This window comes from Balaenoptera borealis, assembly GCF_965194805.1.
Source record: "Balaenoptera borealis genome assembly, chromosome: 8".
Lineage (NCBI taxonomy): Eukaryota > Metazoa > Chordata > Mammalia > Artiodactyla > Balaenopteridae > Balaenoptera > Balaenoptera borealis.
In genome coordinates, this window is record NC_138865.1 from 72,110,928 (window position 1) to 73,210,717 (window position 1,099,790).

Below are 1,099,790 nucleotides of genomic sequence, written 5' to 3' on the forward strand. Positions count from 1 at the left end.
GGACTCTGTGAATGGGAAGATAGAAAAAACAGGGGAGATAAAATCAGTGATAAAATAACTCAATGAAAATTTCCAGAACTGAGGAAGAGGAATTGCCAGATTCAAAGGATATACAGCTTAATGAATGAGAATAGACCCACACCAATGCACATCGTTATAAGTTTCCAAAAACACTGGAGACAAATATAAGATCTTAAAAGCATTGCTCCCCTGCAGAGGAGCAATTAGAAGAGGTGCAGACTTCTTAACAGCAAGACTGGAACCAAGAAGGCATGGAGCCACTCCTCCAAAATTGTGAAGAAAAATGATTCTGCCCTAGAATTCCGTATCCAGCTAAGCTCTTTGTGTAGGAGGGTAGAAGAAGGATTTTTTCTGAAATGTATGATATCAAGAAAGAAATCTCCCATGCACACCACCCAAAAAGAGGGAGTACACCTAGAAAAGGTGAGATACCAAAAAACAGGAGATGCAACACAGCAAATGGTGAAAGCATTCCCCAGGGAAGTGGCAAAGGGAGAGCTCAGAGTGACAGCTCTGCAGCAGATGGAAAGGGCTACCTGTCCAGATGCAACAATGTGGCATGATAAGAGAGCTGTCACCGTCATGATGCTTGCTGCCACTGTCCTCACTTAAAAGGCAAAGTGTCTCAGTGAAACTGGCCGAGTCTGACTCCCCTCCATACCCTCCTCCCTGGATCAACAGGGACACCTATCACACCCTCACAAACGTGTCTGCTTTGCCTTATTGTTTTTTTTCTAATTGTAGTAAGATATACAGAACATTAAATTTACCGTCTTAACGATCAAAAATTTAACTATTTTTAGGTGTACAGCTCAGTAGTACTTAGTCCGTTCTTATTGTTGTGCAACCAATCTCCAGAACCCTCTTCATCTTGCAAAACTGAAACTCTATACCCATTAAACAACTCCCCATCCCCTCTCCCCCCAGCCCCTGGAACCACCCTTCCCCTTTCTATAACTATGAATTTGATTACTCTAGGTACCTCATATTAGTAGAATTATACAATATTTTTCATAAAAATGCTGGCTTATTTCACTTAGTGTAATGTCCTTAGGGTTCATCCATGTTGTACCATGTATCCGAATTTCCTTCTTTTTTAAGGCTGAATAATATTCCACTCTATGTACATTCCACATTTTGTTTTTTCATTCATCCATTGATGGATATTTAGGTTGCTTCCATATTTTGGCTATTGTGAACAATGCTGCTGTGAGCATGGGTGTACAAATATTTCTCTGAGACCCTGCTTTCAATTCTTTGGAATATATGCCCAGAAGTGGAATTGCTAGATTATATGGTATTTCTATTTTTTCAGCTTTATTTAGATATAATTGACATATAGCATTGTATAAGTTTAAGGTGTACGTGGGTTGATTTGATACATTTATATTTTGCAAAATGATTACCAACATAGCCTTAGTTAATACCTCTATCACATCATATATTTACCATTTCTTTTTTGTGGTGAGAACATTTAAGAACCTCTACTCTCTTAGTCACTTTGAAGTATATAATATAGTATTATGAGCTACAATCACCATGCTGTACTTTAGATTCCCGAGAACTTGCTCATCTTTAAACTGGAAGTTTGTCCCCTTTGACCAACATCTCCCCTTTTCCCCCACCCCCCCCAGCCCCTGGTAACCATCATTCTAGTCTCCATTTCTATGAGTTCAGCTTTTTTAGATTCCACATGTAAGTGATATTATATGCTATTTGTCTTTCTCTGTCTGACATCTCATTTAGCATAATGCCCTCAAGGTCCATCTATGTTGTCACAAAAGGCAGGATGTCCTTCTTTCTCATGGCTGAATAGCATTTCACTGTGTGTGTATACACTATTGATAAATCTTCGTTATCCATTCATCAGTTGATGGACACTTAGTTCTTTCCATACCTTGGCTGTTGTGAATAATGCTGCAACGAACGTAGGAGTGCAGATATCTCTTCAAGATAGTGATTTCCTATCCTTTGGCTATATGCTGAGAACTGGAGTTGCTGGATCAAATAGTAGTCCTATTTTTAATTATCTGAGGATCCTCCATACTGTCTTCCACAGAGGCTGCACCAATTCACATTCCCACCAAGAGTGCACAAGTGTTCCAACTTCTCCACATCCTTATCAACACTTGCTATTTTCTGTTTTTGTATTTTATAGTAGCCATCCTAATGAGTGTGAAGTGGTATCTCATCGTAGTTTACCTTGTTTTTAAGAGCTGAGGGAATCCATGATGAATTCAGAAGACACAGGTTAGAGTACAAACCCCCTTGACCACATTTCTGGTAGACATTAGTATCTGGGTGATTCTACAATATCGCCAAATGCCCCCACTGTCGTGATCTGTATTGAGTTCATACAAAACGTCAATTTGTCAAATGGGGTGATGAGAATCCTAGGTTTTACTCAGCACCAAACTTCACTAATGATTAAAAAGATACAGGCAAGCAACAGGCACAAAACAGAACATTCTTTTCCTGGAGGATCCTAAAACCACCAGTGTCCAAAAGTGTCCCTTTCACCTACATTAGGACATATTTTGGTGTCAGATCTACATATGGGTTTTGAGCCATATATGCAGTTGCTCTCAAAGGAAGCTATATCTGTTTGGGGGCCCCCCTCAGTTTTATACTTCATTTATATTTTATTTATTTATACAGGTAGGAAGTAATTACACAGTTAGGAAATGCCCTGCCCCTCCCATTCTCCAGCCAGCCATGCTCTTAATCCATAAATTCCACATTTATTTACAGCAATCAATCTAAACAGAGCAGGTAATTCATGTTGAAAATACTTTATAAGTAGACCCTTTCCAAATCTTTCTCCTCCTTAATACCATGGATGGAATTACAGCAATGGTCTGACAGAGGCATCTCCTAGTGGGGAAGGAGTGAGTTGCAGACCTGTGTTAATCCTTTTTCTTCCCCTTCTTTCCCCAGGACTCAGATGTGACGTTGCCCACTGACTTCCCTAGAAAAGGCTCCCATAAACTCCCGGGGAACCTGAAGGCCTATTCTGGCTCTGGGGATCTTCAGCTTATTTTTCCTGGGAGTCTTCGTCTAATAGAGGTAAGATCATCATGTCCTTACACAGCTAGTTGGGTGCTTGCTACTCAGTATTTAAAACTAAAACATATTTTGTTTAGATACATACAGTAGTCACCACTTATCCATGGTTTCGCTTTCTGCATTTTCAGTTACCCCTGGTTAACCACAGTCTGAAAACATTAAATGAAAAATTCCAGAAATAAACAATCCATTAAGTTTTAAATTACACACCATCCTGAGTAGATGAGGAAATCTTGGGCCATCCCGCTAGGTGCAGCCCAGGTCGTGAATCATCCCTTTGTCCATCATATCCCACCAGTTGGTCATTCAGTTACCTTCTGGTTCTTCAGATGACTGTCGATGGTACCGCAAGGCTTGTGCTCAAGTCACCCTTATTTTACTTAATAATGGGTACAAAGCACAAGAGTAGTGATGCTGACAGTTCGAATCCACGAAAGAGAAACAGTAAAGTGCTTCCTTTATGTGAAAAAGTGAAAGTTCCCGATTTAATGAGGAAAGAAAATTGTACGCTGAGGTGGCTAAGAGCTATGGGAGGAACGAATCTTCTATTGGTGAAATTGTGAAGAAGGAAAAAGAAATTCATGCTAGTTTTGCTGTTGCACCTCAAACTGCAAAATTATGGCCACAGTATTTGATAAGTGCTTAGTTAAGATAGAAAAGGCATTAAAGTTGTACAGTAAGTATTTTGAGAGAGAGAAACCACATTCACATAACTTTTATTACAGTATATTGTTACAATTGTTCTATTTTATCGTTACTTATTGTTAATCTCCTATGGCACTTAATTTACTAAACTTTATCATGCGTATGTATGTATAGGAAAAAAATAGTATATATAGTGTTTTGTACTATCCGTGGTTTCGGGCATCCCCTGGGGGTTTTGGAATGTACCGCCTGCAGATAAGGGGGACTGTTATATGTATAAGTAGGAAATCTGTAAAGAACAGCAAGGGACTGGTTAACCCCAAAGTAAGCTAAATGTGTACTTCCAGGTGGGAAGGAGGGGACGTGGTTAGGGAAGGATGCATCGGAGGCTTCTCAAGTGCTGGAAATGATCTACTTCGTAACCAGGATATACGTACATGGATCTTTATTGTTTTTCAAACTGTAAAATTTTATACTTTTCTGGATGTATGACACATTTTACAATACAAATCATTGAATAAGTTATAATATTCTGGAGATTTCTCAGTGGTTAGAAGACATACCAGTGAATTCGTACAAAAGCAAGCCCATCATTTTGACCTCCATGTTCTTTGGCATATTCCCCAAAGTCAGCATAGGATAAGGAGGTAGTAAAGGGAAAAAAAACCCTAACCTAGGAAAAGGCAGGTCACTGGGATCCTGATGTTCTGCCCTAACACCATAGCTGTGCTTCACTGGACAAGTTACTTACTCTCTCTGATCATCAGTTAGCTCATCTGTAAAATGGGATACTCACACCTGCCCTGCCCATCTCTCAGGATTGTGATGAGAATCAAATGAAATAAAATATGAATGTGCTTTAGTCTCAGAGCTTTGTTCTCTTTCACTGAGCATTCACTGAGCAGTTAGAATGCACTGGGCACTGTGGCAGACATTGGGGAAATAATGGGGAATAAAACTCAGCTGCTGTTTTCATGGAACATGGAGGTTGGTGGGACAGAGAAACAAGTAAATATAGGCTTTCCAGGTGCTCGAATGGGGAAAAGCAGAGAGCACACTGGGAGCACAGAGAAGGGATCTCTACCTAGTCATCAGAATTTGAAAATAAGATAGTACCATATATTATATATACATAATATATATGTGTGTGTATTATTTTTAAGGGAAGTTTTCTACTTTGGGGCTTAAATAGAAGGCTATAGAAGTTCTATCTTACAAAATACAAATAAAGGATAATTCTTGCCTCTCTCTTGCCTCCTACCTCTACTCCTCCTACACACCTACCTCAATTACAGTAGTTTGCCCACTGTAGTGCATTTGTTCATGTGTTTGTCTCTCACTAGATCACGGCCTCCTGAGGGCTAGGCTGTGTCTCACTCACCTTTGTGTCAGAGATGCTTGGCCCAGGCATTGCTATTTTTTAAGGACTGAGAATCGAGTCTCCTTTATCATGGCCTCTCCCTACCTGCAGCCCCTCTTTGCCTCTTTAGGCTCTTTTGTATCACCATCCCCTGCTTAATGAAACTCCAGACACTCTGGCCCCCTTCCTGTGCCTCAGTCATACCAAGCTCATTCTCACCCCAGGACCTTTGCACTTGCTGTTTTCTCTTCCTGGAGGGCTCTTGCCTCAGTTTGTTCTTCTCACTCAGCTTGGCTTAAATGATGCCCCTCAGGAGAGGTATTCCGCAACCACTGTATCTAATACCACCTTTTTCTCTGTCTTCTCACCTGTCCCCTCTGTCCTATTACCTTGACTTATTTTCTCCAAAGCATTTCACTACCTGAAATTAGCTTATTTATTTACTTGTTTATTTATTGTCTCTCTCCTCCATTAGAGCAGGGCTCTTCATTTTGTGTGTGTGTTTTTGTGCTATATCTCCAGTAGCTAAACTATTACCTGGCCTATAGTAGGTACTCAATAAAATTTTTGAATAAGTGATTTAATGGATGTGTATGTACGGTATAAGTATTTATATAATTGAGATGAATAACTGCTTCTTGAAGTATTTAGCAATGAACAAAGTTGACTCAAGATTAGTGTGCTAATATAGTACCTGATACATAGCAGGCACTCAATAAGTATTTGGCCAATGAATAAATATACAGAATATATAAAGGACTCTTGCAAATCAATTTAAAAAACCCACAAACCAATGTATAAGTTGGCAAAGGAAAAATTTCTAGAAGTAATGGGCTTAGCAATGTTGCAGGATTCAAGGTCAATATACAAAAATCAATTATATTTCTGTACACTAGCAACAGGAAAGCAACCTTTTTTATTTTTTTATTTTAATTTTTTAATAGTTGATTTACAACATTGTGTTAATTTCTGATGTACAGCAAAGTGACTCAGTTATACACATATATACATTCTTTTTTATATTCTTTTCCATTATGGTTTATCTCAGGATATTGAATATAGTTCCCAGTGCTATACAGTAGGACCTTGTTGTTTATCCATTCTATATGTCATAGTTGGAAAGCAACCTTTTTCAAAGTACCACTGACAAACTGCACCCCAAAAAATAATACTTAGGTATAAATCTAACAAAATATGTGTAGGATCCGTATGGTGAAAACTGGAAAACACTGATAAAAGAAACAGTGAACTAAATATGTCAAAAGACACATAGCCCTGGGATAAACCATAATGGAAAAGAATATATATATACATTAGAAATCAACTATACTTCAATAAAAAAATAAATTAAAAAAAGGCACATAGCATGTTCATTGTAATAATCTCAGTTCTCCCCAAATTAATCTACAGATTTGACATAATCCTAATCAAAATCTCAGCAGAATTTTTTGTAGATACCAACAAGCCGAATCTAAAACGGATATGAGAAGGCAAAGGAATTAGATTAGTCAAAACAACTTTGAAAAAGAGGAACCAACTTGAAGAGTCATGCCACCTGATTTCAAGAATTGCTATAAATCTCCAGTAATCAAGACAGTGTGGTATTGGCAAAAGGATAGACAAATAGATCACTGAAACAGAACAGAGAGCCCAGAAATTGACCCACACATGTATGGTCAACTGATTTTTGACAAAGATACAAAATAGTCTTTTCAACAAATAGTGCTAGAACAACTGGACGTCCGTAAGCAAAAAAAATGAAATTCAACTCATATCCTGTATTATGTACAGCAATTAACTAAAAATGCATCATAGACCTAACTGTAAAACCTAAAACTATAAAACTTGTAGAAGATAAAATAGGGGGGAAAATCCTTGTAACCTCGGGTTAAGCAAGGATTTCTTAGACATGTCACCAGCAACATGATCCATAAAAGAGCAAACTGATGAACTTTGCTTCATCAAAATTAAAAACTTCTGCTCTGCAAAAGACGCTTCAGAGAGTGAGAAGACAAGGCACAGACAGGGAGAAAATATTTGCAAATCATATATCCAACAAAGGACTTGTATCTATGATATAAAGAGTTTACAAAACTCAATAATAAGAGAACAAACCCCAGTTTTTCAAATGGGCAAAAGTTTTGAACAAACACCTTACCAAAGAGGCTATATGGACAGAAAATAATCACATGATAAGATGCTTTTCACTATTATACATTAGAGAAATAGAAATTAAAACGGCAACGAAATAGTTTTACATCCACCAGATTATAAATATAAGTTTTACAACTCCAAGTGGTGTGGAAGATGTGGAAAAACTGGAACTCTCATGGCCTATTGATAGGAGTATAAATTTCAACTGACTGACTCTGGTCCATCCACATTATCTAGGATGATCTCCTTTACTTAAAGTCAACTGATTATGGAGTTTAATCACACCTACAAAATACCTTCACAGAACACCTAGATCAGTGTTTCATTGAATGACTGGGCACTGTAGTCAAGTTGACACAGAAAACTGACCATCTCATGTATCAATAAAGATAAATCTTGTAAATATAATGCTGAACAACAAGTTGCAAAATGATATGTGAGGTATGGTAACCTTTATATGAAAGCTTAAAATAATCATAACATTTTAACAAAATTGATGTATACATGGATATATAAAACTATGTGGAACAATGATAAACTCTATGATACTGTTTGACACTGGGGAGGAAGGAAAGGAATGGAATTGAGGGTGGGTATACTGTATCTGTAATTTTTTTTTTAAGGCAAGAGACTCCAAAGCAAGGGAGGCATGTAAGAATCTTAATAAGCTTCACCCTGGTATTGCAATTTTTAAACTGTATTATTAACACTATGTGTGTTTGCGATCTTTCACGATCATTATTTTTAAAAAAATCATAATGATTGCCCTCCTTTGGACAAGCTTGAAAAAGCACGTTTGCACTGTGCAGTCAACTTCGAATCAGCACCACACTGGATAGGATCAGAAGTAAAAGCTTTTTTTTTCCCCTAAATGTCAAACACCCTCTTTGGGGGCTACTTCAGGTTTTTTGCATGGATCAGTATTTCAGGGACTGAGCCTCACATCCTGGGAGCCGAGCATGGAAAATCACAGTGTTCATCGTGCTGCAGCCTGTGCCCAGCGGAGAGCGTGGAGCGGGGTGTGAGTCATTCTTACTGGAGCCCTGACCTTGGCTGACCTCCACAGTGTCAAGCTCTGTAGCCAGACAGAACTCCTGACTTAAGGAGCTAGAGATAAAGAGGCAGGTGGTTAGTCACATGGCACGTGGCTGCTGATGGAATGAGACTTGTCAGACCTCCCAGGGGGCTCTCACCAGGGCCCGCATGTGTGTTCACACACTAAGGGACACAGCACTGAGCATTCTTCCTGAAGAATGTCAGAAGATTTCTGATTTAAGAGGTGGTTAAGCACAGATCCAGAGATTGCAACCTCCAGTATGCCTGCAGAAATCGATCAATTGACGTTTCATACAGCAAGGCAACATAACTCCTTTTACAAAAATTAACTCTTTTTTATGATTCAGAAAAGTAAAAATCTTTGTAAAAAAATTGATCTTTGATCTTCGTAAAAAATTGGAATATCTGAAAAGCTAGAGAGAAGAAAACAAAAGTCCCCCTATGCAGAGTTATTGGTGGTTATCTTCTATTCTTTTTTTTCTTTGTCATATATATTTTTTTCTATAGTTAATTCATCTTTTCAGCAATGATTATTGAGTACCGACTATGTGCCAGGCTTTATTCTAGGTGCTAGAGATATATAAATAAACAAAACCAAAAAAATCAAGATCTCTACCTTTATGGAGCTAACAATGAGGAAGGTAAACCAACCATGGAAAAGTAAATACATAAATATGCAAGAGAAATTTAGACTATATGTGGTATAATGGAAAAAATAATACCTAAAAATACCGGACTTAACAATGTGCTGTTCTAAGCCCTTCACCCCATATGTATTAATACATTGAGTAAAACCAGTGTGCATGTGTGTGTTTTAGATGGAAGATCGTTACCATAAACCTTTCTGTACAATGGTCAGGAAAGTCCTCTTGCAGGAAATGACACGGGAGTCAAGGTTTACATGAAGGGAAGAAGACAACCAGGGAAGATCCAGGTTAAGGGCTTTCCTGGCAGAAGGAACAGCAAGTTTAAGTTCCGTGAGTGCAGAATAGTTTAGCATGTTCATGAAACAGAAAGAAAACGACAAGTGTGTCTGAAACTTTGGGGAGCAAGGGATAGAGTGGTCTGCAAAGACACCAAAGATGTATATTTTGTGATCACACCATGTAGGGCCTTGAGGGCCACAGTAAAGAATTTAACTTTTATTCTTAACTTTTATTCTAAGACATTAAAAAGACTTTAGAATATTTTAAACAGCAGAGGGACAAAATCTGATTTCCACTGGTTTAAAGATCGCACTGCGCAGTGTTTGGCAAATGAATTTTAAGGAGGCAAAAGTGGAAGCAAGAAGACTTAGTTGAAAGTTTCCTGAAGTCATCCAAGCAAGAGGTGATGGTGCCTTGGGCCAAGGTAATGGCAGAATAGATGTACAAAAGTGGAGAGAGTTAGGATTTTGTTGAAGTGATACTGTTTTTGTAGTTTTATGTATGCCCTAATTATTTTGCTTAATTTTATAAAATAAAAAGGATTTAGAAAAGTCTTCTAAAACAGAATTTAAAAATATATCAGCCATACTTCAGGAGACCCAAGTTGGAGAACAAGCTGGGAAGCCTAAGAATGATAGATCCTGAGAAGATGAAAGGGTAACCCCAGACTGTCATTTTGGGGGCTCCAAGGAACTCTTAAGAAGAGAAGAACCAGGCAATTTTTTCCAGCTGTTGCGTTCTCTCCCCATCCCAACCCTTATTTTCACACTTTCATTTCAGTATGAGTAAAGGCCTGAACTTTTGTTACAGTTGCCACTCAAGGAAAAATTGAGACCCCCTAACTGACACAGTGCTTGTGCCTGACTTACCAACATCTTACAGACAGAATTTGAAGCTTGGGGGCCCTCTTTGCTGAAACTGCGCACGCTTAGGTCCATGCAAAGTTGAAGGCAGTTGCGACTGGGGTTTTACCAAAGGCTGTAGAGCTCACATTATGGATCGCTACACAAAGTCACTCTCTAGTACTTCTTCCTCTCCTGAGAGCCTGCCCTTTACTATAAAGAGTGACAATACCAGATATTTCTCCTAGCCTCCCTTGCAGCAAGATTACCAATCTCAGAGTCTTGTCTTGGTTCTTAGATTTATTTCCTAATGACCACAGGATGGCTGCCTCTGTTTCCTAGCAAGAGTTTCCTACAGTCTGGATTTTGAATCTTTATGATGTCATTTAACATGGTCTTCTGATCTCTATATTTCCTATAAAATGATAGTTGTAAACCTCAACACATATATAATCCTTGCAATAACTCAAGGAGGCAGGGCTATTAATGTCCCCATCTTACAGAGGAATAATCAGCTAAGGCATAGAAAGTTTCCGTACTAGAGGTCATGTGGTCAGGGTTTGAGTCTAAGCAGATGTTTCTAACCTCTATGCCGCACACAAGGAAATATATCAGAAAGACATTTATGCAACTCCCTTCGCTTGAACATTCTCCAGGAGCAGATAATTGGTTGGCTTGTAAGCCTAGGAATCAATTAAGTCAATTAGCAGCAGTTAGTGAGCATCTACAGCGTGTGCTAATCTAAGCTGTGGGATGCAAAGAGTGACGAGATGATGTTGAAGATTATGATAGCTGCCCTACTGAGAGCTTCCTGTGTACCAGACCCCAGGCTAGGTGCTATGAATACAGCAGTGATCATCACAGTCAAAATGAATTTCGCTCTGTATCTCAGTCTTGTGAAAGATGAACCACAGTGCGTTAAGTGCTATAATGGGAATTGTTGAGAGCTGTGTGGTCCATCCAGTGGTCACTAGCCACATAGGGCTATTTCAATTTAAATTAATTACAGTTAAATAACACTTAAAATTCAATCTGTCAGTCTTTGTAGCCACTTTTAAAATGCTCAATAACCATATGTGGCTAGCGGCTACCTATTGGGTAGCACAGATTACAGAATGGAATCATTGCACTAAGTTCTATTGGACAGCACTGGTTCAGAGAGTTGGGAAAGCACAGAGGAGAGACACACTGCCCCATCGAGACTTGGAGGTGAGGAGGGGTATGAGGAAAAGGATCCCAAAGAAAATAATATTTAAGCTGAGACTTGAAGACTGAGTAGTTTTAATCCTTACTGTACTCCTGTAAGATGTCTTATATCCCTATTTAATGAAAGAGGAAATGGACTTTGAAAAGTTACAAAATTTGCCCAAAGTCTCAAGAAAAATGTGAGCGGGAACATTTGATTCCAGATCCATCTGTCTACTCAAAACACTAATGATTGAAATGCTAATATTCTAACTAAAGGAACCCTGGGCAAAAGAGACCTCTTTTAGAAGAAATGGGTGACAGCTTCACGAAATTTTTTTTTAATTAATTAATTTATTTATTTATTTTTGGCTGCGCTGGGTCTTTGCTGCTGCCTGTGGCCTTTCTCTAGTTGCAGCGAGCGGGGGCTACTCTTTGTTGCGGTGTGCAGGCTTCTCATTGCGGTGGCTTCTCTTGTTGCGGAGGATGGGCTTCAGTAGTTGTGGCACACGGGCTCAGTAGTTGTGGCGCGTGGGTTTAGTTGCTCCGCGGCGTGTGGGATCTTCCCGGACCAGGGATCGAACCTGTGTCCCCTGCATTGGCAGGCGGATTCTTAACCACTGCGCCACCAGGGAAGTCCCAGCTTCACAAATATTGATTGAACACTTTGTGCCATATTTCAAAGCACTTGGTAAGCACTGATGTAGTTTGGGCAGCTTACAAACCTGGGGCCTCTCACCACAGGGAGTTTGCCATATCGCTGTGAAACGGGTGCAGAAAAGTGAGTGTACTCTAAGTGCTATGGGAATCACAAGTGGTGGCGATGGCTTCCTGTGAAGACTCCTTCGAAAGAGGAAAAGTTAAGGGGGTCTTGAATGTTAAGGTGGTCATGGGATGTGATATGATATTGCTTATATGTGGAATCTTTAAAAAACGGTACAAATGAACTTATTTATAAAACAGAAGTAGAGTCATGGATGTAGGAAACAAACTTATGGTTACCAGGGGATAAGGGGAGCAAGGGATAAACTAGGAGATTGGGATTGACATATACACACTATTATATATAAAATAGATAACTAATAAGAACCTGCTGTATAGCACAGGGAACTCTACTCAATTCTCTGTAATGGCCTGTATGGGAAAAGAATCTAAAAAAAAAAAAGAAAAAAAAGACCCATGGGATGTGAATAGCAGGAGCATTCCAGGATGGAGGAAAGGCTTGTAGCAAGGCTTAGGGTGGGAGTATACAAGACCAATGTGAAGACCACAGGTAATACCTCCATCAGGTTGGAGATTTATTAAGACGAGATGACTCGGTCCTTTCTGCAGGCATGGAATTTCAATGCAAATTCTTCCCGAACAACATTTATGGGTATGTTTATAAACAGATCAATTCAGAGGCAGGTCAAAGACATTGCTGATTTCCCCCTGATCTTAGAGAGCATCACTGATATCACAGCAGAGTCTGTCTCTTTCCAACGGGAAAGTCTTCAGGAACATAAACACGAGAGGTTTTGGGGGTGATGCATTTTTGATTTCAGAAGCATCATGGTGCTGCCCCTGTCTCTCACACCCCTCTTCAAACCCTCAAATGGACCCCAGCTCCAGAGAGGGAAGGACATTTAATCATAGAGTGCAAAATTAGTTTTGGGAATTTTAAATCAATGTACTGTTATGCACTTCACTCTATGGGAAAAATAATGCAATTAACAAAAAAATCAGAATTGACTTGTGAACAGTGCAAATATGACACATCAATGTTGTACCAACGTTTTTTATAGTAGTGTTCACTCTTCACAAACTGTCTATTGTGTTCCATTTTTTTTGTCTTTAATTCATGTACATCTTTTTGCACATCAATATAGTCCAAATAATATTTCCTTCTAGTGATAGTCTGTAACATAATGTCTTTAGTTGTTGACTGTTGAGTTTATTTCTTGTCACTATTAATATCAATGCAATGAATAGTTTTGAACAATCATTATTTTTTAAGTTATGTAATTTTCTTAGAATATATTCCCCAAAGTAGGATGTCTGGGACATAGGTATTAATAAGTGTATGCTTCTTGTTAGTTGCTCTCTGGAAAGACTATGCCAGTGTTCATTTGGTGTATCTGTTCCCCCAAAACCCCATCAACACTGGGTTTTGTATTATTCCTTTGCTTTCAGTAATTTAAGGTATTTGGAGCCATGGAGAATCTCAGCCCTGTTAGCTTAGGGACTTAGCCTTTCTGCCTCAACTGCTTCATTTGAGAATGTAAATAAGACTAATTTCCTGGGTTGGGGATTGCATGAGATAGTTCAGGAGAAGCAGCTGGCACAGGGCCTGATACACAGTATGTAGGCAGCCAATGTCTACTCCATGTCCCTTAACAGGGATTCAGAGGTACCTTAGAGCTCTCACTTTGCGTTTTCCCTTTATTGCTGCTGAGGTTAAGCATTTGTTTCAGGTAATTATCATTGGAATACCTATAGAATATGTAAGAACTACTGTCCCTTCCCACTCTTCTCCATCTCCTCTGTCCCACAGGATGCCCCAATCTTGAACTAGACTCTGTCATCTTCTCTTTGCCACCTGGTCCAAGATAATCACCACAGCATCCAGACTGGAGGTCCAGTGCTAACAGGATATAGCTGAGCATCTTACAAACCCAAAGTTCCAGACTCACAGACTCTCTGAGTTCAAAGGAAGCCACAATGGTTATCATCCAACTTTCATTTGGATGCTTGACAGCTTCCCATCAGCATAAGTGGTCTCTTCTTAAAATTGATTAAATAATGCCTATTGGGTAAATACTATGATGAATTTAAGGTGAGGCTAGTATTTGGTCTCTCTATTCTTGGCCCCCAAGCAGCACAGCGTTCTTATACACTATGGTCAATTCTCACATAAATTTTTTATCACTTAGCCAAATTTTGAGAAACATTTTAAGTTCTGATGTCATAATTAAACAGGGTAGGAAGCAGTCTTCTGTTGATAAAACTCAGTATTTTATTTAATTGAATTTCTCCCATGTAGTTTATGTAGTTATGAAGCATCTAAGGTCTACCTCCTTCTAGTTAATAGATGGTGTCTAAGATTGATAAATCAAGAAATAGAGGCTTGAGTATATTATTAAAATTATAAAAGTGGAAACTATTACAAAAATAAGAAACACAAAAATTGGGAGGCAGAAAGGAGGAGAGGATATGAGAGTTAGTAAAACCGTGTTAATTTTCTTCTCTTTCAGAGCAGCAAGTCAGATACTTTTTAATTTGATAGCTCAATTAACAAAAGTATAACTATATTATTTAATGTTAAAATGAGAGCCACATGAAGAAAAACCAGAAACTTAAAAATGGTCTTCTCTAGAACTAGAGGTTGGATGGTGAGTAGGAAGGAAAATCTTACTTTTAATTTTAGATTCTTATATGGTTTGAATTTTTTGACATATGTATGTTATTTTTTTCCTTTTTAAAAAACTGCTTTATTGAGATTAATTTACATACCATTCCATTCACCCACTTAAAGTGTACAATTCAATGTTTTTCAGTATATTCACAGACTTTGTACATTCATCACTGCTATCAACTTCAGAGCGTTTTCATCATCCCCCGGCAAAATCCAGTACCTATTAGCAGTCACTCCCATTTCCCCAGGAAGTTCCCCTCTCCCCAGCCCTAGGCAACCACTAATCTATTTTCTGTCTTTATAGATTTGCCCATTTTCAACATTTCATATAAATAGAATCAAACAACCTTAGATTTTTATATCTGGCTTTCTTTGAATTAGCATAATGTTTCAAAGTTCATCCATGTAGTAACACGTATCAGTACTCCATTCCTTTTTATTGCTGAATAATATTCCTTTATATGGATATACCACATTTTGTTTTTTGTTTTTTGGGTTTTTTTGAATATTTGAATTTTATTTTATTTATTTTTTTATACAGCATGTTCTTATTAGTTATCCATTTTATACATATTAGTGTATACATGTCAATCCCAATCTCCCAATTCATCCCACCACCACCAACCCCTTCCACTTTCCCCCCTTGGTGTCCATACGTTTGTTCTCTACATCTGAGTCTCAATTTCTGCCCTGCAAACTGGTTCATCTGTACCATTTTTCTAGGTTCCACATATATGCGTTAATATACGATATTTGTTTTTCTCTTTCTGACTTACTTCACTCTGTATGACAGTCTCTAGATTCATCCACATCTCTACAAATGACCCAGTTTCGTTCCTTTTTATGGCTGAGTACTATTCCATTGTATACTATTCCTTTATATGGATATACCACATTTTGTTTACCCATTCATCAGTTAATGGAGATTTGGATTGTTTTTACTTTTTGGCTATTGTAAATAATGCTACTATGAACATTTGTATACACGTTTTCCTGTGGATGCAAGTTTTCATTTCTCTTGGGCATATTACTCTAGCAGTGAAATTGCTGAGTCATATGGTAACTCTATGTTTAACCTTTTGAGGAACTGTCAGACTGTTTTCCAAAGCAACTGCACCTTTTTTATATCCCCACCAGCAGTGTATGAGAGTTCGCTTCTCCACATCTTCACTAACACTTGTTATGATGTCTTTCCGATCTAGCCATCCTAGTGGGTGTGAAGTGGCATTTTGTTGTGGTTTTGATTTACATTTTCCTAATAGCTAATAATGTTGAGTATCTTTTCATGTACTTATTGGCAATTTGTATACTGTCTTTGGAGAAATGTCTGTTCAGCTCCTTTGCCCTGTGCACATGTTATTTTCACCTTTAAAAAATAGTATAAGATATATAAAAGCAAAGTAAGCAAATACCAAATGTTAGAGGTGATGGTTTCTGTGTGAAGAAAATTAAGTTATTTCTTTTTTGCTTTTCTAATTTTTTCTAAAATTGTAAAACATGCATAATTTTTATTCATCATCAAACATTAACATTTCCCTCATTTCTTTATCTTTCTCTGATTTGAAAAAGTAGCTCAAGGAGTTTTTTTTAAAAGGAGACACGATATTAACCTAAAGGCAATAATAGCTAATATTTTAGCAGATTTCCCTCCAAGATATTTTACTAGACTTTCTGTACTTTTTGAGGTTGTAGCATACATGCAATTTCAAATTATGCCTTTTATTCTTATCATAACATAGTAAATAAGCCCCTGCATATCAAACAAAGCTCTTTAGCCATTTCTTCTGAAAGTTTCTAGAGGAAATGCCACTAAATCTTTTGGTGTGCAGAATGGTCATGAGAGAGGGCTTCTGTCTTATATTTGTTGCTTTAGAATTAAGGGAAAAAATTAGGTCACACACCTAATACATACTGTCCCCAAGCTGTGGAAAACACAAACCCAGTAGAACTTGTTGAGGACATAGCCTGGTCTTTTGCTGCAGTGTGATGCTCTCTCCCCACTTCACATAGGAAAAGACAGAAAGGAGTCTCATGCAGTAGGAAGAAGCTGGGCAACTCTCCAACTTCTTCTAACTTATATCTTCATGGTGTGGTTTTGCCTTCTGGCTTGAAGTATTTGTAAATCCCCACGGTACCACCAACTCCTGTATTTTTCCTTACAGAGTATTGGTGCTAAAAAGAACAAGTATACTTCTCTTGCTTGTCCCATCCTTTTTCTCTTTCCCTCATTATAACTCTTTCTTCTGAAATCACTTATGCCATCAGGACAGGCTGACTGCAGATAGAGCTATGACTTATGTTTCTTTTCATCTTTTTTTTCCTCCCAAAGGCTCCAGAGTTTGCAGTTGCAGCCACTTCAAAAGCTGATTGTACAGATTCCATTTTCTCCCATGACGATGGAATCAATAGCCCTCTCCTTGTGGCAAGAGTTCCAGAAAGACACTTTTTAATACACTTGCTTCAAGTGTTCGATTTTCTCTAACAGTATAGGCTGCTGACTCTTTATGCTCCCATGTATGTCCACAGACACTTCCAAGATAGCAATGCCATCCCAAACTACACACATACAACAGGGTGCTTCTCGTCTAAAAATGCAGGGGAAACACCGGGATACAAGCATAGGAGAATAAATCTGACTACCAAAGACTCCCCCCAGGCCTCCGATCACAGCTGTGCAAGAATAAACTTAAGATGAATGATTCATCTTTAATTCAGCACATTGGGAAGAAAACAGCACTAACACCATGCTCTCCTCTTCTTCCTGAGCACAGCACTTAGACATATCTTTCCAGGCTTCATACTGGTAGGTGGGGCCCTGGACCAAGTTCTGCCCACTGGAATGTGGGTGGATGTGATATTCACCACTTCCATACCTGGCATCTTAAATCCTTTGCTCACTCTCCCAGTTCAGCAGGGATTTTGGAGGCCACTTGTTGAAGATAATAGTGCCACCAGATGGAAGGACCCAGGGTCCCTGAATGGCTGCAGGAAGTCAACCCCACCACCAAACCATGTTGAACAGAGCCATGAACAAGCAATGAACCTTTATTATATTAGTCCGCATTAATTGGGGATTGGGGGTTGTATCTTTCATCATTTGCATACCCTGATTGACACATTTGCTTTTTCTATCTCCTACCGTAGCAAAATATTCTAGGTTTCTGTGATAGCTTGTAGGCTATATCTTTTAAAAGTGGTCAAAATAAGGGCTCCATTTTGCTAGCAAAGCATTCAAATTCAAATATTACCAAGAGGAGAAGCTTGCTAGTAAGGTTCTGCCTAAATGGTTCCAAGTCCAAGAAAGTTCCTAAATTTTTTGAGAAATAAAAGCAAAAATCAGTAAGGACCTAAATGTAAGGCCAGGCACTATCAAACTCTTAGAGGAAAACATAGGCAGAACACTGTACGACATAAATCACAGCAAGATCCTTTTTGACCCAGCTCCTAGAGAAATGGAAATAAAAACACAAATAAACAAATGGGACCTAATGAAACTTAAAAGCTTTTGCACAGCAAAGGAAACCATAAACAAGACCAAAAGACAGCCCTCAGAATGGGAGAAAATAGTTGCAAATGAAGCAACTGACAAAGGATTAATCTCCAAGATTTACAAGCAGCTCATGCAGCTCAATATCAAAAAAACAAACAACCCAATCCAAAAATGGGCAGGAGACCTAAATAGACATTTCTCCAGAGAAGATATACAGATTGCCAACAAACACATGAAAGAATGCTCAACATCATTAATCATTAGAGAAATGCAAATCAAAACTACAATGAGATATCATCTCACACCAGTCAGAATGGCCATCATCAAAAAGTCTACAAATAATAAATGCTGGAGAGGGTGTGGAGAAAAGGGAACACTCTTGCACTGTTGGTGGGAATGTAAATTGATACAGCCACTATGGAGAACAGTATGGAGGTTCCTTAAAAAACTAAAAATAGAACTACCATACGACCCAGCAATCCCACTACTGGGCATATACCCTGAGAAAACCATAATTCAAAAAGAGTCATGTACCAAAATGTTCATTGCAGCTCTATTTACAATAGCCAGGACATGGAAGCAACCTAAATGTCCATCATTGGATGAATGGATAAAAAAGATGTGGCACATATATACAATGGAATATTACTCAGCCATAAAAAGAAACGAAATGGAGTTATTTGTAGTGAGGTGGATGGAGTTAGAGTCTGTCATACAGAGTGAAGTAAGTCAGAAAGAGAAAAACAAATACAGTATGCTAACACATATATATGTAATCTAAGGGAAAAAAAAAAGGTCATGAAGAACCTAGTGGCAAGATGGGAATAAAGACACAGACCTACCAGAGAATGGACTTGAGGATATGGGGAGGGGGAAGGGTAAGTTGTTACAAGGTGAGAGAGTGGCATGGACATGTATACACTACCAAACGTAAAATAGATAGCTACTGGGAAGTAGCCGCATAGCACAGGGAGCTCAGCTCGGTGCTTTGTGACCACCTAGAGGGGTGGGATAGGGAGGGTGGGAGGGAGCGAGATGTAAGAGGGAAGAGATATGGGAACATATGTATATGTATAACGGATTCACTTTGTTATAAAGCAGAAACTAACACACCATTGTAAAGCAATTATACTCCAATAAAGATGTTAAAAAAAAGAAAAAAGCAAAAATCAGGGCTTCCCAGGTGGCGCAGTGGTTGAGAATCCACCTGCCAATGCAGGGGACACGAGTTCGAGCCCTGGTCCAGGAAGATCCCACATGCCGCAGAGCAACTAAGCCTGTGCGCCACAACTACTGAGCCTGCGCTCTAGAGCCCATGAGCCACAACTACTGGAGCCCACGTGCCCCAACTACTGAAGCCTGCACGCCTAGAGCACATGCTCCACAACAAGAGAAGCCACTGCAGTGAGAAGACCGTGCACAGCAATGAAGAGTAGCCCCCACTCGCCGCAACTAGAGAAAGCCCGTGGGCAGGAACTAAGACCCAACACAGCCAAAAACAAATAAATAAATAAATATTAAAAAAAGCAAAAATCAACACTGTCTTCCTGGTTCATTCACATGGTGAGGTGTCACAGAAGACTTGAGAAATCTTAGTGGGGGCTTCACTGGTTGACTGAAGTTAACATTCGCTTCTCTTCACCAAGTATGTATTGTGTCATCAGCAACATTCACACCATCTCCCTTCAGACAGCAAGGCTGAGAAACTCCAAGTCTTGGCCCTGGAAGCTGCCCCTCCACAAAGGGTGGGAGCTAATCTTGCTCATTGTAGTAACCACCTGAACCCTTCCTGAAATGGCTGCAGGAAAGTGTCAGTTACACCAAGGACATCTTGGGTGGGCAGCCATTGCCTCTATTTAGGAAGCTCAAGTGTCTTTGTTGAATTCATTACCTTTTCTTCTTTTTCAGCCTTCCTTGTAGATTCCATTATTTCTTGGTATTGTTTCTAGACCTATCACTCTTTTATTGTGACCCATTTAATGTCAATGTGCTCACTATTGATGAGAAACTGTTTTAGTATTTCAGTGAGGTAGAACACAAACTGAGCATTTCACATTTTAGGGCAAATGAGGCTTTGGCATGAAAAATCTAGGCTTAGTCATGAAGAGTCCAGGGCCCATTCTGCTGACCACCTCAGCAGGGATCCCATGATATGGGATGAAATGGGATGAAATGATATGGGAATCCCATGAAATGATCCAGGGATAAGATGGCAGCCCTAGGTTTTGTTCCTGGTTCTATGGCTGGGTTTCGTGACCTTAGATAGATTATTTCGACACACTGTTCCTCAGGGTATAACAATTGCAGTAGATTTTGCAAAGTTTTGAGGATCCCTGCTGATTCATTCCTGCCTCCTTTCTCTACTTTAAGCTTTTAAATCAGCCCCTCCAACCAAAAAGGGGTTTCTTTCTCTCTTATGAAGACCTTGACTTTCAGCTTCTTTAAAACCCAAGTTCAGACTTGATATACAAAATGTGTATAAATTTTACATGCCTTTAGGATGCTTTCTTAAATGCCTCTTGGTTCTCTGTGCCATCCTACCAATTCTCTATTTTTTCTTCTTTCTTCCCTTCATTCTGATATTCTCTTGTTTCTTGTTCAGTCTTCAAATCAAACACTTAAGTTTACATTGTTTTTTTTGTTTGTTTTTTAAAAAATTTATTTATTTATTTATTTTTGGCTGTGTTGGGTCTTCGTTTCTGTGCGAGGGCTTTCTCCAGTTGCGGCAAGCGGGGGCCACTCTTCATCGCGGTGCGCAGGCCTCTCACTATCGCGGCCTCTCTTGTTGCGGAGCACAGGCTCCAGACGCGCAGGCTCAGTAGTTGTGGCTCATGGGCCTAGTTGCTCCGTGGCATGTGGGATCTTCCCAGACCAGGGCTCGAACCTGTGTCCCCTGCATTGGCAGGTAGATTCTCAACCACTGAGCCACCAGGGAAGCCCTACATTGTTTTTGTAACTTCTGGGCAAGGTGAACATTCACCTAGAAAATGTATGCATGTGAGTCTGTTTGTAACAAGAAAAAACCATTGAAGAGAAAAGGAGTAACTGAACTCAACAGAAAACAGGTTGCACAGGCCAACAGAAATTAGAAGTTGTAATGGCATATGCATTTTTTAAATGTAAAAACAACATAACATCGAAACTTTTTTATCTTAGAATTCCCCTACCTTAGCACAAGCACTTTAATTTTTAATTGTTTTCTTTCAGGAGTTGTTCATGTGCATGTTTTTCCACATAATTGTAATCTCAATGCATATAATTTTGTATTATGGTATAAATTTGTTACGGAAATCTTTCTTAGCTCTTTTTCATATTTCTTAGATTAGTTACCAGGTATTTGGGGAAACATTTTTAGGGTCAGACCTGAATGCCTGCTAACACTGGGCCTCCAGTTTTCATACTGTTTCTGGCTAACGGATGTAAAACATCAGCTGGTCTTGAGAGCTAGGATGATACCAACCTCTGGGTAAAGAGTAATGAGTTAAATAGATAGGGCTTGTAGCTGGTAGAGTTGCATGTTTTCTAATTAAAAACAAACAAACAAACAAAAAAACCTTAGGGAAAAGTACTGAGGTGCTGGGAATTGCTTGAGAAGGGTTGAGACACATGTGTACCCCTTCTAAAGGGTTCTGAGTCCTTAATATTCAGCCCCCTCCAAGCCTTGCCACTGTATGTATTGCAGAAGCATCTAAGGATCATAGACTGTCAGGCTTGTGACCTTTCAGAGCATCTCATGATACAGACATGAATCTGAATCCAAGAAATATGAAGCCAAGAGAGAATGCAGACTTCACTGTTGCAAGGGCAGTCCTAAGCAGGCCTAGGACTTCTAGTTCAGTGCTATAGGGTTAAGGAAGAAAGGATGCAGCCGGGAAAGAAAGCATAGCTAGAGGAAAGGAAGATGGTACAGGGAGAAAGAAGAGATGGAAGGGAATTGGGGGTGAGCTTCTCAAGTCTTTGCTAATTTTAAGAGCAAACCTGAAATTAGAGAGCAGAAGGTCCCCCGGGTAAACACACCCTCTGAAATGAGCATCTCAAGTTATATAGGGGAGTCAGCTAAGCATTTAACTTTTCTTATCTGCTTAGAAATCAAATTTCTAGAAAGTGAAGACAAGACAATGTTATGAAAGATGATCCTCGAGGAGTCATGATGGATGTATCCTCTGCTTTGCTGTTTGATGTCCATGGAGGCAATGCATGCCTTTCATGTGGCATCTTGAGAATTTTTTCTTGAAAAATAATTAACAGATGAACTGCTAAAAGTACCCATGGTTGACCAATGTGCCCCAAGTTCCCTCTGGCAACTCCTTTTTAGATATTTATTGGACTTCAGTTTGCCCTTGAGACATCACCAAAGAAAAGTTAAATAGGCATTAGCAATATAGAGAAACTCAACCTCCCTCATTTCATAGAAAGGTCCAGAAAGGACTTGTAACCAGTCCAAAGTTCCATAGCTTAAAAGAACAGCCACTCCAAAACTTAGGAGGTGAGGCAGTCTCCCCAAAATGGCTGTGATAAGGCCCTTTAATTCCTGTACATACATGCTGCCCCTCAAATCAAAAGTTAGAGTCTATTTCCTCTCCTCTGGAATTTGGTTGGTCTTGTGACTGCTTTGACCAATAGAATGAAGTGGAAGTAATGTTCTAGAACCTCCCAGCTCAGTTCTTAAGAGGACTGGCAGTTTCCAGTTCCTCCCTCTGAGAAGCTAGCTGCCATGTAAGAAGTCTGACAAGGCTGAAAGGACCACCTGGCATGAGGAAGTCCAAGCTAACCACGTGGAAAGAGAAAGGTCGGGGGGAGGCAGATGGAGGCAACTGATGTGTGAGTGAAGCCTTCTCAGACCTTCCCCTTTGGTCCAGTTGCCAGCGGCCACCTAAATGCAGCCAATTGAGTGACCCTAGCCAATGCCCAGCTGAGCCCAGTTGACTCACAGACTCATGAGAAATAGGAAATGGTGGTGGTTTTTGGCTACGAGTTTTGGGGTGGTGTGTTACGCAGCAATAGATAATTAATTGAAGCCGTGACTTACAGCAACCATGTAATATTTCTCATGAATCTATGAGCTGGATGCGTGGTTCTGCTAATCTGGACCAAGCCTGGCAGATCTCACTTGAACTTGTTTGTACCTCTGCAGTCAGCTGAGGGCTGGCTGGTCAAGGATGACCTCAGCTGCAATGACTCAGCTCTGTTCCACAGGGTCTTTCATCCTGCAGTGGGCTTGTTCTCCTGGTGATGGCAGAATTCTAAGAACAGAAGCAGAAATGCACACAATTTTTTAAAAATAGACTTTATTTTTTAGAGCACTTTTTGGTTCACAGCAAAATTGAGGGGAAGGTACAGAGATTTCTCATACACCTCCTGCCCCAGCACATGCATAGCCTCCCCATTATGAACATCCCCCACCTGAGGGCACATTTGCTACACCTGATGAACCTATGCTGACACCATCATTATCACCACAGACCACGGTTTACATTAGGGTTCCCTCTTGATGTACATTTTAAGGTTTCGGACAAACGTATAATGACATGTCTTCATCATTATAGTATCGTGCAGAGTAGTTTCACTGCCCTAAAAATACTCTGTGCTCTGCCTATTCATCCCTCTCTCCCCCCAACTCTTAACAGCCACTGATCATTGTACTGTCTCCAGAGTTTTGCCTTTTCCAGAATATCATATAGTTGGAATCATACCATATGCAGCCTTTTCAGACTGGCTTCTTTCACTTAGTAATATGCATTTAAGTTTCTTCCATGTGTTTTCATGGCTTGATAGCTCTTTTTTGTTTGTTTGCTTTTTGTTTTTAGCGCTGAATAGTATTCCGTTTTACCACAACTTAACCATTCACCTACTGAAGGACACCTTGGTTGCTTCCAAGTTTTGGCAATTATAAATAAAGATGCTATAAACATCCACATGCAGGTTTTTGTATGGACATAAATTTTCAGCTACTTAGGGTACATACTAAGGAGGATGATTGCCACATCACCTGGTAAGAGTATGTTTAGTTTCGTAAGAAACTGAAAAACTATTGTTCAAAGTGGCCATTCCATTTTGCATTCCCCCCCAGCAATGAATGAGAGTCCCTGTTACTCCACATCCTCGACAGCATTTGGTGTTGTCAGTGTTCTGGATTTTGGAAAATTTAATAGATGTGTAGTGGTATTTCTTTGTTGCACAAACATTTTTCAAACCTTCGTTTACATCAAGTCTGCTATTGTTCCACTGACCAAAGTAAATCACGTGGGTGAGCACAGAGTGGGAGGAGACTACAAACTTAGAAGGAAAGGACCTGGATAAAGGGAGGTCATTAATTGGAGCCATTAATGCTATCAAATCTACTATAAGAAATCTATGCATGTTTCTCATAGGGGAGTATTACGTAGCATTATTAAGATTTTGGACTAAGATCTGAAATCAATTGGAGAAATTATACTCGAAATCAAGTAAAACAATTAGATAAGCATTATCTGATTTTTAAATATTTCCAGATTTTATGGCCAAGCCACTATTGCTAATGGTAGTGATACTGTTTTATTTCCAATAGAAGGTGACTTTCCCAAATTCCTGTTGATAGATTTCGAGATAGAATCCAGGAGAAATATGAGGTCTCATGGTATGTGTTCTCTTGTTCCATTAATTAATTTACAGTAATGATGATCTTAAGGCTTTTGGTAGATTTCCTTAGAATCCTGTTTAATACAGTTAGCTCTCTAAATAGCCAGTGGGGAGTCTGCTTTGTGACTTCTTTCTGGACACTGAAGCCTGTTGGCATCTGTGCTTTACAGAAGGGAATCAAACTGGCTCTTAATGGAAAAGCGGGAGTGTGTATACACCTGTATGCATCCATTTGTATGTAGCATGTCTGACCACCTCTGATCCACTGTGTTTTAAGTTTTTTACCTGTTTTCACGTTCTCTGCATTCCAAGGGAATATGGAGAACTGACTTTGCATTTTCACTTATCACCACCTCCCTGGGAAGCAGATTTGTTTTCCACTCCTTGGATTTCAGAGCAAACGTCTGAGAAGCAGAGGAGAGAGTGGGATTACCATCCCCAGATCCCAGGCAGCCTGCTACTTACAGCAGCGTGCTGCTGCCCTCTGCACAGTGGTTCACACCAGGCAGATGAAGGGTTCTTTGATCTGTTTCTCTTTCCTCCACCTGTCTCTCTTTAGACCCCAAATTGAACTTTGTTAGTCCAGTGTTTCTGGGAGTCATGGAACCTATGTTCTCGCCCTTTGGTCACTTACTGTCTTTGGGTCTCAGTTTTTACTCCTGTAAAGTGAGCATGCTGGACTAGACTTGTGTTCTTGCTCTGAGCTTTGAAGAGCCTAGGATGCTAAGATGAAACCAGACACGAGTCACAGGGTCCTAAACAAGCGATGCCAAAACAACCCCAAAAACAAACAAAAAAAGTGATGCCCTAAAACTCCCAGTGATGGCTAGACACATGTGGAAGAAGTATGCTGGAAAAACAGTCTAACAGATATGTGTTACCAAGGAATTATTGCACTCCATTCTGAGCTGATGTGGTGGGAGGTAGGAGGTAAAAAAGGATTTCAAAACTGAAAAAGAGGTTTTTCATTTGCTGAGAACGAACGGAGTATCCTTTCAAACAAATTCATTTTGGCTTGCCAAGCCGGTGGTATCTGAGGATAAGGACCATGAAATGTTGGCTTTGCTCGGACAGAATGTATCCCACATTTCCCATGAGTGTGTTCGTTTGTTTTTTAAATAAGGGTAAGGTGGAAGGAAGGGGTGAGGGTGAGAAATACCACTTGCTTTGATTCAGCTGGGAGAGATCCGCTCCCTTTTCGGTTCCAATTAAGGACATTTAGCTATAGCTTCCATGATAGCACTCCCCCCCCCCCACCCCACCCCATCCCCCCGCAAGAGAGTCCTTTAGACCTGGCCCGTGCCCTTTCCGCAGCTAGGCTGACGTCAGGTGAGGTTACCAGGGCCCCACGCCCACTCAGTGCTGTCAGTAAGATTTAGTCCGAACCCCCATCACCGCCTATCCGTGCTTAACGTCCCTCCAGCCTTCTCTCTCCCAAGACCCCTCGCCTACCCACTTCTACCTGTTTGGTAGGTCTTACTTCCTGGGAACACCTGCTGTCCTCAGACTAGCTTGTCCCTTCCTGGTGAAGGTGCTTAAGTGCGGGTTCGGCACAAGCAGAGTTCCAGAGGGCAGGCGACCAGGTGCTGCTGAGGAAGCGGGGAGCCCTATCCTAACAACCCTGTTTTCTGGGGCTACAAGACTTTGAGCACCGCCGGGAAGCCCTTGGCTAGCCCTGGAGCCCTAGAGGAACCGGCCAGATCGAGGGGCCCGCCCCAGCCCCGCTCTCCGTCTTAGGCACGCGGCGGCGGGACGGAGCGCCTTGTCCCCGAGCATCGACTCGGACGCCCAGTGCAACTGCAGCGGAGGCTCCCGCCGCCTCTGCTGCAAACCCGTCTGCCTTCCCTGCAGGGCGTGCGGGGATGGAGCGAGGGGGTGGAGAGAAAAGGGGAAGAGCCTGGGCGGCCGGCGGGCGGGGCCTGCAGCCTCCCGGAGCCGCGGCCGCCGCCGCGCAGCCCGCTCTGTCTCCGCGCCTCGCTCTCTGCACCGGGACCCGCGCCCGAGCCCGGGGGCGCCCTGCTCCTCGGCCCCCGGCCCCCGGCCCCCAGCCCCCGACCCCGAACGCGCCGCGGCCAGAGTGCGCCCGGCTGTGGAGCCGCGCGGAGCGGCTGGGGCTTTGGCGGCCGCTCGCGGCTCAGTCTGGCCGGAGGACCGGCGGGGAAGGAAGGGGAAAGCGGGGACACACACCCGCCGCGGCGCGCGCGCATTGCACACTCGCAGCCGCGCGCCCCCGCCGAGGCGCGTCGGGGGCGAGTTTGGCCCCGCGGTTCGGGCCCCGGCACCTGCCCGCTCCTCGAGCTGCGCCCCGGCCCGGGCCCCGCCCCGCCGACCCTCCGCCCCTCCCGCCGCTCGCCTGCACGGCTCTCCTTTTGCCCGGGGGAAGCGACAACGTCCCGATAACTTGCAGACTGTGGCGCAACTGGTCTCGACACCGGAGGCGCCCGAATGCTGTCCGGGTGAGGTAAGTTTCCTGCGCGTCCCCGGCCCCTCCTCCCGCGACCCTCATTCTGGGCTCGAGCTTGGGGGCTCTGAGTCTCGGATGAATCCTGGAGGTCTCTCGACGCTCTCACTTTGTCCGCCTTGTGCTGGAGGTAGGGTGTAGGGGGTGCGCGTGGCCACCGAAGCGGGACCTTCATTCCCCCGGGCCACGGCTGCGCGCTCCCCGCGGGCACCCACCCGCTCACCACCCGGATCCCCGGAGCCGCAGTGACACTCGGGGATCACTCTGGGTTCACTTAAGCTGGAGCCCCCTCCCCTTTAATGGGTAGCCAGCGGAGTTTGGCTGCAGAAAGAGAGATATCCCACCACCCTTCCCTGGTATTAAACAGCGGAGAACTTGTTAGGCGCCCCTGGGATCTCAAGAGGGGCTTGCGAGTCAGTGTTTGGTCATTTTTGGCGCCGGAGCCGGGTTGAACAGGTGCGGTATGGTTCCAGCCTAAATGCAGCAACTGACTTCTGCATTTCCCCTGCTTCTCTCCCCTAGCCCCGTCAGCGTGACGCTTCAGCAGCTGGGGAGGGGGGTGGGAGTGTGGGGCACCGGAGAGGGAGAATGCCGGGGTTTGATTTGCCACACCGGTGCCAGGAGTCACCAAAACAGCAGACAACAAATGTCTGCTTATCGCTCATCTATGCAAATGAGCCTGTTGTCAGTCTTACCAACCCCCCACCCCCGGCTCACTTGTCTCTGGTGCCCAGCGTGGTTGGATAGAAACCTGTTCCAAAGAAGTTGTTTGGATAGGCTGATGAATTCTTTCTTCTGATCAACTGAAATCAGGGTTCTCAGCAAGGAAATGCTAGTTACTCTGATACCTTGTTAAAGGCAGCGTATTGCAGACCCAAAATACCGGCCCCCGCCCTTACTATTTTTCTATGACATTCTCAGCCTGCCAGAGGCCCTAGCTCTAAGGTGAATGACTCTTGAGGGACCGGTTGGGCCTAAGAATGTGTTAGTCTCCTGCAAAGAAGCAGTAGCCTCCCCATCAATACTACTGAGCATGGGTTTGGGTAACCCTTGTTGCCCCTCCCATGAAAAGCATCCACTCAGACAGACTTCTGTCTCATTCTGTGTAAAGGCTGAAGTGTTCTGCAGTTGTTAGGAGTAGAGAAAAGCCAAAGGGTTGGATTCCTTACCCCTCTAACATGATGAAGTAGAATAGTGTTCATGGAAGCTTTTGTCAGAGCGTTTCCAGTCAAAAGGAGGCCCTAGAAAAAAACCTTTCGTAGTCAAGTCCATGCCGGTGGGAAGTTGAGTAAGCAGCAAACATGATCTCTGAGCTGAGGGAAATGGTGCGTTCTTTGGAGACTTAGGAAGACTGATGAGAAAGCTGGTAAGTCTGAGACTGAATGCATAATGATGTCTTAGTTGAGGAGGAAAACTGTTAAAAAATGAATAATAAAACCATGTTACATTTTTGTCCAAATTAAGACTAGAGGGATTTGGTAATAATACCTTACGTTTGCATCAATGCCTTGCTATTTGTAATTGCTTTTTAGTACTCTCTGAAAAGCATTTAATTCTGTCCGTTTCTGAGGGAGGCAGGGCAAAGATTATTAACCCCATATTCACAGGAGGAATGTGAGGCTCACAAGTTCAATGACTTATCAAGATAACAAGTGGCTGGAATTAGAGTTGAAGCCGGGTTTCACCACCATTTCAGGTGGTGAAATCACCACCACCACCACTATCATCACCCAGTGTTAGTTCTGTACTTGTATAAGGTTTTTACAATGGCCAGACTTCTGCATTTATTGTGGTCTGTACTGTCTTACTGTGAATTACTTTTCACATTTCAACAGATGAGGAAACTGAGGTTTAGACAAGTGATTAGAGTTTTCTATAGTATCATGTCTAATCTAGTAGCTTACAGGACTAGAACTCAGAGCTCCTGTTGTCTAGTCCTTTGCTTTATGGATTATGCCATTGTTCCACTTGTGATAGCAATGAGGACACATCATGGGATACAATACATGCAATACACCAGAGACTGTTAAGCATGCCTGCTGGTGACCTGGGTTCTAGTTCTGGCACTATATTTGGCTGTATAACCTGGACCAAATGCTACCACCTTTGAGCCTCAAGTCTCCCACATATAAAACAAGAGATTTGTATTACTTTTCTCTTTCTAGTTTTAGCATTCTATAATGCTTATCAATATATTTGTAATCCAGTGTTATCATTTTTCTCTAGGGGAAAGAGAAATTTTCACCCTGTATTAACTAAGGGATTTAGCTAATAACCTGTTCCACCTGTATTCTAATTTACTCCCCGTTCCTCTTCATCGCATACCACTTAATGAAGGGAAAGAAAATTCCAAGTGCACTTTAGCTTAGCATCTGTATTGTTTAGTATTAGTTTTTGATTTGGAAATATTCTCAGGGGCTGAACTACTCTAAAGTAAATGTCAAGATTCACCTGAATATTCCAGACAGTCAACTCATACCTTTGTTTATTTATTTATTTTTTTTGGCTTTGGGGTTTGCATATAGTAAGTATTTAACGAAGAGTTGCTGAGTGAAGGAGGGAATGAAATCACTCATAAGGAAAACACATGCTGTAAAACATAGAAAGCATCTTATCATGTAAATTCCCAGCATCTGCTGACCCATAAGGTAATTTACCTGCAAGAGGTATGCCTCCTGAAGCTGGCAGGTGCAGGTGCCCATTGTGTCTCTCCTTCCTGAATACATCATATAAAGAAGAGTTTTTATTTCTCCGTGTAGACAGTAGACTCACATCATCTATGTCATGCTCTTTTGCTTGCCTCCGCCTGCCCCTTTAGTTGTTAGTAATGTGTAACTGGCTGAAATATACATTCCTAGAAATTGACTTGTGCCATTTTCTGAAAGAGTATATCTTGAGATGAAGAAACCAACCACTCTTATATTTGGGTAAATTTCAGCAGGTGCTAATACTGGCTCGTGGTTTCAGAGGGGGAACCTAATTAACAAAACCAACCTAGTTTCTGTTCCCTTTAAGAATCCTCTTCTCTTTCCACCCCTTCGTCCTATACGCACAAAAGTAGTGTTTTTACCTTTAGAAGTATGATGACAAATAATTAGAATGGGTCTTAAATATTATTAACAGATTCAGCCATTGGGGATTGAGGTAGATTTCTTTCTGATAAAGAATTCAAATATTAACTAGTTCAGAAACTCGCACCTTTTATGGGTAAGACAGCTGAGGCTTGGAGAGGTGAATTGACCTGCTCATGGTCAAACCGATGTTTAGCAGGAGGACCAGGGCTAATGTGGAATTCTTAAGAAGGTTCTTACTCAAGGTTTTGCTAGGGGTTCTATGGTGAAAGTGCATTTTTGACTTCTAGAAATCATAGAGGTTACCAGAAAATTTCTGTTTACTAGTAATTCATGAGTTGTCACATTTTAACATTGTTTAGTATTTATATCTTTATATCTTCTTGTCCAAGCAGATAATTAAGGAGACAGTGTCCATTTTCATCCATTCACTGTGGTTCTTTTGGCTTATATATGTCACTGGACTCAGAATTAATACTTTGCTCCAACCAGCACTTGGGCAGAGAGAACTATTTGAATAGAAATACAAATGTATGGTGGTTTTCCAGGCTTCTCTTCCTGGTTAATAAAGCCAGAAGCCAAAGGTGGCCTTGTCATACATTGGTAAAGTCATAAATATGTATACATTTAATTTGCATTTTCCTTTGACTTGTACTTTTGTTAAATGGTGAGTCAAAACATTTAATATCCTGGAAAAATAATTTTTTTTCCTGTGGCTGGAGCCTTCATTAGTTACTCTGTAAAACATCAAGCCTGAAATGTATTTGTTGCAGAAACATGTTCTCTTTATATCAAGTACGTTAACTGGGGTTGGAAGGAGTCCTTTTATTTTATTTTTTTTAGAAGCTGCCCAGTTAGAACTGTACATTATGTAGCTCAGCTGTTCATTTGTGGACTTATCTATGGCGGTTCTTCTAAATGCCAGGGAAATCGGGGAGGGAGGAAACCTAGCCTTTTGTTTTATTTAGTATTTTTCTTTTTTTAAATAAATGTTAAACTTAATCTCTTGATGACATTTTTGAAGTACTGTGTAGTCAAAATTGGCTGCCATTGATGAAGCATTTTGTTCAGTCGGGTTCCTTTCAGTATAAAAGATTAGGGCAGGGAAACCAGGCTTGATTTTGTGTATTCCATTCTCAATTGCATCTACTAACTTCATCAGAGGTGTATAAGGAGATGATATAGGAAAACACAGGAATCCTACCCAAATTAGGTTACTCTTGGGAAGATTTGAAACATAATAATTGGGATGTTGTTACATGTCTAGTCAACTGGCAGTTCCTTGGTATTATCATTATAAGTTAAAACAAACCCCTGTTTAAAAGGACAACTTCATGAAGTGTGTAGTCTTCTTGTAGAAAGTCTTCTGTGTTGTCTATGGGATGAATTAAAAATAGGTGTGCAGTATGTCTGTGGGAGTTGACATAATGAGTGAGCAAGTTCTTGAGACCTGTTTCTCTAAGAGTTTTAGAAAGTCAGTTATAAAACTGAGTATTGTATTGAACTATACAGCATTGTGTGTGCAGTATTACTTCCACTAAAAATGGGCTTGTGTGTCTCTCAGTAGAGGTTCTTCAGGCAAGGGTTGGGCTTGCAAGGACTGGAGGCCTAGAAAGTATAATTACCAGGAGTTGGAACTAAAATCCCAGGGCTAAAGACCCAGGACTGTAGACTATTCCTGTATTTTGTAGGAGAAAGGTGATATCTAAGACTTTGCCACCCAGTAATGCTGAGCAAGGGGTTTAGGAGGAAGTTATAGCTAGCTATAAAAACGTGTTTCTTTGCTTCATAGACTGGCACAAGAAATGCAATAGCTTCTACTTATTGGGTAGTGGATTTTCTTTTTCTTGCTTAAGTATAGTTGATTTACAATGTTGTGTTAATTTCTGCTATACAGCGAAGTTATACATATATAGTCTTTTAAAAATTCTTTTCCATTATGGTTTATTAGAGGATAGTCAGTATAGTTCCCTGTGCTGTACAGTAGGACCTTATTGTTTATCCAGGGTTTATCCAGGATTTTGCCCACCATAATCATCTCTTGATCATTTGGTCATGACATTTGTTGATAAAGTAAGGAAACAAAACAGTAGCAAGAAAAAGAAGCAAAACTATGACCAGCTTGAGGAAGCGGGAAGTGCATGATAGGTGTTTAGCTAATATTTGTCAGTGGGAAAGGTTAGGCATCATGTTTTATCTTTGTATTCTTGGAACTTAGCGCTTTGCATGGGAAATGGTGGGGATTTAATAAGTGTGTACTGAACAATTTATGAATTTACATGATATCACTCTTCAAAACCTTGGAACGTTTTATAATTATTCTGATTTTATTATTTTCCAGACCATTTTAGAAATGTCAGGCAGGCTGATAAACACTAGTTTCAGTAGTTTATAGTGGTCCTTCTTTTTACATCATAAATGGTATTTATTCACCAGACCTCCAACTTTTTTTTAACCAATATGCCTAGGAATGATTTTTTTTTCTCTTCCTTAACAGAAATAATAATCTAAGTATGAAATGTATTATTCTTTTTACTGTTTATAAGTATCAGATAAACATATTTTTAAAGCTCCCAGGTGGCTTACGAGTGAATTTGGCTCAGGGTACACAGACAAGAATGGACTTTAAGCTTAAGTTAATCAGTTTAAACGTCACCTGCCCTCGGGGCTTTCTCTGATCATCTAACCTAAAGGGGACCTTCTTCATATGTTTTCTTCACCTACCACAGTGGATACTTATACATTTATGTATTTCACTTGTTTATTTTTTATCACCTCTACTCAAATTCACACTCAATTTATAAGCTCCTTGAGGGCAGAGGTCATGGTTCGTTAACACTGTTTTTCAAGAAAGTGCTTGACATATAGTAGGTGCCCAGTAAACATGTAAATGAATGAACGACTAGGTCCCATCCATCCTGTCAAGATGAATTGAGCCACCATTGAGGTCACTCAAGCCAAGCAGGTTGAGCTGTGAAGACAGTTCTTAAAGCCTGGCTATGGCAGGTCCATGAGAAGGACAACTAGGTCCTCCAGAAGAAGGAAACAGTGCTTGTTTAGGTGAGTAGATTCTGGCATGAGTATGAAGTAGTATCTCTATTTAAAGAGTTCTTACATTTTATTTACTCAAAAATGAATAGCAGAGAACAGATAAGTAGAAATTATGAAGCATAAGACAAAATGCTCCAAAACTATTAAAATAAGGTCTGAAAGTACCTAAATCCCAAACATATGTAATTCCTAATTAAGACACCTTAGTGATAGTATACAAGGCAACATCCTATGACACTCCAGGTAAAAACTTCCCAAGCTCAGCTGGTTTTTCTTTAAATGTTAGAAACATCAATAGCCCGGTCTCAGGGAAGAAGTCAGGGCAGTGGTTCTCAGGTGTGGCCCCTCGACCATCAGCATCACCTGAGAACTTGTTAGAAATGCAAATTCTCATACTGTTCCCCAGGCCAGCTGAATCAGAAACTCTGGGGATGGGGTTTAGCAATCTGGCAACAGGTGATTCTGATGCACACTCAATATTGGCAGGAAATGTGAAATCCATTGCTCAAAATCTACGCCTCCTGAAGTGCTTGGTATTCCCAAGTGAATTCCAGGATGTACGGAGAGGGTGCCATCTGCCTGCTCCACTAGAAACACCAGAGGAGAAATAAAGCCCGTCTTGGCTTTTCTCACATCCTTGTGGATCACAAGAAAACAATTTCATATGACTGGATTGGGTATCTAGGACTTTAGATGGTACACAAAAGCTCTGGGTAGTCACTGGCCCCGCCAAGTGATGGTTACCCCCAAGGCTGGGAGATGTGGCTGAAGAGGGGTAAGACACGCTCCATGCATAGCTTGTGCTTGGGTGTTGCTTCAGTAGGACCCCAGGTGGAGGAATGATTCCGGGAGCTAGTGGTTGTCTAGGAAACAGTGGTTTACTGACAATTCTGAATATTTCAAGTCAGTTCAACATACTAGATACTGATGGACCCCTTGGCCAGGACAGTACCAGGTGCCATGGGGTATACAAAAAAGTACAGTCATGGCTCTGGCTCCACTGTGCTGAGAACTCGCTCTGTTCCAGGCACTTCCCAAGTGCTGTTTCTTTCATCTCCACCATGCTCCTGACAGTGGGCTGAAGCATCCTTGCTGATAGAGGAGGAAATGGAAACCTAATCAGGCAGGTACACGCTCATGAGCACAGAGCCAGTAAGGCAAGGTTCCATCTCTGGCTTTTCTGATTTTAAAGCCCACATTCTTTTCTCTGCTTCATGCAGTTGTGCCTCGAAATGTAGTTTTGGTACAAGAGTTTAAAAAAGGAGGACACAAGTGAATCTTAAATTTGTATCTCCAACCTAGGCCTCTCTGTGAGCTCTAGATTACATAATTGACATTGCACCTGGATATCTCAAAGGCACCTCAAGTTTTTCATGTCCAAGACCAGAATCCTGATTTTTTCTCTTCATACCTCATCCTCTTGCAAGGTTGCTTAGCTCTGTGATGGGCACAACTAGCCACTACCTTGCACAAGGCAGAAACTTGGGAGCCATCCTTGTCCCCGTCCTTTTCATCCACCACATCTAACCCATCACCCATTTCTATAGATCTTGCTTGCTTAATAGCTCCCCCATCCGTCTGCTTCTCATTGTTTCTGCTGATTCTGTCCTAGTCCAGCTTCTCACCTCTCTGCTGGATTCTAGCCATCGCCTCCTTGGGCTCCTGAGTCCACCCTGGCCCTCCTCTAATCCATCATCCATACTGCAGCCAGAGCAATTGAAATGGCTGGAGAGGACCCTAGACTTGGCTGGCTGGATCCTTAGCTCTCACACCCAGCCAGGCCCTCCAGGAAGCAGACATGTTTTGGTCCCTGAACTCTCGCACAGGTCTGAGGACTTGCTCTTCCAAACAGCATCCTACTCTGATGCTTTTGCTCCCTGGAATGTGGTCAGGCCACGGTCATAACTATAGTCGGCTGCTCTTAAAGCCACAGGATGAAGACTCCAGTGTGATCCTAGGGACCTGCCCAACCCACACTGAACACCAAGATTTTAGAGTGGTCTGGAATCCCGAGGTGCACTCTTATTCTAACAGGAACCAGAGACTGCTATTTAGGTAAGAGAAAAGCAGTTGTTGAGTAAAGAGTTAGTTGGAGGCCAAAAGCATTATCTTTGATGTTCTAGGTATTTTTAGGATGAATACGAGGCAGGATTGTAGGATCCTACAGAAACTAGTTAAAAGAAATTAGCCTAAGCTAAGCTTGCATTTATTCTTTGCACGTGGCTTTTTCAGTTACTCGGTGTCCCTTGACTGTAAATAATTGAGCAGTACCAAACTGTCTTAGTCAGTTCGGGCTGCTGAAACAAAGTAACATAGACTGGGTGGCTTGCAAACAACAGAAATTTATTTCTCACAGTTCTGGAGGCTGGAAATCTGAGATCAGGGTGCCAGCATGGTCAGGTTCTGGTGAGAACCCTCTTCCAGGTTGCAGACTGCTGACTTCTCTTTGTGTCGTCATACAGTGGAAAGAGGGCAAGAGAGCTCTCTGGGGTCCCTTTTATAAGGACACTAATCCCATTCATAAGGACCCCACCTTCATAGCTCTGTTACTTCCCAAAGACCCCATCTTCTAATACCATCACACTGGGGGTTAGGATTTCAAAATATGAATTTGAAACACATTCAGTCCATTACACAACCCTTTATGGCCAACTCAGTACCCTTTAGGAGGCACATTCTATGTTGAAACCCAGTACAGACATAAAAATATAAATAATAAATATATTCAAAATAAAGCTTTCATGGAGCAATACGTAGCTATACTGCGTGAGATGTGCTCTAATATTTTCTGATAAGTTCCAGCCCACCTCCAAACTCTACCAAACATGGATCATGGTCCACCAAATTGATTTTACTCCCCACTGATGGGCTGAGACCTGCACTTTGGAGAACAGATCTGTCCTCTTGTCCCTTCCAGTGCTGCCTGCGCAGAAGGTCAGACCAGAGGTGTGCATGCATTGAGGAGCTGAGTGTAGCTCCTCATCCAGTGCTCTTTCCATCCCTGTGGGTTCAGGGAGGGTTGTGAGTTAACAACTCCATAAGGCTCCCTCTGCAAGTTTTTTTTGTTTTTTTTAAACATCTTTATGGGAGTATAATTGCTTTACAATGGTGTGTTAGTTTTTGCTTTATAACAAAGTGAATCAGCGATACCTATACCTATACATATATCCCCATATCTCCTCCCTCTTGCGTCTCTAATTTCTGTCAAAAAGCATTGTGAAATTGGGAGAGTAGGCATCTGATAGAACTTGGCGTTGGGGGAAAGTAACTCATAAAGCCACCTTGTCAGTTACATAGGATAAATAATCTACAGTGGTGAACTATGACCTTTAAACTGGGGCAGGGCTACATTTTTTCATATACTGTTCACTCTGAAGTTCCTAATAATTTATTTTAGCAAGAATCTAAAGAGTACTTTAAGAAAAAAAGACCTCACTTAAAAAATATGTCAAGAGCAATTTGACAGTGTGGTTTTTTTCTGCCTGAAGTTCATTGAGACATCAAGCCTGCCAATTTTAACTGGCTGTTCAAGCACAAAATGAAAGGAGCTTAAAACAGGGAACTCTTAGGTACTCAGAACTTTGGGGCAGGCTGTTTTACTTCTAGAATAAATTTCCTGATTGCTGAGGGTTTGCTTATTTAAGAATCAAAATTTATTATAGCCAATTTTTGTATAGAAAATTTCCCCAAAGTTGCTACAACCTTCCCTGATTCTTTAAAAGATTATACGCCATAGAGTGTGTCTCTAATGTTGTAATGAAGTGATAGCTTTCAGATTCATTCATGGATACAAGGCTCTTTGCACCTGTACCAAATGGCCCCACTTTGTTGTTTTTGAAAATCTTACCTGCCTTGATTTTTTTTGTTTTGTTTTGTTTTTTGATGCTATTTCTATGGCTTTCAGCAGTGATAACTCTTCACTCATTGTTTGCTACTGAGAATCTGTTGTGATCTTGGGAGCCAGATAACACTCATATTGTCTGAATTGTGTTTCCCAAATAGTCTCATCTTATGCATTGACTTGAAATTTATTTTAAGAAAGAAAAAAGCGGTTTTCGAGTGAGGGTCTCAAGGAAGCAAGCTTTAGTTCTTTCTCATTCACTTAGTTCATTGGCCAATAAAGAGCGTGTTTCTCTTATGTCTTGTTTTTGGGCTGTTCAGGTAAATAAAGTGCTACCTTTTTAGGCTGAGATATTCATGGTTTCTTTTTTATTTGTATAAAATATTTGTGTTTCCTACATTATGGTCTAAAGCACACTTTCATAGACTTTTCATTTAATTTAAACAGAGTGGTAATTTATGGGTGTTTTGGTGAGAGTTTCATTTTTAATATTTTATGCCCTTGGAGGTTATAAATTACCAAAGGTTATTTCATGTCCCACTGGAGAAATTGCATAGAAACTTCTATTGTATAGGACTTCTGATGTCCATCTTCTACTGGAAAACTAACTTTAATACCTACAATAAAGCAAATAAGGTGAATATGAAAATTTTAACTTGTTTTTAAGAAGTGACGTGAGCCAGAGTGTTCTTAGACTTATGAATTCATCATATGGAAACAAACAGTAGCGTCATTGCTTTGGCAAGCTCTATTTAAATGATGCCCTTTACTTTTTTTCCCAAGACATGTAGTTTAGGCAGAGTGGTGAAGATTTATGGAAAATGAGAAATCAGTCTCTCATGCTAAGGATTAAGAGAGAAACATGCCTTTGCTTATATTTGTTTATAAAAGATCGAATGGAAATGCAGCTTTTAAGATTTGTATGGAGTTGGGCTTCACTATTTAGTTTTGCAGGTTCTCAGAAAATTCCTCTCCTACGTGGCAATTTATAATGTAAACATGATGCATCATTTCATTTTGTGCAAACTATATGTAAGGAACAGTCACTTTCCACATATGTCAGAAGACTCCTGGCAGCATTTTAGAGCCTAAAGTATCCTCCACGCGTCCTAGCAGCTTTAGAGACAGTCGCCAGCACTCCCTGACAATCCGTTTTTATTGTTTTCTTCATCGTCTGCCTCTTGTACTGGAAAGTGAACTTCCACAAGGGGAAGGACTGTCCTCTGTTGGCTCTTGTGTGCCCAGCACCTAGAAAAGTGTCCAGCGCAGATGGCTCTCAATTAACGTTTATTGAATGAATGAATGATTTTCTTAAGCCACAACTGTCTTTTCTTCAACTTCCTAGGTCCCTCTTCCTTTGTAAAATGTTAACAGTCTAGCTTCTAGCCTTCCCGCTGCTTAAAGTTCCTTTCCCAATGAGCGGCCCTGTTCGTGGCCAAATTTTAGTCTTTCATCCATCTCTTGCTTTTTGGTCTGTTACATTTAGAACCATTTAATAATTCATGCCTCACTCTCTCTTAGCTGCTTATCTGCTCTTGTGAGCCCAACTCTTGCCTCTATCAAAAGTCCCTGTATTATGAAATCTGAGCTTGTGCCTTTCAAAAACCTGAATCTGTCTCCTTCCCCAAATTCTAGATTTTCATCAAAGATACCCTCTTTTTTTTTTTTTAAACCTACTTTTGAAATTTCAGCAATCTTTTTATCTTGCTCGTCTTTGTTTCTGTGCAGCTACCAAGTCCTGAGAATTTTTTGAAAAGTTCTCTTCCATTTTCACGTGTATTTCCTATATTAAATGCTTCTTACCTGGACTATTGTAGCAGCTTCCCAAACGGCCCCTGTACCTCCCTCTTTCTCCCCCTTTAGTCAGTTATAATACTTGCTACCAGAGATTATAATTTCATCACCTCCATGCCCCCAAATCCTTAGATGCTTTGTTATGCCCCAAATCTAAGTGCCTTGGTTTGGTCCATAAGACTGTCCACAGTTTGGCCCTAGTTCTCTAACGTCATTGTTGTCATTGTCATCCTTGTAGTAGTGACAGCAACTACCATTTCTTAAACTCTTACTCTGTACCAAGCCCAACACACAGGAAGAAATGAAGTCATAAAGGTTCGTGGTATGTTTGGAGCTATATCTGATAATGAGTAGGGTAGGTGTGGGTGGGAAGAAATAGGGCTGGAGGGGTATGTTGGCGCCAGACCGTGGACAGCTTGTCAGATGGGCTAAGGAGTTTGAACTTTTCTTCTATAGGCAGGGAGGCAACAGCTAGAAGATTTTCACAGACGAGTGATGAGCTCATGCCTTAGGTTAGATCAGCAGCATGGCCTCCAGTTTGGGAGGTGAATGAGGTGGGAATGAGACTGGAGACACGGAGACTAGTTAGAGGAGATGATGTCGTTTCAAGAGAGATGATGGGGACCTGAATTCAGGTACGGAGGATGGGGAAGAGTGAGCAAATTTGAGATTTAGGAGGAAGAATCGATAAGACTTGTTACCACTTGCATGTGGACTTTGAGGGAATGGGAGAGGTAGATGATGATAGTTCTCTGGCTTTGGCTTGACTAGCTGGAGAGATTGGAGAATGATGATCAACAGAGAGAGTATGGAGAAGAGGCAGCATGTATGTGGTGGCAGAGGTGGGAGGGCTGTAATGATGAGTTCAGTTTTGAACATGCATTTCAGATCCCTGTGGGGTATCTGGGTGGAGTGTGGCTGTAAGGAGAGAGGCCCACGATGGAGACACTGGCTGTGTTATGGTCATAGGTCTTTGGGCAGTGATTCAAGCCATCGGCGTGGATGAGACCGAGATGCCTGCAGGACTTCAAGGTATGTGAATGTGGAGGTGAGGAGAGAGGCCTGGAATGGAGACAGCGTTATGATCTCTTGCCAGTGATTAAAGCCATGGGATTAGACGAGGCTTCTGGAAGGGTTTGTAGACCAAGAAGAGAACATATCTGAGAACCAACATCATTCCCTGATCTTCCTTTGCAATTTCATTTCTTTGCACCTTGGCTCATTACACTTTTCTCTTACTGAATCTTCTTCCGTTTTCTTCTCCGTTGAGGGAAATGGCATCAGGCTTTCATGACACCACATATATCCCACTTCTCTGATCCCCACACGTGCCCAAGAGTGATTTCTCGGGCACGCACTCCCTTTGGCATTCTTGCTCTTACCACTGTCTTGGAACTTTCCCTCAAGGCTGACTTTTCATTTGTTCTCCATGTATCTCTCCACGCAGGCTCGAGTCCTGACAGCAGGGACCACATCTTCTCCCGCTTCATGTTTCCCACCCAGCCTGACAGCTCCAGTGTCTCCTTCACACTAGCTGCTCCTACACCTTTTTGTTTATTTTCATTCTTCTATAGAGAAATAAGGAAAAAGGTGAACAACTCCAAGTTCTCTAAGGATTTAGAGCAGTTGAGGTCCCTTGAACTAAATTGAAAGTGCCTGCTTACAATAAGTTTGTGGCTAGAAGTTTCTGTTTCTCACTAAACAAACAAAAAAGAAACTTAATTAGCAAAAAAGTCCATAAAACCAATGCAGAAGTCTTGTCATTTATCATTCTCACTATTTGAAACTTTCAGAGGAAGAGAATATATCTTTTGGCAGCTCCCCTACAACTACCATTGCTTATTGCAAGCAGAGTTTATCTCCAGGTTTCACTGGGTTGTACTTCCTGTGTTTTTAAATAACATTTCACATACATTTGCACAGGCTGAATCTGGGTGCAGTGAGAGATCTGTCCCTAGAAGCAGGGATTCTGGCTTATCCTGCCCCTCTCCTGATACTTTGGTGACCTATGGTCAAGTGGCTTGACCTCTCTTGTACCTTTTTGTTCTCATCTGTGGAATGAGAATCTGTACACTGGCTCCTGGTCTAGTTCAAAGGTATGTTGTGAGGCCAAATGGAATGATGGCCTTTGAGATTCTTAGAAAAAAAGCATCATGCACATTACATTAGAGAATTTATTTCATAAGAATTACAAAAGGAGGTCAGGCTCCAGACAACCACCTTTATAGCCCATGGATAAGGAAATCTGAAGCAAAGGTGGTAGCATCTACTGTGATGGGGGTTCCCATAAAAGAAGTCTCCTCCCCAATCCCCAGAGGCCAAGGGTGAAAGTGGGACTTGTTGCTAAAGTCTGTCTGATCAGAGTTCCAGAATTTAAACACACCCTCAGCATGGATGAGAAGAGCAACATATTCTGATCTTTAAAAAGGGATGGATCTTGGATGTGGAGGTTTGTTGAAGAAAGCAAAACTCATGTTTACTTGTTAAAGAAAAAGAATGCCGGTCGATTAATCTATGACAAAGGATGTAAGAATACACAATGGTGAAAAGACTTCAGTAAGTGGTACTGGAAAAACTGGACAGCTACATGTGAAAGAATGAGATTAGAACGTTTCCTCACACCGTATACAAAAATAAACGGATTACCTAAATGTAAGACCTGAAACCATAAAAATCCTAGAAAAGAAAGTAGGCAGAACACTCTTTGGAGATAAATTGTAGCAATATTTTTTTTGGATCGGTCTCATAAGGCAAAAGACATAAAAGCCAAAATAAACAAATGGGACCTAATTAAACTTAAAAGTTTTTGCACAGCAAAGGACACCAACAACAACACGAAAAGACAATCTACTGAATGGGAGAAAATGTTTGCAGATGAAATGTATGAGAAGGGGTTAATATCCAAGATATATCAAAAAAACAAACAACCTGATTAAAAATGGGCAGAAGACCTGAATAGACATTTTTCCAAAGAAGACATACAGATGGCCAACAGGCACATGAAAAGATGCTCAGCATCTCTAATCATCAGTGAAATGCAAATCAAAACTGTATGAGATATCACTTCACATCTGTCAGAATAGCTATTATCAAAAAGTAAATAGCAAATGTTGGTGAGGATGTGGAGAAAAGAGAACCCTTATACGCTGTTGTTGGGAATGTAAATTGGGGCAGCCAGTATGGAGGATCCTCAAAAAACTTAAAATTGAACTACCATATGATCCAGCAATTCCACTCCTTGGTATACTTCTGGAAAAAAACAAAATATTATTTTGAAAAGATACATGCACCTCAGTGTTCATTGAGCAGCATTATTTACAATAGCCACGACATGGAAGCAACCTAAGTGTCCATCAACAGATGAATGGATAAAGAAGTGTGTGTGTGTGTGTGTGTGTGTGTGTGTGTGTGTGTATGTATGGTAGAATATCGTTTAACCATAAAAAGAATGAACTTCTGCCATTAGCAACAAAGTGGATAAACCTAGAGAGTATTCTGCTTAATGAAGTAAGTCAGACAGAGAAAAACAAATACTATGTTATCTCTTATATGTAGAATCTAAAAAATAAAACAATTGTATATAATGAAATAGACTTACAGATATAGAAAACAAGCTAGTAATTACAAGCGGGGAGAGGGAGAGAGGGGCAAGATAGAGAAATGGGATTAAGATATACATACTACTCTGTATTATATAGATGAGCAACAAGGATATACTGTACAGCTCAGGGTAATATAGCCATTATTTTGTAATAACTTTAAATGGAGTATAATGTATAAAAATATTGAATCACTGTGCTGCACACCTGAAACCAATATAATGTAAGTTAACCATATTTCAATATTTTAAAAAAAGGAATGCTGGTGGGCAGCAAATAATTCATATGATAGAGTCCAAACTAGGACATGATGCTCAATGTATTAAACAAGTTCATTGCTTGTTCAGTTTAGATTGAATGGTATGTGGTGGTCATTATCACCCCTAATGCTGTGCCTCACATACAAAGATGGTCAGTGTTTCAATTAGTGCCTATTTAAATGGAGTAGGAGAAGCTCCTAGAGGTCATTCAGGAAGCATTTTTAATACCTGTGGAATCCTTAAGGCTCCTTGAGGTTAATTGGACATTCCTCAAATGCTAATAAAAACTTCAATTAATAATATAAATATTTATAGTTCAATGACCTGTATCACATGGCAGAGAGATTTGACTGGAGTCACTGATGTAGGTAACGCCTGATCAAAAGTGAGGGGACCTCAAAGAGTTTAAGAGCATTGGCGTAGGGGTAACAACATTGGATCTGTAGTCATGACATGGGATCTACAGTAAGAGACCAAAATCTTAATTCCTTCCTTAGCCTGGCTGTGAGCATACTGGCATAATCATAATTATACAGGTGCTTTTTCTCAGTTTTCTGCCCTTAGAGTCGACTGTGGACTAAGTATGGTGGACTTGGTTATGTTGGTAGGCTAGATTGCAAATTGTAGCAACCTCAACAGAGTAAAAGTATAGCTGATAGAAGGTGGAATGTGGAAACAGAGGAAAGGGTTAAATGTGCTAATATTCTCACCTCCTAAAATGGGGAGTAACATATAGTTGTTAAAAGTTGGTGGGGGGACTTCTCTGGTGGTCCAGTGGTTAAGACTCTGGGCTCCCAATTAAGGGGGCCTGGGTTCGATCCCTGGTCGGGGAACTAGATCCCACATGCATGCCACAGCTAAGAAGTCCTTATGCCACAACAGCACAAATCAATCAATCAATCAATCAATCAATCCCATGCACCACAATGAAGAGTAGCCCCTGCTCGCCACAACTAGAGAAAGCCTGCATGCAGCAACGAAGACCCAATGCAGCCAAAAATAAATAAAATTAAAAAAAAAAAAGTTGGTGGAATTCTGGAGTTGTGCCATCTTGCATTCCCATTGGTGGCATATGAGAGCTCCAGTTGCTCCACATCTTCATCAACACTTGGTATGGTTAGTCTTTTTTATTTTAGATATTCAGATAGGTGTATAGGGGTAGCTCATTGTGGCTTTAAATTGTACTTCTCTAATGGCTAATGGTGTTGAGCATTTTCTCATGTGTTTATTTGCCATCCTTATATTTGGTGAGGTGTTAAACTCATGTATTCATTCTGGTAACTTCTTTTTTGTAGTATGCATAGAATATTTTACATAGACAATCATGTTGTCTGTGAATAAAGACAGTTTTACTTAAAAAAAAAAGTTGGTGGAAACACACATGAAGACCTGAATACTTAAAATTGCAAAGGTAATGAACAGAGGAATTAAAACAATGATATATATTAAACTTTGGATGGAAACCAGGGCAGTATGAGGAAAGTCCCTGATATGAGTCAAGAACAAGAGATTTAAGCATGTTATCAAGAGTTATGGAGATAACCGAGACCAAAATAGAAAATTTTAAGAATGGTTGTCTTGGGAGGATGGAACTAATGGCAGGAATAGGAAAATCAAGGAATGGTGACTCTCATGAGGTCCTTTATGTCATTTGATATATTACCTCGTACATGCATTTCTTTGATAAAAATAAATCATTGGTATATTGGTCATTAGATCATAAAGTTAAAAAGCAACATGAAATAAAACAGGTAGTGGGTGAGAGCTGAATATTATAAGAAATACTGGGGAAATAGTCTATGTTTAGAAAGCTGTATAAAGGAAGGAGGGGCCCTAAAATGGCAGTCATTGCTGATATGTACCTAACACTTATTTGGGCACTTACTACATTCTAGGTATTTTTTAAACAGTAGACATTCATTAACTTGTTTAATATTCACAGCAACCTGTGAGGTCGGTACTATTGTCATCATTTTATAAGTGAGGAAACCGTGGAGCAGAGATATAAGTATGTTATTTGAGGCCACACAGCCAGGTTTCAAAGCCAGGTGGTCCAGCTCCAGAACCATCTCTTTTAGCTATGATACTATGTGATGTCTCATGGTAGGACGAGGGATGTAACACCCCACAGTACATACAGTGTATGCTCACTGATTCTAAGATGACTTGTTCTTTGAAGCTGTCTCCTAAAGAGGTACTTGACTTAAGTTCACTAATAATTTAACAGATATTTGAGTGTCTATTGACATGGTTTTAGGTACTAGGATTATTCCATTCTAGTGGGGGAGGCCAATGATGAAGATGTAGAATTTACATTTACAAAAAATACGTGTAGAATTTAACATAAGATGCTGTAGAGAAAAAATAAAGCAGGATAAGGAGTAGACTGATGGTAGTGGTGGTGGAGGAATGTTATTTTAGAAAGCAAGGTCAAGGAAGACCTCTCTGAGGGGGCTATACTTGAACATTGTCTTAGCTCAGGCTGCTTTAGCAAATACACCACAGGCTGGGTAGCTTAAATAGCAAACATTTGTGAAGGTCCCAACAGTTGTGTCTGGTGAGTGCCTGCTTCCAGGTTTGCAAGTGGCCTTCTTCTCATGGTATCCTCATATGGGGGAGAGCAGAGAGAGAGAGAGAGGGGAAGCAAGCTCTCTCATGTCTCTTCTGATAAGGGCACTAATCACATTTATGAGGACTCCACCCTCTTGACCCAATTACCTTGCAAAGGCCCTACATCCTAATAGAATATTGGGGGTTAGAATTTCAGCATGGGAATTTTGGGGGGGATACAAACATTCAGTCCAACACAAACATAAATCTAAATGAAGTAGAGAAGTGAACTATTCAATATCTGTTAATTATACTGGGAAAAGCATTCCAGGTAGAAGGAATAGTAAGTGCAAAGCTCTGAAGCAGAGCTCCTTTGGCCTGTTTGAGGAACTGTACAAATGGCCAGAGCTGAGGGAGTGGAGGGGAGTACTTGGTGCCCAGGCAAGTAGAGCCTCTTAAACCTGATAGTGACTTTTATTTTTAGTGCCCAACTGAGGCACTTTCCTTGCAGTTGTAGTTGAAACCTGGTCCTCCTTTACTCACCCTTTAATCATTAACAAGTAAATAGATATGACCGTCATAGTCATCACTCTTAAGGCTGTCACTCTTAAGCCTATGGATCCTTTTCTTTTTAAAATTATTTTATTTATTTTATTTTTGGCTGTGTTGGGTCTTTGTTGCTGTGTGCGGGCTTTGTCTAGTTGCGGTGAGCGGGGGCTGCTCTTCGTTGCAGTGTGCGGGCTTCTCATTGTCAGGGCTTCTCTTGTTGCAGAGCACGGGCTCTAGGCACGCAGGCTTCAGTAGTTGTGGCACGTGGGCTCACTAGTTGTGGCTTGCAGGCTCTAGAGCTCAGGCTCAGTAGTTGTGGCTCACGGGCTTAGTTGCTCCACGGCATGTGGGATCTTCCCAGGCCAGGGCTCAAACCCATGTCCCTTGCATTGGCAGGCAGACTCTTAACCACTGTGCCACCAGGGAAGCCCCCTATGGATCCTTTTTAATATGTGTCATAGTTTAGTTCAAGGATCATGGGTCATGTTCGAGTGCCGCTTTAGAATCTTAGAGGCTTGTTCTAGAACTCTTGATGTCTGAAAGTTGTAGTATTTCAGTGTGACAACAGTGTATGAATATCTGTTGACCAATATGATTTCTGATGCTCCCGATGTCTGGATAAGATGTGTGTGTTTTGCAGGGGGAAAGTGAGGAGAGGGGAACCTGACATCGCATTGTGTACAGTGGACAGGGTCTGAGATAATTCAATCTCTTTGTCTTCCTAGCAAAAGAAACAGCCTCTAAAATGAGCCTACTGGTGCCCACTTCAGTGTGTTCTTGAGAGAATTAACTAATAATTAAAGGAATGCGGGTAGTAGGAACGAAGTAAATGTGAGTTCCTTTCACTTTTTATGTGCAAAGCTTTTTGTAAGGTGCTGAGGACAAAACGGGTAGCATTTAGAGCGAGGGGGTTAGGTAAGGAGGCAATAGCAAAAACAGATGAGTGGTCCTTGCCCTCAAGGAATTTACAATAGATAGGAGAGCCAGGCAGATACCCTTAATTAGGGGAAGATAATGCAATTAAAAGAAGAGTGGCAAAAGTGCTGAATGTGGTTTGAGCTAGGGTAAAAACCAGCCTCCAGTTTCCAAATTAAGCCTCGGAGTTTGTAGTGTGTGATGCTGGTTCTCTTCAGGTTTGAAGATAGGCTGGTGCTGAGGGCGAACACAGCTATGAAATTACTCTGAGAGAGTCACACAAAATGCTAGAATTATGTATGCTCTTTGCTTTTCAGAATTGCCTGTTTTTCACTGTATTTCAGGAAGTATTTCATATTAAGCAAATTGCACTCCTTTTTGTTATGTGGATGAGAGGAGGCTGGGAAGGGAGCTCATTCTGTTCCTCTTCCTCTTCCAGGGGCTCCTGTCAGCTGGTCCCAAGGTAGAATTCTTCCTGAAGCTCCTGAAACCTTTAGGCACTGGAGTAAATAGGGAGGTGGAGGAGATAAGCATTTTATTTGTACTTCTCTGATGGGACTTACCACCTTTCAGTGTGTATTTTCAGTTGTTTGCAGGCGTGTCTTGTCTTCCCTGCTGAATTGAAAGTTCCCTGAAGACAGAATGATCTCTTGTTTATTTTTTAAATAAAACTTGTCCAAAGCAATTCCCTTTATCCCAAAGTCTTGCTGACAGAATGAATTACATGGATCACTTTTGCTTAATAGGGCTGTTCAAGGAGTATCTGAAACTCTGTATTCATTTGGTTTTTGGCATATTTGGGATTCAAAGGAAATTCATTCCCTCACCATTCCTAACTTAATCCTCTGCTAGCATTTTCCCTTCCGTCTGCTTAGGAATCAACTATGGTATGTTTTAGTCTTCATTCAGATTTTTTTTGGAAACTCAGAACTATAGCTACGTACTGTTTGCAAAGGGACATCATTAGAGGAGGCACTGGTCCCAAATCTGATAGCTAAACCAGACATGTGGGTCTGGTAAACAGAAGCTGGTGGGGCCCAAAAGATGAGTAATTAACACGTCTAAGAGGTGGAGGAAGGTCAGTGTTTTTCCCTGGGCAAGGCTTTCTGCGAGTCCTCAGAGCTCAGTAGCAGCTGGCATGAGAGTGATGGCAGGAACTGGGCAGAGCAGAGAGGTGTGCCTGTCCCTTAGGCAAAGCCTGGTAATTCTTGATTGGGTGGACAATTGATTGCTGGCGCAGTGTACAGGCATCCTTTAAAAGCTCATCGTCTGGTGGCGCTGCTAGTGATGATGATGAAGAAATTGGAGGCTTATACCAATTTTGATGCTTTGCACGTGCTGAGGAGTTCAGCACTGTCTTCCTGTCATAGAAAGGACAGTGGTTTAATTTAGCCATGGGCTACAAGGTGACTGTAAATACTCGTGTACTTGTGTAATTGAATTGGTGGTAACTTATTTTTAGAACTCTTCTAAGAAGCTGATCATCCAACCACAAAATTGCCAGGGGGGAATGAGAAGCAGATGGCTGAAGAGGACCTCGCTGTGTTGTCCCTGCCCATATGGGATGGTGCTGGGTGCTGGGTGCTCCTCTAGCAGGGTGCCTTGCCTCTGCCCAGTTTCCTCAAAGCGTATGAGCCAGCCTGGCCCTGCAGTCCAAACTGTCCAGACTTGCATATTTTGTTTTCCTCTGTTGGTTCATGCTGTGCCCATCAGCTCTCCAACTGGTTCATGTGTGAAGAATGATGGCTAACCACAGTGCTTCCTAAAGAATTGGTTTTTGATACAGCTTTACTGAGGTAGACTTTATATGCCAAAGTTTCACCTATTTTAAGTATGTATTCGGAAGACTTTTAGTAAATTTATACAGTGGTGCAACCATCATTACCATCCAGTTTTAGAACATTTCTGTCACCCCCAAAGTTATCTGGTACCCCTTTTGCAGCCAATTCGCCCTTTCCCATTCAGCCCCAGGCAGCCCCTGAAAATGATTTATTTTTCAGTAAAAATGCAAATAAGGATTTTGGTGATGAACAAAGTCAGGATATATACAATGGAATTACTAAAATAAATCCATGGAGAGACATTTGTGCAAATAATTGCACCTATAACACACTATTTCCTAGAGACTAAAGTACTGTCTCCCATGAGTCCTATTGTCTGTGCTATAAACAAACGCTGTGATTTTTAGTTTTTTAGGGGGGAGGGACTATTGAATAAAAATTTTCTCAGTCTATTTGAGGTCCACAGACCAAGGGTTTTTTTGTTTTTTTTTAAAATTCTTATTGGACTTTAGTTGATTTAACAGTGTTGTATAGTTTCAGGTGTACAGCAGAGTGAACCAGTTATACATATAGCCACTCTTTTTTTATTTAAGATTCTTTTCCCGTGTAGGCCATTACAGAGTATTGAGTAGAGTTCCCTGTCCTATACAGCAGGTTCTTATCAATTATTTATTTATTTTTAATTATTTTATTTTATTTATTTATTTTTGGCTGCATTGAGTCTTCCTTGCTGTGCACGGGCTTTCTCTAGTTGCGGCGAGTGGAGGCTACTCTTCGTTGCGGTGCGCGGGCTTCTCACTGCAGTGGCTTCTCTTGTTGTGGAGCACGGGCTCTAGGCACGCAGGCTTCAGTAGTTGTGGCACGCAGGATCAGTAGTTGTGACTCGCGGGCTCTAGAGCACAGGCTCAGTAGTTGTGGCGCAGGGGCTTAGTTGCTCCGCGGCATGTGGGATCTTCCCGGACCAGGGCTTGAACCCGTGTCCCCTGCATTGGCAGGCAGATTCTTAAACACTGCGCCACCAGGGAAGCCCTAGTTATCTATTTTATATACAGTAATGGGTATATGTCAGTCCCAATCTCCTGATTTACCCTCCCCCTCCTTATCCCCCGGTAACCATAAGTTTGTTTTCTAAATCCGTGACTCTACTTCTGTTTTGTAAATAAGTTCATTTGTACCCTTTTAAAAAAAATTCCACATATAAATGATATCATATGATATTTGTCTTTCTGTGTCCAACTTACTTCACTAAGTATGACAATTTCTAGGTCCCTCCATGTTGCTGCAGATGGTATTTTATTCTTTTTTACGGCTGAGTAATATTCCAGTGTATATATGTACCACATCTTCTTTATCCATTTCTCTATTGATGGACATTTAGGTTGTTTCCATCTCCTGGCTATTGTAAATAGTGCTGCACTGAACATTGTGGTGCATGTGTCTTTTTGAATTATGGTTTTCTCTGGGTATATGCCCAGGAGTGGGATTGCTGGGTCATATGTTATATTTTTAGTTATATTTTTAGTTTTTTAAGGAACCTCCATACTGTTCTCATAGTGGCTGTACCAATTTACATTCCCACCAATGGTGTAGGAGGGTTCCCTTTTCTCCACACCCTCTCCAGCATTTATTGTTTGTAGATTTTCTGATTTTCTGATGATGGCCATTCTGACCGGTGTGAGGTGGTACCTCATTGTAGTTTTGATTTGCATTTCTCTAATAATTAGTGACGTTGAGCATCTTTTCATGTGATTTTTGGCCATCAGACCAAGATTTTAAATTTTCCTTCTGAGATCACCACTTACTAAAATACCTAGACTCTGTAAAAGATCAGTTAACTAGTAAGTGTGTATTAGGAGGCAGTGGAATGTACTGAGGTGATTAAGAGCTTGAATTTGGGTTCAAATTCAGGCTCTGCAACATGTAACCCTAGTAAAGTCACTCAGCTCCTTTATTCCTCAGCATTTGCAGCGCTAAAATGGAGGTAATTATGTGCCTACCTCATTGCTGGCAGATTAAACACTCAGTGGCAAGCTTTCAAATATTTGCTGATGTTTACTGGGCAATTTGAATGATCAGTGCACAAAGTGTATACAGAAAAGTAGATAGAGTTCTCCCCAGTGAGAAGCTTGCATTGTAGTTGAGGAGAGAATGCTCATGAAACCAGTGGTGCTAAGAATGCAAAGTGAGTAAGGTGGGGTTTAGGAGAGTTCAGAGAAGGCGAAGATCACTCCTGTGTGGGAGGCACACAAGATTAATGAAGCTGGAAGAAGCAAGAGAATAGGGAAATGACCTAGATGGGAGGGAAGGACAACAAGAACAAAGGCTTGAAGCTGCACCCAGCATGTCTCTACTGCTTGGTTAAGAACTTTTAGCCAGTGAGGACTGGTGTTAGCAGGCAGGTGGTCCAGAATGTGCCAAGTGGACCCGATATGGCAGGTCCTACTCCTTTCCCCCATACTTCTTTTCTTTAACATGGGGGTTGATGTTTGCCCCCAGGGCTTCCTGCCCAAGTGGTCCTGAGACTCACAGGAATGGGATTGTCTCTCCCATCCATGGAAGAGAAGAGGAGAAACAGGATTGATAAAGAGGGAGGAACACGCTTATCTATAAACCTACAGTCTGATGGAGGAACCATTCTGCAGAGCATTTGGTGAAGTTAAAAGGAAAAAAACCAAAACATCAGTTTGATTGTTGTGGGGACATTCTGCTAACCAGACAGATGGAGACTAAAGCTGAGGATACGTTGTTGACACAAACTGCAAAACTGGAAGAGGCAGTAGGAGATGGCTATCTCAGCTTCTGCCGGCTGGATAATTGGGCTAAAAAAAAAATCTAATACCTTGTGACCTTTTTTGGGTCATGTCTCAGAATAAAACAAAGGAAGTTGTTATATTAGACTTAACATTAACCACTAAGGCAGAATCCCTTTATGAGGTGGACAATGGAGGAGCCTTTGAAGACAGTGATTATGATCTCTTGAAATTATTTTTAGCACATTTTTAGATTTAGAGAACTCTCAAGAAGATAGTATAGAGGATTCTTGTATACTTCACACAGAGTTTTCCCTGTCATTGTCTTTCATGAGTATGGTACATTTGTCCCAATTCATGAACCAATACTGATACATAATTATTAACTAAAGTCCATACTTTATTCAGATTTACTGTTTTTCCCTGCTGTTTTTTTGTTCATCTCGTCTGGGACACCACATTACATCTAGTTGTCATGTCTCTCTAGGCTCCTATTGGTTGTGACAGTTTCTCAGATTTTTCTTGTTTTTGATGATCTTGACAATTTTGAGAATTACTGTTTGGAAGGAAGTCACTATTTGCAGCCCACACTTAAAGAGTGGGGAGTTATGTTTCTCTTCTTTTAAGGAGGTGTCCCTATAAAAATTATGTGGACTTTTTCTGCATGAGAGATTTGTCTGTTCTCCATTTGTTTATTTATTCAATCATTTATTTATATCACTATGGACTCATATTTGTTATACTTTGAGTTACAATCCCATACTACTTTCTTTTCTTTTTTTATTTTTTATTTATAGAACAGGTTCTTATTAGTTATCTATTTTATACGTATTAGTGTATATATGTCAATAATTGTTCCAGCTTTGACTCCTTTTTCATTTCCTCTTGCAAGTCAACTCCTGTATCCCTTGATGGTACCCCCTTACTTTCTGAACACTGCAAGGTGCTCCTGGCTCACTTGGTATATTTCCTCTCTTAGATCTCTGGGAATTTGTAACCATAGAGAAAAAACCCTTGTTGTAAGACGTATTACCAGGGCTTTAGGAGAGCAGATTTTAAAACATTCAGTGGAAATACATTGGATCTCATGGCTTTTAAAGGATATGTGACCCAAAGGAGATGAGGGTTTCTCAAAAATGAAATTCTGATCACACAAATATGATAAAACTTCATGAGAGAGATGGGGAGACAGCAGCTAAAGACACTAATGTGGCTTCAGAGGACACTTTATGATTAATTTGATTTTAAAAAGGCATGCATAGAAGACTTGTGATTGAACCGAGAGTTTCTAAAAATAGCATCATCAGAATTGACTTAGCAGCTGGTTTGTTAAAACAATGTTGTGACTACACTACATGAAGTTATTTAGTGTGGGTTCCCCTTTAAACCAGCTCTATTAAAATGGGAGCTCTTTTCATTTCTCAAAGTCATCTCTAATCTTTATTCATTCCCTCAACAAATATGTAACGAACACCTACCATGTGAGCTTGTTTAGGCTCTGATGATGCATCGATGAACAAAGCTGAGGAAGTCTGTGCTCTTGTGGAGTTTACCTTCTAAGTCAGGGAGATGGGTAACTAGTAGGTATTTTTTAGTATGACAGGTGGTAATAGATGCTGTAGAGAAAGGTAAAGCAGGAATAAGGGACTGAGGAGTTCTGGGGTGGGGCGATGGGATTGTTATTTAGTGTAAGGTGGCCAAGAAAAGCCTCTTCATAAGGTGGTGGCATTTAAGTAGAGGGTGGAAGGAAGCAAGGTAATGAATCATTGAAATTCAAATGACATACTACAGATGCTACATACTCAGACACACATGCACGCACACTTACACGGAAGAGGTTCAACCTAGCCAGTGAAGAAATGGACACAACAACAAAATGTCATAACAGACCATGGAGACACAACTTTTAAGAGATAAAAAGCAATGCTACCGAGGTTGTAGGGAAACAGACACACTTAGGTATTTACCGATGATGTAACTGTGTGTTTGGAGAGCAAATATATAAGATGTTCATGCCCTTTGTTCCAGGAAACCTATACCTAGACATTGAGTCCTTGGGGCAGCAGGAACAGTGAGTGCAAAGAGTATGAAGGAGTGAGCTTCATATGTTTCAGGAATAGCAAGTCGGCCCGGAAGGCTGGAGTGGTGTCAACAAGACAGAGTCGTAAGCTTGAAAGCAAGGGAGATGGGGTGAGTGTGGGCAATCCCACTCCTGGGCAGGGGGTGTCTTGCACACTTCTGGGGATGTCAGTCACATAAAGTACATGTGAGTAGCTCTCCCCAGAGCTCCGCACTGCTGTGTACGTGGGCTTTGTAGGTCCTTCTCGGGGTTTGGGCTTTTTCTTTGAGGAGACAGGAGCCACTGGAGGGTTATGAGTGGAGGAATGAGGGAATCTGATTTCATATTTAAAAAGGACCGCTCTGACTGCTCTGGGTGCCAGGGGCTCAAGGGCAGAAGCAGGGAGGCCAGTTTAGAGGTCTTTTAATCTATTAGCAGATTTTAATCTTAATCTATGAATCTTGATCTATTTGTATATTTTATTTTACTTTCCTTTTTAAAATTAATTAATTAATTAATTTTTGGCTGCGTTGGGTCTTCGTTGCTGTGCGTGGGCTTTCTCTGGTTGCATCGAGCGGGGGCTGCTCTTCGTTGCGGTGCGTGGGCTTCTCATTGCGGTGCCCTCTCTTGTTGTGCAGCACAGGCTCTAGGCATGCAGGCTTCAGTAGTTGTGGCTCGCGGGCTCTAGAGCGCAGGCTCAACAGTTGTGGCACCCGGGCTTAATTACTCCACAACATGTGGGATCTTCCCGGACCAGGGCTCGAACCTGTGTCCCCTGCATTGGCAGGCGGATTCTTAACCACTGTGCCACCAGGGAAGCCCTGTATATTTTACATAGTAGATTATTTTACAGAATTATTTTACATAATTGTGTACATACAATTTTTCCATCTTCATATGTTATTATTTTTCATCCATTGCTATACAGTCCTCAGATTTATAATTTCTAGTGGCTGCTTAAGAGTTGGTGTGTTAGTTCTCTATCATTGCCGTAAAAAAATCACCTCAAATTTTGTGGCTTGAAAGGACACAAATGTATTTTCTTAAAGTTCTGGAGGTCAGAATTCCTGAAATTGAGGTGTCGGCAGGTCTGTGTTCCTTCTGGAGGCTCTAGGGGAGAGTATCTTGCCTTTTCCAGCTTCTAGAGGCACCTGTACACTTTGACTCATGGCCCATTCCTCTATCTTTTATTTTTTTATTTTTAATTTTTTAAAAATTTTTGGCTGCGCCCTGTGGCATGTGGGATCTTAGTTCCCCGACCAGGGATCAAACCCATGCCCCCTGCAGAGGAAGCACAGAGTCTTAACCACTGGACCGCCAGGGAATTCCCCCTTCCTCTATCTTTAGAGCCAGTAGCATAGCATCTCCACATCTCTCTCCTCCCTCCTCCGCACTTCAGTCTCTCTGTCTCTCACCTCTGCTTCTGTCATCACATCTCCTTTTCCAACTTTGACCCTCCTGCCTCCCTCTAAAGTGGACACGTGATTACATTGGACTCACCTGTATAATTCAGGATAATCTCCCCCTCTAGAAATTCTTAATTTATTCACATCTGGAGAGTTCCTTTTACTATGTAAGGTGGCATATTCAGAGGTTCTGGGATTGGGGGTAGCTGTCTTTGTTGTGGGGCAGGGGCATTATTTGGCCTACCATAGTTGGTATTTTGTGGTTCATAGCCATTGCCGTTGTTGGACACTTAGACTGTATCCAGTTTGGGCTATTATGAGATTCCTAAAGACATAATTTTTGTATACTTGGATCTTCTTTTCTTTTTGCAATGTGTCCCTTAAGATAAATGTACAAGTGTAGGGTTCCTGGAGCAAAGGGCATGAGCATCTTGTATTTGCCCTCCAAATACAATTACATTACTGGTAAATATAAGTATGTCCATTCCCCTACAACCTCATCAGCATTACTTTGATCACTTAAAAGGTATGTTCCTATGGTTTGTTATAAAATGACATTTCATTGTTGTGTTCACTTAATTTCTTGACTGACTAGGTTGAACATTTTTGGTGCACGCGTGTGTGTGTCCAAGTGTGTAAGGTGTGTGGTGTGTCATTTGTATTTTGAGAATAGTATCTTAGTTTGCTTTGCTTTTTAGTTGTATATGGAGCTAGAAGAATAGAGACAGAGGCAGACTCTTGCTTAAGTAAGGGTGTAAGACTGGTATCAATAGATGACATATTCAGAACTATTTTGCTTTCACTTCTCCATCGAAGAGAATGATCTTCAAAATGGAAAAGAATTAAGAGGGATTTAGAAGACAGTGAAAGATCATCTAGGTAATTTGAATGAGTTCACATCTCTAGGGCCCACTAGATTGTGTCTCAGGGTGTTGAAAGAGTTAACAGATATCATCTCTGCGTCACTGCCAGTGATTGTTGAGTAAATCTTGGAGAGTGGGAGAGGTTCCAGAAGACCAGAGACATGCAAATGTTCTGTATAGCTTTTGAAAAAGTCGAATTCCTAAAGCTATTAATGTGAAAAAGCTCCCTTGCAAAAATTCTGAATTATTATCGTACAAATGATTTATGAGCCTGTAGAAGACACTGCATTGATCCCTAGGAACCAGTATAATTTTACTAATGTGTAGTGACTGATTTATCACATTTTTTTAAGATAAGCGTTTTAGATTGGTAGAGTAAGAAAATGTCATAGACATTGAAGCATCTGATAAAAATCTCCCACAGGTCTCCTTATGCACTTAATAGAGAAAAGTTGGAGGATGATGGAATAATTACATTCACAGCTGATTCTGTTCATATGCCATAGCATAATTAATGACTGAGTGTCAGCCTGGAAAGAAGTTTCTAGTGTCAGAACTTCAAGTTTTTCTTTGGCCCCAACTTAAGAAAGCTCCTTAGGATTTGGATAAAAATCTAAACAGTCATATATTTTATGTGATTGATGATGCAGAGTTCAATGGGTTAGCTAAACCTATAGAATAAGGATTCACACTATGCAATACATACCCACCAACGATGAAAATACACCAAAACCAACTAGATAAATTTAATAGAAATGATGAGAATTTTTAAAAACTGAGTTTTTTAGAATTGAAATTGCAGTTCATTTTCCTCCTTCTTTGGCTTTCTTGAATTTCCTCCAATTAAAAATGAAAGCAATAGTACTTGTATGGTGAAAATTATTATTTTAATTCATGTATGATGGGAGAATGGTGGGTCCACCTATATATGGTTGATATGAGAGCAAGGTATAATATAGAAATTGCTGGAATGAGAGGAAAAGATCTGGGTGCTAACCCTGGCACTGCCATGAACTAGTTGGCATCTTGGGTGAGCAGTTGACATCACCTTTCTGGGTCTGAGTTTTCTTATCTGAAAGTTGGGGATGGCAAAGGGTGGGGTGAAGCTAATTGCTTTGCCCCATTCCTGCTCTCAGGTTCCATCAGGCTGTTACAAGTTCATCCTCATGTTCCTTGGTAAGTTTGGCCAAATTTCTAGACTAAATGGAACCTTCCAGACTTTTCTGGATTAAACAGGCCCTTTCAGGCCCTCTCTGAAAGGGGCTCCATTTTCTTTTAATCTGCAAGTTCCTTCAGGTCTCCCTCCTTCAAGGTTCTGTTAGCCCATCCTTTTTTTCAACCCTTTAATCCAAGGGTAATGAAGCACTGTACTTGGGCCCCCTTTGATCTTAGGAAGACCAACATCTTTTTTTGTTTAGGGCTCAGGCCCACCCTTTGGGATTTCTGGATGAGCCTGGAGCCTCTCCTTCACCACCCCAAAAAGTTCTCCATGGCTTTACCCAAAGGCACTTGCCTTCAGCATCTCCATCCTCCATCAATCTACCCTGGACCATCCTGGCGACCACTGGCTCCTGGTCCTTGACTCTTCTCCTAGCTATCTTCCCAGCACCATTATTTTGATTTAGTTGTAGCCGTAATGAATGTTTAATTTTGAATTTTTAAACTTCATATTGGTTCTCATTTGTATCTTCATGTTATCCTTTCTAAAGTGGTTGAGAATATTTCATGTGCCTTAATTTATTCTTGTCTAATTTTTCCCTACCGTTAGTCACCAAGTAAGATCTAGTGTTTTTACTTTTGCTCTTATAGAGTACAATGTATTATGCACCTTCATACAATCTAGCCTTTTGCTCCTTTTGTCTTATTGACTTAGATTAAATTCTCAGAGTTGATTCTTTTTATTTTATTTTTTTAATTGAAGTATAGTTGATTTACGATGTGTTACTTTTGCTGTACAGCAAAGTGATTCAGATATATATATATACATTTTTTAATATTCTTTTCCATGATGGTTTATCACAGGATACTGAATATAGTTCCCTGTGCTATACAGTAGGACCTTGTTGTTTATCCATTCTGTATGTAATACTTACATCTGCTAACCCCAACCTACCACTGCACCCCTCCCCCAGCCCCCTCCCTCTTGGCAACCACAAGTCTGTTCTCTATATCCATGAGTCTGTTTCCTAGATAGGTTCATTTAAATTCTGAATTCTCAGAGATGAGAGTCTGATTGAGAGGTACATTGGTAGGATCCTTGTTCCATTTTAAGTGTTTTTGACTGACGAAATAAAGAAGAGAGATCACTTTAGCACATTACCTTCTCTCCTTAAAACTTACAGATATTTAAGAATTTGGCATTTATAGTTAAACATATAAAATTCAGTCTCCTTCTAGGGCTTCCCTCAATACTGAAATAATTTTGGTAGGAGGAATATTTTGCAACCTGAAATATCTCAGGTTGCAGTACTTTTCAGCCTGCTCTTACCTAAATTTCTCCTTGGAGTCTTATACCATAAATTCTTCTAGTGTCAGCAATTTCACATTTTCGCAGCCCGTTTTGGGTACTTCCTGCTCTGCTGTGCCTATGCATGCTCTAAGCTTTGCCTTATTTCGCATGACGTGCACAGCTAACTTCAGATTCTAAGTCAATTACTGCTTAACCCAGGCAACTGATGTATTGTCCAGACTCCTGCACGCTCTCTGCCCACCATAAGTATATCTTGGGTTGCCTATTATGTTTCTGGTTAGCACACTGGGCAGGAAACAAGCTAGCTGCTGTGCCTGTGACCAGGGTTAGAGTCTTTGCTTATCTGAAAAACAGTTCTTTGACTTGCCACCTGTGGCCCGTCCTCTGCTACTGTGTCCTTGGAGGCCACCTCCCCACCCCTTGCCGAAAAAGCTTTCCCAGCCCAACCAGCTCAAGATAAGCAGAGCAAAATAGGAAGACACTTCTGTGTGGCCCATGGCTGCTCTGTACTTGTGTTTGCATCAGACGTCTGAATTTTCTCCCTTAAGAAATGAAAGAGCTTGAAACTGATCTTTTTGTCAGATTTAGATGATGCTTTGTTCCTAACAAGGCTTCATGTTTATAAATAGGAAGTACTTAAAGCCTTTAGGATGTGAGAGCTTCTAAAGAAGGTTTTCAGTCTGTCTGCTTTTTCTACATGTTTTGGGGCTGGATAAATGTTAAGTAGTTCTAATACAGCATGATATGGTGGAATGGAAGTTAAGTGACTGTTGTATGTGATGTTAGCAACAGTGGAAGACGGAAAATAAGCCATTTCTTCCCCCATCGTCACAGAGATGCCTAGCCTACGGACAGAAGTGCCTTCTGATGTATGTTCATCTTGAAAGTCTCTGAAGGTGGGTTTCTATGCAATGCAGGAGTAAAAATGTAACCAGGACTCTGGTTCAGTAGCTCTGATGAAGTCACCAGAGCTCCTTTAGCAACTGAGTTGTTTGCATGTCATAAAACTATGATATGACTCTAGGCAAATATTTATTTAGTGAGAAGTATAGGTGTGCACAGTAAGACTTGCTCCTTCCTGAATGAGTATTTCCTTCTGAAGTTCATTAGTCCCTGACTCCAGGACACCGTGATGTCATGGGAGTGGCATAGACCATACATATCACAAGATCTGAGTTCAAGCCACAGTTTGGCTAGTTCTCCATTAGTTGGAAGACTTCAGGCTCATAAGTCACCTGAGGGGCCAGAGGTGTTTTCCCTATAAAATTAAGAGGGGTTGGAGGAAGTGTTGGATTAGGTCATTTCTAAGAATCCTTTTTGCTTTAAAATCTCTTATTCGAGTCTCCAAATTCCATTTTACCCCTTTTAATATAGTTACTTATTCATTTAACCAAACTTGGGAAATACAGAAAATTATAAATAAACCAACACACACACACATACACACAAACACACCCTGTATTTCCATAACACAGACAAAATAATTGTTCATGTTTTGGAGTCTTTTTCCTTCTAGTCTTTTTTCTAAACAGATATGTAAGGATGTATAAAACATAGCATGTACATGTATTTCAAAATTGAAATCATACCGTATATACTTTTTCATGAAATGACTTCTGTTTCATTTAACATTGTATCATAAGTATTGTCCCATGTCATCCGAATAGTGCTCAGAGTTTTATGCAAAACCAGATTCCCTTGGTCATTTCTGCAGTTTCTTTTGACTTTTCCATATTAGAGACAACATTATAGGAACTGGCCAAGCTACATACACTTAGCTCGTGAACATACTGTAAGTCCAAACAGCCAGCCTCTGCCATTCCAAAGACAAGCAGGGCGGAATACCCCAGAGCACTCTGTGCCTTTTTGCTGCCCAGTGCGTGAAGTCAGAGTGGGCACGGCCAGGGGTCAGACTGAGGCTGACAGATAACCCCTAAAAAATTGCATACGCATGGTGACCCATCAGGGTGTCAAATGACCTCCACAAATAGTTTTAATTTGTGCACAACTAGGTGAAACAGGGCTGACACTGGGAAAAGTGAGAAAGGAGGTGAAGTTGGTAACCAAGGCCTTTCTTCCTGTGCCCTGCTCCACACCCACACCTCGTCCCCTTTGACACCCCTCCTCCCCTCCCCCAATTCTCTCTGTCTCCTCTGTGGGCCTGCTGCATTTTGTTCACGCTGCAGATAAAGTTCCTATCTCATGTTAACTGGAAGTTTTTTCGTGGCAGTTGTTGGATGTGGGGAGGGGCAGGGTAGGTTATAAGAAATAAGAAATTGTCTCCCCACTTTCTACATCAGTGAATTGCCAAGTGGAAAGATAATCTTAGCTAAGGTTAGAAGATCATGTGAAGATGAACTGGTCAACGTTTAAAAATCATTTTCTACTATTTTTTGCTTGCGTGTAGTATTTCAACTACATTATAGGTCATGTTGGTTTTGAGTGGCTTACCTGAAACTTAAACCCCAGGGAGCCTACATTAGGAAATACTTCATTTAGTGGGAAGTTTTATTACATCACTAGATGAACTTTGAGGCACCTTCTAGTTCTGAAATTCTATGATTTATAGCATTGTTCCTATGGGAAAATGCATTCCAAGTTCCAAACAGCTGAGTCTTGGATCTCAGCTCCTTTAAGAGTTGTGGACCACTTATGTATAAAATCATCTTTAGATGCAGGTAAGTGTATGTAATTCTCTTTATGTGTAGATAATGGTAATAAAACTGCTGTTTGAGCCCATATTATGTGTCAGATACTATAATCAGAGCCTCCATACATTCCCTCGTTCTCTGCACAGTGGTTCTTTGAGGTAGGCATTATGATCTCCATTTTACAGATGAGGAAGCTGAGGCCCAGCAGAGCCAAGACATGACTGGCTGCAGACCTGTCCAACTCCAAATCTTGTGACCTTTCTTCTTTGGTGCCTGATGCCTCCCAACTATCTGCTAGTGAACCTTTCCTCTTTCTGCTTTGCCCCCAAAGGTCCTTCCACAAGAGAGGTGAAAGTCAGTTCTTTCCAGTGTATCTATTTTAAAGCAGTATTATTCCCTTTGAGAGACCTGAAACATGGATTCCCTTAGATGGAGTCACATACCATGACGGATCTTTGCTGTTGCTTAGTGGGGGTGAATGGCCAGTTAACCTGGTCTCAGGGGCCTGTTGAAAGAGTAGCCTTAGAAAAATCTTTTATACAAAGTAACACTAAAGTATCCAGTTATAAGATTCAAATACACACACTAAAATTATTGGTAGAGAGTAGAATGGCGTAGTCAAAAATGATGGACAGCAGGTTTCTCCCTTTTTTAAAACATATTCATTTACAGTATTCACATAAATCTAGCTTGAAATGTAAGCCAAGATATTCATTTGTTTGTTCATTCACTTATCAGCCATAGGACTTTATTGAACCCTCTTAGGTACCAGATTCCATGCTAGGCCCCAAAGGGCGCAAAACAGATGAGACACAGTCTCTGCCTTCATGGAGCTCAAAACTTAGCGAACGTGCAGGCCCAGAAATACCTTTTAAAATTATCTTGATTTTAAATGAACTCTCATCAAAGTAGAGCATATATATCTTGTGTAGCATGTATTTGGTACCAATATTTCCAATAACATAAAGACTAGGCCAGTATGTGTCGATTCGCTAAAACCAACTCACATATAATGATGCAGAAACTGCTGATTTTGCACATTTGCTTGACCAAAGTGTCAGTTTATTGAAGATGAGTTCTGTTTCATGTTTTACTGCTCTGCATTCTAAGATATGCTTCTCATGACCCATAAGACAAAGGGAAACTGAATGGAGGGAGTTAGAGAGGCCGCCATTTTGGGATTGATACCCTTGGCTTTACCGCTGGGTGTGAGTTGAGGTTCTGGGCTTCTCAGCTGGGTCTCAGTGGAAGGAATCCTATTAGAGTGATGTCTAAGGAGAAGACTGGTGAGGCTCCAAGTTGGGAACTCAGAGACTATTTCACACAGATCAGAGCTGAGCATGGTGGTGGCTCCTGGTGGCAGGGGTCCCTTCCTGGACCGTGTGTGTATTTCTGGAAGAGCAGGAGGGTGTTGGGGACACGGCTCTGCTGTGGGAAGCAGGTTAGTAGCTTCAGCTGCTGCAGACTCTGCGTGGCCCTCCCAAGGCTGGAGGGTGTTACAAGGGGAACCCAAAACCCGCAGGGATCTTCATGTTCAAGTTGGGACACAGTGGACCTCATTTCTGGAAAGTACACTTTCCATGAAATGTGCTGCCACAAATCGTTTCGTGTATAATGTGCCTGCAAGTAGATTTTGTGGGAGAGAATGGGGAAGGGGGGAGGGAGAGAACCAACTTTATCTAGTTGTCAAAAACCAACTTTATCTAGTTTCCCACTCTCTCATTAAAATTTATTCAGTGGAAAGCATTTCTCCTGTTTCTGGATGAAAACATATCCCATGACTATTCTGATTCGTCTTACATAATAAACAGTCCCAGTTTAATGTGCCAAATACTGAAAATGTCTTGTGTCATCTCACATAGTCAGAGCTCCCAACTTCCAACTTCATTCCTACTTACGCCTGCTCCCCTTCCTCCAGGGAGGGCCTTTTGCAGGGAGAAGGGGCTGGGGTTGGATGCTTTCCCTCTTGCTTACTCAGTAGCTATTGCTTCTGGCTTGGGCAGGGGTGGGGAGGGCAGGAAGGGGCGCAGGAAAAGTTTGATTGGCAGGCAGAATCACAGGTGAGACGCCTCTGTGTTGTAAGTGTCTAGAATCGGTTCTTTCTCTGGTGGGACCCTTTTGTGGTTCTTCAGAGATATCCCCTTACCTTGTCTCTGGGGACCTCTTACCTCCAGTTTCTTTGGTGTGACTGCCACACTCTGTCCTTTCATAGACTCTGGAAAGCCCCCTGGTCCACGTGGACTCCTGTCTACTGGGTTCCATTGTTGTGCAAGAGGTGGCCCTTGTTGGGCAGAGCCTGAGATAGCCCCATACGTGTGCTCAGGGTGTGGTCCATTGTCTGGTCTTTGGGAAGGACTCACACATCTTTGCTCCCACAAACTTGGGGGGTGCAAGCCGATCCCAGTGCAACTGTTATTTCCTCTGGCTTGTCCATCAGCATCCAGCCAGCCTACTTGTAGTCCTTTAAATTTCTTAAGTAGAAGTCACCAACAACGTTACCGTGTCTCCCACTTTGCAGGAGTCTCCTGCTCTCCTGCTAATGGCTAGTCCTGCTGAGGCCCCTCACTACGCTAGCAGAGGAGGGGCTGGTACTTCTGCCTCTTCCGAAATCTTTTACCCTATGACCAGAGCTGCAGCCAGCTTGCTTCAATCATTCCCTCCTTTTAGCTACCAACAGGCTGGCCCATGTGCACCCTCACTGTGGGTGAGGGGCTGAAGATCAGTGAAAATAGTTTGGGACCATTGTCCTTTGAAGAACTGCATCCAGGCCTGGCACTTCACTTTGGAATCTGATATCTAGTCTTAGTGGTTGCCATGTCCATTTTGACATCCTGTAATACTCTTCTGGGAGGCGGTGCTTACCATACCCCCATTTTGCCCTCGTTTCTTCCTCTCTCTCTTTTTTTTCTCAATACTTTTATTGAAGAGAAGTAACAGTACACGGACAAGTAGGTTATAGCATACAACAAATTCTTCAGACACATAGTTCAGTGTTCTTCCCAGCTTGTGCCTTTACATTCTAGTTTATCAAAGTGTTTGTAATAGATTCTCAGTGCAGAGGAGATCAGCTTTGCCTGGTTCTCTCTCTGTTTCTCTCTTTTTCTCCCTCCCCGCCTCCCCATTCTCTCTTTCTTCTTCTCCCTTCCCCCCCCCCCACCGCCTTTTTTTGGTAGTTGTTTGGCACAATGAAAGGATTTTCTAAGACATTTATTTTTATTTAAAGTTTTCTTTAGTTTATTTTATTTTTGGCTGCATTGGGTCTTCGTTGCTGCACGCGGGCTTTCTCTAGTTGCAGCGAGCGGGGGCTACTCTTCATTGCAGGGCGCGGGCTTCTCTTTGCGGTGGCTTCTCTTGTTGCAGGGCATGGGCTCTAGGCGCGTGGGCTTCAGTAGTTGCAGCAGGTGGGCTCAGTAGTTGTGGCTCACGGGCTCTAGAGCACAGGCTCAGTAGTTGTGGCGCACGGGCTTAGTTGCTCCGCAGCATGTGGGATCTTCCCGGACCAGGGCTTGAACCTGTGTCCCTTGCATTGGCAGGAGGATTCTTAACCACTGCGCCACCAGGGAAGCCTAAGACATTTATTTCTGTGGATTGTTATTTAATTCAAAATAGGGCTCTCTTGGTGAGTTGGGGGAAAATAGGATATTTCAGTGAATGTATGCTAAATAAGTCAATAAACCTGAGAAAAGTTCTCTTCTTCTCCTGACTTTCCTCCTCCAGGGCCTGGGCTCACACTGTATCTCCCCTCTGGGCGTCCCTTCCCTGCTCCCCGTCCCTTCTTTGCCTTGCTGGCTCCTTCTGAGCCTTCAGGATTCTGAAATATTGCTGCCCCAGAAAGGACTTCCTCCCCCACCTCCCACCCAAGTAGATCTCCCCCTGATTTTCTGCCACTGCATTCTCTTTATTTCCTTCACAACACATATTTAGTATCTTTCTCTCCCATCAAATTGGAAGCCCCACAAAGGAAAAGTTCATACCTGTTTTATTCAGTAATATATACCTAACTGGTGCTCACTAAATATTTGTTGAATAAATGAGTGAAGGCATGAATAACCAAGTCAACTAAAGCCATCATTTCCCAAATGCATCTCTTCTTTCGTGTGAACTACTAACATCTGGGGGCTTGGTTACATGGGATGCACCTGTGGGCTTTAGGAAGTGCTGATGGCTTAACTTTTGGTGTACTTTTCATTATTGTCCCCTTCCCCCCTTCACTCCCACTTTTTTTCTCACTCTTCTGTTTTTTAATTTAATTTAATTTTTATTTATTTATTTTTGGCCGCGTTGGGTCTTCATTGCTGCGTGCAGTCTTTCTCCAGTTGCCACGAGCGGGGGCTACTCTTTGTTGTGGCGCGTGGGCTTCTCATCTCACTGGCTTCTCTTGTTGTGGAGCACGGGCTCTAGGCGTGAGGACTTCAGTAGTTGTGTCACGTGGGCTCAGTAGTTGTGGCTCACGGGCTCTAGAGAGCAGGCTCAGTAGTTGTGGCTCACGGGCTTAGTTGCTCCTGCGGGATCTTCCCGGACCAGGGATCGAACCCATGTCCCCTGCATTGGCAGGCAGACTCTCAACCACTGCGCCACCAGGGAAGTCCCTTTTCTCACTGTTTTCTAATAGGAACTTTGAGGCTGGCAGGGCCACCGCCCCATTTTACAGATAACCACACCAAGGAGGAGGAGTTAGGGGTGAGATCATGGAAGGGGTTACTGGCCAGTGTGGCCCAGAGATCAGCACTGCCAGCTCTCTCCTGGGCTTTTCCCTGTCGTCACAGCTGTCCTCTGGCCTTGCAGCAAGGCTGTGGCCTGGCTCGCCACTTCCAAATCACACAAAGGTGACAGCAGCCCAGCTGTTTGGAATGGAAAGACTAGTTCCCCGCCCAGAGTCTATCGTGCGTGGTGCAAAGCAAGAGAATCTCTAAGAGTCACCCCTAGGAAAGTGGTGCATTTGCAGGTGGCATGTCCCCTCCCTGTCCTCAGCCCACATAGTTGGAGGCTCCTGGGCCTGCTTCCTGAGGGAACTGTAGCAGCTGGATTCTGAAGGAAGGTGTTGGGCTTGAACTAGGGTAGGCTTGGCATTTGCCTTAGCTTTCATTCTTTCCCAGCTGCTCAACAGACTGCCCTGACCCCGGCCACAGTCAGAGAACTTTACATTCTTGAATGGTTTACTCGGCACAGGGCCCCTGGGCGAGTCCAGACTCCCGGAGGCCTTGAGGTGCTCACTCAGGAGGAGGGAAGCTTATCTCCTAAGTGCACATTCTTCTGGTCTGTCCTATCTGGTTATTATCACATCGAAACTGCAGCTGTTGACGTTTGCTTAATTACTGCCTGTTGATTGTACGGTAATAGATCATCAATTTCTTTGGTTAGTTATTACTGCCTTGTCATTTTAAAGTGCCCACTGCAACATGGCAGTATTTTACTTGCTGCTGTCCTTTTGATGATTATCATTATGTATACTAACAATAAATGCCTTACATTTGAGAGGTGCTTCAGAGTTAGTAGAGCATTTTCATTTTGTTATCTCATTTGGCTTTTTTATAGGAAAATCCAAGTAGGCAACTTATTTTAGGAGAGTGGGAGGTAAGGTTTTTATCCTAGGTATTACTTTACTATAAATTTGGCATAATTAGTTTTTACACCAAGTATTTCTTACATTAGTAGTAAAAATTAAAAAGTGAATTAAAAATTTTTATGACCTCCAGTTCTTTAACACTTCTTGTCAAACTTCAAAAAGTAGAATAGTAGAGGACAGATTCTGTCCAGGGTCGTATAAAATAAATCATAGTTTCTTGGCTAGGTGCCACTACTCTAGGAATTGAACCAGAATATGGTTTAACACTATATCTGTCATAAAGAAATGGGTTGTCTACCCCAGAGTTTGCTTAGCATAGAGGTCTCCGTTTATTTGTCTTTGTTCATATTGAGGTGAAATTCACATGACATAAAATTAACCATGTTAAAGTGAAAAACGGAGGCAACCACCACCTCTATCTAATTCTGAAACATTTTCATCACTTTAAAATAAAACCTCATACCACTAAGCAGTTACTCCCCATTCTCCATTCCCTGTAGCCCTAGGCAACCAGTAATCTGCTGTTTCTATGGATTTAACTATTCTGGATGTTTCATATAAATGGAATCATACAATATGTGTCCTTTTGTGTCTGGCTTCTTTCACTTAGCATGTTTTCAAGGTTCATCCATGTTGTAGCATCTATACGTACTTCATTCCTTTGAATGGCTGCATATCCAGTATTTTTAATATCAAAAAATTTGTGGGGTTACGAAAACTCCAATATCCACCCACACGTAGACCCACCATATCCTTCCCTCCATTGGCAATAACTTCCTCTCACCATAAGCTTGGGATTTTAGTCCATTATAATGTACATATCCTGAAGGAACATGTGCAGTTAAAGCTGTAATTTGTAGCCTATTACATAAGACTCAGGAAGAAGGCTGTAGGCTGTTCTGTGCAGGGCTTACAGGTAACTCTTTGTACAGTAAGATACCTCCAAGGGGGATAAGAAATGATCACTAAATTATGTAAAGAAAATAATGAATTAATGCAAATATTCTCAAGACCCTCACATCATGGAAGTTTGTGCTTTCATGATTTTTACTGGTTATTCTTGGAGCACATGTGGATTTTTAGTCTTGTTGTATTAGTGCCCACTCGGTGGTTGGGACCTGCTAGTTTAAAATCTTTTCTTCAGCTTTCCTAAGTGTTGTGGCATAAAGATAAGAGACTGAGCTTCAGAGATGGACAGAGCGAGGTTCAAATCCCACCTCCACTGCTTGTTAGCCATTTGTCCTTGGGCACATGACTTATAACTCCACCGTGGGTAAAATGGGAGTGTGCTATCTACTTGTAGTGGGCTGAAAAATGGCCCTCCAAAGATATCCATGCCCTAATCTCTGCAACCTATAAATATTACTTTATCGGAAAAAGAAGAGGCTTTGCAGATGTGATTAAATTAAGGATCTTGAGATGAGGAGATTATCCTGGATTATCTAGGTGGGCCCTAAATGTCATCACAGTAGCCTAATAGGAGAGAGGCAAGGGGGATTACACATAGAGGCACAGAGAGAAGACGGTGATGTGAGGATGGAAGCAGAGACTGAAATGATGTGACCATCAACCAAGGAGTGCCAGTGCTGGCAGCAGCCAGCAGCTGGGAAAGGCAAGGGACAGAGTCTCCCCTAGCACCTCCAGAGGGAGTCTGGCCCGGCCAACACCTTGATTTCAGCACAGGAATACTGGCTTTGGACGGCTGGGCTCCAGAACTGTGAAGGAATAAATTTCTGTCGTTTTAAGCCACCAAGTTTGTTGTCATCTGCTACAACCTTCTCAGGAAACAAATACCCTTCTTTTATATAGTAACTTATAACTGCCTATTACTGGCATGTTATACTTAATTTTCCTCCTTTAGTCCTTGTATCAATGGTGGTGTTTCTCAGACTTTGAGAGCAGTAGCTAAGAGTTTTAGCTCTAGAGTAAGGTTTCTCAGCCTTAGCACTGTTGACATTTTGGGCCAGATAATTCTTTGTTGTGGAGCTGTCCTCTGCGTTATAGGAAGTTTTGCAGCATTTCTACCCACTAGACGCCAGCAGCACCTTCGCTCCAGTTGTGACAACAAAAGACATCTCCAGACATTGCCAAATAGCACCTGGGGAACAGAACCACTCCCTGTTGAGGACCACTAACCTGGAGTGTGACTGCTGGGTTTGATCCCAGCTCCATCACTAAGTAGCTGTGTGGTCCCAAGCAGGTTAGGCAACCCCACTGAGCCTCAGTTTCATTATCTATAAAATAGTAATAGTACCTACATCACAGAGTGGTTGTGAAGTTATTCAGATGATGTGATATATGTGAAGGCCTCAAAACAGTGCCTGGTACCTAGTAAAATGTTTAATAAGTGAAAACAATTATTAACTCATGCTCTGCCATACTGGTCTATCATACGATTTTCTCTAGTTTCCTTTGCAGAAATAATGAGCATTTTGAAACATTTCCAAATATGTAGTGACTTCTGTTATAAAGATCAGTGTTTGAAATTAAACATCCTTCTTTCGTTGCCCTGGCCTCCCACCCCACTACTCCCCAGCCCTGTGCCTGAGAGTTGAGGAATCAACTGCAATGGCTTGATTTGCATGCTCCGATCGCCTGTCAGTCATACTAACTTACTGAACTCTTCATATAATTCCCTGGGTAAGCTGTAGCAACAAGAAAACCCCCTTCCATCTGTCAGTGATATTTCTATTATTCCATAATTACAGCTTTCTCCTCAGTAACGTAGCTGTTGAATTCATGTATGGATGTGTCAGTGTCTCCACTCAAGTGTGCGAAATATTTAGCAGCATTTAGCAGTGTTTGGTGAAATGTTAGAAAGTGTTTTGAATAGATACCATCATCTACTTTTGTGAGGAAGAGGAAAGCGCTCCAACTGTGGTTTAGGCCATTGTGTTTCTTAGCACGGGGGACACAGCAGTGAATAAAACAAAGATTCCGCCATTCTCAATGAGCTTGCGTTCTAACACAGAGGAAAAATAGGCACAGTCCATAAGTCAGCGGTGTAGTGTATTAGATGGTGATGAGAACTGTGGGAAAACAAATAGTCTAGCGTCAGGGGGATTGGGAGTGCTGGAGGTGGCACCAGGGAAAAGATGCGGTCTTGAGCAGGGCAGGAACATTTTTGAATATTTTCATAGGGATAAATGAAAATGTCTTTGACGTGGATTGAAACCAATGTTTGCTAATGTATTTCTGCTGATAACAAACAGTTGGAATATCCGAGGAGCTGAACCTCTGTTCCTTCTCCACAGTACTGCCTGGGAGTGTCTTTCAAAGTTAAGCCATGTGGCTTTGGTTTATCCCAGCTGCCGTGGGAATTCTTGATAGAAATGGTTCCGGGATAATTACTGGCAGTGCAGTCTCAGGGAAGGGCTACGCCTAGCAGATTAGAGCACTTTTTTTTTTTTTTTTTTCCTCTTACGTCAAATAGATCATCTTTTTCATTCTGGCTCTCCACATATAAAGTGGATGATTTGGGGACAAGTCACTTAATCTCTCCAAGCCCCAGTCTCCTTATAACCTTTGTCAGGACTAAATGAAATAACGTATTGAAAGCGCTTTGACCTATGTCAGGAGCATGATAAACCCTCAGAAGATGCTGGTACAGGCATACCTCGTTTCATTGCACTTCGCTTTATTGTACTTCCAAGATACTGCATTTTTTACAAATTGAAGGTTTGTGGCAACCCTGCATCAAGCAAGTCTATGGGTCATTTCCAACAGCACTTGCTCATTTTGTTTCTCATGTCACATTTTGGTAATTCTTGCAATATTTCAAACCTCCACTAGCAAAAAGATTATAACTCACTAAGGCTCAGATGATGGTTAGCATTTTTTAGGAATAAAATATTTTAAAATTGAAATGTACATTTTTTTAAAGACATAATGCTACTGCACACCTAATGGACTACAGTATAGTGTAAACATAACTCTTATATGCACTGGGAAACCAAAACATTCGTGCGACTTTATTGCAATATTCATTTTATTGTGATGTTCTGGAACTGAACCTGCACTATCTCTGAGGTCTGCCTATAGTTGTAATTTTACAATTAGCACAATAAATATTTCTAAGGGAATATGTAAATATTCATGGTAATTGTAAAGTGTACCTGTAATTGTTGGTTTCAGATGCATGCAAACATTTCTGTAATAAACTCTGCCTGCAAAAGGGGGGTCCTAGGTAGAGAGCCCGTGAACTGGCCTCTTGTGAGCTTGGGCCCCAGACACACCGTGAGGACTCTGTGCAGACTCTCACAAAGGGAGATTGAAATGAGAGCGTAGACACAGTGAATAATTCAGATAATAAATGTCTGGCTGTTGAAAAACGTGATTAATTAGTTCTCATGGATGGTTCTATTGATTGGCTTTTCTAAGTAATTGCATGGCTCTTCACTTCACTGATAGAGACCTAGATGGACATTTGTTAAATGGTTCTGGAGTAGAATGAGTTGCCCAGTTATGCTGAATGACTTCAAAAATTCCTCCAGGAATCAAAGGCTTCGCTGGGAAAAGGTCAGGATCCGGAGTGGGGTGCATCTGGGAGGTATTGCCGCACTGCAGGAGAAGTTTTGGAACTGGTGGAGGAACTGCACAACATTGTGACTGTACCAAGTGCCACTGAGTTGTTCACTTTAACATGGTTACTTCTGTGTTATGTGGATTTCACTTCTGGAAGTTTTTTAAAAATAAATTTCTGACACTGCCAAATTCCCCGCCTCCTTGTCCAGTCTTTAAGAGTTCTTAAAGAATATGATAATCTGACATTTTTATATATATAAATATATATGTAAATTTACATATGTATAATATATGGAATAACTTTTCTTTAACTTTACAAATGTATTAGAAGTTTAATATTTCAGTATATGCCAACACTTTGTGCTTGTTTGCTAATTTATAAAATTCAGTGCTTCCCAGCTCTAAAATTTTATGGTGCTATATTGGTTACATAGATAGAGGCCAAAGTGATATCCCCACAGTATCTGTCAGGGTATCTTGCCCATAGTAGGTGCCCAATAACTGTTCATTGAATTGAACGTATGTTGTTTTCTGTGTTGCACATAGGTTATAATTTCATACTTTAATGGAAGTGGACTTAAACCGTACAGTATTAGAGATCTTCAAGTTCAGTTTGCTCTAAAATGAGTAACCTAGGCCCAGAGAGGTTAGGTCACTCCTAGAGTTAGGGGAAGGACAGGAAGTTGTGGTTCCCTGCCTTACCCAGTTTTATTGAGGTATCATTGACATACAGCAGTGAATAAATTGAAGATGTACAGCATAATGTTTTGACTTACATATATTGTGAAATGATTACCGCAGTAAGTTTAGTTAACATTCATTATCCCATATAGGTACAAAAAAAAAGAAGAAAGAAAATGGTTTTTTCCTTATGATAAGAGCTCTTAAGATCTACTCTCTTAACAGCTTTCAAATATAACACACAACAGTGTTAACTGTACTCATTATGCTATAGATTACATATCTCCAGTACTTATTTATCTTATAACTGGAAGTGTGTACCTTTTGACTACCTTCACACAATTCCCCCTTACCCCACGCCCTACCTCTGGTAAACACAAATCTCAACTTTTTTTCTTTGAGTTTGTTTTTTTTCTTTTTCTTTTAGATTCCACATGTATGAAAGATCTATAGTACTTGTCTTTCTCTGACTTTTCACTTGGCATAAAGCCTTCAAGTTTCATTCATGTTGTCACAAATGGCATGATTGCCTCCATTTTTATGGTTGAATAATATTCTGTTGTATGTATGTGTGATATATATCACAAGTTCTTTATCCATTCATCTGTCGATGGACACTTAGGTTGATTTCATGTTTTGGCTACTGTGAATAATACTGCTGTGAACATGGGGGTGCAGCTATCTCTTCAACATAGTGTTTTTTCTAATTTAATTTTAATTTTATATTGGAGTAGTGTTGATTTACAATACTGTGTTAGTTTTAGGTGTACAGCAACGTGATTCAGTTATACATATATCCATTCTTTTTCAGATTCTTTTCCCATATAGGTTATTACGGAATATTGAGTAGAGTTCTTTGTGCTATACAGTAGGTCCTTGTTGGTTATCTGCTTTATACATAGTAGTGTGTATATGTTAATCCCAAACTCCTAATTTATCCCTCCCCACCTTTCCCCTTTGGTAACCATAAGTTTTTTTTGAAGTCTGTGAGTCTGTTTCTGTTTTGTAAATAAGTTCATTTGTATCATTTGTTTAGGTTCCACATATAAGTGATATCATATGATATCTGACTGTTCACTGAGTATGATTATCTCTAGGTCCATCCATGTTGCTGCAAATGGCATTCGTTCTTCTTTTTATGGCTGAGTAATATTCCATTGTATATATGTACCACATCTTTATCAATTCCTCTGTCGATGGACATTTAGGTTCCTTCCATGTCTTGGCTGTTGTAAATAGTGCTGCAGTGAACACTGGGGTGCATGTATCTTTTCGAATTATAGTTTTCTTCAGATATATGCACAGGAGTGGGATTGCTAGTCAACATAGTGTTTTAATTTCCTTCAGGTATATTCCCAGATGTGGAATTGCTGGATCATATGGTAATTCTATTTTTAATTTTTTGAGGACCCTCCATAATGTTTTCCATAGTGCTTGCAGCAATTTACAATCCCATCAACAGTGCACGAGGACTTTCTTTTCTCCCAGGATGTTGTTTCTTAGCTTAGCGTTTGTGAAAACATGTATAGGTAATTCATTCATCCGTAGCCATTGGAATATGATTTGGTGTCCTTTTTTTTTCTTTGCCTTTTCTCTTTTTCCTCCCTCCCTCCCTCCTCTCCTCCCTCCCTTCCTCCCTTCCTCCCCTCCCTCTTCCCGCCCCTCCTTTTTTAAAAGATTCATGTGACCTGATGCTCTAGAAAACTTATGTTTCTAGGAACATAAGACCTGAGTTTCATTCCTCCTTTTGCCACTAGTTAACCGTGTGTTAAAGTTTTAGCCAGTTCTTCCTCTCCGGGTTTCTCTTACCTCACCCATCAAAAGGCGAGAGTAGTGCTTTCGCTGCCTTAAGGGTCAGGGACCAGACTAGATACTAGGTGTGCTTTTGAGGCTTCTTTTGATTTTACATCCCAATTCAGTGATTAGTTGGTGGGTTTGCTTTGAGCTGACTTAAAGATGAGGGGCTATTGCAGGTTCTGTTTATAACTATCTTTCATACTGTTCTTAACTATTTTTCATACTGTTCTCATGATAGTACTTGAGAAAGGATATAGGAGGAATGGATATTGCTGTGGAAGAGGTGGAAAGGGGTCATATCTGGAGTGCAGACAAGGACTCTATTGTATGTTAAGTTCAGTGTAACAGAGTGTGGTTGGGTGAGATTAGAAAGTTTGAAGGGGTGTTGTAAGCAGCAGGATCATTAGCCCCTGGGACATGAAAATGAGGCTGGCAAACTGTGTCCAAAACAAACAAGGTAGTTCTTTTGTTTTGTTTTTTTAGTGAAAATAAAGGAGGAAATGGACATTTTTTTAAAAAGGGAAATAACCCAGGAAGAGCAGGCAGGAGGAGAAAATATGGAGAAAGAAATGGGCAGTTAAGATTCAGTAAAAATAAAGTCCAGTACCTGAACTTACTGGCTAATATAATGCCACATGAATCTTGAAATCTGCAAGTTCTATTTCATCTCTTCACAAGTCTTCCCCTAGCAAAATCTGCTGTAAATCTACTTTGCATAAAAGTTAAATATTTATTTGTATAAAAGGAATACATTGCTCATGTAGAAAATTTAGAAAATGCAGGTGATAAAAGAAGATAAAACCTCTAGTAACCTCACAATTTAGAATAACCAATTTAAATAATTTTGGTATGTATCCTTCAATCTTTTCTACGTCCATTCATTGCACATCTTCTAAAAACATAATCATAGGGGATATGCTGCTTTAGAATCTGCTTTTTAAAAAGTTAAGATGGCTTGAATATATTTTCTGTCTCTAAATAGTCTTCAATAATATTTTTAATCATTGCATTTTTAGTGGACATAGAATAATGTATACAAATTACTAGTGTCAGAAATGTATTTTAATCATTAAATATTATAAATATGCTTTAAACATCCGCAGTCATTTCCATGGGATAAATTCCTGGAAATGCAATTACTGGATCGGTGTAGTTGCAGAATGTTAGGTTTTTTAAATGTGCGTTGCCGAATTTCTCTCTTGGAAAATGATACCTATATAGATTCAGACCAGTAGTGGGAGTGGCCAATTCCTGCTTGCTTGAAAGCACTGGATGTGATCACTTTTTTAAAGCCTTTGACACGTTAATGTTGAAAACAGTGTGTCATGTTTTAATTTGCACATATTTGCTTTTAGATATGTTTGAATTTTTTTGTATGATTTCTTTTGTAAATTGTCTTATGTCACTTGCCTGTTTTTGAAAGCAAGATTTTAAATCAATTCACAAAAACTCTCTGGTTAAGGTTATTAACTCCCTTTCTGCCACATGTTGCAAATATTTTGTTTAACTCACCTGCCTATCAGTTTTGTGTTGGGTGGTTTTATTTTTCTCAAAGATTAACATTTTTATGCTATCAAATCTAATATTTTTCCCTGTGATATTGGCCTGTATTAGGCTTAGACATTTCTTTTCCACCCCATTATTATATAAATATTACCTTAATTTTCTTCCAGTACTTTTGTGGTCTCATTTTTCACATTTAATTTTATTGCATCCAAAATTTATTTTTATGTGAGGCAGGAGATGGGGATCCAACTTAATCTTTTCCAAAATGAATAACTGGTTGATGAACCTGATTTAATAATCCATCCTTTTTGCATTAATTTGAAATGTCATTTTAATTATATGCTGAATTTCAGCCTGTATTTGGACCTTCTTTTCTGGTAAGAACAAAACAGGTTTCAACTCCTATAGCTTATAACACATTTTGATATCTGACAGTGCGAGCTCTCTCTAGTTAACGCATCCCTTTTCCTCCAAATTTTCGTGAATATTCTTGGCTATTTATTCTTCTAAAGGAACTCTGGAGTAATTTTGTCAAGTTCTAAAGACAATGTCTAATGAAATATTATTGATAATTGTAACTGCATTACATTTCTGAATTTATTTGGAGAGAAATTCTAATCTTTACAATTAAGCTTTCACATTCAGCAGGATAGTACCTCATTTCATTAATTCAAATCTTCTTTTGTGCCGCACAATATAGTTACATGGCTTTCTTTATGTTGGCTCTGTATACCTCTCTTTAAATATATTTCTATTTGTTTACTGTCTTTTTCTTCCTTTATATATGTGACTTTTACCCTATTATATTTTCCTGCTGGTTATTTCGGGAAATTAGGGAAGCTGTGGATTTTGTGTGTTGACTCTGAATTGTTTTCAAGCATTTCTGCTGGGTCTTATCAGTGAATTATCATGTCATTTCCAAATAATGTTAATTACATTTTCCAGTTTCCATTATCTATAATTGTTTACCACTTTGGCTAACACTTGTAAAAAAAAAAATAAATATTAAAATAACAGAGCTGATAGGAGGCATCCTCGTCTGCTTTCTGACTTTAAAGGGAGTGTCACTAGTCTTTCACCGTCATACATGATTTGTGGGTCTGTTCTAACAGTACTTTGGCAATGCCAGTCTCTTTCCTCTCCAAATAAGATATTTTTAATAATACCTTATTTGTGTATGGCCTTCTTGATGTATAGCAGTTAAACTCTGTGAAAATGGTAGCTACATTTGCCTGGAGCTCTATGACTAAAAGGTGACATATCAATCAAATAAATACCTTTCGTCTTAGATTCAAAGTGATTTGTACCTCTCTGCCCTGCTGAACTTTTAAAAATCTATAAGAAATAATTTAAAATATATCATACTCAAGTTAGAAAAGTGGATCAAAATTCATGTAAAGTCTTAATTTTTCATGCAGTATTATCAAGACCTTAGACGTACAATGTAATTGAGTGGTCGAAATTTCCACTCATACTTCAGAGAAGAAATGTTTTAGGTTTATTGTATCTTACTTTGGAGACTACTTTCCTAAAGGATCCGCTTTTTAGTAGTGATCCTGTTTTTTTGGATTAGCAGGGTGGCACTTTGAAAGTACACTTATAAATATACCTCTGCTTAATGATGTTACAAGCAGTTTATAAAATGTATTAGGTGCTAATATCAAAGAAGCACGCTAACTCAAGATATATTCAAGTACCTTAGGAATATGGACCCTTTTTATTTGTTAACACTCTCCTGTACCAAAAATAAAAATAAAATAAAAAGGAAAATTGGCTTGTATGAGTAATACAAGTTTCCCCCCACAAAATGTGGAAAATATTGAAAAGTATAAGCAATATAATCCTTCCAGTAGAGATAACCACTGTTGGCATTTGCAGTTGTTTTCTCCTGTGTTCATGTAATCACAATCACACTGCATATATGGATTGTATATTGTCCTTTTATCTAAAATATTTTAATCATGTGTTTTTTGCCTAGCGGTGGAGCTTTTAAGTCTGAAAGCTGGACTGTTTGGGCTGGGGGAATGGAGAATGAGGTGATCTGAGCAGGCTTACGGATGGCCAGAGTCCTGAGGATGAATCCCAGGATGAGCTCAGCAAGGTCCACCACGGTCCTCAAACAATCACTGACCCAGGTGTCCTCAGAGTGCCTGGAAAACAAAGCTGAGATTATCCTGCGTGACCTCTGGGAGGCTTAGGGTCAAAACAAAATACTCCTTTTCTCTGAGCAACCCGGTGTCCTCTGGAAGCTGGCCTCCTCTGAGCGGCAGTGTAGACTGCCGTGACTTCTTTGGTCAGTCGTCTGGCACACGGGGATATTTCCAGGGTAGACTCACTCCTGTTGTGCATAAAGAATCCCGTGAAGAAGGAAGTCGGATAAATTGGTTTACTCCTAAGGCCAAATTCCAGGGATTTCTGTAGGGCCTTTGGCCATGTGATATTTTTACATAAACATTTTTTAAGACCCCTGTCTGATAGATCAGCATTTCTCTCTCTGTGGTGTAATACTAGTTCTAAAAAACTTAATAGCTAATCCATTACCAAGACTGAAAATAGGGAGAGCTTGGATTGGCAATTTAATGCAAAGTATTTGTGAATTGCTTGTATTCTCATTTTGTCAGCTTGACACATTTGTAGAAAAAATAGATTTCTAAAAATGTATAATGACTGCTATGTAGTCTGTATGCTCATTCTTAGTATACAATTTTGTTTTACAAGGTTATCTGTAAATTAAGAGCCAACTAACAAACAAGGGATGTTTTAAGAAGGGTAATTTTTGTTCAAATCGTCCTTGTGTTCCATTTGATTAAAAATAAAATTAGAAAAAACTTTGTGACCTTGTTACAAAGTTTGAGGATTCTGGTCATATAGATGTGTATTCTTCTGTCATGTGTTCCCTCTATAACTTCTTCCTTGCATCAGACAAGTACCTGGTATTTTTGCTGTTTCCATTTTGTAGAGTATCAGATTAAAATACATGTGTATCTCAATCTATTCCTTTAGAACATCACTGTCTGTTAGAAATATGAGAGCCACATGTGTAATTTAAAATTTTATAGTAGCCACATTTAACCTAATATATCAAAAATACTATCATTTCAACATTTAATCATATGAAAAATTAAGGATACATTTTATATTTTTTCTTAAGACTGGATCTTCTAAATCCAGTGTGTATTTTACACTTACAGCGCATTCAGACACTGGATTTTCATCAGAAATACTTGATCTATATTTAGATTTCGGAAGCTTTACAGTTGAAAAAGTAGACTCACATTCCCAGGTTGTTCCAAACATACCTAAAAGTTTCCCAGTAACAGAAACATCATGTTTTTCAAAAAATTAAAATGAAGTAAAATTTAAAATTTTCCTCTTATGTAACTAAGCAAGTAAAAGCTCAAGTGCCATTTTAGTTGTATGCCCAGCATTTAATTTTAGTTACTAGTAGCGTAGGGCAGTGAAAGAGAATTGGAGAGAGAGAGAGAGAGAGAGAGAGGGAGAACGAGAGAGAACGTGTATGGCTTTGTGATTAACTAGCTGTGTAACCTGGAGAATAGTACTACCTGCGGCCTTCTGGCCTGGATGTCATCATTTATAAATTAATTATAGGGAATGGACCAGATGTTCTTCTCTGAGGTCCCTCTGGCACTCATAAAGTGTTATGAATCTTGTACGCACAGAGCCTCAAAACGCCACACCAACTTGAATGTATTTCAGACCATTTCTGTAAAATAGATGGGTGTGAAGTGTTCTGTTTCATGATGAGGCTTAAGTTGAGGGCAGAGTTGGGAAGGGCCACATCAGATCCGGTCATCTGCAGGAGCTCTTGGCTCTCCTTTGGGGGAATAAATGGTCACCTGCTATAGAAATTATAGAAATCATGTATCTCTTCTCTCAGGTGAAATTCCCTGTATTCCTTTCCTGTTGCTACTGTTACAAATTCCTACAGATTTAGTGGCTTAAAACAACACAGATTTATTATTTTAGTTCTGAAGGTCAGAAGCCCAAAATTGGTCTCACTGGACTAAAGTTAAGGTGTCAGCAGTGCTGCGTTCTTTCTGGAGGCTCCAGGGAAGAATCTGTTATCTTGGCGTCTTTCAGATTGTTGAGGCCAGCAGCAGTCCTTGGCTCATGACCTCTTTCTACCATCAAAGCCAACAATCGCCAGTTCAGTCTCTCTCTTCCCTTTAAAGGCCCCTTATTTTAAGATCAGCTGATTAGCAACCTTAATTCCACCTACAACTTTAATCCCCCATGCCACAGTCACAACATAGTTATAGGTTTGGAGGATCAGGACTTGGACATCTTTAGGGGAGCATTTTTCTGCCTACCACATTGTCAAGTCTCTGAGGTTTCATAGTTTTTATGAATAATTTCAGAGCAAGTTGTTTTTGTCTCTCTGTTCCCTCTTCCCACTTCGAGTTAGGCACAGTCAGCCAATAGAAGGCAGGAGTCAACGGTGGGAATTAGGGGTAAATAGTGACCTTGAATGACTAAAGAATTTCTCTTAAGCGAAGGCTGCCTCAATCTCCAGCTGTGTCTTAAAGCTAATTGTGTGTAGAAGGTTCTTTGACCAAGGACTATGTTCCCACCCAAGGAAAGACAGAAACTGTGTCCTTCTAAAGAAAATAAGAATGTATTGCCTAAGCTTTTTTTTTAACCTCTAATCAAAGATACCATAAATGTTTGCCAAAGTTCAGTGTGTAATTTTTTCTCTCTGCTGAGCAGGTGGTTGGAAGTTGTGGAATGTTGGTTTTCTGAATTTAGAATCATGCTGTCCTTGTGAACGTGCTCATTAAATAGAAAAGTTTGACTGTCTTAATTTGCATTTCAGTCCACTCTTTTGGGTAGATTTTTATATCTGGCTCTCACTACGATTATTTGCATCTCTGGTGAAAATGCCACATTTATTTGCAGATTAATTATGCCATTATCAAAGGCTTAGAGGGAAATCTAAATTCACTGTTAGCATTTAGAGAAAATGTACAAGAAACTGATGTAGAAGAGACAAGGCAGGGGTTTTCTGAGTGTGCAAACTAGCACTTATCTTTTGGTTGACAGTGTTGTTTAGGCTTTACCCTATGAAGTGTTGGTTTGGAGGGTAATGAACTGGTTGGGAGACCTCAGTGGTTAAGCACTGTTTCACATTTATTGTGAGATCTGTCTCGGCCATTCAGTCACTTAGCAATGTGCCAAATTCTTTGGAAGGCAATGGGGATACTGTCCTTTAGAGCTGCCATATCGTACAACCCCAGGAGTCACTATTTACATCACTCTGTAGTCTATGAATGGCACCCCCTGGATTTGTGCCGTGAAAAACTATGAGGCCTTATTCAGTGACCCTGATATTGCCTGTGAGAGAGGCTGTAGCCCAGTGGGGGACAGATTTGCATACAGACTCTTACAATCCCCATGTTAGGTGTGAGTGGATATATATTGGTAATAGGAGTGCAGAAGAGGGAGTGTCTAACTTCTCTTAGGAAAGTCGGGGTATCTAGAAAGGTTTCTCAGAGGAGGCCCTGCCTAAACTGAGTCTTGAAGAATCAATAGGAAATGGTCAGATAAGAAAAAGTGGAATGGTTTTTTGGGCAAAGCCAATCGTGTGCAAAAGCATATGGCATTTGCAAGGCCTGCAAATATTTCAGTATGACTGAAGTGTGAGATTCATGTGGGAACGTGATGAAGCAAAGCAGTTAACCTTTCTGTGCCTTAGTTCCCCATTTAGTCAAACAAAGAAAACAACACTAGCTACCTTGTGGGGTTTTATTAGTAAGATCTCATAAGTAAAATGCTTAGAACAGGGCCTTAGATATAAAAAAAAAACACTTAACAAATGTCAGCTGTTGATGTTGATCACAATCATATTACATGAGGTTGAAAAAGTAGGCAAGGTCTGCATAGCCCATGCTGAGGAGTTTCAACATCAGCAATTGTTGGGGAAATTGTTGATCTTTATAAAAAATATGATTTGAGCTTCGTGGATTTATTAACTCTCTCCTTATTTTGCAAGGCTGATTAGACCCTGGTGATTCGATTCTTACTACTCAAAATCATCAGAGAGACTGATGAAGAAATATGACACTTTTATCAATTTATACTCAAAATGGAAACCTCGCAGCGTGCTTTGACAATTACGGCAATGAGGCGGTGTATTTTCTTCCCATGAACTGGTAAACTTTCTTGAGCTCCTGTGTTAACATCAAATGGTCTCATAAGTGAGGATGAGGAGTTGGAGCAAATGCAGATGAATGCTTTGAAGGGCTGGGTTCAACAGATGATGCCAACCCAGTGGATCAGCCTTGCTCACGTAACTCCATGTCTGCCAGACAAATGAGAATTCTCAGAGCATCTGGTTCAGGGCACCATCTCTCTGGAAATACCAGAGACACTGATTTTCTCTTCGCTCTCCTTTTATAGATATCCCTTTTTTTGGACACATTCCTCCCCTGATTTTTTTTTTTTTTTTTAAATCATCACCTTTGTTTCAGCATGCTTTCGGGAGATGTCACGATCTTTCGGTTTATCTTGACTCTCTTTAAACTTGGTTGCTTTTTGATGATACGAATCTCAACAATAAACAGTCTCCATAGTGGTCATTTTTTCATTGCATTCAGGAGCTAAGTGGTGGGTTATTTCTGGGAATATTTACTCGGTTAAGTCCATCCATTGTGGGTGAATTCACAGTACTATTAATTCCATAAAATGGCCTTTCCATTTCTTAGTGTCATCTTATTTTCCTAACCTGTTGCTTTAATCATCTCTTATACTAGATTTTAGAATCTGTTATATTTGGGGGCCTATAGCTCAATGAATGAGTTGGGAGGATAAGATTTGTTTCCCAAAGTTGCTATATTTGTCTAGTAATTCTTTTATCAAAGTACTATTGAAGGACCTTAGAATTTTAGTATCTTTCTACTGAATGCTTTAGGAATATAAACTTTTTTTTTTTTTTTTTTTTTTACTGGATTTTCATTTAATGCCAGAGTGTTGCTTTATACATTATAGCAAGCGTTGCAAGGTCAGACAGGCAATACTTTATCAAAACAAAAAATAATAATGGTAAAAAGATAGAATATTTATTCTAGTTACACTTGATAAAGTAAACCTTTTCTTGCCCTCACCTTTATTATGTGATCTCTTGATATAAACATAAACATCAGTGTTTCCCCAAAAAATTGATTTTATGTTTCAAATTATAATTACCTTGATTTCTTTAATGATAGTTACTTAAAAACACTGAAGCATTTCACACATTTGACGTGTGCATTTTAAAATAAAACTAGAGTTTAAGAAAAAGTGGAGAAGGCCCATCTAAATTTGCTGCCTTTTGGAATATGTATTCTGAATCTTGTTTTTAAGCATTTAAACAAAAATGCTTTGATGGAATGCTACAATCACTGCTCATTATCTTGAATTCACTTGCAGGTCATTTGTTCTTAACTGTTTAAAAAAAAAAAAAGTGAACGTTCACTGTGTTATTGCTCCAAAGGAAATCAGTCACAATTGTTCATAATGGGTGCTTATTTAAAAATGAAAGCCCTGAAAAAAATGAAAGCTCAGAGAAAGATTGCACTCCTTATTTTTAATGCTTCAAACATTACAGATGTTGACAATGTGATGAAACTAGCCTGCCTCTAGTATTTTAGCGGTCTGTTCCATGGAGCAGTTAGAGATGAGACTATTATAATGAAATATCTATTAAAATGTTTATGCTATACTGGAAAGTTGGGTGTGTACCCATGCTACACTGAATTCTGTGCTCCAACAAAACATTTTATAATGTTCTGGTACCTATTCATGTTAATGCAACATGGAGAAAATGGTTGCTCTCCCTTAGTTGGAATAAACTTAGAGCAAAATTCCAACAAGAGCACCCAGAGCTATTTCTAAAAATGCAAGGCATGTTTTTCTTTTTTTTTTCTTTAATTCTCCAAAATAGGACTGAAGATTTTAAGAAATAAATATGATTTATTATGGCTATTCTGTTTATAGATAGATACTAGATCATATAAAGTGATTTGGTAACTTGTTGTGAAGAGCCAAAAAGTACATGAAAAAAATATCCAATGTATTAATAATTTTTAAAATGCAAAAAACAGGGACTTCCCTGGCGGTCCAGTGGTTAAGACTGCGCTTCCAATGCAGGGGGCGCGGCTTCAATCCCTGGTTGGGTAACTAACATCCCACATGCTGCAGGGCACGGCCAAAAAGTTAAAAAAAAAAAAAAAAAAAAAAAAAAAGCGAAAAACAGCAAACCCAAGTGTCACTTTTTGTTATCTAAGCCTAAGTTTAAGAACAAAAATACCGACGTTGAGGTGGACGTGGAGAGCAAGAACTCAGACTCTGTTGGGAATGCTGATTGATGCAGACTTTCTCAAGGGTCTTGTGTTCATCAGAAGCCTTGAAGTACAAATCCTTTGATCTAGCAGTTCCACCTCTGGGAATTTAGCCTAAGGAAATAATTGAACAATGGAGCCAAAACTAAAGACAGTGATAGTCACTGTAGCATTGTTTATAGTAGCAAAAATTTGGAAACATCTCACATTTACATCAGTAGATAATCAAATTATGGTTCTTTTCTCCATTGAATATCTTATAGCTGTACGGAATGATGCTGTGCAGGAAAAGATGGCATAATATGGAAAGTAAGTTACAAATTAGTACGTATAATATGGTCTCATTTATGGTTTAGAAAAAAGTATACACTAAGGCTTGGTGGCTATATCCCTAGCAAAATGTGAACAGAAGTATCACTTGGAGAATGGATTGCAGGAAATATTTACTTTGCTGATTTTTTTAATATAAGAAATATAGACTTTTTATAAGCAAAAACTTGTTTTTAAATATATCTATCTTTGACTAGCACTTCTACTTTTAATAATCTGTCCTACCAGTATAACTGGATGAGCATGCAGAGATGTTAGTTGACGTTCAATGAAGCATTGTTAAAAATAGTTTTAAAAAAATAACCCATCTACCTGTCCCCTATTGTCAGGAATTTAAATAGGAAAGTCATGGTATAATCATGCTTCACAGCCATTGAAAGTGAGGATGTAAATATGTATTTATTGATATGGAAAAGATGGTCACACCATATAACAAGGAAGAGACAGGTTAATAAACGCTGTGTGTAGGTAGGAAGGTAGGTTTGTAGGCAGCTAAGAGTCTGAAATGTTCCACATGACAGTGTCAACAGTAATTATTTCTGAGTAATGGGGTTATGGGTAATTTTTAACTTTTTCTTTGTATGTGTTTTTATTTTTTAAATTTTGTATGTGTTTTTATTTTTAAAACTTTGTACAGTGAATAAATGTCTTTTGTTCTCTTATTACCAGAGAAAGTAGAAGCCAACAAAATTAAAGACCAAAAAGAAGAAATAACCAAAAAATATTGTAAGGTACTATGTGAAATTCCATGGAGATAGATGAAGTAGGTGGTATTTCTAGGAAATTTTACTGTTTCAAAGTGGCTCCCAGGAGAGACAGCTTAAATCAGTAACCATGGAAGAAATGAAAAAGTTATCAGAAGATGCTTTCTGAATTCAAAGTGCAAGGTCCAGTTGGCCTCAGTAAATTCTTCCAACATTCAAGGATATTGATGATATTAAGTAGGGTGACCATATAATTTATTAAAGGGAGTTTTACTTGGGACAAGTGATGTAAACTGGAGCTTTCCCATGTAAACCTGGATGAATGTTCACGTTACTATTACAGCTTTTTCTAAGCAAAGAGCAAAAGGCAAGCTTCCAAGTTTTTTTTTTATTCCAAAATGATCTTTATATCAGAACTTCACAAAGATAGTGTGTGTGAACATGTACATGTGTATGCTCACACACACCGAAGATCAATCTGGCTTATGAATATCGATGCAAAACCCTTCAATAAAATACCATCAAATAGAGGTTAGCAGTACATTAAATAAATACATGGTCAAGTGGGGTACATCACAGGAATGTGAGCTTGGTTCAGTATTGGAGAAGCTGGACTCCATATTAGATCAAAAACAGAAAAATCTATATTGTCATCTTAACAGGTGCCAAAAATGCTTTGCTGAAATTCAACATCCAATGATATATTGATTGTGGCAATGGTTATGTGACTATATACATTCGTCACAACTCACTGAACCGTATTCTTTATAAAGGTGAATTTTATTGCATGTAAATTATATGTCAATAAACTTAACTTCATAAGAATAAATAAAATCAGTCTTTGGTAACAGAAAAAATATCCAACACACATTCTGGATTATAAAGAAAAAATTTAAACTTAGTAAAATTAGAATAAGTAGGATTTGTTACTTTCGTTGCTTTATTTTAAATGCCGCATAGTTTCATGACAAAACAGCATCATATTTTGTGAAACACAAGAAGCATTCCCATTTAAGTCAAACGCATGATAAGAATGCTCATTTTCATTGAAATTATAAACCTGACTCAGAAAATACCAGCCAGGAGACAAGAGAAAGTAGCAATAGATATAAACATTGAAGTGGAACTTATTATTTTTAGATATTTGAAGTACGTACCTAGAAAGAAGAGAATCAACTGGAAAATTATTAAAAACAGTAAGAGAAGTCAGTAAGACACATGGCTAGTTATAACTGGTGCTGGTAGGGATAGACGTGGGAAGAAAAGGAAAAACTGGATGCATCCATCATCCACTAGGAGAGGTTTCAAAGGTATCACCCACCGTCATTCACATGTTCCTGACATGCACCAGGCCCCAGGTCAAGCACTGCAGGGTATCCCTTTAACCTCTAAGACATGGCTGCTGTCCTCTTAACCTGTGGCCAGAGACTAGGTTGAGTATAAAGAAAAATGACAAAGGATATTGTGGAAGGAGGGGTCATCACGCAGCAGAACAGGAATGACAGTCCTGGGGAAAGAGGGCTGAGACTATAAAATAAGGAGAGAAAAGAATGGGTTTTCAGAGGTCATGAGCTGGTGCCTCAGAGCCTAAACCAGCCTTTATACCCTTTTGATCAGGCCCACCTAGTGTGTTAGCTTTTTTATTTTTTTTTAATTTAACATCTACAAATTGTGAGAATCCATGGTTTTGAAAATCTGAATGTTCAGCCTCTCTTGAAAAATTAGAAGCTTCAGCATTGAATGACACCCTTTTCTGCAAAGGGCAACAGTTGGCTGGAATTGCACAGTGGCTGTCTGTCTCCTTTAGATGCCCCCCAGCTCTCCAGTCTGCTGAGTGCAAATGCTCTTTCTTGTAGTGCTATCACTCCTCTGTCTGCCTGCCCTTGGAAGCATTTCAGTTGTTGATAATAAGCTGAAGGGAGATACTGGGCACACGTGTAGACAGTTGACTTAGTCACGCTATTGGGAAAAGTGGTGGAAGCATTTGAAGAAATTAAATATTTGCTTCATTAAATGCACAACTTCTTCAAACCCAATAATACATCCCTAGTTCCCTCATCTTATTTTTAAAATTGAAACATTATATACTTTTGTTTTGTTTTGTTTTGTTAAAATATTTATTTATTTATTTATGGCCGTGGTGGGTCTTCGTTTCTGTGTGAGGGCTTTCTCTAGTTGCGGCAAGTGGGGGCCACTCTTCATCGCAGTGCGCGGCCTCTCATTATCGTGGCCTCTCTTGTTGCAGAGCACAGGCTCCAGACGCTCAGGCTCAGTAGTTGTGGTTCACGGGCCTGGTTGCTCCGCGGCATGTGGGATCTTCCCAGACCGGGGCGCGAACCCGTGTCCCCTGCATTGGCAGGCAGATTCTCAACCACTGCGCCACCAGGGAAACCCTATATACATTTTAAAAAATTCTTTATTTTATCTTTGGCTGCATTGGGTCTTCGTTGCTATGTATGGGCTTTCTCTAATTGCGGCGAGTGGGGGCCACTCTTCCTTGTGGTGCGCAGGCTTCTCATTGCAGTGTCTCATTGCAGTGGCTTCTCTTGTTGCGGAGCACGAGCTCTAGGCACATGAGCTTCAGTAGTTGTGGCACGTGGGCTCAGTAGTTGTAGCTCACGGGCTCTAGAGTGCAGGCTCAGCAGCTGTGGCGCACGGGCCCAGTTGCTCCGCCTCATGTGGGATCTTCCCGGACCAGGGCTCGAACCCGTGTCCCCTGCACTAGCAGATGGACTCCCAACCACTGCGCCACCAGGGAAGCCTAGGCTGTGGTTTTTTTCTAGCTTATAGTCTATATCTGGCTTCCAGAACTGCCAGGTATAATAAAAGCACTAGCATTAATTGCACTTTCCCTTCATTTTTGCTGAAGAAAAGTGGAAGCTTTCATGTTGTCAGTGATGGAGTAGATCAAATGTAAGCAGCCCTCTGAAACTGTAACTAGCTATTATTGATGAAGAAAAGAGCAATGTAATTCCCCCAGATTTGACTTCTCTAAAGCTAAAGGTTATTTTTATAGACTTTAAATAAATATTTATAACCTGTTGCTTGTGCCCCCAATTCCATTTCCTCCATGCACTCCAGGACTTTCTGTCCCAATTATCTTTCCTTTCGTATCATTAGTATTTCTCTTACCACTAGTCACTTCTCAGGAAAGAAAAAAAGTTTAAGAAAATCCTATCCTTAAGAACGCTTCCATGACCCGTCATGGTGATGTTTTATTGCTTGCTTTCCTCTGAGTCTATGCGGAAGCACCTGGCACCCCGTCAGAACTTGAAAAATGTTTTCTCAGTTTGCATCAACCACATTTTTCAGAGCATAGCCTACTGGCTTCCTCCAGTTTCTTACCACCCACCTAAGGTGCAGCTCCTCCCAGTCTGATTTCTTCCTGCACACTCCCTCCCTCTGTTTCTATCTCCCTCCCTCTGCCGCTCCCTAAGATCCCCAGGTATCTCCCAGATATCATCCTCCCTCCCTGCAAACAAAACCAAATCCACAGTCCTCATATTCTTCAGCATTTCTGCCACATTTGACAAGTGTCATTTTATTTTTTATTTTTTAATTTAATTTTATTTTTTTTTAAGTTTTTCCCTTTTTATTCTTTTCAATCTTTCTGGTTAAAAGGAGGAATTCTCATTTTGTTGAAAGTATATTTTCAACACCTCTCAATCCCTTAATAGTTACCTTTACTTCCTCCCTTCCCTTCTTTCTTCCTTCCCTCCTTCCTTCCTTCCTCTTTTTCTTAAACAAAAAAAAAGAGCAAGCCCTGGGCTCAAAACGTTAGCCAAGCAACAGAATCTGGCTCTAATTTAGTCACGGTCTTTTTTTTTTTTTCATTGTACTTATTTTTACAGTTTCCTTCTAATTACTGCAGGTAATAATATACTTTCCTTCTTAAAAATAAATATGAAAATGTCTTTTATGTGAAAAAATCAAGCTCAAGAAAAAGAAGTAATTGATGGTACAGGTGGTGATTAAATATGGAGGAGTAATCACTGAGAACCGACAAGTGTCATTTTAAATCACTGTTTGCTGCTGGTATCTCCAGTGTGATTGGCAGAGCCTCCAACTTCATTTCAGCTCTTCTCCCCTCCTTCGGTAAGGCCTGCTGCAGGCAAAAAGCCTCTTTCTCGGCCTTTGGCCATCTTGCTGAGGTCCTGTCCTCTCCAGGTCAAAACAGGGATAGGAAGGAGTCCAGATCACAGAAAAACAAAAATTCTCGCTTGAAGGTTTCACTCAGCTAGTGTTATTGGAAGATGGCTTCTCATGCTCCAAATTGGGCAGGTTAGAATAGACTCCCTTGGGATCCTTTTTGCAGGAATTCTTCATAGACTTTCTGTTATTCCCCTCAATCAGCTGAAAGCAATCTCCTCATCTTCTAAAATGTTAATATTTTAAGTACTTGTGAGCAGTAGAGATGCTTTTCACTCCAGGAGTTTCCAACCTTCAGAGCACATCAGATTCACTTGGAGAATATTTTTTTTTAATAAAAATGGCAATACCAGGTCCCGGGCCTATTGAGTGAGAATCTCTGTATTGGGGCTCTGTTGTGTTTGTTTTAAAAATTCCACAGATGATTCTGATGCTCACTTAAGGCCGAGGATATGAGAACTAGCTTATTGTATGGTTAATAATGTGCTGCTTACGTCCTTCCTGGATTCTCAACTTCCCTGGGGTCTTTTTCATCTTTATAATACCCTCTACAGAGCCTTCATTGTAACAGATTTTGAGTGTTTTGTGGTTTGAAAGACTTTGAAATGTCAGAGTTCTAGCAGAGAAGCTTTGTCACCAGTATTTGTTCAGTCTCCAAACTGAACTGCATGTAGATTCGGCACTCAATAAATATTGCAGGAAGAGCTGGCTAGGTGGTTGGTGCCTGGGAAAGAGAAGTGAGGCAACAGTCTGGTTAAATAAGATGTACTGGTTATGGTTCCAGGATCTGTTTTGAGAAATCTCATGTCTGGCTGTGTTCTAAGAGTTTCATGCGTATTACCTCAATTAATGTTCACAGCAATCATTTGATAGAGGGACTATTATCCTCATTTTTCGATGAGGAAACTGAGTGTCAAGGAGGGGAAGTAACTTGACCCCCAAGCCACGCATGTGTAAGTTACACAGTCAAGATTTAAACCCAGGTTTATGACTTCAGAGCGCGATGTCTTAAATACTGTGTTGTAGTGCTTTCCATTCAAAGGGAGTAGAGCTTTAGAGCAATTTGGGCAGATACTAGGGTTAGCCACTTCCTTCCTCCCTCCCACCCTCCTTCCTTCTTTTTAGTCTGTCTTCCTCTCTGTAGCCTGTCTGTCTGCTCTTGTGATGAGATTATTTCCGAAAATTCATCCTGGCAGCACTTATGCAAATTGGGTAGGATTGGAGCCATCCTCACATGCCCAAGACTCATTGAAGCTATTGTAGTTGGGGGCAGACAGAATGCTTTAGTAATAGAGGCAGAAAGAAAGGGGAGGCTATCAGAGGTTAAGCAAGTAAAATTGAAGAGATTTAGTGATGGTTTAGATGGAAGACATGAAGGCGTGGAGAGATCTAGAATCTGTGTAATTTGCTGTGGCCGTCTGGAGAGATTATTGTGTAATTCATTCTCAAGAGAAGTAGTGGATTTGGGGTAAGGAGAAGTGAGCTTGTTCACAGACAAGTTTGAAGGACCTGTGAAAAGTAGAGTGGAATTGTCTAGTAGGTAGTTATATATTACAGTCTAGAGATAGGTCAGCCCTGCTTAGGGACATGAATCTGAGAGACATCAGCACATTGGTCATGGTTGAAACCATGGAAGTGGATGCTGTTGTTTAGAGAAAGAGTAGAAAGAGAAAGGGGAACCCAGAGAGCAAACATGAGGAAGCAATTTCTATGACTTTAATAAAGCATCTTGCCTCTGTCCTGGATGCCTTTTTGACCTTGAAGAAATCACTGGCTCTCTCTGAACCTAATTCCTTGCTGATAAAGGTTAGTGTAGGTGATTTCTAAAGCTCCTTTCAGAGCTGACATTCTGTGGTTCTAACACTTTGCATTAGTGTTCGGGACTGCTTTGGGGCAAGTAGGGCATTTATTAATTGCTGAATTTTGTAACCTCGCTAGTATCTGTAAGCCCATGCAATTACATGGAACCCTCATCTGTCTTTCTGATAAGCAGAATGATTATCCTGTACATGTCAAGTCCACCATCATTCTTTCAAAATAGCCTGGAGCACCATGAACATGGCAGGTTTGAGGAATCCCCCTGTGTTTCATGAGCTGTGAGCCTCTGAAGCCAGACCCCTGGGCTTAAATTCCTCTACCCCTTAACTGGTTATGTCATCTCAGGCACCTATGTTAACCTCTCTGTTCCTCCTTTCCCTCATCTATAAAATAAGGATCATAATCCTAGAAATGGTGTAGGGATTAAATTAGTTCATATACACACAGTACTTAGAAGGGTACCTGGCACATATGCCCTCAGTAAATGTAAGCTACTATTGTATGATGATGATGATAATGATGACGACATTGTCTGGTAAAAGTGTCATAACCGTAAGGGCTGAAGAAGTCTCCTCTCTTAGACTTCCAGTTTTCAAATGGAGAGTGAAGAAGAAAAATCTGTACCACTTCCTAATAAGTGGAACTTTCAGATGATAGAACTCCATGGGTGGTAAAAATTCATTTCCTACCAACAAATTGAGCTGCAGGTGAAAAACGCATACAGATGCTGAATTACGGTTGCATTCAGTTTATAAATTAGTAAGTATGAAATAGGAGGAAATAGAGCACCCCTCCATAATACATATTAGCTTAAAGTATAACTGGGTGAAAGGAAAAGAACAAATTAGAAACTGCCCTCTTTCTCAGTCCTAGGATTCACGTTCTTCAAGCGTCTTAGAGGTTAGGTGACTCTTGGCTATGCAGCTGTCATCCTCTAAAGCCAAAAACATTTCCCTAAAGCATGTAGTTTATGAATCTTTAGGTCTGGGGCAGCAGCTTCAAACTTCTTCAGATCTTTTGACCTGATCTTCAAAACATACCTGCAAGGAGTCAGCTACCTGGAGGGAAGGGTGTGCACCTCTAGGAATGGTAACTCTTGAAACTTCTTGAATCTTTTAACGGTCTCTTCCCCTTTCCTCTTCCGATTTTGTCTGAGAGGGGCTGGGTTCATCTTGTTTATCAGGCTCAGCCAAATGTGTGTCTGTGCAGTTCATTATATGCCAGGAAAGACAGTAGCACGACAGCAGGAATTCAAAACAGGGTTTAAAATGAATAAACGAGAATAAGCCTCTGGGATTAGTCCCAGTTGAAAAGTTCAGCGCGATCAGGGAGGGTAGCTGCTGCTGTTGGGGACAGACAAATGACTTGCTGCGGGGAATAGGATTCACTGATCTAGCCACATTTTTAGTTTCTGATGGCCTCTCCACCCTGTGGGGTCCATCTCTTCTCAGGCAGACTCAGAGAGTGAAATTCTTAGAAATGTGGTTTTTCTTATTTCTCCTTCTTAGAAATTGTCCACCTAATTGCAGATGAACTTTTCAGTTCATACTTCTTAGACCACAGAAACTGTGTGTCTCTAAAAATTACTTAATGGTCTTAGGGAAGAAGGCGGGGAGAGAACTTTATTTCACAGAATCAAACTAAAAGCAAGAAAACAAAGGAAGCTTTTTGATGAGAGTAGGGGAAGAGTAGGCAGGGTCATTCTGCGATCACAGCACTAAGTATTTTCATTGAGAGAAGCCTGTTTGTATAGGGCCTTTACCATTTGCAAGGCCTATTATGGACATAGATTGTTTGATCTTTACAACAAAGAGGTTGTGTCCCCACTTCATAAATGAGAAAAGCAAGCCCAGAGAAGTTGACAGACTTGTCCAAGGTCACTGTGCTGGAAGTATGATTGTCTGACTCCAGGTTTGGTACCTTTTTTTTTTTTTTGCTATAGTCCTACTGGCACTAATATGTTGAGCCCTTTTAGAAGTTTCCCAGACACCCAACTGGAAGGCCCAAGTATATAATCCAACTAGATTTGCAGCTTTTGCATGTTTTAAAGTTAACTTTATACATTATCCGTAAAGACATCAATTCTTTTTTCTTGCTTGCCAGATGGGTTAATCTTTTAAGGGAAAGATAGCAGACAGGTAGAGGGAAACATGAAAACAGTAAAGGACAACAATCATAACCTTGGTTTATGGCCTAGGAGAAGTTTAATGCCAAAGAGAAGGCACTAAAAAATGGGTACTGCCTAAAATGTATAAAATTGGCGAGGATCAAAAAATGATACCAACTCATTGTTCTACTTTATTCAAAGGACTTAAAGTAGAGAGTGGGGGCTGGATGGCTATTTTTAATATCGTCCCTGATATTCTCCCTTGAAAAAAATTGAACAAAATAACTACAATTCACATATATTTGCTTGAACTTTGGTGAGGACCTAGGCTGTTTAAGTTTCCTCTATCAGGCCTCTGAGACCCCCTTTCTGCCTTTTTACTTCTTCCCTATAAAGATTGTAGCTCCATGCAAATGGCGTGATGGCTTTTAGCAGTTATCGAAAATGAAAGGTGAGGGGGTCAAAAGCCCCTTACTAAGCTTGTGCTTTGATCTTCTAATCCTTGCTGCTGCTTTAAAGTTTTAAGGATTAGATTAAGCAACCTCGAGGGTAGATGCTAGGAAGAGTCTCTGTACTTACTGGCTCTCAGTAAGTGTACAGTAAATGGTTGATAACAGTTTCTGAGATCATCTACTATTTTTCTTTCATTATGATAACAAAATAAGTTCCTTGCGGCCAAAGTCGCGTCCTCAAACACAATTCTCATTCCTTCCATGTGTAATAACAGTCCCCGCTGAGTTCCTCTGACGTTACTTTAACTCTGTTTCATTTCATGAATTATGCTTAGGAGGATATTGCAGAACTGACTGAACAGAATACACAATTGCAGTTGAGAAAGTCAAAGCCTATGAAATGGGCTTCATTTCCTCTTTCATGCCTTCTTAGAAATAAGTAACTTTGAGGGCTCTTTGGGAACAGGGCCAAGGAGAACCAATGGTTCTGTTGGTGATCTGTAACTGGCCTCAGACAAGTGTCCAGTGTTTGTGTGGGGCTCCTGGAGGCTATTGGTGTTTAGGGCCCCAGTGAAAGACAGCTTGAAGGGCGTATGTGTGTGTTTCTGTCTCCTTTCTTTGTCCTGTCAAGGCCAACTAGCTGTTCTTCCACTGATAATGTTGTGTGTCAGAGAGATTTGGAAGCTTAGCGTTCCAGTTTAGAGTTAGACTCGTGGTTAGCGTTTGAACAAAATATCTTCATCCCGACTAAAGTATATTCTTATTCTGTTTTGTCCTCCATTTACATTCCAAGTTCCCATTCTGTTTTTCTCTATATCGGTAACATTTTGAGGACTAACTTGATATACAATAAAGTGTATACATTTTAAGTACTTATTTAATAATTTTTTACATATGTTGATGCCTGTGTCAACAGCACCCAGAACAGGATATGGAACATTTCCTTGTGTCCCTCCCAGTTAGTAGTCCCGAGGGTAACCACTATTTTGGCTGCTACTTCCATCGATTGCTTTTGGCTGTTCTTGAACCTCATAAAAAGGGAGTCAAAGAGTATGCACTCTTATGTGTTTGATTTCTTTCATTCAACATTGTACTGTAACTCGTCCGTCTTGTTGAGTAAAGAATTCCATTGTATAATGTGTTCACCCTTTTAACTGTTCTGTTCATGGACATTTGGCTTGTTTCCAGTTTGGGGCTATTATGAATAATAATGCAAGGAACATTCTTGTACATGGCTTTCAGTAGACATAAGTACTCATTTCTCTTGGATATATACCCCAAAGTGGAATTTCTCAATCATAGAACATGCATATATTTTCTTTTAGTAGGTAGTATGATGTACTGCCAAACATTTTCCCTAAGTTGTTGTACCAGTTAACACTCCTGAGCTCCTATGCTTTGAAAGTACACTTTTCCTCTGCAATATTTTTATTCTAGATAGGTGATATTAGTTAATGTGGGATATGGAGACATTTTCCAGCTCATCTCAGATTATACATGTACACATATTTTTGTATTTCACATTCATTCAATATGGATTCAGAGGTGGATATTTGCCTTTTTATATGCTTAGGGGTTTAATAGTCAAAAATTGCTCCTAGATGTTTATAGAACTCCTATTTGCTGTAGCCCCAAACTGGAAACTGTGCAAACTTCCACTAGTGTTTGAATGGATAAATAAATTGTGGTATATTTAAAGGGTAGAATACTATACAGCAACATTATGTTGAATCTCAAAAATAAAATGTTGAGTTAAAAAAAATTGCTCCTAGGAATTAAAAGGAAACTACCTGTTAGTTTGAAAAAATAAAATATTAATCACAATAAAGTTTAATGAGTAGATGTTTGATTTTATGACTTACTCCTAAGTGTGGTATTTAACTCATACCCAGAGTGAAACCAGAAGGGTGAATTGACTTAGGGAAGATCTAGATCCTGCTGCTATTATTTTTGCAACAGGCTGAATTGCATTTTATGGCTGTTCTTTTCTTTCATTATCTTTTATTCCTTTGAGATGAAGCAGTAACTCAATATAGTAAACACTGCTTAGAATCCTCAGCACTGAGCATTTTAACTCTGTCAAGTGTGTATAAGCAGATGGTTTAAAAAGAATGGAAACTTAGGACTTAAACGTCTTGGTTCACATAATGGTTTGTTCAGGTAGCCTACCTGCATGGGCTGGAGGGCACTGTAATAATGATATTCTCGATATGAGAAAAGGAATTGTCAATCTAAGGAGCACTAAGAATCAGTCTAGAAAAGCCTATTAGGCTTTTCTGGACTTTCAAATACCAGAGTTCTCTTCCCTTTTGGACAGAGCTACGTTAGTCCATTCATTCATCATTCACTTGCACAATGACTCAACAACTGCTTACTGAGTGCTATGTGCCAGGCCCTGTTCTAGATACTAGGCTTGTAGCAAGGAACAAAGCAGAGGCCTTGCCCTCATGGAGCTTGCCTTCTTGAGGATGAGGCAAGACAACAATGTATACATATTGTCATGTGGTGCTCTGGAGGAAAATGAAAACAGAGTGAGGGGGATGGGAGTGTAGACTTGGTGTTGGGAACTGTTGTTGCTTTTTACAAGGAAAGGTCATTCGCGCAGAGAGCTGAAGGGATGGAACAATTTGATGTCCACTGGAAGAAGAGTAAGCTAAGTGGAGGGGAAGGATGCCGAAGCATAGCAAGGAGGCCTCTGCAGTTGGAGGAAGGTAGTGACTGGGGAGAGCTGTTGGAGGTGGGTAGGCAGAGGGATGGCAGGGACCCAGATAGAGCTCTATAGGTCATTGTAATGACCTCAGCTTGTTCCGCCCCCCCCCCCCCGAGTGGGAATCCACCAAAGGGTTTTGAATAGGGAAGTGACTCTTCAAGTCTTATTTTTAAGGATGACCTTGAACATAGGGTGGAGAATTGACTGTAGAGACAAGGGTAGAAACAGGGAAACGAGTGAAGATCTCTAATAGGTGTATGTTTGATTTTGCAGTTATCACCATCTCTGTGCTTTATTAGTAAAGATAATTATTGTGTTTATCCAGACATGGATGAACAGTGTTGGCACATTTGAGGCATACTATTGATAGAAATAATTTAGTAATATGCAAATGAGCAATATGCTATGGGTATTATAAAATAAGCTCTATAGTTAATACTTTTTTCCTATTTATCCAATATTGATTTTCTTCCGGAAGCTCTTCCTCTCTCTTCTGTTTTTATTCAGTACTGTTGTGCCATTCTTGCAGCTGCTCATGCTTGAACTTCAGTTGTTTGTGACTCCCCTCTGTTCATCCTCCATACACCCAGGCAGTCAGGTTCTGGGTTGTTACCTTCCGGTCTCCACATCCATCTCCTTTTTCCCAACTTTAGTTTAGACCCTCTTTTCATCTCAGAGTTAGCCATCAAATTCTCCATCTTTATTTTTTTAATAGATCTTTATTGGAGTATAATTGCTTCCAATACTGTGTTAGTCTCTGTCATACAACAAAGCGAATCAGTCCCATGCACACATACATCCCCACATCCCCTCCCCCTGAGCCTCCCTCCCACCCTCCCCATCCCACCTCTCTAGGTCATTGTAAAGCACCGAGCTGATCTCCCTGTGCTATGCTGCTGCTTCCCACTAGCTAGCTATTTTATATTTGGTAGTGTATATATGTCGATGCTACTCTCACTTCGCCCCAGCTTCCTCCTCCCCACCCCCAACTCCCGTGTCCTCAAGTCCATCCTCTATGTCTACGTCTTTATTCCTGCCCTGCCACTAGGTTCATCAGTACCATTTTTTCTTTTTTTTTTAGATTCCATATATATGTGTTAGCATACGGTATTTGTTTTTCTCTTTCTGACTTACTTCACTCTGTATGACAGACTCTAGGTCCATCCACCTCACTACAGATAGCTCAATTTCATTTCTTTTTATGGCTGAGTAATATTCCATTGTATATATGTGCCACATCTTCTTTATCCATTCAACTGTCAATGGACATTTAAGTTGGTTCCATGTCCTGGCTATTGTAAATAGTGCTGCAGTGAACATTGTGGTACAAGTCTCTTTTTGAATTATGGTTTTCTCAGGGTATATGCCCAATAGTGGGATTGCTGGGTCATATGGTAGTTCTATTTTTAGGTTTTTAAGGAACCTCCATACTGTTCTCCATAGTGGTCGTATCAATTTATATTCTCACCAACAGTGCAGGAGGGTTCCTTTTTCACCACACTCTTTCCAGCATTTATTGTTTCTATTTTTTGATAATGGGCATTCTGACCGGTGTGAGGTGATACCTCATTGTAGTTTTGATTTGCATTTCTCTAATAATTAGTGATGTTGAGCATCTTTTCATGTGCCTCTTGGCCATCTGTATGTCTTCTTTGGTGAAATGTCCATTTAGGTCTTCCACCCATTTTTTAATTGAATTGTTTGTTTTTTTGATATTGAGCTCCATGAGCTGTTTGTATATTTTGGAGATTAATCCTTTGTCCCTTGTTTCATGGGGAAAGCAGCAAAAAGAATATAGGTTTTCAAGTGAGATCTTGATTCATATTGGTTCCAATCTTTGTTCTTCCATGTAGCTATAGGGCCTTTTGCAATTTTTGAACCTCACTTGTCCCTTTATAAGATGAGCATAACAGTATCTGCTTTATAGGATTACAATGAGAATTAAGTGGAACTATAGAGTGTTTAAAGGGCCTGGCAGCATTGGGCACTTAGAAAATGTTGGTTCTTTCCACCTTCCATTCTTCCACTTCCCTCTATCTAAAATCCATCCACCTGGCAGGCCCTAAAGCATAGCTCTCATTGTGTCATTCCTCTTGTCAACGGCTTCCTATTGCCCCACACGTTAAATACAGGCACTTTTGTTTGGCATTCAGAGCTCCAATTCTCTGACTCCAACTTTAATTTCCAACTTTTCCCCATTACCTATTCTTCTCCATGTACTTTATGTATTAGCCAAATTTGCTATTTTATACTCATGCTTCCAATTCTATATAAAATATCTATTAAAATCCTACCTGTCCTTCAAATTCTGTGTCAAATACCACTGCACTCACAAAGGTGCAAACAGTCTGGAAGTGGTTTCTCCTAGTCTGAAATGTTATTGCACGTGGAGGAGGCACCATCGTGCCCATGCCCTGGAGCCAGAAGGGCGAGGTCCCACCACTTGCTGTCATCCTGGGCACATTACTGAATCCCTGCATCTCAGTTTCCCCTGAAAAATGGAACAGTGCTACTTACTTCCTAGGATTAGTGTGAGGATTAAATGAGATTCTACATATGATGCACCTTGAATAGTGTCTGGCACTTGGAAAATTTAAATCAGTTTCTATAATGATAGGTATGAATAATCAACATTATTTCATTATCAGGATCTGTATTCTATGGGGACTTCAAATTAAAAGCTGTTTGAGAGACAGTGGAAAGGGTATGGACTAGGATTCTCATACTGGATTCTAGTACTGGTTCCCACTACTAAACAAGCTATGTGATGCTGACTGTGCCGGCCTCTCTGGATCTTACTTTCTTCAACTGCCAAACAGGAGGCCAAACAAAAATCACTAAGCTCTCTTTCAGTTCACCTAGGCACATGGATATCTAATAGACACTTCCAACTCAAATCAACCAAAACAGAACTCTTAATTTCTACTCCTCTAAATGCACTCTTTCCCTATCTCAGTAAATGATACTGCCATCTACCCAGTTTAAGTAAAACACCTCTGAGTTGCCTTTGAATTATCTATTTCTTTCACCATCTAAATCTAATCCGTCTGCACATCCTATAGGTTCTACTTCCAAAACATATCCTGAATGCATCTACTTCTCCCCCATCGCCATTGATACAACCCTAGTCCAATAATCTCTTGTCTGTACTGTTGCCATGGTTCCTAATCCATCTTTGTGTCCACTCTTGCCCTCTTTCAGCCTGTTTTCCACAGAGCCAAAGTGAAATCCAAAACATAAACCAGATAATATCACTCTCCTGCTTAAAACTCTCCAGTGGCTTTTCATCATACTTAGAATAAGAGCCAAACTCTTTTACCCCCTCATAACAATCTCCCCCTTATGCTTCAGCTGCACGGCCCTTTTTTCTTTTCTTGCCAGCTCACCACACTTACGTTTGCCTTGGGCCTTTGCACCTGCTAGTCTCTATGGTTGGAATATTCATCCCCCAGATGTCCGCAGGACTTGCTTCTTGTCATTTAGATCCCAGCTCTATCTAATTGCCCCCTCCCTTCTACCAGTAGTGCTGTATCACACCACCCTATTTTATTTTTTCCTAAGGCCTACCACTATCTGAAAAATAGCCCATGTATTTATCTCTTCCCCCCCAAATAGAAATTAAATGTCTACATATTAGGACCTAATTCCTACCACATTGCCTGGCACATAGTTGGTTATGTGGGGAAAAATCTGACTGAATACACTAAAGAATAAATATAAACCGATTTTTAATGATATGAAAGTTTGTTACTTACATGAGCCAAGTATTGTGTTTGTATTTTTAAAGTTCAAGGACCTATTTGTTTTCCCCTCATTAAATTCCTCATCCTAAATGAACATGATTGAGCACATATGCTTGTGCTGGAAATATGATTCTAAATAAAACAATAGTAATACAGGTTGGTTTTTTCCCTGTTTGACCGAGTTCCCAGATTTTCCCATTGTCTCCAACTCCTCTCCTACAGTACCACCTTACTGCAAATTACCATCATCTTTGGCCCCGAGGACTGCCTCCTCTCTGGTCTTTTTCTGTAGGTTCTAATCCCCCAATAACGTTATTCCCCGGACTGCAGCCATGGACCTTTTCAGTCGCCATTATACCCATGGCTGGGAAACCTTCCGAGTTTTCATTGTTCTCAGGATCAAGGTCCACCACCTCACGTCCCGCCAGCTTACTCTCCACTCCAGGCCACACTCACTCCCTCCCTTCCTGGTTCCCGCCAGCCACCCAGCTGGCAGCCCTCGCTTCCCGCTTCCCAGGCAGTTCTGCACCGCATCCTTTTGGCCTGCTTCTAGGGGTCTCAGGAGATGGTCCCTTCCTCAGGGAAGGCCTCTCTGGTTAGGACGAACTCCACTCCTAATCATACAGCCCCACATCGCCAAGGGCCTCTCTTTCAGAGCTCTAATTTTATAAATATATACTCCTGAGTATGGTGGTAACCTTATTAATGTGCGTTAAAGAAGGTTTGCGCTCACTGCTCTCTGCGGAAGGAACGTACTGACCGGTGGCCCAACCACTCCTCCCCCCTCCCCCCTCCCCCCTCCCCCTAGGGCTGCGGCGCAGCTATTATGCGTTAAGCGGGCGCCCGCGAAGAGAGACATTGCAGGGCGCCTGCGCCAAGGGGCACGCATGCGCAGAGGGACGAGCCCGCTGACAGATTCTCGGTGGCGGTGGCGGCGGCAGCGGCCCTGGATTGCGGGGAATGGGAATCCTAGGTCTTTGAGCACCGCCCCCGCCTCCCTGCCCGCGACATGGCTCAGGAGAAGATGGAGCTGGACCTGGAGCTGCCTCCGGGCACGGTTGGGAGCCCGGCGGAGGGCGGCGGCAGCGGCGGCGGCGGCGGCGGGGGCCTCAGGAGGTCTAACAGCGCCCCCCTGATCCACGGCCTCAGTGACACTTCGCCGGTGTTCCAGGCCGAGGCGCCGAGCGCCAGGCGAAACAGCACAACGTTCCCGAACCGCCACGGCCTGCTACTACCGGCCTCCCCCGTCCGCATGCACAGCAGCCGCTTGCACCAGATCAAACAGGAGGAGGGCATGGACTTGATCAATCGAGAGACCGTCCACGAGCGCGAGGTGCAGAACGCAATGCAGATAAGCCACTCCTGGGAGGAAAGTTTCAGCCTGAGTGACAACGACGTGGAGAAATCCGCCTCCCCGAAACGCATCGATTTCATTCCGGTGTCGCCAGCACCGTCACCCACCCGGGGAATTGGGAAGCAGTGTTTTTCACCATCCTTGCAAAGTTTTGTGAGTAGCAATGGATTGCCTCCAAGTCCTATTCCCAGCCCAACGACCCGATTTACTACCCGGAGAAGCCAGAGTCCAATTAATTGCATTAGACCAAGTGTTCTTGGACCATTGAAAAGAAAATGTGAAATGGAAACTGAATATCAGCCAAAGAGATTTTTCCAGGGCATCACCAACATGCTTTCTTCTGACGTTGCACAGCTGTCAGATCCTGGTGTGTGTGTATCTTCCGATACCCTTGATGGAAACAGCAGCAGTGCCGGATCTTCTTGTAATTCACCAGCGAAAGTCAGCACTACCACCGACTCTCCTGTGTCACCTGCCCAAGCGGCCTCTCCATTTATTCCAGTAGATGAACTTTCATCTAAGTGATTCACCCACCCATCCTGAGACTCGGTTTTGTTTTTGTCTTTGGAATGAAGAGAAAAATGAAGTTGGAACAAGCACTGAACTTTGTCGATTAATTTGAGGCTATTTCCTATTTTACCCTTTTTCCTTTTTTGGAATTTCCTGAAATGTTGGTATTCTAGAGAACTTTTATGTCAGATTCCTGCGGGTGCCCTTGAATTCAGTGTAGTAATATTTTCAGACGTTTTCCCAATAAGTGTGTTGAAGCATACATCTTTACGCTGCTAATATGTCTAAATACATATGTTATCCCTTGATTTTTTAAAATAACTGAGAGCTCTATTTATTTATGCGATTATTAAGTTCTGATGCAAATATAAATGTTGAATTAATCAGCATAGTAAACTGATGTTTTAAAATTCCCTACTTCATGCCCACACTAATTTTTAATGTTATTTTCAGTGATTGCTAATTTCTATTTGATGAAGAACAATAACTTACCTATGTACAGGTATTTTTAAAATGTTAGTTTTATCCATCCAGTGGTTGTCTGTTTTACCCAGGAATCCTTGAATATTTAATTTTCTGGGTACAGAAGTGGATGGGGGACGGTGATAAAAGAACAGAATATAAAAGTTTGCAACAAATCTTTTAAAATTAAATATATAAAAGTAAACATATTTAAAAAACATTTTCTAATGAAATTTTAATAGTAATTCTAATAAGTTGTACAAATATAACTACTATACAGAATTTCTTTTTTTTTTTTTTTTTTAAACCAGAAAGTGCATTCTTTTGGGCATAATCCTAAAGTGAAATGGGACAGTGCCTTGCAGTTTTAGCCCACTGTGCATAGGCTGAGGCCAGGTTCTTTGTACCACTGCAAATTTAAAAGTTTTTCCATTGTAGAAAATGTGTGGGAAGCCCTGTTGAACTTCAGCAGAGCACCCAGGCAGATGAAACTCTGTCAATCATTAATATGCTTTAAAATACCCAATCGTGCCTCAGTGAAAACCCTTGCCAACAAGGAACCAGTGCCACTTTTGGCTGCTTTTATGCTCTGCCCGTCTGTCACCTTCTTGGTTTTCCCTGGCTCAGGAAGGAAGCAGCTGTTTCCTTGCCAACAGGTCCTTCCTCTCCACTTCCCAAGAAACTAGGGCATCATCGGTTAGACAAAGGTACAGTGTGACTCAAACTTCTGACAGTAGGCAACAACAGGACCGTGGAATTGTTTCAGGAACCTCTGTGGTTAAAGCTACAGCTGGAGTTGACTGCCTGGGGGATGTCGTGTAATTCAGGGGCAGTGACTTGCCAGAGAAAATCAGGGGAGAGTCACCTAGGTAAATCATTATTTAACTTAGGTTTTGTTAAAGGTAGAATTGTGAAATGTTCTTTTCTTTGCCTTTTACAATTAAGACAAAGTATGAAAATATTTAATAACAAATTTTTTTATATTATACTTCCTTATATTTCCTGTATCTTCCTTAACTAGATAAGTAGGTAGATAGAAAGAATGGCAAACAAAAGGGGAAGGGGAAAACAATAAAAGAGAGACCAAGAAACCAAGACAAAATATTCCGGCTCACTTTAAGTTATTGCCTACAGAGACTTTAACAATTACGTGGAATTTTTACAACTATGAGAATAAATGGAACTGGTCAACTTTTGGCAGTTGCCTCAAGAATTCAGTGCATTACATCGAGGGTAAGATCGTGTCCACAGGCTTAAAATTCTCTATTCTGGGTAATAGGGTTAATGTGCTCCAGTTCTGACCTTGTTCCTCAAATTCAAACATATGTCCAACTTCCTGTTGGGCACTTTGACCTGCTTCCAGAGGTACTTTAACCTCAGCATCTTCAAAACAAAATTTATTATCTCTTCATTTAACTTGTTCTTGGATTACCTAAATTGATGTCATCCTATCTAATTTCTTCAAACCATGGGAAGCATCTTTGACGTTCCCTTTTCTGTGTGTGTCACATCCAGCTCAATCACCAAGTCCTGTCTACTTGTGAAGTGAATCTTGTGTCTCCCCTTCTCTATCTCTGTTGCCCTGATTTAGCTTAAGTTCCGGCGTAAGTGATCTCCCAGCCTATTTTCTTACCTCCCTTTTGGCCCAGTCTTCACACTGCCTCTAAAGTGATCTTTCTAAAATATAAACTTGAGTTTGTCGTCCTCCTGCTTAAAAACTTTATATGCTTCTCCATTTTCTACAGTTTAGGGAATGCTTTCTTTAACTTGACATACGATAAGGTCCTTCATGAGCTGGCTGTACTCTAACACAGGTTTAATCTGCTCATCCTGTCCCAATTACACATCCTCCCTTCTTACTCTGTAAACACTAGACCACTTGATACTCTAAATATGCCGTGTACTTTCATGTGTTTGTACCTTTGATTAAATTGTTCCTTTCCCTAAAATGCCATTCCTATCCTTTTTACCCAGGAAAATGCTGTTTCTTTTTATTGCATTTGAATTTAACTATGAAATAATGTATACCTTCTGCTTATAAAAATATTTAAACAATGCAGATATCTATATAGTAAAAAAAAAAAAAAAAAAAAAAGAAAGTCTGCCTTTTACTATGTAAAATTCATCTTCCCTACCCATAGGTGATTTCTGTTAATAATTCGTTATATGTTATACAAGATGTTACTCTGCATTCCATGTATATGGGTATATAAATTCAGGAAACCAACATCTCACTGACATCTCTCTTTTCTTTCCCTCATATCTAATCATTCCCCAAATCTTATTGATTTTATCTTCCAGAATCTATCTTCTTTCATCTGTACTGCCACCTGGATCCAGCCTACCATCATTTCTCTCTTAGGCCTCCCCTAATTCCCACTTGTCCCTTCACACTCATTCTGGTTGGCTACCCGTTCATCCTCCATACAGCAACTACAGTAATCCTTTTAAAATTGCAGATCTGATCCTTCCATCTCCCAGCTTAAAGCTTTTCATTTGCTTCCTGTTGTTCTTATGGTATACCAAAATGTATTAATTCTGTGCTAGGAGGCCCGGTGCAGTCTGGCCCTTGCTTCTCCCTCCCCTTGCTTTCTGTGCTGCACCCTCACTGGCTTGCTTTCTTCTTGTTCAGTACGTCTTGTTCTCCTGTTTTATGGGCTTTTACCAGATCCTTTTCCCTGAAGGTATAGAGAAACTTTTATTTCTATAAGTTTATTTTTCTATATAGGTGGTAAGTTTTAAATCAGATAAGGCTCTAAGAGTTTATATAGACAATTTAGATTATTATATTATTGCTCATGGCTTCAGTCATTACTCTATAGAATGTAAAGGCTTAGCTCATGTAAGAATTATCCTCAAAAAAACCTTTTTAAGGTATTAGTATTGCTAATCTATAAACTTTGTGCTGGAAGCCCCAAAGCACATATCAACATTGAGTTAAAGTACAGTTTGTCATATATAACAAACCTCTGTTGTGTATTTTTCTTTATTATGTTTCTTAAAAACACAGTGTAAATGGAACATATAATTAATGGTCACCAAATCTGCAACTGCTGGATGTCAGAACCCTTAAGCATACTTGAAAGATTGATTGCAATCAAGAATAACCTGTATGGGATTGCCTTCCAGTGGTTCACATTTATCAGTTCAGCCGGCTACATACCTACAGCAAGAGACCACTCTTAGTTATTTGGCATATAAGGGGGAAAGGGTCAAGGCTTATGAGGGAAACAGGACTGAGAATTGTTTTCTTATTGGCATGTTTTTAGATGAGTAGAAAAAGTCTGAAGATCCAAGAGAGAAGTGGGAGATTGGGGGGAATAGTTGCCAAAACAACAAACAGAAGAAGATGATGTAACTGATATTTCCTGAGTAGCATCAGAGAATAGAAGAAAGAGTTGGTCTTGGAAAGGTTGTCTAGAATATTTTTTTTTTTTCTTTTGCAACAGGAAGGAGAGTGAAAAGACTAGGCAAAGATAGCAGTAAATGTTGAACTGATTTGTGTTGCAGGAGTTTAGGGGTTTGGAGGAAGGTGTATATGAAAAGTGAAAAGAATTTGTGTCTAATTGCTTCTATTTTCCAACTTTTCAGGAGTGTAGGATGTTTGAGGGTGGGGCAGGAGTAGATTTGGAAGCTTGAATGAAGTAAAGGTTTAATGCTGCCTCTGTGAGAATCTGTAAAGGAGTGCCAAGGGTGAGTAGGCGCTTTATTAGGCCACATTGGATGACAGGTTGCAATTGGATGTCAGGTGCAAAAGAAGTAGATTGGATTGACCTAAGTTTGGGAATTGGTTAAGCGGGAACTAGGTAAAGTCAAGTGTGTGAAGCAAATAAGGATTCTGCTGAAAGTGGAGTTGAGTGATTGGCCAAGATCTTGGAGATGCTAAGAGAAGTCAGCAGTGGGTCATGGAATAGGCCGTTTTTTTCCAAGGTCTTATGTTACAATCATCCATGACAAAGTATACAGAGAATCTGATCTCACTGCAGAACTCTCACTTTAGCAGTTTTGCCCATATTTTTCATGTCTCATTTTGTTCAGAGACTCAATCCTGAATCAGCAAGCCTTGAGTTCCATTTAGTTGATTTAAAAAAAAATTTTTTTTTGAGTCAGATTGCTCACTGTCGCCAAGACAGTTCTTTATGCCTTCCCTACCTTGCCATCCAAGTAAAAAGGTTTTCTTCAAAGTTGATATGACCTTTATATTAAAAAGTATATATAAAGTACTTGCTACATGTCAGGCACTGTTCTAGCTGCTAAACAAATGTATTGTTTCATTTAATCTTCGTCAGTATCCTCTGAGATTAGTGCCATATTATCCTCATTTTATAAGTGTCCTCACTTATAATGGAGGCACAGAGAGATTAGGTAAACTTGCTCAGGATTCCGAACTGGGAGGTAGTGGTTAAAAACACAGACTGTGGAGCTGGGTGGCTGAGGTAAGGGTCCCTATAGGTAAAGTCCTTACAGCAGTGCTGGGCAGTTAGTATCAACTATCATTACTATCCTTGTGGTGCTGGTGGTTGTCATTATTGTCATCTAGTGTGGACTTGCTAAGGAGTCTTCTTTATTCTCCATGACTGATGAAACGCCTACTTTCACACTCAGTAACAGTATACGCTACCCTCCTAGGCAGCACATCCTTTTATAAGAAGAGAGTTTTTGACGTTGGAGTCTTTCTTACACTGAGCAGACATTTCCCTCTGGAACTTACACCATTTAATTCAAGTCCTACTCTCTGGAAAATGCAGAACAAGCCTTATCTCTTTTTTAGATGATAGCCTTCCCTTCACAAATCAGAAACCCTGATCCCTCAGTAATGACCTCTTCTTACTTCTGGATTTGGGGAATCTTGAGCAATTTTTTTTAGTGTACTTCCTCTGCGAAATCAGGCTATCATTGCTCAGCAGCCAGGATTTTCACAAGATTGTGATCCCTTTAAGACCGTTTGCTTTCCCTAGTAGAAAAGCAAGAGATGGTCTAATAACATGAGCCATTGCCAATAGTAATAATAATAATTAGCACTAATATTTATTGAGTATTCAATAAGGGCCTAGACACTATTTTCCATGCTTTGAATGTAATGAGTTTATTTAATCCTCATGACAACCCTGTGAGGTAAATGCAATGATTATTCCCATTTAACAGATGAGAAAACCAAATACATTTTCTCAAGTCTCTGTTACTTTCTATTATTTTTTTTTCCATTTGAATTTAAGTCCTTTTTGTCTTTTCCTTATGAACAGACTTTTTTGGTTTTGTTTTTTGAGATAACGCCTATTTTCCAGCTTGCTAGGGTTGCCACTTGTTTTGAATCAAACGATATGTTTACTTAAAATGATGGCTTTAGACATTATTATCATATTAGAGGAAGCAATCAGGAGGATTGTTTTCTTTACTAGTAGGTTAAAAAAAATTAAAGTTGTATAGAAGGATATCATGGTTTACATATTTTTAAACTGATTTGCTATTTGAAATAAGAAATCCCCAAACTACAAATTTTAAATTATTGTTTTTTTAAAAAAATATATATATATGTTATATATGCTTTGTTATACTTGAGTTATACAGTATCATTGGTTGTCCTTAGATTTTCACTCCTGGGGAAACAAAAGCAAGAACCATTTGACTGCCCCCCCCCCAAAACAAACTCTTTAAGGTAAAAATGTATCATTTTTAGAGGAAAAGTAACAGCAGGATTTAAAGAGTGATCCAAAATCTTTTATTACCTAATTAACAAATTCACTTTCTTTCTCTATAAGAAGCTCTCCCCAGAGGTTAGAGATTTAAATTCAGAACACTTGAGCAATCCCTGAGAAACTATTATTCTTACCTTTACTTCATAGAAAATCACTGTTCAGCAAAAGGACCCAAAAAGGAAAACTTGCCTTTGAACGCATTTTAGAATTGGTGCTTAAACTTCAAGTTTCACAGTGTCACATCCCTGCATTAGATATTTTGAAACAAACCATTGAAGGCCATAATTTGTTCCAAAAGGTTAGTATCATTTTTGGAAGTTCAATAAATATTTTAAAATCACCTCAAAAGTGACTTTTGATTCTACCTATAAGGGAAATGAATCTGAAAAAGAATAGATAGGTAGATAGTTAGATATATATATGGGTAGATAGATAGATAGAGATAACTGAATCACTGCTGTACACCTGAAACTAACACAACATTGTAAATCAACTGTACTTCAATTAAAAAATAAGGAAGTTAACCTTAGGGAAGTTAAGGGATTTACCCAAGCTCACAGAAATAGTAAGTGGATGCAAATAAAATTTGTACATAGATCTGTACCCCCCGCCAAAAAAAGTTGACTTTTGGTTCAATATGTAGCTTGTTTGTGAAAACAGTTTTATAACAGAGAGGTTAGGCAGATAACATCAAATACTCCAGTCCTGTGCATGCACAACTAAATGTACATGCACATTTGCACATACACACACCTGACCTGCTTTGTGAGTTTTGTTCTGTGTGCTTGGAGCCTTATTTAGCTTTACTCCCATTTTAGATCTCCCCTCATTTTCCTCTCCTCGGTTTTCTTAGGTAGGTTAGGCTTTGTAAATTACACACACACACACACACACACACACACACATAGGTACTGTTGGAGAAAGTGTTTTGTGCCTTGATTTTGCATCAACTTTCCAAATTCCAAGTGCTGCCCTAAAAGAGAAATAGGTATTTGGTTCTCATACCTAGAATTTCTTTGTGCCTGATTTCTATTTCTCCTTTTTGAACTTTTGGAATAAACACTTGGGAGATGTGAAAATCACTCATTAACAAATTCTCAGGCAGTGTGACTGAAACTAGAAAGCAGAGAATGTATAGCTTTTATTTATCTGTGAAAGTTCAGTTCTGTATCAGTGCCAGGGATAGTTCTGGTTCTTTTCCAATTGCCTACAATGGTCTTCCAAAACAAAGTGACCTCTAAGGCTTGGCTAGCAAGGCAGGTTGTGAAAGAAGACAATTGAAAAAGATCTTTTGTGCCCTCGCAAAATAAAATTGATTGAAGTAACCATTCCTGTGATTCAGATGATCCCTCCCTCTTACTTTAAGGACAAAGAACGATTTCACTGTTGCAATGCCCGGAGGGTTACTGGAACTCCAGAGTGACAAGTAGCTATATAGTGTTGGTGTCTTTTGGAAAGAAAAATGCGAGGTGTTCAGGAAGGGATGGGAGTGAGGACATGATGCATGGATTGGGTATTCCTTTTGGCACGTGAGCCCTCGGACTACCATTGTGAGCTCCCTGTTGACTAGAGAGTGACATTGATGGTGGTTTTCTTCATGAATGTTTTTTCTTTGTTCCACTTCATTTGGGATTTGGGGTTGAATCAGTATGTGTTTAAGAATGTCTTCGACCATCTTTCCCTTAATGGCCTAGTCTTTTAAGTTTTCTAAAAAATGGTAGATAATAATAATAATAATGATAATTATCTTTCATTATTATCAAAGGTTACTTTGAGTCAAGAATTAAAGTTCTTGGAGCTCTTTACCTTACCAATTTATACTAGGTTTCTAACTCAATTAAAATTCTACCCCTATCTATATGGTCTTTCTCAAGGCCCCATTTTACCACACTACTTGCTACCAGTATTTCTAAAATGCAAACCTGAAATTCAACTTTAATAGCTACCCCTTAACTTCAAGATTAAGTCCAATTACACAGTATGATAAGCTGCATATCTCCACATACCCCCTGAACCCCAGCACTCTAGCCATACTGAGCTGCCTGGGCTCCCCCAGCTTCAGGCTCCCATGTACTGTCTGTGCTTTGGCAAGCTGTGTCCTCTGCTGAGAACAGCACTTCCTCCCTTCTTCCTCTGCACTCCTACCAACCTTTTTTCCTCAACTAACTCCTTAAAAACTTAGCCCAAGGGGGCACAGCTTCTGGAAAGCCTTTCCTAATGGCCTCTGCCTCTCCAGCCCTGGTGAGTTAGATAGCTTTCTTGTGGGATCTTGTTATACCTAGGACTTCCTTCTATAAAGGCAGTTAACAGGCTGATGTGTGTTTGGGTGGTTTCTTGTTTCTTTAACCTATGTAAAAGCAAAGGCTCTGTCTTTTACTTCTGTTCCTAATGCCTGTGCATAGAACATCATAGTTACTCGAATTTATATTGAGTGGATGATTAATGGATGGGTAAGTGGGTGAGCAAATGGCACAGACTGTTTTTAAGAGAAAGGAATGTAGTAAGATTTTTAGTGGACCAAGTCTAGTCACATGGCTGGGCTCTTTATAGTTTGCTAAGAGACTAGAAATTCATTTGTTAAATAATTTTGATTGGAGCCCCTGCCTCACACTGGCTAGTCTTTTAGGCTACGTCAGTGTACAAGGCAGACTCCCACCCTTGTAGAGCACACATTCTGCTTACATCCTAACAGGGTGGAGGTGGAGGGAGGGGTTGGCAATAAACATAATAAACAAGTAAATTACATCATATATACAGTGAGAAATGGCAAGGAAATCAAGGTGGCTGGAGCAGAGTTATTGAAGGGAAGGATCCTTGGAGGGGCTTAGAGAGGTGGGCAGGGGTGGGAACTGCTGCCAATACAGGTGGCATAAGGTCTCGTGTGCCATTAAAGGACACTGACTTTGACTATGAGAGATGGAGAGCCAGTGCAGGGGTTTGAACGTAGAAGTGGCATGACCTATCTTAGGTTTTAAAGGAGGTAAGAGATAATTGTGGCTTGAATGAGGGTGGTAACAGTGGAGGCGTGGAGAAGTGCTTAAATTCTAGATGTATTTTGAAGGTAGAGCCAATAGATTTTGCTGACAGATTTAAGGTGGGCATAAGGTGGGGCTGGGGCAGAGGGGGGCAGGAGAGAGAGAAACTGAAAGGATGGAGTTTCCGTCAACTGAGATGTGGAAATCTGTGAATAAGGTAGGATTTTTTGTTTTGGGTTTTTTTGTGTGTGTTTGTTTTGCTGCTGTTGTTTGGCTGGGGGGTGGGGTGGGTTGAGGATGGGAGGCATTAGGAGCTCAGTTTGGATATGTTAAGTAAACGAACCTTATTAGATATTCAGATAGAGATGTCAAGTAAGCAGTTAGATTTCTGAATCTAGAGTTCAGGAAAGAAGGCTGGGCTGGAAATACATAATTGGGAGCCATCTGCCTGTGATGATATTTAAAGTCAAGAGAATACATGAGATCACCAAGGGTCATGTGAATGTGGGTAAAGAACACAAGAATAAGAACTGAACCTTGGGGCACCCTATAACATTAAGAGGTCAGGAAAAGGACACTGAGAAGGAACAACAAGGGAGGTTAAGAAAACCAAGAGAGTGTGGTGTCCTAGAAACTATGTGAAGGAAACGTATGAGAGGATGGAGTGATCAAATGTTATCAATTGCAGCTGATCTGACAAGAGAGGATTGATCACTGAGCCTTGGATTTAGTAACATGTTAAGTTACAGGTCACCTTGGTGAGAGTCATTTCATTGGAGTGGTGGGGTGGAAGCCTGATTAGAGGAGGTTTAAGAGAAAATAGGCTGAGCAGAATTGGAGACAGCCAGATGGCTGAAGAAAGAGATTGAGTTCTTCTAGATCCTTAAGGATAAAGAGGAACTAAAGTGAAAAGGGTCACCCCCCTCCCCTTCTTATGGGTAAATTGTTATTAAGCATTTCACAAGAAATATCTCTTTATTATATATGTGATTATAATTTGGGAAAAACCAAGGTCAAAAGAAATTGTTTTCTTTCCTTTTTTTTTGTTTTTCTTTTTGGCTTTTTTGTGAGGAGAAAAACCTATAGGTAAATGCTTTTACGCCAAACATGAGACTGTTCAAGCAAAAGACTTACTGATTCACTTCCTTCCTGAATTCATCTGGTTCATTTTATTCCCTTGTCATCTATTTCTCTTAATGGCTTTTTTTCCCACTTATAAATTGAAATTTAGTTCCACACCCGTGACACAATTATTTCTGCAAGTTTGGCCCAGTTTCTTAACCCAGAGACATTTTCCTCTTCAGTGAATACTGTGAATTTTTTTTAAAGTAGTTCATTGTCCTCTTAGGTTTTATTTCGGGACAGATTTTTTTTTTCCTTATTCCTTTTCAAAATTGTTGCTGAACGGTGGGAGAGGAGAGTGCCAGTAATGATAAGAAAGAAAGAATGCTTTCCTTACTTTAAATTGCTGCGATTTCATTCTAATCATAAAATATTGTCAGGTTTCTTCTTGTGGGTTGGGCAGTCCATCCCAGTCTTTCATACAAGAGGACTCAGGGACATCCAAACCATATTTGTACTCAGGAGGGAAGAGTGCTTTCTCCTGGAATTCCTTCTCTCTCCTGATACTGCATTTCTGCCTTTCAAGACTCCAGTCAAGTCCTGCTCACTTCGTGGAGACCTCTCTGCTTCTCCTGGCTCTAGGTAGTATTGGTTTCCTCTTAATCGCTATACCTACTGCCTGCAGCCCTTACTCTGTCGGGTTTTTTTCGGGGGGAGGGGAGTAGAGGGGGTGTAATGTCATGTAATGGTTATAAAAGCACTGCATCTGCAGACTTGTAGAACTGCATTCCTGACCTAGCCCTCCCACTTCCCTGCTTCGTGCAAATTAATCTTTGTGTGCCTCAGTCTTTTTACCTGTTGAATGGGAGTGGTTCCTACCGCAAAAGTCGTAAGAATTGGAGGGGAGAAGGCGTGTAAAATTATTTGGCAGGAAACTAATCATTTGAAAAAATGGAAACCTGAAGAATATATATAGTATATGAAATAATCCCCCATCTTTATGGCAGATTTCCTGAAAGAAAGAGACAATGGCTTATGTATCTTTCCTAATAGCAGTGTATCTCTATAGAAAGAACTTGGGGTTTATCAGTGATGATAGGTGGAGCTTGGGAAACATGGAGTGTTTGCTCATGGAAACCTGTGATACACATGTCATGATGTATTTCATTGTTGCACATTAGAGAGTATTTCAGGCTTTAGGACCTCTTCCAGACTAAGACCCTTACAAGGCACAGGCTACGGAGGGTGATGTTGCAACTTTGATGGTATGTGAAGTCAATACTCTTTCCTTTTAGTTTTCCTAACACTCGTGAAAGTTGCTGGGTTTTTTGCCTCTCATTCACATTTTCACAGCCCAGAATTCAGAAATCTGCTTTAATTTTAACACAATCGATCAAATTCTGTATAATTAGGAGAGGAGTTTAGATGACATTTACTTTTAAGCAACCTTTCATAAACTGTGTATTTTAATAATGTGAAAAAAGATTAAAAAGAAAGAACCAAATAGGCTAAAACAAGCAAATTACACTTTCTAATGATAAAAGCAATACAGATTCGTTTGAAATTAAAAGAACTCCAATAAGCAAAAAGAAGTACACTTCACTGAGTTGCTGCTGTTTATCTTCCCACGTATATTCTAGGCTTTTTCTTTTTTTAAAAAATTATTTTTAAAATAAATTATTTATTTTTGGCTGCGTCGGGTCTTCATTGCTGCGCATGGGCTTTTCTCTAGTTGCGGCGAGCGGGGGCTACTCTTCGTTGTGGTGTGCGGGCTTCTCATTGCGGTGGCTTCTCTTGTTGTGGAGCATGGGCTCTAGGCGTGTGGGCTTCAGTAGTTGTGGCACGTGGGCTCAGTAGTTGTAGCTCGCGGGCTCTAGAGCGCAGGCTCAGTAGTTGTGGCACACGGGCTTAGCTACTCTGTGGCATGTGGGATCCTCCCGGACCAGGGCTTGAACCCATGTCCCCAGGCGGATTCTTAACCACTGCGCCACCAGGGAAGTCCTATTCCAGGCTTTTTCTATGCTTAAATATGCACATGTAATTTTTACACAAAAATGGCATCTATAGCCAGCTTCACAAACTACTTTTTTCCATATAATATACAGTGAATGTTTTAAATATACTTTTGCATCATTTTGCCTTCTGTGGCTGTACCATGTTATAGGTAACCAGCTGCTTTTGGCTCTCTAGGATGTTTCTAATTTCTTCTCAATTACAGTGTTCTGATGTACATCTGAACAACTTTTAAAATGTAAAGACCACAGAACTTTCTTGGACTTGCCAACGTGAAATAGCTGGCATGTTAATTTCAATTCCATTTTGTCCATCTCTAAAGCATTCTTTTCCAAGTCAGTTTTGAGTGATTTATTTGATGGTCATGTTTGGAGCTCCCGTGTGTGACTGAAAAAAAAAAAGAGCATAGTTCTCTGAAAATAATCTGTATTTCAATTTTTTTTCATGAATCTAAGACAGCCTTTTCTTCATTTAATCCAAACTAGAGAGTTTTGATGTCTCTAGGAACATGTTGCTCTGAGGTCTTTATCTCCTATACTAGACCTATCTGTAATTCAGGATTAGCGAGGTCTCCAGGAGGTCAGTTATTACTGTTCTGTCATTTCAGTGGAAAAAAGGCTGGAGCATGTGGAGGTGAGAAGGGGTGCGGAGATTGCATGGGTGGGTGGGTGGTGATGGAGAAGGAGGCCAGGATTAGACAGATATCTGCCCTCGCAGACTTAAGGTCCCCACCCGTTTTCATCTTTCACGGCTATGGCAACTTGAGATCTCACATTTTCTAGGGTAGTCAAGATATCAAATATTGCCTCCAGCTGCCCATTGAAATGTCTCAGAAATCTTGACATTAAAATTGGCATATTTCTGTTTCATCCATCTAGAAATGACATGAAAATCCTTCATGATGTCATGTTTGTCAGTATTAGGGTTATAAAATATGGTCGCCAAAGGTGTAGGTCTTAGGAGAAGGAATAATAGAGATGACTTACTCATTTTTGCAGTAAATGTTCAGTGAATACCTAGTATGCACCAGGCACTGTGCTAGGGGCCGGGGATACAAAGAGGGGTGGGCAAGTCTTTAAGCTGCTCTTGGTGGGGTACACACATAGAAATTAAAACTGGACAGTGCTTTGCTGCAATATAGACATATTTCCAAGATTCTATAAGAATACAGAGGAAGGAAATACAAAGGTGTTTACAAAAGAAACAAGTCTTTAGCAAGTTGGTAAGTGAGGAGATATCCTCCGAGGGGAACATGAAGAGGGTCATGTAACATGTGCAAAGAACAGAGCGTATTCCAGCAATTTCCAGCCAACAAGAATTTCAGTGCTCACTTAAATAATTAATTCTTAAGTTTTTAAAAAAATTTTTTCACTAATTTAATGTTTTCTTATTTCTCTATATTTTTGATTTTTAAAAACCGAATTATTTATTTGTTTATTTCTTTTTAGGAAGTTATAAAATCATTTGATCCTAAAAGAGTAAATGAAATGAACTTGGCTTAATGAGGTGTTCTTGTAACTGCTTCCATCTCAATCACATTCTTTTTCTCCTGCCTTGGATTTAATAGCTTAGAAATTATGGCTGTAGATTAAAAAGGAGATCGAAAGATAGAATAGGCAAAGACTATGTAGATCAAATTATCTGAGAATTTTTTCATGCTCTTAGTAATATTCCAAAATATCAAGATCACTGTGTGCATCTGTTGGTCTTAGCGTTGGAAAAGCCTTGGGCTATACATTCTGAGATTTCAAATAAAGTGGATTTATAGTGGAAAGGAACCAGAGTGTTAGACTAAATAGATACGTTGTAACAGAGCCATAATGATCTTATTTAGATATTTTCCACATTAAATAAGGCATGTAGTACTGCCCTGTTATTGTCATGATTTTTTAAAATAAATGAATTTGCATCCATGGTAGTTTTTTTTTTTTTTCTTTTTTTAAATTCTCCATGGAGTACCACACGCAAATAAAATAATCTGTTGGAGCCCAGATTTGAGTTAAGCTTCCTCAAAGTATAATGATTCCTTCATTAATTTTAATCTTGTTTTATAAGCAAGAATTTTTTTAAGTTTAGGAAGCCTAATTAACAACATTCTGGAGAGTGATAATTGGGGTGAATTTCTAATATGGTTGTAACATTGTTCACTTGGTAAATATTTCTTAAGCACCTACTCTAGGCCAGACACCGACCTTTCATTGACAATTTTATCTCAGTTTTCTAAAAGACACATTAATTCTACCTTGCTTCATGGAGTTTATATTATAGTGAGAGGTAAAAAAAAAAAAAAAAAAAGAGGAGAGGGAGGGAGGGAAAGAGAGAGAGAGAAACAATGGAATCCTTGCCAATTACAATAAAGATTAGGAAGGAAGTAAATGAGGGACTGAGAACTTGAATGATAGAGAAGCACCTGTTCTGTACAGGCTGGTCAGGGAGAAGCATTACAGACCTGGAGTAGCGTGTGCAGAGCCCTTGAGCTAGAAAGAGCTTGGTGTGTTTGAGGAATTGCAGTAAGGCTAGTGGGGCCGAAGCCTAGTGAGTAAGCGGAAAAACAGCATGAGATGAGGCTGAAGAGCAGGGTAATCAGCAGATCCTACAGGGTCTTACAGGCCAAGGCCAGGAGTCTGGATTTTATTCTAAATGCAATGGGAAAGCATTAAAGGGTTTTACACAAGGGACTCACCTGAACAGATTTCCTCTTCATGATCGTTCTCGCTTGTGGAGAATGGAAGCGGAGAAACCCGTTGGGAAGCTGTTGTATTCATCTAGGCAAGAGATGCCGGTAACAGCGACCCCAAGGGGTAGCAGCAGGATGGAGAGGGGAGGATGAAGAGGGGAAGGTGGTCGTGAGACATCAGCAGGACTTGGGGGAGGCCATGGTGAGGGGGAAGGGGGGACAGCAAGCATGATTCCTAGTTTACTCACTTGGAGTAAAAAGGGGGATGGAGTGACGTTGAATGAGATGGGAGATTGGAAGGGGCAGGAGTAGGGGTGTTTGAGTTCTGTTTAGGATGTATTACGTCTAATGTACTTGTGAGAAGCACCAAGGGAGATGTCACTTGGACATGTAAGCCCAAAGCTAAGGAAAGTGACGCTCTAGCTGAAATTATATTTGAGATGACCACACTACCCATTAGAATGTTAGCTTGAATCGATTTTTTAAAAGTGTTGGGAGTGTGATTGATAATACTGAAACCCTCTCTCTGTAGTGCATATCCTTTGTTCATCAGTGACTCAGTTTAGGGCACACGCCAGTTGTGAAAATGAACCAAGTGGTGACTCTTCTCTTATTCCAAACGCATGGCACGCAAGACCTTCCCTGCAGAACTTTCCAGATTCATGCCAGACCCCTCCCCAACATGTACCTCTGTATTTCCACCGTGACAAATAACTGGTAATTTCCAGAAGGCACCATGTTATCCCACCTCTGTGTCTTTGCAAATGCTGCTCCTGTGTCCTGGAAATAGGCATTCCAGCTTTTTCTACGTTGCTCTCTGCGAGTCATTTAAGATACAACTCAGGTAGGAATCACTTCCTCAGAGGAGCCTTCCTGGAATCCAGGTAATGTGCCCCTTCCGTGTGCTCCCCTGGGCAACCTGTATCCGCCCCATCTCAGTGCTGATTACACTGTTTTCTGACCGCCAGCTGGTTCTCCTGTTTCTTAGGCAAAACTCTTAAACCCAGGCAAGAGGGGCCCTGTTCTTGAGGTGTTTAGTTGTAAGCATTCCAAGTGTCAGAATATTTTGAGCTGTTGTCTCCATACCTATATCTCCTTCTTCAACCTCCCCCCGAATCCCAGACGGGAAACTTGACCCAAATCACTGGTGTCCGTGCCCATTCCCAGTGCTCTCAAGGCTCTCTCAGTTAGCACTTGCTGCTGCCACACAGGTAGGTGGTCCAGAGGTATTCTAGGCCGTCACTGTTCCTCTGCCTGCCTGCCTGCCTGCTGATAAGGTGAATTGAAATCGTGTGTATGGGGGAGGGGGGCTTGCTGCCTTCCTTGAGGCAAGACACAGTCTTCCTGAGCTTCTGATGGAAACTCCCCACGTAGGGCTATTCAAGGGGAAACGACAAGCCTGGGCAGCAGAGAACTTGGAATTCCAGGGAGACTTAGTGGTATTAACACTAGGAAAAGGGCACATATTTTTCCATGGATTGCTAATAATCAAAACAATGCTCCATCCTTCCTGGGTTGCATTCCTGCAATTAAACATCAGAGATTTATCCTTTTCCTTGATGTTGAGAGGGTATGTTTAGTACTGAGATACCAGCGTGGTGGTGAGCTTTGAGGCAGCCTGCCAGGTGTGTGGGATTTGAAATAAATCCTAAAGCTGAAGATTGGAGATTTTTTTCCCCCTATTTTCAAAGCCATAGGAATTGAAATAGTTTAATAATAAGATTGAAAGTTACTCCTGTGAACTTAATACACCACTTGGAAAGAAATCTTTGCCTGAGTGGACTGAGTCTCATCCAACAGGTAAGTGAAAATCCAGACAGTTTTCACTTAAAGGTAAGGTTGCTTTGCAGCATAGATATACCCCAGTAGGGTTTGAAGATGAAGAACAGCGCACTCCAAGAGAAGCCCAATCTCAGATTGAAGTTCACTCTTTAGAACGGCTGCTCCACAGGGTCTTCTTATTTTGTTCTGTGACTCATGCTGTGTTGAATTCTGCTGGAATGAATGACGTAGGCTTGCCCCAGGGTGTCACAGCCCAGTTCAGCCCCTGTGCCACAGAAGCAGTGAGGGGATGGAGAACAAGGCAGTGTGTGAGCATACCAGAAAGCAGATTAGAAGAGACTCCAAAGGAACACAGTGGGCATCTCTGGGCAGTGAGATTGCTGGCCAGTTTTATTTTCTTTGTGATTTTCTATATTTGCCCAATATTTCTATAATAGATATGAGTTGCATTTATAGCCATATTTTTTTAAATGTTCAAAAAGAGATCCATTTGAAGAAAATGAGATGGGGGGAGGGATAAATTAAGAGTTAAGGATTAACAGATACACACTACTATATGTAAAATAGATAAACAACAAGGACCTACTGTATAACACAGGGAACTATATTCAACTTATTGCAATAAACTATAATGGAAAAGAATCTGAAAAGTAATTCAGTATATATATACACTGAATCACTTTGCTGTACACCCAAAACTAACACAGCATTGTAAATCAACTGTACTTCAGTTGTGTGAAATAAACCTAAAACAGGGATGGAAAGAAGGAAAGAAGGAAGGAAGGGAGAGAGGGAGGGAGGGAGGAAGAGAACTCTTGTAGAAGTATTTGGGATGCAAAATCACCGTCCTAGTTTTTCATCTTGTTTCTCACTCTGAAAACCAAACATTCATTTATTATCCAATGCTAAAAAGAAGGAAGAAGAAAACATTTATGAAGCATTGACTTAACTGAAAATAAGTAAGGACTGAAAATAAGACCTCCTTTCTGTACTCAAGATAGCTTATCTAAGAAGTGTGGCAGACATTCTTATATGTACATTCATCACACTTTCAACTTTTAAGTCCGTGTGCCAAGCACTGTGCTAGGTTCTGTGATTTACAGAGAAATACACAGAGGTTATTGCCCTGAAAGGGCTGACAGTGTAGTGGAAAGAAAAGAAATTGAAAGTGATAATCACAGTATAATCAGTTAAGTGTCACAATAGGGGCAGGACCAGGGCACCATGGGAGCACAGAGAGGCACTGAGCCCTGACTTGGGAGGAGGAAGGGTGGATTCGTAGAAGGAAGCAATGCCTTAGGTGCATCTTGAAGAATAAGAAACACCCAGCCGGGGAGGGGGTGGAGGAACAGTGGCATGTCAGGCTCTGGAGAGTGTGCAATGGAAGGAGGCGAGAGAGCGCTATGGCTTCTGAGAACTGCAAATCATCCCATATGGCAGCAACCATCCCGGGGTGGGCAGCGAGGAGAGATGAGTTAAAGAGGCCAGGTCATGAGAGGTCATGTGCTGTGCTAAAGACTTTGAGTTCCACCCTGAAGCAGTGGGAAGCTACCACAGGATTTTGAAGAAGGAGAGCGGCATAGACAGATTTGCATTATAGAAAGATTCTTCTCGCAATAGTGTGCCCCAGAGAGGCAGACTAATTAGGAGGCTGAGGCAGCGATCTGTGCAAGAAATAAAGAAGTCTCAATTAAGATAGTAACAGGGGAAATGCCGAGAGAGAATCAAAGAACATTAAGGAGATTGATTTAAAAGAATTTGATTGATGGGCTGTGGGATGAGGTTAAAAGAGGAGTCGGGATGACCCCTTGGTTTCTGGCTTGGACAACTAGATGGATGATGGCATCATTCTCTGAGCGGAGAGGATTGTGATAAACTGTAGAACTTATAGTGGCCCTAAGATGCTATATAAGAACCCTGAAAGCAACTGAAAATATAGATCTGGAGCTCAAGAAAGAGATGTAGGCTCAAGAGTTATTGGGGACTCTTCCAGGTAGATGGCAGTTGAACCCTTGGGTAATGGAAGAGATTATGCAGAGGGAGTGAGAAGAAGAGAATACAGAAGACCATGAGGAACATGAATTTTAAGAGGCAGCCCAAGAGGAGGGAGCCTGCCGAAGAGACCAAGGTGTGTTCAGAGAGGCAGGGGGAAAGCCGGCTATATCAGGAAGGGAAAACCAGGTATATGTGGAATCCTGGTTCAGGCTCCCTCTCAAGCCTGCCATCCATGGAAGAAAGGGCAAAGAGCAAGTGACAAGTGGCAGAAATGCCCACACCAACTGAGTTTGCCTCTAACAAGTCTCCCTGGACATAAACGTCTGCCAACATTTCATTTGTAAAACGTCTGGGAATATAAGTTTTCTGTTTGTTTAACTGGGCGTATTGCCTCCCCCAAACAAAATCAGGCTTCTGTTAGTAAAGACCATGAGGAAGGGGATTTGGGGTAGGCAAACGACAGTGTTGGCCATGCGGGGTAGCCAAGGGAGAGAGCGCTGTCGATGGAGGAAGACTGGTCATTCATCAGTTCAACACAGGTTTCAGAGCCCACCGTGTGCAGGCTACTCCAAGGTCAACGCTGCGAAGAAGTCCAGAAAGGTGACGAGTGAAACTTCGTGGGTGAAGCAACCAGTAGTCTACTTGTGAAGTTGGGGTGGTTATGGGGGTGGCTGGATTGCTGGTGCATCCAGAAGTGAAGGGAGAGGGGGGAGGAAATCAAGGCAGGGAGCGTACACTGGTCTTTGGAGGGTTTGATCTTGAGCGTAAGGGGAGTGAGACAAGGTTGCAACCAGAAGAGGGCGTCAGGGTGAAGAAGAGGTGTCAGGGAGGAGGGGTCTCAGGAAAGGTATTAACATGCTCATATTCCCAAGGTAAAGAGCCAGATGAGAGAAAGCGGTTGAAGACCCAGGTCAAAGGATAACTGATGGAGAGAGGGCTCCAGACTGGTGTGTGCGGGAGGGAACACAGAACATTCCTTAGCTGTGCATTAGAGAGGAGGCGAGAGCCCCAGACTAGAGAGAAGGTTGGGAATCAGTGTGTGAGAGTTCACAGGTGGGGAAGGCAGCAAATGAAGGGACCATTCATCCCTCTGTGAAGCAGGAGGCAAGGTGCAGAGACTGTCAGGCAGGGGACTTAAGGAAATAAGTGAAGTCTTAAAATAGGCAGTATTCGTAGAGTGGTTAGGAGCCCTTCTTTGGAACTGAACAGTCTGTATGCTCACATCTTGGTTCTGCCACTTAACTGTGTGAATTTGGATAAGCTATTTAACCTCTCTGCGCCTTAGTTTTCTCATCTGTAAAATGAGGGTAATAACAGAAGCCTGTTACCTGGAGTTGTTGAGAGAATTAAATGGGTTGATTAATGTACGTTTAACTGTGCCTGGCACAGAAAAAGTGCTCCATATGTATTAACTCTACTAATTACTATGAGCAAGACTGAGAGCAGATGCAGCCTGGGGTCACACAAACCCCAAAATGTAAGTGGGTGATGGAGATTCTGCGAGCACAGCCAAGGAAGCACTGTGTTCTTCTAGAACAGAAGGATAGAAGGCATCAAGGAAGTCCTCAGAGACGAAAGACACGTGACTGACGCACAGATCATGGAGAGCAATCACCGGGCTTAGGCAAGAGGCTGCGGAAGAGCAGATGCTCTCCTGAGACTTGAGAGGGAGCAGGTGAGGCGCGGGGAGCGGTGTGTGTGCGTAAAGGCTCCTTCCACCTCCGGTGAGGCAGGCATGGGCAGGCGAAGCGGAGCCGTGAGCCTTAGGCTTCGCGGGGCCTCGAGTGCTGGGAGCCTGCCCTGCGGCCTCGTGAGGTTTGGAAGCACAGCAGTGACACGATCCGCTCCGGCTCACGGTGCACCTGCCGGTGAGAGTAGCTGAGGAGGAGGAGGATGGTAATAATAATAATGCTACATTTATGGAGTGTGTACTCTATGCCCGGGACACCGTGACTGCTTTACATTTTGGTCCCTCCTCACAGCTGCCCTGTGAGAGGGATACTGTCATTTCCCCCATGTCTCAGAGGAGGCTCTACAGCCGGTGAAGCCGGGCAGCCTGACTCCTTCCCGCTTCCGTGACCACTTGGTTGTCAGCACCTTGCCCATTAGGGCGTGACTCGGAGGAAAGGGTGGCAGGTGGAGGATGGGGTGAAGACCTCAGTTAAGCCTGTGGTAGCTTTTTTTTTTTTAAATTTATTTATTTATTTTACTTTTGGCTGCATTGGGTCTTCGTTGGGTTGCGCGGGCTTCTCATTGCGGTGGCTTCTCTTGTTGCGGAGCACGGGCTTTAGGTGCGCGGGCTTCAGTAGTTGTGGCTCGCGGGCTCCAGAGCACAGGCTCAGTTGTAGCACATGGGCTTAGTTGCTCCCCGGCATGTGGGATCTTCCCGGACCAGGGCTCGAACCCGTGTCCCCCGCATTGGCAGGCGGATTCTTAACCACTGCGCCACCCGGGGCAGCCCTGTGGTAGCTTATTGATAGTGGATTTTCTGTCTTAGTCAAGGAGAGTTTGGCCATAAGGATTAGAACCTCCTGCAAAGAGCTCAGGGGAATGGTGGATGTGTTATGAAGATACAGGGCTCTCCCAGAAGCCAGCTGCTAGCTAGGGAGCGTGACTAGATTCCAGCGCTGGGTGTTGGCAGGTGGTAGTAATATCTCTGTCTGTCTGAAAACACAGAGCCTTGTCTGTGCATCATTCTATAGTCTGATTAAATTGCCAGGTTCTCAGTTTCACTATCCTGTGACTTTGGCCGGCTCTGGCTCTCCTGACCTGAGAAGTCCAAGACCAACCCCACGTGACCACTTAGTCCCTGCGTTGTGGGAAAGTTCTTGATATGGATAACCCAGTGGTTCAGCCTGGGCCTAGTGTGGCCCCTCGGTTCATCCTGAGGCTGGAATGGATGTGGGGAGGGTACCACAGGCGGGGAGACAGCTGCTCTTAGAACTCCCATGATGGTCCACAATTAGGAAGGCTTGAAATATTAGTCACCCTGACTGGCCCCCAAATTCCCACAGGCCCTGGCAGTGCCTGGGTTCTGACTGTGTTTTCATTGTCAGCAGCACTCAGGGCTCTGTCTTTTCAGTCTCGAGCTCAACCTGGCCTTCTAGGTTCTCACCACCGTGACCACTGCAGCAACTGCTGCGTTCACTCTTTCAATCCAGCCTTCTGTTCCCATTTCATCCTGTCTCCTTTTAAGCAATATTATTATTTTTAATATTATTGGCCTCCTACTCAAAAGCCTTCAGCAGGTGTTCTCTAGTTTTTCATATCTGTGGTTGGCTCCCAAGGCCATCTAGCCCGGGACTAATCACTGTCTCCAACTTCATCCCCGACTATTAGGTCAGGACGCTCTTCCTCTCTCACCAAGAGTAGTTTTCCCAGATGCACCCACCGCTGTCACCTGACAGCTGCTGCATCCATTAGGGCTGCCTCCTCCAGACCCTGTCACCTCCTCTTCTCTGAACAACTCCTTTAGTCTTGATTCTCCAGTTAAATTGTTGGTTTGTTGAAAACAGCTCTCTGTCAGGATGTCTCAAACCTGAATACAGAACTTGGGAAATTTAATATGCAGGGACTAATAACTGATTTATGATCTCATGGCCTTGGGTTTTTGGGGTCAAGGTGTTTTTTTTTTTTTTTTGGTTTTTAATTTTTAATTGCATTTTTTAGAACATTCCATGTAAGCCCTCTGATTGTGATAATTGAATACCTGTTAGAAGCAAAGCCAAGTAAAAGGTATTAGCTCCTAATCCTGTTAAAGCCTTGCCCATTATTTCTGTGCTTTTGTTTTGGCTTCAGTTTTAAGCACCTTGACAACAGGGACCATCTTACTCATTGTCATTTCCCCCCAAAGTACCTACCATAGAAGTGCTGGAATCAATGTTTGGGTAAATGAATACTCTTCTGGGTGAGAGTGTGTCATAAGTGGTCATCTCACCACTGTTTTCCCTCTATCTAGACTTTTATATTTGTGCCTCGTTTGAAACTTCTTTTATTACTTGTTGACTATTAAGGTTATTAGCCTAGAACTCTAGAAAATTTTTCTCCTGCTCAGTCTCTTCTACTCTTCGGAGCATTTGCCATTCCCTTGAGCAGTGCATTTCTTTGAGGGTCCTCTCTACCCCCATCTCTGTCCTTTCAGATTTCCCCTCAGACACACAGCCCCCAAACACTGGCAAAAAGTAAGTGCTTTGGGGTGAACTACTACCTGTCCCTTGTTTGGGGGGCATATAGGAGATCTCTGTTGCTCTGGCTTTCTTTAAAGAAGATGAAATAAGCCCAGAAATGCCCTGAACACTGCTGCAGGAGCAAAACCAAATCGGTTTTGGTTATTTTGTTTGGACTACTTTTTTTTTTTTTAATTAATTAATTAATTTATTTATTTATTTTTGGCTGTGTTGGGTCTTGGTTTCTGTGCGAGGGCTTTCTCCAGCTGCGGCAAGCGGGGGCCGCTCTTCATCGCGGTGCGCGGGCCTCTCACTGTCGCGGCCTCTCTTGTTGCGGAGCACAGGCTCCAGACGTGCAGGCTCAGTAGTTGTGGCTCATGGGCCCAGTTGCTCCGCGGCATGTGGGATCTTCCCAGACAAGGGCTCGAACCCGTGTCCCCTGCATTGGCAGGCAGACTCCCAACCACTGCGCCACCAGGGAAGCCCATGGACTACTTCTTTTTACCAGTCATGACTGCTTTCATTCCCATATGGTTTACACAGTTATTATTATTGGAATAATTGAATAATTTCTGAGGCATATACTCTTGGGGGGAAAAAAGAGGAAAATAGCTTAGAAATAAAATGTGGACAGAAAGCATAATCTGGTAAATAAAAACTGAGAGGGGGCTTCCCTGGTGGCACAGTGGTTGAGAATCTGCCTGCCAATGCAGGGGACACAGGTTCGAGCCCTGATCTGGGAGGATCCCACATGCCGCATAGCGGCTGGGCCCGTGAGCCACAACTACTGAGCCTGCGCGTCTGGAGCCTGTGCTCCGCAACAGGACAGGCCACGATGGTGAGAGGCCCGCGCACCGCGATGAAGAGTGGCCCCCACTTGCCGCAACTAGAGAAAAAAGCCCTCGCACAGAAACGAAGACCCAACACAGCCATAAATAAAAATAAATTAAAAAAAAAAAAAAACTGAGAAAGTTTACAGTGTAGTAAGAATATAATGTTGTGAAGTCTCCCCAATATCAAATGTCTAGTAAAACCTGGGAAAGAAAAAATGTAAGCATTATATAGAGGTAGAAAGTCCAACTTTGTGCAATTCTTAGTGACTGTCCCAGATGTCTCTGGGAAGAGACAAAAAAGTGACAATGTTTGTGAAGTCTTCATAGAGGCTTTTCCTTGTGCCAAATGGGAGCCCAAGTGTCATGACCATGTATGAATTTGCTCCTGACTTTCAGCTCTTTCCCCTACCCTCTTACCCTACCCCAAAACACACACAAACACACAGTAGGTCTTTGTGTATTTAACATGAAAACCAGGGCAGGAGAAGATTGTACAATAATGGTGTTTTCCTGAAAGGCTGTGAGTTGCACTGGTCTGGAACCAACACACCCGTCACAGTTGTTTCCATGGGCTACTTTCTTCTGTCTAATGTTTGCAGTGAAGGCTTAGTTTGAAAAGACGTATGAATTCTTTCAGCACAACCTTTGTTGGGAAAATGAATTACGAGTGGTTCATTTTATGCTGAGCCTTTTGTCATCGCCATTTATAGCTATTCTGTTTATTCACTTGGTGAGAGCCATTCTGAGAGTTGATGTGTGTGTTTCGTGAGAGACTCTAAGAGCCCTGCAATTTGTTTTGATTGGTCTCCATTTGGATTCATAGCGAGCAGGTGCCATCGTTTGGAATTGGTTTTGGCAGCAGCTTGGTTATATAAATATTAGATACATGAAACGAAACCTCATTTAAATTATTTTCATCAGTAGGAATAGGGGAGCCTTACACTGAATATAAGAGCACCACTGTTCTATTTTTACAGCTTCTGAGCTTACAAATGTGTAACATACCATATGTCTGAACATATGTGTGTATAGGTGGCCTCCTTTGTGCAGATACTCAACATGCAGATCTTCTGCATTTCTTTGAGAGTTTATGCAAATATTCTAAAGAAATAAATATGAGCCCATGATTTCTTAATATAACAGAAATTTTTTCCCATTTGAAAAATATAGGCATTTCTACTTTGGAAAATCTGTCAAAGATTGTTTTCAGTTTGGTGTATTTTTGTTGCTTATATTTAAGCCTTGGAAAATAACCTATCACATTTTTAAGCCTTTGGTTTTTCCTGTCCTGTTATTGTTGTTGTTTGTTGCCAAAACCACATTAAAAGAGTATTAAACCCCTTCCAGGTGCACGGGAAGGACTACAATACTTCTTACCTCCCCAGCAAAACTATTTACAAGGCTGACATTTTCCTGAGAATGACTTTCTAGGTTTTCATGAAAACCATATACATTTTTTACAAATTTATTTTTATTTAGGCAACGGACTGAACAGGGGTTTGTGATCATAGGTGCAATGAGCAATCTGGATGTCTGTTTGTAACCCTTTAAGTAACATCCTAAGCCTGCTTCTGGGTATATTCTTAAAATGCAAGATTCAAGATCTCAGAGAACACGCCGGAAAATGTGTTAAATATGCTTCATCCTGCTGGGGCTTTCTTTAAGCTGCCTTGGCACCTGGCATCTTCCTCACCCTCTACCTCTCAACCTTGTGCCCCCCAGAAACTGCTCAGTTTCAGTGTTCCTCATAAATGAAGCTTTCCATGGTCCCTACAGGCTGACTTGGGCAGTTCTTTCTCCAAGAACCCTAGTAAAGCACGTGGCATGTTGTATTGTACCTGTCCCTGTGTCTGTCTCTCCTGCTGATGTGACTTCTTTGAGGACGAGAATCTGTTTCTGTCTTTATGGCTCCAGGGCCAAGCTCATGGCCTGACATGTACTGTTCAATGTTGATGAATGCATGAAAAAGTGAATTAGTTAGCTAGCAGATAAAATGAACTCAGAAGAGCATAATTTAAACAGAAATGATTAACATTAACAGGCAGACATGACCAAGGCCCAAATTGTGTTTTAATTGCTTTCTCTATTGGGAAATGATCTAGGAAATGTTACCATAGATAGCCTGAATGGCATGAAAACATTTGAATATGGCTAACTTGTGGAAGATCAATTCCCATAGGGCAGGTTGTACTCATGATGATCAAATGATTAGTGAGTCTCCTCCTCATTCCAAAGAGGATCTGAGGGGAGGCTCTACCCAAGAAACTTGGCGATGGCACCAAACCAGAAGCGCCACGTAACAGAGTCAGCAGGATTCATGGTAGAAAAGAAGTGGATAGGACCCAAGGTCATAGAGAATCAGTAGCACAGATGGACCAAAACCCAAAGCCTTCAGAGGCCTCTTGCACTGTTCTTCCCATTAGTCCTTGTTGCGTTGCTTCATCGGTGTTTAATGAAGAGGTTGTTTTCATGGGAAGATCAGTAAGGACTCATGGCTACTGCCACTCGCCTCTTGTATCTATAGATTGGCCTACTTAGTTGGGTAATTTGATAATTAGTCATTTCCCCCCTCATTTGGCCTTGCATGAGGAGCAAACTCATCTGTGGCAAATTAAAAATACTGACTTCATGGCCCTAGCTGAGGAATTAGAGGTTGAAAGGGTTGCATCTGACTAATTCGAATATGGCCCCCAAGTATAATATATCTAAAACCTTCGGTAACTGTAGAGTTTTTGTTCTTGTTTTTTTTTAACACCTTTATTGGAGTATAATTGCTTTACAATGGTGTGTTAGTTTCTGCTTTATAACAAAGTGAATCAGCTATACATATACATACATCCCCATATCTCCTCCCTCTTGCGTCTCCCTCCCACCCCCATTCCACCCCTCTAGGTGGGCACAAAGCACCGAGCTGATCTCCCTGTGCTATGCGGCTGCTTCCCACTAGCTATCTATTTTACGTTTGGTAGTGTATATATGTCCATGCCACTCTCTCACTTTGTCACAGCTTACCCTTCCCCCTCCCCGTGTCCTCAAGTCCATTCTTTAACTGTAGAGTTTTAAAAAGCTCCCCTACCACCTTGTAAACTCAGAAATGCCCTCCAGGTTGAGACTCACTGATGTCGAACAAGTTCTACAGGAAATAATTATGTAAATTAATACTGTCAGCTAACCTCCTGATTGCATTTACAAATTGAAAAATGCAATGCAATATTTAGTAGACAGTCTTCCAACATTTTGTCAAATAACCAGGAGGGAGAGTGTGGTATGGTAGAATGGGCAGTAGATTTGAAGTCAGACAGCTCTGGATCAAGTCTCAGCCCCACCACCTCTTGACTTGACCCCAGGTAAATTGTCCCAAGTCACACCCTCACTCCTACACTTAATGAAGAGGCTGCAGTAGACCCTGGCTACTTTGTAGTGATCTATTTAAGCTCTTTGCAAATCCCCAGAGTCATAAAAATAGAAATGTTTGTACCAGCTCCTAGCCTGCCTCCCAATCCACATTTTCCTTGGGAACCATGTATCTTGTGCATATCATTAGCTCATATCTGCTTTCCCACATTCATACTTTTATCTCATTTTTGTATCTCATTCTGTAGCCCATCACTGGCCTGTTTGTCCTCAAAGCCATTCCTCACTCTTCTCCTGTTCTATGTCACAGGGCAGGCATTCCTAGAGGATACATTTCTCGGGCTCCCTGTGTCAAATGGTTTTCAGTAGGCTGGCCCATGGGAGCCATAGACAGGGATTTCTGGGTAGATGGGCTGAGCGAGAATCTAGAGTGTATCCCCCTCTATCTGTCCTGGATAGTATCCCCAACCGTGACTGTCTTCACCGTGCCTCCAAATGTACCCCCTCCTTCTGTAGTTCCAACCTCTTCCAGTTCACCCTCGCCATGATGTTCTGCAGATCCCTCCAACTTTTGAGGTCTGGTAACACCCCTTCCCTTGGTGTGCCTCTAGCCCTTGGGGTGCCGATGTTAGTCTCTGCATTTCATCACCATCTTTTGCTTAGCTTTTTAACTCACCCATCACTTTTATAACTAATTCCATGTCTTAAATTCTCTTTCTTTAACATACCCAGAATAGGTTCTGTGTTCCCTCCTGGACCCTAACATCTCTCTTGAAGTGATAAAACATATTTATTGCCCCTACTGCTTAGAGTAGCTTAGAAGAACCCAAGCCCTTGAAGCATACTGAAAAAACTGATTCCCCAGACCCACCATGCAGAGGCAGTGATTTAGTCGTTTTGGTGCATGGCCTGAGAACCTGAATTTTCATAAAGCTCCCCAGTGGTTCTGATGCTCAACATTGGTAAAGAGCACAGCAAACCAGGCTGAGATGGAGGGGTTTGGGAGTTGCTATATTTATTCACCAGTAAGGGCTTCACTTCTGCAAACCAGCCTCACAGCGAGAGCCTCAGCAAAATTAAAAATGACTGCATCCCATGGATGTTATAGGACAGTCAGTTACAAGTGTCAGAATCACACAAGCTAAATTGAAGAATGCCAAAGGATTCGTTGCAGGATTAAATGAAATCTTTTTTGTGACAGCATCTCACACATAGTTGTTGCTCAATAAATGATAGTCTTTCCTTCCCTCAAATTGAATGAAAGCATAGAAATGTAGCAGGCTCTTAAATAGTATAAATTATTTATTCCTTATGCTAACAGAATCCAGATACCAAATACCAGAAAGGATAGATAAGCCATCAACAAGTCAAAAAAAATTTCATTGCTTGGCATGTATTATTGTTAGCTGAGCTGGTGTTTCAACAGTCTAATCATATGACACTATAAATTGGCTCTGTTTAATGTCAGAAATAATTTAAGAAAATAAGTTCTAACTGGGAGTCTCGTGTCAGATTACATATTAACACATCTCCTAAGGAGACCTGAGTCTTATGATTCTGCCCTTACTTGGCCATTAGAATTTCTGCATTCCAGACTCTTGCCAGAGACTATAATTTTGAGTGCTCTCCTGTCCAGTTCTTATCAAAAGGTTGGTCACGAGAAATAATTTTCAGAGAGCACTGCCTGAAGGATATGAAGTCCGTTCATTCCTCAGCTAGATAGCCTACATATTATTCATGGTTTAAGTCATCAGATCTCCGTGTAACAGCTTCTTGTCAGTTTCCCTTTGCTGGGCAGGATTGATGAAAAAAGACACATCTGTCCTTATGGAATTTTTGAACTATGTGTTAAAAGAGAAAACTCTCATAGGTTTCTAGACAGAGAAAACCAATAAGTTACCAAGACAGAAGCATCAGACTAGCATGAAACTACTCATCTGCAAGCCAGGAAGCAAGGAGACAGCAGTGTCATATCAATAGGGAGATGAAAGAAAGGGCTGGGAGCCAAGAATCCAAGAGATCTAGTTATACATGGGGACAAAGGAAAGACATTTCTGGACGTGGAATGACACAGAGCAGACCATCCATGTGCCACTTCTGAGGAACTACTTGAGAAGTTGTTCCAACTGAATGAAAATTGAATCAGAACAAAGGTGTTCGGATAGGAGGAGATGAAGAGCCAAAGAAACAATGATGAGCAATGAACTTTGTAAAACTTATAGTCAAGTGTAAATAAATGTTAATAATATGACTGTGAACTATAAATTGTTCATTAAGAAGAGCTGTGTCAACTAAGAGAAGCTTTTTAGTGGTTCAAAATGGAGCAGTCGGTGAGAGAGTAAAAATATTCCATATATCTCCTCTTGGGGAGGAGGAAGAGAAGAGATGTCATGGGTTGGTCTCTCTAGAAGCAGGCACTGGGACAGTTTTGGGTGCAAGATGTTTTTAGGGTCAAAAAAACATATATTGAAGTCCTAACCCCCAGTACCTGTGAAACATGACTTCATTTGGAAATAGAGTCTTTGCAGATGTAATGAAGTTAAGATGAGGTCATTGGGTGGGTCCTAATCCAATAGGACTGGTGTCAGTATAAGAAGAGGAAAATGCCATGTGAAGGCAGACAACAGAGGCAGAGACTGGAGTGATGCAGCGGCATGCAAAGGAAAGCTCAGGATCAACAGCCACCACCATGCAGCTAGGAAGAGGAAAGGAAGGATGCAGTCCAGAGCCTGGGGGGAGCAGGGCCCTGCTGACACCTTGATTTTGGACCCTCAGCCTCCATAACTGTGAGAGGATGAATTTCCATCGTTTTAAGCCACACAGTTTGGAGACTAATACAACCTGTGAAAGGAGGAGGGGGGAAGCACAGTCAGGCAAGCAGAGGAAGAAGTCAGACTTCCATGTAGGACCCACAAAGCCGGGGCCAACTCAGTAGGGAGCTGCCCCATCGTTCAGTCACAGGCTGTGTGCAGCCCCAGAGAGGCCAGGGCCTGGGTGAGGTGGCTCCCTGAAGAGGCAGACCCTGAAAGGCTGGCAGCCCGAGGTGTCTGCTGACCACACGCTTAGTGGTGAACAACCTTCCCTCCTTGAGGGGAGATCTGGGTGGCACAGGTCTGTGTCTAGCACAGTAGACCAAAGGAAAAATGCCTGGGTAGTGGGATGGCATAAAGTCATTTTATTATTATTATTTTTACTAGAACTATATAGACTCTTAATGGTTTAAAAATAGAAAGATAATTATGAGCAAAATATATGTGGAATAAAAAATTTCAATTAATGGGAAAAATAGAATTGTAAATTTTATTAACCCAGCAAGAAAGGAATGGATAAAAATAAATGCAGGAACCATAAATATAATTAATAGTAAACAAGTATGATGGAAGTAAACCAAATATAATCTAATCACAATAGATGTGAATTTGTTAAGTCCCCTTTCAAATGACAAAGACTCTTAGATTGGTTAAAAAAAAAAAAAATCCAGTTTTAAGCTATTTGTCAGGAACACAGCTGAAACCAAATGACAATAACTAAAAAAGCTGAAGATAAAAAAATGAACAAGAAGATGCCAAGCATGTGCAAATAAAAGGAAGGATATTAGCATCAACTAAGATGGAATCCAAGACCAAAATTATTAAATAAGAAAAAAAGATACTTTTGCAGATAAAGAGTACAATTCACAAGGACACTATTATACATATAGCCTTTGTACATGGCCAGCATAGTTATGGAAATTTTAAGGCAAAAAATAAAAAGTAGAAATACAGGAGAATATGATTAACCTATAACCATATCAGAGAATTTTACTGTATTTTTTCATAATTTGACAAAGTAGACAATGTTATAAGGTGGTAATAATATAGTGTTTTTCTACCCTATAAACAGGGCACAGGCACGTTTTTCTCTTGTGTCTACGGAACATTTACAGAAAATTATTTCTATGGCCATAGGAAAAAACTTGAATTTGGGTGGGAGGGGAAATTTTACTTATCCCATGTTTTGATCCCAGTGCAATAAGCAAGAATATGGCAATGAATGAAAAGATTAATAATTAAAATATAAATGCTTAACATTAAGAAACTCTCTTATAGATGATTCCTGGATCAAATTGAAAATCAAGTCCAAAATTACAAATTATTTGGAAATTAACTAAACAGAATACTTCACATCAAAATTTATGAGGAAATCATTAATATATTCAGGAATACTTTGTAACCTAAGTGATTTTAATACTATTTTTTTAAAAGAGTGAAAATAAACTAGTACATCTAAGAAATTCTTTAAAGCCCAAAGAAAGAAAATATTAAAAGCTAAAATTGGGGCTTCCCTGGTGGTGCAGTGGTTGAGAATCTGCCTGCCAACGCAGGGGACACGGGTTTGAGCCCTGGTCTGGGAAGATCCCACATGCCGTGGGGCAACTGGGCCCGTGAGCCACAACTACTGAGCCTGCGCGTCTGGAGCCTGTGCTCCGCAACAAGAGAGGCCGCGATGGTGAGAGGCCCGCGCACCGCGATGAGGAGTGGCCCCCGCTCGCCGCAACTAGAGAAAGTCCTCGCACAGAAACGAAGACCCAACACAGCCATAAATAAATAAATAAATAAATATTAAAAAAAAAAAAAAGCTAAAATTAATGGAAATGGCCACAAAAACAAATAATAGAAAAGGGAAGTCTGACTAACAAAAATACACATTTATAACATATATATGCAACATATAATACATATACATTTTATGTCTATACACACACACACACACATATATGCATACATGCACACACACACACCCCATCAGGAATAAGGAAAAAGACATTACCTGGATCCCAAAAGAATCGAAAGAATTCAGTAACAAAATATTGTGTTAACTTTATGACAATAAATTAAAAAATCTAAAGGAAATCGATGGCTTTCTAACAGAATATAAATTATGAAAATTTGATTCAAAGAAAGGTTATAAATTCCAAGAAATGAATAATCCCAAAAAACTAAGTGCATATAAAAAGCCATCCAATTTTATGAAAAGCATTAATTTTTTAATACCAAAACCTGATAAAGATGGGAGAAAAATCATTCAATTTCAATTATGGAAATATCCTTTTAAAAATGGTAGCAAATCAAACCCAAGTTAGGGTTTTTCTAGAAATATATAATTTTTCATTGTGAAGTTTCTCAATGTTATATTTGGCACAGTAGAATAAAGGAGAACAATTATATGATTATATTAACTGATGCTGAAAATGCATTTGATATAATTCAGTAGACATTCCTAATAAAAAGTAAAGTAGAATATAGCAGAAAGAAGCTACTATGCTACCAAACAAACAAAAACATTATAGAGGCTGGTGACTACTGTAGGATTATATTATAAATACCAAGCACTACTACTGTTACTCAACTGCTATTATTCAACTTTTTTTTAGAAGTTCAGTGAATGTAATAGGAAAAGAAATAGAAGTAAGATGTATAAATATTGCAGGTAATGTGATTGAGACTCTACCTAAAATCTTTTAAAATTCTGTAAGAGGATTTGATTAAATGACTGGGTGAAAGATAATAGATGAAACCCAATCATTTTCTTTCTGTGAGTTAATAACCAGTTAGAAATGCAAATAGAAAAATCCCTATTTAAAAGCATGACAAACTAAAGTATCTGGGAATGAATTTAGTAAGACATAAGACAAAAACCAAAAATATGGTTGTAGTAAAAGATATAAAATAACATTTGAAGAAATAGAGAACTATACCATGATTTGAATAAGAAAACTTAAAATTCCGAAGATACTAATGCTTCCCAAAGTAGTATGTAAATTTAATATAATTCTAGTCAGAATTCCAACTTGGCAGGGGGTTGGTGGGGTGGACGTGTTTTCAGGTTAAGCAATGTGATTTTCAAGTCCATATAAAAATATAAAGTTGGAAGAAAAATAGTGTGGGGAACTTGTAGCAGCAGCATGTTACTGCATTTAAGACAACATATTAGCTTAGAAATCAACAAGTAAGTCTTTGGAACAGAGAGCCTAGAATATATTGAGGTATATAGGAAAACTTAATATTTGCTAAAGGAGGCATGAAGGCATGTCCTTCCAGTAAGAAGAAGGTAGATTATAAAGTAAATGATGTTGGGGCAATTAGCTACCCATCTGGGAGAAGATGAGGTTAGATTCCATTTGAAGCAAAGATCTAATGTTAAAAATGAACTATAAAGGTACTTGAAGAAAATATAGGAGAATACATGTAGTGTAACATCAGGCTTGGGAGAACTCTCCCAAGTAAGACAGTAAATCCACAGTCCATCTAGGAAAAATTAGTAGATTTGACTATGTAAATATTTAAAATGTCAACCTGACAAGACACCATAAACAGAGCCAAAAGATGAACAATAGCTTGCAGCTCATATGACAGAGTTAATGTTTAATATACCAGGAGATCTTACAGATTGATTATAAAAGAAAAAAAGATAAACAGCACAGTATAAAAATAAGCAAAGGACATGAACTGAAAATGTAAATCATCAGTAAACCTATGAAGAGGATAGGCCCCGTTAGTGGTAAGAGACCGTGAAGTAAAATGACTGAGGTGTCATTCTCTGCCCATTAGATTGGCAAACATTTTAAAGATGGCGAACATCCAGTGCTGATTAGTATGTCACTAAGCAGGTACTCATTATGCACTGTGGGACTCATTGCTTCACCCTTTTTACAGAAAAGAATGTAACAAAGGTCCTTCAAATACTTAATGCACTTATCAAGTTTGGATCAATTTCCAGGATTCTTTCCGACAGAAATAAAAGTACTAGAACATTAAAGATGTTTATGTAAGTCTGTTTATTCCTTCTCTGGTTACAGTAGCCAAATCTGGAAACAGTCTGCATGTTCGTCCAGGAGGGAGTGATTGTTTAAATGATGGTGTATCCATTTTGTGGAATATGGTACAATTATTTTTTTTAAGGGTTACACCATAGGATTCCATTTGTAACATTTTTTTTTTTTCGTTGCGCCGGGTCTTAGTTGCGGCAGGCGGGCGCCTCTTAGTTGTGGCTTGTGGGCTTCTTAGTTGCAGCTCGCTGACTCCTTAGTTGTGGCATGCGAACTCTTAGCTGCGGGATGCAAGTGGGATCTAGTTCCCTGATCAGGGATTGAACCCAGGCCCTCTGCATTGGGAGCGCGGAGTCTTAACCACTGCGCCACCAGAGAAGTCCTGATACAGTTATTTTTAAGTGAGAGAGATATATAATATAGATTTGAAAAATATCTTTTAAATGCTGATAGAAGTGGCTGAAATAAGTGTGTGCGTGTGTGTGTGTAAGCATAGGGAAGATTTTGGAAGGTTAATCAACAAACTGTTACCATTGTTTATCTCATTGGGGAGAAACTGATGGGACCTTATTCATTTTTACTTTAAATTATATTTTTAAAATTGGTTACCATAAGCAAGTATCTCTTTTGTATAAAAACATAATTATAGGGCAAAAAGGTTTGTTGAACTGTCTTTGAAGTTGTGTTATTGAAACAACCTTCACGAAAATCACAGTTGATTTATCACAGGGATAATATTGCAAAATTATCCACACATCACGTGGGGTCTCTTTTATGAAGACCCACAGGAGAAATTTCCACTGCAGCCTCAATCCCCAGTGTGGTTCATTTGAGCAACTGATTTGTTTTTATCTTATGAACATCGGGCATTTATGTAACTGATTATTTCTTCCTCTGCTGTGACCACTAGGAATCTCAGAGTCAAAGTGGAGACTGACCAGGGTATTCAACAACTATACAGGATTACATGGCTCACATTCTGTGCACAGCCCATACTGCTGGCACCATCTTGTTCCTCACCTTTATCTTCCCTTTATTTATACACACATTTCTTTATTTTAGTTTTAACTGATTGCATTGTGTGTATCCCTATAGCCACCTCTGATCTTTTCTGGGAGATGAAGTAGAGGTATGAATAAATAATGAATAGTGATTTCTATTTTAACAGGAACCTGGGAAGGAAAACAGTCTCAACAATGAATAGGCCACTCATCATGACCAATTACAGATGACTTGCCATTTCATTTACAAAGGTAAGGAAGTACAGTCTATATTTTTAATTAATTCCAACGGACTCATTATAAGCCCTTACTCTTTTATTTTATATTTACAAATACTCTAAATATGTATCTAGTTCATGGCCTTTAACTTTGACATTATCAAATTGAAAACAAACAGCAAGCAAATAGAAACAGGAAATTTTGTGGATGTTGGCATGCCAAAAGGGGCAGAACCCAGGAGATGTGGTCTCTGCTATTAACTACTGTGTGTGGTTAAATATTTGACTAGCATTAGTGTTTTCCTTATTTTTAAATGTAGCAGTGCTCACTGCAGAATACTTGGAGAATATAGCAAAATATTAACATGATAACTCAAAGCATTCACAATCCCATCATCTGTAGATAATTACCAGTACTTCTGTGAATTTCTTTCCTCCTTCCTTTATGCATATGTAGAAATATATATGATTATAATGTTTTTAAAAGCAATGTTTTTAATCCATACTTACCTTGGCTTCCATAGTTATAAATGATGTACCTTAATGAGTGCAGAACATAGCAAGTCTAGGAAGAGACAGTAATTGTCACTGTGACCATTTTAATAGCCATTTGCAGTTGACCAGAGCATCCCCAAGCATCTCATTTGCCTCTCCTACATGGATGTCCTGGTGAATAAGTCCGTGTGACCTTTGTTAAACATCATCCTACAGAAACAAACAAACAAAAACCTTTGAATCCAGGTGCTATCTCATGGTCTGCTTTTAACATTATTATCTGTTTTGTGCTGCTTAAAGGGAATTGTTTTTTTTTAAATATATTAAGTTTACCTACTTCTCTTCTTTTCTACTGTCTAGTGAGGAATGATTTACAAAGTAATAAAAAAAGACTCATCATCTGTCCTTCATTCATGCCAATTTGTCAACTCCTCATTAAGACTGTATTTTCAAGCCCTTTCAGCATTGCTCTTGAAGTTTTTTGGTTTTAAAAGCTGCAAAGGCTTAGAAGTGAAATTACTGAAATGGCATTCTTTAGGGAAGTCTTCATTCTGTGGGCTCTATCAAACAGTTGAAGATTAAGGAAAATCCTACTCTTACTTATTAGTAGTAGTACATACTAAATTGCACAAACATACCCTAATACAGAAATAGGGATCAAATATCAGATAACTCCTTATATATTCTTATAGTGATTATGTAATTTGAGCTTTCAAGGGGAATGATACAGGGTTGGGTTTGGTTTTTACCCTGAACCTGATATTGTAAAACCTTTCAGATATTCCAATTCCACTAATATATTATTCAAAACTCATATTATGAAGTAACTAGAAAAATCAATTATTCTTTAAATAAATTAAGCAGATACAGTGCGGGAAGCAGTAGTGTATGAAACATCTGTCCTTGAAAACTTCATATTCAAATACGGACAGATTGAATGGAGACAAATGAAACTGAAAGTTTATCTAAGACAATGCTTGGATTGGTGGGCAGTCATAGGTCTGGTGAGGTTGGCTTACCATGGTCCATTCTTTCATTTTCTTGGGTGGTTTTTAGTCACATCCAGCTCATGGCAGTGATTTATTTCCCCGTACAGAGACATGGCTGGCAGATCCTTAGGTTTAGTGCACACTGTCTATTAAAAGCCCAAGATTTAAAATGTGCTTCAAAGGCTTATGAGAAAGTCAGAAGTTTTCTCCTCCATGGCGTATAGAATGCTCTTCATTGCAATTTAAGATAAGACCCTTAAATATCATGGCACCCTAAGTTATGTAGTTATCCTTGTTTACCACATAGGTAACTGGTTTTATGAAATCAGATGAATTAGAAAATGTAAAAACCTTAGTTTTTAAAAGATGAGAGGAGCACATGTTTAAACATCTGATACCTCCCAATGAAAAATAAAATTTTACCTAAAAGCATTGGAAGAAATCACAAAAATAGTCAATAGTTTTAAGTATGAAAAATATAAAACTTCTCCATGTCATAATTATAAAACAAATTAAAAGACAGCAGCATGGATGGTACTAATAATGTGCTTGTGAACAGATTAATAACCTTAATACATAAAAATCAATAAAGAAACCACTAATATTACTAGCCTTAATAGGTAAAAAATCAATACCTAAGACCCCAATAGATCAGTGGACAAAATAATAGAAAAGTTGAAAGAAGAAATACAAAGAGCCAGAAAAAGATATGCAAACAATGTTAACCTTCGCTAATAATTTTCAAGGATGCAAATTAAAATCAGGAGGTGCTTCCTTTCACCTGTCAAATTAGCAAAGATAGTTAAAATGATAATAGTCATTGCTAAGCGTGTAATGAAACCAGCTCCCACTCATTGCTGATAGTGTGAATGGGTGTATTCTTCTTGGAAAGAAATTTAGCAATATGTGGTAAGAGCTTTCGATTTTTTAGTGACCTAGTAATTCTAGGAAACTAGTCCAAGAAAACATTGAAGGTGGACAAAGGTAGACGCACACAATCATTACTGTTGCATTATTTGTAGAAACAAAACCCCTGATCCACCTCAACTGTCCTTCAATGTTGGCATTGTTAACTAAAGTATTAACGCACAATTGTGTTCACCCAGTGGTGTCTCTTGCAACTAGAAAAAATTATTCTTACAATGAGATTTTTATAATCAAATGGGAAAATGCTTATTACATAAGTGTTCAGCGAAAAATGCTGTGTTAAGATAGTATCATAATATTTTTAGTATGAAAGTGCATGGAACAAAAGGTGGAAACAAACATACCAAAATGTGAATAGTGGAGTTGCCAAAGGGCAGTAGAACTGGGTAATGTTTTTGTTCTGATTCATGTTTTTGGTACTTTCCAGATATTTTTACAGGAAGCATATATACCCAGAAGAATAGGGGAAAGAAATTAATTTTTTAAGGCTTTGTAGAAAGAAACTTATACACATATGATCTGGGCTTGGACTTCCATGGCCTCTTTCTTAGAGTATACGGAGTAAAATATGCTGCCAAAATGATTTATATGTAAAGCTTTATTTTGGAAAGACTGGGGAACACAGAATTTTTTTTTAGTATTCTGAGAAATCTCTTCCTTTCTTGGAGACAACAGCATAACAACAAAAATGTAATTAACCAAAACAGGTAACAACGTTATTAGCATATTGTATTTCAGAGTAGAATATCTAAATTCAAATAGGTACATTTTTCTCTTGTAGATGTCGTCTGCTGCTGAGAATGGAGATGCAGCACCTGGGAAACAAAATGAAGAAAAAACCTATAAAAAGGTGAGTGAGTGTGTTATCTTCTTTTTCCAGCTCAAAAAGAGGAACACTTTTATTGCTTAGAATGCTAATATTGCCATAAGCCTTTTCTTCCTCCAAAGCATTTGTATGTAAGTTACCGCCTTAGTTTCCTATTTCTGTAACAAATTACCACAAAGTTAGTGGCTTAAACAACATAAATGTATTCTCTTACAGTTCTGTAGGTCACAAGTCTGGCATGGGTCTCACTAGTTCAAGATCCAGGTGTCTACGGGGCTGCATTCTTTTCTGGAGGCTCCAGAGAAGAGTTCATTTCCTTGTCTGTTCCAGCTTCTTGAGGCTGCCTGCATTGTCTATATCATGATTTCTTTCCAACTTCAAAGCCAGCAAAGGCCAGTTGAGTCTTTATCGGGCCCTATCACTCTGACACTTTAAAGGATGTTTGTGATTACATTGAGCCCTCCTGGATAATCCAGAATAATCCCTTTATTTTAAAGTCATCTGATTAGCAACCTTAATTTCTTCTCCACCCTTACTCCTCATTGTCACATAATGTAGCATATTCACAGATTCCAAGGATTTGAACATAGACATCTTCGGGGGGCCATTTTTCTGCCCACCACAGTTACCATGATATAGAACATTGACAGAAGGTAGTTACTTGAAAACCCTTTTTATTCCTAAGAAGAAGGCCCTTATGTGTGTGCAGTGTTCTTTGTTCACTATGTGAATCTTTTAATTGACTTCCTACTTGCCACCATAATTTTAAACATTTTCTACCTTTAAAGAAGATTTTTAGCATGGAATTTCATCTCAGTAGTTAACTATTGTCCCTTTTACAAATACTTTAAAATTAACTTTCTTTCCCAGCCCTGAAGCCCTGACCATGGGGTATGCTCCTTTTTAATGAGGAGTTTGATGACCAATTGGATTTTACCTGTGACTGAAGCCAATCCAGGTTAAGAACACTCTGATCTTGGGTGCTAGACGTGAGAAGGATATCAAAGGAGTTTATAAGGAACTTACGGTTGAGTGGGAGAGCCAAGACATGAAAACAGTTTCAGAACACAGTTGTCTATAACAAAGGTTCAAAAGAGGAGAAATCAGTATGGGTTAGAGTTAATGAGCGGGTTTAAGCTTTCTGTGTCAAGATTCATTGGGCAGCTGCCGGCAACACTCAGCGTCATGAGTGCTGTGGTGTCCACGTGTTTTTAGGGAACACTCAGAGTTCATGGAACACTGTTATGCTCTCTGAGTTTCAATTATTTGCATGTGATTATTTAGGCTGCCTGCTTTTTGTTCTTCCAGTTGACCATTTCTCTAATCCATTATCAGTTCCTGACAAGCCCAGGAAGAGTAGCTAAAATCAGTTGGGAAGGTTAATGTCTTCAGCTAATGGCTGAGATAAGAATTCTGCTTTTAGCTGCTTAGAGCAAACATGATGCCCATGAAGACAGGCGCTAAGGGCCGCCTGGCTTCGTTACAGAGCGTAGTATTTCTGTTCTCAGTTCATTTATTGGGTGTCTTCCACAAGAATTGTAAATGCAGGGGCCTTAAGAGGCCAGGCAGATAACAAGGGAGTAAAACAAGCAGGGGGAAGGTGGTAAACAGGAGAATACACTCCTTTTATAAAGGGGACAGGTGACCTTAAACGCTAGCTAATAGAGCTTTGCATGAGTCCTCGCCCAGGGTTGCCAGATAACTGATTTTTCAAGAAACCAAAAATGTAGATTCTGGTGTAAAATCTCCTAATTGTTAAAGATTGGCAACCGATTCAAAAGTGTTCAGAAATACACTCCGGAAGAAAGACTGTACATAGTGGAAGATAACAAAGACTCTGGCCCCTTCCCCAAATGATTCTCCTTTTAAAAACTTTCATGGTCTAGCAGAATGTTGCGGTTGGTTTTTGGACAGAAGTCCACCATGTCCCCAGGTGCTGGCCTCCTGAATAAAGCAACCTTTCTGCTCTTACCAAAAAAAAAAAAAAATACACTCTGGAAAAAGCAACAAACTGTATCAATCATATCTGGTCCTCACATGGTGGCCAGTTTGCAATCTCTGCACTGTTTGGGTAGAGAAGTGAGATAGGAGAGGAAGATGCAAAAGATATGCGTGTAAGGCCTGGTCTCTGCTTCCTACATCCATATAATTTATTTAAGAGAAAAAAATAGATAGGAGGCCCATGTGAAAAAAATTAAATAACAACTCAAAGTGGTATGAAGTGCCAAGACAAGTGGCATTTCCCTTAATCCTCTAGCAAGTCCTGACAAGCCCCAAGTTCCTTACAGTCTTCTGGGGGAAAAGTCCTTTTCTTGGACTTGTTTGTTACCAGAACATTTTGCTGGGATAAAAAGTTCTTACATGCCTCATTGCTTTTTGTCATGGCAGAAAATGCCACTCATTCGATGACTGTGCATTGACTAACCCAGTCATTTGTCTCAATGACGGGGAATCTGATGGGCACAGGCACAGAATCAGGGATGAACGTGATTTGTTGGAGGGACACTAGAGTCTGACCTAGACAAAGCTACATGTCGTTGTTTGGGGAAAGCAGAGGCAATTTCAGAAGTATGGGCTGGCTCTAAGTGACAGCTAGCTTTGAGTGCTGGTTGGAGGAGTTTGGATTTCATGTTCTGAGCCAGCACTGTCCATTAGAACTCTTGGCAATGATGGAAATGTTCTATAATCTGTACTAATACAGTAGCTACAAGCTGTGTGTGGCTATTGGGCACTTGAAATGTGACCCATGTGTCTGATGAAGGAATTTTTAATTTTAATTTTCGTTAAATAAGCACTTGTGGCTAACACCTACCATGTTGGACAGTGCAGCTCTAGGCAGTGAGGTACCATGACACTGGTTCGGAGATCAGTGACATGATGAAATGACAGTGTCAACCACAATGAAGGGTGACCTGAAAGTTTCCAATCAGAGTAACTACTAGAAATTTTCTGCCATTGATGGAACTAGAGAAGTTTGAAGAAGAGATGTTTTTTTAACAAGGTGATAAGGAAGGAAGGAAGCAGGACATCAGTTCACTTTAAGAATGGTTTAAACTCGAGTTAAAATACCAGTGCCAGAGGTCTGAGTTTTTTCTCTTTTGTATGTGAGGAAATTGCCCACCCTTCCAAAGCAAACATGTCAGTGTAGTTCAATGGCTTATCCCAGGTCCCCTAGCAATTCTTTGTCAGGAAGATGATGAAAAGCTCCAGCCATATGATGTCGTAATTGGTGACTTGTCCGTCGGAATCGATCAGTGTTTCCCAGTCGGCTGGCCGTGGACAGGCGTGGGAAGTTTTTAGTGCTGCCATTTGCTTTCCACCCTCTGTCACCTCTCCATCCCAAAGGTGTCATTCCAGGCTTGTCATCCCCCCTCCTCTACTCCTCCTTCCATCCTGGGCCTACCCACAACAGGCCCCCACTAGGAGATTCTGGTTTTGATGACTACCACAGGCTACTTTAGGTCTGGAGGGCCCACCTTTGGCACCAACACCCTGACTTCAGGTGTGGCCTGAATCTTGTTAAGCAATTTCCGCCAGGATGGGCACACGTGATGAGAGCACTCAGAGTGACCTAGTAGGAAACTGACCACTCTGGATACAAACAGGGTGCTTGACCCAAATTCCCCAGGTGTTTTTCATTCTGTTTTGTTTTTTAAGACCTAGGTTGTCATGTAAATCCACTGTCTCAGCCAGTGTCCCTCTCAGTGGAGGCAGGCAGGGAAGGGACCAGGTAGGAGGACAATGCCTGCCTCTTACCACATGGCAAGGGAAGATGTCCCTTATGACTTTTTAAACATGAGTGAAGTCATGACTCAGCGATACTTTGAACTAAGAGGAAGCATTTGTTTAAATACAAGCTCTTTTATAAAACATCTCTGACAGATACGCAGGCAGCTATCAACATTGACTGCCTCTGGGGAAAAATGGGTGGTGGGAATCTTGAGTCAAGGGAAGCTTTTCTGTATATACATTTGATGGCTATTTAATTTTGAACCACATGAATGTTTTGCCTATTCAAAAATTGAATAAATAACATTTTGAGATGGGAAGAAGGGGTGGGGTGGAGGGGTTAGCATGTGTCCCAAGCCCTGACTGCTCTTGCTTCCCTTCAGACTCTAGAAAGCCACGACTTCCAGAAATAAGACCCTTGCTTTCCGCCTTGTGGAGCTACACTCTGTAGCTTAACAGAGACAGCTTTGTCTTTGCATTACGCAGCCCTTGTCATCAATAGCAACTACATTGGTCTATAGGAAGAGTGATCCTTTGGCATTCCAAGTGTTATTCCTAATTCACCTTAATCCAAAACACCCTAACCCAGTGGTTCTCAACCAGTGCCCAGGGAACATTTGTCAATGTCTGGATACATTTTGGTTGTCAAAACTGGGGACGTGGTGCCGTTGGCATCTAGGAAGTAGAGGCCAGCAATGCTGCATCCTACAATGCCTAGGGCAGAGCCCACAACAAAGAATTATCAGAATGGTAGCAGCGACAAGGTTTTTCAGCCAAACTCAACTACGCTTTTAAGTGGAGGGTAGATGTGAGTCCAGCTCTTTTATTTTATTTTATTTTATTTATTTATTTATTTTATTCTTGGCTGCGTTGGGTCTTCGTTGCTGAACGCGGGCTTTTCTCTGGTTGCGGCGAGCAGGGGCTACTCTTCGTTGTGGTGCGCGGGCTTCTCATTGTGGTGGCTTCTCTTGCTGCAGAGCACAGGCTCTAGGCACGCGGGCTTCAGTAGTTGTGGCACACAGGCTTAGTTGCTCCGCGGCATGTGGGATCTTCCCGGACCAGGGCTCGAACCTGTGTCTCCTGCATTGGCAGGCAGATTCTCAACCACTGCGCCACCAGGGAAGCCCCAGCTCTTTTAGATACTAGTTGTATCATCGTAGGCATTTTCCTTAATTGATCTGAATCTTAATTTTTCTCATTGATGAAATGTGATTAATACCTGCTCACAGCTCTGTGAAGATCAAACAATTTAACAGATGTGAACACATCCTGGGAAAAGTGGAATGCCAAGGAGTGAAGTGACTGTTGTATTAGCAAAAGCAGAATCCCTCAGCCTCTGATTTCCAATCAGATTTTAGTTCTGTTAGAACTGAGCACGGCAGCCAGTGTGACTTCCTCCACCAGCACTGGGCTTACGGGGAGAAGTGTTGTCACTTAGCATCCTGAAGCTGGCTCTGGTCTGGCCTGGGCATCAGAGAGTAGACGGAGCTGGAAGAAGACAGTCTTTCCTTTCCAGCAGCAGTGGCTTCGGAAGTAAGAGAGAAAGATGTGCTTCTAATGGTGGGCTGCCTTTGTGCTTTGAAAATTAGGCAGCAAGGAGATGAGCTGCACCATTTAGAGAGGAGGAGTTTTTAAATAAGCTCATCCAGTTTAGAAGCATGTATAATCATTTACCGTTGCCATCCACCCCTTTGTACAGATCTTCCCTCCAAATCCCTCAGCTTCCATAGAAGATCACCTGTGCTTGTCTTCTTCCTTGAAAAGTCCTAAAGCAAATGACTTCAAATCTGCCTTGATGACTTTTTTTTTTTTTAATATATTTATTTTTATTTTTGGCTGTGTTGGGTTTTCATTGTTGCACGAGGGCTTTCTCTAGTTGCAGCCAGTGGGGGCTACTCTTTGTTGCAGTGCGCGGGCTTCTCATTGCGGTGGCTTCTCTTGTTGCGGCACGTGGGCTTAGCTGCTGTGGCTCATGGGCTCTAGAGCACAGGCTCAGTAGTTGTGGTGCACGGGCTTAGTTGCTCCGTGGCATGTGGGATCTTCCTGGACCAGGGCTCGAACGCGTGTCCCCTGCATTGGCAGGCGGATTCTTAACCACTGCACCACCAGGGAAGCCCCTGCCTTGATGACTTTTAAGAAAGAAGTGGCAGGTAATTAAGCAAAAACTATCAGCAGCTTCTAAATAGGAAGAGAAGCCACCCCCCGCCCAGCCCACCTCCGCCCCCAGGGTGGTTCCCTGAGCTGTTCATTTCTCAGTGACCTCTTTTAGCATTCACTTCGGAGGGAGCATCTGTATGTTAAGCCACCCAGGTTTGCCACGCTTCTGCATCCTGGTTAACCATGGAAAGTCCCCCAAACACTGACTCCAGGGAATAATATGCTACACCCTAAGCCTGCTGCACAGTTTCCTTTGGGGGCAATAAGAACCACTGCATTGTTGCATTTGGTGTTCATGACGGGCTGGGAAGCTGGGGTTTCCAGTGTTTCTGTAGCGTCTGAGCTGTAGCACCTGCTCTCAGGGCACAAGGGTGCTTTTGTTTTCAAGTTAAAAGGGTTAATATCCGCGGGTGATCTGCACGCCTCCCTGCACAGCTTGGCCAGCGGGTTCTGATCTGGTCAGCAGGCTCCTGTCCCAATGCTCAGGGCTTGACCATTTTTATCACTACCACCCCTCTTCCCTCGCCTGGATACTTAACAAGGATTTTTAAAGGTGGCTCTTAAAATGTTGCGTAAGATCACAGATATTTAAAATTCTGGAATTCTTCATTCTGGATTCCAAAAAAGATGACAGGCAATGTATGTTAGATTCTAGGCTTATATCTATTTAATAGACACTAATAGGACATATGCCATGTGTTTATTCAGAACTTTTGATGTTTTATGAAGTTAGAATCATTGGTTGCTGGAAGCATCTTATTTTTCAGACTCCAGTGGGTTTATTCTAGCCAGAAATCTATTAATTCAGCAAATTAAAGTATAATTATTACCAGTTGGAAGCATTTTCAAAACTATGCTAGTAATAAGAACTAACATTTATTAAGTGCTTAGCATGTTCTAGGCACCATTCTAAGCACTTAGAATTATTAACTCATTTACTCTTATAAGTACCCTATGAAGTAGTACTATTAGTCCCATTTTTCAGATGAGAAAACTGAGGTACAGAGAGGTTAAGTTAACCTGCTCCGGGGCACACAACCAGTAAGTGGCAGAATAAAGCTGGGATTTTTCACCCTGATTGTCTCTCGCTAGGGTCTGTCAGACCCTAACCAGTACACTCTCCTCTGAACACTGTGGTGCCTATGACGTTAAAATGGAAAATTCTCAATTATCCAGTAGAATAATGGGGGCCAGTGGCACAGATAAACCCAGCCATCTTTGGAAAGGGAAAAATGAATGGAAATCAACAATTTTAGAGCATGATTTCCCTAATTTAGCGGTTCAGAAGCCAACTTGTCTCCTCCAAATTGTCTCACCTCTGAATATAGAATCTGAACTATAGCCTCAAGAATACTTTTTTCTAGAAAGTGCATAGTAATTTTGAAATGAAAAACAAATCGATCCCTTGGGCACTGAGCAGAACACTGGAAATAAAATGACGAATAAAGTCATAACTTGAAAAATTATTCTTGACCACAGAACTCAAAATTGTCAGGAAGGGATGAGATCTACTTGGAGGGGGTGACATATTCTGAAGTGTCAAATTAGGAGAACGTGTTTTAAAAGCTAACTATTCGGTAGACTGTCACAGGGGGGGTAATAACTCACTAATAATCTACTCAGTAGCTAAAAAGACCTGATAAAGGAAGCATTGGGTCAAAGGGCAACCCAAGTTAGAAGTTATTTTCCCCTATGGGAATCAAGTTCCCCCAGATGGCACACCTGTCTTTTCCGGTGAGTTCAGTTCACTGCGTCTGAGACTTTTGTTATGAAAGGAAGATGAGATGGCTCACCCTCTGCGTGGAAGCCATCACCCCTGAGACACATAGCACTAGGGAGAGAAAAGGGGTTGGTGTGGCCTCTGGGGACTGTAATATTAAGGTCCTTTGTCCTCCTGAATTTATTTTGCTCAGTTGCTGAGACATACATACATGTAGACACCCAGAGATATAAATTGGGTCCAATTATAAGGAATATAAGGAATTATAAGGAATTGGGTTCAATCATAGGGTCTAACTGTACTTGTTTCCCAGTGGAGAGAAGATGGAACTACTGTTACTTTTATGCAAGTGCTTTCTCTTCCTCCAAGATGTGCTGCCATCTGCTTTGCATTATGGGTCAGGGTGCATTTGGTTACTGAGCACAGAGCTGAAATATAGGCTTTCTAGGTGACATTCTCGTTCTCCTGAGCTAATTTTTCATATTGTGGCTTTGTCAATTTTAAGGGTGTGGTCAGTGGTCAGTGCCCGGGCTATAAGACATACGTCTGATTGTACGTCCATGCGTTCACTCATTTATTTAGTTGGTGAATCTTTGTTTAGCTTGGCACTGAGCTAGACCTTGGAGGTAGGACAGAGGCCAAGACAGACATAATCCTGGCCCTGCTTTCATTGTTGTGGTAGAGACAGACCTGAAAAAGTAAGCATAATAAAATTATTACTACCTTTAAAAGTGTTATGGAGAAAATAAACACAGGCAGGACTGCTTCCTTTTAGATGAGGTATTCAAGGCAGCCTAAGGAGGTGACACAGGTCTGGAATCACAAGCTTGAGAAGGAGCCAGCTGACAGAAGAGTGGAATTGAGAGCGTTCTTGATAGAACAGCATCCGCTGAGCCTTGGAGGCAGGAAGGAGCGGGTGGATTCAAGGACCTGAAGGAGAGCCCAGGGTGATGGAGCGTCCCAAGCATGGAAGAGAGAGGCAGCCTGAGCTGAGAGCAGTGGCTTTCATCTGGGGCTGGTTTTGTCCCCCAGGGTCATTAGACAATGGTGTCACAACTGTGGGCAGGGGTTGCTCCTGGTGTCCAGCAGCTAGAGCCCAGGGATGCCGCTACACGTCCTACAATGCACAGGACAACCCCACAAAACAATTGTCTGGCCCAAACGTCAGTAGTGCTAATTGGACAAACCCTGTGTTAGAGAAATAGGCGGTGGCCTAAGCTGAGGTTGTAGGCTAGGAAGAGGAAGAAGGAAAGGAAACAAGTTCAAGGTATATTTCAGAGTTAGGATGGACTGGGCTGGCTCATGGTTGCATGTGGGGGTGTGGTGACAGGAATGACTGATGAGCCCAGCATTCTAACTTGAGCACTTGGGTGGATTTTTGTGGCCATTTATCAAGATGGAAAGGAATCGTGTGGGGAAAGGTTTGTGAGGGAAAATCAAGGTCTCCAATTTGGACACGTCAGTTTGGGGGTGTCAGTGAGCCATCGAAGGGGAGAATCAAGTAGGCAGTTGGAAGTGTGGATTTGGGACACCGGGGAGAAGTCCAGGGTTCTGCTTCAGTTTGTCAAGCTGTTAATTCACAGGAATTGGTGAGACAGATGGAAAAGAGAGGCCCCCAGACTAAGGAACACCCACATTTTGATATTACCTCCTAATACCCTCTCCTCCAGAGTGCCAGATTCTTGAAATAAAGAAAGCTGGCCAAGTCATTCCCTGATGATCTTCCATAAAGTTTGTAACATAAAGTTACAAAAGTTTGGAAAGAAACAGGATCCATGATTTTTTTCAGGTTTGCTATTTCAGAGGGAGGGAGAGGGAATAATAACTTAGCAGTTTTAAAAGCAGCTACATCCCTCACAAAATCGTGGAGGAGTGCAGACTTTAAAGCTGCACTCAGGACCCAAAAACAGGCAGTGATGGGAGTGCTGGCCCTTGGGTCTTCCTGCCTCTTTCCTCACCAGCCACGGATGAGAGGGGGTGTGACCGGGCAGTCAGCCTGGCTCTGCCGTTTATGAACTCAGCCTCGTGCAAGACAATGAATGTCTGGGCCCAGGAGTACCACAGTGTGGTTTGAGCATTAGATCTGAGGATGTATGAGAAGGCACTTGGAAGATGGTAGTTGGCTGTACAAATGTTAAATCTCTACTCTTGTTGCTGGATCCCCACTCAAGCACAATGGAACTTAAGCCACTTGAGAGCAAGGACCTGGCAGACCCGGTAGAACTCAGCTCTTCGTGAAGCAACAGATATTAGTGCCCCCTCCTCCGTACTGGGACCCTGCTCAAATTTGGAATTCCAGGTAGCTTGGGACTCTGTCCTCTCTTGATGGTAGTTCCTACTATTGACAGGTTGTTTTCGAAAAGCAGTGGGATTCAGTGGCAAAAGGAAATCTAACTTTTGTCCATTAAAGAAACCTGGAAAAAAAAAAAAAAACTGTATCCAGAAAGGGGAAATGATTTCTTTGCTTTCCAGCATATTAAATAAAAATTTGAGGTCTTCTGTTGTAGCTTTGCCATCACCCAGGGTCTGAAATAGTCTGAGGTAACTGTATAGTGTTTCAAGAGCCCTTTCTCCTCATCTGTCTCTGCCTTTAAGTGTTCTAGCTGCTCGTCCTGGGCCAGTGGAATTCTCCTGAGGAAATGAGAAGTCATTCTTTCCAAGGACACAGAGTGCAGTAGAATGGGGTGAAGGTGTGTCATGGGAGGCAGCAGGAGGGGAGAAGTGGGGATGGGCAGGGAAGTCCAGCTTTGCGTTACATGCATTTTCAAGAAAATCATGGAAAAACTAAGCAGCACCATCAGCACAGTCCTCCCCCAAGATCAGTTCCTTATTTTTAAGTTAATTATTTGAAACCTGAAAACAAATCTATTCCACCATTCCCTCCCCTCCTCTGTTCTATGGAACGTTTGATTTGGATATAACTGTAATATAAATTAGGGGTGTCTTAAAATTGTAAATACAAAAGAGGTTTTGAAGCAGTGAAGTTGCATTTGTGAACAAAATCAAAGGATGAAGTCTTCTGAAATTTTGCTTGGTAAGATGAGATCCTGTTTTTCAAGGGAGTTTTACATATAAAAACGTCCTAAGTTTCCATTTCCTTTCGAAATCTGGAATATGCCTACCTAAGCCACCTTGATGTTTATCACCACACTTCTTATTCATTCATTTAATTTTAAGCAGGCTTTTAAAAGCATATTGAATACTTCCATTGGCATAGGTATTGCTATTTATTTATTTATTTATTTGGATTACGGAGGTTCTGGAATGTTTCTGGCAAGTTTACAAATGGGTGGGAAGAAACTACACAGTATGATAAAGCTCTTGGTTGCTCTAGCCAAGGGAAAGGTATCCTGCCAGAAGACACGTGGCTGCACAGAACATCAGCAGATGGACCCTATGCCAGTGGAGCATCCCTTGGACCTCAGAATCCTTTCAGGGATACACACAGTGGTTGGTGCCCAAGGCAGAGTCTGGCCAAATGTGAGGTACCAGGCCGTAACCTTTTACCCTCAGGCTTCCAGCCCCATGAAGGAGGAATTTAGCAATCTACTCCTGAATAGCAAACATTACAACCATCCACACTCTTCCTACTTATTGACCCAGACTCATCCTCAGCAAAATCACCTTGAGTGATTTTGATTTTGATTTCTCATACCCTGTGGATTTGAAACTCAAATGACCAGAGAGCATTCAGCACCCAATGGCCCAGGCAGGATAGCATCTTTGTTCTCAGCTTTCCAAGGCCTTAGGATACCTATTTCCTCATGTGTTCTTACTCAGTAGATAAATCTGGGCACCTACTGGTGTTAGGCAGCAAGAATACAGCAGCGAATACAAGGGACTTGGCCCCTGACCTCATGAACCAAGTTAAACTGTCTGGACATCTTAGCACTATTACTGAATTACCTTTCAAAAAGTTATCCCACCTTAGACTCCCTCTAGCTGATCAGGGGAGCGCATATTTTCCCAGGTCCTCACCAACACTGAGCACAATTCTTTTCAAAAATCTTTGTCAACAGGATAGGTGAAAAATGCCCTAATTTTCATTTTAATTTGCATTTATTTTTATCACTAGTAAGTTTGACCATTTTTTTCAGATGATTTTTATTCGCTTGTATGTCTTCTTTTGAGGATTATCTGTTTTAAGAGCTACTTATATATGAAAGGCTTGCATTTTTGTTGCCAGTGTTTTTCTGGTTTTAGATTAGGCTTTTAATTTTCTTTAACTCAAGATTTATAAAGTCAGATTTCTTGATATTTCCCTTAAAGCTTTTGTCTTCGCTCTTATTTCTTAGTTTTGTGCTAGTAATGCCTTGTTTTAATTATAATATTCATAATGTAAGACCTCCCATGGTATTTTTAATATTCAAAAATTTCCTGATTGATGTTTTTATATTTATCCCTTTAATTGAACTTTTGACTTCTAAGGTCATTTCCTCTAAAAAGATTTCTATTGTGATATTTGTTAAAATTAAACTTACTAATGAATTTAGGGAGAAGTAGCATCTTTATTCTTCCAAGAATGAAATGTCTATATATTTATTGTCTTTTCTGCTCCTCAGTAAATTTTTATTCAAAGATTTTGTACCTCTTTTTGGTTAAATATACTTCTGAGCAATTTATGTGGGATTTTTTTTGTTACCGTTTTGGGATTTTTTTATTCCTATTGTGAATAGGATTCTTTTTTTTTTTTTTCCCATTGCATTTTCTAACTAGAAATGTATAAGATCTTGATTCGTGTGCGTATATTTTATAAACTGCCAACTCGATCTTTTAAAACTATTCCACTAGGTCCATGATTGATTCTTGAATATTACAGGTAATAATCATATCTGTGGATTATAATTTTTCTCCTTGTAACCAGCATTTTGTATTTGGTTTTCTTGTCTTATTTTACTAGCTTGATCTTCCAAAATAGTATCAAAGAATCTTCATGATAAAAGGACAGCCTTATCTTGTTCATGATTTTAAAGGGCAAACGGCTCTTGCACTGTTTCTCAGAGTGCATTCTTTGGCACACACACATTATTAATAGATACGTAAATGCAAATCCCTTGGTCAAATGCATTTGGGAAGTGTCACTCTAGTGCTTCCAATAGTATTATGTTGTCACGTAGCTCATTAATTGTTTTTCATATTAAGAAAGTTTCTTCCTGACTCTAGTTTTATTAAAAGTTTTTTTGTAAACCTTAATTGGATATTGACTTTTTTATAAAATTGATTTAAGCAGACAATGAAAAGGCAGTCACGGGAAACACCGTTCTCTTTTTGAGATACTCTAAGTACTTGAAAATAATAAAACCATGTTTTTCATAAAATATTGTTTAATTTAGATTTGGTATCAGTTCAGATGGACAGGATAATTGTATTATTTCCTCATAGTTTGGGACAATTTTTAGAATTTCTTCCTATAGGCCTCCTGATCTTTCCCCCATACTAGAGTAATCTGTGTGGAAATTATCCTAAGGTTTAATGCCTTCCGCGAGCTATTCTGGGGTAGGCAAGTTGTTGAAATCATTCTCCTCAGAAATTGTGTTTTGGGGGAAAAAAGGAGGGGCAACATATTTTTTCCACCTGAAATTCTTTGTTTATTGATCTCAGTTTTACTTTTGAATGTAATTTTGTATTATATTTGGTCTTCTCTTTCTTCATTTGTAAAATTGAGGATGTGGATGTCAACCAAATGCCCTTGAAGTTGCTCAGGTTTTTAATGTTGTTTTGTTTGTTGTTTGGTTTTGATTCTGTGATCATCCCATGCAGCAACTGCTTTATTAAGTGCATGCAGGATGCTATGGAAAAGTGAAAGTGAAGAAGGTGAAAGGTGGGCGGGAGGTTACGTTTTACTTCTCAACTGTTTTAAGAAAGTTTGTGCTAGTTTTCCTTTGGTGCAAAGGCGATAATATCTTGCATACTTTCCCACCCTTTCTTAAATACCCTGTGGATTAGAAACTCAAATGACTCTATGGGTTTAAAAAGATTAATCCTCTATGGGAAAAAGTGGAGATTTCCCCCTTTTTCTATGGTCCAGGGAAAATGAGTACACCAGAAGATGATCAAAAGCCTGTCATGAGACTTACAAGACAATCTTGTAAGAAAATAAAATAAACTGAAGTGTGTATAAGCTTAAAATAAATGTGTATAAAGCATGGCACTGTGACCCTACCCCACTTGCTCTTCAAGCCTAGGGGAATCGTGACATAACCAGAGACTAAGATACAGAAGTGGCCTCATGGAAAGAAAAGGAGAAAGACCAGAGTGCTGTGTTCCTATTGGGTCCATCCTTGGTCATCTCTAGTCCACAGAGGTCCTGTAGAGACCGTCTCCCATCCAGAAGGCCAGATGTATACTCTTCCATGTCAAACCCGTCACCCATCTATTCATTCATTCAACAAATGGTCATTTAGAGCCTGTTTTCTGCCATTCACTGGTACCATAGAGATATAAACCCATCTCCTTAATTTTAGCCCAGTGCAAATTAGTTGTGAAGAATGCCTTGGAAATAACTTTGTAAGTATTGAGTTTAAAGAAAGAGATAGTCAGCCAACAGTCAGTCCCCTTGGTCTGACTTCAGTGTGTTTAAACTTACTGTGGGCTGCCAGCGTGTGACTTTTGCCTTAAAAAAAAAAAGATAAACCATTCCAGACAGGTCTCAGTAGAACATTTTGTTTATAAATAGATCCATCCTTTTGGGGCTGGTGGAATGAAAAGGTGGGGTGCCTCAGGTAGACAGGACCTAAAAGTATTGAGAGTGTTTTAAAATTAATACATGCATTAGTTTCCCTGCTGCAATAAACTTCCACAATCTTAGTGGCTTAAAACAGCACAAATTTATTATCTTACAGTTCTGTATGGTAGATATCCAGTACCATCTCACTGAGCTCAAATCAAGGTGTCCCAAAGGGCTGCATTCCTTTCTGGAAGCTTTAGAGGAGAATCCATTTCCTTGCCTTTTCCAGCTCCTAGAGGCCACTTATATTTTTTGATTTGTGGCCCCTTCCTCCATCTTCAAAGCCAGCAATGGCAGCTGAGTCCTTTTTACATCTCACTCACCCTCTCTTTTGCCTCTTCTTTTTTCACTTTTGAGGACCCATGTTTCCTACATTGAGCTCATCTGCATAATCCAGGACAATCTCCCCATCTCAAGTTCAACTGATTAGCATCCTTAATTGCATCTGCAACCTTGTAGGGTAAAATTTTGCCTTCTAAGGTAACATTCTCTTAGGTTTCATAGGTTCTAGGGGTTAGGACATGGACATATTTAGGGGTCGATCTTAATATAATTTAACAGCGTCTTTCTCTGTGTACCTAGAGCACTTTGCCACCCCTTTATCATGTCTGTCTGAGACTCTCAGTAGGCCTTGGTGTAGGGGTCCTGAGGTATAGACTATCTCCTGTCTGTATTTCTTTTTCCTCCGCTCTTTCCCCTCTCGCTTCTATTTAACTCTCTCCCTCCAATCAATAAGAGTAATAAACATATCTCCAGGACCTAACTCTTTCTGTAATAAATTTACATAGATAAGAGATCATTTTACAAGGTGTGAGCATGAAACTGGGCTTCTGATATTATTCCATGTGATTAAAAAGCAAATATGGCTCATGTGTTCAAAGATTTACTGTTTCATGTTACAGTAGTAACATGAGCCATATTGCTTTTCAATCTTTGAACACAGTTTTGAAAATCAAATGTTGACCTCGCTGCTGGAGATAGTACAGATGGTGTCCTTCATTTCCTGTATTATTATGCATCTCCCACAGTACCATTTGCCGTGTGATTTCTTCGGTGTTTACAGAAGCAGGTCATGTTTATGAAGCATGTCTGGAAGAAGAAAATGATATATGGAAAATCTCTCCATGGGGTATAGAGTCAAGTGATCCCTAGGTTGGAATCAAGGGCTATAAATACTCTGGTGACTTCATATGTACCATGGGACTGGTGTTTTCCATCTTTCAGCACACAGTTTGGGTTAACTAGAATGGACCTTTTTAGTAGTTCTTTGAAAATGGAACACTAGCTCTCCACAGAGATTTAATCTTGGGCAAAAAAATAGGAACAAGGTCATCACCTCCGATGACAGGATTAGTCCTTTTTCTTGAAAGTAATTGGATATCTTGTGCATTTTTGCAGTTTCTGTTGAATTGAGAATACTCATCATCACTCGAGGTGGAAATAACAGGAATGATTAATTTAGAAACGAGAAGGATTGTGGGGTGGGTGGGAGTGACATTTGTCTGCATTATATTCTTAGAAACTTAAACTGTTAAGAGTTGGAAATGCCTCTGATAAAACTGTTCATTAACATGCAAGGAAGTAAAAGCCCAAATACTTATCTCTAGCCAAGAATGTGCTGAGTCAAGAAGCAGAGCTGGAGCTTAAGTTGCAAGTTTCTGGGTCCTCAGCCTTTCTCAGCACACTGCACTTGTTGCCAGCCCGTTTGATGGCCGCACTCGGGTGAGCAGACCAAGCCATCTGCCCCAGAGACACGCTTCATGTCGATTTCCACGTGGGCATTTCTCCTGAGCAGATGACCAAAATACTTCCTGTGCCATTTACCCTGGAGAACTGGAGAGTCATCTGCTCTGGGCCCCAGTAGCCACTGTTTGTGTGTACGTGTGCAAGTAGACATGGAAGGCAGGGGGGGTGGGCAGGCTCGTCTGCACACACACACTACGCCAGCAGCATTTTTAAGGACCAGGATCATGACAAAGGTGGACGGAGTGCGCTTTCCTGTCCTGCTCTATCATTGGTTTTTTGTTTATAAGTCACTTCAGTAATTAGGTTTTGCACTTGGCTTGGTGCAACACAACATGAATTACAACAACTGTGAAATTTCAAGACATTGTTCTTGATAAACCTAACATGCAAGGCATTCTTTTGACATGGACACCATATACGCAGACAACAAATTAAGCATCAACATGGTACTTTCACCAGCAGATAGGAGGTGATTTATCTTGGTGTATATTATGAGAGTTTTGCACTTAGATGAAGTTGTGGTTTTCAACCAGAGCTAAGTTTGTCCCCCTCCCCTCAGGGAACTTTTGCCAATGTTTGGAGACATTTTTGATTGTCCCATTTGGAGGAAGTAGTGCTACTGGCATCTAGTGGGAAGAGGCCAGGGATGCCGCTAAACATCGTACGATGCACAGGACAGCCCCCACATACACAACAAAGAATTATCCAGTCTAATATGTCAGCGGTGCCAAGGCTGAGAAACCCTGGCCTAAGGGAATCTATGACTTAACTGATACTTGGCTTTAGAAGGCCATGTGAAGAGTTGATTAATTTAGAAACAGCTTAGATTGTGGAATAAACATGCCAGTATAATACATGGCTTGAGGAAGTTTCCCTAGTCCGGTTAGGTAAAGGAATAAGTGTGCCCCACAGTCCCAGAACTGCCCCTGTGCACTCTCTTTCAGGCCTCTATTCTCAGCGACTAGAATGGAAAATCAGCTTCCCTCTGCCCTTCACATCTGTGGATTCTGTGGTTGAGGATTTAGCTGTATTGTTTTTGTTTGTGGGTCATGATATAACTTAGATAACCAAACATAGTATTAAAGAAGATAATAAAGATTATAAAGACTAAGGAACGCCTTACCCTTATCCATTCTTTACAAAATCAGGAATCAGGCCTCAGTATGGTCAAGTCTTGGCGAAGTCTACTATGACAGCAGTAGTTGAAAAGGGAGAAGGGTCCAGGGAGGGAAGAAGTGGCGAGGAGGCTGCTGGAGCCCTGGCCATATGCTGTGTTCTACTCAGGCACTGAGTGTAATCAGAATGATTTGTATTTCCTTGCTCCTTTTTGAATCTTTGAAAAAAAAATTTCCATATTGTTTGGGTTTTTCCCCATTACCAGGTGGTTAAATTCCAACCAAATTAAATCATGGGATAGAGACACAGGTATTTCCAATCAGGCTCATTTTGCTGGGCTGATGGCAGGTGGTTCCACTCCCATGAAATTAACACTCCTTGACGATGCAAACCCGTCAGTACGAGTGGCTGTGGTGCTTCGCATCAGGACCATCTGCACTTTTGTCTAGCAGCCCTGGTTGGTGGTGGTCGATTGAAGAAGACTGGGGCTGCTTTCCTTCCCTTCAGTTCACAGTGAGACACTGCTCCTCTTGGGAAAAGCTATTTTCTTACCCAGCCAGACTGCAGAAATTTCCCCCAAGCCACATACTATACCAGGTATGTCTATTTCACAAGCCAAGCCGTTTCTAAGCAACCATCCACGGAGCCGCCTAAAGCCGAGTGTCGGATACTGGTGCTGGAAGAAGGGTGCAAGGATTGTGCACAGGTCCAGGTCATATCAAAGTAGACCTGTAAAAGCAGAAGTTGGAGGTGTGGGTCAGAACACAGGTGGAGGCCATCGGAGGTCAAGACAAGGTCGGGAATCAGCCAGGCCTTTTCTACAGCAGATTGAAGGAACACGTAAGAGAGCATAACACAGAAATTTCTAGACAGAAAACCGCTTCCTTATATGCATGCTGAGAGTTAGCTACTGCAGGGCCTAAAGAGGTGCTGTGGTAGATGGCAGACAGGTTAGCACAGTTGGAGAGAGAGTGAGTGTAGGGTCGGAGGTCTGGGCTGCAGAAACCCAGCACAGTTTCCTCTAACTGTTACCAAGAAAGATGGAAGGAAGCAGCCCTCTATTGAGCAATGGACTGTGGGTCAGGCACTTTCACTTTAATAGCAGGTCATCCACCAGCTGGGGCCATCAGTGATCCATCCTGAGCTGGGCCACTGGAAGGCTGGTTTGTTGGGATCAAGTCGAGAGGTTTTAAGAAGCCTGCTAAGAACAGTCACCTGAAGGTCCAGAAAGTTACCTGAATCTGGTGGCGAGCTCCCGTAGGAAGAATCCCAAACTAGGTGTTTATCTGTTGGTAACTCTGACACCAACTTTTATGACCTTAGGCAATGTCAAAATCAATTTAATAATGCTCTGAGTTCAAGAGAAAAAGACCAAACACATAAGTAGCACCTTCAGCTTTACCCAGCTGGCACTTCTGGAAATTGCTCATGGGTGAAGCAAGGTTGCTTCCTCCTGCTTCTCTTGTGAGGAAGCACTACCCTGTTCTCCTTTCTCAGTATCAGTCTTACTTACTTTAAGGGTTGTAATCTAAAGAAGGCAAAATGCATTTACTTATGTTGTATTTTTTAAGGAGCAACTGTAATGGGAAAAAAAAAAAGCAGAGAGAAAATGTTGGAATGCAATACGTTAAACCTTGCAAAACAAGTGGCTTCTGGTTGGTAACTGCATAGACTGAAAAATAAGTGAAATTAGAACGTAGACTTATAGAATTTTAGATGGGGAAGAAATTTTGGCAATCATCTAGTCAAATGCCTTCATTTTATAGAGCAGGAAATTGAGGCCCAGTGATGTCATTAACTTTCTCAGTCTCACAACCCCCCCTGTAGCAGAAGGGGTCCCAAACTCAGATTTTTCTGCCTATTGCTGATCCCAAATGTCTGTTCGTGCTTGTTCATTAATATGGTGGGCCTTATGAAACATGGGCAGTAGTCATTGTCTGTGAATGTTTTTTCTTTTTCTACCTTTGGTGAAAAAGCTGATTTGGCAGAGCTAGGAACCTCCAATCAAGTGTCTTTTCACTTGTGTCTGGGCCTCGTCCTGCACCCCCAGCATCCAGCTGTAGGTGAGAAGAGGGAGAGGGCCTGGGACAATAGATGGTGGCGTGGTGCCATGGAAAGGATCTGGGAGAAGCTTCTCCAGTGACCCGGAGCTGTGGTGAATGCAGAAGCATCTTAGGCAGGCAGGACCCCACAGTAGAGCTTCTCAGGGATGCAGGGGGAGGTACTGGCCCCTGTCAGTCCATCATACTCACCTCAGTGACCGGCAGCCCACTGGCCAGGGACTCTTCCCTTCCATCCTTATTGCAGCCCAGGTGTCCAGCTGGGTTTTGATAGTGCTTCTAGTGACCTAGTGAGCTTTTCTGGCAGAAGGGGCTGATCCTAACTTTTGGGACCAGGAAAACCACAGTAATTTGAAAGGGCCGTGATGGGAGGGATCCAGAGGCAAGGGAGAAAAAGCCATCAGACATGGATCGAAGGAGCTGCAAGCAGATGGGAAAGTCCAGAGCTCCTACAATGGCTGGGGTTTTGTTGTTGTTCAAAGGTACAGGGTTCTAAGACAGAAGATTTTGGAAATGGTTCCATGATTCTAAAACAGAAAATGTGTAGGGAGAAAATCACATCTTGAATGCAATGTTATCCTAGATCTTGAAACATACAGGTTACATGGGCAAAGAATGCTTAATCCCTACTTGAAACTGTGCACAATGTTTCAGATTATCCCCTAACTTTAACCTGATTATTGAGATTCTTGAAAGATTCATAAATAACCTCTATTTCTGTCTATACATTTTAATTGCATAGTCTTTTGTGCAAAATGACCTAGAATTTATCTTTCAGACGTTCAGTGTTTCCGAATTTCAGTATTCATCCATAAGAGGAAGATCATAGGGTTATGGTGAGAAATCAATAATGCAAGTAACTTGACCTGGCCCATACATAATAAGCACTTAAAACAATTACAGCAGAATCTAAGGCAGTATTACAGAAGTATATGTGCATATGTATCTCACAAAAGAAATGATTATATTAGGGCCTTTAAATCCTTAGAACCAATATTTTGTATTAAGGAAACACCTAAATTCCAAAATTTAAAGCCCCATCCGATAAATACTAGCATTAACATTTCAGATCTTTTTGTTAAAAACTCTCTTGGCATTGTTTTTCTGTGGTTTATCAGAAATATGGGCAGAACTACCAAGCAAGCAGTAATAACACTGTTAACAATTACTGTTACGATCATTTAAACTAACTTAATTGTGAGAGGAGGGATAGCTTCACTCCCCATTCTTTCAGAAAAGACAGCTTGATCCTAGGAATTTAAAGAGAAGCCATTTTTTTCATCCTTTGTCAGCATCCATCATTCCTTGGTCTGACAGCTGCTGGTTCTGTTCTATAAGGAGTGTTAGGGCCTACCTATAGAAGAGGGGTCGAAGATTGACAGACAGCACATCTCTAGCAAATGATGCTTTTCATTGTCAATCTATAGAAATTACTGTATTTTCAGTTTGTAAAATTATTTTTGTTTTACGTATGATTCTGTCTCATTTAGCAATTATAAGCCTTCCCCTTTCTTCCCTCTAAATCTTGGATGCTTTTTTTTAAAAAAATAAATTTATTTATTTTTGGCTGCATTGGGTCTTTGTTGCTGTGCACAGGCTTTCTCTAGTTGCGGCGAATGGGGGCTACTCTTTGTTGCAGTTCATGGGCTCCTCATTGCGGTGGCTTCTCTTGTTGTGGAGCACGGGGCTAGCAACAAGCCTGTGGAGCAGGCTTCAGTAGTTGAGGCATGCTGACTCAGTAGTTGTGGCTTGCGGGCTCTAGAGCGCAGGCTCAGTAGTTGTGGCGCACGGGCTTTGTTGCTCCGCAGCATGTGGGATCTTCCCAGACCAGGACTCGAACCCGTGTCCCCTGCATTAGCAGGTGGATTCTTAACCAATGCGCCACAGGGAAGTCCCAGAAATCTTGGATCCTTGAGCTTTGCCTATCTATTCCATAAATATTATTTATTCCTGTAAAAATATATATATACATATGTGTATATATTTTTCCATAAATGTTATTTATTCCTATAACATATGTATGGATATGTATATATTATGGTATCATAGAGAAAAACAAATACCGTATGCTAAAGCATATATATGGAATCTAAAAAATTTAAAATGGTACTGATGAACCTAGTGGCAGGGCAGGAATAAAGACATAGACATCGAGAATGGACCTGAGGACACAGGGTGGGAGGGGGAAGCTGGGGCAAAGTGAGAGTGACATGGACATATACACACTACCGAATGTAAAATACATAGCTAGTGGGAAGCAGCCTCATAGCACAGGGAGAACAGCTTGGTGCTTTGTGACCACCTAGAGGGGTGGGATACGGAGGGTGGGAGGGAGGCTCAAGAGGGAGGGGATATGGGGATATATGTATGCATATGGCTGATTCACTTTGTTGGACAACAGAAACTAACAGCATAGTGAAGCAATTATACTCCAATAAATTATACATACTTTATATATTTTATACTTTATTAATATATATATTCATAAAATATATTTCAATATATTAAAATATCTTAATATATATTAAAATATTTTTAATATATATTATACATAAAATATTTAATATATATAATATATATTAAAATATATATATTCATAAAAGTCCCCTCTGGCCTACTTAAAGAGTTTGTCATGAAAATTAAACTAAGGGGAAAAAAATTAAACTGGGAGAGATTTGAAAGAAGAAGCAAAGCTATTTTATACTATGGTATCCGTCTGCTTCTATACCATTTATTATTTTTCTCATTTTATCTATTTTTTATAGATCAAGAAACTTAGTTATTAAAAACATTGTGACTAATACAAATCGAAGCATAAATGGAAAAAAAAAATCCAGTGATCCCTGCCCCAGGAAGAAGTTTCATTTCTGTTTTTGTTCTCTTTATTTGAGTAAATGTATAGCAATTAAGCCCACCTGTTTTATGAAGTCAGAGACCTTACCTCCTGAATAGTGACCAATGGCCCTGCCAGCAGTACTGGAGCACTGAGAGGTGCTGGGTTATTTCTCCTCCTTAACTAAAGACATTCTTCTTTTAAAAACTGAGGAAGTCAGTGGAATGAAAAGGAAAGGTTTGCAGTCTCTTCAAGTAGGTGATAAAAGATAGAACAACGAGATCTTATATACCACTGGTAGTTCCAGAAGTATATTAAATGTCCCTGTAGGTCTTAGCCTCCTTTGAGGAGTTGTAATTATCCCCTCCCATTCCCTAAAACAGCAACAACAGCAGTGCATGTGTGTGTGTGTGTGTGTGTGTGTGTGTGTGTGTGTGTGTGTGTGTATGTCTGTCTGTCTGTCTTCATATGCAGCAAGAGCATAAGAGGGTAGGGGTGTAGGTGGGCAGGGGTTAGTATCCTCTCAGAGTAGGCGGGGCTAATACAAGGCTGGGAAGGATGGATAAGTGAGTGGAGGTTCCTCGAGGGTTTCTTTTGGCGGAGAGGGGTTGGTTGTTTGTCCTATACCTGCCCTATGGATAGCTGGTAGACAAGCCTAGATTCTAATTCCTTTTCTAAAGATTCCAAAACGCCAATATTGTAGTGAAACCTTTCTACTTTGGCCCCATCTAGGAAGCCTTTCAATCGAGTGCCCACGTCTCCGTATACCTAACTGGCAGAGTTCTGTGAAACTGTCTCGTGGGAACTCTAGAGGAGTGAGGCTCGGCTTGGCCCTGACCCACCTGCACACCTCTGGGCAAAGAGAGTTAACCATGAACTTGCTGGTCAATGGAGAGCACAGATAAAAAGAATAGAAGCTGGCTTGATATTGCTTGGAAATAGGCCCACACAGACAAGAAACAAGTAGTTAGACTAACCATAGAATTCAGCTGGGTGTGTGCTAAGTTGAAAGGCACAGTTGGCAAAGCTGATATCTCCGTATTCCTGTGTCCAGTTATGATGTCAGATGTGATGATTATGAGCATGGACTCAGGGTTAACAGATCTGGGGTTAAGGGCCAGCTTTGTCACTTCCTCATTGTGTGGCTCTGAATAAGCTTCTTTGTCTTTCTGAACCAGTTTCATCTTAGGTAAATCAGGAGTAAGAGTTTTACATTCCTTGACAAGTTGTGTTGACGATAAATGCACCTAAAGGAGAAAATACCTCTAACACACTTAGGATAATGCCTAGATGACAGTAAACCCTCAGAAAATGCCAGCTATATATATGTCCATGCCACTCTCTCACTTTGTCCCAGCTTACCCTTCCCCCTACCCGTATCCTCAAGTCCATTCTCTAGTAGGTCTGTAAATGTAAAATAGATAGCTAGTGGGAAGCAGCCGCATAGCACAGAGATCAGCTCGGTGCTTTGTGACCACCTAGAGGGGTGGAATATGGAGGGTGGGAGGGAGGGAGATGCAAGAGGGAAGAGATATGGGGACATATGTATAGGTATAACTGATTACCTTTGTTATAAAGCAGAAACTAACACACCATTGTAAAGCAATTATACTCCAATAAAGATGTTAAAAAAATTAAAAAATAAAGATGGCTTCACTCACGTGGGGAAAAAAAAAAAAAAAGAAAATGCCAGCTAGATAGGAGAATGGTGAAATGCTCTCAATGTGCTTCATTCATTCCCTCCTAAAAGGAATGAAGCAGAAGTATGGCAAGAAAGATACTACCATAATGTAAAACAATTCCAGCTAGAGAGACCTGATTGCTTCTCACCACAGGGAAGCTAATCCTAAAGGTCTTTTTCAACCCTATAGTGTAAGATTCTAAAGGGACAGGTAAACACACACTTTTACAGTTTCTCGGTATGTGTCTCTGCCCAGGTGGGTTTCTCAACCCACCAAACACCCGGCAGGCTGTTGGTATATATCCCTCCAAAAGAATCCCCTGTCCCTATCAGCCGATTATGGAGTGCATCTCTTATTTGTTACTGCAAAAAAAAAAAAAAAAAAAAAATTGTGAATATGGGTATAAATTCTTCTAAACTACTATTTCAAATTTCAAAAGCTATCTAGAGAAGTGCAAATTTTTATTATAGGAAAAAGGAATAAAGAAGAACTATTTGGTAGATGATGAAGAATACCTACAGTTTCTGCCCTGTGAGAGCTTATAAGTTTAACAATAAAAACTCCTAAGAGCAGGCATGGAATCTTATTCATTTAGAGTTTCCAGGGTGATTATTTTGTAAATGCAGTTTAATTGGTATAAAATATTTGAGCATGTTATTAGTGTGTAAACATAAAACAGGAAAAAATTATGAAGTTAAAGGCAAATAATACAATGAACACACAAAGAGGGTCTGCTTCACTAGTGGTCAGGAAAATGGGAACTAAAACAGCAAGATTTGCAAAAATTAACAATATTAATGGTACCAGTGTTGGTGAAGGGTTGATGACAAGTGCATTCTGCTGTTCTGTTGGTGAGTGTACAAACTGATGAAATCTCTTTTGGAGAGCATTTTGGCAGTACCAGCAAAAGTATAAATGTGCATATCCTTTAACTCAGCAGTTCTTTTTCTAGGAATCTATGCTGCAGAAATTTGCAAGAAAGAAGTGTACAAAGTTATGTGAGCAAGAACATTCATTACAGCATTTTTTGCTATTAAAAAGAGAGAATAAGAGGACTTCCCTGGTGGCGCAGTGGTTAAGAATCCACCTGCCAATGAAGGGGATACGGGTTTGATCCCTGGTCTGGGAAGATCCCACATGCCGTGGAGCAACTGAGCCTGTGTGCCACAACTACTGAGCCTGTGCTCTAGGGCCTGTGCGCCACAACTACTGAGCCTGTGCTCTAGAGGCTGCGAACCACAGCTACTGAAGCCCGCGTGCCACAACTACTGAAGCCCGCGCACCTACAGCCCATGCTCCGCAACAGGAGAAGCCACCGCAATGAGAAGCCCGCACACCACAACAAAGAATAGCCCCCGCTCGATGCAACTAGAGCAATGAAGACCCAACACAGCCAAAAACAATTAATTAATTAATTAATAATTAATTGATAATTAATTTTTTTTAATTTAAATTAAAAAAGAATAAGAACCTCAATGTCTATCAACAGGAGAGTAGTTAAAACAGTTGTTTTTACATACAAACTGTGAAAATCTGTATAACTATTAAAAATATTGAGAATCTGTACAGATAGACATGCAAGGATATTGTGTGAAAAAAACAAAGTGCAGTAGAGCATGAATAGCAGGATCCCATTTTTATATTTTTTAATGTATATACATGTGCATGTATTTTCAGTGTGTAAAGAAAAGATACATGGAAGAATACACACTAAAGAAGTGACAGTAGTTAACTCTGAAGAGGAAGACTGAGAAAGGCACATTTGTGTTTTACTTTCTATAGCTGAGTTGTTTGACTTTTCCTCAGCGTGTGTGGGCTACAATTTAATTTTTTTAATTAAGCAGTGCTATCTGTGTAGACATTTCTCTTCCAGTTTGAGATATTTTTGAGTCTGCATCACTTTTCAAGTAAAGAGCACTTGGTCATAAGATCATAGGTTTATAAGCAGTTGGAATATAGGTTCAGTTACATGTAAAAGCAAGAACCTGAATAACCGACTTAAGCAAAGTTGAAATTTGTTTCTCTCTCTCATAAGAGTCAGAGGTAATTTACTCCCTCTTCGAGTCATCAGGGGCCCAGGTTTCTATCTTGTTTTTCTGTCGTCCTCAATGTACAGCTTCCAAATGAGGAGAACTGCTTCAGCTCCGGCCATCACAGCTGCAGAAGATGTTCCCCTCCCTGTGAACAGTGTGACCTGGGAGTTGGACACATTTTCTCTCACATCTTGATGGTCAGAAATTAGACACGTGACTACACCTAGCTGCAAGAGAACCAAGCAAACTACCCAATTCGAGTTCCTGTTAGTGTCTAAGAGGGGTTCTCAGCCTCGGCACTGTTGACATTTGGGGCTGGATAACTCTCTGCTTTGGGGACCATCCTGTGCATTGTAGGAGCAGCGTCCCTGGCCTCTGTCCAGGGATAGATAGATAGATGTCAGTAGCACTCCTCAGTTGTGACCACCAAAATTGTCTCCAGACACTGTTCCATGTCTCCTGGTGGACAAAATCAACCCTTATTGAGAACAACTACTAAACAAGAAGGGTGAACGGATACTGGGGACAAATAGCAACATCTGCCATAAGCATTGTGTTGTTCCCCCCAAAACAGTGCTTAGCACCAGTGTAATAGTTTACCTTTAAAATGGACACCCCCTTACCAGGAAATATAATAAGACTGTAGGAAGTTAGGTTTTTTTGATGCTAGAAGGATGAAAATTCAATCCTTTCTTATTTTTATTTATTGAACCTACATTTGTATTTGTATCAAATAAATACTATTTTTATTTGAATATACAAACAAATGAAACTTTCTTCCCTAGTGTGTAGGGTAGCATTAAGGATATTACACTGTGCCACATTTATGATGAATGTCTCAGTCTACACTGTAATATTTAAAAAAGACTAATATAGCAGCATTCATAACACCATTCTATCCTAAATCAAAAATTTCAGTTGCGGTTGATGGCATATCTCTTTTAAGGGCAATTAAGTAGGCATAATTTACCACTGCTGAATACCTTAAGAGCATAGTATTTTTATGTTAATGAGAAATGTTTGCTGAATATGCTTTTCCATTCCAATGAGAGTACGTGCTTCACTGCCAATCATATACATAAGGGGAAGATCATTTAAAAGAGAGCACGAAACACCTTTTCTTTGTTCTGCCTTTTCCAACACATTTAGAGAATCAAATCTTCCTTCCAACAAGTGGATACACTGGGATCTTGTTATAAAGGCTGCTTAGTAGTAAGGGAAAATTAAACAGAAAGTGAATCCGTCTTGGGCTTCTTCCAAGGTGGTTGAGTGCCTAGTGTGTCAGAATGACCTTGTTATGAGGCAGTTTCACCACATAGAAGGTCTGTGCAGGTGCAGGGAAGGACATCATTATAATGGTGCTCCAGTATTCTTGTTTTCAAAAATGTCAGCTGCAGAAATTGTATCAGAAGAGTAGTTTCCAGCCGTGAAAATAACAATACTGCAAAAGTATGAAACCACTCATACTGGGAGAGGGGAGTAGTCATGTCTAGCTGCTGGGTGAGCAAACACTGCGTGCAGAGACTAATGGTAGAACTGGACCTGGGAGAGTCAGTGGGGAGCAAAGGAGAATGGAGACGACATTGAAGGCAGGGGGATCAGTGTGGGCGGAGACCAGGAATCACATGACAAGTTTAAGCAGGAGAGTTTGGCGGAAGGTGTGGATTTGTGCGAAGGCAGTAGGGTCTGTTGTGTGGCCTAGACAGCAAACTGTCCACCAGAATTTGTGTTCCCTCTTCCACAGCAAAGCTGGAATTGGAAAACAGCTGCAAAGCAAACCTTCCTTGTGTCTTGGTGAGGCCATGTGGTTCGTCCTTGCTAATGGACCGTGAGTGGTCCACTATCTTTAGCTAGAGGATCTGAATGGCAAATGGATGGCAGGCTCAAAATAGGTCACTTGAAGAGAGTTTAAGAAAGGCACTGTTCGCAAAGATGCAGGAGTGGATAAGGAAACTACAATGGATAGTATAGTATCATGAGGCCCAACCCTACCCCGTTAGCTCTCTTAGACCTGAGAGAGAAGAGAATGGTACAGTTTCTAGGAGTTAGAATAGGAGTTATCTGGAGAGGTACACAAGAAAGGAAAGGAGCTGTAACCCTCAGAAGGACACAGCAGTCTGAGTCAAACCCGAGGTAAGGGAAGGAGGGGAGTGGACACCCTGATGTCACTCTCCAGCCACTCTTCAATCTTCTGTGGAGGCGTCCTATTGGCCAAATCCAACTGGAAGCCAGAAGGATAGGAAGTACTTTAATGTAGTTGTACAGGGAATGTTCCAGGACACAGAGTAGGATGGAGAATGGCTGAGTAGCAGACGTGGGGTAAATATCCTGCATGGTGACTTCGGGCAAAGGTAGTCAGAAGTGGAAAGTGGGTGTTCCTTCACCATTCCTGCTTCTTCTATCAGCCAGCTGGATTTGGAGGACTTTGAGACCCTAGGGGATGTCAGAGCCACAAGGATACAGGATGCTACCCAAGAGAGGGAAGCAGAGCACCAATCAGGGGCAACCGTAGAAGACTATTCCTGATTGAGAAATCAACGTATATAGAATTAAGACACCAGATTTCAGGGTTGTGCTTTTTACAGAAGTTAGAATTTGGGAATTTATGTATTATTGCAGTTAGCATTAGCAGGAAGTAGATTGTAGAGAATTTTTGAAGACCAAGCAAGGAATTGAGGTTCACTTCTACAGATAGTGAAAAAACAGTGAAGGTTTTTATGCTGGGAGGTGGTGTTAAAAAAAAAAACAACAAAACAGAACCTGAGAATGATGAGTCTAGCAGTCATGTGACAGGTGGAAAGGAACACAGAAAACAGTTGATACCGCTGAGCACAGCCCCACGTTTTTTATCAGCAGGACCTGTGAATTAGTGAAGGACAGTGCAAGCTGAAAGGGTGCCAGTCCTCCACGTGGAACTTGGGAAAGGAGGTGGTCTCAGACCAGTGCAGTGATCATTCTGGTCTGTGAAAGAGCTTGGCTGGCCCATGTGAAATGTGGAGACTGGAAAAGGAATTTTGGAGAGAGTTGTTGATGTCATGAGTTACCCCCATGAGGGGGGACGGGGGTTAGGAGAGGGTTTGCCCGTCATCTTAAGCCTAAGGAAACGGGGCTTCAGTGAGACCACTGTGAATGTGATGTGACCCTGCAGCCTGGGGGATGCAGTGAATTGTAGTATTTTCTGGGAAACTGAAAGAACGAGAGAATTGTTGGTCAGCTGCTCTGACAGTAGCAAATCTAAGAGAGGGTTCTTAGGGAGGGTGGGGGATAAATGAAATGTGACCAGTTGAGGACATGGAGCTAGAGATAAGGCTGCTCTGTGGTCATCATTGAGCCTGTCCAGGTAAGGACCTGGAGGAACAACATGGACCTACCAGCCAGAAGGAGATGTGTTCTTCCTCTAAAGGGGAGATGCAACCACCATGTGGAGGGGTAACTGCCGATCCTGTGAAAGCAGCACGCAAGAGAAAGAGGTGTACATATACACCTGGTGAGCCTTGAGTGCCTGGGGCATCTTACAACTGTACCCCTCTCCTCAAGTCAGACCTTTCCTGCTCCCTCCGGCAATCAGAAAAGAGAAAGAAGCCCCCCCCCAACCCTTCCCCTTCCCATAATAAAGTTCATTATGATTACACTTCATAAGAGTGTAATAGTTAGATGGGTTTCTAGCATAGAGGACTTGACTTAAAAAAAATGAGATTTTAAAAAATGAGCAAATCCTAAACATACCTTTGTCATCCTTCAAAATGTATTTATAAACATAGTAAAAGTGCTTTCATTGAAGGACGTTTGCATTCCTGCCTGTAACACAAAATTTAGAAAATCTGAGAAGTACAAGACTTGAAAGTAAAAAAATCACCCAATATCCCACAACCCAGAGATAATCATACAGTTTGATGTATTTCCTTCCTGTCTTGTTTTCCTCCGTGGATGTGTATAAAACATTTGGAGTTTTTCTTTTTCAATTTTTATTATATGTATTTTGTATCCTGCTTTTTTAATGTGATATTTTTAAAGTTATAGAATATTTTAAAAATATGATTTAAATGAAGGCATAAGTTGACTGGAGTTTATCAAATAATTTTGTCAAGTATTTTAGATCTGTACTTGGACTATGAATCAGTGATATGAATGAGAAAAGAATAGAGAATTTAATGCATAGCTTTAGATATTCCAAGTTGTGACATTCACATTATCAAATGAAAGAGCCACTTGTTGAGACTGCTGTCACTTCAAATTCTTCATTTGGTTTTCTCAGTTTTTCTGAAGCCATGTTTTCCTGATTTTCTTCCCACTCCTGTAATCACTCCTAAATCTCCCCCAAAGGTTCTCCTTTCTCTGTCTCCACCCTAACTGTTGACTCTGCTCAAGGCCCTTCTAGAACACTCCCCTTTCTCCCTAGGTTACTCATCCAGCCCTTTGGTTTTCAATACCATTTATATGCTCAAAACACTCAAATTCAAATTTTCAGCCCAAACCTCTGTTCTAAGCTCCAGATTTCTATCTTGACACCTCCGTTTGGATGTCTCATTGGCATCTCAAATGGAACTCTTAATCTTCTCCCCAGAATATGTTCCTCCTTCAGTCTCCCCAACTCAGTAAAGCAACCTCAGTCCTCTCAACTGCTCAAGGAAAACACCAGGAGGTGTTTCAGTACTTTTCTCTCCCTCATTTCTAATTCATAGCAAGTTCTGTTTATTTCCCTCCAAAATGTATTTCAAATTCAACTCTTCTGTCCATCGTCTTGTTCATCACCCTACTCTAAGCCATCCACATCTCAATATGAACCATGACCATTGTCTCCTAATCACTTTTCCTCATATGTTCTCTCCAGTCTGTTCTCCACACGGCAGCCAGAGTGAACTTTTTCAAACGAGACAATAACCGTTCCCTTATTGAAACACATCAAACCCTTAACAGGATCTATAAGGCTCAGACCTAGATTCATCCCATCTTTGCAGCCTCCAATTCCAGTATTCTCCCTGATGCCCACCTTAATTTACCCACAGTGATTTGCTTTCAGGTCCCTAAACTGCTGCTTCTCTATGCCTGCAAATCGATTCTCCTGACCTCCTAATATGACTCTCAATTCCTTGAAGGCAAGGACTCTAGCCAGGTCACTTCTGTATCCCCAATTTGTAGAAGAGTGCCTGGCACGTGGTGGGCATACAGCCAAACTCCGTTGACATGACCTGCCAACTCACCTTTCACATCTCAGCCTGCAATTCATTCCTGCTAGACCTCTGCTAACTCCCCCATTCTAAAGTGGATCCCCCACCCCCACTTTCAGCCTCAGTCACATCACCCTGTTGTTTGTATCACTGCCTATTATGAATGGGTATCTTTATTTTTTATTTTATTATTATTTTTTTAACATCTTTATTGGCGTATAATTGCTTTACAATGGTGTGTTAGTTTCTGCTTTATAACAAAGTGAATCAGTTATACATATACATATATCCCCATATCTCTTCCCTCTTGTATCTCCCTCCCTGCCACCCTCCCTATCCCACCCCTCTAGGTGGTCACAAAGCACCGAGCTGATCTCCCTGTGCTATGCAGCTGCTTCCCACTAGCTACCTATTTTACGTTTGGTAGTGTATATATGTCCATGCCACTCTCTCACTTCGTCCCAGCTTACCCTTCCCCCTCCGCATATCCTCAAGTCCATTCTCTAGTAGGTCTGCGTCTTTATTCCCGTCTTGCCCATAGGTTCTTCATGACCATTTTTTTTGTTGTTTTTTAGATTCCATATATATGTGTTAGCACATGGTATTTGTTTTTCTTTTTCTGACTTACTTCACTCTGTAGGACAGACTCTAGATCCATCCACCTCACTACAGATAACTCAATTTCGTTTCTTTTTATGGCTGAGTAATATTCCATTGTATATATGTGCCACATCTTCTTTATCCATTCATCTGTCGATGGACACCTAGGTTGCTTCCATGTCCTGGCTATTGTAAATAGAGCTGCAATGAACATTTTGGTACATGGCTCTTTTTAAATTATCGTTTTCTCAGGGTATATGCCCAGTAGTGGGATTGCTGGGTCGTATGGTAGTTCTATTTTTAGTTTTTTAAGGCACCTCCATACTGTTCTCCATAGTGGCTGTATCAATTTACATTCCCACCAACAGTGCAAGAGGGTTCCCTTTTCTCCACACCCTCTCCAGCATTTATTGTTTCTAGATTTTTTAATGATGGCCATTCTGACTGGTGTGAGATGATATCTCATTGTAGTTTTAATTTGCATGTCTCTAATGATTAATGATTTTGAGCATTCTTTCATGTGTTTGTTGGCACTCTGTATATCTTCTTTGGAGAAATGTCTATTTAGGTCTTCTGCCAATTTTTGGATTGGGTTGTTTGTTTTTTTGATATGGAGCTGCATGAGCTGCTTGTAAATTTTGGAGATTAATCCTTTGTCAGTTGCTTCATTGGCAAACATTTTCTCCCATTCTGAGGGTTGTCTTTTCGTCTTGTTTATGGATTCCTTTGCTGTGCAAAAGCTTTTCAGTTTCATTAGGTCCCATTTGTTTATTTTTGTTTTTATTTTCATTTCTCTAGGAGGTGGGTCAAAAAGGATCTTGCTGTGATTTATGTCATAGAGTGTTCTGCCTATGATTTCCTCTTAAGAGTTTTATAATGTCTGCCTTACATTTAGGTCTTTAATCCATTTTGAGTTTATTTTTGTGTATGGTGTTAGGGAGTGTTCTAATTTCATTCTTTTACATGTAGCTATCCAGTTTTCCCAGCACCACTTATTGAAGAGGCTGTCTTTTCTCCACTGTATATTCTTGCATCCTTTATCAAAGATAAGGTGACCATATGTGCATGAGTTTATCTCTGGGCTTTCTATCCTGTTCCATTGATCTGTATTTCTGTTTTTGTGCCAGTACCATACTGTCTTTATTACTGTAGCTTTGTAGTAGAGTCTGAAGTCAGGGAGCCTGATTCCTCCAGCTCCGTTTTTCTTTCTCAAGATTGCTTTGGCTATTCGGGGTCTTTTGTGTTTCCATACAAATTGTGAAATTTTTTGTTCTAGTTCTATGAAAAATGCCATTGGTAGTTTGATAGGGATCGCACTGAATCTGTAGATTGCTTTGGGTAGTAGAGTCATTTTCACTATGTTGATTCTTCCAATCCAAGAACATGGTATAGCTCTCCATCTGTTGGTATAATCTTTAATTTCTTTCATCAGTGTCTTATAATTTTCTGCATAAAGGTCTTTTGTCTCCTTAGGTAGGTTTATTCCTAGATATTTTATTCTTTTTGTTGCAATGGTAAACGGGAGTGTTTTCTTAATTTCACTTTCAGATTTTTCATCATTAGTGTATAGGAATGCAAGAGATTTCTGTGCATTAATTTTGTATCCTGCTACTTTACCAAATCCATTGATTCACTCTAGTAGTTTTCTGGTAGCATCTTTAGGATTCTCTATGTATAGTATCATGTCATCTGCAAACAGTGATAGCTTTACTTCTTCTTTTCCGATTTGGATTCCTTTTATTTCTTTTTCTTCTCTGATTGCTGTGGCTAAAACTTCCAAAACTATGTTGAATAATAGTGGTGAGAGTGGGCAACCTTGTCTTGTTCCTGATCTTAGTGGAAATGGTTTCAGTTTTTCACCATTGAGGACGATGTTGGTTGTGGATTTGTCATATATGGCCTTTATTATGTTGAGGTAAGTTCCCTCTATGCCTACTTTCTGGAGGGTTTTTATCATAAATGGGTGTTGAATTTTGTCGAAAGCTTTCTCTGCATCTATTGAGGTGATCATATGGTTTTTCTCCTTCAGTTTGTTATTATGGTGTATCACGTTGATTGATTTGCGTATATTGAAGAATCCTTGCATTCCTGGGATAAACCCCACTTGATCATGGTGTATGATCCTTTTAATGTGCAGTTGGATTCTGTCTGCCAGTATTTTGTTGAGGATTTTTGCATCTATGTTCATCAGTGATATTGGCCTGTAGTTTTCTTTCTTTGTGACATCTTTGTCTGGTTTTGGGATCAGGGTGATGGTGGCCTCGTAGAATGAGTTTGGGAGTGTTCCTCCCTCTGCTATATTTTGGAAGAGTTTGAGAAGGATAGGTGTTAGCTCTTCTCTAAATGTTTGATAGAATTCGCCTGTGAAGCCATCTGGTCCTGGACTTTTGTTTGTTGGAAGATTTTTTTTTTTTTTTTAAAGAATTCTTTTCATCATTACTTAACAAAGAACATTTTTTTTTAAATTTATTTATTTTTGGCTGTGTTGGGTCTTCGTTTCTGTGCGAGGGCTTTCTCTAGTTGCGGCAAGCGGGGGCCACTCTTCATCACGGTGCGCGGGCCTCTCACTATCGCGGCCTCTCTTGTTGCGGAGCACAGGCTCCAGACGCGCAGGCTCAGTAGTTGTGGCTCACGGGCCTAGTTGCTCCGCGGCATGTGGGATCTTCCTGGACCAGGGCTCGAACCCGTGTCCCCTGCATTGGCAGGCAGATTCTCAACCGCTGCGCCACCAGGGAAGCCCTGTTGGAAGATTTTTAATCACAGTTTCAATTTCAGTGCTTGTGATTGGTCTGTTCATATTTTCTGTTTCTTCCTGGTTCCGTCTCGGAAGGTTGTGCATTTCTAAGAATTTGTCTATTTCTTCCAGGTTGTCCATTTTATTGGCATATAGTTGCTTGTAGTAATCTCTCATGATGCTTGGTATTTCTGCAGTGTCAGTTGTTACTTCTGCTTTTTCATTTGTAATTCTGTTGATTTGAGTCTCCTCCCTTTTTTTCTTGATGAGTCTGGCTAATGGCTTATCAATTTTGTTTATGTTCTCGAAGAACCAGCTTTTAGTATTATGGATCTTTGCTCTCGTTTCCTTCATTTCTTTTTCATTTATTTCTGATCTGATCTTTATGATTTCTTTCCTTCTGCTAACTTTGGGGTTTTTTTGTTCTTTTTTCTCTAATTGCTTTAGGTGTAAGGTTAGGTTGTTTATTTGAGATGTTTCTTGTTTCTTAAGGTAGGATTGTATTGCTATAAACTTCCCTCTTAGAACTGCTTTTGCTTCATCCCATAGGTTTTGGGTCGTCGTGTTTTCATTGTCATTTGTTTCTAGGTATTTTTTTATTTCCTCTCTGATTTCTTCAGTGATCTCTTGGTTATTAAGTAGTGTGTTGTTTAGCCTACATGTGTCTCTATTTTTTACAGGTTTTCTCCTGTAAATGATATCTAGTCTCATAGCATTGTGGTCAGAAAAGATACTTGATACGATTTCAATTTTCTTAAATTTACCAAGGCTTGATTTGTGACCCCAGATACGATCTATTCTGGAGAATGTTCCATGAGTACTTGAGAAGAAAGTGTATTCTGTTGTTTTTGGATGGAATGTCCTGTAAATATCAATTAAATCCATCCTGTTTAATGTATCATTTAAAGCTTGTGTTTCCTTATTTATTTTCATTTTGGATGATCTGTCCATTGGTGATGGTGGGGTGTTAAAGTCCTCTGCTATGATTGTGTTACTGTCGATTTCCCCTTTTATGGCTGTTAGCATTTGCCTTATGTATTGAGGTGCTCCTATGTGGGGTGCATAAATAATTACAATTGTTATATCTTCTTCTTGGATTGATACCTTAATCATTATGTAGTGTCCTTCTTTGTCTCTTGTAATAGTCTTTGTTTTAAAGTCTATTTTGTCTGATATGAGAATTGCTACTCTAGCTTTCTTTTGATTTCCATTTGTATGGAATATCTTTTTCCGTCCCCTCACTTTCAGTCTGTATGTGTCCCTAGGTCTGAAGTGGGTCTCTTGTAGACAGCATATATACGGGTCTTGTTTTTGTATCCATTCAGCCAGTCTATGTCTTTTGGTTGGAGCATTTAATCCATTTACATTTAAGGTTATTATTGATATGTATATTCCTATTACCATTTACTTAATTGTTTTGTGTTTATTATTGTAAGTCTTTTCATTCTCTTGTGTTTCCTGCCTAGAGAAGTTCCTTTAGTGTTTGTTGTAAAGCTGGTTTGGTGGTGCTGAATTCTCTTAGCTTTTGCTTGTCTGTAAAGGTTTTAATTTGTCCATCAAATCTGAATGAGATCCTTGCTGGGTAGAGTAATCTTGGTTGTAGGTTTTTCCCCATCATCACTTTAAATATGACCTGCCACTCCCTCTGGCTTGCAGAGTTTCTGCTGAAAGATCAGCTGTTAACCTCATGGGGATTCCCTTGTGTGTTATTCGTTGTTTTTCCCTTGCTGCTTTTAATATTTTTTCTTTTTTTAAATTTTTGATAGTTTGATTAATATGTGTCTTAGTGTGTTTCTCCTTGGATTTATCCTGTATGGGACTCTCTGTGCTTCCTGGACTCGATGAACTATTTCCTTTCCCATATTAGGGAAGTTTTCAACTATAATCTCTTCAAATATTTTCTCAGTCCCTTTCTTTTTCTCTTCTTCTTCTGGGACCCCTATAATTCGAATGTTGGTGCATTTAATGTTGTCCTAGAGGTCTGTGCGACTGTCCTCAATTCTTTTCATTCTTTTTTCTTTATTCTGCTCTGCAGTAGTTATTTCCACTCTTTTATCTTCCAGGTCACTTATCCGTTCTTCTGCCTCAGTTATTCTGCTATTGATCCTTTCTAGAGAATTTTTAATTTCATTTATTGTGTTGTTCATCACTGTTTGTTTGCTCTTTAGTTCTTCTGGGTCCTTGTTAAACGTTTCTTGTATTTTCTCCATTCTATTTCCAAGATTTTGGATCATCTTTACTATCATTATTCAGAATTCTTTTTCAGGTAGACTGCCTATTTCCTAGTCATTTTTTAGGTCTGGTGGGTTTTTTCCTTTCTCTTCATCTGCTGTGTGTTTCTCTGTCTTCTTATTTTGCTTAACTTACTGTGTTTCGGGTCTCCTTTTCGCAGGCTGCATGTTCGTAGTTCCCGTTGTTTTTGGTGTCTGCCCCCAGTGGCTAAGGTTGGTTCAGTGGGTTGTGTAGGCTTCCTTGTGGAGGGGACTAGTGCCTGTGTTCTGGTGGATGAGGCTGGATCTTGTCTTTCTAGTGCGCAGGTCCACGTCTGGTGGTGTGTTTTGGGCTGTCTGTGGCCTTATGATTTTAGGCAGCCTGTCTGCTAATGGATGGGGTTGTGTTCCTGTCTTGCTAGTTGTTTGGCATAGGATGTCCAGCACTGTAGCTTGCTGGTCGTTGAGTGGAGCTGGGTCTTGGCATTGAGATGGAGATATCTGGGAGATTTTCACCGTTTGATATTATGTGGAGCTGGGAGGTCTCTGGTGGCCCAGTCTCCTGAACTTGGCTCTCCCACCTCAGAGGCACAGCCCTGACGCCTGGCTGGAGTACCAAGAGTCTGTCATCCACATGGGTCAGAATAAAAGGGAGAAAAAAAAAGAAAGAAAGAAGATAAAATGATATACAATCAAATAAAATAATGTTATTAAAATAAAAAATAATTATTAAAAAAAATTTTTTTAAGTAATAAAAAAAAAAGGAAGAAAGAAAGAAGAGAGCAATGAAACCAAACAAATCCACCAATTATAACAGGTGATAAAAACTGTACTAAAAAAAAAAAAAAAAAGACAGAACCCTAGGACAAATGGTAAAAGCAAAGCTATACAGACAAAATCACAGACAGAAGCATACACATACACACTCACAAAAAGAGAAAAAGGGAAAAAATATATATATATATCGTTGCTCCCAAAGTCCACCTCCTCAATTTGGGATGATTCGTTGTCTATTCAGGTATTCCACAGACGCAGGGTACATCAGGTTGATTGTGGAGATTTAATCCTTTGCTCCTGAGGCTGCTGGGAGAGATTTCCCTTTCTCTTCTTTGTTCCCACAGCTCCCGGGATTCAGCTTTGGATTTGGACCTGCCTCTGCGTGTAGGTCGCCTGAGGGCGTCTGTTTTTCGCTCAGACAGGACGGGGTTAAAGGAGCAGCTGCTTCGGGGGCTCTGGCTCACCCAGGCCGCGGGGAGGGAGGGGTACAGAGGAGGCGGGGCGAGCCTGCGACGGCAGAGGCCACTGTGACATTGCAGCAGCCTGAGGCGCGCCGTGTGTTCTCCGGGGGAAGTTGTCCCTGGATCACGGGGCCCTGGCAGTGGCGAGCTGCACAGGCTCCCCGGAGGGGCGGTGTGGAGAGTGACCTGTGCTCGCACACAGGCTTCTTGGTGGCGGCAGCAGCAGCCTTAGCATCTCCTGCCTGTCTCTGGGGTCCGCGCTGATAGCCGCGGCTCGCGCCTGTCTCTGGAGCTCGTTTAGGCGGCGCTCTGAATCCCCTCTCCTCACGCACCAGGAAACAAAGAGGCAAGAAAAGGTCTCCTGCCTCTTCGGCAGCTGCAGACTTTTTCCCGGACTACCTCCCGGCTAGCTGTGGCGCACTAACCCCTTCAGGCTGTGTTCACGCAGCCAACCCCAGTCCTCTCCCTGCGATCCGACCAAAGCCCGAGCCTCAGCTCCCAGCCCCGCCCGCCCCGGCACGTGAGCAGACAAGCCTCTCGGGCTGGTGAGTGCTGCTCGGCGCCGAGCCTCTGTGCGGGAATCTCTCCGCTTTGCCCTCTGCACCCCTGTGGCTGCGCTCTCCTCTGTGACTCCGAAGCTTCCCCCCTCTGCCACCCGCAGTCTCTGCCCGCGAAGGGGCTCCTAGTGCGTGGAAATCTTTCCTCCTTCACAGCTCCCTCCCACTGGTGCAGGTCCCGTCCCTATTCTTTTGTCTCTGTTTTTTCTTTCTTCTTTTGTCCTCCCCAGCTACATGGGGAGTTTCTTGCCTTTTGAGAGGTCTGAGGTCTTCTGCCAGCGTTCAGTAGGTGTTCTGTAGGAGCAGTTCCACGTGTAGATGTATTTCTGGTGTATTTGTGGGGAGGAAGGTGATCTCCGCGTCTTACTCTTTCGCCATCTTGAAGCTCCTTCATGAATGTGTATCTTTAATATCTCTTTCACCCACTAGACTACAAACTCTCGTGAGAGCAAGAACAGTGTCTTTTTTTGGTTTATGCTTCCTCCAACATCTAGCACAGTGCCTAGCTCACAGAAGATTCTCAGATCTTTGTTAAACGAATGAACAGCACGTGACTGAATGGAGTTCTGAGGGGAGCTCTTCTCTTTGCCTGGGCAACCCTGGAAAAAATGCTGGAGTCAAACCTGAAATAGAGTGTGGTGTGCAGAATCGTGGGGACCCCAAAGATGGCCACACCCTAATCTCTAGAGCCTGTGGATATGTTACTTTACTTGGCAAAAGGGACTTTGCGGAGGTGATTAAGTTGAAGATCTTGCAATGGGGAAGTGATCTTGGATTATCCAGATGGGCCCAATGTAATTACAGAGGTACTTGTAAGAGGGAGGCTAGAGAGTCAGAATCAGAGGAGGTGTGATGACAAAAGCAGAGGGGAGACAAAGAGAGATTAAGAAAGATTTGAAGATGCTGCTGGCTTTGAAAATGGAGGAGGGGGCCACGAGGCAAGGAATATGATTGGCCTCTAGAAGCTTGAAGGGGCAAGGAACTGGATTCTCATCTACAGCCTAGAGCACGCAACCCTTCCAACACCTTGATTTTAGGACCTCTGACCTCCAGAACTGTAAGGTAATACATTTGTGTTGTTTGAAGACACAAAGTTTGTGGTCATTTGTTACAGCAGCAGTAGAAAACCAACACAACAAGGAGGGACTGGAGAAATGGGTTGGGGAACCTGCAGGTGAGAGGCAGTCCCACCTCCTTTCAGAAGGCTTTAGGCTTGCCTGCTTACCAACTATCCCATGTCCATAGTCCTACAGCCGGTTTTGTGCAAGCTATCCCTTTCTTTTTCCTTAATTTTGTCATTGGAATGAGCAAGAAATCTCTGCCCTCTTTGTTGAGTTCAGGTTCAGAGACAGGAGGGAGAACCTAGAACTGGACTTGAGCTGTCAGATGGGAAAGAGGGGCCGGGGTCTCCCGGGCTGAACAAGGATTGTCTCCTCTTGCTCTTAAGAGGTGTTACTGAACCATTTTTTTTTAATGGCCTAGTTTAAGGTACTTCTCAGTAAACATCTCTGACTTAGAATTAGCCTCTCTACATCTGTGGTTTTGAGAAAATGGATGTTCTGAGAAAAAGAGAAAGCATTAGACCCCCTCCTTGGAAAAAAATGCACATAGCAGAAAATTTCACACATAGTTGTTAGGGGTTCATGGACCTGTAAGGTCCCCTTGCTCAAAGGATAGTGTGTGTGTGTGTTTAGGATCTTTTTTTATGTTGGCATGCAGGAGTCAGTGGGAGGTACGGAGGGACTAATATCATAGATGGTTTCCGTGTCAAGCTAAGGTATTTGGAGTTAATCCTGCGGTGAGGATACTACAGACCCATTAGAAGGCTTTGAGCAAGATGGTGACAAGATTAGATCTGTGCTTTTTTTAAAAATCACTCTGGTAACATATATATTGGCTATAATCCTGTAATTAGGTTATCAGATCACCTTAGGGAGGAAAATGCTGTTGACTTGAAATGTTTTAATACTTCCTTTTTAAAGCCGGTGATATCAGATTGCATATTAAGTGATCTAATTTCATAGACAATGCACTATAGAAAGCAGTTTCCTGTAACCAATGTAAGAGCATTAAAATCTTACTGTTGTCGGGATCATTGCTCCCCTAATAGCGGGTTTACATAGATGCTTAGTCTCATTGATAGTATCATTATTATCTCACGGTTCAAGTATGTCTCGGCTTCAATCAGATCTATCTCCTGCAGAGAAAATTCAGGCAGGTAAAGCAGTGCACACTGGTAGAGCACTGAACTGGTACCTTCTAGACCAGAATATCACTCCTAGCTCTACCACATACTAGCCAGGGGACTTAGGTCAAGGTAATCATCCAGAGCCACAGTTTCTTTATAAAATGGGCATTAAAACCCTACCTACCCACATAACAATTGTGACAATCAAATGCAATCATTAAAAGGTAATATTGTGGGCTTCCCTGGTGGCGCAGTGGTTGAGAGTCTGCCTGCCAATGCAGGGGACACGGGTTCGAGCCCTGGTCTGGGAGGATCCCACATGCCGCGGAGCAACTAGGCCCGTGAGCCACAATTACTGAGCCTGCGCGTCTGGAGCCTGTGCTCCGCAACAAGAGAGGCCGCGATAGTGAGAGGCCCGCGCACCGCGATGAAGAGTGGCCCCCGCTCGCCGCAACTAGAGAAAGCCCTCGCACAGAAACTAAGACCCAACACAGCCATAAATAAGTAAATAAAAAAATTTTTTTTAAAAAGTAATATTGTGAAAACCATAACATATTATCCAAATGCAAGCTGACATTAATTTTCTTCTTAGTATTGCCATCATTGCTGAACAAATTTGGGTTAGTAAAGAGGAACTATGAAAGTAAGTGTGTGTGGTTTGCCTTTGTGGTGTTGCCTGCTTCTTTCTCCAAGTATCAAAGGCTTTAGAGGTGTTCCTAGTATCCACACAATATGTTGCCTCCACTTAGCCCTTGAAAAAAGCCCCGAGTTAAAAATAGACTCTGTTTGGCTGTGTTCTGAAATCTAAACCTATACGTTTTCACAGAGGTCAAAGGGGAAATGGTCACGTCTCAGCGTATTTAGAGCATATGCAAAGCCACACAGAGAAAATTGGAGGGACTGAGTGTGTGTGTGCGAAGCTGCCCACTCATTACAGACTCACCAACTCTGTTGGTGGCATCCCCGAGGAAGGAGGAGAGGAGTTTTCCCTCAGAGTGTTCAGGGAAAGAACTGCTGGTTCTAGAAGAGCAGACACCGGCACTACACACAACAGGTTCTTTGTCATCATGATTTACTAGTCTGTTCATCAGAGACTCTCCAGCTAGCATTTCAAAGTGTTTTTGTAATTTTAAAGCACATCTTGCTCAAGAGTGATTGTGTCAGAAAATACTATGGTTTCTTCCATCCTGGCCACTGCACCTGATGTCCAATGGGAAAATGTCAGGTAATGGGGCCTTTACTGCTGGTGGCCCTAAAAACCACATGCCACAGTGAATACAATGAGACGTTTCCATGAAATAGACAAGATGCTTTTTAATTATACCCCAATACATCAATGCTAAAGGATTTAATTTTACACAAAGATGGGGAGGAGGAAACCTTGCGGTAACGATCCTCCCGTGGCAGCAAAATATCTCCTTTTGTTTATACCTCCCCATGTTATTAGTAGTGACCTTAACAATGGAGTTCATCCTGGTTTACCAAGTGGTTTACAAGTTTTTCTTAGGCTTACCCATGGTTGGGTATGATTAGAAGCAAATAAAATATTTTATCCCTATTTTCATCAAAAGGAATGGCTCCCACAGAGCTGCTTCCTTTGCTGAGGTCAAACAGCCAGACTTAATAGAGAGCTTCCAACTCTGATTCCAGGCTCATTTTGAAAAAAAAAAAAAAAAAAAAAGAAACACGGAAGCAGCGTGGGTTTTGCAGCTAGACACTACCACACTCTAACAATGTGAGTGGGGCAAGTCAGTTAACTTTGCTGAGCCTTAAATCCCCACCGGTAAAATGGGTGTGATTGTCGCTACTCTTCAGTGTCCTTGGAAGGCTTAAATGAGGTCAGAGATTCTAACATGTACTTTATAACTTGGACTCAGGAGCCAAACTCCCCAGGTATGAGTCCCAGCTCCACCTCTTCACTAGCTGTGTGACCTAGTGTAAGTTACTAAACCTTCCTGAGTCAGTAAGATGGAGATAATAATAGTACCTACCTCACAGGGTCGTTGTGAAGATACAAGAGTTAATGTAACCAAAAGCACTTAGAATAGTGCCTGCCTTTTTGTAATCACTCTATAAGTGTGTGCTATGATTATGGTAGATTGTGATTATAATTGTTGTCATCTATACATTAAGTGCCTGGCACAAATAGTTGATCAAAAAAGATTAACTTTATTATGATTTCTTTTATATCTCTCTTCAAAGCACTTGAATTTTAAGGAGCCTGAAAGGAAAGTAATAGTATTACAAGTCTGGTTTTTGGTTTAACTAAACAGATGTCAGCGGGGTCCTTTCCAAAATCTTATTCCTTCGGGGATTCAAAATTTAATCTTATACCACAGGACAGAGATTTTTTTAATGCTCCTTAGAGCAAGAGCAAATGCTTGAGCCTCACCGCAGACTTTCAGAATCAGAAGTTCTGGAGATGCAACCCGTAAGTTGCTTTTCTTTTTCTCAGTGCCTAATGACTTTTTTTTAAAGACTTGCTTCTTAGAGTAGTTGTAGGTTAACAGCAAAATTGAGAGGAAGGTACAGAGGCTTCCCATACACCCCCTGTACCCACACATGCACACCTCCCCCATTATCAGCATCCCCCGCCAGAGGGGTGCACTGTTACAACCGATGAACCCACATGGACACATCATAATCACCCAAGGTCCATAGTTTACATTACGGTTCACTCTTGGTGTTGTACATTCTGTGGGTTTAGACAAATGCATAATTATGTGCATCCATCACAAAGGTATCGTACAGAGTATTTTCCCTGCCCTGAAAATCCTCTGTGCTCCACCTCCCCTCCCCCAGCCCCTGGCAACCACTGATCTTTTCAGTGTCTCTGTAGTTTTGCTTTCAGTCTGTTTTAACAAGTGTCCCAGTGATTCCCAGACTTTCTAAGGTTTGAAAATACCAGACATATCCTCCTGCACCTTTGACCACCCTCTGTTCCTGGGGGCGTGGGAGGGGGGACGTGGTGGGTGGTTGACGAAGAATTGGGTACTCCATGTTTGACAGATGTTCCAGTCCAAGAAGCCCTAAGTGACTGAATTAAGCAGAAATCCAGGTAGTTCTGGAAGCAGATCCGGGGTGGGGTGCGGGGAAGGAAAAGCAGTTTGAGAGCATGTGAGTCTGTTGATAGGTCTGGAACAGAACGTTTCAGGATGTTGGGTCCTCTGGAAAATGCTGATGTCATGTCTTGTGCCGTACTGCCCTGAGTGATGGATAGGAGAAGAGAAATCTCTTGAATTTTTATGTGAGGTTAAAATGAGAAAAATTCATTTCAGCCTTCAGAAGTCAGAGCTGTTGGTACAAAAGGTCACTGATGCCAATTGGCATTGCTGAGCTCAGAGCGGGAGTATTAAAATAGCAACTTTTTGTTTTTTAAGCACTGGTTACACTATTTGGGCTTGACTCTCAGTCTTTTGCCATCTTGCTGCTCTGGGATCATAAGTAAAACGGCATGTGTAAAAAAGAAAAACACCAAGACATTTCTCTTACCTCCTGCAGGGACAGGGGTAGGTAGTTGTCCTCACACTAAGGATGATGTAATATTTGCAGTGAAGTAAGCAGAGCGATTAAACGATGACTCCATGGGAAAGTGATTGTTACTGCTTGTATAGTGGAGGTGACTGAGCGGTATGAATGATCGTGGCCATTTCAAGGGAAGTTAGCGAGTATTTATTGGGGACCTAGCCCTGTGCAAGATGTGGTTTGTTTTGGGTTCAACCTTGGTTGACAAGATTACTGAACCTTGGGAGAGGAAACCAGTCTCGGGGTGGGGGGGGGGAGGGTGGATTGGTTGTAAGATAAAATTTAGTTTGGTGCCGTATATACTGTGTTTGTGATGATAGAGTAGCATCCAAGTAGGTTTAAAACGTCTGAGAGTCATATGCATAGAGCCAGTATTTGAAGCCATTAGGAATGGATTGATTGCATAATTAAGGAAATCTAAGGATCAAGGATCAAACTTTTAGGGACACTGCAATTATAACAAATAAAATATGAGAAGTTAGTGAAGACATGAGAGACTATCAGAAAAGGTGGAAGTAGGCCCAGGACCATGTTCTATCAAAGAAATCAAGAGGATACATTTTTTCAAGGAGATATGTTTTTTGACATTAAAAGCAAGAAGAAGTAAAAAAAAAAAAAAAAAGGCATGTGGGAAAGTGGAGATGGGTCTTGGATTTGCTAAGTGAAAATGGTAACTCAAAAGGAATATTTTTTTTTATAAAACAGATGATCTTTATTACATTCATTTGAGGCATGGTTTCTCAACCTCAGCACTAATGATATTTGGGGCTCGATAATTCTTTGTTATGAGCTGTCCTGTGTGCTGAAGGATGTTTAGCAGCATACCTGGCCTCTACCCACTAGATGCCAGTAGTAACACCACCACCATCACCAGTTATGACAACCGAAAAATGTCTCCAGACAATGTCAGATGTCCCTGGTTGAGAACCACTGATTTAAGTATTTATTTATCTCCTGCTGTGTACATGGTACTACATTAAACAGTGCAAGGCATAAAAATATGCCACACTTTCACCCTTAAGATGAATGCATTCTGATTTTCCTAAATTAAGTTATTCTGCTGTTTCTCCTATTATGTTGGTTAAAACTATTTATGTGCACATGCACATACACACACACACACACACACACACACACACATGTTATTCCCCCAAGATAACATTGTCAATTTAATTATGGATTAATATTAGAAAAGTAGTAAATTGGAAATATTGGTGTTCCAATGCTATGTGTTTTATCATAGATCAGTGAAGGAAATTTTGATTATGGACCCATGGCAAAATGAGTAAGCAATTCTCAAATTAAACTTTATATATTCCATTTGCATTTCTCTAATGATGAATGATGTTGAGCATTCTTTCATGTGTTTGTTGGCAATCTGTATATCTTCTTTGGAGAAATGTCTATTTAGGTCTTCTATATCACCTCACACCAGTCAGAATGGCCATCATCAAAAAAATCTACAAACAATGCTGGAGAGGGTGTGGAGAAGAGGGAACCCTCTTGCCCTGTTGGTGGGAATGTAAATTGATACAGCCACTATGGAGAACAGTATGGAGGTTCCTTAAAAAACTAAAAATAGAACTACCATACGACCCAACAATCCCACCCCTGGGCATATACCCTGAGAAAACCATAATTCAAAAAGAGTCATGTACCACAATGTTCATTGCAGCTCTATTTACAATAGCCAGGGCATGGACGCAACCTAAGTTGTCCTTCGACAGATGAATGGATAAAGATGTGGCACATATATACAATGGAATATTACTCAGCCATAAAAAGAAACGAAATTGAGTTATTTGTAGTGAGGTGGATGGACCTAGAGTGTGTCATACAGAGTGAAATAAGTCAGAAAGAGAAAAACGAATACCGTATGCTAACACATATATATGGAATCTAAAAAAAAAAAAAAAAAAAAAAGGTCATGAAGAACCTAGGGGCAGGACGGGAATAAAGACACAGACCTACTAGAGAATGGACTTGAGGACACGGGGAGAGGGAAGGGTAAGCTGTGACAAAGTGAGAGAGTGGCATGTACATATATACACTACCAAATGTAAAACCGATAGCTAGTGGGAAGCAGCTGCATAGCCCAGGGAGATCAGCTCGGTACTTTGTGACCACCTAGAGGGGTGGGATAGGGAGGGTGGGAGGGAGGGAGACGCAAGAGGGAAGAGATATGGGGATATATGTATATGTATAACTGATTCACTTTGTTATAAAGCAGAAACTAACACACCATTGTAAAGCAATTATACTCCAATAAAGATGTTTTAAAAAAAATTTTAAATATTCCAAAGGCTCAAATTATTTTTTGCTCTCTCATTTCTTATGAAGACAAATACTCTTCCTGATCCATAGGTATGTTACAGAACTTCTGATTTTTTTAAAAAATGCAATGGTATCAATTATCCTTTGGTAGAAATTATAATTCTGTATATTGCAAGTGTTCTACCAAGTTTCTAAGTTCTTAATAAAAGAAAGATGGAGATTTTGGACTGTAATTTGACCTTAGGAACATTTATAGGAAAGATTACCACCAAAATAATTTCATGGCAAGAAGTGTCCTTGATGTTTGGAAAGTACTCTCCAGTAAAAGAAGCAGCCTGTCATCTTTCCAAACCTAGCTTCCTCTTTGCTTAGGAGCAAGAAAGGAAATCTAACCTCACTCTCCTGTTTTTGCTGCTTGTGACATTGAACAAGACCCCAACTACTGAGGCTAACGCTGAAATCCTTGTTGTCCCTGCAGACTGCATCATCTGCCATCAAAGGTGCTATTCAGCTGGGAATAGGATACACAGTGGGTAATCTCACCTCCAAGCCAGATAGAGATGTTCTCATGCAAGACTTTTATGTGGTGGAAAGTGTGTTCCTACCCAGGTAAGAACGTTGTTACTTGTGATGATTTCCATGCTAAGGAACCTTCGTTGTGACATCCCCATATTGAAGACTTTTCTACCAGTACACGACTTTGTTATCCATGCATGTGTACATCATGTACTGATGTTCATGTTAGACCTTTGGCTTGCCCAAAAGCAATCCAAATGATTATTACTTTCGGTTGCATCAGGTGTCTTGCATTTGTGTATGGTGATGGTAAATAAGGTTCATCCTTTGGGCCAGTTGTAATTAATTAGTTGTGATAATGCCTAGAAGACCCTATGGAGAAGGACTCTGAGATTCAGTGGGAAAGAGTACAGTAATCACAGAGTAATGTCTGCATAGGTTTAGAAAAAGAGGGCACCCAAGACGCAGCAGCTGGTGCCAAGTTTTTGCTAGCCCTAATTTAAAAGATGAGTTGGGGGATGCACATTTGGGCCGCCTATCTGAGTACACTCATGTATCTCCTCTTTTAACTTAACTTTCCTCCGGAAAACTTATGAGGACCCCCCTATTTTGATGCCATATTTGCAAAAACACCCAAGTTACCCATACATATCACCTCTAACTTTATTATACTGGGCGGGGGGAAATCAATTAAACTAATAAGTCTGAGATGGATGGTAGGGATGGTTGCACAACAATACAAATGGACATAATGCCACATAACTATGCATTTTAAAACGGTTAAGATGGTAAGCTTTATATTATACATGCTTTACCAAAATAAATAAATATATAAATAATTTAAAAGTCTAATACTAGCTTAACATAGGAAGAGAACTACTCGTTATTAAATCGGAAATGTCGCTACTACAGACAGGACTTTTCAAAAGATATTTAATTTGGGGGCTTGGGGGCAATTATATTTTCTTTGGGGCTATGAGGATTGACTTGTCATTTATTTTAAAATAACTGTTTCTCTCCAAAATAAGACAATTTTATTATCAATTATTATTTGGCTTGAGTGAGAATGGTTGGACTGACACTTTTCTTCTCAGTGTTCTCATTGCCTTATTTTTTTAAAAAAAACCTTCAGGGAAATGGTACTTACATTTATTTTTATGTCCAGGTGTCAACTGCCTAGAAATAAAACCTTTAGGTGAGGGTGTCCATGTAGTCACAACAGAGCCCATAGATAAAGGAAAGTCGGCTATGAACCCAGACAGCTTCATTTTGCTTTAAATGCTCTGGGCTGAACAACAAAGGTGGTCTATGCAAGTTTTAAAGTGTGCTTCTCTAGGTTTCCCTAGCAGCCACAAGAACTAGTTTCCATGCAGAAAACGGACAACTCCAAGGCCTAAGATAGAATCCTGTCTGCCCATGAAACTGCTCTTCTTTCTATAGCTGGAAAGTGTCCGTTGTGTTTGTTTTTAACAATCTATCATTCCAAAAAAGTAGGTATTAACCATTTTTTCTCTTTAAAGTCAGGAGGTTATGAGTTTATCTTAATCTTTCGGTATGTTCTGTTAGGCTCAAATTCCTGTAAATCAGGCTCAAATTCCTGTAAATGTGTTTCCAGAATATTCTAATTCTCATGGTCTTCTAGGGCCTCTACCCAAATATTCCAACCTTATTTTTTTCTTCCACTGCAAAGAACAAGAGGAGCGGAGGCCTTTTGTAAGAGGCTGGCTGGCGGTGAGTTCAGGACGCTGGAGCAGTTACAGCTCAGGATGGGTGTACAAAGAAGGGCAGGGTGCTCCATCCTGGCTGATCTTTTCTGCTCATAGTGTCCAATCAACAGAGCCAACCATGGATAGGAACCGCAGGAAGCCATGGCCCAAGCATACGGTCCCCAGGCCGGCAGCATCAGCACCATCTGGAACTTGTTAGAAATGCAGATTCTTAGGCTCCCCCCCAGATCAACAAAATCAGAAACTCTGGGTCTGGGACCCAGGAACCTGTTTTAACATTTGCTCCAGGTGATTCTAAGCACATAAATGTTTGAGAACCACCGAGCTAGCACATTGCTTCCCATTTTAGAGTGACAGTTGTTCTAGTTGATACCAAGTTTTGTTCTTGGAGCTCATAAAACCCTAAATGATTTTTAAATTAATATCTTAAATATCAAAATTACATCTGTTTAGCAACTGAATTATACATGATACTGTATGAGATATGTACAACAAGGAGCACATAACTGAGGTCTTCATAGGCACTTTTAGGCCCTTTGAGTGCCTTGATTCCTTTTGTTCACTGACAATTTATCATAAGCATACTGCATCGTTATGATTAAGACAAGAATGAGATTTTTTTTCACCTTTTTATTCAGGAGTAAGAAACCAGAGTTGGACCTGGCTGGATTCTGTATCTTTGACCTTAACTCTATATTCCAGGATAGCAACAGCAGCCGCTGAATGGCACACATGTCACTGGTGAGGGGAGCACCCAGCTAACTGACCCTATTTAGAGGAGTCCATTGTCACATATATAGCTTTTATATGTCAATATGACATTAAACGTTTGATTCAGGCAAAAATTTCTTTCAGCAGATACTGTATTGTTTGTTTAAAGAACATCTGTGCTCCAGATGCATTTATATGAAACAGAAGAAACTTACATGGGGTCTTGTCTCAGTTTCCTCATCTGGGCTCAGTTTCTTCATTGGTTTAGCAAAGGGATTGGACCCAGTATTTCTCAATGGAGGTGCTATTGGCTTTTTTTGGATGAGGTAATTCTTTGTGCAAGACTGCACATTTGTCAACCCCAGGCCATGCCAGTAACTGTAGCAATCAAAATGCCCCCCAAAGTGATGGATAAATTCAGTATCTTGATCATGGTGGTGGTTTCACTGGTATATGCATATGTGAAGATTAATAAACTTTATACTCTATTGTATGTCATTTATAACTCAGTAAAGGGGCCAAATAATGCTCCTTCCCTACCTGCCCATATGCCTGTGGATGAGTAGAGAAAGGTGGGCAGGACTGGCCCTTGTTGAAGCAGCTGAAACATTCTGAAGTCTCTGGTGGCTCTAAAATTCAATGCATTTATCTGGGTCATAGAACTAATTGATTAGGGTGACTTGAGATGTTTTAATTTAGCACTGCTAGGAAGCTGCTGGTTCTGTTTCCCTTAGCAACAAAGTGCATTGTGTTATTTTTTATTTCTTTATTTTAAAGTGGCTCAAAGTTATTTTCAGATATTATGTATTTGCACTACAGATTATTTCATTTTGTAGATGGAGAAAGCTCTGGACCTGTTTAAGATTTGAAGGATGATATAATACCCTTTTCAACTATCTGGTTCCATGATCTTCCAAGATCACAAAGTAGATGAGTAAGAGAACCATGATCATATCTTAATCTTTTGACCCCACATTCTGTGCCATGATCAGAAACTCAGGGTTGCAGATAAATGTTCCCGTGTAAATGGAATTAGGAAGAAAGAGGATGTTTTATAATGTTTCTACCATGTAAACCTGAACCTGAACTGGCAACAGGAGGCAAAGTTTATGTGCCAACTATGGACCAAGCATAGTTTTATTAATAATATTTATATAATATACATTATTCAATTATTGTTATTACTTTCATCTTTACCATCAAAAAAGCCATTTTATATATGAAGTAACTAAGACCCTGAGATGTTAAGTGGCTTAACCCCAAGTGATAAACCAATAAATGGTAAAGCCAGGATTTGAACTCCGGGATGGCTGGCTCCAAAGTTTTGTTTCTCCCGACACTATGGTGATAAGGCACAGGAACAGTATTTCTGCATTTTTGGATCAAAAAAAAAAATCTAGAATTATGAAACTAAATCTACCTGTCTGGCCCCTTGACAACCAGCTTGAATCCATCCCTCTACTCCCCTGCAGGAGGCACCATCACTGCCTTCTCTGGAAAGCTGGCAATAAAAGTTTATATATCTTTCCATGTTCAAGAATAATTATCTAACCAAAGAATTTGTAAAGCTCTCCTGAATTTTCATCTCCTCACTTACGAAATGGAGTTTAGCTTGATGTGAGGACCATTGCAAAGCACAGACTGCCCTTAGGTTGATGGATGCTCTCTGGGATTTATTTGAATCTCCAGGGAATACCCTCAAAGAGAGGAGAGAATTCCACAGAACTACTGTAAGGGCGAAACATTATTCTAAATGACAAGCAAACATATATGTCAAAGGTGCATATAAGTGTTGCCAGATATCAGTGCTAGACGTTATGGTTTTGACAGACTAGCCAACCACCTGCATTTCAAGTTTCACTGTCATAAACTCATCCAAGAATCTATCTGTACCGGGGGTCAGCACACTACAGCTCAAGAGAAAAAGCTGGCCCCCTGCCTCTTTTTTTAAATAAAGTTTACTTGTAACACAGCCTCATCCAGTGGTAACACAGCCTCGCCCATTCATTACATATTGTCTATGGCTCCTATTGCACTACGACAGCACAGTTGAGTAGTTGCAACAAGACTCTAAAAAGATTGCCAACCCCTGATCTATACAGACATTCCATACCAGGTTTTATATAGATGTGGATAGAACACAAAGCTGCCAGAATATTTTTCTCAGGATTAAATGAGAGGTGTGACTGTCACTGGACAAGCCAATAACACAAGGTCCCTTCAAGTCAAAACTTTTTAAATATTTGTTCAACATTTATGTAGTGGGGATGGGGAAAAATTATTTTCTGTCAATAAAAATTATATACCTCTTCCTTTAACTCAAAAATGAAAGATTTATTACATGCACTGAATATCACATAACATTTTAACTTATTTGAAATTGCCTTCAAAACGTAATTTCCCAGTGTGGTAATAACTACTTGAGAAGTTTAACATTTAGATGATGAACAACGATATCACATGTTCCCAGTAAGTGACACCCCAGAATGCATCATTCTTTGGTTTTGGAATTTAAGCTGTCTTCAGCTACTGACTTTTAAAGACTGGCTGTCAGCTGGTTCGCCTCAAAAGATGGTGCAGGCTCGTGTTTCACAAGGCGGCTCCGGGGTACCCATCACAGACATGCTCAGCAGAAGGAGGTTGGCACCAGCAGGGGGGTATGTCTATTATTTTCTCATGTTTGTTTTGTTTTTCCATTCAAGAGCACTGTCTAATCTGGCAAGAGAGAGGACCAATTTCTGTTTCACAGGTTAAATAGTCATATGTGAAAACTGAGCGATCTCTACCTTTCCTGAGTTGGCAGAGGCAATTAATAATGCTTAAAGTTGCTTCTTCATACCCTGACTTACAAAGGTCTACTCTGAAGACTGGCTGCCACCACTAGTTTGTTAGTGAACTGTAGTGTCACTTGTCCAATTGTATTGCACTTACGTTTTCTTTGTCTCAGTATCACCATCTGTACATTAGGACAAAGGACCGTTCACTTATCCTGCCTCATGGGAGGTGTGGTCATGTTTGCTGTGATGGTTAAATTTATGTGTCAACTTGACTGGCTAAGAGATACCCAGTTAGCTGATAAGACATTATTTCTGGGTGTGTCTGTGAGGATGTTTCTAGAAGAAATTAGCATTTGAATCAGTAGACTGAGTAAAGAAAATCACCTCACCAGTTTGGGTGGGCATCATCCAATTTGTTGAGGGCCTGAATAGAACAAAGAGGTGGGAAAAGGGCTAATTCACTCCCTGCTTGAGCTGGAACATCCATCTTCTCTTGCCCTGGGATGTCAGCATTCCTGGTTCTTGGGTCTTCAGACTTGGACCAGGCCTTATACCACTGGCTTTCCTGGTTCTCAGACATTCGGCTTTGGACTGAAATTACACCACCAGCTCTCCTGGGCCCCCAGCTTGCATATGGCAGATCGTGGGACTTTTCAGCCTCCATAATCACATGAGCCAATCCCTCATAATAAATCTGTCACCTAGGAGTTGCTGACCCACTTGTTTTGCCAGGAGGCCGCAAACCCACTAACTGTCGGTTTCAGTTTGAAACCAAGGAAGCTCACCATATATAAAATGCTGCCTCTAAAACCTCAAAACTCTGGGCCTCAGCTCCAAAACTGGACCCCTTAAGGGTCCTGGAGATGCTTAATCAGTTTCACCCCGTTGCTTAGCACCACATCTCTCCACCCAGTGCCGCCAAAAATAGCGCTTGGTTATCAGGCTCTAAAATCACATACACAAAGCTGGGTGTTCACGGTACATACAGATGAGAACCCCAGCGTGGCTAATCGGACTCAGCCTACCTGAGGCCCTCCTGGGGAAGTAGTTGGGGTATTTGGGCAGGTTGTACCTGAAGCCTGTAACTGCATCCTGAAAAGGAAGACTAACCGAGGAACATTAAATTGAAGTTAAAGCAAAGCTGACTGCTTGTGACTTTTCCACTGCCCTGATGTGGATCTAATCTCCCCTCTTGTTTGTTCCTGACTAGCTTCAGTCAGTACTTTCCCTCCCTGGACTTTGATTTCCTTATCTGCTAAATGGGAAATTCCAGATGGTGGCTAATGCTTCCTCAAGCTTCAGCGTTGTATAATCCGAAACATTTATTGCCATTAAGAAATAACGTACTTTTGGACTTAAGACGAACACTAACTTTATTTATTTTATTTTTATTTTTTTCGAACACTAACTTTAAATTAAATTTAGTTAAATTAAAAATTGAACACTCCTCTGAAGAGTGAATATCAAAATGCCAGAGCTGATCCATAATCAAACTTTGCTTCCTGGTGAAATAAGGGAGAAAAGGACAAGATAGAGAAAAGTACAGTTTTTTAGTCGAAGTTTCTTCCTCCTTCGGTGGAGTTAACAAAACCTTCTCTTTAATAATTTGATAGGACAGTACTGTGTGTTGGCTTACTTGTTTAGGTTCTTACTCGGCAAAAGCAAGTTGGAAATCCCATGTCGGCCTCCAGATTTTTATTGTTGAAATTCTACCAGCTCTTGGGATCCAAACATGTCAGACCCCTGGTGAAAATCTCACAGCTGAAATTTCCAAAGGCTCAATTTTATGCCAAGACAGGAAAGTGGAGTTTTTTTTTCCCCAATCACTACATAAATGGATTGAAGAAACATAAGTCTTAAATTGTGAAGAAGTCTGCTCTCCAGCAGAGTCCGTTTTTGCTGAGCAAGTCTAGGTGCCGGACAGTCTCCTGATGGCTACCGCCCAGGCTCTGGCAAGGAAAGCCTGCAGGAGTCTTTGGTGGACCTCTTCCACTGGCCAGCAGACTAATGCTGATTGCGGTTGTGTTACTGCCTTGGCTTAGCCTTTCGTGCACGTGCAGAGGAACCTCTGTGCTGGGCGTCAGTGGACCAGCACCCACACTGGTACCTGGTATAGGTCTGCCAGTGCCCAACCTCAGAAAAGCAGGTTAGTGTCTGCAGGCTGATCCTCACTGCACCCACTGTTTGGTGTTGCTCTTGTGCCCTGTACCTCCTGACAAACTCCAGCTGGAGCCAACAGCCCATTAATTTGCATTTCCTTCAGTAGAACTTCATTCATGCCGAGTTGGTATTTGTTACTCACTGGCGCATCTTAATAAGCAGAAGCAAACCCTTCTGCTATGTGGTACCCAGTGTGCAGAACTTTGTTTTGGGGTTATGGCTTTTACCCCTAACTTAAAAAAAAATTTTAATGTTGTAAATAGTAATATGTAGAAGCGTTAACCCTCATGATGCTTTTAGAAGAAATACTGTGAAAAGTGTCCCTTTCATCCCTGTGCCTTTATTACCTGTCTAACTCTAGTGATCACTGTTACTTGGGGTCTGTATATCCTTCAAGGATTTTTTGTGCAGATACATGCCAAAGATATATTTTTTGTTTTTGTATACAAATGGTGGCATGCCATACACAGTGTTCTGCATCAAGCTTCTTTCACTTAATCTGTCTCAGATCTCACCACGTCAGTACGTAAGCCTCCTCGTTCTTTTTTAATAGCTGCATTGTATTCCAGTGTGTGGCTGAACCATAATTAAGTTGACTGGTTCCCTTCTGAGAGACATCTAAGTTGCTTCCAATCCTTTGTCCTTACAAACAGTGCTATAATGAATAACCAGGTACAAACATGTCATTTTGTACAAACAGTAGTTTATCTGTACTGTAAATTATAGCCATGCATTTGCTGAATCAAGAGTTATGTACATTTGTCATTTTGACAGGGGTTGTGAAAATGTCCTCCAAAGGAAAAGTATCAATTTACTTTCCCACTAATAGTGTCTCAGGGTGCCAGTCTCCCTTGAGCTATATCCAAGTTTTAAATTTTTACCCATCTGAGAGAGAAAATGATATCTCGGTGACAGTTAATTTGCATTTATTCTATTATAAATGAGGTTGAACATCTTTTCATATGTGTAAGTCATTTATACTTCCATTTCTGTGAAGTGCCTAATTATACCCTTGGCTATTGTTTTTTACATATATAACTTTTGGGTCTTTTTCTTTGCTGTATTTTGGAGCTCTTTGTATTGGGGGATTAGCTCTTTGTGATATGAGTTGCAAATATTTTCTCATTTTGTCACTTTCTTTTTCCCTTTTTTTTTTTTTCTTTTTAAGCCAGTTAGTCACTTCATTCTCCACGTGACGTGTCCAACCCTGGGCTGTCTCCCGTCACCACACAGCCTTAATCATCCAGACGCACTGAGGGCTCCCCACTTGCCAGGTGCATGGCCTTTCACGTTGCCATCCACTTTGCCATGTTATTTCTAGAGGCTTAGTACCAGGCCTCAGAGAGCACAGCTTGTAAATGGCAGAGATGGAACCGGAACCCAGGTCTCCCTGGACTACAGGAAGTTAGGAGCATCTTAACTCCCATACAGGGTGTCCAGTATGATTTGACAGAACGCAAAGTCTTAATGTGTGTCAAAGGAAAGCAGAATTCATAAGCTAAAACATACTATGAGAAAAAAAGTGGCGAAGTCTTATGATCCACTATTAGGGAATGTTCCTCTCCATTCAGGCAAATGGAGAGGTTCAAGATTGTATAACCTCAGCAGTTAATTATTAATATATGTTAATTATGCTGTGAAGAAATTGCCACTTTCTGTAATGCCTGTGTTAAGTATTATCCCTGCCCCCTTTTCATCATCTCCATTTATACAAATACAATTTATTGATGACCCCATACAGGCAAGCCTGTCTCACAGTTGACCCATACCATTCTCTGTATCTTAATGTGGCCCAAAGCTAGCTAGATTCAGTTTTTTTTTCCTCATTTTTAGTGATGCAGTGGCTTTTAATACGAGCTGTGTCAGGGTGGATACCCAAAGAAACGAATGTTCCCTTTCTCTAACCAGAGATGTTCTCTGTGTGTGTGTGTGTGTGTGTGTGTGTGTGTGCGCGCGCGCGTGCATGCGCACATGTGTCTGCCTGTCTCATCGCCAAGGAAACCTAACACTATCCTTTTTACACCATTGCTGAATAAACCACAGTAGTCAGGGAGATATGAATCAAAGGAAAACTATTGTAATTAATACTTGCTTCAGGGAAAGGTGAACAACTCAAGAAGCTCAGAGTAACCAAAAATGAAAATGATAATAAAAAATACTGTATCCTCTCTAATAAAATCTTGGGCCCCCCAACTGCATGGAAATAAATCATTTAAAGAATAATTCCATGTAAGTGGAACGGGTGTTTTATTTTACTCTTGAATGTTGAAGGTGATCTGCTGTAATGGAATGAATTGCTTTGCATGAGATTGAAAGGAGAAAACAGAGTGGAACAAATTAAAAAATTGGCAACACTCTTAACCCACTGAAAATAGCCTGCTTCAGAACCCAAGGCATTGTGATTATTTTTACTTGCTTGCAACAGTGAAGAAGGGTGTCAGAGGTCATTTTGAACCTCTGCTTTTACCTCTTATGTCTACATAGCGCATGTTTTCAAGTTATATTCATATAAGTTCCAAAATCATTCCTTTTGGCAATCCCATAAGAGCTGTAACTGAGTGTATGTCTCCTCATAAATCCCAAAATATGGAATGAGGCAATGTTTGAATACCATACCTGGGTGTCTTACAAGCATTATGAATATTCAGCTGTACTTACTTAGGGCAACAATAGCCATTTAAATGAGCAGGTGATATGGGGGCTCTTCCATACATGAGCTCTTCTCTCCTCCGTTCCTGTGTCACTCCCCTCCTGTGCGTGCCTTGTTGCTGCCTGAGTGCAGTCCTGGCCTTTCCAGATAAGATTTATTATAAGAGGATGGCCCCTAACAACACAAGCCAACTACTTCCTCTGGAACTCACCAAAAGGAACAGTCATCTGTAACCATGCAGGGGAAAACCTGGCCGCACTGGGTACATTGAACAGATCAAGGATGATCTTTAACTACGGTGATTTTGACTTAATATGTTGACTTTTGAACCTAAGCTTCAGCTAAGAATCAACTTTACTGAATTAGCATTATCTTGAAAACTCATTTTTTCACTCAAAAAATACTTATCGTCTACCGTGTGTTAGGCGCTGATACAAAATTCTGACTGACCTCAGCAAACTTAAATTGTAGTAGATTCCAAGTGCTTGTTGTGTGCTAAAAGCCTTTTTATTTGCACAGTTGATTTGTGTAACATCCATGAAAATCAGCCTTCAGTGTCCCATGTAGAATGTGGTAAAAAGAGATCCTGAACCTCTACATAAAAGTATAGTATTCTACTGCATTGTTCTAATTTCTTACAATGAAGGATTAGGTGACTTTTCTGATGTCATGTGAAATATATGTAGTCAAAGAATAAAATGAATGGTAAACATCATAAACATCAAAATTCAGGGTAGTGGCTGCCTCTGGGGAGAAGGACGGGTATATGATCAGTAAAAAGAACAGAAGGCAATTCAACTATATGAATAATATTCTTAAGCAGCATTTTAGGTTCATGAGTATTCACTGATTTCTTTATACCTTTTATATATCATAAATTTTGCACAAAAATTTTCAAAGGTGAACCCAGAAGAGGGAAAAAAAGATAATGATATATATGGGAATGGAAATCAGGTTTTAAAATCCGTAAAATATCTAAGGTCTTTTTCCTGTAACTACGGATGTAAGAAAGAGTTCAGATTCAGGACCCATCTATTTCCACTGTGATGGTTCTCTGTGTTGGTGAGATATTTTCTAAATTATTTTACTTATTCCTAGTTTAAAATGTTTATCCAACATTCAAAATTCATGGCCAAAAAAATGCATTTTTGACATTGCTCCAAACACTAAGCCCTCGATCTTATACCTAAAGCATTACAACAGTGGTTTCATTGGGGAAAATGGAGAGATTTTCCCAGGAAGGAGGCAGAGGGGGATGATGAATTTTCAGGCTAAAGACACACTGTGATTGGCAAGGGATGCCTGCTTGGAGTGGCCCTTGCTGCGTTAGCATCTGTTTTTACCTGATGCCCACTGGCCTTTGTGACATGAGCTTAGAGAGACCCAGTATCAAGGGATGTTTTCCTAGAGGGGAAATTGGCACAGGACTAATAGAGCTAGAATTTGAAGTCAAAATTGTCTTTGCTGATGTTCCTTCTCTCTCTCTCTTTCTTTTTTTTTCTTTTTAACATTTTAACTGCAGTGAAGGGAGCAATCTGACCCCAGCACATCACTACCCAGACTTCAGATTTAAGACATATGCTCCACTAGCATTCCGATATTTCAGAGAACTTTTTGGTATCAAGCCTGATGATTACTTGGTAAGAACCTATCATTTTCCTTCCTTCTCCAGAAATGTGTGACGTCAACATTTTTCTCATAGCAACAGTGACAAGTGGCTTGTGTCTCTTATTTTACAAAGCTCTGGAGCATAGTAAAAGTTTCAAGTTTCATAAGGATTATAAATTTAGCTTCAGGAAATGTAGTTTGACTCTGCAGCTTTTACCTGACAGCTACAAAATCTGCTATGGTAATTGAGATTTAAATAAGTGGGGTATCGGTTGCTACTTCAGATAATTATTCTAACAGATATATTATAATTAGTTATAAAGACTCCTGTGAATTTTGCTGATTGGATTCTGTATGAAAGCCTTCCTATTTTAATTGACTTATTCATACCATTCGTCTCAAACCTGCCTTGGCCCACAGCCATTTTCACCTTGACCTACAATTTGAATATGATTTTAAAGCAGCTGGATAGTTTTATTCTCAACAGCTCTTCATGCCGGCTCTTTCTAAAGGTGTTTTTGTTTGGTGCCAGAACATGTATTATCCTTAGGGCTGTCTCTTCTCCCTGTCTGCCTCCTTGCACACAGTGGGTACAAACACAGCCGCCTTATTGTGAGAATGTCTGATGTGACCTCAGAGTTTTACCTTTTTCCTGTTCAAGAAGCCAGGAGCTTTCTTTCTGTTTCAAGAGAAAAAATGGTTTATCTCATAATTTGATCACTGTTAACACCCTGGGGCTCTTGAAAATTGGTTTTCAAGAAGCTTTAGGAAGGATACCATCAAATAGCTATTGTTCATCCCATTCTGAACGATCTTAATAAGACTTGAGCCAGATCCTAGAATAATCCTTTGCAGAGGAAGTACAGCAACATGTGTTAACTTGTTAACACAGAGTTTTTAAACTGTATCTTATAATTTGGGTAAGGTATAAATGGTTAAATTCAGAGCTGATTCTGTTCTGGGCTGATGAAAACCCACGAATTTAGCTGGGCCCTAAGAAAATAACATGACTTCTGCCTGATGAATGAGAGAATACTGGTTCCTCAAGGCACATTAATAAGTCTTCACAGAGCGTGAGAACTGAGTAGAAAGTCCTTGGGCACTCTGCTGCCCTTAAATGTGCACTCATACAACTCAACATCAAAAATAAATAAATAAACAACCCAATTAAGAAATGGGCAGAGGATCTGAATAGACATTTTTCCAAAAAAGACATACAGATGGCCAACAGGCACATGAAAAGATGCTCAGTATCACTAATCATCAGAGAGATGCAAATCAAAACCACAGTGAGCTATCACCTCACACCTGTCAGAATGGCTATGTTGCTCTCTGCCTCACCACACCCCTTTAATGGAGAGACTAGGTGCCTCTACCCAGCATTACCAACCCTGCCCTCCCAACCACTCAAGTACAACACAAACACACACATTTGCAGGATTGAGGGGTGGGGTGTACCTTAGAGAAGATCCTTTAGTTTCTGGCCATTCTGTAATTGCTGAGGGTCACTGACATTCACGAAACATGTTTGGAGAACCCAGTGGGGTCTTGATATTGTGTTATTGAAAACAAGATTGATACCTCATCTTCTGCCATATGTTACCAGTTAATGGATTCTCTTCTGACTTACCTTGAGCTTCTGCCAGCCAAGGAGATGCCACTAGACTTGCATTTCATAACACAGATTCAATCAGTGTGATGAGATGGCTGTCTACCCTGAGTAGGTCTTCCTTTAGTGTTCCTGTGACCACTGACCTGCAGGCTGGGAAGCCCATTCTTTTACTCAGTCTTTCTCACAAGATTTCTCTCCTTGGGGAAGGCCTTTTTCTGAGCAACAACGCACACAGCTTATACAGTTTCCTAATGAGCCTTTAAGCTGGAAAAGTTACCTTCATAATGAGGTCAGAGTATTTACAAAGGAGCAGGGGAGACCAAGCTGATGGCTTCTCAAAGCAAAAGTCCTCCTTCGTGTACCTGGCAAGAGGTAGTTAATTGATCACTGGATACTTTGAATACCGACTGTAACTAATATACTTTGCTAATAATTATGGAGAGATTCAAAAAATTATAAGTCATGACACACAGAGAACTTATTGGAATTGGAATGATGATTTATGTGGGAAAACAACTAATTCTACCAGGCAGTAAATAAAAAGATGGAAGCAAAACAATAAATACTCCAGGATTTCAAAGGAGGGAGAGGTGTCTCTCTGTTGGATTGACGATTAGGAGGGCTTCTTATGGGCATGGCGTAGTTTAACTGTGACTTAAAAATTGCAAGGGATTTGAGTAGGTGGGAAAAAGGGAAAGATGTTGGGACAGGGTATAAGGGTGGGAGCAGTATTAGCACTGTCAGACCAGAGATGCAAGTGCATTAAATATTTCAAAGGATTTTGAGTGGTCCAGTGTAGCAGGAGGGGAAGGTTGTGATCAGGAAGATTAGAAAGACAGGGCTAGATAATTTAAATAACCAGTTGTGTGTTTTGTGGTTTGTTTTTGTTTTTGTTTTTTTAATTATAGGAAATTGGTGAAATGTCAAGACTGACTAGATATTTGATTATGTTGAAGTTTTGGGGTTTTTTTGGTGGGATGATGGTATTGTGGTTCTGTTTTAAAAGAGGAATCCTTGTCTTTTAGAGACACATACTAAAATATCTGTGGGAGAAATGATTTGATGTCTGCTTCAAAAGAATCTGAGGGAAGCAGCCAGGGCAATGGTTGAGGGTGTAAAGGAAACAAGGTTGGCCATGAGTTGATAGCTGTTGAAGCCAGAAGATAGACACATGTGTCAATTCACACATAATGTTAATTAGTTCTCTTTACTTTCGTGTATGTTTGAAATTTTCCATAATGAAAAGTTAGGGGGGAAAAAAAGATGGGATCGGACAGATAAGTGTGCTTTTGTTCGATTGCGTTTTCCACCTCCCTTATTAATTGTACACACAGTTCAATAACCGGACCCATCTCTGGGACCTGCAAGAAACAGAACAAGGGCAGTGGGCCTCTAGCTAAACATGGCCGCCTGGTCCCCAATGTTTGGGGCCACCCACAGCCCAGGACCAAGGCAGCTCACCTTACTGGTCTTGGAGCTTCTGGAAGCTCACTCTAAACTACTACATCTGAGGAGCCCACCCAGTCATCTGGAGTGTGGTAGATGAGGAAGGGGTCTTTTGCCGGACACAACATGCTACAGAGAGTCAGGTGGAAACTCAGAGACTTTTTAACCCAACTCTTCATTGTAGATGAGGAATCTGAAGCTGGTGAAGGGAGGTGCCCAAGGTTACCCACGCTGGGGAGTGGAGGCAGAGCCCAGGCCCGAACAGTGGTCTCACCTCCTTCCCTGGTGCTCTTTCCCTCCACCAGTTGGCCTCATGCCTCCCAACCACTAAGTCTCAGACCTCTTACTAGATGTGGTCTCAAGGTGACCACTCCCTAGCCATCAAACTATGAACTGTGGTTATCCATTCTGAAGAATACAGCCAAAGAGGTAAAAGACCCCTAACAAAGCACATTTTCAAAGAGTTAAGCCCAAAAAAGCACAGAAAAATGAAATAAAACGTCCCCCGAAAAACTGTGTGAAGAAAAAAAAAAAGGATACAGTGCAGATCACAAATGCATGCTGGCATCTATCAAACTGGGGTTATCTAAACCCAAATGTTTGAAGATACACTGATCTAAATGGGAGAGGAAAGGAGAGGGTAACTTTATGTAGGGATTGGTAACAATTGGTAGATTTGATATTGGATCTCTGTGATATGTTTGTATTTCTACTTAGTCTTATGCTGTTGCATCTGGATTTCAGCCTGAATTACTCTGATTACATTCTCAGTACCATTAAAACTTACCGTGTGCATGCTAATTACAAGTTCATGTTGAAACGTGCATAATTTGGATGTAAGACAGTGCGGTGAAGGTATGTCCACGTGCACCGCACAGCAATGCAAATGCTCCTTATTCCTTATTTGTTCCTAAATAAATGCCTCCCAGGGAAAGGCCAAGGGGTCCCAGAGCATTTTTTTCCCATTTCTGCTTGGGCAACAGGCCTTTGGTTCATTTCCTTCTTTACCAGGTGCCTGGGTATTCCCATATCCAGGGTGATTTATATGATATTTTTCAGGCTCACCAACACCCATAAGAAAGAGAGCGGGGTGAATATTTGACACTGTCGAGGGTAAGAAATGGCAGGAAAAATGATCTCCACCTCACTGTGCAAGTTTACAACGTTAATTTGCCTTGGCAGGGCCCAGCTGGGTTGTACTTTGCATTCTTTCCAGTGGGTACATAGGGAGGCCCTGCAGGAAATAGAAGGCAGGGAAGGAACACATTGGAACAGCTTGCGCAGATGAGAGAGCTGGGAAGGTGCATCAACCCAGGCGTGCACACAGGGGCTTGTTGATCATGGCTAATTAAAATGTTCCCATAGCTCCTCTGTATTTGCTCCGAAAAGGCAACATTTCAGAGAAGATTGCTTAGCAGAGAACATGGTAACTGAGTTGCAGGGTGGAAAACCATAGAATTAGAGGTGATAATGGTAATAGTCCCAGGTGTTCAGCATCATAATGCTAGTTTATTGCAGACTGATGCTGTGCTAGGAGTGACCCCAAAATGGTTATTAAAATAGGTCAAAACAACTGATTTCTCCATTCTTATTCATTTATAAATTACATAATAAAGGAGTATTTGGCAATTAAGTAACCAATGAAATAGCCTCCAGATTGTGTTACTGCTTGTAGAAGAATTTGAGACTTTAATTGGAAGCAGATGTTCACGTCTGAATCCAGTTTTCCCTAGACAGCTCTTCCTGGATCACCCCCTAATTTCTCTATTTGCAGCCCCTAATTTCTGCATTCTTTGCTGTTTTTGTACTTTCACAACATTTACTCCTATCCATAAGAAGGTTCTGTGCCAGAAATTCAAACCCCATGGAACAAAAAATCAGAATCCTAAAGAGAGTCTGGGGTCTGCCTTCACTTTTTATGAGACCGGGATCCACACCTTTATTTTCCAGGGTCTCAAATTCATGATTATACAGAAGACCCAGCTTTTTTCTTTCTTTTTTTAAAATTAATTTATTTTCTAGTTGAATTATAGTTAATTCACGTCATGTTAGTTTCAAGTGTACAGCAAAGTGATTCAGTTATATGTGTGCGTGTGTGTGTGTTATACACAAACACATTCTTTTTCAGATTCTTTTCCATTGTAGGTATTACAAGATATTGAGTAGAGTTCCCTGTGCTATACAGTAGGTTCTTGTCGTTTATCAATTTTACATATAGTAGTGTGTATATGTTAATCCCAAACCCCTAACTTATCTTGCCACCCCCGACCCATCTCTTTTCTTGCTTCACCAAGAATATCTTAGTGTACCTTTGGGTAGCCGTCTTGTCATGGGACTTAGGCTGAAACCCTCAGTACATCCTAGGGCACTGCTGGCTCTCCAGCTGTGTGTATGATCATGTAATGAAAAATGGCAACAGCAATGACTAAGTGGTCACTCTACCAGGGGTTTCAAGAGCATTCGTCTTTAAAACTTTGAGCTGCTGTTAGGTAGATATTACCATCTTTATTTTAGAGGTGAGGTTCCTAAGACTCCAAGATGCTAAGTTCCTCACTCAAGGTCACAGAACTGGCTACTGACAGTCATGATTTTAGAAACATCAGTCGATTCCAAGTCCCGGGCCTTTCCTTCCACGTGGACTCTGCCCACAGCAGAGAAGGTTTCCTCTGCTTCTTCTTGGCTTTTATGGCATCCTGTGTGCAGTATGATGACTATTTTTGTTTTCCTCTCTTATCCTCAACTCATTCATAAGGGCTTAGGCTGCATTGCTGCTTAGCAAGAGAGCTTCAGGAAGCAAGGCTAGAGGAAAAAGAAGGAGGTAGCAGATGGAAGTTGCCAGTGACGCTTAGGAAGGCAGCAAACACTTGCTTCTTTCTTTTCCTGGTGAATTTTGTTTCCCTTACCCACAGTGCTGCCAAAGCAGGATAATTTAAAAGGTAACATCTAGAAACTTCCTTTTAATCATTCTTCTCCCAGTTTCTCTGTTTCTTCTCCTCCTTCCTTCCTTTTGTTCCTCACTTCCTCTCAGATTTTTCTGTGATGAGGACTTAAATATTCACAAGCCCAGATAAAATGCTTTGGAGGATGTTCAGCCCTGGTGTTTTCAGATGCCTCCATCCTCAAAGTACAGTTCCTTACATCCCTGCTTTTGCCTCTCACCGGGGCTCGTCTGATCTCACACCGTAGCTTCCTTACCTTTTTCTCTGTCCCTAATGTTTCTCTAGTCAATAATGGGGATTTATTAGCTAATAAACACTAAGCTCATTAACCCAAAATTGACTGTTCTGCTGATTTTGGGCACTTCTTGGTGAGACTTACAGCCCTTCAGCTGTTGGTAAATTTCAGTCATTTATTTGACAAAAATTTATTGAGTTCCTTCTGTGTACAAGACACAGGTCCTGAACTGTATCAGAGTATAAGATAGTCATAGTTTCTGCCCTCATAGAGTTTTACAATCTCATGGGAACTTGGAATAACTAAATAGGCAATTAAGGTATTTTGTGGTAACTTGTATGATGAGAACATTCAGTGCCAGGAAGCAGTTGATCTGGATTCACAGAACCAGGGAGAGTTTTCCAGGGCAAGCGCTGTCCAGCAGACACTGAAGGCCAAAGTCACTGTAACAACCTCCTCACTGTGTCTTCCTTTTGTCCACCTACTGTGGGCACTCAGCACAGCAGATGGAATGGTCCTCTGCTCCAGATGCTGCAATGGCTTTCAGCTCCCCTAGAGAAAGGGCCAAAGTCCATACCATGGCCTATGGCTCCCTGTGTGTCGGGTCCACCCAACCCTTCTAGGTTCTCCCCTTTCAGCTCTCCTCCCTGCTCCCTCTGCTTCAGCCGTGGCCTCCTTGCTGTGCCTTGAACTCTCCAGGTCTCAAGACCTTAGCATTTGCCCTTCCCTCTGCCTAGAATACCCTTTCCCCAAATATCCCCAGGCCTCTCCTCAAATGCCACCTTCCCAATAATGCTTTTAGTGACCACCCCGTCCTCATCATTGCTGGTACTCCCTGCCCCCCTTTCCATGCTTCCTTTTTCTCAACAGCACTTGGCACATTCTGATGTGTAAGTTATTTACTTGTTTGTTGACTGTTTCCTCCTACTAGAATATAAGCTTCCTGAGTGCCTGGGACAGTACAGACAGATGCTTAGTAGATACTTTTTAAATGTTGAATGAACACATGAATGATGCATTTCTGGCATACAACTAGAATCATATGTGAAATTAACCAAATCATCCTGAGGGTTTTCATGAAGAATCAGCAAGCCGAGTATATGTTAAAACTGGTATGTCAAGCATATAAGTGCATACTCATTCTACCAAAAATACTCTGTTATAATATAATGCTAGTCTAGTTTCTATTCTCAAGAAAATAAGGGTATTTTTTAGAATAAGTTTTATTCAGTGGTAGTCAACCAGGTAAAGGTAGCATGGAGGTTGTTTCCGATAGAGGAAAATGCAAAAGCCAAGAGTGTGTGGCACACGTAAGAAAATGAGAAATAGTTCTCTGTGTTTGCAGGTAGAGTTTGAGGAGGGAAGTGATGAGAGAGAAGGCTGGAGAGCAAGACTCCATCATTCATGGACTCAAATGCTCTCTTAAGAAGCTTGGGTATTCTCTTCTTTGTAAACAGTGGAACCCATTGAAAGGTGTGAAGGCATGGAAGGCTATGCAATTTAGAAAATCTCTGGTCTCCTGCTGGAGAATGCACAGGGGGGTCAAGAATGGATAGTTCAGAACAGGTGGAGCTTGCCATAGTAATCAAGGCTTGAAACGATGAAACCACTGAACTTCGGGTATTGGAAAAAGAGATGCCATGAAGGGGGCAGATATTATCAATAGTCTGGGTATGGAGTGTGAAGAAGTGTGAGGCATCAAAGAGGATGCCCAAGTTTCTGGTTTGGGGAGCAAAATGAATGATGCTTCCATGATCTAAGATAGAGGAAAAGGGGAGAAGATGGAGGATGGGAGAGGAGGCAGATGATCTAGAGTCACCATGTATAGTTGTACAGGGTGTGCACTGCCCAAGAACACCTGGTTAAGGTGAAGGAATGAAGACTGGAATCCATTCCTTCATCTATTCACCAACCTGTATCTGGTCCAGAGCTGCATCTGCCAGGAAAAAGAGTTCCCTCTTTCTAATTACTACAAAGTCACCACAAGGGCTAACCACAGGCCTGAGATGAACTTGCTTTTGAACTTGTTACATGTGCAGTGTTTCTGGTATAACCAAATAGAAATGTCTGTTGAAAAGTTAGGCATACAGGTCTGGATCCCTAGAGAGAGATCTGAGCTGGAGATTCAGAGGTTAGAGTCATTTCCTTGTTGAAACCGTGAGTGGATGACCTCCCTTGGGAGAGTAAATAGTGAGAAGAGAATAGGTGTTGGTGTCAAGTGACAAATACACAGTGTGGATCACACCTTCTGTTGTTATTCTATGGGCACTTGTTGGAAACAAAGCACCTTGGTCAATACCACTGTTGGAGTTGTCTCATTGGACAAATATGGTGATTGTGATTCTGTCATAGTGGGGGTGGAGGAGGGCATGTTGTTTCCCATCGTAAAATTATTAAGGTAAATGGATCAAGTAAATGTTTAGAAATCTCAAAAGAGCCTTCTTAGCATACCTGGAGTCTCCTTTTAAAGCTCTTGGAGAGGGCTTCCTATTTTAACATGGCCAAGATATGTAACGCTGTGATTTTTCTTCCTTGTATGCATCGTACACATTAAATGTATTTTTACTATTTATTTATTTGCTCTTGTAGTATTCCATATGCAGTGAACCTCTAATAGAGCTGTCTAACCCTGGAGCCAGTGGATCCTTGTTTTTTGTGACCAGTGATGATGAATTTATCATCAAAACAGTTCAGCATAAAGAAGCAGAGTTCCTTCAGAAGCTCCTGCCAGGCTATTACATGGTAAGTAACTACACATAATTAAAGCTTCTACTTAAGGTTTAATTACTTTCCTCCACAGTTTTCTTTTATACTTTTTTTTCAGTGGCTCTTTGGCATGTTTCCTTCTCTTTGGTGAGCTTTATTTTGCATTTAGAGTATACTATGACATTCGTTGAATAGATTTTTAAAAGTAAGTAGAACTGAGTAGTAGAGCATAGCTGTTGACTGACTCAGTCCTGGGCTTACATCCCACTCAGTCATCAGCTAACTATGTGAATAAGGTAAGCTCTGAGCCTCAGTCTCCTCAATCTTTGAAGGCTGGGAAACACCTATCTTCCATGGTTGTTGTAATAAATAAAGGATCTAGGTTGTAAGATAAAGGAAGCAATGCATTGCAGAGCTCTTTGCCGCAGTACATAGTACTTATATGAGTAGTTAACATTCATTGAGGGCTAAGCTCTGTGTTAAAACACAGCTGTAAGTGCTTTGCATGCAGTAACTCATTTAATCCTCACAGCATCTTGGATACTTCAGTCATTGCCATTTTATAGATGAAGCAGTTGAGACAAAGATAAATGGAATCACTTGCCAAGGGTTATTTAGCTAGTGGGCTGTAGAAATGGGGCTTGAATACAAGCAGTAGGGTTCCAGAGGCTGCATCTTTAAACCCTGCACCATGTACTGGCATACATTCTGTATTAGCTATTCTTAGCCATTACACTTCAGAATTTAGGATTTCATCGGTTAAATATAACGTGAAAATCGCCTTCCATGTAATGTTTTAGAGACAAAGAAACAATAACCTAGCCCAGGTGGATTTGCTAGACATTTAGACCAGATTTTTAAGAAATAAACACTTTTCCTCAGTAGTTTTGTCATTTTCATACCTCTGGTTTCTTTGTACTTTCATAGCAGTCATTAATTTTTTGTGATTGGAATGGCTACAGGAAGAAGTTTGGATTTCAGAAGCCCCAGTTCTGCCATTCATTTGCTATGAGAGGTGATAACTGTCATCTTTGTTTCAAAACAAAATTGATGAGATATGCCACTTAGTATGTAAAAATATTTTTTAGTCCCAACATCAGATAAGACAACATTAAATGCTATAAATTTGTCCTGCATATAAATATAAGAATCAAAAATCTAAACAAAAATCTTAGTGGGCAGCATATACAGATTTTAAAAGGTTTTGATCCTGAACAAAACTGGGAAATATTTTTAGCACAAATTGTCTACTTTATGTCAGAGAAAATAGAAAATACAGAAAAGAAAAAAAATGCAACCAACTATATTTATTTTCTCAGAAATACATATTACTAATATTTGGTATATATCTTTTCAAATGTATTCTAGTCATATACACATTTTTAAATAATTTTAAATTGTAATCAAACCGACAGCACTCTACTAATCTGCTGAGTAAATCTTAAACTTCTATACTTCTAAGCTTAGATAGACTAGTCTCTTATTATAAAACTACATTGTCCAATATCGTAGCCATTAGCCATATACAGCTATTAAATTTAAATTAATTAAAATTAAATAAAATTTTAAAATTTAGCTGAACAAGTAATTTTATCCCGATCATGTAAGCTAGTATAACAAACAATAGAATTCATCCCATTAACAAGAAGAAATGTGAACATTACCTGGTTGTCCATATAGATATTGAGGAGAAATTAAGGCACTCAAAGTTCAGTATCTTCTCTTAATTCTTAAAATTGGCATGGAAGTTTTTAACATAATAAGTAAATAAATGAACATATACATATTATACATTTATCAGTCTCCAAGAGTTCACATAATGTCTCATGGAGAAGAACAAAAGCTCTTTCACTGGAAGTAATAGAAAAAATAAGGATGCCCTCCATCAATGGTCCTTTCTGACATATTTGCTAAAATTTCTATCAATAACTTTGAGTACAAAAAACAAAAAAGAAGAAGAGTATAAATACTGTTCTCTGCAAATGATACAATTGAAAATGAGCAGAATTTCAAGCAAATAAACCGTTAGTTTCTAGAGGTAATGAGAATCCAGTAGATTTTGGGGATATATGATAAATCTACAAAATCTATCATATTCCATTATGTAGCTCATATAAAACTGGAGGGTATAAGGGGGAAAAAAGAATCCCATTCATGATGACAGTAACTTATAATGATTATTATTAGAGAAAGATAAATACATAAATAAATGAAGACATACTATAATTCTGATTGGGAAAGCAGATATAGTAAGTATAACATATGAACAACAATCCAAAAAGAATTTTTGTAATAAGAACTCAAATACTTAAGTCTATAAAAACAAATGAACAAGACCAATATGAAGGAAACTGCAAAATGTTATTGAAGGACATAAACAAAGTTCTGAAATAATGAAGAAATGTGCATCATTCCTGAACTCAGAATTGTAAACATTTTAATTCCCCCCATACCAACTTATAAATCCAGTCTAATTCCAATCAAAAATTCCAATAGGATTTTTTGCCCTGAACTTGACAAAGCTGGTTCATTTGAAAGTGAAAACAAATATTATTTTAAAAGCATTTTAAAAAACAAACAGTGGAAGGCAAAAGTTGACAAACTTTTGGACAAGGAATGACAAAACATTTTCAGGAAAAAAGAAAAATGGTGGGCCTGCCATAACATACACCAAAAATATGTAAATCTATAGTAATATTAAAGGTGTGGCATTAGTACAGTTCTAGACAGAAAGATTAATGGATTCAAATAAAGTGTCCAGAAATAGTTGACATTTTATTGTATGATATAGGAGGGACTTAAACACAATTGAGAGAGGACAGACTGTTCAACAAATGGTTACCCATTTCAGAAAAAAATTAAATCCCCTATTTCAGATCTTTCCCACACACAATATTGCTTCCAAGCAAGGGAAACAAAAGCAGAAATAAACAAACAGGACTACATCAAACAAAAACACTTTTGCACAATGAAAGAAGCTATCAATAAAATGAAAAATGAATGAGAAAAGATATTTAGAACTGGTATATATGATAAGGTGTTAATATCAAAAATATACAAAGCAGGGATGGTCCAGGATCGTGACGAGTTGCGGCGGGGATAAGGGAGGAGGGGGGTGTCGGCTGCTTCTTCTAGACGCTAGGGAATGCAGCTGGACCTGGATCCAAAGGAGGCTCTCCATATCGACCAGGCCCGGAGGACACTGCCCAGCTGGAGGACCGAGCAGAGCGCAGAAGGCCGGCCACCCTGTGCCTTTGGATTGGAGAATTTAACCCATTTACATGTAAGGATCTTGGTGCTCAGGCGAGGTGTCAGGCCTGAGGCTCTGAGGTGGGAGAGCCGAGTTCAGGACATTGGACCACCAGAGTCCCCCGGCCCCACGTAAACTCAATCGGCAAGAGCTCTCCCAGAGATCTCTGTCTCAAAGCTAAGACCCAGCTCCACTCAACGACCAGCAGTCTCCACTGCTGGACACCCCATGCCAAACAACTAGCAAGACAGGAACACAACCCCACCCATTAGCAGAGAGGCTGCCTAAAATCATAATAAGGTCACAGACACCCCACAACACACCACTGGATGCAATCCTGCCCACCAGAAAGACAAGATCAAGCCTCATCTGCCAGAAAACAGCCATCAGTCCCCTACACCAGGAAGCTTACACAACCCACTGAACCAACCTTACCCACTGGGGGCACACACCAAAAACAACAGGAACTACGAACCTGCAGCCTGCAAAAAGGAGACCCCAAACACAGTAAGTTAAGCAAAATGAGAAGACAGAGAAATACGCAGCATATGAAGGAGCAAAGTAAAAACCCAGCATACCAAACCAATGAAGAGGAAATAGGCAGTCTACTTGAAAAAGATTTCAGAGTAATGATAGTAAAGATGATCCAAAATCTTGGAAATAGAATGGAGAAAATACAAGAAATGTTTAACAAGGGCCTAGAAGAACTAGAGAGCAAACAAACAATGATAAGCAACACAATAAATGAAATTAAAAATTCTCTAGAAGGGATCAATAGCAGAGTAACTGAGGCAGAAGAACGGATAAGTGACCTGGAAGATAAAATTGTGGAAATAACTACTGCAGAGCAGAATAAAGAAAAAAGAATGAAGAGAATTGAGGAGAGTCTCAGAGACCTCTGGGACAACATTAAATGCACCAACATTCAAATTATACGGGTCCCAGAAAAAGAAGACAAAAAGAAAGGGTCGGAGAAAATATTTGAGGAGATTATAGTTGAAAACTTCCCTAATATGGGAAAGGAAATAGTCAATCAAGTCCCAGAAGTGCAGAGAGTCCCATACAGGATAAATCCAAGGAGAAACATGCCAAGACACATATTAATCAAACTATTAAAAATTAAATACAAAGAAACTATATTAAAAGCAACAAGGGAAAAACAACAAATAACATCCAAGGGAATCCCCATAAGTTTAACAGCTGAAATTTCAGCAGAAACTCTGCAAGCCAGAAGGGAGTGGCAGGACATATTTAAAGTGATGAAAGGGAAAAACCTACAACCAAGATTACTCTACCCAGCGAGGACCTCATTCAGATTCGACGGAGAAATTAAAACCTTTACAGACAAGCAAAAGCTAAGAGAATTCAGCACCACCAAACCAACTTTACAACAAATGCTAAAGGAACTTTTCTAGGCAGGAAACACAAGAGAAGGAAAAGACTTACAATAACAAACCCAAAACAATTAAGAAAATGGTAATAGGAACATACATATCAATAATTACCTTAAATGTAAATGGATTCAATGCTCCAACCAAAAGACATAGACTGGCTGAATGGATACAAAAACAAGACCCATATATATGCTGTCTACAAGAGACCCACTTCAGACCTACGGACACATACAGACTGAAAGTGAGGGGATGGAAAAAGATATTCCATGCAAATGGAAGTCAAAAGAAAACTGGAGTAACAATTCTCATATCAGACAAAATAGACTTTAAAGACTATTACAAGAGACAAAGAAGGACACTACATAATGATCAAAGAATCAATCCAAGAAGACATAACAATTGTAAATATGTACATACCCAGTGTAAGAGCACCTCAATACATAAGGCAAATGCTAACAGCCATAAAAGGGGAAATCGACAGTAACACAGTCATAGTAGGGGACTTTAACACCTCACTTTCACCAATGGACAGATCAACCAAAATGAAAATAAATAAGGAAACACAAGCTTTAAATCACACATTAAACAAGATGGACTTAATTGATATCTATAGGACATTCCATCCAAAAACAACAGAATACACTTTCTTCTCAAGTGCTCATGGAACATTCTCCAGTATAGATCATACCTTGGTTCCAAATCAAGCCTTGGTAAGTTTAAGAAAATTGAAATCATATCAGGTATCTTTACTGACTGCAATGCTATGAGACTAGATATCAATTACAGGAAAAAAACTGTAAAAAATACAAACACATGGAGCCTAAACAATACACTACTAAATAACCAAGAGATCACTGAAGAAATCAAAGAGGAAATCAAAAAATACCTACAAACAAATGACAATGAAAACGCGACGACCCAAAACCTATGGGATGCAGCAAAAGCAGTTCTAAGAGGGAAGTTTATAGCAATACAATCCTACCTCAGGAAATAAGAATAATCTCAAACAACCTAACCTTACACCTAAAGCAATTAGAGAAAGAAGAACGAAAAAAAACCAAATTTAGCAGAAGGAAAGAAATCATAAAGATCAGATCAGAAATAAAAGAAATGAAGGAAATGAGAACAAAGATCAATAAAACTAAAAGCTGGTTGTTTGAGAAGATAAACAAAATTGATAAACCATTAGCCAGACTCAACAAGAAAAAAAGGGAAAAGACTCAAATCAACAGAATTAGAAATGAAGAAGGAGAAGTAACAACTGACACTGCAGAAATACAAAGGATCATGAGAGATTACTACAAGCAACTATATGCCAATAAAATGGACAAATTCTTAGAAAAGCACAACCTACTGAGACTGAACCCAGAAGAAATAGAAAATATAAACAGACCAATCACAAGCACTGAAATTGAAACTGTGATTAAAAATCTTCCAACAAACAAAAGCCCAGGACCAGATGGCCTCACAGGTGAATTCTATCAAACATTTAGAGAAGAGCTAACACCTATCCTTCTCAAACTCTTCCAAAATATAGCAGAGGGAGGAACACTCCCAAACTCATTCTATGAGGCCACCATCAAAACCAGACAAAGATGGCCACCTGATATCAAAACCAGACAAAGGTGTCACAAAAAAGAAAACTACAGGCCAATATCACTGATGCACATAGATGCAAAAATCCTCAACAAAATACTAGCAAACAGAATCCAACAGCACATTAAAAGGATCATACACCAGGATGAAGTGGGATTTATCCCAGGGGTGCAAGGATTCTTCCATATATGCAAATCAATCAATGTGATACACCATATTAACAAACTGAAGGAGTAAAACCATGATACTCTCAATAGATGCCGAAAAAGCTTTTGACAAAATTCAACACTCATTTATGATAAAAACCCTCCAGAAAGTAGGCATAGAGGGAACTTACCTCAACATAATGAAGGCCATATATGACTGACCCACAGCCAACATCGTTCTCAATGGTGAAAACCTGAAACCGTTTCCACTAAGATCAGGAACAAGACAAGGTTGCCCACTCTCACCACTATTATTCAACATAGTTTTGGAAGTTTTAGCTACAACAATCAGAGAAGAAAAAGAAATAAAAGGAATCCAAATCAGAGAAGAAGAAGTAAAACTGTCACTGTTTGCAGACGACATGATACTATACATAGAGAATCCTAAAGATGCCACCCAAAAACTACTAGAGCTAATCAATGAATTTGGTAAAGAAGCGGGATACAAAATTAAAGCACAGAAATCTCTTGCATTCTTATACACTAATGATGAAAATTCTGAAAGAGAAATTAAGGAAACACTCCCATTTACCATTGCAACAAAAAGAATAAAATACTGAGGAATAAACCTACCTAAGGAGACAAAAGACCTGTATGCAGAAAACTATAAGACACTGAGGAAAGAAATTAAAGATGATACAAACAGATGGAGAGATATACCATGTTCTTGGATTGGAAGAATCAACATAGTGAAAATGACTGTACTACTCAAAGCAATCCACAGATTCAGTGCAATGCCTATCAAACTACCTATGGCATTTTTCACAGAACTAGAATGAAAAATTTCACCATTTGTATGGAAACACAAAAGACCCCGAATAGCCAAAGCAATCTTGAGAAAGAAAAACAGAGCTGGAGGAATCAGGCTCCCGGACTTCAGACTATACTACAAAGATACAGTAATCAAGACAGTATGGTACTAGCACAAAAACAGAAATATCGATCAAAAGAACAGGATAGAAAGCCCAGAGCTAAACCCACACACATATAGTCACCTTATCTTTGATAAAGGGGGCAAGAATATACAGTGGAGAAAAGGCAGCCTGTTAAATAAGTGGTGCTGGGAAAACTGGACAGCTACATGTAAAAGAATGAAATTAGAACACTCCCTAACACCATACACAAAAATAAACTCAAAATGGTTTAAAGACCTAAGTGTAAAGCCAGACACTATAAAACTCTTAGAGGAAAACGTAAGCAGAACACTCTATGACATAAATCACAGCAAGATCCTTTTTGACCCACTTCCTAGAGAAATGGAAATAAAAACAAAAATAAACAAATGGGACCTACTGAAACTTAAAAGCTTTTGCACAGCAAAGGAAACCATAAACAAGACGAAAAGACAACCCTCAGAATGGGAGGAAATATTTGCAAACAAAGCAACCGACAAAGGATTAATCTCTAAAATATACAAGCAGCTCATGCAGCTCAATATCAAAAAAACAAACAACCCAATCCAAAGATGGGCAGAAGACCTAAATAGACATTTCTCCAAAGAAGATATACAGATTGCCAACAAACACATGAAAGGATGCTCAACATCATTAATCATTAGAGAAATGCAAATCAAAAGTACAATGAGGTATCACCTCACACCGGTCAGAATGGCCATCATCAAAAATTCTGCAAACAATAAATGCTGGAGAGGGTGTGGAGAAAAGGGAACCCTCTTGCACTGTTGATGGGAATGTAAATTGATACAGCCACTATGTAGAACAGTATGGACGCTCCTTAAAAACTAAAAATAGAACTACCATATGACCCAGCAATCCCACTCGTGGGCATATACCCTGAGAAAACCATAATTCAAAAAGAGTCATGTACCACAGTGTTCACTGCAGCACCATTTACAGTAACCAGGACATGGAAGCAACCTAAGTGTCCATTGACAGATGAATGGATAAAGAAGATGTGGCACATATACACAGTGGAATACTACTCAGCCATAAAAAGAAACTAAATTGAGTTATTTGTAGTGAGGTGGGTGGACCTAGAGACTGTCATACAGAATGAAGGAAGTCAGAAAGAGAAAACAAATACCATATGCTAACACGTATATATGGAATCTAAAAAAAAAAGTTGGTTCTGATGAACCTAGGGGCAGGACAGGAATAAAGACACAGATGTAGTGAATGGACTTGAGGATGCGGGGAGGGGGAAGGGTAAGCTGGGACGAAGTGAGAGAGTGTCATGGACATATATACACTACCAAATGTAAAATAGTTAGCTAGTGGGAAGCAGCCGGCTCTGTGCTTTGTGACCACCTTGGGGGGGATAGGGAGGGTGGGAGGGAGACGCACGAGGGTGGGGATATGGGGATATATGTATACGTATAGCTGATTCACTTTGTTATAAAGCAGAAACTAACACAACATTGTAAAGCAGTTATACTCCAATAAAGATGTTTAAAAAATATATACAAAGAACTCATTCAACTCAACATGAAAAATAAATAATAAATAACCCAATTAAAAAATGTTAGAAAATGGTCAGAAACAGGCACATGAAAAGGTGCTCTATATTGTTAATTATTAGAGAAATGCAAATCAAAACTATTACAATGAGGTATCACCTCACACCAGTCAGATGGCCATCATTAAAAAGCCTATAAATGATAAATGCTGGAGAGGGTGTGCAGAAAAAGGGACCCTCCTACACCGTTGATGGGAATGTGAATTGGTACAGCCACTACAGAGAACAGTATGGCAATTCCTTAAAAAATTAAAAATAGAACTACCATATGATTCTGCAATCCCACTCTTGGGCATATATTTGGAGAAAACTCTAATTTGAAAAGATGCACCCCAGTGTTCATAGCAGCACTTTTTACAATAGCCAAAACATGGAGGCAACCTGTGTCCCTCGACAGATGAATGGATAAAGAAGATGTGGCACATACATACATAATGGAATATTATTTAGCCATAAAAAAGTGAAAAATAATGCCATTTGCAGCAACATGGATGGACCTAGAGATTATCATACTAAGTGAAGTAAGTCAGAGAAAAAAATATCATACGGTATCACTTATATGTGGAATCTTAAAAAAGGATACACATGAACATTTTTACAAAATAGAAACAGACTCACATACATAGAAAACAAACTTATGGTTACCAAAGGGGAAAGGGGGTGGAGGGATAAATTAGGAGCTTGGGATTAACAGACATACACTACTTTATATAGAATAGATAAAGAACAAGGTCCTACTGTATAGCCCACAGAACTATACTCAATATCTTCTAAGAACCTACAATGAAAAAGAATCTGAAAAAATACACACACACACACACATATATATATATATATATATATACACATATATATATATATACACATACACACACATATACATGCATATAAAACTGAACCACTTTGCTGTATACCAGAAACTAACACAACATTGTAAATCAATTATACTTCAATAAAAAATAAAAATAAAAATCTGTAGAGGATCTGAATAGGCATTTTTCCAAAGAAGATATACAGATGGCACAGAAAAAGACGGTTAATATCACTAATCACCAGAGAGATGCAAGTCAAAACCACAGTAAGCTATCATGTCACATCCATCAGAGTGGGTATTATCAAAAAGACAATAAATAATAAGCGTTGGCAAGGATGTAGAGAAAAGGGAACCCTCATGCCCATTGGTGGGAATGTAAATTAGTGCAGCCACTATGGAAAACTGTATGAGATTCCTCAAAAAATTAAAACTAGAACTGCTGTATGATCCAGCAGTTCCACTCCTGGGATTTATCCAAAGGAAACAAAAACTTCGAAAAGATAAATACACCCCTGTGTTCATTGCACCGTTGTTTTACAATAGCCAAGATATGGAAGCAGCTCAAGTACCCATCAATAAATGAATGGAAAAACAAGATGTGGTGTGCATATGCAATGAAATATTACTTAACGTTAAAAAAGGATGAAATCTTGCCATTTGTGACAACATGGATGGACCTAGAGGGTATTATGTTAAGTGAAGTGTCATACAGAGAAAGACAAATACTGTTTGATTTCATTTATATGTGGAATCTGAAAAACAAAACAAATGGCGAAACATAACAAAACAGAAACAGAGACATAGACACAGAGATCAAAGAGGTGGTTACCAGAGGGGGGAGGGGTGTGGGGGGAAAAGAAATAGGTGAGGGAGGTTAAGAGGTACAAACTTCAGTTGCAAAATAAATGTCATGAGTATGAAATGTACAGTGTGGGGAATATAGTCAAAAATTATGTAGCATCTTTGTATGGTGACAGATCTTAACTAGACTTATTGTGGCGATCAGTTTGAAATGTACAGAGGTAGCAAATCACTATGTTGTGTAACAGGAACTAGCATAGTGATGTAGGTCAATTATACTTCAAAAACAAACAAACTCATAGAAAAGGAGATCAGATTTGTGGTTACCAGAGGCGGGAGGTGGGGGAAGGGGGCATTAGAGGAAGGTAGTCAAAAGGTACAAACTTCCAGTTACAAGATAAATAAGCATTAAGGATGTGATGTACACCATGGTGAATATAATGACCACTGCTGCATGTTATATAGGAAAGTTGTTAATAGAGTAAATCCTAAGAGTTCTCATCACAAGGAAAAAAATTTTTTTCTATTTCTTTAATTTTGTATCTATATGAGATGACGGCTGTTCACTAAACTTACTGTGATACTCATTTCATGATGCATGTAAGTCAGATCAATGCTCTACGCAAACTTTCTGGAAGAAAATAATTAATTCCATGTGGAGTAAAAAACCAAATGTAATCACCAAAACTATTAAAAATTTGTAAGACCGTAGAAGAAATTTATAAATTTCTTGGGGTATAAAAAGCTTTGCTAAATAAGAAGCCAACAAAGCACAAGAAACAAGTACATAAATGTGACTACATGAAAAAGCAAAACATCTGTATAACCAAAAAAAAAACAGGTATAAAATTAACATAAGCACATGGGATATTTCTAAAATGATAGAAAGAAAGTGGGAACAATAGTTTCCACAAAAGTTGGGAATTGGGGGAAGGATTAGGGATAGTAGACTTTTCATTATATAAATGCCTTTTAGTAAACTATTTTTTACTTCTTGCCTACTTTTAAAGTGAAACAAAAATAGGTGTGTATTCCCTATTTTTATAACAAAAAAGACAACATAGTGGAAGAAAATATTTACCCCGAATAGAGTAGGAAAATAATAAATATCCAGAATATATCAAGAACTCCAACAATGACAAAAACGTAAAGAAAAATGAGCAAAGCATAGTAACACAAAATTATCTTTGAGGTGGCTAAAAATATGTAAAAATATTAGATTTCTCTAGTTATTAGTGGTATTCACATTTAAATTAAATTGAAAACAAGTTGTCATTTTTCACCAACCATGCTTACAAAGATTATAAAGTTGGATAATATTCAGCACTGGTAAGAGTGGTGGGAAATATGTAATCTTACAAAATGTGGTTGTAAAGTGGTCTGGCCATTTTTGGAAGACAGTTTCTCAGGAGCTATTAAAATTTTAAATGTTCATCCCTCGTACCCCAGCAATTAATTTTCTCTGGAGCTACCTTAGAGAATAATCACACATGGCACTAATCACGTCTTTGCCTGATTTTAGTTGGAGCTAATTTGGGACATTCTGTCCATTTTCAATTCAGCCACTTTTAATGCCCTGAGATCAGAATGATAAAGTTGCTGTTCCCGTAAGCTGACTTAAAAACTAGGTTAGGAACAGCAAAATTTTAACAATGGCCGTTAACAAAAATAATCACCTTCCATTTTTAATTATCATTTTAGATGAAAACACGTCATAGTGGAGCATTATTTTGTAAAAGTAGAGTTTAAACATTCTTTTCCTTTTTCTTTTTTTAGAATTTAAACCAGAATCCAAGGACTCTTTTGCCCAAATTTTATGGACTGTATTGCATGCAATCAGGGGGCATTAACATCAGGATTGTGGTGATGAACAATGTCTTACCACGCTCCATGAGAATGCACTTTACTTATGACTTGAAAGGCTCAACCTATAAGCGAAGAGCATCCCGAAAAGAGAGAGAGAAATCCAACCCCACGTTTAAGGACTTAGATTTCCTGCAAGACATGCACGAAGGATTGTATTTTGATACAGAAACATACAATGCGCTCATGAAGACGCTTCAGAGAGACTGCCGGGTAAGGAAATGTCATTGCTGTGAATGCCTTTGAAAAGTCATCTGTGGTAAGGTACCTCTGTAAGAATATCCAAAAACTGTCACATGGAATCCCATCATTACCAGTCCTGGTGCTGATGCATGTTTCCCTGTTGTTGAAGGAACTGGTGGATGATAAGGAAATTGTCTGGAGTCTGTTGGTTTTATTAATAAGCTAAGTCAGCTTTCTTTGATCAAATGAAACAAGAATTTTTTTTTTTCTTTTCATCCTTCCCTGTGGGAAGGGTGGTTAAAGTGGAGGGAAAAGAAGTTTAGGTTTAACACAGTGATTAGCGAGAAAAGCCATATACAAGACTTGGATGAAGTAAGATTCCAACAGGGGAGAGAAGCTTAGAGAAAATGCACTTGGTGGGATTGATAAGTGGATCCCTGGAAATCCACTGTATGTGCAGAACCATGAGGTGGGCCCATTTGCTGAAATTGCTCTATGTGATCTGAATAAGGGGCGATCAGGAATGAGGCTTGACAGAGCAAAGACCATTCCATGCAAAGTAGCCAGAGCGATTGTCAAAAGGAGGAGGAGTTCCCCCAACCAGCAATGCATGAGAAAAAAAGAAAAAAAAAAGTAAAACCAAAGTCCAGGATAAATTTTTCTGACATGGTAAATTTACAGAAAGTAGGTAAAAGCCCTTTTGGAGAAATAGATGAAAATGCAACTCTGCTAGGTTCTGAAGGATGATGATCATTTGATTAACAGATTCTCAGGAATGTTATTTCCTGGCCCAGATGAACTTAGGAGAACCATTCAGGTTCTCAGCTGAGTTGGGCATGTTGGAGATGGGCTGAAGGCGCGCTGGTGCGGGGTTGGGTCCAGGCCTGACCAGGGCTTTCTGGAGAAGAGAATAGGACTCATGGGGCCTGATCACTGGGAAATATGGGGTATGCCTTGGCTTCCTGGGCCTTCTGTGGACTTGGTCAGATGACACACCTTGTTACAGGGGAGGGAGGGTCCCTTCTCTGCCAGACTCGAGCTCACCTGAAGGTGAAGAAGGCAGTCCAACCACCCCATGTAATGTATAAAATGGGGAATCCTCAACGAGAAACACAGTCCCACTGTTGCTGGGTTTTTTCTTTCTGTGTGTTAAAACATCTATGATAGCGCATAAAGATGTGTCCTTGGAATTGTTTGTTTCATCGGTAGAGGATTTACTCCACAGCTCCTGTCCTTTAGATGCCATTCATTGATGCTTCGAGTTTACCAAGCTAGCCTAAGATATTTTTCTTTTTTTTTAAATTGAAGTATAGTTAACTTACAATGTTGTGTTAGTTTCAAACGTATGGCAAAGTGATTCAGTTATACATATATGTATATATATATTCCTTTTCAGATTCTTTTCCATTATAGGTTATTATAAGTTATTGAGTATAGTTCCCTGTCCTATATAGTAGGTCCTTGTTGTTTACCTGTTTTATATATAATAGTGTGTATATGTTAATCCCAAACTCCTAATTTATCCCTCCCCCCCTTTCCCCTTTGGTGACCATAAGTTCGTTTTCTGTCTGTCAGTCTATTTCTGTTTTGTAAATAAGTTCATTTGTATCATTTTTTTAGATTCCACATATAAGTGATACCATATGATATTTGTCTTTCTCTGTTTGACTTACTTCACTTAATAGCCTAAGATTTTTTAATGCATTATTTCTTTTAATTATCTCAGCCACCATTTGACATCAGTACCATTCATACTCCCATTTTAATTGGTGAATAATTAGGTTCTTAAGAAGGTTAACAAACCTGTCCAGCATCACCTAGCAAGTCAGTGGCAGAGCCCAAACCTGTGTGGGGACAAAGCATGTGCTCTTAACAATTGAAATTTAAAGATTCAATGTAAGGATTTTTTTAAAACTATCTTTTCAGAAGTCATAGGAAGAACACTGGGAACCAAGCAAACAAAAAAATATCCAGCTGATCTATTCAGATATCTGGGTGCATATGAGTGATTCTTGTTTTTCTTTAAAAAAGAAAAAATAAAACATACACACATTTTAGGAGAAACCTTTTCCTGTGCTTTTCAACCCTGACAGGATGTGGGTGAAAAGTGACTCTCAGTTCCCCAGAGTTTCAAACAGTTTTAGATTTGCTTTCTCTTTGTGTGTGTGTGCATTTCTTGCCTCTTGAATATGGAAAGCCTTTTTTCTGCTGTTTTCTAAAGCCACAGGCTCCTTTGCCAGAAAAAAAAAGGAAAGGTCAAACGTAAAAAGCCATTGCACAGGATTTGTCTGTTTATTAGCCTTTCCTAAGCCCAATCCTGATAGAACAAGGTCAAACATGACTCTTCGTCAGGAATGAGACCCTGGGGATTTGCCTTTTTATTTTTTATTTTTTGAGGATTTGTTGTGCTAAGGCACATAAAGGTCAATGTGGAGGTATCCTAAGCCTAACTGCCTCTCTTTCATTGCATTTGAACTTGTCAAAGACACAGATCATGAAACTTCCTTAAATTGCGCACATCGGCCTTCAGAAAGGCTTTTCTTGGGGTGGAGTTGGAGCATGGGAATGGCATGCTGCGGGGGATCCTGAGTCCCTTCTGTGATCTGCCTTGACTATGACCAAGGCCTCTGTGATCTGGAGTCAGCAGCTGATTCTCAGATCAGAGCTACCTGGAGGAAGGCACTTTTCTGGAATGGTAGGTCTTAATATTTAATAGTCACGGGCCTCTTTGTAAAACTGATGAAAGCTGTGAACTGCCTCCCCAGAAAAATGCCCACTCACACTCCAGTTCATGAATCCCTTGCAGCCCCTCGTCTCTCTACCCGCTCCCTACCCCGGGCTAACGACCCCCATCCTAGAGCCGAGCAGACTCACCTCTCTTTCTTCAGGTCATCCTCTGAAGGGCTGGAATAGGATGTGTGGTTGACATTGCCCACGGCATCTCTTACCCTGACAGTTCCCTCACTTTGCAGATTCCCCTCACTTTAGCACCAGATGAGGTGCTGTGGAGATCCAGGGAGGATGTAAGGTCACCCTGGGGCTGGCACCGGCCCCAAACGATCGGGAATCTCTGCTGTTAACAATCCTCTGAGTGAGGCAGTGCTACTCAGGCTCTAGAAACAAGTCAGGCAGGGGACTGGATTACTGTGTCAGCAGCCCAGCCAAAGAAAGGTGAGCTACACCCATATTAGGATGCATCCTTTTACTCACTTATCAGACATGTATCGCAGGCCTCCTGTGTGCCAACATGAGGGGAATGACCTCTATTTTTATTTTTAGTTTTTTGAAATTTTTTTTGAAGCATCAACAAATGTGATTTATTAATATGTGATAAACATATTCTCAGCAAGAAATTTCAATCAATTCTGATGTCAATTCATCATCTCAGCGGTAGCAAGATCTTTAAGACAGAAATAAGGTTAGGATGGATGGAGGGAGGGAGAAATGAAGGAAGGTCAGGTGTCTGGATGCCTGGATATTAGATCTTCCATTGATAAGCTGTATGATATTTGACAAGTCATAACCTCTCTAAACCACAATTTTTCCTTAATATATAAGCTCAACTTATGTCCCAGGAGCATTGTGATGATTCAATTAGATGGTGTAGGTGACATTATTTTATAAATGATAAAGCCAATATAATATAAATTTTTATATTTATAAATATTTATTATTATAAATTATAATTCTATATTATCTTATAATATTAATTTATATTTATAAATAATATGAATTTTTGAATTTTATTTTATTTATTTTTTATACAGCAGGTTCTATTTTTAATCAATTGCCATTCAGAATATTAAGTGAAATGATAATATTCTAAAGCATTTTAGGGATCAGTGTAGGTAACATCATAGCTTGGTTCTGAAGAAGGAGAAGAGTTCTCCAGGTAGGCAAAGAAGTAGAAGCATATTTCTAGGAAGAGAAAATAATATAAGCTAAGCATGAAATGACGTAACATGTTCCAAGAACTAGAGTTGTTTGGTGTTGCAACAGTTAATAGTAAAGGAACATGTGAGGTAGGAGAGAAATGCAGTCAGGAGCCAAATAATGTCAAAAGACCCTTTCTGCTGGTGCCAGGTCCTCTTAAGGGCTTAGAGGTGGTAAAGCCAGGAATCCCAGACCTTTGGACCTCAGCTTTTCTGTTGTTCCCAGACAGAAACGATAAGCCTCCTCACCTCTTGCTGCCGACTTCTTGCTTCCTGCCCCTACCTCTTTCATATTTCGGCGTGACGTCTCAGACCCCAGGACTCCATTTCCCTTGCGTGACTGCTGGCCGGAAGATACCTGCCTGACTCATTGACCCAGCCTGACCTGCATGCATTGTGCCCTGCTCCCCACAGCCTACTTCCCTGGCTCCCCATCAGAGCTGCTGCTTCTGGACTCTGCATCCAAAACAGCCTGAACCGCCTCAACCCACAATGAGCCCTCTTGACAAATGCCATCTTCCCCTGCGCCCTTTGAGCAGCCCCCGAATCATTTTCCCCAGCTTCCCCAGCCCAGCCTCGGGCCCTTGCCTGTAAGCCTGTCCCCCTGTGCTGGTCCATCCCTACCAACTCCTCCACGTGGCACACTGGCCACTTGGAACTCTTCTAGGGAACGGAATGCACTTTATCCTTCAACCCTGCCAAGGCCACTTGCCCACAGGATTCAGACAAAGGGCTCTTTCCAAAAGCAGGGATCCAGATCTTGGGTTCTCCCTGGCTCCCACATTGCTGTTCCCTGTAGGCTATGTCTGGGGAAAATGGACATGTGAATAACTGGGTTCCCTTTCTGGAAGCATTTCCTCTTCTTTGGCCTCACCCTCTGCCTGCTGTGACAGCCATCTACACCCATAAGAGCACTTGGCCCAGGGTAAGAGTTATGTCAGCAGAAAGTACCGCCATGACATCACAGGTCACTTGCCATCAAAAACAGGAAGTAGGATTTATTCAAACCATCCCCTATGGTCCCCATGTGACAAGCTGAGAGACACATCCTATGTGAAAACTGGTCTTCCCAGGTGCTCCATTGTCTTCCCACAGCCTGTTCCTCTGCCTGTCTTCCCTGGCCTGGGGAATATGACCAGCATGAAGCCAGTTGCCCACATCAGTACCCTGAAGCTACCCTTTCCATCCTTCTTTCTTGTTCTTTTTCCCCACACTCAGTACATCACCATGTCCTATCCAGTCTGTCTCCTAAATAACTCTTGGATCTGCCCCCTCCTCTCCAGATGCACAGCCACGGCCCTTATTGAGACCCTTCCTCACCTGGAGTTTTACAGTAGCCTCTTTACTAGTTTTCACTATCACTGCCTTTCAGCATATCCCTAATGCTGCTGCCAAAGTGATCCTCAGATCAGAAGACCACCAGGTCCTGAAGATCCTCTAGCGGAGGTCCTCTACTGCTTTTGGGCCAGAGCCATACTTACTTCCTAGCTTGGAACATTCAGATCCTTCCTGATCTGTTCCTTGCCTCTTCTCCAGATGCTCCTTCAGCTTCCTTCTTCAGCCTTCTATCTCCCCTCTCCCCAGAGCATCTTTACTCTCCAGCCATTCTGATCTACTGGACATGTTCTCTAAAGGTTTTGGTCTTTTAATACATGTCTCACTCCGCTGGACCATTCTTCCCCTCTCTCCTTTACCTGTCCCCCTCCTACTCATCTCTTCCGTGAAGACCGCCATGCTGTGGCTCCCCAAGCCTCCAGAGCTAACCTCTTTTGTGGGATTTAACACACTATTTTATTTATTCACATGTAGATCCTTGAGCATGAGGATCAAACCTTAAAGTCTTTGTTATCTTCATTGCCTGGTGCTTAGTCAGTACTTAGTAACTGTTCATTGAAACACAGATTCGAGGGACTTCCCTGGTGGTGCAGTGGTTAAAATCCACCTGTCAGTGCAGGAGACACAGGTTCCATCCCTGCTCCGGGACAACCCCACATGCCGCAGAGCAGCTAAGCCCGTGTGCCACAACTACTGAGCCCGCGCCCGCGAGCCACAACTACTGAGCCCGTGTGCCACAACTACTGAAGCCCGCATGCCTAGAGCCCGTGCTCCACAACAAGAGAAACCACCGTGATGAGAAGCCCGTGCACCGCAATGAAGAGTAGCCCCCGCTCGCCACAACTAGAGAAAGCCCGCGTGCAGCAATGAAGACCAAATGCAGCCAAAAATAAATAAATAAGATAAATAAATTTTAAAAAGAAAAGAAAAAAAAAGAAATACATATTCGAGCAAGGGAAAAACTATCTGATGATAGAGGGAGACAGGTTTAGTCAGACCTCCAAAAAAAATCTATCTTTGGTGACTTTTGTATATCTAGCTGTTTTTTAAGTTCTGCCTATTTTGGAAGAAGTATCCAGTTTCACTGCAATGCCTGCCACATATAGCATTGAGAATTTAATAAAGCAGATGATCTCCCTTTTGAATCACTTGGGATTTTTTTTAAAAACTGTACTGATTGTCCCCATGTTAAAAGTCATTTGTGTAACAAAAGTATTTTTATCTTTCAATTATTTTCCCATAGAAACAGTATTGTAAATAGTCATTAGACTTTATTTTATTTAATACTGATCCTTGTCTCCTTTAGGTGTATATCCAGTCTCCCTAGCTAGACTGTAAATGTCTCAAAGGCCAAAGGTCATTCCTTATACCTCTCTGCAGCTGCGTACCTGGCTTATTGTGTACACTCAGTACATATTACAAGATTATGAAATTAAAGTTGACTTGAAATTGATGTATTAATTTTGGAAGAACAATTGGGAACTATTTTGTGTGCATTTTAAATTTACTATAATTATTTCTTCTCTGACATAACTTATTTATGAAAAATCTAAAATGTCTTGTATCATTTAATTAATTTGATAAATTATTACATCCTACAATATTTATTGATAATTCTGGGAACATGACATTGATAAAGTATATTAGTGAGAACTTGTGTTTGCAGTTCAAATAGTTCTTATCCCTTCATGTGGGAGTCATATCAGACAGTCTTGATAATTAATGACCTAAATGACTTATTTTCATTTATTATTTTTTTTGTTGAGCAGCAAATTTATTAATTTTTATATGGTGTGGAACCAATTTTCCTTTTTCACACAAATGTCTGACATCATAAATATTAATATTAATGAAATATTAATGAAACTGGTCTTAAGAATACTGAGACTTTTTGATGTGCAAACTGGGATTTCATCCTAACTATGTATGGCAAGCTCTAAATTTGTAGATCAGACTCTTCTCAGCTATAGGCATGTTTGTATGGGTTACTATGTAGGCTATTTTCTATAATACTTAATTTAGCATAATGTTAGTGCTTACCCCATAGCTATAAATTTCTTTAGCATTACTTTTTTTGCATTTAGTTTAGACAGGTTCTTTTCTTTTTTCATATGTATTGGTTGCCTTCCAGTTACCTTTAAGGAGGAAAAAATGTTTCAGACCTAATAGAAAAAAGATGTACATCTCTTACTGATGACAACACTTACATTTAAGCTATTTCCTTTATCAGTAAGGAATTGGAGTTTGTTTTTAGACTTCAGCTAAAACATGGGAAGGGGACAAGGATATCATTGACTCCACATCTCTGTTCCAGACCTTGAAAGATTACGTCCCAAAAAAGATATAGATAAATGCACTGTTCTGCTAATTATATCTTTAAAACACTATAATCCCATGATATATTTTATTTGCTCCATTGTTTTTTGTTGTTGTTGTTGTTGTTTTTAAATGAAAGCTTCTTTATTTATGTATTTATTATTTTTGGCTGTGTTGGGTCTTCGTTTCTGTGCGAGGGCTTTCTCTAGTTGCGGCGAGCGGGGCCACTCTTCATCGCAGTGCGCGGGCCTCTCACTGTCGCGGCCTCTCTTGTTGCGGAGCAGAAGCTCCAGACACGCAGGCTCAGTAGTTGTGGCTCACGGGCCTAGTTGCTCCGTGGCACGTGGGATGTTCCCAGACCAGGGCTCGAACTCGTGTCGCCTGCATTGGCAGGCAGATTCTCAACCACTCTGCCACCAGGGAAGCCCCTGCTCCATTGTTTTAAGTTATGAGTTTTGCTATCTCTTATTAGTTATTTTGATAACATTGTAATACCAACATAAAGCAAAGATAAAGTTGGTGAAAAAAAATAAGTAAATAAAACCAAGTTACGGAGTCCAAGATTGTTTGAGCTAGGAAGAATCATAGGACTTCCCTGGTGGCGCAATTGTTAAGAATCTGCCTGCCAATGCAGGGGACACAGGTTCGAGCCCTGGTCGGGGAAGATCCCACATGCTGTGGAGCAACTAAGCCCGTGCGCCACAACTACTGAGCCTGCAGTCTAGAGCCTGTGAGCCACAACTACTGAGCCTGCACTCTAGAGCCTGTGAGCCACAACTACTGAAGCCCGCGCACCTAGAGCCAGTGCTCCGCAACAAGGGCAGCCACCGCAATGAGAAGACTGCACACCACAACGAAGAGAAGCCCCTGCTCGCCTCAACTAGAGAGAGCCCACGCGCAGCAGCGAAGACACAATGCAGCCAAAAATAAAATATAAATTAATTAATTAATTTTAAAAATTGTTTTAAAGGGCAATGAGTTTAAAAAAAAAAAAAAATCATGAGGTTTCTGAGAAACAGTGGAACAATGCCTTCTGTGCTCGTGTCTGAGAGGAAATGATCTTGGACACAAATGTCTGTGTCTAGCCAAGGCAGATTTCCCTGTGAGACTGGAAATGAAGGCGTCACATATGCAAGGACTTTAAAAAACTTCCTACCTCTAAATCTTCTTTTATAAAAAAAAAAATTTATTTTGAAATAATTGTAGATTCACATGCAGTTGGAAGAAAAAAAAATACAGAGAGATCTCATATACTCTTCACCTAGTTTTCCCCGCAGTAATATCTTATAGGACCTTAGTACAATATTACAACTAGGAAATTGACATGGGTACAATGCAGGGATCTTTTTCAGATTTCACCAGTTTTACAGGCACTCATTTGTATGTGTGCGTGGGTATGTATATATATCATTTATGCACATGTGTGTTTATGTAACCACCACGGTCAAATATAGAACAGTTCTTCCACAAAGATCCCTCCTGCTCCCCTTTTATATGTGGCTACAGACACCTCCCTCCCATCCCACCCCTCCGCAGTCCCTTGCAAACACCAATCTGTTTTCCGTCTCTATAATTTTGTCATTTCAGGAATCATACGGTGTGTAACCTCTGAGATTGGCTTTTTTCACTCAGCATAATACCCTTGTGATCCATCCAAGTTATTTTGTGTGTTGGTAGTTTACCCTTTTTATTGCTGAGTTATGTTTCATGGTATGGATATACCACAGTTTAAGCATTCACCCATTGAATAACATGTGGGTTTTCTGTAGTTTTTGACTGTTATAAATGAAGCTGCTATGAATATTTTCATAAGGGTTTCTGCATAAGCACAAGTTTTCATTTCTCTGGTATAAATGCCCAAGTGCAGCTCTGTGTTGTATGGTAAGCACATCTTTAGTTTTGGAAGAAACTGCTAAACTCTTTTCCAGAGTGGCTGTACCATTTTGCATTCCCATCAGCAATGTATGAGTGATCTAGTTGCTTTTCATCCACACCAGTATTTGCTGTCATCACTATATCTATCTATCTATCTATCTATCTATCTATCTATCTATCTATACACACACACACACACATATGTGTATATATATATATATGTTTGTGGATTTTTTGGGCTGCATCGGGTCTTTGTTGCTGCATGCAGGCTTTCTCTAGTTGTGGCAAGCAGGGGCTACTCTTCATTGTGGTGTGCGGGCTCAGTAGTTGTGGCTTGCGGGCTCAAGAGTGCAGGCTTCGTAGTTGTGGCACATGGGCTTAGTTGCTCTGCGGCATGTGGGATATTCCCAAACCAGGGTTCGAACCCGCGTCCCCTGCATTGGCAGGCAGATTCTTAACCACTGCACCACCAGGGAAGTCCCATGTCATCACTATACTTTTTATGTTAGCCATTCTGATAGGTATATATTTAAGTCTGTTGTTAAGAAAATTGCTTAAGTATATACTTCACCAAAGTGAAAGATAAATCCAAAAAAGAAGTAGTTTGGGGATAAAGAGTGGTGAAAATGAAATAAAAGAGCTTACAGTTAAGTCTAATGGCTGATCATATGTCTGTGGGTCTTAATGCAATTGGTAGGGATTCCTGAGAAAGAGACACCTGAGGTACAAGACTTTAGCACTAATAATAAGCATTTCTATGAGACTTTAAAAGCTCATAGCACTTGATCTAACTCTATTCTATAGACATTGGTATTTCTATATTGTATTGTAATTATGTGGGTACACGTTTTATGTTTGCCTACTAAAATCTGCTCTCTAGGAGAACAGGAATTGTGTGATTTCATTTTCCTACCCTTCAAATCACTTAACAGAATAGCAGTTGTCTCAGTGTTAGTCTTTTGATGAAGCCTAAGAGATAACAACAACATTTTTTTTTAATGTTTATTTGGCTACGTCGGGTCTTAGTTGCAGCACGAGGGATCTTTTGTTGCGGCACGAGGGATCTTTTGTTGCGGCGTGCGGCCCTGTCTCTAGTTGTGGCGTACGGGCTTAGTTGCCCCGTGGTATGTGGGATCTTAGTTCCCCGACCAGGGATCGAACCCACATCTCCTGCATTGGAAGGTGGATTCATAACCACTGGACCACCAGGGAAGTCCCAACAACAACATTTTTGAAATTATAAATCTTACCTAATCAATAAACGTAATAAGAGCAAGCTTTGTTAATAGCGTACCCATGGTTTGATATGAAATAGAACCAGAGTTAATCATCATACCAGTGTTGTGCATTGGAGGATAATTGTTTGAAGTACATTTGTATTGCTCATCTGGCCGGCGTCTGTTAATGACCAGTGAATTAGTCAATCGCAACTGTGTTGACCGCTCAGTCCACTCAGTTATTTATTTAGGTGGTGACTGGTGTCCCCACTTAAGACTATCTGAACGACACAGCTGTTCATCAGTCCTGGAAAGGGGCTGATGTTTGTCCAGCTTTGGCACTTGCTGCTCTTCATCTCTCATGCAGGTGGGTGATGGGAAGGAGCTCCAACCACAGTAACAGAAGGGACAACATGGTCAATACCAGAGAATTTCAGAGTAGCTGCCAAAATCCAAATACTCTTCTGTGTTGTTGTTCATGCCTGACTTTCTACTCAGCAAGAGATACCTCAATTTGAGCCAGACAAGTAATTCTCAATATTTCAAAACAGCTATTCCAGTTTGGGGTAGAGGGAGCATTCTACCTTAGATATAACCTGTAGATACCAAAGTAACTTAACATTTAAAACACATCATACACGATATATAGTCATGAAATACATATGCACAATATAGTACCCAACACATGATTTTGTGGATGGTAAGGACTCATTTCCAAGACTCAGTTCATCCATAGGTTGTTTCCGTTAACATTTGCTCTGAGCCAGGCGGTGCTTGACATTTCAGATAGATTGTCTCATTAATCCTCACAACAGCCCTGCAAAGTGAGTGCCATGATTCCATTTTGACAGATGAAGTGGGGACCCAGGAGAGGTTCAGCTTCCCCAGGTCTGCAGAGCTTATAGTGCTAGAACCAGGATTTCCACCCAGGTCTCTTTGGTTCCAAAACCCAGGTTCTTTCATCTGTGCACTCTCCTTAAGGGGTTTGTAGGTGTAATGGAGGAAAGTCTGTGGAAATGAAAGTGTTAAGTAATAACTTGGATGGACGCAGACAGGGTGGGATGGAAGTGCCCGATGACTGGTTTTCTAGCTCTGGCACAGAGCTGGTGAGAAGGTGCTGTAGGGGTTAAGAAAGGGCTCCATCAAAGTAGAGAACTTGGTTTGGACAAGGCAAAGAGTTAATGAAGTCTCACAACCTACTTCAAGGAAGGAGGGAGAGAGGAAAATCGTGCCAAGTGACTGAGGAACACAAAGTAAAATTAGTAATCCAAACATTTAGTTTTGAAAGTTTAATGAAAAGCATAATCAAGCCCATTGACACTTGCCAACTGTTACCAACATGTGTGCACATGAAATCCTATTAACATAAAAGCAAAACTTCTTTCTGAGAAATGTGATGGTTACAGTGGAGTTGATTGTTTTTCCAATCTGGTGGAGAGGGAGACTGGGGACGCAATGTGGGCTGTTGAAGCCTGTGTGAGCAGCTTTTGAGAATTCTCATTAACTCCAGAAATTGAAGGATTATCGAGCCAGTAGTTGTTTTTTTAATGCTCACTTCAAGTCAAATGGAACAGTATAAAAATTTCTACCAAAAAGAATGGAAATGGGAGACTGGAAAATATCTTCCTCAACTCCTTTAAAACTCCTTTATCTTTTCTTCTTATAAGAAATATTACCTAAAGATTAGAGAACTCACATATTTCCTAAGGTGTGGTGGTGGTGATGTGTCTAGCTAACTTTCATTTTAAGTAATTTGTCACATATAAATATAAATATACAATAATTCCAGTCAAAGGAAGCTAAAGTCTTTGGGCTTTATGAAATAAAAATAGTATGTGAGGGTTTCCTGCTTTTGTGTGAATAGAACCTACCTGTCTTTGATTTTGTAGATGACCCTAGGTCTAGAGGTGAGGTCACTGTAGGCCCCAAATAGGAGGACTCACAGAGTATCTGAGGGCAGGGAGCAAAGGGAAGGAAATGTCCCCATGGCCATATCCTCCTCCCCTGCGGGAATCCTGGGAAACCAGAGCAAAGAGGTAGAGCAGGAAGGGGAAGTGGCCGCAGGGGACATGACAGTAGCAACCCTGGCTTTGAAGATGTGTCTGGAAAGGCTGTGAGGTTGGCCGGGGTGGATCCAGTTGTGGGTGCCAGTGTAAGTCTGTCACATGGATGACCATGTGAATTAGAGCAGGGTTGTAAATACCCAAGCCCATGGGAGACAGAGGGGTGGTGGACCCCAGCAACTTACAAAACGGAGTTGAACCTCCATAGCTTAGGAGAAACTTCTGGAATCTGGTAAAAGACTGAGTTCCAGAGACTTGAGACGTATTTGAGAGTTTCCAGGGTCTGGGAAAATGTTACAGAGTTTAGAAAATGGTTCAGAAATATGCCCTGTGGAAACACTTTTAAAGGGGGAAATCTATTTGATTTTTATAGGGCTTTCTTTTATTCATTCCGCAGTGCCCATTTACTGAGTACCCATGTTACGGAGGAATAGGGCCTACATGACTGCCTTGTGAAAGGCAAGGTACTTCTTGGGCCACGCACTGGTTCTAGTTCTTTCCAGAAAGCTCAGCACATTCTGGCTTCTGAGAGGCTTTGGCTCACGTACACAGCTCTTCATCCCTGGCCCTATCAGTCAGCACTTTTATATGCCTCCTCTCTCCTGCAAGTGACTGTCCCTTTGATGTCACCATTGTTCTTCCTTCAAAGATGTTCCTTAATTTAGTTATTTCAATCCAGCAAGGATAACTACTCTCTCCTCACTTCTGTTCCTCGAAATTCTGCACTTCTGTACTGTGAGGTAGAAAATCTCCACAGGAGAATTTCTATCTTCCCTCAAAGGAGTGAAATGGCCAAGGACAATCTGTTATTAGTGAATTTATATATTAAATTTCAACTTTTTAAAATTTATTTATTTTTACTTTTATTTTTGGCTGCATTGGGTCTTCGTTGCTGTGCGCGGGCTTTCTCTAGTTGCAGCGAGCGGAGGCTTCTCTTCGTTGTGGTGTGTGGGCTTCTCACTGCAGTGGCTTCTCTTGTTGCGGAGCACGGGCTCTAGGCACGTGGGCTTCAGTAGGTGTGGCTCGCGAGCTCTAGAGCGCAGGCTCAGTAGTTGTGGTGCACGGGCTTAGTTGCTCCGCGGCATGTGGGATCTTCCCGGACCAGGGCTTGAACCCACGTCCCCTGCATTGGCAGGCGGATTCTTAACCACTGCACCACCAGGGAAGCCCTAAATTTCAACTTTTTATAAACAAAAGGATACATCTGTGCACTTCTCTACATGTATACTTGAAAAAAGTATTTTAAAAGGGATACATAGTCCACTGGATATATTAGTTGTCTGTAGCTATTAGGGATGCAGGGAAGTTAAAACCTAATGTTTATTTAAAATATCCTCATCCAGCCTGAGAGTGAGCCTGGCTAGAGTCCGATATTGTTGACTTCCTCTCTTCATTTCTCCACATGAAGACCTCATTTGTAAACTTTGCCCGTGTTCAGTCAACTCCAGCTGTTCCAAAAACAAACCATTCTAGATGCCAACTCATTGTTTACTGTGTTTTCACAAGAACCTGGTAATCTGGCTTCAGATGATAATGGACATTCTCTGGAGACAGAGATCCCAGACTCTGATATTCCTCTTTATGAAAGAGCTGTACAACTTTTTCTAGATTATTAGCAATTTCAGAAAATATGTCAACAACCTTATTCTCAAGGAGCAGAGAAAGCAGTGATTCCGGGTTGCAAATTTATTCTCTCCACTCAGATGTGTAGGGAAAATTGAGTCTCTTAATTTTCCATGACTACTCTTGCTCGCTAAAATCCACAGTCTTGAACTTACCAATTAATAATATTTCAGTCTTTTCGGGTTTAAATAGTCACGTCTCAATTTTAATAGTCTTCTTATTCAAAGTTGAACTCCCTCTGAGGACTGGTGTAGATTGACCCTCTTTTATCACTCCATCTTTTTAGATACACACCATTGAAAATGTAGGGTATTGATCACATCTTGACATACAGAGACTAGAACACTGCTACAGGGCCCTCCACTTACTATATTCTATTTCCACCTCAAACCATCACCCTCATGCTATGTGGGATGTGGCATTGAGCTAGTATCCTATGCTTTCTTTAATTTTGGCCATGTACATATATAATTGTTTCTTAAATAAATCAAAATACCTCAAGACCCCAAAGAATTCATTTCTAGTGACGGCTCCCACAACCTGGGTTTTCTGTCACTTCTTAAAACTTACCCCATGGGTAGGTACTTGTTCTTCGTCAGTTGTAAGTTTTTCCGTACAAATGATGACTTTCCCAGACTTAAGATTGTTCCTGCCCTGTGGAACCTTTTATGATCTCAGAGCATGGTTTGGCTTGATTTTTCTGGCTTCAAACCACCACAGGAATCTTGGTTGACAAATTATACCTTCCCTTCCTACCAAATTAATTACATGTCATTCAACAAATAGTTTAAATTCTTGCTCTGCAAAAGGCTCTGTGCTAAGTCTGTGGGAGGGATAAAAATGAATAGGATATGGCCCTCGCCTCAAAGAAGCCTAGTGTTTAAACCATAAGGCCAAACCACTGAGGTCTTATTTATTGTGGACAGATTACCCCATTCTTCTTTGCTCTCTTTGTTTATTAGAGTAAAGTGAAGAGGGAAGGAAAGAGGACTGTTTTCCTCTTTACCCAGAGAGGCAGTTCACCACAGCAGGTAGACTACAGTAGACAATGAGGAAGATTCAGGAATTGCACCTCATACATTGAAGTGGATGTGGAAACTTGTGCCACGTGTGGCCTCTGAGTCTTACTGGACAGCTGGACAGCCCCAGGCTCTCAACTGTCCCACCAGTTAAGCCACAGTGAAGCAAATTACTTATGGCAAAGCAAACCAAAAGATAAAATGGGAAGTACTTGACAATTTTAATGTGTTACTTTTAAATGTGTTTACAAAGTAATTTATTAAGACATATTTATGTGTAGAAACAAAGTGTCTATAAAGAAAAAGATCCATAACCCGTCTAATATAGAAGATGATGAATATATATATTATTCATTCATATATCTTTTCATAGATAGATAGAGGTTTTAAAATAATAAATGACTATTTCTAGTGCCTCTAAGGTATACTTCTATTACTTTAAGCTTTTTAAGTGAGCAAAAAAAGCCTCTGTACAAGGTAATCAAGCACAGCTCAGAATTCTAAATCACCACGTTAGACACAGTGAAAAACACATTATTGCCATCACTAGGCTAAGGACTGAATATTTATTTCAGTCTGCTTTACCAGCCAAAATTGTATGGCTCGTCACAGCCTGTTTTTTCTCTTTATTATATTAGCAAAGAACACTCTGAGCTGTGTTGAGGAAATTAAATTAAATTTAAAAAACAACATTTAGCTTTAACTGGGCTTGCACATGCGAGTAATTCTGGAGCTGTACTCCAAGGAGCCTACTTTGGGGGGAAATGGCAGGCCCTTGGATTCATTTTACCCTAAACCGGTGGGTCCAGGAATGTCTATTTGTATAAAATCATCAAGATACTGTTTTGAATTGTGTTGTATCATTGAATTAACACAAATGTTTTTGCCAGTCATTTACTCTTTCTTTTTTAAATTTTTTTATTCTTGGCTGCACTGGGTCTTCGTTGCTGCGCGCGGGCTTTCTCTAGTTGCGGCGAGCGGGGGCTGCTCTTCCTTGCGGAGTGCGGGCTTCTCATTGCGGTGGCTTCTGTTGTTGCGGAGCACGGGCTCTAGGAGCGTGGGCTTCAGTAGTCGGGGTTCTCGGGCTCTAGAGCGCAGGCTCAGTAGTTGTGGCGCATGGGCTTAGTTGCTCTGCGGTATGTGGGATCTTCCTGGACAAGGGATCGAACCCGTGTCCCCTGCATTGACAGGCGGATTCTTAACCGCTGCACCACCAGGGAAGCCCAATCATTTACTCTTTATTCAAGGACTAGACAAGGCCAGTTGGAAAATTACTCAGGGCCCTTGATACATCTTCCTGTCAGCTCCACATCTTGTTAATTTGGTTGTTCTTTAGATCTTTCATCAAAGAATGATCAGGTGAGATGAGTGTAGAACATAGCAACTTTTCTGCTTTAATTATTTTAGTTAAGATCCCAAATAATTTTTTATTTTTAACTGTGCCATCTCTTGCCTGTCATTAGCAGAGGTAGCGGTAAGTTAACTCTAAACAGGTATATGAATGCATTTCATCTAAGCATTTCAAAGCAGTGTATTAAACTTTACGTTTTGAAAAATTCGAACATCTGCAAAAGTGGACGGACTATTATAATGGACTCCCACGTACTCTGTGCCCAGCTTCAACAGTTTTCAACTTGTAGCCGATCTTGTTTCAGCCCACTTCCAACCCCCCATAGAATTTGAAGCACATTCCAAGCATCGCATCCTTTTGCTCAAATATATTTTAGTAAGAGTCCCTAAAAATTAAGGACTCCTTTTTATAACAGTAACTAGAACCTCTTTTTCATACCTTTACAAAATTAACAATTCTTACTAGTCAGTGTCCAAATTTCTAGTTGTGTCAGAAATAAAACCTTTTTTTTATAGTTTGGATCAGGATTTAAATAGGATCCACCCCCCACCCCTCACCCTGGTCACTTATTTTTTCATTGTGGATATTCGTTGAAGAAATTGGTTTGTTTATTCCATTGTCCAGATTTTGTTGATTACATCCCTATAATTTCTTTTAATATGTGCGTCTCTCCCCCCTTTTTTTTTTTCCTGTAGATTGGTTGTTGGATCTAGAGGTTTGGTCAGATTTAGGTTTGACTTTATTGTTAGTGTTCTCTCCTCCCATCTGGAGGCACATAGTGTCAGAATGCCTTTCTTTCTGTGATGTTAGTGGCACTGCTGACCACTGACTAGATCCATTAATTCATTAGGGGTTGTAAAATGGCGATGTTCTTGTTTTATCACACATTAGCTAGAATGCTCAAAGGATTTCTAAACAAGAGAGTGCTGAGCACATAACAGGTGCTCAGTAAAATATTTAATGAATGGATTAATTTTCATAAAAGCCTCCGTGACATGGGAAGTCATTAGAAACCTTGCCTAAGATCTGATTAAAAAGCATCTTTTTCCTCCTAGAATCACCATCCTTCTTTCTCCACTTTGCATAAAGCATCGCTTACAGATGACTTGAATTATTTTTGCCACTCTTAATATCTTCTGGTGCTGTTCTTCAACAGTCTTTTGGACTTATCTGATGATTTTCCTTTCTCAGTCTTATGCCAACTTAACTTCACATTCCTTACAGGTTGGAAAAGCAGAGAAACGGAGGACAGGAATGCTAAGGAAACCCTAAGATGTGTTTCAGGACAGAGCCTCCATCTTAAACTCAGCACCAAGCACTCTTGGATAGTTAAAGGGTCTTTGAAGTTGACCCAGCCTGTGACATGCTCTTTTTGCAAAGCCTTCCTAAAAAGAAATGTGATGATCTTACCAGCTTCCAAGCTCAGCCTAGTTTATAGCCAACAAGCTTGCCTTTTATCTGCCATTTAGTTGCGTGCCTACTGAACAGTGAATTCAGTCTCTAAATAACAGCTTGATTTTTGTCCCTGACAGTGTGTATAAATACCTCTGGTGTGGGAACGTTTGAAAATACTGTAGGCTATTAGCTCTATTTTTTTCTGACAACAGACCACAGAATCACAGTAAATGCTTTCAGTGCTGAAGATTTTTCACAAGCATTGTAATTGTGAAGCGGAGAATCTAAGTTCTTATATTTGAGATATAAGAGGTATTGCTATACATTTTTTGCTGCTGAATATTTTGTTTTTCACTTGCTTGCTCACAGGGAAAGCAGTATAACAAATGCACATTTCTGCTGTGATCAGAGTGTACAGCAGGGAGCACAAAGTAAAACAAGTCTTTGGTGAGCAGAGCAGCCTTATGTGCATGATAGGAAAAGTATAGATAAACCGAGGGTCAAATTTTATTCCGTAGAGGGGCACTGATAATGTGCTTGGGTTTTCAGAGAGGAGGTGTTTTCCTAATATTTTGTGCAGATCATGAGTATAGTCTTCATGGAGCTAAGAATTGAGATAGACTGAAAAACCAGTGTGATTTGAATAAGGATCTTCTAGAAGAAACAGCATGAGCTGTTCATCTTACCCCTTCAGGGCACATTTTGGGGTAATTAAGGGATTTCCGTTTGACTAGCCTGGGAGGTATCTCTAGACAGGTATGAAATAACAGAGAGATGTTGGCTGGGGCCATGGTAGCAAGGACCTTCAGTGTCACTTGGGCAATGGTGAGAGACTACAGGCTTTGAGGAGAGGTGTGATGTCACCTGGTCAAGTAAAGGTGTCAGGAATGAACCAGAAAGGGAAAAAAGAAAAGTTGAAATCAAAGCTTTAGCAAGGAGGATCATTTTGATTATAGAAGCTGCTGGATTGGGCAACTTAATGAAAGGAAAAGGAGTCATGGAGTCTGAAATCCACATTAGAATGATTTCAGGTAAGAGAGAAAAAGTGAGAAAGAACTGCTTTGGGGGGAAAGTGTACAGAAGTTTAGAAATGTCCAGAAGGCTATGGGAAATGTACAGGACTGGAGATTAGGAGTGAGTTTGGACTAAAGGTAACATTTTAGGAATTGTCTGTAGAGCAATAATAGTTGGAATCTACCCCTAAAAGATTCTTAAATCTATCCACGTCTCCCTTGAGCTCCCCTGCTGCCACCTCATTCAAGTACCATCAACCCTCACCTACACTATTGATACCCTTCAGTCAAAAGTAGGTCCCCCTTTTGTGGGGTATCTCCACAGCACCCTGATTTTTCCTTCCAGGCCTTATTCCAATCTGTGGTTCAAGCTTGTGTAATTTTGAGGATGGTGTCATTGTCTGTTTTACTTACTCCTGAAGATCTGGCAGCTTCCAGGGTGCCTGGCACAGACTAGACACTCAACTTGTTTTTTTCCAGACAAAAAGAGTAAATGAACATCACTACCAAAAAGCAGAAAAAGAGAAGAGTTGAAGAGAGAACTCTGGTGAATATTTTTAGGGCATAGAAGAAAAAAGTGGGAAAAACAAATAGGAAGGCAAAGAACCAAGAGAAGGTGGGCCCCAGTGGCTGAGGATGAGTGGAGGTTCCAGTGGGGGGTGGTCAGCAGTGATGGATTCTACAGGTGGAAGAGAACAAGGACGAGAAGAAGAACTGGCATTTATTGGGTGCTTTCTGTATGCCATGACTGTCCTAAGACTTGATGTGGATGAACTAATCTTCACACTAACTCTGCGAGGTAGGTGTCCCTGTTATTTCTGTTTTACAGATGAGGATGCCAGGCCCAGAAAGGTTACATACTCTGCTCAAGGACAAACCAATGGGGGAGCCATGAGTCCAACGAGGCCACCTGGCCCCAGAGCACAGAGTCTTTACTACCATGCAGCTATTCTGGCTCCTCCTAGCAGAGGGCTAAGGGCTACGGCACAGAGATGGAAAAGGAAAAAGACTGGCCACTCTTTATGACCTTTGGCTGTGAAAAGAGGATAGCAGTGCCAGTCATTCTGAGTTAGGACATCTCCCACGTTAGGTCACCAAGTCTACAGAAATCATATGTGAATGAGAGCATACCTGATGCGTTGCCAGCCATGAGAGCCTAGAGGATATGCTTTATTTCAGAAAAAGATAGTTTTTTTAAACTTTTTATTTTGTATTGGAGTATAGTTGATTAACAATGTTGTGTTAGTTTCAGGTATACAGCAAAGTGATTCAGTTATACATATACATGTATCTATTCTTTTTCAAATCCTTTTCCTATTTAGGTTGTTACATAATATTGAGCAGAGTTCCCTCTGCTACACAGTAGGTCCTTGTTGGTTATCCTTTTTAAATATAGCAGTGTGTACATGTCAATCCCAAACTCTCTAACTATCCCTCCCCCCTACCCTTCCGCCCTGGTAACCAGAAGCTTGTTCTCTAAGTCTGTGAGTCTGTTTCTGTCAGAAAAAGATAGTTTTGATCACATCTTCAGGATTTTGTAGCAGCTGCTTTAACGTTGAATTTTATACCACATTCCAATATTATTACTGACTTAAAAATAGTCCTTGAGAAAGAAGAGAAAAAATAATCTGGCTCTGATGATAAAAAGCATTGTGGTATTTCAGCTTGCTTTCAGTTTTACATACATCTGTGAATCTTTCCTGGAGTAAGGTCTTGCCCAAGCTAGATGGGAAAGTACCTGTATTTGCCTTGCAACTGTGTTTTGCATAGCAGATGCATAGGTACAGGATCCACCAGCAACAGTGAGGTCAGGCCAACATTCTGGGAGAAAACGTGCGCCTGAGTGACTGACTAGGCTGGTGTCTGTTATGTTGCAGGATGTTGCACCCTCTCAATGCTCACACGTTAAGATTTTGGCAGATGTATCGATTCCTTTCATTAAAGATCTGAGAGGATATGAATAACAGAACTATTTTGTTCCTAATTGATGCAAATCTGCAGTGCACGTGACTAAAATCTGTTCCCGGAATTTTTCATTACACAAGTTTGGGAATTTGATTTAAAATATATGTCTATATATTTATCTTTTTCTTCCTTAACATTTTTTATGGATGGTGACTTTCCCTAACCCCAAATCCAAATATCATGCTCAACTTTCCACACAATAGGAATAGAATTTATCCTTTTTTTTTTTTTTTAAGGCTTTCACTCAGAAAGTAGAAGCCTGGCCCCCTGAGGACAGTGCAGCCCCTTCAGGGTTGCTGGCAATCCAGTTTAAAAGTACAGAGGAAACTAATCTCTGTTTAAAATTTATTTGTAACTTTTTCTTAGTTCTCTCTCTAAGTTTTGGTTTGTATGTTTTTTAAATAAACCCAGACTAATATTTGACCACTTAAAGCAATGAAATCATTTCTTGCCTTGTCTACTAGTTGAAGTTGGACCACAGCCTGACTTCATATTCCTTATAAAATGCACATATTCTCTTTGGATTGTCCTTGGGCAAGAAAGGAGACTATAAGTACAAATGAAACAGTTCACATTGAATCATGCATTAAAAAAGTATTATAAGAAATTATAAGAAAAAGTATTGTATAAAGAAAGCTTATTAACAAGTAGGACTATTATGTGGATGCTTTGCAGAGAAAAATGAAACAAATATGGTGTCCACGAGTGCCTTTCAGTTTAGATGCCACTCTAGATGCATGGGAACATTTACAATATTGTCACAGGGACCGATTAGAATTTGCTTTTGAAACCAGTTCACTGCTTTGGGGGGGGACATTTACCAATGGGCACTTTGGGCTGCGCAGGGCACAAGGCTGTGACTTTCACCCATTGAACACGGGACTGTTCCCTCCGGCAGATCGTGAGGCCATTATTTTATAGCCCATTGACCAGAATTTCTGTGTCAGCCAACCTTTTCCTGCTGAACATCCAAGCTGTGCTCCTGGGTACCACCAACCCAGAACTTTTAAAGGAATCGGGACACACCAAAAGGGCACTAGTAAGCAGGCTAGAAGTACAGTGATATTTTTGTTGGCTTTTTATGATTTCTGTTTTCAGAAGTATAACCCGATCAAAAGCACTTGGACTGAGGGAGAATGAGAAGTGTAAGATATTCTGGGTACGTATTCAATCCCTGGTTAAACAATCATCTATAGACTGTGATCTTCAAAGGCATTTCCTAGCTAGGGTACAGTGATAGATTATCTCGTTGGTTCAGAGATAGCTATTCTGCTATGCAAACTGGTCTTTCTGGGCTGTTTTGATTTCCTGAGCAACTTTGTGTGAAAAATGCCAAGGTGTTAAAAAAAAAAGAAAAAAAAAAACAAAAACCTGTTGTAGGAAGAGAATCATAGACAAATTCTTAGGAAAAGAACTTTATCATAGAGGAAGACACCCCATTTTCCTGAACTCCTCCTGAACACTCTTCCTCACTTGAAGGGTCCTGAGTGTCCAAGACTTACCCACACTCGGAAGCCATGTTGACTGCCTGTCTTGCATCTTGATCGTGTCTCCGTTGTTTTCCTGTCAGAGCATTGCTATCTCCTTTTTCTGGCTGCATCCAGCTACTTTTAATTCCTTCTCTTTCCCACTGTTTGCTGAGTGGATAATTAAACAGTGAGTCCTGTTCTTTGTTGAGACCATACATTTAAAAAAGACTCGCTGCAGGGAACCGAATGATAACCTTGAAAGACAAGCTTTGAAAAGGAGACCACGAAACTCTAGGAAGGTGAAAGTTTTTGAGAACAGATTTCAGACAAAAGCCCATTCCAGCTGAGTCTTCGTGCTGAGGAGGGTATACAGGCTTGTAGAGACCATTGGTTGTTGGTGTCTCTCCTCTAGTACCTAAGATGCTGGAGTTGACTGCCTGGGTTCAAATCCCGGCAGTGTGAGTTATGAGCTGTGTGATATTGAGCAAATTATCTCTCTCTCTGTGTCTCATTTTTTTCATCTGTAATACAGAGATAATAATAGCACCTAGCTCAAAGAGTTGTGAGGATTGAATCCAAATGAACCACTTAGCACCTGGCACATGGAAAGTGTTCAATAAATGCTATTGGTGAAACTTTCATGGTGTGCTGAGGAAAGATGTGCTTATTCTATATTTGCATAAAAATATCATCTCGGAGCCATGGTGATAATTCTTACTGCACATGACCTAATCATAACCTCAAATGTTTTTATTTTGATTTTTCCTCTATCAGCCACCCGCTGGGAGGGAAGCAAGAGCTGCACGTCTGCATATCTCTCTGTTTCTGTGCAGATGAGATTTACAAGCCATTTGAGTGATGGTCCTCCTTGTTCTTTTTCTTACTCAGGTGCTGGAAAGCTTCAAGATCATGGACTATAGCCTTTTGCTGGGAATCCACATCTTGGACCATTCCCTCAAAGAGAAAGAAGAGGAAATTTCACAAAATGTGCCCGATGCTAAGCGGTCTGGGATGCAAAAGGTCCTCTACTCGACAGCAATGGAATCCATCCAGGGTCCAGGGAAATCAGGAGACGGGATCATCACAGAGAACCCGGACACGTAAGTGCAGTGCTTGCCCACACGTTTCCTTGATCGTGGCAGCCGACGTCATTGGGTAATTAAATGCAAGCATGTTCCCTTCATGGTGGCTCTCTAGGAATAGATTCCTACCTGGTGCTAAAGTGGATTAAGCCAGCCTTATTTCCTTTCATCCACGGATAACTAGATGAGTGGCAGTTCTTCGAGTTATTATCATTCTTTCACCCACATGGTTTCTTTTTTCAAATGGCTCCACTTTTTAACAATGGCAAAAATGTTTTTATCCCTATTTACTACATATTCAAAACATCCACCACAAACAGGGTGAATATTCTTTGAATTTGAATAAACATGTATTTAAGCAAATACATGCTAGAAATTATGTCCGCAATTCAGAGCTTTTTATGTGCGTAAGAGGATTCTGTTGTCCTAGTCCTGTACCCTGGCAGATGTGACCTCTTGCTTCAACAAGATGTGATAGTAACTGCAGGATTAGTTTGCATGTATAAAAAGTGCATATTGACTAACAGAAACAATTACTGTCAACCATTTCAGTAATTTTCTTTGGTTGTGTCACGTGTGTGTACTTAGCTGAGTAAGGAGACTGAAAGAAAGAAATCATTTTCCTTGACTGTAAGTGCCTGCCTTGTAAGATTCTCCAACAATGACTAAATCACAGGCACATTTCACTTTTATGAAGGAAATTCATACATATTAAAGATTTTTTTAATCCTTCCTATAAATCCATGTAAATGTCCAATAACTGATTAAACAAATTATTCTGTATCAGTATAGTGAAGTACTATACAGCCATTAAAAGCACATTAGCACTGAATATGAAGAAATGTTCATCATTTAGCAAGTGAAAAATTCAGGTTATAAAACATGATAAATTAAATAATAGCTTTTGTGTATTAATAAATATACACACACACAGGAAAGATGTACCAAATGTTGATAGTGTTTATCTTTGCATCCTAGGAATGGATTCTTTATATATTTTTTCTTTGTGCTGTTCTATATTTTATTTTAAAATCTCACAGTAAGTATATAAAAGTGTTGCATTTTTGATGAGCAATATTTTGAAATACTTTCAAATTCTTGCTCTTGGTTTTAAAGTAGGAATGATTTTTTAATTGAATTCTTCCCATCCAGCTCTTCAGAATTGACAGCTATGGTGTTATTCTCCTTCAGGGGAGGTACATCATTCTGGATTCCCAGGAAGACTTTAGCTGAAGCAAAAAAAAGAAAAAAAAGATGAAGGGAGAGAGAGTCCAGGATGCTTAGAGACTGCCCATTTTCATTTACAGTCTATTTATTAGAAATGATTTTTAACTTCCTATTCATATAAAATGTTTCTCTTTTGCTCTATTCACAGAATGGGAGGCATTCCAGCTAAAAGCCATAAGGGAGAAAAGCTACTTTTATTTATGGGCATTATTGATATTCTGCAATCATATAGGTAAGAAATTTGGGGAAGTAGTCTTTTATTATTTCAAAATAAATCAACGAAAGGTTCTGAAAATTCACCAAATGGGAGTGATTTTACATTCTTATTTTTATTTTTCTGTCCGTTTATGTTTAGGTTAATGAAAAAGTTGGAACATTCCTGGAAAGCTCTTGTTTATGATGGGGTGAGTGATTTATCATGCTCCTTATTAAACTGTATATTTTTCTGATTTCTCAGAGACTTCAAAGTATGTCTAGGAAGCCGTGTCACTTGAAGAGGAAAGGAAAAAAAGATCTTTATAAACTCAGAGTCTCAGGCTAGCAGACTGGTTCAAATCTAAGAACAAAGACAACATAAATGTGAATAGCTCTTCAAATAGAGGCCATCCAGCCGGTGACTAGGTAGAGGCCAGGAAAACAAAATGAGGTCTCGTTTTTATGTGCAATCTGTAGGGCCCAATTATGAGATGATGAGAAAAAGGAGGAGACTTTTCATAGACACTGGGAAGACCAGTAGGGCACTTGAACTCAAGTTGTCCCAAGACCAAGCTTCAGAGGGATTTGAACCCTACTTTGACGGTAAACAGCCCTGGGCTTGAACTCTGCATTCAAACCACTTTACTAGCCATGTGTCCCAGACACATTGCTTGCTTGTCATCTCTTAGCCTGGTTTCCCATTTGTAGCAGAAGCCTAGTAGTAGTACCTCATACCTGCCTCGTAGGCTGATGTGAGGGTTAAATTAAATAATGCCCCTTAGTGTTCAACATGATGCCTAACATAATAAGGACGTAGGAAGGGAAAACTTTTTCGGTTGTGTTGGATTTATACATGACAAAGGCTGACTGACATGAGGATGTCTTTTGGACCCAGAATTGGCATGACTGAAGAAAACCATCGGTTATCAAAGAGCAGCCTCTCTCTCTCTCTCTCTCTATACACGCACATGCGCGCACGCACGCACACACACGAGACTTCCTATCTAGATGTTAAATTTGAACTTCCTGCTGTTGACAGAACATTTATGGCCTCAGCCTCCCTCAGTTAATAACTCAAAGTGACACTTCCAGAGAATATATTGGTCAAAGATTTGCTCACACATTTTTTTAAGATGTTAGCAGATGCTTTCCTTTGAAACAAAGATAAATTATAGATGCTATTCTTCTCCTTTTTTGGAAAAGAGCACCCACTTTCTCAGTTCTGTGGAAAACTGGTAATAACCTTTCAGCATGAAAGATCTGCATTTTGTTCCCAGGCTAAGGAATGACCTTCGTCAGAATGCACTTTTAAACAACAGGTTCACAAGTTTGTTTCTGAGAATCAAACTTAGGCTTATTATTCAAATCAAAGATTCTTTTTATGAAAAGGCCAAGATGGTAGGTTAATTTTTTTTCCTTCTGTCTTTTTACAAAAGTGCCTCTTCTTTAAACACTGCTTCTTCATACCAAGGAGAACCACAATCTAACTTCTCTTGGAAAGCAAGAATCTTAATCATCTTGCGTTCTACATATTTTTAAATGACGGTACTTGTGAATTTGTGTCCACTTCCAACAGGAGCTGACCGAATACTGGGGAGAGTGCATGTCAAACCAGTGGGAAATTTTCCACCACATCTGCAGTATCACTGATAGTCTAGGGGACCATTTTAACTTGGCAAAGAGGGTTTCTCCATACTGTGTCCTTCGTAACTCAATCATTACAGAATTGCCTTATGCCTCATGTAACACCGAATTTCACAGATGAAAAGACTGAGGCACTGAGATAGTGTCTTTACCCAGAACCACACAGATTTTTAAAATTAGAGCTAACACCAGAACCGGGTCTCTGGATTCTGGTCCAGTGTGTGTTTTTTCTTCCAAATCCATCGCAGATACTTTATAGTATCTAAACGTAAATTTTTAGAAGTTTCCCGGTTGGACGCCATGAACCTGAAATCAAAATGGAGTACTCAGTAAGCGAATTTACTATTTTTAGGAATGTGTATCTTGGATAGTAAATAAATGACTACTGAATAAACATACAGAATTAGCTCCTTCATCCATCTTCTTTCCTGGACTTGTAATAAAATGCCCCCTCAGTCCTAAAGACTCCTACCAAGCATGAGAGAATTAACAATTTAATTCAATTCAACTCTATCTAATTAGTAGATAATTGAACATAACAGGGGTCATCAGTCAGCCTCGTCTCCTAGGAGTCTTCCCGGTGTCTACATACGTTATTATTGGGAAGTGAAACCAGCAAACTTTTTTTTTTGCCCTCTATCTCACTCTTACATTAGGGTTGTTTTGCTTCTTTATGTCCTCAGTTTTTGTTCCTGACTGAAAGTGATATGTCTTTATTCCAGATGACACTTGAGACACTGGCTGCCTGTATGTTAAAAAATGGAATTTAAAAGCCCCTCATGGCACACAGTGGAACAAGGATCAGCTGTTTGGGTTTATGAAGCAGAGTCTTTGCTATCTCACCCCTGCCCCTCTTAATGCTCTGTTTCACCATGAGTATCTGGAACCTTTGCTCAGATTGAGCCTTGTGCTTCCTGCCCCAGCCCAGCTCCTGGGCACACAGCACGTGGGCATCACTCTTTTGTGGCTCCCGACATCCACACCTTCTGGTTAAGGACATTGGCTAACAGAGAGACAACTGCCTAGATCTGTCCTCTAGCTTGAAACACACTGTCTGAGAGGTAAACCTCTCGTACCTGATTTGTCTTTTCAGGACACTGTTTCGGTTCATAGACCAAGCTTTTATGCAGACAGATTTCTAAAGTTTATGAATTCCAGAGTTTTCAAGAAAATTCAAGGTAAGATTTTTATGAATTTCTTTTTTTTACCTTTAGCACTTACTGGCTGAGTTCACTTTGTAAGATTTTTTTTTTTTTAATTTATTTATTTATTTATTTATTTTTGGCTGTGTTGGGTCTTCGTTTCTGTGCGAGGGCTTTCTCCAGTTGGAGCGAGCGGGGACCACTCTTCATCGCGGTGCGCGGGCCTCTCACTATCGCGGCCTCTCTTGTTGCGGAGCACAGGCTCCAGACGCGCAGGCTCAGTAGTTGTGGCTCACGGGCCTAGTTGCTCCGCGGCATGTGGGATCTTCCCGGACCGGGGCACGAACCCGTCTCCCCTACATTGGCAGGCAGACTCTCAACCACTGCGCCACCAGGGAAGCCCCACTTTGTAAGATTTTTATTTGAAGAGTTGGAACTATTTATCTCCCAAAAGCGGTAATCACTTAGTAATTACGGTTAAGTATCCTAGCCAGGTATTTATTGATGCTGTAATCATTAAAGTCTAATTTTGTGCTGGAAAAAATTATAAACTGCCTAAATATCCAACCCTATAATACATTGGTTAAATATGTTATGATACAATTAAATAATGGAATAATATGCAACAAATAAAAAATGATGTATTAAAGGTACATTTAGTCCTTATAGCTAGCTTCATTCACATATATAGAGTTATTGGTCGGCATACCTAAATGCACAACAAAATTCTAATGGGATATATAAAAATGTTAACAGTAGTTATTCTCATGGAGTGTTCTCCAGAATAGACCATATGTTAGTCCTCAAAACATATTTCAATAGATTTTAAAAGATTGAAATCATGCAAAGTGTCTTTTCTGATCACAATGGAATGAATCAGTAAAGAGTGAAAACTGGAAAATTCACAAATATGTGAAAATTAAACAACACACCCTCAAACTACCAATGGATCAGAGAAGAAAACACAGTGAAATTAGGAAAAACTTAGAGATGAATGGAAATGAAAATACACATTCCAGAAACTTAGAAGATGCTGCAAAGTCAGTGCTCAGAGGGAAATGTGTAGCTGTAAATGCCTACATTAAAAAAGAAGAAAGATCTCAAATCAGTACCCTAACTTTAAACCATAAGGACATGAAAAAAGAAGAGCAAACTAAACCCAAAGTTAACAATGGTTATTCCGAACCATGAGATTGTGTGGTATTTTCTTTTTCTTTACATCAATATTTATTAAATTTTCCACAATGGATGTGTATTATTTATGTAGAAAATTTTTTAACTATGTGAAAAGGAAAAAATAACCCTGTTGTTACTTATGTTATTTTATCATTTAGGTATTTTGTGGTCCAATTTCATAACAATTTAGCCACACAAAAAAACTGAAAGAGTAGAATGTTCATATTTTGTATTTATATAAGACAGATTTTTTTTCTTATAATATTTGTTGGAGTTTTTTGTTAATGAAAGTAAAACACTTTCTTAAGGCTTTTTTTCCCAGCTTTATTGAGATATAATTGACATATAACGTTATGCAAGTTTAAGGTGTACAATGTGATGATTTGGTGCACATATATATTGCAAAACGATTATCACAATTAGGTTACTTAACACATTCATCATCTCACATAATTACAAATTGTGTGTCTGTGTATGTGTTTGTGTGGTGAGAACATTTAAGATCTACCCTCTTAGCAACTTTCCAGTGTGTAAGACAGAATTATTAACTATAGTCTCCATGCTGTATATTAGATTTCAAGAACTTATTCATCCTATAACTGGAAGTTGGTACCCTTCGACCAATGTCTCCCCACTTCACCCACCCGTCAGCCCCAAGTAACAATTCTTCTACTCTCTATGTCTATGAGTTCAGTTTTTTAGCACATGTAAGTAAGATCATACAGTATTTGTCTTTCTCTTTCTGGTTTATTTCACTTCGCATAATGCTGTCACGGTCCAACTATATTGTCACAAGTGGCGGGATTTCCTTATTTTTTTCTATCCATTCATCTGTCAGTGGACACTTAGGTTGTTTCCATGTCTTGGCTGTTGTGAATAATGCCTCAGTGAACATGGAAATGCAGATATCTCTTCAAGATAGTGACTTCATTTCCTTCAGGTACATACCCAGATGTGGGGTTGCTAGATCATATGGTAGTTCTATTTTTAATTTTTTGAGGAAACTCCATACTGTTTTCCATAGTGGCTGCACTAATTTACATTTCCACCAAGAGTGTACTAGGACTACCTTTTCTTCACATCCTCACCAACACTTGTTATTTTTTGTCTTTTTGATAATAGCCATTCTGACAGGTACGAGGTGATATCTCATTGTGGTTTTGATTTGCATTTCCCTAATGATTAGTTATGTTAAGCATCTTTTCATGTATCTGTTGGCCATCTGTATGTCTTCTTTGAAAAATGTCTATTCAGGTCCTTTGCCCAATTTTTAATCAGATTATTTGGTTTTGTTACTATTGAGTTGTATGAGTTCTTCATATATTGTGAATATTAACCCCTTATTTGATATATGGTTTGCAAATATTTTCTCCCATTCTGTAGGCTGCCTCTTTATTTTATTGATTGTTTCTTTTGCTATGCAGATGTTTTTTAGTTTGATGTAGTCCCACTTGTTTATTTTGCTTTTGTTGCTTGTGCTTTTGGTGTAATATCCAAAAAGTCATTGCTAAGATCATTGTTGAGGAACTTTTCCCTATGTTTTATTTTAGGAGTTTTACAGTTTCAGGTCTTATGTTTAAGTCTTTAATCCATGTTGAGTTAATTTTTGTGAGAGTAAAACCATTTCTATGTAAAAATATTGGAAAATAAAAAGAAAACCATAAAAATTATTTGATATCTCACAACCCAGAAATATCCACTATAAATATTTTTTCTTCCAGTTTTATTGAGATATAATTGCCATACAGCACTGTATAAGTTTAAGGTGTGCAGCATAATGGTTTGACTTACATACATCATGAAATGATGACCACAATAAGTTTAACAACAGCCATCATCTCACATAGATACAAAATTAAAGAAATAGAAAAAAGTTTTTCCTTGTGATGAGAACTCTTAGTATTTACTCTCCCAACAACTTTCCTTTATAACATGCAGAAGTGTTCGTTATATTCACCATGTTGTACATCACATCCCTAGTGCTTATTTATCTTGTAACTGGAAGTTTGTACCTTTTGACCACCTTCGTCCAATTCCCCCTCCACCTCCCACCCCCAGCCTCTGGTAGCCACAAATCTGATCTCTTTTTCTATGAGTGTGTTTAGTTTTGAAGTATAATTGATCTACAACACTGTGTTAGTTCCTGTTATGCAACAGAGTGATTTGATATTTTTATACATTTCAAACTGATCACCACGATAAGTCTACTTATGATGTGTCACCATACAAAGATATCACATAATTATTGGCTACTCCCCACACTGTACATTTCATACTCATGACTCATTTATTTTGCAACTGGAAGTTTGTACCTCTTAATCTGCCTCACCTATTTCTCCCACCACCACCTGCCCAGCAACTACCTATTTGTTCTCTGTATCTATAATTCTGTTTCTGTTTTCTTAAGTTTGTTCATTTGTTTTGTTTTTTAGATTTCATGTATAAGTGAAATCATACAGTATTTATCTTTCTTTGTCTGACTTATTTCATTTAGCATTATACCCTCTAGGTCCATCCATGAGGTCACAAATGGCAAGATTTCATTCTTTTTTATGACTGAGTAATAGTCCAGTGTGTGTGTGTGTGTGTGTGTGTGTGTGTGTGTGTGTGTGTGTGATCTTCTTTATCTATTCATCTATTGATGGGTGAGCACATAGGTTGCTCACATATCTTAGCTGTTGTAAATAATGCTACAGTGAACATAGGGGTGCATGTATCTTTTCTAATTAATGTTTTGTTTCCTTTGGATAAGTACCCAGCAGTGGAATTGCTGGATCATATGGTAGTTCTATTTTTAGCTTTTTGAGGACCCTCCATACCGTTTTCCATAGTGGCTGATCAATTTACCTTCCCACCAACAGCGCCTAAGGGCTCCCTTCTCTCAACATCTTCACCAACAGTTGTTATTTGTCATCTTTCTGATAACAGCCATTTCTGTTGGCACCTCTATATCATCACTGGAAAAATGTCTATTCAGATCCTCCACTACTAATATTTTCACATACTTCCTACCATCTTTATTTCTGTGCTTTGTGTATTTATATAAAAATGGTAGCATAGTGGTGTACAATTTTATGTATATGTCCTCTATTTTTCACATATTATAATATGAATAGTTTCCCATATCACTGTATATTGTACAAAGAAACCATTTAAAATTACAATACAACATTGAAATTATATGGGTATGCCATAATCTATTTAAGATTCTATCATTTGGACATTTACATTATTTCTCCTTTTTCTAACGAATATTTTTATGAACATGATTTTAGATAAATATGGTGTCCAAGCTTATGATTATTTCTTTAGGATAGATTCCAACAAGAAGTACTAAGGGTTTAAAATGCAGATAACTGCACAGAATGATTGTGCCGCTCTAGACTTCCACAAGAGTCTGTATTCTTCTAGCCTTTAGCCAGAATTATTCTTTTTAAATTATGCTACTTGGATAAGTAAAAGATGTTATCTGGTTGTTTTATTTTGTGTTTCTTAAGTACTGGTGAAGTTCAACCATTATTCATGTTTATTGGCCATTTGTAGTTCCTTTGAGAATTGAGCTTTGTAATATTTGCTCTTTTACATTAGTATTTATTATTTTTCCAAATGATTTATATGAACTCTACATGTTAAAGATATCAATCTCTTTTTTTAACCTTATTTCATTCTAAGGAAAACTTTTGTTTCACATTTGACTATCTCAGTGGTATCTTAAAATTGGTCTCAAATTGAGACCACTACCAATTAAATTTTCTGTTTAAGGTCTTTTTTGCCTAAGACAGACCATAGCATAGTACTTATTCAGCCTGCAATCCTGTGTGAATACCAACTTGGTTCAAATTTTGAAGGAAGATTTTCTGCCTCTCTTTACCCTGTGCCGTGGTTGAAAATCATGAGTTTCCTTGTGGCCCCTGGTAGGTTTATGGAGGATGTAACCCTTGGGATCCCAGGTTTAGTGAGACTCCTCCATGAGATTCCCCATGTTGGGAGTTTTTGCTTTCTTAGTAGTGTATAAATTAATGGTGCATCAGTGGCATCCTCAACTCCATGAAATATGGTGTGAGTTGTGAACCTTTCCAGTTTGTATAGTTTATCATGTTTTTAATGTAACAAGTCTTTTACTTCTCAAGTAGGCAAATCTATTTTTTTCCCATTTTGGTTTCTTAGTCTACTTTTTATAGCATCTTTTTTCAGGTATAATTCACATACCAGGAAATTCACCCTTCTAAAATGTGCAATTTGGTGATTCTTAATATATTCACAAAGTTGTGCAAACATTACCACTATCTAATTTTAGAACATATTTATTACCCTGAAAAGAAACCCCATATCCATTAGCAGTTACTCTTCATTCCTTCCTCTTCCCAGCCCCTGGCAACTACTCATTTATTTTCCGTCTCTATGGATTTGTCTATTCTGAATATGTCATATAAATGGAATTATACAGTATGTGGCCTTCTGTGTTTGGCTTTTTTCGCCTAACATGATGTTTTCAAGGTTTAGCCATCTTGTAGTACTTTATTCTTTTTATTGCTGAATAATATTCCATTGTATGGATTTAACACATTTTGTTTATCCTCTCACTAGTTGATGGATATTTGGGTTGTTTACATTTCTGGCTATTACGAATAATGCTGCTATGGAAATTCATGCACAGGTTTCTGTGGACATAAGTTTTCATTTCTCTTGGGTACATACCCAGGTGTGGAAACACTAGGTCAGATGGTAACTCTATTTAACATTTTGAGAAACTGCCAGACTGTTTTCCAAAGCAGCTACCCAATTTTGCAATCCCACCAGCAATGTATGAGGGATCCAATTTCTCCACATCCTCACCAACATATGTTACTGTGTGTCTTTTTCATTTTAGACATCTAGTGAGTATAAAGTAGTATCTCAATGTGGTTTTGATTTGTGTTTTTCTAATGACTAATGATGTTGAACATCTTTTTATGTGCTTATTGACCATTTATATCTTCCTTGGAGAACTGTCTATTCAAATACTTTGCCCATTTTTAATTAGGTTGTCTTTTTATTGTTGAGTTGTAAGAGTTCTTTATATATTCTCAACACATGTTTCTGTTATCAGGTGTATGATTTACAAATATTGATTTAATTTTTAGTATATGGTATGAGGTAGGGTCCAAATTCATTCTTTTGCATGTGGATATCCAGTTGTCCCAGCACCATTTCTTGAATGGTCTCTTCTTTCCCCCATTGAATTATCTTGGTTCATTGTTGAAAATCAGTTGTCCACAAATATTAGGACTAATTTCTGGATTCCCCCAGGTTGGTCAAGAACCTGCCTCACATCCTGAGCCCATGCCTCCCTGAAGGTCACCACAATTTACTCAGTTACCCAAACCAGACATGCAGGCATCAAGCTTTGTCAAAGCTTAACCACCCACATGCAGTCACTCACCAATACCTAGTCTCACCTGGAAATATCAAGAGTTCGTCCCCGTCTTTCACAGTGCCTCTCCTTATTCAGCCATTGTGATTTTTATGGTTTTGGTTTGGGCTTTTTTTTTTTTTTTTACATAAGGTTGTGGCCCTCATGTTCCTGTCTTACCTCCAGTCATATCCCCTTCCAATCCAACCTCCCCAAACCCCAGACAGAGGCATCAGTTTAAATCTCCTCTTGCTAATTTCCTATTTAAAACCCTTCCATGCTTAAAAAAACCTTTTTTCTTAATAAAAACTTCAGTGTATTTCCTAGTACGCAAAATCCTAACTTCACTTCTGAGTCCTTGTGTGATGTGGTCTCTCTTTCCCTCGCCGTGACTTCTTTCACACCCATTCCATGCTCTACCCTACCCTCAAGCCTCCAGCAGCTCTGAGCGCCCTGCAGTTACCCCTAACATTCCAGGCTGCCTCCACATCCTTACATGTTCTTGTCCCTTTGCCTGTAACGATCTCCATCCTTCCCCTGGTCTTCCTTCACATCTCAGCTCAGATGATGCTTCCTTCATAGCAGTTACCATACTCTGCCATAGTAAACTGTTGTTCTATCTCCCCCACTTGACTTTGAGTTCCTGAAAAGTAGGGGCTGTGTTTGGTTCTAATATATATTCCCAGAAGCTAGCACATTTCCTGGCACATTGTAGGCCCTCGATCATTATTTGATGAATAATTGAATGAATGAATGGACTTTTCATCTACTACCAGCTTTCCAAAGGGTAGCCACTTAATTAGTAAAGTTGACACTTTAAAATACAACTTCCAGATCCTTTTTCAACTGTGATTAAGTTAAAGCCCTTAATTCCTACAGTCATACTTTCCTTTTATTTTTTTTTTCTGATTGTGAAAGTAATACATGTTTATTGTAGAAAGTTCAGGGGAAAAAATGCAGATTGAATTACAATAATGAAAATGCATTACCCAGAGAAAGTCACAATTTAAACTTGGGAATATAAATTTCCAAATGTTTCACTAAGCACATACACACACATTCACACACCCCTTCTGTTGTGATTTTATTTTAAAAAATAGTTTATTACTCATGTTAGCTAAGTTTTACTGCAGCAATAAATTAACTCAATTCTCAGGGGCTTAATGAAACAAAGATCATTCCTTGTTCAGACTTTCCCAGCACAGGTTGGCAAGGGGCTCTGTTCTACTCAGCCATTCAGCGACAGGCATACTTTCTTTGTAGGTGAAAACTTCCCCTCCCCACTCCTACCCCAAAGAAAACAGTACTTGGTCTTCAAGTTTATTTTTTTATATCAATTTTTTAGCCTTCTTAAATCTGTTATCCCACCCCAGAATTGAGTCATGCTGTCAATGTAATAATGTTTGCAAAATCCTATAATTCTTTTTGCAAATATTAGTCACTGTAATGTTGGAACCTCACTGAAATTCTCTACCCAGATAATGTGTCTAGAGTACTAAAACTTGGTTTCCTGAAAGGAATAGAATAGTACTGATACATCAATTAGTTAAAAATCAACTGTCCTAAAATTTCAGAACAATAGTTAATTCATTCAACCAATATTTGAGCACCTATTATGTACCTAACAGTATGCTAAGCATTAATAATATAGAAAGAAATAATATAGAAATTTTTTTTAAAAAAAATTAAATTCCCTTGGTAATTTCATGGTCCATTTTGGGTCAGGGATTGGAACATGTAAAAGATTTATAATGTAATAAAGCAACTGTTAATAGAGTTTTTGCATAGGCTACTGTAGGTACACAAAGAGAAATAAAACCAATCTTCCCAAAGAGAGCTTCACAGAGAAAAGAATATCTAAATTAAGTCCTGAAACTATAAGCCAGCATTTATTAGGAAGAGAGGCAAGAAGGGTATCTCAAGTAGAAGGAGCAGCATGTACAAAGGCCCAGGGGTCGGAATGAACATGGAGGTTCAGGGGATGGCAGATAGGTGAGCTGAAAAGCAGTCAAGGGTAGGAGTAGTTGAGTAGCAGGACATAGAGCTGGAAATGGACACACGATACCTGTCACCATTATTTAGCCAAAGACAAATCCAAGAGTTTCTGTGGACAAAAGAAAGTAACCAGCAACCCAAACCATCCTTTGAGATTTTCCAGTCAAAACAATTCCCTGATTAGGTGCTCACCTCCTGGTGGCAGTAACTTTCCAAAGTCTCCACAGCCCAGCCAAGTCCAAACACAACAGCTCTGGGCTCTGGAGAAGAATGAGCTTGGCTCTTTGCTTGATGTTTTATATATTCTCCGAAGACCACGCCCATTTCCTCCAAGTGATAGAGTTATCAAACCTTAGGAAAGGTATAGGTGCACATAATTAGATTTTTACAGAGTTGAAAACACACCCTGATGCCAGTGATTGACATCAAACCTTTTGAAACCTGTTTAATCCAATTGCCACAACCCAATCTCTGGTATAAAAAAAAAAAGTCACAACTTGAGTTCACCTTTGTAATCCATGAAATTGTTGTTTGGAAAATAAATGATCTCCCCAAATATGAAAAAAACAAAAAAACAAAACAAGTCCCTGAGGTATTCAATTTCTGCAAGATTCAAGTCCTTATCCACTGAATGAGGCTCAGATAATTCGTTTAAGGAAGATTCACCATTTAAGACAAAAGTAAAGGCTTTCTTTAGGTGCCATCTGGTCCTGGCAGGGGTTTGTTTTGGGGTCTTCTCTGCTCCTCATTGTATGTGATGCTGATAATGAGCAAAGAGCTGTTTCTTTGGGGGGCTCTTGGCCTTTGGTCCATGATGAGCCACAACAAGTACAGACAGTTCTCTGAGCATCTTCCCCTCATTCACTCTTCCATGATGCTGCCAACATTCTTCTGATCCTAGTTGTTTCTCAGTTTAGAGAATTAGCACTGACCTAAGAACTATGCAATTCTCAAACCTTTTGGTCTCAGCGCCACTTTACACTCTTAAAAATGACTGAGGGGCTTCCCTGGTGGCGCAGTGGTTGAGAATCTGCCTGCTAATGCAGGGGACACGGGTTCGAGCCCTGGTCTGGGAAGATCCCACATGCCGCGGAGCAACTGGGCCCGTGAGCCACAATTACTGAGCCTGCGCGTCTGGAGGGGCCGCGATAGTGAAAGGCCCACGCACCGCGATGGAGAGTGGCCCCCACACCGCGATGGAGAGTGGCCCCCACACCGCGATGAAGAGTGGCCCCCGCTTGCCGCAACTAGAGAAAGCCCTCGCACAGAAACGAAGACCCAACACAGCCAAAAATAAATTAAATAAATAAATAAATAAAGTAGCTATTAAGTTAAAAAAAAAAAAAATGACTGAGGACCCCAAAGAGATTTTATTTATGTGGATTATAGCTGTCTATATTTAACCTATTAGAATTTTAAATTGAGGAAAATTTTAAATACTCATTCATTCTTACAAGGTAACAATAAAAAAATTGCATGTTAACATACATCAATATTAACAAAAAAGTAAAAGATTTCTAACAAAGTAATTATGAAACATACTTATGTTTTCCAAAACAAATAATTGCATGGGAAAAGTGGCATTATTTTATATTTTTTCAAATCCCTAATTCTGGCTTAATAGAAGACATCCAGACTCTCATGTCTGCTTCTGAATTCAGTCTGTGGTGATACCACAGGTCATGTAGCATCTAGAAAACTCAGGAAAGAATGGGAGTGAGGAAGGTAAATAACTTCTTAATATTGTTAAGAAAATAGTTTTAACATCACAGACCTTCGAGGAGAGTTTCAGGGATTCCTAGCAGTCCCTGAACCGCATTTGAGATCCTCTGACTTAGAAATTTTAAAACACAGTTGACCCTTGAACATCACAGGGACATTAGGAGTGCCAAAGCCCGACACAGTGGAAAATTCACATGTAACTTAGAGTCGGCCCTCCACATGCGTGCTTCCTCAGCATCCGAGGATTCAACCAACCCCAGATCATGTGGGACTATAGCATTTGGTATTGAAAAAAATCCATATATGAGTGGACCCACACAGTTCAAACCTGTGTTGTTCAAGTCAACTGTACTAGATTGAAAGGTGTGAGTTGAGAGTTTATGAAAGCTAGCAGATAGAATATTAAAGCCAAAGCCAGCGTATGGATAATTACTTCACACCTGTAAAGCAAGTGTGACCACTGTTTTGATGAGATGAGGAGTTTAAAAAGTGACACATTTGGTCCACTTATTTGCCACTAAAATCCATTTGATCAGTTTTTAAGCATTCGAAGTCTCCTCCCCTCAAAGAAAAACAAACTCTAGTTTTATCTTATTCCCCCCTCACTTTAACCAGAAAATAGAATGCCGAAGAGCTAGGAAATGAACCACCAGTTAGACAACTTCAAACGAAGACACCTGGGATTTCATGGTTTCTAGCTCTGTGACCTTGAGCAGGTCACAATTTTTCTGCTCTCAGTTTCTGGACCTATAAAAGGGCCTACCTCCTTCAGATGACCGTCTGGATAGTTTGAGATAAGGAATGTGAATGCTGGCTTCCAAATTCTCAAGCCTTCTAAAATGTTATTGATTACGATTATGTTATTATGGTTATAAGACTGCTCACGGGACATATAAACCTTCCCTTCTCTTTAAGTGGAGAGATTGCCCTCTATTCTTTCCTCATTTGTGTGTCCCAAAGTCCTTCTCCAATTAAGTTCTTACAAGCTGCTGATGGGATGCCCTGATGAGCAGTGTAATCTAAGGTCTGAGATTCCCAAGGCTGAACACAATCACTGTAATGCATCTCCTGTCAGGTTATCCCTATATGCAAACCTCCAAAGGAAGAGAGACACTGCTAACACCGAGTTCAGGGGAAAGCATAAAGAGGTCTCAACCTCCCTCTCCCTCTGCCCTCCAAGAAAATTCTCTAACAGTGTTAAGCAAGAAGAATGATTGCAGCATGGAGAAAATATACATGGGGATGGTCTGGCTGCAGCTGAAGCAGCTCCCACTGACATATCAGAAGTAAAGTCCCAGCCTTCAGTGAGCGTGATTGATGGTGAAGTACACTTGCCTTGGTTCAGGTTCCCAACACACTTCAGAAGTTATAGAATGCTGTCTGGACAAAAATCAGGAGTGAATTACACATCTGAAGTAACCATGACCTAGAAAAGACCCAAAGGCAGGAAATTTCAGTGGAAAGTCACTGAAAGAAAAAAGCAACCAGAAGTAACTTGGCTAAATTGGGTAACATGAGTATAAGATTAAACATTGGCATGTTTAGAAATTCCCAGTCCCAAGTTAATAAAACTGGGGTCATGAGAATTCTCCTTACTTTACCATCTGCGCTTATCAACCCACTCAACCTCTTCCCAGCCCTAAAAAAACATTGCTTGGAGGAGGAAATATAATTCTGCAGCAGCATTTGAATTTCACCTCAAATAAGACTATATTTCTACATCTGGAGAGATATCTCAATCCAAATTTATTCTAAGCTATTCTGATTTAAGTCAAATCAGTTTGGACAAATAAAATTGCCAAAACATAATATCATCTCCCTTTCCTCATGTATAAAACAAAGCATCTTGCATCCTACTGAAATAATGACTAAAATCTTAATAAATCATGAGTAAAATTTTAATTTAATAAATAATATATTCATGTGGTTTTACAATAACTATAATTGTCTCTCCTTTTCCTTTTTCTAGCTTTGAAGGCCTCACCTTCTAAAAAACGGTGCAACTCCATTGCCGCCCTGAAGGCAACCTCACAGGAGATTGTGTCCTCAATTAGCCAGGAATGGAAGGATGAGAAGCGTGATTTGCTGACTGAAGGGCAAAGTTTTAGCAGCCTTGATGAAGAAGGTAAAGACATGGAACTTAAAAAAAGAAGAAAAGAAAAAAGTTCATGTGATTTTACTTGTATAAATAATGTAAACTCACAGTAGAAAAATGAGAAAATACTTTCTCTAGGAAACAAAGTCTCTTAACTAATTTTTAAAATGATGTTTACAGTATGACACAGTTAATGTAAAATTTTTATAACACGTAAACAATACCGTATATGGTTTATGGTAAAAAAAAAAATTAAAACAGACTAAAATATTCAGAAACAAAGATCTATAATCCCACTACCTGAAGGTAACACATCTGAAGGTTTTAGTGTTTTTACTAGTAGACCTTGGTCTGGGCTTGTATATATATTTTTTTCAAACATACACACACATTATATACATATACATACATACATACACAATGTAACAGTGAATTACCAATTTATTTAGGTCCTCTTTAATGAGTTTAATAAAAGTTTTATCATTTTCTCCTGACATGTCATATATTCCTACCTTTTGTTAGATTTATTTCTCAAATGGTTATAGAGATAAAGACATAGATATGTATTTTCTGTCTTTTCAGGTAATGTGTATATATATATATATATATATATTTTTTTTTTTTTTTTCTAAATGACAAAAATGATTTAATGGAGTGGCTGGGGTTTCTGACAAATACCAACCTAAAAGGCCAAACAAAGAGTCATTCCCAAGAGCATCAACTTTGCAGGCTACCCTCTATTAATTTCATCAACCACCCATCAGAAGTCTGTTGCAAAGGGTCTGATGGCAGATCACCATTTGGGCAGACCTTTGGAAAGAAAGCCTCCCGTTTCCTCTGGCTCAATTTCTGCCTGCATCAGGGAACTACAGAAGTTAAATCTGCACTCAGAAAGGGCGTGTCTGAATCTCAGTGATACTTGAGTGTCTGAGAGAAACTCTGTTCTCTATTTCTGTTTCACAAAGGACCCATAATGCATGAAGCTGACAAAGCAATGATTAAGGCTGAGCTTCCTACAGCCTCAAACAGTGTTGCTTAAATTGGGGATTTGGGGAGCACACCAAAATCCCGCCCAAGTGTTGACCTTTGGCAGAGTTTCTCTTCAGCACCACCCTCTTCTCTTTTTCTCTGGTGCTGGGGAAGGAGTCTTGGGCTTAGAATGATCTGACATACGTTTATTGAGTGCCTACTGTGTGCCAGGCACTGTTTTAGGATCTTGAAATTTGGCTTCAAATCCAAGATCCACCAGTCTTAGCTATGGACCTAGCTGTGGACCCTTAATATCTGAGCCTCACTTTCCACATCAGTAACTGGGGCTAATTGTACTACCTTCTTCACAGGGATATTTTGATAATTCACGTGGATAATATATAGCATAGAACCTGGCACAAAGTAGGTGCTCAATAAGCATTGCATTTAATAGGATCTGTTTCCAATACCCCTGGAAAACTCCTCCCACGTTGGCACCTTTCGAGACTATTCAAAGTTGCCCCATCCAGGTGCTCCATATTCTGAGACAATCAACCACTATCACACTTTTGCATTAAAGAACATTCTGGAAAATGAATACAATACAGCGTTAGTATTATTTAAAGAATGGCTTAATAAGGTACCTTCCCAGAAATGTTTAGGTTTAAACTTCCACTCATCCTTTTTTTTTTTTAACATCTTTATTGGAGTATAATTTCTTTACAATGGTGTGTTAGTTTCTGCTTTATAACAAAGTGAATCAGCTATACATATACATATATCACCATATCTCCTCCCTCTTGCTTCTCCCTCCCATCCTCCCTATTCCACCCCTCTAGGTGGTCACAAAGCACCAAGCTGATCTCCCTGTGCTATGCGGCTGCTTCCACTAGCTATCTATTTTACATTTGGTAATGTATATATGTCCATGCCACTCTCTCACTTCGTCCCGGGTTACCCTTCCCCATCCCCGTGTCCTCAAGTCCATTCTCTATGTCTGCATCTTTATTCCTGTCTTGCCCCTTGGTTCTTCAGAACCATGTTTTTTTTTTTTTTAGATTCCATATATATGTGTTAGCATACGGTATTTGTTTTTCTCTTTCTTATTTTTATTTTTCACATCTTTATTGGAGTATAATTGCTTTACAATGCTGTGTTAGTTTCTGCTTTTTAACACACTGAATCAGCTATACATGTACATATATCCGCATATCTCCTCCCTCTTGGGTCTCCCTCCCACCCTCTCTATCCCACCCCTCTAGGTGGTCACAAAGCACGGAGCTGATCTCCCTGTGCTATGCAGCTGCTTCCCACTAGCTATCTATATTACATTTGGTAGTATATCTAAGACCATGTCACTCTCTCACTTTGTCCCAGCTTACCCTTCCCCCTCCCCATGTCCTCAAGTCCATTCTCTGTCTTCATCTTTATTCCTGTCCTGCCCCTAGGTTCTTCAGAACCTCTTTTTTTTTTTTTTTAGATTCCATATATATGTGCTAGCATACGGTGTCTCTTTTTCTCTTTCTGACTTACTTCACTCTGTGAAGTGTGAAGACTCTAGGTCCAGACTCTAGGTCCATCCACCTCACTACAAATAACTCAATTTCGTTTCTTTTTATGGCTGAGTAATATTCCATTGTATATATGTGCCGCATCTTCTTTATCCATTCATCTGTCGATGGACACTTAGGTTGCTTCCATGTCCTGGCTATTGTAAATAGTGCTGCAATAAACACTGTGGTACATGACTCTTTTTGAATTATGGTTTTCTCAGGGTATATGCCCAATAGTGGGATTGCTGGGTTGTATGGTAGTTCTATTTCTAGTTTTTTACAGAACCTCCATACTGTTCTCCATAGTGGCTGTATCAATTTACATTCCCACCAACAGTGAAAGAGGGTTCCCTTTTCTCCACATCCTCTCCAGCATTTAATGTTTGCAGACTTTTTGATGATGGCCATTCTGACTGGTGTGAGGTGATACCTCATTGTAGTTTTGGTTTGCATTTCTCTAATGATTAGTGATGTTGAGCATTCTTTCATGTGTTTGTTGGCAATCAGTATATCTTCTTTGGAGAAATGTCTATTTAGGTCTTCTGCCCATTTTTGGATTGGGTTGTTTGTTTTTTTGATATTGAGCTGCATGAGCTGCTTGCAAATTTTGGAGATTAATCCTTTGTCAGTTGCTTCATTGGCAAATATTTTCTCCCATTCTGAGGGTTGTCTTTTCGTCTTGTTTATCGTTTCCTTTGCTGTGCAAAAGCTTTTAAGTTTCATTAGGTCCCATTTGTTTATTTTTGTTTTTATTTCCATCTCTCTAGGAGGTGGGTCACAAAGGATCTTGCTGTGATTTATGTCATAGAGTGTTCTGCCTATGTTTTCCTCTAAGAGTTTTATAGTGTCTGGCCTTACACTTAGGTCTTTAATCCATTTTGAGTTTATTTTCATGTATGGTGTTAGGGAATGTTCTAATTTCATTCTTTTACATGTAGGTGTCCAGTTTTCCCAGCATCACTTATTGAAGAAGCTGTCTTTTCTCCATTGTATATTCTTGCCTCCTTTATCAAAAATAAGGTGACCATATGTGCGTGGGTTTATCTCTGGGCTTTCTATCCTGTTCCATTGATCTATATTTCTGTTTTTGTGCCAGTACCATACTATCTTGATTACTGTAGCTTTGTAGTATAGTTGGAAGTCAGGGATCCTGATTCCTCCAGCTCCATTTTTCTTTCTCAGGATTGCTTTGACTGTTCGGGGTCTTTTGTGTTTCCATACAAATTGTGAAATCTTTCGTTTTAGTTCTATGAAAAATGCCATTGATAGTTTGGTAGGGATCACAATGAATCTGTAGATTGCTTTGGGTAGTATAGTCATTTTCACAATGTTGATTCTTGCAATCCAAGAACATGGTACAGCTCTCCATCTGTTTGTATCATCTTTAATTTCTTTCATCAGTGTCCTATAGTTTTCTGCATACAGGTCTTTTGTCTCCTTAGGTAGGTTTATTCCTAGGTATTTTATTCTTTTTGTTGCAGTGGTAAAGGGGAGTGTTTCCTTAATTTCTCCTTCAGATTTCTCATCATTAGTGTATAGGAATGCAAGAGATTTATGTGCATTAATTTTGTATCCTGCTACTTTACCAAATCCATTGATTAGCTCTAGTAGTTTTCCAGTGGCATCTTTAGGATTCTCTATGTATAGTATCATGTCGTCTGCAAACAATGACAGATTTACTTCTTCTTTTCTGATTTGGATTCCTTTTATTTCTTTTTCTTCTCTGATTGCTGTGGCTAAAACTTCCAAAACTATGTTGAATAGTAGTGGTGAGAGTGGACAACCTTCTCTTGTTCCTGATCTTAGTGGAAATGCTTTCAGTTTTTCACCATTGAGAACGATGTTAGCTGTGCGTTTCTCATATATGGCCTTTATTATGTTGAGGTAAGTTCCCTCTATGCCTAGTTTCTAGAGGGTTTTTATCATAAATGGGTGTTGAATTTTGTCTAGAGCTTTCTCTGCATCTATTGAGTTGATCACATGGCTTTTCTCCTTCAATTTGTTAATATGGTTTATCACATTGATTGATTTGCATATATTGAAGAATCCTTGGATTCCTGGGATAAACCCCACTTGATCATGGTGTATGATCCTTTTAATCTGCTGTTGGATTCTGTTTGCTAGTATTTTGTTGAGGATTTTTGCATCTATGTTCATCAGTGATATTGACCTGTAGTTTTCTTTCTTTGTGAACATCTTTGCCTGATTTTGGTATCAGGGTGATGGTGACCTCGTAGAATGAGTTTGGGAGTGTTCCTGCCTCTGCTATATTTTGGAAGAGTTTGAGAAGGATAGGTGTTAGCTCTTCTCTAAATGTTTGATAGAATTCACCTATGAAGCCATCTGGTCGTGGGCTTTTGTTTGTTGGAAGATTTTTAATCACAGTCTCAATTTCAGTACTTGTGCTTGGTCTGTTTATATTTTCTGTTTCTTCCTGGTTCAGTCTCAGAAGTTTGTGCCTTTCTAAGAATTTGTCCACTTCTTCCAGGTTGTCCATTTTATTGGCATATAGTTGCTTGTAGTAATCTCTCATGATCCTTTGTATTTCTGCAGTGCCAGTTGTTACTTCTCCTTTTTCATTTCTAATTCTGTTGATTTGAGTCTTCTCCCTTTTTTTCTTGATGAGTCTGGCTAATGGTTTATCAATTTTGTTTATCTTCTCAAAGAACCAGCTTTTAGTTTTATTGATCTTAGCTATTGTTTCCTTCATTTCTTTTTCATTTATTTCTGATCTGATCTTTATGATTTCTTTCCTTCTGCTAACTTTGGGGGGTTTTTTTGTTCTTCTTTCTCTAATTACTTTAGGTGTAAGGTTAGGTTGTTTATTTGAGATGTTTCTTGTTTCTTGAGGTAGGATTATATTGCTATAAACTTCCCTCTTAGAATTGCTTTTGCTGCATCCCATAGGTTTTGGGTCATCGTGTTTTCATTGTCATTTGTTTCTAGGTATTTTTTTATTTCCTCTTTGATTTCTTCAGTGATCTCTTGGTTATTTAGTAGTATACTGTTTAGCCTCCATGTGTTTGTATTTTTTACAGATTTTTTTCCTGTAATTGCTATCTAGTCTCATAGCATTGTTGTTGGAAAAGATACTTGATACGATTTCAGTTTTCTAAATTTACCAAGGCTTGATTTGTGACCCAAGATATGATCTATCCTGGAGAATGTTCCATGAGCACTTGAGAAGAAAGTGTATTCTGTGTAGAGAATGGACTTGAGGACACAGGGAGGAGGAAGGGTAAGCTGGGACGAAGTGAGAGAGTAGCAAGGACTTATATATACTAACAAATGTAACATAGATAGCTAGTGGGAAGCAGCTGCATAGCACAGGGAGATCAGCTCAGTGCTTTGTGACCACAGGGGTGGGATAGGGAGGGTGGGAGGGAGACTCAAGGGGGAGGAGATATGAGGATATATGTATATGTATAGCTGATTCACTTTGTTATAAAGCAGAAACTAACACACCATTGTAAAGCAATTATACTCCAATAAAGATGTTAAAAAAAAAAAGTAAAAGATAGTGCATTCTGTTGTTTTTGGATGGAATGTCCTATTATTATCAATTAAGTCCATCTTGTTTAATGTGTCATTTAAAGCTTGTGTTTCTTTATTTATTTCATTTGGGGTGATCTGTCCATTGGTGAAAGTGGGGTGTTAAAGTCCTCTACTATGATTGTGTTATTGTCGATTTCTGCTTTTATGGCTGTTAGCATTTGCCCTATGTATTGAGGTGCTCCTATGTTGGCTGCATAAATATTTGCAATTGTTCTATCTTCTTCTTGGATTGATCCCTTGATCCTTATGTAGTGTCCTTCTTTGTCTCTTGTAATAGTCTTTATTTTAAAGTCTCTTTTGTCTGATATGAGAATTGCTACTCCAGCTTTCTTTTGATTTCCATTTGCATAGAATATCTTTTTCCATCCCCTCACTTTCAGTCTGTATGTGTCCCTAGGTCTGAAGTGGGTCTCTTGCATATATTTGGGTCTTGTTTTTGAATCCATTCAGCCAGTCTGTGTCTTTTGGTTGGAGCATTTAATCCATTTACATTTAAGGTAATTATTGATATGTATGTTCCTATTACCATTTTCTTAATTGTTTTGGGTTTGTTATTTTAGGTCTTTTCCTTCTCTTGGTTTCCTGACTAGAGAAGTTCCTTTAGCATTTGTGGTAATGCTGGTTTGGTAGTGCTGAATTCTCTTAGCTTTTGCTTGTCTGTAAAGGTTTTAATTTCTCCATAGAATCTGAATGAGATGCTTTCTGGGTAGAGTAATGTTGGTTGTTGGTTTTTCCCTTTCATCACTGTAAATATGTCCTGCCACTCCCTTCTGGCTTGCAGAGTTTCTGCTGAAAGATCAGCTGTTAACTTTATGGGGATTCCCTTGTATGTTATTTGTTGTTTTTCCCTTGCTGCTTTTAATATTTTTTCTTTGTATTTAATTTTTAAAAGTTTGATTGACATGTGTCTTGGCATGTTTCTCCTTGGATTTATCCTGTATGGGACTCTCTGTGCTTCCTGGACTTGTTTATTTCCTTTCCCATATTAGGGAAGTTTTCATCTATAATCTCTTCAAGTATTTTCTCAGTCCCTTTCTTTTTCTCTTCTTCTTCTGGGACCCCTATAATTTGAACGTTGGTGCATTTAATGTGGTCCCAGAGGTCTCTGAGACTGTCCTCAGTTCTTTTCATTCTTTTTTCTTTATTCTGCTCTGCAGTAGTTATTTCCACTATTTTATCTTCCAGGTCACTTATCCGTTCTTCTGCCTCAGTTATTCTGCTATTGATCCCTTCTAGAGAATTTTTAATTTCATTTATTGTGTTGTTTATCATTGTTTGTTTGCTCTTTAGTTCTTCTAGGTCCTTGTTAAACGTTTCTTGTATGTTCTCTATTCTATTTCCAAGATTTTGCATCGTCTTTACTATCATTATTCTGGATTCTTTTTCAGGTAGACTGCCTGTTTCCTCTTCATTTGTTTGGTCTGGTGGGTTTTTACCTTGCTCTTTCATCTGCTGTGTGTTTCTCTGTCTTCTCATTTTGCTTCACTTACTTTGTTTGGGGTCTCCTTTTCGCAGGCTGCAGGTTCGTAGTTCCCGTTGTTTTTGGTGTCTGCTCCCAGTGACTAAGGTTGGTTCAGTGGGTTGTGTAGGCTTCCTGGTGGAAGGGACTAGTCCCTGTGTTCTGGTGGATGAGGCTGGATCTTGTCTTTCTGGTGGGCAGGACCACGTCCAGTGGTGTGTTTTAGGGTGTCTGTGACCTTATTATGATTTTAGGCAGCCTCTCTGCTAATGGGTGGGGTTGTGTCCCTGTCTTGCTAGGTTGGCATAGGGTGTCCAGCACTGTAGCTTGCGGGTCGATGAGTGGAGCTGGGTCTTAGCGTTGAGATGAAGATCTCTGGGAGAGATTTCGCTGCTTGATATTATGTAGAGCCGGGAGGTCTCTGGTGGACCAGTGTCCTGAACTCGGCTCTCCCACCTCAGAGGCACAGGCCTGATACCTGGCCGGAGCACCAAGACCCTGTTAGCCACACAGCTCAGAAGAAAAGGGAGAAGAAAAGAAAGAAATAAAAAAATTATAAAATGAAATAAAGTTATTAAAATTAAAAATTAAAAAATTATTAAAAATTAAAAAATTAAACAGTAATTTTAAAAAGAATATAAAGAAAGAAAGGAGCAACCAAAGCGAAAAACAAATCCACCAATGATAACAAGCACTAAAAAGTATACTAAAAAAAAAAAAAAGACAGAACCATAGGACAAATGGTAAAAGCAAAGCTATACAGACAAAATCACACAAAGAAGCTTACACATACACACTCACAAAAAGAGAAAAAGGAAAAATGTATATATATCTATATTTAAAAAAAAAGGAAGAGAGCAACCAAATCAATAAAAAAAATCTACCAATGATAATAAACTCTAAATACTAAACTAAGATAAACATAAAACCAGAAACAAATTAGATGCAGAAAGCAAACCCCAAGTCTACAGTTGCTCCCAAAGTCCACTGCCTTGATTTTGGGATGATTCGTTGTATATTCAGGTATTCCAGTGATGCAGGGTACATCAAGCTGATTTTGGAGATTTAATCCACTGCTCCTGAAGCTGCTGGGGAAATTTCTCTTTCTATTCCTTCTTCGCACAGCTCCTGGGGTTCAGCTTTGGATTTGGGCCCACCTCTGTGTGTGGGTCGCCTGAGGGCGTCTGTTCTTCACTCAGACAGGACGGGGTTAAAGGAGCAGCTGATTCGGGGGCTCTGGCTCACTCAGGCCGGGGGGAGGGAGGGGTACGGATGTGGGGCGAGCCTGCGGCGGCAGAGGCCACCGTGACATTGCACCAGCCTGAGGTGCGCCGTGCGTTCTCCCAGGGAAATTGTCCCTGGATCACAGGACTCTGGCAGTGGCGGGCTGCACGGGCTCCTGGGAGGGGAGGTGTGGATAGTGACCTGTGCTTGCACACAGGCTTCTTGGTGGCTCCAGCAGCAGTCTTAGTGTCTCATGCCCGTCTCTGGGGTCCACGCTGATAGCTGCGGCTCATGCCCGTCTCTGGAGCTTGTTTAGGCGGTGCTCTGAATCCCCTCTCCTTGTGCACCCCAAAACAATGGTCTCTTGCCTCTTAGGCAGGTCCAGACTTTTTCCCGGACTCCCTCCCGGGTAGCTGTGGCACACTAGCCCCCTTCAGGCTGTGTTCACGCAGCCAACTCCCGTCCTCTCCCTGAGATCTGACCTCTGAAGCCCGAGCCTCAGCTCCCAGCCCCCGCCTGCCCCGGCGGGTGAGCAGACAAGCCTCTCGGGCTGGTGAGTGCTGGTCAGCACCGATCCTCTGTGCGGGAATCTCTCCACTTTGCCCTCTGCACCCCTGTTGCTGCGCTCTCCTCCGTGGCTCTGAAGCTTCCCCCCCACCCACCCCTCGTCTCCACCAGTGAAGGGGCTTCCTAGTGTGTGGAAACCTTTCCTCCTTCACAGCTCCCTCCCACTGGTGCAGGTCCCATCCCTATTCTTTTGTCTCTGTTTTTCCTTTTTTCTTTTGCCCTACCCAGGTACGTGGGGAGTTTGTTGCCTTTGGGGAAGTCTGAGGTCTTCTGCCAGCGTTCAGTAGGTGTTGTGTAGGAGTTGTTCCACATGTAGATGTATTTCTGATGTATTTGTGGGGAGGAAGGTGATCTCCATGTTTTACTCCTCCACCATCTTGAAGGTCTCTCCCCAGGTAGTATATTTTTAAGGTTTGGTTTTTCTGGCTGTTTGTTGCTACTGCATAGCCCTCACATCTTTTTTTTCTTTCTTTCTTACTTGCTAACTAGGACTTCTGGTACAATGATGAATAGAAGTAGTGATTGTGGGCAGCCTTGCATCATCCTGATTTTAAAGGGAATGCTTCTAATGTTTCACTGCTGAGAAAGAATTTTGCTGTATTTGATGCCCATAATCAAGTCAAGGAAGTTTCTTTTTATTCCTAGTTTCTAAAGTTTTTATCAGGAATGAGTGTTGCATTTTATCAAATATTTTTCTCTATCGAGTTGATCATTTGGATTTTCTCTTCTAATCCTGTAAGAGGAAGTGACATTTTAGATTTTATTATCAGTATATTCTTTTGGGAATGCCAACATTTCCCGAAAATTTCTTTTACTTCCTGTAGAAGATTAGATCTCTTCTGGGATTTTCTTTTCCTCAGTCTTTAGAATAGTGTGTTCATCCTTTTCCCTTCTGCAGCACTTATCCATATCTGCCATGTTGGGTTTCTTTCTCATTTTATAAACCAACTTTTATGCAGATTTAGTGATTTCAGCAAGAGTTACTGAATTGCCCTTGCTCCTCTCTCTGAGTTGATGGCTCCAGTTTCTGACAGGCGTCCACCTCTTTCCCTAAACTTCCCTGCATTGGCATCTCCCTACCACACTGCCTAATTTTCTAGGATAAACTTATTTTTAAACTGTGAGAGTTAAACTGTCAAATAGTGTGCTCAATATGGCTTCTATCAGCTATACCTCAATAAAAATGTATATATTGCTTCTAAAGTTTAAGCCATGAGTCCAGTTGTTAATCTTAAGGGATAAGTATAATAAATACACTACACAGCATCTAGAAAGTCTGGAAACATAGGAAGCAGTGCCCAAATTATGCTTTTTTCAACTGAACTATTGGACCCATTGCTTTAGATCTAAAGGTACTTCACCAGAAAAGGTCTCTTAAGGTTGAGGAAAAACCTATTGAGCATATTCTTTGAAACTGTTAACGTACTATTTTTAAATGAGTTTATCTTGACAATTCTCTGCATCTACAAAGTTTGCTGCAAGGTTCGGCCTTTCTATAATGCTCTATACTTGGGGACTTCCCCTTTCGTAGTGCACCAAGTCATTACCAAATTTCCCTCCAGTTTTTAATCATTTGTTTTCTGTCATTCTCAGTATGTCTGGGTTGTATTAGTTTTCTTTTGCCATGTGACAAATTACCAGAAAGTTAGTTAGCAGCTTATTATAACCTCCATTTATTAGCTCACAGTTGTATAAGTCAGAAGACTAGCAAGGCTTACCTGGGTTCTCCGACACAGCTTTTTGGGGTCTCAAAAACTGGGATCAAGGTGTCAGCTAGGCTGAGTTCTCATCTGGAGTTTCCGGAGAAGAATCCTCCTCCAAGCTCATCCTGTTGTTGGCAGAATTCCCTTCCTTGCAGTTGTAGAGCTGAAGTCCCATGTCATTGGTGTCTAACAGCTGTGGGCCAGGCTCAGCCCCTAAAGATCATCCTCATTCCTTGCCATGCAGCCCCCCTCCATGTTCAGATGGAGAATTTCTTGCAGGTCAATCCCCCTTACACTTGGAATCTCTGCCATCACCATCTCTGACCTCTAGACACAAATTTAAAGAGCTCACGTGACTAGGCCAGGCTCACCTGAATAATCTTTCCTTTGACTAACTCAGAGTTAACTGATTAGTAGCCTTAATTACATCTGCAAGATTCCTTTTGCCACATAAGATAAAATAATCACAGGAGTGATATCTCATCATTCTCACAGCTTCCACCCACACTCAAAGGGAGATTATACAAGGGTGCAGGTCACTGAGAGTCATCCTAGGATTCTGCCCACCACACTAGTTATTTTAAAAAGCTGAAGGGGATGGGCACATAAGGAAACAGTTCTCTACTTCAAAGAACTGCTCCTAAGGGTCAGCTACCCAGTGTTCCGGTGCTGTCTGACCTGGGCCTGAGTCACTGGACAGGTAGTGTTTTTCTGTATTCCGTCACTTAGCGAGCCTCTGGTTTATGAAATCAGGCTGAGTATGCCCAAGACCTGAGTCTGCATTAGTTGTTCTCAGTCTAGCTCTATCCGCCTTATAGTTAGTAGTGATTCATTGGAATCTGATGTGAGGTTATTTTTCAGATTCCGTTTTCTATGTCACTGAGAGTTTTCATATTTTTCTGTATTTAATGAGAAGGTGGGATCAAGTATACTGAAGATTGCTAGCCAACTGTCGTATTGAAGCCTTTCTGATTTTTGCATGTTGAGCATGTTGTTACTTGTGTTTTTATATGATTATCATCTGTTATTCATCATGGCGGTTCTTTATTTTGATCTGAATCGGATGCACAGCTGCACCATCTCATACATTTTAATGTGTGTCTGGATTCCTAGTCCAGAGTCCAGGCCTTCTGTGCTTGCCCCCTTCTCCCTCCATGCCTCGCCCCACCTCTCCATCTATATCCCTCCAAGTCCAAAATCCAAACCTCACACTCACGTGATAGTGCCTATTAGGATCAATTTCCATTCGTTCACTTCCTGGCAGTACGTAATTTTGAGCCTATTGTGCCTATAAAGGAATACCAGAAACACCGTAAGGTTATATTGTATTTATTATCATCTGTTTTAGTTTAGTTTGGGGAAGTGATTAAAAAGAATCCACAGTACAGCATCGTGACACGAGCTAATAATACTGTATTGCATATTTGAAAGTTGCTAAGAGAGGAGATCTTAAAAATGCTCATCACCGGAAAAAAATGCTGTAACTGTGGTGATAGGACGTTAACTCAACTTACTGTGATGATCATTTCACAATATATACATATATCTAATCACTACGTTGTATACCTTAAAACTAATACATTGTTATATGTCAGCTATAGTTTCAAAATAAATAAAATATCTCCACTGCTGAAAAATAAATCAGCTTGAGCCCAACTATAGAACTTTAAAGACAGGATTCATCCACAGGGTTCTATCTCTGGGAACGTGCATGTCTCTTTTTAAAAGAGCTCTGTTCTGTGTGGCTGGACCTTTAAACAAAATACTATCTCTGACAAGCTGGCCAATAATGAATGTGAATTTGTCCAAAGTTTAGGATAGGATGATTAAAAATGATCCAGATTCAACTCTCAAAAAAAAAAAAAAATCCACATAGAGAGAGTAGGCTGGGTCACTGCTCAGCCTTGACTGTTCTACTTTCCTGATGACGGAGGGCTCTTGCATAAGTATTTTCATAGGTACCTACATTTTAAAGAAAAATAAGAGTTTTCTCCTTTTTAAAAAGGCAGCCTTGCTGTTACAATATAATGTCAAGAAGAGCTGTGGATCATATTCAGAGATGTATGTGGGCTCAAACAGGGTTAAGGTATAGCTGGCTGTTAGTCTGTGAAGCATTTGTTTCTTGGCTCTTAACAAGTCTGAGTTCTTAGATCTGCACTGAGAATCACAGATATGGGCATAGCCTCAGGAGAGGAAAGCAAGTTCACTGTCTGTTTATACATTTGCCAATCATCCTTTTAATCTCTGTCGAATTATCTCCTTAAGCTCCTAGGAGCTTTTTATGTCATCTTTCGAAACAGTAAATCACTTTATTAGGTTTTTAAAAGAACATTCATAATGGCATTTCCATAAGCCATTTTGTAAATTAATGCAATTTCCTTTCTGTTTAACCTGTTTGCAAGAAGCTATTTTACATTTCTGCTGCAGTTCAGAAGAGCACAGTTATTTCGTAATTTAATTTGCAGCCTGGTATGTAGAATGAATGCCTTTGACTCATTTAAATTATTATATACACTAAAGCAGCATTTCTTACCGATATTCACGAGTGTTTGTTTTGCTTTTTGTCACCCAGCATTGGGATCCCGACACAGGCCAGACCTGGTGCCTAGCACTCCATCGCTGTTTGAAGCTGCTTCCTTGGCGACCACAATTTCATCTTCTTCCTTGTACGTCAGTGAACATTATCCACACGACAGGACTACGCTTTATTCAAGCAGGTAATACTTAGTGCAATCAAACTACCAGTAGGCTATTACCACACTAACATCACAGCTAGCCAGTATCTCTGAATGAGAACAAGTCGTCCCTAACAACCAGGATGGGACCATCGCCTGCCCTGTAAGTAAGAGAAAGAGAGAAAATGCTGGATATTTACTGTGACAGGAGGGAAAACCCTCCTGATTTTTCTGTACGGTTAATCATTATGTCCTGTAGAAACTATGTACTTCACTCTGTGGAAGAAGATGAATCTTTCATCATTTTTATTTTAATAATCGTATGAGTGGATTTCTTAAGCAAGCACTCTTGGTTAATATTTACACAAATAGCTACAAAGTATCTGAATATTTTCTTTCTGTATGAGTGACCTTGATAACTACTGATAGAATAACAGCCCCCGCAAATTGTCCATATCCTAATCCCTGGTATCTGTGATGCTGTTACCTTATATAGCAAAAGGGGCTTTCTTTTTTTTTAATTTTTTTAACATCTTTATTGGAGTATAATTGCTTTGCAATGTTGTGTTAGTTTCTGCTGCATATCAAAGTGAATCAGGTGTACGTATACATGTTTCCCCGTATCCCCTCCCTCTTGCGCATCCCTCCCTCCAACCCTCCCTATCCCACCCCTCTAGGTGGTCACAAAGCACTGAGCTGATCTCCCTGTGCTATGCAGCTGCTTCCCACTAGCTATCTATTTTACGTTTGGTAGTGTATATATGTCCATGCCACTCTCTCACTTTGTCCCAGCTTACCCTTCCCCCTCCCCATGTCCTCAAGTCCATTCTCTATGTCTGCATCTTTATTCCTGTCCTGCCCCTAGGTTCTTCAGAACCATATTTTTTTTTTTTTTAGATTCCATATATATGTGTTAGCATACGGTATTTGTTTTTCTCTTTCTGACTTACTTCACTCTGTGTGACAGACTCTAGGTCCATCCACCTCACTACAAGTAACTCAGTTGCATTTCTTTTTATGGCTGAGTAATATTCCACTGTGTATATGTGCCACATCTTCCTTATCCATTCATCTGTTGATGGACACTTAGGTTGCTTCCATGTCCTGACTACTGTAAATAGAGCTGCAGTGAACATTTTAGTACATGACTCTTTTTGAATTATGGTTTTTTCAGGGTATATGCCCAGTAGTGGGATTGCTGGGTCATATGGTAGTTCTATTTTTAGTTTTTTAAGGAACCTCCATACTGTTCTCCATAGTGGCTGTATCAATTTACATTCCCACCAACAGGGCAAGAGGGTTCCCTTTTCTCCACACCCTCTCCAGCATTTATTGTTTCTAGATTTTTTGATGATGGCCATTCTGACCGGTGTGAGATGATATCATTGTAGTTTTGATTTGCATTTCTCTAATGATTGATGATGTTGAGCATTCTTTCATGTGTCTGTTGGCAATCTGTATATCTTCTTTGGAGAAATGTCTGTATAGGTCTTCTGCCCATTTTTGGATTGGGTTGTTTGTTTTTTTGATATGGAGCTGCATGAGCTGCTTGTAAATTTTGGAGATTAATCCTTTGTCAGTTGCTTCATTGGCAAATTTTTTCTCCCATTCTGAGGGTTGTCTTTTTTGTCTTGTTTATGGTTTCCTTTGCTGTGCAAAAGCTTTTAAGTTTCAGTAGGTCCCATTTGTTTATTTTTGTTTTTATTTCCATTTCTCTAGGAGGTGGGTCACAAAGGATCTTGCTGTGATTTATGTCATAGAGTGTTCTGCCTATGTTTTCCTCTAAGAGTTTGATAGTGTCTGGCCTTACACTTAAGTCTTTAATCCATTTTGAGTTTATTTTTGTGTATGGTGTTAGGGAGTGTTCTAATTTCATTCTTTTACATGTAGCTGTCCAGTTTTCCCAGCACCACTTATTGAAGAGGCTGTCGCAAAAGGGGCTTTGCCAATATGACTGAGTTAAAGGTCTGGAGATGGGAGGAGTATCCTGAATTATGCAGATAGGCCCAATGTAATCACAGGGTCCTTGTCAGAGGAAGTCAGGAAGATTAGAGTCAGAGAAGGAGATGTGATGGCAGAAGCAGAGGTCAGAGAGAGAGAAAGATTTGAAGATGCTACACTGTTGGCTTTGAAGGTGGAGGACGGGGCATGAGTCAAGGAATGCAGGCAGAGTCTAAATGCCAAAACAGGCAAGGAAACAGATTCTCCCTTAGAGCATCCACAAAGGAACACAGTTCTTCCAACCCCTTGAATTTTAGGACTTCTAACTGCCAGAGCTATAAAGTAATAAATTTGTCTTATTTTAAGACATTAAGTTTATGATAATTTGTCACAGCAGCAATAGGAAACTAATACAGGGACTCTCAAACATTTAAAGTGAATTTGAATATTGGGGAGGGGTACTGAAGTTTCTTAGATAGGAAGTTAATTTCCTCGTCTTATTTTTTTTTTAAACAAAATATTCTCAAACATTGGTTCTAGTAATAGAAAGTACCTCTACAAAGAGGTCACAACATTGTGGGATTAGCTATTTTTTCTATGTTTATATATGCACTTTTGTAACTAGCTTCAATTACAGGTCAGGGATAACTGTATACGTTCTCAAAAATTATCTGTTAAATGTTGAACTGGTTCTTGTCATAATTCAGCTCTCAAGAATCAAGATCAAATTTGTGCAGGTGAAATGTTTTTTATACTGTAATTCATTTCCCCCTCCACCCTAGCAACTTGGTTCACTTCCAGAAAGAGGACTCAATATGGTAGATCCATTTTTAATGTGTGCATGTTTATAAATTCTAGCTTGGTCTTTTGGCAAGTTAAGTTTTGGTAATTGGAGGTTCTAGAAATTCTCTTTTTGTTGCTGTTCCCTTCTCTCTTGGCTAGATACAGGTTAGGTGGTAGCAGGTGAGACAGCCCATCTAGGTCTAGAGAAGAGGAGCAAATGACAAGGTGAATCACAAATCTTGGCTGGGCTTCCGTTTGGATAGCTCTGCTGTAGGAGCAACAGATAAGGCTCCATTGTAAATTATTCAACTCACCTGAACTGTAAAAGGAATTTGGTTAGCTTCCTCAAATTAGAAGAATTTAAAGTGACTTATACCTAAAACGAATGTGTACCTTGAATGTTCAGATTTGTTATGTAAATTTGTCAAGCAACAGTTTTTCCTATCTGTATGGTACAGCTGAAGGCTGTTGTTTTGCTCTCAAATATAAATAGCAGCTAGAAAGATGGCTGGAAAGTTGCAGGAAATTCTTTGCAAGGTCAAAAACAATTCTCATGTGAAGCAGTGGTGGTTTCTTACCATTTGCTACTGTTCTCATTATCAGGGCAGATAGTTGGATATGTATTATTTACTAGAATTTTCAGCACAAAAATAAAAGGGTTTTGTTTGTTTGTTTTTGGTGGCAGTGGTTTTGATTAACTATTCAATCTCTTGGCCAGAGGTATTCAAATCTTGGGTATTCATAAGGTTCCTTCAGGATCTGAATCAGAGTTCCTTCTGACTCCCAATCCTTTCTGGCCAGCTTGGACGCAAGCTACCTCTGCATGCTCCAGGGCTATGGTATAACTCTTGGTAATTTTATTTATGCTGACAGTGGTTAACATGTATATTTAGATGGGAAAAGCATCAGTGTTATCTATGATATTCCGCCCCCCCTTTTTTTTGAAGAGAATTGTTTGAAATAAATCTTCTGTGGCATTGTATCTCCAAATTGCGATTTGATATCTTATATTTAGCTATCCATCCGGGTTCAGTTGCAAAAACAAGAAACCACTCTAAAGCAGAAAGGGATTTGATACAGGGAATTCACAAAGTCTTTAAAAAGGCTTGGGGAGTGGGCTCTGGGCTGAACATCAGAAAACCACACCAGCTACACACCACTGAGCTGGCCTACCAGCAGCCTTTGTCACAATCAAGTGGGTGGCCTGCCAAAGGAATGCAAGCCAGAGAAAAGCATGCTGTGAACCTAGAATTTTTTTTTGTTGTAGAGTGCTATACAATTTATTTATTTATTTATTTATTTACTTACTTACTTACTTATTTATTATTAGTTATCTAGTTTATACATATTAGTGTATATATGTGAATCCCAATCTCCCAGTTCATCCCACCATCACCGCCCGCCCACTTGCCCCCCTTGGTGTCCAAACATTTGTTCTCTACATCTGTGTCTCTATTTCTGCCCTGCAAACCGGTTCATCTGTACCATTTTTCTAGATTCCACATATATGCGTTAATATACGATATTTGTTTTTCTCTTTCTGACTTACTTCGCTCTGTATGACAGTCTCTAGGTCCATCTACGTCTCTACAAATGACCCAATTTCATTCCTTATTATGGCTGAGTAATATTCCATTGTGTATATGTACCACTTCTTCTTTATCCATTCGTCTGTCAATGGGCATTTAGGTTGCTTCCATGACCTGGCTATTGTAAATAGTGCTGCAGTGAACATTGGGGTGCATGTGTCTTTTTGAATTATGGTTTTCTCTGGGTATATGCCCAGTAGTGGGATTGCTGGGTCATACGGTAATTCTATTTTTAGTTTTTTAAGGAACCTCCATACTGTTCTCCATAGTGGCTGTATCAATTTACATTCCCACCAACAGTGCAAGAGGGTTGCCTTTTCTCCACAACCTCTCCAGCATCTGTTGATTGTAGATTTCCTTATGATGCCCATTCTGACCAGTGTGAGGTGATACCTCATTGTAGTTTTGATTTGCATTTCTCTAATAATTACTGATGTTGAGCATCTTTTCATGTGCCTCTTGGGCATCTGTATGTCTTCTTTGGAGAAATGTCTATTTAGGTCTTCTGCCCGATTTTTAATTGGGTTGTTTGTTTTTTTAATATTGAGCTGCATGAGCTGTTTATATATTTTGGAGAGTAATCCTTTGTCCATTGATTCATTTGCAAATGTTTTCGCCCATTCTGAAGGTTGTCTTTTCGTCTTCTTTATAGTTTCCTTTGCTGTGCAAAAGCTTTGAAGTTTCATTAGATCCCATTTGTTTATTTTTATTTTTATTTCCATTAATCTAGGAGGTGGGTAAAAAAGATCTTGCTGTGATTTATGTCAAAGAGTGTTCTTCCTATGTTTTCCTCTAAGAGTTTTATAGTGCCCAGTCTTACATTTAGATCTTTAATCCGTTTTGAGTTTATTTTTGTGTATGGTGTTAGGGAATGTTCTGATTTCATTCTTTTACATGTAGCTATCCAGTTTTCCCAGCACCACTTATTGAAGAGACTATTGTTTCTCCATTTTATATCCTTGCCTCCTTTGTCATAGATTAGTTGACCATAGGTGTGTGGGTTTATCTCTGGGCTTTCTATCCTGTTCCATTGATCTATATTTCTGTTTTTGTGCCAGTACCATATTGTCTTGATTACTGTAGCTTTGTATTATAGTCTGAAGTCAGGGAGTCTGATTCCTCCAGCTCCATTCTTTTCCCTCAAGATTGCTTTGGTTATTCGAGGTCTTTTGTGTCTCCATACAAATTTAAAAATTTTTTGTTCTAGTTCTGTAAAAAATGTCACTGGTAATTTGATAAGGATTGCATTGAATCTGTAGATTGCTTTGGGTGGTATAGTCATTTTCACAATATTAATTCTTCCAATCCAAGAACATGGTGTATCTCTCCATCTATTTGTGTCATGTTTGAATTCTTTCATCAACGTCCTATAGTTTTCTGCATACAGGTCTTTTGTCTCCTTAGGTAGGTTTATTCCTAGGTATTTTATTCTTTTTGTTGCCATGGTGAATGGGATTGTTTCCTTAATTTCTCGTTCTGATCTTTCATTGTTAGTGTACAGGAATGCAAGAGATTTCTGTGCATTAATTTTGTATCTTGCAACTTTACCTAATTCATTGATTAGCTCTAGTACTTTTCTTGTGGCATCTTTAGGATTATCTATGCATAGTATCATGTCATCTGCGAACAGTGACAGTTTTACTTCTTCTTTTCCAATTTGTATTTCTTTTTCTTCTCTGATTGCCATGGCTAGGACTTCCAAAACTATGTTGAATAATAGTGGCAAGAGTGGACATCCTTGTCTTGTTCCTGATCTAAGAGGAAATGCTTTCAGTTTTTCACCATTGAGAATGATGTTAGCTGTGGGTTTATCATATATGGCCTTTAGTATGTTGAGGTAGTTCCCTCTATGCCCACTTTCTGGAGAGTGTTTATCATAAATCAGTGTTGAATTTTGTCAAAAGCTTTTTCTGCATCTATTGAGATGATCATATGGTTTTTATTCTTCAATTTGTTAATATGGTGTATCACATTGATTGATTTGCATATATTGAAGAATCCTTGCATCCCTGGGATAAATCCCACTTGATCGTGGTGTATGATCCTTTTAATGTGTTGTTGGATTCTGTTCGCTAGTATTTTGTTGAGGATTTTTGCATCTATATTCATCAGTGTTATTGGTCTATAATTTTCTTTTTTTGCAGTATCTTTGTCTGGTTTGGGTATCAGGGTGATGGTGGCCTCGTAGAATGAGGTTGGGGGTGTTCCTTCCTTAGCTCTTCTCTAAATGTTTGATAGACTTCACCTGTGAAGCCATCTGGTTCTGGACTTTTGTGTGTTGGAAGATTTTTTTTATCACAGTTTCAGTTTCATTACTTGTGATTGATCTGCTCATATTTTCTATTTCTTCCTGGTTCAGTCTTGGAAGGTTATACCTTTCTAAGAATTTGTCCATTTCTTCCAGGTTGTCCATTTTATTGGCATAAAGTTGCTTGTAGTAGTCTCTTAGGATGCTTTGTATTTCTGTGTTGTCCATTGTAACTTGTCATTTTTCATTTCTAATTTTATTGATTTGAGTCCTCTCCCTCTTTTTCTTGATGAGTCTGGCTAAAGGTTTATCAATTTTGTTTATCTTCTCAAAGAACCAGCTTTTAGTTTTATTGATCTTTGCTATTGTTTTGTTTCTATTTCATTTATTTCTGCTCTGATCTTTATGATTTCTTTCTACTAACTTTGGGTTTTGTTTGTTCTTCTTTCTCTAGTTCCTTTAGGTGTAAGGTTAGATTGTTTATTTGAGATTTTTCTTGTTTCTTGAGGTAGGCTTGTATAGCTATAAACTTCCCTCTTAGAACTGCTTTTGCTGCATGCCATAGGTTTTGGATAGTCGTGTTTTCATTGTCATTTGTCTCTAGGTATTTTTTGATTTCCTCTTTGATTTCTTCAGTGATCTCTTGGTTATTTAGTAACGTATTGTTTAGTCTCCATGTGTTTGTGTTTTTTACATTTTTTTCCCTGTAATTGATTTCTAATCTCATAGCATTGTGTTCAGAAAAGATGCTTGATATGATTTCAATTTTCTTAAATTTACTGAGGCTTGATTTGTGACCCAAGATCTGATCTATCCTGGAGAATGTTCTGTGCGCACTTGAGAAGAAAGTGTAATCTGCTGTCTTTGGATGGGATGTCCTATAAATATCAATTAAATCTATCTGATCTATTGTGTCATTTAAAGCTTGTGTTTCCTTATTTATTTTCTGTTTGGATGATCTGTCCACTGGTGTAAGTGAGGTGTTAAAGTCCCCCACTATTATTGTGTTACTGTTGATTTCCCCTTTTATAGCTGTTAGCAGTTGCCTTATGTATTGAGGTGCTCCTATGTTGGGTGCATATATATTTATAATTGTTATATCTTCTTCTTGGATTGATCCCTTGATCATTACGTGGTGTCCTTCCTTGTCTCTTGTAACATTCTTTATTTTAAAGTCTATTTTATCTGATATGAGTATTGCTACTCCAGCTTTCTTTTGATTTCCATTTGCATGGAATATCTTTTTCCATCCCTCACTTTCAGTCTGTATGTGTCCCTAGGTCTGAAGTGGGTCTCTTGTAGACAGCATATATATGGGCCTTGTTTTTGTATCCAGTCAGCAAGCCTGTGTCTTTTGGTTGGAGCATTTAATCCATTTACATTTAAGGTAATTTTTGATATGTATGTTCGTATTACCATATTCTTAATTGTTTTGGGTTTGTTTTTGTAGGTCCTTTTCTTCTTTTGTGTTTCACACTTAGAGAAGTTCCTTTAACATTTGTTGTAGAGCTGGTTTGGTGGTGCTGAATTCTCTTAGCTTTTGCTTGTCTGTAAGGCTTTTGATTTCTCTGTTGAATCTGAATGAGATCCTTGCCAGGTAGAGTAATCTTGGTTCTACGTTCTTCCCTTTTATCACTTTAAATATATCATTCCACTCCCTTCTGGCTTGTAGAGTTTCTGCTGAGAAATCAGCTGTTAACCTTATGGGAGTTCCCTTGTATGTTATTTGTCGTTTTTCCCTTGTTGCTTTTAATAATTTTCTTTTGCCTTTAATTTTTGTCAGTTTGATTACTATGTGTCTCAGTGTGTTTCTCCTTGGGTTTATCCTGCCTGGGACTGTCTTCACTTCCTGGACTCGGATGGCTATTTCCTTTCCCTTGTTAGAGAAGTTTTCAACTATAATCTCTTCCTATATTTTCTCGGTTCCTTTCTCTCTCTCTCCTCCTTCTCGGACCCCTATAATTCGACTGTTGGTGCATTTAATGTTGTTCCAGAGGGTGCTTAGGCTGTCTTCATTTCTTTTCATTCTTTTTTCTTTATTCTGTTCTGTGGCAGTGATTTCCACCATTCTGTCTTCCAGGTCACTTATCCGTTCTTCTGCCTCAGTTATTCTGCTATTGATTCCTTCTAGTGTATTTTTCGTTTCAGTTATTGTATTGTTCATCTCTGTTTGTTTGTTCTTTAATTCTTCTAGGTCTTTGTTAAACATTTCTTGCATCTTCTCAATCTTTGCCTCCATTCTTTTTCCAAGGTCCTAGATCATCTTCACTATCATTATTCTGAATTCTTTTTCTGGAAGGTTGCCTATCTCCACTTCATTTAGTTGTTTTTCTGGTGTTTTATCTTGTTCCTTCATCTGGTGCATAGTCTTCTGCCTTTTCATTTTGTCTCTCTTTTGGTGAATGTGGTTTTCATTCCACAAGCTGCAGGATTGTAGTTCTTTTTGCTTCTGCTGTCTGCCCTCTGGAGTGAACCTAGAATGTTTTAAAAGAAACTAACATTTTATAATCATATTGTTTCACTAAAATGCCCAGATCCTTTTGAAAAATCACTAGCTTTAGCACCAGTTGGCTCCATTGCTTCCTGGCATTTATCTGCTGGAGGGGAAGAGCATGGATCCTCCAGGTCAGCAACCTCTGCTTTGTTCATCTCTGCTCTTGCCTGCCTGCTCCTGTGGGCCTTTCTGCTTTTAGCCTTGATGTATAAGAGAAGCCAAAGATATGCCTTGGATCTTAATGACTGCCTTATGGAAATCATAAGGAAAAGGTGTGAAAAAGGCACAGACGTGCTAAAGAACCCTGAAGAGAAATTATGGCATGCAAACCCCCGGGAATCCATATCCCTACTTCCCTGCCCACCATACCCATCCCTAATTATTCAACAGGGAAACCTTACCAGCAAACTGAAAATAAGTTGTCATATTTTGTTCCTATCATTTTTTTCCTTTAGAGCCCTCCTAGTCCTACGTGGTATCTCTTGAGGTAATACATAGACAATATTCTAAGTCTCATGTGGCCTACTAAGGTTTAAGACCTAATCCAGATAGCCTGGAAAGAAAACTGATGTTATAATTCACGTGTTAGGCTTTTCTCTTTCTTTATCTATGAATCATTTTTCTGTTAAGGCAGAGTGGTCTGTTTTCCCACCTCGCATTATACTAAACGTATCTGTACTTAAATACGCTGTAAATACTTCAGCTAGTGGTTGTCATTCTGTCAGTCTTTTCAGAATCCTTAAGTTTGAAAAGTGTCAGTTAGTGCCTGGATGTCTCCACACCTAAATTATATAATGCAATGGGAAGCTGCTGTCTCTTAGAATTATTCCTTTTTTTAAAGGATTATTCTTTGTGACTTCCAAAACCCCAATCACAATTTATTCTTTTCTTTTTTTTAAGCGTACTCAAAAAATTGACTAGGAAGCAAAGAAAAAATAGTATCATTTTTTAAAGTATATGTTTGACCTGATTACTGGGGGTACATATTTTCAAGTTCTGCTCAACAGTCCTATGTTAGAGCATGCAATTCACAGGAATAAAAAGAAACTATTGTGGATTCTTGCTTCCCAGTCAAATAGTGGGATTTAGATTCTGACGTTTTTATTCTTAAATTTTTCTTTCCTAATAATAATTCTGTCCTTTGAAAGGAGGTATAAATTGAGCACTAAGAAATGCAGAGGCAAATGTGTTTTATCTCAAAGTAAAGAACAATTTAGTTTAATGTTGTGGAAATTGGTTACACACATGAATATTAATTCTTTTTTGTGATTTCCTGCACAGTTGGTAGCAAAGCTGAAGCTCTGATTATGCATAAGGATAGAAAACCCTACTGCATTCCAATATATTTATCCTTTCCCCATCAAAGATGCCTTTTCCAACATCACCACTCTGTCTAGTCTCATGTTTTGCTAGTGGCTATTTCTAATAGTTGACTCATCCTGAAGACATTTGGTGTATTGTGAGAAGAGCAGATAGGTCAGAGGAAAACCACTGGTCATTTGCCCATAGAGGGACAGCTGACAAAGGCTCCCTAAATGATGGATCCAACATTCTAGACCTCAGAGGCTGACTCAGTGGTTCCAAGCACAGTTCTGTGCCCCTTTCTTCCTGCCGGTAGAGTATGGCAAACCTAGGAGAGGGTGGAACCATTGCCTCCAGCTAAAAGTACCTCCCCACAAATTGCTTACCACTCAAATTTAAAGACATACAAGTAGAGCCATCCCAAAGAATACTAGAGACCCATTATCTTACAGATGTGTCTAAAAGATAAGGAAAGAGAAATGCAGAGACATGCATTATGTGACATATCCAAGGTCACATAGCCTGCTAATAGGATTTAAACTGTCACACAGGTCTCTGGGGTCCAAGCCTCATGTTCTTTCCACTGTACCTTTTATCATGGTCTCCAAAGACTTCTGGTCTTATCCTTGATGTGTGTGTTATGCACAGATGGTCAATTGGTTGATTTTTTTTCCTAATGTGAATTCTGGCCCTTTGTTTGAGCCGGTTTTTGCTGCTTAATCACTAAAGTATTTCCAGTAGGCAAAGTGCTGTGCTTATGTTAACATCTACCTATGATGTTTTTTCTAGAAGTCATTGGGCTAAGTTTGCTTACTAAAACCGTGATAGCTATGGGAACTTCTCTATCATAGTACTAGTCATACTTCAAATCGCCAATAATAATCCAATAATAACTACAAAAACAGCTAATTATTGGACCTTATTAAGGGTCTGTGTTAACTTCTTAACATGGGATCAACTCACTTAATTCTCACAGCAACCCTATAAGGTCATTATCTTCGTTATCTCCAGTTTACAGATGGGAGTTGCTTAGCAACATTAGTTAACTTTCCTGAGGTCAAATGGCTAAAAAGTCGAGCCATGATTTCCATGCACAGCATTGGCAGAGAACATAAGGCACGAGCCTCAGCCATTCAACAGCTGCCCTCGTCCATATCGTCACATCTCAGACAAGATGGCTTTTAGATGATGCTTTTAATGGAAATTCAGTAACATCCACACAAGTTCTCTTCTTTCTTACCCGTTTTGCCTTTTCTTTTTCCATGTGATTTTGAGTAAAAGTTTTCATTTCAAAGATGTTAGATTCTTAGTGTTCAAACACTAAAAATATGACATATTAAGTTAAATTCACAAGAAACCTAAAATAACTATTTCCTTACGTTTTTATTTTCCATCTCTACAGGTTGACTCCAAATTGTTACATGATCATTGAGAAGAGACTTTTTTTTTAAATTGAAATATAGTTGATTTGTAATATTATATTAGTTTCAGGTGTACTACATAGTGATTCAATATTTTTATAGATTATACTCCATTCAAAGTTATTATAAAATATTAGCTAGATTGCCTGTGCTGTACAATATAACCTTGTTGCTTATTTATTTTCTACATGGTAGTTTGTATCTCTTAATCTCCTACCCCTATCTTGCCCCTCCCCTCTTCCCTCTCCCCACTGGTAATCACTAGTTTGTTCTCTGTATCTGTGAATCTGTTTCTGTTTTTGTTATATTCACTTGTTTTATTTTTTAGATTTCACATGTAAGTGATAACATATCATATTTGTCTTTCTCTGACTTATTTCACTAGGCATAATACCCTCTACCTAATACCCATTACATTGTTGCAAATGGCAGAACTTCATCCAGAAGAGACTTTTGTTAGGTATGTTTCTGCTTGATTTAGAAAATCCCATATCCTCTGTTGACATAGTAAGGTTAAAAGGAAGCTTCATTACTTACAGAATGAAGGGAGAAGAAAGTTGGGTGCAAGAACTTGCTAGTAATTCCAGCTCTCTAACCATAACCTCCAGGGAAGGCCAGCACGTGCCTGCAGTATCTGCCGTGGCTACGGCAGCTCCCTGCCATATCCAGATGCCAGCTGGGGCTCCCAGCCCCTCGGAAGTTCTCTGCAACCCTCCTGTTGATGCTGAATTTTGAATCTGACCTCTGCAGACTCTGTGCTTTTATGCTTCTTCTTCTGAGTACTCCTACCTGCAGACAGACCTCCTTGCCCCCTCCAGCCCCGGCCAGGTTTTTCTCTTTCACTTTCATTATTATAAATCATCAGTTAGGGCATTAGTCCTCAAACTGTCACTTCTAGCTATCGAACATGGGGCAAGTCACTTTACCTTTGTGTGCCTCGGTTCTTCATTTATAAAATATGGATTATGATTCTACTGCCCCAGAGTGTTGTTGCAAAGATTAAATGAAATAATAATTGGAAAGCACTTATCATGCCTCTTGGCACATAATAAGCAGCCTCAAAATACTTGTAAAAATAATCAAGTGATTCCAGACCCTAACACCTTGCAGCTTCCCCGTAAGTCCCACTGTAAGGGGCAAGATATAGTTGTTTGTGGCAAAAAGCCCTCATGGAGTACTTTATTAGTCAGAGTTCTGTCAAGGAAACAGAAAACACATTTGGAACTTCAAAGAGAATTTAGGAAAGGGAATTGGTTACAGAGCGTGGGAGGCTGGAAGAGTGAAAGGAGGGAGTTGCAGAAACCCAGGTAAATAACTAACTGCAGGAAGCAGCTCCTAGCAGGAGCCCTGCCATGTCACCAGAACCTAGACTCATGAAGGAGGGCCCCACGTGGGGACCAGATGCCCCCTTAGGAGCGGGGACAATGGAGGAGGACGTCACCTAAAGAGCTGGGATAGTGGCAGGGACACAACCGGCTCCAAAGACATCACCCAAAGAAGGAAGGAAAAAAAATAAGAGAAGAGCCCCTTCTCTCTTCCGCCCACCCCACTTCCTGCCAGTGTCCTCAACTGGCAGAACCTGTCCGAGGAGCCTGAGGAATGTGGATTGCCTAGCATTGCAAAGGAGACGTGAGACAGGATATAAATAACAGCCAGAGCACACAGCAGAAACTTAGATAGAAGTAAGGTCTTTCACAAAAAAGAATTACAAAGATCAAAGCTTCACAAAGATGGTGTGTGCGGGCAAGAACAAGAATCGATCTAGACTCTTATAAAAGGAATTATAGAGCCAATTTAGTACTGTGCCAAGGTAATAATGGAATGTAAGGTAGCCGTAATTTTTTTCAATACTGTGTGCAATTAGAGACTCCGATATTTACCAACAAGTCTGTCTGACAGCCAATAACACTTTCCCTGGTACTGCGCTAGAGTAGATGCTGGTTATAAATACTCATAGAAATGTCTTAGCTAATTCCAGGCACATGGGATAGATAAAAAGGTTCTTCAGCTCAAGAATTCCACAAAGAGGTTTGTAAGCCTGGGGAATCCAGGTGATAGAGCAGCTGATATAATTTGGAGGCAAGATAGCCATCACCCATGCCCTAACAAAGCACTTTATTGCCAAGACCCCAGCCTACCCCATCTCATCAACTGAATAAAACTCAGTTTAGAGCAAACACACTTTTGGCTGGTGGAGAGGTGTGGTGTCACTTCCATTCTCCTTAGAGTGAAGAGAAGGATTTAGTCAACTTTTCTCTTGTGTCAGGAAACTAGGTCACCAAGAAAATGATGATACGTGTTTGGGGGAGAATAACACTCCTCAGAATCCTGAAGCAGAAGCCTGCTTTGTTACCCAGCCTCCCAAGAGAAGAATATCTCATTTTAGAAATTGGGACCTTTTTAGGCATGCTGGGATTACAGGCGAACCTAAGAGCCGTGTCATATCTTTCTCCATTTGTGACTGGGGCACCTGCAGAGAAAATTGGAGCCTGATAGCAGCTTCATTATATGCCTGTTAGTTTAGCTTCCCCTCCTCAAACCCAGGCCAAAAAAACCACAAATTTACATCATATAGTCTACACCTGGATTTTACTAGATGCCTCTTTTTATTTTTATTTTTTTTTGACAAATTATAGAATTACTTCTGAAGTGATTAGCTTTTCAAATGATCCCTCATATGTTTCAGCCTGTGCAGGAAATTGAAGTGAATTTTTCAGATATCTGACATTTATGAACAATAATTTAGGATTCAACATTAATTCAAAGAACATTCACATTTTTGGATGAATTGGTGCATGGTAATATTTCTAGGTGCTTTTCGTGCATTATTAAGATTTTTTAATGAATCCAATTAATGGGTAAGCCATATGGGGAAATAAAAGTGGAAAAATGTTGGCCAGCCTTTGGATATCCTAACTGATCAAAAATAGCCTGTTTTATCCATTTTTCCGCCTCATAGTTCTGGGACCAAAAAACCGTATCTCTGTTTCCTTGACTTCGGCCGCTAATGCAACATCTCTAGAAAAATGTCTTGCTGGTGATGGATGTCCCTCTGTAGGCCCTCCTCAACCCTCTGCCCTTCTTCATTGAACCTCTAGAGAAATGCTTCTCAGAGTGTGATTGGTTCCTCCATCTAGGTTTTCCAACACTCCTCAAGGAATTCTTATGCATGCTAGAGTTGAAGAAAAAAGTTCTTTGCAGATACTCCTCTCCTTCTCTATTCTTTCTGAGGTATGAAACAATTTCTTTGCCTTGTGGTTCAGCTGATACACAGATGGTCTTGTTCAAGGAATTAAGAGGACATAACATGTAATGCCCGAAATGCAAAATCTTAGCAAAGTGGATGGGTTCTCAGATTATAGTGGGGAGACAGGACCTCAGTGCCTTTCTTGTACTTCAGACCTACCTGGACATAGCCTAAGCAAAGGTTCCCTTGCCTTAAAGGAATTTTAGGTTAGCAACGCCTCTGGAAGACTCCAGCCTGCCCCAGACTGGCTTCCCAGCTCAGCCCCTGTGACCTTAGGCCAAACTACATTTCTGCTCAGCAGCTATTCTTGACTTCTCTGAGTCTACAGAGACCTGTGACTCAGCGGCCAAGCAAAGTCATCTCTTTAAGATCCATGGTCTTTGTGACACACTCGCTCTGCTTAGAGGTCACTTTGGTCCTTCTGGGCCCCTAGACGTCACCCTCTCAATCCTGACCGTCTCCCCCTGTTCATTTGATTTGTCCACATCACACTCTAGTTCCACCCTTTGGTTAAGCGGGTCTTACGCAAGTCAGTGTCTCACCCTAAACAGCTCCTGGCCAAGAGGCCCCACGCAGGACAGCACCACGGGCTTATCCTCATCACTACAGCTGCCACAGCCTCTCTTCGGGGTGCCCCCTTTTGGCGCATCCCCTGCATTCCCATTTGCCTTCTCATCTAGCTCTGACACCACATACAGAGTAGTGGTGACTGCCAGGGCCTGAGATCGTGGTGGGTGAACTCCTTCCAGGCTCTCTCTACCAGCTCCCGCCATTCCTCCTCCACCCAGGGACCCCGTGGTGCCAGGCTCTGCCAGGATCCTGAGTTTGATTTTGATTCTCCGATACACCTAATATACACAAAGTAACAAACCTCATTTTTTCCAAGGCTAGCAGGAAGTGGATCCCCAGCGTCCTGTGTTAAATCCTTCTGTTATCTGTGGAATTATCTCCACAGTAGCCAGCTTTATCTCCCTGAAACTTAGATGACTTGTGCTTTGGGGTAAAGATTTCACCCTGGAAGTCCACAAATGTAAACCTGCTGCTGAGGACTCGTTAATTTTGGAGAAACTTACAGACCCCCTGCTCCCCCCACTGGCTGACTAAACACATCTACACAACCACCTTTTGCTTGAAGCTCATGATAGTCTGGGTGACAGGAGAATTAGGTAAGTGTAATGAGGGAATTAGGAGACAATGATAAAATCTCAAATCAGAATAATATTAATCCAAAATGTAATTATTTAATGACCTGCTTTCAAGGATAAAGTAATAAAGATGAAATATATAATGATGTAAAGGAGCTCATTACTTTTCTGGCCAGCCATATTAAAAATTAGTGTTTGGAAGGTCACAGAAGACCTTAAAAACAACCAGACTTGTTTTCTCAACAAAGGATTTGGCTAAAATGAAAATTCATCCTGATGGCTACTGGAGAAAATATGTGTTAGTTTCTCTGTCTTTTCTTTTGTTTGTTTCTCATCACATTGGAAGAATACTTTTGAGTATTTAAGCACTAATGTCTGGGAAAAGGTGTTTTATCCTTTTTTTATATGTAAGTACATCTGGGTTCATGTCCTAATAATTCTATCTGCCATCACTGGCCATTTTCTTAGTCGTCACTGAGTTGTGATAGAAGAGAAGGCAGGCAAGCCAAGGCCAAGTTAATTAGTGAATTTCCCTGCCCATCCTCCTGATACTTTTCCAATCCCAGTAGCAAAACGTGCCCTAAAAGAATCATGGAGCTTTGACAATGGAAGGGTCCTTTTGACATCATGTCATCCAGCCCTTTTATTTTTTTATATCAAAATTCTGTGTACTGAATTTAACAGTCAAATAGTTGTATAAAGTTTATTAGGAAAAAGAGAAGGTCCTTGTTCACCTCCCCCTACACTTTACTGTCTCCAGATGTGACCACCTTCAATTCTTTTAGCTGATTTGTTTGGCAGTTAATTCTGTATCTCTAAATAGCATGCTTATATTGCTGTTTCTCAATCTTTCCGGTTTAGACATTAGCTAATAACTTCCCACTATAGAAGATGAAGATTTAGCTGTCTTTTCCCCATTCCACACCCACCACATACATGCGTCTTTCCCACCCACTCTTCTAGTCTCCCAGTATAGTTACATCATGATTGTGCTTAGATCTATATCGAGTGTTTTATTATAATTATGTGAATATTATGTTTGGGTTTCCTCTTCTGTATGACTTTTTATTTTCTCTGTAATAATCATCTTGTTCTTTTGTTTGCTTAGCTTTCTATGTATTTGTATTTAATGGAAGCCTAAACTCTCCACCAGTTGTCTTAATTGCTTCCCAAACTATTTAGATGCATCGGGTTCTGTTAATTTCACTGTCTTACAGAAGTTTCTCCTGTATCTGCCTCTTTTTTGGTTTACTCCCTCATTTTGGTGGAGCACATCCTCCAGTATCTTCCTAAAGATTCATGGGAGGAAAAATATTCAAGGCCTTGCATGTCCAAACAAGCCTTTATTCTCACCCTAACACTTGATTGATAGATTAGCTGATATAAAACTCTACACTGTAAATCTTTTTTGTTGTTGTTTTTAACTGTGAAGGCTTTGCTCTGTTATCTTCTAGTTTCCAGTTACCATTGACAAATGCAGTGCTGTTCTGATTCCTGATCTTCTGTATATGGCCTGTGTTTTTTTCTAGAAGCTTATTATCTCTTCAGTTTCCCCCTAGTTTCTCAGTGGTTCATGATAGTAGGCTTTGCTGCAGGTCTATTTTCCACCATTCTCAGAAGGCCTTTTTGATCTGCAAACGCATGCTTTGGAGTTTGGGAAAATTTTTGTAACTGTTTTTTTATTTCCTCCCTCTACTTTCTTTCTTCTTCCTACAACTCCTTTTACACATATAGAATCTCCTGGATTTGTCCTCCAGTTTACTTTTCTCTCTTTATTTCCATCTATTTGTCTTCCTATTTTACTCTCTCGGAGAGTTCCTCCACTTTATCTCCTAATCCTTCCACTGCGGTTTTCATTTTTGTTGTCATATTTTATGAGAATTCTTTTTTGTTTACTGAGGTCTCCTTTCTAGCAATCTTTCCTTATTTCACAGTTGAAATTTCTTCTCTTTTCTCTCTGAAGAGATCAGGATTTTGTTTTTTGTTTTGCTCTGATTTTTGTCTCTTATTATCTTTTGGTCTCAGTTTTCATGTGGGTTGACTTTTTCTGTTCGTTTTGGTCTGCCTCTTTCATTTTCAAAGTTTTCCTCAAATTTCTGGAAATCCTTGCTTGTTGCTCAACCACATGTTTGAATGGGAAATTAAAAGTCTGACTGGAAGCTTAAGCATTTGAGTTGACCAAGCTTCACTAAACGACATCCGGTTGGACTCTTTGATGTGGAACCAGTGTTGGTGTCCACCAGTCTTTGCTGTGACCTGATCTGATTCCCTATAGAAGATGCTTCCAGTTTCTTGCTTGGAGGGGAAAGGCCTGGCTGTCAGCCTTCTGGGACCTTTGGCAGGGAGGAGGGCTGGGTGTCTCAGCATCTAATAGGCACATGTTCAACCTCATCACTCTCTTTTCTTTTCCCTCAACTGCCTCTGGTGTCCCTGGGTCCAGATGGCCTCTGTTCTGTGTCTTCATCAGAGGGGGAAAAAAAGCCTTCCGGTGGGCTGCTGGAATGGGCCCGAGTATTTGCCTGGCTGTGTGTCTCTCTGCTTTCCCCACTGGTGGCTTAGGATTCAGCTCTCTTGGGTTTGCAGTCAGTTACTACCTGTCTACGTGGTTTCTAGGCTCCAAAATGTTGTGTCTGTTACCCTCTCCCCATCTTCTGCCCTTTTTTTAAGTTTATGTCTTTTTTTTAACCCTTTATTGTCATTTTAGAGGGGTTGGAGGTGACAGAACAATTAGATGTGTTGTATTCCATCTGCTTCTATTTCTTTGTCTATAAATTAAGAGAGGCCCAGAGAGTTGCCGACTGAGTATTCTGAAGTTGCAGCATAACTTAATAGCAGAAATGGTACTAGGACCTATACTTCCTGTTCTTGTTCAGGGCACCCTCTTTCAAAATAGACGTCATCAATAATGGATTCCTCCATAACGAGTATGTGCCTGGTTCGGTGTGAATGAGTTTAAAAGTCTATTTTGCCACGAGTCCTTTGTATTTTTGCTTTGACTGGTAGCTCATCATGAGGCTGTAAATCAGGAAGCATCCCCCACTCTGTGACTTTCTCTGTGTCTCTAGCCCTAGGAATAAAGCATGAGTCCTTGGGGTTAGCCTACCACTGAACTAAACATATCGTCTGATAATTAAGACGTGATTCATTTCATCTGCTTTCTTAGATCTCCCTCAACCCTCAGCAAATAGACTTGCACTGGGCCTGCCCCACCAGCCTATCAGACAGATCTAAATCCTAAAAATGGACATTGCCTCATCTCAGTGTCCCAGGCTGGGATCCTTACCACATCTGTTAACATAGATAATACACATTCTCACGTACTTTAATTCAATATCCCCAAACATTCGGGGAGGACCTTCTAGTCACAGGACATTATATAAGATGCTAGAGAGGACGGAAAAGATGGAAAATCTTTGCTCTTAATAAACTATCATATTTGAATAAATAGAATGGAAGGTGAGTGGTATTCAGTTCAATGAAAGATCTGTGCAAAGTGAGTTAGGAGAACCGAGTTAGGAAAGATGACTTGCCCGGAGCTGTCTGTGATGCCCGCAGCAACGGAAGGTGCTAAAGAGCAAAAACTCCATGTCCCTAATGGTAGTGGCCCTTTCTCTGGCTCAGAAAATGTTTCTTCATTATCCAAATGCAACATCTGAGGTGTATATTCTTAGTTGAATTAAGAAGGGATCCCCAAAAGGGAAATGCTGTTTTTTTAAAAACTTAATTCCAGGAAGATGTATACTGATCATTTGCTTCTAGCCATATTCGTAACAATAATTAATACATCTACCTTTTCAAGTGCAGACAGATGCCTTGAGCTTGTCACTCCAGACACTGTGAGAGAGCAGAGTTCCCCAGTTTGCCCTTGATCGTCATTCAGTCCCATGTGTCATTCTGTGGCTGAGGCAGATTTAAAATTCATTTCTGTGCCTTAGTGACGTAAAAACAGTTCTTAACAAACAAGGGGCTCCCACATAAAGCCCTCTCAGTATGTTCTCTGGAGAACTAGGGAAGTGGATATTTTTGTTGAAGAACACACAGTTCTCAGACATAACAGGAGCATGGCACCTCTTTGCTAAGACAGGAAGGCAGGTCACCTGGGAGCTGGCCTGAGATTGAAATAATTACATGAATTCTGGGGGATGGTGAGCACTTCATATTTTTATAGCACTTATCTAATAATATTTATAAAGTCTTTTGCTAAATATGGAAGATTTTTGAAAATTGATGAGTTATATGGCTACCATTAATTAATGCATAATTTTTACATTTCTTGTTATGATAATAATATTAAGAACATGTATTGGATGCGTACTCTATACCATGTAGTCTGCCAGGGACTCTACAGGGGTTATTTTATTTAATGCACCTGTCAACCCTGTAGGGTGAGCACTAGTGGAGTTGGTTAAAGGGACTTACTTAGAAACATACATGACAAGAATGTAGAAAAGTCAGTTATTATCGAGGCCACTGTGTACCCAAACCTAAGAATGTATTTAAAAAATGTAATAACTTGACCCATAAAATGAATTTCTAGATACTAATGAATTTTTTTCCTCAAAAATCTATAGTTCTTCAATCATAAAGACTATATTCTCAACTGCATCGTTTGAAAGCTTTCCTATTTTAAGATCTCATGAAATGTGACCTTAGTCAATTAGGAAGTGGCCCCATAACTGACAAAAAAGAACACAAGTTAAATAACAAATAGTCCAGTCAGTGGGATCATGTGATGTGATTTAGGCTTAGATCAGTGTTTCTTATATATTTATATGTTGTTAGAGAATGTATAAGATATCTTATGAAATCTTGTCACTTTGCATTAAGAAGTAGAAGTGAGCCCAGTAATAGTTAGAAATGCTTTCAGCCCAAGTAACAGGATACTGATTGGTAAGCACAGCTTAAACTAGAACTTTCCAACCTGTGTGGTGAGACCCACTGGTGAGCCACAGAAAGATGAGCAGAGATATTTATTCCCCCCTCAGTCTCCAGGGTGGTGAGGGAGACCTAGGACAGCCACAGTCCCAAGGGCTATTCATCTCAGGAGCCAGCAGTCTCCTCCATGTTCCCTGTAGGACAGTACGAATATTATCCTGTCCTATGAATGTCATGACGCTAAAAAAACATTGGGCAGTACTGGCTTAAAATATAATAAAGAAGATTTGTCATTTATTTGACATAAAGTCTGGAAGTGTGCAGTCCAGGATGGGTGCAGCTGCCCAGTGACATTCTCATGGATCCAGGCTCTTTCCATATTGTTGCCCCATGGTCACAAAGTAGCTGCCACAGCCTTAGACATCATGTCCTCACTCCAGGAAATGCATTCAAGAAGGAAACAGAGCAAAGCAAAAAAAAAGGGAAGGTGTTTCATATGGTGATGGTCTGTTCTTTTATCCAATGGGTAGGGGAGGTGGGGGGAGCTTTCCCAGTCATGGCCCCAAAAGACCTCCTTAATAACTCATGGTCAGAAGTAGATTGCATGACCACTTCTTGTTGCATAGGAGTCTGGAAAGAGGCCTGCCTACTCTGAGACTACTGATCTCCACCCACTACCTAAACTCAAAATTTGGGGGTTCTGTTAGCAAAGACAGGGAGCTATGGCAGTTGTATAGGCACCAGCGGTAGTACCAAACATAGCCTGTAAGGAAAAAGTCAGGATTTTTTTTTTTAATGAGACAGATTTTCTGCTTCTTAAGTTAATTGTTCAGACTGTTTAAACGAAAATACCACCCACAGGATCATTTACCCTTGAAACTAAAAGCCTCCTCTGTGGAAGTGGGTTTCAAACAGAGCATCCTACAGATAAGAGAAAAGTTTGTGCAAATATTAGTCAAAGAAATTTAAGTTTTCTCAGTATTCATTTTCATTCAGAGACATCCAAGCAGCGTTTATGATTTTGTAGCTTTGAGTTGTAGAACTAGGTATGGTTTTTTACCTTTTTTTCTCCTGTTTGATAGTTTACTAAATTTCGTTGTGTATCACATTCACAATGAAAAGGCATTAATATTTTTAATTTTTAAATCTGATGGAATCTTTGGAATGTTGTGTGAGATGTCTCCAGAGTTGGACCACAGAGCTAGTTTTATTTCATTTCTTGAACATTAAAATTAAAAGTCATTGTAATGCATATGTCTCACACCACAAATTTTTAAAGATTAACTTTTCTTTATTTGAGCAGTATTAACTTTGGATATTTGGAGATGTTTTTTCTCATTTCCTCAAAATTGACAGAGCAATTATTTTTATCGCATCGCAAAGACTGTATCTGAGACTCATGGTACTAAACTAAACATAAACACTACCTTTGATTAATTGATCATTTTTAGAAGGTTGGTTCATAATATTCCCAATACTGACTTGGAAGTAAAAAAGAATAAGAAAAAGAGAAAACACCAGCCACCCAGAATCCTTCCTTGATAACTTGATCTTGGACTTGGAAAATAGAACTAATTCTTGACCAATTTTCGGCCCATGATAAGGAATACACTTTTTCAGCTTTGTGAATTCATTTTCTGATTATAACAGTTACATAAGAACTTTATAGTATAGGGAATTTGGAAAAGAAAGCAGTTATTCTTAATCCTACCACCATAATACAATTTTTAATGCCTTTCTAAACCCCAATCAAGCTCTTTTCAGATTTGTTATATGATTATAATCATAGCATAAGTGCTACTTCATATCATGCATATTTTTATGGCACTGTTCTCATGCTTTTTTTCATATTTTTTTAGGTTTTATTTTTATCAACGATATATTTTAGAGTCAAATAGTTCTTCAATTACTATTAATGAAAACCACCAACCCATCCACTGCTCACCCCCATTTCCTCCTTCCCAAAGGCAATCACTTTCACCTTTTTATCTGATTTTTTGGCTGTTTCTCTCCATCTCTCTAAAGAAAATGCTTGTGTTTCTACTTCTTGTTCTCATTTTGGAAGAGGATAACATAGCTCCCTTTTATTACCCCTATCTCCACACTAACCCTTCTCTACCCCTCTATCCCCCTAGTAGAGTTGCATCATAATTTTGGTTAGATTGTTATTTACCTTATTATGTCATAATCACTATTTACAACTGTGCCTTATTATAAAATCTCATTACTTTTCCTTGTATTTTTCCCAAAAATAAATGATGTTCTGTTCTTTTTTGTTTACTTAGTTGTCTAATACTTGTTACTAATTGAATCTCAAGCTATTCACCATGCATAATTGGTTCAGATGCATCAGACATTGCATCACTGTCATCACCTGAAGCATCTCTCCCTGGAACCTTCTGACCTGATTCAGTCTGCCCTCTGTGCCTGATGCACAACTGTCATCCTGAGAACTTCCTTTACCTTTGTCTCCGGTATTGGCTCCCCTGCTTCATAGTTCTCAAATCTTCCTCTTTTGGGGATTGTTCCCTTGTTTTTGTGGAGCACATCCTCCAGTATCTTTTTGAGAAAAGGACTCGTGGGGAGCAAATTTTTTGAGTTCATGCATGTCTGAAAATGTCTTTATGCTTAGCTCACTCACGTAACAGTTTGGCAGGATGTAGGATTTTATTTTGGAAATAGTTTTCCTTTAGGTCTTTAAAGGCATTATTCCATTGCTTCAGGCTCCCCAGGTTTTTACTGAGAAGTTCAAAGTCATTCTGCTTCCTGATCCTTTATATGTGACCTATTGTTTTCCCTCTATGAAAGTTTAAAGATCTTCACTTTGTCCTAATAAAGTATGTTGGAGTGGGTCTTATTTTTATTCATTGTAAAGTATATCCAATGGATCTTTTCACTCTGCACACTCATGTCTTTCAGGTCTAGGAAATTTTCTTTTTTTTCTTTTACTTTTTTGGTTTTGTTTTGGTTTTTTGCTTTTTTGTTTTGTTTTGTTTTTAAATCTAGGACATTTTCTTTTTTTTAATTGAAGTATAGTTGATTTACAACATTGAGTTAGTTTCAGGTGTACAGCAAGCACAGTGATTCAGCCATATACACACACACACACACACACACATATATACATGCACACTTTCAGATTCTTTTTCAGATTCTTTTCTCAGATTCTTATATTCAATATCTTATAATAATAGGTTATAAGATATTGAATATAGTTCCCTGTGCTATACAGTAAATCCTTGAGGTATTTTATATATAGTGGTGTGAATCTATTAATCCCATATTCCTAATTTATCCCTCCTGACCCCTTTCCCCTTTGGTAACCATAAGTTTGTTTTCTATGTCTGTGAGTCTGTTTCTATTTTGCAAATAAGTTCGTTTGTATTATTTTTTTAGATTTCATGTATAACTGATATCATATGGTATTTGTCTTTCTCTGTCTGACTTACTTCACTTAGTATGATAATCTCTAGGTCCAAACATGTTGCCACAAATGGCATTATTTCCTTTTTATGGCTAAGTAATATTCCATTGTATATATGTTCTACATCTTCTTTATCCATTCATCTGTCGATGGACACTTAGGTTGCTTCCATGTCTTGGCTATTGTAAATAGTGCTGCTGTGAACACTGAGGTGCACATATCTTTTGAATTAAAGTTTTCATCTTTTCCAGATAATATGCCCAGGAGTGGGATTGCTGGATCATGTGGTAACTCTAGTTTTAGTTTTTTAAGGAACCTCCGTACTCTTTGCCATTGTGGCTGCACCAGTTTACATTCCCACCAACAGTGTAGGAGGATTTCGTTTCTAGGACATTTTCTTGATGATTTCCTTGCCTCTGTTTTCTCTCTTCTCTCTGTATTTCCTCATTTGAAAATCAGAACTGCTGGACTGGCCTTCTATGTTTCTCTTGTTTTTCTCTGTCTCGCATCTCTTTGTTTCTTTGCTCTGTTTTTGTGTGTGTGAGATTTCCTCAAATTTTCATCCAGCCCTATTACTGAGTCATTTCTACTATTGTATTTTTATTCCCCAAGACCTCTGTCTTGTCTTTATTATTTTTTAAGTATCATATTCTTTTGTTTCATAGTTACAGTTACTTATCTGAGGATATGAAAGATAGTTGGGATGTGGGTATTTTGGCATTTTCTTCTCCATGCATAATCTCAGTTTCCCTCCAATTAGGTTTTTTTTCTGTATTTTCCATCTCTATCTTTTAAAATAGTGACTTTTCTCAGATTTATGGTAATCTTCAGTTGTCTGTTCATACTTAAAAGGGCACCACTACGAATCGATAGAAACAGAAAGTGGATTAGTTGTCACCTAGTGCTGAGGGAATTGGGGAAAATAGAGAGTTCTGCTCATAAGTACAATTTTCTTTTGGGGGTGATGAAAATCTTCTAATATTGGTTGTGGTGATAGTTGCACAACTCTGAATATACTAAAAACATTGGATTATATACTTTAAATGGATCAATTGTATGGTGTGTGTATAATATCACAATAAAACCATTTCAAACAAAAAGTGGGACACTAACAAGATAATTAAAAGTTCCACGTGTGTGGCTGGGGCTTGTCATCTGTGGGTTTCACTGTACAGTGATCTGGCTGAGTTGTTTAGTTGGGGAAACCTCTGATAATCGGTATCTTTGTCTTCTTGGGTTGATGAGATTCCCCAGGAACGACTCTACCAATCTCTCCAGTCTGGAGGATAAAGGCTGGCTGCCAGCATTCTGGGACCTGAGTGAGGGAAGAAGGCTGCCTCTGAATTGAGCAAGCTAACACCCACTTAATCTCCTCATTTCCAGAATGATCTCTAGCCCTCCATGGTGCCTGATGGCCCCTGGTCCAGAGACCCTCTATTCTACCCACTGTAGAGAATCAATCTCCATTTGTGTGTGTTTGCATGTGTGCCGGGATTGAGAAAGGGCAGTTGCCCCATGGTAGGGAGTGGGAGAGATGATCTGCCTGCTTCTTTTTTTTTTTTTTTTTTTTTTTTGGCTGCATTGGGCCTTCGTTGCTGCGCGCCCTTGCTTGCGGTGTGCAGGCTTCTCATTGCGGCATGCTGGCTTCAGTAATTGTGGTGAGTGGGCTTAGTTGCCCCGCGGCATGTGGGATCTTCCCGGACCAGGGAACGAACCAGTGTCCCCTGCATCGGCAGGCGGATTCTTAATCACTGCGCCACCAGGGAAGTCCCGATCTGCCTGCTTCTTAAACGTACTTATCTTAGTTGCCCCCCACCACATACACACACATATACACACTTTCAGAGACCCCTGGTGCCTCTAATTCCTAAGCTTTGGGGGATTTGGTGAATCAGGCTGGTTCTAGGCTTTTTTTCTCAATTTTATGAGTTCTTATGGAGGAAGCAAAGGTGGAAACGTGTTTACGCCATTTTTACCTGAACACAGATACACATTTTGCCTTCTCCAATTTTTCAGGAATGTAACAATATGTAGTATTGAGATTACTTTTTTATTTAAAATTCTGATTTGGAAAAAATAAACATAGAATAAACTTTTGATTCTGGACAAAATACTCTTGTTTTATGCAGAATCCAAAGATTTGATGATATTTCTCTGCTATCAAAGGAGGATATATTATTTTTCATACGCAAATAGAAAAACCAATCCTCTCTGAATTCAGAGAACCAGTTAAGTGCATTCAAAATTATTAGGCTTGTATTAAACTGATTTAAGATAAATAGATGAAGTAAGCTTCTCCTCAAATCATGAAGCATTTCTTTACCTTAGCAAGTGAGCAAGGTTCTCAAATTCTGACTGCCTCATAAAGATTAGATGGATTTTATTGTTAATTTTCCATAGATAAAATTAGATGTTTAATACTTGCCTTAAATACTCTCACGTTGCTCTTTGATTTGAAGAGGATCATTCAGCCCATCTAGACTGAATCTGGAGCTCAGAGTATTAAAATGATGGAAAAGACACTGGCCAAACTTACCGTCCTCTATGATACTTGACCTTGAGGCCAGGGGCTGACTTAATTCCTCTTTACACTTCTGGTACCTAGAATTGTACTTGGTATCTAGTTAACATTTCTTAAAGCTTATCACGTGCATAAGAGAGGGAAACGTTCATAGTCAAAAGCACAACTGTGTCATATATATTGACAACTTCAAGACAATTCTAAATTGTACCTCCAACTAAACATTTCAGTATAATACAACCTTGGGCCAAGCTCTGCTTGATAATAACCATGATCTCTACTATTACCACAGTCTCTAAAACCTTACGATTCTGTTTCTCAACCTAAAATACCATCCTTTTACTTTTAAAAAGAACCTTTATCTTGCTGTACTGAAACTTATATTTGACTTAGATTATTATGCAAAACCACTTGACCTTTCCAAAGCATCACAGCCATTCAGGACTGACTACATAATTTGTGGGATCTCCTGCAAAATAAAAATGTGGGCCCCTTGTTCAAAAATTATTAATAGTTTCAGGATAGCAACTGCAGGGCATTAAACCAAACAAGCGGTCCCTCTAAGGATGACATGCTGACCATTTCTGGAAGGAGGATACTTCTGATGTTTCTTCCAATAAAAGTTTACTTTGGTTCAGTTGTTACAGGGCAGACACTCCCCTGCTCAGTGACCTTTCCTATGAGAGCAGTTGGGGCATTCATTATACAGTCTTTGCCTGAAACTCTGCATTTCAGATATATGCTGGCGTTCAATCACATAGCTATTACACTTCAGACTTCAGTTCCTTAGACTGCACACTTCCCACCGTGGGCGTTCAGTAATTGGTGGTGATAATTTTCAGGTGCTTTCTTTGTGCTCTGACAGTAGCTTTCAATGGGTGAAATTCTTCCAGCCAAATTAAAGTAAAACGCAAGATCTGATCCCCAAGGGGAAAAGAACTTGAATAAAAATATATTTTCTATTTCTCAGCTCCTGGCAGTTGGTAGAGCTACTTATTTTCCCCCATCACACTTGTTTGTCAGCTCAGTGTGTCTGAGCACCTGCTATTCATATCAGAAGGAAATGAAATCAATAACATTTTTCTTTCCCAGTGGCAGTCTTGAAACTTCCTTCTCTTTTGCCAGTAAGCCATCATTCTTCTTAGAGAGGAATGCTTTTATACTCAAGCATGTCCGAGATTTCCTTGACTTGTTTGTTTTGAACCTTGAATCTGACAGACACTTAGAAATGTAGGCGGTTCCACCTTCACCCATAGGGGCACTTTACATGAACCCAGTGGACTAAATGTCTCTTAAGGGTTTACCGAAGGATGATTGTGATCCCATTAAGAGAAGTAAAGGTCCTAAGGGAAGTAAAGAGCTAATATTTATTGATCACAAGTAAATGTTCGATCTTTGCTATCTCACAAGAGGGGCATGTATTAATACGCTGACTTTGGATAAATTGGCATCGCAGTTCTGTGGTTGCCTTGCTGTGAAGGACGCTCCCTTGGATCCGCCACAAAATAAGCAGTACCTGACGCAGGGCTAACCGGACTCCCCGCGCAGTCCAGGAGGCTGATGGGGCTGGCATGTGGAAGCAGGCTGAGAGCTCCTCTTCCCAAGGCGGAGAGTCAAAACCCATGCCTAGAAGTTACAAAGAGACGATTGTTCTATAGAAGGAAGAGTTTATAGTGTGGTTAGAGAAGAAATAGGCTACCTCTGAAAATGCTAAGCCTCTCACTGGAGCTGAACGACCATCTGGGAGAGCTGCTGGGGAGGGGAGAGAAACATCACCTGGCTTTCTTAGCTAGAATGCCTTTTGGTTTCCTTGTAACCTTGCAGTTCTGGGTTTCTCTTAAGGTAACTCCCAAGAGAAGAATGCTTGATTGTAACCAATACAGAGCCTCATGGGAGGCAAGTCTAACCCATCTTTGCCCTTTCTTATGAATAGAGTGAAACCAAGCCAGCAAGCATGTGACCTTAAATAGGCCTAAGGCTTACACTGCACACACTTGGCACGGCATGCTTCCTTTGAGGAAACTGTAATATTATATAGCCATAATTTCCAGTCTGGAGGGGTAAGCTAGCATAGAGACCTTTGAATTAGAATGCCAATCTGCCGTTCAGCAGCTATGTGACTTAACCTCCCAGGCCTCAATCTCCTCACCTGTAATAAGAGAATAATGATATCTTTCTATAAGATTATTGTGAGGATAAGATGAGAAAATATATATGACTATCTAGTGCCTAGAATGTAACATGTACTCAAATATCCAGTTTTTTAGTAAGATAGCCCTTCAGACATTCTTGTAGACATACTGCATGCTCAGTACTATGCCCAACTAGCACAATTAGAGGACACCTAAACTCTCCTGGGTCCCCAAGGATGAATGATTCCATATTCTGTCTACATTACCCCAGGACCTCCAACCAGGAAGCTGGTTCCAACCAGTGATAACCAGTGGATTGCTTCTAACTGGTGATAACCAGTGGACTGGTTCCAACCAGTGACTGTGAAGATATGACTTGAAAGTAGAAGGTGAAGTACAAAGGAGCAGAGAGTATCCCTGGAAAGGCTAATGTTCTAGCAGAGTTTACTTCACCGTTGCCACCTCTGATGGTCATCCTAGTTCTGAAAGACCTAGCCTTTCAATGTGAATTAATACCATTCATGGGCTAGGAATGGTTTAAGGAAAGTAGCCCAGTTCTGAACCCCTGTACAAAGTGTGTCCAATAAATGAATGACGAAGTGAATGAGGTCAGTCTTAAACCTTTGAATTAACTGTAGAATGATGCCAGAGCTCAATATTTACTGAGGATTAGAAGATTCAACCTAGTCCCTCAGTGGTTCCATAGATAAGCCATCCAAAGATACAGATATCTATCCTTCTGTATTAAAAAAGAAAAAGTAATTGGTGTTCAAACAGCAAAACAACGGGGCTATGTCAGAGGGCATGGGAGCCAACTGAAAGAATTCTCAACGGGTGAAACTGGAACAATTCGAGCAATAAAATAACATAGTATTGAATTATAAACCAAAGAATAAATAAATATACAAGTCCATACTAATATTGCTATGTGATTGAATAAATAAATAAATGGGGGAGAAGAAACAAATCTCCCATCAGAAGAATTCCAAATAATTATGTAGCTACTCTGCCCTCAAAGAGGTGGGGCATAACTCCCCATCCCTTAAGTGTGAGCTCTACCTAGCAGCTTGCTTCCAAAGAGCACAGTACGGAAAGGGAGGTAGGGGTAACTTTACAGTGAAGCAACCTGATAAACACCACCTCGGCCAGGTAATCAAGGTTAACATCATCAGGGATCAGTCATGTTAATACTTTATACCCTTGATATGATGTGATGAGAATGGTACTTTACCTCTGTGATCTTCCTCCCAAAAACCTATCACTACTGTCCAACCATGAGAAAGACATCAGCCAAACCCAAATTGTGGGACATTCTACAAAATACCTAATAAGTACTCCTCAAAACTGTCAAGGTCTTCAAAAACAGGGAAAGTTTAAGAAACCGTCACAGTCTATAAGATTATAGCCCAAGGAGATATGATGACTAAATGTAATGTGATATCCTGATGGGGTCCTGGAACAGAAAAAGAGCATTAAGGAAAACTTACAAAATCTAAATATATTATGGACTTTAGTTTTTAGTTTTTTGTTTTTTTAAGTGGTTGGTGTTTCTTCCCTCAAAGTGACATCACCAAAACCTACACAACAATCATGCATTATAATAGCATTTCTTATAATGTGAGTGTTGAGGATCATGTTTTAAAACTACCTGTGAGGCTTTACTTGAAATGCGGTGTACTCGGTATATGTGTTGTACACACAAGGACACAGGTAATCTGTTGAATGGTATAGGTCTTTTTGCAGCCACACTTAACTGTGATTAACGTATTATGCAGATTATATTTTAACCTGCCTTGGAACCTCGACCCATATAAGGCTGGTATGGATACCTTTGGCTTTTATAGCTCAAATTTCCCAGTTTTCAGAATTTGGGGTTGGGTCAAAGAAATTTTCTGTGCGTATGTGTCCGGGGTAAGGAAAAGTTTCTTGCTTATATTGAACTGCCCATAGTTGACATACAGACAGCCGTAATTTCTTTATGTCCCCAATATAGGAAACCAGGCTGTGTCTCTCCTGAGGGAAAGGTACATGTAGTCAGACCAAGTTCCATTCACTGCAGGCTTAGGAAACTTTACTCAGAGATTGTTGCCTTGGCAACACATGTCATCGTCATCACTCTAAGGCACTCTTTTTACATCAACTCCAGCCTTTTCCACTGTCAAGGAGATGAAAATCAAAGCAAGAAAGCCATATGATTTCTTTGATACTGGTTCTGTGCATACTATTATTGGTTTTTATATCTTGATACCGTTCCTCAAAAACAATCAGCCCATCTCTTCCTGAGAAAATGTTAATATTTCCTGTGAACTCATATGCTGTTTGCATTGATTTTGTTTTCATGACTGTCCCTGGATAAACATGTGGAAGTTGGTCCAAGTTTAGGATGAATCAAATGCAGTGTAGAAATAAACTACTTCCTCACATATTGTAGCTGGTCTTTTTCACAGGGACCTGTATGCCACTTAATAAATTACCTCTCTCCTATGAGATTATATAGTTCCTTGATGCCCCAATTGAAGAATTCTCTGTCAGCATCCTTATTTAGGGTGACAATAGTGGGTAAAATACATTGCTATAGGAGAATAGAACGCCACAGGGCTGTGTTCTCAAATATTATGGCACATGTAACAATTCCGGAAATAATAAACAGATAGGGTTCTTTGCTTGCAAGCAAGAGAAGCTGGCATTGCAAAAGGAATAAAAGCTGGCATTACACTGGGAAAATAGCAGTTAGTTCACATAATGTAAAGAAAAGGCTGGGCTTCCCTGGTGGCGGAGTGGTTGAGAGTCTGCCTGCCAATGCAGGGGGCATGGGTTCGAGCCCTGGTCTGGGAGGATCCCACGTGCCGCGGAGCAGCTGGGCCCGTGAGCCACAGTTACTGAGCCTGTGCGTCTGGAGCCTGTGCTCCGCAACAGGAGAGGCCGCGATGGTGAGAGGCCCGCGCACCACGAAGAGGAGTGGCCCCACTTGCCGCAACTAGAGAAAGCCCTCGCACAGAAACGAAGACCCAACACAGCCATAAATAAGTAAATAAATAAAAACCCAAAGTTTAAAAAAAAAAAGAATTATTCACCTAGTTCTAAAAAAAAAAAAGAAAAGGCTAAACTGTCAAGTCAAGGGAAGAATATGAAGTGCAACAGCTCAGGGCATTCATTCATTCATTGAGCAATATTTACTGAGCATCTACAATGTCCCAGGCACTGTGTCCACGGTGAGGATATAGCAGGGAATCTGTCATGCTCTTGCCTCCACTGAGCTTGCTTTCTGAGGACGTCAAACCCACAGACAGCTTCACATTTGCCTGCTGCTGGTGTTATTACTGAGCTCCTATAGTTTTCATCCATCATTCATCCAAGATTCACATCCCTTAGAGTGTCTAATGAGCATAGGTTAGTCAAAGACTCACCCTCACGGGGTGAGGTGCTGTCATGTACATTCCCCACAGGACCACATGGAATGAGGGAAGGCTAGTTCTCCAAAGGCTGAGTGGGCTGCCCTTACCAGCAGAGGAAAGGAGTGCTGGGTGGGCAAAAAGAGAAATCCACTATAATTTAATACTCCTACTGTGAAGAAAGGAATGAGAAGGCTCAGATGTGGCTTAGAATTCTGGCTAAGGCCACTTATAACTAAATAAGTATAACCTTGTGTATGTTTTCATAACCTCTCTAAAGGTCCCTTTTTTTTAATCTGTATAAAAATAATCCCTACCTCATAGAATTGTGTTTGTTGTTGCTATTTTTCTCGGATGCCCTCTCAAGGCCCTTTGCAATCACTACCCACTTCCTCCTTCCCAAACCTCACCACCCTCCTGACTTCTAATACTGTCTGTTAGTTTTGCCTGATTTTGGACATTATATAAATAGAATCATACCATGTACTCTTTTGTATCCAGCTTCTTTGCTCCATATTATGTTTGTGGGTTTCACCCATGTTGTTTGGTGTGGCTATATTTATTAATTTTCATCGCTGTATAGTATCCATTGTATACCAGTATTTGTTTATTCTATTGATAATGGACATTTGTGTTGATTCTGGTTTAGGGCTACTATATAAAGCTACTAAGGATATTCTCATACATGACTTTTGGTATCATATGCATGCATTTTTAGGGGGTGTATACCTAGGATTGGAATTGCTGGGTCGATAAGTATGCTTTTCTTCAAATAGTTTTCACCGTACACTGCCCCCAGCAATGTATAGCAGTTTTAGTTGCATCACAACCTTGCCAGTGCTTGGCATTATCATAGAATCATTTTGATGTTTAAATTTGGATCACATTTAATAGCCAGTTGAGAGCTTGTTGTGATAGTTGCTTAATAAAGTTGTATTTTCACGCAGTTGTGAAATATACATAGCGCCTATAGATATTTTCCATGCTTTTCTAACAAATAATATTTCAGTACATTCTGCAGGTATGGTTTTCATCTTAGCATGGAAGTCCTTACTGGGTTGGATAATGTGTTGGACAGTCCTTACTGGGTTGGACCCTTTTTTGCATGTGTTGATGGTAAAGCTTTGCTTGGTAAAGTGTCACATTCACTTCAAAATGGGTATTCTATCCCAGCTCCCAACTGCGTCTCATGAACGATGTTAATGGTGAAACTGCCAAGCACTGAGTCTCTCTAAGCTGTTCTACTGCTCTCTTCCCCATTCAAAACCAAGACAGGCATCAGTCTTGCCTGGGTCGTGCTGGGGTTTTAATTTGCAGTGGCAGGTAGGGTAAGGGAGATCATACACATACTAGCCTGCCAAACCTGGGTCTTCGGGCACAGTACTTAGCTTCTCAGGACCTCATTTGCTTCAGGTGTAAAACTGTGTTGATAATACCCACTTTGATAGGTTGGTAACATTGTAAATGAGAAAATATATGTAAAGTGCCAGGTTCAGTGCCTCAATAAGGGGCAACTATTACTATTCTTAAGGGTGGTGGTTTTTGTTGTTGTTTAATCTCAGGCACGATATGCTTAAAACTGCAGAATTTTTTAATTGGACAGTGTTGAAAAAGACCACAGACTCAGAATTTTAAAGTAAGACTTAGCCATTTGAAGAACTACACTGCCAGAGGTAGAAGAAGAATACTCACCAGCCAAGGGGCTGGGACCACCACACCCTGTCTTCCTAACATATCAACATTATAAGATATCTTTTGTACCTGGGCATATCCTACATCTCCCACACCAGCCCCTTCTGGGAATTGCTTTATGATCTACTAGAAAAGAGAGCCTTGTTCTCACAAGTAAACAAGCTTCAATAGGGAAAACTGAGAATACACATTTGAAAGAAGGTCAAGTGTACATTTGGAAACTAGAGGAATCACAGTGTGTGTTCACAAGAACAAAGAGAAGTGTGACATTGAAAATCTGTAAGAGGGTCTTAATGGTTGTTCATGGGAGTTACATGGAGGATATATTAATTTGTTTTTTTATTATTATTATTATTTATTTATTTATTTATGGCTGTGTTGGGTCTTCATTTCTGTGCGAGGGCTTTCTCTAGTTGAGGCAAGTGGGGGCCACTCTTCATCGCGGTGCGTGGGCCTCTCACTATCGCGGCCTCTCTTGTTGCAAAGCACAGGCTCCAGACGCACAGGCTCTGTAGTTGTGGCTCACGGGCCTAGTTGCTCCACGGCATGTGGGATCTTCCCAGACCAGGGCTCGAACCCGTGTCCCCTGCATTGGCAGGCAGACTCTCAACCACAGCGCCACCAGGGAAGCCCTGTTGCGTTTTAATTTTTAATTCTATCATGGGACATGAAATGCTTTTGATTATGGAGGTTGATTTCCTCATTTTAAAACACTGGCCATTATTTAGCCCAACACTTTTACTTTAAAAATTAGGAAACTAGGGACTTCCCTGGTGGCACAGTGGTTGAGAATCCGCCTGCCAATGCAGGGGACACGGGTTCGAGCCCTGGTGCAGGAAGATCCCACATGCCACAGACCAACTAAGCCCGTGCGCCACAACTACTGAGCCTGCACTCTAGAGCCCATGAGCCACAACTACTGAAGCCCGTGCACCTAGAGCCCGTGCTCCGCAACAAGAGAAGCCACCACAATGAGAAGCCCACACACCACAGAGAAGAATAGCCCCCGCTCGCTGCAACTAGAGAAAGCCCGTGCACAGCAACGAAGACCCAATGCAGCCAAAAATAAATAAATAAATTTTTTTTTAAAAAATAAATAAAAATAAAAATTAGGCAACTAAGGTAAATGGAGGTAACATTACTTATTCAGCATCACTCAGAGCACAGGATAGGTAGTAGCAGAATCAAGAGTAGAATCTAGGTCCTTCAACTCTGAATCCAGTGACCTTTCCATTGATCCTTTCTTAAATATTATGAGGGATGAGGCTGACTTTCTAAAATCATTGCTTGGTGAAGTCTAAATTTATTTAAAGGAGCATTTGTTTTCCCTGAAATTGTTTTTCACTGAAACTCTGTGCCATCTAGAATTATAGCCGGGGTTAATTATAGGTTGTCAAGACCAGATAGTATGTCAAGTCTTTTAGATGCTTATTCATTATGTACTTGGAACAGGACTGGCCTACGCTTTGACGATTACCGCTGGTGTTTGGTTGTTCCTGGCAATTAGTAGGAAATTGTCCTACACAGGCAATATTGCATCAAGGGGATCATCTGAGATCATCTTTCCTGCAATGTGAAGAAAAGTGTTGGTTAAACAAAGTAGGTCATTAATACCAAGGTAGATGAACTTTTGTTCATCCAAATGTTGTAGATTTTATTCCCTAAATATATATTATCTTCCCTACAAGAAGGTATAGACTCTTTTCTAGCTCTCAGTTTGTAGAACTAAAAGAAGTAGGCTCTCACTCTTCAAAGTTGAAATGTTCATATGATTGTATTTTTAATGTCTGTTGATTAAGAAATTACATATGGATGTATAGATTTGATTATTCTGGAATCCCACCAGGCTCTATTGTTCACTGACTGGTAACATTTTTTTTTAACATCTTTATTGGAATATAATTGCTTTACAATGGTGTGTTAGTTTCTGCTGTGTAACAAAGTGGATCAGCTATATGTATACATATATCCCCATATCTCCTCCCTCTTGCGTCTTCCTCCCACCCTCCCTATCCCACCCCTCTAGGTGGTCACAAAGCTTGACTGGTAACATTTTGCCAGCAGCCATAGTGATTCCGATGGAAGCAGCAACTCCGATAGATTGTGTCCAAAATGTCTCCTAAGGTTTTCCTTTAGCGTTTGTCCAGCAGTGTGCTGGAGTCCGCTCCTTCTGGCTCTTGAGAGTCAACTGTGAAATTTTGCAAGCCAGTTGTTAAGCACAGCCATTATTAGAAATTAAATTACATAAACTAACAACTAAATGAGTTATATTTTTTAAAAGGTAATACTCAAAAGTCATCCCTTCCTGATTACTTCACTATATACGTACTGTTATTTGCCCTTGAGGTTGTTTATGTACATGGGTCTGTATCATGGGAATGCTAGATAGTCTTCTATGGTGCCTTCCATTCCAGCTCCTCATTCAGCGACATCACATTGGTAAACTGAATCAGAAGTATTTATTCCACAGCAATTGTCAAGCGCTCTAAGTCAGGGCTAGATTTATTGTTTTGTTAATCATCTCTTTTTAAACCTTCAAAGAGTGTCATATCTATAGCCATTGCATTGTCAATAGCATAAAAAATTGAGGAAGTAATTTTCCATTATTTGAAAACTATTTTTCCACTCATCAGAAAAGTAGCTCATATCATTGACAAATGAGTGAAGTTCTGACACGTGTCTTTATTTTATTTTTGTCTTATTAATGTAAAGGAAAATACCAACCAACATCATGTTAGAACTACACAGTCATCTATTGCAATCATAAGTTGGCTGTGGATGCAGCAGTTCTACCAAAATCAACAAAAGCATTCAATGACAATCAATTGGTTATATGGAATTGACAGTAAAGACTATTGCATGTTTTATTATTTTTTGTATATTGTGTGCTACACATTCTTTGCCAGTAAAATTTATAATAAACATATATACACACAGACATTTTTTCCCAAAATTCTAGTTGTTAAACACTTCCCAGTACACCACTCCTTATATGCCACTGAAGTCCATAAAATGTCTATTATAATTATCTTCAATGATAATATTAATAGCAGCTAGAATGTATTCAACACAAGCGCCAGACTTTATAAGAGTTACCTCACTGAATCCTCACAAATGCTGTTATATTGCTAGAGACAAGGGGACAATGAGGAGGTAAATTCAGGCACCTCCAGCTTTAGTGGAGAAAAGGACGTTCCAAGGGCAAGAAGCATGGGAGACACTTGCATATAAATTACTCACGTCAGCCTTGTGATAAACAAGGAAAGTTATCATATGGATAAAGAACAATCTCAGAGAGATGGAGTAACTGCCTAAGTGGCAGCTAAGTAACACTGGTTAGAAGGGGAAACCACGAGGGGAGAAGGAAAGCTTTCAGGGGCCTCTTCCTAAATCAACTCACATGTCATATAACTACGTCATCTAAGGAAATGCTGTGGAGGCCTCTAAACGGTAAATACTTTGAGAACATTTTTATTAATAGCCATTGAGAAATTTCGCATTAATAGGATATAGACATGCATATGAAAGATAGGCATTATCCAAAATTAATAGCTTAAATCAAACTCCAAAAATGGATAATTTAGACTTCTCCAGAGTAGGTAGAATACATGGGAAAGGGTATAATTTCAGTGACAACTTTTAAACATTAATATTTGTATTTACAGATTGCTAAGCACATTTACACATATCAAAGACTCAGGTATGTGAACAGTGTAAAATAATGGGTAGCCTTTTATATGGTGTTTTACAAAGTGCCTAATCATTTATTAGATGACTTATGTGTTTTTTCTGGAAGGTAGGATTTCTTGAGCATGACACCTGGTAAATGGCTACACATCTGACCCCAGTAAAGTCCATGGTATTCAGAGCTCCTGAACACCAGCCAGGTCCAGCCTACAGAGCTGGACGCCAACCCTTCCAGGCTCTCTCAACACCAGCTGCAGAGCAGAGCCAGCGTTGAACCTCGAAGGCATGGGCGAGGCCTGTCAGCAGTGACAAACACCTTCCTCATGCTTTGCCAGGCTCCCCAGGATGGGCCATTCTGGTCCTTAGTCATTCATAGACGCATACCACACCATGTCTGGACTGCATGTCCCACTGCCTTACCATTCTGTTAAGCCAGTATTTCTTTTTTCTTTTTCTTTTTTTAGATTTTAGTGTTTATTTATGACAACCTGATACATTCATTTGCATGCCTATGACCATTTCTCTAAAATACTAGTTTCCCAAAAATTACATAGGAAATAATACATATGCAATTCATCAAAGTTTTATCATGCTGAATATATTTGGAACTTATTATAGTTCCTGTTCTTATTTTGCATAGGTTATTACAAACTGTTGTCCCCCAGAACTCTTATTTTTACAGGATATATTTTTAATAAAAATGGCATATGTTTAAGGTGTACAACATGATGAGTTGCTATGCATAGTGAAATGGTTACTGTAGTCAAGCTGATTAATATATCCATCTCCTCACATAGTTACTTTTTTTTTTTTTTTTTGAGACTAGGAATTGGTTTTATTTACTCGAAGTTAGCTTGTTTCTTCACTAGATTATGGACTCTTAAAGGTAGAGACTGTTTTGTGTCTGTTTTAGTTGGTTTGGTTTGATTTTGTTTGTTTTTAAGATCTACTCTCTCTGCAACTTTCAGACATACAATACAGTATTGTTTACTACAGTCACCGTGCTGTCCATTCCATCCCCAGGACTTATTTTATCTTATAACTGGAAGTTTGTGTGTGTGTGTGTGTGTGTGTGCGTGTGTGTGTGTGTGTGTGTGGTGAGAGCACCTGAAATCTCCTCATGTAAATGAGATCATGCAGTATTTTTCTTCCTGTGTCTATAAGGCAGTATTTCTTAAACTACAGGTTCTAGAACCACCTGCTTCAGAAACAGCAAGTTGGTAAAAATTCAGCTTCCTGAGCCTGTGAATTCTAGTGCATGGTTGTATGAGAACCACTACTGAAGCTAAAGGGGTGTCCTGACTTTTGATTCTAAAGCACCTAGTTTTATTCCTTAACTTAAAAGAAGGGTTTTGGTGTATAAAAGGACCACTGCGAGAGATAATTAAAGCTGAGCCATGATTTGGAAGCCAGAACAAGTCCCAGTTCTTCTCAGAGATGCCAATACTCTATACCTCCCCACCCATCTCAGCCAGCCACCTCCCATCCTTTGCAAACTAGGGCTCTGTTCGATTTCTCTCTCCTTAAACTGCTTATGTTCCTAATGACTCCAGACAGGGTGTTGGCCTGTCCAGCAGAGACCAGTAGTTTCTGTGACATTTTCCGATTATTCAAGTCAGAGCTTATAATTAGTTTGGCATTGGCCCGGCCACATGTGAGAAACCTTCATGTCATTATGCACCTCTTTGAAGCTAGCAGGCCCACTAAAAATCAATTCTGCTAATGGTTTTCTGATAGCCCTGAACAGTGATAATTGCAGTGTACATCTGTGAGAGCAAAGCTGCCTTGTAATCTGTTCTCGTATTATTTTTTTCCAGCAGCTTCTGCAGACTTGATAGTAATTTGGATTTTGAGTAAATGATGCCACTTACGTGCTGAGGTGGTCATTTCCACCCTGAGCATGTTTAGCACATTGACATGAGAAGGACCTGAGTGGAGTCCGAAAGCTAAGGCACAAACACTATCTAAACAAATGTCTGGGAGATTTTACTGGAGTGCCTTACTTTTTAAAAACAGGAAATGTAGTGTTTAGCAAAGAAAAGGAATAGTACTTTTTTCAGGTACCCAAATTATAAATTTCCTGAAGGTTAAGTTTACTGGTGTTATGGGCTAAGGAAAGGAAGGGAAAGTTAGTGAGCCAGCCCACTGGCCAAGGCAGGGTTTTCCTTTAAGCATTTATACCACCTGTACTAGTTTGCTAGCGTGGCCATAACAAAGTACCACACACCGGATGGCTTGTCTCGCTGTTCAGGAGGCCGGGAGTCTGAGACGTTGATAGTGCTGCTTCCTTCTGAGGACGTTGGGGATGAATCTGCTTCATGCTTGTCACCTGGCTTCTGGTGATTTCCTGGCAATCTTTGGCATTCCTTGGCTGACAGAGGCATCACCTGGTCTCTGCCTTTATCGTTACATGGCATTCTCCCTGTGTGCATGTCTGTGTTCACATGTCCCCTTTTCATAACAACACCAGTCATACTGCAGTAGGGCCCACCCTACTCCAGTATGACCTCATCTTAACTAATTACATCTGCAATGACCCTATTCCCAAATAAAGTCACATTCTGAGGTACTGAGGGCTAAGTTGTCAACATACAACTTTTAGGGGGATACAGTTTAACCTATAGCACCGTCTCTCTGAATAAGGATTTCTTTTTTCTGGAATCTTTTTCCCCAATCGTGCTAGGAAGCAAGTGTAAAGAGATTGCAGAGTATCTGACTACAAACCACCATCCGTGGGAGTCATGTCATTGAGGTACAGTGTAGGGGGTAAGGGTGCTGTGGTTCGGAATTATTTGTTCAGTTTATCTTAAACCCTTATTGGTTCCATTGGCTTACACAGCACGGGCATTTCCATTTCAGCATACTGTATTCCTGATAGGCTGCTCTGACCTCAGACTTGGTTTTCTGGGGAAGTTGAAAGAGGGCCAACTAGGCTAAGGATCAAAGCTTTTGAAAGCTGGAAGGACCTCTCCAAGTTCAAAGCCCTGATTTTTACAAAGGAGGAAACCGGGGCTCAAGGCAGTTAAACGGCTTACCCAAATACAGCACACACCACACTTAGTGCCAAGTTAGTACCAGAAGTCAGCTACCCTGCCTCTTGTTCTAGCTTATTCTTCCACATACCGTGGAGGCCATGGGTCCCCTGTGATTTAAAAGGTCCCAATTCCTGTTGCCTTTGTGGTGCTTTTCTCTAGCTAGAGTACTGTTTTCAGTGCATGCCACTTATCTGAGGGTGTTTGCATTTTTATATTTGATAATAATGATATATATATATAGTCATTTTCCTCTTTTCAACATTTATCATCTCACCAACTTTTTTGAAAGCTCCTTAAGCCAGTGACTCAGCCATGTGAGAACCGTTTACCAACTTATTTTTCACTTTTAGCACAGTACCTGGATGAAGTAGGCACTCAGTATACATTTGAATGGATGACATAGTTTTGTGAGTAGAAAAGCAGATACAGTTTTTTGATGCAGACAGTTCACTGTTGAAATATAATTTGTGTATAGTAAAATGCACACATTTTTAAGTGTATAGTTTCATAAATTTTGACAAAAATGTGTACACTCCAGTAACCATCACCCAGATCAAGATAAAGAATATTCCCATCATACCAGAAGTTCCCTTCTGTCCCTTCCTAGTCATGACCCCCCAAGGTCAAGGAGACATCCCCCTTTGTTTTCTTCTGGAAGCTTGATAGTTTTAGCTTTCACATTTTGTCTATGATCCATCTCAAATTAATTTTTGTGTATGGGGGTATCAAAGTTCCTCTTGCTGTTCTTTAATATCTATTCCTGCCTGTCTTAAGTCAGATAATCAAGACTTATTTATGGTAATAGATTTGTCATTTGGAAACAGATTTATATATGTCCTTTTTTCTTTTATATAATTGAACCATTGTTGCTGGGGATATCTTAGGAACACAGCAAAGGGTGAATTTTTTGCAGTGGTTGGAGACTTGAGGGAATATGTGTGGCATTGCTCCAGAGTCAGGCCTGGGTTCAAATCCAGTGCCACCATTTATTAACTGTGGTTAGACACATTAGCCTTAAAATTCACATGTACAAAATAAATAGGAAGAGACCCTACCTAAGAGGGCGATCTTTTTTTTTTTAATTTTTATTGGAGTATAGTTGATTTACAGTGTCGTGTTAGTTTCAGGTGTAAAGCAAAGTGAATCAGTTATACATACACATATAGCCACTCTTTTTTTTTTTTAGATTCTTTTCCCATATAGACCATTACAGAGTACTGAGTAGAGTTCCCTGTGCTGTACAGTAGGTTCTTATTAGTTATCTATTTTATATATAGTACTGTGTATATGTCAATCCCAGTCTCCCAATGTATCCCTACCCCAACCTTATCCCCCTGGTAACCATAAGTTTGTTTTCTACATCCAAGACTCTACTTCTGTTTTGTAAATAAGTTTATTTGTACCTTTTTTTTTTTTTTTAGATTCCACATATAAGTGATATCATATGACATTTGTCTTTCTCTGTCTGCCTTACCTCACTCAGTATGACAATCCATCCATGTTGCTGCAAATGGCATTATTTTGTTCTTTTTTATGGCTAATATTCCATTGTATATATGTACCACATCTTCTTTATCCATTCCTCTGTTGATGGGCATTTAGGTTGCTTCCATGTCCTGGCTATTGTAAATAGTGATGCAATGAAAAACTGGGGTGCATGTATCTTTTCAAAGTACGGTTTTCTCCAGGTATACGCTCAGGACTGGGATTGCTGGGTCATTTGGTAGTAGTTCTAGTTTTAGTTTTTTAAGGAACCTCCATACTGTTCTCCATAGTGGCTGTACCAATTTACATTCCCACCAACAGTGCAGAAGGGTTCCCTTTTCTCTACACCCTCTCCAGCATTTATTGTTTGTAGATTTTTTGATGATGGCCATAATGACCGGTGTAAGGTGATACCTCTTTGTAGTTTTGATTTGCATTTCTCTAATGATTAGTGATGTTGAGCATCTTTTCATGTTCTTTTTTGGCCATCCTATCAGGGGGATCTTTGATGATTAAATGAAATAATGTCTGTAATGCAATCATCACAGTATAAACATCACCGTCAATGAGGACTGCTAGCTTTATTTTTTTTTAACATCTTTATTGGAGTGTAATTGCTTTACAACGGTGTGTTAGTTTCTGCTTTATAACAAAGTGAATCAGCTATATGTATACATATATCCCCATATCCCCTCCCTCTTGCGTCTCCCTCCCTCCCTCCCTATCCCACCCCTCTGGGTGGTCACAAAGCACCGAGCTGATCTCCCTGTGCTATGCGGCTGCTTCCCACTAGCTATCTATTTTACATTTGGTAGTGTATATATGTCCATGCCACTCTCTCACTTCGTCCCAAATGTGTGTGGGAGGATGTTGAAAAGAAAAATAAATCTCCTAGAGATATATGGTGGAAAAGTTCCCTGATCTTGGATGGGGGTTCCTTTTTGAAAGCATTCTCCCTCCAGCCACCACCCACACACGTACACACGTTTTCCTCAAAGGGAGGCCCTGACCTCCTTCCTCTGCTTGCTTCTGAAGCTGCTGGTGGCAGGAGCTCAGTTGCTGCCGGCTCTCTCAGCAGCTGTGGCTTCCGGTCCCCAGAACTAATAGACCTGGCAGCACACTGTTTGCTTCTCTCTTCGCCTGCCAGTTCAAAGTGCTACTCTTTGTGCTTTGTCTACAACAGTCTTCGTGCCTCAGGTGTCACTTACGCAGGGACAGACGAGGGTTAAACCCAAGTGTTAGACCCGTAAGGCAGCCATTGCTCAATTCCAGAGAGAGAGCCTGCCGCTCTGCTTGCCTTCGTTAGAAACAGGCAGCCTCCTTGTCTAAAAACAGCCAAAGTGGGAAAGCGTGGAAGTGGCTGAAAAGGAGAGAAGACAGAAAGAAAGCATCAGATCCTTCTGAAAGCCTCCTGTCTGGCAGGGTAGGTTAGGAAGGTGGGTGGTAAAGCATTCTGGGTGCAGTGACCATGGCCAAGGGCTTCCCAGTTCTCTGGGTCCATACTTGATGGGAGGGGCGGGGGTCGGGGGGGTCTTGCAGATGTGCCCATACACTCAACCAGGGAGCTTGGCATGAAGGAGATGCTCATCCTGGCACAGGCATGAGACTTGCTGCAGGCCGACACTATCCCAGCTGCAAATAGGCACCCCAGTGCCAGGGCTTCAGAACTGCAGACTCTAGAGCAGCCTGCAACCCCAAGCCACCCCAGCCAGAGGTGAGCTTTTCCAAGAGGGGCACGTGGCCTTGGCTTGATCATCACATCAGAAGTGCCTGAGTCATGCTGGGGTGGGCCTGCCCATATGCAGAGTGTGTCTCTAGGACTGAACAAGTATTTGCAGCCTTTAAGTGAGACTAGGCTATACTTGTCGGTTTTCTCTGCAAGTAGAGCTTTCCCGTCCGCAGTTGTTATCACCAGTCAATGTTCCGGTAGCTAAACTTAGACTAGCAGAAAAAGAATTCTTTCCAAAGTGTTATGATAAATCTGTCTATGCCAGCAGACCTCCTCAAACAAACACCCCCTCCCCCCACCCCCAGGAAACAAGCAGAGTCCCGGACGTAGAAGTCATAGTGATACTCCCAGGAGTTTGTACAGAAGAGCATTACCCTCTGTCTGCCTTTCTTTCGCTTGCATGTTCTGACTTGGTCCTCTTGATGGCCCTGGGAGGTGGGCTGGACGGGGACTGCCATTCTCACTTTCAGAGGAGGAACCAGGACCTCAGGGTCATGACTTGCCCAGCGTTGTAACTAATAATCGGAGAAGCAGGGCTTGTACTCAGGCCTCCACACTTAGTCCAGAGGTTCCCTAGGTTTTACCCCCATGGCATTCAGTCCATTTCTAAAGGGCAAAAACCTCCAACCATGAAGCAGACTAAAACGTGGTAGGAATTTGAGCAAAAGTTTAAAAAGAAAAACAAAACAGAGATTCCAGTTAACCTTGATGATGGGAACATTTTTCTTTGCATGGCCCAGCAATCATGATTTTGAATCCAGAGAGGGAAATGTAACCCTAACACACTGTTGGCCAGGCATTAACAACATTTACATAGTCATAATAATATAAACTCTATGTATTGATTTTCTAATTTTAGAATCAATCCATGGACAAAGCAGGAAAAATTGGCTATAGCTACAAGATAAGAATAAAGGAATATAAGTATGAATAGCCAAGACAAAGTAAAGATTTTTAAAGATCTTTTTAAGGTGTATCTAATACAAAATGAGAGAGGAAAGCAGGGACAAAGATTAAATAATATGGGAAATTAAAGATATATGGTTTGTGGTTGATGGACTAGAAAAGGTTATTAGGTATATGATTTACAGTTACACAATAAATAAACTATAAATAGCAAATGTTGGGAGGAAGTACGAAGTAGGGGTAGGCAAACATCCTTTATATTGAATCAATAGATGCTGCCTTGGGTTGAGAATATATTTTATTCCCTGATTCATCAAAAGATATGAAGGGAACCACCAGAAGGGCTAAAAAGAGAAATGGTGAAAGGTGCCGCCTTTGGGGAGATGACTGGGGTGCAGGTGGGAGCAGGAGGTTGTTTATTTCATCAAAAGTCATCTGTATTGTATGATATATTATGATATTACTTTGACAAAAAAGAAATAAAGGCAGTGAGAGGATGACTTTCAAAAGACAGAAACTGTGCTTTTAAAAGACAAAAACCATATGTTCTCTGAGCAAATGCCCTCACGAGAATTAGCTATAAAACACTCATTAGGTCTGCAAACAGAAATCAGAGTGTTCCAGGCTATAAAATTACTGATGTCTGTTTTCAGCAGTCCAGCCAGGCTAATGCTCTCCAATGAAGCCAAACTAATGTTGCTGATAACGGAAAGGAGCATTTTTGTAAATGACAGAGAAGCCTGCGTGGCATCAGAGAACCATTAATGTCAGCTCCCGGAGGGAGCTAGGAGGACATAAAATTCCCCCTCCTTGTACTACTCTTACCTGTGACAGGTTTGTGATGTGTGCAGAGACCAGAGCACAGAGCAGCTGAAGAATATTGGCAGTTGCTCTGCTTTTACAAGGGAGGAACACAACTAGATAGATTAACGGTTTCCTGAGCGTCTTGTTGCAAATTAGGTGCAATTAGCCCTCAGACAGTCTGAATTGAGGGAACTGTGGCAAAACTTGATGGTGCAGAACCCAGGCAGCCAGCCAGACTTTTAAACCCATTCACGTAAAATTGCTTCTAGACATGGATCTTCCCAAGCTGCAAGGCTGAGGAATGGCAGGCCCTCTGACAGGATCGCTGGGTTTTGAAGGCATTCTACCCAAGAGAGATGCTCTCACTTATAAGTGACCCCTAAAACGGAATCTGGAAAACTCTCAGCCAGAGAAATTAGAAATTGATTCCAAATAGGCTTGTGCCCAGGAAATCAACAGTGAGTAAGAAAACAGGGCAATAGCAAGAATATTTCCCAATGTCAGAACTGAAGAGAAATGAACATGAAATTGATCAGTGACATAAGCATTTAAGTGAAAATCCCTTTTTTAAAAAAATTTATTTATTTTTGGCTGCGTTGGGTCTTTGTTGCTGTGCGTGGGCTTTATCTAGTTGCGGCGAGCGGGGGCTACTCTTCGTTGAGGTGTGCGGGCTTCTCATTGTGGTGGCTTCTCTTGTTGCGGAGCACGGGCTGTAGGCACGTGGGCTTCAGTAGTTGTGGCACATGGGCTCAGTAGTTGTGGCTCACGGGCTGTAGAGAACAGGCTCAGTAGTTGTGGCACACAGGCTTAGTTGCTCCATGGCATGTGGGATCTTCCCGGACCAGAGATCGAACCCATGTCCCCTGCATTGGCAGGCGGATTCTTAACCACTGCGCCACCAGGGAAGTCCCGAAAATCCCTTTTAGAACATATCTTACCTTTCTACTTGGGGCATCTTCAAAGAAGGAGGAATTTGCTGTCGGCGAGGGATGCATTTATTTAGGTTGGATGGTTTATTCTTACATTACCTCCCTACTCTTTTAATAATTGCTCTTCATTAATTTTTTAAGTAGCAATGACATACACATACACATTCAAAATACAGTATAAAGGTTCTTAAAGCCCAGATAATACTTTATGTCCTTATGTGAAGCATTTTCATGTATAACCTTTACTAACCTCTTTGCTAAAAATAACATAACGGAATGTTAAAATGAAATATTTTTACTATCAGTTTCACCAGAGACCCAGAACAAAAGCAAGGTGTGAGACTGAAGGACATGCAAAGGAAGTGGTCAAAAACCGTTAGCTGACCACCACCTCCAGTCCCTAAAAGACGTTAGAGAAGCCAAGAAGAGTTGGCAGTTCGAGTGTGATCTTTGGAGAGAGCTGTCAGGGAGTGTGGGTGCCTGTCCCAGCCCAGGGAAAGGGGCTTCAGTGGGGCTTCGGAGGGCTTGCTAGTGTGTCCCATGGAGTATAGGAGACCTGGGTGTGTCCCCTAGTGTCTGACTCATGCCTGAGACCCCAAAAACTCCAATGGCAGAGCCCGGAAAGTGTGCTGCTTGGAAGTGGTCTATGCCACTCACTCACTTCTCTCCCTTCTGTGCTTTATTTTTCTCCTTCGTGCTTTTGACCAACATAATATGTATTTTAAGTATTTTTCTCATTATCTGTTCTCCTCAATGCTATGTAAGTTCCATGAGGCAGAGATCTCTGTTTATTTTAATCTCTGCTGCATCCTGGCACCTAGAATACAATGTGCAACAATGGCTGTTTGTGTTGTACGTTCGTTATCACTCATCACTCCAACAACCCTGCATGTTTGGTATTATTATTCTCATTTTACATGCGGGAAACTGGAGTTCAGAGGGGTTAAGAAACTCATCCAGTATCACACACACAGCTAAGAGGAAGAGCCAGAATTCAAAGCCAGTCATCTGATTCCAAAGTTCATGCTCTGCCTGTAATGCCTTATCCGCTCAGGTATCCGTTTCCCTAAAGTGTATTCTCATTCTTTCTTGGGCAGTAGGTAGGACCTAATCTAAGATTTTTAAGGAAGTAAAATGCCAGTTCTGTACTCTGATCTCACTCAGTACATACTGAATAATGAAGATAACAAATATTTTTAAAAGGTTAATCAACTGGTTATATAGCTTTTGCTATTTAATGTCAGATTATTCTGAGTGCATTTAATGGGACTTTATAAATGCCTGATTATTTATATAGAGCTATATATTTATATGTCATTTTGTTTTAAGTATTAAAACATTGGAAGCTTAAATAGCTTTGTTGTTCTTGTGAACTATTAGATATTCATTATTTTTAATAATGAATATTAATTGCTTTTTTTAACTGTGGTAAAATACACGTAACTTAACATTTACCATCTTAACCATTTTTAAGTGTACAGTTCAACAGTGTTAAGTACATTCACATTGTTGTGCAACCAATCTCCAGAACCTTTTCATCTTGCAAAACTGAAACTCTATACCCATTAAACAACTCCCCATTTCCCCCCTCCCCTCAGCCCCTGGCAACCACCCTTCTACTTTCTTATCTCTATGAATTTGACTACTTACATGAGGAAGTAAGTGGAATGATACCACCTATAGGCTACTGTGAAAAATGCTGCTGTGAACATGGGTATATTAGTTTTAGGGTTACCATAACAAAGTACCACAGACTGAGTGGCTTGAACAACAGGAATGTATTTTCTCACAGTTCTGGAGGCTAGAGGTCTGAGATCACTCTGTCAGCAAGGTTGGTTTACTCTGGGGCCTCTTGCCTTGACTTGTAGACGGCCGTCTTCTCCTGCTATCTTCACATGGTCTTTTCTCTGTGTGTCTGTGTCCTAATCTCCTCCCCTTCTTATAAGGACACCAGTCATATTGGATTAGAGCCACCCCAGTGATCTCACTTAACCTTAATCACCTCTTTAAAGAGCCTATGTCCAAATACAGACACATTCTGAAATACTGGGGGTTAAGAGTTCAAGATATAAATGGAGGGCTGGGGGAGGCACACAATCCAGCCCATAAAACTGGGGAAACAAATATCTGAGACCCTGTTTTCCGTTCTTTGGGATATATACCCAGAAATGAGATTGCTGGCTCATATGGTAACTTTTTGAGAAAGATAGATATGTGGCTTATAAAGCATATTTTACCTACTTACTTATCCTCAAAGCTTTCTGGCCATCATAACTCTTCTCAAACAAAAGATCTTCACAGCTCACATCAGGCATCAAATCCTGCATTTGTTTTTGCTGGTTTATATGATGATTTTCAAGCTCCTAGGTACATTGGCCTCAGCTCCCTCAATTTCTGCAGTGGCAAATTTCTAAAATTTCATCACAGATGACCATAGAAAAAGTGTTTAATTGGGAAACAAAGTTTATATCCTAGCTCTATTCAACTGCAGTGTGACCTTGGGCAAGTTACTGTGCCTCCCCGGGCCTTAGTCCCCTCATCAGTGAAGTAGGGATGTTGGGCTGACATATACACAGAGGGGCCAGGCAGAGGTGATGCAAATGGGTAGAAGAGGCCAGGTGTGACACCGAAGAGAGCAGTGGGGAGGGACCCTGGGGAACCAGAAAGGACATGCCGCAACCTCACCGCTACTCAGAAATGTGGGCTCAGAGTTGCCTGCTCTTCTCGTTTCTCATAAGAAGCTGTGGAAAACTGGGTTTGGTAGGAATTTCCTGTTTCTTAATTTAGCAATCATTCAAATTAAAAAAAAATCTCCTTGGGCCCCAAACACACTTCTCCCAGCCAGACTGGGTCTGTGGGCCAGCAATTTGCATCTTCTAGGCAAAGCATCCTCCAGGATAAAGATCCCCTTACCTCTGCTCATACTTCAGCAGCACTGGCCCTGTGACACTGCAGATGGTCCCCGGGCTTCCCCAGCCTGCACGCAGCATCTCTCCACCTCAGGCCTTGAAATCGCAGAGCCCAACTCTCTCATGTCAGGTCAACTAGAATTTTTTTCTCTATTAGGAAAAAGAAGATGTTTTCTGAATGACTGGCAAATAAATCAGGGGTTTATTCAAAACAGATAATTCTAAAATGTATGTAACCTAAAAATATCTATTCCATCAAATTTCTGATATTTCTAATACTATGTACTGAGAGATCAAGTTTAGAATCATGACCCTTGGTGGGAATATAAGTTGCTGCAGCCACTATGGAGAGCAGTATGGAGGTTCTTTAAAAAGCTAAAAATAGAGTTATGTGGTACATATGATTCAACAGTCCCTCTCCTGGGCATATATCCAGAAAAGACAAAAACTCAATTCGAAAAGATGCATGCAACACAATGTTCACAGCAGCACTATTTACAATAGCCAGGACATGGAAGCAACCTAAATGTCCACTGACAGATGAATGGATAAAAAAGATGTGTGTATATATGTGTATTATGTATGTATGTATACACACACACAATGCAATATTACTGAGCCATAAAAAGAATGAAATAATGCTATTTGCAGCAATATGGATGGACCTAGAGATTATCATACTAAATGAAGTAAGTCAGACAAAGACAAATATCATATGAAATCGCTTATATGTGGAATCTAAAATATGACAGAAATGAACTTATCTACCGAACAGAAACAGACTCATAGACATAGAGAACAGACTTGTGGTTGCCAAAGGGGAGGGGGGAGGGAGAGGGATGGACTGGGAGTTTGCGGTTGGTAGATGCAAACTATTACATTTAGAATGGATAAACAACAAGGTCCTAATATATAGCACAGGGAACTATATTCAATATCCTGTGATAAACCATAATGGAAAAGAATATAAAAAAGAATGTGTATATGTGTATAACTGAGTCACTTTGCTGTACAGCAGAGATTGGTACAACATTGTAAAACAATATTCTTCAATATAAAAAAAGAATCATGACCCTTAGGTACCTTATGAAACTTTTTTAAAACTTTATTAAGATATATTTCACATAATTCATATGAATTATGAATTATGAATTCATATTCACAAAATTCACCCATTTAAAGTATACGGTTTTGTGGGTTTAGTATACTCACAAAGTTGTGTAACTGTTACCAGAATCTAAATTTAGAATGTTTTCAATGCTTTAAAAAGAAACCCCACACCCAATAGTAGTCACTCCCTATTGCCCCCTCACCCCTGCCCCTGGCAACCACTAACCTCCTTCTGTCTCATAGATTTGCCTCTTCTGTACCTTTCACCTAAATGGAATCATACAACATGTGGTCCTTTATGACCAGCTTCTTTCACTTACCATGTTTTCACGATCCACACATGTTGTTGTGTATATCAGTACTTTGTTATTTTTTATTGCAAAATAATATTCCATTGTATGAATTGTTTATCCATTCATCAGTTGGTGGACATTTGGATTATTTCCACATGTTGGCTATTATGAGTAATGCTGCTGTGAACATTCATGTTCAAGTTTTTGTGTAGGCATATATTTTCATTTTCCTTACATATATACCAAGGAGTGGAGTTGTTGGGTCATATGGTTTTGAAGGTACACCAAACTGTTTTCCAAAGTAGCTGCATCATTTTATGTGCCCATCAGCAACGTAAGAGGGCTCTCACTCCTCCACGTCCACCCCAACACTTTATCATCTATCTTTTTTATTATAGCCGGCCTAGTGGGTGTGAAGTGGTATCTCATTGTGGTTTTGATTTGCATCCCCCTAATGACTAATGATGTTGAGCATCTTTCCGTGGGTTTATTGGCCATTTGTATATCTTTTTTGGAGAAATGTCTATTCAGATCCTTTGCCCATTTTTAATTGGGTTATTTGCCTTTTTGTTTTTTTTACTGCAAGTGTTCTTTATATATAATCTGGATATAAGTTCCTATGAGCCTCATTTTTGTCCCCTCAATTTAAGGATGCTCAGGATATTCTGCTTACTAAGATAGGAATTATTCGAATACATGTGAGAAACAGTGTAAATAACAGGAGGTTTGTTTTTTTTTAAATATGCTTGTTTGATTTTATCAAATTTGGCCATATGCTACTGAGGAAACCTGGTATTTTTTTCTGTAATCATATTACATCTTAGCTAAAAGAATCGATAAATGTACCTATTAAACCCCAAAGAATACTCTAATTTTTTTTTTCTATTTTAATTTAGTCTTAACCATGCTAGTGGCTCACTCATCGTTTCCAAAAATAAAACAAATATTAGATTGAAAAATACTTGCAAAATGGATTTACTCCTAGGGAGGTGAACTCTGGATCACAAAAGGACAAGAAAAAGAGAAGGATTACTTTTTGCTGTATTTTATACTACATGTGGTGCTATTAAAACATTAAATTTAAAAAGAAAAAGCTCTTCTAGAATATTCTTGGTTATACCCTTAATCTTAGGATGGAAATAATTAAAAATCATAAGGAAAAACTCAGACAAAAAGAGGTGAACTTAGATTTGAACCTCATCAAATAAATTATATGTTTACAAAATAACCCAGAAGACATTAGAGATTTTTTTAATTGTATAAAATGTGAACCATACATATTTTCCGACCACTTTGTTTCTTGCTTTGATGTTTAAGTAGATAAAGCATTCATCTGTCTCATAAGGCTTAACCAGGCAGGACTGTTCTCTACACACGGGATTAGTGAGTGGCATCTTAGCAGTTAAAAGGCAAAAGCCAATTAAAGCCCATCACTGCATCCTTGCTCTTGATCCAGAAAATAACCTGAGCAATGTTCATTACCACACAGTGCCTCTCCAAACAGCATCCCTTGAAACCTGATGGTTTATTTAACCCAAGAAATCTGTAAAGGTTTACAATATAAAGTCATCAGCTCGATGGAAAAAGGCCACATTCACTCTGCTCTTTAAAATCAATCAAAACAGACTCTGTTTCCCACATTGTATAACCCATCTTGGGTTTTTGAAAAGCAAGAGGACTTTTTATCTGTGTCCAGAGCTTAAAGAGAAAATATATCAAGCCAAGGTGAAGTGGCTTTCATCTCTGAATTTCCACATTCTCAAATATCACCAAATGGAAGACCTATGGGAGATCTCCCCTTCTCTTTCCTCTTACTACTAGTCTGGATTCTTACAATTTTGCATTATATGTTATATAAATGAACCTGATTTAATAAGATCCATACAATTCTTTTGACAATTTTTTTTAATATTGAAAACCTCAGAATTTCTGTTTCATGTATCTTCAGTTACTAGGTAAATATGTACAGAAGTAGAGTTATGTGTAGTCCCCAGACTAGGGGAGGACAGTAGCCCTCAATAGTCGCCTGTCCAGCTGGGAAGCTCAGACAGAAGCCCAGAGGATGACTTAGATGGAGAGTTTTCAATGGGGTGAGCTCAGAGCTCAGCCCCAAGGGGCGGCAGCCCTGGTTATGGGGAGGTGAGCGAGGAGGCCAGTCTTCTACACTCGGGCTCTCAGCCCTAGTGCCCGCTGCCAGGTTTGTCCCACGTGGCCGACCGCCAGCCCCCTAGCCCACCTCTTCTAATATCAACATCACACTCTTCCACCATTGCTTGTAGATATGTTGTTCCTGCAAAACCATCACGTGGAAATTTCCACAGGTTAAAAACATAACTAATTTTTATTTCAGTGAAGGAAAGATTGTACATTCCTTCAATCCTTCCTTCAATCCTACAAGCCCAGGAGGTTGGGCTTTCACCAGCCCCCCATGCTCCTTTGAGAACCATGGATGTAATTGAACCTTTCATGCCAAAAAGAAAAAGAAAAAACAATAGAAAGAAATCATCACTGCTAATGAGGCACAAGGTTATCTTCTATAAACTAGCAAAACATCAGTACTGTTGAGAGAAGAATTTAAACAGTGAGAAGTAACTATTCAGAGTCAGAGATGACTGGTGGGCCTCTAAATTCCCAGCAGTCCACCCTCACAAGGTGTGGAGCCCACAGATCACCTCGCAGAAGTGTGAAGTGTCTCACGCGCTGAAGTAGACAGAGAAAAGGCACTGTCAGTAAAGCCAAATCCTTTAAACTCAAGTGAGCATCTCTCTAGGTATAACCATATTTCCTTCAAATGCCCTGAATTTGTTTTCTTGCCCCAAAGATTTCCCACCTCAGTCACCACTTTGGAGAAGTCCTTGGATTTTGTTCTGAAGGCCACATGCTCATCATTCTTCTTTGTTTTTCCAGTAAAGGGTTACCTTCCAGTTCAACCTTTACCTTGGAAGAGGGGACCATCTACTTGGCTTCTGAGCCAAATGCTCTGGAAATGCAGGATGATGATGCCTCCGTGCTCGACGTCTATTTAGTAAGTAATTTCTGGTTTCTTCCCCTTCCCCTCCTGGTTTCCAGATGGGCCTGGGCCATGGCTCACACAAGAACAAGTTCTGTAAGATCAGACATGCCTGGGTTTTAAAAGAAATAATAGCACCCTGTCACTTCTACAAATGGTGTGTCTTTTGACAAGCCGTGTCGTCCCACAGTTCCTGTAGAACAGCGCACAGAAGAGTATCTAGCATAAAATCCTAAATCACTGTGTGTGATGAGAACAAATCCCCTACTGTTGAAGCCAAGTGGGGCGCCTCAGTGTCATTGCCCACGGAGTGATGTCTTCTTTGACTCCACTTGTGTGTGAATCTTCTTCGCCTTGGGCTTACTCCCTTGATAAATTGGTAGCCTAAGAGGCACAGAACCAGGTTATGAGAAGAACCTGAATTCAGTGCCAAATGATCTTGACTCACTCCCTCCCTCAGTTGTCACCAGTTGTGTGATCTGGGCAGAAATTTCTCGTTACCGAATTAAGTCATATGGACGGTGCCCAGGCCCTAGCTTGGCTAAGGCCCTCTGCCTCAGCTGGGAAACGTTCTTTTTCCATTCGGGTTCGTGTAGCCAAATAATGAAGCTGAGATCAATGCAGCACAAGCTTTAGTCAATGGCCAAAAACTGGAGAAGCGAGAACTTACTTCACAGATCAACTTCTCACCCACGTGGTGAAAAGGATTTTATTTTAAAGAGTAAAGACAAAGGGAGGAGGAGAGAGGCTAAGGATGGGGAGGCATGTGCATTAGTCCACCTGGGAAGGCGCAGGGCTTTTCGAGGGAGTGGGGTGCCACTCTCTTTTTATCCTTTTTTGGTCCTTCATTTCCGGTTGTGGCCACCAGTAGGTGTATCGTTTAGTTCGCTAATGTAGTAAAATCAGTGTATAGTGAGACTCAGGGTCTGTCGGAGGTCAGATTTGTCGCCATCTTGGTCCCTGCTGGTTCCATCTGATTTTTTTGTCTGTCTCTCCCTGTAACTTCCTTTCTTATCTCCAGACCCTGTGACTTAAAGATTTATGTTAACTCCTGCTAAAGGTGGGGGTCGGCGGGTTTTGAGCGAGGACCTGGCGCAGCTCTGGCCACACTCTATGTGTCCTTATTGGCCAAAGGAGGGAACTAACACCTGCCCTCCCTACCTCACAAGGCTGCTTGGAGGATCACGAGTGATCACGTACGGGAACACCCTTTAGTGCGCCTCAAGTTGTCTGTGGAGGCTTAACTGAATTGTTAGGTGAGGCCTAGAAAGATACCCCGATGGTCTGCACTGCAAAAGAGGAGACTGAGTATCTTCCTTACAAAGTACATCTCATGCTCATTCTCCACGCCCTTTCCACCTGCACAAAGTCTCGTGAAACGGGGAGGTGCTGACTCAGAGTTTTCTACTTTTGAAAGCTTTGTTGAGCCTGAGCCAACACTCTCCATCACTCTCCATGTGCAGGCTCGACCTTGGGCATCCGCACCACTCGATGTGTATCTACAGCAGCACATCTCCACGCCCCCATCCTCTGCTTCCCCGTATCCCCTAGCCTCGCACTGTATCTCCTCAAGGGTACTCTGCAGGACAGCAGTCCCAAATTGCTACTCCTCAGCCCAAAGCCTTCCAGCGTCTTCCCACCTCTCTCCCAGAGCAACATCCAAAGTCCTTAAGGCCCTCTGCCTGTCTGGTCTCCCCCGCCTCTCTAACCTCCGGCCTTACTCTGTCCTCCTTGCAAACGCTGTTCCGGTCACACTGGCCTCCTGGGCATTCCTCCCACAGACCAAGCACATGTCTGCCTCAGGACCTGACTGATTCCATCTGGACACTTTTTCCCGGCTGTCCCATGCTTGCTTCCCCCCTCCCTCCAGGTCTCAGCCCAAACGTCTCTTTCTCGGATGAGCTTTCCTTGACCCCCTGTACTAAAGAGCAACCTCCTCCCCGCCAACCATTGTGAGAGGATTTTTTTTTTCTTTTTACACCCTAAATATCCGAGTTGTGGCACACAATCTGCTTGCACTGAACAATACTCCTCCCCACGCTGCCTTCACTTTTTTAAAAAAGTAAGTTATACTGCAAAATCCTTGCAGAAGAGTTGGCTCCCCCTCCACAAGCAAGAAGATAGGGAATTAACTAGGAAAAAATATACAGTATTTTAAAATTTTTCATCCGGAAGTAGAAATCAGGCAAGCTGAAAGACCAGGTGAAATCTCATCTTCCTCAGCTGAGGGTTCATGCCACTTGCGTGCATCTTTACAAAAACCAGATTTGCACCAGCCGGGGGCCTGTGATACTCCTGAGTGGAATGTAAAATCACAAGGTAGTTAAATGGCATTGCCGGCACCAGTTCCTTATCTGTTATCCCTTATTCCTTTGGTAGAAAAGTTATCTTATTCATTGTTTTGATTGTTCCTCCTTGGTACTACCAGTTTTATTTCTAAGAATGTTGCTATTTATTTGGTTTTATTAGTGTCTAACTTTATTGGGTTTTTTAAATGTCTTTATTTGAAATTGAAAAGCAAAGCACTTCAGAAAAGCAAAATGCTTCCTCAGAAGCCATAGGGAAAAGCCAGAGCATTTAATTGTTGCTTGTATTGAGAGCATTTGAGGACCAATTAGAACTATCATGGGCCTTTAGAACTGAAAGAGATAGTGGTGGTGGTTAGCTGGCTGGTGTGGTCAGCTGACCAGTCTTCCTAGCACAGCGTTTGTTGTGATTCAGAAGCATTGGAGGACAGGAAAGGAGAGGGAAGTCGGGCTGTAGGAGGGTAACAAGACAGTAGAAACTCTTCTCACCAAGCTTGGAGAAAAACTGATCTAGTTTCATCTTATCTTATAGCTAACAACAATAAGCTGTGAAATATTTTGGAGCATTTTCTTTATTTTACTGACGTATAGTTGATTTACAATATTGTGTTAATTTCTGCTGTACAGAAAAGTGATTCAGTTATACATATATAGATTCTTTTTTATATTCTTTACCATTATGGTTTATCATAGGATACTGAATATAGTTCTCTGTGCTATACAGTAGGACCTTGTTGGTTATACATTCTCTATATAATAGTTTGCATCTGCTAATCCCAAGCTCCCAACCCATGCCTACCCCACCCCCCTTCCCCCTTGGCAACCACAAGTCTGTTTTCTATGTCTGAGTCTGTTTCTGTTTGGTAGATAAGTTCATTTGTGTCATATTTTAGGTTCCACATATGAGTGATATCACATGGTATTTGTCTTTGTCTGACTTACTTCACTCAGTATGATAATCTCTAGGTCCATCCATGTTGCTGCAAATGGCATTATTTCATTCTTTTTTATGGCTGAGTGATATTCCATTGTATATATATACCACATCTTCTTTATCCATTCCTCTGTCAATGGACGCTTAGGTTGTTTCTGTGTCTTGGCTATTGTGAATAGTGTTGCTATGGACATAGAGGTGCGTGTATCTTTTTGAATTAGAGTTTTGTCCAGATATATGCCCAGGAGTGGGATTGCTGGATCTTATGGCAACTCTATTTTTAGTTTTTTAAGGAACCTCCATACTGTCCTCCATAGTGGCTGTATCAATTTACATTCCCACCAATGGTGTAGGAGGGTTCCCTTTTCTTAGAGCATTTTCTATATGCCTAGCACTGTCCTAAATACTTTACGTATAGTAACTCATTTAATCTTCACAACAGCCCTATGGGGGGGCAGACGTGGTTACTATCTCCATTTTACAGATAAGCAAATCAAGGCACATGGAGATTATGCTATTTGCCCACAATTTTGCAGCCAGTAAGCAATAAAAGCTGGGATTCAAACCAGTGGAGATGCTCAGAGCCACGCTCTTAATTGCTGAGCTATGCTACCTGGATTAGGAATTATGCTGCCTTAGATCTTTTTTGACCCACCTCCTAGAGTAATGGAAATAAAAACAAAAATAAACAAATGGGGCCTAATGAAACTTAAAAGCTTTTGCACAGCAAAGGAAACTATAAACAAGATGAAAAGACAACCCTCAGAATGGGAGAAAATATTTGCAAACGAATCAATGGACAAAGGATTACTCTCCAAAATATATAAACAGCTCATGCAGCTCAATATTAAAAAAACAAACAACCCAATTAAAAATCGGGCAGAAGACCTAAATAGACATTTCTCCAAAGAAGATTTACACATGGCCAAGAGGCACATGCAAAGCTGCTCAACATCACTAATTATTAGAGACATGCAAATCAAAACTACAATGAGGTATCACCTCACACTGGTCAGAATGGGCATCATAAGGAAATCTACAATCAACAGATGCTGGAGAGGTTGTGGAGAAAAGGCAACCCTCTTGCACTGTTGGTGGGAATGTAAATTGATACAGCCACTATGGAGAACAGTATGGAGGTTCCTTAAAAAACTAAAAATAGAATTACCGTATGACCCAGCAATCCCACTACTGGGCATATACCCAGAGAAAACCATAATTCAAAAAGACACATGCACCCCAATGTTCACTGCAGCACTATTTACAATAGCCAGGTCATGGAAGCAACCTAAATGCCCATTGACAGACAAATGGATAAAGAAGTTGTGGTACATATATACAATGGAATATTACTCAGCCATAAAAAGGAATGAAATTGGTCATTTGTAGAGACATAGATGGACCTAGAGACTGTCATACAGAGTGAAGTAAGTCAGAAAGAGAAAAACAAATATCATTTATTAACACATATATGTGGCATCTAGAAAAATGGTACAGATGAACTGGCTTGCAAGGCACAAATAGAGACACAGATGTAGAGAACAAACGTATGGACACCAAGGGGGGAAAGTGGCGGGGGGGTGGGATGAATTGGGAGATTGGGATTGACATATATACACTAATATGTATAAAATAGGTATGTATAAATAAGAACCTGCTCTATAAAAAAAAAATTTTAAAAAAAGAGATGTAAAAAATAGTTCATGCATCAAAGAAAAAAGGAATTATGCTGCCTTTGCATATGCATATTAGACCCAGAGGAGATAAACAAGCTGCCCAAGATCAGACATCAAGGTGATATGGCAAGAAAAACATAGAGGAAAAAGGACACAGAGACAAATTTGGGTTAATAAACATTGATTTTTTTAAAATTTCAATACAGAATATGAAAGTTTAAGAAGAATGGTATAAGGGAACAGTTGGGTGTTGTTGGAAGAGCACAGGATTTTGTTTTTTTATTGAAGTATAGTTGACTTACAATATATTATTTTAGCTTCAAGTAATTTGATACTTTTATAGATTATACTCCATATATATTGATAGTTATAAATATTGGCTATATTCTCTGTGTTGTACATTACATACATCCTTGTAACTTGTGTATTTTATATCTAGTAGTGTGTACCTCTAAATTCCCTTCACCTATCTTGCCCCTCCCCGCCACCCCTCTCCCCTCTGGAACCAACAATTTGTTCTCTGTATTTATGAGTCTGTTTTTGTTTTATTCATTCCTTTATTTTTTTAGATTCCACATACAAGTGAAAACATATAGTATTTGTCTTTCTCTGTCTGATTTATGTCACTAAGCATAATACTCTCCAGGTCAGTCCATGTTGTTGAAAATTGCAAAATTCTCATTCTTTTTTATGACTGAGTAATATTCCATTGTGTGTGTGTGTGTGTGTGTCACATCTTCTTTATCCATTCATCTATTGATGGGCATTTAGGTTGCTTCCATAACTTGGCTATTGAAAATGATGCTGTAATGAACATAGGGGTGTGTATATCTTTTTGAATTAGTGTCTTCATTTTTTTCCGGATATATACCCAGGAGTGGAATTGCTGAATCATATGGTAATTCTATTTTTAATTTTTTGAGGAATCTCCATACTGTTTGTTTTCCATAGTGGCTGTACCAATTTACATTTCCACCAACAGTGTACTAGGGTTCCCTTTTCTCCACATCCTCGTAACACTCATTATTTGTTGTCTTTTGGATAATAGCCATTCTGACAGGTGTGAGGTGATATCTCATTGTGGTTTAGATTTGCATTTTAGTGATGTTGAACATCTTTTCATGTGCCTGTTGGCCATCTGTATGTCTTCTTTGGAAAAATGTTTATTCAGGTCCTCTGCCTGTTTTTTAATCAGGTTGTTTATATATATATATAATGTTGAGTTATATGAGTTCTTTATATATTTTTGGATATTAACCCATTATCAGTCATATCATTTGCAAATATCTTCTCCCATTCAGTAGGTTGCCTTTTTGTAGCATAGGATTTTGAACAATAATTATAATGGCCAATATGAGTACTTACCATATGCAGGCACTATCCCAGTGCTCTTCTTACACTAGCTCTTTCATGAAGGTATGTGTTATATTTGTCTCCATTCATGCAGATAAGGAACCTGAGGCTTAACTGATCAGCTCTCAGAGCTAGTAAATGGCAGAGCCAAAATTCAAATCCAGCTCCTACCTACGCCCCCTATCACTGTAGTGTTAACCATGAAGCACCGTATCACTGTAGCTGTTACTGATTGATGTGTCCATCTCCTTGGAATCATGCTCCACATGAAGGTGAGAGATGGCTCCAAAAAAGGAGTGAGAGTAGTTTTTATAAAATTCCACTTTCATCTTGGTTTCCTTTCTATTTTTTCCAGTTTTAGTGCCACAGTTCTTAAACATTTTAGTCTCTGAATCCCTTTAACATTCTAAAAATTGAGGATCCCAAATAGCTTTTGTGTATGTGGGTTATATCTATCAATATTTTATATTTTTAAAATGAGAAAATTTTTAAATATTCATTCATTTAAAATAATAACTATTATAAAATGTTAAATAAATTTTTATGAAAATAACTTCTCCAGGACAAAAATAAGCTTAGTGAGAAGAGTGGCATTATTTTACTTTTTTGCAGTCCCTATTGTCTGAAGAAGCTGGATTCTCATATCTGCTTCTACCTACATTGGTCTGGCATGATCTGGCACACGACTGTATTCAACTGGGCACCCATGAGAGGGAATGAGAATGAAAGGGCCAATAACATCTTAGTATTAATAGGAAAATAGTCTGACCTCATGGATCCCCAGAAATGGTCCTCCACACATTGTTCTAGTACTTTAACTTAGTCCCTTCAACTCTTGCAGAATCAAATAAGACAAGAATTAGAAATAGGCACCAGGATACTATGCTTATCTCTGCCTCTCATTAATCACTGACCTTGAATTAATCAACCTTTTTGGTCCTCAGTTTTCTCATCTATGATATGGATCATTAAGTCACCTCTTAAGACCCCTTCTAGGTCTGACTGGCCATGACTTATTCTAAATTACAAGGAGTTGTAGAAATAAGGTTTTTCCCAGAAGAGCTATAGCTGTTTCTTCAAATTTCACTGTTTCATCACATATTCTACCATCAACCGTCACAGTGTTTAAACTTAATTTTTGTGGCAATGCATCTAGGAAGTTCTGCACCATTAACTTGTAATTCCAGGGTGTGTTTTCATGCTGGAGATTTTTATTTAGCATGCTCTTCCAATCTTAAAGGATACAGCTCATTGCCTTCCCTTCAATATTTTCATTTGCCTCCACACTGTGAAAGAGTGGATGGCAAAGAAAAGCATCAGAAGGGAAAACCAATCTTGCCTACACCTTTGTCTCTCCTTCCTCTTGACCTGATTAGAATCCTCTTAATCGTAGCCATCCTTACTGAAAGGGCAGTTAAAGGCTTCTGTGGTGACATTATATTGGGTGTTATAACCAAACATAGATTTCTCTTGTAATGTTTCTTCTTCTTTAAGAATTGGTAGTTGGAACTAATCCCCTAGTGCTACTGTTTGCATACTAATGGACAATACTGTTTATATCACTTTAAAATATGATTTAAACTCAAATGATTTATGCACACCAGATAACATATGAAATTTCCTTTTTAAAGATCCACCCACATTATGTGCATTATGTGCATGTAAATTAGGCCAGCTATCCTGCTTTTTCTGATAATTTGACATGAAATTAAAAGGATAGGTTACCTTAAAAGGCTGCTAATTGTTCCAGCACCCTTATTGAAGCGTTTGGTTCAGGTTCCACGTTCCTAGTTATTGCTTGGAAAAGCCCATTCACCTTCACGCTGTAGTTCCAGCCTATCTGATTCATTTTCAAATATTCAAATCATTGTGTTTTTGAAGATGGTTTTATCCAATGACCAAAGAGGTGTTTCCATTGAGTTTTGAGTTGATGACACAGATTAGGCTATTTAAAAGAATACAACAGAGATAAGCAGGCTCTTGATCTTAAATGGGCAATCATGCCATCTTCATAATAGGGCCAGATTCCACTTTTTGAATAGTCCGCTATTCTAAGGCACTGATCACGACAGCTTATTATTTCAGTTCCTCAGGCGGCTCCTTTACCTGATGTAGAATGCAATTTGGTGTTAATGGAAAGAGGAACAACCAACAAAGGCAATGCAGCTGAAAAATGTCATGGGTGAGGGTGTCCTTTTTTTATGACTAGCTGAGAATGGATGGGTAAGTGGGAGATAATGGAATTGCTTTTCTAAATAATACAGAAGTTTGAAAGAGGGCTGCCACAAAACAACAATTTTCTCGCTTCTGTTATTTAGTCTTGAGGTTATGCCCTTTTCTTTTTACACTTTCCATATTAACAGCCTCTCAATAATATGTCCTTTCATCCAGATATGTGTTTCTGCAAGGTGGCTGAAGTACAAAAATAGCTGTGGGCAAAGAAACAGTTAAGCCATTTTTTTAGCCGTGCCAGTATTGGAGATTAGTGCTCTGATGTGCAGCTGTTGGACAGCTTGGTTATTTAATGTGTCTTTAGGGTGGTTAACAATACTCTTTCATCATGGGACGAAGGGTGGCAGAGAAGTGAAAATGACTGTGAATTAACAGCTTATATCAGACTATTATGTATGAAAAAAGCCTGAGAAAAGGAAGAAAAACACTTTAAATTAGGTCACGGGGGTCCTAGGAAATTCAGTGGAACTTTTTGGCAAGAGAAACTGCCTTTCTGGACTTGACTCTGCTGGCATTGACGTTAATGACTTATATGTGAAGTATAGGGTCTCTTGAATCACTCCTTGCATGAGCCAGCGTTGGCTGCTGCAAAAGATGTTTATTTGAAACAGTGACAATTCTATCGCTTCTCAGCAGAGAGCTACCGTCCCCACCGACCAAAGATGCTGCTCGAGTTTTTGGCAGATTTTAGTGAGACCAAAACAGGAAGAGAAGAAGCAAAGGCTGCCTTGGGCTTGTAAGGCATTTCACCAGAATGCCATTTTCTTTCACCATATGACCACATCGTTGAGAAATGAAGAGATTTCAGAAAGAACAAAATAGGGCCCTCTTTTATCTCCAGGAAGGCTTGACCCTCTTAGGTCACTGACCAAATAATATTTCTAAGACACGTGTAAAAGCTGAAAGAGTGGATCCAACTGCCTGCACCCCATGGCACCTAGAGGGATTCCTGTCCTGAAACAAGAGTGACGCCAAGCTTCAAATTAATGAGGCAACCCGCTGGGCCGGATTAGGAGGTCACTGTAGGATTTTTTTTTTTTTTTTAACAAACAGTATTAAACTGCTGTTTAAGGATTAGCTTAGGGAATTGGAGTTATAAACGCATACTGGCTTTTCAGTTATATTAGGCCCACAGTTAGTTAACAATTAAATGACAGCATACAGGGCTCTGGTAGATTTTTTTCTGTTTAGCTTTACAGTGAATCCTGGCCTCACAGGCCAGGTGATTTCCACCTTTCTCAAGGCCGGTTCTGCTCTTGCGCTTGCCTGAGTCTATTCATCCAGGCCCTCCTCGGGTGGCACCATTATTCTTCTTTCTTTACCTCCTAACACCAGCCTCTCTCTCCTTCCCCACTCCCTCCACGCTTTCCCTGCTGCCTTTGTTTCTGATTTTGATTTGCATCTTCTCCATCGTCATAGGAAGCCAGTGTTGGCTAGGCTCCTGAGCCTTCAGAAAACAAAAAACAAATTCAAAAGGAACCAGATTAGGAACAAATGAGAATTTTAGGGAAAGCAAGTTTAAGTCACACCTGTGGACCTTGTGAGCCGGGCTGTCCTCCATCATGCCATTCGCTCTCCTGGGACCTGAGGAGGAATGAGAAAATTGGGTAGAAGGGAGGATGCATTAAGTACTGTCCACTTAGTAAAACATAAGGCCTCCTCAAGTGTGATGGATGGTATGAGGATGACTAGGGAGTGGAGATGAGGGCCTGGCTTCCCTTTGGTTTGTCTTTGCCTGTGCTCCTAGGGCTGCCGTGACAAAGTACCCCAGGCTGGGAGGCTTAAACAAAATTTGTCTCCCAGTCTGGAGGCCAGAAATCTGAGGTCAAGGTGTTGGCAGGGCCCTGGTACCTGTGAAGGCTCTAGGAGAGGCTCCTTCCTTGCTTCTTCCAACCTCTGGTCCACGTGGCCCTCAGCATTGTTTGACTTGCAACGCTCTAATCCCTGCCCCAGTTCACACTACCTCCCTGTGACTCTGTGTGTCCTCTCTTCTTGTGAGAACACCAGTCACTGGATTTAGCGCCCACTGTAATCCAGGATGAACTCACCTTAACTAATTACATCTGCAAAGACCATATTTCTGAATAAGATCACATTTCAGAGGTTCCAGGTGTACGTGAATTTTCAGGGGACACTATTCAACTACACCACCTTACCGAGGACATGTGAAAGGGCACACATGCTCTTTACCACGCTTGGCCCCGTTTTTTCATTCACTTCCCGTCTCCCTGGCTTAGTCACTGTGAGGTTGGGTAGATGTTTCCAAATTATTGTGGATTCCTCGCAAAAAGGTGTCAGGTAAACGAATGTATTAACAGATACAGTCACCTGTTGGGGACATATTGTGTATTAGAAATAAAATCCCTGAGGGTGGACCAGGGCAATGGTATTTTTAAAAGCTCCCCACACATACAGGGCTGAGACCCAGTCAGCTTGTTGAGAGGGTCCTGCAGCTCTGAGCATCCTATAATTCTTCTGTGCTAGATGTAAGGGAAACCTGTATCACTTCCCTAAGAGCCCTCCGAAGATGGCTGGCCAGCTAGCTTTGCTTTACATCAGAGGAAAAATGAACTTGATTCTAAGGTGAACCTTTAATCACGTTCAAGTTTATGAACTGGGCTTGGGACTGCGTTCCTGCAGCGGACCCTACTGCCACCTAGTGGTAGGAAGGCGCCTCTGACCAACCAGGATAAGGAGCTATTGAGGTCCTTGAATTGAACGCTATTAAGTGCGAGTGTGAGGCTCAGAGGGCTGTCTCCACTCCGTGTACTTTACGGTAGCCTCCCACTGCTGTGCACGCACGTTTGGCAGGGGCACATCCTTCAAACGGCAAAGGCAGCTCCCTCAACCTTCCAAGTTGAACTAGAGGCTGCAATTATAATCAGGCACAGAAATGAAGGTGCTAATCTTCCCTAGGATCCCATCGTGCCCTTCTCATCCATTAAGGCCAGTTCCACTTGAGCCTCTTTGAAAAGGCCCTATGGCAGTTTGGGGATTCAACACAGAAAATGCTTCTTTCTACTGCTTAGGCAGCAACTTTAACGAAGTATCAAAAAATATGGAGTGAAAAAAACCTTTTCTTCACTTTCGATCTTTGACAGGTTTCTCCCCTTACAGCCACTCCACCCCCAGGTAACTGTAGCTTTGGCGGTAGCCCCCAGTGGAGGATAAGATTAAGTACAAAAAAATTCAAATATGGATCCTTATTGTTTTTAAAAAACTTTCTAAATCCCAGTAATGGCTACTGTATTTGTTTCCTAGGGCTGCCATTACAAAATATCACAAACTGGGTGGCATAAACAACAGAAGTGTATTGTCTCACAGTTCTGGAAGCTAGAAGTCCAATATCAAGGTGTTGGCAGGGTTGATTCCTTCTGAGGGCTATAAGGGAAGGATCTGTTTCTGGCTTCCCTCCTTGGCTTGTTGATGGCCATCTTCTCCCTGTGTCTTCCTTCTGTGTGTCTGTCTCTGTGTCCAAATTTCCCCTTTTTATAAGCATACCAGTCATATGGAATCAGAGCCAACCCTAAGGACCTTATTTTAACTTCCTTACTTCTGTAAAGACTGTATCTCCAAATAAGATCACATTCTGAAGTACTAGGGGTTAGAGCTTCAACATAATGAATGCGGGGGTCAGGGGCGGGGCGGGGGGAGGCACAATTCAATCCATGCCGGCTACTGTGTGTTTTTGTAAAGAAAAATGGTACCAAGAAAAGTGCTGAGAGGGGCGTCTTGATAGGGGTGCAGCTTCTGGTTCCTACACTCTAGGCTGTGGCTGGGGGCCTCTGGCATCTCACCCTTTCCTTCTACACAGGGAGAGAGAAGCCAGTGGCCTCATCCCAAGGCAGTGCTCCTTTTCGAATGAAACCAGTACCATAGTCCTCTCCCTACACTATCCAGAGTGAATTCGGTTGCAGCCCCAGGGCTACATGATATATTAGATAATAAGGTAACCATTTGGATTTACAATTAGCAGAAGTCACTCCCATGCGGGAAAGTCCACTGTAGAATTGTCAGCCCACATAAATCACTGATTTCCTCCGGCTTCTCTTAGGTCTTTGGAAAACAAATTAATCAGGCAGGGAACTGTATTAAAATACTGCTGCTGTACTAACAAACAAACAGTTTTGAAATGAGAGGCCATAATCCTAAATACATCCCACAAGGCATCTGAAATCAGTGCCAGTTTTTTCTTGGGTCTGTTCTCCTCTTATCAGTAATCTATCTGCTGGTTGGTGTGGAACGCTTTGATAGGGCATTTGAAGGTTGGCAGGAGGCCTGGTACTCCATGTGCTGTCAACACCTCAGAATTCAACAAACATTCTACCAGATAGGCACAACTTGGTAGTTTTCATCCAAATTGTACATACCCTTCAAGGTTGTTCCAAGTCCCACCTTCTGCCTCAAGGCTTCTTAATTAAGGCCCTGTAGTCTCTGGTTCTTGGGAAAGAATAATTTCACCACTGATCAGAATCTAAATATTTTTTTAAGTGCAAAGGTAGGAAATTTAGACCTAAGCTTCCTTCCAGCTATAGAACCCCATAGCGGTGTGATTGGACTCCATATATAGACTGTGTCCTGATTTCTGTAGCACTAGTGTATGTATTTGTTCACCTCCTTAAAAAAAAAATGGTGAGCTTTTGGACACCAGCAGCTGTTGTTCAAAGAGAAATCCCCTATTCCAATCTATTTCCAAGTGATTGTGCCTTGTGAAGTACCCCCAATATGAGGTAGATATGAATGTGATAAAAAGTAAATATAGAGCCTTATGTTAAAAAAAAAAAAAAAAATTCCAGAGAACATGGTGGTTGCTTGGTGTTTGAATCATCTCTGGTGAGCCCAGAGATGGAGGGGACTCCAGACCCAAGGGGATGATTAGGGTGGGGCGTTGTGAAGCCTTTACATGTGTTTGTGGTGATGCTGTGAGTTTAGACGAAAATGAGGGGAGTGAGGCAGGATGAGCTGGTGTGCTCTCATGGCAACAGATAGAACGTTGGCCAAAAGAACAATATGAACTGGAAAGGAAAACAGTGGGGCTGGGGAAAACGGGCTCAGTATAGGAAAAGGAAATAAGGGACTTGCCACCTACGATAGCCTGGAGAGAAATCAGTATTTTCCTCAAGGGTATTTTGGCAAAGAATTTCAACTTGAAATCAAAATGAGGCTGCCCTTGGACACCAGACAGGAAAAGATCCTGCTTCTGTGGGACCCTGGAGCTGAACTCTGAGGCAGCTGTAGTTTAAAAAGAACATTGCCCCTGAGGGTCAGGAGCTCATGGAACAAGGATACCCCAGGGACTCTTTAGTGTGGTCATCTTAGCCAGTCTGACTGTCCTGAAGTTCTGCTTTGTTTCAGCTCTGCCCTTAAATCCCCTCACAGCACATTCCAGATCTTATGAAATTCTATTGGCTAAATATGTCTTTTAAACAGTAGGTTGAGGGTATATATGTGTGTGTGTATCTTTCAGGGAAAAGGTTGAAAAAAAGGGAGGGTTGGAAATGAGCCTAGAAATGAGACCTTGGAAGAAAACCTTCTCGTCTTTGATGCCCTCTGCACATGGCTCTAAAAAGTCAACTTAGACCCTCCAACTTAGCCCATCTTGAAGTGATCTATACTTTGGAGGTCCCCCGAGGCAATCTGGCTCCCAAAAAGTGCAGTCCACCCTCCCAAAGGGCTTTGTGGTTAGCAAACTGCTTTTGCTTTGCTATGTTCCCTTATTTCTCTGTGTCTGTGTTTTAAATAATTTTATTGAAAAGGCTTAGCAGTCTTTGACCACATGTGTGCATTACTGTGTAGTTTCAATCACAGAATTAAGTACTTGAGTTTAAGTGGAAATAAAAATATGAGCCTCTCACACACCCACACACTTACACACATGTGTGGATAAACAATGCTAAGGATTAAGGCCACAGAAATACCTAAAACCTCTACTCCTTTCATGCCAACTGTTATCACACCTTTACCTTCAGGTCTCAGAATTTAAAATATATCATGCATTCTCAAAGCATCACATGCTTAGGAAGAAACACTGGCATCTGTGTGGATGTATGATTGCGTGCAGTCAGACTGGCTAAGATGACCACACTAAATAGTCCCTGGGGTATCCTTGTTCCATGAGCTCCTGACCCTCAGAGGCAATGTTCTTTTTAAACACAGCAGTTATTAGGCATAGAGGGAACTTACCTCAACATAATAAAGGCCATATATGAAAAACCCACAGCCAACATCGTTCTCAATGGTGAAAAACGGAAACCATTTCCTCTAAGATCATGAACAAGACAAGGTTGCCCACTCTCACCACTATTATTCAACATAGGTTTGGAAGTTTTAGCCACAGCAATCAGAGAAGAAAAAGAAATAAAAGGAATCCAAATCAGAAAAGAAGAAGTAAAGCTGTCACTGTTTGCAGATGACATGATACTATACATAGAGAATCCTAAAGATGCTACCAGAAAACTACTAGAGCTAATCAATGGATTTGGTAAAGTAGTTATACTCCAATAAAGATGTTAAAATAAATAAATAAATAAAAATAAACACAGCAGTTCAGTTGGTGATAGAGCTGAAATGTTCTGTCATCCCTTACCTGAGATATGGCTAGGTTCTCTCGCCAAAGCACCAGTTCCCATTTCTGTTTCTAAATCCATCAGGTCAGGAGAGGGTTGAGTCTCAGCACCTCAGAAGAAGTTGCTGGTGTTCAGGGCACTAATACCTGAAGAACCCATCTTCATGGTGGGGAGCTGGAGGGGATTCTACATGCACCATATTTTGAAGAATAAACTCAAGCTATGAGCTTCTTCCCAGGGTAGACAGACAGCTGACACTTTGTCTCTTCACTGATGGCTAATATAGGACTTGTGGATTATAATTTGAAGAAAGGAAAATTATTGCACACTTAATACTAAATAATGGATAATAAAATTGCCTTCTGGAGCCAGCTCACTGTGGCCAAGTTTACAAGCAGGGAGACGCTGTGCTTTCAAGTCTCACAGAAGACTTAAAGACCTGTCAGGCCACCTCATTTTATTAGGGTTATAAATGGACACTTTCGGGTAACCAAACATGTCATCCCAGGATTACATTACAACATGGATATAGAATTGGCAGTTCTCACCCAACTTTGACATTCTTGTAACCCTGGGGGTGAGAGTGAGTGTTTAACGAAGTTTACAGAAACTTCTACAAGGCCCTCAGTTTAAAAAAAAAAAAAAAAAAACTTGATTCCAATGGGACAAGAGATAAGATGGTGGAGTAGAAGGACTTGAGCTCACCTCCTCTCACAAAACACCAAAATCACAACTAACTGCTGAACAACCATCAACAAAAAAAGACTTGAAGCTACCAAAAAAGATATTCTACACCCAGAGACAAAGAAGAAGCTACAACGAGATGGTGGGAGGGACACATTCACGATAAAATCAAATCCCATACCGGTGGGTGACCCACAAACTGGAAAATAATTATATCACAGAAGTTCTCCCACAGGAGTGAGAGTTCAGAGCCTCATGGCAGCTTCCCAGACTGGGGTTCTGGCATTGGGAGGAGGAGCCCCCAGAGCATTTGGCTTTGAAGGCCAGCCGGGCTTGAGTGCAGGAGCTCCACAGGACTGGGAGAAACAGACTCCACTCTTGGAAGGCACGCAGAGGTTTCACATGAACTGGGACCCAGGGCAAAGCAGTGACTCCATAAGAGCCTGGGCCAGACCTACCTGTGGGTCTTGGAGGGTCTCCTGGGGATGTGGGGGTCGGCTGTGCTCACTGCAGGGGCAAGGACAATGGTGGTGCATGCCCCAGGGAATACTCATTGGCTTGAGCTCTCCTGGAGGTCGCCATTTTGGCACTGAGACCTGGCCCCACCCAACAGCCAGCAGGCTCCAATGCTGGAATGCCTCAGACCAAACAACAAACAGCATGGGAACACAGCCCCACCCATCAGCAGACAGGCTGCCTAAAGTCATCCCAAGCCAACAGCCACCTGTAAACACACCCCTTGATGTGAACCTGCCCATCAGAGGGACAAGACCCAGCTCCACCCACCAGTGGGCAGGCACCAGTCCCCCCCACCAAGAAGCCTGCACAAGCTCCTGGACCAAATTCACACACCAGGGTGTAGACACCAGAACCGAGAAGAATTACAGTCCTGCAGCCTGTGGAACAGAGACCACAAACACAGAAAGTAAGACAAAATGAGACAGCAGAGAAATATGTGCCAGACGAAGGAACAAGATAAAACCCCAGAAGAAAAACTAAGTGAAGTGGAGATAGGCAATCTACCTGAAAAAGAATTCAGAGTAATGATAGTAAAAAATTATTCAAGATCTCAGAAAAAGATTGGAGGCACAGACCGAGAGGATACAAGAAATGTTTAATAAAGAGCTAGAAGTTTAAAGAACAAAACAGATGAAAAATACAATAACTGAAATGAAAAAATACACTAGAAGGAATCAATAGCAGAATAAATGAGGCAGAAGAATGAATAAGTGAGCTGGAAGATAGAATGGTGAAAATCACTGCTTCAGAACGGAACAAAGAAAAAAGAATGCAAAGAAATGAGGACAGTCTCAGAGGCATCTGGGACAACATTAAATGCACCAACATTTCTCCTTCTGGGACGCCTATAATGCAAGAGAGAGAAAGAGGGCCTGAAAAAATATTTGAAGAGATAATAGCCAACAACTTCCCTAACATGAGAAAGGAAACAGCCACCCAAGTCCAGGAAGCACAAAGTCCCATATAGGATAAACCCAAGGAGGAACATGCCAAGACACATATTAATCAAACTGACAAAAAGACAATGAGAAAGTATTAAAACCAACAAGGTAAAAGCAACAAATAATATATGAGGGAATCCCCATAAGGTTATCAGCTGGTTTTTCAGCAGAAACTCTGCAGGCCAGAAGGGAATGGCATGATATATTTAGAGTGATGAAAGGGAAAAACCTTCAACCAGGAATACTCTACCCACCAAGGCTCTTGTTCAGATTTGACAGAGAAATCAAAAGCTTTACAAGCAAAAGCTAAGAGAATTCAGCACCACCAAACCAGCTTTACAACAAATGCTAAAGGAACTTCTCTAGATGGAAAAGAAAAGGCCATGACTAGAAACAAGAAAATTATAAATGAGAAAGCTCACCAGTAAAGGCAATCATATGGTAAAGGTAGGAAATCATCCACACACAAATATTATATAAAAATCAGCAATCATGAGAAGAGAAGGGTACAAGTGTAGGATATTGGAAATGCATTTGAAAATAAGAGACCAGCAACTGAAAACAGTCTTTGTGTGTGTGTGTGTGTGTGTGTGTGTGTGTGTATAGACTGCTATATCAAAACCTCATGGTAACCACAAACCGAAAATCAACAATAGATACACAAAAAAGAAAAAGGAATCCAAACACAGCACTAAAGTTAGACATCAAATTACAAGAGAGGAGAACAAAAGAGGAAGGGAAGAAAAAGACCTACAAAAACAAATCCAAAACAATTAACAAGATGGCAGTAAGAACATACATACTGATAATTACCTTAAAAGTAAATGGATTAAATGGTCCAACCAAAAGACATAGACTGGCTGAATGGATACAAAAACAAGATCCATATATATGCTGTCTACAAGAGACCCACCTCAGATCTAGGGACACATATAGACTGAAAGTGGGGGGATGGAAAAAGGTATTCCATGCACATGGAAATCAAAAGAAACCTAGAGTAGCAATACTCATATCAGACAAAAGAGACTTTAAAATAAAGACTATTACAAGAGACAAAGAAGGACACTACATAATGATCAAGGATCAATCCAAGAAGATATAACTATTGTAAATATATACGCACCCAACATAGAAGCACCTCAATATATAAGGCAAATACTAACAGCCATAAAAGGAGAAATCAACAGTAACACAATAATAGTGGGGGACTTTAACACCCCACTTTCATCAATGGACAGATCACCCAGACAGAAAATCAATAAGGAAACACAGGCCTTAAATGACACATTAGATCAGAGGGACTTAACCAATATTTATAGAACATTCCATCCAAAAGCAGCAGAATACACATTCTTCTCAAGTGCACATGGAACGTTTTCCAGGATAAATCATATGGTGGGCCACAAAGCAAGTCTCAGTAAATTTAAGAAAATTGAAGCTGTATCAAGTATCTTTTCTGACCACAACACTATGAGATTAGAAATCAACTACAAGAAAAAAACTAAAAAACACAAACACATGGAGCCTAAACAATATGCTACTAAACAACCAATGGATCACTGAGGTAAATCAAAAAATACCTAGAGACAAATGAAAATGAAAGCCTGACAATCCAAAACCTAAGGGACGCAGCAAAAGCAGTTCTAAGAGGGAAGTCTATAGCAATACAATCTTACCTCAGGAAACAAGAAAAATCACAAACAACCTATTCTTACACATAAAACAACTAGAGAAAGAGGAACAAACAAAACCAAAAGGCAGTAGAAGGAAAGACATCATAAAGATCAGAGCAGAAATAAATGAAATAGAAATGAAGAAAACAATAGCAAAGATCAATGAAACTAAAAGCTGGTTCTTTGAAAAGATAAACAAAGTTGATAAACCTTTAGCCAGACTCATCAAGAAAAAAAAGGGAGCAGACTCAAATCAATAAAATTAGAAATGAAAAAGAAGTTACAACTGACACCACAGAAACACAAACGATAACAGACTACTACAAGCAACCATATGCTAATAAAATAGACAACCTAGAAGAAATGGACAAATTCTTAGAAAGGTACAATCTTCCAAGACTGAACCAGGAAGAAATAGAAACTATGAACAGACCAATCACAAGTAATGAGATTGAAACCATGATTTTAAAACTTCCAACGAACAAAAGTCCAGAACCAGCTGGCTTCATAGGTAAATTCTATCAAACATTTAGAGAAGACTTAACACCTATCCTTCTGAAACTATTCCAAAAAATTGCAGAGGAAGGAACACTCCCAAGCTCAGGCCAACATCACCCTGATACCAAAACCAGTCAAAGATACAACAACAACAACAAAAAAAGAAAATTACAGGCCAATATCACTGATGAACATAGACGCAAAAATCCTCAACAAAATACTAGCAAACCGAATCCAACAATACATTAAAAGGATCATACACCATGATCAAGTGGGATTTATCCCAGGGATGCAAGGATTCTTCAATATATGCAAATCAATCAGTGTGATACACCACATTAACAAATTGAACAATAAAAATCATATGGTCATCTAAATAGATGCAGGAAAAGCTTTTGACAAAATTCAGTACCCATTTCTGATTAAAAACTCTCCAGAAAGTGTGCATAAAGGGAACCTACCTCAACATAAGACAAGCCATAGACGGTAAACCCACAGCTAACATCATACTCAGTGGTGAAAAGCTGAAAGCATTTCCTCTAAGATCAGGAACAAGACAAGGATGTCCACTCTTGCCCCTTTTATTCAACATAGTTTTGGAAGTGCTAGCCACAGCAATCAGAGAAGAAAAAGAAATAAAAGGAATACAAATTGGAAAAGTAAAACTGTCACTGTTTGCAGATGACAGAATAGTGTACATAGATAATCCTAAAGATGCTACCAGAAAACTACTAGAGCTCATCAATGAATTCGGTAAAGTGGCAGGATACAAAATTAATACACAGAAATCTGTTGCATTTCTATACACTAGTAATGAAAGATCAGAAAGAGAAATTAAGGAAACAATCCCATTTATCTTAGCATCAAAAAGAATAAAATACCTAGGAATAAACCTACCTAAGGAGGCAAAAGACCTGTACTCTGAAAACTGTAAGATGCTGATGAAAGAAATTGAAGATGACACAAACAGCTGGAAAGATATACCATGTTTTTGGATTGGAAAAATCAATATTGTCAAAATGACTGTAATACCAAGGCAATCTACAGATTCAATGCAATCCCTCTCAAATTACCAATGGCATTTTTCACAGAACTAGAACAAAAAAATCTTAAAATTTGTATGGAGACACAAGAGACCTCGAATAGCCAAAGCAGTCTTGAGAAAGAAAAATGGAGCTGGAGGAATCAGGCTCCCTGACTTCAGACTATACTACAAAGCTGTAATCATCACAACAATATGGTACTGGCACAAAAACAGAAATATAGATCAATAGAACAGGATAGAAAGTAACAGTGTGAACATGTTTTAGATTAATGAGAGGAAGCAGTCTCAACTATAAAAGTTACAACTCACAATAGGCTCAAATTATGAGATGTAACACTTTTAAACAGAATCCTCTGTGATATAGTTTCTTTCCTAATAATTTTCAGTCATTTCAAACTTTTTACTCAAGTTTTTTCAGCCTCCAAATGAACGTGTTGGGCCAATCTCTGTGATCCCAACTGCAACCTTCTTAACTACGATTTTGGAGACACTAATATTGCCAGGCACTAAATGATATGTATAGAATTTGTGTATATCATGTATGTGTGTCTATTTGTACAGATACTATTTCCTCATAGAAAAGTTTATTACTTATAAAGTAGGGTTTATTACTCCCATTTAACAGATAAATAAGGTGCAAAGATGGTTAAGTAACTTGCATAATGTCCTGTAGCTGTAATAATTAGAAACAATAGATTTAAGCCATTGTGTCTGACTGACCATGGTACCGCTTCCCCGTATATATCTTGGTACAGCTGTCAGGGATTGAATTAGCTGCCTCTGACCTTAAGTGGCTACCATTTTAGGTCCAATATATGCTGGACATATTTTTTGCTCCCCAGCCACAGGGATAGTGTGTAAAAATGCACACAGCATTCCTGAGTTCCAGACCATGTTCAAGTTGCTCTGATTGGCTTCAGGCCTGATATACCACAGCACATCCCCAAAACCCTGTGCACTTGGAGGGCAGGAGTGTGTCTTAGCCAGCGCTGTTTCCTTCAAAGTCCCTAGCACTAAGCTGTGATGTGGTAAGCGCTTGATAAATCTTGGTGTAATTTACATGTTGCAGGTCCAGGGAAGCAGATGCTCATCATTGCAAAAGAATCAATTCCAGGCCTAATGCCCTCCCATTTCTACCTGCATGTTTTCCGGGCACGAGTCATTGGAAGAAAGAATGAACCTGTGTTCGCAATCATGAGGCGCCATTATAAATTGATGCCAAAACTTAGTCTTACATCTGCTTTCTTTTTTTCTCCCCCAGTAAGTGAAAATGGTGACCACCTAAACAGATGGATGAGGCAGGAACACGGTTGTGGGAGAGAAGTTTCTCCACTCCACAATTTCCCAAAGGAAACTTGGCTGAGCCCCACTACACACAAGAGTCATAATCAACTGGACTTGGAGTTTGCGAGATGTCAGGGGAGCCTTGGCCGACAGGCTGATCAGCAGATGTGATGTGAAAAATACCACACTCTTCTGTCATTTGCTGTTGCTTGCTGAACTGTGAAGAACTGCATGAACTCTATTTAAGCTGCTTTCTATACCATTGCCAATCACCTTTTTGGACTTGGAAGTGCTATTTTACTATTGACACTTGCATTATTTCATTTTGCATGCATCCAGTGATTATCCATAAGCAACATATGTAATCTGCTTATATATTTTTAAAAAATCTATCCATGCAAAATGGTAAATAAAGTCTGAATTATGCTCTTTTTCAAAGTTATAATCATAGCCCATGTCATTAAAAGTTTAAAGTGGTTTCATATAAAGATCAGTGTAATAGGTCTGCATATACTTTATAGAAAATTAGCTTCTATAAAGATTTTTTCACTGTTTACTAGTGAAATGGGAAAAGCAAAGCTATTTATAAAAGGCCTTATGTCGTGTACATACATTGTCTTTGAAATATTTGTGATTTAGTTTATTGCTTGTAAAAGAGATTATATAATTTATTTAGTAAATACTATTGTAAACTATAGTTTTATTGAGAGAAATAAAATATTTTGTTCTCAATTGTGGTATTATATTAATTCCAGTGGTTTATGGTCTTTACATTTCTTTCTTTTGTTAATAAAAAAGAAGTAACTTGGATACCCCTCGCTTTTACATATTCTGGAATCCTAAATAAACTGACTCTCGTGATTAATAGATGAAAATGGAGAGAAAACTCCCCGGGCCCTGAGAAAAGACTCAATAGCAGATTCTGCTCAACTTGTTCAAGAGACTTTCCCAAATGTCCTGGTGTGTTAGTCAGCTTTCACTATGTTATGTTGTGGTAACAAACAATCCCCAAATCTCTGGATTGGGATCCAGAGCAACCCCTATCTAGGACATGCCACTTTTATGGCAGAAGAAAAAATGTGGTAGTGGAACCATGGGAGCTCATAAAGCTTCTGCTTAAACATGGTTTACAGAACTTCTCACATTCCACTGGCCAAAGCAAATGTCATTGACAAGTCTGTCGTCAAAGTATTGGGAAGTGTACTTTTCACATAGGAATAGACTCAGCAGAGAGGGGCAATGAATATTTAAGCGGTTAATACATCTACAGTATCATATGAGTGTCCCAAGCAGCAGAAGGTTAAGAGGCTGCATAATCATACACTGCAGAAAAAATCATTAGAAAGCAAAAAGACATTCCTGATGAGTAAGATGCTCAGTGTAAAATACTTCAAGTTAAAGCAAGCTGATTCTCATAAGCAAACATAATATTAGCTTTTGTAAATACAGCTTGGAGCCATGGTTACTCAATATAAGTATTAATTTCATCTGCAGAGTTGGTGCTGGGAATTTATCCTGGGTTGGGCTGTCAATGGGAAATTTTACTGAAGTGGATTGTGGAGGATTCTTTGCCTCTCTCTGCCTGGTATCCATATGTGCTGGCAGATGCCCGATCTTACTATAGGGGTTTACTTAGCTGTAATCCTACTCTTCCCCCTCCCATTTGTATCCATTTATCTAAGCAGGGGTCCTTAAGCCCAGGACCCATTGATTCTTAGGAGGGTCACAGATGGATATTAATAGGACCATGAAATAATACACACAAGTTGGGTCTGCCTTTGTGTATACAGGGGCTTTTTTCATGACGAGAAAGACAATAATTTCCATCAAATTCACAGTGACTTTGACCCAAGAACTGTTGAGAACCACTATTTTAAGGCTTAACTCAAATGCTATTTCAATGCCATGAAGCTGTCCATAATGCCCAATCCTCTCTCCCCCACACCACCATCACCCTTGGCCAGTCTGTGGTCAACTCACCTGTCTCACAAAACCTCAACACTCTGTACCTTTGTTTAAAAATTGAGGTATAACTTAAATATAATAGAGTGCACAACTATTAATTGTATGATTCAATGATTTTTTACATATATACACACACCCTTGTAAGCAGCACCTAGAACAAGAGATAGAATATTTCCAGCTAACCTACAGGCTCTTTCATGCCCGCTCCCCATCAATACCATTGGTAGGATTGATGCCTCCCCATCAATGCCCCAAAGGTAACCATTATTATTACTTCTATCATCATGGATTAGTTTTGCCAGTTCTTGAACTTCATATAGAGTAATAGAGTATGTCCTCTTTATCTGGCTTTTTGGTGTTATTGTTGTTCAACACTGTATGAGAACCATTCATTTCATTGCATACAGCGAAAGCACATTCTTTTTCATTGCTGAGTAGTATTCCACTGTATGATTATCCCACAATTTTCTACTCTATTGCTGATTGACATTTGGGTAGTTTATAATTTGGGGCCATAAGCGTGTGCACTGAAAGATAAATAATGAGTCCCTAGACCTCTTCCTCCACACAGTTCCTAGATGCAGACAGCTTGACTTCTAGCACCCATACTGGGTGTGGAAGAATTTTCTCTGAAAAAAATATCACTACCAGGAAGTAGATGACCATACGCTAATTTGCCTAAGATAGTCTGAGTTTATGCTGGACACTCAGGTGTAATAACAGTATATACTTTCACTCTCAAAGATGTTCCATTTTTTACCACAAATTATATAGTTACCTTACCAAGGGGGAAAGTTTAAAGGTAATAACACTGGAGATTTCCCCAACAACTGACTCAGCCAAGGCACCCTACAGTGAAGTTCCACTACACCCCCCACACCCAGTGCTCACTCACATTTTAGTGCCCACTCAATGCACAGCCAACCAAATATCACAAGACATCTAAGGAAATTCTCTAAAATGAGACTGAAATATACAAACAGAAAATTGCCGCTGGGGTAAACAAGGACTGCAAGAAGTAAACTTCAAAACAAAAATTACTATACATCTTCAAAGATAATAAATTATACAGCATCCATGAAGCATGATCAGGATGCTGTGACAAAAATGAACATTTTACAGATGGCCAAAAAGCACATCAAAAGATGCTCAACATCAGTAATCATTAGAGAAATGCAAATCAAAACTGCAATGAGGTATCACCTCACACCAGTCAGAATGGCCATCATCAAAAAAATCTACAGGGCTTCCCTGGTGGTACAGTGGTTAAGAATCCACCTGCCAATGCAGGGGACACGAGATCAAGCCCTGGTCCAGGAAGATCCCACATGCCATGGAGCAACTAAGCCCGTGCGCCGCAACTACTGAGCCTGCACTCTAGAGCCCGCAAACCACAACTACTGAAGCCTGTGTGCCTAGAGACCGTGCTCTGCAACAAGAAAAGCCACAGCAATGAGAAGCCTGTGCACCGCAACAAAGAGTAGCCCCCACTCTATGGAGACCGCAACTAGAGAAAGCCCACACGCAGCAACGAAGACCCAACGCAGCCAAAAATAAATAAATTTTTTTTTAAATACTTAAAAAAATTTTTTTTTAAATCTACAAACAAGAAATGCTGGAGAGAGTGTGGAGAAAAGGGAACCCTCCTACACTGTTGGTGGGAATGTAAATTGGTATAGCCACTATGGAGAACCGTATGGAGGTTCCTTTAAAAACTAAAAATAGAACTACCATATGTCCCTGCAGTCCCACTCCTCAGCATATACCTGAAGAAAATCATAATTCGAAAAGATATATGCACCCCAATGTTCACTGCAGCACTATTTACAATAGCCAGGACATGGAAGCAACCTAAATGTCCATCAACAGAGGAATGGATAAAGATGTGGTATATATATACAATAGAATATTACTCATCCATAAAAAAGAACAAAATAATGCCATTTGCAGCAACATGAATGGACCTAGAGATTGTCAGACTGAGTGAAGTCAGTCAGATAGAGAAAGACAAATATCATCTGATATCACTTATATGTGGAATCTAAAAAAAGGGTACAAATGAACTTATTTACAAAACAGAAATAGAGTCACAGATGTAGCAAACAAACTTACGGTTACCAGTGGGTAAGTGGGGGGAGGGATAAATTGGGAAATTGGGATTGACATACATACTACTATACATAAAATAGATAACTAATAAGGACCTACTTTATAGCACAGGAAACTACTCAATACTCTGTAATGGCTTATATGGGAAAAGAATCTAAAAAAGAGTAGATATCCTTTACATCATGTTGGAGTTAGTATTTTTGAAAACTTTGGGGACAAGAATGTGGAGGTGATACACATCAAGTTAGAAAATGAAAAAAAGGAATGCAGATGACCAATTCTTCCTCTCCCCCTTTCTAACCTTATAAGAACCCATACTAATTTTTTATGTTCTAGCTTCTTTACATACAGTATATCATTTAATAGGCACAGTGGTCTTGAGCAAACATAATTTAATAACCTATATTATATATAAATAATAGAATGTATAAAGCACCCCAAAAAATTATTAATTAAAAAAATTAAAAATTGGATATGTGTATATGTATGGCTGATTCACTTTGCTGTATACCTGAAACTAACAAACACAACATTGTAAATCAATTATACTCCAATAAAAATTTTAATTAATAAATAAATGCAGGGAGTCTAGCCAACTTTAAGAGCCCACACTTCTAACTACTATACTATATAACCTTGTATATGTACCAACCTACATATGTATATAACCTATATATGTTATATAACCTCATATATGAAGGTTCTATGCAGACAAAAAAAAAAGAGCACTGTGACAAAGGGAGAGATTTATGCAGGGAAAAAGTAGGAAACAAAAAAAGATAGTTGCAGTTTATATAAGAACTTAGAGCTGCATGTGTTAAATGAGAATAAGAAAGTATGAAAACAGTAGTTGTTAAAATTACAAGATTACATATTGAACTGATACATCTCGGCATGTTAATAAACCCATGGAAAAAGATCTAGGATTAACTAGGATTAGTGTAGCAGTTAAGAAAAATGAGATAGCATACCCAAACGTTTGCATAAGTAGATGGAATTAAATGCAAAAATAATCAGTAAGAATAGCATCTATGCATTGAAAACACATTCAAGGACATGTGTTATGCTTCACCAAACAAAACAAGGCATTTCCATAATGTAAGCATCACAGAAGCATTTATTTAGTCTGTTAGTAAATACTTACTAACTAGGGATATCAATACTTAACAGAATTTTCTTTTAATTTGTTTTATTTAACTTAATTTTCTTATGCATGAAACAAAAATTAAACTGTAGCATTCAAAATTTTTGTGCAGTGCATTTGCATTGCTAAATTTTATGGACCAAAATATTCCAGAAATCATACGAATTTAACTTTCTGTTTTCAGTTTTATAACAAAGAAAATGATAATTTATAATATTCATTGTTTGGGGCAGACAGATAAGGATTTCAATATATATTTTAGTTTTTAGGTGATTAAATAAATATATGGAAAAAGAATGAACATTCTGAAAACATAAAAGAGCTCTTGGAAATTAAAAGCATGATGGCAGAAATTAGGATCTACTTGAGAGAGTGATTAGGAAATAAGGTTCAAGATACATCCCAAAAAGATTAAAAATAGGTGAAATGGAATAAGAAAACTTGAAGACCATTCCACTAGATCCAATATACAAATAATAGGACTTCCAGAAAGAGAAAATTAGACAATGGATGTAAGAAAAGCCTCAAACAAATGTCAGGAAAATTTCCCAGAGCTAAAGGATGTGAGTTTCCAGATTGAAAGGGACTCTGAGCACCCAGAACAATGGATGAAAATGAACCTTACCATGCAATTTCAGACCACCAAGGATGATGACAAGATTCTACAAGCTTTCAGAGTAAAATTAATTTTTATAAAGGCTCAAGGGTCAAAATTGTATCAAATTTCTCAACAGCATACTGGTAGCTAGAAACCAATGGAACTGTGCCTTCAAGATTCTGAGAGAAATGTATTGCTAACCTATAATTCTATACCCTGTGTATTAGTCAGTGTTCTCTAGAGAAATAGAATAGTAGAGACATAGACATGGATAACAGATTTATTTTAAGAAACGGGCTCACACAACTGTGGGAAAAGACAATTCTGAAATTCACAGGGCAGGCTGGAAACTCAGGCATGGGTTAATAGAGCAATCCTGAGGCAGAATTTCTTCTTTTTGAGGAAACTTCAGTTTTTGCTATAAGGCCTTCACTTGATTGGATCAGGCCCGCCCATATTATTGAGGGTAATCTCCTTTACTTAAAGTCAACTGATTAAAGACCTCAATTACATCTATAAAATATTTTCACAGCAATACCTATATTAGTTTTTGATAAAATAACTGGGTGCTCTACCCTAGCCAATTTGATACATAAAATTAATCATCACACCCTGGAAAACCAATTAAAAGTGAGGGTAGAATAAAATTATCTATGCAAAAATCATTTCCATCTTCCCTTTATCTAGAAACTCCCAAAAGATGTGTTTAAACAAAATGAGATAGTAAACCAAGAAATAGAAAGCCATGAAATAGAAAGCCATTGGATCCAGAAATCAAGAGATCCAACCCAAGAGGAAGGTGAAAGGAATCCCCAGGATGAACATAAAGGGAAATCCCAACATGGCAACAATGGAGGAGATCTATAAATAAATCACTCCAGATTGGAGTAGGTCAGATGGCTCTAGACACAACTTCTCCAAGAAGGTAAAGATACCCAAAAGACTTATAAAATAAGGACAGAAAATTAACTCTAGGTATACTGGATCTGAGCCTGGAGCAGGGGGCAAAGGGGTAGAGGTGGGGAAGGTTATTAACAGGAAAAAAACAACAACTGGTGAAATCTGAATAAAGTCTGAAATTTAGTTAATAGTATTGTACAAAAGACAACACTGAGTTTGGAAAAAATAATATTAGCATCTTATGTAAGTATGACTCAAGAGAAACTGGGTAAGTGGTATATAGAAACTCTGTTCTAGGGAATGCCCTGGCAGTCCAGTGGTTAGGACTCGGCATTTTCACTGCCACGGCCCGGGTTTGATCCCTGGTTGGAGACGTAAGATCCCACAAGCCATATGTGGTGCTGGGAAAACTGGACAGCTACATGTAAAAGAATGAAATTAGAATACTCCCTAACACTATACACAAAAGTAAACTCAAAATGGATTAAAGACCTAAATGTTAGACCAGACACTATAAACTCTTAGAGGAAAACATAGGAAGAACACTCTTTGACATAAACCACAGCAAGATCCTTTTTGATCCACCTCCTAGAGAAATGGAAATAAAAGCAAAAATAAACAAATGGGATCTAATGAAACTTCAAAGCTTTTGCACAGCAAAGGAAACCATAAACAACACGAAAAGACAACCCTCAGCATGGAAGAAACTATTGGGAAACGAATCAACGGACAAAGGATTAATCTCCAAAATATACAAAGAGCTCATGCAGCTCAATATCAAAAAAACAAAGAACCCAATCCAAAAATGGGCAGAAGACCTAAATAGACATTTCTCCAAAGAAGACATACAGATGGCCAAGAGGCACATGAAAAGATGCTAAACATCACTAACTACTAGAGAAATGCAAATCAAAACTACAATGAGGTATCACCTCACACTGGTTAGAATGGGTATCATCAGAAAATATACAAACAATAAATGCTGGAGAGGGTGTGGAGAAAAGGGAACCCTCTTGCACTGTTGGTGGGAATGTAGATTGATATAGCCACTATGGAGAACAGTATGGAGGTGCCTTAAAACACTAAAAATAGAATTACCATATGACTCAGAAATCCCACTACTGGGCATATACCCAGAGAAACCATAATTCAAAAAGACACATTCACCCCAATGTTCATTGCAGCACTATTTACAATAGCCAGGTCATGGAAGCAACCTAAATGTCCACTGACAGATGAATGGATAAAGATGTGGAATATACACACAATGGAATATTACTCAGCCATAAAAAGGAACAAAATTAGGTCATTTGTAGAGACGTGGATGGACCTAGAGACTGTCATACAGAGTGAAGCAAGTCAAAAAGAGAAAAACAAATACCGTTTATTAACGCATATATGTGGAATCTAGAAAAATGGTACAGATGAACCAGTTTGCAAGGAAGAAATAGACACACATATGTAGAGAACAAACGTATGGACACCAAGGTAGGGGAAGGGGGAGTGGGATGAATTGGGAGATTGGGATTGACATATATACACTAATATGTATAAAATAATAACTAATGAGAACATGCTGTATAGCACAGGGAACTCTACTTCATTTTGCTGTACAGTAGAAACTAACACTGTACAACTATACCCCAATTAAAAAAAAGAAGAAGAAAAAGAAAGAAACTCTGTTCTGTCTTTGCAAATTTTCTGTAAATCTGATATTATTTTCAAAGAAGTTTATTAAAACTGAAAAAGAAATGAGCAAAAGATTTAAACAGACACTTCAAAGAAAATATATGGTTGGCAAATAAGAACAAGAAAAGATGCTCAACATCATCAGTCATTAGGGAAATGCAAATTAAAACTATACTAACGGGCTTCCCTGGTGGCGCAGTAGTTGAGAATCTGCCTGCCAACGCAGGGGACACGGGTTTGATCCCTGGTCTGGGAAGATCCCACATGCTGCGGAGCAACTAGGCCCGTGAGCCACAACTACTGAGCCTGCGCGTCTGGAGCCTGTGCTCCACAACAAGAGAGGCCGCGATAGTGAGAGGCCCACACACCGTGATGAAGAGTGGCCCCCACTTGCCGCAACTAGAGAAAGCCCTCGCAAGAAACAAAGACCCAACACAGCCAAAAATAAATTAATTAATTATTATTTTTTAAAACCTATAATGACATGCTACTACACATATATTAAAATGGCTACATTTTTGTAATTGACAATACCAAGTGTTGATGAGAATGCAAAGCAATTCTAACTGCCATACTTTGCTGTTGGGAATGCAAAATGGTACAGCCACTAGGGAAAAATGTGTCAGTTTCTAATAAAGTTAAACATACCCTTATCATATGACACAGCAATTCAACTCCTGGTATTTACCTTAGAAAATTGAAAACTTACATTTGCATAAACACTTGTACATGAATGCTTATAACAGCTTTATTAACATTCACCAAAAACTGAAAACAACCCAAATGTCCCACAATGGGTGAATGGATAAACAAACTGTGGTTCATTCATACAATGAAATGATACGTAGCAATAAAAAGAAAAGAACTATTGGGGCTTCCCTGGTGGCACAGTGGTTGAGAATCTGCCTGCCAATGCAGGGGACACGGGTTCGAGCCCTGGTCTGGGAAGATCCCACATGCCGCGGAGCAACTGAGCCCGTGAGCCACAACTACTGAGCCTGCGCGTCTGGAGCCTGTGCTCCCAACAAGAGAGGCCACGACAGTGAGAGGCCCACGCACCGCGATGAAGAGTGGCCCCCACTTGCCGCAACTAGAGAAAGCCCTCGCACAGAAACGAAGACCCAAAACAGCCAAAAATAAATTAATTTAAAAAAAAAAGAAACTTACAAAAAAAAAAAAAGAACTATTGACACACTCAAAAATATGGATGAATCTAAAAGGCATTATGCTGAGTGAAAGAAGCTAGACTCTACAGGTCACTTACTGAATGAATTCATATATATGACATTCTAGAAAAGGCAAAATGATGGGGTTAGAGAACAGGTCAGTGATTGCCAACTAAAATAGGGGCAGCATGAGGCAATTTGGGGGCAAAGGAACTGTTCTCTATCTTGATTATGGTTGTGGTTACACAAAATTACATATGTGTTAAAACTCATAGAATTGGTCACCAAAAGAAAAAATTGAATTTTACTGTATGTAATTTTTTTAAAATTTTAACCAGTTAATTTTAAAACATACGTAGACTATTAAAACTCTTAGATGTTTTATGTAAGTCTCATGGTAACCACAAAGCAAAACCTTACAGTAGATACACAAATGATAAAGAGAAACGAATCTAAGTATACCACTATAGAAAATCACTAAATCACAAAAGAAGAGAGCAAAAGAAAGAAACAAAGGAAATATAAAACAGCCAGAAAACAATTTTTAAATGGCAATAAGTCTGTATCTATCAACAGTTACTTTAAATGTAAATGACCTGATTTCTCCAGTCAAAAGAGGTAGTATGGTTGAATGGATTAAAAAACGATAATGAGGCCCAACTATATGCTCCCTTTAAGAGACTCACTTCAACTCTAAGGATACAGTGAAAGATGAAAAGAAAAATATTCCATGCAAATGGAAACTGAAAGAAAGCTGGGGTAGCTATACTTATATCAGAAAAAAACATGGACTTTAAGATAAAGATTGTAATAAGAGACAAAGAAGGTTATCATGTGATGATAAAGGGGTCAATCCAACAAGAGGATACAACATTTGTAACTATTTATGCACTCAACATAGGACTACCTAAATATATAAAGCAAATATTAACACATTATTGACTGGGGGATTTTTGCAGAAACAAACACCTGTGGCCGTAATACGTCTCCAGCAAAAATGTGTTAACAGACCTAAAGGGAGAAATAGACAGCAATACAATAATAGAAGAGCACTTCAACACCTCACTTTTATCGATGGGTAGATCATAAAGACAGAAAATCTATAAAGAAAGATTGGACTTAAACTACATATAAGACTAGACAGACTGCCACAAAACAAGTCAATAATTTTAAGAAGATTGAAAAAAGTCATGCATCTCTTCTGACCACAATGGTATGAAAATAGAAATCAATGACAAGAAGAAGACTGGAAAATTCTCAAATACATGGATATTGCACAACATGCTCCTGAACAACCAATGGGTCAAAGAAGAAATGAAGAGAAATCAAAAAAATATCTAGAGAAAAATGAAAATGGAAATACAACATATCAAATCTTATGGCATGCAGCAAAAGTGGTTCTAAGAGAGAAATTCATAGTGATAAATGCCTACATTAAGAAACAAGAAAGAGGGACTTCGCTGGTTTCACAGTGGTTAAGAATCTGCCTGCCAATGCAGGGGACACGGGTTCAAGCCCTGGTCCAATAAGATCCCACAGGCTGCAGAGCAACTAAGCCCGTGCACCACAACTACTGAGCCTGCACTCTAGAGCCTGCGAGCCACAACTACTGAGCCTACATGCCACAACTACTGAAGCCTGTGCACCTAGAGCCTGTGCTCTGCAACAAGAGAAGCCACCACAATGAGAAGCCTGCACACTGCAACGAAGAGTAGCCCCAACTTACTGCAACTAGAGAAAGCCCGTGCGCAGCAATGAAGACCCAGCACAGCCAAAAATAAATAGAAAAATAAATAAATTTAGTTAAAAAAAAGAAACAAGAAAGACCTTAAACAACCTAACTTTACATCTTAAGGAACTAGAAAATTAAAAACTAACCCAAAGTTAGTAGTAAGAAGGCAATAACAAAGATCAGGAAAAAAAAATGAATAAAATAGAGACAAGGAAGACAATAGAAAAGATCAATGAAACCAAAAGCTGATTTTTCTGAAACAATAAACAAAGTAGACAAACCTTTAGTTCAACTTTCCAAGAAAAAAGAGGAGTCAAGAAATAGATAAACTAGGAAATGAAAGGTATTACAACTGATACCACAGAAACACAAAGGATCATAAGAGACTAGTATGAACAATTGTATGCCAACAAATTTGACAACCTAGAAGAAATGGATAAATTTCTAGAAACCTACAACCTACCAAGACTGAATCATTAAGAAACAGAAAATATGAACAGACCAATTACTAAGGAGATTCAATCAGTATCCGAAAACTGCCCAATAAAAGTCCAGGCTTTCATTCGCTGGCTTCACTGGTGAATTTGACCAAACACTTAAAGAATTGACACCAATCCTTCTCAAACTTCCCAAATGTTGGCAAGGATGTGAAGAAAAGAGAACCCTTGAACACTGTTGATGGGAATGTAAATTGGTGCAGCCACTATGGAAAACAGTATGGAGGTTCCTCAGAAAACTAAAAATAGGATTACCATATGATCCAGCAATTCCAATCCTGGTTATATATCCAGAAAAATCAAAAACACTAATTCAAAAATATACATGCATCCCAATGTTCATAGAAGCATTATTTACAATAGGCAAGACATGGAAGCAACCCAAGTGCACATCAACATATGATTAGATTAAGAAGATGTGAGAGATTAGATAGATAGATAGATAGATAGAGATAGACAGATAGATATAGATATATATCATGAAAAAGAATGAAATACTGCCATTTGTAGTAACATGGACGGACCAAAAGATTATGCTTAGTCAAGTAAGTCATACAGAAAACGACAAAGACCATATGATATCATTTATATGTGGAATCTAAAAAATAATACAAATGAATGTATATACAAAACAGAAACAGAGTCACAGACATAGAAAACAAACTTGTGGTTACCAAAGGGGAGAAGGAAGTGGGGAGGGACAAATTATGCATACGGGATAAACAGATACAAACTACTATATATAAAATAGATAAGCAACAGGGATTTACTGTATAGCACAGGAAACTATACCCATTATCTGTAATTACCTATAATGGAATATAATCTGATAAATATTGAATCACTATGCTGTACACATGAAACACTGTATTTTAAAGCAACTATACTTCAATTTTAAAAAATCAAAGACAATGAAAGAATTCTGAAGAGGAGTTACATACAAGGGAAGTCCCATAAGATTATTGGCAAATTTCTCCACAAAAGCTTTTCAGACCAGGAGATAATGGGACGATATATTCAAAATACTGAAGAAAAAAAACTGTGAACAAAAAAATCTATACCTAGTAAAACTGTCCTTCAGAAATAAAGGAGAGATAAAGACTTCCCCAAACAAACAAAAGCTGAGGGAGTTTATACTCATTATACCTGTCTTATAAGAAATGCTAAAAGGGAGTCCTTTAAGTTGAAATAAAAGGACTTTAATTAAAATCATAAAAATTTAAGAAGGCAACCTAAAACTCACTGGTACGGCAAATATATAGTCAAAGTTAGATTCTATAATATTGTATGGTGGTGTGTAATTCACTTACCACTTTAATTTAAAAGTTAAAAACAAATGTAAAAACCAACAAGGACCTACTGTATAGCACAGGGGACTCTGCTCAATATTATGTAGCACCCTAAATGAAAAAAGAATTTGAAAAATAGATACATGTATATGTATAACTGAACCACTTTGCTGTACACCTGAAACTATCACAAGATTGTTAATCAACTATACTCCAATATAAAATAAAACGTTTAAAAAAAGAACAAATGTAAAAATAACCATAGCTACAACAGTCTGTTGTTAGCTATATAATACAAAAAATATCTAATATTAATGATCTAAAATGTGATGGGGAGGAGAAGTAAAATTGGAAAGTTAAGGAACTCTATTGAAGTTAAGTTTTTATCAGTTTAAAATAGGATGTTAGGGCTTCCCTGGTGGTGCAGTGGTTAAGAATCTGCCTGCCAATGCAGGGGACACAGGTCCGATCCCTGGTCTGGTGCGTGGGCTTCTCATTGCGGTAGCTTCTCTTGTTGCGGAGCACGGGTTCTAGGTGCATGGGCTTCAGTAGTTATGGCATGTAGGCTCAGTAGTTGTGGCTCACGGGCTCTAGAGCACAGGCTCAGTAGTTGTGGCACATGGGCTTAGTTGCTCCACGGCATTTGGGATCTTCCCAGACCAAGTCCAGATGGCTTCACTGGTGTATTTTACCAACATTTAAGGAACTGATGCCAATACTTTTCAAACTCTCCCCCCAAAATCAAAGACGTGGAAATATTCCCAAACTCATTTTATGAGGTCAGCATCACCCTGATACCAAAGCCAGAAAAGGACACTACCAGAAAAGAAAACTACAGGCCAATATCCCTGGTGAATATAGATGCAAATATTCTCAGCAAACTACTAGCAAACTGAATTCAGCAGCATATTAAAAGGATAATACACAATGATCAAGAGGGATTTACTCCTGGTATTGAAAGACGGTTCAACATACACAAAATCAGTGAGACACATCACCATAACAGAATGAAAGAAACAAATCATATGATCATCTGAATAGACAGAGAAAATGCATTTCACAAAATTCTAAACCCTTTCATGATAAAAATTCTTGACAAATTAGGTATAGAAGAAATGGACCCCAACATAATAAAGACCATATATGACAAGGCCACAGCTAACATCATACTTGATAAGGAAAGGTTTAAAGCTTTTCCTCTACATCAGGAATAGGACAAGGGTGCCCACTCTCACCACTCCTATTCAACATGGTACTGAAAGTCCTCTCCAGAGCAATCAGGCAAGAAATAGAAATAAAAGGCATGAGAATTCAAAAGGAAGAAGTAAAGCTGTCTCTATTTGCAGATGACATGATTTTATATATAGAAAATCCTAATTATTCCACCAAAAAACAAAAAAACTGTTAGATCTAACCTACAAATTCAGTGAAGTTACAGGATACAAGACTAACCTACAAAAATTAGTAGCATTTCTATGCACTAATCACAAATTATCTTAAAAGGAAATTTTTAAATGATCCCATTTACAATAGCATCAAAAAGAATAAAATAGAGACCCATCCAGCTGGTGACAGAATTCAGGTCACAGTGATTAGTTACCATAACAGGAGGAAAACCAAAGGTCGGGCAGTTCATTTCTGAAGAGACCAGAGCCCACAGCTAACCCCAGATGTTGAGCATGAGGTGGGGGCGGAGACAGCCCTTCTGACCAGCTGCAAAATAATCTCTGAAAAAGTCGGGTTCAAGATGGCGGAGTAGAAGGACATGCTCTAATTCCCTCTTTCGAGAACACTGGAATCACAACTAACTGCTGAACAATCATCAACAGGAAGACACTGGAACTCACCAAAAAAGATACCCCACATGCAAAGACAAAGGAGAAGCTGCAATGAGATGGTAGGAGGGGGCACTATCAAAATAAAATCAAATCCCATGGCTGCTGGGTGGGTGACTCACAAACTGGAGAACACTTATACCACAGAAGTCCACCCACTGGAGTGAAGGTTCTGAGCCACACATCAGGCTTCCCAACCTGGGGGTCTGGCAACGGGAGGAGGAATTCCTAGAGAATCAGACTTTGAAGGCTAGAGGGATTTGATTGCAGGACTTCAGCAGGACTGGGGGAAACAGAGATTCCACTCTTGGAGGGCACACACAAAGTAGTGTGCGCATTGGGACCCAGGGGAAGGAGCACTGACCCCATAGGAGACTGAACCAGGCCTACCTGCTAGTGTTGGAGGGTCTCCTGCAGAGGCGGGGGGCAGCTGTGGCTCACCAAGGGACAAGGACACTGGCAGCAGAAGTTCTTGGAAGTACTCCTTGGCGTGAGCCCTCCCAGAGTCCGCCATTAGCCCCACCAAAGAGCCCAGGTAGGCTCCAGTGTTGGGTCGCCTCAGGCCAAAAAACCAACAGGGAGGGAACACAGCCTCACACATCAGCAGACAAGAGGATTAAAGTTTTACTGAGCTCTGCCTACCAGAGCAACAGCGAGTTCTACCCACCACCAGTCCCTCCCATTGGGAAACTTTCACGAGCCTCTTAGATAGCCTCGTCCACCAGAGGGCAGACAGCAGAAGCAAGAAAAACTACAATCCTGCAGCCTGTGGAACAAAAACCACATTCAAAGAAAGATAGACAAGATGAAAAGGCAGAGGGTTATGTACCAGAGGAAGGAACAAGATAAAACCCCAGAAAAACAACTAAATGAAATGGAGATAGGCAATCTTCCAGAAAAAGAATTCAGAATAATGATAGTGAAGATGATCCAGGACCTCGGAAAAAAAAAAGAGGCAAAGATCGAGAAAATGCAAGAAATGTTTAACAAAGACCTAGAAGAATTAAAGAAAAAACAAACAGAGATGAACAATACAATAACTGAAATGAAAACTACACTAGAAAGAATCAATAGCAGAATAACTAAGGCAGAAGAACGGATAAGTGACCTGGAAGACAGAATGGTGGAATTCACTGCTGCGGAACAGAATAAAGAAAAAAGAATGAAAAGAAATGAAGACAGCCTAAGAGACCTCTGGGACAAGATTAAACGCAACAACATTCACATTATAGGGGTCCCAGAAGGAGAAGAGAGAGAGAAAGGACCAGAGAAAATATTTGAAGAGATTATAGTCGAAAACTTCCCTAACATGGGAAAGGAAATAGCCACCCAAGTCCAGGAAGCACAGAGAGTCCCATACAGGATAAACCCAAAGGGAAACATGTTGAGACACATAGTAATCAAATTGGCAAAAATTAAAGACAAAGAAAAATTATTGAAAGCAGCAAGGGAAAAATGACAAATAAAATACAAGGGAACTCTCATAATGTTAACAGCTGATTTCTCAGCAAAAACTCTACAAGCCAGAAGGGAGTGGCATGATATACTTAAAGTGATGAAAGGAAAGAACCTACAACCAAGATTACTCTACCCAGTAAGGATCTCATTCAGATTCGATGGAGAAACCAAAAGCTTTACAGACAAGCAAAAGCTAAGAGAATTCAGCACCACCAAACCAGCTCTACAACAAATGTTAAAGGAACCTCTCTAAGTGGGAAACACAAGAGAAGAAAAGGACCTACAAAAACAAACCCAAAACAATTAAGAAAATGGTAATAGGAACATACATATTGATAATTAACTTAAATGTAAATGGATTAAATGCTCCAACCAAAAGACACAGGCTTGCTGAATGGATACAAAAACAAGGCCCATATATATACTGTCTACAAGAGACCCACCTCAGACCAAGGGACACATACAGACTGAAAGTGAGGGAAAGGAAAAAGATAGTCCATGCAAATGGAAATCAAAAGAAAGCTGGAGTAGCAATACTCATATCAGATAAAATAGACTTTAAAATAAAGAATGTTACAAGAGACAAGGACAGTACATAATGATCAAGGGATCAATCCAAGAAGAAGATATAACAATTATAAATATATATACACCCAACATAGGAGCACCTCAATACATAAGGCAACTGCTAACAGCTCTAAAAGAGGAAATCGACAGTAACACAATAATAGTGGGGGACTTTAACACCTAACTTTCACGAATGGACAGATCATCCACGCAGAAAATTAATAAGGAAACACAAGCTTTAAATGACATGGTAGACCACATAGATTTAATTGATACTTATAAGACATTCCATCCAAAAACAGCAGATTACACTTTCTTCTCAAGTGCACATGGAACATTCTCCAGGATAGATCACATCTTGGGTCACAAATCAAGCCTCAGTAAATTTAAGAAAATTGAAATCATATCAAGCATCTTTTCTGACCACAATGCTATGAGATTAGAAACCAATTACAGGGAAAAAACCGTAAAAAACACAAACACATGGAGGCTAAACAATACGTTACTAAATAACCAAGAGATCACTGAAGAAATCAAAGAGGAAATCAAAAAATACCTAGAAACAAATGACAATGAAAACACGATGACCCAAAACCTATGGGATGCAGCAAAAGCAGTTCTAAGAGGGAAGTTTATAGCTATACAAGCCTACCTCAAGAAACAAGAAAATCTCAAATAAACAATCTAATCTTACACATAAAGGAACTAGAGAAAGAAGAACAAACAAAACCCAAAGTTAGCAAAAGGTAAGAAATCATAAAGATCAGAGCAGAAATAAATGAAATAGAAACAGAGAAAACAATAGCAAAGATCAATAAAACTAAAAGCTGGTTCTTTGAGAAGATAAACAAAATTGATAAACCATTAGTCAGACTCATCAAGAAAAAGAGGGAGAGGACTCAAATCAATAAAGTTAGAAATGAAAAAGGAGAAGTTACAACAGACACTGCAGAACTACAAAGCATCCTAAGAGACTACTACAAGCAACTCTATGCCAATAAAATGGACAACCTGGAAGAAATGGACAAATTCTTAGAAAAACACAACCTCCAGAGACTGAACCAGGAAGAAATACAAAATATGAACAGGCCAATCACAAGTAATGAAATTGAAACTGTGATTAAAAATCTTCCAACAAACAAAAGTCAAGGTCCAGATGGCTTCACAGGCGAATTCTATCCAACATTTAGAGAAGAGCTAACACCCATCCTTCTCAATCTCTTCCAAAACACTGCAGAGGAAGGAACACTCCCAAACTCATTCTATGAGGCCACCATCACTCTGATACCAAAACCAGACAAAGATACTACAAAAAAGGAAAATTACAGACCAATATCACTGATGAATATAGATGCAAAAATCCTCAACAAAATACTAGCAAACAGAATCCAACAACACATTAAAAGGATCACACACCATGATCAAGTGGGATTTACCCCAGAGATGCAAGGATTCTTCAATATACACAAATCAATCAATGTGATACACCATATTAACAAATTGAAGAATAAAAATCATATGATCATCTCAACAGATGCAGAAAAAGCTTTTGACAAAATTCAACACCCATTTACGATAAAAACCCTCAAGAAAGTGGGCATAGAGGGAACCTACTTCAACTAATAAAGGCCCTATACAACAAACCCACAGCAAACATCATTCTCAATGGTGAAAAACTGAAAGCATTTCCTCTAAGATCAGGAACAAGACAAGGATGTCCACTCTCACCACTATTATTCAACATAGTTTTGGAAGTCCTAGCCACGGCAATCAGAGAAGAAAAAGAAATAAAAGGAATCCAAATTGGAAAAGAAGAAGTAAAACTGTCACTGTTTGCAGATGACATGATACTATACATAGAGAATCCTAAAGATGCCACCAGAAAACTACTTGAGCTAATCAATGAATTTGTTAAAGTTGCAGGATACAAAATTAATGCACAGAAATCTCTTGCATTCCTATACACTAATGATGAAAATTCTGAAAGAGAAATTAAGGAACCACTCCCATTTACCACTGCAACAAAAAGAATAAAATATCTAGGAATAAACCTACCTAAGGAGACAAAAGACCTGTATGCAGAAAACTATAAGACACTGATGAAAGAAATTAAAGAAGATACCAACAGATGGAGAGATATACCATGTTCTTGGATGGAAGAATCAACATTGTGAAAATGACTATACTACCCAAAGCAATCTACAGATTCAGTGCAATCCCTATCAAATTACCAGTGGCATTTTTTAGAAAACTAGAACAAAATATCTTAACATTTGTATGGAGACACAAAAGACCCCGAATAGCCAAAGCAGTCTTGAGGGAAATAAACGGAGCTGGAGGAATCAGACTCCCTGACTTCAGGCAATACTACAAAGCTACAGTAATCAAGACAATATGGTACTGGCACAAAAACAGAAATATAGATTAATGGAACAAGATAGAAGCCCAGAGATAAACCCACGCACCTATGGTCAACTAATCTATGACAAAGGAGGCAAGGATATACAATGGAGAAAAGACAGTCTCTTCAATACATGGTGCTGGGAAAACTGGACAGCTACATGTAAAAGAATGAAATTAGAACACTCCCTAACACCATACACAAAAATAAACTCAAAATGGATTCGAGACCTAAATGTATGACTAGGCACTATAAAACTCTTAGAGGAAAACATAGGAAGAACACTCTTTGACATAAATCACATCAAGATATTTTTTGATCCACCTCCTAGAGTAATGGAAATAAAAACAAAAATAAACAAATGGGATCTAATGAAACTGAAAAGCTTTTGCACAGCAAAGGAAACCATAAACAAGACAAAAAGACAACCCTCAGAATGGGAGAAAATATTTGCAAACGAATCATCAGACAAAGAATTAATCTCCAAATTATACAAACAGCTCAGGCAGCTCAATATTAAAAAAAACTAACAACCCAATCCAAAAATGGGCAGAAGACCTAAATAGACATTTCTCCAAAAAAGACATACAGATGGCCATGAAACACATGAAAACCTGCTCAACATCACTAATGATTAGAGAAATGCAAATCAAAACTACAATGAGGTATCACCTCACACCAGTCAGAATGGCCATCATCAGAAAATCTACAAGCAACAAATGCTGGAGAGGGAGTGGAGAAAAGGGAACCCTCTTGCACTGTTGGTGGGAATGTAAATTGATACAGCCACTATGGAGAACAGTATGGAGGTTCCTTAAAGAACTAATAATAGAATTACCATACGACCCAGCAATCCCACTACTGGGCATATACCCAGAGAAAACCATAATTCAAAAAGACACATACACCCCAATGTTCATTACAGCACTATTTACAATAGCCAGGTCATGGAAGCAACCTAAATGCCCATCGACAGATGAATGGATAAAGAAGAAGTGGTACATATATACAATGGAATATTACTCAGCCATAAAAAGGAACGAACTTGGGTCATTTTAGAGACGTGGATGCATCTGGAGACTGTCATACAGAATGAAGTAAGTCAGGAAGAGAAAAACAAATATCGTATATTAACACATATATGTGGAACCTAGAAAATGATAGAGATGAACCAGTTTGCCAAGCAGAAATTGAGACACAGAAGTAGAGAAAAAACGTATGGACACCAAGCGGGGAAAGAGGCAGGGGGTGGGGGTTGTGGTGTGATGAATTGGGAGATTGGGATTGACATGTATATACTGATGTGTATAAAATGGATGACTAATAAGAAAATATAAACAAATAAAAAATAAACATTAAAAAAAAAAGAACCTAGGGGCAGGACAGGAATAAAGATGCAGATGTAGAGAATGGACTTGAGGACACAGAGAGGGGGAAGGCTAAGCTGGGACGAAGTGAGAGAGTGGCATGGACTTATATATACTACCAAATGTAAAATAGATAGGTAGTGGGAAGCAGCCGCTTAGCACAGGGAGATCAGCTCAGTGCTTTGTGACCACCTAGAGGGGTGGGATGGGGGGGGAGGGAGATGCAAGAGGGAGGAGATATGGGGATATATAAAATAAATAAAAATTTTAAAAGAATAAAATACCTAGGATTAAATTTAACCAAGGAGGTAAAAGATCTCTACTCTGAAAACTACAAGACATTGATGAAAGTAATCAAAGATGACACAAATAAATGGAAAGGTATTCCATGTTCATGGATGGGAAGATTAATATAGTTAAAGTGTCCACATTACCCAAATCCAAATGCAATCCCTATCAAGATTCCAATGGCATTTTTTAAAAGTGGAAAACCCAATCCTAAAATTTATATGGAACCACAAAACCCTGAATAGCCAAAGCAATCCTGAGAAAGAAGAATAAAGCTGGAGGCATCATGCTTCCTGATTTCAAGCTATATTATAAAGCTATAGTAATTAAAACAGTATGGTACTGGCATAAAAACAGACACTAGACCAATGGAACAGAATCGAGAGCCCAGAAATAAACCCATGCATATATGTTCAACTTGGACAAAGGAGCCAAGAGTACTCATTGGAGAAAGACAGTCTCTTCAGTAATTGGTACTGAGAAAACTGGATATTCATGTGTAAAAGAATGAAACTAGACCCCTGTCTTACACCACTCAAGAAAAGCTAACTCAAAATGGATCAAAGACTTAAGTATAATATCATAAAACTCCAAGAAAAAAAAAAACAGGGAAGAGGCTCATCGACATTGGTCTTGGCAATCATTTTCTGGATATGACACCAAAAGGACAAATAATAAAAGCAAAAAATCAACAAATGGGACTATATCAAACTTAAAAGCTTCTGCACAGCAAAAGAGATACACAAAACGAAAAGACAACCTACAGAATGGGGAAAAATATTTGCTAATCATATATCAAATAAGGGGTTATTATCCAAAATCTATCAACAATTTGTAAAACTCAATAACAAAAAACAATCTACTTTTAAAATGGGCAGAGAGGGCTTCCCTGGTGGTGCAGTGGTTGAGAGTCCACCTGCCGATGCAGGGGACATGGGTTCGAGCCCTGGTCTGGGAGGATCCTACATGCCGCGGAGCAACTGGGCCCGTGAGACACAACTGCTGAGCCTGCGCATCTGGAACCTATGCTCTGCAACAAGAGAGGCCGCGATAGTGAGAGGCCTGTGCACCGCGATGAGGAGTGGCCCCCGCTTGCCACAACTGGAGAGGGCCCTCGCACAGAAGCGAAGACCCAACACAGCCAAAAATAAATTAGTTAATTAATTAATTATTTTTTTAAAAAAGATATTTAAAATGGGCAGAGGAACTATATTTCTTCCAAAGAAGACATCAAAATGCCCAACAGGTACATGAAAAGATTCTCAACATAACTAATTTTCAGGGAAATACAAATCCAAACCACTATGAGATATCACATCAACTGTTAGAATGGCTATCATCAAGAAGACAAGAGATAAGGAGTGTTGGTAAGGATGTGGAGAAAAGGGAACCCTTGTACACTGTTGTAGGAAGGTAAATTGGTGCAGCCACTATGGGAAAATAGTATGGAGGTTACTTTAAAAACTTTTTAAAAAATACCATATGATTCAACGATCCCACTTCTGGGCATGTACCAGAGGAAATGAATACAGGATATCAAGGAGATATATGAACTCCCATGTTTATTGCAGCATTATTCACAATAGCCAAGGTAAGGAAACACCCTAAGTGTCCATCGATGGATGAACGGATTAAGAAGATGTGGTACATATATACAATGGAATATTGTTCAGCCATGAGAAAGAAAGAAATCCTGCTATTAGTGACAATATGAATTTGCCTTGAGGACATTATGCTAACTCAAATAAGTCAGAGAAAGATAAACACTGTATGATATCACTAGCATGCGGAATCTAAAAAAGTCAAACTTGTAAAAACAGAGCATAGAATGACGGCTACCAGAAGCTGGGGGTGGGGCGGATTGGGGAACAGTAGAGATGTTGTTTAGGTGTACAAACTTGCAACTAGTAGATAAATAAATCCTGGAGATCTAATGTGCAATATAATGATTAAACATAAAGATATTGTATTGTAGATAAACTTGATAAGAGACTAGATCTTCAGTATAGCCACCACAAAAAAAAAATGATAATTATGTGACATGATAAAGGTGTTAGCTAATGTTACACTTACATATTGAGATACGATTACCATTGTATCAAGTCAACATGGTGTATACCTGAAATTTACATAATCTCAATTATATCTCAATTAAAACAGTAAAAATTAAAAGCTTCTGTACAGCAAAGGAAACCATTAATAAAATGAAAAGGCAACCCACAGAATGGGAGAACATATTTGTAAATCATGTATCTGTTAAGAGATTAATATCCAAAATACATAAGGAACTCATACAACTGAATAACCAAAAAAATCTGATTTTAAAAATGGGCAGAGGAACTGAATAGATATCTTCCAAAGATATACAAAAGGCCATCAGGTACATGAAAAGTTGCTCAACATCATTAATCATCAGGAAAATGAAAATCAAAAATACAATGAGATACCACCTCATACATGTTAGAATAGCTATTCTAAAAATACAAGTGATAACAAATGCTGGCGAGGATGTATGGAAAAGAGAACCCATGTTCACGGATCAGCAGAATTAATATTGTTTAAATAGCCATACTACCCAAAGCCATCTACAGATCCAACACAATCCCCATCAAAATAACAAAGGCATTCTTCACAAACATAGAAGAAACAATCCTAAATTTTGTGTGGAACAACAAAAGACCTTGAATAGCCAAAGCAATGCTGAGAAAAAAGAACAAAACCAGATGTATCACACTCTCTGATTTTAAACTACATTGCAAAGCCATAGTAATAAAACAGTATAATATACACTGGCACAAAAATTGACATATAGACCCGTGGAAAAGAATAGAGAGCTCAGAATTCAGTCCTGGCATATATGGTCAACTAATATTCAACAAGGGAGCCAAGAATACTCTATGGAGGAAAGGATAGTCTCTTCAACAAATGGTGCTACAAAAACTGGATAAATACATGCAGAACAATGAAATTGAGCCCCTATCTCACATCAGTCACAAAAATTAACTCAAAATGGATCAAAGATTTAAACATAAGACTAGATACCATAAAACTCCTGAAGAAAACATAGGGAAGAAGCTCATCGATGTTGGTCTTGACAAGGATTTTTTGAACATAACACCAAAAGCACAAACATCAAAAGCAAAAATTAACAAATGGGACCACATCAAATGCAAACCTTCTGCATAGCCAAGACACTACTAACAAAATGAAAAGGCAGCCTTCAGAATAGAAGAAAAAATTTGCAAGTCATATATTGGGTAAGGGTTGATATCCAAAATATATAAAGAACTAACACAACTTAATAACAACAACAACAAAAAGGTTTTATTTAAAAATGGGCAGAAGAACTAAATAGTCATTTCTCCAAAGAGGATGTCAAAATGGCCAACAGGCACATGAGAAGGTGCTCAACATCACTAATCGTCAAAAAATGCAATTCAAAACACCTATAAGAGGGACTTCCCTAGCAGTGCAGTGGTTAAGACTCTGCACTTCCAATGCAGGAGGTGTGGGTTTGATCCCTGGTGGGGGAACTAAGATCCCACATGCTGCACAGTGTGGCCAAAAAAAAAAAAAAAAAAAAAGAAAGAAATGATCAGTTAACAAAACAACTCACCTCACACCTGTTAGAATGGCTATCATGAAGAAGACAAGCGACCACAGGTGCTGGAGAGGATGTGGTGAAAAGGAAACTCTTATACACTGTTGATGGGAATGTAAATTGGTCCAACCACTGTGGAAAACAATATGGAAGTTCCTCAAAAAATTAAAAATAGACCTACCACACAATCCAGCAATTCCACTTCTGGGAATATACCCAAAGGAAATGAAAACCCAAAGATGTGATATATACACAATGTAGTATTATTTAGCCATGAGAAACGAGGATATTCTGCTTTCTTGTGACAACATGGATGGACCTTAAGCACATTTTGCTAAGTGAGATAAGCCAGAGAGAGAACGACAAGTACATGTTACATAATATCACTTATATGTGGAATGTAAAAAAAAAAAAAAAAAAAATCAAACACGGTAAAAACAAAAAAAACAAAAAAAAAAACCCAAAAAAGTAAAACAGTGGTTAACAGGGGATGGGGGGATAGGGGGATAAGATTTAGGATGCTTAAGAGCACAAACTTGTAACAAGTACTAACATAGCCATAGAGATTTAATGTAAAGTTTATTAAACATAGTAATATTGTACTATAAGTATGTACTGTGAAATGGGCAGAGGGGATCAAAAGGTATAAACTTCCAGTTGTAAGATAAATACAATCTGGGGATGTAATGTACAGCATGGTGACAAATATACAATATACTACAGTCAAATATACAATACTATATTGTATATTTGAAAATTGCAAGGAAATAGGATTTAAAAGTTCTGTCAAAAGGGGAAAAAATGGTAACTGTGAGGTGATCAATATTAACTTATAGTGGTAATTATTTCAAAATATATATCAAACTATGCTGCATACCTAAAACTAAAACGTTACATGTCAGTTACATCTCAATAAAAAATAAAAATTTTTAAATGTATATTATTTCCTTTTTTCTGCTTGCTTTGGGTTTAATGTGCTCTTCTTTTGGCTTCTTTAGAAACCAAGGTCACTGATCCGAAATCTTTTCTAATGCAGACTTTTAGTGCTGTAAATTTTTTTCTAGATATTGTTTTAGTAGCATCTCATGAATTTTGATATGGGGTGATTTCTTTTTAACTCAGTTCGAAATATTTCCTGTTCCCTTCTGATTTCTTCTCTGATCCATAGGCTACTTTTTTTTTTTAATTTTATTTATTTATTTATGGCTGTGTTGGGTCTTCGTTTCTGTGCGAGGGCTTTCTCTAATTGTGGCAAGTGGGGGCAACTCTTCATCGCGGTGCGCGGGCCTCTCACCATCGCGGCCTCTCTTGCTGCGGAGCACAGGCTCCAGACGCGCAGGCTCAGTAATTGTGGCTCACGGGCCCAGCCGCTCTGCAGCATGTGGGATCTTCCCAGACCAGGGCTCAAACCCGTGTCTCCTGCACTGGCAGGCAGACTCCCAACCACTGCGCCACCAGGGAAGCCCCCATAGGCTACTTTTAAATGTATTACTTAGTTTGCAAATATTTGGGGTCTTTAAGAATTTTCCTGTTGTTGAGTTCTAATTTAATTCCATTGTGATCAGAGAATATACTTTGTATGACATAATTCTTTCAAATTTATTGGGACTTATTTCATGGCCCAGAATATGGTCCATCTTGGTAGATGTTCCTTGAACACTTGAGAAGAATGTTTATTCTGCTGTTGTTGGGTAGAATGTTCTGTAAATGTCAATTAGGTCCCGCTGTTTGATAGTATTGTTTAGGTCTTCTATATTCTTATTGATTTTCTGTCTATTCTATGAATTATTAAAAACATACCATAGGAATTTATGAGAAGAGAGAGCGTATAAGTGATGGGCCCTTCATCACTCCCTCAGGCCACCATGTTAGAACACCCACCAGAAGAGACCCTTGACTGCCCTCCCCTGTCGATTCTATACAATAGATTGTATCCCCCATTGCAAACGCCTAGCTAACAGACACATCCATTTATCATCTCATTTTCTCTTCATCCTGCCCTTTAAGTTTGACAGTCAGTTCTGCGTACCTGCAGTTCTGATTACACACCTGGGCTACATCACTTTTAGCTACCCTTTCACCCGGCCCTGCAGGCTGGAATGAAGCGAAATAAAGAGGAACTCCCAATTGCTTGACTCCAATTAGAAGGTTTCTACTGTAACTGTGAATTCTTTCCAGTTAACTCAGCAAGTGTTGGTTAAGCAAGTGTATATACTGCGTGCAATACCCGGTTCTGAGCTTAGGTTTTAATCTTGGACCAGTAAATGGGGATTGACTACATATTCAGAGAGGGTCTGATTGGAGGGGAGGTGAAGGAGGAAAGAACTAGTGTTGATAGCAAGAGGAGCCCAACTTCCACAAAAGGGAAACCCACATTCCCTCAAGAAGAACATAGCAGCAGGGGTACATTGCCCCTCTGCATTTTGGATCAAGGCAGTGCCTTGGCAGATGGGACTTCTAAGTCTTCCCCACAGAATAATCTTAGAGACCCCCTCTTTGCTTTCAACACAGGCAATTGAATAAAATTCTGCCCATTTCTGATAATAATTACCTCCAGATTATTCAATAGAATTGATACACAAAGAACAATTACTACTAAGTTGCCTTCTTAGCAGTAGTCCCATGCTTTGGAGGTGGGACAGTTGGTTGAGAAGCAGCCATGTGCCATTCAATGACAAGTTTATATGGCATTAGTCTCTGAAGTTCAATTAGAAAAATTGAACAGAGTCTAGAATGAGCACAGGCTGCATGCAAGAAACAGCTCCATACTTTGTTTACAGGTCAGAACATCAAGTATTTAGCTGTCCCAGAGCCAGCACAGAATAATTACACTCTACATCTTTCCACTTTCCCTTCTGCTTTTCCTCATGGTCTTGGGGAGCAGGGGAGTCCTTAGCATGCGCAGGAGAATGGGGATCCCTCTGCATTCATATAAATTCTTTCATTTGATGGGAAAAGATCAGAGAAGCAGGCCACAGTGCGTCCAGAATGTCCTGCTTGGAGCCCAGTGAAGAGGGGAGAGCCAGCCCTGCTTTGTGTGCCCATCTGAAGACAATCAAGATAACCTTTCGCCCCCAAAATTGCTTAGTGGGAACACACCAGCTGACGCTCCTCTTTACTGCTTACGTAGCTGTTTCCAAATGGCCAGTAGTATAAGAAGGCTTGTATCAGTCAATTCTAACTTCCTCTCTATCTGTAAAATATTTTATGAGAAGAAAAGTATTCCCCCAGACTTCAAACAAGAAAAAAACGTGCAAATATCTATCTCCCCAAGAATTACTTATGTAATACTGTATTTTCTGGTCCAGAGAGAGATACTTAACTGGATTTTGACAAACCAGCTTCTAGTTTGTTTCCTTCCTATTAGCAGAATAATGTAGAAGATCTTTGAACACCAGTTTCTATATCAGATTTATAAGCAGCAAGGATATCTATAAAATGTTGATTTTAAAATTGGCATGGCCTCTATTATACGAAAAAAATATATTTGGGGAGTCAGGAAGTTTAGAAGATGGAGAAAGTTTACTGACAGTAACTTAACAAGTACTACTATTTCTTAACAAAAATCTTGGCAATCATCCATCCATCCATTGATACTATTGATTTTGCTCTATTTATGGAAATGGGCTGAAAAACATGATAATCAGCATTGTAATATTGTTGGGATAAAGAAAGGGAGCGGTCCTAGAAATAGGCCCTACTTACTTGTTTACCTTAAAGTATTTCTTCTGATACAAAAGAAACTTAACAGTGGTTACCTCTGGGAAACAGCACTAGGAATTTAGGAAAATGTGGATTAGAAGGAGGGAAATTTTTACTTTTCATTTTATAAACTTCTGAACTGCTTAAATTAATGTTGACCATGAATTACTTGTAAAAATAGAAATGAGGTAGAACTGTAAGTTTTGAAATGGTAAAGATCTGTAAATTAAGTGAAGGCAGTATATCATATTCATTTAAAAATAGTTATATTAATGTGTATATACATGTAAGTTTACATATATATTTACAATATCTAAATGTACAAAAAAAATCTATAAAAAACACCATAACTTGGTAGTACTTACCTCTGGGGATGAGAGTAAGATAAAGAGTAAGGTATTAGTCTACATTCCTCATATTTGGCTTTTCACAAATGCATTTCCTAATGTGCTGCTTGCATAATGTTATCTTTTTATTTTTTATTTATTTATTTATTTTTGGCTGCGTTGGGTCTTCGTTGCTGCGCGCAGGCTTTCTCTATTTGTGGTGAGTGGGGGCTACTCTTTGTTGCGGTGCACAGGCTTTTCATTGCGGTGGCTTCTCTTGTTGTGGAGCACGGGTTCTAGGCACGCAGGCTTCAGTAGTTGTGGCTCGTGGGCTCTAGAATGCAGGCTCAGTAGTTGTGGCACACGGGCTTAGTTGCTCTCCGGCATGTGGGATCTTCCCGGACCAGGGCTTGAACCCGTGTCCCCTACATCAGCAGGTGGATTCTTAACCACTGCTCTACGAGGGAAGTCCCCATAATGTTTAAATTAATAAGATGAGGACAGTTTTTATAAAATCTTTTTTCCCCTCCTTGGAAGTTCTTCCCCTTCTCCTAGTAACTGCACCCTGCTGGACCTGCACCTATCCCACTTCATCTGTTTCTGGTGGGTTTCCAACCACAGGCTCCACCCACCTGAGTTAAAGTCAGGGGTGAGCACATGACCCAAGATAGGCCAACCAGATCATCTCGCTCAGGAATGTGAATCTTGAGCAGAAACACATGGGGACTGGAGGTATTTGTAAATGAGTCATCCAAAGACAGCGTCTTAAAAGGCTACCCAGGGCTTCCCTGGTGGCGCAGTGGTTAAGAATCTGCCTGCCAATGCAGGGGACATGGGTTCGAGCCCTGGTCTGGGAAGATCCCACATGACGCGGAGCGACTAAGCCTGTGAGCCACAACTACTGAGCCTGCGCATCTGGAGTCTGTGCTCCGCTAACGGGAGAGGCCGCGACGGTGAGAGGCCCTTGCACCGCGATGGAGTGGCCCCCGGCTCGCCGCAACTGGAGAAAGGCCTCGCACAGAAATGAAGACCCAACACAGCCAAAAATAAATATAAATAAATAAATAAATAAAAGGCTACCCATGTGTATCTGAGGCTGTGAATCAACAAGTTTCCTGGGATCCTATCCTCCTTACTTCTGGTTTATCAATTCTTCATTTGTGTGTCCTTTCAGTAAATTCCTTAAAAAAAAAAAAAAAAGCAAAAAACAAAGCAAATGGAGAGAGAGAGAGTAACAAAGTTATTGAAAATAATAATAAATTCAGGATTTATTATTTAACCATTGAGTTCATGGTTCCTATAAGACATTCAGGTGGAAATGTCTAATAGACTGTTGGAAATATGGGCTTGGAACTCAGCAGAGAATAAGAATTCTTGGCAGAGATTTAAGAGGTATGAGTGTGCAAGCCAAAGTAGGTGATCCAAGAGAAACAAGACAGCAGAGTCAAGGATGGGATTGTGGGAAATACCATCACCTGAGGAGGGGGGAAGGAATATCAGAACTGCCATTTGCCCACCATGGTTAATACCACCATAATACCATGGTATCTGGTGAGGCCCACCATACTCAGTCCTGAGACCTTGAAGATGATTTTTTGTGCATACCTACCCACTGGGCATTGTCACATGGTCACAATGTGACTGCATGTGCATGACATCTAGTCATTATCATATAACATATAGACAGTATACCCAGGTGACTGAATAAGAAATTGTACCCAGGACAAGATGTTAAACCAGATAGTGTGGACCATGAAAAGAGGCTTTGCACCCATTTAAGGTAAAACAACATATGAGTTTCTCAGGGACCTCTTCTGCCATCACCGTAAAAACCCACATTTCATGACAAAGAGTTGGGGCCCTCAAGAGAAATAGAACAGGAGAGCATTTAATGTTTTCCTTTGGAGGTCCCATCCAGGGCACCTGACATCTGGTGATCTAGCACCCCTGCCAATGAACACTAGAAAAGGCCCAGGTGGAGCAAAGCACTCATAACAGCCTCCTGCCAAAACATGCCCTTCGAAATGAGAGGTCACAAACCGATGGTCATCAAGCCCAGTAGCTCTGAACCTTACCTGCACTTTGGAATCACCCGGGACATTTTGAAAAATACTGATGACTCATCCTGCCTCCCAAGATTCTGACTTAATTGGCTGGGGGTGTGATTTGATATCAGCACTTTTAAAAGCTCCCCAGGTGACCCTAACCTGCAGCCAAGGTTTAGAACCCCAAATGAGCCCATAAATGTTTTGTTTGACTTGTATTATACTGACCTATACAGTATTTTTAAATTATTTTTCAAAAATTAAAAATTAGTCAATTTTCATAGAAAACAAACTTATGGTTACCAAAGGGGAAAGAGTCGGGGGATAAATTAGGAGTATGGGATTAACAGATACACACTACTATACATAAACAACAAGGATTTACTGTATAACACAGGGAACTAAATTCAATATCTTATAATAACCTATAATGGAAAATAATCTGAAAAAAAAAAAAAAAAAAAAATATATATATATATATATATATATATATAATTGAATCACTTTGCTGTACACCTGAAACTAACACAATACTCTAATCAACTATACTTCAATTAAAAAAAGGAAAAAAAAATTAGTCAATTTTATATACCCAAATCACCCAAGATGGCAGTCTTCTGTTGGAATATCTGTACACAGGAGGCCTGCATTCCCGTGGGATGCTATTCAGCCGTCCTGAGTTGCAGCCACACCTTATATAAACGTTTTCTCTGCGTTCCACTGTCCTCCCCGCCCACCCCACTATCACCACAGCACAGAGCCCGTGACGGTTGCCGCTTATCATTCTGCTTGTGCTGTGGGTTTTTCACATCAGTGTTAAGAGAAGTGAAATAGTGCTTATCCCTGTGTCTCCAGCAAAACAGGAAATAGAAAGGCACTCCCAGAGGGCCGTGTGTTCCACAGGCTTGCTGCTCATTCCCAGTAACTGCCTGGCCCCTACAGCATTTGGGGGTGTGCCCTAGACTGAAATCTCTCTGTTGTCCCAGCAGGAGCACCAACGTGCCTCATAGCCTATGGAGCAAAGACCTGAGAAGTGAGAGATCCCACCTCTCATTACCTTAATAATTTGATACCTCTCTAATACAAAAGGAAGCTACATAAAAACAGTAAGAAAGGAGGAGCACGCAATGGCAACACAGAGAAAGTTCCAGAATTAAGGAAAGGCAGGAAGTTTATATCCTTTATAGGGGACAAAGGGGGCTGGAGCCAAACCTGACCTGTGAGGGGAGAATGGGGAGCTGCTATTTCACAGGTATAAGTGTCCCCTACGCAAGATAAGCTCTAGAGACCTGCTGTGCCTATAGTTAACAATACTGTATCGTGGGACTTCCCTGGCGGTCCAGTGGTTAAGACTCTGCACTCCCAATGCAGGGGGCATGGGATTGATCCCTGGTCAGGGAACTAAGGTCCCGCATGCCACACAGCGCGGCCAAAAATAAAAAATACATATATAAAAATATATATATATACTGTATCGTGCACTTAAACTTTGTCAAGAAGGTAGATCTCCTGTTAAATGTTCTTACAAGATTCCAGGAACTATGAACCTGGAGTGGGATAGACCATCATCCTCGTGAATACTGGAGCCACCCTTTGACACTCCAGAGGTGAAATAGAGGGACGACTGTGGCCCAGGGGCCAGAGGGCTCAATAAATGTCAATATTTAGGAATGATTTGGAGGACAAGAGATAAAACAAGGAAGAGAAAAGGGCATTAGTGTTACATCACAAGCCTGGTCTGAAAAGAGCAAAGGAGAGGTGGAATATCATGAGAGCTTAAAGACCCAAGTGTGAGTCCCAGCTCAGACACTTCCTAGCTGGACGATTTGGGCATATGAATTAGCCTCTGAGCCTTGGTCTGTAAAATGGAGATAATAATAGTACACTCAGTATGGCTGTTAGGAGAATTAGGTGAGATAGTAGACATAAACTACTTAGCACAGGGCCGAGTGATGGTGGCCATGCAGAAAGTACATTCAGTCTACATTCTCAACTCTAGAGCACTGAGGAAAAGGCTTCCTCCGAGCTCTGGCCCAGGGTCTCACGTGAAGTTGTAGTCTGTTGGCAAGCCCCTTTCCTCACTGGCTTTTGACTGGATACCTCAGCTCCTGGCCACGTAGGCCTCTTCGTATGCTGCCTGACTGTCCTCACAGTATGGCCACCAGTTTCCCCTAGAGTGAGTGATCAGAGAGGGAGCCCAAGAAGCAAGCCAAAGTCTTCTAAGACCTAATCTCAGACATGACATTCCATCACTTCTGCCACATTCTATTGCTCACACAGACTAGCCCTGGTACAATGTGGTACAATGTGGTACAATGTGGAAGGAACCACACAAGAGTGTGAATACCAGGGGGGATCCTTGGAGGGCCATTTGGGGCTGGCCACTACACTTCCTCTCCCTCTTCCTTGCTTTATTTTTCTCCATACCACCTATCACCAACTGACACACTGTTTAACTTATTTGGTTTATCGTCAGTCTCTCCACAATAGAATACAAGACGGAGGAGATTTTTGCCTGTTTTGTTCACCGTTGTATCATCAGCCCCTAGAACAGTGCTGGCACACAGTGGGGCTTCATTAAACATTTGTTAAATGGTGAATAGTGGGCCACCCAGCTGCACCATTTCTATAAGAAATGAGCCTGAGTTCCCACCCAGAATATCACTGCTCATAGGTCCTACCTCCACTTCTTAAAAAAATTCTGGTACGTGATTCTCATAATTTTATTCATGAGGCAATTGAAATCCAGGGAGATTAAGGGTCTTCTTGCCCAGGGTCAGCAAATGGTGCCGTGGATCTAGGACCAGTTGCCTTGCCCTTGACCTGAGCACTCCCCGTCTCCCAGGGCCTACCTACAGCCCAGTGCAGCACATGACGTTACTGACAAGTCATGATTCACACAGGTTGGTTCACTAATATGATAATTCAGAGTGCTTCCTATAATTAATAGCTTGTTTATATTAGTTCGTATGGCTTCCACTCAGGTAGCGAGGTACTGTGGGAATGAGAAGTGGAGCTGAAGACCCTGGAGAGAATGTGCTCACCAAATGCTCTGACTCAGTTCTCCTTTTCCCTGGAGGTAGTGTCATTTCACTCCAGAAAGAGACTTAAGCCCAGGCTGCACCCGTCGGTGTTCTATACTCAGGGAATGGGGAGCAGTTGTCCCCACAGATGGGAGAGGGTTCTATCACCTCAGGATTAACCAGTTCTGAACCACTACCCCCTGCCAAAAAAAAATTACCACACATTTAGCAGCTTAAAAAAAAGAAAAGAAAAAGAAGACAGAAACCCCAACATAACCCCTTCCCCACTCCCAGGGCCCCATGCGTGCAGGCCCCTTTGCTGGACAATGGAGTCCCAGGGTGTCCCGTGGAGGGAGCTGGGCTGGTCTTAGAGTGGCTTCCTAGGTAATCCCTTGTCTCCTCCTTCAGGGAGGGGGCCTGGGACCACAAAAGCCCCCTTCCCCTCAAATCCTACCAAAGTATTAAAATATGTTAACAATACACACATATGGTGGGGAGGGATAAATTGGAAGATTGGGATTGACATATACACACTACTATATATAAAATAGATAACCAATAAGGACCTACTCTATAGTACAGGGAACTCTTTTCAATACTCTGTAATGGTCTAAATGGGAAAAGAATCAAAAAAAGAGTGGATATATGTACATGTATAACTGATTCACTTTGCTGTACACCTGAAACTAACACAACATTGTAAATCAACTACACTCCAATAGAAATTTAAAACACACACACACACCACACACACATAAATTCAATTCAGTTGATCAACAAGCTCACCTCTGAAAACCAGAAGTGGAAGGAGAGCAACAAAGATGCCAGTTACACTTCCATATGGAATTCCTGCCCCCTACTCTGGTACCCTTGATTGCCTCAGCCAGAGGAGAGAGAGGAACAGGCAGGGCCAGGGTCCTCGCAGAAAGCAGTGGAGGGGTCGACAACAGCATCAGGTTAGGGGGAGGAGAGAGGGCAACACCATGATGGCCAAGGGTAAAGAAGGGTGGGTAGCCAGCCCTCCCCTCTCCTCACCTAAGTCTTGTCAAGACGACCCACTCCGCTGCCCTGCCTGCAGCGGTGAGGAGAGGCGCCCAGGTCAGCCGCCGGGCCCTGGCTTCTCAGTGATCCGTACGCGCCTGCCATGTCCTGAAGTGGAGACTGGATGTCTGTTCTCCACCAGCCAAAGTGGTCCCAGGGGAGCTCTCGGGCCTCTGGGGCCACAGGTGTGTGGACATGGCCAATCATGGGCCTAGTGCATGACAAGGGTTAGATGATGTCTTTGTTTTGCACATACAGTTTCACTTAATCACACAAAACTCTGAGGTAAAGGTGTGCTTGCTTGGTTTTACAGCTAAAGAAACAGAAACTCAGAGAGGTTAAAAAACAGACCAAAGTCATACCAATAGGGAAGGGCAGAAATGTGAATACTGTTAATGACATTTATCTAAAACTTGGAAGCCAGGCAAAAAGATGGCTTTGGGCCTTTGATTCAAAGTTATACTAGGACAGTGGTTCTCAACTGGGGACAGTTTTGCCCACCTACCACCAAGGAACATTTGGCAAGAAGCATTTTGTCTAGAAGCATTTTGATTGTCACAAGTGGATGGGGGAGCAGACGCTACTACCATCTACCGGGTAGAGGTCAGGGATGCTGTTAAACATCTCATAAGGCACAGGACGGCCCACACAACATGGAACCGTCCAGTCCAAAATGGCGATAGTTCCACTGATGACAAACTCTGCTCCAGGACAATGTGACAAGTCTGACTTGTTACTTGGTATTTATTAGGTCTCAAGAATGTCAACTTGTAGAAGACTGATAAGATGCAAACGGTTCTTGGGACTTCCCTGGTGGTCCAGTGGCTAAGACTCCGTGCTCCCAATGCAGGGGGCCTGGGTTTGATCCCTGGTCAGGGAACTAGATCCCACATGCCGCAACTAAGAGTTCGCTTGCCACAAGTAAAAACAAAAAAGATCCCGGATGCCACAACAAAGGTCCTTCATGCCGCAAGTAAACTAAGACCCAGCACAGCCAAATAAATAAATATTAAAAAAAAAAAAGATGCAAACGATTCTTGTCTAGGAAGGTACCCTGAAGGTTCTAGTTTTACAGACCTGAAGGACACTCACCAGTCGTGGATCTAACTTAGCAATCTCACTCCAGCACTCTCATTTTCACTGTCCATATAGCTCAGTCTCTTCCATCCTCTTTGAAACCACCTTTGCCTTCCTGCTGGTTCTCTCTTGTACTTCTTTAGGGCTGCCATAACAGAATACCACAGACTGGGTGGCTTGAATGACAGAAATTTATTTTCTCACAGTTCTGGAGCCTAGAAGTCCAAGATCAAGGTGCCAGAGGGGTGGTTTCCTCTGAGGCCCCTCTTCCTGGCTGGTAGACGGCTGCCCTCTTGCTGCCTCACATGGTCTTTTCTCTGTGCATGTGCAACCCAGGTGTTCCTTCCTCTTCTTATAAAGACAACAGTTATATTGGATTAGGGCCCCACCTTTGTGACCCCATTTAACCTTAATTATCTCTTTAAAAGTTCTATCTCCAAATACAGTTACACTCTAAAGGACTGGAGGTTAGGATTTCATCATATGAATTTGGGGGGAATGCAATTTAGTCCATAACACCTCTCTACTTAATCTTTGACACATGCTCAGTATATATTTGTATGAGAATTATGTTTTTAACTTTTTAAAAAATTATTCTTTGCAAATATATCTAAGTCCACAAAGTCTACATGTTTCTATTATACCAGTTTGAGGACTATTGTTACATTAACACAAAATTCAACAAGACTGACTCTCCCAAAGTGATATTTCAGATACATCATATGCTTCTCTCTTCTTGTCCTCTCAACAAGACTCCATTAAGAGTTTTTTGTACAGTGAGAGTCCTCTGCCTGAAGCTTTCCTAATCTGTCAGATCAAGGATCAAACACTATGACACATGTCCCCAAGGGATCCTGCAGGGACTCTTTCTCAGCAAATAAATCCAAACCTCCTTTTTTCTGTCCACTGAAAGTTTCCATATTTAGCATATTATTTAAATAATTCACGTTTCTGTTTATTGTCAAAAACATTTTAGAATTATTGATCGATTAATTTGTTGAATAGCTTATGAACTCAATCTACATTAAATTCAAGGTCATGTATCAAATTGCATTCCAGAGCTGGGATTCAGATTCTGGCCCCATCATCAGTGTCCTGGGACATACTGTTAGTTCTCATTCCTCCTTATAGAAAAATTTGCCCCTGGCAAATGTCAGAAAAGAACATCCTTGGTAATTTCTCTTATCGATCGATCCAAGCAAACACAATGGGCTTGCTTCTCCCCAGAGCTGAAGTCACCTCCTGGCAGGAAGTTAAGTGTTAGGCTCTGAGTCAGGGCACTGAGCTGAAGCTGAAAGCCAAGCAAGAATGAGTGAGAATTTGGAGGCAAAAGTTTTTATCATCTGTGGTGAACTGGGAGAGCACTCATTTTTGGCACCCTGGAAAGCTTTCCCATCCGCCTTCATCTGGCAATATGCCCACACCCCCTGGCCTGACCAATCATGTCACCCCATCCCCTTAGCAACAGTGATTGCTCCAAGGGGTAGGTACATGACCCCAGCAGAACCAATCAGAGCCCTTCCCTGGGACTGATACAGGCAAACCTTGGGATATTACAGGCTCGGTTCCAGACCACCTCAATAAAGTGAATATCCTAATAAAGAGAGTCACACAAAGTTTTTGGTTTCCCAGTGCATATAAAAGTTGTGTTTGCACTATATATGGTCTATTAAGTGTGTAATTGCATTACGTGTTAAAAAAAATGTACATACCTTAATTAAAAATACTTTATTGCTAAAAAATGCTATCATCTGAGCCCTCATCAAGTTGTAATCTTCTTGTGGTAGTAATGCAAAAGATCTCTGATCACAGTCAACAAAACAAATATAATAATAATAATAAAAGTTTGAAATATTTCAAGAACTACCAAAATGTGACACAGGGACACGAAGTGAGCAAATGCTGTTGGGAAAATGGCTCCGGGAAACTTGCTCGACACAGGGCTGCCACAAACCTTCTCTTTGTAAGAAATGCAATATTTATGAAGTATTGTACAATAAAGCAAAGTGCAATAAAATGAGGTCTGCCTGTATATGGGAACTAGTGAAACTATTGTTGTCTAAGATTGTAGGGTCAGAGCACTGAGCCAGAAATCCAGAGGCCTGGGTTCTAGTCCCATTTCAATCATGGGCACATCACTTAAATTCTCTGGGCCTCCATTTCTTCATCTGAAAATTAGGGGCCAGTCGGAGAGGACCATATTAGCACCTACCACACACACACCTACGAAGACAGCACTTTCCTTTGTCCCAAGAAGAGTGCATTTCTATAAGAAATCTGGTTTTCTTTTCCAGCAAGAAGGATACAGAAAGGTTTGCTGTGGGAAATCAGAAGAAATGTTATCCCAAGGCAGGTGGGGTCCCTTGGCTGTTTTCACCACCTGGGCTGCTCTCTTCCCCCCAACCCATCTCAAGACCCTCTGGGCAAAAGGCTCTGCTGGCAGTCAGCCAACTCCTCGAGTTCTGATGTGCTCTCAGATCATCAGACCCTGTGCCATATCAAGCAAACTCACTTCCAAACACGCACAGTCGGAGGAGACCTGCCAAATCGTCAGACAAGGCCAGCCCTCATCCCCTCCTCCAATCAAAACTCAGTCAGATGATTCCAATTCCTAAGTGACACAGAATATCAGAGAAAGTATCTAGGCCATCAGACATCTTGGAATGTAAGTTCCATGAATTTTTGTTTATTTTGTTTATCACTGTATCTCCAGCACTAGAACAGTGTGTAGGCAACTCAATAAATACCTGACTGAATAAATTCTGACAGCCCAAGAGGTTCTGTGATTAGCTCAGGTTTGCCCAAGCAGGGTCAGAGTTGAGCCTAGAATTCAGGGACAGAGAAATAAAAGAGAATAATAACTGTCAAGGTCTAACTATATACAGATAATCATTTTTTAAAAACGTACTCCTTATTTCATTTAAATTCTTACTACACTGTGTGGTGGATACCACTATCATCCTCATTCTACAGATGAAGCTTAGCCAGCAGGTCACAGAGAAGCACTGCTCATCCATTCATTCATTTGGCAAAGAGTTACGGAGCACCTGCTGTTTACCTGGCACCACATCCAGCAGGAGGATACAACGGTGAACAGGACAGACACGGAGCTGCTACTCTAGTGCGGGAGACATCCAGTGAGCAAGCAAGACACAGACAACATACTTGCCAGTTAGGATACGTGCTACAAAGGAAATCAATGGAGGGAGGTGACGGAGACAGACAGGAGTAGAGGGAAAGGTCTCCGTTAGGTACACTGTTCAGAGCAGGGCTCCTTAAGGAGGGAACATGCAGACTGAGGCCTGAAAGATGAGACAGGTCCCCCTGGGATGAGCTGGAGAAAGAGCGTCCAGCAAGAAGAGCAAGTGCAAAGGCCTGAGGGACAGAAGGGCATGGCAAGTGGAAGCACTAGAAAGCGGAGCAGATGGGATGGTGAGGAGGGGGTCCAGGATGAGTTCCAGGGGTAAGCAGAGGTCGGATCTCTTTCCCCAGGAAAACGCAGAGATGCTGTCCTTCTCCATACACTCTCTTAGAATGTTTCTGGAGCTTGTTCTCCATCCAAACAAGGAAGTAACCCCAGAAAAGGGAAGGCATGGAATTCAGATGGGCAGTTCCAGGACGGAATTGTGCCCTGAGCCTAAAGAATATCATTCCAGGTTGGAGCAGGAGGGAGGAGCCTCCCAAGAGAGGGGTTTGTGCGGGACAGGACATTCCAGGGATTTCACACAACCCTGGGGAAGCTGAGGAATGTAAGAATACAGTCAAGGCAGACAACACAAGTCGGGGGAAGGCAATTAAAACTCCATGAAAAACACTTAACTGTCCATGAAAGGAAATGTATCAAATATAAATACTGGTTGTGCCATGGATAATATTTGCATAGTAATAATTTATTTATTCAACAAATATTGAATATTTATTGAGGACCTTCTATATGCCAGGCCCTTATCTGGCTCTGGGGACACATCAGGGAACAAAAACAGACAAGCTGCTTCCTCTCATGTAACTTGTATTCTCGTTGGGTAGACTCATGTATTTAAAAAAGAATGAGGGACTTCCCTGGTGGCGCAGTGGTTAAGAATCCGCCTGCCAATGCAGGGGCTATGGGTTCGGTCCCTGGTCCAGGAAGATCCCACATGCCATGCAGCAACTAAGCCCGTGCGCCACAACGACTGAGCCTGTGCTGTAGAGCCCACATGCCGCAACTACTGAGCCCATGCGCTGCAACTACTGAGCCCATGCACTGCAACTACTGAAGCCCACGCGCTCTAGGGCCCGCATGCTGCAACTACTGAGCCTGCATGCTGCAACTACTGAAGCCTGTGCGCCCAGAGCCTGTACTCCACAACAAGAGAAGCCACCGCAATGAGAAGCCTGCACACCACAACGAAGAGTAACACCCCCGCTCACCGCAACTAGAGAAAGCCTGTGCACAGCAACGAAGACCCAACGCAGCCAATAAATAAGTAAAAAATATTTAAAAATTAAAAAGAATGAGATTGGTTTTGCCTTGCATCCTTGTTCAACAGACCAAATATATACACCTACTGCATTGTGTGGAAGAATGTTCACTACACATTTACCGTAGTAAACGTATTCCAAGGGGTGATTTCTTGCTCTCTTTGAGGATGTTTTTTTCAAATCTCCTAACTTTTTATAAAACATAGATCATTTGTGCAAAACACTAAATCATTGCTTTGGGAAAAAAAGAATGCCTTAAGAAAGGCATTCTTACACTGCCTTCCGTGTGAAGAAACAGCTGGCTGGGGTGGGAGGTGAAAGACCAGGTATGAGGCCATTGCAGTTATCCAAGCAAGAGAATGGTTTTAAACAGGGACCAAAAAAAAAAAAACTGGGCAGATTTGGTATATATTTTGGAGGTAGAATTGACAGAACTCATTGAGGGGTTGAGTGTGGGGAGTGAGGGAAAGGAAGGTGGAGGCGGGAGGGTGACAACCCAGGTTACTGCCAAGAACCATTCAGTGTCTGAAGATAATATTTATTGAGACGGTATAGACTGGAGAACTTTCAGATTCGGGGTAGGACTACTTATTTATTTATTTATTTATTTATTTTCAGGGGTAAGATTTTAAAAATCCATTCACTGGGTCTTAAAAGTTTTGAGACTCCAAGTAAAATACAAATAAACATCTCAAGGATGACATTACTCTGTAAATCTCTACTGGCCAGTATCAGTTAATTCCATATTATTCCTTGGCAGTGAGACCCAAGACAAGAAAGGCATTCCTAGAGGAATAAGAGGCCAACAAAGAACATCATTCACTTTTTCTTTCATTCATTCACTCACCAATAGAGTGTCTTATTTAGCTAAATAAGGAAACACTAGCTAAATAAGGAAAGTCACAATGACATCACAGCCTGTGGAAACACAGAGGAGGGTGCCTAAGACACACTTGTGAGAACAGAGAGGTTGGTTTCAGAAAAGACTGTGGAAAGGGTCACATCTGACATCTAAGTTGAATCCTAGAGGAAGAGAAGGAGATAGCCACATGTTGTAGTTATCATGACTGTTGAACAAATTACCCCCAAACATACTGGCTTAAACCCATGCCCATATCTTTTATGCTCACAGATGCTGTGGGTCTGGAATTCAGACAAGGCACAATGGGGATACCTTGTTTCTGTTCCATGGTGTCTGGGGCCTCGGCTGGAAGGCCCTAAGGCTGGGGCTGGCATCATCTGAAGGCTGGTTTGCTCGTCTAGTGGTTGATGCTGGCTGTTGACTGGGGGCCTCAGTTCCTCTCTATGTGGTCTCTACTTGGGCTAGTTTGGATTTCCTCAAAATATGATGGCTGGTCCCCTGAGCAAGAATTCCAAAACGAGGGATTTAGGAGAAACCTATATCCTTTTTATGACCTAATCTTGGAAGTCACACAGCATCACTTCTGAGGAGTGTCAAAGACTTTGGAGTCCATGTGAGATGAAATAAATATTTGTGTGGCCCTCTTTGAGAAATCCAATCTTCCACACTAGGCAAAGAGATGGAAAACTAAGGAACAACATGAGGGATGACCCAGAAGGGAAAGAAAGCATCGCTGGTTCTGGGAATTGTGAGTAGTGTGCAAAGGCAAAGATGTCTAGCTGCCTCCTAATATCCATTCATCCCATCCCACCCCCCCCACGAATTTTTTCTGGTAGTTCCCTGACCAGGAATCAAACCCACGCTCCCTGCATTGGGAGCGCAGAGTCTTAACCACTGAACCATCAGGGAAGTCCCATCCCCTATTTTTTTATTTATTTTTTAATTGAAGTATAGATGATTTACAATGCTGTGTTAATTTCTGCTGTACAGCAAAGTGACTCAGTTATACACATATACACATTCTTTTTTATATTCTTTTCCATTACGTTTTATCCCAGGATATTGAATATAGTTCCCTGTGCTATACAGTAGGACCTTGTTGTCCATCCGTTCTATATGTAATAGTTTGCATCTGATAACTCCAAACTCCCAGTCCATCCCTCCCCCATTCTCCCCTTTTTTTAATAACAGGATTTCCAAATTTTAGTTGGACACATTGGCTGCTCAGCTAAATGACTCCATTTCCTGGCCTCCCTTGCAGCTAGGTAAGGTCACATGATTAACTTCTAGCCTATGAGATGCAAGTGAAAGTATTAGGTGAAAATTCCAGAATGTGTCCTTTGAAGGGAGAGGATGCCTTTCCCTCCACCCTGCTGCCTAGAATACACGTGTGATGGCTGATACACTGGCAACTATTCTGGACTGTGAGGACAAGGGCCACACCCCAGATAACAGACTGGAGAGCTGGAAGGATTCCTAATAACTTTGTTGAGCTGCCCAAGAAACCTGGATGCCAGTTTCTCAGCATCTTTGGATGTGAAAGAGAAATAAACTTCTAAATTGTTTAAAACATTATTTTCTTGTTCTCTGATATACTCAGCAAAATCTAATCCTAATTGGTACACTCAGATTACCCGGAGAGTAGGGTATGCAAAAGGGAGTGGAAAGAGCACTTATCTTGATGGTGGTGAAAGGGAACTAACAGGAGTGCTATATTAAATCACAGATTGCTGGGCCCTACTCCTAGAGTTTCTGATCGGTAGGTCTGAATACGACTTGAGAATTTGCCTTTCTAACAAGTTCTCAGGTGCTGCCAAAGCTGCTGGTCCGCACATTTTGCAAATCACTGTCCTAGAATACATCTCATCAAAGTACCCTAAGGGCCGACAATGTGAGTTCCAGGGAAATTCTCCCCCGCCCTCAACCAGACAGGCATTGGGGTTGCCACACGCCACCTCCTAGCACCTGCCTTTAGGGGGAGGCAACCTAGAGAGCAGGGGAAAGGCACTGGTACCTACAGGGTCCCTCCACATCTTTGCACATCCACGGGGCCCCAGCCTCTTACCAGGTGTGCCCAATTGCCTTTGATAGCCTCCCAGAATCTGGAGAAGGACAGATTCTTGGGAGACCTTAATATTCTCTGCTCTGCTACTCCAAGCCTGTTTCCTTGGCTGAAAAGACAGGGCAGTGATACCAACTTTGCAGGCAGTTGGAGCAGGTACTGGGGCCCTTTCTATGCCAGAACATGCTAAGCATGCTGGTTAATAATAATTCAACTCTCTAAGTATATAATGATGTTCTGAGTGTGTGAGGAAGGGCCTCACTGTTAGTGCCGTGGGTCTGGGGCCGAGGCCAACAACCAACGCACTTCTCTTTGCCTCCAGTGGATTCTACCAGTGTGGCTTTACTGAGTGCTTCTCAGACTTGGCACCATTGACGTTTTGGACTAGATAATTCTGTGTTGTGGGTGTCCTTCCTGTTCATAGCAGGATGTCTAACAGCATCCCTGGGCTCTACCTACTAGTTGCCACGAGTGCACACACACCCTACCCCGGCCTAGTTGTGACAATCCAAAGTATCTCCAGGGCTTCCCTGGTGGCTCAGTGGTTAAGAATCCGCCTGCCAATGCGGGGGACATGAGTTCGAGCCCTGGTCCGGGAAGATCCCACATGCTGTGGAGCAACTAAGCCCGTGTGCCACAACTACTGAGCCTGCCCTCTGGAGCCCACAAGCCACAACTGCTGAGGCCCGCGTGCCTAGAGCCCGTGCTCCGCAACAAGAGAAGCCACTGCGATGAGAAGCCCGCGCACCACAACAAAGAGTAGCCCCCTGCTCACCACAACTAGAGAAAGCCCACGTGCAGCAACGAAGACCCAACACAGTCAAAAATAAATAAATAAATAAATAAAATTTATATAAAAAAAAAAGTATCTCCAGACACTTTACAAGGGGGAAATGGTTTCTCCATGCCTAACATCTACATAACAGGTGCTCAATAAACAGCTGCTTAGAATTACCTGAATGCAAGAAAATGTCTCCCAACCAATAGAATGCCCTGTCAGAGAGCCAGTCAGATCCCACCTCCTTTACCCTATTTTTCAAGGCCCTGTACAAATGCCACTTCCTCCACGAAGACTTCCCTGACTGCCCCCACCCCTAGTTGTATATACTCTCCCATGCAACACTGACAACCACTTAACACTTGTCTTTGTCCTAAGTATTTATACGAGTGTCTTATCTCCTCTATTCACAAAGTACCAAGGTGGCTTTGGTAGAACTTTAACACTTTCTATCTCCTCTTCTCACTATCTTACCCATAAAGATGATATTCTCTAGTACACATATCTGACATTTTCTAAAGCATATATAAAATACGAAAGAACTTTCACAGTTTGTATTCCTTTGCACTACACTACCTAAGCAAAATTTTATTTTAAAATGTATTAACAACTTAGTATTTATTGTGGACTTAACAGGATCCAGGGCCTGTCCAAGAAAACTTCACATAGATTAACTCATTTTATCCTTATAACAACCCTGTGAAGTAGAAACTTGTATACCCCATTTTACAGATGAGGCACAGAGAGGTTAATTAACTTGCCCACTGGCCACACAGGTAGGAAGTGGGCAGGGGACATATTTAAATCAGGCAGTCAGTCTTCTGTCCGCAATCTCCTAACTGCTGTAACCTATACTGGCGGCCAAGCAGCTTCAGGACCCCACCCTGTTCACAGCAAAACTGCAGCTCCCAAAGCCTTTTGTATGGAATTCGTCAGCAGCGGGTCACTAAGCTGAAGTCTCCGAGATCAGGGACCTTGGTTACGCATTCACTGTGTTGCCCAAGAGGTAAGCCCCCTGCTTTGCACGAAACAGGTTCTCTATTTTTGTTAAATGAAGAAATAGAGCAACGCAGGGAAGCTCTTCCTAAAGTCTAACTTCTGGTCGTTTCCCAAGCCTGCAGAAAAGGGAAGCTTGCGACTGCAGCTACAACCCGTGACCACCAGGTGGCACCCGGCGTCCCCGGAGCAGGAGGCGGAGCGGCCGCAGATCGCGAGGAGCATGTGGACGCTTGGGCGCCGAGCGGCTGCCAGCCTCTTGCCCCGCTCGGCGCCCCCGGGCTCTGCCCAGGCCCGCGCCGGGGCCCCGCGGCCAACGAAGGACCCCCGGCTCTACGGCTGCCGGGGCCTGCGCACCGGGACCACCGCGGCCGGCACACCCAGCCAGCCCGTGAGTATCCGCGCGGGCAGCCGCCCGGGCCGCACGCCGGCGTGGCGAGGCCGCGCACGCCGGGGACGCGCCGGGCACGCGCACCGGCTCCAGCTCAGGCTGGGGAAGGGCGGGGGCGGCCGCAGTGCATTCCCCAGTCTTAGTTTCTCCCGGTTACAGCTGCACTGGCTTCCGCTTTCTGGTGAGAGGAGATTGTATCCTGCAGTGCAACTGCGGGAACCGCGCTGGCAAAGGCAGGGAAGGTTGGGCGGGCATCGGCTCTTAGGGACCTGTGGTGGCTCTAAGCTTGTCACGTCTCTTTCCGAGAACTTTAATAATATATGCCAGGTACTATAATATACATATATGTATATTATCTATAATATTAGCATGCTGTAAATATAGAACTACTTCAGTAAAATAGTATATATATATATATATATCAATGTAATATTGACAGTATATGAGTAGCAATACTGTCAGAGCGATGTTTTCAAGCATGGGCTTTTATGAACGAAACGCTTTCAGCGAGCGAGCTAAAGATGTCAGAGTTGTGGAGCACAGTAGCTAGAGCAGCAGGGCTTTTGGATCGGACCTGGGTTCCAGAGTCTGGCCCCTGGACTCAGCAGAGCTCGGGGACGTCGGGGGATCCCAGAACCTCTCTGAGGCTTGCCTTCTTTTTCTGTGAAGGGGAGAGTACCCATTTTGCCGAGCTGGCATGCAGTTTAATTAACATGTATAAAGTCTTCAGCACTTAATTGCACTTATCTTCCCTCGCGGGGATACAAAGAAATACCTGACCCGGTTACTCCACGACTTGAAAGGAGGAAGCCCAAAGAAAGGCTGTGGGGTTGAGAAGGTTACACGGGAGGATGGAGGTGATGTTTAATCAGGGTCTGAAGACGGCAGGGGACGGTGAGGGGCTCTCAGAGGAGAGAACAGCGTGGATAAAGGCCAGGAAAGTGGGCGACGATCAGCTCTGAGTGGCTGGTCCGCTGGATGGATTGTGGATGGTGAAGGAGGCAGGTGAAATCCAACCCAAATTGTTCACGGAGCTCTGGAATTTGGACTTTAGGCCTACACCTCCCGCGGACGTGTGTTATTTGACCCTGTTTGAAGAAACACTGGGACTGGTTGTCAACACTCAAAGCAGGAATCACGGATTTCCCCCTCTTCTCAGGAAAACTAGGTAGTTATGGCCATGCTGGCCCCATGATCCCCTGCAGAACGCCCACGTTTATTACTCTGCTCCTTCTCTCTCACCTGGAGCTGCCCTGACGTGCCCTTCCACGCCTGCCTGTGTCCTCAGCAGTTTTTAATTTAGCAGAGTGACAAGACATGGCGTGGTCTTCTGGACGGTACCTAGTGGCTGTTAAGGGCTGTTGATTCAGAGGCGCACCCGGCAGGTGGGCACTTGGCACATACTGGGATTTGGGCCACTGGGAGGTTGCTAGGTGGTTAACAACCTAGGCTACCCATTGGGCCCCTTTTTCTACAGTTAATCAGGTTGGTTTAACCTGTCTATTCCACAGTTCTCTTGCACATCTTCAGTACTTGTGGAGTTGGGTGGATGACAGTGGCAACCGGAATCACGATCCTGTTTAATTTTTTTAAGGCCTTTACTGTCCTCAGGTTGATCCCTAAAGTCCCTTGTACCAGAAGTCATCAGGACTCCATGTGGGTCCTGATGACTTCTGACCCAAGATCATTTGGGGAGTTCATTTGGGGACCCTTTTCTCCGGCTTTATTTTCTCTACCCGCTGCTTCTACTTCCACAGCAGGGGTAGAATGGGAGCCACCTGTGCAATAAGTTTTCTAGTAGTTACATTGGCAAAGTAAAAAGAAACAGGTGAAATTAATTTCAACAATACATTTACGTAACCTAGTATAGCCAAAATGTTACCATGTCAACAGGTAATCGATACTGAAAGATCATTACTGAGATATTTCACATTCCCTCTTTGTACTCATTCTTTCAAATCCAGTATGGATTTCACACTTCCATCCCTTGTCCATCAGATGTTAAACTGAGTTTACTGTGGAAATACTTGATGTATATTTAGATTTTATAAAATTCACAACTGAAAAAGTAAAGTCACACCCTTGAGTTGTCCCAAACATATTTTAAATTTTCCAGTAACCTTATTGAGTATCATTTTTAAACTAAAATTAAGTGAAGTTGAAAATCCAGTTCCTCGGTCACACCAGCCATGTTTCAAGTGCTCAGTGGCCACGTGTGTCTGGCGGCTACTGTGTGCACAGCTTTGGAGGTGAGCAGGTTTAGCTTCTGGTTGTCAGTTCTCAGTTCCAGCTGCTCATCGGAACCCAGGATCCACAGAAATGCCTTGTAAGCCTGCAGCTCACAGCCCTCCACTGCCTGCCTTACTCACCCCGAGGCTTGGAGAAGACCCTGCTTCCAGCAGGCAGCCTCCGACCGTAATAATAAGAGAGTGTGACAGTGACGGGGTCTCTAACCTTTCCCCTTTAATGCTGGAGGCAGCTCCAAGGAGGAGATACCTAGGTGCCACTGCTCTTAAACAACTTCAGAAGCTCCTGCTGCAGCCACTTCTGCATACCTCAGAAGGCATTTAGGCATCTATTAATTTTTCTAGAGGGACATGATCGTCACTTATGACCCCATGGCCTTTGCCTGGGTGGGTTATGCCCTACTTCACTCTAAATTAATTGTTATTGTCTTCTGCAGACAGTATACATGACTCTATATGTAGAGTGTATACACAAAAGTGTATTTAAAATATCCGTGGGCTTCCCTGGTGGCGCAGTGGTTAAGAATCTGCCTGCTGATGCAGGGGGCACGGGTTTGAGCCCTGGTCCGGGAAGATCCCACATGCCGTGGAGCAACTAAGCCCGTGCACCACAATTACTGAGCCTGCACTCTAGAGCCCGTGAGCCACAACTACTGAGCCCTCGTGCCACAACTACTGAAGCCCGCACGCCTAGAGCCCGTGCTCCACAGCAAGAGAAGCCACTGCAATGAGAAGCCTGCGCACCGCAACAAAGAGTAGCCCCCGCTCGCCACAACTAGAGAAAGCCTGCACGCAGCAACGAAGACCCAATGCAGCCAAAAATAAATAATATTTTTTTAAAATCCGTATTGTTTAAAGATTAATAACAAACTCCCGTGTTCCCACCACTAGGTTAAGAAATTGAATACGGAGTGTTCCAGGGAATTCCCTGGTGGTCCAGTGGTTAAGAATCCACCTTCCAATGCAGGGGATGTGGGTTCAATCCCTGGTCGGGGAACTAAGATCCCACATGCCTCGGGGCAACTAAGCCGGCGTGCCGCAACTACTGAGCTGGCATGCCGCAACTACTGAGCCGGCGTGCCGCAACTACTGAGCTGGCGTGCCGCAACTACTGAGCCTGCACGCTCTGGAGCCCACACACAACTAGAGAGAAGCCTCTGCGCTGCAACGAAGAGCCCGAGTGCTGCAATGAAAGATCCCGCATGCCCCAACGAAGATCCTGTGAGCCACAACTAAGACCCGACGCAGCCAAATAAATAAATAAATATTTTTTAAAAAAATACAATATTGAGTGTTCCATGAAGGCCTGGTGCTCTTTCCGTTACAGCCCGGTCCTCCCTGAGAGGAATCTGCTCTCCTGAATTCTGTCAGGCATCCCCTTCTCAGAGTTTCACCTCCTGTGTATGTCTCCCTAAAGCATGTACCATTCATTTGAAAACACCATTTTGCTGTATTTATTGTGCTGTGCCTTACTCCTTGTGATCAATGTTGTTGTGATCAGTGTTTGAGACTCAGCGACACTGATGCACACCGTTGTCATTTATTCGCTTTGTCTGCTGGATGGTAGCCGTTGGGTATGTCACACCTTGTCCAGGCTCCTCCCGTGACATCCGGCTGAGCCCAGTGAGCTGCTCTTGCAATGGTGCTGCACTGGGCGCGCCCGTGCATGGACAGAACCTCCTCTTGGGTGAAGCCCTCAGACTGGCATTGCTGAGCCAGGGGCCAGCAGATATCCCACTCACTAGATGACAAGAGTGGTCGTGCCAGTTTGTCCTCCCCAGCAGCGGATGAGAGCTGATTCTCTCTTCAGGCTTGTGGTTTGACAGGGTCCAGGAGACCGAGGGGACCCTGGGGTGAAGGCTGGCCTCCCTGCCGACCACCAGGCCAGGCCTTAGTTGAGTCGTGTGGTTCCAGGGCCTGAACTTGAGCCTGTGGGCCCAAGAACTATCTAGTATTTCCTCCGATGTCTCCCATGAGCCAGCCCGGTGCTGCGCTCACGGAGTCACTGAACCCTGGAGACTAGAGTAAGCAGACCCGCACAAGACACATAGTCCGATGGCTGCAGGTGATGTGGCCGCAGGAGGGGTGGCCCTGGGTGGCTCCCCACCGTGAAATCCATCTGCCTCCCTTGGGCAAAGGCTGGATTTTGCCTCTCTGACCTCCTACCTCTTCACACTTCCGTTGACATGCTTCAAAATGGAAATTGATGGAACCCTCAGGCCCCGTGTTTGGGATATTGATGTCCTCTTGTTGGATCCTCATAACCAGTCTGCAAGGCCGGTACCATGATCCCTACCTTCAGAGAAGGAAGCAGAGCTTGGGAGGGTTAAGCAGTTACCCAGGGAATGTTAGATGGGGAAAGCAGGTGAGAGACCAGATGGAGTCTTTGGCAGCTGTTCCTCTTGTGATTCAACACAGCTGAATGAAGTCTTCTGCTCTGGCTGTGAATGAGTACCTTGCTTTTAGACCAGCCCTCCCACCAGACCATCGAAGATGTAAAATTAAAGGACAAAAACAAGAGAGAAGGGAAATTGACTGAGGTGAGCCCTGCATTCTCAAACACCTCCCCTCCGTGTCTGGAGTCCTGTATCATTCTCTGGATGTGATTCTTTGCTTTGGGGCCCAGACCTTGGGTCCAGACAGCATGGGTTCAAATCCCAGCTCCCCCACTTTGTGTGACTCTGGGCAAGTTACACTTCCGTGCCTCAGTTTCCTCATCTGTAAAATACAAATACAGTCGATCCTCCTTATTCCTGCATCCTCTACTTGTGAATTCACCTACTCACTAAAATGTATTTCTATCCCCAAAATCGATACTCAGGGCACTTTTGTGGTCATTCTCGGATGTGCACAGAGCAGCAAAAAATGTGAGTCACCTCCACTCACATGTCCCTGGCTGAGGTCAGACAAAGTGCCACTCTGTCCACTCCTCAGCTCCCACCGTGGAAACAAGGGTCCTGTTCACAGTCTGTTTGGTGGCGCGTTTTTCACATTTTCCTGACTTTCGTTTATAATTTCACTGTTTAAAGTGGCCTGCAAGCATCGTGCTGAAGTGCTGTCTAGTGTTCCTCTGTGCAAGAAGGCTGTGATGGGCCTTAGGGAGAAAATACGTGGGTTGGATAAGCTCTGTCCAAAGCGTGAGTTCTAGCGCTGTTGGCTGTGAGTTCAGTGTCAGGGAATCAACAATATATATTAAACAAGGCACCTTTGAACAGAAACACATGTAAAACAAGGTTATGCATTGATCATTTGGTGAACATGTGACCAGAGGCTCACAGGAGCCTCTCCATATTTCCCTTAGTAACTTGCTAATCCAGTGTTTGTGGCAACTTTATAGGACATCACTGTCGTGAATAATGACTGTAAATATTACTTCCCTCATTGGAATGTAATGAGGACTAACTAAGTCCCTTTGTCTAAAGTCTGAGGACGCTACCCCGCTGATGGTGAACACTCTAGAATGTGCTGTGGCGCTACTGTGCTTATCACGGCCGCTCTCTCACTTCTCCCTTCTGAGCCAACGTTTTTAAACGGCCATCTGCGTTCTGCACCCCCATTTCCTCCGCTCACTTCTCAGCCTTCTCCTTTCTCAGCTTGCCCAGGGCCCTGATGGCTCAAGAGAGTAACCACAGCCTCTGCCCCCTTCTCCTAGTGGCAACCACAGTGCTCTTTGGAGAAGGTGAACCTTGCCACCAACCTCAGGAAGCCCCTCGGTGCCTTCCTGGGAGGAAGTCCAGCAGCCCACCTCTCCATCACTCCCCTGCCGTCTCCACTCGGCTGTACCACTTCTCTCTCCGTCCAGACCTCCGTCCCCTCCACCATCTCTCTGGCTGGTCCGCCTGCCTGGCAGTCATCAGCTCAGACCCCAGTCCTCAGAGCCGGGCTCCAGGACGCTCAGCAGTTACGTATTGAAAGAAAGCAGTGGGTCACGGTGTCCCCTGCAGATCGTGTTAGTGAGATCTGTCACATAGCCCTGCAGGCACAGCCTCTCTTCTGGACACCTGCTATCTGTTGTTACTCGCTTTAGTCACATTGTAAGAACTTCGCTGACACTTCCCACCGCACCCCCCAACCCCCCCGCCCCCCTCCCGCCCTGCCACCCCATCCCGCCCTGCTACCCCATCCCAGTCCGGAGCAGTGCTGCCAGCAGCGCCTCCCGTGGTGGTGGGTGTGTCCTGTCTGTGCCACGAGCCACAGGATGCCACAGGGCACCCGAAACGTGGCCGATGGGACCGAGGAACTGACTTGTAAATTTTTATATTATTCAATAAATTTACATTTAAATAGCTGCCTGTGGCTTGTGGCTACTGAGTTGGACAGCACAGGCTTAGAGAGAGCCCGGGAGAGCGCGGTTTGACGCACTAAAAGAAGGCGAAAAAATTTCCTGAGAAAGATATACTCTGAAAAACTTTAACCTCGTTACTCCCGAATGTAGAAGTAGTGATATTCAAACTGTGCATTAATGGACTGTATGTTGAAACATGGTAACGTTCTTCTTCACTTTGGCTTTTAGAGTCTGAGCCTCTGCTGCCTCAACCAGATCCTGAATGTCAAAAAGCGGTGGGTCTGTTGGATGAATTTGAGGACAACGGGAACTTTGGGTGACGCTGGGTGAGATAAAACGCCTTCCACATCAGAGATCTCTCTGATGAGATCTCTCTCAATATACAACATATGCACACATACACATACTTCTTTTTTTTTTTCCTCTTCTCTTACCTTTTCTAACAACGACAACAACAAAAAAAAAATCAAAGAAAACCGAAACCCATCCCACAGAAAGCCATCCCATCTGTTTTCTCCCTGAGCAGCAGCATTCATAAGCGTCTTTCCACATCACTACTTACCCACCGCATTATTTTTAATGAAATAGTATTAAGTTTTATGGATGTACCATAATTCATTTAACCCATCCCCTACTGCTGGACATTTAGGTTGTTTCCAGAGTTTTGTTATTATTCTCTTTGACATCTTAGTAGTTAGGGCAGGCCAAGCTTCTGTAACAAGTAGACCCAAAATTGCAATGGCTCCAGCCAGGAGTGGTTCGTGTCCCCCTCTCTGTCGGTGGGGGGTGGCCAGGCCTCTGTGAAACGATTCAGGGAGCCGGGCTCCTTCCACCTTCCTATCGCCTATCAGCAACTTACTGTCCTCTGCAGGTCGAGGCCAGGTCACTCTGTCCAGCTTCCACTCCACAGAAAGGGACAAGAGCATGGAAGGTCTGGAGGTGACATCTGTCCCTCACTCACATTGTAGCAGGAAGGACTTAGTCCGGGGGCCCCAGCTAACAGCTGGGGAGGCCAGGAAATGTAGCCCAGCGGGTGCCTGGAGGGAGGACGCAATGGGTTCTGGGGAAAAGCTGCCAGGCACCGCTGCAGCCCACCGCCCTGCGCCTGTATCTGCAGGGACTCTCCTTCCACACACACCCCCCGGCTGCAACCACAGGACCGTGCAGTCACTCATCCACCCCGAAGGCCGAGGTGTCCAGCAGCAGTGGGACAACCCCTGCCCTGGCTCTGGGGGACTTCCGTCCATGAAACCCTGGTTGGAGGCTCTTCCTTGTCCGTCACTCCCCGTGGCCGCAGGGGAGGCGGGCGGTGGGACCTGTGACCTCCTTGGGCAGACTCTCTGCTACTGTCTCCCAGTCCCTCCAGGCAGTCCTCTGAGGTTGGGTGGGACCTTTGCAGGAAGCCCCAGGTCCAGCTTCCTTCTTCAGGGTCTACTTCTGGCCTCTGGGAAGCACACCTTCGTCCTGCCGTGCTAAGGACAGCCCACTTCTGCCATGGCCGCCCTGCCATTGACAGGTAGCACCTGTCAAGCTCTTGACTTTGGACTTTATGCCTGAGTCAGGGGTGCCTTTATGTTCCCCAGGCTCCTCCAGGCACATGTCAACCTCTCCTGGTTCTCTCCAGGTCCCCCTCCATCGGCTGTAGCCGAGGAGAGGGAGAGGGAAACGTCCAGCACCGCCCCACCGCAGACCCCTCACTTGCCATGTCCTGATCAGCCCTGTAGCCTTCCCCACCTTGTGCCCTTGAGGTGGGTGACGGGCTGGGTGGGGGAGGGGCCATACTGCAAACCTCTGTCTTGCACTGACTGTCTGGCAGCCACTGGTGTCTTACTGGGGCCACTTAGAAACTCTCAGATGATGGAGCTGTCCAAGACGCCTCTTGTAACCTACAGACATGTCCTCACCCAGGCGCAGAAGCTCATACAGGGAGGTTTATAGCAATTTCCTTTGTCATAATTTACATACCATAAATTTCACCATTTTAAAATGTACCATTCTGTAGTTTTTAGTGTCCTCAGGAGGTTGTGAAACTTTCACCACTGTCTAATTCCAGAACATTTTCATCACGCCAAAAAGAGACCCCATAACCATCAGTAATCACTCCCCGTTCCTCCCTCCCCCAGCCCCTGGCAACCACTAATCTACTTTCTGTCTCTATGGATTTATAGCAATTTCAAAAAATTAAAAAATAGTATCTATACAGGAATGTCTCCAAGTTATAAGTATACAGCTTGATAAATTTTCAAAAACTGAAGATACCATGTAACTCAAGAAATGCTTTGAGAAATAAAATGTTACCAGCCCCTTGAAAGCAAGCCTCTGCTCACTTCTAGTTATTAACCCCTCCCTGCCCCAGAGTAGCACCATTCTGATTTCCAATAGCATGGATTAGTTTTGCCTGTTTTTTAACTTTATATAAATATATCATCAAATATAAATATGTCTGTATGTGGCTTCTTTCAGTCACCATCAAAAGAAGTGTTTTGTCCATATTGTTATATTTATAGACAATTCTGTTTTGCACTGTAGTATTCCATTTTATGAATATATCACAATTTATTTATCTATGGTATTTCCTATGGATACTTGGGCAGTCTCCAGTTTGGGCTGTTGGATAGTTCTGCTATGAACATTCTAGTATGGTGCATGTCTCTTGGTGAATTTGGGTATGCATTTCTTTTTTTTTTTTTCTTTTTTTTCGAGCAATTACAATATTTATTAAGTATCAAATTGTATTATACAATTCTGTATTTCTGTCATCTGAATTATTTTTTTCTAATCGAAATTGGTTTTGGTCTTTTCACTGCTGAGGAAATTTATATTTGGGTATGCATTTCTGTTGCATAAATGCCCAAGAGTGGAACTGATGGGTCATAGGATATGAATATATTCAATTTTAGTAGAAGTATCAACAGTTTTCCAAAGTGATTGTCCAATTTACTTGCCCATCAGCAGTATCTGAAAGCTCTGGTTACTGCACTTCCTGGCCAACTCTTCATATTATCTGTCTCTTTCATTTTAACCATTCTGGTGGTATCTCAAATGTGATTTTTTAATTTGCATTTTCCTGAAGATTAACAAAGTTGAGCCCCTTTTCATATGTTCATTGCCATTTGGATATCTTTTTTTTTTAATGAAATCTGTTCAAGTATTTTGCCCATTTTTCTATTGGATTTTCTTTTCTTATTGATTTCTAAGAGTTCTTTACATGTTCTAGATATGTCCTTTTTCAGATATATAGAATAAAAATATTTTCTCCCACTTTGTGGTTTGCCCAACAAATTTTAACAACAAAAGCAATGGAAGCAACCTCAGTGTCCTGCTGAAGGGAACAAACTGAATGAATAACATAAGATAAAATACTATGAAAACTGTATGTGCTAATATGGAACAATTTCCAAGACATATGAAAGGAAAACTGCAAGGTGCTTCACTTATATATTTAAAAGAGATTGCTCATCATAGCTGACTCTGGGATGGGGGCTGCCTATTTGGGAAGAAAGGCTTACTTCTCTGTAAACCCTTTGATGCTGTTTCAGTTTTTACTCGGTATATGTTAGATATTTTCCATCAATTTAAAAAATTTAAGTAAAAAATAAATGTGTCCATTGATGTTAATAAAACGGAGCAGTTTGGTGATTGCATGATCGGGGTTGTTTCTGTTCCCCTCACAGCCCTCTGGACGATACCACCTATGAAAGACTGGCCGAGGAGACGCTGGACTCCTTAGCAGAGTTTTTTGAAGACCTTGCAGACAAACCTTACACGTTTGAAGACTATGATGTCTCCTTTGGGGTACCTATTTGCTTCTTTTCATTCTTCTGTATCCTCCCTAAGAATTTTAGCTCACTAAGATAAAGAATTCCTCTCCAGCAGTATGCGGTTATAGATGGGACCAAAAGACTGGGGTTCTGGTGTCAGCCCTGCATCACCAGGCTTGTGACCTTGGGCAAGTCACTCAGCCTCTCTGAGCCTCACGTTTGCCTAAAAATACAGATTCTCAAGCTTCACTCAATACCTGTGAAGATAAATCAGGGAGGGACCCAGGCATGTGTTTGTGTAGCAAGACGCCTCTCATCATGCAGGCAGGCTAGTTCCTAAGTGGGGTGAGAGATTGGCCAAGATGTATTCAGACTAGACATGGGCCCCACTCCTGGATATTCTCATACAGTGGTCAGGGTACAGTCCTAGGAAGCATGTTTTTGAAAAGCTCACCTGAGATTCTAATGAGCATCCCTGGGTCCCATCCCTAGGGATTTTTATTAATCAAATAAAAATCGGTCTAGGGTGTGGTCCAGGCCAGGATTTGGGGTTTTTAAAGTTTTTAGAGTAACTCCTCAGAGGATTCTAATGCAGCTGGGCGAGAACCCCAGGGCTGGATGAAACTTAAGCCCCAAATCCTAGAAGCCAGGGCAGTGCTGGTGTGTATCGACTGGCCACCAGGTGGCAGACTTGAGCAAGGGTCTGCCTATGGGTTTAGAATTATTGCTTAAGCCTTAGGGAGCAGCTCTTTTTTGCCAGTGGGAGCACATCCCCTGCAGAGGTTAACCCTCTTGACAGCAATTAATTAATACCAGAAAATGTCATGAAGAGTGCATTTGGTATTAAATCATGGAATTATTTAGGACAACCAGCTGTCAGGCTAAAGTGATAGAAATGGTATTGGATATTGCTGTTGGGGGCACTGGTTAGAAAAGGACTCCATCAGATGGGCAGGTGTCAAGCCTAGTTGTAAGGACAGTAAGGGACTTGGTGGTAACGAGGCAAGAAACGATTGAATGCCTTCCAGGTGGATTCATTGGTCGCTGTCAGCAGCAGAAATGTCCCGGCGGGGCTGTAGATGTGCTTATGCAGGCAGCCTCAGAAGGCAGAGCTACTTGGGAACCATTACAAACTGGCTTCCGGAACTTGACCATCTGTGGGATGATTAGAGCTGGGGAAGTTACAGGTCTCCTCTACCCCAGCCTCCTTACCAGGCTCTGTAACTATGGGGAAACCAAGGCTCAGGCTAAATTCTGCCACACATGCAAACCTTTAGGAACATGCCACAGAAATAGTCACACCACCTGTTCTTACAGGATTAATGAAGCCCCTGCTTGACTCAAACGCTTTGCGTGAATGTTTCATTAGAAGCAAAGGTGCCAGTATTCTAGCAGCTGAATTCTGCTCACCTCACTAAGGCAGGCAACAAAAGCTTCTGCTCAGTGGCGGGTCAGGATCTTACCTACCTTCAGAGTGTCTCTCTGAAGAGTGATTCAGCTGCTGCACTTTCCAGAGTCTAAAACCCATTCTTACAAGGGAAGAGGCACCTGAGTTTTTCTAGCCAAAACATATAATGTACATTGAGTACCATTCTACTCACTAGGGAAGAAGTATTTCTAGCAAATCATTTGCCAAGTAGGAAAATCTCTAGTGTAGGTGTAGAAGGCTAATGGCATATAACAGCTCCCTCTGTAGTCTGGACTTCTAAGTACTTTGAAATGCTGTCTACCCTCGGGTGTGAATTCCTGATTAGAGTCCTTCAGGTGCTAGCAAACTTATGTATTTCACATATAAGATAATTCAGTTGAAATTACATTATAGACAGTAGAACACCTGTAACACCATTACTTGAGCTTGGTTGGAGTGCAGTCTTTCCATGCCCTCAGGGTCCAGTTGGATGTCACCTCCTCTCTGCAGCCCTCCTAGATGCTCCAGGCAGACACCACCCTACCCTCCTTGCCCAGCGCTCTGAGGATGCCTGCACGGAGCACTGATCACCCTGTGTTGTAACTGTCTCTTTACATATCAGTTCCCACGGCTACACTGAGCTTGACAGCTGGAACACTGCCCATTCCTGGTCTCCCAGTGCCTGGAACATTGCTCAGTACTTAGCGGGGACTTAATAAATGTCGATTCACTGTGTAAATGAAATGAGGCCCACCTACTTTTCCAGAACATGCTTTCATTGATGCCACTCAGCACTTAGTGCTGTTTTATCCACTTGCTACTGGCCAAATAGGCAAATGAAAGCAATACTCTAGATACACCCAGGACACGTTCCTTCAGTTTCCTCCTGGGGACTGGGAGACGTGAGCAGCTTCTTGGCTACTGTGTTGTCCATCAAGTGGGGCGGGTCACGGTGGATGTCAGTGTCTGGGTCCAGGCCTCACTCCTCACTGGTAATGGTTATCAGAGGGAACTGCCTACCAGAGCCAAAGCCCCTCCCGTCACTGGGCAACCACGGAGTCGGCTACACTTGACGCTGGAGACCGTGAGAAGCACCACACTATTTAGAGAGTTACCTCCACACTGCCTTCGTTTTTTTTCCAGGCAGAGCCCTGGCCTCTTAGACACTTTAATGAGAATTTGCTTGCTGCCATTCCTTCGTTCACTGAGTTGTCTGCATATTATTGCCATAGAGCAGAGGTTTCTTAACCATTTGGCGATCAGGACACCCTGTGAGAATCTGACTGCACTCCCAAGAAAAACATCCCTGCATACCTATGAGTACATATCAGCTTCCAGAGCTATATGCAGACCCCTGAAGACCACCTCTGGGTCCTAGGTCACACACCCCTGCTCAGAGTTAGCACTTTATTGGATATGGTGACAGAGGGCCTGGTCTAGCATCCTGCATTTGTATTTTCTTTCCGAGAGCGCTTCAGTGAATTATCTGTGAGGGCAGGTCCTTCAGCTGTAAAGGAGAGGTGACAGTAACCTCTACTTCCCCGGGTGTATCTTAGGATTCAATGAAACAATGTAGGTAAAAGTGCTTTATATTCATTATTCTTATTCCTTGAGGGGAAGTCAGCATCTGTTTTAGGAGTGTGGGAAGCCACATGCATATATGTGAAATTCCCTGACTCAACATGCCATTCCCATATGTGTCTGTTTCTGCAAATGAGCTGGGGACAACAGAGCCTGAGCCTTGCTATTTTTGCTTCCACTGATATTGCCTGTCGGGAATCAAGCCTCACCAGCTGTGGCCAGGGTCTATTCCAACTGGTCAGTGCCTGGGTCTCAGCAGCTGCTAAGTATTGCCTCTCTCTCCCGCACTGCCCTGCATTAAAGTCTACCCACTCTCTCAAAGTAGACACTCAGATTGCCCCTTAAGGAATAACACTAATGGACAAAAAACTCTCTTTATTTGGTCTACTTGAAGACAGTTGCAAAAGCTTTAAGAACTCCTGGGGAACCAGCAAGACAGCTAGTTACCCTTCTCTTGCCACTTTCCTTTGGAAACGGCTTCTGGCTCTGTGGGGGAAAACATCTAGTTACACACCACGAACAAGAGGGGGCGTGGTTGAGCGTTGCCTTGCATAACCTTGCCCTTCATGTGGTATGTATGTGTTATCACAGTGCCACTCTGTTCACTCATCCACAATTTTTTTTTAATTCAGTGATACTTTGTACAAATACTGAAAATGCTAGGATGAAAAGACAGATCTGCTCTCAAGGTGCTTATAGTAGTGGAGCGAAGGGGCAGGTGACCAGTAAACAAGCTAGCAGCTCAGACGCAGTGAGGAAAACACAGAAGCTGTGGGGACCTGCACGGGTCATGGTCCCAGCTGAGGGGCGTCAGGGTAACCTTCCCAGAAGCACCTCAGCTCACCCATCAGCCCCTCACCCTCGCACTGTCTCTGAAGGAGACAGAGCAGATATTGTCCCAAGGAGACGACACAGCTGATGGGGCTTAACGCACGTCCCTAGACCTGGCCCCCTGCCTTTTCTGCTGCATCACGCACCTCCCAGGTGTAGGGTCAATGCACATTGGAGCAGTTAAGGGCCACAGATAGGTCAGATAGAAGAAATTATGTCTTGATTCTCTGGGCCTCATATCGTATGGAAAAATAAGCCATAAACTATATATGGAGGGGGGAAGGAGTGACTGCTGATAGGTACAGGGTTTCTTTTGGGGGTGACGGAAATAGTCTGGAATTAGACAGTGGGGATGTTTGCACACTTTATATGAAAATACTTTGTGGAATGCTAAAAACTACTAAATTATACAGTTGTAAGAAATTTTTAAATAAAGGAAAGGTAGTCCTAACAAAAGAGTACACGTGGGTTTCAAGAAAAAATGTTTTAAAAAGCAAACTTATGTATACTGTGATCCTAGCCCTGCATTTAAAAACTGGCAGCCGATACCTGGGCGTGAACAGCTCAGATCGCTGATTCACGGGATTGAGAGAGCGCCTCGTGTTATGGAAAGAACAGCATCTTATGGACCCGAGCAGACCTGAATATAAGATCAGCCCTGCCCGTTACTAAGTTTTCTTTATTACCCTGTCCCTCTGTTGTCCTCATCTATAAATTGGGATAAAGATTCCTACCTCCGATGGTTATGGTCGCAGAGGAAGCAGTTTTACACAAAGTGCAAAGCACAGTGCCTGGCACAGAGTAGGTACTGAAAAATAGTAGATGCTGTTTTTATTGATGTTTGCATTTTGTTTATACCACCTGTATTCCCAATGCCTCTATAATTTTGCTACGTTTCTTTTTTAATCAGAAAAAAAATTCTTTAAAAAATAACCCAATAGTGTCCTCCCCATCCCATGCCTATCAGTTATATTATTATTGACACTTCCTCCACCGTGTTTTGTTTGTTTGTTGTTTATTTTTTTTCCATACCGCTTGTGGGATCCTAGTTCCCCGACCCGGCGAGCGATGGAACCCGGGCGACCTGCAGTGGAAGCACGGAGTCCTAACCACTGGACCACCAGGGAATTCCCTCCACCTTTTCAACAGCTCTTTGTGTTTGCAAACCTAACACAAAACTTTTTCTAAGAACTACTGGGGGGCCCCTTGGTGGGCAGGGGCTCTGAAAGGCACAGAGAAAGGCTGCCTGTCCGCGGGCCGTGCAGGGGATGGGGAGCAGCGAGGCTCCCCGTTCACCAGCTCAGCCGTGTAGCAGTTTCTTTAATATCCTGCGCATTCTAGAGAGACCTCAGGCCTTGGGAGTAAAGGGTTCCTTTGTTGAAAGAGGGTTTTCAAATTTAAATGAGCATTTATTGGGCAAAGGTGGACCAGCCGGTCTTGACGAATTCAAGGCTCCTGTAGAGGAGAATAAAGCTGGAGAGGGGTATCTGAGAAGCTTGTGAGCTGGGTGGGAAGGGTCTGGAAATAAGACCCCTAGTCTGGAGTGTCAGCCTTCTGCTGGCAGAGCTCAGGCTACTGCTCTTCTGAGACCAGCAAAGCAGGTGGTTTGATTATTTCCTTCTCTCTTGCCTTTTTTCCTTTCTTCGGTCGTGAACTTGGCCTGCCCGATGTTTGTGCTGACTGGGACGTCGGAAGAGTTGGTGTCTCCATTTTTTAATGTCTCTAGTATGTTCTGGCCGGTATTTGAGGAACCAAGGCAGCAATAAGGATGCGGATCCTTTCGTTTGCCAGCTGCAGTACCTCTGACTAGTCACTTAACACTCCGAGCTCCTGTTTCCTCTCCTCAAGAGGGGACTAAGGATATTCTCACCTTGCCCACCTCATAGGAAACGAGGAAAAGCACTGTGAGATTTAAGTATCATTGTGATTAATCATAGTCTGATTCTGAGAGCAGCGCTCTTTCTGCGTTACCTCCTAATTCCAAACACTAAATTAAAGACAGTTCTTTATGGTGTATGTTGTGTACCTGTATAAATGCAAAGTGTTGAGATATAACAAAATAGGAGGCAATTATGACACAGTGATAACTTTGTCTTGTTTTATTTTCTTCATGCTTTTTCCATCTGATGCACCAGAGTGGTGTTTTAACAATTAAACTGGGTGGAGATCTAGGAACATATGTGATCAACAAGCAGACCCCAAACAAGCAAATCTGGTTATCTTCACCATCCAGGTACGTTCAGAAGTCAAAATCTCTCATTGTTTAGCTTGTTCGAAATGAGACTTTGTGGACCATTTAAGAAGTGTCACCCTCATGTGTTAGCAGCTGTGTAAGTGAACCTTTCCTGATGTTTTGCAGCACGTCTCATGCTCAGTAGGAAAGTTTACTGTGGTTCTATCACTTCTGTCTGGTGATTATGTGGTTCTAAAAGCAGATAGTGGGACGTTAACAAGATGCAAAGTGAAAAATTTTCGGAGCCCACCTTGACAGTTTTTCTCTACTAAATCATTGCCGTGCCTTTGAAAAAGCCACTTTTGCTTTTACAGCATCTGAACAAGTTGCACTTTGTCTTCAAAGTTTGGCCTCTGGTTCATTTTGAGCATCTCAGTTAAAAGTCAGTTTAATTACATTTGCAGAATTGGGCTGTGTACCCTGTGGAGGTGGGAGGGTGTTTTAAACAGTCCTTCTAGGGCTTTTCATCCCTCCTGCCTTTTCCATTGATGTGCTTTCAATCTAGCGGAATAAAACATTGTATTGTAGACAGTCTGTACTGCGTCTCAAGGCCTGAGAACATGCAGGGAGAGAGGGTTCGTCATCCCTCTGGCTGCTGTTGAAGTGGTTATAAGACAGTAAAAGAGACGCCCACAAAAAGCTCTCAGACCGGCCTTCCTGGTCACTCATTAGCACTTCCAAAGAGAATGCGCTGACTGTGAATTGGGAAAGGCCCAGATATAACCAGCATGGAAGTCTTTGAAAGCCTCACGGTTTTTGCATTTAAAAAAAAAAGTATTTAACTCTTCTCCTGCCCCAGTGTTGACATCACTTTTAGGCAGTTAATATTATACTGTTTATGGTGCTGTAATGTGTGATTCTTCGTTCAAAATAAATAAAGCATTAGGCCTCCTTCATCCCAGCCTCGTCTAGGAAGTATGTTATAATTCAAGAAAAACAACTCCAAGGAATCACTGTCATTTCTAGCGAGGCCCTTATTCACAGATGGTCTTGCTTTTAGATCCAGGTAGTTTACTTGAAGTTTGGCAGGGGTTGGGGGGTTACCCTGGGAGGGCCAATTAGCCTGTTCTCTTTGGCCTCAAACAGTTGCCCTGACCATAACTGTGGCCATGCACAACGGCTGCAGTCTTGTCCTTCATCTTCAGAGGAACCAGTATGAGAGAAACTGGCTGGATCAGCTCAAATCCAGCCATCCGCTTTGGGAATCAGTGGCTTTGTAAATAGCAGGCAGGGCACCAGAACCAGCTGTGATGGCTGCACTAACAGAATTTCCTCGTGTTGTATCTTGAGACAGAAAAAGTCCTTATAGCATTTGGACACACCTACCAGCAGTAGGATCCTACCACAGGCATGTTTAGAAAAATCTACTTCTGGATAATAAGAAATTCCGAGAAATTCCAAGTTTTGTTGTTTTTTTAAAATCTGTAATTCATGATGGGAATCTGGAAAGAAAATCTGCCGAGCAGCCTTTTACTATCACGGATACTCTGTTCCTCAAAAAAAAAAAAAAGTTTATTTTCCACTCAATTTTTCACGTTGGTCCAAAATAATCCTTCCAAGGGCTGCATTTCTGATATTTGGGGGGCTCTTTAATTGACAGCGTTTCAGGTCAGAGGAAGCAGTGGCCTTACCCCATGACCTTGCTTGAGGAGATTGTAGGGTGGAATCAAGGAGAGGTCTGGGTGGGCAGCTGGACGGCCGAGGCAGCGTGGAGGGGCCTGGAGGCTCTCACGCTCGCCTGGCATCCCGGCAGCAAATCGGAGTCCAGCCAAGGGAGCATTCTCTGGATTTGGCCCAGGTTATTATGCCTTTATGTGTTCAGCTATTTGTGCGTATTAGACAAAAGTCCAGTGCTTTTGCTTTGTCCCTATTATCATTATCCCCACTGTTAAGTAAGTGTTCAAACCCCAGCCTTTGGTTGATAATACAGAAATCCTTGATGTTTTCCTAACCCCCCAAAGATGCTTCCCTTCTAAGCTTTCCTCGTCCCTGGCAAACCCGTCCCGGTCTTGGACTTCGGAAAAGCTCCCCTGAGTGTGTGCAGGTGGACTCAGGGGCCCCTTCCTTCCCGTGGGCTCTCAGCATCCTCTGCTCCTTTGTCCATGAAGGCGTCATCATGTAGCACCATTAGCTGCTGGCACTGATCTCGGGTGGCCTCGGCCTGCAGCGGTTTGAAGCAGGATTTCGGTTCCCGGCCAGAGATTGAGGTCAGGCAGTGGCAGTGAGAGCGCTGAATCCTAGCCACCAGACCACCAGGGACCAGTGGCCAGTGACAAGGCCCTGGCCCGTCAGCTGTGTAGAAATGAATTTCCACATAGAGATGGAAAGTAGTGAAGCAAGTAAAGTGTTTACTAGGAGGAAAAAGAGTACAGTACGTGTGGATACACACACTTGTGGGCTGAGAGAGAGAGTCGCACCCTTGTGGTAGTTTGAATCACTTTTATGGGGCATTTCTTCCAGGTTTCCTTTAACCGATCATCTTGCTTTGCCTGGTTCTGAGTCCATATTTGGTATATCTCAGGGTCCTCCCCTGTGTACGTGTGCATCTCTTAGCCAAGATGGATTCTAGCGAAGAGGCCTATGGGTAGTTGACATCACTTACTATGGGGTGGCGCCCCCTCCCTTTTGACTTGCAAGGAGCCTTTCTGTGCCTGTGTAGTTGGAAAGGTCTCCTTGACTTTGAGAATGAGGGATATGCGCGGCCTTTTGTCTCTTATCTGGGCAGGGCTCAGCTCTTCTCTCGATTGTCCTGCTATTGATATTTTGGAGTTTCTGTCCACAGGGAAGAACTCCAGGTGCTTACCCTGAGGCCTATCTATCTCCTGCCTCAGCACGTCCCCCCCAGCCCCCCACCCCCGCACCCGCTCCACTAGGCCGAGAGGAGGTGGAATTAATGGGCACATGCTGTGTCTGTCTGGAATAATAAGACACGGCAAAACCTAGCCACACCCGGGTCCACACAAACACAGCGTTCCCAGCATGAAGTGCACATACGGCTTGTGTTCACTAGATGAGCTTGAGATGGATGAACTAGCCCATCAAACTCTCACCTTCATGGACTTAAAATTGAATTAAGAAAACTATTTTTTAAAATAATAATACAGATGGTTACCAGGGGCTGGGGAGAGGAGTGAATAGGGAGTAACTGCTTAATGGATATGGAATTTCCTTTGGGCGATGAAAATGTTTTGAAACTAGATAGAGGTAGTGGTTGCCCAGTGTTATGAATGTACTAAAATGATAATAATAATGTAGGTAAGGGACAAATCATGTCAGTGGTACATGAATGGCCATCATCTAAAAGACACTGCTGTGATATTTCAGCTATCATATGTGAGTTAGGAAAAGCAAAAGATCAGAATGTGATACACGGAGACTCATCAATAGGGTTGAAATGTTTTCAGGTCTTGAGAGGTGTTCTGTGAATTGTACCAGAGGATAATTGTGTAGCTGCTTTTTTTTTAATTGGCGTATAGTTGATTTACAGTGTTGTGTTAGTTTCAGGGGTACAGCAAAGTGATTCAGTTGTATTAAACAGACCCTAAGACGAGAAGTCAAATACGTGGCTCGTTAAGTGCTACTTTCTAGATCTGCACTGCAGTCAGTGAATTTCTTGGTGACAGTTTCTTCTGAAGGGCTGTTCCCGTGGACTTACTCTGACTGTGTTTTGTCCTGCAGCGGCCCCAAGCGTTACGACTGGACTGGGAGAAACTGGGTGTACTCCCACGACGGTGTGTCCCTCCACGAGCTGCTGGCCACAGAGCTGACTCAAGCCTTAAAAACCAAACTGGACTTATCTTCTCTGGCCTACTCGGGAAAAGGCACTTGCTGCCCAGCCTAACGCTAAAGACACTGAAAGCTCTAAAGTCAAGACCCCAGCTTCGTTCTGCAGCTGAATGGCTAGTCTTTTCCATTCCTGCTTTTGAGGACAGTTGCATTATGTGTAACGGCTCTGTGAAAAGACCGTGTCGCCTCCTGCCCTGCCCCTGAGTTCAGATTTTTAATTTCTGTAGGTTTCTTTGGGTTTATTGTCTGATTTCTTCCCTCACGTGATAGCCCTTATCTTTCGTAATGTCTGTATGCCCATACCTTTAATATATAACCTCACAACAAAGAAAAAGAAGAAAGACAAATTCCAGGAGGAGAAATGAATTGGCTTCACCATTCATTCTCTGAAAGACTTAACTACAAAAACTGCATGAAGAGTGGCTGGCCAACCTTGCCATCCTATCTCAAAATGAGACTCATTAAAGGGAAACCTAAAACATTCCTACTCCCCTTGAAAGTGTAAACACTTCTAAGCCCTTTAGTATTGAAGCATCAGTGGCAACTCGGGAATTCTGAAACCGAAGACCATTTTCTGTTTGTGCTTTGTGACTGCCAGGGTGTGGCCCGCATGGGGTTAACACAGGGAGATGTGGTGCCGTGTCTTCCATATGTGCATATATATGTACACACACATTTACATGTGTGTGTACATATATATTTTTTAAATTTAAGGGTCAGTATAGAATAAGCTATTGCAACACTGGTCTGAGGATGCAAAAAATCTCCCAAAAGCCATCTCTGTAAGCTCATGGATATAGTATAATAAATGAGGTCATGGAGCTGAGGAAGTACTTGGTAAATTGTGAAAAGCCACATAAATGAAAAGATGTTGGTGTTAATGAAAGGAACCCCAGTCTTACATTTGGCCCAGCCCGAAAGTAGTTGTCTGTCTCTGGGCAAGTTTCTCAAACTCCCTAGACCTCTGTTTCCCGGTGTTAACAGAAAGGGTTAAACTGGATAGAATATAGTCGATTCCCAATTTAGACATTTAGTGGTCCTGTCAGGCAACTTAACAGGCCAGCTTTAATGCCCTCTAGTAGAGGAGATGACAGTGAACAGTTTTTTTTAAGCTATAGAGTAAGTATATGGTTTTGGGTTTTGTTCTACTTGAATTTCAGTTGAATTCACGTTCAAGTAATCATCTTTTATTGTGCCATTACTGTGCTAAGCCTGGGCTGTAGGCTGAATGTTAAGGTGTTGATCCTAACCCCCAATCACCGCCCTCATAAATGAGATTAGTGTCCTTATAAGAGAGACCCCAGAGAGCTCCCTCATCCCTTTCACCATGTGAGGACAGAGCGAGAAGACAGCTGTCTATGAACCAGGAAGCAGGCCTTCACCAGACGCCCAGTCTGCTGGGGCCTTGATCTTGGACTTCCCAGCCTCCAGAGCTATGAGAAATAAATTTCTGTTTATAAGCCATCCAGCCTCTGGTATTCTGTTACAGCAGCCCTGATGGACTGAGACAGCCTGCTACACCATATGACCTTGTTTGAGTTGTTACTGACCTGCATTTTACACATGAAGAAACCAGGGCTCAGGAACATTAAAACTCACCCAAAGTTAGGCTCCTGTTCTGCTAAGTCTTTACTAAAGCAAGATTTATTAGTGACTAGTCTATGCAAATCTGTAACAAAGGCTTTTGCAGTAGGAAAACCAAAAACACATTGCACTGTGGAAAAAACTCTTAACAATAGAACAATATAAACAAATGCTAAATGAGTATTTAAAATATAGTCCTTTTTCAAAAATAAATTATTTTTTAGTCCAGTGGAAATTTTTAAGTGGGGTAGGTCAGTACCAGTGAAAAAATAAATCGTGTGTGTGTATATGTATCTCTTGCTTCTAATGAAAGTTTCGTTGTCCCTCATTTACCTAGAACTCAGTTAAGTGGTGCGCTCTCCTATCTGGGACACAACGTAAAATTTAAAGAAGTATTTAATTGGGCTGTGGTAACATGCAAATGGAAATTAGGGACTGTGCTCTTAATCTTTTCCTTGTGCAGCCTTTCAGGCCTGTTTACTTTTATTTACGTACAATTCTAACTGGTTTAATTATTTAGATTCTGAGACCCTGGGAGATTCCCATTTAAGGCAGCAAAAAGACTGCAAGCACAAGAACAGCAGCTGGGGGAGGAATAAAAATCATGCTCTGGGCTTCCCTGGTGGCGCAGTGGTTGAGAATCCGCCTGCCAATGCAGGGGACACGGGTTCGAGCCCTGGTCTCGGAAGATCCCACATGCCGCGGAGCAACTGGGCCCGTGAGCCACAACTACTGAGCCTGCGCGTCTGGAGCCTGTGCTCCGCAACAAGAGAGGCCGCGATAGTGAGAGACCTGTGCACCGCGATGAAGAGTGGCCCCCGCTCGCCACAACTAGAGAAAGCCCTTGCACAGAAACAAAGACCCAACACAGCCAAAAATAAATAAATAAATAAATAAATAAATAATAAAATTAAAAAAAAAAAATCATGCTCTGACAAGCAAACTGGAAAAGTACCACGGTGTGCGGTCAGTGCCCCCCATACCTCGGACCCTGGGAGCATCATCTCACCTATGGTATCACCTGTATTAAGGATGAATTCTCAGGAATACATTGTAAATGTCCAGTATTATTTAGCATAATAATGTTAAGGGGGCAAGAAAATATATTACATAATTTTAGAAAGCGTTCTATTATGTTTCGCTTCCTGAGTGGATAGACCCTTTGCCACTAGAAAATAAAACTATCCAGAATGATTTATTTACCTCTTTGTGAAGATACAGAAAAGCACTGGGGTATGTAAAAGAGAGCCTGAGTTTTTTGGGGTTTTTTTAAATCAGAGTTTAAAAAATTTGATCCAAACTCTGCCACTTAACTTGTTTATTGACACTAGCCTCAGTTTTCTTGTCTGTAAAATGGAGAACCTAACCTGTGGCACCTGGGCCATGTGCAAAGCAAACACATGACAAATACTATCACATGCGCAGCATAATTTCGTATTCAGATTTGGGATTTTCCCCCGAAGTATGATTTATGACATGCTCTACTCAACCTCAAACTTAGTCAAAACACTTATTTTGGTTATCTTGGTGATGGATTCTGATTCCCTGGAACAATTTTTCTTGCCCCTTACAGTACTTGTATTTTACTCCATCTTCTGCATAGCTTCTAAAACTAATAAGCCAACCTTATGTTTGACAATTTGTATTAAATAATAGGTTTATCATAGGTTTCTCAAGCTATACCTGACTCGATATTCTAATAAACCTCATTGCTACTTCTGAAGAAAGACCCCTGTTCATATATGTGAAGTCTGTGTGGATTGGCTAGACATGGTTGCCAAGGAAAGCGGACTTCATACCTCCAAGGTACATGCTAAGATTAAAGTAATTTTAGGTCATGTCCAGTTGAATTCTTGGCATGGATTTATCTTTTGCAAATGAAAACAGCTACATACCAGAAAAAGAAGGAGGGGCACAGGTATGAAATTTCATAGAAATTTACCCTGCTGTTCAAAACTATGACTTCATGACTGTCTTTCTGTGTACACTACTATTAGAGTAAGAAATGGCTTCAGATCCTTGGCTTGACTTAATTAACCATGACATTTTAAAGATCCCAATTAGTGGCCCCTGGGAATTTATAAAACTGAGCTCAGGCTTCCCTGGTGGCGCAGTGGTTGAGAGTCTGCCTGCCAATGCAGGGGACACGGGTTCGAGCCCTGGTCTGGGAAGATCCCACATGCCGCGGAGCAACTAGGCCCGTGAGCCGCAATTACTGAGCCTGCGCATCTGGAGCTGTGCTCCGCAACAAGAGAGGCCGCGACAGTGAGAGGCCTGCGCACCGCGATGAAGAGTGGTCCCCACTTGCCGCAACTAGAGAGAAAGCCCTCGCACAGAAATGAAGACCCAACACAGCCAAAAATAAATAAATAAATAAATAAATAAATAAAATTTTAAAAAAAAAACAAAAAAAAAAACTGAGCTCACTTATATCCTGATGTTTGCTACAGAAACAATCTGAGCTCACCTGGTCCAGTTTCTCTGGATGTATTATTTAAGATAAAATGTTTCAGCTCTCGGGCTTCCCTGGTGGCGCAGTGGTTGAGAGTCTGCCTGCCAATGCAGGGGACACGGGTTCGAGCCCTGGTCTGGGAAGATCCCACATGCCGCGGAGCAACTAAGCCCGTGAGCTACAATTACTGAGCCTGCGTGTCTGGAGCCTGTGCTCCGCAACAAGAGAGGCCGCGACAGTGAGAGGCCCGCGCACCGCGATGAAGAGTGGCCCCCACTTGCCGCAACTGGAGAAGGCCCTCGCACAGAAACGAAGACCCAACACAGCCATAAATAAATAAATAAATAAATAAATAAAATTAAAAAAAAAATGTTTCAGCTCTCAACAAACAGGGTATAGAGGGAATATACCTCAACATAACAAAGGCCATATATGACAAGCCCATAGCTAACATATTCAAGAGTGAAACGCTAAGAGCTTTTCCTCTAAGATCAGGAACAAGACAAGGATGCCCACTGTCTCCACTTTTATTTAACATAATATTAGAAGTCCTAGCCAGAGCAATTAGGCAAGAAATAAAGAAAAGGCATCTGAACCAGAAAGGAAGAAGTAAAGCTGTCACTATTTGCAGATGGCATGATATTATAGATACAAAACCCTAAAGACTCCACCAAAAAACTGTTAGAACTAATAAACCATTTCAGTAAAGCTGCAGGATACAAAATCAATATGAAAAAATCAGTTGTGTTTCTAAACACCAACAATGAACTATCAGAAAGAGAAATTAAGAAAGCAATCACATTTACAATTGCATCAAAAAGAAATAAAATGCTTAGGAATAAACTGAATCAAGGTGAATGATCTGTATACTGAAAACTTTTAGACATTGATGAAAGAAATTGAAGAAAATACACATACATGAAAAGGTATTTTATGTTCATGGACTGGATGAATTAATACTGTTAAAATGTCTACAGTACTCAAAGTGACCTACAGGTTCAATGCAATTCCTATAAAAATTCCAATGGCGTTTTTCACAGAAATAGAATAAACAATCCTAAAATTTGTGTGGAACTACAAAAGACCCTGAATAGCCAAAGCAATCTTGAGAAAGAAGAACAAAGCAAGAGGCATAACACTTCCTAATTTCAAACTGTACTACAAAGCAATCAAAACAGTATGGTATTGACGTAACAGAGACACATAGATCAATGTAACAGAATTGAGAGCCCAGAAATAAACCACCACATATTTGGCCAACTACTTTACAATAAAGGAGCCAAGAATATACAATAGGAAAAGGATAGTCTCTTAAATAAATGGTATTGCAAAAACTGGACAGCCACATGCAGAAGAATGAAAGTGTACACCATACACCAAAAAAAGAATGAAAGTCTTACACCACACAAAAACAACTCAAAATGGATTAAATAACTGAGCCTAAGACCTCAAACTATAAGACTCCTAGAAGAAAACATAGGCAGTAAGCTCCTTGACATTAGTCTTGGTGATGATTTTTTTGGATTTGACACTAAAAGGTAACAAAAGTAAAAAACAAATGGGACCACATCAAACTAAAAAGCTACTACACAGCAAAGGAGAAGAAAATATTTGCAAACCACTTATCTGATAAGGGGTTCATATCCAAAATATACAAGGAACTCATACACCTCAATAGCAAAAAGTAAATAATGCAATTAAAAATTGGCAAAGGACTTAAGTAGACTTTTTTCCAAAGAAGGCATGAAAATGACCACAAGGTCCATGAAAAGGTCCTCAACATACTAATCATCATAAAAATGAATATTAAAACCACAATGAGATATCACATCACACCTGTTAGAAGGGCTCTCATCAGAAAGACAAGAGATAACAAATGCTGGTGAGTATGTCAAGAAAAGGAATTCCTTGTACACTACTGGTGAGATTGTAAATTGGGACAGTCACCATGGAAAACAGTATGGAGGTGCCTCAAGAAATTAAAAATAGAATTACCACATGATCCAGCAATCCTACTTTTGGGGATATATCCAAAGGAAACAAAACTGTTATCTCAAAGAAATATATGCCCTTTATACTCATTGCAGCATTATTTACAATAGCCAAGATATAGAAACAACCTCAGGGTCTGTTGATGGATGAATGGATAAAGAAAATGTGAGATATATCTATAGCTATATCTTTACTTAGATATAGATATAATGAAATATTTATCAGCCTTAAGAAAAGAAGAAAATCTTGTCATTTTCAACAATATGGATAAACCTGGCGGGCATTACACTAAGTAAAAGAAGCCATACAGAGAAAGACAAATACTGCATGGTATCACTTATACGTGAAATCTAAAAATAAATAAATGAATACATAAGTTTTTTTAAAAATGTCAAACTCATAGAAACAGTAGAAAAGTGGTCGCCAGGGACTGCGGGGTAGGAGAAATGGCGTGATATTGGTAAAAGGGTACAAACTTTCAGCAATTAAAAACAAAATAGAATGTTTCTATTCTTATATAAGAGAGATAATAATCCAGAACCAGAGAGTTTAAGCCAATAAACCAGAACAGATTTTTTGAGCTGTCTACTGAAGACTTATTTAAACTGTTGAGGAAAACACCTGTACCCAATGGGAAAATTGGCTCGCAAAGACTTTCTTCTGCTCTAAGAAGAAAAGTCAGGCCCATTGAGGCTCTATCCAGTTAGAAATATTAATGCAAGACAAGCCTCTATTTCCACTTGTGTTTCTATGATATGTGTGAGCATTGGTAATGCCACATCTTGACCCCAAAGTTTTTAGCTCCAATTTCTGCCATGTTAAGTGGAAAAGTAGTTAAATTATATAGAAAGATAAAAGAGTGCCACTGCCCAGTTACATTAACTTCCTACCCCTTCCTTCAATGCTGAGATTTTTCCAAAAGAAAGTGAATGAAATAAAACCAGAAGAGAAAGAAAAGTTTAAAATCTCCAAGGTTCAAAAGTAATAGAAGTAAATGAATTTAGAGTCAGGGTTGCTGTGTAAGGCTGCCCAGGCTGTGCACTGCACAACTCTCAGCATTACTATTTATGAAGATTACAACAACCACAATGTGATGTGAATGGTGCCACCTAGAGCTGTGCAAACTGTTCACAGCATATCCACCTGATCCTGCTGGAATTCATTTTGCCAGTTTATCAGCAGTTCTCCTCAAATGCTTCACCAAACATTCCTAAAATCTGCCCTCCTACCCACCCCTAATTCAGGTCTACATCATTTCTTACCTGTACTATTGCAGAAGCTTTCTTGCTTCCACCTCCCTCCCTTTCTTTTAGCTCATCACCCATGCTGCCTCCAGAGTGAGCTTCCAAAAGTATAAATATGATCTTTACCTCTATAAAACCTTAGCAGGACCAGGTCAGACAAGACCAAGTCCAAGTATCATAGCATAAAAAGTGAACTTTCCTGACCTAACCCTGCACTGACACCACAGTATAATTAAGCTTTTCTCACCCTTCGCTCTCAACATTTGGCTACAAGTCCAAATCCCCAGCTCCCTAAAGACGCTACGCTGTTTCACATGGTTCTGAGACTTGGCCAGCACTGAATCCATTTTTGTCCTTATTATCCACTTTTCTGCTTGGGGCATTCATTTTACCTGAAAAATGTTCTCGGCACAACCTTGCTGACCCCTTCTGCACTCAGCCTCTTGACCTGGACACCACTGATTGTTCCATAATCTCACAGCACCTCGTTTCTCCTTCCCAGCACCGATGGCAATGGGAATTCACTAGTCTAGAATTTTTCACTTCTCCTGGACTATACAATCCATGAGGACAGAACTTCATCTCCTCCATTTACTGCTGTGGCTCCAGCATCTAGCACAGTTCCTTGCATACAATAAGAGCTCCATAAATGTCAAATAAATGTGTTGTTATTATGTGTTTACCAGTACAGCCCAAGTAAAGTTCAAATAAACACAGCTCCTGAAGTGTTAACAAGAAATATAAATTTTACAGAAAAATGGTTGGGGGGGGGTGTCAACTGAGGGTGTAGAGGAGGGGAAAAATCCCTTTCCTCTACCCATTTTAGATTGTTCAGCTGGGGGCTATAAATTAGACTGGTAAGAGACAAATTAAGCGGAGAAAACAAACAGAAGTTTATTAACATGTGCATTGCACATGGATTCACAGGTATTGAGTACTCAGTATTGAGTAACTCAAATGGGTGGTTGGGATTTGGGCTTAATATACCAATTTAGGTTAAACAAAGGCAAAAGGGTTTTGGGTGGCTTTTGAGCATGTTAGGGAAGTAATGGGAAAGTGACCAGGAGAAGTATGATAAACAAGGGCTGTTTAGTAATGTTTGTTATGCAAATTTAAGTTGCTGCCCTCTCCATTGGTAAGAACTGTTAAGAGTCCTCCTCTTCCTGGCAAAGGGGAGGGAGATAGCTCTACAAATGGAAATTTCCTTTATAAATGTAAATTTCCGTGGAGGGGAGTAAGAGGACACGGAGCTCACCTCCTACACATCAAAAATATATCTACATACAGAGCATTCTCACTGAAAACAAACTGAAGATGGTCAGAAAGACTCTTGCACAACCAGGGCTATAAGAAAGATTCACACAGAATTGGGTAGGAAGGGAAGAGAAGTGATAAGGTCAGGACATGCACCCCTGGGAGGGGACACAGAGGAGGAGGGTGATTATACAGTCTCGGAGATCCTCCCTAGGAAACAAGTAGCTCGAGCCACATATTGAATGTCCCAGGCCTGGGTTCCAACACAGGGAAGACAAATCCCCGTAGCTGGTTTGAAAACCAATGGGACTAACAGGAGGGCTGTAAGAAACCTGGACTCTGCTCGTGAAGAGCACACACACATTTGCTCACTCCCAACACAAGGCAGAGGAAGCAGATTGAAAGTACCGGGGACTCTGACCGTTCTCCCATGACGACCCCAGCATGTGCACCAGCCTGAGCTGAGCACCCACTCCGGCCCCTATTGCTCCATAGCATAGCTCAACACTAGCCTGAGGGCAGCAGCCAAGGGGAGCCATTGCTGGCATTACAGAGGCAGCAAATCAGGAGAGGTCCAGGGCACTGACTGGGGCTAGGACCACCACAGCCCCCTCCCCTACCCATGCCAAGTGCCCGCTCAAGCCCCACTTGCTCCAGCACTGCTCCCTTCTGGAGTGAGGGTGCCAGTACTGGGTAGTGCACATTAAGAGGGAATGGAGGGCTTCCCTGGTGGCGCAGTGGTTGAGAATCTGCCTGCCAATGCAGGGGACACGGGTTCAAGCCCTGGTCTGGGAAGATCCCACATGCCACGGAGCAACTAGGCCCATGAGCCACAACTACTGAGCCTGCGCGTCTGGAGCCTGTGCCCCGCAACAAGAGAGACTGCGACAGTGAAAGGCCCGCGCACCGCGATGAAGAGTGGCCCCCGCTTGCCGCAACTAGAGAAAGCCCTCACACAGAAACGAAGACCAACACAGCCAAAATTAATTAATTAATTAATTAATAAAAACAAAAAAAAAACTGCTTTAAAAAAAATCCTGATTTATTAAAAAAAAAAAAAAAAAAAAGAGGGAATGGAACCAGCTCAGACCCAGCCCTCAGAGCTTTTGCTCCAGTAACTTGTGACCCACCCCTGCCCCCAGTAGGGTGGTGCTGGCCCCTGAGCAGAGTAGAAGCCCCACACACCTGGCTCTGGCTCTAGCCCCTCCATCTCCAGCCTCACTTCCTACCGAGAGTTGCCGGCACACTCTGCGGGGAAGACATAACTCATTCTCACATCAGATCAAGCTCTACCGCCAAAGCCACTAGGCACTCACAGACTGTACAGGGACACTCCCACACAAGAACATCCCTTCAAGACCTAAATAGGTAACTATTTCACCTGATTTCATAGAGAAATTAGGCAAAATGAGAAGACAGAGGAATTTTTTTCAAATGAAAGAACAAGAGAAAATCTCTGAAAGAACAATTAATGAAACAGAAATAAGTAATTTACCAGATAAGAGTTCAAAGCATTAGTATGAATGCTAACTGTATTAGGGAAAAGAATAGATGAACACAGTGAGAATGCTAACAAGGAACTAGAAAATGAAAAAAAAAAAAAAAAGAAGAACCAGTCAAAACTGAAGAATACAATAACTGAAATGAAAAACACACTAGAAGAAATTAATAGGAGGCTAGGTGATACAGAAGAATGTATAAGTGGTCTGGAAGATAGACTAATGGAAATAATCCAATCAAAACAAAAAAAAAACCCACAAATTTTTAAAAATGAGAATAGTTTAAGGGACCTCTGGGACAACATGAAGCATACCAACATTCACACTATAGGAATCACAGAAGGAGAAGACCCAGAGAAAAGGATCAAAAATGTATTTGATGAAATTATGGCTGAAAACTTCCTGAACCTGAAGAAGATATCCATGTACAGGAAGCACAGAGGGTCCCAAACAAGATGAACTCAAACAGACCCACACAAAAACATATCATAATTAAAATGGCAAAAGTTGAGGATAAAGAGAAAAATTCTGAAGGCAACAAGAGAAAAACAAAGACTCAGATACAAGGAAACTCCCACAAGGCTATTAACTGATTTGTCTGCAGAAACTTTGCAGGCCAGAAGGGAGTGGCATGATTTATTTAAAGTGCTGTATGGGGAAATTCTGCAACCTAGGACACTCTACACAGCAAGATAATTATTTAGAATTAAAGGAGAAATAAAGAACTTCTCAGACAAGCAAAAACGAAAAGATTTCATCAATACTAAACCTACCCTAAAAGAAATGTTAAAGGGTCTTCTGTAAGTGGAAAAGAAAAGGCTATAACAAGAGTGAGAGTCTATAGGAAAGGAAAAATCTCACTAGTAAAGGCACATATACAGTGAAGTCTGTAGATCAACCACTTAAATAAGCTATTACAAAGACAAAAAAAATTGTAAAATCAACTATAACTACAATAAACAGTGAAAGGATAATATGAAGATATCAAATATGACAGCAAAAACACAAAATGTGGCAGAGGGGAGTAAACAAAAGGTAGATCTTTTAGAATGTGTTTGAACTTAAATGACTAACAGTTTAAAACAAGTAGACAAAGTTATAGGTCAACATATACAAACCATGTGGTAACCAATAATCAAAAACCTACAATAGATATACAAAAACTAGAGAGCATACCACTGCAGCAAATAATCAAGCCACAAGTGAAGAAACTAAAAGAAGAAAAGGACAGAGAAGAACTATAAAAAGAACCAGAAAACAAGTAACAAAATGGCAATAAGTAAATACCTATAAATAATCTCTTTAAATGTTAATGGACTAAATGCTCCAATCAAAAGACATAGAGTGGCTGATTGGATAAAAAAAACATGACATCTATTTGCGCTTACAAGAGATTCACTTCAGAGCTAAAGACACCAAGAGACTGAAAGTAAGAGGATGGAAAAAGATATTTCATGCAAATGAAAATGACAAGAAAGCAGGGGTAGCAATACTCATATCAGACAAAATAGACTTTAAAATAAAGTCTATAACAAGTAACAAAGAAAGGCATTATATAATGATAAAGGGATCCATACAAGAAGAGGATATAATGCTTGTTAACATATGTGTACCTAATATAGGAGCACCTAAATATATAAAGCAAGTATTAACAAACATAATAGAAGAGATTGACAATAATACAATAATAGTAGGGGATTTTAATACCCCATTTACATCAATGGACAAATAACCCAGAGAGAAAATCAATAAAGAAACAGTAATCTTAAATGCCTCATTAGACCAGCTGAACTTAATAGATATCTTCCAAAAAACAACAGAATATGTTCTTTTCAAATGCACAAGGACCATTCTCCAGGATAGATCATATGCTACGTCACAAAACAAGTCTGAACAAATTTAAGAGGATAGAAATTATATCAAGAAATTTTTCTGACCACAACAGTATGAAACTAGAAACCAATTACAGGAAGAAAAGTGGGAAAAACACAAACACATGGAGACTAAACAACATGATACTAAAAAAATCAATGAGTCAATGAAGAAATTAAAGAGAAAATCTGAAAATACCTTGAGACAAATGAAAATAAAAACACAACTTTCCAAAATCTATGGGACGCAGCAAAAGCAGTTCTAAGAGGGACATTTATAGCTATATAGGCTTACATCAAGAAACAAGAAAAATATCAAAAAGCAGCCTAACCTACTATCTAAAGGAATTACAAGAGAAGAACAAACAAATCTGAAAGTCAGCAGAAAGAAGGAAATAATAAAGATCAGAGAGAAAATAAATAAAATAGAGATCAAAAAACATTAGAAAAGATCAATGGGGCCTCCCTGGTGGTGCAGTGGTTAAGAATCCACCTGCCAATGCAGGGAACACGGGTTCAAGCCCTGGTCCAGGAAGATCCCACATGCTGCGGAGCAACTAAGCCCGTGCGCCACAACTACTGAGCCTGCACTCTAGAGCCCATGAGCCACAACTACTGAGCCCGCGTGCCACACCTACTAAAGCCCATGCAACTAGAGCCCATGCTCTGCAACAAGAGAAGCCACCACAATAAGAAGCCTGCGCACCACAACAAAGAGCAGCCCCTGCTCACCACAACTAGAGAAAGCCCGTGTACAGCAACAAAGACCCAACGCAGCCAAAAATAAATGAATAAATAAATAAAGTTATTTTTAAAAAAACACAATGAAACCAAGAGCTGGGTTTTTGAAAAGATAAACAAAATTGATAAGCCTTTAGCTATGCTTATCAAGAAAAAAAGACAGAAGACCCAAATAAACAAAATAAAAAATTAAAGAGGAGAAATTTTTAAAAAGACAAGATATCACAGAGATATAAAAAATCGTAAGAGAATACTACAAATAGTTGTATGCCAATAAATTGTACAATCTAGAAGAAATGGACAAATATTTAGAAAAATACAGCCTTTGGGACTTCCCTGGTGGTCCAGTGGTAAAGAATCTGCCTTACAATGCAGGGGATGCAGGTTTCATCCCTGGTCAGGGAACTAAGATCCCACATGTCGCGGGGCAACTAAGCCCACATGCCACAACTACTGAGCTCACGTGCCTCAACTAGAGCCCTCATGCTGCAAACTACAGAGCTCACATGCCCTGGAGCCTGCGTGCCACAACTAGAGAGAGAAAATCTGCACGCCACAGCTAGAGAGAAGCCCGTGCACCACAGTGAAGAGCCCGCACACTGCAACAAAAGATCCCGCATGCCGCAACTGACACCCGACACAGCCAAAGATAAGAAAAAATAAATAGAATTTTTAAAATACAGCCTTTAAGACTGAATCATGAAGTAATAGACAATCTGAACAAAATGATCACTAGTAGTGAAATTGAATTTGTAAAAAAAAAAAAAAATTCCCAGCATACAAAAGTTCAGGACTTGATGGCTTCACAAGGAATTTACCAAACATATAAAGAAGAGCTAATGCCTATCCTTCTCAAACCATTCCAAAAATTGAAGAGGAGGGGACACTCCCAAATTCATCCTACAAGGTCACCATTAGCCTGATACCAAAGCTAGAAAAAGACACTAAAAAAAAAAAAAAAAAAAGAACAGGCCAATATCTCTGATGAATATAGACACAAAAATACTCAACACAATATTAGCAAACAATACATAAAAAGGATCATACACCATGATCAAGTGAGATTTCCACGGATGCAGGCTGGTTCAGTATCCACAAATCAATCAATGTGATATACCACTTTAACAAAAGGAAGGATAAAAATCACATGATCATCTCAATAAATGCAGAAAAAGCATTTGACAAAATTCGACATCCATTCATGATAAAAACTCTCATCAAAGTTGTTACTGGGAACATATCTCTACATGATAAAGGCCATTAATGACAAACCCACAGCTAACATCATACTCAGTGAAAAGCTGAAAGCATTTCCTCTAAAATCAGGAATAAGACAAGGATGCCCACTCTCACCACTTCTATTTAACATAGTATTGGAAGTCCTAGCCACAGTAATCAGATAAGAAAAAATAAAAGGTATCCAAATTGCAAGGGAAGAAGTAAAACTGTCACTATGCAAATGATATGATACTATATATAAAACCCTAAAGTTGCCACCAAAAAACTATTAGAACTAATAAACAACTTCAGTAAAGTCATAGGATACAAGATTAACGTACCGAAATCTGTAGCTTTTCTATACACTAATAATGAACTGTCAGAAGGAGAATTCAAGAAAACAATCCCATTTACAATTGTATTGAAAGGAATAAAATACCTAGGAATAAATTTAATCAAGGAGGTGAAAGATCTATACTCTGAAAACTGTAAAACATTGATGAGGGAAATTGAAGATGATACAAAGAAATGGAAAGATGTTCCATGTTCATGAATTGGAAGAATATTTTTTTAATGTACATACTACCCAAAGCAATCTACAGATTTAATGCACTCCCTATCAAACTACCAATGGCATTCTCCACAGAACTAAAACAAATAATCTTATAATTTATATGTAACCACAAAAGACCCCAAATAGCCAAAGCAATCTTGAGAAAAAAGAACAAAGCTGGAGGTATCACACTCCCTGACTTCAGACTATACTATAAAACTATAGTAATCAAAATAGTATGGTACTGGCACAAAAACAGACCCACAGATCAACGAAACAGAATAGAGAGCCCAGAAATAAGCCCATGTTCCTACGGTCAATTAATCTATGACAATGGAGGCAAGAATATACAATGGATAAAAAACAGTTAATCCCTGGTGGGGGAACTAAGATCCTGCAAGCTGCAGGCTGCCAAAAAAAAAAAAAAAAGGGGGCGGGAGTGTTTGCATAAAACCTAAGCACATTCTCCTATATACTATAAATCATCTCTAGATTACTTATAATACCTAATACAATGTAAATGCTATGTAAATAGTTGCCAGCTCCCAGTAAATTCAAGTTTTGTTTCTTAGAAATTTCTGGAATTTGGGGGGGGAGGATTTTTTTTTCTTCTTACCAAGCCATACGGTATGAGGCATCTTAGTTCTCCAACCAGGGATTGAACCCGTGCCCCCTGCAGTGGAAGCACAGAATCCTAACCACTAGACCGCCAGGGAATTCCCCAGGGAAGAATATTTTCTATTCACAGTTGGCTGAACGCCCAGATGCTGGACCCATGGATGCACGGATGCTGGACCCGTGGATGCAAACAGCTGAATACATAGTTATTTATCATAAACTGTGTCATTAACATTAATAGGTCATGAGCTTATTATTGTTATTTCTAAATTAATGAATAAATATTTTGAATATTAAATTAATACGTACATAAAAATTTCTCAGTTTTAATTTTAAATATGGGGCTTCCCTGGTGGCACAGTGATTAAGAATCTGCCTGCCAATGCAGGGAACACAGGTTCGAGCCCTGGTCCGGGAAGATCCCACATGCCGCAGAGCAACTGAGCCTGTGTGCCACAACTGCTGAGCCCGCACTCTAGAGCCCGAGAGCCACAACTACTGAAGCCTGTGTGCCTGGAGCCCATGCTTCACAACAGGAGAGGCCACTGCAACGAGAAGCCTGCGCACCGCAACAAAGAGTAGCCCCCACTCACTGCAACTAAAGAAAGCCCGTGGCACAGCAATGAAGACCCAACGCAGCCAAAAATAAATAAATATATATATAAATTAAAAAAAAAAAATTTTAATATGGTAAAAATGAATAGATATAGTACACACAAACAAAAGCTCTTTGGAATCCTCGATAACTTTTTTTGTTAATAGACTTACCCGGGCCCCCTGCATTGGGATCACAGAGTCTTATCCACTGTGCCACCAGGGAAGTCCCTAGAGCAGTTTTAGTTTTACAGCCAAATTGAGCAGAAAGTAGAGATTTCCCATAGGCCCCCTGACCTCACACATGCACAGCCTCCCCTATTATCAATATCCCCCAGAGACTGGTACATTTGCTATAATTGATGAACCTACATTGACACATCATAATCACCCAAAGTGCATAGTTTACATTAGTTCACTGTCTTGGTGGTGTACATTCTAGTTTTTTGGACAAAATGTATAATGACATGTATCAATTATTATACTGAAGAAATTGAAGACATAACCTAAAATATGCTGCTTTGGCATACTGACTATTTTGAGCTGAAGGCACTTGGAAAAACAGCAAATGCAGGGAGAGGCTTTCTCTGAACTCCCCTTATCTGTCACCTCCTTTGGAGGCAAAAGGAATTCACTTGTCATAAATCCCCTCCCAGGTAGTTTCACAGCCAGGAAAGATTGGATTTTATCACACTCAGACAAATTCTGTCACAAACTATTGCTGGGAAGGAAACTTTTTCCTTCTAGTTTCTTCTGGCTGCTCTAAGAATTAAATTGACAGGAGACAGGTTAACAGGAAAAATCAAACAAAAGTTTAATAACATCTGCACATGGGAGACACCCAGGAAAACTGTGTAACTTGCCAAAATGGCCAAAACCCTCCCCTTAAAGTACCATCTTCAGCTAAAGACACAAAGGATGTTGGTGGTAGTGTTTTGGGACTTCAGAGGGGAGGAAGACAATTCACATGGAGATGGAAAAGCCAGTGTTTGGTAAACAACTGTTTGCTGGGGGCCAAGCACAGACAGTGAGACAGAGGGGATTTTCAGCACCAACTACTAAGTTCCTCTTTGTCTACCAAGCCTGATTCATATAATACTATAGTTATCTGCGGTGATAGTTCCTTTCCTGGAACAGGCTCTCTGTATCAATTATTTTAGGCAGGGGGAAATGTCAAAGTTTCTTCCTGAGGTTTTGGGGCCATGTTTGTTTTCAGCTTGAAATAACTCCCATGCCAAAGAGACATATTTGGGGTGGCAAATTTTGCTCCCCTACATTTTCATATCTCCCATCTATTCTTCTAAGGGCCCATTCATCTTTTCTAAAAATTATTTACTTTTCTCTAAACAGCCTACATCCTCCCAATAAAGATGTTATAACAACTCTCAAATATCACTGCTTTTTGAGGTATTCTCTTTTCTTCCTGTGATGTCCCTGTGCATATGATATTAAAAATTAATACATGTGTATACCTTTTCTCCTGTTAATCTGCCTGTTGTCAGTTTATTTCATAGACCCAGCCCTTGAACATAGGATGATAGAAGGAAAGTCTTCCCCCTACCCACCCATAACTGTATCATACAGAGTAGTGTCCTAGAAGTTCTCTGTGCTCTGTCTCTATAACTTTTAAGAGTATAAGAGATCCTGAGATTTTTTTAAGTTTGGGAATCACTTCACCATCCTATCCCACTAGAGATCCGCAGTCCCACCCAGGTTTTCTGAATTTCTGGAATTGCTGTGAGACTCCAATTTTAGACCCTCAAAGGCCTCTCACAGCGTCTCCTAGCCCTCGTCCAAGATGGCTCTCCCCATTTGGGCTGCCTATTTTTTCTTCCGCTTTTAAAGGCCTTTTGTCCTTTCATTCAATTTTGTGGTATGTCACCTGCAGGGTCCTGCTTCTTCGAGATCTGACAGCCAGTCCTTTGAAACCCCAAAGGACACATTTATAGGGCACAGGGGGATGGAGGAGGGGAGAAAGTGAATAGCCTTTTCATTCATCTGCCCTCAGGGTGTGCTATCCACAAGATAATGGGACCTGACTCCTTTCTCCTAACTGAGATGTGCCCAACCCTGGGGGGGAGGAAGCCGGAATCAGAACCGTGAACCTTGCCTCCTGCTCTGGGTTGGAGCTCTCTGGATGGGTAGGGGGCTCTACCCTGCTGTATGCCCTGACATTGCTTCCAGTGTGGATTTCCTGCCTCTGTAGGCTCATGGTGGGAAAAGCCAGAGCAACTCTGGTAGGTGGGGTCTTGCAGAGCTTTTAGAAAGAATTAGTAAGGGGAAAGTTGAAAGACTGCAGGATGCCATAAAAACATCACAGTAGACACCTTTCCAGACACTCACTGGAATGTAAATGGGGCTCAGCCTCCATCCCATCACAACTGACCTGGTCTCATCTTTGTGGTTCACGACACTATGTGACTCTGTAGAAGAACTCCAGCTCTGGTCTGGCTGTTCTTTCCTCCCCCAGGATTTTTCACCAGTGTTTACAAAACTTTTGCCCAAACTACCCCAAGCTCAAGGTAAAAAGTGCAAGCCATTCAAAAAGGTAAAATCATCTGACTCTCAGGGAGAGTTTTGTTCACTAAGCAAACTCCTGGACAAACTCCAGGGGCAGAGCAGAGATCTGCATCTCTGACCAACTCCCCAGGGGGATTCTTATGTAAACTGCAATCTGAGAGCAGAAGGAGAGAAATTAAGGGCTTTAGAGATGCTAAACAGTTATTAGGAAAACCATAGAATAGGGTGGATTCTGAAAGGAGGAGAATCCAGACCTTTCTTTCTGCTCCAAGAGAAGCCTGAAAAGGGCAATTATTTCCTGGAGAAGTAGCCAACTCAGGTGGAAGGAAGTAGCCTGGGCTGGGAAGGGAGGGAGGAAGTTGGAAGCAGGGATTATTAACAACCCCTGCCTCACCCCTCATCTCTTCCTCACTGTCCCCAAGACTGGCGCCGGGACCCAGAGAGTCGGAGAGGTGGGAGGCTGGGCAGGGGGACACGTTCACTGCCTGGCTCTAGGGGTGCCATTGACAAGGAGACCCAAAAGAAGAAGAATCCCCAGGGCAACTTGAAAAGGAGAGGAGTTTCCTAGGGGCTTTGGGAAGCAAGGTCAATATTGGGAAGGCGGAGACTACCAGCAGAAAGCATTCAGGGGGGCTTCTCTGGTGGCGCAGTGGTTAAGAATCCGCCTGCCAATGTAGGGGACACGGGTTTGAGCCCTGGTCCGGGAAGATCCCACATGCCGCGGAGCAGCTAAGACCCTGTGCCACAACTACTGAGCCTGCGCTCTAGAGCCCGCGAGCCACAACTACTGAAGCCCGCGTGCCTAGAGCCCATGCTCTGCAACAAGAGTAGCCCCCGCTCTCTGCAACTAGAGAAAGCCCGCACACAGCAACGAAGACCCAACGCAGACAAAAATAAATAAATAAATAAATAAAATTTATTAAAAAAAGAAAAAGAAAGTATTCAGGGCTGCATTTGGCTGCAATCCTATAAATACATTCTTATCTCAGATCAGACACACGAGTATAGAAGACTGGCCATTAAAAAGATAAACGGTATTAATAATATTAATAATCATGAGTGCCAGTAGTGTTGAAATTTTCTGGAACCCTTTCCTGAGTTGCCTAATGCCCAGAGAAGGAAAATAACAATGTTTAGTAGACATAAATTATAGGATCAGTGCACATAGCTATCAGTGCACATAGACGATGAGCCAAGGCTTGTAAGTTGGTTTTGTTTTGGTCTAATTAGATGTTTGTGGTGTGTGTGTGTTTAATTTCACGACTTTTTTTTTTTGCCTCTGACTCTTCCTGATTAAAAAAAAACTTTAAAATGGTAGGAAGTGACATACACCCTTGATGGATCTGTGTTTATGTTAAAATATTGGCTTAGTAAATTTAACTGAGAAAAGGAAACTGTTAAAGGCAGTGTTTCTGCCTTTATTTAATGATTCCTTTATTCAACTGACTTTTATTGATTGCTTATTTGATCCAAGCCACGTGCTAGGATACAAAGGTCAATGAAGGCATTCCCTCCTCTCAAGGAAGTCATGGTCTCCTGGAAGAAGTAGAAAAGTAAACGAATAAAATGCATTGTGAAAAGAGTACGTACTATAGGCATACAGAGACCACCTTATGTTTATCAAAGAATATGTAAGACTGCTTTTTAAAATTATAAAAGGAAAAAAAATTAAAAATAAAATTATAAAAGATACTACATTGTACCAGCAGTCCAGCACCTTGTTTTTTTTTTTTTCTTTGAATGACTGATTGATTCTTTTAATTCAAGTAGTTGATTTTGGGTTTGTGTGTGTGTGTGTGCACGCTTTGTTATTCACTGTACAATGTTCCCTGGAGATGGTTCTATTGTAAAGAAAAAAATGTTGCCTGCCATTCCAGTTTTATAGGGATCAAGCCATTATCCACTGCAGTGTACCTTGGGGGAATTCAGAATAGAGAAAAACAGGAAGCATTCTGTGCTTTGGATATACCAGCCCCTAGATAGTTAAGATACATATCTAAGGAAATTTTTCAATGACCCCAGATTCTTGCATGTTTTCACACATAGAAAAGCACTAAAAAAGAATGAAATAATGCTATTTGCAGTAACATGGATGCAACTAGAGATTATCATACTAAGTGAAGTAAGTCAGAAACAGAAAGACAAATACCATATGATATCACTTATACGTGGTATCCAAAATATGACACAAATTAACCTATCTACAAAACAGAAACAGACTCATGAACATAGAGAACAGACTTGTGGTTGCCAAGGAGGAGGGGATTGGGGGAGGGATGGAGTGAGAGGTTGGGGTTAGCAGATATACGCTATTATACATAGAATGGATAAACAATAGGTCCTACTGTATAGCACAGAGAACTATATTCAATACCCTGTGATAAGCCATAATGGAAAAGGATATTTAAAAAAACAGAATGTGGGCTTCCCTGGTGGCGCAGTGGTTGAGAATCTGCCTGCCAATGCAGGGGACATGGGTTTGAGCCCTGGTCTGGGAGGATCCCACATGCTGCGGAGCGACTAGGCCCGTGAGCCACAATTGCTGAGCCTGCGCGTCTGGAGCCTGTGCTCCGCTACAAGAGAGGCCGCGATAGTGAGAGGCCCGCGCACCGCGATGAAGAGTGGCCCCCACTTGCCGCAACTGGAGAGAGCCCGCGCACAGAAACGAAGACCCAACACAGCCATAAATAAATAAATAAATAAATAAATAAATAAATAAAACAAAACAAAAAAACCAGAATGCATATATGTGTATAACTGAATCAATTTGCTGGGCGGCAGAAATTAACACAACATTGTAAATCAACTATACTTCAATAGAAAGAAAGAAAGAAAAAGAAAAAAAGAAAGAACTTGAGATGTCTGTTCAACAATATTTTTCTGCTTGACTACATGTTTTTCTCAGCAAAAAACTTCGTATATATCCTGGCTCCTCCCTTCCAGCTTCAGAACAGTTTCCCCAGGCTATAGTTCTCAGTAAGACACTGAAAAATTCTACTTACAGCTCTTATGTAGTGCGTTTTTTTCAAGAGGACGCTACCGAGTAGCTGTGCATTTTGAATAGATCCTCTGGCCCTAGGTGAGTGGTGGGTAGGAGGAAATGGGACAGTGGAGACTGAACCAGGGAGGAGAGTTAGCCACGGCGGGGCTGTTGCATTTTCATGGTTTGATGCCTGGTTGGGAGTGGAAGGCATCCGGGCTGGTGCTCCATCTAACAGGCACTTCACTCACCCTCTTGCATTACTTTACGGTTTCTCTAGTGGAAGAGGAAAGTGGTGTAACTGCTAGGGCAAAACTGAAAAGCTATTCTATTTATGCTGCAGATATGGTGGGCTAAGTGCTGTGCTGGTGTTCAATAATTATTGTGGTAAATACAATTTACTGTAAGGCTTAAGATCGAGGTAAGTCCATAGGAGGATATTAAGCATATGTAATTTTTTTTTTTTTTGGGCGGGGGGGGCAGCACGCCATGTGGCATATGGGATCTTAGTTCCCCACCAGGGATCAAACCCGTGTCCCCTGCAGTGGAAGTGTGGAGTCTTAACCACTGGACTGCCAGGGAAGTCCTGATCTCATCTTAATGTAACTACCTCTGCAATGACCCTACTTTCAAATAAGTTTACATTCTGAGGTACTAGGGGTTAGGGCTTCAATATATTTGGGGTGGGGGGGAGACACACTTCAACCTATCACAACCCCTCCCCCAATATCTAAACAACCCTAATTAATAAATCTTCACTCAATGTTTCAGACATATAGGAGTTCTAAAACTTCAATCTGTTTTAAAGATTTTGCCATATACATTTGTAATTGAAGCATTAAATAAATAAAAATTTGCCAATTGTAGAATCCTCTGGCTCAGTTTAAAAATGCTTTGTTAGAATTATTTCTGGGTGGTGAGAATTGGGGGTAAATTTTAATTTTCTTTACTTGTACTTTCCTGTATTGCATTGTTTTCAAATAGTCATATCATTTTTACATTTTGACAATTAACGATGCATCTAGATTTTCAGAGAAATGAAGAAACCCATGTTACTCTGTTTGCACTGAAAGGATAATGGCTGGGAGATGAGCCGATGGGACAAAATGGGACTCGTGCAAAATAAGGTAGAACACGACCAGAGAAGTCACAGTGAGGCCAGGCGTGGGAAGGGCAAGTAAGCTTGGAAAGGAAACTTAGAGATTCTCCATTCCAGCATCTACCCAAGTGAGTCCCAGGGGTTTATGGGAATAAAAGAGTTCTGTGGCCAAGGAAATCTGGGACACTCAGCACTTCTCTCCCTCTTGAAAAGTTACAATGCATACATCTGAGAAGTCCCGCAGTGCAGAAACCTTTCCAGCCCAGAATTTCCCAGACATCTGGATTCAAAACCCTTTTTGGGAAAACCTATTAAATCTATTAGAACTGGCGTTTTATTCTGCTCTAGTCCACCTCTCCCATTTTATACATTAGAAAATTGAGGCCCAGAGAGGTGAATCGAGGTCACACAACTAGTCAGAGGCAGAGCTGGGACAAAAATCCAGGATTTGTCCCCATACCCGCTGTTTCCTGAATTTCTTCCTGCTCAGGGTTGGTGAAGTTCTGTCGGGAATGCTGGAGAAGAGAAAGATGAGTAGGACACCTCTGTCGGATTTAGGAAAGGAGGAGTCAAGGCTGTAGCTAGAGCAACAGAAGTGTATTTGTTTGGAACGGTTGTTGAGTTTGTTTTTGTTTGTTCTGATATCTATCATAATTCTCAAGTAACTTAAACAAAATTTTTAAAAATGTTTATTCTCTTAGTTCATACTCCAGAAATCAGTCAAGTTTTGTGCATGAGTTTTGCAGCTTGCACATTGGTTCTCTAACTTAACTCCATCTAATCTTCCACTGGCCCCTGGTTGGACTCTCCCATGAGAGAGATGTCTGTGGTGACATGACCAAACCATGGGGTTTCCTGCAGGTCAACACGGATTTCTCCCTCCACGCTGCCTCAAAGGTAGAGGCTGACAAAGCTCTGCTTTCCACGGTTTCAGGATCCGCTTATCAGAAGCCCTTTTGTTCCTCTGATGAGATACAGTAAACATCTGCCCCGGTGACTCCCTCGGAAACTCCACCAGGCCTAAGGGCTCAGTCAGGTGGACGCAGACAGGGCTCTCTCTTCTGCCAGTGAAGTCTCTGTGTTCTGGCATCACCGTGCCCTGGCAGGACACAGCCACCAGCATCCATGCCTAAAGCTGATAGACAACAGCCTCATACAGGGTCTAGCTGTGGAGAAGTGTAATGTCCTGGAGGCACACGTGACTAGAAGCCAATTATGACAGGTGCACTTTGAGCACCTATTGTGTACCCTGCCACCCTCCTCTCAAAGTTTACAGTCTGGTCATGAAGACAGGCAGAGGCATACAGGACCTTGATCGAAACCCAAAATAGTGCTTGATGAGAGGCTTAAAATACCAGATGGACTCAAGGAAGTCGGCAACTGCTTCCTGTCATGGTCCGAACGCGGGTTGGAAAAGAATTTCCAGACACAAGCCAGAATGTAAAGAAGATAGAACTTATTAGAGGAAAGGGTCACTGCCAGAACAGCGGGCCGACTTCCAAGTAGTCTGGCAGAGTCAAGCCCAAATAATGTGCTATTGATCAGCTTTTATAGCCAGAAAACAAAAGAATGGTCCGAGGTGAAAATTTTGTTTACTGATTGGTCGAGGCAGATATACCTTCCTTCTATATGGTGGGAGTGGGACAGGCCAGATGCCTTTCCTTGTTTGGGACAGGTCCCATCGCCCATGTGGGCTCAGGAATTTCATAACCATTGCAACTTGGTAGGGAGAGCGGTTAAGAGTCCGGTACGGGGTGTAACGCTGAAACTTTTCAGGCAGGGTCGTCCTTTGTCCTTGAAGCACCATTGTCCTTGAAGCGCCACACTTTTGATTGGGATGAGAGGGTCTTGAAGGATGAGCACAACGGCGGCAGGTGGAGAGGGGAAAGGGGTACAAAGGGGTCAGCTGGAGGGGGAAGTGGGGACGTCCTGGATACAGGGGAGGTCTGAGAAGAAGGAAGGGGGGAAGAACACGGGTGTGATAAAGTGAGTAGAAAAGTATACTCTTGCTGGGGTGTGGGGAGCACGGTGTGGGAGAGGAACAAATTCCTAAGTTTTTCTGGCTGGTCTGAGAATTAAATTAACATGAGGCAGATTAACAAAAGAAAAATCAAACAGAAGTCTAATAACATCTATACATGGGAGAAAGCCAGGAAAACTAACTCGCTGAAATAGCCAAAACCCTCACCTTAAGTATCATCTTCAGCTAAAGACAAAAGAGGATATTGGGGGTAGTGGTTTGGGACATAGTGCACATGAAGATGGAAAAGCAAATGTTCGGTAAATAAATGTTTGCCGGCCGTGCAGAGACAATGGGACACAGAGTGGACGCTGATCGCCAGGCCCTGCCTCTCCACCACACTAGCCCATCATCTTTGCAGATGTCTCTGGTGATAGCTCTATTCTAGGAACAGGCTTTTTTTTTTGAATTTTTGATTTTATTTTTTTATACAGCAGGTTCTTATTAGCTATCCATTTTATACACATTAGTGTATATATGTCAATCCCAATCTCCCAATTCATCCCACCACCACCTCCCCTCCCCCCCACCACTTTCCTCCCTTGGTGTACATACGTTTGTTCTCTACATCTGTGTCTCTATTTCTGCCCTGCAAACCGATTCATCTGTACCATTTTTCTAGCAGGAACAGGCTTTTTATGAGGATTCATTTAGGCAGTTAAGGGGAAGGTAAGAAGAAAAACTTCCTGGGTTTTCCAGCCTAAATTAATCCTCATGCCAAAGAGGTATTCGGGGTAGCAAATTTTGCTCCCATACAATGGGGTGGAGAGAAGATGGAAAAAGACAGGTAGGGTCTAGATTGTAGAGGCCATGAATCTATAGATAAGGAGTTGGATTACGCTCCTGTATCCCTACTCCATGAAGTGATTTGGGGGAAGGAGAGACATGCTTATAAATTATACGGCTGTATTAATTATTGTACTGGGACTGTTACCTTCAAAGAAATTAAAATGTCATGCCATTTATTAAATTTGGAACTTCTACTACAGTTAGTAAAAAGCCACAGCTGGTTTGGGGAATTTTTTGTTGCTGTTATTCATGGTGTTGGTTTGCTTATGACCTAGTATCTTTGTTAACTCTTATATGAGACTTTGACAGGCAGAGAAACTAGATGATCTAGGTAACATTCTGTGGTTATCACTTGTTATTTCTTCTTCTCCTTTTAGAAATAGTATTTGTTTTTCTTCTAAACATGCCGAATTTGAGAGCACGGGAATAGTAAGATCAGATCTATGTTTTAAAAAGAATACCCAGGTAATTCTAGGGTCAATGTCTAAGCTGGATTGGATTAGAAGGAGAGAAGCTAGAGATGGGAATACTAGTTTCAGATCTAGTTTGCTAGCTTGCTTTTATTCACTCACTCAGAAAATCTTCAGGAGTATCTACAACGTGCCAGGCACTGTTCTGGGCATCACAAATAAAGGAGTGAATGGACTTCCCTGGCGGGCCAGTGGTTAAGACCCCGTGCTCCCAAAGCAGAAGGCATGGGTTCGATCCGTGGTCGGAGAACTAAGATCCCGCATACTTCATGGTGCGGCCAAAAAAAAAAAAAAGGAGTGAAGAAAACAAATGAAGCATCAGCTCTCCTGGATCATCCTTTCATCTGGGGGAGTATAGATAATAGACATATGAATCTACAGTGCTGGGTATTGATGTGCTAAGAAGGAAAAAGAAACAGGTGAGAAGGATTAAGTGTGCTGGGTGGAGCTATTTTTCTTCCTTTTTGTCTTTTTTTTTTTTTTCTCATTGTGGTAAAATGTCCATAACATAATATTTACCATGTTAACCATTTTAAAGTTACAGTTCAGTGGCATTAAGTACACTCACTTTGTTGTATAATTGAAACAGGAGGGAAGGGGGCAGGCCACAACCTTTGAAAGAATGACAGCTACTGGGGATACAATATAAACTGGTTAGAACCAACTAGGTCCAAGATGGCAGAAGATTTCGACTTCCAGTAGACCTTGAGCCTCATTATACGCTCATTGTAATATATCAACATGCTAAATGACACACCCACCAGCGCCATGACAGTTCCAAGGCTAACCATAAAGGGCCAAAAGTGGGCGGTGGCCCAATTCCTGGGATATCTCCGCCCCTCCCACAAAATAGTTGGAATAATCCTCCCACTCGTTGGCTTATGAAATTACCCAGCCCATAAAAACTAACCACCCCATATTTCGGAGCCGCTCTTGCCTTTTGAGACAGACCGCATTCTGTCTATGGAATGTGTATCTGTGAATAAATCCACTTCTTACCTATCACTTTGTCTCTCACTGAATTCCTTCTGCATTGAGACATAAAGAACCTGAGCTTCATTAAGTCCTGAGAATAGGTGTGCAAGATTTTAATTAAAAGACCGTGGGGGGGCTTCCCTGGTGGCGCAGTGGTTAACAATCCGCCTGCCAATGCAGGGGACACAGGTTCGAGCCCTGGTCGGGGAAGATCCCACATGCCGCAGAGCAACTAAGCCCGTGCACCACAACTACTGAGCCTGCGCTCTAGAGCCTTTGAGCCACAGCTACTGAAGCCGGCGCACCTACAGCCCATGCTCCGCAACAAGAGAAGCCACCGCAGTGAGAAGCCCGCGCACCGCAATGAAGAGTAGCCCCTGCTCGCTGCAACTAGAGAAAGCCCGCGCACAGCAACGAAGACCCAATGCAGCCAAAAATAAATAAATAAATAAATAAATTTAAAAATAAATAAATAAATAAAAGACAATGGGTTCAAGTCCCAGCCCGTGGGTTCAAGTCTCAATATGAGTTGTGAGGTTTCACAACTATAACCACCATCCATCTCCAGAACTGTCTTGGATGGAGCTCTTTTTGCTAGAGTAGTTGGAGACTTCACTAATACACTAGCATCTGAGTAGCAGCCTCAGCGAAGTGAGAACAAGCTTTGTGCACAGCTTAGGTTAGTGTGTTCCACACCCTGGAAACAGTTAAGACGACATCAATAGCCCAGGTGAGAGTTGATATAATAAGGTTTGGTGTAGCTAAAACCCCACCTCCAGAGCACAAAGAAGAAGGGACTTGGGAGTCACTTTTCTCCTGGAAGTAATGCATTTAGCAGAGATGTCAACCACGATCCATGAAGAGACAGACAATTCAGTGCCAAGCACAAGCGCTTTAATCATGAAGAGGATCTTCATATTTTTCCTGGGATCCTGCATCAAAGAACATATGGTGGTTGTGAACACAATTCATGAGGCTGTGAAGTTTACTGAGTTTCCTTTTTGAGTTATAGAACTTTCTTCCATCAGATATGATTGAGGAGTCATGAGTTTCCTTTGGAATGTCCTTTAGCTTGTTGGTACAAGTTTCCCCTGGGCAGGAGCAATTAATCATACATTATTGAGTACATTCCATTTTTCTAGGTACAGAGGAAAACAGGGACATGCCTATATCTCCTCTACTTGGTCACCAGAAATACCTTTAGACCTTAATCTGTTCAGCTAACCTAATAATTTGTCATCCATGAAACCTTCATATGTTCTGCATTCTGCATCCGATTCTTCCTGTTCAATGAAAGATCCAAATCATGATCTCTGACTTAGCTGGATATTTGAAAGATTAACTTGCTGTGCTAATATCATACAGGAGTCGCAACACCAAGCCTTGTGCCACAGTCACATAAAGAAAATTAAGGGATACACAAAAGAAATTGAACATGTTGTCCTCCTCTGAGTTGCCCTTCAAATTTGCTTTCTTTGGAAACTTGCATAGAAACTTAAATATGTTTGCCCAAGGTGGGTGCTTGTTTTCTTATTGATATGAAAAGCAGTAAGAGGAAATGGAGTTGTTTTGCTTGTAAGGAGGAGCAATCCTTGTTAACAGAGGCCGAGTTAGTGAAAATTCACAGTGTAAGAATTTGGGGGTATGTAGGGACTTCCTTGGAGGTCCAGTGGTTAAGACTTCACCTTCCAATGAAGGGGGTGCAGATTCGATCCCTGGTCAGGGAGCTAAGATTCCCACCTGTCTTGGGGCCAAGAAACCAAAACATAAAACAGAAGCAACATTGTAACAAATTCAATAAAGACTCTAAAAATGGTCCACATCAAAAAAAAAAAAAGAATTTGGGGGTGTGTATAATGAGTTTGCAAAATTTTCTACAGGGCTGATAGAGCGTGCAATAGTTAGGGTTACATATATTGTGTGTTTGGGCAGGGAAAGCAGAGAGTCTACAGTTTATAAAGAAGCTGCAAGTACAATGTGATGTATTGAATAACCCATCACTAACTACACATCTCCCTGGGGTTTAATTTTACAAGTTCATAATCCTTTATCTGAAACTCTTGGGCCATATGTTTTGGAATTCAGAATTTTTTTCAGAAATGTGGTGCATATACTACATAGCATTACGTGATACTTCCAGCAGAGTCTGGAATTATTTAAACCCATCGATATATTTCCCAGTGAAATGTATGATTATTTGTACTAGGTAGAATAAATAAGGATCATAAACAGACTTACATCAACAGTTCAGGTCAGATTTTGCTGCCAGATTAGTTTGAGCACCGAACCTTTGGTTTCAGAGACAAAACTCTGAAATTTCAGAATTGTAGCTAAGGGATTGTAGATTTATATACCCTTTCTCTGTGATTCTGAAAAGCAAGCAATTGCTTGAACCAATCTTATGAGTAGCTAGGATGCTATGAATCAACAATCTGGGTCTGGGCAGGAAGGAATTACTCAACACCACATCCTTCTACACACTGCGGATGTGTCTGTAACAGGAGGTCTTTTGTTGGGGGGGGTATTTGGTATATATCAGTGGGACCTGAAAACACACAAGTAAGAACTGATAGACTTTTGCAGGGCGCTTTTTTCTGGCTCACCAGAAGGCAGAAACCCAATGAATCATATCCCACTAGGCAGGTGCAGGCAACAGACAACTGATATCTCCCAAGTGTGTTTGAAAGGATCTTATTACCTAAGATCCTAAGGAGGTTGTCGCCTTGTTGCCTTGGGAACCATAGGTAAGGATAATGAAGTCAGCTCATTTTAGTCACTCTTCAGTTCTCAATACACTTTCTCGCAGACATGGCTGCGTAACAGTTGCCAGACCTGCACTCAGGACATATTTCTTCTCCTGGAAGGTTCACGTGGCACCTGTGGCTGCTCCATCCCTGGGCGTGCTCGTGGACCATGCTCTCCAAACAGGCCACACGCTGGACAGCCTCTGGTTTCTGTCTCCTGGGTTTCAGATTAGCTAGCCCAACGCAAAGCAACCTGGACAATGTGGGTCGTAGGATGGCTTGGGAGCCAGGTGAGTAGCTTTTCATTTTTTCCTCACGGTGGGTATTTCCTAGTGAAGGAACATATAGAACTTTCTTGACAGGAGCCTTTACTCATATCAAGTCAAGAAATTAATATTTTACTTTTGACTTATTATTCAATAAGGAATCATACCTTGATGAGGAGACTTTAATTTTTCAACTCAACACATTATTTTTTATTTTTGGCTGCGTTGGGTCTTTGTTGCTGTGCGCGGGCTTTCTCTAGTTGCGGCGAGCGGGGGCTCCTCTTCATTGCGGTGCGTGGGCTTCTCATGGCAGTGGCTTCTCTTGTTGCAGAGCACGGGCTCTAGGTGCGCGGGCTTCAGTAGTTGTGACTCGCGGGCTCTAGAGTGCAGGCTCAGTAGTTGTGGCACACGGGCTTAGTTGCTCCACGGCATGTGGGATCTTCCAGGACCAGGGATTGAACCCGTGTCACCTGCATTGGCAGGCGGATTCTTAACTACTGTGCCACGAGGGAAGTCCCTCAACACATTATTGAGCACATATTATGTGTCACTGTGCCAGGTGTAAGCGGTATCTGCAGAGTTGAGAGGCTAGAGTGTGTATGAGTATGTGTGAGTGTGGAACTAGGAATAGCCTTAGGAGCTACGTTTGGCTTATGTAAGCACAAAAGCTTACAGGAAAGCTCATAGGCAGACTCAGCTGGTGCAGGCTTTTGCCTACACTATACACTAGATGCCTGAAGGTGGAGGAACCGTCTTGGACCCATGAAGATCAAAACCACAGGCAAAGGGCTTCCCTGCTGGCAAAGTGGTTGAGAATCTGCCTGCCAATGTAGTGGACATGGGTTCGACCCCTGGTCCAGGAAGATCCCACATGCCGCGGAGCAACTAAGCCCGTGCGCCACAACTACTGAGCTTGTGCTCTAGAGCCCACGAGCCACAACTACTGAAGCCCGCGCATCTAGAGCCCATGCTCTGCAACAAGAGAAGCCACCGCTATGAGAAGCCCGCTGCACCGCAACAAAGAGTAGCCCCCGCTCGCCGCAGCTAGAGAAAGCCCGCGCACAGCAACGAAGACCCAATGCAGCCAAAAATATATAAGTAAATAAATAAATTTATTTTAAAAAACCCAAAAAACACAGGCAAAGATGGCAGAGCAGAAAGAATGGAAAAACCTTGTCCCCTGTGTTGTTGGGTTTTTCTTGTCCCCTGCTTTAATCTTAGAATTGCTGTACAAAAACAAACAAACAAACAAAAACGGAATTGTTTGCCTCCAGATATTTCGTGATGTGAAACAAAATAAAGGCCTATCTTGTTTGGCCACTGTGGTTGAGATTCTGCTATCTATAGCCAATTATAATCCTGATACAATGTTCTTCTAGAGTTTTTCCTCTGTGTATGTAGACACATAAATTCTAACACTAACAATCTATGAAGCAGGTAATATTAGCCTTATTTTTAAAAGGGAAGACAGGTTCAGGTAAATCCAGTGAGCTTACCTCAGTCACTCAACTGGAAAGTCACCACACTGGGATGTATGCCCGGGTCTGGGGGACTCCATTACCCAATGCTCTTTCTCCTGTACCGTGTGCCTCTCTCTAGAGTTCCTGGACTGGCAAAGGAAGATATCCCTCCAAGTCTCTTTTTAAAGTACACATTGTTACAAGACTTGAAGCAACAGATTAACATGCACTTGTTAAAAAGAAAAATGAGTTAGCTGAGATCCCATTGCTCTTCCTGATACTTTTCCTTTTTGCACAATTGTTTTCAATCCCTGTTCATCTGCATGCAGAGCTGCAGCTATTCTATCCATACTACTTATTATTCTGGGGGTTTTTTCAGCTAACAAAAGTAGCTCTTGATGTTTCTATGTATCTCACAATATTTGAAATAAAAAAAATACTCAATACAGTCTGTAAAATGATGAAGAAGGGGGAATATCATCTGTGCCATTACTATCTCCCAAAACACCACAAAGTTTGTATTTTGGTTTATTTTGTTTCTGTCCTTTTGCCTATGCATTTCATTTTTGCGTTGGGGTACTCCTAGTATGTGAATTTTGTAGTCAGTCATTTATACTGAATATTATATTGTAAGTGTTATCCACAAGCTCCATGAGGACAACACTTTCTCCATTTTTTTGTTCATCACTGTATCACTTGTGCTTAGCACAGTATAGTAAAGCTGGCTCAATAAACATTTGTTGGCTGAATAAATATTGCTACATACTCTTCATACTTAATATACATACACCCACATAGTGTTCCTTTTAGTGGATATCCCTTAATTTACCCTACTTTCCCATAATTATTGGATATTTCTGTTGTTTTCATTTTTTGCTCTTATGAATAATATGTTGATGAAAAGTTTTGTGCATATAGTTTTCTCTGCATTTGTACTATTGGCTTAAGATAGGGGTCCCAGTGTAAAATCACAGGGTCAATGATTTTTTTACAAATCTTTATGCGTGGGCTTCCCTGGTGGCGCAGTCGTTGAGAATCTGCCTGCCAATGCAGGGGACACGGGTTCGAACCCTGGTCTGGGAAGATCCCACATGCCGCGGAGCGGCTGGGCCCGTGAGCCACAATTACTGAGCCTGTGCGTCTGGAGCCTGTGCTCCACAACAAGAGAGGCCGCGATAGTGAGAGGCCCGCGCACCGCGATGAAGAGTGGCCCCCGCTTGCCGCAACTAGAGAAAGCCCTCGCACAGAAACGAAGACCCAACACAGCCATAAATAAAAATAAATAAATAATAAAAAAAGATTGACACCTAGTGGCCAAATTTAAAAAAAAAAAAAAAAAGAAACCTCTTTAAAAAAAAAAATCTTTATGCGTTTTCTGAAAATACTTTTTAAAACAGCTGGAGCGGTTCACAAAGGTAATAGCAATGCAGCAGGGTCAACACACCCTCACCTGCCCCGGGTTTTTGTTGTGCTTTTAAATTGTGGCTATTGACTTAAGCAGAAGAATCCCTCAATCAATTAACATGCTTATATAACATCAGTTTAGTGTCACAGGCATTCTATGCCAAATAAATACTCATTAAAATGTGAGCCCATAATTTTGGTCATGTCCCTAATACCCCTACTATTACCCGATGCATAATAAGCACAGGTGCAATTCAACTGTATCTCAGCCTCTAACTTCTATGATTGAGCTATACATGTAAATACCAGTTGTAATTATTACAAAACTATTAGTTTATTGTTTTGAGCTTTTTGAGCATCATAGTGAGAAAAATGATTTTTACACGAGATACTATAAATAATCACATCCTTGTTTTTCTACTAAGTTGTTCAATGAATTTATCCATAGCTATATATATTTCTATCTCCCTGGAAATTCCAGCACCAGGGAAAGTATGCTTTTCATGCATATTTAAAATTAATATTCACCAGAAGCTTAACTAAAACTACAGTGATCTTTGGACTAACAAGTAATCAAGACAAAGTACTATATTTTTATGAGCTGTTTGTCGAAGTCCAAATAATTAACATTGTTGAATGTCATAAAGCAGGCAGTGTGCCACTTACTTGAACTGATATTTTCTTAGAAAAACTTCCAAAGCTTTGGCCATAGGAACTATGAATCTAGAGGTACCTCCTGGCTCTAAACAGAGAATCATAAATTGGATGACTTAAGATGTCATGTCAAAGTAGAGTGACTACAAAGGGTGTTCACGGAGATCAAAGTAATCTTCAACCCAGTGATTGCTGAGCATGGCTGACTTGCTTCTCAACACTGTGACGGGCAGCCACACATGGGGTGTTTACCTGCCCCATTCCTGCCTTTGCCCAGGGAGAAGGTGGGGCTGCTGCCTGCTGTGGCCCCATGGAGGAGGGCCTTGGCCCAGGAGCAACCCTGCTCTCAGGTGTGTCTGGGGATGAGGCCAGGGTAAGGACTGTTGAAAGAGCACTTAGCAGTCCTTTGACCCATGCAATCATGGCCTGTTTCTCGGAGCTGCAGCTGGCCTTATTCAATCTTCAGAGAGCACTAGAGCCCCATGACCACGACCTCCCACCAAGTCCCCCTCAAGACAGCTGTGCTCCATCCCCCTAGGATCACTGCAAGTGTCAGTCGGAAGATGGCTGGCAGGTCTTCTAGGCCACCCCATGCATTCATTTTACTTTTGCTTTTAATTAAATTCAAAACAGTACCCCCAAAATTCAGGTCTGTCTTCACCACCATTCACCTCTCCCCCTAAATCACAGCTTCTCGCACTCACTTTTCCAGTTAACCACCGTTGCCAAGATGCAGAGCATTCTTCAGCCCTTTTTCTACTCATTTGCATATAGATATGCATGTATTTATTGCAAAAATAGGTTCATACCATATGTATTGTTCTGTGACTTGCCCTTTTTTTTTTTTTTTTTAGCAACGTGTCTTGAAGAACTTCGCATATTGGTTCACATAGATTAGCTCACTGCTTTTAACTGATGGAGAGCGCTCCTCAGAGTCGGTCAGCAGAAACAGCTTAAAAAGTTGTGACCCCCAAATCAGACAAAGCCAAGAAAGACATCAGAATTCAATTCAATCCCCCTCCCTCAATTTTTATACAGGAAAAAAATCAAACATACAAAATAGTGGAAAGACTAGTATAGGAAACACACACATACGCTCCACTAGATTCAACAACTTTTACCACTTTCTCTGGCTGTCATTTTAATATCTGCTAGAGTTGTGTGGTTCTAAGTTGAGAGGTATATGGAAAGAAGCAGGATTCATTAAGTCCCAAGGTCTTAAGAATTAGGAAGAAAAGACATTTACAAATTGTAAGAGCCAAAGAAATATAAAACCTTCTCAAGTGGGTGGAAGGTGCACATTTCTATGAGTAGAAGGAAGAATTAGTAGCCTAGGGATGTGGGCTAGAAGGCTTCCCCTTCTTGAAATTCTGGAGTGACTGGCATAAGTATAAATGATGTTTAGTGAGTTCCACCCAGATGCATTTTCTGGTAGCTATGCATCTCTGACATACTTAGGCAAAGTACGGGATGATATATGTATTTATCCCCAAAGACAGGGGATGATACATGTATTTCCTTGATGAGTGAAAAGAAGAGTCACTCTTCTTGCCTGCAAATTCTGATGGTCTGAAATGGTCTGAAATCTTTTCCTTAAAGTTCACTAAGAAAGTAATCATCTGCCTAGAGGGTGGGCATCCTTTTATGCAAAGGAAAACTTAAAATCAAATATAGAAATGGAATATTATACAGGAATAAAATTGGATGAAATATAGCTATACTCAAGAAGATGAATAAATCTTAGAAATATAATTTGCAGTAAAAAACAGCTGGTTGCAGAAGACTACAGTGTGACTCTATTCTTATAAAGCTCAAAAACTAGCAAATCCAAACAATATATTGTTTAGGAAGATGTACATGTCTTGGTAAAAAAAAATTTTTTCATGAATGCATAAATTAGGATAGTGATTACCTTGAAATGGATGGGGGGGCGAGTAGGATTTGCAAGCATGTGGCATAATCAAAAGCACTGGTAATGTTCTATCTCTTTTTTTAAAATTTTTAAATTTTTTGGCTGCATTGGGTCTTTGTTGCTGCGCATGGGCTTTCTCTAGTTGCGTAGAGCGGAAGCTACTCTTTGTTGCAGTGTGTGGGCTTCTCATTGTGGTGGCTTCTCTTGTTGTGGAGCACGGGCTCTAGGTGCACGGGTTTCAGTAGTTGTGGCACATGGGTTCAGTAGTTGTGGCTCGTGGGCTCTAGAGCACAGGCTCAGTAGTTGCGGCTCACGGGCTCTAGAGTGCAGGTTCAGTAGTTGTGGCTCACAGGCTTAGTTGCTCCGTGGCATGTGGGATCTTCCCAGACCAGGGCTTGAACCCATGTCCCCTGCATTGGCAGGCAGATTCTTAACCACTGCACCACCAGGGAAGTCCAGGTAATGCTCTATTGATTAATAGTGTGGTGGATCCCTGTATTCATTTTATTATATGCTCCCAAGCTTACATAGATGGTACTTATATTATTTTGTATGTATCAAATATAACATAATAAAATTTTGTAGGTGAAAATAAAAGCTAGACTTACAAAATAGAATAATAAAAATGTGTAAAATTAAAGCCTAAAGAAGAACTAGGGTTTGGGATCTGTAACTTTAATTAATTGAATACTCATTTTGGAACCAAAGCAAACCTCTGAATAGTTCATATAAAAAACTACCCTGAAAGGCACCAAAATACATTTAGCACATCATACAGATGTACCATTGTTTATCTAGCCATTCTCTTAGTGGCATTTAATTTTAATTTTTTGCTATTCTAACACAGAGGAATAAGCATTCTTAAATATATTTCTTTCAATATGTGTGTAAATATTTGTGTTGGGGGGTAGATACCTAGATACCTAGAAATGGAATTGCCAGGTCAAAGAGTGAAAGACTGAAGTTGAGACTCAAGGAAATTAAATATAAATTTGCGGCCTGGGGGGTGGGGCATTGCAGAGGGAATTGGAGGAAGATGGCCAAAAGGTAACTTCCAGTTATATTATTATAAGATATTATAAGATAAATATTATAGCATAAATAAATACTAGGGATGTAATATACAACATGCTAACTATAGCTAACACTGCTGTATGATATACAGAAAAGTTGTTAAAAGGGTATATCCTAAGAGTTCTCATCACAAGGAGAACACTTTTTTTCCCTTTTCCTTTTATTGTATCAATATTCATGATGGATATCAATATCCATGATGATGGATTTTAGCTGAACCTATTGTGGTAATCATTTCCCAATATGTGTAAATGAAACCATCATGCTGTACACCTTAAACTTATACAGTCATGTATGATGATTATTTCTCAATAAAACTGGAAAAAAGTGCAAAACTCAGGATCACACAGGCAGCAAGTAGCAAAGTCAAAACTAGAAACAAGGCTCTTTCTGGGGCTCGATAATGCACCTATTGCCCATAAAGAAAACACCTATCTCACCAAGGCAAGTGCCCCACTTTAGACTGTGATTTGACCCTTTCCCCATCCTGTCTGTCCAGTCCGCAGGTGAAGCACAGTATTGATTTCAGAACCTTAGGACACAGAACACAAGAGCTCCCTGTCACGAGAGGCAGCAGAATAGGGCTTTGTCTCCCGGGAAGGCAAGACGGTTTCTGTGGGACTGACTTGGTGTCAGCGGTGGGAAGGGAACCTCTGCTGAGCTCTGAGTCAGAACCCAGAGTTCTTGTCCCATTTTTCAGAGTACTGTCCCTGTGGTCCATGGAAGTGTCTCTTTTTTATTTCTAAGAGCAGATTTTGCAATGTTTAGTCTTCAGAGTGGAAATATTTATTACTGAATATGCTGAAAATGCTGTTTTGCTGATTACAGGAAAGCACAGACAAAGGCATACATACAGCCCATAACCAGAACAAAAAGAGTGGGTGGGAAAGACAAAGAGAATGTCAGTTACCAGCTGTGCCAGCCAGAGTCCCTTTCTTTCTACCTGAACACATTCAAAGAAAATCCAGAATCCAAGTCTTCTCTGAAATGTTCATTTCATTTCAGATACAGAAAGAAATTAAACAGGTGTTTTATTTTGTGTGTCTGTATATGTGTGTGTGTGTGTGTGTGTGTGTGTGTATATATGGCACCCAAACACATGTAGTACCAACACCAACTCCATACAGTAGATTAAATCAGTGGCATGTGATTAAAATATTTAAAAATTTCCCTAAAATTTTACTAACTTAGGGACTATCAAGTTTCCCCAAATATCTCACCATTTTGAATCAGGACCCAAACAAGAAATACATGTTGTATTTTATTGGTATCACTTAAGTCTTTTAATCTATACATTTCTTCCCCCATCATTTTTAATGCCTTGCTACTTTTTGAGGAAACTGGGTCATTTGTCTTGAGTTTCTCACATTCTGGATTTTGTTGATCATGCCCCCTAGTAGTGTTAACACATTCCTCTATTCCAGTAGTTCCTCTAAACTGGTAGTTGGATCTAGAAGCTTGATCAGATTCAGGTTTGTTCTTTTTTGGCAAGAATGTGTCATTTGCAGTGTTGCATATTTCTATCATATTGCACATAATGTCTGGTGATCTTTTCTATGAGATTAGTGGCCATTGATGACCATTGCCTTGATCCATTATTTTATAGGGTTTTGGAAAATGCTGATATTCTTATTTATTTGCTAGAATAATTTCCTCATCAACTATTTAGTTACCCTGAGATACAGTTTGTACGGGTCTTAGCTTGGGTTTCCCAGGAAGCAGAGTTCTTGAGACATGGGCTTTACTGGAAGCATGGTCCTAGGGAAAGAAGTGAGGAGTGGGGGAAGCAGAGAGAGCCAATTCAAGCCCGGTAGGCTGCGGCTTCAAGCACCTGATTGGTTGACTCTTTGTGCCTTGATTTCTGAGAAGTGATATAGACTGAGTTTCAGGACAGTTCGTCCTGGGAGAAAAGGAAGGAATATTTATTTATCAGCTTCTATCCCCCACTGGTCTTAGGTTAGACCACGAAACATTAACTCACCCACCCTTCAGGGTGGTGTATGCATAGGCACTTAGATAGTTTCCATGGATCCCCACACTGGCATTAACAGGGAAGTGCTGGGGTGGAAGGTAGGAGATGAGGTTATTTGGGTTGTTCCTGCAAGAAGGTGGAAAGAGTCCACGTAGAACTTACTGCTGCAGCAGTGGCTGCAATAAGAGACAGGTGAGGCAAAGAAGATCTGAAGTGGTACATATGAAGTGTTAGATACAGTCCAGAAGAGGCAGGTAAAATGTGTAATTCTCTCTTGCAATTTACCAGCTTTCAAAATAATGAATTAGTTCTACTGCATCTGCAAAGGTAACCAATCAGGTTTTTTTACCCCATTTTTAAGTATCCTTGTGAATCATGGAGATATACATATTTGATATGTCTCAATTCATTGCAGTTATTTTCCTTACTGATGCTCAAATTTATCCCACTTTAGCCAGTGGGTGCTTCTACGGGTTGGCTTCCGCTTCCATTTCATGTGAACCTATTAGTTTTTGATAGCTTCCTTGCTTTCTGAATTGACAAGATGCTCCAGTCTTATTTTGGGTACTTCTTACCTTTAACCTAAAATAAATCACTTCTCCAAGTAGGTCTAGTTCCTTTAGGGAAAAATGTTATTTAGAGACTACAATCTGGGATCTAAGAGTGCTTATTCCTACTAGGTTGGTCACTGTTTGGTGGACATTTTGAGTAAAAGACCTTGGAAAAACATTTTTTAAGTAAAGTATATCATGAGTTCTAAATGATAATTCCAATTCAAATTTAATATTGCTTAACTTTGATTTTGTATTTATCTCTTTTATTCTGAAAAATTGATTCTAAGAACACTAACATAAATTACTAATAACATTATGATTACTGAAAAGCAGTTTATGTTTTGTTTTTTAACATTCTCTTCATCCTTAGGGTATATTCCTAAGGGATGTAGAGTCAAATAATTGTGTTTTAAAGTCACCTCACATAACTTCCCTTTACATGGTTAAGTCACCAACTTGATACCTACATTCATTAGTTGCATTTTGCTTTTTAAATTTTTGATTTAATTTTTCATAATTATGTAAAATTTACATCATTCCGAAGTCAAATCTACAAAATAAGATATAGGCAGAGAAGTCTAGCCTCTATCCTTGTACCTTCCACCTTGTTCCATCTCTCCCAAATAAGTAGCCATTTTATTTAATAATTTATCTTTCCATTTAAAAAATACATAAGCAAATGTATGTATGTGTTCCTGCTTTCTTAGGTAAGTAGTAAGACACTATTTACACCTTTATTCATCTTGCTGTTCATCTTTTTAAAAATTGTACTGTCCTCTAGGCTCAATCTACTCACTTCTTGGAATAACTTGTTGATAGGTACCCCCCAAAGTCTAAACTAAATGAACTTTAGTTTTACTTATTCCATTACTTCCGGCAAACGTTTGTGTAAGGGAAGAGGGAAGGGGGGCTTGGCAATCATAAGCAAAGCTGTCTTGAATGAATGAGGGTATGATCTTCCCAGGATTTTTTTTTGGTGGTAAAATACACAACATAAAATTGACCATTCAAACCATTTTTAAGCACACTATTCAGAGGCATTAAGTACATTCACATAGTTGTGCAACCAACACCACCATCCATCTCTACAACTTTTTCATCATCCCAAATGGAAACTCTGCACCCATTAAACAATAAGTCCCCATAACCTTCCCAGGATTTTAAACAAGACTAAATGGAAGCGGCACCTGCTTGCCAGTTGCACGCTTGGGCACTAGGAGGATTCTGCCCTCCCAGCGGAGCAGAGATTCCCGTGGTGACTAAGCCAGCCCTCGGGTTAACGCTCCCGCCCTCACCTATTGTCCCAGCGGGAGGAACCGGTATTTCCGGATTGGGGCCTCAGACCCTGTGATCCGGCTAAGGGTGAGGTTGGTGGAGGAGGGGAACGGAAGCTGATCATATAAGTTAACTTTCCACCAAAATAATTAACCTGCCTTCCCATCCCCCCGCCCCTCCCCCGTCAATACCACCAATCAAACACCCACAAGGGTCCACGACGATCCTCCCGTAGTTTTTGAAAGGGGAGCGACGCTCACCCCTTCCTAGCTCACACCCCTGGAAGGGATCGAAAAGCCGACCAGGTAACGAAGAAAGAAGGCAGCACAGCGAATTCCGCTCGCCCTTGGTGGGGTTGGGGGGGGGGGGGTGGGGGGCGGGGAGAAGAAAGCTCAGCGGCAGTTTTGCAGAGAAGGAAAGAGGCAGGGGAGTGGGCGCGCGGGCTGGAGTGACCAAGCGGTCCCTGCGGCCGCAGCCCCTACCCCAACGCTGGGTGGCGTGTGTGAGCCACCCTCCGTCCTTCCCAGTACCCCAAAGTAGCGCTGCAATAAACTGCATTTCTCCGCCGGCTCGCGCGCTAGGCACCCTTGGGGGCTCGAAGGAAGCAGGTGACGGCCGCTGCCCACCCTCGTCCCCTCCAGGCCGCCGCTCTCTGGCTCACCGCAGCCCCGATAACCCTGCCCCCACCCTGGATTTTTTTTTTTTTCTTTCTCCCAAACCTCCAAACAGGAAATAGCTTGAGTCACAATAATACACAGGAGCAGCGGCCGAGGCCACTCGCGCCCGCCCACTCCCTCGGCCGCCTCCAGCACTCCGGCTCCGCGAGGCGCCACCGGCGACGCGCGCGGGGAGCGCAGTGGACACCGGCCCAAAAGCCGGCGCCGCGTCGGAGGCTCCCAGGCGCCCGTCAGAGCCGCCTTCGCCCTGCCCCCGACTCCGCCGACTGCGGCCGCCACCCGCCTCCAGGCGAGTACCCTCCTCCCTGTCCCTCGCCGGCCACTGAGCGCCCGCGGGCGTCCCGGCGCTGCCCTCCGCGAGGCCCGAGAAGAGCCGCCCCAGGCGCAGCCTCCGCGCTCCGGCAGCGCCCGGGATATCTCCCTCCGGTCCCGACTCTGGCGGGGGAGGGCTTTGCGGGCTGCGGCGGGGCGCTTGCGCCCTGGATCCGTCATGGGGGGCGGGGGTGGGGGGCAGCGTGAGTAAATGCTCTGTCACCCCATGCCCCTGTGGACTCGGGCTGAACTTTATTGGGCATTGATTATTTTCCCTTTCTGGGGATGCTTAACTGACTTTTGCCTCCCCATATCCCCCTCCGGGATGACCGTCACGGGGTTTCTCTTGGGGACTCATCTGGAAGTGGGTTTGGGCGCGCAGCTGGGGCAGCTACAGGTGACTGGGAGCCACCGTCTTTTTCCTACCTGGCCTGGAGCCTTCTCCGCCAAGGGATGGGAGCTGTTTCACTTTCTGTTGGGCTTCTCTTGAACCAGATGAAAAGGGCCTCTGAGTTTCTGTTGGCGCAGTCAGCGTTTGCAGTATCTGGAGCGGGCAGGATCTGGGGCCTTGGATTTACGGGGGCCGAGGGAGACGCTGGCTAGTTGAGAGCAGGTGGGCGCTGCCTGGGCTGCCGGCGGAGTTTCAGCCGCGGAGCCTGAAAAGTGCGCACACCTGAGAGCCCCGGAGATGCTTGTCAGCCCACGCAGCCCGGGAGCCGAGATCTGTGCTCCCAGCTCGGCAGAGTTTGGGAGAACTTTTTTTTTTTTTTTTTTTGCACTTTCTGACCCATTTGTAAGGGAGGGGCCGAGCTTGTCAACATGCTGGGTGTTGTCAGTCTTCAGGGGCTACATTGTGAGGTTCTTCTATAGGGAACTCAGTCAAAACTGAGTTGGACATCTTTATGTTGGATAAAGGCCACTGAATTCCAGGCATTCTTCGAGCTTGAGAAGGGTGTTATCAAGACTGTTTTGAAGTCGGCTTGAGGGCTTTCTGCGAAACTGCCGCTGTCAATTATCCTTATCAGCTGCAGCTGCTTGCTAGTCCCGGAGGTGAGTGGTTCTCTTAGAAGGCTCCGTTCAGTCAGGCCTTCTATCCAAGTTTCTCTGCGCACTTTTACAAACTGTGGTTGGTAGGTAAGTTAAGTCCTTAGCCAATTCTTCAGAAACACATGATCAACCCTCCGCGTTTCCCGGTGAGGGGACCGTGGTTCTAAAGGGTTAGATTGATAGGGTGACTGTCTTTACGTCAAGCGCGCTGGGGCCTTGCGGCTTTGAGTGAGGTTCACGGTCCAGCAACAGCGGTATCACCTGGGGGCCTGTTAAAAATACAGGACTTCAGACCTACCCAGGACTGCTCAATCAAGGTCCCCAGGGGACCCTTTGCATATTATGGCTTGAGAAGCACTGGCAGAGGGTTATGTTGGGGTGAAGTTTTTTGTCCAGTTTAAAGAAGTGATTTACATTTCCCTACATGTCCATCCAGTACTACATTTGAACCTTCGTTTTGCCAGACCAGGACAAACACACTACAGGTTTATGGGTCACAGCACCTCCACCCCAGGTGGCAGGCTCCTTAAGCCTGTGGGTTTTTTGTTTCTAGGTACTTTTATTCTTTCATCGTTATTATTGTGATAAAATACACATAACATAAAATTAGTCATTTTAACCATTTTTTTTCTTTTTTTCTTTTTTTTTCTTTTTTTTCCTGCCCCTCTAGGCGTCTTGCGAGATCTTATTTCCCCCACCAGGGATTGAACCCAGGCCCTCAGTAATAAAAGCGCAGAGTCCTAACCACCATTTTTAAGAGTACAATTCAGTGGCGTTAAGTACGGTCACAATGTTGTGCAACCATCATCACTATCCTTTTCCAGAACTTTTTCATCGTCCCAAACAGAAACTCTGTACCCATTAAAGAATACCCTATTCCCCGCTCTTCCCAGCCCCCGAGCTTCCAGATACTGTTAGTGACATTTTCTGTAGGGTACAGAAAAGGTTGAACAGGAATGTAAAGTAAAAGTAAAATCATCTCCTCAGAATATGAATAAACGTTTGGAAATTCCTGGGTCACTGGCCTGGTGGACTTGGCATTTTAACTCCACATTCTTAAAGTGCATATGCTTTCTTTTAAGGGAGACAACCTGAGACTATGAGGGCTTCCTCTTTGGTTTGGTTGGAAAGGAATGGAACTACCCAGGGCTCAAACTGCGCTAATTAACTAGGTGCAGATGACTGGTAAAATCTCTGTGCTTCTTTTTTTTTTTTAATTTTTATTTATTTATATATTTATTTTTGGCTGTGTTGGGTCTTCGTTTCTGTGCGAGGGCTTTCTCTAGTTGCGGCGAGCGGGGGCCACTCTTCATCGCGGTGCGCGGGCCTCTCACTATCGCGGCCTCTCTTGTTGCGGAGCACAGGCTCCAGACGCGCAGGCTCAGTAGTTGTGGCTCATGGGCCTAGTTGCTCCGTGACATGTGGGATCTTCCCAGACCAGGGCTCGAACCCGTGTCCCCTGCATTGGCAGGCAGATTCTCAACGACTGCGCCACCAGGGAAGCCCTCTGTGCTTCTTTTAACTGGCTTTATTTTAGGGGTCGTGTTTACATTGAGTTTAGCATTTTGTTTTTGTTTTTTAATACTGATCCAAACTCATTGTTGAAAGTAGTTGAAAGAAAGCTTAAGAAAAAGTGTTGTTGCTTGGTGTATATATAGGAGGAAGTCAGAAAGATTTGAAATAATTTTCTAAAAGACCCCAAACTATTTTGTTACTGCTTTAATGTTAAGTGAGTCTAATGGTCCAAGAACATTATTTCTGGTTGTAAAAATGTTTGTATAATTTAGAAAAGCTATGTTGTTGTTGTTTCAATTGAAGTATAGTTGATTTACAATGCATTAATTTCAGGTGTACAGCAAAGTGATGATTCACTTACACACATATGTATATTCTTAAGATTCTTTCCCATTATAGGTTATTACAAGACATTGAATACAGTTCACTGTGCCATACAGTAGGTCTTTGTTGTTTATTTATTTTGTAGATAGTAGTGTGTATCTGTTAATCCCCAACTCCTAATTTATAGAAAGCTTCGTAATACTGAAAGTAATCTGCTTGCATCTGCTCAAAATTATCCAGGTTGTGGTTTGAGAACATGCTTTTCAGTGAGAACAGAAATGTGAATTGGCAAGCTAATAAAAATGGTTTCATTCATGATCTAACAAAGGCATTGTTATAGATCAAGAATGTGGTTCAGAATACATAAGTGATCAGAGATATTGGGAAGATTTAATAAGTAGCTGAATAGTGGCAGATCCTTAAAATTCTTCCCAAATTCTTTTTTCTCTAAGACCCTTGACTTTTCTTGTCTTATGACTTTCATTAGAATGAGGCTATCACCTTGTAGGAAGGAACTTAGAGCTCCCTTTGATTGAAAAGTCCCTTTGAAATGATGAATGAAGATAATTCAGATAGGCAAGATTTGGCAGAAAATTCTTCTTTTTCAGGAGATTCTTGTATTCACAGAATTTCAGAATGTTATTATTATTATTTTTTAATTATGGTAAGGCAAAGAGAAAATGTTTCCCCTCCTCCACTATGTTCTCTTCTGAAATAGCAATATAGTTCAGTGTTTTACTTGGTGAACAAATGCTATTTTGTAGTCCACACAGGAGAAAAAATTCCTAGAAAGTGTTCAGTGAATGGATTTATCAGTAATTCAGTGATGCCTGGAGAATCACTTGGGGAGTTTAATAAAAATGGAACCTCTCCAACCACTCCAGACCTTCTCTGAGTGAGACTCCCTGCATTGGAATCTGTAGGTTTAATAACACCTTGGGTGATTCCGATATATAGTTAGGTTTGGGAGTCACACACACACATGCAAACTAAGATGTTGAGAAATTAATCTGGAAGTACAAGAGAACACAATTTTATATTAAACATGAAATAAAATTAATGATGAATTCTTCCTTAAAATTAGGTAGTCATTGTTTCAGTTTGGCAAATCGAATAAACACTTTTTGATGTTGGTCTTCATTCTTGAGATCTGAGGTTCAGAATCCTGAATGTCCAGAAAAACCCATTGGTCTCCCTAAGGTATCAAGGTATTAGACTATTTGATCCAGCATCAATGAACTTTTGTCGAGTGCCCATTTTGAATTGGACATTTTCATATATATTCTCAATAAATCTTTACAATGACTTTGAGAGAGGTGTTTCTTTTTTTATAATATTACAGATGAGAAGACTGAAGCCAACCTGGGTCTTCCTACTCTAGAATATGGTCCTTTCCATGGTCCTTCCATGTAGAATAATAAATCCCTGCCTACTAACTCCCTTTCAACTCCAAGAAACTATGTATTCATTAATTCTTTTTTAAAAAAATAAACTTATTTATTTATTTATGGCTGTGTTGGGTCCTCAGTATTTTGTGTGGGCTTTCTCTAGTTACGGTGAGTGGGGTCTACTCTTCATTGCGTTTCGCGGGCTTCTCATTGTCGTGGCTTCTCTTGTTGCGGAGCCCCGGGCTCTAGGCGCGCAGGCTTCAGTAGTTGTGGCACGTGGGCTCAGTAGTTGTGGCTTGCGGGCTCTAGAGCACAGGCTCAGTAGTTGTGGTACATGGGCTTAATTGCCCTGCGGCATGTGGGAATCTTCCCGGACCAGGGATTGAACCCGTGTCACCTGCATTGGCATGCGGATTCTTAACCACTGCGCCACCAGGGAAGCCCTCATTAATTCTTCATTCAAATCTTTTGGAACATCAGGTACTAGCTGCTCTAGGCTTTGAAGCAAATAAAAAATGAGCCCAAACTGAAATAAATTCCAAAAGAGCAAAGGAATCAACAGCAAAGGGTTCTTTCCATGGTACCACAAGACCTCTGATGAGTGATCAATTGGACTATACGTGGCTTGAATGTAGCATTAGCATAGCTAGTCCAGCTCCCAGAAAAAGCAAGTCATGGGCATTCTCCTTACTGAGACCGGTCAGCAGTACCATCTCTGCATATCAACCTGATGGTATTTACGAGGCACCCCAAGATGCTACACAGTGTGGAAGAAAGGGCACAGAATTCAGGTGCAAAAGAATTGATATTTACCCTGACCAGCTGACTGAGCGGGAGTAAACCTCATAAACTCGGAGCCACCGTGTCCCTAAATGTAAAATTAGGGAAATAATTATCTCCCTCTAAGATTATAGTAAGGACTCAAAAAGACCTTTTTTATAAAAATGCTTGTAGACTGTAAAATGATAATAAAAATGTCTTACCTTCATTTGGGAGAAATTTACAATGCAAAGGAGACAGAAGAAGCCACACATCTGAGGTACCTCACACATTTTACTTATCTGAGTTTGTTTTTAATTCTCTTCTAGCTTCTAGGTCATTCTTTAAAAAACAGTTTTATTGAGATGTAAGTCACGTGCCATACAATTCACCTGTAAAGTGTGCAATTCATTGATTTTGAGTATATTCACAGAGTTGTGCAACCATCACCAGAATCAATTTCAGGACCTTTTTGTTGCCCTAAAAAGAGCACCACCCCTTCATGAAGCCCTTCCACCCCTTAGCTGGCACCTTCTAATCCCCTACTTCCCCCACCTTAAGCAACCACTAATCTACTTTCTGTCTATAGATTTGCCTATTCTGGATATTTGATATAAATGGAATTATACAATATGTGGTCCTGTATTTCTGGCTTCTTTCATCTAGCATAATGTTTTCAAGGTTTATCTACATTGCAGCATGTATCAGAGCTTTCTTCTTTTTATTGCCAAATAATGTTCCATTGTATTTATCACATTTTGTTTATCTGTTCATCTGTTGATGGACATTTGGGTTGTTTCTACTTTTTGCCTGTTATGAATAATACTGCTGTGGACATTCATGTTTTTATGTGGACATATGTTTTCATTTCTTTGGGGTACATACCTACAAGTGAAAAACATATCTAACTCTATATTTAACATTTTCAGAAACTGCCAGACTTTTCCAGAGTAGGTGCACCAGTTTACTATCTCATCAGCAATGTGTGAGAGTTTCAATTTCTCCACATCCTCATCAGTCTTTTTTATTTTAGCCATCCTAGTTGGTGTGAAGTAGTTTTAATTCACACTCCTCTGATGCCTTATGATGTTAAACATTTTTTCATGAGCTTATTTATTAAGCCATTCTTTCCTGACCTTTTTTTAAATCCCCTTCTAGGGGAACACTAGATAGAGGAAGAGGAAAATCAATTTTGAATAAATTCCCTAGTTTCAATGGTTTAGAAAAATACTAAAAATGTAAATTGAGCCCTTTGCTCTTTTAAAATTTATTTTGGTTTTGGCTCATCTTTTTATTTGCCTTGGGGCCTAGTACATGTAGTATCTGATGTTCCAAAGGATTTGAGTGAAGAATTAATACATAGATTCTTGGAGGTGAAGGGGAGTAAGTAGGCAGGGACTTACTATTCTATATGCTGATTTAATGCCTACTAAAAAATCATGCACCTCTTAAATGTTAATACACCAAAAAATATGCTTATGCTGATGGTGGACAGTTTATTATTTATTTGTTTGTTTGTTTGTTTGACTGCACAGGGTCTTAGTTGTGGCACGCGGAATCTTCATTGCTCCGTGCAGGATCTTTTAGTTGTGGCATGAGAACACTTAGTTGTGGCATGTGGGTCCTAGTTCCCTGACCAGGGATCGAACCCGGGTCCCCTGCATTGGGAGCGTAGAGTCTTAGCCACCTGACCACCAGGGAAGTCCCGATGGTGGATATTTTAAACACTTGAACGAAAATATTGTTTGATATTTTGTTGGTTAACATCTGTCCATTCTACTTATTAAAATATGTAAGAATATACTTTACAAATCATATTAATAAATTGTTGATATCTTTTATTAGGGTACTCTTGATTTTATTTTCAAGTACTCCCCACAGGAGGGTAGGCTGATGGACATTTTGGTGTGAGTTTGTACATTTTTGTTCTTTCCCAAGCTGCATGGCAGTGTTTTTTCTCTAGAGCCATAGGGAGAATGATCTTCATGTTCTACAGTTACAAATCAATCCTGAATTTTTAAAATACCTGTTGGCATTTTAGAGGCCCACTCTATTGAACTTGGGTTGTGCTGTTTGGATCTTTTATTACTGGCAAATGTCTCTAGAGCAGTAAGAGAAACAGGGAAATCATCTGGATTTAGAAAACGAAAATTACTTCCATTTGAAAATTAAGACAGCCTTAGAATAAGCAAATGGAAGTGTGTGGTTCAGTGGTCCTAACACATTGGGCTGTATCTGAATCACCTAGAAGCTTGTTAAGACACACATTACTGACCCCCTGAGTTTGGTTTCTGAGTCAGTCAGTCTGGGGTGGGGGCCCGAGAATCTGCATCTCTAACAAGTACCCAGGTGGTGCTGCTGCTGCTGGTCTGGGGGCCTCACTTAGAGAACCAAGGGATTGGAGGCATTTGCAAGTGTAGGAGCGGAGCAAGAGTGAGGGAGGGGACGAGGCTAGAGGTGAGCTCACGCATCCTGTGTATACAGGAGCTTAGTAGAGCTGAGGAAGTAGAGATGACCCAGGCTGGGCTGGGAACTGGGACATAGGGATTCTGTGGGGAGGGGTGGCTGGAAGAGAAGCCTCTGAGATGGGGGAGAGGTGGGGAGAGAGTTCTGAGGAGACAAAGGCCAGTGAGGCCCCCCAGCTCCATGTAAACAGGGGACCGAGGACACGCCTTTTCGCCACTTCTAGGAAGGCCAGCATTACCAGGTAGTGGGATGGGCTGCTTGGGGACAGGGCCAAGTGTGGACTTGCCTTCATAAGATAAGGGGTCCCTTTAGTCCTTCGGGCCACAGTCCTGGAGTCGTGACTGGCCCTCTCCCTCTTGCCTGTTACCATGAATCATAGTCAACCTGGAAACCGAGGAGCTTTGTAAGCCGGAGCAGGAGTCCTTTGTGCAAGTAGTGGCCATCGAGTTTTAGTTTTCTTCCTTTCACACCTTTGCCTGCTCAGCTTAATGGCTTAAAAAATCTGTGCTACCAGGTGTCTAGTCTCCTTAGCATAACTTGGTATAAGCCTATTCTGAGGGTGGATGCTGACAGCCCATGCTGTGAAGGTCAGAAGGTTTGCTACAGAAAAGAAATCCAGGAAGGGCAGCGGCCCACTGCTATTGGGTCCTGTGAAGGTGAGCTGTGTCCCACCCTCCCTGCAGTTTCACAGACGTGAGACAAACGTCTCCTCATTTTATTTCTTATTTTTCTGAAAGGAATCCTTATTGTACCTGAGGATATAAAGCACTTCTCTTGGGCTTTGGAACAAGGCCAAAACCTGCCCCGCAGTGTTCTCTGTTACCATCTGGGGGCACCTGCCGTCAGCAGAGGGAGAGGGTTTAGTATCAGTGGGTGTTAACCCTGCCCAGCTCTGCCTGTGACTTGCTGCTGAGCTCAGGAGCTGAATAGCCACTGCCTACTTTAGACTCACCTTTGTGTCCTCCATCCCACTCAGCCAGTTGCACAATTTTACATTCCTGTGGGCCCAGGGTGTGCAATTCCTCTGGTAATGGTCAGAACTGGACAGGAAGTATTTCTCAGTCCTGCTTCTGGGAGAGATTGTGTCTCGGGATACTTAAGGTCACCTCCAGTTTCAATGATTCACTAGGAAGACTCACAGGCTTAGCATGTAGTCATAGTCACCTCTATGATTATTACAGTGAAAGAGCACAAAGCAAAATCAGCAAATGGAAAGAGTACACGATCGAAATCTGAGAAAACCAGGCACAAGCTTCCAAGTATCTTCTCTAGATAGAAGATCTATCTATCCTCTCAGTAGAGTTACGCAGGACATGCTTAATTCCAATAGACCACATGTGTGAAATGTTGCCAGCCAGGGAAGTTCATTAAAGACTCAGTACCCAGGGTATTTTTTTCTGGGGACTTATTATGCTGGCATCCTCTGCGGAGCATGTACCAAAAGTTCAGACTCCCAGAAGGAAAGCAGATGTTTAGCCTAAACTGCATTATTTGTGTAAAGAGTTTAGGGACAGAGAGCAACTCTAATCAGTCCTGAGAATGGTGGAAGATTCCTCAAATCCAAGTTCCCTGACACCATTCAAGGGCCAGTCTTGTAAGCAGGCCTCTCAAAGGATGTTAATGCTTTTGTGCACAGATGGGACGAGGATGGAAAGCAAGGACGGTGGCAGAAGCCCTTGCACTTGGAGGAGGGGTCCGTCCATGCAGCTTCAGAGGCTGGTTCTGTAGGCGTTTTTCTCCCTTTGACCAAAGCGGCAGAGGGTGGAAGTGAACTTGGGTTTTGCACTCAGATCTTGGCTTTAGGATGATAATAGGGACTCCTTCACTTCAGGGACAGAGAAGGGTGAGAGGGCACATTGGCAAAGAGTTCAAAGCCCTGTTCATTCATGTGTTCATTCATTCTCAGCATGCCCTATTGATGCCATACTCTGCCAGGCCCTGTGGCAGCTGCTAGGGGTACAGTGATCAACAGAGCAAAGTCTCTGCTGTCATGGGATCCTAGAGGGAGACAAATCAGTAAAGAGGCAATTCCATTTCATGATGATGGGGACATACCAAGGGCCCCAGGGCACCTACCCAGGCTTAGTGGGTGTCAGAAAGTATGAATTTTGTAATCAGACCAACCTGGGTAGGAATCCCACCTCCACTGCTTCTTACCAGTGTGGCCCCGGGAAAGTTAACCTAGGCATTTGGTGCCTGAGTTTCTTCATCTGAAAACAGAATTTCCATCCACCTCTTAAGGTCCTTGTGAGAATTAAACAAGGTAATGCCTGTGGGGAGCACTTATCTCGGTGGCTGGCACAGAGGACATGTTCACTATGTAATGGTTCAGCCACATCTAGGCAAGGGGAAGGGTGTGTTAGCAGGAGGGGGTGGCATCTGCCACACCTGCTGTGTGCAGAGCCTAAGGTCAGAAGGCATCTCTAGCCCTGAGCTCATAGGTGCACCGCAGGCTTTCTTCCTGCCAGCTCACCCTACTAACCGATCTGAGAACATTCTTCGCTGTTTTGCTTTTCTGGCTCTTGGGGATATTTTTCCCTCTGCCTGGGATGCCTCAGCTCCTTTTGCCGCCTCAGGAATGCCTACTCATATTATTAAGACCTAACTCAAGTACATTTTCTGTGAAGACTTTCCCAAGCCAAGCCCCTTGGACAGGATTGTCTCCTCTCTCCTTTGTCCCATCCCTGTTCCATGGTCACTCGCCTCCCTACTGCAGCATGCTGGGTTGCAGTTACTTGTTGCTCCATTCAACTGGATGGCTCTGGAGGGCGGGGACAGTTTCGTATTATTTGTATGTACAACATCCTTCAGAGTGTTGGATAGGGAGCAGCTCAGTGGTTGTCCCAGGAGTGAATGAATGAATGGAGTATCGGGTTGGACTTAGAAAACCCAACAGGAAATGGATACAATGTCAGCAAAATAGGTATCGGCCTTCAGAGCAGAGCTTACAGTCTAGTGGGGGAGATAGATAGTACACAGGTATAATTAGAGAAGCGACACAAGGGAAACAGAGTCTGGCCCAGCAGCAGGTGCAAGGGGAGCGGGAACAGAGAGAAAGTGGCGGTCCAAATGTTGATGCCCTGGGCAGTGTGAGGTTATCTTCTGCATATCTTCTGGAGCGTGGGTGGCGTTGGAGGCTGGAAGGACTGGTCAGGCAGGGAGCCACCCCAGGAGAGCCAAGAGTCCATCATGGATCAAAGGATACCAGCACCTCAGCTGCCAAAGGGCAGGAGATCTAAGTGGACACTTGGAAGGTTGAAGTGGTCCACTTGGGAGCATGGAAAACTGGGGTTGAGGAACGCAGGTTTGATTGAGGAAGTGGCACCGGGTGAGCTGGGCTGGATCTCCAACCTTATTCTGCTCAGGCTTCCATAACAAATTACTGCAGCCTGGGGGGCTTAAACAACAGACATTTATTTCTCACATTTCTGGCGGCTGGAAGTCCGAGATCGGGGTGCCAGCATGGTCCGGTTCTGGGTGAGGGTTGTCTTCCTAGCTTGAAAAAGGCAACCTTCTCACTGTGTGCTCACATGGCCTTTCTTAAGTGCATGCGTGTGGAGAGAGAGCCATCTCTCTCCATCTTCTTATGAGGGCGCTTATCCCATCATGCGGATCCTACCTTCATGACGTAACCTAAACCTAATTTACCTCCCAACACCCCACCTCCGATTACCATCATGCTAGGGATTAGGGATTCGATTGATGCATTTTGGGAGGACACAAACATTTAGTCCATAATAACCTGGGCCAATAAATATTTGCTGAGTAAATAATAATCATGGCTAGCACTTAGATAGCACCTCAGATGGTTAAGACCCTAAGTGTTTTGCATATACTTATTCAATTTAATTTTCACACAACTTTAATAAGTAGGTGCCATTTTTATCCCCTATATACAGATGAGGAAACTGAGGCCCTGGAGAGGTATAGAGACTTGACCAGGTCACACAGCTAATTAAATGTGAAGCTGGGATTCAAACCCAGGCAGTCTGGTTCTAGAGAGCAGGGTTTTAACCATTATACCCTATTGCCTCTTAGGAAGTAAACCCTAATATTATTGGGTATCTATCATACGCTGATTCCTGAGAGAGGAGAGATGCTGCAGATACAGGGTTGGGTATGACATCATATCTACCTTCTAGGCCATCATAGAATGCTGAGAGAGACAGAGCTGTGATTTTTGAAGTCAACTGAAATATATTGAGGCCAGCAAGGAACTTTGTTTCACCTTTCTTTTGTAACTGTGGTACATAGAACCATTGGCAGAGGCAAGTGTTTTGCTATTTCAGATGTATCTGGTGGCTGAAGTGCTCACAAAATTATATACATTGTTTAGGAAATAGTGGGCTGACTCATCAAATTAAAACTGACTGTTTTTACTAGAGTTTCTAAAGTACTGATAATAATTAAATGATGGTAACACATATCCTAAAATTTATAATACTATCAAGATACAATTTGCTAAAAAGTAGAACCACTTATATGAAAAAGTTTTTTTAACTAAAAATAAATATAGATAATTTAGAAATATTTTACAGGAAAATTTAAGACAAAATGACTTTAAAAACCTTGTGGTGTTTCAGGATCTTGACTATTCGGGAAGCTCATGTATATGTGGAAGCTCAGTAAACCCAGGAGGTAACTCACTTTTATTGTCTGGATGGGGGTGTCCAGGGGAAAACCCAGCCCATGAGGAGGAGAAGGAGGACAGTGACCCCTAGGTGGGAAGCCAGCTTGGTGATGGTTGTGGAGAGGCAGAGCTTCCTGGAGAAGGAGAAGGAAGAGGATGTCTTCTTGCCACAAACTTCACATTTGGATCCCCTGGAAATAGCAGATTTGGGAAAGAGGAGGTGAGGGAAGAGGAAAGCCTATAGCCAAGAGGGGGCTAGAGGGTAGGGGTGAGATATCCTTCTGTCTCAGAGGACGCAGCACTTCTGCTAGGGATCAGGAAGCAGATGTTTTGTCTGAATCCTCAGTTGCACTAGAACAGAGTAGGGAAGAGTCAGACCTGGACTTGAATATCGGCTCTGCCACGTAGGAGCCGTGTGATCTAGGGCAGGTTTCTCAACTCTAAGCCTTAGTTTTCTCTTTGTAAAAGGGAGTCAATAATATTGCCTTCTCCCCGAATTGCTGTGGTTCAGGTTTCATTGCTCTTACGGTTATTTTTTGTCTCACGTCTGCAGCTTTCTGTCTTGAGAGAAGGAGGTTTTGTCTAGCCTCCCACACTCAGCCAATGATCATAAGCTCCTTCTGAAGGAATAGAATTTGGCTTGAGAAGAACACGGGGTCATTGAAGCTTAGCTTCAAGGTCTCCAGCTCCTCACAGCCACAGCTCAGCTTGTTGTTTGCTTCAGACCTTTCCACCTCTTGCTCTGCCTCAACAGCTAATATCCCAACAGGCTGCATTTCTTTCTTGTGAAGGAGTCACATCATCTCATTTCCTCTCTCCTGAAGGTTTGGGGCTGCACTTTCACTCGAGGCTTGTTCAATCTGACATCACTAAGATGACCTGTTGAGTCTGCTTTTCTGTTCTCTTCTTCTGCAGCATTGGTATAAATTGATTTTTCTCTCCATCTTGGGTGGTGAGATGCATGCTTGGTTTTGGAACATTAGTTTCCTCCTGGGTCTTCATGCCCGGTCATCAACATTATTGCCATCCCCTGATTCCAGTTTATTACCCTGTTCTCTTCTCCAAGAGAAGCTGATTTTTTTTAAAATTTTTATTGAGATATAGTTGATTTACAATGTTGTGTTATTTATATATACATGTATGTATGTATATATACTTTTAAAGATTCTTTTCCATTATAGGTTATTATAAGATACTGAGTATAGTTCCCTGTGCTATACAGTGGGTCCTTGTTTTTTATCTATTTTATATACTTTATAGTAGTATAAATATGTTAATCCCAAACTCCTAATTTATCCCTCTCCTCCCCCCACTCCCGCTTCCCCTTTGGTAACCATAAATTTGTTTTCTGTGTCTGTGAGGGGAAGCTGATCTTGAGTCATCAGTCCCACCAGACACTTGATCTAACTCCCCACACAAGCCCTAGAGTGCCGTTTGGAGATCCCAAGTCTTTCTCAGTTGCTCGTAATAGGTTTATATGGGATTTAACTTCTTCCTCTTTTATTTTATTGGATTCAGCTTCCAGAGAACAGATCTTTCTCACGGTATCAGACATTGGCTCATCTTGAACATGACGCATTTTCTTTTCCCAGCTGATTTGCTATAAAGCATGTATGCTGGATCAAATCACAGGCTGGACATGTCCAGGCAACTCGCCTCTTCTGGGCTTTTATCTTTTTCATCTCACTTGATGAGGGCTTTCCTTTTTTTTTTTTTTTTTTCCAAGTTTAGGTAGCATTATGGATTGAATTGTATCCCCCCCCCCACCCAAATTCATATGTTGAAGTCCTAACCCCAGTACTTCAGAATGTGACCTTATTTGGAGATAAGGTCTTAACAGAATTAATCAAGTAAAATTGAATTCATTAGGGTGGGCCCTAATCTAGTATCACTTGTGTCCTTATAAGAAGAGGAAATTTGGACACAGACACGTACAGAGTGAAGATGATGTAAAGACATAGGGAGAAGGTGGCCATCTATAAGCCAAGTAGAGAGCCCTGCCTCATGGGCCTCAGAACTTTTTTTTTTTTTTTTTTTAATATATATTTATTTATTTTATTTTTGGCTGCATTGGGTCTTTGTTGCTGTGCACGGGCTTTCTCTAGTTGAGGCGAGCAGGGGCTACTCTTCGTTGTGGTGCGCAGGCTTTTCATTGCAGTGGTTTCTCTTGTTGTGGAGCACGGGCTCTAGGCGCGCAGGCTTCAGTAGTTGTGGCACACGGGCTTAGTTGCTCCGTGGCATGTGAGATCTTCCCGGACCAGGGCCTGAACCCATGTCCCCTGCATTGGCAGGTGGATTCTTAACCACTGCGCCACCAGAGAAGTCCCTAGAACTTTGATCTTGGACTTCCATCCTCCAGAACTATGAGATAATAGATTTCTGTTATTTATGGCACCAGTCTGTGGTAATTTGTTACGTCAGCCCTTGCAAACTAATACAGTCAGAATAAGAAATTCTGCCTGGAACCAAGAGAGATGTTAACACAGCAGCTGTCATGCGCACTCCACCATCTCCCACTGATGTCCCAGGAGAGCGAGACAGGGGCTCACATCACCAGGTTCTTCTGCCTTGAACTCTGAGGTGTCCCCTGGGTTTGCCAAAAGTACAGCATTGGGGCAGGATGAGGCTTCTCCAGGGGGGCCCCTGCACTGAGGCTCTGTGGCCAGCTCGGCCACAACACTGTGATCACTAAACAGGCTCTGCCTGGAACCAAACCTATGTCTGACACCCAGGCAGACCACCACTGGGGTGGATTGGGGTGGAAGCCAAACCTGGATCAGTGTGGAAGCCAAACCCACCAACACTGTCCCAGACTCCTTCTTAACCTTTCATTAATCTTCTCCTTCCATGGCCCAGAGGACCCACCCTATCCTCTGCACATGCCTAAACACATAATTTAAATTCATTGTGGTTCTACTTTTTCTTTTTTTAAAATTAATTAATTAATTTATTTTTGGCTGCGTTGGGTCTTTGTTGCTGTGCACGGGCTTTCTCTAGTTGCAGCGAGTGGGGGTTACTCTTCATTGCGGTGCGCAGGCTTCTCACTGCGGTGGCTGCAGAGCGCGGGCTCTAGGCGTGCGGGCTTCAGTAGTTGTGGCTCGCAGGCTCTAGAGCGCAGCCTCAGTAGTTGTGGCGCACGGGCTTAGTTGCTCTGCGGCGGCATGTGGGATCTTCCCGGATCAGGGCTCGAACCCGTGTCTCCTGCATTGGCAGGCAGATTCGTAACCACTGCACCACCAGGGAAGCCCTGTGGTTCCACTGTTGAGAGATTAAACAGAAAGTATTTGAGAGAGAGCAGAAGTAACCTAGCCGAGTCTAGGTGGTTCAACCAAGAAGAGCTTTCTGGAAAAAATGAAGACGTAACTATTAGCAAGGAAAAGAAAATAACACACACACGTAACATATATTTTATGCTGGACATTACATGTGCTAGGTGCTTTACAAGTAAAAACTGATTTGGTTTTTTTTTTAATTTTCCCTGTTTATTTCTTTTTTTTCCTCTCCAGTTTTATTGAGATATAATTGACATACAGCACTGTATAAGTTTAATGTATACAGCATAATGATTTGACTTACATACATCATGAAATGATTATCACAAGTTTAATGAACATCCGTCATTTCATATAGATACAAAATTAAAGAAATAGAAAAAAAAATCTTTTATGATGAGCGCTTTTAGAATATACTCTCTTAACAACTTTCATATGTAACATACAGCAGTGTTAATTATATTTATCATGTTGTACATTACACCCCTAGTACTCATTTATCTTATAACTGGAAGTTTGACCTTTTGACCACCTTCATCCATTTCCCCCTCCCTCTACCCCCACCTCTGGTAACCACATATCTGATGTCTTTTCCTATGAGTTTGTTTGTTTGTTTTTGAAGTGTAACTGGCCTACAGTGCTATGCTAGCTCCTGGTATACAACATAGTGATTTGGTATTTCTGTACATTTCAAAATGATCACCACAATATGTCTAATTATGATATGTCACCATACAAAGATATTACACAGTTATTAACTATATTCCCCATACTGTACATTTCATACCCATGACTCATTTATTTTGCAACCTAAAGTGTGTGCCTCTGATTTAGTTTTTAAAACAGCACTATGAGGTCAGTGTTATTATTAGCCCCACTTTACAGATGATGAAATTGAGGCAAAGAAACATTAAGTGACTTGTCCAAGGTCACACAGCTAGTTAGTGGTGGAGCTGGACTTCAGTCCTGGGCAGTGTCATGCCACAGTTCATGCTAAGGAGGTTGGGGGCTGGTGTCGGCAGGTGGGATGTGGGATTATGTGAACTTCTTCTCTCTAGCCACTGGCCACAGACTGCTGGATCTCAACACTTCACACCTTGTGTAGTCCCTACCAAGTTCCAGAGACTCTGTCCCTTTCCGAAAGTTGCAGAGCAGAGGTGACTGATATCCCCTAACCCAATGAATGGCCAAGCCCTTCGTGACTTAAACCAGCTCCTGTCAGTGTTCTAAATTCTGTGCAATGCCACTGCTTATCTGCTCCCAGGCAAGAGACCTGCCAGAATCCTACAACTCTAGGTTCAGAGTAGAAATGGAACATGAACACAGTTTCTACCAACAGTAATAAGGAGTGAATTTCCCTCATATAAGGAGTTGAAAGTTTTTTATTTCTTAGGAATGAGGGTACTTATAGAATTACTATGTATTCAATTTATTTGGGAGGTACAGTCAAGTGATTTAAATTTTGGCTTTTAATTATGCAGTAGCAGAGATTAAAAATTTGTGAAATATGGTAAGGGAGAACTTCCCCAGTTGGTGAGTACCACCTGAGCTGGGCCCCTTTCCTCTGCTCCCTATAGCAGGCCCGGAGACCCTACTTTCTCTTTTTGATAGTTTCCATCATTCACTTCAGCCCCTAGGTTCCTGTACCCTTCAGTCAGTCTCCCTATTTTCCCCACAAAATCACTCATCCTTGGGCTTTTCTGTAGCTGCAGGGGAGGGTCAGAAGTTTGTAAGTACTCCTTGTGCTTGCCTGCAAAGAAATGAGGATTAAGGAAGGTTTCTTACAGAGGTATTAGGAATGGAAAAAGAAGGACAGATGGGAGAGATGGAAGGAAGGGAAGGAGATGATATCCACCACTGACTAAAAGTACATCATCTCATTTATTATTTAAAGCCACCTCTGCACTGTGGTCTTCTTGCAGCTTTACAGATAAAGAAATAGGCTCAGAAGGGTCAAGTAACTTGTTCAAGGTCATATGGTGTTAAACAGCAGAGGTGGGATTCAAATCAAGTCTTCCCATTTAAACTCAGCTCTCTTTCCCTGTGTCACGGGTTTGGTATGACTGGGCACCCCAGGAATGTGTGAGGATGGCTTCAAGGTCTCATGCCAGGAGAGCCAGGAGGAGGATACAAGAAACAGGAAAAGGCAAGAAGCAACTGCTGCTGGGGGCTGGGCAGTGGGTTCCTTCAGGTAGATATTGGGTTGGGTGGGAGGACAGGGTTGAAAGGACAGACTTGGTGACATCCAGTTGAACGTAATAGTATAAACCCAGTAGTGAGTGCATTTTGAGACTGGCTATGAAGAGAGAAGACTAGTATGAGGTGACCGGGCGTTGGCGGGGGTGGGGGGAGAAATGGGGGTGTGTGTTAAATCTAGGAGATCCGCAACTAATCTTGAACTCTTTGTAATTCTCTTACACCATGTAGTCTGTTTTTCTTACAGTGTTCTAGTGGCTCATCTGAGTAGCAAACATGTAAAGATGTATTCTATATGAAGCTACTGGGGGTGGGGGGTGGGGATGAAATTATGCCTAAAGTCATATAATTTATCTTATGTGCAGTGGAGTTAAAAAAAAAAAAAAAGGACTGTTTCCCCGACTCTTCTACTTTTAGTTAAGGCTTTTTTCAGCTCCCTGAAAAGCAGACCACACCCTGTATAACAGCCTGTTTGGGGCATTAGTTCATTTCCATTTTTATACTTCTAAAGCACAGGAACAGTTAGAATACCCCGTGAAGAAGGATGTCCACTGTTTTCCTCCCGCAGAAATAAGTAGAAATAATCAGTTCAAAGGGAAGGTCAGTCTTATCTGTGAATTTTTATATTCAATTTTGATTATTCAGAAAGAGAACTTGAGCATCCTGACTTAAAAGTTTTTTGGATCATGTATATTTAACAATTTTTAAAAAATAAGTGATTTTTAAATCAGATAGTTGTAGTTATAAAGAATTTCTAGAACTCTAGAAATTGGAATTAACCAAGTTAATGATATTTCCGAAGATGTTATAGAATTACAAAGAAAATAGCCTTATAATTACATATCTGGATGGAGTGTTTTGGCTAGATTTATTTTCTTCTGTGTTATTGTCCTCATGTACTATTATGAGGGAGTTCATACAAAGATGACAGTTTTTAAAAATAAATAAATAAATTAGAAAACTGAACAATCTTATTTGTGGAAGAAAAGCAAATTCTTTCTAATTACTTGCTAAAGCAGAAATTTTTTCCTAATGAAAGACCCAATTTTAATCTTGTATGACATCATCATAGATAAGAATCACTTTGTAAGAGTTATTACGTTAAATGCATCAGAAATTCCTACAGAAAATGAAACTCTAATACATGCCGTTTGTAAAGTATTGTCACTTTCACTGTAGTAAAACAGCTTCCAACGGATAACAAGTTTAGCTTGATTTTTGTTGTTGGTAACTCAGACTTCATTTCTTGTTTGAGAGGGTTGTGTAGTAATTTTTATCACGTGTCATTAGAAATACAATTTGTTAGAACAAAGACTGTTGTGTAAGTATAATTCCATCGTCCTGTATGATTAAATGAGGGCTGTATTGGAGCTTTTTTTGGCAGTGGCAGCTGTAGCCAACCAAGTTCAGCCTATAAAAGAATTCCTATGACTAACTGGTACTAATTGTTTGTAAAACAACCAGTGGGAGTAATATCATGAATGCTATGGAGATGGAATATTCCAAGATCAAATGGTTTGTCCCTTGTTTTCACCACTTACTTTTGGTCAGATTATATTACAGTATCCATGGGAGATTCATTCCAGGACCCCCAAGGATACCAAAACCCAGAGATGCTCATGTCCCTTATATAAAATGGCATAGTATTTGCTTACAACCTACACACATTCTCCTGTATACTTTAAATCATCTCTAAATTACTTATAATATCTAATATAGTATAAATGCTACATAAATAGCTGTAAATACAATGTAGATGCTATGTAACTAGTTGTGAGTACTATGTAAATGTTATATAAATAGTTGCCAGAGCTAGGCAAACTCAAGTTTTGCTTTTTGAAACTTTCTGGAATCCTCCCCCCAAAGGTTGGTTTTATCTGTGGATAGTAATCCTCAAATGTGGAGGGCCGACTGTAATTATATAATCGGGCCAAGTGAAGCGGGGGCTTTTAGCCTGTTGCTGGTTTTGGAAGATAACTTGGTGTTCATCTGTTCAGGCATCTAATAAAGAGGGAAATTGAGGCTTAGAGAGCAGTTGAAGTGTTAAGTTACCGACCTTGAAACTTTTTTTGCTCACACACCCCATCAGATTTTTAAGCAGACTCTATAATATATATGAGTATATTACTTTATAAATTATATACTTTGGGAACTAAGATCCTGCATACTTCAAGGCGCAGCCAAAAAAAAAAAAAGATATACTTTTATGTAATTTAAAATATACAGTAAGTTCCCTACATATGAACCTTCACATTGTGAACTTTCAAAGATGCGAATGTGCATTCTCATGCCCGATCATGTAAGTTCGTTCCCATGTCTAGCATACATTGTCACATGCAGCTTGCCCTCCGTCTCCTATTGCTGACGATCCTTCAGCTTTACCATCTCCCACCTCCTCTCCCTCCTCCAGTCAGTAACTTTTCTTGCCTGTTCACTTGATGCCAGCCCCTGGATGCCAGCTGTTGTACTGTACTACTGTACTTTTCAAGGTACTGTACTGTAAGATTAAAAATGTTTTCTTTATTTTTTGTGGGGTTTTTTTATGTATTAGTTGTGTGAAAAGTATTATAAACCTATTACAGTACAGTACTATATAGCCGATTGTGTTAGTTGGGTACCTAGGCTAACTTTGTTGGACTTTGAAGAAATTAGACTTACAAATGCGCTCTTGGAACGGAACTCGTTCATATGTAGGGGACTTACTGTATTAGTTCCTAAAGTAAACATTACAAATATTTAATAACATAAATGCTTAAACTAAAATTTTAATAGACAAGAGACAAAAAAGAAATAGATGGTTTAATATTTTCTTCCCACACCCCAAAGATTGTTGGCATATGCACCTTACTTTGGAGACCACTGATTTAGGTCCCTTAAGTTAAAAAAGAAAAAAGAAACTTGCTGTTAAGGAAAGAGAGAGACTGTGGAAGAAGAGTTCAAGATTTGGGGGAATGTGGAAGGGTTTGGGACACTTATTCACTGTGAATATCTAGGTTAGTCAGAAGTATTACAGGACGACTCTCTTTGATTTTACTTCCCTTCTGTATATGAGTTTGTTTAGACAAGGAGCAGTACAACTCGTATTGCAGTAAATAGAAAAGAGAAAATAGCTTGAAGAAGTGGTCAGGGAGGCGTATAAATCAGAACTCTTTCAGAGTGACAAAAACTCAACTAAAACTAAATTTCACAAAAATCAATTTATTATCTTAATAAAAGTGTACCTAGGATCTCCTAGGATGACAGTTATCTTAGGCACAGCTGGATCGAGAAACTCAAATGATGTCATCGCATTTCCCCTGGTGCTGTTTCTCAGCAACTAGTGGAGAGCCCTCTCTACCTGGCGGGGAACAAGATTGCTAGCAGCTCTAACCTCCTATCAGCCCTGGTTACCAACTGCAGTGGAGAGAGGGCATTTCTCTCTGAATGTCTTATTTTCAGCCCCGGGGAGGACTGGTCTACCCAGGCTGGGTCATGTGGACTGTGGCCCCTTAGGTGGGCCGTGTGATGGACCATCCACCTTTACCCCATGAAAAGAGGGTAAGAAAAATCCTTACAGCTGAGAGGAGACATTTATAAAAAAGGGAGAGGGGTTCGATTCTGAATATCTCCAAATAGTTATTATTTCCGTGCTAGCAGAGCTCACCTCTGTTGGGTTTTAGAGGTATTTAAAAAGATACTAAAAAAAAAAAAAAAGCAGAATTGTTTCTCTGTTAATTAATCTTTGCTTTGGAATTGACTCAAGCAAAAAGTTTATAGCATTTAGAAATGCATTGCCATAAATGACAACTGGAACTCCTTTTTCAGTGTCAAGCGCAGCCTTTTAGAGAGAGGTATTTATAGAAGGAGCAGATCTGCTTCTGATTTTAGTTCACCCAGAGGCACGCAGGCTTTTTGGACCAATTATTATTTTATTACTGGACCTTGAGATAAATCTCGTCCTGTGCCGTTAGTACTTGAAGGATTAGTGGCCTCAAGGATTTATGTGTGGATTAATTGGGGATTGTACGTTAGATTGCCGTATTTAAAACCACCGTCATCCTGCAAATCATTTTCATTAGTGCTTTATTCAAAATTCTCTAGCCTTATATAATACTGACGTCGCAGGGAAGTTTCTTTATTTATTCGTGGTTTGGCCTTGGCCTCGCCCCCATGCCTTACCCCCTACAGTGGAGTGTAATAGCTCTGCCTAGGGGTACGCTGAGCATCTAAAAGCAGAGCAGCTTCCTGTATTGCAAAGATTACTTCATCTGCTTCAACGGAACAGTGCCCAAAATTTACTTGACCTTGTACTGAGAGAGACAAGATGAGGTACAAGAAATATACAGCTATTCTGGAAGCAGCAGTTGGTATCACCCCACTTAACAAAAGAGAACTTCTACCTGAGAGCAGAAGACACGTGAACCTTTGGCAGCACCCCGGGTAAGCAGCGGAGACCAGAAGATGCTTTGTGTGTTTCCGGGGCCTAGATGGAAGAAAGTGCCATCCCTGACATAAGGGTAATAGATGTTGAGTTCTTCGTTGAGAACTTGTTTCTTTCTTTGCTTTTCTTTTTGTGTAGTTAGCCTCCCATTTATTTGTTCAGTTCTTATCAGCATTTTAAATAACATTGCTCCCCAAAGCAATTTATACATTTTATCTCGTTTATCATATTCATTTTCTAAGCACACTACCTTTTTATGGCTAAAGTTAAATTCCATTTCAAGTTCCATCTGAGCTCAGATTCCAAATTTGTGTCATCTCAGCAAATGAGAACTTGTTTCTTCCTGGCAGATATGGCCTTCCCAGACTGAATTAAAATAGTCAATAATGAAATTCATGGAAATAATACTCTAAGAAAATTCCTGGTCTAGCAGTCAAGAAGATGAAGTAATGGGTGTGTCTAGAGCCCATTTTTACATTCAGATATTTTAATTTCATGATTGTGAAATTTTTTTTACATGGTCTATAAACGTAGCAGTTCTTAAAGATGAAGTAAATTGTGCCTTATTTTTTTTTCCTACAATGCAAGTATTTTTCTGACTGAAGTGTACATGCAGACTATGTTTCAGGTAAACACTTCTCTTGAAACAGCAGTCTTTGCTTCACATCTCTTTCTACAGCCCCAGTGATTTACCATGTTGAAGAAGGGTTTCTGAATGGTTAAGAGGCCTCAGTCCTGACTTTATGCTCTGAAGTCCTTCATCTGTGTCTTTTATATGTTGAGAAGTTTAACTGAAGGTGTGTGTATGGTGCACAGTATTTTTAAAGACCAAATTCAATTTTTAAACTGAACAAGCCACACATTGGCACTCAAGGACCAACGTGAGGTATCTGTATAGCTAATGATATTTCTTTTTAAAAAATAGAAAGTCACTAGTTCATTTTATCATATAAACAACAGATATTCAGAAAAATAAGGAGGAAAAAAATCATCCATAGTCCCATCTTCCTGAAAGGATTACTATAATCATTTAGGTCAGTAGTTCTCAAGGGAGGGGGTGCAGTGGCAGGAATTGTCCCCTAAAGGATATTTGGCAATGTCTGGTCACAGTTCTGGTTGTTCCAGCCCTTGGGGGTTGTGCATGGTACTGGTATCTAGTGGGTAGAGGCCAGGTATGCTGCCTAACATCCTACAATGGACAGGACAGTCCCCGCCCCCCACAATAAAGAATTATCCAGTAAAAAATGTCCATGCTACTGCTGTTGAGACACTTGATTTAGGTAGATTCTCTTCGAATCTAAAAGGTAGTTTTTATTGGAAATAAATTAGGTATTTCTTTGGGAAGTTTCAGAGGTGCTTTAGAATGGAATCCTGAGGCAGCATGATGACGACAAGGATGATTTTGCTGTTGTCTTGAAAGTCAAAGGAAGTGAGTATATGTGTAGAGGGTGCAAGAGGTATAGAGTGACCCTAGGAGAGGCATTGTGGGTCAGCGTTTAGTGATGACTATGGAAAACATGTTGTAATGACCAAAATGTGATTCCTCAAGTAGCCCCTAGAGATTGCGCATACCTTAGCCCGGCCCTTTGTCCCAGAATGACAGAAATTTAGAGCTGGGAGGACCTTTTGTAAGGGATGGCAAACAAGTTTCATAAGTCAGGCCAAGGCCTGCTGATGGGTGGACGACTTAGAGGGTCAAGTCAGGGAGGAGCCCCAGGCCAAGTATGGAATATTGTGAATAATGAGGGATGTTTGTTCTGGACATATAATTTGGAGAATTGGGAAGCTGCAATACACATGGGTGATATCTTTACCATTCCTTAATTCTAATTTGGTCTTCGAATTTTACAAGTGTGAAACAGCCTCATTTGAGTCATCATGATCAAGGGCTTGGCCCTCAGACAGCAGCTGGATGTTCTTAGTTTCTGGCTCAGGACCATTCATTAAGGGATTAACCCTAAACAAACACACGTGATTCAGATGTGTAAATTGATTGCCACATTCTTTATTTCTTTTTGGAGATAACCTTTTCCAGCCATCAGAATGAGTAAGTACCCTAGGTAGAACCGCCTCTGGTTCTCCTCAATTCCCAAGTCTAGCCAGACAGAAGTCAAATTATTCATTCCAAAGTGATCTTTAATAAGGGAAGTTGAGTGTTCCGTTTTTTTTTCTTAAGAGAACATTCCTTTAAGCCTGATGAAATAGCACTGCATCACAGGTCAAGATCTTCCTTATATCTGTAAAACTTTGAGTTCCTTGAATATACATGGACAAAACAGTATTTTGCTGATCCTCATTTTTTGTTTGCTGACTCTCTTATCACCTCACACAGCCTTCCTGTGGACATATAAATATCCCTTGCTGACCTTGTAGTAAACTCTCCTGGTATCCTAGGACGGATTATCTCCTACTGATCAATTTACTTAATGAGTTCTAAATCCTTCAGAGGCACCTTGATATCTTATTTCTCACCCTTTAATGTGCATATGAATCACTCTGTTAAATGCAGATTCTAATTCTGCAGAATGTGTTGGGGCCTGAGAGTCTGCATTTTAATATGCTTCCAGGTGATACTGTCAGTTCAGGTGATGCCCACCCAGTGGATGGTCCAGATGATGCTGATGCTTCAGTCATGAACCACACTTGGAGGAACAAGCATCTAGAGAGGCACTTTCCATGATATCCTACTTGTTCTCTCTTGACCTCAGAGTTCTCTGATCTTCCTGAAAACTTTTTGTCCCAATACCTTCCCTCCCTGCAGCTGTTAGACATCTCAGTGGTAAGAAGGTAGGTGGTTGGCTGTGCTTCTACAGAGGGAAATCTGCCCACCAGCTTTCAGACTGGAGATTTCTATTGAGCTGGTTGACTGAATAGTGGGGCCAGTATTTCTTCCAAGAATTCTATCCCTTTCATACTTTTCAAGAAATATTCCAATTGCTGCAACTTACATATAATACTGCATAGTATTTAAGAGCAGCTCCTTTTGTGTTTTAAAACATAATTGGAAGTCAGGTCATGATTGAGTTTTCAAAACCTCAAGGAATTCTTTCACCACCAACCCCCTCCTCCTTTTAGTACTTCGTCTTGCTGTCTGCAAACAGGCCTGTGCTGGGGCTTCTACTCTGCAAAATGTAATCACATGGTAGGCCAGAACTGGCTGAACCAACCAATTGACTGAATATTGCAAGTTTATTGAAGCACAGATTGGATGTCTTACACATGTGTATATTGACCCTAATGCCCGGCAAATGACAGGTGCACAGCAAATATTTTGCCAGTGCTTACTTGGTTTTAGCATAGCCACAAATGAAAAAAAAAATTTTTTTTAAAGAATTGACATCCATTTACAAAAATACTGAGCCACTTATGGATTTCCCTTTTAAAATTTTGTAAAGTTTTCCAGCACTAACTCCTGTTACCTGACAAAAATTTGCATATTGAACACCAAGAGTATTATTTAGTTTTTTCTTCCAAGCTTATTATTGACAAGGTAGCCCTAGTCAATAATAGTGTATTTCAGAAATGGCTGATTGTTATTGGTGGTTCCTGTACATGTCAAAAACCTCAGGCAATATCATAAAAGAAAGTTAAAATCAGGATGTTGTCAAAATTCAGAAAACTGATTTAATTCAAAAGCAAGCCATTTCAATAAAAGAAGCAAACTCTCTTTGGAACTGACACCTGTAGGAAAATTTCATATTAAGGCCAAAAGCATAACCAAGCCCACCTTGATCTGCTGGGCATTTATTTATCGTGGGAAGTAATAATAGAAACCATATATGGGCTGGGCTGTAATCCTGTTGCTTGCTTTGTAGGATATCCAGATGGCTCTGCTTTAGCCTGTGCCCACATTTCCTGCTGATCCTTGGAGAAGGGAAATGTGTCCCCTGCCTGTACAAATAGAATGGACACTATCTCTTATTTCTGTTTCATTGTGTAGGGAGTGTTTTGCACAGATGCCACAATATCACTTTGTCTAGCAAACAGAAGAGTGTGTCCAGAACTGGTGAGAAGCCACATTCCTCCTCCCACTGTTAGCGCTCTCTGCGATGCCCCACGTGAGGCTGCCGGGGCCCAGGCCCAGCCCAGAAATGAACTTGCCTCCTTGTGCTGTGTGAAAGGCACATGCAGGATTCATAAACATGTCCAGAAAGGGTTTTCTTGGGTTTCCTTGGGATGAGGGGTAAAAAGAAAAACAGTATTTGCCATCTTTTCTGATTCGGGGCAACCCACACATAAATATATAGAGACGAGCCAGTATTGTAATTACCTTTTAGTTGAAAATGTTTTTTCTACTGTATATTTTTAAATGGTAAATTTTATGTTAAGTGTATTTTACCACAATTTAAAAAAAGTTTTCTCTAGATGTTTTCTCACCTGCTGAGTATTTTTTTTTTTTTAACCTGAAAAGTGAATTCTTATAAGAGCTTGATCCTCAGGATGGTTCTCAGGTGGATTCATGGTGCCAAACTTCACATGATTACTCATTTTTTTTTTTCTTTTTTTTGAAGACTGGAAACATTAGAGGCAGCAATTTCACTCAGAGATATATTTCCAGGAGAAATGAAAACTAGGTCCATGTACACATTTGTGCATGATAGCTAAAAAGTGGAAACAACGAACCAAATGTCCATCAGCTGTAAAGTGGATAAGTATGATATATCCATACAGTGGAGTGAAGCTCTGACACAGGCTACAATGCAGATGCAACTTGAAAACATTCTGCTAGGTGAAAGAAGCCAGTCACAAAAGGTCATGTATTGTATGAGTTCATTTGTATGAAATCTCCAGAAGGGGTAACTGTATAGAAACCCAAATTAGATTGGTGGTTGTCTAGGGCTAGGGTGGGAGAGGGGAGGGAATTGGAGGATTAGGGAGTGATGTCTAAGGGGTCCTGGGTTTCTTTCTTGAAGTAATGAAAATATTCTAACATGGATTGTGGTTATTGTTTGTACAAGTCTGGGAATATATTAAAAGCCATACTGTAAATGGGTAAATTGTACAGAATGTGAACTTCAGTGCATTTCGAAGATCTTGCCAAGCTGGGAACGACTGTGCTGGATTTTTAACAACACTGTCTTTTTCAGGGTGCGAAGTACCACATTATTATCGTCTCCCTGTGAGTGGGATTGGCACCCCAGCAGCACCTCCTGGCACAAGTGCTCCAGGAAACACAGACTAGTGCCAGCTGACAGCCTGCTTTACCAGGTACTTGCTTTTTCGTCTCTCATCGGCCTAGTTACTGGCTTTCCTCCACCAAAAGTGTGATGTAAACTATGTCACATCCTAGAAGTCAAGGCCACCATTTTCGATGTTGCTGATAGTGAAACTGTTTAATATCCAAGAAAATTTAATTGTAATGGCCTATTTCCCAAAGAACAGAAAGATCTTACCTGCATTTATGATCTGAATTGATAGGTAATTTTGGGCGAATGCCAACTGAGGTGCTTCCTGCTAAAGCATGTAAGTCCAACCCCCGTAGTTCAGAATAAATGCCTAGCAAGGTATTTTGATGTCTAGGGTTATAGGTCATTTTGGTAGGTCACGTTTGTTCTATTAGCTTTGAGGTAGCAGAATTATATAACAGTGGTCAGCACTTTGCTGAAAATAAAAAAGACATCAGTCACACTGGCTTCTAAAGATTAATTATGTACAGGCTTTTAGCCAAATAGGTGAGTATTATCTATTTACTGATTCAATTTTAAGTACGAATTAAATGGGATTTACAAGGTATTAAATTTTATTTTGACAGATGCTGGGATGTATTTGTTCTCAGTTACACTTTAACCACTGATTATAGGCCTGACCATGGATGGCAGGAATGGGGTTAGAATTTTTTCCGTGTGCTTGTTTCATAATTCCTGTCTGTTTAAGCTCAAGGACCCTGCTGGGGTGGATTCCAGCTGCATGTCAGCAGTGGAGTTTAGTGGTGTGTGAATAGCAGATAGCTCTTGAAATCCTAGTGTTCCTGCCTTCCGACTCTGTGACCTTGGGCACATCTTAATGTCTGAGAGCCCCAGATCTGTAAAAAGGGAGTGTTAGGGAATTCCCTGGTGGTCCAGTGGGTAGGCCGCTGTGCTTTCACTGCTGAGGGCATGGGTTCAATTCCTGGTCAGGGAACTAAGATCCCCCAAGCCGTGCAGCGCAGCCAAAAAAAAAAGGGAGTGTTAACATGGAGCTGAATGAGTTAACATATAGCAAGCACTGGGCACAAACCGAGGCCTTAACCGAGGCCTTTCTTGGAGTCTAGTTGTCCAAATGGGGACACTTGCGTGGGGAAGTCCTTAGTGTCCACTGAACTGACAGGGCTGGGAGTGGATTTTGTTTACTGAGATGTTCTCTACGGAGCTCGTAAAGGTTCCAAACATAAGACAGATGCTTGCCCAGACCCGGGAAGTGGTTTTCCTGAAAGTAGATTTCTAGGTAGGATCTTTTGCTTTAGTCAAATGACTTAGAGGGGCGGCATGGAGTATGGCAAAGGAGGGGTTGGAGCCGGCATTGTCTTTGGAGGGAAGGATCTTTCTGACTCAAGCAAGCCCTTTCTGATAAATATCTCCCTGGTCTGATTCCCTACACTAGTGACCACATTCCCTTCAACATCAGTTTGGTTTCCCAAGTCAGCGTCTTACTCCAAAGCTCTTTCATGTATAAACACTGAAGCTTGGGTTTCTGGGTAAATTAGCCTCAGGTGAGCTTGAGTGGTGAGGGTTTTCCCCACATGACTGTAGTTTCAAATCTAGCAAACATTTATTAGGAGCCTTTGATTTGCCAGGCACTGGGCAAGGTGTTTTCACCCATCTTGTTTATCCTCAGAACATTCCTGAGGAGCTATTGCCAGCTCCCTTTTGCAAATAAGGAAACTGAGATGCAAAGATTTTAAGTGGTTTCCCCAAGATTGCATAGCCTCTGATTCCTAAGTTCAGTGAGATTCCTGTAGTAGCAGCTGTTTTCTATGCTAACTTTACAGAGCTTGAAGACTTAACTCCTAAACTAGGATAGTAACAGGTTTTTCTCAAGGGCCAGTTCTGATCAACTGATAGTGGCTGCCTGGAGTTAAGGATTCCTAGGTGCTGTCCACATTTGTTGAGTAAGAATGTTGTGTTCCATAAGCAATGTCTGGTATGGGTGGAGGAGGGTCCCTGTAGAGCACACTCTTGACCTGAGGTTTCTGATCGTCAGTTTCTACCTGCAGCTGTCCTCCTTTACAATCTTGGAGTCTCTGGAGAGCACTATTTGCCTGGCACTCGTTTGTTGCTACTTTAAGGGGCTTTGGTGTTCACTTTTCTGATGTGGCAAAATCGCCTTTGCCTCTTTGCTCTCAGGAAGGATGCTAAGAGTCTGGGCGGAGACTCACTTCCTAGACATGGCTTCTCACTGTTAGGTAATTTAGATGCTTTAGGGTTATTACCAGCTCATCCCATAATATGGGCATAGAAAAGTGAGTTGAAGGTGAAAATTAAAAACTTCTACTTCTGTGCCCCTGGGAGCCCCTCTGCAGTGCCCTCTCCCCTGGGGGCTCCTCATCAGTAGGGATACCTGGGGAGCTCACACCAGCAGCCCAAGCTCTTCATATGGAATTGGAGACACTCATCACAGTAGCTCTCAAACTTTAACTGCATCAAAATCACCTGGAGGGCTTGTTAAACCACAGATTCCTGGGTCCCACCCCACGGAGTTGCAGCTTCAGTCATGCTGGGGTGAGGCCCAGGAATTTGCATTTCTAACAAGTTCCCATTCAGGCTGATACTTCTGGTTTCCCAACCGTGCTTTGAGAACCACTAACTTGGACAGTACTTTTTTTTTTTTTTTTTTTTTAATTTTATGGCTGCATTGGATCTTCATTGCTGCACACGGGCTTTCTCTAGTTGCGGCGAGCGGGGGCTACTCTTCGTTGCGGTGCGCAGGCTTCTTATTGTGGTGGCTTCTCTTGCTACGGAGCACGGGCTCTAGGCGTGCGGGCTTCAGTACTTGTGGCACGTGTGCTCTAGAGCACAGGCTCAGTAGTTGTGGCGCATGGGCTTAGTTGCTCCACGGCATGTGGGATCTTCCCAGACCATGGCTCGAACCTGTGTCCCCTGCATTGGCAGGCGGATTCTTAACCACTGCACCACCAGAGAAGGCCCTGGACAGTACTTTCAACAGCCGCTGTAGAGCATGGGTTTGTTTACAGGTGGCATGTGGCCAGTTTCCCTGCCTGTGGTGAAGGGATTCTTTCCGCAAACATTTAATGAGCACCTCACACAGCACTGCCTGAGGGAAATTTAGAGGAATGTAAAGGCTTGTCGTGGGTCATTTGGGAGTCTAATTATTTTTTTTAATAGGTAATTCTGTCTTTAGCATAGTTAAAATTTTTTTTAATAACATTGCCATATTCTTTTTTTTTTTTAACTTATTTTTTAAATTTTATTTATTTATTTATTTATGGCTGTGTTGGGTCTTCGTTTCTGTGCGAGGGCTTTCTCTAGTTGCGGCAAGCGGGGGCCACTCTTCATCGCGGTGCACGGGCCTCTCACTACCGCGGCCTCTCTTGTTGCGGAGCACAGGCTCCAGACGCGCAGGCTCAGTAGTTGTGGCTCACGGGCCCAGCCGCTCCGCGGCATGTGGGCTCCTCCCAGACCAGGGCCCGAACCCGCGTGCCCCACATTGGCAGGCAGACTCCCAACCACCGCGCCACCAGGGAAGCCCTGGGAGTCTAATTTGAGATCAGTAATTACATTGCTGTGTGAAAAGGGCTGCACTCACCCTATACTGTAAGCAGAAGGCCTGAGGCAGTGATTATCTGACAGGAGGCCTCCTGGGGGAGGTGATATTCGAGAGGAACCTGAGGAGGGAAAGTTGTTGGCCAGGTATGCAAAGAGGGGAAAAGAAATGCGGGGAGCAAGGCTGTGCATCAGAGGCCTGGACATGCTGCACTGAGTGAGAAGAAAAGTTGTTTGTGGTGAGAATTCCATTGTAATTCTGATAGGAAGTGAAGTAACCTACAGTAATAAAGATGAAAGCTTTTTGTTTATTTGGGTGCTTATTACAGTGTACTTGGTACTGTGCTAAGTGTTTTACCTGCATTGTCTTCATTTAATTCTCATACCCACCCTATGAGGTGTAGGTCCAACTGTAATCTTGCTTTGTATTAGTTTCCTAGGACTGCAGTAAAAAAAAATATCGCAGACTGGGTGGTGTAAACAACAGAAATGTATTGTCTCGCAGTTTTGGAGGCTAGAGGTCTGAAATCAAGTTGTTGGCAGGGTTCGTTCCTTCTGAGGGTTATGAGGGAAGGATCTGTCCTAGGCCTCTCTCCTTAGCTTGTCGGAGGTCGTCTTCCCTCCTTATGTGTCTGTCTCTGTCAAATTTAACCTTTTTATAAGGATACCAGTCATACTCGATTAGGGCCCACCCTAAAGACCTCACTTCAACTTGATTACCTCTGTAAAGACCTTGTCTCCAAATAAGATCATATTCTGAGGTAATGAGGGCTAGAACTTCAACATGTGAGTTTTGAGGAAACACAATACAACTCATTATACCATTTTACAGATGCAGAAATGGAAGCTTAGAGAGTTTAGATAAGCTGACCAAATCACACAACATTGGGTCCAACCATGTAAACTTGCCATTTTTATAGCTCAGAAACAGTCGAATAGTGGCAATGTCATACTTTAAACCTAAGAAGTAGCAGAACTGGGACTTGTTGAAACCCAGGTCCGATTCACCTTGTGCTCTTTCACCCAGTGCTTCAATTTGTTTACTAGCTTTTCCTTTTTTTCTGCTGTTTCTTCATGGTTCACTGGGAAAAGCAGTGGTGTGGAGATCAGGATACCAAGCCGCTAGCCTGTTTGTTTCTGGTTCTTGAGTTTCTGGATGAGATACTCTTATATTTCAGTCTTCTATACTGCCTGTTTAAGGAGAGAGGTCAGAAATTATTAGAGTATGTGAAATTTAAAATTCATTGCTACTAAAATGTTAAATACCTATAAATACACAGGTTATCTGAGTATAGATGTTCTATTCTTTTTTTTTAAAGAAGGGAATTACACCCCACCTTTTTTTTTTAACATCTTTCTTGGAGTAAAATTGCTTTACAATGGTGTGTTAGTTTCTGCTACATAACAAAGTGAATCAGCTATACATAAACATATATCCCCATATCTCCTCCCTCTTGCGTCTCCCTCCCACCTTCCCTATCCCACCCCTCTAGGTGGTCAAAAAGCACCGAGCTGATCTCCCTGTGCTATGTGGCTGCTTCCCACTAGCTATCTATTTTTTTTTTTAAACTTTGTGTTTTCTCTCTTTTTTATTTTTTAATTTTATTTTCTTTCTTTATTTTTGGCTGTGTTGGGTCTTCGTTTCTGTGCGAGGGCTTTCTCTAGTTGCGGCAAGTGGGGGCCACTCTTCATCGCGGTGCATGGGCCTCTTACTATCGCGGCCTCTCTTGTTGCGGAGCATGGGCTCCAGACGCGCAGGCTCGGTAATTGTGGCTCATGGGCCCAGCTGCTCCGCAGCATGTGGGATCTTCCCGGACCAGGGCTCGAACCCACGTCCCCTGTATTGGCAGGCAGACTCTCAACCACTGCGCCACCAGGGAAGCCCTAGCTATCTATTTTACATTTAGTAGTGTATATATGCCCATGCCACGCTCTCACTTCGTCCCAGTTTACCCTTCCCCCTTCCCGTGTCCTCAAGTCCATTCTCTACATCTGCATCTTTATTCCTGTGACGCCCCTAGGTTCATCAGAACCACTTTTTTTTTTAGATTCCATATATGTGTGTTAGCATATGGTATTTGTTTTTCTCTTTCTGACTTACTTCACTCTGTATGACAGTCCCTAGGTCCATCCACCTCACTACAAATAACTCAATTTCCTTTCTTTTTATGGCTGAGTAATATTCCATTATATATATGTGCCACATCTTCTTTATCCATTCATCTGTCGATGGACACTTAGGTTGCTTCCATGGCCTGGCTATTGTAAATAGAGCTGCAATGAACATTGTGGTACCTGACTCTTTTTGAATTATGGTTTTCTCAGGGTATATGCCCAGTAGTGGGATTGCTGGGTCGTATGGTAGTTCTATTTTTAGCTTCTTAGGAACCTCCATACTGTTCTCCACAGTGGCTGTATCAATTTACATTCCCACCAACAGTGCAAGAGGGTTCCCTTTTCTCCACACCCTCGCCAGCATTTGTTGTTTGTAGACTTTTTAATGATGGCCATTCTGACTGGTGTGAGGTGATACCTCATTGTAGTTTTGATTTGCATTTCTCTAATGATTAGTGATGTTGAGCATCCTTTCATTTGTTTGTTGGCAATCTGTGTATCTTCTTTGGAGAAATGTCTATTAGGTCTTCTGCCCATTTTTGGATTGGGTTGTTTGTTTTTTTGATATTGAGCTTCATGAGCTGCCTGTATATTTTGGAGATTAAAACTTTGTCAGTTGCTTCGTTTGCAAATATTTTCTCCCATTCTGAGGGTTGTCTTTTTGTCTTGTTTATGGTTTCCTTTGCTGTGCAAAAGCTTTTAAGCTTCATTAGGTCCCATTTTTTTATTTTGGTTTTTATATCCACTACTCTAGGAGGTGGGTCAAAGAGGATCTTGCTGTGATTTATGTCATAGAGTGTTCTGCCTATGTTTTCCTCTAAGAGTTTTATAGTGTCTGGCCTTACATTTTGAGTTTATTTTTGTGTATGGTGTTAAGGAGTGTTGTAATTTCATTCTTTTACATGTAGCTGTCCAGTTTTCCCAGCACCACTTATTGAAGAGGCTGTCTTTTCTCCATTGTATATTCTTGCCTCCTTTATCAAAGATAAGGTGACCATATGTGTGTGGGTTTATCTCTCGGCTTTCTATCCTGTTGCATTGATCTATATTTCCGTTTTTGTGCCGGTACCATACTGTCTTGATTACTGTAGCTTTATAGTATAGTCTGAAGTCAGGGAACCCGATCCCTCCAGCTCTGTTTTTCTTTCTCAAGATTGTTTTGGCTATTCAGGGTCTTTTGTGTTTCCATAAAAATTGTGAACTTTTTTTGTTCTAGTTGTGTGAAAAATGCCATTTGTAATTTGATAGGGATTGCATTGAATCTGTAGATTGCTTTGGGTAGTATAGTCATTTCCACAGTGTTGATTCTTCCAATCCAAGTACATGATATATCTCTCCATCTGTTGGTATCATCTTTAATTTCCTTCAACAGTGTCTTATAGTTTTCAGCATACAGGTCTTTTGTCTCCTTAGGTAGGTTTATTCCTAGGTATTTTATTCTTTTTGTTGCGATGGTAAATGGGAGTGTTTCCTTAATTTCTCTTTCAGATTTTTTGTCATTAGTGTATAGGAATGCAAGATTTCTTTGCATTAATTTTGTATCCTGCTACTTTACCAAATCCATTGATTAGCTCTAGTAGTTTTCTGGTGGCATCTTTAGAATTCTCTATGTATACTATCATGTCATCTGCAAACAGTGACAGCTTTACTTCTTCTTTTCCAATTTGGATTCCTTTTATTTCTTTTTCTTCTCTGATTGCTGTGGCTAAAACTTCCAAAACTATGTTGAGTAATAGTGGTGAGAGTGGGCAACCTTGTCTTGTTCCTGATCTTAGTGGAAATGGTTTCATTTTTTCACCATTGAGAACGATGTTGGCTGTGGGTTTGTCATATATGGCCTTTATTATGTTGAGGTAAGTTCCCTTTATGCCTACTTTCTGGAGAGTTTTTATCATAAATTTGTCGAAAGCTTTTTCTGCATGTATTGAGTTGATCATACGGTTTTTCTTCTTCAATTTGTTAATATGGTTTATCACATTGATTGATTTGCATATATTGAAGAATCCTTGCATTCCTGGGATAAACCCCACTTGATCATGGTGTATGATCCTTTTAATGTGCTGTTGGATTTTTTGTTAATGTTTTGTTGAGGATTTTTGCATCTATGTTCATCAGTGATATTGGCCTGTAGTTTTCTTTCTTTGTGACATCTTTGTCTGGTTTTGGTATCAGGGTGATGGTGGCCTCATAGAATGAATTTGGGAGTGTTCCTCCCTCTGCTATATTTTGGGAGAGTTTGAGAAGAATAAGTGTTAGCTCTTCTCTAAATGTTTGATAGAATTCGCCTGTGAAGGCATCTGGTCCTGAACTTTTGTTTGTTGGAAGATTTTTAATCACAGTTTCAAATTCAGTGCTTGTGATTGGTCTGTTTATATTTTCTATTTCTTCCTGGTTCAGTCTCTGGAGGTTGTGCTTTTCTAAGAATTTGTCCATTTCTTCCAGGTTGTCCATTTTATTGGCATACAGTTGCTTGTAGTAATCTCTCATGATCCTTTGTATTTCTGCAGTGTCAGTTGTTACTTCTCCTTTTTCATTTCTAATTCTATTGATTTGAGTCTTCTCCCTTTTTTTCTTGATGATTCTGGCTAGTGGTTTGTCAATTTTGTTTATCTTCTCAAAGAACCAACTTTTAGTTTTATTGATCTTAGCTCTTGTTTCCTTCATTTCTTTTTCATTTATTTCTGATCTGATCTTTATGATTTCTTTCCTTCTGCTAACTTTGGGGGTTTTTTTGTTCTTCCTTCTCTAATTGCTTTAGGTGTAAGTTTAGGTTGTTTATTTGAGATGTTTCTTGTTTCTTGAGGTAGGATTATATTGCTATAAACTTCCCTCTTAGAACTGCTTTTGCTGCATCCCATAGGTTTTGGGTTGTCGTGTTTTCATTGTCATTTGTTTCTAGGTATTTTTTATTTCCTCTTTGATTTCTTCAGTGATCTCTTGGTTATTTAGTAGTATACTGTTTAGCCTCCATGTGTTTGTATTTTTTACATATTTTTTTCCTGTAATTGCTATCTAGTCTCATAACGTTGTGGTCAGAAAAGATACTTGATACGATTTCAATTTTCTTAAATTTACCAAGGCTTGATTTGTGACCCAAGATATGATCTATCCTGGCAAATGTTCCATGAGCACTTGAGAAGAAACTGTATTCTGTTGTTTTTGGATGGAATGTCCTATAAATATCAGTTAAATCCATCTTGTTTAATGTATCATTTAAAGCTTGTGTTTCCTTATTTATTTTCATTTTGGATGATCTGTCCATTGGTGAAAATGGGGTGTTAAAGTCCCCTAGTATGATTGTGTTACTGTTGATTTCCCCTTTTATGGCTGTTAGTATTTGCCTTATGTATTGAGGTGCTCCTATGTTGGATGCATAAATATTTACAATTGTTATATCTTCTTCTTGGATTGATCCCTTGATCATTATATAGTGTCCTTCTTTGTCTCTTGTAATAGTCTTTATTTTAAAGTCTCTTTTGTCTGATATGAGAATTGCTACTCCAGCTTTCTTTTGATTTCCATTTGCATGGAATATCTTTTTCCATCCCCTCACTTTCAGTCTGTACGTGTCCCTAGGTCTGAAGTGGGTTTCTTGTAAACAGCATATATACTGGTCTTGTTTTTGTATCCATTCAGCCAGTCTGTGTTTTGGTTGGAGCATTTATTTCATTTACATTTGAGGTAGTTATCGATATGTGTGTTCCTATTACCATTTTCTTAATGGTTTTGGGTTTGTTATTGTAGGTCTTTTCCTTCTCTTGTGCTTCCTGACTAGAGAAGTTCCTTAAGCATTTGTTGTAGAGCTGGTTTGCTGGTGCCGAATTCTCTTAGCTTTTGCTTAGCTGTAAAGCTTTTAATTTCTCCATCAAATCTGAAAGAGATCCTTGCTGGGTAGAGTAATCTTGGTTGTAGGTTTTTCTCTTTCATTACTTTAAATATGTCCTTTCACTCCCTTCTGGCTTGCCGAGTTTCTGCTGAAAGATCAGCTGTTAACCTTATGGGGATTCCCTTGTATGTTATTTGTTGTTTTTTCCTTGCTGCTTTTAATATTTGTTCTTTGTATTTAATTTTTGATAGTTTGATTAATATGTGTCTTGGTGTGTTTCTCCTTGGATTTATCCTGTATGGGACTCTCTGTGCTTCCTTTACTTGATTGACTATTTCCTTTCCCATATTAGGGAAGTTTTCAACTATAATCTCTTCAACTATTTTCTCAGTCCCTTTCTTTTTCTCTTCTTCTTCTGGGACCACTATAATTCGAATGTTGGTGCATTTAATGTTTTCCTGGAGGTCTGTGAGACTGTCCTAAATTCTTTTCATTGTTTTTTCTTTATTCTGCTCTGTGGTAGTTATTTCCACTATTTTATCTTCCAGGTTACTTATCCATTCTTCTGCCTCAGTTATTCTGCTATTGATTCCTTCTAGAGAATTTTTAATTTCATTTATTGTGTTGTTCATCACTGTTTGTTTCCTCTTTAGTTCTTCTAGGTCCTTGTTAAACGTTTCTTATATTTTCTCCATTCTGTTTGCAAGATTTTGGATATCTTTACTCTCATTGCTCTGAATTCTTTTTCAGGTAGACTGCCTATTTCCTCTTCATTTGTTTGGTCTGGTGGGCTTTTACCTTGCTCTTTCATCTGCTCTGTATTTCTCTGTCTTCTCATTTTCCTTTACTTACTGTGTTTGGGGTCTCCTTTTCAGAGGCTGCAGGTTCTTAGTTCCTGTTGGTGTCTGCCCTCAGTGAGTAAGGTTGGTTCAGTGGGTTGTGTAGGCTTCCTGGTGGAGGGGACTGGTGCCTGTGTTCTGGTGGATGAGGCTGGATCTTGTCTTTCTGGTGGGCAGGACCACGTCCGGTGGTGTGTTTTGGGGTGTCTATGAACTTATTATGATTTTAGGCAGACTCTCTGCTAATGGGTGGGGTCGTGTTCCTGTCTTGCTAGTTGTTTGGCATAGGGTGTCCAGCACTGTAGCTTGCTGGTCATTGATTGGAGCTGGGTCTTAGCATTGAGATGGAGATCTCTGGGATAGCTTTCACCATTTGATATTACATGGGGCCGGGAGGTCTCTGGTGGTCCAATGTCGTGAACTGGGCTCTCCCACCTCAGAGGCTCAGGCCTGACACCTGGCTCAGGCACAAAAACTGTCAGCCACCCGCCTGGTTGGCGGGAGGAGTCTTGGTACAAAAGCAGATTCTGGGGAATTCCCTGGCAGTCCAGTGGTTAAGACTCTGCGCTTTCACTGCAGGGGGCATGAGTTCGATCCCTGGTTGGGGAACTGTGGCAGGCACCTGACACTTGAGAGAGCAGAAGGGTTTAAAGTCAGAAGAACTGGATGAAGTGATGCCTTAGTCACTTCCTGGTTGTGGAACCCAGGCACAGCCCAAATCTCCCTCAGCCTGTTTCTCACATTAATGGAAGTTTGGAAGAAGTTGATTCCAATCCTCATGGATGAGTTTGAGGGGTTCAAGACTTCAGTGGAGGAAGTACCTCCACTCAGCCCCAGGGCTGTTCCAACGTTGTTGGGCTCTGCCTGTCACTCATGGCTGCTGCACCTCCTTCCCGGCCCTCAGCTGACCTGGAAGCAGACACGAGATGTTCTATTCTTAATTTCCTCTCAAACCAACCTAAATGTTTTAAGCAACGTGTTAGTCCTGCACTTGTATTATAAATACATTTTCTTGGAATTATTTCAGCATTCAGGGATTTGGGCAACTTAATTGTCTAGCTATAGAGATTTCAGACAAATAGTTTTGTCAGTACCCAAAGAATAATTCCGTATTTTCTTCTCTAAGTATTTAGAATGAAAGAGCATTGCTCCAAATACGTAGATACAAACACTTTGTCATTTTAGGAATTTAAGCAAACTTTCATCGTGAGAAATTGGTGTACCCTTGAAGTGGAAGAAAAATAAAAATAATAAGTGTTTATTTTTACTTTTGAATATGTTAGTTATAGTCTACCATGTTTTCCAAACAAAAATTAGAGTGCATGGTTCACTTATGAATCAGCAAGACAGACTGGTGGCCATTGGCCTATGTCTGGAAATCTGAGATGTCTGGACATTTTAAGTATAGCACATAGATGAGTAATATTCCATCTAGGTTCTGAAACATAAATTTAATTATACTCCTGCATGTTTTAGAGAGCCCAGAACCCAAGAATTCAAAGATGACTAGGGGCTTGTGAACCCAGAGCCCCACCTCTCTCTTACTTTTCACAGCCACATTTCTTAAAAGGAATCTCTGTACTTATCACCCTTTTTCCTCCCCACCACCTGCCTCTCTCTTCAGCACTTCTTCCTCCATCTATTCCAGACACTCAGGGATCCAGTAACTGGCTTCAGGTACCCTCTAGGCTAAGCACAGCATTGCCTAAGGAAATTTTCATGGACAAGGGCTCTTCCGTGGCTGAGATATGCAGTTGAATTTTCAATCAGCGGTTACATTGTGTGTGTGTGTGCTGCCTTTATTGGGCCCCTGGTGCTGTGGCTGTGTGGGAAAGGCTGGAGTAAGCTTATTTTATGATTCCCATTATAATAAAATAATGCAATTAGCCTCTGGCTGGGAGGAGTGTCATCACTGGAGCCCTGATTTTGGTACTTCACATTTTCATTAGTTCAGTGGTTGATGACAGTGATTTTCAGTTCAGCCAAAATTTTGATTCATTTAGAGGTAATCTGATTGTAGGACGAGATTAGACAAAATACACTGGACAGGAATTCCCCCACCTAATCCTAATTTTATTGATATTTGAAAAAATTTATTGAGTTTTGAAAAAATATACACGATTATTTGATTATAATTATTATTCATATTTGACATTGATATTTGCAATATAATTATTGATAGTCAAAAAATCAAAATAATTATATATGTATGATTATTTTTAGTTCAGATCTTAAGTCTGGTAACTAAAATAACTGTGGCAACACATTTTGAAAGAGGCTTCATAATACATTAAAGTTAAATTTGTCTCTTCTGATGGCTTTAGCTCAGTAGAATACATATGTCAAGATTAGAAAAAGAAACAAAACACTTTAGCAAGTGGAAGATGGCTCCAGCAAAGGCAGAACTAGATCAGGGAGAGAGAAGATAGGTAAAATATGAAATGTCATTGGAAAGAATAGCTATTGGGCTGGCTAAAAAGTTCGTTTGGGTCCAGCTTACGAAAAATCCGAACGAACTTTTTGGCCAGCCCAATGAAACTTTATGTGATTTAGTGTACAGAATATAAATCTAAGAGAGCTTTGAATCTTTTGGAAATAAATCTTGATTGATTTGTTTAAAAACTTAGATAATAACTATGGAGGCAGGAAAAGCTGAAAGCCCCACACATTCCTGAAATTGAATGAAAGATTTCACTCTTATGTTAACCTTGCCCTCATGGCCCAGATGAGCAAAAAATTTGATGTACCTTCTATGTACATAATTTTATTCATTAGGGTCCCCCACCCTGCTTGCTTCTCTCCATTACTCTAGGAATGTGGGAAATACCTTGATATGCAGTCTTAGCCTCCAAGGACACTGCCAGGCAATCTCTCCCAGAGATTATGAGACAGAAAGGCTCAGACACCAAAGTCGGGTGTTGCAGTCACACGATTTATTCAATTTGAAAACATGCAGTGAGAAGCAAGGGGAAAAGATTCGAACATTTTAACATAGTTAGGTTAGGATATTAATAGGGTGAAAGGTCCATATTCTGGAACCTGTGCTTGCAATCTTTATATGTCCTGTCTCTGTGCGGTGTCAGCTTTCCCCAGTGATGGTGTGGTCACAAAGACCAGACCTGTGGTTGAACAGGGGTCTTAGCAGATAAAAGGTGTCTGAAGCCAGCATAGGCTTGCTCCATCGGAGGGGTGCAGGGCAAGTATACCTGGCCAATAGCTATAGCTCACTAGTAATTTCTCTGCGTTTTGGGGCAGAGTGTACATGGGGCCAGAATTGGACATAATGGGTGTTACCAATGGGTGATCAATTTAGGATGATTTAGCTGTCAATCTGGAGGCAACATGAGCTGGGCTTTATTATGTATCATTAATATTTTATTAGATATGGAATATTTATTAACAATAATATAAAGTTATAAAAATATATTATTATATTATATCTAAATAAATACAATTGTAAATTAGATATTATTACATTTATTAATATTTTATTCAGTATGAATATTTACGATTTACTTTGTCCTTCCATCAGAGCCCTTCTATTTATAAGTAACATTCTTATTTGTTTCATTCTTTTCATCTATATTTAACATAAAAAAACACTCCATTTATTTTGTTTTTTAACATATCTTACATGTTACTAACATACTACGTACACTATACACATCTTTTTTTTTTTTTTAATTAATTAATTTATTTATTTAGGCTGCACCAGGTCTTAGTTTCATGCGGACTTCTTAGTTGTAGCGTGCGAACTCTTAGTTGTGGCATGCATGTGGGATCTACTTCCCTGACCAGGGGTCGAACCTGGGCCCCCTGCATTGGGAGCGTGGAGTCTTACCCACTGGACCACCAGGGAAGTTCCGTACACTATACACATCTTATGAATTGTGCCTGAGTCTTACAAACTACTTGCTTTCTCATTGTCTATGGAAAATCTTAGGAGTTTCATCCATCTGATTTTTACCTTGTCCTCTATACCGTTTTTAAAAGAACTTTTAAGTATTTATTCAGCAAATTATGGTATATTCATACAAATGGAATATTATGCAGCTAGAAAAATGATAATATAGATCTATATTGCCATGAAAAAATTAGTCAAACAATATTCCTATGTAGAAATAACAGGTAGCAAAAGAGCGTATCTAGTATAGTCCCAGGTGTATAATGTTATGTATGATATCTACATGCTTACCTGTGCATGGAGGTACCTGGAAGGATGCTCATACAATTATTAATAGTAGTTTGCTCTGGATGATGACACTTCAGTTGCATTTTACTGTTTTTTGTGTGATCTACTGTATGGTTTGTGTAAATAAACAAGTATCATTTATTTAAAAATAACTGAAATCCAAACATGTGTGTGTATACGAATACGTATGCAAATCCACATACCAAGAGGATTATAAGATCAGACCCTTTCTTTTGTAAACCAAAGACGTTTTGCAAGTAGAGAATTATTTTCTGACCTTCGAAATGTTTTACCTCCCTTCAAAATGGTAACCTTCCTGTCTTGGGTCAGAGGATTGTAACAATGTCCCTTTAGCAGAATGTCCTAAACCTCCCTGATGATAAGACTCAGCCTGGTGGGTACCTGCTAAAAATGTAAATTTCCCCAGGGCCCTTCTCAGATCCACTGAATCAGTATCTCAGGGAGGGACCTGGGATGCCTCAGGTGATTCTGATCATCAGGAAAATTTAGGAAGCTGTTCTTATAGAAAGAAATGCTACGAGCCATGTTTCAAGCTTTATCGGATGCCTCTAGGAAGTGCCTTTCCCAGGCCCAGCTTCCTTTGTTTTAAGAGGCCTGCACTTTTTTGCGTGGCTGCCATGGAAAACTGTCTGTTTGCAGCTTTTTTCTAAGGCCCCTTTCAGGTCTGAGGATTCTTTGACAGTCAAGGAGACACTTCAACAATTTCAATCTGTGTCTATCAGGGTACTGAGTTCTTAGGGCTAGAGGATTCTGGTGATAATTTTTTTAAAAGAAATTCAGGTGTTGCCAGGGACCCCTCTGGTCTCCCTGGAGGACTTGTGTATCACGTGGACAGTCCCCTGGGCCTCTCTCACCTTAGATTCCCTCCCTTGCATGGGAGATGAGGGCATTTTTTCCTTAAAAAGGAAAATTATTACCTTATTAAAGTGTTTTTCTTAAGGAACTTATTCTGGGAGAGGGACCGCTGGAATTCTTAGCACCAGAATCATATTTGAATTGAGAATTCTAATTCCTGGCTCACTAGCTGGAGTCAGACGACATTTGTGGCATTTACCTTTCTAATATTGTACGGGAAGATTTTCACAAATATTCCTCAGCATTGTTTGTTCAGTTGTTGTGTCAGCAAAACCCCTCTTAAGTTCTGTTAAAAGGAGCCAAAAGGAAAACAACAATAATAACAACCAAAGACCTACCTCTACCCCAACCCTGTGCAATTGTTTTATTGCTGTAGAGGCAATGAACTGAGGGGCCGGAGAGCAGTGATGAGAATGGGCTTTGAGTCCAGTAGGTCTGGCGTGTTACCCACCATCTACTCGGTGATGACCTTGGGCAGGCTGTTTTCCTCCAGGAAGTTTGGTTTCCTCATCTTAAAGTAGGGCAATAATACCAAATGTACAGGCGCGATGGGAGGATTTACATTAAATGAGTTAAAATAGTGTTGGAAAGATTTGCGGCACACAATGTGCATTTAATCAATTACTTTCTATCCAGGTTTTTTTTTGTTTTTTAATGGAGGGTTAACAAGCGGCACCTGTCCCTGAAGGGTGTGGATTTTATATACTCTGCAATGTAAATAGTAATAAAATAATTTTTAAAAATGTCGAAACGCAGAGCACAGTGCCTCTAGGACCCAGGGCACCTTGCCAGGAGGGGACGGTTCCCCCACAGGCAGAGCGCTCTCTCTAGCAGGGTCTGTCCAGATGAGACCATAGCCCAGAAAGTGCTTCTAGGATCTCCAGGTTGGGAGTTGGATTATGCTCTATCTCAACTCCCTGTTAATCAGGCTGAGTACACCTTGCCTTGCCTGCCAGCCTGAGCACACCAAGACCAGCCCCGTAAGTCTTCTAGAAGCCTGCCCATTGACAGCCTTGCACCCCAAGGTCAGACCAGAGCCCAGCCACCTCCTTCCAGCCAGAAGTCCCCCCGTAACACCAGTCTGGGGCCTCCTCAGACTTATAAGCCATGCAGCTGACTCTGAGTTGCACAGCTAATTCTTTTGACAACTTTGTGGCCAGGTGAACCCATTGCCGAGTTCTTACACAGGGCGGGGCGGGTATGGGGGATGCTGGGGTTTGGAGTTTGTGCCACTGGCAGGGAGAGGAGAGGCGAATAGAAGGCAGCATCCATTTAGAACTGAGAACTTTCTCTCCCCGTTAAGTCTGATTCCTGATGTTTTCATCCTTTTTGCTCTTACTCTTAACACATTTTCATTGTAGTGATGATGGCAGCAATGCCAACATGTTACCAATGGTGGTAATAATGATGATGATGTTTAAAAAGAGGGAGCCCTTTCTTGGGCTGTTCTCCCTTCTCGCTGTTGTTCCTCTCTGGTCTTCACTTCCCCTAAACAAACCCGCTACTGCCCACCTGCCCCCCACCCTGCCGCTTTCACACCCCTGCACTGGGCTCTCTGAAACCCTTGATTCACAGTAAATGAAACACTCAGCTGGACTCCACCTCCTTGCTTTAATTTAGACTTGGCTTTCTCCTGAGGGCATTGCTTCCTGATAACCACCTCAAGGGATGCTTCCTATTTAGATGGAAAGAGAAATCTAAGCAGGAGCTGGCTCTGTGGTCCAGGCAGAGAAGCTCCAACAAAGGCTCTGGGGCAGGAATGAGCTTGGCAGGGTCTCAAGAGCAACAACTACAAAGAAAGACCAGTGTAGCTCCAGGAAGTGAGGTTGGGAGTCTGCAGCCTGAGCTGTGCTCGAAGAAGGCAGCAGGGTCCACTCATGTAGGACGTGGAGGCTGCCTTAGCTCAGGCTGCTATAACAGAACACCACAGAAAGGGTGGCTTAAACAGACATTTACTTCTCACAGTTCTGGTGGCTGAGAAGTCCAAGATCAAGGTGCTGGCAGACTTGGTTCTTAGTGAGGGCCCTCTTCCTGGCTTGTAGACGGCCACCTTCTCGCTGTGTGCTTACAGGGCCATTCCTAGGTGCACGCACGTGGAGTTAACAGACTTTGAAAGTGAGCAAGAATAACATTAAATAACAAAATGTGAAGGCATGAGGGGCAGAGCAAAACCTTGAATGCCTCTCTCCTGGATGTTCTTTTAGGGGCTGTGGGTGGCTGCTTGTGGAAGGAGGAGTCCTTTAAGTGAATATGCACAGGTATTGGTATGGTCCTTTGATTTGGAAAGTTAAGGGGATGCCGGGCCTTGTATCCTGAAAAGTGCCCTTCCCTCAGGCAGAGTTTTAACTGCCAGCACTTCAGTCATACATGTACTTGAGCAATTCTTGTGCCTTGTCATCGTTTGTTTACATGTCTTTCTCTTCATGCTGTGAGCAAGCCCCCTGTTTTATATTGCCTTTATCTTCTGTATACCTACGCCAGGGTACATGCTAGGCATTCAAGAAACGCATATTGAAGGAGAGTGTCTTTATAATTCTAATCTGCCATCCAGTGTACAGGCCAACTAAATTGCTCAGTTAGCCTGGAACTTTTCATGTCAGGTTCCTTTGCTCCCATTTAATGATACTTTTTAATCATGTTGCAAATATGTATGTAAGTGCATGTGTGTGTGTGTGTGTGTGTGTGTATCCCCAAATCTTAACATTCTTGAGGAAATCTGATTAAAAGTGTTTAGTTTATTACATTTATTTGAGGTCTTCTGACTATAATTTAAGGATCTCACACTGTAATACATAATGACAAGTGTTGAAAAATTATCTATTGCCCAAACAATAACTACAATTTAAAAAGAAAAATACACACAATCCTATCCATTCATCAAACCATGTTCTCATATACTTTCCAATTCTTTTCTTTTGTAATTTCTTTGTTATTGCCATCAGGATAGATACTTTTTTTTTTTTTTTTGGCTGTACTGCATGGCTTGCAGGATCTTAGTTCCCCAACCAAGGATCAAACCCGTGCCCCTTGTAATGGAAGCGTGGAGTCTTAACCACTGGACTGCCAGGGAAGTCCCAGACTTCTTTATATAATTTTAAATGATGGCTTGCTACGCCAATTAAGTTGATTTGCTGTAATTTAATAGCCCTCCATCCTTGGACATTGATGGTTTCCATCTTGTGTTATTATAAATAGGCATACAATGAAGTGCTGTCCCACCTCCCAGTCACCCTCTGCCATCTAACCTCCAGTCCCATCTTGCCGTTGAAACAGCACCGGCCAGGATGAGCAGTGGTCCTCTTCCTGGTGAACGTCTTCTGTTCTTATCTTAGTTGAACTCCTCGAAGTTCCATGTTGGCTATTCTTCCCTTCTTGAAATTCATTCTTCTCTTGACTTCTTGGACACCCTGCTCCAGAGGATATTTTCCTTCCCCTTCTGGCAGTTCCTCTTTTATCTCTACTCTGAGGACTTAAGCTTGCCCCTTAAATATTGGCATTCTCAGGGATGGGTTCTATCCATATTCTTCTCCTGCCTCAGTCTTCATCACTTCTCTGAATAGTCTCATTATCTCCCATGACTTCAGCTTTCTTGATACATTGGCGATTTCCAAATCTCTTCCTCCACCTCAAATCTCTCTACCCAAACACTCATCAATACCTGGCATATAGTAGATACTTGAACATCTCCACCTGGAGAACTCACAGTCCTCAAAACTCAGTCAGTCCTTAGTCGAATTCACCATCCTTCCTCAAGCCCCTCTCAAAATCTGCTCCCACTCCTGTGTTTCCTATTTTGGCAAAAGGCACCGTCATCTACTTAGTTAAGCCAGAAACCTAAGAGTCACCGTAGACTCCCTTCCCTCTTCCTTACCTTGCATCTGATCAGGCAGGCACCCAATCTCTGCTGATTACACTTCCTTAATTTCTCTTGAAGTGGCTCCTTTTGTCTAACTTCATAGCCACATCATCTCTCACCTCCATTCCCACAAAAATCCTTTTTTTTTTTTTTTTTTGCTCGTCTTGTCATTCTTACTGATGCCCCTCCCCACAACTGCCACCGAACTCATCCATCTTCCAAGAAGCTGACAGAGTGATCTTTATAAAATGCCAGTCTAATCCCACTTCTATTGTGTCACAGTAGAACACTGTCCCTGCTTGCCTGGACAGCCTTACTTCCTGGCACCTCAAGAGCAAGCCCATGGTCTTCCTTCCTTGTTTCTCCACTTGTTATTTATTGCCTTCACCTGGAAAGCTCTTACCCCTCTTTTTGTCTCACAAACTCATTCCTACCTGTCCTTTAGAATGTGTAAGCTACCGCATTTCTGGAAAGCCTTCCCTAAACTCCATACCCCTAGTCTGGTGAGGAACACCTCTCCTGAAAGCCCCCAGACTACCCTGAGTCTGCCAGGAATGTCAACACTTACGTGGTTTCTTATAATTTACTGATTGTCTACTACAATAAACTGAACTCTCTGAGGATAGAGCCTAAGTCTTTTATGAGGGGGTTCTGACTTGACAGAAGGTGTTTGGTAATTACTTGTTGGATAGAAGTTCTTCAGAGAAAAAAATTCTAGGAGTGGGGTTCACATGTGCAAGCCCTCATGTGAAAAATACGTACTACTGTAACTTGTTTTTCCAAAGAGTTGTATTGATTTATACCGCCGCCAGCAATGCTACTGTATCAATTGAATCACTTTTTTTCAACATCTATCTGAGTCAGAACTATGTATTGTGCCAGAATATTCGTATTTCTACTGTAAAAGTATGTCATCATTTGGAGTAGTGTGATGCAATAGAACTTTCTGCAGTGGTGGAAATATTCTACATCTACACTGTCCAATGTAACCACTAGCCACATGTGGCTACTGATTGAGCACTGGAAATGTGACTAAGAAACTGAATTTTTTGTTTCCTTTAATTTTAGTTAATTTTTAAAAATAAATTTATCTATTTTATTTATTTATTTTTGGCTGCATTGGGTCTTCGTTGCTGTGTGCAGGCTTTCTCTACTTGCGGCGAGTGGGGGCTACTCTTTCTTGCGGTGCGTGGGCTTCTCATTGCAGTGGCTTCTCTTGCTGTGGAGTTCAGGCTCTAGGCACGTGGGCCTCAGCAGTTGTGGCACACGGGCTCAGTAGTTGTGGCTCGCGGGCTCTAGAGCGCAGGCTCAGTAGCTGTGGCGCATGGGGGGCTTTGTTGCTCTGTGGCATGTGGGATCTTCCCAGACCAGGGCTCGAACCCATGTCCCCTGCATTGGCAGGCGGATTCTTAACCACTGCGCCACCAGGGAAGCCCTAATTTTAGTTAATTTAAATTTAAATGTATTCAATACTCACATGTGGCAAGTGGTTATCATATTGGACAGTGGGACTCGAGAGAGAAAAAGGAAATCTTTCAGCAGATATAATTGCTCCATTCTGGGTTCCTTTGTTCCTTTTTAAATGCTTAGTGGTGTAAGCTCATGTCACTAAGGTGTGACCAGTTCACAAATGCTGCCATTGTTATTGTTTGCCCGCACTGCCTAATTTGGGAAACATTTTTTTTAAATGGCGCTTTCATCCGGAGAGTAACACCTTACATCAGGAATACAGCCAAAACGTCTAATTCTGGAGACTTGAAGGAAAATGGGAAATGTTACAGTGCTTTTTATTCAGAGGCAGGCACTTAGCCATTACAAAGGAGGCCAGAAGCCTAGCACTTTCAGAGAGGCATATGCTGTACTTGTTTTTCCACATAAACTGCCAAACTTGTTTTGATTAGGCAGGAAGTGAAGCAACTTTTCAGGGAGAGAGCCCAGCATCTGTATCTTGTCAGCTGGTCAGATAAGACCTTTTACCTTTTACCTTCTTGTGAGTCTAGGCTGAGTTTCGCTTTTCAACTTAAGAGCAGAATGGGCCATACTTTTTTCTCATACAACATGGTTTCCTTAAGATTTCAAATCCAAGATTATATTTTTAATCAGTGTACCTGTTTTGATTCTCCAAATAATTTACATGCCCTTAAAATTAGGAAACGTTTATTTATCGTGCACAATTCTTTATACATAGAGGACTCTAAAACGAATAAATGCACTGAGTTGAATTCGATGAATCCTGCCTGATAAGCATTTGTGACCTACTTTTTTAAAAAAAGCCTTTGAAAAGCTGGTGATGGGAGAGGAGTTTTAATCTCTTCACTGGAGTTATTGGAAATGTGCCAAAGAGATAACCTGGAGTATATTTTTCTCAAAAGTGGTGTTTTAAACGTAGGGGTACAGTGTGTGTGTGTGTGTGTGTGTGTGTGTGTGTGTGTGTGTGTGTGGCAGAAAAGACTTTTCGGTTCCTTTTGGAAGAGAACTCGGAAGGAGGTTCTGCAAACCTCTCCAAAAAGGGTTCGTACAGGATGCGCACGCGAGCGTGAGGGAAGAACCCGTGGACAAACAGGCCGCCCAGGGTTCACTGCTACACGCAAACTTGCAGCGCTCCCCCGGCGGGCGCCCGGAGCCGGACCGGCTGCTCCCAGTGCTCGCCGCGGAGCGAACCATCAGGTCCGCCGGTGGGGGGGGTTGGGTGTCGGGGCCGCGGGACGCTCTGTCCTCGGGGTCCCCCTGCTGCCGCCGCCCTCTTTCGTCCCCGGCCGGGAGTCGCGCGTGACACGGCCCTCTGCGGGGACCTCGAGGGCGCGGCGCCGGCGAACCCTCCCCTGGGTCGCGCGGGGGTGGTAGCGGCCCATTTGAGAGTTTCGCGGGCCAGGCGGCGGGCGCAGAGGCGCAGCCTCGGGCCGGGGGCGGGCCGACGCCGTGCTGAGGGGGGAGGGACAAAGGGGTGGGTTCCCGCGGGCCGGCACCTGGCTAAAACCCGGCTGCGGGTCGGAGGACTGACGTGCCGCCGGGAGGAGGAGGAGGAGAAGGAACCGGGCCCAGGACCTGCGCGCCCACGCGGGACCCGCGCCCGAAGATGCCGGTGCGAGGAGGTCGCGGGTTTCCACCTCGGCGGGAGATGTCAGGTTGGCTCCAAGTAAGTGCCCTCTTGCGTCCCGCTTGGTTGGGAGAAGGGTCGCGAGGACGGGGCATGGGAGCGCGTGGTGGGCTTCTCAGATGCGCATTAGGTGGCTGGGATTCTCCCATCCGGTGGTGGGGTTGAGGGCAGGGAGTAGGTTTCACCGGACAGGGGTGGTGGCTCGTGGCCTCCAGGGCTCCTGGATCCTTTTCTCTGTTCTCTAAAGTCACTTGGATTTCAGGTTAAGTCGCGAGTAGGGAAGACTGTCTTGAACTCTGTCTTGGATTGCTGCTACTTCGGAGGCATCTCGTTGTTCCTGTTGTGTCGCCTGCCCTATGCCTTTGTGTTTTCCTTCTCTGTTTCAAACCGCACTCTCTACTTGATGCAAAATTACAGGCGTGTGTGTGTGTGAGACAAACTGACAGCTCTCTGGTGACCAGAATCCTCTCTTTCCCTTTTAATCAGTTGCCTCTGCAATGTAAGTAAAAGTTATTTGCAGTAGGGAATGGATATGTACTCTGGTATTATCTTACCTGTCACCAGTTCCTTTTCTTTTATGTCTTCATTTGTAAAGTTTCTGCCTTACATAGTAGTTTATTTTAAGTTATAAATAATCAGGGTTTTGACTACAGGGTTTTAACATTCTTGAAATGTGGATGAACTTGGGAGTGAATACTCCTGGGCTTAGTAATGGAAAGGAATACAGCCTCCCACCTCTATTTTAGCTTCAGTTCTTAGGCAGCGCTGCTTCCTTGGCAGCTGTCTGGCCTGAGTAATGGTTGTGGGTTTCCCTGCAGTTCCCAGCGTAGACTCATCCCATCCTAGAAATTGCCCTCCCTCCCTCAGCTAGGGGAATACCAGCAGAGAAGAGGCCCTTTTCCTCAGATCTCTAGGTGGTCTGTGCTGGGTGTCCTGACAGTCACCTTGGGAGAACAGGTCCACCCGTGTCAGGATTATTCCTGGGAGAGACAGTCTACACGCAAACCTTGGAAGTGGACCATTTTCATTTTAAGTGAGGAGTTACTAGCAGTGATTGTATTTGTGGCAAAGTGCCATTTAATATCGTGCCTGAGAGAATGAAATATGGTTATTCAATAAATTTGTCATGAACAACTAACTTCACTGTGGGGAATATAAATGTTAAGAGTGTGCCTCTACCACACTGTCTTGTTGGGGAGGAATGCAAATAATTAAGACTCTGATGCATTCCAATTAGAAGCATGAACAGGATACTGTAGTTTCCCCTCTCCGGGGAGACGAGAGAAGGAGGGTGCTTTACTAAGGCAACGGTGGCTTTTGAGGTGTTTCTCGAGCTTTTCCAGAGCTGCTGTCAGAGATTGATGAAGGGAGATTGTTTTCCCCCTGAGCTGCTGCTGCAGCTTTTTCAGGACCACGCAGCTAATAACTTAATGAGCACCCACGTGTGCCGGTCCACTGTGAGCAGGTGGGGTAGAAGATAAGCAAGACTCAACTTCTGCCGTCAAGAGTCTGTTCGATCTGAAAATTTTAGATGTTTTTTAAGACTCTGTAAACTCTCTCTGCTGGGATACCTGCGGCTTAAGGAGGGAGTATGCGATACAGATGCACACTCTGCAATACAGAAATGCAACGAAGTGTGGGTTTGTTTGATGCTCACACTCTCTTGAAAGGCTTTAAATGCCAGGAAGAGAACTTTGAGAAAAAGGGAAAGAAAGTCACAGAAATCCCTAATGTATTAATGACTTGACTTTTCCTATAAAGAAGTGAACCAGTTTCCCAGTAAACAGGGCTACCCCCACACACCCTACACAGGGAATATTATTCTTTTGGGGGCTCTCATATGCTTAAGACCCCAAATTTTTTAGCATCACCCCCTGGGGAGTTCCATTTGCAAGGGTTTCTGCCTACATTTGTTTAACTTTTAATCTGATTCTTTGTACATTGACGAAAGGTCACAGCCAGGCATTGCTCTTATGCTGGAGAAGTGCCTGGGAATTCGAGGGAGATGATTAAATCCCTACTGTGACTTTTGAGCTTAGCAAGGTTTTCTCTTCTGAAGAAGGCTTTCTTTTTAGGAGACAGGTAAGTTTTTGAAACTAGGCGGGGCCACTGTAGTTCTGTGTACTGTCATACGTTCTGTAGTTAAAGGTTATGCAGATTTGGCAGGGGTGTGGCATGAGGTGTGGGAGGGGCTGGTGGGGTGAAGACTCAGGAAGGGTTAGTAATCACGCTGAAACTTTCAACATACCTCTACCAAGAGTATGAGCCATCCGGGAATTCCTTGCCTAATCCCTGAAACAAATCCCATTGAGGAGTTGTGGCTGCAGATTAGCTTATCGAGGTTGAGAGCTGACACCCTATAAAATGCCTCATTGATCAGACTCTAAGCAGTAATCGGGGCCAACATGTGCTGGCTGGAATGGCCTTCGACCAGCCAGCCTTGGTATTGAGAGGCATTTTCCATTGAAAATTGGGTGGGTGCGGCAGAATGATTATCTAATGTGTTTTACTGAGTTGTTTCTTCATCCTAAATCCAAGGGGCAGGGTCAGAAACATACAGTCAGACAGAGGTCAGATTCAACACCTATTTAGTGGGTTAAAAACTTCAATGTTTTACATGGGCTTTTTTTTTTTTAATTTATTCATTTATTTATTTTTGGCTGTGTTGGATCTTCGTTGCTACGCACGGGCTTTCTCTAGTTGCAGCGAGCAGGGGCTGTTCTTCACTGGGCTGCATGGGCTTCTCATTGCGGTGGCTTCTCTTCTCACAGAGCACAGGCTCTAGGCGCGTGGGCTTCAGTAGTTGTGGTGCGCAGGCTCAGTAGTTGCGGCTCGTGGGCTTACTTGCTTCGTGGCATGTGGGATCCTCCCGGACGAGGGCTCGAACCTGTGTCCCCTGCATTGGCAGGCGGATTCTTAACCACTGTGCCACCAGGGAAGTCCCTACATGGGCTTTTTTAAGGTTAAAAAAGAAATGTTCCCTAAAATGATTTAGAACCTACTTCGTCCCCACAGGAATTTTTATGACGGCCCTTGTGAGAGAAAGCTCGTATAGCTAGCAAATTTATGAGGGTCTGAGGTGGTATTCCCATTAAAAATTTTGCAAAAACTGTATAACAGCAATGGAGAAAAGTTATCAGGCACTCAGTCCTAACATCCAGTATTGGCAATAGCTAGTTCCAGGTTTGAAGGTTACCTAGGAAAGCAGTCGATTAACTTTGTACACTGCCTATGGCACAGTGTGAGGAAGAGAGTTCTGAGTTGGAAAGTACCTGCTTCCACTTTTGCAGCTTGATTAGGAAATGCCCTTCTTGGAGCTTAGCGTCTGACTGCTAGAGCCTGGGCAGGTCTGCCTGGGCCTTCCCATGACGGTGACTGTTTCATTTGGGTTTTTTAAGGGGGCTCGCGCCTCCATCATCCAAAGCTGTGTCAGTCTCGATAACCTGTGAACTCAAAAGGGAGACTCAGGACTGTCATATTGAAAAAATGCCTATTAAATTAAACATTTTCTCTGCCTTTTTTGCTGTCTTCAAAACAGTTTTGTTTCCAAAGTGTGCTGTGCAGACAGATTTACAGGTGGCACAGGGAGGGACATAGCCCATTCTTTAATTACTGTGCATGACCCTTGCAGTTCAGGACTAAAAAAACATAAAGCCGGTCACCAAACTCATTTATTTCATGGATAGATTGCTTAGAATGAGGCAAAAATAAGTATTAAATAAAGCGGTGAGTTCGATTTAAGAAAAATAGTAAATTATCAGGATGAGTGGTATGAGAATAAGGCGAAAATTGTGAAGACAGCCCTTGAAATCTGGGATTTGGAAAATACTCTTAAAATATGAGTGTGATGTTTAGGTATGGAGAGCTAGGTGTACCTCAACCACACCTTCAGGAAAGTCGGACACAGAATGGCCCAGAAAAGCCAGGAAAGTTGAATTTGATGGACTTTGTGTCTGAATGTGTGCATCTTGCTCTTGTCCACCCAGTTTTCTTTTCTGTTGGCTGCAGACAATGTATTCGTGAAGCTATTTAATGTCTTCCCTAAGTCTCATTCCTTTCTTTGCTTCCCGCAAGCCATTCTGCAATTTTAAAGCCTGTTGGTGTGACATTTGTGGTAGGATAGAGTGAAAAGGGGGGAGATGCTTTGGCACTCCTGGGGGACATCACTCTGTTACCAAGTGCATCTCAGTCACCATCTGTCAGCGCCTAAGAATACAGAGACCCAGGCAGCCTCACATGTAATGCATCTAACTCTTTAAAAATGGAGCTTTTATTGGGTCTGCAAAATAGGCTTTAACAAGGATTGTTGTAGGAATTGGAAGTCTTGAGGTAGGAAAAAAGAAACCCTGCCGTGACCTGGAGAAATGAGCAATTGAAGTTCATGTTCATGATAGGTGAATAAAACCACAATAGAAAACACTTTGCTTCAGTCAGCAAAATCCCTAATTGTGTGTGTGTGCACACTCTTTATGAGAAGTCCTAGGCCTTCAATTAGTAACTTGAGTCATTTAAAATCAGTACAGATATTTCTTTAGTGCCTCTGCCAGATGGTTAAAGTTAAATCAGGTCTTTAACCTTAAAAACATAATGCGGCTTTTCTTAGTCACTTATACACCATTGTGTGTTGCAAACCATAGCAGTATAAATTTCTGTAATAATGACTGTTTATTTTAACTTTCAAACTAAATATTTAGCCTGATTAGAATATTCATAGATTATAGGTTCTATTTGTGTTTCTCTTCCCCCATCATTGTGTGTGAGTGTTGAGGGGTTGGAGAGTTTGGAGGGTGGCAGGAATGGTAGTAGTGGTGAAAGACTCTTGATAGATCCTTTGAGAGTAAAATATTTGTTGGGTGTTACACAGGAAGCTCTACTGACCCCAGAATTTCAAATTATACCATTAATCATGGCAAAGACTTCATGTCACATCCTTGAATACAAATGTTTACTGAATTTTACCCATATGCATATGTACACATGGATTTCAGAGTTAATGTGATAAGTATTATTTGTATTGTAGACTTTACTCAGCCGTATGAAATACATACATTATGTTCACAAGAGAAAATGACATCATCTTTGAAAACTTTAATTATAGTATGCTTCATCTGACAGACACCCTATATAAGCATGGGACTAAATATATAGCTATATATTTATAGTTAGTGACAGTATAGTTAGTGACAAGTCAGAGGCATTTAGAGAGAATATATGTAATACATTGTGGGAGAGAATTATTGGGATAGTTTGCTGGTCGGTAAGAGTTATTAGGCTGTAATTAATAGATAATGATTAGAATCCAGTTGTATCTTTTTTCTTTTTTTTGGTGGGGGGGAGCGGTGCCGTGCCACACAGCTTGTGGGATCTTTGGACCCTGGACCCCCTGCAATGGAAGCCTGGAGTCCTAACCACTGGACAGCCAGGGAATCCCAGAATCCAGTTGTATCTTTGCCATTGTATGTGTTAGAAAAACCTTTGATAGAGATGAGAGAACACTGCAGATACTCTAGACTTTGTCACTTAGTTGAAGGTGAACCCGGGAAATAATGCATTCTAGTCATCAGTAGGATTTACTGAACTCCTCTTCTAAGACTTGTAGCTTCTTGGACCTTTGTTCTTCGGAGGAGGAAATAATGTTCCAAGTGTAGCTGTTTGTTTCCATTCTCTGCGAGCCATTTCTTATAAGGGAAGTGTTCCAAGTCCTAGGCTGTGGGGTTCCTTCTCTGCCTCCTCTTGCCCGTAGCACCTGAGAGCCTGTGTGGCGGGGAGGAGGGGTAATGTACCTGTGAGAGGCAAGTAGCCTGTTCTCAATCCTAGGAAGGCTGTTCCCAAATATACCTAGCAAAGCAGAATGAAATTCTTTAAAGGAGTTGGTATTAGCAAAACTCGTCGGGACTTCCCTGGTGGCGCAGTGGTTAAGAATCTGCCTGCCAATGCAGGGGACAGAGGTTTGAGCCCTGATCCGGGAAGATCCCACATGCCGCGGAGCAACTAAGCCCGTGCGCCGTAACTACTGACCCTGTGCTCTAGAGCCCGTGAGCCACAACTACTGAAGCCCACGCGCCTAGAGCCGGTGTTCCGCAACAAAAGAAGCACTGCAACGAGAGGCCCGTGCACCGCAACGAAGAGTAGCCCCCGCTCCCCGCAGCTAGAGAAAGACCACGCACAGCAACGAAGACCCAACGCAGCCAGAAATAAATAAGTAAAAGTAACAATTTAAAAAAACCCATCTTTAAAAAAAAAAAAAACTCGTCATTTCTGCTTTTGAAAAGAATGAATAGTTTAGAAGAAACTTCCTGGTGAGCTCATTTTTAGAAGTCCAGTTCCTCCCTTACCCTTCTTCACTCAGGCTGAATCAGTTGCCGCCTGGCCTGTGACTGGTTGGTGTGCACATGCCAGTGTTTATTCGAGCCCTTATCACATCTGCCACATGCCAGTCATTTCCCGTCAGCCGTGAGCCCCTCCCTGGTCTGAGTCATCTTGGTCACCCCAGAAGCTGACAGGGCACCAAGCACATGCACTACATGTTGACCACATTGTACTGACTTGATCAGAAGGCTTGTTGCATAAACTAGTAAGAATGGAAGACATCGAGAACTTAGAAAAGTGGATTCCTGACATTGATATAGTGAGTGGATGATAGTTTGTCCATAAGAAAAAAAAAGGTGTAGAATTTTATACAGACCCTTTCTTTTTTTTTTTTTTTTTCACACACACACACTGTATTTTATTTTTACAAGAGATAAATCGACTGACACCAAGCATTGTACATGGATGACCACAACAAAAGCAACAATGATTGCAATTACCAAACATGAAACACACTCATACTATGTCATAGTATTGACATTCAGTCCAGTAATCCTCCACTGTAACAGCTCCTTTACTTTGCAGTGAAAATTGATTTGTATATTCTTTGCCTCTGAGTCCTTGTGGAATTTTTTTTTTTTTTTAAATTCAGACAGAAAGTCACAAAAATTATACTCATCCTCATCAGTTCACTCAGTCCCATGTAATTAATTTTTTTTTTCATCTTGATCTTTTGTTAGCACTTTTATGAGTTCATCAGTTTTTCATTAGAGTTCTGAAAATGCTTATTCATTCAGTTCAGCAGTACAGTCCGTTACCAGAAACCTGTACTTGTCAGAGTCTTTTCCATGTATTTCTTGAAGATGAAACCCTTTTATAGGAACATATTTGCAAAATCATCAGAGTACACCCAGAACTGTCTGTAAATGACAAAAGACTTAAAAATGACCACGGTTAAAGATTTGATGACAGTTCATAATAATGCAGTTGACAAGAAAATTAGTTATTTCTGAGATATACATTTTAAAGTAATAACTAGGATTATTACTTATAACATTATACCAGAACATATAAGATTTTTAGAAATTTCATGTAATGTCTGAAACATTTATATTAACATATTTCCATACATATTTCCATACAAGTACAAATATAAGATTTTTAGAAATTTCATGTAATGTCTGAAACATTTATATTAACATATTTCCATACATATTTCCATACAAATACAAATATAAGATTTTTAGAAATTTCATGTAATGTCTGAAACATTTATATTAACATGTTTCCATACAAATAACCCAATGAAAGTTTAGTATTAGTTGTTTTGTTTGTTTTTTTATACTGCAGGTTCTTATTAGGCATCAGTTTTATACACATCAGTGTATACATCAGACCCTTTCTTTAATGGTGTATAAGCTATTCTACGAATTACCTTGGTGACTTTAGCTAAGGCGTGTAATTCTAGTTCTCAGTTTCTTTATAGGGAAATGAATAGTTCCACACTCCTTAAGCAACTTGTGTGTGTGTTTTCTTTCTCTCTGTTTTCTCTTTTAAGAAGAGAGCCAATGCATTCTCTCTGCAAAGCAATTTCCAAAGAGTGGCTGTCTTGTTTAGCTCATGAAGTGCTGGAAAGATCTATTATTCAGTTGCAACTTAAATAATGTACCAGCTCAGTGGGTGCTGAGTTCTCGTCCTCACTCTGCAGCCCCAAGCCAGCAACTGCAACCGTCTCCCAGGGCTTCCTGAGAATCTTTCTTTCTCCTTCCTCTTTCCCTCCACCCTTCCTAGTAAAAGCTGCATCCTGGGAGCCTCCAGCACCCCTCCTTTCCCCATGGACTCCTCTCCCAGGGACCGCATCGCCTGTAGCACGAGCACGGCAGGTAAGGCAGGCCTGCCACTGGGAACCCTTTCTGATTTGTTCTTCACAAATGCGCTGAAGACGAGCCTCCTGGTGACTGTCTCAAGACCTCATTCACTGTTACGGACTGATGTGAAGTCACTCGCCAGCAGCCATGTTTCAGGGTTACCTCAGGCACATCAAAGTTTTTCTGCCTAACTTCAGGGAGAGCACTTCGCCTGCCTTGGCCCGGTCTGTTTAGTGTCTGGGTGAGTTTTAAGAGGGGAGAGAGATTTGTGGCATCTCAGACACGCATTGAAATTTTCCAGAAATGGAACTGGAAACATTCATGCTTTTCCTTCTGGAGTTATTGTTAAGTGTCTAAAAACAGTCAAGTGGCGACACGTTGAAATGAAGAGGCAACGAGTTCATTTTGAACATTGGTGGCCTTCTTTCTAGCAGAATCTAATTCGGATTTTAATCAAAGGTCTGGGAGAAGTATTTGGTCTGCTTATACTGCTTAAGCACACAGTCTGCAGATGTCTTTACTCAAGAGGCAGGAAGAGGCAGGAAAGGTAGACTCAATGTACCAAAGAACTGAGGTGAAAAACATTTGCCTGAAACTGAGAAAAATTTTCCTGTGGGAACAGTGGTATCCTGGGTCTGTCCTCCAAAGCCTGCTTACTGACAATGGAGCTTTTTCTATATTATTATTTTTATTTTTTAAATTGAAGTATAATTTACAGACAGTAAAATGTACAACTCTCAAGTGGAGAGCTTGATTTTTTTTTACTGTAGTAAAACACAATAAGATCCACTATTTTAACCATTCTTTTTTTTTTTAACATCTTTATTGGAGTATAATTGCTTTACAATGGTGTGTTGGATTCTGCTGTATAACAAAGTGAATCAGCTATATGCGTACATATATCCCCTTATCCCCTCCCTCCTGCGTCTCCCTCCTCCCTCCCTTATTTTAACCATTCTAAGCGTGCACTTCAGTGGCATTTAATTGTGCAGCCACCACCACTATCCAGTTGCAGAGCCAGATGAACTTTTACATGAATGTATTCACCTGTGTGATTACCACCTAGATCAAAAAATAGAACTTTCCATCACTCCAGAAGGTTCTCTCTTGTCACTTTTCCGACTGTTCACCACGCCACCCACAAGGGAACCTCTCTTCTGACATCTCTCACCATCCTATAGTTTTGCTTCACCTTGAGAGGATCTGTATAAATGAAACCAGCATTTGGTGTCTGGTTTCTTTCCTCAGAGTAACCTTTGTGTTGTTATGCAATTCAGTAGTTCTTTTTTTTTTTTATTGCTGAGTAGTAAATACTCCATTTGTATGAATTTACCAGTTTGTTTATCCATTCTTTTGTTGACGGATATTTGGGTTGTTGTCAGGTTTTTGTTTTGTTTGTATTATGGATGAAGCTGCTATGAAAATCACCTGTAGTTTGTTCTGTGGGCTTACGCACCCATTTCTCTTGTGTAAATTCCTAGGAGTAGAATTGCTGGGTCATGGGTTGGAGGTACGCTTAACTTTCACTCTGTGTGTTTAACTTTCATTTTGTGATGCTGGCCTTAGGCAATTTACTTTTCTCAGGTTCGGTTTTCTTAGCTGTGACATGGACAATACATACCCTCTGGGTCAGGGTTCAGTGAAGAAAACAGACATCATTCTAGCTAGTTCAAGGAGAATGAAATTTAATGGAGAGAATTAGGTGCCTACAGAGCAAAAGGGCCCATCGCTAGTCTCTGATTTGCCCCCTAGAAAGTTAGAAAGCTGCTGCTGCCCTGAGCCAGGACCTCCAAAAAACCCTTTTACCATCTCAGCCTCTGTAGCCCAGAGGAGGCTGAAATGGTAGGGAGCTTGGAGGTAGCTGCAAAGCTCAGGTGTGGGAAATCAGTTTTTGCCTATGACTGCTGCTACGGGAAAATGAAAACGAATGGCATCTGCTTCCCTTCATCCTTTTAGATCTTAAGTAAATACTTGCACCTCATTGGTACCCTATTGGCAAGGGGATTGGGGGCTTCTGGTCTCTGGGACTAGGGGAAGCTGAGTGCCAGCAAACAAAACATAGCATAGATGCCTCCTGGGGTTGCAATGGCAATTTAATGGCAGTGGTTATAATTTACTCGTATTATCATTATTACTGAGGACTGCTTTCTATAATTCGTGTTCAGAATTATAGAAATCAGTCCTTTGACTTTATAATCACCTGCTGGAGTGTGGATGCCACCATAAGTCCTACCTGTCACATAAGGTATTGTTTCTCTGAAGGGCCTCAGTTTCTCAACTGCTCTGTGCTTCTTGGTACTTTTCTATATGAGTAAGCTTGAGAAATTATAGTTTGGTAGCCTACAAGTTAATACAGACTGAGAAGTGACTTGATTCTAAGAGCTGCTGCTTTTACGTATAACTTTATGAAACTTAATGAGTATGTTCTTTTTGAAGTCATTTTGATTTATTTGTTTTTTTATTTTAATTTTTTAAAAATTTTATTGAAATATAGTTGATTTGCAATGTTATGTGAGTTTCAGGTGTACAGCAAGGTGATTCTGTTATACATATATATAAATATATATACTCTTTTTTTATATTCTCTTCCTTATACGTTATTACAAGATATTGAGTATTCCCTGTGCTATACAGTAGGTCCTTGTTGGTTATCTATTTTATATATAGTAGTGTGTATGTTTTAATCCCAAACTCCTAATTTATCCCTCCCCTGATGTTAGTTTTTAATAAAGTAAAAGGTGATATATAAATCTGGTTTATAGATGGGCTGAAGAGAATGTCCCCTTTTCCTCCCTCTGTCTTCTTTATCTTTTGACAAGTTAAATGGTAAGAGATTCGATCTTTATCCTATTTTGTGCCTCAGATCTCATGCTGACAGCACGTTCTAGTCTACCAAAACATTGGCAATAGTGTCTGTCCCACTTCTACTTATTTGTGAAGTAGGAGCTGTAATGTATTGTTCTTGAAACATTTAAAAATATCGGCTCAATTTTGGCAAAATCCTCCCTATAATGATGTCTCATGTGGAAAGAACTGAGTTTTTCTTATTTTAGAATGTCTGTGAATCTTCTCTCTCATTCAAATAATTCTCCCTATGACCCTGACTGATTAGGGACCTTACTATTATTGCTTTCAGGTAAGTAGCTAGAAGCAGACTGGCCAAGCAATTTATTGATTAATATTTTATTTTAGGCTTCTATCTACAGTGCTACTTCTGAAGACTCCTTTCAGAGAAATTTGAAGCGATAAGGAAAGCATATATTCTAAGTGCCAAGAAAAGCATGAGCAGTAACTTCATTTCAGCCACTTGTTTAGCAGTTAGAGTGAGCTGGCTCTGTGCAAAGCTTGCTTAAATTTGAATGTGCTAGAAATATATTGACAGAATCTCCTGTTCTATCTCTTTTTTGCCAGACTTATCCAGTCGGCCAGGACTCACGATGGATGTCCAAACAGTTTACAGTGGCTAATACAATGCACAAAGGTTTTCTTTGTTTGGAGAGTGGAAAATAGAGCTGAAGGGGAGCTTCTTAAGGGCACTGACCTAATTCACTCCTTCAACAAAAATGATTGGTTATAAACATATAGGTATTTCTGATCCAAGTGTCTATAAATATTTCAGCTAGTAGTGTTACAGCCTGACGAAGGGCCGTGTGGTGCTGATTTGTGTATTTTTGTAAAATAGCTTTATTTTTATTTGACAATATCCTTTAAAATTAAGAAAAAAAAAAAAAAAAGGTCAAGTTCTGGCATGAGCTGATATTCCACAGAAGCTAGGGAATTAAGAAGGGCTGCTGGCATCGCATCATCACCCTCCTCAGTCCTTGAAACCTCATATTTGGGGACTGGTTAGTCATCCGCTTTTTTTTTTTTTTTTTTTTTTAATTTATTTTTATTTTACGGCTGTGTTGGGTCTTCGTTTCTGTGTGAGGGCTTTCTCCAGTTGCGGCGAGCGGGGGCCACTCTTCATCGCGGTGCACGGGCCTCTCACTATCGTGGCCTCTCTTGTTACGGAGCACAGGCTCCAGACGCGCAGACTCAGTAGTTGTGGCTCACAGGCCTAGTTGCTCCGCGGCATGTGGGATCTTCCCAGACCAGGGCTCGAACCCGTGTCCCCTGCATTGGCAGGCAGATTCTCAACCACTGCACCACCAGGGAAGCCCCTAGTCATCCACTTTTTAAAGATAAAGGTCTCTGTGGGCCATTCCTCTATAAAATGTGGGGAAACAGAGCTGGGTTAAAAATAAAATTAGTTCAGGCATTGCTAAATTTTCTGAATTTCTTAAATTTCGTGTTTGTGATTTACTTTGTCCAGAAATCATACATCGGTGATGTTTTTATTTGCAGGCAGTATGCACTGCCTTAAAGACTCTCTCTCACTTATTAATAGAACAGGAGCCAAGGAGAGTACACATGCCACTGGGCGGGGGTGCGGGGAGGAAGCTCACTTGGCTTGAGCGTAGTAATAAGCTCCAAGGAACAATGGCATTGTTGTTCTCAGTTGTCTTTGAGCGTGATTGGATGATCACGTATAAATGTTGGCCTGATTGGATTATATCCCAGTAATGAACTGTCCTGAGAAAACAGCAGTCACATATCATTCCATTCACCAGACTTGTCCTTTTGGCTTTATATTCGGGGTAGTGATTTATGCAGCCAAGTGCCCTGGCAACTGGGGTGCTGTCATGTCCGTCTGTCTGTCCATGTCCGTCTGTCTGTCTCTTTCATCTCTTCCAACTTGGGTATCTTGGCTGTATTTGTGTAGTCTGCTACATGGATAGGTCATTATCTTCCTGAGAAGCCACATAAGCTTTTTGATTGGGATGAGCTTAGTCAAAATGAATGCTTGGAAAACAGTGAACTGCCAAAAAAAAAAAAAAAAGTCCTCAATTAGATGTAAACTTCAGTGCATGTGTTTATCCTTTCGGAAGAGCAGTGTGTTTTCCACGAGGCCTGGATTCCGCCTAGTGTTGGGAGGAGGGTCACTTTTAATGTGGGGGGTTGATTGTGAGTTCTCAAGGGCAGGTCTGATTCTTGGCATTAGCAGTCCAGGCATAGAATAGTTGCTCATTAAATGAAGGAAGGTGAAAGGAAGAGAATGGAGACGGTAAGTCCTAAAAAACTGAAACGAGATTGGCCTGGGTGTGTTTTCTCTTGCCTTGCTCACTGTGTTCCCCACCCCCTGCCGCTCCCCCAAAAAAAGCACTTCGTGGGTAGCTTGGAGACTGAAGCTGCAACATTCCATTCCATTATTGGACCAACAAATGTAAAATATGCATTAATGGAGTTTGTAGAAGGGCTCTGAAGCTGTGTCCTTGATTTTTGCAAATAGGGGTGTGTTGGGGGTTGGCTCACTCAGCTCAGTTCCCAAGCGTCCATCAGAACTCCTGATGTCTCTGTAAAATGCCTAATCGTGAGGGGGCCCAGGACACAAAGTAAGATGGAGTCAGACTTTTCTGTAGTGAAGTGGTTGATGCAGTGTTAGACCCTTGATACAGATCTCACTGAATCCTCCCAACCAATTGGGGGTAGGTGTTAAAACCCGATTTTATAGGTAAGGAAGCTGAGGCTCAGAAATGTTAAGTAACTCGTCCAGCAACACATAGCTTGTATGACAGGGAGGGAATCTGAGCCAAGGTCCCTTTAATTTGAAACCTATAGGTGCTTTCAACTCCCAGCCTCTGCTTTTCAGAATCAGATGAGCAGAGAAATAAGAGGGAGAAGCTAATGGCCCTCGGTTGATTTGAAGGATTTTACACATTATCACTGAAAGTGTACAGAAATTTTTCCTCCAGGGCATCATGAGTCACAATGAAATATCAATGTTTTTAAGAGATGTTTTCATTCTTCAGTGACCCATGTGTGTCCATTACCGTAGGACGCCCCAAAGACGCTAAGGTGTGTAAGACACAGCTTTATGGGGAAGTAGGTTTCATAGACAACTAGTTAAAATCATAATTTTATTATAGAAATATTAAGACTGTCTTGTCAAGTGAGAGAGAGTACACTGTCTTCAAGTCCACAGCCTCCAGTTAGAAATGACTGTGTAATCCCATCCCACAGAAAACAACAATTGTAATTAATGTCAAGAAAAACTCGTTGTGGCTACAAAGCATCTGGGTTGTGGAATTCGAAAGAATGTTCATCTTTGATGTGCTGTGTTTGTGAACTTGCCTGTTCAGGATCAGAATTCCATCACGAGTTTCATCAGGGTCAAAGTACATCTTTTAAAAAAACACCAAGAGGTGTAGGTTACCAGGCACTCACACTTTGGTGGGAAGTAGGTCATCTTTTTCTGATATCTAGCTGAGACTGAAAGCATTGATACAGTGAGAGTTTGGGTTGGGGATAAAGATAGAGAGGGAATTTGAGAGCCAGAACATTTTGGTGATGGAGCAGACATTATGTGTTGGGAGTTCACCTTTGGGGTAGGAGGGTAGGAGGACATTGGGGTAGGAGGACATTGAAAACCAGAGCAACCAGCACAAGGGGTAGAAAGAGCTAGAAAGGTTCCAGATATAAACTTTGTTTCCTGTTCCCCCTGGAGTCTTATTAAGGGTGCTTTTGTCTTTTCCTCATTGCCTCACTGCATGGCTTTCTTCTCCCAGGATCCAGAATTGATGAGTTTGATGAGCTTCCATGGACAGTCTAGTAACGTTGACATGATTTGAAATGCTGATTCTTGGTTCTAAGTTCAGCCGTGACACAAGCTGGATATAGAATTCTGACCAGATTCTAAGTCAGACTTCATGGTGGGCAATGGAAACTTCTAGTGTTTTCACGTTCTCTTTAAAAAATTTCTTCTGCAGTGGCATTTGTCTTGGGTTGTGGGTGCCGCATCCTTATTGTCTTTTTGTGAGGGTACACAGACAGCAGCCCAGCTTGAGATCAGGAGCAAAGGTTTTTACTTCTCTGTGTCCAACACATTTCCTCACTCTTGCCCAATGAGCGTGTTGATAACGCTCCCACCTGTAGTTAATCATCCACTTGGAGGATTATCTGAAGCAAGATTTTCTTCTCAGGCCAGTTTTGCCTGTGGGTATGTGATTGGAAATTGTGAACAAGTTCAGATTTTTGTTTAGGTAAAATATAACCAGAGAAGTTAAGTTGCTACCAAAACCAAATGTAGTTCACTTTGTTTTGTTTTGCTTTTCAAAAAATTTTTGGCTGCATTGGGTCTCAATTGCGGCACTCGGGATCTTTGTTGAGGCATGCGAGATCTTTTCTTGTAGCGCTCTCTAGTTGTGGAGTGCGGGTTTTCTCTCTCAAGTTGTGGCTCACAGGCTTCAGGGCGCGTGGGCTCTATAGTTTGCGGCATGCGGGCTCTCTCTTTGAGGCGCTCGAGCTCAGTAGTTGTGGTGCGTGGGCTTAGCTGCCCCCGCGGCACGTGGGATCTTAGTCCCCGACCAGGATGGAACCCGCGTCTGCACTGGAAGGTGGATTCTTTACCACTGGACCACCAGGGAAGTCCCTAGTTCACTTTGAATTGACCTAACTTTTGGATTATGTACCACTAAAAACTTATGCCGTATTAATTAAAAAAAGAAAAGAAAGAAACAAGCAAACAAAACAGGATTATCCCCAAATAGTGACTGGGTGCTGAGTATAATCTTAAGGCTTATTGAGGATAGAAGTGAAAACCAAGGTGAAGGAAAGCAGGAATCAAGAAGTGTGTGCACCTCCCTGTGTGCTGGTTGTGAGCACCTCGCTGGCTAAACATTGTGCCTTGCTTGGTGAACAGACACCTGCACATCTATTACTAGTCAGTTATTAAATTTTGCATAAGCGTGGACTAGGGGTTGGCACACTACAGCCGGCTGCCTGGTTGGTTGGTTGGTTGGTTTTTTTGTTTTTTTTCCTGCCTGGTAGCTAAGAATTGTTCTTACCTTTTTTAATGGTTACATTTTAAGTTGTTATATAAGTATCTATTTAATATCCTCTACTTGCACAGCCTAAAATATATACTATGTGGCCCTTTAAAAAAATGTTTGTTGGGCACTAGTTTAGAACTTCCAGAAGCAGGATGTTTGGTTTCTAGGCGTTTTTTCTGCCATCTGGGTATAGGTATGTCAGATGCTGACTTATGAAAGGTTCTGGCTTTATGAGGACACTCTTGTCCAAGGTCCCTCTTGGCTATGGGAAAGCCAGATGCAGAAGAGTGTGGGTCTTAGCACTGAAGAGCTGGTTTGCTTCTGGTTTCAGTCTCGGAAGGTGACTGGTAACAGGCCAGTTGAGAACTTATGAGTGTAGACTTCCTCTGGTTAAGCAGTAACTTAAGTACAAGAAAGTGTGGAGAAAGTATATGTCAAAGCTCATCTTGGTTTTAAGATGTTGAAAGGCCATAAAACTGAGATGTCCCTCTACGATAAAACATTTGTCTGTGTTTTGGATGTTCTTATTTATGCTCTGGATTTCCAGCTTTGGAACAGATAATGTTTGTCGTATTTCTAAGTTGTTGGCTATTTCATTTCCAAACTATTCATTCTTTCCTGTCGGGGGAAAACTTCAAAGATATGATAAACCACCATCATGGTCAAAGTCGTGAAGAAATGTAACGCAGAAGAGGAATTAATGTTGTTTTTCCAACTCAGGGGATTTGGAAAGTCTTGGGGCTGATATATCAGTGACTGATACCCCAGTTCAGTACACATTCACTGCCATTGTTCTCTAGACTATTCCAGGCCTTTCTATATCCTAAAAAAGGCAACCTTTGAGGGTGGGGACTGTGTACTACGTGGATAGGCCTTTGTTTTCAAAGCCTGAGTCATAGTAGATACTTAAATGCTGAATGACTAAATGCTATCTATTCCCAAAATCTTTTATTAAATGTATACCATACTGCCTTTTTTAGAGTGAGATTTATTTAATATAGGAAGTACCCCTCATTTGTGTGAAACTTTCTGGTTTGTAAAAACTTCCACATAAAATTCCACTTGATCTTCTCAAGAACCCTGTGAGGCGGGTATTAACACCTGAGATGTTCAGCGAACTTAGAGGATTTAGAGCTGCTTAGTGACAAACCAGGGACTCATCCACTGACAAACTAGAACAGCTGGAGAGAGCTCAGCGTGTTGTATTGTTGTCTGGACCCTGGCCCCAGCCCTCCGGGGAAGCAGAAGCCTGAGTCTTCCTGGCAAATGCAGTAGAAGTCCTAACCTGAGTTTTCTTTCAATAGACAGGTTTTGGTTGTTGCCTTTCTTCAGACGGGCACTCTTTTTTTTTTTTTTTTTTTTTTTGGCCGTCTCGGGTCTTGTGGGATCTTAGTTCCCTGACCAGGGATTGAAACCTGGGCCCGCAACAGTGAAAGCACTGAGTCTTAACCACTGGACCTCCAGGGAATTCCCCTGATGAGCGCTCTTGATGGTGCAGTTTGTTCCCTTGGTTCTTTGGCTTATTCTGGTGTCTGCATCCATTTCTCAGAATGCCTGATAAACATTCCTGTTTCCTGCCCTGATAGCAGTTTCTCGCCCACTCCTAAATTATGTAGTTGCAAAGGTGGCTTTGGAACTTGGCTTAGAAATTATGGTTTGCTTTATTCTTTCCTCACAGTATAAGGGGAACTTGGCTGGGGCTTAAACCCTTGGGTGGGCCTGGGGGTTCAGCTGCCCTGAGAAAGCCATTACTGCCCCGGGAATTCAGTGCACCTCTCCCTTACTTCCTTCTTCCCACCTCTTGTACCCAGTAATCTGCTGGGGCTATCGACCTAGGCTTAGATTTCTTCCCTGCTTCTCAGTAAAATGAGGAATTTGGACTCAAATATATAAAACTGCAAATCCACTTGTGCCATTGATCTGCCTCAGACTTTTACTTACTTTACTCATAGATGAGACCAAGATCCTTCCTAAGACCCAGGCTCCCCCATCTGCCTCCCTCTTTGTGCCCCAGCCGTGGTGGTGGTCTCTCGTCTTGTCCTCCCTCAGTGGGTTGCATCCCCTATTTCCACGGGGTCACTAAGAAGGAAAGCCTTCCCTGATGTCCCTGGAGAGGCCAGTTCTTCCTATTCTAGACCTTTCTGTACTTGCCCTTTAAAGCACGTGTCACAGTTTTAGTTCTACAGTTGCTGACAGGCTCCTTGATTTACAGCTGGGCCCCCATTAGCCTGTAAGCTCCATGAAGGCAGGACCTTGTTTATTTTCCTCAGTTTAATCTCTAGTGCTCAGTACAAAGCCTGGCATGAAAAAGGTGTTTAATAAATATTTATTGAATGAACCAGTGAATGGACTCCACCTTCTACGTGAAACTCTAAATCCTGTAACTTTTTCTCCTGGAATATGTTCCACCATACCAATTAGGTCCAGCGATTAACAATTAGAAAGTGCTGCTTTCTACCTTCCAGATGGTTTAAATTGCTTTGACTATCCCACAACCAGAGCAGGGTCAAAAACCTCATAGGGTGTTAATTGATTGTAATATGTATGCTCTAGTGGTTTTTTAAAAATATTAGTGAACGACAACTAAAAGTGCAATTTTCCGCTTTTAGTTTTCTCCCTCGAGTTGCAAATGTACCTTGCCTCTTATAAAAGCTATAATGGTGGGGTTTTATTGTAATTTTTAAAGTTTGTTTCTAATCTCCCCGAATTACGTTTTGAAATTTTAAATTTGAAAGGAAACAGCAATCTCTTTTTTATTTCTGCATCATTGCGCCACCTAGTGGGTTATATGTCTGTTACTATGCAGTGGCCTTTGCTGATTTCCTAATAACCACAAATTCCACAAAAGGGAAATGTTGGGTGCCTTTTTATGCTTTAAAATCACATACAATTTCTGCCAGAAATTTATGTTACTGGGCAAAGACAGGTTTTTTGAGAGGAGCTCAGCATTGTTTAATTCAGAATTTAAAAAATAATATTGACCTATATCTGAAATTTCCCATGTCACCAATAAAGGAAAACAGTGGCAAAGAGTGGGGACAGGAGGGTGTCCTGCACATTTTTTTATGGACTGTCCATTTAACTCAGTTTATGTAATAATGCCATACAAGATACTAGATCAAAGAATGTGGTCTCTTTCTAAGTTTAGCAATAGGGCTGTTTCAAACATCAGAACTTTTTCTTTCAGTTTTGTCATGAGAAAAAAAAATTAGAAGCCTAACTATTTTGGTATAACTTGCTTCAATTTCATCTACTCTGTTTTCTTATTAAGTCAAAATCATTAGTAAAGCTTGCTGATGTGCATTATTTTTAATAGCTTGGCTTGGGCTCCCACCTTTCACTGGTATGGGAGCTGGATGTAGGAAACCTCACCTTTCCCCTTCCTGTCTCTAGTTTTTGCTGTCCCCTCCCCTGAATGGAGTGTGTTCTTGAATAACCAAGTGGGTCTTCGTTTTCCTCCGTTGATTCCCTGAGATACAGTGCACACTCATTATGCTGAATGTACCGTGCAAGTACACATTCCACTGTCAAGTTTATGATATTTAAAATGTACAACAAATATACAGCTCAACCACAACAAAAAACCCAGTCAAAAAATGTCAGAAGACCTAAATAGACATTTCTCCAAAGAAGAAATACAGAAGGCCAATAGGCACATGAAAAGATTCTCAACATCGCTAATTATTAGAGAAATGCAAATCAAAACTACAATGAGGTACCACCTCACAACAGTCAGAATGGCCATCATTAAAATGTCTACAAATAGCAGGGTGTGGAGAAAGGGAACCCTCCTACACTGTTGGTGGGAATGTAGGTTGGTGCAGCCATTGTGGAAAACAGTATGGAGGTTCCTCAGAAAACTAAAAATATATAGAATTACCGTATGATCCAGCAATCCCACTCCTGGGCATATATCCAGACAAAACTATAATTCAAAAAGATACATGCACCCCTACGTTCATAGCAGCACTATTCACAATAGCCAAGACACAGAAACAACCGAAATGTCCATGGACAGATGAATGGATAAAGAAGATGTGGTACATATGTACAGTAGAATACTACTCAGCCATAAAAAGAACAAATGCCATTTGCAGCAACATGGATGCAACTAGAGATTATCATACTAAGTGAAGTCAGTCAGAAAGAGAAAGACAAATACCATATGATATCACTTACATGTAGAATCTAAAATATGACACAAATGAACCTATCTATGAAACAAACAGACATAAAGAACAGACAGGTGGTTGCACAGGGAGAGGGGGTTGAGGGAGGGATGGAGTGAGAGGGTGGGGTTAGGAGATGTAAGCTATTAAATATAGAATGGATAAACAGCAAGGTCTGACTGTATAGCACAGAGAACTTATTTATTTTTGGCTGCACTGGGTCTTCGTTGCTGCACACAGGCTTTCCCTAGTTGCCACGAGTGGGCGCTACTCTTTGTTGTGGTGCCTGGGCTTCTCTTGTTGTGGAGCACAGGCTCTAGGCGCGCAGGCTTCAGTAGTTGTAGCATGCAGGCTCAGTAGTTGTGGCTCGTGGGTTCTATAGTGCAGGCTCAGCAGTTGTGGCACACGGGCTTAGTTGCTCCGCGGCATGTGGTATCTTCCCAGACCAGGGCTTGAAACCGTGTCCCCTGCATTGGCAGGCGGATGCTTAAACCACTGCACCACCAGGGAAGCCCTATGTTGCTCCTTTCTGTGTGAGCTATCCTCTGATGGTGCCTTGGGTCTGGGAGGGACAGTTGACCTTGGGTATTTAATACAGGGCCAATCCTGCTGGCAGGATTTAGCTGAGCACACTAATTGGTTTTCTAACCTGCCTTTTGACAAAGCAGTTTATATACCTTGGTACCAGCATGGGTGGTGGTTTGTACATATGTTTGTTTTTTTAAGTAAAGGTATATTTTAAAGTTTATGGGCTTAGATTTAAAATCATAGAGTAGACAGGGCTGTGTCTGTGTTGCCAAATGAGCTCCTTCTTTTTCGGCTTATTAATGGCTTCTTTGTGATTACAAATAAGAATGGCCTGTTAAATTATAATTATACTTTGTAACTTAATGTAGCAGAACTGTGAACATAGAGGTCTTAAATGTAATTATCTGTTGATGGTGTGTTTTTGTTTTTGCCTCATATCTTACTAAAATTGAACTTATGCAGATCTGGATTCAGATCGTGACCATCCACTTACTAGCTGTGGGGTTGTGTGCGAGTCCCTTAATATCTCAGGATATGTACATATATGTATATATATAAAAACATATATATATATATGTATATAAAAATGGGTTCCAGGACCCAAGGTGGATACCAAATTTCAGGGATGCTCAAGTAAGTCCCTTATATAAAATGGCATAGTATTTGCGCATAACCCAGGCAGTTCCTCCTGTATACTTTCAGTTATCACTAGATTACTTATAATATCTAATAATATAATGTAAATGCTATGTAAATAGTTGCTTGCATGTGGCAAATTGAAGTTTTTTTTGTTTTGTTTTTGTTTTTTTATTACAGTATTCATATTTTATTTTTCTTTAGTGAAAAGATACTGGAAGTACAGAAATATAGCATCACTGTGAAGAAATTCTTTTTTTTAATTTTAATTTTATATTGGGGTATAGTTAATTTACAATGTTGTGTTAGTTTCAGGTGTACAGCAAAGTGGTTCAGTTATACACATACATATATCCATTCTTTTTCAGACTCTTTTTCCATATAGGTTATTACAGAATATTGAGTAGAGTTCCCTGTGCTATAGAGTAGGTCCTTGTTGGTTATCTATTTTATATATAGTCATGTTTATATGTTAATCCCAAACTCCTAATTTATCCCTCCCCCCCAAAGTTTTGCTTTTTGGAACTTTCGGAAATTTTTTTTTTTTTAAATATATTCAATCCATGGTTGGTTGAATCTGCAGAACCTGCAGATACAGAGGCCACCTGTAATATGCATTAAGGTTCCTCCATGTCTTTTCATGGCTCGATAGCTCATTTCTTTTTAGCACTGAATAATATTTCCTCTGTCTGGATGTGCCACAGTTTATTTATCCATTCACCTACTGAGGGACATCTTGGTTGCTTCCAAGTTTGGGCAGTTATGAATAAAGCTGCTAAAAACCACATGCAGATTTTCATGTGAACATAAGCTTTCATCTCCTTTGGTTAAATACCGAGGAGCATGATTGCTAGACCGTATGATAAGAGTATGTTTAGTTTTTTTAAGAGCCTACCAAACTGTCTTTCAAAGTGGCTGCACCATTTTGCATTCTCACCAACAGTGAACGAGAGGTCCCGTTGGTCCACATCCTCACCAGCATTTGGTGTTGTCATTGTTCAGATTTGGATCATTCTAGTATGTATGTAGTGGTATCTCATTGTTACTTAAATTTGCATTTCCCCGATGACTTATGATGTGGAGCATCTTTTCATATGATTATTTGCCATGTGTATATCTTCTTGGTGAGGTATCTGTTGAAGTCTTTGGCCCATTTTTTAATCCAATAGTTTGTTTTCTTACTGTTGAGTTTTAGGAGTTCTTTTGTATATTTTGGATAACAGTCCTTTATCAGATGTGTGTTTTGCAAATATTTTCTCCCAGTCAGTGGTTTGTCTTCTCATTCTCTTGACATTGTCTTTCACAGAGAAGTTTTTAATTTTAATTGAAGCTTCTTAATTCCTTGTTTTGTGGATCATCAGGCCTTTATGTTTTCATATGTAAAAAGGGAGGAATTTTATAGTTTTTGGAAGGATCAGTGGTCAAGAGCCATAAAGCATTTATTAGCACAGTGTCTTGGCACATTGTAACGTTCAGTTAATAATGATGTATGTCATGCCCCCTCATTTAAACGTGTGTTCACAAGGGCACAGCCGTTAGGGAACTTATACCTAACTGGTTATTGAAAGAGCCAGAAATAAAATAAAATAAAGTCCGACCCTGTTCCCTTCCTGCACTCTCTTCTTACCAAGTCACTGAGGAAGAGTTCATAGCTGGGTTGACTGAACCCAGGCCAGCTGCTTGAAAGTGACCATCATGCTTTTTAAGATGTTCTGAGTTGTCAGAGTGATTGGATCCGTTGCAGGTTTGGTGCCCAAGCACCAACAACCATGGCTTTTTTTTTTTTTTTTTTTTTTTTTTTTGGTTGGTTGGTTGGTTTCAAGGCCAGGGACCAGTCATCACTCATGGGTAGGTTCTGAAAGGCACAATCGCTGTATAGTGAAAGAGGCAACATACTTCAGTCGAAAGGATACAGGCTTTGTAGCCACACTGACAAGGGTTAGAATCTATCCTCTGCCACCTTTAACTTGTATAATCTCAAACAAGTTACTTTATTTCTCTGACTTCATTCTCCTTTTCTGTAAAATGAGTCTAATAATTATGACAATGATGATAGCTGAAAATGGCAGAGCATTGGTTGTGTGTGGAGCACCGCCCTGAGTTCTGTACATGAATTACCTGATTAAATTCTCACAATAACTCTAGGGGAGTGGGTCTTGTGACTACCCCTGCTTTACAGACGGGGGAAACTGAGGCAAGGAGAAGTTAAGTAATGGAAGTGGTGGAGCAAGGATTAGAATCCCCACTTTCTGGGAATTCCCTGGCAGTCCAGTGGTTAGGCCTCTGCCCTCTCACTGCTGAGGGCCCAGGTTCAATCCCTGGTAGATCTCGTAAGCCACTAAGATCCCATAAGCCATGTGGCGCAGCCAAAAAAGAAAAAAAAAGAATCCCCACTTTCTGATTGCAGAATCCATGATGCATTCTTTAAATTAAAAAAAAAAAAGCTGTATTGATAGAGTTCACATATAGTTCACAAAATAAAAGTGTACAATTCAGTGGTTTTTAGTATATTCACAGAGCTGTGCAACCAACACCGTATCAATTTTAGAACATCTTTATCACCCCAAAAAGGAAACCCTGTACCCATTTAGCAAGTCACCCCCCATTTCTCTCCATATTCCCCTATTCCTAGGCAACCACTAGTCTACGTTTGGTCTCTATGGATTTGCCTCTTCTGGACATTTTACATAAATGGAATCATAATATTTTGTGATTTCCCAAAATATTATGCTTCTGGCTTCTTTAATAATGTTTTCAAGGTTTATCCTTGTTGGAGCATGTATTGGTATTTCTTTCCTTATTAGGCTGAATCATAGTCGATTATATGCATATACCACATTTTGTTTACCCATTTATTATTTGATGGACATTTGAGCGGTTTCCACTTCTTTGCTATGATAAGTAGCGCTGCTCTGAACATCTGTGTACAGGTGTTTGTGTGGACATATATTTTCATTTCCCTTGGCTTCCATATGTGTTCTTATTGTAGTTAATCATACTCTGGGAGAGTATGATTTCTTCTGGGAGAAAGAAAACAGTTTCTTCCTTGGGAGTGGTCACCTTACATTGCTGCTGCAGAAATAATGGTGGGCACCTTTACGGAGAGTGGTAATTGTGTGATGAGCACTGGGCAAGGCTCTTTACAAGCATTACTCCATTCAGTCCTCACAACAATTATAATAGGGTAGGGATTTTGAGCCCATTTTATAGATGAGGCAACTGAGCCTCAACAAGCAAACTGCTCAAGGTCACAGAGCTTGTAGAGTGTGTGGGAGATGAACTTGGACCCAGGCATGTGCAATGGCCTACAGGGCTATTCCCACCATGTTGTGTGGCTGCCATTGTCCAGGGGTATTTATGACAACCCCACCTCCCCATTGAAGGTTTACTGGCCTGGATTTTACAGTGTTTTTGTGGGAGTTTGCTTCATTTCACCCTGTGAAACAGATGATGATATACTTGTTTTCACCAAGTGGCAATGGAATTGAGTGGGTGCCCAAGGTCATGGGTCAGTTGGGAGGGGCAGAGTCTTGGCTGGAAGTGTCTTCCTGGGAGTCTGGGTTCATTGCTTTGTGCCTTTCAGCACAACTGCTTTCAAAACTGCAGATTGCACCCCTAGGAATACTGTCATCCTCTCCCAGTTCTCTATTATTTCCTTAAATGTGCACTGAAATTTTACCTTAGGTAGATACTCTGGTACCCATCAGCAATAACTCTAGAATCTAATCCTGTGAATCCTGTGTTGAGCTATCAAGAATCCCTCTTTAAACTTCTGTGTGTAGCTTTTTTCTTTAACCCTGGTCACACTCAGGCTTTGTCCACTGTGAGTTGTGTGCTATGAGCACACCGTGCACACTAGTTGTTCCCTGTCAGCGCTCGCCTTCATGAGTTGTGAAGGGAGGGTAAGAAGCTAGTGGTGACATTGTAATCGCATTTGAACGTGAAATACTTACGGAATAAACTATGAAAGATTTTTTTTTTTGTAAACCAAGAATTACATCAGGGGTTGTTTAACTCACTGCTTACTAGTTTACTGCTACCAGGAAGGGTTTGGCTTTGAAGAGACACAGGCAGGTGCCTTGAAGCCAAAGACTTGGTTTATAATTTTAAAAACTACTCGTTTTAGGAAGAGCAAGAGTGGAGCTCATTTTTTGCCTTTTCTAGGGAAAAGGGGTTCCTGTTTACTTATTTGACAGGTGTTTCAAAACTGGGTCTGGTGAAGAGAATTTTGACTAAATAATTCACAGCCATTAAAATAAGACCAATTTCCTGGGGGAAGGGTGGGGGGAGGGTGAAACACAAAAGCCCCGTTATCAGCTAGAGGTAGGTGGGCTATGGTTTGCCCACCCATCCTGAGGCTGGCTGGCTGTTTGTTTATACTCTCTCTTGAGATGCCTTCTAAAATGACATACTGGACACAGCATAAAAGCACCATAGGAATCCTGGTGCAGAAAACCATTAGCCCAGTTTATCCTGGGGGTGGTCTCCCAAGATTTCATATCTGCTGCATGGAGCCTCCTGGGAACCTTGATGATTTCACTTTGTGCTCCTTCTGTCTTATTTGCTTTCTTCCTCTCTCCTTTTATTTCCTTCCTTCGAGGTGTCCACATACCATTTATTAAGGGCTTAGTGTGTGCAAAGTACACATCACATTCTACACATAGAAAAGGAATCAAATCTGGGGTGGGGCTCCAGCCTCACACCCGTATCTGACAGCGTTAACTGTGTGAATTACGGCTTCAGCTTTCCTGTTCGTAGGATGGAGACAGTCGTAGCTAACTCACAGGGTTGTGGACGTCAGTGAAAAACTGTACAGAGAGCCATGGGCGAGGTGCCTGCTGAGTGTTAATGGCTTCCTTCCGTTCCGGTTCCCATAGCCGTCTGGTCTCCTGTTTCCAGGGTGGCTGTGTGTTTTAAGACTCCCAAGCTGTAATTAAGTTATTTAACACATCTGTCCGTGCTGAGAACGTAGCATCCCATGTGTGTTATTAAACAGCTTACTTCCCAGGCACACCGAGTGCTTGCAGTGTCTTGCACACACCTTACAGGTTATCCCTCCTGCTCTGCCTGCGGTTCCCTCCCCAGGTCATCCACCCACCCGACAAGTTAGTCATCTTTCAGCACTGAGCTCGCGTAGAACGCAGGAGGGCCTCCCCTGCCACTGGGGCACACTTCCATCCACCCCAGACCTCCCATCCCGGTTAATAACACGCATTCATGCCATCAACTTCACATTGTATATACCTGCCATTACTTCAGGGGTCGCCTTGCTCCAGCCCCATGTAGCCTTTTTTCTTTCATGATTATAAGCTTGTTTCTCACCTCATTGGCTTTGCATCTGCTGTTCCCTCTCCTTGGAGAGAGATCCAGGTTTTCTTATGAGTCATTCTTTCCAGTGTCACATCCCATGGCACTTACTGCTACTGGAGATTATAATATATGTTCACTTGTCTGTTATCTCCGTTAAAATCCTCCCTGTGAGGGGAGGACTCTGGCTTGTATTCCCCCCAGCATCTACAGCAGTGTCTGACACGTCCTGGGTTCTTGGGGAATATTCGTTGAATGAATGAGCCTTGTATATTCGTCTGCTGTTGTAGTTGCATTGACTTGTGATTACTGTTTACGTGTCCCAATTCCCCACTGGACTATGGCTGCCTGACGGTAATGATGTAGGGTAATTTTTCTTTTATCCACAGGGCAGGTGTCTAGTTGCTCGGTAGATGTTTCTCGAATATGTGACTATGGAAGTTAGGGATCTTGGAAAAGGTAAATCCCTAAACTATTGAGATCTTCTCATGGAGGCAGCTGTCCACCACAAAGTGTCCTTTTGATGCCACTGGTAGACTAGCTGCTCATCAGAACAGGCTGCAGTGGTTCCGATGGCCTTTTCGCTAGCGGCTCCTCCTGCCTTTCTTTTCTTTTTTTTTTTTTTTAATTATTATTTATTTATTAATTTATTTTTGGCTGTGTTGGGTCTTCGTTTCTGTGCGAGGGCTTTCTCCAGTTGTGGCAAGCGGGGGCCACTCTTCATCGCAGTGCGCGGGCCTCTCACTATCGTGGCCTCTCTTGTTGCGGAGCACAGGCTCCAGACGTGCAGGCTCAGTAGTTGTGGCTCATGGGCCTAGTTGCTCCGCGGCACGTGGGATCTTCCTAGACCAGGGCTCGAACCCGTGTCCCCTGCATCGGCAGGCGGATTCTCAACCACTGCGCCACCAGGGAAGCCCCCTGCCTTTCTTTTTCAGGGTCTTTGCCCTGTGCTATTCTCTGGGTCCTGCATAACCCCACCCCACCCCCAATTGTATTCATTCTACAGACATCATCTCAATGTCCCTTGCTCATGGGAAACACCTCCCACTCCCCACTCAGCCAAGTAGGTCAGGTGCTAGCTCCTGTCAGACTTCCTGAAGGCAGTGCCGTGTATGATTTGATCTTCATTTGATCCTCAAGGTCTGGCATATTGTACTTGGTAAACATTTGTTGAATGAATGAGTGAAGAATTAGTATATGTGCACACCTCCGTGCATAGCAGCATTATTCACAATAGCCAAGAGGTGAGAGTAACCCAAGTGTCCATTGGTGGATGAATAAGTCAAATATGGCATATGTATACAGTGGCATATTATTCAGCCTTAAAAAGGAAGGTCTGACACATGTTACAAGGATGAACCTTGAGGACATTATGCTAAATGAAATAAACCAGACCAGAAAAGTCAAATACTGTATGATTCCACTTACATAAGATATTCAGAGTAAATTCATGGGAACAGAAAGTAGGATAGTGGTTGCCAGGGGCTGAGAGGAGAAGGAATGAGTTGTTCAATGGGTATAGAGTTTCAGTTTTGCCAGATTAAAAAGTTCTGGAGATTGACAACAAAAAAGTTCTGGAGATCCACAACAACATGAACGGACCTAACACTACTGAACTGAACACTTAGAAATGGTTAAGTTGATACATTTTATGTTATGCAGTTTTTTTAGCACAATTTTTTTAAGAAGAGTGAGTGATGGCAGAAACTGTGACTTTTGGAAATCATTGAAGAAGAATCTGGAATTCTTAACTTGTAGGATGCCTATGACTTCTGGGCAATATGCATAAATTTAAGGGAAAGAAGTGTGTATTTCCTCATCAGGGAAGCAGGAGTGTTTACCTAAGGACAGTCACAGTAAAGGAGTGAGCTGCTTTGTGCCCTCCGTCCTTGCCCCTCTGCGCCTGGGGCCCTGGGCTGGTCCTGGCTGGTCCAGGGCTCCTGCTCACGTCCGCACAGCCGAGGTCAAGTCCTGGGCATCCCCTCAGCTTCTAAGGGTCCTGCTTCAGTAGGGCTCCTTTGTCCTCCCTGCCCTCCTCAGTGTAAGATTTGAAACAAACTTTCATTCATTTCCTATCCCATTTTGCTGTCCCAACACTTCTGAAGGACTTACTCTTGTAGAGTCCAAGGGAAGGACGTGAACATTTTCAAGTGCCCGTTCAGCAGTGCACTTTGTAGGGAAAGGTTGCCTCATTCCAGGCTGATATTGGTCCTCCAAGGTGTAGGTGTGTTATCCCCATTTTGTAAAGGAGACAGATTATCCCAGGCCCACAGCTAAGTGACGGAACAGAGATTGCCCCCAGATCGTCTGCCTTTAAAACTCACATCCTTGCCTCCGCTTCAAGTTGCTTCCTATATGGTCTGCATCTCATGGTCCACATTCATTTCACATCTCAACCTTAAATAAGTCAAAGGGCTCACTCTCACTCGCTCTGGCCCATTGGTGTCACATACACTGTGGTAGTGAGAAGGACCACCAGCTCCCTGAGACCATGCTTCCAAAATCCCAAGCCCAACTTTAAAACCCCTGGTATCCCATACAGTCTTTCTTAGCTGTTCAGAAACCCAAAATGTGCTTTTCCACCCCACCACCCCCCGCCAAGTGGTAAAGACAAAGAGAGAAATGGATAGCAGGGCTCTTTGTTATTCTTTTATCTTCAGAATTTACAGAAAGGGGAGAGAGAGGAGGAGTGAGCTGCTGAGTGAGCATTCTGTCCCTGCGGTGGCTCTGAGCTGCACCAACAGCCCGAGTACAGGTTTACTATCTCCAAGGATGAGCAGCTTCTTATCTTCATGCCTTTTAATTTTCTAGGTAACAGTAACAATTCCATTCTTCTGAAACATTACCAGTAGCTGTTCAGCCAGCTTATGCTTTTCTTGTGTGTGTGTGTGTGTGAGCATCTATGTAAATAAAACTTCTCTACGTGTCTCTAGAATGCCCTACTTACTTAATAATTTCTACTTGCATATTGAATCATTTTACACGTCTAAAAGGAATATTTACTCCAGTTCTCTGGTTCCCTGGCACAGGAGAGAGGGAGGAAAAGAAAGCCCAAAGAGCGTTGCAAATCCAGACTGCTTTCTTTTCTCCTCACAAGTGGTGCTTTTCAAAGCGTTTGGCATCCCTGCTGTATGGATGTGTCACTGAGAGATGACAACAGGATTTGCTGGGAATGTGGGCCACTATTGTATCTGCCCTTACGTAACCACGTGGAGTGATGGCAATGGGTGAGCAGCCTGGGATGTAGGCAGTGGTCTGGTTGCTTAACCTCCAGAAGCCATGAAGACCACTAAGGTCCTCCAGAGGATGTGGATCCAGGCTGTTAAAAAGTTGGGGAGATTGAAAGTCCATGTGAGTCCCTCTATAAGCTCTCCCCCTTTTCTTTCCTGACCTTTCTTTTGTGGGAAGTTGGTGGGGGGGAGCCTTCTCACAGTGGTTCCTTTTTCCTCTGATTTATTTGTGCTTCTGGCAGCTTTCAGTAACAAATTGTGAGATTCAGATTGTAGTCATTGGTGGGTTTTAAAATACTTGTATTATTTTTAGCAGATGTATGCAAAACTGATAGCTTCTTACGGGGTTTCTGAATCAAAGGCTGCTGTTTTCCATGTGTTGGGAATCTGCAAGCACGATGCTGCTTCCTGGGGATAACTTAATAGTTTGCCTATTAGATGTTTGTTTGTATTTGGGTAATTGTAATTTCTTGTTTGGGGAAAAAACTTTTTGCTTCCTTATCCTGCAGAAATGTATACTCTTATTCTTTTTTAAAATATTCTTATATCTCAGATTCTAAATGATAGAAAAAAAGTTTTTCCCTTGTTCTTTTTTTTCCTTTTATAGTTTGAACATCTGTAGCACTATAACATGTATAAGTGTTTATTTTTATGGTGGGTGGGATTTTTATCAAACATGTCCCTTATGGGCAGATATTGATTAATCTTTAGCTTTGGCTCTGACCCTCCATCACTGGGAAGCAACAGTTTGCAGACAAAAAGCTTAAAGATTTCCTGTTGGGGCAGTGAAGACTTTCGGTGTTTGCCTTCTGGTTGGTTTTTAACACGTTTCCATATTCTTTATGTAAAATATGGGATTTACCTGTTTGGCCAAGATTTTTCAAAGGAAAGAAACTTTATAACAACTAGAGAATATTTTTTTAAAAGATCGAATAACTGTTTGTCTTTGTCCCTTTCTCATTCTTCATGTAAATACCTTACTGCTAACACAGTGTTTTATTTATGGTAAAAAAAAAAAAAAATTGGCCCCCTTTTATCTTCCTGTGTTGTCTAGGAATGAGTCATTACAATTTTGTGGGGGTGATTATTCTCACTACTTACAGGAAAAGTGAAAGTGATGCGGGGAAGCGGAGGTCCTCCTGCTGCTGGAATGTTGACTCTTGGGGTGAAAAGGAGACTTGGCATCTTCTGCAACCTGCTTCTCCCTCAGAGCTAGCTGCTCCTCCACCTCGCCTGCCTTCATGCACCTCTCAAATTACTGCCACGATCCCCACCCTGCCCTTCTCCAGTCCAAACGGTCACACTTTCTTCTCTTTGACTTTGCAAAGTCTGTACTGCATTAACAAATATTTGGTATGAGGTCCTTGGGCCAGGAATCATCGGGTACCCTTTGTTCACGCATGAACCCGCCCCCCTTTCCCCTCTGTTTTTTAACTTACAAAATGTTTGGTACATATAAGAGAAATATGTGTCTAAATCATAAAGCATGATTATAAAATATACCCATGAGCCCATCACACATACCCATGGACCCTCACCAAAATGGACCCAAGGTCCCTTCTCACTCCTCTGCCTCATCCCAGGTCACGTACACATACATACACACAAACATCTCTAAACAGAAGATTGGTTTTGTTTGATTTTTTTTCCATTGTAGTAGAAAACACATAACATAAAACGTATCGTTTTAGTCATTCTTAAGTGTACAAGAATATTTTAAGAATGTTCACATTTTTATGAAACAGTGTTTGCTCTTTGAATTATATAAAACCGATAGCACGCTCTATAAATTCTTCTGGGATGTTTTTCACTCCATATTATGTTTGAGATGCATCTGTGTTGTGGATGTGTGGCTCTAGTTTATTTTCATTGCAGTATAACATTGCATTTTAATAGTATATCACAATTTATTTGTCAGTTTTGCTCTTGAGAGATCGTTTGGGTTGTCTCCAGGTTTGGGCTGTTGAAACATTGCTGCTGTGAATACTCTCTATGTGGAGCTGTGTGCACATACTGGCACATTGTTCTCGAGCCTCTGCGCAGGAGAGGAATCACTGCGTTGTGAATACGCGTACCTTTACTCTGATATATGTGTGCTTGTAAAGCTCTCCAAAGGCTAAGCAGCTCCCTGCCGGCATTCATGCAGTCTAAATATTGACAGCAATTCTCTGATCTCTGCACAGCCCAGCACAGGTTGGGTGGGGCCCAAGCCTGTTGGCCCAGTTCGAAAGGCCTGATCTCAGCTCTCAGCTGAGTTGCTGCACGTCAGTAGGCTGTCCCCAGCCATGTACCCGGAGCTGATTTTCTGGGGAATATGTGTGATTGTGTGGGGTGTCTGTGTTTCTGGAAAGATCGTATATAGTTGAGGCAGACTCTCAGTGATTGGCTTTTTGGGGCACACCTGTGGTTGGTAAGCTCTACATGGGCTTTGGCTGTTTTTTTCACCAGTGTAGTCCAGGTGCCACAAACCACATGCTTGGCACATAATGGATGCTCAGTAAATATTTTTGAGTGAGTGAGTGAGTGAATAAGTGAATGAATGAATGAATAAAGGGTTTTCTCTGAGACTTTGTAAAAAGTCACAGCTTTGTGGGCTAAATACAGCATGGTGTACTTTTAATTCTCAAAGGCACTATTAAAATTTATTTTACTCTAATTTCCTCACCTTTAAAATTAAGATTTAAAATTTATCACTTAATATATTCTTTTAATATTACATTTAAGTAGTCAGTGGTTTGTGTCACAACCCATTAACCCTAGGTAAGAAGAAGTCACTTATAATCTGACCAGTTTCATGACAAGTTGGTGAAGTCTTTGGCACCTGGCAAGGTCTGATTGATTAAAAATTTGATTCAGTCCTGTTGGCATGGTAGTGGTAAGGGATTCATCCCTTCTCTGCCAAATCGAATTTAAATTACTACTGCAGGCAGCACAGGAATGCTTAAAGACAGTATAATCTTATTAAGGAAGAACAGTGAATTTCAAAAGCCAGGTGCTTGGACAACGTTTTGAAAATAAAATTTTGTAGTAATGCACTTATTTTGTTAAATGATAAAGAATTTTAAATCCAAAACTTTTAATGGAGAGTTTGCTGTTTTTATTTTTGACATATATTCTAAAAGCAACGTACTCATAAAAATATTCTCTGCCATACCACAACTCCTGGGGAAATTTAATATTTTTTGGTATTTACTCTTCCAGTCTTTTCCCTGTATGCTTATAAAAATAAATATATCAGGGAAATAAAAAACAGAAACAAACAATGATGTTTTGTGTCTTGATTTTTCCCCTCAATAGACATTTAAGTATAGATATGTATATATGTAACCAATCTGTTGTTGGACATTTCATTGATTATTAAAAATTATAAGCAGCTGTAAACAAATTTATATGTATATCTTTGTGCACTTGTGCAAATATTTCTGTAGAATAAATTCCTAGAAGTGGAATTGATTGATCAAACGGTATGTAGATTTTACATTTTGAGACATATTAATAATTTGCCCCCTGGAAGGTTTATACCAATTTATATTCCCACTGCTTCTACCAACAGCAGGCAGACCTGAAAATATAAAACAAATTCTCTCTTTCTAATTGAAAACACAGGTATCATAAGGACAAAACTTTAAAAATGGACAGAAGTTAAATGATTATTTCAGTGCCTATGTATTTCATCGTGTTGATTCATTTAACCTAAACATCGCTCTCTTTTTGGACATTGTGCTCCCCTCCACCCTATAGCACTGCCCAGTCCTAGGGGTCATTGTCATGGTACTGGTTCTTTTCTGATGACTTTTAAATACATTTTTGGGCTGGGGTACTGTGTGCTGTTTTTCTTAATATATGGGAGTATATAGCTATATTCAAAGAGGAGTTGGCAACTGTATTTATTTTACCACAACTTACAGAGTAATTTACTTTGTTGAAATTTGTCAGCTTTAAGGTATGGTAAAGAGCAGAGAAGAAACTTGGAAAACATACATGCTAGTAAGGTCACTTCCGGGTGATAGTGGATTGGTTGTACAAAAGCCACTTTGAAAACCGAAGGTGCCAAGAAGTTAGGAGGTGTTCTCTGGAAATGGAAAGAGATGATCAGTTCTGATCAGCTGGGTTTCTGCTTACTATTTCCCTTTAAGAAAATATTCTTTTTTTGTTGTTTTAAATTTATTTATTTATGTATTTTTTTAAGTCACAATTTTTTTAAAAAATAAATTTATTTATTTATTTTTGGCTGTGTTGGGTCCTCGCGGCTGCGTGTGGTCCTTCTCTAGTTGTGGAGAGCGGGGGCCACTCCCCGTTGCAGTGCGTGGGCTTCTCATTGCGGCGGCCTCTCTTGCGGCGGAGCACGGGCTCCAGGCGTGTGGGCCTCAGCAGCCGTGGCACCCGGGCCCAGCTGCTCCGCGGCACGCGGGATCCTCCCCGACCAGGGCCTGAACCCGCGACCTCTGCATTGGCAGGTGGACTCCCAACCACTGCGCCACCAGGGAAGCCCTATCTATGTTTTTATTTTTGGCTGCGTTGGGTCTTCATTGCTGTGTGCGGGCTTTCTCTAGTTGTGGTGAGCGGGGGCCACTCTTTGTTGCAGTGCGCGGGCGTCTCATTGTGGTGGCTTCTCTTGTTGCGGAGCACGGGTTCTAGGCGCGCGGGCTCAGTAGTTGTGGCTCTTGGGCTCTAGAGAGCAGGCTCAGTAGTTATGGCGCACGGGCTTAGTTGCTCCATAGCACGTGGGATCTTCACCGACCAGGGATTGAATCCATGTCACCTGCATTGGCAGGCGGATTCTAAACCACTGCGCTACCAGGGAAGTCCCTCTTTTTTTTTAAAAAAAAAAGAAAACTTTATTAAAATCATCGAAAAGTTGTGTTATACTGGCACAAATTGGAAAATGCTGTTATAGACATAGACCACAAAATTCCAGAGAGGAATGGCTATAAACTATTCGTCTCTGGACACCAGACCACAGGCACCTGAGTTTCCAGCTAACCATCTCAGGTGTGCTATGAAAGAAGCGGAGGGCCACTGAATGTAATAGAAATCTCCTTTAAGAAAACTTGTAAGTAGTAGCAATCAGTGCCTTCATCATACTGATTGGGTGATGAATGAATAGTGTATCCATCTGTTAGTTTATTGAAAAGAAAACCTTTTTGAGTGCCTACTCTGTGTGCCAAACACTGTTCTAGGAGATATGGGACAAATGTGAGGGAGTGAGATATAAAAAGCTCACCTGAAAATCCACTTTCTTTTTTTTTTTTTTTTAATTGAAAAACAGTGGTCATGGTGAACAAACTTAAATAATTGGGGAGATTTACATAATTTAGACAATGACCCTTTTTGAATGTTTACATATTTCATTGTGTTGATGTGCCTTCATTTAACCTAAACATCACCTCTTTTTGGATGCTGATGCTCCCGCCATCCCCCCACCATAGCACCCAGTCCCACGCGTGCTAGTAGCACAGATCCTAGTTCTCGCCTTTTCCAGGTACCATTTTTAAAATTCTTTTTAACCCTAGCGGTGATTTGAATTCTATTTTTAAATCTCTCAGAGTTCTTGGAGCCAGATGGTATTAACCAGGGAAATGTCCCTAAAGTGAGTACATAGAGGGAGGAGGGAACTAAAAGACTGTAAATTCCTCTCAATTTGAGAAATCAGTTATAGCTACTCAAGAGTGGCTGGCTCATCTTTCTTCTCTACATACAAACAAAATTGCCTTTTCCTAATCCTGTTCTATCAAAGGATAAATTATCTGCTCCAATATATCAGTTGTTAGAATTGCCTTTTGTGCTAAACGTCTTTCCCCCCCAAGCCTAAGGGTTTGTTAACTGGGTAAAACAGGAGCACATTATCTGGACATGTTTTGATTCTTTTCTTTGTCATTAGTAGCAGTGCAGGAATGGCAAAGTTGATTTTTAAAAAATTTTAATGTAAAGGAATTTAGATAGTTTTTCTTAAATTATTTGTATGTAATAAGTACAGCAAGGCTTTTTATTCATATAATTAGATTCCTTTCCTTTGTGTCCTTATGTTTTAGATATTCTCTATTAAAAAAAACATGTAACTGGATCTACTTGTTTTTAATCCATCTTGACCATCTGTCTTTATATTTATTGTGATTACTCTTCTATATTCTTCTATATTCATTTCTGCAGTCACAGTTTGTTTTGTATTTGCCCTGCTTTTTCTAAATTTCCCATTTTGTCTCTTCTGCCTTCTTTTGGATTGACTTTTGTTTTGCTTTGTTTTCATTTTATTTTCCTCTCTGCTATCTTGGAAATTATATACGCCAGAAAATTTAACATGTGGATTTTACTCAGTGAAATTCAAAATTAATCTACAGTTTAACTCTACTCTTGAATAAAATATTTAGAATAATTAAATCATGTTGAAGTCTTCTGGATTTACATGCTATGTTGCCCAGTGTTCTACTTCTGTCTTATTTAACTCTCACAAATCATACGTTATTATATTGATTAGTTGCATACAGCCAATATATGTCCAGGCTTACATTCCTTCTTGCGTCTTAGGTCTTCCTTCTGGGATTATTCCTTTCTTAAATTTATCCTTTGGAAGTTCTTTTATTGCTTGTAATAACCTTTCCCAATTTTTGTTTTTAAAAAAAATGTCTTTCTGCCCCCTAAATGAACAGATACTGTTTTAAAGATACTGTTCTACTGAGTTCAGCCTTTCATTATTGCTGTTTCAAAGTCGGCTGTTATTCTATTTGCTCTTTTGTAACCTCTTCTACCTATATGCTCTCATCTCTGTATCTTTTTCTACAGTAAGATTACCATGAATTTCAAAGTGTTTTTCTTTCTTTTTGAATTTACTCTGCTTGTGATGTGTAAGGCTTCTTGAACCTGAAGAATCATCAAGTCCTGAAGAGCTGTTGTGACCTTGAGTACTGCATCTCTCCCACACTCTCTTATCATCTCCTTCAGGAAATCTTAGACACATTGTAAGACTTTCTCACTCTTAATTTCTTTCATGTGTCCCACTTTTTTTAATGCTTTGTGCTGTATTCTGGGTAATTTCTTCACATCTTTCTTCTAATTCATTATTGTCTTCAACCATGTGTTGTATGTGGTTTAATCCATTTTTTTAATTTAATACATTATTGACTGGGGGATTTTTGCAGAAACTAACGCCTGTGGCCATAATATGTCTCCCGTCAAAAATGTGTTAATTTTATTATCATATTTTTTTATTTTTAAAATTTTTTCTTTGGTCATTTTTTTAAAAAATAATTTTATTTATTTATTTATTTATTTATTTATTTATTTATTTATTTATGGCTGTGTTGGGTCTTCATTGCTGCACGCAGACTTTCTCTAGTTGCAGCGAGTAGGGGCTACCCTTCGTTGCGGTGCGCGGGCTTCTCATTGTGGTGGCTTCTCTTGTTGTGGAGCATGGGCTCTAGGCGCGTGGGCTTCAGTAGTTGTGGCACACGGGCTTAGTTGCTCTGTGGCATGTGGGATCTTCCCATACCAGGGCTGCAACCCGTGTTCCCTGCATTGGCAGGTGGATTCTTAACCACTGCACCACCAGGGAAGTCCGGCTTGGTTGTTTTTGATGTTCTCTTGTACTTTGATTATACTTTTAATTTCCCCTTTTAACTTCTTATAATAAGCAAACATATGAAACATTACACATCCTTTTTTTGGTCTATGGTTATATTTCCATGAAACATTATACATCCTTGTTTTGGTCTGTGGTTATATTTCCAATATTTATAGTCTTTGATTCTGCAGTTTTTTGTTTCTTTTAACTCTCACTTGCTTTGTGTGTGTGTTTAAATTGTGAACTCATGTTCCTCAAATGCTTATCTGAGGGATTCTCTGAAGCCTGTGTTTTAGTGTGTTTCTGGGGGAGAATTTCATTCTCCTCCATGTACCTGGGTGGTGCTACCAATGCAGAACCACTTTGAGTGTGAGGGTTTTGGGGGGGGGGGGAGGGTGTGGTCACATCTGTAATATGAATTTCAGTCTCAAACCTGAATGAGTACAGGTCTATTGATACAGGAATTCTCCATGGAGATATTTTTAGTTATTTCCACTCTACCCAGAGCCAAGAATGAGGTAGGCGACTGTCCCTGCTGTCTCCATTGCCTGGTAGTGTTTTTGCCCCTAATACATTCACTCTGATCTGATCTCCACCCTGTTTGGCTCCTACAGTTTCTCTCTTTTCCTGGCCTCCTGTTGAAATGCCTGCCTCAGTGCTGCCTTATTTCTCTGGCTTTGAGCTTTCTTGGCATTTCTTGCCTTTAAGGATTTCCCCTCAAAGGCAGCCTGCATTTAATGGATTATTATTATTATTATTGAATGATATCCACTGTTTTCAGGTTTGTCTAGACATCTATTTTAGAATATTGTCAGAAACTGAAGCCCAGTGGTCTTTTATGCTGGCATCATCATCTTTCACACCCGCAATACTGGTGGAGAAAAGGCCAGGGGGTCCCACAGATTACACAAATTGGCAGTTTCTGTGATAAGGCCAAGGACTCCTTTAGACATAAAAATCCATAAAACTTGAGTTCCCTGGTGGTGCAGTGGTTAGGACTCAGCACTTTCACTGGCATGGCCCCGGGTTCAATCCCTGGTCAGGGAACTAAGATCCCGCAAGCTGCACAGCGTGAGCCTCCCCCCGCCCCTCCCCCCACACACAAAAATGCATAAAACTTGCCTAGGAGGTCACCTTTGACCTGAGGAAGAGGGATTTTTTTTTTTTTTTTAAAGAATGAAAATATATCTGTTTGCAACTCTAGATAAGGGCTTTTATCATGACAGTGTTTTGGAGTGGTGATAATAAAAAAGCTTAACACTTAATCCATTCGTTCTTTTTTTTTTTTCTTTTTGGCCGTGCCGCAAGGCATGTGGGATCTTAGTTCCCTGAGGAGGGATCGAACCCACGGCCCCTGCATTGGATGCACAGAGTCTTAACCACTGGACTGCCAGAGAAGTCCCTAATATTTCATTCTTTTTAGGGTACATCTCTCCCTATGTATTTCACTAATTTTCTAGTATTGTTAAGTTTGCCATTTCATTCAAGGAGAGTATATTTGAAAATATAATAGGTAGTATAATGTTCCTAAAAAATATCCACTCTTTGGTGTATAGAATGTGTGAGCTGGCCTTTCTATGGAGACATTTTGAATTATAGCTTTATTTCTAACATTGAAATGTTTGTGTTTTTAATCAAATTGGTTTTGATTGTTCTAAAACAGGCCCGAGGCATGGAGGAGTTGATATGGGAACAGTACACTGTGACCCTACAGAAGGTGAGTACTACACATGTCATATCTGCTACAGTCTGTTCTTCAGTTTACAGATCATGGATCTTTTTTTTTTTTAATTGAAGTATAGTTGATTTACAATGTTTCAGGTATACAGCAAAGCGATTCATTAAAGACATACACACACACACACACACACACACACACACACGCAAACACTTTTTCAGATTCCTTTCCATTATAGGTTACTACAAGATATTGAATACAGTTCCCTGTGCTGTTCAGTAGGACCTTTATCTGTTTTATATACAGTTGTGTGTATCTGTTAATCCCAAATTCCTAATTTATCCCTCCCTCCCCTTTCCCCTTTGGTAACCATAAGTTTATTTTCTATGTCTGTGTGTCTGTTTCAAGTTTGTAAATAAGTGCATTTGTATCATTTTTAGATTCCACATATAAGTGGTATCGTATGATATTTGTCTTTCTCTGTCTGACTTACTTCATTTAGTGTGATAATCTCCAGGTCCATCCATGTAGCTGCAAATGGCATTATTTCATTCTTTTTTATGGCTGAGTAATATTCCATTGTGTATGTATACCACAACAGATCATGGATCTTATTTATTTTTATGCAAACACAGTTATTACATTAACAAGGATTTGCATGTTGTTATTTTTTTGGCTAAGGTCTGTATAATATAGAAAATTATGGAGGTTAATTAATGTATTCACCTGTCTCCAGATAGAATAGTTTATGAAAACAGAGAGGAAAGGAAGGGAGGAATGGAAATAATCTGTTCTGTTTAAGGACGTTGAGGTAGCTTCTACAACTTTTGTAATTTTAATTATAGCATTTATAACTTATTCCCTCAGTAAGTTTTAAGTCCAAACTAAAAAAAAGATTTTTTAATTAAAAAAAAAAAAGTTTTTTGGCTGCGCCACATGCATGAGGGGTCTTAGTTCCCTGACCAGGGAATGAACCCGTGCCCCTGCAGTGGAAGCTTGGAGTCCTCACCACTGGACCGCCGGGGAGTTCCCCAAACTAAATTTTAAAACGTTAGTTTAGCACTCAGGAGACATGGGTTGTAGTCTTTGTCCCACTCCTGATTATATTAATAGGTGCTGAATTAATCAGATTTTAAACAACAGCCCCCTCCCCACAGTGGGGTTGAAAGTAGAAGATCACATGTAAGTGTATTTTACTTAATTTTTAAAGGTATTTCACAGGTATTGCCCCTCTTGATTAAATTAGGTAATACAAAGAGCTTCTAGTACTTGGAGTCCAGCACATAATCACTGCTTAATAAATGTTAGCTCTGTTCCTTTTTATTCTGACAGCAGAGTTTGAGGTGGGCATGATAGGTGCTAGCCCCGCTCAAAACAAGCGCAGCCACCAAGCGTTTGTAAGTGACTTGCGTGCGGCTCGAGCTAGACATGCACTCATGATCCCAAAGGCTTATTCCATCAAACTGCCTTGGTCAGCATCTAGCTTTTCCTGGGCCCTGCATGGCTCTTTCTCCACTCTGAGTCTCTCCAGTCTCTGTCACCTCTTAGATGGATTGTAAGTTCCTCAAAGGGAGAGTTTTCCTTTGACCGTCACAACCATGAACTTCAACCCTTGACTTCAGTGCAAATTTGGTTCTTGAATAAATGTGTATTAAATCTATCCAGGTAGAAAAACACAGATTGGTGCTCAAGTGCTGAAACTTCTGGAGCAGTAATCATGGTTTCTTCAGTTGAGAGGCTTCCCCCTTTAGGTCTTATTTTTCACCTCTTGTCATCTTCTGACTCTTCTCTCTGCCCTTCCACCACATACCATTTGAGTTTGGACCCTGAACTGGCAAAGGTGAGAAACATTTTTGGCCTGGTATAGAGGATGGAGCTCTCTCTGTGTAAAACCAGGTACCAGGGGATAGCGCTGCCAAATTCAAAGCCGTGCGATTGAAGAACAACAAGCCAGCCTGTCTGTGTTGCTAACTGTTTGTTATCGATTGCCACGGTGGGCCCCACATGGGAACTTATCTTGAGGTGAGGGTTCTTGCATTCTCTGAGAAGATTTTTGCGTAATGAAACCCGTATTTAGTGTGATAGTCACGTACATGCCCCTGTGATCTGGATGAAATCCGGGAGCTTAGCTTTTTAAACACCAAAATGAACTGGGATTCTGTATTATTTGGGTTCACTGTTATACATTTCTCTATTAATCTTGAATCTAATTAATCTGTATTTCCGTCTTATATGCATGTAGAAAAGAATTTAATGCTTTGCTCTCTCATGAGATCTCAAAACTAAGTTCGTCTTCGGATTTTATCTTTAAAATCCATTTCCTTCTTTTTGACCTATATGAAGGTGAAACCACTTGCTCCCCTAACTTGGAAGTTAAAGGTATTCTTTAAAAATATGGTTTTAGCATAGATTCAGTTGTGACCAGCCCATCTGGCTCAGGCCTGGATATGAGAACAGGTGTGATTGGTGAATCCAATAACACATCCTTATTTGGACAGAAGATGTAATTTCCCATCCCCTGCCAGCTTCTACTGATAACTCCAGTCTGTGCTATCAATCTTGTCCAGCTTTCACAAGGCTGTTTCTTTTAGATAAGGAATTTCCCTTTATAAACCTGTCAGCTAACCATGATGACGCTGTATTCTGTTTCTCACTTGTTTCTCTAAGCCTTCTGTTCCTGAGCTGTCTCTGGTTATTGGTTTGACCTTTATTTTATCGACTGCTTGTAATAAATCCTGAAAACCACTTATAGAAGGATTTTATTTTAATTTTTCTCTTAACCCCAATGAACAGGATTCCAAGAGAGGATTTGGAATTGCAGTGTCCGGAGGCAGAGACAACCCACACTTTGAAAATGGGGAGACATCAATCGTCATTTCTGACGTGCTCCCGGGTGGGCCCGCCGATGGGCTGCTTCAGTGAGTGTCCTAACTCCCTGCCCCCAACCCCTGCCAGCCCACTGGTTGGCCCTAGACAGGGGCCTTTGAGTGGTGTGCACTTTTAAAATTCAAAAAGAAAAGGAACGTTTATATATGTATATTGAAAAGTCTTCAGGCAGTAATGGAGACCATAACACACCATGTTTTAACAATCCCCAAACCTTTGGGAACATCCAGACTTTGAATAGAGGAAAGCAATAATTTCCACAGGAAGATGGTTATAACTATGTATCGTAACTATCATTCCTGGGTTTAGGAATCATTTATGAACATGGAGTGTAAAATTGGCATGCTCTTTTTTTCCCCTAATGCCTACCCACACTGTCTATATTTATTTTCATTTTTATTCATTAAGAATGAGGCTAATCTGCTTAATGATTATCTAATTTGTAAGAGGGATGTAGAAATTGGGAAAATTTACCAAATGGAAACCCAAGTTTTCCAACTGCCAGGCTTCTGGTCCGAAGAGAAAATGCCACTGGAAAAGATGCATGTCTGAGTCCCCTTAAGATAATTTCTCAGGGCAGAATCTAAAGTTAATTACACGGCTGCCTTGGCCACATGGCTCCAAAATTTAGCTTCTCTTGGCATTTCATCTCAATGGTCCTCTCCAAGTTAGTATTCTTTCATACAGAGAGCATGGTAGAATTTTTACATGATTTTTTTGGATGAGACAAAGTAAGAGTTAGGGTTCTGTGACCTCAAAATTTCTTTAAGAATCTGAGGCGAGCTCTTGATTTCATCCCCTCTAAAACATAAGTGAATATCAGCCTCCTTTGGGGAGAGCTGTAGACTTGCTGAAGCGCACCGTGTACCATGGGTAAGGAGGCCCTGACACACAAGTTCCATTTGTGCTCCAACCTCGCTGCCATCCAGTGCCTCCTGGAGGGACCCTGTGGGTTTGGGTCCTTCTCCCCAGGTGGTTTCCAGGAGACACTGTCCAAAGTGGGCTGAGTGGCTCCTGGGTTCCTTCCTCAGAAGAGCTCAGACCAAGTTGATGGATTAAGCCTCAGGAGTCATTAGACACTGAGCCCTTTGAGAAGCATTTTGGGTCAATCTGCCACTTTTATTTGTTCCTAAATAAATGATTCAGAGGGACAAGATGGGAGTTTTTCACATTCCGTTTTTCTGTTTTATTTGCAGAGAAAATGACAGGGTGGTCATGGTTAACGGCACCCCCATGGAAGACGTGCTCCATTCATTTGCTGTTCAGCAGCTGAGGAAAAGTGGGAAGATCGCTGCCATTGTACGTTCTGGGTTTGTTTTCAGCTCACCTCGGTAGGACTTTGTCTTTATGCCCAGAAGAAAATTACTACTTGCTCTTCAGCCCTATCTAGGGACCACTATTTCCATATCCTCAGTGCTTTGGGAGGGTGATGTTAAGGGTGATGTAAAGATGTATGTGAGTGATCCCTCCCTGCCTTCTCTTCATCCTACTTGTAACTTAAGACCAGTTCTTCTCTTGTCTGAGTGAATTTGCCTTGAGCCAGGTTAAACAATTATTCCCTAAGAGAATTAACTAGATTGAGAACAATGGTAAAACAACATTAATTTAGAGACTAAATTATGAGCTCAGAAACTCATTTGTAAAGGCCCTCACAGGATCTGTTCTATCTTCATAAACTTCTGTTTCTTAGGAGATACTGGCAATCTGTACCATTCACTCATTTATTAGCTCACTCAGTCATTCAGCAAACATGGTTGAAAATCAAGTTGGCCCTGAAGCAGGTCTGAGATGCAAGGAGTGTTCACTCCAGTGGGGCAAGTGGACACACTAAGCGAGAATTGGAACACAGTGTGTTAGGGGCAGTGCTGGGGGAGATGCATCAGGTGTGTGGTATTTGACTTTTTTTTCAACTTTATATTATGAAAATTTTCAAACAAAAAAGAAAAGTTCAAAGATTAGTATAATCAACACATATATCTTCTACAATGTTAATATTCTGCCATATTCACTTGATTTTTCTCTATGTATGTATATAAAGACATACATATTTTTAGTGAACCGTTTGAGGGGAAGTTGCAGACATGACAGTTTAATCCTTCTTACTTCTCAAGTCTCCTAAATAAGGACATTCGTCTACATAATTATACTACTATTATCCTATTTAAGAGAAGTAGCTACAGGCTGTATGGCAGGGCTAATGGCGGTCTCTGGGAGGGCTCACGCCAGTGAGTACGTCCCAGAACTGCAGCTGCCAGCGTCCTTGTCCCCATGGTGGGCCTCAGCTGCCCGCCGCCTCTGCAGGAGACCCTCCAACACTAGCAGGCAAATGAAGATAAGACATTGTCAGCCAACCTAAAACACCTTTCCTTGGGAATTTTGGTCTTTCAGACTACCAGTTTGGTTCGAACAATGTGTTATTCTGGGACTTTAAAAGAGGAGGGGCCTCATTATCTATCATCTACAGCTGTGGCTGTTGCTGAACTTTTGAAGACAATGGCCTGCATTTTATTAGTCTACAAAGACAGCAAATGTAGTCTAAGAGCACTGAATTGAATACTACATGGTGAAATTCTTAACAAACCTATGGAAGCGCTTAAACTTGCTATTCCATCAGGGATATATACTCTTCAGAATAATTTACTCTATGTGGCACTGTCAAATCTAGATGCAGCTACTTATCAGGTCACATATCAGTTGAAAATTCTTACGACTGCATTATTTTCTGTGTCGATGCTTAGTAAAAAAATTAGGTGTGTACCAGTGGCTCTCCCTAGTAATTTTGATGACAGGAGTTGCTTTTGTACAGTGGCCCTCAGATTCTCAAGCACTTAATTCTTTTTTTTTTAAATTTTTTATAAATTTATTTATTTATTTATTTTTGGCTGCGTCGGGTCTTCATTGCTGCACGCGGGCTTTCTCTGGTTGCGGCGAGCGGGGGCTTCTCTTTGTTGCGGCATGCGGACTTCTTATCTCGGTGGCTTCTCTTGTTGTGGAGCACGGGCTCTAGGCACACGGGCTTCGGTAGTTGTGGCTCGCGGGCTCAGTAGTTGTGGCTCGCGGGCTCTAGAGCGCAGGCTCAGTAGTTGTGGCTCAGAGGCTTAGTTGCTCCGTGGCCTGTGGGATCTTCCTGGACCAGGGCTCGAACCCGCATCCCCTGCATTGGCAGGTGGATTCTTAACCACTGAGCTGCCATCGAAGCCCCACAAGTGCTTAATTCTAAGGAACTTTCACCTGGCTCACAATTCGTAGGCCTCATGGCAGTTCGCACAGCATGTTTTTCAAGTGGCTTTGCTCGGTTTTACTTTGAGAAAATCTTAAAAGAAACCAAACAATCAGTGTGGATAAGAAACATTCAACTTGGTTTCTTTGGGAGTGTATCTGGATTAATGGGTGTATATGTTTATGATGGAGAACTGGAATCAAAGAATGGATTTTTTCAGGGGTATAACCGGCTGACCTGGATAGTTGTTGTTCTTCAGGCACTGGGAGGCCTTGTAATAGCTGCTGTTATTAAGTGCACGGATAACATTTTAAAAGGATTTACACCCTCTTTGTGCATAATATTATCAACACTGATATCTTATTTTTGACTACAAGATTTCGTACCAACCAGCGTCTTTTCCCTTGGAGCCATCCTTGTAATAAGAGCTACTTTCCTATATGGTTATCCCAAACATGCAGGAAATCCCACTAAAGCATAGTGGTAATACTATCTTTATCTGGTTTTTCACATTGGTGCACTGGGGATCTCGACATTAATCCTGAACAGAGGACTTCTACAGAGTCTAAGAAAAAATCATCATGCTGAATCTGATTATAATGTTCAAATGGTTTGAAGATATAAAAGTTTCAGGATAAAATATATGTATCTGTAACAAAATGCCCATTGCATCTAGAAATCAAAATTTGAAAGTATTTCCAGGGATTAGAATAATTATCAGAGGAAACTTGAAATCTGAGTTTAAAAAGATTTTATGTTTTTGATTGCTGCAGAAATAACCTATGCAGTCTTTGCATGAGCACACAACAAATGTCAGACATCAATTTTGCAAATTAGATATATTTAATCTTATTAAATGTTTTTTATCTTACTCTTTCTGTACAGATATATCGAATAACATGGATATTCAAAGTTTGAAAATTATAATTACCTATAATTTTGCACATATAAAGCTGTGAAGAAATAGAAGTATGATTTGAAAAACATTTTCATGTATCTCAGATTTTTATAGTTATACTGAAGATTACTAAACAGAGGATTGCTATATGTTGCAAATGTTCAAATGCATAAAAATTGATAAAGTAACACTCTGGGTCTGATTTGTCAGAAAAAAATTCATATTTAAATTTAATGTAAAGAAATAAACACATCTATTTCTCCATCTACATTTTAAGATCTTTTAGTGCTTCAAAACTGCTGGAAGCAATCCAGTTCTTCCTGTGCTAGATAGTAGCCAGTGACTTTTACACTAATGGAGTTTTGTCCTTAATCTCTTAATTGTATTTCTTTTCTGTAAATCAGATAAATCCTTGTTATTACTTTAAAATAAAAAAAAGTAATAATAACTCTACAATATCATTTAATATACAGTCCATACCCTAAGATGACTTTGGTAGATTATTTTTCTTCCCCATCCAGGATCCAATCAAAGTTCACTCATCATATTTGGTTCTAATCACTTCAGTCCATTTTAATCTTTTTTTTTTTTTTAAAGAGACAGACTTTATTTTAAGGATTTTTACATTGAAGACTTCAAAAAGTGGTAGGTTTGTAGAACTTATTGACCTATATTTAAAAGGAACTGTTGGCAAAAATTCACCAGAAATAATCTGAACAAGCGGGAAAATACAGTTAATGCTACTGAAATCTACTAAAGTAATTCCAGGACATATGGTTTATCCAACATAACAATACCTCTAAATGCTGTCGCTGATATGAAACTGACTGCTTCTTTTCTAAACACACAGTGGTATAATTAACAATATTCAATCACTTCTGTTCTTTTCTGAATATATAAAAATTAAAATATCAATTAAAAAACTAATATATTCTTGTCTTTAAATGTTTCTTACAGATACAATTTCAATATTTTCATTCAATAGTGGTGTGGTTTAAGAGATTTTTCATTCACAAGTCAAACAACAATCCACCCAAAGGGAACTGATAGTCTGTAGGCTCATAGTGCAAATAAAGAGTTCAGGAATGCAGCAACTGACCTTTCTAAAATACAAAACAGATAAAATTCTTAGAAGATACATGCAATAAGCTCTACTAAGCAGCTGGCCACAGAACTAGAACATTTGATAATTTTCCTGGTGATTTCAATGGGACTCCAGATGTTTCCAAACTCAACTTGAACTCTCATCTTAGGCTTTGTACTTTGCTTTTCCAGTTTCGCTAATGACACAAACATGATTCAAATCCCTGAAGTATTCATTGTAGTCAAGGGCATATCCTACAACAAACTTGTCTGGAATTTCAAATCCAACAAAGTCTGGTCTATATCCAACACTTCAAGGGGTCCTTTTCACCAGCAAGCTTGAAGCCTTGACCATCTTTGGATTATGCTGCTTGACTAAGGAAAGCAAGGTTTGCCTTGTTTTGCAGTGTCAATTATATCTTCAACAATCAAGACATTCTTTCCAGTTAAAGTTGAGAGATCATCTCCACCAATTACTTTCTTTTTAACATTTTTATTAGAGTAAAATTGCTTTACAATGGTGTGTTAGTTTCTGCTGTATAACAAAGTGAATCAGCTATACGTATACATATATCCCCGTATCTCCTCCCTCTTGCGCCTCCCTCCCTTCCACCCTCCCTACCCCACCCCTCTAGGTGGGGTGGTCCTCTAGGTGGTCACAAAGCAGCGAGCTGATCTCCCTGTACTTTGCGGCTGCTTCCCACTAGCTACCGGTTTTACATTTTCCACCAATTACTTTTACGTCACCTGTTGACTGGTCATTACAGTAGCTCTTCAGTCTGATAAAATCTACAGTCATAGGTGTAGATCTATCACTATTTCTGTTCAGTGCTTTGATGTAATCCAGCAGGTCAGCAAAGAATTTATAGCCCCCCTTGAGCACACAGAGGGCCACGATGTGATGGCCTCCCATCTCCTTCATCACATCTCGAGCCAGCCGTTCGGTCCTGTCCATAATTAGTCCATGAAGAATAAACACCTTTTCCAAATCCTCAGCATAATGATTAGGTCTACAGAATAAATCTAGGTCATAACTTGGTGCATCATCACTCATCACGACTCTGGGGCTGCGGGTCGCCATAGCGGAGCTGACTGGTGCGCGGGCCGAGGGCAGTCTGGGGAGGAAAAGCCGGGGGCGGGGCCGAACAGAAAGCGGAGGCGCAGGCGCGGGAGGCTGCGCGGCGCGGGAAGGCAGAGTGGTCCGCCCGAGCGCTCTTCGCTGCCGCGGCTCAGAGCCCAGGCGCAGGTCCATTTTAATCTTAAAGGATCCCTCTTTTACCTCCTCTCTCCCCTTACCTGCCCCCCCCCCTTTTGAATGACATTGACTTTTGGATGAACCTACGCAGTTGTATACAGAATGGCTCACTTTCTGGATTTTCATTTTTGTAACTTAATGATTTAAAGCCCTTTGGTGCTTTTCACACTTTGAGTAGAAGCAGACTTTGGAGGCACTGTGCTGAGAGTGTTATACTCATTGTCTTATTTTATCCTTGACCCCCTGAGGGGTCCTCGTTTTCCAGATGAGGACCCTGAGGCTTAGCGACTGGGTGGGGACACAAGAGTTTTACTGGAAGGAGAACCCGGGCTCTTAACCACTGCAGTCTCTATGTTTGGTTGTGATTGTCTTGCGTCCCCACTGTTTGTTTTGTGACAGGTGGTCAAGAGGCCCCGGAAGGTCCAGCTGGCCCCACCGCAGGGCAGCCCTCCCGTCCACGGGCATGACCGGGCTTTCGAGCTGCTGGACGAGTTTGATGGCAGAAGCGCGCGCAGCGGGTACAGCGAGAGGAGCCGGCCGAGCAGCCGCGGAGGGCGCAGCCGCAGCTGGGAGGACAGCCCGGAGAGGGGTCGTCCCCACGACCGGGCGCACAGCCGGGAGCGGGACCGGAGCCGCGGCCGGAGCCTGGAGCGGGGCCTGGACCACGACGACAGCTACTACGTGCGAGCCCGAGAGCTCAGCCGTGGCCGCAGCCTCGAGCGGGGCCTGGACCACGACGACGATGACTACCGGCGAGCCCGGCAGAGCAGCCGCGGCCGGAGCATTGACCCGACCTACGATCGCGCCTACAGCCCGGAGGGGGAGTATGGTCGCAGGGCCCAGCCCCATGCCCGGTACGGGGCGTCCCGGAGCCACAGCCGCGAGCACCTCCACTCCCGCAGCCCCAGCCCGGAGCCACAGGGGCAGCTGGACTCGGACAGGCCCATCGGGGTCCTTCTGATGAAAAGCAAAGCCAATGAAGGTAGTCATGCTTGATGAAGAAAAAGCACTCTAATAGCTAACTCTTACGTGGTACCTGCTATGTGCCAAGCACTGACCTAATAAATGCTTTGCACAGATTATCTCATTTTGTCCTCACCACCACCCCCTGTGGGAGTTAGTCATATCTTCATTTTATAGACAAGGAAACTAGAGGCACAGAAAAGTTCATTGACTTGCACAAAGTTGTATCATCAGTGGCTGAGCCAGGTGGTGGAAATCTGGCTTTAAACTGATAGGCCAGTGGTTCTCAGAGCAGCATAAATATCACCTGTGCACTTATTAGAAATGTAGATTCTCAGGCCCCTGACCAGCCCCCACTGAATCAGAAGCACTGGGGTGGCCCCTGGAGTCTCTGTGTTAACAAGCTCTCTTGGTGAACCCAGTGCAGCTTAAACTGACGAAACCACAGTAGGGGACAATACTCCAGCTAATCTTGATTGAGTTTTTGCTCTATGCCAGGGCCCTCTGTGGAATAAATACTTTCTTATTTAATCCTCACCAGAAGCCTTTGTGGTAGGTAGGAGACTTCATTCCTCTTTTACAGGTGGGTATAGCAAGGTGCAGAGAGGTTTTTGGTGTGTCCACAGATCAGGCAGGCTCTGGCCCAGGCTGCCCGTCCCATGTTGCATGCCTGGAGCACTTGGCATACGCTTAAGCACATCCAGATTCACTAAACCCCTGTGTGGCAGCTGGACAGGCGAGTTGCACTTGCAGTTCAGGTGAGGCTTCTGAAACTCAGAGATGGGAGGTGACTCGCCCACATCTTGAAGCTGGTAAGTAAGTGGTGGAGTTGGAGCTCAAACTTCATCTCTTGGAAATAGATGGTAGGAAACAAGTAGGTGAATGAACAGGGACTTAGAGCCCCATGTTGAGCTATTCCTTGCATTGATTCTTGGCTTCCAACTTTTTGAATTCCTGGTAACATATCTTTTATCTCAGCTTGTTCTCTAATTGTCCTCCTTCCAAGAGGAAAAAAGATGAAGAGTACCCAAGAGTGCAAAGTGAAAGACCTCTTGCTTTTTAGGTTGGGAATTTGCATTTTAAAGAGCCTATCAGATGAGAGGGTTTGTTTTCTTTAGTTCTTCTAGAGGAGCATAAGGAGTTGAGTTATACAATTGGGTACCTATTGAAAGGCTATTGAGGTAACTGCAAGGATGCGAATAATGGGATACCTGGAGCCCAGGTCCAGAAAATAAAGGTGAAAGTTGAGATTGTACTATCTCTGAGGAATGTGCATCTTGGGAGATTTAAGAATTCTAGAAAATCTTTATAACCATGGATAATGACATATTAATTCATCAACCCCCAAGAATTGCAGAGTAAAAACCATTCTGCTTCCAGATTGTGGACTGTAGAGAAGTTTTGAGAAAGATAACTTGACACAAGGCCTCCTTCACAGAGGTCTGATGCATGTCCTGTAGGACTTGCACCCAGATTCTTGAGTTCCCCGCTGCAGTGCTTTTCAGTATTTTCCTCCTCTTTCTCCTCTTCCCCTTCTTCCTCTTTCTCCTTCTCTTCCCCCTCCTCCTCCTGCCACAGAAAGAACCACATCTTGCAAATAATCGTGGAGGAACCAATATGTGAAAAACTTGGCCAAGTGTTTCATGGAACGGTACTCACTCTGTGTGATGATCTTTGAGAGGTTCTGTTACATTAAATTAAAAAATACTGGTCACAACTCACTAAATTGATTTCAAGACTCACTCATGAGTTGTGACCCACAATTAAAAGGATGTTTGTCCTAAGAAACTGCCCACGTCATGCCTGGTCTTAGTAATACTATTAAGGAACAAAGAAGGCTCATGCCCCTTTGCTGATACGACATTTTACGGCTTCTGGGCCATTTTGCTTTTTAAACTTAGAATTCAGTGTTTGCTTGTTTGTTTTTTCCAAAGTTCTACTTTTTATAAGATTTTTTAAGCCACCTTTTGCTAAGATGACACAGTAGTTTAGCTATCACTGGCTAGAGTTGCATAAGAATTAATCTTTAAAAATATCTGGCTGTAGGCAAAACCTACATTTGATTAAGAAAAATAGGATCCATTCACATGGCCAGCTTTTACATGTTTCATGGGCATCAGATAGCCTTGCTGGTAAAAGTCTTAGAAGCTGGCCAACTGACTTTTTTTCCTCATTTGAGAGGTGCCCACAAACATACCAATAGCAACCTATTTGCAATTTTACAGTAAGAGTGCAGTTTTTAAGAGGATGGAGGAATTGTTGACACGTGAGAAAGAAGTCATTGCTCAAGTTTGTCTCAGCCTTCTGTCCTGGGCTGTGAGGCTGTTTAACCTGTAAGGAATTGCCATCCCTGAAGAAAATGCTGTCTGTCTTACCTTTATTCTTTCTTGAGTATCAGCTCCCTAAAGGGTGGGGGTGGACCTTAACAGCTTTAATCCTTGTGGTAAGATCTGAATCTAACTTACTATAAGTCACTTAAAACTTATCTTTAAATCTACTTCTAAGTGGCAGAAAGTTACTTTATTTTGAACTGATAAGTTTTTTTTTTATTGGAGTATACTTGCTTTACAATGTTGTGTTAGTTTCTGCCGCACAGCGCCATGAATCAGCCGTATGCATACACACATCCCCTCCCTCTTGGACCTCCCTCCCCCCACCCCACCATTCCACCCAACTAGGCCATCACAGAGCACCAAGCTGAGCTCCCTGTGCTGTACAGCAGGTTCCTACTAGCTATCTGTTTTACACATTGTAGTGTATTTAAGTCAAACGTGATCTCCCAATTCATCCCACCCTCCCCTTCCCCCACTGTGTACACACATCCGTTCTCTACGTCTGCCTTTCTATTCCTGCCCTGCAAATAGGTTCATCCGTACCATTTTTCTAGATTCCACAAATGTGCGTTAATATACGATACTTATTTTTCTGTTTCTGACTTCTCTGAGTCCATAACAATAATAATAAAATTTGAATGTGCCTCTTTTAAAACCTGCTAGGTTTAGGTAGCTTCCTAAAATAACCAAAATTCATCCGTAAAGTGTGTATTTTTACAAGTTTAATAAGTAAAATCAGAATAGTCTGAATAGTATTTAAAATATTTTAAAATATACATACTTAGTAAATACAGTGGTTTTTCTTGAGAGCAATGCAAAGTCCATAAATCCCCAGAGCTATGCCAGTTTTAGTTGAATACTTTATTTGTTGCTTTGCTGGCTTATTTACCCCTTTTCTTCACACAGTGACATTTTTTCAGTGCCAAATCCCACACAATCTAAATTGTTACAGATAGAGGGTTTGCTATTTGTGGTACCTTCCTGTAGGCAACTGTATTGTCAGTAGAACATACCTGTTAAGATGTACTGAATTGTTTTTTTTTCTCCCCAACATTTTGTTTTGAAAAGTGTTAATTTTGTGGCAGATAACTCAAATAGCCTTCACCTAGTTTTACCAATTGTTAACATTTTGCCACATTTGTTTTCTTTCTCCTTTTTTTCCCTTTCTCCCTCCCCCATCTTCCTCCCCTACTGCATCTCTCTGTCTCTAAATGGTGTTTTGGAACCACTTGAAGGTAAATTGCAGGCAACATGACCCTTTACCCCTAAATATTTCAACAGGTATCTCCCAAGGATAAAAACATTGCCCTTCATAACCATAATGCCATTATCACTCTTAAGAAAGTTAGCATTAATATACCTTTTAATATATTATAGTGCAGTTCATTTTGAAGTTGCTCCAAAATAATGTAATCCACCCCTACCCCCCACCTCTACCCCATGTTGGATTGAGGATCTAGTGAAGTTTCATGCAGTGCATTTGGTTTTTGTGTCTCTTTGAATCTAGAACAGTCCCTCTGCCTCCTTTTCTTTTTTTTTTTAATGACATCGACTGTTTTGACAAGTGAAGGCCAGTGGGCTTATAGACTGTCTCACATGCAAAATTAATTTTTCATACATATTTTTAAATTATCCTAAAAGCCAGCCTTAGTTTTCTGAACACGTTGATGAAATATGTGTTTGTTTGTGTGTTTGTCTTCTAGAGTATGGTCTCCGGCTCGGGAGTCAGATCTTCATAAAGGAAATGACCGGAACAGGTCTAGCATCTAAAGATGGCAACCTGCATGAAGGAGACATAATTCTCAAGGTGGGTGGAAAAGGGCAGAGAACAGCTGGGTTCATGCTCAGCTTCCTAGTCTGTATTTCCGCGTTCAAGTGCCAACTCAGTGAAACTTTGTTGAGATAGGAGTCAATAATAAGACAAAGCCAGGAAGAGCAGCAGAGAGATCATTTTTATTAGGAAAACCAGACTTGGAGATTTGTAATAGTGTAGTGTCAGTTTAAAAAAAAAAATCTTGGGGGTTCCCTGGTGCAGTGGTTAAGAATCCGCCTGCCAATGCAGGGGACATGGGTTCGAACCCTGGTCTGGGAAGATCCCACATGCCGCAGAGCAACTAAGCCCATGCGCCACAACTACTGAGTCTGCGCTCTAGAGCCCGCAAGCCACAACTACTGAAGCCTGCATGCCTAGAGCCCATGCTCTGCAACAAGAGAAGCCACCACAATGAGAAGCCTGCGCACCACAACGAAGACCCAACACAGCCAAAAATAAAATAAATTAAATAAAAATAAATTTAAAATAAATTTTAAAAAAAATCTCAACAAAGTCTTTCTTCTTCCCTATTTATTAAAAGTTTAAGCTCCTGTTCTCTAAACGAAGGAAAGATGAGAGGGCAAGTTGGTGGTATATGAATGCTGAATATTTAATAGTTTTTGTAAACCTCTCTAGTCAGGAAACATGTTCCAGTAGTAAACCAAACCATCGTCTTGAGCTTGGAAGTTAAATAAATTAGCAGAGTAACTTAAGTACACTACAGCTTTCTCAGGCCTGTGTTTGGGTTCCAGGCATGCGGGGTTATATTTAATTTAAAAGATAATTCATTTTTATTCAGTCAGTCATCCTAAAGCCCACGTCTGTTTGAGTAACTGAGCAAAGCCTTTAACTTTTTAGAAGAGGAAAATAAGAATTTTCTGTTTTGCTGTGGATAGTTGTATTGCATGGAACATTACTGTTCTTCATAAACACAGATAAATGGAACCGTAACTGAGAACATGTCTTTAACGGATGCTCGAAAACTGATAGAAAAGTCAAGAGGAAAACTCCAGCTCGTGGTGTTGAGGGACAGCAAGCAGACGCTCATCAACATCCCCTCATTAAATGACAGCGACTCAGAAATAGAAGGTAAAGAAAGGGGAGGCTGTGAGCTGAGCTGGAGGAGAGAGTAAGACTGTTGCTTCTGCATTGTCATCTCTATTTAGTGTAGCCATTCACCGGGAAGTTAAATTTCTAATGGAAGTCTCTCTTTTAAACTTTTAATTCTAGGTTTGGTTGTTATTTTTCTTATTACAGCGTCTGTTGAAATTAGGATTCCAGTATGAAATTCTGGTGTACTTGTGAATCCCAGTGGACTCTGATTTAGGCCACTGAAAACAAAACTTGTTAGTAAAAAAATGTATGTAGGAGTGGCTCACAGAACTAACCACATACATTTGTAAATTGCTCATTCTTGTGCTTTATCATGTGATTTTTTTTGAAGTGACTATTAATATTTCCAACAAAGAGAAAACAATGTAGAGGATAGTTAAACCTGGTAGACACTATAATAGACTCAATCAGAATGGCTGAATATTGTGGTATTCATTGGTTAGCAATCTGTGTCACCTCTTCTCTTATGAGGCTATAGTCGTTTCTTTATTTTTAATTTGAATATGAATTTTACATAAGATAACATTTATTTATTTGGTCTCTCTTCATTTATTTCCACAGCCAAATCCAACTTCTTGTTCTTCAAAATGGTCTTGTGTCTTCTTAGCCCTTTACTTTTTGGCGGGGTAATTGAAGTATAGTTGACATACAGTACATACGATAACATTTTAACCATGTAAAAATTACCAATAAAAATAAGTAGGCATGCTATTTCCTACTTAACCATCTAGTATTGGCTTTGCGCAGAAAAGTTTAGAAAATATTAAGTTCTAAAGTTTAGAAATGGGCTTGTTGATTTTTAAAAGAATTACTTGATAAAACCTTAAAACTTGGCTTAATTTCTGTTATATAAAATGTCTAATCAGGTGGTTACTGCTCTGAATACGGGAAAACAAGTAGAGCACAGGAAATAATCCCAGCGTGCTAGGAGCTTACGGGTTATTTCCTTGTTACTCCAAGTGTGCTCCTCAGCCCACTAGCAGCATTGTGTCATCCAGGAGCTTGATGGAATTGCAGAATCTCGGGCCCGGCCCAGAAGAGTTGCATTCTAACAAGATCCCAGGTGATATGTATGCACATTAAAGTTTGAGAAGCACTGGTCTATGTGCACACTCAAAATGAGTGTGTGTGTGTGTGTGTATGTGTGTATACACACTAATATAGATTCACACATACACACACACATATATATTTTCCCATCATTGGATTTTATCTCTTCAGTGTCAGCTTTGATGGAAAGTATGATGAAAGAGGAACATAAAATTCTGGATTTAGAGCCCTCTTTGTTAATTAATGCCTTTCCTTTCAAACGATCAGATTCTTTTTTTTTTTCAACGAAAGACTATCAGACTAATAGCACATTTACTGCCTGCCCTCCCTTCCGTTTCCTCTGTTTCCTTGCCCAGAGAATAGAATAATTTCTGGCACAGGTCTTAAATGTTTTATTAAGAAGTCTTTTCTTATTTTTGAAATCAGATATCTCAGAAATAGAGTCAAACCGATCATTTTCTCCAGAGGAGAGACAACAGCAGTATTCCGATTATGATTATCATTCCTCGAATGAAAAGCTGAAGGAAAGACCAAAGTAAGATGATGAGTATTTTCCCTTGCACACATCCCTGTGAGTGTATGCACATACGTATTTGCAAATCTGTCACATGATGAGACCATTAACATGACGTGTGCTTAAGTTCAAGAGAGGACACGCATAGCAGATGGTCCAGGATGGGCGCCACACCCGCTCCCTTTAAGTCCACTGGGGATATTGCAGCTGCAGTGAGCACAGAGCCCAGCAAGGAACCCACATACCAAGAGGAAGCCCCAGGTGAGGCTCATTTTAAACAGTCATGTTCAGGTGTCAGTGCTTGGTAATTCCAGAGGGTGGCTGGAGAGAGAGAAATTATTTTAAAATCATTTTTATATATGGAAGAGGCACTCCTATCTCGTTTAATATTGAAAAAAATATAAAGAATAACAGCTCTTTCTGTGTGCCAACAGGTTGGTCACCTTTTGTTATATTTCATTAGTCATGGTCCTTTTGTCTCCCATCCCTGATCCCAACGTGAACTGTTTTCTGCTCACAACACTTCTGACACCAACTGTGTGGGTTTTGTCCTCCGCCCAACTACCAGTTCTTGAATTCTCCAGACACCGACCGGGTGTCCTACAGTTCAATTCAGTTCTGACACTGACTACCCAAGTTCATGCAGACCCCGCAGGTTAAGGGCTCAGTCTCACAAGATGCCCCCACTGCAGACGCCAGTCACGAGTCCTGGGTTGCCGCCTTCACTTCTGACCAACCAGCTCTAAACTGGCGGTTCCCATGACCCTGTCCTCAAGTTTGATAATTTGCTAGAATGACTCACAGAACTCAGGAAAGCACTTTATTTACTATTACTTTTTTTTTTTTTTTTTTTTTACAAATACAAGATACAATTTAGGAACAGCCAAATGGAAGAGATGCATAGGGCAATGTATGGGGAGAGGGTGGAGAGCTTTCCTGCCCTCTCCAGGCACGTCACCCTCCCAGCACCTCAATATTTTCACCCACGCTGAAGCATTCTGAATCCCCTTGTTTATGGTGGCTCTGTCGTGTGCATGGCTTCCTCTTCCTGGTGACCAGCCCCACCCTGAGGCTATCCAGGAGTCATCTCTTTAGAACAAAGGATGCTCCCATCACCCAGGAAATTCCAAGGGATGTAGGACCTCTGTGTCAGGAACTGGGCTCAAAGACGGAGCGTTAGAGCAAAAGATACTCCTGGCACCCCTTTCACTCCAGAGATTATAGGGACTTTAGGATCTCTGAGGGTGGGGCAGAGACCAAATACATACTTCTAATTATGTCACAGTCACATTTTGTCAAATTTGATTAGTTGAAGTCCTTTTATGTCCCATTTCTGATCTCAACTCCATTCCCTACCCCTGCCCCCAACCCCATAAAATTATCATGATTTAAATGCATAAGTATTTATCCATGGAAAAAAACAGCATTATTACATGGCTTTTAAGTTATTTAAAAAATGCTACCTGCTTGTAAATGTGATTATGCACCTTGCATTTTAAAGGTTCATTTTCTTCTCACTTCTTTTGAGAAATCATTGACACCTACTAATGCCTCAAAATTAAACTTAAGACATTTTTGTTTGACATGATAACATATTTGTAGCATAGGGTACAGACTTGAATTTTTTGTGAATTTTGTGATCTTTATATTTAGAGACAAGACAAAGCCTGTTAGTCCAGGTTGGTAATGATGTTTTTTAATCCACAGCTCCTCCACCAAAACCAGCCCCAAGAACTGTTCTTCGTCCGAGTCCTGAAGATTTAGCAATATATGGGTATGTATTTCAGTCTTTCTTGCTTTCCCCCTTTCTTCCTCCACACAGCTCTGTCTCCTTAATGGAAATTTGGAAGAATGGTTCTCTTAAACTATAGATAGTGATTTTGCATATAATCAGCTGCCCTTTAACCAACCCCTATTGCTACTGTTTGTGAGAAAGAGAAATCATTTGTAGGACGAGTAAAATGTGGAAGTGAGTGAATGTTAACTTCGTCTGCTTGTCTGCTTACCTGGCTAGTTTTCCAGATGTTATTCTGAATACTTGAGTTTGCCAGATTAAGAACGCCCAGATGGATGAAGTATTGCTTAAGTATGGTGCCTCTGTAGGGGCTATAGTGACAGGTGATCCTGGCGTGTGGAGGGAGGGGAGAAGTGATACAGTACTCTGCACTTGACAGTGAGAACCCCTGCTTCCGTGGTGTTCAGGGGCAGTGGCCTCTGGTTTAGGATCCTGCTTCCCTGGACCCAGGCTGTGTCTCCATTTGACAGGATCCCTATAGGGTCAGCAGGCTTTCCTTTGAAAGAATCCTGAAGTAGGAATCAGATGGCCTTGATTTTTGCTCTAATCCTGCCCATTATTTGCTTTTAATCTTGAATGAGTTTACTTAAACATTCTCTATTTCTGTTCTTCACTGGTAAAGTGACCTACTGATATTCATCTCACAGCCCCAAGGAAAATAAAATTATAGATTATATGAGAAAAATGAGAGAGAGCTTTTAAAAGGGTAAATCACTCTATAGATAGAATAAATTAAATTGCTCACTGCTAATGTTGGTTTCCCTTTACCCTGCCCCCCCCAAAAAAAAAATCTCCCATCTTTCTTTCCTGAAACGGAACCCATTGCAGCCCCAGTACCAAAATGGTGAGGTTCAAGAAGGGAGACAACGTGGGCCTCCGGTTGGCCGGTGGCAATGATGTCGGGATATTTGTGGCCGGCATTCAAGAGGGTACCTCAGCGGAGCAAGAAGGTCTTCAAGAAGGGGACCAGATTCTGAAGGTAGGAAATCCCAGCCCTGTTTCTAAATGTTAGTGGGAAAGAGTGGGGTTTTCTGGAGGGTCTTACATAAGGGACAGGAAAGTGGTCCAGCTTGTGAAAATAGACCGACTGCAGGTTTGTTGCTGCCAAGCATCAGGTCTCTGTTTCCTTCGAATGGGTCCTGTCTCCTCAGTCCTGGAACCCAAAACTCATCCCTATGTCTGTGGGACTTTATAGTGTTCAAGACCCTCACAAAGATTTTTACTAGTTTGATTAACAAAAAAATTGAGACTTCAACTAAAGGCCTAGGTGGAAGAGCTTTCAAAAGATCTTGCTAATGGTTGGTTTTTAGTTGTTTCCCCTGCTTGGTTGTCACTGTTCAGGCCGTGTGCTGTAACTGAACAAAGGTGGGTATTGGCATCAGATCATCTGATTTGAATCCTGTCCCAGCTTCATATTAGTCTGTGGCCTTGGCTTCGCCTCTGAGACTCGGATTTCTGTATCCGTTCAATGGGGATAAGCATACCTGCCTCGCAGGCACCCTGGAAACATTAGAACAGATGATACTCGCAAGGCGCCCAGAGTTCTTGGCACAGAGTAGGAAGGTCAGTGTCTGTTCTTTATCCTGTTGGAAACTAACGAGTTGCTGCCACTCAGTGTGTTACTTACATCTAAAATTGTCCAGGAAGGAGAATCCCTGGTTAATCAAATATTGGTACTTTTCAATTTACTATATATATGTTTGTATAATCTATTGGTTTAAAAAAATGATAACCAACTCATCTTTGACATTTTATCATGTATTTTCCACTGACTTCAGAATTAGCTTCAAGAACACTGAGTACCTTGTGACTATAAAAATACAGAATGCTGGGGAATTGTCTACACCAGAATTTCTGCTTCTGTAAACTTGCATTTCTTATGCATACTAGGGGGTCTGGTAAGAGCATCTAGCCTCAAAGGAGAGTGGAGAAAAGCAGAATTCCCAAAGGAAGCAGGCAGAGCACAAAAAGAGGTGGTCCTTTTCCTTCTTGGCCCTTGGCCTCATGGTGGTAGTTCAGATTTCATTTCTGGAGCCGATAAAGAGCAAACCTTGACCATGAGCTTTGCTGAAGCTTTCCAGTGACATTCTAGACCCTCTTTGGCTCTGGACAGGATCCTAGAAGACTAAGTGAACCTCAGGGTACCACATGATCCTAGGAAATACTACTTACCAAGTGCTACCGATAAGAACCCCATCTGAGTGCCAGCTCATACCAATTTACTCGTGGGCTGATGCCAAAGAAGAAAAAGCGTGTTTCCTAACTGATGTGGGACCGTAGGAAGTCAGGTAGGAATTTGGAAGCTTTTGCTCACGAAGGTTCAAGGATGACATATTTTTGTACCCTGGGGGGAAAAGGATTTTCAGAATTTTCATGAAAAAAAATAGTAAATTCACTTAAGGGCTTGACAGACCTCTCTAAGTCGTTAAAGATGAGGAGAGTCACTTCCATGTGTAAAAGTCGTGATACACAATGTTTTCTACTTGAGAAAGTGACTTGTTTCCTGTTATCACCTTGGTGACAAGGAAGAAACTGTGGGAACCAGCTTCTTTTGCAGTAGTCTCATCTGGAGGTCAGGCAGTAGATGGTCCTTATTCTTGGGTGTGTGGAAATTTTCTGTTGACTACAAAATGAGCCCTCAATTCTTCAAAGGGGTGAAAAAGATTGAGCTCACCTACTGGGGCAGAGAAGTTGCAACACAGCCTTAGCGTAGCTGATACAGAATGCTCTTCAGGCTCACAGCAGACACAGCTAGACCGTGTAGACTACTAAATAGATAATGAAAGAAGATATTTATTGGGGAGGGCTGTACAACCTAACCAAAGTGCTGTCCTGGCCTTTTTTCCTTTAATTTGTTTCAGCACTCCTTTTCATGGTCAAATTGAATATATCAGGGTACAATGTACATACACTAAGCACTTCGCTCTGCTGTGGGTTTTTTAAGTGCAGCTCTTCCTTTTGTAAAGGTGACAGCTTGACATGTGGAACGAAAAAGTGAGTGTGCTGTGGCGAAATATGTGCCTTGTAAATAACAGAAGTACACATGCTTTAGTGCTTGGCTTACCTATCTCTTTGCTTATTTTTTTACCTGGTATGATTGTCATTTCTCTTTCAGAAACTATTAGAGGAAGGGAAAGAGAAAAAAAAGCTAAGTTTGGTTATTAACCATGTGGATTTTAGCTACCATGTGTTGCTTTAATTTTGACCATTATAGTTTTTGGCTTGACAGAAGGTCAGTCTCTGAATAGAGATGGACAGAGGGACCTCCAAGGTCTTCCCCCATGCCCTGTGGCCCTGTCTTACTTAAATAAACAAATACAGGCATGTACAGTGCATATAAAAACATACACGTGGCCACATATAGACACAGATGTAGATCTGCAGATGGTGCGCAAGAAAGGATTAATTACCAAAGCGTGAATATCCCTAATTCAGGGACAGAGAGATGGGAATGAGCTGTCTTAAATGCAATAAATATTGTTTCAATGGAAAAGTTAACGTGATTGGTTTAGTAAATCACTCTATTTTAAAAGCACCAAGTAAATTTTAATCTCATGCCTATTTTCACTTAATGGTAAATTCCAACCTTAATTAAATTAGACTCAATTAATGATTTTTTTTCAGTAGTAAGGCATTACTCTTTGATTAAAGGATTCTACAAGTCCTCAGTGACTGAAGAAAATATTTCAGAGGAATTCTGTATCTTCACTTCTGTAATACATTATTAAAATATTAGGTACTTTAAAATCATTTTTACATTTTACTCATGTGTAATTATTCTGTTTTAAAGTGGTTTTCAAGGTACAGGACAAAGATGTCAAAATGTCTTTTTCTTTGTACCACTTTTCAATTTTACTTGCTTTCTAACTTGTCTTCTGAGAGCTATTTACAGTGTACCCTACTCAGTGGGGAATAAATGTGAGCTTCTTGCCCATTATGTATCAGAAGCTTAAACCTAAAAGCCTATAGATTAGGCTAATGGTCTGCCACATAAGACTAATGTTCTTCAATTTCAGGTGCTAGAAGCTGTAAGAGAAAGGTGGATTTGGTCAGAATCCTTATTTGCAGACTTTTATTTGAATCAATTTGAAAAGTATTAATGCCTTAAGCTGGGCCAGCATGCTCATTTACCGTAGACCCCACCACTCCTTATTGCATTACAGTTATTGGATTTGTAATTGTAATAATTGTACAGTTACCTTCCTGGCCACCTCTACAGGAGATTCAAAGAAGAGAGGGAAGCGGACACAACTACAAGAAATTCTAACCTGATCCAGTGTTGAGTCCTTGGTGGAATGGCGTAGTCCTAAGGGGTGGGCAGTGTGGGGAGGCAGGAGGGTATGCTGGTGCCCCCAGCCCAGGCCGGGTGCTAGGAGTCCCTGAGTAGGGCACTAAGGACTTCTTTACATCTGAGGTTTGCTCTGGGCAGGCCCTGATGAAAACAAACAGATCAAAAGCAGGTGGCACCTTTTTGAAAACAACTTCTTATTTCTTCTTGGTTTGTTTTTTCTGTTTGCCCCTCCTATCAGGTGAACACACAGGATTTCAGAGGGCTCGTTCGGGAGGATGCCGTTCTCTACCTGTTAGAAATCCCCAAAGGCGAAATGGTGACCATTTTAGCGCAGAGCCGAGCTGATGGTGAGCAAGTTTGGTTATGAGTTTAGTGGGCGGTAGGAGAGGGAGGTAGCTTGGGAGCACAATAGGAAAATCTGGGTATTAAAAATTCGAAGTGGATCCTGACACCTGATCTCTAGGTCATAGGTATGTGGAAAGAATTCGGGTACCATTTAACTTTCTATACACATGTTTTCTGTGCACCTACTGAAAGAATTTCACTAGTTGTGTGATTTTGGAGTAAAACTGCTTTTCTGGACAGAGATCCATCCTTAATTACTGCCTGAAGTTATTATTGAGTTTTTCCATGACAGATGGAAAGGGCCACACCTGCTGGTCAGCTCTCATATTAACCCGTATCAGTCTGACAAGTTGCTTCACCTTTCCAAGCTTTATTGTTCTCATCTGTAAAATGGGGGTTAATAGAATCTTCTTGTCTGCTTCAACTAATACAGTTGATTGACAACTGTATTAGGGTTCTCCAGAGAAATGGAACCAATAGGATGTGTATGTGTGTGTGTGTGTGTACATACATATATCTTTCTATACATAGAAAGAGAGAGGCAGAGACAGAGAGAGAGACAGGCAGACAGAGAAAGGGAGAAAATGAGCTATTTATTGATATTGTGAGGAATTGGCTCACATGATTATGGAGCCTGGCAAGTTCCAAGATCTTCAGGGTGAGTTGGTGAGCTGGAGACCCGAAGAGAGCCAATGGTTTAGTTCCAGTCTAAGTCCAAAGGCCTGAGAACCAGGAGAACCAATGGTGTAGTTGCTGTCCAAAGGCGGACTGGCTCAAGATCCAGGAGGAGCCAGTGTATCTGTTTGAGTCTGAAGGCAGGAGAAAAACTGATGTCCCACCTTGAAAGCAGGAAGAGTTCATTTTTCTCTTACTCGGGGGACGGTTTACCTTTTTGTTCTGTTCAAGCCTTCAATGGACTGGCTGAAGCCCACCCAAATCAGGGAGGGCAATTGGCTTTACTCAGTCTGCCCGAGTTAAATGTTAATCTCATCCAGAAACACCCTCATAGATACACCTAGAATAATATTTGACCAAATATCTGGGCACCCCATGGCCCAGTCAAGTCGATGCATAAAATTAACCATCACAGCAACTCGTGAACTTACTTACTTGTCCTTCTTCCTATTTGAACTATGGTTCCCGTGGGGCCTGTGTGCTGAGTTCACTAAATGCAAAGAAAGTAAAGAGAGTGATCAGAGTTCAGAGAGCTGATAACCCTTCCAGAAAAGACCTCTGGCCAAGCTGAGTACCACATGCAATGATGCTTTTGTCTTTCAGTGTATAGAGACATACTGGCTTGTGGCAGAGGGGATTCGTTTTTTATAAGAAGCCACTTTGAATGTGAGAAAGAAACTCCACAGAGCCTGGCCTTCACCAGAGGGGAGGTCTTCCGTGTGGTAGATACGCTGTACGATGGGAAACTGGGCCACTGGCTGGCCGTGAGGATCGGAAATGAATTGGAGAAAGGCTTAATCCCCAACAAAAGCAGGTATCTGAGACTGCACACTCCCACACAACCCCTTTAAGCCTTCCCCCCACAAGTAAACAACACCTCCCCCCACGAAGAAAGCCCCATATGACTTCATCATTTGTCATCACGACCTCTCCCATCATCCATTTCTTGTGTATGAGGAGACCTTGGAGATATTGCAGGTTTGGTTCCAGACCGCCGCAATGAAACGAATATCGCAGTGAAGCAAGTCACACAAATTTTTTGGTTTACCAGTGCATACAGAAGTTATGTTTATATTTTACTGCAGTCTATTAAGTGTACAATAGCATTATGTCTAAAAAAAAAATGTACATACCCTAATTAAAAATTCTTTATTGCCAAAAAATGCTAACCATCATCTGAACCTTCAGTTAGTCATAGTGTTTTTGCTGGTGGAGGCTTTGAAATTTTGAGAGAATTCCCAAACTATGACACAGAGGCACAAAGCGAGCAAATGCTGTTGGGTAAATGGTACCGATAGACTTGCTCGATGCAGAGTTGCCACAAATCTTTAATTTGTAAAAAAACCCGCAATATCTGCAAAGCACAATAAAGCAAAGTACAGTAAGACAGGGTGTGTCTGTATATCAGCCTAAACAGAACAAGCCACGTCATCATGTTTATTACTGAGCTATTTCTGCTGGATTTTATGTGCACCTAGCCTTTCTCTGCCTCCATCCAGAAGAGAAAGGCCCTGTGTTTCTCACCCCGTGAAACTTGCTCATTGTCAAGCTGCACCTCTAATCTAAGTCCATGAGTGACATTGACTGGATTTGATTAGTGACCCACGCATTTGCGCATTTCCTGGCTTTAGAGCTTTACTTCCCCTGGTTTCTTCTCGCAGAGCAGAACAAATGGCCAGCGTTCAGACTGCGCAGAGAGACAGCACTGGGGACAGGGCAGACTTCTGGAGGATGCGCGGCCAGAGATCGGGCATAAAGAAGAACCTACGGAAGAGTCGGGAAGACCTGACGGCCGCTGTGTCAGTCAGCACCAAGTTCCCGGCTTACGAGAGGGTTTTGCTTCGAGAAGGTGTGGAAGCCAAGTGGGCCAGAAAATAATCCGACTGGGCTCAGAGCCTGTTTTTCTTTGTTTTTTAACTTTAATGGTCACATTCCAACTTACCTGTATCACTTAGGCCAAGCCAGCTTACAGAGTTGGAATCGTGTTTAAACATGAAATAAGACTTACCAAAAAGTGAGCTGTGCAAACTCGTAGTTCTACAATCTCAGTTATTTTTTTTTAATACTACCATTCAGAAGTTTTTATATATTCCGTAGAGCAAAGCTTGTCTTTAGTAATAGTGGGAGGAGTGAACTATAATTAAAGAGGGAGCTCTTTTATTTTTCGGAAAAGAGCTAGTCTGAATTGGAGGTGGAAGAACACACAGTTTCTTTCATTTAGTTGTGTTATCAATATATAAAATACTTTTGCTTCTTAACAGCTAAGGACATGTAGATGTCTTCATGGCTTTTTTTTTTTAATTGAAGTATAGTTGCTGTACAATATTATATGTTACAAGTGTACAATATAGTGATTCACAATTTTTAAAGGTTATACTTCATTTGTAGTTATTGTAAGATATTGGCTATATGCCCCATGTTGTACAATATATCCTTTAGCTTATTTTATACCTAATTTCATGGCTTTTCTTATCTCATTTCAGCTGGTTTCAAGAGACCTGTGGTCTTATTTGGCCCCATAGCAGATATAGCCCTGGAGACGTTGGCAAATGAGTTGCCTGACCTGTTCCAAACTGCTAGTAAGTCTGTCAGTGATATTTTCTTTCTCCGCCAATTTTTATTTTGAAAGATATCTAACATAGAGAAAAAATAATTAACACCCACATACCCTTCACCTGGGGTCACTGTCAACAGATAACGTTTTGCCATCTACACTCTTTCCCCCATAGACACACACATGCACACACACAGGCGCACACACAAATTTTTATAATTTCTGCTGCACTGTTTGAAAGTTTAAGTTGCAGGCATTATAACACTTCCTACCTCTGTGAATCTCCTAATTCTCCTCTTATACAACCACAATACTATTATCACAGCCAAGAAATTTAACATTGATACAATAATTTTATTTAGTATATAGTCCTTTATTCAAATTCTCTTCAGTTATCCCAATTATGTCTTTCATAGCTTGTTGCTACTGTTTTTTTTTGAATTCAGAATGCAACCAAGGAGCATGCAGTACATTTGATTTTTATGTCTTTCTGGTCTCCTGCTTTTTCTAAATTAGTTTGTAACGTGATATTTTGAACAGTCCAAGCCATTTGTCTCATAGGATGTTCCCTGTTGGCCTGGCCTGTTTCCCCTGGTTAGATTTTGGTTAAACAGGTAGTGTGGGTCCTTCCCATTGCCTCTCATTAGGAGACAGCGAATGTCAGCTGTCCCGTCCTTGCTGATGCCAGGTTGGTGTACTTGGTTGTCAGTGGTTTCTGAAATTTTATTCAGTCCCTCCCCCCCACGTTTTTTTTTTTTTTTTTTTGCTTTTGCAGAAACAGAACCAAGAGACGCGGGATCTGAGAAATCCAGCGGGGTGGTGCGGTTAAACACCGTGAGGCAAATTATTGAACAGGTGAGGAAATTCACCAGAAGGCCATGCTGTCAGAAAGAATTGGGTCATGGATTGCTGCAGTCTTTTCAAGAATAGAATCTATATATACATATTTTTTTTTTTTTTTTTGGCTGCATTGGGTCTTTGTTGCTGCACGCGGGCTTTTCTCTGGTTGCGGCGAGCGGGGGCTACTCTTCGTTGCGGTGCGTGGGCTTCTCATTGCGGTGGCTTCTCTTGTTGGGGAGCACGGGCTCTAGGCATGCGGGCTCAGTAGGTGTGGCCCACGGGCTCTAGAGCGCAGGCTCAGCAGCTGTGGCTCGCAGGCTTAGTTGCTCTGCGGCATGTGGGATCTTCCCGGACCAGGGATCGAACCCGTGTCCCCTGCACTGGCAGGCGGATTCTTAACCACTGCGCCACCAGGGAAGCCCAGAATCTATATTTTTAATAATTATTAACTGTTAATGATAAAAGCTGAATATAAACATAAGCTGTTTCAGTGTGTGGAAACCAGCTGACGTTCTGTGGCACTGATATGTTGGTTCTCTCTGAGTTCTAAGCATTATACCAAATAACCTGTTAATTCATTTTCTCAGAAGTTCTCATAGATTGGTAATATTAAAGTGGAGGGAAGCATTTTCTGCTTTTTGATTTAAATTGGTACATTTTATCTGATGCAGCCTTTACTTATCAATACAAACTCTTTGATGCTACGTGGCTTTACATATCCATTCACATACCCATGTATGTAACTTTTTCCCATTTCTAACAGGAAAAGCATGCACTCCTGGATGTGACTCCTAAAGCCGTGGACCTGTTGAATTATACTCAGTGGTTCCCGATTGTGATTTTTTTCAACCCAGACTCTAGACAAGGTGTCAAAACCATGAGACAGAGGTTGAATCCATCATCCAACAAAAGTTCTCGGAAGCTATTCGACCAAGCCAACAAGCTTAAAAAAACTTGTGCACATCTTTTCACAGGTAAGTGAAATGCAGAATGTAGTCTCTTTGCTCAAAAGTGAGAAATAGAGAATTGTAGAATGGAAGGAATAGGAAAATAATCAGAATGGAGAATAGTAATCTGAAATTCTATTCATGACTCCTTGAAAAGTCGCTAATCCTGTAAAGTGAGTATACTAGACTCATGGCGTTTGTACATTTAGCTTTGTAATTTTGACTGTTTGAAAATGATCGTAAAGATCCATAATACACAATACCTGGTCATTTTGATGAGGCTCAAATTTTGGGGTGGGACTACAAAGCTAGAGATTAAGCCTGGTGTAGCACCAAGTACCCATATCTGTTATGGATTGTGTCATTGTTCTCTGCTTACCATCCATGCATGCGCTGACTTACAAGGTGATCAGAACGTGGTTTCATTATTTTTAAATGTCCTTGAAATAGAAACTTGAACATTCTGGATATTAGATGATATTAAGGATTTATTACTCCTATTTTTAAGGTGAAAATGATATTGTGATTATGGGTTTTTTTAAGAGTTCTTATTTTTTAGGCATATATGCTAAATAAAATATTTATGGATGACCTAATATCATGTCTGGGATTTGCTTAAATAATCTTAAGCGGGACTATAGGCCAGACTGGCCAAGAGTTGATAGTTGTTGGGTGATGTGTACATGGGAGTTTGTTAAACTGTTCTCTCCACTTTTGTGTATGTCTACAATTTTCCAGAATTTTTAAAAATATTTATTTATTTATTTGGTTGCACTGGGTCTTAGTTGCGGCTCATGGGCTCCTTAGTTGCAGCTCCAAGCCTCCTTAGTTGCGGCACATGGGCTCTTTGGTTACAGCAGGTGGGCTCCTTAGTTGTGGCATGCATGTGGGATCTAGTTCCCTGACCAGGGATCAAAACTGGGCCCCCTGCATTGGCAGTGTGGAGTCTTATCCACTGTGCCACGAGGGAAGTCCCATAGAATATTTTTTAAAGTTCCTGAAATGAAGACCTACTGCCTACTGCTACTGTTATTCATGAAAGTAAAATGATTTAAGAATGTGACCTATTTTAGTAACTGAATATATGCACTATCTATGAAAATGACTAGTTCTGTGAATGTGGTATAATTAAGGGTCTAACAGGGTGGCATGAAGTTTTTGGTCATGCAGTTTTGTGGGAGCAACGTGAGGAGACTGTGTGGATGTAATTAATATCCTTAGGGTAATGATAGCTCTTTTGAGTTCAGTGCCAGTCCTCACCAACCTGTGTCATTTTTAGCTTATCTGACACTGGGAAGGGAAGGGGAGGGGGTGAATGAATGATGAATGTCCACATTAGACCCTATTTTACTCTTCCTGGCTTTTCTTGTTAAAGAGTGAGATGCACTACTTACCACTATGGTGAAGTGCTCTAACTGAGAGGTAGGTAATCTAGCCAAATGCAAAGAAGGGAATGGTGTGTCATAAACTGGGTTTTTGTGAATGTAGCGTCTTAAGAGCTTGTGCTTTTGGTATGTTCATATATAATCTTTCCTCTGTTGTTTTTACTACTACTACTATAATTATTATTATCATCATCACTATTTTTATTATAGCAATGGCTAACAGTGATACAGACTTTCATGTGCACTGTCTTATTAGGCCATAGGAAAGGCCAGGTGATTTCCACAAGGTCACACATCAGTGTATGGCTAAGCCCAGACTAATACTGTGGTGTCTCTGACTGTGGGTCCAATATTCTATATACTTTACAGCACAGACGTATTATCCTAATGCTGAAAGGGGACATATAGTGCTGTTCCTCCATTTAACAGATAATTTGCCCATTGAACTGAGGTCCGTATGATTGCGATTAAGCTAATCAGGAAGTTGAAGTTTTCGGGATAACTAAAGTTGGAGGCTGTGACACTGTGAGTGTCCAATTTCATCTAGAACTTTGAGGTGATCCACTCTCAGCATAGGTTGGCAGGCTTCAGTATGGAATTATTTGGTCATCAAGATGGATGGAGCAGGGTGCCAGGTAACTTATCAAAAGGCCCCAGTTGTCTATGAGATGGCCTTTCGCAGCAATCTTCCAGACTTCTAAGTTTAACTCTTGAGAGCTGTGTGAATGGCTCCACTGAGCGCTTTCTATGCCTCGTGTCTTACTCAGCCTGGCCAGGCTGTGATTTGATTGTGTGCACCATGGCCAAAATCCAAGGTTTTTTTATTATTTTAAATTTATGTCATTTTAATGAATTAATAATTGGGAGAAATAGAGCTACTATGATGAACAGTAATTGAAAATCAAGGCTTGTGTTACAGGTGGTCTCACCAGGCTCAATATCCTTCTTTTTTCCTTGTTGCACAGTAACAAGAAAATCTTGTTTCCCGCAGGTGATTATTTAATTATGACGGTATGAAAATGGCTCTCCTTGAAGTTACTGTATAGTAAACGTGATTGAGTAGAAGAACTGAAGATTTGTAAACTGTTAGTGTGTTGGTAAATTGTTAGTATTTCAGATATAGGACAAATCAGGGCTTAGTATGATAATAATAGTGGTTACAGGAAAAGCTAACATTGCTAGTGCTTGTTGATTTACCTTTTTTGTACTGATATACTTATTGTTATGTCTTGGTCATTTTTGAAAGGTATAATTTGTTTTATAAATTATTTGGTGTTTTGTTTTTTTACATATGTCCATTACTATTTTTACAATATAATAAATGCCTTTTACCTAAAAAATAAAAACTAAAAAAATTAAAATAAAATGGCTCTTCTTGCAAACTCAAGCTACTTCTTAGTTAAGTGGAGATGACCAGGGAAACTTCATTCTAAGATTTGCCCAAAAGCAAATTAACTTGTCAATGTAAATTAAAATATTAGGCTGCCCAACCCTCCCCCCTCATTTAAAAAATTTTCTTGTAGAATACATTTGCATGCACATGTTGCAAAAATTATTTTTTAAAACCTGAAGTTTAAGTTACATGCTTTCTTGGTATTTCTGAAGCACTCAGTTCATGGTTTAAATACCACGGAAATGGAATTGTGGATTTAGAGACCCACACAGGGCCACCCTTTGTATGAAACTGTGGGATTTTTAAAGTACCAAAGGATAGCACTTTTATCAGTTTTCTCAGATTTCATTAATGTGAAATTTGTATAATTCAGTCCTGAGACTTTGGAAATGCTAAACAAGTGCTATTTATTAGTGATACTATTTTACGCTTTTTAAAAATCTTTAAACGTTACATATTGTAAAAGAAATTTTCTATGCCATAATATAGTGTTTGAGAAAGCCTAGGGAGAGGAGTGAATCATGTACTAGTCAAAAGTACCCAAACCGCAGGAGGCAGTTCTTAGTTTCCCAAGGACATGTAGGGACTCTGAGGGCCACAGGAAGCAGACGGAAGTTGCCACACTCCCTGGCCGGGCACTTCAGCTGATGCTTGTCCATTTAGAGAGGGTCCCTGCCACATGAACAGCTTTACTGAAATTTAATTTATATACCCTATAATTCACCCACTTAAACTGTACAATTTAGTAGTTTTTGGTATATTCAGAGATGTATAGCCCTCAGCTCCATCAATTTTAGAACTTTTCCATCACCCAGAAGAGAAACTTCATACCCATTGCAGTCACTCCCGATTTCTCCCCACCCCTCCAGCCTCACGTGTCACCTTTTGCTGTTGCTCTCCGTGCTCCCCAACCTCCTTGGGTGGAGAAGGAGAAGGAGCACCGAGTGCACTCATGCGGGGGCTGGGAAGGGACGCCCGTAGAATCCCAGGACTCCCAGCCGAGATGGAGGCTGAGTGAAGCTCCTTTCAGTATTTCACTTTCTGGCGTTCTATCCAAGGGAACATGGGTCTAGTCCAGCGGTTGGGAACAACAGGGATTAACCAGTATTGCTTGTAGTCAAAGAATCTGAAAAAGTTAAGGAGCACAAGCCAATAGTGAACCAAAGGAACTTGATTCCAAGTGAAGGTAAGCATCATAGCTGTGCACCCACCTGTTAAAGAGAGGTCACGTGCATGAGTTGGATGTTACCAACTTAGTTGGAAATTACCTTTTTATGGGGCTTAGGAAAGTAGTTACTGTGAAGGTCTTTTTTTTTTTTTCATATACTTGACTCAGTGTGGGTTCAATAAGAGGTTTCTGACTTTTTTCATTTTATCAGGGGGCATGAACATATTTTCTGCGTTTCACAAATGCCCCTTTTAACTTTAGGTTTTCCTCATGATAAATGCAAACTGTACTCATCTCAGACAGCTCCAACATAAAGCTTTAAAAGGCAGCTGAATGTTCTGTATACACTTAGTGCAAATCACTCATTTTGTCTATAGGGTGCCCGATCTCACTTCTGTTACCAAGAGGACAATAATCTTTTTAAAATACCATGATAAGGATACAAAAGTCCAAGGAATCAAGGTTAATTTTCCTTGAGTTGTCCAAGGTATCAGTTTATTCTAATGCTGTAAATAATTAATAACCAAGGAAACTGTAAGCTCATTCAGGATTTTCCAAGGTCAGTGTTAGGACGCTTTAAATGAAAGAACGCTATACGTTACTAGGAAGAAAACCTGAAGCATAATTGCTTATGAAATTTGCTTACTGGTTCTTTTTGGCTCTTTACAAAGAATTATGCAGACTTCAGGATAGGTGGGACAGGCTGCCAAACAACTTTTATCAACAAGTTCCAATTTTCTTTTGGGTGCCACATAATGCAATACCCCTTAGTAACAGGCCATGGTGGTATAGTTTTTAAAAATCCTAATTTACCTTCAGTTTGTTCATTTTAGGCCCAATTTTGATCATCTGGTTTATCCCCATTAGGTCCATAAATATATATTGCTGAAGAACGAATCACATGTGTTTTACTTGGTTGGTATTTTATACCGGTGCTCTAAATTCATGTTTGTCATGCCGTGGCTAAGACCATAGACTCTAAAAGCAAACTTCTGAGTTTGCATCCAGGCTTTTCCACTGGCTTGGTGCGAGGCCTTGGGCTAGTTACTTTCACTACTGTGCTTCAGTTTCTCACCTGTAAAACAGGGATGATAGCAATACCCACCTTGTGAGGTTTGTTTAAGCATGAAATGAGCTAATCCGTGTAAGGTATTTGGAAAGCTGCTTGGCCAGTCATAGTAAGTGCCATTACATAAGATATACTTTGTTCTGAATAGAAAATGTATGTTCCGTAAATACACACCTGTACAGTTTGGCTAATCTATGTCTGTATTCTAAAATGTTTAATCCTATCAAAATGATATTCATTTAAATGTTATCTTTAGTTTTTTATTGGAGATAACATGTACCTTGGTATATGTTTTTCTCACTTATAATGTTCCTGTCTATGTATTGATCTTTAAAATACAGCACATTTATATTTGGTTCAGATGTGTTATCTTTGCCCCTGAAAACACACTGTTTAAAAACATATTTGGGAGTTTCCTGGTAGTCTAGTGGTTAGTATTTGGCGCTTTCACTGCCGTGGCCTGGCTTCAGTCCCTGGTTGGGGAACTGAGATCCCGCAAGCTGTATGGCGTGGCCAAAATAAAAACAACAAATTTTTTAAAGGTAGCTTTTCTGAAAAATAGACATTCTTTAAAGAAATTAATCCGTTTTTAGCTTTATAACATCCACCTGTAATGTAAACTCCAACAGCCAGATGGTAATAGGTTTTTTTAAAATATAAATTTGTTTATTTTATTTATTTTTATTTTTGGCTGTGTTGTATCTTCGTTGCTGTGCACGGGCTTTCTCTAGTTGCGGCGTGCGAGGCCTACTCTTCATTGCGGTACGCGGGCTTCTCATTGCGGTGGCTTCTCTTGTTGTGGAGCACGGGCTCTAGGCGCGTGGGCTTCAGTAGTTGTGGCACACAGGCTTAGTTGCTCCGTGGCATGTGGGATCTTCCTGGACCAGAGCTCGAACCCGTGTCCCCCTGCATTGGCAGGAGGATTCTTAACCACTGTGCCACCAGGGAAGCCCCAAGATGGCAATAGTTTTAATTGCATTCGACTAAAGGGATTTAGTGTTCAAATATTTGTAAACACTTTCTCTTTCATCTGCCAAAGTTTTAACTTAAATATGAAAGTTAGGATAAATTATGTCCAATGGGATTTCTAATAAAAATTTCTCTGGGGGCTTCCCTGGTGGTGCAGTGGTCGAGAATCTGCCTGCTAATGCAGGGGACACGGGTTCGAGCCCTGGTCTGGGAAGATCCCACATGCCGCGGAGCAGCTGGGCCCGTGAGCCACGACTACTGAGCCTGCGCGTCTGGAGCCTGTGCTCCGCAACAAGAGAGGCCGCGATAGTGAGAGGCCCGCGCACCGTGATGAAGAGTGGCCCCCGCTTGCCGCAACTAGAGAGAGCCCTCGCACAGAAACAAAGACCCAACACAGCCAAAAATAAATTAATTAATTAATTAATTTTTTAAAAAACCCCACAAAAACAAAAAAACTGTTTAAAAAAAAAAAATTTCTCTGGAAATTGAGGCACACCTTTTGGTTTGCATTTCTATAGCTACAATCAACCTAAATTCAGCCAACAATAGCTGGTTTGGCAGCCTGAAGGACACGATTCAGCATCAGCAAGGAGAAGCAGTTTGGGTCTCCGAAGGAAAGGTATGTGGCACAGATACTCCGCTATGAGGTGAGAGTCTGCGTTCTGAGTTTTTTCTCCAGAGGGTAGTGAATGTAGTAAAACCATGCCCATTTCAAGTGATCCCAACACGTGCATCAGTAGTTCGAAAATTTATAAATTATCTGAAAAAGTAATAAAATGAAGGGACTTTTACAAGAAAAGCAGAATGGGATATATGCAGCCCTACATTCACTTCCCTTTTGCTTTTAACGTAGTAACTAGTGTTTTGTTCCAAGCACACTAATCAGAGCTTACAAGACCTTGTGTTGAGCTCCACAGCTTATTACAAAGGACTTGGGAAACCCAGAGTAGAGAGGTGAGGCTGAGCTATGTGGAGAACATGGTTAAAAATTAATAGAAAGAAGAAAAGCAAATGGAGTTTGAATCATTGGCTTAGAAAGAAGTTTGGCAGAGAATGTGTCCTAGGGATTTGAGTAGGTGATGAGAGAGCATTGGGTACTTGTATAGGCGCCTAACCTTGGCTCGCATCTCATCTGTGGAGGCAGTTTACACACAGCCCTACTTCAGGGAGGAAGCAAAGAAACTATAGAATTCCCTGTGGTTCTAGGAGCCTTTGGTGCTGGTATTCTGTGGTCCAGATGAATTGAGGTAGTTTGTGAGACGGTAGAGGTACGATTTTTGTTGCGGAAGTGCCTCCATTACCGATTAGATGGTTGAGCCTACTCTTGCCCTTTAGGAACTGCGTGTTTAGTCAGAGTGTCTAGTAGCGTCTACTGAGTGCTTATACCCACTATGGCTTTGTGCTAGCCTCTGTGGTGAGAACAAGTTGAACAGGACATAGCTTCTGCCCTCAAGGATTTGAGAATCTCATGGATGAGCGGAGAGGTGCGCAGCTCAAGGCAGCGTGCACTATTGCTAGGAGACAAATACAACAGAGACAGCTGGAGGAGGGCCAAATTCTGGAGGAAAAGTGCAACAATCTGAGGAAGGCCTGGCTCAGTAGTGGTATATAGGATGGATGGTGGCAAGGAGAGATAGGGCGGAGGGTTTCTAATCTGAGTCTCTGCACAAAAATTAACATAGTAATTTAAAGCCAAGTGATTTCAGGAATATGAAGGTGGCTTCCCTTTCTAGAACAAGTCAAGGTTTCAGTCACTTGGCTGTGCCCTTGGGAATTTTCTTGAGTCCTCACTCCCAGGAGCCATGTCAGATCCCACTGACCCTCCAAAACAAATTCCTCTAGATGGAAGGGATGGATGATGACCCCGAAGACCGCATGTCCTACTTAACCGCCATGGGCGCGGACTATCTGAGTTGCGACAGCCGCCTCATCAGTGACTTTGAAGACACCGACGGCGAAGGAGGTGCCTACACTGACAATGAGCTGGACGAGCCGGCTGAGGAGCCGCTGGTGTCTGCCATCACCCGCTCCTCGGAGCCGGTGCAGCACGAGGAGGTGAGGCGAGGAGGCCATGGGCTGCCCGGCCCTGGGCAGGAAAAGGAGGTTCTGGCGTTTCACTTGAATTCCTCTGGCCAGCTGTTTATTCAGGGTGCTGTGGCAGGTATTCCTAAGGGTTGGAGCGGATGATGTCTAGGGAGCCTCTCGTTCCAAGCCAATGCCTGTATGGTTGCGGACGTGGTCCATGGGGGAGTGGGACAGGAGCTAAGTGCTGGGAGAGCTTGAGTGATCAGCACTCATCACACAGATGCTGTCGGGCATGACGTCATGATATCGGGCCAGCTGTCCAAATTACAAGTGGGACATTATTCTTAAATACAGTATTGGTGTATTTACTTGTAACCTTTGATTAGGTCTCTCTCTGTACTCTTAGGTATCCGTGCTTTTTCTTCTCCACCCTACCTTTAACCTTTCTAATCTTGCAAAAACTCCTGTTTCCCCATCAGTTTCCTTCTCTCTTGTATTTCAATTTTTTGATTGAGTTCACTGATTAATTATATGTCTGATCTCATGTACTATGCATCCACTGACCAGCGAATAGACAGCTTCTGTGATCCTAGGAATCACATTGCCAGCACTAAGGACCAGAGCGATTATTAGTTACACCTCAGAGAACATTGGGATAATTACCTTTGTAGACAAGACTCTCCATATATTTGGATAATTAATACTGTGGACTTCTCTTTAGCAGTTTAGCTCATTTCAATGAATGATTTTATTCTTTACGAAGTATAAGTACCAAAACTACAAGTTGAAAGGAGGAACAACTCACCATGACAAATTAGTATATACTGCTGGACAAGTTGTAAAGAATAAATTAACTCATGAATGTCTGCAGATACAGCTGAGCTAATGCTTTAAAATGTTAACAGCTGTTAGTGACAAAAGAGATTTTAGACTTTAGGAAGACCTTTTGTTTTCATACTTTAAAGGGAGAGATGCAGCTAAGTTTTGGAAAAATATATCTTAAGCACTTGCTAATGGGAGAATATGCCTAGTATCTGCCTTTTCAGTAAAGAAGCACTGGGTCAGTAGCTCAACTTACGCAAGTTATGCACCTTAACGTCTGAATTCCCACAAGTTCGAAGAACTCCAGCAAAGCAGACCAGTGCTCTCTTCTTTCTGCTGGGATGTTCTTGTTATGAATGAACGTTTATGTCTTGTAGAGCATAAGGAAACCTAGCCCAGAGCCACGAGCTCAGATGAGGAGGGCTGCTAGCAGAGATCAACTTAGGGACAATAGCCCGCCCCCGGCATTCAAGCCAGAGCCGCCCAAGGTACGTGGCTGGGAAGCCCAGGATGGGAAGGAGAAGGAAGCACATGCCCCTGGAGCTCCTCGCATAGCCAGGGAGGAGCACGCACAATAATATGGCATTGGATTCTGGTTTTGACTCACCAGGTTCTCTATTAGAGCCTATCTTTTGGCCTTTTGGGTGAAACCAAAAATTAGGAAAAGGTGAAAAAGTAGAATGGAAAGGCAGTTTTAGAAGAGTGTATAATTTTAGGACTATTAGTGTTTGTTTCCTTTTGTTTTATTTGTTTGTTTATTTATGTAGAAAGAATAAAAGTTTGATAAATACTGCATGCCCAGAATCACCTGTCTTAGAATCTGTTTTTCTTCTTCTGTCCAATTAAATTTTTCTGTGCACAATCTGATTTAGATGCACCTGAAAAATCCTTCCTGGTGAGTTGCTAAAGAAAACAATCACCACCATTGTTGACAATGCGTCTCATTATGAGGACCATTTAATTTCTTTTTTAAATAAACCATTGTCCAGAACAGAATCAATGTGAGGACACATGGGCGTATGTCATACGATGCTTTACCCCTCTCTGAATCAAAGCTATGACTATAGGCTTTTCCTTATAACCCAATAAAATTTCTCTCTCTAACTCAATACTTTAGATAAGAAGAAAGTAATAATTGATTGAGCTTTCAGAAGTAATTGGTGACCTCCTAAAATAGATCAGTGAAAATTGACAAGCAGGCCTAGGATGGAAGTATGAAGAAAAAGTGGCCATCAGCGTGATATGCTCCCTCCCTGCTCCCCACCCCAGTCTCCTGCACCTCTGGCTGGACCTCCGGGCCAGGGCACGCACCCTCGGTGTGGTGTGAACTCAGGAGCCACTATTCCATCCTGAAGCCTGACTTGTTCTGAGGTCTTCTCCAAAATTCTGATCTCCTCTAGTACAAAGTGAGGTCTGATCCACCTCTAGCACTTGCGGGCCTCCTAGCACGTCCCCAGCACCCTCTTGCTTTCCTGAGCACTTAATTCTCTTCTGTAGGGAGTGAGGTAGGGCTCCGGATGCCAGATCAGTGGCCGTGTGCCTTGCCGTATTTGATTCCTTGTCGGAATGGAATTTGTTGACCACCTTTGGAAACTGATCAGGAAATGGAGTGTATTAAATCACTAATAGAGATTTGAAAATAAACCGAAAGCTCACCGTTAAAACTATGTCATTGCTCTCTGCAGGTCAAAACCCAAAACAAAGAAGAATCCATTGACTTCTCTAGATCCTATGAATACAAGTCAAACCCCTCAGCTGTTGCCAGTGATGAAATTCCCGGGACATCTACCAAAGGATGTCCACCTCCTATTGCAGCAAAACCCACCTTTGGACGGCCTATACTGAAGCCCTTCACTCCCGTCCCTCCCCCAGAGAGTGAGGAGGTGGGAGAGGGCAGTGAGGAGCACGACAGCGCCCCCAAGTCTGTCCTGGGCAAAGTAAAAATATTTGAGAAGATGGATCACAAGGCGAGATTACAGAGAATGCAAGAGCTCCAAGAAGCGCAGAATGCAAGGGTAATTCTTTTTCAACCACTAGGTCATCTTAGCATGTCATCAGTAAGAACTTTAAAGAAGTTTCATTGCAGTATAATGATTTGCAGTCCTTTTGCCCCTGCCACAAACATGAAAGGATGTTCACACGCGTGATACAAAGGCACATCCTGTATGTGTGTCATTTCCAGATGGCCAGCTATCAGTGCATCCCTTGTTCTTCCAGTCAAGAAAACCTAACATTGTAGGCGAACAGGATTCTGCCCTTCATACTTCAGAACTTTATATCAGGTTCTAGAATGGGGAAGTGTGACAAGAGAATCAGTGGCCTCTTTGAAATGGTTTTTTGTTAAAACAGTTGATAACTAAGTTTAATTTGCTCCCAGATTTGCCATAGAAACTGTGCACACCTTGGGTGCTAAAACTGAAAGGCCCGTAGATTGTCCTTTTTGATACTCTTTGAATTTTTGTGCCATGTGCACAAAAGCCTTTCAGAAGCCAGAGAAAAATTTAAGCATATTCTGCCCAGTGGTTATGGGAGTTTTTTTCATTTATGTTTGTCACAACAGTGGCAGTGCTTCTGAGCCTTTTTCTGGTTTTCTTTTTTGTTTTTTTGGTGGCGGGGGCGGGAGAAGGAAGGATTTATTACTCACTGTAAGTAAGGAGAACACTGGGGATCTTTTCTCACAGTAGCGTCTCCCAAGCTGCAAAACTGGGGAGGTTTTAAACTAAGGGTACGTGCATATTCATCAGGGGGCTTGAGCAGAGAATTCAGCATAGAATTGGGGCAGAGCTTGACAGAGTCCAAGCTTTAGCTGATTGAAGTCAGGAGGGTCAACATCATCATTCCATCCTCCACCTGGCTGGGGGCCTTAGTTCCTGGTGTCAAGACTTACTGAAGCTCATTTTTTTTTTTTTTTTAACATCTTTATTGGAGTATAATTGCTTTACAATGGTGTGTTAGTTTCTGCTGTACAGCAAAGTGAATCAGCTATACATACACATATATCCCCGTATCTCCTCCCTCTTGAGTCTCCCTCTCACCCTCCCTATCCCACCCCTCGAGGTGGTCACAAAGCACCAAGCGGGAAGCTCAGGTTGTTTATGTCTCATCTCAGAAAGAATTCAGTGAGAGATAAAGTGATAGATAAGAAGTGGATTTATTTAGAGATACACATTCCATAGACAGGACACTGTTCATCTCAACAGGCAAGAGTGGCCCTGGGAGAAAACACTCCACAGAGAGAGTGTGGGCCATCTCAGAAGGCAAGAGGCCTCTTTTTTCTTTTCTTTCTTCCTTTTTTTTTTTGGTGGTAAAATATACATAAAACTTACCATTTTAACTATTTGTAAGTGTTCAGGGCATTCAGTATATTCACATTGCTGTGAACCACCTCCACCATCCATCTCCAGAACTTTGTCATCCTCCCCAGCTGAAGCTCTGTGTATGTCAATATTAATGACCCCCATCACCTCCTGCCCCAGTCCCTTAACCACCATTCTACTGTCTGTCTACATGAATTTGACAGCTTAGGAGCCTCATATAAGTGGAATCATACAGTATTTGTCTTTATGTGACTGGCTTATTTCACTTAGCATAGCGTCCTGAAGGTTCAACCATATTGTAGCATGCAGCAGAATTTCATTAGTTTTAAACATTTTTCCTATTTGACATATACCACTAGGCATCACATACAACCCTGGAAACTAGAGATTTGCTTCTATTTTTCCTCTTCTCCTTGAAATGGGATTGGAAAATGGAACCAGCAGGAAATGAGCAAGCTGACTGTCTAGTCATTCATCCCTTCCCTCTTTTTTTTCTTAATCACCACAGATTGAAATTGCTCAGAAGCATCCTGATATCTATGCAGTTCCAATCAAAACACACAAGCCGGAGCCCGGCCCGCCCCAGTACACAAGGTAAGAGCTGCTCGGAAGGTATAGGTCTAAAAAAGGGGCTTGTCTAGGACTTGGATGCCTAAGAAAGAATTTTTTTCACCTACATTTCGAAGTAACAAGAAGGTTTTTCTTTTTTTTCCTGGTCAACTGCTTATTCAGTCAAATTTAATTGTAAAGATCATAGAGTCAAAATTTTATGGTAGTGTTGATTGTGTGCTAAAACTGACACAGTGTAATCATTGACATTCCAAGTCAGTCCCATTAGACCCATTGGAGCACAGATGTGTTAAATTATGTTAGGATAGCACATGAGCAAAATTCCTGCGGCTTAGATGCCAATTGTTTCATTGCTAATATTTTCTAGCTCTTAGCCAAGCTCCTTAATTCCTTTGCGTCGCCTAGCAAAGTCAGGCCACTTGTGCTGAGCTGTGGTCTGAACGGAAGATGACATCAATCGACCGGTGTTGGTAAGATGCTTTATGTTTAAAGTGCTACATAAGCACTAGTAATTATCACAGTGTCTTCCTGTTGAGATTTTACGCTGGATCATTTCCTGCTTCTGAGAATAGGAAACAAAAGAAAAAAATCACGTTTTCTTGCAGCCATTCTGACTGGAAACTAGAGTCTAGTTTTAACGCAACAGAAAACTAGAGGCAAATTTCTTCTTTACCAGTTGAACTGTGGCACAGCCTACCAGGTGGCCCCTGGCAACAGAGGGGATTTGGTATAATTGACTGAAACTGGCAAAGAACTTGCTCTGCTTGTGAGCTTTTAGCCAGTGAGCTTAGGAAGGCACCCACATCCGGCTGGAGAGTTCTTAGGTCAGGGAGCGTGTGGCTGGCTTCCCCACTCGCTGCTCAAGTGGGCATTGGCCTTGACCTGTTATTCCCGTCCTCACTCCTACCACTCTGGGAACCTGGAGCCGGGCCAGGAGTGCCCTGGTTTGACAGCAGAGTGCGACTCAGGTGAGCCAGCCATCCTGGGCAGTTGACCACTGCATGCATCACGGGCGGGGAGGCCCGAGCTTTCGGCTTCATGTAACCCTCTCACTTTGTTAGTTCCAGGGCCCCCGAGCCGCAGAAAGGTCCTGCCAGACTTTATCAGGATCCCAGAGGAAGTTATGGCAGTGACGCCGAGGAGGAAGAATACCGGCAGCAGCTGTCGGAACACTCAAAACGCAGTTATTACGGCCAGCATTCCCAATACCGGGACACGGAATTATAGATGCCCGAGGATTGACTCTGGTGCGCCCCGCTGCCGCCCCCTCAGAGCAGCATTCCCACCAACCGTGGGAGGATGGTTCTTTGCAGTTTTGATGCACTGTGGAGATGTAGGGGCACTTCCTGGGGAGCCCAGGGGACTGAGTCTGGGGAGCTTATGGCTTTTGGCTCAGAATTCAGAGAAACACTACCGTCTGATACTGTTACCTGCTTCAGTGGACCAAAATCTGTATTAATTCTGTTTGCGTATTTTTAACATATATATTAAGAAATGATAACTATTTTTCCTCATTAATAGCTGCCTTCCAGGACCGTTTCAATGAGAGACAGAATGTGAAAAAAATAAATAAAAATACTGTCTGACTCAAACTGAATTCAAAGAAGTATTTTATTACAACTATGTAAGTGCCTTTAATGAGAAGTGTCTTAAATTTTCTTCTTTTGAAGCTTTATGCAAAGCCATAATGGACTAAAACATTTTGACTAAATTTTTATACCAGTTTAAGAGCTATGGTTTTCTCCGCACTGTGTCATCTTTTCAAGACATTTGTCTTTGTAATATTTTCCATAAATTCTGACTGTATATATAATAGCTATACTTGGTAGTTTGGCTACCAGTGCTAAATAGCTTGAAGACCAAGAAGTATTTTGTCTGTCTGTTTAAAACCACGTGTTCCACGAAAGCAGATACTTGAGAAAAACACATTCCCAAAAGTGTGTGTATTGACTGCAGTCAGTTTTATAATTTAATAAAAAGGAGGACATTGTAATCAAGGTGCTTTGTGGTGGATTTCTACACTACTTCCTACTTTGAAGTGCAGCTTTTATTTCAATTACTGATCATAAAAGTGAGGACATTGCTCATCGCTGAACATTGGAAAATAGAGACATATGAAAAAGAAAATAAAAATTACTTATAACCCCATCCCTCAGATAATTTTGGTGCATTTCCTCCGATTATATATTTGTGGATGTCCATGTGTGTAATAGCTGAGTGTACACTGTGCAGTTCTCTTTCCTACTTTTTCTGTTTGAGCGTTTCAGGTAGGTAAAACTCACGCAACATCATTGCTAATAACTGCAGAATAATAATATATGCCGTGACCGCTGCTGCTTAAGTAGATAGTTCTGCTAGTGTTGGCCGTTTGGATTATTTCCTATTTTTTGCTTCTTTTTACATGAGATGCACCTTTTTATATATAATCCATTTTTGTATATCAGTGATCAGCATTCCAGTCCTCTTCTGTAGGTAGGTACTCAGAAATGGAATTACTGAGTAAAAGCAGAGGAACATTTTTAAGACTCTTGATGTTTACTGCCAAATTGCTTCCTAGAAAAGTTGCATCAGTTTATACTCCTGCATTCACTCTTAAAGGCTAAAATATGTTTAGAATTTTAAAAAAACAGCCTAGGAATTTAGGTTTGTGTGAATCAAAAGTACCCTGAATTTAGGAAAGGAGAAAAATCTTGGTTCCATTAAGGGCTTTTTGTAATATGAATTCACACAAAGATGATAAGCGTGTGTTTAGCAGAGTTGGTAATTCAGCTTACTCATAACTGAGTTACATTATACATTTATCCTTGTTTGTATCTGTCAATTTGGTGCTGTAATTTATAAACCATTCAGTGCAGTACCTTGAATTGAACAGGCTTCAAGGCACAGACTCAGATCTGCGTATTTCATAAATAAAAGCCACCTTTTGTGGATGGAAAAAAAAAAAACAGGTTAAATATATGATGGTTTAGTTTCCTTGTGTTCTTTAAATGCAGGAATGAGCCCTTTTGCAAACTCAAGGAAGGGAGGAGAGGAAGCTTTTGATCAGGAGCTGGGCTGTCATCTGGCTCCAGCACTGTTTTGTGATGTATGAGGTGGTGCAGGCAGGAAGGAAGGACCTCTGTTCCCTAGAATGTCCCAGTGGTGCCCCGTGGACCACCAGTGTCTGCCCCACACCTTTTTAGTTCATTTTCAGCTTTGTCCTAGGGAGGATTTAAGGCTGCCTACAATATGTGTGGAGTATAAGGAAGAAAAAATGGTGCTGGGCAAATGAGGAAAGAGGGAAGAATATCAGAATAGGAAGGACAAACATGAGTGAGCATGGTGTTCACTCTACATGGAGGAAGGGGGGGAGTTGTCCCAGAATCCTCTCATCTCCCGCATTCTTCTTATTCTGTGGTGTCTCATTTTGCCTCATGCAATCATGACCACTTACTTGCAAGGAGGATTTTGGAGGTGCATTTCTTACTGTGTTTTTCTTTGTAGGGCAGTAGCATAATTCTTAGGGCCATTCAGTAAATGTTCTGGAGAAAGCACCTAGAACTGCAGTGTAGAAACATCGCTCTGACTTCTGATCTAATCCAGAGAGCAATTCTAGAGCCTTCAGGGCCATTCCCTCTCAAATAGCAGCACGACATGCATGAAGCCCCAAGGAAAATGCGGTATCCATCTTTCTGCAAAATCCATTGTACTCAGAGTGGGTGGTGGGTGTTTAAAACACAGGGTAGATCATGCAGTAGCGTGCAAACCTCACATGAATTTGTGGGATAAAACGGGGGACTTAAGTTTCGTACCCTCAGCAGGCCTCTTTGGGGCACCTTCTACCCTCCAACCTGAGACTCCCCGAGTCTGCATGGTAGTCCTGCTTCATGAGCGGCGTGTTCAGCCTCTGCTGGTTAGAGAAGTGCAGCATAACCTTCTATCCATCCCTGACTTTACTGCTTCTGTCAACCACGCTTTTGTCTGGTGAAGGAAACAGCAGTAGTTGCGGGGTGGAGGCTGGGGGAGATGGCAATTTGGGTAGCAGACCCCAAGATCAGGTTTTGAGTTCAAGTAGTTGGTTTGGGAAATACAAGGAAACTCTACAATGGGAGACCAGAACTTAATCCCCCCCGGAAATGCTGGTGAATGGTATGAAACACGTGCCTCAGAGTTTTCCCACCCAAATTGGGGGCAGGGGCTGGGCTGTTTGTTCACCAGCTGGCTTCAGACTTTGACTGAGGGCTGCTCAGTGCAAGTATGCTTGCTTTTTTTTTTTTAACATCTTTATTGGAGTATAATTGCTTTACAATGGTGTGTTAGTTTCTGCTTTATAACAAAGTGAATCAGTTATACATATACATATATTCCCATATCTCTTCCCTGTTGCGTCTCCCTCCCGCCCACCCTCCCTATCCCACCCCTCTAGGTGGTCACATAGCACCGAGCTGATCTCCCTGTGCTATGCGGCTGCTTCCCACTAGCTATCTACTTTACGTTTGGTAGTGTATATATGTCCATGCCACTCTCTCACTTTGTCCCAGCTTACCTTTCCTCCTCCCCATGTCCTCAAGTCCATTCTCTAGTAGGTCTATGTCTTTATTCCTGTCTTGCCCCTAGGTTCTTCATGACCTTTTTTTTTTTTTTTTTTTAGATTCCATATATATGTGTTAGCATACGGTATTTGTTTTTCTCTTTCTGACTTACTTCACTCTGTATGACAGACTCTAGGTCCATCCACCTCACTACAAATAACTCAATTTCGTTTCTTTTTATGGCTGAGTAATATTCCATTGTGTATAAGTGCCACATCTTCTTTATCCATTCATCTGTTGATGGACACTTAGGTTGCTTCCATGTCCTGGCTATTGTAAATATCAGGGTGTCCTGACCCTCCTCCCTCTCCTTACCCCTCCCCCCGCTTCAGGCAAAGGAATGCGGAGAAATGCAGAGGCAGGCGGTTGACAGGCTGGAGTATGCAGCGGTACAAATCCTGAGGAGCCCTGACTGCTTGTAACGTGATGATTGTTGGGCTATGAATCTACTGAGCCCTCCAAGGCGAGGGAGTTTTTCTGTCTAGTGTCTTAGAATGGGCTTGGAGAACATGAGACCAAGGGAACTATTCGCTAGGGAGAGTGGAGGGGGAAAGCCTACGTACCTGTATTAGTCAGGGTTCTCCAGAGAAACACAACCAGCAGGATGTGTGTGTACAAATAGAGATTTATTTTAAGGAATTGGCTTATACCACTAGGGAGGCTTGGTAAATCCTAGATCGGCAGACTAGAGGCCCAGGGAAGACTTGTAGTCTGAGTGCAAAGGCGATGGCCTACTGGCAGAATTCCTTCTTGCTCAGGGAAGATCAGTTGTTCTATATTCAGGCCTTTAACTGACTGGATGAGGCCTGCCCACATTATGAAGGACAGGCTGCTTTACTCAAAATCCACTGATTTGAATGTTAATCTCATCCCCCAAACACACTCACAGAAACATCCGGAATAACCTTTGACCAAATAATCTGGCCACCATAGCTCAGCCAAGTAGACACAAAATTAATCATCTCGGTATCCTTACAGGCTACCCCTGCAGCTGTACTTCTTGCCCAGTGTTAAAGCATGAGTGAATGAATGAACAAATGAACGAATGACTGAATGGACCAAAAGAAGGAAAATTACATATATTTACACAACTTTATAGATTTTATATAATATTTATATAATCACATATGCATATATTATATATGTACGTGTATTTTGTTTTAAATAAAGAAGAGTTAATATTTTAATGAGTAGAAAAGCCCTAAAAATTAAGAGATAACAGAGAATTCCCTGGTGGTCCAGTAGTTAGGACTCAGCACTTTCACTGCCATGGCCTGGGAGCAATCCCTGGCTGGGGAACTAAGATCCTGCAAGTTGTGCGGCACGGCCAAAAAAAAAAAAAAAAAAAAATTATGAGAAACAAAATGAATAAAAAGGATTCAAATAATAGAGTTGAGAAGTCCCAATAAAAAAATAGTTGACATTTAAAAATAATATGTACTGGGCTTCCCTGGTGGCGCAGTGGTTAAGAATCTGCTTGCCAATGTAGGGGACATGGGTTCTAGCCCTGGTCCGGGAAGATCCCACATGCCGCAGAGCAACTAAGCCCGTGTGCCACAACTACTGAGCCTGTGCTCCAGAGCCCACGAGCCACAACTACTGAGCCCACATGCCACAACTACTGAGCCCGTGCACCTAGAGCCCGTGCTCAACAAGAGAAGCCACTGCAATGAGAAGCCCACGCACCACAACGAAGAGTAGCCCCTGCTCAACGCAACTAGAGAAAGCCTGTGTGCAGCAACGAAGACCCAACTCAGCCAAAAATAAGTAAATAAATAAATTTATTTTTAAAATTAAATAAATAATAAGTAGTGAAATGAGATTTAAAATAAAAGGCTCAATGGCAATTCAAATATATGTGTGTAAATAGGGAGATAAATACAACCCATTGCCATCCTACCTTGTATTTTACTTTTTTAATTTTTAAATTTTTTTATTATTATTTTTTTGGTCATGTCACGTGGCATGTGGGATCTTAGTTCCCCAACCAGGGGTGGAACCCGCGCCCCCTGCAGTGGAAGTGCGGAGTCTTAACCACTGGACCGCCAGGGAAGGCCCCCTGCCTTTTATTTAAATCATGCCTATAAGTACATAGGTATAAAATTGGCACAATCTACATTCCCCAAACTAGTGGTTGCAATGGCAGTATAGTATTTTGGTATTTATTTTGTGCAATAAAAAGTGAGATGTGGTTTCATTGCTTCTACATTGTCCTCAGATGCTATTCCTCCTCAGAGAGGGCCAGAGTCCAGTTTCCTCTGTCCTTCTGAGCTTAAGTCTCTCCAGGAAGGATGGTTGGGGAAAAGATATTGACTGATATAAATCATCCTGGGAGAGATGCGTTGACTTAATGAGAGTAGATCTGTCTCTGAGGACGAGAGAAGAGAGGATAAGAAAAAATGAGGGGGGGCTGGAGCTGGACTAGAAACTTCCCCAACCCCCTTTCTCCTCCTTCCCAAATCCCCCACTGAATGCTCTCTTTGCTTTCCACAACCCGATCCCCTCCCTCCGCCCCCGCCATTCTAAAATAACTCCATTATGGACTACTGTAAGTATAGGTGGACCAAAGAATCTGTGAGAAACAAATGGTGAATACACATAAACCTCATTAGAAGCCCAGGAAGAGGGAATTATAGCAAGATACTTTGGAAGGGTTTGAAAGAGCGGAGGGATGGATTCTGAATCTTTCTAAATGAATGCACCTTTGAGCCAAAATATAAATGACTCAAACTTAAGGCATTTTAAAATATCAAAATGATGTTTTATACCAATAAATAAACTGGCATTTTATTACTCAAAAATAGTATGATGGCCAGGATATAAAGTCAATTAATCCAGTCCCTTCCCCAAATCAAATGTTAGTTCCCCCCAGAGCTGGTTCCCTCATTATCCCTATCCTGCTGAGGCAGCCCATAGAGGTTATGAACTCAGATTCTGGAATCAAAATGGTTTTATGTTTAAACCCCGATTTTGTCAGGTATTAGCTTAGAACCTTGGGCAAGTTACTCAACTATCTTAAGCCTCCGTTTTTGCATTTATAAAATAGGGATAGAAAATTATAACACTGTGTCATGGGTTTTATGTGGCACTTTAATCAAATGATCTGCATAAAATGTTTGCAATAGTAGCTGGCACAAAATAAATGCTCAATAAAAGTAGCTAGTAATATAATTCTCAGTGGTTTTCCCATATCAGTTTAGAAATCTGAGTGGTGTCTGACTTTCTTACTCTTCATCCAAATGATGACCTACTTTATTCTACGTAAGAACTATTTTTAATTTGTCTCTCTGTCCCTTTTCCCACAGCCACTACCCTAGTTCAGCTGGTTGTAAATTCTCTAATCCTCCACTAGCTAACAGGCATAATCATCTTTCTAACATAGATCTGAGAATGTCTCCCTGCTGCTTAAAAAAACAGTGATGACGTCTCCTTGCCTAGAACGATGTTTACTTCTTTCATTTTTTTATTGAGATATAGTTGGCATACAACATTGCACAAGTTTATGGTGTATAACTTGTTGATTCGATACGCTTACATATTGCAATATAATTACCACCTGGGTGTTAGCTAACACCTCTATCATATTATATAATTATCATTTCTTTTTTGAGGTGAGAACAATTAAGATCTAGTCTCTTAGCAACAAAGTTTAATCGTTAATCATGGCATTCAGGTTTTCCTACTATTTGTCTCTGTCGAGTCTGTTCTTCACCCTTCTCTGTATCTATGTTCTTTGCCTTGTGACTTTACAATTCCTTCCTCTAAAGACTCAGAATGTATTTCCCCACCCCTTGGCTTTGGATTGACCATATGACTTGCTGTCCTGCACCTCTGCCATCCTATGCCAGGGAACTCTTCAGGCTACCTGCTGTGTCCCAGGCAGGGTGAGAGGGGTGTGGAGCAGAAACATTCTAACTGAGCGCAGCTTAGATCAGCAGATATATGAGAAATATTACACAAGTTTTGTGTTTAGCCACTGAGTTTGGGGTAGTTTGCTTTGTAACAATAGACCCCCAAATCCTTTTTCAGGTAACTTTCTCCTGCAAAGTCATGTATGTTCCAACTTCATAGGGGGACTTCTCCTCACTGCATTTCTTGAATTCTCTGCTGTTTCTTCTGCTGGGAATACCTTTCCCTTTTCTTCACTGTTTTTCAAAATCCTAGGTATTTTTCCAGGATTTTTCCAATCAGCTAATATATCATTCTCTGGCAGGCCTTCTCTGATGCCCCCAATCCAATTTAACACTGACTCCTTCAATAAGTTTCCATAGCCCTTCATCTATATTCTCTGATATTCTAGTTATCAATGTACAGAACTGCTCACCACTCACTTCTAAACTCCCTTAAAAGGAGTGTGTGTGTGTGTGTGTGTGTGTGTGTGTGTGTGTTATTCGTCTATGTATACTCTTCAGTGTCTTGCATATATTCCAGAAATGTTTGTTGGAAAATGGAATGAATGAATGAAGGGAGAAATAAATTAAATGCAGTGTCTGTGTTTTGTCACAAAAGCATGTCAGTGACATAAGATTTTCTAACATTGTGCCCAGTTTAAACTTCAACACTGATAGCTCTGATATAAACTGGAGAACTTTAGTAAAACAAGTTGAGAAAAACTATTAAGAACTTAGTTTGGCTAGCAAAAGACAGGCTAATATCGAAGTATAGTTTTCAAAAGGATAAAATTATGATTCTCATGCAAATATAAAATGAATCCTTGTCAAAGATTTTTTTCAGCCCATTACTTAATGAGGGAACCAATAAGATATTAAGACTGGTTTAAAGAACATCTGAGGAACTAGTTATAGATAAGCAATTAATTAAGCAATATTAGAATAAGAATTCAGAGTTAAATAAAAACTGGTTAATCCTACAGTATAGGAAATGATAACCTTTGTCTTTGTCTTTTCCACCAGGCAGAAATTATTTGCATCTCTACCAGACAAAAATCTACACATTAGCGTGTAATTTGACTCTGTCTGAGAACTTTGATCAATAGCTTTAGCCCTCATCAGTCACTATGTGAATTATTATGCTTCATAGTCACACAAAAAATATTTTGTAGATCCTTAGAAAGATTAGTTCTCTAAATTTGGATTATAGCAGGAATTTCGGTAAGCTAAGTCAATGAAAAATATTTATTGAGTGTCTCTGTGTGCAGATAAACACAGGCACTATGTACTGAATATGAACTATCCTCTGCCTTTCAGAGGTTTACATTGCAAATTACTTTATTTGCCTGAGAAATGCCTAAATTGATAATCTGATCTGTTCTTTGCAACAACGCTGCATAGTAAGAATGGCAGGTGTGGCTATGCCAGTTCTATAAGTAATCTATAACTTAGTTGTATAACTTGTTCAGAATCCTTCAGCTGATAAAACACATGTATAGTTTAGGTTCAAAACAAAGTTTTCTGCTTGTGAATCCAGTCTTCCAGTCTTTCTAGAGTCCCCTTCTATAAGATCTCTCAAAATAGTTTGTTGATCATGTTGTATTGTTTTCTATTTACAATTAAAATTTAAAAAGCACTTTGAAGCCGATTCTGCAAATTGCCAGAACCTATGGAACTAATCTAGTTCATAAACATGTTTTGTTTGGCCTGCACAGGGGGATGAAATTTTTTTTTTTTTTAATTTAAAAATCAGCAGATTTTACGTACAAGTCCAGATTGGGGGCTTTCCTTTTGAAAATGGTAGATGTGGCAGTTCTGGGCGCACATCTTTGCGTGGCAACCATAGGCTGGGGCTGGGTGTTTGCTGCCCCATATAGAACCCACCCAGGCTCATTTACTAATATGACCTTCATGACAGGTGAGGGCATTGAGTCTGCAACCCTCCCTTACCTCTTCCCTGCTTCCCTTCCCCACCCTGGATGCTGAGTGTGCAGCGTCCACGCACCTGCAAGGGATGCCGGTGTTCTTTTTTTTTTTTTTTTTTTTAATAGCTACTTTATTTATTTATTTATTTATTTATTTATGGCTGTGTTGGGTCTTCGTCTCTGTGCGAGGGCTTTCTCTAGTTGCGGCAAGCGGGGGCCACCCTTCATCGCGGTGCGCAGGCCTTTCACTATCGCGGCCCCTCCCGTTGCGGGGCACAGGCTCCAGACGCGCAGGCTCAGTAGTTGTGGCTCACGGGCCCAGCTGCTCCGCGGCATGTGGGATCTTCCCAGACCAGGGCTCGAACCCGTGTCCCCTGCATTAGCAGGCAGATTCTCAACCACTGCGCCACCAGGGAAGCCCGATGCCAGTGTTCTGAACGTGCAGAAGGAGCTCTGCTGCTCCCTGCCATGGTTTGCAACTTACTCTACAAGACGGGCCAGAAATTTCACCTGGCTCTAGAAAGAACTCATGAGTATAGCTCTTCAGGTCCTGTTCTCTGTGTCTACCACAGTTGAAATGTGTTGGAATAAGAAATAGAGATTTGGGAGAAGGTGACAAATATATTTTTGTTGCTTAGAAAATTAGCTCCCAAAGCTCTGCTGAATCAGGACCAAATGGGATTTCAGAGGGATGGCTGTCCACCTTTGTTAGCAGGATGATTGCAGAGGTCACATTTGTGGAGCCGATCTGGGGAAATGCATTCTGAAAACTTCTCTATAGAAATAGAATGTAGTCCAGGGCATTACAGGAGATTAGATAATGGTTTTAGGCCCAGCTGCTGGACTTGTCCCTGGGCCTGTATTCCTCTTCAGGCCTAGATGAATTAACATTTCCTAAATTAGTCAATACTTATCTATTATAGATATGGATGTGACAGAGGGGAATGGGAACCAGCTCTCCAGTCTTGTGCATTTGTACTAACTGGACGGAAGGATGGTAACGTTCTTTCTGTGGTTTGGGGAGCCGAGGCAGTGCCTTCTCCCTGTTTGTCATTTTCTTATCTGCTGTACAGATGATTGAGCTGAAAGAGTAAAAGGGTCCTGTGAGAGAGAACCTGAGAGACTGGGGTGGAGCTAGTCCCATCCATCCTCAGTTCAGAGCAAGGGCTTGTGTCTCAGCTGATCTGGCTGCGGTGCCTCACTGGTCCTGGGACCTGGGGTAAGTTGCCTGAGCCTCAGGCTCCTCATGTACAAAGTAAGGGTTGAAGTAGTTCCTTCTACAAAGCGTGGTGGTGAGAATTAAATGAGGAGTCTACCTAAGTGACTGGCCCAGGGTAGGCACTACAAGAATATCAGCCCAAACCTACCACCAATGTATGTCAACTTTCTTTCTTTTTTGACAAAGCCTATAGGGAGTAGAATTCCTCTGAAGGCAATGAATTCACAAAGCACTGTGATTGAGGATGTTGGCCCCTGAGCAGACTACCTGTGTTTGAATCCCTCTCTGAAAACTATTGATTAGCTTTATTAGCTCTTTGTTACAGCCTCAGTTTCCTCATCTGTAAACTAAGCATAAAAATTGCACCTATCTCAAGAGGTTGATTGTGAGGGTTACATGCTATAATACAGGTAATTTCTTAGCACAGGGCCTGGCACATGGTAGGTGCTCAACAGACGTAAGCCTTAAAAAACAAAAACAAAGAAACCTAGATGCAAAAGTTCTTCTTTTTAAACTGAGGTAAAATTCACATGATATGAAATTAGCCATTTACTATTTTAAAGTGTACAATTCAGTGGCAATTAGTACATTCACAGTGTTGGGCAAGCATCACTCCTATCTACTTCCAAGGCATTTTCATCACGCCAGAAGGAAACCCTGTACCATTAAGCAGTTACTTCCCATACATCCTGCCTCCAAGCCCCTGGCAAACATGAGTCTGCTTTCTGTCTCTATAGAGTTGGCTATTCTGGATGTTTCATATAAATGGAATCATACAATATGTCACCTTTTGTTTCTGGCTTCTTTCACTTAGCATAATATTTTGGAGGCTCGTATGTGAAAGGAAATTGACTGAGGGGCCATGCCTCTTCATCGTGATTCATGCAAGTCTCTTCCCAAACCTAAAGTTTTTCAGCTTATACAAATCAAATAAGATTTTTGAAGCCTAGCCATCTACATCACCATGATCCACTAGCCCACGTCAAGATCTCTGCAGATCAGATCGCTGACTACTGATCCACTCTGCTCCCTGTTACCATAGGCATGCCCACCATGTCTTTGAGACTTACCCCGGGATCCCATCATTTCCCTCTCTGAGAAGCTCATCAACAAGGAAAGGACCAGAAATTGCACTTTCTAACCTCAAAAGAATGTCTGAAGGCTCAGATATAGTTGTCTGGATATTGATAGAATATAAATGTGTGGGTTAGTGCTCTCAATCTATTTTATTTATTTATTTATTTTTGGCTGCGTTGGGTCTTTGTTGCTGTGCACGGGCTTTCTCTAGTTGTGACGAGCGGGGGCTACTCTTTTTTGCGGTGCACGGGCTTCTCATTGTGGTGGCCTCTCTTATTGTGGAGCACGGGCTCTAAGCACGGTGGCCTCAGTAGTTGCAGCACATGGGCTCAGTAGTTGCGACATGCGGGGCCCTAGAGCACACGGGCTTCAGTAGTTGTGGTGTGTGGGCTCAGTAGTTGTGGTTTCAGTAGTTGTGGCACATGGGCTTGGTTGCTCCGTGACATGTGGGATCTTCCCGGACCAGGGATCAACCCCGTGTCTCCTGCATTGGCAGGCGGATTCTTAACCACTGCGCCACCTGGGAAGTCCCTATTTTTTTTTAAAACCTTCCTTCAAGTCAGTAAGGAAAGTTGAAAGCCCAATAGAAAAATGGGCAAAAGGTAAAGTTTCCTTAAAAAGCGATACATATAGCTAATAAAGACATGAAAAAATATTCAACTCCACTAATAACGGCATGAAAAATAAGACAACAAAGAGTTACTATTTTTCATCTGTGGGGAAGGAAGTGGAGCCTTAGAGTCTCATGTTTTAAAATTGGAGTATAAATTGGTACACATTTTTTTGCAGGTCGACATAGCAATATACATCAAGACCCTTCAACGTGTTTGCCTTTGCTCAGCAGTTCCACTTCAAGAATTTATACTAAGAAAATAATAAATGTACAAAGATAGCTGTTTTTATGAGCAGAAACTTGGAAACAACCTAAATATTCAACATAGGAACTTGCTTTAAATAAATTATGGTATATACATGAAATATTATTCAGGCATTCAGTCATTCATTCAATAAGCACTCACTGAGCACATACGTTGTGAGAATATCATTGTAAAATCTAGGGATACAGATATCTCTTTTTTTATGGACCTTACATTTTAAGGGTTGGCGACCTGGAATAAATAGATAAAAACTTTTTTAAGCTGGGTTGTGTTAAGTGCTATGATGAAAATGAAAAGGGTGTTGTGATAAAAAGTGATTAGGGATGGGGCTACTTTAAGTAGGTCAGAGGAAGCCTGACTGAGATGACGTTTAAGTAGAGCTTTACATGGCAAGAAGGACATTAGAAATCACTATTATGTAGGCCTGTATTTCTCGGCCTGAAAAGATATTACAATCCCTGTTTTTTTCATAAAGCCATATGTGTGGGAGTAGGGTTGGTGTGTATGCCAGAAAGAAGTCCAAAGAAACTGACATTGATTAGGATACTTTCCCAGCTGCTAGTAACTGAAAACTCAACTCAAAGCTGATTTAATAATGAAGTCAGTTGATTCCTGTAACTGAAAAGGCAGGGTTGCCAGGGGCTCAGTGACATCCCGGAGAGCCTGGTTTCTTTCTGTCTCTCTCTTCTGCATTCTGTGGAGTTGCTTCTTCTCGTATGATCCCAAGATAGCTGCCAATGGTCCCTGGGGCTACGTTTCCTCATTCACTTCCAGTAGAACATAGAGAGAATCTTTGTTTGAGTGTCCCAAGAGAGTGGGACCGAGAGTGAGGCAATCCCTAACCACCAGGCTGAGAACTAGAGAGAACAGGTGCCAAAGGAATTTGGGCGGATTTTGCCCAGAGAAAGAGAGAAAGTTCTGGGTAACAAATACCAGTTGTTTATGTACAACAAAAACAACAGCAAAACTCACCATAAAGTGAATAGTGTTTGTATCTCTGAGCTTTAGATAATGGAATTACTGCTGATTTTTACTTTCCTTTTTATTTTTTATTTATTTATTTTTATTTATTTGCCCAGGTCTTAGTTGCGGCACTTGGGATCTTGGTTGCTGTGTGCAGGATCCCTTAGCTGCGCATGAGGGATCTAGTTCCCTGACCAGGGATTGAACCCGGGCCCTGTGCATTGGGAGCACAAAGTCTTAACCACTGGACCACCAGGGAAGTCCCTTCTTTCATTTTTACACTTTACTGTATGTCTGTGGTTTTTTTTTTTTTTTTACAATGAGAATATATTGATTTTATAACTACAAGACAACAAAGTTAATTCCAGGTTTTAAATCTGGCAAAATGAAGAAAAGGCATTAAATGAATGAAGACTTTTTTTTGGCCTTTGTGTACTAGCTCTCTACTTTGAATTTACTTCTTCTCCACTAAAGCATTGTTTTTGCAACAAAACCGGCTATTCCGGCCTTTTCCCTGAGTGAAAAGAAAGGCCCTTTGACCCGGCCCTCAGTGTCCACAGAATCTCCCTCCTCCCCACCCAGTTTCACTTAACAATGTAGCAGCCTGCCTGCTGGCTCGCTCTTCCCGGCTTCAGATGTGCTATTCTGAGCCACTGGAATTATTCAGCCAGTTGAGAGTTCTCTTCGGTGACCACTGAGATACCTCAGACTAAGAATAGAACTGTGACTGATGAAGAAGGGTGACAGCGATGGGGCCACGAGGAGCTTTGCTTGTTTCCTGCCAGGGATTCTGTAAGACCTAAAACTCAGCTTTGTTCTTTGCTCCTAGGTTTTCCATCGGTCTGTGGTTTTGCTGTCCACATGTTTCTGTGAAATCTTGTCAGCTGCATCATCACAAAAATAACATGGGCTGGAGAGGCTTATCAAAGGTCTCAGAGAATGTTCCTTCTCAGGTCGCCTTGCAGCTGGGAGCCCTGGGTGTAAATGTGCCAGACAATTCCTGTTGTACACTTGGGGACTTTTTCCTCAGAGGCCTTTTGATTTGAGGCCAAAAAAGATAATTTTGCATTTTCTAAGAGCTTCTGAGAGAGACCAATGAAACTCTCTGCCCTCTTTGCACAGTAGAAGCGGTTCTAAAGAGGCAAAAGATTTTAAAGTTAGAGGGTGGGGCTCCACCTTTGCCTAGCTCTGTGGCCTTGGGCAGTTTAAGATTTTTAAGCCTCAGCTTTGTCATCCATAAAATGGGGATTATTAAAACCCACCTCACGGTGTTGTTGTGGTGATTAAACTGTGTTTGGAAATACGTAGCACAATCAATGCCCAGCAAATACTAGCCGATATTATCCTACAGTGGAGAAATTCCATATGCTTCTCAGGAAGTCCCATGTAATCACGCTCCACGATCTAGAGTAGCAACTTCAAAAATGTACCCTTTTATTGGTTTTTCCTCCTTGCAGGTCTATTCTCCCCTCTCCTTCACTCTGGCTCCCTGGGATCTCCTACCACATAGACCACCTGCACATAGGTCCTTGTCTTGGGTTCTGCTTGGGGGACCCAGGGTGAGATACCTACAGATGAATAAAAAACAGCAGAATATACTCAAGTGGTTTGGAGTTATACTTTTCATAAGATTAAGCATTATTTGGTCATAACAAAGATAATGCTGACAACAATGTTGACAATGATTATGATGACTGGGGATTATTGGGGGGAGGATTGCTGATGGTGCCACCACTATTGGGTATTCAGCTCATTAAATTCCACAAATTCTGTTTTTAGCAAACTAAGCAATAATGAGTAGATGCGTATGAACGGGAGAGAGGGTTTGGAGGAAGCCAAAAAGCTGGAGGTAATAAGACCCAGGGGAATAAAATGATTCAAAGCCCCACTGCCCATATATCTTTTCTTCTTTCTTAAAAAAAGTGGGGTAGGGGTGACTATAAAATGCCACTGCCAAAAATAGGGTTCTAGCAGACACAGCATCAGGGTTAGAAATGGTCAGGCTTGGGTAAATTACATTCTATACACTGTACAGTCAATTCCCAATTAGTCTTTTTTTTTAAAATAAATTTATTTATTTATTTATTTATTTTTGGCTGCATTGGGTCTTCGTTGCTGCATGCTGGCTTTCTCTAGTTGCAGCGAGCGTGGGCTACTCTTCGTTGTGGTGCGCAGGCTTCTCATTGCAGTGGTTTCTTTTGTTGTTGAGCATGGGGTCTAGGCACGCAGGCTTGCTTCAGTAGTTGTGGCACGCAGGCTCAGTAGTTGTGGCTCGCGGGCTCTAGCATGCAGGCTCAGTAGTTGTGACGCATGGGCTTAGTTGCTCCGCAGCATGTGGGATCTTCCCAGACCAGAGCTCGAACCCGTGTTCCCTGCATTGGCAGGCGGATTCTCAATCACTGAACCACCAGGGAAGCCCCCCCAATTATTCTTATGCTTCTGCAGGTCTCTTCCCATTTTTCATGTCTTTGCCTCCCTCGTGGCCGAGCCGTCTGTGGCAGCAGAACCCTCCCTGTGGTTATCCCTCCAGTCTCGGTGCATTGCTACTGTGACACAGGATGAGTAGGAGCCTGCAGATGCCAAGGTAAGGACCTTAGAAGGTTTCACATTTTATGCTTGGTTTGCTGTCCTAGTTACTCTGGCTGTCTAATAAATTACCTTAAAAGTACGTGGTGGAAATAGCCACTTATCATGCTCATGGATTCCGTGGGTTAGGAGTTTGGACAGGTGCAGCAGGGACAACCTGTCTCTGCTCCACAATGTCTGGGACCTCAGCTGGAGCCCTTGAAGGCTGGAGGCTGGAATCATCTGAGGGCTCATCCACACACACATCTGGCAGTTGATGCCGGCTGTTGGCTGGAGCCTCAGTTCTTTTCCATTTCAAATTTCCCATGTGCTTCCTCTGTGAGAGTTGGCTTGGACTTCCTCACAGCATGGCGGCAGAGTTCTGAAGGCAAGTGCTCCAAGAGAGGGAGCCAGGAGGAAGTTATATCTCCTTTTCTGACCTAGCCTCACAAATCATGAATAATTTCTACCACATCCTCTTCACTGAAGCAGTCACAAATCCCATTCAGGTTCAAGGGGAGACTAAATAGAATCTGCCTCTTTTTGGAGAGAGGCAACGTTCTAGAAGAATGTGGGACTGGAAATTTTGCTGTGACCTTTTTGGGAAAATAGAGTCTGCCACACTTACATACAGGTCACTAAGGGAGCTTATACCAAGGTGCTGCCAAGACTGGATAATTACATTTTGAAATATGGAAAGGTGATGATGTTGGGAAGGAGTAATGGCTGGCTCTTCTGTGACAAACAAGGATAGAATTTTTTTTTAATTTTTTAAAATTAATTTTTATTGGAGTATAGTTGATTTACAATGTTGTGTTAGTTTCTGCTGCACAGCAAAGTGAATCAGTTATACATATACCTATAAGGATAGATGTTTGATCTACTTTTCCTGCGAGACCCCTGAGAGCAAGTCCAAGAAAAAGGAGGGCCAAAGCAAAGAGTCTAGGTAAATAGTGGTTACCAGATTGGTTGAAACACACTGCCCCATGACAGGGACCTTAAGTTTAAACAGTTGAACCTTCTGACAAACCTGAAGGACAAAGCTCTGTGAAGGCAGAGACTAAGTCAGCCTCGTTCTAAGATGTGTTCAAAGAGCCTCACACATACAGCTCTGGCAACGTGTGTGGACAAGGGGGCCCTGGGGAGGGCTGGGTGTTAGCGAAGATCTGGGAATAAAGATTGTGTCCCTAGCTTGACGAGTAGGGTTACATTCTGAATGTCCTAAGGGAGGACTCGTGCTGTCAATGTATTGATATTCCAAAGGTGGCAAAAGGATTGCAAACCTCTGAGGTGCTCTATGAAGAGGACCCTCAAGCCTTGTATGTACTTTGGGGCCCGATTCTTCATTCATGGCCATTTCCTCAGGAAGGTACCTGAAAGTTGCAGAGGATTTCGTGAGATATTCAGTCCTTGCTGAGAGGGAATAGGATCAATTGCCTCTATTTGCATACTCTGAGGGGATTCATTGGGTGACTGTTAGGCACCAGATGTTGGATACAGGTAAGATTGTGTTTTACTGACTCTGTAGCCCGAACAATGCTCTAGAGTCTGATGGGGAAATGCTAAACAAAAGAAGAAAGAACGAGAGACAAGCAGGATGGGGGAGAGGTGGCCCAAAGGAGAGGAGACTGAGGCTGGAGCTTCTGCTCCCTTCCTTTTACTAGCACTTCTGGGTTACCCCTTAGTGAGGAGTCCACATGGAAGTACCCTTCTGTGTTCCCAGCACTACGCCTCTCAGGTCACTATCTGCTGATACCAGCCAGGACCTCAAAGTAGATGAGAGTGGATGGCTGGGGAAAGGGTGCTTCTCTCCTGGAGACCCAGGCTTTGCAGACTTTTCCTTCCCTTCCTTTAACAAGCATATCCTCCTCTAGAAAGTCAGCTGGCACCTGCCCTTTGCTCCCTCTTCATTCCTTCCTTCATTCCTAGAATATGAACATGATGTCTGGATCTGAAGCTGCTATATTATGCCATGAGGCAAGAGTCATGTACAGAAAATAGCAGAACAGCAAGATCAAACAAACCTACATCCCTGATGACTTTGTGATGCTATCTACCCATCCTGTACAGGCTGCCCCTGGAATTCTTTTATATCTCAGAGAAAAAAACTTACAGTTTGTTGAGCCAATGGTATTTTGGACTTTCTGTCAATCATCAAGAGCACTGAAGATGTAGTACTTCTTAAAGGAGTGCTAAACTATTGTTTACAGGAATTTTTGGCCAAGTTTCTGACACCCATTTTGAGAAGTTTCTTAGTATGTGATGGGCAATTCTTCTGCATGCGTTTTAGTCACAAAATATAACACAGTGTCCTCTAGTCCTTTCTTAGGCCTCATAAAGCACAGACCTGCAAGGGCATATCTATCTAATCAAGGTCATTTCTCCAACAATGAAAATTTGTTTAATATCAATTTTCTATGCAACTGATCTGTTTCAGCACCTTTCTCTGTACACAATAACTTTTCATTTCCATGCTGAATTTTAGTGCAATCTTTTTGAAGATCACTTAACTCAACACATGCATACAATAATGCATTCTACTCAAATGAGGTGATGATACTGTGAACAGCCATGACCAGGTTCAGTCTTTGTGAAGGTAGCAACAAATATGTCCTGATTGCTGCCTGGTGAAGAGTAATTCCACAATGTCATAAATTGTTAGATCCATGCAGCCTAATTTCAAAGATAATAAAGTGTGTCTTAGAATCAATGACATACAGTAAGTTTTGATGTCTAAGAAAGAAAAATCCCTCCATCTTGATGTTTGTTGTTTTAAGTTACAAGATTTTGGGGGTGATTGTTAGGCAATAAAAGCTTAGTGATACAATCATTTATAAGAATAACCAGGAAATGCATCTGTCTCTAAAATTATACAAACTCCTCATTAAATAAAAGTTAGACATGTGTGCAGCTTCAATTCTTGACACACATTTTCTGTGCTTATGATAAAAGGAGAAATAACTTCTTAGCCATTGCCTTTATTTAAATGTCAACTTGTTCTTTCTGTGAATAACCATCTACGTTGGAAAAGTCTGAAAGTCACCCAGATTTAGGCCAAGGAGGAAAGACAAGTGAGCTCAGATAAACCACGAATCACATTGTGGCTGAGAACTCAGGCTGATATTTATGAGCATTTATAGCAAAGATTCAGTCATTTAAAAATATGTGCTTAAGGAATGAGTAATAAACCTTTCGAGAATTAAAAGGGTTCTTCTTGCTGTCAACTCCATTCCGATTCCTGTTCTCTCCTCCAGAGGAATAGTCAGATTATCATTGAGCAATCTCATGCCTACATTTTTAAAAGGAGTACCATTTTGCTATTGACAGCCAGTGAAGCTGGGTGATGGGCACATAAGGGTGCCTTGTTCAGTTTTCTCCAGTTTGTAGTATGTTTCAAATTTTTTATCGTAAAACATTTCTTTTAAAAGGCTGCCTCTTGAAACAATGGTTAATATTCAATAAGTATTTACCCATATTGGTATTTGTAGTTAGGTGCTCACAATGTACATTACTCCCTTAAAAATATCTAGATCATTTCTGCTAGAAGGAGACTCTGAAGTATTTATAAATGTCATGACTGGTGTCTGGGGTTTGCTTTAAAATAATTCAGTGGTAAAGGGCATAGAGAGCATGGATGCAACAAGATCGGCCATGGGCCAGTAGTGGTTGGAACTGGGTGATGGCTACAGGGGGCTGCTTATAATGTCCTCTCCACTTTTGTGAATGTTAGAAATTTTCCATAATAAAAATACTTTAAAAAGATATGTCTAGGGACTTCCCTGGTGGTCCATTGGGTAAGACTCCGTGCTCCCAATGCAGGGGGCCCGGGTTCAATCCCTGGTCGGGGAATTAGATCCCGCATGCATGCCGCAACTAAGAAGTCCACATGCTGCAACTAAGAATTTGCATGCCGCAACCAAGACCCGGTGCAGCCTAAGTAAATAAATAATATATGTTTATGATCCGGCAATCCTGCTTCTACGCATATACTCCCAAAGAATTGAAAGCAGAGACTTGAACAGATATTTGTACACCTATGTTTGTAGCAGCATTATTCACAGTAGTCAAAAGGAGGAAGCAACCCAAAAGTCCATTGATGAATGAATGGATAAGCAAAATGAATTATATACATATAATGGAACATTATTCAGCTTTAAAAAGGAAGGAAATTCTGTCATATTGTACAACATGGATGAACCTTGAAGACATTATGCTCAGTGAAATAAGCCAGACACAAAAGGACAAATTGTCTGATTCTACTTATATGAAATATCTAGAGTATTCAAATTCACAGAGACAGAAAGTAGAATTGTGGTTGCCAGGGGCTGGGGGAGGGAAGAATGGGGGTTATTATTTAAAGGGTATAGAGTTCAGTTTGGGAAGATGGGAAAAACTGGGGAGGTGGGTGGCAGTAATGGTTGTACAACAATGTGAATGTGCTTAGTGCCACTGAACTGTACACTTAAAAATGGTTAAAGTGGTAAATTTTAACCATTTTTCATATATATGAAACATATATATTTCACCACATAAAAAGACATGCCTAGTTTTAAAAAGTGTTACTAGGGAGAGAGAAGTAGAGAGGGAGAAACAGAAAGTATATGTGAACGTCATAAGCATTGCCTGATCTCTAAAAGCAATGGTAGGGACTTTCCTGGTGGTCCAGTGGTTGAGACTCCTCGCTTCCTCCACAGGGGCGCAGGTTCCATTCCTGGTCGAGGAACTAAGATCCCACATGCCACTCAGCCAAAATAATAATAGTAATAATAATAATAAAGTCAAAGCAATAGTAACCCTTTCCATCCTCATACATACCCATCCATCCATTCCTTGCACAGATGCTCTGGGTTACTCTCCTGCTCTGCCCTTTCCCCCCAAAGTCCTGGTGCTTCAGAATCAGGAGGTGAGGTGTCACACAGCATCAGTCACAGACGAAACTCTGCAAGGGCGCTCTCCTCCACCTGCCTCTCATCCGTGCTTTCCCTGTCCTCCCAGAGGGTGTTCCGGCCTCTCCCTGCCTTTCTCTCCTCCTCACCAGAGAGAACCACTAGGCAACTCTCCTCATTTCTCTGAGGAGAAACCTGAGGCCGGGAGGAGGAAGGTGGCTCATTCACTGTGGCCAGAGGAAGGAGGCTGTGGGGAGGGACAGACCAGTGTGACCTTGTCCTACTTTTTGCACATCACACACGTGACGTCAGACCTCTGGGTTCTTCCCCTTGGCTGTGCTGACTTTCACCACTGCCCAGGTTTGCTGGTGCTCCCTGGATAGCTAGAAGTCTGTTTTGTCGTGGAAAACACTCCCAGAATGCTCTAGCAGAACTCAGTAGAAGCTCCTTGTGGCACATCGTTTGGAGAAGACCCATCATGGGAATAAATTCTTCAAAAGTTAAAAATATCAAGGTCATTTAAAATCACATGCTACACCTTGGTATGGAAAATGTTGGTTTGTAAACAGAGCTGTTGAAAGACAGGCAAGGCAAGATTACCCAAAAAAAGGGAGGTGAACGTATTTTAAAACAAGTTGTTTCTGCCAATTACCAGTCTGATTTGTCTTTTCACTTGTTCATACCTTATCTCTCCCCTACAGGGTGTTTAAAGTGGCTTGCAGAGATGTCACAGTAAAATACGATTAAAAAAAAAGTTGACACCATCACGCTGAAGAAAGCCTGGTATAGGAAAAAAAAAGATGTTCCCACGGATGACTCGGGTATACACATTTCATGCCATGGGATCCTACACTCTCTGCTGGTGGTACAGTACCAACTGGATTCTGAACTACTTGGCAGCCAAAACAAAGTGGGCAGTGCCATCGATAACAAGAATCACACAATTGCTAAAACAAAAATAAATCAGCTATTCGGGAGAGGCAGGACTTCTCCTGGAACTTCCCTTCCTACAACTGCCAGGAAGTCCTGCGTGATATAAGGGACAGTATCCTCATGATCAGCCCCGCAGCAGAAACAGTAGGCAGTGTCAGTGTGTCATTGAAACACGTCCTGTGTTTCTGTATGTGTATTCCATGTGAGAAAGGAGTGACACAGAAGTAAAAGTTAAGGAACCTCCAGAAGTGGCCAGAAGGGTGCAGTCCAGGTGTTTAGCTCTCAGATGACCAGATGCAGTTGAAAGTCAAGGTTAACTTGTGGCTATCAAGTGGACTGCAAATAGTGTAACATTCCTATTATCCCCCATAATAATACCCTTGGCAAAATCTGGACAACAGGGAGACCCATCTGACTGACGCAGGGACTTGTCTATGGAACTCGCACTTGCTCCTCGTCTGGACCCTCCCTCTGGGTGTGGAAAACCTTACATACAGCTTCTGTGACCTGGTTCTCTTTCTTGCACGCTGTACTGTCCCAGGCCCCCCCACACCCTGTGGGGCGAACCCTCATGAACCCGAAGTCCTGTCCCTGTAGCCGTCCTAGTGCTGGCAGTTCTTGCATTGCCCTGATCCTCTGTTGACTAGATATTCAAAGACACTTCCCAAAGAATGCTCAGCCTCTATAGCTCTTGATTTGACAAAAAGGTTTGTGCCAAGGTCGAATCTACTTCCTCCACTAGGCTCTAAATTGCTTTTGTTATCTTCCTGGCGGTGGAAGTGATAAAAGAAAAGCCTTCTGATTGGGAACTAGAGCAGATATGTTTATGGCAGTGATAAACTATAGAGGTTTTTTTCTCCTACCACCTTCATCAATTTAAACAAAAATGTTTACATGCAAAATCCAGAATAGAAATAATAGTTTGTTTTCAATTTTGGTTTCATTGGTGTTTTATAGATCAGTAGTCATTAGCAAAAGCTCAACACAGGGCCACACTTGGGCATTTTGTTCAGCCCTGCATACTTGCTATTTTTATGGGCCTGATCCTGTGTGTCCCATGTGGGCTCTGAGTGGTGGGGAGAGAATGACCAGATACCACCCATCACCAGGAGGCGCTTGAAGCAATAGGCTCTCTGGGTGCCAGGCACAACGTAGGAGGAACATCTTCCCTAAAGAATCCTGATCCTGGATCCTAAATAGCCCAGACCAGAGAAGGCTCATCAACAGGCATTGCCTTGTCTTTGGGACTTCCAAGAGTTGAAGGGAAGGTCTCAAAGGGGAGCTTTGCCTCCCCTACAGCAGATATTGGGTCTAATCAAAGAACACACAACTGGTTTCTGGCAAATGCAATGGGCTTACGGAGTCCCTCACAAGGACTGTGGGAACCACACTATTGGTCCCCTCTCAGCCCCTTCCCGAAGCTCTTGGATATGGGGACCTGCCCCTCGTTCTTTGGAAGGGAGGGTTGGGGGTGGCCAGGAGGGAGTTGTGCAGATGAGTCTGTACACAATGTTGACTTAAAAAAAACATGCACAACGTGAGAGTTGCAAGTTAAGTTTTATTTGGGGCAAAATGAGGACTGCAGCCCGGGAGACAGGGTTTCAGATAACTCTGAGAAACTGCTCCCAGGAGGCGAGATGAGGAGCCAGGATATATAGGAGTTTTGCAACAAAGAGCAGGTAATTGGGAACATCAAAAGATTATTGTTAAATAAAGAAAACCAGATATCTCAAGTTAAGGAATTGAGCGCTTTTCTATGTATGGGAAGATGCAAGAGTTTGGGCTTACTGAAATCATTCCTCTGATGTGCACCTCAGCTATCTGGGGCCAGTATTTTCACAGCCTGAGTTTCCTCAGGGCTCACCACAGGGAGTGGCTGCAGTCTGATGGCTGCTAATTGGCAGGTATTCTTTTCAGCCCTGAGTTTCCTCAGGGCTCACCAGCTCACGCTGGAGGGCTGCAATCACTGGTGACTGTGACATCCTTTGTTTATTGATATGGCAGGAAATATTCCATTTATAAATATTCCATTCCATTTATAAATATTCCATTTATCAACAACTTACCTCAACTCTGTGCATGGATGCATCACTTCAACGTTTCATTGTGGTAACTTCACAAAACCACCAGTTTTCAAGAAAAACCATTTATTTGAACACATGAAAATTTTGGTACATTTGCTTTAAAAATCTGTAGTCACAACCTTCAATATATTTAAACAGGTACAACTCTGATTAACTTGCTTCATAAAAAAAGTTGACTTTTGATATACAACCTTATTATTTTTCCATCTTTATTGAGGTACAATTGACAAATTTTAAATGTACATATTTAGGTGTACAACTTGATGTTTTGATATATGTGTACACTATGAAATAATCACAATCATCCATCACCTCACATACTTACCATTTTCTTTTTTTTTAACTTTCTTTTTCCCCTTTTGTGTGTGTGTGTGTGTGTGTGTGTGTGTGTGTGGTGAGAACACTTACAATCTATCCTCTTAGCAAATTCCAAGTATACAATGCAGTGTTATTAACTATAGTCACATTGCTATACATTACATCTCCAGAAGTTAATCATTTTGCACAACTGACTCTTTGTACCTTTTGACCAATTTCCCCATTTCCCCTCTTACCAGCCCCTGGAAACCACTATTCTACTCTCTGCCTCTATGAGTCTGACTATTTTAGATTCCACATATAAGTGAGATCATGCAGTATTTGTCTTTCTGTATCTGGCTTATTTCACTTAGCCTCCAGGTTCATCCATGTTTAATGTCCTCCAGGTTTGTACATGTTGTCTCAAATAGCATAATTTCCTTCTTTTTTAAGGCTGAATAATAGTCCATTGTGTATATATTGATATATATGTGTGTGTGTGTGTATATATATATATATATATATATATATATAATCTGCATACTGTGTATCAAAATGCCCATTGTGAGTATATATACACACATATTCATATACAAAAATATATATGTATATACAATGTATATATAATGTTTGTCCATTCATCGGTCAGTGGACACTTAGATTGTCTCCATATCTTGGCTATTGTGAGTAATGTTGCAATGAACATGGGAGTGCAGATGCCTCTTCAAGATACTTACTTCATTTTCTTTGGATATATACCTAGAAGTGGGATTGCTGAATCTTAAGATTGTTCTACTTTAATATTTTGAGGAAATTCCATACTGTTTTCCATTATGGCTGTAACTATTTGCATTCCCTTCAACATTATACGAGGGTTCCTTTTTCTCCACATCCTCATCAATATGTGTTATCTTCATACTGTTATCAGTTTCTCCCTTCAGATCTGTCAATATTTGCTTTATATATTTAGGTGCTCTAATGTTCAGTGAGTATATATTTATAATTCTTATATCTTCCTGTTGAATTGACCCTTTTATCATTATATAATAGCCTTTTTTGTCTCTAGAGAGCTTTTGATTTAAAGTCTGTTTTGTCGAAGTGTAGCCACTTCTCCCTTTTTTTGTTTTTTGTTTGGTTACCATTTGCAGAGAATATTTTTTTCATCTCTTCACTTTCAGCCAGTGTGTGTCCTTAAATGTAAAGTGGGTCTCTTGTACACAATGCATCACTGGATCTTTTTTTTTTAGTCCATTCATCCATTCTTTTGATTGGGGTGTGTAATCTATTTATGTTTAAAGTAATTATTAATAGGAGGACTTACTATTATCATCTTGTTAGCTGTTTTCTATCTCTTTTGCAGTTGTTTTGCCCCTCTCTTCTTCTTTTGTTGTCTTCCTTTGTTATTTGTTTTGTTCTGTTCTTCCTAGTGATTTGCTTTGATTCTTTTCTCTTTGTCTTTTGTGTATCTGTTTATAGGTTTTTTCTTTGTAGTTATCCTGAGGCTTGCATTAAAATATCTTGTAGTTATACCCATCTATTTTAAGTTAATAACAACTGAACTTCAATCACATACAAAAACTGTTAAATCTTGGTTTTTCTGGGGAAATGAGGTCTGGGACTTCCTAGTCTACCATCTTGCTGATGTTACCTCTTTGATATGTGACTTTAATTTCCTAAAGTATTTTGACACTTTCTGTCCAATCCTTCCTCTCCCCTGCTGCAAAACACCTCATGGTAATTTATATTGTGGTCATTTTGTCTGTCCTTCTCATGTGTTTATTGGTCATGTATTATCCTCTTCTGTGAAACCTCACCTCATGTCTTCTGCTCATTTTCTAATTGGATTGTTTGTCTTTTCATTGTTGAGTTTTGAGAGTTCTTTATGTATTCTAGATACCGGTCCTCAGTCAGATACACAATTGCTCCTCTGTCAGATACACAATTGCAAATTTTCTTCTCAATTCGTAGCTTATCTTCACATCCTCTTAACAGCTTTTTGCAAAAGCTTTTAATTTTGATGAGGTCCAATTTTCAAATTTTCTTTTCATATATTGTATGATTGGTGTCAGAACTAGTAACTCTTTACCTAGATCTAGATTCCAAAGGTTTCATCCTATTTTTTCTGAAAGATTTATAACTCTAATATTACGTATAAACCTATGATCTATTTTGGATTAATTTTTGTATAAGGTGTGAGGTTTAGGTCAATGTTCTTTCTTTCTTTCTTTCTTTCTTTCTTTCTTTCTTTCTTTCTTTCTTTCTTTCTTTCTTTCTTCCTTCCTTCCTTCCTCCCTCCCTCCCTTTCTTTCTCTTTCTTTCTTTCTTTCTTTCTTTCTTTTTTCTTTCCTCCCTCCCTCCCTCCCTCCCTCCCTCCCTTCCTTCCCCAGGGATTTCCAATTGATCCAGCACCATTTGTTTAAAGGATCCTTACTTTTATTTATTTCTCATTCACAAACAGGAGAGGAGACCAACAGACAGAGAAACAGATTTTAATGACATAATTGGATCTAGTGACAAATTTGATCTATTTGTTTTGCATTTTTAAGGGGGTAGAAAGATTGGTGGGAAAGAGAATGGAAAAAATTGATCTGCGTCCTTGTCCCCAGGTGAAATAGCAAAGTTGAGCTGTGTGAGATTCTATGGAGTGAGGAGGAGGGTGAGGAGTAAAACAGGATAGCATCGAGGTGGGTGTTTGAGGAGATTGTATGCAGCTGATTAGAACCTGGAGAAGACGCTGTTTCCCTCCAGGTAGCCTCCAGGACTATGGCGGTGGCAACGCCTCTTGCAGAGCACCCTAACGTCTCTAGGGCATGACCAAACTTGGTATCTCCCTGGAGAGGACTGCCAGGGCTGCCTCTGACCCTCTCCTCACTGCATTTGTCCTCTTCAGCTTCCTTGTGATGTTGGAATGTAAGTACTTAAGGACTCAAGAGCCTTCCACAAGAGACAGGAAGGTTTTGCATTCCAATGCCTGGTTGCCTGCTATGTAACCGGCTCCAAAATTTTCTGTTATTTTTGGAATGAAGAAACCAAACGCGGTACGGCTTCTTTGGAAAAGCAAGGTGATTGCTCTTCAGCTTGTTTTCAGAAAATAGACCCTCTGGAGGGTTCTTTTCAATAGAGATTTAAGATTCAAGAAGCGTGAGGCTGTAAGGAAAAAAACTATTTTGAAACAGTTAGTTCTGTGTGTGCACTTTGTTAGTGGTTGTAGTGAAATTTGGAGCAGAACATAACCAAACATTTTGGCATTTATATGGAGGGAGCAAACAATAGGAAGGGTGATATAACTCACTTAAAATTTTTTGTTAAAAAAAAAAAAAGAAAGAGCCACCTGGCTAACTGATTAGCTCTGGGATTCTTCCAGCAGGAGCTATTAACATAAAAGAGGGGAGGATAGGACTATCTAAGTGGTAATGGTTTATTTTCTGTCTTCATTATACACCAAACTGGGTTGCACCTGTAACATACATTCATGCCATATGATTCTTTCACAACTTTTCTTAATGTAATTTCTTCACATTCTCTCTAACACTTGTTATTGCCTGTCTTTTCTGTTCTAGCCATTCTGGTAGGTGTGAAGTGGTATCTCATTATGATTTTTCCCCCGATGTTGAGCATCTTTTCATGTGCTTATTGGACATTTGTATATCCTCTTTGGAGTAATGTTTATTCTGATCATTGCCCATTTTAAAATTGAGTTCCTTGTCTTTTTATTATTGAGTTGTAAGAGTTATTATTGAGTTCTTTGGCATACCAGTCAGATGTATAATTTGTGAAAATTTTCTCCCAATCTGCAGATTGTTTTTTCATTTTCTTCATGGTGTCCTTTGAAGCACAAATTTTAAAAATTTTGATGAAGTCCAATTCATCTATTTTTTCTTTTGTTGCTTGTCCTTTGTCTAAGAAACCATTGCCTGACTCCAGGTCAGGAAAATTTACTCCTGTTTTCTTTTAGGGATTTTATGGTTTTAGCTCTTACACTTAGGTTTATGAGGTAATTTTTGTGTATTGTGGAAGTTTAATATTCTGTACACGACAAGCAGCTTAAATACAAGTTTCCTTATTGCAGAATTTCCCAAGGCTCTTCATTAATAACAACTTGGTGATATTGACTATGACACAACTCTCCCTCTGTGAGCTGGGGTTCTCCTGCTATACAGCTCTTACCTGAATTTGTCAAGGTCCCTGGGAATATTGAAATGTTTGTGTTGCCAGAGGGAGAAATCTAAATCAAAGTAGCCAGAAAAGGCGATTTTGTTGGAAAGATATCAAGGTATCTCATGTAACGGAAGGAAGAGTTGAAGACCCTGAATGCAGGACGTCTGAGGTGCAGCTGGTCCTGAGGAATGGTTGGAACTAGGACTTGAATGCCACTAGGACAATTCTCTCTCTTGCTCTCTCCCTTCCTCTCTACCCTTCCCCCCTCTTCTTGCTCTCACTCTTGCTCTTTCTCTGGGTCTTACTTACATTTCTCTCTGCCCATTATCTCCACTCTCCATGCAGGCTGGGTTCCTCCATGAAGCCCACGACAAGACTATGGGCAGCTCACAAGACCCTGGACTCCAAGCTCACACCAGAGACTCTTTTTTTTCCCCAGTTCCAGTTTGAAAAAATTCTAGGTAAGATCTCTGATTGGCCACTTGGGGTCATGTGCCCCTCTGGACAGTCAGTGCAAGCTTTCTGGTAACACTGAGGGTGGGTTTTATCTGTGGAAAAGACTCTTCAGAAGTTTACTTTGGGTTTAAACAAGTTGTTCTCATGTATTATAGCTCTAGTTCTTACAGAACTTTTAATTCTACTTATCATCTTGCAGTTGTTAACAACCACTTTTTAAGTGCTTTAAATATCGTTTGGTCTGTTTGACAACTCAATTAATGAAACTGTTTCAACATTTCAAACATCCTTTATCAATTTAATATATTTGATTTTCTTTTAAAGTATTTTAAACATTTGTGGGTTTTTTTGTTTGTTTCTGTTTTTGTTTTGTTTTTGTTTTGGTTTTTATTTATTTATTTATTTATTTATTTATTTTTGGCTGTGTTAGGTCTTCGTTTCTGTGCGAGGGCTTTCTCTAGTTGTGGCAAGCGGGGGCCACTCTTCATCACGGTGCGCGGGCCTCTCACTATCACGGCCTCTCTTGTTGCGGAGCACAGGCTCCAGGCGCGCAGGCTCAGTAGTTGTGGCTCACGGGCCCAGTTGCTCCGCGGCACGTGGGATCTTCCCAGACCAGGGCTCGAACCCGTGTCCCCTGCATTGGCAGGCAGATTCTCAACCACTGCGCCACCAGGGAAGCCCTAAAGTATTTTAATTGCTTGACCAAACAAGCCAATCTTCCTGAAGAGTTAAATAACTCTTATAAATGCAGTAAATTAGCCTTATAAATAAGGGAAATGTAAAATTCTCATATGTGTTCCAGTTCTGTGCCTGAACTTGGTAGGATTTCAACATAATATCTTAAGTCTAACTTATTCAATTGAACGTTTTAAACTGGAGTTAACAAGGCTGTCACTCTAACAGAACAAATTCCCTTCAATATTACAAACATATAGGATATCAAATCTATTTAGAGTCTTTCTAAACACCAAAGTATTAATACCATGGTTTTGATCCCCTTAAAAAAAATTTTTTTTTAAATAAATTTATTTATTTATTTTTGGCCGCATTGGGTCTTTGTTGCTGCGCACGGGCTTTCTGTAGTTGCTGCGAGCGGGAGCTACTCTTCGATGTGGTGCAAGGGCTTCTCATTGCGGTGGCTTCTCTTGTTGCGGAGCACAGGCTCTAGGCGCGGGCTTCAGTAGTTGTGTCATGTGGGCTTCAGTAGTTGTGGTGCGCGGGCTCTAGAGCGCAGGCTCTAGTAGTTGTGGTGCATGGGCTTAGTTGCTCTACGGCATGTGGGATTTTCCTAGACCAGGGCTCGAACCTGTGTCCCCTGCATTGGCAGGTGGATTCTTAACCACTGCGCCACAGGGAAATCCACCCCTTAAAAATTTTAATGCTTAATTTAAATCTTCCCAGAATTAAAACCTGGTACTCACTAAGGAATACTAATAGAATTCCAGAGAGCTCAGAATATTTAATTCTTAATCTTCCAGTGTTAAAAGATGCTCATTCACTAAGGAAATTTCATCTTATTCTAAGATGCACTTTTTTTTTTCTTCCACATTTTAATGTCTCTGAAATTGGGATGTGTCTTACAATCAATGGCACCTTAATTGGCAGTAGTTAGTCTTTCTCAATGATACTTAAAATAATGGTGTCTTACATTAGGTGAGATATGGTACCATCTCAGTTAATTGGGATTACTTAAGACTAGAAATGAAGGCTGTGTTGAGGCCTGGAGCTGCAGACATCCAGGGCATTTCTTCTCACCCACACCACTGTCACGTTGAGGTCGCCTTTTTTGGTTTTTGTGATATGACTTCCAAACTTAAAAAAGAAATGTGGCTCATGTAGACCACTAGCTGGATTCAGTTTATCCAAATACTTGAGTCTCTGCCTGTTCATAAAATCCAGGAGTCCCACCCCAGATGATTACTTGATTGGATTTGCATTTATCTGATTTTAGCGTACGAAAATGTCTTTTTTCCATCCAGCCTCAAAACTGATGGGAGCCTATGCTATTTAAATAGTTTTTAAAATTTAACTTGAAGGATATTTGAATGTGACAGATTCTTTTATTCTTTCATGTTCCAGATATTTAAGGTTATCCTACTTTGTCCAGGTAAAAATCATGTATTTGAAATCATAATAATTATTATTTTTTCAAATATTTGTCATTGCTTAGCTAGAAAGCTAGAAAGTGGAGAACACGGACATTCTTAATTTTTTCCTAAAGTTAATGAAACTGTTTTGAATGTTCTTGATGATGATTTGAGATAGATATGTTAAGAAATTATGCCATTTATTTTATTAAGAGATTAAAAAATCATGAATGGATTTTTAAACAACTTTATTGAGATATTGTTCACATACGCATAATTCACCCATTTAAAATGTGCCATTCAGTGGTTTTTAGTATATTCACAGATATGTGCAACCATCACCACTGTCAGTTTTCGAACATTTTCATCACCTGAAAGAGAAACCTCATACCTTTTAACTTTATCCCCTTTCCCTCCCAACTCTGGGCAACCACTAGTCTACTTTCTTTCTTTATAAATTTGCCTTTTCTGGACATTTTATGTAAATGGAATCATATAATATATGTTTTTTTAAATTTTTTATTTATTTAATTTATTTATTTTTGGCTGTGTTGGGTCTTCGTTGCTGTGCACGGGCTTTCTCTAACTGCGGCGAGCGGGGGCTATGCTTCATTGCGGTGCATGGGCTTGTCATTGCAGTGGCTTCTCTTGTTGTGGAGCACAGGCTCTAGGCACACAGGCTCAGTAGTTGTGGATCGCGGGCTCTAGAGCGCAGGCTCAGTAGTTGTGGCTCAGAGGCTTAGTTGCTCCGCGGCATGTGGGATCTTCCTGGACCAGGGCTCGAACCCGTGTCCCCTGCATTGGCAGGCGGATTCTCAACCACTACACCACCAGGGAAGCCCTAATATATGGTTTTCTGTGACTGGCTTCTTTCACTTAGAGAAATAGATGCTGAACTTGATCAAACATCTTTTTAGGAAATATTAGAGGGATAGCTTACTTTTTTATTTGGACGTTTCATATGGATTTGTCTGACTTGCAGTCACAATGATGAGGTCGTTCTATTGAAATGGACCAACCAATTGTGGTCCTGAGGGGCGGTGCTGAGAGGGTCCCCTCAGATCAGGTGCCTGCCCCAGACCCAATCTGCAGATGTGGGTGGAGTCAGGCAAGAACATGGCAGCCCTGACTGGGAACGCATGGTTGTGGTTAAGCAAAGAACAGTCAAAGGAGGACAGAGAGAATTGAAGATGGCTTCCTTAATTCAGCTCTTTGTGGGCCCTCTCCCATGTTTTCTGAATCATCAGTAATGTTGTGCACAGAATATTGCTGTGGCATACTGGGAAAGAGACTGAATTAAAAGTCAGAGGCCTAGGTTTTTCCTTTGACTTTGCAGTTTGACTTGAAGGAAATCACTCTATATCTCTGAACCTCAAGTTCTTCATCTATTTAAAGAGTGAAAATTTACTACCCAGCATGACTGTTGGTGTATTATGAGATGATGTGACTGAAAGATCTGCACAAACATGAGACGTATGAGTGTCCAGTGTCTGTCTTCTCACTCTCTCTGATTCCTGGTATCCTGCAAGGTTGCTCCATAGCCCACTGCTTCCTGGAGCTGTTTCAGGTTTAACTCTGCTTAAGTGCAGCATCTACCCGTCCACTGCATGTTGCCATCGGGGGTCTCTGTTTATAAGGCCCATTATCAGTGGCCTCTGGGGTCCTCAGAGGTTTTCCCCAGGCTGCATCCATCCACACTTCCAAGAACACTGAAAACCAGGCACCGCTGCCTCCCACCCCACTCCCACTTTAGGTCTCCACTCACCCACTCCATCCCAGCAAAGATGGTTTGGTTGTTAGTTACGTTAGTCCCCTCAGAGGTCTGTCATAGCCAAGTTCATCCTTAGTCATATTCTAAGCTGCAAAGCCTATGAGTTGAAGAGGGGCACAGCTCCTGCTCTCTGAGCTAAGTTCTGAGGCTGACACATAGCATAGCCACCACAAGTGGGACACCTGATATGTGGGTGGCAGGTAGCCTGACACCAGGGCTGTGGGGCCCTGGCCTGTCTTTCAGCTTCATTTACACACACACACACCTTTCTTTGTAGTTTCCCATTGAGATGATTCATAATCAGGATATTCCTCTTCAAAGGAGACCAAGGCACCTGGAGAAGAGAGAAATTCTACATGCTTGAATTTAGAATTATATGTCAGAGCTGGAAAGAACCGTGTACATGATCCAGTACACTAAATCCCACCCCATCTCTATCCCATCCCCCATTAATGGAAAAGACTGAAGCTCATTGAGGTGATGTGACTTGTCTAAGATCACACAGCAAGTGAGAGAAAAAGCAAAGATCATTCATTCTTTCAAAAAAGTTTATTGATTCCTATTTACCAGGCACTGCTCTAGGAGATGAGAATATAGGCTTATTCCATACCAGGTCCCTCGTGGAGCTTACATTTGTCATATCTCCATGGAGATAATAAACAATGTAATGTCAGATGGTGTTAAGTACCAGGAAGAAATCCAGAATGTGAAGATAGGGAGTGAAAGAGGAGGGGAAGTGCCACATTTGATAAGAAGGTCAGGGATGGTTTCCCTAAATAGTGAATAAAATAAGAGAACAAGACATATCTGGGAGAAGAGCATTCCAGATAGAACAGCAAGTGCAAAGGCCCTGGTGCAGTAAGGAGGCCAGTAAGACCAAGATGTCTAGATTCGCCATCCTGAGCTCCTTCATCAAACCACACTGCCATTGAGTCAGCAGGGGTGTCCCAAGGGACTTCATGCCACATAATGTGTCCAGGTTTGAGAATGACTATATAAACCCAGAGTCACCATGCTGCCCAGGTTGGAACAGAACTTGTGTCCCCCATGTGTACAACATTGACCCAGTACCTCAGTGTAACATAATAGAAACAGCTCTGAGCTGGGGAGCAGACCTGTTCTATTGAGTGAGTCATCTAGGGCAAGCCCTCTTGGAAGATCAGATTGTTGTTTTTAAAATTTTAATTAAAATTTAATGTTTAGTTTTAAAATGAGTGCGTACCCAATTGTCATGTATCCTGACCTTTTTTTTGTTGTGATTGTTATAACTAAGTACAGAGATGTACACAAACCTTAAATGCACAGCTTTATGAATTTTTATGTATGTATATATCTGAGACTATCACCCATATCAAGATGAGCATTCCAGTGTCTCTGAAGCTTCCTTTATTATGTCTTCCCCCATTCCCCTCCACCCCCAATACACCACCCTCCCCTCTGGCAAAGATCACCATCTGACCTCTATCAGCATATATTAAGCTTGTCTGCTCTTAAACTTCCTGTGGGAGGGCTCATACAGGATGCACCTTTTTTTTTTTTTTTTTTTTTTTTTAATGGGCCGTGGTGTGTGGCTTGCGGGATCCTGTTCCCCAACCAGGGATCGAACCTGAGCTCCCTGGAGTGAAAGTGTGGAGTACCAGACACTGGACCGCCAGGGAATTCCCAGGATGTACTTTTTTTCTGCCTGTCTTCTTTCACTCAGCATTGTGTTTTTGAGATTCATTCATGTTATTGAGAGTAGCAGTAGCTATTTTTTTCATTGCAGTGTAGTGTTCCATTAGATGAATATAACATTTTATTTCTGCAGTGTCCTGTTAATGGCCATTTGGATTGTTTCCAGTTTGGGGCTCTTATGAAAAACTGCCATGAACATGCCTGTGCACATCTTTTGTTTGGAAAATAAGCACTCATTTCTCTTTTACTTAGTGTTTATACTTAGAGTTGAATTGTCTGAGCTTTTTTTTAAAGTTCAAGTATTTCTCAGAAAATCATATGACAGTAGCTATTTTTAGTATCTGTTAACCCTAGATCCTGGAGTCATTATGCTTTTAATGACTTTATTTTATTAATTATGAACATACCTGTGTACCTTTGGAAAAATATCTATATGAAACATTATTTATTCAGTCTTCAGATAAGGCATGGTGTCCAAGTGGTTCTTGAGCTACAGGTGGGGAATCATGGCCTTAGAGAATGACTAAAGTGTCCTTGAGACATAATCCTCTATGATTCTAAAAGGCAGTGTTCCTAAAAGTACACATATATTTTGATTCTCAATAGAGCTTTCTCCTCTTGAGCTGTATGCTGGTGCTTAGAAGTGGGGCTCCAGGACTTTCTTGGTGGCGCAGTGGTTAAGAATCCACCTGCCAATGCAGGGGACATGGGTTCGAGCCCTGGTCTGGGAAGATCCCACCTACCGCGGAGCAAATAAGCCCTTGCGCCACAACTACTGAGCCTGTGCTATAGAGCCCGTGAGCCACAACTACTGAAGCCCGCGCACCTAGAGCCCGTGCTCTGCAACAAGAGAAGCCACCTCAATGAGAAGCCTGCGCACTGCAACGAAGAGTAGCGCCTGCTTGCCTCAGCTAGAGAAATCCTGTGTGCAGCAACGAGGACCCAACATGGCCAAAAATAAAAAGAAAAAAGAAAAGAAAAGAAATGGGGCTCCATGCTGAAATTGTGTGGCTGTTTGACTCACAACATTATTCTAGCATTGAGTGAAATATATGTAGTATCAAGTATCTTCTTTTCCTTTCATCAGGGACCCACCGTCCCCCAAATTAGAGTCGAGAGTGCCATGGAAAGGTCCAGCGAATACAGTATGCTAGTTTATTCTTGGGGATCAGCAGGGAGTAGGGGCCCCTAAGACATCCTGTGACCAAGGTGACAGTTTGTCAAGGGGTAATGTGAAGGTTTTGCTGCAGGAAGGATGGACGGCAAACCAAAATGACAGCCAGATGGGTTGTGGCGAGGTTTGGTATGAAGTATGGGAGCTACTTGTTCTGTCTGTCTAGCGCAGTCCCTCCTCTCTCCATTCCTAGTACAGACCCTACTTCCTAAACTAAAGTAGGAATGTGACCCAAGATGGCCGATTATGGTGCTCTATTTTCCTGGCCTCAGGGATTGCTCAAAGAATGGGCAGAGAAGCTGGGCTGCACCAATCATGATCCTTCTAAGGACTCTTCTCGCTAGAGAGATGGGAGGATTCTTCTTTTCTTGGATGTAAGCTGGAAAGATGAGATGCCAGAGTTCCTGTAGCCATGTCTGCTGTCATGGACACAAGCCTAGTAGAATGACAAGAGGTAGAGAGATGGTCCTGGAAGGTTGCATCCCTGTTTCTTGTCTCTGATGGCCAAAATACACCCGCTTGCTTTTTTTTTTTTAAATAAATTTAATTAATTAATTAGTTTATTTATTGGCTGTGTTAGGTCTTTGTTGCTGCACGCAGGCTTTGTCTAGTTGGGGCAAGCAGGGGCTACTCTTCGTTGTGGTGCGTGGGCTTCTCATTGCGGTGGCTTCTCTTGTTGTGGAGCACAGGCTCTAGGCGCACGGACTCAGTAGTTGTGGCTCGTGGGCTCTAGAGTGCAGGTTCAGTAGTTGTGGCACACAGGCTTAGTTGCTCCGCGGCATGTGGGATCTTCCCGCACCAGGGCTCAAACCCGTGTCCCCTGCATTGGCAGGTGGATTCTTAACCACTGCGCCACTAGGGAAGTCCCTACATCCCCTTTCTAGTCAAACTAGTATGGATTAGCCTGTTGAGCTTTGGTGGAAAGAATCTGAACAAATACACAGCCAACTCCTTCATAACCAAACCTACTACTTAGTAGATGGTCTGGGTGGATTTAGTCTTGAGAGCTGGCAAGAAGGGCACACATGGCTGGCTCTTCATTTGGTAATCACTTCCAGGGCTGAGCAGAAACAGAAGTCCTCCCGTGTTTCAAAAATTATCCTGTCTTGACCGTGCCACAAAAATATGAGCTACCTTTCTGAAGCGTCTCCCACATGCAGAGTCTAGACAGGAATCTAGACAAGATGTCAGGCAATCACAATATGGTGTGGCGAAGACCATGCTGGGAAGTAGAGAGTGAAACAAAGCACAAAGCAGGCTCACCTTACCTGGCCTCTGGGGAGCCTCATGGGGGTGTCAAGGACAACTTTCCGGAGCAAAGGAGCTCCATTCTGTAACTAGAGATGAGTAGGAGAGTCCTGGGAAAATGTTATGTAGTTTGGGCACCAAGGAGGTAGGCATGCAACAGTATTTTTGGCAGAGGGAACAGCACATTTAAAAGCCCCAAAGTAAAAATGAGCCTGGGATAAAAGACTGATGTATGTCAAGATACCAATTTATAAAATCAGAGCAAGGTGTGCAAACAAGCATGTGAAAGGCTTTCAAATGCACAGAACTCACATCTGCTATCAAAGGCAGCCTGTTTCTCAAATTAGAAGAGGTGGGAGAGTGATTTAGTATCATACCATTTCATGGAGAGCGACTTTATTCTCGTGCTATGTACTGTTGAGAGACAAACAGTGACTATGAGCGCAAGCGGCCCAAAGATGAATAGTTTTCCTTTCGTTTCTTCCTCTTCTTTTTTGGCTCAATTCAGCCAAGGAGCTACCTCATAGAGATGTGAGTATTACAAATAACGCACGCAAAGCCTGGTCATAGCAGACTGCCAAGACCAGTAGCTAGCATTACGAGAAGGTTCAGAGAAAGCACAAGGTTGCTCCGCTTCCTGCATCTTAAGCTCCACGTTCCTCGTTCTCAGTTCCTGTCCCAGGTACATCCTCTCACAGGATGACTGACGGCAGTGGTGCCCTCTCCATGCGGGGGAGACCCCACCTCTTTCTCCCTGGGTGACCAAGTGGTCTTCAGTAGGTCAATGGCTAACGCATTTTAAATCCAGTGAATCTGTACATTTCCCATAGGTAGTCAGTCCTGAAAAACCCAATATGTGGGGACATCCACAGCTCCGTCTACATGGGCCGATGCCAAGCCCAGGCCAAATCCCTCTCGTCCTCTCTCCTCTGGTTTGATGGGCAGGAACGCCCATCCTCTGACTCTCTTTGGGGGCCCGAGGTTTTGTCTTCTGTGAATAGTTGCTAGAAAGAAGAAAACATGCACATACACACGCACACAGATGGAAAGGTATACTGGTCTCTGAGACATAGCTTTTGAGGGCATCTCCAACCTCTGGGGAACTTTTACTAAATAGATATGCATGGGCCTCACCCCATACACACCTCATAAATCAGTATCTCTGCAACTGGGGGCTTAGAAATTATATATATATAATTAATTATTTCTTTTTTGTTTTTATTGAAGTACGATTGACTCATAATATTATATTAGTTTCAAGTGTACAACATAGTGATTCAATATATTTTTTAAATTATTTATTTATTTTTATTTATGTATTTATTTATTTATGGCTGTGTTGGGTCTTCATTTCGGTGCGAGGGCTTTCTCCAGTTGTGGCAAGTGGGGGCCACTCTTCATTGCGGTGCGTGGGCCTCTCATTATCGCGGCTTCTCTTGTTGCGGAGCACAGGCTCCAGACACGCAGGCTCAGTAGTTGTGGCTCACGGGCCTAGTTGCTCCACGGCATGTGGGATCTTCCCAGACCAGGGCTCGAACCCGTGTCCCCTGCATTAGCAGGCAGATTCTTAGCCACTGCGCCACCAGGGAAGCCCCCTGATTCAATATTTTTATTTTTTATTTTTTTATTATTATTATTATTTTTTTAATTAATTTATTTATTTTTGGCTGTGTTGGGTCTTCGTTTCTGTGCGAGGGCTTTCTCTAGTTGCGGCGAGCGGGGTCCACTCTTCATCGCGGTGTGCGGGCCTCTCACTGTCGCGGCCTCTCTTGTTGCGGAGCACAGGCTCCAGGCGCGCAGGCTCAGTAGTTGTGGCTCACGGGCCCAGTTGCTCCGCGGCATGTGGGATCTTCCCAGCCCAGGGCTCGAACCCGTGTCCCCTGCATTGGCAGGCAGATTCTCAACCACTGCGCCACCAGGGAAGCCCTGGATATATTTTTTAAGCTCCCCTGGTGAGTCTGACAATCACCCCAGACCAAGAGCCCCTTAGTGGAAGATATGAACTCTGCTCACATCTGGCAAACACAGCCTACCTTGTTATCCTACAGCATTTTCCTAAACATTTGTTCCTAAAAGGTCTAGGCTTCACATTTGCATAACTAAAAGTCTTGTTCAAGAGATTTCTTTAAAACAAAGGAATGGTCTCGCTCAAAGATGAATTAATTACAGCTTTGACTTCTACAGAAACTTGAACCTGCAGGAAGCTCTGGTATTACAAGGTTTCACACACACACACACACACACAAATACACAAGTTCTCTCTCACACACACACTTATAAAACACACTTTATTACATATATTTTTGTAGCTTATCTCCCCTAGAAAGTTATAAGCCATAAATAATTTTTACAGAAGTTGACTTGAATTGTACTTTGTGAGATTTGCATTATAAGAAGCTCTTCAGTATTTAATTTCAACAATGTGAAAAGTGTGGCTGCTGCAGCCCTTCCGTTTAACAGATAAGTCTGTCTTGGGGCCGGTGGCGTTAGAAATCCTTAACAACCAGTCTGCACCATTATTTCAGAAAAATGGGGTGCCTGGTTTGCCCAGCTCTGCTCAGGGTTACTTTCTTTTCTTCCATTCTCTCTCTCTCAATTAAAAAAAAAAAATTCCACAGCTCTTTCTTTGCGAAGTGAATTGTTATTATGGAAGTTGCCACTCCATTTCCTGGACACAATCCTTGTACAAAATTGTACCTCATGGAAAAACAGGAGACCATGGAACTGGAGGCCTTAAAGTTTAGAATGAAGGACTCTTCATTTTGCCTGGGTATTTTGGGTCTGAAAGTTTACCATTCTGCACCCCAATTCACCTGCTTTTCTTGGTCCCTGCTCTCTTACTGCTGACCTGACAAATCATGGTGATGAGAATGGCTTAATTTCAAAATGCAGGCCTTGGGGATTCATGTGATTACATGGTCCAGCCTCAGGCAGATGAAGTATCACAAATTTACACTTGACAGATGAAGCAGTTGAGGCTAGAGAAGCTTGGTGCTGCTAAAGATCACAGAGTGGAGGAGGGGCTAGGGCCCTGGATGTCTGGCTCCTAATATGGTCCCCTTTCCATTAGAACCCAGTGGTCTAAGTCCTTCCTGTGCATTAGAATCACCTGAGCAGCAGTGCCTGCCTGGGGACCAGCCAAACTCCTCCCTCCAACATATTTACATCTCAGTTTGTCTTCAAGCCAAATCCTCTGCCTTTCCCTTCCAACTAGTTTGCTACTTCAGGTCCCCTCCCATATAAAAATCCCCATGTAAAGATTCTCGAGTCTGGCTACTACCATCCATTAACATTTTTTAAAAATTTGTTAAAATGTAGGCTCCCAGTCCTCTCCAGAGTGTCAGATTCCGAGCAGGAGGAGGAAGCCCGTGAACCTGCATTTTGACCTGCTTCCGGAGTGGTTATTTAGTCCTTGGACCAAACTTTGCGAAGCTGCTCCAGAGTAAGCATATTAAATGAGGACTTCTAGATTCCATTCTGCCTTACTCAGAGAAGCTCTTCTCCTTGTAAAATGCAAGCACTGGAGGCAGGTTGCCAGGGAACATGTTTTGAGGAGTTTCTGCAACAGTTCTCACTCTAACGGGGAATAACCTCCTGTAATTAGCTGACAGGTTGGGGCTTCTGAGAAATGGTGGGAAGAACTGAAGAGTTTGTGTAAAAGTGTCCAGCGTAACCTGAGTGAGAGAGCCTGAATTCCTGGGAGGTAAAGTCTTTGAGTTCAGGGAGTGGAAAATGAGGTACAGGGAAGGGAAGAGTTGATGGAAATTTCTCCTCCTCGGATTTGGCTTTGATATTGAGGAAAGCTGGCAGCTGGGTTCCACCCAACAATACACTACTACCGTTGTTTCCTTGAACTTTTACCTACATAATGAAATGCCTGGTCAAATTTTCCACGTGTTCTTCTTTTATTATTTTTAATATTTTTTGTTAAGGGCTTTATTGAGACATAAAGATAGATTCACATGTAATCTTTATTGAGATACAATTCACCCATTTAAAGTGTTCGATTCAATGGTTTTTAGTATATGCACAAAGTTATGCAATCATCACCATAATAGATTTTAGAAGATTTTTTTCACCTGAAAAAGTAAACTGACCCTTTAGCTATAACCCTCCCCCAATTCAATCGTCTAATACACCCTCTCTGCCCCCGTCCCTAATCAACCATTAATCTACTTTCTTTCTCTATGCATTTGTCTGCTCTGGAGATTTCATATAAACGGAATCATATAATATATGGTCTTTTGTGACTAGCTTCTTTCACTTAGCGTGATGTTTTCAAGGTTCATTCATGTCGTAGCATGTTCCAGTACTTCACCCTTTTTTATTGCTGAAAATACTCCATTGCATGGCTATCCTGCATTTTGTTTATGCAGGATAAACAAATTCATCCATAATACCACATTTTGTTTATTCATTCATCCACATTTGGGTTGCTTCTACCTTTTGGGCTACTGTGAATAATGCTAATTGTGTACAAGCTTTTATGTGGATATGTTTTCACTTCTCTTGGGTATACACCTAGGAGTGGAATTACTGGGTCAAATGATAATTCTATGTTTAACTTTTTGAGGAACTGCCAGACTGTTTTCTAAAATCCTCACTTAATTTTTTAAAGCCAACCTGAAATCAATGGCTCTGAATCATCATATAAGAATTTAGTTACATACAACTCAGCTTGATCATGTATAAGTAAGGACTTATTGTAAGCAACTGCTTGGCGGATGCAAAGAGTCAAGCTTGGGTTATAAAAGCCAAAGCTCAAATACTCAAGAGTGCTATTTGGTATAATCTTAAAGGTTGGGGCAATTTTTTATGGATTTGTGTTTATGAAAAAGAATCTTCACAGCTATAAATGTGGCCAATAACAACAACATAAAATAAAATTACTGCATAACAACTCTTAATTAGCAGCTTTGAAAAACGTTTAGTGGCCTGAAAAAATAAGTAAAGCTATTGGATAAAACTATCTATGGATTTTAATTACCCTTGGCTATCATCGTTTCTGTATAGGGAAATAGACAAAAAATTTAAGAATAAAGGACTTAGAAATACTTTAAAGTGTTTAAATATAAAATGCAGGGAACTGCACAAAATGTAGCTCCATAAATTTTCTCAAAATGAGTCTCACTCATGTAACTGGCACCTGCAGCAAGAACCAGATGGTTATCTGCTCCCCTGGAGCTCTCCCTTTCCAGCCATTAACCATCCAAAGGAAAAGAGGATATCTGACTTCTAGCACCAACCTACCCAGACCCAGAGAATACATTTTTGACAGTACATTTCAGGTGTCAGGGACTGACCAGAGGAATAGATTTGTTAAGCTGACAGAATTTCTCAAGACTCAATCAGACTTTTTATATATTTCACAATATAGTAGAATCTTAAAAATTAAATACCTTTAAGCTTGTGCATAAAATAAAATGTACAAACTAGCACACAAGAAGCTTTCAGTTTAACATCACCTGCAATTTAAGAATATGTACTGTAAAATGTTTTAAAGTGCATGAAACAACATACTTTAAATGTTTATTTTAAGAGACAGGTCCTTTTTTTTCTCCAGGATTTTAAGTTTACTTTCAAGAGGAGTTTGTAAAAGAAGTCCTTGGGACTATTAATCACAGGTGCTTTATTTATTTTATTTTATTTTTTAACATTTTTATTGGAGTATAATTGCTTTACAATGCTGTGTTGGTTTCTGCTGTATAACAAAGTGAATCAGCTATATGTATACATATATCCCCATATCCCCTCCCTCTTGCATCTCCCTCCCACCCTCCCTATCTCACCCCTCTAGGTGGTCACAAAGCACCGAACTGATCTCCCTATCACAGGTGCTTTAATTATTCAAAAAGTGTACATGTAAACACACATGCACATTGGCAATGCATCACACTGTGGGTTGAAGTAAGTAATGACCAAAATAAATGTAGCCTTTGCAAGCAGAGCATAAAAACGGATACACATTTCCTTTGGTTTATTGGACAGGAGGATATAAAATACCCTCACCTTACTGATAAAACGAGAAGCCTAATACAGAGGCTGTCTTACTGCAAAGCGACACTGCTCTGGTTCTTAACCTGGAAAAAAAATCTATTATGATCATTTTATGTATACGAACACTTTCAACACATAAGAATTCTTCCGAGGGAAGGGTAGACTATTAGGAAAAGTCATTTTACAAAGGCGAGTCGGTTTTTTAAGCTCTAAATGTATCTTATAAATTACCAAAAACAGATTAGGATTTTATTAGGCTGTTTCTTTGGAGGTTTGGGATTCTACGTTCTACCAGGTGATGCCTAATACAGCTCATGAGTCAAGATGAGTCGGCCACAGAGTGTAACCCTTGCCACTGCGCTCCGGGCCGCCCCCGCTTTTCTTTCTGGAGGCGGGATACTTCCAAGGTAACCTTGGGCTCCTGCTCGCTCCTACTCTGGTGCCGGGAAAGCACTCCCACGCCCCGCCACGCCCCAACTTCCAGGCGGAGGGGCCGCAGCACAATGTCAGCGCCCGGAAGCCCCACGCGAACGGTCACTTAGCTCTGCGTTGTCCTTCCCCGAAGCCCTGAGCCTTAGACTTTTCCCACCAAGTCACCCACAGCTCCTCTTCCTGCCATCCTCCCTCCCCGGGTGAAAAAGTTTAAAGCCAGGCTCCCTTCGTGTTAAAGGTTGCCAGAGTCGCTCTCTGGGCTGGACCTGAAGGGGCCGAGGGTCCACAGCGCTTCGGCGGCGCTCCTGTCCCGCCCCAGCTTGGCGGGTGGGAACAGTCTCAGCCCGTCGGCTGCCTGTACCTCCGCGCCCAGACCGCCGTTCCCTCCTAGCCCGAGGGACCAATTTTAAATATTGGGGCAGGGCACCTTTCCTGGAGACCCGGGAGCGAGCGCGGGTTCGGCCGGACCCCAAAGGGTGGCGGCGCTGCGCGGCGTGAGCGAAGGGCGCGCGTGGGTGTGCCCGGGTGGGAGTGGGGCGCGCCCGGTCGGCCGGAGGCGGACCCGCCGGCTGGCAGGTGGGTGCGGCCGGCGGGAGTCGGGGCGGCGGCGGCGGCGGCGGCAGCAGCAGCAAGTGGTTGGGCCGTGCGCATTTCCTTCCCTCCCCCTGGGCCTCGGAGCCCGCCCGCTCGCCCAGTGCGCGGCGCCCGCGGCTCCGCTCCGCGTCCTCTTCCCGCCGCCACCGGCCGCTCCTTCCCCGCCCGTCCATGTCCCTGCCCGTGGTGCTCCCGGGCTCCTGCTGCCCTGTGGCTGGGCTCTCGGGCGGGCCGCAGGCCGGGGGCCCGGGCGCCGCGGCCGCCGCCGCCGCCGCCGCCGCCCAGGAGCCGCCGCTGCCCCCGCTACGGCCGCGCTGGTCCCGGGCCGCGCTGCAGCCCCCGGCGCGGCCTCGCTGCGCGGCCACCGCCGCCGCCGCCGGGGTGCTGGCCCCGCCGCCCGCGCTCTCCTACCGCCGGGCCGCCGCCGCCGCCGCCGCGGCCCCGGGCTCGGCGCTGCTGCCCGCTCGCCCGCTGTTGTCGCTCGGTCTGCTGCAGCTGATCCTGGGCTGCTGCATGGTGGCACTCAGCTTCGGGGCGCTGTCGCTGAGCAGCTCCCCGCAGGTGAAGAACTCGTGCCCGTTCTGGGCCGGCTCCTCGGTGAGTGCCGCGCGTGCCCCGCTCGCCTCGGCAGGGCCCACCCGGGGAGCAGGGGCTCAGGCCGGTCGCCTCCACTGCCCCGTGATTGATCGCTCCAGGGCTGCCGTTCGGGAGCACAGCCCCTCAGGCCAGCTGAAGTTTTTGGAGGCGTTGAGGCGGGGGGAAAAAAGGGGTAAAGAGAGAGAGGAATTCGGGGGTGAATGGGTTGCACCTGGACAGTGTCTATTCCTTGTAGGCTAAAGGGTTTTGTTGTTCCTGTCAAACTAATAGAATAAACCCGATTTCCGGCTCTTTGGGAGATGGAAGTATGGGGGTGGGTGACAAAAAAGCGGGAAGAAAATGAGTCAACTTCTTTCAGCTATTGAGTATTTACTTCGCTGGCAACGTCCGCACGGGGAGGGCAAGGATTTTGATCTGTTTTGTTCACTGATGTATCAACAGTGCCTGGCACATAGTAGGAGTATTTGTGGGATGGATGAAGTGACAGGTTGGCGCACGTCCCTTGTTTTTATTCCGCACTAAGGCACAAGTAAATGTTAAGTGTCTGGTGTAGGGTAGCTCCACTGTATCTGGGGGCGAGTTCAGGAGGTAATAACAGGGTGTGTGGACGCACCCACGTACTTGGTCATTAAAGGAGGGCCCTAAGCCCGCACTAGGTTCCTGGAGCCACGCAGACTGATAGGCAGAATTTAATTCTTCAGAACCCGAACCCATCGTGGATGAGCTTGCCGAAGTCCCAGCTAGCCGGAGATGTCTGCCCCGCTCCGGTACAGGCCCTGCCGGCCCTGCCGCCTCCGACAGGGAAGGCTGTTTTGGGGCAAAAGGCTGCTGCCCTCGAGCGTTTATGGAAACTGGTGGCTACTCATCCCTGCCTCCTAACGATTTCACAGCTTCCAAGGCATCCTGCGTCTTGAGGTTTGCTGAGGATTGAGAGACCTGGAAATAGGTTTTCGTGGAATGATTGTGGAAGATGAATATTTAAAGTAAACAGCCTTTCTCTAAACGAAATCTAAAAGCCTGGCAATGCCTATAGTTTTTACTAAGATCTGTAATGAATGTATATTTTGAATGGCTGAAAATTGTCCTTGCAGGTCCACACAAACCCAGATTCAAGACCAAATTTTAAGAATATAGGGAGAACTAATTGAACCCAAAGTAATTGTTTGAATAAGAACTGTAAGACCATTAGGTACCTAGAGCCTGGCCTGACATTTTATACTTAAACTGATGCCAGTTTGTTCTTCTTTTTGAAGTACTTTGATGCTGGATGATCTTACTGTGGTGGGTGGAATTCACAATCTGTGCATCGTGTAAAAGGAATCCCACCCTCCTGGCCCTACCCTTGGGCTCTCCCACTGGCCTCTGGGAGTCCTTTAAAACTTCAGAAAGAGGAGTGTTCCCAACAGGGTAGGGATTAGATCCGTTATGCTCCTTAGTCCACTTGTCAGACCTAATTCAGCCAAATGGTGGCTGCATTTTATTTCTCTAAATACCATGGGCCAGAAGTGACTCTTGCATACATTTTTAGGGATTTGCTCTTTGTAAAATCATAATCTCTTGTCTTCTCAAAGATAGCTAGTTTAGGATTATTGAAAACTATTTTTTTCCCTCCTAAAATTAAACCCCTAAATCAGTGTACTATTGTGAATTATTTCAGAGGTAAATACACTTTAGATGTCAGTCAAGCCGTAGTTAGATTTGATGAACTATTAAAAAAAAAAAAAAAAAAAGAGGAATCAGCCAGAAGATAAAGGCTGCTAGCTTGGGCCTGCTGGCTGAGCACATCCTTGTCTCCGGGACCCAGCAAACCAGAACACGGAAAGAATGAGTGACTTGGAACTAAGTCTCTTCCACAGGGTCCTTTTCCCACACTGTGCCCCCAACTCTATATGCAAACTTGCAACTGTTTGTTATTCTTATTTGTTGTGGCCTGTTTCTGAGGTTGTCCTCAGAATTTGCAAAGTGACCACAGAACCAACAGACAGTACATGTCCAGAACAACTGAATAGGATTTGAGAATGGCATTAAGCCCCCTGACTCTCCTGGTGTTGCAGGAAAAAAGTCTCAGCAGTAGCATACCTTTTGAATTTATGTGTGTGAGAGAGATGGTTTTTTTTAAACTCTGCTTTATGGAAAATTTTAAATTTATTCAAACACTGTACAATGAATCTTCATATACCCCTCACCCAGCTCTAACCATTGTTTTATCTCCTGTACCTCTTTCTGGCTCTGCTGCCAGCTCTATGTGTTCTTTTTTTTTGGCTGCACCAGGCAGCTTGTGGGATCTTAGTTCCCCGGGCTCTCGGCAGTGAAAGCGCCGAGTCCTAACCACTGCACCACCAGGGAATTCCCTTTGTGTTCTGATAACTCCAGAAGGATGGGTGTTCTAAGCAGGGTAGAAATTAGCTTCAGCATGCACTCTAGTCCATTTGTCAGATTCACTTCCCATGTTATTTTGAAACAAATCTCAGACATCACATCATTACACCTGTAAATATTTCAATACATGTATGTTTTTAAAAAGAAAATATAAGTGGACTAGAGAGACAGCAGAGAAGTGACCAGGAAGTCTTAAGAACTCCACTCTACCTTTAAAATTTTATTGTGAAAATTTTAAATCTCAACAAATATAGAAAGAACCCCCACTGACCCGTCATCCAGCTTCAATAGTTATCAACATTTACATGGTCACTGTATACTCACACCCACTCCCCCTTGGTAACACCCACTGGATTATTTTAAGGCAAATCTCCAGTATTGTAGTTTCAGCATTAAATATTTCAGAATGTATTTCTAAAAGAAAGGGGCTTAGTAGTTAAAAGGAAGGGGCTTGATAGCATGTTGTAACTAATTTAAAGACAGCTAAACTAAAGTTTTTATGAGAAAAGCTTAAAAATGATGACTTGAGGACTGCAGAATTTTTTTTTTATGACAGCTTTTTTGAGAAATAATTCACATTCTATTTAAATCTACTTATATCACCCATTTAAAGTGTGCAGTTCAATGATTTTTATTAAATTCACAGTTTTGCGACCATATCCACAATCAATTTTAGAAAATTTTCATCACCCTCCAGAAGAAACCCTGTACCCATTAACAGTCATACCCCATTTCTTCCATACTCCATTATCCCTAAGCAACCGTTGATCCATTTACTTTCTGTCGCTATGGATTTGTTATTCTGGCCATTTCATGTAAATGGGACCATACAACAAATGGTCCTTTGTGACTGGCTTCTTTCACTTGGCATAACATTTTCAAGGTACATCCATGTTGTAACATGTATCACTACTTCATTCCTGTTTATGACCAAATGAGATCCCATTGTGTTGCTGTACCATGTTTTATTTATCGCTCAGAAGTTTGACTGGCATATGAAAGTAGGTAGTTGAGTGGCAGTGCCAGGTTAAGTCTAAGGTTACTTCAAACCCACGTAGGAACACAGTAGAAGGATATCCTCATATTTCAAGCTTTGAATGACCATTATATGCCTGAGTCTGCTGTATCAACTAAGTCAGCAAATCTTTTGGCTGCAGTAAAAATTTTGCTCATTAAGGGACAAATATATTCATTTGAAAGGACTATTTTGTTAAACACACTATAGTTCAAGAATATTTTTCCATATATACCACTGTAAGTGTTATTCTCACCTTGAGCCCGAGATATGGAGTCTTCCTTCACTTGTCTGAACCTTGAAGGTGTACTTTATCTATTGTAATATATGTTTGAGAATTAACAAGTCCTATAAAGACTCTTTTCCCATACTTTACATACTTACTTTCAACAACTTGAAGGGAGTGTTTTTAATGTGCTCATTGTTTTTGAGCACTCCGTGATCATTTATTTTCTTGCTGGTGTCCTTGGTTAATGACTCAATCTATTATTATTCCCAAAGTTCATGAAACTAAGGGAGGAGACACTTTAAAAACATGCTGAAGTTTGACTCAGGTGAGGGCAGAGGGAGGATCTCCATGTCCGTGTTCAAGCCGCGCTATCCTGGCTCCTGATTTGGAGGCTTAGTTAGATTCTACTGGGACTACGGGAGACCAGCCTACCACACTGTTTTAGATTAATTAAAGAGTAGAGAGAGTTGCATTGGTTCGTGTCTCCCTCAAAAAAGAAAATTCCTGACTCTGATGACGTATATGATCCTTGGGAGATATTTCAGGCAAGTGGTAGAGAATTAGTTATTGTTTTTTGCTCTTCTCTGGGGGCCCTAATAGCCTTTATCATCTACATACATTCATGTCTCTCTGTTGAAGTCACTGACCTGAACTCATGGTTCCCCCTCCCTTGAGTCTGTGATTCTTTGGCAAGATTCCAGTTCCTTATAAAGAGACAGACATTGGTGAACCTTAAGGTAAACCTATTAAAAAAAATTTACAATGACAGAATGTAAAAAAAAGAATGAATGGTCCAGAGCGGAAACTAACACAAAAATTCTAAAGTCTCTACCAGTTAAACAACAGTAAATACATTTTTTTCTATCATAATCATCAAATACTACTTTAATATTGAAGGAGTATTTTTAAGTATAACTTTTGAGAGGAATTTAATTTTCTTTGGTCCTTTATTTTACACAACAGCAGAGTCACATGATAAGTTCTTTTTTTTATTGGAGTATAATTGCTTTACAATATTGTGTTAGTTTATACTGTACAGCAAAGTGAATCAGCTATACGTATACATATATCCCCTCCTTTTTGGATTTCTTTCTCATTTAGGTCCCCACAGAGCACTGAGTAGAGTTCCCTGTGCTATACAGTAGGTTCTCATTAGTTATCTATTTTATACATAGTATCAATAGTGTATATATGTCAATCCCAATCTCCCAATTCCTCCCACCCCACCCCCTTTCCCCCTTGGTATCCATATGTTTGTTCTTCTCTACGTCTGTGTCTCTATTTCTGCTTTGTAAATAAGATCATCTATACCAATTTCTTCAGATTCCACATATATGTGTTAATATATGATATTTGTTTTTCTCTTTCTGACTTACTTCACTCTGTATGACAGTCTCTAGGTCCATCCATGATGATAAGTTCTTGAGCAAGTCATTGAGCCTCTCAACCTCAGTTACTCATCTGTAAAATGGGTGGGATGACTCTTGCTTCAGAATTGATTTTGTGAGAGAGTAATTAGAGAACATTTAGGAAAATGCTTCGTTGCTGAGCCCTAGCCCCAGGCCTGACACATACTAGAACTTCTATCAATGTTTTTTAAACATCCAGGCAATATTTAATTAAGGTAAGGTGAACAGGCTAGTTTTGTTTGTTTGTTTGTTTGTTTTTGTTTTTTGGTGGGACATTGTGGTAACCAACAAGCATACATGAGAAATACCCAGTTGTCCACTTTGTCAGATCTTTTACTGAGTTACCCTGGGCAGATACAGAATGATACATGCACACATACATTTAAAAAATATATCCAGTGTAAAAGCTATAGGGCAAGATAGGTTATTAAGAAGTGTGAATATTGTAAATATGGGACACCTATAACATGGCTCTTTTTAACTCTATGTTTAGATACGGCAACTTTTGACAAACAGTTCAGAACATTTTTGCCCTAAGGTATGTTAATGGATTAACACAGAAAAATAAGGTAGTTAGAATTATATGCTTTTGACTTTAATGATTTGATTTTTAAGCTGGAAAGTTAAGGCACATTCACCACATATGGTGGGTAACAGTGATTCTTGCCTGGAGTATCTTAGAATCCTTCTTTGCAATATCAGAAAAAAAGAAAGGCCTCTGCTTTTCCCCATGAGCTACAAAGAATGGGTCACAAGTGAGTGAAACCAAAATTGTAATAAACCTCATTATAGTGATATAGAGATAATTTGGTGTTAGAAAATAGGTTCTCACCTGTTTATTCCGAGCAAGTTGCATCTTGCACTGGGTGGAAAGAATGCTGATGGAGTTGCTTTTTGCTGTTGATGTACTCTTTTAAGAAGCACAGGAGTGAAAAATATGTTTAGGCTTACATAGTCATCTTTGAGCAAGTTCATCTCCTGTTTTTGACCTTCATTCATTCATTTATTCATCATCCATTCAGTTGTTCGTTGACTCTTGCCATAACTAATTGAGTGCCTCTAGGAGCCTTTAGTGGTACTTGAGTGAATATTCAGAGATCCGAGCCCTCATGAGATTGCAAGTGAGTGTAGAACACAATTGAGCAAGTAATAGCATTATGGGGTAATGGAAGGCCAGTGTTAAGGGATCTTGAGTCCCTTCTGATGGAGCTCCAGCTGCTGCTGCCACTGATGGAAGCGGAGGCATTGAATACTCTGCCTCTTCCTCTTTCACTTCCCCATCCTCTCTCCCCAATCATGAATTGCACACCCCTCCCCGAAATGTGAACCTCCGTTCCCTTCAGTCTTGAGCTCTTAAAGGATTCATCCCCAGCTGCAGCACTTTTACTGCACATTCCAGAGGCTTCCCTTTGCTTCCCCTTCTCTATCTCACCACTCACGGGGTTCCCCAAGTGTGTTGGGCTTACTTAATCTTGAAGAATGGGAGAAATTGAGTAGAAGTTGGTGTGTGCCTTTGTTGCAGGGTTCAGGACTGAGGCGGATGTAACTACAACTCCCACCTACGACTAGAATGTAGTTTCTTGAAGCATCCCTATAAAGAAGGGTGGTTTACAAAAATCCTGTTGAAATTTAACGTTTGTGTGTGCTGAGTCTACAAAACAATTCAAATGGAAATGATATCTTTAAGTATTTTGTCTTCCAACCCATGAATGTGGTATATGCCTTGATTTATTTGGGTCTTTATTTAATATTGCTCAATAAGCTTTATATTTCTTCCTACTGAGGTCTTAAGTTTCTTTGTCATGTATATTTTGAGATTGTTGATATTTCTTTTTTTTTATCTTATTATTTATTTATTTATTTTTGGCTGTGTTGGGTCTTCGTTGCTGTGCGCAGGCTTTCTCTAGTTGCAGCGAGCAGAGGCTACTCTTCTTTGCGGTGCGTGGGCTACGCATTGCGGTGGCTTCTCTTGTTGCGGAGCATGGGCTCTAGGCACGTGGGCTTCAGTAGCTGTGGCACGCGGGCTCAGTAGTTGTGGCTCACGGGCTCTAGAGCGCAGGCTTAGTAGTTGTGGTGCACAGGCTTAGTTGCTCTGCGGCATGTGGGATCTTCCTGGACCAGGGATCAAACCCGTGTCCCCTGCATTGGCAGGCGGATTCTTAACCAGTGCGCCACCAGGGAAGCCCCTGTTGATATTTCTTATATGTCAAATACATTTTGTACATTTTTAACAATTTTTTTAAAATTAATTTATTTGGCTACGTTGGGCCTTCATTGCTGTGCGCGGGCTTTCTCTAGTTGCGGCGAGCAGGGGCTACTCTTCGTTGTGGTGTGTGGACTTCTCATTGCGGTGTTCTCTTGTTGTGGAGCATGGGCTCTAGGCACGCGGGCTTCAGTAGTTGTGGCTCACGGGCTCTAGAGTGCAGGCTCAGTAGTAGTGGCGCATGGGCTTAGTTGCTCCGCAGCATGTGGGATCTACCCGGACCAGGGCTCGAACCCTTTTCTCCTGCTTTGGCAGGCGGATTCTTAACCACTGCGCCACCAGGGAAGTCCCAACAATTATGTTTTAAATTTAGTTTGCTCATATATGCAAAGTCCTCTCTAAAAAGAAAGGGAGGGAGGGAGGGAGGGAAGGAGGGAGGCAGGAAGGAAGGGAGGAAGAGAGGGAGGGAGGGAGGGAGGAAGAAAACTATCTAGCTTAGGGGACTTCTCTGGTGGTCCAGTGGGTAAGACTTCTCCTTCCAATGCAGGGGGTGCAGGTTCGATCCCTGGTCAGGGAGCTAAGATCCCACATGCCTCGGGGCCAAAAAACCAAAACATAAAGCAGAAGCCATATGGTAACAAATTCAATAAAGACTTTAAAAATGTTCCACATCAAAAAAATCTTTAAAGAAAAAAAAGACTCTGTGCTCCCAATGCAGAGGGCCCTGCTTTGATCCCTGCTCAGGGAACTAGATCCCGCATGCCACAACTAAAGATTCCGCATGCCACAACTAAAGATAATGCATTCCAGAACTAAAGATTCCGCATGCTGCAACTAAAGATCCTGCATGTGGCAACGAAGATCCTGCATGCCGCAACTAAGACCCGGCGCAGCCAAAGATAAATAAATAAATAAAAAATAATAAATAAAAAAAATAAAATTCTTGAGTTTAAAAAGAAAGAAAGAAAGCTTAGTTCCTTTGTCCCAGAGACCCTTCATTTGAAATGATAATTGTATCTGTCATGATCTATTAAAAACATTTTATTTATTTATGTACTTATTATACACATGCCCCTTTCAACTTAGCAATGCTACTCCTGGGACTTCATTCAGCAGAAATAAAAAGCACTTGTTTGGGGCTTCCCTGGTGGCGCAGTGGTTGAGAGTCTGCCTGCCAATGCAGGGGACGCGGGTTCGGGCCCTGGTCTGGGAGGATCCCACGTGCCGCGGAGCAAGTAGGCCCGTGAGCCACGACTACTGAGCCTGCGCGTCTGGAGCTTGTGCTCTGCAACAAGAGAGGCCACGATAGTGAGAGGCCCGCGCACCGCGATGAAGAGTGGCCCCCGCTTGCCGCAGCTACAGAAAGCCCTCGCACAGAAACGAAGACCCAACACAGCCAAAAATAAATAAATAAAAAATAAAAATAAAGGAATTCCTTTAAAAAAAAAAAAAAAAAAAAAGCACTTGTTTGTAAGGATATATGGCCATGATGTTTACTGCAACATTGTTTGGGGCCAAAAAACTGGAAGAAGAGTGAATACCCATGAATATGGAAATGATTGAATACATTAGGTAGTGGTTGTACAAAGGAATATTATGTAACCATTAAATGGAAATGAATGAGAGCTAGTCCAGTAAACATGAAGTGATTTCCAGTGAAGTATTTGTTGAGAGAAAAAAAGAAGAGGAGGAAGAGTATCTTTTATGATTTGTTTTTTGTTTTTTTGTAAAAATCATACCCCTGTGCATGTGTGTGTATAATCCAAAGCCAAGTAAGGAACCTGGACCCCAAGATCTCATGGATTCCAAGTTCCAATTTGTAAGTAGACGTCACCCATACCCTCTAGACAAGCCCCACCAAGTGTGTTTCCAGGAAGAAATCGTTTAGAGGAAGGAAATATCCTATTGAATTTAAAATGATGAAAGGATATAGTGCCCAGTGAGCAGGCAGCTGATAGTATGTTTAAACATAGACGTGATACAAAGAAATTGTCTCCTGTCTGCCCATATATGTTTTTTGGTCCTTGATATAAATGGGTAGACTTGTCCTCTACTGGTTTGTTGTGAAATGATTACCCTCAGTCAATAAATGGAGAATGGAGAGTATCGCAGGTAGGCCTGTGAGCTTTGGGTTTCAAGTAACACTGTAATCCTTACTGATTTGTAGTTAAATAAATAGTTATTGTGAAATGGTGCATTTGAGTGATTTTGGTGAAAAGTGCACTTGAAAGAAAATCCTCATAACTGCTTTCAGCAGATGCACTTTATTACATACACAAAGGTCATCAGAGTGACCCTGGGCTGAATAATTACTTTGCTTATCCTTTCCTAACTGCTTAGTGAACTGTGTTATTCAAAAGGCTGATGTTGTCTTCCAGATTACGTTTTGGCAAAATGCTGGTTCTTCTTTACTGAGGATTTTAGGTTATTGTTTATTGACGTGTCATTTTGCAACATGAGATATTTCTCACTGTAGTCCCTCCCCCTTTGAGGAATAAAAGTTCAGGAACATTTACTAGTTGCCAATCATGTGACAAGCACTTTGCTAGGAGCTGGGGATTCAGAGAGACAGGACAGGCATTCACAGTCAGTGGGCAAGACAAAAATGCAATGAGTTTTTTTGGGGGAAAAAGTTATATGTAGAGGGCTTACAGGAGTGTGGGGTGTTAAGATTAATAAGGCTTATCAGAGGTGACGACTGTGTGTTGGGGCCTTGCAGAATGCATGAGTTCTCAGGCAGCTAGGAGGGGAGTTGGGAAGAGAGGACTCTGTGACAAAGAGAAGCACAAAGTCCTGGAATATCTAGAGCCTGGCCAGTCTGAGGAAGGACAAGTATGCCTGGAAGGAGGGTGGGTCAGGAGTACATGGAAACCAGGCTTGAGAAGTAGGCAGGGGAAGATCCTGGAAGGCCTTGTTCACCATTTTGAGGAATTGACTTTTCCTGTGAAGGATGGGTAACCCACAAATTAAGGGAGGGTTGCAGCCAGGCATTCTTTTTATGAGGCTGACTCTGGTGACAGATTAGGTGCTACTGGGGGCAGGAAACCTGGATAGGAAATACTGATTCCTTAACTCAGAGGATAGGCTAGTTTCTGTTTGTATGTTCTTAACTGACCTTAAGAAAAAACATACGCAGTCAGTGAAAAAGTTTCAGGAGCTTGGACAAGAAAGATAGTCTAAAACCGTATACCAGGGCTCATATAATCAACAGGAATGTTAAATGTTTGAGTTAGAAGCCTTTGAAATTTCAGTATTTAAAAAATATATATACTTCAGAGACTGGGGATTAGTTTATTGGAATTGGTCCCTTTTCTAGATTTATGATCCTGTTTATCCTTGTAGGTGATACTCTCTGGAATCATAGGATTAACAACTTGGAAACGGCCTATGATACTCCTGGTATGTACTGATCTTATAAATTTTTACCCTTTGTAAAATGTGCTGTTTATGAAGTCTGTTGAAATAAATTGAGGAAATTCTAAAGCGTCCTTGTTCATTAAAAAAAGAAGTTAACAATGGACAATATTAGAAGCCAGATGTTCTCATGACAGTAAAGTAAGATGATAATTTTGCTGCTTTTCTGTTGCACTTTAAGCTTCTTATATACCCAATTCTATACATGTGTTTCAAGTTCCAGGATTAGATCTATTGTAAAGATATAACAAAAGCAAAGCAAAACAGAACTAAATGGCTGGGACTTCCCTGGTGGTCCAGTGGTTAAGAATCTACCTTCCAGGGCTTCCCTGGTGGCGCAGTGGTTAAGAATCCGCCTGCCAGTGCAGGGGACACGGGTTTGAACCCTGGTCCGGGAAGGTCCCACATGCCGTGGAGCAACTAGACCACGCGCCACTACTGAGTCTACTCTCTAGAGCCCGCAAGCCACAACTACTGAGCCCACGTGCCACAACTACTGAGCCCATGCGCTGCAACTACTGAAGCCCGCCCACCTAGAGCCCGTGCTCTGCAACAAGAGAAGCCACCACAATGAGAAGCCTGCGCACTGCAATGAAGAGCAGCCCCTGCTCACTGCAACTAGAGAAAGCCCGTGCGCAGCAATGAAGACCCAACGCAGCCAAAAATAAATAAATTAAAAAAAAAAAAAAAAGAATCCGCCTGCCAATGCAGGGGACGTGGGTTCGATCCCTGGTCAGGGAACTAAGATCCCACATGCCGTGGAGAAACTAAGCCCGTGCGCTGCAACTACTGAGCCTGTACACTCTGGAGCCTGCATGCCACAACTAGAGAGAAGCCTGTGCAGCGCAACGAAGAGCCTGCGTGCGTGCTGCAAGTAATAACCCAAAGCAGCCAAATTAATTAATTAATTTTAAAAAATAGTCTTAAAAAAAAAAACGCTAAACGGCTTACTCTGGGCATTTTGAACATACACAAAAGTGAAGGGAATGATATAATGAACTCCCTGTACCAATCATCCAACTTCAACAATTATCAATCCTTAGCCAATCTTGTTCAGTTAGACCCTTACCCATTCCCCACCCCTTCCACATTCTTTTTCCCTCCACATTCTTTTAAAGCAAATCTCAGCTTAAATCATGAATACATTATTTTTTATTGTTACAATACTTTGGTTGGGCAATCTCAGAATTTCCTTGCTTAGATTTCCTATATTCTCTCTTTATCCCACCTATATTATATTTTCATCGTAATAGAGACATATATTGTTGACTTTATCCTTATTTTAGTTATTCAGGTAAAATTCACATTGTATAAAATTAACCATTTTAAAGTGTACAATTCGATGGCATTTAGTAAATTCCCATCCTTTATTTTTATTTGTTATGTCCTTTTGATTCAGGGAATACTATAAAAAAATAGACAAATGCCAATGGAGAGGCCAAGAGGTAGAGGATCTAGAAAATTCAATTTGAAATATGCTTTAAAAATTTATTTTTCTGTATAGCATCTCTTATTTTTCTCCCATCCATTTTGAAATAGGGTTAAATAATTTTCTGAATTCATTCCATTTATATACATAACGCAGCCAGGCTGTCCTTCAGACCACTGTTTGCTAGGTAATGGGTAACAAATATAAAACTAGTTAAGTTCTTAAATACAAGGAGATGAAGCACATTTCAGGATACAATCAGAATAATGGAGCCCAATACTGTGTTGACGATCTCGAAAAACTGAACTGAAGAGTTTTCAGACCCACAAGACAATGCAGGCAACATTTTACAGGTCCATCAATTATTGCATTTGGTGAAACTTTGTTAATATTTCCAGAAGGAGTAAATGATTGATACAGCATTTTAATATATTAGACAGCAGGATAGAAGAAAATGAGGCTTTGGATGAGTCTTACAGCATGTGTTATGCGTGCTTGGGGTTTGTTTTACAACAACTCTCTAGGTTTACAGTCACTGCAGAAAAATTTTTAATGGTGTTCAATGTTTATACTAATATTTGGTTATAGACGTCATCTTTGCACTGTCCTTTTTCCATTGGGTCAATATTGAAGTGCTCAGTAATATGAACCTTAGGTATTTAAAATCAGAAAACTAATCTAATGCTATTTGTACTTTTAAAATTTCAAATGGTGAAGAGAATATGAGTGCTTGTTCTAGATAGATATTAAGAAAGTCGACCTTTTAAAACATTTCTTTCTTTAACATTGTTTTCTTTTGGAAAGGTGCCCTTGTAAATTTATTATGTGAGCTCAAGCAACTTTAAATGAAAATGACCTTAATAAAAATGTATTTCTCATCCTTGTTAAGTATAGGTACTTTGTCACAAAGTTGTAACCAGTTTGTACATACCATGTTGTGCTCTGCTTTTTCTGTTTAATATGAAATTAAGTTCACATCAGTAGCTATTATGTTTCCCTGTACAAGGAGTCCACATGCCTATCACTTAGAATTGCTATGCAGCATTTTGTCTTATTTCTGTATTACCATCAGTCATAAGCCTGTTGGACATCTGAGCTTCGAAGTTTTGACTATTATGAATTATGTATTTAGAAGGTCACTTAGTGATCATTTTGAAATGTTAATTAACATCAGTTTATAAAGAAGATAAATTAATTGGCAGGAATTGTGCAAGGGAAAACTTCTGAGTATATCAGTAGGTCATTTGAGCCTTAGTCAATATCACAGAGGGAAAAAACAGTCCACGGGAATCTTAGTAGTTATCATTATAACCTCTGCCAAATGCTTTTGTTATGTTAAAAAGCCAGATGAAAGAAACTGACGCACCAGTCAGACCCTCCTAGTTTGAGTCCTCGTTCATTTACGGAAGAGCTATGTCACTCTGTGCAAGCCACCTAGCTTCTCTGAGTCTAGTTTTCTTTTCTGAACAGAGGATAATCTAGTGACCCTCAATGGATACTTTACCTTTTTTTTTTTTTTTGTTCCCCACGCATCCCCCTTTCTGAGTTTAGGGAATCTGCCATCAGATGATTTGAGTGGGAGGCTGTGTTCATTAGAGAAGCCAGAAGTGCCCTTGTGTTTTTGCAGACCTGGGCTGGGCTGGTCAGAGTCACAGCCCTACCGCCATTCACGTCCCACACTCTACCTACAGGGGCGCCTTGTGACTCTGACACAGCCAGGCCGTCCTTCACAAACCTAGGACCTTCTTTCCCTAGCTGTTTGCTTGGCTGCCTTCTTCTCTTCTGGGTCTCAGCTCAGCAGTCATCTCAAGAGAGAGACCTTCCTTGAGCACCCTGATTGCAGTGACCCCTCCTCTGTGCCCCTCACCGGGCCCCAGCACTGAATACTGGCTTCATCTTGGTCTGTAAGTAGCCTGAGTGCGCCTCACCTATCTCCCCCAGTAGATGGTCCGTCAGTTCTGTGAGGACAGGGGTCTCTCCCCAGGACCACTGTGCTCAGGACACACTTACTTTTGAATGGTGGCATTAATTTGGCAACCAATAAGAAACTCAGATCCTGGGTTAGTTCTCAAAGTTTCTGTTTTACATTTGTCTTAAATTTTTCTCACTTGTTTTTGTTCTCTTGAACTTTGTATTTACCACCCCTTTTAACTTCAGGGTGGTTGGAGAGTATTTTGGTCGTGGAGTTGGGGAGGGGGCTGGTTGGTCTCTTTAGGGGCTTTCAAGAGGCAAGCTGTTCTCATTTTGAGTTGTTGGGTGCACACCGGTCTAGAATATTTGAACACTTCCTTTTGAGAGCGTTTACATTTGTGCTCCCTCTTTGTGTTTGCTTCAGTGATTACATCAGGTTTATACTGGTTTGAACAAAGAAGGTCAGTTTGACCTAGTTCCTTCAAACTCAAGTTTTCATGGAAACTCAGAGTTGGAAGATTTCATTCACTGCGTCCTCTTCTTTCTACTGATAGAATACTCAGGTGTCCAGAACAAAATAATAATTTTGGGAGACACTTTGTGAATGTTTGTAGCTATTTTGGGCTGTGTCTGGGATTAAGGTTGGGGGTGTGTGCGTGTGCCTGCATCTGTGTGTATATGTGCGTGTGTATGGTATCCTATCAAGAATACTTGTGTATTTTCCATCAAGAGCAAACATTTTCCATTTTAAAAGAATGTCCTTTTATTTTCTAGATATCATTCAGTTTTCATTCTAATAAAATGTTTTAGACTTGTTTATAAATCACAGACTCAGTGTTGGGAATGACCTCAAAGATTGCCTTACTTAAGCACCTCAGTTGGAAAACAGAATTGTCTTGATAAGATAGTTACTGAATTGGTGGACTGGACTCGGGCTGGTGTCCTAGCTGGGGTGGAGACCCCCTGTCTCTGCCAGGAAGGTTCTTTCTCCTATTGGATTTGCACAGCCAGTAACAAAACTGATGCTGAGACTGGAACAGCACAAACTTTTTTTTTTTAACTATAAAGATGTTTTTATTTTTATTTTATTTTTTTTTCACATCTTTATTAGAGTATAATTGCTTTACAATGTTGTGTTAGTTTCTGCTGTATCACAAAGTGAATCAGCTATATGTATACATATATCCCCGTATTCCCTCCCTCTTGAGTCTCCCTCCCACCCTGGAACAGCACAAGCTTTATTCGATGGCCAAAGGATGGAGAAGAGGGAACCTAGTTCTCAAATCAACTTCTCAACCCAATTTGGGGGAGAGATGCCAAATATATAGGAGGGTCAAGGTAAAAGGAGGGAGGGAATTAGAAAGAGTGGGAAGAACACTCATGAGTTATTCGAGAATCAGAGTGTGGTTTGGACCTGGAACTGATGCAGCCCTCCTTTTCAGTCGTTGTGTGGGCTTTTCCAGTTGTTGTCATGGCAGTCATCAACTGTCATGGTGCTGGTGGGTGTGTCATAACCTGCTGATGTATTACAATGAACGTGTAATGAGGCTCAAGATCTACTAGAAGTCAAATCTTCCGCCATCTTGGACCTATTTGGTTCTAACCAGTTCTTTTTTTTTTTTCTTTGCAGCTTCCTCCTGAAGCTTAGATTAAGACTAATTGGTTTCTATTTGAGGGAGGGGCAAGGGTCTGATTGTGGGGCAACAGCCTCGGTAACAAGATGTTTTCCTTTGGTGGTACATTTGGTAAGAATTGCCACTGTGAAAGCCCAGCCAGGCATTCTGCCTACAGTTTTGGTTGCTTATGAAGTGGTAATTTGAGCTATAGTTATTTTTATTTTTCTTGTCAGTTTGCAACAGAGGGGATGAATATGACCTTCAAGCTGATAAAAGACAGCTTTATCCTTTAGCACCAAGAATGAAGGTTCTTCCCTGGTGATGTTCTTGGGTCACATACGTGGTTTATTGTCAACTGTGGGTCCTGTTGATTTGAACCCTAGACTAAGAACAGAAGAGGTAGATGAATTGGCTGTTTTTAGAAAATGATCCATCAGTTTCTCTTCTAACTTCAAGATTATAGTATTTAGGGTAAAGCCTCCCTTATTCCCCAAAGAGACTAAAAAATGGCGTCAGTATGATATACAGATATCTTATTGCCCCTCAGCTAACAGTTCAAGTAAGCTAGGCTGGTAAGATGGTCCTGCTCCATGAAGCCATTTGGGGATCCAGGTTCTTTCCATCTTATTGTGCCTCAAAGGGAGGGTCATGAAATGTCCAGACACTTTGTCAAAAGAGATTGAGGAACTAGTCTCACCAGATAGTCAGAAAATACTTATAGGTGGGTTATGCCGTGGGACAGATGGTGGCCCTTTCATTCCTGATGATAAAAGAACAGGAGGGGGCAGAATACCTAAGCACAGTTTAGGAATCTGTACATTTATAGAAGGAACTCTGAAGCTCTGGCTTGTGCAGTCTGGTTCTTTCAGGAATATTTCATGGTTGTCAGTCATTTGGAATGAGCTCCCTGGTTTGAGAGTTCAAGAAACCTGCATTTTAATGCTGACACATTACCACTAATTATTGGATGATCTCAGGGAAATCTCTTGATTTCTGCGGGTATAAAATGAGGGGTTTTTTTTACCTGTAGTATTTGTTGCATCCCCTTGTCTTGAATACCACTGTTGATTCCCTGAAATCCTGTTGATCAAACAAAGCTAAGTTTATTGGACCTGCTGAAGTAAGGGAGAACACCTTACCGGTAGTTCTCAGAAGGAGTGAGTCTAAGAGAGGATACTGATAGAGTTTTAGGACCCCAGCTGGGTGATTTTAAGGTGAGTCTTGCAAGATAGGGAATTGACTGGACTTGGGCAGAACCTATGAGATAATAGCTTTGGATTGGCGGGGAAATGGAGGGGAGGGCCTGGAAGCAAGATTTGATGAGTAAGTTGTTAGTTTTGATAACTATTTTAGTTGGTTCACAATCTTACCTTTGAGGAGCAAGTATTTCTTGGAGCAAGTAGCTAAGTTATCTTTGCTTGTTCTCAGTATTGTTTATTATAGGGTCAGAAGAGTATGGCCAGTCCCAGAATTAGCACAGGGACTGGAAATTATGTTGGTTTTAGTTCTCATCGTAAATTTCATGGAGGACCCATTCTTTTTTTTTTTTAACATCGTTATTGGAGTATAATTGCTTTACAATGTTGTGTTAGTTTCTGCTGTATAACAAAGTGAATCAGCTATACATATACATATATCCCCATATCTCCTCCCTCTTGCATCTCCCTCCCACCCTCCCTATCCCACCCCTCTAGGTGTTCACAAAGCACCGAGCTGATAACCCTGTGCGAATCAGCTGCTTCCCACTAGCTATCTATTTTACATTTGGTAGTGTATATATGTCAGTGCTACTCTCTTACTTCGTCCCAGCTTACGCTTCCCCCTCCCTGTGTCCTCAAGTCTGTTCTCTACGTCTGCATCTTTATTCTTGTCCTGCCCCTAGGTTCGTCAGAACCATTTTTTTTTTTTTTTTTTGGATTGGAGGACCCATTCTTAACATCCATTATGCTAATTAAGCAAACAAATAATTTCATCAATCGGACAACTTATTTCCATTGTCATTCTGCTAATTTAGCAAAGCTGCTGGGATGTTGTTGGGAGATAAAGATAAAAGCAGCAGCTTCTGGAGTATGGCTTTTTTCATAAATGCTGAGTATCCTGGAATTTGAATTCTTAATCGTCCTGAGGGTGTAGCTTGGAGCAGTCAATATGTACATGATATCACACTGTGCTGAAGTGTTTGGAAGTGTATTTCAGACATACTGTAGTATGTGTGCATCTGGGTTGCTGAAGGGCCTTCTGACCATCCTGCATCCAGGCTTTCTGAGCCCAACAGGCCATAGTGATCAATTTCTGAATATGACTCTGAGACAACTACGTGAACTGTGAATGATTTGGGGCAAGGGGGGAGACCATTTTGAATCAGGGAGCATCTTAAAATAGATGTCATGTGAAAAGTTGCGGAATAATGTGTATGGTACCCCTTGTGTTTTTTAAAAACATCTGGGGGATCATACGTGTGTTTGTAGTTACATGAAAAATTCTTGAAAAGATATACAAGAAACTGTTTACAGTCGGCACCTCTGTTGAGTGCAGTGGGAATGGGAAGGAAGGAGCCTGACTTTCCACTTTATGTCTGGAGAGGACATGTGTTGTGTGAAGTGGAGGATGTTTTAGTTTCCCTATTTTGTTTGGGTTCTGGCTGCCAGTACCTACATATCTGAACTCTCTTTCTGGGGGGTTTGTTTATCTGCCCTTGTGTGTCCTGATGAGAGACAGGATCCTGTCTCTGGCTGGAAACTTCTCAGGCTAGATGCTTACACTCCTGAATGCCGGCAGCCAGGGTGTGAGCCGTGACCTCCCCCCACTGAAGCTCCGGCCCAGGACTTGGAAGCTGGAGCCCTTGATGCAGAATAGCCGGGGCAGCTTAGAATTCATTAGGCAAAAGAGGCAACCTGTGTCCTAGGCTGGCATCCAGTGAGCTGGCTTTCCTGTGGCATGACCTTGGTAGAGGTCCCAGCACCCAGCTTCCCTTGGCTCCTTCCCAGATTTCTGAGCCTGGTTCCTGTGGATTCCATGAACTACCTGATAGCCTGCTTGTTTAGCCTGAGTTGGTTTCTGTTGTTCATAACATAATCGGGAACTCCGACTGCTGCGGGACCATGATTTTTTTTCTTCTGTGAATGTTACTTTTACAAGAATTTTTAAAAAACTAGTTCAAAAATAAAGAGGTTCATTTTAAACATTTGCTCATTTATGGTAACTCAGTTGAAGAACAAGAAATCCAGTGGGCGCTCAAGTTAGATTGATTTATGTTTTGTGCTTGACTTGGGTGGAAAGTGTTAGGTAGATACAAAGGGTTGCCTTGTAGAGCTCTTCAGTGAACAGAAAAGAATAATTTATAAACGGACGTTGTGTATTAGCAGGTATTCTGCACGTTGATGGAGTGTAGATTTGAGTCGGACCTGGATCTGATCAGGGTCCCATAATTAGATGTATAGTTTAGGACATAATAAATAAATCACCTCTCTGAGACTTTTCCCCATTTATTTCTATATCTATAAGATATATTTATTTATATATGATATACATACATGACACAGTGTATGTATATATATCAAACATATGTGTATATAGGATATATACACACACATACATAGACACCATATATATATATTTCAAACATACCACTGTGACATTGTGACATTTTATAATTTACTGAGTGCCTTTTAAGAGGAAAAAAATTTTTTTATTTAAAAAAGGGGGAGCTCATTAGCCTTCTTACTCTTATTGAAAGTAATAATTAGACCTCTGTGCATTTTTCCCAGCATCCAAACCTGACCACACTCCCCCAAATTAACCATTTTAATTTCTCTCTGCTTTTAGTGCCCCTGGCAGTTGTCTCCATCTCACTAAAAGGGAGGCATGGGTGACACAGTCTCTCCTATTGAAGTTATTTTTATTTGAAAATAATTTTTATTTCTCTTATTGATGGCTTTATAATTTTAAATAATATTATAAAGTTCTGTTTCTTAATTCATTAACTTTGGACAGTATCTTTTGATTCTCTCTTTTATAAGATGAAGAAATTAGCAGTTAGCTCTGCTTCTTTCTCCCTTTTACCTCCTGTTGATGGTAACACCATTCATTTCCTTTATATGGTCAGTGATTTAACGTTAACATTTTACTCTTAAACTATATCATACTATTCAGATTTTGTCTGTAAATTGTTCCTAAAAGAGTGAAAACCGATAATAGCATTTACAGTATTTTCATTATATGAATGTGATTGAAATAGGAGGTTAGAATTGGATTCTTGCTTTCCAGATTCACCTGAGGCCAAAATACAACCGATGCCAACAGCTCCCAAGTTCCAGTGTGTGTTAGACTATCTAAGCAGGACTTGCAAAGCTTCTGGGTGAAACCAGCTTTGCAGCCCTTAGCTGGTCTCCATCCCCCAGCCTATAAAAGGATTAGGGGTTAAAGAGACAAAAGTTTGGAGAAAGTTACTGAATTGCTGTGGCATTTTAAGTTCCACCTCTGCATGGGGGAGGGGAGCGGTGCTTAAAGATAAGCACTGGAGAGCCTGAGACAGGTCTCACAGTGGTTGATTGGGCTGGTGTCAGACTCCTGCCTGGGGAATTTAAAGGGCTGGCTGGAGTCCTTGTGACCTGAGAGTTAAAGACTGCAGTTGGGAAATAATTGTACTTTCACAGACCAAGCCCAAGAAGTGTACTTCCAGCTGACCAGATGGGTGGGCCCTGTAAGAGAGAGTAGGCCTGGGGTGAGCTTATATCCTGCCCCAGGGAGCCCCTTAGAGGAGTGAGGGGACCAGAGCAGAGAGAGGCCAGGCTTGCACTGACAGATGCCCACATTAAGGGAACTGCAGGTTCAGAAATGGGTATCTCAGAGGAGCCAATGGAAGCCTCATTCAGGAGAGTCTCCTGTAAACACTTGCCAAGGCCAGCTGTGAACAATCGAGGGAACTCTTCCTGCCCCCCACCTTGTTTACGCACTTGGCCTGGCCTCCCCCTTGCTCCCTCCTCTCCAGAATGGCAGAGCTGTGGCTGGCAGGCTCAGGAGAAGTGAACACAAAAAGCAAGGAAATAGAGGAGATTGTATCTTTTCACTGCCTTTCCCACTGCAGACGTGTTTGCTCCCTACAAGAAGAAGCCTGGGACTTCCCTGGTGGCGCAGTGGCTGAGAATCTGCCTGCCAATGCAGGGGATACGGGTTCGAGCCCTGGTCTGGGAAGATCCCACATGCCGTGGAGCAACTGGGCCCGTGAGCCACAACTACTGAGCCTGCGCGTCTGGAGCCTGTGCTCCGCAACAAGAGAGGCGGCGATAGTGAGAGGCCCGCGCACCGCGATGAAGAATGGCCCCTGCTTGCCACAACTAGAGAAAGCCCTTGCACAGAAACGAAGACCCAACACAGCAAAACAAATAAAAAATTAAAAAAAAAAAAAAAGAAGAAGCCTGATGAGAAGGAAAGAAGCTGAGATTTAAATGCAGTTTCAAGTTTTGACTGGGACACATGTCTGGACATTTTAATTACCAAAATGGGCCGTTTTGTGACTTGAAGTTACTGGAGGACTTTTTGTATCTGATGTTGACCAGAGGAGTCATGGGCCCAGCCTCAGATTTCATCTAAGGGATCAGGAAGACCTAGCCCTACAAAGTGGGCGTGAACAACATAGCCGGGGTGAGGGTGGAAACAAAGTGGTTTTCTGTTGATGCCCATGAGTCTTGCTTGTTCAAAGGATCAGCTGCATTATTTTCTGTAGCACCAGGAAGAGTGATTGGATCTAGAGAGAGAACAGTTTCAAGCAGCCAGGTCAAATCTATTATTCTTTTTTAGTCTCTATCATTTGCTCAGCATCATGTCATATTTTAGTTTGCTTCAGCTTTGGACCATGACTGATGTATAGAGTGACGTTTTTCTTAGAGTTTCTAAATGACTCTTCTTTTCCTTCTTGGCAGAAAAGGTACCTAATCTCAGAGATCATGTAGCTTCTTCTTGTATTTTTAAACAGCTTTATGGAGATGTAATTGGCATACCAAAACATTCACACATTTAAACTGTACAGTTCAATGGCATGTTCACAGATATGCACAAACATCACCACCATCAATTGTAGAACATTTTCACATGACCCTAAAAAGAAACCCTGTACCCGTTAGAAGTCACTCCTCATTTCCTCTCAATATTCCCACCCTAGGAAACCACTAATGCACTGTCTGTCTCTATAAATGTGTGTATTCTGGGTATTTCAAATAAACAGAATCATATAATATGTGATCCTTTGTAACTGGCTTCTTTCACTTAACATTTTTTTTAGCACAATATTTTTAAGGTTCATCATATTGTAGCATGTATCAGTACTTTTCCCCCTTTTTATAGTTGAATACTATTCCATTGATGGATATACCGCAGCTTATCTATTTATCAGTTGATAGACGTTCCCACTTTCTGTCTACTATGAATAATGGTGCTGTGAACGTTAGTTTTTTTGTGGACATGTTTTCATTTCTCTTGGCTATATGACTTGGGGTGGAATTGCTGAGTCATATAGTAACTCCATGTTTAACATTTTGAAGAACAGTTTCCCAAAGCAACTGTGTCATTTTACATTCCCATCAGCAGTGTATGCGGGTTCCAATTTCTCTGAATCTTTGCCAATACTTATTATTGTATTTTTGATTATAGCCATCTTTATGGGTGTGAAGTGGTATCTCATTGTGTTTTTGATTTGATGTTGAGAATTTTCATGTGTTTACTGGTCATTTGCATGTCTTCTTTGGAGAAATGTCTATTCAGATCCTTTGCCTCACCATACCTCACCATAGTAACGTTATCACAACTAACAAAATTATCCAATTTCCCTTTTCAAGTCCCTTATCAGATATGTGATGTGCAAATATTTTCTCTCATTCTATGGGTTGTCTTTCAACTTTTTCGATGGCATCATTTGAAGCACAAAAGTTCTTAATTTTCATGAATTTAATTTTAATGAAGTTCTTTTGTTGCTGTACTGTCATATCTAAGAAGGCTGGTCTGATCTAAGGTCATGGAGATTTACTCCTATATTTTCTTCTAGGAGTTTGATTGTTTTAGCTTATACTTAGGTCTATAATCTATTTTGAGTTAATTTTTGCATACGGTGTGTCAGTGGTCCGAGTTCATTCTTTTGCAGGTGGATATCCAGTTGTCCCAGCACCACTTGTTGAAGAGCCTGTTTTTTCCTCATTGAATTATCTTGGAACCCTTGTTGAAAATCAACTGACTCTAAGTGTGAGTTTTACTTATCTAGCTTTTTTTTTTTTTTTTAATTTATTTATTTATTTTATTTATGGCTGCGTTGGGTCTTCGTTTCTGTGCGACGGCTTTCTCTAGTTGCAGCAAGCGGGGGCCACTCCTCATCATGGGGCATGGGCCTCTCACTATCGCGGCCTCTCCTGTTGCGGAGCACAGGCTCCAGACGCGCAGGCTCAGCAATTGTGGCTCACGGGCCTAGTTGCTCCGCGGCATGTGGGATCCTCCCAGACCAGGGCTCGAACCCCTGTCCCCTGCATTGGCAGGCAGATTCTCAACCACTGCGCCACCAGGGAAGCCCTTATCTAGCTTCTTATTCATACTTTTTGCTAGTTGTTTCACTTTCTCCTTTGGACATTTCTAAGACTATTAACTTCCTATTCCAGTTTGGACTTAATTGTTTTCTAGGTCTCCTATACAGATGTCATCTAAATATTTCTTTTCTTGGTATTCTTGGATTAGAGCCATTGTTTCTTAGATCTCAAGCCTCATGCATTCTTTTTTCTTGAATTCCTTTTTGCCAGAGAATATTCTCAAATAAAAGTTTTCATGAAGAATGTGAGGGAAACGAGCTCTTTAAGGGTTTGAATGTCTTGATGTGTCTTTGTTTTGCCCTCCCACTTGAATGATAGTTTGGCTACATATAGAATTTTGGGTTCAAAATGATTTTCCTTCCAAAATTTGAAGGCATTGCTTGATGACTTCTGTCACTGATGCTGACCTGATTCTTGTTCCTTAGTGGGCAGCCCCTTTCTTTCTATCTGGAAGCTTTTAGGATCTTTTCTTTATCTTCGTATTGATAAAGTTTAATTTTCAAAAAGATAAAATCATGACTCTTAGGCAAATATAAAATGAACACGTGTCAGTAATGAGGGAAAACTTGTTCAAAGCACATTTGAGGAGCTAAGTATTTATAGGTGATGTTAGGAGGAGATTGCTGGGGTAGATACAAAACTGGTTGATGTCCAGCAGAGCCATAAACAGTAACTTTTGAGGTTTTCTGTTCCATTGGACAGAATTTTTACTGAAAAAAAAATCTGCAACTTAAACTCTGCCTCCACAGAGTTATAAAATAGCCAATCAAATAACTAAATAAGTAAATGGAATACCCAATAATCTCTTTTGCCCATTTCCAAGTTTCAGATAATTTTTCTGACAGTCTTCTGAAATTACATGAAGGTATATTTAGGTGTGGGTCTTTTTTCCTTCATACTTTTTGACTATTTTTACTATTGAGTATTTGAGTTTTTAAAAATTTGAAGACATGTGTCTCTCTTCAATACCAAGCAATTTTCTTTGCTGTTTCTTTGATTATTTCCTTCCCTCCATTTGCTCTGCTCTGTTTTTCTAGAACATCTAATAGTCAGATGTTGGACCTCTTGAATTGATCATCTTTGTTTCTTAACTTTTCAAAGTCTTATACTTTTTATTTCTTTGTCTTTTTCTTTTCTATTCTCTGAGTAATCAATGTTTTCTCCATGGGGGTCAGTAGTTCTGGTTGACATCTTGGTCCTTCTTGTTTGGTGCTGTTAAATTTTTGAATGTCTGTTGTTCCTTGATAATTCATAAATTCTAGTTGTGACTGAAGAACTAGGTTGGTAATATTTTTAATGTTTGTAATAATTTGTAATAATAAGAATAGTAATAATAGTAAACACATAAGTAAGATGCATGTATTAACCCACTAATCCTATAAGATGTTATTAGTATCCTCATTCTGAGGAAACCAAGGCACAGAGAGGTTAAGTAATTTGCCCAAGGTCACACAGCCAGAAGTGACAGAGTTGGGTTGCAATTTCAGGTGGTTTCTATCTAGAGTCCATGTTCTTAATCACTACCCTTGCTTTTGTGGGTCTGTTTCCACAGCAGACTTGTCTGTTAAGGGATGGGAGGGTTGCTGGGAGCTCTGTGCAGCTGAGCGGGCCTTCTTGATGGATAGGCTTTATTTTAAGGTGTGCTTGAGAGAAGTAGATGACTCTGTTATACCAAAAAGAAGACTTGACTTGGAGGGACTATTCCACCAGGACCCCTGTATCCCCAGGCACATTACTCTGCTCTTTTATAAAGAAGTTCATTAGTAATAGCTGGTGGGCACATGCTTCTGCTTCTTGTTACTTTTGCACCTACAAAAGCCTCTTCAATATTTTTTTAATGTTTTATTATGCAAATTCTCAAACTTACAGAAAAGTTGAGTAAATAATGAATTCTCATATACCTTCCACTTGGATTCAATAGCTTTTAATGTTTTGCCTTACTTGTTATGTTTATATATAAATATTTTACATTGAAGTATTTCAAAGTTTCAGACTTCATGGTACTTCACCCCTGTATGCTTTAGGAGGCATCTCCTAAAAATAAGACATTCTTCTACCTCACCATAACATTATCATAAGTAAGAAAATTATTTGTAATTTCCTAATGTCATCTAATATTCAGCCCATATTTAAACTTTCCCAGTTATTCCAAAATGTTATATAATTTTTTATTCATCAAAAAGCTTTTCAACTGAAGTATGATTTGTGCATATTTGTGTATGTATATGTGTACAGCTTGACGGATCATTCAAAAGTGAATACTTCTATGTGACCCTGTTCTGTTCTTCAAAATCCAGGACCCAGTCAAGGTTCAGTCATTTTATTTGACTATTCTGTCTCTTTAGTCTTCTGTATTCTAGAATACTCTTCCTGCCACTTTTTTTTTCTTTTTCCAGGAATTGACTTTGTGAAGAGATGAGTCCAATTGGTTTCTTTATCTTCTCTCCCTCCCCATCTCCTTCCCTCCTCCTCCTTTTCCTCCTTCTTCCTCTCCTTCTCCTCTTCCAGTTTCTCCTACTCCTCCTCTTCCTTCTTCCTTTGATATGGGAAATTTCAAATATACTCCTAATGTGAGAGAAACACAGCAACCCCCCACCTTGTACTCATTGCCTAGCTACACATGTTCAAGCTTGTCTCCCCTACACCCCTAACCATCCATTTCTCTTCTCCCTTACCCCTGTGTTGTTTTCACATAAATCCGAACCTTCACATTTCCTCCTTCAATATTTCAGTACATATATATAAAAGACACGGCTGGGAGCCCAGCAAGGGCTGTTGACTAGAGCATGAACATGTGACCTCCTCCTGTAACAGCCACCCGGCATGGAGACTGGGTTCTGAGAGGGACTGTCTGTAATGAGTGTTCCAAGAGGCCCAGGTGGCCCAGGCGTCATCTTACTGTCTAGCCTGGATGTCCCAGAATGTCACTCCTGCTGCATTCTCTTGGTCAAACAAGTTCCCAAGGCCACCTTAGAATCAAGGGGAGGGGAATTGGAAATTGGGCTCTACCTCTTTTCCTCTTTTTTTTTTTCTTTTGTGAGTAAAATCTACATATTTTAAATTTTACAATTTTAACATTTAAAAGTATACAGTTCAATGACATTAAGTACATTCACAACGCTGTGCCACCATCACTACTATCCATTTCCAGAACTTCTTCATCATCCCCAACAGAAACTCTGCACCCATTCAACCATAACTCCCCATTCTCCCCTGGTAATTACCATTCTGTTTTCTGTCTCTATGAATTTGATGACCCTAGGGACCTCATATAATTGCAGTCATACAATATGTGTCCTTTTGTATCGGGCTTATTTCACTTAGCATACTGTTTTCAAGGTTCATTCGTGCTGTAGCGTGTGTCAGTACTTCCTTTTTAAGGCTGGATAATATTCCATCGTATGTATTAGTCTTCACCTCTTGACGTGAGGAACAGCCTGTAAAGTACAGAGGGAAGGACTTGATGGCAGCTGTCTTTGAGGACTCTTGGCTCTGGATAGTTTCTCAAGAGCCTTGATCTTCATTGTTTGGAAGTCATAAGATCTGACTCTCTAATTTGCTGAACCTTGAGAAGCTAAGAGCAGTGGAGAAGGGGCTAGAAGCAGGGAAAGAACGAAGAGTAGAGATGCACAGATGAAAGAGAAGAATAACTTCGAAGGAAAGTGAAGTCTTAAGAATCATAGATCTGCCATTTTGCTTCAAACTTTCTGCTGCTTTTCTTATCTTCAAATCCAAATTTACTTCTGCCACCTTATTCCCCAGGGGCAGAGCAGACCACGTTCCTGACCCTTTCACCTTGTTCGAAGAGTACATCCCTTGTGTCATGTCATCCTCTGATTATTTCTCTTGAGACTCTCATTAGGATATTTTCCTCCTGGTCCTGTGCCACATTCCTGATGAGAATATGTTAATTTAGAGTGGCAGAGCTGCCTAAGTTGTACCAGGGAATTATGGAGGCAGACACATGATGAGGACACCCCTTTCTCTGCTACGCCTGATTGCTTGGGTCATGAGAAGAGTCACTTTCCTGAGAAATGAGGGGTGCAATGTGCTGAAAGGCAGCCCTGGGGGATGGGGGATCTGCAAGAGAACAGGGCAGGGGAGGACCCCAGGTAAGGCAGAATTTCCTCTCACAAGCTGGAGCCTTGAAAATACCCTGAGATTTGTATATTTTCCTCAGGAATTTGCACCTCTCAGTTATAAGTGCTTTTAGCTCACCTCGAAGCTGTGTCCCAAACTAGTGAAAATTTGTGTCTCACTCTGGTGGGGAGAGGAAGAAGCCCTTCGCTACTGTTGAAAAAGGAATTCAAAATAAATGTTATTACACTTTAAATATTTTATAGAAAGAACATCTGAGATAGCCGTAACATGAGTAAATCTGACACTTAAACATCTCTGAGAGGAAAGAGAGACAGCTGGTTCTGTTCACAGCCACGGGCCTGTGTTTGGCTTGTTGGCAGGGAGAACCAGTCTGGACATTGGTAATATATCTGCCAAGCTTCTGGAAGAAGTTTAAAAGATGTCAGGGGAGTGAAGCCCAGGAACAGGTTCTCTTGGGATCTGAGGATGAAAGGCGCCCTGGCAAACCAAGTCAGCGCATGTGTGAGCTCCCGAAATGGCTTTAGAGCAGCAGGAGGCTGGGCTTTGTGAGTCGCTGTGATTTACTATGTTTTGTTTGTTGCCATGGTGCTGAGCTGTCTATCAGAAGATTCATTTTGCTAAACTAGTTCAGAAAGGTTTTAGTCTGGTGTCTTGTCTTCGATTTTTTTTCCTGGTGTCATTGGTGTTGTATTCAGATAAATTTGCTCATGATTCTACACCTTTGTATTAAAATGCTTCTCCAAACTGAATTAAAATTGTAAATGTTAAGAGTCAAATAAGTGGTTATGTTCATTGTCATGGGTCCTATGACATTCGTCTTATTAACCAGTGACTGATCAGTGGTTTGGAGCTTGGACTTCTTGTCTCTGAGAACATAAATGTTAGAATGTTGGTCACATTCCCAGCCAGATCACAGAATGTTCTTGTTTCAGTGGGAAAATGTAACCTGAATTCTAAGGACTGGGTGCTTTGTTCTTCCACCCACTCACCCACCACCCCCACTCCTTCCTACAAAGTGATGGGACAGGAGTCCCAACGCTTCCCATCTTCATCCCCCAGGAAGTGGTGAGTTCCCACCAGGAGCAGTAGTGGTAGCCATTTTCATGCAAGCAGTGATAGTTAGTATGGTGTTTGCCTTTCAGGGCCTGTCTGTATATGTTGCAGAATATTAGTAAGGATGCATGATACCTCCATATAGTGTTTATAATAAGAATCAATTTTCTTTCATTTGTTCATTGATTGATTCATTCATTCATTCATTCAGTAATATTTAAGACCACCTATGTTTTTGTGCCCCACTGGAGAAAAGTGTATTCTGTTTTACGTTTATTTTTGAGCAGTATCAAAAGAGTGCCTGTGGGGGAAAAAAGGCATAGTGACTAAATGGGTAGCAGTGATATTTTCTTGGGAAATTAAAAGAAGAAAGAAAGTGTGAAAGAAAAGGATTCTGAGGCAGTAGTAGTATTTTTTGAATTAAAAGTTTTTGAGAAGTTTCTAAAGGAAAGAATTTGGCGAGCTTTTGATATTTAAATAGAAAAAAACACACACACATACACAAGTTCACTAATCCCATTCATGAGGAATAAATTCTGTTGTTTTGGCTTTCCTCATTGCTATTGTAGGATTCAGTTTTCTCAGGACCACTGAGTCAATTTATGCTTGCCCATTGACTCTGCCCTCATGACCTAATTACCTCCCAAAGGACCCACCTCCTAATGCCATCGCTTTGGGATTAGGATTTCAATTTACGAATTTTGGGGGACACAAACATTCAAACCATAGCAGTGGGTTTTATTTCATTTATGAGTGTACTACAATTTGTTCATCTGTTCTCCTATTCTTAGACGTTTGGATTGTTTCTAGTTTTTGGCTATTATGAACCCGTCGCTATGAATATTCTTGTACATGTCTTTTTCTAGGCATATGCACTAATGTATATACCTAAAAATGAATTGCTGAGTCATAGGGTGGTAGATATTTAACTTTATTAGAAACTGCCAATAGTTTCCCATAGTGGTTGTGCCATTTTCTAATTGTTTCTTAGACTCACAATCAGTCCTTTTCTAGCCTCACTTTCATATCCAGAGTGCTGCCACCCATTTCTGAACGTTTGGAGACTCTGAGGAATAAATTCTGCTGTTTTGGCTTTCCTCATTGCTGTTGTAGGAGATTGAGTTTTCTCAGGACCACTGAGTCAATTTATGCTTGCCCACTGGTTTTCTAACTTCTAAAATTTTACTGCCGTTTTTCTGTTCTCTCTGTCCTTATGGATTTCTACATTTAAAATATTTCCTTTATTGTCATTTTAATGGGTTTTCAGGAATTAGTAGAACTAAATGCTTCAGTTCAATTCACTAAACTCATTCATTTTTAAGCTACTCTACCTTCACACAATTACTGGAACTGTTTATTTATTTAAACATACATAATTGACTTTTCAGATGCATCTTGAGCTTGGAGCAGTAGGGAAGTAAAAAGCAAAGTGAAAGTCCTTAAGCAGCAGGGAAATGTCAGTCTATTTAGAGAATGAAATCTTGTATCAAAAAAGACACTCCACAATACCAAGCTGTGATAGGCATAATTATTTAATGATGTTATGTGATGGAGATTATGAGGAACTTTCTTAGCAGGTAGGAATGGGCAAACTGAAGGTGATGCTTCTTCTTGGATAGCTTCAGGTTCCCCAGACATTCTTTTATTGGGTCACTTAATTGAGACCTGGAGTGAACTGGGGGCAGTTGCAAGAGATCAGTGTCAAGGTGAATTCCAAATACTCAATTGAAAAACATACCTTTTGTGTCAAGCTACCTGGTATATAAGTATCAGAAGATACTCATGATTCAAGTTAGTAACAATAAAACCAAAAACATATAAGGCTTTAACTCATGTTGCCTGTCCTTGTGAGAGGGCCAGCTCTTTGGATCCTGGATTTTGCATTTTACCCTTAAAAGCCACAGGATGCAGTGAGGCAAGCTCTCTACTTTCTAAGCCCCACTGTCTTTCATGTCTAAAGTACAGGTTCTAGGAAGACATTTCTCCATCAACTCTGGACTTTTCTTTTTCTTGATGGTAAAACCCAGTGATGAATTGGCTTCAGTAGAATTCAGGTACTGTAACCCATGGGGTTCACTTCATTGAACAAGTAATGTTGAATTTGAAGTGAGAACAATAGGAGCTAGGCTTAAAGAGCAGAAAAAAATTAGGTTAAATGTAAGGAAAAATTTTAGAGAGAAGTTGTTAGTAGTCAAGGTCTTGGTAAAACACAGATGACAAAAAAATTATAACTTGGGCTTCCCTGGTGGCGCAGTGGTTAAGAACCCGCCTGCCAATGCATGGGACACAGGTTCGAGCCCTGGCCCGGGAAGATCCCACATGCCGCGGAGCAATTAAGCCCGTGAGCCACAACTACTGAGCCTGCGCTCTAGAGCCCACGAGCCACAACTACTGAGCCTGCGCTCTAGAGCCCACGAGCCACAACTACTGAAGCCCACGCACCTAGAGCCCGTGCTCCGCAGCAAGAGAAGCCACCACAATGAGAAGCCCGCGCACCGCAATGAAGAGTAGCCCCCGCTCACTGCAACTAGAGAAAGCCCGTGCACAGGAACAAAGACCCAATGCAACCAAAAATAAATAAATAAATTAATTAATTAATTAAAAAAAAAAACTATAACTTGACAAGCAGTTAATTAAGGGCCTGTTTACAAAGGTCTGTGCAGGGTATAGGGGACAGTGAAGCTGTTACCATCCCTAGTCCTGACGGGAGAACGGTGGTCAGAATCCGGAAGTCGGGATCATGTACAGAGGACCCCTTGAGACCTTGAGAGGACCTGTGGCTTTTCATGAGGGACACAGCCATCCTGAGGCTGCAGAGAAGGAACCAGGAGAATAACACCCCAGCCTCACTCTCCTCCCTCCCTTGGATCTTCTGCCAGACCTCCCCATTGCCTGAACCAAACCAGACACCAGAGGGCAAAGGAGCCCCAATGATACGGTCTGCGGGTCAGTCTCCCTGGGAGGAGGGGATGGAGTGAAGAGTAGAGAGAGGATCTGGCGGGACCAACAGGAGACACCCCGCACACGTGACAATGGTCAGCGTGGTGGAGTGAGTTCCTAAAGCAGGTCGCAGAAAGAATTATGGAAAAGTTTTGGAAACAATATACCTACAGATCATTCTTACAGTTTGTATATATCCTTTCCAGCTGCCACAAGTTCAGGTGCATCACAAGTGTAAGATACAAGGTGCTGGTATCAGACCGAGTGAAATTCATTTTATAATAAAAAGCTGCTCCCCTAAAGAGGAAATGCCTATTATTAGTAATAGTAAAACTGGTTGCCTAGCATTTTGCAGGATACAGAAGATTTTCATATACATCATTTTGTGTGAGTCTCTCATTAATCTTGGGAGGTACCTAGGATGATAGACCTTTTTTTTTTTTTAACCTATTTTGTTGAAGTATAGTTGATTTACAATGTTGTGTTAATTTCTGCTGTACAGCAAAATGATTCAGTTATACATATATATATATACATTCTTTTTCATATTCTTTTCCATTATGGTTTATCATAGGATATTGAATATAGTTCCCTGTGCTATACAGTAGGGCCTTGTTGTTTATCCATTCTATGTATAATATTGAGTTTACATCTGCTAATCCCAAATTCCCAATCCATCTCTCCCTCCCCCTCGCTCCCCCTTGGCAAGCACAGTTCTGTTCTCTATGTCTGTGAGTCTGTTTCTCTTTCGTAGGTAAGTTCATTTGTGTCATATTTTATTTCACTTTATTTTATTTTATTTTATAAATTTATTTATTTGTCTTTGACTGCGTTGGATCTTCGTTGCTGCTGCAGGCTTTCTCTAGTTGCGGGGAGTGGGGTCTACTCTTCATTGCGGTGCGCGGGCTTCTCATTGCGGTGGCTTCTCTTGTTGCGGAGCACATGCTCTAGGCATGCAGGCTGCAGTAATTGTGGCACGTGGGCTCAGTAGTTGTGGCTCATGGGCTCTAGAGCGCAGGCTCAGTAGTTGTGGTGCATGGGCTTAGTTGCTCCGCAGCATGTGGGATCTTCCTGGACCAGGGCTCAAACCTGTGTCCCCTGCATTGGCAGGCGGATTCTTAACCACTGAGCCACCAGGGAAGCCCTGTGTCATATTTTAGATTCTACAGATAAGGGATATCATATGGTATTTGTCTTTCTCCTTCTGACTTATGGTAATCTCTAGGTTATCCATGTTGCTGCAAATGGCTCTATATCATTCTTCTTTATGGCTGAGTAATATTCCATTGTATATATGTACCACATCTTCTTTATCCACTCATCTGTCCATGGACATTTAGATTGCTTCCACGTCTTGGCTATTGTAAATAGTGATGCTATGAACATAGGGATGCGTGTATCTCTTCGATTTATAGTTTTGTCCAGAATATGCCCAGGAGTGGCATTGCTGGATCATATGGCAGCTCTGTTTTTAGTTTTTTAAAGAACCTCCATACTGTTTTCCATAGTGGCTGCACTAATTTACATTCCCACTGACAATGTAGGAGGATTCCCTTTTCTCCACACCCTCTCTAGCATTTATTGTTTGTAGACTTTTTGATGATGGCCATTCTGACCGGTGTGAGGTGGTACCTCATTGTAGTTTTGATTTGCATTTCTCTAATAATTAGCAATGTTGAGCATCTTTTCATGCATATGTTGGCCATCTGTATGTCTTCTTTGGAGAAATGTCAATTTAGGTCTTCTGCCCATTTTTCAACTGGGTTGTTTTGCTGTTGTTGTTAAGTTGTATAAGCTATTTGTTTATTTTGGATATTAAGCCCTTGTCAGTTGCATCATTTGCAAATATTTTCTCCCAGTAGGACAATAGACCTTTTTATCAGATGAGAAAAGTGAGTCTCATAGAGGTTGTCTAAGATATCACAGCAAGCAAGGGGAAAGCCTGATCCCAAATTCAGGTGTCTTCCACAAAGAGAAACTCAAATCACCTGCAATGATTTTTTTAAAGGCAAGAATGATGACAATAGAAGAAAATATAAGAAATTCTTCCCTTTTCCAGGTATAGCTGTGTGGGCTTTGTGACTATGATGTTCTTCACTAGTAGCTGATTTTTCACTGTCTTCTGTTTAAGGGGATGCCATCTGGTGATGATTCGGATGGATATTTGAGTCCTGGATGTTATACCATTATAACTAGGTGAAAGCCAGAGGGGTCCATTCTGAAGGTCCCTGTATATCCTGAATCCCTTATAACTCCAATATTTTGTATGGTTGAGCCTGATCCAACCTCTGAAAGAGATATGCTTGGTATCCTAATAGCTGCCATGTCTGCTATATACCGCAGTGGTCTACGCTAGAGTACGGTAAGTCCCCTAGAGTACGGTAAGTCCCCTACATACGAACCTTCAAGTTGAGAACTTTCAAAGATGCGAACATGCGTTCAGGCATGAGTGAAATTGTAGCTTGCCCTCCATCTCCTATTGCTGACGATCCTTCAGCTCTACCATCTCCCACCTCCTCTCCCTCCTCCAGTCAGTAACTCTTCTTGCCTGTTCACTTGATGCCAGCCCCTGTATGCCAGCTGTTATACTGTACTTTTCAAGGTACTGTACTGTAAGATTAAAAATGTTTTCTTTATTTTTTGTGTTGGTTGGTTTTTTATGTATTATTTGTGTGAAAAGTATTATAAACCTATTACAGTACAGTACCATACAGCTGATTGTGTTAGTTGGGTACCTAGGCTAACTCTGTTGGACTTATGAACAAATTGGACTTAACAACACACTCTCCGAACGGAACTCATTTGTATGTAGGGGACTTACTGTAATTAGATGACCATTTGGCCAATGTTTGGCCAGAGTTTTAATAATAGTAATAAAAAAGCCAAATTTAGGGATAAATTTGGGGAACAGTGCATGGCTATTTTGAACACAGCCTCTGTGCCTTAGCCCAGGTCCTCATTCTGGGGTTTGCAGGGTGGCATTCTGGTGATGTGGCTTTAACTTCTCATTAGCGGCCCCTCCAGTGTAGGAGAGAAGCCAAGCCCACCAGACAGTGAATCCCTGGGGCCTTCTCTCATCTTGTTTTTGTTGTTCTGACATTTGAGAAGTAGATCATATTCACTATATGATCTCACACTCCTGTCTTGGCAGCTGGACTCAGGATTTTCTTCCTTATTTAAAAAATATATATTAAATATAATTTATATAAATCCCAGATCATAAGTGTTCAGTTAGCTAAGTTTTAACAGTTGGATACACCCATGTAGCCAATATCCAAAACAAGATATAGAACTTTTTTATCACTCAAGAAAATTCCCTTATCTCTTCCCAGTCAATCCCCTCACTCCACGCCTCCTCCCCAAAACAGGCAACTACCCTTTTTTTTAAAAAAAAAAAAAGCTTTTATATTTATTTATTTATTTATTTTTGGCTGCGTTGGGTCTTCGCTGCTGCGCGCAGGCTTTCTCTAGTTGCCATGAGCGGGGGCTGCTCTTGGTTGCGGTGCACGGGCTTCTCATTACGGTGGCTTCTCTTGTTGCGGAGCACAGGCTCTAAGCGCGTGGGCTTCAGTAGTTGTGGCACGTGGGCTCTAGAGCACAGGCTCAGTAGCTGTGGCGCACGGGCTTAGTTGCTCTGCGGCATGTGGGATCTTCCCGGACCAGGGCTCGAACTTGTGTCCCCTGCATTGGCAGGCAGATTCTTAACCACTGCACCACCAGGGAAATCCTGTATTGATTTCTTAATGGTGTCCTTTGATGAGCTGGATTTAAGATTTTAATGGAGAGATTTGGGGTCCAGTGTTGGGTAATGGACTCTCACCCATTCTATGTCTGATGCTGCTAATTTTCAGTTATGAAGATTAGTGGTGGGCCGGTAGGCATAAGGATTATAACCATGTTTTCATTTTAAGGTATCTGATATTGCATTAAAAAAAATTTCTAAAGGCAAGTTCAAGACTTCCCGATAGTAACAATAATTGTGTTGCTGGGTGTGAATATTCCAGATGTATTAGGTCTCTTTGAGTAGCAACTGCCAGGGCATAAAAGAAGCCCATGTTAGAAGACCATGTCCTGTCTTTTGCCAATTATGCATTCTCATTTTCCCAAAAGCTTTGGCAGTGCAAGAGGGGGCTCTTGTAAGGGGGCACAGTGCAAGTCAAGTACTACAGACATGGAAATATCTAGCCTGGGAAACAGTAACACAGTAGCCGCTTCCAGCTTTTTCCTCAAGATTTGATGACAGGGCACATAGTCCTTTTACCAATTAACAAAAAAGGAGAGAAGCAGAAGCCAGATTCCTCAGTGAAAAACGAGTCGCCTTGTTCATTGGTCAGGAAAGAGTCTTCAGTCAAGTCCAGCAAGGGTCTGGATTCCTGGAGTCACTTGGTGTTTATAATTCATAAGCTCCTCATGGAGAGGAAGGAGGAATTCCTCTTAAGAAAAGTGGCATCATGTGATACTAAATATTGACTCATAACCTGGGTCTGGGGAGATACTTTCACGCTTCTTGGAATACCAGCAATAAAGGATGAGCTTTCTGTAGTAGAGTTCACGTGTGAACTCATTTGCCAGCCAATTCTGACATATCAGCTACCTGAAATGATGCTTGGTTCTAACACTGATAATCATTAGCTCCAATCTTTTATATTTACATTAAGGTTTGATTTTGACAATAATCAGAGTTCTCAGGTTGAAAAGCCTTTGTAGTGTCTAATTTGCACTAAGTAAATACTAGCTTCTTGGTTGATTTCTGTCAATTCTTAATCATTTAGGGTAATATTTGTAATATTTAACTTTGGATACAAGTACATGGAAGATCACTGCACACCGTTTCTTTAGTACCAACACTGTTTGGAACTGAAAAAAGACTCATCTTTATTTTCACACGTACTGTGATTTCTGGCTGGTAATGGCTCTGGGCTCCTTGATTCTCCTGGGTTCCACTTATATTCTAGAATTCTCCATTTGTCTAGTTACCATGATCCTGTAAAAGTCGGAAAAAAATAACAGTGGCTCAAGGAGGAAATAGCCATGGCTTAAGGTAGTGTACAGCTAACAGAACTCCCTCATTTGCAAAGAGCAAGAAAAATAGGCACTTGAAATTGAGAAGACTTGAGGGTCAGGGGCATTCCTCAGCACAATTTAAAACATTCTAAAAAATGAAAAAAAAAGTTTGTACATTAAAAACATTGTTCTGACTTTTTTTAATGTTTCCTCTAGGGAAAGAATATGAGTTTTTTTACTCAGACAAAACTATCTCTGAATTTAGCCACGGTCTTTTTTCTAACTGCCTCTTTTCTTGCTGTTTCAGGTGAACCTCTTTGTGCTGCTGTCTGTGGTGTGTGTCCTCCTGAATTTAGCCGGATTTATCCTAGGCTGCCAAGGGGCCCAGTTCGTGTCCAGTGTGCCCAGGTGTGATCTGGTAAGCGGTTCTGAATCATCACTGTGCACCTGGGCCGACCCTGGCCTGCCCTGCTTTCCCGGGTGCCAGCGTGTGGCTGGCAACACCCAGGGCCAGGCAGCATCTTAAAATGAAACCTGAAGTCGGTAAAAGGAAGCAGGAAAACAAAACAAAGAACTTCCTGCTAAGTATTTTACTCAGGTTGTCAATTTTTTTTTTTTCCAAAGCAGGGACCAGCCAGAAGAACCCCAGGACCACAGTAATAAAATGCATCATTAGTTAGTGAATAGATGGATCAGTTGTCCACAGTCAATATCTATCTGCTCTCATCTAAAGAGGAAAAATGGATATTATCAGAATTTAGGTCAACAGTCCTTTATCTGAAACCTTTGGAGGCCAGGTGTGTTTCAGCATTCAGAGTTTTTCCAATTTTTAGAAGATAAATGTGACGCATATACTGTTTATTCTGTAGCATCCCAGTGGAGTCTGGACAACAGAATGTAATCAGAATTTTTGGTTTCCAGAGCTTTTTGGATTTCAGAATTGTGGATAAGAGGTTATGGACCTGTACTATGTCAATTTCTATTTTCCTGATTTTTAATTGTTGTAGTAAAATACCCGTAGCAAAAAATTTACCATCTTAACCATTCAGTAGTGTTAAGTACATTAACATTGTTATGCAACCGATCTCTAGAACTCTTCCCATCCCCTCCTCCCCCTGGCCTCTGGCAACCACTCTTTCTGACGCTGTGGATTTGACTGCTCTTGTTACCAGATATAAGTGGAATCATACAGTATTTGTCTTTTAGTAATTGCTTATTTCACTTAGCATAACATGCTTAATACGTATGCATGTTGTAATAGGTGTCAGAATTTCCTTCCTTTTTAAAGCTGGATAATATTCCACTGTATATAGAGGACACATTTTGTTTACCCTTCATCCATCGGAGGACACTTGGGTTCTTTCTACCTTTTGGCTATTGTGAACAATGCTGCCATGCCAATGGGTCAGTTCTCTGGAATATATGCCTGGAAGGTGGAATTGTTGGCCATCTCTGAACTTTTTAAGAGGACTTTTCTGTAGCAAATATCTCCCTGTGGCACAAAGCAAAAGAAGTGGACTCTTTACAGGTCGTAGTAAACCTCATCTGTTTGGAACTTGGTTCCATGGCAATCTCGCCCTTTCAAAACCAGCAGGATGCAAGTGAAGAAGGCTGCCACGTTTCTCAAAACACTGTGACCAGGTCCTTGCAGTGAAACTCACGGCCTTCCCAGATAGGAAGGCTCCTCCTGGACTCACTAAAAACCTATTGCTCTTCCTGAACAACCCTTCACAGTTTCTTTGATTTTTGTCATTCCCTCGCTTACTAAGCGTAAGTTTTGGAAGCACAGGCTCACAATGTTTTCAGGTTTTTAAGGCCCCGTATCATTTGCCCTCATCCTGCTCTCCTGCTGAAGCAGCTCACACTCTCTGTAATGGAGCCCAAGCCCGCATGCCATTACCCAGGCTCCTGCCCTACTTTCCTGTTTCTGACAATGCTGTCTCTCCCCCAACCATTCCCTGTCCCTTACTTCCCTGTTCATCCAAATGGTGTCAGCCTTTTAAAGCCTCATTCAACGATGATCTTCTTAAGGAAATAGTCCCTGATCCCCAGGGAAGGTAATCTTCCAGAATTCCTCTCTGTACATCTCTGAAGCATTTCTCTTTCCTTTTTTGGGCTAAAGGTATTCATATACCTGTCTTCTCTCTCCTACTGGTCTGGAATCTTCCTGAGGACAGTGTCTGGCTCTGTATTTTCTTGGGAGTTTTCAACAGCACCTCCCACAGACTTCTTTACATACATAGAGTTCCCAGAAAATAAATTTTAAACAAGACTTGTTCTTCCTGTTCCTAATCACACAGAAAATTGGAAGGGGCAAAGAGAACAGACACAGGCTAGAAGTGAAAAGTCATAATATTTAAAAAGACAGTTCGATAAAAGAGTAGCATCTATTATATGCAAGACCCCATGCTAGAAACTGCAGATAGTAGAAAGAAAAGTCAGACATCGTTTCTGACCTAGACGTTTATCACGTAGCAAGATGAGTGGGATAACCACGGCAGGTGCTTGATCAGTGTTTGTGGAGGGAAAGAATAAATGCCCAACTGCAAAGCAAGGGAGGCTGTGATCAGCCCTCGGAGTGAGACACAGCGCTCTGGGGGTGCAAAAGGAGAAGGACTTCTACTCTTGGGAAGACGGGAAAAGGATACCTGGAACGTAGGTATTTGAGATGGGCCTTGAACAATAAATAAATAAAGGGAGTGGGTCGAAGCCAGGAGAGGAGAGGATTCCAAGGGCAGTGGTTAGTTAGTAGTTAGTTAGCCTGAGTGGTTAGATCACTATTGGCTCTGGAACAAACAGAAGCCAGATTACAAGGCATAAGGGTCTATACGGTTGACTTTTCTGAGAAATTCTGTGCTTCTCTACCCTGACTCCCTGTTAGAATCACCTGGGGGAACTTTTTAAAGAATACCCAAACTTGGGCCCCATACTCAGAGATTCTCAACTGCCCTGGAGTGGGGGTCTCGGCATCAGTATTTTTTTAAGTTTTAAAGTGTATTTTTAATTAAAAAGTTTTCCCACCACAAAACCAACTCTGGGATTGTTTCTGATTATATAATTGGACAAGCCATAAAAGTGTAGGATGGAACTTAAAAATCTCACTATTTGGGGACATCATAGTTAACCATTTGACAGGTTTTTTGCATGTCTTTATGGATAAAAACACACCTAATTTTTCATCAACAGGACCATATTGTAATTGTTTTTCATTAGGGAACGTATTTGGCAAGTGGAGTCTTTCTGAGGAAGGGATGCTCTCCTTCCCTCTTTGCCTCGCCATCCACACCAGTCACCCTGAATCCACAGTAACAAGCTGGGGGATTTCCTTTCATGTTTCATGCTCATGTAACCTTACGTAGATGTGTATGGGGTGGGGTTATTCACGACTTATTCTTCAGAAATGGGATCTTTTGTATCCACTTCCCTGCATATTGTTTTTCTCACTTAAAGATGTATTAGGTACAGCTCTAACACCCTTTTTTCCTTTGAACAAGTCAGTTCTCTATTTTCTTGTTGTCCGTTGTGGTTTGGGTTTTGACAGACAGAAGCGGTGCTGCTATGAATACTATTCTGCAGATCTCCATCGGGGCTGTGACCTAAGCGGAGTAGGCTCCCAGGACAAGGATTGTTCTTCTGTTTGTCTCATTTTTTTTTTAGAGCACATTCAACCATTTGATGATTCTATCCATTTTTTAAAAAACAGATAAAATCTATAGCTAAATGACCAGATCTCAAGTGTGCAGTTCATTAAGTTTTGACCAAAGTATACATTCATCATGACAAATACACTCATGTGTACACCCCAGACAAAATCTAGAGCATTTTTATCACTTTAGAAAGTTATTTGCTGTCTTCTTTCAGGCAGTCTCAACTCTCTCATAGGCAACCACTGTTCCAGTTTCTTTCACCATAGATGAGTTTTGCCTGTTCTTGAACTTCATGCAGGTGGAGTCATGTGGTACCTTTTTGTGTCTGACTGATTTAGCTCAGCATGATGTCTTTGCGATTCATCCATGTTTTTGGGTCATATCAGTTGTCTGCTCTTCTTCTCTCTCTCTTTTTTTTAAATCAGGGCAATATTTCATTGTATAAAAATAGCACAATTTGTTTTATCAGTTCTCCTGTTGATGGACGTTTGGGTTGTTTCCAGTTTGGGGGTGTTATGAACAAAGCTGTTGTGAACATTTTTGTATAATGTTTTTTGGGGGGCCTGTTTTCATTTCTCTTGAGTAAATACATAAGTATGGAATTGCTGGGTCATGTGGTAAATGTATGTCTAACTTTAAAAGAAACTGCTCAACAGTTTTCTGAAGTGGTTGGGAATAAGTATATTTAATTTAAAATGTATGGACAGTTCCTTTATTAAAGAGCTTTAACTTCCATTTCTACCAGTAACCCTCTACCTACAGCAAGTGTTACTCTCTAATTTTTTGCCAGTCTGATGGGGCTAAGTCGAGATCTCATCGTTACTTTAATTTGCAGTTCCCTAGTTGCTAAAGATGGCATCGTCAATTTTGGGAAAACTTCCCAGAAGATTCTAGTGTGCAGCTAAGATAGAGAGCCGTAATAGTGATTGATGACGGGAGGAAGGAGAGAGGATCTGACAGCTTCAGGTAATAGTATCAAGTATGAAAGAGGGATGTTTTTCGTTTAAGAATGGGGAGATTCGAACAGGGTTGTTTGCAGATGATTAAAGACATTGAAGAGAAGTTAGAATAAGTTTTCAGAAATATTGGGCAGAGATGGGATTAAGAAGGCAGGTGAAGGATCAGGAACACAAAAGGCACGGTTGCCTAGAATCATCTTGTACGAAGCCTCAGGGCTTTCCTATATCAGCTGGGCACAGTGATAGATATTCATTATTGTTTGCATAATGATTAACTTTCAGACAAGATCCTTTGTTTAAAGGGATTAATTATCACTTACCTGGAAAATTTTGCCATCCAAAGTTTCCAGAGAGAGAGCTGAGGTTTCTGTGTATTTGGATGTCCGGTGTTGTGTGACTAATGCAGCCGTGTATGTGCAGCCCACACAGGATTGGTTTCTGTCTTAAAATAATGCCTTGGATTAAGAATGGACTCATGTGGGAAGGGAGTACTTTGTAAGATGACACCTAGTCTTACTTAAGGGAGGTGAAGTCCTCAGGTAAGATCTTGAGGCTTATACAATATAAGAAATGGAAATTGCCCCGTGTCGCGTTGAAAACCTTAAGCTTGGTTCCTGCTTGGTGAGAGAGGGCCTTGTGTACATGAACAGAATGGAGACATGAGAAGAATGAATCATCTCTATTAGCTGCTTCTTTGTTATACTAAATAATGCTGTTAGTATTAAAACAGGAAGTTCTCAGCAGGAGACTTTCAAGGAGGAAGCCCATTGGGAGTAATATTTACCTTCTGAATTTAGCCTGGTGTAAGGATATTATTAACTATGGAAGAGCAGCCAAGAGAAAGTCAGCGATCCCTGAGGGGAAAGAATAGTTCCCACCTGCCTAGGGAAGTCCTATCTGAATGGCCACAGTAGTTTTCCTTTAGAAGCCAAGAATCTAGATATTAGCAGCAGGATGTACCTTCAAAAATGTGAGACAATGAAAGAAAAATTCAGATAGAAACAGCCTTGTGCCTTTGTGTGTGGAGTCGTGGATCTAGGTGTGGGGCCGTTGCTGAGATAACAATCTCTGTGGACAAACCAGGAAAAGACAGAAACCAAAGTGGTTGTGAATTGATAGATTATGGAGGCCATCGAGGTAACTCTAGTTGTAATTCTTTGTATCAGAGGCAAAATTTATATAAAATCTGGGCATCAGTGTTTATTTTAGTAATGCATCCCTTTCAACATGATTTAAGGACAAGGAATAAAAAATGTTCTAGGATTCATGGAATTCTGGAAGAGGCAAAACTAATCTATATGGAAAAAATATCCAAACAGTGGTTGTCTCTTTGGAGGGTATGGGCAGGGATCAATAGGAAGGGACATGAAGGAATTTTCTCTGGTGATGGTATGTTCTGTATGTTGTTAAGGGTTTGGGTTACAGAGATGTATGCATGGCTGTAAATTCCTTGAGTGGTATGCTTATGATTTGTGTATGTAAATTGCAGTTCAAAAGAAAAAGAACATGGAAGCAACCTAAGTGTCCATCATCGGATGAATGGATAAAGAAGATGTGGCACATATATACAATGGAATATTACTCAGCCATAAAAAGAAATGAAATGGAGGTATTTGTAGTGAGGTGGATGGAGTTAGAGTCTGTCATACAGAGTGAAGTAAGTCAGAAAGAGAAAAACAAATACAGTATGCTAACACATATATATGGAATCTAAGGGAAAAAAAAAAAAAGGTCATGAAGAACCTAGTGGCAGGACGGGAATAAAGACACAGACCTACTAGAGAATGGAATTGAGGATATGGGGAGGGGGAGGGGTAAGATGTGACAGGGTGAGAGAGTGGCATGGACATATATACACTACCAAATGTAAAATAGATAGCTAGTGGGAAGCAGCCACATAACACAGGGAGATCAGCTTGGTGCTTTGTGACCACCTAGAGGGGTGGGATGGGGAGGGTGGGAAGGAGGGAGATGCAAGAGGGAAGAGATATGGGAACATATTGTATATGTATAACTGATTAACTTTGTTATAAAGCAGAAGCTAACACACCATTGTAAAGCAATTATACTCCAATAAAGATGTTTAAAAAAAAAAAAAAGAAAGAAAAAGAAAACCAAACCAAAAATTGTGTAATCCAGTGGTACAAATTTTTCCCTTTGGCTTCCTAGTCAACTTATATTAGAAGGAACTAAGTTTCCTCCTAATATGGAAAATACCATGAAATTTTCCATCTGACTAGAGGGTAAGAATCTTAATTCAATGAGAAAAAAGGCTTTTTTTTTTCTGTTAAGCAACAAAAGCATTGTAAATGTTCAGTCATTCTTAAAGATTCCTGAAGAATTTTGCAGCTAGTGAAGTCAAAGCTGCCTATTTAATTTAACAAGTATGAAAGAGGTGTGGCCTTTCTTTTTAGCCAAAATAGAATAGCCAACTTTAACAGCTCAAGCTGCAGAGCAAGTCAGAATGAACCTCTGCTCCCAAATTATGGGTCTTATTAGCCCAAATCAGCTAGTACATATGTTCCCAACCTGACTCAACGGAAACTTGGAAAAGTGACCCAAAGTTTGCAAAGCATCTCACTAAAAATATATGAGATTACTCATCAGTAATGGTATCACTTCAAATAGAGAAAAGAAAACTTCTACTAGAATCTATGAACACACTGAAGATGTGAACTAAGAGATCTGTTTAAGCCTACATGGTTTAGGGCTACTGTTCACCAAATAGACCTTGTGCTTCTTCCAGGCACATGGTAGATTGAACTTCCTTGCCCTCTTGGATTAAGTGGAGCCATGTGATTTACTTTGGAAATGAAATTGAGCTCATGTGATGAGTGTCATTTCCAAGAGGAAGATTTAAGCTAGGGTGACCAGATTTAGCAAGTGAAAACACAGGACACCAAATTAATTTGAATTTCAAATAGAGTAATAGTTTTTTACTATAAACATATCTCATGCAATATTTGGGACATACTGACCGTAAGGAATGACCTGTTTATCTGAATTCAAATTTAACTGAGTGTCCTACCTTTTACCTTGTAAACCTGCTTTAAGTGCTAATGTGCAATTCATCATGTGCTCTCCATGTCTCTAGCGTAGTGACTCTCAATCCTCAGATAGTGGATGCTCTATCAACTTCGGTCCCTAAGGAATATGATGAGCAAAGCCCTCTGCTGACCTGCAGTGGACATGTAGCATAGTCAAGAAATAACCTTGGTTGATTAAGCCACTGAAATTTTGGGGCTGGTTGTTACCACAGCATACCCTAGGCTGTCCTGACTCACGTAGACGTTGCCTGACACTGAACCCTGCCATATCTCATTCTGTAGGATTGGTGTTCCATGGTGTGGCCTGTGTATTTTTACTTCATAATTAAATTGTTGTTCTGCCTTTTCCCCTTAAGGTGGACTTAGGTGAAGGCAAGATTTGCTTCTGTTGTGAAGAATTTCAACCAGCCAAATGCACAGACAAAGAAAATGCCTTGAAACTCTTCCCAGTTCAGCCTTGTAGTGCTGTTCACCTTCTACTCAAGGTATCTGGAATAGATTCCACCCCCCACCAGTAACTACACCACAGAGACCCCAAGGAAGGCAAAGCTCCCTGAAATATTCCTCCTCTTTTACCTCCTTCAAATAATCCTGCTGAAAGCAGATATGAGAGACTCCTTATCAGTGACCTAGAGACAGAATTGAGAACCCACAGATTATTGTGTTTCTCTTAAGTTATGAATGGATAGCTTCTTTGTGCTCAAGAATTACAAGCTAGTAAAAAATGTAAAGGAGCCTAAATGCATACACATGTATATGTGTATGTATGTATGTGAATTTACATATACATATACATGCACACATATGCACACATACACACCCATGATGTAGCTACACATATAAGATGTAGTTTTAGCAGAACCTCTAAAGTCCATGCCCATTTGTTACTGTTCTAATGCTCCTTTGTTGGCTTAAATGAATCCTGTAGGCTGTTGAGTGCTGCCGTTCTAAAACACATAGACTAAGGAGATGTATTGGCCAGAAAATACAAGAGAAGTTCAAGACACTACCTCTTGTTTAATAGGCCGCAACTACACTAAGCAAAAGAGATGAAAAACAAATGATACCAGCTGAAGAGAAATACAAAATTAACCTTTATTAGGGAATTGGATAAAAATCATGTCCTGACTTAAGGTCTGTTAGCCCAGTGAGTGACAAGCTCAGTTGGTGAACCCTGAGATATTAGCTTTTGGATGGTCCATCACTGATGGCTTTCTTTAGATCTTTGTTTTGGGTTTATTTCCTTGTGGGGAAGAGGAGTCTCTAAGCAAAGAGAGAGAAGCTGTCAGCTCTCTGAGTTTTGGAGGATGTGAAAATGGCCTTCTTTCTTTGGCTTCTGGATTTTTGGTAGCTGAGTCACTCCCAAACTTTCTGAGCCAGGACTTTGCTTGGGGAAAGCCCCGCTAAGCAGCCAGGACTGTGGCAACAGCAACTTTTGGAATTGGCTTTGCTGCTATTTTGAGACGTGTTTAGAGGAGACAAGCCCTGTTGACACTCGGGCCAGCCTGCCCCCTGTGTTGTCCTCATTGGGTGCCCGGGCCAGCTCTGCCAGTGGCTCCTGAAATAGAATCAGTGGCCACGGAATTAAGCAGTGTGCTGTCCTGGTGGAAGTCTGTTGGGGGGGTGGGGGGAGGTTGGGATTTGCTATCACTGGGGACACCGACTTCAGAAGAGAAATTCAGTACTTTCCTGGAAGGGATATTTCCAGACAGGATTCTGATGCAAAAAGAAATATGGTAATACAAGGTCTGCCCGGGACAGGAAGCTTCTAAGATAAGTTTTTAAAATTAAGAAGTACACACTATTGCATGACAGTGTTAATAATAACCAGCGTTTGTTTGGCACCTAGCATGAGCCAAACACCATCTAAGTCTTTTACATGCATTTTCTCATGGGAATTGTCTTCCTTGGGGCAGTATTATTATTATTTTTTAAAGTTTTTATGTTGCATTCTGGTCCTCAGTTTTGAGGTACTCAGGTGCGTCATTGTTTCCTGGTTCCAGAAAGTCCTTTTCGCCCTATGTGCCTTGAATGCCCTGACCACCACCGTCTGCTTGGTGGCAGCTGCCCTTCGCTACCTTCAGATCTTTGCAGCCAGAAGATCCTGCATCGTAAGTCCATGCAAGGTGGCAGGGTGTCTGTGACTCCACCGATCCCACCCTCGGACCTTTTTGTGTCATCCGTTGCTTTTCTCCCCGAGCCTTTGTAGTGAAGGCTGTTGACTAACCGAGGTGCTGTTTAATTAGGATGAATCCCAGATTTCTGTGGAAGAAGTGGAGGAACACAGACGCATCCCAGACCCTGAAGACTTTGTGCCGCCAGTGCCTCCCCCTTCCTATTTCGCCACGTTTTACTCATGCACACCCCGGACGAACCGCAGGTATCCTCCCTACATACCCCCACCCAGGTCTCTGGGCTGCTCTCAGTTTTGAGGCCCAAGGGTCTCCAGAACTCACAGCATGGGCTCTGACTTCTCTCCAAAATCTAGACATTGTATTATTTTCCAGGATCGTCCGGTTTTTCTCTCTCTTTTTTGGCCTGACAAATTGCATGAAACCAAAGAAAAGTCAAACCTTGACCTAAGGATATAGTTTTTCAATTTCAATTAGCTTCTTAGGAAAACTGACACCCAGTGAGTTAACTGCTGTAATTTGACATGATTGAAAACTGCTGTTGCCCTGGAAACGCTCTCAGTCGGGCCAAATCGATATTCATTGTAAACCATCAGTAGGTCCTCAAATCATGAAATTCTTCCCAGCCATTAAAAAAAGATTAATTATTTATTACATCTCCTTGGTCTAGAAAAAAAATAGATACCGTGTTTATTCTCCTTTTTCAAATTCTAGCTCGAAATTTGATCGTCTGTTTCTTAAATCTCAGAAATCATCATTTGTAGAATGAAGCGCTGCATGCATTCATTCGGTTGTTAGCCACTTCTGGAATTGTACCGTTCTGAAGAATGACTTCATTTATTCATTCAACAAACATTTAATCCATCCTCTGCTGCTTACTAGTCACTGTGCTGTGTTATTGGAATTCAAAATGAGTCATACCAACTTCCTCCCCCTATCAAGGAACTCACAGTCTAGGTCATTAAAAATGAGTGTTGAAAGGATCACAGCAGTACTCAAAAGGGAGATTCTGAGTGCAAGAGGAGGACTCCCTAACCTAGACTGGTGAGTGGGCTGCCGAGAGCTTGAAGGAAGAGTCAGCTGGTCAGGGTTGGCTTCCAGGATGAAGTGATGATCTTAGTCCGAATTTAAAGGCTAAAGCAACCCTACATTTAAACTTCTAAAAAGCAAATCTCTGAATTCTACAAGAAAGACTAGTGTCTTTCCCTTGCTGTTGAGAGGGCCTGGAATTTCTACTTTTTAACCCTGAGGTGCACGTGGAGAGTTGTCAAACAAATTTGGTGTCAGGCTTGGGGTTTTTGGAAATCCATTTGCTAGTGCTCACGGCAGCCGTATGTGATTTTGAAAGAGGTCACCAGTGGGAGCTCCCACCCAGACACTGTGAATGTTCTTTTCAATGGGTTATCTTCCTGACTTGTCCCTCAGAATCGTATCTAAACCCCACTCTAGCCCCTCCCCTGCCCACCCACCTCGGCGGAAATAAGAGATGACCACAAAGCTGGAAGGGACGTCAGCTGGCTGGACAGAGGGCCTGGGGGACAGCTCAGCCTCCCTGTTGTACAGAGACTGGTGGGCTGGAATTTCGAAGCTTCAGGGGCTTTACTAGTCTTTTAGGAAATGAGCCAAGAATTACAGAGGCCAGGGGGACATAGCAACAAAACACATATTCTTTGTGTACCATAGGACACGTTTGCTAAAAACGTAGCCCAGTCTCAGGCTGTCTGCAGAGTGCACATTGAAGGACAGTAAAAGTGCCTGTTACTTCATGGCTGGGGAGAGAAATGCCCTCTTCAAGAAGAGTTCCTTGGCTCTGTGAGGGTGTGGGTGAGCACTTGGTTGACCTAAGAGGAGGCAACAGACATTTAATTTCATGCTGTGGCAGAAAGGGAAAGTAACTCATGTGGGTTGAGAAGTAGTGCTGACCTGTGGGATCCCCCGCCCTTCTTCCCTCTTTCCTTTCTCTTCTCTGCACCTCCATAGTCATGCTTATCACTGTGGGTCTTTGAGGATCTGGGTGCATCCCTGGAGTTGCCCCTCTGAGCTCTGAGCCAGCCCCTGGCCAAATCTGAGTTGGAAGAAGACAGACAAGCTTGTCGTCAAGGGCTCTACCAACCAGAACTTCCCAGAGGAACATGGGGGAGGGGGTTATGCAGAACACCCTTGAGAGAAAAAGAATGCTTGGCCTAAAGTATATACCTGGAGCACTAGCTCATATCTCCAATGGGCAAATAGCCTCATTTTCTAAAATTCTACCAATATCTGAGTGCAGCCCACTTTCTTTTTTAACATTTTATGTATATTTTTAAAACTGTAGTTGATTTACAATATTATGTTAGTTTCAGGTGTACAACATAGTGATTCAATATTTTTATAGTTATATTCCATTTAAAGTTATTATAAAACAATGGCTATATTTCCCTGTGCTGTACAATATTTTGTGTTGCTTATCTATTTTATACATAGTGGTTTGTGTCTCTTAATCCCATGCCCCTGTCTCCCCCCCTGCCCCTTGCCCACTCTCCTTTTTTAAATGGCTAAATTTATTCACCTTTAGATACATATTCTATCAGAGATATTTTTAAATTTGACTGATTTTGCTAGATTCTCAGTATAAATCAACATCAGAGACACTAGCTGTTTAACCCCAATTGGTAATTTTCTTTCTTATAAGCAGGCAGGCAAGAATATTAACGGATGTTTTCATTAATATTTCCACAATCAGTTATGTTAAGAGTTTTCACGCAATACAGGCTCCCCTTTTCCTGTAAGGTATTAGGACCTCTCAGAAGAGGTTTATTTATTTAACTTCTATAAATACAACCATTTCATGCATTGGTATCTCCTTGAAAAAGGGCTTCTCAAGTTACTCTCATAAATAGAAGCCTGATTGCAGTCAAGGCTTCTATCCAAAGATGGTTGTCTACTTTGTGAATCAATTTGTAAGTACAGGAGGGGGCTGTGTACCCCATCTCCTCTACTCCAGGGAGTCCCCCAGTCTCAGAAATTGGCTTGAGCCGGGAGTCAAAAAGGAAAGTCTCCAACGTATTTCGTGAATGTGGACCTGGTTGTACTGTGGGGATGTTACCTGCTAGAGAAAACTGAAGATGAGCGCATGGGAGCCAGGATGACCTGGGCATTTCTTAAAGGTGAAAGCAACAAGGCCCACCCAATTCCTTTCCAAATGAACTTCAAAACCCAAGCTCAAGTGGAGCTGGGCTGTGCCTAGGCTTGACTCTGTGCTCAGCTGTTGGGCTGGGTGACCCTGCCTCACTCCCCACTCCCACACCCCTACCAACATGTGCCCCGTGGAAGGGCCAAGCTTTCTCAGCACACAGAGGAGGATCGTTCTTTGGTCAAGGTCATATTAGTTGCTCCATCAGCATCGGATAAGTTCTCAGGGCCTATTTGTAGCATCAAAGCAGAACGTATTTTGCATGATCTGTTTGGGTTTCCTGTTCATCTTCAGATCTCATGAGCATGAACCAGCGAAGGTTTCCTAGAGACTTTGGGATGAATTTGAATAAGCCCAGGCTCTGGAGTCTCTTAAAAGGGTCACCTTGGGTGGATCTCTTACCATTTCTGAGCCTCAGTTTCCTCCTTCACCTGCCTTGTCACGTGACTCCTGAGAGGATTGCTATGAGATAATGGGCTAAAAAGATCTTTCTAAAAACAAAAGCTTAGACCGTGCTCTACCATTGTTAGTTGCATGGTTTCAGATGTTCTTGGCATGTTTCTTACTCTTAAGAAACATTTAGCCCTTAATCTTACCCCTACCTTATCAGGCAACAGTTTTCTAAAGACACTCATTTTCAGTAAAAGTTTGATCACCTTTCCCAGATATAACAGGGTTTTGATTTCAGCCACCATAATCCATTTCCCTTAGCAGTGGTCTCAGTCCTGGCTGTGCCTTGGAACCGCCTGGGAGCACTGACAGCATACAGATACCTGGGCCCCACCACAGGCAACTAGGGCAGAGTTTCTAGAGGTAAGGCCTGGGCCATGCCCAGTTTAGGAACCCTCCTGGGTGATTCTCCTCTATAGCTGGGTTGAGTACCATAAGGGATCACGAACAAAACCTGTAGCAAACAGACCTATTTCCCTCCATGGATCCTTATTTACCCAAAAGCGGTACAAATAAGGAAAAGTTGCTTAATAGGAAAGGAACTTTCCTTCTACATCAACTGTAGCAGCATCTTCCATCTAAATGAGGCTTTGCTGGTCATTGTAATAACCACCATAGAAGCCAGTCATTTTGCAGCCAATTTAGATAAAGTGTACCCCCTTTCTCCCCCCAGTTTTCCTTCTTGAAGAGATTCTGTAGTAGTTTGGGATCTAAAGTGGAGCCCGTTCCTCCCACTTCTTGGCCCTAAGCAAGCCCTCTCTCTTCTACAGGAACACACAGGTAGCCAGTGGGTTGGGAACATGAAATATACAGCACCAGAGCTAACGAGCAAAGCTGGGGGATGAACTTCCCAGGCAAGGGCACTGCAGTGAAGAAACGCATGGGGAGTTGGCTGAGGGGGGACAGGCAAGGGTTTGTAAGTGCCGGAAAGATGCTCACAGGATTATGCTAATTAGGGATTAAAGATTGGCCCTCTGCAGCCGAAGGAAGGAGTGCATAGGTCTCAGTGAGTAAAACAAGTTGCCTTGTTCATTGGTCAGGAAAGTCTTCAAAGTCAGGTCCATGAAGGCTCTGTATTCCTGGAGTCACTTGGTGTTTATAGTTCTTAAACAGCTTCAGCTGGAATGGAGAGCTGGCATGAACCCGTGGGCAAGTCCTCCTCTAAGGGACAAGAATATCCCTTTCTTGATGACTTTACCAGAACCCCTCCCAGCCAGGCTAGGGAGGGACCATTCCTGCAGGTGCCTCTCCTCGGATGTGCTGAGCCTGCACGCATCCCTGCCTGGGGTGTCAGCACATGACCTTCTCCTTCCCTCTCAGGTCAAGCACGAGCTGAGAGTCTTGTTTATGAATAAAGATGCAGGAAAAAAGGGGAGCACTTTCTCACTTTTTCATTCAGGCTGTAGGAGTCTCATCCTTCTAAATCCCAAAATTCCAGAAGTTTTATTGTTAGGAAGACAGAATATCACATCTTTTTCAATTTTTTTCTTCCACCAATTGCATTTTTGTAAATGGGCACAAATGAAACAAGCATAAATGCAGAGAGCACCTTTCTAAAACAAAACAAAACAAAACAAAACAAAACAAAAGCAGTCCCTTGTAGGCAGCTGGCCCCAGAATTTGTCTTTTCATCAATCTCCTCTAGTTTATGTCCATTTTTGCATTTCAAGAACAAATGTTAAACTTTTGCTATTATCTTTTTTTTCATTCTCCAACACTTCATGGCCTGAGTACAGTTTTTTATGGTCTTCTGTGTATTTTTTAAATTGTGATATAATTGACATATAACATTGTATTAGTTACAGGTAAACAAGTAATGATTTAACACTTGTATATATTGTAAAATGATCACCACAATAAATCTGGTTAACCCATCACTACATATAGTTACAAGTTTTTTCTTTTCTTGTGATGAGAACTTGTACGACCTACTCTCTTAACAACTTTCAAATACACCATGCAGTATTATTAACCATAGTCACCATGCCGTGCATTACATCCCCAGGACTTATCTGCATGTATTTTATAACTGGAAGTTTTGTCATAAGGTACAAACTTTCATGTATTTTTAACTGGCGTTTTCAAATTTAGGTTCTTTGTTATCTAGATAATTTGTGTGTGTGTGTGTAACCTTCTGTGAATGCGGGCGGAATATCTTGTGGGTTTTTTGTTTTTGTCTTTTGCTATCAAAGGTCTCTCACCCACAGGCCAACAGCCACAGCTACAGCAAGCGCTCCATCAGTGTTTGTTGAATGACCACCTTTAGGAAGAGGCACTCTGTGATTCCTCCTGCAGCATTGCAGCATTGTCTCTGAGCTGTGATGTTGTTCACTTTTTTTTTGAAAAATGTATTCATTATTTCAAACATTTATTTAACAAATAGTGAGTTTCTACCATGAATCAGACATGAGGGAAACCCAGGCAAGAAACTTTTGTCATGTACTAATGTAACAAATAATTGAGTTTCCCTGAATCCTTAGTTGGTTTTTTTTTATTGAGGTAAAATTCACATAACATGAAATTAACCTTTTGAAAGTGTACAATTCAGTGGCATTTAGTACATTCACAATATGGTGCAACCATCACTTCCGTCTAGTTCTAAAGCATTTTCCTCACCTCCAAGGAGACCCCGTACCCATTAAGCGGTCACTCCCCGTTCCCCCCTTTCCCCAAGCCCCTGTGCAACCACTAATTCGCTTTCTGTCTCTTATGGATTATTGTTTGCTTTCTGACTAGCAAATTTAAAAGGAATGATGGTATTGCGTTTTCTATGTTGTCACTTGCCTAAGAATTCTGGGCACTCCATCAGAGAGCAGCTTAGGTTATTCCCCTGCTCCTGGACCAGGAGGTTGTAGCATGGAGTGGCGAGTGATTTTCCCCATTGTCAGTGGATAACCCTCTAGAGGTAAAGGCCAGTATGCTGGAGCCACTACCATCAGATGGCCAGACATGCTTCCTGATGCCAGGATGCTCTTCCTAGGATGGTTGGTCCTGATGTTATACCACTGCCGCATATCTACGGAGCGCGAATCAAAGGCGTGGAAGTGTTCTGTCCCCTGGAACCCCCGCCTCCCTATGAAGCTGTGGTGAGCCAGACGGACCAGCAGCAGGTACTGTCCATAGAGTTTCTCTTTGGTACATTGACGGCAAGTAGGAAAAGCAGCCACACAGAGAGCGGGGTGGGGAAGGGACCATGCCCTGTAGATCTTTTCAGGTTCACTCCAGTCCAGATGATGGTTGAGTTGAATATCAACAGACAACCCTCTTTTTTCCCTGTTGCAGGGATCTTCATTCCAAATGCCAGAAGGATCAGAAGCTGCCACCAGCCCTTTGGAACCGATCTGCATGCCAGTGACTCAAGGTAATAAATACATTATTGCTGCCCAAACTCATGATTCAATAGACTAAAAATGGTAAAATAATCACCTGTACGATATTTTGTTGGAGGTCAAATAATCTTGGAGCAAATGGTTCAAGCTATATCCTTTCTTCTGAGTATAAAAATATTATCAACTCTTAGGGCTTACAAGTAGGAAATAATATGTGAACAGAAATAAAGATATCTTTAGAATCTTTTATTAATAACCAGACTTTTCAGAAATGGATTACAGAGTTTAATTTGGTTTTCCTGTGTTTTCTGATCTAAGATTTTTTTTTTTTCCTGTTAAAATAAGATAAGCTCTTGTAAAGGCACAAAAAGAGTTTTACCTATTGCAGAGTGATCTGCTCATTTATAACCAAGGACCCAGGTCATACTGCCTTCACATGTACTGAATGCTGATTTGCAATCCTGCATTAAATACTAGAGTCAGTTTACAGTTATCCTTGTAACGTAAGGGAACATTGTTACCGCTTTCTCTCTTTGGAGAGGTTTTAAATGGCCCAGAGAACTGTCCACCGGAAAAAATTGCAAATGGTGATAAATAATGGATCAACTTTCAGCTATTTTAGGTGGAGATAATTTTTCAGCAGCACCATTTAGAATGGGTTTCTGCTCTGTTCACCTTCCACCTTAAGTAGAATTATGCAGCAGGGTTCTGTTTCCTAAGTATGTTTTTAATTCTTCCATTTCTTAAAAAAGTTTCCCAAACCACGAGTCAGGCTCACAAATGATGGGACTTTATTTTCCTGAACAGCAGTCATCCAATTCCAGAGTGGTTTGACTGATTCATTTAGTGGCCACTGGCTCTTTAGCTTGGCTTTCCGGGAGTTTCCCAGCCTAGCCCGCAGACACACCCTCTGCCTGCATTTGGCCTCCAGCCCCAGGCCAGCCACCCCACCTGTACCGGTATTACCGTCCACCTAATCAAGGTCAGCCTGAGTTGTCAGAAAGGGTAAAACGGCTAGGACCTTTCCGGTGCTGCACCAGGCTGCTCCCCTGGAGAACACGCTAAGCACCTTTAGGCATTTTAGCATGGCTTCTTCTTCTGCTCCTGGATTTAAAGCTTTTTGTTTGTTTGTTTTAGGTGTGGAGGGGTAGTTTGAGGAGGCAGCATTTCCCACGGTGCTGCAAGATAAAAGCTTACTGGGCCCACAGCCTAAGCAAATATTATGAACTGTATTACCCTTGTCCCAGAAGGTTTGGGCTCACAGGTGTTTCCTGCCCAACATTTTGAAGGCGCCAGCTGAATAGAAATGATTTCTGTTTCTCCTCTTTAAAAAAAAAAAAATCAGGTGGGGACATTCCTAACACACCTGGAGAAGAAAGCGCATCCATGTCAACTCCCAGCTCCAGCCAGCTACGTCCGGCGAGGAGCTGGAGAGCCCTCCAGCCCCTGAGGACAAGATCCAGGAGTGACCCTGTGCTTCATCATTCTGCAGAGAGAGGTGATGTCATTTCCCAAGTTCTTCGCAGGGCGCTGTGCTTGTTTGCCTATAGGTGCCGAGTGGGTCTGGCCACCCAAGGCCCTGTGGTTCAAGAGAGAGCTTGCAGGGAGCTAACAGGTCTTGGGAAAATCAGGTATTCTGTGTGCACGTTAAGGATAGACATCTACCATGTCTTTTAAGGCTGGTAAGAATTTTTCTTGTCAAGTCACTGTCATCAGAAGCGTTTGGTTGCACGTGATACTGTGCTGGGTACCACACGAAGAAGGTAGTGCAAACCTAGTTCTGATTCCTAGATGCTCACAGTCGTGTGAGAATGAACATTCTCTCTCCAGGAAAAAGTCAAAGGGGTGTATTTTTTACCCCCTCTTCTGTAATTTAACACTAGTTATCTTTTTACTGTGTATGAGTAGATTGAATTAGTTAAATCGACCTTGCTTTAAGAACTTTGGATAGAGTGACGCTCTCACACTCCATCTCTCTCCCTTTCTGTTTTGAGTTTGTTTGTGTATAGATGTTATTTGAATAATTTTAAATTTTAATAGTTACAATTTTTTATAAGGTACTATGTACAGTGTCTTTGTTATAGTATTTATAATTCTCACTGCAATTTCTTATTATTTTTTAAAGTTAATTAATTTATTTATTTAATTTTGGCTGTGTTGGGTCTTCGTTTCTGTGCAAGGGCTTTCTCTAGTTGTGGCAAGCAGGAGCCACTCTTCATCGCGGTGCGCGGGCCTCTCACTATCGTGGCCTCTCCTGTTGCAGAGCACAGGCTCCAGACGCGCAGGCTCAGTAGTTGTGGCTCACGGGCCCAGTTGCTCCGCATGTGAGATCTTCCCAGACCAGGGCTCGAACCCGTGTCCCCTGCATTGGCAGGCAGATTCCCAACCACTGCGCCACCAGGGAAGCCCCACAATTTTTTTGATTAAAAAAAATTTTAAACTGAAAATGACATTGAATCTTCTTTTCTGAATATATGACTGCCTGAACATCTTCAAATACCTCTTCCTTGTAGAGAATTGTAAAAAATAGAGGAAATAAAGGAAGAAAATGAAAGGCTGTAATCCCACCAGCACAGGCTTCTTTCGGTGACCTGTTCTAACAAGTTGCCTATGCTGTCTTCAAGCTCTATGCAAACACAGCTTTGCAAACCCTCTGGTCCTGCTCCGTCCCGGGCCCCATGTCACCTCCTAGTTGTATTCTGTCCCCCTGACAGCCTGTGTTGTTTGCTACAGCTCTGGACTGACCGTGTGGGAGCCAGAGGGAACACTCCTCTTGTCTCTCCAGCGGCTTCTGAGCGGGGAGGAGTCCTGCCCGGGACTGACCGCCCTCTGGCCCCTCAGCTCCCCGGACCTGTCTTCACCGTGGGGTCCTCTGCCCCATCTGGCAAGCTGAGGACTCGGGATGGCCACCTGCAGCTTCCACAGGAACTTGGCTGTCTACACAGCTTAACGAGATCTTTCCAGAACCCGCTCCCCTTCTGCAGCGCTGTAGGGGCAAGGATGACACGTGTTTACCCGTTGGACCCCTCTGCTGTGGAAGGGACCAGGTCGCCTTCAAGTGACAGTGGAGTCCCTGACTCTGTCCTCACACATGAGTGTCTGTAGTGAGTGTTCCCCGAAGAGTCAGGTTCTCTGTGATGTGCACGTGGCAGCCGAGGAAGACGGCTGCCAACCCCTGTTTAGAACTCCTCATGCCTGCCTTTCTCCAGAGGAAAAGGAATGCTCCCCTTCCTCCACCTGTTTTCCTACCCCCTGCCTCCCTTCTTCCTTGAATATCTAAATTCCTGCTTGTCAGACCTTCACAGACTGAAATCTCCAGTGTCGTGTACACTGAAGGCTGCTGGCTGGCTTATGAACATGTGGAGACCAGGCCTGATTTCACTTCACCCATCTGCGAGTGCAGTAATGTTCTGCCAGTCCTTATACCCTTGCTGAAGTAGTAGTTGTGGAAATTAGCCTGTGGTGGATTTCCCAGGCCCTCTGTTGACTTCCAGAATGACGTGTACTTTTTCTGCACTAGATTTCTCTTTCTGTAATAGTCAGCCCTAGCGCCACCTCCCAGCCATGGTGTGACATCGATACTATAAGTCAGTACAGTGCCCCTGAGGATGTTTAGGACAAAGGTACAGTCAATGTGAGCAGAGCATTCCATTCATCCCACAAGTCTCGTCTCTCCTCAGTTCCTCTCTTCCAGTGGCTTCTTCATCCTCTCCCCGGAACATTCTTCCATCAGTCAACCGTGTTTTTTCTGCCTGCCCAAACCATCCCTATATATTGGTGATCACCCCATGAAACCATTGCTCCATCATGATTTGCATTCTGGATGCTCTTCTCTGTCATCTGTCTCTACCTTGATGGTTGTGTTTTATGTGGCACAATAAAATATCTGGGGGACGTGTGCTATTGAAATTACACTTCATGGAATAAGCTCGTGTCATAGTTGTTGGGGTTTTTTTTTTTTTTTTCCTCCTGCAAGAGGAAAAGCAAGATGTGCATGGCTGTCAGCATTTGTCACATGTTTTCCACATGGAGTTTCGTGGTTTGTGCTGTTTCAGGTACAGATGTGTGTTCACGGGGCTTGGCCAAAAGGTACGTGTTGTTTGTCTCTGCCCGCAGCCGTCCCCGTGCTCAGCTGTGAAGCCGCGACTCAGACTGAGGGAAGACCAGACCTGGCTGCGGTGACCTTGAGAAGAGGGTTGAGATCTCGAGCTTTGAGATGCAGACCGAGGTCTTTAATAGATTACAGATCTTACATGGACACCAAGCTGCTGGTGGCGAGGTTCCTGGAGCAGTCCTCCTGCAGCATGACCCCGGACATCCATGAACTTGTAGAAAACATTAAATCTGTTTTGAAGTCCGATGAGGAGCACATGGAGGAAGCCATCACAAGTGCCAGTTTTCTAGAACAGGTAGTTTTATTATTAATATCAGGCATGAATCAGATAACTTGTTTCCATAGCAGCTGAAGCGGCTTCTCTGGTTTCCTGTCAAAGGCACAGAAAGGTCATGGTCACTGTATCAAGGGGAATGGGGTTAAGAGGTCTGGGGAAGGAGAGGAGGAAGTTGCGTGCTTTCTTTTCACATGTGGTGACTTTGCCACAGCCTTCTTGGCCCAAGAAAAGAGACACCGATTTTTCCGAGATATGGAAGCATGCTTGGAAAAAGAAAAGGGAGCAGCCCAGGGATGAAAGCAAGGGCTATGGGCAGTGTGGAGTACATTTAACATTCCATTTCCTAAGTTGAACGTTTCCCTTGATCTGGCATGTTTTTTCAGCCCTTCGACAATGATGGACATATGTGAATTTTAATACTGGCGAGATTCTGGGAGCCGTTCACGTTCCCATGAAATGTTTGGCAAGATTAGCTAAGCTGATAGACTTAAAGGAACAAACATCTTTTCCTTTCCATTTATTAAAAAACACACGGCAATCCCCAAACAAGTAGCCTGTGAAAGGATAAAACCGGGCACGTAAATATTCCATTTGCGTGTCAGGTTTCTCATCTTTAAAGTGAAGTGTTGGACTAAGTGGTCTCTACACCCATATCTCTGAGTGAATGGAATTTCCCTCTGATGAGATGGGTCGCAGCTTTCCTCACCCACCTCTTTCAAAAGCAGCGTTTACCTTTTGGGTGTTTGCTCTGTAGCTCCACATCTGTGGGGTGGCCTTTGGAGACCTCAGTATACAGTGGCTCATAGGTGTTACTTGGCTGTGCCTGTGGGTATTACGTGCCCATCAAATACTTATTGTGTTGAGTTGGCCTGATTCTCAGGGTCATTGCCAGATACTGGATCCTAGGTACGTTTTTCAGGCAGATTGAACAAATCCCCATCTCACTTTCCTTTCTGTTCCCCTTCCCACCTGCTGGCCTCTTCTTACAGAAGCCAGAAGCCAGATTCTGTCCCATCCCTCAGGGGACCGTGGGGAGCAGAACAGTCTGATTACTCGTGTGAAGAGGTACATGAACCATGGGCCCTTTTGTTGTTTGCGTTCTAAAAAAGTGGTCAACCAGTAGTCCTAGGTCAGGCTCCAGTTGGTAGCCTGTGTAGGAGAGAGATTTACACGCACATGTCCCTGGTCTCCTCCAGATGTCATTCCCTGCCTCCTTCCCTCTGTTCACCCCAATTGCCTGATAAACAGAAGCAAGTATTTGGAGCTGCCAAGTTCTGGTGAGGTAAGAGCTGGAGCATCTGCAGAGCTGTTGGTCTGGACCTTCTGCGAAGTCTTGCTTGATGGAAAATAGCTTTGGGGAAAAAGAACAAGCACTTATAGTTCAACAGATGCTATCACTATAAATGTTTGCTAGGTCTTTGTGCACAGACTGGATCAAAGTTCAGGTACAGGGATTGTTGCAGTAGACTCTGGGCCATCTGCCGGGGCTTCCAGAACTGGATCCCAGTGGTGAGGTATAATGCCACACCATCCCCCAGACAGAAGGAGGCAGGGACAAGGGCAAGGGAGCTTTTATTTCTGACTCTACCCAGCTTTGCACATTTTCACCTTCTCTAGTATTATTGGGATGTGTTCTTATATCCATTTTAATTTTTTACCAATATCAAAACCGCTTGTCCTAACTTACCATGTAATAACAGTAGACATTTATGAATGTTGGAATTTTCTTCTTACTCAGGAAACAAAGACAGCCTTAAAGACAAATATAATAACAAAGTGTTAGAAAAATTTGATGTCCCATCTTTTGGGGGGATTAACCTTTTAATGACCTTAAATTCTCAGAATGGTGGAAACTAAACAAAAAGACATCCCAGTGATTGTTCTGTGATGTTAGGTGGTAATGAAGCACTTGAGTTTTTCCCAACGTGCTAACAGCAATATAGGTCATACAGACATGACTGTGTAATTTTAAAAACTGTATGTACACAGCAGTTCTCCTCTTATCAATCTCAGTTGGATTGGGGATTGCCCATTTTTGCTGTTATGTGATATATTTAAAGTTATGTATGTGCTGCGTTGCAAAATAGATCTAGCAGTAGAAACATTCTTAACAGCTTTTACAAATAAATTAGCCTAGTCTTTATGTTGTTTATCATGTTTTTTTTTTAATTGAAGAGTTATCAGATCAATTAGAAGCATCATTAGTTTTAGCTGACATTTTATAACTTAAGCAGACCGGTGGTTATACAATTTTCAAGTATATCTGGATCACCTGAGTTCTGGTTAAAAATACGGAGGCCCAAGCCCCGTTCCAGATTCCCATGTCAGAATTGCTAGGGGGGAGCAGGGCATCTACTTTTCTGACAGGCTCCCCTCCCCTCTCGTGATGTGCAGACCCAGTGAGAATCACTGGCTTAGACCACAGGGAAATTGGGAAAAAAGTGATGAGAAGAATGTAAAATATAAAGCAGGAAATTGCAATAGACAAATAGTTAAGCATGGTAGGTCTACAGCTGAAACAATAGAAAATTTGGGGTATTTCTTAGGAACTTCAGAAAAGAGCCAACATGTTAAGAGACTCTCTGGAATTCCAAGTGGGTTCCATCTTGGGAAAACACCCTTTTTTCTTTCCCAAGGCAACTAAGCTAAATATTACATGGATAAATGTAGGAGGCAGGTCTGAGGACCACATCTGGTGAAGCTTAACCTCTTTGTCACCCTGTTTATTCTCCCAAAGATCATGGCCCCGATGCAGCCCAGCACTTCCAGGGCCCTCGTGCTGCCCTCGAGGAGACAGCCTGGCCTGCTGCACCTGCGGAGCTGCGGAGATCTGAGCACCTTTGTCCCCGCGGGGAGGCCGAGAGCCGAGAGGAGGCCCCGGCGAGCAGAGGCTGAGAGGCCACACAGCCTCATTGGCGTCATCCGAGAGACTGTCCTGTGAAGCTGCGGGGCCCGGGCTCCTGAGGAGCAGGAAGAAAGATGGGCCCTGGAAGGCACTCATGGCCTCTGAGGGGATGGATCCCCTTCCTAACCCTGTAGTTTCCTGGCTGGGAGTAGGGGTCCCCCTCTGGGTACTCCTCAGAAAGGGGGGCACTCTGGAGAACATTTATTCCCGCTCTTTGGCTCCCCTCTCTGCCGGCCAAGGGCACTCGAGGGGGAATGACAAGTTATTCCGGACCCATTTGGCTTTTGGATGCCCGAGTTGGAGGCCGTGAATGAAGCCGCATCTCCTTCTCTGCCCGGGTCTGCCCTGCTGTGGGCGGAAACGGCTCAGGAGTCTGTGCCCGCCGCACCCCTCGCGGCTCCCTTCCTCACTGAGTTCTTTCCCTGGCTGGAAGGGCAGATCTGCTGGGCGGCTATTTATTTGCTGCCAAGTGAGAGTGGAACTGGCATGGAAGCAGGATGATTAACCCTGATATACTGCGATGGTCAAGCCTCGTGTTAGGTCACTTTCAAATCACACTCTCTTTAGGAAAAACAGGAAACTTGTTTGGTGACAAATTTTATTGAAAGACATTTAGGGAGAGAATTCTTGTTGATGCCATTTATTCATGCTTGCAAAACTAGAGACAGCGAAGGCAGAACTGAGAATAAAAGTGTTTACCTTGGACTTCCGGGCTCACTGTGCAACATTTGTTTATGCGTAGGTGGCCAGCCCTTACAATGGGTTTGGAACTTGCAACAGTGGTGGCCAGGGGGTCAGGTCCGGGCAGGCCGCCAAAGCAGCTTAATCTCAAAAGCATCCAAGCCCCACGGATAACAATGCATCCTTCACCCATTCAGTCAGTGCTTGGCTTCACTGAGCTGCCTTCTCGTGGGGTCATGAGCAGTAAATCAGTAAAGTGATTACAGATTGAGGATTAGTGCTAAGGAGGATGGGGCCATTAGAGAGGGCTTCTTTGAGGAAATGACATTTGAACTGGACTTGAGTTTGAGGGTCAGGGAAGAGTGTTCCAGGCAGAGGGAACAGCCAGTGCAAGGACCGCGGTAACTGCAGCCCCGAGCGAGGGGAGAGGTGAGAGGAGCCTCAGGCTGGATTTTTTTGCTAACAATGAGATATGATGGAAGAGTTTGCAACAGAAGAGTGCAGATTTAATTATGTTTCAGATGATCACGATGCCACGTGGGGACTAGTTTAGGTCAGGATATGGGATAAAGTGGCAGTGAGGCACTAAACAAAGAGGCTGGCTGTCCTTGTCAGGTACCGCCTGGGCTCTGGGTACTGTGCTGGGGGCTTGACAGTCTCATGTCACCCTCACAACAGCCTAAGAGGTGGAAGCTGTGATTGTCCCCATTTTAAAGATGAGGAAAATGAGGTTCAGTGACTTGCCCAAGATCACTCGCAAGTTAAGCGCTAGAGATGCCATTCTCACCCAAGCCGCCCATCTCCAGAAAGCACTCCATTCCTCGACCTCCCAAATAGTAACAGTTGGCCATTTCATGTTTCTGTGAGAAAGTGGTTGCTGAGACTTCTAGCTTGGTTCGTGGAAGCACAGACTTCCCCAGCGCCAAGACAACAATCAAGGCCAGAGTGGGAATTGGGGTGAGGTCAGGGCACTGAGCAAAGAAGAGGGGAAAGACCGGAGGCACGGAGCTGGGGTGCAAAGTGGGCTGTGGAAGTAGAGCTGGAAATGAGGGAGAGATGGGGGGGTGCTGTGAACAGGCTGGGGTCTGGCCCAGTTTCCTGGGGCGGGCTGTGTTTATGAAGGAGGTTTATAGAGGCTTCCCAGAATGACAGTTTCTCCGTTCCCATCGGCTTGTGCCCAGGCCCTGAACTCCCCATGCAAGTGAGCAGTCTTTCCTAGAAGCCCTCGCTGTCAGCACCATAGCTGCCCACTGGGGCCTGGCCCACTTCCCTGGGGCAACCCCTGCCGTCTTTGAGGGTCTCCACTGTGTTGCAAGCCCCACGCCTCCCCAGGCTCGCTGTCGCTGTAGACTGCCCAGGTAGCTCTGTCTGGTTGCTCTCCTCCTTTACTGCTGTTTACTTTCCCCAGCCTAGTGTCTCCAGGTGTGGCCCAGGAGTGCTCACCCACCGATTTGCTGCTCCCCCACGGCCAACGAGAGAAGGACTGCCTTACCCCTCTCAGCGTGGCTGGCCTCTCTCACCTTTCTAGGCTTATGTGTTTTTCCCACTTCGGGAGAACACCCCTTTCTATCTTCCTTCTGAAGTCCTTACCACTCACCTCTGTCTGCCACCATCGACCTCCCCAGATACCTGGAAGGCACAGGGAAAGTAGGTGAGGGCTGCCCGTATGGACAGTGTCTGCTTATAGCCTTAGGGGAACAATCACAGGGGTGGTCCCTGCCATCCTGAAGAAAGGGGAATGGCCAGCAACAACCGGAAGAGGAAAGGGGAACACAGAGACTGAGGGCATCACCTGCTGCCTATCAGCAGGAAGTGAAGACCTATCTCAGCTTTGAAGAATTGCCCCTCAGCCTGGGGAGAGTCCCATGTATTTCCATGGTCTGAAGGTATTGGTGAACTCAGATAACTGACTTTTGTCTTCAAGGAATATTAAAGTAAAAAATATATATTATATATTACAATATATATTTGCCCTGGGAGGGAACTTAGAGGCCACGCAATTCATCTCCCTATTAGTTTGCTGGGTGTAATATACCTTTAAAAAATATTTATTTTATTTTTATTCTTATTTATTTTTAATTTTTAAAAATTTTTTAATTTTACTTTTTTATTGAAGTATAGTTGATTTACAATGTTGTGTTAATTTCAGGTGTATAGAAAAACGATTGTTACAGATTTTTTTTTTTTAAGATTTTTTTCTGTTGTGGACCATTTTTAAAGTCTTTGTTGAATCTGTTACAATATTGCTTCTGTTTTACGTTTCGGTTTTTTGGCCACGAGGCATGTGGGATCTTAGCTCCCCAACCAGGGATTGAACCCGCACCCCCTGCATTGGAATGTGAAGTGTTAACCACTGGACCGCCAGGGAAGTCTCCTTTATTTATTTATTTATTCTTTTTTAGATTCTTTTCCCTTTTAGGTTATTATAAAATAGTATAGTTCCCTGTAATATACTATAAAATACATAGGCATTAATAATGTGCTGTTTATGTGTGTGTATAACTGAATGTACCAGGGAGGGCAGCTCTTTTGCACTTAGAGCACCTTAAGAATCCAGTCCAGATGTGGTAACAAAACATCTCAAAGGTACTTATCAAAATTACACCAGAAGGTTCATTAATTGGCATGAGAGGTGTTTGGAATACGTTTTCACTGGGGAAGTAAGTGATGTTCGAGATCTTGCTAGCTAGAAGCACTGGACAGTCAGTGTTACCTCTGCACTGGTGCAGAGTGAGAGGCTGGTCCCCACTTCAGGAGACTGTCATGGCATGGAGCAGGACACAGCCTGCTCCTCCCGAATGCTGTTGCCTCTGCCTCAACCTTTCACGCAAGTTGTGTGTCCCACTGTCCTCAGACAGAGCAAGACTTGCCCAAGCTTACAAGCTGTTCCGTGCAGACTTGCCAGTGAGCGTTTGTGTCTGGCTGGCAGAATTTCCCCAAGACTTGCTTTCTTTGGAATGTCCCAACAAACAGTGAGGGTTAGGGAAGGGGTCCATGACCCCTAACTGCCTGAGGTTGCCCATATTTACCGAAAGAACCAGCATTTGCTGAACAGCCACATTTGCTAGATCTGGTCACTCTACCCCTTCAGTTTGCAGATGAGGAAACTGAGGCAGAGAGCTAAATACAGAGCAGCAGCAGGAGACCAGTGCTTCCGGCTCCTGGACTAGGGCTGTTGGTGCAGGTCAGAGCTTCTCAAACTATTTGGGATGAAGAATCAGTTTTTTCCCCTCCAATCTGTCACAGACCAAAAACTTTTGTAAACTATAACAAACTGACTAAAAGCTATCTTAGCTCAAGCTGCTAAACAGCATACTGTAGACTGGGTGGCTTAAACAACAGAATTATTTATTTCTCACAGTACTGGAAGCTGGGAAGTCCAAGATCAAAGTGCTGGAAGATTCAGCATCTGGTGAGAACAGTCACCTTCCTGGCTTGCAGACAGCCACCTTCTTGCTGTGTCCTCACGTGGTGGAGAGAGAGGGCTCTGGTCTCTTCATCTTCTTAAAGGGCACTAATCCCATCATGGGAGCTTCACCCTCATGACCTCATCTAAACCCAGTCATTTGCCAAAGGTCCCACATTCAAAAACCATCACACTGGGGATTAGGGCTTCAACATATGGATTTTCAGGGGACATAAACATTCAGTCCATAGCACTGATTTGCCAGGAAAAAGAAATAACCGTAATATAAAAAAAGACAGGGGCTTCCCTGGTGGCGCAGTGGTTGAGAGTCTGCCTGCCAGTGCAGGGGACACGGGTTCGAGCCCTGGTCTGGGAAGATCCCACATGCCGCAGAGCAGCTAAGCCCGTGAGCCACAACTACCGAGCCTGCGCATCTGGAGCCCGTGCTCCGCAATAGGAGAGGCCGCGACAGTGAAAGGCCCACGCACCGCGATGAAGAGTGGCCCCCGCTTGCCGCAACTGGAGAAAGCCCTCGCGCAGAAACGAAGACCCAACACAGCCAAAAATAAATAAATAAATAAATTTATTTTAAAAAGACATACAAAATACAACCCACCCCAACCTTGTATTAAATAAACTTTATTTTTAAGAGCAGTTTTAGGTTCACGGCCAAATTGAGTGTTCTCATAGACCTCCTGCCCCCACACAAGCACAGTCTCCTCCACAGTCAACATCCCTCACTAGAGTGGTACATGCATCATAATCCAGCCTACACTGATGCATCATTATCACCCCAAATCCATAGTTTACACAAGGGTTCACTCTCGGTGTTGTATATTCTGTGGGTTTTTTTTTTTTTTTTTTAATATTTTATTTATTTATTTATTTATTTATGGCTGTATTGGGTCTTCGTTTCTGTGCGAGGGCTTTCTCTAGTTGCGGCGAGCGGGGGCCACTCTTCATCGCGGTGCGCGGGCCTCTCACTATCGCGGCCTCTCTTGTTGCGGAGCACAGGCTCCAGACGCGCAGGCTCAGTAGTTGTGGCTCATGGACTTAGGTGCTCCGCGGCATGTGGGATCTTCCCAGACCAGGGCTCGAACCCGTGTCCCCTGCATTGGCAGGCAGATTCTCAACCACTGCGCCACGAGGGAAGCCCCTATTCTGTGGGTTTTAACAAATGAATAATGACATGTATCTACCATTATAATATTATACAGAATAGTTTCTCTGCCCTAAACATCCTCAGTGCTCCCCCAATTCATCCCTCCCTCCCTGCAACCCCTGGCAACCACTCGTCCTTTTACTGCCTCCATAGTTTTGCCTTTTCCAAAATGTCATATAGTTGGAGCACACAGCAGAGAGCTTCTTCCGATTGGCTTCTTGCACTTAGTCTATATGCATTTGTTTCCTCCATATCTTTCGGTGGCTCAGTGGCTCATTCAACCCCATTATTAAATTATTAGATTCAACAGTCATAATAGAACTCTACCCAATTAACATTTCAAAACACCCTCAGTCTGAACTTGCTCTTGTTAGGGACCAGGAACAAAGAGTTCTTGGCTCATGTGCAGCCCACACTTGAGTGGTTCTGGTTGGGGTTCTCACTCTAGCCTGAGTTTCCCAGTTCTGTGTGATTCTGTGTGGACATTGATGGAGGGGGAGGGATTAATGGACTGGGAAGGGGAGGGCAGGAAGACACCCTTCCCTCTGCACCCAAGTTTCTCCAAGGGTGCCTGACAGCTAAGGCTCCCCTCACAGAGGAGCGCACACCGAGAAGGTCTCAGGCTTTGGTGAATCCCTCAGGATTAGGAAGAACTGGCAGAGGAAAAGGGCAGCTGTTGCCTCCACCCAGCAGGAGAGGAATCGGGGAAGCAGAATAAAGGAATGCATCTCCACCTCCCCCCAGGCACGGCTGGATGCAGAAGAGACCAACGAAGGGGGGGCGAGGCTAGGGGCCTGGACAAGGGCATCTTTGTTTACATGGTTTTCATCTCTGGGGTTCTGCAAGGGAAGCCAAGTCTGGGGCCAGAAGGTACCACATTTCTTCCATTTCTCTTCTCTCTGCAGGAGCTTTCATCCTGTCATTCATTCAGCTGGTATTTATTGAGCTATGGAGTAGCAGGCAGTGAGTCAGGTGCTGAGGAGAGAATGCTGAGTGGTGAGAGGGGGACAGACCAATAATAATAATAATAAATGCAAAGTTACATTTCTCCTGACTGCTTCTGATAGCTCTGAGGGACTGTTCCAAAGAGGTAAGGGAGGGGCCAGGGTATATACGAGTTTTTGTTGAAAAAAACATGTAGTACAACATCAAAAGATTACTACTGACTGATGACAAAAAAACAGACATCTCAAGGTAATGATTTTAGTGTTTTTCTATGTGTGAGAAGATGCAAAGTTCTGGGCTCGTTGACAGTATTCCTTAGATATGCATCTTAACTATCTAGAGCTAGTATCCTGTTTTCCTCCACCCTGAATTCTCCTCAGTGCTCACAATTAGGGGCGGCTGCAGTGACTGATGGCTTGACCGCGGGCAACATTCTTTGTTTACTGAAATGGCAGGCAACATTTTTTTTTTGTCTGCAGAACTATGGGAAGGTAAAGGAAACACCACTGCAACCCACGGGAATTGAAACATTAACACCAGTGTATCACTGCAAAATAGTAATCATGACTAACATTTATTATGAGCCCTTCCAGAGCTATCTTACTAGCAGGTAATCTTCACAACAACCTTCATAATTCACCAGTGTATGGTCAGGCCACCCAAGATGGCTGTTCTCTTGCTCTCTGTATAACCCCTGCTTGCCCAGTGCCTGCTTCACCTATACTCCACTCACCTGACTGACCTTTTTACATACTCGCCCCAGGCCCCAGCTGGGGATTGTTCTTATCAAGGGGGCAGTGAGGGGCGTGCCCTCTGCCCGTTTCCCTGGTAACCAGTGAGCGCACCTGCTGGCAGTTCCCCTATAACTAGCGATCTCCCTCCCCATCCGGGAGTGCAGCCTGCTTCCGTCCTGCTCGCTGTTGGCCGCACACGGTGGGGTGTCGCTCCAGGACCTTGCTCCAGACAAGTAAGCTCCCCCCGTCGGTTAAAACATTGATGTCTCTGTCGCCGACCCCGGGCTCTTTCTTCGGTCTTGAAGCTGGGCGAGTACAGGCCTTGTAGGCCTGCGGGGTGCAGCCCGTTAATTGGAGGAGCAGCCGGGAGACCGAGGAAGCTCCTGTGAGCGCCGAGATGTCGGGAAATACAGGACGGGGAATGGAATGTTGCAAGGGCCGTCCACTAACTCCTGTGGCCCAGAAGTTCCAGGGGTGATCCTGAAAGTTGCGGGGGACGCCCCAGGGTGGCCGTCCACCAGTGTGTGGGGCTTGTGGTGGCTCTCCTTGCGGAATGGGGGCTGCCAAGAGCTCTGGAGAACAATGGCCCCTAATGGCTCTGCTATTGCATCCAAGTGAGCCTTTTGTAATTGGCTTAAGTAATTGGCTCCTCTCTAGAAGAAACTGGTATTTCTCTTCTTGTGCCTTTGAGATGTAAATGACTTACTGGGCTCTCAGGAACTTTAATCACGTGTGATCTCTAAGAGTGAAGGGGAAAAAAAGAGCTTTTAGGTAAACTCTACAGGAATAATTATGTTTTGGGAATGTCTATCTAAAATAATCTCTCCAGATTTTGGAAACTTGAAACTAAGTTTTTGTTTTTGTTTTTTAATTGACTTATAATTTACAATGTTGTGTTAGTTTCAGGTGTACAGCAAAGTGATTCAGTTATATATATATACATTTTTTTAAGATTCTTATATAGGTTATCGCAGAATTTTGAGTAGAGTTCCCTGAGCTATACAGTAGGTCCTTGTTGGTTATCCATCTTGTACATAGTAGTGCCTGTGTGTTCATCCCAAGCTCCTGAATTATCCCTCCCCTCCACATTTCAGCTTTGGTAACCATAAGTTTGTTCCCAATATCTGTAAGTCTGTTTCTGTTTTATAAATAAGTTCATTTGTATCTTTTTTTTTTTTTAAGATTTAATTTTATTTATTTTTGGCTATGTTGGGTTTTCGTTGCTGTGCGCAGGCTTTCTCTAGTTGTGGCGAGTGGGGGTTACTCTTCTTTGTGGTGCTCTGGCTTCTCCTTGCGGTGGCTTCTCTTGTTGCAGAGCACGGGCTCTAGGTGCGCGGGCTTCAGTAGCTGTGTTGCCCCGCAGGGTCTTAGTTCCCTGATCGGGGCTCGAACCCATGTCCCCTGCATTGGCAAGCAGATTCTTAACCACTGCGCCGCAGGGAAGCCCTGTATCATTTTTTTTTAGATTTCACATATGAGTGTTATCATGTGATATTTGTCTTTCTCTGCCTGACTTACTTCACTTACTGTGATGATCTCTAGGTCCATCCATGTTGCTGCAGATGGCATTATTTCATTTTTTTTATGGCTGAGTAATATTCCATTGTATATATGTACCACTTCTTCTTTATCCATTTCTCTGTTAATGGACATTTAGGTTGCTTCCATATATTGGCTATTGTAAATAGTGCTACAATGAACATTGGGGTGCATGTATCCTTTCGGATTATGGTTTTCTCTGGATATATGCCCAGGAATGGGATTGCTGGGTCATATGGTAGTTCTATTTTTAGTTTTTTAAGGACCCTCCATACTGTTCTCCATAGTGGCTGCACCAGTTTACATTCCCACCAACAATGTAGGAGGGTTCCCTTTTCTCCACACCCTCTCCAGCATTTATTATTTGTAGATTTTTTGATGATGGCCATTCTGACTGGTGTGAGGTGATACCTCATTGTAGTTTTGATTTGCATTTCTCTGATAATTAGTGATGTTGAGCATCTTTTTATGTGCTTTTTAACCATCTGTATGTCTTCTTTGGAGAAATGTCTATTTAGATCTGCCCATTTTTGATTGGGTTGCTGTTTTTTCTTTTTTGACATAGAGCTACATGAGCTGTTTGTAAATTTTGGAGATTAATCCCTTGTTGGTCGCATCATTTGCAAATATTTTCTCCCATTCTGTGGGTTGTCTTTTCATTTTGTTGATGGTTTCCTTTGCTGTGCAGAGGCTTTTAAGTTTAATTAGGTCCCATTTGTTTATTTTTGTTTTTATTTTCATTACTCTAGGAGGTGGATCCAAAAAGATATTGCTGCAATTTATATCAAAGAGTGTTCTGCCTATGTTTTCCTCTAAGAGTTTTATCGTGTCTGACCTTATATTTAGGTCTTTGATCCATTTTGAGTTTATTTTTTGTGTGATGTTAGAGAATGTTATAATTTCATTCTTTTACATGTAGCTGTCCAGTTTTCCCAGCACCACTTATTGAAGAGGCTGTCTTTTCGCCATTGTATATTCTTGCCTCCTTTATCAAAGATAAGGTGACCATATGTGTGTGGGTTTATCTCTGGGCTTTCTATCCTGTTCCATTGACCTATATTTCTGTTTTTGTGCCAGTACCATACTGTCTTGATTACTGTAGCTTTGTAGTATAGTCTCAAGTTCAGGGAGCCTGATTCCTCCAGCTCCGTTTATCTTTCGCAGGGTTGCTTTGGCTATTCGGGGTCTTTTGTACATACAAATTAAAAAAATTTTTGTTCTAGTTCTGTGAAAAATGCCATTGGTAATTTGATAGGAATTGTATTGAATCTGTAGATTGCCTTGGGTAGTATAGTCATTTTCAGAATATTGCTTCTTCCAATCCAAGAACATGGTATATCTCTCCATCTGTTTGTGTCATCTTCAGTTTCTTTCATCTGTGTATTATAGTTTTCAGAGTACAGGTCTTTTGCCTCCTTGGATAGGTTTATTCCTTGGTATTTTATTCTTTTTGATGAGATGGTAAATGGGAATGTTTCCTTAATTTCTCTTTCAGATCTTTTGTTGTTAGTGTATAGAAATGCAACAGATTTCTGTGTATTAATTTTGTATCCTACAACTTTACCAAATTCATTGATGAGCTCTAGTAGTTTTCTGGTAGCATCTTTAGGATTTTCTATGTATAGTATCATGTCATCTGCAAACAGTGACAGTTTTACTTCTTCTTTTCCAATTTAGATTCCTTTTATTTCTTCTTCTTCTCTGATTGCCATGACTAGGCCTTCCAAAACTATGTTGAATAAAAGTGGTGAGAGTGGACATCCTTGCCTTGTTCCTGATCTTAGAGGGAATGCTTTCAGTTTTTCATTGTTGAGAATGATGTTAGCTGTGGGTTTGTCATCTGTGGCCTTTATTATGTTGAGGTAAGTTCCCTCTATTCCCACTTTCTAGAGACCGATCATAAATGGGTCTTGAATTTTGTCAAAAGCTTTTTCTGCATCTATTGAGATGATCATACAGTTTTTATTCTTCACGTTGTTAATGTGGTGTACCACATTGATTGATTTGCAGATATTGAAGAATCCTTGCATCACTGGGATAAATCTCACTTGATAACGGTGTATGATCCTTTTAATATATTGTTGGATTTGGTTTGCTAGTATTTTGTTGAGGATTTGAGGATTTTTGCATCTATGTTCATCAGTGATATTGGCCTGTAATTTTCTTTTTTGTGGTATCTTTGTCTGGTTTTGTTTCAGGGTGATGTTGGCCTCATAGAATGAACTTGGGAATGTTCCTTCCTCAGCAATTTTTTGGGACAGTTTCAGAAGGATAGGTGTTAAGTCTTCTCTAAATGTTTGATAGAATTCACCTGTGAGGCCATGTGGTCCTGGACTTTTGTTTGTTGGAAGATTTTTAATCACTGTTTCAATTTCAGTACTTGTGATTCACCTGTTCATATTTTCTGTTTTTTCCTGGTTCAGTCTTAGATGCTTGTACCTTCCTAAGAATTTGTCTGTTTCTTCTAGGTTGTCCAGTTTATTGTCATATAGTTGTTTGTAGTAATCTCTTATGATCCTTTGTATTTCTGTGATGTCAGTTGTAACTACTTTTTAATTTCTAATTTTATTGATTTGAGTCCTCTCTTTTTTTTTCTTGGTGAGTCTGGCTAATGGTTTATCAATTTTGTTTATCTTCTCAAAGAACCAGCTTTTAGTTTCATTGATCTTTGCTATTGTTTTCTTCCTCTCTATTTCATTTATTCCTGCTCTGATCTTGATATCTTTCCTTCTACTAACTTTGGGTTTTGTTTGTCCTTCTTTCTCTGGTTGCTTTAGGTGTAATGTTATGTTGTTTATTTGAGATTTTTCTTGTTTCGTGAGGTAAGATTGTATTGCTATAAACTTCCCTCTTAGGACTGCTTTTGCTGCAACCCAAAGGTTTTGGACTGTTGTGTTTTCATTGTCATTTATCTCTAGGTATTTTTTGATTTCCTCAGTGATCCATTGGTTGTTTGGTAACATATTGTTTAGCCTCCATGTGTTTGTGTTTTTTACAGTTTTTTTTTTCCCTGTAATTGATTTCTAATCTCATAGCATTGTGGTCAGAAAAGATGCTTGATATGACTTCAGTTTTCTTAAATTTACTGAGGCTTGATTTGTGGCCCAAGATGTGATCTATCCTGTAGAATCTTCCATGTGCACTTGATAAGAAAGTGTATTCTGCTGCTTTTGGATGGAATGTACTACAAATATCAATTAAGGTCATCTGGTCTAATGTGTCATTTAAGGCCTGTGTTTCCTTATTGATTTTCTGTTTGGATGATCTGTCCATTGATGAGACTATGGTATTACTATTATTGTGTTACTGTCAATTTATCCTTTTATGGCTGTTAGCATTTTTCTTATATATTGAGGTGCTTCTATGTTGGGTACATATATATTTACAATTGTTATATCTTCTTCTTGGATTGATCTTTGATCATTATGTGGTGTTCATTTTTGTCTCTTGTAACAGTCTTTATTTTAAAGTCTATTTTGTCTGATATGAGTATTGTTACTCCAGCTTTCTTTTGATTTCCATTTGCATGGAATACCTTTTTCCATCCCCTCACCTGCAGTCTGTATATGTCCCTAGATCTGAAGTGGGTCTCTTGTAGACAGCACATATAGAGGTTTTGTTTTAGTATTCTTTCAGCCAGTCTGTGTCTTTTGGTTGGAACATTTAATCCATTTAGGTTTAAGTTAATTATAGATATGAATGTTCTTATTGCCATTCTGTTAATTGTTTTGGATTTGTTTTTGAAGGTCTTTTTTCTTCCCTTCTTTTGTTCTCTTCTCTTGTGATTTGATATCTATTTTTAGTGATGTGTTTGGATTGCTTGTGTGTGTGTGTGTGTGTGTGTGTGTGTGTGTGTGTATCTATTGTAGATTTTTGGTTTGTGGTTCCCTTGAGGGTTTTTTTTTTTAAAGATTTTACTTCTTTTTTTTTTAAAATTTATTTATTTATATATTTTTGGCTGTGTTGGGTCTTCGTTTCTGTGCGAGGGCTTTCTCTAGTTGCGGCACGCGGGGGCCACTCTTCATCGTGGTGTGCGGGCCTCTCACTATCGTGGCCTCTCTTGTTGCGGAGCACAGGCTCCAGACACGCAGGCTCAGTAGCTGTGGCTCACGGGCCTAGTTGCTCCGCGGCATGTGGGATCTTCCCAGACCAGGGCTCGAACCCGTGTCCCCTGCATTAGCAGGCAGATTCTCAACCACTGCGCCACCAGGGAAGCCCTCCCATGAGGTTTTGATATAGCAGTCTATATGTGTACAAGATTGTTTTAAGTTGGTGATCTCTTAATTTCAAATGAATTTCCAATATCCTGCTTTTGTACTCTCCTCTCCTCTTGATTGCTGGTTTTGATATCATATTTGTGAGTGGATGACTTCCTACCTTTACTTTATGCTTGTCTTTACTGGTGAGCCTCCTCATTCGAAATTTTCTTGATTCTAGTTGTGGCCTTTTCTATTCCACCTAGAGAAATTCCTTTAGGATTTGTTGGAATGCTGGTTTGGTGGTGCTGAATTCTCTTAGCTTGTCTGGAAAACTTTTGATTTCTCCGTTGAATCTGAACGAGAGCCTTGCTGGGTAGTGTATACTTGGTTGTAGGTTTTTCCCTTTCATCACTTTAAATATATCATGCCACTCCCTTCTGGCCTGCAGAGTTTCTGCTGAAAAATCAGCTGATAACCTTATGGGGATTCCCTTGTATATTATTTGTTGCTTTTAATATTTTTTCTTTGTCTTTAATTTTGGTCAGTTTGATTAATATGTGTCTCAGCGTGTTCCTCCTTGGTTTTATCTTGTATGGGACTCTCTGCATTTCCTGGGGTTGAGTGAGTATTTCCTTTCTCATGTTAGGGAAGTTTTCAACTGTAATCTCTTCAAATTTTTCTCAGGCCCTTTCTCTCTCTCTTCTTCTGGGACCCCTATATTGTGAATATTGCTGCATTTAATGTTTCCCAGAGATCTCTGAGACTGTCCTCATTTCTTTTTTTTTTTTTCTTTATTCTATTCCGAGGCAGTGATTTTCACCATTCTGTCTTCCAGCTCACTTATTCGTTCTTCTGCCTCAGTTATTCTGCTATTGATTCTTTCTAGTATATTTTTCATTTCAGTTATTGTATTGTTCATCTCCGTTTGTTCTTTAAATATTCTAGCTCTTGGATAAACATCTCTTGTAACTTCTCGGTCTGTGCCTCTCTTTCCGAGATCTTTTTCCGAGATCTTGGATCATCTTTACTATCATTACTCTAAATTCTTTTTCAGGTAGGTTGCCTATCTCCTTTTCATTTAGCTGTTCTTATGGGTTTTTATCTTGTTCCTTCATCTAAAACATATTTCTCTGCCACCTCATTTTGTCTAACTTTCTGTGTTTGTGGTCTCCTTTCCACTGGCTGGAAGACTGTAGCTCTTCTTTCTTCTGGTGTCTGCCCTCTGGTGGGTGTAATTGGTCCTGAGGCTTGTGCAGGCTTCTTGGTGGGAGGGACTGGTGCCTGCCTACTGGTGGGTGGAGCTGGGTCTTGTCCCTCTGGTGGGCAGAGCTGTGTCAAGAGGTGTGTTTATAGGTGGCTGTGAGCTCAGTATGGCTTTAGGCACCCTGTCTGCTGATGGGTGGGTCTGTGTTTCTATCCTGCTGGTTGTTTGGCCTGAGGCATTACAGCGCTGGAGCCTGTAGGCTGTTGGGTAGGGCCAGGTCTTGATGCCAAAATGGCAACCTCTGGGAGAGCTCACACCAATCAATATTTTCTGTGACCTCTGCCACCAGTGTCCTTGCCCCCCACAGTAAGGCATAGCCGACACCCCCTCCCCAGGAGACCCTCCAAGACTCATAGGTAGTTCCAGCCTGGACTCCTATGGAGCTACTGCTTTATGCTGGGTCCCAGTGTGTGTGAAACCTTGTGTGTACCCCCCAAGAGTGGAGTCTCTGTTTCCCCTAGTTTTGTGGTGCTCCTGCACTCAAGAACGTGGCTGTTCTTTTACTCTCTGTACATCCCCTACTCAACCAGTGCTTGCTTCACCTATACCCTACTCACATGTCTGACCTTCCTACTACTAACCTCAGGCCCCAGCTAGTGACTGTTCTTATCAAGGAGGCAGTGAAGGATGTGACTCTCTGCTAGTTTCCCTGGTAACCAACAAGTCAACCTGAGGTCAGCTTCCTCTACAAATGGCAATCTACCCTTCTCCCCAGTAGTGAAGCCTGCCCCCATGCCCTGCTTGCCATCCACCACCCATGGTGAAGTGTCACTCCAGGACCTTGCTTCAGGCCTGTAAGCTCCCCCTATCCATTAAACCTTTGATGTCTGTTGCTGACTCTTTCTTTGGTCTTGAAGCTGGCTGAGTACAGGCCTTGTAGGCCTACAACCAGTTCTTATAGCTTGGTGCAGCCCAACAACCAGTTCTTATAACTTGACTTGATTTCTCTTGTCTAATTGCATTGGCTGATATCTCTAGTACAGTGTTGGAGAGTAGTAGAGATCATTGACATCCTTGCTTTGTTCCTGATCTTAGAGGAAATGCCTCCGATGCTTCCTCATGAAATAAGAGATTTAGGATGAAAGTATATACATTCTATCATGTTGAGGTACACTTATGCCTCAGTTCCTAAGTTCTTGTGTATTTTTCTTGTTCGTTTTTTTGTTTTTGTTTTTTTCATGAAGGGGTGTTAAATTTTTCTTGGCCTTGATAGGGATAATCGTGATTTTTCCCTTTAGATTTTTTTTTTAATGTGGACTATGATGTTAATGGATTTCTAATAGTGAGTCACTTTGCATTATTGAATAAATCCCTCTTATTCATGGTGTACTATTTTCTGAATGTGGTTTTAGATTCATTGTGTTTGCTAATATTTTATTTAGAAAGTTAACAACGATATTTATGAACAATACTTGTCTGTATATTTCTGTATATTGGTTTAGGTATCAGTGTTATGTTTGCTTCCTAAAACAAATTATAATTGAGTGAAAGGAGCCAGATTAAAAAAAATTAAAATAACAGCAATGATAGTAAGGACTATTAAGAAAAATAAAGCATGATAAAGGATAGGAGCTGATGAGCATTGCTGCTTCAGACAGAGTTACCAGGTTAGGCCCTGCTGCACTAGAGGAAGTGCTCAGGGAAATCCTCTTTGTTGAGGTGACGTTTCAGCAGGAATCTGGATGAAATGAGAATGAGCTACTTGGGAGCAGGGAGAGGAAGGGCAAAGGCCCTGAGGTAGGAGTGCTCTTGGTGTGTGTTCAAGGAGTATTGTGAATGGAATGGAGTCAGCAAAAAAAAAAAAAAAAAAAAAAAAGATAGGAAATGAGATCAGAGAGGTAGCCAGGGACCAGGTCACATCGGCTGTTGTAAGGCTCTTGGGTTTATTTTATTTATTTTCTATTGAAGTATAGTTGATGTACAGTATTATATAAATTACTAGTGTACAATATAGTGATTCACAATTTCTAAAGGCTATACTCCATTTATAATTATTATAAAATATTGGCTATATTCCCTGTGTTGTACAATGTATGTTTGTAGTTTATACATAATAGTTTGTACCTCTTAATCCTCTACCCCTATTTTGCCCCTCCCCCCTTCCCTCTCCCCTCTGGTAACCACTAGTTTGTTCTCTATATCTATGAGTGAGCTTCTTTTTTGTTATATTCACTAGTTTGTTTTATTTTTTAGATTCCACATGTAAGTGATACCACATATTATTTGTCTTTCTCTTTCTTATTTCACTTAGCATAATGCCTTCCAAGTCCATCCATATTACTGCAAATGCAAAATTTCGTTCTTTTTTTATGGCTGAGTAGCATTCCATTTTGTGTGTGTGTGTGTGTGTGTGTGTATACAGATAGATACGTATTCATTAACAGATGAATGAATAAAGAATATATGGTATGTATATATGGTGTATATATATAAAGAAGGTATATATATAAAGAAGATATGGTATATACACACACACACACACACACACACACACACACACACACACACACACACCATATCTTCTTCATTCATCTGTTAATGGATACTTAGGTTGCCTTCTTATCTTGGCTATTGTAAATAATGCTACTATGAACATTAGGGGTACATGTATCTTTTTGAATTAGTGTTTTTGTTTTTTTCAGCTATATACTCAGAAGTGGACTTGCTGGGTCATATGGTAGTTCTATTTTTAGTTTTTTGAGAAGCCTCCATACTGTTTTCCACAGTGGCTGCACCAGTTTACATTCGCACCAACAGTGTAGGAGGGATCTATGGCCCTTGGTTTTAGCCTACATGTGATGAGACCCAGTTGGAAGGATTTGAGCAGGGGGTTAACATGCTTTCGCCATGTTAACGGGTTCATTCTGCCTACTGTTGGAAGGGGAGGTGGAGAGAAGAGAGTAAATGGGAGATCAGTTAGGAGGCTGCTGCATTAATCCAGGTAATGATGGCAGTGGCTTGTTCTAAGGAGGGCACAGTGGAGGTCATGAGTAACATGGTCGAATTCAGATGTGGCTCCTGCCACAACCATTTACGTCCAGGAGGTGGTGCTACTAACATAAGACAATGAAGTTTCGGCCACCTTGGTAAACTCCTAGCCAATTGGTGACCATTCTTTGAACAAATACCTGTGTTCTATACCATGTGCCAGGCACTCTGCTAGGTGTAATGGGTAAAGGAGTGAGCAAGACAGACACAGTCCCCACCCACAAGGCACTCATAGAGGAGCAGGGAGGAGCGGTGGATTGAAGATACATTACAGCACAGTGTAATAAATGCTGTAAAAAGTACTCAAGGCATCACACAACAGCAAGCAAGTTGTCCTGGAAGGGGCCACAGAAGATTGAAGAGGGTTTCCACAGGCAGCAAGGGCGTTACAGGCAGAGAATGAAGTGGCAATGGGAAAAGCTGTATGTGGAGAAAAGATAGTATCCAGAAACAGTGAGGAGTTGCAGAAGAGGCAGGATGAAGTGTTAGAACCAGGCTTCTAAAGGCCCTGGAATGCCTTGCTAAGGCGATTAGACTTTATCCTGGAGGCATATGGGAGCCCCTAACAGAGCCCAGAGGCAGCAGGGAGCACAGGTTAGAGTGGAAAAAACTGGAAATATGAACCCCTGTTGAAATGTTATTGCTAATACCGTTAGGAAAGGTTTAGGATTTCAGAACAAAGAGAATGATTGCAGCACAGTTTGAAATACCAAGAAAAAAAATTGAAATAGGAAATTGAAATAGGCCTACTGTCCAGCAAGAAAACTAGTTAAAATATTCTGCATTACAATTTTAAAAAATTATATATGTGATAGAACGGTATATTGCCATTAAATATGGTTTCAAAGAACTCTTACTGGCCTGGGGAAGAGTTTATGATAGAATGTTAAACGAAAGAAATAGGATCTAGGAACACAGCACCATACACAGTCTGAAAGGAAACATACCAAAAAGTTCCTAATGATTCTCTCTGGGTACTGAGACTACACGTGATTGCCATTTTCTTCTCAGTTTTCTAAATTTTTGAAAAATTTTAGATGAATATGCATGTTTTGTAATCAGAAAAATTGGTCATAAATAAAAATTAAAAAATAAAATAAGGACTTAATATAATTGAAAAGCCTGGCCATAGGAACCTGATTTAGAGGACTACATACTTTGGAAGCAGAATTGGAAGAACTTGCTAGCAGATAGGGTGTGAGAGGAAGAGTATAAAAGGACTAAAGCATCACCTCTTTCGATCCCTTCTCCACGAAGGAGCCAGAGCAGTCCTGTTAAAACATTCCTCTGGTCAGAACCCTCCAATGGCTCCCACCTGGCTCAGAATAAAAGCCAGAACCCTGGAGTCACTTACAAGGCCCCACGTAAAGCTCCCACCCTACCCTGGGATTATCTCTGGCTTGGTCTTCTCTTACCCTCTCCCTCTGCTCAGGCTGCTCCGACTTCCTCCCTATTTCTAAACATGTCCACGTGTTCCTACTTCAGGGCCTTTGTACTTGCCCTCTCCCTGCCTGGAATGCTTTCTGATCACTTGCCCTGTCACCTCCATCAGCCTTAACTCAAACGTCCCCTTATCTGTGAAGCATTTTCTGCCTCCTCCCACCCCCCAGCCTCCAAAACTGGAGCCCTCTGGCACTCCTATGGTTTCCCTGCTTAATTTTACTCCCTAGCTCATATCACGACTTCAAATAACTATATATTTTACTCACTTTTTATTTTTTGTCTCTTCCACTAGAACACAAATTGCAGGAGAGCAGGGATTTTGTCTGTATTGTTCGGTGTGGTGTCCCCAGTTTCTGGCACAGAATTAACCCTAAATAAATGCTAATTAGCTGAATGAATGACCATAATCTGAATAAAGAACCCAAACGTTTCATTCACCACCAAAAGACCATCAGATTTACCATTGTTTAGTAAATGCCATTAGATGGCTAGACTTCTTGGTGCATTTAGAATCCACTTTTTGTTTGTTTTAATTAATTAATTAATTTATTTATTCTTGGCTGTGTTGGGTCTTCGTTTCTGTGCGAGGGCTTTCTCTAGTTGTGGCGAGCGGGGGCCACTCTTCATCACGGTGCGCAGGCCTCTCACTGTCGCAGCCTCTCTTGTTGCGGAGCACAAGCTCCAGACGTGCAAGCTCAGTAGTTGTGGCTCACGGGCCCAGTTGCTCCGCGGCATGTGGGATCTTCCCAGACCGGGGCTCGAACCCGTGTCCCCTGCATTGGCAGGCAGATTCTCAACCACTGCGCCACCAGGGGAGCCCTATAATCCACTTTAAAGTATTCTATTCCCACGTGATTTGTTGGTTTCTGTGTTTGCAGGAATAACATGACTCTATTTGTGGCTTAGAGGTTGGGGGTGGAGGTGGGTAACTGAGGCGGGGACCCTGGCAGAAGGGAGGCTGGGGTTTGCCGGGGCTGATCCCTCCGAGAGTGTGTGAAAGTGCCATCCTTGATGTGCTGAATCCAGCGCGGTGCCCTGGACGCTCTGGTAGCAGTTGCAGGACTGGTCTGGTTGGGGAAGCACAAGTCCAAGGGTGGTATTGGTGGTTTCCGCTTGGGGGGTTTCTGGGCATCCCATATGCAACATCCACTGAGAAGGCAGCTCCAGGCGGTTGTCAAAACATCCACGGATGAGCTGTGCTTCTGGCTCCCTAGGCGTCCCTTGCTCTGGTGTCCAAAGCTGCAGAGTGCCCCCACCCCCGCTGGATTGGCTGGGACCCCTGCAGCCCTGGCCAGCGAGAGCCACTGCGCTGGATGGAAGGCTCTGGAACTCAGGGTGGGGTTAGGAGAGACCCCTCCCCTGCCTCCTGGTTCCAGCCAGATGTTTCCTCTCCACCTAATCTATTTTTGCATGGAAGTAACTTGAGCAAAGCAGTAGAACAGGAAGGATTTATTCCGTGCCCTGTCTTCACCCGCTATGGATAAGCCAAGGGAATAGCAGCTGACTACTTTCTCTTTTACTAAAGAGAAATGAGGAGAACATAGGCCCTGAGCAAGGCATAGGGAGTGAAATCTAGACCATGCCAGCCCTCAGACTTAGTTCCCTCTAGAATCAGAATCATGGAGTTTATTGAATTAGTTGCTATACTCCCATAAGGTCCACCAGGGGGCTGTAGAAAATCACAGATCAGCCCAGCAATCGCAGGAGGCCAGGAGAGCCAGGCACACCACAGAGATGCCTGGCTCACCTCCAGATGGGGTGATTCTGAGTATCTTAACGGGGACCCCAGATGAGGATGCCAGCCACTGAGACTCTCCTGGGACAATCATTGGTGACATCCACGGAGTGCTTACTACAGCCAGGCACCATTCCAAGTCCTTCATCTGTTTATCTCATTTACACTTCAGAGACACCCTCAGTGGTAAGCACCGCTAGCATGTCCCGTTTCTCAGATGAGGATACTGAAGCACAATGAGATGAAGTAACTTACCAAATGCCTCCGTGCTGGTGAGGGCCCAGGTAGTAAAGGAACCAGAACTCACCACGCACTTACCCACCCTCCAGCCACACAGCTGATGCTGGGCCCTGGCTGTGAGCCCCCGGGCACAGATGGTGCCTCTGGTCCAGCCCTGCATCCTCAGTTCCCAGCACAGTGATTGGCACCAAGCTCAGAAGTTGAAGAAATGGACTAAGGAAGTCTCGGGTGTGAGAATGGAAGCTGGCAAATAACAGCACAGGTAGAATTTGCGTGTGCCCTCCCCCAGAGCTCTTCTTTAGTGAAGAGTGAAATAAATGAAATACCATGAAGTTGCAAATGGACTTGCTCCTGTCTGGACTGCATGGGCCTCAAAACCTAAGTGTAGCTAACCTTTCCTGACACACTGTGACTTGACTGTGCTCCCTGTGGCCCCAAACATCCTGTTCTTACCCCCTATTCTTTTTTTTTTTAACATCTTTATTGGAGTATAATTGCTTTACAATGGTGTGTTAGTTTCTGCTTTATAACAAAGTGAATCAGTTATACATATACATATGTTCCCATATCTTTTCCCTCTTGCATCTCCCTCCCTCCCACCCTCCCTATCCCACCCCTCTAGGTGGTCACAAAGCACCGAGCCGATCTCCCTGTGCTATGCAGCTGCTTCCCACTAGCTATCTATTTTACTTTTGGTAGTGTATATATGTCCGTGCCACTCTCTCACTTTGTCCCAGCTTACCCTTCCCCCTCCCCGTATCCGCAAGTCCATTCTCTAGTAGGTCTGCGTCTTTATTCCCGTCCTGCCCCTAGGTTCTTCATGACTTTTTTTTTTTTCCCTTAGATTCCATATATATGTGTTAGCATACGGTATTTGTTTTTCTCTTTCTGACTTACTTCACTCTGTATGACAGACTCTAACTCCATCCACCTCACTACAAATAACTCAATTTCATTTCTTTTTATGGCTGAGTAATATTCCATTGTATATATGTGCCACATCTTCTTTATCCATTCATCCGATGATGGACACTTAGGTTGCTTCCATGTCCTGGCTATTGTAAATAGAGCTGCAATGAACATTGTGGTACATGACTCTTTTTGAATTATGGTTTTCTCAGGGTAATATGCCCAGTAGTGGGATTGCTGGGTCGTATGGTAGTTCTATTTTTAGTTTTTAAGGAACCTCCATACTGTTCTCCATAGTGGCTGTATCAATTTACCCCCCTATTCTAAGGTGGCTGCATATCTATCTCCCTGGCCCTCTGCCCTTACCCCCCATCCAACCCCCCTGCCACCAAGCCCCCTGTAGGTGACATCTTGTGATGAGCATCCTGCTTGGCAGTCCAGGTACCTGCGTACCTGCAGGCCACGCCCCTGACCACACGCTCCTGCAGGAAGAGTGGGCGGCACTGCATAGCGAGGATTGAGTTGCAATCATCACTCTGGTACTTTGGGCAACTTACCTACCACATTTGAGTTCAGATTCTTCATCAGTATCTGCTTTGTGATATTGCTGTGCGATGAAATGATGTAACATACATGCAACTCATCTGCCTGGCATCTTAGAGGTGGTCAAAGAATGCAAGTTCTCATTATGACTGTTAGTGGGGCTGGTTAGAATTTATTAAACCCTGGTGAGGGGCAAGCGTTTTGTTTTGCTCTGAGGCCAATGCACCCAAGGGACCCTCAGATGTCACCCAGAATGCATCTCTCTTCTCACCTTGCCAAGGCAGGCTCTGGGGACCCCACAGAGCCTGCCCACCTAGTGCTGTGACCAAGACTCACCAAGATTTGTTGATACTTTGCTCTCAAATGGGCCATAAAAAGATTATTGTTTATTTTATGAATAAAGATTTGCGGGCTAACTCCCCACAAGTAAGCTTGGAGATGGTCCAAGCCAACTGGAGAAGCTGGATTGGAGCAGGTGTGCTGGTAAGGGTTTAACAACCGGCTCTCTGGAGGGACTATGTGTGTGTGTGTGCACACATATATACACACGTATGTACATATGTATTGTAAATACACACCTAGCCCAGGACTCAGAGAGGCTAGAAGAGGATCTGGAGGAGCCGCTGGACAGTCTTCGCCCTGAGCCAACTGCAGGAACCAGCAGCCCAGGGACACTGTGTGTGTGCTGCAGCAGCACCCAGCTCTCTGCTACATTTGCAGTGCATTTTGGCTGATGCTTCGTATCTGCCGTCCAAATCTCACTCATTCTCTTGTGGACAACCCTAATTTGGAATCACACAGGGAAGGGAAGTCTGGAAAACCAAGTTCCAGCTTAGTTAAGTTGACGCGGTGGAAAGTCACCACGCCATGCTTTCATAGTACCAAGTGCTTTTGGATCCTCTTACCACATTCTTCCAGGCCTCTATGCCTCTGCATGGACTGTTCTCCCCAGCCATGGTACCTGGCAAACTCCTATAGCACCTTCAAAACCCTGCAGAGATATCACCTCCTCAGAAAAGAGTTCCCTGACGCTTTCCCTCTAGGACCAGTTCTGTACTTTGTACATAATGCCTGCCTCTATTGCACATGTTAATGCTTCAAGGACAGAATCTCTAATCTTAAGAACTGAGCCAAGCTGTGCCTATTTTACAGGTGAAGACATAGTTGTTCAGAGTAGTTAATTAACTTGCCCAGGGTCACACAGTGAGAATATAATTAATATAAAAGCTGAGCTATAATTCAAATCCCTGTCTATGACTCTTCTTCTAATTATAACCCACCATGCCTACAAAGTTGAGAAAAATTTGGTCCCTACCCATAAGAAACTCTATTTAGTGGAGGGGAAAGAGAGCTGTCATATAGTTAGGCAGCTGGTAAGGTGGCCAATAGGAGCAGAGTGTGGAGTGGGCTCTGGGGAAGGGAGTGCAGAGTAGCAATGAGGCTGTGGTTTCCACCTTCTGCCTCTCACACTGTCACCCTCAGCCCTCCTGGAGTGGCTTCTCCCAGCCTAGCAGAAGGGATGGGGTACCAGCAGTTTTCTGTGTTTTTCTGCCCAGCTCTCACAAAGACCCTGGAGGTGGCCCAAGGCTGAGGTCACGGCAGTGTGCTCAGCCTGCCCTAGGCAGCTCCCAGCCTGGCCAATAGGAAGATGAGCCTCCCCCGACCCCATTGGTCAGCAGCTGGGATTACACAAAGGAGCAGTAGCCTGGGAGCCAGGGAGTGGGGTTCTAGCTGACTACTCACTGCGAGGCTTCGGGTGATTCCTGTTCCTATTTAGGACTTCTGTTTCCGTGTTGTGGCTTGCGGGATCTTAGCTCCCCGACCAGGGACCGAACTCGCGCTCTCGGCAGTGAAGGTGCGGAGTCCTAACTGCTGGACCACCAGGGAATTCCCAGGGACTTTTGTTTCCTTATTTGGAAGCAAGGGGCCTGCAATGGGTGCCTAAGATTCCTCATTCACTCAATCACCATCTGGGATCCAGGTAGTCATCTGGATTTGGCATTTCCAATGTTACGTCACCGGAGGGTGCCAATTCCTAGCTCCTGCTAGTGATGGCAGCACAGAGGAGGTGATGAGGAGTGTGAGCTGAGTGTGATGGAGTGAGGGGTTTTGTGTGGAAACGATTAGGGGAGTGTGTGTGTGTATGTTTGTGCACGTGTGCTCGCGTGGCACCAAAGATCTTACCCTCACCTACATTCACCACTATGGTACTTTACCCCACTGGAGTGAGTTCATCTCCAACCACTTGCTGCCTCCCTCTCTCTGCTCCAGCTGCGCTGGCCTACAGCCCTCCCGGCAAGAGGGGGCCTCAGGGCCTTTGTGTGTGCTGTCCCTTCTTTGGAACCCTCATCCCCTAGACATCCACAGGGCCCCACCTTACTTCCTCTCAGTGAGGCCTTCTCTAGCCATTCCATATAAAATACTACCTCCAAACTCTTTCCATCTTCGTGTATTTTTATCTTAAAAATTTTGGTAAAATATACGTAATATAAAATTTACCATTTTAACCACTTTTATTTAGATTATTTTTTAATTTCTAATTTTTTAATTTTTTAACATCTTTATTGGAGTATAATTGCTTTACAATGGTGTGTTAGTTTCTGCTTTATAACAAAGTGAATCAGTTATACATATACATATATCCCCATATCTCTTTCCTTTTGCGTTTCCCTCCCTCCCACCCTCTAGGTGGTCACAGAGCATCGAGCTGATCTCCCTGTGCTATGCGGCTGCTTCCCACTAGCTATCGGTTTTACATTTGGTAGTGTATATATGTGCATGCAACTCTCTCACTTTGTCCCAGCTTACCCTTCCCCCTCCCCGTGTCCTCAAGTCCCTTCTCTAGTAGGTCTGTGTCTTTATTCCCGTGTTGCCCCTAGGTTCTTCATGACCATTTTTTTTCTAGATTCCACATATATGCATTAATATATGATATTTGTTTTTCTCTTTCTGACTTACTTCACTCTGTATGATAGACTCTAGGTCCATCCACCTCACTACAAATAACTCAATTTCGTTTCTTTTTATGGCTGAGTAATATTCCATTGTATATATGTGCCACATCTTTTTTTTTTAACATCTTTATTAGAGTATAATTGCTTTACAATGGTGTGACAGTTTCTGCTTTATAACAAAGTGAATCAGTTATACATATACATATGTTCCCATATCTCTTCCCTCTTGCATCTCCCTCCCTCCCACCCTCCCTATCCCACCCCTCTAGGTGGTCACAAAGCACCCAGCTGACCTCCCTCTGCTATGCAGCTGCTTCCCACTAGCTATCTATTTTACGTTTGGTAGTGTATATATGTCCATGCCACTCTCTCACTTTGTCCCAGCTTACCCTTCCCCCTCCCTGTATCCTCAAGTCCATTCTCTAGTAGGTCTGCATCTTTATTCCCGTCTTGCCCCTAGATTCTTCTGATCATTTTCTTTTTCCTTTTTCTTTTTTTTTTTTTTAAACATCTTTATTGGAGTATAATTGCTTTACAATGGTGTGTTAGTTTCTGCTTTATAACAAAGTGAATCAGTTATACATATACATATGTTCCCATATCTCTTCCCTCTTGCATCTCCCTCCCTCCCACCCTCCCTATCCCACCCCTCTAGGTGGTCACAAAGCACCGAGCAGATCTCCCTGTGCTATGCGGCTGCTTCCCACTAGCTACCTATTTTACATTTGGTAGTGTATATATGTCCATGCCACTCTCTCACCCTGTCACATCTTACCCCTCCCCCTCCCCATATCCTCAAGTCCATTCTCTAGTAGGTCTGTGTCTTTATTCCCATCTTGCCACTAGGTTCTTCATGACATTTTGTTTTGTTTTGTTTTTTCCCTTAGATTCCATATATATGTGTTAGCATACTGTATTTGTTTTTCTCTATCCGACTTACTTCACTCTGTATGACAGACTCTAACTCCATCCACCTCACTACAAATACCTCCATTTCATTTCTTTTTATGGCTGAGTAATATTCCATTGTATATATGTGCCACATCTTCTTTATCCATTCATCCGATGATGGACACTTAGGTTGCTTCCATGTCCTGGTTACTGTAAATAGAGCTGCAATGAACATTGTGGTACATGACTCTTTTTGAATTATGGTTTTTCTCAGGGTATATGCCCAGTAGTGGGATTGCTGGGTCGTATGGTAGTTCTATTTTTAGTTTTTTAAGGAACCTCCATACTGTTCTCCATAGTGGCTGTATCACTTTACATTCCCACCAACAGTGCAAGAGGGTTCCCTTTTCTCCACACCCTCTCCAGCATTTATTGTTTGTAGATTTTTTGGTGATGGCCATTCTGACCGATGTGAGATGATATCTCATTGTAGTTTTGATTTGCGTTTCTCTAATGAATAATGATGTTGAGCATTCTTTCATGTGTTTGTCGGCAATCTGTATATCTTCTCTGGAGAAATGTCTATTTAGGTCTTCTGCCCATTTTTGGATTGGGTTGTTTGTTTTTTTGATATTGAGCTGCATGAGTTGCTTGTATGTTTTGGAGATTAATCCTTTGTCAGTTGTTTCATTTGCAAATATATTCTTCCGTTCTGAGTGTTGTCTTTTGGTCTTGTTTATGGTTTCCTTTGCTGTGCAAAAGCTTTTAAGTTTCATTAGGTCCCATTTGTTTATTTGTGTTTTTATTTCCATTTCTCTAGGAGCTGGGTCAAAAAGGATCTTGCTGTGATTTATGTCATAGAGTGTTCTGCCTATGTTTTCCTCTAAGAGTTTGATAGTGTCTGGCCTTGCATTTAGGTCTTTAATCCATTTTCAGTTTATTTATTTATTTATTTTTGGCTGTGTTGGGTCTTCGTTTCTGTGCGAGGGCTTTCTCTAGTTGCGGCAAGCGGGGGCCACTCTTCATCGCGATGCGCGGGCCTCTCACTATCATGGCCTCTCTTGTTGCGGAGCACAGGCTCCAGACGTGCAGACTCAGTAGTTGTGGCTCACAGGCCCAGTTGCTCCGTGGCATGCGGGATCCTCCCAGACCAGGGCTCGAACCCGTGTGCCCTGCATTGGCAGGCAGATTCTCAACCACTGTGCCACCAGGGAAGCCCCATTTTCAGTTTATTTTTGTGTATGGTGTTAGGGAGTGTTCTAATTTCATTCTTTTACATGTAGCTTTCCAGTTTTCCCAGCACCTCTTATTGAAGAGGCTGTCTTTTCTCCACTGTATATTCTTGCCTCCTTTATCAAAGATAAGGTGACCATATGTGCGTGGGTTTATCTCTGGGCTTTCTATCCTGTTGCATTGATCTATATTTCTGTTTTTGTGCCAGTACCATACTGTCTTGATTACTGTAGCTTTGTAGTAGAGTCTGAAGTCTGGGAGCCTGATTCCTCCAGTTCCGTTTTTCTTTCTCAAGATTGTTTTGGCTATTCGGGGTCTTTTGTGTTTCCATACAAATTGTGAAATTTTTTGTTCTATTTCTGTGAAAAATGCCAGTGGTAGTTTGATAGGGATTGCACTGAATCTGTAGATTGCTTTGGGTAGTAGAATCATTTTCACAATGTTGATTCTTCCAATCCAAGAACATGGTATATCTCTCCATCTATTTGTATCATCTTTAATTTCTTTCATCAGTGTCTTATAGTTTTCTGCATACAGGTCTTTTGTCTCCTTAGGTAGGTTTATTCCTAAGTATTTTATTCTTTTTGTTGCAGTGGTAAATGGGAGTGTTTTCTTAATTTCACTTTCAGATTTTTCGTCATTAGTGTATAGGAAAGTAAGAGATTTCTGTGCATTAATTTTGTATCCTGCTACTTTACCAAATTCATTGATTAGCTCTAGTAGTTTTCTGGTAGCATCTTTAGGATGCTCTATGTATAGTATCATGTCATCTGCAAACAGTGACAGCTTTACTTCTTCTTTTCCAATTAGGATTCCTTTTATTTCTTTTTCTTCTCTGATTGCTGTGGATAAAAATTCCAAAACTGTGTTGAATAATAGTGGTGAGAGTGGGCAACCTTGTCTTGTTCCTGATCTTAGTGGAAATGGTTTCAATTTTTCACCATTGAGGACGATGTTGGCTGTGGGTTTGTCATATATGGCCTTTATTATGTTAAGGAAAGTTCCCTCTATGCCTACTTTCTGGAGGGTTTTTATGATAAATGGGTCTTGAATTTTCTCGAAAGTTTTCTCTGCATCTATTGAGATGATCATATGGTTTTTCTCCTTCAGTTTTTTAATATGGTGTATCATGTTGATTGATTTGCGTATATTGAAGAATCCTTGCATTCCTGGAATAAACCCCACTTGATCATAATGTATGATCCTTTTAATGTGCTGTTGGATTCTGTTTGCTAGTATTTTGTTGAGGATTTTTGCATCTATGCTCATCAGTGATATTGGCCTGTAGTTTTCTTTCTTTGTGACATCCTTGTCTGGTTTTGGTATCAGAGTGATGGTGGCCTCATAGAATGAGTTTGGGAGTGTTCCTTCCTCTGCTATATTTTGGAAGAGTTTGAGAAGGATAGGTGTTAGCTCTTCTCTAAATGTTTGATAGAATTCCCCTGTGAAGCCATCTGGTCCTGGGCTTTTGTTTGTTGGAAGATTTTTAATCACAGTTTCTATTGCAGTGCTTGTGATTGGTCTGTTTATATTTTCTATTTCTTCCTGGTTCAGTCTCGGAAGGTTGTGCATTTCTAAGAACTTGTCCATTTATTCCAGGTTGTCCATTTTATTGGCATAGAGTTGCTTGTAGTAATCTCTCATGATCCTTTGTATTTCTGCAGTGTCAGTTATTACTTCTCCTTTTTCATTTCTAATTCTATTGATTTGAGTCTTCTCCGTTTTTTTCTTGATAAGTCTGGCTAATGGTTTTCAATTTTGTTTATCTTCTCAAAGAACCAGCTTTTAGTTTTATTGATCTTTGCTATCGTTTCCTTCATTTCTTTTTCATTTATTTCTGATCTGATCTTTATGATTTCTTTCCTTATGCCAGCTTCAGGGGTTTTTTTGTTCTTCTTTCTTTAATTGCTTTAGGTGTAAGGTTAGGTTGTTTATTTGAGATGTTTCTTGTTTCTTAAGGTAGGCTTGTATAGCTATAAACTTCCCTCTTAGAACTGCTTTTGCTGCATCCCATAGGTTTTGGGTCGTCGTGTTTTCATTGTCATTTGTTTCTAGGTATTTTTTGATTTCCTCTTTGGTTTCTTCAGTGATCTCTTGGTTATTAAGTAGTGTGTGGTTTAGCCTCCATGTGTTTGTATTTCATACAGATTTTTTCCTGTAATTGATATCTAATCTCATAGCGTTGTGTTCGGAAAAGATACTTGATATGATTTCAGTTTTCTTAAATTTACCATGGCTTGATTTGTGACCCAAGATATGATCTATCCTGGAGAATGTTCCATGAGCACTTGAGAAGAATGTGTATTCTGTTCTTTTTGGATGGAAGGTCCTAGAAATATCAATTAAGTCCATCTTGTTTAATGTGTCATTTAAAGCTTGTGTTTCCTTATTTATTTTCATTTTGGATGATCTGTCCATTGGTGAAAGTGGGGTGTTAAAGTCCTCTACTGTGATTATGTTACTGTCCATTTCCCCTTTTATGGCTGTTAGTATTTGCCTAATGTATTGAGGTGCTCCTATGTTGGGTGCATAATTATTTACAATTGTTATATCTTCTTCTTGGATTGATCCCTTGATCTTTATGTAGTGGCCTTCTTTGTCTCTTGTAATAGTCTTTGTTTTAAAATCTATTTTGTCTGATATTAGAATTGCTAGTCCAGCTTTCTTTTGATTTCCATTTGCATGGAATATCTTTTTCCATCTCCTCACTTTCAGTCTGTATGTGTCCCTAGTTCTGAAGTGGGTCTCTTGTAGACAGCATATATACGGGTCTTGTTTTTGTATCCATTCAGCCAGTCTATGTCTTTTGGTTGGAGCATTTAATCCATTTAAATTTAAGGTAATTATCAATATGTATGTTCCTATTCCCATTTTCTTAATTGTTTTGGGTTTGTTGTTGTAGGTCTCTTCCTTCTCTTGTGTTTCCTTGCCTAGATAAGTTCCTTTAGCATTTGTTGTAAAGCTGGTTTGGTGGTGCTGAATTCTCTTAGCTTTTGCTTGGCTGTAAAGCTTTTAATTTCTCCGTCAAATCTGAATGAGATCCTGGCTGGGTAGAGTAATCTTGGTTGTGGGTTTTTCTCTTTCAACACTTTAATATGTCCTGCAACTCCCTTCTGGCTTGCCGAGTTTCTGCTGAAAGATCAGGTGTTAACCTTATGGGGATTCCCTTGTGTGTTATTTGTTGTTTTTCCCTTGCTGCTTTTAATATTTTTTATTTGTATTTAATTTTTGATAGTTTGATTAATATGTGTCTTGGCGTGTTTCTCCTTGGATTTATCCTGTATGGGACTCTCTGTGCTTCCTGGACTTGATTAACTATTTCCTTTCCCATATTAAGGAAGTTTTCAACTATAATCTCTTCAAATATTTTCTCAGTCCCTTTTTCTCTTCTTCTGGGACCCCTATAATTCGAATGTTGGTGCATTTAGTATTGTCCCAGAGGTCTCTGAGACTGTCCTCAATTCTTTTCATTCTTTTTTCTTTATTCTGCTCTGCAGTAGTTATTTCCACTCTTTTATCTTCCAGGTTACTTATCTGTGCTTCTGCCTCAGTTATTCTGCTATTGATCCCTTCTAGAGAATTTTAAATTTCATTTTTTGTGTTGTTCATCACTGTTTCTTTGCTCTTTAGTTCTTCTGGGTCCTTGTTAAACGTTTCTTGTATTTTCTCCATTGTATTTCCAAGATATTGGATCATATTTACTATCTTTATTCTGAATTCTTTTTCAGGTAGTGTGCGTATTTCCTCTTCATTTGTCCGGTCTGGTGGGTTTTTACCTTCCTGCTTCATCTGCTGTGTGTTTCTCTGTCTTCTCATTTTGCTTAACTTACTGTGTTTGAGGTCTCCTTTTCGCCGGCTGCAGGTTTGTAGTTCCCGTTGTTTTTGATGTTTGCCCCCAGTGGCTAAGGTTGGTTCAGTGGGTTGTGTAGGCTTCCTGGTGGAGGGGACTAGTGCCTGTGTTCTGGTGGATGAGGCTGGATCTTGTCTTTCTGGTGGGCAGGTCCACGTCTGGTGGTGTGTTTTGGGGTGTCTGTGACCTTATTATGATTTTAGGCAGCCTCTCTGCTAATGGATGGGGCTGTGTTCCTGTCTTGCTAGTTGTTTGGCATGGGGTGTCCAGCACTGTAGCTTGCTGGTCGTTGAGTGGAGCTGGGTCCTCGCGTTGATGGAGATCTCTGGGAGATTTTCGCCATTTGATATTACGTGGAGCTGGGAGGTCTCTGGTGGACCAGTATCCTGAAGTTGGCTCTCCCACCTCAGAGGCACAGCCCTGATGCCTGGCTGGAGCACCAAGAGCTTGTCATCCACATGGCTCAGAATAAAAGGGAGAAAAAAAGAAAGAAAGAAAGACGATAAAATAAAATAAAAGTAATTAAAATAAAAATTAAAAAAATTATTAACAAAATTTAAAAAGTAATAAAAAAGAAAGAAAGAAGAGAGCAACCAAACCAAAAAACAAATCCACTAATGATAACAAGCGCTAAAAACTGTACTAAAAACAACAACAACAACAACAACAAAACGGACAGATGGAACCCTAGGACAAATGGTAAAAGCAAAGCTATACAGAGAAAATCACACACAGAAGCATACACATACACACTCAGAAAAAGAGAAAGAGGGAAAATATATATATATATCGTTGCTCCCAAAGTTCACCTCCTCAATTTGGGATGATTCTTTGTCTATTCAGGCATTCCACAGATGCAGGGTACATCAAGTTGATTATGGAGATTTAATCCGCTGCTCCTTAGGCTGCTGAGGGAAATTTCCCTTTCTCTTCTTTTTTCGCACAGCTCCTGGGATTCAGCTTTGGATTTGGCCCCGTCTCTGCGTGTAGGTCGCCTGAGGGCGTCTGTTCTTCCCTCAGACAGGACGTGGTTAAAGGAGCAGCTGATTCGGGGGCTCTGGCTCACTCAGGCTGGGGGGAGGGAGGGGTACGGATGTGGGGCGAGCCTGCGGCGGCAGAGGCCGGCATGACGTTGCAGCAGCCTGAGGTGCGCTGTGTGTTCTCCCGGGGAAGTTGTCCCTGGGTCACGGGACCCTGGCAGTGGCGGGCTGCACGTGCTCCCGGGAGAGGAGGTGTGGATAGTGACCTGTGCTCGCACACAGGCTTCTTGGTGGCGGCAGCAGCAGCCTTAGCGTCCCATGCCCGTCTCTGGGGTCCGCGCTGATAGCCGCGGCTTGCGCTTGTCTGTGGAGCTTGTTTAGGCAGCGCTCTTAATCCCCTTTCCTCGCGCACCCTGAAACAATGGTCTCTTGCCTCTTAGGCAGTTCCAGACGTTTTCCCGGACTCCCTCCCGGCTAGCCGTGGCGCACTAGCCCCTTCAGGCTGTGTTCACGCCGCCAACCCCAGTCTTCTCCCTTCGATCCGACTGAAGCCCGAGCCTCAGCTCCCAGCCCCGCCCGCCCCGGCGGGTGAGCAGACAAGCCTCTCGGGCTGGTGAGTGCTGGTCGGCACCGCTCCTCTGTGCGGGAATCTCTCCGCTTTGCCCTCCGCACCCCTGTGGCTGCGCTCTCCTCCATGGCTCCGAAGCTTCCCCTCTCCACCACCCGCAGTCTCTGCCCGCGAAGGGGCTTCCTAGTGTGTGGAAACCTTTCCTCCTTCACAGCTCCCTCCCACTGGTGCAGGTCCCATCCCTATTCTTTTGTCTCTATTTTTTCTTTTTTCTTTTGTCCTACCCAGGTACGTGGGGAGTTTCTTGCCTTTTGGGAGGTCTGAGGTCTTCTGCCAGCGTTCAGTAGGTGTTCTGTAGGAACTGTTCCACATGTAGATGTATTTCTGATGTATTTGTGGGGAGAAAGGTGATCTCCACATCTTACTCTTCCGCCATCTTGAAGCTCCTATATCTAACCATTTTTAAGTGTAAAGTTCTGTGGCATTAAGTACATTCCCACTGTTGTGCAGCCATAACCACCACCCGTCTTCAGGACTTTTCCCATCTTCTCAAATGGGAATTCCATACCCATTAAACAATAACTCCCCATTCTGCCCTCCCCCAGCCCCTAGCAACTACCATTCTTCTTTCTGTCTCTATGAATTTGTCTTCTCTAGATATCTCGTTAAAGTGAGGTCATGAAGTGTTTGTCCCTTTGTGACTGGCTTATTTCACTTGGCATAGTTGTATTCAGGCTTCATCCATGTTGTAGCATGTGTCAGACTTTGCTTCCTTTTTAAGGCTGTATCATATTCCATTTTGTATGTATACCACATTGTTTATTCATTAACCCTTTGATAGGTACTTGGGTTGCTTCCACTCTGACTATTGTATATAATGCTGCTGTGAACATGGGTGCCCAAATATCTGTTCGAGTCCCTGCTTTCAGTTCTTTTTCTGTGCTTTATTTTTCTGTATAGCATTTATTATCATCCAACAGTTCTCCCTCTACCCCCAACTAGAGATGCAAATGATTTTTGCTTAGAAAAGATAATCCCAAATTTATAGTTGTAGGTCCTTAAATGACATTAACCAATTATATCTAACCTAGTAATTTCATTCTAATTCCTTTTTAAAAAATCTGTAAATACTTAGTTCTTCAAAGTACTGTTTTGACCAGCTTTACCATCTTACTTGTTTCATCATTAATGAGTTAATAAATCTTTGATGTGTTCATTCTATATTTGTATGAGAGTTAGATTTTTGTTTTTTAATTAATTATTTATTGAAGTATAGTTGGTTTACAATGTTGTGTTAATTTCTGCTGTACAGCAAAGTGATTCAGTTATACATATATATAGATATAGATATAGATATATAGATATAGATACATTCTTTTTTTTTCTATTTTATTTTATTTATTTATTTTGAAACATCTTTATTGAAGTATAATTGCTTCACAGTGGTGTGTTAGTTTCTGCTTTATATCAAAGTGAATCAGCTACACATATACACACGTTCCCATATCTCCTCCCTCCCACATCTCCCTCCCTCCCACCCTCCCCATCCCACCCCCCCAGGCGGTCACAAAGCACTGAGCTGATCTCCCTGTGCTATGCGGCTGCTTCCCACTACCTATCTATTTCACATTTGGTAGTGTATATATGTCCATGACACTCTCTCACCCTGTCATATCTCACCCCTCCCCCTCCCCATATCCTCAAGTCCATTCTTTAGTATGTCTGTGTCTTTATTTCCATCTTGCCACTAGGTTCTTCATGACATTTTTTTTTCCTTAGATTCCATATATATGTGTTAGCATACGGTATTTGTTTTTCTCTTTCTGACTTACTTCACTCTGTATGACAGACTCTAACTCCATCCACCTCATTACAAATACCTTCATTTCATTTCTTTTTATGGCTGAGTAATATTTCATTGTATATATGTGCCACATCTTCTTTATCCATTCATCCAATGATGAACACTTAGGTTGCTTCCATGTCCTGGCTATTGTAAATAGAGCTGCAATGAACATTTTGGTACATGACTCTTTTTGAATTATGGTTTTCTCAGGGTATATGCCCAGTAGTGGGATTGCTGGGTCGTATGGTAGTTCTATTTTTAGTTTTTTAAGGAACCTCCATACTGTTCTCCATAGTGGCTGTATCACTTTACATTCCCACCAACAGTGCAAGAGGGTTCCCTTTTCTCCACACCCTCTCCAGCATTTATTGTTTGTAGATTTTTTGATGATGGCCATTCTGACCGGTGTGAGATGATATCTCATTGTAGTTCTGATTTGCATTTCTCTAATGATTAATGATGTTGAGCATTCCTTCATGTGTCTGTTGGCCATCTGTATATCTTCTTTGGAGAAATGTCTATTTAGGTCTTCTGCCCATTTTTGGATTGGGTTGTTTGTTTTTTTGATATTGAGCTGCATGAGTTGCTTGTATGTTTTGGAGATTAATCCTTTGTCAGTTGCTTCATTTGCAAATATTTTCTCCCATTCTGAGTGTTGTCTTTTGGTCTTGTTTATGGTTTCCTTTGCTGTGCAAAAGCTTTTAAGTTTCATTAGGTCCCATTTGTTTATTTGTGTTTTTATTTCCATTTCTCTAGGAGCTGGGTCAAAAAGGATCTTGCTGTGATTTATGTCATAGAGTGTTCTGCCTATGTTTTCCTCTAAGAGTTTGATAGTGTCTGGCTTTACACTTAGGTCTTTAATCCATTTTGAGTTTATTTTTGTGTATGGTGTCAGGGAGTGTTCTAATTTCATACTTTTACATGTACCTGTCCAATTTTCCCAGCACCACTTATTGAAGAGGCTGTCTTTTCTCCACTGTATATGCTTGCCTCCTTTATCAAAGATATGGTGACCATATGTGCGTGGGTTTACCTCTGGGCTTTCTTCCTGTTCCGTTGATCTATATTTCTGCTTTTGTGCCAGTACCAAACTGTCTTGATTACTGTAGCTTTGTAATATAGTCTGAAGTCAGGGAGCCTGATTCCTCCAGCTCCATTTTTCGTTCTCAAGATTGCTTTGGCTATTCGGGGTCTTTTGTGTTTCCATACAAATTGTGAAATTTTTTGTTCTAGTTCTGTGAAAAATGCCAGTGGTAGTTTGATAGGGATTGCATTGAATCTGTAGATTGCTTTGGGCAGTAGAGTCATTTTCACAATGTTGATTCTTCCAATCCAAGAACATGGTATATCTCTCCATCTATTTGTATCATCTTTAATTTCTTTCATCAGTGTCCTATAATTTTCTGCATACAGGTCTTTTGTCTCCTTAGGTAGGTTTATTCCTAAATATTTTATTCTTTTCGTTGCAATGGTAAACGGGAGTGTTTTCTTAATTTCACTTTCAGATTTTTCATCATTAGTATATAGGAATGCAAGAGATTTCTGTGCATTAATTTTGTATCCTGCTACTTTACCAAATTCATTGATTAGCTCTAGTAGTTTTCTGGTGGCAGTTTTAGGATTCTCTATGTATAGTATCATGTCATCTGCAAACAGTGACAGCTTTACTTCTTCTTTTCCAATTTGGATTCCTTTTATTTCTTTTTCTTCTCTGATTGCTGTGGCTAACACTTCCAAAACTATGTTTAATAATAGTGGTGAGAGTGGGCAACCTTGTCTTGTTCCTGATCTTAGTGGAAATGGTTTCAGTTTTTCACCATTGAGGACAATGTTGGCTGTGGGTTTGTCATATATGGCCTTTATTATGTTGAGGAAAGTTCCCTCTATGCCTACTTTCTGCAGGGCTTTTATCATAAATGGGTGTTGAATTTTGTCGAAAGCTTTCTCTGCATCTATTGAGATGATCATATGGTTTTTCTCCTTCAATTTGTTAATATGATGTATCACGTTGATTGATTTGCGTATATTGAAGAATCCTTGCATTCCTGGAATAAACCCCACTTGATCATGGTGTATAATCCTTTTAATGTTGGATTCTGTTTGCTAGTATTTTGTTGAGGATTTTTGCATCTATGCTCATCAGTGATATTGGCCTGTAGTTTTCTTTCTTTGTGACATCTTTGTCTGGTTTTGGTATCAGAGTGATGGTGGCCTCATAGAATGAGTTTGGGAGTGTTCCTTCCTCTGCTATATTTTGGAAGAGTTTGAGAAGGATAGGTGTTAGCTCTTCTCTAAATGTTTGATAGAATTCGCCTGTGAAGCCATCTGGTCCTGGGCTTTTGTTTGTTGGAAGATTTTTAATCACAGTTTCAATTGCAGTGCTTGTGATTGGTCTGTTCATATTTTCTATTTCTTCCTGGTTCAGTCTTGGTAGGTTGTGCATTTCTAAGAATCTGTCCATTTCTTCCAGGTTGTCCATTTTATTGGCATAGAGTTGCTTGTAGTAATCTCTCATGATCCTTTGTATTTCTGCAGTGTCAGTGGTTACTTCTCCTTTTTCATTTCTAATTCTATTGATTTGAGTCTTCTCCCTTTTTCTCTTGATGAGTCTGGCTAATGGTTTATCAATTTTGTTTATCTTCTCGAAGAACCAGCTTTTAGTTTCATTGATTTTTGCTATTGTTTCCTTAATTTCTTTTTCATTTATTTCTGATCTGATCTTTGTGATTTCTTTCCTTCTGCTAGCTTTGGGGTTTTTTTGCTCTTCTTTCTCTAATTGCTTTAGGTGCAAGGTTAGGTTGTTTATTCGAGATGTTTCCTGTTTCTTGATGTAGGCTTGTATTGCTATAAACTTCCCTCTTAGCACTGCTTTTGCTGCATCCCATAGGTTTTGGGTCGTCGTGTCTCCATTGTCATTTGTTTCTAGGTATTTTTTGATTTCCCCTTTGATTTCTTCAGTGATCACTTCGTTATTAAGTAGTGTATTGTGTAGCCTCCATGTGTTTGTATTTTTTACAGATCTTTTCCTGTAATTGGTATCTAGTCTTATAGCGTTGTGGTCGGAAAAGATACTTGATATGACTTCAATTTTCTTAAATTTACCAAGGCTTGATTTGTGACCCAAGATATGATCTATCCTGGAGAATGTTCCATGAGCACTTGAGAAAAATGTGTATTCTGTTGTTTTTGGGTGGAATGTCCTATAAATATCAATTAAGTCCATCTTGTTTAATGTATCATTTAAAGCTTGTGTCTCCTTATTTATTTTCATTTTGGATGATCTGTCCATTGGTGAAAGTGGGGTGTTAAAGTCCCCTACTATGATTGTGTTACTGTCGATTTCCCCTTTTATGGCTGTTAGTATTTGCCTTATGTATTGAGGTGCTCCTATGTTGGGTGCATAAATATTTACAATTGTTATACCTTCCTCTTGGATCGATCCCTTGATCATTATATAGTGTCCTTCTTTGTCTCTTGTAATAGTCTTTATTTTAAAGTCTATTTTTTCTGATATGAGAATTGCTAGTCCAGCTTTCTTTTGATTTCCATTTGCATGGAATATCTTTTTCCATCCCCTCACTTTCAGTCTGTATGTGTCTCTAGGTCTGAAGTGGGTCTCTTGTAGACAGCATATATATGGGTCTTGCTTTTGTATCCATTCAGCCAGTCTGTGTCTTTTGGTGGGAGCATTTAATCCATTTACATTTAAGGTAATTATTGATATGTATGTTCCTATTCCCATTTTCTTAAATGTTTTGGGTTTGTTATTGTAGGTGTTTTCCTTCTCTTGTGTTTCTTGCCTAGAGAAGTTCCTTTAGCATTTGTTGTAAAGCTGGTTTGGTGGTGCTGAACTCTCTCAGCTTTTGCTTGTCTGTAAAGGTTTTAATTTCTCCATCAAATCTGAATGAGATCCTTGCTGGGTAGAGTAAACTTGGTTGTAGGTTTTTCTCCTTCATGACTTTAAGTATATCCTGCCACTCCCTTCTGGCTTGCAGAGTTTCTGCTGAAAGATCAGCTGTTAACCTTATTGGGGATTCCCTTGTGTGTTATTTCTTGTTTTTCCCTTGCTGCTTTTAATATGTTTTCTTTATATTTAATTTTTGATAGTTTGATTAATATGTGTCTTGGCGTGTTTCTCCTTGGATTTATCCTGTATGGGACTCTCTGTGCTTCCAGGACTTGATTAACTATTTCCTTTCCCATATTAGGGAAGTTTTCAACTATAATCTCTTCAAATATTTTCTCAGTCCCTTTCTTTTTCTCTTCTTCTTCTGGGACCCCTATAATTCGAATGTTGGTGCGTTTAATGTTGTCCCAGAGGTCTCGGAGACTGTCCTCAGTTCTTTTCATTCTTTTTTCTTTATCCTGCTCTGCAGTAGTTATTTCCACTATTTTATCTTCCAGGTCACTTATCCGTTCTTCTGCCTCAGTTATTCTGCTATTGATCCCATCTAGAGTATTTTTAATTTCATTTATTGTGTTTTTCAGCGTTGCTTGGTTCCTCTTTAGTTCTTCTACATCCTTGTTAAATGTTTCTTGCATTTTGTCTATTCTATTTCCAAGATTTTGGATCATCTTTACTATCATTATTCTGAATTCTTTTTCAGGTAGACTGCCTATTTCCTCTTCATTTGTTAGGTCTGGTGTGTTTTGACCGTGCTCCTTCACCTGCTGTGTGTTTTTTTGTCTTCTCATTTTGCTTATCTTACTGTGTTTGGGGTCTCCTTTTCACAGGCTGCAGGTTCGTAGTTCCCGTTGTTTTTGGTATCTGTCCCCAGTGGCTAGGGTTGGTTCAGTGGGTTGTGTAGGCTTCCTGGTGGAGGGGACTAGTGCCTGTGTTCTGGTGGATGAGGTTGGATCTTGTCTTTCTGGTGGGCACGTCCACGTCTGGTGGTGCGTTTTGGGGTGTCTGTGGCCTTATTATGATTTTAGGCCGCCTCTCTGCTAATGGATGGGGCTGTGTTCCTGTCTTGCTAGTTGTTTGGCATAGGGTGTCCAGCACTGTAGCTTGCTGGTCGTTGAGTGAAGCTGGGTCTTCATGTTGAGATGGAGATCTCTGAGAGATTTTTGCCGTTTGGTATTACGTGGAGCTGGGAGGTCTCTTGTGGACCAGTGTCCTGAAGTTGGCTCTCCCACCTCAGAGGCACAACCCTGATGCCTGGCTGGAGCACCAAGAGCCTTTCATCCACACGGCTCAGAATAAAGGGGATAAAAGAATACAAAGAAAGAAAGAAAGAGCATAAAATAAAGTAAAATAAAGCTGTTATAATAAAAAATAAGAAAAAAATTATTAAGAATAAATGTATTCAGAAAAATTTTTTTTAATTTTTAAAAATAGATTTATTAATTTTTTATAGTAAAAAATAAGAAAAAAATTTATTAAGAAAAAAATTTTTTTTTAATTTTTTAAAATAAAAAATATGTAAAACTTATTAAAAAATTTTTTTTAATTTCTAAAAATAGAAAATAAGGAAAAAATTATTAATAAAACATTTAGTAGGAAAAAAAAATTTTTTAAGTTAAAAAAAAAAAAAAAAAAAAAACATGGACAGACCTAACCCTAGGACTAATGGTGAAAGCAAAGCTATACAGACAAAATCTCACTCAGAAGCATACACATATACACTCACAAAAAAAGGAAAAGGGGAAAAATTAATATATCCTGCTCCCAAAGTCCACCTCTTGAATTTGGGATGATTCGTTGTCTATTCAGGTATTCAACAGATGCAGGCACATCAAGTTGTTTGTGGAGCTTTAATCCGCTGCTTCTGAGGCTGCCGGGAGAGATTTCCCTTTCTCTTCTTTGTTCGTACAGCTCCCGGGGTTCAGCTTTGGATTTGGACCCCCCTCTGCGTGTAGGTCGCCTGAGGGCGTCTGTTCCCCGCCCAGACAGAACCGGGTTAAAGGAGCAGCTGCTTCGGGGGCTCTGGCTCACTCAGGCCGGGGGGAGGGTGCGGTACGGAGGAGGCGGGGCGAGCCTGCGGCGGCAGAGGCCAGCGTGACGTTGCAGCAGCCTGAGGCGCGCAGTGCGTTCTCCCAGGGAAGTTGTCCCCGGATCACGGGACCCTGGCCGTGGTGGGCTGCACAGGCTCCCGGGAGGGGCAGTGTGGAGAGTGACCTGTGCTCGCACACAGGCTTCTTGGTGGCGGCAGCAGCAGCCTTAGCGTCTCCTGCCCGTCTCTGGGGTCCGCGCTGATAACCGTGGCTCGCGCCCACCTCTGGGGTCCACGCTGATCGCCGTGGCTCACGCCCGTCTCTGGAGTTCCTTTAGGCGGCGCTCTGAATCCCCTCTCCTTGAGCACCGCGAAACAAAGAGGCAAGAAAAAGTCTCTTGCCTCTTCGGCAGCTGCAGACTTTTTCCCAGGCCCCCTCCCGGCTAGCACCGAAGCCCGAGCCTCAGCTCCCAGCCCCCGCCCGCCCCGGCGGGTGAGCAGAGAAACCTCTCGGGCTGGTGAGTGCTGCTCGGCGCCGAGCCTCTGTGCAGGAATCTCTCCGCTTTGCCCTCCGCACCCCTGTGGCTTCGCTCTCCTCCATGGCTCTGAAGCTTCCCCCCTCTGCCACCCACAGTCTCTGCCCACGAAGGGACTTCCTAGTGCGTGGAAACCTTTCCTCCTTCACAGCTCCCTCCCACTCGTGCAGGTCCCGTCCCTATTCTTTTGTCTCTGTTATTTCTTTTTTCTTTTGCCCTAACCAAGTACATGGGGATTTTCTTGCCTTTTGGGAGGTCTGACGTCTTCTGCCAGCGTTCAGTGGGTGTTCTGTAGGAGCAGTTCCACGTGTAGATGTATTTCTACTGTATCTGTGGGAAGGAAGGTGATCTCCGCGTCTTACTCTTCCGTCATCTTGTACATTCTTTTTTAATATTCTTTTCCATTATGGTTTATCATAGGACACTGAATAGAGTTCTCTGTGCTATACAGTAGGACCTTGTTGTTTATCCATTCTATATATAATAGCTTACATCTGCTAACCCCAACCTCGCACTCCATCCCTCCCCCAACCCCCTCCCCCTTGGCAACCACCAGTCTGTTCTCTATGTCCATGATTCTGTTTCTCTTTCATAGTTAGGTTCATTTGTGTCATATTTTAGATTTCGCATATAAGTGATACCATATGGTATTTGTTTCTCTCTGACTTAGTATGACAATCTCTAGTTGCATGCATGTTGCTGCAAATAGCATTATTTCTTTCTTTTTTACGGCTGAGTAGTATTCCATTGTATATATACCACATTGTCTTTATCCATTCATCTGTTGATGGACATTTAGGTTGTTTCCATGTCTTGGCTGTTGTGAATAGTGATGCTATGAACATAGGGGTGCATGTATCTTTTTGGATTAGAGTTTTGTCTGCATATATGCCCAGGAGTGGGATTGCTAGATCATGTGGTAGTTCTATCAATATTTTTAGTCTTCTGAGGAACCTCCATACTGTTTTCCACAGTGGCTGCACCAACAGTGCAGGAGGGTTCCCTTTTCTCTCTCCAGCATTTGTTATTTATAGAGCTTTTAATGATGGCCATTCTGACCAGTGTGAGGTAGTACCTCAATGTAGTTTTGATTTGCACTTCAGAGTCAGATTTTTGACTTTTAAAAATGTATGCATTGACATTCCAGAAGGTTTTACTCGGAACTAAAATCTGCATTTGTGGAAAATTAAATGAATTAGTAGTTCATAGTGCTCTGCAAGCAAGCCAGGCTGGGGCTGCAGGTGTGCTGGTGTCCCCTGAACTAAGTGGAGACACCAACAGCATATGCACTCACAGGGTTGGGGGCCCTCCTGAGTCGTAGCCACTGCTTGTACAGTCTGGGGACATGCAAATCCTGGGGGAGCTTGTGAAGACCTGGATCTCTGGGGCCACTGATCCTCACACAGTCCCCACGAGGTAGATGCCATTTTGCAGATGAGGAAACAAGCTCCGAGGGGTTAAGTAACTGAGATCATGGTACAAGGGGAAATTAGAGACGAAAGACTAAAGTGAAAGTTCTGTGATGGTTCTCAATGAATGGTTCTGTGTGCATTGCAATGGTTGGGTGGATTTTTTCTCTCTTCAGCAGTTGCAGCAGAGATGAAAGCTGAGAGGGGAAAGCATGAGGTCTTATCTGTGGTAGAGGCAGCTGCACCCATGGGGGCAGACACCACCCGCAGGGGACAGCACACCTCCAGGGGGCTTGCTGAGAGGTGCCAAAGAAGAGGGTCCATCACCAGCTGCCGCTCCCACGTCATCCTGGCGACATGAGGATCGCGGCAGGGTGCTGCCATGTGGGGGAGAGCAGAATGTAGGAAAGGAGCTCTTTACACCCCTTCTTCCCATGGGGTGAGGAAAGAAGTATTTCTCCTGCCCCAAGCCAAGGGAGGGGAACCCCATGAGAATCACTTGTGAAGTTTGGGTGCCCCAGCCTTCCCCCCACACTGGTGACCATCTTATCTGAGGGACCGGCTGGTGGAAAGCATTGTTGGTGGAGACATGGTTCATGGGATGGCCAAGTGAGAGACGTCAAGGGTCCCCGGCCTCGTCTCCTCTGGGGGATGAGGGAAATAGATGTCACACGAGCTTGCTGGCTGGTGGGACTGGGGGCCACAGACTTGCTGGGGACACAGCTTGGGTTGAGGATGTGTACACTTTAGAGAACTGTGGCCTGAGGGGCCAGTGGGAGGATGGGGCCGAGGGCTGGAGGGACCCCCAGTGCCTGGGGGCTGCTCACCGTTTGTCTACGTGGAGCCCCTAGTCAATGAACTGGATCAGCAGAAGGACCCAGACAGGGAGAGGCCTGTGACCTTTCCAAGCCCAGCATCTAAAGTTGGGAGATCTCTGCCCAGCTCCCACCCATGACCTTTCCTTAAAGGGGTCATGCAGAGAGGGAGGGAGACAGGGGGAAAGCTAAGCCCCGCCCCTAGCACCTGGAGACAAAGTCTAGCCTGGAGGCGGGGCAGCTCTTTTCTTTTTTTAACTGAGGTATAGTTGATTTACAGTATTGTGATAATTACTACTGTACAGCAAAGTGATTCTGTTATACATATATATACATTTTTAAAATATTCTTTTCCATTATGGTTTATCATAGGATACTGAATATAGTTCTCTGTGCTCTACAGTAGGACCTTGTTGTTTATCCATCCTATATATAATAGCTTACATCTGCTAACCCCAACCTCCCACTCCATCCTTCCCCAAACCCCTCCCGCTTGGCAACCACCAGTCTGTTCTCTATGTCCATGATTCTATTTCTGTTTCATAGATAGGTTCATTTGTGTCATATTTTAGATTCCATGTAGAAGTGATAGCATATGGTATTTGTCTTTCTCCTTCTGACTTACTTCACTTAGTATGATAATCTCTAGTTGCATCCATGTTGCTGCAAATGGCATTATTTTGTTCTTTTTTTAAATAAATTTATTATTTTATTTTATTTTATTTTTTGGCTGCTTTGGGTCTTCATTGCTGCATGCAGGCTTTTCTCTGGTTGCGGTGAGCGGGGGCTACTCTTCGTTGCGGTGCGTGGGCTTCTCATTGCAGTGGCTTCTCTTGTTGCAGAGCACGGGCTCTAGGCGGGCGAGCTTTATTAGTAGTTGTGGCTCGTGGGCTCTAGAGTGCAGACTCAGTAGTTGTGGCGCATGGGCTTAGTTGCTCTGCGGCATGTGGGATCTTCCTGGACCAGGGCTTGAACCCATGACCCCTGCATTGGCAGGTGGATTCTTAACCACTGAGCCACCAGGGAAGCCCCATTTTGTTCTTTTTTATGGCTGAGTAGTATTCCATTGTATACATATACCACGTCTTTATCCATTCATTTGTTGATGAACATTTAAGTTGTTTCCATGTCTACGCTATTGTGAATAGTGCTGCTATGAACATAGGGGTGCATGTATCTTTTTGAATTATAGTTGTGTCTGGATATATGCCCAGGAGTGGGATTGCTGGATCATATGGTAATTCTATTTTTAGTTTTCTGAGGAACCTCCATACTGTTTTCCACAGTGGCTGCACCAACTTACATTCCCACTAGCAGTTAGGAGGGTTTCCTTTTCTCCACACCCTCTCCAGCATTTGTTGTTTGTAGACTTTTTAATGATGGCCATTCTGACTGGTGTGAGGTGGTACCTCACTGTAGTTTTGATTTGCATTTCTCTAATAATTAGCGATGTTGAGCATCTTTTCATGAGCCTATTGGCCATCTGTATTGCTTCTTTGGAAAAATGTCTGTTTAGGTCTTCAGCCCATTTTTGGACAGGGTTGTTTGGTTTTTTGTTGTTGAGTTGTATGAGCTGTTTGTATATTTTGAAAATTAAGCCCTTGTTGGTCTCATTGTTTGCAAATATTTTCTCCCATTCTGTAGGTTTTTTGTTTTGTTTATGGTTTCCTTTGCCGTGCAAAAACTTGTAAGTTTGATTAGGTCCCATTTGTTTATTCTTATTTCTATTGCCTTGGGTGACCAACTTAAGAGCACATTGGTACGATTTACATCAGAGAATGTTTTGCCTATGCTCTCTTCTAGGAGTTTTATGGTGTCATGTCTTACGTTTAAGTCTTTAAGAGGTGGGGCAGCTTTGAATAGGAATTGAGGTTTGCAAAAGATAGGAACCTGGAAAGAAAAGAGTGTAAGAACCAAGAGACCAAAAAGTATAATGCCTAGTTCATCAGCTGTGATAGAAAGGGAAGTCCTAGCACAGTTGGGATCCGTTGGAAAAATAAACATAAGTCCTTGAATTCTCTGTGCCTCAGTTTCCTCATCTACAAAATGGGCATATTAGTGGCATCTACCTCTTTGAGGTGCTGTGAGGATTAACTGAGTTAATCTGTGTAAAGTGCTGGAACAGTGCCTGGCACATAGAAGGTACTGAAAAAGAGGCTGTTGGTCATTTTCCAAGTTGTAACTTCTCCGCACATCAGTAAGATGTGTTTTCTTTCTGATTTCCTTGACAGCAGACATCTCTATGTGGTGAGATCTGCCTTCTGTGAGAGGGGAGAAAGGTGGGGAGGGAGCCCCTGGGGCCAGGCTGCAGGACAGCCAGAATGGCCACATTGTGGCCTCAAAGGCCTTCAGCAGCCCAAACTCATGGACCCTCAAGAGCTGGGACTAGGCTTTGTAGGGGGAAGACTGGGCAGTGGTGTCCACAGAGGAGAAGCATTAAGGGCATTTTGCTTTAGAAACATGGCTAGATACTTTGTGTTGGGGAACTGGGTGCCCCCAGCCCATCACTGGCAGCAGGGAAGTCATGTCCAGCAAGCTTAAAAAGCAGAATTGTAAAGAGCACCAGAAGAGCCTTCAGCCAAGCCAAGTGGGGGAGACGGGACAGGGCAGAGCTTCCCTTCCACTATCTACTTAACCAAGGCTACCTCCCCTCATTGGACATTTCTTGAGGGAGGTAATTAATCTCTATTTCTCTTCCTTCCCTTAGAAGTCCAGAGGGTTCCTCTCTCCCATTCAGTGTACTCCAAGGAGGCCAACAAGACTGGATTATCGCCTTTAACAGGTGACACAGCCTATTGTGGTTTTTTTTTTCTCTTATCGGTTAAGTTTTCTGAGTTGTGGTATACAGATGAATATATTTTTTATTGGGGTATAGTTCTTTTACAATGTTGTGTTAGTTTCTATACAGCAGGTTCTCATTAGTTATCTGTTTTACACATATTAGTGTATATATGTTAATCCCAATCTCCCAGTTCATCCCATGCCCCCCTTCCACCCATTGGTGTCATACGTTTGTCCTCTACATCTGTGTCTCTATTTCTGCCTTGCAAACCAGTTCATCTGTACCATTTTTCTAGATTCCACATATATGCATTAATATACATATTTGTTTTTCTCTTTCTGACTTGCTTCACTCTGTATGACAGTCTCTAGGTCCATCCACGTCTCTACAAATGACCCAATTTCGTTCCTTTTTATGGCTGAGTAATATTCCATTGTATATATGTACCACATCTTCTTTATCCATTCATCTGTCGATGGACATTTAGGTTGCTTCCATAACCTGCCTATTGTAAATAGTGTTGCAATAAACATTGGGGTGCATGTGTCTTTTTGAATTATGGTTTTCTCTGGGTATATGCCACTATTACTCAACATAGTTTTGGAAGTCCTAGCCACGGCCATCAGAGAAGAAAAAGAAAAAAAAGGAATACAAATTGCAAAAGAAGAAGTAAAACTGTCAATGTTTGCAGATGACATGATACTATACACAGCCACCAGAAAACTACTAGAGCTAATCAATGAATTGGCAAAGTTGCAGGATACAAAATTAATGCACAGAAATCTCTTGCATTCCTATACACTAACAATGAAAGATCAGAAAGAGAAATTAAGGAAACAATCCCATTCACCATTGCAACAAAAAGAACAAAAATGCCTAGGAATGAACCTACCTAAGGAGGTAAAAGACCTATACTCAGAAAACTATAAGACACTGATGAAAGAAATTAAAGATGATACCAACAGATGGAGAGATATACCATGTTCTTGGATTGGAAGAATCAATATTGTGAAAATGACTATACTACCCAAAGCAATGTACAGATTCAATGCACTCCCTATCAAATTACCAATGGCATTTTTCACAGAACTAGAAGAAAAAACTTAAAATTCGTATGGAGACACAAAAGACCCTGAATGGCCAAAGCAATCTTGAGGAAAAAAAAAATGGAGCTGGAGGAGTCAGACTCCCTGACTTCAGACTATACTACAATGCTACAGCAATCAAGACAGTATGGTACTGGCGCAAAAACAGAAATATAGATCAATGGAACAGGATAGAAAGCCCAGAGATAAACTCACACACCTATTGTCAACTAACCTGTGACAAAGGAGGCAAGGATATACAATGGAGAAAAGACAGCCTCTTCAATAAGTGGTACTGGGAAAACTGGACAGCTACATGTAAAAGAATGAAATTAGGGCTTCCCTGGGGGCGCAGTGGTTGAGAGTCTGCCTGCCAATGCAGGGGACCGGGTTCGAGCCCTGGTCTGGGAAGATCCCACATGCTGTGGAGCAACTGGGCCCGTGAGCCACAATTACTGAGCCTGCGCGTCTGGAGCCTGTGCTCCGCAACATGAGAGGCCGCAATAGTGAGAGGCCCATGCACCGCGATGAAGAGTGGCCCCCACTTGCCACAACTAGAGAAAGCCCTCGCACAGAAACAAAGACCCAACACAGCCATAAATAAATAAATAAATAAATTAAAAAAAAAAAAAAAGAATGAAATTAGAACACTCCCTAACACCACACACAAAAATAAACCCCAAATGGATTAAGGACCTAAATATAAGGCCAGACACCATAAAACTCTTAGAGGAAAATATACGCAGAATACTCTTTGACATAAATCGCAGCAAGATCTTTTTTGACCCACCTCCTAGAGAAATAGAAATAAAAACAAAAATAAACAAATGGGACCTAATGAAACGTCAAAGCTTTTGCACAGCAAAGGAAACTATAAACGAGATGAAAAGACAACCCTCAGAATGGGAGAAAATATTTGCAAATGAATCAACGGACAAAGGATTAATCTCCAAAATATACAAACAGCTCATGCAGCTCAATATCAAAAAAACAAACAACCCAATCAAAAAATGGGCAGAAGACCTAAATAGACATTTCTCCAAAGAAGACATACAGATGGCCAAGAGGTACGTGAAAAGATGCTCAACATCACTTATCATTAGAGAAAAGCAAACCAAAACTACAATGAGCTATCACCTCACACCAGTCAGAATGGTCATCATCAGAAAATCTACAAACAACAAATGCTGGAGAGGGTGTGGAGAAAAGGGAACCCTCTTGCACTGTTGGTGGGAATGTAAATTGATACAGCCACTATGGAGAACAGTATGGAGGTTCCTTAAAAAACTAAAAATGGAACTACCATACAACCCAGCAATCCCACTGCTGGGCATATACCCTGAGAAAACCATAATTCAAAAAGATACAGCCTATTGTGTTTTACAGCTGAGTTGGTTTCACAGAACCTGCCTGTTTAGGAAATGGTTTGTGGGCAGTGAGCAGGTCCCACGGGATGGGTAGGAGGTGGCCTTTTGGGATGATGACATCTTTCCCCCACTTTCAGTCTTGTCCCTCCCCCAAAACAGTAAGACACTCAGCCCGGGCCAAGAGGTGAAGTTCTTGTTTATTGTCGCGGCAACTCTTACATTAGCGTTCAGTTAAATAAAGGAAGAGAACACATTAAATACATCACAACCCCCAAAACGGTATGGAGGAGGGGAGGGCGGGCCAGCCCGGTGACCAGACTGTCAGAGGAAGTACATTCAGTGGGTGTGCGGCATCAACATTCCAGGCTCACGTGTATATAGATCTTATTTATATATTTATTTATTTATATTTATATATAGAGATCATTGAGTTTTGTGTATACAAAGAACCATATTGTTACAAATACAATACTATACTTCTCCCAGCGCTTTACAATAAGCTCTATTTCACCCTCTTTACAGAACAATAGTACAAGTTCATACTCTAGGGACTGCTGAATATGTACACGAAATTTCCTTCCCACACGGTCCTCACGACTGCCTTGATGGAGGGTCGGGACGTATGATCAGGGTTGTGTGCTCAAGTCGGGGTCAACCAGGGAAGGAGCAGACAGACATGAAACTCAAACCAGCAAGTGGCCTTGTCAGTGGGAGAGTAAACACACCTAAGAGGAGGTGCCCTTGGTTGTAAACATTGTTAACAGTCTCACCGCTGGGCTGTGGGACCCAAGGAGGGCTTGTGGGTGGGTCTCATCTGCGTGCGGACGGGGTGGCGGGTGTGAAAAGGGGTGGTGGGAGTGATGGGGAGGTAGTAGGTTACTCTGGGACTCTCTGAGGCCGGTGCTGACGGGCAATGTTCAGAAAGCAGAGCCGGCTGCAGGGACTCGGAGTCCGGCGCCCCGTGATGGGCTCCAGGCCTGGAGGAGCCGCTCCGGTGCGGGGAGCAGGCTCCAGGCATTGGTCTCTGGGGGCTTCATCCTCTCGTGAACCCAAGGCTGATGGTGGCTCCCTGAAGTGCTCACGTTTGAGAAGGCAGAGGCAGGGTGGGTTCTGGTGCATCCTGGCTGGACCAGGAAGGGTAGACGGATCTAGGAATCTGTCCCCAAAGCTGAGTCACCAAGATGTCCTAGCCAAGCGGCAAGAGTGGCTTTCTGCCCGGGGCCACGTTTGGGAAGGCTGTTCTGTACATAGTCTTCCCCATTACACGGGGTTTCAGATATTTACATATGTAACTATATATACTGGGATGTCAGAAGGGAAACAGACCACCACTTCCCGTGGGACTTTCAAAAACAGAGTTACTATTAAGATTCTGCCTCCTTGGTTAACTTCCGAAGGTGGGCTGATTCCCTCCATCCAGTGGGAGCAGAGAAACGAATACACTGCAGTCCACTGAACCTGGACCAAGCTACAGAAACATTCGCTATCTGGGCGTGAGGAGCCACTTACACGAACACAAAGGTATGTGGCGGATAATCTTATGCTAAAATGTTAGCCTCCTAGGAGAGTTTACCAAACTGGCCTTTTCAGCACCTGTCAAACTTCCCAAGATTTTTGTGCAGTAGCAATAGAAAGTATATTCTGTCTCTTCTCTCCTTTGGGTGAAGAGCCTTATGTAACTATGTGGGCGGCTGCCCAGGGACGTGCTGGTGGGGTTCCCGTCCCCTGGCCGACTGCGGGGGCTCTGAACGGGCCCTCGGGCAGGCGGCTCAAGCGGTCACCCTGGGAGCAGATGGCATGAGCCTCTCTCCAGTGACTTCCCAAGGCTCCTCATGCCTGAAAAATACCACCCAGAATGCTTTATTCCTGTTTTACTCGCTCCTTCTGGCAAAGGAAAGATGAACTGAGGACTCTTTAGTATTTAATTATATGTCATCAGACACTACGGTTTGGTAAAAGGAGCTGAGGTTCCCGGCTCCTCACATTTGCGGTGGGTCAGCCTTGGGGCTGGTCTCCCAGCAGCCTTCAGCTAAGTGTCCTCAAAAGTCATCCAGGGGTCCCAGCCTGGACCCTTGGAGAAGGGGCAGCCCCTTCCTAAAGGGGACATGCGGGCAGCACAGCCACTCTTCAGCAGGGCCTGTCCCACGGTCACACTGGGAGTCCAGCCACTGACGCCGCTGAAACAACCGGCTTTCCTGACTCTAAGGAGAAAACTCAAGACGGCACAGAGATCCCAGGGGCACTGACCACACAGCTCTCTGGCGCAAGTATCTTGTTCCCAATCTTTTCCTATTCACTTTCTCCCTCCCTGAAATCCCTCCATTCGACGTATAAATCCATACTATCCAACACGTGCTCACCGGGTTCCTATTTCCACGGACACAACATAAATAACGCAGATGTTGAGAACAGGGACTATATTAATATCACAAAATATATTAGTTTCTCTTCCCCGTCTTTGCAGAGGTCACGAGCAAAACAAAACAAAAACCAAACCAAGCCACACCCCACCCACATGGAAACAAAATGCTCTTTGGACCAAGAGGAAGTGAAAACTGGCTCAGAATCATATTACTAAAACATCTGCACCAAACTGAGACAAAACCCATGGACATGAGGCACCTGATAAAACACGTAACGTTCCACACCAAATAAAAGCTTTTTCAGGCCCACGAGGCAGCAAGATGTTTCTGGAACATATTTGGGGATTCTTAGGCATCGCTTGAGGTCATGATTGTCCCCTTAGTTTTGTGGTTTATATACTGTTCTGGCCTCTCAAATGTCACATCCTACCTTGGGCCAGGAAGCATAACAGGATTCCACCCGGCCTCATCTTCAGGAGGAACAGTCCATCGTTCCCAGACTCCCAGTGTGGGATGTGTGTGTCCGGGTGGAGGCGCGAGGGGGGTCCACCAGAACACTTCTAGCCAAGGCGGTGCTGGCAGGGCCGGGCCTCAGCCTCAGAGGGGCGGCTCTCTCCAGACAGGGCTCACCAGTCCCTGCAGGCCTCACCTGCTGGGGGAAGGGGCCTCACAGGGAGGTGACATGGGTTTTCCAGGGGCTCTGGGTGCTTCACTGGCAGCAGGGAGGAGGGAAGGCTGAAATATATTCAAGTGAGACTCTGTACGTACGTGTGATCTAGAAGGAGGCAGGAAGCACCTGCCTGTGTTTAGCTAATGGTTGGTAACCTTGGGAAGCCACGGATGCCCTGGGAATCGCCCAGTTCTCTGCAACACGAAGGTATTCTTGTCCACGGCAGTCCCCCTTCTATCCTGGGTGAAAAGGTTCGCATTAGAAAACACAATTATGTTGAAACTAAAACTAGCTATAGAAGAGGCATAAGGTTGGCTCAGAAATTCTGGGCAGGAATAATGTATGGTGCCCCACGTACACGGTGGGCAGGCATATCTGTAAAGACATGGGCTGGTCCTCCCTGTTACTACCATATTCCCGTAAATTGACTGGAGGAGAGCAGAGATCAGCGGTTGGATCGTAGGCACTGCTGAATCGGCTTCTTCACCACCCCTAGGAGTTCCTTCTAAGAGGTCTGCACCTCTTGGGAAGGGAAGATTCTTCCTGAGCGGTGACAACCCTCCTCAGGACCCCCAAGGGCCCTTCAGGATGGTCCTGGGCAGATTCTGGGTGGATACTGGGTGCTTTCCAGCCTCAAGGGAGTGCATACAAACCTTCCCCGGTGTTAAAAACAAAAAAAAGCAAACTAGAGAGAGACAGAGAACAGAGAAGGAGGTCTCTGTGGATTCTTTTCCTCCTGTGTCAAACCGAGTGCTGGGTATGAGAGGGGAACGTCTCAGTGGGCACACAGATGCAGCACGAGAAACACAACCACAAGTGAGGAGAGTCCTCCATGCACGCTGCCCGGGGGGGCGTGGCCTCAGATGTAGACGGGCTGTTCCTGGGCCGTCAGCAGTCTGTACATGGCAGCCGGCATCGTCTTCATGTGAATCTGAGGGCAGAAACACACTTTAGCGGGGGTACTGAGGCTGCGGGAGCTGTGTGGGCACTGCCCCAGGGCTGGCGGGAGAGGCGGCACCTCTTGCCATGGGATGCCTTTGAAGGTACACCTCTCGTCCCCCCACCATTCCTAACGGGCCTGACCCAGGTGGCCTCCAGGAAGTGTGGAATCCATGGGCTTCTAAAAAGTTAGGGGTGACAGAGAGTGAACAATGAAAACCAGGTAAGGTGGTTTATTTCCCAAAAGCTCTTGCTCTCACCAGGCCTTTTTTTTTTTTTTTTAAAAGGAGAAAACCCTTAAAACAGAAGGAGGACCACTGTGGGGTTTTGGCTGCTCCTGCCTCCCTCCCTCCGCCGGCAGGAAGTCAGCCCCAGAACAGCTGTTCTGACCCCTGCCCAGCCACACCAGGGAACTGGCTCTGGGGAGCTGTTGATTAGACTTGAATCTAAGACTTAAAATCTTCCAGGCACAGTTGGCGGGATTAGCTGGGAAAAATGGAGAGAACTTGGGCAGCTATGGCGAGAAGATGCCCAGATCTGAGAACTAAAAAGAGGAGGTGGGCAAGTGATGCCAGGGGAGAAGGCTGAGGGTGACGTGACGGGATTTTCTAAGATAACCACTCGTTACCAGGTTTAAATTCTGGTCCGAGGCAGACTGTTCAGTGGTGGAGGTGTGCTGAGGACAGGGAAGGACGCTCAGGAGGGCTTCGTGGAGGGGGCGAGGGCACCAGGGGACCCCCAGCCCCCGACTCTCGCTTACCTCCCCAACAGCATTGGAGAGGACGTGCACGATCTTCTCGTGTGGGGTGGCGACCACGCTCTGCCCGTTGATTTCAATGATGCGATGTCCCACGCGGACGCCTCCTCTCTCCGCTATTCCCCCTCGCATGAGGCTGCAGATCTGAGTCAAAGGCCAAGTTACCCACCCTGGCCGGCACTGCCTGCTAGGGAACTGGGTGGGGGTGGGAGACTGTCTTTCCTAGAATCCCCCATCCCCAGCACTCTCAGCTCTGAGGAGCTGCCATGGTCAGGCTGTGGACATTTACATCTCTTTGTTTCTTTTTATAAGAGATAGGACTCTGGATGCCCAGATGGCCCCCTTGTTCTCGCACTCTGCACCGGGGATGCAGCACGTCACTGGATTTCGCGGCACAGTGAATTCTGAGTACTTTTCATCCCAGCTCCGTCTTGGTAAAAAGAGCTATTTGGGCCTGTCACAGAGCTGCCAATGTTTTCAAACTGTCAGCCTGTGTAACCCAGTTTAGTATTATCTGGGACTCAAACACTGAACTGTGTAATGCTAGCAGCCCACTTTTTAGGGTCACAGTTACCTGAGTTAAAATGGGGCTAGAACCTGCTAGAACCCCACTTTGTGTTCCAAAGTGTGGCCGGCTGGAAGGCAGAAGCTCCCTTTGGCCGTCCCAACTCAGTGGTTCTTGTTCAAACATCCCTTCTGGCAGAAATGATAACGTGGCTGGTTTTCGTCTCAGTGCAGCCAGGCACTGCGGTGGGCAGAGGCTGCAGGCTGGGGGAGGGCTCTGGGCTCAGGGCTGCAGGATATAGCCACCCCTACCTCACACACAAAGCGATCGGAATTTCCCAAAAGAACATGGTTTGAATTTACAGAGCTGACTTTTCACTCCTGACTGTGCAACTTTCTTTAAAAGCCTATGCAGGGGACTTCCCTGGTGGCTCAGTGGTTAAGAACCCGCCTGCCAATGCAGGGACACAGGTTCGATCCCTGGTCCGGGAAGATCCCACATGCCGTGGAGCAACTAAGCCCATGCGCCACAACTGCTGAGCCTGCGCTCTAGAGCCCGCGAGCCACAACTACTGAAGCCCACGCACCTAGAGCCCATGCTCCACAATAAGAGAAGCCACCGCAATGAGAAGCCCGCGTACCACAGCGAAGAGTAGCCCCCGCTAGCTGCAGCTAGAGAAAGCCCATGCACAGCAACGAAGACCCAATACAGCCAAAAATAAATAAATAAAATAAATAAATTTATAAAAAAAAAAATTAAGGGAGGAAAAAGAATAGGTTTTTCTTTTTTTTTAATTTATTTATTTTATGGCTGTGTTGGGTCTTCGTTTCTGTGCGAGGGCTTTCTCTAGTTGCGGCAAGCGGAAGCCACTCTTCATCGCGGTGCGCGGGCCTCTCACTATCGCGGCCTCTCTTGTTGCGAGCACAGGCTCCAGACGCGCAGGCTCAGTAGTTGTGGCTCACGGGCCCAGCTGCTCCGCGGCATGTGGGATCTTCCCAGACCAGGGCTCGAACCCGTGTCCCCTGCATTGGCAGGCAGATTCTCAACCACTGCGCCACCAGGGAAGCCCAAGAATAGGTTTTTCTATCTGCAAAGATGAATGCAGAGAGAGGGAGGGCACATCCAAAATCTATAATATCAAGAAGGTTACGGATATGTCACCAAAGCCCAGAACTACTATGAGTCCAGAACAAGGCAAACCAGGACAAAAAGGGAGTAGTACTGAGTTTGGAGTTTCTGTTTGGGATGAAGAAAAAGTTCTGGAAATAGCACTGATGGACACAACCACTTTTTGAATGTACTTAAAGGCACTGAACTGTATGCTTAAAAATGATTTAAATGGCAAACTTAATGCTGTGTATGTTTTATCACAATAAAGGGGGAAAAAAAAAAAGTATTTGAAGGCAGACATCCAGGTGATGGAAGTACTCTTTATCTCCCAAGTGCCAAATTCAGGTTAAAAAGGCAAGGCAGGGGCTTCCCTGGTGGCGCAGTGGTTGAGAATCTGCCTGCCAATGCAGGGGACACGGGTTCGAGCCCTGGTCTGGGAGGATCCCACATGCCGCGGAGCAGCTGGGCCCGTGAGCCACAACTACTGAGCCTGCGCGTCTGGAGCCTGTGCTCCGCAACAAGAGAGGCCGCGATAGTGAGAGGCCCGCGCACCGCGACGAAGAGTGGCCCCCGCTTGCCGTAACTAGAGAAAGCCCTTGCACAGAAACGAAGAAGACCCAACACAGCTAAATAAATAAATAAATAAATAAATAATAAAAATAAAGGAATTCCCTTAAAAAAAAAAAAGGCAAGGCAGAGATCATTCAGGCATAACCCCTACAGGGCTGGGGTCTCAGCCTGGGCTGCACTGGTATCACCAAGGGTTTGGAAGCCCAGCCCCCAGGGCTCTTCGCCCCCTGCCCTGGGAAGCTGCTGGCTGGGGGGGTTGGGAAGGTGGGTACCTCAGACTATCTCAAGCTGGCAGCTGGGAGGGTCACCCTGCGCATCACAGAGTTGCTGGGCTCTGGGGCACATGGATCTGGGAGGGTCCCTCTCTTCCCCCACAGGAGGCACAGAAATCTCTGCCCATGGAGGAAGTGAGTCTGCCTTCACCCATTCGTCCCTTCCTTGCTGGATTCTTTCCGGTAAATGACCAGCTTTCAAGAATAGTCCCAAAACCCAAACCCTGGGCTGCAGTTTCTTGTGTCAGACTTTTGGAAGAGGTGTGGGGTTGTACTTACGATTCCGTTCTGGACACTGAACCCCAGCTGGTAGCGAAGGTCTGGTCTCCTGATCAACACGGTGGTCACTGGGGGACACCTCACGATATTCAGCTTGACCCGGGCCTGATTCTTCAAGCCCTGAAATGTGAATAAAGCACAGGGGATTCGATGACCATTGATGCCAACAAGAGATAAATGCAGACGGCACCAAAGGCAAAAGATGCTGCACCGAGCCTCGGTTTCTTCGTTGACTCCAGTGCCCCGCATCCAGCCGGACAGCGCTTGAGTCGGACAGTCCAGCCTAGATTCTGTCAACCTAGGGGAGAAAACCATTAGGTTTACATGGAGCCCTTTCAGCCCACGCAGAGACCAGTTTCTGAGGGCAATGTCTTCATTTTGGGAAACGGACTGCATTCAAGGCATCTGAAAAAAGCGATCGTCTGTGCAGCTAAGAGGAAAACTGCCACATGTGCATTTTGTCTTGAAAGATGAAGGATGCACAATCTCTCTCCTGGTCAGGTGGGAGACAAGCACGAAAGGAACTTTTTCTCTGAAAGGCATACTCGTAGCAATTCTTCCTTTTCTAACAAAGGACAACTAATTCACACAACAGCCCAATTCATCAGGGCTTGCTGTCTCTCGCCCCTGATGCTCCCGCTTCCCCATTCTCTCTGCCTGTTAGAGATTTTACAGTTTATCAACATTCCCACGAGCATGTGGGGAGAAGCAGGGCACAGAGGCAGGACTGCAGTCAGTGAAGGCCTCCTTGGGAGAATGAATAGGGTGGTAGGACCAGCTCTGGTGGAGAGGGAAGTAGGAGGAAATAGGGCTTAATGGTCATCACCGATTTCATGCTCCCTGGTAACTCATCCCTCCCTCTAAACTGGAATGGAGTATAGAGGCAAAATTGCTTTTTAAAGATAAAGAGGGACTCCATCTGGTTTCTGAGCCTATTTAGAGAGCTTCCTCCACCCCACTGTGATCCAAGCTGAGCTCAGGCCTGTCTTCCTGCCCCTTGAACACACGCTCAGCAGGGACCAGAGCCCGGGCATGCACAGGAGAACCCCTAGAAAATCATCACGAAGCTACGCTTTCCCTCATTCAGGCGGTGGGAAGGTTCTGCTCCAGCTGGTCCCACCAGCGACTTGTGAGCCTCGCCCAAGAGGAAGGTGCCAGACAAAAGTAATTCAGTCCTGAAATGAACTCCGGCCCCCGCCCCCCGCCCCCCCCCCCCGACATCTCCCCAGCCTGCGTGCTGTGCCTCAGGCAACTCCCACTTGCCAGATGGTCCAGACCAAATGGCCAACAGCAGGTGCTTTCCAACCCGCTTCCATCATGGCACACAGGGGAAGGGCCAGGGTAGAGAGACCACACCGCTTGTGGCTGGAGGCCCTGCTTTGAGAGTTGAGACGGGGAGGACTCAGCACTCCCGTCTGATGCCTGCCTCACTGCACCTCCCAGCTTGCGAGGCTAGCTGATTGGGAAGCGGCGCCAGGCCTGCCAAGGTCCACTCCTCCAAAGGGCCAGAGCTGAGGGGAGAAGTTCTTCCTAAAAGATGGTACTGTGGGGTGAGTGGACAGCCTCTCCGCCAGCAGAGGAGGGACAGGCAAAGGTAGGCTCTATTCCACCAAGTCCGCCGTATCCCCTGGAGACGCCCCCCTCACCCCCATGCCCCATCAATTCAGCGATGGGTCCAGTGTGTGCCCTCTATCGGCGAAGTGGAAAGAGAGCCCTGGGAGGACAATGACAAATCCATTTCAGCCTGAAGGGTGATCGCCTCTGATTCTATAAACAGAAATCTGTAAATTCCACAGTCGCTGCTGCCAACGGTCACCCTCCGACCAGTCTGCAAACTTTCTCTGCGGGAGGTCAGGACTTCTGCTTCACATTTTACGGGTGAGGACGCAGACACGGACATTAAACCTGCCTCGTCTGAGGCTCGGTGGGGTCGGGACGGGGATAATGGAGCCTCTGCCTTCCTCACAAGCACCTTGCCAAGCAGAGAGGTGAAAGTGGTGTTAGATGACTTCGGTGCCAACAGAATTTGTGGCAAGAGTATAACTTGCCCCTCTGAGAGGCAGGAGGGACCCACACACCTTCTGCTTCTAAGTAATGAAGATACACTCTAGACTGAGGGATGGATAGGGGCTTTTTTGTCCCCTATGCTCGGCCAACAGGTCCTCAAAGTGGGGACACCCCACACCAGCAGCACGCGGATGCTTTTGTTAGAAATGCAGGGTGGGGGGAGGGATAAATTAGGAGGCTGGAATTAACATATACATGCTACTATATACATAACATAGATAACCAACAAGGACCTACTGTATAGCACAGGGAACTATACCCAATATTTTGTAATAACCTATAAGGGAAAAGAATCCGAAAAGGAATGTGTGTGTGTGTGTGTATATATATACATATATATATATATATATATATACACACACACACACACACACATACATATATATGGATAAATGAATCACTGTGCTGTACACCTAAAACTAACACAATATTGCAAATCAACTATACTTCAATAAAAAAAAAAATGCAAGAGTCTGGGGTCCACCCAGACCTACAGAATCAGAAACTCCAGGGAGGGGTCTCAACAATCTGTGTGTTAATGAGTCTTCCCGGTGACTTGATACACACTTCCTGGCGATACACTCAATTTTTGAGAACTGGTACAGACCACTGCTGCAGAACAATGAACTCACGTGCACTCAGGGATGATCAGAGTCAAAGATGTCAGTTTACTACTCACACCTGTGGCCAGCATGCTCCGTGAGAGCATGGACCAGCCACACCAGGGCGAGGGTGACGGAGAGCCAGTTGGCCTGGTGCCCACTCAGCCGCCCCCATGTGTGTGAACACCCCTAAGGTCACTGTCCATCAAAACCCATCCTGATGACGAAACCAGCCCAACCACCTGTCACTGCACGCTGACTCCTGCCAGGCACCGACCTGGAGTCCCAGGAGCTGTCTCCTTCAATCTCCTTGACAAACTGGCAGCTCTAATTATGCCCATTTTATAGAGGAGGAAACTGCGGCTTCACCACTCACCCAAGTTCACCCACAGCAAGGTTCTGTCTCAGGTCTATTTGTATTCAAACCCAGAGCATTTTCTCCTACACCGTGATTCCCCATATAGACAATGGGAGGGTGTGTGTTATTCATGAGTAAGGCCTGCTCCACAGAGAAGCCAGGGAGAGTGACAGAAGGATGAACCTGTGCCCCCAACCTTTTAGCCCAGCCTTGCACGGGGCCGTGTTTTTAGTTTACTCGCCTGCCTGGCGAGACTTCAGGGCTCCTGCTCCCCGGCTGCCCCACTTCCTTTGGGTGATTCCAGCTTGTCCTCTCAACGTGTGAGTTTTGAGGAGGTCAGTTTAATTCCCCACCCCCAGCTGTTTCCTCAGTCTCCTGAGTTGCTGTTTTCTGCAGGACTGGAGCCTCCCGGCGGCTGTGATTTGGCTGGTGGTGATGTTTGTGCACTCGTAGGCAGCTGTTACCAGCATCTCTCCGTGGTTTCTGGAACAGCTCTAGGAAACTTCTCCGGTTCAAGAAATGTTTTCAAACGAGAGCAACAGAATGTGCTGAGGGCGATTCTCCCAGGGTAAAGGAAGTCTGCGGAGATCCAGGCCTCCCGCCCAGCAGCAGGTCCTGTCACCCATGCCCACGGGGATGTGCTGGAATTCTTCCCCTAACAGCAGGACCAGCGGGGCTGGGTGAAGAGGCCTCTGCTGTGTCAGGAGACCTGGGCTGCAGCTGTGTTTCCTCCACCACAGCCCGGGGTGGGGGGGGCGGTCTCAGACCCTCTATTCCACCTTCTACCTCAGTCTCCACATCTTTAAAACAAATGCTGAAACCTACTAAGGGCTCTTTCACTTCTAACTGCTACGATTTCAGCCCTTGTTATGCATTTTTATTCTTTCCTAAGCATGTCTGCTGACAACACCACATCTCAACCATCATGCTCAGAAACAGCTATTTCTAACATTACAAATCGGCTTCTCTTTTGGGGGTGTTGCTCAGATACCATTCGCGCATATATTTCTTTTTCCCTTGAGTGCCTCCTCGTGATGACTCCATCAGTAGATATGTGTGGATCCCCTGCCATGTGCCAAGACACGTGTTAGGCGCTGGGAGCTGGTGGAGCCAGGGCTCCGGGAGCTCAGGGGAGGGCTGCGGGCGCAGGCAGGGCAGCCAGAGTCCACTCCCCTCTCTCTCTCCACATCACAAACCACGAGACCAGGAGCGTGTGGGAAACAAGAGCGAAAGATGATGCAAATGAGGAGCACGCTGTCAGAGACACAACCCTCCAGACGGAGCTACCTGCTTTAAACGTTTACACCTATGAAACACTGCGGTTGTTCAGGTATGTCTGTGAGGCGCAGGAAAACCTTGGAGAGCTCCTGAAAAGCAAGAGAAGGACTCTATTTTCTCGATGTTACCTAAAAAGTCCACATCGCTCCGGTGGGTTCTTTTGTGTACACTGATTTAAGATGCTGATTGGTCCCTGAGTGAAAGAATTTCTAGACTGGGGATATTTGCTGCAAGACGAAGCCCAGAGAGATGGCAATCTGAAACAACCAGACCACGCACTTGCTCTGCTGTTCCTCGTCAATGCTTCAAGTTGGGTCCCATTAACTCGGATTTCTCAGCTGCCACTTTATTGGAGGTGCCAATTAAATAAATGGTCATTTCGTCCCCATGACAACAGTGGAATGGCGTAGCAAATTAAGAAATATGGTGGGAGGGAAGAGTAGGGAAGAGGGAACGGGAGAGGAGAGAAGCCAGAATGGTCTCTATAGCAACGGGAAAGCAGACCCGTGATGATCCTGTGGAAGGTAAGGAAGCGGTGCTCTAGTTTCAAAAAGAAAACAAATCTGGAGGGCAGGACCGTGGAGGCGATGGCATCAACAGGCGGTCTGCTAACATGCTTTGCCTACCACTAATTATGCTTTAGGAACTATGACAGGAAAAATAAGAGCTAGGGAAGAAAGTACAGAAAATAATTCAATACCTGTAATCTATTCTAGACACGTACTCTATTCCCTATAACCAGGGGAGAGAAAAGGTCAACATGCATTAAAGTGGCAAGATGCAGAACACTCGAAGCCCATTACTGGCGATGTCATCACCGGGGAGTTTGTTGAAAATGCAGAATCCCACCCCAGACCTGCCGAATCAGAACCTGCAGTTTAACAAGATCCCTGGGTGATTCAATCAAAGTTTGCTAAGCACTGATTTTCCAGGGTGAGAGCTGCTCGTTAAATTCATCGCAAGGAGCAGTGACGTAACACTGAAACAAGCGATACTAATGGGAAGCCTTGAAGAAGCCCAGAATGCTCCCCTGCGGGGGCCCAGGGGTGAGGGTGGGGCAGTGTGAGTACCTGCTCAGGGGGAGGCAAAAAAGACGTGTTTTTACAGAGCTTAAAAACAAGGAGACAACCCATTAAACGTCTTCTTTGGTACTGGCAATTCTAGCTGAAATCAGTAGGAAGATTCTCGGGGTGGGGGGAGAGGGGGACAGGGCCAATCACCCTTTTCTATTTGACAAGGCAGCGCATCCTGCAGCGCCGAGAAAGGGCAGCTGTGTCCTAGCTGGGGCCTGCCTGCTAAGTACTTCTCTGCCGAGGGTGGCCACAGAGGTGCTGGCTTTCTTTCTCTCCATCTTCATCAGTTACATCTCTTTCATCACCACATGGCCTTTTAATTTTCCGATTCCAGAGAGACTCCATTTATAGACATCAAAGGTCAGCTACTCCTGCAAACAAACCTTTTCCCCTTAGGAAACTGCTCAGTGCGCCAATTGCGCCCTGCGCTAGTCTGTTTCCACCTTGATGTGTGATGCGCTGGACAGAAGACCAGTCCCCGTGTGGTACCAGGGGAAGGCAGGCCATGGGTCTCGCAGCCTCCCTCACCTCGTCTGCCTCCTTCGTGCAGAGGCGGGGAGGGGTGGACGGGGATCTGGACTCCGTCAGCTGGGGTGTCCTGGGCGTGCTGTCTGCACCTTCTGAGTAGCTGACGACTCATCTGTGAACCGGGCATTTGCCATCACCCTCCCTCACGGGCTGTTTTTTATGAAGAGGAAGGGAGGTGACCAGTGCCAAGGGCTGGGCACTGCTGGGCAGGTGTGTAAATGGGCTCGGGCATGCAGCCTTGCCAGTCCTCAGGAAGGTCTGCTTATTCCCACCCAGGCCCCAGCCCCACCTGCGCTCAAGTTATCCTCTCTTCTGGCTCCTCCTCCCCAGACCTTTCCAGACGTAGATCAGCTCCCCTCCCTCCCTCCCTCCCTCACCGACCTCCCTTTCTCCAGACTTCTCTCCCACACCTGAACTATCTCCCGCAGGCAAGCTTTCTCAACCCATTGACATTTGGGCTGGATAATCCTTAGCTGTGGGGACTGTCCTGTGCACTGTAGGATATCCGGCAGCATCCCTGACCTCCACGCACTGGATGCCAGTAGCATCTCCTTCTCCCTAGTCGTGACAACCCAAACTGTCTTCAGACATTGCTGAATGACCCCCGGGGGGTCAAGATCCCCCAGGTTGAGAACCACTGCCCCAGGGTCTGACCACAGACACCGCTGGAACGATATTAGGGTGGCCGAGTGATCTGGCTGCCCTACTGACACACTCTGTCTGTGACCTCAAATGAGTGTATCATCTTTCTGCGCCTGTTTCCTAACTTACACAATAGTACCTACCCTACAGAAGGCTGCCGTAGGGTTCTGCGAGTGAACATACACATTCTCAGAATGGTCCAGGCGCACAGCACTCAGTCACTTATTATCAGTCCTTTCATTCACTTCTCCCCATCGAGGCCAAGCTCCTTAGGGTGCGGATTGTGTCTGAGGCATCTCTGGTTCCCATGGCCCCTCGGCAGTTCTCACACATGCATGGGTGTTTAATAAGTAACTTGCTCCCTGGTGTGAGAGGGCATCTGTGAACCTTGGCATGTGTGAGTGAGAAGCCATACGTGGGTGGGTCCTTTCTCCCTACTCCTGGCCCTCCCTGGCTTCTCCACATTATCACACCATCAGATCAGCCTTCTCAGGCTGGCTCAGACCTGTCTCTCCCAACACAAAGCCAGTCCACCATCCATCAATTCCAGAAGAAACTCCCAAAGGCCACTTTCCTTTCTGCTATCCACCTGAGTCTAACTCCTCCTTCAAGGCCCACCTTAAAAATCAGGTAAGATTCTCCGCTCCCCCACTCCAAATGCTCTTAGCATTTCACCTCTATGTTGCCATTAGGGCCCACTGAACCCTTTCAATTATAAATTATCCTCCATGTGCATACTGTCATTCTGGCGTCTTTTTTTAAAATTTTTATTTTATATTTATTTTTATTTTTCATTCTGGCTTCTTCACAGTTCAGCTCAGGCTAACAGAAGCCCAATTAAACATGTTTGAATGAATATACATGTTCAAACTAGGACCTTTAATCTTATCTTTAATGTATGTTAAGCAAGAGGTAGAATTTATTTATAACAAAAAGAAATGAGCCCAAAAAGGACTATTTCTTTCTGGGCGTGATTATCTTATGAGGATTTAGATTTGTTTCATTAAAAATAAACAGGCAAAACAAAATGAAAAGACAACCTACAGAATGGGAGAAAATATTTGCAAACAATATGACTGACAAGGGCTTAATTTCCAAAATATACAAATAGCTCACACAGCTCAACAACAAAAAAACCCAATCGAAAAATGGGCAGAAGACCTAAACAGACATTTCTCTAAAGAAGAAATACAGATGGCCAATAGGCACATGAAGAGATATTCAACATTGCTAATTATTAGAGAAATGCAAGCAAAACTACAATGAGGGGGCCTCCCTGGTGGCGCAGTCATTAAGAATCTGCCTGCTAATGCAGGGGACACGGGTTCGAGCCCTGGTCCGGGAAGATCCCACATGCCACGGAGCAACTAAGCCCCGTGCGCCACGACTACTGAGCCTGCGCTCTAGAGCCCATGAGCCACAACTACTGAAGCCCGCGCACCTAGAGCCCGTGCTCCACAACAGGAGAAGCCACCGCAATGAGAAGCCTGTGCACCACAACGAAGAGTAGCCCCAGCTCACCGCACCTGGAGAAAGCCTGTGCGCAGCAACAAAACCCAACGCAGGGCTTCCCTGGTGGCGCAGTGGTTGAGAATCTGCCTGCTAATGCAGGGGACACGGGTTCGAGCCCTAGTCTGGGAAGATCCCACATGCCGCGGAGCAACTGGGCCCGTGAGCCACAATTACTGAGCCTGCGCGTCTGGAGCCTGTGCTCCGCAACAAGAGAGGCCGCGATAATGAGAGGCCCATGCACCGCGATGAAGAGTGGCACCCACTTGCCACAACTAGAGAAAGCCCTTGCACAGAAACGAAGACCCAACACAGCCATAAATAAATAAATAAATAAAAATTAAAAAAAAAAAAAAAAAAACCCAACGCAGCCAAAAATAAAATTAAATAAATAAATAAGTTTATAAAAAAAAAAACTACAATGAGGTACCACCTCATACCAGTCAGGTTGGCCATCATTAAAAAGTCTACAAACAACAAATTCTGGAGAGGGTGTGGAGAAAAGGGAACCCTCCTACACTGCTGGTTGGATAGCCACTGTGGCAAACAGTATGGAGGTTCCTCAGAAAACTAAAAATATATAGAATTACCGTATGATCCAGCAATCCTATGCCTGGGCATATATCCCAACAAAACTATAATTCAAAAAGATACATGCACCCCTATGTTCACAGAAGCACTATTCACTATAGCCAAGACATAGAAACAACCTAAGTGTCCATCGACAGATGAATGGATAAAGAAGATGTGGTACATATACACAATGGAATACTACTCAGCCATAAAATAGAACAAAATAATGCCATTTGCAGCAACATGGATGCAAGTAGAGATTATCATACTAAGTGAAGTAAGTCAGAAAGAGAAAGACAAATACAATATGATATCACTTATATGTGGAATCTAAAATGTGACACAAATGAACCTATCTATGAAACAGAAACAGAATCATGGACATAGAGAACAGACTGGTGGTTGCCAAGGGGGAGGGGGTTGGGGGAGGGATGGAGTGGGAGGTTGGGGTTAGCAGATGTAAGCTATTATACAGAGAATGGATAAACAACAAGGTCCTACAGTATAGCACAGGGAACTATATTCAATATCCTATGATAAACCATAATGGAAAAGAACATATTAAAAAAAGAATGTATATATATATGTATAACTGAATCACTTTGCTGCATAGCAGAAATTAACACATTATAAATCAACCATACTTCAATAAAAAATATTGATAAAAAAAGCAGGAAAAAGAAAAAAAGATGAATTCCTATATAACATAAAAAACAAACAAAAAACGCAAAGAGGTAGACATGTCTGGCCTATACACTCACCTTGACCTCTGCTCCATCCCAGGGCCCTTGGCCAAGGATGTTGTCTTTTGTAATTTTCTTCTCCTTAGAATAACTATTCTATAAATTCACATTTATTCTCTCTCTCTCTTTCTCACACACACACATACAGAGCTATATTCTAGTTAACAGTCTTTCAGGAAACCCCAAGGGACCAAAGAAAGTCATAGGATCCTAGTCTGCCTGTTCCATACTGCTTGGTACAGAGCTGGCAGGGTCTACAGATACTGTAGTGAAGGAAAAATATACTTGTTCCTACTTCCCATGCAATCAGCAAGTTCCAATGCGCTCAAGAGACTACACATAGATACTTCATTTCTAAGAAAATCTAATTTCTTGCCCTCAAATACTCATATTCAATTTTCCTTTAAGCAGCTCTTCTCAGCCTCATGCAACAGTATCAATTCAGGCTGAACAAGAAGTAATTATGTTCAGGTTTTAGAAGGAGTATACAGACTACCAGTTTCCTTCCTTCTACCTGGCATGTGTGGATCATGTTACGCAGGCTCTGGGGAGGATACACTCACCTGGATCACAGTGAAGGAAAGTGCCTTGGGATCTGAAGCATTTCCATGATTTGTAACAGGGATGGCAAGTCATCTCAAGTACACCCAGCTGACTATAAGTGACTGTCTTGATTATTGAGCTGAGGAAAATTCTGTTGAGGCTGAGTGTGGGCTTAATGGGACAGAATGCTGTGATTGATTAGTGATGTCTGCGAGGGCATGGTGTTAGTGAGTGGTGCTATGTGAGCCAGATATACCATCCCTGAAAAAACAATTTCAGGGAGGAATCGGTAAATAGCAACTTGAAGGTAAACAACCCAAGTGCAAGTCCACGCCTTTTGTATTTGTGTCCTTCTCAGTGCCTGACACTTAGAATATGCTCAAATGTTGATGACTTCATGTCACTTCAGATCTACAAGAGAGGTTGATTTTTCCCATCTCCAGTTACCTTAATAATGCTCTGGCAGGTCGACAGAGGCAGGCCCACCAGGCTGGTGCCATTTATGGACATGATCTGGTCCCCAATATTCAGCTTCCCCGATTTCTCCGCTGGGCCTCCGTGCATCATGTTGGCTATGATCACGGTTGGCAAGATGGACCCCCAGCCAGACTCCACAATCACCACACCTAGGATTTCCCCTTTCTGCTTCTCTATGAAGACCTGAAAGGAGGAAAACATGTAGAAAGCCTGAGTCAGCAACCATCCAGGGTAGCGACAGAAATCAAAGCATTTTCCCTATTCCTGTCTTGACTAAACATGACAGACATTTCCCTGATGACTCCAACCCAAACGCGTCCTGTCCTCTCTATATTCCATGGCATATATTACCTTGTTTGGAGATAGGATCTTTTCACAGGCAGTCAAGTTAATAAAATAATTAGGGGGGGTCCTAGTTCAATATGATTGGTATCTTTACAAAAGGGAGAAATTTGGACACAGAGACATGCACAGAGTGAAGACACAGGGAGAAGATGACCATCTACAAGCAAATGAGAGGCCTGGAATGGATCTTCCCCTTCAGAAGGAACCAACCCTGCGGACACCTTGATCTCGGGCTTCCAGCCTCCAGAACTGTGACACAATACATTTCTGTTGTTGAAGCCCCCCAAGTCTGGGGAACTTTGTTACGGCAGCCCAAGCACACTAACACACCGCCGTCTGACCTTGGTGTCAATGATTGATCAGCACAGGCTACAAAGGCCTGCCAGCTCTTTAGGTGGGACAAGGTCTGTCCTGCGACGTGTGAGCTGGACCTTCCCTTTGGGTCCGAATGATGCTCATCTCCAGCGAGGCCACATTCCTCCCTGGCATCCCCACCACCCTGCTGCCCACACTCACTTCTTCCTGAGTGCACCCTTCCCCCAAATCCCATGAACAAGAATTCCCATCTCAGCCTCTGCTTCCAGGGAGCCTAGGACACTTAACATTCATTAGTGGATAAAAAGATCACTTTCTCACACCTAGTGGATAAAGTCCAGGCCCCTCACCACAGCTGGACTCTCAAGCCCTCCAGTTCTGACCCAAAGCCCGTACTGGCCTCTTCACATCCTCTCCTACGCACAGTCCCTGCTGCAGCCTGACTGCCTCATTCACGGCTCCCCAGACAATTCCTGAGCTTTCGGACCCTCGTGCTTCTGTTACTTTGGCTCAGCCCTCTGCACTCCTCTACACTTTCCAAAGAATACCCAGACCTCAGACCAGGTCAGACGGCCCCGTTTTCCTCCAGACACTCCTCTAGAGCTCGGTCCCTGGGGGAGCAACAGCACTTATCATCTGAGACCTGAGAGCCGAGATCGGCTCCAATCTGCCAAGTACAGCTGTCTCTGACCAGTGCCTGTACCAGCACCATCATTTAAAATCTTCTGTGCCCTTTCCTAGACTGTGGGCTTGGTAAAGGGCAGGATTCAGGTCCTGTCGGCCTCTGGAACCCACCCCAAAGTCGGCTCTGGACTGCAGGGAGCAGACGACGCCCTGTCTCACTGTTCACGGCCCTCGGCTGCAGTCTTTATCGGACCTCATGTGAGGGGAGCCAGAGATGGGCCTGAGCGCACTCTTCAACCTGGCCACTCTGCCTTCACTTCTACTGCGGGTGGGCCCGGCTGGCCCAGCTCAGACAACAGCTTCTGGAAAGTACCTACATCTTTGCAGTTTTCCGACTTGGAGAAGTGGATCAGGTCGTCGTTGTACATGTCCTGGGTGTTGAGCAGGTCACTGTACTCCTTCTGGCTGAGATCTTCGGGGTTAATCCCGTTGGCCCTGAGGAACTCCTGGTATGCCACGCTGAACGCCTGCCCGATGGACTGTGCAATCAGCTGAGCCTGGAGAGGAGCCGGAAAGGGGAGACGGGGTCAACAGGGCAGCGCTGCTGGTGGGCGACCTGGGTCGTTCAGGACTACAGAGCCCTAGGCAGCAGCTAGCCCAGTGGGTCGCCATGGGGCGGCAGTGCCTGCTACAGGGCATTTTCAAAATTAGTGGGGACAATTTTGTCTATGACAATGATCCTGATGGAGCTCCTGACATTTGATGGACAGGAGTCAGAGACGCTGGACCTACTGCCGTGCAAAGGACAGTCCTACACAGGACGAGTTGTTTTACATCCTGCACAATTTTCAAATATCCCACTGGACATTCATGAACATATAACACCTGTGTCTAAAGGCTGGGACTCAACTCTAATTTATATAAAAACACAAGGCTTTAATTGCACGCTCTAGTACACACTGAACATTCCAAGAATACAACTATTCTGTAAATTGAGAGAAGATGGTATTTTGTTTTGTCCAACACTTTACCACGAGTAAGCTTCATGACTTTGGAAAATCATCAGCATCAGTGCTATTCGTGGGATGTAGGTTGCCAATAAATCACATTCCCATCAGCCTGCACACTGGCCGTAGAGTATGGTGGTTCTGCATGTGTGTGTGAGTGTGTGTCTATCAACCTATTTTATTTTAGCTTGCTTTCCTTTTATTTCTCCTTTGTGTTATATTTATGGCAATACTTTGGTTATTTTGTGAAAAATTTTTCAAAAAGGGAGGTTATATTATCCATGAATTTCATTTCATTCACATTATCTATGGATGGGACATTACAGAATATTTATTATGCATTTTCCAGGTGAGGAGATTGCGGCCAGAGACGTGAAGGAACCTGTTCAAGGTCATACCGCTCACTCTGCTTCTATTGTTCTTTCTCCTGCACTGGGCTTTGATAACCTTTCCCTGCATTAATTAACCAACATTACAACCTGGGGGAGACACCAGCAACTGAGCCTGTGCTGTGTTAAATGCTGTAGAAGCACTGTCACATAAATCCTCACAGCAAGTCGAAGACGTAAGTATGACTGGTCCATAAGCCCTCATCCTAAGCTCTGAAGGCAGTGTTTCAGAATTCAGAAATGTTCACATTTTAGAAAGGTAACAGGGTGCTTTTATCATACATTGTGTAAAAACCCCATTAGAGCCTGGAGAAGTGCCTAAACACGGTAATATTCCTGCAACAAATGTGTAAGATTCACGGTAAGCTGGACAAATCCTATAAAGTGTCTCATGGCAGCTCAAAGCAGGTTTATCAACCAACTGAGTACAACAATCCCTTTTGTTTCTCAGAGCTCTTAGATTTCGGATCTGTTTTATTTGCTCCCATTGGGCAGAGCAGGAAAAAGAGGTTGAGAGCTTAAGCTGGGGTGGGGATGGGGGCTGAGAATCCTGGCAGCCTGATTCCGGAGCCCATCTCCTGCCCACCACTGGGACTGCCGCTCTGTCTAATCACAGTGGGTAGAAAGCCCGCAAAACAAGAAAAAGCTCTAGGGCAATGTTTCAAACACACACAACTCTAATCTCCACTCCTCCTTTCCCTACCTTTGGTAATTTTTGCTGAAAGCAGAAGTGCTTTCAAAGTGATATCAGAAATTTCTGTGTGGCTGGCAGTGGGGAAAGAAATGCTCAACTTTTCTCACTCTGAGAATCTGGTGACGTCACATGCCACAAGTCACATCAAGGACCACCATGCTGCCTCCTGCCGAGGCATCACCGTGGGCATCAGAGGCTTGTGTGAACAGACGAACTAAAAAAAGTGTCTGAGAACACGGCCAGCGGACCTCCCGACCGTCACGAGTGGATGCACCGGGCGAACGCACACAGGCTACTGATTTCTCTGCCGTGTCCACCTGAGCCGCACGGCAGCCCGTTCTACAGAAGCTCAGCAGCTGCACAGCCTGAGCTTCTGTAGAACGGGAGACGGGATCCACATCCAGTTCTCCCAGTTCTGCAGCCCACGCTCTCCCCCTTTGTCCTGGGCTTTGGAAGCAAAGCAGTGAGATCCCCAGGTCCACTCTTGCTTCCTCATTCTTCCCCTCCATCATCTCCCCCTACAGACGAAAAGGAGCCCCAAGGGAAAGAAAGCCCTCCTTAGGAGCACCAAGCCAGGGGGAGGTGGCAGAGGGTCGTACCAGAACCCTCATGTCTGGTGAGCAGAGCTAACTCCACCTTTTCACGGGCCTGCAGGACACATGAAACTTAAGATTCTAAATGTAACTCCTTTGGAACTTTCCGAGAACCTTCTAAACTCATTTTCTCCCAGTTTGCAGGTTTGGCCTCAGTTTTAAAGGAAAAGCGGGGAGAATGGCCAGGACAGGTGCTTCAAGCTCTCTGCCTTCTCAGTGACCATGTCCCTGGGGCTGCTTTCTAGAGAACCAGACAAGTAAAAGATGGTACAAAAGTGTTAAGCGTCTCCTCCTGTCTGTGGCTACAAGCCATGTCAGCTCCGTTTCCCTGGAGAAAAGCAGCTCCCCTCAGACTCCTAACTTCTCAGAGGAAGGCCATTTAAAGCAGCTGGATGAACACTCTTCTGGAGAAAAATGGCCCCTTCTAAGGAGCCAAGGCTACCATAGGCAATTTTCTTTAAGTATATAAGGACTCCCTGCTCAATATGAGAAATACAGCTTATTCCACTGTGGCAGGAGGAAAAGTTAGACCAGTCAACGGCACCAACACGGCCCTCTCGGGGAGGCTCTGTAGTTCAAAACCATCGTGGGGGGAATTCCCTGGTGGTCCAGTGGTTAGGACTCTGTGCTTTCACTGCCGAGGGCCCGGGTTCAATCCCTGGTCGGGGAACTAAGATCCCGCAAGTCTCATGGCTTGGCCAGAAAAAAAAAAACAAGGCCCAGAGGGAGTTTCCAAGCCCTGTCGAGCTTTGGGAGAAGCATGATGCTAACACAGCTTGAAGCCTGGTGTTCTCTCCGGCAGTTCTAGGGACAACTGGGTAGGACAGCTGAATGGAAGAATGGGCCCCACCTCTGTTGTACGCTGATTTCCTCTGCTGACGTTATCACCTGGAGAGATGGGCGTTAGGGATCACTGGCTTTGTGACCGGAGGAACAGCTGGTTTTGCTAAGGAGTGGGGGGCTGGTGCTCTTGCCATTTGGTGGGTAGGGGCAGGGACGCTAACTTTCCTGTTAGGAAAGGCAGTCCTGCACGTCCAAGAACTGCCCTCCCCAAATGCCCTAGTGGCCAGGTGAGACCTGTTCGGGCCCCTGTGGGTCTGGCTGAATTCTTCCCACCCTTCTGGCCTCTCTAGTGGCTTGCCTCCTTGCCTTTCCTCAACCTCTATCAGCAGGCCCCTGTCTCAGGGCCTTTGCACCTGCTCTTTCCTCACTCTCAACTCTACTCGGGTCTCTGCTCAAATGTCACCTCAGAAAGGACTCTGTTCATCACTCTACCTGAAATAGCCCCTGGCCCCTCTATCCCTTGACCTAGTTTTTCCCTATCAAACCTTCCACTACCTAACTTTATATTAAGTATATTTATCTATTTATTTTCTGTCTCTCTACAACCTTTACAATGAGTATCTTGTCTATTTTACTCAGCCTTATATCCCTAGCACTAGAACAGTGCTTGACACATAATAAGTGCTCAATAAGTATTTGTCTCACATATGATTAAGGTCCTGAGAACTAGAGGGAACCTGGTCACCCAAGGGCAGCCCAGATCACATGGAAGGGAGGCCGCCCTTACGTCCTCAGATTCAAAGACGTGGCAGATCATCTTGTACTGCCTTTTTCCATCCTGGGATGGGTGGGAGGCTTCCACGTTCTCCTGGGAGTTGGAGCGGGGCATCCGCCTGCGGGCCATCAGCACAACGATGTTCCCGATGTCTGCAATGTAGGAAATGGTCCTCAGAGGGTGGTCCATCATCGTCTCCTGGAAGGCAGCAGGGAGAGGATGGTATGTCCAGTGCGGCATCTAATGACCCATGAGACAGCCTGCCACCCCACAGCCCAGCCAAGTGCGGTCCACACGTGGGAGCTCGCTGCAAACACCCTGTTGGCAGATTTACATGCACCCACTCAGGCCTGGGAGCAATTCCTTTGGTTTGTGATAACCCAGAGCAGGAAGTGGTCTGTAGTATGTGAAAAGGAATTTCAATCATTTTACAACCAGTAGAATCTCTGGTGGGGAAGTTAAAAAATAAAAAATCTGCATGTGATGATTGGATGATTGTATTGTGTGTGTGTGTGTGTGTGTGTGATTCTAAACAAAATTTCTTAAAAGGCTAGTTTGTTCATGAATCTTCTGATAAAAACTTATGAGAATTATTAGCAAACAATATCCAAGGCTTATTTTTTCCTTTGATCTTTAAGAGCCCCAATCCTCCCTACCAAGTCCCTTCCCATCCCCCAGCCCCCAGCCCGGCAGCAGGCACTGCATACACAACCTTCTAGCTTGTGTGGAAGCCAGCATCTGGGGACAGCTGCTCTACAGACAAGGGCACAGCCTCCTAGTTGTCATGCTAAGCTTCACCCCCGAGGAAGGTGGGAGCCAGTTAATACCTGCGTGTCGGCGTTCAATACTTTGATTCTCTGGGTAGAAATGAAGAGATCCACTTCAGTCATTGGCTGAGACTCACCTTCAGGAGCCTGAGAAGGAAAATGCACCAAGGGAAAGCTCAATACGTTACTCTGACCCAGGTGTGTGCGAGCAAGGTTAGCTCATACACAGAGGCATTGAGACACAGTCACCAGAACAGCGATGCAGACTTCAGAACTAGACTGCCAAAGCTGAAAGGACCACACAGAGGATGACACGGGGACGGGAGTGAGCATCTCCAGGTTACAGGGAGAAATGCGGACTCCTCCTTGCTTCTTCCGCCATGGAAGCAGTAACTGTAGTAGATCTGACTCCATGAACAATGATCGTGAATGGCACTGTCTGCAAGGGTTTCAGAACCCAAAAGATTGCAGGAACAAGGGCAACTGACTCATATCCCCAGGACCTTGGAGAAGTCAGAGTTTGCTCCTGCTCAAGTGATGGGGGACAATGCTTACAGCAGGTGCAAAAAAGGCAGTTGTGGTAAGAGGGTCTTCGTGTTCCCACACACCACACACCACACAAGCAGTACCCACTCCTGAAGCCACCCCAATAAGAGCGAGCCCCAATGCCTCAGTGTCCCATGGGTAGCTTATAAGCACCTAGAAGCTTCACAACCAAAAAAGCACATTAGTCTGATTCACTTAGGGCTTGACTCTGCACACATGTGGTTATTAGCGAGTTTTCTTTTTTGCATCCAGCAATCTGACAAATCCACAAATCAAACATGACTAGAATTGAGTAGACCCAGGTCCCTGCCACGTGAATGCTCCTGAATGGTGGGCACTTGCACACGCCTGCAGGATCCCTTCAGCATCCCCAATCTGCTCCCTGTCATTCCTCTGGAGTGAGATGACTAATGAGCAACAGAAAACAGCCACTTTGGGCAACTGAGTTTTGAGAAACGTTGGCTTATGGGGCGGTTCAAAAAGAAATCTGAACAAAAACTTGCTGGATGCAGAAAACAAAAACGCGAAATAAGAAAAAAGGCAAAACGTAAATAAATGAAAAAAACAAAACAAAACAGGCATAACACCAAGCTGATGAAGTTGTTTGTACTGCACCTTCTTCCTGCTTTTGGCTAATTTCTGGGCCATCTGCTTAGCATGGAACAAACAGAGACAGGAGAACAGTTAGAAAAGAATTTGCAGAGACTCAGTTGAAAAGGGAATCAACAAACTAATATTGACAGGGGTATAGAGCATTTCTGTGGGAGGAGGACTGGCTTAAAAAAATCCCACTCTATTATTGATTTCCTAAATCAGAATTTAGTAGCTGCCGGGGGCAGTAGTAGGAAGGACATGTAATTGAGGTGCTTCTTATACTTCACTGCAATTGATGTTTTCAAAGAACCAACTTTTGATTCTGTTGATTTCCTTTATTGTATGCCTGTGTTCTATTTCACTGATTTCAGCCTGTATCTTTATCCCTTCTTCTTTCTTTGGGTTTAGTTTGCCAATTTTTTTCCTAGCTTAAGATGAAAACTTAAAGTATGGATTTTCAAACTTTTTTCGTTCTTGATATATTTATATAAAACTATGAGCCTCCTCTAATCTCTGCTTTAGCAATATCCCACAAATTTTGATGTTGCAATTTAATTATCATTTCATTCAAAACACTTTCTAATTTCCACTGTGATTTCTTCTTTGAACATTATTTAGAACTGTGTTCTTCTTAATTTTAATATATTTGAAGATTTCCTAGTTATCTTTTTGTTACTGATTTCTGAATTGTTCTCCTTCTTTATCTCTAGTAATACTTCTTGCCTTAAATTTGTATAACATTAATAGAGCCTATACCTAACTAGAAACGGATGTAATATTTATTCAAGATAGAATAGTTGATAAAAATAGAAACTCAGATGCCAGACTGTCTAAAACTGAATTCTGGTTCTGCTACCTACTAGTTGTGTGACTTGGAACAAGCCACTTAATGTCTCTGTGCTTCAGTTTCCTCAACTGTAAAATGAGGGTAAAAACAGTATCTACTTCATAAGGCTCTTGAGGATAAAACGAATACAGTTGACTCTTGAGAACAATGTGTGCGTTAGGGGTGCCAAAACCACCGCAGGGTCAAAAATCTGCATATAACTTACAGTCAGTTGGCCCTCTGTATATGCAGTTCGGTTCCTCTGTATCTACAGTTCCACATCCTCGGATTCAACCAATCACAGATTCAACCAGTCTTGGAACATATAGTACTGTAGTATTTACTACTGAAAAAAATCCGCATATAAGTGGACCTGTGCTGTTCAAGGGTCAACTGTATATACAATGCTCTCAGAACAGTGCCTGGTGCCTTATAAGCACTCTATTTGCGTTTGCTCTTATATGATTATGATGTTAGATGATTATAATCTGCCTATGTCAGGGTGCAACCTCTTGGCTTTGGTAGGGCTTGGTACGTATACACAGAACTTGCTCAAACGATGGTGAGTCAATGGCCAAACCATGTAACTGCTGTGGGGATGGGGGTGGGGTACAGGAAGAGCTGCTCCCTCACATCCTTGGTACTCACCTGGTGGGAAAGCTCTTGCTCTCAGCAGCATGTCACTATTTCATTAGTGACTAAATGTGTTGTCTGTACTACCTCATCGGGGAGAAACTGGATGAGTCAGCTATCCAAACACCAAATAGCTAATCTTGGTGCACCCAGGAGACTAGGGCAGCCCCACTCCCACAGAGCCACCCCACAGCTTGTACTGGTGGTCATGAGTTCGTGGTGAACAGCCTACTCTGGAAAAGTCTGAAGGCAGCAACTGCAAGCATCATCCTAACCCACTGTACATGACGGTGGAAATACTTGCACATCTGAGGAGTGGCCCTGTGCTGATGCTGTGCCACGGAGATTACTGGGTGGAATCTCAGAGTTCTGCCAGGGATGCTCTGATCTGCACCAGTTATAATCCTCAAGATAAACAACTGCTGTGAGATCCTAACATCCGTTTGTCTTCTACTACCTCCCCTGAATGATATGGCAGTAATATATAAATTTCCATTATTTTTGATACCAAAACCTGATAGCTATTGGTCAAAATTCTTCACTCTCAGGAAGAGTGATCTGAAAGGGCCCTTTTCAAAGGAAAGTAAGTCTGCCACCAATGGAATGCCCACATTCTGTTTTTTACTGGAATGGGTGATGAGGAAGAGAATCCGAAAGGCAAACTGAGTTTCATGAAAGGCATTCTGAGACAATTTTTATGAAGTTAAAAATATTTTATGCACTTAGAGTGACACCACCTTTAAATCGCTTATGATATTCAAGTGCCCTGGAACAAATTAAAAATTTAGACATAACATTGGAAATGATGATGGGGTTGGGGTCAGAATGAGAAGCTGGAACAGCAGAGAAAGGTCAAAGAGAGCCTTAAGGCCAGCATGCATCTTGAAGCAGGGAGTGACAACATCCATTTAAATCCTTGTGTTTCATGAGACTGATTATGGCTTACCACCAGCAGGCTGTGGTGCACAGGACATACTGCAGCACCGTCCATCCTATCACTCGATCTGCAATGTGTACTGGGTATCTGCTGTTGTTAAGACCCTTTAAGTTTAGTTATGCCGGGGATCCTCCTGGCTATTCTAGCTTTTCTTTCCCCAGCTGACATTTACTGAGCACTTGGTATATGTCAGTATCCTTCTAAGCATTTCACGTGTACCACTGTAAAAGCTTACAACAACCCTGTGAGGTAGGCGCTACATTATCCTCATCTTTCAGGAGAGGAAACTGAGGCACAGAGAGGCTAATTAACTTGCCCAAGGTCACACAGCTATTAAGTGGCAGAAGAGATATTCAAACCCTGGAAATCTCACTCTATATTCCAAGTTGCTACTGTGCCATCTGGACAAGTTTCTCATCTATAAACTTCTAAGGCTGTCTGTAAAATGGGGTTAATGATACCTACCTCACAGGATTCCCCACCTCCTCCATTTGGAGGAGTAAATGAGATAATGTACGTGAAGGGTCTGCTACCAGTGTCAATATCGTCTTTATCAACCACAGACTTCAAGTCAGATGGGAAATCAGATGGCTTAGACAACGCTACACTGATAGAAATTTTCATTCTACAATTAAATCATAATTTTTAACGCTTAAAGAAAATCTCTCTATAAAAGAATGGAAAAATCTGATCTTTTGGGGCAGGCTAGTAAAGACAGAAAAATATTTGATAATGCATGCTTCTTACAAAAATGCATGGACCAAAAAATATCAAAACGCCATTTGTGAGCTTCACAAATGGAGAAAGAAAATGGAGACAAACACACCACACTCTGCATGGACATGAAGCAGTTTCCATGGCTCAGGCAGAATCTAGCACATCACCCCGTCTTCCGGCTGAGGAGCAGACAATGAAGTGGGAATGAGGGTGGAACGAAGCACGGAGATGTAGTGAGAGGAAGGGAGGCGAGTGAGCTAGCTGCACTGGCTTCCCGTTTGGTTCTCTAGGTCGGGTTAAGGCAGGATTCCCACCCTGGGCTGGGGCGGGGGGCTGTCTCTGCATAGGGCACTTTTGATACTGACAGCATGTAGGGCAAAGCTCTCTCCAGAAGTTTTCCCTAAAACATGTTGAAAAGAATCCTAGCAACAAGACTATCAGGTACCACCACAGCGATAATGTATTCTGCGTTCAAGTAATTGTGGAAACTTCAGGTTAAACAAACTGAATTAAATTTCCTCAGTACAGGACTTCTCAGAGTCTTTAATAGGAAAACACATGTGGCAAATACCCAAAAAAGATCTGTTTGGCAGCGTTTCTTGCGCTTATTTGCCAATGGAACCCCAGCAGCAAGAAACACTCGGCTTGACCGGAACGTGCAGAGCACAGCTGGAGAACAGAGGCTCCTTCAGGCTGGATGATCCACCCTTCTCTCAGGCAGTGGCTCCCAAACTATAGCATACATCACAGTCTCCTGGAGGGCTTATGAAAACAGATTCCTGGTCTCTACCCCCATGAGTTTCTGACTGGGGTGGGGCCTGAGAATCTGCATTTCTAACAAATTCCCAGGTCCCACTTTGAGGACCATTGCTCTAATGCATTTCTAAATCACATGGGAAGCTTCCTGGAAGGATATTACTACTTCTCAAAAATTAGGAACAAAGGCAGAAAGAATATATTAGGGAGGGTGCAAGATGAAAAAAAAAACTTTAAAAAAATGGCAGATGTCCTGTAATTCTGCTATTGCATTCAGATGAACCTTATTTCTTACATTTTGGTAGATGGAAATGTCTTTTAATTTCAGATTCCTCAGCCTGCCTTGTATTACTGTTACCTAAATACTCTTCTTGGCTTCCTTATTAAAATGCATGTTTCTCAAGGTCAAGGAATTGGTTGATTTTTATCTCCTAAGATGCCTATCACAGGATCCTGCATAGGGACAGTTTGCTTTTTGAGCCAAATCCATATCTAGCCAAACCACAATTCCAAATTTGCCTCCCATTTTGGCAAATAAACCTATAAATTCTTTGTTAAATTAGGAAAATCATAATTCTTAAGACTCCAAGTGTAAATTCAGTATCATTATTCAATTCCAGTCCACGGTTGGTGCTATGTGAGTGACAGGCACCATGTAATTGACGGAAAGACCAGAAATTAAAGCCTGCTTTGAAATGGAAACTCAAACGTCAGGTTCAGTGCTTGCTCAGAAAGAAAGCACCAAGAACACACAGCCACAGCTGGACTCCTGGTGAGGTAGGTCTCACTGGCACCAACTTCAGGTCAAACAAATAATGCAGGCCGAGGAAAGAGAGGGGCAAGATGGGATCCCTGCGGGGAGGAAGGGAAGAAGGAATCGGAAAAAGAAAGGAGGAAACTCCTCTGTCTCTGTGCAGGTGAGAGCACCAAGCCAGGAATTACTCATCAGTTTGTGGTGAGGTTATGACTGAATGGATTTCCAAGTAAATCCACAGAGCATTTTCCCCCCTTCCTTCCTGGATGGACGTGGCTATAAACTCTGTAGCCCCATTCTGTTCTGCATCTCTCTAGAGGTGGCCCAGAGTAACTCATTCCTGAAAGGGCAGCCTCTCTTTAGGAAAAAGCGTGGCACCACCTCCCTCAGAGAAGGGAGCTTGTGTGGGCACCACAGTGCATGCTCCCCTTGAGACCACCCGAGTGATCTGGAGAAATGTTCTCGGCCCCTTGGTTCCCTGTGCATGGAAATAAACCATGGGTTCTAGACACAGCCGTCTCCACTTACAATTTGAAAAAGCGTCAGGCTGGGTGTAAAGGCAAACAATCTGACAGGCATTTAAATGGATGTAAAAGGAACATGAGGCAGAAAATAATGTTAGGCAACAGTTCCTTCAGATGCAAGAAGCACATTGTGAAACGATACTTATAAATGAAACGCAACCATTTAATCTTACTACTCTATAATGAATTCCTCACGCTAGAGTAATTTGCTGTAAAAATAAATATACGTTTTCCAAATGCTTTCTCTGCTCTAGGCAGGTCTAAAATGGATTTATAATCAGAGAGCCTATGTCTTGCCTGTTCTGATCGACAAAGCCATCTAATTTTTTGTTCAAATGACCTGTGGAACTTCTGGATACCAATCCTTTGAAGATTCAGAGTAAACTTTCCGGTTTTTCATTAGGGAGCTGCACTTTAAAGAAGGGAAAAACACACTGTCAGAAACCACTGTGGAAATCAGAAAATGCACAGAACACTTGGCACTGGGCAGGATCTGGTACTGGGATGCGGCGTCTTTCCTAAGCGCTGCTCTGTGTTCAGGTGACGTGTCTGTGCCTGCTCTCCCCTCAAGGTCACTGAGTACACATACGTGTCACGGGGCAGGGGAAAGAGAGAGAGACTCTAGCTGTAGGAGTCAAGGGGACCTGTCAGGAGGCCAGTAAACAGAACCTAGGAAAAACTCATCTAAAAGCAACATGCAGTCTTTGGTCTCAGGGGTCTTCAGTACTGTTTGGGGGAGGACTGTTGCTTTCTTCTGGAGGATTCATCTGAACGGGCCCTGGTGGTGTTCCTTGACAGGGAAGTGCTCTGGCATTCTGGAGGAGATAAATCCTTCTCATGTGGCTCCGTTCTGGACATTACAGAGTAGCCAGTACCTCTGGTTCTGGCCACTAATGCCAATATAAATATCCCAGACACTGTGACAACCAAAAGCACCACCCCATTTCCAAAGACGGGGGTCCCCGTCTGTCAGAGAACCACGCCGGGTCCTTGCACGCCCACTGACCCTGGGGGAGCTAACAGTACCGTTAACCTGGGAAGCTAAGTGCCGGGGTAAGAGTTCAGTTCAGCTAAGTTACTCCACGGTATTACTGCCTCAGCATCCATTCGGTTTGGCCAAGCAGCCTGCGTGGGCCTTAAAACGACATTGGCTCCTTCATGCAAGCAAATGCTGTGGAGAGCAGCCCGCAGAGTCACGTGCAAATGTAAGCTCCTGAAAGGACCCCCTCGATGGCCCTTGTGAACAAGTCTCCCCCTGCCTCCCAGGGCCTTCCCCGTTGGCGCCCCTTAGGTAAGACCCCCATGGAGCTCACCAAAACCCCATTTTGGTTTGAAGTGAACAACCCGGCCTTAGTCTGGGAACCTCAAAGCATTCCACCCACAGACCCCAATCAAGAAAGACTTGTGCCCAGGTCCTGCGTTGACCTCCCCACGTGGCCCCTCCAGGTGTGCAGGTACTTCCTCCAGGACCTGTGAGTCATAAACTTCTCTATCTCAATTTCTCTTGTGGTGTTTTGCTCACCATCTGGTACCCTGGGGGTTTTCTTAGCAAATGTTAATGTAACAAAATCATAACATGTTCGTAAACTGTGGGATAGGAGGGGTCAGAAGTACGTCCCTAAAGACTATGTTTTTAAGGTTCTCTGCTCTGTATGAAATAAGGCAGGACAATGCCTGAAAAGCAGCTTGTTCTCTCAGAGAGGTTTGTGCGTTCTTGTTCTGAACGTTGTGCCTGGGAGGTACTAAATTAAGATGGAGAAGGCTGTGGGGACATCTGTGGGTAGTAATGTCACCTCTTTATGATAACGGAGACAGTGAAAAAGAATCAGGCCAAGCTTGAATGGGCAGCTCAACAGGAACCTGATGTTCTACCAGCAGCATTACTGAGTCTGAAAGATGCGGAGGGCAGGAAGGTCAGCTTGATACATTGTCAGGGAGTTGTCTTGTTGGGAGTCGCAGGATAAGATGCATCTCTGGGGGTAAGATGTAGCTGTAAATTACTCTGGCTTATACATCCTAATTCCTAAAATGTCGATAATATTATCAAAAGTTGCAGTGTGGGCTTACTGTGCTGTGATGAGTAGTGAAGGGAAGGGCCAGCGCTGACCTTGTTTAATATTCAGGGCATGGCACAGCCTGGGCATGTGAATAAGATGGGAATCAGCCCCGACTGGAGGACCAGAAGCACGGCCCCTGCTGTGTGACCTCTGTGACCTCCGTGGTTGCTGCTCTCCCCTCCCTTGGGCTTTCAGGCAGCATCTCATCTCTCAAGGTCTCTCTGCACTCCTGTGGCCCTTAGTACCTGACACCCCTCTCTCCTCCTCTGGCACCCCCTGCACATGTGCTGGCTTGATTCACTTCTCATTTGTGCTGCTGAGCTTGAGGGTAAGGATCTCATTTTATAAATCACTATTTTCCCTCCCTCAGGAGACCTTGCGCAGCCTTGCACACATAAGTGCTCAAGAAATATTTTTCCCTTGATGGAGAGAGTAAGGACTCTCACGTACGGCCTTCTACTCGTGATTCTCATTCCACACGCCACACAAAGCCCAGGATGGAACTTGGGGATGTGTGAGAGAGAAGACAGGAAAAAGGGACTGGTCCCTTGACGAGGGAGTTGATTCTGACCAATGGACACCAGACAGAACCAAATCTGGGAAGTCATAACCTATATCCCAACTCACTCGAAACACCCGGCTCTGATTTCAATGGTGATGCGATGCCTGTGGCTCTACATGGAAACAGCCTCAGGGGTTCTAGGTGCTGGTGGCACTTAATGGCACTTGAATTACATGACGGCACCGTGAGGGTCCCTGTCGCCCTTGGCTTGTCCATGGTTCTAGGTGGCACTAGCATCGTGGTGGAGATTCTAGAGCTCTGCATTTCCATGGGATCAAACCAGTTCTGGCTGGTTCAAACTAGTTGTGAATGATTTAAACTAGACAAAAGTGCTTCTTCAGGGATCAAACAGGCTCGCTCCTTTTAAATCTTGACAAGACAGATTCAGACAGGTTATGGCTGGTTTGCACTGAGTCACCCTTGCACTGACTTGGTTCAGACTAGCCAGGGTAGATCTGATCAAATGGCTCGTTTTAGGTGAAGCAAGCCAGTTCAATCTAGCTTGAACAGGATCAACCGGTTCAAATGCAATGACAGCTAGTTTGAACCACACTGTATCACGGATGTTTTAGTCACTGGTCTCTAGCTGTACATGGAAATACAGTGATACAGCTCTCACATATTATATTGGAAATATAATACTTAAAATGTTATCCTTCCTCATCTTTTCAACTTTTCAAAGCTTATCACTTTTTCCTCAAGACTGGCCATTAAGAACAACCAAATTATATAGCATTTATACATCAGGACTCCAGCATACTTTGGAAATCTTTTTTCCGTTTAGAACTGTTGGCAGGTACATGTATAAGCATTGCCTGCTGTGTCACCTCAATCTCCTCTCCTCTAAGCTCGGGACATGAGGTGTGGGGTGACCACTACGGACGGCTCAGGTGCCCACATGTGCCCACCGCCCCCCTCGGAGCACACGGCACCCCCTCACCTTGATCCTGCTTACTGCTTCCTGGGCCTGCATCATGCGCACGTTTTTGGAGGGGGTTTTGTCTGAGAGAAGCTGGGTGGAGCCAAGGTAATTGGCAGCAAAAATGATTCCATCGATCAAGTCCTCAGGGTCACAAGGTCCAGGAACTGTAACACACAGAGCCGCGGTGGTGAGTGAAGCCACGCTAAACCCCCGATCACACCACCTCTCCCCCGCCGCTCACCTCCAGCACAGGTGGGCCAGTCCCAGAGACCCCTGAGCAGGTACATCAACCTGCGAGTCTAGAGCATTTCTCTGGTCTACCTTCACTCAGCCCTCATTTGCAAATAGCAGGAACAATTTCTTCTTAGAGTAGCTTATTTCACCCAGTCCATTTATTGTGAGAAACAATGTGCATATTTATTTAAACATGAAACATAAAATTCAGTGATAAAAGATGTTGTTTTGCCTGTTAGACTGCGAGCTCTTTGGGACAAAGAGCATGTCACAGTCATCTCTGGCTCTCCTGTGTCTAGTCAGTGTCTGTCACCCAGTGGGTTTCAAATAAATGTTTGCTGGACAAATGGTTAGGTGAGCAGTAGAAAAACTCATTTTACAGCAGTTCCTTTACTCGCCACCCATGCATATCGCCCCCTTCTATTTTATCCATAATGGGGGAAACAAATTTTATAAATCAGAAAAATGAGTATTTGTTGCCAAATGTTTGGATTCCCAAAATAGCCTCTAACCTGAAATCTGCAAGAGAGGTAACATTACCCTAAAGCCACGGTCTCATGCTGCTAACCTTGCTGACTTACAGGCTATAATGTTCCCGGCCTGCGTCCACGTACATATCAATTCCAAGGAAAACTGGAATTTTCTGTTCTCATTCACCAGCCTTTTAAATCAAACCTTAGTTTTAAATATTTAAAATGGGGGCATCTGATTCTAAGCACAATCACCTGTAAACCCGACTGGAAATTAAAACATGTTTTGGAATAATATGTAACTTTACAACAGATGCGCTAAGAAAGGCGTTTTAATTCTGCAGTGAAAACATATGTATTTTCCTTGGCTTGAACACCATATTTGGAAAGACTAAAATATACTTTTTAACCCACTGTTAAAACCTCAGGGTCTTAAATTAGATAATTTGAAATGGAAACAATTTGCTTTTTCCTCTTGGAGAGCTAATCTGAAATGGTTTTTATCTTTATCCTTACACATCCAGCTCATCTTGAGCTTAAACAGCTGCTTCCCACGATAAGCTACTTATCAGGATACAGCCTTAAAGTAATCTATTCATTTTCCTAAAACCAAGTTGGTGGTGGAAAAAAAGAAATTTAACAATGTTTTAGGAAAGGCCTTCACAAAGCGTGTGTGTAGTAATTAAGCCAGGAAACCTGTTAGTTTTCTGATTCTCAATCTTTCTGAGAAAGACTCTGGATAAACACTGAGTGGTACACAGCCAAAGCTGCCTCCACCACACACCAGTCACTTACATGCTTCTCAACAGCTACACCCTTCCTACCCTGAAGCTTTTATAGATGTGAGAAGGATGCAGGTTATTTACAATGTACAACTTTAGGTATATAGCAGGGAAGCACTGTCAAACTAAAATAATGCATGGACAAGTTTGGATCCACACTATGCCTTGTAAAAAGTAAGAGATTATCAGTCTTCTCTCATAAATTCCAGTGACAGATTTATAATGTTACATAATCATTTCTGACAGCCCGGTATTGAGGAGAAAAAGGTCTCACCTGGAATAGCAACTTTTAAAAAGCTTCCATTTATTTTGTGAAAATAATGAATGTTAAAAGAATAACAAAAATGCAACATCTTCTCAATGGGACTTCCAATATCAATATATTCATCAGTGGATTTAGCTCTATTTACTGGAAAGGGTCCTTCTTTAATCATAATGAGTATGGATATGCAGATATGTTTAAGAGCAATCCAGATAATATTTAAGTGACTGTATAAATGTCAGGCAGCCAAGAGACAGAAATATTGGACCTAAACAAATATATATTTGAGATATGATCTTATGTCAATTATACTCTGGGGAAACTGACTAGAATCAAATGTCATGGTATTACACTCACAAAAAACAGCCCGAATTTCATAAGTTCATTTCAGGCTCAGTGCTAGTGTATTTTTTACAAGTTAAAAAAATTAAAGTTATAATGGTCCTAAGTCAAAGAATTGCAGGTTTTCCTTTTCAGTGATGCCTTTATGTTGCTCTGTGGGTGAACGAGCACACACGTTATATCTTCACGCTCCTGTTAATGCCGAGCTTGAAAATCTCTGGGCCTAGAGGAATGGATATGAAGAATAGTTTTGACTATCCTGAAATAGTCAACTTCTGAAAACTCCCCGAGGTACTCTTGTGGAGTTTTGGAGCTTTGCAAAGATGGTGGAAATAATTTCCTAGTTACTCAAGAAAGAAACCTGAGTAACAACCAAACCTATGAGCTTGTCCTGGGCTTCAGGCCCAAGGGTTCAGGTAGGTTTCTGAATCCAGGTAATTCATTCTTGGGCAGTGGAACACACCAACTGTTCATGCACAGGATCCAAAGGCTAGACACGATGTCTGGGCATCTTTTGGCCCCCAGAAAATCCTCCTTCAAGGAAATGACAGTCTACCCTGCCCCCCAAATCATCTGCTATCCTCCCTGGTAGAGGATCAGTAGCACGCTCCAGTGGTGTGGCCTGACCTCAAGCTGGGATGTCTAGCCTGGATTGAGTTTTGGCCCCACCAGGCCTGTTGACAGGATACATTTGTGCAGTGAACAACCTGCACAACCATGTGTGGCAGTCCTGCATCAGATATTTTTTTTTCAGGTTAATAAATTGTAATTTTATCGTAAATGAATTGAGAAGTCAGAGGAGGGTGTTAGACAAAAATTTACATAATTTGTTTAGCGTTAAAAAATTACTTTGGAGGATTCTAAGAAGATGGTAGTAGTAGCATAGTTTTTAATTCTCTCTTAATCACCACCTAAAACAAAGAAACTAGATAGGGAAACCAAAAACCACTGGAATATATTTACAACAAAACTAGGTGACAAGATATTGCCAGGAACACCAAACTACAAGCAAATTGCCAGAATCCATAGGACCTGCATAATATCAACATTTGTGTGGCAGAAAACAAAGGCACTGCATCGGATATTGATTACAGGGAGAATGGTGGAGTCAGACTTCTGGTTCCCAGCCTGTCTCTGCTACTCTAACTGTGGGATCTTGGGAAGGTTGCTCACCCCCTGCATGACTCAGATCTCTCATGCATAACATGGGGATAATGATAAAACCCACTTCACAAGATCAACGTGAGGATTCAATTAGTTATTACACAGAAAGTGCTTAGAACAGTACCTGGCAGACAGTAAGAAAGAGCTTGATAAATGTTACTATCACTAGGTCATCCAAGCAAGAGACGGGAATTACTGGGAAGGTCTTTTTATTTATTTATTTTTTAAATGAAGAGCAAAATTTCTCCCTTAGTTAAACATCATTCCCACTTGAATGGGCCTTGATGGATGCAAGAGATATACTGGACTAGAGATAAGGAGACTTGGGTTTTAGATCCAATATGGCCAGTTCTAGGCTGGGCAAAGCCCCCAGCCTCACCCCAGCCTCAGAGTCTCCTGGACAGAATCAGCAAAGGCAGGGAGGAGGGTCTTTGAGAGGTTCACGGCTATTGCTGTTTTAGTCTAAGATTCTAAGACTTAAGACTGAGAATAGGTGACTTTGTGGTCTTTTTTCCCCACTATCGTCTTACAGCCCAGGGCTTCCAATACCTAAAATGCTAGAAGATTCATGAATGACTCGGTGTTCAATATTTCCTTCTCAGCTCTTACCTTCGACGTAGGTTGGGAATGAAGCCAAGCTTTTTCTTGACTGTAATTAAGACAAAGAGGTTTCAAAAAGGGCAAAGCATGATGAAAAATGCATTAACACAGCCATTCGTGCAACATGAAAAATAAATACATCACCAATGACAGATATTAACCAGTTGTCAACCATTTTTGGCTACAAAAAGTGAAGCATGAATAAACATATGCATTTATTATTAAAGGTTACCCAAAGCCCAGAACCACCCATTCATATTTTAGATAATCTAAAAATCCTACATTCTACAATCAGAGAGATGTCTGTCATCTTAAAAAATAACCCATGGACCAAAATTCATAATCAGTAATAGCAATAAAAAGGACTCAATTTGTATTCTTAAGAATCTGGGTGTCTAAGTGAGAAACTGCTGATTAGTAAAGGCACCAGTGAAATGATTATATGCTAAAATTAAGAATTCCCTTTGAGAATTTTATTCCACTTAATGTCTTTGCTGCACTGATCTCTAACTGTGCTAAAAATGATTGCTACAGTTTTTATCTCTTCCTTTCATCCCTTACTGATGTATTTTAGTTTAAAAAATCCATTACATAAGTTATTATTGTGTTACCTTAAAATAAGAACCCAATAAACAAAGAGGTAATTTAAAAACCCTGGAATTTCTTATACTAAGTAAAACCTCATAGCAAAGGTCAGTCTCCCAAAGCATCCTTGGAAGTGGATATAATCAGCTAGAAACCTTCTAGAACCTGACTGGATGGCAGTTTCAATGCTAGCTCTCAGAGGAGCAGTTACTTACCACTTGGTTCCTTTCACAAGCAAATGTCCTAGAGTTAACTCTCAGTGGAATAAGAATAGGTAATTAATTCCTGCTCCAACCAGTGACAGAATTTGCAGCTGGTATGTCTAGGGCAGGGTGATGAGAGCATTACAGCAGAGTGGAGAGCTAATGTAAAAGACAAGAGTCCCTAAAATGGGCAAATTCAGGGTTTGCATGGCCAAGGGTTATCTTTAGAAAACCTAAAGATTTTCATTGCTAACAATCTACCAGGTGTTAGGTGATCATTTCAGAACAAGACTATCTAGTACAACATAGCTGCTCAGTAGGTTGACTTGAATTGATGGTATACTCTGAGGTGCCTAGTGGACTTGAAGACCGAAGGGCCCTGGATGATGGCTGGGATATCACGGGAAACAACTCCATATCACAGCACTTTATACAGTGCTCTTCACTTGGAAGATGGGAATGGCTAAGGAATGATTAATTAGTTAATATTTGCACAACATTCTAAAAAATATTAGTGTTAATTGTTATGTGAAAAATTGGAGGCAGTCAAAGAAACCATTTTAAGACTCTAAACTCAATCCAGGACAATGACAGGAATTCAACACTAATCACACAATACACAATGCAGATCAATCTCAGTAAACCTGCTGTAGATGTGCTCACTGGGATGAAATGGTTCCTCACACCAAAGAGGGTGGGTTTCTGGTTTCAGAAAGGATCACCTTTAAAGAAACTAAGGACACAAGATCACCAGGATCGAAAAGTTACTGGCTGCTAATGCATTTATGGAAAGATGCACACCTAGTGAAAGCCAAGATTATGTGGATAGGAGAAAAGAGGACTCCAATTTCAATGGTGCTTCACATTAATTTTACTTTCCATTTACTCAAGTGAGAAGATAGGCCCAGCTGAGTGCCTGTTGGCTTAAACTCTGTTGCTTTAAGGAAAAAAATCCGTAACTTCATGGTATGCAGATGAAAGCTAGCTTCTTCATAAGAGCCAAAGACTTTTAGATAATTATTCCCCAACCATTTCCCTGTCCTTGCCCTCAGCATCTATGGGCAATGAGGGCTTTACTTCATCTAATCAAAATGGTTTAGCCTCCAGGTACAACCAAGAAGCCAATTTATATTTATATTTTCTTGGGCTATTAGATTTAGATTTTAGCTACAAAAGAATTGCTTTAGTCTATGGCTCTAAAAGCTGCTGTTTTATTTAGAGTCACAATGGAGGGCATTTGGTACATTCACTTATTCTCTATTCATGAACTCATGACTGGCTTTCTTTAGTCTCTGGGGTAGTAAATTTTTTTTTAAAGAGTTTTGTGAAACGAAAGAGTCTCTAATTATTGCACACAAAGAGGATTTTCATCATTATTTCTAAAGATATGCAGAAACATGTACCAAATGAGAAACTTGCTTATTATATCTGATGAATAATCAAATGCTGAATATTCAGATGTCTGATTAGCCCTGTGTTTTCCCATATGTGGACAGAGATGAACATTAGTTGATCCTTAACATTCAAGAATTAATAAAGCCACATTCAAGAAGTTAAAGGCCAAATCTTTGGGATGTTCCAGGAGGTCACATAAACCATGTGTAGAGCCTGGAGGCTTGAAAACTGCAATAATAACATACGAGCTACCTTGTCCATTCAGTGTGTGACCTGCAAGTACTCTTCATCGCAGGGATAGCAGATTCTGGTGTTAAGAGCCTGGGCTCTCTGGAGATCTGGATTCAAAACCTGGCCCTACCACATGTGAGATCTGGGACCTCAGGTAAGTTACTTAACCTCTCAGCTTCCTCCACTAACAAATGAGGACATTAATTCTTACCTCGCAGAAGTATTTTAAGGATTAAACGAGATACTATGTGACTTGCTTGGCCTGGTGCCTGAACGCCATAAATGCTCAAGAAATGGTAACTCTCATTACTGTTATTATCACTGTGGCTTTTCTTCTTGCCATTTGTTCTTACCTATTCGTGTGCTATGAATAAAGTACATGGTGATGTTGTAGGATGCAGGGCCAGCAGAAACTGTAAGCCATTACTCCTGTTCCTGTGGCCTGATGAAGACCAGAGAAGGACAGAGCATATTTCAAATCTAAATTCTAATGTTGGCGCCATTTCAGAGAAGGTCTCCTTATGTTTGTTTGGTTTAATATAAATAGATTAATGAAAATACTTCTCCCCTGCATGAATATTTAATGGCAAACGTATGTGAATTCAATGATATTTTAAGGGTAAATTTTAACTAAGACTCCTTTTAGAAGCGATCTGCCACTCAGGTTAAAATGGAGATCGCTTTCTTGCATTGAATTTAATGGAAAATTATTAGCAAAAGGAAGGAAAAATGAGACAATCATTCATTATGTGGTTTAGCTCTTTAACGCATGTCCTCAGTGTTGATTAGGCAGCATCTATATTTAGAATGAGCTGAGCCCACACACAGACGATGGTGCAGGCCAGTGTTTACCTGATGCTAGGTCCTAAGTAGGTGAGGGTAGCAGTTAGTCAGGTGTAAAAGGACAACAGGTGCTGGAGAGGGCAATGGCTCCCTCTCAGGGGAAAAACACCTGCCCGTTTCTAGCCCCGGAACCCTTAGTGGGAGCAAGCAGCATCTTCTCTCTTAAATATTCTCTGCCAGAGCTCAGCATGGCCTCCATCAGTAGGGTGACCATACGATTTGCTGTCCAAAGGGACACTTTAAGGCTGCACTGTCCAGCAGCCCCTAGCCACACACAGCTATTTAAGTTCATTTAAATGGAATAAAATGCAAAATTCATTTCCTCAGTGCCGCTAGCCACACCTCAAGGGCTTGCTAGGTACATGTGGCAGTGTCTACCACATGGGACAGTCCAAAAGTAAAACATTCCCTGCATCACAGAAAGTTCTCCTGGACAGCACTGCTGCTTTAAAAAGTGAGAAGGGGTGCTCACCAGGTGTACTGCTGGGACAACAGTTGTGAACCGGAACCTCCCCAGGTAAGCCAGGACAAGCAGTCATCCTGTTGTCATGAAAGATATTTCACTTGGGCCTGAAATAAATCAGGTTTTAAGAAACCAGCCCATTTCCCAAACCACACAGCAACTGTAATGCCATGGCACTGAGGCTCATAGCACCTCTAGGAAGGACGCTGCTAAACAGAGCTTTTGATGTCCCAAGTCCAAGAGAACCTTCTGCAGTCATGGCAATGTTCAGTAATCTCTGCTTCCAGTACAATAGCCACTAGTCACGTGTGGCAACTGAGCCCTTGAAATGTGGCTAGTGTGCCTGAGGAAGTGACTTTTTCATTTTATTTATGGATTAAAATAGACACCTGTGGCTAGCGGCTGTCAAATTGGTTGGCATGGCTTTATCACCGAATTCCCCGCTGGAGAGATGAGAATTTTTCTCCGCAGGGTAATCTGGGTGAGCAGCTCTGTTGGAGGCTGGAGAAAGCACAAACCAGAAGCAGAATACGACATAACGGGCTGATGGTTTTTGAAACAAAACGGTACCCTACCTCTTTATTTGTGGAGGCTTCCGTGGGGTCACTGGGATGAAGGGGTGTGCTCGAAGACTCTGCACCCAGGGGTGAGGAACTGCCAGGAGACGGGGACTGGAACACAGACAGCAGAGGAAAACACAGTGAGCATCGCATAGTGAGGGCCTGGGGGAACCGCCCAGCCTTGCGGGAGAGAGAGGCGCACGCAGCTGAAGAACATTTCAGCAGTGAGAAAACTTCCTTGGAAAGGAACTGCCAAATGTACGTAGAAGGCTTGGATTTGTCAAGCTTTCGTTAAATTCCTGCCCTGTTTTCAAAGGAGCCCTTACAGTTCAGCCTCACCCGGCCCCCCACCTTAGGCCAAGTGTTTAAACATCGCAAAAGTTGAATATCAAACTTAAAGCCCTAGGTGAATAAAGCTAATAGTGATACTCAAATGTTTCCGTTTTTAAAACATTTTTCTTACGGAGGGAAACAAAGACTTTGGGTGCTAAATGTCTTATAAAATCACCTGCCCAAGATTACCTGAAAGGAAAAGGAAAAATTAAAACATGAATTTTTAAAGAGGCAGCTGGGACTGATTTCGATGACTGGAAACCACACCACCTGTGAAATATTTTTTCTGATATAATCCAGAGGCCACTGAAAACACAGAGATATTTCGGCATCCAAAAAACGTTACCTTGGATACTCTTAGAAGAGTTAAAGAATTCTTTGTTAAATGGTATGTTTAAAAATAAGGCACAGGAAAGGTTTGGAAAGCACAGTCCCCAGCTCGGTGATGGGTTCAGGCTCCCTGTGCCGGTCCTGCTTGAATGGATTTGAAGCTCCAGGCCAGCGCCCTTAAAGCCCTGCTGATTGAACGACCAAAGAAAGAAAACAAGCACAGGGATGGAAATAGTGCAGGTGCTGAAAACCCTCCCCAGCTGATTCCCAAACATTTCTGCACGCTCCTGAAATCTGGGGGGGGGGATGAAGAGAACCTTCAGGTGAGCCACAGGGATGCTTAAGAATTCTGTAGCCATGGTCCTCTGAGAGGAAGAACATGCAGCTTCACAGTCTGCTGGTGATGTTTGATAGAAGGCAGAAAACCGAACCCAGTCAAGGACCCTATTCTCTCAGGAAAGCCTGGGGCTGTGAGTGAGGAGAGGTAGGTTCTGGGTAAAGAAAGCAAGATCACACGAGCAGTAGCTTGAACCTGCTTCTGACCTCTGGAGACTGAACCTCACGGGGAAGCGGAGGCAGAGACATCAGTAATACACCTCTGCGTGGGAAGGGAGAATGTTCCACAGAGCAGTGGTGCTCAGGAAGGGAGGGGGCACGTTCACATACAAGGGGGGCCCCAGCAAGCACTGTGTGAAATCATAAAAACAATAAATCCTTTCCAAAGAGTCTTAATTACAGGAGACACCAAATGAACTGAAGCGTGATGTGGTGAAATGCAGTATTATGCACACAGATGTGGTACCATCCCATTCTATTGCTGTGAAGCCTGGATTTGTTTCCCATGAGCCGATATACCTGATTCTGAGCAGGGAGGTGAGGACCAATGAGCCTCTTCAACACTCACATGCAGAAATCAGCTGCTCCGCAGTTGAGTCAAGAAGATGAGCATTAGGGTAACATCAGACACAAAGTACCCAAGCCCCACGGTCCCTGGACACAAGAAAGATGCCCTGTGTGCCTTTAAAAAGAACACACAGAATTTTTCATTCGGCACCCAGGAGAGTTGGTGGGGACTTGCTGAGTTAGCTCTATGTCTGGCCTACTCAAAATTAATGTAAAGTTTTCATGAGAATTTAATGCCTTCAAATTTTCCCAGTTTTTCAAATTTGAAGAGCTTCCTTAGATATTTATGTCTATTTTTCCCCAAGTAATTTTCTCTGTCACAAAAATTTTAAAGGTCTAGTCCCTGGGGAAGCTAGAGCAGCTGCTTTTTCTTTAATTGCTTGGTTTGAGAGCCATGTATATCACCTTCATTTTTTAAAAAAATGCTCCCAAAGTATCCCACAGCGCCTATTTCTCTAATTATTTTCTGTTGCAAGTCTTCTGAAAATGGAGTCTTTGCAATGTTGTGAGCACCAGGTCATCTCTGGATGATGTGAGAAGACAGATTATCTGGAGAGCAGGCTGGGATGCAGAAGAGGCAGGTCAGACGCCACAGTAAGGCTCGATGACCAGTGCCAGGCGTCCACCACGGGACACCGGAGAAGAGGCACAAATGTGACTTTGGTGGGCACTGTTCTCACTGAGGTTCTCAGGGGACCCACACCAGCCTCTATCAGGAGGCACTTCCCCTCAGACACTCATGCCCTAGCCTTCTGCATGCAAATGAGACCCCTTGTGCTTCCTTCTGTTTGCATGTGCCGTTACTGACCTCCACCTAGAGAGCTCTCCCTTGTTCTCTCCTTCGAAAGCGCTCATCTTGCTGAAGCTTTCTCAGACTCTATTCAAGGTACCATTCTCCCCTGATGGCGTGTTTTGGGTTTTGTAATTATCTATTTATGTGTCTGCCTCCACTCTCCCAAGAACTCTCCCGAGGGCTCGTCTTACTCATCTTTATAATCCAAGTACCTAGCCTTGGGTCTTGTAAACAGTAGGCACCCAGTAAACATTTACTGAATAACTGATGTCAATGTGGTTTCCAGCCTTACCATGTTTTCCAACTTGCACAGAAAGCAGTCAACCACTACTCTCTTGCATTATTTTTAGTGATCAGTGGTAAGCCTCTTTCTGATATAAGACCTCTACGCTGTTATGTGTGGAATGTTACATCTGCATTTTGAACTAGAGAAGTGGCCTTTGCCTCCGAAGACTCCGACCTTAACTCCAGCTAAGCTCCTTTAAAGCAAAAACTGTCCCCAAACAAGAGAGTACCCTACCTGGTGGAAGCCTACTACCCACCACACCATTGCTGACAAAGTCAAGGTCAAACACCTTCAGAGCAGACAGACACAGGCTCCATAGAGCCGAAATAAAGGTGTTAACATCAATTCAACTTCTGCCTTGTTATATGCTCAAGAGTGGAGAGAAAACCAGAAATTGGACAATACTTTTTATATTTCAAAGATGTACTGGAGGCAAAATTTAACCAACAAAATGATGCAAAAAGTAAAAACTATCATTACATATTTCTCTCTGGAGTCTCATGCCTTCTGGGTTACTGAACAGATATTCAATTTTAGGCAAATGAGACCAAGGGTGGGAAGCAAATGTGGGCTTGGAAATTCACAAAGGTAAGTGCCACACAGGGTGTCTCTAGGGAGGTAGTGTTCAAAGATGACTCAACAATTCCCTGTGTTGGTAATTACAGGAGGTCTCCTTAAGCTCAACAATATGTCTTCTGCAGATTATGTTCCAGCAGATTTCCCACAACTCTGGGGTTCCACAAAGCAGAGCTGTCAGTCTTAAGACTTAGGCTCTTCAATGCCAGGACAAGAGATGGACAGTCCCGATCTTAGGCCTAAGGATGCAAGAGCATCCCAAGGGAAAGCCAATCATTCATTTTCATTCCAACTGGACATCTCCTTGGGGAAACTAACTGCTGGTGGTAGAGGTGAGAGACAAATAGTTCCTGGAACTTTCAGGCTATGCACAAAGGGGAGAAAAACAGTGCACAAATAAGTACTATTAATTTATTCCTGCAACAGACATTTCAGTGCCTCCTTGTGTTCCTAGCACTGGGCCAGGGAAACAAAGAGGAAAGCGATGTTGTGGTTCTGTCCCCCACCTCTTTCCAGGTAGTGGGAGGAGACACATAAAGTCAGTGTCACGGCAGGTGGCTAGGATATGAATCCATACATAAAGACACAGGGTTGGGAGGGTGTCTCTCTGCAGAAGGGGAGGGGTGTCTATCAGCAATGCTACATTGGGAAGGAATTGCTTCAGCTGAATCCTGAAAACTGGATGGTATTCATGCAGCAGGATGGGATGGGATAGGGAAGAGGTGGAAGGTACTAGAAACAGAGGCAGGGAGGGAGGCACAGCTCTGCAGGGAAGGGAGAGATGAGCTGAAGGGCAGGGACCAGTCACTGGAGCCCCAATTGGTGACAAACTGCCTACTCTCTGCCCAGAGGGTATTTTCTTTGTGAGCCACTGGCCTATTGTCCTCATGGAAGAAGCACAATGTAGGCACTTTAATAACTATTTCCTGAATTAAGGTGGGAAATCTAGAGGGTTGGGGGTTTGCTCTTCCCTTTCCCTTAATCCTCTTTCATCCTTGGACATCAGCATGAAGAGAAGATTACCACCCAGAAAAGTTGACAGGATGGTAATAGGAACACCCCAAAACCATGGGTAAAGGGTCCCTGGCTCTTTCCACACAGGCAGCGTTCTTTTCAGAAAGGCCTAAGGACTGAGGCAGGACTGAGAGCAAAGCTGTGATCTGGAGAGGTGTACAGGGATCTTGAAAGACTTCTGGAGGAATTCCAGTCAAAAGACACAAAAAAGTGAGTCTGACCCGGGCCATTCACTCATTTATTTAACATGAAGTGCAGACAGTGTCTGGGGAGCCCAGATCCCTGACTGTGCCCAAGGAGCTCCTGATCTAGCAGGGCAGACAGACCCACAAACAAATGCAGTGTGTCCTCCATAGCAATGTCTCTGAGTCCCTGAGAAAAATAAAAGTCACCATAACATAAAAACAGCCACTAAGGAGCCGACTACTCGCAAGGCTAGTGTCCACCTTAACGGCCTCCCTCCAAAACACTAGCATCTACCTGGTCCATGTCTTGTCAGCTGCTCTCTGTTGACTGTTGGGACCATCTGGCATTTCTAGGCAAAACCAAAACAAAACAGCAACTGCACTGCAGAGTAGAAGTGCAAATACTGCAAAAATAAATAAAGAAAAAGCAGAAACTCAGAAAGTTGAAGGTGGCAAAGTTGGAGAACTGCTCAAACCCACTATGGACCACTGAAAAGTTGGTAGAGTTACACCAGTTAACAATTAAGAGAAAAATGGAAGGATGACAATGTTAGAGGTGCTTTAAAAGAGCATGATCAGAACATCTGATAATAAGGAGAGGCCCTTGGGAAAACAGTCTTTAAATATTTTTGCTGAAATGGTCCTCTTTATGATTGAAAGGACTGTTTCTGATCATGCTGCGCAAGTCACGTGTGAATTGAAGGCAGTTCTTCTATTGTATGATTCAATGACTTTTTTTGAGAAAAATTACAACTCCCCAAGTCAATACTTCTCTTCTAAGCTCATACAACTCAATAACAAAAAAACAAACAACCCAACTGAAAAATGGGTAGAAAATCTAAATAGTCATTTCTCCAAAGAAGACATACAGATGGCCAACAGGCACATGAAAAGATCCTCATCATCACTAATTATTAGAGAAATGCAAATCAAAACTACTGTGAGGTGCCACCATCATTAAAAACTCTACAAATAACAAATGCTGAATAGGGTGTGGAGAAAAGGAAACCCTCCTACACTGTTTATGGGAATGTAAATTGGTGCAGTCACCATGGAAAACAGTATGGAGGTTCCTTAAAACAATAAAAATAGAGCTACCATATGATCCAGCAATCCCACTCCCGGGCATATATCCAGACAAAACTATAATTCAAAAAGATACATGCACCCTTATGTTCATAGCAGCAATATTCACCATAGCCAAGACATGGAAACAACCTGAATGTCCACTGACAGATAAATGGATAAAGAAGATGTGGTACTTATATGTGGTATGTACCATACCATTCCATGTATATGGAATACTACTCAGCCACAAAAAAGAATGAAATAATGCCATTTGCAGTAACATGGATGGACCTAGAGATGATCATACTAAGTGAAGTAAGTCAGAAAGAGAAAGATAAATATCATATGATATCACATATGTGGAATGTAAAATATGACTCAAATGAACTTATCTACAAAACAGAAACAGACTTACCGACATAGAAAACAGACTTGTGGTTGCCGAGAGGGAGAGAGAGGGAGGGAGGGATGGATTGGAAGTTTGGGATTAGCAGATGCAAACTATTATATATAGGATGGACAACCAACAAGGTCCTACTGGGATCAGGGACAGGGAACCTATATTCAATATCCTGTAATAAACCATAGTGGAAGAGAATATGAAAAAGAATATATATGCATAAAAATCACTTTTCAGTGCAGCAGAAATTAACACAATGTTGTAAATCAACTATACTTCAATAAAATGAATGAAAAAATACTTCTTCTCTAAGAATTCACATATAGATGAAATTATAACCAACATGTTGTTAGTCAAAAGATAAACTAAGCTTATGTTTGTAATTTTTTAGTACTGTCTTTCAAGATAAAGTTCTAATCAAATCCCTTTCTCCCCATTCTTACTTGAAATTTTGGTCTTTGTTGTAAGTGAATTAATTTTAAGTAGGCCTTTGAAGGTACACTTACATAGGGATCCTTTGGGACAGCCTTCCCTCTCCTCTGGTGGTTAAAATGTGACATGACAGCTGCCATAAGAGGCAAGAGCAGGAGGGAGGAGAGACCATCTGGGTCAAAGAAGGCTTCCAGTGGAGAAGACACAGCCTTTCCTGCCACAGTGTCTGGGACTTGGAAAGCCCTGAACAAAGCCTGTTGGTTGGCAGAAGTAAAAAAAGAAAAAAAAATCATTCCTAAGACACTGGGTCTAGTCTTCAAAGCCACCATGATCTGACTTTCCAATATTAGGGTCTATTTTCAAAAGTATAGGTGATTACAGGGAACACAAGTTAACATTTCTCCTTTGAAAAAGACTGGCGTTTTGTTTTGTATTGTGGCAGAACAAGTAAAATTGCAACTGAGGTTTCAGGATACTGAAGGGGTTAAGTGCTCAAGCCCTAGCATCTGGCAGAGCTGAGTGTGAATTCTGGCTTTACCACTCACAGCTGAGACCCTGAGCAGGTTCCCAACCTCTCTGATTCTCCTGACAATTGAGGAAAACAGTAATTACCTGCCTCTCGGGATTGAGGTGAGGATTAATTGGTGACAAAGCACACAGAGGGTCAGCTCAGTGCCTGGGAACACACAATGCACTCAATCAATATTTGATAAGTCTTTTAAGATTCCAACAGTGACAAAAATGATTTCACCCCTATGGGAGAGTGTTCACAAGGACAACACATACCCATGGGGATGTTTTCTTCATCTCATTTCCTTCCTTATTAACATTTTATTCATGAATAAAATTAAAAAGCACATAGAAGGCTCTATAAAAATCATACCACAAAGACTTTAAGTTAATTTATAAGCCACAAGGCTCTTACTGGTATGCTGGCAAGAATAGCTCATTACTGGCTATGGCTGGGGGGTATACACGATTGGCTGTATGCAATTTCTGACATGCCCACAGTCTCCCATTCAAGGTAGCGCGTTGGAATATGAGGGCTGAGCATGATGCTATTATGGTGATTGATTTACAAAAGAGAATCGTGTGCATATGCATTGCTCTAGTGTTAATTGAGAACACTGCTTATGTATAACCATGACACACCGAGATACTCCACTGTTTAGGACACCTGGTGAAAGACCCCAGCCAGCTCTAGCCAAGTTTAACAAGTCTCAGTACCCGTGGATCCAAGTACACATTCCCTCCAAGGGAACTCAGTGACAAAAATTTCACTTCAACGAAGGCTAGATATGGAGCAACTCACAGAGCCTGAAAATAAGGTTTTTTTTAAGGTCACCAAGCAGTCGACATACTACATGTGACCCAAACACTAAGAACTCATGAACCTTCTTCACCAGCATTATGGACTGTGTCCCCCTCAAACATATATGTTGAAACCCTAGCCCCCAGTGGGATGGTATTAGGAGGTGGGGCCTCTGGGGGGTAATTAGGTCATGAGGGTGGGGCCCTCATGAAAGTGATTAGTGCCTTTATAAGAGAGACAAGAGAACATGCTTCCTCTTTCCCTGCTCTCCACCCTGTGAGGACACAGCAAGAAGACAGCCATCTGCAAACCAGGAAGAGAACCCTCACCAGAAGCTGACGATGCTGGTACCCTGATCTCAGACTTCCCAGACTCCAGAACTGTGGGTAATAAATTTCTGTTAAGTCACTGGTTCTATGGTATCTTGTTACAGCAGCCCAAACTAAGACATCCAGAGGCTTCTCACTAAGCACCTATTTACTCTCATTTTTAAAGACAGTTTTAACAAGCTCTGAGCAATTCACTCCTCAATTCAAAAACTTTAGTGGTTCCTTTTTGCTTAAAGAATAAATCTTAGACTCTTTACCTTGGCACTCAAGGAATCCAAGGTTTGGCCTTAATCTCTTCACCATTTTCTACCCTTCCAGTTCCTATTCTCTGTCATCAAGCCAAACTGAACTCCTTTCTGTTCCCTGTATATAACCTGTGAGTTTCTGCTCAGAGACTTTGTTGATGCTCTTGTCTGAACTCCACATGTCCACGACACACCAAAGGCCCATTTCAAATGTTAACTCTTTCATGAAGTCTTTCCAATTCTCTTAGGTGAAAGGAATCCCTCTCCTAAGAGAGCTGCTTGTATTTTATCTGTGCCATTCTTATGGTGCATCACTTTCTCCCTTATATTTTATAAAATTCTAATACTATTGAATAATATTTTAATTACAATATTTTAATAAGCACCATGAAGGCAGGATTTATGATTAATTTACATTTTCTTCTTCAAGTGCTTAATACGGGATTCCCCATAAAATATACAACGGGAGTTCAATAAGTGTGTTGAATACATGGAAGAATGCATGGACACCAATCCTCTAGTATCAGAGGAAAAAGGAAACACAAAAAGGAAACAGGTTTATATACACAGTAGGTTCTGGACACATGCAGCATTGCACTTATGTGCTCATGTGGAAGTTTGTACCCACATATGGCTCAGGGTTCTTGTCCATATATATTTTTTAATTTTACTTAAGTACAGTTGATTTACAATGCTGTGTTAATTTCTGCTGTATAGCAAAGTGGTTCAGTTATACATATATAATTCTTTTTCATATTCTTTTCCATTATCATTTATCACAGGATACTGAATACAGTTCCCCATGCTATACAGTAGGAGCTTGTTGTTTGTCCACCCTATACATAAGTTTGCATCTGCTAATCCCAAACTCCCAATTCATCCCTCCCCCCACCTTCCTACCCCTCATCATCCACAAGTCTGTTCTCTATGTCTGCTCTTTACTCTTTTTTTTAAAAGGCTGATTTTATTTTATTTTATTTTATTTTTAACATCTTTATTGTAGTATAATTGCTTTACAATGTTGTGTTAGTTTTTGCTGTATAACAAAGTGAATCAGCTATATGTATACATATATCCCCATATCCCCTCCCTCTTGCGTCTCCCTCCCACCCTCCCTATCCTACCCCTCTAGGTGTACACAAAGCACCGAGCTGATCTCCCTGTGCTATGTGGCTGCTTCCCACTAGCTATCTATTTTACATTTGGTAGTATATATATGTCCATGCCACTCTCTCACTTCGTCCCAGCTTACCCTTCCCCCTCCCCATGTCCTTAAGTCCATTCTCTACATCTGTGTCTTAATTCCTGTCCTGCCCCTAGGTTCTTCATAACCAGTTTTTTTTTTTTTTAGATTCCATACATATGTGTTAGCATACGGTATTTGTTTTTCTCTTTCTGACTTACTTCACTCTGTATGACAGACTCTAGGTCCATCCACCTCACTACAAATAACTCAATTTCGTTTCTTTTTATGGCTGAGTAATATTCCATTGTATATACGTGCCACATCTTCTTTATCCATTCATCTGTCGATGGACACTTAGGTTGCTTCCATGTCCTGGCTATTGTAAATAGTGCTGCAATGAACATTGTGGTACATGACTCTTTTTGAATTATGCTTTTCTCAGGGTATATGCCCAGTAGTGGGATTGCTGGGTCATATGGTAGCTGTATTTTAAGTTTTTTAAGGAACCTCCATACTGTTCTCCATAATGGCTGTATCAATTTACATTACCACCAACAGTATAGGAGGGTTTCCTTTTCTCCACACCCTCTCCAGCATTTGTTGTTTGTGGACTTTCTGATGCTGGCCATTCTGACTGGTGTGAGGTGATGCCTCACCTTTACTAATTCTTGATCACAGTCTGTCTCCCTTCTTTGGCAGATTCTGCTTGCATGTCTGCACCCTCAGATGATTAGAATAGTCTTGCAGACACAGCAGGAACAAGTGTACTCAAAGGTGATATTTCATAGACTGTAATCAAGCATTTGGTCATTCAAGTCCTGTCCAGCCTGAACATTCTGGTTCCATTCCCTTTTCTATATGGACTTTCAAAGGTGGGGGCATTACCCAGGGCAGGCCACAGTACATGCTCTAGTTTTCCTAGGAAACTTCCGTTTCGGGGGCTGTATGGAGCTTCTGTGCTTCCAGTGTCCTCACATAGCTTTTTCACTATGCATATTGGTTTAACCAGCGTAATCCTTTTTCTCAAGGAAATGTACATTGTTTTCCTCACTGATCTAAGGTGTTTTAAATTAACCTATTCCATGTTACAATTATTTAAAAAAAACAAATATATGATTAGTTTCTCTTTGCTCCAAGATATGTTTGTGCTCCTGAAAATTGAAACTGCTGAAGAAACCCATAATTATTCACTCTCAATTCAAACTATATTATCAATGCACGTTTGTATTTCCTTAATGTGGTGAAGCAGGAAAGTTAGCATAGACATTGTAGGGGCATAATTATGTCATTAAAATGATAATAGCCTGGGCCTAATGAAGTGTTTTATATACACATTTATAATGGATTCAATTAATACCAATGGAACATTTTGAGATAATTGTCAGAATATTCTATTTCCATCCTCTTTTCCCACAGGGAAAATGCTCCCATTCCCATCTCCAAGTCTGTTCAACCCATGGCAAGGCTGTAGTGTGAAGATCTGGCCCACCTCATAGTTCGGAGAGAACCTTGCACTGCAGCAATCTCCTCAGATAGAGGCTGCTTTCATCTTGGGGGGACCACACAGATCACTCATTTTATCACCATTTAAAGGGCTCCAAGCTTCTGAAACCATGTTCTTAAAGGCAAAAAAGAAAAAAAAAAACCCCACAAAACTGACTAGTTAAATATTAACTAGAGTCATCCCTGCAAGGTGGGATAAATTATCTGATAAAGTTGATCTATAAACCGATGTTATCTTTTCCCCAAAATAGCCTCACTGTATTTATTGGAAAGGTATTACAATTTGTGATGGACTCATTTATGGAGGAAGCCTGCTATTCATTTCTCCATCTAGGTCCATATTCCCTGATGGTTCTCCTACACTGTCATCCTCAGGCCACACTGAACGGTGAGAAGAAAACCAAAGTAACTTTTAGTTTGCATTAAGAGATGCAGCTAAGAGCACACTATTTGCTGTAATAACACATTATCTGCTAAGAACAATAATAGCTACCATTTGCAGATGGATTACTATGTGCCAGGCACTGTACAGGGTTCATTATGCCCATTAGTTCATTTATTAGCAAAACAGTTCCTAATGCGCAAGGCACTAATCTCCATTCAGTTTCATTAGCATCATGGAAGCAAAAGACACAACATAGAGCCCAGAATTAGAGGCTACAGTGCCCAAAGGAACTCATTTTCACAGCAAATAACAATGCCACGCTGATGGAGAGGAAGCAAAGTGCACATCTTTCTAAGTGATCAAACAGTCTTTTCTCTTTTCAGGTCATCTTGGACTTGTGAGCAACAGGCAAACCTGATTACATTTCTTCCCGTCCTATTCCTATTCCAGCTCTGTTCACTTACTCCTACTATCAAGGGAAATGCGGAGAACTCACAATGTGACAGGACTAGGAGAAGAAAACCAAGAGCAAAGCAGCAAACATAATTCTGAAGCGCGAGGATCCACCTACCTCGTCTTCGTGACACTCAAACTGGTACATCCAAAAATTCTCCATCTTTACTGGTATTCTTTGGGTAGAAGGGCCAGCTCTTGTGGGTCCACTTGTGAGCTGAGGCTAACTCCTGACCTCAGCGTGTGTCTGATGGATTGTTTCCAGTGGTGTTAGATGTTTCCTAGTCAATAATGCAACTTGTAACAGGAGATGTGGCCACATCCCAGGGTGACTGACCCAGCTGCATTAACCCCTGGGTGCCCAGTGGCCCTGGCAGTCGTGCGCCACTGGTGGGGCATCATCACCTGACGTTTCTGAGAAGGGGCAGACCTACCCCGGCTGGCAGTGATGCCTCCTATTTCTGGGGGAAACAAACTCGGTTCTGAGGTGCTACCAGAAACTTTCACACACTCTATAAACTCCGCTGCGTTTATAGAACCTGTGAAAAAAAGCATCTAGTTCGTGTGGATGGAAGGAGCGGGAATTGGGAAAAAGAGCCTCTCTTAAAACCTGCGTCAGAATGCACCTGGGCATGTGGCCAGCCAGGGCCTGGGGCTCTGGGGGCACAGGATGCTGAACGTGGACCCTCCCTTCCTCTTCACGTTTGCTGAACATTCTTGTGCTCTAACGTCCTTGCACTGCAATCTGAAGAAGGGGAAATGGCAAGCCAGATACACAAACACAAAAAGAAGCTGTCCCCAGGGTCGGCATGGTTTGACCCAAACCAACAGGTAATCCCAAACTGGGTTTGAGAGCTGGACCAGGTCTGTGGTTCTCAGAAAAGTCAAGACAAACATGGGTGGAACTGAGCTGGAGGGAACTAATGGAAACAGAGGTGGGCAGGGTAGTTCTGAAGCCTGACAACAGGAAACAGACAGAGAGACCTCCCAGAGCCAATGTATCTCTTAACCAGCCATGGCAATGGGGTAGCACGTGGGTGCGTGAGACATGAAAGGCACAGAACACTCAAGACACTCGTTGTAACGGACGGCTTTGGCCTTCTTTCTCACCTAACTCTTCATGAGACATGCTGACAGGTCTCTCTCCCTGAGTCTACCTGATGAATTGTAATAGAGTCAAAAGGTAGAAAAAAGAGAAGCAAAGGACCTGAACAATCCACAGCTGGAAAGCCCACCCATGCTAAGTGACGGTTTCCTGTGCTGTGGACAACTCTGCAGGCCAGACCAGAGAGAGGGGGTCCTCGGGCACTTCTCTGTCCCTCCTCTCTTGTTCTTGTGTTTCTGACCACTCTGCGTGCAGCCAGATTGTACCTACTATAATCTGGGTCAGTCTGATGCAATTCCTGTGGCTGTCAGCCCCATTCAAGGAAGCTTTTTCAAAATGGTGAGCAGTGCAGGAGGTATTTCTTCTGAATTTACAGCACTGGGCATCTCTCAAAACACTGTCTTCTTTCCATGAGTTAGTTAAAAGATAGAAAGCCTCTGGGTGTTGACTCTCAAGTGTCCAAATTAAATAGCCCCTACCGCTGAACTCTCCCTGGCTCATGTGTGAAGCCGTTTTCTCCATTATCACTCTTAAAAATTGCTTTGGTTTGGATTCATGAGCCACTCAGGCCAGACTGAAGCCATCAGAATCTTCACTGCTGCTGTGGAAAGCTTGTAATTTTTTCAGTTGTTAACCAGAGAACCACCATCACAAATAAAGACTGAAAATCACCAGAGAGACTGCAAAGAAAACAGACCTTCTGGAAAGTTACAGAAAGCATCTACACACAGTGCTCTGTCTGTGCAACAGAATCCAGAATTCTTCCCCTGGCTCTCTTCATTCTTTCCTTCCTTTTAATGTTCAATCTGCACCTGAAACCTGCTTAATTATTCACCATGGCCTTCTCCATGCCTCATCCATAATGGATAACACCTGCGACCGAAAACTGCTCCCCCCAACAGCAAGACAGCAGTTGAGATGGGAGCATAGAGAACGGGAGGCACACCCCACAGCTGAGGGAGAAGTCAAGGCGCCAGGAGGCCAGCCAGCCTCAAGGCCTGTTCTCTCAGCACCGGCAAGACCCCTTAACTTGGTGCCTCTCTACCTCCTTTTGCGCCATGGCATACAGAGAGATGACAGCATTGGGACAGCACGCTGGGTCACCTGGAGAGGGTCTGGAGCCCCAAGTGAAGCTGCCGGAGTTGAAGGCAACATAGCCGGTGGTCCAGGTCGCCCCTGTGTCCAAAATCCAGGGGGATCATTGGCACAGTGGTTGAAAGCTCTGCCTTAGCTTATGAAGGACTCTTTACAGAAAATTCTTTGGGCTCTGGAAGTCCCTTGAGAATAAAGTTAAAATCCTTCTACTTAAGAATCCATGTGGTCATGCGTGTTCCTTCAGGACAAAATCCTTCCTCTTTCCCACTTCCACAGGCCCTCCTGAGCCCTAACTTTCTCTGACATAGCCGCCCGCCTCACCTCTGTGCTGGCTCACATCCCGATTCCCTTTTTCACCACTTTGGCTTCATTCTCTGTCAGTCATGTCAGGATCTGTAGATCTGCCCATTCCCAGCCAGACAACAAAATTCATATAGCCTGGGAGCTGGGAATGGCTGACAAGGTCGGCTGGGGGGAGGAGGAGGCCAGCAGCTGCTGTGTCCTCAGGCTTTAAGCCCAGCAGCTCTTTGCTGGCACAAGGTAATGACAAGACACCAAATGTGGTAGATGGACTTCTTGAGTGGCCCCTGTGACCCCCAGCTTCTGGTATTCAGACCCTTGTGTAATCCCCTTCCTGGGGAGGGAGTGTGGGCTAGTGAGTTACTCTAAGCAACAATAAAATACAGCAAAGGTGATGGGATGTCATTCTGCGATGGGAAGTCACAGTCTTTTGTAACCCATCTCGCTATCAGACTCAGCCTTCTCGTCCGGCACACTTTATTAACACAAGCTGCCATGGAGGAGAGCGCCCAAGTCGCAAAGAACCTAGGAGGCCTGTGGCCAAGAGTCATTTCGGAACTGAGGTCCTCAGTCCAACAGCCCATGAAGAGCTGAATCCTGCCAGCAAGTGCAAGAGCTTGGGAACAGGGCTTTCCCCAGGTGAGCCTTAAGGTGACTACAGGCCCCTGACACCTTGACTGCAGTCTCTGAGAGGCCCCAAAGCAGAGGACCAGTTAAGACATGCCAGATTTTCGACCAAAGAAACTGTAAGATAATCAACATGGCTTGTTTTATGCCACTAAGTTTTGGGGCAATTTTTTTACACAGCAGCAGATTTTACACAGCTAAGACACTAAAGGCGGCTTCAGAGGAAAGCCTCAAGAACAGAGAAGACCTGAGGTCTGGCTGAGGGCTCACTAAAGAACTAGCCTCGAACAGATCATAAACTCTGCACAGGCAGGCCCTGTGTCTGTTTTAGCCAGAGCCTGCATCTCCGTGGCTGCTGTATCCCTGGTGTCTTGCATGGCGCCTGAGCTATAGAAGGAACTCGAAAGTATTTGTTAAACAAGTGGATGATAAGTTGAGAGATAGACTTTCAATTTGTGATGAGATAAAGCAGTCACAACTCTCTTTGGTTCACTGACAAAACTAAGAATAGTGTGGCTATGTGGCCAGGCCCTATTTCTTACTCATAGATAGTGTCCTCTATATAGCTTGTACTCTATTAAACCGAAAAGTGTTAGCAGGGGAACAACTGTAACAGCTCAACCCAATCACTTTATGGCAATTTGCATGGCAGATGGTTGAGAGCACATTTATTCCTCTGATATCATTCATTTGTCTAAGAAGAGGTTTCCTATTGGCTTCTGAGTTCTATTTAGCAAAATATCCTGGGGCCCATTTTTGCTGTCCTGACAGCAGATCCTTTGGTTCTAAAGTTATGCTTCTGGATAAGTTTCTGGGATGTTAACCTAGAGGCTCTGCCAGCCCCCCTTTTCTAAACAGTATGAGCCATATTAACAGAACAAAGTTGGTTTTAGAGCCAATACTGGGATACTGGTATACTCTTCCATAGCAGGCCAGGAGAGCGCTCTGAGTTAAGGATGTTTGGGGTCTAGTCCTTTTCAAGCCACAAAAGGACACAGAATGGAGCTGACTATCCTAGGAAAACTCTCCTCCCTGCCCCCCACCTGCCAAGAATACATCACATTCCAGCTAGGAACTGATCTACTCAGGGAAATCAGGCCCCAACAGAATACGTATTCATTCTAAAGTCTGTCTCCTTGACTGCAGATCTCATTTCAACTCCATCCTTTGCTATTCAGATCCTGGAAAAACTATGGCTGGCCAGAGCTCCCTAAGGAGTGTGGATTGGCAAAAGGACCTCTCAGAGAAGGATACCTTAACAAGAATCCTTCATGAAAACAGAATCCTCCAGCAGCAAAAACTTTTTTTTTTTTTTTGTCAAAAATGGTTCTTTTCACTCACCCCTGTAAGCTTGACAGCACAACCATGACAGGATAAGATGCTGCCAACAAGCCTTAATGAATTAGCACGTATACTTGACCTTGGTCAACAGTTTCCTAGCAACAACAACAAAAATCCACGTAGGCTGATGTTGGATTCAGGATAGAGGGAAACGGAGAGAGGATGGGGGTAGGTGATGTTAAGGAAACCAAGGCCCAGATGAAGCCAGGATGCTTCTCCACCCTCATTACATCATCTTTCTCCAAAAAAATTAAAAAATTAAAAAAAGAAGGTGGGCACAAAAGTGCCCATGATCAGGGCAGGTGTTAACATCAAGCCCTCACTTCCCAGGATTTTGCAATATCTCCCTCTCAGCAGGAAAGTGGCTGGTTTCTGACTAAGAAGTGTTAGTGCCGAAATGGTTTCCTCCCTCAAAATACTTTCACCAATTGGTCTCTGGAACTGGGGATGCCAATAAAAGGTAAGTGTTATGTTAAGGGGGTGGTGCATACTGCCATTATCACTAATTAGCAGTTTAGTTTGACTTAATCAGACCAGCCCTGCAAAATAAAAGCTGATACTACAGTGTCGCTCAAAGTGGAACTGGAGACCCTAGGTTATTCAGAGTGCCTGACCAGATGGGCAGCACCGTGAGGGCACGAGAGGGATGTGAGTGCTGGGGGAAGCAGAAGGGCAACACCAGGCTGGAGAAAGTGAGGAAGGGGTGCTAACAGCCAACTCCTCTAATTCAGGTTGCCGCTGACCAACCCTAAATGTTAAGTGAGTTTTGACCTACTAAGGCAACTAATACACCAAACTTGTAATTCTGATTTCACATTTCCACGGAGGACTCAATATCTGAAAAACCATTTTCGCTCAGCCATTCTGGGAAATAAATCTGATAACTTATTTTACTGATGAGGAAACTGAATCTGAGGAAGAAAGGAGGTGACCAACTCAACGTAGCTGCAGCAGGTCAACGATAGGGCTAAGATTTACGTATAATGAATGCTTACTGAGCATCAGCGCTGTGTGACTTCCTCTGAGTTACAAGAGGAGGAGAAGACACTATGCCTTCAATAGACTTGACAGTGACTTACAGAGGCAATAGGCTAATGCACGTGAGACAAGTAGAAAGACAGACAGTAAAGAATCAAGTTTTAAACTGTAGTTTGCAGTTTAAGTTGGTGGTTACTAATTTTGACTGGGCCTCAGAAATACTGATGATAAGACCCGACCTCCAGAGATTTTAATCAGGAAGTTTGGAATCTGGAATCTATCCATTCAAAGACTGGGGCCCTGACTGCACTGAATACGAATGTGATCTGGTCAGAAGTGAGAGCCAGTGTGGTAAGGAGTTGGGTATGGAGGCAAGTCTGCATAAACAGAAGCAGACGTAGAATTTGTAAGTACAAGGAAATGAGTAAGCCAATGCAGGGCGGGGTCGGGGTCGGGGGGTCCTTACACACCAAAGGTGCCATCTGGTCTCGGTCCAGTGGGGTCTGCCTAGTCATACCTGAAATCACATGAGGAAATTACTGCCTGGAGGAATCTGTCTTTGCCCAAGACAAAGGGTGTAGACATCTGGGATAATTTGCCCTCTAAAGCTGTGAAATGTGTCAAAGACCATGACTGGTAGGTCAAGGCTGCTGGGTCACATAACCCAGCTATTTTCAGCTATTCTGTCTGGGGAAACTGAGGTCAAAATGCCCAGCCTGGCTCCAAACCTCCTTCAATCCATTCCCAGACTTCATCCGTTTTTGGTGTCCCACTGCCAGGATGTGACCAACTAAAGAGGTCAACCAGGCACACCAAGTGAGCAGCTGAGTGCCCGTTGTCTTACTGTGCAAAACAGCAGGAGAAAGAAATTGCCAGTGGGACTCTTCAGGAGAGTGAGGTGGCCTTTGTCAAAAGAAAACAACATCCTCGCCATGGCTGCTCTCCAGTGAAAAACTGTTTCAAAAAAAGTGGACTGAGGAGCTACATCTTTGTATAAGAACATGTTGTCAGTTACACCTGTAATGGGAGTATTTCCCATTTTGAAGATGATCACATTTACAGATAAATCGCATTTCATAATTCCATGGGCCCAGGATTTAACTGGGTTACATATGGAACTCAATTATCTATGATCTATCTGCTCCCCTCCCTGCACCGTCCCTCCTCCCCTGTCCAGCCCCAGTCCACTGACAGAACATACCCAGAGTGTACAGTTGGGAGAACTGACACAATGGTTTCTAGAGACTCCTGGGAAGTTTCCTGAGCTCCAACTTACTAAGTGAGCATGTGAGACACCCAAACCGTGGCCCTGCGTGCTGCGTTTCTACCTGGAAAGTGATAACAAAATGCTCTCTGGCAAAATCATGCAGTTCCTTCCCTGTGGTTCTCCCCAAATTTCTTGGCACAGCTTCACATACACACTGACTAGTGAGACAATCCATTAAAAAGTTGAGAAAGATTCCTCTTGGGAGTGGCGTCAGGTCTAGAGAAAAAACTGGAGCCTGGGGGTTAAAAAAAAATCAATCTTTCCCATCACGTATCTTCATTCCACGGAGCACAGAGAATTGGAGGCCTCGCGTTCTGCTGTGCAGATTATCAGACTGGTTTGTGCTGGTGATTCCAATATGGTGATGGTCTGATGACAGTGGGGAGATACCTGCCTTGCCCTGTAAACAGGGCTGGTCTGGAGCTGAACTGACAGGTAATACTCAAAAGGTGAGTTAAAATAATCAGGAATACTTCAAATCCAGGAGGAGAGAGCAAAAGCACACATTCTCCTACCTCCTTTGGCTTTTTCATGATTGAAATAAATTACATATTTGCTCTCTGATAGGGACTTCCAGGTCAAGCCTTTTCATTTCCAAGTTGTAACAGCAAGATTTTCACATGTTTAAAAACATTATCCTGGTCACATCAGGTCCTCATGGTTCACAGAAAAGTGAATTTTTTAATTGACAGCACAGTTCTGTTATTTAGAGCATTACTCCCCATTGCCAAGGATATGGCCATTTACTGCTGACCCTAAGTTGCAGAATGGACCATTATATGTACCCTACCATGGCTTATGGCACCTTGAAAACATTTCATTTTTAAAGTACAGACCATTAACCTAAGTGAGTATATAAACCTGAGGAGAAATCAAGGCATCCACTTTGACCTCAGCAAACATCATTCTCACTGCAGCTATTCGTATTCTGGCTGCCATCCTTCCCATGTATGTTCAGCAGTTTCTAAACTCTAAGCCCATTATCAAACCCACAGTTCCTGAACTCTTCAGGTTATTCACTGTCAAGATGCAAATCCACTTACCAGTTAGGGTTCTTCACCTTAAGCAGTACAGCCCTATCCTTGACCTACTTTTTACCTCCTTACTCTTATGTGTGTAATATAAGCCAAATCCAAGTGTGTGTGCTTAGTACATACACAAACACAGCATGGAATTAAAATGAAAAACTCAGAACACTCAGCTCACCATGTAACAGTTAATAAAGCAGTCACTTTCTATAAATTGTGCACATAATATACAGAAGTGTTCGCCTTTCTCTGTTTTTTCAAGAAAATGGACGATAACATTGAGACAAGCCCTTTGTACAGTTAGTGATCTCTGAATAACGATTCCAACTCTTGTTTTTTTAATAAGGCAAAGAGATACAGAAATAGAGTTTTAAAAGTCAAACGGTACTATATGGCTTAGGGCAAAAACTGAAGCCCTTTTCCCTACTTCTCCCCACTCCCTTTTAGCATTTCTTCTGGTATTTACTTCCACATCATAAATAGCGTGTTTACACTGCCTCTCCTTGATTTTTCAATTGCAGACATTATTTCTTGGCTTCTACTATAAAAGACTAGGATTTACCCATTTTATACTATACCTTCCCTTATCCTCTCAATATTACCATTTTTGGTTAATCAATATTCAGTGTTTACATGCTGAGGACCATGCACGTGGTATTCCCTGAGACACATGCATCATATTATTGCATTTCGTGCCTGCGTAACAATTGTTTTAGTGAGGTAAATAGCTGCATTGTTTTTCCATTTGCTTAGTTTTCTGTATACTGATCAATAATTTATGCCAAACTCTCTAAGACAATCTAAGATTCCTCTCAGTACAAACATATTAGGAAATCTCACATGGAGACAAGATGGAGTAAAAGGACTTGAGCTCACCTCTTCTTACAAAAACACCAAAATCACAACTAACTGCCAAACAAACATCAACAACAAAACACCCCCCCAGAACCTACCTAAAAAGATACCCTACATTCAAACACAAAGAAGCCACGAGAAGACATTAGGAGGGGCACAATCACAATAAAATCAAATCCCATACCCACCAGGTTGGTGACCCACAAACTGGGAAATAATTATACCACAGAAGTTCTCCGACAAGAGTGAAAGTTCTGAGCCCCACGTCAGGCTCTCCAGCCTGGGGGTCTGGCAGTGGGAGGATGAGGCCCCGGAGAATCTGGCTTTGAAAACCAGTGGGGTTTGATCACAGGAATTCCCCAGGGCTGGGGGAAACAGAAACTCCACTCTTGGAGGGTGCACACAAGGTCTCGTGCATACCAGGACCCAGGGGAAAAAGCAGTGACCTCATAAGAGACTGGGCCAGACCTGCCTTCTAGCACTGGAGGGTTTCCTGCAGAGGTGAGATGCAGCTATGGCTCACCGTGCGGACAAAGACACTGGTGGCGATAGTTCTAGCGAGTACTCATTGGCGTGAGCCCACCAGGAGGCTGCCATTTTCTCACCAAGACCTGGCCCCACCCAGCAGCCTGCAGGCTCCAGTGCTGGGACACCTCAGGCCAAACAACCAACAGGGTGGGAACACAGCCCCACCCATCAGCAGACAGGCTGACTAAAGTCTTCCTAAGCACACAGCTTCCTGCTAAACACACTGCTTGACAGAGCCCTGCCCACCAAAGGGACAGGACACAGCTCCAACCACCAGTGGGCAGGAACCAGTTCCTCCCACCAGGAAGCCTGCACAGCCTCTTAGAACAGGGGGCAGACAGCAGAAGCAAGAAGAACTACAACCCTGCAGCCTGCAGAACAGAAACCACAATCACAGAAAGACAAAATGAGATGGCAGAGGAATATGTCCCAGATGAAGGAACAAGATAAAACCCCAGGAAGAACAACTAAATGAAGTGGAAATAGGCAATCTATCTGAAAGAATTCAGAGTAATGATAGTAAAGATGATTGAAGATCTCGGAAAAAGAATAGAGGCACAGATCTAAATGTTTAACAAAGAGCTATGAAAACTAAAGAACAAACAGTGATGAGCAATATAATAACTGAAATGAAAAATACACTAGAAGGAATCAATAGCAGAATAACTGGGCAGAAAAATGGATAAGTGAGCTGGAAAACAGAATGGTGGAAATGACTGCCACAGAACAAAGAAAAAAAAAGAAAAGAAATGAAGACAGTCTAAGAGACCTCTGGGGACAACATTAAATGCACCAATATTCATATTATAGGGGTCCCAGAAGGAAAAGAGAAAGAGAAAGACCTGAAAAAATATTTGAAGAGATAATAACTGAAAACTTCCCTAACATGGGAAAGGAAACAGTCACCCAAGTCCAGAAAGTGCAGAGAGTCCCAGGCAGGATAAATCCAAGGAGGAACACGCCGAGACAAACAGTAATCAAATTGACAAAAATCAAAGACAAAAAACATTAAAAGCAACAAGGGAAAAGCAACAAATAACATACAAGGGAATTCCCATAAAGTTATCAGCTGATTACTCAGCAGAAACTCTGCAGGCCAGAAGGGAGTGGCATGATATATTTAAAGTGATGAAAGGGAAGAACCCAGAACCAAGAATACTTTACCCAGCAAGGCTCTCATTCAGATTTGACGAAGAAATCAAAAACTTTACAGGCAAGCAAAAGCTAAGAGAATTCAGCACCACCAGATCAGCTTTGCAACGAATTCTAAAGGAACTTCTCTAGGCAGAAAAGAAAAGGCCACAGCTAGAAACAAGAAAATTATGGATGGAAAACCTCACCAGTAAAGGCAAATATAAAGGCAGGAAATCATTCGCACACAAATATGATACCAAAACTAGCAATTGCACGAAAAGGAGAGCACAAATGCAGGATACTGGAAATGCATTTGAAATAAAAAGACCAGCAACTTTAAACAATCTTGTTTATATATAGACTGCTTTATCAAAACCTCATGGAATATCTACAATAGATACACACAAAAAGAAAAAGCAGTCCAAACACAACACTAAAGTTAGCGACCGAATCACAAGAAAACAGAAGAGGTAGGGAAGAAAAAAAGACTTTCAAAAACAAATCCAAAACAATTAACAAAATGGCAGTAAGAACATTCATATCAATAAAATTACCTTAAATGTAAATGGATTAAATGCTCCAACAAGAAGATACAGACTGGCTGAATGGATACAAAAACAAGACCTGTGTATATGCTGTCTACAAGAGACCCACTTCAGATCTAGGGACGCATGCAGGCTGAAAGTGAGGGGATGGAAAAAGGTATTCCATGCAAATGGAAATCAAAAGAAAGCTGGAGTAGCAATATTCATATCAGACAAAATAGACTTTAAAATAAAGACTGTCACAAGAGACAAAGTAGAACACTACATAATGATCAAGGGATCAATCCAAGAAGAAGATATAACGATTGTAAATGTATCTGCACCCAACATAGGAGCACCTCAGTATATAAGGCAGACACTAACAGACATAAAAGGAGAAATTGACAGTAACACAATAATAGTGGGGGACTTTAACACCCCACTTTCATCCATGGACAGATCATCCAGACAGAAAATCAATAAAGAAACACAGGCCTTAAATGACACATTAGACCACATAGACTTAATTGATATTTATACAGTATTCCATCCAAAAGCAGCAGAATACACATTCTTTTCAAGGGCACATGGAACATTCTCCAGGATAGATCACATCTTGGGCTCAAATCAAGCCTCAGTAAATTTAAAATTGAAATCATATCAAGCATCTTTTTTGACCACAATGCTATGAGATTAGAAATCAACCACAAGAAAAAACTAAAAAACACAAACACATGGAGGCTAAACAATATGCTACTAAACAACCAATGGATCACTGAAGAAATCAAAGGGGAAATTAAAATATACCTAGAGACAAATGAAAATGAAAGCATGACGGTTCAAAACCTACAGGGTGCAGCAAAAGCAGTTCTAAGAGAAGTTTACAGCAATACAATCTTACCTCAGGAAACAAGAAAAATCACAAACAACCTATCCTTACACCTAAAGCAACTAAAGAAGAACAAACAAAACCAAAAGTTAGTAGAAGGAAAGACATCATAAAGACCAGAGCAGAAATAAATGAAATAGAGAGGAAAAAAACAATAGCAAAGATCAATAACACTAAAATTTGGTTCTTTGAAAAGATAAACAAAGTTGATAAACCTTTAGCCAGACTCATCAAGAAAAAAAGGGAGAGGGCTCAAATCAATAAAATTATAAATGAAAAAGGAGTTACAACAGAAACAACAGAAATACAAAGGATCATAAGAGACTACTACAAGCAACTATATGCCAATAAAATGGACAACCTAGAAGAAATGGACAAATTCTTAGAAAGATACAACCTTCCAAGACTGAACCAGGAAAAAACAGAAAATATGAACAGACAAGTTACAAGTACTGAAATTGACACTGATTAAAAAAACTTCCAACACACAAAACTCCAGGACCAGATGGCTGCATGGGCAAATTCTATTAAACATTTAGAGAAGAGTTAACATCTATCCTTCTGAAACTATTCCAAAATATTGCAAAGGAAGGAACACTGCCAAAGTCATTCTATGAGGCCACCATCACCCTGATACTGAAACCAAAGATACCACACACAAAAAAGAAAAGTACAAGCCAATATCACGATGAACACAGACACAGAAATCCTCAACATAATACTAACAGACCAAATCCAGCAATACATTAAAAGGATCATACACCATGATCAAGTGGGATTTATCCCAGGGATGCAAGGATTCTTCAATATACACAAATCAGTCAATGTGATACACCATATTAACAAATTGAAGAATAAAAACCATATGATCATCTCAATAGATGCAGAAAAAACTTCTGACAAAATGTGACACCCATGTATGATAAAAACTCTCCAGAAAGTGGGCATAGAGGGAACTTAACATAATAAAGGCAATATATGAGAAACCTACAGAAACATCATACTCAATGGTAAAAAGCTGAAAGCATTTCCTCTAAGATCAGGAACAAGACAAGGATGTCCACTCTTGCCACTTTTATTCAACATAATTTTGGAAGTCCTAGCCATGGCAATCAGAGAAGAAAAGGAAATAAGAGGAATCCAAATCAGAAAAGAAGAAGTAAAACTGTCACTGTTTGCAGATGATATAATACTACTCATAGAAAATCCTAAAGATTCTACCAGAAAACTACTAGAGCTCATCAATGAATCTGGTAAAGTTGCAGGATACAAAATTAATACACAGAAATCTGTTGCACTTCTATACACTAACAACAAAAGATCAGAAAGAGAAAGTAAAGAAAAAATCCCATTTACCATCGCGTCAAAAAGAATAAAATACCTAGGAATAAACCTACCTGAGGAGGCAAAAGACCTGTACTCCTAAAACTATTGATACAAGATGCTGATGAAAGAAATCGAAAATGACACAAACAGATGGAAAGATATACCATGTTCTTGGACTGGAAGAATCAATACTGTCAAAATGACTATACTACCCAAGGCAGTCTACAGATTCAATGAAATCCCTATCAAATTACCAATGGCATTTTTCACAGAACTAGAACAAAAAATCTTAAAATTTGTATGGAAGCACAAAAGACCCTGAATAGCCAAAGCAATCTTCAGAGAAAAATGGAGCTGGAGGAATCAGGCACCGTGACTTCAGACTATACTACAAAGCTACAGTCATTAAAACAGTATGGTACTGGCACAAAGATAAATATAGATCAATGGAAAAGGACAGAAAGCCCAGGAATAAACCCACACACTTATAGTCAATTACTCTATGACAAAGGAGGCAAGAATACAATGGAGGAAAGACAGTCTCTTCAATAAGTGGTGATAGGAAAACTGGACAGCTACATGTAAAAGAATGAAACTAGAACACGGTCTAACACCATACACAAAAATAAACTCAAAATGGATTAAAGACCTAAATGTAAGGCCAGATACTATAAAAACTCTTAAACAGAAACATAGGCAGAGCACTCTGACATAAATTGCAGCACCATCTTTTTTGATCCACCTTCTAGAGTTATGAAAATAAAAACAAAAATAAACAAATGGGACCTAATGAAACTTCAAAGCTTTTGAACAGCAAAGGAAACCATAAACAAAATGAAAAGACAACCCATAGAATGGGAGAAAATATTTGCAAATGATGTGACCAACAAGGGATTAATCTCCAAAATTTACAAACAGCTCATGCGGCTCAATATCAAAAAAAACAAACAACCCAATCAAAAAAATGGGCAGAAGATCTAAATACATATTTCTCCAAAGAAGACATACAGATGGTCAAGAGGCACATGTAAAGATGCTCAACATTGCTAATTATTAGAGAAATGCAAATCAAAACTACAATGAGGTATCACCTCACACCAGTCAGAATGGCCATCATCAAAAAGTCTACAAACAATAAATGCTGGAGAGGGTGTGGAGAAAAGGGAACCCTCCTACATTGTTGGTGAGAATGTAAATTGGTACAGCCTCTATGGAGAACAATATGGAGGTTCCTTAAAAAACTAAAAAAATAGAGCTACCATATGAACCAGCAATCCCACTCCCAGGCATATATCTGATGAAAAACATGGTTGGAAAGGATATATGCACCCCAATGTTCACTGCAGTGCTATTTACAACAGCCAAGCCATGGGAGCAACCTAAATGTCCATCAACAGATGAATGGATAAAGAAGATGTAGTACATATATACAATGGAATATTACTCAGCCATTAAAAAGAATGAAATAATGCCATCTGCAGTGACATGGATGGTAAGTGAAGTAAGTCAAACACAGAAAGACAAATATTAGATGATATCACTTATATGTGGAATCCAAAAAAATGACACAAATGAAATTATTTGCAAAACAGAAAAACTCACAGACTTAGAGAATGAATTTATGGTTACCATGGGGGGAGGGTGCAGGGGAGGGATAGATTAGGAGTTTGGGATTGACATGTACCCACTGCCATATTCAAAATAGATAACCAACAAGGATCTACTGTCCAGCACAGGGAACTCTGCTCAATGTTCTGTAAAAACCTAAATGGGAAAAGAATTTGAAAAAGAATAGATACATGTATATGTATAACTGAATCACTTTGCTGTACACCTGAAATTAACACAACATTGTTAATCAACTATACTCCAATATAAAATAAAAAATTTAAGAAGTAGTATATCCTTCAAAGATAAAAAAGTTCTAATTAAATATAGATTTAAATATTAAAAAAAAATATTAGGAAATCTCTCATTTCCAGCATTTTTGGAAACCTCCTACCTGGAGTCCCCCAAGTTCTGGTCCACCCTGGACTGGCTGCTGCCTTGTCCTGTTACACGGTTGTCATCTCCTCCCCCATCACCCTGGGCATTGCTTTGCCTGTTTCCCCTGTTAGATTCCGTTTCCCGGATCCCATCTTCTTTCTTGAGTTTGTTTTACACTCCCATTTTGGGGAAGCAATCCTTTAGTAGCTTCCTGAGTAAAGGTGCTTGGGAGGTAAATTTTCTGGGACTCTGTGCAACTGAAAACATCTTTATTCCACCTTCACACTTAATTGGAAATTAGACTGGGTGTAGGCCTCCCAGTTTCCAGTGTTGCTTTTGAGGAGTCCATCACCATTTTGATTCCTGATCATTTGTAACCTGTTTTTACCTCTCTGAAAGCGTGGAGGATGTTCTCTTTCTCCCTTCTGTTCTGAAATTTCTGTGGATCTTTTTTATTTCATTGTTCCAGGCACCCAGTGGAATCTTTTAATCAGGAAACTCTCATGTCCTTTGCTTAGGAAACAGTCTTTCACAATTTCTCAATTTTATCTATGTTCCTACTTCTTTCCATCCATTGCCTTAATTATTCTACTTTCTTGAAGATTTCCTCTACTTTGTCTTCTAACCTTCCTACTAAAGGATTTAAAAAATTCCTGCTGCCATTTTTTAATTAAAAATTTTTGGGTGGATTAACCAAGATGGCGGAGTAGAAGGACGTGCTCTCACTCCCTCTTGCGAGAGCACCAGAATCACAACTGGCTGCTGGACAATCACTGACAGGAAGACCCTGGACTTCACCAAGGAGGATACCCCACGTCCAAGGACAGAGGAGAAGCCACAGTGAGACGGCAGGAGGGGCGCAATCAGAGTAAAATCAAATCCCATAACTGCTGGGTGGGTGACTCACAGACTGGCGAACACTTATACCACAGAAGTCCACCCACTGGAGTGAAGCTTCTGAGCCCCACGTCAGGCTTCCCAACCTGGGGGTCCGGCAACGGGAGGAGGAATTCCTAGAGAATCAGACTTTGAAGCCTAGTGGGAATTGACTGCAGGACTTCGACAGGACTGGGGGAAACAGAGACCCCACTCTTGGAGGGCACACACAAAGTAGTGTGCGCATCAGGACCCAGGGGAAGGAGCAGTGACCCTGGGGGAGACTGAACCAGACCTACCTGCTGGTGTTGGGGGGGGTCTCCTGCAGAGGCGGGGGGTGGCTCTGTTTCACCGTGGGGACAAGGACACTGGCAGCAGAGGTTATGGGAAGTGCTCCTTGGCGTGAACCCTCCCAGAGTCTGCCATTAACCCCACCAAAGAGCCCAGGTAGGCTCTAGTGTTGGGTTGCCTCAGGCAAAACAACCAACAGGGAGGGAACCCAGCCCCACCCATCAACAGTCAAGTGGATTAAAGTTTTACTGAGCTCTGACCGCCACAGCAACAGTCAGCTCTACCCACCACCAGAGCCTCCCATCAAGCCTCTTAGATAGCCTCAACCACCAGAGGGCAGACAGCAGAAGCAAGAAAAACTACAATCCTGCAGCCTGTGGACCAAAAACCACAGTTACAGAAAGATAGACAAGATGAAAAGGCAGAGGGCTATGTACCAGATGAAGGAACAAGAAAAAACCCCAGAAAAACAACTAAATGAAGTGGAGATAGGCAACCTTCCAGAAAAAGAATTCAGAATAATGATAGTGAAGATGATCCAGGACCTCGGAATAAGAATGGAGGCAAAGATTGAGAAGATGCAAGAAATGATTAACAAAGACCTAGAAGAATTAAAGAACAAACAAACAGAGATGACCAATACAATAACTGAAATGAAAATTACACTAGAAGGAATCAATAGCAGAATAACTGAGGCAGAAGAACGGATAAGTGACCTGGAAGACAAGAATGGTGGAATTCACTGCTGCGGAACAGACTAAAGAAAAAAGAATGAAAAGAAATGAAGACAGCCTAAGAGACCTCTGGGACAACATTAAATGCAACAACATTCGCATTATAGGGGTCCCAGAAGGGGAAGAGAGAGAGAAAGGACCCGAGAAAATATTTGAAGAGATTATAGTCAAAAACTTCCTTAACATTGGAAAGGAAATAGCCACCCAAGTCCAGGAAGCGCAGAGAGTCCCATACAGGATAAACCCAAGGAGAAACACGCCGAGACACATAGTAATCAAATTGGCAAAAATTAAAGACAAAGAAAAATTATTGAAAGCAGCAAGGGAAAAACGACAAATAACATAAAAGGGAACTCCCATAAGGTTAACAGCTGATTTCTCAGCAGAAATCCTGCAAGTCAGAAGGGAGTGGCATGATATATTTAAAGTGATGAAAGGGAAGAACCTACAACCAAGATTACTCTACCCGGCAAGGATCTCATTTAGATTTGATGGAGAAATCAAAAGCTTTACAGACAAGCAAAAGCTAAGAGAATTCAGCACCACCAAACCAGCTCTACAACAAATGCTAAAGGAACTTCTCTAAGTGGGAAACACAAGAGAAGAAAAGGACCTACAAAAACAAACCCAAAACAATTAAGAAAATGGTCATAGGAACATATATATCGATAATTACCTTAAATGTGAATGGATTAAATGCCCCAACCAAAAGACATAGACTGGCTGAATGGATACAAAAACAAGACCCATATATATGCTGTCTACAAGAGACCCACTTTAGACCTAGGGACACATACAGACTGAAAATGAGGGGATGGAAGAAGATATTCCATGCAAATGGAAATCAAAAGAAAGCTGGAGTAGCTATACTCATATCAGATAAAATAGACTTTAAAATAAAGAATGTTACAAGAGACAAGGAAGGACACTACATAATGATCAAGGGATCAATCCAAGAAGAAGATGTAACAATTATAAATATATATGCACCCAACATAGGAGCACCTCAATACGTAAGGCAAAAGCTAACAGCTATAAAAGAGGAAATTGATAGTAACACACTGATAGTGGGGGACTTTAACACCTCACTTACACCAATGGACAGATCATCCAAAATGAAAATAAATAAGGAAACAAAAGCTTTAAATGACACAATAGACCAGATAGATTTAATTGATATATATAGGACATTCCATCCAAAAACAGCAGATTACACGTTCTTCTCAAGTGCGCACGGAACATTCTCCAGGATAGATCACATCTTGGGTCACAAATCAAGCCTCAGTAAATTTAAGAAAATTGAAATCATATCAAGCATCTTTTCTGACCACAACGCTATGAGATTAGAAATGAATTACAGGGAAAAAAACGTAAAAAAGACAAACACATGGAGGCTAAACAATACGTTACTAAATAACCAAGAGATCACTGAAGAAATCAAAGAGGAAATAAAAAAATACCTAGAGACAAATGACAATGAAAACACGACGACCCAAAACCTATGGGATGCAGCAAAAGCAGTTCTAAGAGGGAAGTTTATAGCTATACAAGCCTACCTAAAGAAACAAGAAAAATCTCAAGTAAACAATCTAACCTTACACCTAAAGAAACTAGAGAAAGAAGAACAAACAAAACCCAAAGTTAGCAGAAGGAAAGAAATCATAAAGATCAGAGCAGAAATAAATGAAATAGAAACAAAGAAAACAATAGCAAAGATGAATAAAACTAAAAGTTGGTTCTTTGAGAAGATAAACAAAATTGAAAGCCATTAGCCAGACTCATCAAGAAAAAGAGGGAGAGGACTCAAATCAATAAAATCAGAAATGAAAAAGGAGAAGTTACAACAGACACCGCAGAAATACAAAGCATCCTAAGAGACTACTACAAGCAACTTTATGCCAATAAAATGGACAACCTGGAAGAAATGGACAAATTTTTAGAAAGGTATAACCTTCCAAGACTGAACCAGGAAGAAATAGAAAATATGAACAGACCAATCACAAGTAATGAAATTGAAACTGTGATTAAAAATCTTCCAACAAACAAAAGTCCAGGACCAGATGGCTTCACAGGTGAATTCTATCAAACATTTAGAGAAGAGCTAACACCTATCCTTCTCAAACTCTTCCAAAAAATTGCAGAGGAAGGAACACTCCCAAACTCATTCCATGAGGCCACCATCACCCTGATACAAAACCAAAGACACTACAAAAAAAGAAAATTACAGACCAATATCACTGATGAATATAGATGCAAAAATCCTCAACAAAATACTAGCAAACAGAATCCAACAACACATTAAAAGGATCATACACCACGATCAAGTGGGATTTATCCCAGGGATGCAAGGATTCTTCAATATATGCAAATCAATCAATGTGATACACCATATTAACAAATTGAATGATAAAAACCATATGATCATCTCAATAGATGCAGAAAAAGCTTTTGACAAAATTCAACACCCATTTCTGATAAAAACTCTCCAGAAAGTGGGCATAGAGGGAAACTACCTCAACATAATAAAGGCCATATATGACAAACCCACAGCAAACATCATTCTCAATGGTGAAAAACTGAAAGCATTTCCTCTAAGATCAGGAACGAGACAAGGATGTCCACTCTCACCACTATTATTCAACATAGTTCTGGAAGTCCTAGCCACGGCAATCAGAGAAGAAAAAGAAATAAAAGGAATACAAATTGGAAAAGAAGAAGTAAAACTGTCACTGTTTGCGGATGACATGATACTATACATAGAGAATCCTAAAACTGCCACCAGAAAACTGCTAGAGCTAATTAATGAATATGGTAAAGTTGCAGGATACAAAATTAATGCACAGAAATCTCTTGCATTCCTATACACTAATGATGAAAAATCTGAAAGAGAAATTATGGAAACACTCCCATTTACCACTGCAACAAAAAGAATAAAATACCTAGGAATAAACCTACCTAGGGAGACAAAAGACCTGTATGCAGAAAACTATAAGACACTGATGAAAGAAATTAAAGATGATACCAACAGATGGAGAGATATACCATGTTCTTGGATTGGAAGAATCAACATTGTGAAAATGAGTATACTACCCAAAGCAATCTACAGATTCAATGCAATCCCTATCAAATTACCAATGGCATTTTTTACAGAGCTAGAACAAATCATCTTAAAATTTGTATGGAGACACAAAAGACCCCGAATAGCCAAAGCAGTCTTGAGGGAAAAAAATGGAGCTGGAGGAATCAGACTCCCTGACTTCAGACTATACTACAAAGCTACAGTAATCAAGACAATATGGTACTGGCACAAAAACAGAAACATAGATCAATGGAACAAGATAGAAAGCCCAGAGATTAACCCACGCACCTATGGTCAACTAATCTATGACAAAGGAGGCAAAGATATACAATGGAGAAAAGACAGTCTCTTCAATAAGTGGTGCTGGGAAAACTGGACAGCTACATGTAAAAGAATGAAATTAGAATACTCCCTAACACCATACACAAAAATAAACTCAAAATGGATTAGAGACCTAAATATAAGACTGGACACTATAAAACTCTTAGAGGAAAACATAGGAAGAACACTCTTTGACATAAATCACAGCAAGATCTTTTTTGATCCACCTCCTAGAGTAATGGAAATAAAAACAAAAATAAACAAATGGGACCTAATGAAACTTCAAAGCTTTTGCACAGCAAAGGAAACTATAAACAAGACAAAAAGATAACCCTCAGAATGGGAGAAAATATTTGCAAACGAATCAACGGACAAAGGATTAATCTCCAAAATATATAAACAGCTCATTCAGCTCAATATTAAAGAAACAAACACCCCAATCCAAAAATGGGCAGAAGACCTAAATAGACATTTCTCCAAAGAAGACATACAGATGGCCACGAAGCACATGCAAAGATGCTCAACATCAGTAATTATTAGAGAAATGCAATCAAAAGTACAATGAGGTATCACCTCACTCCTGTTAGAATGGGCATCATCAGAAAATCTACAAACAACAAATGCTGGAGAGGGTGTGGAGAAAAGGGAACCCTCTTGCACTGTTGGTGGGAATGTAAATTGATACAGCCACTATGGAGAACAGTATGGAGTTTCCTTAAAAAACTAAAAATAGAATTACCATATGACCCAGCAATCCCACTGCTGGGCATATACCCAGAGAAAACCATAATTCAAAAAGACACATGCACCCGAATGTTCATTGCAGCACTATTTACAATAGCCAGGTCATGGAAGCAACCTAAATGCCCATCAACAGACGAATGGATAAAGAAGAAGTGGTACATATATACAATGGAATATTACTCAGGCATAAAAAGGAACGAAATTGAGTCATTTGTTGAGAAGTGGATGGATCTAGAGACTGTCATACAGAGTAAGTCAGAAAGAGAAAAACAAATATCGTATATTAATGCATGTATGTGGAACCTAGAAAAATGGTACAGATGAGCCGGTTTGCAGGGCAGAAGTTGAGACACAGATGTAGAGAATGGACATATGGACACCAAGGGGGGAAAACTGTGGTGGGGTGGGGATGGTGGTGTGCTGAATTGGGCGATTGGGATTGACATGTATACACTGATGTGTATAAAATTGATGCCTAATAAGAACCTGCAGTATAAACAAACAAACAAACAAAACAACTAATACTAAACTTTCATTGGGTTATTTGTATGGAAATACGTTAATATAATTGTTTCAGACATTAAAAAAAAAAGAAAAAAAAGAAAAAAAAATTTTTTGCAATGTTCTTTTTTAAGAATGGCATCCTATTCTAATTTAGTGGCTCCCCTATCTTCTCCTACCCTTCTGAGGATATTGATGAGTGTTTTATCCTGCTCTGAGTACTGCCTTTATTTCTCCAAGTTCCTTTTCCATTTGCTTTTTTTGTGTCTTTGTCTTTCATGTTAAGAGATGTTCGTCAAATGTCCAGAGATCCTTGGATATCCACTCATATTTAACAGTGGGTCCCAAAAAGCCTGTTGGAAGATCCATGAGCAGTAGTAACCTTCATTGTGTGGTGATCAGGTAGGGAACCAGATTTTATGCTGGAAAAGCCCCAAACATGAGTAACTGTAGGTACCTACTCTTGGGTCTTTCTGTTTCCTCAGAGAGGAATAGTCTAATCTCCGGCTGGGGCTGGGGGCCGGGAGGGGGTAGGTTCTAAGCCTGATGGCTAAGAATTCCAAGGCCTTCTCAGAGTCTCACTGCTTAGTGGGCCCTGTGTTCCATAAGGCACCCCCTTACCCCCTTTTTCAGCTGTGGCTAGTGTCCCCAGTTCCAGCACTTCTCTGGTTCACCCTCTCTTTACAGTAAACCTCCCACCTTCCGTGGGGGGTGGAGGAGAAGTGGAAACTTGGTGGCATGGGCTGGAGAAAGGATTTGGAGTCTAATTTCTCCTGTGACACACCTTCAAACAATCCTCTTTTCTTTTTCAGCCATACTCCTGCCATCGGAGGTATCTGGTGTCTCAAATTCCTCAGCCTTTCTTGGGGGTCCACGGCACAACTCCTCACAGACACTTCGCAGAGTAGGGAACACAGAAACCTCATCAGTGTATGAGTGAGAATCGATCAGGCTGTGCTGTGGCAACAAACCACCCCAAATCCCCAAGGCTTAAAACAACAAAGGTTGCTTCCTGTCTCACACTACATGTGCACAGGGGCAGGAGAGAGCCCGGCTCATCACGGTCACTTGGGACCCGTACGGACAGAGGCTCTGCCATCCTGTGACACCGCCATCTTAACCTGAGGCTTCAGGGGAAGAAGGTGCTCTGAGCTGTTCCTGCCTAGAAGCAACATCACACTTCACTGCTCCCGTTTCACTGGCCTTGTCTCGCTCCTAGGGGACGAGGAGGTGCAGTGCAGTCACCGCTGGGCTTGAAAGCAGAGGACAACTGGCAATATGGGGGAGGGGCACTAATGTCTACCACAGCCAGTCACCACCACGGTGTTCCAGAATTTTGTTGTTCTCATCTGCAGCTGTTTCCTCTGTCTCCTGGTGATTGCGGCTTTACGTATTTTTATCATTTTACTGTCATTTTAGTGTAGCTTTTTTTTCAAATTTTGTTTTATTTATTTATTTTTAAACAGCAGGTTCTTACTAGTTATGTATTTTATACATATCAGTGTATGTCTGTTTAGTGTAGCTTTAAGAGGGAGCAGTGATAAAGACCAATTCAAACTGTACAACACACCACTCCGAGTAGCCAAAACCCTCCCATTACGCTGTGTGCTTGCTCCCATCCATCTTTCTGATTCCACCCCCTCCTCTGTTCTCTACTCAGAATGAGTTTGTTGCCTAAAGAGAGACGGGTAGGCTGCAGAACTTTTCAGAACTGGTCACTCATTAACAATACTTTTCAAGAAGGGGGCTGGGTGGTAGTTTTCAAACACATACCTAGAAAAGAGTCTTTACTAGAAGCAAAGCACTTATAAGTACTTTTTTCAGAAAACAATTACATTCACTCACTGCTGAGCATCTAGTCTACGTTCAGTAAGTCCTTGCTAACGAGCAATCCTATTTTCACATTCTGTAGGATTCACTTGCAAACAGATGCCAGTTTCCTCCAAGTATGAGAAAAATGCTAAAGTTCCGAGTGAATTAAAAGTAGTGTTTAGGAGCAGAAACTAACACACCATTGTAAAGCAATTATACTTCAATAAAGATGTTTAAAAAAAAAAGAAAAAAAAAGTACTGTTTAGGGGCTTCCCTGGTGGCACAGTGGTTGAGAATCTGCCTCAATGCAGGGGACACGGGTTTGAGCCCTGGTCTGGGAAGATCCCACATGCAACTAGGCCCGTGAGCCACAACTACTGAGCCTGCGCGTCTGGAGCCTGTGCTCCGCAACAAGAGAGGCCATGATAGTGAGAGGCCCGCGCACCGCGATGAAGAGTGGCCCCCACTTGCCGCAACTAGAGAAAGCCCTCGCACAGAAACGAAGACCCAGCACAGCCATAAATAAAATAAATAAAAATAAATAAATAATTTTAAAAAAAAGTATTTAGAGCAGATTTAGCTATCAGCAGATATCTCTGGCAAGTAGTAGTACAGGTGGTTTTTATTTCCATCTATTTGCATCACTGTAGTTTCTGATGTTGCTATTTTGAGAACGCGCTGCTTCTGTAACAAGAATTCCAGGGCCCCTTTTCCAGGCCTGTTGACCAAAACCACAGTGGGAGAGCCCCTTCCATGAAACCACACCTGTGGTTTAGGTCTAGGTCTCTAATTAGCTAGGTCTCTAATCCATAGAGCAAACATGGGGAAAATACCCAGATGATACTTGTCCTTTAAATCAGTGGTTCTTAATTTTTTACATACTCTAGAATCACAGGGAGAATTTACAAAACAAAAACAAACCCAATGAACAAAACCCCAGATCACTGGACCCCATCTTAGGTATTCTGGTTTGGAAAAGAAAGGTAGTAATTAATTTGTATTTTTAACAAGTACCTTCCAGAAAGACTTCAGGCCACATGGCTTTTAATAGTGCTTTTCCATTTTCTACAACAGTATACATGGAATGAGCATTCAGTAAATATTTTTTGATGCTGAGGTAGAAATCCACAGAATGTATGTGTTTCCCCCCATGATCCCATCAAAGAGGTAGCAAATGAAGGTCTTTCCTGTAAATGTGGCAGCATGACAGATGAAATGCAACCCACAAATTCAAATGGCTTAAAGACAACTGGTGGAATATTTTAAAGCACAGGTTTTTGGGTTTGCTTTGTATAACTATTCATAACCCAGAAAGCCCTACTAACCAATTTCTTAGTGTCAAGTTGAATTTCTGACTGGATGGGTTTCTAAAGCATCACCCAATATTCTGGAATCAATTCTACCTCCTGAATGAAACATCTTGCAAGAGGGTTAAGCTGTTTTCCTAGTTCAAATGGATAAAAGCAAGCCCCCAGCCCTAGTGGAGGCTGGGTGATGGGTTCATCGTGAGGCTGCAGGGACCAGGTAGTTAAGCCGGTAGTTTCATGGAGCTGGTGCAGGTGAGAGAGCTGAAGGAAGAGGCCAGCATCTGGACTGAATGCTCCTGCATCTTTTTCTGGGATGGCTTTCCAAGTTTCTAAAAAGGATGTAGAACTCGGCCTCTTGACAGCTCCCTACTTTTAAAAACCTGCTCCATTTCCACTACATTTGCAAAATACTTGCTGCACTCCATCCCTCCAAGCCAGAAGGAACCTGGAGACAGCGGGAGGTCACCGAGAATTCTGCACATGAGCGCACCTATTTTTAACTGTTTGACTTTGAAGCCTGGAAAGCAGAGGGAGACACCAAGCATGCTAAACTAACTGACCCAATGCCGCCCCCTGGCTGGGAGGATGCAGATCCCTTCCCAACCTTGCCTTAAAGGTGCCCGCGATTTCATCAGCTAACAGCCAATGCTGTTACTAAAAGAGCAGGCGAATGATACCTTTCTGACCTGCATAGCCCTTTACCTATTTAAGTAAAATGAACAAACAGCTTCCAATAATTGTTTCTCACTCCAAAAGATATACCGAGAAATAGGCTGGTGCAATCATAAAATGCAGAATTAAATGAAACGGAATTTAACCTCTTGACCCTTCTTTTACCCCAAGCTCCCATTTTAAATGAAAGTGCTTAAAAATTATTCAAGAGAATGGAAAAGTGAGAGTCAGAGGAGAAAGAGAATCTTTAGAGCCAGGTAGTGGGGGTAAAGGTTAGCCTTCTTGATTTATTTTGAATAGACTGTGACACTCAAGCTTGCTGAGTTATCAAATTTCTTAGGTATTTCAAAAACGGAAAATAAAATGCAGACAGGGCAGCAATAGCTTTCTGTAGCTCTTCACAAGAAAGTATATTTCAGTTCAAAAACATGTCTTTTGTGAGGTGAGGACACTCTGGTACCACCAGAGATGAAAACTAAGCCCTTCCTGAAAGTCACAGTGAAAAAACTGCAGACACCCCCGGAAAGGGCCCAGAAGGATTTCCTCGATTTCCTCCAAAGAGGCCACACTATCCATCCCAAACTTTTAAGGGGTTGCTTTAAGGCAGTGGTTCTCAAATTGTGGTCCTGGGACCAGCAGCATTAACATCACCTGGGAACTTATTAGCGACAACGTTGAGTTTCACCTGAGCCCCGAGATCCTGGAAAACAGCAAATAAGGGCTCCCCTCTCCTCGTTTTGTGTTCTGGAAATGGCTTAGGCAAAGAACCTACCTTCCCATAAGACTTGAGTAGCTCACAGGTGCCCCCTTGTTTACCTATGACAAGGCCAGACACAGACCCTCCAAATTTACATTCTTTGCCTGACAAATGGTTAGTTGAACTGCTGATTAATCAAGACAAAATGCTTATTAACCAGCCTTTGATTAAGCTCCTCGCCTTCTTCCAGGTCCCTGAACTTTGGCCAGCTTACCACCCCTACTCAACAGCTCCTCCTGGGAATAGGCTGGTGTCAGGTTAAAATACTCTCTCATGGGCAATGCGTCCAAGCCATGCTTCATCCCACTTCCTCACACCTTGTTCTTCCAAGCCTTGTTTACTCCCCCCTCCAAAAGAACCCCCTTTGTGCCTAACTCTAGAGACGCTTGCAGATCTTACAGAGGTTCTGCTACTGCAACAGTCCCCCTTCCCCTGTTACAACAGGACCTTTCCCATTTGCAATAAGCCTTTCCAATAAAGTCTCTCCTTAATCCAGACTTGTTTTTCATTTGACGTTAGAAATACAAATTCTCAGGCCCCGCCCCATACCTTCTAAGTGGGAAGCTAGGGGATGGGAAGCGGTGCGCCTGGAAATCAATTTCTGAACAAGTGCTCCAGGAACAGTTTGAGAACCACTGATTTACGGCAACCTCTCAACACTTAACTCCCTCCCACCTGTGTTTCACTCAGGGGCGCTTAAGCACAAGCTGTTTCTGAGCATCCCCACAGATCGTTTCTCTCATCAAGTCATTTCCCAATGACAAATGAGGCCACCGAGCGCCCGTCTCCCCTCCTGGCCGCGCGTGGAGCTGAGCGGGCCTGAACCCGCACACACTTACATCTCCATCCACCGGCCTCTGGTCGTCACAATCCCTGGTGGGACTAATGTCCTGGCGCATGACCCAGATGGGCTCTTTGGGCTCGTCGGGGGTATAAGGCGAACGTATGGTCCTGGTTTTCACCTCCTCGATGGCCTCCTTGATGTCCTTGATGGCCAGCGAGATGGCATCCCTCTTCTCCTTGCTGTACCGCTGCACCGCCTCGCCGCCAGCCGCCCTCTGCTGCCCTGCCAGCGCCTGCAGCCCGGGGCTGTCCGGGCGGCCCCCGCCCGGGGTGGGGGCGCGCTCCAGGTCCTGCTCGGCTTCGGGCATGTCCTCGGCCGCCTTGTCGAGGCTCTGCGAGCTCATGCTCTGCTTGACCTCGGCCACGATCTGGTCGATGTCCTCTTCCTGCTCGTAGCTGTCCATGCGCGGGTAGGGCGCGAACTCGGCCTCCTTCTCGGGGCTGTCGGACTCGCCGTCAGAGCGCTCGTCGTAGTGGTGCAGCCGCGCGCCCAGGGCCTCCTGGCGGTAGGCGGCCGCCTCGTCTCGCTCCTGCTCGTACAGCCGCAGGCCGTCGCGCGCGTCCAGCTCGGGTGCGTCCCCGATTTCCTCGTACACGTGCTCCTGGAGGCCCCCGTAGTCGGCGTAGGGCTCGGCATAGGGCTCGTCCTCGCCGCGGTGGAAGAGCCGGTGCGTGTAGACGTAGCCCGAGTAGGCAGCGTTCATGGCCTCCTCGTGCTCCAGCGAGTGGAAGTGCAAGTGGTTGGGCAGCGCGCGACGGTGCGTGGCCTCGGCGTGCTCGGCCTCCGCCTGCTCCGTGTACTCCTCGGCCTCGGGCCGGTACTGCACTGCGTACGCGCTCTCGTCCTCGGGGTCCTGCGCGCGCTCGGCGTCGTAGCCGTCGCGCGCCGCGGCGATCACGTCGCCCTCGGCCGTGTCCGTGTGGTTGTGGAAGCCGCTCTCCGTGCTGGCGGAGCGCGCCAGGCACTCCCCGCGCTCCTCCTCCTCCGGCTGCGGCTGTTGCTGGCCGGGCTGGGCGCGGAGGTCCTCGACGGCGCGCCCGCGCGGGGGGCGGCCCGCATAGTGCTGCTGCAGCTCGTCCTCCACCTCCGGGTGCTCCAGGTCGGCCTCCACCGACTCGTTCACCTCCCCGCCTGCCGCCTCGTCCGTCACCTCCACCTCCGCGGCCCCCTCCAAGTGGTTCATGGTGGGCGTCGGGGACGGCTGGGAGAGAGGCTGGGCCGGCTCACTGCGCTCTCATTCTGCTCCACCCGGCTGGAAAAACAAGAAGGGGGAGGGGCTATTACGTGGTTCAGACTGTAGTCAGGAGCTGAGTACCAAGATAACCATAAAAACAGCTGTTATTGATCCCATCTGAATCTCGGTCAGTTAAAAAGTGATTGCAAATTTAAGCTCAGTCTGAGAACACATAGTTCATCTTCTTCGTAGCACGTGTCGTAATTTGTAATTACGTATCTCCTTGTGTAATTGCTTACTGGCTTTCTCCCTTCCCCACCCCTCAGACTGAGAGCCTCTTGAGCCTTTAGTTCCCCACCACGCTTACTATTCAGGTTCTGTTTCTGATGCATATGAATAGAGAGTACTACCAAATTGAATGAGACAATTGACAACATTTTCCATCTGCTAAGGGATAAATCTAAGTTATACTAGAAACGATTTTTAAAATAAGTTTCAAGGGAAAATAATCTTGGAATGTTTTGAATCCGTTGCTGTCAATACAAATTCGCAGCCATTCTGAGGGAGGCTATCAACCATCAATGGGTTCTCGTCCTGGCATTGCTGGCTCTGTTGCCTCCGGTTAAGTGGCTCAATTTTCCGGATCTCCACCATGAGACTGGACTCATTTCCTACAGCAGGATGTTAACAGCTATTACCTAGACAAGAAAAGACTCCGTGGTCAAATAAGTCTGGGAAATGCTGACTTCGAGTTGACTTTTCATTGTGAATATTCAAGGGGAGGAAGATACAGGATGCTGGGTTCACAAACTTATTTGACTGGGAAACACTTTTTTCCTACAGGCCAGTGTTCTGACAAATGCACTTAAAGAAACACAGACTAGCTAATTTCTAATACTCACTTCCCTCATACACCCTGGATCTAAAATTCTTTGATTCTATGAATTAGCATTATAGCTGATATTGGATAACACGCTTATTTCTTTAAAATATGGCTAGGTCTCTTTCCCTATTTTCAGAGGGACTTGCAGCTAGAGAGACAGCTTTGGTTTCAACCTCTCTCAATTCTTCTTATCACAAAATAGCTTTATAGCATAATCTGTGTACAGTGTATGGAAATAAACAAAGGATGTAAAGAACAGCAAAAACAGGCAGGATCCCTATGATTTCAAGACATTTATGGTAAACAGGTTCAACATGTGTAAACTTTTAGGGACTTCCCTGGTGGTCCAGAGGGTAAGACTCCGAGCTCCCAAGGCAGGGGGCCCGGTTTCGATCCCTGGTCGGGGAACTAGATCCCACATGCATGCCACAACTAAGGAGCCCACATGCCGCAACTAAAAAGATCTCGCATGCTGCAACTAAAGATCCCATGAGCCGCAACTAAGACCCGGCATGGCCTAAATAAATAAAATAAATATTTTTTAAAAATGTGTAGTTTTCTCATAGTGTTCTTTTGGAGAGCTCATCTTACAAATGGACAAAAGTGGGAAGTGAACTCTTTAATGTAATAGCAGAAAGCTCCAGGAGGACCAGGAACATCTGATGGACTCTCTAATGTTTTGATGCATTATATTCTACTCAACTCCCACCACAATGAAAGCAATTTCCTTCAGACACTATGACAGTCCCAGTAGTAAAGGAGGCCATTTTGGAGCTACCACGTTCATCTTAAAGCAGAAGTATCATCTTTCTCCCATTCTTTGATGGATCCACCACTGACTAATACTCACTAGAAGACAATTGTGGTTTAGCAGAGATGATCAATCCTTATTGCTTCCTTCCTTGATAAGAGTCCCACTTCATACTAATTAGACCTTGTCTTCTTTGAAAAACTGTGGCCTCCTCTCATTTAACCCCTGAGAGCAGTGACTGTGAACTAGGTATAAGAAAGTTTTCCAAGTATGAGTCTCCATTCAGACCAGATGGATGGTTAATGCACTGAACAGAAGAGGCAAATGCTGGTGCTGAGGGCCCCCAGGTTAGGTGGCCTCCAGTGGATCATGCAAAATACAAAACAAATATTCAATTCAATACAACACATAGACAACAACAGTCTATCCAAGTTTCCTTTATAAGGACTCTCTGGAAAAGACAACAGATAAAAACCACACTCATGTACAAATCTAAGTCTGCTGAGCACAAAGAAAGCATTCACAGGGAGGGATACCAAACATGCCAGATACTTCCCTGGGTACTGCGGCCCTGCGGCGTGTCAGCTGTGTGTGGTTAGTGTTAGCAATGCAACAACCACCATCCAAAACACCTGAACAAGCCAAGAATTCATGATAACCATGTGCAGAACTGATCAAAACACTGTCTTCAGTGAAAATGGCACTTTCCCTTTTCACTTTGATGAAAATCTATCGATACATGCGTCAGAAAGAGATTTGAGTTTATTCTGGGTTAAAATTGTATTTGACCAGCAAATGGTGCCATCTCATAGAGCACTGATCCAAAGGAAATGAGATTTCCATGCATGTCCATACACTGAGTTATGGTAAAGAAAGTTACAAGAAACCACTTCTTTAAGGAAAAATACTGTCAAAATAATGCACTTTTGGTACAGTGGAGCTTTCTATTCACTGGGGGCATTGTCCTTATACCCCCTCCCCCGGCCTCAGGGGAGTATTCCCGCACGCACGGAGTATTTCTATTTCACTCACCACCGTGGTTTCAAGAATACAGTTTGGGTTGTGGTGTTCGCGGCATGTTAATTAATAACAGACATCGATTTGAGGGATTTCTCTAGGACAAAGGCAACTACCAACTTTTAAAGATGGAGCTGACGTTGGTGGTCCGGTCCATCGGTAGCACACGAGAGGACGGTTCCCTGTACCCTGGCAACTTTGGGGGTGATATTTATTTAAAAACCCCACTAAGGCTGATTTGAAAGAATCCAAGGTTATTGTGGGTATAGAGATTGGTACCACCTTTTTGAAAAGCAATTTGGCAAGATGAATTAAAATCTTAAAAAGGTAATATACCTTTGCCCCGGTAACTCTACTTATAGAAATCTCAAAGGAAAAACTCAGATGTGGACAAAGATGTTTCTCACGGTATTTGCTTAAAAAGTAAAGATTATAAACACTAACTATTAAGCGCTAACATTAAGTACGAATAAGTACAGGGCTAATAAGCGTGTTAGCATCATATTGCAGTTCAGGAAGGTGTGGGGCTTTTCTGGCTGGGTAGCTCCACCTGGAGTTCCCACAGCACTCAATCTCAACCTGCCACAGCTGAACAAGTCATGCCTCGTTATCCTCCCTCCCCATCTCAGCTCCCAAACCTGGCCCCGCCTCCTGTATTTCCTGCATGGCTGAAAGGCACCACCAAGTCCCCAGCCCAGGAGTCATTACTGAGTTGCCTCTTTCCCTAACCTCCTTCCCCAGACTGAGGACCAAGTCCATTGTCTTTATAACTCTCGCATCATCCTCACTGCCACTACCTTGTCTCGGTCCCTCTCGCCTACAAAATTTCCTTGACTAATTTCTCAGTCCCCTCCAGTCGATCCTCACCTCGCTATGAGCCAACCTGCTCACCTTTCTAAATACAAATCTGAATCCCGTAGCCCTATTTCTCAAACTCTTCAGTGATCTCCCTCCAGTACATAGTACAACTGCTTAGCGAACTGTCTACCAGACATTACTAGGCATTTGCCACATAATGACTCACACTAGCCTACAAAGAGCATACTCTTCTATTGTCTTTAGAGAGATTATTGTCAGCTCTTTTAAAAATGAGATGGAGGCGGGTGGTGTTAGGTGATTGCCTAGGTCACACACCTGCTGGTGGAACTGGTGTCACCCCCCCCACCCCACCCCCACCCCTGTCCCTGCCTCTAGACTCTGGTGCTTGAGTCCTACTCCTGAAAAACAGAGCCCTTGGGCCACATCACTCCTCCAAGCCTCACCTTCACGCTTCACCTCCACGCTGTATTCTAACACCCCAGAGTCCTGACACTGGCCCTAACTGCCTTCCCTATCCTCAGCATATTTTTCACCTAACTTTTCTTTGGTGAATCTGTCTTATCTTCCTCAAAGCAAGTTCATACCTAATGAATGTCTATTACGTGCCAGCCTCCAGGCAATGTTCTGGGCATAGAGGCAGAGCAGTGACCAAGCCAGACAGGCTGCTCTGTTCTCAGGAAGCCACCATTCTAGCTCATGGGGGTGGAGGGAAAGGAGAGGGGAAGAGACAATAATTATGTTAATACACAAATAAAATAACATCAGGGAACAAAAAGTCTTATGAAGAAAATGAAACAGGGTAATGGCAGAGAAACTGACCGAGGAGAGAGGGCCTCCTATAGTGGCCAGAGGAGGTGATATGGGCACTGAGGTCTGAATGATAAAGAAAGAGGCAGCCAACTGAAGATCTGAGGGCAGGGCCTTGAGGTGAGAAAGGACTTGCTGTGTTCAAAGACAGAAATAATGTTTGTGAACTGAGTAAGGGATGATGTGGTAGGAGATGAGGATGGAAAGTTGGGAAGGGGCTAGCAGGGCAGGGCCTGGTACCTCATGGTAAAGAGTTATTTCAAGTGCACTGGCATGCTACTGGGGGGGTTTAAGCAGGGGAGTAATAAAGCGTGATTAACCTCTCCCATCATCCTCACTGTACCCTTTCTATCTATCTATCTATCTATCTATCTATCTATCTATCTATCTATCTATCTATCTATCATATTATAGCACCTGTCATTCTGAGTAGCAATTCTTTATAAATATGAAGTCCTTGAGAAAAGAGGACATGTCATTTATCTTTGATTCCCCAGTGCCAAGTACAGAGGGAACATAGTAGGTAGTAAATTTTTAGTGATTAGAAAGAAAATAATTATCCTCCCACTTCCCAATATCAGGGGCCTCCTGGACATTGGCATGCCCAGCCTTTGGAGAACTCATTTCTTCTTTCCACCTTGAATCTTTACTGCCCTCATCTGCCCCTGCAAACTTCTCCACCTTCTTCTGATGCTTCAAGTGCCCAAAGAACTCCAGTGATTCAACCCCTGCCTACATTTGAGGGCGCTGATCCAGTTGGCATTTATTGGATATGTACCAGGCACTGTGCAAGGCAAGGGGGATGCAAGTTTCTAAACCATGATCCCAGCCTTCAAGGGCAGACAGCTTTGGCGATTGTAATACCTGGTGATGAATACAAAACAGAAATAGGTTCCAGCTACAAAAAGAAGCTAGAGTTAAAACAACAACTGCATCACCTTTGTGAATCATGTGAGTGCTACTGTTCTTATAGCTTCTGGACTTCATAGCTCGTAAGCATCCTAGGAACTGAGGCCTAGGAGAGGAGTGCCATCATCCAGACAATGTTCTTGATTATGACCCATGTGCCCCCGAAGGCTGGGAGAGTAGAAGGGAGGAGTTACAGCTGATTGAGGAAAATCCCTCCCCTTCTACAAAAAGGCTGGATGACCTGGAAGACACAGGCAAGAGAGTCTCCTCTGCAGGAGCAGCCACACAACATGAAAAGGAGGTGCTACGGCATCTTGGATGCAGAAGTGAGGGAATCCAGGTTGTGGTGAAGCACAGGTGGCTTTCTGGCTCCTGGTTCTGGAAGGTTCCACAGCTGAGTTGGAAAAAGTGAACAAAGGGAGGGAACTCCACTGCAGTGCACCATTTAGAAATAAAACATTTCATGATTCAGCAACTGAATCCAGGTAGCTCATAATGTTAGCTGAGGCTCCTGTTGGTTTGGCATGAATAGAAGGGGAGGCTATAATTACTTTGGTTGATCTGTCCTTAAGTAGTTGTTAGTAACAATTTCCAATAGACTGTTTCTTTTAACACATTCAGAAGTAGTTTTAGAAGGGCCTGACTGAAGACAAAATGAAATGTAAAAAAGAACAAAAAGAATGATACCAGATTGTTAACCTGGAGAGTATTGTGTGAGTATGGGGAGGGGGTGGGGTAGTAATGCAGGTGTAGGGAAAACACATGAAGGTGGAGAGGAGACAAGTGGGAAAAGAAGAAGAAAGTCTGTACTAGCCATGCTCTCCTCTGAGAAAACTAGAATGAACAATATGATTCCATTTAAATAAGTTTTTATATTTTTGCATATATTTAAGGTAGTACAACTACCTCCTGTGGACTTAATGAATGTTGCTTGTCTTGCCCTGCTGGAGTTGGAAGGGAAGTCCTATTTCTTGGGACTGCAGCCTATCCTAATCCACCTGCGCACATACTGTTCCAGTCAACATGACGTCTGCCACCAAGCCATTGGAGGGGCCGTCGATGACACTGAGACTATTAATTTCCATAACAAAAGCTGTGGTTGCCAAACAAGATTATGCCCTGGATGTAGTGGGCATGCAAACGTACACACACACACACACACACACAGTCTGCATAGGCTGGGAGATTAATGGTTCTCATTTTAAAAAAGAAAGATGACAGAATAGGAATACCCAGGTATTCTTATCTACCTTCCCTAGCCTATAAATGTGTTTCCCTTCCATGAGTTAGATCAATCATAAAACATCTACTAGGGAATCCAAAGGACATCAAGAACCCTACTCAAATCATCAGCTCTTCTAAACACAATGCATCTATTTATAAGAGTAACATATAAAAGACAGAAATAAAAAAGACTAGAGTTTATTAAAGCTTAGTCTCCTTTGAATCATTTGGAAATTAAATTTAATGATACTGGGAGCCAAGATGGATACAGAACACACATTTCACCTTCCTAAAATCATTACCAGTTTAAATAGGCTTACATGGTCAGAAAAAGCCTCCTCACACAGAGTTATCTTGCCTCAGCAAACTATCATTTTGTTTTCCCTGATATCCTTATGCCTGAAATTGTGAAGCATGGCTTGGCAGATAGTATTGGTAATGGTTTCGGAGTGAGTTGAGTACCAGATGTCAACCAGACTGAGGTCTCTGGTTGGAACTCAGGACTGTGTCCTTGACCCTGTCCAGCTTTGATGAAGACATGGGGGCTGGACATCTTGTTTCCCTCTTCAGATCCACTGTGTACCTTCCCCACCCTGCCTGTGCCCTGCAAGGCTGGCCTCTTTGGGCTGCATCAACAGCTCCCTGTTGCTCTGGCTTCTGTTTGGGTTTGGCCAGTGGAAAGCTCTGGTGGATCTGTCCCTTGATCCAGTGATCTGGGTTCTTCACCTGTGGACAGACTGACCCAATGTTGGCTGCCTCACCCCCTTGGATACTCTATTTTCTGGATCAAGAATGCCATCGGCTTGTCTGGATGGCCACTTGTTGATCCCTTAGAGATAGTGGACTGCCTGCTGGACTACACTTTTGTCCATACTGCAGCTGGATTTGCCTTCTAGCACCTGCCTAGCACAGGTTGGTGGGTCCTGGTCCTTCTCAACTAGTCATGGTAGACTCTTTATTTGCATGTTTCAAGGCCACTGCCATTGCTCAAAACACTTTGGCCACTCCTTTAGGGAACAGCTTTCGAAGTTAATTTATGGGGTTTGAAGTTACCAGCAAATCGTTCTCAATATTCTATTCTCATATTTAGTCATATTTGACTTTTGACTCCAAAGGATTATCCCCTACCTTATTTACAAGAGTTGGCTATAAATGGTGCTTATTAGTTTTCAAATACCAAATTTATCCCTAAGGGATCATCCTGTCATTCACTATCCTTAATGAGGTATTGTAGTAGTGTGGGGACAGGTGTGGGTGACATACTGCCTGAATTTGCATCGTGGTTTCATCACTTACTAGCTCTTTGACTCTGAATAATTTAATCACAGAAAATATTCCAATTCTACCATCTCTAAAGTGGGCATAGTAATATTAGGTTGGCCAAAAAGTTCATTCAGGTTTTTTCGTAACATCTTACGAAAAACCCTGAACGAACTTTTTGGCCAATCCAATAGTACTTACATCACGTGGTTATTGGATGATACAAGTTAATAGATATACTACAAGTTAATATTTTATATATATGTATAAAACTTAGAATCATGTCTGATACGTTTTAAGGGCTATTTAACACTCATTAGTGCATTTTCTGCACACACCATAGTTAGTATTTAACAGATCAATATACTGTTTATAAAAAGCAAAAAAAAAAAGTTAATATAAATGACTAGAGCACATGGTACACTTATTAATATTACCCTTTCCTAAATAAGGTTACGTAGAGGTGGAAAACAAGCAGTTAAGCTACTTTTAATCCATTTTGAAGTAAGGCTGGGTATAAATAAATCCATCAAATAATCACAAACCCTGTACTATGTGTAGGCCAATAATATATGTGGTGTTCTACATACTGTATTTCTAACCCTCACAACGGTCTCAGTGGAAATTATTATCTCCAATTGCTAATTTTGAAGCAGAAGCTAAGACAGCTTAAATAAGTTGTCCAAGGTCACTCAGAGCCAAAAGGAGTGGAAGTGGATCCCTCTGGCTTTCGCTGTTCTTCCTATTACATTTCACTGTGCCCAGCAAGTGATGCGATTGATTTTTTAAACAAACATCTAAATTGGTGTAATCCGTTTTAGAATAGTCACCTTGGCAGACTCTATACTTACATATTCCAAGGGCACTGTCTTTGCTCAAAATACTTTGGCCACTCCTTTATTGGAACTGATTTCAAAGTTAATTTGAGGTATTTGAAGCTACTAGCAAACCGTTCTCAATATTCTATAGTCATATTTAGTCATATTTGATTTTTGACCTCAAAGGGTGTCATCCAAATTTATCATCCACCTTGTTTACAAGATTTGGCTGAGAATGCTGTTTGATGTTCTCCAAATACCAAATCTATCCCTAAAGGATGAAGATATGCGACAGCCAAGATTATTAAAAAGAGTCTGTTCAGGCTCTGAAGTCAATTCCAAAAGAGGGCTTTAAATACTGTTTTGGCCAGTGGCCACATCTTTCACATATGCTTTAATCCTTGCAGAGTGAACAGAGGGACAGAGGCCATTTGGAAGAATACATTATTGTGTGATGGCTACAAAATCAGGTTCATTACTTTCATCCACCTTGAAATCTGTATAATTGTGGTTAACACTAAACAGGCAGGAAAATTAATTCATCCACTTGGATTAATTCAGCCACTCCAACCTCAAAGCTCTGATCACAACCCAGCCTTTGATTAAAGAGAAAATTCTGAACTTATGCAGACTACTTATTGTCTGGCTCTTTGTCTAACACTTTAACAATCAAATCATTCATTTATCATTCTGATTCCAATAAAATACATGAAATAAGCTTAAGGCAATCATGGAAACTCAGAGGGGAAATCTTGTAAATTTTATAGAAAATTCAAGGGACATTCTCTGGAAATCAAAGCCGATTAAAAGTCTATCTGAGGACTTCCTGGGTGGCACAGTGGTTAAGAATCCACCTGCCAATGCAGGGGACACGGGTTTGAGCCCTGGTCTGGGAAGATCCCACATGCCGCGGAGCAACTAAGCCTGTGAGCCACAACTACTGAGCCTGCGCTCTAGAGCCCGTGAGCCACAACTACTGAGCCTGCGCTCTAGAGCCCGCAAGCCACAACTACTGAAGCCCACGCCTAGAGCCCGGGCTCCACAACAAGAGAAGCCACTGCAATGAGATGTCCAGGCACTGCAACGCAGAGAAGCCCCTGCTCGCTGCAAATAGAGAAAGCCCGCGCGCAGCAAGGAAGACCCAATGCAGCCAATAATAAACAAACAAATAAACAAATAAATAAATCTTCAAAAAAAATAAATAAAAGTCTATCTGAATTTCTGTGAAATGCCCCTGGTTTAAAGTCAGACATATCTACAAAATCCATATTTACTGAGGGTTACACAAAATAGATATTTTTTCCCCATTTCAATCCCTTTTTTCATGCCCCTACATAACTTCCTTTCCTCACCCTCCACTACATTTACTATCTCTGTTGCTACACTACATTCAGTTCAGGGGTACTAAATCACCCGTTATAATCAACCTGGACCATTTTCCTGATATTTCTGTTATTATATAGAAAGCCACGCACATACCACACTTTAGTGTTAAAGACAGTAAATTTCTAAAATCAGTTCAGCCATGTTCGTTTTCAGAGGCTCATTACTTCATCCTGCAAAAGGAGATGGAAACGGGGGAAATACCAGGCTAAGGATGGGTTGAACAGTAATTCATTAGAATGTAGTCCTTCCTTTGAGACCACATCACCTCAAATTTACCGCTACTGTTACTTTTACAAATTATTTGGCTCATTAGAAAGTCAGTTAACTTGCTTCTCTCTATTCCCTCAAGTTTTCTGTAACTTCCTTTAGCATTTTCCTTCCCCAAATTCACACCAGAATGTCAGCCACAATCCTAATTACAAAGCTTCAGATTAAGTTCCTGTTTCTGACATTCTTTTTATTCACAGGTCAAGAAAGCAGCATCAGGTATGCTGGCCACTGTCCTCAAGCATCTTTTCAGTTATGCCTCAAATCTGATATGCAAGATGATTAAAAACAGCTGTATCCCAGAAGGTTCACTCCCTGACAATTCAGCTTCACAACTCCCAAAGAACAAAATTCATTAAGCAACTATTAGGGAGCAACATTGGTGATGACTTGAATTTGAATTTGATGAGCCAGAAATCCCACATTGATTCAAAGCCTCCCTTGACAATCAACTCTCTCAATTTGGCTACATTAGCAAAAAGTTAACAGGGAAAAAAACATATGTGAGGAACGAAGAAAACTACTTTCTCTTAAAAGTGACTCAAGGATAGTCTGGAAACTCTTGAGTTCATTGGACATGTTGACTAGAATATAAAGAGGTAGAGTATCGGTAACTCTTTTTCTAGTTAACTAATTTCATTTAGGCCCCAAATATAGGCCGGTGAAATTCAAACACAGTTTTGCTAGGACCCGGAGGCTTTTAGTCACCTCAAGAGAAGACATGAGTTTCTCCAAAGGAGATTATTTTTAATTTGTTTTATTAAAAAATAATGTGGATTTTACTAAAGATCTCATAGGGAAGACTGGAGTGAGAGACTACAGTGTGCATCATACCCATTACCCTCCCAAAACCTCAGCGATTAATTTTTCCCACATCTTGCTTTTCTGTCATCAGCTATAGGGCTTCCCTCTCTCATGAATTTTCCCCTATAGTCCTGAGTCTTCATGGTTCTTGTTCCTTCCTTCTGGATCACCACAGTCCGGTAGAAATATAATGCAAATCAAATATATAATTTAAAAAATTCTAGTAGTAACATAAAAAGCAAGGTAAAGAAAGTACAATTAATTTTAATAATATATTTTATTTTACTTAATATACCCAAAATATTATCATTTCAACATATGTCCGATATAAACAATTATTACTGAGACAGTCTGCATTCTTTTTTCCCTACTAAGTCATCAAAATCCAATGTGAATTTTACACTTACAGATATCTCAGTTAGGACTAGCCACATTTGAAGTGCTCAATAGCCACATGTGGCCACCATACTGGACAGTGCAATTCTAGATCTTCCTTTTGGGCTTCCTAAACTCTCTCCTTTTCTTCTGCAGAACAATTTAGCTGTGTTCAAGCTCTTCCAAAAGCATGTAATGTCACCCTCCTCCATCACCCTTTTCAACAAACAAAAGACCCTCCAATTATCAGCATTTTCCCTCCAAATAACAGGAGATTATGAACAAATAAGTGAATGAGTGAAAAGCCTGATTGTTGCTGTGACCTAGAGCCAGAAGTCCCATACTGTCTGTTCTTCGGTCTCTCAAAGGGACTGGTCCCATATTCTTCCCTCCCCCAGTTTTCACTGCTGTCCTTTAACCTCAGATCTCTTTGGACGCTGAGGCCAGTGTTGCTGTACTGCTCCTTTCCCCTCTCGATCACTCCCAGCCTCACCCTCCCTTTCCCCTTGTGTCCCCCTCACTGATAACCCTCAGGCTCATGGCCACAGCACCCAGGAATCCGTGCTAACCTGTGCACCTGTGCTAACCCACAGCACCCCTGCTGTAGAGAACAACAGAAGTTGTGCAAAGATTCCTCAAACAGGCAGTGAGGCTCTGGGAAAGCCAGGTAAGTAAGAACACAGGGAGCCCTTTTCTCTCATCTGGAGGAGGAGTGGGAAGAGGAAAGAGAACCCCAGGTACTGGGGAATCAAGTTAGAGGCAGTAGAGCATAGCAGTTAAGAACACATGCTAAGTCACACTGCCTAGGTTCAAATTCAGTTCCAACACTCACTAGATATGTGACTGTGGGCAAGTCACTTAACCTTACGTGTCTCAGTTTCCTCTTCCCTAAATGGGGGTAATAATAGCACCTACCTCATAGTGTTACTAGCTAAATAAATGTGTTAATGTAGCACTAAGAACAAGGATAAAAAATATACTTGTTGACCCACAGAATGTACAACACCAAAACTGAACCCTAATGTGAACTGCAGACTTTGGGTGATAATGACGTTCAATGTACGTTCATCAGCTGTAATAAACGTACCACTCTGGTGCAGGATGTTGTTAATGGGAGAGACTATGCATGTGTGGGAGAGGAGGCATATGGCAACTCTCTGTACTTTCCACTTAATTTTTCTGTGAACCTAAAACTGCTCTAAAAAATAAAGTATATGAAAAGAATTCCATTATTTAAATATTTATGTAATTATGTATTTAAAATATAATTTATATATAAATATGTATAATTTATGTTTGTATAATTTATATATGTTTATATGTATATATAATTTATATATGCATATATATATTTAAAATATACTTTATATTATACATGTGATATATAATATATTATATAAGTAAAAATATAGATATATAATTAAATATATATGTGACTACTGTATATAAATAATATAAATATATAAAATATTTAAATATATATATAATATAAATATTATATAAAAATATATAACGACACACATATATATCAATACATATTTTATTACTTAAAATATGCAAGTAAGGCTGCTCCACTTGAACGAAACTACCCCACTAGCCCTCACTGACGCTTAAGTGACATTGTGGTTGGCCACAACCCTGCCACTGCCCTATCACTGTCCCAAATCTAAGACCCAGTGAACTCAGGTGTGGGTAGCAGGAGCCTGACTGGCACAGAGAGCCACCTCCTGGCCACCTGGCTCAAAGGCTCCCCTGGGATGTGTGTGTAACTGCTCTTTCTGGAGCCTCCTACAAGCCGGTGCCCACACCCTGGGCTCCGGGCTCACAAAGTGCCTGCTCAGACACTGGAAGCGCTCGGCTCACATCTGCCCTGTGACTTCCCAGCACGCAGCAGCCAAGCCCCACTCCTCCAGCTTGCGCCCTGGTCAGCTGTCCTGCTCGCCCACCTCACAGCAGCCGGCGTCAGCCTACAATACCAGACCTTCTCATGCCCATGCAGCTCCAACTCAGGAAAATCATACCTATGAGCACCAAGCCGTGTACTGCCCTTGATTTGCGACCATAAGTTCTTACCACCTTTCCTCATCTATAAAATGGGTCAACGAAGGGCAATTTGCAAGTATCTATCAAAATTACCGCTCTGAGGAATTTATGTATGTATTCATACACAAGTGTGTGAAATGACTTACGTACAACTCTACTTAAATTACTAAAGCATGGTTTGTGCTCACAAAAGACTAGAAACCAATAAAACTGATAAAATAAATTATAGATAGATTTCTATAGAACATAGGGTGATTTTTATGTACAGAGAGTAGAAAGAACTCTCTGATATATTAAATTAAAGCAAGGTCAGAACAGTGTATAATGAATATTGTTATATATGTAGAAGAGGAGGGAAAAGAATACATATGTGTGAAAGTCTCTGAAATGACAAACAACTAATACAAGTACTTATTTCTTTTGGGGAGGTGGGAGGATGAGGAGTGAGGGCTGGGCAGATGGGGGACTTTTCAACACATGCATTTTTGTACTTTTTAATGTTTGAACCATGAACTTACTTTAAAAAAACCCTAAATATGTCATGAAAATAATATCCTATTCTGCTTACCTTGTGGGGATGGTGACTGCTTTATGAACTGTTAAGTGCCTGGGAAAATTTATCACCCTTTTTGTTGAGGAGGGCTTTGCGGTGGGGCTGATGAGCTGAATCCCCATAAAAGCTTTCTCTTCTGCTACTGATGGAGATTTCTCATCATGAGTCAGATTCCTTGCTACCACACTGTTTCTCAACCTCTGTTTTCCTTTTGAGTCTCACTATTCAAGTTTGACGTCTCTGTGACAGATTGCAGGGGTGGGTGTGGTGAAAAGGACTTTAAGAGTTGCTGTACTTATGTGGGAATTTCTAGTCCAGGCTGTGGTCACTCTGACAGCACTCCAGAAACTCAATATGATCAGTTCACTGACGGAGAGAATTATAAAGTAATAAAAATTTAGAACAGAAAGGGTTGGCAAAGCCCAACAAGTCCCTTATTTTACAGATAAGGATACCAAGGAGTGGAGAGGTTACATGACCAGTTCAAAGTCACACACGTGTTATTGAAGCTGCTACCAGGGAGCATTATGTTGCCCGGTCTCTTTCCACACCTCCTTCCACTGTCCCATTATAACACCGATTTATTAATTTACAAAGAGGACATACTATCCAGTTACAAGAGACAGATCTACTAAGTGAAAGGAAATGATTATACAAAGGTGCTTGGTTAAATGATATCAGAGCAAGGGAAAGGAATTAATATTCAAACAACTCAGAGCAAATCTGATCAACACACCATCCTTTCTATCTGTAGGGCCCTTGACTTTGCAGTGTCCGGAACCCACATGCCCTTCTGAGGAGGTGCAAGGGGTACATGCCATTTATACATAACTATGTGGATACAGAGTGTGGCAGAAATGGTTTGTTGCCCACCAAAAATTTGAGCTCACCCTTCATGACATAGAACTGTCACCAAGACAGTCACTAGAACTGTCACTACATTTACAAGCCCTCTTGACATCTAGATGGGGCCATGACTAGTTCTCTCCAAGGGAATGAAAATGGAAGTGAGGATGTCCTTTGGGGGCCAGGTCATTTAGGAAGTGAGTTTGCCTCTTCCATGCTCTCCTTCCTCATTCATGCTACATGCAAAAGAGTCCGAGACCTGCAGGGTATCACAAGAAGGATAGAAGAAGTGGCCTGGATCACAGGAAGAAAGTGGCCTGGATCCCTGAATTGGAGGAAAACTGCCTACTGATCAGAAATAGCCTTCATGGGACTGCAATTGTTAGCAAATTAACTTTTAATGTGTTACGACAATAAAATTTTGGAGCTTGTTTATGTTATTCTAATCTGTGCACAGGGACATTTCAGTGAGACCTCAAAAGAAGTCATTACCTCTCAGCTTTAAAAAAGAATCATTGAGGGACTTCCCTAGTGGTGCAGAGGTTAAGACTCTGCACTCCCAATGCAGGGGACCCAGGCTCGACCCCTGGGCAGGGAGGGAACTAGATCCCACATGCATGCCACACTAAGAGCAACTAAGACCCAGAGCAACCTAGTAAATAAATAAATATTTAAAAAAAAAAGAATCATTGAGTAACAAGAGGAAAAAAATATCCTGTTACTATTTTTAGTTCTTCTAAGGCTTACCTCCTTAACTCTACAAAATATATCACAATTTACTGACTTAATAATTTAGACAATATCTATTGACTTCCTGGCATGAAAGATGATGAAAGATGAAAATTTAGTTCACTTAATCTCTCCTTTTCTTGCTGTCTTCCAATGTTTAATAATTATATTTTTATTGGTTACATTTATAGATTTAAATACCACCTTTTCAAAAAAGAAAGACTATTTTTAGAGCAGTTTTAGCTTCACAACAAAATTGAGAGGGAGGTACAGAGATTTCCCATCTACTCCCTACCTCCACACATTCATAGCCTCCCCCATTATCAACATCACTCACTAGAATGACAAAGTTTTTGTATTCTGTATTTTGCCTTAAAGTGCTTTGATTCTGCCCTTATACTTGACTGATCATTGGGCATAGAATTCTTAGTTCATAATAATTTTTTTCTCATAACCATGAAGTCATCATCCCATGTGCTCTAGCCTGTCCGTGTGCTCATGAATCACCTGGGGAATCTTGTTAAAATGTAGATCCTGACTGGTGGGTCTGGGGTGGGCCTGAGACCTGCAATTCTTTTTTTTTTTAAATAAATTTATTTATTTATTTTTGGCTGCATTGGGTCTTCGTTGCTGCGCGTGGGCTTTTTCTAGTTGCGGCAAGCGGGGGCTACTCTTCCTTGCAGTGCGCGGGCTTCTCATGGCGGTGGCTTCTCTTGTTGCAGAGCACAGGCTCTAGGCGCACGGGCTTCAATAGTTGTGGCACGCGGGCTTAGCTGCTCCGTGGCATGTGGGATCTTCCCGGACCAGGGCTTGAACCCGTGTGCCCTGCACTGGCAGGCAGATTCTTAACCACTGCGCCACCAGGGAAGTCCCTGAGACCTGCGTTTCTGAGAAGCCCCCAGATGATGATCTTGTCTGTGGTCTGAGGCCCATGCTTGAGCAATGAGTTTCCAGCATTTAATGCTGCTGGTGAGAAGGCTGGTATGAGCCCAATTCACATCCCTCTGGAGTTCTCTCTCTCAGGTATCTTTTAACATATTGTTCTTATTCTTAGTGTTTGTAAATTTCAGAGGATGAGGCTTTAAATTTTTTGTTAATCATTGTCCTCTGCTCTTGGTAGGCTGTTTCAGTCTTAAGGTTTGTGTCTTTCTCCAGTTTTGGGGAATGTTCAATTATTTCCTTGAAAATGTCCTCCCTTTCCCCCTGGCATTCTCTCTGGCTTTACTTTTTAAGACTCCTATTGGTTAGATGTTGGAGCCTTTTCTTTTTCCAGCTCTATTGAGGTATAATTGACATAAAACATTGTATAAGTTAAAGGCGTGCAACATGTTGATTTGTTACACTCTGTATAGCAAAATGATGACCACTATAATATTAGCTAACACCTCCATCATGTCACATAATTAACATTTCTTTTTTTGTGGTGAGAATATTTAAGATCTACTCTCTTGGCAACTTTCAAGTATACAATACAGTATTATTAACTATAATAACCATGCTGTACCTTAGATCTCCAGACCTTATTCATCTTATAACTGGAAGCTTGTTCCCTTTGGCCAACATCTTTCCACTTCCCTCCCCTGCCCCACCCCCTTCCCCCAGTCCTGGTAACCATCATTCTACTCTCTATTTCTACGAATTCAGCTTTTAAAGATTCAACTACATATGATGTCATACAATATTTGTCTGACTTACTTCATTTAGCACAATGCCCTCAAGGTCCATCCATGTTGTTACAAATGGCAGGATGCCCTTCTTTTTCATGGTTGAATAATATTCCATTATATACATTATATGAAACATAATAAACAGATATAGAGAGACAGATATAGATACTTATCTATATCTATCTAGATATTTCTATATATCTTTATCTGTCTATCTATATCTATATCACATTTTCTTTATACATTCATCCACTGATGGACAGGTAGGTTTTTTCTATATCTTGGCTATTGTGAATAATGCTACAATGAACATGGGAGAGCAGAGATCTCTCCAAGATAGTGATTTCATTTCCTTTGGGTAAATACCCAGAAATGGAATTGCTGGATCATATGGTAGTTTTATTTTTATTTTTTTGAGGAACCTCCACAGTGTTTTCCACAGTGGCTGTATCAGAGCTTTTGGACTACCTTGACTTCTCTTTTCTCTACTGTCTCTATCTCTTTCCCTTTTTTGCTCTATGTTCTATTAAACATCCTCATCTTATTTTCCCCAAGACCTTCTATTGAATTTCTGAACAGCCTATCTTTAATCTCTAAAAGCTCTTTCTTTTTCTATTATCTGATTTCATGTCATTTTTAAATGGATATTATGAGTTCTTGGATCCCTCTGAACATACTAATGAGAGCTGTTGTTTGTTTGTTCGAAGTTTCCTGGATTGTCTTTGCTTCCTCTGGGGTCTGTTTTTCTGTTTACCTTGGCCCTTTCTCTTTCATGCTGCTATTTTTTCCCCTACGTATTTGGTGATTTCTGTCTGTTCATACTTAAGAATAAAGGATGAAGTAGATGGTGTGAGTTTTCCTCAATGTTGCACAAGATTGTTTCCCCTAATTTACTGTCCTTAATAAGGTCAACATATATTGTTTATATAACCATTTTCTTATTAATGATCATTATGTTATTTCCATATTTTTCCCATACAGTGTTTCAATAAACATCCTCATAGATTTATATCCATAAGGGCTGATACAGTTATTTCTATGAAATAAATTCCTGAAAGTGAGATTGCTGGTTGGAAGTAATACACATTCTAAAACAACTTTTTATTATGGAAAATGTCAAACATGTGGAAAGCTAGAGAGAATGGTATAATTATTCTCTTAATTTGATTGAGAGGATGAAAAAACTTGCAGACATGAAAAAGGCTGGTCTTAATGTATCTACACGTCTACCCACATGCACCCCCCTCTTGGACTATGTTGAAGCAAATGCCAGACACTAAATCATGTCATCCAAATGAATACAAGTTCACATTTTAATAGATAAAGCTGTAACCAGGCAGGACCTTATGGGGCCTCCCAGGGACAGACACCCCCCCCTGCTCCTTGCCCACTCCTCCATCTGCTTCTTGCTTGTGGAAAAACTTTAGCCTCCTACACCTCCCCCAAATTCCAAAGAATAAACTTAATCAGAGAAGTGAGAAATGCAGAAACAAAGGAAAATAGTCAAGCAAGACAAAATAATAATAGTTTAGCCATTAAGCAAAGTCAGGTACCTTTAGTTCCTCCTCAAAGGCTACAGATAATACTCCGAGCCATGTCCTTTGAGCTGTTTTGCAGATACTGAAACCCCCACCATGTGGAAGAAGTTAACTGCATGCTGACCACAAGCATGTAGAGCCCCAGACTGATTGGAACCAGAAGGTTGATGATATTGACTTCTAGTTACCTCACTACCAACCAATCAGAAGAATGTCCTTGAGCTGATCACATACCCTGAAACTCTCTCACTCACACTGTCTTTAAAAACCTTACCTGGAAAGCCATCAAGGAGTTCAGGACTTTTGAGCATTAGCTGCCCCATGCTCCTTGTTTGGCACCTGCAATAAACGCTGCACTTTCCATCACCACAACCCAGCATCAGTAGATTGGCTTTACTGTGCTTGGGTGAGTGGACCCAAGTTGGGTTTGATAACACTGCCAGGTACTTCCCCCTAAACTTTAGTAATTCCCTTCCAACTCCAAGGAATTTCAATTTTTCCACGTGTAGCCATGGATATATGTATTCTTTTTTCTGGGGGGAGGGGCATACAGGAAACAGTAAACATTCCTCTCTTTTCTTCCCAAATTCTGAACCAGCAAAGGGATATAGGAGCCACACAAATGGAGATTTTAAAATGTCATCTGAAAAGCTGGATTGGATGATTTGCCTTTATATTTTTAGCCAAATTGTCTTACTAACACTTCACCTCTGCATTAAATAAATGGACCTCACGGAGTCACTGGGATAGCGGTCAACCACAGGTGTCCCTCACAGGTGTCATGCCTGCCGGGGGAAGCTTGCCATATGGCTGGGAGCACATCAGAATACCCTCTCACAGCAGGCAGGCAGGCAGAGCTGGAAAAGAGACCCAGATGGCACCAATCCAACACAGTTTCCTTTCCCAAATTCACGAAACAGTCCTCCTCTTCTGGAGAAAAGGGAATGAGGGGTGGGGAGAGGGGCCACCAGTGTTATTCTACAATGAACCACGAGGCAGGGAAATGGAGTTCCCCCCAAAGATGTTATCAATATATTTCATTTTTGCCAATCTGATAGGTTGTGTTTTACCTTAAGTTTCCCTGACAACTAACAGAATGGTCACTTTTTCATAGGCTTATTGGCCATTGCATTTCCTTTTCTGTGGACTGCCTGCTTTTCTATCAAGTCCTTTTCTTATGCACTTGGAGAAGGATTTTTTTAAAATATTAAGAATATTAACCTTTTGACTGTCACACTGTTGCAAATATCTTCTCCCAGTGTATCATTTGGCTTTTGACTGGACTTATAGTTTCTCTTTCCATAGAGAAACAAAACTTTTATTTAGTGGTGCCACTCAGCAGAGATGAGGGCTGGCTTCATTATGATGAAATACTACAAAAGAATCTCAGGCATTTCAGGTTTATTGAAAATACTGTAAAAGCCCACTGAAAAAGCATGAAGCCCCCACCCCCACCCTTTTTTATTGATGCAGTAAAAAGACATGCTATAACAGCTTTTACCTTTTTTCCTTGCTTGACAAGGGTAAGCTCATTAAAATCTACTAGCAGTTCCCCAGCTATCCATATGTCATCTGGCCACTTACATGGGCAGAAGATTGTAAAATCAATTTAAACAGTTTGGGAAGTGAATGAGGTCACTTCAAAATGATTTTAATCTACTGCACTAATTGCACCTAAAGTGCCTGCGCACATTTCTCCCAATTTATAATTCCAACTAAGGGTTGACATCTTTAAAATACCTTGGCAATACACCCTGGAGGGGGTGGGAAATTTGTGCTGATTTTCCCTTCCTCATCTGTAGGTGAAAGGATCTGCTTATATCCCCAATCCATGGAATTTAAGGATAAGAAAGGCGCTTAGAACTTTTCTTAGCCAACCTCCCCACTTGTTTAAGAAATGAGAGGAAGAACTAAAATGTCTGTTCCACCTCTCTCTAGGAGCCATCCCTAACTTCGTTTCTCACCCCCTAGTTGGGTCAGGAGTCTGTGTTATTCATCTCTGTGGCCCTCACACCTTGCTCTGTGCCTGACACATAGTAGGACATCAAAGAAGTTTGTTGAATGAGTTTCCAAGATTACACAGTTAGTGTCAAAGCCCCACTGGTTCCTGGTTCAGGACTCCTTCCCCTACTGCAAACTCTCCAGACTCTGGAGTAAGAAAGATCTGAGTTGGAATCCTGGCTCTGCCACTTATAAGATGTGTTCCCATGAGCAGGGTTATTAACCTTTCTGAGACCATCTCTTGCTTTCTCCTTTCTCTTTTTTAGTTCTGTGGTAAGCCAACTCCAATCAGGCTCTCATCCCTACTGCTCCACTGAATCAGCTTTTGTCCAGGTCACCCACAAGTTCCATGCTGCACAATCTGGCAGTCATTGGCCTTGACTGTTGGGCAGCACTTGATACAGCGGATCACACCCTCTCTAAGCACTGTCCTCTCCTGGCTTCCAGGGGACGATTTTCTCCTGGTTCCCCTCCCTGGCTGCTCCTTCAGCATCTCATTGGCTGGTTCATCTCCCAGGTCTCTCCACATTGGAGAGCTTAGTCCTTGGACCCTTCTCTTCACCATCTACCGCAGGGGATCTCATGCAGACTCATAGCTTATAAACCATCTATACAATGACAATTCCCAAATTTATCTTTCCAGCTCAGACCACTCCCCTGGACTCCTTTCCACACCACCTACCTCCTTGACATCTCATCATGGGTATTTGACAGGCATCCCAAAATTATGTCTAAGAACAAACTTCTGATTTCTACTTCTAAACCTCTTCCTTCCACCATCTTCCTCATTGCCCTTCTTTCAGTTGCTCAGGCAAAACCTTGGCATCATCCTTAAATCCTTTCTCTCATATCCTATATCAAATCTGTCAGCAACTCTGTCCTTCCTCCCTTCAAAACAGATCAAGAACCAACCAAGCACTTTCACTCTCTCCACTGCAACCACTGCCAGTCTTATCCAGACCATTCAACAGCTTCCTCATTGGTGTCCAGGCTTCCACAATCCTGCCAAACTGTAAGCAAGATCATGTGTCTCCTCCAATGATTTCGTGTTTTCTACAAGTAAACCCCCAAATCTTTACAAAGACCTACCTTATTCGATCTGGTCCCCACTGCCACTCTGGCCTCAACTCTCAAGCTCCCCTCAGCTAGTGTCTGCTCAGCCATCCCAGCTTCCTTGCTATTCCACGAAATGCCAACATGCTCCTTTGCACTCTCTGTTCCCTCTGTCTAGAATGCTCTTCCCCCAGATAGCTGTATGGCTCATTTCTGTCATTTCCTCATGTTTCCTGCTCAAATGTCTCCTGTTAAGAGCAGTTCTTCCCAACAATCTATCTAAAATAGCAGTTCCCCCATGATTATCTGCTCACCTTACTTTCTTATTTCTTTCCCTTTTTACTATTATTTAATATTACTATATTTCTTACTTTTATTACTTTATTCTTGTTTCTTCATAGCACTTTTCACCTGACATATTACACATTTGTTTATTGTCTTTCTCCCCCACCACTACTATGTTCCCACTGTCTGGAAGAGTATGTGATAATTAACAAGTGCCCGATAGATTTCTGAGTGAATGAATGAACAAGCTTTTATTTAGTAAGGACTAAATTAATGTATGTAAAGCATTTAACAGAGTATGGGCACAGTGTGAGTTGCTCAATAAATTAGTAATAAAAACCTGGAAAAAAGGAGAAAAGTTTGACAGCATATGATTCCAGCAGAAGGGTAAATACTCTACAGAAAAGCAATTTATTAATAAGAATGCTATCTTTTATTTTCTTTTTCATTCCAAATCAGAGTTTGTTGCTTGAGACTAAGATGACCATACGTCTCTGATCCTTGCGACAATCCCAGTTTATACTCTTTTTTTTAAAAGAACAGTTTTACTTTTATAAAAATAATTTTATTTTTGAAAATAGTCTAAAAATATAGCTATTTATAATAAAACTGATTAATACATATGTCCAAACATTATATAATTAATAAATGATAGATTTTATTTTTTTTAGAGCAGTTTTAGGTTCACAACAAAATTGAGTGGAAAGTATATAGAGTTCCTACATACCTCCCTCCTACTCACCTCCCCCCACCAAGCCTCCTCCACCATTAACATCTCCCACCAGTGTTGTATATTTGTTACAATCAATGAATCTACATTGGTATGTTATTATTACCCAGCGTTCATAGCTTACATTGGGTTTATTTTTTATGTTGTTCATACTATGTGTTTTGATAAATGCATAATGACATGCATCCATTATTATAGTACCACACAGAATAATCCCCTAAAAATCCCCTATGCTCCACCTATTCATCCTTCCCTCCCCCTTAACTGCTGGCAACCACTGATCTTTTTATTGTCTCCATAGTTTTGCTTTTTCCATAATATCATACAGTTGGAATCATTCAGTAGGTAACCTTTACAGATCGGCTTCTTTGACTTAGTAATATACATTTAAGGTTCCTCCATATCTTCTCATGGCTTCAGAGCTCATTTCTTTTTAGTGCTGAATATTCTATTGTCTGGATGTACCACAGTTTATTTATCCATTCACCTACTGAAGGACACCTTGGTTGCTTCCAAGTTTGGGCAGTTATGAATAAAGCTGCTATAAACATCCATGTTCATGTTTTTGTGTGGATATAAGTTTTAGACTCCTTTGGGTAAATATCAAGGAGCATGATTGCTGGATCATATGTATGGTAAGAGTGTGTTTAGTTTTGTCAAGAAACTGCTAAACTGTCCTCCAAGAAAATCTATATACTTTTAATTATGCTTAGTGCTTCCTTTTATTCTCATGTCCAAGTTATATTCAATTTAAATTGAATGGTCATTCTATTTAAGACAGATAATCTCTCCTGAATTATAGAAAAACAGTATTTCACCCCACCGTAGTACTTCTGTGGTTGTATTTCTTTGAACCAAATCAAAATGAATCACAAGTAGCAATTAATCCAAGGACTACTGGGGAGAGGAGAGAGGGCAAGTGAGCTGGCTCTCATTTTCCTTGCAGGGGAAATCAGGACAACGAGGTTAAGAGGCTTTTGCAGGCCCCAGCCAGCCAGCTGCGGAGCAGGAGTGCAGTCAGAATCTCTGCAAACTCCATTAAATGCGCCGTCGTCTCTAGACCAAAATCTTCTTTTATTGTCCAATTAGTTAGGGTTCCTCAGCTTCTAAGGATGGCACTCGATGGATTTAAAATGGAAGTGTGGCAGCCCTGAGAGGGACAGTAGTCGCTAATTGGAGAGAGGCCCCTGACAGGTCTTCGAGCCTGGGCTGCAGGTTGGGCTGGGATTGCCCCTCCTGGCCTGTCCTACACAGCCTGCACCACGCCTGGGCTCCCGACTGCTGTGTTGGTGCAAAGAGGTCTGGAAACCATTAGAAAGTGGAGAATCACGGGGCTGAAGAAGTACTCGATGTTGTACCCTGCTGCCTTTCCAGACTGCTCCACTGCCTTGGCCACTGGGCTTACAGAAGCAGCACCAGCAACACCCCTTGGCTGTGCTAACACACCAAGTGCACAGGCTTCAGGCCAATCGAAAGCACCCGGATGGTATTTCCTATGTTCCAGGAACTCTTCTATGCACTTAAATATTATTTAACCCTCATACCAACTCTACGAAGGAGTTATTACTCATCTTTAAGGTTTCCCCTTAAAGAGGGGAAACCAAGGAACATACAGGTTGAGTAACTTTTCCAAGGTCACAAGGCAGGTAAGCAGTGGGGCTAGGATTTGAAAGTGCACAGTCTGGTTTGTTCCAGGATCTAGTCTTAATGACGAAGCTATGTGTCCCTTCAATGTGCCAGCAATGTCTGAATTTTCCCCAGTTAACCTAATGGGTTAATTGGATCTCTCTGTCATCATTTCTTCCATTCAAGGAGTATTTTACAAACAGTAAAAGCATATTAATTTGGATCCAAGTAATTTGATGTAAATTGCAGGCTTCTCAAACTCAATTTCTTTCCCTATAAAACAGGGGTAGATACGGTATTGACATTTGTTGCAAGAATAAGATGAAGACATGTTTATAAAGTGTGGTGTCCTTGTATCAAGAAACTGCCACAGTAATACTAGCTTCTACTATTATTTGATTGTTACTGTTAGTTTTAGGCTGAAATGGAACTTTCCCTTTGTAATATATAGGAAGAGAGTTTGTAAAATGCTGCAAACAGTACTTTTAGAATTTAAGGTACCTTTAAGGGATATTTTAAAACACTTTAAAAGCATTTGCTCCTGTGTCAACCATCACCAGGCAATTACAAGCCAGGCTTAAATATTGCTCATGGCACATTACAAAGGACCTCTTCTTATTAACCCTTTGTTGGCCAAATTCCTGTTACTAAACAGAGTTGAAAGTAACACAAGGTCAATTTAAATATTCTTTATCAATCAGAATGGGCTTTCTACAAACTTACTATATCATGCATATAAAACACTTCCGTGCAGTAAGGTGTCTATAGACAAATTCATGATGAGAAAAAAAAAGGAGGACTAATAAAATAAAATTCATGTGTCGAGCTTCCTGTCGACCATCACAGCCAAGACTCACAACTACTCACATAGTTTCTCAGTCCAAACCTAACCTTATACACAGGGCTCCTCAACTATCTTCCATAAAGGGGACTCTCGCACAAGAACAGCTTTACTAACAGTGCCCAGTGATTGAAAAAGACACACAATGACCAAAAGACAGGATTAATTCACTAACACATATAAAGGAATTTAAATTGTATTAATTGTAATAGCATCTACACACAATTAAAAACCATCTACATCCATATGCTCAGGATATACTATTTATTCAGTCTATGGAGAAGGCTTGTTATCTGTGTGGATGGTTTCAAGGAAGGACCCATCAATAAATATGAGTCTCTACCCTCCCACCTGCCATTCCCCACCCAGGGCCTTGGCCCACAGATTACAAAGCGATGTTTTGTTCTTCAGTCAGACTAGAAGACACCTTTTGGGGTCTCTGTGCAGCTTATCACAGTTCTACCTTCTCTAAAACTGCTTTTTCATCATCCACATGTTTCTAGGGGTTGGCCTTTGTTTGTCTCATTTATTCCACTGGACCTTAGCCAAGTGACTAGGGGTGAGTCCCTTACCCATGATAGGTCAGAGTTCTTTCTGTAGAAATTTAGAAATGGGACCAAGAGGTTTCAGTTCTAATCTGGGCTGGCTGCATGAATGGAAGAACAAAAACCAATTTAGTCATCTTGGACAAAAGGGGCTTCGTAGAAGATGTGCTAACTGGCACAGAGAGACTGAAACTGAGAATCAGTGGATGAGGGAGGCAAAAACAAAATGCAAAGCAAACAACAAACACCTGCCTGGATTCTTGCTGGCTTTCCAGTCCCTCCTGTAGCCAGGCTGCATGTTCTTGGGATCCATAAGACACTACATATTCTTGACACACAGATGGCCAATAGGCATATGAAAAGATGTTCAACATCGCTAATTATCACAGAAATGCAAATCAGAACTACAGTAAGGTATCACCTCATACCGGTCAGAATGGCCATCATTAAAAAGTCTACAAATAAATGCTGACAAGGGTGTGGAGAAAAAGGAACCCTCCTACACCGTTGGTGGGAATGTAAACTGGTGCAGCTACTATGGAGAACAGCATGGAGGTTCCTTAAAAAACTAAAAATAGAATTACCATACGACCCAGCAATCCCACTCCCAGGCATATATCCAGGCAAAGCTATAATTTAAAGAGATACATGCACCCCTATGCTCATAGCAGCAGTATTCACGATAGCCAAGACATGGAAACAACCTAAATGTCCATGGACAGATGAATGGATAAAGAAGATGTGGTACATATATACAATGGAATACTGCTCAGCCACAAAAAAGAATGAAATAATGCCATTTGCAGCAACATGGATGGACCTAGAGATTATCATACTGAGTGAAGTAAGTCATAAAGAAAAAGACAAACACCATGTGATATCACTTATATGTGGAATCGAAAATACAATACAAATGAACTTATTTACAAAACAGAAACAGACTCACAGACATATTTACGGTTACCAAAGGGGAAAGGGAGTGAGGGAGGGATAAATTAGGAGTTTGGGATTAGCAGATACAAACTACTATATATAAAATAGATAAACAACAAGGTCCTACTGTATAGCACAGGGAACTATATTCAGTATCCTGTAATAAACCATAATGGAAAAGAATATGAAAAAGAATATGCATATATATATATCTGTATCTGAATCACTGTGCTGTACACCAGAAACTAACACAACATTGTAAATCAATTATACTTTAATAATAAAAAAAAGACACTACATATTCTTTAAATACATCTTCTCCCCACTTTCTTCCCTCCTTAATCTAGCTTGCCTTGGTTTCTATTAGTTACGACCAATAGTTCTAAACAATACAAACAGGATCAAGTTGGGCAGGAGACATCTGCTAATTCAGGTAAGGTGCTTGCAAATAGTCATAAAGCATTGCATCTTTAAAAAAAAAAAAATTTATCTGGTGTTTAGTCTCTCTCTCCCTTTAGATTCTGAATACTCTGATGGCAGAGACCAAGCCTCCACTACAATTAGGAACCCTCAGGGTGCCTTTTGTAATGTACAATGTAGGAAGCCTTCTGTGAATTTGCATTCATGATGATGATTTTTCAGTGTCCTGAATCTTACCATTTTGACTCAGATGTGAAATCAGTTTCGATACTAAAAAAACCCAGAATTTGAAAACAAGATATTTAAGTCAATTAAATTACCAATAAATGGCCTTCAACACAGGGGCTTTTTTTTTTTTTTTTTTTGCCACACCACGCAGCATGTGGGACCTTAGTTTCCTGACCAGCGATTGAACCCGCGCTCCCTGCAGTGGACTGCCAGGGAAGTCCCCAACGTAGGGGCTTTTAAATGTCATAGAAGATCCAGGTCAAAGTTATCACCTCTTCAAAGAAGAGGAAGGCATTTGAAGAGAGACCTCTGCTCTGCCTGGTGGAAACACTCTTCTTTATTCCTCTTCAGTTTATAAATTTTCTAAAGCATGTTGATCTTTGAAATTATACAGATACATTTACCTTTAAAAGTTCATAATTTATACTGAGAATTCTTCAGTCCTTCAGATGGAGGAAGCAATCTGAAAACAAGGATGTCACTTATTTGTACTCTTTGGTCTAGATTCCATTTCATCATCATAAAAAATCAGCATTTTGCTCTAAAGGTTAACCCACGAGACTTAGAAAATCTGAAATCGTTCTGACCAGATAGTTCACTACAGTAGCAGAGCAACTTATTCTTATTCAGGGGTCAATTTACTTCAGTTCTGTGAAGTAACTGTTGACGACAGAGTGTGGGCTGCCTTTCCTGTCCCCAATTCTATTTCTCTAGGAACTGTTCCTACCCAGGGACTCTGCTGAAAGGACAGCCTGGGCCGCCACGATTTAACTAGAGGAGAAGGTGGAGAGAGCTGGAGGAGGTCAGAGAACCACAGGGCGATGCTTGCTAGTGGCGTCTGGAATCACAGATCAATCCCCAGGGCCTGGCCATCCTCATCTCCGAGATGTCCCTCAACTTCTCCTTCATTAGAACCAGCTTGAGTGACCTGCCCAATCCTAGGGGAGGGAAGCCTTGAGAAGGATAATCTTACAGTTTTTCCATGTTAAATACACATCACAGGCAAAGGAAAACAATTTTTGTCCTTTTTTTCACATCATATATTAGTGGTTCTATCAAAATATAACATTAAGAAATAAACTTTATGAAGTGAGGAGCAGGAGAGAGCAAATGGCTTAGAGTCAAAAATATAAATAAGGACTTGGGGTCTGTAAGAAGGCTGCTAAGCCACTTTGTACCTCAGTTTCCTGAACTGCAAATGAAAACAATGCCAACGTCTGACCCACCTGCCTCATGGGGTTATTCTGTTAATAAAATACCAGATAATAATAATAAAGTATGTGAAAAAGATATTGCAATTAAAGGTGTTAGATGTACATTTATACCTACTTTTGTTTTGAAATCATTTGATAAAGTTAAATATATTAAGAAAAGGTTATTTTTCACAGCTCATTTCCTACTGGTAGGGGACACTTCTGAATCTTGTGATAATCTTTAGAGTTTGTTAGAACACAGAGACTAGTGAGGAATTCAATTCAGCCGCTTAGAAACAAAGGACCTTTTACTTCCTCCCCCCTCTAACTCTGCCACTGGCATCTTTTTCTCTCATAGAAGAGAAATCTGGAAGTGGGCAGTCCAGGGCTGGTATGGGAGTTCTGCAATACTGTTGAGGACTTGGCTCTTTCTCCCTTTCCAGTTTGTCTTCCTTAGGGCTTGTCTCTCATCCACAACTTTCAAGGTGGCAGCCTGAGTGCCTGTCGTCATGTCTACATCCAGGCAGGTAGATGGGGCAGGGCATCGGGCAAGAGGGGGTGTGTATCAGCTAAGTCAGCTCCTTCTAAAGACCTTTCCTGGAATCCCTATCCAGTAATTTCCATTTATATCTCAACCAAAAATGTGTCACACTGACCACCTCTACCTGCCAGGAAAGCTCAGACCCACAGATTTTATTGTTGTTTGGTTTGGGTTTTTGGCTGTACCCCTTGCTACCCCAAATAAAACCTGGTTTCTCTTAGTAATTAAGAAGGGAAGAATATTGAGTAGGTCTCTGTTATACCAGTAATTGAGAATTCTGGTTACTAGAATGTTCATTTTATTCATTTTCAATTTCTAAGACAATTTAAAACTGGTCATCTTGGCAATATCCTAACAGAAACAAAGCTTCACAGCCTTGGCCAGGGTCATGACCACAGGGCTGGAATGAAATCTAAGCTTTCCCCATCTCTGGCCAAGTGCTTTACTCAGCAGGGCACCTCATGTCTGGTTTCAAATACAATTACCATGTGAGGTTCCTACCAATTTAAGAGCCGGGACCAGCAGTGTGGTCAGCAGAATAATGGCCCCCAAAGACGTCCATGCCCTAAATCCCCGGAACTTGTGCAGATGTTACCTTATGTGATGAAGGGACTTGCAGCTGTGATTAAAGGGATGGACCTTGAGATGGGGAGATTAACCTGGGTTATCTGGGTGGGCCCAACCTAATCACTTGAGTCCTTAAAAGCACAGACTCTTTTCCAGCTGTGTCACAGAGATGGGATAGAAGGAGGAGGAGAGGTTGGAAACATGAGGGACTGGACCCCCACTGCTGACTTTGAAGATGGTGAAGCAGAGTGGGCATGAGCCAAGGAATGAAAGTGGCTTCTAGAAGCTGGAATGGGCGTCAGCTGCTGGCCAGCGTGGAAATGCAGACCTCAGTCAAACAACCTCGAAGAACTGAATTCTGCTGACAATCTGAATGAGCAAAGAAACGGATCCTCCCCCAGAGCCTCCAGCAAGGAACAGAGTCCTACATATACCTTGATTTCAGCCCCGTGGGACTTGTGTCTGTTTCTGAATTACAGAACTGTAAGATAATTTTTGTTGTTTTAAGTTGATAAATTGGTGATAATGCTACATCAGCAACAGGAAACTAGTACAAGTGGGCTGACAGCCTTCAGACAGAGGCTGCAAGCCCTCCTATAATATTTTTCATATTTGTAAGCAAGCTTATAAATGTCTCCTTACCTGCACAGGAACAGCTTCTGACAAATTAACAGGTGGAAGCCATTAAAGGGTAAAAGGTGGTGGGGACACCTGAGCTCCCAGGTATTAGAAGAGCCCCATCTTAATAGTAATACAGGCATCACACACCTTCATTCATTTAAATAACCTCTGGAGCACACAGGTGTTGGGGCCAGGCAGGTTAATTAAATGAATGCAGCTGTAGGTGTGTGATTATTTGAGTGGTAGGGACTGTGGCATGAACTGGACAGCATGCCATGTCCAAAGACCATCAAATGCAATTGAATTAAAACACGACACCAGCCAAACAACATCCACTTAAGGGCCAGATTCAGCCCCTGCATCACCATCAGTTTCTGTTAGGGCCACCAGAGGGAGCAGAAAGCAATGAGAAGATAACATGGGAAGAAAGGGGTAAAATGGGAAAGATAAGGTAAGAAATAAGAAAAAGGAAAAGATGAAAAGAAATAAAACCCTGGAAGGAAAAGGACAGGGTAATATGTCATTGGAGGTAGCCTGGTGCCACCAACATTTGGCCACTGGTGTCCCCAGGGCCAGCCATGTTAGAACATCCTGCTCATTGGTTGGCCCCCCTCCTCCCCACAAAGCCTTTGGTCCTTCTCTTTGAGGCAAACAAGGTCATTTTACTTCAGATCTCATCTGGAGAAGAAGTAGCTGACGTCTCCTTTGTCACAGCAGCTGCTGAGGCAGCAAAGCAGCTGAAGCCCTGAAATGCCCAGGGCGGTGGTAACCAAACCTCTCAAAAAAAAAAAAAAAAAAAAAAAAAAAGCACAGAAGTAGACAGGGCTTGTCTTCACAGTGGGCGAGGCGAAGGAGAGCAGGGAAATCACAGGGACAAAACTCAAATGTCTACAGGAGCCAGGCAGGTAATGTAAAATGAATGGAGCCAGCCAGACGTACGAAAAAGCAAAATACGGGGCAGCGTGTGGGCCAACGCCAAACACGGCCAGCTGCAGGCCATTGCAGGCTCTCCGTTTGCAATCTTATCTTTAAAGCAAAACACGGAGATTAGTGGGAGGAGGCTGTCAGTCACCCTGCTAGACAGGGGGTTTGGGGGAAGAAGGGGCTATGTCCTTGCTGTCATTGTCCAAACACCCAGCGCAGTGCCTGAGACACTGTAGGTGCTTCGAGTAGTGTTTGCTTAAGACAATAGTTATGTCAAGGGTAACTGTCACCAGCTGAGGCCTCTGCACTATTTGTCCTCTTGTATTCTGCCACTCTCTCGTCCAAGGGTGTCTAAAACCCACAGATATTTCACTTCCTGCCATCTTCATCCAATGAGTCATCAACTTCACACCTTGTCAGGAGTCATGACATGGTCTCTAAATTTTAATTCCCCCAATTCTTTTACAACTTCTCATAAACCCCTCAGTGGTCTTGGCCTTACTGGCCTGTAAGTGCCCTCTTGTGGTAAAAGAGGGTAACTGCAGAGTTAAGCACCTTTTAAATCCAAATAATTCAATTCACATCTATCTATTGTTACAAAGTGACTGTGGAAGAAGTGAGAGTAAAGAACTTTTAAAACAAGTTTGTAATAAAAAAAAAAAAAGGAATACCTTTACATGAATACCAACATGGAAAGGAAGCTGACATTAGGACAGAGGAGAAATAATTTTTTTTTTTTTAATAACTTGCTTCCCAGAATTGTTGCAAAAATTGTAACGGAGTTTTTCCATCATATGTTAGGCTTTAGATTCTAAATATCTGGCATCAAATTTGGAATCTGGTATGCATAAGATGTAAGATGCATGTCATTTAAAGTCTCTGAGACTCAGTTTCCACATCTGAAAAACGGGAATAATAAGTATACCTGTCTCACTGATTTGGTTGTTACGAGATCCAGATTAGATGAGGCACATGCAGTATTTTCTATATTGAACCTTATACTCTTTGGCTCATGACATACTCTCATCATTACTCCTTACACGGCCTGTTTTTATTTATGTAGCCACTTAGTTATAAATAACATCATAAACCTTAAAGTGCTACACAGATATTAATTTCTCAGGGATTAAGGAATAAAAATAATAAACTCTGTGACAAATGATGCAGTTTATATCCACCAGCCATCTTTCCATAATATAAAATGGGTCAGATTGATTTCGTCTTCTTCCGTTTTAAATGCTCTCTGAAATTTTCCTCCTCCTCTTTCTCAACTTGGGCCATTCATTTGTTTTATTTTTACCTCTTCTGGACTCAATTTGTTCCCATATTATTTTATAAGTGCCCTTCGATTAATTTGCGACTGTAGATTCTTATTGGGAATGATATGGGGGAATTCGTGTGTTGGTAGAGGGTTGGTCAGATGACCATTGTCATTCATGGAACCATTCATTTTACAAATATTTAATGAGCTCCTAGTATACGTGTGGCATTGTGCTAAGTACTAGGGATACAAAGTAAATAAAACAGACAAGATCCTTGCCCTCGTGGATCCCATATTGAGGAGTTTACAAGTAATAAAATATACATACTGTGAGTTCTGAGAAGGGCTGTAAAGGGAACAAACAAGGATGAAGATACAGATGAGTAAGTGCACAGTTACCTGGGAGAAAAGCATTCCAGACAGGTGAACAGCAAGTTCGAAGGTCCTGAGGCAAGAGCAAAGAGGAGCATTATACTGCCCCCCAACCATGTGTAACTAACTTATTGGACACTTTCGGTGTATATGTGTAGGTACACTCTAGGTGTATACGTAAATATGTATAATATATAATATAGATATTATATATGCATATATGTATATATATAATACATATATGAATAACTTAAAACTTTAACAGAAGTTATGTTAAATCATTGGCTATGAGGAAAAGTAGTGTTGACATATTCTACCTTTAAATAACGTTCATTAAACACACATTTTTTAAAAAGAAAAATGTTTGGAAAAATAATTCAATGGACATCTTTTGGATCTCTAACCAGCTATTAGGCCTTGGTGACAGATTCCAGGGGATGAGGTCACAGCTGCTCATAATGCTGCCACACACTGTGGCTCATAGCAGATTGTGGGGTTTTAAAACTTAATATTAATATTTTAAAAATAAAATAGTATAAATCTGTTTACTTTTTAATTTTAGCATGTAGAGTTTCAGAATCAATCTTTTTTTTTCCTGATTATTTTTTCCTGCAACCGTTAAACTATTTTGTTACAAAAATAAGTCTGGGTGACCTTCCATATTCCTGGAACAAAAATCTTAATTACTCGGTATTATGAAGTTCTGAATCAGGGAAAGACAAGGCTTTTGAAAGATTCCGTGAAATCTCTTTTAGTGAAAAACCTGTGTACCATGAAATGGTAAATCTGAAACATTTCATCGTTCCTTTTCATCTTTGCTGTTCAGATAGATGTGGGCTTTCTCTTTCTCCACTTCCCTTAATTCTGTAAACTTTTAATGCCTATTCTGTGTAAGGCATGGTGTCTGTGATTAATGTAGAAATGGGAAGCACATGGCAGAGGCCAAAATGGAATTGTTGAGAGAGCTTTAAAGAATTACCACGTAGTTCACTGTGGATAGAAAGCTAGGGGGTGGGGATTCCTTCAGAAAAGTGGGGGAATGTCTAGAAAGATTGAGAAAAAAGATCATGAAAGGCTTTGAACACTACAACAGAAGAAGTTGCTTACAAATTTTTCAATCAAGGTTTTTAAGGAAAAAAGTGAAGTGACAGTGTTGACGTTTGCCTTCCAGATGATCTTCATAAGTTGGGCGTTTATTCTATTTAGCTGACACCTGGATATGTCCCCACACCCCTTGCTTGATTCATTGTGTTTCTCTCTTCCAGCCTCAGAAAAAGCATACCACAGAGCAAGAGAGTAATCAACTAATGGCTCACTCTTTATGCGTAAAATGAAGATGTCCCGCATGAAAATCAATTTACTTTGAGTTCAAACACTCTCATATTCAACTCTGAGTAATTTATCCTCCTGCTTCTCCCATGGAATTTAACAAACCCAAGATGGGAGGATGAATCTACAACATAACTTGTTCTTTTCTTTGAACTGAACTATCGATTCATCCAAAGAAACATTTGAAATCAATGTTCCTTCTAAATTTAAACTTCTGGCACTTCAGGGCTGGAACTCTCTGGGAAAGTGAGTACTGTTTATACTGTTTATTCTGTTTCAGAGCTAAAACTTTACATGAAAAGTAAAGGGATCCAATATGTTCATCTACTGGGAGCTACCTTGACAAGTTATATTTAGTTTTAAAATCAGAATTCAACGGTAGCTTCATTTTTATAGAAACAGAGCTTACAAAAATGTAAGCCCCCCAAAAATTGCTATTTTAAGAGTTAATTTCTTTCTAACCTCACCTTACTTTCTCCAAACAAAATGGTGCTCTATCTTGGATAATTTTTTTTCATAGAGGTATACCTTACATACTGTATATGCACAAATCTTAAGTGTACAGCTTGATGAACATATATCTGTGTGTGTGTGTACATACCTTGTATCTATAAGCTACAGAACATTTCCATCACCCTAGAAAATCTCTTTTTGCCCCCTTCTTACTCACTATCCCCAGAGATAACTGCTCCACCCCCAGAGAACTGCTATTCTGACTTCTGTCATCATAGATTGGATTTTCCTCTTCAAAAACTTCACAAAAATGAAGCCTTTCAGTATATACTCTTTTGTGTCTGGCTTCTTTGGCTCAACATAATGTATTTCAGATTCATCCACGTTGTTGCATCTCTTCATAACTCAATTTTTTACTGTTGAGTAGTATTACAACGTATGAATATGCAATTTGTTCATCTATTCTCTTACTGATGGATATTTGGGTTGTTTCCAGTGTGAACACTGTTTTTGACAGATCTTCATGAGTTTAAGAATGGGTGGGAGAGGCATGAGAAATGAACTAAGCTATAAGCACAGACCTTTTTTTTTTAAAAGATTGTTCTGGATACTTTACAAGTTCCTGGCAGAAATAGAATCTATCTTTCTTGCAGCCTATAAAGTGTCTGAAGCAGAACTATTAAGCATCCAATTAAATATATTTGGTTCAGCATGGTGCTAGTGAATACAAAAGTGTGGATTGAATCCTATATGAGTATGTTGGTTTTTCTGGTGAAAAAAGCTTCACTCCCAGGTCTCAGAAAACAATAGAGACCCACCCCCACGACCATCTTACCAGTGCATGTCATGGAGCACAAAGGCAGTGGAAAGGGTCTTGTGCATCACTGGAAAAATCCCTCACCTAGACTAGAAATTGAACCTAAAATGCATTGGGTTAATTTGGGTAAATCATGAAGTCATTCAAAAAGCAGCTCACAGGGAGATCAGCTCAATGCTTTGTGACAATCTAGAGGGGTGGGATAGGGAGGGTGGGAGGGAGGCTCAAGAGGGAGGGGATATGGGGATATATGTATACTTACAGCTGATTTACTTTGTTGTGCAGCAGAAACTAACACAACATTGTAAAGCAATTACACTCCAATAAAGATAAAAAAAAGAGCAGCTTGTTAAAGTACTTACTTATACAATGTTAATAAAACACTAAGGAAGTATTAATGGTAATTAACATGTGTTGATTCTTATATATTACATACATTATCATTATCCTCACAAGATTGCCAAGTGAGTGTTGTTATTCCCACGTGTCAGATGAAGAACCAAACTTCACCTGCCATAAGGGTATGTTAAATAAATTAAGGTCATGCAGTTACTTTTTAGCAGAGCCAGAACTCGACCCCAGGTTGGCACAGTCCAAAGCCCACCCAAATGCTTTACACTAAAACATCTTTATAAAATTAGTGAGCTCCATAAATTCCACACTTGAAGAAGTGAGACATAGATGCAACTGGCTCACTTGAGATCCAACCGCAGTTTTTGATGAGGAGGAATCCAAACCTTTAACATCTCCACATCCAAAGAGTCAGCACACAAACAGACCTCAAAGCTTCCATCAGCACCAAACACTTGCAGGGAGCTTAGTTTTTTGGTTTTTTTTTTAGTTTTTATTATTTTATTTATTTTTTATACAGCAAGTTCTTATTATCTATTTTATACACATCAATGTATACATGTAAATCCCAATCTCCCAGTTCATCCCACCACCACCACCCACCCCGCTTTCCCCCCTTGGTGTCCATATGTTTGTTCTCTACATCTGTGTCTCTATTTCTGCCCTGCAAACCGGTTCGTCTGTACCATTTTTCTAGATTCCACATATATGCATTAATATACATATTTGTTTTTCTCTTTCTGACTTACTTCACTCTGTATGACAGTCTCTAGGTCCATCCACGTCTCTACAAATGACCCAATTTCGTTCCTTTTCATGGCTGAGTAATATTCCATTGTATATATGTACCACATCTTCTTTATCCATTCGTCTGTCGATGGGCATTTAGGTTGTTTCCATGACCTGGCTATTGTAAATAGTGCTGCAATGAACACTGGGGTACATGTGTCTTTATAATACAACAAAGACTTATCTGATGTGCTTACAAGAACAGCTTTCATCAGGGCTTCAGTGACCCACCAGTCAAAACAGTTCATCATTTCTAATTTTTTTCTACCTTAAAAATAAAATTATGTTGACTGTGAGACTTTGCTGCTGCCTCTCAAATGAGGCACACCCTTTAGAAATCGCAAAGAATGGCAGATATTTTTAGGTTGAAAGAAACACACGTGGTGATATCACAGATTCTGAAGATAAGTCTCTGAGAGCTCTCTCTATTCATTTTGGTTCAGTGGTAAGGACACCTGCAGAAAGGTCGGCTCTCTTCACAACATGGTTTCTAAAGAATTCGTCACAGACATAAACAGATGACAGGATAGAGATAAGCTAAGGGAGCTGAAGAATGACGGATGATTCTGACGTCTTGCACCTGTCCAAATATCTCCATAACTTAAGTATTCAAAACTAAGAGAGGCACTGCAGGCAAGAACGTTTCAACATCAGAAACTCATTTTGCTTGGAGATAATCCAGGTTTCTTCCAAACAGTAGTTGATGATTTAACCACGGAAATGAGTTTTAATATTTGCACAACCATTTTCCAATACATGGGAGGAAGTGGGCTCTACCACCGGGCTCTTTCACCCAGGTTTTTTTTTTTTTTTAAATTTATTTATTTATGGCTGTGTTGGGTCCTTCGTTTCTGTGCGAGGGCTTTCTCTAGCTGTGGCAAGCGGGGGCCACTCTTCATCGCGGTGCGCGGGCCTCTCACTATCGTGGCCTCTCTTGTTGCGGAGCACAGGCTCCAGACGCGCAGGCTCAGTAGTTGTGGCTCACGGGCCCAGTTGCTCCGCGGCATGTGGGATCCTCCCAGACCAGGGCTCGAACCCGTGTCCCCTGCATTGGCAGGCACATTCTCAACCACTGCGCCACCAGGGAAGCCCTCACCCAGGTTTTAAACATTCCTCAGGCTGTATGAAGTGGGAACAAAAGGAATGGAACCCTCTCTTAGACTCTATTTGACTATGTGAAGTGTAGGGCTGGGGCTACCCAAAGTGCCATTTGTCCTTTTCATAAGCATCTCTTCTGTGTTATATAAAATCTTCATAAGTATTCATTTAATGCCCAAAAGTATTATATAGCTACGCAGTAATCTGTTGTCTCATTGGCAGCATTTTAAAAATGGATCATCTCAACGTACCCAAGAGTGCAGAGAGACGGGCTTCTCCTCCCTATACTGGCATACCTGGGAGCATACTTGTTACAACAGTTTAGCAAACACTTTTGCAACATAAGTTAAAATGTATTAATTTAACAAATATGTCAAAATCTTTAATGCCTTCTTCTAATTAAAACTTTCAGAAAAAGTTAAGTAACCTACCGAAGTAGAATTTTAAAGATAAGAAAGGATACTTTGTGGTTGTTTTAACTGACATTTCTATGATTACTAGTGAGTTGAACAGTTTTTAAAATGCATACTGGCCATGTGGATTTTTACTTTAGGGAATTGTTCATGTCCTCTACTCACTTATCTGTTGTGGCCTTAGTGTTATTCGTGAAGATTATATAAGCTATTTATGTAATGAGGATACCGTCCATTTAACTGCCAAATTTTATGACTCAGGTGCCTGTTTTAATCTAAGCTTAAAACTGATGGACCCAAAATGAGGAAGCAGTTAAATGGCAAAAAAAAAAAAAAAAAGAGAGAGAGAAAAAGAAAAAAAAAAAAAGAAAACATCAAAACCAAATCCCTTTCATATTTATAGCTCAACATGAATTGCTACTTGAACCTAAATCAGAAAAGCATTTAGATGATTCTTCAACTAGGACTCATGTGTGGTACATGAAGTCATTCATAGGAACCCTTAAGGCACAGCAATTACACAAACATAATCCAGAGAAATCTGTCACTATCACATCGACGTGTCCCCCACTTTATATCAAGTTGAAAATATCAAATCAGTTCAAATATATCTGGATCTGCAACCATACCAGCTCTTCTTTGGTCACCAAGGGCAAACCAAAGCATTTACATCTCTGTTCAGTGCACACACTAAAGACTGAAATCTTAGGGATAGTTATGGGAAATCAGAGAGATGCTGGACGCAGACACAAAGACTGGAAGTTCATGAACACAACTGTGCTGACAGCCTGTCAGAACTGACACAAATGCAGTCAATGATGACTGCTGCTGTGGTAAGAATTCTGATGCCTAGTGTGAGTTTGTGACCAAGTACAGCTGTAGTTTACTACTCTTTGCAAAGGGACCAATAGTTAGCACTCTTAGAAAATACAAACCTGAGCATTATTTATTCCTTAGAGCTAGGGGTGATGCTAATCCTTAATAGTTGCTTTAGCTCTTCAATTACACTGTAAAATAAACAGGACGGGTTGTTTTATTCCTCTTCTGTCAACCAAAAACACTCATGGGATACATAATTTGGTGATCAAAGCCTTAACTTAAAAAAGTTAAGAAAGATTTTAGGAGATAGATTGATATCCAGTATTCAAAGGCGGAGCGGAGAATAAAATTAGCAAACATTCAGCTAATGTGTTCTCAAGGGCAGGGATTCATGGTAATAAATGGAATCATTTCAAGCTTGAAGGAAGTTACCTGTGGGAGACTGCACAGATCGCTTCAGGGATCACTGCATCTCATCAACCTAAAAATGGAGCTGCCTGTAGAATTTCTAGGTCAGCAAGAAGAGATACTAAAATCTAACAAAATGAAAGCCTATCATGAATCATTAGTAAAGGGTTAAGACTGCTATAGATTAACAAATTAAAAGGATACACACTCAATCTAGAGTATTACAAGCATGATATTGAACAATACTGAACAACATGATTCGTAAACCACGGAAGAGGAGATGAGACAATTAGATGTCTAAGTGAAGTCCTATAGCGTTCCTGATAAATCCGGCACTCACCCAGTTTGCAGAGAATCTATGTCCAGGATTTCTCAGGGTCACAAAATTCTTTCAGCCATGACAAAGTGCAGGCACTTATTAAATATGTTCAACACATAAATAAAGTCTTAACTGTATCCAAAAAGAAAATTATTTGATTAATTCTTCAACATCTTCAGAGAAAGATTTCATACAACCTCCCCTCTGAGGACCAGGGATAATGAATAATCCAAAATTCATCACAGAATCTTTAAAACTAATTTAAGACAATAGCCTCTTCCTGTCCTTCCCCTGTCCCCCCCCATGCCATGTCCCCCCCCCATCAGAAGTGTTTACAACTCCAAAGATGACTGATTGTGGGGGAGGGAGTCTTATTCACTAATAACACCTTTCCCGTCTATGAATACAGCTGTCTGAATTGTCAAAAGATCAGAGAGTGGGCAACAAGATGTAAAGGCAGCAGCAAATGTTTGTGCTTGGATGACTCCAGAATAGTGCAATCACTTAGAAGTTTCTAACCGAGGCTATATGCTACAGAGTATTTTTGTTTTGTTTTATTTTATTGTTAAGAAAGCACACTCTCTCTGGTTTGCCACAAGCCTCAACACTCCCAGTTGTTTTATACTTTGTCTGATTTACCTTTACTGATATTTCTTTTGTATCAATAATACATGCTCATATTTGTAAATGATGTATGTTGTGCTTGGAACGTACATTGCCTAACTCATGGGGCAGGGATCTTTATATATACAAAAGATCAAGTACAGTAACAGCATTGTTCAACTCTTCCACATCTTTGGTCATTTCTATCTGCTTACGGTATCATTTTCTGTGGGATGTGTGTTAAAATCTCCCACTGTAATTAAGAATTTGTATCTCCTTGTCATTCTATCAAATTTTGCTTGATTCACTTTGAGGATTCAAGCTCAGGATTTTTATATCTTCCTGGTGAATTATTCCTAAAAATACATTTTTGCCTTAAAGTTTATTTTGCAAGATATTAAGTAGTTATATCAACTATCATTTAAAAAAAATCTTCCTAATTTATCACTTTCTTTCCCTGTGGCTTTGTGTAATTTGGTTTGAGAGTCTCTCTTATAAATAGTATGGTAGACTCTCTGTCTTCTAACATGTTAAAAAATTACATCTGTTAATAAATTATATTTATAATTACTAACTTAATTGGACCTACTTCTTCTATAATTTTTTCCTATTTGCTATATGCCTTTTCTTTGCCTCTATTTTTCTATTTTCCTGATTACTATTAGATTGAATAACTTCTTAATTCTTGTTTTACAATCAATTAATATGAAAGTTATTCTGTCTCTACTGCTTTTGTGACTACCTTAAATTTTTAACATTGACTCAAAGTTAATTACATTTCTACCCTCCTCCAGAAAAAAGCAAGAATCTTAGAATGCTTTAACTCCAACTGCCACCTACCACCTTCACTGGTTGTTATCTAGCGTTTTAATTCCATCTTGCTTTTGACCCCCCACCCCACAAAGTCATTATTATTGTTGTTAGTCAATATTTGTTTAGAAGAAAACTCTTATTTCCACTTTCTTTTCTTACTATTCATTATTACAACCCACTCTGATCCTCTGGATTCTATCTCATTCTCGCAGATATATGTCTTTAGCAATTCTTTAGTGAGCACCTATAAAAAGCAAACTTAAAAAGTCTTTATTATGCCCTTCCTGTTTTAAAAATATATTCTTCTTTGTGACCACCTAGAGGGGTGAGATAGGGAGGGTGGGAGGGAGACGCAAGAGGGAGGGGATATGGGGATATATGTATACGTGTAGCTGATTCACTTTGTTACACAGCAGAAACTAACACAACAATGTAAAGCAATTATACTCCACTAAAGATGTTAAAAAATATATATATATATATTCTTTTTTGGGGGGGATCATAATATATACAGTGAGGGGAATTCCCTGGCGGTCCGGTGGTTAGGAATCCGGCTTTCACTGCTGTGGGCCTGGGTTCGATCCCTGGTCGGGGAAATAAGATTCCACAAGCTGTGTTACACAGCCAACCATGGAGATATATATACAATGAGGTATGTAATTCACATGCATGCAAAGGACTTAGCTCAATTAATTTTTGCTTAGGTATACACCCAAGCAAATCCCACCCAGATCAAGATTTATAATATTTTCATCACACCAGAGGGTCCTCTCATGCCCTTTCTCTGTCAATACTCACCCTGACTATCCAGACATTTTTCACTACTGATTAATTTAGCCAATTTCTTGAATTTCATATAAATGGAATCATCCAGTAGGTACTCTTTTGTGTCTGGCTTGTATCATTCAACATAATGTTTGTGAGATTACTGTTTTTATCAGTAGTTTTTCCTATCACTCTGTATTCCATGTCATTATCACTCTTAAATGATGGATTGCAGGGTAGAAAATTCCAGGTTGATAGTTTTTTTTTCTTAGATGTTATTTCTATGTCTTTTAGTCTTTATTGTTGCCAAAAAGAAGTACTGCTGCCAGTTGAACTGTTTTTCCTTTGATGGCAATTTTATCTTTTTCTCTATTTTTCCTTCTTGTGGTTATGTTTATGTTTAAAATGCCCGTTTCATCCTTGGTGTTCTAAAATTTCTATACTTTATATCAGAATGAGGATTTGCTTTTGGTAATGATAGAAGAATGGACAGAAGCAATGTGCTTCATCAATCTGAGGGTTTATGACCCTTCAGGTATAAATAATCTCTCCAGACTTCTGCAACACTGGGGTAGATTTGGACTCCATACCTGTATATGGAATGAGTTTGATGGATGGAATTTTTCAAGTCCCCTTCTGGAAAAAAGGCTGACCCTTGAGGAGCTCAGCTTTACATGAAGTTTAAGTTTTAGCTCCCTGCTTGCACAGGTCCAGTTTCTGCATGCATGAAGGTTAACACGAGGGTCTATTTCCAGATCCAAGTGCTCCTAGGGCCCTAACTTCAGCCTTCTCATCTGGATCCTTGGAGCCCCACTTCCTTTCTGAAACCTTGTGATTCTCTTTATTTCTTTCAATCTCAATTGTTATGACATTTTAAAAAAGTATATTTTAACCAACTTTTCTATTTGTCTGTTTTGCATGAGCTTTGTCTACCACGTTGCCAGAATTTGAATCTGATTCACTCATTTATCATTTATCTGGCTGGTCCTTATGGGCTTTTGCGTGGCTAAGAGCAAGGGCCCTGAAGCTAAGCCAACCTGATTTTGAAACAGTGCTCTAACTACTGATTAGCTATTTGATCGTGGGTAGGTTATCTGACCTCTCTAAGCCTCAGGTTTCTCACCTCCAAAAAGAAGATGAGCGAAATCTCCCTGCAAAGGGTTGTTGTGAGGATAAAATATGCTAATGCATGTACAGTACTCAGCAGAGTACCTTAGCAGGCACTCATCAATAACTATTAATGTTATGAAAACACTGCATAATGATATTATTCAATTAATTAATTTGTCTACTGAGGAACCAAGTTGATGTACAAGCTGATGCTACATAGAAACAGAAATGTATCTTTCATGAAAAAGAAGTAAACCAAATAATAATTAAATATGGTAATATGGACTCTGTATATGTGGGATAGATAATGTTGCTCTTTATAAATACTGCCCTACAAAAATCTCACGTTCTCTTTCTGTATACATTCTGAGCTAAACTTTCCAAGTTTGGAGAAAATCATTGAAAGTCAGAGAGAAAACATTATAAGAGAGAACACTGGCACTTTGCTTCCCCCAGAATGTAAGTCAATGCATGTGCTTCCTTCATTGAGGAAGTTGCCATAATGCACAGATGAACTAAACAGTGTGCTTAGTGACGTAGTTGGTTTACCTGGGGCTGTGAGCTCCTTTAACTCCCTGCAGACCAGGAATAAACAGTTCACTGACTGGGTGTGAGGATCACACTCTGAATAGCGTGGCTTTAGGGACATGTTAGCACTGTTGTAAAAAGTGTTATTATTGTTATATAGGAAGGAAAGTGCATGTTCCTCAGAAAAGGATGCTTGGGATCTGAGTTAAGCAATAACCTCAGGTGGAGAACAAAACTAATTATGCTACATATTCAAAGAAAGTTCATTATTGGTTTTTAATGAACAAATCAATATCTGCTATAGAGTCCTGGGGTCCACTGGAGTCTTGACTGGAGATGATTTTGGGATCTATATGGATCTGCCAATCCTACAGTTTATCACTTGTGGGTCTAGGGGTTCTTTTAAGGCAGGGGTCCCCAACCCCCAGGCCATGGACCGCTACCGGTCCGTGGCCTGTTAGGAACTGGGTCGCACAGCAGGAGGTGAGCAGCAGGCAGGTGAGTGAAGTTTCATCTGCTGCTCTCCACCACTTGCATTACCACCTGCACCATACCACCCCTCTCGTCAGCGGAAAAATTGTCTTCCACAAAACCGGTCCCTGGTGCCAGAAAGGTTGGGGACTGTTGTTTTAAGGGGACTATGATTACCACAATATTCATTTCTGCTATTTGCCATCTAATAGTGTTTTTGGTAGGAGGTGATAATTTTTCTCAATTAGTTTTTCATTAATTTCCAATAAAAAAATGCAGCAGGTGGAATGACTCGTTGTACTTCCAAAGTAGATCTAATAATATTTTCCATGTACATTCAAAAGGAATTGGATTGCTACTGTAAGGTCAAATCAAATATTAAATCCCATTCAGAAGCAATTTTTTAAAGTCTTATACTGGGACCTCAAGAGAAGTAAAGCCTATAGTGTAAATATAACTGACACTCAAAATATCTCAGATTTTGTTGATTCTATTTGAATTTCTGCTTCACTTAAAACTTTTAAAGATCAATTTAAGGGCTAAACAAGAAACAAACAAGACTCACGACCTATTGTGTGTGCTTGGCCTGTTGTAAAGAAAATATGCTAGATCTGCCCAAATAGAAAATTTTAATTCTGGGCTTTAAAATACAATATATGATTTTTAAAAATATTTATTAAAATAATGAAGTTAGAAACAATCTGATAAAACAGTATTTGGTAGACTTGAATGCAGTAGAAAATAAGTATTTAAAAACTCACTATCACTATCAATTCCAAGAGGTGTGGTTCACAAAATTTACCTGGCTACTTTGGAGATGACTGTTTTCTAAATCTTGAACAGAATTTAAAGTCATCTCACAATACTTAAAAGCCTTCAGTTAATCTTTGCTCTGGGCATCAGCGGGGCCCTGTCATCTGGGCCAGTCCATTTGTAAACTGAACCCTACCCCTACACAAGTCTCAATTCTGTTTTATTCTATACACATAAGGTCACCGAAATTTGGCAAAACTCTTAAAATCTGAATTATATACTCTTGTACTTTTGGGTACACATCATTTTTAATAAATTTAAGAAAAAGTATATCTCTATCCAACTTGTCATGTTCCAGTTTAAAATGACTTGTTTTCCCCATCCACTCAAAATGGACTTCGAAATTTAAAAGATTTAACTGTTAAATTTCTCCTCCACTAACATCAGCAAAGGAGATATCAACAAAATTCCTGTTCTTAAATGATTACAAGGGAAGAGCTATCCCAGGATTAGCACAAGTTTCATCAAGATCCAACTTAAGGCCTACTTTCTATTTTCTGAAATAAAAAACAGTCTTAAATTCAAAAGTAGCAAAGGTGGGCTTCCCTGGTAGCACAGTGGCTAAGAATCTGCCTGCCAATGCAGGGGACATGGGTGCGAGCCCTGGTCCGGGAAGATCCCACGTGCCGCAGAGCAACTAAGCCTGTGAGCCACAACTACTGAGCCTGTGCTCTAGAGCCCGCGAGCCACAACTACTGAGCCTCCGTGTTAAAACTACTGAAGCCCGCACGCCTAGAGCCTGTGCTCCGCAACAAGAGAAGCCACCGCAATGAGAAGCCCACGCACTGCAATGAAGAGTAGCCTCCGCTCGCAGCAACTAGAGAAAAGCCCGCACGCGGCAACAAAGACCCAACGCAGCCAAAAATAAAATAAAATTAATTAATTAAAAATTGTTTTTCAAAAAAAAAAAGTAGCAAAGGTAAACATATTGGTTAGTACATGGGTTGCATGGCTACCAAATAAGCCACCAAGCAACTCCCTATATTAACCTTTTCTACTTCGCCTGACTCGTATCGATAGTGAATATGTTGGCTCCTATCATTCCACATTTACTGCTTACTTGGTTTTAATTTATAAAAAAATTGCTAGAGAGACTTGTCTGTCCATCCATCAATCAAGATGCAGATCACTCTGAAGAAACCAAATCCTTCTAGATGAACTGCTTTGGATCTTGGGGTTCCTGACACTCAGATGGACAGCTTTCTCCAAGATGTTTGCAACAACAGGAGGTCTTTCGCTTTTCCAAAGACTGATTATTTCCATAGCACCCATTGGCTTTTGTTAATGTAAAAGTCACTGGGATAAAATGTCAAGAAATACAAGCTACTCTCTTTGAAAACAAATAGTGCAGCCTCTCCTCAATGTCAATTCTCAATCAAGTGTGTATGGTGGCATTCATGTGACAGCAAGAGACTGTTTCCTGGTGGTGGTGTTCTATTCCCAGTGACATTATCCTCATAAAGTGCACAAAAAACGCAACTCCACAAACTGTGAATTCCAGACACTCCTTCCAAGCATTCTCTCCTGACTTCTGTATTTCTAATCACACCTCTAGGTTTCAGGAGCACAGGCCTGAAAATGAACAAGGGAACTCATACCAAATGCAGTTAATCTGAAGAGCAGTGGAAGCACAGGGGCAATTTCATCTCTGTAGAAATGCTTTGAAAACCGGTGGCAACGTTAATGTCTGTAATACCTAATGACAATCTCCTTTCAAGAGTTTTATGAATATTAATACTCTGATCAAAGAGCAATGTTTAAAAACAAAAGGTATGCCTTCACTTTCGACTGCTGCATCTCTGAATTGTAAAAGGCCAATTTCCCCATCAGTTTTACAGGTTACGGATGTGCATTTCAATAAGTTGGGCTTGACATTGCTTCTGCTGTTAGGGTGGGAGGTCCAAAGTGTTTCTATAATCTTTATGCTCTTCTTGAATTGGCAAAAGTGAACTCATTATTTCAATCTTTCAGTTTTTAAATAAATATAAGTAAATAACTCCCATGTGTTCAGATCAGGGCTAGAATTTTTGGAAGTAAAGAAGTAGGAGACATCGTTCCTGTCTTCGAGGAGTTTACACTCAAACTGGGAAAAGATCACTAACATAATCAAACAATTAGAACACAACATAAAATACTTTATTTCTACCTTGTGTCAAGGACTCTGCTAGTCCCAAGGGCATAAAAAGTTTCCTTAGTCCCTGTCTGGGGGCAACGGACAAGCATTCAAGTACAAAAAAGTAATAATAACAAAACAACAGTAATAATGGTGAATAAGGATTCGTGAGGACTTACTATATATTAATGTGCCTGACATTGCATGGACCATCACGAAAGTCCATACCTACTTCAGAAAGAGTAGAAATGGGGAGTGAATCAATTCTCATTCTGAACAATCAGAATAAATAATATCACTACAATCAAGTCTTACCAAGAATGATCAATTCTGCTTTGGCCAAATATGGTTCACTAGATGTTTGCTTTTTCATGGTCACACCTCTGGTTTAAGGAAATCTCAACTCTCTGTAACACTTAGTAACCCTTTTGAAGTTGTGTGAAATATTTCTTTTTTCCAGCTTTACTGAGATATAATTGACATATAAAATTGTATAAGTTTAAGGTGTACAACATACTGATTTGATAAATGCATGTACTGTGAAATGATTAGACCACAATAAGGTTAGTCAACGCGTCTGTCACCTCACAAAGTTGCGATTTCTGTGTGTGTGTGTGTGTGTGTGTGTGTTGTGTGTGATGAGAACTTTTAAGAACTATTCTCGCACAGAACCAAGATGGCAGAGTAGAAGGACATGCTCTCACTCCCTCCTGCGAGAACACCAGAATCACAACTAACTGCTGAACAGTCATCGACAGGAAGACACTGGAACTCACCAAAAAAGATAACCCATATCCAAAGACAAAGGAGAAGCCACAATGAGACGGTAGGAGGGGCACAGTCACAATAAAATCAAATCCCATACCTGCTGGGTGTGTGACTCACAAACTGGAGAACACTTATACCACAGAAGTCCACCCACTGGAGTGAAGGTTCTGAGCCCCATGTCAGGCTTCCCAACCTGGGGATCTGGCAATAGGAGGAGGAATTCCTAGAGAATCAGACTTTGAAGGCTAGTGGGAATTGATTGCAGGACTCTGACAGGTCTGGGGGAAACAGAGACTCCACTCTTGGAGGGCACACACAAAGTGGTGTGCGCATCAGGACCCAGGGGAAGGAGCAGTGACCCCATAGGAGATTGAACCAGACCTACCTGCTAGTGTTGGAGGGTCTCCTGCAGAGGCGGGGGGTGGCTGTGTCTCACCGTGAGGACAAGGACACTGGCAGCAGAAGTTCTGGGAAGTACTCCTAGGCGTGAGCCCTCCCAGAGTCTGCCATTAGCCCCAGCAAAGAGCCTGGGTAGGCTCCAGTGTTGGGTTGCTTCAGGCCAAACAACCAACAGGGAGGGAACCCAGCCCCACCCATCAGCAGTCAAGCAGATTAAGGTTTTACTGAGCTCTGCGCACCAGAGCAACAGCCAGCTCTACCCACCACCAGTCCCTCCCATCAGGAAACTTCCACAAACCACTTAGATAGCTTCATCCACCAGAGGGCAGACAGCAGAAGCAAGAAGAACTACAGTCCTGCAGCCTGTGGCACAAAAACCACATTCACAGAAAGATAGACAAGGTGAAAAGGCAGAGGGCTATGTACCAGATGAAGGAACAAGATAAAACCTCAGAAAAACAACTAAATGAAGTGGAGATAGGCAACCTCCTAGAAAAATAATTCAGAATAATGGTAGTGAAAATGATCCAGGACCTCGGAAAAAGAATGGAGGCAAAGATCGAGAAGATGCAAGAAATGTTTAAAAAAGACCTAGAAGAATTAAAGAACAAACAAACAGAGATGAACAATACATAACTGAAATGAAAAATACACTAGAAGGAATCAATAGCAAAATAACTGAGGCAGAAGAACGGATAAGTGACCTGGAAGACAGAATGGTGGAATTCACTGCTGTGGAACAGACTAAAGAAAAAAGAAAGAAAAGAAATGAAGACAGCCTAAGAGACCTCTGGGACAACATTAAACGCAACAACATTCGCATTACAGGGGTCCCAGAACGAGAAGAGAGAGAGAAAGGACCCGAGAAAATATGTGAAGAGATTACAGTCGAAAACTTCCCGAACATGGGAAAGGAAATAGCCATCCAAGTCCAGGAAGCGCAGAGAGTCCCATATAGGATAAACCCAAGGAGAAACACGCCGAGACATATAATAATCAAACTGGCAAAAATTAAAGGCAAAGAAAAATTACTGAAAGCAGCAAGGGAAAAAAGACAAATAACATACAAGGGAACTCCCATAAGGTTAACAGCTGATTTCTCAGCAGAAACTCTACAAGCCAGAAGGGAGTGGCATGATATACTTAAAGTAATGAAAGGGAAGAACCTACAACCAAGATTACTCTACCCGGCAAGGATCTCATTCAGATTAGATGGAGAAATCAAAAGCTTTACAGACAAGCAAAAGCTAAGAGAATTCAGCACCACCAAACCAGTTCTACAACAAATGCTAGAGGAATTTCTCTAAGTAGGAAACACAAGAGAAGAAAAGGACCTACAAAACAAACCCAAAACAATTAAAAAAATGGCCATAGGAACATACATATTGATAATTACCTTAAACGTGAATGGATTAAATGCTCCAGCCAAAAGACACAGGTTTGCTGAATGGATACAAAAACAAGATCCACCTATATGCTGTCTACAAGAGACCCAATTCAGACCTTGGGACACATACAGACTGAAAGTGAGGGGATGGAAGAAGATATTCCATGCAAAAGAGAGCTGGAGTAGCAATACTCGTATCAGATAAAATAGACTCTAAAATAAAGAATGTTACAAGAGACAAGGAAGGACACTACATAATGATCAAGTGATCAATCCAAGAAGAAGATATAACAATTATAAATATATATGCACCCAACATAGGAGCACCTCAATACATAAGGTAACTGCTAACAGCTATAAAAGAGGAAATTGACAGTAACACAATAATAGTGGGGGAGTTTAACACCTCACTTACACCAAAGGACAGATCATCCAAAATGAAAATAAGTAAGGAAAGAGAAGCTTTAAATGACACAATAGACCAGATAGATTTAATTGATATTTTTAGGACATTCCATCCAAAAACAGCAGATTACATTTTCTTCTCAAGTGCACACGGAACATTCTCCAGGATAGATCACATCTTGGGTCACAAATCAAGCCTCAGTAAATCCGAGAAAACTCAAATCATATCAACCATCTTTTCTGACCACAATGCTATGAGATTAGAAATGAATTACAGCGAAAAAAAAGTAAAAACAAAAAATACATGGAGGCTAAACAATACATTACTAAATAACCAAGAGATCACTGAAGAAATCAAAGAGGAAATAAAAAAATACCTAGAGACAAATGACAATGAAAACACGATGATCCAAAACCTATGGGATGCAGCAAAAGCAGTGCTAAGAGGGAAGTTTATAGCTATACAGCCTACCTCAAGAAACAAGAAAAATCTCAAATAAACAATCTAACCTTACACCTAAAGGAACTAGAGAAAGAAGAACAAACAAAACCCAAAGTTAGCAGAAGGAAATCATAAAGATCAGAGCAGAAATACATGAAATAGAAACAAAGAAAACAATAGCAAAGATCAATAAAACTAAAAGCTGGTTCTTTGAGAAGATAAACAAAATTGATAAACCTTTACCCAGACTCATCAAGAAAAAGAGGGAGAGGACTCAAATCAATAAAATTAGAAATGAAAAAGAAGTTACAACAGACACTGCAGAAATACAAAGCATCCTAAGAGACTACTACAAGCAACTCTATGCCAATAAAATGGACAACCTGGAAGAAATGGACAAATTCTTAGAAAGGTATAACCTTCCCAGACTGAACCAGGAAGAAATAGAAAATATGAACAGACCAATCACAAGTAATGAAATTGAACCTGTGATTAAAACTCTTCCAACAAACAAAAGTCCAGGACCAGATGGCTTCACAGGTGAATTCTATCAAACATTTAGAGAAGACCTAACACTCATCCTTCTCAAAACTGTTCCAAAAAATTGCAGAGGAAGGAACACTCCCAAACTCATGCTATGAGGCCACCATCACCCTGATACCAAAACCAGACAAAGATACTACAAAAAAAGAAAATTACAGACCAATATCACTGATGAATATAGATGCAAAAATCCTCAACAAAATACTAGCTAACAGAATCCAACAACACATTAAAAGGATCATACACCATGATCAAGTGGGATTTATCCCAGGGATGCAAGGATTCTCCAATATATGCAAATCAATCAATGTGATACACCATATTAACAAATTGAAGAATAAAAACCATATGATCATCTCAGTAGATGCTGAAAAAGCTTTTGACAAAATTCAACACCACTTTTATGATAAAAACTCTCCAGAAAGTGGGCATAGAGGGAACCTACCTCAACATAATAAAGGCCATATACGACAAACCCACAGCCAACATCATTCTCAATGGTGAAAAACTGAAAGCATTTCCTCTAAGATCAGGTACAAGACAAGGATGCCCACTCTCAACACTATTATTCAACATTGTTTTGGAAGTCCTAGCCACGGCAATCAGAGAAGAAAAAAATAAAAGGAATCCAAATTAGAAAAGAATTAGTAAAACTATCACTGTTTGCAGATGACATGATAGTATACAAAGAGAATCCAGAGATGCCACCAGAAAACTACTAGAGCTAATCAATGAATTTGGTAAAGTTTCAGGATACAAAATTAGTGCAGAGAAATCTCCTGCATTCCTATATACTAATGATGAAAAATCTGAAAGAGAAATTAAGGAAACACTGCCATTTACCATTGCAACAAAAAGAATAAAATACCTAGGAATAAACCTACCTAAGGAGGTAAAAGACCTGTACTCAGAAAACTGTAAGACACTGATGAAAGAAATTAAAGATGATACCAACAGATGGAGAAATATACCATGTTCTCGGATTGGAAGAATCAATATTGTGAAAATGACTATACTACCCAAAGCAATCTACAGATTCAATGCAATCCCTATCAAATTACCAATGGCATTTTTTACAAAACTAGAACAAAAAATCTTAAAATTTGTATGGCGACCCAAAAGACCACGAATAGCCAAACAGTCTTGAGGGAAAAAAGCGGAGCTGGAGGAATCAGACTCTCTGACTTCAGACTATACTACAAAGCTACAGTAATCAAGACAATATGGTACTGGCACAAAAACAGAAATATAGATCAATGCAACAAGATAGATAAACCCACGCACCTATGGTCAACTAATCTATGACAAAGGAGGCAAGGATATACAATGGAGAAAAGACAGTCTCTTCAATAAGTGGTGCTGGGAAAACTGGACAGCTACATGTAAAAGAATGAAATTAGAACACTCCCTAACACCATATACAAAAATAAACTCAAAATGGATTAGAGACCTAAATGTAAGACCGGACACTATAAAACTCTTAGAGGAAAACATAGGAAGAACACTCTTTGACATAAATCACAGGAAGATCTTTTTTACACCTCCTAGAGTAATGGAAGTAAAAACAAAAATAAACAAATGGGACCTAATGAAACTTCAAAGCTTTTGCACAGCAAAGGAAACCATAAACAAGACGAAAAGACAACCCTCAGAATGGGAGAAAATATTTGCAAATGAATCAATGGACGAAGGATTAATCTCCAAAATATGTAAACAGCTCAGGCAGCTCAATATTAAAAAAACACACAACCCAATCCAAAAATGGGCAGAACACCTAAATAGACATTTCTCCAAAGAAGACATACAGATGGCCAAGAAGCACATGGAAAGCTGCTCAACATCACTAACTATTAGAGAAATGCAAATCAAAACTACAATGAGGTATCACCTCACACCAGTTAGAATGGGCATCATCAGAAAATCTACAAACAACAAATGCTGGAGACGGTGTGGAGAAAAGGGAACCCTCTTGCACTGTTGGTGGGAATGTAAATTGATACAGCCACTATGGAGAACAGTATGGAGTTTCCTTAAAAAACTAAAAATAGAATTACCATATGATCCAGCTATCCCACTACTGGGCATATACCCAGAGAAAACCATAATTCAAAAAGACACATGCACCCCAATGTTCATTGCTGCACTATTTACAGTAGCCAGGTCATGGAAGCACCCTAAATGCCCATTGACAGACGAATGGATAAAGAAGAAGTGGTACATATATACAATGGAATATTACTCAGCCATAAAAAGGAACGAAATTGGGTCATTTGTTGAGACGTTGATGGATCTAGAGACTGTCAGACAGAGTGAAGTAAGTCAGAAAGAGAAAAACAAATATCGTATGTTAACGCATATATGTGGAACCTAGAAAAATGGTACAGATGAACCGGTTTGCAGGGCAGAAATTGAGACACAGATGTAGAGAACAAACGTATGGACACCAAGGGGGGAAAGTGGTGGGGGGGTTGGGGTGATGGTGTGATGAACTGGGAGATTGGGATTGACATGTATACACTGATGTGTATAAAATGGATGACTGATAAGAACCTGCTGTATAAAAAATTAAATAAAATAAAACTCAAAAATTCTAAAAAAAAAAAAAGAACTACTCTCTTAGCAACTTTCAAATATAGAATATTGTTAATTATGGTCATTATGCTGTGCATTACATCCCCAGAACTTATTCATCTTGTAACTGTAAGTTTGTACTCTTGGACCACCTTCACCCATCCTGAAATATTGCTACTGTGAATTTAGTGAAAAGCCGCAGCTCAAGTCTGTAAGGAAGAAGAAAAGGCACATCTTCCTTTGTTGCTCTTCATACAGGATGGGCATAAGGCCGAGAGAAGAAAATATTCTAAAATACTCTTTCTAATGCTGAAGTAAGAAACAGAAAACAAGATTGATTATTCACCCGCAAAAGCCTCCAAACAACCGAAATGTGAAGGTGATTGGAGGCACTTGTCAGGCGGAGACCTGAACTCATTTATCATCCCGAGGCCACCTTTAGCAGGATTCTCCTGTCGCCGGGGTGCCTGCCCCGCTCCCCAGTCTCAGAACGCACACTGCTGCACAGCCTCCGCAGCGCCCACCGCCAGCGCTACTGTGAGAGCTGTGATGGGTCCGAGACTTAAACAGCCATCTGATGAGAGTCCTTAGGCGGTCTCAAATATGGGTGTTCGTCAGTTACACACACACACACACACACACACACACACACACACATACACACGCAAATTGTAACACTCTCCCTGAGCAATCCCATCCATTCCCACGACCTTAACTACCCACGTGCTAATTCTCCCAAGGATGCTCTGTGGAGCTTCCTACCAGAATATCCAACTGCCCGCTGGATATCTCCCTGCAGCTGTCTCAGACTGCCCAAAGACTAACTGATTGTCTTTCTCTCTGTCACATTTCTTCTTCCGTGTCATATCATTTATCTCGATCAACAGTGCTGACGCCCACCACTTCCAAAGCAGCACCTGGCAGTCGTGACGGTTCATCTTTCTTCCTCACCCTCCACATCCAATCATTTGTCCAGTCCTCTTGGTCCATCTCCTACCCGCTGTTCAAATCCAGCACTCTGCCCCATTCCCACATTGTCCATTCTAGGCCACAACTTAGCTCCTAACTGTTCTCTTCCCTGTCCCTGCTCTTTTCTAGAACATTCTCCACCAGAATGATCTTTCTGAAATACAACTCTAATCATGCCCCTTCTTTCTTTAAAATGCTTCTTTCCCCACTGCTCTCCGAGTAATGACCTAAGCCCCGACTGTGGCCTCAAGACCTGCACACTTGGACTGCCCCCACCCAGCCCAGCTTCATCTCTCCTGCTCCCGCTGCCATCCCAGCTCTCCACTCCAGGGCCTGTGCTGGACTCTATCCCACCTCTTTGCCTGACCAGCTACTGCTCAGCCTTCAGAACAAAGCCTAAAAATCCTTTCCTCAAAGATTCTTCCCTTCCCTTCCCTTCCCCAGACTGAGATGGGCCTTCCTGTTACATATCCCCGTAGCAACAGATACTCCTGCTTTTCTGACACAGATTAGGAACATCATTGACAATGACCTCACCTGGAAAATCTCCTCTGCCCTTGCCCTGCATCTCTTCATCCTGGTTCCACAGCCCTCCACCGTGTTGACCACGACATTAACCCAGCGTGCTAAGCTGTCCATTTGCCTAGTGGTTTCCACACCAGACTGCACGCCTCTTGAAGGCATGCTCTGTGTCTTTTACCTGCTACCCCTCAGTATCTAGGGCAGTGCCTGGCACTATTGATAATTGCTGGTTGAATGAAAGGTCATGAAAATGCTCTGAAAGCGATGCTTAAAAATATAAATCTGTTCCTGTCACTTTCCTGCTCAATGGCTTTGCATCTCACTTAGAATAAAATTCTATGTCCTTTCCACGGTCAGTCAAGCTTTGCATGATTTTGTCCTTGGCTACTTATCTGACCTCATCTCCTAAAGGCCTCATCAGGGCCTTTGCACCTGCTGTTCCCTCCACCTGGAACCATCTTCCCCCAGAGATCCCTATGGCTGGATCCAGAGCTGCATTCAGGCCTCTGCTCAGATGTTTCCCTGCCCAGCCTGGCTTGAATAGCACCAGGCCCACTTCACCCCCCCATCACTCACAACTCTCTTGCCCTGCTTTATAGTTATTCATGGTGCGTTATTATCTAACACATATTTGCTCTTTCTTTACTATCTGCCTCACCCTCTTTGAATGTCAAGTTTTAGAGGGCTGAGATTTTCTCTATGTTGCTCCCGCCTGTATTCCCAGCTGTTGGAACAATGCTGGGCACCCAGTAGGTGTGCAAGAAATATTCGTTGAATGAATAGTGGATGGATAAATGCTCAAAACTGAATGGTGTATACACGTAAGTACTTCTTGAATTTTTTTTTACAATGATCAGTTATTATAATAATAAAAAGTTGTAGATTCCAGTATGGAATTACCCATTCATTCAATAAGTATTTACTGGATTCTATACATGGCAGTAAAGCACAGAGGAGGGATCAACCGTTTCCACACAGAAGAAACAATACTGGAGGGGGGCTCTTGAAAGATGAGCAGATACCTGCCAGATAGGGAAGGAAAAGCCACAGAGAAAAGTGCACTCGCAAAGGGAAGGCCGGGGCTGTGGAAGCTTCTTCCAACACTAAAAAAATTCCTGCCACTCCCACCCCCACCCAACTTAACTCGAATTGTTAAACTGAGTTTTCACCGTTTTTCATTAACTTTGAATCCCAGGTTGCTGATTGAAAATGAGTGGGGGCTGGAGGAAGCAGAGCTGCTTTAGACAACATGAGGGTCCTGTGGGTGGGCGGGCCCTTCATCTAGAGCACCTCTGCCCCGGGAGCCTGCCCTGGGGGAGCACGGCGTCCCCCAGCTAGGAGGAGGTAGGAGAAATGATGGAGACCTTGGGCTTGTGCTGAGAATCCCGGGAAGGGCTGGCCTGCCTTGGATGAGCAGCCCAACTGTCTAGGTGGGAAGGTTTTCCACTTACGGAAGGACAACGGAAGTCACTGGGATTTCCTGAGAATGCCTCACATGCCCTAAGTGAAAGTTTTCATTTCTCAAAGCTCTTAATCAGAGTCAGCCTGTGATAACACTTCAACAAAGGGGCGGGGGGGAAAAACCTCAGGGATGATCCAGAGCCTTCTCTTAGCCTTCAGGTGAATCTCTCTCTCGTTTGAAAATTTAAATTTGGGGAGAAATAGTCTGCCTGCACTCTGCATTTCAGGGCTTTAATATGTTATTCATTTAGAAGAAAACCAATTACATCTTCCAATTAGTTAACATAAAAATCCAGCCCGAATGCATGCATTATATCACATCTAGTCAACAGAAAGAGAACCAGCCTCCCCAACCATGTTTCTGGTCTCCTCTACCAGAATTTTAAGTAGATCCTCACCTCCTCCAGATCCCTCTCATTTTCGACCAGCAACAGAAAAGATCATATAAAAATGTAAAAGGCTCCTATGGGAATAGCTTATGATGTAGTCATTTCAGGTTCTTGATAAGCAAATCCACTAATCTTTTGGAAGGTAACACAGTGTCGTGGTCAAGAGTAAGCTCTGCATTCTGTGTTCAGTGTTCTCTGCCTGTCTCCCCACGTGTCAGACTGGGATAGTCATAGTGCCTACATTATAAAATTACCGTAAAGACTAAAAGAAATACTACAGGTAAAGTATTTAGGATAGAGTCTGGGATGCAGTAAACAATGCAAAAGCAGTAGCTCTGTTACTTCCAGCTAAGTACATCAGAGGTAAATGTGAGCCAGCGTATAAGACCCGGACTTTTCAGGAAGGTTCGATCTTTACAATCCAGTAAGCTCCCAAAATCTAGCTATGAAAAAGCATGCTCAAAGCCAAGAGAGGGGAAACAGAAAGGAGCAGATATTGAACCATTCCCTTATTGTATCACTTAGTGATGGAACAGGCATCCTGTAGTGTTTCTGTTTACCTCCTATGGTGCTTTCCCCACAAAAGGAAAGTTAATTTGGTCACCTTTCTATGGAGACTAAGTTTTTCATTCAGGTGTGGCTTCACACACACACACACACACACACACACACACACACACACACACACACACACTACCCCACACCACGTCACGCCCTTAAACTGGACAAGTATTTCTAAAAGAAGTGATTTTCATAAAAGAAATGAAAGCCAAGCAGAATTTGCCAAGTGCCAAGGGTATATGAGAGAGTGAGAAAGTGTGTTATATGTATACATTTCCATATATTATTGTGTGTGGGTTTGTGTGTGTGTGTGTATCCATGGGTCTCAACTGGGGACGATTTTGTCCTCCCCCCTTGTGACATTTGTCTATATCTGGAGACATTTTTGATTGTCACAAGTGTGTGTGTTGAGGGGTTACTGGCATCTAGTGGGCAGAGCCCAGGGATGCTACTAAATATCCCACAATGCACAGGACAGCCTCCCACACAAAGAATTAGCCCCAAATGCCAATAGTGCCGAGGTTGAGAAACACTGAAAAAAATATATTTACATATATTTCTGTTATTATTGAAGGTGACTGGGCAACAGTAGAAATTGCTGTTATCATGAAAAAACAAAGTTTGTCCACTAGACTTGACATTCTTCTTGTGAAATAAAACACTACTGTAGAGGTGAATCCCAGGCTTAAAATGGAAAAAAAATTATCCTCTGCTTTCTTCTGTGATAGCACTGATTCAAAAGTGGTCAAGAAACTTACTAAAGTCCTTTTTCTTCCTAGGCAGATAAGAACAGTCTGAATCAAGCTCCAGAAATAATTAAATCAAATTGCCAAGCATGCAATCTTCACTGTGGGTGAGTGACACTGTAAATTCTTGTTCCCCTGCCAGGTAGGTCGGAATTGAGGGAGAGATTTGTATGTATTCTTAGACAGAGAATCAGAGGATATTAATCAGGGTTCTGAGAAGCTTGAGAAAGCACTCAACTCACTGCCTTTCCTTCTAGCAGAAAGGGGGCTGGTGCGGGCGTCATTCAGACCTGGGACCCTGCCCAGGTTCTAGGACCTAAAGGCTCCTTAGCACAATTTAATGAGTCACTTGTTTTCTGAAATGGAAGCATTTACTTCCATATAAAATGTATTAAGTGCCTACTGTGTGCCAGGCAGTGAGGACACAAATGAAGGTGAGACCCACCCCTGACCTCCAGTGGCTCATGGTGGAGAGACCACAACAAAGCCATCATGGGGTTGTGTCACAAGAGCAACAGTTCAATGTTCAAAGAATCCCAGAGAAAATGCAGAGGAGTCATGATCTGGGGTAGCTCAAGAAAGGCATGCTGTAAAAGGGGATATCTTCCCTGGGTTTTGAAGGAAGAATATTTTCCAGATGTATTTGATGGGTTGGGGTGGCTGTGCAAAGGCACTGAGGTGTCTGCTCGGGAAGCTCAACACACTGGGTTTCTGGAGCTGAAAGAGTGTCCTGGTGTGGGGGAAGGAGACACTCTGGGGGTTGTTGCTGGAAATACAGATGGGTGCCTAGCAAACAAATACAATTTTGATGGCATAAAGTTAGGTTTTCTCATTGTCATATTGAGACAGTTATAATATTATAATCTATCTTTCGTCTAAAATTCAAAGTGACTTCCCAAAGATATTTTGGCCCCCTTTAAGAACCTGTTTTTCTGACATTTAGAGATTTACAAACACATATAATAAATGATAGAATGGTTCCCTAAAAGGGGGCTAAGTAAATTCTTTGTAATAGAAAAGACCTACCTTCTAACAGTTTTGTAGCTCAAGGAACTTCTGGAGATGTTTTGATAGAGTAGTTCCCTTTCACTTTTTTCCCATCACCTCTCGCCCAACTAACAAATTATATCCTCACTGTTACAGACCAGATTCTATATTTCTCTCCCTGAATAATGTTGTAGATGCCATATACAAACTTGAATAGGCTATAAATTGAATTACATTTCACTCTCAGAGCCATGGATCACCAAAGCCTCTGACTAGAATCTCAATTTTCCCTCTTGGTTTGTTTGTGACCACGTTCTGAAGAGAAAAATATTAGACTTAATAAATCAACATGAACAATATCAGCCTAATAAAGCAAGTCTCTTCTGGTTTTTATTACTTTTTATATTGACAAAGTAATTCTGCAGCTCTCAGATGGGAGTGGGATGGTGGGTGCTGTAAGGCACTCTTCTAGTTCCACGCTGGGATTTCTACTGGAAAGCACAATTCCCCACTGTTTTTCAGCCACACTGTCATAGTAGCGACATTCAAAAGCAGTGACACTGAAAGGGCATTGTGGAGGATTTCTCTATCTCTTTCCCTCCTTTCTCTCACGATGTACATTTCCTACAAACCCAAACCCAGGGTGGGATGTCAAATAGAAGCACAATTTTATTATTAATCGGTGATTTTGGCAAATGTAAAATGATGCAAAAAATTTCATTGTTGAATAATACCAAGGGCTGAAAATATTTTAAAAACTAAGTCATGAAAAAAACCACATTAGAGAAAATGAAAGAAGTCCATAACCCCAGAATTATTAACTTGTTTCTTATGCCAATTTTACATTGCTATAACCACAAAGTCCCTGAAACTTTGTATTCTTGTCTTTTATCCATTTAAGTAACTATTTGTCTATAAAACAGATTATGCAGGCATTCAAATGTATGTTTTCTGAGAATACTTAGTGGTAGGCATGGGAAAATGCTTTTAATATAATGGGACAAGATACAAAACTATACAACTTACAAGCCTAATTTTTTGTGTGTATACACACACATAGGCACACAAGTAGATGGAAAGTGGTTATTTCTGGATGGCAGGATTATTTATTTTTTTATTATAGCTTTTCTGAATTTTTCACTTTCTACAATGAGCATTTATCAATTTTATACTGGAAAAAGTTCTGAATATTACATGGAACATTTCCCATGTTCCTAGTGTCGATAACCATCATTTTAATGCTTGTACAATACGCCATTGAATGGACATAGCTTTTTCGCTTAATTCTTCTTTGTGGGGAATGGAGGATATTATACCTCATGTTTTGAAGTTCTCCTGACTCCACATCCAAGCTGCTTTACATGGAAAATGAGGCCTTGATGATCTGACCTCTGCCAACTGCTCCAGACTCAGGGCAGAGGTAAGAACACAGGCATCGGAGTTGGATGTCCTGGTCAAAATTTTGCCTTGCCACTCCTTCATAGCGTGGTCATGGAATGGAACAGTATGTTACTCTACACGGATATAGAGCTCCTGGCACATGGAGGGCACTCAGAGAAGGGTGCTGCTGTGGTGGTTCTCTCTCCCCACTCCCACCTCTTCCTCAGTCACCTGAAGCTCCAGCTAGAATGAATCATTCCAACTTGCCTGAATAGCAACTCCCTAGCTTCCACTGCCTTTGTGTGTATGGCTCTCATTCCAGAAAGCTCCTCCACTTCGTCTCTACAGGGGCCGACTCATGCCCACTCAGTTCAAGTAACCATCCTCTTGTGATCTTTCTGGGACTCCTTGTCTGGGTTAGTTGCCCCACTTTGGGGAGGTGTCCCAGAGTCCCTAGTAAGCACCTCCATTTGAGCATTTGCCACATTATGTTTGCCTGTTTATTCCTCTCTCTCCTCCAGGCCAGAGCCGTGATTTTCATCACAAGCCTCTAGCACAGGGTTTAACACACAGCAGATCCTCCAAGATGGTGACTGCCTGAATGGCTTTTTGCCATGTCACTCATCTTGAAAAATAGGATTTTAGTGGTTATGTAATATTTTACTGTGTTATAGGTTTTACAATCTATTTAACCATTTTCTTTCTACTGTAGTCCTCTTTTGGTTGGGGGGGGGAGGATGGGGCGGTATTATAAATAATTTACAGGGAACATCCTAATACATATATCCTATTCTTTAAAAAACAGTAAGATTTAAGGTAAAGAATTGTTGACTTGCTTGGCAAGCGTAAGTCTCTGACTACACATTGCCAAAGTGGAGGGGTCGTATCTTCAGATTCCAGTCTCTGTCTTACATGTTTATGGCTGCTGTCCTTTCAATGCATCAACTCAATTGCTTGTATTAACTTCTTGCCCTGTAAAATGGCCTTCCTGTTGAAGAACCTCAGCGTTTCGATGCTTCCCCAGATGCAGAGCCTGGGCCCCTGATGACACACACACATTCCACCCAGAGGGGCAGCCTCAGCCACAAGGCCTGGGGAGGGGAAAGAAACCGCTCGGTTTTCTTCTGCTTTCTGCCCACGGAGGCCAGAGAGGTGACTGAATCTGGAGCTCCTGCAACTCAGCGCCGCTGCTCAGAAACAGCACATTGATATCAGTGCCTTCACGTTCAGTGGTATTTCCTCTCCGCTGACCCAGAGATGACACTTTCTTTCAAATTTTGTTTTATCAGGTTATATGAAATTGGTGATATTCAAATATTTTTATCCTACACAAATAGCAATTTCTGTATATAGGTATGTATACACATATATACATATTTATGTATCTCCAAATAAATGTCTTATTGATAAAACAAAAATCTCCCCCACCAAATATCTTTAAAATGGCAAACTTTTACATGCCGGTAAAGAACATCAAATTGTGGTCTATTCCCTGGACCTCTGTAAGGATCACCTGGGGCCACACCTACCTACTGAGTAGGCACAGGGATCTGTATTTAAAACGCTCCCAGAAAAGTTCTTTTTCCCTCCCAGCTTTATTGGGATATAATTGACATATAACATTGTGTAAATTTAAGGTGTACAATGTGATGGCTTGATATGTGTATATATTGCAAAATGTTTACTACAATAAGGTTAGTTACACTCCATCACTTCACAAAATTATAATTCTGTTGCTGTTGTTATGGTACGAACATTAGAACTCTACTCACATGGCAACTTTCAAGGACATAAGTCAGTATTGTCAACTATAGTCCCCATGCTGTACATTAGATCCCTGGAACTTATTCATCTTATTATTGGAAGTTTGTATCCTTTGAGCAACATCTCCCCATTTCCCTTACCCCTCATCCCCTGGCAATCACCATTCTACTCGGTTTCTATGAGTTCGGCTTTTTTTTTTTATTATCTCAAATATAAGTGAGATCATAGAGTACTAGTCTTTCACTAGCATAATGCCTTCAAGGTCCATCCATGTTGTTGCAAGTGGTAGGATTTCCTTCTTTTTTCATGGTTGAATAAAATTCCATTATATATTTATGTGTGTGTGTATATATATGTATACATATGCATATATAAAACATTTTCTTTATCCATTTATCTGTTGATAGATACTTATGTTGTTTCCATATCTTGGCTACTGTGAATAGTGCTGGAATGAGCATGGAGGGTGGTGCAGATATCTCTTTGAGAAAGTGATTTCATTTCCTTTGGATACATAGCTAGACATAGGATTGGGGGATAAAATGGTAACTCTATTCTAAATTTTTTGAGGACCCCCATACTGTTTTTCATAGTGGCTACACCATTTTACATTCTCATCAACAGTGTACATGTGTTCCTTTTTCTCCACATCCTACCAACACTTATCTCTTGGTTTTTTTTGGATAATAGCCAGGTGTGAGGTGATACTGTGGTTTTGATTTGCATTTCCCTTATGATTCATGATGTTCAGCACCTTTTCATGTACTTGTTGGCTATTCGTATGTATTTGGAAAAATGTCTGTTCAAGTCTTTTGCCCATTTTTAACTGGATTTCTTTTTTTGCCATTAAGTTGTAGAAAAGTTCTAAGCTTGCTGAAGTTTGTAAACCATTACATTAGAGCCTTATTTTGTTCTAACTATAATATAGTTATTGCCTCCCCAACCTCAAATTTTCCCTTCTTTCAATTTTAAAGGAACACATTTTGGTCTATACACCTTTTCTTCACTGACAACTTCACTTGTTTCAGTCTGAGTTGAAAATTTTGGACCTAAGTGAATAGATCCAGATTAAGAAATTTAAAAAATTTAAAAGCCTCTATCTAGATAACCTTCCACAAAAGCAATGAATTTATTGATCTCTTTTTGAAACTCTGGCAAAAGAGATCCTGTGAAGTTTCTGGGGAACTAAAGTTTAAAAAGTGTAAAGGGTCATGATCATTCCTTGTATTCGGTATGCTGGTTTTACTCTTATTTCAGGTAAATGTGAAAAACATTTGTAAGAGCTTTACAAATAATTTTTGAGTAAGAAGTAAACCCAGTTTATCTGAAGAAAACATCAAATCATTATTAGTAGACACGGCGCATAGACATGGCAACAGCTGTGAAGGTCACATGTGACTGAATGGAGGCTGGGAAGCCCTGGATGGACCAATCCCACATCATGTGAAACCCAAGTGGTTTTCTGACTTTCTAATGAGGGCCCATCCAGCACCCAATACACAAAGTGAACAGTTTCCCTCAAGACCGTCATGAAACAAATGGCCAAGGAGGAAGACTTTGGAAAGGATATTGGAGGGTTTACAATTCAGGACCACGGGGACAAGGCAAATAAGGAGTCATGGTCCGCTTGTGAGTGAAATCACATGAGGAAAATAAATAAAATTATTTTAAAGAAACAGTGATCATTATTATGAAAACCTAGTATCCCTTAACATAAACAGAATGGACCATGAAAATATATGGCTAGTAAATAAAGAATGCTCATCCTTTAGCCATTTTAAATTATCTGACTCACCACAGTTGAGGAATCTTTAATTTAGGCTCTTCATATTTCAGATGAGAAAAAAAATAAGGTCCAGAGAGGTGAAGTGACCTGCCCAAGGTCACACAGTTGGAATTCATGTCTCTGGACTTCTCCACCATGACACCCCCGGTGTGGCAGCAACCCAGGCAATCACCAGAACTGGCCCAGCTGGAGAAATACTTTTGTCCCAAGTGACTCTGCAAATACTGTCTTCTGAGCCCTTAGCTGCTCTACAGTGGAGTGCCTCAGATTTGCTGTGCTGAAGGTAAATGTTAAAGAAGTCTAGAGGCAAATTAGAAAACATCAATTGTACTTTCTTCCTCTAGAGTGAGAAATTAAATCAACCAAGCAAAATTAGAGCATCCCAGCGGCAGTGTCAAGGGAGCCCCCAGCAAGGCCCAACATACCATGAGAAGCGGAGAGCCAAATTCTCTGGAACATGGAATCTAACCACGAAGGCTTTTCCTAGGTCCTCACAGACCCTACCACTCCACGCCAAGGCACACCTAGGAGCCTGGTGGTTTTCTTTATGAGTATGTGCTGATTGTGTATGGAAGCCTAGGGCATCTAGGGTCAAGATTTTAATCATCTTTTGAGGCTCAATTCACAGACCATTCCCTGAGGCTCTCCAAGTCTTCTCACGTTTACTTACTTCTCCTTTCTCTAAATTCTATCCAGAATTTCTGGATAGAAGGGGCTTTGAGGTGGCAATCTGGTTGAAAGTAAGCACATTGTTTTACTTAGTTTATATCCTTTAAATAAAAAACTGCAAAGTTTCTAAAAATCCTCTTTTTCACACTTTATAAAGATTGAGAAATCAACTGTCTATAACTGGAAATGTTATCCTGTAGAAGGGGGAAGACATGGTAGATTTTATGGGAGCATGGAGGCCCCTCCCCTGGCCACCATTGATATCTTCTCTGCTCTTCCCCTTTTAGGCTTTAGAGTTGAGTTTAGCACATGCAGTCTGTCTGCTACAATAGGATAATCTGCATGTTAGCAACTGTAATTTTATTAGAACTTTGCAAAAATTACATTGCTCCATGAGGACAGGGACTCTGTCTTTGTGTACACCATTGTACCCAGCACCTAGCACCATGTTAGCACATATAAGGTACTAAATTTCTGTTGAATAGATGGACAGATACATAAATGGATACATGGATGGAAGGAAGGGGATGGATGAATCAATGAATCAATGAGAAACCTTGGGCTGTCAAAAACTACCTTACAGAAAACCATTCTTTCAATGGGTAAAAAGGGATTAGAGACTAGAGTTCTAGCAATAACTGAGCTCTATTTCCTATAGAAATTTCAATAAGCTTTTTTTAAAATTAAAAAATGTATATATTTTATTTATTTATTTGGCTGTGCCGGGTCTTTGTTGCGGTACTCGGATCTTCTAGTTGTGGCACACAGACTCTTTTTAGTTGCAGCATGTGGGCTCTTAGTTGTGGCATGCGAACTCTTAGTTGCAGAATGTATGTGGGATCTAGTTCCCTGACCAGGGATCGAACCCAGGTCCCCTGTATTGGGAGCACAGTCGTAACTGCTGGACCACCAGGGAAGTCCCTCAATAAGCTTTTTGTACATAAAAGGGTACAGCTAAAAACAACCCCAAGCATTACTAAGAAAACTCAGTGTTTGTTAATATGCACCTCAATATTAAGGGTTTCCCCTATCTCCCACCCATCATATTGGGACCAACGTCAGCACAGCATAATCCACACACTGTGGTGATAATGTACAAAGCCACACAAAGAGCGCCACTGGGCTGCACTTGGAGCGGTATTTATTTTCTAGGGATGGTACTAATTCCTGAGCAAGACTAGGTCATCAATGACAGAGGCCACGCGACGGACACTATGCTCCCCAGATTATGGGCATTCGTGTATCAGTTTGCTTTATGGGGACCTCCAACTATAGGAGGAATGTATGTATCTTTGTTTCATTTATATTTTACCAATCTAATTCCTCAATTACAGTATAAGCAGGGGCTATATTTTATCTTCATATTTGTAATAGTAAAATCATCTTTTGGCCTCACAATAAATTGACGCTGGTGTCGGCTCTGTACTACAGCTGAGATTTTGAGGTTTTAAGAAGTTAATTTGGCTGAGGTCATATAGCTAGTAATGGAAGAGGGTGGGGAAGCAAACCAACACAGTCTGACTTTTCTTTTTTTCATTTTTATTTTTTTTCATTTTTTCATTTTTTTTGAATTTTATTTTATTTATTTTTTTATACAGCAGGTTCTTATTAGTTATCTATTTTATACATATTGGTATATATATGTCAATCCCAATCTCCCAATTCATCCCACCACCACCACCACCCACCCCCCCGCCACTTACCCTCCTTGGTGCCCACACGTTTCTTCTCTACATCCATGTCTATATTTCTTCCCTGCAAACCAGTTCATCTGTACCGTTTTTCTGGGTTCCACATATATGCGTTAATATACGGTATTTGTTCTTTTTCTGACTTACTTCACTCTGTATGACAGTCTCTAGATCCATCCATGTCTCTACAAATGACCCAATATCATTCCTTTTTATGGCTGAGTAATATTCCATTGTATATATGTACCACTTCTTCTTTATCCTTTCGTCTGTCGATGGGCATTTAGGGTGCTTCCATGACCTGGCTATTGTAAATAGTGCTGCAATGAACATTCGGGTGCATGTGTCTTTTTGAATTATGGTTTTCTCTGGGTATATGCCCAGTAGTGGGATAGCTGGATCATATGGTAATTCTATTTTTAGTTTTTTAAGGAAACTCCATACTGTTCTCCATAGTGGCTGTATCAATTTACATTCCCACCAACAGTGCAAGAGGGTTCCCTTTTCTCCACACCGTCTCCAGCATTTGTTGTTTGTAGATTTTCTGATGATGCCCATTCTAACTGGTGTGAGGTGATACCTCATTGTAGTTTTGATTTGCATTTCTCTAATAGCTAGTGATGTTGAGCAGCTTTTCATGTGCTTCTTGGCCATCTGTATGTCTTCTTTGGAGAAATGTCTATTTAGGTCTTCTGCCCATTTTTGGATTGGGTTGTTTTTTTTTTAATATTGAGCTGCATGAGCTGTTTATATATTTTGGAGATTAATCCTTTGTCTGTTGATTCATTTGCAAATATTTTCTCCCATTCTGAGGGTTGTCTTTTCGTCTTGTTTGTAGTTTCCTTTGCTTTGCAAAAGCTTTGAAGTTTCATTAGGTCCCATTTGTTTATTTTTGTTTTTACTTCCATTACTCTAGGAGGTGGATCAAAAAAGATCTTGCTGTGACTTATGTCAAAGAGTGTTCTTCCTATGTTTTCCTCTAAGAGTTTTATAGTGTCCGGTCTTACATTTAGGTCTCTAATCCATTTGGAGTTTATTTTTGTGTATGGTGTTAGGGAGTGTTCTAATTTCATTCTTTTACGTGTAGCTGTCCAGTTTTCCCAGCGCCACTTATTGAAGAGACTGTCTTTTCTCCATTGTATATCCTTGCCTCCTTTGTCATAGATTAGTTGACCATAGGTGCGTGGGTTTATCTCTGGGCTTTCTATCTTGTTCCATTGATCTATATTTCTGTTTTTGTGCCAGTACCATATTGTCTTGATTACTGTAGCTTTGTAGTATAGTCTGAAGTCAGGGAGTCTGGTTCCTCCAGCTCTGCTTTTTTCCCTCAAGACTGCTTTGGCTCTTCGGGGCCTTTTATGTCTCCATACAAAGTTTAAGATTTTTTGTTCCAGTTCTGTAAAAAATGCCACTGGTAATTTGATAGGGATTGCATTGAATCTGTAGATTGCTTTGGGTAGTATAGTCATTTTCACAGTATTGATTCTTTCAATCCAAGAACATGGGATATCTTTCTATCTGTTTGTGTCATCTTTGATTTCTTTCATCAGTGCCTTATAGTTTCCTGAGTACAGGTCTTTTGTCTCCTTAGGTAGGTTTATTCCTAGGTATTTTATTCTTTTTGTTGCAATGGTGAATGGGATTGTTTCCTTAATTTCTCCTTCTAATCTTTTGTTGTTAGTGTATAGGAATGCAAGGGATTTCTGTGCATTAATTTTGTATCCTACAACTTTACCAAATTCATTGATTAGCTCTAGTAGTTTTCTGGTGGCATCTTTAGGATTCTCTGTGTATAGTATCATGTCATCTGCAAACAGTGACAGTTTTACTTCTTCTTTTCTAATTTGGATTCCTTTTATTTCTTTTTCTTCTCTGTTTGCTGTGGCTAGGACTTCCAAAACAATGTTGAATAACAGTGATGAGAGTGGACATCCTTGTCTTGTTCCTGATCTTAGAGGAAATACTTTCAGTTTTTCACCACTGAGAATGATGTTTGCTTTGGGTTTGCCATATATGGCTTTTATTATGTTGAGGTAGGTTCCCTCTGTGCCCACTTTCTGGAGAGATTTTATCATAAATGGGTGTTGAATTTTGCCAAAAGCTTTTTCTGCATCTACTGAGATGATCATATGGTTTTTATTCTTCAATTTGTTAATATGGTGTATCAAATTGATTGATTTGCGTATATTGAAGAATCCTTGCATCCCTGGGATAATTCCCACTTGATCATGGTGTATGATCCTTTTTTTTTTTTTTTTTTTTTTTTTTAAATTTTTATTTATTTATTTATGGCTGTGTTGGGTCTTCGTTTCTGTGCGAGGGTTTTCTCTAGTTGTGGCAAGCGGGGGCCACTCTTCATCGCGGTGCACGGGCCTCTCACTATCGCGCCCTCTCTTGTTGTGGAGCACAGGCTCCAGACGCACAGGCTCAGTAATTGTGGCTCACGGGCCCAGCTGCTCTGCGGCATGTGGGATCTTCCCAGACTAGGGCTCGAACCCGTGTCCCCTGCATTGGCAGGCAGATTCTCAACCACTGCGCCACCAGGGAAGCCCTGATCCTTTTAATGTGTTGTTGGATTCTGTTAGCTAGTATTTTGTTGAGGATTTTTGCATCTATATTCATCAGTGGTATTGGTCTGTAATTTTTTTTTTTGTAGTATATTTAACTGGTTTTGGTATCAGGGTGGTGGTGGCCTCGTAGAATGAGTTTGGAAGTGTTCCCTCTGTAATTTTTTGGAAGAGTTTGAGAAGGATGGATGTTAGCTCGTCTCTAAATGTTTGATAGAATTCACCTGTGAAGCCATCTGGTCCTGGACTTTTGTTTGTTGGAAGATTTTTAATCACAGTTTGAATTTCATTACTTGTGATTGGTCTGTTCATATTTTCTATTTCTTCCTGGTTCAGTCTCGGAAGGTTATACCTTTCTAAGAATTTGTCCATTTCTTCCAGGTTGTCCATTTTATTGGCATAGAGTTGCTTGTAGTAGAAACCAAGACACTCTGACTTTTAACCCAATGCTCTCAAGCATCTTGTCAAACCTATTGCGGTGCTCACAGAAAAGTTGTAGATATCAGTTAACGGATGTTACCTGATTCCCGTAAATATATCCTAACTGAAATAAGATGGAAAGGGAGAGGTAAGTGAGTGGGTGGTGAGGAAGAAGTAAAGGAGAAAAAACAGAGAAAAGCCAATTTTGGAGTAGATCTGATTTGATTCTTGCTTGTTCTATCCCATTTTCAAAAGCCAATTAACTGCAGAGTGGTTTTATAGGTGTGCCCACCCGACTGTGTCAGCCAGACTGTGACCCAGAGTTGGGGCTATCTGTAGCCCCATATGGAGGTTTTTTTCCCTCACTTCCTTAAAAAAACATAGCCACATCCGCCTGTGGGTACCATTCTCAAAATGCAAGTCTTAATTTAACATCAGACCTTTACCAGGCAGTGAATACAGCGGAGCATAGTGAGGAGATGGGAAGCTGTGGTCTCTGTCCTTGAGGAAATCATTTTCAATAGCCGGATGGCACCCAGATGCTGTTTTGCCTGCCAACCCCAATTGATTGATTGTGGCTGCCAGAAGCCTTTGTGGAGGATTATAAGCCTGAATCCAGGCTGCACGGGTGAGTATTGTTCCCCACTAGCACATAGTGGAGAAGTTTCTAGCACAATGCCTACACTGAGTGTATACCCAACAAATAATGCATCTTTCACTGCTAATTAAGCCCTAGAAACCTTCCTACTGACCAGAGCACCAGAGCACAACCTCTTCCTCCCCTGGCTTGACCTCAGGACAGAGATAGGCATTGAGAAAGGAAGATGAACTTTGTGTGAAGGGTAAAAATCAATGTGCCAGTGGTCATGCACAATGCTCCTGGCCTGTGTTAACAAATCCTTTTGGCAGTGATTAGGATCCTATTATTCCAGCAAAGCCCTAAATTCCTCCTCATGGTGGTATGACATTATCTGATTGGATAGGACTCTTAGTGAAGTTTGACTATGGCACAGTTATTTTTTGCCCTAGGAAACCTGCTGACAGGCGTCCTTTGAAAAACCAAAAGCATGAATTGCTTTTCAGTCCACTGAATGGTGTTCCACATGACACATACTGACTGAGCCTACAGAATCCTGTCGGCTATATAACGTACCTCCAGCTCCCCATGACATAAACTTCACAGATCCCTCTCGGTGTCACTGTGGCAGCTTCACGGGGTTGCTATCAAGCAGTTAAATAAAATGAAGACCCATTAGGAGATGAATAGTTGTCCCTAAACTGAATCGCTGAATTGCTCTTCCAGATTCCTGATGGGTATCCTGACCTGGATCCATCTTTGACAAGACTCTATGAGCCTCTGATAGCTTATATAATTGATAGTCACTCATTTCGTAGCCACAGGTGACAAAGATCAAAGACAGCCCCGATCGGCAACACCACTGAAGTGCCCTGCGGATGGCGTCATCTCCAGGTGCCCTTTCCTGGCATTGGAATTTCCTGAGCCATCTGACAGAAATCAAATTCAGGTTCACAATAGGCCACATAAATGGTATCAGTCAAAGGAAGAGTGTCAAAATGCATTTTCCCCTCACCCTGCCCCACAATTTCCTCACCTCGGGGTTATATGTTAGCACAGCCACAGTTATTATTTCTGCTGCAAAAGTGAAAATAAGATCTGCCAGTAAGAGTCACTGAGAAAACATCCCTGACATTTACCATAGTGCATCCAAAAGCTTAACTCATCACACTTCTCTGGGGGCAGAAAAAAAGAGTCCTGACTCCTTCTAAGAAGTTCCATGATATAAGAGGTTAGGAAAATATACCATCTTCAGATGTGTGTGTTTGATTGGGGGAAGGGGCTTGACTAACAGGACTTCCACACTTCAAGGACTCTCATATTTTGTCTTTTGCAATTTGGTTTCAAAACAAGAAGGCAGAGGTATGATCAGCCTAGAACAGTCCCAGCACAGAGTAGGCCCTCAATAAATATTTAATGAGCAGAGGAAAGCCTCTATAGGAAGACTATTCCTTACTGACAATGCCCCATGGAATGAGTAGAGTGCAGGGTGTATGGGGGACTGTTGCCCTGAGGAGCAGGAGATCTCAGTGCAAATCCTACTTCTTACTTCCCAGCTGTGTGACTGGGTCATGTCATCTCACTCACTGAGCCTCAGTTTTCTTGAGGGTAATTTGAGGATAAGGACAAGGGCCTGGCTTCTCTTTCAGAAGTGAAGTGAGGGGGACTTCCCTGGTGGCGCAGTGGTTAAGAATCCACCTGCCAATGCAGGGGACACGGGTTCAAGCCCTGGTCTGGGAAGATCCCACATGTCTCAGAGCAACTAAGCCCGTGCGCCACAACTACTGAGTCTGTGCTCTAGAGCCTGCGAGCCACAACTACTGAAGCCCACGCGCCTAGAGCCTGTGCTCCACAACAAGAGAAGCCACCGCAATGAGAAGCCCGTGCATTGCAATGAAGAGTAGCCCCCGCTCGCCGCAACTAGAGAAAGCCTGCACGCAGCAACGAAGACCCAACACAGCCCCAGCACAGCCAATAAATAAATAAATAAATTTATTAAAAAAAAAAAAAAGAAGTGAGGTGAGGGCACCCTGGGGAAAGTGAAGGATACCTGTGAAACAGGGACCACACCCAGTAGGGTCTAGTTATTTGATAAAAGGAGTCCTGGCTTGAGGACCAACATGTTAAGTGTCCTCATGGGACTACAACAGCTTTTCACAGCAGAAAAAAATGTGCTGTTGCCTGTGTGACTCTTATAAAAGGTCTGAGGCCCTTTCTTTAGTGATGACCAAGTTATTTACACTGGAGAGAAAGAAGAAGCTACATTTTAAGCCACCAGATATGTCTATTCTAAGTGCCCCTGGGCATCTAGCCTAGCACCCAACTGATCACCGAGCAGCACAATTTGTTTTCTGATTTAAATGATCAGATAGAAAGTCAGATAAGGGACTTCCCTGGTGGCAGAGTGGTGAAGAATCTGCCTGCCAATGCAGGGGACACGGGTTCGATCCCTGGTCCAGGAAGATCCCACATGCCTCGGAGCAGCTAAGCCCGTGCGCCACAACTACTGAGCCCACTTGCAGCAATTACTGAAGCCCGCGAGCTCTAGGGCCTGTGCTCCACAACAAAAGAAGCCACCGCAATGAGAAGCCCTCGCACTGCAATGAAGAGTAGCCCCCCCTTGCCGCAACTAGAGAAAGCCCGTGCAGCAATGAAGACCCAACTCAGTCAAAAAATAAAAAATAAACTCAACTATGTTAAAAAAAAAAAAAGTCAGATAAACCAACAGTGCGAGGCTGTTTAATAGCTAAGAGCCCCCTTTTAGATACTGTAGGAGTCCGAACAAAGAAGTGAAATCTTTTTTTTTTTTTTTTTGTGGTAAGAATATTTAATATGAGTTTTACCCTCTTAACAGATTTTTAAGTGTACAATATAGAAGTGAAAGCTTGCACTTTCCAACCTGCTTCTAGTGCAGCTCAAACAGCTTTCCCACTATCAGGACTGGTTGCTCTCCACCCTCGATAATCAGACAGCCAGATGGTGATGCATCAGCCCACCAAGCTAAACCATAGACTTTTGGATAAAGTAATATGTAAACTGGGTATTTTTGCAGATTTTAGGTACAATGCCTGTTACTCTCTCTGGCTTATGTTGCTTCCCATCTCACCTTATGAGTCTCCTCTACCCAGTCTCCTCCCTGATAAAATGGGGGAGATACTACTGATGCATCCTGCTCTCTCCTTTGGAACCCTCTTGACTTCTACACCACTGGCTTTTTCTTTCCATTCAGGCTGTTCCCATTTTGGCCTCACTTTACTAGCCCCACCATAGGGGGCTCCTTCTTCTAATTGGGGCCTTACACCTCCCACTCCCATCCCTCTAATTTCCTGCCTTCGCTTGCCTTCCTGGTTCCTTCAGCTACGAAAGTGAGTTAAGACCCAGGCAAGCTGGAATCTGTCATGTTCACTTAGAACAGATCCTGTGTAGGCTCACAATATATATATTTGCTGAATAAATGAATGAATGAAGCAAATGAATGAAGACATATACAACCAGCCTATATAGAAACCCTGGGTGTTAATGGTTTTGACAACTGGGATTTACTTTAAATGTATTACTACAAAATTACCCTTCATCAATCTGACACTGTTCTTAAGAATTCTATCTTAAGCTCCTATATCTCAAGTAATTATAATAAAGTGGTGTTACTAGAGCTAGCTCAAGAAAATTATCCAGCAAATGAATGGAATTTAAAAGAAAAAAATCATCTTAAGAGAGATTTCTAATTACACAGTTTTTAAAAAATAACCAGGGTTTCTGTCCTGACTACGCCCCACATTTCATAAAAAGTCTTAGATAGTAGCAGTTTTCATGCCTGACCTTCTCTTACCCAATGCATGTTGTAATGTGTGGTTTTGCAGAATCACTAAAAGCAGCAGCTCTGCTGTGTGTGCTAGCCAGCTGGGGACCCTAGGCAAGTACTTAACCTCTCCAGGATCCCATCTCTTCATCTCCCAAATGTGGATAACAGTATCTAATGTGAAGGCATGTGGTGAAGATTCAAGGGTATAATTCATGTAAAGTACTTAGCACAGTGTCCAGCCCATAGTGGGCACTGAATAAACGTCAGCCATTTTCTATCTACTTGTAAAATTCTTTTTTATCAGGTCAGGTGAAGAATGGCTAAGATCTGCAATCTCTCCAGCAGCGTGTCACATTCCCTTCCTGTGTGTTTGCTAAACAAACCTCATTTAATGTCACTGGCTCTCTTCTCCCAACTTCTGCCAGTAACAGAAAATATTGACCAACCCCAAATAAAAATCTAATAAAATATATATAGGTATATACATCCATAGGTGTGTATATCTAGATATTTATAAAGCACATATATCCATGTTTGTTACCTCTACAACATAATAAGCTTTTGGAGAGCAGTGGAGAATGAAAATGGCTAACATTTGTTCAGTGCTTACCATGAGGAAGACACCATTTTAAGTGCTTTGCATGTACTAACTCATTTGATCTTAACAGGAAGCCTATGGTCAATATGTCTTATTCAGTCTCTATTCACTCAATAAACGAAGACTTATGTGATGGTTACCAATGTACCATTACAGGCTGTATAGTCTAGTGGTTAAGAATGCTCCTGGCTCCTCTACTTATTAGCAGTACGACTTTAGGCAAGTTACTGAACCTCTTTGTACCCCAATTTCTCCAATGTAAAGTAGGAATAATAATAATAATCACACATGCACCTATTATAAAGATCTGCTGATAAAGAGCAAAGTAAAGGGCTTAGAATAGTGCCAGGCACACAGCAAAAACTCAGTAAATTTTAGCAAACTTTACCATGGGTCCATTCTAAAGAGGAAATAATACCTTTCTATGTAGTTAAATCCACCTCAATGATTATAAATACAAACAAGAAAAGCTCACTTTTCTTCTCTTGCAGGAAAACGAGAAAAAAGGGTCAAAGTTTGAGTTAACATTAAAAACCTGAATTATGCTCAGAGTAGCCAAGAAAACAAAGGAATGTTCATTTATTGTCCAGGATGAAATAGTCATCATTTGCCTACGATATCCAGAGGAACCTTTTGATAACAAGCTTGAACCTGTAAATTATCTCATTTGGGTATAATGTGTCTATGGACAGAATAGAGCTATCCATACCCCTTAGAATGGAATGTTCTTTTGTTTATTCATTTATTCATATTCATTCACTCAGCAAACATGTTAAGCATCTACTCTGTGACAGATATTGATCTAGGCACTGAGGGACCCAGGAGTGAACAAAACAAAGTCCCTGCCCCCGAGGAGCTGGCCCTCTTTTAGGTGAGGTAGACAGCAAACAGATAAGTACATAATAACATGTAGGTAGTGATAGTACCATGTCTAATTAGTAAATTTGCAGTTGCAAAATTATCTTTTCCTTAAAATACTACAAGCAGAGGGGAAAGATTTAAAGACTAAAATAGTTTCTGAACCATAATAATCTGTTAGGTCTCTAGCTCAGCTACTTGATTCCAAACCTCTGCTGGGATCTTCTGAATGAAAGCAAAAGAGATGAAGAGAAGAACCTGGGCCACGAGGGAAGGGGTATGTGTTGGCTTCTTCCACCCCTGCAGGGGCAGGAGGCTGGCCTAGGCCAAAGCACCCTGGAGAGAAGGGGAGCACCGCAGGGGCTGACCCAGCCCTGGCTTTGGTTCCCAGCTTCTGCCTCTCTCCCCAGGTCCCAGTGTTACCATCTGACCTCCAGCCAGGCTCGCCCCAGCCAGGTCCTCACATCTCAGTCCTGACCGGCTGGTGGTGGGACTTCTGGAGCTCTGGTTTGACATCCAGGGCCCAGTATCCAGCTCCTCTTGACCATTTCTGACCTGTATTCATGCTCTGAAAAGCGGGCTTCCTCCCTGTACATGAGCCTTGGTTCGAAACTAATGACCCACTTCTGGTGACAGGATTCCTGGTTTAATCTCTGTACCGAAGCCCCATTCTGGCCACCTACTGAGCACTCCAGTACTCCTTGGACTGGGGACTATGTGTCTTCTCCTGCTCATCATACATCCCTCATAAAGCCCTGGGGTGGGCCATGCTTTCCCAGCATTTTCAAATTGGGCCAGTTTCTGGACCATCCACTGATGTCTATGCCTACCTTGTCACTTCATGATGGGACCCTGCCACAGTGACTAATTGGCCCATGAATTTTGCTGTTCCCTTGGAGCTCCTGAACCCTTATTGTGGCCGCTCACCAGGATTTCTGCTGGGGCAAGCATTTGGGGACATCACGCAACACCCCACCCACACATCATCACCATTACAAAGACCAATCAGTATACTTCTAGGACTTGGCCATTGCAGTAGTTAACTCCAAGCACCAAGTGGTTGTATCCAGATTGACAACTGGAGTCTTCTTGCTACCACCTGCTTAGAATTAGCCCAGAATCAGAACTCTCTATATGATGCTCTGAATGTTTGCACACCTCCATTACCAAAGTTTCTATTTGGATATTTATCTGATTATTTGACTAATGTCTATCTCCTCTACTTGACTGTACTCCCTCAGCTTTGAAACTCACCCTATCACACGATAAATTAGCCACTACACCTCACTGCTTCAGTCATTCAGAAGTCTCTGAGTCCCTTAGCTTCATTCCTTGGGTTCTGTGATGTCCCTGCCATCACAATCCTGGGTGATTCCAATATACAGGCAGATGATCCTAATAATACCATGACTCCAAGTTCCTCTCCTCCGATGATCTTGTTCTCACATTCAGCCACTCAGTCTTACCCTCCATCTTATCATGAGCTTTAACTGCATCCTCTGCAACCTCAGCAGAGGTGCGGTGATTTAGGGCAAGTCCTCACTGCTCATGATAACCTACAACTCAAAATACTTATTTTTTTTAACTGGAATGAAGCCACTTAGGTTTATCCTTAGTCAACAAAAAATTCAGGCTAAAGTGAGACAAATCAAAGAACTAAGAGCTTCCACATTCTTTCACAAATAGTTGTGGCTGTGAACAATACACTTCTGGTACAGGCCATTGCTGCCAGAGGTAATTTAAGAAGAAAAATCTTTCCAAAAAAATGTGGCCCATTAATCCTGAGATAGGTTAATTTGGAAAGTATTTAGAATTGTACAGTGTAGGTCGATAAATCCTAGGAGCACTTGTGGTGGATGCTCGATTTTTTTGCCTTTGGTGACTAATCACCCTACATCCCTTAAGAGCCCTTTCAATTCCACCTCTCCCCCAATCTCCCCCAATCTTGATCAACTGAGGTTCAGCTGTCCCCCTGGTCTCCCAAATTCAGGGATGGAGAACACAATATTGCTCTAAGATCTCATTCCCTTGGTCATAGTAATTGGTTGCGTGATGGGAAGGTGACCCACTCGTAATTGGTGAAACTTCTGCTGGGGTTTCTAGGAAAGATTCTTACTCTTTACCACTATAGGTGGCAAGATGTGGAGCTTCTGCATCCATCTTACTTCAGTGAGAGGAGAGCCTATCTGAGAATGTGGCCAAACTGAAGGAGACTCCAGAGATGGAGAGAGGACAAAAGGATGCTGGTGTCACTGAGTGTCCCGACAAAACCACACACTTGGACCCTCAGTTCCTGAGCTATGGCAGTCAACAACATGTGTTCCCATACTGTTCCTCTTCCTGAGCACACGAGACAACTATATTTCTCAGCCTCCCTTGCAGGGAGGTTGGGTCTATGAGACTGAACTCTGGCTAAAGGAATATGCACATAAGTGACAAAAGCCATTTCCAAGCCCTTTTCCCCCCAATCCTATAAGATCCTCCAGAACTTTTCCCTCTTCTGTAGCACTCTCGGAGATGTTGCAGGTGGTATGAAACAGAGCACTGTGATATAAGAAACTGGATGGGAGTGAGGTGGCAGGCAGCGTCAGGGAAGACCTCTTTGTGGAAATGATATTTGAACAGAGACCTGATATGCAAATGTAAGCAAGCAATGAAGCTACTCGGGTGAGGAGAGGAAGAAAGTACTTTCCCAATAGGTAAAATAGCTAGTGCAAAGGCCCTGAGGCAAGAAAGGGCTTGCCATACTGGAGGAACAGAAAAGTGGTTAATGTCCTTGGAGCTTAGTGACAGCAAGAGAATGAAAGCATCCAATAGTCTAGGTTGGATAGGCAGGGCCCAGTGGTCAAGGCAAGAGATGACGGTGCCTTGGACCAGAGTGGTAGCAATGGAGCTAAAAAAGGAAGTGGGCAAATTCATGATATTTTTTGGAAGTAACACAAACAAAACTTGCTGGGTAGTTGGAAATTAAGGATGAGAAAAAGGGAGGTCTCCTAAGTCTTTGGCTTGAGCAATTGGTTAGATGGTGATGTCATTTAGTCAGATGGTGAGATGAGAAAAGAACCATTTTGGGGTGGAATGTAATCAGGATTCCCATTTTTGGACATGTTAAGTTTGATCTTCCTGTTAAAGATTCATGTGAAGATATCAATGTAGACATCAGAGCTTAGATGTCAGAGCTTAGTTCCTCTAAACCACAATGATGATGATGATGGTGGTGGTAGTGATGGCAGCTACTATTTACTAAGCATGTACTATATGCCAGGCATTATGTGAGGTGCTATACAAAGACCATCTCTCATAATCTCACCACATCCCTCTAAGCTAGGACTTCCATTTTACAGATGAGGAAACTGAAGCTCAGACTTGGTAAAGCACCTTGTCAACAGTGACATGGCTACTAACTAAACCAGGAGTAGAGTTCTACCTTAGGTTGCCTGAGACCTTGTCACAAAGTGTGCTGTATCTCCTGAACTAGAATATAAGGTGCTTGGGGAAGGACAGTATCTTTTCATTCTTTACGTTCCTGAAGCACTTTGTCCTCGCAAGATGCTCAATCAATATTTGTTGCTCAATTCCATCACTCATGGGAAAAGACCAAATGGCATAAGGCAAGGCCCAAACAAGAAGTCGTCCCCTCCTGTTCTCTGTTCTCTTCTCTTTTACCTCCCTGTTCCTTAGCTCCCTGTAACAAGGGGCTTCTGACCCATTGGTCCATCTTCCTATTTCACAAGCATTTAGAACACTCCACAGAAGGGTATGTACAGTACACTGTGACAAGTTTGGAGCATGAAGTCACCCCAAACATGGGCTGGGGGCGGGTGGTGCTTAGCACACAGCTTCCGTTCAGTAGCTCATATAGGCCATGGTTTTCAATCAGGCCTTTCAAGCAGTTGCAGCAGGCTTCAGTACATTAAAGCTAAAACTCATTCTGTGCCCCCGCACCCTGCCAAACCCAGGTAGCTTCCAAAAAGCTGAAATCATAAGCAGGAAAGGCTGAGATCCTGACTGAATCAGATTCAAGCAATTCAAACTAGGATTGGCTTTTCTATTTCTGCCTGGCCAAATGCTTTAGGTCAATCTTCCACTTGATGAAATAGGGAATGAATAATTTAATACACTTAGTACAGCCTCCACCTACAGTTTTAAGAGAAATGGGGTTACTGAACCCACAGTGAAGACCATACTGCTTCTCAGTAGAGAATCACAAGGAAGTGGTTTGTCAGGAAAGCCCAGTGGCGAGGCTCATGCTGTCTCTCCCCTGGAGGGCCCTCTCACCTTTTCCTCCCTGGACTCACCCTTGCCAGTCCTGTAAGCCTCAGCTCTAATGGTACCCCCTGTAGCACTCCTAGGGTGGCCCAAGTCCTCTTCACTGTGTTCCTACCCCTGTGTTCATTCCTGTCTTAATTTCTGAAAAATGATAAGATGTGCTATCAATCTCACTCTCCTTCCCAGACATGGAGCACATCTTACCCATCTTATAAACCCCAGTTCAGTGAGGTACAGTGAGGGTCAAGAAATAGCTGTTGAGTTGAACAGTGAACAGACTGGCATTGTGTTGCCGGAGGAAGAAGAATCTGTGGACACAGGAGACCCTCGTGCTAGTCCTGGCCTTGGGTCAACTCTCTGTGTGCTGTGGGGTAAGTCCCTTACTCTCTCTGGGCCTGTCTGTTCATCAGCCAAAATAATGGGGCTGGACCAGCTTAGCTCTGAAGGCCCCGACACTCTGGCACTGAGTGATCTGTGTGCACAGATGGGAAAGCAACTGAGGATAATGTATTCATGCAGGCTGGCTCTACAAGGCCCTCACCATTAATCACAATTCTCCAGTCTAACAAAATCCCTCCCCAAATGATCTCTAAAGGATGTTGCACACAATGAAGGAGAAATAATCACCCTCAATTTCCACAAAGAGAATCGTGCTTTAATATCTATTAATTGTGTCAGTCTTTTTCAGGCCAAGTGCAAACACTGCCCTTCTCCTGGCTTCTGCCCATCTCAAAGGCAAACCCCCTGCTTCTCTAGGGTGGGGATGGGCAGGAGACACACCCGGATACCCAATGCAAGTGGGGTCCTGCTCCCTGGCATGAACTGCGCACAGCTGAACAGCATATTTTAATCCCCAGATCTGGTTCCAAGCTCAATATTAAGACCAAAGTCCTAAAGGAATGCTGGGGGTTTTCAGCAGAAAGTTTTTGGCCGAGCAAATCTGAACAGATCCATGAAGAAAATTCTTTCCCATTGTTGCCATGACTCCAGAAGGGCCCCTGAACCCCTGTCCCAAATTGTGACAGAAGATGAAAAATTGCATGTGATGCTTCCCCAGTGAGGCCAAGGCAGGGCTCTGGGCAGACAGAATGCACTGCCTATTAGGCTCCATTTTCCTAAATGCTTTCAAGATAGAGCTTCAGATTTGAAGTCCTGATGTTTCCCAATACTGCATTTCCCCTCTCCCTTCACACGCCTTTCTTCTTTCCTTCTCTTAATTCTATGTCTTTTTTGTATTTTTATCCTGTGGATTCCTGAATCCACAGTAAATACAAAAACCTCCCAGTAAAATAACATTTTATATTTTCAAATATAGGTGACTCAAAAATATTCTTAAATGTCTCGATGTATAAAATGTCCAGTCTCTTCAATTAAGTGCAACCCCTCAAAGCCAAGGGCCGTGCCTGCCACTTATTTTGAATGCCTAACACACAAGCCATCAGCAATATTTGCCTAGTGGCCCAGTGTCAATAAGCCGGGTCCTCAGCCCATGCTTACATTTCCTAACTGCCTTTGACGGGATAGGTGTTTTTAATGATAGTGATCAGTCCTCACCTTACTTTATCATTGCTGATAGCAATTTCACAGAATGTGTTCTAAGTTACATTTTCTTGCTTGAAGAGTGATTTCTTTTTTTGTAGATACATTTATCGTTTTCAATAATTACAAAGCCACTTATCTAAATTACCCCATTAGAATGCTGAACAGGAAACTAAAGCTCCTCCACATCCTAAAGTCACAATATTTTATGATAGCTTCATTCTTATGGATCCACAAAGCATATATCATTTTTGTGCCAAAGAACATGGTTTCTCATATAAGCTTTTCTTCATTTGTTAAGACTAAAATTGCCCTGAACCTGAAAACTGAACTGTAAATATGACTATAGTCCATCAATTTGGGTCTGAGGTCTTCTACATACATAGGAATGGTAGGTCAGTTTACCACATTGAATGAAGTAAAATGATAAAGGCTTCTGCAACCAAGAAGGGTTATAAAAAGCCATATAAGAAACTTACTAGTCATTCAAATACTGCAGTTATTATCACTGTTATAAGACCATAACTGTTGGCATTGTAGTGTCTCTCTCTCATAAGAAAGTATTTTCTGAAGATAATGCATTTAAAATACAAAGCCAAGAATCTGCATTTCTATTACGTTTAAAAAATGTATCCATTGAAGTCAAATAGCAAACTATAGTTCTTTCTTCTTATCACAATATTTGGAGAATGATATAAATACACCTGCTCTTATCTTTGTCTAGTCATTTATAATCTCTGGGAAGCATGATATTTTTTCTTCTAGAGTTGCTTTTTAAATCAACAACCACACTATCATGCATATATGATATGGGGCTGCTTTGATAGGAAAAACGCAGTGTGTGGTATCTCACTTGTTCAATTCTCATCCAATTATCACCAGGAAAAAAATTCAAGTAATTATAACCATGAGAATTATCAATCATCAGTGAGAGAAGAGAAAGAACACAAAGGAGACCCTAAGAGAGTGAGGAGTAGAGGTGCATGTGTAATCAGAGAACAGATGTAATATGTGTTTCAGGAAATTACAGGAGGTTAACATTCCAAGCACACGCCTGAAGCAGAAGCATTATTTTTATGCACCAGTTTAGAAAACAGTGGAGCAGAATACAAAGGTTTGACCATATGCTGAAAGGAAATTTCAAATGAGGTCAATTCTTTCACACTCCTATTGGCTCCAATGAAAGCCAAAGTAGATAAGAGGGTTAGGATTAAAGAAAAAAACATATTAAGCAAGTAAATAAAATAACAAATTTACTTTTGAAAACGGAAACCTTTTGTTTCATCAGCTCTTTTCATCCTTGAAGGATTCATTACTTATGAAAAGAAATTTTGTTTAGTGAAGCTCTTTTAAATGACTTCCCTTAAATGACTTTCATGCCCTTGATTACCCAACTCTTATTTAACTCTCTATAGTTTCCAAGTTGGGCGGAATGTATTTTTTTAAATTAATTAATTAATTAATTAATGGCTGCATTGGGTCTTCATTGCTGCGCGCAGGCTTTCTCTAGTTGCAGAGAGCGGGGCTACTCTTCATTGCAGTGCGTGGGCTTCTCGTTGTGGTGGTGGCTTATCTTGTTGCAGAGCACAGGCTCTAGGTGCGCAGGCTTCAGTAATTGTGGCATGTGGGCTCAGTAGTTGTGGCTCGCGGTCTCTAGAGCGCAGGCTCAGTAGTTGCAGCGCACGGGCTTAGTTGCTCCGTGGCATATGGGATCGTCCCGGACCAGGGCTCGAACTCGTGTCCCCTGCATTGGCAGGTAGATTCTTAACCACTGCGCTACCAGGGAAGCCCCAGAATGTGTTTTTATTGCATCTGTGCAAAACAGAGGTGTTGGCTCTTCTGGTGTTAGATTCCACAGATGTTCTTTATTTATGTAGAGGAAGTCTCTCCTCCCCTTGGCTTATCATACCCCTGAGCTGGGTCACAAGCTCTGGGTCTTCTCCCTGTTGGTTCTGCCCATCTTTTCCCCTTGTAAACAGCCTCTGGGATTAGCTGTACTGTATCATGACTGCAACAATGGACAAAGGTAGTGCTTCTCCAATTTTAACATGCCTAAAATTACCTGGGGTCGGGGTGGGTAGCGGGCGGTCTTTAAAACACCTATTCTGATCCAGTAGGTTTGGGTGGGGCCTAAGACCCTACACTGTTAAGTTCCCAGGTGATGCTACTGCTGATTCACACACAACATTGAGTTACAAGGAACCAGGGTGTACAATCAAGTTCTCAGGCTGATCTTGGAGAGGCAGCAGTGAATGGTGGCGTGAAGCGAGATCTTAATTCCCTGCCCAGGAATTGAACCTGGGTAGTGTGGATGAAAACCAGGAATCCTAGCCACCAGACCCCTTGGCTCTTGCCCCCAGTGAAAAATGCATTTCTCACGGAGGCAAAAACTGTACAAACAGGTACAAAGTTTATTATTAGAGACATAGCACAACAACAAGTGGGAGAGCACACAGAGAAACAGTTTGTTTAGTTAAGATAGAAGCAAGGCAGAGATGCACACCCGGAGAGAAAGGGTGTGGGCGCCCCCCTAATGAGGAGGAGAGCAGTAAAGAGGCGGTTAAGTCATTTATATAGGGCAGTTCTTCCGGGTCTTTGTTTACCTTTGGCCAATTATCTGGTTCCTTTTTCCACACTTGACCTGTCCTAGAACCCTCCCAAACATGCGTGCGAAACTTTTTTCCAAGATGGATTTCAGCCTAGAGGCCTTTGGGACAGTCTTAGCATCACATATTATGGGGTGGTGCCCCCTCCTTTTTGACCCCCCAAGGAGCCTTTCTGCGCTTGTGCAATGTTTCCCTTGCCCCCAGGATGTGAAATGTATGACCTCTTGATCTTTTTAACAGGGTTTAGCCCCTCTCTGTCCCTGCTATAAAAGTGTCCAATGTCCGGTTATCTACCCTATTCTGTTGTTTCTTACATTGAAGTGCTGATCTCAAAATATAGACAGGAGTCTGGTCATAAATATGTAGTCCAGAGCCCGTTTGTCTCTTGCCTCAGGAAACGTAAACAGGGGACTGGTAATGAATGTCTGGCCTGGAGCCCATCTTCTTCTCACCCCAGGAAGTGTGAACAGGAGGTCAGTTGTAAATGTCTAGCTTGGAGCCCATCTATCTCCTGCCTCAAGGTGAGCCAAAATGTCAAACCAGCCCTTGGACAAACAGTCTTCCTTATCTATCTGTATTACTATTTAATCACCATGAAAGAGGTTATTAAATGAAAAGTAAACCAAGGAATGTGAGAGGAATCAGGGAGTGAGAGAAGGGAAGAAGAATGACATAAAATTATTTGGATGAGATTATGGAGGCAAGGGTGGCTGAGGTGAAAATAATACGATTGGGCATAGCAATATGGTAAGATATTATTATGACATGATTGGGAATTACAATAGTACACAATAACAAAACAATTGGGGATTGCTGGTGAACAAAACACTAATAGGAAAGGCTTATCCAACTGACAGCACAAAAAGTTCTAAAATGCTTTCCAACCTAGCATTTTCAGCTCTTTTCTGATGAACAGGCATTACCCAAAACAATCATAAAATACTTTCAGGTGGGGAAACAGCACTGCTTTAGAGCCTGCCAAGAGGCCAGAATCACACTCTGCTGTTACTAGTTAGACAAGTTACCTCCCTGGACATAAATTTCCTCATCTGTCAAATGGGATATTAACAGCTACGATTTAATTCTAAGAATTAAATGAGAAATGTGGTATGAAGTACTTAATACAAAGCCTGGCACAAAGTAAGCACTCAACTCATGACAACTATTATAAACATTATTAATAATACAATCTAGGTTCTACAATCACATATTGTTAGAGTTCACCCTTGAGCTGATGCTCTAGGCAATGAGGTGATGAACTTTGTACAAAAGCTGCCACTGAGTGTCCAGGTAACGTCTGCAATGTTGCCTTTTGGCCTGAGGTCTGATACTAAACACCACACAGGCAGTAGGTCAAAGAAATACTTACCTAATATAAAATAGTTTCAATACATATTAAATAAATATTTTCAGTCAGTACTTAAATAATTAAATACTTAATATTTTAAATCTCCTTTCTTTTCTCTTCTAGTTTGGTTTCCTTGGGAATCTGTACCTATGGGGAACTTCAAAGCGCACTAATGAAAATTGACTTGGTTCCCAACTTCTGCCTTCCCGATTACTACTAGAATCATATTTTGTTAGAATGGCAAAGACCTCTAAGATTATCTAGTCCAACCTGTTCTCCAGTGCTTGGGGCTATGTCACTCTTTCAAGACATATTTAAGGGGACCTCTAATTCATATGCCATTTTATGTCCACTGGCAGCAGTCTGAGGGTAGCCCCATGTTTCCCATGCAATAAAGGGTATGGGCTGGATGATAACTGTTTCCCTTCATTATCAAGTGTAGTTTTTGTTTATTCATCAGTTCCCAGATTATTTCCAGACAGTTAAATTGCTAAAAGTTCACCAGCATATGGCTAAATCCAGCCGTATCCACACTGAGGTTAGACACTCTGGGTCCACTGGGCTGGTGTTACAGGGTGATAACAGGATGCCTAAGGAGATATCCTAAGGTGAGCTCAACAATTAGAGTGGTCTGAGGGATGGCTCTCTTTACCTTCCAGAATCTAAGCTTGGGAAGAGCTCTTAAGGTCACGCATACCAGTTTTTAAACTATGTCAATTCATCATCGGAATCACCTCAGAGTCCTGGTAGAAAGGAAGGAAAGCTGAGCCAGGGGGACTCTGGACACCTCCACCCAATCAGAACTACTTCCTTTTTATCTATTTATATGTTGGGGTTCTGCTGACAATTGTTTAAACTACTGATGTGGAACTTCTTTATTTTCCAGGCATCTAAATCCTTTCATCAAATTCATCTCTGTATTAGTTACAGTGAGGTTTAGCTACAAGTAACTGAGACCCAAAGTAATAGTACATGAACAAGGTATAAGTTTATTTCTTTCACCTAAAAATTCAGATTATGGATGGCAAGATAGCACCAGTTACGTGAAACTAGACAGCTTTAAGCTTTCTGAACCACTTGCCAAATGTGTTTTCCTTATCCTCATGGTTCAAGCTGGAGTTCCAGCCATCACATCCGTGTACCAAGCAGGTTAGAAAGAAGAGTATATTCCATTGGTTAAGAACACCCCGCAGGGGCTTCCCTGGTGGCGCAGTGGTTGAGAATCCGCCTGCCAATGCAGGGGACACGGGTTCGAGCCTTGGTCTGGGAAGATCCCACATGCTGCGGAGCAACTCGGCCCGTGAGCCACAACTACTGAGCCTGCGCGTCTGGAGCCTGTGCTCCACAACAAGAGAGGCCGCGACAGTGAGAGGCCCGCGCACCGCGATGAAGAGTGGCCCCCGCTTGCCGCAACTAGAGGAAGCCCTAGCACAGAAACGAAGACCCAACATAGCAATCAATCAATCAATAAATAAATCTTTAAAAAAAAAAAAAAAAAAAAAGAACACCCCGCAGAAGATGCATTCTGTCTACACCTCGTTGGCTAGCACTGTCATCCTGGCTGTACATAGCTGCAAATGAGGCTGGGAAACATGGCCTTCCCTATTTTGGTGGCCATATGTCCAACTAAATATTGGGAGTTCTATACGTCTAGAAGTAGAAAGAGAGTAGAAAGAGAGATTGAAGGAAAAAATCTCTCTTCCATCACAATCTATCTTCAGCCTAGTTAGCTGTTTCAAGCTTGAAATATCTGATTTTCTCCTTCCATCTTCCTAGAGCTAGCGGATTAGAAGGGGCTTTGAAGACACCTTGAAAAGTGACAGCTGAAATAGCAGTGGCTGCTGAATTACATGCAGCAGCTCAGAGTCATTTAGTTGAGAAGCAAATCAATAATTACAGTGAAACATAGACCTGGTTATAGAGGGAAAATTAAATTATGTTTGGCACATTCTGCTTAAAGCATGGAAGGACAGATACACAATGCAAAGATTCCCATTAACATGGTTAAAAGTTTTGAACGACATTTAAAGTCATGAGCTTCAGCACCTAGGAAATCTACCTGATGCAGCAGCATTTCTCACTCTCTGAGTGTCCCAGGCCTTAATGGAAGCTTTGGGGTGGAGAGGGGCCTAGAGAAGTGCAGGGAATCTGGCTCCCCTCGAGGTCCCTGCCCTTTGAACAGGGCCTGGCACCTAGTGTGTGCTGAATGAGTATCTGCTGAATTAATAAATGGATGGATGAGGTTGGGGGCCCAAGACTCAGCTCAGCTTTGGGGCCTTCAAGATAACAGCGTTCTTGTAAGAACTAGGAGCAAGAGTCAACGGGCAGGCGAGGGAAAGGAGTCCATGTATCCAGAGTGGCCTTGGACCTATAGTGCACTGAGAAACAGGTTTCAAGTCACAGGGGACAGTGAAGAAGGATGCTTAAAAGCCCAAAGATCAAGCTTTCTACCATGCTTTTATTTCAAGTTTGATTTTAGTTGATATTCCATTCATTGTTAGGGTTATTATTACTGCATTTTATAACTGTTTTAACACTTCTTCAAAACTTAGTCTAAACCAGTCACCAAAGGAAAATGTTACGTGATTCCACTTATAGGAGGTACCTAGAGTACTCAAATTCATAGAGACAGAAAGTAGAACAGTGGCTGCCAACAGTTGGGGTGGGAGGGAGAGGGGAAGAGTTGTTTAATGTGTACAGAGCTTCAGTTTGGTAACACGAAGTTCTGGAGATGGACGGTGGTAACAGTTGCACAACATTGTGGATATACTTAATGCTACTCAACTGCACACTTAAAAATGGTGAAAATAGTGAATTTTATGTTATGTATATTTTGTCGCAATTAAAAAATTAGTCTTAATATGAATTGCATATCTAGGAGAACTGCATTTCATTCCAAGTGTCGGTATTTTGAAAAGTATTTTAGCCATTGCCTATAACAACTTTGCAAACATTACAAATGGTTTTAAAGCATTTCCTAAAACTCACCCACCATAGGCAGGGTCCCCCCCCAGGTCCCGTGGAGCTCCTCTCACAACATCTTTGGTGCAGTTCCTAACTGACTCACCAAACCAACTTCACATCATTCAGCAACTTACACCCTCACGTATTTCCTCCAACACCAAACCATCGCCAGCACTCTTGAACCAGCTTGCCAGAGCTTGATAATCTGTAAACTCCCACTATCAACTTGGTATCCACCTGAGGAGGAGAGGGTATAGAACTCTCACCAAATTCTCTAAGGTGGTGGTTCTCAACATGTGGTCCCCGGACAGCATCAGCATCACCTGGGAACGTACTAGAAATGCAAATTCTCAGGCCCTGCCCAGATCTCCTGAATCAGAGACTCTGGGCATGAGGTCCACCCAAAGGTCTGTGTTTTCTTAAGTCTCTAGGGGATTCTGAAGCATGCTGAAGTTTGAGACCCACTGCTCTAAGGGGTCTGTGACCTCCAAAATGTGAAGACCCAGCATGTTCACTAGAAGGGTGAGCACACTCAGAAGGCCAAAGTGTTTCTTTTCTGGGGCTTCATGAGTTTTTTATAAGACTGACCCAATGTAGGTCAAAGGTTCACTCTGCCTGTGGTATTTCTGCAAACATCTCATTGGATTACAGCCTTCACGTCCCCTAGGAAACAAGACCAAATCTGCCCACACTGACCTGCTGGTTTGTGTCAGGGGAACCGTAGCTGTGCTCCCCCTTCCTATCTGATCTGTTGATTCCCTGGTAAGGACCAGGGAAAGGGAATATTTCACCACTGTGGCTACCACAGAAACCAGGACTTCTGTCAACCCCCAATTTTCTGCCTTCTTTACAGAAGCTCAAAGAAGGACAGGAAGAGTGCAGGCTGTGGTTACCTACAATTTCCACTGACTGTGGTTAAGGTGATTCTGTAGAGACAGTACCAGGTGTGAGGGTTGGAAGACCTCAGTTTGGGTCTGTTTCTCTCTTACTAGCCATGTGACCCTGGGCCTTAGCTTCTTCATCTGTAACATGGGGGTGGCAGGGTTCTTCGGGAGTCTGAGAAGATGTAAGTGAAAGCCCCTTACGAGAAAGCAGCCCCAGGTCACAGTCTGAATCCAGCTCTACCACGTGTCAGCTCTGCACGACTTCAAAATAGGGATATCAACCCATCTTCCATCTCAGAGGGTTGTTGTGAGGATTCAGTGAGACAATATAAATAAAGGGCATAGCATACTTCTTAAACATGGTAAAAAAAATGAAATGTTTAGTAAGAGTAATAGTAGAAGTAGAAGTAAAGCCTATAGTATATCAGGTATCCTTAGTATAATTTTAGAGCACAAAAAGAAACAATTGATAACAATATAACAGTATGTACAGCAGAGTCAGATATTTTAACAACAAAAGAGATGCAAGCTACTGAGCTCATTAGTTTAATGTGAACAAGACAGAATATTCACCTTGCAGAAAATATTTCAAACGCAAAAAGTTAATGTATTCTAAACCCAAAGAGTCTTAAACTCCTGTTTTGATCAGGAGGTCAGTTTCTCTGAATGTAGTTCTTCAGACAGAATAAAGATGATACTACTTAATATTCATGTAACACTAAACACTCTTTTAACTAATTTCATATCCAATACCTCAGAGAAAAGATAATACAAGAAAATCAGCTCAAGTACAGGAGGGTTTTTTGGGGGTTTTTTAAGAATTTTACATGACCTTGTGCTAAAGAGGGTATAAAACCATCCTCACCTCCACAACCTGCATTTGCTGACTTGAATGATCCTATAACAACCCGTTGGCAACTAGTAAGTGGCTAAATTACATGAATTCTGATAAATTCTTCCTGATTAGTTGTCACCATACAGCCAAATGTTTTGGGTGATGACATTAATCTGTTTTGACAGATTTTGCTCTCTGAAGAGTAACAGATTCTCAGGGATGTTAAACTGACTTAACGAGAGCATAAAATAAAAGAGTTGGAAAGATTTGAACTGAAACTGCCTCTGACAGAGGTCTCTCTCCCCCAATATTAAAAAAATATTTAAAAAACATCCCACTGCAGTGCTCTTTGGTAGTGCTAGAATCAAACAATCTCAGCAGACAGGCAGTTACTCTTATCTCTGATTCTTCACAAACAAAACTACTTTCCCAGACTCTACTACATTTTCCAAAGTGTGTTCTAATTCCCTCTAATCCCAGATGATGCTCAGACACCACAGTAAGCCCTAAACTTCCTAAACTCAAATGTTTTTAGCCATATAACTACTAAGCCATACGACTAGTCACACACACACACACACACACACACACACACACACACACACACACCCCCCATGCTTAGAGAGAAACACTTACTTATGCTATTTTGGTAGAGAAAAACAATCATTCATTCATCCAAAAGATACATTTATTAAGCACCTACTATGTGTAAAGCATATCATTCATTCACTAAGTCACTCTCTTTGCAAGTTAAAAAACTGATATAGTTAACATGTTATAAATCAATCTTTTTTAAACGCACAATTCAGTGGTTTTTAGTGTGTTCACAAGGTTGTGCAACCATCACCACTATTTAATTCCAGCACATTTTCATCACCCCAAAAAGAAACCATACTCCCATTAGCAGTCACTCCCATTTCTCTCCCCCGACCCCAGTCCCTGGCACAAACTAATCTAATTTCTGTCCCTGTGTCATTCATTCATTCATCACTATTTTTGAGCACCTTCTCAGCACCAGGTGCTGTTTTAGGCATAAGGGGACAGATTGGTGAACAAAGACAGGCCACGAGCCTCCTCTAAATGGAGATTTTCTTCTAGTGACTACATTCATTTCACCAAATTAAAGGCAATATATATTTAGTGAGAAGAAAATACATGCAAGAAAATAGAATATTCTCAGTCTGATAAACAAAAAAGATAACCCAAACACACACACACCCCCTCCCCAAGCATGCACACCATGAAAATATGCAAAAGAGATTCAAACACTTTTTTCTATCAATGACTTTTTCTAGGAAACTGATGTGTGGAAATTTTCCCTTCTTTCTTCCTCCTGGTCCTCTGGGAGGGTTGCAAGGATCAAACCAAATAGCTTAACAGCAAGAAGCAGGAAGTGAAGCACAGCCTGGGCCATGGTCAAGTTGGACAGTTGGTTCCAGAACACCCAGAGGTCTTTCCTCATCTTGTGTCCATGTGCCTTACACCACAAACCACCATCTGAGCCCAGTCACTGGCTTAAGACCTCAAATAATAAGCTTCTGACAAAGGTAAGATTATCATCCAAAATAGCAGGTTCCAACCTTAATTTCTGAGCCCCACCCAGGCAATTAGACGTTTCTTTTTTTCTTTTTTTTTTTAGGCAGGACACAATGAAGCAACTTCACTTTTCATCTTTGAAGAATATGTTTAGGTTCTAGAAGTTCACTGTAACAGGATTTGCAGGATTTGACTTCCTGGATGTGGAATGTCCTGATCAGCTCACATTTCAAAAAGTTTTGCTGAAGCTCAGACAATCACTGCTCCAAACTGAACAATCACTACCATTTCTACGATAAACGTGCTGTTATCCGTAAGAGAGTTGCTACTAACAAGTACATGCATATCACCATATCTTTCTACATAAACACTTCCCAATTGTGTAAACTCAAACATAGATCTATAGTTAGGAGTAAGTGAAGAAATAAACTGAGTCTGCGAAGCAACTTCTTTGTTTGGATCTAGTAAGACCATAAAGCCAAAGTGTTTTGTGTAACTTGAGTGACCTTCCAACTTATCATCCAAATGAGATACTTTTGAGAGTGAAAGGGGGCACCTTTAAGAAGCTGAGACAGGAGACACAAGCCTGGATAGCGCCAGACAACTGGGGAGAGACGTATGGTCACCCTGCGTATGGGCATCATGCCACATCCTAACAGAGAACCACCTCCCCAGTCCTGCCCTGGAGCCTAAAATCTGGAAGGGGAGATCAGATACTCTATATTACATAGCAGAAGATGCTAATTATTATGAAGATATAATCTCTTATGATTGCTCTTTAATGTTTCTCAAATAGGCTAAAGTCTTCCTGAATACTAAAACTGTTTTAAAACAAGTCTTGCAATGCTGTACAAGGGAATTTATAATGAGGACAGGTCCAAAATAAATGAGTGATGAGTATAATTCAGGAGAAGGTTATAGGTCGACATTCAGGCATGTGTGTATACGTGTGTGCACAAACACGTGTACACGTGGGTAAGTGGAGAGGCATGGCAAGGAAAAAGAAGTCGGTGTAAATTTTTTCTTCTAAAAGAATTAATGAGAAATACTTACAATCATGACAACTCAGTCATAACTAACATAAAAACAATAGCTCACAACTCCAGAACAGAACACAGCATGACTTGGGGGTAAAAACAATAGCTACAGCCTTTCCTCATAGCCCTTTTCTTATTTTTCTGATAAATCAAGGATATAACTAGTTCCTGCTAAACTGTTCATATTTCCAAAGGATTTTACCTGTAGAGACACTTTCTCTGAAACAACATTTCTGCACTTGACCTCCTTTACAATAAAAAAATTATCTCAGGCCCCCCTTGGGCTAACTAAAAAAAAATATTATAAAGCTATAAATTCCTTATGTTTTAAGCTCTTACATAGCTATAAAATCAGAACAAATTTATAACTGATAATACAAACAAACCCACAAGGCCAGTAAAATCCAAATGAATCACATTAATCAATCTGATATGTAATATACTGTTGAAATCAGATTTCCATACTGTGGCCTGGTTCTTTCAAGTTTGACCTCCTTATTCTATTGTATATGATGTGATGACTCAATTGTCTAACCACTTTTTCCTATTCAGGCTCTACATGCAGCTTCCATTGTCACAAACACTGCCTCATATTGTCATTTGGCCTTGCCTTGGTTGGAAGGCATCATCTGTAATCATATTCACCTCTGTCCTTTGAGCCACTATTAAAGGAAAACCACTTGATGACAGAGCACTAGGAACACACATCATTGTGAGCACCGAGACCTTGCAGCAGCATTTAGTTTCAAGTTGGTCATCCACACAATCCAGGACAAGCTGCCATTAAATTTGTTTTTAAATTATCATCAAAATGAATTTCATTACAATTGTAAGCCCTGTGTGGTCAGGGATTTGTGTCTGCTTTTTTGACTGTGGTGTTCCCAGCACTTAGCAGAATACCTAGCACAAGCTATTAGAGAAATGCAAATCAAAACTACAATGGGGTATCACCTCGCAGCAGTCAGAATGGCCATCATTAAAAAGGTCTACAAATTACAAATGCTGGAGAGGATGTGGAGAAAAGGGAACCCTCCTACACTGTTGGTGAGAATGTAAGTTGGTGCAGCCACTGTGGAAAACAGTATGGAGGTGCCTCAAAAAGCTAAAAATAGAGTTGCCATGTGATCCAGCAATCCCACTCATGGGCATATATCCAGACAAAACTATAATTCAAAAAGATACATGCACCCCTATGTTCATAGCAGCACTATTCACAATAGCCAAGACATGGAAACAACCTTAATGTCCGTGGACAGATGAATGGATAAAGAAGATGTGGTACATATATACAGTGAAATACTACTCAGGCATAAAAAAGAACAAAATAATGCCATTTGCAGCAACATGGATGCAACTAGAGATTATCATACTAAGTGAAGTAAGTCAGAAAGAGAAAGACAAATACCATATGATATCACTTATATGTGGAATCTAAAATATAACACAAATGAACTTATCTACGGAACAGAAATGGAGTCATAGACATAGAGAACAGACTTGTGGTTGCCAAGGAGGGGGTTGAGGGAGGGATGGAGTGGGAGTTTGGGGTTATCAGATGTAAACTATTATACATAGGATGGATAAACAACAAGTTCCTACTGTATAGCACAGGGAAATATATTCAATATCCTGTGATAAACCATAATGGAAAAGAATATTTTTAAGAAGTGTTTATATATGTACAACTGAATCACATTGCTGTACAGCAGAAATTAACACAACATTGTAAATCAACTATACTTCAATAAAAAAATTTTTTAAAAAGAATACCTAGCACATAGCTAGTACTCTATATATACTTATTCAGTGAATGAATGATTGAGTGAATGAATGGAAAATTCTCAAAAAGAATTCACAAAACCATAGAAAATATCGATGGCCCTCAGTCTCCTGGAATCTGAAGAAAATAGGCAAAGAGTCTTGCCAACAGGCTTAACAACTGTAAATATACACAAAAGAATCCACACATATATGCACTAGAGTTTATGGCCAACACTCTGAAAAAAAGCATTGGTATGCAAGCAAATGGATTGGTCTTTTTCTAGAATATCAGTGCAGCAAAGGGGGCTCCTTGCCCTCTGTCCATTAGCAGATACTTGCTTTTGGTTTAAAAAACCCAGTACTGGCGAATGTTGGTTTAATGGAGCAGGGAGAGGAGAAGAGGGGAAGAGGAGGGACCTAGAGTGTATTATATCAGTGCCCACCGCAGGCCAGCAGGCACTGCGATAGGGACTTGCTATCCTTCACTTAGTGTAAACTTCACAAGAACTCTTATCAGTTAGGTTTTATTGTCATAGAAGTTAAACAGTGTTCTCATAGGAGGTGAGTGGGAAGTTGGTTTTGAACCCAAGTCTGTCCAATTATAGTCCTTCCTCTGTTCTCAGGCCACATTGCTTCCTAAAAGAAGTGAAACAAGGTGATGAGGGAGCAAGAAGGCAAGTGGTAAAAAATGTAGATGAAGAGAAGATTTCCTGTTCTGACGGGAAATGGATAAGTTAAAAATAAAATGACACTGCTCCATTTATTTCTAAGAAACACAGTAGAAGTTCTTTAAAAGAAACCCCCCACGGTCCCAACCAGAATTTAATTTGCTTCAGAAATGAGGAGTTCCGCCTTTAGTTGACTCTGTGATCATCTCCTTTGGAGTGAAAAAAGAAAAGCGGCAGCAGCATCCACAGTTACTTCTAGAACTGGTGAATGGGCACATTTATAGTTTTTAATTCAAGCTTCCTCTAACCTAAGCTTTACCCTATGCGCTTTGAATAATACACTGTAGTACTCATCTCTAAATAAAAGCACATATTTTTCTTTTCTTCTGTTTCCCCAAAGTATTTTGTGATAACTTTTGACTTACTAAAGTAAAACATTAATGGGACAAAAACTGGTCTCCTTGTGCCAACCAGTAAGAGCATGGAAAGGAGTACTAACCAGAGGTTAGAGCTGTGCCTCCAGATTCAGACCACTTGGGTTGGAATCTCAGTGTTGTCTCTTACTGACTGACCACGGATAAATGTTTTAAGTTGGTTAATCCTTAATTTCTCTATCTGTAAAATGCGGATATTACCAGCGGCTCTTTCATAGGGTTTTTGTGAAGTCATGCATGTAACATAGTAACAGCTAAATAAATATCAGTTATCATTAGACTATGCCTACAAAATATTAGTGCTAACAAGGCAGTACAGGGTAGAAACAAGCCACATCTACTATTTTTAGATTCCTCTGACCACAGGAGATAATCATTTAGTTGGAAGTATATCATACTGTAAACTACCCTACAACTCACCCTTTTTATATGCAGTGGTATTCCCCCAATAACACTTAGTATCATATTTGGAAAAGAAATCACAAAATCTTTTTAATTACCATGATGAAAACTGTTGACTGCAAACTCAGTAGTAAAAAATAGAAATGTTTGTTCTTTGCTCAAAAAGATAAAAAGCTTTGTGAAGATGGAATTATGAAGTTGCCTGAAAAATGGAGGAAGGTAATGGAACAAAATGGTGAATATGTTGTTCAATAAAGGTCTTGGTGAAAATGAAAAAAAAAAAAAAGAAATGTTTACCTAGGTGGAAACTGCTACAGTGGTGAATTAGTACACCCACACAAGATCAGGTACATCTTAATCAATCTTATTTCCTCTTTTATTTTTTAATTGAAAGGATTTTTAAAAATCTATACCATCATCAAATTACTCAAAAGGAAGTGGGGGGAGGGTAGGTGGATCAGAGAGCAGAATTATAACCAATATTCACAGCTAACTTCAGAATATCAAAAGGGCTAAAAAGAAAATGCAGTGAGGAAGAATAACGACACCTTGGGAAGGGATGACGGCCCATTACATGCACAAGTCTTCTTTAAGGCACTAGCCTCCATAAGAACAGTATTTCCAACATACCACTTCAACATACAAAGGGAAAAGAGGTCACAAAGGAATATCTAAATACCATTATCTTCAAGAGGTCCCCTTTGGTTTTCTCCTCCTTAGAAGCAGTGATACAGACTCAGTAGATAATTACATGCAATTACCTAAAGCAAACTGAATTAAAGAGCACCCATGCTGAGAACTTAGGTTTAGGTCATATACCCATCAGGTATCCCTTCCCAACTTTGAGCCCTAATTATGCGATGTTTCCATCACCCTCTGCCCCTCCTCTAAAGATGTGGCTTTTTTCCACCCTTGTGCCACTGTGTTAGCTTTAATATTTTCTAGACATAATCTAATAACAGCCACTAATATTTAATTAGCCCTTCTTATGTGCAAGTAGGTGATACCCACTGTGGTATGGGATCTGCTTTTCATCTAAAACATCAGTTTAACCTATAAACATGTACTGTATGTGTGACAGACTAGGCTAGGCACTGAAATGAACATAAAACAAACCAGATGTCAATTCTATTCCTTCATGCAACGTTTTTAAAAATGCTTACACTTATTCCTTGCTGAGCATTATACTGGGGAGTGGGAAAAAGAAATGATATTAAATAAAAGTAATGACAATTCATGTCTTGGAGGGTTCATCTTCTAGTGGTTGACTTATTTCCTGTCTGTAGAGAGCCTAAAGCCAGATGGAGAAGACTTACACACTACCAAGATGGCATAGTGTAGAAACTGACTGAGCAATTATATTTATACTGGATAACCAATGACGGAATCTCATCTAGTGAGTATGTATGTATTCCGCCTACATGTGGTCATTACCATCATCAACAAATATTTATTGACTATTCCCTATACACCCAACCCCACTTTAAGAGCCAGAAATATGGTTTAATAATAAATTTACCCCAGATCATGATGCATGTTTGCTGTAGGCTTGGGAAATTGTTGAGAATTTGGGAGTATGATTGGGAAGAAGTGGGGATTATACCTCCACTCTCCCCAAAACTGTATCCACCCCTAGTGCTAGGTCATGCAACTTTTAACACCAAATATTTGGGACTTATACCTCTTTTTTTAACTGTGGTAAAACAGACATAATATACGATTTATCATTTTAACCATTTTGGGGGTGTAGAATTCAGTGGCATTAAGTACATTCACATGATTGTGAAACTATACTTCCCTTTAAATCCTGCTTTCTTGCCAATGAGAAGATCAAGTCTGGGTGTTTACTGACATACTTAAACAGGCAATGCTAAAGCCCCAGCATCTCAATGTTTTATTGATACTATCCAATTTAAATACACACACACACACATACACCCTAGGTAGAGCAAAACAGGAGCAGCAACGACGTTTTTTTAAATGTCAACTTTAATTGCTTGGTAACGCCTGCTGGAACGTGTGGGAGGTGGAATGGCAGCATGGATGCTCCGGATTTGTCATCCTTGGACTAGTCACTTTAGTGCGGGTTCAGAGCAATGGAACAGAGCTCAGACTCTGACAAGCACGCAGCCACGGACAACAGCTTTGTGCAGCACCCGCACGACTTCTCAGACTCTTCGACCACTGCAGATATAAGCAGCTGGGCGGGCACCAGCTCTTTTCTAGGAACCACTCAGTTTCTCTTGATTCAGTTTAATTCGCTCAACGTTCAGCGTACCCTTGCTATGTGCAAGAGACGCTGCTCCAGATGCTGCAATGACTAAATGAAAAGTAGGGTAAGTTCCAATCCCCTAAAGCTTACAGTGTGGAGGGAGGTCAAGGCAGGTACTAGAATAACTATTATGTGAGGAAGGATATGGTACTTTCCACAGATAGACAAACAAAAGTGGAGGTATAAGGAAGTCAAGGTCACGTGTCACATTCAACTGAGATTGATCTGGGCTAAAAAAGATCAGAGGGTTGTGACAGGGAGGATCAGACAGGGGTGAGAGGTAGGGCAGACCCAGGTAGAAGGAGAAACGTGATCTATGGCTCAGGGCAGAAAAGGACCTAGGCTGAAGGCAGATTCACTAACACAAAGACAGGCGAGGTCTCAAGTGTCATAAGAAATTCTTAGCATATATTTTTAGTCTTTATTTTTAAAGATATATAGAGGAAAGGTACAAACATGTTGGATCCAGAAAGATGTGGGTTCAACTCCTAACTTGCCACCTATTAGACTTACGTGGGGGACCTCAGGTAAGTCTCTCAACTTCTCTGAATGTCACACTTACAAAATAGGGACAATAATGTCTACCTCGATGGACTGTGTGAAAGTTAACTGAGATGCAGTTTGTAGAGCAGCGAGCAAAGTATTCAGCATGCGGCAGGTACTAATACAGTTTGCTTCCCTTTTATTTAAAGGGCTTCTGAGGACTCCACTGGACCACAAAACTACATGGGTCAATATTTATTGAAATAAGCACAGTACTGTTGCTTTGAGGCAATTCGAAAGGAATTTAAGTCTTAGTTCCCACTCTCAAGGAATTCATCCAGTGGTGAACAAAAAGAAATGTATATCTTCAAGAGCCATAAGAAAAGAAATTACATTCATAGAATGGAACCCATAATACGAACATTACTTTAGAAACATACTCTCTGAGTGATTACACAACAGTCGTTTGCGAAGGCTGAGAGCACCGGTGAAGCTACTGGAGAGATCTCTGTAAATCAGGGAAGGAGATATGAGACGCATAAATACTACACTCATAAATACTACAAACATATTTGCTATTTTATCCCTACTGTTTACTAGCTGTGTGACCTTACATAAATTGCTTAAACTCTCTGAATCTCTCCTTCATCAACCATGAAAAGCAGATTGCATTCTCTCCTGTCTATCTCAATGGGTGCTGTGAGACTCAAAATAATGTATGTGGACAGGCCCTGCCAACCGCCAAGAGCCATATAAAGACAAGTCATCATTATTACCATCACCTCAAAGAGCACAACAAAATCTCTCAGTTATTAAAACACGGGCCCCCTCCCTGTGCTTAGATTCGGACAAACAGAAAAACCAAGATGAAATTTTATCTGCTTATAAAACAAAACCTGCTTTATGAGAAAGTTTGAACCTGACACTCACTCATTTCTTAAATTCTGGTTTTAATAGACATTTCCCGACCTAATTATTCACATTGACAGAGGTACTTGGGCTGCCCCCGCATGTGCAACACACACACACACACACACACACACACACACACACACTCTATGTTCTGCTTGATGACGTAAACAGCAAATTTTCCATTCCTTGTTTGTACAGCCAACAAAATTCTCTGACAAAAATAAAAATTCTTACTCTGGCTTTCTCTGTAAAAAGTTGCCTGAAATCTCTCAACCACTGGAAAAATAAAAAGTTTCCCAACACTCAAAAAGCGGCAATTAAGTACTGAACTGAAAACAGTCTTCCCTTGACAGCTCTGTCCGTCTTCTGGAAAACTAAGTCCCAGTTACTAGCATTGCCTCTCCCTCTTTTGCCCCAAATTAGATCTGGCAGTTAGTACTGGTGGCTTGCAACTTCTCCTGAGGATGGTCTAGTGGGTTTAAAAAAAATTATTCTGTAAGCCAGGGCAAAGCCTGGCATAAACGCTAGTCCCTCTTTCCCCTGCAAAGTCCTCAGGAAGAACATGAGAGGCTGTAGGGTACACGCTAAGCTGAGGAAATGGGTAAGATGGAGAGACTGTCCCCAGAGACTGCAAGGAGGTGACAGACCACGTCTTCCTTCTGTGGCTGGTCAGGAGGAGCCCCACGGGTCAGAGAGCAGCCACAGGGCCCTGTCCCGGCCCTTTACACCCACTCACTCCGTCTCTGCATGGAAAGGCCCGGGTAAGAGGTTAAAGGAGGCAGGCTCAGGCCAGTCTGGCCACACCTGTGTTGTACACAGATGAACAATAATGAGGTTCCAGGAAGGAAGAGGCGGCTGGAACAGCACAGGGCACAGGTGGCAGGAGGAGGCAGTGCTGCTGGGGATGAATGTGTGAGCTGGGCTTGTATCTGAGCCCTGCTTGTACTGACCGAGATGCAGGGCAAAATATACAACCTCTCAGTGCGTCAGTCTCCCGACCTGTAAAATGGGGATGGGTTGGACTTTTGTTAAGGATCAGCGTTCGGCACAGAGTGAGCATTCACCAAATGGTACCTGTAATTACCAGCGAGGTGAGCTTAACTACAGATACTGAAATGTTAAAGGTGCTGACAGCCTGGTGAGATGGTTGTCTTGATGCAGGTGGGATTTCCGTCAAGTACTAACTCCGCAGGTATTACTTCGCAGAGGATTACACAAAATAATTAAGTTAAATGTTGGATGTCAACACAGTTTCATCTAACATGACCTTGTTGTCTGGTACTTCAACATCCTGAAATTCCCTTCTGAAAGGTTACCAACGAGGTCCTAGTTTTCCATTTATTTGACACTGCACCACTCGACACTAGTTATCTTTCCTTTATTTGAGAAAATCTGTGTTCTCTTGGTTTTCTGAAACTGCAGCCCCCTGGTTCTCCTGTTACTTCTTTGACTGCTCCTTTGCCCTTAGCCGGCTCCTCGTCCATCTGGACCAGAAGGGAGGCAACCCTCATGGTGGCTGTTCTTTTTGGCTCTCCCAGCACTCTGTATCCCGCTCCTCACCTATGTCATCCACGTCTCTTCTAGTATTTCCCCCACTCTGCTCTTCTACCCGTGTCTCCGCTTCAGAGAGTGAGACCCAACTTTTCCCAATATCCATGATACATCTCAAGCTCAATTTGCCAAACAGATCTTTCCCTGCCAAACCCATGGCCCCTCCACCACCCTGTCTTGGTTAGTACCCGACCATCCTTCCAATCAACCAGCCTAGAAACCCAAAGTAAAAGCAGACAAGCCAGTGACAAACTCTCATCCATGGAGAGTCTGTATAGCACAGCAGCTCAGTGTATCACGCTTGAGTAGGCTGCTCAGGTTCAAGTCCTGGCCCCACTACTAAGTAGCTGGAGGAAGTTATTTATTCTGTGTCTCAGTTTCCACATCTATAAGATAGGTATCACAATAGTCCCACAACATAGAGTGGTTATGAGGATCAAATGAGCGTATATATATATATCTTAGAAAAGCACCTGGCACCAGCACTAAGCGAATATTGGCCATGATTACAACTGTGCTTCATGAATATAACAGGCAAATAGGAGTGAGTCATGCTCAGCAGGCTTTGTAGGCAAATGTTTTGTGATCTTTAATCTACTTTCTACTAATGAATAAACCATGGCATTTGGCAGAAACGAAGCAATTAATTGGAACCCTCTGTTGGCTATGATTAGTCATAAACCATGTCCTACTGTCCCGAATGGCAACCTGACAAACAGGATAGGTGTTTCCTCCTGGTCCATCCAAGCCAGAGGGTTCTGAAAGATCACCTGATGCAGTAGGTACCCAACCTTATGTGTACCCAAAACACACCGAGAGCTTTTTTAAAAACGTAGATTCCCAGGGCCCAGACTCTGAGATTCTGTTTTAGTAGGTCTGGGACGGGTCCCAGGAATATGGGATGCCATCCACGTTTGGGATCCACTGATTCAATCCATTATCTTTCTGTCAAAGATGATCAAACTAAGACTGAGCAGAACCAGCTCACCTCCCCTAAGTATCAGAATCACTAAGAGGCAGAGCAAGGCTCACGCATGTCACAGATGCCTCCTCCAGCAAAACCATCTCTAGAAAGTGAAACAAAGAAATGAATCATACACTGAGGCTTAATCTCCAAAGGTGATTAAACATGAGCACGTCTGTGTCGAGGTCATTACGAGAACAGGGAGGTTCTGGCTAGGTTTCGTGGGTTCTTCCATTTGCAGAGACAAATGCCACTGACAGATGTTTCTGGCCTGTGAAGTCATTCAGTACCAATAGCATTTAAGGCCAGTGCAATGAAACAAACGTCTATTTTTATACCTTTTTACACCAAGAAGCCTTTTGGGATCTTCTTGAGATTACATGTTCTTCTGTATGTCCCAGAACAGCTTATCCAGAGCCCAGGAACTAAATTCCTGCCCAAGCTAAAGATATCTCCCTGGAGGTGTCAGTAAGGTTGGGGAATATGATTTCCCAACCACTCACAACGAACCCCTCTAATGTTTGGAGAGCAGCTCACGGTCAGCTGTGGTTTTGGCAATCCCAGCCCATAGAAACGGCACGTGTTGCCTTTGTGATTTGCACAGGCAGCAACAGAATCTGCAACAATGACCTCATGACTCTAGTGTCTACACCCTTGGCAGAGCCAGGGGTCATTGCCAAAGATGCTCTAAGGGGGTCCCACTAGAAAGAGAAGACCCAAGCTTCATCGTTAAATGCCCAGTGTCTGACATGATCTTTGGCTCAAACAGCTAAGTTGTACTTGAAAAGTCTGGGAACCAGCAAGTTCAAGAGAGGCTCATAGGCACCCTGCCCTAAAAACCTAGATTAACAATCTATAGTTGTTCTGAAATGTGCAGCTGGTAGGTCAGTGCTTTACCCATACCTGACCTGAGATTGCAACAGAATAGGTGACATGAGGGTGATTCTACAAGTTCAGGGAGGACCTCATTCTCCTTTATTCCTACATGCTTCCTCCACTTCTTCAATAGATTTTCTTTTCTTTCTTTTTTCTTTTTTTACTTAAGACTTGGTTTGTGTGTTACAAAGCAGAAATCCTATGGAGGAGTGGTACTTTTAGCTTTTGCACATCCTCTTCTCAGAGGGAGTTTGATAAAAGAAAGCGGTAAGTAAGCTTGATGGCTCAAAAGGAAGAACAAGATTTGGAGCAGGAGGTAGATGGGTCACAGAAAATCTTCCCCAAACTCCATTTTGCCAAGGGCTGACGTGACTAGACCTGTTAATTGTTCTTAATTTTACCATATATAAAACTCAGCTGGGCCACAGTGCTTGACGAATGCAGATTCTAGACTCCAAAACTAGAAAATCTGATTCAGGTTTGGGGTGGGGCCCAAACCTGCATTCTTACAGGCTCCCTGGCCATTTGAACACAGCCCGACCCCCTGCACAATGTGAGCAACAGAACTGGTGGACAGTTGTGTTGTTTCTAGCTTTGTGACCTTGAGTAGGTCACCTTAATGTGTCTGATTCTCCCTTTGTGTGTTGTAAGACCTCTCTCATGTGGATATGTTGAGAATTATACAAGGTAGGTGTGAATGTATTTTTAGAAATGTAAAGCAACATAAAATGTGAAACAAATTATCATAATCCTTTTTTTTCATTTACTCATTTGTAACCTGTATTTAGAACATGCTGGCAAACTGCTGAGGGATTCTGGATTCGAAACATAAAGTTCCTGGAGGCCCAAATTAGAATACTGTGTAGTCTGAGCCAGTTTCTGGTGAAAATCAAATGGTCTCTAAATTTAATAAAGAGCAGCATGAATTTATGATACATTGAATTTTAAAGGAGTACCCATACTGTGTAAGATCAGCATAGGGGTGGATGGGGGATGCTTCAGATGAAAACATCCCACACACTTACAGAGCATATAATGCTCATTCTTACCGTACCAAACAATTTTCTCAGAACTGGGCCAAGATCCCAAATGAAAAACACATTCAATTTTGAAACAATTTTTATGGTTCAAATAATTTCTTTAATTCTCCTCTCTTATTAATTATTAAGGAAAGTACCCACAAAATAGCAATTTTCTTTGCGAGTAGGAGCGTCTGTGTTCAGTTCCCGCTGCTGTCCTGTGGGAAGTTGAATAGGGCTTACCCTCTCCCTACCCACAGAGCTCAGGTGAGGTGCCCAGCAGGTAAAAGACCTGGTTTTACATTCTCATCCGAGTCAGACCTTCCACCTTCAGTGGAAAGTGAAACTTGTTCTGAATTCTAGAGGGCAACACACCGAAGTCAAATTGCCAAGAAATTACATAAATCTTCTCAACAAAGTTCACAGTGTGTGCCCAAAACTTTGTTCTTGAGTGAGGGTTTTAAAACCAGGCACGATGTATCGTTTAAGTTTTCATAAATACAGAGAAATCCAGATGTGAAGTTGAGTTTAAATAGATGTCAACAGTAAGTTTAAAATGCTTTAAATTCTTTCTCCACTGTCAAAATGCGACATATTTTTTCCAGGTTTTTCTTCTTTTTTTTCAAAGGAAAAAATAGGTCATGGCCAGCCTTTGTTACAGATACGTAATTGCTGACAACCAAACCACAGCAATAGTCTCCCAAGAGTATGGAGGTCTCTTGTCTCCATAATGCCTTCGTGGAGCTTACATTCCAGGAATCTTTGGGCTCTATCTGTGTGTAATATAAATTCAAACTCCCTTCCCTACCATACAGGGCTCTGTACAACATGGCCCCGACACTGGGCCACCTTTCCCTTTCCTAGCGCGCTATAGCCCACAAAGGCTTTCTCTCCGGCCTTAAACACACCAGGCTTGCACCAGCTGTCCCTTCCGCCTGCAATGCTTTCTCCCCTCATCTTTCCCGGGACTGCTCCTTTTTGACATTGGTATCTCCATTTACAGTCTGTATTTCTCACTGAGACCTTCCCTGAGTCTGCTCACTCTTTATCACGAGGCCCTATTTAATTCTCTGCATAGGACTTATCTCCAGCTGATATTTCTCTTGAACATTTACATTTTTGCTAATTGTCTTCTTCCTCAAATGGAATGTAAGCTCCATAAAACAGGGATCTTGTCTGAATTGACCACTGTGGTATCCCCAGTGCCTAGAACCTTCCCTGGCACATAGTCAGCCCATCAATATTTATTGGACATGTGAATAGGGGAAACAGTGAGGTTGCATTAACTGGGCTTAGAGATATGTCACCCATAGACCCAATCAGTTTAAACTTCTGTTCTCTTCTGGAGCTAATTTAGTTAAAACATAATTCAAACTTTTCATTTGTTTTTTATAAAACTTAACATTAACCATATTATTATTAGAGAAGTGCTACTAAAGTCTGAAACATATCCCAACAACTATGAGAGGATTTGACTCAATGCACGACCATGAACTTGAACATATAAGACAGCAACACATGTCACCAGGCTTCAGTTTCATCACTACCTAAATTACTCTCTGGGAATAAATTCAGAAGATTAATTCTTAAGCACATTATTGGCGCAGTATATCCAGTGCTACCTTGATCATCTGAAAAGGTTTTATCTGAGTTATTTGGTAAGGGGATTAACTTGGATACTGGGGGAAACTCAAACATTAACTACCATTTAAATATCATTCTAGGTCTAGAAAATGCAATTTGTTAAGTACAGGTTATGTCAAATTTTTGTTCAAGCCTTTAAATGAAGTTGCCCTTTTTCTAGGCCCAATTGGTAGATTCTAAATATAGTTCACAAGCTTATAAGGTCAGTGAAGAGCAACCTGCATACTGGTGATGTGCGTGGCTATGCTGAAGATGAACTGAGCTTCAGCCATAAGCATCTACCAAAAAGTGAAGAGCAGCCGTATTGGCTCATTTCTTGGCCACAGAGGTCTTTCTACTGCACAGGAGTAAACTGGTTTTTGACAAACATGCATTAGGAGTTGTTAGTACTTTAAAAGGATAATATAAAAACCAACAGTGGTGATCCAATAAATCAAATTCAAATCAGTATTTCTCCATTTTAATATGTTACCACACTTCCCATTAAGGACTAAGAGTCACAAATTTTATGATAATACACAAGACAGTAAGAGAGTGCTGTAAGCTACACTGCATATATCAGCATGTCTTCAAAAATATGGAATAGGAAAAATGAAATGTGCTGCCCTCTTTATCTGTCACCCAATTTCTGAGACCTTTGGCTGTTTATATAAATTTACTCTTTAAGACGTGGACTTTAAGACGTGGACAAACCTCCTTGAGAGAATGGAATAGGGACATAAGCTTCCAAAGCCTAAGAAAGAAATATGATTTTCTGTTCATGTCCTAAGGCATACCAATATTCATAAAAGCCAATGGCGTCTCTTCTTATATTTATTTACCTACTAACGCCAGCCATTAAGTCCACAAAGTTTGTAATCCTGAGGCCAGTGGGAGAAAAGCAGCACTTGGGGGGGAAAAAAACTTGGATAAATTCAGGAGTATTATTTTAAATAATGCTTTTGCTTTTTCAGGTTTCTACCTCACTAATTCTGGCTGTCAGTGCTTAAAAGTGCCTTCTAGTCACCATTCAAATCCTTCCATGCAATGGTACACACAGCTGACCTATTCTTTATTCTGCATAAAGCTAAACCACTCTGTGGGCATTCCTTAAAGCACCACAAGAGCAAGTTATTAGTAAGAATGTAAACAGAAACACACTACATCATATTTACCACGAATATGAACACTCTCAATGTGAGAGAGAATTTTTAAAATATCTCAAAATCACGATGCTTTTTAAACTGTGAAGAGTTCCTTTTTGTTTGGGTTTGGTTTAGGTTTTTTTCATGATCAAATAACACCATTTTTAGATTCATTATAGTTCAATGCTGTTAGAGTCACCCTAGGGTTTTTATTTTTCCTTCTCTCTCCCTCTCTCTCAGTCAGTGTGGAAAACAGCTCTCTTCCGTTAACTAGATCTCTGGGGAATAGATCTTTCCTTAACTGGCCTGCATGGGAGGGCAGACTTTCTAATTTTATAGCAAATACAAAATATTTGTGGGTGGGACATGCTCGTTGAGTTCATCTGGACCAGCTCCCATCCTAACTGCAGAACTCCTTTGACAGTATGTGTGCCCTCGGTGTCAATTCACTGTTATAACGAAGGGACTTTCCCCAGTGACATAATGAGAAACCAAGTGGAAGTTGTGTTAATGCCACATGAAACACAGATGACGGCTACTCCAAAACTCTGGAGCCAACCTTCTCCTTCCTCAGAAGCAAATTCTTTGATTTCCTTCCGTTATCCTCAATGACTCTCTCTCACCCCCAAAGTAACCAAGAGAGATCCCACAACACAGAAAGAAGCTTGAGAAAAGAACATGAATTAGGCTCCCAACCAGAAAAAAATAAGGTCCAAATTCCTCCATTTTATGTTACCACTCACTTTAGCAAAAGCTATGTATGATGTGATGGCTAAAAGGCAAAAGCATCAGTGTGGGAATGAGGTACCTGAGTAGGCAGACAGACCCTAAAGTGACCCCGATGATGCTACTTCCTCCTGTTCATGCCTTTGTGTGATCCCCTCCCCTTGAGGGCAGGCATGACCTGTAGACTTGCTCCTAACCAACAGAACATAGCAAGGGCGACAGGATGTCACTCCCATGACTAATATATAGTGAGAGATTCTCCTTGTTGGCCTGATGAAGTCAGTTCCCATGTTGAGAAGTCCACATGGCAAAGAACTGTGGGTGGACTTCCGTTCAAAGCTAGTAAAGGCTGGGCCCTCAGTCTTACAGCCTCAAGGAAATAAATTCTACCAATGACCTGAGTGAGCATGGAAGTGGATTCTTCCCCGGTCAAGCCTCCAGATGAGAACATAGCCTGGCGGACACCTTGAGTGCAGTCTTGTGAGTCTCTGAACAGAGGACCGAGCAAAGCTTTGCCCAGGCTCTCGACTCATGGAAACCGTGAGATAAGAAACGTGTGTCGTTTTAAGCTGCCAAGTTTGTGGTAATCAGTATGCAGAAACAGAAAACTAATTTACTGAGAGAAGAAATTAGATAAGTCCCTCTCTGCCCACCCTGCAAAGGAATCAGGGTCATTCTAAGTCTGGCTACAGAGCTCTTTGCTAACCCCCTTCCTGTGCAGATAATCCCAGGAAGAAACATTCAGACAGAGCTGGACAGAGCCAGCTGAGCGCCGTATCAACTTTTCCAAAGGATGCCTATTAGCTTCTTAGACGTTCTGGGTCCTCCGACGGAAAGCTTATTAACCAGAGGAGCTTCTTAAGCAGACAATGAAAAATAATGGACATAGTGACATGTTCTAAAATCTTATTATACTATACAGGGAACTTCTAAGTAGCTTTACTTAAAATTCCTGGAAATGCAGAACAATGACATATAACCAATTTGTCTTTGTCTGCCTATAGCTCATGCTTTTGCAAATAAGTTTCCATTAAATCTCTATACCTGTGAGTTCTCGTCATCATCTTATCAGTTCTGGAATAAAAGTCAATTATAAAAGAAAGAATGCCTAATGTGGCCTTCTGCTTTGAAGGTATTTTTACAGGGCTGTAAAACTTCCTGTGTTAATCTCTACCTATGTTAACTCAATTACATTTCTTAGACTTTCAGTAATTTCTTTATAGCTGTTTTATAGGATGACAAGTTCAAAAATTAATCACATAAGGTTGCTTAGATAAAACTATACAAAAGGTATCTTTAGAATATGTAGTTCCTATAATAAGTGGAGCATAAATGGAAAAATTACAGCTAACGTCTGAATTGAAACCAATAACTCTTAAATATATCCATTATATGTTGAGGATTCTATCAGGATTCCTCTCCTCCACTTGTTCAATGTCAGTGTCAAATATTTGGTTAATGACAAGGTTATTTAGCTAATACTTAGAATATTTAGTTCTTAGTTGAATTTTTACTACACATTATAATTAGATAGCTGATGTTAATGTTAACCCAATTTCTGATATTAATCATGGTACATGATATAGATTTAGATAACCTCTAAGAATCATTCTAGTGCTAATAGTTCATGATTATCTTACTTTTTGAGTAATATTTATTCAGCATATGTATGTATTAAGAAGTAAAAACAGATATAATATCATCCATATAATGATGACAACAAGTTGCATTAAATGGAGCCTGAATTCATATTTTGTGTTACTGCAGATGTTGAAGTTCCAGAAATTTCCAGAGGGACAAAGCATGGCAAAGGTCTGAGAGTACAGGTTGAGAGTCTTAGTTCAGTTGTGCTTAAGGCAAATCAAAAGTCTCAGGTCTGGGAATTCAATCAAGTTAGGGAATGCAACCATCAATCACTCAACAAATATTTATTGAGCATCTGCTATATATTGGCACAGTTTTAGTGCTGGGGTTAACAGCAGCAAATAAGACTGACAAGGTCCCTGCTTGCATTCTAGTTGGAGGACAAAGAGTTAACAAGCAAGCCAACAACTGATCAAAGTAATTTCAGATAGTGGAAAGTTAATTCAAGTGAACATATTAGGGAGGTCCTACTCCTGGCCAGGCAGTGCTCTGCCACTAGAGATGCATCACTGAACAAAACAGACATAGATTCCCACCCTTATGGAGATCACACTCTACCAGGGGAGAGAAAGAAAAACACATCATAATAAGTAGGTAATTTATGCACTGTGTTAAAAGGTGATATACGCTATGTTAAAAAGAGAGAGAGGGACTTCCCTGGTGGCTCAGTGGTTAAGAATCCACCTGCCAGTGCAGGAGACATGGGTCTGATCCCTGGTCCGGGAAGATCCTACATGCTGCGGAACAACTAAGCCTGTGCGTCACAACTACTGAGCCTGCGTTCTAGAGCCCGCGAGGCACAACTACTGAAGCCCACACGCCTAGAGCCTGTGCTCCGCAACAAGAGAAGCCACTGCAATGAGAAACCCGCGCACCGCATCGAAGAGTAGCGCCGGATTGCCGCAACTAGAGAAAGCCCGTGTGCAGCAGTGAAGACCCAATGCAGCCAAAAAATTAATTAATTAATTATTTTAAAATCTTAAAAAAAAGAGAGAAAGGGAACAGGATAAAGGTAATTAGAAGCATGTACGTGGAGGGGCAGTGGGTCACAATTCTAATTGGGGCAGTCAGGGTAGGCACCAATAAGATGATGACTTCTGAGCAGACTTGAAGAGGAAATGTGCTACAAAGGAGGTAACACAGGGTTATGATGGAGTGACTGGAGAGAAGTGCAGGGGGCCACTTTAGATGAGTGGCCAGGGGAGTCCTTTCTGAGGATATGGCATTTTAACTGAGACCTCTATTTCAAGGAGGAGCCAGACATACAAAGATCTGGGAGCAGAGCATACCAGGGAGAGGGAACCACAAGTGCCAAGGTACTAAGGCAGGACTGAGTTTAGCATGGAGAAACAGAAGGAAAGTGAGAGTGACTGGGCCTAACAACCAAGGAGATGGGGCCAGGGATGTGGACAGGGGCCAGGTCATGTAGAATTAAGTTAAAAAGGTCCATTTTGATCCTCAGTTGTTCTCCCTCTCTGCTACATTATTATCCTCTCACGGTCTGTGGATCCTATTCATCAGTTTCAAACACATTCTATTGATATCATCTCCTATCTCTCAAGAACCATCCCACTCTCCTGGCTACCACTCAATTTCTTCATCTCTCCCAGCCACACTTCTCCAAGGAAAAGTCCAGACATGCTGCCGCCACCTCCTGGCCCTCCCATTTCCTCTTCAGTTCTCACTCTAATTGGATCTGTCTCCTAACACTGCTCTTGCTAAAGCTGCCAATGCTCTCCACATGTCCAAATCCAAGGGACACTTGTCCTTAACTTATCTGTCTGTTACCTTTGGCATAGGTGACCACGCTCTCTTTCTAGAAGTACTCTTCTCTCTCCATGACCGCACAGCCATCCTCATTTTCTCCTAAATCTCAGGCCTCTCCTCAGTTTCTATTCTTGGGAATGACCCATAAATAAATACAGGTGTTCAGGTGGAGAAGTACTTAGGGGCTTTGGTCACGTGAAAGCTTATTCATCAGCCTTGATGGCCTTGGCCTGGGGCAAGTGACTTAGTCTCTGAGAGACAGTATAGTGGAAAAGATAGAACCAGAGCAAGTGAGACCTGGACTTGCACTTCCTAACTGTGTGACCTTGGGCAAGAAACCATGTCCCCAGGACTCAGTCTTCTCACCTGTAAAATAGGGAGTTTAACAGCTGCCTTGCAGGGATGTTATGATGATCAAATAATTTATCCTTCTCAAGTTCTCTGGCCAGTGCCTGGCACTTGGTAGATGCTATTCTGTTGGTACTGTCCTTCTGAGGCTCAAAAAGAGTACCTTCTGTCTGGATAACAGAGGAAAGAAAAATAACATAAAGGGGGGAGAGAGAAAATCCATCACTAAATTGTTCTAGGTGGGGGGGTCACAGCTAATGACCCACAAACAAATGAATTTTGCCCCTATAGACCTAAAATTCTCAAGTGTGGGAAGAGAATTCTAACATATAAAATCTCTTCCAATTACCAACTGGAAGCAAATAGTAATCATGACTGAACACTGCAGCCCCCTTCCCCCATCAGATGTATTCTACATACTTTGGCTTTAATGAGTAAGAGGCAGTGCAGGGCAGGAGTGTGGCTCTCCACTTCCTAGCTCTGAGACTGGGCAGACACCTTAAGCTCCCTATGCTTCAGTTCTCTCAATGGTAATATGGGACTAATTACAGCATGTATCTCATAGGATTGTTTTGAAAATTAAACGAGTTAATAAAGATGAAGTATTTAGAACACTACCCGGCACAAAGTAAGCTCCTAATAAATATTAAGATGAGAATGCTGATAACTACTATTTTTAGCCCAATATTATTGGAGTTCTCACTTCCAACCCACAAAGTGATCTGAAATCAGACATCTGAATTACTTGTCCGTATTTGTCATTTTTCTAAATAAGACAATCTACGTTTGTATACATTATAAGAAATAGATGTTGTTGGATACTCTCCCAATGGCCTCTCTGGATCTACTCTCTATCTGCTCTGTGTTCCAAAGCTGACCTGCCTCAATGGGCTTCCTTATCCTCTAGCTTCTGGTTAGATTCAACCAATGGGAGGTATAGGCAGGATAGGACAGAGGAAGGAAAGTGAGTTCTGGGTGTCTGTTCCTATAGCTCCCTCTCTGCTAAGTCACCTCTCCCAAAGGTCACAGCTCCTGCCAGACTGCTCTCACTTACAGCTCCAGCTACTTTCTCCAGGGTTTGGTAATCTTCCTTCTCCTGGCCCCTTCAGGCCTAGAGGGTGGTGAAGGGTAACGGCTCCCCGCTGTTGCAAGCCCCAGAATGTTTCATGATCTCTTGTTTTCCTTAATCCCGAACATAAGGTTTTAAATAGTCCCTTCAATAAATTACTTGATTGTTTCCTGCTGGGACCTAGCCCGACAAGTAAGTCAAGCTTAGTGACATATGGCCAAGCAAAACCTGAAGGCAAGAGAGCACCTTGAACACTTTAGATATGTGAAAAAACACAGTGGAGCCAGAAGGCTGAGACTCTCACGCAAAGCATGCCACTTCAAACTCTTGCCATTTGAGCTGGTAACTTAGAGCGCAAAGTGGGAGACCCCAATCCTCTCAGCATTTACTCTCCTCGCTGACCTTCTGGTCAGGTAAATGTTATTTCCTCTGACAACTTGCAAGATAAGTACACTGGTACACTGTCTCTCAAATGATCAAAGTTTCCTCTCCATCCGCATTCAATCCACCGAGGCACTTGCAACCAGGTCCTTGAGAACAAGTTCAAATACAAGTTTCTCTAACGCTACCTCACCTTATCCAAGCTGGCTTAGAGGAACAGGAGTTGAAAGATACTTCCTGGAGCTCTCCCTGTTAACAATCAAGTCAGCAGTAATACTGAATGCCCCAGGGCTTCAGCTCTTAATTATAACCACGAGCTTAATTTTAGAAGGTGACACCAGCAGCAGTTTTCAGCTTCACCATATGAATTAATCATGAGTTGCATCTTTAGGTCATACTCTATACGAGAAAATTACTCAATAAATGTTTGTGGGCTGCTTTAGTGATAAACTGTCGGCCCAAGTAAATAAAATGGGTAAAGTACGTTTCAATACTCTGAAGCAGCAGGCCCAGGCTAAGAGATGGTTCTAATATGGAGAATTTCTCATGCAGAGAAGCTGTGTTTGTTGTGTATAACACGTTCTATCTGTTTAATGTGGACCCAAGAGCAAAAGTGATATAAAGTATTAAGATCTTCAATATTGACATGATATTAAAACAATCATGATTAATGAACATTAATGCTGAAATGACATTTTAATAGGAAAAATGGATAATGGATCTAAAAATGGAGCTAAAGAAGAGGTATTTAACATAGGAAAAAGAGCCAGGACACATGAGATAAAGAAAGAAAATTCAGGAACATCAGGCCAACTGCATCATCCAAGTGCGGCACATATTTCATAAATCATGACGTTACCATGAGTGCCTTCCTGTAAAATCCACAACTGAGCAGCATTAGCAGCCTCTGAAAATGATGTTGTTTCTTCCAAAACACAACACAACTGATAAGCTGTAATTTTATTGACTCAAGAGACATGCTGCTGAAGAGCTGCGTACAAATCAGATTTTTGCACAGAGAATCATATTTCAAATGCACTAGGGGATCTAGCTTTAAGTAACAAACACTCAAGTGAATACTTTGTAAAGTGAATAATAAAGCCCTTGCCCCTCGTGCTCTCTTCATTTATGTGTATGAGGTTTTTTTTTAAATTAATTAATTTATTTATTTTTGGCTGTGTTGCGTCTTTGTTGCTGGGTGTGGGCTTTCTCTAGTTGTGGTGAGCGGGGGCTACTCTTCGTTGCGGTGCATGGGCTTCTCATTGCAGTGGCTTCTCTTTGTTGCAGAGCACGGGCTCTAAGGTGCACGGGCTTCAGTAGCTGTGGTGCCCAGGCTCAGTAGTTGTGGCTCACGGGCTCTAGAGCACAGGCTCAGTAGTTGTGGCACTCGGGCTTAGCTGCTCCATGGCATGTGGTATCTTCCCAGACCAGGGCTCAAACCCATGTCCCCTGCACTGGCAGGCGGATTCTTAACCACTGAGCCACCAGGGAAGTCCTATGTGTATGAGATTAAACAGTTGGTTTGTGTGTGTTATGCATGTGGGTATGCGTGAATATGGGTTTAAATAGTGTAAAGAATCTCTTGCTTCAAGTCAGCAAAAGACTCTGAAGTGATTAAAAGTCACATCAAATGTTTACTAAGAAAAGACCATCTTGGAGTCAGTCTAAGCAAAGATATGAAAAATCTTTTACTTCAGATGCCTCAGGGCCCATTCAGAAGGTTAACAGAAAAAAGATAAAAGGTTTAACCTTTAATGAAGTCACAAGAGAATAACGTAGAGATTTAGCCTAGGACAGGGCTTCTCAAACAGGAAGGTCCATGCTCTATGCTAGAACTGTAGAATTTACAGAGGTTTTCATTTCTATGATAATCCAATCTTCTGTTCCCACCACTTGCACTAAATCATTTTATTACTTATAAATGCAAAAAACCTCTACTTTGCAGGGACAGTTTGCAATTGAAAGACATTTTTATAATATTATATTCATCTATTCTTTTTTTTCCAAAGACTAAATGTTTATTTTCTATTATATTGTAGTTCATTCAATGGAATTCTGTACATTAATGACAATGAACGAATTAGAACTATAAAAATGGATAAAACTTAGAAACATAATGTTAAGCAAATGGAGAGACAAAAATACATACAACGATTCCATTCACATAAAGTTCAAAAACATGAAAAACTAAACTACATTGTTTAAGAACGCTTACATAATGGTATAACTTCAAAGAAAAGGAAAGGATTATCAAAAGTTAGATAGTGGTTACTCATGGAGGGCGGGAGAGATTTATGATAAGGGAGAAGTACACTGGGGACTTCTGGAATACCAGCAACATTCTAGTTTCTAAGGTTGCGACTGGTTACACAAGCGTTTGTTTTACAATTATTTGTTAAACAACCATATATGATTTATGTACTTTTTTCTGTGTTATTTCAGAATAAAAAAGAATCCACTCCCCACATATTTTAAATATCACATTTTCATATCTACATCATACATGGTATGTGAAAAACAAAGAACACCTGCATTATGACTAGCATGTGGGGTTTTTTTCTTACCCACACATGGCAAATTATGTGAACACAAGAAGTTCAACTCTTTAGTGATGTCATAAAAAAATACAAGTTCAGAGCTATACTGTCCTTTTTCATTTGCCAATCTATAGGCTAAATTAAGGACACTGCCCTAACTCATTAAGGGATATGGGGAAAGCATTAAGACTGTAAAAGAAAACAACAAACTATAAAATATGGTTTCTCAAATTTTCACCATCTGTGAATCACTTAATGGGCATTGCACATAACATGATCAATTTATGTAAAAAAATATTCACTGCATTTAAAAACACAAGTAAAACATTTAAAAATGAATAGTAAGATGTTCCTATCAGTGAGAGAGATGACTGCACTCTCTCACCATTGTATGTATATCCAGTGTATTTATTTTGCTTCTTATTTGAATTAAACTAGAAAATCTTAATTCAATTATAGCTTGTCAGGGAGTCAGCAATGTTTGGTAGTGGCTCTATGACAGTGGTCCCCAACCTTTTTGGCACCAGGGACCAGTTTCATGGAAGACAATTTTTCCACGTACGGGGGTGGGAGTGTGGAGGGGGTAGGGAATGGTTCAGGCGGAAATGCGAGCGATAGGGAGCAATGGGGAGCGGCAGGTGAAGCTTCGCTAGCTTGCCCACCACTCATCTCCTGCTGTGCGGCCTGGTTCCTAACAGGCCATGGACCAGTACCAGTCCGCGGCCTGAGGGTTGGGGACTCCTGCTCTGATTTTCATCTATTCTTAGCTGAGGTCCAAAGCTCATAGAAGCTACATGGTCCTATGCAAATTTTTCTCTTTTAAAAGGTAGTTATAATCCTGTAGTGTTAAATTTGAATGGGAAGGATCAGCATGAACTCATGACGTATTTCGTATTGTAAAAAAATATGCATTTCCCAACTCTTCCAATTAACCTGGCCTAGAAATGATGAGCAACCCAGTAGCAATGAGTAGCCCCAATGGACTGTGGTCTTTACCATTTCTCACTAAAAGGAACCAGGGTTCATAAGAGAAATGGTTGAGTCCAGGTATGGAGCAGGAAATGTAAGAGACGAGCCTGGAATATCTTATCACACTAGAAGCAAGGGAGCTATCAAAGACTACTAGGATAATGTCCAAAGGATTCAGGAGCCAACTTTAACAGGCTCCTACTGGCCAAACTGTAATGGATGAAAACACATCAAATGTGTTCAAATTCAGGGCACTAAAGTCAACGATAACAATATAAACTTCTCCTCACTGGTTACCTCTGGAGGGTGTGAGAAAACCAACACTTTATTTTGAAAACTGGTAAACAAAGAAAAAGAACAAAGCAATTAGCCTGCCTTGGCAGTGTGAACTGTACTTCAAAGCAACCAGATAAATGACAAGGGGAAATTTCTCTTTATAGAAGACATCCATCAAATAAATGAGGAAATGATAAAATTAGAATGTCATCATTTTGTAATGCCCAATAAATCAATAGATTTAGAAAAACCATTTATGAAATGGTCTTGCAAAAAAAATCAAAACTGAATCTGATGAAGCCTCTAGATCTGACTACCAATTTATATAAAATGTGAAGACCAGAGAGGACGTTAAATGACACCACAGGGGATGGTCAACAAAATCCAGACTCTGGGACAACCTACAGGAAAATTGACCTGTTTGTTTTTTCAACAAATAAATTATAAAGGGAAGAAAGAGAACAGAAAATATTAATGATAACAAAATTTATTCAGTTTTGATACCAGTCTATTGTGCACAGTACGTATATGTACAACTTTTTAAACCATTACACAAGCACACAGAGACAAACATGTCCTAGATGCATATGTAAACAAAAAAATTGCTTTAAAATTACTAGAAAACTACTACAGTTAGAGAATATCATATTTTTGATTGGGAAATCATAAAACTTAGTGTGAGCCCTCACACTTGGGAAATAAAGGAAATTTGGAAAACTTACAACAGTAATCCTCAAATGAGGCACAGCACCCTTTGAGGGAAGTCTCGGATTGTTGGGAACTATATAATTTGCAAAAGCTTGCAAATTACATTAAAAATATAAGTTTATACTTGGAAAATTGAAAAATATTTAATGTATATAATATTATGACGAGTCAAAATTTATTGATTTCTTACCAAATTCCAGGTTCTATGCTGAATATTTTACATATATTATATAACAACCATCGGAACAAGTATTACTATCCCTATTTCTCACCAAGAGGAAGTAACTTCCCCAATGCTATATAGCTAGTAACTGGTGGATCCAGTACATGATTCCAGAAATTGTGTGGGTTTTTTTTAAACACTTCACCATTCTGCTTCAAGAAAAGCTGGATCAACTCATCTTGGATTCTAGATATACATGGAAGATATGCGGCTTTTAACCAGGATTTGGTGTAGAGTGTCTGACAGATGAAAAAAAAAATCCTCAGAAGCATTCTGGGAATCTTTTAGGGAAAATGAGATTTTATGCTGATCATATTAGGGCATAGATTTTGAGATGAGGAAACAGTATCTTCAAGCCTAACAGAATAGAGAAAATCAATTAAACCAAAAGTTGGTTCTTTAAAAAGATCAACAGAATAACAACCAATGCCACAGAAACAAAAAATCATAAGAAAATACTATTAACAGTTATATGCCAACAAATTGGACAACCTAGAAAAAAATGTACAAGTTTCTAGAGACATACAGCCTGCCAAAACTGAGTCAAGAAGAAACAAATAATTTGAACAGACCAATCGGTAAAAGTGAAATAGAATCTGTAATAATAATAAAAAAAAACCTCCCTGCAAACAAAAATCCAGGACTGGATGGCTTCACTGGGGAATTCTACCAAACATACAAAGAAGAACTTATACAATCCTTCTCAAACTCTTCCAAAAGACTGAAGAGGAGGGAACACTGTAAAAGTCGTTCTATGAAGCCACCATCACCCTCATACCAAAACCAGACAAAGACACAAAAAAGAAAATTACAGGCCAATGTCTTTGATGAATATAGATGCAAAAATCCTCAACAAAATATTAGCAAACCGAATCCAACAGCTCATAAAAAGGATCATTATCAAGTTGGATTCATTCCAGGGTTGCAAGGATGGTTCAATGCAAATTAATCAATGTGATATACCACATCAACAAAAGAAAAGACAAAAACCATATGATCATCTCAATAGATGCAGAAAAAGCATTTGATAAAATTCAACATCCATTCATGACATAAAGTCTCACCCACAGCCAATACTCAATGGTGAAAAGCTGAAAGCCTTCCCATTAAATTCTGGAACAAGACAAGGATGCCCACTCTCACCACTTCTATTTAACATAGTATTGGAAGTCCCAGCCACAGCAATCAGACGTGAAAAAGAAATAAAAGGTATCCAAATTAGAAAAAAAGAGGTAAAATTATCATTATATGCAGATAACATGATACTCTATATAGAAAACCCTAAAGACTTCACACAAAAACTATTAGAACTAATAAATGAATTCAGCAAGGTAGCAGGATATAAGATTAATATACAGAAATCTGTTTCATTTCTTAGCACTAACAATGAAATATCAGAATGAGAAAGTAAAAAAACAATTTTGTTTAAAATCATATCAAAAAAAAAAATGTAAGAATAAACCTAACCAAGAAGGTGAAAGACCTATACACTGAGAACTATAAGACACTGATAAAGGAAACTGAAGATGATTCAAAGATATGGAAAGATATCCCATGCTCTTGGACTGGAATAATTAATATTGTTAAAGTGGACATATTACCCCAAGCAATCTACAGATTAAATGCAATCCCTATCAAATTACCCATGACATTTTTCACAGAACTAGAACAAATAATCCTAAAATTTACATGGAACCACAGAAGACTCAGAATTGCCAAAGCAATCCTGTGGGGAAAGAACAAAACTGGAGGCATAGCCCTCCCAGACTTCAAACAATACTACAAAGCTACAGTAATCAAAAGAGTGTGGTACTGGCACAAAAACGGACATGTAGATCAGTGGAACAGAATAGAGAGCCCAGAAATAAATCCAGACATCTACAGTCAATTAACCTTCAACAAAGGAGACAAGAGTATACAATGGAGAAAAGATAGTCTCTTTAGCAAGTGGTGCTGGGAAAGCTGGACAGCCTCATGTAAATCAATGAAGTTAGAACACTCCCTCACACCATATACAAAAATAAACTCAAAATGGTTTAACAACCTAAATATAAGACATGACACCATAAAATTCCTAGAAGAGAACATAGGCAAAACATTCTCTGACATAAATCATAGCAATATTTTCTTAGATCAGTCTCCCAAGGCAAAAGAAATAAAAGCAAAAATAAACAAACAGGACCTAATCAAACTTATAAGCTTTTGCACAGCAAAGGAAACCATAAACAAAATGAAAAGATAACCTCCAGACTGGGAGAAAATATTTGCAAATGATGTGATCAACAAGGGCTTAATTTCCAAAATATACAAACAGCTCAGCATGAAAAAAATCAAACAACCCAATCAAAAAATGGGCAGAAGACCTGAACAGACTTTTCTCCAAAGAAGACATACAGATGGCCAACAGGCATATGAAAAGATGCTCAACATCAGTAATTATTAGAGAAATGTAAGTCAAAACTACAATGAGGTATCACCTCACATGGGTCAGAATGGCAATCATCAAAAAGTCTACAAATAATAAATGCTGGAGAGGGTGTGGAGAAAGAAAACCTTCCTGACCAAAAACCACAGTTACAGAAAGATAGAGAAGATGAAAAGGCAGAGGGCTATGTACCAGATGAAGGAACAAGAAAAAACCCCAGAAAAACAACTAAATGAAGTGGAGATAGGCAACCTTCCAGAAAAAGAATTCAGAATAATGATAGTGAAGATGATCCAGGACCTCGGAATAAGAATGGAGGCAAAGATTGAGAAGATGCAAGAAATGATTAACAAAGACCTAGAAGAATTAAAGAACAAACAAACAGAGATGACCAATACAATAACTGAAATGAAAACTACACTAGAAGGAATCAATAGCAGAATAACTGAGGCAGAAGAACAGATAAGTGACCTGGAAGACAGAATGGTGGAATTCACTGCTGCGGAACAGACTAAAGAAAAAAGAATGAAAAGAAATGAAGACAGCCTAAGAGACCTCTGGGACAACATTAAACGCAACAACATTCGCATTATAGGGGTCCCAGAAGGAGAAGAGAGAGAGAAAGGACCCGAGAAAATATTTGAAGAGATTATAGTCGAAAACTTCCCTAACATGGGAAAGGAAATAGCCACCCAAGTCCAGGAAGCACAGAGAGTCCCATACAGAATAAATCCAAGGAGAAACACGCCGAGACACATAGTAATCAAAGTGGCAAAAATTAAAGACAAAGAAAAATGATTGAAAGCAGCAAGGGAAAAACGACAAATAACATACAAGGGAACTCCCATAAGGTTAACAGCTGATTTCTCAGCAGAAACTCTGCAAGCCAGAAGGGAGTGGCATGATATACTTAAAGTGATGAAAGGGAAGAACCTACAACCAAGATTACTCTACCCGGCAAGGATCTCATTTAGATTTGATGGAGAAATCAAAAGCTTTACAGACAAGCAAAAGCTAAGAGAATTCAGCACCACCAAACCAGCTCTACAACAAATGCTAAAGGAACTTCTCTAAGTGGGAAACACAAGAGAAGAAAAGGACCTACAAAAACAAACCCAAAACAATTAAGAAAATGGTCATAGGAACATACATATCGATAATTACCTTAAACGTGAATGGATTAAATGCCCCAACCAAAAGACATAGACTGGCTGAATGGATACAAAAACAAGACCCATATATATGCTGTCTACAAGAGACCCACTTTAGACCTAGGGACACATACAGACTGAAAGTGAGGGGATGGAAAAAGATATTCCATGCAAATGGAAATCAAAAGAAAGCTGGAGTAGCTATACTCATATCAGATAAAATAGACTTTAAAATAAAGAATGTTACAAGAGACAAGGAAGGACACTACATAATGATCCAGGGATCAATCCAAGAAGAAGATATAACAATTATAAATATATATGCACCCAACATAGGAGCACCTCAATACATAAGGCAACTGCTAACAGCTATAAAAGAGGAAATCAACAGTAACACAATAATAGTGGGGGACTTTAACACCTCACTTACACCAATGGACAGATCATCCAAAATGAAAATAAATAAGGAAACAGAAGCTTTAAATGACACAATAGACCAGATAGATTTAATTGATATATATAGGACATTCCATCCAAAAACAGCAGATTACAAGTTCTTCTCAAGTGCGCACGGAACATTCTCCAGGATAGATCACATCTTGGGTCACAAATCAAGCCTCAGTAAATTTAAGAAAATTGAAATCATATCAAGCATCTTTTCTGACCACAACGCTATGAGATTAGAAATGAATTACAGGGAAAAAAACGTAAAAAGGACAAACACATGGAGGCTAAACAATACGTTACTAAATAACCAAGAGATCACTGAAGAAATCAAAGAGGAAATAAAAAAATACCTAGAGACAAATGACAATGAAAACACGACGACCCAAAACCTATGGGATGCAGCAAAAGCGGTTCTAAGAGGGAAGTTTATAGCTATACAAGCCTACCTAAAGAAACAAGAAAAATCTCAAGTAAACAATCTAACCTTACACCTAAAGAAACTAGAGAAAGAAGAACAAACAAAACCCAAAGTTAGCAGAAGGAAAGAAATCATAAAGATCAGAGCAGAAATAAATGAAATAGAAACAAAGAAAACAATAGCAAAGATCAATAAAACTAAAAGTTGGTTCTTTGAGAAGATAAACAAAATTGATAAGCCATTAGCCAGACTCATCAAGAAAAAGAGGGAGAGGACTCAAATCAATAAAATCAGAAATGAAAAAGGAGAAGTTACAACAGACACCGCAGAAATACAAAGCATCCTAAGAGACTACTACAAGCAACTTTATGCCAATAAAATGGACAACCTGGAAGAAATGGACAAATTCTTAGAAAGGTATAACCTTCCAAGACTGAATCAGGAAGAAACAGAAAATATGAACAGACCAATCACAAGTAATGAAATTGAAACTGTGATTAAAAATCTTCCAACAAACAAAAGTCCAGGACCAGATGGCTTCACAGGTGAATTCTATCAAACATTTAGAGAAGAGCTAACACCCATCCTTCTCAAGCTCTTCCAAAAAATTGCAGAGGAAGGAACACTCCCAAACTCATTCTATGAGGCCACCATCACCCTGATACCAAAACCAGACAAAGACACTACAAAAAAAGAAAATTACAGACCAATATCACTGATGAATATAGATGCAAAAATCCTCAACAAAATACTAGCAAACAGAATCCAACAACACATTAAAAGGATCATACACCACGATCAAGTGGGATTTATCCCAGGGATGCAAGGATTCTTCAATATACGCAAATCAATCAATGTGATACACCATATTAACAAATTGAAGAAGAAAAACCATATGATCATCTCAATAGATGCAGAAAAAGCTTTTGACAAAATTCAACACCCATTTCTGATAAAAACTCTCCAGAAAGTGGGCATAGAGGGAACCTACCTCAACATAATAAAGGCCATATATGACAAACCCACAGCAAACATCATTCTCAATGGTGAAAAACTGAAAGCATTTCCTCTAAGATCAGGAACGAGACAAGGATGTCCACTCTCACCACTATTATTCAACATAGTTCTGGAAGTCCTAGCCACGGCAATCAGAGAAGAAAAAGAAATAAAAGGAATACAAATTGGAAAAGAAGAAGTAAAACTGTCACTGTTTGCGGATGACATGATACTATACATAGAGAATCCTAAAACTGCCACCAGAAAACTGCTAGAGCTAATTAATGAATATGGTAAAGTTGCAGGATACAAAATTAATGCACAGAAATCTCTTGCATTCTTATACACTAATGATGAAAAATCTGAAAGAGAAATTATGGAAACACTCCCATTTACCATTGCAACAAAAAGAATAAAATACCTAGGAATAAACCTACCTAGGGAGACAAAAGACCTGTATGCAGAAAACTATAAGACACTGATGAAAGAAATTAAAGATGATACCAACAGATGGAGAGATATACCATGTTCTTGGATTGGAAGAATCAACATTGTGAAAATGAGTATACTACCCAAAGCAATCTACAGATTCAATGCAATCCCTATCAAATTACCAATGGCATTTTGTACGGAGCTAGAACAAATCATCTTAAAATTTGTATGGAGACACAAAAGACCCCGAATAGCCAAAGCAGTCTTGAGGCAAAAAAATGGAGCTGGAGGAATCAGACTCCCTGACTTCAGACTATACTACAAAGCTACAGTAATCAAGACAATATGGTACTGGCACAAAAACAGAAACATAGATCAATGGAACAAGATAGAAAGCCCAGAGATTAACCCACGCACCTATGGTCAACTAATCTATGACAAAGGAGGCAAAGATATACAATGGAGAAAAGACAGTGTCTTCAATAAGTGGTGCTGGGAAAACTGGACAGCTACATGTAAAAGAATGAAATTAGAATACTCCTTAACACCATACACAAAAATAAACTCAAAATGGATTAGAGACCTAAATATAAGGATGGACACTATAAAACTCTTAGAGGAAAACATAGGAAGAACACTCTTTGACATAAATCATAGCAAGATCTTTTTTGATCCACCTCCTAGAGTAATGGAAATAAAAACAAAAATAAACAAGTGGGACCTAATGAAACTTCAAAGCTTTTGCACAGCAAAGGAAACCATAAACAAGACGAAAAGACAACCCTCAGAATGGGAGAAAATATTTGCAAATGAATCAACGGACAAAGGATTAATCTCCAAAATATATACACAGCTCATTCAGCTCAATATCAAAGAAACAAACAACCCAATCCAAAAATGGGCAGAAGACCTAAATAGACATTTCTCCAAAGAAGACATACAGACGGCCACGAAGCACATGAAAAGATGCTCAACATCACTAACTATTAGAGAAATGCAAATCAAAACTACAATGAGGTATCACCTCACTCCTGTTAGAATGGGCATCATCAGAAAATCTACAAACAACAAATGCTGGAGAGGGTGTGGAGAAAAGGGAAACCTCTTGCACTGTTGGTGGGAATGTAAATTGATACAGCCACTATGGAGAACAATATGGAGGTTCCTTAAAAAACTAAAAATAGAATTACCATATGACCCAGCAATCCCACTACTGGGCATATACCCAGAGAAAACCATAATTCAAAAAGACACATTCACCCGAATGTTCATTGCAGCACTATTTACAATAGCCAGGTCATGGAAGCAACCTAAATGCCCATCGACAGACAAATGGATAAAGAAGAAGTGGTACATATATACAATGGAATATTACTCAGCCATAAAAAGGAACGAAATTGAGTCATTTGTTGAGACGTGGATGGATCTAGAGACTGTCATACAGAGTGAAATAAGTCAGAAAGAGAAAAACAAATATTGTATATTAATGCATGTATGCGGAACCTAGAAAAATGGTACAGATGAGCCAGTTTGCAGGGCAGAAGTTGAGACACAGATGTAGAGAATGGACATATGGACACCAAGGGGGGAAAACTGCGGTGAGGTGGGGATGGTGGTGTGCTGAATTGGGCGATTGGGATTGACATGTATACACTGATGTGTATAAAACTGATGCCTAATAAGAACCTGCAGTATAAAAAAACAAACAAAACAACTAATACTAAACTTTCATTGGGTTATTTGTATGGAAATATGTTAATATAAATGTTTCAGACATTACATGAAATTTCTAAAAATCTTATATTTGTATTTGTATGGAAATATGTATGGAAATATGTTAATATAAATGTTTCAGACATTAAAAAAAAAAAAAAAAAAGAAAACCTTCCTACACTGTTGGTGGTAATGTAAATTGGTGCAGCCCCTGTGGAAAACAGTAGGGAAGTTCCTTAAAAAACTAAAAATAGAGCTACCATATGATCCAGCAATCCCACCCCTAGTCATACATTTAGAAAAGACAAAAACTCTAATCCTAAGAGATACAAGAACCCCAATGCTCATAGCAGTACTGTTTACAATGACCAAGATGTGGAAGCAACCCAAATGCCCATCAACAGATGATTGGTTTAAGAAGATGTGGCATATATATGTACAATGGAACATTACTTGGGCATAAATGAAATATTGCCATTTGCAGCGACATGAATGGACCTAGAGATTATCATACTGAGTGAAGTAAGTCAGATACAGAAAGATAAATATTATATGATATCACTTATATATGGAGTCTAAAAAAATAATACAAATGAATTTATTTACAAAACAGAAACAGACTCACAGACATAGAAAGCAAACTTACGGTTACCAAAGGAGAAAGGGCTGGGGAGGAGGAATAAATTAGGAGTATAAGATTAATACATACACACCACTATCTATAAAATAGATAAACAACAAGGATTTACTGTATAGCAGAGGGTACTATATTCAATATCTTGTAATAACCTGTAATAAAAAGGAATCTGAAAATATATATTACTGAATCACTTTGCTGTACACCTGAAACTAACACAGTACTGTAAATCAACTATACTTCAATTTTAAAAAAAGATCAATAGAATTCACTAACGTCTAGCTAAACTGCTCAGAATAAGAGAAAGAGAAAACACAAATTACCAATATCAGAAATGACATGAGACATCACCACAAATCCTACAGATATTACAAAGATAATAAAGGAATATTGTTAACAACTCTATGCCAATAAATTTGATAACATAAATAAAACAGACAGATTGCTTGGAAGACATGCAATCTGCCAAACTTTACAGAAGAAGAAATAGATAACCTGAGCATCCCTCTGTCTATTAAAGAAATTGAAGCCACAGTCATAAACTTCCCTATAAATAAAACTCTAGACCCAAGTGGTTTCACTGGTTAATTTTACCAAACACTTAAAGAAAGAAGCAATACTGTTTTATACAAACTCCTCCACAAAATAGAAGAGGGGAGAACTCATCATATGAAGCCAGCGTTATCCTGATATCAAATGAGACAAAGATACCACCATCACCAAAAACAACAACAAAAAAGTAAAAACCTACAAAACTACGGACAAATATGCTTCATGAACAGATGTAAAAATACTTAACAAAATATTATCAAATCAAACCTAGCAATATGAAAGAAGACTAATATGTCATGACCAAGTGGGGTTTATCCCAGGGACGCAAGGCTGTTTCACCATTCACAAATCAATCAATTTAATTCACCATACCAAAGGACTAACAAAGAAAAGCCATACAATCATCTCAGTGCACACAGAAAAAGCATTTCACAAAATTCAACTCCCATTCATAATAAAAACTAGGAATAGAAGGAGAGTTGTAAAGGTCATCTCTAAAAAACAAACAGCTAACATCATACTTAATGATGAATGACCACGTCTCTCCCCATTTCTATTCAATATTGATGGTCATAGCCAGCGTAATAAGGCAAGAAAAAGAAATAAAGAAGTAAAATTTCTTTACTCGCAGGTGACATAATCATCTATATAAAGAAAATCCCAAGGAACCTATCAAAGTTATAAAACTAATAACTGAGTTTGGCAAGGTCATAAGACACAAGGCCAATATACAAAAATCAACTGCATTTTTACATGTCAGCAATGAACAAATGGAAGCTGAAATTAAAAGGAAATATCAAACACATGATATAGGGATAAATTTAACAAAATATGTTCATTGAAAATCAAAAAACATTGCGCATTGCCTAACCCTAACCTTAATCTTAACCCTAACCCTAACTGAACACATTGCCTTGCGTTCCTGGGATAAACCCCACTTGGTCATGACATATTAGTCTTCTTTCATGTTGCTAGATTTGATTTGATAATATTTTGTTAAGTATTTTTACATCTGTTCGTGAAGCATATTTGTCTGTAGTTTCGTAGGTTTTTACTTTTTTGTTTCTGTTGTTGTTGTTAGAAAAATTAAGGAAGAATTTAATAAATGGATAGATATACCATGTTCATGGGTTAGAAGACTCAATATGTCAATATTGAGATGAGATGTCATTATCCTTCAAATGATCTATTGCTTCAACATAATCCCAATCAAAATCCCAGCAGACTTTTCTGTAGAAATTGACAAGTGGATCCTAAAAGTTGTACGGAAATTGCAAGGACCTGATTCTAAAATATATATGGAAATGCAAAGTTGGAGGATTCACACTATAGTTGACCCTTGAACAACACAAGTTTGAATTGCTCAGGTCCACTTATTTGCAGATTATTTTTCTATAGTAAATACTACAGTACTATATGGCCCATGGTTGGCTGAATCTGTGGATACAGAGGAACCCTGGATCTGGAGGGCTGACTATAAGTTATTCATGGATTAACCCCCATATTGTCAACTGTTCTTGATAAAATATAATAAAACATATTATATTTTAATATAAAGCTACAGTAATGAAGACAATGTGGTACTGACATGAGGACAGACATATAGATCAATGGAACAAAACAGAGTCCAGAAATAGATCCACCATGTATGGTAAGTTGACCTTTGACAAAAGTTCTAAGATGATTCAATGGGGAACAAATAGTCTACTCAAAAAATGGCACTGGAAGAGCTGGATAGTCATATATGAAAAAAAGAACCTCAATCCTTAAGTCTCACTATATAAAAAAATTAGCTTGAAAAGGATTGGAGGCCTAAATATAAGAGCTAGAGCTATAAAACTTCTAGAAGAAAACATAGGAGAAAATCTTTGTGATCTAGGGCTAAGAGAAGATTTCTTAAACAGGACACACCAAAAGCACAAAGTATAAAAGAAAAATTTGATAATTTGGGCTGGGCTTCATCAAAATTAAAAAATTCTCTCCTTTGAAGGACAATGTTAAGACAATAGAACAAGTCACAGACTGGGAGATAATATTTGCAAAACACATATGTGCTAAAGGATTTGTACCTAGAATAAAAACAACTCTTACAGCTCAATAATAAGACAATCCACTAAAAATATAAGCAAAACATTTGAACAGACACTTTCCTAGAGACAACATATAAATGGCCAATAAGCACATGAAAAGATATTCAAACTAATCAGTCAGTCATTAAGGAAATGCAATGAATTAGCTCTATAACCCAATTAGGGTGACTAAAAATAAAAAAAAAACTGGAAATTCCACGTGTTGGCAAAGATGCAGAGCAACTGAAACTCTCATATGTTGCTGATGGAAAAATCACAATGGTGAAACAGCCATTTTGGTAAAACAGTTTGGCAGTGTGATGGTTAATTTTATGTGTCAAACTGGATGGGCCACAGTATCCAGATATTTGGTCAAACATTATTCTCAATGCTTCTGTAAAGATGTTTTCTGGATGAGATTAACACTTAAATCAGTGGACCTGAAGTAAAACAGATCACCCTCCATAACATGGGTGAGCCTCTTCCAACCAGCTGAAGGCCTTAACAGAACAAAAACCAACCTCCCCTGAGCAAGAAAAAATTCTGTCAGCATACTTACTGCCTTTCAACTCAAACTGCAGCTCTTCCCCAGATCTCCAGACTGCTTGCCTATCCTGCAGATTTTAGACTTATTAAGACTCCATAATCACATGAATCAAGTCCTTAAAATAAATCTCTGTCACTCTCTATATATACATATCCTGTTGGTTCTATTTCTCTGGAGAACTCTACTATAGGCAGTTTCTTATCAAATTATGCATATACATACATATGATCCAGCAGTCCCATTCCTAAGGATCTACCCTCCTTAAAAAAAACAACAAATGTCTACACAAAGACCTTATATTTTGTGAATATTCTTAATAGTTTTATTCATAATAGTAGAAAAATGGGAAAAAGCCAAAATGCACATCAAGTGGTAAATGGATAAATGTACATCAAGTGATGTGTCTATATGATAGGATAAAAATAAGATGACAAAAAAGGAACTTCTGATCCACGCAACAACATGGATTAATCCCAAATGTATTATGTTAAGTGAAAGAAGTAAAACATAAAAGATTATATGCTGTACTATTTCATTTATATGACATTCTTAAAAATAGCAAAACTATAGGGATAGAAAACAGACTGTAGTTGTCAGGGGCTGAAGGGGAGGGGAGGGGATTGACTACAGGGGTATAAGAAAACTTTTTTAGGTGACATAAATGTTCTGTAGCTTGATTGTGGTGGATGTTACAAAACTGCATATGTTAGTTAAAACTCATCAAACTGTATACTTTACAAAGATGAATTTTATTGTACGTGCATTACACCTCAATTTTTATAAAAAGCATAACAATCGGTTGTGAAGTAAGCATTATGAACACTGAAAATACTTCCATAGGTGCCTATAATATTTCTTTTTAATTTCTTTATTTGTTTATTTGGCTCTTATTGGCGGCATGCGGGATCTGGTTCCCTGACCAGGGATCGAACCAGGGCCTCCTGCATGGGGAGCATAGAGTCTTAACCACTGGACCACCAGGAAAGTCCTAATATTTCATTTTTTTGAAGCCCATGAGCGCCTTCTGAGGTCTTTCTTCACCTGCCCAGACCCAATGACCTTGCCCTCCTCAATGTCCACAGCCCCTTTTCCATACCTGTCATGTGGCATAGAATGGTGTCTATGTTAGCAACCATTAGGTTGAAAGAAATAGATGCTCACTGGGCTTCCCTGGTGGCGCAGTGGTTAAGAATCCACCTGCCAATGCAGAGGACACAGGTTTGAGCCCTGGTCGGGGAAGATCCCACATGCCACGGAGCAACTAAGCCCATGCGCCACATCTACTGAGCCCGCGTGCCACAACTACTGAAGCCTGCGTGCTACAACTACTGAAGCCCGTGCGCCTAGAGCCCGTGCTCCATAACAAGAGAAGCCACCACGATGAGAAGCCCACGCACCGCAATGAAGAGTAGTCCCCGCTCGCCACAACTAGAGAAAGCCCGCGCACAGCAATGAAGACCCAACGCAGCCAAAAATAAATAAATAAATAAATTTATTTAAAAAAAAGAAATAGGAGCTCACTCAAGCTGGCTTATGTATATGTGAATTTACTAGCGAGGACATGGATATTTTATGGAATTTGAAAAAAGGAAACACAGTTGACCTCAGGAAGGTATGAGACCAGGGACTGGCATATCTCCTCTCCTCCTCGAGAGCAGGTGGTCTCTCATAACTGTTTCTCTCCAGTCATATCTACCTCATGCTTCTTCTCTTTCTTGTTCCAGAAACAGGAGCCAAACATGGCCAGCCCAGCCCTGTCTTGTCTCCTACCACCTAATATAGTTTCATATCCAAATTCTCAGGAGAAAGAAATGAATTGATTCATCTTGAGGACTATTTGGCTACGGATACAGAGCTTATATCCCAAGCCCCAATGTCCAGTGAACAGGGGCTGGCCTAGGAGACAACTCTCTGGGAAAGGGATCAGCTTTCTGACCTGTGAGGCCCTACCTGAGCTGACACTGACCACCATTTTTCATACCATTGTCCTTTAGCTCCTTGTTATCCCCAAGGACTCCATCATGATCCTGGCCTCAGTGTCTTTGCATTTGCTGTCTCTTTGTCTAAAAGGCTCATCCCACAGATATTAACAAGGCTGACTCCCTCACTTCATCAGGCCTCTGCTCAAATGGTCAGGTTTTCCCTGGCTGCCATATCTAAAACAGCAAACTCTATGCCATATTCTTTGCCATTACTCTGCTTTATCTGTCCTCAGATCACTGTAAAACACACACATACACACACACACACACACACACATACCTGTTAATCTATTTTCCTCCATTAGAATGTAAGCTTCATGAGAGTGAGAACTGTTATGTTCCCTGCTGTATCAATAGGACTCTTGGTATCAGGCATAGAGTAAATGTTCCATAAATATGTTTTATAAAGTACTAATTAATTTTTACATACCCATTTTAATTCAGTGACCATCATCACAGTCCATTTATCCCCACTGATAATATCCCATGGGGGTGGGGTATTTCCTACCATGTCTATGCCCGTATTTTCTACTCTTTCAATGTTGACCTAGTTTTTTTCCATCCCCCCCAGCCAAATTCTGCTGTTAGTTCTCAATAAGAGGTTCAGGTCAATTCCTCTTTAGCCATTTAATCACGTTCTGGCAGCTTCAGTTTGGCTTTCCCTATCCATAAGACCCAGATGCTCTCACTAGAGAGTTCTATTTCTAGAGGGTCAGCAACCCCCTTCTTCTTTCCAACTTGGCCACGTCTTAGATGGGACCTCAAGAGTTTAAGCTTCTTTAGACACACCTACAGGACTGGGCACAGAAGCTTGTAAACAAAATATGCTTAGCAAGTGCCTGTGGATTGACAGTTACTGATCGATCATTCAGTACACAGGAACCTAAAATAAAAACCTTTGTTCCAGACAATTTAATAATAGTGAGCACGTACTATTGTTGCCCTGTACCGGGGGCTGGAGCCAAAAGAGATGAACAATACAGAGTCCTTAGACACTGCCAAGGGACAGGCTGTTCACTGCAGGGATTAAAACACCACACAGATAACTAATAAGGTAGATTATAAGAAGGGTACTGAGAAGGAAAAATATTCTCAAAGTCAAGGAGAGTAGGGCAAAACAGATTCTGGATGTGTGATGGGGGAGGTATTAGAAAGAAGGCAGCATATAAAAAACCTTCGAGAATGGAAAAAAGAAATACTTACCACTGAATTAAAATGCAGATAAACATTACATGTGAAAAATATAGAGATGTGGCTAAAACAGTACTTAGAGGTAATTTTATAGTTTTTAAATACAATTATCAGGAAACAAGGAAATTTTTAAAATAAATGAGCTAGGCACTCAAATAAAAAAGTTGGGGAAGGGCTTCCCTGGTGGCGCAGTGGTTGAGAATCTGCCTGCCAATGCAGGGGACACAGGTTTGAGCCCTGGTCTGGGAAGATCCCACATGCCGCGGAGCAACTGGGCCCGTGAGCCACAACTACTGAGCCTGCGTGTCTGGAGCCTGTGCTCCGCAACAAGAGAGGCCGCGGTAGTGAGAGGCCCGTGCACCGTGATGAAGAGTGGCCCCCGCTTGCCACAACTAGAGAAAGCCCTTGCACAGAAACGAAGACCCAACACAGCCTTATATAAATAAATTAATTAATTAAAAAAAAAAAAAAGTTGGGGAAACCCCCCCCAGAGCAAACCCAAATTAACAAAAAGAAGTAAATAATTAAGGTAGAAATCAATACACTAGAAAACTACAAAAAAAAAAAAAATTGAAAAATTAACACTACCAAAAGATAGTTCTTTAAAAAGGTTTGATAAGATAGACATCTGCCAAGACTGCCAAGAAAAAAGAGGGAAGATTCAAATAAAACAGAATATAAAAGGAGAAATTAGTATAGATAAAACTGAGGTTTAGAAATAAAAGAGTGGAGAATGTCTAGAGAGAGGGAGATGCAGGAAGACACTCCAGGAATAGGACACAATGTGAGCAAAGTCTGGGGATGGGCATGTTTGGGAGACCACAAGTAACTGGTTTGAATAGAGGAAGCTGGGGATATCTGTTGAAACTACAAAATAATTCTGGATGGAGAGCCAGGGTCCTAATGGTGAAGCCTCTTAGAAGCCGACTTTATTCTGAGTAGGGCCTGAATAGGGCTCTGGAAATGGAACCCTAGAAAACAACAGGGGGGGGAAGAATATATCTGGATTGGAAGGTGACTAGAAGTATGTGTGGGGATGGGACTAGGTTGGTGGGGATGGAAGAGGTGTCAGATGCTGCCAAAGGGTCAAGCCTGAAGTTGTTGGACTGTTTATTAGAAGATGCACAGTAATCCTCAAGATAACAGTGTCAGATGGGGGTTAGACTGCAAAAGAGATATAAAGAAATTGGTTGAGGGGTTGAATAATTACAGCTTATATGTTCTTTACTGTTCCCAAAGCATTTTTCACCTTATTTGTGGCATAGGCAGGTAAGAAAGAATGTAACTTGTCCAAGCCACATGAGCCAAAAGAATTGAAGCCAATTTCTCTAACATGATCAAGACAGAAATTTGGTCAGTTATCTGAAAACATCAGTTAAAGTCAGAACTCGTTACAATGTGACTCATGCAAAACATTTTTCTTTCATTCAGCTACCCCTGACTGAACTTCATTCTGTGTTTGGTGAGTTCATCATTATGAGTCCAAGTTAGGCAAGAAACATGAGAGAAAAAAAACTAGATACCTGCTTGCCCAGTTTCTCTTGCAGCTCAAGGAAAGGCATATGACCTGGACTCTGCCAACCAGGCAAAGCTGTACAGAGGCAGACTCAGGAGCTCGAGATGTGAAAGGGGAAGAGGGGAGCTCGCTTTCTCTTCAGTGGTGGCAGAAGAGGTCATGGCCACTTGGCTGAGTACCTGACACAGAGATAGCTTCAATGATCGTGGGACGAGTCGCTGTGATAAAGTTAAGGTCCTGGGTGATCATTTTCTAATACACCTGGAACTAGCGTAGTGTTGTAGGTCAATTACACTTCAATTAAAAAAAAAAAAAAAAAAAGCAAAAAGTTAAGGTCCTGGCAATGAAGTCATGTGTCATGAAGAGCTCAGAAGAGGTGGCATTTTTCTTGTCAGACCAGTTTGGAGGCTTGATATTGGGTGCTGTTCAGGAAGCTCAACCTTCATCCCAGGCCTCCAGGTCTCTGAACAATTCTGCGAGCTACCCAGTAACTTTCCTGCCTGGTCAGCCAGTCACTTTCTATTACTTGCATCTAAGAACCCTGACTGATACACATTAATACCATAAATGTCACATATGTTACTCTAAATCCTACACGTGTATATTCATTCACTAATCTTACAACCAGTTGAAATCAAGTCCTCCAGCATATAAACAAGCTGAAAATAGGAAAAGTTTTAGTTTGATAAGCTCCTAGGCGTCATTTTCTAGATTTATTAAAATTTATGATATTGTTAAGTGAAAAGAGGCAGACATAAAATAGCACACATGCTGTATTTTTGTTACACACACAGGAAGAGATTACACCATAATGTTAACAGTCATTACTTTGGGCTAGTGAGATAAAGAGTGATATTGATTTCCTTCATTTTGCTTATACACAGTTTATACATTTTCTACCTTGCCTGTGTAACTCTCATATGATAAACAGTCATTTTAGAAGATACAGAAACATGTCTGATATTTTCTGCAGGTATGCTCATCATTACTTTCTCCATCTTAGGAGCAACCTCCTTCCCATGGTCTCAGGTTCCCACGAGGGATATTGAAGGGAGTAACCCTCCCCAACTCTCAGCCACACCCCACTCCTAAACATTCATCCCTCCTCACAAGACGGGGTGTGTCCCGTGGGACGTGGGAGAGCTGGGAGGAAGCCCTGAGCGTGCCCAGTTTCAACCCTTCCTCTCTCTCACCTCTGCCTGCCCACAGGTGAGCTTACCAGCACGCGCTGAACCTGCTGTGGCAGGGCGGAGAGTGTGAGTGAGACGGATTTCAGATAGTCCTTGGCGGCTGCAGACCGAAGGCACGGCTTCCAGCTGGCTTTATCAGTAACAGAGCTCCATTTGTCTCCTGCCTGATTTGTTCTCACTGGTTCCAGAGTTGGGAGGGGAATTGAGGGATGTGATAAAGTGGTCCCAGACACACCCAGGCACCCAGGGCCCTGTGATGAACACTATTTCTCTAGGCTTCTCAGCGCCCTCCATGCCTAAGTCCCGGGACACAGGGGAACACAGCCCCTGATGCGCTGGCAGTCCAGCCTGAAGCCTCTCTCCCACTGCTTCGCTGGGAAATGTATCATTACTTAATATTCAGAAACCGCCCTCCCTCAAATAGGGCTCAATGCCTTAGTTACAGCAGTATATATAACCTGTGCCCTCAAATAAAATATCCGAGGCCAGGCCCTGAGGTTTCATTAGCAGCAAGACACTTTAATGGGATTACAGCTCTTTTTGTTCAGAAAGCAGGCACGGTTGAAGACTAGAAAGCTTATCTATTGATCTTAACCTTTTTGTTCACAAAGTATAAGAAAAAGAAGCAAAGCACGGAATCTCAAACCTACAGTTCTACCCTGGCTATTTTATTATTCTTCGCCTCCCTCAGATAAAGTATCTAAGTTTCATAAATCATTACTCTTAAAATCAAGCCATAAAAAACACACCCATCTTCCCGAGAGTTTATCAGTATTTTGCAAAGTAGCTAGATATGGCAAGTGCTTTAAAAAACCACAGTAAAGGAGCCAGCCAAATTCCAAATATTACATGTAATCTCTATCTGACAGCTTTCAGGGTAGACAATAACTTCTTTCTCAGGTTTCCTGACAATATTTTTCTCAAATTTATTCTTAACTTATAACTCAAGGTCATGAAAGCAACAGTTTAAGATATGCATGTCATTACACAGAAAAGCAAACCTCAAAATAACCCAGCTTTAAAAGTTGCTTCCTTAATGCACCAGAATGTACGCTATTAAAATATTAAGATTCAAGCACATAAAAATACACAAAAATGAAACAATACTATTGAGTATCTAAAAATCTTTAGGTAAAATGTTTCTAACAGCATTGTTTTCTAGAAAATCAAGCTAAAGGTGCCAAATGACCAGTGAAGCTCGTGATAAGTCCTTTTTAATAAAGAGTGCAGACTGTTGAGCAGGGTTTTGGTGCTGGCCTCTCCGGGAGTAGGAACAGGGGGGTGACGAAGGCGGGGCTTGAAGGCTGAGCCACGCTGCTGGCCCCAGCATGGGCCTGAATCCTGCACCAGCCCTCTGTGACTCTGGGTCAGAGCTCAAAGGCACTCAGATGTCCTTGTTTACAGTGTCTAGACAGGTGAAGGGCTAGTCACCTGCCTGGAAGAGCAGGGCATGGGTAAAAGTCCTCTATGCTGGCTTCCCACAGTCTGGCCACTAGACCCTTGGCCTCACCATTTCTCACCAAGAGTGATGCCCTTGAGGCAAATCTAAAGGGAGGTGAGAACAAAGTTAGGAACAAAACTATATCAGAGTCTGGGTCAGAAAACATAAATGGGTTTAACTTCACAACAAAGTTACAAGGAGCACTTGAATAAGTGGCTCTAACACACCTAAAGCCCAGGACATAGAAGTAATTTTCCCAATTAATCAGTAGTTGATAGTATAAACTTTACTATCAGCAAGTTTACATGTAAACATGTTTATAAACATTTTACACAAACCATGCACCTATTTTAAAGACTGATCAAATACTTAACAAATTTTCAATTTAAGAGCAATTGAAGAGCTTGGACCACTGGTGCTATGATAGAGCTCTATGGTTTTAGGACTCCAGATGCAGTCAGTTCAGAGCAGGTCTGAACCACTGAGAAAGGGCAATTCAACTAGGCTAACTCCTGGTTCTTTGCTCTACTCCTCATCCACGCTCTTTTTACAACAGCACTTGATCTAACCAAACTCAAGGCATCCCTGTGGATTAGAACCTCATTTCTAAAGCTATGATGCTTGATTAGCATAATCTCTAGTCCGGACCTCCCCTTAGGTTCTAGACACCCATATCCAAGCACCCACCTTTCGCCCCTCCTTGTAGACTTCACATACACCTTACGGTCAGTGTCCTCTCCACTCCCTGCCCACCCTCCCAATGGGTCACCTTCCATTTTCCATCTCTTATTTCAGTGACTGGAGACGCCATCCCTCCAGCAGAACAAAAAACCTGGGCGTCAGCCGTGATGCCCCTTATTTCCTCGCCTCCTACACCCAATCCGTCCCCAGGTCTTGATGACTTTACCTGCTAAATATCTTTAGGTCTGTCCATCTCCCAGCTCTTCTACCAGCATTTTTCAAACCATCACCTCCCCCTTGGAGTTCTATGATGGGCTCTAATGGGAATCACCTTCCCTTTTGCAAAATGTTTACAAATGTGCTTTCCCTTTTGCCCTCTTTCCAATCTACTGTCTCAGAAAAGCACAAATCTGTGTCTTTCCTTTATTTGAAACATTTAAACGGCTCCCTATTGTCCTCAGTATCCAGCCAGCTGCCCCCACTGTCCCCTCCAGAAACCCCTTCCCCTCCCAGGGCCTTGGTGCACCCTCTCCCTTCCGCTGGGGTTACTTCCTCTGCCTCATCTCAGTCACTTCCCCACACAGAGAAGCCCTTCCTGAGCGACCCCGGCAGGGTTGGCTCCCTGTCGCACCTAAGCACCCCCACCTTTCCTTCACAGCACTTATCAGGTGTAATGACAGCATCTGTGGTTAGTGTGAGTACCTGTCTCCTGGGCTCAATTCTAAATTAGCTCCCGGAGGAGAGGGGCTCCAGGGGCTCTGCTCCCATCAACCCCCTGGGCCTCACACAGGGTTGGCACATTGTCCATGTGTAGCAAATACGTGTAGAATGAATGTCTTGGAGGGTGAACCCTGAGAAAGGAGTTAGTGCTCAGATCACGGTGGTTAAGGCCTCTCTCACCGAGGATCATTCTCCTGCCATAGAGAGGCTGGTCTTTCAGGGCCTCAGAGGGTCTGGAGGAACATCCAGGCTCTACCCTTAACAGATTTCCCCAATATAACCTCCTGGCTCAAAAAGGGGGAGAGAGGTATTCTTTTTTTTTTTTAATTTTTATTGGAGTACAGTTGATTTACAATGTTGTGTCAGTTTCAGGTGTATAGCAAAGTGAATCAGTTATACATATACATATGTTCACTCTCTTTCAGATTCTTTTCCCATATAGGCCATTACAGAGTATTGAGTAGAGTTCCCTGGGCTATACAGTAGGTACTTATTAGTTATCTATTTTATATATGGTAGTGTATATATGTTAATCCCAATCTCCCAATTTATCTTCCCCCCCTTACCCCCTGGTAACCATAGGTTTGTTTTCTACATCTGTGACACTATTTCTGTTGGTATTCTTTTAATGTGATTTTTTTAAGGCAGTGAGAGCAGGTTGGCGTTCTTTAGGCATCTGATTAACAGAATCTGTTCAAGTAACAATAAAGATTTTAACTGCTACAGCTTTAATCTAAACTGAGAAAATGTCTAAGAATTGAAAAAGCAGGAATGCTCTTTCCCTCAGCCCTCTCTCCCATGAATAAACAGAAAGATGAAAGAATGAGTTAAAAGGCAGTGTTGTATAGTGGTTATATGTGTACATACTCTGAATCCTGGCTACTTGCTGGCTGTGTGATCTTGGGCAAGTCACTTGACCTCTCTGTACTTCGGTGTCCTCGTCTATAAAATGAGGTATATAATAATAGCAGACTTTATAGTGTTGTTGTGAGAATTAAATGAGTTAATGCATATTAAGTGCTTTGAGCAGTGTCTTATGTTATTCAACAGTGTCTTATGTGACAATGTGTAAATGTTTTCCCTTTTATTATTACTAGGTGTTTTTTAAAGCTGCTTTACAGTATTCTAGCAAAAACGAATATCATTTGGTTCGAATGGGGCTCAATTAATGTTTAAAACTAAGATGTTAAAAATTAAAAGTATGCACTGGCTTGTTTTGTTGTGCATAAAACTATTTTTAATGAAAATATTCTGAATGCATAAACTTGTTGATTCAGATAAAGCAAACAAAATATGTTAGTGGATGGTTGTTGACTTCTTAACAGAGTGTGACAAAAACATTCCTCAAATATGTGTGAATAACCTGTTCAGTATCCATTGAATTCACAAGCATATGCCTCATTTACCTTTGATATATAAAGTAACAAAATCACATTCTGTTAACTGAGTTAGACAATAAAAGTAATCAGAAAAAAAATCAACAAAACACATCTCTGCCTTAAAGCAGAGCATGTATACCTACATCTATCCTTGAGTTATGAAGAGGATATGTTAAGACATCAAACAGAAAGGTATTTACAAAAACAAATGATTAAAATGTTTCCAACTAGACACACACCAATCCTTATGATCAAGGAATTCCACTCCTAAATACATATCCAAGAAACAGGAAAAAAGACAGAAAGACATATACAAGAATGTTCATAGCAGCTTTGTTCATATAGCCAAAAACTGCAAATAACTCAGATGTCCATCAGCAGAACAGATGAACAAATCATTGTGTATTTATACAACTGAACACTATACAGCAATGAGAAGAATGAACCACTGATGCCTGTAATAACATGCATGTAGCTCATAGATATTATGCCAAGTAAAAGAATCTGTACGAAAAAGAAGTACCTATGTGATTCTTTTTATATGAAGTTCAAGAATCATCAAACCTGATAAATGATGATAGAAGTCACAACAGTGTTTACCTCTGGGGAGGGGGAACAGGTAGAGGCTGGGGGAATCGATGGAGTGCTGGCAATGTTCTACATCCTGATTTGGGTGGCAGTTACACAGGTTTATACATATGGAAAATTCCTCAAACTGTACACTAAAGATGTACATACTTTTTGTACTTTACTGTGTGTGTTTTACTCCTATTATAAAAAAAAAATCTTCCCGACTAGTAATTTAAATCATGACCAACTGTACTCTGATTGAACAAAACTGACTGCCACGTGAGTACTTCATGTGTTGTTGCAGAGTTGGCAGAGAAATCTTCCCACGTACACACCAAACCACGTGTTATGGACTGAATTGTGTGCCCCCTGCCCCGACACGTTGAAGCCTCAACCTCCAGTGTGACTGTATTTGGAGAGAGGGCCGTTAAAGAGGTAAAGTTAAATGAGGTCATAAGGTTGGGGGCCTAATCCAACATGGCTGGTGTCCTTTTAAGAAAAGGAAGAGACATCAAGTATGTGCACACATGAGAAAAGGACCATGTAGAGACACAGAGACTAGGTGGCTGTCTGCAGGCCGAGGAGAAAGGCCTGCCACCACCTTGATCTTGGACTTCCAGCCTCCAGAACGGTGAGAAAGTTGATTTCTGTTGGACAAGCCGCTCAGTCTGTGGTAGTCTGTTATGACACCCCTAGCAGACTAACACACCATGCAAAGAGGCTTCAAGAAAAACTCCGGGAGCTTGACGTAGGCCCTCTGGAGTTTGGGGACCCAGGTGTTGTTATCTGACTCTGGCTACGAGAAATCAAAAAGCTAGTCAGAACCGGCAGGGCAAAGGGAGAGGGGGCTGTGTTTGCAGCAAAAGGCACTTGTACTGCCAGTGGAACAGCAACATGTGTTTCCTGTGGACTCCACAGAAGCAGCCTGCTTGAGCTGGAGGAGGTGAAGTTGAACGCTCTACGTGTTTAACACCACTACACACCTACCAGCACCGCTAGAGCTAAATGAATGGTATGAAACCAGGTGCTGACGAGGATGGGGACTAACCGCAGCTCTCATAGGCCATTGTTGCGGCAGTAAATGGGCCCAACCACTTTGGAAAACCTCTGGGGGATAGCTCAAAACCTAAATGTACACCTGTTCTATGACTCAGCCATTCCACTCCTATAGAAATGAGCGCTTATGCGCGCCAAAATAAACGTTTAAGGATGTTCACAGTGAGACAACCCAACTGTCCTTCAACAGAACAGACAATAAACTCAGTATATTCACACAATGGATTACCAAACAGCAATAAAAAGGAATGAACTACTGATACATATGACAACATAGATGAATCTTGAAAACAGTATTGAACAAAAAAGTCAGACACCAAAGGTTACATACTCTATGATTCCACGTATATGAAGTTAAAAACGGGCAAAATGCTCTATGGTGATAGAGGTCAAATTAGTGGTTACCTTTGGGGTGCTGGTTGATATTAACTGGGAAGGGCCAAGAGGGAGCCTGGGGGGCAAGGCGGAGGGTGAGGATGTGTTCTGTATCTCATCTAAGTGCTAGTTATATGGGTTTTAAGATACATGAAAATTCAACAAATTACACACTTGAGATTTCTATACTGTGTTCAGGTTACTGTGCAATTTTTAAAAGTCAGGAATGAGGCAGGAGTTTGGAATTTTTATTATTACACTGGACTATATTATGTGATCAGTAGACTGGATTTAACTTTTCACCACTCAAGAGAGGGAAATCTAAAGGACCAAGACTGGATTCCAACAGGGAAGAGAAAACCAGTCTGTTAAGTGGACCTGAAGGAGCCATGTAAGAAGAACTGGGGAGGGTGGCTATGCGCACCCTACCGAACCTAACCCGTTCCATAAACCTATTCTACACAGAGGGCAGTTTCTTTAACTCAAGATCCCCTGAATAACAAGACAGTGTTTTGGAGCCTGTCGAAGTTATTAGTACTTAGGTTTCTGTTTACTAGTTAACCGCCAAGATGAACTCTGATGTGATAACATGGGAACCAGGGTTCATGCTGACATCTGCAGTTTACCACGTCTGGTGGTACTATACAAAAATACTGGGGAAGACAGAAGTCCTCTTGCTTAGCCCAACGATAGCAACAACAACCATTGACTCACAGTACCCAGCTAATGACTGTAACAAATTGTAACTATTCCTTTTGGCTAATATACCACTTTGCTAGGTGATACTAAGATTGGCTAATTCCCAACTATTAGTGTACTTCCATGGAGTTGCAGGAATATAAATGTTTAAGCATATATATGTACATATGTAGGTGTGTGTATATATATTCAGATATATTTTTCAGTCCACAATTCTACTTTAGCTTTTATTTTGAGTGGCTCCTGGTTAAAGGTGACAACTTGACCGTGTACATTTTTATCCTTTTCCTCTCAAGATCCCACTTAAATGAGTATAAAGGCATAGATAAGCCATAAAGCCACAAAGAGAATAGGAGAGAGAATATCTACAAACGAGATTTTAACACATTTCTTTGGAAGTGACTAGACTGTAGAACCCCAGGGATACAGGCCTGGCAAAGGATGGAGGTACAGAAGGCTATGGAAACAGGTGATTCACTGTAACCAGACGGTTGGATCCCAGTCCTCTGCTCGATGTGACACACACATATCACCAGAAGCCAGCAGCCACTTCTCAGGAAAAAGACTGGCATTTGGGGATTCCCAGGGAAGCAGCTGGATTGGCTCCCTGGCCGACCGCTCCAAGGAGAAGCCACCGGTCTGGTGGTGGACAATGTTGGTGTCACATCCAAATCCCCACCCGGTCAACAGCCAGCACCTATGACTCTTTTGGGGAGGGCTGCACTAGCTTTGCTTTTTCAAACAGAGAACCAGAAATACCTGAGAATGTATGTCCCCCTCCCCACAGTACCCCCTCACGCCCAGGGCCTTTACCCAATGACTGACAGGTACGGAGTCTGTACTGCCAACCCCACTGACTCTGGTGGGGACAGTCCTGAGGCCACATCATACCACAGCTTCCCCACCCTCGTGCCTTTGGGATCATACCCTGTTTGGCTGCCTCTCCCCTCCCTTCCCAGTCTCCTCCGGGAGCATCTCTTTAATAAAGCAGTGCCTGCACACACCCTCTTTTCAGTGTCTGCTCTGGGGAGCCCAACCTAAGACCTTTACAAACCCTGCCAACTAATACAGATGCCTGGCCATCTTCGGTGTCACAGCCTTAATATGAATGGACAATCCATGATGACCAGACATTAGCTGAAAACCTCTGGCATGGAAGGGAGCCATCCAAATAAGCCATGAGATGTAAATGAGCCCACTGTAATTCCCCAAGTGGAAGAAAGAAGGAGGGGGGGGGTGTAAGAAAGGAAAAAATTTACTCAGTAAAAGAAGAAAAGGTAAGACTCATTGTGCAGATAACATAATGAACAAAATCTTAATCATCCACCTGCATAAGCACAGTCTCTACTTCATCAAGGGGAGCCTCATGCCACACAAGAAACCGCAGACAGATGGGTAATTACCACCCCCCTACCTTGCAGTTCTCAGGTAAGCCTGCCCCCCTCCCTCACCCCCTCTGCCTCTATCCACCGAGAGTAATTTTGAAAACAGTCTTTGCACTGCCAGTAAGTGGTATGTTGTGTCTCACCGGGAGCAGCTCAGACATAATAGGGAACAAAATCCTGAGCGCCTCAGGCTCCATTCTTCCCCAAGCAGGCTTCGAATACCTCACACGACTTAAATGTAATATGCACTTCTAACACTGGATTAACATTCTGTCTTCAAGGCTAGACAGCATCTACCAGAGCAGTAACAATTTACGCCAAGTCGAAAGCACACTTGATAATTTCTTTTACACCAGCCGTGGATCTTTTCTCCAGGTTAATACGTTGTGGCAGACCAAAAAAGGTAAGTGCTTATTTGAAAGCTGACCTAACTGTTCTTTTCCTTAACAAATTTTAATAAGGGGCATAGACTATTAACAATTTTGGTTCCAATTTTCTAGCATATTCCTTCCCCCTCCTTAAATACACACACACGTACACGCACATATATTTAATTTCCTCATGACAGAACACAGAGTAATATCTTCATCACAGACTATTTGGAAAAATAACACACATGCATGCTGCAATTCCACCATCCAGTTTCTGCCCATCTTATTTTGAGAAGAAAATTTTAGATTTATATATTTCCTAATACTGCCAACTCCCGAGCCTATATACCTACTAAGAAATAAAACAGGAGTTGTGTTCAAGGCTTTGCTCTTAAGAGATGTGACTCCTTGATACCTGTTGAGAAAATACAGATGAAAAGATAAAATACATTCTATCATTCTATCTTTATGTATAGCCAAATGCAGAGTTCTGGCCCCTGAGTTAAATTTTTGGGAAAGCACAGCAAAAAGCAGGGCTGCTGGCAGCTGAGGCACAAAGCACGTCAGCCTCCAGAGCTCCTACAGTGACAGAAAGCCCCAGGGACCAAAGCTAAACGTTTGGCCACTTCAGTTATTCTCTAATAAGCCCTTTTTATGCTGAAATGTTGGTTTTGTTTTGTCTGTTTGCTTTCCCCTTCTTTCTTCCCTGACATTCTTTTCCTTTTTTGGTTAATAGCAGGGGGGAAAAACATGATTCTTAAAGCCCTTAAATTTAATTACAAAATGTTAACTTAATCATTCCCAAAGGTTTACTAGAAAATAGACAGAATTCCTTTTAAAGATGGAAAAATAAGATACACAGAAAAGTAGCAGATTTTCTTATCATATAAATCATATATTCAACAAATATGTATTCAGCATATACTATATATGTGTGTATATGTGTGCAGAGTATCTACATGCTATTAGCCTTCCCAGTGCTAAAGGAGATGAAAAAATGGCAGTGGGTGGGTGTATATTTTGGAAGGACAAGAGAGGGATGGAGTAGAGTGAGCACGCATTGCTGCAGTCCAAAGTGAACTGGAGTTGCTCACTAACAAGTGGTACAAAGCGCTGTGAACATTTACACCAAGAGTCAGCAAGCTAAGTTCCATGCAACATATCTGGCCCAGTGCCTGGGAGTTGGGAGTGGTTTTACATTTTTAGACGGCTGGAGAAAAATCAAGGGAGGAATCAAAATTTTGTGACAAGTGAAAGTGATACGAAATTCAAATTTCAGCATCCAGAAATAAAGTTTTATTGGAGCACTGCCCTGCTCATTGCTTTACACATTGCCCACCACTGAATTTGCACCACAGCAGCAGAGCTGAGAAGTTGTGACAGAGACTGTGTGGCCCCTCGGAACCTATTTACTATCTGGCCATATGCAGAAACAGTTTGCCAACCCCTAGCCTAGAGGAGGGAGATGTCACTTCTGCCCAAGGTCATTATGAGGGAAGTGACAAACCTACCTTACTTTCCTATAGCCCTTGATAGCCCATGTGACCCTTCCAGTGGCCCTTTGGGGGACGAGAAGGAAAGGGCAGGTTTCATCATTCCCCCCTTTTACCGCTGGGGAAGCTGAGGCTCAGCCCAGTCTAGAGACTTGTTCAATGTTGGTAGCTAATCAGTGGCAGTACCACATTACATATGTCTTGAGCCTTTCTACCCCAGGGTGCAGAGATTGAAGAGATGCTGGTGCAACAGCTACGCATACACAGACGTCCCAGATGGGACAAGGGCACCATAAACAAGGGAGTCCAGCTGGGCAGCTGGTGTGGAGGGCTTCTGCTGGGCCCCAGGACAAAGGAGACAGGAGCTGTCAGGGTCTGCTCCCATCCCTGGACCCGAGGTGAGTCTCTCTGGCCCTGTCCTTTAGTCACTGAGAGAACCTCTGAGAGACTCAAGTCCTATGGGTAACGTAAGTCCTCTCGTGATACAGTTACGAAGAGTAAGTGAGGTCAGTGTGAGAAGCAAATGAGCTAACTGTGTATGTGTAGTGCTTAGCACAACACCTGGCACTTCGTAGCTATGATGTTAACCTGCTTTCATTCACTGGACGGGGAGCCTACTGGGCTTTGAAAACAGGAATTGACATGTCCTTCCACTAGACAACAGGAGAGCCATAAAGAGTGCAATCACACCTGACCATCAGACTAGGTTAGACTTTCATACCACCCAACACTATGGAAACATTCCACCTGTGGAACAAATTCTAGCTCCTTTAAAAAACCCTCCTAGGTATTAGCTCCGGAAAGAAAGACTCTTGTACTTTCAAGCTATTTGGAAGAGAAGTGGGTGTAAAATCTAGTTTTACAGCTAGGAAGAAATGTTAGGTTGAAGCTGAGAATTAAGTAATTGAACCGAACATCTAGAACTCCTGGGGTTTGGGGGCAGTGGTCTGAGAAAGAGGCAGGAAGGGAGAAGGGCAGGAAAGAACCATGAGGAGAGATTAAGCAGACCCATGAGTGATCATCAGTCCAGCAATGCAGTCGGGACCCAGGGGCTGAGCATGGGTCATACAGCCCAGGAAAGCCGCTAGATTTAAGAATCAATCCATTCATCTTGCTCCACTTTCCACACTAATAATTTCTTCTCTGGGAAATAAAACATCTACTCAAAATAAATTTCCCTTTAGTATTACTGTGACCTCCTACACTCATACTACCAAATATCCAAATATGCTAATAATTTGAAACAAATTTTAAAAACTCTCTGATGTGAAATTATTTCATACTATAAGGAAATAAGCACTCTTCTGATGGATGTAATACAACAGAACACTGTTTCTTAAACTGCTTGTCAGGACCCATTAGAGCTGAAATCAGTTTACTGCGTTGACAACCATATAGAATAGAACAGAAGATATCCAAGTGCATTACACATAATAAAGGACAAGTATTGTTAAGTGAATCTTTTGTTTCAGTTATATGTTTGTGTATGTGTGTGTTTACACACACTCATCTGTGTTGCTAGGCTATGATGTAAATGGTATTCTCACTAGAGATCGTGGTCAAACCAGTTTAAAGGCATTGAAATAGAGTGTGATTCATGTAGGTAAATCCAGTATAAAAATCCTAATTCATTGAATAGCCACATGAGAGGGTAATTATTATTCCTGATAAGTGGAATTTCTTTAGATGATAAGCTCTTCCTTTGCATTTAAGGTATGCTACAATTTACAGGATAAAGGATTTATGCCCACCTTGTCATGTATACCTCTTCTCTAAAATAAAGTGTATCTGTCAATTAATACAGAATTGATCTTGAGATACAAAATTTATCAAAAGTCAGAAACATAAGTGGTTACATTGTTCAGAACGATGGCTGATCACCTGCTTCATGAAACAAAATCACTGAAGTATTTTTCACACTAATTAATCCACCATGGAGCAGAAGAGGAGGAGGCTGGAGAGGAAACAGTGGGCAGGGATGGCTTTTACCACCACTATACTTGAACAACCCCCATGATTACCTGGTGTATACAAAATAAGATGAGATTCCTAGTCCCCCCAAAATTAGATTTCGGAAGAGAGAAAGTCACCTTGTATTTAACTCCATATGAAGTCTCCCATCCTAATAGGCATTCCCTCAATCACTCTCTTCTGAATGCCAAAAAGCAAAAAGTCTACTATGTCCAAGATAACAGGAACTGAACTCAAGCAATTCATTAATCCTGGAGGTGATGGCAACTGATTTTAAAGGGAGAAACCATGTCAAAAACATTTACCTGGTAAGACTGAAGATTTTATGAAAAGGAGATATATGTTTCAGAGGTTACTTGAGAACTATTTGGAGAAGATAGCCAGAAACAACTGCAATCAATACTAGATAGGGATGCTTACGGAGGTCATAGGATTGAAATAGAATAGATGAATGAATGAATGAAGGGGGCCAAGATTTTAACACCAATTTAAGAATATACTCCTTCACAACTGCCTGCATTGGATGTCCGACAAGTCATGCAGAAGTGCTGGGTTGTGGAGAGCAGGAATATACGCCTATAGGAAGAAAGGAAAAAAACAATTGTTCTTACGCTATGTGAATGGGCACACGGGGCTTAGAATTAAGTGTACGGGGCCAAAATCATACGGGAATTCAAGAAGTACTACATTTTAAACAAGTTAGATAGAAATGAATATGCCGAAAGTGGCCTAATGATGAAAAAGACTCTGAAGTCAAAGCACTTGAAGAAATGATTTTGTGAAGTGCAAAAGTAGAAGAATGTCACGTTTTTATTTTATTTTATTTATTTATTTTTGGCTGCGTTGGGTCTCCGTTGCTGTGCACAGGCTTTCTCTAGTCGCGATGAGCGGGGGCTACTCTTCATTGTGCTGCACGGGCTTTTCATTGTAGTGGCTTTTCTTGTTGTGGAGCACGGGCTCTAGGAGTGCGGGCTTTAGTAGTTGCGGCACGCGGGCTCAGTAGTTGTGGCTCTCAGGCTCTAGAGAGCAGGCTCAGTAGTAGTGGCACATGGGCTTAGTTGCTCCGCGGCATGTGGGATCTTCCTGGACCAGGGCTTGAACTCGTGTACCCTGCATTGGCAGGCAGATTCTTAACCACTGTGCCATCAGGGAAGCCCCGAAGAATGTCATATTTTTAAATTACTAATTTTATATAATGTGAGTTAAAATATATGCAAGTAGATTAATAAATATAAGTAGATATTTCATCCTTTATTTACATCCCTAAAACGTGCTTATTCAAGTTGATGTAAAGCCATTTAAAAAACCACCTCGTTGGAAAATTGGGGACCACCTCATAATCAAGGGTACCTTATACATGGGCATATGTGGTAATCTCCATCCCAGATAATTGAGGATTGTCAATAGTTGGCTTGTGAGTGAACCTGAAGAGTAGGAAGCTGTTACAATACATTAAAATCCCTAAAATAAAATACCAGTAACTGCTATCAAACAAATTCTTATCTGTTAAAAATTCCCTATGATATCCCTGTGCCATGTGCCACAGAGGCTGTTGCTGTGCTGTCCCCTCAGCCCACTTGGGAGTTCACCTGTGGCTCTGACGGACAGTTCCCCTGCACCCTGACAGCTTCCCGCCTCTAGCCCACTTTTCCTCTCTGCTTAGCTACCCAACGGCTTTCTCTGGTGCCTCCAAAGCTTGCTCAGGCTAATACTGGCAGCACTAAAGTGCTGGGGACTTAATGTCTCCAGTATTAAATGGTGGATAAAATCCCAGTTTCCCCACTGCTTGGTGGACAACCATGAAGAACAGAGCCTCCATTGCCCACAGTGTTAATCTGCTCACTAATCTGCCTCTTTTCTTACTGGTTTTCCTTCCTTCCCTGTCTCATTTTTCTCCATTCTTTCACGTGTGCTTCTTGGGATCACCTCCCAGATAGACTACTTGTACCCAAGTCGTTGTCTCGGGCCCTGCGTGCATAAACTACTTAGCATCACGTGGTGATTTTGTGTCCTCTTTGAAAAACAGGTGTCTGCAGGAATCAAGGTAAAAGAGCTTTACCCTCATTCTTTACAATGGAAAAGATCTTTGGAAATATCTCATCCATTCCTTTCAATAAATATTTGATGATCCCTTACTAAGGCAAAGAGTTTTTCTATGGGTTGCAGGGTATGCCCAGATGAACAAAATATAGTTCTAGTTTCAAAGACCTTAGACTTGAGAATGAGACATGAAAGATGGAAGAAGAAAAGGAACCCTATCACTGAAGAAGATTCAGGCCACAGAAAAGTGATGCGCAGTTCCAAGAGAGGGACTACTTCCAGCTGACTAGTATTTCATCACTACTCAGACACAGCCACTCTTCAAGTTTTCTAACTCAAACGTGTGATTGAGGACATCTATCTTTTTATAAACTCAGCACTGACTCACCCACAGGTCAGCCCAAACATGGTACGTGTGATACAGCCTTATGGGCAACTGATTCAATACCTAAAGGCAAGGCATCACATTGCAGGGTCCCTAAGTGACCGCTCCAGGTATCATGTGTGACACCACATGGCCAGGCGAAGCAAGGAAACCAGTGAGGCTTCCTTGATCATGCCAAGCATGTTCCCATCTCAGGCCCTTTGCTCTTGACATTCTCTGCCTAGAAGGCCCTGCCCTCAGATACCTGCATGGCTCACTCTTTCAGCTGTTTACGCTCTCTCTGCTCAAGGCCTTTCCTGATCACTCCATATAAAATAACAGCAACCCCTACATCACCACACTCTACTCCTTCCTCGCTTTCTTCTTCATGGCATGCACTGCCACCTGACATATTATATATGTGCTTATTTATGTTTTAATCTCCTCCCTCTAAAAGGTCGGTGGTAGTAGGGACTTTCTCCCCCGCCCCCGCTGTATCCCTTGCACCAAGAATAGTGAATGGAAGACAGAAGGTGCTCAGTGAACATTTGTTGAAGGAATGAGCAAATGATTTCATCATCAGAACCTCAAAATCATCACTCACCACAGTCGAATTTCTATATACTTGTCTGGAATCATGACATGACCCTATAACTCAAGGGTCTAAAGGGTACAAAATTATTCTGTGAAAAAAACTTTTGTAAAGCTTCAATGTGTATAGCAGGTATGAACAGATAAAAGTTTTAATTTTGTCATAAACTTGGACAGGCCATGGAATGCAACTCATTCAATGTCCACAGTGTAAATAGGAAAGAAATCCTGAAATTTTAGATCTTAGATACTGTACCTATTTTACTAAAAGAAATAACTTATTCATGTATTCCTGCAAAAAATACTTATTGTGTGCTTATGATGGGCATGGTGTTGGGTGAAGTGCTATACTTGATTTTTCTTTTGCAACATTCTGCCATTACAGATAGGGAAAGTTCATCTTTTTAAAAATACTTACATTTTCCCCCATTATTTATTGAAGTCGGCAATCCCTGAGAGAAAATAGTCACAGGAAATACTTCAGGTGCAGTCTTTTATTCAGCTAATTTTAAAGGCAAACATTTTTCTCTTTTCATTGAGTTTAAGGGAAGGAGGAACCACTGTATTTAACAACATTTAATGTTATTAATTTTAATAACAAAAATTACGTAAGTGGTTGTCAAACTAATTACATAGGGCTAACTGGTTCCACCACAAATTCATGCTCTCCAAACAAGGAGGCCCTCATAGTTGGGTGATAATCTTTTATTCACCCCTGATTGACTCACCACTACATTTCCACAGCACTTAGTCCAAGTCTTTATTATTCTACCCATGACCTCAACCTGCCCTCCTCTCTCTGACTTGACTTAGAAGACTATAGCCAAATTCCTTTCTTTCTACCGCAAAGTTCCCATGCTTCTGTCTCAAAAGAGTGCCTCCTTTGAAGACTCCCATCTTTTTAAAGATTCTGTCCCATCAGTTTAGCCTCTCCCTTACATTTTTGATCTCTTTTCCCTTCAATGGTTTCTTCTCCTCCGCTTATAAAGTAGGCTCAGGTCTTCTTATACTAAAAAATTACTTTCCCTATACTACACCCTACCTTTGATGTAGTAAACTCTCTCTCCTTCTCCTTCACCCCACTTACTAAAAAGGAACTCTGTCCTCACTGTTTCCATGTGCATCACCCTCTCCTCTTTAACCCCTCACAGGCTGGCTACACTTCTACCTGCCTCAAGATAATCAAGGGACGCCAGGAGTCAAATCCAATGGCTCTTCCTTCACTGCACCTTCATCCCCTTGTGCCGTGCTATAGGAACGACGGTGCTCCCCTCACCTTTCCCAGCCTCCATGAACCACACTACTGCCACCACATTCCTCCAACTGCCCCTTGTTTAACATTGTTCATATCCGCTTTTTTCTCTTTTCCTCTCCAATCCACAGACATCCCCCAAGGATCCTACCCTTAGCCTTCGCCTCTTCTTGCTCCATTTTCTTTATTGGCCATTCCTGAGACATTAAAATTGTTCCTAAGTAGATGACTTACAAATCTCTCTTTGTAGCTCTAACCTCTCTCCAAGACCTACCCCTGTATGGTAGTCCCTTCATTTGGACAAACCTGTCAGGCCCAAAATGAAACTTCTTTTTTCCCCTCTTCCTCATCCTCCTCTGAAGCTCCTTCTTGACAATGACCCAAGCATTCTCTCAGCTGAGCCTTACAATGACCTCTGACTTCCCTGCTCAGTGTTCAGGTTATTCTTGCGCCCTGTCTCTTGAGTCTGCCCTCTCCCCTTCACTCCCACTGTCTCATTTCCTCTTACCCCTAATTTGACAATAGAGTCTATCTGGTCTAGCTACTGCCATTCTTTCCTCATTTCATACATCCAACACAATGCTTCAAGATTAGCACCCTGAAGCACAGTTCTGGTCCTGTCAACCTTCCTCCTCAGAAACCTTCCAAGGCTCCCTGGCAATTACTGAATACAATCCACAGAAAGGTTGCCCCACAGCCTTGAGTGACCCTCTCTTTCTTACCTTACTTCTCACTTCATCTCTGGGCATCTCCTACGCTCCAGCCAAAGCACATCATTCTTTTTTTTCCCCCAGTTTTACTGAGAAAGAATTTTTAAGCACACCATTCTGTTCCCTGAATGGGCACATAATTTCCACCTTTGCTACGCTGTTCCTCCCCCGAGTATGCCCTTCCTTCCCCGCCAGCCCAAACTCCACCTATGTAAATGTCAGCTCAAAGGCTCCCTCTTCCAAGAAATCTTTCTTGATTCTTCCTTCTGAAGTCATTGTTGTATCCTGTGAACTCCTACAGCTCTACAGGCGTATAGCTTTTTCAGCACTTAACCATTTTCCACCATTCTTGTAGTTCGTCACATGCATGCCCTGTCTCTCCTTGCTGGCCATGAACTTCCTCTGGGCAGGATCTAAGTCTCCTTATTCTTCAAATCTCCAGCTCCCGTAACATTTCCCAAACCCTATCCAAAGGTATACACTGCCTGAGATGTAGTAGGCAACTAACAGACATTTGTAAATTAATCATTGTGACCCAAAGGGTTAACTTTGGGTTTTAGTGCTTGAAATTCTCTCAACTGTAATAACAATTACTTTTTCCTTGCAGGATGTAAGTCCCACCTCCCCCACGGTACCATAGTTTATTCCTTTTGGCTCCAAAGGTCAATTTTCAGATGTCTTTTATTCCCAAGTCTTCCGAAAAACAAACTTCTTTAAAAGACCCAATAGTGGAAAAGAAAAGAATTAATGCTCCTTTAAGTGAAGAAAACGCATCCATGCAAAACAAATTACTTGCTGCAGGCTACAGCAAAAGGTACAACTGTTTAGCAGACTGAATTACAGGATTCAAGCTGTATCATTAACCTTAATAGTCCAATCTTTAGAAAGCTGGGCATTGCATTTTAAAAATCACAGTTACATTAGAAAGGAAATCACTAATTCCTGAGTCATCAATTGTGCTGTTGTATAATTATTCTTTCTCTAAACAGTTGATTTACCTTGATAATTGTTAACATTCTTAAACTTCCTTGTAAGATATTGATATCTCCGTATTTTACTTGCAAATATAAAGACGACAACTTTTTTTAAAAAAAAGCTAAAACCTCTTAGAATGCCTTTTACATTCCAAAGTACTTTTCTCAGAAAGAAACTGGCAGAACTAATAAGAGAGTAAAGAACTAAGATTCCAAATTCATTTTTATAAATCTATCCTTAAACCTTGGATGCGATCCAACAACCTCATATTAAAATTTTAGACGGCTTGACTTAAAGGACATGAGGAAATTTACTTTAATGCTCACAGCTCCAAGAAAACCTGGTCTACGGATCATCATTAATTAAGAGAAGAAAAAAACATATGTGGACAGCCCTGGTTCTATTATTTTCAACGCAACCTCTGCAAAACAAAACAAAACAAAAATTTTTTAAAAGAGAAAGAAACGTCTGATGCCAACGTGTTGTATACTTACTTGTGTAGCTATGACTGCTACAGGCTCTTCAAGAGGACCGAGGCAGCCAGTTTGGATTCTGACAGCAATGCAGTAGAATCTAAGGTGTTACGATTAAAATAGGTTCTAAGCAGGTTAACCTAGTCCCACAACGTTTTAATAAAGAAGTATCAAGATACTAAGTGTAAAGGTGCATTCATTCCTATAAATACCGCAGGAGAAATACAGGAGCTGGGGAGCCAAACTGCAGTGGGCACACATATGAATATGCTATCTCCCTTCCTATCTCTCTCTACCCAACCCCACACAAGCCTATCTTTATCACACAGAAACAATTAAACAGCTATAGGCTTTGGATGCAATTCTGTGTCCTGGCTCCCACTGGGTGACTTATTGCCAGCTTGACATTTTCCAAATTCCCTACTAGCAGGCTACATTGGCTAGGAAAGCAGACACACTGACCTGGGACCCCATCACCATGGGTCTTTGGGGATTTCAGTTCCCGAATAATACATGGTACCACCTAGTCATTGTGAAGGCTGGAAGACTGGATGTCACCAGCAGTAGAAATAAAGTATCCCTTTTCCTAAGGAAAACGCCCTGCCTGTGTGACGCTGACCAAGGCTGGAGGTGGGGGGATACCAAACATTTCTCAGTATGATCTTTTTCTTCTTTTTAAATACTACCCCCCATCTCTTATACACACCTCCAGAGTTCATTCTACAAGAACCCACAAAAAGACCATATTCTTCAGCCATAAGATTTCCAGTGTTTAAATGTGGAAGAAGGTCTAGTTGACATTCAAAGTTATGGGGACAGAGAGAAGGTTGTGACCATTAAAGACCTTTCTCCTTCAGGTCAGACAAGAGATAAACAATAGAAACTGCAGAGTCAGGGCATCTAAGACCCTTACAGAACAGGGGCTGAGGAGAGGACAAGTGTCACAGGATGCAAGCTCCCTTCAAAACCTGGATGCCAGCAAGCCCAGAAAGGGTAACCATTATCCTGTTTCCCTGCCATGTGCCCAAAGCCACATGCACACTTCCACATCCCCATGTCAAGAGACATGTGAAAAAAGAGGGAAGTGAGGGGAAGCAAAGGGAAGTGAGAATCCCTACACCCGGCCATCCACGCGGCAGGAGCAGAACCGAGACTGTGCTCAGAGTTGCAGGGTCGAAATAACGAACACTGTCCTACAGTCAACGGGTGGCAGCAAGTCAGGGCACCCGCAGATCTCCGGGTTTGGAGAGCAGTATGCAATCACACGAGTATACAGACATACACAGATTCACACACATGGGATTTTACAAATCCGCACCACCCCAATGCCTCCCTCCACACTCAGACACCAAGTGCATCCTGCCCACTTCATCGTTGCCATCACCACACTCTTTCTCCCGGAGAAGTCAGCCGAGAGCTGAGGGATCCTAGCGGGGATTCCTGGAAATGTCATCCCCCAACACCTTCCCCCAACACCGTACGCCACCCCCATCCCTTCGGCTCTACCTTTTACACACACACACACACACTCCTGCCATGACTGTCATCAGGCCCGCCGCTACCCCCAAAGCACCGCATCTCAGCGCGCACCGGACACCACCTACCCTCAGCGACCCCTTCCCCCGCCCCGTTAGCTCGATGGCTCAAGTCATTGCCCCCTGGATGTCGCCGGCTGTCCCCTCTCATCCGCACTATTGTTCCTTGCAGGCGCCCAGGGGCGCCCTTCGGCGAGGACCGGGTCTCCATCGGGGGCAGCATCAGCACCGGGGACCCCGCATTCACCCACCCGTCCCTGGCGGTGGTACCTTGCCTGACAGCTGGGTCCGCGGGCCCGCGGGAGCAGGCGGTGCTAACGACAGCGTTGGTGCCAAGGCTGGGAATAAAGCTCCACTCCAGCCGCTCCTACCTCCAGCGCCACCATCTTCTCCCGCCGCCGCCGCCGCCGCCGCTGCTGCAGCGACCGCAGCCGCCCTCGCCCAGCTCCGGCTGGGGCTCCGCAGCCGGCGCTCGGGCCCCTCCGGTCCCGCGGCCCCACCCCCTTCTCCCCACCCCTAGTGACGCGCGCCTGGGCTGAGCCGGCGGACTGGCGAGGGAGGGCGCCGAGGGGAGCGCGCGCGCACGCCGCGTGCTAGGAGCGTCCTCGCCTCCCACGCCCACCTGCGCGCACGCGCAGCGCGCGAGCCCGAAGCCGCGGGGCGGTGTTTTCCATGCGCCGCCCCTGAAGCTCCACAGTCGCGGCGCGGGTGGGCGTGAGAGGCGCTACTGTCTTTCGCAGCCCATCGCGCCCCAGCTCGGGCGGGCGCGTTCTGGGGTGCGCAGGCCCCACTGGAGCTCCCCGGACCCCCTCCGGCTCCCGGCCCGGCGCACGGAGCGGGAAATGCGGCTGCGGGACCTCCACCCTCCTCGGTAGAAGCCCAAAGGGGTCCCCGGCTTCCTCAGCAGCAGCTGTGGCCAATCTCTGCTCGCGGGACCACGAAGCCCGGCCGCCGCGTCGGCTCCTGAGGGGTGTTCCCTTTCCTGAGTTACTACCGAGCTTTCCCGCTCCTCCGGCCCCTTGAATGCTGCCTGCACTGCGCGGCCAGGCAGGCGCACAAGGCCCCCCAAGAAAATGGGGTTGCTGGTGTCTCTGGAGCGCGCTGCAGTTCTGCGTTTTCGCCGCTAGGGAGAGAGCTGCTCGGGTTTGGGGCGCGTTTGCAGCCCTTGAGGGGAACTGCCCAGTCCTGCGGGAAAGAGCAGGAAGCATCTGGATTATGATGCCGGGAGTGTATTTGAGCCTGGCTTAGGGCATCAGCCCCAGATATGCCTGGAAGGGAGTAAGGGAGGGGACCTTTGCAGCAGGGACCAGGTGGCAGGCGCTCTGCGTTAATGAAAAGCAGTGGGACGGACAGGCCTCGGGAGACCTGGGTTCTGGCGCCGGCCTGCCTCACCTGTAATTGGCAGTGTACTATGGGCAAAATCATTTCCCCTCTTCACAGATTTCTTAGCAATAATAAGAAATGATATTTGCACAAAGCCTTATAGTTTGCAAAGCCATCTTCATACACATATTCTCATCTAGTAAAATGAAGGTAAGCTTTGGTTATCTAGCTCCCTTGGGAAAGAGATCTTCTATCACATCGTGTTTCCATATTATTTTGAGCACAGTGCCTCCAGAAAAATCTGGGTATGTAGCCTGAAGCATTCTTGAAGTTTTGTGTTTCAGTTTTAAAATTCACATGAATTTGCATTCTACTCCACAATGAATCTCTCTTTTTCGCTTTAATAAAGCAAATAATAACTTCCCCTCCTCAAAAAGATCTTTTAGTAAAATTGAAATATTATATACTAGGAAGATGTAACATACTTGCCCTGTGACCTTACATTTCCATTTTTTTTCCAGCAAATATTTATTCGACATGTGCTCCAGACAAGGTCCTTGTTCTCCCAGAGCTCTCAGTACAGTGGAGGAAACAGGTATTAAACAATCAGACTAATAAGTGCAACCACGATCAGTTCTCAAATGCAAAGGTGCTAAGGGTTCACAGAAAAACCTAATATATTCTCCAGGATTGGGTAAGTCTTTCCGGGGAAGTGACCTTTCAAGTTGCCCAGGAGAGGCAGCACTGAGACACTTACAGGTAGACAGAAGGAAGGAAATGTGTAGAAGCCCACCCAGGTGGTGCTGAAATGAGAGGGAAAGGAGAGCCGGGTGGGAGAGGCAGGCAGCAGCAGCAGCCAGAAACTGTAGAACCCTGTGGGCCTTTTTGAATAAGGATTTTATCTTGTGAGCCTTGGAAGGTCTCTGAAAGGCTGTAAGAGTTGGGAGTGAGTGATCATGATCACATTTTAGTTCTTTAAAGATGGTTGAGGTAGTGATGTGAAGAAGTGATTCATGGAGGGTAGGGTCCAGGGCAGAGAGAATCTGAGCCCCATGACACATCCCTGCCTATATGCTTGGTGAGTATTTAGAGTTTTTAGTCTTCACACTGACTGCTCTTCTGTTTGCTTTTAGTTCTTCCCTCTGCTTTCATATGTACCAGTTTGGGGGCCTTTCAGAGTGCCTCTCTGTAATAGTCCCTATTTTGTTACTTTTAATCTGCTGCAGTTTAGGAAAGAAATTAACTAATCTTGTTAGAATTTCAGGTTCAGTAAGGGGGTGTAGGTTCTGAGTGAGAAGCTTTTTCTGTGCATATGCTTGGTGTCGTTTGGTTTATTATCTCAGTGATCTTTCTGCTTATTTTCTGCTTTTGTGCTGTGCTTACGGTGAGGCAATATTCCTTGATGCATGAATGAGAGATGCATTATTACTTTAATAATATAATATCTTTTCTTCAAATTTTGCATCACGGGATTTTTGTGCAGATTAAAGAAAGTGAGTGAAATTACTCTGTGAAGTTTTAAGTGCCATATAAAAGAAAATAATCATTGTTATAATGGCAGCTTAGAGACTTCCAAAACTAATTAGTTACCAAATATTCACATCTTGAAAACTCACTCCCTCCTCTTCCCTCCACCCTCCCACGAAAAAACACAGAGATGCCTATTTCTTTTGGAGAGCACAAACTGTCTGAAGTGCTCATGTTACTCTGTGCCTTGGCTGGCAGGAAACTCAAGCCAAATTTGCAGGTCATTGTAGGAAATGGGTAGATCCATATGACATTCATATCTATGTCATAGCTCTTCCCTTCATCTTGTTTTTCTGTTCTATCTATAGTTTTCCTGTGCCTTGTTTATTGGTATTTTTCTACTTTATTATAGGTATTCTTATAAGCCACTTCAAATATTTGTATCCACCTATTTTAACAAGGGTCAGAACTGCTGTTCAATGTTTCAGAAGCCAGGATATAAAATACTGGCACCCTGCCAGCCATTGTAGCGGGTACAATACTATAGACACTGTGCCAAGTGACTTGAGTTTAAATTCAGGCCTTGTCCACCATTGCATGTGGATCTGAAGTCTCTGTGCATGCCAGTCTAGAGCCTCCTACTACAAGCACACTCAAGTTTGTCTCCCACTGGCTCATAGATAATTTCATAATTTCCTTTAGTGTGATCTCCAAGTTCCCGAACTCATCAGCCTGCCCTGTACTTACAAGTATATCTTAGTGGTATAAGCACGGTTTGTTCAGTTGATGAGAGGGCAGGGATCCATGATCTTTTACTCATTTAGGTTTCTTTTTGTCAGCAAAGACCTGAAGATTCCAGGATTAACTAAATTCATTGACACTTCAAAAGAGTGTGACCATGTCTTTCAGCCTCTGTTGTGATTCTGGACAGCCCAAACTGGACATGTCTCTTTGGGTAGTGGTAGATACTTTTGCTTGACTTCAGAAAGTTGCTTAGTGATTGCCTTCTTTCTATCTCAGTCCCTGAGTTTGTCTTATGAGCTGAGGTTGTATATAGGACAAACACTCAGCCACCTTCAGGTAATGAGGTTTTTCTTGAGGATTTCAGTTTTGCTAACATTTGATAATCTAGCAACCTTTCTAATCTACAGTATAGTTATTTTGTCACAGAATTTTAAATGTATGGACAAAATAAACAATTATGAAATGGACATATCCTAAATTTCAGTGAATTTACTTTTACACGCTGATTCTTATTTCACCAGCTTTTTCTCTAGACATACATTCCGTCCTGGCTTCAGACAGATCCCCGTCTTTTCTATTCCCCAAACAGGTCAGGCTCCCTCTCTTTCTTCCTTGAATCACATTCACTGTGCCCTTTTAAAGATTCCCACCAGAATTTTGTACTGTGGCTATGCTTATCTGACCCATTGGAAGATATTCTGGTTCCACACATAGTAAGTCTACAACTGAAAATGGAGTTTCTGAATGAAGAATGTCATGGGAACATATTGTCTTGTTTAAATGGTCATGTGCCTGTTCCTGAACCAACGTCCATGGCCAGTGGCAGGACTCCCACCCCTGGAGCTGGGTTGATCCTCCTCAAACCACGTGGTTGATTAAGGATAGAGCAGACCTAAGTATTACCACAAAGAGCGGGAAATGGACAGAAGAAAGCAACTATCTTGTTCATCTTAGGCTTATACCAGAGAAAAATGAGAAAATTTAACATAAATGTACAATAATAAGGGAATTGGCACATATATTAATATGTCTTTACAGTGTTATATTATGCAGCCATTAAAAATGTTATATCCACAGATTTTTTAATAATATGAAAAAAACACAAGCTTAAGTTCTCATCACAGTTTTTATTTTTTTATTTTTTTTAAAACATCTTTATTGGAGTATAATTGCTTTACAATGGTGTGTTAGTTTCTGCTTTATAACAAAGTGAATCAGTTATACACATACATATGTCCCCATATCTCTTCCCTCTTGCATCTCCCTCCCCCGCACCCTCTCTATCCCACCCCTCTAGGTGGTCACAAAGCACCGACCTGATCTCCCTATGCTATGGGTCTGCTTCCCACTAGCTATCTATTTTACGTTTGGTAGTGTATATATGTCCATGCCACTCTCTCACATTGTCCCAGCTTACCCTTCCCCCTCCCCGTATCCTTAAGTCCATTCTCTAGTAGGTCTGCATCTTTATTCCCATCTTGCCCCTAGGTTCTTCATGACCTTTTTTTTTTTTTTTTAGATTCTATATACATGTGTTAGAATATGGTATTTGTTTTTCTCTTTCTGGCTTACTTCACTCTGTATGACAGTCTCTAGGTCCATCCACCTCACTATAAATAGTTCCTTTTTATGGCTGAGTAATATTCCATTGTATATATGTGCCACATCATCTTTACCCATTCATCTGTTGATGGACACTTCAGTTGCTTCCATGTCCTGGCTATTGTAAATAGAGCTGCAATGAACATTTTGGTACATGACTATTTTTGAATTATGGTTTTCTCAGGGTATATGCCCAGTAGTGGGATTTCTGGGTTGTATGGTAGTTCTATTTTTAGTTTTTTAAGGAACGTCCATACTGTTCTCCATAGTGGCTGTATCAATTTACATTCCCACCAACAGTGCAAGAGTGTTCCCTTTTCTTCACACCCTCTTCAGCATTTATTGTTTGTAGATTTTTTGATGATGGCCATTCTGACCGGTGTGAGATGATATCTCATTGTAGTTTTGATTTGCATTTCTCTAATGATTAATGATGTTGAGCATTCTTTCATGTGTCTGTTGGCAATCTGTATATCTTCTTTGGAGAAATGTCTATTTAGGGCTTCTGCCCATTTTTTGATTGGGTTGTTTGTTTTTTTAATATTGAGCTGCATGAGCTGTTTATATATTTTTGAGATTAATCCTTTGTCCATTGACTCATTTGCAAATATTTTCTCCCATTCTTCGGGTTGTCTTTTTGTCTTGTTTATGGTTTCCTTTGCTGTGCAAAAGCTTTTAAGTTTCATTAGGTCCCATTTGTTTATTTGTGTTTTTATTTCCATTTCTCTAGGAGGTGGGTCAAAAAGGATCTTGCTGTGATTTATGTTATGGAGTGTTCTGCCTATGTTTTCCTCTAAGAGTTTGATGGTGTCTGGCCTTACATTTAGGTCTTTAATCCATTTTGAGTTAATTTTTGTGTATGGTGTTAGGGAGTGTTCTAATTTCATTCTTTTACATGTAGCTGTCCAGTTTTCCCAGCACCACTTATTGAAGAGGCTGTCTTTTCTCCACTGTATATTCTTGCCTCCCTTATCAAAGATAAGGTGACCATATGTATGTGGGTTTATCTCTGGGCTTTCTGTCCTGTTCCATTGATCTATTTCTGTGCCAGTACCATACTGTCTTGATTACTGTAGCTTTGTAGTATAGTCTGAAGTCAGGGAGCCTGATTCCTCCAGCTCCATTTTTCGTTCTCAAGATTGCTTTGGCTATTCGGGGTCTTTTATGTTTCCATACAATTTGTGAAATTTTTTGTTCTAGTTCTGTGAAAAATGCCATTGGTAGTTTGATAGGGATTGCATTGAATCTGTAGATTGCTTTGGGTAGTAGAATCATTTTCACAATGTTGCTTCTTCCAATCCAAGAACATGATATATCTCTCCATCTATTTGTATCATCTTTAATTTCTTTCATCAGTGTCTTTTAATTTTCTGCATACAGGTCTTTTGTCTCCTTAGGTAGGTTTATTCCTAGATATTTTATTCTTTTTGTTGCAGTGGTAAACGGGAGTGTTTTCTTAACTTCACTTTCAGATTTTTCATCATTAGTGTATAGGAATGCAAGAGATTTCTGTGCATTTATTTTGTATCCTGCTACTTTACCAAATTCATTGATTAGCTCTAGTAGTTTTCTAGTAACATCTTTAGGATTCTCTATGTATAGTATCATGTCATCTGCAAACAGTGACAGCTTTACTTCTTCTTTTCCGATTTGGATTCCTTTTATTTCTTTTTCTTCTCTGATTGCTGTGGCTAAAACTTCCAAAACTATGTTGAATAATAGTGGTGAGAGTGGAAAACCTTGTCTTGTTCCTGATCTTAGTGGAAGTGGTTTCACTTTTTCACCACTGAGGACAATGTTGGCTGTGGGTTTGTCATATATGGCCTTTATTATGTTGAGGAAAGTTCCCTCTGTGCCTTCTTTCTGGAGGGTTTTTATCATAAATGGGTGTTGAATTTTGTCAAAAGCTTTTTCTGCATCTACTGAGATGATCATATGGTTTTTCTCCTTCAATTTGTTAATGTGGTGTATCACATTGATTGATTTGCGTATATTGAAGAATCCTTGCATTCCTGGGATAAACCCCACTTGATCATGGTGTATGATCCTTTTAATGTGCTGTTGGATTCTGTTTGCTAGTATTTTGTTGAGGATTTTTGCATCTGTGTTCATCAGTGATATTGGCCTGTAGTTTTCTTTCTTTGGGACATCTTTGTCTGGTTTTGGTATCAGGGTGATGGTGGCCTCGTAGAATGAGTTTGGGAGTGTTCCTCCCTCTGCTATATTTTGGAAGAGTTTGAGAAGGATAGGTGTTAGCTCTTCTCTAAATGTTTGATAAAATTCACCTGTGAAGCCATCTGGCCCTGGGCTTTTGTTTGTTGGAAGATTTTTAATCACAGTTTCAATTTCAATGCTTGTGATTGGTCTGTTCATGTTTTCTATTTCTTCCTGGTTCAGTCTCGGAAGGTTGTGCATTTCTAAGAATTTGTCCATTTCTTCCAGGTTGTCCATTTTATTGGCATACAGTTGCTTGTAGTAATCTCTCATGATCCTTTGTATTTCTGCAGTGTCAGTTGTTACTTCTCCTTTTTCATTTCTAATTCTATTGATTTGCGTCTTCTCCCTTTTTTTCTTGATAAGTCTGGCTAATGGTTTATCAATTTTGTTTATCTTCTCAAAGAACCAGCTTTTAGTTTTATTCTCATCACAGTTTTTAAAAATCGGGATACAAAATTAGGTAGACAGTTGATCACAACTTTTTTTAAAATTTTATTTATTTATTTTTGGCTGCATTGGGTCTTCGTTGCTGTGCATGGGCTTTCCCTAGTTGTGGCGAGTGGAGGCTACTCTTCATTGTGGTGCATGGCCTTCTCATTGTGGTGACTTCTCTTGCTGCGGAGCACGGGCTCTAGGCGCACGGACTTCAGTAGTTATGGCACACAGGCTCAGTAGTTGTGGCTCACGGGCTCTAGAGCACAGGCTCAGTAGTTGTGGCAGGTGGGCTTAGTTGCTCCGCGGCATGTGGGACCTTCCCGGACCAGCGCTCAAACCCATGTGCCCTGCATTGGCAGGCGTATTCTTAACCGCTGCACCACCAGGGAAGTCTGATCACAACTTTTAAAAAGTGCACAGAATAAAAGGAACATCAAAATGTTAGTAGTAGTCCTCTCAGGTATTAGTGTTCTTTTCCTCTTTCTGTGTTTTAGTAGTTTAAAAAATTTTTTTCCAGTATACACATGACCTTAACAATTTGAAAAAATAAGGTTACTAAAAATGTGGCTGTAAAACTTAAAAACGTTACCACCAGATGCCTGATGGCATCCCAAAATAAACGGTTGGGTCACTTTGCATTTCTAAAACATTTTTCCAGATTTGATTTATCCTTCCAGGCTTATTTGAAATACCACATACTTCAAGAAAATGCTTTCAGACTATGTTGCTCTTATTGATGTGCCTTAATGTTTCAGCATTTGTTTGAAGCATTAGGAGCCTTACAGCCTCTATGGAATGTCAGAGTATAAGTAGACAAAAACTGATAAAATTGTTTTCTCATTCTATTTAACATCTGCTTATGCACTTGGTTGTTTCCCAATTTATTTCAGTAGTAAACAGCTGAATATTATGGTCATCTCGTAGGAACAGCATAAAATATTGATATATTTAATTCATCCTTCACACTAGGAACAATTTTACTGGAAGAAAATATGACTATGTGCTCTAGATAAAATATAACATTGCAACCAGAAGTGTATTTACTTAAAAATAAGAAGCTATGAAATGAAGTGCTCAGCAATTTCAGAAAATTTTTCTCTTAATATGTGTTTGCTACAGATTTATATCTTTTTGCCATCTTACTAATAGAGAAAAGGTAGTAAACATCAATTGTCTAAGGAAGTTGTGTAGGATAAAAATATAAAATTGAGAAAATTCTATTAACCAGTTCTTTTCTTTTATCAGTTCATAAACCAAGAAATAGGCTACCATTATTCATTTTGGGCAGATCACCTCAGTACCATTTCTACAATAGCACTGACGTATGGAAGTGTAATTTAAAAATCACCGCTTTATTCCTATTTTCTGTTAGGTATTTTGTTTTGGGTATGTTGTATCACCTCCCCAACTAGTTCATGAACACTTAAAGATTAGTGACCAAGTGTCAGTTATATTCCGTTTGTGTTCCTTCCACCAAACACCTAGCATATAATAAAGTTCCTAGGAAGTATTCATCAAATATTTGTTGGCTGGTTGATATATTTACTAACTATCCTTCTAATTACTACAGCTAGGTTGTTCGAGACTACTGAAGTGATTTGCCTTTAAAAGAATTACTTTTTCCTTCATTACTAGTTTTACTAGAATTCAATAGCCTCTGAAAAAAAGTTATAAGTATCTCTCTTGACTCAAAAATAAAGAGCCCAGGTAAGGCTTTAATAGTAAATAAAATCAGTGTCAGCAATTTTATCAGAACTTTCTGCTCTTTGCCAGCCAAGAGAGGTAATATATTCTCCCTCTCTCTCTCCCTCCCTCCCTCTCTCTCTCTTACTCTGGAAGAGCAGTAACAATATAACTAACAGTCATGGCCATACTGACAATTTCCAGTAGGTTATACTATCAAAAAGTCACTAAGTATTACATTTTCATTCCACAAGCTGCATATGCATATGCTGGTCACTGTGGTAGGCATTTGAGGGACCAAGCCAAATACCACAATCTCTCTACCCTTGAGGACTTTTGTACCTTAAGAAAGGCAGACAGACCTATAAACAAATCATTTCAGGGAAGTGTACAAAGGAGAGCCTGGACAAATGTTTGTTGTTGTTGTTGCTGTTGTTTGTTTGTTTTGCTAACTACTATGTGTTCAGGGAATTAAATCAATTCTCTAAAAGTCAGGTCTGTCATTAAGTGAGCAGGGCTTTTTTCCTTAAAAGAAATTTTGTTTCCTAATTTTATAAAATACTATGATCACCTGGAGTTGATTTCCTTTAAACCCAAAGTCTTGTGAGTTTCTCCAAGATGAGAAATACATGTATTTTAAAGCACTATGGGCAGACAAATGTGTCTGCTTCCAGAAAAATAATAGAGATCACCTTTCTAATGAACAAACCTTCTGAAAGCTGAAAAAAAAAAAAAGGACTTAAAGTCTCTGACTTTTTCTTTTTTTAAATTTTATTTATTTATTTATTTATTATACAGCAGATTCTTATTATCCATTTTATACATATTAGTGTATATATGTCAATCCCAATCTCCCAATTCATCCCACCACACCCCCCCCACCCCGCTTTCCCCCCTTGATGTCCATACGTTTGTTCTGTACATCTGTGTCTCTATTTCTGCCTTGCAAACCGGTTCATCTGTACCTTTTTTCTAGATTCCACATATATGCGTTAATATATATTTGTTTTTCTCTTTCTGACTTACTTCACTCTGTATGACAGTCTCTGGGTCCATCCACGTCTCTACAAATGACCCAATTTCGTTCCTTTTTATGGTTGAGTAATATTCCATTGTATATATGTACCACTTCTTCTTTATCCATTCGTCTGTTGATGGGCATTTAGGTTGCTTCCATGTCCTGGCTATTGTAAATAGTGCTGCAATGAACATTGGGGTGCATGTATCTCTTTGAATTATGGTTTTCTCTGGGTATATGTCCAGTAGTGGGATTGCTGGGTCATATGGCAATTCTATTTTTAGTTTTTTAAGGAACCTCCATACTGTTCTCCATAGTGGCTGTATCAATTTACATTCCCACCAACAGTGCAAGAGGGTTGCCTTTTCTCCACAACCTCTCCAGCATTTGTTGTTTGTAGATTTTCTGATGATGCCCATTCTAGCGGGTGTGAGGTGATACCTCATTGTAGTTTTGATTTGCATTTCTCTAATAATTAGTGATGTTGAGCATCTTTTCATGTGCCTCTTGGCCATCTGTATGTCTTCTTTGGAGAAATGTCTATTTAGGGCTTCTGCCCATTTTTTTGATTGCGTTGTTTGTTTTTTTAATATTGAGCTGCATGAGCTGTTTATATATTTTTGAGATTAATCCTTTGTCCATTGACTCATTTGCAAATATTTTCTCCCATTCTGAGGGTTGTCTTTTTGTCTTGTTTATGGTTTCCTTTGCTGTGCAAAAGCTTTTAAGTTTCATTAGGTCCCATTTGTTTATTTTTTTTATTTCCATTACTCTAGGAGGTGGGTCAAAAAAGATCTTGCTGTGATTTATGTCAAAGAGTGTTCTTCCTATGTTTTCCCCTAAGGGTTTTATAGTGTCCGGTCTTACATTTAGGTCTTTAATCCATTTTCAGTTTATTTTTGTGTACGGTGTTAGGGAATGTTCTAATTTAGTTCTTTTACATGTAGCTGTCCAGTTTTCCCAGCACCACTTATTGAAGAGACTGTCTTTTCTCCATTGTATATCCTTGCCTCCTTTGTCATAGATTAGTTGACAATAGGTGTGTGGTTTTATCTCTGGGGTTTCTATCCTGTTCTGTTGATCTATATTTCTGTTTTTGTGCCAGGACCATATTGTCTTGATTGTAGCTTTGTAGCATAGTCTGAAGTCAGGGAGTATGATTCGTCCAGCTCCTTTTTTTTCCTTCAAGATTGCTTTGGCTGTTGAGGGTCTTTTGTGTCTCCATACAAATTTTAAGATTTTTTGTTCTAGTTCTGTGAAAACTGCCATTGGTAATTTGATAGGGATTGCATTGAATCTGTAGATTGCTTTGGGTATTATAGTCATTTTCACACTATTGATTCTTCCAATCCAAGAACATGGTATATCTCTCTATCTGTTTGTGTCATCTTTGATTTCTTTCATCAGTGTCTTATAGTTTTCTGAGTACAGGTCTTTTACCTCCTTAGGTAGGTTTATTCCTAGGTATTTTATTCTTTTTTTACAGTGGTAAATGGGAGTGTTTCCTTAATTTCTCTTTCTCATCTTTTGTTGTTAGTGTATAGGAATGCAAGAGATTTCTGTGCATTAATTTTGTATCCTGCAACTTTACCAAATTCATTGATTAGCTCTATCAATGGTGGCATCTTTATGATTATCCATACTTAGTATCATGTCATCTGCAAACAGTGACAGTTTTACTTCTTCTTTTCCAATTTGGATTCCTTTTATTTCTTTTTCTTCTCTGATTGCCATGGCTAGGACTTCCAAAACTATGTTGAATAATAGCGGTGAGAGTGGACACCCTAGTCTTGTTCCTGATCTTAGAGGAAATGCTTTCAGTTTTTCACCATTGAGAATCATGTTTGCTGTGGGTTTATAGTATATGACCTTTATTGTGTTGAGGTAGCTTCCCTCTATGCCCACTTTCTGGAGAGTTTTTATCATAAATGGGTGTTGAATTTTGTCAAAAGCATTTTCTGCATCTATTGAGATGATCATATGGTTTTTATCGTTCAATTTGTTAATGTGGTGTATCACATTGATTTGCATATATTGAAGAATCCTTGCATCCCTGGGATAAATCCCACTTGATCGTGGTGTATGATCCTTTTAATTGTTGTTGGATTCTGTTTGCTAGTATTTTGTTGAGGATTTTTGAATCTATATTCATCAGTGGTATTGGTCCATAATTTCCTTTTTTTGTAATACCTTTGTCTGGTTTTGGTATCAGGGTGATGGTGGCCTCATAGCATGAGTTTGGGAGTGTTCCTTCCTCTGCAATTTTTTGGAAGAGTTTGAGAAGGATAGGTGTTAGCTCTTCTCTTGATGTTTGATGGAATTCACCTGTGAAGCCATCTGGTCCTGGACTTTTGCTTGTTGGAAGATTTTTAATCACAGTTTCAATTTCATTACTTGTGATTCGTCTGTTCATATTTTCTATTTTTTCCTGGTTCAGAAGTCTCTGACTTTTTCTGTCAAACAGAAAACTGAGTTTTAAAAAAAGACATTAGTCAACATTAAAAAAAAAAAAAACCACAACACTTTCTACTTTTATTTCTCAGAGAAATTTATCGTTCTTTGGCCTTCCATGTCAAACTCATATCTTTTTATTAAATCTAACTGTTGAGATGCTTCTAAGTTAGGTCAGTTTTGCTATGGATTGAATTTTGAAAGCACATTTTAATTTCAGCCTTCATGCAGCCGAGCACTGCTAAATTGAATAGGCTGTGGTTATGGGAACTGCAGGAACTGAGTCGGAACCAAGAAATCTTTTACTGGAGAAACCTTTTGAGAGCTGACAGATTTTAAGTCACTCTTAATAAGGTCTGATAGGTTAAGGAATAACATGTTCTGGAATTCAGGAAAGCAGCTTTTCACCCTTCCTTGTCATTTGAGAATTATTTTCATTCTCACGCTACTGCAAGCCTATCAAGAAAACTGAATTGAAATGGGTCTCAGTGAACTGTGTAGCATAAATCTACAACTTGTGCAACAATAAAATTCTCTTGCCAAGTGAATAGGTAGGGCTGTGTTGCTACCATGCTGCTCAAAGAGAATCAGGTATGCATCTTAATTGTGTTTGCATAGAACAGAGAATAATCCTTTAGGCTTCTGTATAGTCTGCTAAAATAATATATGGTTGAGAGATTTCAGCTATAGACTCTTGATCAATGTTGAATCTTAATGTAATAGAAAGTTAAGTATTTCCCAAATTCTTCTATGGATCAGTACTTCTGGTGGAAGGCAGTAGTTATTATGTGGAAGGAAAAAGTTCCAAGATTACACAAATCTGAACAACCTGGAGGAAACTAAAATTTATAGTTTGTTTTTGTTGTTTTGTTTTTTAATTTATTGCAAGGCTTCTATGAGCCTTTAATTGTGAATTTCCAGGAGCCGAATAGAGATGAAAGATCTAAAATGTTTAGTATTCCCTTTGTAAGACATCTTTTGAGAGACAGACAAGGCTGTATTATGACTTTTGTGGGGCCCTTCCTTCATAAAAAATATTAAAGAATACATTTTATAACTATATTGGTACAAAGATGAATATATTAATATTATATAATGAAACATCTTCTTTGACTTAAAAATTCTTTTTTTGCCTCTGATTTTAAAAGAAATTAAGACATTTTTATGGGCTCCTTAAAGTATTATGGACCTTAGACATTGTACCTGCTCTGTCTAATAGGTAAGTCGGCCATAGAGAGTGCTGCATAGGAGGAGTGAGTCACTGCACAAAACCTACAGAATGGAATCAAGAGGCACAATATGGCATTCCATCTGAGGTACTGAGATGGTGGTCTACAGGGTCATTCCTTTCCTTCATGCTATGGGAACTGCAGAAACAAAAGGACACACACACACACACACACACACACACACACACACACACTATGGCAAGAAAGCAGACTGTGGCAAATCTCCCTATCATTGATTCTATGTGAACTCTATTCAGAAATGTTCCCTTAAATTGAAATACTCTATCTATTTTTATGTGTTCAGTGTAAATCTACATAGGGTTAGGTTTAGTAGCTGGAAAAAGAGATTCTTAGTTTCTCATCTATGCATGTGAATCTAAACATCCACATTGACTCATACTCAGAGCATTTTTGAGAGAGAAAGTTCCATAGCTTAGATTGATGTTACCAACCTTTATTGTAGACAATACTTTCAATTCGTAGTTCTATTATTTATCCACAGCAAACTCTCTGGCTAGAGATAAGAGGTGAACTGTACTGATCCTTACTTGGCAAACAGAGTAGGGGTAAGAAACTGTGGGTAAGGCTCATGGTGACTTGGGTATGATACCAAATTTGACTCTTTTAGCCATGTTGACCATATTGCCCAAGACCGAAGTTTCATCTTGAAAGATAAATTAGTAAAAGGGAATTTTCCATAAAGTCAAGGGATGTTCAACTCCGGAACAGAAGTATTTTGTTTTTCTACTAAGAGTGTGTTTACTCAAAGATAAATTGCCACTTTCTGGCTCAGGAGCAAAGGTAAATGGATCCCAGAAATACACAAGGGCTATATGAGAATTTAGGACATCATAAGTGTGGCATTTCAAGTTAGTGCAGAAAGATGGCTTATTTAATAAGTGTTATTAGGTCGGCTGACTAGACATTTGTGACAAAATAAACTGGATCTCCATCCCACTCTTTGGGCTGCACGGCATGCGGGATCTTAGTTCCTGGATCAGGGATCAAACCCTTGTTCCCTGCAGTGGAAGCATGGAGTCTTAACCACTGGACCACCAGGGAATTCCTGATCCCACTCTTTATATCAAAATAAATTCCACCTACTTCAAAAATAAAAATGTAAAATAATGAAAAGATTAAAATACTTGAAGAAAGCACAGTGAATATTATTTATAATCTTGGAGTGGAGAGGGCCTTTCTAAGCATGACACAAACCCAGAATTAGAAAGTACCAATAAAAGTACATTAACCTTAAAGAATTTTTGTACCAAAAAAATTGAAAACAAAGCATCAAAAGAAAACCTTAGAAAATTATGCATATAACATAATAAAGGGCTACTTTCCCTGATATAAAAACAGCTTTCACAAATCAACAAGAAAAGGTAAACAAATAGAAATACAGAGGACAATAATGGCCAATTCCTAGAAGAAAAACAAATGACCAACAGATCTGTGAAAAGGTGCTCAACCTCTCTAATAATTAAAGAAATACAAAGGAACAATGGTAATATTTTGCACCTATTAGGTTGGCCAAAACAAAACAAAACTTGATAATATACTACCTTGTTAAAGATGTAAGAAAACAGGCATTTTCATTATACACTATTACTGTATAATGTGAGTATAAATATTTTTAAAGGACTGCTTAGCTAATAATCTTTGACCCTGAAATTTAGGAATTTATCACACAGAAATACTCAAGAGTGATGGATGCTTACTGTAAAATAGTCATACATTTCAGATATTTTTGCATTGTACAAGTATACAAAGACATGTACATATTCAGTGTAGCATTGTTTATAATAATGATTTGGTAACTGAAATGACGATCAATAGGGAACTGGTCAAATAAATTATAGTATACCAAAAAAGGAACATTATAAATCATTAAAGAAGGAGGCCCATGAGTTCTTAAAAGGGAAATGGTCTGCAATATATTGTTAACTGAACATTCAAGTTACAAAACAGTATGTTTAGAATGATCCCATTATTTTTTAAATGTTAGATATTCATCCAAAAATTTGGAGTAACATACCAAAGTATAATAGAGTTAGTCACTCTTTCTATCATAAATACCTATAACACTTGAAATGTTTATAACGAGGATTTATTATTCTTATACTCAGAGTAAGTAGTTTAGAAAAAGAGCAAATAAAAAAATACTGTTAGTCAATTTTAATAGACTTGTATTTTTTCTAAAAATGCTTTTTCCTCCTCAGGCCCAGCTAGTCATCAAGTGTCTTATAGCATTGAAGTGCCGAGCAAGAGAATTTCTGGTCAGACAACTTTTTTTTTTTTTTTTAACATCTTTATTAGAGTATAATTGCTTTACAGTGGTGTGTCAGTTTCTGCTTTATAACAAAATGAATCAGTTATACATATACATATGTCCCCATATTTCTTCCCTCTTGCATCTCCCTCCCTCCCACCCTCCCTATCCCACCCCTCTAGGTGGCACAAAGCACCTAGCTGATCTCCCTGTGCTATGCGGCTGCTTCCCACTAGCTATCTATTTTACATTTGGTAGTATATATAAATCCATGCCACTCTCTCACTTTGTCCCAGTTTACCCTTCCCCCTCCCCGTATCCTCACAGACAACTTTTTTTTATATACCTGACCTCTGTATGGCTGCTAGTGCCAGAAGGAATTGGAAGAACTGTCACCATTGGCTTGAAAGTTCATATTGAATTTCTTTATTAAAGTTAGAAACCAGGAATCTGTAATGAGCACATGCTGTGAGATTTCCCTGCTGTTTTAGACATAGCAGTGATTGTTTATGCGTCATATTATATATTATAAAAATATAAGCTAATATATTCTCCTCATAGAAAATTTGGTAAATATAAGAATTGAAAGAACAAAATTCCTCACAGCTTCTCCACTCAAAACAACTACTGTTAGCCTATACTTTTTTTTTTTTAATTTTATTTATTTATTTATTTTTATATTTATTTTTGGCTGTGTTGGGTCTTCGTTTCTGTGCGAGGGCTTTCTCTAGTTGCGGCGAGCAGGGACCACTCTTCATCGCGGTGCGTGGGCCTCTCACCATCGCGGCCTCTCTTGTTGCGGAGCACAGGCTCCAGATGCGCAGGCTCAGTAGTTGTGGCTCACGGGCCTAGTTGCTCCGCTAGCCTATACTTTTTAAAATCTTTTTTCCCCACTTCTTCATTTTTGCCAGTATGTGATCATATTGTAAAAACAATTTTGTGGGACTTCCCTGGTGGTCCAGTGGTTGAGACTTTGCCTTCCAATGCAGGGGGTGTGGGTTCAATCCCTGGTCGGGGATTGAACCTGGACTGAACCCTGGTGTTTTGGCCGCATGCTTCGTGGCCAAAACACGAGGGCATAAAACAGAAGCAATATTGTAACAAATTCAATAAAGACTTTAAAAAATTGTCCACATCAAAAAAAAAAAAAAAGACAATTTTGCATCTTGCTTTCTTCACTTAGCACATTTTATCACATTATTTTAAAAGTTCCTTTGTAAACATTTTAATGGCTAGTTGATGTTTTATTACTTATCTAATAACCCCCTGTATAGCTTGACTTTTAAGTTGTTTTCACATTTTCATTAATATAAATAATTCTTAGTGAACATCTTTATATATAAAGCTTTTTCTTTTGTTCAGAATTTCTCTTTAGGGTGATTCCTAGAAGTGGGATATCTGTATTCAAGGATGTCAAGAGTCCTTATACAAATGACTAAATTGCTTATTCTTATTTACACTCCCACCAGTAAAGAGAAAGGGTACATGTTTTATTATACTCTTGCAAATATCTGATATTATTACTAAAAACAAGGAAAACCAAAAACCTTTGCTAATTTGATAGGTATTGAAGTCTTATTTTATTTTGCATTTCTTTGCTAAGACTGATATTTTTCTGCCTTATCTGTTAAGGCACCTTTTTGTCTTTTTGTGAGTGTGTGTGTGTGTGTGTGTGTGTGTGTGTGTGTGTGTGTGTTGTGGATATGTGTGCTGTCTGTTTATACCCTTTACCGATTCATCTACTGGGCTCTTGATGTTTTTCTTATCAAATTGCAGGAATTCTTCATATATCAAGGGTGTTTATAAATTTTTTTTATTTTGAAATAACCCTAAGCTTACAAAAAATTTGGAGGTAAAGTATAAAGAACAACAACATTCATTTTTTCATTTGTGGCATGCTTAACAAATGTTGCCTCAAGTCCATAGTTTATCTTTCCATTGTTAGGATTTTGTTTTAATTTTAGACTTAAAATTTGAGTTTACTGGGCATTTTTTGCAGTTGATCAATTCTTTTTTTAATTGAAATATAGTTAATTTACAATATTAGTTTTAGGTGTACAAAATAGTAATTCAATATTTTTATAGATTATACTCCATTTAGAGTTATTATAAAATATTGGCTCTATTCCCTAAGCTGTACATTACATCCTTATACCTTATTTAATTTATACCTAGTAGTTTGTACCTCTTAATCCCCTTCTCCTGTCTTGCCCTTCCCCCTCCACCCCTCTCCCCACTGGTAACCACTAGTTTGTTCTCTGCCTCTGTGAGTCAGTTTCTGTTATATTCATGCATTTGTTTTATTTTTCAGATTACACATATAAATGAAAACATACAGTATTTTTCTTTCTCTGTCTGACTTATTTCACTAAGCATAATACCCTCCAGGTCCATCCATGTTATTGCACGTGGCAAAATTTTGTTCTTTTTTATGACTGAGTGATATTTCATTGTATATATATACCACATCTGCTTTATCCATTCCTCTATTGATGGACACTTAGGTTGCTTCCATATCTTGGCTATTGTAAACAGTGCTGCTATGAACACTGGGTGCATATATCTTTTCAAATTAATGTTTTCGTTTTCTTCAGATATATTCCCAGCAGTGGAATTGCTGGATCATATGGTAGTTCTATTTTTAATTTTTTGAGGAAACTCCATACTGTTTTCCATAGTGGCTGAACCAATTTATATTCCCACCAACAGTGTACAGAGTTCCCTTTTCTCCACATCCTTGCCAACATTTATTATTTGTTGTCTTTTTGATTATATCCATTCTGACAAGTATGAGGTGATATCTCACTGTTGTTTTGATTTGCTCATCCCTGATGATTAGCAATGTTGAGCATTTTTTCATATGTCTGTTGACCATCAGTATCTCTTTTTTGGAATAATGTCTATTCAGGTTTTCTGCCCATTTTTTAATCGGGTTTTTTTTTTTTTGATATTGTAGAGCTCTTTGTATATTTTGGACATTAACCCCTTATCAGACACATCATTTACAAATATCTTCTCCCATTTAGTAGGTTTTCTTTTCATTTGTTAATGGTTTCCTTTGCTGTGCAAAAATTTTTGCATTTGATTCGGTCCCATTTGTTTATTTTTGCTTTTGCTTCTCTTGCCTGAGGAGACAGATCCAAAAAAATGTTGCTAAGACTTATGTCAAAGAGTGTACTGCCTATGTTTTCTTCTAGGAGTTTTATGGTTTCTGGTCTTACATTTATGTCTTTAATCCATTTTGAGTTTGTTTTTATATATGGTGTGAGAAAATGTTCTGATTTCATTCTTTTACATGTAGTTATCCAGTTTTCCCAACACCACTTATTGAAGAGACAGTCTTTTCCCCATTGTATATTTTTGCCTCCTTTGTTGTAGATTAATTGACCATATGCTTGTAGGTTTGTTACTGGGCACTTTATCTAAATTATTTAATCATTTCTAAGACATAATTTTTCCCACTTGAGAAATTCAATATTCATTTCTATTTTTGTCAAGATCTTTTAAATAGTTTGACTTATTTTACGTTTATACTTTTAGTCTAAATTATTTAATCATTTCTAAGACAGATAATTTTTCCCACTTGAGAAATTCAATATTCACTTCTATTTTTGTCAAGATCTTTTAAATAGTTTGACTTTTTTTACATTTATACTTTTAGTCCATCCAAAAGTATGAGATGAGTATCTGAATTGATTTTTCCCAAAATATTTAATGAGTGTTTCCCAAGCAATTTATTAAATAATCTTTCCTACTGTTACTGGTTTGCAATGTCCCGTTGACCACATATTAAATTCTCATATACAGTAGACACTGTTTTATAGATGTGTCTGCTTACTCCTATGTCTATATATATGTGTTAAATTATTATAGCTTTAGATATGGCTATTCTTCCATTGAATACTCATTTATTTATTTTTCCAAACTTTATAGTCATTTTGTAAAGAAAATTGTGACTTTAATTGGCATTGAGTTAGACGTATGAAACATGATAAATAACAATTTACAAAATTTGTTCTCTCCATCAAAGAACATGATCTCTCTCCTTTTATATCTTTTAGGAGTTTTGTGGTGTTCTTCATATAGGTCCTTCACATTTCTTAGGCTATTAGATTACATTGTGAATAGAATCTTTTCCCATATTTTATCATGTTTGGTAACTGATTTTTGCTACTGTGTTGAGAACAAGCAAAAATGTTTTCTTAAAATAACAAAGAACCAGTTGCATATTTATTTTATGTCTAGCATCTTACTGAGCTTTGAATCCAGAAATTTCATTTTATTATCATGGCTTTTCTAGTATATAATATCATTCATAAGCAATGATAATTGTGTTTCCTCTTTTCCAAAATTTAGATCTCACTTCTGTGCCATGTATTGTTTGCATTGGCCATAATTCTATCTCAATGTTAAATAATAATGGTGGAAGTTATATACCTGATTTTGTTTCTAATTTTAATGAATATGTTTCTGTGAAAACTTATGTGGCCATTGGTTTCAGATAGATTTTTTTTTAATGTATTTATTTATTTTTATATTTATTTTTGGCTGTGTTGGGTCTTCGTTTCTGTGCGAGGGCTTTCTCTAGTTGCGGCGAGTGGGGGCCACTCTTCATTGTGGTGCGCGGGCCTCTCACTATCGCGGCCTCTCTTGTTGTGGAGCACAGGCTCCAGACGCGCAGGCTCAGTAGTTGTGGCTCACGGGCCTAGCTGCTCCGTGGCATGTGGGATCTTCCCAGACCAGGGCTTGAACCCATGTCCCCTGCATTGGCAGGCAGATTCTCAACCACTGTGCCACCAGGGAAACCCACAGATAGATTTTTAAAATATTAAGATAATAGCCTTTAAGTCCTGGGTTATTAAGAGCTTTTAAAAAAAAAAAATCATGGCTAGTCTTGACTTTATTTTGTGCCTTTCACCATCGATTAAAATGATCTAGGGTTTTTTTTCTTCCTTAGTTGGGCTACTGATGTTATATATTAATATATTTTAAAATATTAAACCATCCTTAAGTCCCTAAGTTATGTAAGCTTCGCTTCTATATTATGTATTATCAATTAAATTATCTATTTGTTTATTTATCTATAAGAAATAAACTTCCTCAACTTTATCTCAGTGGATTGAAGCCTGCTTGTAAAATTACATGAAATATAGTAGGATAGAAAAAATTCAATGAAATGAATTTATTTAAATGAAATTCATTTATTAAATGAAATGAATGTATCAGGAAATGATACATAGGGTAGGCCAGAGAGAGGTTAAGTGACTTGCCCATGTTCACATAGCTAATAAGTGAAAGCCAAGTTCAAACTCAGAGCATATGCTCTTTACTACCACACTTGCTCCAGGAGTACCTGGCTTTCTGATATCCTTCTAGCTTGATCCTGGGGTAGAGTTTTATTTAAAAGAATGCATGGATCTTTGTAGCCTTCTGAAATTCTCCTTCAGTACTGTGTTTCTCAATTGGAATTTTATTAATGTTGGGAAACAATGAGTTTGCATTCTGTAATGAGTACCCAGACTTGTTATTTTATATTCCCAGCTAAACAGAAACACATCTTCCTTAACAGACAATTCAACTGAGGATAGACCTATATTCTCTTACAGAAACGAAGGAGCTGCAAAAGTTCTGGCTGCCCAAATAAAATGCCCCTCTGATAGAAATGAGCAAGGGAGGGTTCTTAGAGGCAGGGTCAAACTTTTCCTTACAAAGGGCTTTGGATCCCCTCTAACACAGATATAAAAGGGTGACCTTTGGTGCCAGGTTTTGTTGCTTATATCATGGGTATGATATTTTTAGTCTGAATATTTTTAAGGCAGTTAAACCAGGTGCCTGCTTTAGTCATGAAACAAACTTATAAAAAATCATTGATTCCTTAAAAAATACAGAGAAAACACTTGCTTTAAGTTATGTTACTTCTAGGTGCACTATTCAAGGTAAAACGTGTATAATGTACCTCTAGGTAACTGGATAAGTTAACCTTGTGGGATTATTATTTTAAATTTGTCGAGTATTGGGAAAGACTTCCATAATTATGAACTTTGTTTCAGAATAATTCATCTATAGTACTTCTGTTATGGCAATAATTAGGGAACAGCATCAGTTGTCTTTAAAGTCACTTTTAGTTTGATATAAAATCATAGTCATAGTGTCTGCACATAAAAGAATGCTTTTCTTTCATCTGCTGCATTTAGCTCATCCCCAAATGATGGTCTCATTAAAAACATGTTAAACAACAACCCTGTTTTATCCTGTTGGAAAAATTTAGCCATCTGTGAAGGGGCCGTTTCTTCCTAGTGTGACTCTTGTAGTAATCAACATAGCATAGATTCTTCAATGGAGCTAGGCTATGTGAGTGCACCTGGCTTAGAACAAATTCCTATCAGTGGATTCATAAACCAGGGCATGGAAATAAATGACATAATCTAATATTGTTCCTGGAGATTTCTCCTCAAAGTAGTAAAGAGAATGACAAAGATTTGAGGTGAAATCTTTTGGTTTCTGTATGTTGAATCATACAAAAGCCTTTCATTCCTAAAGATAAATCCCACTTTGTTGTGGTGTGTAATCCTTTTCATATACTGCTGGATTCAGAACCCTTATAGTTTGTTAAAGACTTTTGTGTCTATATTCACAAGGGATATTGGTCTGGTTTTCTTGAGGTGTGTGTGTCTGTTTTCGGTATCAGGATAATATTGGCCTTCTAGAATGAGGTAATAAGTGTTCCCTCCTCTTCTATTTTTGGAAATATTTTGTGATGGATTGTTACTTCTCCCTTAAACATTTGGTAGAATTCACCAGTGAAGTCATCTGGTTCCTGGCATTTCTTTGTGAGAAAAATTTCAATTACTGACTTAATCTCTTTAATCGTTATAAGTCTGTTTAGATTTTTTCTTTCAACTTAAGTCAGTTTGAGTAGTTTGTGTGTCTTTTTAAGAATTTGTCCATTTCATCTAGGTCAGCTAATTTGTTGTTTACAGTATTTCTCATAATCCTTTTTATTTCTGTAAGGTTGGTAGTAATGCCCCTCTTTCATTCCTGAAATTAGTAATTTGTCTTCCTTTTTTAAAAATGATCAGTCTAGTTAAAGATTTTTCAATTTTGTTGATCTTTCCAAATAACCAACTTTTAGTTTCATTTTCTCTATTGTTTTTTCTATTTTCTATTTCCACTGTAATTTTATTCTTTTCTTCCCCCTGCTTGTTTTGAGTTTAATTTACCCCCTCGCTTTTGTTTTAGTTTAGTTAGGTGGAAGTTCAGGCTATTGGTTTGACATCTTCCGTCTTGTTAAATGTAGGCATTTACAGCCATAAATCTTCCTCTGAGAACTGTTTTTGATGCATCCCATAAGTTTTGGTATGCTGTGTTTTTGTTTTCATCCGTCTCAAAGTATTTCATATTTTAAATTGTGATTTTTGTCTTTGACCCACTTGTTATTTACGAGTGTGTTAATTTCCATATATTTGTGAGTTTCCCAAATTTCTTCCTGTTACTGATGTCTAAATCATTCCATGGTGGTCGGAGAAAACTGCATGATTTGAACCTTTTAAATCTATTAAGACTTATTTTATGGCTTACCACATGGTCTATTCTGGAAAATGTTCCATTGCACTTGAGAAGAATGTACATTTTGCTGTTGTTGGGTGAAGTATTCTAGAGATGTTTATAAAATCTAGTTGGTGTAGAGTGTTGCTAAAGACTTCTGTTTCCTTGTTAGTATTCCGTCCAGTTGTTCTATCCATTATTGAAAGTGGGGTACTATGGTCTCCAGTGATTTTTGTTGAATTGTGTATTTCCCTTTAATTCTGTTAGCTTTGCTTCATATATTTGGGGGCTGTTGTTAGGTGTATATATAATTGGTATATCTTCTTGATGGATTGAAAATTTTATCTTTAGAAAATGTCCTTCTTTGTCTCTAGTAACAAATTTTGTCTTGAAATCTATTTTGTCTGATATTAGCGTAGCTACCTGCTGTTCTCTTTTACATAGTATATCTTCCTCCATCCTTTAACTTTCAACCTATTTGTATCTGTCTTTGAATCTAAAGTATGTGTCTTATAGACAGCATATAGCTGGACCTTTCTTTTTTAAAAACAGGAATAAATAAATATTTATATGTCCAAATATAATCCAGAAACACAAATGTGTATATTTTTAAACCACCTTTAAAAATTAAAGGAAGTGTAGAATGTCTTGACTTTCCAAATTTCCATGCTTTCAATAAAAAATTTAAGTTTGAAATACTAAAATTACATTGCCATTGTGAGACTGTTTTTTCTAAACAGATTTTATTTTTTTAGAGTGGTTTTAAGTTCACAGCAAAATTGAGTGAAAAGTACAAAGATTTCCCATATATGCTCTGTCCCCACACATGCATAGCCTTTCCCATTATCAACATCCCCCAACAGAGTGGTATATTTGTTACAATTGATGGACCTGCATTGATGCCTCATTATCACCCAAAGACTTTAGTTTATATTAGGGTTCATTCTTGGTGTTGTACATTCTGTGGGTTTTGACACAAGTATAATGACCTGTATTCACCAATATAGTATTATACAGAATAGTTTCACTATCCTAAAAATGCTTTGTGCTCTGTCTATTCATCCCTCTCCTCCCTAACCCCTGGCAACCACTGATCTTTTTACTATCTGCATAGTTTTGACTTTTCCAGGGCATAGAGTTGAAAGGCTACAATATGTCCATAACATTTTCATGTTGGCTTCTTTCACTTAGTAATATATTTAAGGTTCCTCCATGCCTTTTCATGGCTTGATAGCTCATTTCATTTTAGCACTGAATAATATTACATTGTCTGGATATACCACAGTTTATTTATCCATTCACCTAGTGAGGGACATTTTGATTGCTTCCAAGATTTGGGAATCACAACTCGGACTTCTATAAAATGTGTGTGCAGATTTTTATGTGTACATAAGTTTTTGACTCCTCTGGGCAAATACCACGGAGCTTAACTGCTAGGTTGTATGGTAAGAGTATGTTTAGTTTTGTAAGAAACTGCCAAATTGTTTTCCAAAGCGACTGTACCATTTTGCATTCCCACAGTAACGAGTAAGCATTCCTGTTGCTCCACATTTTTGTCAGTATTTGGTGTTGTCAGTGTTCTCGATTTGGGCCTTTTTTAAGAAAAATATCTTTATTGGAGTATAACTGCTTTATAATGTTGTGTTAGTTTCTGCTATACAACAAAGTGAATCAGCTATATGTATACATATATCCCCATATCCCCTCCCTCTTGCATCTCCCTCCCACCCTCCCTATCCCACCCCTCTAGGTCATCACAAAGCATCGAGCTGATCTCCCTATGCTATGCAGCAGCTTCCCACTAGCCATCGATTTTACATTTGGTAGTGTATATATGTACATGCCACTCTCTCACTTTGTCCCAGCTTACCCTTCCCCCTCCCCGTGTCCTCAAGTCCATTCTCTAGTAGGTCTGCATCTTTATTGCCATCCTGCCCCTAGGTTCTTCATAACCATTTTTTTTTCTTAGATTCCATATATATGCGTTAGCATACGGTATTTGTTTTTCTCTTTCTGACTTACTTCACTCTGTATGACAGACTCTAGGTCCATCCACCTCACTACAAATAACTCAATTTCGTTTCTTTTTATGGCTGAGTAATATTCCACTGTATATATATGCCACATCTTCTTTATCCATTCATCTGCTTATGGACATTTAGGTTGCTTCCATGTCCTGGCTATTGTGAATAGAGCTGCAGTGAACATTGTGGTACGTGTATCTTTTTGAATTATGGTTTTCTCGGGGTATATGCCCAGTAGTGGGATTGCTGGGTCATATGGTAGTTCTACTTTTAGTTTTTTAAAGAAGCTCCATACTGTTCTCCATAGAGGCTGTATCAATTTACATTACGACCAACAGTGCAGGAGGGTTCCGTTTTCTCCACATCCTCTCCAGCATTTATTGTTTGTAGATTTTTTGATGATGGCCATTCTGACTGGTGTGAGGTGATACCTCATTGTGGTTTTGATTTGCAGTTCTCTAATGATTAGTGATGTTGAGCATCTTTTCATGTGCTTCTTGGCCATCTGTGTGTCTTCCTTAGAGAAATGTCTATTTAGGTCTTCCACCCATTTTTGGATTGGGTTGTTTGTTTTTTTGAGCTGCATGAGCTGCTTGTATATTTTGGAGATTAATCCTCTGTCAGTTGCTTCATTTGCAAATATTTTCTCCCATTCTGAGGGTCGTCTTTTCGTCTTGTTTATGGTTTCCTTTGCTGTGCAAAAGCTTTTAAGTTTCATTAGGTCCCATTTGTTTATTTTTTATTTTTATTTTTAAAATTTTTTTAAATTAATTTATTTTATTTATTTATTTTTGGCTGCATTGAGTCTTTGTTGCTGCATGCAGGCTTTCTCTAGTTGCGGTGAGTGGGGGCTACTCTTGGTTGTAGTGCGCGGGCTTCTCACTGCAGTGTCTTCTCTTGTTGTGGAGCACTGGCTGCAGGCACACGGGCTCAGTAGTAGTGGCTCGTGGGCTCTAGAGCGCAGGCTCAGTAGTTGTGGCTCGTGGGCTCTAGAGCGCAGGCTCAGTAGCATGGGCTTAGTTGCTCCACTGCATGTGGGATCTTCCCGGACCAGGGCTCAAACCCGTGTCCCCTTCATTGGCATGCGCATTCTTAACCACTGCACCACCAGGGAAGCTGCCATTTGTTTATTTTTTACTTTATTTCCATTACTCTAGGAGGTGGGTCAAAAAGGATCGTGCTGTGATTTATGTCATAGAGTGTTCTGCCTATGTTTTCCTCGAACAGTTTCATAGTGTCTGGCCTTACATTTAGGTCTTTGATCCATTTTGAGTTTATTTTTGTGTATGGTGTTAGAGAGCATTCTAATTTTATACTTTTACATGTAGCTGTCCAGTTTTCCCAGCACCATTTACTGAAGAGACTGTCTTGTCTACATTGTATATTCTTGCCTCCTTTGTCAAAGATAAGGTGGCCATATGTGCGTGGGTTTATCTGTGGGCTTTCTATCCTGTTCCATTGATCTATATATCTGTTTTTGTGCCAGTACCATACTGCCTTAATTATTATAGCTTTGTAGTATAGTCTGAAGTGAGGGAGCCTGATTCCTCCAGCTCCGTTTTTCTTTCTCAAGATTGCTTTGGCTATGCGGGGTCTTTTGTGCTTCCATACAGATTGTAAAATTTTTTGTTCTAGTTCTGTGAAAAATGCCATTGGTAATTTGATAGGGATTGCATTGAATCTGTAGATTGCTTTGGGTAGTATAGTCATTTTCACAATGTTGCTTCTTCCAATCCAAGAACATGGTATATCTCTCCATCTGTTTGTGTCATCTTTGATTTCTCTCATCAGTGTCTTATAGTTTTCTGCATACAGGTCTTTTGCCTCCTTAGGTAGGTTTATTCCTAGGTATTTTATTCTTTTTGTTGCAGTGGTAAATGGGAGTGTTTCCTTAATTTCTCTTTCTGATTTTTTGTTGTTAGTGTATAGTAATGCAAGAGATTTCTCTGCATTAATTTTGTGTCCTGCTACTTTACGAAATTCACTGATTAGCTCTAGTAGTTTTCTGGTGGCATCTTTAGGCTTTTCTATGTATAGTATCATGTCATCTGCGAACAGTGACAGTTTTACTTCTTCTTTTCCGATTTGGATTCTTTTTCTTTTTCTTCTCTGATTTCCATGGCTAGGAGTTTCAAAACTATGTTGAATAATAGTGGTGAGAGTGGACACCCTAGTCTTGTTCCTGATCTTAGAGGAAATGCTTTCAGTTTTTCACCATTGAGAGTGATTTTGGTTGTGGGTTTGTCATATATGGCTTTTATTATGTTGAGGTAGGTTCCCTCTACGCCTACTTTCTGGAGAGTTTTTTATCATAAATGGGTGTTGAATTTTGTCAAAAGCGTTTTCTGCATCTATTGAGATGATCATATGGTTTTTCTCCTTCAATTTGTTAATATGGTGTATCACATTGATTGATTTGCATATATTGAAGAATCCTTGCATTCCTGGGATAAACCCCTCTTGATTGTGGTGTATGATCCTTTTAATGTGCTGTTGGATTCTGTTTGCTAGTATTTTTTTTTTTTAAGTATTTGTTTATTTATTTATTTATGGCTGTGTTGGGTCTTCGTTTCTGTGCGAGGGCTTTCTCTAGTTGTGGCAAGCGGGGGCCACTCTTCATCGCGGTGCGTGGGCCTCTCACTGTCGTGACCTCTCTTGTTGCAGAGCACAGGCTCCAGACGCGCAGGCTCAGTAATTGTGGCTCACGGGCCTAGTTGCTCCGCGGCATGTGGGATCTTCCCAGACCAGGGCTCGAACCCGTGTCCCCTGCATTGGCAGGCAGATTCTCAACCACTGTGCCACCAGGGAAGCCCTGTTTGCTAGTATTTTGTTGAGAATTTTTCCATCTATGTTCGTCAGTGATATTGGCCTGTAGTTTTCATTTTTTGTGACATCTTTGTCTGGTTTTGGTATCAGGGTGATGGTGGCCTCGTAGAACGAGTTTAGGAGTGTTCCTCCCTCTGCTCTATTTTGGAAGAGTTTGAGAAGGATAGATGTTAGGTCTTCTCTAAATGTTTGATAGAATTCGGATTTTGGCCTTTCTAATAGGTGTGTACTGGTATCTCAGTGTTTTAATTTACATTTCCCAAATGACATATGATGTGGAGCATTTTTTCATATGCTTATTTGCCATGATTCTTTTAGCTCTTTGAATATATTTAAAATAGCTGATTTAAAGTTTTTGTCTAGTAAGTCTAATAAATAGTTGTTCTTTCTCATGAGCAGTTTCTATTGATTGCTTTTTTCCTTGGGTATGAGCCATACTTTTTTGTTCTTTTCCATGTGTTATTTTTTTGAAAATTGTACATTTTGAATAATGCAATGCATCAGATTCTTCCTCATTCCCAGGGTTTATTGTCACTGGTTGTTATTGTTCAGTTACTTTTCTGAACTAATTTTGTGAAGTCCATATTCTTTATGGTGTGTATTCACTGAAATCTTACTCAGTAACATAGTGGTTAGCTAATGATTGAACAGAGATTTTCTTGAGTCAGATATCCCAGTTATTGCTAGGACTCTGTGTGCATGTTGGGTCGTGCCTTCCATATTATCCAGGCAGCTTATAACTGTCTTAGCCTTCACTTCCTGCTTGTGCTGTGAGAGGGGACAGCTTATGCCCTTCTCAGGTCTTTCCTGAACATGCACACACACCCTACCCCTTTCATGACCTTCTAGCTTCAAATTTTTAAATCAGATTTAGAGCTCTTTGTATCCTGTCCAATAAACTGTGTGCCTCAGGGTTGGAAAACTGTTCTCCTGTTTTGTAGTAGTTTTATGGGTTCTCAATTTTATGTTCCATTCTATGATCCATTTTAAATTAACTTCTGTATATTACAAGAGATTAAGTGTTGAGGCTCATTTTTCCTATATAGATATCTTGTTGTTCCAGCACCGTTTATAGAGTTCCCAATTGAAATGACTTTGGTGCCTTGGTCAAAAGTCCATTGACTCTTTGTGTGTAGGTCTGTTTCTGGGCTCTATTCTGTTCCATTGATTTGTCTATTCTTATGCCAAAACTCAGTCTAAATTACTGAGTTAGCCATCTTTATAGTAAGCCATCTTTTCAAAATCATTTTGGTTATTTTAAATCCTTTTCATTTCCATATAAATTTTAAAGTAGTTCATCAATTTCATTGAAAAAACCCACTGGAATTTTGATAGATTGTTGAATCTACAGATCAATTGGGGAGGAATGTTTTATATGGTGTTTACTCCATAAATATGGTACCTTAATTTAAAAATAACTTTGTAGTCTGATTTTTTTAAATGTTTTTCTTCTGTTATTGTGACTATAAGTGAGAAAAGTGCATAAAATATGTAAGTATTTATAAAACATGTACCCATGACCCACGTTCAAGACAAAACCCCACCAGCATCCCAGAAGTTCCCCATCTTGATGCAAGCATTCATCATGGTTCCATTCTTCCCCAACTAGATACAACCACTATCTTAACCTTTACAGTAATAATTTTTGTTTGCTTTCTTCATAGATTTTACCATCTATTTTTAAAACCTTACATGAATGCAATTATGTATATAATATATATAATTCATCAAACATATAATTTATATATAATTAATTTTAATAATTAAATTTAAATTAAAATATAATTTATATATATTAATTTGATATATATATTGGATAATATATATATAATTCCTCAAATAATTTTTTCTGTATGTAGAATTCTATAATGGCAGTTACATAATTCCAGCACATTGAATTTATCATTCCCACTCTCTTTTGACTTTAAATGTTGCTGACGCGAAGTCAGCTATTGGTGTGATGTCTTATCTTCAGTTTTAAGGCTCTTTTGCTGTTGGTGTCCTACAGTTTCAGTTTGATGTGGATTTCTTTTTATTTATCTTGCCTTGAAGAAAAATTTTAGTAATTTTTCCAAAATTTTTAGTTGTGTCCAGTAGGAGTGCCACTATTGGAAATGGGAATTAATTTTGGTTTCTAAATAAAATTAGAATCTTACTTTACATAATTCTTTATAACTTATTTTTTAAATATGAGTTTTTTTCATGTAACTACATATTCTGTTTTTATGTAGGGTGCATGTTATACCATTGTAGGAAAAAGCCAATTTACTGAATATCCTACTGTTGTGCATTCAAGTTGTTTCTAATTTTTTACTATAATAAATGCTACATAAAACGCTTAAATATAAAAATTTCTTCACATGGAATAACTAACATTAAGACTTGTATGAGATCAATGTCACAAATTAGATGTGTCCCCAGTTAGTTACAGACAAGAGAGAACTAGTGATTATTTTTGCTGCAGGGGCCCTTAGTAGGTGGGAAGACTCTACAAAACTTCCTTAAAAATAAAACAAATGGGGTGTCTAATGTGGCAACAATCCTATTTATTCACTCACTTTCCAGTATTCTCTCAACAACATGTCTAAGGAGATCACTAGAAATTTAAGAAATATTAGAATACAAAAATATGATGGAGGGCCATTTCAGCCCATTTCTCCCCTACACAGAAAGTAGACCTTCCATCAGTCATCTGTAATTACTGTGAGAGGTACATGAGGAAATCTAATATAAGAGATTTATATATCTTCAGGGGATTTATATATGTTCAGAGGATTCCGATACTAAAAATGTAAATTCAAAAGTATGATCTGTCTGTTCATATAATTAAGGAGTGGTAAGGGAATTCCTCCTGGCAACCAGGATTACTCGAAGAATCTTTCTGTGAAAGAAAAGACACTATAGAAATTATTGCTTCTATTTTCAACTTCTACTGTAACATGGGACACATATTGTACTTCTCATAAGAAAAGGGCTTTCTGTAACTTGTTATTTTAAATATAGTTGATGTCCAATCTAGCCATTCTGGAGTGAGTGAAAAGATAGAAGCCATGCCATTTAATTTAAAAGTGAAAAAAACAAAAAGCACCAAAAGCAAAAATTTGAGCTTCCAGAATAAGGAAAGTGATACTGCTAAACACAGACAAAGCATGAAAGGTTTATCATATTTAAAAGTTGTAATTGGCTAGTGTATTATCCTGCCTTTGTTATTGTTCAAGAAGCATCCTATTAAGCAAAGCACTTTGGTAATATTAATTGTTCTCAGACTTCTTATATAATCTGATTACTAATTCAAATCAAGACTGTCTTCGGTAAGCTACTTCCCTTCCCTAGGCTATGAAAGCAAAAACAATACTGTGGTACTAAACACTTTGTGGTACTTTGGCCCGATGCAAAATAAATTCTATATCCTAATTCCTACCAAAAACAGTGATAATAGTAGTGCATTATTTAAAATATAATCCTTAGTAGTCATGGGACAAAGTAATAAAGTCCTCTTCCCACAAAACACCCTTTTGAAATATTTAAAATTTCAGTAAAAGAAGCGTCCCTTTCATCAAATACTTTTTGGAGTCTATTTTTGTATTATACCTTTTCAGTAACTCTGAATGCTGTATCTGTCTTACATAGAAGCAAGACTCAAGATTAAGAAAACATGGGAGGGGGACGCTTCAAGATGGCGGAGGAGTAAGACATGGAGATCACCTTCCTCCCCACAAATACATCAAAAATACATCTACAGGGACTTCCCTGGTGGTGCAGTGGTTAAGAATCCGCCTGCCAATGCAGGGGACATGGGTTCAAGCCCTGGTCTGGGGAGATCCCACATGCCGCGGAGCAACTAAGCCCATGCGCCACAACTACTGAGCCTGCACTCTAGAGCCCGCAAGCCACAACTACTGAGCCCATGTGCCACAGCTACTGAAGCCCGTGCACCTGGAGCCCATGCTCCACAACAAGAGAAACCATTGCAATGAGAAGCCTGTGCACTGCAACGAACAGTAGCCCCCACTGGCCGCAACTAGACAAAGCCTGCACGCAGCAACGAAGACCCAATGCAGCCAAAAATAAATAAATTAATTAATTAATTAAAGAAAATTACATCTACATGTGGAACAACTCCTACAGAACACCTACTGAATGTTGGCAGAAGACCTCAGACTTCCCATTGGCAAGAAAATCCCCATGTACCTCGGCAGGGCAACAGAAAAAATTTAAAAAAGACAAAAGAATAGGGACAGGACTTGCACCTCTGGGAGGGAGCTGTGAAGGAGGAAAAGTTTCCACACACAAGGAAGCCCCTTCACTGGTGGAGACAAGGGGTGGGGGGGGGAAGCTTCGGGGCCACGGAGGAGAGCGCAGCAACAGGGGTGCTGCAAAGGAGAGATTCCCGCACAGAGGATCGGTGCCGACCTGCATTCACCAGCCTGAGACACTTGTCTGCTCACCTGCCAGGGTGGGTGGGGGCTGGGAGCTGAGGCTCGGGCTTCAGAGGTCAGACCCTAGGGAGAGGACTGGGGTTGGCTGCGTGAACACAGCCTGAAGGGGGCTAGTGCGCCACAGCTAGCCGGGAGGGAGTCTGGGAAAAACTGGAATTGCCTAAGAGGCAAGAGACCATTGTTTCAGGGTGTGCGAGGAGAGGGGATCCTTCCCTGTCTGCCCACAGAAGGCAGAGCACCGCCTAAACGAGCTCCAGAGATGGGCATGAGCCACAGCTATCAGCTCGGACACCAGAGACGGGCATGAAATGCTAACGCTGCTGCTGCTGCAGCCACCAAGAATCCTGTGTGCAAGCACAGGTCACTATCCACACCACCCCACCACGACCACCACCACCACCACCCCCCGCCCTGGGAGCCTATGCAGCCCACGACTGCCAGAGTCCCATGATCCAGGGACAACTTCCCTGGGAGAACACATGGCGCACCTCAGGCTTTGCAATGTCACGCTGGCCTCTGCTGCTGCAGGCTTGCCCTGCATTCCAATTATAACTACCATACCCCTCTCTCCCCCTGGCCTGAGTTAGCCAGAGCCCCCTAATCAGCTGCTGCTTTAACCCCCTCCTGTTTGGGCAGGGAACAGATGCCTGAGGGCAACCTACATGCAGAGGTGGGGCCAAAACCAAAGCTGAACCCCAGGAGCTGTGTGAACAAAGAAGAGAAAGGGAAATCTCTCTGTGCAGCCTCAGGAGCAGCAGATTAAATCCCCACAATTAACGTGATGTACCCTGCATCTGTGGAATACCTGAATAGACAACGAATCATCCCAAAACTGAGGCGGTGGACTTCAGAAGAAACTGTAGACTTGGAGTTTGCTATCTGCGACTGATTTCCTTCTGATTTTTATGTTTATCTTAGTATAGTTTTTAGCACTTATTATCACTGGTGGATTTGTTTATTGGTTGCTCTCTTTTTATTTTTTGTAATTATTACTTTTTATTTTAATAAATTTCTAAAATTTATTATTGTTTTTTTCTTTTTTTCTCCCTTTTCTTCTGAGCCATGTGGCTGACAGGGTCTTGGTGCTACGGCTCAGTATCAGGCCTGAGCCCGAGGTGGGAGAGCTGACTTCAGGACACTGGACCACTAGAGACCTCCCAGCCCCACATAATATCAATCAGCGAGAGCTCTCTCAGAGATCGCCATCTTAACGCTAAGACCCAGCTCCACCCAACGGCCAGCAAGCAACAGTGCTGGATACCCAATGCCAAACAACTAGTAAGACAGGAACACAACCCCACCCATTAGCAGAGAGGCTGCCTAAAATCATACTAAGCTCAGAAACCCCAAAACACACCACTGGACGTGGCCCTGCTCCCCAGAAAGGCAAACCAGCCCCACCCACCAAAACACAGGAACCAGTCCCCTCCACCAGGAAGCCTACACAAGCCACTAAACCAACCTCATCCACTGGGGGCAGACTGCAAAAACAACGGGAGCTACGAACTTGCAGCCTGTGAAAAGGAGACCCCAAAACAGTAAGTTAAAGAAAATGAGAAGACAGAGAAATATGCAACAGATGAAGGAGCAAGGTAAAAAACTCACCAGACCAAACAAATGAAGAGGAAGTAGGCAGTCTACCTGAAAAAGAATTCAGAGTAATGATAGTAAAGATGATCCAAAATCTTGGAAATAGAATGGAGAAAACACAAGAAACATTTAACATGGACCTAGAAGAACTAAAGAGCAAACAAACAATGATGAACAACACAATGAAATGAAGAATTCTCTAGAAGGAATCAATAGCAGAATAACTGAGGCAGAAGAACAGATAAGTGACCTGGAAGATAAAATAGTGGAAATAACTACTGCAGAGCAGAATAAAGAAAAAAGAATGAAAACAATTGAGGACAGTCTCAGAGACCTCTGGGACATTAAATGCACCAACATCCGAATTATAGGGGTCCCAGAAGAAGAAGAGAAAAAGAAAGGGACTGAGAAAATATTTGAAGAGATTATAGTTGAAAACTTCCCTAACACGGGAAAGGAGGTAGTCAAGTCCAGGAAGTGCACAGAGTTCCATACAGAATAAATCCAAGGAGAAACACGCCAAGACACATATTAGTCAAACTATCAAAAATTAAATACAAAGAAAAAATATTAAAAGCAGCAAGGGAAAAGCAACAAATAACATTCAAGGGACTCCCCATAAGGTTAACAGCTGATCTTTCAGCAGAAACTCTGCAAGCCAGAAGGGAGTGGCAGGACATATTTAAAGTGATGAAAGGGAAAAACCTACAACCAAGATTACTCTACCCAGCAAGGATCTCATTCAGCTTCGACGGAGAACTTAAAACCTTTACAGACAAGCAAAAGCTAAGAGAATTCAGCACCACCAAACCAGCTTTACAACAAATGCTAAAGGAACTTCTCTAGGCAGGAAGCACAAGAGAAGGAAAAGATCTACAAAAACAAACCCAAAACAATTAAGAAAATGGTAATAGGAACATACATATCGATAATTATCTTAAATGTAAATGGATTAAATGCTCCAACCAAAAGACATAGACTGGCTGAATGGATACAAAAACAAGACCTGTATATATGCTGTCTACAAGAGACCCCCTTCAGACCTAGGGGCACATACAGACTGAAAGTGAGTGGATGGAAAAAGATATTCCATGCAAATGGAAATCAAAAGAAAGCTCAAGTAGCAATTCTCATATCAGATAAAATAGATTTTAAAATAAAGACTATTACAAGAGACAAAGAAGGACACTACATAATGATCAAGGAATCAATCCAAGAAGAAGATATAACAATTGTAAATATTTATGCACCCAACATAGGAGCACCTCAATGCAAATGCTAACAGCCATAAAAGGGGAAATCGACAGTAACTCAGTAACAGAAGGGAACTTTAACACTCCACTTTCACCAATGGACAGATCATCCAAAATGAAAATAAATAAGGAAACACAAGCTTTAAATGACACATTAAACAAGATGGACTTAATTGATATTTATAGGACATTCCATCCAAAGACAACAGAATACACTTTCTTCTCAAGTGCTCATGGAACATTCTCCAGGATAGATCATATCTTGTGTCACAAATCAAGACTTGGTAAATTTAAGAAAATTGAAATCATTTCAAGTATCTTTTCCGACTGCAATGCTATGAGATGAGATATCAATTACAGGAAAATAACTGTAAAAAATTCAAACATATGGAGGCTAAACAATACGCTACTAAATAACCAAGAGATCACTGAAGAAATCAAAGAGGAAATCAAAAAATACCTACAAACAAATGACAATGAAAACACGATGACCCAAAACCTATGAAATGCAGCAAAAGCAGTTCTAAGAGGGAAGTTTATAGCAATACAATCCTACCTCAAGAAACAAGAAAAATCTCAAACAACCTAACCTTACACCTAAAGCAATTAAAAAAAGAACAAAAAACCCCCCAACGTTAGCAGAAGGAAAGAAATCATAAAGATCACATCAGAAATAAATGAAAAAGAAATGAAGGAAATGATAGCAAAGATAAATAAAACCCAAAGCTGGTTCTTTCAGAAGATAAGCAAAATTGATAAAATTGATTAGCCAGACTTATCAAAAAAAAAAGGGAGAAGACTCAAAATCAACAGAATTAGAAATTAAAAAGAAGTAACACTGCAGAAAAACAAAGGATCATGAGAGATTACTGCAAGCAACTACATGCCAATAAAATGGACAACCTGGAAGAAATGGGCAAATTCTTAGAAAAGCACAACCTTCTGAGACTGAACCAGGACGGAACAGAAAATATAAACAAACCAATCACAAGCACTGAAATTGAAACTGATTAAAAATCTTGCGACAAACAGAAGCCCAGGATCAGATGGCTTCACAGGCGAATTCCATCAAACATTTAGAGAAGAGCTAACACCTATCCTTCTCACTCTTCCAAAATATAGCCGAGGAACACTCCCAAACTCATTCTACGAGGCCACCGTCACCCTGATACCAAAACCAGACAAAGATGTCACAAAAAATGAAAACTACAGGCCAATATCACTGACGAACATAGATGCAAAAATCCTCAATGAAATACTAGCAGACAGAATCCAACAGCACATTAAAAGGATCATACAAAAAAAAAAAAAAGGATCATACATCATGATCAAGTGGGGTTTATCCCAGGAATGCAAGGATTCTTCAATATATGCAAATCAATCAATGTGATACACCATATTAACAAACTGAAGAATAAAAACCATATGATCATCTCAACAGATGCAGAAAAAGCTTTTGACAAAATTCAACACCCATTTATGATAAAAACTCTCCAGAAAGTAGACACAGAGGGAACCTACCTCAACATGATAAAGGCCATATATGACAAACCCACAGCCAACATCATTCTCAGTGGTGAAAAACTGAAAGCATTTCCACTAAGATCAGGAACAATACAAGGTTGCCCATGCTCACCACTGTTATTGAACATAGTTTTGGAAGTTTTAGCCACAGCAGTTAGAGTAGAAAAAGAAATAAAAGGAATCCAAATCAGAAAAGAAGAAATAAAGCTGTCACTGTTTGCAGATGACATGATACTATACATAGAGAATCCTAAAGATGCTACCAGAAAACTACTAGAGCTAATCAATGAATTTGGTAAAGGTGCAGGACACAAAATTAATGCACAGAAATCTCTTGCATTCCTATAAACTAATGATGAAAAATCTGAAAGAGAAATTAAGGAAACACTCCCATTTACCACTGCAACAAAAAGAATAAAATACCTAGGAATAAACTTACCTAAGGAGACAAAAGACCTGTATGCAGAAAACTATAAGACACTGATGAAAGAAATTAAAGATGATACAAACAGCTGGAGAGATATACCATGTTCTTGGGGAAGAATCAACATTGTGAAAATGACTCTACTACCCAAAGCAATCTACAGATTCAATGCAATCCCTATCAAACTACCACGGGCATTTTTCACAGAACTAGAACAAAAAATTTCACAATTTGTATGGAAACACAAAAACCTCAAATAGCCAAAGTAATCTTAAGAAAAATGGAGTTGGAGGAATCAGGCTCCCTGACTTCAGACTATACTACAAAGCTACAGTAATCAAGACAGTATGGTAATGGCACAAAAACAGATATATAGATCAATGAAACAGGATAGAAAGTCCAGAGATAAACCCATGCACATATGATCACCTTATCTTTGATAAAGGAGGCAAGAATATACAATGGAGAAAAGACAGCCTCTTCAATAAGTGGTGCTGGGAAAACTGGACAACTACATGTAAAAGAATGAAATTAGAACACTTCCTAACACCACCCTCAAAAATAAACTCCAAATGGATTAAAGACCCAAATGTAAGGCCAGACACTATAAAACTCTTAGAGGAAGACATAGGAAGAACACTCCATGACATAAATCACAGCAAGATCCTTTTTGACCCACCTCCTAGAGAAATGGAAATAAAAATAAACAAATGGGACTTAAAAGCTTTTGCACAGCAAAGAAAACCATAAACAAGACGAAAAGACAACCCTCAGAGCGGGAGAAAATATTTGCAAACGAAGCAGCTGCATAGCACAGGGAGATCAGCTCGGTGCTTTATGACCACCTCGAGGGCTGGGATAGGGAGGGTGGGAGGGAGGGAGACGCAAGAGGGAAGAGATATGGGGATATATGTATACATATAGCTGATTCACTTTGTTATAAAGCAGAAACTAACATAACATTGTAAAGCAATTATACTCCAATAAAGACATTTCAAAAAAAAAGGAAAACATGGGGTGTAACACTGAAATAACCAAGTAATTCCCTGCTCCCTACATTCATCTGAAGTATATGGGAAAAAGCATATGTAGTCATAATGATGATTTCACAAGTCAGCTAGTCATCGTTAACGCACTCTAAAGACAACTGTGCTCTAATTTGTTTTTGGCATTTTTTTTTTAATGTCCTAGACACAAGTGATATGTTTAAATTTTTTTTACAAATGTAGGTAATCAAATCATTGGCTTCACACAGACAACAGCTCACACCTCCACCCAACCACCACTATCACAGCAATTAAATAGGACAGATTGGGAGACTGAAGTTGAGTTTAAACCACCACCACAAGTAAAAATAAAATCACACTTAACACTCATTTTAGGAGATGAAAAGTTTACTTAGAAATTGCAAACATTTAGCAAAGACAAGACATAAACACTATTTTCCATATTCTACAGAAATACAATAATTTATAGCTGGCTTGGTACATGGTCACATGATAAAAACAAATATAATGGAAAAAGAAAGGTTCATTCTACTTTTCTGCCACTTATTACAACTTAAGAAGTGTACCAGTAAGTACTGGAGGACAGCTGCATAGGCAGATTAGAATCTGAGGGCTGTTTGTTAATACAAATTATTGTATTATAACAATAATATAAAAACAAAATAGGTACAGATATACAATTAACATGCAATTTAAGCTATTATTTTGAAGAAACAGGACAGAATTTAGTGAACACATTGAAAAATGTGTTGTTAATAACATGTTGTTATAATCAGCATATCATGGTATTTTACATGCATGGAAATCCTTCCTTCTTAAATAATGCTTGGCAAATTGAAACTGGTTGACCCTACTTCTAGAGAAAATTTAAAATGAAGACAAAGAAAAAAATGAGTGGACAATTCTGTTCAATGCTTTTCTAAGTATACTAAATAATTTTTGAAGTACCATAATTTCATGCCTACCTCACCATCTCCAATTTAAAGTAAAGCCATACTTTGTATTCTATGAATCTACACTGTCCAGTATAGCAGCCCTCATCCACAAGTGGCTTTCTGAGTATTTGAAATGTAGCTAGTCAGAATTGAGATGCACATGAGTGCAAAACACATGCTGAATTTTGAGGACTTACTAGGGAGAAAAAAGAAGGTAAAACACCTCTATTTTGTATATTGATTACATACCTAAAAGATAATATATTTAATATATTGGGTTAATTAAAATATATTATTAAAGTTAATTTTATGTATTTCTTTTTTTAATGTGGCTACTAGAGAATTTTAAATTACACATGTGGCTCACATTTATTTCTACTGGATAGCACTGATACAGATGGTCTGTAGTCATTACATCAGCCTTAGCACTTAGCATTCACACTTAAAGCGCTCTGGAGTACTAACTCTCAGAACACCGTAAGCACACTCTGTATGTACGTTATTGCAAAATTTATTTTTATCCCTCTGCAATTACACATTTTAAGTGTAAAAAGAATTCACAAAATATTTAATCCTTAAAAAACGTCAACTAGAATATGGTTAGAGCTAAAGGAAATTCAATGCAGACTGTTATATTGGGGGAAAATAGTTTAAGAGTGAAGACAATTAGTATCTTCAGTAAAATAAGTTAGCCAAACTTATCTTTAATGCCCAGGATCTGACCCTGCACCACAGATCATACATGTAACTTGTCCATTTAACCATAACCTACAAGAAAATCTTAAAACAACACTGACTGCAACCTACTTAATTACTCCATTTTTCTGGAGAATCTTCAAGCAATATAAAATTAACACACATAATGAATTCTAATAGCAGAATATAGTATCTAAGAACTATCCCTTAAAGTCCCTCAGTGTTAAAGTAAGGAACTACCTAGTGTCCAAGAGACTTGGATTGAAAAAATGTTTTTTAGAAGCTATTAAAAAAAAAAGATCATTGCTCTTTTATCATTTTCTTCCCCTCCTCCTTTTTTAGTTTTTTTGTGGTAGAGGATATAAATATTTGGTATATTCATAATACCTCATCTTTTATTTTGTCCAACTCAAAAACAAGTTAACCTAGTACATACTCCATTATTTTCCTAGGAACAACAAGCACGAAAATACAATACCGACAGTGGTCACCTCAGTCAGAAGCCTGCGTCATAGCCATGCATCAAGAACCTCGCCAGGAGGCAATCCCTAAATATGCTTGTGCTGCACACACTGCTTCTCACAGCTCAGGTTGGAATGCTTGTTTTTAAACTGTTTAAATCTGTTTGCATTAGGTAAAGTCTGTCAAAAATGTTCTGAAAGCCACAAATTAATAGACTCTGAAACTACTATATTATTCATAAAAATTTCTTCTTCATTTTGAACATGTTCTCAAAAAACAAGTAGAAGTTATTTAATATAACTTCATACCTTACCATGACTACTTTTAAGACACTGGAAAGTAACCAAGATTTAGGGAGAAATAAACAGTACCTATACTAGATAATACTAGATATACCAACATAGAAATTGATTGCAGAAGACTACAGCAGTTTTCTCTAGAGTTCAGCAGCCTATTAAGACATTTAATCACATTTATGAATGTGCCTTGCACAAAGAGATACTACTTAAACTTTTCACATCTCCTGTCTTCAGACCATTTCTACATAAACAGTATTTTTATTACACGTTACTAACTCCAACCTAAATAAGCCTAATAATTCATGTCAAATGAGAAAAATTTTCAGTTTCAAACATATATTACTCTAAAAATATACTCCTCAATGAAAAGATGACAACAGTCTCCTTTCTGAAAGCTGTTACTTTGATGTTAGATCAATAATCAACTAAATACTTATTGAGCACCTACTATGATTGCAGTCAGCCTATACTCATTTTTCAACCAACAAGAAAAAAAATATCTGCTCCAAATGCAAAATGACATTTGTGAGGGAGGATAACATATTAGCATTTCTAACAGAATGCTGTATGAGTCAATATCTGGACATGTGAAATTGTTCATCCCTACGACACTGAAAAACCTCAAATTTATTACTGATCACTTTATAAAGATAAATAAACATTTGAAGTATGCTGCATAGTACTTTGAGGAAAGTGACTGCCATACATAAAATTAAGGCTGATTCCCTAAAGGTATGGAAGAAAAGTCAAAATGTCATGGTTCGTAAGCAACCAAAGACTTACTATAAACAGTTTACAGCAATATCAGGTTAATTCAAGCAAATGGGCACTTGTGTTAGGTTTCCAACTTTGCTTGAGGGGGCTGGTCTAATAAAGAAAACTGCTTTTAAACAGGAGCACTTCAAGCAAGTATGAAAATAAAAGTCCTTTGGATAAAATTCTTTGTAAAACCAGTATATAAGTTGAAATTCCAAATCTCATTTAAATATATATACATATATGTGAATACACACACATATGTATGCCTTAAAAGTATCTAAATTGCACTTACAATGCTGTACAGCTGTATATCTTTGCCTTGTATGTTTGAACCTGATTATTGTATCTTAAGCACAATACTGTATTTCTCCTGGAGCTAAGAATGTGGACAATGATGATAAGACAGAGATACATAAGCTAGTTTTAACTTTCTAGACCTGTTGAATTCCTACAAGGTGCAAGGCATTATGCAACATACTGAACATGTACAAGATCTGACACAAAGCACTCTTTCAGGGAAACTGAAGTTTTAAGAAGGAAAAGAGTTGTCAGTTTGAAAACCAACAGTAATCACTTTCTCAATAGAATTTCTAAAAACTGAGATTGATGTCAACTAAAGCACTCCTACCTCTGCAAAACATGGAAAATAATGCAATACAGAAGTCATTTCCGTAGAAGACACGTTTAAGAGAACATTCATAATAGAACCATAGGGATTGAAGCAGTGAGATGAACAATGAGGCAGTCACAGAGCTAACTGCACTGGTAGTAGTTTATAAAAAATACTATCTATACTAAAATTTTAAGAGCTAGTAATATACTTAGCATATTTTTGCCTTTTTTTGGCCACTGAATATAAAATTTTGTCCTAAATTTACTAAATCTTCTACACCCTGAGAAATAATAACAGATTAATAAAAGAAATGCCAGGGTTAGCTTTGTGGACCATATTATTGTCCAGAAAGCACAAGCTATATATAGCTAATATTCTTGGAAGCACAAGATTTCATCAGCAGAGTAAGCTGCTGCTCTCTATTTTTTTTTTTTTTTCTTTTTTTAAGTGAAGAGTTGGTTTTACAGTGTTAACATGGCCTAGTGAGAATACAGAAGTCAAAGTTGGGAGCCTGAAGTCCCTACCTCCCAGCTCCACAACTGACACAACAGTTTTCTGTTTCCACTATGAACATGACCTATTGCTGTCCGTTAGGAATACATTATTCGACAGTTCTCTGAAAAGCACTTTGGAATCTTAAGCTATATATTTTAATGAAATTACAATTAACAATTATTTGCTATCTGGAAATATGGAACTCCTATCCCTCCCCTCTCCATACCCAAATACATAAAAAGCCACATTTTAAATTTCATCTCAGTATTTGCCTCTTTTCCTCCAATATTTGAAAAGATTAAGGTTCCATTTTTCCCCGCAACTCAACTATCTTACGTAGGCCTAAATTTGGGATGGAGTTCTTAAATGTCCTTAAGATGAGGCAAAGGATTCATTTAGGACAACTGTATGGCATTTCTTTTAGGGCAGAGTGCCACTGTTTTCCTTTAAACATGGGCTGCACAGGGTTTTTGGCTGATCTTTATGCATATGCCGTCCTCTAAATGTGAGGCCTCCAACCCCAAAAACATTAGTTGTCACTGAGAAAGAACTAATTCTTCCTGGTAGGATGCTTAAAAATGATAACTAATGACACGCAAACCAAAGCATCCTTCTTGTTCTTATCAATAACTCACTTAAGGATAAAATATTCCATTGGGCCATGCCTAGCAATTGGAATAAATAAAATGAGTTAATCAACTGTTTAATAAAATTTTCATCCTTTGTTTTCTACCTAAATGTTAGACTTAAATATAATCTTGTTCCCCCAAAAAGTAAGAAAGGCACTCGAATGAACACAGTATATACAGTTATTTTTTAAAAGACACTGTGTGATGGTAAGGAGAATTCAGAGGGTTGATTTTTCCTGCTCACTGCCTTTATAACACTGAATTTGCCTATGCTTTCCTGTGCCTCCATGAACTTCTCTAATAAAAAGGAGCACATTACAGAGTATACTCAAGTATAGGGAGGTGGCAGCACGTAAAGTGCTAGGGTTTGCACAGTTCTATTTGAGAAATTTACTTAGAAGACAAAAAGTTCAGTTGTTACAATGCTGCTCAAATTTTCTAGCATACTTTAGATATTTTAAAGTTTTAAAATATAATTTTCTAGTAACAAAATAACTAAGCTCACAAAAGCTTTTTGCAAAAACAAAAGTGTTTTCTTACTTCCTTTGATAAACTAAGTATTTAACATCTTCTGTAATACAGGGGAAATAAGGTAGAAATTAGATTGCTGCATAGCAAGTGGTAGTTGCATTCCTAAATTATATTTAGCCCTCATGTCAGATACCATCTTGTGCTATTAAGAGAAAAATACTAGGCTGACAATTTGTTCTCAAAAATATTAAAAGTTTTTACACACATGTATGTATGTGTCTAAACAAGCATGAATTCACATGACCTGAATATATCTAAATGACACAGCCTACCACCATATATGCTTTCCTACAAAATGCCACATAAAAATCCAAGAACTTTTGTTTGCACATCTTGTGTTACATAAGCCCTTATCTGAAGACTTAAGTGGCTTTGAGTGACTTCCTGTATATTTAATCCGATAAATAACGAAGCCTTTAATTTAAATTAGAATTGTACCATAGGAGTAAGAGATATGACTCAAAAGTCTGGGCCCAGGGTTTTCAAAGAGGTAATAAAATGCTAAAACCTAGAAAAGAAAGGGTTCTGAGTCTAAAATGACTACTCATGCACAGATACAGATCAACACGTCTTTGAAATCAGTTTCCTCAGATACTCCAAGAGTGGCTATGGCTCTATGGGCAAGATCTGTCCTCCAACATCATAAGTGAGTAGAAAGTAGTGTTCTTGCAAATGGTCTTCATTTTTCTATGAATTTTTAATATATATTATAGTACAGTTATTTGATATTATACAGCTGCATTTCTTGGCTGGGATTTAACAAGCATAAACAAAGTAGTTTAATGAAGGAAAAAAAATCTAAATTAACTTATTCTATATGCAATAGCTCCCCTTAAGTATCATGAAGGCAGAGTACATCATTCATTCACAATCCATTGCTCTATTCCATCAATTTCTCAATCATAACTCACTCTATGCATCACTCATGATCGATCTTTCTCATCTTCAGTTAATCATTCATAAATTTAATAAATATTTAATGAGTCCTTACAATGTGCAAGGCACACAGAATCTGGGAACACGTTACCAAAATAGGTACACTTAAAAAAAAAAAAAAAAAAGTCAGGTTGGGGAGGGGTAGTGGTAGAGATATTTACAGATCTTATTGCTTTTTTGCTTGTCAGTAGTATTCTTGATCCACAGGATGGCCTACAATTCTTCCAGTGAAAGATGGATGAAATTTGTGTCAACCTAAATCATCTTTTCCTTTAACGACATATTTATAGAAAAATAAGTGAAGACTAATGAGTCCCTAAAAATAGACACATCCTTTCCACTGCATGAGCTCATTCAGTCCAAGAGATAATATCATGCTACAGCTAGTGAGTTTAGATGTCAACCATTTAGGGAAAAAATACAACCATCAGGGAAATACTAGGTTTTTCAGTGAATGAACACTTGAAAACTGCAAATTTTAGAAATAAAGCAGCACACAAAAGTCAGATATAAACAGTATCCTTTGGATATCTGTATTTTTACTCCCTACTTAAAGCTATTAGGAAGACAGGACACCAAGATATATTAAAGGACTGCGTGGCTTCACGTAAGGGTGGCTTAAGAGACTTAAAACACATGAAAGCAGTTAACATCAAAGAAGGGCAAGAGACTCTGTGGAAGGTATAAAAAGATGTGGAGCATTATTAAATTTAGCTGATGTTTCACAGAGGATTGTCTGTATTCATGTCTCGACACTCTCACATCAAAGCATAAGAAGCCCTACTACTTGGGATACTTAAAATGATGCTTGGAAGAACAGTAATACTGAGTGAGGCCAGAATTTGGCAACATATATTAGTGGAATGTGCTGAATCTTCCATGTCATCTGTGTGTAGTCTGCCCCCCAATGCCCACAGGTGCTAAAAATCATAAATTAATAGTTTTATCCATAGAGGTCTAGGTAGACCTTGAGGTATTTGAATCAAAATATGCTTTGTCCACAAAGGGTCATAGAATTATGCTCATAATGCCAATCATTTTCTCACCTAAATACTACAAAAAGCTAAAAAAGGGTAATTTTTGCCCTGAGAGAGAAGGGCAGGCAGCTTCTGTCTACAAGGACCAGTCCTGACAATTTTTCTGGTGTTCTTAAGTCTCACTCAACAGTTTGCCACTCAACAAAATCATGACGTACAAGTAAAGGACCTATTATTTTCCCTTAAAGGAATGCTCCTCACTCAAGTCCAGAGTCTCCGTAACAGTGGTATAGGAGAGGTCTGCTTTTCCCTACATCTGTCTTCTCACCCTACAGGTGACCTAGCATATAAAGAGGAAAACAGGCAAAGCATAGTGGTCACACTTGTTTCTGCCACTATTACATTTCAAACACACACAGGATAATAGACAACTTCCATCATTAGGGGAACTTTTAGACGGGCAGTTCATATTCATATTTTGTGTGTGTGTGTGTGTGTGTATGTGTGTGTGTGTTTAATGGGGTATGGAATTAACTGGAAACAGAGAGGAGAATATGTTTAGTACACATCTATGAAATACAACAGATAAGGAAAAATATACAAAAGTGGAGATGACAAAAAAATGGATTGGGAAAATAAAGAGAAAGGTGTGTGGAAAGAAGAAATGCAAAGCATTCTTTCATACTAAGACATTAGACATTACCTGGCACTTTCCCCACACCTGCCTCCCCCTCACCTGCCTGAAAAACCCAGCCCTTATTATTGAAAAGATAAGATACAGCTAAAAGGTGGATACTTTGGTACCTTGTCCCTGATAAATTTAGTATCAAAGTTTTTAAATTGTTTTATTTTTTAAAATAAAGACTGAAGAACTAACCTTCAAAACTATTCATCCCCCCTGGCTTTTGCCAGTAAACTTTTAATAATCACTTCACAAAAACTTTATAGTTTATCCAGTGTATCCTTAATAACTTAAATTTTAAAAAGGAAGATTTTTGATGGACACATTTCTATGCATAAGCCTCCCATTTTTCATGGTGAATTTGGAGGAAAATAAGTAGTAATAACTAAAAACTGCATTCTAGGTTTTTTTGAAATTCATTTTAATTGAGGTAAAAACAACCTATCAAAGCTAGTAGTAAAAATAATTTCCCACTACAATTACATAAACTCTTAAAATTAGTTTTTTAAAAAATAACCATTTTTAAAATGGACTATATTGGAAGCATGTTGTTCATATAAATTCCAATACTTCTGACTTTGGTTATGTTGGTCTATGACTTGAGTAGAACATACTAGAGAAAGAGAAATGGTGTGTATTTTCACACATCCATCCATCTGGCCATTTGATTCTCAAAACAACAATTAGATCAAGCAATTTTGAATTTGTATTGTTCTTAAGCTAAACTACAACATACATTTTTAATTAAAAAAAAAAAAACAAACTAGCCTATGCAGCAACCACACTGAGGTGGGTTGAGGTGTGTGTGAACCAATCTGGAGAACCAAAAGAGAAAAGCCTCAAGTATAGGAATATAAAGGATGAGAAGTTTAAAAGAAAAAAATTAAGACTCACTGTTCAGCAGGAAGGAACTACACAATTATTTTATCCCCAAAGGAATGCCAGTTCTTAACAAAATAAATAAAATGAAAGGTTTACTATGGACTTTTAACCTAAAGATGAAGCACATATAGTTAGACAATAATAGCAAACAGTTCATGCAACTATGTAAGTAAGAAAGGAAAGCAATATTGCACTAAAAGGGGAACCTTGCAGGACTAATCCACCTCTTTCATTGACTCAATGTAACCAGCCATTTCCTGTATGCATTGGCAAACCTGGCCTGCTCCACGTTCCGGCAGGTGGACAATACTTGATCGATGAACCTGTGCTCCATTTCCAGGCCCAGGGAGTCTGGAGCAGGGGTCCGCTTCAGGCGTTTGGTTTCCTGGGAATAGCCTTGCTTGCTAGAGTCACTGAGTCCATCCACCTCCATTGCCTGAGATGTGTGTGGTCCTGCTGGGATGAGGTGCAAGTCACTCAAAGTCCCCCCTGGGCTGTCTGCAGGTGACAACTGGACCACGCTGTGAGGAAACCTACCATTTAAGTGATGCTGAAGGTAGAAAACATGCCGCCTGTGAAAAAGGAGGGGAAGGAAGAGAATAGAAAAAGAAAAGTCACATCACAAAGTCAAGCTTTTCAGAAAAAACAAAAAAGTTGATAATTTTAAAACATACAGTACTCAGTTCAGTGCCCCCTTCGTAACCCAGAGCTATCTGGGGGAAGGAGGAAGAATAGTTAAGATGTAGTCTCTGGGTATTTGGACAGAGCCTCACAAACCCAGATTACTGGTTTGTGAGAAAGAATACTACCCCGAAGGTGTTTAAAAAACATTGACTGAGATGATGACAATCACTTGGAATTATTACACCTTGTTACTATAATATGAAACTAGAAATGGGTCTTAGCTCAATCTCTGCTATAAATTAAAATATAAAACAAAACCAAAAATTAACCTCATTGATATCCTAAAAGACAAGTGATTTTCAGAAACAAGAGAATTAAATAGCTCCTCTAGAGGCTTAGTGTATGGCCTCTAGCCAATACTTTCTTTAATAAGAACAGAACTGCTGTGGTTGGACTTATTATCTTAGAAACCCTCTGAATTCTCCCCTAAATCCAGCACTATAGTCTTATTAAACACCAACATGCAGTAGGGATGTGCTGGGCTCTGAGAAAAGTATGTTAAAAGACACAGTTCCTGTTCTTCCTCTAAGGAGAGTTCTCCTGCCCTTAGAATCATCTGGAGTTATTTGTTAAAAATGAAGATCCATGTGCCTAATTTCCAAAAATTGTGACTCAAAGGGGTGCACATCTCTGTACGAAATAAGGTAAACTACCTTAGGTAGTTTCTAGGTTGTTATACCTCATCATTCATACTAACAACTCTAAGCCCTTAAAAGAGAATTCTATTCATTTTCCCAGCTTATTTGGGGGCAGACAAAGGAGCATATAACACCCATTTTACAGAGGACAAATCTTAAAAGGGCTGGCAAGCTGCTTGAGGGCACTGAATCAGTAGAAAACTAATATAATTCATTCCTGTAATATACAGGTCATCCCAACTGTCTCTTCTCCCCACTCCAAACTCCAATTAATCTTCATATAAACAAAGAAAGTTTCTGTTCTAATGATCTAGCTCTCTCTCAAACACAAATATAATTTTTAATATTCTTTGAGTCTTGCTATTAATGTGTCTAAATATAAAACAGCAATAAAAAATCTGTAACAGCAAAACATGCAAGTCAAGATCTATCTTCTCTCCTAAAAATGTAGAATAAAAATGTTTTGTTTTTAAGGGAAAAAGAAAATTCTGTATTTATGAAGATGCCAAAGAGAGGGATTGTCTTCCATCTTCTAATATATCTTCCAAATATATTTAGACTGGAAAAAGGGAACAAATCACATTTAACTTAAAAAATACACAAATATTTAAAATGCCTACCTCCTGCCTAACACAGGCAACTCTTTTGTCTACAAACAGAATCCTGTAACTTGAAGTAAAATCTGTAGATATAATGCCAGAGATGCCTCCCACTAAATGATAATCCAAAATAAATCAATCGGGGGTTCCCATACCTGGATTTCATTTCAACATGAAAAGTACTGTCAAAGGTTCTTAAAACTCAAGTTATGAGGTTGCTAACCCTCTTTCACTCCTTCCTAATAATCCTGATTCACTCCCAAAGTACATTTTACTTTAAAAAAGCAAAAAGTGTCAGGAGATTATACTTAAGGTAAATTAATCTGCAGGCCATCACGGTTGGGAAGAACAATAAAAATGCGTAACTATTCTCAGGGTCTAATCAATGGTCTCAGCCCTGACTGTGCATCAGATTTACCCGTTAGGGTTTTTTCTTTGTATTTTAAAAAACAGATGGCAGCACTCCATCCCAGATATGCTAAGTATCAGGATCTCCAAGGAGGGAGTCCAGAAACTTTCTTTAGTTTGAAAGTAACACACCTTATTCTGTGGCGCAGTCAAGGATGAACACCACCATCTTGAGCCGTTGGCAAAGATCTGCATGAGGAACTTCATATTGATCATGACCATGAGGAGAAGTATATGGTAACACAAACTCCTCTGAAGCACTCAGGCAAAGTTCCACAATCAGATTACCATATTTACCCAAGTAGGCACGAGTCAGATGTAAGACCTTCTGTAGCTCTCATAAGGACACACACAGTTTTATGCAGGAAATAGATCTTCCCTTCTCTTACCTATGACACCAAAGGGTTTCATGTCCTGGGTAGGAATCAATAAGATCAGTGCTGAATTCAACTTCTTCTTCTAGAAGATGGGGAAGATTTATCCTTGATTCCTCTGCTGAAGCCACTGCTTCTTCATCTTTTGGAAGAACTATAGCTGGCTCACTTCTCAAGGTATTTTGCTCCAATATAGAACCATCTGTCACAGTTTGGCTAACCAAAGACTTTAATAAAAACTGGCGGTAGTGAAATCCACTGTGGTCTGAAACATGCAGGGATGCCCAGTGTTTAGTGGAAGATAGTTCATCAAGAAGAATCTTGTAGGAAGAAAAAAGGGAAGTGAAATGAGGAATTGCCAGAGGTTTTACTTTCTCCATTAATGCTTTGGATTTCTCTTTTGATTCATTTCTTGTTTTGACAACGCCATTCCTACCAATATTTTGTATATAATGTCCAACACAGTGTTGTCATTTAGTGGAAGCCTGCACTTAGCAGAAGCTCAGTAAATTCTAATTTTCCCTTTCTTTTATAAAGTAATTGATTTTTTTTTTTTTTTTTTTTTTACTACCGCAGAATTTAAGGACCTTTCCCTAGACTTTGATCAATCACATTCTGATTGGCACACACATAGAAAAGCCAGATTCTAAAATAATGATAGACATTTGGGTGTTCATTTTCAAGTAATGCTTATATTGAAGGGAAAATATAAATTCAGAGATCACTTTGATGGAAACTTTCTTTTGCATTTAATGAATCTGTATTATACCTAACTTATTTGAACTTATTTGTTCAACAACAGACTCAATGTAATTATTTCTTCTTCACTGTAAGTGTCATCAGGGCAGAGACCATGTCTGTTTTGTTCACTACTTAATTCTAAGGGCTTACTACAAAAACATGATGCAAGAACAACAGGAATTTTCAAGTGCTCGTGACTTTCACTATCTGTCTCAAACTTACTTAACATCAATGATAAATGGCTTTTTTAAGTAGGTAAGACAAAATTGAGCAGTGAATTCTTTAAATCTGCAAACTAAAGAATTTCAAATGGAATGATAAAAAGAAAAGCAGCATTTATGAAAAAATAAGAGTGGGATTGCTGGATCATATGGTAGTTCTATTTTTAGTTCCTTGAGGAACCTCCATACTGTTTTCCATAGTGTCTGCACCAATTTACATCCCCACCAACAGCATACTAGGGTTCCCTTTTTCCTACATCCTTGCCAACATTTGTTATTTTTGATGATAAGCTTTTTGATGACAGCCACTCTGAGAGGAGTGAGGTGGTTTTGATTTGCCTATCTCTGATGATTGTAATTTCAAAACATTTTCATCATCGCCAAAACAACCCCTATTCCTATTAAGAGTCCTCTAATTCCCCATTCCCCCTATCCTCTGGCACCCACTAATCTGCTTTGCTTATTCTGAATATGTCATATAAATGGAATATTACTTTCAATCAGCATAATGTTTTCAAGGTTCACCATGCTATAGTATTCATCAGAACTTCATTCCTTTTTTATGGCTGAATAACATACCACTCACTGTATGGATATACCATATTTTGTTTTTCTATTCCTCAGATACTGGACATTTGGGGTATTACTTTTTTTTTTTGGCTTTTATGAGTAATGCTGCTATGAACATTCTCATACACGCTTTGGTATGAACATATGTTTTCGATTTTTTTGGATATATACCTAGCAGTGGAATTGTAGGGTCATATATGGTGTTTCTATGTTTAATTTTTTGAGGAAATGCCAAACTTTTCCCCAGTGGCTGCACTGTTTCACATTCCTACCACCAATGTATAAGGGTTCCAATTTCTCTACATCCTTGTCAACACTTGTTATTGTCTTTTTTATTTTAGTCATCCTAGTTGTGTGAAATGGTATCTCACTGTGGTTTTGATTGGCATTTCCCCAGTGGTTAATGATGTTGAACATCTTTTCATGTCTTTCTTGGCCATTTGTATATCTTTTTTGGAGAAATTACCCTATGTGCTTTTTCAGGTGACACAGGATATCAGCTTTTAATTGGCTAGTAGTAATGAACTCTGTTCAACTGTGACTGTTTCCTTCCACCCCACCCTCAAAAATTAGACTATTTTAAAATTTTACTTCAGTATTATGTCCACTGAAACACATTAACATCACAGGGAACAAAAAATAGAAAATTAAAACCTCTCATAATTCCACTCCCTAGCACTGGTAAACATTCTTTATTCTCTAACCTTTTTTTTTCTGACTAGAAAACACATGCTTATAGAAAATATAAGAAAATATATCTGTAACAGCACTGTGTTTGTGTGTATAAATATCTGTTGAGCACTTACAAAACGCCAGGTACTGTTCTAAACACATTAAATATCATTCAATGCTAATAACATATTTAAAAAAATTGTAGTAGGCCCATCTCTTATTTAGTTTTATATCCTTAACCTATAATGAACATTTTTCTTTAAATAATCTTCTAGAATATAATTTCTAGTACCAATAAAATATTCCACTTTGTGATGGACTGTAATGTAACCAATCCCTTGTTACTAGAGGATTAGACTGTTTCCAGTTTTTCACTATTATAAATGGTATTTTTATATACCAAACTCCCATATTTAATATAATAGCCAGTGTTTATTGATCAATTAGTATGAGCACTTGTGATAGCCACGTTATGTAGATTCTCCCACTTAATTTACATCACTCGATGAGGTAGGAATTATCATCATCCCCAATTTACAGATGAGGAAACTGAAGGTTAGAGAGGCTAAGTAAACGTTCTTAAGGCCACACAGCAAATTGGTGGGAGAGTCAAGATTCAAATTACATCTGTATGACCACTGAGTGGAGCCTTTAATCACTATATCATACTGCATCTCCCATTTTTTCTTTAGGATGAATTCCTAGAAGCAGAACTGCTAGATTAGAGATAACACACATTTTGGGGGGTAATGTCTGATAAATGCTGCCATGTTGCCCTTTGGTAAGATTATACCAATTTCTACAATGCTTGTTTTTATACCCTTATCAATGCTGAATATCAGCACTTTAAAAAATCATTTTCAGTTTTCTAAGTAAAAAAATGCCACTCAGTTCATATGTATTTTTAAGCTGCTCTAGACAACTGGTACTTTTGTGATTACTTCCTCTAACAGGCAAAGCATAGTACATGATCTCCTAGCTGGGCCCAATGGCTTACAAGAACAGGAAGGGGATTTTGTAAATTCAGCACTCTTCACTGAGAGTGAGAGACAGTGGCAGTGGTGACAGGAAGAGTGCCAAGTCCCCCCAAGGGCAGAGGAGGGCAGACTGACAACATGTGAGGCTAGCAGTGGACCAGGGCAGATGAGTCAACACATTACTAACGAGTTGTCATCTTCAACAATGGACAGTCTCAAGGAACCAAGAATTTCACCTTGGCCTCATGTTTCTGATTTATAGGAATGCCACTTCAAAAGGTCCACATCAAGGCAGGAAAGTTTCCAAAGACCTCTCAGCTTACCTGGACTCTGCCTTCCTTTATCCTCAACCCTCCCCTTACCTCTTTCCACCTCCCACAGGATACCAAGTTGTGGAGCAGAGATGACTGGTTTTAAAGCACTCCATATCCCTCACAACCCACCAGATAACTTGAATTCATTCCTCCAGACACCCCCACAGTGTAGCATCCCTCCCTCTGGCAGCTGTTTCCAATGAGCCCAGTCTGGATGAGGAGCCATTTCTGTGATCCCACTGTACCCGGAGATTCCCTCAGTTCCTGCAAGTGTCACACTGCTTTGTAACTGATGGTATGTGTTTCTTCAACTAGATTTTTCAATTTGTTGAGAGCAAGCTTTTTGTCTTTATGCCTCACCCAGTGTATACAACAGTGTCTGGGAATGATAGGGTTTCACTACTTTTTCATGAATGAATTGCACTGAGTTGACCTAGCAAATTGGTAGGCAAGTTTCATCTAAGTTTTCTATCTATGGGGAGCAGAGAAAGGAAATAAAATTTAGTGAGCCTCTATTAGGTGCCCAGTACTTTATACACATTAACACAAGTAATTCTCACAGTAATCCACTGAGGCAGGCAGTAGAGCCCCTATCTTACAGACGAAAACATTAAAGCCTTACTTTACACACACAGCTAATAGGGCCAGAATCTGAACTCAGGTTAATGTGATTTTGTCTTTTCTCTTTCTACTCCATTAGGTAGCCTCCCCTCCTGAAATGCAAAGCCATGTAAACTGGAGGGAAGGGCTTCTCTTCCAGAACTGTTTGCTTAAAATCCCTCAGAAGTGAAAGCTCTCCTATTTATCCTGGAGGAATCTCTGGCTAGGACACAGAGAGGGGAGAGGGGACCTGAAGGGAGACGTAGGAAGGGGGTGGTGAGTAAAAATTAGAGAATGCTTCGCCATTAATCTGAAAGCACCACATGAGACATTCTGACCCCTTTAAATTGTCTCAAGCCTGGGAAGCTTTTAGAAGAGTACCCTAGATTCTTAAGGCACTGCTACCACAAGAAGTGAAGAAAAAATAGAGAAGCTGTAGTATGTAAGAAGGAGCACAAGGATACGTGGCTCTCATTCTGATGAATAATAAATGATACAACTGTGGCTAAGTCCAAGCCATTAAAATTCTATGGAAACTTCCATCTCCTCATTTCTAAACTAAAAGGATTAGGCTGTGACAGTTCTCAACCTGGCTCTGCATCCAAATAACCCCTTGAGCCTGTGAAAAATAGTGATCTCTAAATCCTACCTTCATTTCGATTCAGTAGGCCTGGGGTGGGACATAGGAATTCTCAGGTAATTTATAGACTCAGCCAAGTTTGGGAACACCTGGGTGAGATCTTCTGTTCCCTCCCCAGCAGAGGAGATTGTGAAAAGGCAGCCAGCTGATTTAGCACCTTAAGTCACAAAACAAAAGACTACCAAGAAAGAACAATTTCAGTTCTATAAGGTTTAATAATCTCTTCCTGTTTCAGGGCAAAATGAGTTACGCTCAGTCTTCCTTACTGCTTAAACCTGCTTTGTTCTACCAATGGACTAGCCTTAAGAGTGTCAAAACTGTGCTGGTGAGGAATGAAAACTTTTTAAAAAAAATCACCAGGGTTTCTCGGGAGGTATCAGCTCTTAAAATCCTCTCCGGCCTACTGGGTCATTAGTTCCTCTACTTCTCTCTTTTAAAGCTCCTCTGAGAAGGAACTACTATATACTACCAGAAGATTTAAATGGCAGGCAGGGAGTATGCCTAGGGACATAGAATAACAGCCCTACCTTGACATCTAGCTTGGCCAGGTGCTGTAAAACCCAGATGCGATGGGACCAGGCATTATAGTTGCTTGGGTATCTCCCTGCTGCTTCACCACAGACCTCCATCTCTTCTCGTATTAGTTGCTGTGTCCTTTCTGCAGGAATTATTCCCAAGCTTCCTTTGGTCACAAAGGAAGGCAAGGAGGTTTCCTGAATTAGCTGTTGTAGCACCCATCGCCTGTTAAGGTAACATGTGGGAAAGAAATGAGGAAAGAAAATAAACCACAGAGGAAAAACAACCAGAGTTTTCTTTATTCTCAATTTAATTTCCATTCATAGACAATGCAAAATAATGCCCAGTTTTCAAACTTTTTTTTTTGGGGGGGGGGATTGTTTTGTTGTTTTTGGTTTTAAAGACATAATTAATTTGAGCAGCACGGATATGGGTGGTGGCAGGGAATAAAGGACAAAGATTAAAGAAAAAGCTTTCCAAAATGTTAACATTTGTCAAAAAGAGAATGTCATCAGTTCCAAAATGACAACTTCAAAACTTCATTTGGCCAGGAAATGTAAAGGCAACGGGTGTGTGTGTGTGTGTGGTGGTACTGTGTGTGTGGGAGGGGGTGATATTAATTAATGGCTGGTAAATACTCAAGAGGAGCATAGTTCACTTTTATTTATTTATTTATTTTTTAAGATTTTTTTTTTTGATGTGGACCATTTTTGAAGTCTTTATTGAATTTGTTACAATATTGCTTCTGTTTTATGTTTTGGTTTTTTGGCCGGTGAGGCATGTGGGATCTTAGTTCCCCGACCAGGGATTGAACCTGCACCCCCTGCATTGGAAGGAGAAGTTTTAACCACTGGGACACCAGAGAAGTCCCGGTTCACTTTTCATTATATGTGCATGCCTCGTCCTATGTGTATTTGTTTGTTTGCAAACAAGAAGCTGTATTAAGCTTTCATGAAGCAAAATTTCTGTATTATAGCATAGAATCTGGAAGGAAACAAATACAATATGATTAGTTAAACCACCAAGGAGGTTTTAAAATGTCTTTATCCACAGATTTTCCCCTTGTCTATTTAAGATTTTCACTAGTATACATTTAAATGAAAAGCACTAAAAAAGTGTCTCTAACCACTTAATGTCTTTAGGTTTTACAAATATTTTCTCATAAGAAAGCATTCTTTTTACTTTTTAAAAATTTCCAACCCAGGGTACAGAAAATTGAGTAAGAAAACTCATTTTGTCATTTTCAAATAATAGAAGTTATTTTTAACAACCAAGACTTGCTTTATAAAATAATGAACAAGCCAATAAATTGATGGCTGTGTATTTAATAATTCCCTTCCCCTGCCACCACCCCTTTCCTAACCTCTATGCACACAATCATATACCTCTCTGTAGTCTGCTATCCCTATTTCTAGTAGGGAGAAAATACAGCGAACTATATCATTTGGAAGTAGCTGCTCTTCAAGGCTAGCCAAAGGAAAGATTACAGTTAAGATTCCTTCAACTGACTTTAAGATCCTAAAAATACTCAGGATTTAAGAAAAGTTATAAGGGGCTTAATAAACTAAGAACAGATTTCTTCAGAGATTCTCCCCACTGACCCCAACCAGTAACCCCACACCATCTCATTTTAGTCAAAAGAGAGTAGTTACATGGGATCCAAGAGTAAGATGCTTCCAGATAGCCAGGATTTTGAAAAGAGTTCTTACATGCACTTTGGATATCTGCTTCAGGCCTTTAACCTAAAAATATTCTTTGCATTTATGGTCTTAGCAACTTTAGTTCAGCCCACACACCATTCACCTCAGTTGCCCTTATTTGGTTAATTTTAATAACCATAACCATCACCACCACCATCTTTACCAGGAACACACTTGAATGAATTAAATCCAAGTTTAATAAAACTCAAGTTGCTCATTACAGTTGAATATCTAAATGCAATTTCCATGATTGCTTCAGATAGTTAATAATAATAGCTAAAATTTACTGAGTATTTCATATATGCCAGGCACTGTGGTAGTGTTTACACGCATTATCTCGTGTAAACTCAACCATTAACTCTGAGATAGGTATAATTATTATTCCCATTTTACAAATGATAAAACCAAAGCTTGAAGAGGTTAAACAATTTCTGAAGATCACATAAATATAAAGTGATGGCATCTAGACTTAAATGTAGATATAATTTGACTTTAGAATTCATACTCTGAATCACTGTGTGACCTGCTTCACATTCTGTGGTTTTTGTTTTTTTTTTCTCCAGCCATTCTAAATTCTAAGTAAGAACCCTATGGTGTAAATTAACCAAACCTGTGAATCCATGTTTCTGGACTCTTTGGAAACTTAGTTAAGGCCAGTTTTCCCAGATGTAAGTCCTTAATTGGATTTAAAGTGCCAGAGAGGATCAGCTCTTTTCTGTAAAAGAAAAATAAAAAGAACCATTACTTTGTCTTTCTACAGAAACATACTGCATGACTATTAATATAACCTCATTGTGAAGCAAATTTCCAAGAATTAAAAAAAAAAAAGAAAACATAAAACTCTCATAAATGTCACACAGTAATCAAGAATGTATTCTCATAATCTTGAAATAACAAATTAAAAAACAGAAACAGAAGCTCTTAAATCAACAGTGGAACTTTAGTTATCTATTTGGTAGAAGGCAAAGGGGTTTTCTGGCTTGTATCATTTCCAAAACTTACAAGTCCTGACATCAGTATCTGTAGGGCAGATCCAATACAAGTCAAGAATTGTAGCTTCCTAAGTAGGACTTGATATGGTCTAGTTTGTTACCAAAAAGAACACAAAAACAAACACACTGGACTGAGATGTAGGAAAAAAATCGTTCATTCAATAACTACCCTAACAAAATTACTATTTTTGAATTTTCCCTTCTACCTTTCCTCATACGCATATGTATTTTAAAATATAATTTTATATTCTGCTCTTATATATTAAGAATTACCCCACAGTTCTATATAATCTTTAAAATGAACATTTTAAATGGTCAAATAGTTTTCATTCAGTAGCTATCCTGTAATTTAATGACCTTTCCCCCTATAATTAGACATTTTAGGTTGCTTCCAAGTTTTTGCTATTCTAAAAGAATTCTGAAACAAAAATCTTTGTGCTTATAACTTTTGTTTGTAATACTACTTAGGATAAGTTTCCAAAAGACATATTACCAGGTGAAATACTTGGATGGCTCTTGATACACTAGACCATTCCTTTTTGAAATATAAACAGAAGTAAAAGGAATATGAGCTTTTTGTTGTTGTTTTAAAACTGTTCAAAGCTTCAGTGCAATTATAAAGTATGTCATGCAAGAGAGTTCCACCTATTTCTCAGGTTACTATAATTTACGTTTAGACTGAATTTCTCAGATAAGTTTTTAATAATAAGCTCTGATATTACTGATTACACTCCTATTTTTCAATTTATCTACTGTTTTATTATAAAATTAGGTCACGTGCTAGTTTTTATTAACTTTAAAATGTCTTTCCTGTGGTAGGGCTGATCATTCATTTATTTTAGAGATGTTAATCTCAACAAAACCAGAGCCCAGCTCATATGTCTCAACTACTTAGATGGATTTAGTTCCTAAATACCACAATACATTTTCTTTCCAACAGCAATGTACCATTTCTAAAATTTTATTTGATAAGGAAAATAAATTCCTTTTTAATGAAAATACTATATAGTGATAATAAATACTTGCATTTTACAATCAATTTTATTTCAGGTCAGTAACTTCACTCTGTAAAATAATCTGAAGTGATACCAAGGTTTATGGCTGCTTTAAAAAATGATTTATTGACTATTTTTCTTTCAATGTGCAGGAAATCTATGTCATTAAAAGAATATTTTAATGCAACAGCCAGTTACTTCTGCAGTTCTAGATCCCTTCTCTTCTGAAATCAGTAACATTTTGTTCGTACAATAAGTCAGGATACCTGTAGTGTAAAAGAAGGCAAAATATTGCTCTATGTAATTTAAACTACTTTGTAGAGCACTTGTTTCTCAAAGTAGGGTCCCTAACTGCAACATCATCATCATTTGGAACTTGTGAGAAATATAGATTCTTAAGTCTCACCCCAGACCCACTGAATCAAAAACTCCAGTGGGGCAAAGCAATGTGTTTTAACAAGCCCTCCAGGGCACACTAGAGTTTTAAAACCACTACTGTAGAGAATTTATTGTATTAAGCCAAATTTTCATTTACTAAATTTAAAACCTCTCCTTTATTTACAACTGCCTACCTATATTCCCATATATGTCTATATATAAGGGGAAATAAAATTTTCTTCAGAAAAGAGGAAGTTACCTTACAAATGAATCTTTACAAAGTTTCTTAAATAAGGGCCATCTCTTAATCTCTTTATGTTGAACAACAAAGTCATATTTGTGAAGATTATCTTGGTCTGAAACAACCTCAATCAATGGTATATATGGATGCTTAAAAAGATTGTCTGATAGAATCATTAAAAAAGGTAGCAAAATTTTACTATCAATTTAATAAACATTACTGGGGAAGGACTGAACATTGTAGGCATTGGATCATTATAAAACAAGCTTTTGAAAGATCACTTGAAAAAGAAATATGGTAAGTGGTTAAGTTATGGCTATCATATGACCTAGAGATCCAACAAAAAACCACCTGCTTTAATATATTCAAGTAGGAATCTCGTCTGAGATAAAACTTCCAGTCACACATGGATTTGGAAAGTGCTGTATCTGAAACAACTAAAATGTAAGTAAACACGATGTGCTCTGGAAAACTGTGCTAGATAACTCAAAAAATAGTTCTCGTGATGACAAAGTCACTGATGTCAATAAGCCATGTGAGAAGTTTGAACTGTCTAATGAAATGTGAGTAGCAAAATGAAGAATTTATAAATTAAAATATTTCAGGTAACATGTTATTTTAAAGGTGTGTAACTAAATTGAAAAATTAAATATCCTAAGAAGAAATTTGCTTATTTCATGTACTTACCTTAAAGTTTACATATTGATATTAGCCTAAAAAAACTTTTTTTTTTTTTTTGGACTGTTATTGAGGAAATGGAGTATTGTCTTAAATTTGAGGTGGCTTTATTTTCTGGCATACTGAATAAGTTGGGCTTCTATATTCATCCTAAAAGCCTTAGGTGGTCCACTGCTAACAGATGAAGAAGGCATGAAGTGAGGGTCATCAAATAAATATGGAAAAAACTAATTAGGAAAGGACAAGGCATCTGTGTCATTTGGGATAGAGAGCAGCGTGGTAAGAAACAGTGCTATGCTACACATGCAACCTTGTTATGGGATTAAATTATGTGAGGGCTGACTTTTTTTAAAATGTGGGAGAAGGAAGGAGACTAAAGTTTTAAGAGATAATAAAAAGTAGAATGATAAAAGGAATGAGGTTTCTCACATAGCAGATTTTTCAAACAATAAAAGTTACTCCTTTAAAATTTTTGCTACACATTTCACTTACTAATTAAACAGTATATGAAAAACCTCATTACTTTCCCTTGAAGACTCTAGTTCATCACTATGAAAATCAGCTAGTGTTGGTTAAAACACACCCACAGGAGCCTCCAGGCTACTACTACATAGTACTTAGTACTACTACTAAGGTAAGTAGTGTGCTTTTATATTTCTGCAAAGTTTATCTTATTTTATAAAGTTTTTATGTCTTCTCTACCATCTCTAGCTATGGCTTCTCTCTGCTGTCACTCTACCCAAAATTTGTAGGAGACCAGGGGCCATGTGTATCATGTCCATGGCTAAATCTCAACTAGTTAGCCTCAGTACTTGGCATATAGTAAATACTGAATAAACATATGCCACCGTTTTTTCACCCCTTAATCTTCAGTTATTTTGTGTGAAATAACAATAATGATAATAATAAAAGTCATCCTCATAAAAACTACCATTTATTGAACACTTCTCCTGAATCGGGCAGTGTGTTAAGTGAATTACATATATTTTCTACTTCAATTCTCACAAAGATCCTGTATTATGTTAAATAATATGAAACTGCCAATATTCACTTTTTTTTGTTTTTTTAAAATAAACCTTTTATTTTAGAATTGTTTTAAATTTACAGAAAAGTTCTTAAGAATAGTACAGAGAATTTCTGTATGGCCTGTACCCAGTTTCTCTTATTATTAACATCTTATATTATTATGGTACATTTGTCACAACTGATGAACCATTGATAGATTAGTACTGGAAGTCCATACTTTATTCAGAATCACTTTGTTTTTACCAAATGTCCTTTTTTTATATCAGGGTCCCACCAGGATATCACATTATATTTGGTTGTTATATCTCTGTAGGCTCCTCTCGGTCCCTTAGATATACCTTGTTTTTGATGGCCTTGACAGTTTTGAGAGTACTGATTGGGTATTTTGTATGATATTTTTCTCATGGTTAGACTAGGGTTATGGGTTTTGAGGGGCCCACAGAGGTAAAGTGCCATTTTCATCATATATCATGGGTACATAATATCAGCATGACTTTTCACTGTTGATGTTGACCTTGAATACCTGGCTTAGGCAGTATATGCTAGATTCCTCCACTGCACTTTTTGGAGAAAGGTTACACTTTAAGGAGTGAAGATATATGCTCCATCTCTTTGAGGGGAGTTACCTAGATAAATTATTTGGAATTCTTCTGTATGGGAGAGTTGTCTATTGTCTCTTATTTGTTTGTTTGTTTATTTGAGCATTTCTTTTATCAGTATGGACTTATGGATATCCATTTTCTACTTTGGGGTATAATCCAATACTATGTTATTTTATTGTTCAAACTGTTCCAGCTTTGGCCAATGGAAGCACTTCCTTACTTTCTGGCTCTCAAAGATGTTCCAGGCTCATTTGGTGTATTTCCCAGCCTGGTCCTAGAATCAGCCATTTCTCCAAAAAGCCCAGTTCCTTTTATTAGAGAATGGTGTTAGAAACCAGGAACTGAAAGTTTGGACTTAATCATTTCTGATTTACAAAAAGAACAATTTTATATGGTACAACCCAATGTTACCTCAGTTTTACAGATGAGGAAACAAAAGCTGGGAGAGATTCAGTAACCTGCTCAAGGTCTCCAAGCTCAAAGTGTCTGAACCAAACATCAAATCTGCATAAAGTAAAGTTACCAATTAAATTTAAATCAATCTTTACTTTGAGTAAACAATATGAATCATTGGAGCTTGGTGTCAGCTCTTCTAGCTGCTCAAAGATGTTTTGCTTCTCTATGTTCATAGACTGAGGGAAAAATAGGACATTATTATGAAGTCAACCTCTTTCATCAATTAATTCACCAATTTTCAAAGCAAATTCAAAGCAAAAAAAAAAAAAAAGTACCAGTAATTTTTTTTCTAGAACCAGCTGGGTTTTAAAAAACTATATGCATCACATACTATAATCACAGATCAGCTCAAAAACTTATTCTTGCCCTTGTTTTTCTTCCTAAGACTGCGACACCTATAAAGTGAACTACTGATATGTTACAACATCTTTTAGCAGTTTATAAAATACAGCCAAAGATCATTCAATGATTCCCCAAGTTACTGCAGAAGAAATGTACCAACAATTAAACATAAAATGTTGAGTATTTGATTTGTGAGAACTTACAGGGTTAGATCAGTTTACTTCCAAAGTTGTTAGTTTTTTGCTGAAAATGTACTCATGATTCTATGTCTTTATATGTCAATCTTACCAATACAAATTAAAATTTACTAGAACACATATCTACAACGGGTTTCTTAAAAATCAAGATTTCCTTTCTACTCATCTAGCACAAAACTTACTAAATCATCTTACTAGAATAGCTTCAAGATTAACTGCTATTAACATCATTAAGTCAGATTTATGGAGCAATTTCCCTTCATAAGACCAAACCACACACAATCAAAACACTGTTTCAACAGAATCATTAAAAAAAAAAAAATCACCTAATTCAGATCTTTTATTTCACAGATATGGAAACTAAAACTCCTGAGAAGTTAAAGGTCTTGTCCAAAGTCAACTGCTAGTTAATTGATGAAACAGGACTAAGATCCATATATCTTAAGAACTAGGTTTTTTCTTCACCACTAAACTGCCGTATAGAATATACAATGAATTATATGTGTTTGTGTATATACATTATGCTAGTAAGAATCTTTTTTTGTGGGAGGATTTTAAATTCCTCTGTAATGATGAGGAATCTGTGACCATAAATAAAAATGGTACCCCCACTTCTCTATTACACTCATTTCTTTTTCACTGAATTTAATTATTTTCAGTGCCCAGTCTGCAAACTGAGTATCTATTGTATACCAGGCACTAAAGTGTTAGAGGCTAGGGAAACAAGGAAAAAACAAAACATGGTCTCTACCCTTAAGAAAGCGCTCAGTTTTAAGTTTATAGTACCTTCCTAAAAGTCTCCTTTGTTGATTCTTCCTCATCTTGCAAACTCTAGAACAGCGCTGTCCAATAGAAATATAACGTGAGTCATACATGTGAGCCATATATGTAATTAAAAATTTTCTAACAGCTACATTAAAAACAAGTATAAAGTAATATTGTATTTAATTAATATACCCAAAATATATTTTCAACATGTAATCAATATAAAAATTACTAATAAGAAAGATATTTTACTTTTGGGGGTACTTAGTCTTCAAAATCTGATGTGTAGTTTACACTTACAGCATATCTCAATGGAGACTAGTCATATCTCAAGGGCTCAATAGCCACTTGTGGCTAGTGGCTACTATATTGAACTGTGCAGCTCTAGAAACCTGTAGTGTCCCAGTGCTTAGTCTTTGGACTGGTTCTCTTCTAATATCTATACCCACTACTTTGGGTATTTCAAACAATCTCATGGCTTTAAATACCATACATTTTCCAGTGATTCCCAGATTACATATGGCCTAGAACTCTCGCCTGAACTTTAGATTCATATACAACTACTTGGACACAAACCTAACATGTCCCAAACTGAACTCTTGACTTCCAACCAGCACCTGCCCCCTCACGCACTTAAATCTGCTCCTCTTCCAGACATCCCCATTTCAGTAAATAGCAACTCCAACCTTGCTCAGGCCAAAAACCAGAGTCAATCTTGACCTTCTTCATTCTCTCACATCCAACTTATCATCTGTGTCTTTAAAATCAGTTTATTAAATACAGTCAAAGCTTACAGAGTTTATAAAATACCGTGAGAATCTTACCTGCTTCACACCACTTCTAGTGCTGAGCTTTATCTACCTCAGTCACCATCATCACTCACCTAAATTATTGCAACCACTTCTTACCTTCCTAAATGCTCCCTGCACTCCTACAGTCTACTTTCCACACAGGAACCAGAGTTTTAAAACATAAGATATTGTCCCTCCTAACCTTGAAAACCTTCAATGACTTTCTATCTCACCCCAAGTAAAAGTCAAAATTTCTACAGCAGCTTATGAAGATCTACAAAGCCCAGTGAGATCTGGCCCATCACTCTCTGGCCTCATCTCCTGTTACTCTCTCCCTCATTCATGCTACTCCAGCTACCCTGGCTTCCTTGCTGTTCCAGAATAACCAGGAACATTCAGTCATGACTGAGGGCTTTTCCACTTGCTGTTCTCTCTACGTGGAATGTTCTTAGCCCAAAACTGACAGAGATTGATCCCTGGCTTCATGGCAGTCTTTGCTCAAATGTCCCCTATTAAAACTGCAATACCGTTCCTTCCATTCTCTTACTGGTCTTCCCTACCTTCCTTTCCCATTTCTCCATAGGATTAACCAACACTTGATCTACCATATATTTCACTTATTAATGTCCTTATTGCTTTTCTTCCTCTACTAGAATAAAAGTTCCATAAGGACAGAGATTTTTGTTTGTTTTGCTCATGGTTCTATTCCCAGTGCCTAGGACCTAGCATAGAGTATATAGTTAATCAATAAATATTTGATGAATGAATGAACAAATGTTGTCAAGTATTGTTTGGGTTAAATGAGATAACATATAAAGTTGTAGTATGGTCCCTGGAATATAGTAGTCACTCATAAACATTAGTCTACTCCCTAACCACTGTGGAGCTTTCCATGAAAGAAAATCAGAATTCTAAAATTTGTAAATTTTTAAAGCATTCTATCTCATTCTGTCCTTTCTCACTCTTTAAATATATGATAATTATCAGTCAAAAGACAATTTTAAAAAAATAATAGAGGTTACCTAAATTTAATAAAACTAGTTACAAACATAAAATTCAGTGGGTATTATACAACACTAATGTAGAATTAAAATTCACAGAAAATTAAAGTATTGTTTAAGTCATCTTTAAAGATAAAGAGCTATAATCTATGGCTCTTTCCGATAGGAAATTTTAAATGAATTTACAATGTTCAACAGGACTTCACTTTTATTTATCTACAATTTGTATCCTGCTTTCCTCCAGGAAAATTTGTGTTAGTCTAAAGAACCACCAATTTTTAAAAACCATACATACTGTTTAAATGAAAATTTTAAAAAATGAACCTGGCTTGAATTTTAATATTTCTATAAAGTATTCTGTGTTTAAAGCTACAACAATCAGAATTAAAAGAACTTAAGATACTAATAAAATGTGGTCCTTCTCCAAAATACTGAGCGCCAGAGACTTCAAATGATTTGCCCACAGAGGTCACAATGTGACTAAACTAACAGTTTGTGACCTTGAATGTTCACTTGTACACTTTCTACTGCACTGCAGTGCTTCTCAAATATACTAACCAACACTTTACAATACAACCAATTATGCTGATTCCTTCTACCCCCCTAAAAAAGGAAGGAAGATAAAAGCATGTATCAAATGGTATACTGTAATTCAACATGAAAATTTATATTTCAGGCAAGAAGTTTAGGGAGAACAGACATAAACATGCAAAAAGGGGCAAAGTGTATATTAGAATTGTCATGGAGATATTATAAAGAAGAAATAAGTTTAAGATGCCATGAATATGTGATTTATATTTCACTTTTCAAAAAGCTAACAATTCATGGGGCTTATATGTCTTCAGAAATTTGGGCAATGTCATTTTATCACTGATGAGAATGACGTACCTCACGTTCCACGCAGTGGTAAAGTCTGGATTTAGAAGTAGCAGGGTGCATGTGACATCTATCAGTTCTAAAATAAAGAGAAGTCATATTAAAAACAAATAGTCCTACCCTTGAAGGTGTGGCTTCTCTTTCTTTTAAGGTCCTCTTTATTTTTTATATATATATCACATTATACTTATATCTCATATCATAGTAATTTTAATGATAACCTTGTTCTAAGCTGTCAGAGACACAAAGATTATCCTCAGATACAAAGACATGAAGATTTTCTTCTACTTATGATAAGTATAACTTTTTAAAAGTTGACACTGAAACCACTTTATGTCTATAAAGAATAATCAAACTAACCTATTCATTCTTTTAGTAGTTTTTGGCACAGAAAAAGAATTTCTATACCACTATTCATTTAATTTCACAAATATTTCAAGAATTGACTATGCAAATTTTCAAAAAGAAAATCACATATAATCCAACTTAGTTAACAATTCATTTACATTCCCCTGCAAAGATTATTCTTTCTTACACACATTTTTAGTTATAGCAATGATAAACGCACAATTTTGTTCTGTTTTTCACTAAACATTATTACATATGCATTCTCCTATATTGCTACAGTATGCATTTTTAACAACTGCATAACAATCCTTTAGTTTAATATATTATCATTTATCTTATTCTTTAGGCTGTTTCCTGTTTTGTTTTTACTGTTATGGATAATACTACTACAAACATTTTTAAGCATACTTTTTGTCTCATAGATTATTTTCTTTGGATATTTTTCCAGGAGTAGAACTACTATGTCAAACAATACAAATATCAGTATGGCTCCTACTAAGCACTTCCAAATTGTTCTCCAAATGGACTGTATCTATTTACATCACCAAGAGTAACGTGAGTGTACTTATGTCCCTGTAACTTTGACCTATGTAAGTATATTTTTAAAAATGAATGTGGCAGATAAAAAAATTGTACTTTATTTGTTTTAATTTACATCTTTAATTACAATTATTAATACAAACTTTTTTGATTTTGTTTACTATTTTCTATTTTCATTGTATAGTCTATTCATATTCATTAGCTATGTATGTATCATGGTCTTGAATAAGCTCCATAAGCCTATATTTAATAAAACAAAGTCAGTAATATTTAGACATATCGTCTTCATTTTATTAAAACTGAAAAAAAGAATTTTAGGATTAAGATGATCATCCTAGGGCATAATACTAAATTACAGTAACCTCTACCAAGCTCATATTAAATGCTAAGTAAATAAAATAATAAAAACTGTTATAATAATTTATATAATTTATAACTGTTATAATAATTTAGCATTATTATATATCAGGCATTATTATTTTATTATTTTATTTACATTATTTCATTGAATTCTCACAATCATAATCCAAGATATTTGGAATTGGACATCTAGAGAGTTTAAGGAATTTGCCCAGAGTCACCCAATTAGTATATGCAATGACAGCGTCTGACTGCTTTTAATAACTCAATTATACTGCAATTGAAATGTCTGTCTACAATAAATAATTGGGACATTCTCTGTTTAAGTAAAAGATAAACTTTTAAAAATCTAAGAGTAAATACACATAAGTGCATCCCTATAGTCATCTTAAAATATTTTAGTGAACACGAAAATCAATTATTCAATTCTCAACCATCTCAATAAGAGATCAACATTTATTGTGAGCCTATGATTTCATCACTACCGAATATATTATAACATTTGATAAATGAGCAACAAAAGGTAGGATTAGCACACATTTATTTTTGAACTTTATCTTCCTCATTACAAGCATCATGAAATGTCTATATTACAAACATACTATATAATATCGATGTATATATTATATAATGTCAATATGTCTATAAAGAACAATCTAATAAACCTCTTCCTTCTTTTACTTTTAGTAGTTTTTGGCACTAATTTAACATTTACCAGGGAAATTAAATACAATTTTCTATACCATTATTCCTTTAATTCCAAAATATACCAAGTACTGACTATGTGCAGAGATTAAACTGGGCCCTTAGGACTGAGAGAATGGATATTATGAGAAATGCAAGACCTCATCTTGCCTTCTAGAAGGTTAACCTTTAGTTGGAAAGAATATGTAAACAATTATAAGGCAAACTAAAATAATTGCGAAGTAGAAACATATACCACATTTTGGGGACCACCAAAGCAGCTGCAATTAATTCTTACTGGAGTACCCAGGGAAGACTATAAAGGAGTAAGACAGTAAAGGGCACTACAGACTGTGGAAAAAAGTATGAGCAAAGGTAAAGAGTCAGGGAACTTCACACACAGTATGCTCTCAAAAGATTATGGGTACCCTGAGCGTGACTAAAGCTGAGGGTGCTGGAGAAATGTACCTGGAAAACAGAATCTGGTCCCAATGTCCTTGTCAGCCTGGCTTTCCATTACTTTCCCTTCATGTGCTACATTCCACCTGAACCAAACACCCCCCATTCCCTAAACATACTGCCCATCTGTCTACCTTTTCTTCTCTGGCTATAACTCAGATTTACCTGCTTCCTATTCTCTCTGCCAGAAATGTCCTCCTATCCCTGAAGTTAAAAGAAAAAAAAAAAAAGCATCTTTCTCTATAAAGGCCTTCCTGACCTACATGGTTGAAAGCAATCTTTCATCTCTATGTTCTGTGTATATCTTACTTTGTTACTGAACTTATATAAATATTATCTTTTTTTTTTTTTTTTTAAATATTATCCTCTTGATGAGACTGTATATTTTTTGGATGCAGGTCCTCTCTAATACACCTTCAAATTAGCCATTCATTCATCAAAGATGAAAAAAATATGGCCTCTGCCCAAAAGAAATTCCAAGTCTGCCCACATCACAGAGAAGTAGTAAGAGCACAGGCCTTAAAGCCATTCTGCCTGGGTTCAAATCTCAACTTCTCCACTTACTGCCTACATAACTTAATGTCTTTGAACTTCAGTTTCCTTACCTATGAAATGGGGATCATAACATCAACCTTAGTGTTGTAAGCAATGAGATTCATCCCATTTCTCCATAGCTGTTTGACACACAGTTTGACTCAATAAATACTTGTTCAACTAAACACCATTACTACTTATCAAGAAATGAATATTCTCAACATCAATTAATCAAAGAAGTCAGAAAAACTGAGGCAGTTGTTCTTACAGCGAAGCTGTCTGAATTTCTAAACTTGTGTAATAAACAATAACAAAAAACCACTTAGTTATTAAATGGCTGTATGAAAATGTGCATGATGGGAAGGCCTCTGGAATTTTTTTTTTAAGTCCACAATTTTTCAAAATCCATTACACTTCCCAGATAATGAGATAAACTGGTATTTAGTTTCTTGGACTCTCCCTTTCTGCATTAAAAAAATGTGTATTTGACCAATCATAGTTGCTATTTGTTTGTACTTCTAATGCAACTCTCCTTCCCCACCCATAAATGAAGAGGAGTTCATCTTCCACAAGATACTTCTGTATAGCAGCACAAGGCAAAAGCTAACACAGAAAATACCTAAGTCCCCACTTTTCATTTTGTGGATGTGTGAAGAGCACTTCTTTTACTGGAGGGTCTCCCCCTAGCAGGGCAACAGCAGCTGTTGGGTTCAGAGCCCAGCTCTACTACTGACTGGGAAGTTCCGAGGCACATCAATCTTTCTGTGCCTTAGTGTCCTCCTCATATGTAAAACTGAGCTAATAATAGTACTACCTCATGGGGGTATTAAATGATTCATACCCATTAAGCGTTAGGACAATACCTGACACACAGCAAGCACTCAGTGATAACTCCTGTTACAAAGCCTGTATCTCCTAGCCCAGTTATAAATGATACTGGGATTGGATGCCACCAGAGAGAGGAAAAGAATCTCTTGAGCTGGCTGAGCAGCGACTGCTGAGTGGAGGGAGCCTTCTCAAATCCCCCCTGTTCTCTAAACATACTTATTCTCTAAACACATTTAAAACTTATCAACAGCCTTGGCCAACCACCAGTAATGCCTAGTAACACATACAGTCACATGCCCTTCCCCTTTCCTCTTTGATAAACTGCTAACTCTTCCTGATTCAGGACTTAAGTTCAGATTGGACCTCCTTTAAGAAGCATTCCAGTCAGATCCAAGAGGTGGGGGTGAAGTAGAACACCAGAAATGGAAAAGGGCCAATGAAGTAAAAGTAACTAGGTTATAAATATTGGACATAATTAAAGAATCCTTACTGAATTATATATATTTTTCTGCTCTTCTTCCTCACTGGCTCTGGATAAATGAGAGAAAGGAAACTAGTGTGTCTTGAGAGTCAATGACATGCCAGTCTCTGTGCTGGGTGCTTTACATACACTAATTCATGTGATCCTCACAACAACCCTCTGAGACCTGTGAGAATTCTCTTCTTTTGGTGTGGAACTAGGAAAAGGTTAAGTAATTTGCCTAAAATCACTGCTAAATGACTTTAGTGTGCTGATAATTGAGTCTAAATCCAGGTCTGTTTTTCTTGCAAAGAAGATGCTCTTTCCAACCTAGCACACTGTCTACAATTACTTTGCTGTCTTCAAGTGAGGGTTGAACCAAAGATCTAAAGATAAACATGTATAATCAACAGTTGACTATTTCACTCTCTCCATCTCATCAACTATATACCATTTCTTTGCAGTTTTACTAAGATGTGAGCTATTGATATCCCTACAGTCTCTTGAAATTAAACAGATCTCTCTCCAAACACCAGAATATATACCAGCAAATAACCATTCCTTTATTACACACACTCCAATATATGACTAGCTCATCATCACATCACAAGGAGAAAATGAATCAGGGCACATTACACACAGGAAAAAAAGTACCTAAATTTCAGCTGTAACAAGGAGAACATCTAAGGATGTTACAGAAAAGTCAGAGAAAGACCAATATGCTTTCTTGGCTTCAATGCATTCTAGAAATGGCCCAAGGTGAGCAGTCACCTGGTATTGGACACTGGGTTTGACAACTGTCTCTAACAGAGATATGTTTTCATGCATCTAAAAATAAATCCAAGGTCAACTTGGATTAATTAATCTCTTCCTCTAAAATACATTCAGGTTACCACAACAAGAGAGGCTTGAGGTGAGGCTAGTGGTAAATACCAGAAAGGTCCTGTTTATTACAGAATACAGTCACTGAATCAATAGCCAGACTAAGCTAAAACCTCTTGCTTACCAAACTCGTTACTTATTTGACAAACGTCTATTGAATACATAAAAGTGCTGAGTAAGTAAAGACAAGCTATAACCCCTTTCTAACAAACCCACAATTTGGCTGGGATAAACATTGTTTAAATAATCAACTACAATGAAGTGTGGTAAGTTCTACTATGCATGCAGTATGAATAAGGACTCCCACAGGAGTGCAGAGGAGTAATTGTTGCTTCCTGGAGCAGTCAAGAGGCTTCACGTGTGAGTGTGTTGGCAAACACAACAATAATGACAACATTAGACCTGAACCTGACCTCAGCAAAGGCATGGAATTAAGGCAGTAGTACACAGCAAAGTCCAAGAATGGAACAGTGTTTGTTGTGGCTGGAATGTACATCAAACAGCTGCAAACTCAAATGCTTCCAGGGTTCAAATAAATGGCAAAAAAGAGGCAAAGCAAACCTGGTAAGTAGCAAATGCCACTGCCTCAGTGTCTGAAGGACATGAGGAGGTTGCAGTCAACTGGAATAGGCTTGCCTAGTCAAGAAAAGCAGAGGCTATGATCCTCAGCCAATTGCTGCTGTGCAGAAACGTATACATCCAAGGCTTCTGGTTTTTCAAGTGAAGGCAGAAATCCATATTTCCATCCTAATTTTAGAAGTTCATCCTGATTTGAAATGTTTATCCAACAACAAAGTTGTTTTAAAAACAATTTTAAAAACATTATACAAGCCAAAACGAAATAAACATGTGGGCTGGCTTCAGCCTGGGGGCTGAGAGTCTACAACCTCTGATGCTGAATATAAAGTAGAGGAAAAAGCTGGTAATGCAAGCCTGGGGACAGATCGTGAAGGCCCTTGAATACCATGCCAAGGATAATGACTCTACCTTGTCCCTCTAGGCATCATGAAACAAGAGGATATATATTTCAGAAAAGCATCTTTCAAACTGTGTTTCTAAGAAGTGTTGTTTGAAACGACTGACTAGTGGCATGACGGACATGGATTACAGAAAGAGGCTGAAAATGGGGTAGACCAACTATGAGGTAATGATATTTGTCCAGATGAGAAATAATTAGTGAAGAGATAAGAGAGAGCTCAGTGATGGACTGAGAGCAAGCATTGTGAGAAAGAGGGAAGAACAACAACAACAAAAAGATGGAAGGGCTGACTTGGAGATAGAGTGTGGGACAGAGCACTACTCAGTCAGGACTCCAATGCTATGGACTTCTCTCTTGCTTTTTGTTTCTGCCATGGATTTTTCATAAATCAGAATTACAGTATCACCCCTCTCCCAAACCAAATATGGCTATTACTGCAGCACACTTTTAAAAAATATTAGTTTCTCTCTAAGTAATTAAACAGGGAGGCTGTGATGGCTACTTTTGGTTAAACTATGGTTAAACTTGACTGGCTACAGGGTGCACAGATTACACATTACTAAACATGATTTGAGTCTATTAGTGAGGGTGTTTTCAGATGAGATTAACATTTGAATCTGCAGACTCAGTAGACTGCCCTCCCCAGTGTGGGTGAACATCAATCTGTTGAGGACCTGAATAGAACAAAAGGAGGAAAACAGGAGAATTTACCCCTGTTTTGCTTCCTCTGTCTGCTTGAGTTGGGACACCTCATCTTATCTTCTCCAGCTTTCAGACTGGGATTTAAAACACTGGCTCCCCTGCTTCTGAATCCTTCAGACTCAAACTGAATTAAATCACCGGCTTTTCTGGGTCCCCAGCTTGCAGAAAGCAGATTGTGGGACCTCTCAGCCTCCATAATCATGTGAGCCAATTCATCATAATGAATCTCGTTTTATGTATATATATACATAAAATCTCTATTGGTTGTTGCTATGGAGAACCCTGACTAATACAGATGATTTTCAAACATCTAAGGAATTCAGCACACTAATGAGAGCATGAATTCAGTTTGGTTAAAAAGAAAAAAAATATATCCCCAGAATAAAGGTCACCTGCAGTTACAGAATACATTCTTAAGGGAATGCCTAGGATTTTGGCATGATCAATCACAAAGACACTGGCATTTCTGAAATTGTTCTTAAACTGCCAGCTTTCTTCACTTGGCTCTTATATGTATATTTTCTACAAAAACAATTTTAAAAGTATAGCATTTTCATGAAATAACTGCTTTTTCCTAATACTTTTAACTTTCTTTCCTTAGCAAAATTCACCACTGTGTTCTTCAGTTCACAAGTTTAGCAGAACACTCTTATGTTAGTCATTCTGCATTTTCAGGTATCTTTTTTTGTCAAATCAGAAACTCACTTCCATATTTTTACCAATAATACAATATACAACCTGAGTAATATATGACACTGCATTGAACTATACTGTTGCTGCCCCCAAAAAGTGAAAGTGAAAACTACTTCCATGAAGACATAGGTTAAGATAAAATCAAGTTGCTTCTGTACACACGCACAGTTGCATCAGAATTCAAACCTTAGATGTCAGCAATTCATGTAAGTGAGCTTAACCATTTGATCTTCTGCCTGGGTTCTCCTGGGTCTATCAAGATAAAACTACATGAGGAGATTTAGTAAAGCCTACAGTGCACTGCCCAGAAAGACAAGAAACAGGGAAATGGAGAGAAGAACTTGGAAGACTACAGGAAGAAGGCGGGTTGGGCTAGCATACATGAATGAGCAAAAGCTAATGATCTGAAACGACAGCCTTTGACACTTTCAAATTCATACTGTTTCTTCTCTACAAGAGCATCATTTGTCTCCCCCTGCAGAGTTAGTTATGTATTGGCTCAATTATACATTTCTGTGTGCCAGAACATACACAATATAGCTGTTAGGCAAAAAAATAACTTGATGGATTCACATGGTGCTACTTTGTACCTTAATGTTGATGAAAACTACTACAGGGTAATGGAATGAAGAATGAAAGAGGGTCTAACAACAGATAAATGCCCTTAACTTTAAGTTTCTGCCTAAGCTTATGCCTTTAAGTTTCTGCCACAAACTTAAGCTATGCCATAAACTTAGACATAGCCTTATAATTAAGAAATATATATATATCAGTGGACTAATTGAGTGAAACAGAAAATAGAAACTATTTCACATTAAATCTTCAAATCAGATTACCTTTTCTACTGGTCTAAACAGGGAAAAGTGTTATTAACCTATTATGACAGTATATTAAGGACAATGCCAAGAGGAACACAAGGAAATCGGTATGTCACCTTTGGCAACACTATTCTCCACGAAGAGATTGTTTCTCACTCAACTGTGAGCTTCCTGAGTAAAGGAAACAGGTATTATTCATCTTTTTATCCCCCACAGTACTTAGAACAGCTTAAGGTAGGAGTAGGCCCTCGGTAATGGCTACTGAACTTATAATTAAAATTCTCTAAGAAACAAAGTTCTTATTCAAAATTAGCTACCAGATATACTGAGCACTTTTGAAGGTACTGCTGTATGTGGGAAGGGGAAGGAGCTTTACAGAAACAGTCAAGAATATGGTCTTGGATGAGCACTCTCCAAAAAAGTGAGAACTCAGATCTTACGTTTACCTAAAAAGTAAACTGAATTTGTGTACATGGAGGCTTAACATCACATACAGGGGGAAAACAAGGAAAAGACACCAGGTGGGATGAATAGGGATTGTCTGCTGCAGCAAAGAACTACCTCAGAGAAGCAGAAAAAATGAAGAAATGGGATGGTTTTCTTTTGCTCATTTCAGCATAGGAACAGAAGAACACAGTGGGCCAGAGCTTACTTGGGAGTCAAAGTACAACCATCATAAACCACTGACCTGGTTCACAGCATAACTACCACCATCACACCTTGGTTACCTCATTTGGACTGCTACTAAATGAGTTCTATTGCTCATAACGTACTAAAGGATTAGAAACCAGAGAATCAGAGCTTGTAGGGACTAGAGTCCACTTCACAGATTTTCAAACTGTTTTTAGCCATAAGATGCTTTCTTCAAATATCTTACAAATGACCCCAATACATTAAAAAAAAAAAAATCAGAATATCTGTTTGCAGTAGAGGGTCTGGCACCCTGCTTGAGGCACCTTCCACAGAATCATCATGGATGCAAAATTAGAAAACGAGTGATGAGTCCAAGCTCCTCACTTGACAGAGACGTTAAACGCCTGCCCAGGCAGTGAATGAAAAAGCCAGAACTAGAATCCAGGAATGGCAACATCAGAGAGGGTTCTTCCCACTATATTTCATGCTGCTTCTAAAAATCAAAGAAAGAGGGTAGACTCCATACTTACCATCTTTGTTCAGCCATTGCTTTCTTGTTCTGTACAAAAGGAGTTTGTTGTGGACATACGGTAAAAGGAACTTGACACACCAGCTCTCCACGCCAAGTTTGTTTTCAACCAGGACTATGGGACTCCGATTATACCTAGCTTCAGGACATGGGATCAGGCCAATTTCATCTCTTAATATGTAAAACATAAAAAAGAATTAAAGATAAGAATACTAGCCTTTTCAAAAATTTTCATAACCTAGAGAATATTAAAAAACTGTACATATTTCCCTTTCTTAAAAATATTTAGCTCACCACTGGATTGGTAGAAATAATAATCTTTTAAAAGTCTGCTAATACTGACAAGAGTATGGAAAAATTAGTACGTTGTACTCGCTGTTACAGGAATGAAAACTGGTCTAATCTTTGAATAGAAATTTGAAAATGTCTGTCAATTTTTTAAGTACATATGCCCTTTGACCCAGTGATTCTACTGTTCAGAAATTATCCTGTGCCAAAATATATTAATTCTTTGGATATTCATGGCAACAGTGCAACAATCTGGAAATACTCTGAATATGTATCAAACAATATAAGACTGGTAAAATAAATGTGGTTCATCCATGTGATAGAGCTGAAAAAAAAATGAGGTAAATCTGCATATGCTGGTATGGAAAGGGTGCTAAGATACATAAAACAAAAAAAGCAAAATGCCAAACACAGTGTACAGCACAAAGCCCTTTGTATAATCTTTTTTTTTTTTAAGGGCGAAGTCCTAGTCTTTTTCCTTTTCTTTTGGCTGTTCTGGGTCTTCATTGCGGTGCGTGGGCTCTTAGTTGTGGGCTTCTCTCTAGTTGTGGTGTGTGGGCTCTAGAGCGCATGGGTTTAGTTGTTTAGTTGCCCCGTAGCATGTGGGATCTTAGTTCCCCCACCAGGGATCGAACCTGCGTCCCCTGCATTGGAAGGCAGATTCTTAACCACTGGACCACCAGGGAAGTCCCTGTGTAATCTTTTAAAAAGATATATAGATGCATTAAAAAATTTCTTGAAAGGATACCAGGAACCTTTTGGGAAGAGGATTTATTTTTATATAGTTTAAATTTTCTAGTTACTTGTACATATTATTTATGATTTTTAAAATGTCAAAAATGTATTTATGCTTGCCTGTTAATAAATATATGTAGACCAGATTATTAATAAAATTATATTATCAGTGAGACTGTGGGCCATTTTTTCTTTTCTTTTTTATAATTCTTTATACATTTCTAAAATAAAAAACATGCTAATATGTAAATATTGTTAAAACACAAAATACATTTCAGGATTTGACCATTTTCATCTGTGGTGGCTTCTATATCCCTTAATCCACCTCAACTTAAGTTGAAAATCTACATTACAGGCAAAAAATAGAACTACCATATGACCCAGCAATCCCACTACTAGGCATATATCCTGAAAAAACTGCAATTCAAAAAGATACATGTACCACAATGTTCAATGCAGCACTATTTACAATAGCCAGGACGTGGAAGCAACCTAAATGTCCATCGACAGATGAATGGGTAAAGATGATGTGGTACATATATATATAAGGAATATTACTCAGCCATAAAAAAGAATAAAATTGGGTCATTTGTAGAGATGTGGATGGACCTAGAGTCTGTCATACAGAGTGAAGTAAGTCAGAAAGAGAAAAACAAATATCGTATATTAACGCATATATGTGGAATCTAGAAAAAGGGTACAGATGAACCTATTTGCAGGGCAGAAATAGAAATGCAGACGTAGAGAATGGACATGTGGACACAGTGGGGGAAGGGAAGGGTGGGATGAACTGGGAGATTAGGATTGACATATATACGCTACCATGTGTACAATAGATAGCTAGTGGGAACCTGCTGTATAGCACAGGGAGCTCAGCTCGGTGCTCTCTGATGACCTAGACAGGTGGGATGGGGGGTGGGGTGGGAGGGAGGTCCAAGAGGGAGGAGATATGGGGATATACATATACATATAGCTGATTCACTTCGTTGTACAGCAGAAACTAACACAACATTGTAAAGCAACTATACTCCAATAAAAAAAAAAAGAAAATTTACATTACAGGCAGAGATTTAATAATATATAGGGCAGTTGACTTACACAGTAAATGAACCAGCAAACACAAAAATATTTTTGTAAAACCTGCACTCATTCCTTTCAACTATAAAGAACTTACAGTTCTTGTCTATGTGAAACATCCTTTCTCAAATAGTATGTTCTTCCATTAATTAATGAATAACTTACAAGAAACCTTTTAACAAGAGCAGTTGACATAAATATTTTTAGAGCGTCTAAGCAGATTTTTTTTAAATGTGTTTTTAAAAAACAGAATAAAGAACTGGTTTGCAGAGCTTGTGTGTGACAGCATCTATTATGCCCTTGGATTCCCCTGCCAAGACAGTATGTTGACTGACAAATGCAAAGAGGAAAACTGTTCAATTACAGGTTATAAGAAAAGCACTCTTTATCTGTTAGGCCACCATCACAAACTGGTGGGAGGCTGTGGAACTAAAATAAAGTCCGTCCTGGAAACTCTAAACTGGATAGCTCAGAAGTAACCTACTTGCTACTGATCACTTTATTAGTGACACAGGGATATATCAATACAAGAGGGTATTCTAGGGGTTGCAAGTCACTAACCATTCTTTTGAGCTGATTTAACTCCCAAGTAGACTTTGGGACCTAAGGCTTTTTGTCCCGACAACTGACTCAGTTGACTCAGGGGTGTTTTGATACACCATGCCAGTACTATCTAAACATTTCCTGAGTACTACAATGAATGGGATACTGTGTTAGGTTCTGAAAATGCAAAAATGAATAAAACAAGGTGGTCCCAGACTACACAAAGCTGATGGTTTTGCTGGGGAGTTGTGTCAATATCTATAATAAAATGTTAACACTTTGCCACTCTAGTAATATAAATGAAGTTCTTAGGAAGAATGGGGCAATGCTGAGAGAGCATCTGAGGCCAATGTCCAGTATTTCAAAATATATTTTTGTATTTGGTGATATGAAATCTAATCTAATCTAACACACTATTAGGACAACTAGCCACATCTAGATCTATAACTGACTAAATACATGTCTGAATTGCTGGTATTTTCTGGTGTTCAGGTATTACTATGTAAAACAGAATATTTTAAGAAAACTAGAATTATAGTTAAAAAATAATAAACTCAGTGTAATTATTTCAAGAAAGTCTGTTTTCTGAGATCTAACAACCACCTACAACACTACAAAGAACTGCAAAAGTCAACAATATGAATGTTAGAGTAACAAGAATAAAAGAATCCTAGCTTCTGAGTATAGTCCATTTTGGGGGGAGGACTTTTTACTTAAATTCACAATGTAAAAACCTGCCTTGCTCACTATTTACACCACACATAAAATGCCCAACTAATAATCTGGTACCTAAATGAAAGTACAGAACCATCTGCACAAATAAAAACACATTGCTTTAGTTGGCTATTATCCTTCCAAGAAATAATTTTAAAAAACAAGAATGCCTTGGATATAGCAGGTGCTCAATAACTGCTACTGCAACGCTGATTATCAGTGCACTTCAGTGATAATATTCAAATAGTTTTCAAAGAATATCACTTCTTGACTCTCCAGAAGAACATTACCTCTGATTTCCTTCTAATGCTGTGGGTCCAAATCCTAGCTTTGTCAATATGATATAGATATCTCTCTATATATATGTATCGATCTCTCTATCTCCTGCCACTTGGCCTCTGTAGACCTCAATTTCTTCATTTGTAAAATAGAGGAATTGCATTACATTTCTAAATAAGGGAAATGGGCTGCTAGGTCTCATCCAGCTTTCAAATTTTATGACTGAGAAACCCAAAAGCTATTCTCATGTAAAGAGAATGAAAATCGTCGTATCAGGGAATATAAAGCACTATGAAAAAATAGAAACATTAAAAGAGAGGTAGGAGGATGTAGAGACAAAAGCACTCAATCTTCTAAGGTCCAGGGTTCTAGTTAGTCTCCATTCTACCACTGATCAATGTGAATTTGACTAGGCACTTGCCATCAGTATCCTCATCTGAAATACAGGAATAACAATGCCTTCCCTGCCAGTTACGAAAAGCAAATAATACAATGTAAAGACTGTGGTAAGCTACAAAGTACCAGGCAGAGATGAAGTATATTACCATTAATTCAGTTAAGAGCCTGAGGTCAACCAGAAAAGTTCCTTGGTTAACAGATAATGGGAAGCTAAAGCAAAGAAAGTTAAGCCTTTGTCAAGTTATTTGACCCTAAGATACAGTGCTTTGCTGCTTCCTAAAAATATAACATGTACTTCATAAAGGTAGGTCAGTAAGATTCCAAATAACAGTGTGTTTGACTTCAGATTTCTCCTATGCCTAGTCCCTTAGGTCATAGCCCACTTTTTTTCAGACAATTTAGAACAGAATTCCAGAATCATTTTGAAATTGGAAGGGATTTCATTCCTCCAGTCTCTCATTTTGTCAGATGAGGGAACTGAGATCCACTGAGGTTAAGGTGATTACTCAAGGTCATAGTGCTAGTGGCTTAATTCAAAATCTGGATCTCCTACTATTTAGCCCCAAACCTTTGACACTACAGTGAAAATAAAGACATCAGTGAAAGCAAGCAGGCTTTAGTAACTCCTTTTAGAGTTCTAGCAAGATTTCTGGCTATTTAAATTCTAATTTCATACTCAAAGTTGGAAAATTCAGGGAAAAAAACCTAAAAGTCATTTGTCATGCCTCTACCACTACTAATGTTGGGTATGCATCCTTTTTTTCTAAGTAGTTTACAAAAGTGGGATTATATTGGACATACTCTTCTATAATCTTTTTTTAAATTTTATTTATTTATTTATTTGGCCGTGCCCCATGGCATGCGGGATCTTAGTTTCCCGACCAGGGATGGAACCCGTTTCCCCTGTGGTAGAAGCACGGAATCTTAATCACTGGACTGCCAGGGAAGCCCCTATAATTCTTTTTTTTTTTTTAATTTAACAATTCACATTAAACATTTTCTTATATAATTTTTGTATCGTTCATGGTTGCAATGAATGTGCTGTAAACATCAAATACATCTCCAGTTATTTCCTTATGAAATAGTCTCATAAGAGAAATTTCTGACTCTTTCACTACCACCACATTCCATTCTTTGTTCTTTTTAGGTTTCTGGCAATTTAGATTCCTGGTGCTTAACCAGGATACTCAAGTAAATATCTGCATTAACAAGGTCATGGGATTTTTACAAACATGAAAATTTGGGACAGCGATCAAGTTCCAGTCTTCTCAACGAGAAACCACAGTGCTCACTTTTTAGGTTACCTTCGAAGGCTGCTCCGAAGGAATAGCAACATGGAATGAACCTACATATTTGCTTAAAAAGATCATCCACAGCATGGTATATCTCCCTTAGCGCTTCACTTCACAATGGGGATCCACTAACTTCCAGATGAAGTTCAAGGTTCATACAGCACTGATACTGACCTTGTTCCTCATGTTTAGACAGCTTCTCTTGTCTGTACTTTTCAGAAACATCAGTCTAACTGGAGTAGGTCCACTTATTTACAAAAGTAATATTGACCAGCTTCCTGTCGGGGAGGTAAGGATGGTCCCCAAATATTAAAACTGAACCCTGTAATGTGGAGTGACTGAAGAGAAAACAGCCCAAGATTCAGCAAATGGTACAAACCTTTTTAATCTAATAGTTATTTTTTTTTCCTTCAAACTGGAATTCTTTCCAGAATGACCAAAAAGTTAGAAAAGTATCTAAAAGAACTGACCCTTGCATATTGTTAACTAAAATTTTACTGGTGATTAAGATATTTCAGAGACCTCATAAGCTTTCTCAATTCTAAAGATTACTATCACTGAAATTATATTACTGACCCTATTTAGAAAACAGATACACAAATTACTATTGTTTACTGAGTGTTTATTATATGCAATGCTCTGTTTTAGGTTTTACATACACTATTTCGTTTATTCCACACATTAATCTTATAAAGTAGGAATTTTAATTCCATTTTATAGATGAGGAAAGAGTCTCATCTGAGACTACTCAGCTAGTAAATAACAAGCCAAGGTTCAAATCCAGGACTGTGAGACTGCAAACCCAACTTTTACAACTATACTATTGTTCAAATAAATAGATAAAAATCAAGTGTAAGAAGTCAATTAAGATTCTACGCTTTCCTATTCTTCACTTCAACTTGCAGACGATGTGAAACTGCCTTTCATTACTACTGCCTTACTCAAAAATTCTCACTGGGGCCTACCCACTGCCTAGGAAGTATATTTTCCCTGAGCCAACTCTTATCCAAGCCTCATGTCTCAAATTGCTATTTCCTCAGGAAAACTATCTTGACCTTCCATCCTAAATTAGTCCTCTCTGTTATTATTCTTTCAAACTATCCTTCTTATCCTTTGGGGCTCTTTTCATAACTTGTGTGTTGATTTGTTTAAAGTTCCACTGGGCAGGGACCAAGTGCGGTTTGTTCATCAATGTATACCCCAATCCTAGCCCCATATACCTAGAGACCAGCATTGTATCTATCAAATAGAAACATTCTTTTGCTGAATGTACCGATGGAATGAATGAAATTAAGTCAGATAGTCAAGGACTTCCATAATCTGTCCCTACTTTATCTTTTCAATCACATTTTGTTACTTTTAGTCCATTCACTGCTTCTTGTAGAGGTCTCCAAGACTGTAAATCCTACCTTGTCTTCCAAGTGCCACTCAAAACCCCGCCTCCCCTAAGAGCACTAGCCCAGACATACCCAGCTTCCCTTTTAACTTCTAATAGACTCACGTACGACTTGCTTACCATACTGCTAGTCCAGCCCTTATTATGCACTGCTTTGCAGGGTAAATGCACTGTTCACATATACAAGTCTTAGGTCTCCATCTAGACCTGCACTGTGCAATACAGTGGTCACCAGGCATATGTGTCCATTATGTATAAATCAATTAAAATTAAATAAAACTTCAAATTTAGTTCTTCTTTCACACTAGCCACATTTCAAGCACTCAATAGCTATATATGGCTAGTGGTTACCATTTGGACAGTACAGATAAAGAACATTTCCAACATCACAGATATTTCTGAGGGCCTTGAGTACAAGAACTGTATTTTATACTTCTTCCTATTCCATACTGTGAAGATGGTAGCTACATAAACAGTGAGAATTCAATAAATATTACAGAGTAATAAAAAATAATAACTTTCTGGATAAGAGAACTTTGACATGACCCTAATTACACTGTAAACAGCTGTCCTCCACACTAGCACAGGGTCTGTACATTAAGCTAATACCTGTCGCTGGGTCAAGCCTTCAGTTATTTTTCCAAAGTATTCTCTAGGAGTCAACCACACAAACAACATTTTCATGGTATTTTTCAGTTTATAAAGTGCTTCACATTCATCATTCAGTTGGCCAATATATTTCCTAAGGAACATAGGGATTCAGGTTAAGTCTATCTACCTAGTGGCATCTAAGTGCAAGACACTGTGTGAGGTGATTTTCCTATGTTTTCATCAGCCTCTAGAGCCCATGCTCCGCAACAAGAGAAGCCACTGCAATGAGAAGCCCGCGCACCGCAACGAAGAATAGCCCCCGCTCACCACAACTAGAGAAAGCCTGTGCGCAGCAACGAAGACCCAACGCAGTCAAAAATAAATAAATAAAATAAATAAAATTTTTAAAAAAAGAAAGAAGAAACAGGCTGAGAAAGGGTAACCTATCCATACCCACCGGTAACAAAATCCACATTTCACTCATTATATCTTCAACTCCTACTGGCTAGAAATTTCCAGAGACAAAGTCAATATATTTACTGTAGTAGATGTTGGCTAATAAAATTATGATCTATCTTGTATTTGTAGAAAAGAGGAAAACAAAAAGTAAAGAATGAAAAACTTTCTTTTATAATACTGAAAAGTGTAACTAGGTACTAACTTTTAAGGTAAATGATGCCTTTTTCTTTTAACTGGAAATAGAGCGTATACATTTTGGAAGTAAAAGGGTTAGATGAGGGGAGGAAGTATGAGCAATTTTGAAAAGTCCAAATTATAAGACATTTTTAAAGACGCATTGTAATATTACTGGAGATATTGCTACTGTAGGGAATATGTACTAAAATATAGCTGAAGATTAATATTAAACAATGAGTTAAGCTATTTAAAAATTTCAGATCTATATCATTATTTCATATTATTTCAAATGCCCAAATTATTTCAAACTTTAAAAAATACTGAATGACCCAAGTGTTTATTAATAATTATAAGTTATGCACTGGCAGAGAGCACACTGATGAGATCTCATCATAAAAAAAGCGACTGGGGGGGCATTAAAGTCCTTTATGAGTTTCAATAAATATGATCCAGAAGAATTGGGATGTGTTCCAAACTGCACTGTGTCAACCTGCCAGGCCAATGAACACTCAAACTCAAGTTTTTTCAAATATGAAATACTGATGCTTTTCTAGTCTACTTCAAAGAAGACAAAGTAAGATGATTACTTTACTTATTAAGCTTCTTTCTAACTCCTCAATTTCTTTAAGAAAAATAACCCCAAATGATGAGAAAATAGTCATTTCATTTGTCCAACTTTTTTTTTTTTTTTTGAGAATGTCTCTTATTTGCACTAAAGCTCTCATTCTCAAAAGGGGACTGAAAGACTGATATACAACAAGGCATCAAAGCATTCTTTAGAAGGCCCAGTACCCACTATGGTTACTGCCAGGAAATCATTCCAAACACTCTCATTCTGAAAAAGGCAGCAGTCACAAGGGGAAAGGAAGTGTACGCTGTCAGAGGTGGCAGGTGTGTTTTGAGGCCAGCAGTGTCTTGTTTTTAATGAGGCACAGTTGCAGGTCTCCAACTGTGTGCCACGAGGGAGCAAGACATCTGAGGGCATCACCTTGAAGGAAAAGAACACTTCATTTAGATGAAGGTTTGGCACCTCTTTTCAGCGGAAAAGCTTAAGGAGTTAGACTGCTTAAAAAGAATAATTCATGCGTTCCAGTTTAAAGAATAAAATATTAAAAAAAAAAAAAACTCCATAAGCAATTAGATAAAGTGAAAACAATGTAAAACTGGATTCCATGTTTCTTTCTCTTGAGGGGAGGAGGGAGGAAGGGAGGAAGGATAGGAAAATAGCTACTCTCTTGCTTCTTCCTTACTCTTTTGTACAATGTGTAGATATATCTCTCCTTTAATAGCTTCTTTTTCGTTACATAAAAGCAGAAGTATCAGAGAGAATACAGTCTCTTACGGGATCTTCCCGGAGTACTCCAAGTAAAATGGAAAGGAAGGAGGAAAAGATACATGTGTCAGTTCTGTGGTGTCCTACTTAAAGAGGGCAGCAGCGTTTGAATAAAAAAAGAGTTAATATGCTCCCTGTAACTATGAATCAGCTAATGCTAAAAAGTGTCGAGGTTTCATCTGCTTCCCACCAGACCCAACCTGTGCCTACAGAAGCTACTCTCTTGAGAATGCCCTGTTCACCTTCGAAACAAAATGTTTCATCGAAGTTCCTCTATAATTTTGGGACAGGTGAGGCGAAAGTCAAAAGCAGCCTCAAGCTACCTTCGGCTAGTAAACGAGGGGGTTTTGGCCCATGGAGAATAAGATGATCAGTAACCCCTTCTTACCAAGGTACGGGATGAACCTCAAAAGAGTTGTGTTAACAAAGCACATACAGACCCACACCGTGTACCTTAAACGGATGTGGTACGTGGACACACGGGTGAAGTCTTTCGAGTTTCGTGAACTCCTGGGAAAGGGGTGGGAGGGAGGTGAACCAAACAAAGTCGCAACGTTTTGATTTTCCGAGGTCACTTCTAAGGACTCGCCCGAGAGCTTCTTCCGGTAGCGGAATGCTGGCCCCGCGGCGGCCGACAACTGTCGGGCCCCGACCCGGCTCCGTCGACTCTTGTGAGCAGCGCGCGGGTCAAGACCTGCAGTCCGAGGTCGGCTCGAGGCTTGGCCCCGCCCCCTCCCGCCCCCGACGACCCCCGGAGGCGGCGGAGGCGGGGGCACCGCCGGCGCGCGACTCACATGTGCGGGTTCCTCCTGAAGGCGTTGGTGATGTCCTTCACCACCCGCTGCACCAGCACCGCCACCTCCTCGCTCGTCTCGGCCATGTTGGCGGCGTCCGCGGCGGCTCGGGAGCGCCTCCGGGAGAGCGCCGAGCCACCCGCGGGAGTTCCCGGGGAGCGCGCGCGTGTGCGCCGGTTTGGCCGCGCCCCTGCCCCCGCCGTGGAGGCCGCCGCCGAGCACTTCCGGGTCAGCCCGCGGTCGGCCGGTGTGTGGTCCCTGATGAGGCTGAGGCTGCCAGCTTGGTCCCTGACTTCCTCTCGTAAGCGAGTCTCTAAGCGCCCGAGAAGATGCTGCAGACTCATTTGCAAAGTTACCTCAGGTCGCTGTATTACACATTTTATTTTAATTTCTAGTCCGCTGGGGGCCGAGGAGGGAGGGGTCCTAAGGTCACTCCCAGAGTCAGGGTCTGGCCTGAATACCCCGCCCAGACCACCTGTCCTCAGCTGTTCAGGAAAGGAGCCAGTCCCAGAATGCTCCTGGAGGAAAGTTTAACCGAGAGTGAAGATCCTCTTAAGCAGTTAGTCCCTTGGCGTTCTGAGAGCGTGTTCCCTGTTTTTTCTTAGTTGGAGGGATGAGGCCGTCCAGAGATGCTCTTGGCTGAATGAGGCCCAGCCGGACCGTATTGGTGACCTCCTTCTGTACCTGCGTGCCAATTTCGGCCACTAAGCAGACGCTTTCAAAGAGTTAATTTAAAAAGTTTAATAAATGGATTAAAGGAGGAAAAAGGAAAGGAAAGGAAAAGTTATTTGCTCTCTCCGTATAGGGAGTAAAAGTACAGAGGTATTTTTTAGATTTTCTACATCGAGTGTACTTTGCACGTCATTTGGTGTCCTATGAACGTTGCGTGTTAGTTTTGGAGTTAAAAAACCAAGTCCCTGTCAAGGTTTGCCCTTAATAGCTATTTGCCTTGCTATAAATAATTTTTATAAGAAAAACTGGCTTTCTAGTCCATTTGGATTTTGAAATGCTGTAATTCAAATTTTCACGTATCAGATTTTCTTTCAACCTCTGTGTTAGAAAAAATCCGGCTGCTTTTGGTTCTTTTTACTTAACCCTTGAAGTCTTATCTTTTAGAAACTTTTTTTTTTTTTTAAAGCAAACTCACTGTTTAATGTAAACAAACATACGTAGAGCATTTGAAGTAGGGTTGATGATTGTGAAAGTAAAAACCATCCACTGGATGCAAAATTATAAAGCAGTGAATGAGAAATATAAATTATATTAAGTGGTCGATACTCCCTATGGGTACGTTTAGAAAGGCTACACCTGCTGTATGGACTTCGGCCTTCTGGTTTTAAAAGAAATGAGCTAGAAGTTTCATAAAATTACAGAAAAGCAAGATGGACAGGTTTGATTTAGTAAAGTCAAACAAACCTTAACATATTGACAAGTTCTCAAATGAGGCAGTGGAGTGAATTTGTATTTAGATTCCAGGGCCAAAGACAACTTCAAATGTCCTAATTACTCTTAAAATGTAGTACCAATTCTGAAATGGTTTGGGTTCACTGATAAGTCTTCTTCCTATTCAATTAATCAGAGCCTTGCATCCTTTCCTGGTAAAAGTGGGAAATAAATCCTGACTTCTGGGGCAGAGCTTAAAGGACACACTCAGAAATATGACATTTTTTTCAAAGAATTTATTTTTATCTTAAAAATTAGTGTGATTTTTGTATTTCACTCTAATATATTTAACAGGAAAAACAACAGCAACAGCAAACTTTATTCCCAAATCTTGAAGTGAAATTGGTATTCCAGGAAGATAACATCCTATATGATTAGGTGTGTCTCCTTCCAGCACACACACACACACACACACTACCTTGAAAGGTGTGAATTGTATGTGTCATATTTCTTCTAAGAGTTCACAAATTGTTTCACCCAATTATTAAAGATCTGCTATGTTCAGAACTTGAATTTTTTATAGTTAGAGCATACTAGGACTCTGACCCAGTTCCCTTATTTTGCCAATAAGGAAGCTGAGGTTCAAAGGAGAATTGAAATTCATGTGACTTTAATAATGATATGTTTATAAGAATAGGATATGATGAATTTAGCATGATTTTGTTGAAGGATTCAAAGATTTATGTTCAGGGATCTACAAAATACACTTACTAATAATGAAATATTTTAAATAGCTTAAATGCCCAACTTTGGGGATTGATTAAATTACAGTAAATCTATATGATGAAATACTGTTTAGTCATTTAAAAGTTCATTGTAACTAGGAGAATATGTAGCAAACTCTTAGGAGGAAGTATATTTATAGGAGAATTTTCTAAGTAACACGAAGAACAAAATATAATTTTTGTAATATAAGAAGTTTTTAAAAGTATATGTTAATAAAAACATGGATATATTTATTTGTTAATTAGCCAACTATCTCTTATGCATAATAATTTTCTTAGAGATTGATTTTAAGCAACCATGACTGGCTTAAAAATTAATCTCCCCAAAATCATGCCTTTCATATTTTAGAAGACTATTTGACAGTCCTGTGAATGTATTTGACAGTCCTCCCATACCCTCCCCCAAATCATTCCTTTCATATTTTAGAAGACTATTTGATGATGGGGGGAAATGTAGATATATAATGACAAAAACAAGTACCAAAACAGCATATAAGACAATTATATATGTAACCGAGGAGGGCCTTCCCAGGACAGGCCTTCCCCCATATCCTCTGCTTTAGCTCCTCTATGAAGTACCTAGATAATAGTATTTGATGCAAATTTCCTGAGTTGTTTTGCAGATGTGAACATCCCCCACCCCCCCTCACCAAATGGAAGAACTACTTGATGACCTTGAGCACATACCCCCAGGCCTCCTGGAGCTTAAGGACTGATAACGTTAACCCTTGTGACACCACCCTGCTACCTCACCATCAGCCAATCAGAGAACTGTGCATAAGCTGATCACATACCCTGCAACCCTCCTCCCTCACTTGGCTTTTAAAAGTGCTTTGCAGAAAACTTTTGGGGAGCTCAGGGCCTTTTTAGGGCCTGAGCCACCTCATCTCCTTGCATGGCCTTGCAGTAAACCTTTCTCTGCCCCACACTCCGACGTTTCAGTTTGTTTGGCCTCACTGTGCGTCAGGCACACGAACTTGCATTAACATATATATATGTTGACAAAAAATTATTCAATAGTTGATCTAAGGAAGAAATGGAAAATTTTATTCAAGCCAACCTGAGGATTATAACCCAGGAGATAGTCTTTCAGAAAGCTCTGAGAACCGTTCCACTTATTAGAGTTCAATGCATAGTTATATAAGTTTTTGAGACAAGTTGTGATACGTCAAATAATGTATCATTGACAGTTTACACAATCCAGATCTACACATACAAAGCGAGTAGTGGGTCATGGGTTATCATGGCCCCTTACAAGATTAAGAAGGAAGGTTATTTTCTTAAGGAGTTGTGGCTCTTTGTGAGATTAAGAAGCAACATTATCTCCTAAGGAGGTCTGGCTAACACAAATTCACAACACATGCTAAAGGGGAGGGAGGAAGCCCAACCAGGCAAAGAAAAATTTTATGTTTAAATTTTTCTCATCTTGCCATAAAAAATGAATTTTATTTCATCATATACAAAACAAATTGTACATAATATAAATATAATGTAAGTATTAGACTGGGATGACATAAAGTAAAATGTTAACAATGGTTATCTCCATATGATAGAACTACTAGAGATAATTAAGACCTATAAATATACATTCTTTATATTACTCTGGTTGTTCCAAACTTTCTACAATGAAAAACCTAATGTATGTGTTGAGGGCGCTGGGGGGAAGAAAGACACCAAGGTGGTTTTAATGACAGACCTAGTACAGTTGACTTTTGAACAACGTGAGAGTTTGGGGAGCTGACCCTCCACACAATCAAAAATCTGCGTATAATTTACAGTCAGCCCTCCATATCCCTGGTTCCAGTTCCTCCTTTTCTGTGGTTCAGTATCTGGGGATTCAGCCAAACCTGGATCACAGTACTGTAGTATTTACTATTGAAAAAAAAATTTGTCTATAAGTGGACCTGTACAGTTTAAACTCTTGTAAAATGGTACAGATGAACCTGTTTGCAGGCAGACATAGAGACACAGATGTAGAGAACAAACGTATGGACACCAAGGTGGGAAAGCGGGGTGGGGTGGGGGGGGATGAATTGGGAGGTTGGGATTGGCATGTATACACTAATATGTATAAAATAGATAACTAATAAGAACCTGCTGTATAAAAAATAAAATAAAATTCAAATAAAAGAATCAATAAACTGCAAAAAAAATAACTCTTGTTGTTCAAGGGTCAACTGTAATTATCTTTGTGCAGAGTTGTAAATGACCTTATAATCTGTTTTCATCTTTGCTCTGTATTATTCCACTTTTATCACTATGATGTATTGTTTATTTACTCCATTATTTGGATTGAAGTCCATTTTACTATGGTAACATTATGCAAGATAGAGTGTAAATAGTACTAAACATGTTTTTACCGTGTGCTATTATTACAAAAACAAGTTTATTTCCTCCATTAAAATAATTAAGTGCTCAATTTTAAGTGCTTTATTATAATATTACCATTGTGACTAAATATATACTTATAGTATACCCAACCTCAACCTTAATCACTGTCCTAATATTTAAAATCCAAGAACTTACAAAGAAATAGGAGAAGGGAAATATAATACTAGTCAAGAAGTTACAATATCAATGTCTTTTTATGAATTCTTAAGAAAAATCAATAGGAGTAATGTTATCTGTAAAGTTTTTATTAAAAACCATTTCAAGAAAAGGAATAGAAATTAATAAATGAATTTAAAAAGACATGTACATAAAACTTAGGGGAGTTTTGGTATACATTCTGCCTCAGTGTGTAGGTTTATTTTCCCAAATACAAAACTTCACGTATGATCAAGAACTATTTTTTTTAAAGTCACAAAATCATGAATTGCAAATGCCATCTATTCTTGTACTTAGTTGATATATCTCGTACTTCATTATTCTTTTTTATTGTTACTATTTATTTATAATTAAAGTATCATTGATTTACAATACTGTGTTAGTTTTGGGTGTACAGCAAAGTGATTCAGTTATATATATATATACACACACTTATATATATATTTTTCAGATTATTTTCCATTATAGGTTATTATAAGATATTGAATATTGTTCCTTGTAACACTTCACTATTATAATTGTTGAGATAAAGATAAGAAAATGCATGTGATAGCACCTTTAAACTGGGAAGCACTATACAAATTATTACTTATTTCTATGAGTTGACACAACATCATTACAGGTAAATCAGTATTAAAACACAATAGTAAACTAAGATGAAGCTTAATACTAACTTTCAAACTGAAACTCTATTGTTTAATATTCTAAAGAGAATTATACTGCTATTATAATTAATTTCCTAATCAAAACATGAACTTTTTTTAACCAGACAAAGTAGGTAAATGTTATAAAGATGTTTATCATGACAATGACTTTAAATGATCAGTTAGTACTGATGTTGGAATCCATGATGATAGAGGAATGAAGATACTAATTGCATAATATGGTTTTTGTTGCTGAGTAACTGGTGTTTTATTTTTCTTGACATTTGATAGTTCCAAAATGTCATCCTTTTCCTTTATCCTCTTCTCCCTACCACAGAGGCCCAGGAAACCCATGATGTAATCTTCAGAAAAGATCAGGAGAAAATGTCTGGAGAGAAGAAGAGCCAATCCAGGCCTTGCATATGGAAACAGCTAGGGAGATGGGTATGTCTCTGTGATGGATTCAATGTTTCTCATGTACTGAAGATGTCAAATTTTTCTAGGAATTTTTTAGTAATATGCCATTTAGTGGATGACTAAGGGAAAGAAGTATCCAAATATGAGTACATTCTTAAGGAGTTATTTTTTTGCTTTGTGTTTTTCTTATTCTTCAGTGTAAATATGACAATCATGTAATAGACTTAGGTTAAAAAATCATAACTGAAAATTTAGGAAAGTAGTAAAAGCTTCATGTTTACTACCAAAGAGGTTTAGTTGAGACTTCTTCGGTAACTGCCTAAAAGTAAGACAGAGCTATATCTCCTCTTCTTTCATCTCACTTCTTAAGCTAATTTTTCAACTCAGAAATTTTATAATAAAAATATACCATATTTCTCAGTTTCTTCCTGTTTGCATGTTTTAAGCCACCTCTGACACTTATCAAAATTAAAAACAGGCCAAAATCACCCACAGGAAATGATGAACTTTCTTTGTTAAATGTTGAATGATGCCCTAACTTGTAGTATAGTATTTATAGAGACTGACAGTCTGAGTTTTAGGAAAGAATGCCAAAGAGTGACTCCCCAGTTAACATCTTCTGACTTTAGGCACTTGAATTTCTATGGTAAGTCTGCAAAATCACCATCAGTGTGCAAAAAAGAACAAAGCAAAATGTTGTGTATTGGGTTCATAGGAGGAGAAGGTTAAATACCACCTCTGAGGGATGAGACTCCAAGTAATTGTACTTATTTATTCCACAAATTTTAATGAATGTTACTGTGTATAAGACATTGTGCTTGCTGCTAGGTATACAGTGGTGAGAAAAATAGACATTATTCTTGCCTTCTTGTAGGACTTACCATCTAATGGAAGAGATACACAATATTCAAATAAACAGAAAAATGTATAATGAAAAATTGTAATACATGACACAAAAGGTAAAAGCAAGGCACCATGCTAGATGATAACAGTGTGGAGTAAGAGCAGAGCTTTAGACAGTGTGGTCAGGGAAACCTATTCCAGGTGGTGATATTTAAGCTGAGACCTGAAAGATAAGAAGGAACCAGCCCTGTGAAAAGCAGGGGAAGAGCCTCATCAATAGTGGAAACACCTATGGTCAACTAATCTATGACAAAGGAGGCAAGGATATACAATGGAGAAAAGACAGTCTCTTCAATAAGTGGTGCTGGGAAAACTGGACAGCTACATGTAAAAGAATGAAATTAGAATACTCCCTAACACCATACACAAAAATAAACTCAAAATGGATTCGAGACCTAAATGTAAGACCAGACACTATAAAACTCTTAGAGGAAAACATAGGAAGAACACTCTTTGACATAAATCACAGCAAGATCTTTTTTGATCCACCTCCTAGAGTAATGGAAATAAAAACAAAAATAAACAAATGGAACCTAATGAAACTTCAAAGCTTTTGCACAGCAAAGGAAACCATAAACAAGACAAAAAGGCAACCCTCAGAATGGGAGAAAATATTTGCAAACGAATCCACGGACAAAGGATTAATCTCCAAAATATATAAACAGCTCATTCAGCTCAATATTAAAGAAACAAACAACCCAATCCAAAAATTGGCAGAAGACCTAAATAGACGTTTCTCCAAAGAAGACATACAGATGGCCAAGAAGCACATGAAAAGATGCTCAACATCACTAATTATTAGAGAAATGCAAATCAAAACTACAATGAGGGGCTTCCCTGGTGGCGCAGTGGTTGAGAGTCCGCCTGCCAATGCAGGGGACACGGGTTCGAGCCCTGGTCTGGGAAGATCCCACATGCCGCGGAGCAACTGGGCCCGTGAGCCACAACTACGGAGCCTGCGCGTCTGGAGCCTGTGCTCCGCAACAAGAGAGGCCGCGATAGTGAGAGGCCCGCGCACCGCGATGAAGAGTGGCCCCCGCTCGCCACAACTAGAGAAAGCCCTCGCACAGAAACGAAGATCCAACACAGCCAAAAATAAATAAATAAATTAATTAATTAATTTTAAAAAAATTACCTTTCTAAAAAAAAAAAAAAAAACTACAGTGAGGTATCACCTCACACCAGTTAGAATGGGCATCATCAGAAAATCTACAAACAACAAATGCTGGAGAGGGTGTGGAGAAAAGGGAACCCTCTTGCACTGTTGGTGGGAATGTAAATTGATACAGCCACTATGGAGAACAATATGGAGGTTCCTTAAAAAACTAAAAATAGAATTACCATATGATCCAGCAATCCCACTACTGGGCATATACCCAGGGAAAACCGTAATTCAAAAAGATACATGCACCCCAATGTTCATTGCAGCACTATTTACAATAGCCAGGTCATGGAAGCAACCTAAATGCCCATCGACAGACGAATGGATAAAGAAGAAGTGGTACATATATACAATGGAATATTACTCAGCCATAAAAAGGAACGAAATTGAGTCATTTGTTGAGACGTGGATGGATCTAGAGACTGTCATACAGAGTGAAGTAAGTCAGAAAGAGAAAAACAAATATTGTATATTAATGCATGTATGTGGAACCTGGAGAAATGGTACAGATGAACTGGTTTGCAGGGCAGAAGTTGAGACACAGATGTAGAGAACAAACGTATGGACACCAAGGGGGGAAAACCGCGGTGGGCTGGGGGTGGTGGTGTGCTGAATTGGGTGATTGGGATTGACATGTATACACTGATGTGTATAAAATTGATGACTGATTAAAAAATAAAAATAAAAATAACAGAAAAAAAAATAATGGAAACAGTATGTGTGAAGTCCTTAAGAAGAAGAGAGTTTAGATAGCATGTCTCAGAAATTGAAAGAAGGCCAAGCTAATAACTTTTACTGACCTGAAAATGTTTGTAAAGTGATTTCAGATTTAGTATTGCTTTCACCTGGATGTCAGCTATGAGCATGATTGCTTAATTCCACTTTTCTTACTTTCTGTATCCTCTTTTTTCTTTTTTATACCACACTGAACAGCTCACCAAGGACAGCTCATGTCACATGGTTACATGGTGTCCCATGGTCAGGTATTTAGTCATAAAGCCCAGTAGCAAACCCAGAACTGTTTCTCAAAAGGCTAATATTTATCAATAGAAGAGGATAAGTTTTTTTCCAAAACCCTAAGAGTGTTTCCATGACATTTAAAAAAATTTTTTTGCTACCACTGGATCTTCTGGGTCATATGGCCCAAGATCAGCTTGCATGGAAGCTCTGGGATCCATTCAAAACTATGAGTTACTCAGTCAATTATTCCAACTAGAACATTTGAATAGAGTACATATTGCCTCCTGAATCTAAAGTGGCCCATGCATCTCTCAGTGGTAGAGTGTACAGGATGAAGCAGCTTGTCCTTCACGTTGATAGAAATATTGTGACATGCCCCGGACTACTGGACTCTTAGAAGCTTCACTACCATGACAGGCCCCTGAATGTTTTAAGGGCTTACCTAGCATCCTCTGTCATGTATGTGTTTTGCCAAGGCATGTAGCGTATTTTTACTTACTACACATGAAATCAAATACCTGAAAGGAAAAAAGGACTAAAGCTCTCATTATATACTCAAGACTCTTGTATTTTTTCCTTGTAGCATATATTAAATGCAATTAACAGTTGTCTAATTAGTTCAATATCTTTATGTAACTCCACAAGGGCTAGAACCCTATTTTTCCTGTTCAGTGCTGTGTATCTGTACCTTGCCTTGCATATAATGGGCTCTCAATTAATATGTAAATGCATGGATAGATGAATGAAAGAAAAGAAATGGAAAAAAATAAGAAAGGATAGAATAGCCAACATGTAGCATAGATAAAGAAGCTGTAGAGGAACTCACCTAGGAATTTAGTTAGAGGCTGAATCGTGAGGAAACTTAAGACCATATTTTGGCAGTTGAAATTTTTCTGAAAGGGTTGCAGGGAGCCACTGAAGGGGTTTATGCTTCTCTGTTGAAATCCACCCATTTTTCAGGGTGCTCTCCTTACTTTATACTATGTTTAGTTATACATACATACATAACTTGAGCACACACATGTATCTATACATACACAGTTTTGAGTTTCATCACATAATAAAATGAGGGAATCCATTTCATATTTGTTTTCCTAGTACCTGGCATATTACCTGAACATAGTAAGCACTTCAGCATTTGTCAAATGAACAAATAAAGGCCCAGTTCAAATGCCACTTCTCTACTTGTTTTAGTTTCTTAAGATGGAAGGTTAGGTTATTGATTTGAGATCTTTCTTCTTTTTTATATAGGTATTTACAGCTATACATTTCCCTCTAAGCACTGTTTTAGCTGAATCCAATAAATTTTTATATGTTGTGTTTTCATTTTCATTTGTCTCAAGGTATTTTCTAATTTCCATTGTGATATTTTCTTTGACCTTGATTATCTCAGAGTGTGTTGTTCAATTTCCACATGTTTGTGAACTTCCCTAACTTCTGTCTGTTACTTATGTCTTATTTCATTCCATTTTGGTCAGAGGCCATACTTTGTATGATTTCAATAGTTAAACTTATTGAGGCTTCTTTTATAATTTAATATAATGGTGTATTCTGGAAAATGTTCCCTGTACTCTTGAGAAGCATACGTATTTTGCTGTTGTTAGGTAGGGTGTTCTGTAGATGTCTATTAGGTTCTGTTGATTTATAGTGCTGTGCAAGTCTTATATTTCCTTAATCTTATTTTTAGTTGTTTTTTTTCATTATTGAAGCTGGGATATTGAATTCCTCAATTATTATAGTCAATTTCTCTTTTGATTCTGTCAGTTTTTCCCCTCATGTATTTTGGGGCTATGTTGATAGGTGAATATATGTTTATAATTGTTATATGTTCTTGATAGATCAATCCTTTAATCATTATGAAATATCCTTCTTTGTCTCTAGTAAAAAATTTTGTCTTAAAGTCTATTTTTTTCTGATATTAGTATAGCCAGTTCTTTTTTTGGATACTGTTTATGTGGTATATCTTTTTCCATCCTTTTCCTTTCAAGCTATTTATACCTTTGGATCTAAAGTAGTGGTCCCTAACCTTTTTGGCACCAGGGACTGGTTTCGTGGAAGACAGTTTTTCCACAGACCAGGGGGTGGGGGGCCAGAGATGGTTCAGGAGGTAATGCAAGCGATGGTTCAAGCGGTAACGCAAGTGATAGTTCAGGCTGTAATACAAGCTATGGGAACTGATGGGGAGTGGCAGATAAAGCTTTGCTTGCTTCCCTGCTGCTCACCTCCTGCTGTGCGGCCTGGTTCCTAACAGGCTACCGACTGGTACCGGTCCATGACCCAGGGGCTGGGGACCCCTGATCTAAAGTATCTATCTTGTAGACAGTATATAGTTGGATTATATCTTTTTAAAAAAAAAAAAAAATCCATTCTTCTAATCTCTGCCTTTTACTTTGAGATATTAATATATTTACATTTAATGTAATTACTGATAAGGAATAATATATATCTGCATTTTGTATTTTTTTCTATATGTCTTATGTCTTTTTGTTCCTCTATTACTGTTTTATTTTTCATATTAAATAAATATACTTTACCATTTTAATTGCCTTGTCATTTCTTTTATTGCATTTGTTTTTTTGTTTTGTTTTGTTATTTATTTATTTATTTATGGCTGTGTTGGGTCTTCGTTTCTGTGCAAGGGCTTTCTCTAGTTGTGGCAAGCGGGGGCCACTCCTCATCACGGTGCATGGGCCTCTCACTGTCACGGCCTCTCTTGTTGTGGAGCACAGGCTCCAGATGCGCAGGCTCAGTAATTGTGGCTCACAGGCCTAGTTGCTCCGCGGCATGTGGGATCTTCCCAGACCAGGGCTTGAACCCGTGTCCCCTGCATAGGCAGGCAGATTCTCAACCACTGTGCCACCAGGGAAGCCCTGCATTTGTTTTTTGAGTTTTATTTTTGTTGGGCTTCCTAGAGATGGGTTTCCTAGGGATTACAATTACAATCTTATCTTTAACAATCTAGTTCAAAATAAAAACAACTTAATAACAATAGTTTATAAAACTTTGCTGCTGTGTATCTCCATTCTCTCCTTCCTCATTTGTGCTATTACTGTCATACATATTACATCTTTATATATTGTATGCAATTATATACAATCAACATTGATTATAATCATTCCTTTATGCAATTGTATTTAAAATCAAATAGGAGATATAAAAAAGAGTTCCACACTAAACAATATATTTATACTGCTTTTTAGATTTACCTGTTTAGTTACCTCTATTAGTGCTCTTTATTTCTTCATATGGATGTGACTTACTGTCTCGTGTCTTTTCATTTCAACCTAGAGAACTCCCTTTAATATTTCTTGTATGGCAGGTCTGCTTATGAAAAATTTTCTCTGCTTTTTTTAATCTGGGAATGTCTTTTTTCCCTGATTTTTGCAGGATAGTTTTGCTGGGTGTAGGAATCTTGGGTTGATAGCCTTTCTCTTTCAGTGCTTTGGATGTGTCATCCTCCTACCTTCTGATCTCTATGTTTTTTGATGAGACATCAACTGTTAATTTTATTGAGGGTTCCTTGTATATAACTAAATGCTTCTCTTTTGCTGTGCTCAAGTTTTTATCTTTGTCTTTTAACAATTTGATTATGATGTGTTATGACTTTCTTTAAATTTATTCTACTTGGAGTTTTGTTGAGCTTCTTGCATGTGTTAATAATTTGCATCAAATAAGAAGTTTTTAAGTCAATATTTCTTTAAATATTCTGTCTGCCTCTTTTTCTTTTCATTCTAAATCACTCTTTAACAATGTTTAATAAGCTTAGAATTTAAAATTTTAGTATTAAATATTTTATTTCTAGAAGTTCTTTTACAAATATGCTAGCTTCTTTCTAGAGTTACCTATTCCTCTCAGATGCTTTTAGGGTTATGTTTTTATTTGTTTAAATAGAATAACCATAGTTATTTTATAAACTGTATATAATATTTCCAGTATCTGAAGTCTTTGCATATCTGTTTCTTGAAATTATTGTTTTGGTTATTTCGCTCATGATACTGTTTTTGTGTGTGTGTGTGTGTGTGTGTGTGTGTGTGTGTGTGTGTGTGTGTGCTTATTATCCCTGAAAAAGTATTTTGGGGGGGTTCTTTAAAGCTTAAGATGATGATGCCTTCCTCATAGAAGAACTTACTTTTGCTTCTGCCAGGTGCCTGGAAAACCATCAGTCTGTCACCACCTTAAACCAATTCACAGTTTAGGTTCCCTGAATATGAACCTTTTAAAAATCTGTCTTAGGGCTATCCCATGGCCTCAAGTTCTCAGGGTATGTTTTCTTTACTCTCTCAGCCTCCCATGTTCCACAGTATGCTATGAGTGGAGGTGAGAGAGGCAGGGGTGTGTTTAAACCTGGTTCATCCATATTTTAATCAGTGTGTCCCTTTGAGATCCTTTTTGATTCCTCATTTGGGGTTGACCCTTGACCTTGACATCTGTTCCCATGGCAGATGAGGCCAAAACCGAACAACAGTTACCTGGATTAGTAGCTGTCTCAGGACAAACATGGCTAAGAATTCAGGTGTTCCACTTAGCTATCTGGATTCCACTTTCCCTTAGATTTTTGACCTGTTGGTTTCCAGTCTCTTGACAGCTCTTCATTGCTTTGAGGAGCTTTTTAAAAACTTTAACTAGCATTTTAGTTCTGTTCAACTGAAAGATTAGATTGAACAATCTAGCCCCCCATTAGCAGAAATAGAAGTCTGCAAAGTTTTTTAAGGATAAATCTTTAACAATACTGTCTGAAATCTTCTCTTATTACATATCATAAGAGACAAAGATTGGAATGGGAAGTTAGAAAGGCATTTTTTAGATTTTTGAATTAATCACAGAAAGAATTTATTTACAAATATTTATTGAATCACTCACTGTTTTGTAGAAGACTGGGTGCTGGAAGGATACAAAGTTTTAAACAGTGTAAATATTTTCATTAGGCAGCTTTTCATTCTAGTAATTCTGAAATTATAGTGGCACCTTTAATTAAATTACCTCTTAGAATTAACTCATTTACAGGAACAGTTATGCTATCTGACCCCCTTAAAATCTCAGTGTGCTGTGGACCTGCTCTTAGGGTAAAGAGGTCTATGGCATAGTTTTGCATAATTACTCTTATTTAAACAGGTTATTTTATTAAAGAGTTTATTTTATTTACACAGTAAGTTATTAAACAGTATTAATTATTTACCAGTATTTTATTTAAACAATACATTTATGTCTTGTTACTTTAAAGTGGTGACAAAACAAGTTTCTTTCAAATTTTACTTTTGCATTATATACAAAGGAACTATTAACTTTTTACTTGTTTTTAAGGGACCATATATTTTATAGATAGGATTAATGTGGGTTTTTTTGTTTCTGGCCTTTACTTGTAGATTTGCCAAGTTTATGAAGTCTGTTGTCATTCGGCACAATCATTCATTTGAAGTGTACATAAAAAAGAAATTTGGCATAAAGCCACAAATCATTAGTTGATGGATTTTTAACTAAAAAAGAAAGTAAGGTGTTTAACTCTAAGAAACTTCAACATACAACCACATTGACAGCAGAGATTTCTATTTAGATTCATACAACAGTCTTACTGAGATGTTTTTGGATTTGTTACATGTAATTCACTAATCACAAATAAAGCAAAAGTTGATTTTTGTGTGTGTATTATGACAGCATATTTTATTTGCAGGTAAGATTTTTTAAAATATTTTTTCATTTTTTTATTGAGATATAATTGACATATAGTACTGTATAAGTTTAAGGTGTACAACATAATGATTTGACTTACATACATCATGAAATGATTACTACAGTAGGTTTAGTGAACATCCATCATCTCAGATAGACACAAAATTAAAGAAATAGAAAAAAAAATCTTTTTCCTTTTGATGAGAACACTTAGGATTTACTCTTTTAACAACTTTCATTTATAACATACAGCAGTGTTATTATCTTTATCACATTGTACATTACATCCCTAGTACTTATTTATTTTATAACTGGAAGTTTGTACTTTTGACTGCCTTCATCTAACCCTCCCTCCCTCCCACCCCTCGCCTCTGTTGGCTGCAGATATGATCTCTTTTTTTTTTTTTTTAATTAATTTTTATTTTTGGCTGTGTTGGGTCTTCGTTTTTGTACGAGGGCTTTCCCCAGTTGCGGCAAGCCGGGGCCACTCTTCATCATGGTGCGTGGGCCCCTCACTATTGCGGCCTCTCTTTTTGCGGAACACAGGCTCCAGACGCGCAGGCTCAGTAGTTGTGGCTCACGGGCCCAGTTGCTCTGCGGCATGTGGGATCCTCCCAGACCAGGGCTCGAACCCATGTCCCCTGCATTGGCAGGCAGATTCTCAACCACTGCGCCACTAGGGAAGCCCTGATCTCTTTTTTAATGAGCTTGTTTGTTTGTGTTTGAAGTATAATTGACCTGTAACACTATGTTAATTCCTGGTACACAACATAGTGATTCGATATTTCTCTACATTTCAAAATGATCACCACTAGTTGTCATCTGTCACCCTAAAAAGATATTATATAACTATTGACTATACTCCCCACATTGTACATTTCATACTCGTGACTCTTTTTTTTTTTTTAGTTCATGGCAATTTATTTAATTTAAAAATAAAAACAAACAATAAAACAAAACAAAAATCAGTTTCCAATGAAAATACAAACACTTTGGGTGGTTATCCAGCTTTTTTTTTCCCCTGTAGGCTATCCTGGGCTCAAACCAATCAAATGAATGAAAACCAGTTTTGATTGGAGCCATAAAGCATGTTGCACCAATTAAATCACATCAATATATTATTATAATATGTTTGAAATGCCTTTCAGACTAATAAATTAAAAAAGACAAATTCAAATTAAAAAGTCGACTTTTTATTACCAAAAAAAAAAAAAGTCACAACACAGATTAAAAAAAAAAATGTGCAGTCAAGTTTCTTTTTTTTTCTTCATTTATTTTATAACTGCAAGTTTGTACTTCTTAATGTCCCTCACTTATTTCCCTCCTCCCTCCACCCTTCTCCCCTCTGGTAAGCACCTGTTTGTTCTCTGTATCTATGACATTGTTTCTGTTTGGTTATGTTTGTTCATTTGTTTTGTTTTTCAGATTCCACATGTAAGTGAAATCATATGGTATTTGTCTTTCTCTGACTTATTTCACTTAGCACAATACCTCTAGGTCTATCCATGTTGTCACAAGTGGCAAGATTTCATTCTTTCTTATGGCTGAGTAATATTTCATTGTGAATATATACCACATCTTCTTTATCCATTCATCTATTGTTGGGCACTTGGGTTGCTTCCATATCTTGGCTATTGTAAATAAGGCTGCAATGAACATAGAAGTACATGCATCCTTTCTAATCAGTGTTTTTGTTTTCTTTGGTTAAATACCCAGGAGTAGAAATGCTGGATCATATGGTAGTTCTATTTATAGTTTTTTGAGGAATCTCCATACTGTTCTCCACCAGTTTACATTCCCACCAACAGTGCATGAGGGTTCCCTGTTCTCCACATCCTCGCCAGCACTTATTTGTTGTCTTTTCGATAATAGCCATTCTGACAGGTGTGAGGTAGTATCTCGCTGTTGTTTTGATTTGCACTTGGGGGTGGGGCTGGGTCCTGGGTCCTCTGGTGGATGGTGCCAGGTCCCAGGGTGGCTGGAACCTTGGGGGGTCCTATAGCAGCCAGCCAGCTCGTTGGTGGGGTTGCGTTCCCACCCAGCTAGCTTCCTGGCCTGGGGTGTCCCAGTACTGGTGCCCACCAGCTAGTGGGCAGGACTAGGTCCCAGCACTAATAAGCTAGAGGGAGGGTTCCAAAATGGCACTTACCAGCACGAGTGTACTTTTGATGGGATGAGCTCCCTAAAAATGGCTGCTGCCAGCATCTTTGTCCCCAGAGTGAGTTTCAGCTGCCTTCTTCCTCTCCCAGAGGCTCGCCAAGATCAGGAAGTGGGTCTGACCCAGGCTGCCTTCAAATTACCGCTTATGCCCTTGGTCTTGAAGCATGTGAGATTTGTGTGTGCCCTTTAAGAGTGGAGTCTATTTCTCATAGTCTTCTGGCTCTCCCAAAATCAAGCCTCACCGGCCTTCAAAGCCAAACGTTCTGGGGCTCATCTTGCTATGTAGGACCTTGGGTCTGGGGATCTCCTGATGTAGGGCTCAGACCCCTCACTCCTTGGGGAGAACCTCTGCAATTGTAATTATTCTCACATTTGTGGGTTGCTCACCTGGGGGTCTGGGTCTTGATTATACCATGTCTTTGCCCCTCCTACCCATTTCATTGTGGTTCCTTCTTTATATTCTTAGAGAGATCTTCTTTATATTCTTGAGAAGATCTTTTCTGATGGTTTTCAGGTCCCTCTCATGGATAATTGCTCAGTAAATAGTTGCAATTTTGGTGTGCCTGTGAGAGGAGATGAGCTCAGGGTCTTCCTACTCCACCATCTTGGTCACTCCCCCAAGATGTTTCATTCTTAACATGGGATCATGCAAACATCTTGGGCAATAAATTAATAGAGATAATGTTTCTTTGCTGTATAATTTAATAAATAAAAGCAATGATTTAGCAACTGTAGAGTTTTTAACTGAACTAACCATTTATTAGCTATTAATGAGGTATTATAAGAAGGAATGTTAGTTGACTTATATTCTTAACATGTGTTGAAATATTTTATTAAAGGTATAATGCCTCATTGTAAGGAAAATTGTAATGTAGAATTCTGAGGTTCTTATTCCGTTATTCCATTTTAGACTGAGTGGCAAAAATTACCATCAATACATGCAGTATTGTCAGATATTTTAAATTACATTTTGTTTCGTTATTCACTTAAATTTGTTTATTTTATAAGAAGCTAATTTACATGAAATTTATTATAAGATAGACTTACAAGGACATTCTTACCTTTCTATTTTCTCTTTTAGAAAAGCCTATATTTTCACCATGTTAAATTGCATTATGCAATTGTGATTTCTTAGTGTTATGAAGAATGTAGTGAGGCTTAGGTGTCACATCGTGGACTGGTAAAAATGGCATCATGGAAATGGTGTTAACATGGTTCTCAAAAGAATGAAAGATAAAAGGAACAGACAGAAAACTAATAACAGTTAAAACTGGATAACAGTTTACTGGAAAAAATTTATAGTTTCTGTAGTTTAGTCATAATGAACAGGAATTACAAATATTGAACATAGTATAACTTTTCAAAAATTTTCCTTCCATTTCTTTTGCCACTTGACAGCAAGGAAATGAATTTTGAATTAAATACATAAGCTGTTGTACTCATGTGTATCTTATATTTTTAATGTAAGATGGAAAGCTGGCTTACAACCACTTTTTAATGCATAAAAACAGTTTTAATGAATGCTAACAAAGTCATACAGTCTTATGAATATTATTTGCTTGAAAACCTTCCTGTATTTCATAAACTCTAGCTAAAATGACTTTATGTGTTACTTGAGCAAATCTAATCCTGTGCTGATGAATATGTTCTTTATACAAAATTTCAAATAAAATATAAAAAATGTATTTCAGTTAAAATGATTTTATATTTTCCCCCCAACTTTCTGATAAGATTTAATTTTGACCAAGAGCAGTTCTAATCATATTGTACTTCAGGGCCCCCGAAAGTCCACATCCATTTGTAACTGTGTCAGAGTGAATTAGGTTTTTCATTGCCATTGATGACATACATTTGAGCCAACAGACCATACTCCAATAATAGAACCAACTAATCTAAGCTATCTTTTAATCACTTTTTTCATTGTTAAAATCCTTAGGTAAGTCCATGATACAGTGCCAACTCAATACCAACATCAAGAAAGGATTGGCTGTTTATTACTGGCTCTAACAGAGCTGACAATTCTCTTTTATTTCTTTTTATTTGAAAAAAGTGTTTTTTCATAAATATGTTTTTTCCTTTCAAGATAAATGAGTGAAGCCATTTTAGAAATTTATTTTATACTCTTCTTTAAAACTTAAAGAAATAATTATCTAAGGAGAGTCAGTCTGACTAGTGATAAACCTAAATTGTGGAATTTTAATGTGATTTTTTTAATAGCTAGAACTATTAAGTAAATACTTTTAACTTGATGCAATAAAAAGAGGTTCACCCTGAGAAAACCATAATTCAAAAAGAGTCATGTACCACAATGTTCATTGCAGCACTATTTACAATAGCCAGGACATGGAAGCAACTTGTGTCCATCGACAGATGAATGGATAAAGAAGATGTGGCACATACATACAATGGAATATTACTCAGCCATAAAAAAAATGAAGTTATTTGCTGTGAGGTGGATGGACCTAGAGACTGTCATACAGAGTGAAGTAAGTCAGAAAGAGAAAAACAAATACTGTATGCTAACACATATATATGGAATCTAAAAAAAAAAAAAAACAATGGTTCTGAAGAACCTAGGGGCAGGGCAGGAATAAAGATGCAGACGTAGAGAATGGACTTGAGGACATGGGGAGGGGGAAGGGTAAGCTGGGACGAAGTGAGAGAGTGGCATGGACATATATACACTACCAAATGTAAAATAGCTAGTGGGAAGCAGCCGCATATCACAGGGAGATCAGCTTGCTGCTTTGTGACCACCTAGAGGGGTGGGATAGGGACGGTGGGAGGGAGACGCAAGAGGGAGGAGATATGGGGATGTATGTATATGTATAGCTGATCCACTTTGTTATAAAACAGAAACTAACACACCATTGTAAAGCAATTATACTCCAATAAAGATGTTTTAAAGGAAAAAAAAAGAGGAGGTTCATTTATAGTTAGCAGCATCCATCTTCACACAAAACATTCTATTTAATGAAGTATTTCAATTGAGCAAACATTTGCTGGGTATCTGCTATATGCATGGCATGTCCATAGAGGTGACAAAGATGACCAAAACTAGACCCTGCTCCCAAGAAACGTCTTTTCTAAAGCAGATTATCCTATTCACCTATAGTCTTGTTTAGTTGCAAATCTACTTTGCATACCAAGACTTTCTTTTGGAATAGTGCAAATGAAAACTTTTGAGTATCCACTGATTGGAAGATCAGAAACTCTCAATCAGTATATGGTCCTAATAAAGGAGCTGTAACTTGTTTAAACAAAATATATTCAGGCTTTTATTTCAGAAATTATATTTGGAAAAATCTAAACTGCTCCCTGATACTTTTTTGACTATGTAAATAAGACTTTTTCATTTTAAATTATAAACCAGAATTGAAACTCAATGTCATACAATTTAATTCCCTTGTTTTTAAGAGGGAGTTAATTGTATATTATTAGCAGCCAAGTGTAGATTTTAAAATTAAGATGGTTTTTTAAAAATCAGATTTGTCCTTTTAAATTCTAGCGCGGGGTTATACAAGCAAGCTGTCAGTTCATTCCTATATATATTTTGACTTTAAAACAAGAACTTACGTCACTAGGATAAGTAATTTTCTAGCCTAGTATATTTTTAAGCTTTCGAGAACTCATAGAGGAGAAAGTTTCAAAAAAAATTTACATTATTTTAGATAGCTATTTGCTAGTAGATATGATATTGGAAACCCATGAATTATCTGGATGGGGAAAACTGGTTTTCTTTAATTCCTAGATTTTTCCCCATTTCAACCAACACTTAGATTGACTCTGCTGCAAGAAAAAGACTGGAACTAAAAAGCTGCATGTTGTATTTTGAGGCATCATTGTTGTGTGTGTGTGTGTGCATGCGTGCGTGTGTGTATTTTAAGATCACTCATGTCGGAGAAAAGTCTTTCATGACACTGGCCTCCACTCTATGTACTTGAACATAATTAAATTGAAATGTTAAGGATATTGATAGAAATATTTTAAAGATTCTTTTCAATACTTGCCTTCCTTATTAGGCAGAATTCTTAGCATATGTCCTCTTCTCTTGATGGTATTGATTATGCACGTCATACCTCCAGACCAAGCCTCCTGCTATCCTCCACACAACTTCCAAAGTGATTTTTCTAATACAGAAAAATGACCATGTCATTTCTGTGCTTAACAGCTTTCAGCTACTCTTTACCAATCACCAAAGAAAAATCCAGATTTTTGTTTATGATACAAAAGACTTCCATAATCTGACCCAACCTACTGTTTCTGGACTTAATTCTCAGTGTTAGACTCTGTGCTTGGATTGAAGAGAGAGATGAGAAGTGGATCTTATATATAACCTTTAAGAGTTCACAGATTGTGAACTGGTGCTGCTACTCAGTAACTGTAATGGTCTGGTTAATGCATAAAGCAGGAGTCACCATGGCATTTCAGAATCCCGGGTGATTATATCCAATGAACAAGTCTGTTTTGGTCATAATAAAGAAGCCTAGAACTGCCCTGGGAAGAGGAGATGGCTGTCAGGTAAATGAGCCTTGAAAAATTGTAGTAATAGTAGGAGAAGGAGGCTCTGCTGATAGTAATACCACTCATATGTCTGCAGGTAAATAATTATAACCCATGTTTTATGCAAAAATACCATCTCTTTTCCTTCTATTTTATGTAGCCCTCAAAACAACTTGTTGAGATCTTATCAGTATCCTCAATTCACAAGTAAGGAATGAGATGAAATTACAGGTAAGGAATGAGATGAAATTACTGTATTCAAGATTAAACAGCAAATTAAGTCAGACTTCCCTCTGTCACCAAATTCTATGATCACCATGGATAAAACTTCTGGGTTCACTCTCTGATCCAAGATCAAGGAAGTAGAAAGGAATGGGATTCCAGGTTCTTGAGCTGAGCCTTTCCCCTGCCATCATGAAGCAGCCTCATGGAACTATCTGTACTCTTTAGTGTGACTAAACCAAAACAAGGGATAATCACTGTGTTTACCTTGTGCCTGGCACTGTGTTAAATGCTTTACATATATTGCATTTAATCCTCAACAACCCTGTAAGATAGCTGCTTTATTTTTCTCCATTGTCTAGATGAGGAAAATAAGGCTTAGAAAATCAGCTTAACCCAAAGGCACATAATGAGTTAGTGGTAGAGCTAGATCTTGAACCCAGATCAGCTTTGTGACAGAGCCCATGTTCTTCTGTTGAGCCTTCCTCTAAGAGAATGGTTAGAAGTTTGGGGTTTTTTTCTTTTTAAAATCGAGGGTAGCTAATTCTAGAATTTTGAATGTCACACACCAGCTTTTTACAGGGTCCTTCCTCTTTTCTCTTTGGTTCAAAGCCATACTGATTAAATGAAAGGGTATGATGACAACTTATTTCTTCTTTGATCTTCTCATATCCTCAACCTGATTTCTTAGTGCTCCAGTATTACTAAGCCATTAAAATTGCTAAAAGTCAGATTATTTATTATTGCCTTAGTATAAAAATCCTATAAAATAAGGATTTTATAGTAAAAGAAATGTAGAGTAGAAATAACACCAAGATTAGAATCTGAAAACCTGATTTTCCAGTCCTGATTCTGCCCCTTTCTAGCTATGTGTCCTTAGTCCAGCCTTTTCAACTTTTTTGAGGTGTCTATTTTCTTAAGTTTAAATTGTCAATAACCGTTTCCCCTGTGCCTCCCCTCATAGAACATATGGAATATTAAACCAATCAGTTTAGTCAGTAATTCAGTAAAAACAAAACAACCTCAAACATCTGTATCCTGAATTCTCTCACTTTAATTTAAATTAATTTCTATGAAAACCCTCAGAGTACCATGTAAGAATAGTTTTAGAATTTCATTGATTTATCTCTGGAAAATTAAGCCTAACTGATCTCTCTATTTTGATTTGCAGGTTTTAATTTTGAATAGAAAATAGTTTTTAAAATAATATCAGTGTACCAATCACTTTATGTAAAAAATAGATATTTAAGACATATACTCAGAGGGAAAAGACTCTTGAAAACCTCTTTCCTCCCTTTCAGTTCATGAATTGTAATTATGGCAGTTAAGTAGGTGTGTATTCTTTAGTTATTATGAGATCCCTGATTGCTGGTTTCCCCACCAATGCATATTTTGAGAAAAAGACATGAATAATATTTTCCTTCTTCAGCCTCCCCACAATTCTTTATTTTCTGATTCTAAATAGTATACATTTTTTTCTTGCTATGGCAGACTGGCTGGAATCACTTTGACCTTGGCCAGAACAAATAGAAGATTAATGAAATAGAGCTAACCCCTTGCTTCTGAATGACAGAGCTAGCTCACCATTCACAACAGTCACCTTTCCTTCAATCCTTTTGCCCCTGAGTCTCAATTCTTTCCTCCTAACTCTAATGTTCTCCTACTTCTCATGGGCTGGGGGAATTCCTTTATATGTTGACCTGGAAACCTGGATTTAGTGGTCATTGTGAGTGATGATGTTGTCATCCAGGGAGAGCAAATGAATGTGAAAGAAAGCAACAGTATCAATAGGACAATGCCATGCATGGAAGACCTCATTTATTATTACAATTTAAATGTATTGCACCAAATAATTTTCTTGTTGGTATTTGAAAGGTTTTCATTAGCTAAATATATAATTGTACACATAAATAAAGTCTGACATTTACTGCAAAATCAGAAGGCTTAAGATCTTTGTAAAGAAAGGTGGATATACCTGATCTCAGAGTGGAAAGTCTTCCTAAACATGTTACCCAAGTCAAAAAACATAAAGAAACAAGATTGATAGATGATACATACATACATACATATATATATATATATATATATATATAAAATCACATTAATCAAGTTTGAAAGACAAAAATAAAATAAGAAAAAGACATATAGTCAATATTCTTTTTTTTTTAATTAATTAATTTATTTTTTTTAATGCTATTCTTGTCTGCTTACATTCTTTTTTTATGTATGTATGTATGTATGTATGTATGTATGTATGTATGGCTGTGTTGGGTCTTCGTTTCTGTGCGAGGGCTTTCTCTAGTTGTGGCAAGCGGGGGCCACTCCTCATCGCGGTGCGCGGGCCTCTCACTATCGCGGCCTCTCGTTGCCGAGCACAGGCTCCAGGCGCGCAGGCTCAGTAATTGTGGCTCACGGGCCAAGTTGCTCCGCGGCATGTGGAATCTTCCCAGACCAGGGCTCGAACCCGCGTCCCCTGCATTAGCAGGCAGATTCTCAACCACTGCGCCACCAGGGAAGCCCGTCAATATTCTTAATATATAAATAGCCCATATAAAAATCAGCAAATGATAAGCAAACCAATAACTGTCCAATGAACATGTTATTATTGTTCAAAAGGTAAATCTTTTCAAAAGAAGGAAATGTATTATTATTTAGTTAGTATAATTTAAATGTACTTAACTAGTAACTAACATGGAAATGTTAGCAGAAAACGGGTTAAGATAAGGAGACATTGCAGAGGATTTATTGTTGCAATGGAGTTCAAATTAATGGAGCTAATAGTCTAATTAGAATATACTGTGTGGGTTCCACTATCAGTGGCATCAGTTACTCCCTAAGTTAATGATATTATAATAGAAAACCCATAATAAAATAAGCCAAATGGTAACTGGAGTTGAAGCTATGTTTGCTCTAACTTGTTCTACCTTTAGGGAAGTTCTAGGGACAAGTTTAGGAGAGGTCTAGAATACATTATAATAGGAAATTACAAGGGAGTAGTATTGAGCTGTCAGCAAAACTTAAGAAACTTCTTGGGAAACTTCTTAGTCTTACTGACATCAACCTGCCAATGAAGATATGGTTAGTGCAAATAATGTTTTGTGGATTCATATTGCCTCACCTGTTCTACTGAACAGTCAGCAGTGCTTGGATGAAACTCGTGTATTTGGCAACTATAAAGAGACTTCTGACGTGGTGGCTCTTGTAAACTACCTTGAGATTTTAATATTGATGTCAGTCTGCAGATTGGATTCCTTTCCTTTTTCTCTTCTGTTTTACTGCCACAAAAAAGGGCTGTGCCCTCCCAAAGGAGTTTAAAAAGACAGAATAGAGAGCAGAACATATGAGAAAATGTTAAAGCAAAGTAGTAATCAAATAAATGCAATTTTAAATAATAACTCTTCATCAAAAAATTTTTCAAAGTTCTTTTTTTAATGTTAATACTCCGTATTATCAGATACCACTCATTTCTTACCAAGATTCATCCCACCTCAACTTTTTTTTTTTTTTTTTTTTTACTGACAGAATTCTTATGTTTACTCTAGGATAGAATCCAGATAGGCTTAAGGTTTAGCTATAAAGTCTTCCTGGTAGTCCCATTCTTCTTATCAGTGACTGGTTTAGGAGAGGGCATGTCACCCATTTCCAGCCAGTGAGACCTGAGGGAAGTTTGCTATTGGGCTCCTGGGAAAGAGTTCCTCTTCCTAGGAAGGAGACACGAGGAGATATGATCCATTTTTATCTCTGGTTCTGGTCTTGCTGGGATGTTCAGCCCAGAACTGCTTCAGCTATCTTGTAATCCTGAGGGCAAAGTAGAGAGAAGAAGAATGATTTTATTGAGCCATTTAATCAAGCAGTACTAAAAACTGCTCTATCATTGGTCCTTTTTATATTTTTCAAGATATTTTTCCTTATTAACCAGTTTCCATTGGGGCTTTCTGTTCCTTTTAGCTGAATGCAATCTAGTATACCAAATGAACATAAGAATTTTAGTTTACTGCTAATGGAAAGTCAATTGGTTTAATATTTTCAGAAGGAAATTTGTTGAAACATATAAAAAGATTTGGATCTAGCAAAGCCACTTCAGTAAGAAATTTTAATGATTATATATTAGCTTTGTTTATATATGATAATATTGCTTATAATTGTGAAAAATGGTGAAAACTAAATTTCTAAAAATAAGGGACAATGATTAAATGAATATTAGACTATTCAAACAATGCCATATTCCTTTTCACCAATCGAATTAAAAATTATTTAAAAATCAAGTAACTCCTCAGTTATGGCTATAATAATTATATGTATATGTAAGAAAATCTGTTATCACAAAGAAAATATGATTTTAGTTGATCATGAATATACCTTCCTTTTTTTTTTTCATCAAACTTTTGAGTATCAACAATATGCCATTCTAGTAGGTGCTGGTGATACAGTGGTTCTATGAAAAGTAAGTCACTGGCCTCATTGAGATTACATTCTAGAGAATAAGACAACAACCAAGTTAACAAAGAAATAAAGAAGGTTGTTTTGGTTTTGTAACAAAGGCAAAGAATAAGGGTATGTGATGGAGAATTACTGCATTGGTGATTGAGGACAACCTTAGTAGGATAGTGTGAGAGGCTCTTTCTGAGGTGGGACATGATAGATGAGAAGATCGGCCCATGCAAAAAAGAGTGAGGAGAAGTGTGATCAAGGAGGTGGAACAGCAAAGACAAAAGTTCTAATGTGGGAAAGAACTCAGCATGCTATAGAAGCAGAATGATGCCAGTGTGGTTGGTATAGGGTGATAGAGGGGGAAAGTAGTACCAAATGGCACCAGAAAGGTGGATAGAATCCTATTTGTGTGTAAGGGCTTGTAAGCCACATAAAGAGTTGTAATTTCATTCCGAGAGCCAGAGGAAGCCATTGAATTATTTTAAGCTGGGAGATGACATGTTATGACTGTCACTCCCTGGCTGCTGTGTAGAGAATGGATTGTAGAAGCAGGGAGAACAATTAAGAATCTATGGTCAGATGAGAGAGGGCAATAATAAACAGTAATTTGAAGAAAAGTGGACCAGGTAAAGATATATTTTGGAGGAAGAATGAATAGGTTTTTCTAATTGACTATATGTTGGTGGTAGTAGTGATGAGAGAAAACAGCTAAACAAGTGTAAATCTCAAAATAGGTTGTTACATATATAAGTCTGGAGTTCAGGGATAATGTTTAGGCTGAACGTTGTATCCAGAAGATGGTGCAAAATGGTGATTTACTTTTCCCACTGAGTCACCTTTCATTCTATTTAGAGTCTTTCTTAGATAAACATCCAAGGATCATTTTTCATTTTCCTCATTGTCCCAACCCCCCCCCCACCCCAGCCTTTTTCTGTTACTGTGCTTTTCCCCCCAAGGCCCTGGATCTATTCTGGAGAGGCTGAGTTACATCCTTCAGATTCTGTGTATCACTGATCCTTGGGATGCACTGTAGTGAAATGTATGTAAGACAAACAAACCTTTGTTTTAGGAAAAATCTGGTACGTTATTGCATTAACAGGTGGCAAGAGGTAGAAAGGGAAGAAGGGCCAAAACCAGCGGGAAAATTACCTCCTCAAGTGTAATACTCAGACAAAGAGGGTATGGGGAAATGAACACACTCATGCATTGTGGAAGGAGTATAAATTCTTATAACCTTTCTGGAGGGCTATTTGGTACATAGATCAAAACTTATAAAGATGCGCTTAGCTTTTGATAATATAAATTCAATTTCTACATTTTTTTTTTGATGTGGAAGTCATCATGCATGCAGGAAAATATTTAGTTACAGGATGTTAATTGCAGAATTCCTTATAATAATGAAAAACAGGAAACAATAAATATTTAACAACAGGAGACATTGTATGGACTACCCAAACTTTGAAATGATCTTCCATTATTAATATTTACATTGTGGAATGTTTAATGAAATGGAAAAATGTTAACATATTATTGAGTAAAGAAAGTTATAAAATGGTTTGTATATTGTGATTACCTAACAACAAGCATAATTGGAAAGTTTTATACCAAAATATTAATAGTGGTGTTTGTATTGTGACCTACCTCCCTCTCTCCCTCCCTTCCTTCCTTCCTTCCTTCCTCCCTCCCTCCCTCCTTCCCTCAATATTTCTTTCCTTCTTTCATTTCTCTTTCTTATTTTCTATGATGCATATATATAGGATAGAAAAATCTTGAGGTTAAAAAAAGAAAATTGCTGCTACTTGAATGATATGTTGCAAATCGACAGAAGTGGGAGCTCTATTACAGATGATGACATGAATATTAGCAACTGTGATTAATACCAAAGAGGGAATTGGCAATGCAAAGAAAGAAGTAGACATTCGTATTTAGCACATAATTGTTTTACCTAATGTTCCCTTTGAAAATATTTGTTGACATATTTAGGTCTCAAATGATTGAAAATGAACATCTGGACTGTGTCACGGTCCCACTTAGAGTCAAATATGATGGTGATCCTTGTGCAGTGAGAATGAAGGAGAACAGCAGACGGGGATGTCTTGGGAGTTTAGTGGCACCTACCTGGATATAAAACTGAAAATTCCGTCCCTGTCCCTGATGCCGAATGAGAATAATGAGGACAAAGTTTTGAGGATAAAGGAAAGAGAAATTTAGTAATTTGCCAGCAAATGAGGAGGGCAGCAGACTAACATCTTGAAAATTAGTGTCTTACTCTCTGAAAGAGGGCAGGTCTATTTAAGGAGAATTTTGAGGGTGGGGTTGGCAGGACTACATAACCGAGACCTCTCTGGGCTAGCGCCACTTCTTTTGATATTTCCGTGATTCATGGCCATTACTGTTGTCTGCTTCCAGTCAAGATGTGCTGACTTTTTCTGCTGACTGCTTGATCCTATGCACCTGTGACTCAAGAAGAACTATTCAAACAATATAGCACTTATCAGCATAGTTAGCAGAGAGAAACAGCATGTGTACATTATTTGATTTAATGCATGAGTTAAAAGAGAAAGTTAGTTGTTAAATTTTTAACTCTATATTTGGCTATAGATGTTGCTTGTCCTCTTAATGCAAGAGTACCCAGAAATAAATGGTGTTAAAAAAACTCCCCTCGGGCTTCCCTGGTGGCGCAGTGGTTGAGAATCTGCCTGCTAATGCAGGGGACACGGGTTTGAGCCCTGGTCTGGGAAGATTCCACATGCCATGGAGCAACTAGGCCCGTGAGCCACAACTACTGAGCCTGCGCGTCTGGAGCCTGTGCTTCGCAACAGGAGAGGCCGCGATAGTGAGAGGCCCGCGCACCGCGATGAAGAGTGGCCCCCGCTTGCCGCAACTAGAGAAAGCCCTAGCACAGAAATGAAGACCCAACATAGCGACCAATCAATCAATCAATTAAAAAAAAAAAATCTTAAAAGCAGAAACCTACCATTTAAAAAAACAAACAAAAAAAACTCCCCTCATGGCAAAGTTTGCCTCAGAGTATTTCCTTCCCCTATTCCCTCAGCTTGTAGAAGTTGGAAGTCTGCATTTGAAGTTTGATATAAACCATATGGCATATTTTGGAGGCTCCTGAGATGTACAACATTGCTCTATGTGTTCCTGCCTCCTCACCTTTCTTACGCTGCTATCTCTGCCTTTATTGCCCTTTCTTCCCCAAATGGTACCTGGCTCTAGGTTAAGAAATACTACCATTAGCAGTTATCTATAAATTCTAGCCTTGGACAGAAGACAAAAATCTTTATATTCCTCTCCAAAATATACAAGCCCTACCTATCTAATCTGAGAAGCAGAATGTGCATGATCATTGTATTGACAGTGTTACTTGTAAGCTCAGACTGATGGAAAGACCAGATACATGCTCCTTGGGTAGATCAAGCAGGGTTTAATTATCTATAGTAAATATAAAAGGAAATCAGCACAATCATGATACACATCGCAGAGGTCAGCAACATATTTCAGGACAGATGGGGGTTCCAGCTTCTGAAATCCTCACCACTGGGTGCATAGTTACACATAATAACATCTGAATAAGAGTTATATTATTCTTAGTAGTCTTTCACTTTGCATTTAGACTTAAGTACACAAGACTGGATCAGTTCTCTAAGTAGACTGCCTGGATATGTGCTGGGGACCACTTCTTTGGAGCCAGGAGCACCTCTTTAAACTCAGATTTATACTGTGGAAATAAGTGAAGACTAACCAAATGAAAGCAAGCAAAGGCTATTTATTCAGAGCTTGCTATAGTGAGGGAGTCAGCCACTGTCATTTGTGTTTTAGCAGAGACTCAAAGGCAGGCAGAGGAGCGGAAAAAAGAGAAGGTTTCATGTATGCCCTGATTGGAAGCTGTTGCCATGAGGAAGCTGTAGGCAGGCTGGGGACAAATATTAGTAAAGCTGTCAATTATTAATCAAGTCCTGGCCATTTGAGGTCAGTTGTTACAGGGGTTACTGTTTGGCTTCCTGGACCATCACTGGAGATAGAAGTTTGACTTCCTGCAAGTCTGACTTATAGCAGGCTGGCTTCCTGGGGCTGGTTGATTTCCTGGCCAAGTTGTTGCAGGTTGTGGGTCAGTGATCTATTTTTATATATGATTTGGTCATTGTTATTTTTACATTAAATCTCTCAATACAGAACACAATATGATTATAGGAGGCGGTACAGTACAATACAGTACAGTACAGTGAACCTAAGCCTAAACAGCCCCTATTCATCACTCTTGGTGCATGCAAACTACTGCATCCTGATCCTAGTATATTCTTTTTTGTTTTGTTTTGTTTTGTTTTGTTTTTTTATACTGCAGGTTCTTATTAGTCATCAATTTTATACACATAAGTGTACACATGTCAATCCCAGTCGCCCAATTCAGCACACCACCATCCCCACCCCACCGCAGATTTCCCCCCTTGCTGTCCATACATTTGTTCTCTACATCTGTGTCTCAACTTCTGCCCTGCAAACCAGTTGATCTGTACCATTTTTCTAGGTTCCACATACATGTGTTAATATACGATATTTGTTTTTCTCTTTCTGACTTACTTCACTCTGTATGACAGTCTCTAGATCCATCCACGTCTCAACAAATGACTCAATTTCGTTCCTTTTTATGGCTGAGTAATATTCCATTGTATATATGTACCACATCTTCTTTATCCATTCATCTGTTGATGGGCATTTAGGTTGCTTCCATGACCTGGCTATTGTAAGTAGTGCTGCAATCAACATTGGGGTGCATGTATCTTTTTGAATTATGGTTTTCCCTGGGTATATGCCCAGTAGTGGGATTGCTGGGTCATATGGTAATTCTATTTTTAGTTTTTTAAGGAACCTCCATACTCTTCTCCATAGTGGCTGTATCAATTTACGTTCCCACCAACAGTGCAAGAGGGTTCGCTTTTCTCCACACCCTCTCCAGCATTTGTTGTTTGTAGATTTTCTGATGATGCCCATTCCAACTGGTGTGAGGTGATACCTCACTGGAGTTTTGATTTGCATTTCTCTAATAATTAGTGATGTTGAGCAGCTTTTCATGTGCTTCTTGGCCATCTGTATGTCCTCTTTGGAGAAATGTCTATTTAGGTCTTCTGCCCATTTTTGGATTGGGTTGTTGGTTTCTTTAATATTGAGCTGCATGACTGTTTATATATTTTGGAGATTAATCCTTTGTCCATTGATTTGTTTGCAAATATTTTCTCCCATTCTGAGGGTTGTCTTTTCATCTTGTTTACGGTTTCCTTTGCTGTGCAAAAGCTTTGACGTTTCATTAGGTCCCATTTGTTTATTTTTGTTTTTATTTCCATTACTCTACGAGGCGGATCAAAAAAGATCTTGCTGTGATTTATGTCAAAGAGTGTCCTTCCTATGTTTTCCTCTAAGAGTTTTATAGTGTCCAGTCTTACATTTAGGTCTCGAATCCATTTTGAGTTTATTTTTGTGTATGGTGTTAGGGAGTGTTCTAATTCCATTCTTTTACATGTAGCTGTCCAGTTTTCCCAGCACCACTTATTGAAGAGACTGTCTTTTCTCCATTGTATATCCTTGCCTCCTTTGTCATAGATTAGTTGACCGTAGGTGTGTGGGTTTATCTCTGGGCTTTCTATCTTGTTCCATTGATCTATATTTCTGTTTTTGTGCCAGTACCATATTGTCTTGATTACTGTAGCTTTGTAGTATAGTCTGAAGTCAGGGAGTCTGATTCCTCCAGCTCCATTTTTTCCTTCAAGACTGCTTTGGCTATTCGGGGTCTTTTGTGTCTCCATACAAATTTTAAAATGATTTGTTCTAGTTCCGTAAAAAATGCCATTGGTAATTTGATAGGGATTGCATTGAATCTGTAGATTGCTTTGTGTAGTATAGTGATTTTCACAATATTGATTCTTCCAATCCAAGAACATGGTATATCTCTCCATCTGTTGGTATCATCTTTAATTTCTTTCATCAGTGTCTTATAGTTTTATGCATATGGGCCTTTTGTCTCCCTAGGTAGGTTTATTCCTAGGTATTTTATTCTTTTTGTTGCAGTGGTAAATGGGAGTGTTTCCATAATTTCTCTTTCAGATTTTTCATCATTAGTGTATAGGAATGCAAGAGATTTCTGTGCATTAATTTTGTATCCTGCAACTTTACCAAATTCATTGATTAGCTCTAGTAATTTTCTGGTGGCATTTTTAGGATTCTCTATGTATAGTGTCATGTCATCTGCAAACAGTAACAGATTTACTTCTTCTTTTCCAATTTGTATTCCTTTTATTTCTTTTTCTTCTCTGATTGCCGTGGCTAGGACTTCCAAAACTTTGTTGAATAATAGTGATGAGAGTGGACATCCTTGTCTCATTCCTGATCTTAGAGGAAATGCTTTCAGTTTTTCACCATTGAGAATGATGTTTGCTGTGGGTTTGTCATATATGGCCTTTATTATGTTGAGGTAGGTTCCCTCTATGCCCACTTTCTGGAGAGTTTTTATCATAAATGGGTGGTGAATTTTGTCAAAAGCTTTTTCTGCATCTATTGAGATGATCATATGGTTTTTATTCTTCAATTTGTTAATATGGTGTATCACATTGATTGATTTACGTATATTGAAGAATCCTTGCATCCCTGGGATAAATCCCACTTGATTATGGTGTATGATCCTTTTCAGGTGTTGTTGGATTCTGTTTGCTAGTATTTTGTTGAGGATTTTTGCACCTATATTCATCAGTGATATTAGTCTGTCATTTTCTTTTTTTATAGTATCTTTGTCTGGTTTTGGTATCAGGGTGATGGTGGCCTCATAGAATGAGTTTGGGAGTGTTCCTTCCTCTGCAATTTTTTGGAAGAGTTTGAGAAGGATGGGTGTTAGTTCTTCTCTAAATGTTTGATAGAATTCACCTGTGAAGCCGTCTGGTCCTGGACTTTTGTTTGTTGGAAGATTTTTCATCACAGTTTCAATTTCATTACTTGTGATTGGTCTGTTCATATTTTCTGTTTCTTCCTGGTTCAGTCTTGGAAGGTTATACCTTTCTAAGAATTTGTCCATTTCTTCCAGGTTGTCCATTTTATTGGCATAGAGTTGCTTGTAGTAGTCTCTTAGGATGCTTTGTGTTTCTGTGGTGTCTATTGTAACTTCTCCTTTTTCATTTCTAATTTTATTGATTTGAGTCCTCTCCCTCTTTTTCTTGATGAGTCTGGCTAATGGTTTATCAATTTTGTTTATCTTCTCAAAGAACCAGCTTTTAGTTTTATTGATCTTTGCTATTGTTTTCTTTGTTTCTATTTCATTTATTTCTGCTCTGATCTTTATGATTTCTTTCCTTTTGCTAACTTTGGGTTTTGTTTGTTCTTCTTTCTCTATTTCCTTTTTGGTGTAAGGTTAGATTGTTTATTTGAGATTTTTCTTGTTTCTTGAGGTAGGCTTGTATAGCTATAAACTTCCCTCTTAGAACTGCTTTTGCTACATCCCATAGGTTTTGGATTGTCATGTTTTCATTGTCATTTGTCTCTAGGTATTTTTTGATTTCCTCTTTGATTTCTTCAGTGATCTCTTGGTTGTTTAGTAACGTATTGTTTAGCCTCCATGTGTTTGTGTTTTTTACGTTTTTTTCCCTGTAATTCATTTCTAATCTCATAGCGTTGTGGTCAGAAAATATGCTTGATATGATTTCAATTTTCTTAAATTTACTGAGGCTTGATTTGTGACCCACGATGTGATCTATCCTGGAGATTGTTCCATGCGCACTTGAGAAGAAAGTGTAATCTGCTGTTTCTGGATGGAATGTCCTAAAAATATCAATTAAATCTATCTGGTCTATTGTGTCATTTAAAGCTTGTGTTTCCTTATTTATTTTCATTTTGGATGATCTGTCCATTGGTGTAAGTGAGGTGTTAAAGTCCCCCACTATTATTGTGTTACTGTCGATTTCCTCTTTTAGAGCTGTTAGCAATTGCCTTATATATTGAGGTGCTCCTATGTTGGGTGCATATATATTTATAATTGTTATATCTTCTTCTTGGATTGATCCCTTGATCATTATGTAGTGTCCTTCCTTGTCTCTTGTAACATTCTTTATTTTAAAGTCTATTTTATCAGATATGAGTATAGCTACTCCAGCTTTCTTTTGATTTCCATTTGCATGGAATATCTTTTTCCATCCCCTCACTTTCAGTCTGTATGTGTCCCTAGGTCTGAAGTGGGTCTCTTGTAGACAGCATATATATGGATCTTGTTTTTGTATCCATTCAGCAAGCCTGTGTCTTTTGGTTGGAGCATTTAATCCATTTACATTTAAGGTAATTATTGATATGTATGTTCCTGTGACCATTTTCTTAATTGTTTTGAATTTGTTTTTGTACGTCATTTTCTTCTCTTGCGTTTCCCAGCTGGAGAAGTTCCTTTAGCATTTGTTGTAGAGCTGGTTTGGTGGTGCTGAATTCTCTTAGCTTTTGCTTGTCTGTAAAGCTTTTGATTTCTCCATCAAATCTGAATGAGATCCTTGCTGGGTAGAGTAATCTTGGTTGTAGGTTCTTCCCTTTCATCACTTTAAGTATATCATGCCACTCCCTTCTGGCTTGTAGAGTTTCTGCTGAGAAATCAGCTGTTAACCTTATGGGACTTCCCTTGTATGTTATTTTTCGTTTTTCCCTTGCTGCTTTCAATAATTTTTCTTTGCCTTTAATTTTTGCCACTTTGATTACTATGTGTCTCGGCATGTTTCTCCTTGGGTTTATCCTGTATGGGACTCGCTGCGCTTCCTGGACTTGGGTGGCTATTTCCTTTCCCATGTTAGGGAAGTTTTCGACTATAATCTCTTCAAATATTTTCTCGGCTCCTTTCTGTCTCTCTTCTCCTTCTGGGACTCCTATAATGCAAATGTTGTTGTGTTTAATGTTGTCTCAGATGTCTCTTATGCTGTCCTCATTTCTTTTCATTCTTTTTTCTTTATTCTGTTCCACAGCAGTGAATTCCACCATTCTGTCTTCCTGGCCACTTATCCGTTCTTCTGCCTCAGTTATTCTGCTATTGATTGTTTCTAGTGTATTTTTCATTTCAGTTATTGTATTGTTCATCTCTGTTTGTTCTTTAATTCTTGTAGGTCTTTGTTAAACATACCTTGCATCTTCTTGATCTTTGTCTCCATTCTTTTTCCGAGGTCCTGGATCATCTTCACTATCATTATTCTGAATTCTTTTTCTGGAAGGTTGCCTATCTCCACTTCATTTAGTTGTTTTTCTGGTGTTTTATCTTGTTCCTTCATCTGGTACATAGCTCTCTGACTTTTCATCTTGTCTATCTTTCTGTGAATGTGGGGTTTTTTTTCCCACGGGCTGCAGGATTGTAGTTCTTGTTGCTTCTGCTGTCTGCCCTCTGGTGGATGAGGCTGTCTAAGAGGCTTGATGGGAGGGACTGGTGATGGGTAGAGCTCTCTTTTTTTCTAAAAAAAAAAAAATTTATTTATTTATTTATTTGGTTGTGCCGGGTCTTAGCTGCGGCACATAAGATGTTCGTTGCCGTGTGCAGGATCTTTAGTTGTGGCATGCGGGATCTTTAGTTGCAGCATGCAAACTCTTAGTTGCAGTATGTGGGATCCGACCAGGGATCGAACCTGGGCCCCCTGCATTGGGATCGTGGAGTCTTAACCGCTGGACTACCAGGGAAGTCCCGATCCTAGTATATTCTTAAACTTAGCAATGCAGAGCCAGAATGGGGTCACTTTGCCAGAAGCCTCTGGGAGTCATGCTAACAAACCCTTAGATCAGCTGTAAAGCTTATCCTGAAATTAGAAAAGTAATATGAATAAGAAATGGAAAGGAAACAGAAGTGATGACTGGTTTTTCTCCCAAAACACCTTCATGGCCATCATGTTTCATCCACAAACCTTAATGCAACCACTGTGTAAGCCTTTGCAATAGCTCTCCACTGCTGTCTCTCAGGTATAAGTGATTTAGGACTGTGTCATCTGATAAAGCTACTCATGGAGCTGTAGTGATAAGTTGGGCAACTTGCTGAAGGATTTGATGATATATCCTGACAGCTAAATCGCCCTTGGACAGGATACCACATGCAGGTGGTCAGAGACTCTTTCTGGGAATTGTAGAGGTACTGCTACATCCTTGGCATGGGAGTTTAGGTTGGAAGGAAGTAAAAGACACTGAAAAGTAAATGAGCCAGTCTTTCTCCCTTGGGTTTTGTTTGAACAGGAAGAGAGATTAATTGTCAATTACTGAACTGATTTTTATACATACATTTTAAAATACAGTACTTCAATGTCTAACAATGAGTAGTAACAATAATGAAACTTTGACAGTGTTTTCGTACCATTCATTTAGAAACATTTCTGCTTGCATTACCAGAGGCTGTATTACTTAAACTTCCCCCACCCCTAGCTGTCTGAGATGTTGTATGAATCCCATGTCTCAAATAATTTCAAGTGAGATTGAAGAACAAACTAATTTCAACTCAATCTAATCGAATAAGCATTTGATGGCGGCATACCTTGTTCTGAGCACTGTCATCTTATATATTATCAAGGCGTGATATTTTATTCCTGATCTTGAAACATAAAGAAGTGCAAGTTAAAGAATACGTTGGAAGAGCTTCATAAGAACCACTAGTAAAATTAAATGAAGTAGTTTCACTTTTGAAGTCAATGGGAAATATAGTAGCAAATAAAGCATACTCCATAGAGTAGACAGAAATAAAAGGAAAGCAAGAAAATATTCAAAAGAAAAAAAGATAATATAACTAGACAAAAAATAAGTTATGACAAAGAAAATGGTTTAAATTTCCTTTGTGAAAAGGAAAGATTAACTATATTCTATCTATAAATGAACCCCATCGTAAATGATGCTAGATGACTAAGAATAAAAAGTAAGCTGAGATGTACCAGGAAAACAGAAATAACCACAGAGTAGATGTTGCAATATTAATCTCAAACAAGTGTAACTCAAAGTCAAAATAATTAAAATGGAATGGACACAATTTTACATTGATGAAAATAGCAATCAAAATATCCTCTTTTAGCAAAGATTTTAAGAACTAGGCTCATTGGAGAGTATAAACTAGCAGACTTTTTTCAGCCCTCTTCTTCTACTTAATGTCAGTCATCAGTCATATGACTGATAGGGCCATCTGATACCATTCACTTCACCTTCCCAATCCACTTGCTGCTCATTAGCGATACTTTCTGTACATCAAGATGTGGCTCATCATCTTTAGGCATTTTTTAGTAGTACTTTCTGAAATATCACTTATTTTAGTTTTCTATTGCTGCATAACAAATTACCACAAATTTAATGGCTTAAGATAACACTCATATAATAGCTCACGGTTCTATAGGTCAGAAGTCTGGGCAGACTTCACTGGTTCTCTAAAGAGGGTTTCACATGGCCAAGATCAGGTGTCAGCTGGACTGGGCTCTTTATGGAGTATCGGGGAAAGAAATCACTTCCAAGCTTATTCTGGTTGTTGGCAGAACTCACTTCCCTACAACTGTAGGACTGGAGTGTCCATTTTCCTACTAGCTGTCAGATGTGGACCACTCTTATAGCTCCTAGAGGCCACTCTCCCATCCTTTAAATAGCTCCTCCATCTTCAAAACTAGCAACAGTGCCTTGAATCCTTCTGTTTTAGATCTCTCTGTGTTTCCCTTCTGCCAATAGACAGAGAAAACTCTCTGCTTTCAAAGGGCTCGTGTGATTAGATTAAGTTCACCTGGATAATCTCCCTTTTGGTTAACCCAAAATCAACTGATTAGTACTTTTAATTGCATCTACAAAATCCCATTTGCCATGTAATATAACATAATCATAGATGTAATATTGGATTCATCATATTTGTACTCAGATTAGCACAGGAAATCCTGGTTGGGGTGGAGGGGAGCATAGATTTTAGGATTCTGCCTACCACACTGCTCTTAGGCCCTTCTGCACTTACTACCTTGTGAATCCTAAAGGCTCAGCAGCCTTTATAAATATTTTGTAGTCTCTCTCTTAATTTTAACAAAATAAAAATTTTTGTTTTCCACATACTTGTGGCTTTCATAAGATTTCCATGATGAGAGGGGGAAACTACTGATTAATGCATCCATGTTCACATTGAAAGTTTCTCTATTTTTGAGAGTGATTTATCCCTTAATCAAATTGT

General features: G+C 40.9%; 9 protein-coding genes, 3 long non-coding RNA genes and 2 pseudogenes across 40 annotated transcripts; 10 read left to right on the forward strand and 4 right to left on the reverse strand.

Moving 5' to 3' along the window:
• The first annotated feature begins 26,745 nt into the window (after positions 1–26,745).
• On the forward strand, positions 26,746–349,854 carry PIP5K1B (phosphatidylinositol-4-phosphate 5-kinase type 1 beta). Of its 3 annotated transcripts, XM_082403682.1 has the most exons (15): positions 26,748–27,218; positions 136,107–136,191; positions 139,350–139,418; positions 186,170–186,300; positions 197,755–197,872; positions 206,662–206,814; positions 219,091–219,390; positions 242,822–243,033; positions 244,391–244,474; positions 244,598–244,646; positions 247,175–247,259; positions 259,478–259,633; positions 273,206–273,350; positions 327,309–327,426; positions 349,100–349,854. In XM_082403682.1, exons 3-15 carry the CDS (start codon positions 139,350–139,352, stop codon positions 349,100–349,102), a joined length of 1,623 nt encoding a protein of 540 aa, XP_082259808.1. In that variant the 5' UTR covers positions 26,748–27,218; positions 136,107–136,191; the 3' UTR covers positions 349,103–349,854. The 3 variants fall into 3 exon arrangements, with proteins under 3 accessions (XP_082259809.1, XP_082259808.1, XP_082259810.1); XM_082403683.1 differs by lacking the exon at positions 186,170–186,300 and having other exon boundaries at positions 26,746–27,218; XM_082403684.1 differs by lacking the exons at positions 26,748–27,218; positions 136,107–136,191 and adding an exon at positions 184,661–184,702 and having other exon boundaries at positions 139,376–139,418.
• Positions 100,134–102,777, forward strand: PABIR1 (PP2A Aalpha (PPP2R1A) and B55A (PPP2R2A) interacting phosphatase regulator 1). Its single transcript, XM_082403694.1, has one exon. It carries the CDS (start codon positions 100,261–100,263, stop codon positions 101,128–101,130), a length of 870 nt encoding a protein of 289 aa, XP_082259820.1. The 5' UTR covers positions 100,134–100,260; the 3' UTR covers positions 101,131–102,777.
• Positions 315,008–456,253, reverse strand: LOC309634108. 4 transcript variants are annotated; one of them, XR_014247856.1, is made up of 7 exons: positions 455,827–456,253; positions 337,442–337,496; positions 335,406–335,625; positions 327,339–327,505; positions 323,003–323,148; positions 317,825–317,965; positions 315,008–317,081 (listed from the first exon to the last, which is right to left on the reverse strand). It is a non-coding gene; the product is annotated as an uncharacterized lncRNA (long non-coding RNA). The 4 variants fall into 4 exon arrangements; XR_014247857.1 differs by having other exon boundaries at positions 315,008–317,965; positions 455,827–456,252; XR_014247858.1 differs by lacking the exons at positions 315,008–317,081; positions 317,825–317,965 and adding an exon at positions 319,722–320,023 and having other exon boundaries at positions 455,827–456,252.
• Positions 394,280–416,087, forward strand: FXN (frataxin). 2 transcript variants are annotated; one of them, XM_082402492.1, is made up of 5 exons: positions 394,280–394,492; positions 401,252–401,349; positions 404,698–404,818; positions 410,740–410,837; positions 414,516–416,087. In XM_082402492.1, exons 1-5 carry the CDS (start codon positions 394,325–394,327, stop codon positions 414,676–414,678), a joined length of 648 nt encoding a protein of 215 aa, XP_082258618.1. In that variant the 5' UTR covers positions 394,280–394,324; the 3' UTR covers positions 414,679–416,087. The 2 variants fall into 2 exon arrangements, with proteins under 2 accessions (XP_082258618.1, XP_082258619.1); XM_082402493.1 differs by lacking the exon at positions 394,280–394,492 and adding an exon at positions 399,168–399,278.
• Positions 438,795–451,647, forward strand: LOC309634110. The gene is made up of 2 exons (XR_014247861.1): positions 438,795–444,130; positions 451,439–451,647. It is a non-coding gene; the product is annotated as an uncharacterized lncRNA (long non-coding RNA).
• On the forward strand, positions 455,028–587,358 carry TJP2 (tight junction protein 2). Of its 5 annotated transcripts, XM_082403643.1 has the most exons (26): positions 455,028–455,377; positions 479,985–480,204; positions 481,929–482,169; positions 482,505–482,625; positions 544,054–544,107; positions 546,862–546,986; positions 548,151–548,253; positions 553,810–554,392; positions 558,410–558,513; positions 559,455–559,608; positions 561,109–561,217; positions 561,324–561,457; positions 562,904–562,970; positions 563,820–563,970; positions 567,521–567,629; positions 568,906–569,116; positions 569,964–570,151; positions 570,786–570,881; positions 571,632–571,711; positions 572,460–572,670; positions 579,146–579,246; positions 580,470–580,682; positions 581,852–581,962; positions 583,160–583,489; positions 585,300–585,385; positions 586,423–587,358. In XM_082403643.1, the coding sequence occupies exons 5-26, from the start codon at positions 544,063–544,065 to the stop codon at positions 586,586–586,588; spliced, it is 3,477 nt and encodes a 1,158-aa protein (XP_082259769.1). In that variant the 5' UTR covers positions 455,028–455,377; positions 479,985–480,204; positions 481,929–482,169; positions 482,505–482,625; positions 544,054–544,062; the 3' UTR covers positions 586,589–587,358. The 5 variants fall into 5 exon arrangements, with proteins under 5 accessions (XP_082259769.1, XP_082259768.1, XP_082259771.1 ...); XM_082403642.1 differs by lacking the exon at positions 481,929–482,169; XM_082403645.1 differs by lacking the exons at positions 479,985–480,204; positions 481,929–482,169 and having other exon boundaries at positions 455,185–455,377.
• LOC309634103 (UDP-N-acetylglucosamine transporter-like) lies at positions 549,283–550,655 on the forward strand (annotated as a pseudogene). The gene is made up of 2 exons: positions 549,283–549,779; positions 550,162–550,655. The product of its transcript is annotated as a UDP-N-acetylglucosamine transporter-like (transcript).
• LOC309634106 (hypoxanthine-guanine phosphoribosyltransferase-like) lies at positions 549,961–553,801 on the reverse strand (annotated as a pseudogene). Its single transcript has 2 exons — positions 552,895–553,801; positions 549,961–552,635 (listed from the first exon to the last, which is right to left on the reverse strand). The product of its transcript is annotated as a hypoxanthine-guanine phosphoribosyltransferase-like (transcript).
• Positions 587,359–630,279: 42,921 nt separating the features above from the next.
• On the forward strand, positions 630,280–691,845 carry ENTREP1 (endosomal transmembrane epsin interactor 1). Of its 7 annotated transcripts, none has more exons than XM_082403668.1 (12): positions 630,280–630,837; positions 641,415–641,471; positions 667,416–667,526; positions 673,204–673,323; positions 675,118–675,246; positions 676,765–676,872; positions 677,008–677,141; positions 683,496–683,625; positions 683,798–683,876; positions 685,190–685,342; positions 687,961–688,253; positions 690,973–691,845. In XM_082403668.1, exons 1-12 carry the CDS (start codon positions 630,412–630,414, stop codon positions 691,174–691,176), a joined length of 1,944 nt encoding a protein of 647 aa, XP_082259794.1. In that variant the 5' UTR covers positions 630,280–630,411; the 3' UTR covers positions 691,177–691,845. The 7 variants fall into 7 exon arrangements, with proteins under 7 accessions (XP_082259794.1, XP_082259796.1, XP_082259795.1 ...); XM_082403669.1 differs by lacking the exon at positions 673,204–673,323 and adding an exon at positions 653,589–653,675 and having other exon boundaries at positions 630,281–630,837; XM_082403670.1 differs by lacking the exon at positions 641,415–641,471.
• A 47,510-nt stretch (positions 691,846–739,355) lies between these two features.
• On the reverse strand, positions 739,356–975,864 carry APBA1 (amyloid beta precursor protein binding family A member 1). Of its 3 annotated transcripts, none has more exons than XM_082403659.1 (13): positions 975,622–975,863; positions 819,939–821,195; positions 781,305–781,400; positions 777,019–777,058; positions 773,174–773,319; positions 764,489–764,521; positions 763,388–763,474; positions 762,573–762,758; positions 758,697–758,876; positions 757,006–757,218; positions 746,643–746,762; positions 743,910–744,050; positions 739,356–743,141 (listed from the first exon to the last, which is right to left on the reverse strand). In XM_082403659.1, the coding sequence occupies exons 2-13, from the start codon at positions 821,124–821,126 to the stop codon at positions 743,070–743,072; spliced, it is 2,502 nt and encodes an 833-aa protein (XP_082259785.1). In that variant the 5' UTR covers positions 821,127–821,195; positions 975,622–975,863; the 3' UTR covers positions 739,356–743,069. The 3 variants fall into 3 exon arrangements, with proteins under 3 accessions (XP_082259785.1, XP_082259786.1, XP_082259787.1); XM_082403660.1 differs by having other exon boundaries at positions 975,723–975,862; XM_082403661.1 differs by lacking the exon at positions 764,489–764,521 and having other exon boundaries at positions 975,622–975,864.
• LOC309634101 (uncharacterized protein) lies at positions 740,599–816,901 on the forward strand. Of its 6 annotated transcripts, XM_082403702.1 has the most exons (6): positions 740,599–740,698; positions 759,676–759,891; positions 789,203–789,303; positions 792,953–793,164; positions 814,838–814,953; positions 815,364–816,901. In XM_082403702.1, exons 4-6 carry the CDS (start codon positions 793,051–793,053, stop codon positions 815,485–815,487), a joined length of 354 nt encoding a protein of 117 aa, XP_082259828.1. In that variant the 5' UTR covers positions 740,599–740,698; positions 759,676–759,891; positions 789,203–789,303; positions 792,953–793,050; the 3' UTR covers positions 815,488–816,901. The 6 variants fall into 6 exon arrangements, 3 of the variants coding, with proteins under 3 accessions (XP_082259828.1, XP_082259827.1, XP_082259829.1); XM_082403701.1 differs by lacking the exon at positions 789,203–789,303 and having other exon boundaries at positions 792,519–793,164; XM_082403703.1 differs by lacking the exon at positions 789,203–789,303 and having other exon boundaries at positions 793,020–793,164.
• On the forward strand, positions 932,026–939,688 carry LOC309634114. The gene is made up of 2 exons (XR_014247865.1): positions 932,026–936,394; positions 936,441–939,688. It is a non-coding gene; the product is annotated as an uncharacterized lncRNA (long non-coding RNA).
• Positions 975,865–975,946: 82 nt separating the features above from the next.
• Positions 975,947–1,013,540, forward strand: LOC309634100 (uncharacterized protein). Its single transcript, XM_082403700.1, has 4 exons — positions 975,947–976,222; positions 977,196–977,269; positions 991,740–991,796; positions 1,007,815–1,013,540. Exons 1-4 carry the CDS (start codon positions 976,194–976,196, stop codon positions 1,008,027–1,008,029), a joined length of 375 nt encoding a protein of 124 aa, XP_082259826.1. The 5' UTR covers positions 975,947–976,193; the 3' UTR covers positions 1,008,030–1,013,540.
• Positions 1,013,541–1,014,790: 1,250 nt separating this feature from the next.
• On the reverse strand, positions 1,014,791–1,062,198 carry PTAR1 (protein prenyltransferase alpha subunit repeat containing 1). Of its 4 annotated transcripts, XM_082403688.1 has the most exons (8): positions 1,061,838–1,062,198; positions 1,051,762–1,051,931; positions 1,042,323–1,042,390; positions 1,039,665–1,039,720; positions 1,033,582–1,033,686; positions 1,031,283–1,031,496; positions 1,026,036–1,026,340; positions 1,014,791–1,023,889 (listed from the first exon to the last, which is right to left on the reverse strand). In XM_082403688.1, the coding sequence occupies exons 1-8, from the start codon at positions 1,062,179–1,062,181 to the stop codon at positions 1,023,547–1,023,549; spliced, it is 1,605 nt and encodes a 534-aa protein (XP_082259814.1). In that variant the 5' UTR covers positions 1,062,182–1,062,198; the 3' UTR covers positions 1,014,791–1,023,546. The 4 variants fall into 4 exon arrangements, with proteins under 4 accessions (XP_082259814.1, XP_082259812.1, XP_082259811.1 ...); XM_082403686.1 differs by lacking the exon at positions 1,051,762–1,051,931 and having other exon boundaries at positions 1,042,324–1,042,390; XM_082403685.1 differs by lacking the exon at positions 1,039,665–1,039,720 and having other exon boundaries at positions 1,042,324–1,042,390.
• Positions 1,062,199–1,099,790: the final 37,592 nt, after the last annotated feature.

Bases quoted from the DNA above. Each gene is read 5' to 3' on its own strand.
- PABIR1 (XM_082403694.1), top strand. From the start codon at position 100,261: ATGGCTCAGGAGAAGATGGAGCTGGACCTGGAGCTGCCTCCGGGCACG.
- PIP5K1B (XM_082403682.1), top strand. From the start codon at position 139,350: ATGTCGTCTGCTGCTGAGAATGGAGATGCAGCACCTGGGAAACAAAAT. The intron at 244,647-247,174 runs GTGAGTGATTTA...TTGTCTTTTCAG, and splicing joins AAGCTCTTGTTTATGATGGG to GACACTGTTTCGGTTCATAG. The intron at 259,634-273,205 runs GTAAAGACATGG...TTTGTCACCCAG, and splicing joins TAGCAGCCTTGATGAAGAAG to CATTGGGATCCCGACACAGG.
- FXN (XM_082402492.1), top strand. From the start codon at position 394,325: ATGTGGACGCTTGGGCGCCGAGCGGCTGCCAGCCTCTTGCCCCGCTCG. The intron at 394,493-401,251 runs GTGAGTATCCGC...TTTGGCTTTTAG, and splicing joins CCGGCACACCCAGCCAGCCC to AGTCTGAGCCTCTGCTGCCT. The intron at 404,819-410,739 runs GTACCTATTTGC...CTGATGCACCAG, and splicing joins ACTATGATGTCTCCTTTGGG to AGTGGTGTTTTAACAATTAA.
- TJP2 (XM_082403641.1), top strand. From the start codon at position 504,897: ATGCCGGTGCGAGGAGGTCGCGGGTTTCCACCTCGGCGGGAGATGTCA. The intron at 567,630-568,905 runs GTGAGCAAGTTT...TTTGTCTTTCAG, and splicing joins AGCGCAGAGCCGAGCTGATG to TGTATAGAGACATACTGGCT. The intron at 569,117-569,963 runs GTATCTGAGACT...TTCTTCTCGCAG, and splicing joins TTAATCCCCAACAAAAGCAG to AGCAGAACAAATGGCCAGCG.
- ENTREP1 (XM_082403668.1), top strand. From the start codon at position 630,412: ATGTCCCTGCCCGTGGTGCTCCCGGGCTCCTGCTGCCCTGTGGCTGGG. The intron at 683,877-685,189 runs GTAATAAATACA...AAAAAAAATCAG, and splicing joins CTGCATGCCAGTGACTCAAG to GTGGGGACATTCCTAACACA. The intron at 688,254-690,972 runs GTAGTTTTATTA...ATTCTCCCAAAG, and splicing joins GTGCCAGTTTTCTAGAACAG to ATCATGGCCCCGATGCAGCC.
- LOC309634101 (XM_082403702.1), top strand. From the start codon at position 793,051: ATGCGGAGAACTCACAATGTGACAGGACTAGGAGAAGAAAACCAAGAG. The intron at 793,165-814,837 runs GTACATCCAAAA...TTTCATGTTAAG, and splicing joins TCTTCGTGACACTCAAACTG to AGATGTTCGTCAAATGTCCA. The intron at 814,954-815,363 runs GTAGGGAACCAG...TTTCTTTTTCAG, and splicing joins CTTCATTGTGTGGTGATCAG to CCATACTCCTGCCATCGGAG.
- APBA1 (XM_082403659.1), bottom strand. From the start codon at position 821,126: ATGAACCACTTGGAGGGGGCCGCGGAGGTGGAGGTGACGGACGAGGCG. The intron at 764,522-773,173 runs GTGAGGGGGTGC...CATGCTAAGCAG, and splicing joins AAGCAGTAAGCAGGATCAAG to ATGGCCCAGAAATTAGCCAA. The intron at 746,763-757,005 runs GTAACTGGAGAT...TTCACATTTCAG, and splicing joins CCTGCCAGAGCATTATTAAG to GGCTTGAAGAATCAGGCCCG.
- LOC309634100 (XM_082403700.1), top strand. From the start codon at position 976,194: ATGCGGCTGCGGGACCTCCACCCTCCTCG. The intron at 977,270-991,739 runs GTATTAAACAAT...TTTCCTCCTCAG, and splicing joins CAGTACAGTGGAGGAAACAG to GCCCAGCTAGTCATCAAGTG. The intron at 991,797-1,007,814 runs GTCAGACAACTT...TGTCTTACATAG, and splicing joins GCCGAGCAAGAGAATTTCTG to AAGCAAGACTCAAGATTAAG.
- PTAR1 (XM_082403688.1), bottom strand. From the start codon at position 1,062,181: ATGAGTCTGCAGCATCTTCTCGGGCGCTTAGAGACTCGCTTACGAGAG. The intron at 1,051,932-1,061,837 runs GTGAGTCGCGCG...TTACATATTAAG, and splicing joins TTCAGGAGGAACCCGCACAT to AGATGAAATTGGCCTGATCC. The intron at 1,031,497-1,033,581 runs GTTTGGTTAATT...TTACCTTAACAG, and splicing joins CCAGAAACATGGATTCACAG to GCGATGGGTGCTACAACAGC.